The 1,094,497-nt window shown below is 49.4% G+C and overlaps 17 protein-coding genes and 3 long non-coding RNA genes across 36 annotated transcripts; 10 read left to right on the forward strand and 10 right to left on the reverse strand.

Moving 5' to 3' along the window:
- The first annotated feature begins 3,935 nt into the window (after nucleotides 1-3,935).
- Nucleotides 3,936-14,905, forward strand: TNFRSF14 (TNF receptor superfamily member 14). 2 transcript variants are annotated; one of them, XM_074609546.1, is made up of 10 exons: nucleotides 3,936-5,491; nucleotides 5,691-5,796; nucleotides 6,195-6,320; nucleotides 6,907-7,062; nucleotides 7,484-7,574; nucleotides 8,087-8,241; nucleotides 8,549-8,565; nucleotides 9,156-11,794; nucleotides 13,055-13,159; nucleotides 13,747-14,905. In XM_074609546.1, the coding sequence occupies exons 1-8, from the start codon at nucleotides 5,483-5,485 to the stop codon at nucleotides 9,261-9,263; spliced, it is 768 nt and encodes a 255-aa protein (XP_074465647.1). In that variant the 5' UTR covers nucleotides 3,936-5,482; the 3' UTR covers nucleotides 9,264-11,794; nucleotides 13,055-13,159; nucleotides 13,747-14,905. The 2 variants fall into 2 exon arrangements, with proteins under 2 accessions (XP_074465647.1, XP_074465646.1); XM_074609545.1 differs by having other exon boundaries at nucleotides 9,156-13,159.
- Nucleotides 14,906-15,999: 1,094 nt separating this feature from the next.
- On the reverse strand, nucleotides 16,000-47,923 carry MMEL1 (membrane metalloendopeptidase like 1). Of its 2 annotated transcripts, XM_074609541.1 has the most exons (23): nucleotides 47,265-47,923; nucleotides 46,968-47,131; nucleotides 39,132-39,191; nucleotides 38,137-38,298; nucleotides 37,646-37,726; nucleotides 37,083-37,178; nucleotides 36,357-36,475; nucleotides 35,592-35,657; nucleotides 33,199-33,333; nucleotides 32,504-32,593; nucleotides 32,107-32,243; nucleotides 31,524-31,617; nucleotides 31,184-31,312; nucleotides 30,804-30,902; nucleotides 30,071-30,154; nucleotides 29,702-29,805; nucleotides 27,705-27,763; nucleotides 25,479-25,598; nucleotides 24,259-24,392; nucleotides 23,636-23,701; nucleotides 21,279-21,374; nucleotides 20,274-20,350; nucleotides 16,000-19,852 (listed from the first exon to the last, which is right to left on the reverse strand). In XM_074609541.1, exons 1-23 carry the CDS (start codon nucleotides 47,312-47,314, stop codon nucleotides 19,753-19,755), a joined length of 2,322 nt encoding a protein of 773 aa, XP_074465642.1. In that variant the 5' UTR covers nucleotides 47,315-47,923; the 3' UTR covers nucleotides 16,000-19,752. The 2 variants fall into 2 exon arrangements, with proteins under 2 accessions (XP_074465642.1, XP_074465644.1); XM_074609543.1 differs by lacking the exon at nucleotides 38,137-38,298 and having other exon boundaries at nucleotides 47,265-47,891.
- Nucleotides 47,924-64,070: 16,147 nt separating this feature from the next.
- Nucleotides 64,071-80,416, reverse strand: TTC34 (tetratricopeptide repeat domain 34). The gene is made up of 7 exons (XM_074609536.1): nucleotides 78,885-80,416; nucleotides 77,527-77,752; nucleotides 76,095-76,287; nucleotides 71,227-71,393; nucleotides 70,135-70,402; nucleotides 69,668-69,882; nucleotides 64,071-64,656 (listed from the first exon to the last, which is right to left on the reverse strand). The coding sequence occupies exons 1-7, from the start codon at nucleotides 80,414-80,416 to the stop codon at nucleotides 64,138-64,140; spliced, it is 3,120 nt and encodes a 1,039-aa protein (XP_074465637.1). The 3' UTR covers nucleotides 64,071-64,137.
- Nucleotides 80,417-137,670: 57,254 nt separating this feature from the next.
- On the forward strand, nucleotides 137,671-147,041 carry LOC141732063 (uncharacterized). Its single transcript, XR_012583945.1, has 3 exons — nucleotides 137,671-138,324; nucleotides 141,736-141,846; nucleotides 145,507-147,041. It is a non-coding gene; the product is annotated as an uncharacterized LOC141732063 (long non-coding RNA).
- Nucleotides 147,042-222,521: 75,480 nt separating this feature from the next.
- LOC141732218 (uncharacterized) lies at nucleotides 222,522-224,727 on the forward strand. Its single transcript, XM_074560798.1, is given in 5 exon segments — nucleotides 222,522-222,580; nucleotides 222,873-222,961; nucleotides 223,102-223,262; nucleotides 223,875-224,413; nucleotides 224,415-224,727. Coding segments are annotated over 5 exon segments (1,161 nt in total).
- A 12,232-nt stretch (nucleotides 224,728-236,959) lies between these two features.
- On the forward strand, nucleotides 236,960-582,128 carry PRDM16 (PR/SET domain 16). 5 transcript variants are annotated; one of them, XM_074609605.1, is made up of 18 exons: nucleotides 236,960-237,043; nucleotides 237,436-237,537; nucleotides 372,622-372,971; nucleotides 420,051-420,101; nucleotides 530,163-530,297; nucleotides 539,615-539,717; nucleotides 546,284-546,482; nucleotides 551,154-551,301; nucleotides 551,807-551,960; nucleotides 556,227-557,628; nucleotides 561,304-561,391; nucleotides 565,505-565,674; nucleotides 567,270-567,347; nucleotides 573,353-573,522; nucleotides 574,234-574,408; nucleotides 575,653-575,883; nucleotides 576,838-577,012; nucleotides 579,557-582,128. In XM_074609605.1, exons 3-18 carry the CDS (start codon nucleotides 372,645-372,647, stop codon nucleotides 579,689-579,691), a joined length of 3,741 nt encoding a protein of 1,246 aa, XP_074465706.1. In that variant the 5' UTR covers nucleotides 236,960-237,043; nucleotides 237,436-237,537; nucleotides 372,622-372,644; the 3' UTR covers nucleotides 579,692-582,128. The 5 variants fall into 5 exon arrangements, with proteins under 5 accessions (XP_074465706.1, XP_074465707.1, XP_074465705.1 ...); XM_074609606.1 differs by lacking the exon at nucleotides 237,436-237,537 and having other exon boundaries at nucleotides 236,974-237,043; XM_074609604.1 differs by lacking the exons at nucleotides 236,960-237,043; nucleotides 237,436-237,537 and adding an exon at nucleotides 317,853-318,096.
- LOC141751943 (uncharacterized) lies at nucleotides 244,283-251,907 on the reverse strand. The gene is made up of 3 exons (XR_012590147.1): nucleotides 251,335-251,907; nucleotides 250,469-250,748; nucleotides 244,283-245,830 (listed from the first exon to the last, which is right to left on the reverse strand). It is a non-coding gene; the product is annotated as an uncharacterized LOC141751943 (long non-coding RNA).
- A 6,503-nt stretch (nucleotides 582,129-588,631) lies between the features above and the next one.
- Nucleotides 588,632-601,281, forward strand: ARHGEF16 (Rho guanine nucleotide exchange factor 16). 2 transcript variants are annotated; one of them, XR_012583954.1, is made up of 15 exons: nucleotides 588,632-588,783; nucleotides 590,167-590,746; nucleotides 591,412-591,463; nucleotides 591,924-592,093; nucleotides 592,734-592,790; nucleotides 593,267-593,427; nucleotides 594,313-594,465; nucleotides 595,047-595,176; nucleotides 595,877-595,951; nucleotides 597,016-597,108; nucleotides 597,819-597,973; nucleotides 598,371-598,580; nucleotides 598,973-599,111; nucleotides 599,443-599,544; nucleotides 600,024-600,041. XR_012583954.1 is itself a non-coding variant. In XM_074560508.1 (15 exons), exons 2-15 carry the CDS (start codon nucleotides 590,192-590,194, stop codon nucleotides 600,161-600,163), a joined length of 2,127 nt encoding a protein of 708 aa, XP_074416609.1. In that variant the 5' UTR covers nucleotides 588,635-588,783; nucleotides 590,167-590,191; the 3' UTR covers nucleotides 600,164-601,281. The 2 variants fall into 2 exon arrangements, 1 of the variants encoding a protein (XP_074416609.1); XM_074560508.1 differs by having other exon boundaries at nucleotides 588,635-588,783; nucleotides 598,973-599,046; nucleotides 600,024-601,281.
- Nucleotides 601,282-601,712: 431 nt separating this feature from the next.
- On the reverse strand, nucleotides 601,713-711,510 carry MEGF6 (multiple EGF like domains 6). Of its 2 annotated transcripts, XM_074560416.1 has the most exons (42): nucleotides 710,994-711,510; nucleotides 710,268-710,521; nucleotides 709,129-709,217; nucleotides 708,635-708,692; nucleotides 707,486-708,394; nucleotides 704,855-704,989; nucleotides 700,773-700,882; nucleotides 689,990-690,094; nucleotides 643,107-643,229; nucleotides 633,680-633,805; nucleotides 632,662-632,784; nucleotides 632,150-632,272; nucleotides 629,988-630,125; nucleotides 627,876-627,998; nucleotides 626,943-627,065; nucleotides 625,684-625,851; nucleotides 625,293-625,424; nucleotides 625,050-625,178; nucleotides 623,190-623,318; nucleotides 622,888-623,022; nucleotides 622,004-622,138; nucleotides 617,963-618,088; nucleotides 616,859-616,990; nucleotides 616,285-616,413; nucleotides 615,761-615,892; nucleotides 615,263-615,391; nucleotides 614,543-614,671; nucleotides 613,833-613,961; nucleotides 612,891-613,019; nucleotides 612,620-612,748; nucleotides 610,492-610,620; nucleotides 610,038-610,166; nucleotides 609,278-609,409; nucleotides 608,126-608,254; nucleotides 607,374-607,502; nucleotides 606,824-606,952; nucleotides 606,502-606,630; nucleotides 605,517-605,645; nucleotides 605,296-605,424; nucleotides 604,670-604,801; nucleotides 604,141-604,188; nucleotides 601,713-603,946 (listed from the first exon to the last, which is right to left on the reverse strand). In XM_074560416.1, exons 5-42 carry the CDS (start codon nucleotides 707,569-707,571, stop codon nucleotides 603,879-603,881), a joined length of 4,719 nt encoding a protein of 1,572 aa, XP_074416517.1. In that variant the 5' UTR covers nucleotides 707,572-708,394; nucleotides 708,635-708,692; nucleotides 709,129-709,217; nucleotides 710,268-710,521; nucleotides 710,994-711,510; the 3' UTR covers nucleotides 601,713-603,878. The 2 variants fall into 2 exon arrangements, with proteins under 2 accessions (XP_074416517.1, XP_074416518.1); XM_074560417.1 differs by lacking the exons at nucleotides 689,990-690,094; nucleotides 700,773-700,882; nucleotides 704,855-704,989; ... (3 more) ...; nucleotides 710,268-710,521; nucleotides 710,994-711,510 and adding an exon at nucleotides 652,557-652,854.
- Nucleotides 711,511-711,844: 334 nt separating this feature from the next.
- On the forward strand, nucleotides 711,845-717,067 carry TPRG1L (tumor protein p63 regulated 1 like). Its single transcript, XM_074560432.1, has 5 exons — nucleotides 711,845-712,096; nucleotides 712,194-712,285; nucleotides 713,554-713,730; nucleotides 714,314-714,467; nucleotides 715,215-717,067. The coding sequence occupies exons 1-5, from the start codon at nucleotides 711,899-711,901 to the stop codon at nucleotides 715,407-715,409; spliced, it is 816 nt and encodes a 271-aa protein (XP_074416533.1). The 5' UTR covers nucleotides 711,845-711,898; the 3' UTR covers nucleotides 715,410-717,067.
- Nucleotides 717,068-717,254: 187 nt separating this feature from the next.
- Nucleotides 717,255-734,337, reverse strand: WRAP73 (WD repeat containing, antisense to TP73). The gene is made up of 12 exons (XM_074560511.1): nucleotides 734,005-734,337; nucleotides 733,200-733,352; nucleotides 732,482-732,598; nucleotides 725,261-725,333; nucleotides 724,263-724,366; nucleotides 723,295-723,381; nucleotides 722,360-722,494; nucleotides 722,191-722,268; nucleotides 720,729-720,834; nucleotides 719,577-719,702; nucleotides 718,648-718,839; nucleotides 717,255-717,754 (listed from the first exon to the last, which is right to left on the reverse strand). Exons 1-12 carry the CDS (start codon nucleotides 734,071-734,073, stop codon nucleotides 717,645-717,647), a joined length of 1,350 nt encoding a protein of 449 aa, XP_074416612.1. The 5' UTR covers nucleotides 734,074-734,337; the 3' UTR covers nucleotides 717,255-717,644.
- Nucleotides 734,338-735,819: 1,482 nt separating this feature from the next.
- On the forward strand, nucleotides 735,820-768,529 carry TP73 (tumor protein p73). Of its 3 annotated transcripts, none has more exons than XM_074560437.1 (14): nucleotides 735,820-735,918; nucleotides 741,148-741,243; nucleotides 741,873-741,996; nucleotides 748,373-748,618; nucleotides 761,264-761,450; nucleotides 761,611-761,726; nucleotides 762,507-762,616; nucleotides 763,037-763,179; nucleotides 763,613-763,701; nucleotides 764,037-764,161; nucleotides 764,445-764,599; nucleotides 764,759-764,891; nucleotides 765,733-765,826; nucleotides 767,492-768,529. In XM_074560437.1, the coding sequence occupies exons 2-14, from the start codon at nucleotides 741,185-741,187 to the stop codon at nucleotides 767,810-767,812; spliced, it is 1,902 nt and encodes a 633-aa protein (XP_074416538.1). In that variant the 5' UTR covers nucleotides 735,820-735,918; nucleotides 741,148-741,184; the 3' UTR covers nucleotides 767,813-768,529. The 3 variants fall into 3 exon arrangements, with proteins under 3 accessions (XP_074416538.1, XP_074416539.1, XP_074416537.1); XM_074560436.1 differs by lacking the exon at nucleotides 735,820-735,918 and adding an exon at nucleotides 738,922-739,042; XM_074560438.1 differs by lacking the exon at nucleotides 765,733-765,826 and having other exon boundaries at nucleotides 735,829-735,918; nucleotides 767,492-768,527.
- Nucleotides 768,530-769,966: 1,437 nt separating this feature from the next.
- Nucleotides 769,967-778,019, reverse strand: LOC141732091 (myo-inositol 2-dehydrogenase-like). Of its 4 annotated transcripts, XR_012583947.1 has the most exons (10): nucleotides 777,535-778,019; nucleotides 776,850-777,389; nucleotides 775,750-775,820; nucleotides 775,521-775,629; nucleotides 774,778-774,908; nucleotides 774,368-774,475; nucleotides 773,228-773,346; nucleotides 772,638-772,907; nucleotides 772,334-772,490; nucleotides 769,967-771,537 (listed from the first exon to the last, which is right to left on the reverse strand). XR_012583947.1 is itself a non-coding variant. In XM_074560439.1 (9 exons), exons 1-9 carry the CDS (start codon nucleotides 778,017-778,019, stop codon nucleotides 771,389-771,391), a joined length of 1,869 nt encoding a protein of 622 aa, XP_074416540.1. In that variant the 3' UTR covers nucleotides 769,967-771,388. The 4 variants fall into 4 exon arrangements, 2 of the variants coding, with proteins under 2 accessions (XP_074416540.1, XP_074416541.1); XM_074560439.1 differs by lacking the exon at nucleotides 772,638-772,907; XR_012583948.1 differs by lacking the exons at nucleotides 772,638-772,907; nucleotides 773,228-773,346.
- Nucleotides 778,018-780,728, forward strand: CCDC27 (coiled-coil domain containing 27). The gene is made up of 6 exons (XM_074560447.1): nucleotides 778,018-778,174; nucleotides 778,673-778,803; nucleotides 778,951-779,028; nucleotides 779,306-779,518; nucleotides 780,135-780,239; nucleotides 780,353-780,728. Exons 1-6 carry the CDS (start codon nucleotides 778,018-778,020, stop codon nucleotides 780,515-780,517), a joined length of 849 nt encoding a protein of 282 aa, XP_074416548.1. The 3' UTR covers nucleotides 780,518-780,728.
- A 125-nt stretch (nucleotides 780,729-780,853) lies between these two features.
- Nucleotides 780,854-788,274, reverse strand: LRRC47 (leucine rich repeat containing 47). The gene is made up of 7 exons (XM_074560441.1): nucleotides 787,581-788,274; nucleotides 787,060-787,506; nucleotides 786,196-786,312; nucleotides 785,819-785,934; nucleotides 783,698-783,800; nucleotides 783,185-783,274; nucleotides 780,854-782,232 (listed from the first exon to the last, which is right to left on the reverse strand). Exons 1-7 carry the CDS (start codon nucleotides 788,241-788,243, stop codon nucleotides 781,993-781,995), a joined length of 1,776 nt encoding a protein of 591 aa, XP_074416542.1. The 5' UTR covers nucleotides 788,244-788,274; the 3' UTR covers nucleotides 780,854-781,992.
- A 2,810-nt stretch (nucleotides 788,275-791,084) lies between these two features.
- On the reverse strand, nucleotides 791,085-809,802 carry CEP104 (centrosomal protein 104). Of its 2 annotated transcripts, none has more exons than XM_074560433.1 (22): nucleotides 809,720-809,802; nucleotides 808,807-808,971; nucleotides 808,110-808,283; nucleotides 807,648-807,786; nucleotides 806,886-806,951; nucleotides 806,426-806,502; nucleotides 806,090-806,258; nucleotides 805,712-805,870; nucleotides 804,822-805,076; nucleotides 803,764-803,967; nucleotides 803,040-803,207; nucleotides 802,211-802,384; nucleotides 800,482-800,658; nucleotides 799,961-800,167; nucleotides 799,373-799,489; nucleotides 798,705-798,741; nucleotides 798,144-798,225; nucleotides 797,421-797,529; nucleotides 796,974-797,112; nucleotides 796,462-796,529; nucleotides 794,883-794,973; nucleotides 791,085-793,630 (listed from the first exon to the last, which is right to left on the reverse strand). In XM_074560433.1, exons 2-22 carry the CDS (start codon nucleotides 808,917-808,919, stop codon nucleotides 793,494-793,496), a joined length of 2,862 nt encoding a protein of 953 aa, XP_074416534.1. In that variant the 5' UTR covers nucleotides 808,920-808,971; nucleotides 809,720-809,802; the 3' UTR covers nucleotides 791,085-793,493. The 2 variants fall into 2 exon arrangements, with proteins under 2 accessions (XP_074416534.1, XP_074416536.1); XM_074560435.1 differs by lacking the exon at nucleotides 791,085-793,630 and adding an exon at nucleotides 795,559-795,597.
- On the forward strand, nucleotides 809,522-815,039 carry DFFB (DNA fragmentation factor subunit beta). 3 transcript variants are annotated; one of them, XM_074560444.1, is made up of 7 exons: nucleotides 809,522-809,954; nucleotides 810,035-810,161; nucleotides 810,936-811,117; nucleotides 811,824-811,903; nucleotides 812,074-812,244; nucleotides 812,478-812,578; nucleotides 813,067-815,039. In XM_074560444.1, exons 1-7 carry the CDS (start codon nucleotides 809,567-809,569, stop codon nucleotides 813,281-813,283), a joined length of 1,266 nt encoding a protein of 421 aa, XP_074416545.1. In that variant the 5' UTR covers nucleotides 809,522-809,566; the 3' UTR covers nucleotides 813,284-815,039. The 3 variants fall into 3 exon arrangements, with proteins under 3 accessions (XP_074416545.1, XP_074416544.1, XP_074416546.1); XM_074560445.1 differs by having other exon boundaries at nucleotides 809,815-809,954; nucleotides 810,929-811,117; nucleotides 813,067-814,948; XM_074560443.1 differs by having other exon boundaries at nucleotides 809,522-810,161; nucleotides 810,929-811,117.
- A 44-nt stretch (nucleotides 815,040-815,083) lies between these two features.
- C16H1orf174 (chromosome 16 C1orf174 homolog) lies at nucleotides 815,084-818,532 on the reverse strand. Its single transcript, XM_074560446.1, has 3 exons — nucleotides 818,186-818,532; nucleotides 817,066-817,557; nucleotides 815,084-816,239 (listed from the first exon to the last, which is right to left on the reverse strand). Exons 1-3 carry the CDS (start codon nucleotides 818,438-818,440, stop codon nucleotides 816,129-816,131), a joined length of 858 nt encoding a protein of 285 aa, XP_074416547.1. The 5' UTR covers nucleotides 818,441-818,532; the 3' UTR covers nucleotides 815,084-816,128.
- A 110,897-nt stretch (nucleotides 818,533-929,429) lies between these two features.
- AJAP1 (adherens junctions associated protein 1) lies at nucleotides 929,430-974,055 on the forward strand. Its single transcript, XM_074560395.1, has 6 exons — nucleotides 929,430-929,761; nucleotides 946,640-947,313; nucleotides 957,840-957,927; nucleotides 960,511-960,753; nucleotides 962,194-962,324; nucleotides 967,564-974,055. The coding sequence occupies exons 1-5, from the start codon at nucleotides 929,733-929,735 to the stop codon at nucleotides 962,264-962,266; spliced, it is 1,107 nt and encodes a 368-aa protein (XP_074416496.1). The 5' UTR covers nucleotides 929,430-929,732; the 3' UTR covers nucleotides 962,267-962,324; nucleotides 967,564-974,055.
- A 106,715-nt stretch (nucleotides 974,056-1,080,770) lies between these two features.
- Nucleotides 1,080,771-1,088,201, reverse strand: LOC141732100 (uncharacterized). Its single transcript, XR_012583949.1, has 3 exons — nucleotides 1,087,949-1,088,201; nucleotides 1,087,267-1,087,412; nucleotides 1,080,771-1,081,589 (listed from the first exon to the last, which is right to left on the reverse strand). It is a non-coding gene; the product is annotated as an uncharacterized LOC141732100 (long non-coding RNA).
- Nucleotides 1,088,202-1,094,497: the final 6,296 nt, after the last annotated feature.

The following is a 1,094,497-nucleotide window of genomic DNA, read 5'->3' on the forward strand; positions in this document are numbered from 1 at the left end:
TTACTGTAATGGAAACAGTAACAGAAATAATGACATAAAGTTGTTACTGTTATCCAGCAAATGATTTGGCTTTTGATACAGAAACCTCGCTATATAAACTTCTATAATTATGCAAAATGATTGTCAGAGTATTTAGAACACGAAAAAGTCCTTACAGCAAACCAATATTTAGATATATACAGTTTTTTAATATTGCAGTATGAATACAATTTCATGAAGCTAAAGCCCTTGCAAAGTTTATAAATGATATTTTAACTTTTTTTTCCATTTTCAGCCACCAGGGGTCACAGTTACTGTGTTCCCCCTGGATGAATAAAGAAGTCAGTTCAAGCAGAATTTTAGGGGTTTTCAAGTGCATGCCTCGTGACTGCTACGTTTTAATGATCAGATGTCAGTCAGTGCTGGAAAAATCTTTTCCACCTACCAGTTTCTGTGTATGACGTTGTAATTGTTTGTATGTGGCCAGATGAATAGGGTACCTTGATGAGGCATAAAAGTGATGTAGAGAGTTTATTTTTTCCAGCAGTATTGGAGTAGAATTATTTTAAAATTTAGTTGTCTAAGCTGATGCATCAGCTACTTTCTGTCACTTCTCTCACTAGGCTTTGAACTGCATCTGTAAAGGACAATTTAAGCAATTTCTTTATGCTGTAAAACTTGGGACTCTGCAGGTCGGTGGCTTCCATTTACACTTAAAGGTTTTGCCCACACAAAATGTTACTCAACATTTCCACACGAGAGTCCTTTTAAGAAGACACCACTGATGTATTACTGACATACACTTATGTATTCTTTTATTGTTGCTTCCTAAAGCTAGAGCTTTAGAAATAATCAAAGTTAGAAGGAACAAAGAGTTTTCTCTGCCCGATGCTTTCAATAACACTTAAACTGGAGTCATTTCATTTCACTCTATGTACCAGGGAATATTACTTTTAATTCTGGCCACGTTTTCCAGGTGGCTTATATGGGTCTGTCATGGCATTGAGGTGGGGGAAAAAAAGCACTGGGAAAAAAACCCCACCAAAAGAAATAGGAAATGAAGCTTTAAAAATGTGCAGGATGACTGGACCATAGACTACTATGCTACTGGAAACACATTTATAATGCTGTTTGCTTTTTTTTTTTTTTCTCAAAGGGGTAGAATTTGACATTGCCTGTGTTAATGGGAGTCCAGCACTACCCGCAGCACCTTTGTAGCTAGTGGATCCTGCTGTGAAAGATGAATGTACGGTCTTCATGTGCTGGTCGGTTCTCTCAAAATACAGATAAGCTGTGTGCAGCCTGCTTGCATCAGAACCCTCTTGTTCCTTATGAATGCAGGTAAGGCGTTCAGCAAAATCTTCAGCCCCAGGCATTAGACATCTGAATGCAAATCTGAGCATGTAACAATGGGATGGTGATAGAACTGATTTGCATTCTCCAGCCAGAAAAAAGCCCCATGTGAGCCATCAGCCTACACTGAGAGATACCTGAATCATCTTACAATGCTCTTCGGGTAGAGAGCACCCTGGAAATGTTCTGTAGGTGCTGTCCCAAACCAATCATGATTATACCATGTAATCCAGAGTTAGATGGACGTTGAACTGAGGCAGATTCAGGATTCCTGATCTGGGAATCACAGCTTTGGGCTGGAACCAGCCAGAAGGTTCAGGCAGGTGCAGATGGACCGGTGGCTCTGGCCCCTGTCAGCGTGGTGAGCAAGCAAGAACAATAGGAGATGCATAAACAGATGTGCATAAACAGAATTCCTGTTACTTAGTCTTGAACTAATCCCCTCTTATCCCCTGCCCAAGATCTAGAGTTACTTTTTCCCCCTCTTCCTTTTCTCCTAACAATGAAGGCTCAGACTCTAGCGTTGGCTGGGGCTCTGCCTTCCACACCTTGCAATGCCTTTGCTGCTGGGCAAGGGCACATAGGTGAATCTTCCCAAACCTGACACAGGAATCTCTAGTTACAGGACTGCTGTTGTCCTACTTCATAAATTGAATTCGCCAGTCACAGGATCTACTGACCGCAGCGTCATGTGAACTGCATAGCGTGGTACAAATAAAAAAATTGCTCAGTATTTTGGACGATTGTATGAGGAAACAGCATGCGTGTTGGCCAGTAGGAATTAAGATGTCAGCATAAATTAAGTAGGCTTGTAGTACCCTGCTGTGCAGTTGACCTGGGGCGAGGAGGAAGCAGAGAACTGTGGTAACAACTTGCAAGAGTTGGTAATTCAGATCCTCACTGAAAAAGAACACAAGAGCAGGAAAACCATAACCAATTTGGAACTGATTGTCTGGTCACTCCAGGATGCCACAGGCCTCGTTTGCCTCTGGTGTGTCTAATAGAGATATCTTACACGGCTCAGTCTCACATTGCCTGCTTGGGCAAACTGAAAAGCACAATGCTGTGCTGCTGCTGCTATCAAAACAGGAGCAAAAAAACGACCGAGACTGCATGACAGTTTTAACCAAACCTAAAAGACAGTTGGAGGTCTCAGGAATAGTATGTTGACATGAGTTTGGGAACATGGGCAATGAGGTGGAGAGGGAGATTCAAATTTGCTAGTCCCTTAAGGGGAAGACAGCAACAGGAACTCAGCTTTGTTGCTGCATACTGAAGAATTCAGAGACGAGAGAAATGTTACAAGTCTTTCCGCCACAAGAAAAGCTTTGATCAGAGCTTGTACCCTATCAGGCACAAAGTGTTTTGAGTGTGAGACATAAAGCTACTGGAAACTTGTCCTTGTAAGTTCCACTGCTCACAAGCGTATTTGATCACAACAGGAAATGTATTTCTTCATTCTCAAACAGGCTGCATTAAGTCTATTAACTTTTTTCTCCCCCCGCCGAGGTATTTGCACTTAAAGAGCACAGCTGTTACATTTCAGTCCAAAAAAGCAAACATACTATAGAATTATAAGCGGTTAAAATAACGTGAAGACTGCTACTGTCTTAACGTCCAGGCTCCCTATGTCTTCTGGCAATGACAACAGAACTAAGGAATCAGGCTGGTGGTTTCTAACCTTCTGAGAAGTGGTCGAGGGCACGGAGCTCTGGGATGCCTTTGAACACAATCTTTATACACAGCACTGCAAAGGTAAATCCCGGACTAAGGATGCTGGTGTGTGCGCGTGTGTGAAGGAAGGGATAGTGGTCAGAAGGAGGGGGAGAAGGTCTTTGCCCTCCTCGTAGTCCTAAAAGGCTTCTCTTGGGACCTATTTTTTCTTGCATCCTGTAAATCAGTATTAAATCAGTTGAAGATAATAGCTACTGTCCTTCAGCTCACCAGAGCAACGTTTCTGTACCTTAACACCCAGGAAAGTCCTTTTGCTTGGGAAGAACCAGGCACAACCAATCTGCGGTTGTTGGAGTCTGAGGGAAGCTGGTGTGTATCTACACCAGGCTCAGGTTTTTTGCATTCTGAAACGGTGATGGGGACATGGAAAAAAAGTGCTGAATGCTGGCCACAGCCCAAGAGGTTTCTAACTGTGAAAATCCTGCTGCAAATGTGATGATACCAATGAATTTTGACTTGTCGAACCCATTCCAGGGCAAGGCAAGGCAAGCTCAGACCTTCCCGTCACATGAGCAGCTACTGTCCTTTGTCAGAGAAGCGTGATCCTCCATGTCAAGTGAGACCTGAAGCAGCGGAAAAGAAGTGGTGATGTGTAGGAAACCCAGGCAGCTGCCGGAAGGTAAAATCAGTTCATGTCAAGAAACTGACTACATGCGGTCACTTTACAGTGGAGAAAAGTAACTAACTCTGTCCCTCAGCCACCAAATCTAGAAACCCCCACACTCTGTCATTATGAAAAAAGGAAGCTTGACATTCATGTTTCACAATTGTACTTCCCTGCTTTTCATGTTTAAAGGAGCTTTTGCTTTCTTTCAGCCCAAATAGCTATAAAAGTTAGCACAGTCACCTGAAAATCAGAGGAAAGGTTGAGCAAACTACATGCATGGTGTACCATCAACCCAAGTTAGAGACAGGGCTTGTGCTTCACGTCCCAGACTGTTGGTCACACACGGTCTGCGTGCCACGTGCGTGCCAAAGCTGGCCATTCCCGGCATCTCCAGAGCCAGCGCTGGCATCGCCTCTGTCTGACTCACTGCGTGGCCTTTGGCAAGCCATCCCACCTCGCTGTCACCGAACGCCAGCACACACACGCTGCGCAGCAAAGCCATATTGCTGCCCCACTCCAACACCTCCCGTTACTGCAGGTGCCATAAGTGCTTTGCAACTGCAGAGTGCAATAGGCTGGGGAACGGAGAATTGAAACTGATGCTATAGCTGACCCTTCCACCTGCTCACCAGAATCCATTCTAGCCTCAGCCGTGTCCCACTTCCCGCTTGCTTTGTGTGTACTGGTAGTGTGGTGGGACTGGTGGAGTGGGACCGAAAGGAGACAGTCCTTGTCTTCCCGCAGCGCTGCTGTTTGGCGCCAGTTAAATGGACTGGGGATTCTGGGTGTGCTTGCCCTGAAAAGCTGAGGTGTCAGCAGAGTTATGAAACGCTAATAACGAAGTTTGACGCCTCTTAAGCTAGCTGCCTTTGCTATGCAGGCAGGTAACGGACTTTTTAACAGATATGGAGTGAAAATACGATCCCTGACGTGTTCTGGTTGAGCTGTTTTCAGTTGGTGGGCATCTGGGCGGAGGGGCAGATGTGCAGCTCCCTCCTCTCGCAAGCGCTCGCCTGCTCCGTGAGATTAGCTGCGGTTCTGAACCCGGCAAAGCCTTGACAAAAAGCTCATCTCTTCGCACTGTGTCCTGCTGCAAGAGATGCTGCCTACTCGTTTTAGAAATTAGTAAAGTATTACCACTTTTTTTTTTCCCACTCCTTCAAAGAGAGGGGGAAATAGGTATTTACATAAACGGCTTCCCTGCAGTATTCGAGGAACAGCGACCCATTTCAGCAACATCTTTAATATTCGTGACAGCAGCTGTTTTTTAAATACTGCCTCTGCTTTTGGTAATTCCAGCGTCTGTCGGGAGGCTGAAGCTGACTAAAATCCAGACCCCTAACTGCGTCAGCGGCCCAGCTCGCCAGCGCCGAAAAATAAACAAGAAGTGCTGAAAGAGCTTGAACCAACTGTAATGGCAGATGTTGACACTTTGCTTTTAGGCCGCATAATTTACCAGTTGGGCAGCTGCAGCAGCTTTTTTCAGTTTTGGACCGTTTTTTGGTTACTCGTGTGCATTTCTGAACGTGTTTTCGGGAAGGGCGGTACAAACGTGGCCTCTCGCCCGGGTTTTGGGATGTTCGCTGACCGTGGGGCCCGGCTCTTCCTGCTCAGGCCCCGGCCCCGGCCGCGCCAGCCCCCGCTCCGTTCCGGGGCCCCTCTTGACCCTTCTTCACGGCGGCCGCACACGGGGTTAAACGGCTCGTCCGGCCCGGCTCGTCCGGCCCAGCTCCTCCTTCCTGCTTCCCGTCGCCCCGTTCTTTCGCTTTCACCTTCGCCGCGGGGGCCCCGGCCCCGGCCCGGCCGGCCATGAACCTGGTGAGTGCGGGCCCGGGGGCAGGCCGGGCCTCCCCCGCGGCGGGAGGGGACGGGGAGCGGCCTCAACCCCGGTCCCCGCGGGGGCGGGCTGGCTCCTCGCACGGGAGACCCCCCCCTGTGCGAGACGGCGGCCCCGCGGAGAGGCGAGCCTGTGGCGAGCAGGCTGTGAGGTGGAATTCCCTTCTTGTCTCGCCTAAAGATTTTTGCCATGGTGCTGGTCGCGCAGCTGGACGGTGTGGAGGGTGTGAAGTGTGGGCGGGGAGAGTACCCCGTAGGTGCCGAGTGCTGCCCCATGTGTGGTGCCGGTAGGTAACCCTGGGCTGCTCGCCCTCCCTCGGCGCGGCAGCGGGCGACGGCCGCCGCTGTGCCCCGGCAGGGCCTCGGCGGCTGTCGGCGTCAGGCCAAGGTGACCTCCTCCGGGCCGAACTTACACCCCGCTGACAGCCGCGCACGGCCCCGGCCCTTCCCTCGGAGCCTCCAGAGCGGATCGCCAGTCTCTCTGCTGTGGTAGCTGGTAACATCACAGTTGCCGAGGACTTGCGCTTTGCATCTGGTTTCTGTTGTAGGCTTGTCTCTGCCGCTGCTGTTGGGATGTTTCTGAGGTCCTTGTAGTTTATTTATAGCAGTTACAGGTGGTTTGATGCCAGTGTCAGCCCCTGGCCAGGTAAGCTTTCTTTTGAGGGGGGTTGTTTCTGGTTTTTAGGACTTCGGGTTTACAAGCATTGCACTGCCAGTTCCAGCACGACATGCATACCGTGTGTTGCGGATACATACACAGATCATCCCAATGGTTTAGAACGCTGCATGGATTGTAAACTGTGTGATAAAGGTAAGGAGGATGCTAAAGAAACAGTTTAAATGGATTTTTCGTACCTTTCGTGTGTGCCTTCTCCCCATTTTTCTTGCTCCGTTTGCTTGATGAATTGGTTAGCATACAAAGAGCAGAGAGGCTCCTGTCACGGTGCAGCCCTCAGAATGCTGTCTGCTGGGTGATGGAGGGGAAAAACTGTCACAGATCCTCAGCTGGCACCACTGGGGGTTTGATCTGCAGCCTCTCCTTTAACGTTCACAGGCTGCTTTAGATCGCAGCCTGGTGTCTGAAGAGCTGCCTGGGAGAGCTCCACCAGGAGCGGCACAGCTCCGCCAGGGCAGCTCCTTTCAAAACGTCTGCGTTGGGAATATTTTGCTTTTGCCGTGTGAGTCACTTAGGACAGACTTAAATATGACCCAGGACGCTGTGTCTGTGAGGAACTGGGCTCTTGTCACGCGTCAAAAAAGGAGTCATCTTCACTAATCTGTTAGTTCTGGTGCTCTTCGCCAGTGCATCGAGGCAAGGCTAAATGTTCAGTTTTGCGTTTGTATGTGTTGATTGTACTCCTGTAAATACTGTGGCTGTGTGTGCAAATTTCTCTTAGGAGCCAACCTAGTGCCAGAAGTAGCATGTACCTATACGAAGAATACTGTGTGTGGCTGTCCACCTGGGTACTTCTGCAGTTATTTTGGGACTGAAGACTGCGAACTTTGTCAGCACTACACTGTCTGCTTTCCTGACAGTATGGTAAAAGTAAAGGGTAAGCCAACATAGCATCAATAACGCCAAAGCTTTCTTATGGGGAATGCCTTCAGAGTTTGATTTTGAGGAGGCTGGCTGTCAGGTCGTCCAGCAAAGATGAGTGAAGGATCAGAGTGAATGGGTAGGGCCAGCAGCACATACGAGGTGTGGTGTATACTGGTCCAGCGCACTGACTGCCTGTCAGAGCAGCAGCGCACAGCTGAAGGCTTGCAGGGTCCGAATACGTCCTAGGTGCTGAGGTAACTGATGTGGCCAAGAATGCTTTTTTTTCCTGTCTGCAAAGACAGAAGTGTTTGAAGTTTTGTCTGTTGGTGGAGGGTCTCTGCAGTGATCACTTGGTCATTTACAAAGACCATGCTGAACTGAAGCTCTCCTTAGCCACAGGTGCAGGTGGAAATCGTTTGTCTTCTCCCTTATAGGTACAAAAACCACTGACAATGTGTGTGAAGCCTGTCCTCCTGGAACCTTCTCAACAGCCAACATGCCTTACAATTGTACATCACAGTCCACGTAAGCAGCTCTTGCTCTTTATGGGCACGGGATCAGTCTCTTTAACCTTTGGGTCTGCATTTTACTGCCTTTGAAGTAAGGCACTGAGTGTGGAATCCTGTTCCTGTGTCCCACCGTTCTTGGGAACAGCTTAACTTCTCTCTTTATAAACTCATTAACGTGACAGATTTAGCCTTCAGCCTCTTGTCCTAGCTTGTCACTGCATGGGAGACTCAGACAGCTCTAACGGAGCTGGATGTGGACCCATGAAGAGCAGTGCACTCCTCTGGGTACCTGGGTTTCAGCCGACGCATCCCTTAGCTATAGTAGAACAGGTGAGAGTTTGCTTCTGAGGAGAATCAGTTTGCATTTACAAGCATTAAAGAGTTAAAAAAGCCAGCTCCTTCTTGGATTACCCACCAAGTCAGAAAGCCCTTGGATGTGGAGGTGTGATCTTAAAAACAGTACAGCAGTTGCACTGCAAGGTCTGCTGACAGGTTCTAAGAACACGGTTCTTTCTTTTCTCACATCAGACGTCAGGAGGACGGCCTGGTACAAGGAGAGGGCAGGAATACCCCCTCTGCTGCAGTATTCATTGTTCCTGTTCTTGTAGTAGTAGCCCTGCTAGTTGCTACAGCCAGCCATGCATACATCTGGCAAAGGAGGAGAAGGAAAAGCCGTGTGCCACGTAAGTACGAATAGCACGTGTATAAAGGGGTAGTTTTGTGATAGTATTTTGAAGAGTGGTCTTCGTTTCGCTAGGTGTGGAGCTGAAACCTTAAAAGGCAGTTAGAGGTGATCTGCAGGGAAACGCCTATGTTTCGGTGTGCCGCAGTTAATCTGTTGTAACGAAGCCTTAGGGGGTGTGCCTGTGCGGGCTCTCTGCCCACCCACTCCTACGTATGTGTAAAGACAAGACAACATGATTAGAAAAATGCATTAGTATAAAGTTCACCTTACTGCATTTTGACGGGACTGTTTCCTTTTCTTTGCAGCGGTGCAGGAATCGGGGGTGAGTATCTGCTTTTTTGCCCCCCTGCCCCAATATGTTGAAATCTGAAGTAGGTTTTTTGTTTAGTGTTTGTGTGTGCTATGTGTTTGATGGGCTCAGTGTGTACTGGAGCAGCTTGTGGGTACTGGGAGCATCTGTGAGTTCTAGAATCCCCCAGACTATGCAGTATAAACTCATTTTATGTGATTCTTGTTAGGAGGCTTTGGATCTAGTCCCAAGGCCATTGTTGTCTCCTGACACTGTGTAAGACTGAATATTTAAGGGGATTTAGGAGACGGACTCTTACTAAAAAATACGGGTCTGTCTTATGTGACTGTGTTTATTTCTCTCTCCATCCTACAGTATTAGGTACCCCCTAGGAGTTCCTGTTAGTGATTTGCAAGGTCTGGGATCTGTGCAGACAGTGATGTGTTTCATAGGAAGAACGCTGAATGGACTGTGTAATTTGCACTGCTGATTTCAGAGGGGACCTGCCTTCCTTGCTCTTAAGGAAGAAGCAAAAGTCTAGCTGTTAGTAGTGAAAATAGCAGGCACTTGCTAATGAAAGCTGACTCTTCATACTCTGTGTTTTCCTTTGACATGTTTTAAAGGGTGGACAGCAGGGTCAGGCTTTGATACTAACCACGGACAGTCGGGACCAAACAACTGTTCCTGTGCAGGAAACCGGTGATGATCCAGAGGAAACCCGGTCTGAATAGCCATTTTTGTTTGAACTATTGTGGACAATGGAGATTGTTTAAAAAAAAAAAAAGACAAAAAGGAAAAGACACCTTGAAAATGAAAAGGAGGATCTGCAAAGGAGCTAAGGAAAGAGCCAAGTGGCATCTTCTGAAGCACGGAAGTTGGAAATAGCTGATTGATCAAGGCGTTGGTCGGTATCGTCAGGGGTTGCAAAGCTCGTTCCTTTTCCATTGCCGCTTTATGGAGCAGTGGCTCGTGTGGTATGCCAGGAGCTTCTTTCTTACTTACCAGCTGGGACAGTTACCACCTGGTGTGCATGCAACTATTCCAACATATGTTTGTTAGTGGAAAAAAATAGCTTTTTTTCATTTTAAAAGAACTAATACATAACACATTTTCTAAAGGCATTTTGTACAAATTTTTCCTTTTTAGAAGTAAAGATCAGCAAGTTCCAACCCCCTGCCCTGGGCAGGGACACCTCCCACCAGCCCAGGTTGCTCCAAGCCCCGTCCAACCTGGCCTTGAACCCCTCCAGGGATGGGGCAGCCACAGCTGCTCTGGGCAACCTGGGCCAGGGGCTCACCACCCTCACAGCAAACAATTTCTTCCCCAGATCTCATCTCAATCTCCCCTCTTTCAGTGTAAAACCGCTCCCCCTCGTCCCATGGCTCCCCTCCCTGCTCCAGAGTCCCTCCCCAGCTTTCCTGGAGCCCCTTTAGGGACTGGAAGGGGCTCCGAGGTCTCCCCGCAGCCTTCTCTTCTCCAGGCTGAACCCCCCCAGCTCTCTCAGCCTTTCATGAATGACTTACACACTATTATGGTCTTTTGCTTGTCACCTCTGGTCTAACCTGTACTCATGTGTTACAACACAAAAAAGTTAAGGTGACTGTGATGTCAAGAAATAAAATTCTTACTAATGAAAACACATTCTCTCTGTAAAAGAACTTTGCTGTTACCTGAAGTGAAATTGCCAAGTTGCTTGGCTGTTGGCATTATCTTGAGGAAAAGCATTGTTCTTAAAGAGCATCCCGGTGGACCTAGATTTTTGAGGAAGGATTTGGTGAGGATAGTAATGCTTTATTTATCGGCTAAGCCTGAGGTGAAGAATTGTTTATAAAATGAGATGTGGAAGAAGACGGGGAGAGGCACGGAGAAACCGCGCGATGGGTGCAGGGGGAGGGCTGGGAGGAGGTGCGGGGGGGATGGACTGAGCAGATGCTGAGATTCCCTCTGGTCGTGTTGCATAGGGCGCAGAGGGAACCGTTACTGGAACTGGAGAGGGGCTGACACGGGAGGTGTCTGTGCATTTCCATTCTGAATGACCCTAAGGAAGAGCAGAGGAGTGGGAGGGAGACGGGAGAGCAGCTTACAGGAGCGGACACCGGTTGCCTGTGTTTTTCCTTCGTTCACGCGGTCCCTCTGAATCCATGTTCACCCAGGCCATGGATCTGGAGACTGCTGCGCTTTGACCAGCAAACTCGCACGCCTCTTCCCCACAGGACTATGAGGAACGGAGGAAAATGGGAAAGGGTTGTCTTTTTGCTTAGGGAAAATATGACAGACAACCTCTTCATTTTTTTTTTTTTTTTTAAAGTATGTCATTCTGCTCAGCAGAATTAGTTTTGTATTTTTTTTGCAGAGTAAGGTGACATTTCAGAAACTCAACTTTATGTTTTGTAAGAATGGCTACAGGTAGCTGTATAAAAGTACATCTCTGTTGTAAAATCAAGGTGCAAGCAACACAAAGGTTTCGGAGAATGCTTTAAAATTCCTTTTTAAATTTCTGCTGTGTACGTGCAGATCTGTCCGTGGAGTTTAACCTTCTGTTAAACTTATAAGAACAGAAATGTTGTGACTTTCAGTGGTTTTTTAAAGGTCCTAATAAAAGGCATGTTTATGAAAACCTTTACATTGCAATAATTGGAGAAGGACAAACTCTACAATTTCTTTTGCTGCTAGCTATTTTTATATAAAAAAGGGTGCCCGTGCTATTTACAATCCCAAAGTTAAAGTTCCAAAAGTCTCTGAAACTAAAAGAGATAGAGCCTTTGTTGGTTCCTGTGTCTGCTGAGAGGCACAAAAAAAGAGGGAGCCCGGACTTTATTGTGTTTTTAGAATCCGCTTTACTTTTGATGGTCAAACGTGTGACAAGTCAGTGAGGCGTTTGTAACATTCGGACAGATCAGTGGCACCCAGCAAATGCATTACTGGTTTTCTTGGTTTTGCCAGTTTTGTGGCTGGTCTGATATGACTTATACGTGTGGGGTAAACACAATTTATTTTTTTTTCTGACCTTTTTCCTCTAGATTAGTAGCTCGTTAATGTTTCACAGGGTTTGATGTTTTCCAGCATGCGGCTGACTAGAATTTGCTGATTGTTAACCGCTGCCTCTTCCTCCGCTATAATTGTGTACGAAGGGTTACTGCCAGCGTTTAGTAAAAAGCTTTCTTGAGTGGTTTCAAGATAAAACCAAACCCCCAAACGGAGAGAGTTCAGAGAACAGCGACGAGGAAACTTCAGCCTTCTCTGTGCTACCTGCAGCCGTGGGGTAAGTTCTGGCTTTTTCTGATCTTCTCAGGAGTTAATCTGACTGTTGAAGGGCTCCTCTGGCAGGGGGAGCTCCTGCTTTTGCACCTGCACCACCGACACTTTCAGTGTGGCTTTGAAGAGACTTCAGGCTTTGCAACTCCCAGCACTTCCTTAGGCTCACAGGTAGCAGGTCTCACTCAGTACCTCGCTGCCTGGCATGTACATTTTTTTTTTTCTTCCAAAAGTGTGAATTGTGCAATTCATTACCTGGCAGTAACATTCCTGAGAGGGGGGCTGGCTTTTCGGCAGGCGCGGAGATTGTTCTCAATACGGGGGTGTGTGCAAGTTTTGAAGATTTCACTGCTCTTCGTTTCTGCATGATCCAGATCTGTTAATTCTCACCTTGGGTTAATTAGAGTTTGTAAAGCGTGTTATAGACCTCAGCGGACAGGCGCTAGGCACGTGCGGACCTTGTACAGGTGCTGCAGGTGTGCCGAGGGGCTGTGCTGGACCGTGGGCTCTCTGCTTGTCTTACAGTCTGTGGTTTCTAAAGTATTATATTGGCATACGCTGGATCTTAAGTGTTATTTTTTACTGAGATGAACTTTTAATTAAACAGCTGTGAAAGCAGATGAAGATCTTAAGAAGGGAGAGGAGTTAAATATTACTGTTGTTCGGTGGTGTTGTTTGGGGGTAGGATTTCTTGTAGTGTTTAGGCAGCAATTGCTCCAAAGGTGTTTCGTAAAGCAATACCTGTCCTCCAGCCCCATAATTGCTAGATGATGGGAAGCTGGAGATGCGTATCTAAACCAGCGCGGGACCCTTGCTGTTTCATCACTGCTGAGGCTGGAGAGGCAAGACGTGTAGGAAGAGGTAACGTGGGATTAGAATTCTGGGGCCAACTCCACAGAGAACATTTCAGCTTCTATTTCCTGTTGACTTGAGAAACCCAGTTTGTCCTGGTAGAGCCTGGAAAGACTCCGGAAAAGAAACTGGTAGGCAGTGGGGCCTGGGCAGGAACTCTTGGTTGCTAGGACTCCAGTTGCAGTTGGAAGAAGACGCTGTAGGTAAGCTGGGAGCTCTGCGCCGGCAGGTAAAGAGACGGGATGCAGTGTCAGACCAGCATCGGCGATCTACCCACGCGGGAAAAAAAAAAAAAAAAGGCATTTTTTGGGTGCCTGCCATAGCAGCGGTGTGTTTAACGTCTACAGCAAGCATGTGTTTGATGGAGTCTGAAAAAACTTGCTCATGTTTAAATGTGTCTTTTGGTCTGTTTTAGAAGTTGGAGACGGATTTGTCGGCAGGTGGCAGCATGGGAGAAGGAAAGGCTGCGGTTCCTCTTCCTCTGGAAAACACGAAATCTGAATCTTCCTTGTTTTCCGAAGTACGTAATAAAGCTTCTCTGATGCTTAATTGCCTGTGAGTCTAAAATGGAGCAGCAAAACACCTCTGGGTACAGTATTTTCCACTAGGCTAAGGTCTTTTCTGTGCGAGCTTCTAATTTTTGTCCAGTTCCATGTTGTTTGTCCAGTTCCATGTTATTTGTCCACTACCGTGGTCCTTGCTGAAGGGGCTCGTTGTGGTTGGGGTGAGGGCTGTTAGAGGGGGCTGGAGGGGTGTTAGAGGGGGCTGTTCCCCAGAGCCTCTGGCTGAGCCACATAAACATGTTATACATCATTTAGCCTGGGAGCGGCTGGAAATGGAAGAGCAGCGCGGTGTGTGTGAGTCAGTGCTGCTGCCCGCCAGCCTGCGGGGGTCTGGGCAGCGCCGGACGTGCGTGGGGAGCACCATGTCTGAAAGCTCTGCAGGCTGTGAGTGCGCGTCCCACTGCTGCTCGGAGTGCATAAACCCTGTTCCAGTACTGAAAGTTCTGGATTATTGAGAATTCCTTTACAAAATATTACAGACCTTGTTTTGGGGACAAACTGTTTTGTTCTTACCTAACACCAAATACATTATTTTCTTGTGCAGGTGGAGGAAAAGATGATCTTGTACAGGGCTCTGCTCCTTTGAAAAGAACTAAAAAGTCATCGCAACTCTACAGCTGCTGAGGAAGGTGTGAAGCTTCGGGTAGGAGCAGGTATTGCTTGTAGCTGAAATCGCTGTCCTGATTTGAAGTGGGGAAACCAGTTGCAGCTTAAACTTCACCTGATTGTGGGATAAATGATAATCAGTGTCTTGGGAGCACAGCACATTGTCCCTGTACCACCAAAACGGGCTCCCAAGGATAGAATGCTGGTAAAGCTGTGTTCTGTCACTGCCGTTGCTGTTCACAACCCGAGTACGTAGCTGCTGCCACCAGGAACATGCAACATAATGGTCAGATGCCAGAGAGCCCAGCAGCACGGCTGGCCGGTGGGATGAGTGGTTGTGCCACGCGATACTAACGGGCTGTGCTGGAAAACGTTACCTGGCAGACGGAAGGTTTTTGAAGTTCAGCCTGGTCAGGACCTGGATCCTCCTGGAAAGGCGTTACCATCCCTGCTCTGAACTTTGAATTGGCACTTGCATTAAACTGGGATGGAAGGGAAGCCTACGGATGGCACAGGTGTCAGATGGAAACTGAATGCCACGTGGTGAACTCGGTGCACAGGAACAGACCCTGCTTAACGAGCCACAGCCTTCATTTCAAAGTCCTCTGCATTTCTCCCTGTAGATGTTCACGTACTGATAGGTGACGGTCCGAGAAACTCCGCTGCTGCCCCTGTCCTCAGCTTGAATTGTTTCTCACTGATGGTAGCAGCACATCTCCTCTTCTGCGGCCCTTGTGCGTATGATTATGGAAAAGTAACGTGGTGGTCAATAGGGAGTGCCAGTTCCTAGTTGTTTCGAGCCCAGCTCTTACTCTGTTGTTGTTTGCTGGAGGCTGGTGGCAGGAGTGCGATGGAGGGGGCTGTCCCCGGAGCAGGGAGGTGGATGCAGCAGGGGTGAAACAGAAGGACACGGGTGGGACTGTAACGGGAGGTTGCAGCTTATGCACTCGGGCTGTGCTGGCACAGGCGCAGAGCGACAGATGGAAAGAGTCTTCCGCAGGTGGGAGGCGTAATAAACTTACATGAAAAAATAAAGTAACTTCCATGTGCTGTTATAAGAACTTGGAATAAAACCTCCCAGGCACGTTTTAATTATCCCTTTAGCAGTTGCATATGCCAGAACTTCTAATGGCACATCTCTGGAGCTTAATGATTCAGCGGAGTAATTAAATTGTCAGCCATGTGAACCTCCTCCACCTGACCTCTGCACGCCTGCGTGCGGTTTCCCCTGCTTGGCATATATATTCCGTTGTCACTTGCCCGAGTTCCCTCACGGCAGCAGTGGCTGCCAGGCAATCCAGTATCAGGCAGTTTCGTAGTCCCTCGCAAAGTATAAAATAATGCAATTCTCAAGGCTGGAACCGTGCCATGAATACGGTAACAAAGAACAATAACTTGTATTTTTAGAGAAGGATTATATGCAAATCTGACCTTGGACTATTTCTGAGCTCTGCAGAGTACATGCTGAGTTAATATTACTGCAATATTTGTAGTATATTTCTAGCTGTTCTAGCCCAACTAAAACAGTTACTAGCACTGCGTTACCGGTCACAACTTTGGTTGACTCTTCTTCCGTAATCTCACGCGTTTGTTCTTGTGCTTAACTCTGACCTGTCTCGCGAGCAAGGGACCTTTCCAGCATGTTGGGAACGTACCGAGCTGTAGACCCTGCTCCCCAGCCGTAATTACTTCTGTATTTCTTGCAGTGCAACGAAGAGGCCTACATCTGATAACAAAACCCAGGAGCGTGAAGTAGTTAAGCAGAAATGGAGGCGCAAGGACAGTCTTTGTTCTGTTACTCCCTGTTTGCAGCGAACTTGCCTTTTGGCATTAACGGCCTCGTGCGATAGCTGCGCCACTGCAAATATGAGTGTGTTATATGGAAGAGATGCTGTGCCAGATTCTGTCCTTGAATTTGTGACAATGTTCATATTGGCAATCAATAGTTTGTATTTATTTCTATTTTTTCCCTTTAGATATTGTCTCTTGTATTTTACATTAAAAAGTTACTCCTCAAATTCTCTTATTTTTTCTAATATTGTGCTGCTAAAAGATGTAGCCTCCCCAATTTTTCTGTCCCTAAACAATTCCAGTTGTAGTTTATCCTGAGGTACCGTTAGTGGCGACTTAACAGACAAGTTGAACTACTGAACAGTGTAGTAGTTTAAATGTCGTTCTCTTCTTAATAGCCCTGGAACGAAAACACTTTCAGATGGCAGGCAAACTGCCTGACCTTGCGTGAAATCTGCGATGGTCAGGCTGAGCCGGACCTGACTGCTGGGATGAGTCCGAGCGGAAGGTGTCAAAAGGAATCGTACGTTCAGGGCAGAGCAGGACTCCCCCGAGGAGGCCGGGGAGAACTCCCTTTTCTCAGACCAATCTGCGCAAACAGGTGTCTGTTGCTGTGATCTCTCGGGGACAAATATTAAAGGCACCTCAGGCCAGGACGCTTTTCTTGGAGAGTCCGTTGCACTGTAAACGCCCGGCTGTTAAAGGCACGAGAGGACAGAGGCCGAGAAAGGCACTTTGGCCAACTTCGCTTACGGGAAGTGCCACGATAAGACACGCGCTGGGCAAGGGGAGAAGTTTTTATCACCTGGGTGAGCTTTGCTGCGTGCGTGCAATCTGGCGTGGAAAATCTGAGTAAGTGAAGATGGACAAAATGCAGGTAAGGACGGTTTATTTTGCCTGCCACCACACACAAATAATTAAATAACAAAAACCGATTTATCAGAGCACTTGACTGTCTTGTAACCAATAATTTAATATTAAAAATAATTAAAATCCTTCCAATAGGAAACAGTAGTCAAACGATCTTTCCACAAACATCAGTTCTAGATGAGATGAGAAAGGTGAACCGCACTTAATGGCAGGAACAGAGCTTGGACAGCATCTCATACTAAGGAGGGCTGCGGATCGTGTCAGTTTTCATACAGATTAAGAGCAATTTATTAAAAAAAAAATCCCTAGCCCGTTACACGTATAATTCAATCCAGGAGCAAGTACAAACCTAGTTTGTGCGACAGTCAGTTTTTAACAAGGCGCATGGGACGTGAGCGTTTGGTTAATTCAAGAGTAAAACTCTCTTAAAGTGAACAAAAACCAGAATGGAACATAATTAGGCTCGTCTTCAACATCCAGTTGCAAACACCTTAAAGCACTGTTGTTCTGCGGAACTTGGTCTCTGTCATTCTCACCATCGCTGGTGGATTGGCCTCTCCCCTCTCTCGTGATGGTGGGGCAGAAAGTCATAAAATTGGCATGAAGCCTGTTAGCACATCAGGATCTCGCCTCTCACCAAGCCGCTCCCACATCCCTAATTTAACTACGTGGTTCTGGTCCTGGATGGAGTCGAGAGCTCGTGGTTAGTCATAGTTTGAGTTGAACCTTGATTAACGTCTAAAGCACGGACTGTCGGTTTGTGTTTTACAGAGCCTGTGTTGCCTCCTAACTAGCTTTAACTCGTATCCTCTTGGCTGACCTGTAAGTCGCGTGGATGATTGACTGTGATATTCTGTGAAGTTGCTGCTGTTGTGTTTTAGTAGCGTCATTAAGTCTGACTTCAAAGGGTTTTGGTCTTCGGTATCAGCGAGAACTGGAACTTACCAGAACGGACAAGTATTAAATACAGAATTAGGTGTAGAAAATTCACTACTGTGAATTTGTGGGGGTTTGTATTCTAAACTCTTCCAGCTCTGAGGTAAAGTGCCAGGAACACACAGGGCCTTGTCTGACGATCTCACAGGAAATAAACATCCCAGTACGTGTCTCAGTAGAACCTGAAGTTTTAATGCCTGAAGCCCTTCAAACTGTATGGAGGCGTGAGCAGGACACGTACGCGCCAGGTTCTGTACCTCCGGGTTTCCCTTAAGACAGTTTAAGTCACTTAAAGGGGAGTTTAATCCTGGTATATCGTACTTTTTTAAAGGGCTCTCAGAGCTTGTTAGTGCGCTCTTCTACTCATCTTTGTTGCTGCTGTTTTAGTGTGGGTCAGCCCTAAAGTTTTCAGGCACTTAAATATGTGAATCCAACAATTCCCACCTGAAAAACCATCCTTTCCTCCCACTTCATCTGCTTTGAATCAGAATCTTTGTTAGAATTAATGCGGTCGAGCGCAGCTCTCCTCAGGTAAGAGACACAGCTGAAATCAACCCCAAACCAACCGGGAACTGAGGCTGCGTTCCCTTTCCCAGGTCTGTGTATAGTCATCGGAGCTGCAGCATAGAAAGAATTAGATGTGGAACAGTTTGTTTATTATTATTACCTGCATTGAAAGCCAAATTCTATGCTCTGCATAATATTTGTTTGCAGTGGGCAACTCTCCCGGTGGGTGCTGAACAGTCTCTTCTTAGTCTTTTGAAGAGAGATTAAATAAACACAGCTCCAACTAAAGGCAGCTCCTGCTCACCCTCCCTTTCTGCGCTCAACTCCAGACTGCGAAGGGCGTAGAAGAGCGGTTAATCCCTGAGGTAGCGCTGATTCTCCAAGAAAGTTATCTTCCAAGATTACTTTTAAGGTAAAAATAAAATGTAATTGAACTATATATTCTCAGCTCCCATAAAAGTGGCGATTTATCGGCAGACTGATTTCACTTTTGCAGGTAAAATTCCTGCAAAAATCAGGAAGGTTTCACTCAGCGATTTACCAGCTCTTAAGGTCAAATGGCCAGAGTAATTCAGCGGCGCATCTCTTTGGCAAAGCTGCTTCTGTTACGTGATTTTCGTTTCCTTCCCTGTTGTTTCGATAATCAAAGCTTTTGCTAGCGGTGCGCTAACGAGATCTGTGAAGCACACGAACAGTGGGATGTGGCACTTCCTAAGCTCAGCGCTAGTAGTTGCTGTCTTGCTTTCCAGTGATTTCTGTGCTAGAAAGAACAGCATTTGATGAAAGAGTATTTAAAATTCACTATTAAGTGTCGTCAGTTTAAAATATCATTATATTGGAATGCTCACTAAGGAAAGCCACGCAAAGCTCTCTACAGTAAAATGCTCGCTGAATTGGCTACCGTGATTTTTTTTTTTTTTATTAAAAATTAATACTTGTTACATTTTCGAGTGTAAATACTGAAAAATAGCCTATGGCAAAATGAAAAGGCACAGGATTAAAACCAGCTTAATTGTTTCCATGGATACATGTTTGCTATTTGGCAAAAAGTATTTCATACACTTTCTACAAGAATAAGCATCATTTTAAATATATCTCTGAAGGGAGGGACCCTGCAATTTTAACCATAACAACAGAATTTGCACTCCTTGAACTGTGACTTTTCTATCTAGTAATACCTCACGTGAGGGTGACGTTACGGTTGTTCTTTGGAGCAGAGGAACTCGAGTGCAGCAGAATTAGCGGCCGACGGGCATCGTAACAGAGAGCTCACTTGGCAACATCTCAAGACAAACAGCAATCTCGTACAGCAGCGGGTGAGCGAGGGGCAAGGACACAGACAGCACGGGAGTCTGAACTACCTCTAACCTGAATTTGGGAAGAATGCACCAGAAACGGAATCAGAATACTGGCAACCGGTTCAGTGAAACAAACGGGTCTGCGGAGTCTCAGAAGGCGTAGTTGTAAGACGTACTAAAATTATTGTTCCTTTCTGAAAAATAGATATATAGGTGTTTGTTGGTTCTGTTTTCTATTTAACAATTAGTCTTTGTAACCCTGATGCAGTATCTTGATAACAGTCAGGATGTCATTTGAAACAGTCGTTTCTCTTCTGGAGCACGCTGTGGCTTTCGGCACGGCCCGTCAGTCACTGAGACACCAGTGAGCTTCCCAGTGGAACTGGGAGAGCTGGAGCGCTGTAGTTTCCTTGATTCCCACTACAGGAGCTGCACCATTAGCCTTGGCTGTGACTGAATGGGAGAACACCAGGCACATCATTGGCAAGAACTGTTTGTTGCGTTACCGGAGCGTGTGTCATCCTCACCAGCGTTCTTTTTGGTTACCACACTCTGCATTTCTCCGCAGGGTGCATGGCTGTGCCGCTTTTGCAGTGGAACACCTCTGAGAAGGCTTCAAAGTTCTGCAAAGATCCCATCACCCTAAACAGAGAGAAGGAACTTATTTACATGGATGCGATGCATGGGGATTGTTGCTCTGGAAAACAGAAAGCCGTGTCCATGAAGTGATTTAGTCTCACAACTCAATTACCGTCCCAGAATACGTAATACTTTATGCAAGAACAATATAGCTAACATGACAAAGGAAATGCTAGAACAGAGCACACAGTAAGTGGGTTCTGGTCCGTTCTCTGTAGACTGGCAGATTTCCCAGGCCAAGTAAAGGAATGTACCTTCAGCAGCGTCCTACAAGCCTCGGGAGAAATCCTCAAAGTTATTCTGGCTTTATCTTGTCCGTTAGAATGCAGCTGCTGGCAAGGAGCCACCCTCCTTCTGCGCTCCGTTGGTGCGATGGGTCGAACCAAGGAAGTTACCAATTAGTAAATCAGTTCGTAAAACCCACCTGTATTTCAGAGGGCTGTGAACATCTGTCTTTATTGACTGGCTCGCGTATTCTGGTCTGTAGGAACCACACCAAACCTAGACAAGGAGGATGAATGATTAGTGGGTCAGTATTAAAGGGAATATCAATTTAGGGACCTTCTCACTGTTTTTCAAAGTTTTTCCTAAGAGCCATCCCAATTTTTCAGAACACAGTTGGAATATGTTTTATAGAGGAGGCAGAAGAGATGTAATTATTTGCTAATTAGTTTTTGTTTTATTGAGTTCTTAGATCAAGATCTGATGCTTTGGGACAGATATATTAGCTCTTGATTTCACCCGTGTGTTTCCTCAACCAGATGAGCCTAAGTCCAAGAGTCTGAGGCACACCACTAAGCGTGCTGGCTGCTGACAGGTATTTGACCTACTCTTTGTTTCTGGGAGTGTAAACGCAAGGGAGTTCCTCACCCAGGCTGAAGGGTGAAATTCAACTCGGCAAACTCATTATTGCTGCATTGGAATGAAGTGGTATAGAGGAAAATGTGTGGAATCTGTGGCAACATCTGTGATCTGAATACGTATTCCTGTTTCAGGGCTGCTGGCTTGGTGTTTCGCAGGCATTCCGTTTTCTCCAGCACTTGTTAAGAAACGGACGAAACCCTGGCTGTATCGAAAGCAAAAGGAGATTTCTCCTAAATGTCAGTGGCACCAATGTTTACATGAAATGGCAAGCTCTTCAGAGCTGTCCCTGTCAGCTGCTGTCTGACGTGCCTCTCCGTTGGCAGGTGCCCTGTTTCTCTGTAGCCTCACTCCAGCAGGTCTCAGTAGAGCTATCAGAAAAGTTACTGAAACCTCTTTAATCACTAAACCATCTTTTTCACATCTGTCTTGAGGTCGTTTTGATAAGCGCAGTCAACAGTGAGTCCCTGGCCAAGTGCGGCTTGGGACTGATTTTCTCTCTAACCTTTAGGATAACCTGATTTAGACTTTCATGCAGCGTGCAGTGGCTGCATCCGAGTGTTCTTACCTGGGCAAAGTTGAGGAAGAAAAGCTGTTTGTGGGACAGATTCAGTCCAGGCAACTTTGGCTCCTTCCCTTCCCGCTCCAGCCATTTTAAGTAGGCCTGGAAATGATGATAGGTTCAATTCAGAGACGCAGCAGAACGGCCTCTTCAGCATGACGGGTATTTTGAATGGTCATTTGGGGTGAGAGGTTTTAGTCACAATGTAAATGAACCCCGCATGTCTTCCCTTCTGTATTTTTTTTAGTTTTTATCTTTCTAATACAAATAGTACAGGTAGTTTTATGAAAAAGCTGTTAAAAGTACTCTGTTGACTTTTCTACTAAAAAAATGAAACACAAAGATAATTTGCATTCAACTTGCTAAGTACAGTAATCTCTGAACGGAAAACTGCTATAAAAGAGGAAAAAATACCAAGCGTTATGGGAGCGGAGTTTTAGAGGAGTGGTTACTGTTGGCCAGTTGACCTTCACTGCAAGAGGCCAGGCGTGTTCCTTACGGAGCGACCTGGAGACCTATTCTGGATTTCTCCAGCAAGGTGGCAGACGCTGGTTTAGGCAAAGGGGTGCCGCTGCCCCATGGGCCGTCGGTCTGCTCTTGTGGCGCAGCGTGGCTGCCAACAGCGCGGTTCCGTGCAGCTGGCGGTGGAGAGTAAATCAGTAACGCTACGGAGACTGAGTGCCCGCGGCTGCAGTTTGAAGTAAAATCATCAGCTTCCGCTGACTTTTTCTACAGGAATTTGTATCTGGAAATAAAGTGTTAAGTCTTCTCCACAGTTCTATGGTGATGATTTTTCTCTCTTCAGGTAACTGCTCATAAAATAGCAGATAATAACCTTGCTCAATGTTAAATCCATTACCTGTTATTGTTACACATTAATTGGCCAATTTTCTTTTTTTAGGTCTATTGACATAATGGAGACAAGTTAATGTGTCCTCATGCTGCTTAATTTCAAATGTTCTATTCCCTTCTCCTCTCGGGTGCCGAGATAGTCCCAAAGCACAGGAAACGTGAGAGGCAGAGCTGAGCGTGAAAATACAGCCAGCACCACGGAACAGAGGATTCCGCGTGCAGGCGCTTTATGTCATACCACGCTACTCGTCCACATTTGTAATAGCTTTTAGAACCAAGTACATATTCACCTTAACGAAGTAATTAATTTTAATGGAATCCCTCGGAGTCAGAATTGTCAGCTTAGATTTCTGAAAATTCAGGATGTTCTTCTGTAAACACCCTTAACTGTTGCCATATTCAAAACACCGGAGATAAGAAGTTTTACCACGACGTCTGTTAGGATTATTTGTAGAAAAGAACGTTCCATGCTCACACCTGAGCTCCGCATGGAAAGAGCCTCTGTGCTGAGAAGTGCTGTGCTCCTATTTATAATGGTGGTTTGTAAATCTGAAGGATTAAAGATACTGGACTCCCCTGAGTCTGGAGGCCGACTTCCCCTGGTAGGGCAGGAGAAATAAGGTGATACGCAATAGTCTTATAATAGATAAAACCACGCTGAACAACACAGTTTTTCAACCACGGCACGGAGGTCGTGCTCTGAAATACCAGGTGCGTTCCTCTTGTTTTGAAAATAACAGTGGTTGAAGCAACCTTTTCCCTTGGAAAGAGGCAGTTCTGAGATTATCAATCCCTGCTTTTTTATTCTGCTTTCCCGCTGCATGGAAAATACATAACGGCAAGGTAGAAGGGACTTCTCTGTGTTATTTTCCTAAAGCTTATAAACACATAAAGAAAGCAACAAAAGGAGCTAGGCTTTTAGAGACGGGTATTTAGTAGATATGATCTGTATCCCTCTTGGGAAAGAGATGGTATTTCCATTTATTCTTTTCATGTCCTACCAGACGTGTCATTTCTGAGATCAAAGATGAAAAGCGTGAGAGAAATAAACTTGGAAAAAACAGTTGCTCTGCTTCATAATATCACCAAACTGTGTTGCCAAGAAATTAGTGCTCTGTTGCCATGTGACGAGCTGTTTGAAGTCTCAGCTGCCATTTTCAGATTAAGGGCTTTATAAAATGGAGGGCGTTGTACCTCCGTACCTGGCTAATCCTGTGCCCGTTTATGAATGTTGCCCTTGTTTCCCCGAGACAGACGGATGCAGCATCAAGCGCTGCAGCACATCAAAGCACAGGGAGGAGAATGAGGTGTCTTCTCCCGGGTGCAAGAATGCCAGCCATCCTACAGCGTGGTTGCATCGACGGGTGCATCAGCTTCCAGATGTAATTGAGGCTTTAAGTTTTTGAATATGGTAATAACATGTTAATTGCCAATTTTTTTTATGACAGAATAGGTAACGCCATTGCTGAATCCCAGGGGCAAAGTTATCTCACAGTCTATTTGAAAGTTACCTTATAAGCCTGTCGGACTCCTCCATTATCTGCAATATTTTCTCCTAATGTGCTTATTCCACTGACCTGTGAAAGAATAATCATTCATTTACTCTGCAGTCGGTAACATTAGCAAGCCTAAGAACCGCAGGCTGAAGCACAGTCATCCATCACAGCCCCACAGCCATGTCTGGAAGAGAAGGAAGCAGTGACTTGGTGCTGGGGCAAAGAAAGGGGAGTGAAAATAAAAAATTAATAGGAGAAAAGCCGTAGGTTAGAATAGAGAGAATATGTACGGATATAACCTGAACAGAATATGGGCTGCTGGGCAGAATATATGCTAGCAGGACTGGCAAAGTACAGAAGCAAACACCAACTTTCACCCCCCCTTGCAAAAAACATCTCACAGGGTCTGGCACACAGGGGCCCAGTTCACCATTAACACAATTACACACAGAGTGCTGGTTTTCCAGGCTGCACTAGAATCCCCCATTTACAAGAAACAACCCCCGTATCTTATCTCCAGAACAATTAGCCTGTAGCATGTGGGGTTTTATGCTTATCGTCTGTAGAGATTCTCCATTTACATTCATTATCTTTCCGTATTAAAAACCAGCGGTGTGGAAACGGCTGGTTTTACTTACATTTTGTCCTCCAGCGAGCTCCCATGTGTAGTTCCCATACTGATAAACCATGCAGCGAGACTGCTCCTTGAAATGCATAGCTGAGAAATTGCTCCACCAGTCAAACATATTGCCATCTTTATCAAAATTCCTACCTGTACAAAAATCCAAGAAAAAAAGGAAAGTTTTGAGTGAGGGTACGTTAAGGCAACTGTTCTTCCAGTGTTGCAACTGCTTGTTTTTAACGTTAGCGCTGCACTTCCTCCTCTTTCCTCCTCTGATTTAGATGGTCTGTGCTACGGAGATTTATCAGAAGAAGTTTTTGGCACAGTTGATTCTGCTTTGGCACACGGGAACGGACAAGATCGACTGCGATCGTTTCGTCTCTATTCTTGATTATTCCGTGATTTCCCGTTCAGCCAGCAGCCCCAACTTCACTAAGGCACTAAGGCCTAGTTTTATTTCAAACTGGATTATGCAGACTTTGTGTAACAGAACTTACCACCACTTTTGAGGTGTCTACGGTGCTCACTCTGTGTGTGCGGGTGACAGAACTGAGCTTCATACAGAATTAATTACTTTGCCGCAGCAGCAGAAAGCTGGAATTGCCGTTCCGGTGTGTGTGTCTCTGGCTACAGCACGCTTTTTAGTCACTATAGATCTAGATTTCTGAGGCTTCATTGTGTGCCTGTGTGTAATCTGCACAAACTTAATTAACACAAAAAACCCACACTGAAGAAAACCTATGTATAAGAAATTACTGGCTTATTGTATCAGAAGTGAGGTTTGGCCCAAAACTGAATTACATAGCATTCTAGAAAGATAATAAAGTCCATTTACTTCAAACATGCGTGTTTGAAAAAAAAAAAGCCTCCCGTGATTTCATGACACTACTGACAGCTCTTCTGTCCCGAGACTTTAGTGCACGGATTTCATTTTACTTCAGGAGCAGCGTATCTGCCTGCATTGTGTTTCCGCTCTGATGATGCTGTAAAAGTGACAGCTTTCCCTGAGAATTGTCATTGACTCAATTTATTTTTAACATCTGCTTGATTCTTGCGTGACCTGCTTAGGTCATGAAACATTCGCTGCCAAACGTTAACAGAGTGTGAATAGTGCGCTCCCAGATAGCAACATCTGGCGTGTGCAGGGACACTTCAGTCACCGCGCGGTGGAACTGTAATTTCTTAGAGTGCAATGAGTGCAGCTGAAAGAACATATTTTCTCCGTTATCGTCTCACCATTGTCGTCAAACCCATGAGTAATTTCATGGCCAATAACCATCCCGATCCCTCCAAAGTTCAGGGCTTGTGGCTGGTGTTTGCTGAAGAAGGGGGGTTGCAGAATCCCGGCAGGAAAAACTGCAAAGAGGGGAAGAGAGAGGGAGAGCTGGTGAGGTACCTCTGGTTTTGCAGACTTTGCAGACAGATCGTTCGCTTGGTTTAAGGATCAGGAAGGAATTTAAAATATCCAATGATTAGAAGCAACATCATGCCTCCTCATGTGAAATTGTTTCTCTCTTGAGAAATGGAAAATGACAAGTTAATAAAGGTTTAATTTAGCACATCTGCAACTACAGTATCTCCCTGTTTGAGAACCGAGCATCATTTGCATTTCAACTTCAGCCTAATTTGGTCTCTGCTGTTTGCTGCAGGAAGGCGAGAACAAAACGTTTAGTAACTGTCTTTTGGAGACAGGTACAGTTTGTGTTTTAGAGCCATTTTATAGGGGAATTAATGGATGGTTTATTGCTTTATTTTTGTTAAAGAAAGGTTAGCAATCATACGCCGATTACCACCAGTGCTCGGCATGTACCACGTGCACAGCAGTAATTCCTACGGACACCAAGTGCCCTTGGATGCTGGTCTGGGGCGGGGGGCGGGCAGAGGAGGGCTGTCCTCCTCCCTCTGCTGGCAAAAGCGCTAGGTAGAATCCATGGGGTTTAGTCTTCGTCCCACGTACGTAAGATGAAACGCATACATGCTTCTAGAGGAACTCAGACTGCAAGCAATTCATTCTAATAAGATACTTTCTAAGAAGTAAGATATTGAGATGATATAGCACATATTTCATTTAGAGAAAAAAACTTTTTTGACTACACAGAAGGTTTTATCCATACATTTTTGGGGAGAAGTATGTAAGACACACTGCAGTAAGACAGGAGGAGGAAACCGAAAGTACCGTGGAAAACTATTTTCCTCAAACTAGAGACAGGAAGAAAGAGGATTTAACTGACACCCACACTGTTGGGGGTAGCTGTGCTTGGACTTTTGGCTCACGTGTTCATCTCCAAGTTGCTTAAAGCAGTTACTGCCATGTTACTCATAAGGGCAAAGTGGCAGAGGAACCAGTGTTCTTTAAGACCCGAGTTCCCTGCCTGGGAAGCTGGCTCACAGCTGATTATGATCAGCATAAAACCACGGTGGATAAATAGGGAGCCTGAGCTCAGCTCTAAGGCTGGCTCCGAGGGGAGAGGCAGCAGCAGGCTAAAGGGGCTCCTGCTCAGGCTGGGGATGGTCGCAGCTTCTTTGAACCTACAGTATGGAGGTAAGCAGGAGCGATGCAAATGGAACCTGGTTCTTGCTGCTAAGGCTAGAAGACTAAATTATGAGTACTTTGTATGTTTTGCTATTTTTGTTTAGGTAAGTTTGCAATTATCTAAGTTTTCTCTTGTGATGGTTGGTTGGGTTGTTTTCTGACCTTTGCCCTGTGAGCAGGGCACAGCTGCTGTCTGGCCTAAAAAAGGCACGCTTTTTCCCTCTTGTGGTATTTGGAGTACTCGCATAGTAGATCTTGGTAGTCTGGGAATTTTAATAAGCACCACTTAATAGAAATTATTTGGTTCCTCTGCTGTTTGGGGTGCTTGGAATTCAGCAAAGCCTCTACAACATCTGCAGCCTTAACCTGAGCTTCTGGGCACCTGCACCAGCTCTGGGAGTACAGGGAGCCAGGAGGGTTCACTGCCTCCTAAGGCTGAAGATCTTCCCTGCGAAGAACAGGAAAGGTCAGCCTGGCAACCCTACAAAAAGGCGCAGCTCTGACGTTCTGTAGGAAGAGGGGGGTTTCTTTGGTCTGGTTTGCCTCTTACCAAGGCAGTTCCAGTACCACCTGTAGAGACAGCAAACTGGAGAGCTGCCCGTGTGTTTATCGGGAATGTGGAAACACAAGGACAAACAGCCCAGAACACGCCGTGAGCGTTCTCTGGGCTCTGAGCTGGCACTGCTGTAGTAGCAGTTACTGTCTCAGGCTTTCAAACACAAGGCTCTTCCCATCACAAACTGCGCCTGCCAAGGGCGGGGAAGCTGAATAGTGACAAAGTGACTGCTTGAAAAGAACAGCCTGTCTACCTTGCCCAGGACTTCCATCGGGGCACAAGCAGGTTTGCCTCTGGAGAGCAGATGCACACCCTTGTACAAAAAAATGAATCACTAGTTCCATGCAGCTGTTTAAAATTGTTGTAAACCTACCTATCTGGTTCCGATTGGGGGAATAGAATGCATTCACCACTGCAGCTCCAATTATCCATCTAAAAATAAATGTTGCACACAAAGTTAGTCACGGCGTTTTATTTTTTTAGACATTCTTTTTATTGAATTTTTATGGTTTAAAAAATGCAGGCTGCATATAAGGACAGGACTGAAGTAGGGAAGAAGGGTGCCATTGGACACAGCTGGGAAGAAATACTAATACCAGGAAATAACTGGTGTCTCATTTATGGACACGTTTCATTCTGAACAATGACAAGTTACAGTAAGAAATGCTGTTGCTCTTGACTGTGGAACAGCCCCATTGGGGTGGGATGTGGTAACTGTTTACCAGCTCATCTTAACACTATCTAATCTCGAGAAGAGGTTAATAGTTTGCATTCAAAAGGAAATTAGCATTTAGAGGATATTTTGAGCAGCAGAAGGCAGTTACTCAAATTGGAAGTTTCTTGTCTCTTGAAAAATTAAAACTGAATAATCACTCAGATATATAAATGTCTGCGTCTGGAGTGAAATACTTCATAGATAATGAGTGTTAACTTTGAGAAGTGATTTTTAAGTAGGCCGCTTCTGGAAACTTTCACCAATAGCTTGGTTAACTTTTTATTCTCTGTATGTCTCTTTCTCCTCCCCTTCTCTTCTACCTCTGACAACCACTCCTAGCCAGCCTGCTCTTGCGAACCATGCAGTACCAGTCTGAAGCCATTAACTCATGAGAAGTATTCACCAGCATCAGCCTGAGATATTCTTCTTCCCACATCTCTTGTCCTTACAGTATCTTGTGATGCCCTAGCTGCAGTATCTGTTATATTTTGACACAACTGCTTGTGGGCTGCTCTAGAACGGAAGCAAATTTCCTGCTTGAGAAATACAGCACACATCTGTATCTTTCAGTTTTTGAAAAGCTGCTTATTCTGGACTAACAGAATAGAGAGAACTGCTCATCACAGCCTGGGGACAGGAATAAGTGGTAGAAATGGGTTGTGCTGATATTGCCAGGAAACTGAACTAGTATCAGCAACATACACTTTTTTTATATACTATATATATGTTTTATATACTCTCCTTTACAGCTAACCGGACTATTTAAAGTTCAGATTGTCTAGCTCATAGCTCTGGAAATCAGGTCATATTCCAAGGCATTTGTTGCTGAATGTGCAAGCCAGGGCTTCTGGGACATATCCGTGTCACGGACTTGGCAGGAACGCAACTGCACATGAAGAACTGGAGGGGTTGTCCTGGTGATGTGGTGAACTAATGCTTCTTACTGGTTAGTGCTGCCAACCGCTCACCTTGGAGCGGTTAGCTAACAACTTATGAACATGCTACTCTTATTTGTGTGTGTGTGTTTTTTTTTAAGACTAGTACTAGCTGAGGATTTGCCTATGAGCAGAGAATGTGAGGTATCAGCTCAGGCAATGCAGGCTCAGACCTGAGACTTGCGCAGGATGCATTCAAGGAGTCAAAGAAGGGATCAGGAAGCAGCCAAACCTGTGCCTATGACAGGAAGCTCCTGAAAAGTACATTTATACTTTACTAGGTGCGGTGCGAAGTAATTGGCTGGGAATGGACATAAATTAGATCTTGTGCTCAACTTTCCCAAGATTGGGCATATTTCCAACAGAATTCTGGCCAGAATATCTTAAGCTTTTTTCCCCCTGAATATAAATTTTCAGAAGTTCCATGATAGTGTATATCTCATCTCCTCCTTGCTGAGTTGTCAAAGATCTGTCACTGCTTTTGTGTTAAGTAGCTCCAATGTAATATCTGAATGTGAAGCAGCTTGATGAAGAGAGATTCCAAGAGAACTGGATCAATTCCTACTGCAAGAGGCAATGAACTACTTGTTTAATTCCAGGAAATATCTTATAAGATCTCAGACATAAGCATTCTTGGCTATCCATAGCACAGGACTTAAACCGGATAACCATTATGTCAGAATTTAGGTTGTGTCTGTAGCGTGCACTCTGGAAACTTACATATCTTGGTCAACTCTCTCTCGAAGTTTTTTCAAGCTCTTTTGGGCTCCAGCTCTCAGGTTTTCCAGAATATTTTCAAAGTAATTGTTTTCACTGAAGTTTACCTAAAGAAACAGATATCCAAGCATATTAGTAAGCTGTGCATGAAGAGGAATTCTTCATACCCCTGACTGTATTGTCTAAAAATATTTTGATTGCAAGGTATCACTTAATAGTTAGCTCTTTGCACTCATTTATTAAAGTGTTCAACACAATCAATTTTGTATGCTGTTGAGTCACTTGGAAATGTGAGTTTCACAGGTATAAGTATTCCAAGTGGCAAGAAAATAAGTGTAGGCGTTTACATTGAGGTACGCACTGCATACTTACGTTGGCATATTCCTGATCTAGTTTTTCATTCTGATCTTCCAAAATATAATCTGGATAGCCAATTTGTTCTTTAATTGCCATTGCCTAGAAGAAAAGAGTTTAATGTTTCCTCTTAATTGTGGTTTTTGTTGGTGTGGGTTTTTTTAAGTTTCAGTATGTATAATAGTTCAAATTCTTTATTGCTATTGTCCACCTGCTTGTGAGAAACTGGATGTAAATATTTAAAGACCATGTTCAAATGCACCCTATCGCCTAGTGAGACTTTTCTTTTTCATATGGAAATACAGTCTTCCTCTCATCTCCTGGTGTGCAGCCATTACGGTAGACTTGCAGACCCTACAGCACCATCCTACAGGGCTTGGGCTTGACCCTCGTTTAGTAGCTTTTTTTTCCCCTTGCTATTGGAACAGTGCTGAAGGTCCTAAAGTTAATGAAAAGTTTGAAAGGTTTTCTTTGGGGGATTGCATTGTATTCTGTTGTCATTCTAGTTAGTGCATTTGGTGCCATCTTCTCATTTGTAACGTAGTTCACAAGACTCATTAAAGGAAATAAAAATGTATGGGAGCCAACAAAAATTAAGAAGAAAAGGACAATGTAATAGGAAAATGGGTAACAGGGTAGTGAACATCAAAGCTTTCTCCCTCTCATTTGTAGAAGAACTGGGAATAATGATGCTACAAAACTGCGAAGATTTCATATTCATGATGGAACACTGAAATTCCTCATCTCTGACCTTCTCACGAGCTTTCTGTTTAGATGCCTCATCCATCCACTGTAACTCATCTAAAGTCTCGATGAACACTTCACGAATCTTATCTATTAAATCTCGGACCTAAAAGAGAGGTAATAAGAAATTTATCATTTATATGCTATTTTTCCCAGGCACGGCTAAGGAGGGGTGAAAAGCTTCCTACTGAAAGATGATATCCCCAAATTGTATGCTCTAAAACATGGCACTTGGCATTTAAAAGAGCATCATAACTGAGTTCTTATGCCTTCTGACTTTCGGCTGATGGATATCTTTACCAGACAAAATAGGTTAGGAGATCAGACAGGGGAATGGGCACTGTAGACATTGTGGATGTACGGTAGAATGAAGGGTAAACTACATACCATCCTCTTGCTCTCACCAGCAAATGTCTCCCTGACATACATTGCTCCCACTGCGTTCTCCATGTTGTTGTTGACGTAACTCACACACTCCCTCCAGCGTGCTTCTTCCAGTGTTGTCCCATAAAGTGCCTGCAATGCAAAACGCTGCAGGATTCATTCTGCCTACGCATCTCTCTTCTAAATCGTTACCTAAAGGGGAGGTTAACCTAAGACAGAGGTTTCCATTGTTGTGACTGCTGTTCTTAGATTTGTTTGGGGATTGTATTGACATTGATTTGGTGATTGCGGGACACATTTCCAGTACTATGCTCTACAGTCTCTTTAGGAACAGAGGAAGTACCTTCCTGTAGCTGGCCCGGGCATCCTTGAAACGCCGACTCAAGCTGCTGACTCGATCAATTACCAATCGCCAAATGAGGTAGTTCTGGATGGTGCTGTGGGGGAAAGCAAAGCTGAGTTTAATTCCCTGTAAAAAAGCAACACTAGTGCAGACAGTCAGAGGGGATCTTACTTTTGAATGGAGGTCAGAAAGCAAATGACTGCTGCCAGTCATCAGTTTCACAGCATACAGGTGACTGTTCTTATTTAACGGGCTGGCTAACTGTAGGGGCATCCAGCCTGAGGATCTACTACCATGTCTGTTCAGGGATTAATTTCTTATTTTTTTTCTTCTAGAGTGTAACAAGAGCTAAACCTGTGACGTATTTTTTTTTCTTCCCATTTAACCTTTTCTGAGTGTGTGAGACGCCTAGTACCACAGTACTCTGGGACCATAGGACCTTAGAAGACATTACCCGTATCTTACAGAGAGGTGGTGTCCCCTTTCTCAGAGAAGCTCCAGCAGAATTACCAAGCAGGCCCAATAATTTTACATTTCTGCAATACGTTTGTGACTTGTCTCGGATATTGTCCAGTTTCTTTACCTTGCAGAGTACTTTGAGATAATTGCTTTCAGCTCTTGCAGATAGGGCATGCCATATACAACAACTTCTTCTTCTGGGTCAACCTGAACACTTACTGAAGACATAACACCTTGGATGAAGAAGGTCCAGTTAAATTCCTAGGCAGACAGAAAGACACACAACAATGCTGGGTGTTTAAGTGCCTTAGTAGCTGCCTGGACTTTCTACTCTCTATGGGATTGAATGTAGTTGTGGTGTTCAGTAGGAAAAAGCATTTTAAGAGACTCTGAAGACAAGATTAAGAATGGGAATCATTTTATAGCTCTCTTTGCACCACTGAAAAATTCACAAAGCCGTTTCCAATTGGCATGGTGATAAAAGGAAGCCAGAAGTATTAGACTGGTCATTAAACACTTACGTTCAATGCAAACTTTTCCTGTAGCTCTCTTAAGGTCATCTTGTTGTACAACAAGGTTACATCGTGCCTTTCTTCTGCTGGGGTAGTTGCCTGAAGACATTCACAAGGTTATTACTAGGATCAACTGACATAAGTGTCAATGGCTGAAATTGCGTGCATGCATGTGCACATATGTACACTCAAACAATATGCAAATAAACAGTGTATTTTGAAAAAGAACGCTAATTTGATGGTGTCCAGTGCTGCTTTCTAAATTTCAGTACAGGAACTCAGCTCTCCCGCACCCTGATTCAGTAATATGTTGAGCCAAGCGGCTCCATCTGTTGTCTTCAGAATGGAAGATTAAGATCTTGAAGATTTTTAGGGTGCTGTAGGCTCCTAATGATGTAAGGGAGCTAGCCCTGGGGTTATCACAGTGTACGTTTAGCAGAAGATAGATTACCCTGCGTTAGGAGACTTCCAAAAATAAATATGGTTAGGACTAGAGCAGACACAGTAGCAGTGTGTACAGTAGACATAACTATACACACAGAAGCTCTGGTTTCTGGTCTCCTCATGGCACAAGTCATCTTCCCCCTGCTTTCTTCTAGACCATGAGTTTTCTGCTGTATTGAAAACTGCTGCACAAAACAGCAGGAGACTCTTCCCTTGCCCACCACCCTACACCCTGAGAAGGTCTTGATTTCTGTACTCACATTTGCAATCTCTGTTTCAAGCTCCATAACCTTTGCCATTTCCTCTTGGACAAAGGAATCATCTTTAGACATATTCTTGTCTTCCCGGATCATTTTGGCAATGGTGATCATGAACTGCAGGTAAGCTTCTCTCACCTGCAGACAAGAAACAGAACGCGTGTAGCGTTGTGAAGAAAAGGTTTGCTGTTTATCACTTCTCATCCAGCAAACTGTTTTTCTTATTCCAGCTTTACAGTGTGCTGTGAAAAAGTCTGGCCCAGGGGGTCACAGCCTCTGCCTTTGTCTCCAGTGCAACCCTCCCTGCTCCATTTTTCTCATCTGTTTTTCTACTATAACAGATACTACTGCAATTCCTAGGACCTCAGGTCATCCTGGAACACCTTATGCTGCAGTTGCCAGTCTCAAAATACATAGTGAAAGCAACACTTTCTGCTTCCCTATGCAATCCAACTCTGGCGTCCTGGGTTAGAATTACTACTTGAGCGAAGAGAAAGCTTTGTGCTTTGAGTTACACTGTGGGAACAGTGATCCCTACTAGTCAAAATACCAGGGGAAACATGGAAGGCTTAAGTTCTCTGAAAGTAATACCATACATCTTCTAAACTCTGCTCTCGCTGTCTGAAATAAAAACTCTGTCTTGGATGGTTCCTGGTGATACCTTTGCTTTATTTCTAATAGGAGGGTACGTCTGTGATTTATGCCTCAGAATGGTCCTTGGAAAGATATCTGGCTGCTGAGGGAGTACTGATCTCTGACACGGGAAAGCTTAATACTACCTATTCTTGCATACTTTTGTTCCTCCACAGACCTTGGAAACCAGATAAATACAGTAACTGTTGTGAAATTGAGTCTGGGCACTTACATGATGATGATTTGTGTTTTTAGGCTGAACGCTGAGGCCTTAATCAGGCCAGACTCCCACTGGCCTCAGTAGGAGTTTTGCCAAAAGATGCTGGACTAAGCACAGGGGGAGTTTGGGTCATCAGAGTTGGGTTCATTGTCTATGGGAAGTGAGCTGTTAAATAGCAAATAAAAAGGGGTTGTGTCTCCTCCTTATTCATGAAGATTAAAAACACAGCCTTAGCCCTTCTTCTTTATAGCTTCAAACTAAAACTGCATTAAGCAGTACTGGTTTTCTTTTGCTAATTTAGGATGGTCTATGTACCGTACCTGATTCTACCTCCTACAAGTCAATCTAAGTCTGACTTTCATGCAACAATGCATATATGTCCCTCTTTTCTACTGTAACTGCCTCTACATATGTGAAACTTGCAGAACAGAATCCCAACTCCAGCCGCTATCCGCAGTTCCCAACACAACTACGCGGAGATTGTTTTGTATCATGAGACAAATTAACAGAAATTGGCACTTCATAAAGGTGTCCAGAAGGTGTGGAAAAAATCTTGTAAAGTCTTCACAGGACTACATATACAAGAATAGAGTCAAATACACTGAAGTAAGAAGAAAACTAGTCTCACTGATGTTTTCATCTGCCCTTACAACCACTAGACAAAAGAGTCTAAAATGCTGATTGCTGTCTCTCTGTATTCCCTTCCGTTCCTGTTAGGAAAATTAGTTTGATGTTAGGCTGCAAGTCCTCTTTGTTAGTATAACATAATTGAGGAAAATAAAATGTACTAAAGCGGTGTTTTCACCTTGGAAAATTATCTGCCTATGCTTGTGACAGCTTTTTATGTATTTACAGACACCCTCACATTTTTTGCTCTGAGCACTGGCAGAGAAAAGCAACTAGAAAATAATCTCTCACAATTTTCACGTAACTTTTGGGAAAGGGGGGGAGTAAGTGACAGCAGATTCTTACGAGCTGAGTAGCTGTTCCATTAACACAGCTTTTGCTGCTCCATGGAAAACACTTTATTTTTTTTTAACTTTTTTCCCCTGAATGAACATGTGAAAAATCCTGAATATTTTGGTATTCAACAAAACGCTTTGGGGTATTGTACGCTCATATATGACCCAGTATGAAAATTCTTCTCACATATGTAGAATTCATCTTTCCAGTACTTTGTAAAATAGTAGCCAGCACCAGTGACTTTAGAAGATGCAAGCAAATCCAAGATAATGTAAACCTATCCTTCAAAATTAGACTATTTTAAGCTATAAAACATGATGATTTTATTTTCCCACAACCTTCTCATCTGTGTGAATTGTCCAGTTCTGGGGAGGCTTGATACTTATACAGTCGTTCACTCCTTTTGTGAACTTTACAAAATTCTGGCATAATTAGGAAAAAATGTAGCAATGAATGTCACAGTCTAATTGTGATCATTACATAGCATGAAGATTCATATATTTGACTTTTCCAAGACACGAGGATAAGTAATGAAATTGTTCTAGTAGCACGTAGTAAATAAATTACCAGGAATACTTACTCTTTGATAGTTGCCCCCATTGAAGTAGTAATCCCTGGACGGCATTCCCAAACTTGGCTGGTCAATCTGAAGGAAACGATACACATTTCTTTAGTTAGTGACAAACAGGAATTGGTGTTGTCCAAAGGTATCCTTGAAAGGCAACACAAAATGCTGCATGTGCCACCCTTTCAGTGTTGGGATGACAATAGTACACTCTTACCAAAATATTAAAGAACTTTAGCTTTCTAGGAACTGGGGTGAGACAGAAGGCACAACTTTTGCCTCTGCATTTCCAGATATGGACAGGACGGATACTCAGTGTGGGTTATTAAGCAAAATCTTTCAGTAACCATCGAGATCTAAGAATAAATTGAAGCAACTTAGAAAAGAAGCTGCTTGACTTGAGGGCTAGACTTCATGCATAAGCATACGTGAAGTAACTCTGAAATATTATTTACATGTTTTAAAAACATTGTTTCCTGCTATATATTAAACCTCACCATCATTTTGCAAGTCACAAGAATTTACAACCCTTAAATGCTGCAAATCAGCAAAGAGCTATTGATTTTTATTTCTTTAACTGAAACAAAAATTATGCTACTGTAAAATGTTTTCCAATATGACTTTGAGGCAGATCTGCCGGTTGGGGTATGGAACTGTTGCATACGTTTTACCAGTATTGTCCATACCCACTGACTCATGGAAAGCTAATCTGTATGCAGTGTAAATAACTACCCGTTATGACTCTGGCAAACTAATAATTCCCTGCAATTTTTTTCTTACATAAATGATATGTCTGCTGGAATCCCGGTCATCGTTCCACACAAACATGTCAATGAGGACACGCTTGTTAAATCTGGAGTTCATTATGGAGAGTTTTTCTTCCATGCTCCAATTTGGCTCTGGAAGATAAAAGCGAAAATACACATTATTTATCAATATGTATCAGGACTGGTTAAGTTGTATAGTTTGTAAGCTTATTGATGAAATTGTTTAGAACCAGACTGGACGTGATATGACAATATTTGTACTGAACACTTTTAGACTGGCTAGAAATGGCCAGACTGTTCTTAGTGTCCTCATCTGTCTCAGTGATATAATGCAATCAATAAATGATTTATACATATATATCTATATGCAATTGTCTATGCATAATATAAATCACCATGCCTAGTTAGGCAGTTATGCTCCAAACCCTAATTAATATGCAAGCATTAGAACACAGCTATACTGGTTAGATTGCTTTTGTTTTCATTATTCACGTTGGCCCTTTAGGTTTCCTACCTGTCTTAAAATGCATGCTGCTCACGAATGAGATCTTATATATGGGTATTAAATTGATACTATCTTATTTAATACAGATCACTGCATGCTAAATAGGGATGATGCCCTGACTTTTTTTATGAGGAAAAAGTTAAAACAGGGGCTCTAATACAATGACAGTAGCCTCCTTAGTGCAGTAAATAATTCTGCCTTAATGCTACTGAACTCTTTCAGGCACAGCGTTACCTTTGGTCTTATTCCAGTCTGCAGAAGCCACTGGCCAATCTCCAACCATCGTTAAGGCCTCTAGCAGAGGCAATGAATCTCGTTGCTCTATAAGACCTGGGAGAGGAAAAACAAATGCTATATTATTTTCATAGAAAAAAAATGAAGAAAAATGGGTAATGGGCCTAACAGTTCAAATCTGAAACTGAATTTGTCATAGCAGAAAATAAGAGATACCAGGAAATCACTTGTCTCCTACATTAGTCTTCAGAAAAGTAATGAAAATAATTCTGTTGACTCCAGTACTGATTTTGGCTGAATGTGTGTGGAAGGGATGAGACAGGACGTGTTTTTGCATTCAGAAGGAACAGCTTTGCGTTGATACCAGAGGCAGATAACCAACATCCATCCTTTCCACATCCCAGAATGCCTTAAACTAGGGCATCTTCATCCATCGGAAGATTAGCTTTCCAGGCAAGGCCACGCAGATTAGACAGATATTGACTGGAGTTTTGCTCAAAAGTACATTGGTACTTTTGTGCATTTGGTGTAGAACAAGAGAATCAATGGAAGAAGAGACTTACTCTCATTCATGCATGACTTGTAAAGTATTTTAGCTTTCCGAAATGCTTCTCTGTCCCCTTGATCTGGAGTCTCCAGCACACCTGGGGAAGGAACCATGGCAGTGAGGTTTTTGCCCTCGGAGAGCTTTGATCTTTTCATAGAAATCATTGAGAATTCAGAGCTATGATAATACTTGTTACTGTAGGCTTCAATTACTGAGAAACTAGAGTGCTCTTTAAAGGAGCTATTAATGGAAAAAGTGTCAGGAAGAAGGACACGCATACAGCTTGTCCTGCTGCCTTTGAAGTTAGTACCAAATCACCTGTGGCTAATTTTTTAGTGGGAACAGGATGTTCCCACAAAATGGATGTAGTAAGAGATGTAGAGATTAAAGGACTAGAATAAAAAAAATCACAATCAACGCTTCTGGAAGTTTATTCCTCTGTGCAGTAAATAACATCTGAAACTGAACACAAGTGCGTAACCAAGGATATAGTAGCCACATTCCTACCTTTTAGGATGATCTCTAGCTCATCTCTCAGGATGTCAAAAATGCTGTATCTGGAGCTAGTTTCTGGGATAACGTGCCGGTTCAGCCAGCCCCCACAGGCGTACCGGTAGAAATCCTTGCAAGGGTCAGCTGTTGGGTCCATATTCTGAATTATTCTAGCAGCTGGGTATCAAAAAATTGGAGAGTTGAATTCCACAGATTGCCCAGTAATCTCTGGGACTACCAAAGACTGGCAAGAAGGCACCTTGCTTATGCTGCTTGTAGTGGATAACACTCATTCTTGTGTTGTTGTGACTCAAAGGATCCTATTTTCTGCTTAAAAATGCAAGGAAACATTTGACAGCAGACACTTGCAGTGTAATTGTACTGTTTTCCAGGGGAAGCCTCTGAATGGCAGAGTAATTCTCCCACTGCCCAGTGCCCTGCCTGGGGCCCCGGCTCAGGCACCTACCTGTGGGCTCAGTGTCTCCAGGGGACAACTGGGAGCGTCTGTGCTGGAGCCTTACCTCTCTTGATGGCATATAATGGAGTGTACAAGTAGATGCCAAAAATAAGAAGGTAAATAGCCCCATGTGTAGAATGCATTCTCTTGGAGAGAGAATTTGGTCTAAGGGGATTCTTACTACAGATACAGACTGTGTTGGTCAATCCACACCTCGTTGCTCAGGCCGGAGCCAGAGAACTGTTGACCATGCTGGCAATTTTCCTGTACTAATTCCTTTTGAATGATACCCCTGGTGACAAATGAAGTATACAATGGAGAAGTAAGAATAGGGGTTTTTCCTCAGTGTTTACACATGGAACTGTATTTCAGGACTCCTGTACTTGCTGCCTTTTGGCAGTAATAGCCATGTGTATCTAGCCCAAGGGGAAACGTCATTCTTTTTCAACTTCTTCAGTCTTAAAGCTTGAACTATTGTTTATTCAGGTTTGGTAGAAATAATAACATGTGAAACATCACCTCTGCAATAATCATTCACAGTAACAATCATTACCTGCTGTAACACATCCAGGCGTGGTACATACGTTGCCTGAATTGGTGCCGAAGTGAGAGCCTGCGGGGAGAGGAGTAAGAGAGCAGATAGAATTAGTTGTTTTGGAAAGAAATTGCTACCAATGTCACTCGCCAGCAGCCCAGCCTCAGTGACAGCTCTCTTCAGTTTTAGAGAAGTAAGTGAATATTAGTGCCAGCGAAAGATACCAAATGACAACTGTGAAGATTTATGAAGAAAATTTATTGGAAGAGTCTTGACAGTGAGGTTTAACTCTTCTGGAAGGAGAATAAGACCAGTTTTTGTTTTAGTTTTTTTTTTATTGTACATGTCAGCTCTCTCTGCAGTCTTTCTGACACATACTGAAAGTATGAGATCCCTTTCTAGACAATCTGCTGAGATGCTCTGAGTACCTGAGCTCTTTCATGAACTTAAAAGTCACTGTCATTGAAAGCTTTAAAGGGGGCAAAAAGCCCATAGCTGGATTACTGCTTTCACACTGTTTTGAGCCACAAAGATCAAATTTAAGAAAAGATTCCCTAAGTGTGTGCGTGTGTCTGTGGGGGAAGATGGGTAACAGACCTGTGCTTGGTCAAAATTTCAGATATGGCCTCTAGGGTTACTCCCTGCTGCGCAGCAGAGAGGTTGCTCCCTCATCAGTCATGGTTAGGGCTGATGAAGTAGTGTATAACGAAGGAGACTGGACCTATGCTCAAGTCTGAGTTCTGTCTTTGAGATGACCCTGGAAAAGTCCAGCGAAGTCATTATCAGGCATCGCAGGACTCCAAGCAGCAGATCTGAGTAAGCGTAGGACAAGCTGTGCGAGGAGCCGATGGATATTGGCTGTCTGGGTTGTGACATGAGCACACCTCCCCAGTAAAATAGGAGTTTTGTTCCATTAAGACCTTGGCTCAGTCCTGCTGCTCGCTTTCCTCAGTCACCTGAAAGCAACCAAACTTAGGAATTCTGGGGACCTCCATTACTTGCTGGTTTCAGCCCACAGAGAAGGAGGGGTGAGTGATGTGACAAGGAATTTGAGAGGGGGTACAGGCAATGAAACCTTAGCAGAAGCATTTTGCTGTGACTTCTAAAATAGAAGAATTTGATGTGTGCCGCTACATGAGGAAATGGGACTGTATGCTCGTCCCAGCAGAAGCTGGAAAGTTTTACTCTTGGCTATTAATTTTCTGTGCACTTCTAATGCATTGGTGGTAAGCAGAAACTGAAATGGGAAGAGTCTCTAACCCTTATGGCTTAGTGGAACTCAGCTGGGAGTTTGACAGCGACTACAGAGGGTCTTGGTGGGAATTCACAGCCGTAAATTCTGCTGCGGACTTACACTGAAGCCTTTGTGCATGAACGCATAATTTTTTATGCTGAGTGCTAAAGTGAAGGTGTTCGTGATGCTGGTCAAGTCACCCTCCTCTGTGCTCTTCAGTATGGAACTGGAATGGGAGGTATCTAAGCACCCCAGCCTGATGAGTGGCCTTGGCCCTGGGTACAAGAAAATTAATTTTGCTGTTTTATTTTCCTACTTGTGAAAATGGACTAACTTAGTATCTACTTAAGTTGAATAGGCGCTACTTGGTTCCACATGGAAAACAAAAATGTGACACCCTTACTTTCCAACAGGATTAGACATGCTTTTAAACTTTTTTTTATGGATGCTTACACTATGATGTTTGCAGAAAAGAGTTAGTAAAAAAAATTCCTTGCAATGAAAACAAGTGTTTTATATGAGAGCAAACAAGATTACAGTAATTCAGATAGAAATAAAACAGTAGGGAAGAAAAGAAGGCTTTGAAGTTCATCAGTGGAAGCAACATAAAAAGCCCCCACTGTGATTGGGAACGTAACATTCAGGGTTCAGCCGCATGCTGTCGTGCTGCGTGGGAGTGGATCTGCATTAGAATAACTGCATGCCTTATTATGGCTTAACGTCTAGCAATCTGAACACGGGATGCACAAAATACGTGTAACAATGGGAAGCTTCACATAGAGGGGTTTAGCGCTTTTATTTGATGAAGCTAAGCCCAATTTCCAGAGTTTCCTAAACTCTCTAATAATTAAAAAAACCACCAACAACCAAAGCTTGAAAAAAACCCCTAAAATCCCAGGGTATTTCCAGGTTTCTTTGGGGAAAAGAAACTAGCAGTTCCGAGGCACATGGAAATCTTCCATAAAGTAGAAATAGCAATGGGCAAGGTGAGAAAGAGATAACTGTACTAGAAGTATGCTGTATTTCTCTCACTATTTTTCAGGGACTAGGTGAGACTCAAATGAAACCTTCCTTTTTCTTTTTTTTTCTAATCAAAGCTTCTCTTTTTAATATAACCTGACAATGTCTAACTTCACACAGTCAAAAGCCCTTGTGATTGTGAAAATGTAATTGAGCTGTATAAGCAGGGAAGCCAAATCCGTTCCGAGACCTTGGCTGCACACTCAGGGCTCTGAAACTCAGAGAATTACAAATGGCTGGTGAGGGGCGCTCAGTTTACTTCTAAAAGTGGCTCCTTTGTTTTTCTATCAATTATCTCTTTTATGCCTCAGTACTGTTCCTGACAAAGGACCAAGCCAACCTGCCTCTGTACGAGATATGACCAACACTGCCCTGTTTCACTCCACAATGTATTTGTTGGGTCTTTGCTCACTTGACTGAGGCTCTGTCTGCTGCACCTCCTGAACTTCAAATAACTAGACACAACTGTAAAATGCACCTTCTAAAGTCTCAGCTAGACAACTCTATGTGCTTCATTTTCTGGAACTGTTTTGCTAAAAACAACTGCCCAAGCTTTCAGTATAAATATACGTATATATTCATATTTTCTTCCCAGATTAAATATTACTGACAGGTTGAGCTATAATGATATAGAGACCCGTGCTTTGGCATGCATGGACAAAGACTGCTGCAAGTACAGATGTGGGAGGGACAACTCGGGTTAATATTCTCCAAAGCCTAAAAGTTGAAACAAACCAAATGTCTAGCAGGATTTAGATGGATGTGATGGGAAACTTCTGAATGTAAAATCATACGTGGGACATGGGCTCATGTTTGACAATAATGTAAGGCATGAAGATGATGATGTGTAGAAGAAAATTGGCACAGATTGTTCATCTCTGGATCCCATGTTCCCCCTGCTGCATAGAAAGTAAAGACATCAGTGGAGGGGTTTGTGGGGAATCAGTTCTTGTCTCTTCTATCAACCCTTACCTCCCACTTGTCTTCCCCCACAGCCAAGTTCATCTAGGATCTAGCTTCTTACAACATTTTTTTTTTTCTCTTATAAAATTAATCACTCCACTTTACTACCTCTTTCTTCTGAGATACCCTTCCCAGGGTACAACTTTTAGAGCTATCAAAGAGGAAGGTTAAGAGAACAGAAAAGGGCCAGAAAGATTTCACCACTGGAACTACTTTGTGCAGTACTAAGTTCCGTTATGGCTCGCCAAATTCAGGACCTCTGCAGTATCGCCCTTGCATTTACTTAATTGAGAAAGTCATACTCTCACTCTGTTGATAGTCTTGTAAGTAGAGAAGAACCACTGAACCCTCTGCAGACTGAAGGCTTTCCTCACTTGCAGTTTGATCGAGCACCATCGGAGAATTGATAAGGGAAGGTAAGCTTTAACGGAGCTAAATAAAATGACCATAGCTGTGGGACTACTCCAGATGGAAGAAAATGAGGGGAAATAAGTACTCCAGACACTACTTCAGAGGTCAACTGCTCCCCTGAAAAATGCCAGAGCTGGGACGTGATTCAGACCCCACTGGATTCACTGTAGACAATTCTATTATCTTAAATTGACTTTAAAAGAAGGCACTGAAGAGTACTGCATTTACTGGTCAGCAGCAGGATATAAAAATAAGTTCTGAGACCTGTAAAGCAGTGTAGTCTTCTCCAGCAGTTCATCTTTTGAATTACAATTATTTTAAAAGACAAGTTGCTTTTCACAGCCGTATTAAGTTCCTGTTTAGGCAACAAAAGCAAAGCAAATCATTCTGTACAGTTTCCGAAGCAAACAGTTTGTGTTTAGTGTTTTCTCACTGTGCGTTTGGAGGACAACAGATGGCTGGGGATGGCACACATGGAAACAATTAGCTCCGCAGTTGTCATCAGGCAGTCAAGTGTGAGCTTTACCTTTCAGCACCTTATCTACTTCTCACACGGATTCATCTGCAGAAGCGCCGTCAGCACTGCAGACTGCCTTTGTTGCTGTTATAACAGTGAATTGTTTGCAACAAGTAATGTAATTGCCAAATTTAGCTCTTCTTCCTCTGAGAGGGCTGCCTATACCAGATGTCAGTGTCTTCAAATGGACTGCATAACACGAGCATTTGGTTTTTATTCCACCTTTCTTATGATTTCTTACCTATAGTCTATCTATAAGCATGGCTGAGACAGAATTTCCTGTGAGAATGAGTAAATGGAGTATTTGCCTACTTCTGCAGCTCTGTATGGGCCTGTACTTCACATCATGCGTTACATTCGCACAGCTCCGTCCGAGTAGAAGCGAGAAGAGTCTTGCCACCCAAATGTCATTTCATCATGACTTTTGTGTTACTGCCACTTATTTAAATTCTCCATCTCCTTTGAATAGATGCCTCATTAATGAACATTCACAAAGTCAAAGACTGAGTAGGCATCGGTCTAGGAGACAAGCCAGACCTCAGCCACAACCTTTTCTCAGTGTCCCAGTGACCAGTTTAGATATCGCCTCTAGGCAGCAGGTTCTTGCGAATCTATTATTCAAGTGCACATTAATTGCATTCGCAGCACAGGAAATGCTGGACCACAACATCGCTTTTTGAAATCCACTCCCAGAACAAGGTGCTGCTTAGTCCAAGAGTTGTATTTCTCTTTGTTTACTTGTTTGTAGCCTGCCTAGCAGTCTGTGTAATAGATGTGACTAGTGACAACCTGCGGGGATGCAGACGCAAAAAAAAGTATCTGCAAATCTTGCTTGTGAGAAACCCTACAAACTCAGAAGCTAAAAAGTGGATAAAATATCAATTAAACTAATAACATGACTTTTGAGTAGTCAGGACCAGCAGTTAGGTGAGAATGTAAGCTGTTTGTAACTGTAAGTTGGCTGGAGAAGTCACTGACTGTGACTTGATGTGTCAGCTACAGTAAGTGTTGAAATGTTCTTCAGACCGTAACCTTTCCAACGAGTGATGAGATTTGGAGTTTAGTAAATATTTGTAGAACATAGCTGAGCGAGAGCTGTGAAAAGGCTGCAAAGATGTATGTGTGGGTGTGATGGAAAGATTGAGAGCATGGTGTATTCAGATTCAAAACCGAATGATTTCAGTTCTGTCTGCCTCCCTTTCTATGATCACCCAAATATTGCTCTGCTATTCTTACTATATTTTCCCCTAGGTTATTTAGACAAGGTTTTATGGGTACGAAAACTTTTTTGGATGTCAAAAATGACCAAACTGCTTCTAGAGCTATACAACTGCATTGCTGTGAGAGCTTCAGTGTTTTTGTTGTCTGGCTATAAAAATCAGTCAGTATGAACATACATTACATGCATCATTGCTATAGCCAGAGCCCTGCTTCAGGCACCACAATGCTCTTCTGCAAGCTGTATAGAACAAAAATATACTCCCTGAACCACAAAATGTATGCCTTCCTATATAAAAAAAAAACAAAACAGAGAACATAAGGCAAGACAGGTAATCCTTTTAATTTTCCATTAGCTAAACAGAATTATTTTGCAGAAGCCTGTCTGGGTAGAGTCAGTCTGATAAAGGACATACAAAGATGAAGTGCTGAATCTGCTCTTAGTAAACAATCCAGCATCCCATACACATCCCAAAATTAACATCTGAGTGAAATTAAAGAATCCCAAGGATAACATTCTTGGTTCTATCACAAGAATGCTGCTGCTCAGTTACATTTTTTTTTTCTCCTGTTGCTGTGTAGGATTTACATTTATGTTGCACAGCTTTGAGCAATATGCCCTTTTCACTTGCTAAGTCTGATACAGACTTCAGCCTTTTGCCTGGGTATGAGCCTAGATGTAACACTGAAACAGAACCAAGTGGAGTGTTTGCATGAAATTTTCAAGCCAAAAAACGTTCCTGCTCTGCAGGAACATTCACTGGTTGCACTGAAGAGCTCTTGCTTTCTCAGTGTTAGACCCAAAGAGTGCACAGATGCACTCATCTCAAAGATGGTGTAAAGTTCCTGCTGATCAGTTCCTACCTGTGAATTCCTTAAAGGTTGTGGCTACTCTAAGGCACGACCAGGTTGTGGTGTCTCCTGTTGCAGTAGTTCAACCATGTACACTTAATGTAAACTAGGAGAGGGCGAAGCTGGCTCTAGGTCGGTGCTGAAAACACCCCTCCAAGGCAGGAGCAAACAGCGGGGAGCAGCTGCACGCGGTGCAGGACGAGCAGCTCATCAGCTCTGCCATCGCTTTGCACTCATATTTTGCTCAGGAATGTCTGAATCTGCGAAACATTCCCTGTGAAAGTTTAATTGCTGATACGAGCCTGCAAAATATTTAGATTTTGGAACTGCTTTCTCACAGATAAGCCTTTCATCCAAAAAAAATGTAACAGCACTTGCTTTACGTGCACACTCTTCCTGTGGATTTGGATGCAACACCAACACTTGGGCAAATATTATTAATACCTGAATTCTGATGTGCCAAGAAGCAAGATGTAGAGCAGACTTCTGAAATCCGTTATGCATGCAAGCAACAAAATTCTGCAAAGCTCAATATTCTGATCCAGAAACACCTACTCTAGGACCTAGCTCTAGGGATTTTTTTCCTTCTGTCTCCTGAGCTGATAGAATAAATATAAGCAACTTTCTGATGAGTATTATGAATACCAAATACGCAGAAACTTCATCTAACGCTGGAACAAATGCTGGTGCCATTCAATTGCTGGTAGCAAAAAGAGTAAACAATAAAAAGGGTTTTCTCATGAATTTTTCCTCAGAATTGTGCAGTGTTGTACTTACAAGTGAGAGCAGTTCACTGCAGGCAGGGGATGCAGAGACAATGTAAGGAGGAAACAATGCCTTGCTTTTTAAATAGCCAGTTTTGCTATTCATACTTCTCAGGTTTATTCCCTGGTGTTTCAACAAAGCCCTGAATCCAAGAGGCATTCATGGAAATGACAAACGTGAGGCAGGTGCTGCTACTAATCATGGTGATTGCTTCACAGGATTTTTAAGTAGGATGTTGCATTTGGTGTGCTAGTGGAAAAACTTAGTTTTGAGAGTAAGCGTGTTCTGCAGTTAACATTTAGGCAAAGCACCTCAAAGTGATACGCCTCGCTGTCAGGTTCCTGGCATGACATCTGCATTAAAGTCACCGAACCAAATCTCACCTAGAAATCAAATTGCTCCCTTTCCTCAGCAGCACATTGGCTTTTTTTTTTTTTTAAAAAAGCTTTCACATCATAATAAGCAATCTCCCCTTTAGATCTGCTAAGCAGCTGTTGCTTTATAACTCCCAGTAATAATGAATTTTGACTCAGGTTTCTGTAAAATAAGGAAACGTCAAGCCTTACACAGACACACCTTCCCCTCTAAAATAGTGCAACACTTTTTTTTTTTTTACCTTTTTCAAAACGATCCTGAAATCATTAAAATGCATAGAATTAATTGAAAACATAGAATCTTACATTACATATTTAAAAATTAAATAAAATCCAACTTAATCCTCTCTATGCATGAGCTTGGAACGAGGCAGGTGTAGCCAAGTCCCTCGCAGAGGTGACCTCATGGTCTCCCTGTATTTTTGTTTTCATTTAGCTCTGCAAAAAGACTTGTATGTTATTTGCAGAGGGAAGAGAAGAATTATTCACAGGTTCCTTACCTCGGCTGCTGGCATACAGGATCACCAGGGCGACCACTGCACAAGTCATGAGAAGCAGCAAGACAGCCAGACCGATTGCCACAAAGCTCCAGGATTTCTTCCCAGATTTTGTTGATTTTTCCACAATATCCATTTGACTTTCTGATTTCCCCATTATTGTAACTCTAAATTGAGGAGGGGAGGGTAAGAAAGAATTAACAGCACAGCTAAATCAATATAGGGATAAATGCATGACAAATCAGGGAGAAAAAGGAAGGAGAATAAAAGCAAAGAGAAAGAAAACTTCCAAATTATTACATGTATTTGTCCATTTGATTGTCCACAGACTTGCCAACCTCATTCTCCATCTCCTGTGCCCACCAGACTGCCTGCACTGGGGGTGTGCTGCTGGGGGCTGTTCTGAACTACACTACCCCAGGCTCTCGGCGGTGCCGTGTCGTAACTTCAGGAGCCCGCTTTGGGAAGTATGGAAAAGTCTCATGACCAGGTTGGGCAACTCCTTTCTCCCAAACAGGGAAGGAGGGGAAAAACTGCCTCCTTCCACTCCCCACTTTGAAAGCGTCTTGCTATTTTGAAGAATTTTCCTCTGTGGCTGCGAGTAGGTCTGCAGAGCTCTGTTAACACCAGTAGAATCCAAAAAGAGATCCTCCTTCCAGGTGCGAGTGCCTTTGAGCTGTGTCTGCTCCCTCCTCAGCAGAGATGAAGGGTTTGGGAAGTAGAAGGCTCCTAGAACACGTGCCAGCTCCTAGGTCTGCAGGAGTTTGTGACCTCTGGCTTCTCTGTCTTCTCCGAGCCATGCTCAAACTTGGGAGCTCAGCTGTGTGCGGTTCCCAGCTCCAGGCGAATGCTCCTGAGCAGCAGGAGGAGGAGGAGGAGGGGTTGCAGCACGGCAGCAGACAGGGCTGGGCGCTCGCAGCCTGGAAGCTGCACAGGCTCCGCGCTGCCGCAGCTCCTCCGAAGTTTCCTCCAGCTTTCCTGAAATCCGCCGCCAGGTTGTTTGGCTGCTGCGCTCGCAGAAGGAGCGTGAAGTCAGAGGTGTAAACCCTTTGAAAGCCGCCAGCTCTGAGAGTGCTGGCAGCTTTTGGGTGCAATATATAGGAACAGCTTCTTGTTTGAAAACACACTGTTTTATAGCTTGTTGCAGGGTAGGCACAGAGTTCTTTTATGCTACTGCTTGGAAATCTATCTGGTAACAACTGAGAAAGGCAGTAGAAGCAAGGGCAGGATAGGCATGTGATTTCCCTTGTCTTTTATTTTATTCTTCTTTTCCAGAACTGACTTTAGAATGAGGGAGAAGCAGGTTGGTGGTTGGTTTTATTTTTTTCCCTTCTGGTTTATTGAGCTAGTGTAACTCCCTGCCAAAATTCACACTATATAAATTTTAAGGTTGGTACCTCTCTCGACTTGAGCGCTTCACCAGCACTCCAAGTTTTGAGTGTGCTCAGGAGGAAGTGCTGAGGGCAGAGCAGGGATTTCTTTGCAGTGGTCCCATTTACAGGGAACGCACACAGAGAGTGTTCCAAGAATGTGAACGCAGACCTGTTTCCCTGAATGGGGTAGGAAACAATGAAGGCCAGTTCCTTCTGGCAGGAGTCTCAGACTCCTCTTCCAGGCAGTATTCTGCCTCAAAACCCCTATGAGAATTTGCCTGTTTTCTCAGAGTGATGTTATCTTAGGCTTCTGTGAACTGTGAAGGCAGCTATTCTCATCCCACCATCTGAAGAAGAATATAAGAACACAAAGATCTGAAAGAAATGGATGCACTTGCAGATCCTGGGTGTCCATATGTGAAAACTAGCTACAGACGGGAAGGTTGCTTATAAGACAAAGCTACACGTTTAATGATGAGTTAAGCCATCTCTTATTTCTGTTTGCCAGAAGTTCTACAGCTAGCAAAAGATTGGTTTCCAATGTATGTGAATCTCCCTTATTGCTGAACAGTTTTATTGTTACCGTACAATGTCTCTGGCTCTGAGGAAGGTCTACCTCGTTAAGGTCCATAATATTGCAATAGACAAGTGCCTCACAGGATTTAATGTAGTTATTCTTGTAAAATGGCAATAAGACACTGAAGGGCATTCTTATGCCCGTTTCACAGGTGGAGAATGAAGATGCCAAGAATTTAAGGGCTTTATTCCTCCTGCTTTCTGTGCATGCCTACTGTAGCCACCGTGACCACCATGGTCTCCGAGGCTAGGAATGCTGCGAGTGATTTCGGCTGCCCGCTACTCGGGGTGCGGACCCTCGCCCCCATGTAACCAACAGACAGACGACTTATAAAGTCCTAAGTAACATCTGTAATAAATGATTCAAACGGGGCCTCAGGCAACTTAACTGAGGTCATACATGAGCACTGAGGATGCAGATCTCTCTTATGTCCCCAGAAAACTCATAGATTCCCTCAAAAAGCATTAACCTAATAATAAAGAAAATACTTTTTTCCTTTTTAAGTTTTGGGAGGAAGTGGGAACTATATCAAGAATCTCTTCCTGTATCTTTAATGGCTTCACTTCCTTGTAAAGCTGAGGAAAAGGTGTACCCTTTCCAATAGGAAGTACAAGGAGCTCTGGATGGAGCAATGGCTTTGGCTTGCGTTGGCTAAAGGTTATGTTAGGCCCATCTGAATGTTAAGCTGGAAAGTCAATAGTGACAAGTATTTTGTATTTCTTTGACTCTTGCAGTTTACCTCTGAAATAAACTGCTTAGCATTTGTAATGAAAATACTTCCACTGGCAGTTCTCAGGCAGGTATCAGTGACAAAGGGGTTAGGTAGTGCTGAGCCTGTTTTGGGTTACAGAGTGTCAGAAAAACGAGAAAATGGATTAGTAAGTTTATCGTGTTCCTTCAGGTCCTATTTCAAATGACTTCTTTGCCTGTTTTTCTACACTAAATCAGCGTTTGGGTGAGCAATAGCAGTGCGGAGCCCAAAGCAGTCATCCAGAATTTTGCAGTTGTTGCAGAGAAGTAAAGGAAGTGTCTGAATATCAAGAGCATTTCTTATTGGGAAACGTTTTTTATCCTCTTAAGATTAAAATTTGCACCGATTGGCAAACACAGCATATAATTTAAGTGTCTTGTTCAGGCAAGTGTAACCAAGTCAATTGGAAGCCAATTGGAAGCGCCTGACGTCGAGGCAGAGCCAATGCAGGCTCTGAATACGGTCAGAACAGCCCATAGGCTTCGGAGCAATAGTTGCAGCTAATGAATATCCCATCACGTGTCCTTTCAGACAATTAAATGATACAGAATACACAGAAAGCAGATAATAAAATGCCATGTGCTGGACCTAAAGAAGCTGAAATTCGTTGTTTTCTTAAGGTATTGGTGAAATAAACGACTGAGCACTCTTGCTGATTAAAATAGACCAGGAAAATTTGATATGGACATTCCTGAAGGGAATCCTTTCGTACCTTTGAACTCGGAAGGAAATAGTTTTTCTTCTACTTTTTGCATCTATTGGCAAATTCCCCCCTAAGGAGCAGCAAGCAGAGCTAATATTAAAGGCAGTCAAGGGAGCGATAATTATGTACGTCAGAGCAGAATTATGGCTTAGTACAGGTGTGCTGAGGGAGGAAGACTTGAATGTTTTGTAAAGGACTTTTATGCGTGTGAAAGGATCTTGTGACATGATGCGTTTCTGATCCGTGACATGAGCTATAAAATACACGACAGACACAGAGATGGCAATACTAGACAGTGTGATTTTGATTTAAGAATAACATATCTTGCTTTTATTAGATGGTTTCTCTTCTTGATGGGAAATCTGGTAATAAGTATTTAAGTTGCTGTGCTATAAGAAAGTTAAAAAAATCAAAACCAACCCCACAAACTCACAAAGGTGCTCCTCTTCTGTATGAGGAGAAGCACCAGCAACTGTAAAGGACATATTTACAGAATCATTAATTTTGATTGTCTTGAGCAACTTTGTGTGGTCACTGAAATAGAGCAATCTGTTATTTTGACAGTTCTCCACTAGTGCAGCGAGGTCCCTGTTCTGTTCGTTGCTTCTACGGGGGAAGATCTATTTTGGTTTCCGACACAGTCTCACTATCACCTTGTAGCCTTTTAGGACAAAGGAGATCTAAGGATGCACAGTGGGAGTGGGTTTTTTTTACTATTTCTTTTTTATTTCCTAAATCTCATATTTGGCTAATTATTCTTAATATTTTTTTCTTTCTGCAGTGCATTTCAACCAGCAATTGCTAAAAGAATTTCAGTTCTTTTATCACCTGATGCAGAAACTGAGGCACAGGGAAGTGTTGCGACTTGTCAAAGTTACAATGGCAGCCACTGCCTGCAGCAATTTTCTCGTGCTAGTCTTTCATCTGCTGGTCTAGTTCACAATCCATTAGACCCTTATTTTACAAACTAGCTTAAAAAGCCGAATCTCTATTTGCAATAATGTGAAGGTGAACACTGATCTGGGGATTTCTTCTTCCAGAAACTGAGAAAGAGTAGGGGTTTTCAGCTATTGGAAAACCTGCTCTTTCCCCAAAGCAATTTAGACACAAAACGTGCAAAGCGACAAGGCATTTGTTGTTTGTATTGGGTTACTTTGAAAGGATTTTTCCCTTTTTGCTTGCTTTGTAACTAGAGGAGGTTCTGCTACTGGAATTTGGATTTGTAAAGAGCTTGCAATGGCAGAGCCGCAGTTTTTAAAAAGCCTCAAATCATAGATTTTTACGTGTGGATCCTGGAGGGGTGGGGAGTGAGTAGCCACATCTGGCTGACTGTCTCCTTTTAGGATGTTTTTACAGTGAACTTTAAGACCCCACGTACGACTCTTTATTAAAGAAGTGCTCCCTCAGGCATACGGCACCCCAGACTGCACAGAACTACTGTGGCTCTGGTAAAGAGGGAGGGAGCTGGTCAGGAGGTTTTATGCAATGCTTTTCTTCTTGGGAAAGTCTTTCAAGGCTGGGAGGAATTTATGGCCAGAGAGCTTCAGTCCTGAACTGCAAATAGTCCAGCTGGTGCCTCACTTGCCTGTGAAACTGTACTTGATTCAGGGCTGGGAATATTTTTGTTTTCATATTTCCCTTGGAGAATCTGGAATAACCATGGCTATACTTGGGACGCTGTGCTGGGAGAAGATAGTATTCAAGGATACTGCTGTCTTTCTCAGAACTTTGGTTTTGCTATGTCTTAGTTGCCTACAACGTCAAACTAGCCTTCAACTCTTCATTTAGAAGGAACTGAATCTAAAGATAAAAATTGTGAAGGGTTGTGCATTTTTTTTCTTTGCATATGTTTGCTTGACCATCGGTTATGGTACCTCAAAAACTCTGGATTTGGATTATATGAGAATATATTACTTAATTCGGGATTATACGAGAATATGTTACCTAATTTAGTTTCCTGCCACCCTGAGGTTTTGCACAGTCTTCCCTCAATGCTGACTGTGACCTTCTCCCAAAAACTTATTCCGGTTGCGCTAAGACAATTTCTTGTGTTTAGTATTCAAGCAACTGAATGTGCTGGGTCATCTGAATAGATGTTCTAACGGTTGCTGCTCTCTGTATACCCCGAGAAAATCAGGGACTGCACGAACAACAGGGTAGTTATTTCCCAGCCAGTGCTCTGAGGTTCTCCTGCAGGTATTAAACAGCTACATCAAATGTATAAACAACTCAGTGTCCTAAAGCAATCAAAACCTAATAGGATGTGGTGCTGTCATCATTTTTAGTATTACGTGTCTTAAGTATTGTTACCATGGAAACAAGGTCTCCATCTCTATCTGTTACACATTGCGTCTCCTTGTAAATTGATCCATACTAAGATGTGAGAGAAAATCACATACCTCTGGATGCCAAGGTTTTGTACTTTGCCCTGAATACTTTGCCCATGCAAAAAGTCACTTATAAATCTTGATTTTTAGGCAATCACCCAAAGCCTTTAGCGTGATGTGGGTACACAACTTCTGTCATGAAGTCACCTCTGTACAAGGTGGTTAACCAATCAGTTTCATACTTTTTTGTCCTACATGTCTGCTTTTTCCTTTCTGATTTCTTTCTGAGCCCTCTCTTCTTTCAGTAGAGGAAAATGCAGTAATGTGGGCTGTTGTGTTCTATTTAACTTATTAGAGTTTTAGGACTGTGTGACACCTTAATTCTAGTGGGGTCACAATAAAGGATGTAAATGAATGTGTTAATAGGCAAAGCACATGCTTATGTTACCTTGCATTGCAACTTTTCATTTCACTTCAATTCTGTTCTTTGAATTTTGCTACTGATGGATCACAAATATTTCACACTCAGATGGATCAGTTAAGAATGGATTTTTTTTAAACACGTGAAATCTTTGTTTTTTCCCTTTCAGTCAGTTTTGTTCACCGTTTATAATCCAGCAGCTGTATCTATCCCCATGTGCCGGTAGAAGTGCAATAGCAGATGTGAAGTCACTTGCATGTGAAATATTTAGCATTTCTTCTTTAGTGCAGATTAAAAATTACCACTTCCCGTGCGTGTGTAAGAGAGGCAGGGAAATGGAGAGTAGCTTCAAAACTCTTTGAAGAGACTGCTTAAAAACTCTTTTGTAGCTTACCTCTTTGTCTTTAGTACAACAAAGAACCACAAGTCTAGAAAGATCACATAATAGATCAAAATTGCTCATTTCTGTTGTGACCTGAGTTTCAACGCTCAGGTTACACAGATACAAAGATAAATTTCTTCTGTGTATGTGAATTAATCTAAATAGGAAAGCTCACCTGAACCAAAATTTATAATTCCTGTCTAAAACTGTCAGTTTTACTATCAACATCAGTAGTTTTGTTTAGTAAGCAAAAGAGTATGCACTATTCCAGTACTGTTGAATGTTAGTAAATGTCTTCATTAACCTCAGTCTAAGCAGTTGCTTTCTGAAGAGTGAAAGGAGTATTTAAGGACCTGTGATAGAAATAAGGCTAGTGTACCCTTTTACCTTAAATACAGAAGACAATCTGGAGCTACAGAGTGACATTAAAAAAACAACCAACCAAACAGCCTGGCCCCCAGGAAATCAGCGCAATGAACGACTCCAGGACAATGACTGGACACTACCCTTTGATTTATCGTAGCAGGGATGCAGACTACAGAGCATAACTCATTGTGCTCAAAAATAATGGGCTTGTCTTTGAAAGCCAGTGTAACCCTGTCATCTGTCAATTAGCATAAAAAAAATAATCGGTACTCAAATATCATCTCATAGCTAGTTGGCTGCTAGATGTGTGTAGTATTAATAACTCCTCATAGACGGACATCTGAAACAGATCAGAATGGGGAAAACCTTGAAGTTTAGATGACATTTCAAAACTCTTCCCACACCCTCCTTTTAGAGATAATGATCTTTTGAACATCATCAGAAGAAAAAAATATCAGACACTAGTGGTATCAGGTATAAAAGGTATGCAGTGATTTCTGCAATGAATTTCTACATGCGTGCACTTTGCACAGAGAAGCAGGTAAAAATGTGAAGTTGTCTTACCTCTGTCTTGTGGAGACTGTTTTTCAGCTGCAGAGGTCAGGTGGCTTGTGGAGTCTCTGGGATGCAACTGGCAGGTCTACATTTCCTGGCAGTCAGAAACAGATGCATGTTCTTATTATAAGCACTGATGTCTCGAACGGGCTCTCCCCAATAATGGTCTTGCGAAGTACCGTGCCTGCATCTCCCCCTCTCTTTCCCTTGTACGTTCACTGTCACACACAGGTGGCTTAGAATGCCCAATGAATTAAATGCTCTACTCAGAGACTTGGCAGGGAGAATTAACCCTTTCCACCATATATGAAATTGCTTGATTTTTATATCCAGACTGGAAAATAGATTCTGCAGTAGGCACAAGCAGTGCCGTCCTTAAGTGGACAAGATGATTTCCTAGCTTGTTAGCATTTAGAAAGGTCTCTCCTATTACAGTAATTCATTCTTAGGAAAGTTCTCATTTTACATGACATGCTTTACATCTTTACCAAGAGATTTTTCAAGTATCTATAGCAGGAAGACTTCTTCTGGAAGGCAGCGTTTCATTTTCCATACACTTAATTTCAGTACAGTGATGAATATTGCAATTACAGTTTTAATGACATGTTTTAAAATTATATGCGCATGACTTAAAAGGTATATTTTTGCATTATTTTGCTGTATGGGAAGATGGATTACAAACAAAATGAATTTAAGATATTTTACTTGAAATTATTTTTGGCTATGGAACACATACAAATTTCGGCTGTAATAGCCATTAAACGTACTGTTTATGTCTTACAAATGACAGAAGATAGCTCAATTTTCCAAGGAGAGGTATTCAGATATGTTGAAAAATTTAAAGTATGTAATCATAGTCATAAATGCATTTAACCACCATGTACGTATCATTTAATTGAACATAGAAGACCAAACCATGAGATCCTCTTCAATAAATTGCTACACTTCATTTCGGCAAGACTGTCCATGGTGTAAAGTCCTGAATTATCAAAATGCTCATAAAGGCACTTAAATTCTAGCAGACTTCCCCTTTCATACCTTACCTCTTTCTTGCGTGCCCACTGACGATTAGGACACTGTTGTAGGAGCTGGAAGTTTTGCATCGTTCAGCCTGAAGCTGTATTGAGGCTGCATCCTGAATGAACAACGGGGGGGTGTGCGGGACGTGGCTGTGGCAGTATCAGGAGCTGCAGGATAAAAGAAGGTAGAAAGGGCCGGTCAGTTCTGCCACGTACTAACTGCTGGAGGTGCCTTCCATCAGGAATGGAGCCTGGCTCTGGAGATGCAGGGAGGCACCTGGCTGCCCCCTAGAAAAGGATTTGGATTCCAGATGCACCTCTGTGGTTGGAGTTTCCCTTTAGGTGCCAGGGGGCTGGCGCATGGTTCACTCTCAGCAGCAGCCAACTTGGCGTGCAGTATGGGCTGTGCCTAAGGCACATGGATTCCAACGTACAGCAAAGACTCTGGTGCTAAAACTAAGGCAAGTCTCATGTCTTTAGGAAGGTATCTAAATGTTTTTATTGTTTCTTAACCCTTGCTGTTGTAAGTAAACACAGAATCCATACCAGCAGGCTGCATGCTGTGGGATGCCCAGATGCTTTCTTGTTCCCAGTGAGGGCTGAGGCTCTGCCTTGACTTGTGCCAGAGACAGTTGTACAGATAAACAAGTGGGTATAAGACACAGAAGAGAGGGGTGACCTTTACCAGCATCGCTGATTGGGAGAAGTGTTTGATGAGAATCCGTAACTCTTCTGCATTTTACATTATTGTAAAAATAATGTCATCTTCAAAGCACATAGTGACAAGCATCTGAAATAGAGTATTATCCCCACGGTACAGATGAAACAAAGTCACACGGATAATCAAAGTCAAGATTATATTAATAGACATTGATTCCAGAGGAGCTATTATGTCTTGCCTGGCATCTGGCACAACAGAGCAGAGAATTTCACACAGATTACTCCATGAAGTCTATAACCTCTGTTTGGGTTTGGGAAAAGACCTCCAGAGCTGACACAAAGACACTACATCGTCTTTAAGTAAGTTGCTTGCAGGGCACTATTGGAAGTTTGGATCATATTCCAGTATAAATTTATTTAACTTCTAGGGCTGGTGAACCTGCCCTGTGAGGAAAGACTGAGGGAGTTGGGGCTTTTCTTCCTTGTAGAAGGGAAAGCTCAGGGGGCACCTTGTCACAGTATTCCAGTACTTATAGGGTGGCTCCAAAGAGGTCAGAGGCTCTCTCCTCGCAAGGAGCTACACAGAAAAGACAAGGGGCAACGGGTGCAAGTTGCACTGGGAAAGGTTTCATGTTGATATAAGAAGGAATTTTATTTTTATTTTTTACAGTGATAACAATCAATCACTGGAACAGCCTCCCCAGGGACGTGGTAGAGTCCCCATCGCTGGAGGTTTTCAAGATAATCTCATCTAGGCTCCCTTTCCCACAAGAGGTTGGCTCAGATGATCTTTTGAGCTCCCTTCCAACTTGGGCTATTCTATGAAAAATGTGTTTTGGACAGGAATTGGCTTAAATGCGTGCTTAAAAGGTGTGTTGAATCAGGTCTTGGATACCAAATGCACCACCAGTTATAGTCAATTAGAAGTTTCTCTCTTGAGAAGTGATTTGGGTCTTTCAAAATGACACACTTTATTCTAAACTGTCAGTTCTGTGGCATTTCCCTCTACATCTCCACTTGATGTGTGATTATATTGCAGTTCATCAGTCAGGTTTATTAGGAGGCTTAATTGGATTGCATTAGCTGGCATTTAAGCCATCCAAAACAGTTGAGAATGCAATCAATTAAAACATCCAAACACATTAATGATGTAGTCACAGGGCAATTTATGTAGATGGCTAATTACCTGTTTTTTCCAGTAAGTAGATTTTATTGCCCAAGAATGGATAAATGATGCATGAGAAGAAAAGAAACAGCATTGCAAAAATACTGTTGGCAAGGTTGCAAAAAAGGAAAATGGCAAGGTATAAATATTTCTATTGTTAAAACTCTATACAACAAACCCCACACTGTTGCCAGCACTCAGAGGTGTTCCTAATACTGTAAGGTTTTAATGTGACTTTTAGAGAACATATTGAATATATTACCAGTGTTTGAATGCCTTATAATATGACATCTGAGGTTTCTAAGCAATCAAGATGCTCCACGAGATGGTCATTTTAAGTGGGAAAATACTAATCGCTGTCAGTTTTTCATTTCATCCACTACTGATCTGGATATGGAAGCGTGGCTCCCTTGTGACTTCAGATCCCTGCGCATCGCGCTGTGTGACACCCATGAAGCGTATTTGCTAGGTTGCATTAGGCATATGCAGCACTGGCCTGCACATGAAAGTACAACTGAGGGGCATAACAAAATGCAAACCAGGAATGGAATGGAATCATTAACATCCTCCTGTGTTTCCTGCTCCCTTCTACATTCCCCCTCTGGCTTTACAGCTGAATTTTTCTCATTTACTGTGATGCAGTTCAGGAATGAAACATGCAAACTTATTATCAGATACTGTTCTTAATTTCTGTTACAGTCTGTGGGGAAATCCTTACGCTAGTTTATTCGCTGTAACTCTTGACTTCTTGGAATCATGTAGGGAACATACAAATACAAAAAGGCTCGGGTCGGTGGTAAGACACCTAAAGCCCCAGGTAACCTGCCAGGTTAAACTCCTCTTGCATTGCAGAACAAGTACTCAGTGGTTCTCGGGAGCACAGAGTAGACTGGTCAAGGTCTCATGTAGGTTTTGGCCATGCATCATATGCCCAAAATAAGCCAGAAATGCAATTAATTTAAAATTAAATAGTTGCACGGGTCTTAGATGCGTAGGTTATGCATCTGTATTGAGGTGTGGAACCCAGAGGGTCAGTGGCACCAGGCTGTGACGAAAGGGAAGGCCAAGGCTGGGCAATGGCAGCTGACCAGAAAAGGGACTATGTTTTCTCACTTGCCTATTGCCAGTCCATTGGTGAGAAACTGAAAATAACATCGCTATGATCACGATTGTCTTCCAAACTCTGCTCACCTATATTTGGGACCGGCTCATGTTCTCTAACCTGTCCTCATGCATTCTCAACTGCTGAATGCTACAAACAGCGACATCATCCTGTGTTTATCTTCTAACCTCCAAGCACTCTTGTGACCAAATAAGCCGCTGGTCCTGTGCTTGGGGGTGTCAGAGTCGCACACATCTGTGAGGCAGGTGCAGGCCTGCAGTATTCTTTGGCATCCTACAGAACAAATGACATTCCTGGAACCCACAGCAGGGGTAGGAGGAGAAAAAGCCTCCCGAATCCCACAGCTTTGGAGTGCTGTGCCTTTTAAGTAATGAGACACTTTCCTTAAGGTGTCATTGAATAATGGCTGACTGAACCAGCAGATTCCAACATAGACCGGTTTAGCTGAAATATGATCGGAATAGCCAAGACTCCAAAGGCAGACTATAATGCCTGTGATAACTTCACGTAACACGTTAAATTAATGGTGACAGTGACTCCTCAGAGCCCAGGCAAATTGGAAATTGCTTGATGCAGAAGCAGTACAATGATAACACAGTTAATCTTCCGCAGGGAAATGACAGTAAAAGAAATGGCTTTTAGATTAGCTGTCATTAAGGTGAAACATCTGCCTCTGCAAGTCAAGTGGAATGTCCTTACTTAGGCACACGGAAACTCATTAAAGTTATTGGGTTTGCATGGCTGTAATCCAGAGCCAAATTTCCACTATGATCTCAATCTGGGAAGCACAGTGAATTAGACTGAAAGTCAGGAAGATAGCTTCCAAAATGCATTTGGTGGGTTGCTGAAGTTGGCTGATGTGTTTAGATTCTCTTAGTACCCGGGAATGCATAACTAACTGAAATAGGAAAAATAAATGGGAGTGATATGATTTTAAAGGAAATACGACCTTTTGAGATCACAAAAGTTCAAAGTTTATCTCTGTCTGAACTCTGAGGAAAAGCTTCCAGTTGAAGATTTAATTCCAAACAATTTGCCATCATTTCTAAGCTGTTCTTCGCCTGCCGGACTGCAGAGCATAAGGTCAGGAAACTTTACTTGTGTAATTGTATTTGTGATGGAAATGTTCTCACATCTGATTTTCCTTTTATAGTCTTGTAAGGAACGTTGAATACTTCATAGAGCCAAGACTGGCAGGCAATCATTTGTGTAGAAACTTTGTGAATCGTGACTTCAAAGTTTTCTTTCATTATTCCTTACCTGGTGACAATGTGCAACAAGGTGGTCTTTCTGCAATGATTACGGCCGGACTGCTACATTACTAGGGTTGCAGAATACTTTAAAGGAACAAAGTTCACAGGGATCAAAGAAATACTTGGTAGTCTCTGTATACAGCTCAGAGCTGAATACACTACAGATATTTAATCTTTCCTTGGAATGAATGTAGCTTCAAGCTGGCTTACAAATAAACGAGTATCCAATTCCACTATTTACGTAGGGTATCAGGTCATTTTCTCTTCTTGATGACATTAGTGTTGATTCGTATAAATAGACTTGAATTCTTCATGGTTATCTAACATTTACAGCAGCGTGCCATAAGAGTACGTCCTAAAGCATGTTGCACAAGAGACTTTCAAGGGCCAGGTGTTACAATACAGTTCCTTTTCTAAATAACTTCAACCATTGGCTGCATGCACAGAATGAGGGGTGCGTCTCAAAGCACTTGGAAAGAGCTCCACAGTCCTTGACGAATTGCAGCTTAACATTAAAGAAACGTACAGAAATGACCACTGCAGTTTTTTCTACCCAGATTCTTCAATCTGGAAGAAGTGGAAACAATATCCTGTTAGAAAATGGCATGTATATAATGAATTGATTCAGCTGAGTGGTCCCAGATCCTGACGTGGGTATGGCAATAGATAAGAATGAGGTTTATCAGCCTGGAGGGGAGGGAGATGTTTGTTGATAAGTATTGATAGATTTCTGGTGCATAACTATTGCTGGCGGGGGAGACTGGGCTGAAAGGAAAGCAGCCAAAGCTTAGCTCCCTAGCGAGAAGAATGCCCTCTCTGCTGATTGCTGTGATAGCTTGTTTAACATAGCAGCAGTCTGGCTAGAGCCAGACTCAAGTGCAGTGATCCTATTAAGGCATCTTAAATGGTCTTCATGGCCTCTCCAGCACTGAATGAAAGATCACAATTAGCCTGAGTTATAACCGAAGCCAGTCGTGGTGACTGTCTGTTAAGAACGCTGGCTACTCAGAAAGGACTCCTTCCCTGCAAACTGCAGCATGTTGTTTTTTGAAAGACACCATCTTCTGGCAAAGCGTAGGGTGGTGGAGATATGGGAACGTGCAGGCACTGGTGTGCTTGTGGCCTCTGGGTGCATGGGCTTGGCAGAAGCTGAAATAGATGGGTCACATGTAATGCTATCTGCTCCCCAGAACTCCAGAAAATGAGTGTCAGAATGGGTTGTGATGAGTGTGAAATTGTACTAGGCATGTATAATGCAGTGACACTGCTAATCAAACCCCTCTCACTGTGACTAATCAGAAAGATCTAGCTGATATTCCAAGGAATTATTTCGAAGAGCAAGCACATATTGGAGAAATAAAGAACAAATCAGAAGCTTAGGCACAGGCAAAGATAAAGACTTTGATCACAGTAGTTTAGTGGGCACAGAAAGAGGACAGAGAAGATAAAAGAAACAACTAAAAATGCTGATGAGAACAGTTAGGATCTGCTGAGAGAAGCAGCCATTACTATAGACCATGAAGAATAGATAAGAAGTACGTGCCTTCCTGGTGCTTAAAGAAACAGCAGCTATAGGCACCTGAAAACAAATTCCTCCTCAGCATAACTCTATTGCAATCTTGCAGGGATGCATCTTGTCCCTGTTTTTAAAGAAAAGTTTCTTTAGGGGCAATAAATGCACTCTACTCAGAGCAGCAAAGAAGAACATATTACTTAAAAAACCCAAACATGCCCAAGCCCCCCAAACTTCCTATAGAGGCAGCCCAGGCCAGTGGATGGAATGTTAGCCTGGGAGACAGGGCAAGTAGATTGTCTTCCCAGTGCTCTCCGGGACTTCCAGGTGGTCTGAGAAAAGCTGAGTAACCTGGTTTTACATAAAGGAGAGACTTGGGGCTTTAAGAATATCTCAGTTCGCTAGAAATTACGCAGTAAAATTCAGAAAGTTGGCAGTGCTGCTCTCAGTAGAGAGGCTACTAATCCAGTAGGCTATGCAGACTGTCTTCTCCTCTTTCTGATTTAAACTCTGATCCTTTCTTTGTACAGTTTTTGTACTGCTATTATTCCTGTCTGTCAGCATGGATAAGTGGGAGGAGAACCAGATTCATGGTCTCTCTGTAATGAAGTTATTTCACTTGAGTGCAGCTGAGCATCTGTGTGTCTGTTCTTTGCATGTCTAGATTTCCATGCTTAAATAACATCTCCAGCAATATTAATTGTGGCAAAGGAGACTATAAATTGTCTCAATTGTCTGTACAATGCGAGTATAGACGTAGGCATCTCAGATTAGATATTAGGAAAGTTTCTTTACCGAGAGGGTGGTCAAACACCAGAAGATGCTTCCTAGAGGCGGTTAATCCCCCGAGCCTGTCAGTGTTTAAGAGGGAATTGGACAATGCCCTTAATAATATGCTTTAACTTTTGGTCAGCCCTGAAGTGGTCAGGCAATTGGACTAAACGATCATTGTAGGTCCCTTCCAACCAAATCTACCTGTTTCTAAAACCCACAGAAGGATCTAACTGCTACACAGAGAAACTATCAACTGACACTGAACCAAACTGCAACTAAAAGAGGTGGTACTAACAGAATAGAAACATGACACTATAAAAAGATTTATTATTCGAGTCAATCAAAAACCCAAAACAAAAATCAAGGCGGGGGGGGGGGATTAAAAAAAATCCATAGCCCTAAACAACTGCTCAGAAATTTCAGCATGAGACACAGAGAAATTCCTATGTGTTGATTACTATTTGAAGAAAAATTAGCAAAGTTATTTCTTTCAGCTTGCAAATGTAGCCAAAAGTTGTTTAAGGGTATAATTTCATGCTTGGAAAGAAACTATCCTATAGCATCTTGATGCCAATTAGGAGCAAAAAGAACTCATCAGTGTCACTAGGATTAAAATCAGAGTAACTTTTCTTGAATTTGAAAGGAGAGAAGCCTACTCTTACCTGTGCTCTTAGGGAAGAAAAAAAGGAGCATGCAGAGAAGAAAAGGAGATGTAAGAGTAGAGATGGTATCACTGCCTGTTGGGTTGATTGCACGGCTGTTGAATGAAGCTTCACTCCGGAATGTTGTCTTTCAGGAAACAATGTAACAAAACAGAAAATGTTCCATTTCCCTTTCATCGTACTCAAAGCAGGAGAGCAGTTCTCAGTATTTATTTAATCTTTGTTTTCAATAGTAGTTTCTATTTTTCTCCACGGTTGTATTATCACAGTCCAAAAACATTGAGACAAATTCAGCTGGAGCAGTCAAAACAAATATACAAGTCTGTTGGGTTTGGGCCTCACCTCATTGTTTGATATTTTGCAGAGCATAGGCGTACTGCCTCCAAATTAAGCTACAGACTCCCACTGCACAGATGAAATGCCCAACCATGCAGAAATTGGGTATATTGGCGCTATCGCTGTGCTGCCCCCTAAGTAAAGCTGTCCTTACAGGTGGTGACAGCAGGCAAAGCCCTTCAGAGCACGTGTGATGTCGATTCCCATGCTGTCCAGCAGGGATGGCAAAGAACAAGTGAGAATCACTGCAGAGCAATCACATTACCACCTTGGCTGTTGCCTTCAACCCCGACCTCCTACTTTTACATTGATCACTTCTTGATTAGTTCCTGCTCCGGTGCTGTCTTCTGTGCACAAATATCCAGGAGTGTGAACGATGACATTTGGCGGGCTCTCGTAGACACCCCTGCTGAGAGATTGTCTCCATTATCGGCACTGGCAAACTGAGACACCGGGGTCTGGAAGTCCAAGGTGAAGTCTGGAGTATAGCTGCCTGTGCGTCCCAGATAACAGGGTATTAGTCACTCGATCGGACGTTTCATCTCTGTTGAGTCTCATCCTTCATATTATCTATGTTCCCTGGGACAGAAAGAGTTTACTTGGCGTTTGTACTGCTCCTACTCCCCCATATTGGTGCTGATCACTGCAAATCCACTAGACACTGCCAAGGGCAGTCCCTTCCATTCCGGAGTGGGTCATCTGAGCAGTGTAACACATATGGTCCTTCGCAAATATAAAACACGTTACAAATGTTACTTTTGAGTGATCCTTTCGAACTGGCCCATAAAAATAAGGCTACTTAATTGAACGGTATGTGTTAAAGCTAATCAAATAAATAGCAAGGAAATACATGATTATTATTCATAAACTGCAAGCTATTAGAATGTTTTCCTGCACTATGATTGGAACCGATGTGTTAGAATTAGTTCAGTTCAGGCAGACAAAACACTTGCTTCACGAGGAATTACATACATGCACAATAATTTCAAATAATACTGAATAGTCCAATTTGCCTTTTTCCCATAGCTGTCTTGACCAGTTTTGTTTCACTACCTGAAACTTTCTGTTCCTAATCTTGCTGTACCATGTTCAGTGCTATGTCCGTTGCATCTTTATCATGAGCATCTCATTTTTCCCTTATTCTTTCAGTCTCACAAACAATCTAGAAAGCAATCAGACACTGGAAAGTCCCAAACCAGATAAATAAAAAACATCAATGTATGCTACAGCTTGATGCCTCTCGCTTAAGTCTTGTTTTCAGCTTTTTAAGTTCAGTATTTTTATCAATTTTAAGACCATAGTCTGTGATTTTCCAGGCCTCTTCATAATGCTGCACTTCAAAATTATATTGTGCAATCTTATGAAATGTTTTGGTTAAAATTTCAACGCCAGGGCCATTCGTGATGCAGCACAATGCCATAGATTCGTCTAACTGCAGTGCCTCAATATACTCCTTAACTGCTGCTTCTTCCTCAGCCATTGACAACAGCAGGTGTCCTTTCGAGCAGTGGTCCTCCACCCGTGTTTGAAGGCTGCTATGGCCATGCTTCTGGATCACTTTCTCCATATCTTTTAAAGCTTTATCATATTTTTTCAGGTGTGTAAGGCAAGCAGCCCTCTTTCTGAGATACTTTGGATTATCTTTGCTTGTCAAGACAGCCAGGGTGTAATAACCGAGAGCCTTCTCATAGCGATATTCTTTAATCAGCACCTTTCCTTCTTGGGCTGCTACCTGTGGACAGAAAATTACTTAATATTAGTTATTAGAAGTGAAAAAAGAGAGTAAAATATCTAGTCTGGACTGGCCACAGGTGGACACAGACACTAAGAAATTTTGCATACTTTTTCAAATGTTGAAATTACATCTAGTTAGAGAACATATAGTTGGCATATTTTTTGCATGCAAATGTAAAAATCTTGGATCAATGGAGACTTGCTGTTATCACAAGAGTTTCTGAACCACTCTTTGTTTCTGCATGTTTTGTTAAAACTTTCTCAGAACGTTTCTTCTGAAGTTGTTTACGTGCCTTAGGAATGATACGTGAACTGAAAACTGAACGGACCAAACTCTAAAAGTAGACGGTGTTCCCTTCATGAAACCAAATTTCTGCCACGGTCTTCTCTAATGGGTGACTAGACGGAAATTGCATCTTCTGGTCAATAGTTAGCCCTATGTACTGCCCCACAAATATTTGCATGTGCTAATAATGAAAGTTGATCTCTACTGAAGTTTACCCAAGCTATAGGAAAAAAAGGCCAACTGATGGCTTTGATGCTCATTAATCTCAAGTGTAAGTGAACTATCTGCCCTTATCTGAAGGGAAAAACAACAAGAAAATAGAGAAAGCAGAAAGAGCCACATAATTTTTAGGTTCATAAAGGTCAATAAAGAAAACTCCATTAGAACTATTTGCTTCAAATGGATTTCTCATTATATCCCTTTATTGGTAATAAACAAAGCTTTTAACATGCTGCAGCAGAGTGAATGTTTAAGTTATAAACAAGGCTGTCCCCAGCAGCGTAGGTCTTACAGACGGCTGAGCCAAACAAGCTGAGACTTCAAGCACAGGATAAATGTTTTTATCAGTCTCATTCCATGGGATATCACACGTTGCCTTTGGATGCTTGTGGCTCCCCAGAATTCGGTTAGTCCAGCCACCGTCTCCATAGCCACGCTTGACAGCTCAGGTCTTGAGTCTCTTTGTGTGCCTCGTCTTTTTATTTTGGTTGACTTAGATTAGAATTGATTGCTGCTTAAGAGAACTAAGGAAAACAGGTTCTGGATGAAACGGATCGATATTGCAGGTCAGGTGTGAGCACCTCATCTGAGACCAGTGGCATGAAATCATTTAGCCATTCTTTACAGTTTATGAAGAATTCTACCCCAGGTATCTTGCTATAAAGGAATGTAAAATCCTTTATGTAGTCATATTTATTAGAGAGACTCTCAGCTTGCACACATAGTAATAGAGATAGGACCTCTCCCCAAATAGTGTCAATCACTGGCTTTAATAGTTCTGGCCATAAATTGTAAGGCAGTGTGTTCAAAGACATCTCAGATGTCTGTCTCTGTATACATTTAAAGAGTAGCAGATTTAGTTTGTCCTTTCAAGTACTTTTAAGGCAACTAGTCAATGCAAGTGTTTTCTCAGTGGCAGGATTTTAACAGGGGATCAAGGTGGAATTGCATCTGCATGTGAGGAGCATCCTGACGAGTTTTTTTTTTTTTTTCCTAAAAATTCTGAAGTTCTAGCTCACATTGTTCTAAAGAGCACAGTGCAGTTCCTCAAAATACCTTGCGTTTGTATAGTTAAATTGTAATTTTCAGCCTTGAAAGTGCATTTGTTGTCTCAGTGGCAGGAGAAAATTATAATTTTTGGTGTTCTCTTGCATGACTAATCTAATGCTGAACCTGCTAGTGCGCTAACCAGGATCTTTTTTTCATTTTACTGTACCATGTACAATATTACCACTTATTAATGGAGTCACTGCTCTGACTTCTTTGCATTTCACTGACAGTCCCCAAAAGTAAGCAAGCCACAAGATTGTGGATTTCCTGCCATACTTGGAGGGAAAAGGCACATTTGAGAATAAATGATTCTTTCTCAGCCTCTTTGCAGGTGACTTTGGAAAGCCAAGAGCAGGCTATGTAGTCCATTCACCGATGAACCGTACTCCATCTTCAGACTCATCACTACAGATTGATTATAGCTTCCAGACTGAAATAATTCTGGTGCCATCTGGAAAGGGCTTGGCAGGCCATAAGTGACTGGTGATTGGATTCCTTCATGGATTAGGTCTTTGAGTCCCTTTCTACCATCTTGTTACCTCACTGTGTGATAAGGGACCAAAAATACATGTATTTTTGTTGCACTTTTTGTTCCGGTCCCTGGTGACTAATTTTATGTTGAAATTGCCCAAGGTTCAGTTCCTTAGAAAGGAAATGAATGAGGAGTTTAATGGATGTGGAATTATGGCCAGGGGTTTGTCTCTGAGCAGTAAATACCAGAAGATAGACCGAGAAGCGTTTGGAAGAGGGCTGGATGTTTTCAGAACAGTTTGGAGCAAGTCTTTCCTTCTTTACCTGCAGACCTTATTTGGGGTCCACATACCATGAAGGCATGTGGAAAGGCAGCTTCTAGCTTGGGCTGATGGTATAATTCCGACACAGACATTATAACTTTTGAGAGCCTTTCCGTAGGAGTCAGCTCTGGATGTCCTATGGCATGTCAACAGCCAACGGAAAGCACAGCTCCGAGGATCTGGGCAGGGAGTGACCAGTCATGCATTTAACCTTTGACATAGGAAACTGAGGGGTTGAAGCTGCACTAGCGTCAAGCAAACTCCCTTCCTCTGACCTTTTGCAGTTTAATAAATTTTTCAGATTCCTATTCCCATGTGGCTCTCCCAGTTGTTTACAAATTTCTTAGCATGGGACCCCTTAGACTATAAATAATGGAAGAATTTTATTGCTTTGTTTTTCATGAAAAAAATCAGTACATCAAGGAGCTCTCCTTCCTCCACCCTTTCCTATTCAGCTTATGTAGAATTATTTTTAGCTTTTCAGACCAGACTCCAGGGTAATTATGACACATTTCTATAATGCCTGTAATCTCCAAACACTCTAAAACAACGTGGCAGTAGTACTTTTGTTGCGGAGACCGCTGAGACTGAGGGCTGAACGTAAACGACTGAACTCTTCTTTGCTTCAGTCTCCTTACTGCTGAAATGGAGGCAGCAGGAAGAACGCCCTCCCCTAGAGTGTAGTTAGGAGCCATGGCAGAGTAAGGCCATCATCGGGGTTTTGGGCACTAATTCTGTCTGTCAGCTGTTTTGCTTTTACTGAGAAATTCCTTTCATACACAAACTGGAATAACCTTGCAGGCAAAAGGAAGTGCTACTGGAAAATCCTTCAAGACACCGGACAGGTGAATTAACCAATTCCTTTCCCCCCACAAAGTACATACTTATCCCCTTGTCACAAAATACATATTCAAAAAATATGTTGTGATTCCGGGCTAATCAGTAATAAAAGTAAGCCCACCCAGTAAATCTTTGAACATTAGAGAATACGAAAAGACTCTCAAGGTGCTTGAGTCCAAATGTTTATCCAGTTGAACAAAAGCACAAAATTAAAGATTAAAAAAAAAAAAAAAGAAATTATTTTACTTCCAACACTGGTATTGAGTTCCAGTCTTGAAATCAGTCCAGCCCACCCCTATTCTCTCAAGTGGCAGAGAAATCTTTCATGATAAAAAAGCCACAAGTAAGGATTTTTTTTTCCAGACCCTGTTCCACAGCTGCAAAAAAAAAAAGACAGAAATAAAGTGTCTCTCCCATTTTAAAGGTTTCACTAATCTGTGGCACCAGTGAGTTCCTAATACATCAGTGGAGTTTAAGCTGTACAAAAATTAGCTTGGATTTTCTTTCTTCTCTTTTTCTTTTCCTTATTGCCAGCACAAGAAGACCCCTCCTGTAATTTCTCGGAAAGCAGCATGGGTGAACTTAACCGTGAGACTTCCGTATGGAACGAGTGATGCAGCAGCAAGGGAAATTCAGCTCTAAAATGTATCTTCATTTATAGACACCTCCTCAGGGCCTCCATAGACGCATTCTTGATTGTACCTTTACAACTTTATATAGTGAAAGATTGCAAGTTGGCTCTAAAATCCTCCAGCTCTTTCCCATAAGACTGAACTTCTTACATTATTCAGAAGAGACGGGCTCTTTTCTCTGTAATGGGGGATGTCTAGGGACCGGTAAATTAATACTTGTTTACTTATATGCTCCTGCTGTTTTGCTAAAATACATACAAAGTACTCCTCTCAAGATGCATTAAGTACATCAGCATGTTGTTTGTTTTATAACCTGGGAGAAGGCACAACAATATAGCTTCTCACCAGGGTGCACACAATCTACAAATTGAATAAAAGGAAGCAAACTGATTCTCAGAGCACGGAGCTTCTGGGTAATCAGAATTGCAGATGCTTGAGTGAATGTTAAAACTCACCATCAATCTGACCTTGTCCTGCCTTATTATTGGAGATGCTTTCTCCGAGCTGGATGTACTTTGGGGGAGAAACTTGAAAAAAATACTGAAAAACACATATTTGGGTGGACTAGAGCAATGTGGCATTTTTGTGTCAAACAGTTTTAGCTAAGAAAACCAATACCAACTGAAAGGCTAGTAATTTTATAAAAATGTGAATATATTTAAAATTCTAAATGTTACACAAAAGAGCAAAAAGGATTGAAGCATGTAATGTGACTGAATCAGAACCTTGAGTTTAATTTCATCAAGAAAATGAACAAAACATGAATTCCCCTTCCCCAGAAGCCCACTATGAGCACCACGTAACTCATACCGAGTACAGTACTACCAATGGTCTTGTTAAATCTCTAGCTGCTGTCCCTCACATCTCCTGCATTTTAGTGTTCGGATTAAACAGGTCTCATGCTAGGGAGACCAACAAGAAATTCCCCCAAGGGGTAAGAAGTGGTAATGATGAATTATTAGAGACTGAAGCAAGGTCACTGCAATGAAAGAAGTTTGGATTCGGCTCCCTGTTCTGGCTGAAGTGAAGGCTGGAGGAAGAAGCCAATTTGTTTCTTGTTCATCTGATAAACGGTCTTCCCACGCCCTTCTGTTCAAGACAAGGCAGGGAAAATTTCTGCAGCCTAATACTGCTTCCTATTTCTTTCCCCACTGAATACACAGGTGTGGCATCAAAAAAAGATTGTACCTGAGCGAGATGCTGCTGTTGCTTGGCGTCTACGAAGTTCAGGAGAAACCCCAACTCCTTTTCATCTTTCTTAGCCAGGATGCTGAATGAGTGAGCTGCCACTGGCACATTCCTCCTCTTCAACTGCAGCACAGCTAGTCTTGCACTAGCGAAGTCATCAGCAAAAGAATGGCCAAATTCTTCATGAAGGTGCTCGAGGGCCTCTTCATACCTTCCTGTTGGTTAACACCAGTACAAGCTATATAACCCATTCCATGTGGAGAAAGAGATCAAGAAAACTTACTAAAGCAGGACTTAGGTCGCCTGTCTGCATCTAAAGGTATTAAGTACTTCATACTCTTTCCCAAAACATTTGTAAACTTCTCTTGAAAAGTACCATACAACAATACACTTGCCATTTAACATTCGCTTTAATTTACTGCTCATTCACTTAGTCTGATCAGCTATGTAAAAGAACAGGAACTTACCATTTACAATCAAAACATCTGCGTAGAAGATGTGACATTGTGTGTCCTTGCAAATTTTAATTAGGGCTTTTGCAATCACAAGAAGATCCCCACAGGTTTCTTCTTTTGACAGGTCTTTAGTAGCAACTAGCTCAGTTAATGCAGTCCTGCCGTGCTGAAGAAGCCATTGAGTAATCAGCCCTCGGGCTTCATGCTTTAAAGACAGGATTGCTGGGATCACTACTCCTGCCTCCACCTTCAGTGCCGAGATCAAATCTTGCACTGCCTCCTATGTAAAAATGAGACCAAAAAATGAAATGGTAGCAATAACTATGCATTGATAATGTGTTCTTTCAGGTGCTTTCAGTTGTCTGCTGTCCCACTGCAAGGTCAGCTGCAAGCTTTTGGAAGCTCTTCGCTCTTCCCTGTCCTTGTGCTGCATCTTTTCCATTTGTAAAGCTGATAGAAGAGCATAAAGACAGGTCTGAATGGCTATTTGCAAAGTGTTTTGGACTGCTCAGATTATCACTGAAAAAAAAAAAAATTCTTACAGCAACAAGAAAGAGATGCTGTGAATGATTAAGTGCAAGCAGGATTTGGCTCAGCCAGGACAAACCATCACAAATCTGCACACCCAACTGGAGATGCACCATTTCAAATTCACTGCAGGATTGCTGCGGTGTGCGGGTAAGTCTGAGGCTATTGACCGTATTAGAAGCAGATAAACCAGGCAAACATCTGCCATGATTTCCAGCCAATGATACACTGCAATCGCCAAAGTCCACTATAACACTCATTGCACACGTGAGCTTTTCACAAGAGAGAGGGACACACTAAACCTCGAAACTGTTCTTTCTTTTTCCTCTTGTTGTTGCTACATTTCATCTAACACAACATCATGTCATGAAAATATGAGATCAAGTATAGGGGAGAGTTTGCAGCATTGCAAACCAACGCATGGTAGTGACAGTAAAATCGATGATTAAGGTTTAGTCTTCCTCTCTCTTGACTTGGGAAAACAAATCAGTAACATCAAGTGGACTACTTTTACACCTAGCCAAAACAAAAGCCTTCACCAACCAGATCACCAGAAAATCAATACAGTGATAATACCTTCTGCTGCTTCAGAGCAAGGTAAATGAATCCTCGTCCACTCAGAGCCTGCACGTTCCTAGGGTCCTCCTTTAGGATGGCATTATAGTCAAAAATAGCAGTTTTCTTCTGACCGAGGCGCCCATAGCATCGAGCCCTGATGAGAAGGCAATCTTCAGCATAACCACCTGGAGGGGAGAAACGCAGCCATGCTTAATCGAAAGGTCTCACGCCTACTGGTGTAACACAGGGTGCAGTAAATGCCAGTGTGTGCAGACCACTAAGCCCCAGCGAAGGGCTTCAAAGCAGCTAAGTGAAAATGGTGAGGTAAACCTACATGTTGTGTTACGGTGACTGCAGGAATGACAAGTGAGTACCACTTTCTTCAGGGCTGTGGCAAGGGTGGAATGAGAGGGGCGTGGAAGCAAATGTGCTATGATGAGAAACTGCAATCCACAGATGTCACTGGGAGAAGAATAAGGAGAGTGCTGGAGAGGCTACCCAAGGATACCAATACGAAGCTATAGCAAAATTCCACTTTGCCTGAGGATACCTGATGAAGTACAATGAGAGTACTTAAGTGGTAATTTCCTTTACTTTTGTTGCCAGTGGAATTCCTGTTGCATACTATCAGTTCTGAGTTGAAAGGTAAAAAAAAGAATCTATGTCAGGTTGGTTTCCACAGCACAGTATTGATTCAGTTAAGTGTCCTGCTGAGGCTAGCAGAATTCTGTCAAAGAATGATTTTTTTACCGGTGGAGTCTTGAAAGCGCTTTCTGGTGTGTATTATAAAGATAAGGATACTCTGATGTTCTGGGTCTTGTGGTGTACATGTCAATGTCATTCTGCAGGGAAATGGTGAGTTGTGGTACAGTGGTGCTGCTTGGGACTGGAGTTCAGTGTTTAGCTTTGCTTCAAAATTCCCATCAAACCTCAGAAAAAACACACAATTTCTTCGTATGTCATCATCTGACTTGGGAAACACATCTTTCGTGGCTGGTTGGGATGTCAATGTGTTTGACACAAGCCACAGACGCGTAGGCACGCAGAGACAAAGCAGTTTGGGTGTTATGCTAGCCTAATACCAATGTATCCCCCAGAAGCTTTCCCACACAGCCAGCAGGCCCACGCACCAATGTGAGCGTGAAGCTGGTCTTTCTCCTAAGGCTAGCCATGTTTCTCACTTATGGATGGCTGACAGCAGAAACCAGTGTATCTTTGTACTTGCTCTATGGGCCACCAAGGAACAGGCAAACCTGGACCAATAAAAAAGTCTGGGCTGCAGTATGTGCAAAAAACCTTTTCAGAGCGTATATTTTGCTACTAAGGTGAATGTTTCAAAAAAGAAAGATTCTGCATGTTATGAAAGAACCAGTTCTGGAAATAGCGAAAGAGATGTATATATATTTATATTTACAGAAAGAAAAAAATAATTCTAACAGTGATTTACAGAAACAAAGAAAACTTTGATGACAGCACTTGCGCGGCTGCAGTTTAATTTATAACGGTAACTGTCCTACCGCGACTCAACTCTGACTTTCCAGACAGGAAGAGGAACTACAGTGTGCCAGGCACACCAAAAACACAGGCCCCACTTCAAAGAGTCTTCGGTCTAGTTAAACATGCCAAAAGCACATTGTAATAAAAAATTGAATGGTTGGAAAAGGTAACAGAATTAAAATCATAAAATCACATTGCTCCTCTGGCTCAAACGCGTCCTGGTTTCTAATAAAAACAGATACACATGTCGATCAACACTGTCTCTCTTCAAATATCCATGACTGCTTTTCTGATTGCTTCAAGGTCTCAGCAAGAGTGGGTCTCCACAGGAACAGCCAAAAGAAGCAAAAAGAGTGGCCTGCAATTAAGTACTCAACCTTCCCATGCAGGCATATTTTTTTCCTACCTTCTCTGGGATACCTAGACTCAGCCAGCTGACCGTATAGAGAAATTCCGTGTTTGCCAGTTGTCATGAAACTACTTCTATCTATTTTTAAAGATGTCTGGAAAGCTTTGCCCTTTGTTATTCTGCCCTAAGGTCTTCCACGCATTTTCAAAGGGAGCTCTAAAAGACAGCATTGTGGTGCTGCCCTGGAAAGCAGCAAAAGGAAGAGGAGGCAACTGTAAAAGGGAATGTCTTCATATCTCCACATCTATCCCTCCACCATGCCTTTCTCCGTAGACATCATTAATGTGCAAAGAATGGAGGCAACCTACCAATGACAAGACCGTCATCTCAGGATCTGAGCTGGATTAGGATCCAATTCATTAGAAGGAATCCTTGGAGATTTTAGTACGCTGGAATAGGAGCAGCACAAATGAGAGAAGAAAGCTCTAAGGGGAAGATACGTGAGGACGGAGGCACGAGGCCATTTGGCTGTTTTAATAAAGTGCAGTCAGAAGGTACGCATTGTTTTGCATAAAACAGTAATCCAGATGGGACTGACCAATTTACTGCCACACTTAATATACACTGGGATTTGTGATACTAAGATTCTTTTTTCTCTGCTTTCAAATAAGTGCTGCCCAAATAAACAAATACAGTTGACAATGAAAATCATGGTCCATTCATTCACTGGTTGCAGAGAATATATCTTTCTGCCCCTTCCTTTCAAGGCAATTTTTATAAAAATCTTAATTTGCCCACGTTTGCCATCAATAACTGTGCCATCCCAGTACTGGATGATAAATCACCAGTGCCACTGTAAATATTTTTTCATAGGGAGGTCAGCAAATGCAGTGTCTTGCAGCTGCCTGCAGAGGTGAGCCAGCAGGCAGGCTTCTAGCAATTCTTTTACAATAATGAGGCTTTTTCTCCCTCCTGATATGCTCCAAAACTTCTGTACCAAAGGTTTTTATTGCTCTGGAGCTCTATCAATTGGATCCCATAAAGACAGTATCTATTTCTTAACAAGCATCTGTTCTAGCAGGTGGGGAGTTGATAAGCTGGAGTGCATGGGCTGTGAAATGGAACCATCTCAAAGCAATGAACAGGTGGGTTTTTTTCCATTTTCATACACCAGTCTGTCTTCTTCTCAATGCTGCTGTCCTAACATTTTCTCAGAGTGAAAGGCAGATTGCCATAAGAGCATGGTTTTACTTGGAACATTCCAGAAGCATTTCCATGTTAGCCTGATCTCTCTCCTTAGGAAAACCTAGGATAATGATGCATGTAAGTGGGTGCATTCAGTCTTTTGCACTGGAACTAGACATTCATTGGTGTGTTGGAACAAGAAGGCAGGTTGTTCGCTGCGATGACTGTATTTACAGCATGTTCATTTTGATGAAACAGGAGGTACTAAATCAGTTTTATTGGTAGGGTACTAATTGATGTAACAAACTGAGGCTGAAGCAGGGGAGCCTTCTACTTCTACACTGCTTGTCTAAAATGGCTGAAGCTAGCTCTGTTTCAGTAGCTTTTCTAAATTACCAACTAGCATCTCCTCTAAAAGATACACAAAATAAATAGGATGGAGGCTTCTTTCTTCCGAAAGGGGGATTTCATTCGTCTAGATGATTTTGTGAAGTGTCCCTTCATTCACACTCTTTCAAAGACTAACTGCTCACAGGGACCAAATTTCCCTCTCATTTATCACAAGTTTGGCTTTGATCTCTTTAAGAAACAATTATATTGTATTTTCAAAGAAGATCTCATCTCTTTCTAGATCAAGTTTAATTCTCTGGGGAAACATTCCCAAAAATATAGTCATCCAACCTAGCAGTTGGACAACAGGATCAAAAAGCCCTGACTTCTCTGGATGTTACCAGGCTTATGGCTTACCTCAGTCACCTGTGTGCGGAGTTACTTACTGAAAAATCAAGTTTTATAGAAGGAAAAATAAGCCTGTAAGATATCCTTGAGACTTTTCTCTGTATTTTGAGCATATATCTGTTGCTGTGATAAAACAGCCTCCCTATATTAAGTACAGAAGAATCCCCTTGCCGTTCTGCTTTTCCTTTACTAGTGGAAGAACAGCATTGCACTGCTTGTCCTAAAAGGGTCTTGAACCACAGTAAAGGAGGAAAGCATGGAACATATAAAAGGAAAATAATCTAATGGATCTGAGAAGATAGCACTGCTAACATTAAAACATGTAGTTTGTTCAACAGCACAGCTGTGCTTGTGAGAAAATCTGTGACTATATGTATGAAAAAAATTATGGTTACAGATCAATTTGTCCAGACCAATTACTCAGAAGCAACCTACAACAACTCAAGAGTTCATTGCAGTCTGATGTTTGGTAACAGGTCTACAAAAGACTGTAAAGGGTAGAGAAGACATACATTGTGTTTCCTGTACACTCTACACATTACGTTTCTGGAGCAGGAAATACAAGAAAATGATTAGAATGGAAATTTCAAAGCACCAGCTGGAAATAGATGGATTCAGGATGTTAAAGATCTTTTCCAAGTTATGAAGGACTTGTGGGTTCTCTGTGTTGATATGACCCGGTAAGGGTGGTTTATGCCTGAACTTAACTTTTAGCATGCAAACAATGCAATTTAAAATAATCTTCAGATGTGCTCCAGGAGGATTTCATGTGCTAAACAACAGAGCAAAATCACACTCTGGGTCTTCTGGACAAGTGAAGAAAAAGTCTGCTGTCCCTATAGAACTGAACTGAACCCGTACAACCCATTTCAAGTTCACAAGCTACTTATGGGACAGTAAGAACTGCAGTCACTGTTTAATTGCACTACTTCATGGTCCAAGATGAGTTGCTACTTCAGCAAATTTTACCCCACTCTTACTTGCTTTCGTAAGTCTACTGTTTCAATCTTCTCCAGTTGGGGAAATGACAGATGAGAACTGGTCGGACATGCTTGCCTACCCACTGATCTGATTTCCCATAGAAGTCAATCTCCTATCAGTATCTTGATAACCCTACCTGAAGCGATGATGGCAAAGGAAAGGTAGGCAATGGCCTCTTTGATGTCAGCATCCTCCTGTTTGTCCTTCAAGATGGTCAGCGCTCTGAAATGGCAGTGAGTTTGCATCAACTTCCTGTCTTCATCTTTGAAGATGTCCATGATTGGCAGGAGGCAGGAGGTATCTCCAATTTTGATCACTTTCTTTAGCAGCTTAACAATGGGAGAGAAAAAGGCAGAAGAGAAAGATTGGTATGAAAAGATAAATGAAGTTATGCTAAAGCTGGAAATATTACTGTCTCGTGAGACAAGTATGCTCTTACCCAGTGCTTGACATATGGTATCTTTGCCTCCATTCACTATTCCTTTCTCTATTTTTATTATAGATACAGGTGTCTGGGCGCTGACAGGCAGGTGGGACAAAAACATTTTGAAATTTTCAGTGACACGTATGTTCCGTCTAGAACTTGTAGCGGAAGCTGCAGATAGGAATCCAACTTCCAAGGGCAATATATGAACTCTCATAAATTCATGTTATTCATTAATAGCCTTCCCAAAGGCAGCAAATTATACAAAATTTTTATTTTTCATAGGGAGTAGTGAAGTGGTGACAATAAAACCCTTCTCTTTACAGCTAGTAGAATTTGCATGGGATCTAAAAAAATGCAATAGTTCCCTCTGATGGTAGAACCTGGTAATTCAGCTTTGTAAGCCTTGGTAGGAGAATCAACATGTTGGAATCTCTTTCACGGTTTCAAGCACAAGTCATTAGCCACTAAAGAAAGAAAACTACAGACTGATATTTAAGCTTCTGGTTTTGTTTCTTTTCCCACCCTCCCCTACAAGCTTCATTAGGATAATCAGTTAGGTAGTAGTTCTGCCTACTTTTCTCTAGGGGAAAATTACCAATCCCATCAATATTGTCACCAGGGGCAGGATGCTCAGGCAAGCTCTGCCTAGTTAAAGTCTCTGATGAAAAGTGCCATTAAATAGCATGTGATGAATGGGCTGTATGTAGCTGGGAGTCTTTGTGTGGCCTGTGCTACAGGCAGAAAGTCCTACTTATGAGCCCTGTATTTACCAGTTTACCACGATTCCTGAGAAATACCTTGAAGCACAGGTTGGGGTAGACGCAGACCCACTGGAAAACCCATCACAGGTTGTGCGATGGGGTGGGTTCCAACTTTGCACCATGTGTTCAAGTGGCCTCAGTGCAGCTTGTGCCCAGAGCCTTAAAGTTGTCATGTAACACTGAGGAGCACGACCAAGCAGAGCACTGTTCTGGGAAACTGAAAGCCCTTGGAACACCCTCTGGCAAGCCTATGTCTCTAAAGCAGTCCCTCTTAAGTTCTACCACACATCTCCTGTATTAGCCAAAAGGGCTGTTGACCCTCTTCACCGTTCCATCACTGATCATTCTCTCATTCTCTCTGCTAGCCAGGTGCTCCTTACCTGGTTGCCATCATACATGAAACCTTTCTTCAGTTGCAGAAGTGCGAGTCTAGCCAGGATAGGAGACCTTTGTGGATTTCTGGAGAGTGCTAGTAAGAGGAGCTTGTGAGCTTCTTCTGCACAGCCCATCTGGTACAGGGCATCAGCACAAAGGATCTGTGATGCTTCATCAGAAGCATCCAGCTCCACCAAGAGAGAAGCCAGCTGGTAAACCCCAGGGGCATCTCTGTAGGAAAAAAAAAAAAAAAGGGAAAGACCACCTTCAAGGAAAAAATGCTAATGAGAATAACAGAGCCTCTTTGTCTCACCTGGAAGCTAAGAAGCAGGTTATCGGTCCGATATCAAAATGGATGATACATTTTACCATATCCAGCAGCACAGATATCTCTGCCACTTAATTCCATAATCATAATCCCTCTTTATAAAAACATGTTCTTAAGCAGTTGCGGCTCTAAAGAAAGGTTAAAAAAATCATGATTCATATCTGTGGTTGCAGCTGATACCACAACAGGAAAAGGAAAAAGTAACAGTGATAGTGAAAAAACCTAAATAAAAGATCACCATTTCTAATGAAAAGCTGCGTGTTAAAATTTGCATGGACTGGAAAGAACTGTGTTTCTAGGTAGCTTCTTGTTCCAGAAGCAGTGACCTGTGTCTAAGCGGGCCTGTGTTTGTGTCCTGATCTGCCAGTGCAACACTGAATGAGTTCGCACATTTTTCTGTCCATTTGTTATCTCACTGGAGTGCAGGCCCCAAGTACTGAGTGTGAAATGAGCATCACACAATGGAAGAAAAAGACCATAATACTACTAAAATTATTAAGAGACTAAATAAATGTGGGTGTCAGCTGTAACTACCTGAGATGAACTTTCACATGCTATTTCCCACTTCAAATTTTCAATTTTTCCCCTGAAATATTAGTATTTCACATGCAGAAAAAACTGAGAAAGTAACATAAAAATCCCACTTTGGAGAAAATGGAAGACTTTTCCTGGGGTGGTATCAGACAAAACTTTGAAAATGAAACATTGAAACTTTTACGTTTAAATAGCAGCCTTTTTTGTGTTGGAAGAAATAAATACCTAATAAAGATACTACTTTGATGAGCAATCTCTGTCATATTCCTTCTAGCATTTTGCTTGCTCCTAGCTTAGACCAGTATTTTGCTCGAACAGCCACACCTATGGAATTTAATTTCAACCTGTTATGTTTATTCGGAACATTAAACAGGTCTATATCCTTTTCTCAGTTATCTGAACCAAGTACCCTCTCTACTCCTCAAGCCACTCTCTTTCTGTTAGGAATCTGCATAGCCCTGTTTCTTTTTCTGCCCACAGGCTGAACTGCCTCCTAGGTACCTCTTCTTCTGGAGCATCTTCTGTCCTTCTTCTTGGAGAACCTTTAGCAGCAGTCCCCTTTGGTTCCACGGCACATAGGACTTGATTGTGAAGATGGTTTCTTCCATCTTTAACTGGCAAGCTGTGATATAATCCAGGGCTGTCAAGTAATGGCTGCCACCAGAAATCCGGATAAGTCCGCGCCCACATAAGGCTTTAATACAGCTGTTAGGATGTGGGGAATCATGCTCAATCACCTTTTGAAAGTCTTGCAGGGCTTGCTGATGGTCATGAACATGAAGGGAGCAAAATCCTCGCAATGCTAAGAGAGTATTGCAGTAAGTTTTCTGCTCTTCTGCCAAGAGGTGGTCACAGATATCCAGGGCAGTTCTGATGTGTCCATGCAGGAGATGGCAGTCTGCTAGCCGAACACGGAGCTCACGTTTGGACCCTGGGGAGATCTGAAGGAGGAACTGGACTGTCTGGATGACAGAAGGGAGCAGCTCAGTACCATGATTGCTTCTGAGTTCAGTCCGAGTACGCACAGCCTCCCTGTATGCTGCAAACTTCACCTCCAGGACAGCTCTAGCCTGTTCTTCTATCCTCTCAGCATCACGTGGTGAGAAAAGCTCTTCAAAGTGTTTCATTGCCTGGGCAGGGGTTGCTGCAAAGGCTTCTCCTAAATCCTGCATCATTTCCTGCATCCGTCCACCCAAGAAGAAATATGCAGCAGCCCGTTCCAAGAGCAGACCCAAAGCTTTCTCATCTTTGAGATTATTATCAGCTGAGAAGCCCTTGAGGGCCTTGCTACAAACTGCCACACACTCCTCATATTTGCTTTTTTTAAAGAGGTAAGCTGCCTGCACCCTGCAAACGCAGACATCATCCGGTGCTACTGCAGACAGGAAGTCATAGCAGTTGCCCAGCCACTGGTCCAAGGAACTGTGGTCTGGACTTTCTTTCTGATACGTTGAGAGATAATTAGAGAAGGCCTGGATGACCTGTGGCAGGTGTTCCTTTTGCTTAGTACACACATAGGCCACTGCTTCAGCCCGATCCATCACAAAGGCCTGGATATAGTCTGCAACTCCCTTCCTAAGTTGTGTTCCTGACAGCACCCGTGCCAATGCCCTCAGCAGCAGCAGTTCCACTGAATACTTTGGGTTAGCCTTGAGCAGGGTATTGCATTTACTCACCACCTCCTCCGAGCATCCTCGCCTGAGCAGGGTCTCCAGTTTATATAGCAAGGATACCACGTTGTCGGGACTTAAAGTGGAGAGAAAGATGGCAGCTATTCCCACACTGAGGGAGACAATGGCCAAGTTCTTGCTCTGGATCTTGGGAATCTGACTCTTGCCTTTGCACCACATTTCCAGGGTAGCTATCACTTTTTCCCAGAGCCCTTTGTCTAAGGAGTTCACACTCTCTACCGCTGTCGGGGCGCTGCAGCTGAAGGCGGCTGTGTAGAAAGCAGTGGCTATTGGTAACTCCTGTTGGGCAAGATGGTGGTCCCCCTCTTTGCAGAGCAGTGCAGCAAGCTCCTGAGGTGACATTTTATGCACTTATATCTTCACCAAGCAGCATCACACAGGTAATGTGGTTTCTGCCTGTAAAACAGAAGATCAGCAACATGAGGGGCTGTGGAGCACAGGTTTTTTTGGCTCGGGGGGCAGCTTTCCAACTGACAGCCACAAGCAAGCCTAGGTCCTGCGAAAAGCCATCGTTTTGTCACTGACAGGCTTACCAGGGAGCAAAGCCACCAGAAAAAGCACTACAGAGGTTCTTAGTCCACAGCCACTTAATATTGGCCAGAAAGCAGCCACACAACCTTGCCAGTGTTCCCTGCCCCACTGATGTGGGGCTCGGGGGCCTATCAGGCTTTGTCCTCCCTGGCTGAAGTGTCAGTTTGATAAGTTTTTAATCATCAGACAGTATGTCAGTACTGGTGGTGGACACGGAGGGGACAGAATAGCACCTTGACACTTTGCCCACCACTTGCCTTTCCTCCTTTGCATTGAAGAGGCAGGAAAGGTAGGAGAAAAGGTGCACCTTCTCCCTGTTTCCACCTCAGGAGTCAGTGGGAAAGATGGGGTTCAGTGCCAGCACCTGAGCTCCTGAGCCAGTCCCCACACACCTGGGGCCTAGCCCTCCCGCTGCGGGGCCCTCCGGAGCGAGGCGGTCGGCGGGGCGCGGCTGCGCGGCGGAGAACGCAAATACCTGAGAGCGGGGCCTCAGCGGGGGCCACTGCGGGCCTGCGAGGGGACCCCAGCGCGGCCTTCTCCCGCCGGGGAGCTCCTGGGGCGAGGCGGGCTGAGCTGAGGCGACGCGACGCGACGCGACGTGAGGCGATGTGAGGTGAGGCGAGGCGAGGCGATGGCAGCCGTGGACGGGACGGGGAGTGGGGCCGGGCGCCCGGTTGCCTGGAGACCGCAAACACTGCCGGGGAGCGGGCAGCCGCCTCAGGCCTGCGCGGCGGCGGGGAGCCATGCCGCCTGCCCGCGGGCGCCGGGGGCTACCTCCCGCTGCGGCCCGTGAGGAAGCCAGGCCCGCGGCTGCTCGGGCCGCGCGTTTCGGCCCCGGGGCCGTGGCGCCGCCGCCGCTGGGCCCGGCGATGCGGGCCGGGCTGGGCCGTCCCGCCGCAGAGGGCACGGCGCTGGGAGCGGGAAAGGAACCGTTCCCTCAGGGAAGGTGAACCAAGTTCCTGCCCCCTCGGTGGGACTAGAGAAAGTGAATTAAATAGTTACCAAAACCAGCAGACTCCGCCTGTGGCGTGGCCTGCGTTTTTAGCTGTATTTTTTAATAATAAAAGATGTTTTTAGCGGTAAATCACTTGTGTTTTTAGGAATGTTTAGACCCATGATGTTCCTTTAAACCAGGCCCATTTCTGAAAGTCCGGCCTTCTCCTTCTCTGCGTTTGTTGGCATTCAAAAGAGAAAAACCTTCTATGATTAATAGAGACTTTTTGCCATTTTATTAAAGAGTTTGCCTATTACTTTGATTTGATTACTTTCACTTTAATTACCCTAATTAGGCATCATGATATAATTTAGCATTGCTGTCACATCAGGCCACAGGTGATATTACCAAGAAAGACCTGAGGGCATAAAAAGAAACGGTTCTGAAGTAGAAATCCCATTAGAAGGAGCTGGGCTGATCAAACGCATGTGCCTCTTGGCCCCTCCACCGAGGTTCAAGCGCAGCTTGTGGGAATAAAAACGAGTCTGGTGTATTCAATGGATTGTGATCTAGGCTGCAAAAATCATTACCCATAATTTGACTTTGCTGCATGACTGAGTGGTGTGGAAGTTGCTTCCAGCCACATTTTGCCTTGTAGATACAAAGAACGTGGAGGATGCCAGTGTCCTCCATTCATCATTTCTAGCATAAAGAGTCCCCCTTTAGTTAAGAATCCAGTGTGCTCGCTGCTATACCTGGATGGTTTAAAGGATGTTGTTACAACCTGTGCGTAGAAAGGTAGCAGCAACATGAAGAAATAATTTTGTTAATGGTTATATAGCAGGTGGTATGAATACAACCAATTTTAAGTTGTGCATCAAACTTAGGCTTGGATTAATTTAGATTCCTAACTTTGTTCCTCAAAGGAATAAGAGGAACAGTATCTACGAGAGCTCAGTGCTGATAGAAAAAGAGAGTATCTTTCAGGTGGAAAGGACTGTGGCCTGATATGATACCTGAGGTGTATGAATTGAGTCCAGTATGAAAACCTGTTGTTGTAAGTGGCGGAACCAGCGATGTAGCAGAGGCCCTGGATCCTAACGTTTTTCTCAAGCCACCAGACAATTTGCTGTTATTTGGTGCAGATATGGCAAGCCCTGTTTCTAGGATCATAAAAACATGGGGGCCGGGGGGGGGGGGGGGGGTAAAAAAGTGTAGAGACGTTTATCTGAACATTAAATATTAAGTATGCTACACACTCATTAAATATTAAGTATACTACAGTAGCGCCTCATGATGTCTTTGATTACTGATAAATTTTTAAAGGGAGGTGGGTGGGGAGGGAGTAAACGGCACTACAATTGGAGGGCTTTGCAAAGCAGGAGATGCATTAAAACATGTCTGCAATAATCCCTTTCAAAGAGACATGGCTGAGAAATCTTGCACTTGTTTCTTTTGAAGGCTCTCAGTGCCTGCAGTGTATGTAACAAGTTCCTCCCCTTAGGGCTTTTAAATGCTAGATGTAGCTAGGACTGAGGGTGAGAAACCAGTAATATGTGCATTTGGTACAGAAAATTTGGCTTAAAGAAGAAGAGAATGAAAGGACCGTAATGGGGTGGGGCATTAGTAACTGGGAAAAAATATGTGATTTATATGACTAACATTCTTCACTCTGAGCTGTGCCTGGGTTGGAGAGCAGACACCAAGTTCTGCTCTCCTTTAGGCTGGTGTAAGCGTGCGGGCTAGGGAACGAAGATGGCTTGTGCTAAGTTATACAGGCTGGGTGAGTGAATGCCCACAGCGGTGAAGTCAAGAAGCTCTGGTGATGTACTAAGCCGCTAAGCCACATGATGAAATTTCATCCCTAGGCGTATTTAGTTCCACACCCACAGTCTGCCAGGAGAGTTAGGCTGCTGGTAACTCTGTTGTCAAACTGAGTTAGGATATTCTTTTCTTGTGAAGGAAATCTGCACCCCTGGCACTGTATCCCCATGACCACAGCTGCTGCTATTCCTTTGGGTTAGAATAGCAGATTTCAAATGGAGACCTCTAAGCTTTGTTATTGACTTCCTAACATTGTTTGGTAGAAAAGCATATGTGAGATGTTTCTTTTCAGGATGTTCGAGTTCTCAGCCACCCTTTTATACGTGGTTCTTTACACAATATGATAGACTGTTTGCTCAAACCTTTCTGCACCTCAGATAATCACAGAAGTATAACACGTTCTAGGAAAACTATAAGGTGATTAAATCAGTGTTTGTAAAGAGCTCTGAAACGTGGGTGAAAGGGGGCATAGGTCAGAGAAGTGTGAGCCTTGTCATTGTATAGACTGACACGATTACTCTGGATCATGTTGAGTATTACAAAATTTATCCCTTTGCTCAAGCTTCTCACTAAGGCCTTGAGGAAGTGACTGTCTTAACTTTTCACTTGACTTGGCTGGGCTTAAATAGAGATGTGTTAATACATTAAACATCCTAGCGTGCTCTGAGTGTGTAAAGGTATATGGTCACAGAAAGCCAAAATTCTTGCCTTATGCACTGGATTATTTTCATCTGTGTTCACCCCAACAAGAATGATAATGTAAAGGATTGCAGGGCTCCTTGACAAAGAGTAGGATTAAAATGCACTTGAGCAAGATTACAAGAAAAAGGTTGTCGCTCCATTAGAGAAAGAAATAATCCCTTTGTTTATTTTCTAGAGATTAAAGCAGTAACAGCAGAAAACCCCCGAAGGTCACCACACACATACTTTGCTGTCTCAGTTATTTTTCTGTTATTTGACTGTGGGATTCAGCAGTGCAATCGCATAATTTAATCAGTTCTCCTTGTGCTGGGCGTCCTGAAGCAGCTCTCTGTATGAGGCAGTAAAGTGGATCTGCTTACTCTGCAGACAGATAGGCGTGCTCGGTTTTGAACAAAAGGTTCATGATGTGAATGAAGTGTTTCCAAGGAGTAATAGTAACTTTAAAGTTTAGTTGCTGAAACTGCATGTGGTTCTTGAACACCTGTGAGGCGTTCAGCCTTCTGCAAGGTTTCAGTTTTCCTTGTTTGCTCCTGTAGGTATGATGTGTATGACCCTCGGAAATAATTACCTTTAATAAGCTTGTGTTCAATTGAAAAACAATTGTCATAACTGAAGAGGACAAGCCAAACATTGCATTGTTTGAGACCTGAGAAGGAAAAATTCCCTTAAAGCAGTTAGAAGTTAGTCTGCTTCCAGAGGATGTTGTACCAAGTGTACCCATTCATGAAGTGTCACCTGTGTTCCCCCAATGCTCATGAGTCAATACCTCTCTTCCCTTCTAATGACACATTCTCTGATACAAAGGCTCAAGGGTAGAAATTTCTGGCTGAAATTTCCTGCTCCGAGTTATTTCACTAGCATTTCCCAGTCCAGCTTTGCAAGTACAAGATTTTCTAGATGGAGACTGCTGAAATCAATAGCAGTTGCGCTCCGTATAATCGGGGAGCAAGGCTAGCCTCTCAATAGCAAAACACTTCACCATACTAGATTTCGCATCTCTTGTGCCCTAATAGTTAGCCAGCCAGGCTGATTTTTCAACTAGCTCAGCACCTTTGTGTCCAGCGAAGAAGTCATCGGAACAGGTTTGCTTGAACAAAGTCCTCAATACGCCAAGCAAGTGGTGGTCCAAAAAAGTAATCAGTATCTCTGCTTCTATTCTTCCCAGTGCAAAACGGCCATTATCAAATTTCAGTTTTGCGATACATTGTTTGCCATGTTTATTTAGGATATAAGCTTTTGAGGCCAAGGATAGTGCCTGGTATGATGAGTACGATGGGAGGAATCTCGGAAGGGATCTCCCTGCACTGCTGTAATATGAGGAATAACAAACCATGAGGTATAAAGAACCTGTTACAACATCTCAATAGATACACTGCCAACCCAAATTAAACAGTGTTAACCAGCCCACTTTATTCCTCCTCTGTTAATATTGAAACTTACTGCTTTTATTTCCTCTCATTCCTTCCCTACTTTACAAACAAACAGGGATAAGAAAACGTTGTTAAGGGATAACTTATTTGGTTACACTAAGTTTCCAACTCATAGTGGTTTGAACTAAGTTTATCAACCAGCCATGGAAACATTAATCACCCAGAAAAATAGCACACAGTGAAATGACTTTTCAAAATGTCGTTGGTATAATTATCATCTTGGCCATTACATTAAATGCCACCATTTATAACTGTTATGTTTAAGTATGCAAACAGTAATTAACTTGGTAATGAACTGAGGACCCCTGTGCCTCTCTTCCCTCAGCTAATTTGCATGTTAATTATCATTAGCAACCAGGGAAACAAGTTATAAACAGCTTAATTAGCAGCTTAATCATTTTTACAAGAAAACGTGCTGCACTTTGATACATGAGCAAGAGTTAGATTAATGAAGTCAGATGAGCGTGTTTTTTCAGTGTGCTGTTCCCTGGTGCAGCACTGGGCTTGGACCTGGGCGATGGGGGTGACACAGACGTGTGTGTGTGTGCGCACACACACACATATAACGTGTGCGCACACTCTGCTCCAGGTGTCTGTGCTTCCTTTCACAAGCAGCGTTGTTTCTGCAGGAGGCTCTGTCAGCGTTCTGAGGGGAACTGCCCTTCTCTTCCCTGCCTGGTAGCAAATAGTCATGTTAAATAGACACTAGGAAAGCTGAAATTCCAGCATGATCAACCAAAACACCATGAGTCTAGTCTAGTTTTGGTAGCAATCCTCATTTAATCCCGTTGTTTCTAGACACTTTTTGCTGTGATTTGGTTTGATTCCACTTGTAGTCCCTGCTCAAGCAAACTGTGTTTGGACTATTGGCACCATCTGGGACACGGGCAATGCCCAGTGTACAGTCCCCGCTAGCTGGGGCTCTGTGGGTGCCATCGCTGTGGGCTCCATGGATGGTGCTCCAAGTGGGTGTTTCGGAGCTGATGGTGCTGTTGCTCCAGGTAGGGCTTTTGCATTTTTGTGAGCCCGGGCTCAGAGTTGAGGGCTGAGCTTGGCTTCCAGAATAGCATTAATTATGAATGTCTGAAGCAGTTCTGAAGTTCATAACAAAAAAAGAGTTTGCGCTCTCTCTCTTTTTTTGTTTCCTTTTTTTTTTTGTTTCCTTTTTGGCAGAAACTTTCTGATGATTTAATGGAAAATTTAGGTACAAATTGAGATTTTATTTTTTGCAGGTTATCATCCTTCCATTCCCCAATATACATGACAATAAATAATAGCTAGCTCACATGCATTTTCCAAGGTTTTTTTAAGACTTTTTTAATTGCATCCACTCTTATTACTACGAAGGATGTCATGATTAAATCTTAATAGGAAGGAGAAAGGAGAAATGCAAACTGTGGTTTATAGCTGGTGTAGCCCGGTATGTCTGATGGCAGGCACGTGATGTAAACGGGCACTGATCTGTGTGGAGTTTGGATTTCTGTGCGTGTACTGAGATCCTCGATGGGCAAGCTATCCAGATGAGCCTCACTCCCGTGCTTATACAATGGATAAAATGTCAGTCTGGGAATTATTCCACATTAGTTTGCCAAGAGCACTTTTCATTTGATCAAGAATCAATCATTTGATGAAAGGCAATAGGAATTTTGTCATAACATGAGAATGCATTGTCCAAGAAGTTGTGGAATGTCTGTCACCAGGGATTTTAGGAACGGGTTAGATAAACATCTGTAAGGGATGGTTTGGGTATTGTTGATCCTCCTCCAGGATAGCAAGGTGGACCTACGGTCTGAAAGCAGACAGTTTTCTCTGATGTGGCTGCAGAATATCAGTGATGCTTGATTGGGAGATTTGGAATCTGACAAAACTCATTTCACTGCAGATGTGATCTAAAATCAGGCTGGCTTCCTTATTCCACAGGTATCTAGGGATTCTCTCCGTCATGGTAAAGATAGTCATTGTTACGGTGTGTAACGAAATATATGCTTGCACAAAATTAAACTTCAAAGGTGTTACAACCTTGATGCAGCTCTCATTAGTGGTAATACAATGCCCATCCTTCTGCCATGACAAACCATTACCAGTAGAGGGTACCAGTGCACTGTTTGTAAGGATAGAAATGGTTATCTTTGGAAATCTTTTTTTTAATTATTTTTTAAATTTTTGATCAACTGGGGATAACGCAAAAGCAGGAAGCTGCTACCTTGTGAGGTCTGTGAGTTCAGCACACAGAATTTGCCTCGAGTGACTGCTTGCAATATCCTGTCTGTTACAGACAGAGCGAAGGAGTTAATGTTGGGGGCTCAAACATCTTTCCTTTTTTTCTCTCCCTGCCTCCCCCCCGACAAAGATTTTGATTCTGGACTTTTGAATTCATCCGCTGGCACATCACTAGTCCTTATTAATTCAAGATAGTTTGTAAGGATGAGAAAAATCTGAAAGTCCCAGCTCAGGCAGGCTTTGAGGTTTTTATACTGGAGAGTGAAGAAGTTCAGTGAACTCGGTGGAGCTAAGGAGAGTTGTGTTTCTGGCTCTAGATGATAGTTGAGTGAGATCTTACACTGCAGGAGCAGCTTCCTTTCAAACTAGGACTAGGAATTTAGCCAGACATTTTTCTTCTTAAGAGCCTGTGTAATTTATAATAATGCAGAACATCTCCGAGGAATGCCCTCCAGAATGCTTTGGGTTTTGTGTTTACAACTCTCCTGCCTCCTAAAAATGAAACACAGCCCCGAATCACTGTCTGTGCTGAACACTGTATTCCAACGCTGTTCAAATCAGCTTGGCCACTGACAACTCTATAACCATGTTTTTGGTTCTGAAAGTTTGTTTGTGTGGCTTTGACCCCAGCCAAAGTGAGCTCTGCTTAGCAAGTGGTAGTCCTGTCGCTAATGATGGTCTACTGTGGTCATGCCTTAATAAGCCATGGTTCCCAAATAAACAACAGCCCAGAGATACTATCCACCTTGAAGGAGTTGTCTGTTGAACTGAGAGGGTAACCCAGGTCTCGCTTTGACAGTCCTGTTGCATCTTTGAGTCTGCAAAAGCCCAGAGCTGAGTGCATTTGGAGACAGAACTAGCTGCTTCCTGCTACAACTAGCCCATATAGTTCAGGGCTCGCCTGGAAAGGGACGAAGCTTGCATAAAGTATTTGTTGATTTACCTTATCTCTTAATAGCCAGATGAGATACTGGCAATTCATCCCTTTTCCTCAGATACCTTGAGAAGAATTGTCACATCTTTTGCAAATGCACACACAGAAGACATCTGTTCGGGTAGCTTACCAACTGAGATGATGATGGCAGCAGAAGGGGACAGCTGAGAAACCAGAGTGCTTGTAGGTTAGTGTGTAATTTTACCAAAGAAAAGACTGTAAAGGCTGAAAGGGGAACGAATTGTTGCATGAACCAAGAGTGGCAACCAAGTCTGGAGTGCTCCGCAGCCCAGCATGGCTCAAGGAATGGCCCGGCCAGTGAAGCATGGCTGATTTACACCAGCTGAGGATCCATCCTAGTGCATTTTTTCTCCACTGCCACTGGTCCCCATCACTTCCTTGCGAGGGGCACTGCCCTGCGGAACGGCAGCCAGTAAAGAGAGGGCTTCCTGTGCTGTGTTTCATGAATTCTTTATCAGCTCGTGTAATCAGATAGCATGGCTGGATGTTGATTTTGTTACGGTACCTGGAGCGAATCTCTATATGTTAATTTAAAGCCATAAAACTACAGCTTAGGGTTTCAGCATCCTAACTGAAACTTCCTCTTCTTGGAGGCATTCATGCTACAGCAGAATAATAATGATCATAAAAAAGCAAGATGCAGATAAAATAGAAAGTGCATTGTTTCAAGTAACCCGTAAATGCCAGGAAAGCTCTGACACTTAGTGCCGAGCGTGCTGCTGTCTGAAGGGTCTCCATTCGACTTTCTGCTTTCTTTTACCAGCAGTCCAGTAGAAGCTCCATAAGGAGATGTGTCACTGTCAGAAATGTGTTGTTTAGTCTTCCTTACCAGAGAGTGTCCTCGTTTGAACTGTCACGGCATGAAGAGTATACAGTGCTTGGCACAGTGGGGCTATCATTTCTGGTCAATGCTATTTAATTGCCCCTTAGACTTTCTGCTGTTCTGCTGTGGAGATGCTGCTGAGGTCAACAAAAGAACTGAAGAGCAGGATCTTTGTTCTCAAACTGTTAAATCTGGACCCTGGAAACACTCATTGTTATGGCAGCCATTTACAACTGCAGATCGTGTCCTTAAGGTCTCCTGTCCGTTAGCCAAGAGTGGGATAGGGGAGCATCATGTGCTACACCCCCCAACCTCAGGGTCCTGTCTCCAAAAAGACCATTTCTGCTTAGGCAGGGGTGCAGGCCCTCATGCTTGGAAGCAAAGCAGAAAGGATAAGGCAGCACCAGGCTCCTGACTAGACTGTGAACCAAATGCTATAACAGATCAAAGGGAAAAGTAAATCATAGATTGATAGATGCCTTTAGTTTATAAGTTATTAAGCACCAGGTAACAGGTTAGATTAATATTGTGCCTGGAGGTTTCTTTTTTGCTTCTTTTTTTCTCTCTCTCCTTTTTTAAGAATTGGAGAAAACAAAATATTTTTCTAATTAAGTAAATCTACAGTGCTTGCTAATGGGGCCCGTCTGTGTGCTTGTCACAGGGCACAGAGAGAACTGGAATAATGATTTTATTTTTTCATTAAATAGAATTATAGGCAGTTACTCAAAGCAACTGTGAGTCTAATTGAAAGAAAACCATTTCTTCTTAATTTACTTTCACGGTTCTGGATGATAAAAGAGTGTGTTCACTGCAAAATTAAATAAAAAACACAACATGAGGAAGCTTGAAATAATGTTGCTCGGGCACAGGTGGGCAGAGAGAGCACAGTAGTTTTCCTGCTAGTTGTTAGTGGTTCAGATACTAGTGCTTCCTCTTGCTCCCCAAAAGGTGCATTTCTCTCTCAGGGCCCTTACCAAGGTTTTGTTTCAGCTTCTCCCCTTTTCACTTTGTGTTCCAGTTTGGTCATCCGCCACATTAACAGTGTGAGCTTGCCTCTTCCTGCAGGGATAGGCTATTACTCCCCCGCTCCCTCCATGACTGGCAGTAGTCAGATATCCTCTGTATCCCAAATGATTCCCAACAAGTTCAGGCACTGAGATAACCAGGATCAGCAGGAAGAGATGGGCAGTGAGCAGGTTGCGTGGAGAGCTGGAGCACTAACCCTGCCGAGGGCAATGCTAGACGGTGCTGCTAAAATCCAGAAATCGCTATAGGTGAGTTTGAGAGAAACTAGATGCAAAATTCAACTTGGAGGAGTGCATGTAGAGCTACTCCAGGAATTATTCTTGATGCAGTGCGGGAGATAAGTGCGTCTAAAGGCACGTACCCAGAGAGAGGGTGTGAAGTCGCAATCAGAGTAGGGATTTAGGACTCTCAACTCCAGTGGGTGCTTTGTGAATATGTTGCTTTGGTGAAAAGCGCAGGGCAGCGAGCTTTCCTTTCACTGGCATTATGAAGCCCTTTGGTTCCAAGCACCAGCCTTAAGCTCGTGGATCCACCTTTCTGCCTCCAGGCTCCAAGGGCACCTTACAGAGTTGCCAACATCTCACAGGTTGGTTGGACTTCTATTCTCTTAGTAGGGCTGCAGCGAGCAAGTGAGGTTTGATGGCACCTTTCTTAGCCCTGAATGGCCCCAGCAATCTTTAGGTGCCGCACAGTCCCCTGCACAGGCACGTGAGGGGTTAAGAAAATGGGAACTGATTTATTCCATGGTGAGGGTCCTTATCTGGCCCTGGTGCTGTCTCTGAAACGCACACATCTGGTAGGGTCACAGCATCAAGGAGTGGCTGCAGCACTGAGGCAAGGGTCTGTTTCCACTAACCATTTCTGCTACTTCTTACACTAAGTACTTCCTAAAAAAGGCACGGGATAATGTTTCACTGTGGCTGCTGTTAGATTTACAGGGATACCATTTGCTCCAACTCTTGGATTCACTCAGTCCGGGACAAGATTAAAACCAACCCTTCAATTTCCTTTTTTCTTTAGGAAATTAACTGTGGCTTTTCTGCTAATGAAAGTCCAGAGACACTAGCTTATTCAGGCTCTCTGCTGGCTCTGTGTGTGTTTGATACGTCTTCAAGGTGCACCTGAAGGAAACAAGAAGTTAAGGCAGCAAGGCAGCCATTGGCAATTAACGCTAAACATTATTTTCTGACTTTTATGAATGCCTGCGTATGTAAAGAAGCCAGAGCAGGGCTTGGACTTGTCACTTCAGGAAATGCTTGGCCTTTTCTGTTTGAAAATATGGTAAAGAAAAAGGCAGTGAAAACTTTCCATGAACTAAAAAATATTTTGACTCCATCTACAGATGTCTCTGCTTCTGTGCTCCTGTTAAACTAAAAATCTGTTTCATTCCAGTTTCATCTTTTTTTCTTCACGTTGCATAATAGAAAACTAAAGAAGTAATTTCAAAACAAATGTGGAATCTTCTCTTGTGCTTCTATTGAAATATTTCTAAGAAATGTTTTTGTAACTAGCTTTACTTGAAAAGAGCTGCTTCTTGCAAAGCGTTCTGTTGCTGATGCCATGAGGCATTCAAGGGAAAGAACATCCCTCTAATACTGCTTGATCAGCTGTGTCTTGGGTCAGGACAGGGCAGTCAGTCAGGATGATTCAGAGCAATGGGACAAGATATTTATATTTTTCCCATCGGTAGACTTAGTTGGGAGTTTTCTGACAAAAAGCGTTTTCACTGGAAAGTGCTGGTTCAGCCAAAATTATTTTTCTTCCATCTCATTCCCAGAAAACACTGGTTTCTTTGTTTCCTTCTGCTGCTGGAGAACCTGGGCCTCTGGGATCAATGGTTCCAATGCTGTCCCAGTGCAACCGTATCAACTCCTCCCTTTGGAAAATATGAAGCCTTCCAGGTAGTCTGGAGGAGAACTGGACACTATAAAAATCCCCATGGAGATGAGTGAGCTGTGACTCTGGGATCCAGCTGAACCCTGCCTTGTGTTGGGTTTGCGAGGGAGCTGACAAAAGAAGGTTGTTGGGATTTTTTTGTTTACTTTTCAGCAGTATCTGAATTGATGGGTTTAGTTAAAGAGCATCCCTAGTCAATAGACACACTGTTTTTTACTGACAGATAATACACTGGGTGGAATGGATGACCAGGCCCTTTAAATTAGGTGCCTTTTTGGGTGTCGAAACATACTTCCAGTCCAATTTGTTGAGATGAACAAAAGTGAAGAGAAGGTGCTGCTGAATCTCCTGTTCTTGTTAATAGGGAGGCTTCCCCCTTTCTGAACATCTGGCCTAAGTGCTGTGAAGAATAATGAACTAACTGATAAATGCTTCTTTCAAAATAAAGATTATTTTTTTCCAAGCTCTTTAATACCTTTCTAATCTGAAGTACAATTTTTCTCCTCTATAATCACTATATTAAAATTTAATATCAAGTATTAATATAACATACTAATGGCAACCTGTGTATTATTCTGAAGATAACTGCCCTGCAAAAGAGTTCCATGAGCTTGCACAGGAGAGTGTTTAACTCTTCCCGGGTACTCAGTGGGTAGCAAAGGTGCCTGGTGATAGTTGCTACCACACGGAGCAAACTTCAGTGCTGGGAATTGTGTTGGCGGGTTGCAAGTAAGGAAGGTATCCTCTTCATTTGTCTGCCGGGATCACATCTGGTGTATAAAATGTTTCTTCTGTAACCATTCTAGGAGGGAAATTTAGACCGGCAAGATGAAGGAGAGGGTGGAACCATTATGAAGGGAAGGCTGTTACTTAGGTGAGTGTGTTTGAATCACGGCAGGGTGAGGATGAATGAGTGAAGAAGGTCAGACCGTTCCAAAAAAGAGAGAACTGGAGAAACAGGAAAGGAAACTTGTTTTCTTGGTCCACACAGCAGCATGGATGTTAACTGTCTTTTAAGCCCGACTGCCACCTGGGTTGTGTCTCCATGTATGTGTGGGTGTGGATGCTGCTTTTATAGCAGGAACTGACCCATCGAGTTTCACTGTCTAGGAAACGTGGATATCTGGCTTTTAGGGTTTGGTATTCTGTAGTATTTGAGCATCAAACATTTGTATAATTTCCCACCAAGGAGCCTTAAAAAATAGGCATAGCCCCAAAATGATGAGGTTGGCTTAAAACCACAAGATTATTGTTGAAAGTTATTATTTGAAATTTTGGATTTTGAAGCTTTGTATTTCTACTCTTCAAGCTGTGGACCATAACACAAGAGGTAGAAACTTGCTATAAAGGAAAACTGCATTAGGATATAAACACAGACTTGCAAAGCTCCATCTTTGTGTAAAATGCTGAAACTCGTCACAAAATCTGTGTGGCTGACAAAGCCATAAAACCTCAGATCCACTTAGAAGAATGAACACAGGAAACAGATATTTCCATGCAGGTTTGATTCTGCCGGTGCCCCAGCCCTTTTGCTTGACTGGTTTATATGAGTGTGTTCTGAGGAGCTAAAAGCAGCAAGAGTTAGTTCTTTTATAGTATTGTGTGGGGTTGGTTGTTTTTGGTTTTTTTTTAATAGAATCACTGAGTAAAATATTCTCACCTGGAAAGAAGTCTGTGCTGAGATGGAGGGAGGGGAAAGAAATTAGAAAAAGAAAATAAAGAAACAGGCAGTGGGTGGCAAAAGGGAGAGAGGTACACAGTGGTGAGTGTGAAGGATGACTTGGAAAGTAGAGGGATGCTATTGAGGAACAGCAGTAGGAAGGAAAAGGGGGGCTGAGGGGAAAGGCAGGAGACATGGTAAGTTAAGTAAATTCACATTTATTTCTGCAAGAATTTGCTTCAAACGCTCTTCCTGCCCTTGCTGAACATTTGCTGTTTGGACGCCCTCCACTACGGGGAGGAACAAAACGGCTCTGTTCAGGCCCCGGCGGTGGAGGTGAACAGCAGGTCACTGGCAGGCTGCTGCGCCGGGCTCCGCGGGCTCCACCTGAGGCTCTCCCTGCTGCAGAGGGGCAGCCAGCAGCCTCGGAACCTCCTGCCAAGGCTCCCTTGGGTCCTGCCCGTGCCCGTGGTCTGCTACGGAAAACCAGACTCCACTGCTAATTACTGGTCATCTCCAAAAACTCCGTGGCTTTCAGGGTAGCTCGTTCCGATCCCTAGGGTGCAGTGGTCATGGTAAGGTTTATTAGCATCGTCTTGACAGTGTTTAAATGCATAATGGACAAGCTAGACCATACAGCTGAAATTCTATCCCGCGCTGCCAGTCAGATGTGCTCAGAAAGAGATGGTCCCTGTTTAAATTAGGGCCTTGAATATCAGGAGAAATGAAAGGGTTTTCAGCACCAAGGAGGACAGAATTATTTTTACCCTTAGCTAACCTCTCTCTTGCCTGCGCACCAGATAGCAGATATGTTCCAGCTTATTGGGACTACAACCAACCTATTGTTTTGGTCCAGTGTGAGCTAAAGAGAACAATGGGAGACATTGTTGGGGATCTCTTGCTGAAGGTTTTTAAATGCATGTTATGCTGTGAAGGCATAGGGCATCTGCAGCGTAACTGTCTGGAGACGTTACTGTACAGTCTTGAGGAGTCTCCTTTACACGTGAATTGCTCTGTTTTAACCAGGACTTCCCATTTCCTGTGGAATCCTACATGATTTCAGCTTTCAGTACTGTGAGTTTAGGGGCTTCTCTAGACAAAAGCTGTTAATGCTTTAATGATCATTAATCTGTTATACTTTGCCTACTGTGTACTCCAGTCATGGATGTATTGCATGGCAATTGCTGTTCACATATCCCATAGGCAAGCAATATTAGCCTAATAGGACTGTGCTTTTATAAAAGCTATGCTTTTATAAAGTATATTTCCCATTAAAATTGGCATAGTTGTTCTGGGCCAGTCTTATTTCTAGGTGTAAGATCTTTACTTCCGAAGTATGTTGCATAATGACATTTAAGAAAAGAACTGTTCCACTTTCTGTGTCCAGTAAAAGGTACCATTTCACTCCTATATACCAATTAGTCCTTTTTGAATAAAATCTGTAATTTAAAAATATTTTAGAGACTTAGTTTGAAATCCCCTGTAAAATTTATTTGGCCTTATCACCCGCAGAGAAAGGCTCTTACAGACAAATATTGAATTGCTTTCTGAGATGGGGAATACCTTCCCTGCCACGTGAGCTGGAAGAGAATGTTTTATGTAGGCCAGCATGACTGGCTGATGGTCTGACAATTGAGCAAACCTAATATTTCATCCAGTGCTAGTCTTGGTTCCTGTAATGGGCAGGTAACATGCTCCTTCCAATAGGTAACTTCTCTCTTTTGAATGTAGGATCTGCTGGTTTTTCAAACCAGATGTGGCCACCCTGTATCTCTGGCACTTGCAGTAATGGCGATGCCAGGAGTACAACAGTTGGCTAGCTGAGCTCCATCCCTCTGTGAGAGCACTAGAAACAGGGACAAGATTTTGCAATATGGTGGGTGAGGGTGTTGTGTGTTAGGGTTTTTTGGTATGTGCTTCATTTTTTCTTTCTTTCTTCTTTTTTTCTTTTGAAAGGGCGGCTGATTTATCCTTGTTCCCCACTGGCAAACAGGCTCCTCTAGCCACAGTGCTCTACATGACTACCAGGAAACCAGAACTTGATAACCTGTTTCATTGATCGGTTATCAGTTACTAAAGGTGGAGGAGGTTGAAACAAGGGATACTTCTTATGCCATTCATCTGTAAAGTTTCTGGTGAGCCCTGGAGCCCCGATAGGTAATACAGAGCCAATCAGGACATACAGCTGGATGACATTTTACACACGTTTAGAGTGTCTCGCAAGATGTTCTCCAATTAGTCATCATCACTCACAATATGTTTTACATATTACCACACAGTTTACAGTCAGTCAGACTAATACAATTGCAGTGCAGCTGCTCACAGCAAGACACAAAGGTTATGGCACTGTGTACATAAGCAAGCTGTGAAAGTTACAGCCATCCAGCTCCTTTACCCTCTTATGCTTTTAAAAGCCAACAGAAGCAGAAACAAATAGTGAGTGTGCCTCTCATTTCAGCCCTGGAAAAACATTTGAAAGCATGGAGTGAAAGGAGGGATTTTGTTTTTATAATTTGATTCCCATTGCTGCAGCTGCAGCCAAAACCTTTGGATTCTGGAAAAAGTTCAGAAAGTGCTGCTTTTTGGAAGAGGTCGTGTTTATTGGAAAATTACATCTTGCCCAGTAAAAGCTGACAGTATAAGTAGTCTATTAAAAGCTACAGAAGACACCGTTAAGAGTTTATTTAATGATTGCTGCAGATGGGGTTTGGGAACTTGGAGCCTGGCATTGGTATATTGGGTTTGAGATTGTGTTCTGGGAACACAGACACCATCAGTGTTTTATTACTGACCCCTCTCATCCACCTACATGATTGAACTAGAACTAGCTGCCACAACTAGGCTCTGACTAGTAACTAGGTCTATTTTCCTGAAGAAAAAGAAAAAGGTATTGGAGGTCAACACAGCAGCTAAATGAGAGGAGCTGAGACACTGTGATCAAGGAAGCCCAAAGCTGGCAGACTTGGATCCTAGCCTGAAAGTAGACTCTGGCTCAGACCAGGGCTTGACCCTGTGAAGTTTCCTGGAACTCTTTGGATTATGGAACAAAAACACATTGTGGAAAGAGAGGAACCACTGCTTCAAATGTTAGACCTGATCTAAACTCCATCGGAATGTCATGAGCTATCAATAGTTTTTGAACTGAGCCCATAAAGCACAAACCTTCCTTGCCTCCACACTGCTCTGCTCTATTCTGTTCTGTGGGCTTCTCTGCTCAGCTCCCTGGAATGTGGGGGCTTTTCTGGAGTCTGTTTAGGGAGCAGCAATAACATCTTTCAGGTGTTTGTAATTTATTTTTTTTTAAGGAAAGAAAATGTATGAAATAGTATTATGATTTTGGAAATGTTTTGATAGACATATACACGCGTTGCCTGTTATTTTCATTGAAGAAAACAGGATAAAACAGTGACATTGATATTTATAGCAGAACGTGATGAGCACTATGAGGTCTTTACTTTCTGGAGGACAGGCACAGCCATACACACATCCTTTCCTCTTCTGTGGCTGTCTGTTTTGATAGTCCTTAATTATACATGGTGTCTTTTGTGTTTTTAGAAACACCTGAGTATCCATAAAAGAGATGGGTCAGGAGGAAGTCCCTACCAGTAAGTAAACCCCGAATTGTCCGTAATGCGCGTCCCTGGTGCTCTGTGATAGCAGTGCAGAAGGGTGCCATGTAAACACTTTCGCATTGTCTTGCATCTTGCAAACAGCTTGCATCTGCCTCTTGCAATTCTGCTCAGTCACACTTCACTGGAAAAATGTAGATGCCTCTCCAGTGGTATCAGATGTTTGAGTCTAGTCCAACCCTGCCGATTTCCTCTTTAAATTCTAACTACTGTATTTGCTTCAGTGGTGCCCGCTCTCTTTGGGCTTTGCACCCTCAGACAGATGTATTGCCTGGAATTTGTACGGTGCTCTAAGTGTGTGGGCCATTAGGACTAAGTTCTTGTGTCAGGACAATGGCAGTGGTATGAAACTCCGTGTTACGTTTTGGTTCTGGGGTCTGTTGGCCAGAGACTGAATGAGATTCCAGGGACCCATGTAGGCAGTTCTCCCTGTCTCTGTGATTGACCTGGTGTTGGATCATCTATGACTATCTGGAAGCCGAACTTTTCTATGAATTCTCTCTTCTCGCTTATTTCACTGGCTCCTGAGACCTGGATAGAGTGGATAAGAGACTTCCTGTGCTTTTGAGAGGAGCTACCTTTCCCCTGAGCATCAATTGCAGTTTTACTCTAGCCAGCAGAGTGTGTGTGTGTAAAGATCCTAACGTCACAGCTGTTTAGAACAAATTCAATGTAATTCAGTTTTACAAGCAGTGTTAGGCTAAATCCAAATCAACATTGCTTTCAGCAAAATACAGTTATAATTCTTTTGGCCCACTAACAAAGTGTGTGTTGCCATATTTGTCTTTCGGAAGCAAAATAAAATATGACAGTTACTGACAGCCTGCTTCAAAAGTGGAACAGCCTGATCTCACTTACATGCTGAGACTCTGGAGGCAATCCATTATTGCTCCTGATTCCACGGGTAGGGCTGCCACCAGAACATAACCCACTGCAAAGAGGAAAACTCATCTCACAGGAGGGGCTGTAGTCTCCTGTAAGTAGGTGACTTGCTCTGCTGGACTATGTTTCTTTTGGGAGTGATACTTTCAGCAGTTAGATCGTATGATGGAGCGAATTTTGAAACTTCTGTGACTTTCTGGTAGCTGGCACTGAGGCCAGCAAGGTGTTAGTGCTTAGTTCAAAGCTAGCAAAGGGGCAGAAATGCTGTGGATTTTTATCTTATGTGCTGGGCTCAAGCTACCAACCTGAAAAGTCTCAAAGGCAGCTGCAATTCTGATAGTTTTACAACTGAAAAATAGATAATTCAAAGTTAGTGATATGAAGAATGTTGTGTGGCTCGTAGGACATCCTCGGAGAGCATCCCCCAGATCCAGGGTTCTCACCATTCACTCTGCATCCCTGTCTCTGTTCTTTTTCTGCTGTGGGCAACATCTCTAGGGTCTCATTTACTCAGCTATTAGAGGGGTTCATTCTCCACTGGAAATAGCCTCGTTGGCCTACATACTTAGATATCATCTTGTAGTTCCATTTGCCTCCCCATCATTAAGCCTGGAAAAAAGAGGGAAAAACAGATGCGTGTGTGCACACAATTGTGTTCTCTGTCCCTCCTTCCCTTGGAGGTACTCCTCTTGGATGCAGACCTCTTTGGACTTTCTCCTACCCAGGCACACGCTCTCCCATAATACTTTCCCCTCTGAGCATGTGCTCAGAAGCAGAAACCCTCCTTTGCTAGCCCCACTTTACCTCTATGGTATTTGGGCAAGTTAACAGCCAAGACAATGTTGGCTGCTCTCCTAGCATTATTGTGGACCTCTTCAAATCTTGTTATGTTACTTTGGTGATAAATAGTCATAATAAATTCTTTAATAGTGTGAAGATAGGTCATTACTCATCACAGCCAGGCTGTGAGAACATCATAAATCTGGAATAAAAGCCATTCGTTTGGTTGGAGAATCCAAAGCTTCACTGTTTAGAAGGATTCATTTCCACCATCCCCCTCAGTTAATCATTCTCTAAGTCCTCATAAATATCACAGGCAAAGGAAAAGAATGACCCGTTGTTGCTGTGCCATAAAATGTATGATGTTGTGCTATGAGTTTTTACTTCTCAGCTCACATGTGAAAAATTCAGCAGCGAACTAGAGGTTGCAGTGTGGAGTTTCTTGCTGACTGTGCTTTCCTAGGCCAAGAAGGAGGTGGGCATAAATGTGTTCAAAGACACTATAATCTCCCAGGAGAAAGAAGAGAGACAGCAAGGATCACATGTGTGCATACATATGTGTGTATTGATGCATTTTCTCTTTATAAAATCTGTATTAGTAGTACAAACTTCAAAAATACTGCACCAGACTACCTCAGCACTTCCAGCAGCTTGACTTAAAACAAGCTCGATTATTTCTTTCTTTTATCAACCTATCATTCGAAACTTGGGGGGTGTTTCAAGCTTGACCCTCAACTGTAGAAGGCAGAAACATTTTTATTAATGAAGGGTGAGATTTTCAGGCATTTATTAAAAGTGTCTTATGAAAGACACTGAAATAATGACAAATGAGTCATGAAGATTTCCATACTGGGGGAAAAAAAAAACCACTGGAGGAAAGCACGTATTGTATTTCCATTATAAAGAAAGATTAGGAGCACTTAAAGCCAAAGTGTGAGTGGGCTTCACGCAACAGTAAGTGCAATAGCTCTAGTGTCTACTCTGAGGATCTAACTATGAGTCTGCTGCAGTTCTACAGGTGGGACTGCTGCTAACTAGACCCCAGTTCATGAGTTAGTGTTGGCCAAGAATTCATTATCCAGATGTGCAAGTTATTATGTCGTCCTTAAAATGCCAGTTTTCCTTGTGGGAAAGGCTTCTGACAAATTCTTGACTCGGATTGTGTTTTGGAAAAATGCTTTGACTTTGTCAAAATATGTTATTTTGACATTTAAAAAAATGCAATTGTCATCTTTCTGGTTTAAATCACTTTTTGCTTTCAAACTTCAGTGAACTGAAGTAAAGATACTTTAAAAATGCTCAAAACGTTCAAAAATGAGATGCTTTGAAATATAGAAAAGATATTTTGATTGACAGAAGTGATAAGGTTTTTTCAAGTGTTTCCTTCAGGAATTTCCAGATTTCTAGTTTTCAGAACATTTAGTCGGATCAGTGTTCTCCATATTTTGAGATTTTTTCTGGCAAAAAAGAGTATCATCTATAGAGCTGCAATCCAGAACTCCTGCAGCATTCACCCTTTCTGGGACCATTTAAAGTACCTCGTAATTTAGGTATCCTAACTCGGACGGCTGAGAACAAGGACAAGGAGCCTCTTTCTCTGAGCTGTAGAAGAATCCCAGGGGGATTTTTGGGCTAAAACATCTAAGCTCTGGTATCACCTCCCCTTGAAAAGGTGTTGTTTGCATCTGCAACGTGTGATTCTTCCCCTTGCTTTTCCTTCCTCTCCAAAAGGGAGGAAACAGTATGAGGAAATACAACTTTATTTAGGCAACTGAATATCCTAGATGGTTGCGGTGCTGCGTTATTCCGTTACAGAAAGGCGAGACTTCAACTGCCATCTACCTTGAATGAGAAACGGGCAGGTTTGTGGTTCCAGAGTTGAGGTATATTGTGGTGATGTGAATATCTGCTCCGGCTTCTGGTTATGGGCAGTCATTGATAGTTCTGGTTGCTTATGCCTAAATCATAGAACTGCTGGTGATTATTAAGACCATAGCTAGTGTTTAATGTGAATGCACCTGTCTTCCCTTCTTTTGCTGATCATCAGCTAGCCCAGTACTGATGCCATCTGCACTGCCAGTGCAAGGGAGGAAGACTCTTCTATGTCTGCTGTCCTGCTTCAGAAGGAAGGTGAAGTCGGGAGGGTCATTTTGGGATGCGTGTGCTAGTGCTCAGAGAAATCCAGAATGAACTTTGGGGATGGAAAGGAGGGAGGTCGCTGCGGTGGTGCTGTGCAGCCTTTCTCAGGGCTACAACAGAGAAGTTCAAATGAAATGTATTCAGGGGAGCAACCACTGTGATGGATTTATGCACCTAGCTTTGAACCAGAAACTGTATAAGCAAGCAATAAATCACGGCACTGGAGGAACACAGAAGCTATTGCCTGGGACTCGGCAAGTTATGAGAAGGAAGTATAAAAAAAAAAAGGAAGAGAAAGAAAATTGTCTATTTTTAATAAATTGTTTGAGCTTCAGTATTAGTGGGCTAGGCTTTGACTTGGGATTAGGAGCCAGCTTGGGAACCAGGGAGTGCTATCTTTGCCTTCATATAACCTCATTAACTCTATAATGTTAAACACATTCTTCAGCTGGGCTCCTCGGTTGTGTCTCTGTGGCCTGCCTTCCTCCCAGGGTAGCAGCCCATCTCGTAAGCATCTCTGTGAAACCCTTGTAGTAAATGTTAGCGATCCCTTCTTAGCTGTTATTGTCTCTGCCTCCAGATAACTAAGCAGGTATACACTTAAATCCAAGATAAACACTTCCTTGGCCTCTCATTTATTGCAGATATAAACTCCTATAAAGCTCGCCACTGTGCTAGCTATCATGCCCTCTATCGCCTTTTTGCAAAATGTAATCCATAAAATGCTTTCATGGTAACCTTATACATCGGCAACCAGTGATAACATCTCTAGGCCCCCGTGACAGACAGGAACTCGCAAGCATGGAGTTAATAATGCAAACTTTCAAAAAATGAAACTGGCAGAAGGAGACGAGGAGGGGAATAAAAGGGGCCGGTGTGGCTGTAATTGGGACCATGTGAGCTTCCTTAGAGAGGGATTAAGGGAAAGAGACAGGCCTCGCCCGCGAAGATTAGTTTCAATTAGACGGGCTGGAGGCGAAAGTCAGGACTTGGTGAAAGATTAAAACAAGAAGGGAGAAAGTTTCCATTGCTTTTGCTCCAGGCCTACACAAGAGGGTTCAGTGAGATCATGCTAATTGAAGGCAAAGCTTGCATGGAAGTTAGGAAGAACTCGCATTAATTGATTCGATGCTGCGATTTTTTTCTTTATCCGCAGTGTTCTTTTGGGTTGTTCTTTTTTTCGGTATTCTTTTTTTTTTTTTTTCCTTTTTTTCTTTCCCTTTCAAAACCTAAAGAGGGAGAAATCATCCACAACTTTTGCTGTGGTTGAAGTGACTCAGAAGGGAGAGCAGTGGACTGTTGCCTGGTGCCATCCAGTCAGCACTGTGTTCCACCTCTGTGATGCCCTTTCAGTTTACTATCAACTATTGGAACCAAATTGATGGTGTCGTCGTTACCACTGTACGGCTGAGCTCCTTGTTTCACAAATTTAAAATTCTGTTCTCTTGATGGATTTGTTTTTCCCACAAGAAGACGCATCATTTATAAGTACTCTCTGAAATTTACAGTATGAGAATCAACAAGGCTTGCATTTTCCTGAGCTTGAGTAGGGAAAACACATGGTTTCCTTATGGCTACCATAAAAAGGTGCTCTTCGGGAAATGGCAAAAGGTATTTCAGTCCATCTCTGGTTGAATGCAGCACTCGTGTAACTGTGACTCTAGTGAGGAAATTCATTGTTTTTCTCCTCCTGCTTCCAGTTTCAGTGAAAAAGGAAATCATGGACTCATAGAACTGAGAACTGGGAAAGATGGGCTTGTGTCGTCAGCCAGTGCAGCGTTCCTCTCTGGTGTATCGTCAGTGCTTTGTCTGGTTTTCAGTGCAGTGAGCACTGAAATTACAATTACACCATTTCCTTTAAGAGGAAACTATTCCAAATATGAGTAGGTTTCCATGTTAAGAATTTTCTACCCTACCCCCTTGATAATACTGAAAGCTATAGGAAAATGTATATCCAATCTTTCTATATTAGATCAATATTTATATTCCATTAAACTTGTCTCTGAGGGGCAAGATACATCATCTTTTGCCAGATTTCTGTATCAGATTGTCACTCTGTGGATTTTTGTTTCATAAAGCTTTGGAATTACAATGCCTAGTCAATTATAGTTAAATGCATTTTCACAGCCGGCCAGAAAAACATTAGCACTAATCAAAAACATCGCACCAACAGGGATTCCCAAAGAGATTTTTTTGTTTTGTTTTGTTTTATGAAAATGTTCTCTCAGCTAGAAACATCAAAAGACAACCATGAACGCCATCCACTAAAATATGAGAAAAAGAATTTGTGCTCTAGCTGCATTGAGATCCGTCTTTCTTGCAGATGACAGTTGACGCAAAATTTTTGCGTTTAAGCTAACATCAATACTCTGCAGGGGAGGTCACTCATGACAGCTCTAATGCTCTAATAATGGCTTGCTACCATCCTCTGTCTTCAGCTTCACATATGCACACTGGTTCACTTCAGTCTCTTGGTTCCTGCTGCATTTTTCAAATTCAGGATGAAATTAGATACTGGGGGCTAATTGCTCAGTACCTTTACATTTTTCATGTTGGAAAATGGAAACAGTCCCCTGTAGGGTCTCACCCGGCCACTAGATGACTATGTGATGTTTCGGGCACTAGCGAGAACAAGCTGGAACTCGGGCTGTGTGGAACAGTTTGCAGCGGTGTGACTGTTTTCTTTCCTAAGTATCCCGTGTTTAATACACCCACCGTATCAACTCGTCACGGCATCGCGTTCTTAGGACGGTGCTGCTCAGCTCAGAACCGGGGAAGGCTCTGGCTCCATCCGGGTGGTGTTGCTGATGGTCCTGTGCTTTGCTGTCCACAGCTGCCACCGGGACCTGGCCTCTGCATCTGCCGGGTTTTTCCAGCTATGGGAATGACGCTGTGGACATTTTTGAAGTGAATACAAATGCATCTGGGGTGTAGGAGGCTGCAGTTGACTGAATATAAAATCATAAAAGTTCTAAGACTGGACTATTGTTCAGATATAAAATCGCTGAGCAGAACAAATTGACATCATCTGCTACCTGAGAATGGCACCTAGACACAAATGTTACTTTGTAATTATGATATTTCTTGTAAATGGAAACATTGACAACATTCCAATTTTTCCCTGTTAAAACCTAGTATCCCTGATTTCCTCTCCCCACCTACCTCCCCCCTTTTTTTTTTGGCCTGGAGTTGTTACTTGGAAGCCTGATAAATGGATGCCATGAATGAATGTTTTCCAAACATTGTAGGAACTATTAAGAAAGTGGTTTTCCTTCTTCCCCTTTTTCCTTCCCACACTCCTCCCCCTCGCGCCCCACAACTAATAGCACACAAATAGCACTTCATGTAATTTTGGCTACTCTCCACTATTCCAGGCGGACTTCAGGAAATCTCTTGATTTATAGTTGGGGCATCCAAAGGCAGCATGCTGCCGGCTTCCTTAAGGGATGCCTATTGGTGACATTTAGTAAGTTTGAGGTGCAGTATTTCAAATAGGCAATATCCATATTTTAGTCAGATAACTCTATGTTTATAGTTATAAATTGATTTAGTAATGAAATAAGCTCCTTTCATGATGCTTGCTGGATTTAGCGTCTTTGTTATGGTATACTCGGACTGTTCCTGAAGTTTAGTTTACCAAAGTAGAGCCAAAGCTTTCTATCCGTATTCCCATAAGCAGTCCAGCCGAATTCAATGGGGCTATTCACATTGATAGGTAAAGCAGGATTTGGGACTCAGTTCAGAAAAACTATCAAGCATGTGCTTAAGGCCTACTGTCTTTTTGGTTCCCCACTGCTGCTGTTGGCTACTCCAGGAATACCAGTTCTGAACCGCTCTATTAGGTGGTTAGTGGGTCGCATATCTGGTCTCCTGCAAATGGGATGCTTGAAAAGGGTGTAGTTCAGGCCAAATCTAAGGCTACAGCTGAGTGATTTGCCCTTGTATTTGGTTTTTGTCTTCCTCTATGGATTGGTGATATTTCATTTGTAACAGTCATCAAACTAATAAATTCCCGGATACTTGTAGGGTGTTAGCACTGTGCTTGAGTTTTCCTGTTCTCTCTTTTAGTACTTTAAAAAGACCAGTTCTTTTTTGGGCATTGGGACTGCCTTGTGGCACAGGAAAAGACCTGAGATTATTTTGACTATTATTTGACTTGCATGAGCTTAATGCACATATAACATGTTCCTAGTGGGGGATACAACTATCCTAGTTGGTCCCCTTGCATCCTGGTTGCATTTTTGGGGTATTAAAATATTGCCCAGGAAAACCACCTGAGCCAGCTGCTAGCATTGTGATAGATGCTCAAAGGGCTGTAGCAGAAAAATATCCGTGCCTCAAGACAGACAGGATGAAAGAAAGAAAAGCAACATTACTACCCAGTAAGGCAACTCTTCATCTCTCGCTCCTGTTCCCATCCTTCAAGTTCAGGATTCTGACTCCGTTTCCAAGTGGGATACTTGTATGAAAATATTTTGGCTGTTCCACAATATTAAGTGGTCCTTTGAACATATCAAAATCATGCAGGTACAAAAATACCTTCCCTGGCTTTCTTAATATTAGGAATGTGAGACTCTTAATGCACTGCTAACAGGAACACAGTCTAACCAGGTAACACAGAACGTCCCTCATCCTTGACTAAATCTACCCTTGTCTCTGACACAAAAGTTATTTGGAGAGGACAAAACTTACAAGTTAATTGTGTGCTCTGCAGAAAGGTTTCCTTGTGCACAGTGATCACTTCAGATTACCGTGGATCACAGGAGGATCAGAACCAGTAAGTTGTGTTTCATTGTAATTATTTAGGTGTCTGTCTTTAAAAGATTTGCATTCACCTTGTGATATGTTCCCTAGAAGTAAAGAGTAACTGCATACATTTTAAAGGAGCAATAGCTCATCTTGTGCCAGAATGGGAAATCTGTCAAACCTTGCTGTTTTCTTTAAATGAACTGGGAGAGAAACCCTTTAATATTCTCAAATGCTTTCTACTATTTTTGAAGAATGGTTTTTCTCTCGCATTTCAGTTGTTGTTAGGACAAAAATGAGCAGAGGTCTCCAAAGAAGTCTTGAAAGCATCCTTCTTCACCTCTTCAAATTCCTTTTTTAAAATCTTATGTTTATTTTCTATGGTAAAAATGTCCTTATGTTTTTTTTAAAAAAAAGCCTTCCCTACAATTCCTGTTTTCTTCTTGTTTTAACTGTTCTTTTAAACAAATTGAAGACATGTTTCAAGATGCTGAATTTTGAGTTCTGTTGTTTTAGTTCTGGGTTTGAAAAGCTAGAGTGAAGCTCAGTATTTGTGATGTTCCTCTCTGATGTGGCTCGTGTGCTTTAGTTCTGCTTGTGTTCTAGCACCTTCTACTCCACTTGCTTGCTTCAGCCAAGCTACCTATCGTATTCTCCCCTCCACTTGGACACCTTTTCTTCTCGGGATCATAAAAGGTACCTTTCCACCTTGAGAGCTATGATTTTGACCCTAATTCCTTGCAAATGTTTCCATCCTGAAAGTACCCGTTGCTACTAAGGCTGGCACTGAACCAAGACTGTCTTTTCGAACTTGCAGGTGCCCAAAGTGGGCATCAGTGCGTGGATGTTCTGTAAAGTTTAGATGCCTCATTCTGCTACTTGCTATGTAATTTCTGTCCCCAAGTCCTGAATTAAATCACAGGTGGCATCTACTGCTTTATGGACTCTAAGTGCTACCTAAGGGTCACCAGGTGAAATATGAATAAACTTCTTGTATTTCTAGGTTCAGATGTTAGAAGCATTTCAGCAAGTGACCTTGCTGATATACCATGGTGGAACATGGCAGAGATTTACCAGCTCACTTTCATTGGGGACCTGTAAAATCTTTCCAGAGGAAATGCTGGAATAAGTAAGACTTCAGTTTGGACTCTCCTTCATGTGAGACAGGACTGTCACTGTTGTGTTTGGAAGGAGTTTCTCATGACATCTGCTCCTGAGCTGGCCTAGTCCTGGCTGCACGAGGAACGTGTTTGCAGAAGGCAGACAGATTGTTTATGGCAGAGAAAGAGAGGTGTCACTAAAAGTAAAAAAGAGTTGTTTTTTAGACTTTCCTATCCAACTTCTTGCCGTGAGTGAAACGTTAATTGAAAGATGCAGCTGGATCTCACCTGAATTCCTGCAGTCCCAAGCTTAGGCGATGGCTTATGACTCGTGATCAGGGTTTCCCAGTCTCGTTTGAATTAGATTTATTTACTCCATTTGACAGTGTTGTTCCAGAATTTTAGTCCGTTTTACAGATTGGACAAGTGACCAGTGACATTCACTTATTCTAGAGATGTTCTGAAGTGCCTAAATACAAGCAGTGCGCAGCCTTGGTTCTGCCGACTGCTTTTTAGAAGGTTCTCAACCTCGGATAAAATAAAGCCTTATACTGTGAAAACATTATTATGTGTTACGCCAAGCTGTGGCATCCTTGGACAATTCTGGGACATCAGCTCCCCCTGAGAGCAGCAGGAATTACCTGGTTCAAGACAAGTTTGGAATTTTGCCCAGAGTTAAGAACACTTTTATTAGTTTAGACTTGTTTTTGAAGGGAAAAAGCGTAACTGCACTCACAGGTATCTAAAAGCTCTTTTGGGGATGTGGCCTCAGGTTTCCCACCAATATGAAAAGTGTACTTATCAATGGGTAATATTTCTCTTTCTCTCATTGCAATATATTTCTCCTTATATTGTCTCTTTTCTCCTTTGCCATTCCTTCTTTATCTTATATGGAAAAAATCCCACGTGAACCGTGAAACAAATGAGTTAATCTTTTTCCATGACATTCTGATATTTCGTATATCTGCTTTACTTCCTGGATTGTGACAACAGGTAAAGCTTCTCCCAAGAATTAGATAAACCATGCTCTCACAGCCATAGAAATCAGAAAGTTTTTTCAATTAAATCTTGCAGTCTTGCAGTGGGCAAAACTCCCTGACAGCTGTGCTCCCAAAAGTATAACATGATGATACCATGTCAAATTTTTTTAGAGAAGTTTGAAGAGGAAAATTTAATGAAGAAATAGAATGCAGGACAAGCTCCAGAGACTATTCCTGCAGTCTCTTTGCAGAGCTGTGTGGGACTGGGGCCTTTGTCTATTGAAAAAATGGCCCAAATAGTCCCTTCTCCTCTCCCACTCCTCCCACGGCTTCAGTTAAATTCTCGGATCGTGAGGGCATGTAGGGAACAGCTGCTTATGATCTCTTCACAAGTGCTGGGTCACTGGTAAACAACCATCCCTCCACCCTCTCGGAGAAAAAAAAATTATACAAAAAATGTATTCATTTTCCTGATGATGAAGAGTAATGAAGAGCACGTGCATGCTGCACTAAGAGAGAGAGAGAAAAAAATGACAAATTAAATCATGTCTCGTTTGACAACCCTTTAAGTGTAACAGATCTGCACTTGTGCTGTCTGACAGGCATGATTGATACCACGGAGCACTCGTCAATTTTTAAACACACAGACTGAACAAAGAGTCACTTCATCCCGGTTCTTGTAGTTTACAGGCAGCCCAGCGCTGCGCAGGGTAAGCACCCCTTCATGCAGGGGTGTTTTACTTGGCAATACACTGCATCTCACTGTTTGGACAACTATATTTATTTTTATGATCCTTAAAATATTGTAACCCAGTCAACTCAACAGTCATTTAAGGTAATTTCTGGTCTGAACAGCATCTATTTTCTAGACAACTTTACAATAATATATGTTTGCTGTGGGCCAAATTCTTTGTGTAGGTACCTCTGTTTCTGTGCTGTATTCATAGCTGTTAACTGGGAGAGAGTCACAGTATCCAGTAATTTCTAATAACTTGAAATCCAAACCTCCTAGATGTTTTTGACCAGGCTATTTATAGGTTATATTTAGCATGGCAAGACAATGTGCTTTTCTTTACATTTTATTTGTGTACAAACAAACGAACCCATCGATAAGCTATTTCAGATTTTGGTTTTTTGGGGGGGAAAACTCAGTCTGAAACAGACTTTGAAAATCTCAGTCTGAACAGCTCAAAGTGCTAAATGTAAAAAAGAATACTACTGTAAAAAGAGTCGGAGTCTCTAATTATCAGTGTTTTGCTATTGCACCGCGGTAACACAATTACTATGGGTCTTTTAAATGTACCAATAGGAATTGGAGGATAATGCTCTGTTGAATTTTACATCTCCTTCTGAAAAGCTGTAAGCATCTACACTTACGTATCTTTCATCCTGAAATGACTGTGCAACATCATGAGAAAGTTTTACACAGGAAGGCTCATCCATCACTGGTGCTCGTACACCTCCGTGCCAGGACTTGGCCGCTGCTCTATCAAAAATGGCTCGGCAGCTCAGAGCAGCCAGTGATGAATTTGTTACGGCACAGAAGTGGAAGGGAGAGCCTCTGCGAGAGCACTCTAAATGGAATAGAACATTGGTAATGCTGAGGAAGGAGACAGAAGAGTGGAATAGCTTTGATTTTTAAGGACTTAAACTAATCAATCCAAAGCACATTTTGTGGAGCAATGTCCCATCTTACCCTAGGCCAGGAGCTGTGAAATGAGAGGAAGCGGTGATGGTCTCTCTTGTCTCTAGCTGTCCTTGACTCATGCTTTCATGTTTCTATGAAAATTATTTACTAGCAGGGAAGAAGAATCAGCGCAGCTTTTAGTGGGTGTTGTGAACTGAATCCATGGTGTCTGTAAACCTGAGACCCTCTTCAGGCTGGGGTTTAGGAGATGCTTATGTACATATCTGCCGTGTCTGCGCAGGGATGAATTCTGTCATCTAGGCTTTCATTTTCTGTATCTTTACTACTTGTCCTGGGCCCTTAACTCCATTAAGGGTAGATGCACAACTCTGTTTATTTAGGGCTTTTTAATCTGACAGTTCCAATCAAGCTAATTCATCCGAGAGAGACCAACAATCCTTTTATTTATTTTAAACTATTTTACCAAGGTAACCCAATCCAGACCATCTCCATATCTTGTTTACACGAGCAGCCTTGGTGACAACATCTGTCCTGTGTAAAATGTCAAAAAAAAAAAAAAAAAGGAGAAAACAACAAAATGGAAAACCTAGCAAAAATCATAGAGGTATCAGAATTGTTGCTTGGACACACACCCAAATGAGCCTCCAACATCATATTCAGAGAAGAAAAAGAGGGCAGAAGCAGGTATTGGAGCTGTGGTGTCAGAGCCCGTGTGGGCTGGGAGTCAGGCTACGGTGCGTTCCCTGGAATTTGTTAAATGCTGTGAGCGGTGGCTGGTCAGACCCTGGGATCTCCGGCAGGAGGCCGTAGTCTACTGGCGAGATATGAAATTGCTAAGCATATTGCAGTAGGCTCTACCTTTCGTCTTTCTCTGATGTTTCTTGGTAGGTTTTATGTATGTTTTCAAAATAATAAAAATATCATCAACCTCTCTTCTACGCAAAACGCTGCTCTTTAACAGACAACTTCCAAATCAATACTGTGCACAAGTAAAGGAACCTGTGGAAGAAATGATTGTTTCATGCTCGTAAAAGTGAATTGTTTATGAGGTAACAGGAGACAGTCTTTTCCTGATGTAACCGATCAGATACATCCACAAGAGAAGGTTAAAAGGAAGGAAAAATGCTGTAAAAATCAGTCTTTGGGCCCTCTGATATCTGAATGGTCAGGAAGCGGTTTGCGCCATGCCTGCGATTATTTGCATGTTAAGCTACTCGTAAATTCTGGACTTCACTGAGGGGATTTTACGCCTTGCTAAGTGAAAACTGCTTATTTTAAATGACGGTACGAAGGAGCTTTTGCCATCTGATAAATGAAGGAAATTCTGATATAGCTCCGTTATAAGAGGTTAACTTGCACTAAAGTGACGATTGCAGCAGGACATTTGAAAGTACAGCAGCAGTTTAAATGAGGTAACTGGCGGTAAGGGTGGCAACACTTTGTGTTCCACAGAAGTGGAGGAAAGCTGAGCAGCTCCCATTGCTGGGATGCTTTGGCAATACTCGATGGCTTGACTTGATCCTTGCTGATCCCTGAAAGCTCTTGTATTTCAGGAAGAGGTGGAAGCCTGTGGAATTTATTTGTCACTTGAGCTAGTGATGACCATCAGGAATGAAACCTGCATAGTCCATTATTACTTGCCATTGTGTTGTGGGGTTACTGTTTGAATTCACTGCTGCACGATGTGTGGTTTGAAGTGAAATTCATGCTGGTGGAATGCTCCTTGTCAACAGAGTGCAGAGCAACGTTTTTGGCATATGCCCAGAACAGGTAGTACGTGTGGACGGCAGTCGCACGCGCTGCCTCTCTGCCTGCCTTGGCTCAGGTTTGACCCACTGTAGGGCCAGCTCTGCCCTTCCTGAGAAGGGAACAGACCCCGTGGGTACAGCTGGCAGAAATTTTGTGTTCCTATGTTTTGGGGAATTCCAACACATCTCCAAGCCAAGCAATAACGAAATAATTATTTTGCAAATCAAAACTAAAATACCTATTTTGGTCAAAAAGCCATTTCTTACATGAAAAAAATACCTTTTCATGTGAATGTTGTATATCTGACAAATATCCCTTTGCTACTAAAACTGCAAAAAAGGATGGTAAATTAGAGAGAGAAAAATTGCCCCACTGATCCTTCAAATTTCAACCAAACCTGCCAGAAATAAATCTAATGAAAAACACTCTGTACGTGTTACAGAAGCCAAACAATCATACCTGAGAAAGCTCTTTAAATGTATTGTGATTGAGACTTGCTATACACATAAATGAGCCACATCTGCTCTTGGTATTGCACTCGCATCCACGTGAAAGAAAAGATTAAAACAAGATACCAACATAAAAATAGATTGATACAGGAGAAGCGAGTGGGAACTCCTGGAAGGAGATTGTTAGATAGTGACTGCTTGGAATAAGTCCAAACCCAATTGCAGCACGGAGAAATTGGCTTTCTGTTGTACCATGTTTTCTGTAATGCAAACCAGTGTGTGTGTGTTGGGGGGGGGGGGGGGTATGTGATTGTCATTATGAAAAGCTTTTGCCAGCACAGTAGCTCAGACACCAGGGGATAATGCCTTACACACTGATGCTTTCCAGGACGCTGATTCTAAAGCAGTTGTGGTGGGTTGTTTCTGTCGCAGGATGTGAGTTTCTGAGCTACGGTTTCCCACAGGGTGTTATCTTGGCAGTACAAGGTTAAGATCCTTCCAGCCGAGAAATGCCCCCACCTTCCTGTAGTCCTCAGGTTTCACCTAGCACCGCTGCGCTTTGAGGTTGGAGGCAGGGGATTTGTGTTTCAGACAATGGACGGAACAATTGGGAAAGCAACCCCCCCCCCTCAGTTTGTGTTACAGCCTAATCCCAGCTGGCAGAGGCGCTCACTTGTTACTCCAGAGCCACCGCGTGCTCGACCACCCTGCTGAGATTAAAGCACCTCCAAGAGGAGATGTGCCACCTGCCAATCTCTGCTGGGATGGCAGCTACTTCCCTGGCAAAAGCTTTTCTCTGTTCGACCGGCTCAGTGGGGAGGGCTGTGGCCGGCATTGGGCTGGGGACCCGCTGCTGTGGGTACCGGGTGATAGGGGGGATGATCTGAGGTGAGGGAGCACCCCCAGAACTGCCTTACAAGCTCTGGCATTTTGGGGATCCAGTGTAAATATAGGGACCTTAATCACTTGTGGCCATCAAGGAACTCCTGGAACACTGGCTTTGCGCTGGGTAGTTCTAATATTAACAATTGACAGAAAATGAGTAGTCACATGTTGCTAAACCTTTACCTTCTGTAGTTTCAAATTAATGCAATAAATTTTGCTTCCTGTCCTCGACTAGTTTGCTGTATGCCGCTAGACGCTGCCACGTTCCACTTCAGAGGTAGCAGGTGCTGATTGTTGGGAAACTTGATCCATATATCAATTGTAACACATCTTAAAAAAATTTAACTTCCAAAAATATAAAAGGGAGTCCACAGAATGAGATTTTCTTCCTTCAGACCTGGAAAACCTGGTGGTGTCTGTGGTTTTGCAAAACCTCTCATACTTTATTTATTTTTATTCCTCTGCTAGCCCTTGGGTACAGATTACTTTCAAACAAGCTGGTTTACTGTTTGCATAACACAGGCTTAAATTCAGTTAGAAATAGATCATTTTTCAAGTAAAATTCCCCAGAAAATAATTACAAGTATTTGGGGGTGTTGGGGAAAACATCAGAAAACTTTCTTGTTAAGGTCTGGTGACACCTGGCAATTAAAAATAAAAATCCATTTCTTGATCCAGACCTTCCTCGCTCTCCTTGGGGACAAATTAAACTGAACTGCAGAAGTTTCAAACATACTTCTAAATCCAGCATCGTTTGCTTCTGGGTAGATTCTACATTCTACAAATTATTTCTTCCTGGGAAAGTGTCTCAGATTCATATTAATGAGGATTCCATGTTTGTGGTTAGGAGAAATTTAGTCTTGTGGCTTAAGCAGCCTCAGGACTCTCATTAAGTGCAAGAGGTTAATAATCTAAACTAGCAGTTAACTAGCTATGGTCAGCAGAGCCTTATTGCTTTTGGCTCACACTTGCTAAGCTGGTCCCTTGTCCTCTGCAGTGCTAGAGATGCAGGTGGAAACACAGAGACCAAACACGGCGAGCTGCAGAGGAGCCAGTTCTCATCTGAGCACTGGGGGAGATGTTCTGAAATGCCGCGAGTGGAAATAAGATACTGATGGGAAAACTAGTCTGCGTGCGTTTGGCTGGAGGAGGAGGCGGATGAGCTCTTCGTTCAGGTGTACTTTGTGCTCTGGTAGCTGGCGATCCTTGTCCGGCCAAGTGCGACACACAAGCAGCTCAGGCGAAACCCTCTCTATCTCTGTGGGAACAAACGGTCACTTCTTTGCAGCACAAGAAAAATAGGCAGAACTCCCAGCTGTGCTTGACTCACAATGCAGTGTGGGGAGTCATTTCTTGTAGCATGTGTCCAGCATATCAGGCACTCTCTTAACTGGACATTAGCTGAAGGAAATCATAGAATTACAGAACACTGGTTGGAATGGATCTCTGGAGGTCGTCCATTCCAGCTTGCAGTTCAAACCAGGTCTAGTTAGAACATAGAATCATAGAATTGTCTAGGTTGGAAGGGACCTTTTAGATCATTGAGTCCAATCATCAAGCTAATCAGTTTGCTCAGGGCCATATCGAGTTGAGTCTTCAACACTGCCAAGGACAGATACTCCAGCCAGAACCTCTTTGGGCAACCTATTCTAGTACTTGACTGCCCTCATGGTGAAGAAAGGTTTCCTTGTATCTATTTGGAATTTTCCATCTTCCACCTTGTCTGTTGCCCCCATCCTATTGCCATGTACCTCCAAGAAGAGCCTGGCTCCGTCTTCTCCGTATCCTCTCATCAGCAATGAGGTCTCCCCTTCGCTTTCTCTTTATGTTGAGCAGACTGACCTCTCTCAGGTTCTCCCTGTAACTCAGGTGCTCCAGCCCCTATCATTCTGAGGGCTTGTGGCTAGACTTGCTCCAGTCTGTGGATAAGTTTCCTAAACCGGGAGCCACAAACTGGATGCAGTGCTCCAGACTCAATAGGAATAGAGGGAAAAGATTGTTTTCCTGGACGTGCTGGCTGCATTCTTACCAGTACAGTCTGGGATGTGGTTCACCTAACTATTATCAGGATTAAGATGCTTTGTGGGTCAAGAGCTTGAAAGAAACAGTGCAGGTATTCCTGACATTGAAGAATTGCTGCAGAAATTGGAGGGCAGTCACAAATTAGCTCTATCCTTCTATAGGCGGTGGAAACTTTAGTTTTAATTGCACAGACCCCAAGCAAATTAAAAAGAAGCAACCAAATCAGTTATCAGGCTGGCTTCCTATAGTACCCTGACAGGTCCCAGAGGCCTCTGCAGATAGGAGATTTGGCTGGATTCTGCGACATCCTCTCTGCCTAGTGTTTAAAAAGGTAAAAAAAATTCTAATCTGTAAGTGATCTTTGTGCAGTTATGGAACAGACTGTTCCCAGTGGAAAAAAAAAAAGAAAAGGACATGATCAGGTATCTTAAAATTATGCCCCCGTTCCTTTCTCTTGTGTTTTAATTCAAGGATACAATTTACTTTAGCGTGATGTCTCTTACTGGAGCATCCATGGATTTATCTTCTGGCATTTTGAAAAAGAGATCCCAAAATATCCAGAAAAGTTAATTTCCTGTAGTTTCACTAAACTTTGGTCTGAGAACATGTATCCAAGGTGTTGTCTAGAAATCCAAAACGGTATTCTGAAGAATCAAACGGAAGCACGGTGTGCCTGAATAGACGTATCTGAAAGAACAGATTTCTCTTTCATCGAGACAGCATCACATGCTGGCCATCCCGTGCTAACATCAGCTTACACCACTCCGAAGCATGCCCTGAATTGGTGTGCAGGGAAGATGCCTGCTGTAAAAGAGGAAGGAGGGTCATTACCGATCACTTTTGTAGAGATAGCAATGCTTTTGCTGCCTGCAGTTCACATGGGACCGTGGTCTCCAGGAGGACAGGGCTCTTCCCTGCTTTATCAACAGGCAGCCGAAGTTTGGTTGGGGCAGGAGAAGCTTCAGCTGCTCGTCACAGAAAGTAGAAGTGCTCTAAATGCATGGGAGCCCCCAAGTTAATGCAGTTTGGGTCTGTTTCTGAAGCCTCTCTCTTCTTATGTCAGAAAAGCCGTCTCTACACTAGCAGTTCCCCTTGGGAAGAAGTGCCTGGGACTCTAGCCTAGCCATACATCTCTGTCAAAATCTCTATGAATAAATTAACCTTTCTAAAGATTAGTGCACCCTAATACCTCAGGGTTTTTTTCTTGTTTTTTAACAGAACAAATGCTAAAAATGCCTTGACAGACCTCGCTAGGTTTTGTGCTGTGGATCATCTACAAAGGATTACGCTGCGAGTGGTGTTAAAGGCACAGCCTTGTGCTTATGGAGAGTACTGACTGGCCTCCTCCTTTGGAGAAAGGCTTTAGCGTATGGCAAAACATATGATTGTGAGTAGGAAATCCTCGTTAGGGCAAATAATAAAAAAGCTAATGAAAACTCTCATGCTTTTCCTTTTAAAACACCTCAAATTGAGACATGTCGCAGTGCTTCACAACTGTTAGTTCACCAGAGCAAAGACATTACCTGACTCAAACACCTTTGAAGATTTTTGGTAGCTACGTTTAACGCTCAGGTAGCCAAAACCCTGTTTGCCAACTGACTCTGTGAAACAATGGGCTCAGTGTCAGCAGCCCAATGGGCTTTTGCCTGTTTCTCCTCTTGGCTCGAGCCCTTGCTTTGGTGGAGCAGGCGGTGGGGAGGTCAGGTCTCTGTCGCTCTATTCTCTTGCCATTGAGTTGCTGGAATTGATCTGATCCTTTCCAGGTGGCGGGGGTGGGAGGGGGGGCCCATTCCAAAGATGGTAGGGAGTGTTTTGATTTTTGATCCTTTTGAGATGAATTATGAGGAGGAAGCTGTCTGCTATCAGAGGAATTAGTCAAATTCCTTGTCAGATGTGCAATCCCATTAAAAATGCATTATCTGTTTTCAAAGCTTAAGTATGGGTGTTGGTTGAGAGTCTTTAAAATATTATTGTAAACTTTCACTGAGAAAAAGTATTCCTGAGTCTTTCATGAAGGCTAATCCCACTTCAACTACCGTAAACCATCAACTTCTGGGGTGGCCTTCCCAAGCAATACTAGGCAAGAGTATGCAATTATTCTGGGAAAATCCCCCTGGAAGATGCATACGTTTGCTTTATGACGTTGTTAGCAGCTCCCAGCATTCAACTGATTTGTTCTGATAATGATTGTGTGTCTGCAGGCTTCCTCACATTCTCCCTTTGCTTTTCTGTCTGGCATCGAGAGTTAAAATAACTATCTGAATCCAGGTCTGAACGTGTCCTAATTGAGATCCCTAACTCTGGTTCCTGCAAAGAGTAACTTCAGAATACTTAAATGTGTGTGCTCGTAGCTTGAATATCTTAAAAGGAGATGGAAGAAACCTGAGTCAAAGCTTTGAAGTGTGTATCTGTGGAGGATTAACAGGATATCCTGGAGCATGCAATATCGCTCATTCTTTGAAACACATTCCTTGGAATTTTTTTAATAAACATACAACGGTGGCATGTAAACTTCTCCCTTTAAAGTAACTGTTAGTTGCAGAATCACATACTCTTCCTAGTTTTTCTTATTTTTGACATGTAAATAGGATTTCCGGGAAAATCTCAAAGGTTTCTGATGTCTCTCACTGACATTCGCAATGATAAAATTATGGTATGGGTTTACGGTAGCCGTGGTAGATCATAAACAGCGTTCTCTGGCCAGCTGAACACCGTTCCATGGGTTATTTGCTTAGACCTTTGCTCATTTGAATTGTTAGTGTCTTAAGACAATGCTATTTCCACCATTTCTGTTTGCAGTCCAACAGTTCAACCTCAAACTTTCTTACACGAAGCAGTTTAACCCAAAAGCTTAACATCAGAGCAAGATGGGATTGTTTGTAACCGATCTACTTTGCTCGGCAGTGCATTACACACGTCAGGAAAAAAAAATGCTCTCGTTTCGTATGGTCTCTTTAATACCTTTCTCGCTGCGTCGTCTGATCACAGCTGTAATAGCCAAGAATCTGCTAATCAGCCTATATAATAAAGGTATGTGTTTTAGTGATAAAAAAATAGGGTGGCCACCTTTTCAAAGGAAGGAAACGGCCTCGGCTGGCAAGGGGTTCTTGCTAGGACTGGGCCAGCACCGGGGGACATGTTTCATGCTACTTTGTTTTTTCTGTTCCATGAGAGGAGTTGGCAGAAAATAGGCAAATTCCTCAGGTCTGGCTGAACGCTTTGGCATCAGACAGTAACCATGTTTCCTGCCCGGTTCTCTGGCAAGTGTGTGGGTTTCTGTAACTCCTCCGGTCCCCTGTGTCATTGCAGGCAAATGAAACACAGCTTGGTGCTTATCTCTTGAAATACCAGCGAAGTTATGGGTTCAAATGGCTGTTAGGCGTCATTGCCAATCCACCTGTTAAAATAATTTTCAGACAACAAAGTATGGAAGGAGTACATGCACATCATAAATATTGGGGATAATGTGTTACGTTTGAAGGGTTTTACAGTGCTTTGATTTTATTTTGATGGTGGCTGAACTCCCAAGAGATCATATTGGGACCTGCAAACAAATGCCGCAGAATTAAATAAATTGTGCGGGAAAGTGAAAACCAGCTTCTCTCTTTCTTTAGCCAATCCCTACAAAAATCAGTTTTGTGACTGAGAGTTTAAAGGGAGTTTCCCTTCTCTTCTGCTTGATAAACGAATGAGCACTAGCAAATATTCTCATGCTCCCTTCCAGGTTCGGTAAGCGGTGAATCTTGAGAACCTGAGCTGGTCTTTCTCTTGCAAAATTTCCACTACTCTTTGCAGTCTTGGATCCGCAGAGTTCACGTTGCCACAAACATCAGAGGCAGGCCCCAGCCTGACGCTGTCTAGACAGCTCTGTAACCAGATAAAACTACAAGAAAAGGAGTTTCCTTGTATTCTAACTCTACTATGTACTCGCAAAGCAAAGATAGTCCAACCAGTAGGAGCACTTCAAATCTTTTCCTTACCATTTTCATCAAAGCAGAGAACATGTGGTCCTCAGGTCTTCTACAGCCCCCTGAGTTTAACTGCGGACCGTGCGAGGCAGCTGCAATGCAACTTATTGTAACGCTGTAAAGCAGGGACGGTGGCATTTTAATGTTTCCTTTGCTAGAATAGGTTTATCTCAAAATTTTATGTTATTTCAACAAAGTGGAGTGTTTACCATAAATAGCAGGGCCTGCAGAAAGCCTGTTGCAACACTCTTCCTACTGTGAAGCAGCAGTACCTCAAGCCTGAACCAATTTAGGAAGGCATTGGCCATATGATTTTAATATTAACAAGTGGAGCAAATTTGTGAGTGGGTTGTTGGCCGGTTTCATAGTGAGGGGCACCTGCAATCGATCAACACGGCTCGTACAACAAGGTGTGAATGCACAGGCAGAATAATAACAAGAATTTGGTGTGTGCAGGGATCACTCAGCTGGTGGGGAGGTGTTAACATGCGGGAGAAAAGAAAACATTATGGTGAGACATGGTTATTTGTTGGTTGGTTAGCAATCGCATAATTCTCAGAGATGTGAAAGAAGTAGGGAAGCCATTAAACGTGGTGAGGCAGGTGAAGTATGGCACACCTGTGGCTTCTGCTGCCCGCTGGAAAGCTCAGAGGTCCGTAGCGTGAGGAAGAGGTAAAGCTGACAGTGGTCTAAATGCAAGTCCTCTTTAAATGGGCATTACAATCGAGTCCAATCCAAAGGCTGGTGAAAGGACCTGAGTCCCAGGCTCCTTCTCCTTGGAAAGCTCAGGTGCCCAGCCCTCAGAAGCATCTAACGTTGGCTAATAGGGTTCAGGGGAACCTATTGTTGCAGGGACTCTGCTTTGAACACAAGTGTGCTCTGCTGTGATAGAGCAGGGCCAGGAAAGAGCTCCTGATTTGGTTTCCTCTCCACATGCGTTCCCTGGCTGAGGCTTTCCCTGGGAGCCAAGCCTGCCTCTCCCGTGCTGGCTTTGTGGGGGGCGGCAATGCCTAACGCCCAGCTTTTCACCCCTGTGCCCAAGTTCCATGGTGTTTTGACAAGTACAAATGACATTGCAGGCAAATGCTGGAAAACAGATCTAATCTATGGACATTGGCTTGCCTCTCACAGGACGCGACAGAGGAGGAGATGTGAATGGGCACGTCCGTCTGCCAAAGAACAGAAGGACAAGGAACAGTCACCTCTGCAAAAAGTTTTGGAAATGCAGGAGGGGTAGATCTCTTAGCGTTTGTGAAGTGGAGTGGACTCTCTAGAAGTCACTCTAAAACTTCTGCTCCTTAGGAATCATCCTTCCCGGCTGTGGCCTGAGCTATTACTTACATTTTTTGCAGGGATGTAATTTCTTGCCCTGTTTCATAGATTTCTCCCTTCTCCCAACATCCTGAAGCATGTTGTTATGCTCTTTCTATTGCGTGCCAACTTCAAGTATGTATTTTCGTTTATCTGAATAAGCATGGAGCTACAGTGACACGATCCAGGATTAGAAAAATATGGACTGTCACAAAAATGTAGGCCTCTGTTTGAAGGAACACAGGTCACCTCCTGATCTCACCTTCCCCTCTGACAAATGTCTGGAGCTGCTGTGTCCTGCTTGAGTTACTTTGTCTGTTTGCCTTTACCTCTGTTGTTTTGTTTCACTGTTGCTTAGCTAGTCTTGACTTAGCAGAATACGTATACTCCAGTTCAGGTGGTTCATACGTGCTATTGGCAACGTGTGCTAGCTTTATTGTGCTAACAGCGTGCTTTTCTGCACATCTGAAATAACACCAATCTCCTTTCTCCCTCCAGAAGAAAAAAAACTGAGCCTACATTCTGTTTTGCCAGTTGCTGTTTCCTGTCACTTGCAATGGCCTCTTCCCAGGAGGTAAGAAAATAACCTGGCGTACTTTTTACCAATGGTAATCTGTTGTTTTGGCATTCTGTGAATGACTGGTTTCAGGCGATTCTGTCAACGTACCTTGCCAGCAACCAGGTTTTGGATGTTTGCTTTGGGAACGTTTTGTGGTCGAATGGCTGTGTTCCATTCCACATGTAAACATGGGCAAAAACGCACATTTAACAGTTCTAAACAGTTGGACACTGGTCAAAGAGGCTACTCCCCTTCTCTTTAATACATTGAGATTTTGCATAAAGTACAGAACAATTTAGTAGCAGGAATGCCCAAGTCCTGCCAAACGTATGATTTTGTTTTATTTTATATTTAAAAATGCCTAGCACAAAGACGGAGCCTTTATTTGGAAGGAGATGTCAGGCAAGCAAAACTTAATTGAATCTCAGACTGTACAATTGGAGTCATGTCTAAAAGGAAAGCTCTCTTTTCCCTCAGCATGCACTTGTACTGGGGGCCAGTTTCCACTCTCATTTGCATGAATTTCAACCACAGTAACTCCACAGGACACTGTGCCAGTATGGCTTGAGATTAGAATTGGGTCTTCAGCTATTTCAAGCTTTGTTTTCACTTTCTTAGTCATCTGGTGGATCACGGTGATGCCAGTCTGGTTACTTGCCATAGCCAGGCAGAAGAGCCTGGCCGCAGCAGCAGGACCTGGCTGTGCGCTCAGCGCTCTTCAAACTCCAGATCCGTGTTACTGAATGTTGTGTGCTGTGCTCCAGTGGGAACAGGAGATACATGCATCCTTTAAAAAACAGTAACCACTGTGGTGCGGGGAGCTTGTGACAGCTCTTTGCTATGGGTAACTTTTTCTTTCAGCGGTTTTCTAACCATTCAGTGGAGGTATCTGCCTCAGCTCCTCAGATAATGAAGCCCGTCTTCCCTATAGAGTCATATATAAGCTGACATCCACTGTGTAATACAAAACACCATTTCCATACCTATTTTAGCTCTAAACATGTCCTCTAGGTCTCTGAAAGGAGGGCTTTTTCTCGTAAGGGGTCCAGGAATAGCATAGCTCAGGCATTTGCAGTTTAAGGGCACCTTCTGGCTTGTTGAATGTCCCTGGTGTATTCTGTCGTGGGTTTTCATGTGTAGTCTGGAGAGTACTGATGAGCTCTGGTAGCACTTGTTGGTGCTCCACAGATTGTCTGATCACATGATGCTGGCATACTGCCTTATTTCCAGCTGCTAAATTGCATTCAAAGGCCATTTTAAATACTTTCCTAATAAAACTTGCCTATAAAAATAGTTACTATAGCTGCTGCAAGGATGTTCTAGGAGCTGGTCCAAAAAGACAGTCCCTACTGAGATGAGATCCACCCTACTAAAAAAAGCTGAGAAATTTCAGCCTTAGCAGAATTCCAGCAGAAATTAACAGCAGCAGCAAAGTGGCAGCGGAAGTGTTAATCAAATTGTGTGCTTTCTTAGTTAATGCACAGTCACTCCTGCAGCTGATGAGTAAGATAGGGAGCATGGCTGGTTGGGTAGAGTTTCTAAACTGTTTAAATATGTTACAGCTTTGCTTTTAAAGTAGAAGAGCTTGGATTAATTGAGTAAGTGGCACTTAAGAGATTGCAGGTTAGGAGAATGCAGAGTGTGGCTAAATGCAGCTTGGGTGTTTGATTTTTTTTTTTTTTTAATTATTATTTATTTTTTTTCCCCCCCTCTTTAAATCTGTGGCTGCACTTTCCCTGTAGCTATGGGGTTAGGACAAAGCCGATCGGCTGCAGGTTTTATTGCCAGCGAGCTGAGACATGCAGCTGTTCCAATTCTTTGATCACAGAAGATAGCAGAACAAGCAGACCCAATGCTGATGCAAACTTCTTTTTTATTCAAAATCCCCTCTGGATCAGCTGAGTACAGCTGCGTGGAGTCCCAGAAGGTGGCAGGGATGGGGAGTAGGGGCCAGGGGAGGGCTGGCAATCCACGCGTACAGTATTCTTGTGGCAGATGGTACCTGCTGAGTTGACTTTCTGGCCAGATGTAACCAATCCTCTGTTTGCCATTTCATGCCAGTGCCCAAGTGTGCTGGGAATGCAGCTTTTTAAAAAGTTATTTTCTCCTTATGCAGAAGAACCTCTTGGAAGCTGGCATGCTTCGCTCTCACTGCAAAGTGCCTTGTTTCCGTTCTTATAGACGGGAAGCCTGTCTGTCTACCTCAGCCTTATCTAACCAGCTAGCTCGATGCTTTAACTTACCCGTCTGTTATCATTAGTTCATCAAGGGAAATTCTTCCAGGACTTTCTGACTCACATCCTGGAGAAACCTCTCTTTCTTCTCAGTACTTTGGCCCAGGATGGAGACTGCTTTTTTTCTTCATATTTGGACATGCCTGGCGTATATGCCAGATACCACAAATAGCCCAATCTCTCTTCTTTGTTGGGCAGTATCTGGACTTTTTCCTTCTGTGTCATTACAGTCATAGACTTTGACCTGGATTCTCTGCTACGTAAGGGGTAAGAGCAAAAGAACGAACTGTCAGGGAGCTGATCCCACTTCATAGCTTGTTTGAGAACTGGATACCTTCTTGTGTTCTACCGGAGGATTTAGAGGCAAACACTACAGGCGCTCTTTCTTTCCAGACTTAAGCCCACACCAAGGATATAAGAGGTAGAGGAGATGGTATTTTTCAGAAGCAGAGGGGAGTTTTCCCCCAACAGCAGATTCCCATGTTGAACCAGCACAGGTCCTCACCGTGAGCGTGCACTTCTAAATGGATTCACCTCGGGCATGTCCCCACCTCCAGTTGCTTCTGTCCCCAGGACCTTTCTTCAGGGGATTGTCACTCCATTGTCACAAATTTTATTGGTCTCTGCACAGATCTGTGCATGTCTCCAAGGATGCCTGTAGCTCTTAAAAGCTTTCTACTGTGCTGCGCTTTAAAAAACATGGAATAGTCTGATTATGCACAGCAGCTGCTGGAGAGTCACTATGGTTTTCCAGAAGCTCTGAATCCTTTTGGAAATGGGCTGAAAGCTTTTCTGTAGCACCCTCTTCTTGCTCTCTCCACATCTTTGCTTGTGATTTCTTGAGAGAACAAGTTGCAACGCTTTGCCCTGTGGCGGAATCAAACCCGGGACATTCTGGGTTGATGCTAATAAAATGACAGCGATGGAGCAATACGAGGTGTAGGTTTTCTGTCTTTGGAATGGTCTCTGTTGTGCTGGTTGTGTGGAAAGTATCTCATTGGGGAATGTTAAAACAATGATTTCCAGTGCTAGCTATTGCTTTCTGTTAATTTCTTCTTTTTTAAAAAAAAAATTATCTGGCTTTGACACATGTTACAATTAAAATTTTTTATATTGCTAATTGGACTATTTTAACAAAACCTAAGATTGCGTAAATGGTCTCTAAGATGGGTTTCTTCATTTTTGTTTTTATGGGAAAGCTGTAACACAGGAAGTGATGGGGTGGTTTTTAGTGAATTCTAGGTGAAATCTAAGAACTCTTCTTTTCAGAGTTGTCTAATTCAGGTGTGGGAATTTAGAATGGTATTTTTCCATCCTGTCTGATTTCTAACTGCCTTAATTTTTCATCCACCATTTGTGGCGAAACACTTATTTCATTATTGTGCATTACCAGAATATGCTACTTCAGACTTTTGGGATCGCTATCTAACAAGGGCTGTGTAAGGCTGATTATCAAAATTAGGACCAAAAATCACTTCACTAAAGCTGAAATCTTCTGAAGTACCGTATGTGTTGGAAACGTAAGTCAACTCCTGATGACTATGTGTGCAACTGACACTTAGGACAGTCTTAAGGGTATGATTTTATAATTGCCAAGGACGGAGGTGCTCACATTGACTTCAGTGATACTCAGCCTGCATGGAAATCAGACTATGTATTTAGGAACCTCACTGCAGGCGTGGAGTTCCTAGTCAAGGCACGAGCGCTGTATGGGTTCTTGTCCTGACATTACTATAACAATCTTTGCCAGTAGGTGGGGTTCCAATCCTGTTATAAAAAAACCTGGGAAACCTTGTCTATAAATGCGTGCTCCTCTTGCACTTACATACACAAGCTGGCCACATCTGGAAATGTTTGATTTGATATAGTGTCGTTTTACATTGCAGAAATGAGCGTAAGCGGTTTTTTAACCCACCAAGTGAGAAATGTGATCTGGGTTTTACTACCGACCCTTTAAATAAAAAACAGATCGCTTATTAAACCATTATCTATCAAGGATATGGAGAGGGTTAGAAATATCCCAGGATCAGAATCAAAATTGAAGCGGACACATTTCTGTCTACTGTCTGATCCTGACAGTGTGGTCCGGTCCCGCAGAAGCGCGGAGCTGAAATACCTCACAAGAGGAAAAACAAACGTCGAGAGACAGGATAAAGAAATAAGCTCATATCCTATCCCTGGATCTGTGTTGGCTTTGACCATTTCCATTCAAGTAGAGGGCATTGCTTATAGGAAATCATTGAAATGTATTGTCCTGTGTTGCCTGGTAGCAAGATTTGGATAAAATCTTCTCTTCTGAGCTTCTTGAGCAGCAATAGATCAGGGAGTGCCAACCGGGTTCCTTGCAAAAGCCACTGTATTCACAACTGCCTCCTCTGTGAGGGCAGACAGCGAGGGGAGCAAACCTCTGCCTAGTAAAATTCAATTCAGAAATACCGCGCACTTTCATGCTAGTTTTGAATGTGCCAGTTTCTAACCCTGTGTGAATTGCAGCTGATCTGTAGCTCTTTGGGTTCCAGTTTAAAGGATGGGTGCTACCTAGTGCACCTAATTCACTGCCATGCTTTCACCCCTGGCTGATGGAACGCTGCTTCCCCGCTGACGCGGGCACATCCCACTGGCTTTGATAGAGCTGCTCACGTGAGCAAAGCCAGAAGGATTTGACTCTGTGAATTATGACAGTTGGCATCTGAAATGAAACAAAGATCAGATCTGAGATGGATTTTTGCCATCATGTTGCATTTAAAAGCTCATATTACTTTGGTTGTATTACATTGCATCACACTCGACCGAGTCAATGTGTCATAAAGCTGCCTAATGTAATTGTACACTGCATAAATGCAACAGAATGCCTCCGAAAAGTGATATTTCATGCTTGCTAGCTAACGCCTCGGCAAAGATTAAATCCACGAAAAGTAGGTATGTCCAATTGTTCGTTTGGATCAGCAAATAATTCATTACCCACATTATCTTTTTTTTGAAATGTCACTTCATGTTGTAAATCACTAAGGTCCTGCTTAAAATGCCAATGCAGGGTGGCTTTTTTTTTTTAAAGAGCAAATTAAATTTTAGGGCCAATTCACACAGTAATTTTCCCCTTGAAGCAGAGTTGCCCATCTCCAAAGGCAAAATGCCTGGTTTTAGAGTATTTGCCACCTTTGTAATTAGTGATTCTCAACAGACGCAGACCATTGAATGGTCTCAGAGACTCCCTCTCCATGGGAGCTTTTGGAAGAGAAACTCTGAGCCAGCCTGAGAGGACCAAACTAGGTATTGTGAATTGTGATCTTGGAGCCCTCTCTCTGCTCTCCCTTTTTGAATTATCTTAGGGCAAAGGGCCATCTTCTTCTCTTTGTGCCTCAGTTTGCCCGTCTGCAAAAGCTCGGGAGATCGAATTCTATCTCAGCGATGTGAAGTCAGGCTTTCATAACTAATTCCTACAAGCTGTGATGAAGGTACAACGTTGGGTTATGGGTGACAAGCTGGGAAGGAGGAAAGGTGAACTAAGCAGTTGGAGTTCCAGTAGTTCTCTTCTTGAGAAGAAGGGCAGGCGACTTGATGAAATTGTTCAGAATCTCTGATTCAGGTGGGAGCTGCTCCCACTTGCGGGGAGGGAAAGGCAGGTCCCTTCCACTGCTGTGGGAATGGAGGCTCAACAAGGGAAAAAGGGATGGGAGGGGAAGAGAAAGCCAATGATTTTGTGTTGCAGTTCAGATTCCTTAAGGGCATGGGGAATGGGGGGGGGCTGGGGCCAGGCAATGCCCTTCTGTCTCACTGGGGGCGGTGGGAACCACTGTGCTGGGGAGAGTGGATGTTCTGGCAGGTTCAGAGCTGACTGATGGGTGAGCAAACAGCAGCGTGACCCTTCGGGGCACCGTGGTGATTTTCAGTGTGTGCAGCAAGTCACTGGCATGGTATAAATCTGAGGGAATTGCAAAGGTGTTCGGCAAGGATCAGGGTGCAGGTTGGTGTGTTATGAAGGATTGCTCTGTGGAGCACATTATCTTTCAGCAGAGATTTCCAAGCTCAGGATGCGTTGTGATTTTAACAGTGGGCTAGGAATTATCTCAAGAAATGAGTTTCTCACGCACTGCTAAACTGAGGAAAAATATAACCCAAGTCACACCTTATGCATGAAAAGCTTTATCCAGCCCTTAGAGCCTCGTCCCTTTGTGGGAACTGGCCGTCAGAGGGCCTGACTGCTGGCCACACGCCGTGGCTCAGCTGTGTCCCCCCAGGCAGGGGCCGATGAGCCCCACGCAGAGCCGGTGACCGTCCCTCCTGCTGCCAGGCTCGGGACGCTGCCGGCTGGCGCGGCCGTGGTGGTGCCACATGCAGTATGGCAGGGGCCGGGGGGGTCCAAACCATCTGGCAGGAGCACGTGCAGAGGCTGCTGCACAGAGAACGATGCCCGTTGTAAGATTTCCCAACAAAAAACACCCACTAAATCTGCAGGATTTCAGTACGTGCGAGGCTGGCAAGGAGGAAATCTCTTCCCCGGCATGTGCTCGCTGCGACACGCGACCTTTCAAAGCGCGAATTGACCCCTCTCAGCAGTGATAACTGAAATAGCATCTCACTGTATTGTGAATTAGGCACATTTCAGCGACTGCTGCCGGTGTTGGGGGTTTCCCCCCGTTCGGACCAAAGGAGGGTCGGGTCCCTCCCGTGGTGTCACCCCTCCTGACATGCCCCGGTGCCTGCAGGGGATTGGCCGGGGGCAGATTTATATCCCCCTGTCACGGCCAATAGAAAGAGCGCGTGTTGTGAGTCACTGTTTAGTTACAGTGACAGAACCCTGATTGGGTGAAGCCTTGTGATTTATGGGTTTTTGCTGAAGAGTAACTGAGTTTTATCAGAACATAATGATGTGGTACTAATGCTCATTGCCAGGCAACATGGCTGACCGGTTTGGAAAGGTCGGCTTTTGACCTTGTCTGTGGTTTCAGTAAATCCCGTTGTGTTGCGTGCCGGCTGGGGCTGCCTACTCGCGGCAGACAAAAACCCAAATCACGTCTGTCTTTGCTGCGCCCGTGGCCGACGTCACCCCCGCCCCATCCCAAGGAATTCGTCTTAAAGGTTGAAGGGGGTTGAAGCTGTTCAGGTTCGTGCCTGTGCTGCGGTTCTTGCTGCCTCCATGAGGTCAATTCCTGAGGCGAGGGGGCCGTCCCTTTCCAGAAAAAGGTTCAGCTTCCATTCTTCAGTTTAGGAGAGGTAGGAGCGAGAAAAGGGGACGTCTTGAAGAAAAGGGTGGAATCCAAGACACCCACTGTAGGAAGCGCCATGATGTGATCGCAAGGCAAAGACCAGTTAGTGGGCACAGGTAATTAATCCCAGGATATGCTTCTCAAAATACCCCTAGGGATGAGTTTAATTCAGAAAGGAAGATGTAGACAGGTAGTTATTACTGTTTAATTGCTGCTTTTAGTAATAAGCCGGATCCGACAGTAGAAAGTGAACATCTCTGTGCTGTGCTGGCCTTGTTTGTTATGGCGTCCTTCGGACTTATGGTTTGTTGTTGTTGGGAATGTCAGAAAGTTACACTTGTTGTGAATAAAGCAGGATTTATTTTCTGCATTAGTTAATAGCACTTCCTTTCCTCAGTCAGCATTCAGACTTGAGGGTACAAATCTCAAGTAGAGCAGCAAAACTCTTAGTAACATTTTAACAGGATTTATTAAGTTTGTTTGCTTGAATAAACATCAGGATCCTCAAGCACTTTCTTTTTTGAAGATTAACAAGCAACCCGATTGCCTGACACTGCGATTTCAGCACGTTGTGGGTGTCTTTTTTCCTCAAGTCCCTTTACAGATCCCAATCTTATATCTTTTATTAGGTAGCACAAGGGACATTGACCCCGAAGTGTACACCTGTATTGGTGAGTTACTGAGCTCACGGGTAACACAATATTTCTACAGCTGGTTTTTAAACCATTTGCAGGCAAGTACGTTCAAAAGATTCTACGTGCACATAAATCTCAGTGTCACCAATACACAGTAGGACAAATTTGCAAGATGTTTACACAACACAAATACTGTTACATACTAATTTTATGAGTCATTTTTACATCACAGAGAGGAAAACATCACACACCTTTACTGCGAACATCAGTTTGGAAGAAATAATATTGTAATTCGTGTACATGCATAAAATGGTATAGCTATTATTTAATGTTTGTTACACCTCAGTTCCTATCTGTGCGTGGAACTTGTTTGCTCTGTGTGTTTCTACTTGGACTTTACATTCAGTTTCTGACATCTCTCTCCTGCTGTTTGCCTTGCCCAGGTAATGAGCTGTTTCACATTTGGTGCCAATTAGGAGACATTCCAGGCTACTGATACAGTTACAAATGTTGATTCTCAGAAATGCCTGAAATGTGTGGACCAGATTCTGATCCATTAATTCCAAAGGAGAGCAACACCAGTAACTTCAGCTGAGTCACTCTTGATTTATAGATCTGATTTATACACAATAAAAGAGCCTGGCCCAAACTATTTCCCTCTTACAGTCCTGTTTGCTTTGGGGGACTAATTATACTGTACGCTGCGGCTTGCAGAGGGCTGACTGAGCTCGTGGACCGAATGCAGATTTGAATGCTCTAGTAGTTATGAGGAAGCCCCTTTGGATTGGGTTTGGAGCTTGGGATTCATAGGTTGCATTCCAACTTGGAGTCATCCTAGGCAAGCTGCTAAACCTCTTCTGCTCTAAACCTATCTATTCCATTTACACAGTAGATAGAATGTTTTTTTACAAAACCCATAGGTACTGACCAAGATTCTAATTTTTGAAACAATCTGAATGCCTCCAGTTGAAACTTTCTCATTTTGAACAATCTTTTTATGCCTGTATTGAAAATATTAACAGACTGTTTGTGAAAAAAAAGTTTCCATTTCCATATGGAAAATGACTGAAGGGTATGTACGAAATTAAGACCTGCCTGTTGAAACATTAACAGATTTGTCACACTGTTAGTCTCAGGGCTAATCCATGCGAAGTTGAGAAGAAAGCAATTCAGTGTGGATTTGGAAGCTCCTGACTGTGTGAAGGGCTGTTCAGAATGCTGAGCAGGGATGTTCCCAGTGCCTTGGAAACTGTCTGACCTGCTTATTTGCAGCTAAACAGTCACCTGGTAGGGAAATTTGCTGCATCTATGTATTATAATACAAAGGATGCACTTTAACTTCTATGTTTAACCTGTGAAGGGGTATCTGGCCTTTAAGCCTGTTTCTTTTCAACCCATCAGAGATGAACGGGGTACTGGAATGTGCCACTGATGCCAGGATCCCCAGGAAAAGGGGTGTAAAGATCTCTAATGGGTCTGGAAACCTGAGAAAGGGAAACAATTGAAATAATGCACTTGCACTTGGGTGTTCACTCCTGATGCTCTGCTATTCCTACCATAGCAATGGTCATATTCAAACCAGCTTTGATGACATAACTAGACTGTAATGTTGTCCAAATTCCAACGTGTCTTTGTCACAGCTGCATATGAGGGAGACCCCAAAGCAATGCAAGTTTGATCTGCTGTGGGTAAATGTGCAAGAGACCCAGTACTTTGTACTGCCTTGTTTGACAGTGATCAACCTGGAAAATAGAGTGGTAGTCAGGGAAGAGTAGTTCTTCTGCCCTGACTTACACTGGCTCTAATATTGTACAAAGAAAGGCCTCTCTCTTAACCAAAACGGGAGACGATACAAAGAAATATCATGCACAAATATATGCAATTTCCCTATCCGTATGCTGACGCTGGAATTGTGAAAACTGCCTCATGTTCTCTAGCATTGGTTAGATCCTGGTGCCATGGGCTCCATCCCTGGTTTGCAGTTCTTCTCTTCAATTGCATGCAAGTAAGCAGAGAGAGCTACCAGGGTCAAATCTGCTCGGTAGATATTCTTAGCCATTTGCTGCCCATGTCACCTGCAAAAGGTTCTGGCTTTGCCATGGTAAATGTGGCAGGCAATCCAGCAAAACAAGTAGCACTGTATGATGAGATCACTGCCACCTCAGAGGGAGAAGACTGGGACATCGGTGCGTTTTGCTGCATGTCCCACTGCATATGCATGATTAAGGATAGCAGCTGTATTCCACGCTGAAGCTGTACTTTGATTTCAGGGTATTCCATTTTAATTTCTGTTTTGTTAGCTTTTATCCCCAAATCTGCCTGGAAACTGGGGTTTTATGCACACACGTAGCTTATGTATGAAGCATGGGCCAAAAGAGACAAAGGCTGAAATTTACAGGCTGCAGAAGGCTATCATTTTTCTTTTGTTTTGTTGTGTGGGTTTCAGGGTGTTTTTTGTTGTTGTTGCATTCCAGTTCTGATCCTGTCTGCTAATATCATAGCTTGGCTTCACTCCCTCGTAGTTTGATGTCCCAACTTTTCCTTGTTAGCACCGGGAAATCATAAGCTTATAGTGAGTGATGGCCAGTAGGTCTGGGATTGATTACAAACAAAAATCCGAGATAAGATCATGAATTTAACCCATCCCTGTGATGTGATCGTATCAGGATTCAAGTACGTCTAAAAGTTGTTTCCGATTTTCAGCCCCTTCATCTGGTTTCCATACATCCCAGCTGGGAGTAAAGTACTCTTGCGGTGGACTCTAATCCATGCCAGCCTGGCTTGGAAGAAGCCCTCGTTTCTGTTGTTATTGTATTATAAAAATGGAAAGAAATGCTTTAGACAAGATGGGCATTTCAAGGAGGATCAGTTCAACCGCTGCTGAGATAAAATTGATAATACGGAAACAGGGCTGCTTTCCCACCCTGCTGCCGTCCCTCCGGTTCCCTTACTGAAGTTTAGCTGCATTGAAACAAAGTCAAAATGGTGTTTTAACACCCTGAAAGTCAGTGGGCAAACACTTGAGATAAAACCAGCACTGGATAATTGATTAAGAAAAGAAGAGCAACTGAAGCAAACCAGACGCGGTCAGTCTCAGCAAAACCAACCGCTGTGATGTTTAATGCCTGCTTCTCCATTTCAGGAAGAGATGTTTGTGCCCAGGTCCCCATCCCTCTGGAACTACTGTTTATCTGTTTTTACGCGTGTCCTACATGCGAGCTGCCTGCTTTCCCCTGCTGCAAATGACCGCTGGGATCCCGTCCCTTTGCCTGAAAGCAGATGGAGCTTTACACCTTCTGCAGCGCCGAGGCCGATGCTCCCATCCATCCCCTCGCCCCGTGGTACCAGGTGATTTAATGTTACTGTTGCTTTAACGGCCTCATCGCTGCTCTGGCTACACAGTAGTTGTCTCCTGTGTGACTGTGCCTGGGAAAATCTATTACTGGAGTGCCATTAATCTGAGGCTGCCGCCTCTGGCACTTTCTGACTCTTCTATTTAATGGGCCTCTGCTTCCGGAGCTCTGGAGACATGCTGTTTTCCTCTCTTGATCAGCTTTGTTTAATTATCAAAATATTTGATGCAGAAAATTGACATTAGTTGTGAAGGTTTCTGCCTTCCTCCTCCTTACAGCCTCCCGCCCTGCTTTGTAGTGACATTGAGATCTTCCGCATGTACCACCTTCACCTCAAAATAGAAAATCGCTTGAACAATCATTTGCTTCTCCGGGCACAAGCTGCATTAGCAAAGCTACAGGTAGAGCTGCAGAGACCCCTGTGCCGTAGCACGGTGCTGTGCCTCGCCCAAGCGTGAAGAGAGTCCACCAAACATGTTGGGCCTCTGTAGGACCTTTGTCTCCATGCTGCAAAATTAGCCCTGCAGCCAGCTGGCACCTCGGAAAAGCTCCGAAGAGGGGAGCCCCATGAATTCCTGTGCCTGTCTGCAGGGTGAGCTCCTCAGCAAGTGAAGGCTTGGCGAGGTTCAAAATCACGAAAGTCCCTTGGGAGCTGAGATTTCCCGTCTGGCTTCCTGCTCCTGTCTTCTAAGCAGGAAGGTTTAGGTGTTGCAGGTGATTCAGTGGTACTAAGGTCTTTTGCTTACCCAGTGACCATATCCCTTGTTCCAGGACTAGGGATGGGCCCATGTGAACCAATATTTATTGCTAAAATGGAGATCCAGGGGCAATATGGTGACCACATATAAGTATCTTCACAGGTAGAGAAGCCAGAGTCCTGAAGAAGTCCTCACAGTACCAGAAAATAAGACCACTGGTGAGGAGACCAATTCAAATAAGGTAAATTATTCTTATCACTGGAAGTCCTTAGCTGCTGGAACAGCTATCAAATGGAAGTGGTAGGTTTTCTGTGCCTGAAATCTTTAAATTGAGACTGGGTGCCATTTTGGAAAATGTACTTTTTCCAAGCATAACTTAGTAGGTTTAGTGCAGGGTAAGAGGAGGAAAGTGTCTGGGCTCTGTTGTTCTGGTCAGGCCGGAGGAGCTGGTGTTTCTGTTTCAGTACTTGAGTCTCTGCTTTTGCCACGCTCTTCTCAGCACCGCCTTGTTATGGAGGAAAAGGAACTTCAAAGAGGGTCCTAAATTAGTGTCCCTCTTTTCACAAGCCATGTCTCTTACTTCTGCCGCCTTTCTGTAAAGTGCAATGAATAATGAAATATGAATTACTGAGATTTGGGGCTACTGGGAGACAAAGCCAGGGAGCTGTGTATGTAACACTGAAACACACGAGTACCACTGTTATATTCATTCCTCATACGTATGCCTGTTTGCTCCGCTGGACTTAGTTCCTTCCCACTAACATTAATGCCCTCTCTTTCTCCATTACGCGTGCTGTACTTCCCGCACAAGACACAGACGGGCTGTAAGGAAGGTGAGTGAAGTACAGATGGGGCCCATAAAAGTTATCCAGCTCACCATTATGGTGACTTTCAACAAGCAAATCACATTCTGGCAATAATTATCCTCTTTTACCAGCAAAACCTTACATGCTGCTGTCACCATCAAACTGGGATTAATTGCTGTTTGATGTTTATATGGTTTATTTGGGTCTCACTATGTATATAAATATTTTCAATTCCACTTACTAATTCGTATTGAAGGAATGATATTTACTAATTAATTCATATTAGAAGGCTATTAGAGAAGCTGGGATGTTTGAACAAAGCACTTTATAGTGAAAGAAAAAAGATTTAATTGAAGCTAGAACGTTTTGCAGAGGGACATGGATTTTGATGAGGAAGTTCCTTGGCATCAGAGTGTATTCCCAAGACAAAGGGACACACTGAAAGCTCCGTAACAGATGACCTGACACAATTGAATTTTGCAGAAATATTCAGATGGGTTTGTTTTTACCCCCATGCAAATAGAAACAGTGTCCAAGATCTTGAATCCTTGCAGTGCTGTGTGACAGTATTGCTTTCCAGCTGTTCTTGTGCTCAGATGACCCCTACCAAAAGAAGGGAAGTGTGTGGGCCACATTCTTACCTACCTCACAGCTTAAGTAGTGAATACGATTGACTGTGTTGTCTGTTCCGTGTTGGACAGTTGTCTTTCCTTTATGGTGTGTAAGAGACACGTCCAGGAGCATTGAGGAGATGTGCAGGCAAACTCAGAACTGTCCCTCTGCTCTGTGCATGTTCCTGCCAAATGAGCTGGTGGACTCTTTGTCCCACATCTGCCCCCATGGATGATACCAAGATAGGGCCAATGCAACAAAGGTGCACGGGAGTCTGGGAACAAGGTGGGGAGGGAATATTCAGAGAAATGCATTTCAGTTTTTCTCGCCAGCAGATCTGTGTCCGCAGCTTTGTCCCTCCTCCCTTTGGTTTGAGGTGCAAAAATGCAAAACGAGAGGGGAAGGATGCATCCAGGCTCCCAGCCTTGAGAGACAACCAAAATGTTACCCTCTGGCCTCAGGTATGTTAGCAAACTTTTCATTAGAGCTCCCATACTTCCTCAAATAAAGGGGCAAATTGATGATTCACAAAAAGCCTGACCAGTTAGCTAGCTAGTCCATGGCTGTATAATAACAAAAAAAAAGAAAACAGAAACCAGGTTTTGTTTGTTTGCTTTTTCCCCTCGTGCTTGCAAGGTTTAATCTTGTGTGGTTTAGTTTCTTCAACCTCTTATCTCTTGCACTGCTTTTGTACTAGGAATATTTCTGGTGAAGTCAGTGAAGTTACCTATATCTAATTCTGGGTTAATCCATTGAAGGCAGCTATGGACCACTCAGGTAAATAATGAATGCACTGCAAGACATAATGTAGTTCAGACTCTTCTTGTGAATATCCACTGCTAAAGGATCGGTTATAAGCCTCCATGTGCTTTGGGACTCAGAAATGCAAAGCTAGTCTAGTAGTAGGTGTTTGTTGCATCACAAATTTGGGTATAAAGAAAAGGGTTGCCTCTAGCTTCATTTATGCTGCAAATGAAAAGAATCATAAAGATACAAACCACCAAGGTGCAAAATGAGTTTTCCAATTCATAAGCACAAGCCACCACGAGTTAAAATCTCTTGGTTTCTTCCCATAGTGCCCCAGGCAATAGTTTTCATATATATTTCTCCATGGTCAGAAGTCAGAGCAGACCACTGCTATCTAAGACCTTGACTTCTTTTCCCTGACAGTTACAATTATTACAGCCCGGGGGACTCATTTTCTCAGTCTGGCCACCCGCTGACCTAGCCTGCAACCAGAATACACTTTAAAACAAACAAACAACAGCTCGGCTCCCCTCTCTTCACTTCTCCTCCCCCAGCTCGGGAATATTTTTACACCGCGCCCCTTGCAAAAGGATATTAGCCACCATTGCTGAAGGCACAATCACATTATCAGCACCATTCTCTCTCCCTTTCTCCCTCTCCTCCCCCCAAAGATAAATTTTTTATGTTGCTATTTTCTTCTCTTTTGTATTTGGCATTCGATATTTACGTGATAAACTGCAGAGCTGCTACTAAATGTGCCCTGATACAACTTAATAAATACATAACAACATCCAGACTGCACTGCATTACTTTGCTGTGTCCTGGGCTGCTAAGGATCCTTGGAGATAATGTCTGTGAAATGAAAGTTATGCCTTAGTGTAGGGAAAATAGATACTTATTTATTCGGGAATAATTACTTGTGCATTAAATGACTGCTGTTGAAATGAGCTGGCTGATAATCCCATCTCTCCCCGTTTGTCTTTCTGAAGTGCACACGCGCTCTCCCGCGTCCCCAGACCCTGGCTGTGTTGGAGCACCTGCACTTCTCTGGATGAAGACGTAAGTAATACGCAATGAACGATTTTTCTGCTAGGAGGTTGTCTGCTGTTCCAGCCGGCAAACGTACCCAAGCAAAACCTTGACATTTGTAGGCTGAACTTTTAGAAAGAAGTCTGTGTTTAGGTGCTGGGCTGAACTGGGGTGTGATTCATTAAGTGCACAGAGCAAGATCCAAATACAGGGGCTGGGCCTCACGAAAGAAAGATAAGGAAGGAGATAGAGCAAAAGGTTACAGGTGGAGGTAACTCACTTTCATCTAAAGTGCAGAAACTTCTTTATTCTCAGTGTCATAATTAAACATTTCTAAAGCCTTTTGCCATATTTTTGCATCTTTAAGTTAGTTTTTTTTTGCATATAGAAAGCAATTTAAACGGGGTAATTGCTAATCACACAACGTACAAAATACTCCTCCCACATACGCCAAGCATGGACCAACATTCAGTGAGATTTCCCAGCTGTGCTTGAGTGATAGGAGCCATCACGCAGTGTCCTGGAGACACGCCTCCGAGATCCCCTTTGCACCCAGACTGAGAAGCTGTTCCCAAAGTGCTGTTTCTCCAGGTGTAGGTACCTGGCATTTCATTAGCCTTAGCCAGCGCTGGGGTGCCTTTTTGTGGAAGCAGCATTTCCCCGTTTAATTCTGTGAATAAGACGAGTCAGAGTCTGAAAAATTAGGATGGAGATAACCCATGAGAATTGTACATCTACAACTCACGTGAGGTAACATTAGTTCCTATACTACATATAGTGGTGTTTTGTTATCTTTCCAGGAAGAAAGGAGAATTTATTCCAGAGTTTGTATCAACCGCAGAAAGAACATTAAACAAAATACTTCAGCAATCTCTAAAATCTATGTGTTTTGGAGATGAGCTGTTTTGCCTGTGATGACCCAGATGCAGAGAATGTGTGCATGCATAAACACATGCATGGACACACGCAGAGGTACATTCAGGAATCATTCCTCTAATCTTCACATTCAGGAATCGTTCCTCTAATCTTCGCTCTCCTTTTCCAAAATGGCTGGTTTTTCTTTACCAGAGCCTTTTCCAACTCTGTTCTAATTGCTGAAGCCATCAGCATAAAGTACCATCAACCAAAATGAAGCGAGGCAGACTCACACAAGCTGCAAAACTTTGCAACACAAAGCCACTTTACAAAGAGTTTGGCTCTATAGAAACCACAGTGAATGCTAGGAGGAATCCCAGAAAACTTTGCATGATGCTTCAAAATGCACCACAGGGATCCCGTGCTTGTTACCTCCTGACACCATCTTTCTGTAAAGGAAAAAACATAGAGCGCTCTGTGGAGCGATTACCCTGGGGTGCTGGGCATTCAGCGCTAGTATTGGAAAGTTTCAGATCTCACAAAGAAGACAACAAGGACCTTTGATTGCCCCTGTTGAAGCTCCCGGTAAGAAGCAGGTCACTTCCCTCCAGCCCCTCCGAGCCTGGATGTGTGGATATTTTCATGCCCACTTGACAGGTGACTGTTTTACCAGACAGGGTTGTCAGTGCTGCTGGGGGTTATCTGGATTTAGCTGGAGGCAGGAACTGAACCACAATGAGCATTAAAAAAGCTCACTGTTCTTCGTTTGTTTAGAGACAAGCCATCTCAAACTTGTTTGAAGCCTTTTTTATTGAATTCACACTCCTGTGCCAAGCACTGAAAGATTTACTTTGGCTATTGCTGTAAGATGGAAAGCATATGAATGCGTGGCCGGCTGCCAGCTATGGGTGAGCAGTGAAAGGTCTGGTACAATGGACGGTTACATGGAACAAATGTGAATGCAGTGGGCAGACGTGACTGAAGAAAGGCTTTGGCAGTCAAAGAACTGCTTGAGGTTTAATCCAGCGACTGAAGTAGGGTCAAGAGATAACACGTCTAACCTGCAAAGCTTTTAACTGCGCAGCAGCTGAAAAGTAGTAAGCTACAGGTATACACACATGTGCTCTGAAGTAATGGCTGCGTGTCTCCCTCCCCTCGTGGGCTCCAGCTCTGCCACAGGCTCCATCTGCAACGGCGAAGACCCAGTTGGACTCACCCAGTGCAAGGTACCGCAATTGCTGTTGTATATTTCTTGCAGATGCTGCCATAATTTTGTTGTGGTACAATTTGACATACGACTCCCTGCTGCATCCGAAAGGGGCACATTATCTCAATTAATGTTTCACAGCAAACATGGCACTGATAGTATTCATGGGACTAAAGACTATTACCATTTGCATGGTGACTAGCACAAGAATTATGACTATGTGTGTTTTCTGCAGCAAAATTTGCCCTCAGGCTCCCTTTTTTTTTTTTCTTTTTGGCTTGTGACAATGTTCCCTTTTTCTTCCTCCTTCTGTTTTGATTTCTACTTAAAGTTTTATGGCTCTGTCCCCTCCAGGGTGCTATTATCTTGTATGCTAATAGGGCTATGCATATTCTATTAGCGTTGTCAGTGTGAGATAAGAGGCACATTCTGTAAGGAGCACTCAGGGGGTAATAATCACAGCAAGGGGTCTCAATGTTAGTACATTATCAGTCATCTTCACATTTCAGTGGAGCCTGTTTATGCACCTCTTCAGCTGCGCAACTCAGACACTGAAAATTGCTGAATGTTTACGGAAACTGTTGTAGAGGAACATAATGGGATTTGAGATTGACTTGATAAAGGAGCCTTCTCCCTTGTTGCTTCCAGATACAAGATGTTTGTAACTGTATGCAATAAGTAGGCTAATATGTTATATGGCAGTTAGCAGCTAAAGCAGACTCAGATCTGTATTTGAAGCAGTGGAGCGGCTATCTAGGAACAGATTCCAAAAGGGTGCACACCGTCAGTGTCTCTTCAGAGATTTCTCTCTCTTCCTCACTCTTTACGTGGTAATGCGCAAATGCACGCACCTGCTTCACGTCAATAGGAAGGCTGACAATTTTTACACCCTTTAGTCTTGAACTTGACTGATTATAAGTACATAGGCCCATAGAAGGAAAATTGGTGACAGCACATGAAGGGCAAATGAGTGACTATTTGCAACACTCTTTGTTAGTTAAGTAACATTCCGTGGTTGCAGCAATGGGCAATGGCATGGGAAATAAGTGTCAGGCGAATGGTTTCTTCAACTGTTGATGACGCTATGGGCTGGTGAGGCAGAGGGGTTTCTGTTGTTGGATGTGAACTGGGAGAAACACCAGTGGGAATTTGTGTTCCCACCGAGATTCACAGGGGCGGTCACGCTGCAGTTACCATCGTAGCCATCCTATGGCAGGCATCCGTATGCCCGACTGGCGAGTGTTCATCGACTGGGGTAAGGTTCTGTTCCCACCCTCCACTGGGGCTTTCTCAAACTGGTAACCAGCAAGTCCATCACTTACAAAAATTTTGGAGAAATTTGGTCCCCTCTTCTACTTTTCTGACATCACACTTTAGAGGGAACCTTTCACAGTGCTACATTTTCAATGGAACTTGTAGGAGAAATGGTAAAGCACAGTGCTAGTTCTTTGTATGTTGTGTTAGAAATATATGCACCAAAGTAGTATTTTAATAGGGTTGCTGTATATTTCTCAGTAATTTAGTTACTTCTGTTCCAGCAGTAGCAGCATATTTATGTGCTTTCTGACACCTGAATTATAATGGGACTCAAAGTTATCATTTAGTTGAGCTAAGGATGGAAAGAAAAGGGGATTTTGTGCTTTTCGTAGGAAGGTGGAATCTGTAATAAGGTGTAAAATCAGGGACTTTGTAATATATTCAGTGCCTGATTTTGCAGACCATGGGCAAATAACCTACTGGGGAATGACAAAAAATACAGAGGTGGGGAACTAATCTTACATTTAGAATGAAGGAACAAACAATTTTTGGAGACAGGGAACTTTTACTGTTCGTACAGTAAAACTTTTCCTTTCTACAAATAGAAAACTAACCACTCTGCCATGGGCTAAGCTTTTAGGAGAGCATTAAAATGTGGCTCAGTATAAATATGCAAATTCCTAAATGCATAGGTGCCTAGTTAGGTGATCTAAAGTTAATTCCTGTGAAGTAGCAGCTGTATTCCTTGCTACTGCCGAACAGTCGCGACAAGGAGAAAAGGGCTGTGTTTTGGATCACTTCTGTAGTACTTAAGATTACACATGGATATGAACACTCCTTACTTTAAAAATATTTGTCCTTGACATTTCCAGACACATGGCTCACACCAAATGTATGCAGCTCCATCTCCTGAGGGTCTTGAGATTAAAACCCCTGCTTTCTCACCTTGTGATCTGGCATTAATAGCTGATAGAAAAATCACATACATGACTGACATCTTCCTAGAAATGTGAGACTGTGGAATTAATGAATGCCATGCTGGAAAGCAGGGGTCAGTTTGGAAATAGGATTTCTGTTGCCAGCCATCCAGTCATGAACCGGACAATCTGCCGTTCGTTTTTTTCACTTTAGCATTGAGGAAAATTGGTCTGGAGAATAAAGCAGTCAGAAAATAAGCAGCTATGTTTCTTTGGCCACTGGAGGTTGATGGACTTTTACGGCTTGTGGAAATCAGGCTGGCTTCTGTTTTACAGCAGAGCTGTTTACGCGTTCTTCATGGCTGCTAAGTTCTTTGTCCTGCTGTTATCTGCAGGATAAATCTGCAGATTGAGAGGCTTTGGTGGCTCAAAGGGCTGATGGTCAGGCACCATGTTATGGTCGGGCCAACAATGGTGGTGTTGGCTGAGCTACCAGCCTCTGGGTGCTTAATGAAACGTCAGGGCAAGGGTGGTGGGAGAGGGGCATCTCCAGCCTGAAAGTTCATCAGCCGATTGAGACAACGGGAGAGAATGGGCCATGGAAAACTCTGTTCTGTGTGATTTTAAATTACCTTCAGCAGGGCAATATGGGCAACGTACCTAATCTTGATGTTTGGAGAACTCCTATCGCCACAGCAGCAGTGCTAATATTTTTGTTGCCTGTTTGCTACATTTTCTGCTGGATCTGTCTCCAGTTTTGGCATCAGTGTGTCCGTGATGAAATTACATTAACATGCTGAAATAATATTATTCATGAATGAAACCCCTCTACAACTGTTTTCACGAGCGTGGATTTAAATTGCTGGCAGTTCTGTGCAACTAGTGATCATCTCGATGAAAAAATTGCACTTTTCTAGAAACTAAAATGTTTCCTCAAAGAAACAATGTCTTTCTGTGGTTTTTTTTTTAGCATGAGATAAAAACTTGGAACCATTTTCTTTGGGGAAGATGGATTTCCTTTTCCCTTTTATTTCTTTCCATTTTTCTGTTCCCTGTCTCTCTCCAAGAGCAAATGAAAAAGAAGGAAAAAAGGGAGGATAGATACAAAGGGAGCTGGAAGAGAAAGAATTGGAGAGGAAAACCTTTCAGCTACAATTTTTTCGTAGTGAAAAAACAGGAATATTTGAACAAAAATACAAAAATGCTGCAAACATTTCATTTGAGAGTGACATGCCATTTCTCGTTGTTCTGTCAAGGTGTAGCTCCTGCTCCCTCCTAGCCCTGCTGCAATCGTTATTGTTGCTTCTGGGTGCGCACCGGTTATTTTGGCTTCCGCAGAGAAAATGCAGAACTCCTGAGTCTGTCAGGTAAGCCAGAAGACAAATGCAAAAGGAAAGAACGGCATATCTTCTTTTTGCTGCTCTTTCTACATCTCGTCAGAAGAAGCTGTGCCCTTTCTGCATCCACATTATACATATGCGCTGAACGGCATTAGCCTGGGCAAGGGTTAAACCTGGACTCCCTCTAACGGGGTTCCTCACTCTAGGTGTACTTGAAGGAAGGTTTAATTTAATCAAAAGGAGTTTGTGTTCCGCTAAAGCAATCATTGTAAATAGACTTTCTTTTTAAAGGGCCACGACGACTGCATTTGTAAGAACTAAGGGGATAAAATGGGTAAAAGACCTGAAGACATATCTATCTAATGTTTTCTGCAAGTTCGTTACTGTTTTAGAGCAACTTTGGGAAAAATAAATCCCGAAGCATCCTGTTTACCTCAGTCTGTGGGATCTTGAGGTGATATATGAGAAAAGCACAGTGCTGCCAGCATCCTGCAGACAGCCTTACCCTGTCCGAATTGTCAACCCCCCCACCCCCGGCCCGAGAAACTGAACAGGTAATAGCCAGGGGCCCGGACCGATCCGCCTCCGAGAGCGCTGCAAGAGTCACGATGCGGGAAGACAAAACGGGACCCGCGTTCACTTACGTGTCTGAGAGCCATCCCACTTCCATCAGTGAGCACATGAACATTGCACGGGGAGAAATGTGGAAGCAATTACTTTAAGAGCCGTCTTTTGGGCAATTCCCAAAGAGACATCAGACCCTGTATTTATGAAGCCTATTGCATCGGGCCCTAATGAAGCAATTAAGCAAAGGGTCCTCTGTGTTTGATCTAAATGTGGTAATTTTTACAAAAACATCGCCGAGTGATAGATACCCATAACTCAGAGTCCTTAATTGTACTTAATTTGTTTGGAATACGAATGTGCATTTAATTAAGCCAGGGCTTTGCCCACATGTTTAAAGAAGGGCTGTCAAGGAAAATTAAGACCCAGTTTGTTTTCAAAGTTACTGGTTTTTATCAGGCCAGGACAGCGATCTTCGAACAGAAGGTTACAGATAATTAAGCAGAGACCTCAAGCCAAAAAAAAAATTCAGAGACACTGTACAGCTGAGAAAGCAGGAAGAAAAACTCCTTGATGAAGAAACATAAGAATCGGCTGTTCACGTAGTAAAGTCATGCATGGCTAGGATTTACCAAATGTGACCTGTTGGTTAAAATGTGTTTTGCGTTCTTGAACTGCAGCAAAGAGGATGGAGACTGGCTGTGTTTAATGGCAGAAGCAGCTGGCTCCAGGACCAGAATTCATGCCGCCCTCAAGGACCGCTGGATACGGAGAGCTGATGGCATCTCCAGCAAACGACACGAAAGCGGAAAGGGCAAAAAGCATTTTTCTTGTGCACCCGGATTTACTGAGTCTAAAGCATTGGCTGTGAGAGCTGGTTTTAAAAGTGTCTCTTTCCCAAGCACAGAAATGCAGTAGGTGCTTCTCATCCTCCCAGGAAGAATATTACTCTGATGCATGGAAAGGGAGTTTATTCCTTGATGAGTCGTGCTTTTACTTGCTGGTACTCTTAGGGAAAGCAGCACAGTGCACTTTTTTTTCACACCCCAAAGTATTTCAATAGAAGTGACGTATAGGGAGGAAAGCATGTAAGCAAAAATGTTGAGAAAACTGTGGATTTAAATCTGTATTTTTTTCCCTTCTTGTTTAGTGAAAAAACAAAGAATGCAGTTAAAAATTAATAATGCCTCAGCACACATGAAGAAAAGGCAATTTTTGATATTGAAAAATTAGTCTCTCAGCACAATAGGAAACAAAGTCCATGTGTGGACACTGTAACCTCCACTTTCTGTGACTCTTTGAGAATCTCATGCTGGTTATCAGTTTCTCAACACTGTGATTTTTAATGTCATGGTGAGGCATTTGTGTCAGGAGATCCTTACTGTGGAAAATAGTTGCCGTGGTGTTACCTTGCAGCCTAAGTGGGTTACCTGGCCAACAAAGCAAGCTGTGGACACGGCATTGGCGAGTGGTGAACCAAGTCGCAGAGGGAGCAACTTGTCTACAGAAAGGTGGGGCATCTGTAACAGAGCTGAAAATTGAACCCAGATTCCCTGCACTGAGGGAATGTAGGGTCTGAATCGTGAAAATCATATTTTCTTGAGTGTTTCGATGGGCTACTGTGCTGATGACAGCTGCAGTGGCTCTTAATTATGGATCACAACACTTGCGGAGAATCGGTAGATTCTTAAACAAAAATATAACTCTGTGTAGTATTATCTCCTGTTTCTGGATCTACCTTTAACTGATTTGCAGCCAAATGATGCTGGCATCTCACTGTGGGATGGTACCTGGCCTTCTCTTCTTGGGTGGCTCCATTCAAAAGTTGGCAAAATACCCAGAACAGCATCAGACCTAATTTAGTATAAAATTAGTCGACTTAAAATAAACAGAATAAAATAAAATAAATCCGATGGTATTAGAGTTCTCTTGGCTGGATTGCCGCATGCCTAGCGAAGATTTATGGCGTGCTGTCGGGAGAATGTTAGAAGGGAATGTACAGCGCAGAAGGACCCTGCAAGCCCTTCACTGGGGTCCTCCCTGCTCACAACACTATAGGCGCGTGCAAGTTTGGAGACCCCAGAATAAGATGCTGAAGGGGAAGAACGCTGTGGGGAGAGCAAGAGGGTGCAAAGTGGTAACGGTGAGGCAAAACCAAGGCAGGGAGGTGCCGAACTGCAGCTGATCCTGGGGTGCCATCGCGCATTCCAAAGCCCCTCCGAGGAGGGTCTCTCTTTTTTGATGTATCTGCTAAGCACATTGAACCAGTTTGCAAAGGCAAGCCCAGAACACAATTCTTCTCGTGGTAAATGAGTATGTCAGCCGTTTCACCCTCTTACCGGTGTTTAAAATTTTTGCAGCAATAACAGAGAATTTGAAAGGACATCAGAGGTGGATTTACGGGACTCCTGGGAAATCAACTGTTTCCTGTTTCAACAGCTTCTTCATCATAACTTGCTTTCTCAGTCACTGAATGATGTTCTATTAATCTTGGTGCGCAGTGATTACTGTTAAATGCAGAGCTGGGTTGAACCTCAATTTTGCAAATAACCTTTTTTTGTCTCTCCGGCAAGTCCAACATAGTAAACTTTGGGCAGAGGTCTACTGACCAAGTGGATAATTGTGTTCCAATGAATCCCGTGAATAATGCAGATAAAAAAACCTTGAGTGAATAATTCATTTTGCCTCCACTCATTTTGAATTAGCCTATTCATGTATGTATCCTTTCCAGTCTGCCTGTCTCTCTGCATGCATGTATTTACATAGCAATGTTGTAATTCGCAGGTACTTAAATATCAAAGCAATATAGCTACTACTCCCTGCATATGTTCCTGACTATTCTGTGGGATCGCATATGTATAAGTAAGCATTGTATATTGTACCATAAAAGTCAGGACTTGATTTTAAGATGAAACACGACACATTGTATTTGCTGCTGCGATGGCTATCTAGGATTAATGTTAAAAAACTTGCAAATGAGGGCAAATTATTTTGGCCTGTCTATAAATTACGGAACCAGTATTTTGGCCTGTTCAATGTTCAGATGCAAGTTTTCTGCAGTGATGTGTATTGCCAAAGATCCAGTCACGTACTCACAACTTTACCTTACCTTTACCTTGGCAGTGACTTCTGGATCCTGGGTCAAGCAAAGCCTGTGAACAGCAGGAAGCACTTGCCTTTAGCCGTGGCGTTCTCTGAGGGGTATGGACAGCACTGAAATTGCCTGAGCATCGTTGGTGACATGCCTGTGGCTCGAGAACGTCTGTAACGGGGTCAGCTGAGAAGCAGAGAGAAGGAGCCTGTTTTCTGATCAGGTCAGATTTGTCAGAGAAGTTCTGAGAAGCATCTGAAACTTGCACAGACGTCTAAACTGCACATAGTTCTGGTCTAGCTCTGGAATATGTATCATTCACACTTAAAAACTGTTGCTCAGTGTTGGTGGACTCGTTGGCCAGCCCGCTCAATGTATGGCTCTGGAGGACAAGGTACCGTGACAAGCAGTGGAACTGACTGAATGGCCCAGGTTTCGTGGGAATTCCAGCGTGGATCTGTTTGCTGTGCGTTCTCCTGCCTTGGACAGCCAACAAGTTGTGAGCATGCGGCTCCTAATCAGGGCTGCCAGGGCAGATGGTTTATCTTTGACTGCCTGAGAGTTCCTGCTCTGCAGAGAGAGGCAGACACTCGTTTTGATTCCTTGTCGCAGGCTTTTCACTTTCCAGTCCATTACAAGTGACACAGCCAGTAAAGAGCCTGTCTGTCAGTGTTGTCCCTGGAGGGGTGAATCTTTGTCCCGCTCTGTACTCATACCAGAGCTGTCTGCTCACGCTTTTTCACATCGTGCTGGGCACCAGGTGAGGAGGACTCTGCTGGGAGGCAGATCACAGCTTCCCAGCCCTGCCAAGCCCTGTCCCACACAGCCTCTCCTGGCACTTCACAGGCAATGGCAGCTCTAGAACAAACCTCTTCCCAAGTGGGGATGTTGGTGCTTAAAATAAATCACTGCCTATCATTTTCTGAGTGGTCAGAAGACGACTTGTAAGGCTGTGCCGTGAAGAGCTCTAACCCACTGCTTGGGAAAGGAATGTCCCAGCAGACAGCATTGCTCTGGATCCATCACCCGTGAGAGAAAACAAGGAAACAAAAATCTGACAGCTGCGGCCAGTTGTGATCTGTTTTGTGCAGTCACATATTGGGCATATATGGCTCCTTTAATTTACAGAAAGTGCGCATCCATGAGCCGATCAAGGTCATACGCGCTTCTCGGTGGGAGCTGCTATTCCTGTTTTGCAACAGGGAAAGAAAAGGGTAGATCTGCACGGAATTTGTCTGCGTTCAATGGGGACCTTGCAGACGAAATCCAAGGGGGTCTGCGTGGCAAAGTCTGTTCTGCCAGTGACTTGTCCGTGGCCAGCAGGGATTGCGCAGCAGAGCGGGGAGAGAGTGTGGGGGCTTGCATCCCAAACGTTGATCTGAGCAGCTTGGACTGAAATAACATGTCTAGATTTCATCGCTAATGAATAAGTATGCTACTGTTTGCTAGTCTGAGCCTCGCCTTTTTTCTTTCTAATTTGAGCTGAACTTCTGTACCTTTGCCAGAGTCCAAGTGTTACTTTCCAGTGCCCATTTATGAGGAATAAAGACAAGGCAGACATCTGTACATATGCGTGTGTATGTATATATTTGTTTAAGTATTCTCCCATATCACACAGTAAGCTTCCCTTTCTCGGGCTGTATAATACCCTCTTTTTTCCTTATTATATCCATTTTAATTCAGTTCATTAGTTTGGTGTCTGATATTCAAAAAATTATTTTTCTAGGGTTAATCCCTAACCCCCAGCAATACCATTAGGAAAGCTGCATGGCACGCTTGAAATAGTTCCTACTTAGAGCAAGCAGCCTTTTCAAGTCGTAGAAATCTTTAGTTATAATCACGGATTGGAGAAACTGGAGCAACGATTTCTACAGTATAATGCATTACTCTGCTATAGTTTTGTCTGACAGACCTGTGCTAATTACTCTGTGTGGTTTTGATATAGAGCCAAGAATGGGTTGTAGAAAAATGTGTATCACTAAAACTTAGGTCCCCAAAGTCAAAACTAAAACAAACAGTGAGAGATCATTATCTGCGGCAGACCCTTACTAGCTGCGTACAGAAAAAAGTCATTCCCATGTTTTGTGTTTCTTTTTTTTCCTTTAGATCCAAGTAGTATTTCTGTCTGTATTTGGAAATACCTCGAGTTTCTACAGCTAGGGCTGACAGCGCGTTTATTCTGCTCTGTCCCCTTTTTCTTCTCCGTGAAAGACTGTGGCTGGCTCTGCTGTGGACTCTTTGTGTGGCCTTCAGCAAGTCACTTAACCTTCCTGGGCATCAGTTTACTCATTTGTAAAAGGAATATTATTATAATAGATACCCCTCAGGGGCTCTTCCCGATTTAAATAATTAATGTTGGTAAAGCAGTTTGTGAGCCTCAGATTAAAGGTGCTAAATAAAGGCAATATATTAATATTTTTTTTACTCCAGCTCCTTATAAAAAGAGCAAAGCAATAGCCTGATGAGTGTTGGATTTTAAAGTTGGGAGTTAATGTTCCAGCGCTCAGAGTATATTTTAATTTCTGTGGTCCCAATCCAGCAGAGCTCTTAAATCCATCCTTAATTTTAGGAAGACCTGTTATTTCCCGCCGGTAAGGCTCCCAGTCTGGAAAGCTTTTTGAATCCGACCCTGTAAGAGCAGTGATAGAAGAGGAGGATCGGCTGTGCGTGTCTGTATCTCTGTGCGGTTATCCCTTTGCGTTTATGACCTCAGCAAGAGCATCGTTGCCACAGGAATATAACCAGGAAGTCTCATAAGGCTTGCAAAATTCATCCAGGATGCAAATCAATAAATGTAACAGGAGAGAAACTACAAGCTGTGCATTTCCATGGAGGCTGAGATTTTGTGGGATGGATAGAGGCTGCTGAGCATGACCTAATGCCGCAGGAAAAAAAAGCAACCACAGACCTCAGCATCTAACCAGTATGAATATTGAACCAGAGGTCCTTGAGTAATTGTCCTTTCTTCACTCCAGGGGTGAAAAGGGTACATTAGACATTCACTAGCAGCAAATGGCACCTGACATCTCTTTAAGTGAAAGTCAGCTCGGAATTTTTTTTAATGGCCAAGCATAAATCTTTTAAATTATAAATCAATAAATAGTTAATTCAATAATAGGAATCTTTTAAATATTTAATGAGTCATATGCAGAATGGCTCTATAACTGGATGTTGATGGAACTGTGTCAAAGGAATTTGAATCAAACTTTTCTAAACTCCCCATATTAAAATAGTATTGATTCAAACATAAACGATGAAGACTGTTGCAAAAGTAAGGGGAGGTGGAGGGCTTTGGCATACATTTTCTCATCCGAGAAAACGTGGAACTAGCAGCTTATTTTTAATGATGTATTCTTGAGCTTTTCAGGTTGTGCTAATGTTCCCGCTACAAAAATGAGTAAGAACCTGTGCAGACAAGATCTTGTGTGTGCGCATTCATTAAAATCCTGTTCTGATGGCAGCTGTGCTCTTAAATAAAAGCCGTGGCAGCCGGCCTCTCCTTAAAAGAATCTGCTGACCGGCATTGACATTGATATCCTCAACTGTCTCCACCCGGAACTGCCCAGAAGTTTACATTTATTTACCAGAGTTTCCAAGGGAAAGACAGTGGGAGCTGTGTCAATGTACACGAGACCTGAATTTGTTCCTTTATAATTTTCTCTGAGGAGATCTGTAGTCCATCTTCGCTCTTATTAACTATGTGCCGCTGTAAGTCAACACTATTCTTAACTACCCTAAATTAGAGGCATTTTGTGCTTAATCCTCAGACCACATTCAGCGCACTGTTATTCCACAGCAGATGTGGCATCTTCAAATTTTGTACAGTCTAACCTTTACTTTAAAAATAATAGTCTAGCTGAGTGTTGATCTCTCTTCAGATCAGATGGTGGAAAGGATGGTGCCGAGACCAGGATGTAGGAGCTGCCTCAGCGGGGGAAATGCAGACAAACAGGTAAGAAAGGCACAGAGAGGCAGAAGAAAGGCAGAGAGTGTCTGGCAGATGAGCTGAGATTGGTTTTTTGCAGTTGCTGAATGGTACTAAGTTTGCTCTGGATATGTTTTATGTGTATTTGGTGCCACGTATTTCAGAAACAGGTCCTGGTATTCGAGGACCAAAAAAGGCTTTAATGCAAGGCTTGTTCACCATCTCAAGAACTTCCTACGTTGAAGCTACTCAGAAAAAATAATCGGTGTCTCCACGCTCCTTTACCAAAGGTAGCAATGAAGGTATTTGATGTTGCCTCCTGAAATAACGAAACTCCTTCTCGTAACACCTTATTGTACCCATTATACAGACAGGTAAACACGTTTGTATTCTGAGGGGGCAGAGGATGTCTGCACAGAATTGGTCTCGCTGCCTTTGAGGGGTGGGCAAAACTGGCCAAAACCCAGCTTCAGCAGTACCTGACGCGGGACCCGTTGTTTGCTCTGTACGCGCATCTGTAGCCAGTGGTAGTTGGTTCAATATTTGTAGCAGATTAGAGTTCCATTTGTATTCTGCACACCTCCGCTTTCCCCTCTCAGTGTGTGTGTATATATATCCAGAAAAGCTGCCTGCATATCCTTGGTTTTTTTTCCCCGGGATGACAGATACTGTAACAATGACAGTAGATTAATATCTCCTTAATCAGCCAAATGAACATGACATACAAGGGTGACAGTTCAATTTGCTGCTAACAGATTGTGCCTATCAGAGCCCTTCCATTCCAACTGATGTTTATTTCTGGCAGAGATCGTTCGGTTCGGGGAGGACCCCAGCTTCCCACCGGCTCATAGACACCCATTAAATACATCAAGTACCACATAGGTGTTACTCGCCCGCCTGTCAGGACACTGGCTGCTTGGGAAATTAAATGAGCCTTGACACACGCAATGGAGAAACGCTGTCACTTAGCTGGGCGAAGCGGCAGCATGTATTATTGACTACGCGCCGCTGCGGGTCCCTCTCTTTATTGCTTGTTATTTTTTGTTTGCTTGTGGACCGTTCGCCATTGAAACATGGATCAGACACCGAGTCTGTCTCCTGGGGAGATGCATAAAGAAACGAAATGGGGAGGAAGTGCGGGAGCGGGGGTAGAAGCCGCGCGTTAAATCTTAGGCCCAGAACCGGCTGTGCTTAGAGTTGGTTTGCAGGTGGGATTTCAGGAGGATCTGGTTTCTAATTCTGAAATTCAATCTGCAGGGTCTAATTCAAATCTCTCTTTTCCTGCTTCCTGCGGTATTTCAAACGAAGTAACCCCGGATACTGTACAAAGGGAGGGCGAGCCCTTCCAGAGGGCTGTCCCCACTCCTCCCCGCGGCTCAGCCGGGCTCCGGGCGCTCTTGGGCAGGCTCGAAACACAAGCGCCTTCGCCTGGCTGGGTACCACCACGCAGGAATGGAAGTAAAGCTTGGAATTTGCCCAGCTGCGTTTCTGTGAGGGCGGTGCCGGTGTTTGGGAGCCCGTCCCCAGCCGTGCGCGGGGCGGCGAGCCCCGCACGGGGGGACCGAGGTGGCGCGTGGGGTACGGAAGGCCCAGCTTTGCCGCTGATGTGTAAATCTGTCTTCAGCGCTTCAAGGTCTGATCCTGCGGCCCTCGCGGCTCCTCGGGGACTGTCGTTGAACAGGAGAGGTTTCATTTGCTGGATGAACCCCGGTTATTTATTTTCGTAGTGACTCATATCAGCCATCTGCCTGCTTTTGTTTAGACACCCTTCCCGTGCCCTTCCCACGTACATGAAACTGCTTGACTTTGCAGTCCCACCCAAATATATAAATCACATTTGTAGACCTCTGCGAACCCCATCCACAGGCAGGGCTTGCTCCAAAGCCGACCAGCAGCCTCATTTCGTCACCCTCTGGTTTTCTTGTGGAACTTTTTTGCACAACTCCCAGCAGCTTGCTTCACAGAAGACAAGAAATGTGTTTGTTTTTAAAAGACGAAATGCAAGTAGTTTCAGTGGAAAGGTTTCCAAGACGAAATTAACAATATATTACCGAAACAATGGCATTAAAAGATATCCATATGATTGTAATTATGAAGCTAAATCCTTCCAAAGGAGGGTTCTGTCATTCCCTATACTTGTTATAATCGCTGTCATACAAATGTATTCATTATTTTTATCATTTTTTTTCTTATTATTACAGGTTTTGTCGTAAGAATAACTCATCAAGGTTTTATGACTAATAAATTCTCTAAATTACAGTCCAAGGATGCATTACTTTCATTTTTTTTTCCTCCATATTCTGTTTTTAATTGCCATGCTATTTCCCACTTGCCTTTTTTAATGAGTCGTTAGGCTTAAGGGGAAAGAACAGAATTTAGTCCACCTAAGATCTTGCATCAAGTTTTGGACACCTCGGAAGGGAATGAGGAGGAGAAATGTGACTTGCGTGTCTCGAGAGAAGACTTCAGATTTCAAGTATTAAGGATATTCAAGGCAAAACAAAACAAAAATTCTTAAGAAAGCCCCAGACCAGGCATCGTTTGTTAAAGCTATTTGAACAACTATTTCTAGATAAGAAATGCATTCAAGATGTACGTGATTTTTGTAAGATATAGATGTATGCATAACCTTTAATGTGGGAAGAGGTCTACTGGGATTGTTTCGGAGTTCTGAAGATTAAATTTAGACGTGTCCTTAAAAACCCTGGGAAATCAGGACCGAAGAGAATAAAGGGTGATGGTTTTGGTTACAAATTCTTCACGCGTGGCTGTCCGCTGCCCGCAGGGAGGTGTTGGCCGAGTGCCCCCGAGGGCAGCCCCAGCTCCGGGCGCCTCCTGGCTCCCCGCTCTGGAAGGAAAGGAAACACAACCCCTTCGGAGTGTGCGAAACCCCCTGCCCGTTCTGGCACCGCCGCGTGCTGCCAGAAATGGGCTCCAAGACACCCACCGTGGTACCTACGTGAGCAACTGGTTTACCGTTCTTCGTGTAAACGCCCACGTCTCACACAGGGATACGAGCCTTGCCTTCATTTTAGATATCAGAGGGGTGTGAGCCCCAGGTAAAATATTATCCACAAATTCAAGCTGAATAAAGCCGTTTATTATAGGTGCCCCTAGAGATCTGTTCTTCTGCGTGTGTCGTGGCGACAGGGGGGCTCTCTCCCGGCTTGCAGCGTGTGCCCGTGTCACACTCCTGCGCGTACCCCCACAACACCCAAATACAAAATAGCTGCAGCTGAAATTTTGGCAGGATGTTGGAACCTTGCGAAATGTTGGCAGGATGACCTGGGAAACTCACTTTTTTTTCTTCCTTTACCTTGACAGAGTTCTTAAATTGGTCACTGATTTTTATGGGCCGTCATTGGCATAGATGTTGGTTGTTGGTTTTTTTTAAGGAAGTGGGATATCTGATAATGGGCAGATACAGAGTGGGAAATCCTTAACGTGAACAGTCGTTATTTGTTTCAGGATTGCAGCAGGGGCCTGGCTGTGCTGGGGCTGCTGTGAGGACACCGAGTTTGGCCACGGTGCCGTAAGAAGAGACCGTTCTTGTGACACGTGCAGGCTCCGAGGCACCAAATATGATGGAGGAGCTTCACTGCTGGCTTTTTTCGGCCCCGTTTGTGCTGGTGGCTTAAAATTTTTTTAGGAAGACTTAAAAGGCAAGCTAAAAGCCCATTGACCACATGCTAACAAAAGCAGAAAAATGAGTTTTATGCTTGTGACTACCATACAAATCTCTCTAGAGGGAGGCAGAGAGCTATTTCTCCAGGAAGATTTGATAGTTTGTGTGCGCAGCACAATCAGCAGCAACAAAAAAGCACTCTTTGTCAAGTATGTTTCAGGTGGCAGCGCAGGTTATGCGAGTGGCAAAGTCCTTAAATATTCACCTCCATCACTGGCTCAGCAGGATTTTGCTCTTGCAAAAGCCGTACAGCACTTTTCCTGCAATTGCGGGTCTCAGATTGTAGCCCTTCTAGTGCAGAACCAGAGGGTGCTTTGAGAAAGCTGGCTCTGAATTGGGTTCTGGCTAATCAAGGCTAGAAGTCATAACGAAGTAGTCCAGCCCTCACATCTGTGCTTCCAGGATGGTGGCTAATTATTTCACGAATGTGAGTATTATTTAAATGCGCTTTGCAGTATTTTTTCCTCCCTCTGCTGATCGGGAGCAGTTTGCTGCGAGTGTCTTCCCACGTGTGTTCACCAGGTGCTTGCCCGGGCTTCGTTCACAAAATCACAAATTTTGAAAATTGCACTGGGTACTCGATGTGAGATAAAATCCTGCCTCGCTGAAGCTGATAAAAACCTGCTTGTTACCTTCAGCCCAGATTTTCAGAAAATCTTCTCTTTGCTAAAACAGTTTTGGGGTTTTTTTTCCCCATCTTAAACCGGCACAACAATCTGGTTACTAAATAGATTTTCCTTAGTATCCCAATTTTTGTCAGCACGTTGCGTTGTGTTTTTTTTTTTTTTTAAATTTGACTCATAAAGGATGCTACTCCCTGCAACGTGGCCGTTCCGTACACCTTATGGCTTGGAACCGCCCCCGCTGGCGGGTGCTGGAGCCGGTGGAATTGGCCTGGCGCCCGTCTTGCTCCTTAGGGCGACCCGAGCGTCGTGAGATCCTGGCTGGGAGAATCCGAAAGGCAGGTCGGTGCAGCACACACAGCGTAGAGCTCTGCGGCTTGTTCGCTGGGAACAATCCATAGCAGTAAACTCTGGGTCACACCAGAAAGTTTGCCGGAGCGCTGCCCCAAAGTGACGCGGATGCTGGCTTAATTAAGGGTCTGAAACATCTGCATGCCTGTTTGCAGGCCGTGTTTTCTCTCTGGTAACTCAAGTCCTAATGTGCATTAACTGTTTAAAACCAATTTCGTTGCAGTTAAAATTGAATATGACTGTTAGTCTAGAAAATATGGCCTATTTCCTTTTACTAGTTAGCTTTTAAAGGTGTTTTACAATTCAAATGAGCCATGCAATTAAAGGTGACATTGCCAAAACTGGACAGGCTAAAATTAGACATTCCTGCTGTGTGTTAGAGCTTGGCCCACGTTTAGATCATGCTGTCTTTGGGCTGTACCTGTCTGCTCCAATCTTCTGAGTCAACAGGATACTGAAATGTTCCAGAATCCTGTTCTTTGTGTTTTTCTGTTCTTTCTGTCTTCCAGTATTACCCTTTCCTCCTTTCCCTATCGAGTATTTTATGCTCGAGACACACTCACGTGCGCACGCTCGTGCACACACAGCAACATTTCAACATTTTAGCATTTTTTTGCATTGAGAATGAGGAAGCACTTCATTATTATTACACTTACGGCCTACAAACCCGTAATTAGAAAGAACCCCTGGCCTCATGGTCCCTGAGTTTACCATGCGAATAGCGGGCGGCGGGGTGGCAGGCTCTGCTGCGGGCTTCGTGGCTAACGAACCCGGGACCAAAGGGGAGCTTCAGTGGCTCTAGATTGGGGCCACCGTCACTTACGTGTGCTTTGATCCCCGTAGCTTTAATGGAACGCTTCAGTGATGAGGTTGTTGAGAGCGAGGACGTCTTTCCACGTGTGGACGGGAGCACGGAGGGTGTCGGGCTCCTTGAGGAACACACAGGAGGTCACCGGCAGCAGCAGCAACGCTGCCCAGAGTTCCCGGCATCCCACCTTCTGAATAACCCTATGCATTAATTAAATACCTAATTACACACTCCCTAGGTAATCAGTGACATGATTACCACTAACGTTTACCAATGTAAAGCGTTCTGCCACGGTTTGGGAACAATGTGTTAGTGTGAAGACTCCTGGAAATTTCTCTAGTCGGTAGCTGAAGGTAAATCAGAGAGTCAGAAGCGAGGAATATCTCCCAGAAAAGGCCTTTGGCTCTTTGTGGCCATAAAGAAGATTCTCCTTCGTCTCAGGCTCAGCTCAAAGGATTTAATAGTGGCACTCCTCAGGTCAGCGGAGTCGGGCAAGGCCTGATTGAGCCCACCGAAAGGTTGGGGAGCTGGAGTTAATCCTCTCCCATCGGTTTCGTATCAGTACAACTGAATCACCTGGCGTGATGCTCGTCCTTTATAGCAGGAAGGTGAAGAAAAATAATTAGCTTCTCTCTGGTGTTTAATGTTTACAGTTGTGCGCAGCGTGTGCAGATACGTGTGTGCGCCTCAAAGTCAGGCAGAGGAAGGATATTCAAGTTCTGTGGGGAGGAACGGTGCAAAAAGCCCCAGAATAGAATAGCATAAAGCGTATTTTAAGTTACCCAGTGGAGCTCCCTGGCAAGAGAAGATTGTGTTCTACAATACATAATAATGTAGTGTTTGCGTAGCACGTATAAGGTACTAGGTGCTTTACAATGTGCTGTTTAACTTCTATGTTATAAAATAGCACATAAATATGCTAAAAACTAGCTGTATTGCCTATCTCTTTCTGAAACACTTTTCACTGTGTATTATTGGAGTGCTAAAGCTTGTCACACGGAACATGCACGGAACAACCGTCGGACTCCACGAGCAATGAACTTCTTTTAAAAAAAAAAAGTCACTTTTTTATGGCACCAGTTACGAGATCCAGCTCTTTTCCCACCGGGCCAACCATTTGAGTCCAAGTTGGTAGTTATGTCTGTGGAGTGACCTGCGTGAACAGAGCTCTTGGTTTCAATCCAGATCTCCATGGAAAGGTGCCTGGGCTGCGGAACCAGCGACAGGGAGAGACGGGAGAGCGTCCGGAGCAGCGCCCGCCCCGCGTCAAGTCTGGAACACGCTGGAGACGGTGACATGAGGTATCTGCCGTACGCGTCCGCAGAAAAAGGCTTTCTCCAGCGGTGTGCCACTCTTCCCACTTGCTCTAGAGGACTGGCAGGTTGTTGGGTTGCTGCTAGAGAGCAAATGCTTGAAAAAGTTCAGTTCACTGTCGGGTGCCAGGTTCATCTCCAACCATACAGGGCTCTTCTGCGCAAGTAATTCCTGGGGTGAACGAGATATTTGTGGAGTGTTACAGCGGTGCAAAAATAGCAGAAACTAGAGTGCACATATCTGAGGATGAAGATAATTTACTGTTGGCATCGTCTCCTGAGGGACGTGGCGAACTCTCCATCTCTTGCAGATCAAGACTGTTGTATAGTTCCAGAAGAGATGCCGCAACCCAAACAGTTAGAATCACAGAATCATAGAATTGCCCAGGTTGGAAGGGACCTTTCAGATCATCGGGTCCAACCATCAACCCAACTCTTGACAAAAACTGTCACTAACCCGTATCTCTCAGCACTGTGTCTGCCCGTCTTTTAAATACCTCCAGGGCTAAGGGTTTGACGGGGAAATGACTGCGCGGCGTTCTTTGGTTTGTGCTGTTTAAGAGATCATCCCGAGTCACCTCTTTGAGCTGGCCTTAAAATCTACGAATCAAGTGGCTCTTGTGGATGGAAAGATTGGCATGTGGCAATATTTACTCCAGAGGTTTTATTGTCAGCAGGAAAATGCCCTTCTGTTTGTCCTTCAATAGCCGTAGGCTTCGGATCTGAACTCGGAGCTCTTTTAAAGTCGGGGGTTAGTGTGTGTTAGTGCTCGGAGCGGAATTCTCTGGGCAGCTCCAGCAGCCGTGCTGGCATGACTCGAGGTTTCTAGATGCCCACCGGGCCCTTATGTGACAAGCCAGAAGGTCCCGCGGCATCTCACCCCCACCTCTGCCATCACGTCGGCAGGTAGAAATGTATTCCCCGACAGAAAGACATATAAATCCTGACTGTCAAGAAATAAAGCAGTTTTTAAACTTTAACGAGCAGAGTAATGGAAATAAAATACAAAGGAAACGAAAAAAAAATTGACTAAAATGTTTTTTGTTTTAGTGTTCTGCGGGAAAAAGTGTGTACACTAAATAATAAATAAGCCATGCAATGTTTTTACAGCTTCTTTCATATGCGTGAATATTTAAAACATGCAAAAATGTGGAATAGGCATTTACTGAGGACAAAAGAAGGGAACTTATTTTATGTAGAGAGAGCAAGATGGGGAAAACAGAGAGATGCATGTTTAATGGATTGCTGTTCACAGAAGGGAGATATTTCCAAGTGTGAACATATTTGTAGACAAACCAATCTGACAAGTTCGCTTGGGGATGATGTATTACAGCAGAATTGGCCTGGGAAGCAGAATTTTGTTGTGCGGGTGTTCGCTGGTGTAAACAATGCCTGCTGGGTTTTGGCAGCCAAAGCCTCGAGTCTTCCAGCTACCGTGGAATGGCTCAGACCTGGGTCTGGTACCTGAGAGCTCCTTGTCGTGTGCAGCCAGCAGCGACACGCAGCTTCTTTTCATACCTTTATCATGTTTGAAGCCAGAAAGGACAAATAACCGTGACCCCTCAAGCTGTTTTTTAGGCAGGGGAGAGCAAGCAAGAGGGAGGTGTAGGTGCAGGGCTTTTTTGGCTGATACAGACCATAAAGGCAGAGTATTTCTTTCAGCATCGTAACAGGTACCGTGTGAAGAACAACTGCAAGGGGCCAGAAGCACGACGGCAGGTCTAGGCTCCTGTACCAGGAGAACGCAAAGGGCAAGGCCCTCGATGCTCTTGGTTTGGCTCGGTGGTGGGTCTCAAGAGGCCCAGGTTCAGCTTCTGCTTCAGCCACGTGCTGTTGCCCGAGACCTGGGGCCGGTCCCTCCCTGCACGTCCTGTCCCCTTCCCGTGGGTGACACAGGTGAGAGAAGGTTCTCCCTGCCATGAAGACCTGTTTCTCCCGGGGGCGTTCGTGGCACCGACCGCCGGGGAGCCTCGTCGTTGGCTGGGGACATCCCCGCAGGCAGAGGGGGGGACGCTCGTGCGGCAGCCGAGGGAAGAAAAGTGCGTTTTCCCAGTAAAACAGGGGGTGGTGGACTGGGGAAGTGTGGCGGGGGAGTTCATCAGGGACCCGCTCCGTGGCTAGCTTGGCTCGTACCGTTGTGCTTGGAAGTCGCTGAAACCAGAGAAAGAAAGGCCTGTTGCCATGACTGGCAGGGGCTCATTATTCACTATTCCATGGCTTATGGTTTAATGCTTGTTTAACTGGATTTTATTTTTTTTTTCCTCCTGACTTTTGATTTCTTTTTGCCAACTTTATATTTTAATGCATGTTTTTATGGAAATATTTATAGTGCACATGTTGCATATAAAACACCATCATAAAGCTTTTTTGCTTCAGTCCTGTTGAAATAAATGATGTTATTATTATAATAATTTCATAGGGTTATATCTGTTCTGTAATGAAAAAGACCTGTGGCTGCTTGAACCATCAACCCAGGCAGTTTTTACAGCTTTCTGTAGCTACAGTGACCTCATGAAGCTGCTGAAACTTTTAAAATACTCCATTTCCCAGCTGAGCTGGGCATAGAAAGCAGAATGAGCAGATAGAAGAAAAAGGACATTTGCATGCTGCCGTACAGCCTGTCTGGTCCCCGATCAAGAAGCCAGCACTGGCTTAATATTGCACACAACGGTAATGTTATATTTTATGGTACTTGTTATTACAACACCAAAAATCATACTAGCTGCTTTCCAAACGAGGTGCCAGGGAAAGTCTGGCCCGGAGAGATAGGCGGATGAGCTGCTCTGGTTCCCAGCAGTTTCCCCTGTGCCTGGCAGCGTGGGCATCGCTGGCGTTTCTGTTCCTGCGCGCGCTGCACCGCTTTGTCTGGGGGAACACCCAGAGATGCTGGTAACGCCCGGGGGATGCGCGCGTTTGGCAGCCTGAGTGCCAGCGCTTTTCAAATGTTACCTGCGACGTACCTATTTCAGTCAGACTGAACTAGAAAGTTCCTTAGGAAATTCCCTTCTTCTGCGCTGGTGTTGCACTACAGTAGGGATTGCAGTAAACTTCTGCAGAAAGTACGGAGTGTTCGTCCTCCTGGCTGAGCATTAACCTGAGGTGTGGGGTGAGCTTTGCTCCTCTAACTCTAGAGATAGAGGTGGAGATGATGGAGATGAGATGGAGGTGGAGATGATGGAGAGAGAGAGATAGATAGAGGTAGAGAGAGATAGAGATAGATAGAAAAGAGAGAGATAGAGATGAGATGGAGATAGAGATGATAGAAGTGAAGATGATGGAGAGATAGAGTTAGAGAGAGATGGAGATATTATGGGGTCGGGAGCTTACCTAGCAGCAGAGCATTCACCTGATAATGACGGAGGACAGATCTCTGGACTTGCAAAGGCCTTATTTTCTATTGAACGGAAGTTCAGTGCTTATAATTTAAGCACTGAAGAGAGAGACTTCTTGTCCACATCCAGCTTTGCAGACTTTCAGTTGTGTTTCTCAGCAAGGATAGACCAAAGCGTATGTTGGAAGGCTGACACGCCATGCAGGGGGAGCAGGTATCAGAACAGAAAGGTGAGGACTAAATACATGAGCATCTATTTGTATAAGTTTCTATACATGTGCCTGCACGCTCACAAGCTTTAATGGTGGATTTGAAAAAGGCTAGGCAAACAACTGCAAAGTACTGTGGATTTACAGGAGGTTTTAAAAATTAATACTCCAACATGAAAATGCTTTATAGAAGAAAGGAACCTTTTAGTAACTTCTGCATCCTAGAAAAAAGTATAATGAATAATTCAACTCCGCACCAAGAAAACCGATTTGCTGAACAAGTGTAAAATAAATCTGAGGGAGAACTAGTCCAGATCACCCAAATTGAGAATCTGGTTCGGGAATGATGAGAGTAAAGCTACATACGTAGCATGACAGTCACAGTAATATTGTTAGTGGTGGTGTTCTTTATTACCATTCGTCTTATTTTTTATGGTAGTGCCAAAGAATCTTGGGTTTGTGGCTGTTGTGAGAGGGCCTTTAGAACCCCAGCAGAGGAAGGTGCTGCGCGTCCCGTGCTCGTGGTCCAGGTTAGCGGGACATGGGGTGGGAAGGGGGATCAAACACCGGCCGGCAGCGTCCCACGTGCTGGGCTGCTGCCAGCGGGGAAATGGAGTAACGCCGGGTTTAGATTGACTTTCAGCACAAGAAAAATAAGCAGCGAGTGAAAGTCACCAGCACAGCACATGGATTCAGCAACATTTGCAACTCCGTCTAACTTGGCCATGCCATTATCCTGAAGAACGGACCACAAGATTGCTTGTGGTCCATAGATACCACAGAAGGATGATCTTGAAGAAGGCGGCTGGCATTCTCTCATTTTTGTCACAGTTCACAGTTTGAAATAATTTACTTGAAATAATACGCAACCTTCCTCAGCAAAGTCAAGCGTAAGCTGAAGTCCCGTGGAAAGCGGTGAGGTTAAATCATATGTTAGGAGAGCTTTGCTACTTGGCACTGGTTTGCCTGTAGAACAGGACCCAAATTTTGTTCTCTTAAGAAATAAATGCCTTAGTTATCCCAGAATAACCTAAGACACAAGGCAGCAATGAGTCTCTAATACTCGTTATGTTCTGTCTCCAGAAAGGAGATGTAGGTCAATGGCTGAAGCAACGTTGATACCAACACTGGAAAGCAGAGAGGACGGTGCGATGTCTCTAACAGACCAAGGTCATTGTCCTCAGGAAGTGGTAAAGGGGATGTGGTGAGCTTCAGATCGAACAAAGAGACGGTACAGACAGAGAACAGCAGAAGAAGAAACCCAAGTTAAAGTGTTCAGGGGGTGGGTGGAGAGAAAAAGTGGAAACTATTTGGATTTGGTCTGAGCCTCCACATAAAATGTTTTGTAGTACTGAACCTGATTTACTCTCTAATTTTCGTGACTATCACATTCTGGGCATTTATTATGGGTCATTCTATGCTCAGGTATATGAATTGCCAGGAGCCCAAGTCTCCTTTTAGGAGGAGATCAGTCTGTTTGCTCCTAATGGTGCTCTGGAGCGTCCTTCTTAGCTGTGAGTGAATCAGACCTGAGTGAAGACACTTTAGATGAAGACCTTTGTCTCTAGCAAAGGCTGCTTAAGGTTGCCCATGGTTTTCTGGCAATGACGTTCCTCGCTGGCATTACGGTACAAGGCCCGGGCTTTATGCAGTCACCTTCTCTTTGACCTTTCTGGTGGAACTGTGCATAGGTGGGGTGAGGAGGAATTTCTAGCAGAAAGGACTAGTGTTTTCTCACTTGTCAATTTAACTTCAGACACAAATTCATTTGCTGCCCTTGAAGCAGCTCGGTCAAGGCTGTGTGGTCCGTTAGGAGGCCCAATCCTGCTTCTGATTCATATGAGGTGCTCCGCATAGAGTGAGCCCTTTTTCTGCCATGCTATAAAAGAGCTGGGTTTTGCGTACTGCGCTTTGGAATGAGCCCCTCGGAGGAACAGGCTCCATAAAGTTTTTATAACCCATATTTTATAAGGTATAGTGAGTTGGACGAAAGGAGTTTTTTCACGTGTATGTGCGTGCGTATGAATCAGAGCTAATACACAAGTAACTCAGCCTGGCAAAGCAGGTCGGGCCGCGGTCCCAATTTCTGTGTAAGCTGAGCCCTAGGATGCGGAGGAGAGTAAGGTCTCTGGGGACGGTGTGGCGATGGTTAGGGAGGCATCACAAAAACCTCTCATTCTCATCGCAGGAGGAAGAACTCTCTTCTAGTACCCCCCCACATCCTTGAGTGATGCGGTAAGAGGATTTCGCCGGGGAAGGACCAACCTTCCCCAGATTACATTTTGTGGGTTTGAAGAATTTCTTGTAAGAAATACTCAGAAAGTGACTATTCCTTATGTATCAGGTTTTTAAGCCTTACACTCATCATGGGGGACGGTGTAGGTATATTAACGCGCTCCTGCCGTGGGGGTGTGAAAGAGAAAAGGACACAGAGGAATGCTTCTCTTTTTTTTCCCAGAATGAACAGTCACTCCAGTAAACCCAGAGCTCTTGTAACTTGGTGCATCTCTGAGTGCTGCAGTCCCTGTATTAATGCTGGGCGCACGGCACATTTATGCATCTTTCTCTCTCAGGAGCTCCACAATCTGTATTTCAGATGGTTAACTGTTATTTGGTGTTTTCTTCAATCAAATATGCAGATTAGAAATGCCTGCAAGCTGTACGTAGAGAAATGAATCGTGGATTTACTGTTCAGAGCAGTCTGCCTGGCAGTTGTGGCACTGATTTAAAGCATGGGCAGGGATTTTTAACCTGTAAAAGCCAGAAAAACAGTAAAACTGTTCTTGTGATTCTTTTGTTTGATTTGGGTTTGGGCTCTGAGACCTGGCCCGTGGTTTCAGCTGTTAAAGGCAGCCCGGAGAGCAAAGCTCAGGAGACCTGGAGCGTAGGGCTGAGGGCACCCGTGACACCGGCTTATGGCACCTCAGGAGGGGAATCCTCCTCTGCGCTCGGTAAAGGGGTGAAATTCCTCCACGGAGTATGAGGTTGAGCAGTTAGAAGTTATATCTGGGGACAAGAGACTGAACCACACGATGCCCTTAGCACTGTCTGGGCTGGAGCGAAGCTCTGCAGAAAGCCGTCAGTCCGTGCGCATGTTCTCAACTCTCTGCTCCATGTTTCAGGTTCTCTTATAAAACACAGATTTTGCTTGTGGGACAAGTGCCTACTGGTGACTACGCAGAAAAAACAACACCTGATTCACATTGGCACCCTCAGCTTAGTGTAGGTGAATGCAAGCGTGAAGTAATCCTGAATCGGGCTCCGTACAATTGTGACACTTCACACATAGAGCCCCTGGCCCAGGTTGCCCAGAGAAGCTGTGGCTGCCCCATCCCTGGAGATGGGCCAGGTTGGACGGGGCTGGGAGCAACCTGACCTAGCTGGAGATATCCCTGCTCATGGCAAGGGTGTTGGACTAGATGGCCTTTAAAGGTCCCTTCCAACCCAAACTAGTTGATGATTCTATGATTTGAAACAGTTTTAGAACTTGAATTTTAAGGAGTGACGTGCTCAGCCTCAAAGTCTAGCAGTGTCTCCACCCTCCTCCATCCCTTCTGCCACAAGGACGACCACAATCCTGGTGGGACCACACGGCTCCAGCAGCACCAGGCAGAGCACAAGACGTTGGCCCACCACAAAGCACTTTGATGTCTACCAAAGGTGTAAAAAGCTCCTTCTGACTCAGCGAGGAACTCTGCTGTGGAAGAATTTCAGAATGTTGTCTGTCATGGTACAAGCTGCAAGACAGGAGAGAATTTGCTCCCAATATTCTGTAGTTTTTTTTAAAAAAAAACACCCCAAAACATCATTCTGCAATGGTAATTTAGACATGGTCAAGATTTTAGCAGTTGTAAGGAATATTACCTGCCGTAAAGTTTGAATGGTGTTGAATTTACAAAAAATGCCTGATGTAAAATCATACTGTCAGGAACAATTAGCCATGGTGCGTAAAAAACCTCTTACAGAGATTACACTTCCCAGATTGTTTTACAGAAAAACTTTGTGTTAATGTTATGCTTTGAATGCCTTTTGCCGTGAAACATTTAAGAAACAACAGTTTATAGTCTCTGATCTTTATGGTTTGGAAGAATGAACACCCTCCTCATGTTAGGCCAAATTGATGTTTCAAATTCAGGAGAAACCCCATCATGTTATAAAAAGGAGAGAATGTCCTAAGAAGAAAGTGGTCAAATCATTCCAAGATGTTATGGGTTTAAGGCTTTTTTTCAGCTTTTTTTTCCTACGGAAAAATTTTCATGATCCTGGGCATATGGTCAAAAAACACAGAAGTGAGATATTTTTAGACAAGCACATTTGGTATAAAATTACCCACTCCAGTGTGCGGAGGGACAACCTGGCCCGTCCGCAGCGCTGCGGGCCGTCGGCGCAGGAGGGTGTCCCTTCTCCCTGCTGCTGGACCGGACACGTTCCGCTGCGGCAGAGAGGTCTGGCCCAGGGAGGCAGGAGGTGAGGGTGCAAATCTTTCCCTTCTCCTGCATTGTCTGTTTTCTCTGTCGGGCCGTGTGTGTTCCAGGGCAGGAGGGACGTGCTGGCCACCTCAACCCAGAAGCAGGATGGAGAGCAAACAAACGCCCGCACAAGGCAGGACCGCTCCACCCGCCTCTCCTTCTCCAGCCCTGGCACAACAACTGCAGTGAAAGGGGATGGGGAACGGGTTGACCAGGTGGGTGGGGAACGGGTTGACCAGGTGGGTGAGGGACCCTCCCGTCCCCTCGCCCCGAGGAGGACAGCCCGCGCCCTCAGCCAGAATTTGTGGGGCGCAGTCGTCCTTCATCCCTCGCTACTTCCCAGCCTGCGCATCTCTGGGGCCCCGTCCCGCAGCTCAGACTCATTCGAGTGATTCAGGATCCAACTTTCTAAGATCTGCTTGTAGTTTTTTTTCCAGCCCTGTCAGCACCGCGGAGCCAAGGCATCCCTGGCAGCTCGGGCTGGATTCTGTTTGGCCTCACGCATCATCACCAGTCTTGCCAGTTAATTCAGGCGGAGGGTGATGATGTGTGAGGCAGAAAAAGCACAGCCTGGCCTTCAGGTGCTGGGCACAGTCACCACAAAGGCAGGCAGGAAAACGCTGTTTCCATTCGTACACTTGAGCAAGCGTGACCTGGGAATCCTTGAGGCTGGAACGGATCCTGGACCTCGGTGAGGTTTACTGCTCGGCCGCGGGTGCGTTTGGATTACTGAGAAACTACCCCGGGCGCGGGCTTGTGTCACCGGGGGCCGTGCTAACACCCGGGTAGCGCCTCGAGCCCGGGTGAGGATCCTCAGCAGAGAGAGACTTTTTTCAGCTTGGTAAATGAGTGGCGAGGCTCTTTAAGGTCTCTTTAATCCCAGCCTTCAAGGTGGGATTCCTCCGGAGTAGAGCTGGAGCACCAGGAGTACTTCCAACTTCAGATGATGTGATGTATTAGTTTGGTCTCAGAAGCCACAGCGCTTCCATATTTCGGCGTGCATTCCTGCCAGCGCGCCGGCAGCTGGCTAGCCATCTGGGCTGAGCTACGGAGGGTCACCCCCTCCATCCCCATGGTCTGGCCCCCATGATCCCCCCTCAGGGGGGCTTCCTCGATGCCTTCAAGCTGAGATATCCGCGTTGACCGGTTGTTTTCCACTGCTGTGGAATACACTGCATCCCCCGGCGCGGAGGGCAGCGGGGGACAGGTTTCCTGCAGCAAACCCCTGAGCGCTGGTGGATGCCCGTCCTCCGGCAATGCCTTGCCACTGCAAGGACCAGCAAAAGGGTTTTCACCTGCAGGGCCGGCAGCGGGACCCCAAACCTCTCCTCTGCTCTCCCCGACCTGGGGCCGTGCGGCCCTGCCATCGTGCGGGCGCTGCTGCAGGAGGACACGTGGGGTCGGGGACACGTGGTTTGGTGTGTGTCCCCCTGCGGGGACGTGGACGTGTGTGCCTGCATGAAGGTGCCGACATGGAAGGTTTTGCTCGGTTTTCATTCCGTTTAAGGGATGCCCTACTGTTGATGGACGTATGGCTATTTTTAGGAGTGGCCAGCAGGACCCTGGTTTTACATTAATAAATACATACCAAGATGAACTCCTTGTGGTATTTTCAGTTCCCAGTGCCCCATATTAGGAGACATGGGACCAAAATAACTGCAAAAGCCTATAGCCATGCAAAGAACACAATATAAAATGCAGACCAGGAAACAGCCTGAGGCATGATCGTCAATAATGTTTAAAAGTCATAATCCACACAGTTTCTGGCAGGAGTGGAATAGCAAACCACACGAGATCCCGGAATATGTGTGCAGGTATGCACTGAGTTTATTCTGGCGCAAACCAAAGTATGGCCCTAATAAAAAGTCCACATGTCTGACATCGTGTGCTGTTCTTCTGAGCTGACAGAGAAAAGGTTTATCAGGACGGCGACCGCACTACGTTAGGCTTTGGATTCGTAGCTGACTAAGCCAGACACTGGCCTGCATACGTATTTTCGGGGGTTGATGGCATCGCATGCGATTGCAGCCCTGCAAATACTCGCGTGTGGGTAACGAGACCAGCGTGAGTAAAAGCAGTGAGGTTCCCTCCTGCGCCCAGTCATTCTTCTGCTTGTAGGCTCAGGTTTGCATCTGACGGAAGGAAAAGGGTGGGAAGGAAGGCATGGATCCGTGAGGAGGGTGAAAGTTGGGAGAGAGCCCTTCTTTTCTTTCCGTGTGGTATTTGGAGTGACTAAGGCTGCTACGAACGGCCGGGACTTGGTCCAAACCGAGTGATACCAGCAGCAGCCTTTCCGCCAGCTTCCAGGGGAGCTGGATCTGCATTCACTTTCTCGCGATGAACTCAGCGCTCGGGCAGAGCTGCTGTACACGCGCAAAACCAACCCTAAACTCGCCTGGAAATGCTACTGTTTGCTCCTTTTTTTATTAGTTTATTTATAGAACCTAAAAAAACCTCTCGCCACAAAAGGCTTCGCAAGACAGATGGTGGCACTGTAAAAACCAAAATACCTCAATTGTGCTTGTTTGTTAAAATACTTAAAGATTACGAAGTCAGATGTCAGTCAGGCACAATGCCTTTAAGGTGGGATTCCTCCGGAGCAAAGCTGGAGTGCCAGCAGTACTTCTTTCAACTTCAGACGATGTGATATATTGGTTTGGTCTCAGAAGCCACAATGCTTCCTTATTTATGTAGCTTTGATCTAAAAAGCTGTTTATTTATGTTTTATTGAACTATAAAACATCCAGTAAACATGCCTTATGCCTTTTTTATGTCCTACATGAATTCTGTCATGAAAACGTCAAGGAAAAATAATGAAGATCTTTATTGTGTTGCTGCTGGTGTCTTCCTTTGGAAGTTCTTATGCTTTGTGTTTCTGTTCATATGACTGTAAAATTCATAAGGCACGCAGATGTCTTGCCTGCTAAGCATCTGGAGGAGAAGGAAGTTTTCCCTTATGAAAGCCCAATGGATACGCTACCGAGGGCATTATGAGAAAATAAGGATTTGACATTTCTCTTTGGATGCTGCTTGGTAGGGTCTCTATCATAATTATCTGGATGTATTAATTATTGTGGTGGGAATTACTTTCTGTGCTCGGCTACCTGCGAGATGTTCTTGCTGTAGGGCACGCTCCTTATTCGCGATATCCCACAGCGGCCAACAAACTAACGGGGAAACCCCATCGAAACCCGGGGCACAGGCTCTGGCCCTGATTGCACCCAGTCCTCCCTTGGGTAGGAGCTCCCAGGCTTTTAGAGCATCAGTAATATCCCAAATTATCAACAGTGGTTCTTTCCTAGCGATAGCGTTATCAGCGTTGTTTTAGTAGAGCCAGGGTGGAAATTTGTAGATTTGGCATGGGCCTAATTGTCCTGTGCCGTGCATTGTAGTTTGATCTACCTGGGGAAGAATTAACCTTCTCTGCTAATTAACTAAGGGGAGGCCCAGGTGAGCTGCAGGTAATTTCCTGGCTGGGGAAGGCAGCTGTGGGTGCAGCTGGAGCTCTGATAAAGCCGGCGGGGGTTGCGCCTGCTCCTCCTGCTGTGGAGGCTCTGTGCTGCTGGAGCTTTGGCTGGTACGTCTTTGCCTTTCCTCTGGGAACCTGAGGGGCTTCCCTGGCTCCCTTCGCTGCCCGCCCCTCTAGCCAGACAGGTTTTGAGAGATTTGCTTCTGTGTCCGGTGGTTTGTGTGGGGAGGAACTTTCATCGGCTGGAGCTGCTTGGTTTGGGCCGGGAGCTTTCTCGCCATCTCAGTGCAATGCTGTCTCAGGCCTTTGCCTGGGGAGTCTCGGGCAGACGGGAGAAGTTGCAGCTGTGTGAGGTCTGAGGTGGGCCATGGGAAAGCGGGAGGGAACCTCTGGATGTGCCCTCCTAGGCTGGACGTAAGAGTCTCATGAAAACCGGTGCCTCGGGAGTCGGTACGCAGCCCCTCTCTCTCACAAACTGATGCTAGCGTTGCTGCGCCCTGTCTCACCCTTATTTCGGAAGTATAGTTGCTGTTGCTCGTCCCAAGCCCCCAGCCCAGTTAATTCAAGATGAGAGCCTGAAAACAAGACAGTTCTCCCACAGGAAAATAGGCGCTTACGGGGCACAGGGTTCTCCCCACAAGCAGGCCATGGGAGCACATTGCCACTAGGTCAAAGAGGGTCTGGGCCAAGGAAGAAGTACCCTGGGTGCTGGAGGAATTACTCTTTCGTGTTCAAGTTCCCCATCATGGAATCATCATAGATATGCAAGACCTGGCAGTGCTGGAAGGTGGTCTCAGAGCACGAGCTCATTTTAGAGAACGGAATGGGTACAAACACAGATTCGCGTTCCCGGGCTGCGTGTGGGGAGAATGCAGGGCTGGTGCAATGGCCAGGAAGGGGCAGAAAGTCGAGTTCTCTTTCCAGCGCCCCTTCTCACCACCTCTGCTTCTTATAGTAATTTTTTTTTTTTTTTAAATTTAAAGGATTCTCGTCTTCCTGCCACGCAGAGGGCCGGAGAGCTGTCAGAGACGCTTGTACCCACGTTAGCCGAGCAGGTCAGTTGTGGACGTGTGAGGGGAGAGGTGAGTTATTGAAGTGAGGAGGTGTGGGAATCTGGGCGGCTTCAAACCTAAATTACTATGGCTGCGTATTTCAAAAGTGTAATATCGTGCCAGTCAGGATCTGGGTGTCACAGTGTTAGTTCTTTCTCCACAGAACGTGCTCTTCAGGCTTCTCCGAGGCCAGCGCGCGCAAGTCCCTTTTGGGGTTCTGAAGCGGGAGTGGTTCAGAAATGTGAAAGTTTGCTTCCTTTCCATTTGAACGGAGAGCAAAAGGCTAATTCCATTTTACAGTCATCTTTGTACCAATATAGTTTGTATGTTGCGTTTGACCTCCTGTAACAAGGTTAAACCACAAGGATCCCCTTGAGAAGTTGCTATTCATCTTTTATATGTGAAGATTTTCAAGTATAGAAAGGGGATAAACCTAATACGGTGTTTAATGGAAAAAAATTATGACACCAATAACACATCTGTGTCTGTAATTTCACAGGTTTTCTTTCTGTATATTTATATATGTATATATGTATAATTTAATATCAGCCTCAGGGTTGTGGTCTCACATGTCATCAGCTTGCAGGAAACTGGATCCTTGGACTAAGTATCAGATGAGTTGCTAATGTTTGGAAAAAAAGCAAAAAACATGTTTTAGGTCTCTGTTTTATGGCTGTTATTGAAGTAAGAGTTTGTGATTGTAACCTGATGCTTGCCTCACCAACATGTTTTCATTATTGTCTGGATAATTGAAAGTCCAGGCAAATTTGGATGTTAGGAGATATTACACGTGAAGGTCTTGGTGCTCAGCACAGCTGAATGTTGAGGTGGTTCAAATTAAGGATGACTGCGTCTCACCGTTTTATGCAGGCTCAAAGATTGTTTTATTCCCCACCACCGCCAGGCCAGACGCGGGCTGATTAACGGGTCGTCAGTTTATTTCCAGCTCTGGTTATCCAGCACACCCAGGCGGGCGTACGCCAGCTCTCCCTCTGCTGTCTCGCGAGCAGAAGTAGGACTTCTCAGACTTATTTTGCAGCAGTTCAGAGCAAACTATCCCCGATAATGCAAATTATTCTATTCTCTTATTTTGCCAGGAAACGCGCAGAGGGAAGGGAGCTCCCCTTTGTGGCAGGGCTTGTTGTGGGCAGGGCTACGAGAACATTTCTGTCCGTATCTGGCCAGTTCTTGAAGGATTTCTGCTTGGTTTTATTTGTTTATGCGAAATGGGTGGTCCTGGGTCAGTTTGTAGGTGCCAGGACTAAAAATCCCAGCACTTGTGGTTTGTTGGCAGGAGTCGATGTTTGTTGAAAATCCTCGGAGCTGGAAGGACAGATGATGGGGACCCAGCCCAAAAGGTGGTCCTCTGCGTCAGGGCGAGAAGTGATGACAGGGGCACCTCTCTGCCGTGGCCCAGGCCTATTCCTGTTCCGTGGGTAAACACATGATTTAAATCTGCAGGATTTATGGATCTAGCAGTTTCCCCACTACCTTAACTCAAGAGCTGACATACACAGAAAAAAGGTAAATGAGGTTTTTAAGCTAATCCCTATTAACTGGGCATAACTGGAAAATTAAACCAAACAAAAACTTTGGGTGGCTTTGAAAAACACCATGGGACTTTTCTGCCAGATTTCTGAATCCTTTAATTAGATGCACGTGTCTCCGCTGACAGAAAAACAGGACTTGATCATTCATTAATCTTCGCGCACGAGGGGCAACTGGTTCCGTGCGGCGTTCGGCCACGGAGCAGGCAGACGCTGGACAACGTGAGAGCAGCCCTGCTTACTGCCAACCCGCTGTTGGGTAAAAACCCTTTGAACAATTGGGAAAAGCGCACTCCGTATTTGAGTTCTGCAAGGAACTAATTACTTGCCTGGACTCTACCCACATACCAGCTTCTACCCCCATAAATCCACCGAACAGCAGGCATCCAGGAAAGTCCTCCACATTTCTTTTCTGAATCAGGTTCTTTATGTATATCTCAACTTGCTCGCGGAAGATTCATGGCCCAAGCTGCCTTAAGTATTTTTGTTATGAATAGGAACCCTTAAACATTTCCTTCTCATTTAATTTATCATTTTTTTTCAGGCTTTCAACACTGGGTGCAAGCTAGAAATAATGGGAGGCAAAGTTTGTCCCTGAGAAAAGTGCCTTAAAATAATAAAATATACACTGGGAAGGAGAGGAACAAGGAAAATAAATTAGCATTTTACAAGACGGGAAGATTTTTATGTTGTGCGGCTGCTACGTGGCATCCTGGTGTCTCTAAGTATTGACTTGATTCCGTGTCGAGTGGGCTGTTAGGCACGAGTAGGGGAAATAGTGAAAAGAACGACGACAACTGTAGCACTTGTGTTGCGAGCTCGCTGCTGGCGCTGGGGTGTGGAGGGGTGTGGAGAGGCCGCTACTGCCGACACGTCTCGCGAGGACGGCTGTAGCCAGAGATACACGCAGCTCAGTAGTTCCACTTCTCCAAGGTTCTTGTTAATAATTAATTATTAAGTACTGGTGATTTACTTACGCTCACACCAGTGGGTTGTTGTTTTTTTTTTTTTCTGCCATGTGGGCTGGGAAGGTTAAAGCTGTGTTTTGAATTAGGGGTTCAAACAAAATCTGCTTGGCTCAAAAGGAAACAGAGTTGAAAACACTGACTTCCTCCCAGTCAGGTATCACAACAATAAACCTACTGAGATTTCACTTGAAATGGGTTGTGGAGTTGCTAATACTTCTAGTAAGTCACATTTTACAGCTTGGTATGTACACTAGGCTCCTAACAGAGCACAAACCCTAATACTAACAATATCTGTAGTGCTTAAAATAGAGTCGTATTTGGAGTAAATGCTTTGTTTGCTGCGTCTTGAACAGAATAAGAAAAGGCAAAATTTGAGAAAATGCAGATGAGGTATAAAATAGGCTGTTCCAAGCTATACGTAAATCCCTTCGATTATACAGTGAGGAAGACCTGTGTACTCATAATAACGTCTATGAAAGTACGACATGCGAGTCCTGCCCAACTGCTTCACGTGCAGCTTGGCCCACAAGTGAAATAACAGACTACTTTTCTCAGCTGCTGAAAGCACTTTTTTCAGGGGCAATTTAGCTCTCTGCCTTTTCAAAGGGAAATTTTATCCATCTTATTTCTTACTGTGTTCTGTACACACGTGACATATGGACTTACAAATGTGCAAATCATCACCAGAGCAAGAATGAGCCGTACCATTAGCAAACGGCGTGGGCAATGTAAATTTTCAGGAGTTTCTTGGTTAGTCGAACCATACTTTTTTTACAGACTCGGCGACAAACCTCCAGTTGTCTTTGCGGGGAGCGGGTCTCATCGCGTTGGTGAGATGAGTGCGTTGGGGTCGCCTTCCTTGTTGGTGCCCACAGGGCAGTTCCTCTGCGTCTTGGATGCTCCAGCGTCTCTGTCAAGCTAAGTGTGGGAAATGAGGTGCCCGGATGAAATGCGGTCGCCTTCCCAGAAGTCCAGGCTTATCGCCTCCAGGGCTGCTCCGCTTTCCACTGGCTCCGAGGGAGAACATTTTTCACTGCCTGTTCCAAACCAGCCAGGGAGGTTGAAGACAGCCGATACAGTTTCATCTAATCTGATGCTGGAACTCAGAAAGCATTGCATCGGTTAGCTATGATTCAGAATGTTAACCACTAAATCAGTTAGAGGAATTTATAATTCATTTCAGCTATTGCAGGATTTAGTACAATAAGATCATTATTGCCTTGAGATATCCTTCAGGTCGTTAATTTAAATTAGAAATGCCTTCAAACAGCATATCGTGCACAGCTCTTTCCATAGATTTTAGAGCTTAAATAAGCTCAAGAAATACTTCCTGCCAGGTACTATTTTTGCAAATGTGAATCACGGCTTCCAAGCAGCGTAATACCTGATTGTTTACAGTTGGCAAAGGTGGCGTTGCAGTAAGTGGCAGATGTGTTCTTAATTGTGCTAATTATTACTGCTCTTTTTAAAGGACTAAATTCTCCCATAACCGAATTGCTCTTCAACATTCTTTAGTGATTTTTGCAGTACAGAGGTGTAGTTTGTTGCTTGAATAACTGGATTCAGGCTAACAGTAGCTGTGACCTTGTAGATGAGGTGGACGTGACTATGGGGGACGACTCCTGCGTGGCACGGGACCGTGGCAGGGAGCAGTACTTGGCAGGGGAACCTCCAACAACAGGAGGCAGCAGTACGGGGTGGCGAGGTGCTGAGGTTGAAGAAAGAACTGGGAACAAAGTAGAGGTGATGGGTGGAACTGTGAATGAAGACTGTGAAGTGCCCTAAATACCTGCAGCTGCAGAAGGCATCCAAAAGCGAATACAGGGTTGGTGTGAAGGCAGCCTTGAGAGTCAGGCAGCTGGCTTGCTCTGGGGATGGAAATATTAGTATGAAGACTATCAGGAGAAATAATTTGCCAGAACGAACTGATATGGCACCAGCCACCTGAAGGTAGAGTCTGCAACTTATGCTCTTTGAATGGAGAGGACTTATAAAATGGGAGGTTGCTCTCACCACGCTATCAACTGAGGTCTTCCACAAACCACTCTCCTCTCTTCTCCAGCACAACCCAAACAACCGCTCACTGGGGTTCAGAAGTTCTGAGTTGAGATCACTCCGTTCTTTTCCTGTTTCTCATCCCTTGTTGGGGGGTTTGGGGGAGAGTGAGGTCTTTCACTGGGAACAGCACGAGCACCTGGGGCACCTCGGCATTCAGAGCGAAGGGAGATGGTCCTGACAGCGGGGACAAGGCAAAACCATGGAGGGCACAGCAGGGCTTTGCTGCAGGATGTCACCTACGATGGCCTGTCTGTGCAAGGGGGACCGCGCGGGCTTCTCTCTGCAGCCGTCAGGGTGGAGGGTGCTTTGCTGCAAGAAGGCAGGGAACACCATCCCAGGTACTTACGCTCATAATAAATGGCAGTTTTACGTTGTTTTTCAGCATCTCCAACCAAATTGTTTTAATTCAAAATGTGTTCTCTGCAGTGGATTTTCTCCCTGCAAGACTGTAGCTGGGGTACGGACATGGATGCGCAATGAGCGGTGCCCTGTGCCTCGGCCTTTGCAGCCAGTGTCTTCTGTGTTGCTCAATACCTGAGCAACCTGATCTTTAAAAAAAAATCTTGTCCCAAAACTTAGTACAAAACCGTGCTGGGAGGATCAGCAGGAAAAGCTCACCAGCATTTAAGTTAACAATTCTGTTAACTTAATTCTGTTAACAATTCTGTTCTGTCATCCACAAATTGCGGTTTCTTGGTTGTTTCAGACAACTGTTTAAGCCTGTGATGATTATTTTTTTTTCTTTATTTCCTAGTCTGAATTTCCCCATTCAGAATTAGGATTACCTCACCGCCACGGTTTCTGTTTCACCTGGATTTCTGAGCAAAGGACGGCATCAAGCCGTCAGTACGACCGGCATCTGGAGAAATCCAGCGTTTGGCTCTGAGCACCCAACCTGATGATTGCAAACGTACCTGCGGAAGTGTTTTCAGTGAGTGTTAGGAGATCACAGCACAACCGCGAGCTCGGGCAGCTCCGAAATCCTCCCAGGACTGGGGTAGGAACCCTTCACTTCTGGGAAGCAATTGCTCCCGCGTTTGTGCCCTTGTTTTAATATTTGGTAGTTTTTGGTGCTTCCTGGACATGTTACTGCTCAGTGGTGGAAGAAAGGCATTTGCTGCCTGGCCTGTGCGGCACGGTCCAGCCTGTTTCTTGGAAAGCCGCAAGTCTAAGCAGAGACGGATGGCCAGTTGTAGATATATCTGATTGGGGGTTTTTTGGGTTTTTTTTCTTTTCCTCCTAACCACCTCTGCGCACCGGAGCTGCCCCAGTCCTCCCTGTTGTCTTCCCATTTCTTGGCTAAATGGGGAAAGGAAAGCTCCTTGGCGGCTTGCCACGCTGAAACCCCCCACCCCTGATTTATTATCACCGAAACCAGCTGCAGATGTCGGCTGGGCCAGCGCTCTGCTGCCAATTAGGGAGTCTCATGCAGAGATTACTGCGCGCTTTGCCTGGCATTCAGAAAAGAGCACGGCGGAGAGGGAGTGGGTCTGCGCAATAAAAGTGAATTTTAAAAAGATGAAAAATAGGTGTCACCTAGGCAGGTAGCGGCTGGAGCAGCGTTTCGTGGCAGGGGGAGGTTGGGCCAGATTTTAGGGGTTTCATGCGAGTTGCCGTTTCTTAGGTCTTTTGCTAATGAACCCTAAAATTCCACACTGAAACTCGCCCAGCCCGTGCGTGCCTGTGTGGTTTGGGGGCTTGAAATTTATCTCGGGTTCACTGAAAGTCTGTCCGAACTGTTCCTGTATTTAAAAGAAACTTTCAGTAGAGCTGGCCTGAGCTTTCAGTAGCCCACCAAACCTCACCTCGGCCTGCCTGCGTGGGGAAGCGCTCTCCAGCGCGGTGTGTTTTTGTTCTAAAGCCGTTTTGCTGTGCTGCTGCTGCTGTACGTGGCAATAGAAAAAAGTTTTCAGAGAACTCTTCCATGAAAATGTCATTCCTTACAGCTATGGAAAAGGGGAGAAGAGGAAGAGGCACAACACTGAAAATGTTTGTAAAGTACATACCAGTCTTAAGATAGATCTCCTCTTCTGCTGCTGCTAATCCATCGTTTAAATCAAGCTGGTCACAGTTCTAGATCGTCTAATTCAAAATTAGTCTGATATAAAACATGATCCGTTTTAATCCCTTTATTCTACTTCTATTACGCTTTTGGTCTCTGACCTATTCTTGCAATTTCAACAATAACTTCATAGTACTGCATTTCCACTGCTATACGTATTGCCACGTGACCTATTGTACCAAAAAGCTGGGCTACGTATATTAACCTGATGAATATTGCCAACTTATATATTCAGTGTTGTGTGTAGCATTGCAGTTGCAGCTTCACAAAGTCAAACGCAGCTGAGAACCACGTGAATCAAATTGGGGAAAAATTTATCTGAGTTCAGAGTGACGTGAATGTATAAAAAATTGTGGAAGAGTGAAATCTGAGACAGTCTTATTCATTGATACCATTAGCACCTGTAATGGTAGGATGCTCCTTTGGATAAAAACAGTTGTGTCCCCTCTAGCCCAAGCAACAAACTTAAATAACTTATTTTTCCTCGATGTGGTGTTTTTGAGTCTTGTCTAAACCTCTGCAATTCAGCAAAACAGAATCTGAAAGGCATTCTGCCACTTACTTTCTCTCACAGACCTTTTTCGCGTAGGGTTAATACTTATGCTGTGTTCTATAAACAAATATTCCAGAAGAACTTAAACATGCCTTTTCCTAAATATTTACCCCTTATTGAGTGTCCTTGTCCATTGTTCTATATGCTTGTTATCATTTTTAAAGTTAATAGGAAACAAATAGAAAAAATACTGGAGTACTATCTTCTAAGTCTTGTATTTTCAGATCTTGATACTTGGTTTTAGAGGAGCTGGTGCTGGCCTGCGGGGGTATCTGGTGCTGGCCTGCGGGGGTATCTGGTGCTGGCCTGCGGGGGTATCTGGTGCTGGCCTGCGGGGGTATCTGGTGCTGGCCTGCGGGGGTATCTGGTGCTGGCCTGCGGGGGTATCTGGTGCTGGCCTGCGGGGGTATCTGGTGCTGGCCTGCGGGGGTATCTGGTGCTGGCCTGCGGGGGTATCTGGTGCTGGCCTGCGGGGGTATCTGGTGCTGACCTACGGGGGTATCTGGTGCTGACCTACGGGGGTATCCGGTGCTGGGCGCTCCAAGTGACACGCACAGGCTGATCTCGCCACTTGAGCGATTGGAATGAATTCCATACATGCGCGAGCGAGATCAGAGCCCATTAGCGACCAATATTAGATTAGATGAGACTAAACATTACATAGGGTGATTTTTTTGGTTGTGGTTTTTTTTTTTTTTTTTACTTCTAGAAGCAGTTTATTCTCACTCTAATGCAAAGCACTTCTGCGCGGCTGGAGGGTTCGGTGTCTCCTGGGCGCTGTGCGTGGGGCGCGGGAGCAGCTCCCGCAGCCCCGTGGCTTATCTGGGAGCAATCTGATGCGTTGGCCCCAGAAGAACAGAGGGGTGAAACCTGATAACCAGGCTTTACTCAAGCTTAATAGCAACATAAAAGGCTTTATTTTCTCTTTTAAGGTTTGAAATGTATTTCACTATGAAAATGCGGTGTTACGTTACCATAATGCACGGAAGGATTTTTGCAAGCAAAGCCTTCAATAAAGTTCCAGGGCTACTGTATCCTGGGGACAGTTGGGGTCGGTGAGGCGGGACACTTGGGAACGGCCAAAAACATGCACCTACAGTTAAACCAGGGAAATAAATTTGGATACTGTTCAAGATTCCCTGCAGGAGAAGTGTCCTCACCACTGCTGAAACACTGTTGTTTTCGGTGTGTGGGATGGAGCACTGGAAGGATGATTATTTGTTTTGTCTTTGCTTTGTTTATTTATTTGGGAATCTGGAAATTGATTCCTTCAGTGGGAACTGCTGTTTGCCAATGGGACGGGTTCGGCCTGTTTGGAAGGCCATTGTTTTGCTGAGTGAAGAGTTGTGCTTGCAGCAGAATCGGCTTTTTTTTTTTTTTTATGTCGGGATGACATAAAAATTGTCTATTGGATCTCACGAGGGGATTAAGTGATGCTTGGCCAGGTGAGTTTTGCCTAGACTTCAGGAAGCCATGGGGAAACATAGCAAAGATTGACACAAAAACTGTCTCTTGTTCTTTTCTGTCTGTATTCTTGGGAGGGGAAAAAAAAAAAAGAAAAAGAACAAAAAACCCTCCCCACACAACAGAAAACAACCAACCCACTCCTCTAGGCTCTCAAGATTCCTGCGATGTTGAACGTCCAGGGAAGCACTGGTGGTTCACAATCAATGATGAAAGCTGAGCGAAGCAAATCCCACATTCTTCTGAGATATATGTATTTTTTTTGCAAGCAAAATGTGATGCTGTGGTGCTAGACAGAAATGCTGCCAAAAACCACATTACGTCAAAATGCTGCATAAAGCTAAGTCAAATTTTCCTGAATTTCTGTTTCAGAAGCAAAATGTAAGCAAAACGCTGCAGCAGAATAAAACATACCATGTTCATACTATTATCAAGTGTCACTATGGATTTTCAGTGATTTCTTCTATTTTTTTTATTTTCTGTAGTACAGAATGAGCATATACTGTTAGAAATTTGAAACTGAAGTAATGTTTTGATGTAATAAAATATTTCAGCCAATCCAGGCTTTAAATTACTTAATAGCTTTTGGTATTTTGGAGCTATGCTCTCATCTAAAAATCCATGATTTTGAAAATCCCAGAATTCTTTAGGAATTGGAACTCCCTCTTCTGCGTAGACCTGATCGTCCCCTCCTTTGAGGTAGCGCCGAAGTCTCTCTTGTGGGGAGTGTGTGGTTCGTACACAGCTGCCGTAAGGTGTGTGTGGAGGACGGTCCTGCAGAGCAGCACAGTCAGCGCCTGGAGTCGTGGCTCCACGGGTCTGTGTGCTCCAGAGCCAAGGAAATAGAATTAATATGTATTTAAGTAGACATGAACTGAAGGGCAATCAACCCCAACTCTTGAATAATTTTTTTTAGGATGAGGTGAATTGTCCCATCTACCTTCCCACAGGCTCGGGAGTGATTTCAGTAGTTTAGTGAGCAGCTTAGACCAGGCACCCGGTTATCTGGATGCTAATGTGGCGGGGGGATGGAATCCCATTAAGTGGTTTGCATGGGGTCCAAGGGACATCATCTGCAAAGGAAAGAGTGGTCTTGGATCTCCCAAATCCCAGTAAAGTGCCTTAACCATAACATTATTATTTCTTTTGGTAATGCTGTGGTGTATGGAAGCGTTTTATTAGTATGTGGTTTTGGACAAAACAGAAAATATTTGAGCAGCCCAACAGCAGTTGCACTTGTAGTGTTTGGTTAAACTGAAGACAAGCTTTTATTACTTAGTGAGCCTTCACGGGTGACTTTAACGTCTCCAGCTTTTGATAGGAAGTGCAACCTGAACAGAAAATCTGACAGTAGGTTGGCTTTTCCATTGGATGAGCGGGGTGGGCAGCTGCCTGGTCTGAGGGACAGAAGCCCTGTTTGCTGAGACCAGGTCCCCTGGGTACGGACGGGTGCTGCTCCCGCGGCGACGCTGCCGGGCGCACACCGGCGGTAACACCCACTGCCGCAGCCGCAGGTTGCGCGTTAGGTGGGAACCCATAAAACCATCCCTATGGTACACAGAAAGAGAGGCTGGGTGGTTAACGGTGGGACTCTCACCTGCTTTGTACAGCAATCTTTTGGTTAACAGCCTGCTACAATGGTGTAAATTCGCTGTTTAATTACAGACTGTCAGAATTCACGTTCCTATTTGCAAAGCTGGGGTAATTCTCTTTGCAGTATTTGTGCTTCTCAGTCAAAACAGGAATAACTTTCTGTCACAGCACACGGGTTCATAGCAGGGTAAGATCGATGGGTGGAAGAAGGGCACCTACTATCGGTTGTTAACCTAGGCATTATTCTGCTACTAACAATTAATTTTGGGTAGGCGTTGAGAGAAAGAGAGAGAGACTGAAATGGGGCAAATGTGTTGTAAAACAACACGGAGAAAATTTCCCCCCAATGAAGCGCTAGAGTGTAATCCCTTCTAAAGAACAGACTTAGCAAAGGCGTCACCAACAAGAGAGGACCCAGCAGAAGTTGGTGGGCCAGGCGCGACTCGAACATCTCATCAATGCACTGGCTTTAATTGAGTTCTTTCACTGCTTATACAGTTTTAATAACATTTGGAGACGTAGAAGTGGAGGCAGCGGCTTCTGTTTCTGATAGATTCCTTTGCTCTGAGATTTAATGGATTAGCCAAAATGATGTGAAAAAATGGATCTCTGATTTATTACCTGCAATTTTTCGCTTACTGCAGCATTTTTTTCCTTCAATCAGTGTTTTCCACCCTGTTAAAGTCTTGTGTGAATAAGTGCTATGTTGTGTTTCTGGATTTGCCCGGAGGGCTCATCAGACGACCCTTTGCCTACAGTCCCCACCAGGCCATTTAAACAGGAAGTTTAATTTTATAGTATTAAAAAAGAGAAAACGGTACTTAATTATCTGGCTGTGAAACAGCAGTACTCTTTCTTAATTTTAGTAGCTAATAAAATGCTGTTCCTGCAGTTAACTACTTCTGGTCCAAATGCACTACAATTTTGGCTATTTGAATAGAATATTTTATGAACTGTTATATATTGCACTACAGTTTTTAAACTCCACTATGACATATTTCTCTCAAGATTTATTAGCATTTTTTATTTAAAACAATATATTAAAGAGAGGAGAAAGAGTAATCTTAGCTAAAATTCAAATATTAGAAAAACATAACATAGACCAAATCTTTTCATTTAACTCCCCCCCCTCCTCCTCTCCCACTGTTGCTATAAAAAAGTTTTTTGGAACAACAACCCACACCTGCATCATTAATTCAATATGTCTTCCAACATGACTCAAATCATAGTATCAGTTTCAGGGGCCATTTGCTACTTAAATGACTTTATGAAAGCAGAACAATGAACTACCCCTATGCAGTCCTTACTTTAACTCTGGGTAAAATAAACTTCAAGATCTTTTATATCCCAGTACACTTACTTCTTTACTAACAGTTGCCTTTCTGCTTCTTGCCCCCTAAGCAAACAGCCTCTCATTAAGTGCGATGTCTGTTGTGCTGCAACTGTCTTTATAAACTTGTTAATGCCTAAAGCATGGGCAGCATGTCTGTGCTGGGACAGGAGCCCGGCTGGAGGCTTTCTAAATGGGAAATTATTTGGGGGAAAGGCCCTTTGTCGCAGCCGGTGCTGCTGGGGGCTGCCGGCCTGTTGGCACGGGGACAGGCGGTGTGACCAGATGGGGAGGGACTCTGGATCAGGGAGGGGAGCCATGGGACGAGGGGTGACAGTTTTACACTGGAAGAGGGGAGATTGAGATGGGATCTGGGGAAGAAATTCTTGGCTGTGAGGGCGGTGAGCCCCTGGCCCAGGGTGCCCAGAGCAGCTGTGGCTGCCCCATCCCTGGAGGGGTTCAAGGCCAGGTTGGACGGGGCTTGGAGCAACCTGGGCTGGTGGGAGGTGTCCCTGCCCAGGGCAGGGGGGTGGAACTAGACTAGCTTTAAGGTCCCTCCCAACCCAAACCATTCTATGAAACCAAGCCAGAATTTCATATGGAAATGCTGCACAGCAAACATGGGCAAAGGACAGGACCCTCAGCCTGGGGCTCATCTGGAGCATCTCTGCAGTGGCAATGGAAGCAAGGTTCCTGCAGAGAGCTTGCTGCCTCTTAGGGAGGAAAACATGGTTGCCCTTTCTCAGCTAGTGCCATGCAATGACTTGGGACTTGATCTGGAGGCCTTCCATGTGGCCGGTGCTGGTCACTCTCCAAACTTATTTATGTGTAGCTCTTGGGTGCCTTCCGAGACAGTAATGTGCTAACGTTCTCAAAAGTCCCACTACCATATTGGGACCGTTCATCTTTCTAGCTAACATTTACTGCAATGCAATTTCAGTGGTGCATCAGCATGTGAAGGCCCTGCAGGTGCTGACTCCTCTCACAAGCGGTTGAATAGAGGAGGGCTGTTAGCTCCACTTCACCAACTACAACCGAGGTCTGAATCCTCAGAAGTATTTAGCTCAGTAGGAACCATAGTGGTGAAAGCAAATGGGTGAGAAACCTGCTGCAAATTATGGTATTCTTGTCGACAGTCAGATGCTTAAATGCATGTGACGGACTGAGAAATCTGCCAAAGGATGCTCAAGATGGCTGTGGTGTGGGAACAGAGTAGGAGCATGGTCTTTGGAGATGCAGGTCTGTGCTTGTCATGACTTCCTCTCAAGTCCTTTGCTATGTCATTAATCTAGGCCCGTTTGTCTCCTCTTCGTGGACAAAGAATTGCGTGTTCAGTACGCAAAAGCCACATGGTCAGTACTATCCTTTCAGGAGTTTGTGACTTTTCAGTAAGATATTCTATATGCAGGTCTCTAGCTTTTCCTGTGCCAGGATGACAGAAGTTGTTCCCGTTATCACCTCCAGCCAGGTACAATCTCATTAACTTCAGCAAGGTCCTTCTTGAGTTGTAGAGAAGTGAGAGTCCCTGGGTGTCCTGTGCAGTGGGGAAGAAATTCAGAATAGGTGGCACAGCCCACGCATACGTAATTCTTATGAGTCAGGTCGCTTATGAAGGAAATTATTGTTTGTTTGCATAAGGGATAATACCCTAGTGAGCATCTGCTTAATCTTAGCTGTCACTTAGCAATAGAGGATATGCAATTCATGCTGCCTCCCACTAATATGTAGCAGCAACCAGTTAAAGAGGAAACCATTGTCATCAATTACCTGAGTCAATGCTTTAGAGAAAGCATCCTTCACAACTGGGTTTCCGCCATTTAGTTGTGTGTAGTTAGTTAATTTGCAGGCTTTAAGAGACTCGGACAACTATCAATATTAGCCTTATGAGCACGCCGTATACCGGCAAAAATAAATGAGGTTATCATTAACATACAGTGGAGTCTGGAAAGCATGCCGTACGGGAGATCCCTCCTCACGTGTGCTCTTTCATGGGTACACAGAGAGGAAACGCATCCAACAGCCTCCAGCACTGCAAAAGCCTTGTTTTTTGTTAGTGATGCAGCTTCCAGACTGCCCATCACATATCCCACTATCCCAAATCCAGCTATGAATTGCTCGGGCAGGGGGGAAAAAGCTGCCCATTCAGTTGCAAAAAGCTGCTGCTTATTATATCCATTCTGGTTTAGTCACCCCTAATATAGACATATCTAAAAAATCTTCCCAGATCTATTTTGAGGACTGTCTGAACACAAAAATATTTCTTTGATGACAAAAAGTGTCTTGTTGGTATATTTAAGAGTCTTCAAGGGCTAAATGGGGATTGGATGGGATCCAGGTTTCTGAAGCGCAAAGGCATTGGGGAAGAGTTTTATACAATCTGTATCAGGGAGGGCAACAAAGTTTGTCAGATTTAAAAAAAAAAAAACAAAAAAACCCACCAACCAACAACAACTACTACTACAGCCAAAAACCCCCAAATTCTGGTGGAAACTTGGAAAACTGTACAGAAGATGCTAAAGTAATTGAAATCAGAGTAATGGGATTCAAAAATGGGCTTAAAATCTGCAACAGAGAATGATACTAAAAATAGTTTAAATTCAGCGGCATTGTTGCTTGTCATCTGTGTTACTGTTGCCTTGACTTCTAGGTCTAGAAATCAGAGTTGAGAGGAAATGTGTTAATCGAGAAAGGCTCCAAAAGATGTCTCTGTGGGACAAGGTACCAGCAGACAACTGTCTGCAGAAAATCATGTGCAGCCCGAAATTGGCAGCTCTGGATTAATCAATGAATGAAACAAAACCAGAGCCTCTGACAAAAGAAATCACTCCTTGAGTGCTCCAGGAGTCTCTTGGCCAAGGGCGTTGAGAGGAGGTGATAGATCGAAGGGAACTGAAGCAGAGACCGTGGCCTTGTCAGGTGGCGTGTGGGGATCGTTACCAGCCCTCTGCAAAGTGGGGCTTCGCTCCGCAAGCACCCACGGAACCCAGGCAGGAGTCTGAAGCTGTACAGCAAGCGTCAGCCGTCTTTTTGATCCGAACTCTAGGATGGCGAAGGGACTCGTTCGCAGGCGGATGGAAGCCTTTAAGCGCTGGGGTAACAGTAATCGATTTCAGAGGAGTGGAGTAAAGAGCATGATGTTAATTGGTAATGGCTGGGCTTCATTAATTTTAGACAAAATGCCTGAGACGCCATGTAAATTGTTAGTATTAACTGTTGCAGTGGTGGTTGCTTAACTTAAGGGCATAGGATAAGGAAGTCTGGTTAAGGAGTAACCCGATATTAGATGCTAGACGATAAAAACCGTGCACATCCTGCACGGGGCCGGGGGCTGGTCCGTGGTTCTTCCAGCTGGGCTGGGCTGTGTGAAAACCTCGGACACATCCTAGCACCTCTTGTGGGGGGGAATTCCTTGCTATTACCTGAATAATGCTGGAAAGAAAGATGTTTAATAGGCACGCAGTTAGAATGTAAGGCCCACAAAAGCAGCTATAAATAGATATGTAAAGAGTCCCTTGTATGGCTGTACTGGGAAAGAAAGCACAAAATCCAAAAGCTGGCCAAGTGTTCTTGAACATCAAACTTGACTGAAATTTTAACAAAAAAAAAATTTACTTACACTTCTGAAATCAGACCTTGACTTTCTCAGCAGGTTGTGGTGAGATGGGGTAGAGAATCTTCTTGCTGAGAAATTCAGAACTTTGATTACCAAAAATTTTTTTTACTCATAACTGCTTAGAATGAACATGGTCTGCATATTTGAAGGCCTGGAGTGGGATAATTAAACTCATCGCTGTAGGTCCAGCCTTGGCTCTCCCTATCTTGTATCTCCTGTCCTCCTTGCTTCCTCCTTCCTGGACTTAACTAAAGCTGTGCCACTGCTCGGGTGAAAGGCAAGAAAACATCGCTTCTCTGCGTGTTCCATTCACCATTCTCAAATCTTCCAATCGGTTTTAAGGGAAAGGCCCTAAAGAATTTGTCACGATCAGGTTGTGCCATTTCAGTCTGTGTAAGAGCAGTGTTACAGTAGCTTGAGGCCTGTGGTGAGTCCACGGTCTGGGAAAAATCTTTCCGGCAGCGTGGATGCGGTGCTGACTTATGCATTGAGTCGTCCAGAAGGAAAGAGGGATGCAGGAAGCACTAGGAGAGTTCAGGGCATGCATTTGGCAAAATATTAAACTATACAACCCTAACGAGCCTTTTAAGTGTTACTGTCTGTGACTGGACGAGGAGGTCTCCAATCCTCCCAGACCTACTCTGTCCCCACGCCACAGAAAGCAGCACACCTCTGAAGAGCAGGAGGCCTCTGGAAGGAAGCGCTTAACTCCAGTGACGCCTTCGGGTTTTGACTCCTTGTAATTTTTATATTAAGATAATGCACCATTAAGTAATGCCCTGGCCAATCGGGCGCCGATTGCTTGCTGTTATTTCAGACATCCGTCAGTGCTAAGCAGCCATTAGTATTTACCCACCTGAACCTTATCACTATGTGCACTTAGTAACCCGGATTCGTTTGCCATTATGTAGATTTCTTCTCTTTCTTTTTTCTGTGGTTGACACACTCATTCTTTAAAGCCAACAACCCAAATAAGTCTATTATAGCTGTGAGCTTGTCAGTGATCCTGCTAAGCGGGCTGAAATCAGAATGTTTGCACTTTGAATTTGCTCAATTGGTCCTTTTCCATTATTCAACCTGGATTGCTTCTGTTCGCCACCCTTGTCCACTGCATTAACTGTCTATTACCTTGTTTACCATGGTCGTGCTAAATGCCGGCTTATGAATGTCAATTTGTTCTCCAATTAGCTATGCCTTATTGACTTGCCCTTAGACTTTCAAACATAAGCTTTCTGAAGTGCCTATCGCTATAAAACTGATTTGTTTAATTTTTTAAAGGGATATAACTTTAATGTGCCCTTCTATTTTACTGTTATCTTGGTTGCCCGTATTTAAAGTCTGTTTATGGAGCGGGGTTTATTCTAATAGCTTCATATCTGTGTTAATATTTTGTGACAGTTTATGTACTTAACTAGTGCAGGGGATGCATTAATTCTCTTCTCCTGGCTGTGGCACGCTAGCAGCAACCTGTTAAAGATACAAAGATTTCCTAGAGGTCTGAAAGGTAAAGGCGGATGTGTTTTGTGGGAGGAAAATTAAGAAATCCATGTACTTGAGCAACTCTCAGATATTTCCTCTGCCACATATAGGAGCGGAGGCACCATGTATAGGTGGTGGGTCTGAGGATGCCGCAGGGGAAGAAGGGCACGGAAAGCACAGAAAGGTCTGGGCTCTGCAGGACCAGGGAAAAGACACAACCTCTGCCTTCGGCCTTATGAGAGTATGAGAGTAGCTCATTCCCCTGGGAAGTACTGAATTAAGAAAAGAGAAATTGCATCACGAAGCAAGCGTGCTCCTTCCTCTGTCCACCCAGGTGCAGACAGGGCTCTGTAAGATGCGGAACATGCTGTAGAGTTGTGCAGGGTTAAAAGTCCCCGGCGTCTTGGGGCACGTCCTTGCCCTGGCACATCTCGGGGATAACCGTGGTCTGTGTGCTGCCCTCCTGGGCTGGAGGTGAGGTGTGTTAGCTCAGGAACAAGCTGACTTGAGCGTGGGGCTCTTGGATGGGTTCGTATCCCCCGGCTGGAAGCAGCGGCAGAATGGGCTTGTGTCCACCCATGGGGCTCCTCGTCAGCAGGTGTGCACGCACTCCTCCTCCTCGGTGGCTGGCGGTGGCAAGAGATGCTTTTGCTCTTGTACCCTTGTCTCTGGTAAGGTGTTTTACTAATGGGAGGACCTAAACTGAAGGAGGAGAGGTGATGGCTTTACACTGGAAGAGGGGAGATTGAGAAGGGATATCGGGAAGAAATTCTTGGCTGTGAGGGGGGTGAGCCCCTGGCCCAGGTTGCCCAGAGCAGCTGTGGCTGCCCCATCCCTGGAGGGGTTCAAGGCCAGGTTGGACGGGGCTTGGAGCAACCTGGGCTGGTGGGAGGTGTCCCTGCCCAGGGCAGGGGGTGGCACTGGGTGGGCTTTGAGGTCCCTTCCCACCCAAACCAGTCTGTGATTCTATAAATTGTATCCCTTGCTTAGTCTTTTGAACTGTCTGTAAATGACCTCCTGCGTGGGCCACCAGCAGATGCTAAACTGAATGTCTGTTATCACAAAACAGTGACTGTCCCTGAGCTGTAGGAGGCATTTTCTTCTATAGAAATCAGCAATACGATGTTTTTTTTCCCCGCTCTGTGTATGTCGATAGCTGGAGGGACACGGAGTGTTGTGGAGCGTGGCTCAGGCGTGTGCTGCTCCTGCTCTTGCAGGAGGGTGATGGAGAGCGGAGAGCTCGGGGCAGCCTGAGCTGGGGGTAAAACCCACCCAACCTGGTCCCTGACTGGTCTCAGGTTTCTCAGAACAGTCTGCTCTGGACATCTCCGGCAATTATCTCAGTGCTGAATGTGCCCACAAGGGGTGTTTGGTTTGGACTTGCTGTTTGAGTGTTTACTGGGAATTACCCGTTGTGAGACAGAGACAATAACACGCTGGCACAAATCGTTTATTTTTCTTTCTCCGCTCTGAACTTCAAACATCATTTTCTGCCTTAGCTCCCCTACTTCCAGCTAGGAGAGGTTCCTTCGATTTAGAAAATAATTCCTGAAGAGATGACGCCGGTAACGTTTTATACTGAGCTCTTGTGGCTGTCTAAAGAATGTTTAATTGTCAGTTTTAAAGGCTGTTGACTGGAAATTCAGAAGCATTAAATTAAAAAAAAATAAATAAATTTTTGCTCAGCACTCTTGAGAGGGGGGAAAAATTCAGTTTCCTTGTTTTAGACTCAGTTCATGACGCCCTGAAGGAAGTAGGCCCTAGTAATCTTGGGTACCCACCTCCACGCTGGTGTGATGCTACAGAAGCTCAAGCTGTTTGAGTGACTTCACTGACCTTCTCCGTACCCTCGGCAGCGCTAAGTGGTGCCTGGGGAAGCACAGCGTTCGAGGGGTTCACAACTGTGAAGCCGCTGCTTGCAGTGTTCAGGCTGTTATTTGTGACTCCCGCGCGGCTAGATGCAGTGAGCTGCATTTAGCCATGTGATTTTAATTGCCATCAACTGCTGAGAGTCAAGCATGATGGAATATATAAGTTGAATTAGACTTTTTATTTTTCTAGTACCTCGTTTCCTCCTTTCTGCAGCAGCCTGTCTTCATATTTTGCCAACTATTCTTTTTTTAATACTACAGTTGGTAGTATGGTTTGGTTCACTGGTTCCCCAAGCACCCCAAATATTGCTTTCGCTCGTTGGTATGTGTATTCCAGGTCCGTTCTGATTGATTGTATTGGTGCTGCTGAGAAAAGAAGCAGAAATCCAGGTTGAATTCAAGTCAATCAGTCCAAGATTTCCCCTGCTAAGGAAATTGAATCCAGTCTCTGAAAATAACACATCTCTGAAAGTCATCCTTAGAGCTTTTCTTTTGTTTTCTTTCTTAAGCAAACCACCTAAAAAGTTACTTTGACTTTCCAAAGAAATATCTCTGGGGCAAAAGCACACGAACTCTTAGGAAGGAAGAAAAGCAATGGTTGTGAGGGGGTTTTGCTGCTTTTTAACGAGTAGAACTGTATAAGACAAGTGGTTTTTGGCATCAGAGCAGTGTCAATAAATGGCTTTTGCAGTTATCTAAATGCTTTAGCTGTGCTTGGGCGTTTAATCTCTTGTAAAAGCTGTTTATTGCCTTCTGTACCGCTCTGCGAGGCACGTTATCCCTTAAGTATATGAATGACACAATTAGTCCTCTTAGAGACTTACCAAAATGCAGTTGATTAAAGGTCAAGCATAAAAATTCAGATGCTACTCTCCTTAATTAAGAAAACCGGCCCTCCTGCATAAAGATCAGTATCAGAAGGGAAATCATAGTGACGGGAAGAATCAAATGGATGGGGTTCTACGGTGGGGATAAATGCCCCGTGGCCGTGTTTGGTTTCTAGGGAACAAATTGAAATCACATAAGGTGTTCATAAAAGTCCATTTGACTATTAGTGATCTTCTCAAAACAGATTGTTAACTTCAATATGCTGTAAAATGTAAGTGGCATTTATAGGTGGCATCACAAATAACAGGCAATCAAACCTCATTAACACTGTAGTTTATAATTGCAGATTACTGTAATTTGTGAGGTATTCAGCATTTTGCAAGGGTGTTATTTCTACCGTTGGGAGCTAATGAACAGCGGTAGAAATTTACTCTAAGTTTAGTCTTGTATTCTTCTTTAGAAAACAATTGACTAAATAAAGACTTCAGCCTTTGGTTTGTATTCAGAAAAAAAAACACAAACCAACAAGTATTGCACTGAATTTTGTTTGTGGGGAGAACCCAGACATTTAAAGTAAATGGATGCTCACCTGCTTTTAATCCCTCCTTTTGCAAGGAAAGAAATGGAAAGTAAGTAACGCAGAGAGGAGCAGAGCGGCTCATGGCTGTCCTTTGGACAACTTTCTTATCTCTAGCAATTTGATGAAAGGAATTGATTTTGGCTTGCTCTTTTATTTTCCATTTTTTACTTGTAGGCAGCAAGATAAATCATTTCTTACAACCCTTCTCTGTGATGTCAACAACGTCGGGCAGCTCAGATGGCTGTCTCCTAAGTGTTCAACCTCTGGGTATACATCCAAACTCTGAAGCGTTTGAGGTTAGCCCCGCATTTATTTGCTTTCAAGTAGCATTTGATTGGTACAATAAAATAAGTGACACATGTTCTAACTATAAATTAGGTAGATGTCCTAACCTTCCGCAAAGGTTAGAGCTGAGTTACCGCAAGTTTTAAGGATGTTCATAATTAGGGACTTGAGCTGGCTTTGTATGATCTTTAAGGGAAGTGTGAATTTAGGTCTTCTGAACCGTTAAATACTTGGGGTGTACGCACTTCTGCCTTGCTGCTGATGGAAAACCTTTCCTGCAAATGGAAAAGCAGCTTAGATTTTTGTCTGTGGTTCTGTTCTTTAGCACCAAGGGTTGCTTTAGTTTAGTCTGGCTATAACTGCTGAGGTAGATTAAACTTGTAATCACATTGACCCAATTATCATACAGAACACACTGTTTCCCTACCCTGACGCTTAGGGGATGTTAATAGACTTCATAGCTCCCTTCATCCCAGAACCAGTTATGTCACCGTTGCTAATGCAATTTGGTCTGCAGGGCTGCCTCTGCCTATTTTTTTTTTTTGGTAAGCCTCTCTGTTCCCTCCTCCCTGAGAATGCCTGACCCACAAACGTAATTCTTCCACAAACTTTCTCCTAAAGTTAAAAATAAAATTCATTTTTTCAAAACAACGTGAAGGGGCGCCGCCACGGTGGGCAAAGTGAAGGCATCTCTTCAAAGGAAGCCCACTGCTCAGCAGAGTTACAGTCTAGCGGTGGACAAATATCCTTTGATATTCAGGGCACATGCCAGCTATTTCAAAGGCAAAGACTTGTTATAAGAATTAGGCTGACTTGCAGCTTTGCTGGGTTTTGGCGCTCAGAACCGCTGCGGGCACAGAGGTACTTAGCCGGTTTGAGACTTGGAGGTTGTTGGGCTGCACTGGGACAGCCTGAGCATCCTGCCCGGCTTCCAGAACGCCAGAGATTCAGGCTTCAGTATCTGCCACCAATAGTAGCTGCAGCAAGAGCGAGCAATCCTCCTAAAAATAAACAAAACACCCCACAACCCAGAGCATCTGTGTACTGTCATCAGCATGCCTGAGGATAGCCTGCAATTGCTTGAGAATTTTTTCTGTGCAGCAACGACACTAAAAGATGTACAAGTTTTATTTTTTGACTGCATTCATGGTTCACAGGCAGAAATAAAAATGCAAACCCTCCAATTTAAGTCCTTCAGCCCAAAATATGTCAAGTTGCAAAGCAAAAAATAGCAGTCGCTGATATTCTTGACAGATCTAGTTTCGCTAATTTTAGGAGATATCGCTAAAGGTGAGCTTGGAAGGATGTCATATCTGACTCTTATCTTTGAATCCCATATACTTATGTTTATTAAAATCAATATAATCCATTAGCCTACATTGTTTCCATTTTTAATAATCTATTGATATATTGCCTGGGCTTTTACGGGACTAAACAAATTTCCTCTTTATGTGCCCTGTAATAGCCGGAGGTCAGGCTGGTTGAGAGCAGTTGCTGTATATAAATGTTTATTTACTGCCTGACTACTGATTGAGAACATATCTGGTCCACAGGCTTCAGATGGCTTTTAAACTAGAGATTTATGGCTTACTTCCTGTTTTCCAGACATAGTACACCATTTTTAAATAAAGTAATGAATGCAAGGTATTGTGAAAATAACAGCCAGGGATTGCCCCAAACTCCACATTTGGGAACGTGGACTGTCGGGACCTCCAGTATTTCATCATTCATTTGTTTTCTGTTGGAGGGGGTTTATGTGTGTTAAACACTCTTCTGCTTCATTTTCCTTTGTGCCAGTATGTCCTTTCGGGCCGTTGCCACCCCAGGGCGACCGAAGTGCCCACCGCCGCCTCTCAGTGGCCGAGCCAAAGCAAGTTGGAAATCCGTAGCGAAGAACTGACCGACTTGCGCGTGGCAGCCATCACTCTTGCGTAGCTTCTCTTCCCTTAGCCCCCGGTTCGGCAACGCATTTACACTTAGGCTTGGCTTTAAGCATGAGCCCAGGTCCCTTCTTTGCCTGGTTTCTTGCCTTTCTGCTTCTAGCTGACAGCGTCTTGCAGAATGTGATTATTTTTAAGTCCTTAAAAGTAACTATTGCAATAGAGTTGTTTGGTTTGGAGCTCTCTTTATGTATTTTTTGGAAGCCAAGTTACATGACACATCAAATAACTGGGCTTGTTTGAGTCCTGTATCCCGTGTGGGATACGCATCTGCTTTGTCTGTTAAATGTTAAACACGCTCTAGTCTCTACCCCTGCCACCTAAAGCTGCGTCCGAAGTAACGAGCGCCAAGTTCCTTTTAGGCTTTTGTTCTCCAAAAGCGTGAACATTCATCTACCCCACAAAACACAAATAGCTCCTTTGTCCCTGCTGTTACAAGGGAATCACATTTTTCATTTTATTATTGTGATAAAAGCACTTACTAATATGGTATCTTAAATTGATGACAGCAAACAAAAGGCTAATGTCGTTACATAGCTGTGACAATGGGATGTCTGTAATCAGAAGTTTGCGTAAGCTCTTGGTCTCCGGCTGGTATCTGCTGCACAGCCATAGTCAGAGAATTTCACTTACAGATCATAGTTTCGTACAAGAGAATTGGCTGTCATCTAGGACATTCTTGCCTCACAGGGATTCTTCCATGTGTAAATCCTGATAGTCTAAATTTCTTGGCAGCAAATTGGATGCGAGTACAAGAGCAATTGACTGTAATTGTCCCCTGGGGATGGGATCATTTATTTATTTGTTTGTTTTCACAATTTTCATTCACCCAGTGAATATCACCTCCCTCTGGACATAATGTGGTTTAGAATCATCATTGTTAAAAAGATGCTTTACATCCTTACGGAAACCTGTCGATTTAAGGGTCGAACTACTGCTGGCAGGAGACGGCGATTTAAGGAGGCAGACGAGCAGTAGGCGCACTGCCGAGCGGGCTGGGGGCCATGGCACGCTCTGCCTCCTGTACTCAGCCAAATCTGACATCAGTAGGTGAATTTTCTGCCGATTTCAGTGTGTGTGCGTGCGGGGGGGGGTTATATTTACAGCTGTGAATGCCTCTTCTCCCAGACTGTGCCTTGGCGGTGGTTTAGATGGCAACCATGAGGGGCAAGGGCTAGTGGTGCATGGGCTCAGCAGCCATGGGGTAAGGTGGCCCCCGTTTGGATGTCTTACAGTCACATCAGCCAGATCTCTGGAGGCTTTTTAAGCAAGATCTGTCACGATGCTATCGTGACTGTGCAAGCTCTGAACAAGGCTGTTGTGCGTCCCTCCTGCTCAGAGGGCAAAGGCACTCTGGGTTGCTTTCTATGGTCTGGGGTAACTGCACCCTGCGGGAAAATCACCAAAGTAAAGATGTCTTGTAATACCAAAACAGCTCGATTGCGGTTTGTTTTCCTGCTATAAGACATTGCACAGTGCGTTGCTTCAAATAAGAATAAAGCAGTGGGCCACTCGCATAACGGACCGTGGAGCTCACGAGCAACTCATTTTGCAGGATTCCAGGAGCTTCCCAAGCTCTGCAAGTGCGATTCCTGGTGCTGATCTCTGGCCCCTAGATGATGCTGTTCATCTGTTGGGGAAAGCTCTCGCATTGCAGAGGTCTAAGTGTGCCTTTGACAACAATTGGGGTATACTGGGCGATGCTGCAACACGACAGGAGTTGGAACAAATTACTCACTACTCTCTTTCTTGGAAGGAGGAGGAGAGTGAAGAGAAGCGGCTGCAAACGCTGCGTGTTAGAGTAGCCCTGACGCACAAATGTAAGCCCTTTATGTGAGTTTTATGTGCATTTTTAACCTGTTATTCCATTAAAATGAGTCCTAATCAAAGCAACACACAGCGCAGCGTGGACTGTATCCTGCCTGGGGGACACAGCTCCTTCATGGAGAATACACTCGTTAAAGTGTGTAATGACAAACATAACTCCCCGATATTTTGTGTGCTCATTAAATGTCCAATATCGGCATTTTCTATAATAAAAATATGGTATTCTTTATTAAGGTATTCGGCACCAGCAAAAACGTGGCAGGGAGGGGCAGGTGGCTGACTGCCCTTCTTGCTCTGCTTGCAAAAGTTCCAGGAGCGTTCCCACCACGTCTCTGCATAGAAGAACCACAACCGTTACGGTGGGGATCTCTCTTTCCTTTGGACTGAGAAGCATGGATCCCAATACGCCTGGGTACTCACAGGACAGCAGTAGTGAGAGAAAAGTCAGAAAGCACCAAGGGCTTGATTCAACAGCCGTTAGACTCAAGTGGAGAGTGACAGATTTTAAAGGGAACCTACAGATGCAACAGCTACTTAACAGGATTTTCAAAAGCACTTGGGTGTCTAATTCCCATTGATTTCACATGAGGGAATTGGCCATCACTTATAGGACATGATTTACAAACGGAGGTTCTTCCATGTGTAGATCCCACTGATGTGTAAATTGCTTGGCAGCAAATTGGATGTGAATATGAGCACGATCGGCTGTGATGGCCCCCAAGGCACGGGATAATTTCTTTGTTTTTACAACACCCATGATATCCAGTAAACACGGTTTTCCAGAAGGGGTGATACAAGGGGTTCCAAGGAGAGCTAGGCTCCTGGCTGCTTTTGAACATCCTTGTGTTTATTTTTAAATTAATAGCTTTAAAAATGTGGGGATCTTCCCGTTACCTTCTGGAGCAATACTCAAGAGTTGGGAGGCTGGCCTCGACTCCTCAGTTGCGAAGAGTTGCTGGTAGTGAGATAGAGGAAGATTCAATTTCAGAGAAGTCTCTCCTCTGAGGTGTAGAAAACAGAGGATTTGTCTAATAACTTCCAGATTCTATCTGCTGCAAAAAAACCCCCAACAACCAAACAACGCTTAAATCTGTAAATAAGTAGAATACATATTTTTTCATCAACTTGCAAATCTTTAGTTGAAAATTAATTCTTTGCAAAAGACGAGTGATTGTATTTCAGTGAATATTCTCACTGTGATTAAACCGATGCTTTGTATTACACCATCGTGCACAGCAGTTGTAGATTCCAGCTTATCTGCAGCTCCCAAAAGCAGGACAGAAAACTTTCTGTGCTGATGCATGTTTTTCACATTTACCTTTAGCCTCTGCTTTATTTCAAAGTGATCAATAGTTTGAGTGTGTGGGATAGGAGCATGGATGTGATCTTAACTTCTCAAACATCTGCCAGACGTCCTTTAAAGAAGGCAGCGAGCTCCGTCCGTGGGAGACGGTGGCGAATAATCTGCTGAGCATCTTCACGTACGCTGAGCCAGTTCAGCCCTCCCCAGGTTGCTTAGGTGGCCGGAAGCTTAGAGCTTACAGTGTTTCTCTGAAACGCTGTATTAACCGAAAATAACCCTCCTTCATGGTTATTTCACCTTTTGTGAGAATGTCCCTTTTAAAGATTTTTATGGGGCGAGCTGCCTGCCAAGCGCAGCTCTGTGTGGTCACGGCAGCCAGGAATTCGCCAGCCCGACTCCTAGCCAACGCAACTGTTCTGTCAGTTCTCCAGTCTGCGTTCCAGCAGCTTGGATGTCTTCACGGGGGAAAGCAAGAGATGTCTGCCCTCGGGACAAAGCTGCCGGACAGAACGAGGTCCCTTTCCCCAAAGTAACCAATGCTCAAATGCAGGAGCTAGCGATGAATCTGAAGAGTATCAACCTCTCTCACCTAGGCTAATCCGATCAGAAACTTAAAACCGTTACATCACAGAATAATTAACAGCTTTGTAACTAGAGTAAAGCAGATGAGACCTTACTATTCACCCTGGACATGCATGCAGAAGAAGCAAACCCTTAAAAACCTTTCCTTCTGTCTCCCAGACACAAGTGATCAGATGATGTGCAGGGAAACGTTGTGATGAAGCAGGATGCACCAGTGAAATGAAAGGCCTGAAGGAGGTGTAGTAACTGTGGTTTAAAAGACTTGGAGTAACTGGCCGCAGAGATCGAGGAAAGCTGAGAAGAAAAGCAAACGAACTAACTTGTTATGAGCGTTAAGAAGCTAGAGATGGGCTGGAGTCAAATGCTAGTGATCCACCTGCAGGTCAGTCACAATGCCCACATATAATAAGCATGTAATAGGATTTCTGTAGGACGAGAACAATTCTTGCTACCCCACCAGAAATGAATAATCACTTACTGACTCTAAATCCCATCGTTTGAATACAAGAGAGAGACTTTTGTGGTCTAGTGGCCAGTGCTAGGGCACTCTGCACCAGAAACTGCCCAGCTGAGCCGCAGGCAGGCAGTCCTTGCTCCTGGAGGTTCGTGGTCTATTCTGCACATGGCTGAAGGAATCCATGGTGGATCTGAACTGACTTTGAGGGTTTTGCACCCCAGGTGAACTTGGCTTAGAGCATTTCTAACCGATTACTTTCTCCCCTTCCACAGTCAACAAGCTGTCAAGCTTCTATCCTTTGTCTGGATGTTAATGATTTCCTTGATGACAAGATAATCCAAATTAACTTTTTATTGCCCTGTAAAATCCAAGTAGGCGAGGATTGCACCCAGTGATTTTGGAGTTCAGCAGCAGGGCTGCCCGGGAGCTCCAACAGCAGATTTTGGTGCGTTTCTTTCTCCTCCCTCTCTGTTTTTGAGAAAGGTCTGGGGCTGCGGGTGCTAGAATGAACACTATCCAGCAAGGGCAACGTGTAAATTTTGAAAAAATATTAAACATGTGGTTTGTGTTTCAAAACCCGGAAAATATTATGAAAGCAATAAAATATCCCTACTGCAGGCAGCCCGAGAGGGCTCTCCCTTTGTGAGTACACGCGTTCAGATTTAGTTCTGTGTCATTCTCCAGCCAGCTTCATTTCAGGAGAGCCAGACCTGGGTCTCGCGTTGCCTTCAGCCAGGCTATCAAAGAAACTGTGGAAAACATAGGAGCAGCGGCTGCACTGTGTCCCTAATGGAGCCCATTCCAGACCAAGGTAAAAGGAAGGTAACGAAGGTCTGTCTCCACCCGTGGAGTTTGTGCGGTACACCGGTAGCTCTGCCAACAGGGAGCCTCCCAACAGGTTGACGCATAAACTTTCCGACAGACTTATGGAGAGCATGGGTGCCTTTTAAGGTCTGCAATGTTGATAATTAGTAATGGCCAAGTGGCTCATGTTGTCCGTTTTTCAATGGCTTGGTCGTCAGTAGGAGTTAGTTCTCTCTGGCTGAAGTCCTACCCAATACAGCAGAGCAACACGAGAACTTCTCCAAAAGTAATCCGCACTGTCTTTGAGCCGAGCTTGGGTGGTGTCCTGGCAAATCGGAGGGATACGTTTCATCGTGGTGGCTAGATGTTTCGGCCCATATATACACACAGAAATTCAGTGGCCTGAGGGACGGCTAACAGTATCGTGAAGCATCATACAAGAACTTGGGAGAGTAATAGGCTGAGTACATTAGCCATAGGATTCCCATGTTGTTGTGGCTTCAGATTTAATCAAAGCTACAGTTAAACAAATCATTGTTTAGGGAGCATGGACGCTTTCTTTTTTTAATAGCCTGTGACCTGCGATAGAATTTAGGTTGGGTGTTAATGACCAAAGGTTTTGCAAGTAATTAAATTTGTGGAAAGCGCTATCCCTGAGAGGCTGAAGAGTGTATTTCAGAACAGGCATGCGTCTGTGTGTTGCTGGAGTCTTAAACTTCCATAGGCTAGCTGTGCCTAACTTGAATGGAGCTGATGCTTGTCAATCCAGGTGGCTCTTTCAACCTAAGTCTTGAGTTAGACGTACGACTGCTGTTGTATTTCATGAACTTCGTAACGAAATTTTAGGAAACTGACGTGCACACTTAAATCACAGAATATGACTATCTCATTTTTTTCACTGGGGAAAATAAATGCCATGAGTATATGTGACATGAGATATAACTTGTATACATCGTAGAAAAATGTTTAATATATTCCAGTAGAGCATAGGATACACTAAGTATGTGTGTGTATATATATCTTACTCACACTTTGCAAAGAGAAGACTGTTGTGTATGCTATTGTGCATTCCTAAACGTAGCTTTGTAATACGTGTATTGTTTTACGATCTGTGAATCTCCGCGAGTAGTGAATCTTGTTATCTTTCAACCATTCTGTGTGTTATAAAGTCATTGTCATCTTCAGCTAAGCCTTTGTGCTATCCTTCAGTAATCTGATAGGCCACCATATTTCACTTAGTGTTGTACCTGCATGACCATATTTCAAAAATGAATGGGAGATGTCATAGATAAAATAAGAAACAACTTTAAGTTTTACCAGAAATCTCAGATCACATCCTTTTTTTGAGGGTATGAAATAATAATAATAATTTAAAAAACCATTAAATTAATTTTACTTTGTAAATGCTGGTTTATGTGGACTTAATTAGGCATGAATTAAAAAGAGGGGGGAAGAAAAGCCACAGAGATGGTACAAAGAGGGGGTGCTGCCAAGACAAGCTACGCAGCAGCCTGGGATACTATGGGTTAATTATTATGTAGCATTTCTGACGAATCAGAGACACGCTTGGGTTGGGTCTAATTAGCGCTGCTGAGCCCTTGCACTGCATAGGCTGCAGGAGGGTGCTGGAGATGGCCGTAGGGAAGGGAATGGAGGTGACTGGGGAGGGGGTTGAAGAGTTGGCCTGTGACGGGATGTTCAAGCACGTGGCTGAAGATGGAGGGGAAACTCCGGTGATCCGGTTTAACCTGCCAACGCGTGTGACCCTAATTCCTGGGTAAAGTTGTTTGTGCTAGCAGTGGAGACTCAATTATGGTCTTAATTTTTTTTACCACTGCTCCACCTTTTAAAAAAAAAAAAGTTTTAATACACAGTACTGGACGTCCTGCAGGACAAAGAACAGCAGTGCTGCCTGCCTTTCCATTTTGCCCCTTTTTTCTGAGAGTATCTTGCCTAAATGTGCTTTGTATCACAGATTACATCATTCAGATTCATGTCCTTCACCCTTCTTTAGACAAGCTGCTTGAAAGATACCTGTAACACAACTATTAATTGAAAATACAGCAAAAATCAAAACCATTCTTCTTTTCCCCATACCTGCTGGGTGTGTTACAGCCCTACAACATGTTGGGTTTCCATGAACTGGCTGGTCCGTTCCCTTCATCAAACACCCGAAGCTCAAGTGAAAGTTTATCCCATCGAAATGCCAGGGTTTGCATGGTCAAAGGACTAAAGCACATTATTAGGTTTCAGTAAAGGATATTATTAGGAATTCACAGAGTAATGCTTGTATTTCACCTTAAAGGCTAAAGGTTTGGGGATTTTGTAAGCTGCCAGGGCAAAAGCCGTGGGGTTTGGACCTAAAGACCTCTAGTGACTGGTCAAGTAACTCTCTTCTTCTGACCAGACTCCTAATGCTGACCACGAAAGGCTGTCTGTCCAGGCCCTGGCTGTAGCAGCCTCCTTAGCTGCAGGGTTTGCATCCGTCCTTGGACCCGGTTACCATGTGCTGGACGTAGAAGAGATTGCGTGTTAGACGGAGCTGGGTGCCATACGCCCGTCTCCTTTGTGGCTTGTCTGGGCTACGAGAAGTCTCCAGCAAGAACAGGAGCATTTAGAACCAGGAGGTTTTCCAAGAGAAAAGCGTGGGTTGTTTTTTTTTTTTTTTTCTTTTTTCCAGCAAGAAGGAGGGATGGGGAAAGGTTGTAAGCACATAAACTCAATGCATTTACAATGTTTTGTGCTAAAGCTTTGCATGCAAGGTTACCTACTGTGTACTGTGTCTTTAAAACACTAATGGCCCGCTGAAAAAAAAAAAAAACAAACCCCAACCAAAAAACCCCCCAAACCCATGACAGTCCACTAGAACTAGCACACTAACAGGTTCTCATCTGACACCAGTAGGGAACCGAAGATATTTTATTATTTGGAAACTCCATATAGGGAAAGCCAGCCTTGAATCTGTCATTACTCCAAGAACCGCACCTCCCCTGGGAGTTAATTATTTTCTTAAAATGCAACTTGTACTGTTAGTTTAAAACATTCCAACTGTGTTCGCACTCTTTAAATCTTCTGTAAACCTTAGAGTTTAAATCACTTGCAGATAAGAGTAATTCTATTAGAAAAAAAAAAGTTCGGTGGAAGGGGAAAGAGAGGGAAATAAAAGGGCATTGATAGAAGCGTCCTTTGGGTGCCCATTGCCCTGTCACCTTTAGAACTTGGCAGGAGTTGCAGCCCGCAGTAACTTTATAGGTCCTGGCACAGAATGAAACAAAATAGGTGCATGCCACATTTTCCCTCCAAAAAAACACCAGAGAGAGAGACTTACCTCCTTTGTAAGAGGCTGAATATCTGAAAAGGTACGTTAAATTTAAAAAAAAAAAAAAAAAAAAAGAGGTTAGTGGGACCGACAGGTCATAGCCTTTTCTGGGCTCCTATTCTGAAAGAAGGTATTGGGCAAAGGGCTGCCTCTGGCTGGAATCGCAGTTGGTAACTGAAGGGTTTGGAGAAGTGTTTAAATATAGGGCGCTACTGCAATGTTTGACCATCTTAGCTCCTCTTGCTTTGGCTCCTTTCACTGCTTTCATGGGAATTCCGGGGCATTAAAAAAAAAAAAAAAAGACCTCATTGCTACGGGTTTGCCACGAGTGAGCCGGGGAGAGAGTGTATGTGTCATTTTTGGAACTGTCTGTACAATCATTCGTATGCCGTATTGGCCCGGCTCCTAGAATTAAGGGTAATTCAGTGGTTCCAGAGCTTGGCTTTTTTTTTTTTTTTTCCCTCCCTCTTGCCCTCCTCAGCCCCCCCTCCCCTTCTCTCTCCAATTTGTTTGGGCTGAAAATCAGCTTCCCAAACTCTTTGAGCACTGTTTTTCTTTTTTAACCAGTTTTCTTTCGCGAGAGCGTTACTGGTGGAGCTGTTGTTTTCATCAGTGGTGAGAACCCAACAGCCCACACCTGTGGGAGCTCTTCGTGAAAGGGGGGAGACGGGTAAAAGCCCATCATTAGTGACGCTGGCTGTGGCTCCAGTGGCACAGCTGTAAAGAAGAAAAGGTACCTCTATCTAATCTTCAGAGCCACCGTTGACTCCACACCCCACTGCTGGGTGCTGCCTGCCCGGGGATGGACACGGGCTGGGAACACCATCCTCCGGTGCCCAGGAGCCAGCAATGGTGGTGTCCGAGTGTTGCTATGGCCTGTTGAGGCTCTCCAGTAGCTAAAATAATAGAACTCATTATTTCGTGAAGCAAATTCCACACTCCCCTCCAAAAAAAAATATAAAAATGCTGGATTTGATGGGTCTGTTAAACTCGGAGAGACCCTAAAACTGGCACCACCACCCCCAGCCTTTCCCTGGGCCAGAGCCTTTCTAGAAGGAGACACAGTTCTTACCAAACAGGGATTTCTGCAGGTAAGAGCACTGCACAGCGTTATCTTCTCCTGTCAGTCCCTCGGAATCTCGGCTCATAAAAGTGCATTGATTATTACATGCTTGGGTAACTTAAGCATTCACTGAAAAGGTACGTGCTGTTCATTTCTGACTGTATCTGAGCCCGTGTGTTGGGGCTCTACACCAACGGGCGAATTTGAGTGACTCTAGTAACAAACTAAACCCGAAGGGCGTGGGGTTTGTTCCAGGGAGGCAAAGAAAAAAAATGTCCCACGAATTTTCATATTTTAATAACTTGTTCTGGAAAGAAACACCCATGATGCAATACATACATTTGTCAGATGCGTCTCCTTTCGGGTCGGTGGGTGTCTTTATGTGCATTCCTAACTTGAACCAGATGGGACACCAGTGCCGAAGAAGTGAACGTGCTCGTTATGCCCGTGCTTGTGAACAGCTCTGTGCACAGTGAGGTTGTCAGGCCGCAGAAGAGGAGGATGAAGGTTACACCTCCACGCGCAAGAGGGGGGCAGGGTGATGGATCCTTGTGCGCGTTGATGTGTAGCTCAGCGTTGGCCGCACCCTGGGGTTTCCCGTCTCTGATGCACCATGTCAACAATTTATGTCTTAAGAAATCTGAGTTTTGCTGCGGCATTATCTTGACTCTGCCAGCGGCGCCGTCGCCTACGGGCTAGGAGGTTATTTAGATTCTGCAGCAGGTTCTGGGCTGGTGGAAGGAGCAGGGAAAGAGCTGGCTGTGCCGCACGCGGGATTACACATTGGGAAGGTGTCTCCTGTGGCTGTGCCGGCGGGACATCAATCTTTTGGCACCTGGAAGGAAAGCAAAGTGTCAGGCAGAAGGAAGGATCCCTCTCACATATTCAGTTGCATCTTCTCTGTTTGTTCTGCCTTTTTTTTTTTTTTTTTTTTTTTTAAGTGCCCTGTTAAGTGGGTGTTAACTGAGGTGCTGCGTGTCAGCAGGGATTCGCTGCGCGCTACATCACCTGCACTGGCAGAATTGGTGAAATCACGTCCCTTCGGCTAAGTGCATTGCCTGGAGGCTGTTCCTTGGGTACGGCTCTTTGCAGCTTCACTCACCACTTTACAGAGCAACAGAGGCAGAGGCAGAGCACGGGACAAACCCCTCTTGTGGACTCGAGTGAGAATCCGCTTCGAGGGGCTTTGTGCCATCGCACTGCCTGTGGCTGAGCACAGAGAGGATTCAAATTCCTTGTGCCGCCCATACCAGCGGGGCTCTCTGATTTAAGCACGTTGGAAGTGCAAGAACCTGCAGGAAAGAGAGATCGACATGTTCTGAAAAACTGATCCCGCCAAACCTCCCTTCCTGAATGAAATGACCCCAGAGTCAAACCATGGGATGTGGGAGGAGACGTCTGAGAGCATCTTTGCAATGCTGGTCTCTCATTTAGGCCGAAGAAAAAGCAGAAAGAACCAAATAATGTATGTTCCAGATGAATTTCTGGTTAGACTGGATGACGTAGTAATGAAGCTGCTGCAAGAAAAGTCTGTTTTCATAAGATTTTTTTTTTTTTTGCATCATTTTGCAAAAGCCAGAAGATTTCTGCGGTGCGCGTATGCAGCTGAAATTTCAGATCTCTTCTATCGGCATGCTGTAGGTCCGCACCGACCTTCTCTGCTCTTTATTCTATGACCATTTGTCTCGGAGTCTCTTGAGACCTGGGAAGGTGATTAAGTTTTGTGATGCAGATAGAGTTCTTCTGTTCTGTAGAAATAGTGCTAGCAGTATAAGCGACGAAAGAATTTTCTTTTCTTCCTCAATCTAGTCTTATTGAATGAAACTTCTTGCACATAAGTTAAATTAGAAGAGATTAAGAATATTTTCTTGATATATTTGTGACTTTCTCCAGTTCACTTCAAGTGAGTAAAACATAAAGGATTCTAACATAAAGCACAGAACAGTCTTTATATAGACGACTATCAGCAGAGTAGGAAACGTAATTACGTTTTTTAGGCAGAATAAACCTATATAAAGGACAAATTTCCTCTTAGAACTGAACCGTGTGTAATGAGACACAGGAGCCCACTGAAAATAATGAGCTGTTAAAGAAATAAACAGTTAAAATAATAACAAAAGGCTAAACAGCTTCGGAAAGACAAAAAAACCCTCAAATGTGATATAAAGACACACTTACTTGCTTACAGAGAGTAAGGTGATCTGCTTGAAGTGCATAAACATGAGAAGCCCTGGGTAACATTGCTGCTGTTTGCACAGTTTACCCAGATGGGCTAAAATATCCTATTAATAATAATAATTTGCACTCAGAGCTTGGAAGTGCTTTGCAAAGTTAAAATATCTCTTTCAAATCTCCCTACGACTGAAAGCGATTCCACTTGGCAGCGCTGGAAGCGGTGCGCAGAGCTGCCTACGCTGGGGAAGGCCGTGGAGACGTAGGACGTGGTGGTGGCCACCGGGCGCCGTGGCCTCCCAGTGCACGTGTGTGTGGTGCGATGGCAAGAGATGGAGGTGACAAAAGTTTTATCTAGCATTGCCATGTGAATCCCAGTTGACTAGTAACAGACAACCTTTGTCCAGGTGCTGCAGCCGCGGAGGCTACTGAAATGACTAACGCTGTGGTGGTTTCTATTGCAAGAGATGGTCAGAGGGCTGGAGCCCCTCTGCTGTGAGGACAGGCTGAGAGAGCTGGGGGGGTTCAGCCTGGAGAAGAGAAGGCTCCGCGGAGACCTCCCAGCCCCTTCCAGTCCCTAAAGGGGCTCCAGGAAAGCTGGGGAGGGACTCTGGAGCAGGGAGCGTAATGATAGGACAAGAGGTAATGGTTTTACACTGGAAGAGGGGAGATTGAGATGAGATCTGGGGAAGAAATTCTTTGCTGTGAGGGTGGTGAGCCCCTGGCCCAGGTTGCCCAGAGCAGCTGTGGCTGCCCCATCCCTGGAGGGGTTCAAGGCCAGGTTGGACGGGGCTTGGAGCAACCTGGGCTGGTGGGAGGTGTCCCTGCCCAGGGCAGGGGGTGGCACTGGGTGGGCTTTAATGTCTCTTCCAACCCAAACCATTCTGTGATTCGAAGAGCAAACAAAAAAAAGTGATCAACATGCTATTTTTTTCTGGTTTAAAGCAAAATTGGAAAAAAGTGCATGTTACAGAAGATTATATGACATTTTGAAAGCTCCCGGTGCACCAAAACCCCCCATCCGAGGAGGGTGACGTGAGGATTGCCCACAGCGCCTTGGAGCCGTCGCTGCCCGGTGCCATGCTGCCGGCCACCGGCGCGGGGCACTGCTTCTGCGGCTTCCACGCAGCCTTATCGCCCTATTGATTTACAATTAATCTTTCATGCTGTTTTGCAAGGACCTTGGGATAAGATTCTATCACTTCTCTTTATCAGAAATCATGACTGTCCTTGCTGCATAGGTGAGGCGCGGAAAGTACACAAAGAGGGGGGGTTTCAGGATGCAGAATCTATAAGAGCTTGACTATGCTGGGGACGTGAATTGTGTCTGAATTGAAAATTCACTTGCCTGAATTTTACCTGTTTCAGCATGTTTATGGAATACCTTGTTTCTGCAGTAGAGGCTGTCATCAGTAGTTTCTTTCCTGTAGAGAAAGAACTGAGTCTATTATTAAAAATCTGTCGGATTTGCATTTTTAGGGGTTGTGTTCATCTAGTCAGGTGCCCTGCAAAATAGTCCAGAGGCGCTGTGAGCCACCGTTGCCTTCTGAGCGTGAGCCGAACGGCAGCCAGCAAGCTGGCTGGGCCCTCGGCTTTTTATTAAAAGCCTGGTAGATGCTGGGGTGGGCAGCGAGGGCACGTCCCCCCTTTGCCGTGACAATATCTGACGATGCTCAGTAACACAGTGGAGCAAGGCTAAGGCTGAGGCTGGGGCAATGGGATTGCGCCCGAGAGCTTGGCCACTGAATGCTGCCTGGTTTTTGTTTTCCCACTGTAAACGAAGTTGTCCACAGTTGTCCACAGGCATTAATTCCTATCCTAACTTAAATGGAATTTCTCATCCTACTGGAGCACAAAACAAGGAATAATTAGTTTTAATGCATCTACAGCCTCTTCAACAGAAAAGAAAAATCTCATACCCTTGGCTCTCCTTGGTGTGACTAAGCCTCATTAAGGTTCTTGAAGTCAAAAAAAAAAATACAAAAAGAAATGGGCTTTTTACGAAGGAGAAAGTATTTCAGGAAGAGACCAGAAAAACCTAGAGGCTGCTTGATTACCCTCTTCATCAGTCTTTTTTACGTTTTTAATGTTAAACAGGGCACACTTTTATGCTTGGTGACCTGAATATTGGGCACACATGTTCTAGCACTCGAGTGAGGAGACAACGAAGTTGGCTGAGGGTACGTTTAGGAGTTGGCCAGCCTTTCCAGCGCTAGCACACTGCTCCTACTGAAGAGGTGAGGCATCCAGGGAAGTTCATCCTCGTGCCAGCTTTCATTGGCCATGTCTATGAAAGACATATTAAGCACTATTTTTCACATCGCATTTGCTTGTTTTTGTTTCTTTCCCCCTGTTGGTTCCGTTCCAGGGCTGTTGAGTGTATGAGGATGCAAGTAAAGCGGCATTCTCTGTTGCCTTAATTTTGTCAGTTGGAAAGCTTTAAAAGTTAATATTTACATGAAATGATCTAAAATTCGTCTAGCTTGATGCATGTTTGTTTAACGTATTTAGGTGATGGCTGTATTTATTTTTTTAAACTACTTGCACGTTAAGGTCCTTCAATGATGCATGCAATTTTAACAAAACCTATCTTTCACTAAGCCCTTATCACAGTTGTTAAAGATTTTTATGTTAGTTCTGTAATTACACCTTTTAAAAACCTGTATAGGTATTTCTCACTTCAGGACAAAAAAAAAAAAAGGTATTTTAACATAAAAGTCCTTTAGAGTGAATAGAAAAATCAAACTTTTTGCTGGATTTTGGGCATTCTAATGGGTTTCAGAATAAAATACATTTCAGATGCTCCTGAAAGTCTTAGGAAATCAAATTCCATAGGCCAGTTCTTCAACCTGTAGAAATCATTGCAGCATCATTGGTTTGTACCGGGCGTATGCTGACCCAGATACGTCTGCTGAAGGCCCGCAGGCTTCCTAAATTCCTAGAGAGCTGTGCAGGTCTGAACCGGAGTTAGCTCCCTGGGCTTCCTCTGTAAGGGAGCTAGTGGCTTTCAGGATTTGCTGAGAAAGAAGAGCAGTACTGCATGAAATAACATTCTAATCAGAATTCCCTCCTCACTTAAACTCTGTTTAGATAGACAGTTAATTTATCTCTGTTTAACTGCTGAATCAATCCATCCATCAAAGTTACAAAAGCTAATTAGCTGGGGTAGGGTACGTAATACCTTATAAAATTGCAGCAGGGGACACAAGGCACATTTCCCTGCATGTGCCTTAGAGCTGCCCACGAGGCCGAGGCACCCAGTCCGGTGTTGGTAAGGACTCTGACCCGCACGGTCCCTCAAGGACCTTCTCCTGGTGGCCTCCTCCCGGGCACTTGGCCTGCCTGGTCCTCCGGCCAGCCAAGAGGGCTCTTGGCCAACACAGCTGCTCTGCTGAGCCCAGAGGCCATCCCTGCCGGTCCCTGTTCCCCCGCCAGCAGGGACCGAGCACCTTGCACAGAGGCCAAGGGCGACGAAAACTTCGGGCGAAGGAAAAGTAGCTTGTGGGCTTGGAGACTGAGCCCAAAACATTGCGGGCAGTCCCTGTAGTAGTACCCTCACCTGGCCAGGACTGCAGCCGGGCAGTATGTTAAGAAGGAATATTGCCAGCGTGCTGTGTTGTTGGAAGTACAGCTCGTTTCTTGGGATTGAGGCTTCTTTTGGGCAGAGCCCTGATTTCTGCGCCTGGTGCCGTAGGGAATTTCCACAGAACTGCTACTGCAGTAACCCGTTTTTAACTGGCTGTAGACAATGAGCAACTACCAAAAAAAAAAAAGTGTCCATTGAAGGCACAAGGCTGAATACCATGGGGAAGAATAGTCTGTGCACGACACGGAATTGTTTCCCTTGGGTGTTTCCCAGGGGTGTTTGTATGCAAGCTTTCTTTTTTATTACCCAACAGCAGACAGCAAGGCAAAAACGCGGGGACAGCTGACAGCAGAAACTGTCAGAAGTGCAACATCTCAGGCAGATTTGTAGAGGTGATCTGGATGAAGGGAATGAGGCACTTCTGTGGAGATCCAAAAGCAAGGAACAGCAAACCCCAGAAAATCTGTATGTGTCTTCTCCTGGCGCCAGGATGGGCCAGATATGTCAACTTTTTCCCCTGATAAAAATCAGAAAATAACATGTTAGCCGTCTCTCAGGTGTTGGAAACACATTCCAAAAGCAGGGCAGCTCTTAAGAAACGTGAACCTTGTTTTCGTGCCACCCATCAATAAATACCACACTCTCAACAGTTATTTCTTAGCAGAATGTCTTACGAATCTTTCTCCCTCCTATAGCCTTTCTCCACCCCTAGTCAATTAATTGAGGTAAATATGTACTGCTTATTAATATCCACTCTCATATCATATGCAATATGGTCGATTTAACACCATGTCATCTTTACTGACTATTATTGTATACCCATGTCAGTCTTCAAGCTGTCTGCAATAAATACGCACTTTGTCAAGTACAGAACACCCTGGAAAAGTCCCACTACCTGCTGTGGCCATCAGCCTGAGGTCTAAAGCTACCCAAGGCAACACCCAAAAAAGTGTGAACGTAGTCCTCGTCTGCTTTAAGACTTTGAGGGTCCTGTGTTGCCAAGCTTCAAACCATTATTTTCATCCCGTGGAAGCAGCGTGGCTCACCATTCTTGCGCATCGCTTTACACGCAGTCGTTCTAATCATTAAATATGGCGCCCATTAAGTCCTGATAAATCGCTCGATGTGCCATTTGTCATGCTCTCAGACAGCACGCAGTCTGTGTTTTCTTAACACGTGTTCCACGTTAACTGTTTTCATTGACTATGAATCCATAAAAATACATGTGGAACAGAGGGTACACAGTACAGTCATGTCTGCCCGACTCCTTCCCATTCTAATTGGGCAGCAAAGCTGTTTAATAGAGTCTGTGGAGTCTGTTTAACTACATTCTGCCAGAACAATGCTCTATTCATGTTTTCAACAGAACACTAGTGAGTGGACTAATATCTTTAAACTAGAAAACAAGTCTTAATTGGAACAGATGCTGCAAATACCAATGCAAATGGCCAGCTCTCCTGTGATCAAAACCAGGTACAGTCCATTGATTTGTTTTTAATAGCAGCTTTCATTTTTTATTAGTGTACACAAAACTCACTAACACTATACAAAAAGTCAGTAACAATATTCTGGAAAATCATCTTGTTTAAAACAGACTCTGCCATGCATTGTTTCTGGCAAGGTGCTATTAAAGAGTTTCCGTCCTATTTTGGCAGCTCATGTTACCGAAACACTCTTCTCTACTTTCCTCCCTTCTAGAATTTGAATGATCCCGGTCATTTTTGTAGAAAAAAGCTATTGCTGTTACATTTAATAATCTGTTTAGATATTCGCTTACATTACAAACAGGCATTCAGGTTAGATTAGGCTAAACAAAGCCGCAATCCTGGTACGTATGTGTGTGCTGGATTGTGATCCCCTCGCCTTTGGTACGTGCTTTAGCCGAACACGGCGTGCATTGCCAGCGCCTGAACTTTTCTTCTGACAGCGTTTGTCCTGGAGAAGCTCTGAAATGTTAAGAATACAAGGAGTTTCATGCTAAGAATAAAGACTTTCAGTGACTTTCTAGAACAAATTGGCTTTATCTTCAGGTTGTGTGAAATATTTGATAGTAGCAAGAATATCAAACGCCACTCAAAGTAGAGAGAGATTTATTATGGTACACCTGGCACTTAGGAGGGGTTTATTGGTCTGGTTTTATGTGCAAATATTTTCAGTTACCTCACTATCTGCTGCTTATAATTGGAATATATAGATACGTATATACATATGTGTATACATGTATATATTTGAAACTGGCTGCCGGGATAAGATGCTGCTTCAGTCAAAACAAAGAGAGAATTTGCAAGCAAGAAAATAATAGAATATGGCTCTTGTCCTTATTTTTAAATATATATTTTTGTGTTGGTTTTTATTTTGAAAACTTTGTGTCATTCAGCTTTGCGAGTGAATGTGTCGCAGAGGCTTATTAGAACTTGGTGTCTGTCCTCTGATGCTTTGGTGAGGTACAGCCGAAGATGTGGGGGTGGCATGGGGAGAATGAGCCTGGAAAGGGGACCTGGGACACTGGGAGATCTGCAGTTGCAGCATGTTTGTACTATAGCTAGCGAAGCAGGTGATGCAACTAAAGAGTTCCAGACTAATCCTGGAGATGACGCTTCTCTCTCTCTCTGCCACTGGCCCAGCTGGGCTGGTGGAGCTGCTTTTGGGCTGGAGCACGAGGACTTTGGGCAGTGGGACCGAAGGCCACGCTCGCTGACTTGCGAGGAGGCTGCCCCATTCATCCACCATCATCACCGCGATGACATACAGACTATTATGAGCCCTGGCTGCTGAGGTGATAAAAGAGGAAAAGCCATCCATTCGGGTATAGTTTGAGGTCTTCCACAGAGAACAAACCTGCAGCCTCGCCCCGCTATTGTCGAGCTTCCAGCAAAGCCATTTGAGTGCTCAGCCTCAGCAGAGACAGAGCCAAGGTGTGTTTTGTCCCGCCAGGTATGTTGAAAAGATACGACATTCGAGGAGGGCTGGGGATTGACCTGATGAAAAAAAGGCTTTGCTCGCTACCTACCGCAGCAGGGACGGGTCAGGAGCGGGACTGGAGAGACGAGATTTGGACGGGTTTCAGGAGGGGCGTCCCAAAAGGCAGCTGGATTGAATTTGGCCTCCTTAGGAAAAGGCAGGCACGTCAGTCATCCCCAGCTTTGTAAAGAAATGAAAGGTATTGTGCTGGGCCAGCCAAAGGCACGGGGACACCAAGCCCGTGCAGGCATTTGCAATTCAAGCAGCCGTCGCTGTGGGATGGGCAGTTCCTGCCCCATCTGCTTCGGCCGGTAGGTTTTATTCCCCAAAAGACGCGGACGGCACGGTTTGTGTTGGCCATTGCTGCTCCACGGGTAGAGGACTGTAGGTTTTGCAGGAGGGCTTTTCTAATATTATCTTTTAACGTTTACCCAAAGAAAATCCGGTCTTGTGGCTTGATACGTTAAAAAAGAATCTTCTCTAAGAGGGCTGGTACAAAAACAGTAATTGCAGCCAATAATCAAGGGGCAGCGGGTAGCTGTTTGAAAGTCAGTCTCTTTCTTGATATGCTTCTTTTGGATTAAAAACAGCTCAGTACAAAAGCAGAGAATTTCTCCTTTTATTCTGAAGAACATGTGAAAAACTATAGGCTTGTAGCCAAAGAACTGGTTTGGTTTTGGGTAACCAGTTTAGATAAATCAATGTATGTGTATATGAATTGATTAAGCCTACGTAAAATTATTCAGAGGCTCTGAAATGAATGATGATGCTTTGAATAGATTTGGTGAGCTCTGTTATTTTTATTTAATGCTAATATTGTTGTAAGTGTGCACAGAAAAGATTGCGGGTTCAGTGCTGATATGAATCTGAGTATAAGCAGCCTGCTGATGGTTGTGCTGTCACTGCCTCAGCTTTCCACTTTCTGATTTTTATGCTGAGAAATTATATGGAAAATTGCGTTCTACCACGTTTGCGAGTTCTTCATACCATGGCCGGCGACACGGGTTTTTTCCCCAATCCCTCTGATTTGTTCCTCTTTCCCAAAGATGTACTCTCTGGTGGAAGAGCCCAGCTCTGCCAGGACAGCTCTGCCGTCCCCTCCTCCTGTAAACGTGCTGCCCCTGGGGCTGGCCAAAGCCAGCGCTCCGCAGGCTTCACTTCATGCCATAGCTAACGAGTGAAGTGGCGGTCTTTCGTTTTTATTAATAATTTTCAATGTTTGGATGCCCACGCGTTTGGTCTGCGTGGAGTTCGGCAGAGATCGCTCCCAGAAGATTGTGCAAACATTTCCTTTGGTCAAGCCGTAGGTGATGTCCTCCTGCCTGAGTTTCTCTTTGAGATTTCGGCTTGAAATTTCATCTGCGGGCCGAAACCAGTGGCTGGCGTGTTCTACAGGCTTTGAGGCACAAGTGCAGAATTTCTGGCGGGCAGATGCACAGCCTTGTGTCACCCCTGAGTCTTCAGCTGGGCTGATGTTCGTGCGGGGGGAATATTGCTGGGAGATGTAGCCTGTGGCAGGTAGAGCGAAGCTGCACAGGAAGGCATTTTAACCCTTTTTTGCTGGTGTCCATAGCTTGTGACAACCTGGGCTAGCAAAGGCATTTCTGTTGGCTCCACACCACCTCCCGAGAAGCTCTACCGACATTCCAGGTGGGAACAGGCAGAGCTGGCACCTCCACAGGGCACCCAGCAGCTTCCCGCACACACATCCCAGCCTTTGACTCTCACCAGGTTGTTCCCTACTCCAGTTCTGAGCTAGCAAATGCAGAAGGGCTTTTGCAGAAGACTTCAGAAAGCTTTTCACCAGAGCTAAGCTGGGAACAAAGTCTGATGCTAACTTGGAAAACATGGTCTTTTTTCTTTTTTTTCTCCAAACCCACTTCCTCCTTTCACTAGGAACTGGACTGCAACCAGCCAACCACACTCAAGCAATAACCGTTTCGAAATACAAGTGAAAGTATCAGCAATGCTGGAGAATAAAAATACCAGAGCCATGGGAAATGCTAGGAAGGTAGCCAATGGAAAGTACGGTCCCTCCTGTAGGGAGCGTGATCTACTTGTTGAATTGCTGAATTAATGAAATCTTACCAATGAGGTTCATTTCGCAGAGTGCTGAAAGGAGCCCAGATTTCTTGCGTTGTCTTAGTGGTTGCACTCTGATCCCAGATGGGCGGATAATAATGTTATAAATGATTTACTGCCGTACAGTATATGTTATGGGAGGTTTATAGAGATCAAATCGCACAGTGAGCTGGAAAATCCTCTCTATTGTTGAGGCTGTTCCCTGGCTGCTGTTGGCAGTAGGACGTTAATGGCATGTGAGGGAGTTTGCCTTGTTCAAACAATAGCGTAGGCATTATAATTTAATTACTCCCATCATTAGGCCAGTTTTGTTAGAGAGAAAAAAACACCCACAAATGAAAAAAACCCCAAACCACTGAGTTTTTTCATAGCTGCGTTTCATGAAGGACTCCCGGTCCTTTCTGTAAGAAGTCTTCTTTGCAACACTGTATTTTACTGATGGTGTAACAGCAGATTTTCACTTTCCACTCCTAACGTCCTCCAAAGGACCAAATTTCCTCCCCAGTTGTCTTAATTCCTGAAATTATTTGCCAAGGATTTCCTGCGCCAAATTTAGTAGCCTCCGATCTGCAACCTTGGGATAACGGGTAAAATTTATTCCTTGGGAAGGACAGACTCCAGACTGGGAAGAGACAATTCATACGAATGTTAAGTATGGCAAATGTAGTGTAACAAACAGCGAGCATACAGCAAGAATAACGAGCAGGAGCGAAGCGTCTCTTGACCCGTGGCCCCGCAGGCAGTAACATGAAGTCCATCTCTGCCTCAGAGCCAGGATCCAGCGGTGCAGCTTGTGATGATGGTCCCACAGATAGTAGCACACTTTCCCTTTGATGTGTTTAAAGACTCCTTTCATCTGTTTATTTTTGCTGTCAAATTACTTCACTCAGTCCCTTGTGCACGCCAGGTACTGCAGGATATTATTACAGTCAGTAAACAAGGAAGTGGAACCCGACACCTGAATGACAGTAAATTAAGTTATTTGCCGGTCGCGAGGGGCCAGGTTACACATGTGCGGGACTTTACTCGGCGGCAGGTCCGACGCACAGCCCTTCGGGGAGAGATCCAAGCTGTTTGCTGGCTGCCCTGCTCCACGGAGAGCTTGTACTTCCTTGAAGGCACTTAGCTCTTCACCTGCCATGGATTACACGGCATTTCTCCCGGTGAACGGCTTCACGCTTCGGATAAATCTGATGTTTTCAGGTGTCTTAGCGCAGTCTGACATTAAGCAGGTAGACAGTTCTGCTCCGTTCCAGATTGGATGTGGCTTGTCTGATCCCATTCACCAGCATTTTATTTAAGCGTATGATCTGCTAGCACCATGGGGACACAACTGACTTGTGTGGAAAATTTTTGTCAGTAAAGTATTTGTATTATTCGTTGCTTTCCACTATAATTAAGCAGCTGACAATCCTCTCGGAAGAGAACTGAGAGGAGGAGGTAGTTGTTTGGAAACCGTTTTGAGGATCCTGGTTGTCATGTGCAGTGCAGGGTCAGAGTTATCGTTATTGCTTTCTACTGCTGCTGCCGTAGTTTTGCGATCAATACTTCTGTTCCAGTAATAACACCTCCAAAATAGCTTATGGCGCAACCGAGGCAGGCCACCTCTAGCCAAAAAAACAACGAATGTGGTTAGTGGTCTTGATTTTAACACCAGCATGGACCCGTCGTGCCCGTTACGTGAGGGCAGCGTCCTCCGCTGTTCCTGAAGAGGGGAGGGGGTTCTGTCATGGGGCGAGCACGGCCCTTTGGGGTGCCCAGCGCAACTCCTCGGAGCGTGGCACCGGTTTTCCTTCGCGCAAAGCGGCGAGTGAGTGATGTGCATGGAGCCGTGTGCTGATGGAGCCTCTCCCCCCATCCCCCTGCGGCCAACCCCGCTGGGGAAGGCTCCCCGGGGTCCCCGAGCCGAACCGAGCAGTACCCGGCGTGCCGGGATCCAGCGCTGGGGCTCTGCTGCCAGCTCTAATCACCGCTCTCCGGCGTTCTGCAGCGTGAGCCTCTTATTTGCTTTGTTTATTCAGTCTCTCGTCACCCTGTAGGCATTTATTCCTTGCCCCAGAGTCACGATTGCTGCTTTAATTATTAGCATTTCCTTTGCCAGCAGTTCCATAGCTTTCGTTCCCTGAGTCAGCAGGGCCTGCTGCAATTGAAAGCCTTGAGTGCTTTACCCTACCGAGACACAACCGTAACTCGACGAGCCATTTGCAATGGCAAACTCATTTTTAAACTCCCAAACCTGAACAGCCTCCCTTTGGTAAGTGCTGCTGCCAGGAGGCTTTGCAAATAATGACTTTTCATGTCAAAGACCTGGATAATTTGATAGGACAATGAGGAGTAGTTCGAGGTCTAAAGTTTGAAATACCTCAAAATTACTATAATTGGATGTGTTGCAGCGGGGAGGGGGGGAACCTCCACATTTCAAATACCTCTCTAAAAACCAAATTCATCAGTCAGATTCTGAGAACTAAGCAAGCAAATCCCATGTTTATTTAGGACCCAGGCAAAAAACCCACAAACGAGCGGGTTCTCTCCACTGGTTCTGCAACAGGGATTAACGTGCAAAGACTGGCCTGGGTTTTGAAGTCCTCGCTCAATTTGTGCTTGGACAAAACTCTAACTGAGCTGCCTCTAGATGTCTGGTTGAGCAGGTGGCAGACGAAGCCTGATCCAAAAGCCGAGAGGAGCAGAGTTTTGTGAATATATAATTAAAAGAGTAGTCTCCCGGCGGAGGGAAGACTGCCGCAGTTGCATTCAGCAGCTGCTTGGTGCTTTCTCTTTAAAATGGCTCATGAGATTTTGGTTTTGGAATTAAACGTCTTTCTCAATATGTCCCAGTCTTTAGACTTTTGGGCCGATTTCTGCAGTCACTGTTCTGGCTTCAATGATCTTTGGTTGGTAGGACAAGAATGTCAGTTGCTCCCTAAACATCCCAAGCGACTGGAGAAAAACAAATCCGAACAGATACACAAAACCTGAGAGTTTGAAAACATACAAGGGAAAACCTTCAGCGTCCATTCAGAGACTTTTTTTCAGAGCCAGTATTTTTGATTAAAGGAAGTTTTGAGTGTTTCCCACAATCCTTCTGATTACAGCATGATGAATTTTACCTAATGAAGTTCCCAATTGCCCATGATTTTTCAGTCAGGTGGATCCATTTCGGAACTCATCCATCTGCATTAGGTGCTTTTCCAGTTTCCATAGTAACTAGGCAATTCATCATCTTCAACGTATCTAGCCTTCAGTATCTTACAGAGAGAAGTCCTGTGTCCATTTTATAAATGTGCAGCCAGAGGTATAAGGAACCAAGTGATTAGCCCAGGGTTACGGAGTTCATCTGCAGCTGAATAGGGTAAGAACATTGCTTTCCTGAGTTCCAGGAAAATGCCTTAACTGCCAGGCTGTCCTTTCCCAGGGAGGTATTTGCTGTATCAGATCAGCACCAGCTGAAGGTTGTTTCCCAAGTGTTCTTTTTCTCAGACTCGGAAAAGAGACTTTCAGAAATGAGGAGGTTGGAGTTTGAGTGGTACGGAACAGAGTGAGTAATGAAACAAGAAATCAAAACTTGCAAGTAATGTATTCAGCATAAATGCCAGCCGCGTTCTTGGGATAAATAACTTGCAATGAATAATTCAACCGGCATCATCACTACAGGGCGAAGGAACAGGATTGTTTTTTAATCATTTGGCTTTTTTCTTCCTGAAAAGTTCAACCCAGATTCAGACCCTGGTGCGTTCCAACTCTGGAGCTGGGTTTTGCTTGTGGCTTGGCCAGAGATGGCCTAGGGTCAGATTTGGGCCTGTGCTGAGCACCCTCGCTTCTCTTTGAAATCTAAAGAAACTCCAGGAATTTGGTATCTTACAGGACACAATTCAAAGCCGCCCTTCAAAAAAAATGCATCTGTAGCCTCAAAACCTTGTGAAAATAGCAAAACATTGAAAGCTGTTGAGGAATCCTGGATTACCAAAGCTCACAGAGCAGGGAAAAGGCTGGTGGCCTTTGGAACAACTTCTCACATTAATTTTCTTCCAATGCTGACAGCTTTGATTTATTGCCTTAAGGCTGGTCAGAAAACACCCAGACATGAGCGAAGCCAGGAGTTATGGAAAGAAAAGGAAAATATGGTAAACGTAGTGATGGATGGCACTGGTAGATAGACAAACACTGCTCTGCACCCAAATATTGTCTTAGAGTGAAGATGGGAACAGAGGTTTTGCTTGCACTTTCAGTGTTTCTTCTTTCGCTTCTCATATGTTGAATATTCTGCTAGAAATCCTCTGGGAACCACGGGTTTATTTTCTTTTTCTGTCAGCTGAATGCCAGCTGGAGCACCAGCCAAAGGGGAACTTTGAAAATGAAAGAGAGAAACACAGCAGCGGAGAAAGTTCTTTATATTGTCTTGTTGTGAGAGTCCAGTGTAATGACTCCTCACCTTTCCTTTTCTCTGACACTGAACAACACTCAAATGGGCTCCGCATCCCGAGAGGCAGCAGCTTCTGCACCCAACCGCCCATCCCATCTTCTGCATCTTATGGGTCTGGTTTTTCTTCCATTTGAGTTGCTCTTATCCAGTTCTGAAATGGGACTTTTTTTCCCCAAGACTGGGTTCAATCAAGACCGGCCATTAAAACGCAGGCTAAGCTGGCACCGTCCCCGGGCACACAGCACGCTGCTCGAGTGTGTACAGCCCTGGCAGCGCTAGCTGGAATTGCTCTCAGACCGAGGAGAAGAGGAAACTTGTCTGGGGATTTGCTGCTTTATCTTCTGTCGAATAAGGTCTGGTGGCGGTTTGCAGTCGAACTGACGACTGGCTGTGCTGGGGAGAAAGCAATGTTGCTTGCGAGTCCTTCCTCTTTAGAAATCAAAACAAGGCATTATTTCCCAACAGAAATCTGTTAAGATCATTTAAAGAGGGTTTTCTTGGTCACCAAAATTGTTTGCTGGGAATCCCTGGCTGCTCGGTGCTCTCACGCTCCTTTTTGCTGTATCAAATTCTTGTTTACAACAGAAGAACCGTCCCTGCAAACCAGAATGGACGAAATAACCGAGGAACACAACATCGTGAAAGTTGTCTTTAATTTCATCAATGGTTTTAAATATTTAGAAAGCACAATGTAAACATCTGAAGAGCAAGCAGACAGATTTCTCTTGATGTTCAGAATTGTTGGGATATATAAACAGAGAGGCAGTTCTCAGGGTGTGGAACCGATGTTTCAGACTTTCCACCAAAGTTATATATGCTCATGTCATTACGGCTCTTCCTTCAGCCCAAATTGTTGGCACAGCGTCTCGAAATGTTTCTCATTAGTAAACTTTTCATAACCTCCAAAACGGCAACAACTGTAGAATAAAATGTACCGGGATGCCAGCTGGAGCTGGCACTTGGCGCGGGGCTCTCCGAGCTGTTTGCTTAGCTGGATTTGAAGGATGTTCCGGACCAGCTAACGGGGCATGTGACTGCGTTTTGACCTAAACGGCTGGCCCGGTTCCAGCAGTCCTGCATACTTCATGGGAATGCTTTCCACTTGTCGCTTTCATACCTCAGGCACAGCTTTTAACAATTTGCTCGTAAACCCGAGTCCGACAGCCATTGGAATATAGTTAGAGGTAATGGTACTTGGCTATATAAAGTAACAATGAGATTCCAGAACAGCTCAGTGGGTATTTAATGCTGAATTAACAGTTTTCCAAGAGTAAGAGAGCCCTGCTTTCCCTTTTTTTTCCAGCATACAGTCTCAAAGCTCCCGACAATTTTTATTTTTTAAATTTTTTTATTTTTTTTTTTACAAAGGCTCTTACCTGAGCAGACGGGGAGCCACACATGTGACAGGGAATAGCAGGCAGGAGCTGCACGCAGATGTCAAGGGCCAGCTGCAGACCACGTCTCTGTGCCACCCGCTCGTCCTGAAGGGCTCTGAGCGGGGACTGCTCTTGCAGGGTTACAAAATTGCTGCTTTGCTTTTGTTTTTGTGTCAAATGTTGGTCTCAGTCCTGGTCTTGTGCTGAAAGGCATCAGGTGGAGTATGGCGTTGTCCATCGGAGATGCGGGAGACGGTGTGAGGTTGCTGGAGGTGTTTCATGGGTGCCCACTGCAGCGCAGAGCTGGAGAGACGCGGCCGCGGTCAGGCGGGAGCCAGGAGAGCGAGAAATGGACCGCGCGGCTCTGTCAGCTCCTCTGCCTGGGCCTCAATCCTAAAACTTGCCTTCTTCCCATTAGTATTCCAGGGCAACCTGCAGGAGATGGAGTTATTTCGGAGAGTGGAGCCAGGAGGCCTCAGTTCTGCCATTTCCCCAGGAAAGGTTAATTTGTGGGTGAGTGATTAGGGCTCAGCTTAGTGAAATTGTTTTACCTGATTCAGAGTGTTCAGATGATAAGAAATATTAGTCTTTTCCTGGACTTCTCTTCATTTTCAAATAGGACTATTATTTTAAATACCTGAATTTTCAACCAAGACTTTTATTTATGCATAATTTATAATTGTTTCCTAGGAATAGGTCTTATTTTCTTTCTTCCAACATGGAAAATAACATGTGAACTCCGAGTACTTCTCAGATGCTGAATTCCAAATCATCTGAATTAAATTTGAATCCCAGTGGGTTCTGCACCTTCCCGGTTGTTCATCACTTGCAGAGTTTATTACATTTTAGATGATACTATTAAATCCAGCCACCCCTAGAGATACTGGTTAGACTTTGTGAGTCTAAAGAGTAGAAGACCATGAGTGAGTCCCCAGAGCTGTTCCAATTCAGCAGTGCAGTAATTTAAGTTTCCTTTAAAAGGACAATGCTTTGTAACTTTTTGTATTTTATAATTTGTTTACGATTTCGGTTTCCCTCCCTGCAATACCTTTTAGGAATTATAAAATAAATGTATTTCCCCCCAATTTAGATACCTTTTTTTTCTTTTCTATTTAGCAAACATTGATTTTACTCCCTTCCCCAGTGCTTTTGTTCACTGCCAAAATTAACGCGTCTTTTTGGCTTTGCTTTCCAGAGGGTCTGTCTGGGGGCATCAACAGGAGTGTGGGTCCTGGTGGAGGAGCGGGTCCTGCTCCCTCCTCCCCGGCATCGGTCGGTGCAGCCGCCCACAACACCACTGAGGAGGTTTGGTGCTGAAAAGGGTCTTGGAGCCCAGGCCCGTCTCGTCCTTTATAGGGACTTTTATAAGACTGTTCACTTGTAACAGTAGACGCTAAAACACAGAGTTTTAAAACGTTTTTGTTTCATGCCGCGTGGTGGAGGGCCCAACCTTCCTGGCTCTGAGTTGCTTACTGAAACCTTTTATGGCCCAGAGCCGCAGACGTTGGCGAGACGCATCGTCCCGAGCGACTCGACAGGATCCACATCCAAGTGCCTGCTCGCCCGCCGCTTTCGGTAGCGGGACAGGCAGCTTGTTTGGCCCTGCTTGTCTTAGCGTGACCCCCTGAGGGTGGCAAAGCCCTGAACTTGAACCTCGGGGCCACTTCATGTTCCTCAGGAGCTGCAGCTGAGCCACACGGCCAAGGAGTCCTCAATGGATGAGAGACCTCATGAGTTCAGCAGTCCAGCCTGGGCCAAAGGAAGGAAGAGCGCCCCTAATCGTTTCCAATGGGCAAAGGTGTGGACTCCTAAAATCTTCCCTTGCTGCAGCGTAAGCCCACCTCTAGCATGTGGAGATCAGAGAGAAACCTCCTCTGGCCAAGCTGCTGCACCAGGGCTGAGCTCCTGGAGCCACCCATGGCTGGGACGGGCCTTGGCAGCGGTTCTAACCCCGAGGCCAGCAGCACACGCAGGGTTAACTGCTGGGCTCGAGCATGGGAAGCCCGTGTTTTAAGTCACAGATCTGCAAGAAAAATTGAAAAGGAGGATTTGAGCCATGTGGTGCCCATAAAAATGAACACAAAATGTTTCAAAAGTATATGAAATCTGCAGATAGGTGTTTTTTTTGATGTTTCAAGTGTTGAATATTAAAAAAAAACCCTCAACAGGAGTTTAAATAAACACAGGCAAGTGAGTCAGCAAGAAGATATAAAATCATCAGGAAAGGCCGAGTTTGTTTTAATATGGGGATTACTGTAAACACTAGGAGTGCATGGTAACAATTTGTAGCCCATGTGTTTTGAAATATCATAACTGGTGTCAATAAACACATTAAAATTCAACTTCAAAGAGCTTTGTGGATGTTTGGAGTGTCACGAAGACATTGCAAAATGGGGATTTTAGGTGGAAACAAGTATGGGAGCAATCAAACACAGCTCCTATGTGAAGAAAGGGATCTTGTCAAGTTGTTAGAGCTAAGCATCTGTGATGGTGATTATTGCTTCTTACTGGCTAAGAACTGCTCTCAGCCCCTGATTTCTTTCACACTGTCTCCTTTGCCTTCCACCCTGTTTGTCTCACCCACCTGTTCGGTCTCGCTCCTCAGATTCAGTTCTTTTGAGCAGGGCCTGCCCTTTGCTGTTCGCTTCTGCAGCCCCTGGGAAAGCCCCACGGGTTTCCAGGCACTATCTCGATATAAATAATAAAGTTCGGTGGCTCGTATCTCTACCTGAATGACTTGTGGCACAGCGTAAGTGTTGTCCTCGTGTGCTGACAGGCTGACTTGGTGAAGGCGCCTATTGCCACCGCAGCACTGGATGCTCTTGGTCCTTGCGCGCGCGGCGAGCTGTCTCTCCAGGGCATGGGGAAGGCTGAGCAGCCTCCAGCCTGTCTTCCCCACATTCGGTCCCAGTGGTGGCATTCAGAGCAGAAAATTTTTGTCCCTCCTCATTCAAACTTCCACGGGGTTGAAAATACCCTCTTTTCCTCACCTCTTCTCCTGTAGTATTTATTTCTGATGCATTTGGATTCACTCCATAAATGCACTCCTGTTTGTTACACAAATCATATCCGTGCTCCAGGGAGAAGGTTCTACAACTGTGATCTTTCAGCTGTAAAAGCACAGACTTCTAACGCTTTAGTTTTAGCGCTTTCATAAATCCTTTGGTTTGTTTCTGGGATATCCCAGGAAGTGCTAAATTACAACTGTACGTAAAAAGGCAGTACGCTTCTGTTTACACCAGATTCTGCCTTGACGCTCATGTCCACCACGTGTCAGCCTCTTGTTTTTTCCCTCCCTCGGTCTCTGGTCCTACTTGTCTCTCTTCTTGGTAACACTTTCTAAATGGGGAAAGACATTTAGAAATGTGCTACGGCAGGTGTTACACATCAGTGGGGCCCCTGCGTTTACAGGGGTGTAAAGACTAGGAGTTTGCTCTGGTTTTACCCCAGGTAGTCAGACCTTCCAAAGCTCATCGCCCTTTTCTAGGTGTTTTCCAGCCTGTACTGGTTCACTGGGAATCTGCCCTGAGTTCCGTGTTTGTCTCCAGAAGTATGCAGGCAGAGGACGGCCATGGAGAGCAGATAAGCCCTCCAGGGGGGTCACTCTGTGCGGGCGACACAGTCAATAAAGCAAAAGGACACACGTAAGGAGGTGAGTGAAAATGTGTGCTCAGCACTGACATAAAGCGAGTGAGACCGGCCTAGAAACAACACGTTTAACTATCTATGGCTTTTTACAACCCAGCATCTGTGGGACAGAGCTCATTTATGTTTGGTATGTTGTGGGAATTGCATTATTACTGCGTTCCCAACGTGCCTCTAGGCTTCAAGTTCATATTCCGCCCCACTGAGAGGTGACGAACAGCGGATACCATCTAGTCAAGACGCCGGTGGCTCCTGTGGAATGGATTTGCTCGTCTCAGTCCAGTTCCTCACGTGTCTCCCCACAGCTGGCAGCCCCTGGCAGACGTCAGAGGCCAAAGACGGATCGACTCTCGGAAAATGAGCTGGTTTCCCATTCCTGAGCGAAATCTCGTCATATCCACGTAAGCTGTACCGCCAGGTGAGCAGGAGAAATTTTTGATGCCTCATATTGTCTCTTCTACGAGCTCAGTTTACAGCACTTCAGTTAAACACAAACAGTGATTTCCCTTCTTGCAAACCCTGTAGTAATAAAGTTAATTCACACGTGCCCTTTTTGAGGTGATTTATGACAGAACCAATATGAGGGAACAGAACAGCGTTCCCGCATCTAGGTTCAACTGCCATTTAATAATCACAGTCAATATTCCCTTGTTTTAATACTCGCCACCGCGTTCAAACCAGAGTGCTTCGCTGTACGCTGCATGCAGACCACGCAGGATTAAATGGGGCTTCTAGTGTGATGCATATAACAACCTCTTAAATGATTAGGACACCTGTTGACATTAATATAGAAGCGCGCCTGAAAACAAGTGTGCCACACACCGAAATATATGTACACAAATATTAAGAGGATTAGAGAAATTGCTAAAATGGATAGAGTGGCATTTAACACAAACATGTCTGGAATCTAAGCAGAATGGAAATAACACACGCAGAGCTGATCCCTTGTTAGATGGGTTTTTGGGGTTTTTTTAGTAGTTCATCTGGGGTGTAAACGTCTCTGTACAAGGAGGTCGTTTGCTTACGCTTAAAATTTCTTTTTAATATGTATCTTTGTTTGTAATTTGCCTCTCATTCATAAGCACCTTCATTTAGTAGCTGGCACCTTTGCCATGCGAGCTGCAGGAAAAAGTAATTAAATTTAATAGAAGCCACCCTTGCTTTGAAGCTGCCCTGGATTTAGAGCCGCAAGGAGAAGCAATTAAACTCTGGCAGCCGAGGATTCAAACCGAAGTTATATAGTGATTTATTATTTTTTTTAAAAAGGAAATTTTCCCTGTAAACGGAGTTGGATTGTCAGGTCTGATTGGATTCAAAGCTATGGAAATTTTCTTCTTTGGGAAATCTTCTCTTGAAGGAAAATTATAAAAAAACCCCAACCATTAGATGTGCAATGAGGATCAGTTGTGAAGATCTAGGATATTTTTAATCCTTCTAAACAAACTTCCAGAAAAGAGTTTGTTCTTCTCAGCAAAGTGCCGAATGGAAAAGGGAAGCGTGGAAGGAAGACATCTGCATGTCTGTTTATTTGCAGGCAGGTCAGCTTGTCAGCAGCCTCCGACATAGATTCATTAAGGGAAGGAATTTCTCTGCACTAGAAGGTATTATAAGCATTGTTTAAAGCTGTCAGGATTTTTTAAACCAGCAAGAGGCAGAAATTATTATTTCACTTTTGTGATTTTACCAAAAAATAACCTGTAAATGAAGTAACAAGGACAAGGAAAAATATCCCAGAATGCCGTCATCAGTGCCAAACATAGTTCAAGCTATTTAAAAATATTTTTAAGAGTTTCCTATAAAGGATTCAGTTCAAAAAGGTCTGCTTCCAGTGCAGACGTTATTCAGAAAAGCAAACTGGTAATTCAGTTAATACAAGGAGGCAAAGTTGTCCTAATCTTCACCAACTCTCGGAAATATTTGTAGAGTCTTAGCTAAGCCAGCGGCTCGTGTGAAAATTTTAATTATTGTCATGCATGTATTTTGCAACACAGGACTTTCTATTCTGAGAAATAAATGTTCTTAGGCTCGTTACAGGGATACAGTCATGGTCCATGATCTGTGGATCCGTCTCGGTGAATTGATGGTCCTGTGGCTGGAGTCCAGGTGAAGCTACGCTGGCCATACCCAGGTAACTTGCTGGGATCAGGTAACTTGCTGGGAAAACGTATTATTGTGTGACTGACCGTTATGAGGTAGCCGGGGTCAGACGTGTTGGGAACGGCAAGCTGTACATCCCCGAGAGGGCTTCCTTTGCAATGGTCACCAGCCTGTAAAAGGGGAACGGGCAAACAGTGCCGGGGACCACCAACCCTGCGAAAAATGTCTGACCCCAATGTTTTGGCTGTCCCAGCTGTACTCTTTGACAGTGGGTCTGGGCTGTTCAGTTGTGCTACAGAGCTTTAGATGCCACCCAAGAAATGAAAGCAAAGCCAGAAGAAATCATGAAAGAATACAGATTGCCTGACAACAATATCATCCAGGCAGGCAACCAGCTATTTCCTGCACCACAGACCTTTTTTGTGCCTGCAAACATTGGAGTTGAAGCTCCTGGTGCGCACAAAATGATCTTCAACACCATCATGGGGCATGGCATTGATGTGCTCAGGAGCCTCTGTGGCCTTCAGGGGGGTCCAGACTCTTCCCTGGCCTGGAGTGGACCCTGAAGGAGATGAAGCTGCAAGTGCCTGCTGGCATGTTTGTGAGCATCATTGAACCCCGCCACGAGAAAATACTGTGTGTGGACTGGGGCCTCCATCCTCCCCTGCCTGACGTCTCTCAAACAGATGTGGGTCACCGTGAGCGATAACAAGGATTTGGGGGCATGTCAGTCACCAGAAATGCTTTTAAGGAGAACGTCCGACCGACTGCATGGCTTTCTGCAACCACTCATGAGCAAGAAACCCTGCTGAGAGCTGACGGATCTAAAAGGTACCGCAGATGTTTGTGTGTTTATTGGCGGCTAAAACCTGTGTGAAAATAAAGCACTAGAAACACTGGTAACGAGGATCTTTTGTTTATCATCTCCCTTCCCCTCCGCAGAGTTTACAGGTGTGTACGTGTCTCGGGGAAGCAGTAACTCCGGAACGGAGTCGCAGCCTGCCTTGGAGCCGTATGGGGAGCGGCATACCTCCTCTGCTGAGATTTTTCCCTCTCAGGTCTCTGAGATATCTGGGGTTTGTATTCTAAAACGAGCTCTCACGTTATTTTTGACCTTATTAAAAACATTTCCTTTAGAAACCCAGCAAAACCCCAAACAGAATCCAAATATAAATCAATGCAAATGCAATTACTGTAACCGACCCTCCTCTGTGCCTGAGGGTCTGAAAAAAAAATCCATTGATTCTCTGCTGTAATTTATCTGGGAAGTAAGAACACCCAGTTTCACTTCCAAATACAGGCCCTGAATCACAACGCTCGGCACCGCCGGCTCCCCAAGGAAGCGGCGCTGCCGGTGCAGCTGCGGAGGACGGGGAGCTCGGCGGAGCGGGCCCTGGCTCAGCTGGGGGCCCTGGGACATCCCATCGATGCTCTGTGCCAGCAGCCACTGCCAGGGACGGCACCGTCCTGCGCAGGACGGCTGATGCTGTGGCGGCAGGGACCCGCACGGTGGTTTTTCACATCGGCTCTGGACAGCGTAAGGCAACAGGCATCCCCCCGTTCGGTTATTTCTGCCCTTGTGGGATATCCCAAATTCACACTTGTCATGTTTGGGGCGAGTCATAAGGACCGCTATGTCAGGGAAGAAGCTCAATCCAGAATGGGCGTTTTGTCTTTTACTTACCCAATGGAAAATGGGGTTGTTACATCCTGGGACGACATGGAGAGGATTTGGAGATAACTATCTGAACAAGATCTCAGAACGAAACCACATGAGAGGCCAGCACTGCTGACCGAGACCCTTCTCAATCCTTTGTCCCATCAAGAAAAATGGCTGAGATGAAGTTAGAAAGCTTCCAGGTGCCTGTCCCTTTGGTGACTCTGTGACAGCCCTGTTCGCTGGTGGCTGCACAGCGGGACTAGTGGTGGACAGTCGCAGCGGTGTCACTGTCACGATCCCTGTCTACTAAGGCCATTACTTGCTATGCGGCATTTCCAGGCTGGATTTTGCAGGCAGAGATGTAACCAAATGCCTGGCCAGGCTCCTCTCGGAGACCGGGCACTCCTTTGTAAGCACAGCAGAGAGAGAAATTGTCGGGGATATGAAGGAGAAGCTGTGCTATGTTACTTTAGATCCTAGACAAAATATGTAAGAAAAGCCTGAAAAACTTATATGCGAGTACATTCTCCCTGACAGAAGGGCTGTCAAGGCAGGAGAGCGGCTATTCTGAGCTCCTGAAGTGCTTTTTGTGCCCGCAGAGCCAGAAGTCCCAGGGCCAGGGGTTGGGAGGGTGCTCCTCCAGAGCATCCCCAAGTGTTGTGACTATATCCAGTCCAACATCCTAAGGAACATGCTGCCATCGGGCAGATCAACTCTTTTCCGAGGTTTCAAGGAGAGGTTTCTGAAGGAGCTCCAGGCAGGAGTTCCCAACACAACTCATGTCAAGACCATCTCGCCACAAGATCAGATGTAATCCGTGTGGATTGCTGCTTCCACCCTTGTGCCAGTTTAAGAGTGTTTAGGAATATGTGGCTTACCAGGGAAGACTATAATGAGGTCGGACCAACAGTATTCCAGAGAAAATGCTTTTGAAACTTTCAGTAGGACCATCCAGGAATTTTTTTTTGAGTGCCAATCTGAACATCTGGAGAGCAGTTAATAAATCAGTACAAAAATAATTGATTTATAGTAAGTGATTTTATAGCTTACTAAAGAAAGGTCCCTTGTGCATTGGGTTGAAGAAAGAGTCCTTGTTCAGAGCGTTTTTGCTATCCAAGATGTTGGTTTTAATTCTAGAAATGTGTTGATCCCTGCTAGAACTGCAAACAGTTTGTCAGAATTTTAAACACTTGAGAACAAGCCACCTCCATCCTATGCCCGTGGGCGCTGGCTCCCTGCCATCCGCCGTAAACTTCCAAGGAGTGGAAAGAGACCTCTGATGGAGAAATAGAGGGCTCAGGGGGATTGCTGACCCTTCGCCATAGCGCTGGAGATCTCCTCGAGTGGCCCAGGAGGATCTCAGAGGGGACTGGGCTTCTAAGTTTGTTTTTGCCCACAAAATGAAAATAAGTTGGTCCACTGTTAAAATGGAGCTCTCAAACTGGGAATATCTCCATGCTATTAGCGGCCTTGCCGCGTGATTCGCTATGTCACATCACATAAAACGTTGCCTCCGTTTGTCCATCGGTGGGATTTCATTAATATTCTAGCATAAGGACTACATGAGACTGCAATTAGATAACTTAATAGAATGTTAATTAAAATTAGTAAATTAATCAGAGAGCACAGGGTGAAAGGTACCTAGTTTGGGTTTATTCTTAGATGACTCTTGAACAAATATTTTTGTTTTCATGTCAGGCATCTAAGAGAAAGTGGCAGCGTTGGTGCCTGGCTGTCAGGGATTCTCTTTTGGGAAAGCTGGATGTGTTATTAGGAGGAAGAGTTATTCCTCTCCTGCATCACCAAGAGCTAGGGAAAGCGACAAAACAATCCTGCAAATATTTGCTTGAACTACTAAGCAAATCTGCCTCGCCAAGCTCGGTTTTTATTAATAATTCCACCAAATAAGCTTACCTAGCTTAAATACCACGGATAACTGATTGGATTTCCAAAGTGAACTGTGAAAACTCATGACAAAGGTGTGAGTTTTCAGCAATGACATTTGCATTCAAATAAACAACTTGAAAACGATGCATTTACAGTAATCATCTTTATCCACACCTGCAAATATATGCACTGCATCCAGTCAGGCAGTGGAAAGCTCATCATCATTTGTGAAACTGATAAGCGCTGTGATATTCATATTGTTCAAAAATTATTTGGAAAAAAACCCAAAACCTTAAGATATACCTGAGAACTTCTTGCATTTGTTCAAGAATAACATGAAAATGGGAAAAGAGCTGAAATCTGTCTTGTTAATTATTCAGTACAGCGTCTGGCTATTTTCATTCAGCTCCGGAGATGAATCTTCAAACTCATTGATGCCCTCTGCTGCCTTGGGACTGATTAGTCACCTGTCACCTCCTCTCGCTGCCCTTTGAAGGATCACGACACTCCTTTCCTTTTCTGCAAGACGTTTGCAAGTGCTCTGAAGAGAGGCACATCCAAGGCCATGTTCTGCTGCCCACCGAGCCCTGGAGCGCTTCCTCAGCAGGGCAATGGGAAAATAAAACGGGCTGAAAGACCCAGCAGCGGGAGGAGGGCAGGGGAGTGGGGAGGGTTTGTGGGTGACCCCAGCAGTAACTACAGCAAGGCCCCACCTAACCCCATTTTCCCCAGTGACCAGGGTGAAAGCACAAAGCAAAGAGTCTGGAGACAAGCACGTAGCTTTCCTGCTCCGCTTGGGCCCTGCGGCTTCAGAAAGTTGAGATATGAGACTCCATCAAGTTAATGCAAGCATGCAGAGCGCTTTTAGAGCTGTTATGAAATCAGAATCAGCAGTCTTGGATCCTTCTTCTATTGCAGTATGTTACCTTTTAGCAGCCCACTGCAAATGTGTAAACAAACGAGGTACAACTGTAGACAGTTTAAATATTTTACAGCTCACAGACTTCCATATGAGGAAGGATTTGCAGTAACTTAAGTGTTTAGACTCCCGCTCCAATAATCTAATGCAAATAAAAATGCAAAAAACAGTGTGCTGGGAAGGAGGGGGAACCTGGGCGACCAGTGCACCGCTAGGCTGTGGTCAGGAAGGAGAAAGGAAAAGCAAAAAGCGGGATAACTGTGCAAACCCCGATGCAGCCACGAAACGTGTTTGGAGAGTGACACCTAGCAGAGCTCTGTGTGTGCTTTGGATGAGAGTTCCCCCTCGCAGAGCGAGATACTGCCTGATGTAGCCAGGATGGATTCATTGATACCAAACTGGTTTTACATCGAGGCACCTGGTTCAGCTCCTCCCAGCTGAAAATCATTCAACAAACCATTATTACAGGTATGTACCACCCACAGTACTGGTTTTGCCCGGCTGCTTCCATTTACCTCTTAGACATGACTTTGCTCAAGGACGCACAACAAGATAGCAGAAGTTGGCACGTGTTCCCTGGCTCTAGACTCGATATCAGCCTCTTCGGTCTCTTGGTCACCTTGCGTTTCCATCCCTGCACAGGGCATTGGAAATTCATGAATTCATTTATATTTCACTTTTGGATTGAAGAGGTCCGAGGTCTTAATCATTTGGGACCTTATTGCGTTGGCCCTCATGCCATAGGAAGGGAATTGCAGGGACCCTTCCTCGGATCTATTTCCACCTGTGCTCCACCTGTCCTCTGGATACGCAGGGGATTTAAATTGTAAATGCCTGGGATCTTTCCTGCCTCAGGAAAGCAACACCGGTCTGGGGAATTTCGGACTGGTTGCAGGGATTAAGGAGGTCTGAGTTAATTCCTAGGTTTACCAGTGATTTGTTGTGGAATGAAAAGTTTAATCTTGGACACATCAGGCATCGGTTCCCACTTATAAACACCCTTCTTTCGCTCCATCCTTTACTTGCCCCACATGCTATTTGGGGTGCTCTCCCTTGCTTTAAGAGCACGTATCAGCGCAAAGACCTGCGACTCTGGGGCCACGAGATCAGAAACACAAAATAATTTGTGAAGTTTGCACTGGAATTACGCAAAAATCTCAACCTGCTCCTGGTAATTTTTTCCCTCCCCCCCCCCAAGCCTCATTTAAGGTTCAATCCAGCAGCAGCTCTTTATTTTCTTTTAAATGTCAAACAATTCATCATTTTGCTCTTTCCCCGTTCCCCGTGAATTTAAAGGTTTTATTAGTATGCAGTAATGTCAGCCTGGGACAATGCACACTGATTACCCAAAACAATGCGGTTCTTATCACCCTGCCCAGTTTTGGTTGCAAGCTCTCAAGAACCGAACAAGAGCTCCTGTTCGCTCCCTCTCCTCACCATTGTCGTATGCGCAACAAAAAGGCTGGGTTCAAACATACACTAGACAAATAATTATTATGTTTATTATTCAAATCTCCTGTCCCCTGCCCTCATTCGTGCTGGGCTGTGTGAGCACGCTGCTGGGAAAGTGCGCTCACCCCTGCCTTGCGGATCACAGAACCGTAGAATCGTCTGGGTCGGAAGAGACCTTCAAGACCATGGGGTCCAACCATCAACCCAACACTGCCCAAACCACCACTACCCCACGTCCCTCAGCACCGCGTCTGCCCGGCTTTTAAATCCCTCCAGGGATAGCGACTCCCCCACTGCCCTGGGCAGCCTCTTCCAATGCTTGACAAGTCTTTTGGTGAAGATATTTTCCTAATATCCATCCTAAACCTCCCCTGGCACAACTTGAGGCTGTTTCCTCTTGTCCTATTGCTTGTATCGTAGGTCTCGGGCAGGACGGTGATGGCCAGCTTGTTCTGAAAGAGGCTGGGTAGAGAGTGCCAAGCGCATCTCTTCAGAAGGGGCTTGGACGAAGGGAGGAAAATGAGTCCCTTTGTTTCCCCGGACACGGCGACGCTTAGGGCACAGCACAGAGTTCAGAACCGCCGCGCTCACGCTCTTACCACGCAAGAGCTGACAGCCAGGCTGAGCAAGCAACGTCAGAGCCGAATTGTCTGGGTAAATTAGGCATTTCTTCACCATCCATGGTCAGAATGAAGCGATGCCAGCAGGCCAGCGGTGTGCAGCCTGCCAGTGACGGAAACACCAGCTGCCTGTAGGAGCCTGGCGGTTGGCAAAGATGCTCGGCGAAGATGCCTGGCAGTGTGGCGGCACAGAGCAGTCGCTCTCCCAAAGGCCAGCAGAGCCCCGGCACAGCAGGAATGCCTAGGAAGGAGCGGTAAGGCCAAGGCTCTGCCCTAGGCAGACTTGGCAGGGTGAAAACAAGCTCTGAGGACATTTAGAAGCGGCCAGAATGGGTGACGGGGTTACCAAAGGCAGATAAACACCAGTCCTGGAGTCGCATTTGGGCAGCTCTTTCGGTTCATCTGCCAAGTAACTGGCAAGCCCACCTCCATTTCTCCAACTTTGGAAACACCCGGGTGAGTACCCGAATGTGAGGGATTTGATGTGAAGGAGGTAAGAACGTTCTAGAGCTTTTCCCAGCGGAGATGTCGCCGCGTGGAGTAAGATGTGGCTCTGGCTGAGAGGGTCAGCAGTCATTGTACACACCCCCACGCTGACACATGCGCGCGCACACACACAGATTTTATTAAGCCATTCCGTGCAAGTATTTTATATACGTTTTTTTTTTTTTATTTGGAAAACTTCAGAGTGCTTTTTTTCACACACAATAAAGTTAGCTTTGCTGAGATTCATTAGTCTCCTTTCCCCCCGTGTGTAAATGGATCTCTCTCAGTTATGCAATGCAAGGGTACACAACCATGAAAAGTGCAGAGGCAGCCAAAAAAAGCATTGTTCTGAACTCGGACGTGTAAAATATTCATATTCGATAATAAAAAATAAAAAAAAAACCAGCCCTTAATAAAAAATTCACGGCGTAAAATATGCATTGTCGTCCCATCCCCAGGGCTGCAGCAGTTTCCAGCCCAACATGTTACACGGGTTTTCGCTGCCTTGTTTTACTCGATTAATTCAAAACCAATTCACTCACAGACATCCCAGTATTAGGTGCCTAAATTGATTCTGATTTCTCTAAGGGCAGTGTATCTATGGCTACAGTAATGGCTGGCAGAAGCAGTGGCTGTTCGAAGCATCCAGCACGTAGCCCCAGCAGTGTGGGGGGCAAGGCGGTCCCTGCTCCTGGTGGCACCTCCGTGCATGGGAATGCCGTGCTGGCCACGGCCGCACAAGCCAGCTCTGAGCAAGCAGGAGAGCTCTTTTTGCAGGGTGCTTGGACCACCTCCATACCCTTATTTCTTGAATGAGCAAATTAGCCAACTCTTACCGTGGCTGAGGACCTCTCTGTAGAAGAGGGAGCACGTTTTGGAGCAGCCGAGGTGCCCCTGCAGAACCACCTGCGGAGCTTCGCACGCAGGGCAGAAGAAAAGAAAGAATCTTGTCACTGTTTTACCAAAGGGAAACAGAGACAGGTGGAAATAACCGCCTGGCTCAGGTCCTGACCAAAGTATGTAGCAGAGCCAGGAATTCAATTTAGACTTTTCTGCATCCCCATCTATTGCCTTAGCTGCGAGGCCAAACTGCCCCAGTATGAACATGTGCACCCCAAACGGTGGTGGGACGGGACAAGGGGGACTGAGGCACCGCACTGGCAGGGTGCACAGGTGCATCTGTTTCTGCTCAGGAACGTGTCTCAGGCAATAGGTCTAAAGAGACGCAGCACAAGCCCTCTGATCCGAGCGAGGAGGGGCTGCTGTTTTCACCACTCAGCTCATTTTAGATCACAGAATCATAGAGTGTGTTGGGTTGTGAGGGACCTCTAAAGGCCATCTAGTCCAACCCCCGGCAGTCAGCAGGGACAGCTTTAACTAGATCAGGTCGCTCAGAGCCGCACCCAGCCTGGCCTTGAATGTCTCCAGGGACGGGGCCTCCCCCAGCTCTCTGGGCAACCTGGGCCAGTGTCTCACCACCCTCAGTGTGAAGAACTTCTTCCTAATGTCTCATCTAACCCTGCCCTGCTCTAGTTTAAACCATTGTCCCTCGTCCTATCGCTACATGCCCTTGCAAACAGCCCCTGCCCAGCTTTTCCGTAGGCCCCAACACGTCGTAGATCTCCAACACGTTGTGCCGCTCGGCTTTGCAAAGGGTGATGCTGAAGCCCCAGGGGGCCAAGGGTCTCACCCCGGGTTCTGTCACCTGGACACTGATGCCAGTGGAAGCTGATGTTTCATGAACCGCATTTTTCACACGTAGTGGCAAAACTGGAACTAAATCAGCGATGCCCCGCTTCGATGGGTGCACTGTGCTGCCTCGTGCAACCAGGGGCTGTGTTGGTCCTGCGAGCCCAGCAGCAGGGGAGAATATTAAAGTGATATTAGAAACTTTGCTATAGAAAAGAGAACTCAGGAACAAGAGGAAAGGTTCTGAACTTAAAATATTGTGCCTGGCGCTTGAATTTTATGAAGATATATGGGAGAAAAGAATGAGAAACTCCAAAACAACCAATGCTTCAGATGTTTCTTTTATCTAAAGTACAGCTAGTTAAATGTTTTACATAGAACAAGTCCCAGGGAGCATAAATCAGGGGGTGTAAGTTATGTTTTATAAAGACCTCAAAATATAAGTTCTTTACCTCCCACATTCTCAGGCCAAATATTTTAAATGGAAAAGCATGTGGGACAATAAGCGTGTATATTACCCACGTCTTTAATGACCATTCCCACCAAGGTGATTCGTTTTGTGTCTGCAGTCTGATATTTACAATCAAGGAAAGAGAGGAACGGAAGAAAAAAAAAAGAAAAACACTGATGTTGGAAAAATTGTGACCCCAGTTGACAGTACGCAAGTCATGAAATGTGCTGTCATGTGGCAGCTGTCACTCATGTTTGAGATTTTTCTTCTCGGTGGAGAAAAGCTGCAGAAAGTGTTTTTTCTCACTGGAAGCTTCAGATATGCTTCTAATGGGTGTCAAATTTGAGCCACTGGGCTTCCTTAAAAGGGGACTGGGAGAATTACGTATCTTCTCTGACTTTGAGTATCATTCTCATTTGCCTGTTAATTTTCCAATGGTTTTGGCTAATTTTTCTCCTTGAATTGTGCTTCTATGTAGTTCACATAAAGAAAAGAAAACGACCTCACCAAGGATGTAAGGGCTGCATCGCGCAAGCTAAAAAAGGCTGAAATCCCGGGCCTGACTCCTGCTGCTGGGATGGTTGGTGAAAGGGCAGAAGAGCTGGTGTGGCTTTGCAGTGGGGGGAGCGACAGGGCTGCCGAGGATGGCGACTGCTGAGTTGGCTTGTGACTGCTCACCGGAGCGCTCTGCTGCCCTCCAGAAAGCTGCTTGATCCTCTGTGGCTGAGCAGAGGCAGAGTGTGACACGATAAGGAATCCCTCTATTTTGCAAAAGTTCCTGACAAGGCGTTTCCCTCTCTCTCACGCACTTGCCCGCGCTTTCCTCCTCTATTTTTCAGGGCTGGGTGACAGGAATGCGCCCGAGCAGCAGGAATCTCGCTGGGAAAGTGAGCCGAGCGCTGGACCCCGTTTGCAGGCCCCGAGAACGGCGGCAGGTTTGCAACCCCACCCGCCACGGTCACCTCGGGTTCGATTTACTGTGTCTCATGACGCTATCTGCTTCATTCCCTCGTCTGAGGAGGGAGGATGCTCTGAGAGCCTTCACATGGCCGGCCACACCAAACCACATCCTCGCCGTCCCAAAGTTCAGCACATCTGTCTTAATTTGTCTGGCCCTCAGCGCTGCGCTCTTGCCACGTTTGAGAATTTACTGCTTGTTTTTCGCAACGAATCTCTCCCAGCAAGGATGGAGAGGGGAATTTGGTGGTGTTAAAAAACACCACCCTCCCTTGCGGTTCTCAAGACGCTTCGGATCGACTGTAACCCTGCCTTGGACAAAGCGAGGAACCGCTGGCGAGCCACTTAGCCCTTGTAATGCGGCTGAGCTGCGAAGATTTGGAAAGACTCAGCTCTTCAGATCCTTTGCTACCCTGACAAATCCGCCAGGAAATACACGCGTTGCCAAAGTTGTTTCTATGGGTCATTCCCGAATTCCAGCAGAAAACAGCGTTTCTCAGAACAACACGGCAGAACTATTAAACGGCGCTGGTGGTCTGATGACGTTCTCTGAAGTACTGTCTTCCAGCCAAAGTAATATGTATTTCCTAGAAGCACATCCCCCTAGAGGAAGAAATCATGGGCTTTTAAGGTATCCAAGACAATAGTCCAGATGCTGATTTCAGCTACACTGTTTTAATCCCGCTGTATTCAGTGGATTTACTTCGAAACTGGTTTTTTTTTACTGATGTGAGATCGTTATTCCTTTAGGAGGGGAGGAATGGATCCCCGCGCATCCAGAGTAACTGGATAACCTCCGGCTTGCCCTCTTGGGGGTTTCATTTCCAGCTCTGTCACAGACTTTCTAGGGCAAGTCACCAAGATCTGGATTCCTCCCCTCTAACCTTTTGCAACTAAAGCAAATAACTTTAAACTCCGGTTAAGGTAAACAGCGGAGAGAGAGAGACTTCACCTACCTGCGGGCTGCTGGGCTTTCATCACTCTCCATTTACTGAAGAGAACAGCTTTTGGGGCTGGATTCCTGATTTAATTCTCTTCTTTATGTCTATGAGTGAAACTGAATCCGGGGCTTTTTCTTCCTGAGCGTCAGTTCCATTTCTGTGATTTTAAATACTGTGGAAAAGATTAAAGAAATTTAGAGCATGCGTTTTCAGAGAGATTATTTTTGTTATTAGGAAGTTGTGTCTGAAGGCTGGCAGAAAACGAAGAAAGAAAAATGTTACCTAGGATATTTAAAAGCAAAAATAAGTCCAAGTAGTTGCTGTGTGGGGCGGTGATGTAGGGCTGAGCTGTCTCCTGCCTCAGACAGGGCCCATGAAGAGCGGGGGGTGTTCAGAGCCAAAGGGCCCTTAGAATCACCTGCTGTTTCATCCTCAAACAGAGAAGAGTGGATCACGCCAATAATCAGAATTTGCTCAGCCCCAAATCGCCAGTGTTACACACTCAAATAACCACTCTCAGATATCAGGCTGCCTGACTCGTTTAATAGCAGTTCCACCAGTTTGACTGATGTCCAACTGCTTTTATTTTCAGTTTATGTTTAGAGGGAAGTGTCCGTGTCGTGAGCAACTAAATGTGTGAGGATTTTCTTTCAGAAGCCACAGAAGGGATTAAAACTACCAGTAACCCATGAAATTACTTCAGAATTTTTTTCTCCTCGAATGTCCTAAGGAATTCCCCGACTCCTAACCTGTTCCAATTGGCACCATCATCCACTTGAGCTCTAATATCAGTGGAGGTTGTAATGTTTCCAATTTTTCTGGTGAGGGATTACATGAAACCGAAATAATTCTTTCCATGGGGGATTACATAGCCACTTTTGTTTCTAATATTCCAGTCCATGAGCGAGGAACTTTTTCTCGGGTACCTGTTCCTTCTTCGGCTGTGAGAGCTAGTGTCATTTAGAATATCCAGACATAAATCCATTTCAATAATTTCATTCCTAATCATTTAATTCCTAAAGGAACCTGATTAAATAGCCTATCATAAGTCCAGTCTTTATATTTTGGCTGAGCGCTCTTGGACTACTAATTTCACATAAATTGTATGACACAGTGTTCCCCATTTGGGTGATTGAAATGCATCCACATAGTTAATTAGATAAAAGCTCACCTTGAGGAACTGTCAGCCACTGATGAAAATGACTCATATTTGAGGGGAAAATTGCTACTGATTTACAAGAGTCTGGATCAAATGTCTATTCTCAAATGTGGGGTTTTTTCTGTTCAAGTACCAAAGTGCGCTTCGGGGATTTATTTGGCAGGGGTTTTAGAGCAGGAAAATAGGAAATGAACTGGAAAATTTGAAGACTGCAGCAAACAAGAAAATCCTGGAAGGAACACACTCTATGGATCCACCCTAGCCATTAATAATATGGAAAGATTTCATTAGAAAAGGAGAGGGGGAAGAGAAAAAGAAAGAATGTACAAGGCAGCAGTGTTAGCACCGGGGTGTCCTCACTGCTCCGACTCACAGACGGGGCTTGGCCGGTGCCCCGCGGCCGCTGTAGGCTATGGTGGCTGTACGCAATACATACACCATGCTTCTGCGGAAACCGATAAACCCCACGCGCTGTAAATTATGGCAAGCGGCTTTTGAAGCGGTTCCGCAGGGGCCGATTTGCTGGAGGGTGTGTGGAGATGAAGGAGCACAGGTGAGATGCTCTAAATGCAAACCATCACACATGCATCTCCTCTTTGTGCCAAGTAAAGCAAATAGAATTACGTTGCTGATGGAGAAACACCCTCTGCCCAGCCTGATGGGTGCCAGGCAGGTGGAGCAGCCCCCCCAAAAGGCACGGCTTTATTTCAGGGGGGCTGCAAGAGGGCATCCTCTTACGCCGGCCCCTTCCTCATCCACCGCCATCCACTGCAAAGGAGCAAACCCATCGGGAACACGGGCAGTGCTGGGACCCAAACCCGGTCACCTCGCCGAGTGCAGCGTGCTGCTCCCTGCTCCGCTCTGCCCAGCCCAGCAAAATACACGGAGCCCAGCAAATTGCTTTGTAAAATGGGAAATAAAGTCCTGTCCCCTCTCACCTCCCTGTAGCACGTACCTGCCACCGCATCACCGCCACCTCCCCCCGGCTTGGGGGCCCTTGAAGGGCTCCCGGCGGCCAGAAAGCACCCATCACATCAAACGCTTCTGTCTGCTGTAACCAACAAACAGCGCACCGAGCTCAATGTATTTTTGTCTGGGAAATTGTTCTGTTCTTTCTTCCCTGTAACACACTGTAGGTGATTGTCTGTTCTTTCGTGTCAGTTCTAGGCAAAGTGCACTGCATTAAAACTCCCACCACAGCAAAACAGAGCAGAGCAATTTAAAAGCCCTGTTTTTGCCAAAAGTTTTTGCACCATTATGTCACATCCTATACATCAGAATTTGCTGGGAAAGACTTGGGTTTGTTGGGTTTTTTTCGGTGTTCCTGTTCTCTTCTGGAAATAGAAATATCAGCAGGCTGAATGACATTGAGTTACGTTCTACGTATTTCCACAGTATGGATGAGGAAGTCGCCTTTACACTTATGAAACATACAATCACTACAAATAAAAGAATCCAAACATCGGAAGCATCATGAATACTAAATGTAGACCCTTTGGGGTGCCTAACGGTTAACTCACCTCTGAGACAAAATTTCTCCAGTTCCAAGTAACCATAAATATATGAAAGGGGAGGGGATATGTGTGTGGTGTTGGGGGGTGTGTGTATGTGTTACTTGGATGACACAAGATGAGCTTCACCTGTCACTGGAAATTATTGGCAGCCCACCTAAAATTCATTAATTGCCTGGCTTTTGGCTTGGTGGGCTGAGTTGTTTCAACACGTGTGGTTTATCTCTCTTCATAATGAAATAAATCTCCATTTCTTAGGACGTGCAATAGGAATCGACCCATTAGTCAGTATGCTTGGAGAACGCCTCCACGGCAGCAATTTTATCTCCTGTTTCTCAGCCACTGACACATCCATGAAGAAATTGACTTCACGTGCCAAGGTGCCACCTCAGGGGTGACAGACACCTGTGTTGGTGGCCGCCCTCGGAGCACGGCTCACTGGGAAGCAGAGAGGAGCAGTGGGATCCTGCTGCTCCACACGGGGCTCTCCATGGCCAGCTGACTGCCCTCATGCCGCACACCCTGGCAAAACCCAGCCCAAGACCTGATGAACCTGATTGAATCCAGCTGGCTCCACTCACCTTAATCAGAGCACCTTTGTCAAGTCAATTAATTCTATATAGGGGTCTCTGAGCTGCCTTCTGGAAGGGTCAGTTTTCTGTTGGGGGGAGGTTTGCTGCACGTGGAGCCCTTGCAGGACTGATGCATGAGCTGGGAGGCTCCACAACGTCCTTGAGGTTGGTATGTTCTTCAGCTACGGTGGGGTGGTGAACGGGAGGGTGGCTCACGGCTACAGGAAAGGGAAGCAGAGCTGCAACAGCAAAATACAAGCTGTGTTATATTCTTGTTTTGCGCATCTCTATTGTGTACGTGCCAGTAAAGTCTGTGCTGAAAGAATTGCTCATGGGTGATGGGCAGCAGCGAAGGGCTGGGTAACCTGCAGCTCCAGCAGGAACCTTTGGAATGTTTGTAGCTTCCTTACTGTGCAAGCAGAAAACTCTGCTACTTCATGAGTTTTAGAGCCCCTGCCCCGACAGGGTTCAGGCTGTGGTGGGGTTTGGGGGGAAACTGCTCTGCTACAAGGGAATAAGCTCTTTGCTTTAATTTAATGGTGCAATGTTTCTTACAGACTTGATGGGCTCTGGCGTTATCAGCGTGGATGCCTAATGCCTGTGCATCAAGAGACACCTCTTCACTGCAGAGGAAGAAGAAAACAGCAGATGCAGACACTGTAAGTAGGAGAAAACTTGTTTCCTTTCTAGAAAATGTGAAGGATAGGAAGTTTGAAGGCTGAGAGCAAATTAAAAGAGAAGAGGAAGCAAGCGGAACTTAAGAGCTAAGGTAGAAAGTGGTGTGGGAAACCTGAATTACTGCAAGGGCCTCTGCCCTCCGCTCTGATCGAAATGCTGCTGTTTCTGGGGTGGAACATGGTGTGCATTCAGCAATTCTGAGAAACAGCTTTGGTCGGGAATTTCAGGTGATAGTATCTATTGGAAGCATCAAATGCAGGTGGCTGTTGCTGGGTTAAGAAGCAGAGACTGCTGCCCTTGAGAAGTGCAGCCACCAAGACTCCTGAGCTTGCCTCAGTTGTAGTATTTTGTGTATGTTCAGATGAAACGCTGGAGAGATGGTGTCCCTCTGAATTAGTTATTTTGAAACTTCTGGCTCCTGGTAGGATGTTGGGAGATTTTTGTGAGGAAGAGAGAAAGCCCTTGGTGATTTCCAGACTGGGTAGTTACAGGAGACCCTGAGGTTTCTCTCCGAAGGGAAGAGGTTGGATACAGACGAGCAGTCAGGCTCTGGTTGCTGCCTGGTGGTGACAGACCTGACCCGGCTCTATCAAGGAGAGCCAAGTATCTTCCCTGCGCAGCCCGGGGGTAACGTGCAGACGAGAGATGGATAATTTGGTACTGTGTGTGCAACAGAACTTGGAATTTGTGCTCAGTGGTCACTGGAGCTAACTTTGAAGCTTTTTGTGATGCTGGAGGGCAAATGGCACCTGAGCCAAGGTGCTGGAGGGTGAAGGAAAACTGTTGTTTCAATCTGGGTGAGAATTGTCAGGATTTGTCCTTTTCTCTCTGAGAACACAGCCATGTTTGAGCTACAGTCATCTGCCTCTATTAAAGAAAAATACAGCTGCTTTCGTACTGCATTTATTGTTTAATTCATTCATGCTGCTTGTTGGAAACACCATCGTTAAAGTCCTTCTGGGGCACAGTTTGTTTTAAAGAAAACTCTCCATGGAAAAGACTTTCCTTTAAATTTAGTACAAAAGAAAAGCCCAACTAGTTTTATTTATAGATCAGGGCATGAGAGATTTTCGCTTTTAAAGCTAGCTCTGTATCTCTGTTTCTCCCATAAAAACATGTTTAACATTTTTTCTCATCCTTCCAGAATAAAATTCTTTTATCGTGATTTTCTTTTTTTGCTAAAATGCAGCCACTAGAGTGACAAAAATGTTGGGTTTACCCATTGAATGGGCAGTCTGTGAGTTGTGATTCTATTGTGGGATGATGTATTCTGGATCTTGGTTATTCTTTAACAGACCATCTCTTGCTTCTGTGAGTTTGTGACAGTTTATATGCCTAAAGTTGAGTATTTTCCAGATCTGTACTATATGTATGATTATTTTGGGGTGTTATTAATACAAAAGCATCTGAAATTTCATTGGGCAGTATATGCTTGTATGAACAGTGAGAAAGTGGCTAAATGGTGAAATGGTCAGAAATATGACTTTCCGATAAATCCAATTAAGCAATCTCAGTGTTAGTTCATGTGTGTTTAATGGGGGGGGAACGCTAAACTGGTTTGGGTGGAAAACCAGCAGTGTCTAGGTGAACGACAACACTGAGAACATAAATCTTGTTTTCTAGTATTTATTTTTAGTAAGATGCAGAGTTTTGAATGGCTTTGTTTAAAGTGATAGTTTTCCCTTTTCTGGTGGAAGTGTGGCTGTGATAAACGGCTCCAGCTGTAAAAAATTAAAGGCTGAGGTGATTGCAATGCAGAAATCCGGAGCTGCTTTGCTGCCAGAGCTCTTGCGAAGCTGAGTGTTTGTCTCCAAAAGGGCAGCAACTCCTAACTTTTTGAAAAGAAGTCAGGGGACACTGGTCATTTTCCCTCCTGTTGTGACTTCACTGTGTTTTACTACTTCCTGGTGATCCTTTACCCCCTCGTGCCCTGCCAGCCCAGATCCAGTGGTCAATATACTCAGCAATAAAGTGTTTCACTGCCTAGACGGTTCATTCAGCTGAGCTTTGTGACAAAATAATTGATTAAGACTCAAATTCCCTTGAAAATGTCAAGTCCTTTGTGATCTTTAATTGATTCACATTCTGGGTTGCTTAAGAGTGGAGTTAAAAAGCTGTTAGTAATAATTTTATAGAAAATATGTTCCCCGTGTGAATGAGCAGTCCCCCTCGTAATGCACCCAAGTGGCTGGAACTGAGAAAGCCTCCTGTTCCTCAGGATGTACTTGCTAAATGCAAGCACTGCTCTTATTTGAGCCATTTAAAATCACTGTATGGGTGATCTCACTCCATTATTTCTAAAGAAACTTCTTAGTTCACTCTATTTAACTTTATACTTCAGAGAAATGAAACTATTTCCCCATCTCATTTATACCGAAGGAACAAAACTGCAGCTGAATGGTAGTCAAGCAACGCATGATGCAGCTGTTTCAGGGTACTAAAAGAATCTGGAGTGAAAACATGAGAAGGTCTTGAGGTACAGACCAGGAAGCAGTGCTGTACGTGAGATCGTAGCGAAATGCTGAGAAATACGCGCGTTTCTCCCGAGCGGAGGGCAGTGTACGGCAGTGTTGTGCAGAGCTTCTCTGTAGGGACTCTGATTTCGGAGAATACCCTGGGTAACATCAGACAGCACACTCTGACCGCAGGACTTGGGGCCGGAATATTTGCGTTGCTGCCGAATTTGTTCTGGTGCGAGGGGCTTGTGTGCTCTCTTGGCTCTTTGCTGCTGTTTACACGGCAACTCCGGAGACGATTTGTTCTGAAACCTGGGAGCTCTTCTTGAGCGTCCCGTGTACCTTTGCTGTTGCACGGAGAGTATAAGTATCCTACCATAACACCGTTGCTCTCTTACCTTCTTTCATCAGTGAGTCTGGAAGCTGCTCTTCCAGCAGTAGAGTGGGGAACTTTGGTACAATAAATGAATAAAATAAGATTCTAAGAAAAAGGCCTGCAAAAATGAGATGTCCTTTCCTATTGAATGGATTCAAGTTTGCTGCTTTTGTATAAAACACGCTTTGTACTTTTTGGAGAACTTCGTGACGTGGTATTTCCTTCTTTTAGTGGTGACAATCTCATGAGAGAGCTCTGCCTTCACTCAGCGGCGTATTCTGCCAACCAGCTGGGGAAAGGTAGCAATTGGGACTCCCTTAGTAGATGGATCAGGGCAGTGGGCCTGGCTGGAAGGTATTTTGCTTATTTTTAATGGGAAGTGTTGCAATCTGTGACGATCTTTGCCTTTTGGTGTATAGAAACGATGGGGCAGAGTGGGTGTGAATCCCGAAAACAGTGCCCGTGTGGATCCCTGAGCTGCCACTTGTCAGACCAGCTATTACCTGGAAAGTTCTGCATCTTTGGTTTTTCCACTTAAAGAGAGTAAATAAATACTAACCTTAACGCTTCCAGACGGTGCTGGAGGTGACTGGTTTCTGAATTTCCTTATAATTTGGGTGGAATTGTACCTGGGGGACTCTGCCAATGCGGACATTTCATAGCTGTTAAATGAGATGTGCTAGAGCTGAAATCACAGACGGTGTCTACAAAGCGAGAGGCTTGGAAAGGCATCCCTGGCACATCCCGGAGTGGTGGGCGGTGGCAGTCAGAGCTCGTGGGCAGCTCTCACCTGGGGCTTTTCTATTGTGAAGGTAGGGAAGAAATTGCCCTGTGGAACCTGGGACCCTGCAGCAGTCAGACCGGGCACATGGTTTTGCTTGCGGCGTGTTACTTGGGAGCTACCACTTGGAGACAAAGTGATTCTGCGATAGGTACTTAATTTCTTCTTGAATTCAGCAAATACTACCTGCAAGCGATGCTAAGACTTTTTTTTTTTTCAGGGAAGTTTGATTGGAGGGGCTTCAACAGATCAATAGAACGAAAGTAAAGTTAATCTGCCATGCCTTAGCTAGATAATTTATCAGTTTGTTTCCTCCCTGAGTGTATTCCTCTAGGAAGACTATTTTTTAGGTATTGAGTAAACACGATTCTTCAGCAAGACTTTGTTTGACCTGGGTATCAAATTAATTCTTTACTTTTAATGCTATACCAATTGCAAAAGCCATTCCCCTACATGGGATGTAAATCAGTGTTTTCATTTTTTGACAGGGAATAGTGGGTATGTCTGGTGCTTTCCAAAATGTAGTGTTCCTTCCCCAAAAGGTTCTGCTCTTTCCTCTGTTTTAACACGAGTCTTCACAGGAATGAGCCCAATGGAACATGAGTCACTGTCGGAACAAGCGTGTGGGCAAGGTGGGCTCCTGGCTTATAAATGGTACAATTGTAGATACAGAAGTGCAAAGACTGCGCTGGTTGGAAAGCTGGCTGGAAAATAGCAGTCATAAGGTAGACAGACATTTATATTCAGAGAAACCATTGGCTAGTTTGTATATATTTGCATTTCATTTTCTAACCGCTCTTTTTCTTAAATGGAGCTTGGTTTTTAACCGTTCCTCAATTAGCTTATCACCAGCTATGCCTCGTGGTTCTAACAACAAAATACTGGGCTCCTCTGGGACTGCCACAAGTCCTCTTGTAGCCAATTTGTGGGCTAAAAACCTAACAGTGAGGTTGAAAAGACTAACGATCTGCCTTCTAGATGTTTGATATGGTCTTTGTGCGTTAATAGAGGTATGGGAGGGTCTGTGTGAAGCTTTAGCTCCTGAGTGCAAAGACCAAACCCCTGACAGGGCGTTAGTATTTGTCTCTCTATTGCTCCCATCACCGTATCCTGAGATTTCATCCCAAATCTCTCCAATTAAGTAGTTTATTCTTCCAAGTGTAAAATAAAACACCGTTACCGCAGTGAGTGCGCATGTGTGATTGGAGAAAGATTTCTCTATCGATTACTTAAACATGCTGCTTTCTCCTCTGCAATGAATTGCATCCCTCAGTGTGAGAACAGAGCTGGTTAGGAAACATTTCAGTGGCTGCAAGAATTCCCATCTCCTCCATGGAAATTAAACCAAAACCTTGCAAAGTTTAACACTAAATACGTGAGTAAAGGAGAAACAAGAACCAGCAGCAGGACAAACGGCCAGGAACACAGGCATTTCTGCAGAAGAGCTTCTATTTCTTCCTCCCCGTGCCCTAACCACTAAACTGTTCTTTCCTGCACCGGATCATGTTGTCTTGTGTGTGTGACTCTGTTTGGCTGAATAATTACTTGCAACTGATGTGATATTGGGGGGGGGGGATATATATTTTTCAAATCACTATTTTCCAGTGATGAAAAAGATTTTTTTAAAAAAAATCCCGTTTAGCTCTGTCTAATGCATAATAACACTGAAGATCTAATTAGCTGGACGACAGTACATGAAATGGGGGGGGAACAAGATGATCCAAATTATGCCCAGAGTAATTCACTTCAGTGAGTTTTACTCAAGGAATGAAGTTGACTCATTCTTCCTGGATACAATCCACCTCTCATGGAAATCGATGAAATTCTTTCTGGTGCGTTTTAACACATGTTCTTACAGTTTCTTTCTACAATAAGTCTTCATTAATTCGTAAATCTAAATGAACTCCTGCTTCCCTAGAGTTAAAAAAAATAATAATTTATTTTTGGTCGTGGTGGCTTTCTCTTGGACTGGGATATATGGAGGTGACACCAGTCACTTAAAGGGTGCTATTAAATACTTTCCCATCTCTGGTTATGATCTACAAACCCGAGGACAGGAGCCCTTTGTACTCCGTGCACACTTATATTATTTCATGGGAGGATTTATACCGCTTTTAAGGTTAGCGGGGGAAAGACTCGGAGCTGCTGGTGCTCTGCTGAGGCAGGAGGGTCTCCGGAGATGGAGAAATCGGGATGGCCCCGAGCGGCTGCCTGTGTGCGGGGGGGCAGCGGGATTCTGGGGGGGGACACTCAGGTGAAGCTGGGGGGGGGGGGAATCCCCCCAAGGAAAGGGGTGGCCGGGGCTGTCCCCCTCCTGCTCCGGAACACGCATGGGGCTGGGGGTCCCGGGGGGGCCGGGGTGGTCCTGTCTTCCCCCCACCCCCCCCCAGCCCAGGCTGCTCGGCCGCGGCCCGGGGCGCGCCGTCCCCCCGCGGGGCGTTGCGCACCCTCGCTGCCGAGCGAAGGATCACGGCAAAATCACATCACACCCCATAAGTTGTTGGGTTGGTTGATGGTTTTTTGTTGGTTCTTTTCCCCCCCCGGCCCTTGAGTTTTGCTCTGCGCCACGGGTTTTTTTAAAGTGGTTTTTTTTAAAAAAAAAAAAAGCTGCTTTGTATTAAATGAATAAAATATGTGCGTGTCCCGTCGGGTCCCTGTTTGCTTCCATTATGCACCTTTATAGAAAGGAGTTAATCATAAATGGGTTGCCACTGGCTTTTTGCAGTTTATCGCGTTCCCAAAAGGAGTTCTGCGTCCTCAGCTCATTGGATCATCTTCTTTTAATCTTAAAAAAGAAAAATGCGGGGATGGGAGGGAGGGATTTGAAGGCAGAGATCCTGTCACCCTTTAAACAGCTTTTGAAAACCCAGGAAGAATTGTAATCTGCGTTTATTTTATGCTTGCAGAGATGCTGCTAGCTTCGCCCGGTGTGAGAGTCTCACTGCTTTAATTTGTTCTGCTGTAGATGGACAACATCTATTCAGCACCGAGAATATTTTCAGGTGTATTTGTAACAGATAAGTGTTTCCGAAGAGGAGAACTCTGTTAGTGTTTAAAGGAAAAAGGAGCATTTGGAAAGGGGGTTGATTCTTTACTTTTCCTGTTTGCTAGGAAAAAAAAAGTGTTCTTAATTATGACTTGGGGGGCGGGCGGGATGCTTGGAAAGCTCTTCCAGAAAAGTAATTCTAAACAGTGAAAAAGGGAGAGAAGAAAAAAAGAAACCAACAACTCTATGATGTTTTATTTTAATAATCCTTTGCAGGCATGTGAGCCGTTCTCTGAAAAAAAAAAAAGTTTCAGGAAAAAGGCACGAACAATACAGCCTTTAAAACCAAATCTGCAAACTTCTGAGAATATGCCCTCTTATTGAATACACCGGATTTCTCTCCCTAGCAAAGGGGAAGGTTTTGTTCGTTTGGACAGTCTTTGAATACTGTTCTAAAACTTCTTTCAAGTGGGAACTGAAGAGAGAAATGTTAAGTTCTGAGAGGAGACAATAAGTTAGCATCTTTGAACGGAGTCCCTTGCATGCAAATCAGGCTTTTGGCAATTTGGGGGAAGTTTAATTGGAAGGTGGAAGCGTGTAAAGATAAGGCTATATGGAAACTGAATCGGTAAGAAGAACCCCACTGCTCGATGGGGGTGCGGAGCGGGGGGAGCCGCCGAGCAGGCCGGCCCGTCGCTCCTCACCTTTGCCGGGCACCGGCTCGGCGGGGCGAGCGGGGAAGCCCGGCGGTAGCCCTGAGGTAGCCCCCGTCGCCCCCTGCCCGAGCTGGGCATCGCCGTGAGGCGCTCGCACCTCTGCCCCCTTCTCCCCGCCCCCCCCCCCCCGCTCTCGAGTGGCAGCCCCCAAAGGGATCTCGTAAATAAATCCATCGGTTTAAAGTTTCTATAATTTTCACCTAATGAATTTTTTTCGCTAATGCTTCCCCCGCCCCCAGGGGCATTGTGTCAGGCCGGGCCCAGCCAGCCCTGGATGGCTTTTTCATAGCTCTTGGCTGTGCGCAGACCCTTCTCGGGATTAGTGGTCGGACTCCTCATTTCCCATAGCCATAAAAGGTCTTGAACTCAATTAATAGCTAATAATTATACAGCTAGCTCCGCTGCAGCCGTCGGTAGCCGGGGGAAGCGCAAGCAAAGCGGGCGCGTAACCCGCGCGGGCTCCGCACCTGCGGAGGGCGGTGAAGGCGGGGGGAGAAGCGGGGCCACCTTGGCCCCCCCCACATCGCCGGGCTGGCGAGGGAGCAGCGCTTCGGGGACTGACCCCCCCCCGTACGCACACGGGGACCGGGAGTCCCTGTGGGAGGGATCGGGGAGCAAGGGGGGGCCTCCTCCGGGGCTGGGAGAGCATCAGGGGAGGGAGGGGGGGTATCGCCCCCAGAGCTGGGAGGGCACCGATCTTCGGCGAGTGAAATCTGGACGGGTTTCGGTTCGCTCACCTCCCCCCGTAACATTTAATTACAGAAATTCTCCTCCCGGGTCGCACCCCCGGGGCTGGTGCCCGAGCTGCTGGCGGTGGCTCCGGAGCCGCTGAAGAAGGGCGGGGGGGGGTCCCTCCGGGGCAGGGGGCGTCCCTCCGCCGCTGCCCCCCACCAGCCGTTACCGTGCCCCGTCCCCGCCGCGGGTTACAGCTCGCTTGGACCTTTCAGGCGGGGGCAGTTCTGTTAATTTCGAGAAGAAAGGCGAGAGAGATCGTTTTAGCGTCTTCCAAATACCCGATTTCGGTTGCAAAATGTTTGATCGAAAAATTGCTCGCCGAATACCCGCTTCCCCGTGTCACCCCCCGCGGCAGGGGACCGTTCCCGAAGCCCCAGGGGAGGGAGAACCCTCTGCCCTGGGACACCGGGGACTTGGGCTCCTTCCATGACAAAACTGTTCGCAGAATTACAGCGCCCATCATTTCCATTTTGCTTTCATTTGGCAAGCGTTCTCCGGGCAAAAATATTTTGATCAAACGTCTAAAAAAATTGCTATAACTCCTTAATTTCCCTTCATTCCGCGAGACCGTCGTGATTAAAACTGCTGTGTTTACATCCTCCGAAAACTGTCTGTTCATAGGCTGGCGTCTTAAAGACAACAGTGCACTATCTTTTACGATTGTAATTATAATACTGTTCAAGTTAGATATTCAAATGTAAATGTTGCTTTTCTTTTTACGACTTTTCATTTTAGGACATGCATTTTTTACCTTACCCTGGACCAGCAAGGCGTAGCCTTGCATGGTGGAGTGTAACGAATTCGAAGGAATTCTTATAGCTGAACATGTTTTTTGAAAAATCTTAAATGGCAATTTACACGGTATTTTTTCATGGCCAGAGGAGCCAGTGTTTTCTTCTAGAAATAAGGAGGAAAAAAAAAAAAGTCTGATAAACGCATATTGATGCAAAGACCGATTTCAGCGTAGCTTAAGTATCAGGAACGTGAGCTGCAGGACAGTAACATACATGCACAGATCTTGCAATGATATTAATATTATCCCCCCCCCATGTATTTCATTGCGAAGAGGATCGGTAAGGGTGACTTTTTTTATGTACAAAATGCGGACACTTCTGATTTTCTCGGAGTGTTTGTTCTGGAGCTTCTCAAAGGTTTTCGGGTAAAAAATGTTTTTAAACCAATGAGTGTGCAAATAGGTTTCTTCAGGAAAGGAGCCACTCGGGTGTTTGGGTGACGATGTCCCTCCCCGGAGCGACCCTAAATCACTGTTTACCTGGGTGTAAGGAGGGACTGAGACCTGTTCCCGCACGACTCCCTCGGGGGGTGCCGGCCCCTGCAGCCCGGCTGCGGGGATCCGGCGAGGCCGGGGGGGTGAGCCCGGCTCGGGTGCTCGCCAGCCCGGGCTTCCTCCGGCTCATAACCGCGGGCAGGCTGTAGCCAGCCTTTGATACTTTAATTTTTTAACTATTTTAATTTTTTTTCATTTTTATTTCTCCTTCCCTTCTCCCGCCGCCTCGCCCCAGCCGCGGAGCGCCGGCAGCGGAGCCGGGGCTGGGAAAGCAAACAAACTTTCTCCCCGCCGGCCGGCTCGGCGGAGGGCCGAAGGCTGCTCGGTGGGGGCACAGCCCGCCCGCCCCCGGGGGGCTCCCGGCCCCGCTCCCGCCGCTGACCCCGCGCTCCCGGCTGTCCTTAACTGCCCCCTTGCGCCAGCATCACGCAGGGAACGGGGGCTTTAAACCGCGTCGAAGAGGTGTTGAAATTCCTTGGCACCGGCGGGGATGAAAGGCAAACTGCTCTTTGATTGCGTGGATTTAAGGCAGAGCCTAATTACAATGTGGCGGTTGTGTGTGTGCTTCCTCCGCTTATTAATGGCAGATTAGAAAGGAAAAATCTCTAGGGAAGCGTGTGACATTCTTACCGCCTAATCTGGCCGGGGCTCGCTGACCCTAACGGAGAGCAGCCCCGTCGTATGCCACGGGGATCTTGCGTAGTTTAAAATATTAATTCTTGGTCTAATCTCCCCGCGACGTTGCGCAGAAACAATAAGTAATTTATGCGAAAATCCTTGGGAAGGGAAAGGGGTGACTCTGTATGTGCGGCAGCTCCCGGACAAGCCGGACTATCTCAACCATTTTAATCTTCTTTACTGCTTAAAAATGCTCGTGCATAACAACTCGCAAAACGCCTTTTCCCTCCCCCGTCCCCGGTTGCCGGACGGGTGACAACCCCGAGTGCCCACCCGCACCCCCGGGACGGACACACGCAGCGCCGTTACATCTGGTTTGGAACAAAATCGATCCGGGAGCGTTCTCACGCAAAAGTTTCACCTGGAGCAGTATTTTTCAAAGCTGGCTTCATAAAATACCTAGGAAATGGGGAGGGGTGTGTGCGCTCTGTAGCGAAAATACCAGGCAACCCACCCGTAAATTACACCCCTCCCGCGCCCCCCCCGCCTCGCAGCGCTGGAGCCCCCTTGAAACGCATGTGGCACGCTGCGGCGTTTGCGTGTTGAAATGTCTATTCGCCGGGCGAGGAAGCGGAGATGAAGGTGCAAACAGGAGCGAGGGCGGATGACATAAACTTAGAACAGGCGCATTTCACTGCCCTCGGCTCGCCTGCACCCCCAGACCTGCCCCCCCGCCCCCGACTGGACTCTGGTGGGGTCCCTCTGCCCTGACACGCGTGTGGCGGGAAGTGGAAAAGCTGCTCGTTTCCCCGGGGGACATAATTATCAAGGTTCGGCGGAAAAAGGCACGCCTCCGGGGGGTCTTCCCCCCCCAACTCCCAGGGTCGCCGTGGGATTTTTTCCTCGCAAACTCGCCCCGGGTTGGGGACCACTCGTGTCCCCCCGGGCGTGCGGGGCCGTGGTCTCCCTGTGCCAGGTCCTTGGCAGACACCGGGGCTGACCCGGGGAAGGAAGGAGGACGGGGGAAGGGAGTCGAGAAGCTTCCTGGCCCCTCTCCCTTCCTCCACGCTAATTAACTTGCCATTTTCCGTGGAAGCGACACTCACTCAGACAGGTGCAGGCTGTAAAAGCCGGTGGCAGCCGCAGGATGCTCGGCCGGCCAGGCAGGAACGCCGGGGGGAGCCCGGGGCGGGGGGGGCTGCGGGGTTTTTCCCGGCCCCCAGCTGCACACCTTGCTGGGGGGATTTGCTGCGCCCACCCTCGGCAGCCCTGCTCCTTCCCCCTGGGGATTCCCGTCTGGAATGCAGCAAGGCACCCTTGGCAGCCATGGATCAGCCTCTGTAGGCGCAGGACGGAAGAGCGTGTCCCGAGAGGGCACACTGCCCCCGGAGCACCCCCCCGCCTCCGGCTCCTGCCCTGGCTCCCAACCGCGTCTCCTCGAGAGCGTTTTTTCCCTAAAACGAGCTTGTGAAGCGGGGCCCGTTGCCGGGGGCGGGCGGCCGGTGCCGGCGGGGACCCCGCTGGTGGCCCGTCGCCTCCCGCACGCCCCGCAGCCAGCGCTTCCCGACACCTCCCGCTAAAAATTCGTTCCTTTTTTTTTTTTTTTTTTAATTTCTTTTTTCCTGCTGCCTCGATAACAGCGGGCCGAGGCGGGGGGAGCCCCGCTCCGGCCCGGCGAGCCGTTCTCCTCGACCCGGGAGCAGCGCGGCCAGAGCGAGGGGAAAGGCAAGGGGAAAAATAACCTAATCCTGATTTCCGAGGCGAGCTGAGGGCAACCCCGACCCTCGGCTCGGCAGGGCTGGCGCCAGGTCGCACGGTGACTTTTCGATCGCTTCTCTGTGGCTTCGTTTGTAGAAGCATCAGCTAAAGGGTTGTGGAACCCCCCCCTCCGGACACCCCCGAAAGCCTTTTGCGTCCCCCAAAATATCTGCGAGCGGGTCCGCCGGTGCGCGCTTATTTCCCGCGGGAGCTGTTTCCCAGGGCGAATCTGAACGCTGGGGATGCGGGAGGTTTTGGCACGAAAACAAAAGCCGGGCTAGTGGCGGAGGGCGGCGGGCGAGCACCGGCCGCGGGTCCCGGCCCGGCGACGAGTGGCTCGGGCCCTCCGTGCCCTTTGTTTTCGCGGCTCGGGGAGGGGGACGCGGCCAGCGGGGCAACCTGTGCTGGCTAGCCGCGGGCTTCGGGGCTTGGCTTCGGGTCGGGGCTGAGCAGGTCCGGGGTCTTCTGCCAGAAAACCGCCGGAATAAATAACCCGGGACGATATTTTCGAGCTGAAATCTGTCCGTCCCGCGAGGGGCTCGGCGGGGTGGGTGCGGGAAGCAGCTCTAGCGCCCGAGGTCGTTGGGAGAAACATTTCAATGGATTGGGAAACATTCGAGCTCCTGTTTCACCGGCGGAGACCGCAAGAGCTTGTTTTTCCGAGCTCGGGGTGCCGGCCGTGCGGTGAAACGGCTACCTGTGCCCCGCGCGTCCTCGGGGAAGGAATTCACGGGCACCATTTCAACATTTTAGGCGACACGTGGCTGCAAGTTCCCTTCAAACGTATTTATTTTATTTGGGCTCCTGCTCCGCCACCCTTCCCTTTAGCGCTGGCTCCCAGGTAGCATCTGAAAGGGCCCTGCTCCCATTTGCAATTAAAGAGTTTATTGAGGAGGGGAAAACCGGTAATTAGCAAGAATATTCCCCCCTCCCCTCCCCAGTTCCACCTGCAGGGCAAAAGTGCAGCTGGCAGAATGGCTTCCAGCAGAGACCTGACGCACCCACAGAAGTTTTGCTTTGTTTTTGCAATGCCCTTCAGGGAGAGGGCTCCCGGTTTTTCTGCTGGCTGAGCCCCGGTCCGGGTTAGCACCTCGAGCGCAAATCAGAGCGCTCTCCCCTCGCCCGATTATTTTATTGAATGTTTATGAAGGCGCGCGCTTTCTCTCTCTCTCTCCATATTAATCTCATTAAATCCTACCTTTCAACCTTCTTCCGTGACCATCTGACCTGGCCACTTGAATTAAAATAGTGCTTTCTCCGCAGTCAAAGACAGCACATCAATCATCGGGCTATTTACACTTCGCTCCTTTCTTCAAAGCCGGGGCTCTCTCTACCTTCGCTGCCGGGGCCGGCGGGCAGGTCCTGCGGGATGGCTCCGGGGTGGCTTTTCCTTCCTCTCCCCACTTTTCCCGGGTCTCCGCGCCTCTCCCGGCTTCCCCCGTCCCTCGGGAAGCGCTTCCCAGCGCGCTGCCTTCCACCTGAAAGGCAGAAGAAAAGCGGCACGGTACCCGCTGCCCGCGGAAGCTCCGCGCTGCCCGGCGGGGAGCTCGGGGCCCGGGGACCCTCCACTCCGCATCCCGGCTCGGGAAGCGCGGAGCTTCCGCGGGAGCGGCGGCGGCCGGTCCGCGCTCCCCGCTCCCGCCCCGCAACGGGAAAAGGGGAGCGAGAGCGTGGGGTTCGCGTTCTGGGTCAAAAACGTTCATAAACACAGAGAAATGGAACCGCACCCGCTTCCGAGCCGGTGTTGAGCTGAAATACGCCGGTAGAAACGCGAGAAATGACGGCGAAACACAAAAGCGCAAATTACGTTATTTTAAAAGTTATACACACGCACACACCCCCCTCCTCCCCGAGCCGAAGGGGGCAAGAAAGGGGGAAAGGGTAAAAAGGAAGAAAATAAGACAGACACTGATTTAAAAGTTACTGTAAATAAATATTTTTCAGATCAAAAATAAAAGCACGTCTAAAATCGGTACAATTACAAGATGACATCCATTAACAAACTCTTTCTATAGCATTGCGATTTAGTAGTAGTAGTAATAATAAGAATATAATGATAATCACCTCTTTATAGGATGGCACCTTGATCCTTAAATATTGTCCAGTGTGTAAGGTCAGTGTGCGGAGGGTTAGGAGCGGAGAGGGCTGATTTTTCTTAAAGGGGCAGATCAGGGGAAGGCTGTGATGGTGCCGGGAGAGAGGAGGGGGGAGAGATAAGTGGTCTGAAGAAGAGGATAGGACAAAAAAAAAAAAAAAAACAGCCCACCGAAAAAAAAAAACCAACCACCCTGATGATGATGAATACATTGGAAAGTTTTTTTGGCCCTGGTGAGGGTGTCAGATTGAATGTTCTGTGCGCATGTGCGAAGGTGTCCAAACTGACAATGCTTGGGAGATGAAGATAGTGTGTAGCTGCTTCTGGGCTCAAGGAGGAGGAGAGGAATCCACAAGCCGACACGATGAGATCCAAGGCGCGGGCGAGAAAACTGCCCAAAAGTAGGTCCTTTCTCTCCATTCTTCCGCCTCCCACCTCCCCGGCGGCCGGGGCGGGAGGGCTCGGAGCCGGGCCGGGGGCTGCGGGGGCTGCAAGACCCTCTCCCTCCCCGTCTGCGCGGAGACCGGGTGTCCCGCGCTCCTCCGCGCCGTTCCGCGCTGCTCCGCGCCAAGCTACGGCGCGCCGCGGAGCAGCGCGGAACGGCGCGGAGCCGGGGGAGAAAAGCGAAAGTTAGCTGGAAGTTGACGAAAGGGGATAGCAACTTTTTTTTTTTTTTTTTTTTTTTTATTGAGTCGTTCCAAGTCTTGTGAAATAATATTCCTGGCTTTTGAAATAGTGGGCGCTAGAGGTCTGTGTTTGGCATCTGCCGGAGAGACTTAACGCTGGAGGGAGGGGGGGGGGAGAGAGAGAGAGACGGGGGGGGGGGGGGGGGGGGGGGGAAGAAACCCCTTCTAGTCTCGGGAACAATTATCGAGGAGAGGGAAGGAAGAGAATTTGTAGCAAAAAAATGGATCCGCTCTCAGTGAGGGGCTTTGGATTCGCAGGTCCAGAGGGAAGATCCTGAACGCAGCTCGGGTGTCCCAGCTGGGGGTTAAGAAGGTCTGGGGGAGGGGAGTGTGGGGGAGTGTCTTTAATTTTTAATTTTTTAAAATTTACTTGGGGGTGGAATTGCAGCTCGTAAGTCTCGCGCAGCTTTTTCCTCCGTCTTCCACCGGACCCTTTTCCCTTTCTGTCTTTTCGAATCGTTTTTAGGCTGGATGTTCAGAGGAGGAGAGTGTGGCTTTTGTAGGAAAGACGGGGCTTTTTTGCCCCCGCAGAGTCCAGCCGCAAACGCTCGGTCTCTTTCCTCGCCGATTCACTGTTAGGCAGCAGAGGATCCCGGTGCCCGGGCAGCCTGTCTGTACTCCTCTACTATTATTACTATCGTTATTATTATTATTTAGTTTCTGTTTCGCTCTGTCTCTGTGCGAAATATCTGGAGGCTGCAGAAGTTCCAGCGCAGTCTGCGCCCTGCTAAAAACTCTGGTGGTAGCGCTCGGAGAGGAAGATGAGGAGAGTAGCGGCGCCCGGTTGGGTTAAATCGCTTTCGGAGGCTTTCGGGCGGACGTGGAGGCGTTAAGAGCTGGAGGATGCGGTCGTGGGGGGCTCCCCGGCACCCCACCCCACCCCCCCTTGCCGCAGGTCGCGGCAGCTCGGCGGGGATCGCTTCCCGCACCGCGTCCCCGGCCCTGCGGGGAAAAACGCCGGTTTGGGTTAAATCCCGGGCGCCGTTTCAAGCCCCGGCTGGGGAAGGGTCAGGGGCGGCGGGAGCGAACGCAGCGCGCTCGCACGTGGGCTCAAAACGTTTATTTTGTAATTCAAGTTCGTTATTCGGGAGCCTTTTCAGCTCCTCAAGGTCAGCGGGCATTTCTTGCTGCGGGTCTTGGTCCCGGCTCCCGGTGTAAGCGGCAGCACCCGCGCCCCGGAGGGGACACGGTCCCTGCCCGGCAGAGCACAGCCCGGTTTGCTTTAAAAAAAAAAAACAAAACAAAAAAAAAAAAAAAAACAAAACCCAAAACGGCTTCGGGACCGAGTTTGCTGGCGGTCGCCAGCCCCGCGGTGGCCGAGCACCCACCGCCGCTCCGCGACACGATGCGGCGACCCCGAGGCCGCGACGATTTGCCTTAATGTGGCCGCATTTCCCAAAGCGCCCCGTTCGGGTGCCCCCGCTCCCCACACCGCCGCGGCTCTGGGGGACACCCGGACGCCTTCCTGCCCCCACAAACGCTGCTCGCGGGCGGGATGGTTCACAGTCCCCGTGATCAACATTGTCACCACACCGTTGCCACGCCATTTGGGAAGTTGTCTTGCAATCAATCCTGGGATTTTTAATTTTTTTCCCGATACACATACTCTTAAAACGGCCCCGTTCAAATAATAACTTTTTTTTTTTCCCAAAAGAAAAAAGTCAGCACTTAATGTTTAGGTTGTTAAGGAAAAGAGTAATTTTTAGAGCTCTCTTGGCTGTGAAAGCGAGGTTGAATAGAGTGGAATATTTCTCTTTTTTATTTTTCCTTTTTATTTTATTTTTTCCCTCCTTCTCTTTCTTTTTGCGTCTGCAAAAGGCACGGATTTTTTTATTATTATTTTTTGCAGCTGGGTGCCCGTGTGCCCAGGGCAGGGTCCGGGTTTTTTGCAGCTGGCTGCCCAGCGCGGGGTCCGGCCGCGTCCCAGCGCGCTGCGAGCCGCGCACATTGCGCCGGCCTCCCCTCGCGGTGAGCTCCCCTGGCTCGGGGGCGGTAAGCGAGCTTCTGCCGCTTGAGGACTGGGGGGTTTTTCAGCGCCTGGCTCTCTGAAGTGCTGGGGAGATGAGCTGGGACTTCTGCGCCTGGGAGCAGCCACTTCCCTTCAGCAGCAGGAGCTGCAGCCCCCAAAGCTCCGCTCGCCGAGTGAGCGCTGCTAATACCGACTGGAAGTGTCTCTTTGGAAGGCTGAGCTCTGATTAAAATCAGGTGTTTAATACAATACAAGGCCCAACGGTTTATGGGGTTTCAGCTGAGGATTTTTTAGGGATCACAGTTCAAAACAGTAGTCCAAAGCTAAGGTTTCAATATCCCAGGAGTATTTATTTGCAAAACAGATTAAACACGGACACGAGTGTACGGATCGTGCTGTATTTACATCGGCAAGGTAGCGAGAATTTGAGTTAGGGCACGAAATAGCTCCGTCCTTGCCCAAGCACCCCTCTCCGCCCGCACTTCGGGGTGCTGCAGCCTCCGCCGGCGTGCGCTCCTATTGATTAATGCCCGCACATATCCCGGGAAAAGCGACGCACGGCCGGCGAGCCATGCAAGGCAGCGGTCCACAGTATATTAAAAACACAATATGTTGTAGAATTTCATTTCATTGGACAATATTTTAAGCAGATGTGAGGCTCCTCTGGGAATTCGACTCTATTACCTGGCTTGGGAAAGGGAAGAACGTGCGTGTGCGCGCTGGGGTGGGGGTTTGGGTGAAATTCTCGGGAATTTTAACCCGGCTCCCCAGGAGAAAGGCAGGTACCGGAGGCGGCGGAGCTGAACCAGAGATGGGGAATGGTTTTCGCTCGCTTTATCGCTCCCCTCTGGGGGTGGAAGTCTTTAGCGATGGCTGTAAATCAGGAGCGGGGCTCGGTCGGGGTGCGAGGAGGGGCAGCAGGCCCATGGGCGCTCCAGGTGAGCGCTGCCGGCGGGCGGGCACCCCCCTGCACCCCTCGGGCTCTTCAGTTTAGGAGGGGTCCCGAAGGCTGGTGCATGTGCCCGGCGCTCCTGGGGGGCTCGGCGAGCCGGAGCCCCGAAGGGGTTTCTGCTGGAGCCGGCAGGTAGCAGAGGGCCATGCCGTGCCCCTGCGGCCGGTGGGCCGCCTCCTCTAGCGAGAAAATAAAATACTGGTGACCGGGGAGAAGCTTCTACAATAGCTGACGGTCTCTTTTGTATTGGTGAGAAGGTGGAGAGGCGGCAAATAAATGGGTTCGGCGCTGCACGTTTAAAGGAAATTCGTTCCCGTTCGAAATCCCTCAATTACTTTTGCAGAGTACAAATATAATTCCGACCCACACACGCGGGTGGGAATTTGTTTGGTCTCAGGTTCTAAATAAATGTTGGTGCTGGAAAAGGCTGGCCAGTGTTTCTGCAGTCCCGCTTTTGCCTTTCGTTACTAGGAATAGGACAAAGTCAAAGTTTCGAGCCCGAGTTTTCAGCCAGCGCTGCTGCATCCTCCGGGGCGGGCTGGAGTGACGGGGAACCGGCGGCGATCCCGGCCCCGGTACCTGCTCCTCGGCTGCAGCCTTCGCCCTCGGAGGGGACCGGCTTCCCGCTCGTTGCTAGTTTTTTTAATTAAGGCTGATGAGACGGTGGAGGGACAAGGGAGCGGGAGAGCGGCGGGGGCTGGGTCTCGGTACCGCTTCTCGGCGTGCGGCTTGTTTGTGCTTGAGCGGACGGTTCCCATATCGGAACACGCGGAGAGCGAAAATTTGTGGCGGTTTCGGGGTTTTAGGTATTTTTTTTTACATCTCCAAGCCTGCCGCCTCCTCTGCCCAGAGCTCCGGGAGCCCAGCTCTGACAGCAGACGGACAAACCGCCCCCGGAGGCGGCTGAAAGGCGGCGAGGAGCCGCGCTGCCGCCGCGGCCCGGGACTGGGAGCGCCGCGCCAGTGTGCGCGGAGCCCCGCGCAGCGCTCCGCAGGTGCGGGACGGCGCGGAGGCCGCCGGCGCTGGGTCGCCGCCGGCGCTGGGTCCCCGCCGGCGCTTCGCCCTCCCCCGCCCTGCCCCGGATCTCTTCAATTAGGCAATTAGGGATGCCGGGCAGGGAAAGGGATGGGGGGGGTGGGGGGGTGATCCGCTAATTAAGGTGATGTGTAATTAGCGTTTCAACAAAAATTACCGAGGATTTAAGATCAGTTTAGTCTTTAAAAAAAAATAAAATAGGAAAAAAAAATCCAAATTCTACAAATATAATTTATCAATTCACCCGCCCTCCCTGCTTGATGTATTTGAGATAGAGCAGAGGGAATAACTGCAAAGCGCTTCCTTCTCCCTTGTCCTGGGAAGGAACTTGGCAAACGGGAGGAACGAGCTGGTTATTTGACGTGGGACACACTTTGAACTTGCCCGCAGACTCGCAGGTTTAAGGTGCCAAAGTGCCAGAACTGAAGACGCAGAAATTGGGGACTGAGTTCTGGCCTGCGATAAAGTCAATGCTCGCCGGTGTCCGTGCAGTTTGTGTGTGAAGTGCGGGTCACGTTTTATCCACGTGTGTTTGTATCACATCTGTGTGTGCATTTGTGTGTGCATATATAAATGCAAGTTTATAAAGTGCATCAAAGAATGGTACATTATTCCAATTTCACTAAATTCCTGTGTCCTCTAAAAACACTGTGTGGATGCAAAATATGTCTATGCAAATGCATTTGTCTGTCGGGCTGACAATGCATGTACAAAGGTCTTATAACACATGGTAAAATCTCAGGTACTGTGTGATCATGAAGCAGCGTGTTACTTGCAGGAACTGTGACTTGTATTTTACAAACTTTGTTTAACAACAAATAAAGCTGCCCTATTTTTAGACTTTGTATTGGAACTGCAGTATAAGTTCAAGTTCAACAACAGCAAATTAGGTCTTTAACGAGCTAAGGGGAAAAAAATTAAAGCAAGCGTATTTCTAAAGGTTGCTATTAAAAATACCTGATGAAGACACAGATCAGAAAGAGCAAAGAATTGCTCTTCTGTTCCCCGCACAGAGACACCGGCCAGTGTTCAGTCATACATTACTGGTCTAATAAGACTTTGAAATGGGCAGGATTCTGAACCATCCAGCGGGAGAAAGCCAAGTGTACCTGCGGCACACACAATCTCCACTCGCTTCTAGGCAAAATGCACCGCAGGAGCTAGGATTTCACAACACAGGAGCAGTGTAATTCATCGCTGCTGCTCACTGTAATCATACCCCGGCTCCTTGGTCGGATGTAACCGTTCCATGACCGGTGCTGGAGGAATGCTCCCGCCTGCCGCCGCACAGGGCTCGCACCTGCCTGCAGACGGGCTCAACTCCGAGCCCACATACCTGGAGGGAATGACAAGGGCGTCTTCTGTTCAGGAGGGAAATATCCTTCTGTGGCACGGCTGCCTTCATTAATGTCTGTAAAGCACCCTGAGATTCTCAGACGGAAAGGCCCTATTGAGTAAAAAGTATTATTATTGTTATTACGGCTATGATTATTATGGATTATGTATTTTATAAAAGCCCTGTGCTATTTAATACAGTGCTTCAAAGACAAAGGCCTAAAGAAGTTTGCAAACATTAATGAGGCAAAGCTCAGTAGCCACCCTGACGGTGGGGACGTGTGTTAGTTCCGTGGCAGAGCTGGGGAAGCGGAGGCAGCGTGTGTGATGGACTTGATCAGGAAAAAACCCCACATTTTTCAGATCTGCTTTTGCCCTTCTAACTGTAAAACTTAAATTCTCTCTGTTTATTCCCCCCCACCCTCCGTTGCAGTAAACCGCTGTATGAAATGGTTTAGTGAAAGAAAAATCTGTATTTACAATCTAGGCCTCTTCCGTAGCGCAAGGCTGATGGCATCTAAGGCTGTACGGGCTCTCTGTGGGCCAGGGCAAGCTCACGCTTTGTTTCTACAACTTGATGGCTCTCCCACTATTACTGGATATGTTTATTTTTTTTCCAGTTAGAGATTATTTAAATGATAAACTTGTGCAATTCCGAATGCTAACTGAAAGCATCAAAATCTTAGCTGAACAATGATTTTCTCCTGCCTATTTCCCAAAAGATATTTTTAATCCTGTTAGGGGTGAGTACCCAGCATATCAAGAAATACATAGGCATACGATGTCCGTTGGCAGTTAAGAACGAAGACATCTGAAGGATATGTGCAAACACATTTGTTTCCACTCTCTGGATAACAGCCTGTTGATATGTCAGTACTGCACGGCATTCCACACCAAAATTACTGCTGTGTTTTCTGATCTTAAATATGCCTCTCTTTTTTTTTTTTTTTTTCTGGAGGAATTTCAGGTCAGGGATGTCATAGTGGAAAAGATCTATGACCTTATTATTTCTTTTATTTTCTTAATGGATTTTCATGCATCACCGCTACCTACTCATGGGCTGTTTATTTATATTTTTATTGCAGTAGGTTGTGCATTATGTAGCGTCCAAATCTGTAACAGAGTGTCCCTGTCCTGAAGACGTTTTTTTTTTTTCCTTCTCTTCACTCAGTGAATGATGTGACCCTCTTTGCTAATAAAAATGAAATATGATTTTCATCCCTGGAACGAGTGTACTTCTTCGTGCTTCTGAATGCTCATACCCTGGATAAGCAGCTTGATTTTTTTATTTTTACTTTTTTGTGATTGGGAAGAAATTTCCCTGCGGTAAGGGTCGTGATGTGTGCTTGACACGGGCAGGTAGGGCTAGAACCTGAACTCCTTTTTCATGGAGCAAAGGGCTTCTCTGTGCAGAGGTGCCGGTTCCCAGTTGCTCTGTTCAGCAGTGCTTGGTGTGCAGGACAGCGGGAGAAAGGAGAGTTTCTCTTCAGAGGGTGGACGAGCTTTCATCACGTCACCCCAAAAGACGTGCTTCACCCAGGTTTGGGACAGAAAGTGAGTAAAGACATTTTTTTTTTTTTGTGCCACCAAACCCACTCCTGCACCGCAAACAAGGCCACTGGCCCTCTCAGGGAGACGTTTTCCAGCTGAAAATGGAGTGAGACAGCCAAATTATTTCCAGTAGGCCACAGAATAATGCTTCTATCACGGTAAATCTCGGTCTCTGTTGAGCTGGTGTGGAAAGACTTCATCTTCTCTTACCCATTTGCTTTTTGTAACCCCACGGGCAGAGCTGGGGGAGGCTGGACCGCGGCTCTCCGGGAAAAGCGACTTCCCAAGCGTTCGGGGTGAAGTGTCAGAGCGAAATAAACTGGGTGGCGATTTATTTTTTTGTGTCTCGATAGTTTTCCATCTTTCAGGTGTTTTGCTTTAAGGTAATATTTGGATGCGGTAGGTTTTTTGCCGGTCTGCTTTTTTTGGCTCACGAATTCTCTCACCAAAGCTCTGAGACACAATGCCCCGGCGTCAGTTATTGGGATCAATTTAGCCATCATTATTAGATAACGCTGTCAGCCCGTTTGAGATACATATTTGTTTAATAGTTAATGTTCTGTACAAAATACAGAGGGTGGGGAGAAGTCAAACTGTAGTGAATGCTCTGCTTATTTTATATCCACTATAACTGTTTTTGTCCATGAAAATTGGCTTAATTATATCAATGGAATGTTTCTTTTTCAATTCTGTATGCAATTAGTCCATCTTGCTGGCTGCAATTTATTTTAATAAAAAAATAAACCGGTGGCGTGTTCAGTTCCTCATCCCCTGGGGACAAATGCGATTGGTGTGTTTAATTTCATTAACTACAATGCGGCCTACTGGAAAAATGTATAAAATCAGCTTTATACAGCTTAAACACTGGCATTTGAAACAAATCATTACTGCATTAGCTGTCACACTGGTAATTCTAGAATCCAAGACAAAAATATTATAGCTGTTTTTATAACCCTCTGCAAATACACTGTTAAAATAATTTGTAATCATTTTTTAAACATGCCCTGATGTTTTTAGTTAAAATATCTTATCACCACCAAAGAAGGCTGGCTATTCATTATCGCGTGTATGTTTTATTGAATGATTCATAGGTTGCTTCCCCTGTAGAAAAACCCCGCCTGTCTGTCTGACGCTCCCCAGTTTGAAGATGGGCTGTTGGGACCCAGTGAGACACGCTTCCCTCGGGAGTTTGTTTTTAACTGAATTTACTTGTACCAGTTTGCCAGGCCAGCTTTTGGGAAGGCGAGTGCAAGGAGCAGTTTTTCCTAGCAGCGCAGACGAAGAACGCGATGAAATCCAGCATAATTTCAAATACCGCATCCCCCTTTTCTTTATGTGCTGCCCGGTGTGCGGCGTCTTGTAGCACTTCTGAGTTTTTCTTTGGTCTCCTGAGGGTGGGAGGGGAAGAGGGGAGGGTGCCCGCATCCCTTTCCCGGTATGTTCCCAAAAGTGGGTTTCTGTTGGGATTCCATGAGGTTGCGGCAAAGGCCAAATCCAGCCCCTCTCCCGTGATGCGGAGCCCCCCAGGTCTCAGTGGGATTCCCACCCCCACCCCCGCCAGTGCAGGGGACAGAACTTGGCTCTTTCTCTCGTTCACAACTCGATTTCCTGCACTTCATTAGACAAGGCATTTTTCAGACACCACGATTTCGCCACAAAACTGTTCTTTACTGTTTTCGTTAATACGTACGTCTTTCATATGTAAGTGCACCCAGTCTGGGGTTAAATGCATGTATAATCAGTGAATAAGGCTGAGCAGAACACATGTGCCTAATTCTCTTCTGTGAAAACTGAGGTTAAACTGACAAAAATCTGGATTTTTTTTTTTTTTTAAATGAGAGGCCAGATCCTCAACTCATGTAAATCAGTATCAACATCAATGAAACTAATTTTCACCAGCTGAGGACATGACCCAAGAGGTTTTGTGTGTATGTGCATAAAATATCCAAATATTGGTATATAGCTGGTTTAAAGGGATCCAGTTTTAGCATCTGCAGATTGATATCTGATGGAGAAATGTAGCTTTTTTTTTTTCTCCTCAACTTCTGGAATGATCAATTATATAACCTCAGCATATTTGAGACAGATTGCTGTTTTCTGGAGTGGCATGGACTTCCTTTCCAAAGGAGTAATACACAGAAGATGGGCCATACTGGATATAAGCCATCTGTTCCCTTGCATGCATGGGTTTTTTCGCCCCCCTCTTCCACTGCTGTCATAAACAGTAGTTAGTTTTCTTTTCCATATCTTTAACTTTATAGCGGCGGTGTTTTGGTAGAAGTGATATCGAGTTATTGCTTTATTGGTGTTACAGGGGGAAAAAAAAACAACCCAGCTTTATTTCCTACTTGATATAAAATCACTTCAGGGGGGACTAAAGAAGGTAAATGCGGTTTTCCTCATCAGGCAGAGGAAGAAACTGGGTCTGGAGGAGGCAGAGGCAGGAGACCCTTGTGGAGACCCACGTAGCCGGGGTGGGGATGGGACCATGGCTGTGTCTTTGGTGTCTGGTTTGGGTGTCTGTCCCTGCCCTGTGCTGGGGCTCGGTGGGATGCACAGGGAAGCGATAGGATGGGGGAAGAGAGCAACTCTTCCCTCATTGCCACAAAAACCTTCCTGGCAGAGCAGCTTCACCTGGGGTTTGGGCACAGGATGGGGCTGGGGCCATCCCCGCTCCAGCATCAAGGCTGTCTTTAGCACCTGTATTTATTCTCTCAGCCCAGCATCGCTGTGCTCTCAGAGTGCGATTCTTTGGCCGTAAGGAAACATGGAAAGTTGGATGTGAAGTTTTGCTCCGAACATGGAAAAGTTGTAGAATTGTGCAGGAATGGAACTGGGGGTGGGGTCCTGCCCTGCTATTATTAAAACAACAAAAAAACCCCAAAACGCCCACCAAACTTGGAGCGTATTGAAACGAGATTAGTTGATCAGAGGTTGGTCTGGGATGCAGAAAAATCATGAGTTATGTTTTTTGGCTAAGCTACTGAACAAACTTTACCAGTTTAAGCAAATAATTTACCCTTAGCTACTTCATCTGTAAAATAGGCGGGATATACATACCTGCCCTTGTGATTTCTAGATAAACGTCTCGTTAATGATCTTTGTGTTTGTTCCAACTCCCACTGAGGTTGTTGGGACGTTTTTGCTGAATTTACTGAATCAGATTTTTTTTTTTTGCATGTTTCAGATTTGACTAAAATCTTTTATTCTGTCTCAGATACTTATAAAGATGCTTTTGTTTACATGTAGTCTGGCATTTTCTTTCCTTTCAGGATAGTACTTAGTGTTTTTTATTTCACAGTGAATGGACCTTTTGGGCTCAATCACGTAAATTAATTTTTAAATGGCTATGCTTGAAGTTCATGTAGTATAAAATTGTTTTACCATTTTTTTATGTTTATAGAAAAGGACTGGTTTCATTTTATATTTTATTACATAAATGTGAAATAAAGAACATGCACAACTTGCAAGTGATCATATATTTTATTTCAGAATTATCACATAGGAATAAAATAAATTTAAATCCATACATGGCACAATAGTCATATTTAAAAAGCAGTTGATACCTCACGGAGAACTTTGAAAAGCCCCCTGCTCAGAAAGAGTTCTGCTCATATATCCCATATATAATGAATAAAAAACAGATCTTTGTTACTTGGGGAGTTCTTAAATTCGTCCTGCTAGAATGCTCTTCAAGTATTTATCCAGAGAAAGTTCAGAACAGAATGTGGTTCTTCATTTTCTGTTCGTGACAGTATGTATCAAGGAGCGATTCATTGGCTGCTCGGCACCCGCGGCTGAAGGTGAGCCCTCGGGGAACCCAAGTTCCCTTCAGGGATGTGTCCTTAAGGAAATGCCTGCGGAGCGACCGATCTTCCCCAGGCTTTCGGAGACGCGGGATTTCCCAGCCCAGCACAGTGTCGGTGCAGCTGAGGCCCGTTAGGTAAATTCTAGTGCTTCCTCAGATCGTTTATTGCGGGTGCTTTATGATTATTTATTAATACATTTAAAACAAAGCACGCACCTGTGAAGCACATTGGGTATCGACCCGTTAAATGTGCCTCGGCAAACTCACTTCTGCCTTCTCTGTGGCTCTTCAGCCAGGCAGGTGGATGAGAGGGATGTTAAAGGCCTACCTGTTTCGAGGTACGTGTTTAATATCCTCTTTAAACTTACGTATTACTTTTTAACTCCCGTTTCAGATAAAACAGCATTTTTGACTAGTTCTCCGGTCAATGCGTAGATCTGTGTGTCCTGAAAGAGCACAGAGGCCTGGTGCAAACCGTCGCGCGCGTAGCCTCCAGCCATAATCGGAAAGTTCCGTGTACGATCCCGGAGTCGATACCCTAGCTGAGTATTGATTTTCGTAATAGCGCTGTCTGTTCCAGTAGATCAGGAAAAGGAGCCCGCGTTTAACACCTATCTATAAATCTATTTTTACCCAATGGACAGTAACTGGTTTGGGGTTTTTTTATGAAGTATCGCTGTTAAGCAGTTTGTCTTGAGGCGTTAACCAGAGAAATGTCCTGCCTCAGAATTAATTCTATTAAGCGTCTTTTCTGCACGTCTATGCCCGCGCTATCTGGGTCACTCGTGTTATATTGGTGAATTTTGCTTCTCAGCATGAAGTGGTGGCAGGAAGCACCTGCTCGGCTTGGCCGGGGAAGGTGAGGTTCCCATAGGTCAGTAATTCCGCCCAAATCCACACCTGGAAACCGAACACAGAGCTCAGAGAAATGGTCCTCCACACCCAGAAGCTTCCCCCATCGTTACTGAAAAAGGCAGAACTTTAATAAACGAGGTGGGGGGAAGAGAACGAAGCAAAAACCCGTGAAAGATTTCTGGAGCGTTGCTTTGGTTTGGAACCCTCCTCTCTTTCCTAATGAGAATTCTGAGGGCATAACTGAGGGCAAATTGATGCTCCTGTCTAACTCAAGACCAGGAAATACGAATTCCTTGCCTTTAACTTCCTATAGCTGATCGCTGTCGGAAAGGAACCTTCACCATAGCTGGACATTTACTTCCAAAAGCAGCTTTGTGGCCTCGCTGCTCAGAGCCTCAGACCTGCTGAAGTTCACGGTAGTCTTTCCATTGACTCCGCTGAACTTTGGAGCAGGCCCTCAAGGCGCCGAACTCTTCGGGGCATCAATGCTATTTGCATATAAAGATTTTTTTTCTTATATCTGAGTTTGCATGTAATGCTCGTTAATGATTAGCTACCAAGGGTCTGGTATAAGATACAGCTATTTCCACAGATGAAATCAGACGTGCCTTTGTCTCTCCTTCTAAAGTCCTTTTTCTGGTGTGACCTGGCTTTTAAAATATTGATAAACAAATAGGGTTTTTCTACCTGTAATTTGAAGAGCTGTATGCCTGATTCTCCTCAAACAGCCTAGAGGATTGCATATTTACTGCCCCTTCAGAATCCTAGCCTAAGTGGAATAATCCCGTTCCGTAGTCACATTTCAGTAACTGAAGACTGAAGAGACAGCTTTGAGGACTTCCCTGTCGAGATATACATGTATATCTAGTTCACAGTCACAAGCTGTAACTATGTAAGGGGTATTCTTCTTGTTGATAATGACAGATTCTTAATCTTTCTTTTTAGTTCTTTCAGTGAAATTCCATCACACGTGTTTGAAATGAGAAGAATCCCTGAAAACACAGACAAATATCTACCTGCTGATCTATCTGTCTAGAGACTAAATATTGGACGAGCGGTCATTTAGATCAATCTTGTGCCTCAGTGCTCGCATTAGAACAAAAAAAAAAAGCACTCTTGAAAAATTACTGAATTCTCCTTGCAGTGTCAGGTTCCAAGATAATGATGTGTCTGTGTGTGAAAATATTAAATTGCAATAACATGCAGAGTGAGTGGCTTTCTGAATGGGGTATTCAGTTCACAGTTTGGACTGTACATAAAGCTAGTGAGTGACAGAATACAAATGGTGTCATAAAACATCAGGGGAATTTACAGCCAGTCTCAATCTTTTTGATCTATATTCTATCTATGGAGCACTCTCAATCTATCTATCTTTAGTTAATGAAACAGTTAAACATATTTAATTATTTATCACTGTTTAATGTCAAGAGTTATCAAAACAGATTGTTTCCCCCCACACACACTTAAAGGTAGTAGAAGAACCCTAAATTGTATGTACTGAAGTCTGGGATGTTTCCTGTCCAAAGATAATGCTTTAAAATGCATCTCTGCATGTAGATGTTTTTAAATCACAGTTGTTTGGTGAAAGCAGACCCTTTTTTTTTTTTTCTTTTTTTGCCTGAGAGCATGCTTTATTTCTAAAACTTTGGTTGTTTCTTACACAAACGGCTTTTATTCTTCATAGGAAAAACAGGGAAATGAGAATTCGCTTTCACTCAGGATGAGAAATGGAATAGAACGGGGCAGTTCTCAGAGGGTATATATGTTGACCCACCTCTCTGTTATGGCCCAACAACAAAGGGCCAAATTGAAAAATCATTCAAAAAGTAAGGCTGCCATGGCCACCCTCCTTGTGTCTGGAAATCTGCCCCGGCAGGGTTTATAGAACTGCATTAATGATCACGTCTCAAGACTAAGAGCTCCTCGTCTTCTTGTGGCTTACCCTGCCTGGGTCTTCTCACGCGTGTATGTACGTATGGTAGATATTTTATGGGAGTTCTCCAAGCAGACCCCTGAAGCTGCCGCCCGTCGCACGGCCAACCTCGCCTCTCGTGGAAGGCAATGTCAGCATCCCAATCCTCCCAGGCTGTCGGGCTCTGCCTCTCCTCCCTCCTCCCCTCTCCCCCCAGCAGAGGTGTTAATCGTCACCCTCCGAAGGTTGTGCCGAGCTGCTAAAAGCCACTGGTTGTTACTGAATCTCATCTGCTAATTCTGGGCTGGAGGTAGGTGTTTGGGATGCCCCTCTGCCATGCCACCTGGGTCTTCTCTATTGGCAGCTTGGATAAGAAATCGTTCTTTCTTCTCTACCTAAGCTCTCTCTTTACCAGTGGTTTTAAATTGCTTTCCACTCCTGACAGACTACCCTCGTTCAAAGAGAAATGTGGAGGAGGTGGATGGTTCTAGTAAGTATTAGGAGTCCATTACCAGAGGACTGAATCCTGTTGGGATCTCTTGGGAGACAGCCCTCCTTGGCCCACCAAACAGAGTGTGGCATTGTGAGCGGAAAGGGCAGGGGGATAAAGGAATCCCGCCTCGCTTCTCTCTGACAAAGAGACTTCAATACTTTTATTCAGTGGAAAATGGAATAATACTTCTGGGTTTGCTTTGAAAGCCACAGCCACTGGCTACTTTCTGCACTGCGGATGGTTTCTGTGTGAGGAAGAGCTTTTTTTTTTTTTTTTTTTAAGGGGAGAGGACTTTACATGTGAAATGAGATTAAAGGCATCTCTCTGCCAACATGTTAAACATCTTGGGGTTTACAAGAAATATCAATGTTTCATTGCAGGCATGTGCCAGCCAGGAATAAACCCCCCCTGCACTGCCGCACAGCACCGCTCACCAAACAGATGTGTGGGAAGCAACCTATCCTGCTGGAAATAAAAGTTTTATTATATGTCACGTTCCCTTTAAAATCCACCATGCAGTAATGTTCTTTGGGTAAAGGTAGGTTAGGGACTACTTTGTGTGTTACAGCACTAGCTTCTATTTTGTCAAGAAAGGGGAAAAACTCACCAGTGCATCCACTGGTTCATTGTATCACCTTTTGTTATTTTTGGTATCGTAGGCCAAAAATTCACTATGCTGTTAGATTAATTAGTGTATTAGATCTTATGACGACAGATGGTAAAGAACAAAATTTTTAATGCGAGGTGTCGGAGCCAAAGGAAAAGTTTTTAGTATCAGAAATAAATGATGAGGCACTTCAGATAAGGTTTTCTGCCCTCAGTGTCCTGCAGGTAGTTTAATGACGGTAAATCTGGGGTGTTGTAGATAAGTGGGCTTGAGTCTGAAACGTGAGGAATCCCCGTTTTCCTGTGGGGTGGGAGTTGCTGGGACGGTGTCTCCAATGAAATACCCACAGGGGATGAACCGGGCAGAATGTTTTGATGACTGTAGTCCTAATTTCGCTCCTGAACTCCTCAGCAAATGTGTATTTTGGAGCAAGTGGCATTATTTACAAGGGTAAAGTTATGCTTGCAGCGAAACATTTGTGTAATGGAGCCCGAGCTTATGGTCCTCTGTTTTCCCACCTGCCTACTTCTTGCTCTCAAGAGAGCAGGGAGAATAGAGATAAGGGAGGGAATGGAGAAAAAGGCTTCGCTCTCAAAATAGCTATTTTATGCACGCATTTTTCTCTGAATTACATAGACCCTTGTTTTTTCCAAGTCTTTCTCGCTACCCTTTCTTATCTGACTTCCAAACGCCATTGCTAGTTTATGTTTTAAACAATATAAAGTTGTGTTGGGAAGCGTTGCCAGTTTTTAAATGCAACTGAAACGGTTGTGACCTTTAGACCCTCCAAAACTGGGCCTGGGAGATCCAGGACTGTTTGTTCGCGCTGCTAGCTTCAGTCTTAAAACCAAATAAATGTACATCTAAAAATCAAATTTGATTTTTGAAATGCGTGAGCTAGGCCACTCGGATTAAAGTGAAACAATTTTTTCTGTCCTCTAGAATTGATATTTTCATTTCTAGTCCTTTAAAATCTGCAATAATTTTGGTTGTCACACCCAAGTTTGCACACAGAAATATGTGGCAAAAGTAAGCGCTGATCTTGCAGCTTGTGCTGCGCCGGGCCTGGGGGAACTCCTCTGCTTGCGTTCCGAAAAGGAAAAAATCAACAGAATTTTGTGTATGAGAGCGATATCGGGCTTTGGATTCCCTTCAGACTGCAGCCATTACTTCAGTGGGTCGCGTTTCCTTTTAGCTTTGTCCCTTGGAACCAAGAACCGGTTCTTCTTAAGACAAACGCTTCAAGAATATTATTATTCCTCTTCATCTTTCTCTCCGGTGGCAAAATGGAAATGGTGAGATCCTTCGCTACAAGCTTTGTAGCACCTCAAATATTAAAAGATGGGAACAATTGCTGTTTGAGACACCTGCCTGGAGGATCGAGTCCTTTCTGATGCCATCTTGGTTAAAACAGGGTATTTTTTTTCCTGTGGAGCCCTGGTGCCTGGAGAAGGCAGCTCTCGGCACCGGGTACCTCACCCACAGCGTAAGCCGTGGTCAGGATGAGGAATTCTTCCAGCTATTCAAGCAAGTTACCTGCATTACTGCCACTGGTGTTACGTGGAAATTGCGGAGCTAGTGAGAAGAAAGGCATATCGTGACACGTGCATGCGCCGGGAAGTTCTTATTACCAAAGGAAGGTCAAAAATACACTTTTGGGTTTTTTTCTGTGCTGTGTTACTGATACTTTCACTGGACAGTTTGAGGTATCTCCCGCAATCCAGCCTTTCCCCTGTGGTTCTCAGGACCTGTGTGGCACCGACCAGATCTGGACGTTTCAGACCTTTCTTTCAGAGGTCAGCCCTATGGACGGAGCTTTCTCCGGTGCAGTAGGGGATTATTTATAGTACTACAGATGTCTCTGTGGAAGAAAAATCAGAGTCCATAACGTCATATTAAAAATATTGATAAATTATTGATTATTATTTAGCTCAGGCTATAAGTGCCTGGTTTCCATAAATCACCTGATTCCTCCAGGACCCCAGTGGAAGGGAATGTCGCTGTTGCGGCAGGTCTCATTTGGGAAGTGAGAGTCTGGCTGCGTTTCAGAAGGCGATGAGTGAGGCTGGACGCCCGGTGCCAGCTACCGGGGCTGACACAAATGCAGAATCCAGATGCTCGACCTGTTTCGCTGCTGCGTCTCTGCCAAGACAGGTGATAATTTCTAAACGGTTCTGATGTTTGAGTAAAAGGTTGCTCAAAATAGGATCTTTCACTCAACGTGTTTGTAAGGCTTAAGCACTGGGCGGTTGTGTCGGCGGCGATGCTGCCTCCAAAAGGCCTCCCAGTTCAGAGCTCGCTGCTCACTCACCAAGGGCATCTTTAGTTTAAAGATGAATGAATTCTGAATGAATTCTCTCTACGCAATTATTGCAAGAGCAGTTTCTGGCAAAAGGAGCTCTTGCGAGCCAGATACTGGGATTTTAGAAACGGTCTGTCGGGCTGCTATGGAGCTGATTTGCACTATGTGATAAATAGACGACATCTAACTGGCGTTGTAGGACAGGGACAGCTGGAATGACAACAGATACCAGCGTTAGAAGGCAAAACTCTGTCTGCAAGGGAAATGAATTCTGAGAGTTATTTTGCAGTTGCAGAAAAAGCCCAAATTCTATCCCTATACCTTGACCTACACGTTGTTACAGATATGTAAGAAGAGAAGTTAGAATTAAAATTAATGCATGGCTAAAATGAGATGAGAACTTTCTCATTTTGGTGTGAGCAAATCTTTCTTTTTTTTTAAGTGCATTGCTCTTTTCCTTAACTCTGTCATCCAAATAGCTGTTAAAATGTTAGTGATTTTTAATTTTAAGGCATTATTTTATATTATTTTATCCCTTGCTAAACTTCAAAACAACCATATTAGTTGTGAAAACTGTACAGAGGAGGAAGCAAATGAAAGAAAAAAATAATCCCACCATTGACCTAAAAGTCAGACATTTATTCCTGTTCTTTCTCAGTTTCATTTCTTGCTTCTCTCCTTCATTGCAAGAATCTGTCTTCTGTTCGCTGTTTCCACAGTAGGAGAGGGAAAGTGCTGTAATGTCCCCGTGTGCTACCGATTGATTTTTATCAAAGTCCCGTCACCCAGAGTCACTTGGCTACGTACTGGTTTTGCTACATACAGGAGAAAAACCCCAACAACAACAAAACAACCCCAAAGCCCACCGCTGCAGTGAACCAAATGGATCTCCTACACTTTATCTAGATAAAAGCCCTGAGAAAACAAACTCAAACTGAAAGCAGAGCAGCTTTCCTGGGAGAGAGGAGATGTTTTAGTAAGGAACTGCAGACATGTTCCACGTTGGCATTGCGATGTGATGCAATATGCTGATATAATTGCTCTTGGCACAAGGTGGAGGGACGGGCCATGCCCACCTTCCCTCCCTGACTCCCACTGTGGGTGTCGCATCCCCGGACACCCCCACGCTCCCCTTGTTTTCGACCACCCGTACCATTTTGCAGGGACCCGGTTCACAGTTTTGGAGGCTTTGGGGCTGACTTCACTGCGAGAACGTTGTGTGCGTGACTCCCAGCGCAGGTTTTTTGCAGGCCGAAGAGGTTTGGAGGAATCCCGGCGCTCTGGCAGTTGTCGGAAGCAAATGCCAAAGCTTTTGAAGTTTCCCCATTTACATGCGGCATGAGTTTCCCATTTGATTAAACAAATGATGCTTTGCCTAATTTGTCTATGTTGGCTATTTTTATGAAATATGCACTTAATTAAGTAAGAGAAATACAGAAACATGTTTATTCTCAAGATTTATGCGAAAAATGAGAACCCCACTGAAATTTCCAGTAGTGAAGCAATTAAGTAATGGAATTCCACAGTATAAACATAGTATAATTCAACTATAAAAACGTTGTCTAAGTAATGTTAATGAGCTGACTTGAAGCTACGAAAGCTAGAAAAGTTCACAGTTACAGATGAAAATTGAATTTGTTCAGGATTAGAACTGAAATAAAGTTAGTTTGTGTGAGGAATAGTCTGTGGTCCAAGCTCTGTCCGTGTGTACAATATGTCAAGCTAAACGTCAGCTGAATTTCGCTGTAGTGAAACTGGTCAGGAGCGTCTCTGGGTTTTGTATGCGTAGCTCTGACCCATAACAGCATTATTATACAAATTATAATTTGCTCCACTGATAAGCAGCGTTTGCCGAGAGAGTTAAGGGAACAGGAGTTGTGGGAAGAAAATGATTTTACAGTTTTACAGGGCTTCCTACAAATTACCAGGTCCAAGGAGCAAACAAGTCAGGGTCTTAGTGATTTCTTGTTGCAAGTTTGCATAAACCACTAGCCCCTAAAAAAAAAGAAAAAAATAAAGCACCCTCCCTGGCCCTCCAGAAAACAGAAGAAAGCAACCCTATTCCTCTGCAGTCACAGCCCCCAGACAACTTCCCCATGGTTTGGACTGACACTTTGCAAAATTTGCAGTTGCTTGTTTAAATTTTTTTCAGAGTAACGACAAATAGAATATTTATTCTATTTGCTGAAATACAATGCAGACCCTGAGAGCCGCGAACCAGTAATCATGTATGTAGGAAGAAGCTTGAACTAATCTGATACTTTAGCAAGCTTCCAACTTGAAAGTTGGCAAAATGTTTTTTTGGATTTATGTTTGAACTCTGAATTTATATTGAAATTTGGCAATGTTGGAGCAAACTTTGTAGCCGTCAATTTTAATCTCGGTTTTCTGTATAATCTCCTCCCTCACAGCCCCGTGTTTGCGATGGCGTGTTTCTGTAGCACAAAGGGAACAGGGACGCTGTGATGGCTCCTTCTGAGAACCTGATTTTATTATTATTTATGGTTAATTCTCACCCGAGGTTTTTTTCCCCCCTCTTCTAAATTCTTATCTCTTTTGGAAAATTTCTTTGAAATCCTTTTCCAGAGTATTAATGAAGCAGTTTGCTGGGAAGGTGTGTGTTTACAGCGCTGAGGTAAACTCTACCAGCCACGGCTCTGCAAAGCTCAGGCAAACGTTTCCTTTAAATCCGTGTTTTTAGCCAGGTCCCGGGGGATTTTGCCGCACTCTGGCCTCCATGCTACATTTTCCTTTCTTTTCTCATTCCACTTCAGAATGTTGTTTCTGTCACCTTCTCAGCCTAGTAAATAGCACGCTGAAGATTTATGATGTTTAAACTTTTAATGCCATAACATATTTTATGTATTTTTTACAGTATTATTCAGACGTGTTATGTTATGGTTAGTTCAAGTTCTAGTGCAACTGCTCTGAGGAACTCTTTCCTTGTGGGTAGTTCCTCGTTGCCAAACAGTATTTGCACTTGCTTCAGAGGAGGAGGGAAGGAATGTTCCATAAATGTTGCACAGGATTAAAGTTGTAGATGGCCAAACCGTTATGGATGGAGACTAAAAGCCTGAACCTGCAGCCTGGAGGAACTAGGAACCAGAGTTCTCTTTTGCGGGACAATCTGTGCTCGCTGCTTTTAGGCTTTCCTCATCCAAATTTTAGTGCAGGATGATTCTACCAGTGTCGAGGGAGGATGGTAAAGACAGACCATACAGGGGTCCTGAGGAGAGAAGCAGGCAAAGAGTTGGTGGGTTAGTTCAGAACTTTCCCCGTATCCCTGGCAGTTTTACTGACTGCCCCCTCCCCAAAGTGGTGCTGAGCATCCTCCGTGCCAGCGGGCAAAGGGTCATCGTGGCTTTGCTGCTGGGGTCACCCGCTTCTGCTGCTGGGAGGGTTTTCATCATGCAAGCGCGCCGGCAGACACACAGGCAGAGAGGAATAAGCGACACGCAGTGCTAAGAAGGGCTGGATTCAGCTTTCGTTTTGGGAGAAGTCTCAGTCTTTTCTTACTTTGTCCCTATTGAATATATGACTATTAAAAAGAAAAGAAAACAAGAAAACCCACCTAGAATTAATTAATTGTGGGGCACATCTGCCTGCCCTGAGTTACTCTCACAGTGATACTAATTCTTCTGTGAAGTTTCATGAGTTTATAAAACATTAAGTGCTTCTACAAGAGCAACAAACATTGTTCTCTTCTCGCACAGGTCCTAAAACCCAGCTACCAGATGGACCAAGGCCCGTACCCAGCAAGGGAATATTAATTTTGATGGAGAGAGACTTAGTGTTCTGGGTATTAAATTATATGCCTTGGGAAATGCAGCACAGTAGATGTGTGTTTGTACTGAGTAGTGTCTTTGTCTTTCATATATAAAAACACTAATTAAAATATAATGTAAAAAACTGAAGTATGCTGGTTACATTTTAGTATGCTGCTAAGGTAAATAAAAATGAAACAAAAGATATATATATTGGGTCATTAAAAGTGCATTGTTAAATCGCTTTATGCCACAAAATTTCCGAATTAAAAGCTGAGCAGAAATACATCTGGAATTGGACACAAAAGCAGATTACTGTTACTTTATCCAGAGTTCTGCATTTGGTCTATGGTTCATTTGCGCTGCCGGTAACCACTGTGCAGAGAAACACAAGCAAGCACAGCTCCTGGAACTCTACCTTGCAAAATTTCCTTTTTACAACATCTCCAGTGGTCCAGCATAACCCCGAGCAGTTTTACCCTAAGGCTCGGAGAGCTGAACTCCATATGCTGCCTGGTGCTTTGGATATAAGGTCCCTTTTAATATGTTCAAAACAGAAACAGCTTGGAATATTAACTTAGCTGTACCTCACAGCTTACAGCGTGTAATGAGAAAAGTAGACAAGCTGTCAAAGTTAGCAATTAAGACTGATCCTTTACAATTTAAAATGTGGAATATCGCATATAAAACCAAAGTATTTGATGTTGTTTAATCAAAGCATGTTTCTGATGGCAAAGCAGCATGGGTTTACAGTGCCAAATCAGCACTAGCTTACTTCGATTTACCTTCTGTGTAAGTGTGTGACCTCCCTTATGCTTTTCGGAACCGATGTACTGCATGCGTTTCATCATTGCCTAATGGCCAAAGCCAGTGGCAGGGGTGGAGAGGGACCCGTCCCCTCCCACTTCGCAGGAGGTGCTCCAGGTCTCTAGCAGAGGTGGTGGAAACCTCTTTGGGATGGAGCACGTGCCTGTCACGCATCCAGCAGGCTCCATGCTCTTCCCTGTCAAGAGCCCTTTGTGCAAATGAGTGCTCTGCACGGGGGATAGCTGCTGTCTGGGGGGCTACCCACTTAGGAATTGGGCACCTTTCATTTGGGAACTCAGCAGGAAGGCCTCTCACCCAACTGTTGGGAACAGACTGGAGCCTGGAGCAAGACAAAGGGCCCTTCCTCCAGCAGCACCCCAGCAAGCTTGTGATGTCTTGTGACCATGGGGTTCTGAATATTGCCCCTCATTTAGGGTCCTGCAGAGCAGCTGTCTGGCACAGGGGGGGTCATCTTGGCGGCTTTGGAGGGCTTAGTCCAAAGCCCACCAAAACCTCTAAAGATCTTTCTATTAGAGTCATCCAGTTTTGGATTTGTTCTTCAGTGTGTGAACGTAGTAACTCATCCTGGGTATTGCAGTATCGGCCTCCTTATTAATAAGTGTCTGTCTGGGCAGAAATCCAAGGTTCAAGGCCTAGGGTACAATAAAGGTTACCAAAGGTTGCTTTATCACCACTCTATTGCTTTAACGGTATTTATTTAAGTCCCCTCCAGAATCTTCTCCCAGTCTTCCTGGCATAGGATATGGCCACCTTGGTAAGGAGAGAGGGGAAGAAAAAATAAGATCTTTCTTTGTGCCACTATCCCCCTGAAGAAAAAGCTTAACATCTGATTTAAGTTTACTGAAATAACAACAGATGTTTATCTTGTATTGTATGGCACATGGCACTACATCTCATAAACCCCCTCCTGGAGCTTAAAGCAGAGTTTCTGGTCCCTCATTTGGACACTTGCAGGCTTTGTGCTCTTTTTTAAATGTTTTCATTTCTCTGGAGCTTAATCTGCTACCAAAGTATTTATAAGTATCACGTTATAAACCGTGAAACGAGGAATAGCAAAGGAGATTTTCAATACTTCCTTCCACTAAGCACAGGACTATGCAACTACTTACCTGCAGCCTCAAATAAGGAAAAAATTGTGCAAACTTTCTGCAGTTTTTCATTAAGAAGGATCCACTTTGGGGTATGGGATTGGGGACAGATCAATAAAAAAATCATGCCTTGGGAAAGCAAAAGCTGGGAAGGAAAAATGTAGAAAAAAAAAATCTGTTTTTGTGGGACTTGTGAAAAGGGAAATATTTTCACTTCTAAAAATCTATGTATGTTTTACCGTGAAAATAGTGAATGGCTGTAGTTGGTGTAATTTTTTTCATATTTATACACATGGATACTTAATTCCGCTCGTTGCAACTTTAGGAAACTCTGCTGCATGACAGAAATGACAATTTTCTTCCAGCACTAACCTGTAAGCGTGTTTGAAAATGTCAATATTTTCATGGAAACAGTAGTGAAATTCAAACTGGTAATTTCACGCGACTCTTCTTGATGCATTCAAGGTTTAATGCTGGGTTAAACAGACACTCTATACGTGTCAGAAGGTAGGCTGCTGCTAGTATTGCATGTGACAAAAACAAATAGTAGGGATTGACAAGATGTACCTAAAGAAGCCAGTGCCCGGGGAAGAAGACACGTAGGTGAGCATCCTGATACTGCGGGGCAGGTGTGGTTCTGGTAAACCCAGCACCGAGTCGAAAAGGGACCTGTGATGTCTCGGAGGGGGTAAAGACGTGGAGGAGAGAAAGCCAGAAGGAAAAGAGGAAGCGTATCGCCTGTATGCACGCATTCACTGTGCTGTAGGTTTAATTGCTCTCTCCCAGCAAAACGAGTGGCTGAAAGGCAGAGCAGGCGAGATGTCGGTTCCTTGTTGACCGTGTCTGGACATCTTTCCCTCAGGATCTAGACAGACAGAATCTATGGAGCAGATTCCTTTCTGCAGAATATTCTAGAGATGCCACACCACTGTCTCCAATTGGGACAGATTTTTTGATATTTTCTAGATTTTTCTGTGCTCCACTGATCCATAAATACTGTGGCTTCTTTTTTTAACATACTCTCTGAAGGCATGGTTTATTTTATGTTTGAATAAATGCAGTCCTCCTTTGTTTCCTCCGCCGAATTCTTTATTTATTATTTCCTAAAATGATTTGATTTTCCCCCTCCTTCAAAACACATATGATTGCAATAAGCAGATACAAAATAGAACCAAGAAACAAAAGGCTGAACATGCTGATAATGTACATTTGGTTTGTATTTATCGTTTTAAGATGTGTTTTAATTGGTTCACTACCAACATCCTGTAACTTTCAGTCAGTCAGAAGAGAAACCTGTTTCATTTTAAAGTCAGTTCACTTCTTCCCTCTTTCAGCCGAGAGCAGCGGGTAAGACCCTACTGTAGTATCTTCAAATTTAATTTCATTAAAACATTTAAATAAAGAGGATTATAATACATCTTGCTTTGCTATTCTCTGCTGATGATTAGGGGCTGGATTTCATTGTGAAACGGGTTTCTAAAAGAGCAACACAAAACACATTTTGTTGCTTTGTAACATAAGCCTTCATGCATAATTTCTAATGAAAACGTGCAGCTATAAACCTAGAAATAAACAGTTTGCCTGTTATTCCAGAAGCTTAATCGGTTTAGTTGAATGAAGAGAAAGTGAAAAGGTGACATGAATGCCATCTTAAAGTACTTAACTGACAGCAAAATTTGATTCAATAGACTAAAGGTGTGACAACACCCGATTTAATACAAACCTTTATTTAAAAAAAAAAAAAAGAAGTAGGAATCAAAGACAAGAGGATGGGAGGAGTGATGTGAAAGACCAACCTTCCTGGAAAACGGCAACGCAAACTTTACCTGTTTCTGCCGGATGTTTGTTGAGTTTTTTTTAAAAACTGCCCAGGACAGTGTTTCCACACTCGGACAGTTTGCCAGTGACTTGGAAGTTTATTGCTTACAATTTAAACACTGAGGTTGGATGCCTCGGAAAAGTTCTGCATGCACCAAACAGGAATTAATTTGAGGAAGTCTCGTTGTACAGGAGGTCAGCCTGGGAAACCACAACACACTCCCTTTTGACCTTGCCTTTTATGAGGTTAGTGCCACTATTATTTTGGACCATCAGCCTCTATCTTCAAGCTATAATTTTGGATTAGCAGTTTTCATAAATATTTCGTATTTTAAAAGGGTAAAAGCGTTCTTTTGCTCTTGCTAAAACCAGAGCTGGAAAAAAGAAAGCTAGGCCTGAAAGAGGACACTTTGCGTGTATGTCTGTCTCCTACCTCATTGTAACCAAAAGTCTTGACTTTTTTTTGTAAATGGTTGTTCTGAAAGCTGCATATATACACAGAACTTTCGGGTCTAGTCAACCCAAAAAGAGAGCCCGTGTCCAGCGGGGTTTGCAGGGTGCTTTTAAATGTGGATTAATTACCACAGCTGAGGTCAAAGTGAGACCTGTGTGGATGCTGAGGGTCCTCCCTCATCATCAGTTTTGGCCTTTGTCCCCAACGGCTTTGAGATGATTTCATAACCGTCAGGGTCTTCTCCCGGGTAACTTGGAACCCGAGGTTCACGCATGGAAACTTGCTTCTCCATGGGAAAAAAGGTGTCCCTGAGCAGCCACCCTCCTGTGTGATGGTGAACATTTCTGCTGCTGTGGCAAAACTGTTTCATGTGGTTAGTCCAAATCAAGAAGTTTATTAACAGAAGTGGTGAGGTGGTGGAATTACCTGGAAGTTTACCTTGGTTGGTGTCACACAGTGCTGAGGGGACCTGCAGGAGCTGCCGGAGCCCAAGCAGGGCACGAATGGGGCCGGGGCTGGTTGGGTGATGGAGCACAAGGGAGATGGGAGTGCTTGGGGTGAGCTGGGAAAGATTTGCCCCTGAAAACCAAGCAACTTCGGAGGTTTCAAAACTAAGGTCTTGAAAAGGAGTTTTTGTGTCTTTAGGGAGGGCGTGTAGTTGGACACTATTCAGAAAAACATATGGAAACTTTTGTTTTAAAAAATGTTACAGAGTTTCTCTTTTCCCTTTGGCTACTGGAAATGTGGGGAGGGGGAAAGATGGAAAAAGATTCATTTTGTTTGCTGGCCAATTAGGTCAAAAAGAGTAAAAACTGGGAAGTGTTCTTTTTCCTTAGAAGTTCTTGCGGAAAGCCTCTGTCCGGCTCTGCCGTGACCGAGCCCCGGCTCCACAGGGAGCTGGGACCAGGAGACTCCCATCTCGCCCAGACGTTTCTGCAGCGTTTCTGTGATTTTGCAGGAGAGAGAGGTGCAAGAGCAGTGAAATGAGCCCTGATTCAAGCCACGGTTTGAAAGGCCTGAGTTAAAAATGAAGGGCCAATATTGCACCACTGTGGTATGTAGAGTTGCTCCAGGAAAGAGTTATCCCTCGGGTGCCGTGACGACAATATAAATAGTTCTCTGTACTATAAAACAAATACAGAATCACTTATTTAGTTCAGCATACTGGAGTTTTGCCAAGTCCGTGCTAATTATATTGTCTCTTGTTTTTATCATATATATTATAAATGATTTGTTATGCCAAAACGGCTGGACGCTTCTTCCCCAGTATCATCTTACTTGTTTAGGTTTCTGACCATCGTCTCGCTTGTATTGATTTTTCCTGTAGTTTTCTGGAAAACAGTCTTGTTCGTTACCTGCTACCATAGCAATGCTGCCCATTCAGGTTCTCTAAAAGTGTGTAAGGAAGGACGGAGAAAAGGTTGAAGCGCATCATGAGACAAACGCACCCCGCAGTATATCAGTCTGTGGCTTACGTGTATGAACCTGTAGTATGTGTTTTCTCCTTTGGAAATAATACAAGCTTTACTGCCCATGAAAATTTTGCAAAGAGTAGCGTTAAATCTAGAGCAGCTGTACAATGAAGGAAATAGCTTTTCTCTTGTAATATTCAGTGAAGAGGTAGATAAATGTCTTTGAAAGTGGAAGGCAAAGGAGGGGTGGGTTTTGGGCCAGAGCATTGCAGAACTTGGAGAGAGAAGAGCTGAAGCGATGGAAGATAAGACCAAAGAGGATGCAGAGTATGACCAGATGCAAAAGGAGAATAAGAGGAAAAAAAGGTGGCTAGGACAAATCGGGTCAGAAGGGCACAGAAAATAAGAAGTGGAGGGGAGGGGGAGCATTTCTATGCTACAGGTTATCATGAGATTTTTTTAAAACAGGCCTCAGTTTAAAACATTAGCCTCAAAAGCAATTAAATTTTATAATTTCAAGGACAGATTCAGATTATTATTTTTTTTAAGTGAAACTTTTCACCTTGAAAGCTTTAATAGGAAAAGAAGTGATTCTCACTGCAGAAGCAGATGATGCACGGTCGCCAGAGGTTCTAGACCGTTGGAGGGCCTGGAGGGCTGTGCTTAGGCCGGGTGTCTCTCCTGGGCTACACAACTCTGCTGCACAGTCCGTGCTTCTGTGCAGAGAGCCCTTTGTCGATAGCAGGGATCAGTGTGGGCGCAGAAAACAGCCAGAGAGTTTTGCAAAGGAGAAGCAGAACTTCAGTGTGGCTCAGGAAGAATAACTTTGCTGTAACTACCCATCAGATGCTGTGTGCGTATCCAGTTCACCCAGAGATGACAAAGGGCTCCTTACTCTTGAGGACTGAGATGCTGGTGAAACGCTTTTTGAACTGTTTGAGGTTTCTTTGGTTTCTTTCTTTTTCTCCTTTTCTTTTTTTTTTTTCCTTGTGGGTTTTTGCTTTCTTCCTAAGAACAAAAAAGTAACGTCCCATGCAGATCTAGTCTCTACAGGACAAGGACTCTTTTGAAACTATTTTACATCCCATCCCTATTCAAAGGAATCTTCTCGCAGCTTCTGAAGGAGCCCTGACAATATTACATCCGGGTAAAGACAGAGCGAGCCTCTCCCTTATGAGGAGCACAGTGGCTACAACGGACCAAATCCCACCGCAGGCATTCCTGGATGACAACGGCAAGTTTGCTTTGCCGGATTTCACTGTTACCCAGCAGTGGAAATAGGCCTGAATACTGAAATTCTCATGAATTTTAGTTTACTCATCTGAACATACGTGATAGAGTTATTCTTCATTAGTATTAGTCAGGGTTACGCTTTCTATTACAGTAGTGTGCGCAACGTCGTGCTGAGTCTGAGGCCTCTGATACCAAGAGCCACGTCCAGAGTAGAAGAGATTCCAAACTGAACTGGTCAAAACCAGTCTTGTTTTCCATGCAGACTTCTCAAATTTATAGTTTCTTTAGCAAAGAGATTAAATCTACTCCTATTCAAAAAAAACCCAATTTTTTTCTTCTGTGGATAAAAATAAATAAAAATAAAACATTTTCAGATTCCCGTAGGATCTGAACATCTGGGTGGTTGTTCTTTGCCAATTCTCCCCTGAAAAAGTTTGTATCCAGAAGGAAATTGTCTTTGTGCAAATTTATTTAGCCCAGATAACTTTGGAGGGTGAAGCTCTATTGAAAGCTAAGTAAAGGGTGACAGAAAAGTGATACTGAATATGGCGAAAATGCAGAGATATGGGCCTTATCAGTGAACACGCTGTTATTCTGTTTTTTCATGCGGGGAAGCAGTACCTATTGCGGAAAAAAGTGCAGCGCTTCTGCTTGGCAGGGTTATTGGAGATTTACATTAATGGAGACAAGACTAGTTTATTGATGATTTTAGATTGCGAGATGATTGCTGCCCTTCAGGAAGCTTGCTGGTGGATGTACAAATAGAGTGAGCGTTTGCACTGAAACAGCCGAGAAATCTAATCCTCGCAATGCGGAGGGCGCCTGTGCCAGCTGCTCGCCAAGGATGCATTTCATCCCTTGCAGTACTTAAGGCATGTTTAGCAGGTCAGTAGATGGTTAGCAAAAGCTTGGTTTGATAAGAAGTTGCCTAAATTAGGCTAATGATGGGTTCTCCTGGGTAATGCAGGGGAGAAAAAGTTCAAAGCCTGGTATTTATGTGCACAAAGTCCAAATACCTGCCAAGTCTCTTTGATGAAGTGTCTTTGTCAGAACGATTAAATGAAGGTTAAAAAGGCCAGACCTTTTCTCAACATATTTGACTTGCTCTTTCTTTCCTCTCTTCAAGGTGTCTTCATGTTACATTTATTTGCTTCATGAATTCTTTATTACACTAATCAGTCCTGATGTACAAACTCATTAGAAAATGAGCTGGAAATGTAAGATCTGTCAAATTTCAGAGACTTCTGACATTGTTAGACTCAAGGGCCTTTTTGCAAAGAAAAGAGAGAAAGGAAAGAAGCTAATGAGGAAATGTCAGATAATGTAGAAGTCAATCCGTTTGGGGATGAAGTTTTACAAAGTTCAGAGAGAAAAGTTGTAGCGTTGCCAGGGTAAACACCTAATTTTTTTTTAATGTACATTTTGACACAGAGGAATTTTTTTTCTTGCTGGTGTTACTGAACACTTCTGGTTTGGTTTTGTAATCGGCATCTTAAATCATTTGACCATGTTACTTTTTTAATGATGACACAGAAATTAAGGGAAATAATTATTTGAATGGGATTTCCTAATTACATGAAATACTAATTTGCATTTTGGGTCTTGTGCCAGTCTCAGCTGAAATCACTGTCCCAGCATGCAAGGTGCTGTACGGACGCACAGTGAAATAAATGGTGCTGTAAAGCAGGCTTTGATCCAACTTCAAAAATCAGGTGGTCAAAGATCCCACCATTAGCCTAACCTAAGAAGAAAAAGGTGAAAAAAGCAGCAGTGGCGAAGAGAGAAGTAACTTGCCTGCGGTCATACGTCGGTCTGTGGCTCAGATAAGGAGAGTCTCAGTTAGTGCCCTGCTCGCTACGTCCCACCTTCTCCCTCTGTCTGGTAACTGCTGGGAGAAGTGCAGTTCTTCTTCTGAACCGTCCTAAGACTGAGGAAAAATGGATGATTAGCAACACAGAGAATAGTCGAATACTAGTGGAGGTAGTGGCCTGCCAGCCTTTATGCAGCTGTGGTTGCATTTGCACTGGGAGATCAAAATGGAAGAGGCTTATTTAAATTCTTTATTGAGAAGCTCAGGATACTGTTGGGAAAATTGTGAGCTACGCGCTGCGCTCTCCAAGGAGGAATGGTGGTTACTCCGTCCGTTCAGGCAGCACAGCGAATGGGAGACTGGTTAGATTTAGCTGTCAAATCCTTTTTTTTCCTTGTCAATTGGAACATGGAAATGTCTACTGTTTCCATCGTCTGCCTTATGGACATCAGACTGTCAACTGGCAAGGAGCGCATCTGTACCGGTCAGCGACACTGTTACACACCTGTGAAACTTAATCGTATACAAGAGGAAGAAAATGAAGACTATCACGTCTGACAAGGTGGACTGGGATGCAGGACATCTGGGATCTGTTCACGGTCTTGTTATGAACTCCCTGTGTGACCTTGGGCAAGTCTCTTCATCTTTCTCTCTTGACACAGGCTGCGCTATGTGGCACTTGCCACGTACACACGGTACTGTCTCAATTACAGCTGGGCCTCACAAACAGCAATTATAATACAAGCATCAAAAATAGATTGTTCTTGCTTTGAGATGATTTTTTTTTTTTCCTGAGATGGCTATAAAAACATCCCCCTTGGATTCCACCTGGGAGATACCGAGGGGGGCTCAGTTTACTGAGTACAACTGCTGGGGGATGTCTTTAGCCCTTGAATGAAGTTGTATTTCCACATAGAGCGTAGAGCAGGCAACTCGTCTGTTCGTATAAAGTAAGGCAGAGCTGTATGCCAAGAGAAACCTTTCTCCAGAGCCTGCTCTTTCCCCCTTTCATTGGTAAGGAGCCAGGTGGCAACTCAAATGTTACAGGTCCAGAAGACTACCTACTTCTCGGGTTGTGTGAAGCTGAGGGTCCCAGCTATGGGTCCCCAGTTGCTCAGCCAGTTTGCGTATTCCTTAAGGACGCGCACGGCGTCCTTCCTCAGGGTCTGCTTCTCGGAGGTGCTGAGCTGAGCATCCCTGCCCTCCTACCTCCGACCGCAGTGGAGGCGAACAGGAGCTGTGGTTGCTCAGCACCTCATAAAAATCAAGCCCCTGTGGGTTTTGGGGGGATAAATGAGAGAGAAACTGGGCTCAACGAACAAGATAAGTTTGCTGGCAAATTGTTAGTAGCAGTGAAAGCAAAACCTGAGGCATTTACATACCCATTAGAGGGGGATTTCAAACCTGGACTCTGGCCTGCTTTGAAATCATTGGTCTCCAGGGGCCACCTCACCGTATCCGGCAGACGCTGTGCTGGAGGGCAGCTGCCATTTGTGTCCATCCTTTTGATGGCACTTTAAGGGCCTCCATCCCGGGCTTGGCCAGGGTTTACGGCCACAACTGCTCCCGCCGTGCCCTGCGCAGTGCTGGGGAGGTATCTCTGGAGCACGGCGCAAAGGTGAACATGCAGAACCCCTCGAAGGCGAAACTGTGGCAGAGAGCGATGATTCATTTCAAGGAGTTCTTTTAAAATCAGATTAGACAGGGTAGGCTAGCGAAAGGGAAGGGGGTATGTTCTGCTTTGCAAATCTAACTCCATCAAAAAGGTGTCAAAGAACTGGTACTTCCTTCTTAGTTCTTCCCCTCTTTCCTTCCTCTTTCTGTCTCTAGCTGTTGTCTTGCCATTTTTGCAGACAAAAACCGCATCTCAAACTCCTCCTCTTTGAAGCCTAGGGCTGGTCAGGTAAAGCGATGTCATTAGGCCCTTAGGAGAGAGCCTTGGGTATTTCCTTTACCCGGGGGATGCGGCTCTGACTTCTGAGGAGCAGTCTAGGTTTCTCTACGGCATCAGACCCATACACACAAGCTCTGCAGGGCAGTAAAACGTGAGGAGCGCTGGATCAGACTGGCTGCTAGCACAATTCTGGTACGTATTTCTGTTTGCTTTACTGAGCATTTTGTTTTAAAAGTCCCTTTATTCAGGAAAAAAAAAGAAAAAGTAGGTGTTTCTGTACACAAGTCTGCTTTAAATCATCCTAAACTCTCCCCTGACTGTATCATATCACTGTGGTGTTACCAGACGCATCTTTAATTTCTAGTGTTCTGATCAGTACTGGCTTATTTGTCTTCCAGCATATCTGCTTGCTAGCCTCTAACATCCTACTGCTCCAGGCATTTCTCCTGCCAAATAAAAACCACCTCACTGCAGGTATGAAATCTAAATGCACACCTCATTTGTTGTTGTTGGCTTTGGTGTTTTACAGCCCTTGGCAATCCTTCATTTTGTCTTTAGTCTCAGTTAGAATTTCTTTATTAGTTAGTTTATTCCTTGCCTGTCTTACCTGCTCTTCCCTCGTCTACCTTCTGCAACTGGGACAGCCAGTGATGGGAGGTTGGTTAGACGTTGCATAATCTTTTGATTTAGATTTGCACCAATTTTTTTTTTTATTTCTGTAAATAAATAAGCAGTTCGCTATCAAACCAATTACATTTATATGAAAAATCTTCTGATACTCTCTTTTATTTTTTCCCCTCTGTTGTTCTGGAAAGATACCCAATACGCTAATCTTAACAGAGTTGTTCTCCTCTGAAAACTTAGAAACAGTATATGGAAGAAAAAAAAATTTTTTTCCACGTTATCATATACCTGGGTTGCCTTTCTTACTCAGAATCTGAGGCTGAAAGGGGGTTTTGACTCCTTGAGACATCTTTAGCCGGTTTTTCAGTAAGTTCAAACAAATTTATGAAGCCATATATGGGGAAGTTTACATTTCTGCCAAGTGCGTGTTGATAAAGGGGAGACTTTGATCCCTCGGCCCGTCAGTTGTACCTCGTATGTGGTGGGTCAGGACAAAAGTCTAAGTATATTTCCCTTAACAAATGGATTACGCTGCCTCTGAAGCACTGCATCTGTGTAACGATCAGTAGCGAGTTGGCATGATTACGTTCTGAGAGATTTATCTGGGGGAAAATCCTCTGTGTAAGAACTGATTCATAACATCTAACATTAACCAGGTTAATATGAATTGTCAAACAGCTGACGATGGGAAACAATCTCTCTATTTATAGAGACTCTGTAGATATTTAGAGGCAAATGCACACACCTGCATGTTCCACTGAAAGGCCCTATAAATAGAACACCTGACACTATCTCAATTAGGAGTTGTGTTAGTGCAGTGACTGCAGCTTATATAGACAAGGCTTTTTCTATATATATTTAAGCGGATTATTTCAGGAAAAGAAGTAATTTCATGAAGAGTTAGTGCTGCTGCCAAAATGCAGCAGTTTTAGAGCAAAGAAGCTTCCTGAATACTCGTGCTTTTATGTTTGCCTGACCTGGGGCTTGGGAAGTTAAGGATGCTTGAAACAAAAACCTATTAGAAAAACAAGGTGAGCTTCTATGTATAATAGCTATCGTGTCATTTAGTGGCTTTGGGCAAAGACTGGTGAAGGGCAAAGGGTTTTATACTTCTTGTTAAAGTGCTTTGTGCTGCTAAACTCCAAGGCAGCAAACAAACTGCTAAACTAGCTTAATATTAAATGTAACCTATAATGCAAGCAGTGGATGCTGAGATTTCATTTAATTCTATTTAACACCTTTTTGTTTGCACTTGGGGCAGAGGTGCGTGGTTTGGACTAACCTGTTGGTAGCTAGGATAGCTTTGTGGATTCAGGAAGGCGAGATTTCTGGCTCTGCTGCTACCCTGCAAGACAACCTTTGCGTGGTCATTTCTTCTCTTTGCACTAGTTAACAAGCAACATAAGGATTTGCTAGTTCTTCAGGGAAAGGACTCTCTCACTAACAAGTGGTACCGTGTCCAGTGTCAGTCCGAGGCCTCTGGGGATTTCTGCAGCAGAAATAATAACCTTAGACGAGTTGCGGCGGTGTCAGCTTGGTTGAGCAGTATGTGTTAATTTGCTTGTGGGCAGTGCTCCACTTGGTCAGAAATCCAAACCAAAAATACCCACAAGCAGCATAAGGTGGGGGTTTTTTTTCCCTTCAGGTCTTGTCTCCCACCTGGGTCACCTGGATCGCTGGCTTGACTTTGACTTTTAGCTCTGGAACCTCTCTGTGTAAGCATGCTAATAATAACCTGGGGACCAAATAGAAACGTGGTGCCACACAGTGTTGAGTGAGTCCCACAGATTTGTCTCGGGAACTGTAGAGGGTGTGCAGAGCCTGGAGAGCGGAGACCTCCGTAAAGTGGGAGCAATTGCTGGGGAAGTGGGTCTGATGTGATCCTGATCTCCTCTCTCAGCAGCTCCTCAGAGCAGCCAGCCTGAAGGAGCTGAAAGCAGCCATTAGAAATACTTTCTTTAAAGTCAAGAGGGTGAAGGGATGCTGGTTATTGCAGATGTGTTGCTTTCTTTCCTGAGAGGAGCACCTCATCCCCAGAGGGCTCCTCTGAAGGCCATGGTGAGCTGGTATTTACCATTATCACAGGGTATTTTGACACCTACAAGTGGAAAATCGTCTGAGTTGCCCAGTTCAGGGGCAGTAACCAGAAAGACATGCCATGCCGGACTGTGCCACATTGCCGGTTCTTGTACAATGTTGCTTGTTCAGCAGCCTTGGCCTCCCAGGGTTGAGCTGGGGTTCAACCCTGGCAAATGGGAATCATGACTTGGGCTCTCCTGGGAACAGATGCAGCTAAGGGACCACCAGGATATGGCTAATGTGATGCTGACCTGTCAATCAAAAGACATGGTAATGATCAGCAGACTCTCTGCAACGATGTCAAATGTCTGACACTTTGGGGGTCGAAGGTATCGCAATGTCTGACTCATCAGGCTTGCGGCACGGGCTTGGCCCTTTGGGTCTGAGATTACCCATCTTGAAGCAGGGGAACCCATTGCCCTGGGTCAGAGCCTGGTACGATTGCTGCAGGAATTACTTCACGTTTGGAAGGGCATCAGCCTGTCTCCACGCTCACTGGCCGCTTGCTCCTGTTGTTGCTGGCTCCTGTGGGAGTTTTCCCCGCTCGCTTGCCCGAGAGGATGCCCTGGCTCAGCCCACCGTGCTCACAGCCCTCCGCCACTGCAGAGGGTCTCCTTGGTTGTGGTCCTGTTGAGTGGGGACCTTGGTGCTTGCTTTGGTACTTGTACCGCTTGTACCGTAAATGCGAGAGTGAGGAGGGAAAGTGCAGCTTCAAGTAAAGGATGCAAAAGCCCTCGCTTTTGGTTCCAGAACCTACTGCAAAGATATCTCTGAAAGAAGAAGGGGGGGGTCTCTGCAGGGTGCAGGAGCTCCTATGGTTTGTTAACCACCAGTACATCCCTTCCCCATACAGCGATGGGTACGGCTGGGTGTGGGGACCAGAGTGGTTGGGGGGGTTTCAAAAAGAATTTGATTTTTTTTTTTTTTATGGTGGATTTCTTCTAAATGCAGCTCTGTTTTACCCTACTGCTGCTACCACAAAAGTCCCTCGTAGTTTTCAGGAAGCCTGTACAACATAATTTTCCTGCTACTTTCCCCACTTCCTCTAAATGCTGGGCCAGACAAAGGTGCTGTAAAATTATAAGCCACAGTTTGATCTCTCTAAGTTAAATGGAGTGACTCTGGGTTCACCGTGGTTGAGACGACATGGGAATTGGGCCTTGACATTTGTTTTTCTGTGGGCTCCCTATATGGTCTTTTTATTTTAATCTTATTTTTGTTCCTCTCGTGTTCTTTCTTCCCTCCCCTCCCTCCTCCCTTGCATTTACCATTTAAAATAGAACAGAAAAACGCTGTTTGAAGTAGCTTGGAAGGCAAGACAGAGAAAGTATTCCAGGATGCCTGGGTAGCCCCAGTTAGCAATTTTCAGCGGGCCCAGAGTTGCTGGTGGGTCCCAATGCTTTGCGGGGGAGGAGAAAGGGCCGTGTCTGCCCAGCTGCAGGCAGCATTACTCACTTGCCAGAAGACACTGGTCTCACACACGCCGAATTTACATAAAGTGATGTGGAAGACAAGGCCTTTATCTTTTAAGAGAGAGGTGCAGCAAAAGCAAGGCAAAGCCCTTCCGCGCCTGGAGCCTGCTAGGGGATGTACAGAGCAGCTCAGCACGCTAAAGGCCTGTTTCAGCTCCGCATAAAGGTGTTGAAAAGGCTCCCAGGAACTACAGTGAGCCCTCAGAGGAGCCTTAAAGGAGTTCACAAGAGTCAAAGACAAAGGGAAGAGGGCGAAGAGTGCAGACAGGGAGTCCCTGGTACGAGATAGTGGACTGTATTAGCTGTTTAAACACCTCTTGATGGCATTTGCTTTATAGACTGTAGGCTTTTTATTCCACAAACTCCCCATTCCTGTCCTGAAGGGTCCCGGAGGCATGTTCACAGAAACGCTGGCAGGTGAGCAGTGGTGGGCTGGTTGTCCCCAGCGTGTCCCACTGTGCAGATTGATTCTCGTCAAATTCAAAAAACCACAAACAAAAAAACCCAAACAAAACCCCCCAAAATAATCCCAGAACCTTCAAATATTCTAGAAAACCTTTTATTTTCAACCCATTTATATTTAAAGGCCACTTAAAAATTAAAAAAAGAAATAAAAGTCACTTAGCTGATCTCATTAAAGAGACTAAAGAACTTAAGTGACTCCTCAGGGACTTGAACTTGTGGTTGAAGGAACTGAGAAGTCCCAAATACCATGTTAAGGAAATCTTAAACTATACCCTCTAATGGCCCCATATTAATGTGTGTTGAGGCTTAAAGGCCCTGATCATTTTCCATGTTAATTTTCTTAATGCAGAAATAAAAACAAAATAGTAAGGAAAAAAAGTCTACCATGAAGGTGCGTTTAATAGCAATGAATGGTGTCATGTGTAATTAACGTACCAGCTTCCGGCAGCTGTATTGCTCTGAGACTGCTCATCTCCTGCCTTGAACAATCTTGTAGACTTCTTCATTTATTATTTTTTTTGTTGATAACTGAAACCTGGAAATTCAGAAATGTGGAGATTCAAAAGATGGGAAAAAGGAGGCAAATTACTTGTGATAGCCGAGGCCATGTTTAGGTAGCAGTGTACACGAGACCCCGCAGACGAGGCTGAGCATCTCTGCTCACTGGGGCTGTTTGTCAGAGCCTCCGGGATCACCCCTCGGGGAACGGGAAGGCACATCAGTGGCAGCCCACGCATGTTGTTTGGTTTCCACGGCTTTGTCCCAAAAAATTATTCCAACTGGAGCGAATATGGTAGCAAATATTTCTCCTCACTGTTTGCAAAGCCCCCCCAAAGCGACCACCATTGCAAAGCCAGCCATGGGAAGGGGAGCGCTTGCATGAAATAGCACCATCTAGTGATTTCCCCCCCTTTTCTCCTCTTTGTAAAGCAATAAACCCTGGGTCACTTATTAGTGCCATGTTAATTGAAATAGTAGCCCCCTCTCTCTTAGTGGACTGAGAGAGTATTCTCTGCGGGGAGGAATTTGTGCCGTCCTTTGGGCACCCCGTGTGCTAACCGTGGGCACGTCACTCTGTTGGTGGCCTGGACTCAGCTGTGTCTATTGGATTACACACTCCAGGCTCAGTGCAGGGAGAAACATATGCTTCTGCTTTTTGGCTCAGCTGCTCCCAAACATCCACATCAACAAAGGAGAATGCTGCACCATTTAGTTATTTATTTATTTTTCCCAGCTGATTGAGTCATGCAGTCGTGGGATCAGAGAATGAACGATGTGCGATAGCTAAGGCAAAGCATCTCTGAGCCAGCGCACGGGCCGCGGGGAAGCAGCTCCGTGTTGGCGCGTCTGGCAGAGCGACCCACGCCAGCTCACACCTCCGGGCTCGGGCTGCTCTGGCTGGGCGAGGGCAGCACCTGGTGCTGTCGTGGTGTGGCCATGGCCGATGTCTGCAGGTACCACAGTGCAAGTGACACGATCTGATGGGACCGGGCCAGTTGGGAGTAGGAAACCTACAGAAGAGCCCTCCATCTACTTCTGTAGAACCTCTATCCTTATGTTACGCAGTTTCCTCGATTCTTGCAAGGCATCCCCAGTGGGCAGGTCTCAAGACTGAAGTAAATGATTCTTCTTTCAAAAGTAAACATGTCATAATTTTTCTTTTTTAATTTTACAGCCGTTTCTGTGCAGCAGTTCTGTTCCACTTGATGCTTTGCTTAGTGTCTCAGGTAGTAGGCACCAAATTAGGATCGCTAAGGTATTTATCAACCGCAACCGCCTGAGCCTGCAGAAGGCTTTTATAGGTCTGATCCAGTGCCCTTTGAGAAAGTCGAAAGGCTGGATGTTTACTCCCCTTGCAGGCCTGAGCCTTGGAGAGGAACTCCTTGGTGCCGTCTCCCTGCTCGGTGTCACACGGGCTGCTGTCATCTCCTGTGGGAGTTAAGAAGCCCTGTGACAAAAGGTGCATATAGCAATCCAATTTTTACCTTAAACAGAACTCTTAAACGCAAACTGACACCAAAATGCCAAGAAAATGAAAAATTACATGAGTTTGGCAGGAGCTTTTTCCATGTTAAAAGATCTGGACGCTGCAATGCCTTAATATTGACCATTACGACTGAATTGGCATAGAGTTACTGTAATACACATCCACTCGGAATAGCGTGATATTATTTTGAGGCTAAATCTGTATTTCTGCTTATTACCACAATTGCAGTATTGGAGTCCGCGATATTTTCTCTCAGTAAGAAGGATGCTAAATGTTTTTTTGTCACAAAGACTAATTTAGAAATTCGAGTAACAGCAATGGTTGCCCCTCAGTAGGGATGTGAAAACTTACTGGTGCTTTTTCTAATGATGAAATAGCCTTCATCAGTAAAGTGAAATAATCTATAGCGCTTTGTGCAATGCAGGTATGGCGATAAATGCCTCTCTTGCAAGGTGGCGGTGTTTCTGATGCACTGGCTCTCTGTGTGGTTGTCTTCTGCTATGGTATCTGAGAAGCTTTGCTAGTAAAGCGCGGAGCTTCAGCTTCTTCCTCTAAACTGCGAGTGCGGTGGCCGAGTTAAGAGCAGGCTTCAGAGCGTACTTTGATTCCTTCCTTTTTAGAAAAGCCCTTATGCTTAAATTTAGGCAGCACGTATCTCAGGACCAGTGGATTCCAGCCTGTGACAAGTGCTTTTCTAAATAAAGACCATAATGAAATAAATGAGGAGCTTCTGTTTGTTGAAATAAAGCAATAGGGCCCTGCCCAGCGCTCTCCCAGAGGTGACAATGCCAGTATCCATCTGCTTTGTCAACCAGCCCTGCCTACTGCAGATAGCGCTGGCATCTGTCTGGGCCCAGTCTACAGCATTTCTCCTAGATGAGTTAAACTTTTCCCCCCTCCCCTTCCTTTCTCTTCTTCCCACCTCCCTCCCTCCCTTCCCTGGTCCTTGACAGAGGCGCAAACACTCTTAAATGAGAGATAGTGGCTTCCATCCAATGGAGCCCCGGTTAATCACCGAACATCGTGGGAAAAGCACAAGATGAGGGCCGAGAAACAGCCCATTGTCTGGGCAAGATTAAAGCCCCAAAAGCCGTATTGTCTACTGAGGGGATAAATCTTCCTGCTGTCACTCAAGCACTGAATTAAATTCCCCTTCATTTCTAAAGGGGCTTATCTGTACTGAATAGGCTGTTGCGCCACAAGCGTAAGGGAACGTATTAAGTGAGCTCCTGTCTTGGGCACCTTCACAAATAGACGAAAAACAGGAGCAAATCTGGAAGGGGCGGGTGGGAGGGGGAAGAGCAAAAGTGCTTTGGACTGGGGAAAAGAGGAGGGATGTTAATTGTTGTTGCAGGTCGTTATTACTGGACGAGGTAAATGAAATGGCCATTTTGCTTGACTCTCCAGCTTCCTCGCCATTGAAATAAATACGAGGTGGAGTATGAGGAATGAGCATCGCCCGGTGCAAGGGTTGTTCGGGCAAAGGGACGTCCTTGCGTAGTCCAGGGAGTCCCCGAATGACAGGGTGATCCTCTTGCAGGGTCCCCAAGGGAGGGACCAGCCTTTTGGTGACGCACGGGCTATAGGTGCGCTGCCAGAGACCCTCTGCCACCCAGGTCGTCTTGGGAGGGATGGCTGCAGCGGGCTCCAGGGAAATATTTTGCATGGGTTTTGTAACACGTTTGCTCAGCTGCCGGAGCTGGCTTCCCCTTAGCAGGCGAGGGGCTGGGCTCTGGTGGGAGCTGCAGGAAGGAGGAATGTTTTGAGCAGATGTCCTGTCTCAAGGAGCCCACAGGCAACACCACCGCTGCTGCTTCTCTGAATGCTTCCTCTGGCCTTTGGCAAAGGCCCAGCACTGTGAGGATACAGGACACACGCAGTCACTGCTTGTATCACTGTGATCCTCTCCTCTTCCTCCTCTTCCTCCCCTTATGCTCACCCTTACTGCGTTCCTCACCAAACACTGGTGTGCTGTGGCATCCCGCCTGTAGATACCTCAATGGGAACGAACATTGTCCCATTATCTTCGGTGGGTCAAAGAAGTACTTTTGCAATGCAGCAAACAGGGACGTGAATGCTTCGTTGGTGGACCAAGTGTTAGATAATGAGCTTGACGTGTTCGGAAAAAAGGCATTGTGCGGGGGTCTGTTGTTTGTGGGATCCTGAAGGTTGGGTACAGCTTCCTTTGCGCTCCAGGTGGTGAACTGTCATTCTTCTCCAGGATGCTTATAACCCAGAGAAAGGGCAATCAAACGTTTAAACAGACATCAAGCATTTTTCATGTTAGCTGTTATTCCTTACTGCCAAATTATAATAAACGCACCAAACCCATTTTTAATATTTGCAAATTGAGGGTGATTCATTCTAACTCTGTGTGGTGAGACTGAATTCTGTCTCTTTGATTTGTTTTTTTTTATGATTGGAATTTATTTTTTTTTATGAAATATTACTTTGCCTTTGGTGATGATTAGTGCGCTTGAGGTTGTGTTCATCCACAATCTTTATTGGTAGCCAGGTCAGTTTATATTTCTGCAAAATAAAGTGCATAAGGAAGAAGTTCTCTGTTGCAATTAAAGGTTGGACAGTAACTGTTCTTCAGGCCAAACTGAGCATAGTACTGATCGCACACGCAATACAAACATCAAAGGACAGCAACATTTGTACATTTCTATTTTAAATGTGAAATATTAACTATGCAAAACATGCTCAACATAGCGATCAGACTTCTCTGTTTAAAAAACCAGCTGATTATACTTCACCTTCGTGTTGGTATATTGGATTAGAAGCAGACTGCATTTCGCATTTGGTACGATTTGGTAAGTGCTAAACAGGATTTTCTGCATCCTGAGTGGAGTTTCCTCTTGTTGATAGGGTTTAATGCTCCCTTGTACAAATCTCTTACTGTGCAAATATCTCCAATCTCTCCTTTTAGCAACCCAAACCATTGCTTAAGCAAGTGGGTTTACACCTGCTTACCAGATTAATTTAATTAGCCAAAAATAGAGTGAAAGAACTGGCTTGAGAACAATAGTTTGCAAAGAATACTTTTTTCTATTTCTTGTTGAATCTGGTAATCTATGGAAAGCTGGATTGAAATATTATTCCTCTTAGTTTCCTGGCTTCTTGGTTTTATATACTAACTTGAGAAAATAAACTGATCAAAATAAGGTTTTGAGTTTTTTGTATTTGAAATAATACAGAAAACTTTTTCTACTTTTTCCAGCCTTCGTATGAAAGAGCTGATCTAGCCCTTTGCTATTCCAGGAAATCCAATTTAATTGCTGTCTCATTTCTGAAGTTTTGCTGGAGGAAAACCTCGAGCTGATCCCTCACAAAACTTGCGTTGTTTCCAGAAGCCTGCATTAATGCAGAAAGGTTTGTAATTACGTCGCTAGAGCTGCGATGTGTATCGTGGTGTCGTTTTGTACCCACTGCCCGCTCGTGTGCTGTTGACCAATGTTGACCGCGGGAAATGGAGTTTGGGGGCAAAACTGCCGCATCCACCCTATAGCCCAGCACCGCGCGGTGGCTGGCGGTCAGTGCTGTACCTTGCCACGGCCAAGAGAGGTTTTGTTCTCTTTCAAGCAGTCTGAATTGGGTTTGAGCGGTTTTTTTTTTTAAACTGCAAATTGTTAATTGTTTGAAAAAAATGGATTTTGTCAGTAGAAAGATGTTATTTCAGTAACCTCAAATATTTATTTCAATTTCACCCTTACTTTTGAAGACACTTTTCCTTACAAATCAGGCCTCTTGTTTTAAGCAGACAGCGTTTTGCAGCAAAAAAGGAGCTGCATAGTAAATGTCAAACGGTCTTTTCACACTGATCCTCCTTGATCTTTTACAATTTTCATAAAAAGACACCAGACAAATTCTTGTTTTAATAAATCCCCATTTTCTAATAAATACAGTTATTTAGAGGTACGCTGGATTGGACAATTGTAAAACCACCGAATTACATACATTAATTTGGTTAGAAATCAGCTGGTATTTTCCTATTGAATTGAGATCACGGACTGTTCCATTCATTATTCTTCATATTCTACAATCATTTGGAAGAGGCACAAGATTTAAGTAAAGCACCTTCAGAGTCCTACATAATGCTACTTTTAAAGTAATTTGTATTTAAAAAATAATAATAACAGGCAAACAAACTTGTTAGCCCATAGGATGCTTCTGCCCTGTGGCTTAATGGCACAGGTCTTTATACATCCAAATCCAGCAGCTTTCAATAACAAAGGATGAAATTCATGAAACAAATTGCTCCTCTCTTCATAAGTCGCACACTCATATGCCAGGGTAAAGATGTGTTGATAACATTAAAATAGTTTGGTCGCCGATGAATTGTAAATTCCCACCGAGACTTGGGCCTCGCAAGTGAGCTGCTAACAGCATGATGCTGGACACAGAATGCATTCAGATTGTGGTATTCACTACTTCATTTTTTATAATATTTTTAGGATAAGAGCTAAGGAACACCACTGGGAGATTTTGGTAGGCAGCCTTGAAGGGAAAAAAAAGAGCGAAATACGCAGAGGCGATTTAATGAACATCCACGGTTCTTTAGTGCTGTACTGGTGTAAACGCGATCTCTGCCGACTGTGACTTTTGGGGGCAAGGGAACAAAGGACAAATTTACATGAATTTCCTTTCTGACAAAAGGTAGCACGTTGGCACTCTTTAAGCAGAGAGCTGCTCTTCGTCCACAGGAGAACCCTACGGAACAGGTACTGCTGGTGGCTGCCTCCTGCAACGCTCCACCAAAGCGTCTGCTTTGGGAGGAGAGAGAAGTTTGGTTTTTCTGGCCCCTTGGGACTCTTCTGCCAATGCGAGTAAAGGAACACGGAGGTGCCTGAGACCCGGACCACGGAGCTCCCAGCTCCTCTGCCCCCAGGCACCAGAGAGCTATCACATGAGGGTGTCCTTGGGTGGTATTTGCATCTGCAGAGGCTTGGCGGGGGGACTCTGCCCGTGGGCCCCCACGGTGCGGTACAACAGCCCTGTCTTTTCCAAGGTGATGTAGTGACGGCTGGTGTTAGTGTCTCGCTTGAAGAGCAAACCACCTCCCGTGTAAGTGTGACGGGGTGGAGTTGTCCCAATGCTAGGACAGACCCGTGCCCAGGACATTTGTTTGCAGGATTCCACACTGAATCCTTGAGGAACCACATATTTTAAAGAAACGAAGGAATAATGCTGCAGTTCTGCTCTCTACTTTTCCCTCGTTACTGTTTTAATCAGATCTTTGAATTATCCAGCACAATTTGAACCCGACCGATTTACAAGTGGGGAAAAAAAGCAGTAATAGCTGGCTTGCCATGCCAGTTTTGGTGAATACCTCCCTAATTTCAGCAGGTTTGGAGGACAGCATTCAGCCTGCCCTCTGCAATTAGAGCCCTGAGCTCTGCCGGGGGATGCTGTGACTTCAAACCCCGGGCAGGGGAGGGGGACCCAACAGCCTGGAGTTCTTTGCGCAGGTCAGGACACTTTGGCAGGACCCAAAAGGGTTAACAAACAAACTGCCTGAATTGCTTTGTTCACTGGAAATCTAATCAGATGTTAACCTACAGTCTATATCCAAGCAATCCTTTCCTTATGATAGTGATTAGTATTACACTCAGAATGAATAGACCAAGGAAAGATTCCTATGGTAACCTTCAAAATGCATTCCATCGGCAGGCTCTGCCTACTCACAATAATTACATTCTTAACTCGTCTAACAAACGGCATGCTAATTAGCTGCTTAACCAGCCTCAGCTCATTATTACCAAGGTTGGGCAGGCTTGAGTAAAGTGACCCAGAGAGAACAAGCCCACTTAAAAAAAATAATAGTAATAATAAGACATTTGTCAGATTTGCCATGAAGATGGACCTCCTCCGCTGGGACAGGCCTCTCTTTGTGCGGGGATTGGCCTTTTGGCCAACTAGCGTACCCTCGGCAGCACGCTTCGGCTTCCTCCCAGCTACGCCTCCCGCGCTGCATCTGCTGGGGGTTGGCATCTGCCGGTCTCAACAGTGAGCTACAAGAGCGTCACTGGGGATTGTCCCAGGCTCACTTGTCCATGAGCAATGGCCTTGCTCCAGGACAGGCTTGATGCTTGTCCCCAGATGCGGCTGGCCCTTGCTGTCTTAGCTAAGCTCTCTCCACATCTGGGAAATCTAGGCGAGTTGTACCATAACCATTGAACGCAGGTGGTTTTTGCTTCCACGTTCCTTCATATTTACCTCTGGAAAATGCCTAGTTTTCTCTGAGGGTTGAACCCAGCACCCGGCGTGGTTCAACAAAGCAAAGGTATCTCAAACAGGGTTGAGGCAAACGTCATCCAGATCCGTACCGCAGACTAAGGCTGTACTTGCTGGTTCCCAAAAGTGTTAGTTGGAAGGGATCTCTGGAGGTTGTCTTGCTGCCTGAAAGATATTAGTATCTTATTGAGTACATTTATAATACCAACATGTAGAGAAACTGTTTTCTGAGGGTTTGTTTCATACTGGAATTTGTGCTAATCTGAGTTGTCTAGTCAAAGTGGTTTTATTTTCCTGAGGATCGGTTTAAACTGAGCTGAAGTATTTCACGGACACTGCTATTTCAGATTAATCCAGGCCTGGCTTGATGTAGTTCAGTCTAGCACAGGTGAGCTAAATCGAAGCTGGATTAGCGAATAAATCACGCCTTAGCACAAAGGGCATGTACAGAAGGAAACTGAGTTTCCTGCGTTCCTGAAGCACAGCAAAAGCATGAGGATGCTCATCCCATCGGGCACCGTGCTCTGGGTGCCCTCTGGTTTCAGAAGGCCTGTTGTGGTGGGTTTTTTTCTGGGATAACCTGTTCAGGGTCTTTCCCTGGGTGCCACCTTTTGCTCCTGACAGCCATACTCCATCCCGCTCCTCCATTCGTCCTCTCTCATCTATTGTGGTCCATCTTTGAGGAGGAAGGAATTTCCTGTGGTTTGGGATTTCATCCACTGCCTCCAGATTTAGGCAGGGTAGGAATGGGCTCGTCACCTACTGAAATACACACGCCATCGTGCATCTTTGCTGTCGGTTTTAGGATTGTCTCTTTCATCAGAAAGACACTAATCTGAGCCTCACCTTGTGTTTCATCAGCTGTATTTGCTTTGTTTGCTGTCGTTGTTTTCTTACAAAACGTTTAATTTCCTGCTGGCCCACTGCGGTGATACACTTTCGGCATATGGAGAATGAGGAGAACAGTACTTTCATCGCTTCTTTTGGAAAGGTGTGTGTGGGGTGGGTTTCTTTTTCTTTTTCTTTTTTTTTTTTTGTTTTTTTTTTAAATGTTAACACCTGAGATGTGTGGAAGTCCCAACTGGTTCCATTTCAACAGCCCTTGCAAAGGCAGTCTCCAAACAGGAGCGCGTTTGGGAGGCTCCTGCTTAATAAAGGACTCGAAATGCAGTTGTCTTTATTGCTGGTCAAGTTAGCTTACAGTAGCTAATGTGGTTAAGAAAAGATCACAAAAGTGAGGGGTTTTAAAACTCTTTTTACAGTTCTTCAGTGTCAATCCACAAAGTTAATCCTAATGTAAACAAAGAATAACACGATTTATATGCCGCTAAATGCAAACTTGTGACATTGCAGAACACTGTAATGGTGAGGTTTGCTCTAAATACAATCTGTTCCGTTTTTATGTCCTTACACCAGCTGGAAATGCAAGCTCTCTTACCGTGATATCAAATATTGATTTGGTTAGCATACATCAAAACATTACCTTAATATATTAAGCAGAATGTTTATTTTTGGGTTTCACACTTTCAACCCTTTTAACACCTTAATGTGCTCTTGCATTTTGTTGCGCTCCTAATTATTTTTCCCCTCTTCACCTCTGCAGTTTATTCTTACATTGTTGAAACCTAACCATATGAATAATGAAACAAAGCTAGGCACGCTGCCTCCATCAGAATACGGTTTCCTCCTTGTATATGCTTACAGAGAACCACGGGCCACAGAGTACAGAATTCCAGTAGAAGAAGTAGCTGTGTTTACAGTTTGAGTAATGCATTTGACTGTCCCCGGATGCTCTTAGGTTGAATGTGAGGCAATTTCATACTGCAGTATAGGTATATACAGCTTTAACTTTTTAAAATGCGTACTTCTCTTATTAACAACAGTGACTTCATCTTTACCTAGCAGTGTTTATCAGTAGAACAGAAATGCACGTGTCTTAGAACAAAATATATTATTATCTCTTTTCCTATTCATAAAATGTTGGCAAGCTTTATGTCAGAAAAACCTGGAAGTGGTTTTTGTCCCCATGTGTGTATGTGCTGATTTTTTTCAATTGCTAATTCACGCCCTTCTTTGTAAAGATGGGGTTGGAAAAGAGGTGTGTACAACTGTCTAGGCAGATGTTAAAAGGATTAGGATTTGCAAAGTTTCAAGGAGTCGGACACCTTTTAACAACCGTGTAGGTGCTCTGTGTTTTTACTGTTCCCATAAGCAATGGCTATTTGTGAACCAGAAAATATCAGTCCCAGGATCGTACAGACAGACCGAGAATACCTATTTTGGTCATCAACTTATTTTTCTCCAGCGTAATACTTAATTATATGTATCATGCTAGATTTATCTTTATCTTGACTGGATGGGAAATACATCCTGGTGATGGGTTTCACAAATATCTGCTTGGATTCTGACTGTGTTTAGCCCTTTGGTTTTCCTTGTTAATGACTCTCCCACTAGCTGGTCTTCCCTGCAGGTGGAGCAGTGTTGGGCAATAGTGTGTGTCTGTGGTAACAGAACTTAAATTTCTATTTGACCATAAAAAAAAATCCCCAAGAATTTGCGTCTGAGTTCCTGTATATTCACCAATTGCAGAGTAGAAACGACACCATGTGAGTGATGCATCCAACCAAAAGAGAATAACGGAGCTCATATTTCAGCTCTTGTTCGGAAGCTGCTTACTGCTGCAAGTTGAGACCTAGGCAAGCAAAGCGATGCAAGGAAATTATACATTGCTTTCAGGCCAACTCACATGTAGAATTATTATTGCATGGGACTCTGCTATGAGTGCTTGGGTCTGCTTCAACAGCTGCAGCTATGCGCCGTGGTACAAAGGGGAGAAAAACCTGATTTTTTTGATTTTCGTACAAAGCACAATAATTTTACCCAAGTTCTGTGTTGAACGGTGAATATGATTTTAACCATTATGAATGGAATGAGTAGTAACCAAAGGTTTCCACTTTGTAAAGAGTCCCTATCGGTCAGTCACAAGTTTGACAGTTGTGGTGGCTCCTCAGCGGAATGCAGCTTGCTGAATTCCCGTCTTTCCACTGGAACGTAACAAAAGCTCAAGGAACGTGGTCAGTGGAGAAAGGTCTTTCAAAAATCATGCAGGGAAATATAAGCTTTCTTAAATGTTTGGGAGGGGGCTGCTTGTGTTTTGCGTTGGTAGCAAGTAGGGCAGATGGCAGTACTTGCTTTTTGGAAGGCTGAGCAGGTTTGTCCCTTCCAATCCCTACCGTTCTGTGATTCTGTACAGACGTAATTCTGAATATTGCATTCATGTTAGATTTGCCATGGACCTTCCAAAATATCACTGGTCTCTTCAAAGCAGTATCGTGCCCCCCTGCACCCTTGAAAAACGATCTTTCCATAGAGCCATGAAAGCAGCAAACTGATAAATTCTACCTGGTTAAAAGAGAAGAGAAAACAAAGTGCCTGGCTTGACCAGATAATCAGAACATCCTCATATCAAAGGAAGATTAATTACATCTGTTCTTATCTGGGCTTTGTGTGGTACAGCGACATGGCATGAAAATCTCTTCTGAGAAAGGACCCATGTTCCAGTAGTGACAAGAATCATGATATTTCTCAATTTCCCACCCCCCGGAGGCATACAGTTTGATGCTAAGAACTTTTTCCTTACTTGATGAGTGGCTTGCTTCTGCCTACCGTTGCTCCTCTGTCCCTTAGGCTTGATGCTGATATACGTAAATCATTGCATTGATGCACGCGGGCTGGTCCGGGTCACGCTAACAGATCCACCAGCAGGGTCGGCAACCCAAGCCCCTGGTCCCCGGAGGGGGCAGCGCTGGCACGGGTGGTCCTTGGCTCTGCCAACGCGGGCTCCTTGTGACAGGGAGGGTCGGAGTAGATGTACCAACTGGGATGTGAAGGGCTTTTATTTCTTCCAAGTCGATGCGAAGTGTTAGAATTGTGCAGCGTACCATCGAGAACAACCCAGTGAACAGGAAAATAAACAGCTAAGTGGATGCAGAAGACTTCAAGTCATCTGGCCCCAGGTTTTTCAACAGTGCCAAGTGATTTTTGTATCTAAGAAATTTCCTTTCACTGCTGACTCGAGCAGTGATGTGTGTTAAGAACCAGCTGAAACTTTTGCATTAAACCCTGCAGAATCTCCTATTATTTTGGAGAAATTCTCTCCCTCTCCCTCAGACAAGCTGTACCTTCTGAATTTCCCAGCCCTGCTGGGGAGGGAAAGTGGAATTACGAGCGAGGAGATTCTTAATTTTCTAGAAGTGAACCAGAAAGTGCTCGAAATCTTCCTCGCTGCTCGAAAATTGGTGGGGTTTCAGGGTGTTTAGCTGTCAGTAGCCAGGGCCCTGCAGATTTGGGGTGCTTGTTTGAACGGCACCTCCAAAGCTACTGGAGTTATCCCTCCTGACACAGCTGGAGCCGGTGGTTCTGGATGAGCCGCGAGCTCTAAACCGGGGCATGTTCACAAACCCACCCCCACTTGTGTAACGCGGGGAAGGAACAAGGAGTATGAAAACACAGCTTCTGAGATCTCTGTGAAAGATTCTTATTATCCTGCCCCAGATGGCACCAGCTGTACTCCTGGCCCAATACTAAATGACTGTGGCTTGTGCCAAATATGTACTTGAGTGGGTTGTACATGCCCTTTACAAATAGAAGTTGAATGTTAATAGATACTGAATGAAACCCATTGCCAAACCAAACAGAGCCCCTGGATATATACAGGGCATGCAGGGAAATTATACATTTCAGCAACGCTTGCTGCAGACTGCGTGCAAAGGATTTCAGAGTGTTGGTGGATTTAATGGGGTCGTTGCTAATTCTCTGTATGCTAATGGCTGCGTGAAGATGCAGGAAGAAGAATGAGGAAAGGTTAAAAGACCACTGCACTGATATCATGTAAATTCGGGACAGGGTCAGCGTATGGTGTTGTAAACAACATCACATCTCGGAGTACATGGAGTTCTGATCCTTTCAGGTATTCGAGCCTTTGTCTGCTGATATAACGCTTGCCTGTCAGCCCCACGGTCAGAGGCCCAATCTTTTTTTCTTCAGTTGCTGAAAAGGTCCCAGCGCCACATCGGGGCAACATACTGGCTGCCTATTCTCCTTCCCTATGGAACGCAATCACTGGACAACTCTGCTATAATTCACTCCCTGGCCAGCCCTTTGAAAAGGTGGGCTGCCTCAGTGCTGTTAGCCCAGCAAGATAAATCATGTACTCGAAATTAACTTCCATTGAAAGGAAGGGGTGGAAGAAAAGCCGACTGGTCAGGCGGAGCATGCTAAAGAAAAGATGACTAGAGTTGATAAATGTCATTGCGGATAATTTGGGGGCTGTGATTAAGATCTTATCTAGGTAGGAAGTAAATAGAAAAGACTTAATAAAAGTCCTACCCAGGGATCCGTCCTTATGAACTTGTGAAGTTTTAATTTTTTTTAAGTGAATATTGAAGAGAGCACCAGAAAGGTCTTCATTAAAGGGAAAGTTGTTTTCTGGGCGCTTCCTAAAGAGATTTGAAAAGCGCCTGGGTGAAACTGTACGTCTTCCGCCCCCCACACTCCTTTTTCTTTTCCAGAGGAGAAAGAAAGCATCTTTGTCTAAAAATTCCTTTAAAAAGTTAAAGGATAAACAACTGGGGGAGAACTGATGAGGATTTCTGGGTAACAATCATCTGTTTTTTCTCTTCTCTTTTTCTTTCTTTAATGATTGGGCTTTACTGCCATAAAATTCCCTACAAATAAAATGTAACCTTATCCCCAATATGTGTAAGGGAGAGAACGCAGAGGCCTGTTTGTCCATAAATTCACATACTGTTCGCTCAGAAAGCATAAACTGCCTCCTATTTTTATTGTACTGGCTAGAATGTGCTTTTATTATATTATTAGCAGTAGTTTGCCTTTTTTTTTCTTTTTTTTTTTTTTTTTTTTGTTCAACCAATTACTCCAGCAACCTGCAGCAGTGAGCGGAAAGCGGCAGTAAAACGCGGTTAACATCTGGGAGCGGGAGCGAGGGGCTGCGGAGCGCGGTGCGAGACGGGAGCCCTCCCTCCGCCCCCGGCTGCAGCGGGACACGCAGCGCCCGTACAGCGCGGGGCCATCCCCAACAGCTGGACAGCTGTTTGCCGGGGCCCGACTTCTGTTAGCTAATGAGAACGTTTAAAATTTTATTGAAGAGTGTATCCTGTGATGTGTAACCTGCCTAATCCAAATCTCTAAGGGATATTGAACTGCTAGAGGTTTCCAGAACCCTTGAAATGCCACCTCCTAAATTACCCAGGCTTCTTATTTACTTCCTCCCTATCTTTTTACTACTTTCCCCAGCATATACAACATATTTCAATATGAAAACTGGGTAAATTACTGTAAAAAAAAAAAATATTAAAAGAGCAGATAAGGGCACATAGAAAGGAGATGTGAAGAGCCAGGGGTGCTGTAGTATTGCCTAGACTTGAGCAAATCAAGTTTGGAGAATTTGGGAGATAGAAGATGATGTTGGTGTGTCTCTAATGCCTCTGTATCTTCCTGTTCTTCCAAAAACAAATGGGGGGAAAAAAGCAAGAGCGAGTAGTTACAAGTGGTACGTCTTTCAGAAAGACTCTGATATTGAGTAAATTATTATACAGTGGTGAAGGACAAAAGCAGAACCTGCAGTGGCCAAGTGCTGTCGCTGCGCATTGGGACCAGCAGCTGCACCCCGAAGGAAGCTTTGGTGCGATGGGGACACTTCTACAGCAAATAAGACATTTCCAGAGCCGGGCTGAAGCTGGTCTCCAACCCAGACAAATTTTGCCGTGTGTGCAGAGGTCAGTGTGACCCACGCTGTGCTTCTGTTGGCTAAATCTAACGTTAGAGCCCCCCACCCGGTGGGGCGGGCCAGATCCCGCGCAGGGAAGGCAGTGGAGACACTCTGCGGAGCCTTGGGAACGGCCAGGGATAACCAATATCGTCAGGCTTTTACGAGCGCTGTACAGCTTTACTAGGCACTGCTGGCGAGAAGGTGCCTTAGCGGCAGCTCCAGCCCCTGGACGCCTGCAGCTTTCTTTGTAATTAAACACTTACTTAAGTGTGTGACTGCGTCCTTGCTTTCTTAGCCTGGGGAGTTGTCTCGCTTGTATTTATTTTAAGATCCTGCAATAACAAAAACTTGTGAAGTATTCCACTCCACAAAAACATTGAATTATTTTGTAGGAGCAAGAGCTGAAAATTTAAGTCTTTTCTTTCCGTTTGTAAATTCCCCGTGCGCTGATGCAGATTTTGATGCGTGTAGTCGCTATTTACAAGTATGAGCCAAAGTTTAGAGTTTAGCGCTTTATTAAGGGAAAAGTCTGCCTCAGGGAATCGGTTTGGCGCTACTTGCCATCAGAGTTGTCCTGGTCACTTGAGCCGCAAGAGACTCTGCTGCTCCTGTATGGGTTATCTGCATTAAAAAAAAATAATCATAAAATGGCTATAAATGTTGGCTATCAATTGACAAACAGGTGCTGTTCTTGGGGTGCTTTTCATGCCCCTACGTGTAGAAATACCAATGGTTGCGGTAACAAAAATTTCTGTGCAAGCTAACTACCGTTTATAAAGGTAGTGGTGAATGGTAAGGTAATGAAAATGACTTAATGGAACTTTCATCAGATTTTGGGGAGGAGTTTTGTGAACTGTGTTATGAGATGCAAACATCTCTTAAATATGAAAAGTAAAAAAGAAAACCGCGAGTTTGTTATACACCAAGCACACAACGTGCTTCCGTGGTTTATGTATCTGACCATCGTCTGCAAGCTGTCTGCTCCGCTCTTCACAACTGAGCTAGGGCAGGTATTTCCATTCTTCCTTCAAAGAAACGTTGAAGGCAGTTACTGAGCTGACTGTTTTTCTCGAGTGTTCTTACTGATTCACTCACCGGCCAGTCTTCTGCTGGCCTGTCCTTTGCACGTGTTTGCTGTAGAAAACTCAACGTTCTTCAGAGATTTCTCCACTGAAATCTAGTTTCGAATACAAAACCCACCCTCGTTCAAGACATATTTGGAGTCTAACTCATGAACGCTTTCCAAGCTATCGACATCATCATTTTCCAGTGATCTCATCAGCATGTCAAAATCTCCCTTGTTAATGGCTCTGAGAAAACTGTGGACCCAATAAACTCCATGTCAGGTAAAGAATACAGCGAGGATTGGAAAGTGACAGATAAAGCAAATATCCTGCTCCTAAACAAACACAGCAGGACAGGAGAAGATGACAAATGATGGGATTGTGTCAGCTTGAAAACAGATTGGACTAATGGCATGCTGGACTTTGCACTCCGGGGGATCGATACTCTATCAGGCAAGAGAGCTCGAGACCTTGTGAATAGCGTTTGTAGGGACAGGAGAGAGAGATTTGCTGATAGCGCGTGCGCTCAGTGCTCGCACCGCGCCGCCTCCAGCGCCCAGCAGAGCTCGGCTGCGGGCCGGAAAGGGGAATTCTGTGCCCTGTGGATCTGTACGGGCTGAGGGGAACTGTTTCTTCTGGGGGTCCGTCCCTCAGCGCAGGAAACAGAGATGTGGCAAAGCTGCTGTCTTTCAAGCCTTCTCTTTTTGTTTTTTTTATTTTTTTTATTTTTCTTGGGGGCAGGGATGGGCAATTGAGTAGGTATGGAGAGAGGAGAAAAAGGGTTGTTTCTTGGACTTTAAGGGAGGCTGTGCGCATAAAAAGAATACATTTTTTACTTTGTCCACTTCTGCTCCCAAAATCTCACGTTGGTGTAAACCAGGTTCACTCTATACAGATCTCAGAAAAACGGATGGGATGTGATTTTTCTGTGCTATTTAGCTGCGTGATGCAGGAATATGTCCCTTCTTCAATACAAATATGCTTTTACATAAATATGAGGGAAGAAAATAGCTGACAGTTGTTTGGGATAGGCAGATCTTGCCGTATGTCTGATCCCCAGACGGCGGGCGCAAGGCGAGAGGGGTGTCCCAGTGCCAGCACCCAGGAACCCTCCCGCTGCTCCCCAGGCGCCGTCTCCTCGTCCGGCAGCATTTCTCTGCTACCTGGCCCTGCTCTAATTTTCACCTAAAGAAACATGTCTGCTAGCGGGGGTCACCAGAGGTGCAAGGCTAAAGGTTTGGTTTCGAGAGCCATGTTCCTTTCAGCTGCCGGTTGCACTGAGGACGTAAAGTTTGTGTTAAGCATTGTGCTTCTCCGTCTCCCGCCAGCGAGGGAGGCAGGGGACGTCTGCGGGGGCTCTCAAAGGGAACGGTCCTCAGAAACGAAGAGGGGAGTTCCTGGGGGATGAGGTGGAAAGCAGTTTTAGGGCTTTCATTGTTGGCAGTGGAGGAAGAGGAGTAAGAATGTGTGCACATTTACGTGCAACACTGAAATGTCCCTGTAACAAAAGGAAGGGAAGAGTCTGGAAAACGCCTCCAAGTGAGGGCCGTGGAAGGCACCCGCTGCCTCGGAGCAGAGCCTGCGACTCCACATCTCCTGGTGCCGGCAGGAAAGCTCCGACTCCCTCTCCGCGGAGCAGCCTGCACCTGGATATACCAATTCCTGGTGCTCAGGAGCCTTTGGCGTAACTCTGTCGAGCTTTTAAGTTTTCTGCCCGCCGCCACCCCCAGCTGACACATGTTTTTTTAGGGGCCATTTTGGGGTTTTTTTGTTGTTTTGTTCTTAAATAAGGCTCTCGAGACTCCTCCCCGAGCAAGTCCAGAGTCCTGCCGCGATTGCCACCCTGGGCTGCGCCCTTCCTTTCCTTCCTTTTCCAGGGGCTGTGGGACATCCCCTTTCCTTGCACCCCACCGAGAGCGAGCAGCCACCCCCGGCACGGGGATGCTGAAGCCTTACTGGGCAATTTTATATGTTAGACAAGCAGCAAAGGGATCAAATCTGAAGCTGAACGCTTCCTGATGGGCCTCTTTGGTGTTTGAGCGCTCAGACTCAGTCCTGTCCATCCTCTTCTCACACCTCAAAAGCCTCCAGCAGCTTTGGGATGCTTTTGGGAGGGGGTTGCCCGGGACCCACCTGCACCCTGCAGGGGGGGAGCGCATCTTCTTCTAAAACACACCTAAGCTGCTATCTTTGAGTATGTTTTATTAAAAATACACGTTCCTGTCGTTTTGAGAATCTTCCCCTTTCATCTGGCATGCTCGAAAGGGTTAACTGTTTTCTGATAAATGGCACTCTCTAATAGCTATTAGTTGTTTACCTGAGCTAATAAGATTAATGTCGTATTGAATATGGGGGGAAAAAAAAATCCTTTGGACAGACCAACACATGCTTTTAGATTTATATGCTAATCATCACGTGCATGAAATTAATGCTAAGGAGACATTGCAGGAATGCTTTTGCTTGATCAAGAAAACAGAAAGAATTAACAAACTTCGGTACGACCTCCTGTATCCCGTCCTACAGCTCAGGCTGAAGGGCTCCCAGGAATGGGATCAGTAGGGCTGCTCGTGTGAGCGAGGGTTTGCAGGAGCAGCCTTGAAAATGTGTATTTTTAACTTTGAAAGGTCAGGTTCAGAACCCAGGAGATCCGTATATTGCTTGTGCTTTTCCAAGGTGTTTATTCAGCTTTAAAGTCTCTTCTGAAAGAGAAGGAAAGAAAGCCTCTTGTGTGCCTATCAGTTTCTCTGTTGATATTTCTCTCTACCCATTCGATATTTTAGATAAATAGGCATTATCTCATCTGAAGGAACTCTTTGGAAGGCAGAAAGTATTTTTTAATAGAGTCTAACAAGCTGCTATTTTAGAAATTATATATATATAACTATGCTATGGAAAGGCGGGGTTTATATGAAGGCCATTTAATAAAAAAAGCAAATTAAATTCCAAGCAAAATAGATAGAAATAAATCATAGAGATATTTAGCTATGAACAGTGTAAATATTTTTAATGGTGTAGTATTTAATTAAAATCAAGTACTCTCAGTTTGCGTAGAGGTATTAGAGTGAGCGTGAGTTGCAATAACCTCTATGGACACTTGGTAAAATAAAACAATTTAAAAACAAGTGCATTTTGGCCTCTGAAAGGGTGTGCACATTCCCCCTACTGTCCTTGTCTCGTGGACACTGACGCGATGCAAATTTAGAGTTGATGAAATTGATGAAGCTTAAATGGAAACACGGTACTACCGGAACCGTGCAGGAAGAAGAAGCTCTGCAGGTACGTGCCGTGCACACACGTCCTGCATAAGCGTGAAAGGTTTGATTGAATTCTTCAGGATGGGCTAAATACCAACTTTCACTTCCACTTGCTACGGTTGCTGCACCTCCGAGTCACCCAGCGGCACCCTCACTGTCGTTCTCGCCCTGCGTGTTCCCCAGTTTCATCTTGCGCCGTGTCTGCGGGTGAACTGGGAAACTGGGAAAGCCGGGGTTTTATTCCCACCTGTACCCTTGGTAAAGGCAGAGCCTGCAACGAACCCGTCCCAGTGCCCCTGCTGCCCGCGAGGCTGGGGGGCCTGTTGTCATTCCAGTAACACATTCCGAGGGCGATACAGAAGCTAAAAGGGAATTGCTAAAGCATAAGCGCCGTTACGAAGCTGGAAACTGCTTCTTAAATACTTTTTTGACTGTCACCGTCTTTCCAAGGCTACTGGAGGAGAGGGAATGCTCGTATACCTTGTTTTTAGTGCTGGAGGCAAGGAGGTTAGAGAAGAGAGTTGCCAGTTAAGGATCTGGGCTCCGTGGGAGCTGACCTGGCTTAAAATCAGATTTGGGGACGTGTACTGGGGGAGGGGGGCAGGCAGAGAGCAGTCTAGTCTCAGTATTGTCTGGCTGGCTTGGTTACTGACATGATCTCACTGCTCCTGGTTGTCAGACAGTACTAAAATAATAGAAATGATATGCTGAGAATGAGAAAGTGAAGCCATTTTACGTATATTTCAAACGTTGCCTGTTTTTCTGAATTTTCCTGAACACCGGCAATTTAAACCAACTAACAAGCAGAAAACCCCTCTCTTATTATCTTTTCTTTTTTCTGTAATTTATGCACAACGTGTGCTCAAAGAAGCTAGAGGAAAAAGGAGTGTTTTGCATTTATTTTGGCTTGTCTTCCCTTGTAACACGGTTGCTTGGGCCAGAGAAATTGCACGTCATATGGGTGGTGGGGTGGGGGCAAGCTTGGAGAATCCCAAGAAATGCTCACATCTCTCTTCTGCTCAGCTTTAATAATAAATGCATTGCTTCACCGAGGCATTAATTGGAATCAGTTGATGTGTATAATAAATTAAAGCTAATGCCCCACTCAAGTATCTCAAAGGAATCTACTAATTTTGTTTTCTTTATGAAAATCAGAAAACTTGGAGGGGTCTGTGACCAACACTAGTGACCGAAGGATTCCTCACCTGTGCAGCAGAAGGGGTTTACATGCCCGGGTGTGTTTATTGCATGAAATAGGGACACTTCGCATTTTCAGAAGCATTTTGTCTAAAATCGGAACTCTGCAAAGAGCCTGGATCCACATTACGAGTTATCTGCAGCGTATCAGGCTACTGCAGCGAGTTACCTTAACAGCCAGCTGCACATGAAGGAAAGTATGTGCGTTGTATTTGACAAGTAAAAATGCATTGAAGCTGCCACAGTCATTTGTCTTTATTGTAGCCCTAATTTGAATGAAAGCAAGTGCTAATAGAGGACACGGTTTAAGAAAACTCCGCACATTGGCATAAATATCTTGCAGAGGGAGAAACTTGTAGTATGATTTAATAGCCTGGTTTATCTTTGCTCCTGGCAAAGTTTGCTAGCGTGGCGACGCCGGTTCCTGCTGCAGTTTTTATCAATGCATAATGCTCCCTATTCCCCCGCCCCCTCCAAACTTCCCCAGTGAATTCATCTAGAAACATATCGATTCCATGCTGCGAGAGCGCGGGACGGTGCCCTGCTCTGCAGAGAGCTCTCGCTGTTTCCCTTTTATGAATGGTCCCAGACTGCGTCTGTCAGCGTCGCTTGTCCTGCAGTACGTCTTCCTCGGGCTTCACAATACGGGCTGCTCATCAAGGCAAGACAGACGTGTTAAATAAAGTGCCATCAGGCCTGCTCGCTTGCACAGTGGTAGCCCATTGTGCTGCCATACGGGTGAGCTGGGGATGGGTTTGTCCCTTTGGAATCCTTTTTAATTATCTTTAACATGATTCCAGCTTGAAATGATATTTCCATTGAAAAGAACTCGGGGGACAATTACCTTCTTCCTTGTCTTTGTAAATATTCATGCGCTGATTTGTTCAGATGGGGAGTGGGGGTAGGAAGTGGGGACAGGAAGAAGTGGGAAGAATCTGACAATTTTAAGTGTAAACATTAAGACCTTGGATGGAGTAGAACTAGAACGGAAAGCCACCTACTTTCAAACGTGTGTTTTAGGGTTGGTTTTTTCCCTTCCTTTTAACTATTTCTAATGCAACATAAGGCGAAGTGCAACTATTCTCTGACCAAACTCAAAAGTGCAAGGGCTGCAAAGATCTGTTGTGCTGTGGGGGGAGGCAGCCAAATGATAAAAACTTTCTTGTGAAAGTTTTTTGTGAATAAAAATTAGCTGCTCCGTTTCCACCTTTTTTTTACTCTCCCTCCCTTCTTCCTATCTTCCGATATAGATCCTAATATTTTACACCGTATTGAAGAACATGATAAATGACTCCTTAAGGTCTTTGAAATTGGTTTGGGAATTCTTCTAGTTTTGGTGACCAAATGGAGGTACCTGAAGAAAGCTGCAGGTTTTGCCTCTTAAATTCTACTTAAGCCTTTTTCTTTTCTCTCTCCCAGTTTACCCATACCCTGCATGAAACCGGGTGGTCCTTTTCACGTGCAGACCTATGGTAGCCCTGTGGGCACCCCGAGTTGGGGGCTTCCCTCCAAGGGACGCTGCTGAGTAGATGTTGAATTCCCTTGTGTTGGTAACTCGGCAAGTTTGTGCTAGGTAGTATCTGAAGACCAAGGCATTAATTCAGCTCTCTAGAGAAAGATGCTTTGTGCAATCAAATCCCTCCCAACCCTCGAAGAGCAATGTTAAGGCTTTTAATATCATCCTTTCTGGGTCCCACAGGAGGCTGGGGAAAATAGAAAGACTTTTAACAGTCAGGTTCTACTTTAAGAAAAAAAAAAACCAAACAAAAACCAAAAAACCCCCCACTAAACCCTAAATAATTAAAAAGATGGATACAGTCTGTTTTAGACCTCTTGTTTGTTCAGTATTATTTAATTTCACAAATATTAGGTTTCCCTTTTCCACCACCACCACCCCTCCCATGGGATGCAAGTTACCACCAATTCCATTCTTCTGAAGCCTCATTAATGTCACCAGTTGTTCACTTTGACTTATGGGCTTAAATTACCAGAGACTGGAACAAGTGTAAATATAGTTGGGCTGCCCTTGAAAAGCCCATCCACACTTTAAAATTCCGCAGTAAACAAGAGCTGAGAAAGTCAGGAGGCTACAAATGTGGCTGGGGTATTAGGATAAATCCCTCAAAAACTCCTTCACAGTAGACAGAACCTAAACCGAATGGTGTAGCGATACCAGCAGTGACAACACAGTAAGACCAGAAAATGCACAGGTACTGGGCGCAGAAGAAACACAATGCCAAACCCGCAGCTAAAGCAAGGTAGATGGCTAATTGCTGACTGTTCGTTCCTTGCTTGTGTTTGCAGCACGGGGACGGTTGCTGCTGACAAGGAACACAGGTGTCTGCTCTTAATTACATGAAGCATCTGCAGCAAAAGTTAGCAGGGTAGCGAGGATGTAAGGTTCATATTAATGACAGCAAAAATCATGGATTAAATGGGAATGGTGAGGGATGTGAGACATCCCTTGCCCCATATTTCTGAAGTTGCTTCCCCCCGCGTAGCTCGAGCCCACCCACGGGTGAGGGTGTAGCACCGCTGGTTTCTCATGGGGGTTTTTCTGCTGTCCCAAAGAATACTTACTTAAATGCCAGGGAAAATACACTAAAACTAACACAGAAAACTTGTTGTCATTCTTTACTTTCTCCTTAGATGTAGTAGTTATGAAAGCACGTGTTTTGTTCTATGCCTTTTAAAGCTTCAAGCTGTAAAATAGAATGTAATTACTAAAGAAACACAAGCAAGTACCAGGGGTGCTCCAGACAGGAGCATCACATGAGCTTCAAATGGGAGGAGGCCGACAGCTTTACGGTGAGGGGAAAAAACAGGCTGCACGTAGAGACAGTCCATGATATTAAGCTGAGCAACACACGCTTGGAAATATTTCCTCAACCTCACAGTTTTGCAAGAGGGTTCATAATACTGGCACCAGAGTGGGATGATGATTTAGCATGAAAAAAACCTGGTTTTGACTCACGTGCTTGTGGCATAATGAACGTAGCCACAAGAGTTAAATAATTTCACATGCAGACATTAAGCTGTTAGTGCAATAGTTAAGTGTTAGAGGTTTCATCCCGGCTATTTCTTCTCCGAAGAAGAGCTCTTTGGTATTTAGATTAGCAACAGGATATAATAAACTCGTTAACATGTCAAAAATCTTGTGTTGGGAAACCCTCCGTGGCTGCTCTGGTCTCTTTAGTTTTGTCGTGCAGTAAAACGCAGCAATTAGTGCTGCGACTGGAGAGGCTGGAGGGAAGGAGCCAGGCGCAGGCAGGGATGACTTGGCAGGGCATTCCCAGGAAGTCCTGCCTGCTTTCCAGCAGAATGCCTAGGAAGCCAGTGAGACATGAAAACGTATGTTAACAGAGCGCTTGCACAAGTGTAGACACATAAAGAAACCGGGATCTCAGCAGTACAAATGCACTGTGTTTGCAGATACAGCCACGTATCGCGGACGCAAAAGGACGAAGGACAAACGGCATTTTCTAGTACAAAGTTTTTCCGGTAACAGATAATATAGGTTTTTTGCTGCATCTATTTTTTTTTATTTGTTTTGAATTTGCAAGCTGTTTGGGCAATTGCAAACTACAAATGTTAATTAAAAACAAAACAAGCCAACAACAAGCAATAGGAAAAAGTTCCTTGATAGGGAACAAAAACATTTTTGTTGAGGCCTAATAGAAGTTTGAGCTTTGTCCTAAAGCTCTCTCTAGTCTGCAGTGCCTCTCGCTTATTGAATAAGTGAAATGAAGCCCTTGGCGAGAGCTAGTAAGTGTGGGACAAAGGGCAGCAATGAAAAATGAACACAGTTTCAAAATGCAGAGAAACAGATGTGAATCTGCAACAGAGAAAAGGAGGAAGGGAAGCCCATTATGGAGACCATACCAAGGGCAGAATTTAAAGCTGCAAAACGTTTTGCTTACTGTGTTGCAAGCACCACACAGTATTTTACAGGCTCGTCCTCTTCATTATCTCCGATACTGGGGTATAGAGAGGCCGCTTTTCAAACAATGTCGAACATCTGAAGATTCTTGAGGAATACGCATCAAAAGACCTGGGGCAGGGCGGGGGGAAGGAGAAGGTGGGCGCTTATTAAGTCCTGCTAATGTTAGTGATGTATTGAGTGAAACATCATGAAAAATGAAAGCAAATCCTACTATAATCTTGACAGAACAAAAGGCTTTCAGTTAAAATAGAAAAATGCTAAGGCGGTATATATCAAACATAACTTTTATATTAAATGTGCATGTGGTAGAATATGGATCACATTATAAGAAATGTTGTTTGGCTTTTTTTTTTCTTCAACAAGCACCTAAAGCTCTTGCTTGGGAAACATTTGGACAGTGCGCTGCTTTCTGTTGGTAAAATTAGATTTTTCTTGTGTTTTGTAATTACAAGGGATTTGCCCATCTGCACTTGGAAGAGAAAAAATTTTGCTCATCAGTCATTAAGTACAAGGTTTACATGTCCAGCCTGAGTGAAAGTAGCTGTACTTCTCATTCGTCTTTCCCTGACAGGATAAAACCAATATATTGAAGCAGTTTTTCTTCTTTTTAAAAATCCCACCCTTTATAACCACTTAATGGTATCAAATTTATCTGATGATTCGGTTTCTTTGAGTACAACTTCCCCAATTCTAATTACTGCAACCTTTTGTTCTAAGAATAATAAAATATAAGCCAGAGTTGGCACGGGAGCAAAGTGCCCCCTAGCAAAAGTCAAGTGCTTGCAAAGAAAATAAAACTCTCCCAGTTCCTCCTTGAAGTCCAGTAGCTCTCGCAACAGCAGTTGTTTCCTTTAATGCATTTAATTTGTCACAACTGGAAAAAAATCTTTTAAAATACCTCTATCCATAAAAGCGGCCGTAGTCCTCTTTGGCTCATCCAGCCTGGTGCCGAAGTTGTCGTCTTGGCAGTGAAGAGAATTCACGTATTAGTTTAGGGCTCAAGCAACATAAACAAAACTCAAGTGGTTGGAGGGAAAAAAGGATCATTATGTGAGTGAAAAAAATTAAACATCTTGACTCAACAAATGCTACAGTCCTGTCTTATACCAGACTGTCTGTATGCCAAGTTACAAAAAAGTCATCTGACTTACGCGGGGGGAGAAAGGGAAACGGGGTATATGTTTCGGTGTGCAGAAACGTAACACGGTAAAAAAAGCAGTAAGGATTTTTCTAAATATAAATTTTTTCAGCTCTTTTATTTTCTTTTTATGTTTTTTGAACCGTTTCACTTTAAATATAGTTGTGTGAAATGCATATAAGGGTTGAAAATGAAGTTTATATTCCTTACGATAGCGGAGGAAAAACAAAACAAAACTCAAGCCGATTTCTTTATGACCGTCCAAGGAGGGCATCGTCACATGGTGGGCCGTCCTCTCGAACGAAACCATGACAGATTGGAGGGAAAAGATTTCTCTATCCATCTTGTTATGTCACCTCTTATAAATCAACATATCTTAATTAATTACATTCTTTTCATACCAAGACTTTAAAATTGATGAGGGTGTGCCAGTGTGTATTTATTGCTCATTAGCTGCATGACTCTACAGAGTTTCTGTACTTTATTCCCACATGTTTAAAAACTCCTCAGCGTACTGTGGACATCTCATTTTACTGACTGTATGGATAATTGTCTCGGTCACGGTGACTTAATTGTACTGCTATCCTGCAGCAGACATAGGAGATGCATAAAATTATTCTCTCTGTGTGTATGCGTTTTTACCTGTCACATGCACGCACATAAATATCTGTACCTAAATGGGCATACACGGGGACCTCAGATTAATTCCACTGAAGGACAATAGCATATTTGGGAGGCTGCAGATGCACGTATTTTGATTGCTTCTCTCGTTTGTAAATTAAACATGAAGTCAGCAGCCAAAGAGTTAATTGTGTGTGATATCAGCAATAACAGCTCCTTAGACAACCCCACAATGCAGAAGGTCGCTTACTAAATATTTCTGTCTCTCATTCTGACGTGCCAAAACTTACTTGAAAAAGAAATCAAAATGAAGCTGAAACGGGTCTTTTAACTTAGCTAATAACTAGGCACATTTGATACGAGCTACAGTCTGAGCTGCCGAGATTGATTCGAGCAACTAAAACAAGGCAAAGTTTAAAGGGAAGCAGTCTAAAATGAGTTCTCCTGGTGACACTGGAACAGAAATATTTAAGGCTGTGGGTACAGATCAGTGTAGATATCTGGGCAGACCACGCTCGTCCTGTCTCATTATTTCGCCAGTTGTTTGAAGAGCAGTAGCCATCCCTGCCAGAGCCGCAAAGGAAATGGTGAGGGGAAGAGGACAACATGGAGAGTTTCCCAGACTACAGCTAGCATGGGGAGATAGCAACCAGATGGAAACTGTCAGTAATAGTGAGGATATTGCTACTGCCGTTTGAAAATGGACAGAGGAAGGAATGGAGGAAAAGCGAGGGGGAAGAGGCTGAGTGAAAGATGGATTGGACTGAAGAGCGCAAGAGGAGAGAATGAAAAAAGAAGTGGGGAAGGGGTGTGGGAGACCGGGGTTAGAGAAGCCTGGCTCCACAGCGTGCTAACAAGATTTTTGTTACTGAAAAGATAACCATGTTTACAAAATTTGTTTTAAATTCACGCAGAGACAAAATGGAGATCTTTTCAGCATTTGCATTAAAATTCAGACAGATTTGGTGTCTAAAATAGTAAACAGGGCAATTGCTTGGGATGAAGAGGCAGGTTCAGATTTCTGTCTGCTTAATCAGGAGCTGGAATTTAAACCTGGGTCTCTCCCTCAGCCTTCACCTGCCTGAGAGCAACCCCACAGAGGCAGACGCAATGCCTCTGCTGCAATAAACACCAGTTCCCCGGTGGAAGGAGGGCCCTGGGGAGAACAGTTTATTTTCCAGCCTGGCAGTACAGCATTTACCTGGAATGAGAGGGGTGTAGGTTCAAATTCCCATTCTCTACCAGGCAAGTTCCCTAACCATCACATTTTTAGCTATTTGATGTGTGGAGCAGTGGTTTGGATGAGAAACTGAGAAAACGTAAACACAAGTCCCTGCCAGGTGTACCCAAGACTTTCTCTCTATTCTTGGAGCTCAGAAATGAAGAGTGGCCCCAAGCAGGCACCAACCAAGTCCAGTTGGTCTGTCAAAACCAGCAGTGCTTCCTCTGGGAAGTTATCCTCACTTGGCGGGGGAGGAGGAGAGCAACTGAGGGGGGGCAGGTCGCTTTCTAGTCAATACTGAATTCAGATCTCAAAGTCCAATTCACTCGCCTGCTCGTTACCTGTAAGAGTTCCCCATGTGGTGGGTTTTTTTATGCTGCAAGATGGCTTCTGTCACTCTGCTCTCAGCTCTGAGGTCCTCATCACTGCCCGGGCGCTGCAACGCCCCGCATTCATGCAGTGATCTTGACAGTGCTGGGCGCACCTCCCTAACCCCTGGACCTTGCAGTCAGGGTTGCAGCTCAGTGTTTCTACCAAGGATGCATCTCTGATGCTGTCAAGCATTATTTAAGATACAAGGGAGCTTGGGAGACCAATTGCTTTAAAATGCCACTCACAGGGGTGTGAATCTGAGCCAAAGGCACTGAGGGTGAAGTAGGGCTGCTGATGCTTTGTGATGGGAACTGAGGCACTGGGACTGTTATCAGCCCAGATGTAGAATTTGTTTTGTCCAAACACCAAATCTCTGCATCAAGAGCCAATAAACGGCCTGATAGCGGAAAACAAACATCTGGTCCTCAAGAGAAAAGAAGACCTGAATTTAGCTTGTAATAATAATTATGTCTTGTTCTGTTAATTGATGCTCAGCATTTTGTAAAACCTGCAACCTATTCCATCTCACAATTTAAGATGCCTGACAAATGAATGTTTTGCAATCTGCCAAAGCACCCCGGCATTTTTTGTTTCTGCTGCAAAATACAAAAATATGCTTTAATAATTTGTTTAAAAGAGCTTTTATTTCTTACATTATATTCTTTAATCTTTGCACTTTAAGAATGAGTTGCTGTACCTGTGGTCTAAGAATGTGCTTAGCTTTGTCTGTATGGGGAGCTCCCCTTAAATCGTATCTATGAGGCTATAAACTGTTGAAAAATTAGGAACGTACATAAGCATTTTCAAGATTGGGACCTCGGTTTTTAAGAAAGAAACGCCGGTAAGACATAGTTTGTACTTGCACCCATTTTTTTTAAGATATGAGTTATTTTTATTATGCTACTAGATTTTTTGATACATCTTTGTATGCAGAATTCTTCACTCGAGTTACTGGGAATTTCTTTAAACGATGTCAAAATAAGGACTGAAATAAGAACAGTTGAGTTTGGGTGTATCCAGTACAACTCACCCTTTGGTTTAATTACTTTGTTTTGACTCTGCTTCAGTGGAGATCTCAGTCTGGTCTCACAACTCGTTCATGGTTTTTTACTTTATCCAAACTTGTTCTGTCCAGCAACATAATACAATTTATGTATTCTTAGTATAACTGAAAATATTTTCCATGCGCTATAACAGTGACTCTTCAGATACTAACATGTTAAGGATGCCAAGATCTCTGTGCTGTCTGTAAACATTATTCCTGAGAGGCAGAGAAATCAAGGCCATTTTCTAGCTTTACTTCCTTTCTTGTTTGTTGACATGAATGATGGCTATTCAGTAACGGGGAAGATCAGTGCATTTTTAGGTGATCTCACATTGAGCGAGATTCCGAAGTGCAGTTCTCAGGGTCTGGAAGCTCTTGTAAAGCAGAGTTTTAACTTGACCTCTCATAACTAATGATCATGCTTTGCTCTCGGGGGTAAACTGAGCAGCTTTTCAGTGATCCCCCTCGCTGGTACCTGCACCTGGAGCTGCGCCGCTCTGTCCGTTTGTTGCCAAGATGAGGGGGTAACATAAAGAAGGGATGAATTCGGTCAGAGTAGTCTCTTTACTTTGGAAATGATAAAAGCAGCTCACGAGATGATGAGCTGAGGTAGAGATACATAGTTGAAGTCCCCCATGGTCAGGGGTCACAGTGCCTGATGGCTGAGGCTGGGAGTTTACAAAAACTTCAGGTTTTTGCAGCAGCGTGAAGCTCAGCGCACCTCAGCGCCCTGGCCTGTGTGCTGCGGGGCTGGAAACGGCTGCTGGATCCACCGCCATGAAGGCCCGTTCTCCGCGAGCCGGGCCTCCCTCTGCCTCCAGCCCTTCGTCCCGAGTGGGCAGCAGCCACCCACCACGGGGTGCCTTGTGCCGGGGCCATCGTCCCCGGTGGGGCTGGGGGGCCGGTGGCAGGGCTGACCGTCACCCGTGACACCCCAGGAACAATTCCTCACACACCGTTTCCTCCCCCGGCCCCTGCGAGGAAGGGGCCCTGTGCGTTTCACGGTGCTAGATGCAGCTTTTCCTCCCCGGGAGCCTTGAAAAATCATGCGGCTTCGTCTCTGTGCGTGCGTGCCTGCTGAAATAAAAGTCACGGTTAACCCCCCCTGGGGCGCGAGCAGCACTCGCTCCCTGCCGCCACCCTCCTGGAGACTAATCTGTGACAGGCAGACCAGGCCCCTCACTCAGCGGTTCACCGGTGGAATTTCTGCCGGACTAATGGAGTGCGGAAACTGGAGTCCCTCAGCTGGAGCCACATGTTGTGCTTCCCCCCGGCCGGGGGAAGGGGCCGGGGCCGGGGCCGGGGCCGGTTGCCCCCCCGCGGGCCGGCCCGGCGGGCGCAGGTGAGCGGGCCGAGGCGGCGGGGCCGGGGAGCGCCTTTCTCCTCAGCTTCGGCACTTTTTGCTGCCTGCTCTGGTAAGTGTTGAACATTTGTAACTTGCTTTTTTTTTTTCTTTTTTTTTTTTTTTCTTCTTCCCCCCGTGAGGGATGATGAAATGATAATGAAATGCCGCCCGCTGGAGGCGACGTGCCAGTGCCCGGCTCCAATGCCGGCATTAGCCTAATTCAGTAAGTGCTAGATGCCCGCTTTGTTTGTGTGGAGCTTGCAGCCCTATTGATGTCAAGCAGGCTGTTAAAAAGCATAATGACATGGCATTAGAGACCCCGAGAGCAATTAACAGGCTGCTTAATTAGCAAAAGGAATTAGAATTTGAGTGGCTGATCTTTGCTTAAAGACTTGTAAAAAAGCTGGAGCAGTTATCTGATTATGCATTGATCAAACAGGCTAACCCTGTCCTTAGGTAATTCTCTTCCCTCCATTGTGGTCTTTGAATATACAACTGTTTAAATATTCTGACCTGCCCCAAGAAACCAGAGGGGAGCTGCGCCCTGCAGCGCCTGGCCCCGGGCTGGGCTACCAACCCTGGCCTGCGGGCCACCGCCGAGCCCAGGGCTGAGGCCTACCTTGGGCCACCTGCCTGGGCAGTAGCCGGGCCACGCGCTCATGCTGGCCCTGGGGTCCAGGGCTACCTCTGCCCGCACACCTGGCTGCCAGCGGGCCAGGCCGGCTGCCCTTTGGCGGGGCAAGGGGGCTGCCGGGGGGCACGGGCGAGCGGGGAACCGAGCACGGGGAACCTCAGCGAGTTTCTTGGCAGCCGGGCTGAGCTCGGAGGAGCCGCGGGTGGGGATGGCAGCCCCGAACGGTGCTGGCCGGCCCCCCTGTGCAGACGCAGGCACGCTCTCGGCGTCTCCCCTCAGCTGTTGGCAGCCGAAAGCCAGAGAAACCCGGAGTGATTGATTTTTACACAAACACGCGCACACACTGTATTGTTTGTTCTGCCTGCCTTTGGGTTTGATTCGCTCCAAGTGTGTTATGACACTCTCCCTCATCAAATAATTGTGGAATTGCAGTTGGGGAGGGAGCAAAAAGGTCTGGTGGGGAAGGGGAGAAGTGTGGGCATCATAAAATGCTTGTGTTTATTTTAGGTGATATTTACAAGAGAATAACCATGTTGAAGTTAAGAAAAAGAAAACAGACCAGACAAAAAAGCAAGCTAGAAACCTACCATGCTACTATGGGAGATTATTTCTGTGGTGGTTGCTGTGGAAGGTCAGAGTTAGACGATCACAGAATTTCTTTGGCTGTAACATGTGTGTGACACTTGCTTGACCTTGCTGTGCTTTTGGCAGGTGGTTCCCTATTACTGTGTGGCAGAGAGTTATTAAAAAATCCATTAACGGTTGTGTTTGTACTTGCCAGAAGCCCACCTTCCCCAAATTTTTTTTACACAGTTTTTCTTGAATATTGTTCTCCTCTTTGCTACACATAATTTTGGCTTATTGGGAAGGTGTTATTTAACACTACTTGGTGCAGCGAATACATCCTTTTTTTTTTTTTTCTGGACTTGTGAGAGTGAGGAAAGAGAATTAACCTTTACAAGGCAGGGGAATTCTGCTGTACCCAGTATAGTTTCATTGTTTTACGTGCAAAAGTTTTGTTTGACCCAAGTTTGATTGTGTTTAGTTCCTGACAATTTTATTTTGGAAACGTTAGTTCTAAACATAACTGCCCAGTCTCTAAAAGGCCACTATTGTTTATTGTTTTCCTTTTAATAAACTTATTTTTTTTCCTGTCTTCTAGATGGCTAGAAAGAGAACAAAAATCAACCCACCCCACCCCCCAACTTAGTGAATGAAAAACATCTATAATAATTTTCTTACTGTGGATACTGTTCGGGAGTGTAACTGTACTGTAGAATCCTCTTGCAGTGATCTAAGTTCTAGTGAGAGTCTGACTAGTTTTTAATGCTCTGAAATGAGTAAATTGCAAATTGGGTAACAGTAAATGTCTGCTTACAGGAAAATTATTCTGTAGGGAAATATTTATTACTTCACTATGAGTTTGTGTGAGAGAGATCAAATATGTATTGTATTTCATGCCACAGAATTCGCTGAAATATTATAGAATGTTATTGGACTGAATTTAATCAGCTAACCCGTAGCTCATTGCCAATACATCTCAAATTCACTCCTTTCACACTTAACTATACTGAATGCAGCATTTAGTGTGGTTTTTTTTAAGTTGGGATTTTTTCTTTTTATCCCCCCCCCGCCCCCCCCAGACGTACGAGTCACTAAAATAGAAAGAGGAGGGGGATGCCTGCCTGTGCTTTCTCATATCACTAGGCTGTGTGATGCAATTGCCAGGGAAATTTTGAAGCTGACATTCCAAGGTCTTGATCTAGACATCAGCTCCATGTAGGCAGAGCTCTATGCTCATGATTTAATTGGGATTGCTTATGTCTTCAGGGATCTGTCCAGACGGGCACCAGTCTGCTATCAGAGAAAAGCCTATGTTGCATACAAGCATTTCCCTCATCTTTCTACTTTAATGACATATTTCTCCAAGAAAAATGCTGAATCTTTTCCAATAACTGCGAAAGTGTATTTGAAATAAAAATCTCCTTCCTCTGGAGACTTTCCTCACTGATAAATGGACTATTATGCTGTTCAGCCAAGGGAGATATTCATATCTTCCAAAAATTGAAAGAGCATACTAATAACTGATCCTGTGTCTTAAATCCATATTAAGTTGGATAAAAAGTATTTTTAAGAAAAGGAAATGACAACAAACCCACATTTGATACGCATCACTGGGTAAATAAGTGTGTAAAGTTATGCCTGTGTGTAAATGTTTCTAGGATGAAAAATGAATTGCTTTAGGCCTCCTCCACTAAAATTCTGTGGAACGTCTGACTTTCTCGAAGCCTTTACCCTGAAGCTAACTAGAAATTTTGATAAAGCCTTTCCTAAAGGATTTTTCTAGTCATCAGGATCGAATTGATCGTGAGAGGGAGAAGCAAACACCCAGCCCATGATATCCCACTCAAACCAGAGACTCCTACCTTTTTCTCTCGTGACTCTTTTTCATGGAGTTATTCGTGGTTGTCTCAGCCATTTTAATAGAATGTAAAAAGGTTCAAAATTTTAAAATTCGTATCTAGAGAAAAGAAAACTTGAAAATATCAGCAGGATTGGTAAATCACCTTCGTCCTGACTCTGCTTCATTTTGCACCGCTTATTCAGGGAGCGGATGCTTTTGATCTTCGTATAAACTTCAGCATACGTAATTTATTGGTGTTGCATTGCCTCTCTGAGGTAGCACTGTGCTGCCGTCCCCATTTTACGGCGGGGAAACAGAATTCCGTTATGAAACTTTTAAAGTGAGCCATGGCGGCTTCTCATTTTCTTTAAAACACGCTGTGAACTGCGGCGGTTCAGGAGCCGATGCACAACATCTTAGACATCTGCGGTGCCGGGGCGGGCTGATGGCTGTGGGGCAGTAACCCTGTCAGCCCTCCGTGCTCATCCGTCAGGGGCAGCCGGTCAGCGGAACTAACCCCACTGCTGCTGGGGTGGCTGCAGCGCCCGGCCTGTCCTCACCTGCTGTCCTTCATCCCTGAATCTCTCAGTTTAACTGTTCATCTTACCTCTTTGCAATCAAGAGTCTGTATGTTACAAGAAGGCGAGTCCTTTTAACTTAATTGGTTATTTTTATGCAGATAATTTGATAGAATCAGTAAAAAGCAACAGCTAATGGGCCAGTGCGCTGGATGGAGAGGTAATGGAGAGCAGTTGGTGTTAACACTTGATCAGGTTCAGCGGCACTTGGGTCAGTTGGTCTTGCTGGTGAATTAACAAAGGTCACAGGAGAGGCCTGTGGCAGAGCTGGGAACTCGTGTGCTAAGGTAGCATCTTAACTGTTTCATGATCTACTACTGCATCCCCATTCTTATAGTCTTGAACTGTTCCTTCCTCATACTTTAACATCTGTTTAAAATTGATCTGTATTTTTAAAAAAAATTATCTGTGCATTTAAAAAAAAAACAAACAGAACAAAACAACCCCCAAACCAACAATTTGAAAATGCGACAATTTTACAGATTTTGAACCCTGAATCAGTCAAAATAGATGTAACTTTTAGGAAAATCAAATGCAGATTAAACTGTTAGCGTGAAAAATGGGTAAAACAGGTACTTTAAAAAAATATAGCCAAGCTTCTTCAGAGATAGAAACAAAAACATGATAGCACTTAATTGATAGGAAACCAGAAAGTCTGCTGGCCATAAGCTGTATGTGGAGCTCACCAGATTTGTTTTTATCCAAGCCAGGCAAAATGCAAGTGGGCAAAACTAGCCAAATAGCGAAAATAAGAATCTGTGTGTGTGGGAAATCTCTACAATCTTAACATTCATATTTTGTAATCCAAGGTGCTTAAAACAATAGGAAAACACTGGTTTATAGGAACTGATTTTAGTGTATTTTCTTGAGAACTGCCTGTCGCATCTTGATGATGATGGCACATCTTTGTATACAATTTAATTTGCTATTAAGTCTTGTCTTTCAGGCCCTTGTGTGTATAAGCACTTTTTTTTCTTATGTTTCATTCTATGGCCAGTGATGATGATGGAATTGGTCATGTGAATAAATGTTACCATGTTTTTAAATAATACCAGTTCATTGATTTAGGCTTAGCAGGTAATGTCGTTGACGTTTTGCTTAGTCCGTGCAACAGCAAATGCTATTTTCATTCTGGTTAGTTTCTTGTATCACTTCATAATTCCAGTTTTAGTAGTATAATGTGATGCACTTCTTTCCAAAATAATAGAATTTAGTGAGTATGATTGTGTTTGTAGTTTGACTCCATTTCAGAGGCTGAGACTACTGTATGGAGTATTTCAGAAGCTGAGATACGACTGAAGCTAGAACTATCTGCTGTGCTTCTGATCCTTTGTTTTGATAGATATGATTCACTAAAATCTCAACTCCCTGTTGAGGGATGGTTTGATAACAAAAGGTGTGCCTAAAAGACAGGTTTCTCTGAAAGTGTGCCCTGTATGCAGGGCTTTTTAATTTCACTAGCATTGTAGAAAAGATTCATATAGTTCAATTATGACAATGCAGAATGGTCACTTACAGTATAATTCTTAGTGCCTTGTCTCTTCAAAATATGCAGTAATAATAACAGTACTTTGTTTTGAGTCATTTGAGTTGGAAAACATCCTGGTGTAATTTAGCTAGTCATTTCCCTCTCTCCTAACCTGTCTGTGGATTTCTGACTGTTGGTAAATGTGGAAGCCCACACCCAAGAAGCATGAGCATATAGGAGAAATGTCCTCAATTTGAGTCAAAAACCAGGACTTGTCAAGATACCTACAGCTGATATATCTATAACCTGCAGAATCTGAGACATCTACCATGCGCCTTTGTGAATGGCAGTTTTGCTTGGAGTTTGGGACATGCTCCCTTTAGGAGCAGTGGTCAGGCTGTGAGCAGAGCTGAACATCAACAGCGTCAAAGTTTGGGCGTTTGAGGCACAGACAGGCCTTCCTAGGCCAGTGCAACTTACCTGCTCGCTGTATATTTCGTAGGAGACTGAAAGAAATCTGCCTGATTTCAGCTCAGGTAGTTAGCTATTGGGTAGAGTCATGAAAAGCAGCACTGACAATGGTTTTGGGGCTGTGGATGTAATGTGGCTCAGCAGCACTTTGCAGGCTGTTCACACACTCTTAAAACAGCCAAGTGCTAAAGTAATGTTTTTTAAATGCTCTGAATTCAATTGGTCTTGAATGTGAAGTCTTAAGAGCATCAGGCGAACTGGGGTAACGTAAATTTGCCGACAGTTTGCTATGTGAGTCTGTACCCCTTTTTCCCCAAAAAGCTGTCATTTACCCATGCAATTGAGCGCGGTTGTCCTGAAGTCAGGAAACGTTACAAAAGTTTTGTGCGGTTTGGACTGATACTGAAGAGCAAGGGCAGAATCCCTTAGATTTCACTGCAGCATTCATTCAGGTTTGGTTTTATTTTGTTTGTTTGTTGTTTTTTAATAATAGTTGCCCACACACTTTGTGCTCTCTAGGGGAGTAGAGAGAAAAAGGGAATAAAATTCCAAGCAGTGCAACTTTAGGGACAGGAGGGAGGGAATTTAAATTGAGTTGGTGGAGTCATACCGTTTTAGGTAATCTTGACCTAATTAGTCTAATGGAACATAGTCCAGCACGAAGCATCTGTGCTCAGATTTTTCAAAAAGTAAAGATTAAATTTAAAGAGATTAGACAACTTTTTTTTTCCCCTCTGCAAGATATTAGCTGTTCAAAAATGACAAAAATGTTCTTAAGCCTCTCTGAAGGAAGGGTGACCAAACAGACTGCCTTTTGTTTAGCGATGGAGCTTGCCTGCAAGCCACTGAGAGGTGGTGTCCGGTCACTGTGTGCGGGACCCAGAAACATGACTTATCTATCGCCAGTAAAGCGAGTCAGGCTGGGGTATTAGCAGGGGGATTAAAAGTCGAAGTTGCTAGTGCAGCAGTGAAAACACTGGCCACCCACAAGGTCTGGTGGAGAGACAAGTTTGTAAAAGCTTTTTCTAAATAAGAGGAAAAACTGGGGCAATGATCTTCCCAGTGCTAATGTAAATGAGCCTTAGATTCATTATATTAATACTGACCTGGTGTTAAGGCACAGGTAACAGATGACACTTGAGTTTAAATAGCACTTAGCCTTCTGCATGTTCATGTGACCTCTGAAAAGCAATACAGGTTCCTAAATCTTACCCTTAGGTAGTTTTGAGACCTTCACGATATGCACATGCAGGTGGGAAATGTTTTAAGCAGCGGTATCAGGGAGGAAGTTAAAGGCTGATTTTGCATGAGGTACTAGCGGTCTAGTGCCTAGTATGGAAACAGGTCTTATTCAGATGGTCAGGTGTTAATTTTTTAATGTTCCACCTAAGGGGATAAAAGCTAGTCATGAATATGGAATACGGTGGGGCTTTCAGATGGCCACTGTAGTTCTTTAGTCCACGTAGGTCATATACAGGGCATTGTCCAAAACCTTTTCCTCCTGTCCTTGGCTGGTGGTCTGTGTGAAATGAGTTTGTGACTTTAAACTAGTTCTTGATAAACATAACTGTATATGACAGACCCATCAACTTGATGTGCAGTAATCGGCTTCCATATTTTAGTGATTGCACTGGCCATGAAGGATAAATTGTATTGTCATTTTATCTTGCCTTTCATTTTCTGCCTTTCTTTTGGTAAGGATATTGCAGGACCTTGTGTTCATAGTCTAATGGACTTTCAGATAAGTGCAGTACTTAATCAGGTTCAGTCTAGCCTGGTGTATATATGCACATGTATATCATATGTCTAGTGGTAAACTCCCAGTTTCTGAGAAGCTACAAATGCCTATAGTTAAAAAGGACTTCTTCAAAATTATGATGCAAGATTGAGCGTGGAGGTATTTTGGTCATAAACTGACCAAGGGCAAGCTGAGTCCTGTGGACCAAGAATGAAGCAGGGTGTAGTCAAACCTGATTTAAAGCAGTTGCATGGATTTTACCATTTAAACTAGTAGCAACAATCAGATTTTCTAATACTGTTCCTGAACAAATTCTTATATTGCGTGTCTGTGTTAAGATGTTAGAGCTTCAAATCATCTCAGCCAATGCCAATATGGATTATTTTTTTTTTAAGTATGGCATTTTTCATAGCTTTATCTTGGGTGTTTTTATCGTTGGCATTAAACAGCATCACTGCCTGAGAATCACTGGTAATTATAGAGGTCATATTGCCTGATGAGAAACAGGTATTTCCATACTATCTACAAATCCCTCAAAGAGGTGAAGCACACAACTGCAGCACAGCTATTTTGCTGTCAAACTTCAGCAGAAATATTAAGATGGAAACCAGCTACCTAAATCTTCCTTTTACCTGTGGTTAAAAATAAGCTTGATTTTTCTCTTCCCCAAGATCAGAACCTTAGAGAATTATTTCTAAGCATTTTACCTTTGTGTGGTGCCATTCACTGTTCTGTCTCTGTTGATTATCTTCAGACCTATCTAGTGATAGTCAGATTTCAGTTGATTTCATGCCGAGCTGTATTGTAACATAAGATTTTGGGATGTGTAAGTGTTGTCTAAGGGCTGTTGTACCTCTCCTGCTTTCTCATGAGCTTGGTTATTAGTTTGGACTATGCTTACTTTCTGCATAATACATCGTTCCCGGCACCCAAACTTGCTACATCTTGAATCTAGAGAAAATAATCTCTGGAGCAAACAGGTAATGAAAATATGGGTGGGATTATTTCTCAACCAGCTCTGTAACACACTCGAGGGAAGTATAGCACTTCTCTCCAGTTCCTGACAAGTATTTCAAAGAGTTCTTGACCTGCAGAAACCTGGTTTTGTAGTGTGCAGCTCCGCAGTCTCCTACCCAGGAGCTCTGTCATCTTCTCTGCTAGTCCTAGGGGCATACGACAGAACTGTTTGTGCTGTGGCAGAAGCTCCTGTTGCGTGGCTTAGCTACGTGACGTTCTTCTTTCAATTTGCACTCACTTCTCCCTAAGTATTTTGTAATTTTAAATGGACAGATTGCTGGTGGGGGTTTTCTATAACTCTGGAGCAGAATCGTCCCAGACAATTCTACATGGAATAGCATTAGCAGTAAAGATGTACTCAAGCAGTAAATGCTATGGAAATTTCTTTCTGTAAAATTATGTAAGTCAAAACATCAGGGTTCCAGATAGCTGTAAGCCTTAGAATTGTAGATTCAAACCCAGAGGGACCAACTCTGCTTTCCATGGGAAACAGGAGAAATGGTGAGACCCTGCGACTGCCGCTTTCAGAGAAAGCAGTTAGCGTTAGTTATGTGTAGATATTTTAGTATCGGTTTTTCTAAAGCATGTGGAAGAGTACAGCAAAACAGAATTGTTTTATCTGCCTTTTTGGTAGTTTATTAGCAATCTGGTTATCTACCTCCAACCTATTCCAGATGTAGCTGGCTGCGGTCTGGTTGAGCCTGGTACATAATGAGAATTTGTAAAGTGCTTGTGAGCTGCTGTGGAGTTCTGTGAGGCTTTTCTTGAAGTAACTAAGTAAAACTTTGATACGGTTTTTCAAACTTGACTTACACTTTAGCTTGGCCAGGAGAATGCCGATGCTTGCAAGCTGGATGACTACGTGAATGAGATCTTGTGACAGGCGGTGTTGGATAGTTAACGAAAGAGGGCACCTTAAGTGGTATGCATTTCAAAGTGACTGTGGACACTGGCAGCCTCCATGGAGTTATTGATGCGCTGTAAATTTTTATACCAAGTTGATGGCCTGGGAGAGTCTTATTCACATAGCAGTACCCTGCGCATAAATCCAGCCTCTCAGGAATCGGAAAGCGCAGCAGACCTGGCTACAAACTTTGTTCTCTCTGTTCACTCCTTTCAAATCTCTGCTTTGACTTTCATGATTTGAAACCTCAAATATTTAGAGAGATTAAAATTCTAAAAATCCTTGCGTACAATGGAAAATGTCAGGTGTACTTTATACACATCTCTCAAACTGCTTACAAAAATACTGGCTGCTTTGTGCTATACTGATTCTGATAGTCTGGGATATGATGTCTGTCACCATGTCCCAAAAATATATATGTGAGTGGAGTCAAGACACTCAGTACGCTGTGAGCCTGTGCTGTCTGGAGAAAGGAGAACTGGTTTGGCTAAGATAAACTCATGGCAGCTTTTTGCTTGTTTTGAAGAATTGATTTGAACCCACTACCGTCAAGGTTATGACATGGTGAGAGCAATATGGTTAACAAAATTGGGATCATTCACTTCCACTTGTTTCCAGTAGCTCATTATTGAGACGGATGATCTGGGAAGGCTTTTGAATATGGTTTTGAACTTGTTTAGTCTTTACATTTTGTTGGTTTTGGGGAGGTTTGAATAGCTTTTCTGCACAGCTTTGCACTTCCAGGTTCTGACGAGCCAGAAGCAAAATGAAAATGTCTCAATTAGTTCAAAAAGTGGTGTTTGTTAAAAATCTGGTGAGAAACTCCCTTCTTTTGACTCAGCAAATTTTGCTGGACTTGGAAGGATTTAAGTTATCCCAGAGAGTTTTAAGGCTCAGTCATCTAAGGTGGAAAGGTTGTGAGACCCTTAACACTGCACCCACACTCCCACAAATAAAGCCTTACCCTTGCACCTGTGCCTCTTGTGGTCCTCAAATATATCTATACAAAAGAATAAGGAATGTTTGCAGTATCTTTATGAAGCCCTGATTCTATCAGTAGGGTTTTTTTTTTTCTTTTTGGTAACAAACCCTTTGATTTTTGAAGCCTCAGCTGAAATACTTCTTGACCTTTACAAGTGAATCGGCGAGACACTAACCATGTGAGGTGGGTCATATGGAACAGATTTAGATACAAACTCATATCATCCTACCAGAGGAATGCAAAGTCTCTCCCGATCCCTTCCACAAAGCTGCATCATGTGTGTGAGATAAATCCAAGGGACATAAGGGGTTGCCAGACAGCGCAAAGGACAATAACTTTGCTATCTCAAACAAAACAGACAGCGCTGCTTGGAGATTTCACTCTTAAAGGTGTAGTAGCCTTCTCCCTTGACCATTGTGAATTACTAAGTGAGGATGTCAGGGAGTGGAACAAAGAGGGATTTATAGCTGATTTATAGCTGTTTTGAATCTGTGGTTGTCTAGCAAAATGTGTAAGGGACCACATGAGCATAAAGGTGCCTTTGGAAAGCTGTGTAAGTTTTAAGTTGGAAGCAATAAAGAGTTCAACTTTTGTCTGAATCCCAGAGCATCCTGAGAGAGAAGGTTCCATCAGTTCTTGTTTTACACACACCAAATCATTTCTTCTTGCAACAAATCTACAAGGGTAACAAGGGCTTTCCTGAGAGCTCGGGAGTGAATTTTCTCCCCTTTATATCATCACCTGTCAAAATGCTAAAATGCATGCTGTTTGAACACTCGTATAGGAGAGGTTACACGAAATGGGTACTGTGCTGAGAAATACACCTTACGTGAAGTATAGAACTTATACTTCCACCATAAGTTAAGTATAAAACAAAGAAAACTGTTCAGGTGTGAAGTATGTGGAGCAGAGAAAACAAGGAACAGTGGAGATCACGAAGTATCATCCAGCTCAGTGTTTCAGGTGTGTAGGTAGCGATGTGGATCCTCAGAATGTCCGTCGTAATGAAAGTTACTCTAGTTGAGATGTGCTCCTTGCGTAACTCTTCTGTACAATAACCCTCTTAGGTACTAACCTCAGACATGGGGCATCTCACTTTCCTTGTTCGTTTTGACGACACTGAATAAAGGTTCTTTGGATTTCAGAATTTTTTTTTTTGAGAAGATGCAGTTAGTATTTTACTTGCTCAAAGTCTGTTGTTGAGTGTCTTTAAAGCCTTAGGCAATAGTTTAGCGGATTGGGACATTTTCTTGTTGTCTCACTTTCTGCAGGAGGAACTGCTTCACAGGAAAGGTTGACAGTATGCAGGCCCTTGTGATTAAGACATTTTTCCCCAGTGAAAAAAGGAAATTACGTCTTCCCTTGGGAACAGGAGGAGGAGTTACACAACAGAAGACCATTATGGTCATCTTCTGCCGCTCATTTTGATGGAACCCACAAATCCACCTGACAGAGATCGTGCTTAAGCTCTTGACAGAGATTAAGCTGAAGGCAAACCTGTTCTTTAGCATTTTATTTTGACAAACTGTATAAAGTTTGTCAACAAACAAAGTGCTTCCCTGCTCAGTATCATGGTTCGTTACAAATCCTTATCTAGCTTTCCCACTGATTCCAAAAGGGAGGGTAGAAGCCTAATACCAGTAGCATGTCTAAAAGCCGGGCATTGTTGTGATGTCCAAATTCCATTTCGGTGCTGGGTAACAGCTTAAGTTTTTGGAAGATCTGGGTGTGCAGTGGGTGTTGAGTTCTGTTGGAAATCTTGCCATCAGTGTGTTATGATGGGAGCTACCGAGGCACAGCGCTTTAGCGGTTGGGCTCCCGTTGGGACTTCTGAACCCTGGGTGACCTGCTTTTTTGCTGGTGAAAGGTAGGAAAATGTGAGCATCAGGCCTGCTGAGACAAACCTTTGCAATTTTAGTTAGAGAGGTGTCAGGCTCTTGACCAACATCATTCTTCATTCCCTTATTTCAGAGCTTTTTCTTTCAAAGTGCTTTTGCCTTAGGACTCTACAACTCTGACCTCTAGCACCAATATTATACCTTTAATTATGTCTGCTAGACAAATATGTCACCTTCAACTTATTTTAGTCATGGCGTGCTATGAATCTCCCTTAGCCAATGTACTCTAAGGTTCTGGGGTTTGACAATGCTATTAGCAGGGAAGCATTTTAAGCTGTTCATTGTATAATCATCCCTGTAAGGTGGTGTTTTCCTCTAAATTAATCAGCAGGGCTTGTATTTAATCAACAATGATACATGTATATTTTTTCCTAAGACTATAGACCTCTGTCTCTGTTTCATGGTAAGCTGGATTCTGCAGTTTATCTGATTTGTGTGATTTTAATAAGTTTGGCCTGCACATAAGTAAATGTACGCTTGACCTTGAACGTAACAGTAGAAGTGGAGTTATAGCCCCCGTTGGTGTTGCTGACAAAGCAAACAGTTTAAACAAGGAAATAAAAAATTTTATTTTATTTTAGTATTTATCCTTTTTTAGTTAACCTATGGCAGAAGAAAAATACAACTTGGGCTATATCTGCACCAATCCTCAGATTATTAATATTCCTATTAAAGAGCAATGAGGATAAAGAGCAAATAGGAAAGAATAGGAATTTCGTTTGCTGGCTGGCACTACAGCGTAAAACATTATTAAGATGATTTGTTAAATAATAGAAAGGGTTTTTCATTTCCTAATTTTCCAGCTGCAGCTAAAGCTATCTCCCGGCAACCTGCTTCTCATTCCTTAATATTTAGACTTATGGACCAATTTGAGAGTATTTTCTTTCCTGCCATGATTAATGCTTCTATGAAACAATGTCATCGCAAGCCATCTACCTACCTTGTCAGCTTGGCATCAGTCTGGCTGTGCTGTGCTGTAATTTATGGCTTCAGCCAGTAATTTGCAAATCTAATGTTGGGGAGGCTATGAGGATCTGAAATTTGAATGCTTTTTACTGATTTGGTAAATATCTCCCCCATTAGTAAAACAAATGGCACAGGGATCAGACATCATCTCCAAGGCTCAATAAATATTTTATCAGCTATAATGGAAATTGTCAAATTGATCTAATTGTACAATACGTTATCAACAAGATATCAAAGTTGGACATGGCCTCTGCCCTTGTCTATCATTTGCAGGCTTTTGTCTTCGATTGCGACTTCCTGGGAGAAAAGTAGGAAAGTGCAGAGTTCACTGCAAAGTAGTGTGAATAACGTAGCGAGTGGATATCCATTCAGAAGATAAATTCTGGAGAAATAATTAACTCTCCCCTGCTTGACTATAAAGCAGGACTGCAGAAGGTTCATGTAAATCTCCCAAATGGTAACTGATATTTTTATGTTGATCCTATACGCATTGGTCTAATACCTAAAGGCAAATTATCCATCACTGATACTGCTTTTGAGGTAACATTTGTGGCTTCGTTTTCTTCTAGAAGGGACTGAGTGAGTGAATTCAAAAGGAAATTTTAGTTCTCTGGCAGCAGCCGTAGGAATTGTTTAATTAATTTATTAAGAAAAGTTTAGGAGAAAAATGACCTAACTTTAGCTAAAATTGCATGTAATTATTACTCTGCTTGAATTCGGTGGAAATTGTCAGTCACAGGAAATCCAGATTCATAAATAATTAAAGACTTATTTGAATGCCTGATTTTAACAAGGTAAAATTAGAAGGCTTTGCCATGCTAAAACGCATGCTTGTAGAGTTGCCTTGTTAAACTTCATCCAATAGAGATGTTTATTATAGCTCTTTTTAGATCTTTTTTTGTGTGTGCATGTGGGGTGGGGAATCACATCCAGATAGAGAAAAATCCTTTTAGAAAAAAATGATGAGAACCATTTCTCATTTAAGAATTTCCTGAAAAGTAACAAGTGAGGGGGGGCTGTGTTTTACTCTGCCTAGGGGATGTTCTCCAGTTGCCTGTTCGTCGCAGTAGGTCTAACTGGGCAGCCAGTATCCTGAGGGGCTTTGAGGAAGCTTGGATCTGATGGATTAAATTTCTGATATTTCTCAAGGCGGAAAGTCTTGCTACCTTTTCTTTTTGCAAGCATTTAGTTTTCAGCCAGCCTGTTAATATTTAATGGATAAGGACACAGGAAGATAGCAAGGCTGTGCGCAGATCCACTCACAAAGAGCATGTGACTGCCTTAAATTGGTCAACCAGTATACAACTTTTTTGTCTGTTTTCATTTTTTTCCCCAAGTATGCATTGCCTAGGAGCCATAGGATGCATTTTGCATCTGTTTTCTCTGTGTCTCGTGTTAAAAATGAGAACGTTGATACCTCGCAGCTTCAGTGAGGTTGTAGACATTGCCCAAGTGCTTGAGATCTTTGAACAAAAGGTGTAGAAGAAATGGAAGAGTCTTCCTTTCTTTTTCTTGAAATTATTGTTTGTGTCTCAAAATACCCAAACTTGCCAGTGTCTCATGCTGGGTAACTAGTTGAAGAACGTCAGTAGCCTTTTCATAGTTAGAAATCTTAAACATGTTCTTGGATGCAGGCCCTAGTTACGTTTTTCATTAGATCTCTTGGAGGCTTAAATAGAAGGTCTACACTTGATGTTTTTGGTTTCCTGTCATTTTGAATAAAAATAAGGATAGAGAATGTGGTCTCTTAATATGAACCTTGAGTGTAAGTACCTTTAGGTAGGGCTGTCTTTGAGGAAGTGCTTAAAATTTAAGCTATGTAATGTAATTCACTTTTTGCTTAAGAGGTGACATACCTAAATATTTGTTTGACTCAGTTGCAACATGTGCTCGTTTTTAGAGCAATGTTTTCCTAGGTCTGTTTTCAGAACAGCGCTGTGGAAGAAAAAGAAGTGGCCGCCTTGCCTGGCAATGCAGGCAAATGTGAAGTGTTTTTGTTAATAGTTCTTCCCTGTTAAAATTTAGTAGTAGGTGAAAGTGGAGAGTCTTTGTGTTACCGGGGAGCTAGAGAGACAGTGGGGGCTTGCAGCGTAGACCATGCATACCTGTCTTGGGAAGGAGGCAGATGTTCATAGCGGTCCCTGGTCAGCCACAGGCAGAGGGACAGGCGAGAAGTAGAGCTCCTCTCTCTGCAAGGTGTCTGAGAGAGGTCAGTCATTTAAAATGTGAATAGTTCTAGGCCCCTGCAGGGCCTGTTAGACGACTGACTCACCCTGTGGATGGACCCAAGAACACACAGTTTAGGAATCCTTAAACTGCTCAGCACTTACACTTAGTGATGTAAATCTGAACAAGAAATAGTTATTGAGGACCAAGCCAATGTGATGCGTGGTCCTAAAGGAAGGAATAGAAGAGCTTTTATGTGGCATTATGGCTTTTGATAGTCTCTTAGCAGTGCAAGGTCAACCAGGAACCAAGTTGTTAGGCATATTTAAGGGCAAACAGTGAGTGAGAAGGGCTAGGGCAAGCATTAAACTGACACTGGCCATACATCAGGAGTCTTTAGACATCTTTTGTATCAGAATATACCGACCTGCCATCAGGAGAGACATGAGCCACACTCAGCACAGATCAGTTTAGATCTCATGGTCTTGAATCTGTTAATTTCTTTCATCTCCACCACTCTTGGTAGAGGGGAACAGATGCTTTATAGACTGGGGAGTTAAGGATTTTTCCTCCTATCTCCTGACCTCCCCTTTCCCAGTGCCGACATCCATGAAGATGATGTACACTTACCACTTTGTGGAGCAGTGAAGATTTGAGGCATAAAATCCCAATTATGGGGTTTTTTTTTGCCTGACTGGGGGGTGACTAAATTCCCAGTGTCTTGCCTTCTGACCGTCGTATTCTCTGTAGCATCTTAGAAGCACTTGCAGTATTTTGTTTCTAGCACACATGCACCAAGCTCACAACCATTTTTTTGAATGATTCAAGTGATGACAAACTTGTGGGTGTGAGCAAGCTCAGGCCTTTGTGCCGATGATCTGCTGCACATCAGTTAACTTCGGTGAGAGCACTACTAATTTTTAATGCAAGGTTTGTGCAGTCCTTTTCTTTGTATCCCATGCACACTCCCACCTCCAAATCAGCAGACCTAGATTTTTATCTGTAATTGCTTCTGGTGAGAGGGAAAAAAAAAAAAAAAGTTGTTCTTAAGCATTCATTTTCTAGGCCAACAATAACCCTAGCCTAGACGAATAACTCCCTCCTAGTTCCTATGGAGAGAAGTGTTAGACTACACAGACAGTGAGGTCATTCATAGTCACTATTGTTTCTTGATAACCCAATTAAGAAAGTGCAATTTATCTAGCCTGTTTCCATTTAATTATCTAATTTGTCTGACCGAGTCGCACTAGCTATCTCTGCACTCTGGGGTTGCTATCACACTAAGGACTTGTTCCTGCAGCGTGCTCCCCAGGTGCTTTTCATTCATTTGACCTATAGTCGTAGACAGTTATAAATCAGGAAGGTGGAAAGAGCCATCGCATTGCTTCCCTTACTTTATCATTAGGGGGGAAATGTGTGCGCTAGATTGAGAGTCACAGTGCTATTGCCCTCTTGCTAATCTCAGACCAAACTTTCATAAAGATATTTTATAGTCTTCCATTTAGAACTAAAGATGGCTTGAAAAAAAGGTTTGTGTGTGGAGAGGAAGATTTGTCAATGTGGATGTTCCACAGCAAAGGGTCAAACCCACAATATTTGTATCCAATGGAGAAATTACTAGTACTTGTGTATCACTGTTATTAACATGCTCTAATGAATGTTGTGTTTTGCAAATACTGTCTTTACTGTGGTTATCACTGCTGCCAAATGTGCTTCTGGAGATACCTATCTGAAGCAGAGGAATAATTTCAAATGAACAGCCCATTACCTTCAGTCTTCTGAAGTTGTACAAATTAGCAGCTAAACTGCCAGAAGACTGTTTGTTGAAGGTTTCTTCTTCCTTGTTGCTCTGTCATTTTACCCAGAGCTTTCTCATTTGCAATGTTCAGCTCACAGGTTTAGGGATGTTGTTCCTAGAAATGTGTTTAGTAAACTTAATGTGGTTGGTGCAAGACACTGAGGTCTGGGCTCATGGGTTTTGTTTTCTTTTTTTTTGCTCTTACTGAGTTGTGACGGTCTGGCTTTGCACACTGGGTTCCACTTATTCAAGTGATATAATGTGTTAAAGGTGCTTGTGTTCTGACTCCCTGTAAGAGCGGTAATGATGTCCTCAGTTTATCCACCCGGCAAATTGGTGTTGATGCTTTGGGAATTGATGTTACGGAGCAGACCTGTGGTTCGGCTAATCTGTACCCTCTGCCTAAGGGTAATAGGTGTTTTAGAGATAGGGAAGAGGGAGAGAGCTTGGGAGGGAAAGTTACCTTTCAAATTGGGGGGTTCATCTTAATTCAGAGAGCATTTCCATGACTTAATTCACGTTTTGAGTGTGAAAGACATAACAGTAAGAGTGACACCGTGCCCTCCCACGTCTCTGATATGGTGCGGTTGCTATTGTGCTGCTGGTGTTTGTGGTTCAGTCCTCTTTGCTAGATACACTGCAAACATTTATCAGAGATAATAACTGCCGCAGAGATGTCTAGTGGAAAGACAACTTTTGAGGCTCCTGGGCTTAATGCAGTGAAAATGAGCCACCTGAAAAACTCTGCTTTGTGGGGATTAGAGAATATTTCAGGTTCTCCCTGTTGTCATGTTGACTTGTAAGTACAGCAGCAATGATCTCATTTACATTGTTTTTTGATTTTTGGAAGCCAGGGACATCCACCCTTCCTAAGGCTGTGGGTGTGTGGGTTTTCTTTTTTTCTGAAGTTGTTTGAGCTGCTGCTATTTCTGAAGAGGTGTGTTCTGTGCTACTTGAAGTTAACCATGAACTGCGCTATCTGCTGATAGAGTGGAAGTTTTGTTTGCTTTGCTGCAGTCCTGTGCAGTCCAAGCAGGTGGACAAATACCTAAGAAGGGTTTGGCTTTGTTTGTGTTGTGTTGTGTGTGGGTTTCTTCCTCTCGCCTCCCCACCCCTGTAACCCTGTCGCAGAAGCACTCTGCACTTCCAGGTGTGCGTGTTTTGTCTTGCTGAATCATGTTTAGAGAAGAGTTTAACAGTGTAATCAGAAACTTGGCGCTCTGCATGTGTTTCCAGAAAATCACCGAACACTGTGGCTAACAAATTAGCCAAAGGATCGAGGAGGAGCTATTTGAACTTATCTGACGCGTCAACAAACGAGTGTCTCATGCCATGTTTGTAGCCTGTTATAATTCAACATAATTGTTTGGTATGATTTCGTGTCATCTGCCCTCTCTGTTTAATAGGGATTATCAGATCACATGGTTTATACAACGTGTTGTGAAATAGCTTTGGAAAAGTTTCTGAATGTGCTGATTCTGTGTTACGTATTCTCAGATACTTAGGTATTTGGCATATTGTTAAAATAATGATTATAATGCACTGATAACCTATTTCGTCCATAAAGGGTGAATCACCTAGGTGCTTCCATTATGCAGGCGTGCAGATTCATGTATGGAGAGCTATGTCTGTCCTGGGTTTATGCAAATATTAAGATGGCTGTATTTAAAGCCCTGTACTGTTGCCATCTCATCAGGTGTTGCCTTTCCAGTGCCTGACAGTGTGACAATAATGTAGGTTTTTTTAAGAGGTGTGATTCCTGAAACTGATTCTATTCCTAAATACATATCAAGATCTCTCCCTTCAAGTTCTGTGTCTCCCAGGCTTCTAGATAGAAGCTTTGAGGCTGAAGTGTAGGTCCGTGGCTGATTGTCCCCTTGCCAGTGTTAACAGAAACTCTGTATGTACACCATATGATTTCTTCTGCTGCTTTTCAAGGTTCGTTCCTGTATTTTTTTATTAAAATGGAGATTTTTGTATTGTTTCGCCTTCACAGGGGCAATAGTGATGTGATACCTAACAGTTCTTCTCAAAGCTGCAGGCAGAAGTTTCAAGCTCCAAAAAATCCAGTCCCCTCTGGCCCTGTCCCAAATATGCTGTATAGTAATAGTTCATCTTTCATATTCTTCTGCATAAAGGGTGACGGTGGCAAATTTCAGCTTCTGTGTGACGCTAATATTTGGGGCTTAGCAGAGCATGTGCTTCAGGTTTCCTGGAAGCTATTAATAAAGCTTAAAGCCAGTTGCTAAGTGTGCAAAATTATTGCTTGTGGCTTTATTTTCTTATTCTTGTGTGTAAATAGTGGGTTATAAGATTGAAAGTACTGTTTTGTCTTGAATTAACATTTTGATCTGTCTTTAAATAGTCAGCCATGGCTAAAAATAGATTTACATCATGTTAACTTGGTATTTCTCTCTCAAAAGTCTGTTGTCAGGTTAGTCAATAAATGAGGGTTTTGTGACAATGTAAAATGGTTTTAAATTTAAGATCTACTTTGTTATTCTCTTAAAAAGAATTTACATATTCTCTCTTGAAACACAGCCTTTTTCAAAATGCCAATCAAGAGGATGTTGCTTTCCCTGGAACGAGTGGCATCTGTGTCTGTAGTTTTGCAAATACATCTTAGTTCTTGCTTAGAACCTCTTTGGCCATTTCTTAGACCTTGAGGAGGGTGTGTGTGTGCTTTTCTGCTTAAGGATCCAAGGTCTCCAAGGATCAAGTAAGATGGCAGAGCTTCCGCTTCTACCTCTGACCTTGTATCTGTAAGGTTTTTTAATACAGAGAACGCTCATATCTTTTACACCCGCTATACCCAGTGAAGGCGTGAATGGTGATGTGAGTGCAGATGGAGTGTAACCTCCCCAGTATCCTGTTGCCATTGTGGGAACGCTCCAGACTGCCTGGTTGATGAGTTGCCCATTGAGTCTTCTCTGAACATCACTGCTACTGACGGGTGCTATTAACAATTCGGTTGCATTCCGTCCGTGAGCTGGGAAGGATGTTATGTGTCTTAAAGTTCCTGTACCTATTCATCTTTTCCAAGAGAAATACCCGCTAGTTTACTGTAAAGTGTAGAGAATTAAAGGCAAGACAGAGCACTACAGTGGAAATCACTGCAGTAATACGGACTGAGAGATTTTTACTCCCATCTGAAGAATGGGGTAAAGTGATTTGATCCTGACACACATTTTGTCCAGCAGGATAAAACCTTCTTGTTGGGTTCGTAATCCCTTGCCAGAAATCATGAATTTGCCTAGTGTGATTCAGAGCAGAAGCAGGCTTACTAGTCACAAGCAGTCATACGTCTTCTCCTCCTCCTCAGTATTTTCTTCATCCTTTTGTCTCTTCAGTGTGATATTTTTTTGAACTTTTCCTCTGGCTAGATAGGAGGATGGCTAGCTGTCTTCTGTGAGCTTGATGAAGTCCGAGTCTCTTCTCACAGCCTCCTAAATCAGGTGCCCTACTGTCTAATGTACCATTTCACGTAGATTTGTGCGTAGATTTGTGCCCTCCATCCATCCTGGAACCAGAGCTGTCCAAAAAATTGTTAGGAGTGTTAGTTTTGGAGTGTACCTGAAATGAAAAAATGAAATGGTTGTCTTTTTTGCACCTGTGGTTTGATTTGTGTTTCGTAGCATAATATTCTGTTAAGTGCTTGGCTGAATGCCAGGAATTTGGAAAAATGTTTGTGAATCCTGAAAGCTTCACATATTTCTCCTGAATGATTATTAGTTCAAATATTTATACTGTGCAAAGACAACAGTCATTATTTGTTATTCTCGTTTGAAAAGGGTGGCCGTCCAGCTGGGGCACCGTTTGGCACTAGTGTCTGCGGTGACCAGCCCCCCAGCTCGTGCAGGTGCCATCTGAAGGGCCACTGGCACAGTGTTGTGTTTGTGGTAGCACTTTTGCCATTGACTGGCAGGAAGAAACCTCAACAGCAAAAAGCTGAAGCGAACTACTTGAGAAACTGAGTGCGATTACTCTGACCATTTAGCAGATACTTTAAAAATCAAACAAATGCAGAGAAAACACAATCTGTTAGCATCGTTAGGGGCTAAGTTTGTAATTAATATAATCTCTATCCATTTGAATCCCCAGTGGATTTCAGATCCAAATGCAGAGGACCTACTCATCGGGTCACACGTTGGCATGCTCGTCTCCGTGAAATGCAGGAAGGGCTCTTTCAGATTACTGGGGGGCGGCATCCAGCAGAGTATGCGTAATACTTAGGCAAGTGTTAATTCATAAAGTCCAAGAGTAGATTTCTGGGTCTTGCTAGCCTTGCAGAAGTGGCTATAGTACCCTCAGTTAGCATCTTATTTAATTCTTCTCCCCCTGCTCTCCCTCCCCCATCATTCTGAGGAACCACAAGAGTAAAGTCTGCATCCTTTCATATGGCAAAAAGCCTGAGAAGGATCCTGTGCTCGTTTCCATTATGATAAAAGACAAAACAACTAAATTAAATTGGAAGCAATCTCTGCATTACACAAGTCTGCATACTCCAAAATTCTCAAAACAAAAGAGGTGCAGGGGAAGCCAACTGCCATCGGAAAGGAGGGAAAAAGTGTCTCTGGACTAGAACTTTTACTGTTCCTTAACTCAGAACTGAAATATTTTAACTCCTCCGCAACCAGAGGCACTTAAGTTGCAGGATGCAAACAGCAAAGCTAAAAAAGTTGCGTTGAATCTGGATGTTACCTGAATTTTGTGCTGTTAAGGAATTACCTCATTTCGGAGCAAAAATGCCTGTAGTTGCTGACGGTGACTTTGCTGCGATGGGACTGTCTGAAGCTGCAGTTTGCACATGTTCACTGGGGAGATGTGTTACCCAGCCAGAGGGAAAATGTGCGAGTGACTTGGCAGTGTAAAAATGCAGAGGAAATCCAAACTGTCTTCTAGCACTCAGATTCCTTTTTTCCCTTTAAAAAAAAATAGTTGAAACTTTGAAAGACTAGACTATTATTTGTTATGGTTAAATTGGCCACTGACCCACTGGCGTAGAACACAATCTTTTGTAAAAAGTTGTTGCTAGATTTTATTTCATTGGAAATGGAGGAATGGAAAAGTTAACTGATCAGGTATCTTGCCTCATCCAATTTAATTATTTTGAGAAAAAAAAAAAAAAAAGGTGATTGCAGGGGGAGGAATTCCTTGGAGCTCAAGTCACAATGTTATTATCAATTCAAATTCAGGGAGCTTTTCTGTCCCTTGAATCTGAATGGAACCTGATCTTATGAAACGGAGATGCTTTACCTGATTCTGTGTGTGCGTGTGCATATGTGCACTGAAAATCATTGCTGATATTTTTAGCTTTCTTTAATCTTTGTTAGAAATAAATGGAATAAGCTACGTTTTTTTTTTTTTTTTACATTAAAATACAAATTATTTGCATTTATATAGGTTTGGAGTGAACTTTCAGCCTTCTCAAAGATCAGAGATGTTCTTTGTTGTCTACTTGTGAATTAAATTTTCAAAAGGAACACAGGAATATCAGGTCACACTGTACCACATACCTAAACACGTTGTTAGTGAAAACCTTTGCCAAGATGATACCCTTAATCTTTAAGGAACTTTAAAGTTCAGCGCTTGGAGAAGGGGTACTTCTGTTGACCTCACCGAGCGGATGGGATGCTTCCAGGAGAGGCGCTCAGCACTTTGCAGGATCATTCCCCTTTGCAGAGCACTGCGTGAATCAGGACAAGGACTGGTTTCTGCTCACATTAAAGGTGACCTTTGCAGCAAAAGCTTTAAAATAGGATTTAGTAAAAGCCAAGATAGCTTCCTAGCCCTCGCTCTATTACTTTGGGCCAAATCACTTCATATCTCCAGGGTTTAGTTTCTCATCTCTCACACTGGAATAAAAAATCTATGGTTTTCTGTTTGTTTAGGTCTAAAGTTTTTTGGGCACAGATCTTGTTTAGTTTTTCTCCCTATGGCATCTAGCACAAGAAGGTCTTAATCTTAGTTGTAGCCTGTATAAATGACATTGCTTCACACACAAACTGTAATTTGAACTGGGGCTAGGTGCAGGCATTTGAGGATGAAACCCGGTCCCTAAAATGTATCTGCAAATATGTGCAGGATACCTGGAAAATCTCTTGAGCCTGCAGTTAGTTCATGGTTCTGAATTTTCCTCCCTGGCTACAGCTGACAATGTCACCTAAAGCTATCCCAGTGTGTGAGGAATGTGGCTTCCTTTTCTGTCCTGGCTGTAAGCAATATCAGCAACTGCGGAAAAATACAGAATTTGGAAGTTGAGGGTTGGCAGGTAATAATTCACCTTTACAGGTTTCTCAAGAAGCACTTTTTGCAGTGGATTGTTCAGCGATGAGACCAGCATGGCATTGTGTTTAGTAGATCTTGAATTATTCAGGATGAGTTCAGAGGTAAATGGTGCAGGGATTACAAACCAAATCGAGCAAAAACTTGGTTATTTCTGCAGATTTTCCCATTTGAGATGACGACAATGAAATAATATTTCTGCGGAAGTGATGTAATCCCATAATAAGTTTGTGATGAAAGTGCAATATGCCTTTTCAAAAAGAGGGGGGAAAGTATCTGCATTTGGAAAAATCAGCCTTTTTATAAAAAAGCATTTCAAACAAACCGTGAGAATTCCAGGTTGTGTTGATAGACGCTGTAGTTACCTGGCTGTGTCTCCCTCGTGACTGATAAGTTACAGCTTTATTTTGATAATGTCGGGGTGGTGAGATAACTGAGACAAAGGAGGGGCTTTCTCATCTTACAGAAGTGGCTCCCCTCAGGTAAAGCAACTCAGTTGTTCATAAATTGACCCATTGACCTTCTAATCACTGACAAATTATCCACTGCTTTATTCTACAGTCTTCATTATGCACTGTTATTAAACAGACTAATTTCTTTTTTATTAGGACAGGATCACTGAGGTGCAATAATGACCCTTTTCATCAACTTCAGTGAGGGGCTATGGAAGTATTTCTGTGATATTTTTTTTTTTACATAAATTTTAGTATACTGCGATAGTTCCCGTGGCAATTTTTCAGACGTTTACGATGCGGAGAGTGACACTGTGGGCTTTCAGGTGTTGTATTTTATAAAATGTTAATGTTCTAAAAGTTGAAGTCCCTACAGAGGAAAAGTCTTCGTACAAGGTGTCCCCTGTCCCAGAAATAAGAAAATCCCACAAGTTACTTCCGCGGCCCTTCCTCCTCCTGCACACACGGGAGCCGCAGACCTGGGCAGCCCCTCTTGGCAGTGCCGTGGCCTTGTGGGCAGCGATGGAATGCGCGGCTGGTTTGGTGTGCGTGTGTGTTGCTGAACTGGGTTAAACTCTCCCCACATAGACCTGCTGCACCGGTGTAAGCTGGAAGCTGGGCTGGAGCTGCCTGCTGTGGTTACTGTGCCGACACCAGGGCTTTGTACAGGTGGAGGAACTTCTACAGAGGGAGGTTTGTACACGAGTAAAACCCCAGTATGAGTGACCTCTCTCACCGCTGATTGACAGAATAGTCTGAAGCCTGAGCTCTACAGCAGGCTTTAAGTAAGTCTGAAGGGAAAAAAGCAGGAAATATGTTTTGCCTAAAATAACAGAGATAACTTGATGTTGCTCGCATGATATTTTTTAAGGTTTCCCATCAGTCTTTTCACTAAAGCATTTCCAGTTTTTCAAAGGATTTATTGTGAAGGTATAGGGAGTATGGGGGAGGGCAAACAAATTAGGGGTTTAAAATTACTATTAAGTATCTTACTTTCAACCCCCTTGACTGAGATCCTCAGTTCAGAAGGAAAGAAATCAATGGACCATAGTCTACATTTTGAAAGGGAACTAGTGAGCTTAAGTTTCCAATATTAAACATCTTAAAGAAACCCAATTTTTCGGAAGGCTGTAAGTACCTGCGTTCTACATAGACGTTTTCTTTTTGATGTTTCTAATGGGGTAGCAAACGCTGGGACATCTAAAATCAGTCTTGAAAGATTAAAACAGTACGTTTGTTAAGCACTTGTTTCCCAATGCCCTTTCAGCTATGAAAGGATGGAATTTTTTATACTTCACAATGCATGAGCTAAAAAAATTCCAAATCTAACTATTACCCCAAAATTTATTTTAAAAGTTGATAACTGGGAGAAGTTACCAACAGCACTGAGTGAACAAGTCAGAATTTAGCTTTGAGAAATTTAGGATTTGATCTTTTTCCTCCTCCTTTGTTTTTATTTGGATTCTTTTGACTCTGAGCTGTGTCATCAGGAGCAGAAGCAGAACTATTGTGTGCTCAGATGGGGTATATTCAGTATGTCCTGTGCATAAAATCAAAGGATTTCACAAATTACCATGCAAACCTTATCTGACCTTTCAGAACAAAATTTCCACTGTTCAGGGGTCTGCTTTTCACCAACTGGATTGGTCCTTCTTTAGTCCCTTTATTATGGGCATTAGAAAGCCTGAATTTATGGTGTAGCACCTCAGCGGAACACCCTGGCACGTTGTAAGAAACACCGGGTAGAGAAATAGAAACGGGGCTCAGGTGACAACATGCGGTACTAATACTTGATAAAGTGCTTCTCTTTTGAAGGACAAAGGCGTAAAGTGCGAGAACCTGTCAGTTTGTGAGTTGGTTGTTAATCCCTTTAAAACTGGGAGATTAACTTTTTTTGTCAATGGGAGCGGGAGTAGGTGCTTAATCTACATTGTTGTAATGCTTAAATGGCTGTCTGGTTAAACCCTCCATTTTCAAACAGAGTCTCAAGTGCCTAAACCCGCAGTGATGCAGAACACGGAACAGAAAGCTCGCATTTTCAGACGTTGCTGTTGTGTGTTCGTTCCAGTACTGCTCGTCCTTAGTATCTGTTGAGGGGCCCATGCTTTCCCTTAAGCAAATGGAGAGGGGATCCCAGGGAAATCTTTGCAATCCTGTGTCTCATCAGTAAGCGTTTGTAGGATTGAGCTTAATCTGAGCAACATACAATCTCTGCCAGTGAAAAAGCGCAAAACAAGACTAGGTTTGTTGAGTAGGTGAACTGCAAATAATTCAGTTGCAGCGTAAGAAGCGAACTGGTGATAAATTCTTGCAAGTGGGTGGGTATTTTTTAAGCCACTGGTAGGGGTGAGCTATGGGTATTTTAGTCCTAAGTCTTTTGTTGCAAGATTTAAAAAAAAATAAATCAAGTGAAATCAAAGGCTTGGGTTTGCATGATGGGAGCTATATGGAGATTGTGCCTGGTGATTAGCGTCTCTCACAAAAAGTACTCTCAGTTCAGGTTCACAGAATTATTTCCCTGTTATCTTTGTTGTCGATGGCATGATTGTATATAGATTTCCACAGAAGTGTTCTGTTATTTTGGAGTAAAAGGGACCTGTTGTATTGTTTAAAACGCACTTGTTCCAATTCTGAGTACTTTCCATCTGTTTTCCTTTTTCCTTCCTCCTGATAGGAGCAGCATTTCCTCCCCTTCTTACTCTGCTGGAGGGGTGGAGAGGGAGATTCTGTGCAAAGCCTCGCTTAGCTCTGTACTGTGGGATAGTGCCCAAGATTTAAGCCCTGTCTTTGGGAAAAGAGGGGAGAAGGAATAATTTTTGCATATATGGAAGGCTTTACAAAAAGAGGGCCTAGATAGAGTAGGATCACCATTTTTGCTACCTTAATAGCTTGTGGGTGGCCCACGCGATAAAAGTTTGGGCCCTAGTCCAGGTCACGGTGAATTAAGGGTCCACAGTGGCAGAACCCTTCTTCAGCACGTGCTAATTTCTCCCACCTTCCTCTCCCATCACCACACACATTTCTCTTTAGAATTCCAGCGGATGGCCCAAGGTGCCCAGCTGGCAAAGGAGGAGCATTGATTCTTCTCTCACCCTTGAGAGGTAGCTCCTTCCATGCCCCTCAGTGGGAGTTGGAGAATAATCCACGTTTGAGGCACGCTGGTCATCTTTCTGCCCACGCTGTGTCCAGTCTGAGATAGGCAGAGCTCAGCTAGGCTGTCAGCCGCCTCGTGCCTGTGTTAAATAAAAGCAAAGCAAGAAATTAAGAGGAGAAGAATAGGAAAGAAATGCAGATTTCCATGAAGGCGCCTGGGAGACTGAGCGTCGCAGGGTGATGGCAGCGGGGCTCTGTCTCCAGCTGACCCCCAGCTGCCGATAACGGTTCTGATGTAACCTTGTCTTCCCCTCAGAGCTGTATGGTATAATGGATTTCTTTAAATTAATAATGCGTAAAAGGAGATTTACACCGCAGTGCTAAAATATTGTCTTTGCCTTTTATTCATGCATTTGTCACTGTAATCTCTAATAGAGGTGTTCAGTGGGGGGATAAATAATGAAGGGTAAAAAACTCTGTCATAATCCAGAACCATTTGCAAATTCATCACCAATATTCTTTTGGAAGCAGAGACAGAGGGAAATGAAAAATATATACTGGTGCTAATATATCTCACTGATTTCCATCTCCCATTTATTCAGAGAACCTACTTTGAGCTATGATAGAATGTGAATCCTAGAAATTGCCATTCCTTTTTAAAGACGAGTCTAAAGCTGCTACTGAGCCTCTCAAGCAACAGATTAAATACAGTCAATGAATACTAAGTTAATGTACTTTCTAGTCAGACATAATACACTTACCTTGTGTTTTTTGATTAATTAGGGTTTAAGTTATTGTGTACAGAAGAGTAAGGGAGTTGTAGCAATTTTTTAGCCTTTAAGCTGTTGTGAATGCTGTTTGAGACACATTTAAAAAGGCAAGAAAATAAAAGCAAATATTCTAAAGTAGAAATCCTGTGAGGAATTTTTTATTCATTATTAAAAGTAAGAATGACCGAAGTAAGTTAGAAGAGCCATCCCAAAACAGATGCAATTTTTCATGAAGTTCAGATTCCTTTAACCGTCATAAAAAATGTTGCAACTCCAGAATTTTGAAATTGTGGTCTTGGGACAAAAGTAAATGTGTTGTTGCAAAAGAGCTTCCCATGGCATATTCCCTGGCCATCTAAGCCTATGAATTATTACAAAATTTAGAGGGTAAAGACTCTTTTTTTTTTTTTTTTTTTTTTTTTAAATTTTCCACAGATGATGTGTGGCATTATTCAGGGGTTATTTGGGTGAGGTCAGGGCATAGCATAGTATGCTTATACATTAAGTTAAAACTAAACACAGGCCATTTTATACCTTTTACTGGAGCGTTTATGGTTGCCCTGGTACCAAACTGGGTAGTTTGATCAAACCCAAATAGTGTTCCTAGCACCCAAATAGTGAGCGGGGAAGGAAGGAAGGGAAGGGAAAGAGGAGGCTCAGCTGCCACTGGGTTTCTGCCGACTGTCGGATGGGTGTAGGGCAGCAGCGCTGCAACTGGTGTGTAGCTCTGGAAGATGTTCCAGGGCGTGAAAGTTTGGGTCTGATCTCTCCCCGAAGGTAGTGACACTGGGCTTTGTAGGCCGTGAGCTCAAAAGTGCCCGGACTTAATGGAATCTGCTGTTCTCTGTGCGATTGCTCCCTGCTGCCAAGCCGGGGCTCGGTTAGAACCAGCAAGCAGAGTGAAAACAGAATGTAGTAGCACTGTGAAAAGGGGGAGAAGATGAAATATATCACAAGATAATAAGAAAATAAACCATTAAAAGGCTCTGTTTCCTATTATCATGTGGTTTTATGTTAATGAAGTTGTTCCAGGCCTGTTTGAGTTTAACTCAAGCAGGGGAATATGAGTAATATGAAAAATATGTGGGGATGAAGACCCTAAGTTAAAAAGTCTGTGAAACATTTAATGTTTTCATTCACCATGCATTTCAGAAGAAGATATAAAGCAGCCTGAAAGTGGTACGGAAAAAACATTAAGTGCCAGATTTTCCTTTTTGTGATCTCTGGATCTCTGAATCTGTGTTTACAAAAGCAGGGCAAACTTGACACGATGCTGGTGTGGACCACGGGGGAGATGATCCGGTTCAGATCCATTTACTCAGTTCTCCCATATTTATGTAAATGCCGTGATGAATCTTAGAATTCTAGAGAAGATGACACGAGTGATGAATTGCCGTCTCTGTGTAGGGTATCTGTCCAGATTTAAATAATGTTGGGGTTTTTTAAACACCTAATTGATTTATAAAAGAAGAAAAAAAAAGTATTGGAGGTAGAATTTGGAAAGCAGCTCCAATCAGAAAAATGGAAAACAATGACAATGTCCAAACAGAGACTTGAATATTTTTTATAGTGTTTTATTTCAGAAAAACTAAAAAATTTAGCTCTGACCTGAAATGACCTAAATTTCCAAACAGAAGAGAGAAAGCATGAAAGGACTAAGATGTCCCAGATTTAGAAAAACAGATTACATTGTGAATTGAGTTTATCCAATTATTTTTTTTTCAGTTAATCGAAAACTTTGGAAAAAAAATGCTGTCATTTAACATGCATTGAGCTCTTTAAATGAATTTTTGTTTTGAGAACGAGCTAAAAACTCATGACCTAGGATAGCAAGGATCGTATTCAGGAGCTGGCTGGAAAAGGTTTGCTAACTTGCCTTGTGGGGCAGCAGCATGCTTTCACAGCTTTTATCGTTTACTGTACATCAACATGCTGATTTTTGCTTCTCGCTTTTTTAGATCAGTAGGGTCCAGAGCACAGATCTGAGAAACAGGGACGTGCTGCAATTTAAATAGTGAGCTCAGCTCAACTGGAAGAGCTCTCAGGAATGGCTAAGAGCTGACAAAAATAAACAGAGAAGCTCTTTTCATTGTTCACCATCTCAGAGCTGTACTGGCTGCTAGTTGTGCATCGCACCATGCGTTTGGTCAGCAAAAAGAGGTTAGGAGAGGATTTTTTGTGTTTGGTTGTTTTTTTTTTTTTTTTTTTTTTTAATTTTAATTAACCTTCCTTTCTATCTTCCTGATGGTTATAACAAGAGCAGTAAAGCTAGGGACTATGAATCTACACCTTGCCCCAGGCAAGTAAAAGATGATCTTTCTCTCTTTCAAAGCCAGACATCTCTTTTCTCAAAGAAAAATCTCTTAAAAATCAAAGCAGAGATAAAGAACCTATCACTGATTTCAGGAAAGTAATTTTTAAAAATGTTATTTCAAAAGAGAACTTTCTGTAATAAGTTCCATGCATATAGTATTCTAAATCAACCGCCTAATTAAACAGTAGGTAACATAGGAAGGAAGGCATTGCGCACAAAGACAGGTAAGAAAATAGATTTTTCAGATGAGATGTAAAATGACCTATTGACAGGGGGGCAGAATGGCAATGAGTGGAAAGTAAAAGGAAAGGCTTAGCGCCAAACTGGGTGCAGATGTGGAGTTTGATGAAGTTGGGTGCTGCGTGACCTAAGTTTAAACACCAAAAAGATACAGAAATTGAAATTTATTTCTTTATTTCTAAAAAGTATTCTTTACAGGGTATAGAGCTTTCTTGAGCATCCAGGAAGAGGGTTTTTTTTTTTGTTTTGTTGTTCCGGGTGGATGATGTTACTAATAGACAATATTAGAAGACAGTAGCTGTATTTGGTTCTAAATAAAAATATAACGCTAATTTTGATTGGTATATTTCCAGTGCCATCTGCATTTTTTCCTGAAAAATAAACAGTGAAAAATAACAGTCATTTAGACACCTAGTTGAGAGCATAAGAATTTTTCCTCTTAAAGAGAAAGATTTAAGTTCCCTTTGGTAACAGTTAATATTTCAAACAATGTGGGACTATTGCTGGCCAGTCAGAAACAAAATGTAAAAATATTTTTATCTTAAATATTTTTCTTAATAATAGCTTCAAAGGCAGAAAAATCTCTTGTTCAGCTGCAGTTGACTGTTGTGTGCTGTGGCCTGGCAAAGTCCAAGCTGTAGGGAAGAGAAGATTGTGCATTTTGTTGGTGTTATTGGGCAGCCTGGAATGTGAATGGTTTTGCCATGGTGTATGGCCCAACAGAAGTGTTTCCAGCAGGAGTAATACAAGAGGAGGAAATGCGTTGTGTAGATCTACGCATAGAGATCTCTCCAGGACTAAGAGTTGTATCAGGTTTTATAGTAAATCCTTCTGCATTTAGCTATCAAGTCTCAATGAAAATCTCCCTAATCGACAATGGAGAGTGTAACTAGCCTGTGTGCCAGTGGGCTGGAAAGGTGGTGGAACGGAGAGGCAACCACCAGTTGTTGCATGGGACAATTAACTTTATTTCATTATTCTGACTGGTGATCTCCTGCCCGTGAGTGAGGAGATGGGGATGCTGAATGCGATGTTACGGAGGAAGCTGGAGAGACTCATGGGGTCGCTCTGTCGGAGAGGCTGTAGTACAGCTGGGTCTTTCTTTCCCCATCCCTTTCCAACTCCTCGAGCAGTTGTGCTCGCTGCGTGAGCCAAGGGATGGGACAGGGCGGGAGGAAGGCTCCTGCCTGAGGGAGACGGATGCTGCAGGCTGCCCCAGAGCCCCAATTTTCCAATCCTCCTTAAAACCTGGCTGGCTGGGATGACACTGCTCAGCTAGTCCTGAATCAGGTGACTCCAGACAGGTGTTCCACGTGGCACAAATTTTAAGTAGAATGCTGCTTTTTAGTGTTAATACTATTTTTGCATCAAGACTGAGTTCTTAAAAAATGAAAGGTAGTCGATTGTATTGTGCGTAAGGCCACAGGAGCCTCTGCTAATCCAAGTGGATGAGCAGTCTGCTGTAGAACCAGGGTTAGTGGTTTGCACCTAGACCGGTTCTTGCTCCTTCTTTGATGTTTAAATTTGAAGAAGTTGTAAATGGGACAAAATGGCTTCAGGGTGGAAGAGTATAAATTGGCACAAGGTGGGTACTTGGTGCTGTCAGTGGTGCAGGGAAAATGGCAGCAGATGGAACCCCTTATAGCCCCTGGTTGTTACTGTACCTGAGTTGCAACATTAAACAGGAATATCACCTTGCCTTCTGTTTTGCTGAAATGAATTAACTGGCAGGAAATCATGGATTTCCGAACCCGGCTTTCCTTACGACATTCCTCGCTGCAAAAGGAGAATTAAACCGGTGAAAGTGAGTAACAAGAAACAGGTTCTAAAATTATTCTGTATGGTAAGAGTGAAACAACACCAACGTGTTTAGTAGCAGTTCTGCTGCTTTTGAAAAAGGGTTTTCAAGAAAGAGAAACTGTGACTGAGGGAACTGAGAGTGCAGAGAATTGATTAGTAGATGGTGGGATGCAACGGAGGCATAATGTCTATTAGAGGTGGTGATACACCGCGAGCACCCCGACAACTGCTTTATGGCACTGGTCCTCCCAGGGGTTATTCCAGCAGCCCTAGTTACAGTCTTTTGCTGTTCATGCTTTCATAACTGGGGGGGGGGAAGAATCCACTGCGCACTTCTGAAAATTCTCTGTTAGATCCCTTATTAGGTCATGAATGGAAAAAAAGCAGTAAAAACTTTCGAAAGAGATTTTTGGAATTCTCACCATGGTTTTATTATCTTCATAACTTTCAATGGTCTTACTGTTGAAACTGTGTTAGTGGGAGTTACGGACTGATGGTACAGGGTAAGACTGAAAGAATGCAGTTTCTTTGCCACTGCTTGTACAATACAGCAGGAACATTCAAAACTATTGCAAAGATTCATTCTTTTCCCTGTTCTTCCACTACCACAGAGCATGTGTAAGTCTCCTTCCTCAGGCATTTGTACGGGAACTGCGTTTCTTCAGATTTCCCTCTTTGGCTGTTTCTGCTGACGCTGTTTTTCAATTTATAAAATGGCAATCAAATGCGTGTATTGTTTTTGATTACTGCAGCACTGTCATAAAAAACACAAAGACTGTGCCATTTAAAAAATTTAAGTTTTCAAAGAATTGTAGTGGTTTGGCTTGCATCTTTTCTGAATATTTTGCACAGTTCAGAAAGTTGAAATCAGAGGCCACGTAAAAACAAAAAAATGGGGGCTAGATGCCAGAAAGTGCCGTGTGTTACACTGACAGTTTCTTTCAAAGTGTTTCCAGGCACAAGTGGCTGGTGCTCTACGATCTGGAAGCCAACAGCTTTCAGAGACCGTTATTTTGGAAGTAGGAGAGGAGGATTCATTCAGTTCCTTATGTAATGTGGTTCCGTGAAATCTTCAAGGGGAGAGGCCTCCATGGATTTCCATTCCTGCCTCTCTCTCCCTCGGACATTACTGGAGGAATGGCAGAATTGGTGGTGGATATTCTTCTCACCCAAAGCGTTACCTTCTTTCCCACCACTGCTCGGGTTTCTGTTAACAGCCAAAGCTGCAGAGCGTGTGTGGGGGTGACAATTGGTGGGGAAGGGCGCGCAGCTTGAGACGGAAACTTGAACTGAGACTGCGGCAAGTCACCACAGCTCGTGTGGAGGTTTGCTACAGCCTGGTGAAAGTGGAATAGGCTCCCTCAACCACCTAGACAATTAAAAAGAAATTAATACACGGCACTTAATGGAAGGACTTTTGAGTTGGAGTAGGAGACTTGATATTTCTCCTTCTTTCCTCCTTCTCTTGGAACCTTTGTGCCTTCCTCAGTTTTCATGTGCAGCTTGCTTCTGCTCCACTGTTACTGTCTAATTTCTCTTTCTCTATCCCTTTTTTCCCTGCCTCAGCAGCTTAAAAAAAAAAATCCTTTCTTTCCTAGCCCTGTGGCTGTGCTCTCCTTTCCTCTGCTCGTGTCCCAGAGCCGTGCTCGGGTCAGCAGCAAGCTAACGCTTTTGTCAGCGTGATTAATAGCGCTGTGGATTGTCGTTAATTCACTGGCTAATGACTGCAACTCTGGCCGCTCCTGGAGTAATCGGGTGATGTATGTGGGGAGCGCGCACCTCATGGCAGAGGTGAAAATCATTTCGACAAGTCAAATATTGTCACAGGGAACAAATGGCTCTCCCTGTTAATAAAAATTAATGAATTTTTTTTACCACTGGCCTGCTAAATGAAGCTGTGGAGTGACTGAGTGGAGGGGACAAGCTTGGTGGAATTAAGCACTTTATTTGATGGTTAAAACTATAAACATCTTTATTACGGTTGTGATAGGATGTGGCAAGTGTTGTTGGGGGTTTTGTTTGTGTTCCAAAGAGGTTTGTTCAGATGCACAGAGGCTTTTGGAAAGTTTGTGTCTGTGTTTGCACTGGGAGGGAGAAGAGAGAGACAACAAAAGAGGTGTGATCTGGCACAGTGGGGATGAGTGTTTAATACTAGTATGTCGTGGATCCCGCCCTCCCTCCATGCTTTCAAGGACGTAGCCAGAGTCCCTGGCCACTCTTGGGCGCAGAACTTGGACAAAGCCACCTCTCTGTGCTTGCCGAGCGCTGCTGGTAGCTTCTTCCTTTCCATCAGTTCCTTCCCAATCAAGCCTCCAATCACCCGAGTATTCAAATCACTGTTGACACTTGTTGCCAAGCCCAGGCATGGCATGGTCCTCGGGGAGAGGTGGTTCTTGTCCCTGGTGGCTTTTGAGACCAGACTGGAGAATGGGGTGTGTTGGGAAGAAATGACAATGCAAAGGCAGCATCCTTGAAGAAGTTGGCAGGATTTTTTGATGCTGCAGCGGGACCTGGTACTTGATTACCTGGTAACTAGTGAGCTACGTCTCCTAGGTAATGACAGAAGAGTTTGGCTCGGTTTCATGAGGACTCTTGATTCTGTCTGTGCTGATGAGAAATGTTGGCTTCTGTTAGTAATTGCCTTCTAGATGCAATCTATAGAGCATATGACTCTCAATGTGCAAGGTGGGAACACTGCTTGAGTCCTGTGGTGTTGGTTTTTGGAACTGCTGTAGATGGATGCACCCTTACGGATGATCAGGGAGCTTTGATCAACTCCTTTTTGCTCGCATTAGCCACAATTTTTATGCTTTTGCCAGGCTGTACTGTTTGAAAGGACCATTTGAAAATCCTAGTATTAAGTAGAAAACAAATGTCAAATAACCCTGCACTAAGGCCTTATTTGTTTTGTCAAACACGTACAGGAAATCATCTTCAAGCAATTTCACCATTCTAAAGTCACTCACATGAAGAGAAATACCACTTGACATGTTAGGGATCTTTAATATCTTCCCAGTTATCATATGTTTGGCTATCTGGGGAGCAGAAAAAGGGAAGGATTAGAGAAGGAAAACATGGGGAAGCTTTAAAATAAACAAACAAACAAAAGACCTCAATGTTACGCTGGAATGAATGTTACGTGACCGGGCTTGCTTTGCAGACCGGGGCACAGCAGCGTCCTGCAGCTTTGCGCGTGTGGGCGCTGTAGGAAGGGCTGTCTTGGATGCCACGTTTCTTCTGTTTCCTGCAACGATGCTCTGACAAAGACCATCTCAGTGAACACAAGGAGAAATATTCATACTACTTAGAAATGCATTGCTTTTTACAACAAGGTGTAGATGCTATCTTGGGAGAAGTAAAGGCTTTGTATACTTTTGGGTTGTGTCTCCTTTAATGAACTTCTTTTTCTGTCTGAATTTAATTTTAGTGTAAACATGTTTGCTGCATCTAGGAAAACAATCTCAAAAGAAGAACCACAAGAAAGTGGAATGCCATTTTTGTGATTTTAATCCACTTTATGCGGATACAATTGCCTGGATAGCAAAGTTTAGAAAAGTGTTTAAATTGTTGAACAGTAGCGAAAACTTCCTGCATCGGGGATTATTAATTGTCATGCAGTTCAGGGTGGAGATGCTATCTTTCAGATCAAACACTAAGCAAAGTCTTGATTGGTTTTGACTGTTAAAGATCCCATTAGGATCTTAACTCCTCTTTCCTCCGTGAAAATGCAGTAGTATATGGGATAATGATGTATTGTCCAGGTTCAGTGTTTCTCTTTGAGGTGGAGTGTTCTTCCCTTCTACTCTCAGCTACGGGCAGCGCTTCCGAGTGCTGGTAAATAAGGAATTTGATTCCAAACGTGACCAATTTAGAGATGTCAAAAAAAAAAATAAATAATCGGAACCACCTAGTTTATAATTTATACATTGTATTAGAGACTGTGGGGATTGTATAAATGCAGGAGAACAGCAAACAACTTCTTGCTGCAGCTCCTGCTTTCGAAGTATATTTTATTCGTGTACTTGAACACTGGGGTTGGCCTGTATTTCGTAGGAAAGTCTACCCTATTTGTCAGTGAGAGAGACAGAATAAATTAAAACTCGATGAAGCAATCCTAAATCTGGGTTAAGTGTTACTGTGTTTAAAAACAAATTCTTTGTGGTACACAAGAACCAAAGAGCCTGTCTTTTGAAAAGACTTTGAAAAATATAAATTTAAACTTAGTAACTTATGTAATAGTCCACTGGTACTTGCTTATATAAAACCATACTATGTCAAATGAAATACACATTGTGTTGGCCTTGTCTAGGACACTGTAGAATCATTCATAGTTTTAATAACATATCTGTGAATTTACACACAGATATCTGGTGCTAGGAAATTAGGTCAAGAACCAGGTGTGTTCATTGTAAAAAGTTTTCTGATGGGGCTGGACAATATTTGTTGAATAAATTGCTGTGTGGGACTTTATCAGTGTTATTTAACTTGCAACAAGAAAAGGCATTTTTAACAAGTCTAAAATGCTGGTTGTTCCATAAAGTTATGCTGAAATAACTTGAAGTGATTTGGCAATGTTGAACTGAAGTATTTTGGAGCATGTTATTAAAGAAAAATCTGACCTCATATCTTTCTTCCAATGAAATAAAATTTCAAAGTTGTATCATTTTTTATGGGATCGCCATGAGAAGTTTTGAAAGAATAATATTTCTCCAAGCACTTCTGTATTGGTTCCTTGTTCTGTAGGTACTGATGCAGAAGGGAGAAGCCCGAGCTGCACAGCGAAATTTCACTGGTTGATCTACGTGTGAACATTTAAGTCATTTAAGTTAAGCTTTGGACGCGTACAACTCAGTATGCCATAATGCTACAGTTTGTTGCTTCTGTTGGACTCCTTAAGAGGTCCTGGAAGGTCCCTGACGGGGGCTCACGGCAGGATTTGGTTTACGTCTTATTTCCAGAAGAGGAGGCTGGAAGTGTAACGTCACTTGGGAAAAGGTTTAAGCTTTCCTACAGCAAATGCCGCTATGGTGGATCTCTGTAAAAGAACCAGTCTAGCACCAGTCTAGCAAAAGAATGGTGAAGCCGTCAAGACTCATGTTTCTTTTCTCTGTTGTCTTGTGGTTTTTTGTTTTAATTGTAATTTTAATCATGCCTTTTACTTGAGGGAGCCCTGCTCTCTTTATTTAGAGTCACGGGGCTCTCGCAGCCAAAGTCTGCTTATCCAGTGTTTTGAGCCCATTAGCTATCTGGACTGATTTGATTTTTTTTTTCTTTTGTATACTTTCGTTAGCCTGGAGTTTTTATTTAAAGAGAACAATGATAATGTTTTTTTTCCAAAGCATCCATGCTGTTTTTAACTTACATTGAGCTGTTGCTGGTACATATCTATGAGAGAAGTATTTTTGGTGGGGAATTGGAGCTTCCACAATGCTAGATATAAATTCTTATATGCTTCATTATGTGTTTTTTCCATATATATTATATTCTTCTGCAATTATCCTTGAAAAGTGTTTTTTAAACTCCATGAATGAGATTGAAAGGTGTCAGCTGGGCAGAAGATACTAATTTTCAAATTTATAGTAAATAAATACCTGGCTGCATATACCTCTTTCAGAGACGGCTGACTTTGCTTCAGGTAGTCAATAACATTAGCCAGAGCTTCTCCTTCCTGCCTTGCTCTTAATCGCTGCCGTCTCCTTTGCCGTAGCAGATTGACCCGTCCTGACGTGCATCTCCTTAACGCGGCCATGTGACTGTTCAAATCCAGGAGCTGAAGAGTTAAGGCACAAATAAAATCTCAAGTTCAGACTGTCAGCTTAGATAGTGCTTAGCAAGGGTCGAGGAAAAAAAGCCAGTTGTGATTTAGAAGAAAAACAGTGAGATTTGACCAATTCCATGGAATACCTTTCTTAGCCCCAGGGCAAGTGGAAGTGGTATATTAACCAAGGAATAGAGCAGAGGAGGAAAAAGGCCAAATCACATTTCTTTGAAACAAAGAGGCTTTTTACCAGGAACAAGCCTTGATAAAAATTACAGTGGCATCGCAAGTCATTTCACCCGCTCTGCCTCAGGCTATATTAAAGCAGTGAGGAAATAGGGGATGCAGCAGCCCTGAAATACAAATACAGTAGTCCCGGGAGCGTTTTTAGTATAAATAATCCTTTTTAGAATAATGTAGTGGCTTTAAATAGGGCCAGGTGGTGGGTGCAACACCCAAGATTGCTTTGGAAAAGAGTGGAGGGAAGCAGGATAGCGTACCTCTGTCTGGGTGTGGGTATGTGCCCTGCAAACACCGCGTCTTTCTCCTGCTTCCACGGCTTCCCAGGTTCTGACTGAAAACAGAATCTAGTGAAATCAGCTTAAAAATCATGTTAATGGATCTGTCAAGCTAAGCCATAAGAATACTGTGGTGTGATTGTGAATTGAATGGGTCTAAAACTCCGCAGAGTTCCCTGGCATCGGGTGAATTTCCATTGGAGACCATGAGATTCCTGGGAATGTATCTGCTGTTGCTTGACTTTTATTCGCAGCTCCTTGGGCGAGTTCCTGTAACCCGTCTGCAAAATGCTCAGGAAACCCACCTGTTTAACCGCATTTGTTCACACAGGGGGAGGGAAGGAGTGTATGTAGTGTTACGTCCCACCATCGTTTGCTGAACTAGCCGTCATTCCTGTCCCACATTTTGCAGAAAAAGTCTAGGAGCACTTTCTCAGTCAGAAATGACTTGTAAATAGACTTCAGTGGAAAAAAGCGCTAGGATTTAACATATGCTTAGTTCTTTGTCAGGTACTTTTGTTTTTCTTGTAGAGAGGAAAGCCTGTCTTTAAAGAGCACTTGAGTGATCAGGAAACAAATGCCCCGAACAGTCTCTGCAGAGGTGTTCACAATGCAAACATTTACTGAAACCAGGATGTGAAACATTTTGAGGACGAATAGACAGAGATCTCTGCAGAGAATGGGATTTTAAAAAAAACATTTGTGTTTCTTACTGTCATTGCTTGCCCTATTAAAATTCCATTTTTTCGTAGTAGTTACGCATTTCTGTAATCCATCAGAACACTGGTAGCTGGAGGAAAGGTGCTTGGCCCAGGAAAGGAGTTCCATTTTGTTCCCGTGATGTCAATAACTTGACTCCTCAGCCTAATAATGGTGGGAAATATTTGCGAGACCTCTAAATCAGTCTTTGCTGAATTTTCCTTATTTCCATGTTTGAAATCTGACGGGTTAAACGTGAGCTGGAAGTCGACTGAATGGATTTAGGCAGAGGTGCATCTCAACCTGAGATTTGCATCGGACCTTTGTGGCTGTTTGCCATTGTAGTGCTTGATTGTTGCGGTGTTTTTCCCTCCGTAAAGCTGCAGCATCAGTTTATGGGCAATTACTGTTAAGGAAAAGCAGTTGGTAATTCCTGCTTTTAATAGTTATGAAAAAAGGACTGACAGTACAATCACGAGGGGCTCTAGATGCCCAGGACACAGAGAAAACACAACTATTTGTGAGTCTGATTGTGGTTTCAAGGCTGCCGTTAGGGTGGTGGGCTCTGGAGGCGAGGTACGGCTGTGTGCCATCGCTGAAATCAGACGCAGCCAGGGGCTGGCTGTAAACCCCCCCAGCATTCCGCGGGCTTCGGCAGCCAATCCATAGAAAGCGGGAAAGCCATTTCCAGTTGATTTTTGAGCAGAAGCCTCTGCTCCCAGCCCCTGTCTAATCTGGGAATGTGTCTCTGTGGTTAACGCCTCCAGGAGGGAGCTCTTCACTGCCTGAGCAGAGCGCCCTCTCCACACAGCCTGGTGGTTATTAACCGCAGGCTTGGGACGGGGACACGGGACTGTGGCCAAGCCACGCTTTCTAAAGAAGAAAAGTTGAGGGTTGTGAGTAGAAACTCGGGAGCAGCAGCCAGAGCCAGGGTGCTTTCCAGTAACAGGTAAAGAAGCCTGTGCCTCCAAAGCCACGGCGTGGGGCAGCCCGGCGCGGGGGCTCTCGATGCTCGGCGAGGCAGAGCCAACCCTGAGGAGCTCGGCACAGGGATGGTGCGGTGCCATGGCCTCCGCTGTCCTCCGTCTGGGGATCGTAGGGTTTGCTGCCATCTGGGCACAGAGACAGCGCGCGTTCTTTCAGTGTGCCAGTTAATGCGGTTGTATAAAATCTCCAGAAACAAAAGTTTCAGCTTAAAGTTTGACAGCCCTTGGTATAGCCTGTTTCGGGGGGAACAGACCCTTCTGTACAAAGAGGAGTTTTAACACAGTTCTTCGCTTGACTCTCAGGTCTGGAAAATCCATGATTCTTAGGTTAAACTGAAGTTTGAGGCTGCTGCAAAAATGTGTCCATGAATTTTGTGAATAAAAACTCCATCTGTCATACATGGCCCTAGGAGGACTCAGCTCCGTAAGCGAGTGGGATTTAGGCTCTGCTAGGAGTCTTGAGCTGGGATGGTTTGATTTGGTTTAACCAACACAGACATTGTGTGGTGGATAATTTGGGAACCTCTTTAGCAACAGGGCTGTCCATTTGCCTTCTGCTGTTCATAATTAAAAAGTATGTGAGATAATGATAAAGACTTTCAAAGACTGAATTTTAAAAATTTGACTGGGCTAATCCATTAGAAAAAAATGCAGCAAGTTTTACGGGTTTTTTGGGCTTTAAAATATAAGGGCTAAGTGGTGGAAAATAACCTGAGTACAAGGCAGACTTGCAATACAAATCTAGAAATCTGGTACATCTGCGCGTATCTGAATTAAAAAAAAAAAGAATCTATACAGCATTATGAGTGTTGAGGAAAATACAGTTTGTAGAGTACAGTGTTATTCAGGATGGTAAAAGTAGTATGAAGCAGTTTTTCACTGTTTTTGCAGAGCTCTGCTGTTTGTTATGTGATATAAAATTGGTGAGCTTCACTGGAATTTTTTTGGCCAGGGATGGAAAATCCAACTTATATTGTGGCATTAAAATGTGTGCCTCTGTGCCTCGGAAAATAGAGCTCTGCTTTTGACACCCACCTCACGGCTCAGGCTCTGTCCTGCATTGATTCACTGATTCCCTTTTATTCTGCATAGTCTGTTGCCACTGTCCCTCTCCTTGCTCTGCCCGCCCTCCTCTCCTCCACGCCTGGGGTATGTTTGTCTGGCTCACGTTAGGAAATATAAATTGTTATCGATTAATATTAATATTTAGCATGTTTGTGGAAATGTCTTTTCCCACTGCTATTAATCTGCTATGTTAATAATGCCAGGGCTCCTGTTCTGGACCCTGGGGAACCCACAGTGAGTGGAATGACAATGAGACGGTGACAACAGCCGAAAAGCTTTCACTTGGCAAAGATGTGAATTCCAATTGCAAGGTCTCCTTTTGGAGACTTACAAATGCTTTATTCTTGTTCTATGGTTTGACATCCAGGACTGAGAGAAATATCCAGCATCAGTTGTTAGTTTTTGGAGAGCTCGTCTAACTGCATTTATTTATTTATTCTAAATAGGTAACACTTCTCTTAGCGGAGAGTTTATCTTGCAGTCATTTTTAAAGTTCCACTTTACTGCATTTCCAGCAAAGAAATTTCTGTAGAATTGGAGCATTTCTATAGTTTTATAGATTTTTAAAGGGGAGGTATTTCGTAGCAAAAATAAGCAAACTATTGAAAAGCAATTATGATTTTTCTTTACGAAGTGGAGCGATTTCTTTAGGCTTTCATCTCTTCCTTTGCAGATTTTCTTTCTGTTGTATTATTTCTATAGAGTCTTCACAAATGTTTGTTACGACTGTTATGTTTAATACACTGTACATTTCTTGTGACGCTTCATTGGAGCTATTATGTTGTAAACAGTTTAGAGACAGAAATCCCAAAGGCTAATATTTTTTCCAGTGCCTTTAATAATGAGATAATAGAGGTTTTTTGGCTTAAAAGAACCTACTTTATCTGCTGCATCCAAACATGCACTGAATTAATTTTTTAACAGAGCACAACTTGTAGAAATGTCATCTTGAATTCAAATATAAACAAAATCCTGAACACAGAGAGATCGGGTGAAGTGCAGTTATGGACAACAACATTTTCTTAAGAGTTGGATTCTAAAAGGACCTTACGTGGAAACATTTTTGATGCCTGGTTGAACTAGACTTTTACTGGAAATATAAAACTGGCATTTAGTGGAGAGTAATTTGGACACTTTCCCTGCAGGTTTTACTAGAGGAAAATGTGCATTAAGGAACACATTGAAATACTGTTTCAAGCTTTATTCTTCATTTCTGCCAGCAGAAATCCCTTCATAAAAGAAAACAATTTTTTTACTTAAAACTAAAGGCACTTTAAATCCTTAATACCTGTTGTTCTTACAGCCAAGTTCTGAAGGAACTGGTTTTTTAGAACGCTAATCGAAAAATACCTCTGATGAGCTCTTGTGCTCTGTACTCAGTCACTATCTGTTCTTCCAGCTCGTTTCTCATGGAAGTTGTTTTCTGTTTCTTATTAGTAAAAGGACTTGAATCTACTTTTAGGTATAATTATAATCAAGACAAAGCAGACCATAAATGTGAAACTTGAAAAAAGAATACACAAATGAAACATGGAAAAGGTGTTACGTTTGCAACTGTTTAGTTTTTATCATAGTCCTTCTCCTTTTCCTTTTCGTTCGTCCTGTCTCCTCCTGCCTCATCCCTCACTGTCTCCATCTCTGAATAACTCGGCAGTTCGTAGTATTCGCCGGGACTAAATTGTTTTTTAATGTATTCTGCAGCAGTTCTGCATTAGGCAGAGGTTCAGGGAAGTTTCGTGTATTTTGTTCTTAAACAGCACTTGCAAAGACGGAGTAATTTGACAGACTGGGACACTCTGATACAGCAGGAACTGCAAAAGTTTCCCGTGGTGAGAGAAGTGGGCAGAGCTTCCCCCTGCCTGAAATTTTACACAGGAGATGTGTTAAAACTTGTCTCTCCTTTGGACTTAATTTCAATGACATGTATAAATAAAAATTTCCATGGATACTTCTGAAAATGTGAGTGTTTTGGGATGGCATAATTCACATGGTTCGTCAGCAGAGGTGCTAATTACCACAAAGTGATGTTCCTGATTTACAGTGAGCTTGGCAATCGGATTTTTGAACAGCCGGGTCTGTCAGGACTGTGTTACCTGATCCCTGATTTCCAGGATCCCTTATACAAAATCAGCATCTTCCTGCTTCTTGAGCATTCCTGAAATACCGTGCTTTGTAGCGTGTAAGGAAAATGTACATACAGTGTTCTAAGAGAAAATACAGACCAACAAGAGCTGGAGTTGGGATGTGCGCTGGAGCTGGGGAGGAAGGGTTTGTTACGGTGTCAGCTCACGTCTGCCTCTGTGCTCACGTGATTTGAGGTCAGCAAAATCTGAATTTTATCGGCGCACCTGTTCAGTGGAATTCAGCTGGAACAAGGACAGTAACCTGTGACTTACCTATCGCAACTGTGCGACCGCTGCATCTTTAGCAGGGAATATGGAAGGCCAGATCTTCACCTGGAACCATTCTGATTGTCCCCACTTCTTTTTGATTGGAGCATTTTGGGTGCTTTCACATAATAAAGTCAGGGAGCCTGTGAAAAACCTATGGATGCGTTCTGAAGAAGAAACAGTCCTACTTCACTGTGAAATGTATCTAATGTGCTTTATGTGTTAGTGTCATCTGTTATTCAAGGCCCAGGATTTAGGGTGGGGGGAAATGGGAGATAACTGAAGGAAAGGAATATTACTATATCAAGTGGATATTCTAGATACTATTTCAAGCATCTATGGAGGAAAAAATAGGCAAAATCACAGCAAGTTATAGCAGAAGTGCCCGTTAAACTAAAAAATTAAATAGAGGATTTTATTAGGAGTATAATTTCCCAAAGATTGAAACAGATCGTGTGGCACTCCTTTGGCACGGTGGCATGTTAGCTAAACCACTTCCCATTTGTGACCACTTCCCTCCCAGTACATTTACTGCCCAAGTCTTTTTTCAACTGTAAAACTTGTGAAGATGAAGGGTTTTCATGAATGAACGAAAGAGAAAAAAGACACTTCTCAATGTTCGTTTAGAGCAGAATTTACTTTTCCTCCTGCGGCCGTTAGAGTTGGATTGAAGACCTTCGGGCGCGTTGCTCCGTGGCCTGAGGCCCGTGCAGAGCGGTGGCCCCGCGTGTGGGCAGCAGCCTGCTCTGTGGCACTGCCTGTTTTCGGTGCTGGATGTGATGCTTTCTGACCGGCGTCCCCCAGCAAATGCTGCAGCTACCTACCAGTACAGCTTAGATGGAGGAGAGGGTTCTTGCGATGAATGGGAGGAAGAAAGGGTGTGACAGGCTCAAGAATCTTAAGTAACCGATTCTTTATTTTCCTTGCTTTACAGCCATTACAATTAAATTAATATTGTCTGTGGATGGAGGAAAAGCCATTTTTGTGTGGCTATGAAACATTTAGTGCTTCATCCCCATCCTTAATGAAAGAGGAATAATTCTTGTCACCATAGTTTTGGCACTAAATTACATCCTTTCTGGCAGAAGGAAACCTAAATATTTCAGACGAGCTTCCAGAGATGCTATTGCACTGAATTTTAGGTCTTTGGCTTATGTATGGAAACTCTTTGAAGTGTTAATAATACCAGGCATTCTTTTCTTTAGTCTGAAGACTCCCTGTGTGTTGAGGGAAATGTGCCTTTGTAGGTGAACTGCCTTGCCAGCAGCTGGTGGTTACCGTCACCAGTGGAGTGACTGGGAAACCATCTCCAGATGAAGTGAATCATGGAGCCTTGTTGAGGATTGTGTTGGACACCTTGACTTTTTTATTTTGATGCTGCTGTTTGCAAAGCACGCTGCAGGAGACCTGCATCCTACAGAACGCGAGCCCGCGTGAGAGGGGATGCCAGTTCCTGGTGCTGCAAAGTGCTTGAAATGTGTGGCAATCAGGCTTTGTAACCAAGGCCAGACCGATTCAGCCCAAGTAGGGAGTAGGTTTCTGATTTTCTATTGTATTTCAGCTGTGGCCATCAGGTGGCAATCTGATCACTAAGATCATTCACTGTTCTGAGGTCCCTGTTTGGGTGGGTGAGTTTGGTGCTTTCCAGTGGCCTTTGTGATTTATAGATGTGTCTTCTAAGTTTTGGTCCGCGCCTGGCTGTCGGCTTTCTGCCTGTTCAGGATGAAGTGAGAGCGGGGAGTGGGGTTCATGCAGAATTCCGAATGGCAGGGTATAGGGTAGGTACTTGTTATAATTTACCTGAAATAAATTATAGATGGGCAGCACAATATCCAGAGGTAATGAAGCCTGTCAGTTGTTGGCAGTAGTTAAGCACATACTTGCTTAATGTAAGTATTTGCACTCTTGGCTGATTTAGGCTGTAATGTTGATGATTTGTTCCAGCTCTGCTGGTCTACAAATCGGTCATAAAAACGACTTTATTTTTGCTGATGAAACATATTGACTGTACAGCAAATAGAGACAGAATCCTGTCACCCCGTGGTTAAAAATGTAGGTGGTCTTGTTTTCCAGAGGTGTGAAGTATTCCGTGCTTTCTTTCTAATATAGCAATATATCTGGATTTTTTTTTTTTTATTGTTTTGTTTTCTTCCCTGGGGAATGTCTCTAAAAGAAAATCCATACAGTGCAGGAACCTTGATATGTTCCCTGGAGTTGTAAAGGTGGTGGCGATGTCCCTCTTCGGCTTGGAAAAGATGTTTGAGGTCACCTGAATCCCAGGGAAGTCCTGGCCTAGCGGGTATTTTTCTAATGATACCTTTTATATTATAATAGCCCAAACCCAAACAGTTCTAGACAATACTGTGGTTTTAATACCGTATGCATTTCTAAACAGCTAGGAATGATTTGCAGGGTTTGAATAATTAAGTAAAAAAAACTTTCAACAGCCAGTTAATCCCTAAGGAAAAAGAGTCTGTCAGTCTGTCACTGTGTGGTCTCAGTCTTAGGTACGAAGTCACGATTCTGTGTACGTATTTGTATTTTCTACTTCTTTTCTCAAATTTTTTTCTTGGGCCTGAGATTCCAGGTCAGCTTCCGAGGCAAAGGATGAGTTCAGTAGGTGCTTGTAATTCTTCTCCTTGTTGTTTAGAAAATGAAAGCACCTGTTTTTTGCGCATATGTTGTATTAATACAGACAAATTTGACAAGAGCATCCTCTGACTTGGCAGCATTGTGGACTTCAGCCTGTTGTTGGTTTATGCACAAGTCAAAATGAGCTGTTTTCTGCGAACATCCCGTTCTGGAGCTGTCTGCCAAATCTGAGTGTGGAAAGTCACCCGGTGTCAGCCAACAGCTCAGTGCCACGGAGTGTGACAGAAGTCTTATGGGCTCAGTCTGGTGTTCTCTTTGCTCTTGCTGTTCCCATTGCTCTCCGTGGGAGTTCTGAGGATGGCAGGAATGTAGGATCGGGCCCAGTTTTATATTTATTTCAAGGTCAGTGAAATTCAGGGCAGCCTGTGCTTACTGATCAGACCCTGGTTGCCCGGTATGAATTCATTCTTGGTGTTTTCTGTCAGTGTCCCTAGCGAAGGAGCTGGAGATGTTCTTTGCAGTGTCTGTGAAAGTAGAAGATGCTTAGTCACTTCAGATCAGTAGATATTTCTTTAGCAGAATTTAATATATAAAAATAATAAGTATATTAAAAAAAATATGCAAAACCTACAAAAAAAACCACCCGAAATCTAACGCATTGTTTCTTTTACCACCATTTCCTTTAACATCAGACTCTTTCTTTCATTATAGCTGCTAAATATATTATTCATGAGATCCCTACCAATACCAACGCATCGCTCTCATTGTTGCGAGAACCTCATTGGTGTCACACAGATTTTAAGCCTATGCCCATATCTGATTATCTGTGGAAACAACCTTTCAATGGGTCTTTTTATTGAGTAATTTTGCTAGTGAGCTTTGAAGGACTAATTTTAGTTTCACGACAATAACAATAAGGTCAAGTTGTATTTCTGTACTGCTTTTCACATAACCAGACATTCCAGAGCATTGAAATACTTGCCATTAGAAGAGGGGCAGACGTAGGACAGCATGGTTGTCACCAGTGAACGGCCACATCCCACAGCTCTCCAGCAGCAGCCAGCCGATTTGTGGGGAAACTCAGCAGAACTGAAGATTGTTCCTAAACAAGATGTTCTCTACTTTTTTTTTTTTTTCTTTTTTAACCGGTTGTGTTACATCTCGAGTAACGCTGAGAGGAGCACTGGGGTTGATAAACGGTACAACGTGCACTGAGGGCAATCTAGAAGATTCTGCAGTGCAATGATTATAGGCCTACCAGCAATGCAATAGCCAGAAATTAAGGAGGTTTGATCAATACTGAAGAAGTGGAGCAAGTAGCTGGACTTGTCACACATGCTTCAGCTTTAATCAAAACTAAACCCCAGCTGCTAAATTTGCCTAAAAAATCCCTAGAGTAAACATGGCCTGTGGAGAAGATCTGCGAGCACATCTGTATGCTGTCGGGAAATCTACCTTTTAGCAACTGAAAAGGCAGAAGGAAAAGATTACCTGTGTGCAATGATTTCTCTTGAAAATATGAAGTCAGTCAGATGCGGGTTCAACTTCAGAGTAAATTAAAATTCAATTTGAACTGGCTTGATTGTCCCATAGAAGAAATTAAATGAGCAGTGTTCAGTAGCGAGGTGTCTTTATACTTTACTTGTATCATTTGAAAATTTTCACAGGTCGTGCTCCAATAAACCTAGTTTTGCTTTTCAACTCAGTTGGAATTCCTGTTTCTTAAGTGCAAAAGAGGCTAATCATAGAGTAGAAAATAATTTGACTTGCTAATACTAGGAGAGAAAACATTTACAGCAACCACAAGTATTTTCAGGATTATGGAGTATATCATACTTACGAAAGCTTGTTTCTGGCGACATGTTTGAGTAAGGAGGGTTGCACTTTTTAGCAGAGGAAACATTTGTAAGCTGTAGCAGGGAGTTCTCTGTATTTCTCAAAAGCTGGAGCGAAAAAATGTTGGCAGAGGAATCAAAATCCTCTGCTTTAGTAAAGTCTGCCACCAGGTTTCTTAGGCATGAACTCAGGAAAATCTTTATTAGGCATAAAAAAAAAAAAGAGGAGGAGATGTCTTTCACACAGAAGGTGTATTCTGAGGATATAGAAGAGATGCAGTATGTATACCTTAAGTCGTGCCTTGCTTTTTCAGCTATTCTTCCCTGATGGTTTCTGTTTGGCAGCAAGAACTGTCTTCCACGCTGCAGTGAAAACTGTAATTTTTGTTGGGTGCTGTTTCCCCCCGATTACATCAGGGGTCAGTCATTAATATGCACTGTGGGAGTCCCTCTCATTTCTGCATGGTCCACAATGGGGCGGTTGTTGGACTTGTTATCATAGTGGAAACTACTGTGCAATGAAAGCACAGTCATGCTGCCTCATGTTTAATTGAGAGATGGCAAATCTGTTCCCAAAATACTTCAACTACTTGTATTGTATGACAAATGTGTTTTTCTTTTCCCCTTCATCTGTTACCCTCCCCCCCTTTTTTCCTTTTTGGATGAAAAAAAGCTCCGCTTTCGTTACATATGAATGTTGTAGCTTAGCAATTGACTCCTCTTGGAAAAATCCCCAAACATTATTACCCTCTGAGTCTACAGTTTTCACTCTTAAGCTTTCTGTCTGTTGTGTATTTCAGGCTCTCTGGAACTTGCCTTTTTTTTCCCTCTTTTTTTTTTTTTCTTTAGCGTGTTCAGAACTGGTGGTGTAACTTGCTTCTCAAGCTTATTTCATGTTCATCTGATGTTTGGCATCATCGTAGGTGTGTTCTCGTAGGACGTGGTCAGCAGGGATGCCTCTACGCCTCTAGAGGGTGAGACAGGCCACATGCAGAGAACTGCCCTTGAGTACTGTATACTGCTGTATAGAACTGTAGTCTGTATATGTAAGGCCCGGCTCTCAGCTTGCTTACCCTGAATCTTTCTTTACCTACCAGAGCTCTGTTGACTCTTCATAGTAAGAGTTGATGTTATGAAATGCCTGGGCCAGCTGAAAGATGCTTCCAGACCGTCACTACTCTGTTGGGAGTGCTTGATAATTACTTCGGATATCGCTTATTTTTTTTGACCGGGAGCAGCTGTTCAGTCTATGCGTAATTTTCTGATTGGTGAAAACTCTTTAACATTAAATTAATAAATTGGACCGTCTCTATACCAGTTTTATTCCTATCAGGTAGAATTTCCAGAACGGGGACTGGGAAGCTCAGCTGATTTTCTGGTCAGTGCTGGTCACTTGCTCAGAGCTGGCCGTTTTCCAAGTCAGTTTATTCATCCATCTCAGTTGCTTGCAACTTCTTTTGCATTGTTCCCTCTGTTAAATCTGACTCTGCATTTCTGTGTGCCTCTTTCAGAGGTTCTGTTCTGAGGCTTCCCTGTTAGAATAATATTTTGGTGCATAAGCAAGCAGTGTTTGCAGTTCCTTGAGATGCTTTCCCTTTCAACAGATAGGGTATCTTTTGTTTAGCATTAAAAAAGTTGGGTGCTAGCAAACATCCCTTTTGCTCTGTGAACTGCAGAATTGGAAGGAAATAATAATCCACGCTGAGTTTCAATTAACGGCTGAAGTTGTATGCTACAAAGCTGATGCACGAGCTAACGGGAATACTTGCGTTTTTGTTAATTCAGATTAATTTGTGATTAATAGCTATGGATGTATTATGGTGTAGCTGCAACTAACTTTCAGTAAATGCCATTTTATGTGAACCATTTTTGCTTGAGACAATGAATCTTAATTTTCTTACTGACTGGTATTTTGGAATATTACTTTACCATTTCACCCAGCTTTCTATTACAACTACAGTTTTCTTGCCAGCTAAACCCTGTGAGGTAACATAAATTCTGCTTCAGTTTGATATGAGGCATATGAATATCAGTTCATCACATTTAATTCAAATAGAGTATTCTAATATGCTAACAAGCACTCCAATTAATGTGGCAAAAACTTTGAAGGTACATAGTAATTACTTTTTTATTTCCTAGTAGCTTTCAGAGATTTCTGAAGTTTACTTTCTTCTTAATCTCAAACAATTAGAGTGAAAATGCTCTTATTTAGTTAGAGTGAAATTTCATTAGTGCTGTTTGTGCACTGGGAAGTTGGACCTAAATATATATACGTATACGATTTTTCAGATATAGGAAATATGATACATGAGCGCAGTTCTATAACTCTGATTAAACAGTTTATGATGCCTGAGTAACTGTTCACTTAAGTACAGTGTATGATGTTAAAGTATTATACTTTGTATGACAGAGATTGTAAAATCTGTACAAGGCCCTGTTTAGCATTAACAATCTGAAGAGGTAAATGCATCCCAAAGATTAAGGCCGTCATCCTCAGTGGAGTGCCTTTGGAAAATTTCTCTCTGGATTTAGCATTCACTTGGATGATGCTGGAATCCTCTAGCCTGTTCTAATATAGATAGTTCAAAAAAGTTGTTGAAAAACCACAGATGGTTCAGTCAGGAGTCTTTAAAGGGTTGAAAACACACATTTGAGTGAAAGATATTCTATCCTATGTAGCTCATTCAAGAGGTTAAGAGGTGACATCCTCAAAAATTGAAAAGGGAGAGATGTTGAATGCAGAAGGTAAAAAGGAGGCAGAGTGCTTGCCAGGGAGAGAGGAGACAAAGGGCCTTATAATTCCCCCATTAGCCCTTGCTGTGGAGCCGTGTGCTTTGTGCGTGTGCGGTGTGGTACAGGCCCTTTTCCCTTAGCAGTAACCGCTGCTGGGCAGAGTCTGGTAGTGGGGTGTAAGAGCCGAGCAGTGTCCCAGGGCTTGTTGGCCGTTGCTGGAAGATCTTAGTTGGGTGGGTTTTTTTCAGCCTAAAAGACAAGCTGTGTACCACCTTTTGGTCTTGAAGATGGAAATAATTCAGAGGAGTCCTGTGGTCTGAGTAGTGCAGGAGGTCGTATGGAATTAGCACAAATTCTCTTTTCTTTCCCTAAAATCTATCAATGACGTATCTATTTGCAAATCTGTTGGTTTGTTTACAACACATCTCTGCACCGCTGTGTAGGGGCTCTCTAGTGCAGCACACCAGCTTGGCTCGGGAAATCACAGGCTTCGGGCTTTTATAGTCAGAACGCAGATGCTGCAGTGGGTAAGAGAAGCCAGTGCCATGGGGTTTGGTTTTGCTTCTGTTGACAGCAGCTTGCATATTTTTTTCTGTTCACCTCTGAATTCCTTCTTTTGGCTAGCCAAGGAATGTTTCAGAATGATCGCTACAATTATAAACCTATAACATCAAACCTTAAAATGCCAAAGAGTTTCAACATTTCAAAAAAGTAAATAATGTACTATTGTCTAGCATATTTTTGGAGTCTTAAAAAGAACTTTGAAGTTCTTGGCCTTCCAGCATGGTAGGAGGGACTGATTGGAAACACTTCTGTGGTAACCGAAGCCTGGTTAGCGGTGACCGCAGGCCTGGGTTTGGATTGCAAACTATGGAGGTGCTTCTACAAATCGTAGAATAGTTCGGGTTGGAAGGAACCTTAAAGATCATCCAGTTCCAAACCCCCTGCAATGAGCAGGGACATCTTCAACTAGATCAGGTTGCTCTGAGCTCCATCCAGCCTGGCCTGGAATGTTCCAGGGAGGGGGCATCCACCACCTCTCTGGGCAACCTGGGCCTCTGTCACACCACCCGCAGCGTAAAACATTTCTTTCTTAACTCTAGTCTAAATCTTCCCTCTTTTAGTTTAAAACCATTACCCCTTGTCCTATTGCAACAGGCCCTGCTAAAATGTTTGTCCCCATCTTTCTTATAAGCCTCCTTTGAGTACTGAAAGGCCACAATAATGTCTCCCCGGAGCCTTCTCTTCTCCAGGCTGAACCCCCCCAGCTCTCTCAGCCTGTCCTCCCAGCAGAGGGGCTCCAGCCCTCCCAGCATCTCTGGGGCCTCCTCTGGCCCCGCTCCAACAGCTCCGTGTCCTTCTGATGGGGACCCCAGAGCTGGAGGCAGCGCTGCAGGGGGGGTCTCTCCGGAGGGGAAGAATTCTGCTTGTCCATGCCCTGCTCTGTGTTTGTCCACTTTCGGGGGGGTGGGGTGTGGAAATCACCTCCATTCACAGTTAATGCAGGTATTTGTGAGGTCAGAAGTTCTGGTGAAGGTACTTTCTTCAGACAGGAACTGTAATGGCAGTCTTGCAGCCTGAAGCCTCTTTGCTTTCTCTTCTACCTGTGGAGTGAGGAGGAGGAGGCTTTCCTCACAAAGGTGATCGGCTAGGACCTGGGCTCATTTCCCAGCTCTGTTAGCAGCCTCTTTGTTCTCTCTGCGGCTATGTGACTCGACTGTAGGACTCTATAAGGCATTTCGCCTTCTGTCTCTTTGCAAGTTCTTTGAAGAAGCAGCTCTCTTCTAAGCAGGGCTGGTTAATCGCACTGCACAGGAGCTTTCAGCACTAGTATCGCAGTAATAACTGCATTTCATAAGAATAAGCGTATTCCAAACACAAGTACATCAGAATGTGGTTTGACTGGGGGAATTTCACACCAGTCCAAGGAAAAATTGGTCAAAAATGAGAGATTTCTGTCTTTGGGGAATTTTGTAAAAAAAAATAAATAATAAAAAATAATTACAAAATCCTATTAATTTTGTAATTAAAAGACTTAGATTTCAAAATTTTGTATGGTCAGAAAAGCAAAGGAGGAAAGCGGACAATTAATTTTGAAATGATTGGAGTGTTTGGTTCTGAAAATAGAAAACCGAGGTGTATTTGTGGGTTCCGAGGGCTGCCATCCGCTGAGCCGAGATCCCTGCCACAGAGGGGGAGGACCCAAAGTGGAGCTCCAGCTGTGGGGTCCAGGCTCCTCATGTGGAAATGTGGCCGAGTCTCTGTTAGAACTACGGGTCCGGGGACTTGTGGAATCCCATCTGCGCAGCAGGGAATAGCTGGGGGAAGCCCTAAGAGCCCTTACAACAAGGCTCCCTTGGAAGGTTGGCCTCTTTGGTTGATCCATAAATGGATTTGGAGGAAATGTGGCCGTTTCTTAGCAGAACTGCACCCAGCAAGCAGAATTCTGCCGTGAAATCACTGAAATGCATGTCCGAATGAAGGATTTTGGATTCAGCAGACTGTCATTTTCCTGTTAAAAGTATTGTTCTGAAAACTTCTTAGCCAAATCCTATGCTCATAGTCTTTTTTCTTATTTAGTTTTCTTTCAATGCATTCTGGTAAACATCTCTTAGATTTTTTGTTTTTGGCAGGTGATGGAAGAGGAAGGGATGTTTGAAGAATATTTTTAACTTGTACAAGCCAATATAGAACCAGAAAATAGATGCGTGTTCTTACAGTTTTAATAATGTAATTGACTTGTAATTCTCTGAAGTGTAATAATTTGTTGCTGGAAAATGAAGCTTAAAATTTTTCTGGGGTGGTGATGGTGGTGTTTCTTTTCCCCAACCATACACACACTCCCCTCCTATCCTCCAGGCTGATTTGATTCCCGGTCTTCCGTAGGCACTGAGCTGAACAGTGCTGTGATCATACTAAAGATACTACGCATGAAAAATTTCATCTGGTATTTCTGACTGGACGCAGTTGTCAATTCTGGCTAGTAATGTTAACTCCTCCTACTTAAAGATTTGCCTTTATTCTATATACATCCCCTTCAAATCTTCTTATGTGGTTTTTTTTCTACTACCTTACACAACTGAAGAAGTTGAGGTGCAAGAAAAGCAGCTGCAGTTCTGCTGATGCTTTTGTGGAAAGGCCACACAAATCATTATTTTAAGAAAGGAAAAAAGAAATAGTGACTCGCCTCTGAAATTCTTACATCCTGTATAGTATGAAATTAATTAAGCATTTTAGGCCCATGCTTGTGTTTCTTTTTAAGGAATAATGTTGTAATACTACCTGGGTTAATCTGTTTCTGTCTAGTTGATGAGACGTAGCGTGGAACAGAAGGAAGGGTGCAGCTTTTCCCTGGCTTTCTCTTCGGCTGTTGTAGCGCGATTGCAAACCAGATCCCCTCCTGTGGCGTTCATGAAACGATACCTGTACCGTGGTTGAGAGTGTAGCTTAAAATGCTCGCTGTTGAAGCACGTAGGACACATTAGTCTTAAAGCAGTGTGACAAACTAGCGATGCTTTTGTTAGACCTGAACTGGTACGTTGCTGAGGTGCAGCTGGAAGGTCACATCAGCCACAGCTTCTGTCGTGTGACGTGTTGAACCCAAGAAACCCAAATACTAGGCCAGCAGTTCTTACCAAACTTAAGTCGGATTTTACCTTTCTGTTTCCCCTACAAAATATACCGAGCCAGTTAAAACAATAAATGGTTATAGAGACCCTCGAACACCTCTTCTGTGTGTTCTTCCCTCTTTCCGCTATTGAAAGACAACCGCTATGGTAACCCCGACCCAGTATAACGTGAGGGGCCTGCAATTAGCTTCCATCGCATCCTTCAGTAGCACCGAGTATTGTGCAGCCAGTGTGAATATTCTTACCTCAGTTCTACCTGAGTTCTGTAGGTGAGGATTATCTTTTTGTTCTGCCACTACTTCTATCCTCAAAGCATGCGAACTAGGCTTAATGAAACGTTGTCCCAGGAAGAGATTAACTAATGTTCAGCTGAGTATTTCAGTGTGTTTTGTTCTGCTGTTTCCCCTTTTAGGTGACAGCGAGATTGTAAATAATATGTACGAGACCGACCCTGATCTCCTTGCTGGCGAAAGTGCAGAGGAGGAAACAGAGGACAGTATTATGTCCCCCATTCCTGTCGGACCTCCATCACCCTTTCCCACCAGTGAGGACTTCACTCCCAAGGAGGGCTCACCTTATGAAGCTCCCGTCTACATTCCTGATGACATTCCAATCCCACCAGATTTTGAACTCAGAGAATCTTCGATCCCAGGGGCAGGGCTAGGGATTTGGGCCAAAAAGAAGATTGAAGTTGGGGAAAGATTTGGACCCTATATGACAGTACAAAGGAGCACATTAAAGGAAACAAACTTTGGATGGGAGGTAAGCGTGCTGAATGTGACAATCACATTCATTTGTCTTCTGTGCAAACTGTTCATAAAGCTAGGCTGAGTCCTGACTGGCCTGGGGACAGGAGGAGTGACTTCGCTAATGCCGTATTTCCCTGCGTTATTTTGCATCCCCAATTACACGCAGTATTTAAAAAGCAGCAGAAACCCTTTCTAAGATAGCTTCTTGGGCTACAAACACTGCTCCAGCACCGTTTTAGAAGGTTGGTTTTAAATGATGTTGGGTCACTTCTTAAAGTGCTTGTCATTTTCAGATTGTGTTCAGAACTTGTCACAAAGGAAGAAATATGATTAGTCGCATCATGTTTTGTAGTTGGGTGTGTTACCTTTGACTTCCAGTCCATGTTAGCTGTGCAGGCATTATTAACTGGTCATAGAAAAATAGCATGTACCCATTAACACCCTAGATGTTCTTGAGTTCTTGCTCTGCAGCAAAGATAAAGAAATGTGAAAGTCATTTTTCCCTAAGAGCTAAACAAAAGCCAGTCTTCACTAGGAAAAAGACCACTATCGTAGAACTCATATCTTTCTCCCTGCTTTTCTGGGATTGTCACAGAAATCATCTTAGTCTCTTCTCCTATATTCTTGATTTGGAAATATCCAAACCCCTAAGAATTATCATAAATTATAGCAGATTCTGTGAAAAAAAATACAAAACCACCCTGCTAAAATACTGGAAATACTGGTCTGTTTCGGAGGGGCTGCGGGTATGAAACAGCTTGAGATCACCTAATGTAATGGTCACATTAAGGTCCCTCTGAAACAAAGCACAATTTTACTCTAGGAATATGCAATATTGATTATTTGTAGCTGCAGTGTGAAGGGGCTCCTATGGAAAGGTGAATTCTCTTTTTCTGAACCTAGTATTTAGAGGTGGCATTTGGTTGTGTTTTTGTTTTTGGTTTTATTTTATTTTATTTTTATTTTATTTTATTGACAGTGATTTTTTTTTGGAACAAAGTGCTTTCCTCCTTGGCTGTTAGAAGTCAGACCAAATTTGAGTAACGCAAATCTTTTTTTTTTTCTATGACCTTGGCGAAACTTTGTCCTTGTGTTTTATATTTCTGATAAAAGTTTGTATTTACATTAATGTTTTTAAGAAATGTTCCCTATGCCCATTCTGCACTGAATGCCAGGCCTGATACAAGCCGTATCTATTAACTTCAGCCTACGTTGACTTTGCGATACTATTTATTTTTGTAACGTAATTGAACAAACTTTCTTTCTCTGTGGTGCTTCTCACATTTCAGCGGTGTTCTTTTGTTCTCTGATTTGGCAGGTACGTTTCATACCTGAAAGGAAGGACTTATTTGTCCTCCATCAGATGTCCTCAAACACTGTCTTAGACCCACCCTGACACTATCTCTTTTGACCTTGCCTGTATTTGCAGATACCTCTTGAAGTTTTCCACTTCCCAGTATGTTTAAAGAAAGTTCAGAAATCTGGTTTTAGTCACTCAGTAACTTCATCATTTCGCTTGGGGACAACATACACAAATACCTTTGTGTGCCAAACAGGAATTCATGTAATAAATACTATTTCTGCCTGTCTGTTGGTTTCTAAGCTGGTTCCTTTGAGTGTAGGGTTGGAAAAGCCTTCAAGAGATGTTCTAGGCAGCTTTACCCCATGTTACTTGTGCTAGAAAATTGTCACTTGGGACATGTTTGCACCCTCTGTTAATGCAATTGAGTAGGCAGACGACTGGCAGCAAGAGAACAAAAGAAAAGGAGGGGAGTTTATTGTCACCCTGTAACTTGTTGACTGGGCTTCTGCCTCTGTGCTGGTTCTTACAATAGTGATGAGGCTGACATTGTAGCGTACCGTGAGAAGCGCTCCTTATGCAGTTTGATATCATTTTTGGACAATACTTCTCTGTAACTTGTAGTTTTGTCTTTTAGTGACTTGAAAGCTGAATGCTGTTGTAAGACTTCTTACATATAACTCCTTGTTCCTGGCTAATTGAGACATTACTGTTATACTGGAATTGCCTGTTCTGTTAGTTACTAGTGTTTTTACTTTGGGAAAGGTATCTGTTCTTCACACTCAACCTTCTTCTCTATTCTTGTTTCTCGGTTCATTTCATATAGTTTATACTCTTGATAATGCCACTTCTGTGGACATGCCACCCCCTACCCCCCCAATCCTGAAAACCTGGTCTGGTTTGGTTTGGTTTTGTTTTTAAATGTAAACGTAACGTTAATAGTGTTTCTGGCTTTTGCACAAAAAGTTCTTGCCCTTCATCACAGGAAATTTGTTGTCAGACTTTGACCAAACTAAGAGTGCCACTAGAAGTGGTAATATCTAAGAATGCTTTACATCGCATTTTGAAGTGGGCACCCATTAGCCCATCTTGGCGAGAAGCTGCTGGTGATGTTGTTGTTTAGGGCACATCTTTGCGCTTAAAAATGCGTATCTGGCTTCTGAGCGTGGTCAGTTTGCAAGTTTCTTTATATGCTTGGAGTCGTGCCCATCTGTAACGGCCCCCAATCTGCTGTAGGTGGCATAAAGGATGAAACGGTGCCGGGGAGGCTGCAGTCGGCTCTTGATGTGTAGGAAGGTGTGTTCGTATTGCTGGTCTGTGGGGGTTTTTGAGTTAAAGCTTAAGCGTGCTAATTCAGCATGTTAAAGTACAAAACAAATTTTAAAATGCTGCAGTTTGTACTTCTCAATTAAGATACGTTTCTTTTGATTTCTGGAATTAAAAAAAAATTCATTTGGGGGGGGTCTGAAAAAACGTGCTATTAAAGGGCATTGATTTGAAAATGGATCGGTCTTCTGTCCAAGGCATTAACACTCCAGAAATAGCTTCCTCTTTTCAAACTTCAATGAGACCAGATTTGCGAAAATAAAAATGCAACAAAACAGTTAACTGTATTTCTTCAAAGTCCTGAAGAAACACGGGCTCCTGTTTGGAGGTAGGGGCCAGCTCTTTTTTCATCTGAACTGTTGGATCCCGACCTGGCTCTGCTGTAAAACATCTAACTCCAGGAGGGAAAAGAAGAATGCTATTTGCTGAAACTTTCAGCTTTACTTGTTATTTTCCCTAATGGCCTAAAACCTCATAGGGAACCCAGAATGTCCTCGCTTTCTTGCCATACCTTGGAAAAAAGACATGCCATTTTTTTATTATAGAGGTTTTTCCTTTTAGCTAGACAGGAGGGACTGGGTTAATTCTGGGTGAATACATGTCCTGCTTCAACTGCAGCAAGTCTTTACTATCTTGTTTCTTTATATGTTTGTTCTCCAACATTTGCTTTGTGGATTATGTTTTAAAAAATATTCTTTAAATTAAACCACACCTATTATTCAAGGGCTTTTTTAACACGGGATGGCAGTGAGTGATTCATGCTCATTTCATAAAAATAAATGAGATGTGTCGGTCTTCCGGCCCCCGCCCCCTCCTAGAGATGATTCAGTAAGTGCTTGTATAGGATGGTGTGCCGTGTTTTCCCTCTGTGCCTCATTCCCTGACACTGCTGTGCTGAGCATGTTTACCTTTTTTTCCTTAAAAGACACCACCCAAACTAAAAGCCTGGTGATTATTTAGTGTGACGTGATTGCATTTCTGCTCTGCTCTCCTGATCCTATTACTTCCTTGCCTGCTGACACAGAACATACCATTCACAGTACCCCAAATAAATCACAGCGTGTTTTCGCTTTATTGCCTCTGGGACCTAAAATAAATAAATAAATAAATAAATCGCATAATGATTTTGATCACTTTGAGTAAATAATGATATTTATCATAGCACTGTTTATTTTGCTAATTGAGAGAAGACTAGGAATCGCATCTGGGAGGGAAATTTAGCAACTGAATTCTAGGGAATTTGGAAGCAATCAGATTTGTTTTTCGCTCAGTTTGCTTCACAGGGTAAATGCCATTAACGAAATCTAGTTATTAGTTCCTTTGTTTTAATTTATATTTTAAGAGCAATTCTTTGCTGCAACGCAAGAGACTTCTCTTACACTAAAGTGTAAGAGGCAGGCGGCTTCTTTACATACGAAAAATAAGTGCTTTCATTTAGTACTTCAGGGTGGAGATAGAAGCTATCCCATGAAAGACAAATAACTGTGGAAAAAATAAGAGCCGGCAGCTAAGGATGCAGCGAGCATTCTTGGCCTCACATCTGTGCCAGTGGAAAACTCTGCTGCTTTTTGAGCATGCTTTATAGCGTCAGTGATTCATAGCAGCTCGACCTCCCCGTTCCCACAAAATAGAATATTTAAATTTTGGAGGGGGGGTGTGTGTGTGTCTCTTCTGTTTATTTTGTTTGCTTGTTTTTTAGAAATACCAAGTGCCAAGGAGGATTCACTTCACACAACTGGCCTTGAGTGCTGAGAGGAGAATTATATTGTATTTCCTTGAGTATTAAAAATATTGAAATAGGAAGGAGGCTCTAAACATTCTTTTAACTGTGATGGTTTTGTCATGCTTCCCAGTTAAAAGAACATACAGCCCAAATTCCCCCAGTTTGCTAAAGCAGCATGTTCTTGTCTGTCCTGTTTCTTAACAAAAGATGCTAAAAGAAGTACGAGTCCTTTAGATGAGGAAAGAAATCCCGAAACCTGTCTGCGCTCATCTCTTGCTAACATCCTTTCAGCTTTCAGGCTGAAAGGATGTGATGACATTTCCTTGGAGTTTTTCTTCATGTGTCTTCTGATTCATTCATTTTCTCTGGCCTCTGCCTTTCCCTTTGGCTTGAGAATAATGTTACTATAACAGCCTCTATCGCCCAGGGAAGAAAGAGCTTCTGAATCGCTGTTTTCAAAACCACATCTAATGCTCTTGCAGGGAATGAGCAGGCTTGGAAATTGCTGAAGAACGGTGTGCGTGGCCGTGCCCTAGATGGAGCGTGTTACCTACGCAGAAAACATTTCCCATGCAAGGTTGCTTCCCAGTTTCTCAAAGTTTGGCTTGGCTAGAATAATTCTGAAAAAGAAACGATCTATGGGTTCGTAAGGTAAACAGAACATAAGAGCACCCGGGGACTTCCCAGATACGCCCTTAGCCACTGATAGTTGCTACAGGCATCCATAGGTAGAAAGTGTATATATATATATATGCATATGAAACTGTAGATAAACTTTTGCTTTAGACTGAAACCTGGCGCTTAAAGTGAAAAAAATTAATCTCAGAGTTCAGAATTTACTGAACTCTAAATATTCTAAATACTCTGCAATTCTGGGCCAATAAAATTGCTCAACTTTGTACGTGCTACATGCTGTCCCCTTTCCAGGGAATAACTGTGGTGAGAACGTCGACACTTTAATTCTCTCCACAGTCTATGGCCTTTGTTCTGGTGTTAGGAGACCATCACGAGGAAGGGGAAGAGTCAGCTTCCAGGTCCTGTCCATTGTTAGACTGTTTTCCTGTGCCTGGTGTTAGAAACACCCCAGTGGGTACATGCTCCTGGCTTTTGATTCAGAAAACGATGCAACAAAGAAAAAGCAGGGAGGGGTGTGGGGGCACTGCTTATTGTATCAAAGGCAAAATCCCATTCTCTATAACTAAATCCATTGGAGAGGTTAATTTATTAATTTTCACCCTGGATAAAAATGAAAAATGCACTTTATGACATCTAAGTGAAATGACTGAAATTTGTACCATTTTTTGATGCTTCACCAAATGCTTCAATGTCAGAGTTAAAAGAGTAAGTCTTTTTTAGGCCCAAGAATGCCAAGATATCTTGCTCTATCTTAGGCACTTCTCTAAAACATGGGTATATAAGGAATTAAGAAAAAAAGAAGAGACAGGGGAAGGGAATGACTAAGAATACCTCCTGATATTTCTCCTTTATTTCCATAAGGGGTAATAACTCATGAGCAATCCGGCAGAGGGCACTTTCTTTAAATAGAACATTCTGATTCACAGGCAGAAAAAGGAAATAAATATTTTCTTTTCGTCTTCGAGAGACATCCATGAATACCAGCTTCTGAAACAGTATTTTATCATCCACACTAAAAAAAAAAAGAAAAAAAGAAAAAAAGGAGGAAAAGAATATCCCATGAAAAGCTCGGTGGTGACCACAGGGTTTGAAAAATAGCTCTTTTCATTGTCGAAAGCCTTGCAGAATACAGGGCATTATTTCTTCCTCTGGAATGTTAACCTACATAGAAATCCAACCTTTATTTTGTCCATTCCCAGAAAAGCCTGGCTGATGGAGCATTGGAACACAGTGGGCTTTTGTAAAGGAAATGATCAATAAGTTAGAGTTAAACCATAAATATACATGGGACTTTAAAGGAGGCATCGCTCTGTGGCCTCTTTCAGTTGCAGTTTGAGAAGGTGGAAGCAATGCAAAATAACTTGCTTTGCAGTTCTTGGGCTGCTTCTACCCGGTGATCAGGGATGCGTGTGCTGTTTGAGAAGACAGTCCTTGTGCCGCACACTAGTGGGTAACGTGTGTGTGATTGTACGGCACCGAGGGCTCCGGCGTGAGCCACCAATGTGGGAACGGACCCCAGTTCTCCAGGGAACTTGGGAACTGCCTGCTGAGGTCCGACCTGTGGCACCGCTCCTGCTTACAGGCACCCCTCGCTCGTACTGTCCTTGCTGTGCAAGGGACTCTGACCGGGTGAACGTTTTAGGTGTTCACCCACTTATTTTCTGGCGTCCTTTTTCCCTGTGGCTTATCCCTAGCCCCTGCGTTCCAGTAACCTTGTGCTAAGACACCGGAGAAAGTCATTACTCAACTTTGAGTCAGGGCTTAAATACTGCGAGCTGTGTTTAGACTCCAAAGGTTTGTGACATTAGCAAACCTTTCAGTGAACCTCATCTGTGTTCCTGGTTAATCATGAAGGCTGAAGGTTTTAAATTAAATTTCTTTACCTCAATCGGTACAATACAAGAAGTAACAACAGTGAATTTTCCAGAGTACGTTAATTACTTTTGGAGAAAGGGGAAATCACATTCTCTGCATAATTTGGCACCATCCTTCTCTTCCCATAGCAAATACGGAGCAGCACCGCAGATTTGGAGAACTGCTAAATGTAGCAACTCTTACTTTGTGGGATTTAGCACTTCACACGTTTGGGCACTTTGATTGCTTCTTATTTGGCTCTGGAAAAGCAAGGGAGTTGTGTTTTTGTACATAGAGGTGAAAATGAAAAGTTGGGTCTATCACTCTTGCTGAAGCAGCGGGACATAGGTGGATCTTTGTTCTTCAGTTTTTTAACGTATCATTTAGTTATTCATCCTTCCTTCTTTTTGGGTATTTCATCACAGCAAAGTACTGGGACCTGTACAAAATGAGACAGTCCTTGTACTGAAAGTTCACAACTTTGAAAAACATGGGCTGTTTGTCCAAGGAAGGTGTGAATCTGAGTTTGAGTCACATTTAGAAACATGAATGGGAGAAGCACGTCTGCAGGAGGAGGTCTAGTGGTCAGACAAGGTGGCGAATGGGCCGGTCGGGCTGGAAGGAGCATTTCTGTGCAGAGGGCTGTCTCTGGAAATTTTATTACTAATTGTGTGCTCTGGTTCTCAAGTTGTGACTAAGGGCAGATGCTTTGCAAAGCGTCCTCGTAAAATACCCACCTTGATGCGTTTGTGCATCTCCCTTCATTTCCTGGCTCTCCCTGTCCTCTCTGCAAGCAAACAGGTAACGAGATCATCTCGGGCGCAGGCCTGACTGGAAGCTGGTTGGTGTAATCGGGTTCCAGACTGGAAACACTACGCGGTGACCGCTGAGCGTGTCTGCATTGATCAGGGACATGCACATTCAAGTGGGATGTGTAAATAAAGGAGAGGCATCTTTCCCGCGAGGGAAGTCAGTCTGTGTACACATCGGGAAGCACAGGCTGGAGAGCGGTTCGTCAGAACTTGTCATCACTTACTCTCTTTGCCCCAGAAATGCACAAAATGTGCTTAAAAAAATAAAAGTGCTTTTCAGGGAGGAGTATTCTCACCCAGCTGTCCTGCTCGTGCACGCTCTTTAGTGGGGCTTATTGAGGCTGCTCTTGGCAACACGTTGCTGGTGCAGTGACTCCCCAGCGTGTCCTGGAAGCAGTGCGATGTCTCGTAAATGACGCGGTAGTTCGGAGGCCCCGATCTCTAAGAATCACCTTTGTGTTTAATGCACTTCATAACCTTTCTGGTATAGAAAGCGCAGCATTCAGCCCACTCGTGCCTGCATTTGTACTGCGCCAGTTTGTTCAGCAGACAGAAACGGGTATTTTCTTCCTTTTGATCTGATTAGCGAGCAGTATGTTTCTTCACTTTCAGATAATGCCTGGGCAAGTCATTGCTTTAATTGTACATCTTATTGTGCCATCCCTGTTCAATCATGTTCAAAAATACCTACATTTCACCCTTGTCCCCCACCTCCCTTTTCCCATTTAGATCTCACTGAAGTCCATTCTACCTTATCAGCACAGTAATTTCATGAGCAGAGCTAGGATTTCTGCCGTTTAGGCCCCGGCCATTGTCTGTCGCAGCTGCAGTCAAGATAAACCCTCACCCAGAACAAAGTTGGAATGACCTTTTACAAGCAGAATCTGCCTTGTTTCCCTCCAGACTAATTTATCAGCCTTCATTTCAGCCTAGTCTCTCAGCAGAGGCCTGAAAGAACATTACAGAGAGCATGAATGAACAGGGGGATTAAGATGCTTGGCTAGTCCCTCTTTTTCATCAGACACCTTCTGGATTTACTGAGATGTAAGCTGTAAATGACCGTAAGTGGTGAACTGCCTTCAACTTGGAGGAAGGGAAAGGGAAGGGGCCGGGGGGGGGTGGGTGGAAATCACCACAGCCAAATGTTTGGAAAAGAAGAGTGATGTGGGGGAACTGGATAAACCTCCTGTCTTGAAGTCGGAAAGTGGTAGGTCTGAGCAGTAAGCGAGTTCCCCCTGGCTCTGCGGGCTGCCACACGGAGGGCTGCGTGGTGGAAGGGCCAGGCTGTCCCCGAGAGGCGCGGGGAGGGGGTACGGGCTGTGCAGAAACCGCCTCCAGTGAGACGGGCTCCAGCGTTTTCAGAACTGTTAACGAGGGGTTCTTTGCAAATTTAAATCCAATTTATTGATTCAAAGCAGAATTTAAAAAATGGGTTACAAATGTATGTTCTAAAAGTATTTCTGTGCAGCAGACCAGCAAAAATTTTATTGAGAGCATGATTTTAATGGTGCAAGAGCTGAAATTGTTTTAAAGTGAACTTGGCAAGTGTCAAAGAGCCCAATATGAAATAAAAAATCCACTTCTGGCTGACAACAGCCACAGTCCGAAGGACTTGCTGTGCAGAGGGGAGTAAATATTTGTCTCTTGAAGGAGGGGAGAGTTGTGGACTACAGTTTAGGTGACCGTCCTGTCTGTACACCATGGGCAACTCTCCTTCGCTCTGGTGGAACTGGGTAGTTCCACCCCTAATACTGTAACACATCAGGTGTCTTTTTAGTGCTTACACCTTTTAGCTTTCTTCATCTTTTATGTAATGAAAGAGAGGGTTGTTTAACAACTTTGAAACATCACTGTTAAATCACAAGCTGCTCGCTTGTGGTGGTCGGGGAAACCCTTGTCTGTAAAACTTGAATGGTTGTGGTGGATTACTTTAATTGGGTTGACTTGAAAGCTTTTGCAAAGGAAGAATTAAATACAGCTCCAGTGGTTTAGCCTTTGATATTGGTAGTGGTGGTTATTACTAGTGCTGTATTATTGCGTGTGTATCTCCTACCCTCATCCGAAGCTCAGAGCCGGGCTGGGAACCTGCCTGATGCCACGTCGTCCTGACCCGCCGGGCAGGAACGCTGCTGTGCCGGGGAATGGGGCGCCGGGTCCAGCCCAGCGGCAGAAACCTCTGCATACAAAAAATTAATGTAAGCAGCGTTCCCCCCTTGGTAGATTATCTGAACTTTTGGTATATTTGAGCGTTTTGGAATATTTAAACTTTTGGTGAAAAAGACGGAAGAGGCACGGGATGGACTCGCAGGTGTGGGGGGAGTGTGGAAGCTGTCAAGTGAGCAACAGGGCACAGACACGCCAAAAACCAGCTTGTGGAATTCATATTGCGGTGTCAAGTGATGGCGAGCATCAGCCACAAGGTGCTTAGAAACTGGATGCGGATAAAAGGCTAATGTTTTGAAATTATTTTAAGGTTATGGAGAGTTTAGTCTATTCACTGGACAAGCCTGGCATTTTGGCTACGAGACTTTCAGATTTTCCTGTGACCGTACATACCAATAAACCCTATTGCGATTATTGATATTTTCCTTTCTGAGCAATAAAAGCCCTCGAAATGCAGTGGCTTGTGATTATAATAGAAACATCTAGACTTTTCTAAACCTTCTAGACTTCTGATTTATTTTAGATATTTGGGGGAAGATTCAGGCTGTGATTTCTTTATATCTTGTGTTGCTAATGCAATTTGTGCCTTTGCAGTCTTTTAGCTAGTAATATGGAAGACGTAGGATATTTAGAGTTGATGCAATCTTTTTTTGCTCTCAGCAGGGGTTGTGTTTCATCTCTTATTGAGAGAGATTAATAATGCAGAAGTACTGCACTGTTATGAAGGTTGCACCTTGTAGATTTACTCGCTTTCAAACAAAAGGTGTGTGCATCTCATCTCTTAAATACTAACTATTGTTCTTAGTACTGATTTACAGCCACTTCCACTCTCAGAAGTTAAGTGTCTTTTGCTATTCGTAAGTGCTTATATCATCTCCAAAATGAATTTCAGCAGCGTGGAAGGGAGATAAAAAGCTGCCTTTCTGGAGAGTTGTTGAGGCAAAATGCAGATACTTACTTGAAACAGGACAGATTGGTTTTGGCTCTTGTCCAGTTTCCTGGGAAATGGACAGAAAGAAGCTTAATTTCTTATAGTCCGCTGCAGCTGTGCTTAGGTTTTAATAAGCATACAAGCTTGATTTAAAAAATAAAAAATAAAAAAATCCAGGAAGTTCAGACTCTTGTCGTGTTGTCTGTGTTCCTTGGAGCAGAAATTGGGTTAAGACATAAGTTAAGCATCAAGGATGCCGCTGACCGAAATGTCTCTAACCCTTCAAAACTTAGTGAATGGGCAAAAATGATTGCAGGTGAACTTCCATTTCGATAAATGTAAGGTCACGTAATTTAGTGTATCCAGGGAAGCATATTCCAAGCTGTGTCTGTGCGGTGCTGAACTCGAGACTGGCAGACAGAAGGCAGGGACGAGAGCTTGTGGTCGCTGCTGAGAGCGCTCTGGAGTCGTTGCCTCAGTGTGCAGGGGCAGCCAAAAAAAGTCAATGGTGCCCGGGGCGTGCCGGGAAGGGTGTTGAGAAGATGACAGAGGACATCGTCATGCTGCTGTGTAGACCTTGGTGTGCCTCTGTCTTGCTGCTCTGGTGTGTGAGAGGTGGAGCAGAGCTGGAGAAAGAATAGGGGAGGGCAAGAAAAATTTCCAAGAGGATTGAGCAGCTCTTCTAGGAGGAAGAACTAGAGAATCTGGATTTGCTGAGTTTGGAGAGGAGAAGGTGTAGAGCAGAGCAGACACTGTTAAGTTTACAAAATCCTGAAAGCAGTGGATAAAGGGAATTTGGAGTTGCTATTTAAGGGATAATGTAATACTTGCAGTAGAAGCATTTGATGAAACTAGTAGAAAAAGTGTTTAAATTAAATACAAGCAAGTACCAATTTATGTAGTGAAAAGTGAATTCCAGAATGTGCTACCTGTGGAGACAGGTAGATCCAGAAGGTTCAGAGAGGACCGGGATGGTGTGAATCCAGTCCGTGAATGGATGTATCAGCAGGAGTAGACGGGTATATTCTCTTGAATATCTCTCACGCAATGGCTCTGGAAACTGGAGGGCTAGAAGGCAAATGCAGTGGAAATTGGGCAGGCCCACATGTGTGCCCTAAATACTGTATCCAGCTTTCGTTGTCGTCACTGGTGTTGTCATAAGGTCAGGAATGAGCTTGAAGCTCTCCTTTGGGAGGCGGGGGCATTAAGGGCAGAAAAAACCCCAAACCAAAAACCCATGGAGAAATTACATGTTTCTGGGTGATAACAACCTCCCCACAGGCAGGAGGTGTGGGGTCAAGGGACTAAAACAGGGAACACACCAAACCGTGTCCCCGGATAAGAGGGGGACGCTGCCCCGCTGGGGCTTCTGGGCTGGGCAGACCCTTGTCTCCTCGGGGCATTTCTTACGGCCTTACAAAGATGTAAGTCGTCCATTCCCTGCTCTCCGGCAGCGCTGCACTGGTGTTAGTGGCGCACCAGCATCTCTATTGCAAATCTCATTTTCAACTCTTTATTATTTTTGTGGATTAAAATCCACAAAGTCCAAGCCAACATTCGCAGTGTAAATTCTCATCTTGCCTGCAGTTTATTACAAGATTTTGTAGTAATCTGCTGGAAATTTCAGATTTAGAAATTTGAGCCAAAGTGACTTCTTTTCCTGTCTTTTTCTGTTTTTCAAAGTTGCTTTATTTTGTAAAGGGCTTTTGTGTGTGTGATATATATCAGTAAATGCATGTGTAAATTTACTGCTTACTATAAACTGTAATTGGCAAGAGTAGGAATATAGCAAATTCAGATTGAGAATGATAAAATACTGATACTGTATCCTTTAATTTATTACCTGTATTATCCACACTCTACGTTTTTCCACTCTGTTCTCTCTCCTTCATGAGTTGTGTTTTCACTAGACTGGCGTTTTCCTACTCTGATGAATTAACTGTCAATTGAAGTTAGTGAGATAAATCAAAACAAATGGACACCCTGCTCCATATTGACTTTCTCACTGCCTGATTCTGAAAACCACTTTCTGAGCACTGTGCTGCTATTATGCTCACTTGGTTCTAAGCAAATGTACAAGAAAGAAGGAATTGGGGGAGGTAGGTGTTTAATAGCCATCAGTTACGTTTTCACTATCTTCGTTTTATCTAGGATTGGTCAACACTGAGATCGGTGCCATTTACCTAGAAAGAAGACACTTGGCGTTGTGTCAGAAAATGAAATGTTAAATGCCTCTCAGGAAGCATATTTTGAAGTTTAGGTCTTTTAAAATGTGGTCTTAATCTACACTAGAAAAGAGGTTTTGGAATAAGCAGTTTAAGTAAAAAGGAGGACACTTTTTTTATCAGCGTGGGCTACGTGCAGACACTCACCGTAATAGAGGGGAGACAAGTCCGAGTCAAACGAGGTTTATTCACTTTTGCTGTGGGAATTTTCTGTCGAACATTACAGAGTCGTTGGATGGGGGACTTCAAGATGTTGAAGTCTTGGCTGTTATCCCAAGATAGCAGAACTGTTTCTAGGCTGGGTTAGTCTATTTGTGCAAGTAGATGAGTGATGATCAGGCACGCAGTAACTGGGACCATCTCTGTCCCTGGTTAGACCAAACGGTGTACTAAAGTCACCGGTAAAATAGATCTGAAATCCGGACAAGTTTAAGGCTGTTATCGCTTACAGACATGGTAGAACTTTGACAGTAAAGAACACCTTGCGTGGGTACAGGCATTCATTTTAATGTCATCAAAGGTATAATTGTATGATAGAAAAGTGATTGATTGTTTTTTAAATAATGAGAATAGAAAATCCATCTACTTGTCCTAGGCATTGCTACTGCCGGGCTGCGTAGATCAAATACCAGCCATACCTCTGGCTGACCCTAGTTACTCTGCATGGTTTCAGTAATAAGAACAAGCATATGCCTGTCATACAGCAAGTATTGAAATTCTTTTGTTATTTGTTTACTTGTATCTGAAACATCTGCGCCTTCATACTTGGCTTTGAAATGCATTCTAGATCAAGCAGATTATTTTTTCATAGCTATCACCTGATCGTGTGTGTTATGTCTTCCTGTGTAACCAGCACCACATTTAGCAAATAAATTTAACGCCTTCTCACCTGGAAGAGATCTTACAAACTTTAATTCAAGAAGTAAAAGGTTAAAAAAAAAAATGTATGTGCAGAGGAATGGATGGTGGAAAGGGGTAAAGCCTCTCAGCAGTAGGTTAATTGGAGAGTGGAATACCAGCGTAGATGGGAGCACATAGTTTCCTTGGACAATGTGCTAAAGAACTGGGAGCTGGGAAGGACCAGCTGGGATTGTTAGTGAATTAGCTGAAGTCAGAAACTGCTGAATGGAGCAAAGAAGTAAAGGGGAAATGAAGGTTAGGGTATAATTCAGTCTAAATTAGGTGGGCCATTCACAATGCATAAAAGGGCTCTGAGCTTCCTTTCTTGGGGAAAATGGGTAGGAAAGCTCACTTTTATTTGGATGCGTGTTGAGTGGTTGATTTTAAGAATGTGCATACCTAGAGCCTACTTTTTGGAAGTGCATTATCCCACATGAGTTCGGAGGAAGCATTGAAAATGCCATGAGCCTGAAAGACAACAGGTTTAGTAAGAAGGACTCACAACCGTCATGCTGCAAAAGCATGTCATTTTAATCTCTTATGAACTGAAACAATTCCTCCTGATTTATTCTTATCTTTGCTTGCTTGTTATTATTAAAGGTGGAAACTCTGGTCGCCTCAGAATCCTGGGTGCTTGAAATCCACTCTGGCTTTGGCCCATCTTTACTTGTTATTTTTGAAGAGATTTATTTTAGCATTTGTGTACTCTTATTACTTTCTAAGTTTTGTTTCTCAATGGTTATACCACTGAAAGTGACGTGGCAGTCAACGAATGTTCTTGGCGACTGTATTTGTTCTACCTTAAATCACGAAACAATAGGGAAGCCCCTCTCTTGCATGAATTTAAAATACTAGTCGTTAATTTCAAAAGATATCTCAATTGAGTATAAGGCATTGAGCATGCAAGGGGAACCCTTAGGTGATCTGGTAAAGCTCTGTAAAGTCTCATGAACTTAAGCAAAATTAGAAACAAAGGCAATAAACATTTATTTATTTTTTATTAGGAAATGCCAAGTCTAGAAGCCCCCGTGATATTTATTGTTAGAAATCTGTAGAGGGTGACCGGTGGCCTCCCCACAGCCAGACAAGTCTGGGCCGAAGGGGAGCAGCCAGACTCAGGTGGCTGCCGGCGGCATTCCCAGCCACGCACAGTCAGGCCCATTTCAGCATCCGTTTTCCTCACCAAAATCCTGAAGGAAGGAATGGATTCGCAGCACCCTTGGAGACAACAAATGCTGGCTATTTTATATGAAGTGGATAAAAACATTTCAAAGCTGAGGGTTTCTCAGAAGAATCTTCTCCTTGTCAGAGCTGACCCATGCCTCTGTGTCCCCAAAGCGTATGATAATCAGGTACAGAGTCACCGGAGTCACCTCTGATGGCCTCAGTTAATTCATCTAGTGAAGAGCGTCTTTGGCGTAGGGGTAAATACAGACAACATGCTAAAGGGTTATGCAGGGTGAGCACTTAGTGCAGGATCACAGAGGTAAATGCAAAGGAAGTTTGTGGTTACAGATGGTTTTTCTTTTTCACGTTAAAAAAGATATCTCGCAGTGATACCTGTCTGCGGTGCATTGCTTTCCAATTAGACGGGAAGAGTTTTGCTTCTGGTGTTGTGGCATTAGGTGTCTACGTGGACCTTCAAACTCATTTGCCCTCAATTTGCTTAGTATCCCCCAGAAGTACCTCATCCATGTAATGACAAAAATTTACCGTTTTTCAACTTTGCCCGTATTTCAGAGCTGCAGAGAGATCAGCGTTGCTCCGATGTGGGTGTTGTCTGTGAGTGCAGTGATGGTAAGGTCTATCTAAGCAGCACTGTGGTCGTTGTGGCTGTGCAGAGCGTGCCGCAGCTCCGCACCCCCGAGCTCCACAGACAGACAGGTCGTACTCTCTGTGTCAGAAACCTGGCTGACGCCAGAGATGCTCCGCGTGCTGTGAACCTGCCTCCAGAGACGTTGTGCTGGGTCATTAATAAGATAAAGCCTATCTGACTGTTGGTATTCTGGTTTTGTGAGATATAAAATGCTTAATAAGGACTGTTTTACTTGGCCGACTTTATCAGTGTGCAATTCCAGAAGTGCTGTGGCTGGAGGTGTTTTTCCCCCTCGTGCCGTACCTGACACAGCCCGGACTCGTTTCTGCGTTCTCTCTAAAGGCTTATGTCAAGCCCAGTCAATTTAAATGAGATTCAGAACTGGAACAGCAATAAGTGTTCAATCAAAGTATTTGATAAATCACTTAAACAATCTTGCAGATTGCAAATTCTGTAAGTGCAAGTTCTGCACTTATTCAAAACTAGTGAATGTGACAAGACTAAGAGACAGCAAAGTCAAAACAGCAGGAAGAAAAACTCAGATTCTTTGATGAGATTAAAATACCAGCAATTTAAGTGGCAAGCAGGTAGGACTGTGCTGCTCGCGTAGCTTTCCAAGCAATGCTTGAGCGTTTACAGGAGAATATACAGATGGGATAAAGAAGAGAAGGCTGATTTGATGATTGCAGCATAATTTTACCTTTACTTTGGGTATGTGTGTTTTCCTTAATGTCTTGAATGGCATAATTTAGATGGTCAGGAAAGTTTTCTCTCTTATTAAATGCAATGACAAGTGACTGTAAAAGCAGGAGAAGGGAAATCTCAACAAACCCCAGATTGCTTTGAATGCTAAACAATTTTTCTTTGGTTAGTCAGATTGTAGCATGAGCGTCCTCAGGGGGAATTTATTCTGATAAGTGTCTCCACATAAAAGGTGAAAACAAAGTGTTGAAACAAACTCTTTGACTTGACTTTAAACTGGTTTCTTACCTGCTGCAGCCATGAATATGGCCAACTACATATTTAATGATTTTTTTAATACAATTTTGATTATCTCAAAGAAATATGGAAGAAATTAAAGAATTTTTTTTAGTAGCTTCCAGAATGAGACCTTGCATTTTCTCCTTTGACCTTTTTCCTTCTTATTAATGAAAGAAGTTTACCAAATTCTGATGGGAGAGGAATACCCTTGTTGTCGGTGCCAACACAAAGGCAAGAAGCAGGAGTTTTCATGGTTACCAGAAAGAAGATGAAAAATTGCATCATTTTAGACCATAGCTAGTGTTGGTGTTCAGCATTTTAGTCTAAAAAAGGGTTGTTGGTTTTGTGGGTGACTCACCCAATGTTCTCTTAACATCTTTGTCCTTATTTGTAATACTAGGGGTGTTTTTCTTAGGGCCCTGGTGCCGAACTTTTGTTTACAGTGTGTTTTGCTTGCTTCCACCGTTAATGTATTTCTAATCCTCAGAAATCAGGAGCTTGCTCACTTTTTGTTAGGGTTGTGGTGGGAGCCTGAAACTTGTGCTGGTCTCTTCCCAGGCATTTATTTCCAAGGACATTAGCCAGTGACTAATCTCTTTGTCTCCTTTTCCTCACCTGTTTTACTGCAGAAATGTCTTAATTGGTGCTTAAAACATGCATTTGTAAACATATACATGTGTTTTCAGACAGCAAGAATGTTTTTAGGGACTTCTGAGATTCTTGAATGAAAACTACTGTACTAATTGCAAGGTATTAAAATTACATGGGATACCATTTTGTCCAGCTGTGGAGCTGGAGAGGTTTGTGTTATGCGGGACTTACACACATACGTATATGTGTATATACCTACACACATACTTACACCTCCCAAACAAAAAATGCTAAATGGTTCCTAGAGGTCTTTTGCGTCACTTCTAATAGGCTTGACGTGACCTCCTGCGCTTGGAGAATGTTCCAGGCAATTCTCTCTTACTGAAGCTAGTTTTCCAAAAGCTACCCAAATACAAATGATTTTAATAAATTAGTAAAGATTTGCATTCTAGACCAGTAGCTACTGAAATGCCTTATTCTATTAAAAAAAAAGATAATTTGAAACTATGCTAAAATCTACTTCGCACGTGTGAACATATTGTTAAAAAAATTTCCCCCTTCACTTGAAACCAATTTTTTGCTCTTAAAAAAAGGGTTATTTTTAAGACTTGCTAGCAGTTCTTATTCTTTCTCCCATAAAATATGTATGTTTAGCTCATTGAACACACATCAGTTAATGGAAATCAGGAGCTGTAAGGATTCATATAAAACTATACGGTATGTACAAGGTAGAGTTATTTAAAAATCTGTTTGCTAGCGTGATGCCTGGGCCTTTATTTTCTGGTATGTCTGTGGCTCTGTCTAGCAGATTTGGAGAGGTTAAGCTCTGTGTGTGCGTGCGAGCGTGTGTGTGCATGCGTCTGTTGTTTCTTTCTTCTTGAAATGCTTCACCACAGTAGGCAAAATGGATGAAACATAGAAAAAGAGAGACAATAAATAGTTTCCTAACCTGGCTTGGATAATAGAGAAAGTTCGTTAGATTTATTAATCCTCATTTTCCTTTGGACTGTCAGGCTTAGAGTGACAGTAAAAAAGCTTGTGACGACTTTGGCTAATTTGCACTCCATTCACTTTCTCATGAAAACCCATCAGGATGACTGAAGAACTGCTCTGCAATTGACCTTATTCAATGGCAGAGTGATATACTGGGAAACAGGCCAGTTTTTACAATGCCGAAAAGAGCAAATTGGACGGAATCTTTGTTCCTCTCTTTTTTTCTCTTTCCTTTTTATGCCAGTCTTGCTCTAGTTAAGCTCTCTCATTTGTTCCAGCAGTAGCTCTAGGGCTCAGGTCACCCTCTGTGGCTGCCATTGCAGGTGATCACCGGACTGCTTGTCTGGATGCAGAGAGGAGAGAGAAAGGGAAACGCTGAAGACTCCGCCACGGTGAAAAAGTCTAAGACGTTGCTCTCAGGCAGATGTTCAGGGACAGGAGGCTGGTTTTGTCGTGGCGCACAGAAATCACTGGCACTCAAACAGGTTGCCCGCATCAAACAGCCAGGAGGCAACCGATGTCCACGTGGAGTAGTTTTGTTTGCTCTTTGGGTGAGGCATTAAAGCCGGTGGCTGGCTGATGGTGGTCACGGCAGATGAGAGGCCGGGAGGAGATTCTGTACTCATCTGTGAAACTTTTCTGCCTTCCTTTTATATACATGCCAGCAAAACCAGGATCTTTCACTCTCCCCCAGTGAAGGGAAAATGGGACATGCTTGGAGCGGACAGCAAGCTGGAAGGGAGGCCTCTCGCGTGGGATGTAGGGACAACTGTCCCCTTAAATGAACATTTAATGTTTTATGCAAAAGAGAACAGCCATGAATGAGAGTCTGAGTCAGATTAGCACATGAACAGTCAGTAGTCTGGCAGATATCGAATTTATCTGGAGCGGTGGAGAAGGGCAAAACAATTTGAATTTGAGTCTGAGAACTGGGCTGTTGCCGTTTTGGGGTGGATTCTCTCCCTCTCTCTGAAGTTACTGAAACTGCAGCTTTATTTCCAGGTTTCATCAAGAGTGGTTTCTGTAAAGGTTTCTGACTAGTAAGGTATTGCTATTGATGCTTTTAATAGCAATAATTCCAAGATATACTACAGGTCCTGTCTGTCTTTACTGCTGTAGAAACCGTGCTGTATTTCACTCCTAAAGCAGCAGGTTTTCACTTGGCGGCTACAGAGTTCTCGATACATCACCTTGTTTGATGAAGCCCTTTCGAGGAAGCAAACTGAACGTCACTCGGATGAGTGTAAAGCTCTGGAGACTTTGGTGGCTGTTTTGGTTCTGCCTGAGCCAGCAGGTTTCATCTTTCTTTGCAGAGGGCAGGATCCAACAAGACATGGATAAGAGTTACTCGTTCGAACGAATGCTATTCAATTCCACCGTGAAACAGCAGAAGCAGCAAACACTTCGTGTCTCTTCCACATACTAGAAAGAGCCGTGTGAGAACTCTCTGCTTGTATCTTACGCTGTGTTGATGCTCTCATCTTGTTTATCTGGATCATCCAAAGTCTAACCATGTGCGGTTCCCGGATCAGTGGGGCACAGCTCGGCACACGGGCCACCTGGGAGCGGGAAAGACCCACAGTCTGTCCTGGAGCGGGAGGGGGAGAGTCATGTCTGTCGACGCTTCGGCCTCGGGCTCCTTGGCCGGCCTCTCTGGGGACAGCCATTCCGAGCAGCAGCAAGTTCTTTTGTAGGGAAATATGCCCGTGGGCCAACCGGGATGTCACCTCAGGGCTCACATGTCTTCCCCCTCTATCTGTAATCCTCGGCCAGATGGCATGCTCGGCATTTATTATTTGTATCGGGTTATTTAACACTGTAAGGAAATCCTTAATTTTACTTAGGATATTATTTTCAATTCATCTACAATTCCACAAAAGGAGACCCAGCCCATTCCTCTAGGAAAGGCTGTGCCTCCTGTGGGGAACTGCCCCCCCACTCTGAAGTGCTAATTAGGGGTGTAAAATTTGTTCTCCAGCTATTGCGCTGGTTTGTGGCACCTACGGGAAATAGTTATTTTGTATTCTTGTATTTTGAGACTAAATGAGAATGTTTCCATGTGGTCAAACCAGTCTTTTCATATCTCGCTCTTTGTAGAAATGTTACACATAACTTACAGAACTATCAAATCCGATATATTCTTAAACATAAGATTTTTGTTACTTAGACTTAAGCTTTTTGTTAGTATTGTAGAACATATACGATAAAAACAAGTATACTGGCACCTCGGTGAACAAGCAGATAAGAATGATACTAAGTTTGAAGCAACAAATTTCAAATTCTCTTTAATCACATTTAAGTGCTTTTGTCTGCTACGTTCTCAAAAGAAATCTGAAGATTTTCTTTCTGTAGGCACATGCCCCAAACTTTCAGCCAACCCCAAGCATCTCTGGCGTTTGAGTGTGTGAGTGTTATTCTTTTCTGACCAGCATCAGTACTTCTGGTTTGTTTGCATGAGAAAATAAAAGACATCCTACTGAAATAATATGATTTGGAAAGCTCTGCTCTCTCCAAAGTGGTACCGACCTGGCCCTGCCCTAAAATCCAGAAAACCTTTGATTTGAATGTTCTTTTTAAGCACAGTCATACATGGTTTAGGCTCCTGCAGAAAAGGTTACAAACCTCAGGGTGTTTAGGTTTTGAAAGTAAACCAACAGGGTGGAGACTGAGGTATGCGTGAAAGAACAGAGGAAGCAACAAAGCTTTTTCTACCGATATTTTTGGGGGCAAATGTTCACACGAAGGAAAGCGTTATGTTGACACAGCGAGTCTTGACGTGAAGGGTGAACCTGGGGAGAGGTGTGATCCTCTCTGAAACACCCCGCTGCCACTGTTAGGTCTTTCTCCTGGCGGAAGACGACTCTGCAGCGATGCCGGGTCTCTCGGGGTGACGGCCCTGGGTGGCGCGACTTCCGCCGCTTCCACATACTGCGCAGAGTCACTGGCATCGTTCTAGTCGTCTCTCTGTCATCTCCTTGCCCTCCTCCTTCTGGTGCCCTCAGGTCCTCCAATTTCCCCTTCTCTCTCTATCAAATTCTGCCCATGTCCGCACCCTCATTAATCAATGTCAAGTCACAGAGTGTACAACAAGGGCTGTATTCTTCAACTGCCCCCTCAGCCCTCATACATCCCATTGTTCCAAAAAACTGATTCAGATGGCAAGAAAACAGCCGATGCAGCACATAAAAGAGATGAGACAGAAATGAAAAGAATCAAGGAGGGGAAAAAAAAAAAGAGGAGGCATTTTTTTCCCCTGAAACACTCGAATAAATACTCGGCAATGATAATTTAAATTATTCATACATTTATGAAAACATCCATTGAAAAGTGAAGTGTATGATGCTCTTTGTCTACTTTACTTGTCTCTTGTTTGTGATTAACCTTTACTGTAACTTGGGCTGGCAGTGCCACGATCACAAAGACCAGACTTTTCCTTCCATGGGAAAAAATGTTTCATCGTATCCAAATGAAAAATTAAGTGGAGGTATTTACTGCTGATGTGGCAATTTGTTGCAAAGCATTAAAGATGCAGTATTATCCATGTCTGTAGTCCAAACACTGCCAGTTAAAAAAAAATAAATTAAAAAATAGACAAAGCCGCCTTTTAACAGCGTGTTCCCGTATACAGCGTCGTTTGACATATATTCTACTTCCAGTCCCATGACGTCCTTCAGGAGCCAGAGAGCTTGACACCAGGCAGCGTGCAGGAGTGGGCGCACTCCAATAAGGAGAATCTGCATATATATATGAACACTTACAAGCAGTCTCAAAAAATGAAGTGAAGAAAAAAGCAACTCAGTTATTCTAATTACAACTCCTAAGATGCGCAAAGTATGTGAGAACTCAATCATAGAGTAGCATTGATAATTTCATCAGTAAATGTGAGACGGTTGAAACCCGTCAGTCTGTGAAAGTCCAGCTGACGACTTCCTTTGCCTTTTAGATAGAATATTTTGCTCAGACCTGGTGGTCACTGCCTTACTTTAGAAAACCTCAAGAAACCTTTAGAAAACTGCGGCAAGATGAGCAGTAGAATATTAAATGCCAACAGTGATAAACAATCTAAAATCAGGAATAACAATAATAACTTGAGAGGTTTTGGAAAACTCAGGTCTGTGTTCTTTTGGTATATCCCTACAGTTCTTACTGTTTTGCAGAGACCAAGAGAAATATTCAAAGCAAAGCTTCTCTTATAACATTTGTGTCTTGCTTGTAATTCATCAAATTTCTATCCAACTTCCAAACCAGAGAGGTCTGGATAATGTCATATAATTTATAGATAATCATCCAAACATTTATTCTCAAGTGAACATATTTAGTCCTGCAAATATGCATTTATGCCTTTCCATAACTGGTTGATTACGTGGGAGGGGGAGCCATTGTCTAGCAGTCAAAGCCAAGGGATTTTAAGCAAAGATCTAGTTACTCTTGTGTTGACTCTGCAGTTGACTCTGTGTGTGACCTTGGACATGTCACTTATACTCTGAATGCTTCGCTTCCTTCTGTAAATGGATATAACAGTTTTGAGTACATGCAGAAAAGTGTGTCTGGAACTTAGTAAAGCATTTTGAGATTTCCCTCATAATAGGTGCTATTGGGTCTTGGCAATTGAAACTAATAGCGCTCTTCAGTAGCGGGGTTTTGTTAGGCATTATTATTGTGGCACTCATCTCGGGAATTTTGTAGATTTTCTTTGATGCCTTTTTCAGTCACTTTCCACTTTTGCATTTCGTCTTCTGTTTTTTTTTAGTTTTTCTACCTAGCAATTTCTGTACAAAATGACTCTAAAAGTTTTTCTTTGCGTCTATCTTGTCTAGGATTTACTGGTTTTGTATTTTAATACCGTCTCTGGATTTGTCTTTTGCCGAGGTGAAGCATGTGCCCTTGTTTCAACAGAAAACACTTTTAGTAAATCCACTAACGGATAAATCTACTACGAGAGGCTGTCAGCCGTAGGATACAGTATTTATATAGAAAGCGTGGTGGAAAACTGTATATTAAAAGAGGAAAGGAGCTGGAGCAAAAGTCCTAAATCAAACTGCTGGCAATACACTGTCTTGGTGTGTATTTCCTGCTAGGCTGTGATTCCTTTTTCTTGGAAATTATCCAGAACTTCCTGGCTCAGTGATCTGGGATACTTTTCAATGCACTGGATGTATTGGAGCAGTGGGCAAACTTCAAACAGCTCTGAGATTTTTTTGGGGTATGGAGAGACATCCAAAATAGCGGTTCCTTTTCTCTGCTGATTTGCATAAATCCTTCTTCACTGCTTCCAAGCCTTCCTCTTGTTTCTGAGCAAGAAACAGGCATCAGATCCCTCCCTCCAGTTCACACACCGAACCAGACTCTTTGGGATCCGTCAGGCAGATGCGGAGCCCACTCGTCCTACAGCAGAAAGCTTTGCACTCCTTCGTTACGGACTGGGCAAAGTTACAGCTATGTGTAAATATCCTAGGTTACACTAGTAATCTCCTGTGCATTCACACCCACAAAAACACCCCGTAGCTTCTCAGTTTTAAGTTTTGGATGAAGATGCCTTAATTGGGTCTGGTTATTCTAAGCACAGAGTTGCCCTATTACTCGACCGTCGGTGCCCATCACTTATAGGTAACCGTTGCACCTCTTTTTTCTGCCGGGCCTTTCTAGAGCGAGGAATTAAAAATATGTTCTTCAGTTCCTCGCATTGGAGCGGTTTAGAAATAATTCCTGTACGATCCCTTCCCTCCGCGGCTGTTTCGGGGCCAGGCTGGGTCCCGCCAGCGCGGGTCTGTCCCTGCTCGGAGCGCAGCGGCGGGCTCCCCCCGCAGCCCCCAGCGCGCTCTGCCCATAGAAGGTCTGGAGATGCCTTGTGCAGCTCCCTCCTCCCAGCCAGCCACCAATGCTGGGCTCTGGGAAGGTAGCCAAATGCCACTGAGGACACTGGAGCAATAAATCATCCTCCTTCCAACATCTGCAGGCCCCAAAGGCTACCCCCTTGCCGATGATGATCTCGCCTCCCACCCCCTGCTTTTTATCCTGTCCCTCTCTGACAAAACACCTATTGTCACAGCCTGAGTGAAGAAGAGTCCTTTTTCCTTTACAAAGGCCCTCTGAAGCCAAGTTGTGAGCTGCCAGAGAAGATGCCTATGTCTCGGCAGGGAGTCTATATCTCACTCTTTTTCTCTGTAGTTCATACTTTTTCTCTCTCACGGGGGTCACCCAAAGCCTTTCACTCTGGCTTCATATTCACATAAAGACATCAAGAAAAAGAAAAACCACACCAGAAAGAATTATTAGGCATGGCTGTCAAATGCTTTATGGGGGGGGTGGGTGTAGGGGGGAAGAACAGTAACTCTTTATGTGCTGGCATTGTTATAAGAGCTAATGTACGACTGCTTGAGTGCAGTCTGCAGGAAGACGTTACATGCCTTAAGAATTACAGAGACACGTTAAACTAAGATATTGTATTTCAGCAAAAGGGCATTTTGTTTTCATTTCTAGGGGTTGTTTTAGCAGGTTTTTCTAGGTTATAGGTGGCTCTTTCCTCATCCCGCTTTCTTGAAGAACTTTTTTTTATTTGAAGAAGTCTTTATTGAGTGCCATTTGCATGCCATTCCTGAACTGCAGCGTGAGTTTTAGGATGGAATAGATCAAACTGTCCCCGGTCCACTCTTGCATGTGAAAGGAGTTTAAAAATCCAGACACTGTCACCACCAAACCCTGCCCGAAGTATTTATATTTCCTCGGTGAATGGGCAAAGCTGCGTTAGTGCAAATGAGCTGAAAAATGGAAGAGGAGAGTCTCCCCGTGTCCTTGCCCCCCCGCCTTAGAGCAGAGACCTGAGCCCATTGTTGCGCTTTGTGCTGTTTGGAGCGCGAGTCCTGCACTCATACGTGGGTTCGGGATTATGAAATTGCCCATTTGTGGCAGGTTAACGCTGAAAAGCATTCCCGGATCTGCTACCCATCTCTCTGCACCATGCTCCTGGGGAACTTTGGAGAGCTGTGAACTGAAGGCTTCGCAAACAAATCGCCTGCCCGAGGTTCATCCAGATGCCACGTAGCCATGTATGTTTTTAACCCTTTGAAGCTGTGTTCCTTTTCTTCGCGTACTGAGATGTGGGCAAGCTATGCTAGGCACTGCTTTAAGAAGATCCTGCTGCCTCGGAGAGGAAGATAAATTAAAAACTTCATTTAATCCCTTGGAAGGCTGAGACTGTAAAGTTAACAGTCGAGCAACCTATTAAAATTTTTACAGTGCAAGGCATCAAAACAGAAGAAAAGTGCACACGTATAAAGTTTAAAGCATCCTTATAAAAAGCCGGAAACCTAACACTGCATTCCTACAAATTATTCCCTTAGCAAACATTTTTATTTCCAATTAGTAAAAGAAAAATTGCTAATTTGCTGCAGTTGGACAGGCCTGACGTCTCAATCTGCAAAGTGTCAGTGCTGTGAAAGGAAATGTTTCACACTGTGCTGGAGAGAGAGAGCGGCTCTAAAGAGGGTCAGGGCATTGGGCCCAGAAACCAGATTGACTGGCCATAGTGCTAAATTACTCACACAAGACATACATTGTCTGCGGTGCCAGCTACAGAGTACTCACTTTCTCATTCTTTCCCTTTTTTAGTTGGTGCTGGGGGGGAGGCGAGGGGATGGTAGGGTACAGCGGGGGGGCACGGCAGAGGAGAGGGAGGAGGGCTGCGTTCAGCCAAGTGCACGGTCTCATCCTCTGCTCCTGTCTGACACGGAGACCCTGACTGCTGCAGGGAGGTGAAATATCCCCCATCCATCTGTACCCGCTTGGGGGACCAGCCGGTACAAGCGGGCACCCCTTTGTTACAGCACAGGTCTTGGACGGGCTCAGGCTGACACTGTGCTGGAGATCAAGGTCCACATCCTTAACAGAACAAAGTGGCACCCAGCAGCAGCAGTGGTTGCTTTTCGCAGATAGTAGTAGTATTCCTGCGTGTTGCTTGTGTAAGAGGAGCAGGTTTGTATATGTCTTCCCGCGTGAAGAGCGTAACCCTTGAGAACTGCTGGAGGATGCCAACGACACGACAAAGGGGCGAGAGAGGAAGGAGTGGGGAGGGAACAGTGCAAGTGTGCTGGGTAGGGAAGGCAAATATAAAATCTGTGTTTTTCAGCACTATTGCGGTTCTCCATTTAAATTATCTATGTTGTATTTATTTCATGGTCTTATCAAGATCCTTTGAATCCACACACTGTTTAAAGTGTATTGTAATCCCTTAATCAGGATATAAATCTGGACTTTAGGAAACTCTTTACTGATCTGAATCATCTACGCTGACCTTTGAGAGATTCAGAAGTCACCAGCTTTGATTTTTATGACTTCACCTTGATACTTTCCTGTTATACAGCTGCATTGAGCAGAGCCAAGACTAACACATTGACACGGCTCATTTTTACGCTATACAGGCCGCTGTTGGAATTGAAATAATTATTATAGTTGTTTTATTCATTATGTAATGAAAAAAAAGGAGACAAGGATCAGGTTCACAAAGAATTACTACTTTCTAAATGGCCATCTTCTTATCTGCCTGTGGAAAAGTTTCTAATACTTTTGGTTCCTATTTCCCCCTTGCTGCTCCCACCCCACCTTTTGCCCTACTTCTGGGTGTTGTGGGGACTCAGTAGCTGCACATGGAACAGTGATAGTGAAGGTATGAAGTGCTCGTAAACTTTCGTCATTGTTTTGATTCGTGGTGATGGGCAGTGCGTTGCAGCACTGGGATGTATGACAGGGATGAACTTTGCACACTTCTTAAGAAGCTGCTTGAAAGCAACATTTTATTTTGCAAAGATACTGGTACCTCTTGCAGAGCGACTGCAGTGTGCTGGAGAGACGTCATAATTTCTCTTTCCTTTCTACAAGGCATCAGCATGAGGCAAGCACCAATTTATTTGTCCTAAAAATCTTAGATGTGGGCACAGAATTCCAGTTAATTTGGCGGAGGAGACTGCTTCACAGCAGCAGCTTTCAGTTTTGCCTGGAAGGAAGCTCTTGCACCTTGACATAACAATCTCCACAGCCCCTCTCCCAGCTAGACAGGTTCTGGGTTTCTTTCTGCTGATAATCCCTTCAGGACCTTTGTTTTCTGATAAAACTAGATTCCGCTGGAGAAAGCTAAACACATTAGAGGCTCCATTACATCCTCCGCGTACTTCTTAAAACCTGCCCTCTGCTTCCTGTGCGTTAAACTGAGCAGATGCCGACCCGGTTCCTCTGTGGCACAGTCCAGTCCAGCCATCACCGTTATTGCTGATAGCTGTGTACAGCTGCCACGATAAGGCAGTAACATTTTCAATGTGCCCCTATTAAAAAAAAAAAAAGAAGAAGAAGAAAAAAAAAGACTTGCCTTTAGTCGGATAACTGAAGTAGGAATGGTTTCTTTTGTCAAGAATGAAGATGCTGTTCATTCTTCGTTCACATGAATCTCAGTTCTTTATGATCTGATATGAAAATGGTACCGCTTAGTTGATACAAAGAAAGGGAGCGAGAAAAAGCAGTTTATTTTGGGTTCCAGGTTTGATTGCTAGAGAATGGAAGGCCAAATATGTGTTTCCTTTCTGAGACAGCCCTGTCCCAGTGCTTACTGCCAGAACAGGGAGCTCCAGCGCTTCTTGCGTGAAACCAGGCCCATCAGCGAATCCAAGAATTAAGTTTCGTTTGAAGAGGCACATTCTAGCATCTAGTACAGGAAGGAAAGGAAAGGAGCGAGTGATTCAAACTTCTGGGAGGATTTAGGAAGTTTTTGTTGGGTCTGGGTGGAGGGATGTGTGAGCCACAGTCTGTACTGCAGTGAGTAAGTAACCGCAGTTGCCTCAGTTGCATTTTCTTTGCCTTTTCTGGGGCAGAACTTTTCCCTGTAGAATTTGAAAAATAATTTTAAGAAGAACCTTATATGGGAAGCAGCAATAAATACTTAGAAAGTTGTTCTTTTTTTTTAATCATTATCCTGCTCTCTGAGGAATGCAGAGGGAGAATGGTGGTGGACGGCGTTCCCCCGGCTGCTGGGCTGGCTCGCCGCGACCTCGCGCGTGCGTCGCTTCAGTGAGGAAAGCGTTCGTGGACAATCAGTGCTGGAGGGAGCAGTACTCATGGTTCAGAAATTTTTCAGCATGAAGGAATTTGGTTATTTCTCAAGTCAGATGAAGTAAAAGACACCACGTCCCCTTGAGTCGCTTGGTCATTTTTTGTTTCTTTGTCAGCCAGTGAAAAGGGAGTGCTGGGAGCACGAGCCGAGAGCGATACGGGGTGTGCTGTCCCACTGTGTGCGCAGACGTGGATATACACCCCATGCCAGAAGCCAGACGCGGCGGCAGAATTAGCCTGAACACCGTGTTCCTCCTGCACGCGCTTTTTTCTCCGTTCTGTAGGACTGGAAGCAGTCCAGGGACTTTACATATGCAAACACCTTCACCTCCGAGCTGCTGCTCCCGTCACAACGGGCGCATTCTGTCAATCAGTGCCCGTACACGGAGCAGGGCAACAGCCCTCGCCGCTGAGGGTTACTTTGAATTTGTTTCCATGCATCTGGGAGCTTGTGATGTGTGCTACGGAGGGACGTCGGTCCTTCCATCATGTGGGGTTTCCTGCTTTTTTTTGGTCATCTTTTTTTTCTTTTTGTTTTCTTCCAGGCCTTTATTGTCATCCTTCAAGCCAAAAAAATATGTTCATGTTCTCTACAAATTGTTGCTATAATTACAACAGCGCGTGGCCACACAGAGATCCTTTGGAAACCAGATGTCGCATGTTTTAACCTCTGCTGCAGGAATAGCGGCTGGCCACCTAAACTTTACAGTACATATACTTATCTTGTAGTGGAAATAGCCTTGATGTTCAGAACCAGCTAAGCAAATTGGCCTTTATCTGTAGTTTTAAGAAGAATTTGCCCTAATTCCCTGTTGCTTGCGGTCTTCTCATACTCCTTTTTCTCGGCGAGCTTCACAGTTCAGCAGCCCAGCGCTGGCTGTCCCTGATGCATGGCTGGTGGCTCTGGGGACCCACGTGTCCAGGGCTGGGAAATGTGTTCCAGCAGCAGGAATCTCCACGCGGCTTTTCTGAAGCCTCATCTTTGGCAGCCGGCGCAGGTGCTGCTGCCGGACCAGTGAGGACTTTTCCGACCTGCTCTTACAGGTCAGCCAGGGGTGGGTCTAATACCCTGAAGAGGAACCTTTAATAAAAACCCGGGGGGTTGCAGGGATCGTGTCGCTTGTTCTTCTGAGTCGATGCCCCAGAGTGATGTTCTGGTGAACCCAAGCTATTAGAGTTGACTTTTCAAATAGGGGCATGTCAGAAACTCGTAACTGGTATTCGCCCTAGTTTGATGACCAGATTTAAGCCTGGATTATTACGTTCTGCGTTCTCAAGTGCAGCCAACACTATCAAATGGAAATGCTACTCAAATATTTGCCATTACCTCTTCTGCAGGGTTGCTTTGGCTTGTTAGATACTTGCTGTGGTTCCTCGCTGAAGTTGGTGACATTTCAGTTAGTGTTTAATAGGTTCCTCTACATGCAGAAACTCTAAAGCGCTTTGGGCTTTGCCAGGATGGAGGTAGCACAGAGAAAATTTAAAATAGTTCTGACCAGAGCTGTAGGGATTTTGGTTTTCTTTTTTTTCTTCCTTGATTGTTTGTTTTTTACTGAGGTAGCTCTGTTAGTTATAGTGGAGGGGACAGTTACGCTACTGCGAGATAAGCCCGGCTTCAAAGTCTGAATTGATGTGTGTATAATTCTGAGCTTACTGGGGTCAAAGGTGTTTGCATCCGAGGAGGAATGACAGCCTTATTGTTAAGATTAGGTCTAAGGAGCTTGAAACTCAATTTCTCAATGCCGGAGACGGTGTGATTTGGACACGTCATCTAATTTCTTGTCTCCGTCCTGTCTGTAAAATTGGGATAATAATCCTTCTCTTTTTCTGTTCTCACCATTTATCTATTGCATTTACTTATTTCGCGAGATCTTTTAGGCAGACTCATCTTTGTGTTTCATATATCATGTAGCTCCATTGGGCTTCAGTCTCTTGTCCTGGAGGCTTCTGATAATAAATGGTGGGAAACTTGGTGAGGCATCGTGCGGCAGCAGAAAGTTCACGAGGTTAGCGGACGTGGTGCTTCCCCATTGCTGGGGAATATCGCATGTGGGGAATAACAGAAAAATTTGTCCCTGTCTGAAAGTTAAAGTCAATGGCTTATCAGCACTGCTTTTTTTTCCCTATGAAAATGACGGGGTTTATTACTGAGGTTCTCTAGGTCTACCTGCTTGAAGAGAAGTTTTATGTATTTTTCTTCATAGCGAGCAAGAGCAGCACATATTAAGAGAATGATGATTTTTCTCCTGCTCATTTCCTGCTTTTCACAAAACATGCAGAACTTGCTGAGACTATACATCGGTTTGAGACAAATTTGCTTTTTGAAACAGACCGAAACAAACTGTACTGGGATTTGGAGAAGCAGTAGCAATGGAAGCTGGTACTGGGTTGTCCAGCCACATAAGGCATTTCTTCAAGTAAATCATCAGATAAAGGTCAACTTGTGTCGCCTTAACCATGACGCAGCTAACAAAAGCGTTGTTTGTGAAGCAGCTGCTGATTATCATTGGTGAGCAAATGTCTTTGAATTTTATAGCTCCTGTTATCTGAAACTAATAAAAACGCAATGCCAGTGACGAGTCGAAGGTCATCTCATCTCTCTGTTGAGGTGGGTAGTACTCAACAAAGCTCAAGATTGCACATGCATTTTGTCTGAGATAGTCTGTAAATGAAAGTTTTTGAATGAGGGAAGTAAATCAAGGATGTGTCCTGTCTTTCCATTAACACTTAAACAAAAGTTTTCTGTTTTCACATATTGCTTCCTAACCTCCGTGCTCCAGAAGATAACAGAAAACAGGTCGCATATTTCAGACTCGATCAGGTGCCATTTCAGTTACCCAAGCACTGGGCTGGTTGTGAGCCACTTTTGAAAAATCAGATTTAATAGAAAATCTATTGAAACAATCAAAATGCTCACCTTTCAGGGAAGCCATTGTGCCAAGTGCAACGTAAAGAGACAGCAATAAATCACCACGCTATGCACCTCAAATAGATAATCAATTTAATTGAAAGCATCAATAATCATAGTTTGACATTTATTACCCTGTGGATGTTTTATCTTTTAGGCTAGGGGACAGCGGGGCAATGATGAATACCAGTTCTGCCATGGAACACAATTATATGGTGCAAGGAAAAGAATTTTATATTCTGCAAAAAAAAGCAGTCAAATTCATAATTGAACCAGATAGCTTGAAATCTGTGAGAAATAAATGCATATAACTCAAATGCATTTAACTTGAATTCTAGCGTTATGGCTCAGGAGATCATGTTGCAAATGCTGCTTTGTGCATTCTTTTTAAGTGACTTAGGACAGCAATTCTTCAGGGCCCAGTCTCCCTCTGCAGAATATCATCTTCTTTCATACATGCACGAGAGAAAACCGAAAGTAAGGCTGGATTGTTCCTTCTTTGGCTGTATTTTATTGTTTGTGCTCACTTGGTCATTTCATTGTGCGTCCTCAAAGGTGAAAAATAGTGTAAAAGTTGCACCGGTTGTAGAGATGGAAAGCTCTGAGAGCAAAAGAGGGGTGGAAATGTTCTCTCGTGCTTATTTTCCAGTAAAGGAGCAATGTTCCTTTGCACCTGAAGGACTGTTGCCATGTAGAACGCCATCCGATGAACCGTCTGAACCAAACAGCAGAGTCGATGTGTTGTCGAGGTTGTTGGGAAGTCCCCAGGCCGCAGGGCCGACACCGCCCGCAGGCCGACGTTGTTCTTCCAAAAACCTAAATTATCGCTGTTAGTTTGAATAGTGAGCTTATTATGCGTCAGTCGAAGCAAGTATTTTACCTTTTTTTTTTTTTTTGCTTTTGACGACTCTTGTGTAAACAGCTTTTTTTCAGAAGAGTGCATTAAACTCTTAGTACTTTCATCAACGAGTACAGCCTGGATACGCTGTTGTAAAGTTCTCTTTTCACTTTTTATTATTTGAACCAAAACACAATTTAGAAACATGTAGACCGGCAGATAACGTTCCTACGCTCCTGGCAAAAGTGAGAGCACAAAAGTAAGTCTTTTGAAGGTGAGGAATTAATGAAGTTGAGCTCCTGTCCCAGCTAAACGTCGGCCAGATTATTGCTTTGGGTATAATTTTAATATTCTTCTAACCGAAAGGCTGAATGCCTGAATTAGGGAAGGAGGATATACAATTGTGAATTAAAAATTTACAGTCAAATTGACAGCCTTGGCTGTAGCAAAATAGATAATTATATACTGTAGTATGGTTTTTTATCTCGCTTCTCTGCTTTATTCCATTGCTTCTCCTAATACCAGATATCATTATTTTGTTGTTTTAAACAAAACAAACAAACAAATTACTTCTGCATTATAAAAATGCACATCTTAAATACAGGGGTGGTATTTAGGAAGCCTGGAATGGAAGGATGTGATGAGGAAGTGTCTTTTGAGAAATTGAAGACACCACAAACTCAGCCCGGGCGTCAAAGTCCCTTATGGAACTGCCTGAACATTAGCACAACCTCCAGTACGATGCCAAATATTCAAAGCAGTAAAAAAGCCTTCAACAACAAACACATGAACGTTCAATTGAGGATAATCATGTTTTTCTGTGTAAAAGCCGCAATATTCGTTTTACAGCTGTTCATCCATGTGTGTGGGAAGGAAGAGTGGCTGGGGCCATCCGATTTGCCGGGTTTTGGTCCGTTTCCCACTTGGTGCGAACAGGTGCCGTGGGCAAGCCGGGGAGATCACCGCAGCCTCTCGCTAATGAGCTCATCCTTCCCTTCTGAAGTCAAAGCAGGCCCATTGACCCCGCTGACCCAGCAGTGCCGACGGACAAGCACTAGGGAGTTGGGTTGCTTTTCCAGGGCTTGCTTTACACTTTCTCGATCCCAAGAGGTTGAGGGTGTTGAGGAAGACGAGAGCCAAGTTTGCGAGAATGTTAAACTGCTGTTATGTTATTCCCACAAAGCAACGGTTTCCTTGATGGCACGTTCAGATTATTTGGTGAGTAAGATAGGATCTCTTAACTATGCTCAAATCAGTGATTATTTACTTTGGGTTGGCAGTAAAAAAAATGCTTTACTTCATTAAACACTCTTCAGTGGCTTAAACACGTTTTGTTTCCAGCATCTGGATACATTATGGACATTTCTTTGTCTATAATCTATTGGTGGTAGTTTTTAAGATATAAACAGAAATGCTATTTGGCAAGATCGTGTATGGAGCCATCTTTTAACCTCAATGTTCCTTTTGGCACAAGATTAAAAAACTCCTTGTAATCAATACTTAGAGCTGGATCTCTCAAGATTTTCTTCAGAACTCTACTTGGAGCGTTTAATAACAATGAGGGCTGTGTGTGCTTTTCAAAACTTTTAATGAAAAGAGAAGTCCTGTTCTGAAGGAAGCTCCAAATGTCAAATCCGTTTTAATTCTGATAGCAAACAACTGGAGCTACTAAGGATCAAATATGGAATTTAAAAAAAATCTAATAGCTATTTTGCCTTACTTCAGGGGAGTCTTCTGCAGAGATTTCAGAATTTTGTGAGCACACACTCTGACAGGTAGGACGTTGCTTGAAGCTTGCGGTCAAAGTGTGGGGGAAGCGTTTTGGCAGGTGTCTTTTTGAAGTGGCTGGCTGTGAGGTCTTTACCGAGAAGATGTCTAATCAAGAGAACGTGAGCAGACAGATAATGGTCAAGTTCTCCGACCTCAAGAGATTAAGTGCTCACTGTATTTATAAGCTCATTTCTTTAGTGATTCATTGGCTCTGTTAATCAGCGTTCTGTCTAGGTAAGGGCTTGCCTCTGTCCTGGGGAATAAAAGCCCATTTCTGTCTTGGAGGCCAGAGTGGTCCTGGTGGAGAGGGTGGGCGCTTCTGGTGTTCTTAAAGAATGAGCAAAGCTCGTTTGCTGCGGCACACCTATGCCAGTACCGGAGAGACGCGTCCCGGTTGTGTGCCAGGGACCTGTGTACCTCCCCAGCAGTGCAGCAGGCTCTCCTGGTGTAGCTGCAGGGACAGATCTTCACTTTCTGGATCTATCACCTGCCATCACCCCAAATCCAGAGTCCGGGCAGGAAGTGATAGTTGGGTGCTTAAAGGAGAGGTCACATTTTAAAATCCCTTAGGTTTTCTGGAGGCTCAGTGGATAGTAGCCTTTCTCGTGCAGTGCAGCCTGTTGTAACTGGTGGTGTGTTGGAAGAAGAAAGCAGCAGGTTGAGCTACTGAGACGGGTGTCTCCCCGCTTGTGCAGAGAGAGCAGAAGCTTGTCTGGCCCGAATACGCTGCCTGGAGCTTGGTGGAAGAGGTGCTCATGGCATCCCAGTGTAAGGGGTCATAATGAGCTAAAATCTTCACATTCTTTCATCTTTGAAGGTCTTGAGAGGCTCAGTGCATCCTTCCACTTCTAACCAGGAGGTTTTAGTCTTCTCTCCCAGGAATTACTTAAAAAGCCTTTGAGAGGCTTTTGAGGGATTTACTCTTAAGGTTCCATCCTTTCTAGAAGCTTACTTGGGACAAATGCCAAATATCTGCATAGATAAAAGTTCTTTCTCTCGCTCTTGAATTTTTTTTACCACCTTTGTTTTTGGAAGTTTTGGAAATGGGACCAAACCAACTAACAGTCTTGTAGCCGTGGAGCATTACGTCTCCGTTACTGTTTTTGTGTACTTGAGAAAGTGAAAACTGCGTGCCTCCTGCTAAGCTCATGATACCCAGCGTAGCTTATGTTACGTTGTCGTAGATTTATTTTGAGAAGTGGTTCGTATTTATTGTTTACACAGATGCTCTGAAGATTAAAAATTACCTTAGGCTTAATTTTTTTTAGCTTGCTGGTGTAATTCTGATTTGTCAATTCCTGAGACGGAGCTGCTTTACAAACCCGCTCAGAGTGACGCTACACACACTAGAAATGACATTCCCTCCAAAGAAGCACTGGAGCGATACCCAGCCCTGTTATATCATGCCCTTGAACACTCAGAACACAAATTCCTACCTGTGGAAGACATCAGCAGCCCAAGAAAAAGCCAGAAACTTATTTCCGTTTGGACTCCCTGAATTCCTGTCTCAAGAAAATGCATTGAAATTGCCACCCACTCTCTGTCTGGCTGATTAAATAAAATATTGACCTTTTCCAAACACAATATTATCATTCCAAGCATAATATTATCCAGTTCTGTCTGAGATTGTTTCTACGGCTCTTAAAAGGGAACTCACCTGGCACCCCCTATCAATTCAGATAAAACAACACCGTATGCTTTTTAAATAAGAAACTGATTGTGCCGATGTCTGAAGTTAGTCCATAGAATAATTCCATGTTAACTTTTCTTTAGAGAGAGTATCATTTGCTTAATATTACTTCCGAATAAAGGAAGACGAAGTGCCCTTTTCTGTCCCTCCATTGTTCTTGTTCCTTGCACAGAACATTCCTACAGGGAATTCCTCTCCAAGTTCACGTACCAACTCAGAATCCAAGCGCGTATTCCGTCTTTGAGCGGCAGTGTGTCTTGAGGACAAGTGGCAAAAGAGTGGCGCATGCGATAGCAGAAGCTGCTCCTGGTGGTTGGCACAGATCGTGCCACGGACGAAACACACCAGTACAGAGAATGGCCCTCCTCTTTAGAGCCATGCAGGGCTCCTCATGTCTGCACTTTATCAAAGACTTATTTTGCTAAATTAAATGAGTTAAGCGATGTAAACTTCGTTCAAGCTGTCTGTGGCAGGCACCCGTGGGGGCTGCGCTAGTCACCGTCCTCTTAGTTTCCTTTCAGACTCCACCCGGTGAGATGGGCCCTGCAGAGGAGCGCTGGGTGTCTGCGTCTTCCACTAAAATACATAGGACTTGAACATCTCATCATCAGCCTTATGTTTCTCTTCCAGTTCTTCTCAGGCTTTAATGGGCCATTTTTCTTACTGCATCACACTGACTGACTATGACCTCGTCATGTTAAAGTGACAGCGAGGTTATCCTGCTGATGGGTATCAAATTGACATATCCCATCCTTTCTGTCTGGGTGCCAGGCAGGGATACATTCCCAGACAGCCCACGCTCCCCCTGGACGGTACCAGCTATTAGAAGCGCTGCTGTTTTCATTCGTTCCTTTCACAGTGTGAGCAGCAAAACTAAGCTGCTAAATGAGACAGTGCATTTCCCACTTTAGACTTTTGAAATTGGTGGGAACATTGCATATTGGCTTTATTTTCCTTCAAGTGTGATTAATGATCAAAAATCTACATGTCACAGCGTAGCTATTTAGCTCTGGTGCGCTACTGTGGTTACATTGAAGGCCATTATTTTGATGGAACTGAGGATAAGCTCTAGATATAGCTGCTGCTTATTGAGCTGGAGTTTTGGCAACTTCTGTATGCGGGGAATTGCAAGTTGGCTTTTATGTTTGTGCTTGTGATTTGACATGCTTGCATGTGGGGAGCTAGAACACTTTGAGTGAGCTCAGCAAAGTTGTGTGTTACTCAGGCAGAGAAAAGCCTTGCTTTTGAACCAAGACAGGCAAGCGTGCCTGTGAAAAAACGTATGCGTCATATACTCCTTAAATGTGGTAAAACAATTCATAATGCTTATCAGTGTGGTTGTAGGCTGTGAGGAAGATAATGAAATGAGGTCGTTTTTCTCTGTTCTTTCTCAAATTCTTAACTGTATAATTATTACGTTTAAATAAGGGTAGGGGCTGTATCGTTCCGCACGGGCAACGGGGAAGCCAAAGCCGTCTGGCCCCACTCTGCCTCTTGAGTTCTGAAGATGAAAATCTTTTACCTTGGTACTTCTAATCCTCCTCCTTCTCTTTGGCAACCGTACACACGGAGAGATTGAAGTGTTGAGACTTTCCTGTTCCCTCCAGTATTGGTGCCAGTCACTTTCGGCATCAACGGCAAGACTTTGTCTGTAATGAAGGGGATTTTGTAAGAAAAAAGAAACAGTATTGATGTTGCCATATAGGTTTGAAGGTTCTTAACCTCTGCCACCAAAGGGAGAGGGGCGGGGTGTTTCTGGAAGTCTTAGCAACGGACTTGGAAGTGAACGCAACCCCGGTGATACCAAGGACGAGGCGCATCGGTGATTATCTGTATGTGAACCTCACCCACAGGGAGGCATAAATGCCTGGTGTTCCAATATGCATTATTCTAGGGACTAGATGGTACGTCTGTGGAATCCATTTCAATACGCTGCTTCCCTTTGAGGGTATTTTCTGGGATACCCTAGTCGATGCAGGTATGAGTAGATACCAAGATTTGAGTGCATTGCTTCATACAGATTTATATCTCAGCGTGTGTCCTGCACTGAAAGGCTGCAATTTAATATGAAGTATGAGCTCCTCAGCCGAAGCCCAGAGGTCCCCATACGTCAGCTCAGGCGCATGTCAGCACTGCCATTACAAGAAGATGTATGATCTCTCTTTATTTACTTATGATTATTACTGATCATCTTAACAAACAGGTTATCAATATATGAAGTACAGAGGGAGTTAATTTATATTATTCTGTCAATATCAAGGTCATTTTTATAACTAAAAAGGGTCGAGAACAAAAGATAGATGGATGGTCTATGACTAAATCTAACCATCCAATCCATTTACATTGCTGCAAACAGCAGAGCTTTATCTGTTAACCAAAACATTACGCTTCACTCTTCAAGATGATTTTTTGCTCAGATAATAAATAGCTGTAGATACATTAAGTGATTGTGTTATGTGGTTCTGTAGAATTTAGAGTTGGTGCCCCTAAGCTTGCATCCCACTACTATTTCCTCCCCGGTTAGAGTGAAGATGTGGCTGGTTGGCAAGTCAGAAGCACGTTGTGTCAGAGGATCTCCGATTTTATTTAGCATAAAAGCCTGCTGGGCATGCCCCCGGGTTTGAGGATGAACAGAGTGAATCCAGATACAGTTCAATACTTCTCTTTTAATCCTGTGACTGCACGCACTGCTCCGCGCTAGACAGAGAGAGGTGTCCCTTACATCTTTTCAGAAGTCAGTTTTATAATGGAATTTCCCTTCAGGAAAAAGGAAGTGCAAGATAATACTTGTAAGGGTATTTTAAAAAGAAAATAGTAATTAATTTCAACTTTTTTTTTCCTTGTGTGGACTGTTACATATTTATTTTCTGGGAGGTGTTTCAAGAAGTGAGCAAATTACTAGACAAAAGGCTTACAGGCTTACTTTATTAATTAGGACTTTTCTTTCAGGAATCACAGTGTGTTGCAAAAGGGGGATGCAACGGGTGTGCGCTGACTGTGTAAATGCTTCCTCTCCGCTCCAGGGTCCTTAAAGATCTCGTTTTCTGTAGATGGTAATAAAACCTGTTTTCTTTCAGTGGTCGTAGTAAATAGATGGTTGCTAAAGGTGATGTGGGATTGCTGAAACGGAGGGAAAGAATAGCGGGAGGTTAGATGTGGCGCCGTATGAAAGGGGAACGCATCTCGAACTTGGATCCAAGGAACACGTCGTGAATGAAATACGTTCTCTGTTAGCAAAACTGCCAAACTATCGAGTGCGTTTCTCATGCTCATTAACACTGGACTTTAAGAACCCGATAAGAATGCAATATAAAATCAAAGAGCCCCTAAAGACTGTGAGATTATATTTAATACTCTCCTATCACCAGTCCCTGAGTGCTTGGCAAGAGAACCGGTGACATTTACTAATCAGTACCCTCTCTTATTTGTCTTGGCTGAAAGTCTCAAGTCCTCAGCTTATTGAAGTTATTACAAATGCTCTCCATTAGATTCTGTTTAACTTCCTGGTATTTGCAGTTGAACTTGATCACAATGTCACGGAGGAGTTATGTCTTTAAAAAGCGATACAGAAGTCGCGATACCATGTATGTAAATTGCAAGTTTATTTTCTTCCTTGCAGTCTTTGTTCTTAAACATATTCTTCATGTTTGACATTCATTCTTCTTACCATTAACTACCCCTGACGTTTTCCTGCACCTTTCTGGCTGCGTAGAAGTTTGTTTTGTGTGAGAAGAAAATGCTGTTTCTTACTAAAAGATGACTTAGAATGTTCCTTTCTTTTGAGCATCCTTTGGAATAACCCGTAGTGATTCACCCCAGTAAACTGCATTTTGTTCTCCTGAAAGCTGGCAAACAGGAACAATTCCTCGGTAAAGCCGTGCAGGACGCAAGGCACGAGCAAGTGCAGAGCTGTTCCCTGCGGCACGTTACAAGAAATTTTGGGCCACGGATCCCTCCTAGTTTTGAACGTTTTTCCTGCAGCACTCTACCACCTTTTTGTTCAGACTTTCAACTGAAAAATAAATGGTTATGAAGTGGTCTGTGGAGTGCATACCACGGCTTTGCAGACTGCTGCTGGTCCACAAACCACAGTTTGGCTGCTCTACAGTGTTCCCAATTGTGCTGGGGTTGCCCTTAGCAGTGAATGGTTGGTTTATTCTTTATACTCTGTTCAGCCCTTGGCTTGTTTCTTGCCAGCCAGAGTAGTGCTGTTCATCCTCCTTCACTCACCAGCCAGGAAAGGAAATTCTTCCTCTCAGACAAGAGCTTTCCTCCCTTTCCTCTTAATTCCGGGCACATTCGTTTCAAATTCCCAAGACAGTATATTGAAAATTTCCTGAAGTTAATAGGGCTTCACAAATTTACTTACTACAGAAAATGTAAAATTTTGGTAAACTCTTGGCCAGAAAGGGCTATAAAATCCCTGTATTTTAAAAATACGGCTAATAGAAAAAAATTCTCAAGTGCTGAAATGGTTTTCTGTGGGTTCCTTCTCCCTCCAGCTCTACTATGAAAGGGCATGGTCTCTGTGACTCAGCTGTTGTAGGTCGTTAGCCGATGCCTTCCAAAGGGCTGATCCCATTTAAGCCCAGGCTCACAGGCGTCCCCGGGGTGAGCCCATCCCGCGCTGTTTGCCGTTTTCCCGAAGCTCGTCTCGTGCGTCCTCCGTGAAGGGTTTGAATAGGCTGATTCTTTAGCAGTTTGTGCAGTGATGGGGCAGCTTCCCAGTGGAAAACGAAGTGGCCGTAAAGAAACACAGTGTAAGCCCGGCAATCCCAGGTTTAATGCCAGGCTCACGCGGTCCTTCTCCTCATGAACCCACCTTCCTTCGAGGTCTGTTACCAACAGAGTTAATCTTGTACGCACAAATAGCATTGTTATAGCACAAATAGCATATATTATCAAGCATTAGAGTGCTTTTTAATCAACTCATTTGGCCTACATCAGCATAGATAGTTTCTGACCTTTTCCATAGCTCCGCCTTGGGGGTTTTTGGGATGCTCATGTTTTAAAGGCATTCCTGGGCAAGGCTTTCCTAGCTTGAGTGACAGTGTGTTTATAAAGACCAAAGCAGCAAGTATCAAAAATGGGCATTAATCATTACAGTGTTCAAGAAACTTTAGGAAGCTCGGATGAAGAGTGTCTCTTTGTGCTGGAAGGTAAAAACAGTTATCCAAACTACAGGTGAAAATGTTTACACAGAAAGCGTCTGGATTAAAATTAATATTAAGACAGCTCATTCCCTGCCAATACTCAAATAACATCATGAACTGGATTAACACCCGTGATGGTTTTTGCACAGGCTGTTGCGGCTTGTGAAGCACATCCATAGAACAGCTGTGCAGAGAAGGGAACTCATAGTTCTATTTGTATTTCAAGACTTGATATTTTGATGGCAATAGATCAGTTTATTCAACTGGGAGACTCCATAGTCTGTTAGTGAGGGCAAAAGGTTGAGAATTTTGCCACTGATTTACCATGTAACTTAAGGCAACTCAATATTTGGACCTCAATTTATAGGTTTTCCAAGTAGAGGTTTTTCTTCCACTTAGGGTTCAAAATTTACTGTTTGATCTTTTTGTGTTTATGTAATGATTGTTTGCAAATTAGTTCAACAGATTTTGTATTGGTTCTGTGTGCCGTTTTGAAATTCCGTGGTGTCCAGGATAATGTTTGTACTTGGTTAGCGATGTACCTAAAGTGTGCGGTAGGATGAGTCGCTGCGCAGTAGCAGTGAGTTTTGGATAACTTGGCTCTACGCTACGGGAGACTTCTCCATACAACGCCGAACTTCGTGGAAGAACTAGAAAAGCAACAGCTGTTGTGACAGGTGTTGCATTTTGCACGAATCAGCTTTTGGGTTTCACTTCACAATTGGCAAATTGTTAATAAATAAACAAACCCTCTCCTGCTTGGGCATTCGCTATTTGCAGCGCGCAGAGCTGTTGATGGCAGGGGTGATTAGCTCTTTACTGCTGCGGCAGCGGCATTTGTCAATATAATGAGTAATGGCTTTTCACGTCTCAGGCAAATAGTAATGATGAAAAATACTTCATGTGCTTTTTTTTTTTTTTTATCATAAAATTGTCCTGGGGCACCATGGAGTGAGACTGTTATTGTGATATTTGCTAAAGCCAGATCGAGACAGGTAGAAAGTGATGAAGAGTCTCCGTGTGCGTCAGAGCCAAGTGAGCCAGCGCGTGCGAGCACCCAGGTGAAAAGATTCGGGTTTTTTATACCAGCCCCACCGTGTCCCGCCTCTCACCTCTGCTGGAGCTGCCACAAGGGGGACAGTTCTCCTGTGGAGACGGAGGAGCTGCAGGCCCTCGCGGGGTGTCTGGGGGTGGCCATGTGGGCTGGTACCTGAGAGAGTGCTGACGCTCTGTGCTGGGGGGCTGTGTCCCATGGGGCGCGTTGTGCTCCTGGCCTCCGTCCAGAAGAGCACTTATGTATGCGAACAATTCTATTTGTTTCACTGATACTACTCGCTTAAATACCTGACCGGGTCAGGGCCAGCACTCTCAGGACTGTGCAGGATAAATCTTTTAAAGGAATAATTAATGGAAATTATGAAGAACAAGATTTGTAGCTTAATAACAGTGTTCTCCTCTGAGCTGAATTGCAATCATAGGATGGTTTGGGTTGGAAAGGACCCTAAAGATCCTCTAGTCCCAACCCCATGCCTTGGGCAGGGACACCTCCCACTAGACCAGGTTGCTCAAAGCCCCGTCCAACCTGGTCTTAGAATCATAAAATCACAGAATGGTTTGGGTTGGAAGGGACCTTAAGGATCATCTCGTTCCAACTCCCTGCCCTGGGCAGGGACACCTCCCACCAGCCCAGGTTGCTCCAAGCCCCATCCAGCCTGGCCTTGAACCCCTCCAGGGATGGGGCAGTCACAGCTTCACCTCCCTCGCCCTGCTGCCCACGCTGCTGGGGATGCAGCCCAGGCTGCGGGGGGTTTCTGGGCTGCCAGCGCACGTTGCTGGTTCTTCTTGAGCTTCTCATCCACCAACACCCCCAAATCCTTCTCTTCAGGGCTGTTCTCAATCCATTCTCCGCCCAGCCTGGAGTTGTGCTTGGGACTGCAGGACCCTGCACTTGACCTTGTTGAACTTCATGAGGTTGGCACAGGCCCACCTCTCCAGCCTGCCAAGGTCCCTCTGGATGGCAGTAGGATAGAGGTGCAGAACATAAATGAAGCATGTGAACACCTGAGCTGCTGTCTGTGTGTTGGACAGGAGAGGTCCTCCATGGAAATACGTGTTTTAACTGGTGCATATCGCAACTGGTCAACGGGTTTTACCTGCTTAGAGACCGTTCCCTGGCAGTGGCAGAGGCCGATCAGGATTAGGATGTGCAGTATCGTGTTGGTGTGGTTGCTGTGCTGGTAGGAATGTTTCTCAGTAGTGCAGCTGAGACATTTTTTAAAGCTCATAACGGAAGAAAATGGGAGAAAGTGTTTGCTGGCTGGAAGAAGATGTTTGCTCTGTGTGTGAATTGTTTGCGTGTGCGCGGGTGATCGTGCAGACAGCGCGGTCATCGCATCTTAGTGAAGCCGGGGAGCTCGCCGATTAACGACAGCAGATTAGGCACAGTGGGGACAGAGCCTGTGATTTCACCTGAAGTATTAATGTCAACTTGTGCGCGAGTAAGAACCAGAGTCCCTCAGCTAATTTAAGGCAAAATAAGTGTTTTCAGGATATTTTTTTTTTTGTGATGGGGCTGCATGGTGTTTCCTGAAGACAAAGCAGGGATAAAACAGTGTGGGTGGCACAGCCTGGGTTCCAGAGCTGGAAGTGATGTCCTCGTAATGGTGACCTGGGATGGGCGGTGCGAGGGGCTCTCTGGAGTGGGCATAGAGCAGGACAGCTCGGGAAGCGCTGCTTGGGAAGGGCAGACAGCTGGGCGCTGGTTAAAACAGGGAAGTGCTTGCTTAGCCTTGGTCTTACTGACTTCAACGGCGACCTATTGAGGTCTTACTAAAGAATCAGACGATAATGCAGAACAAGTTATTGAAACAAAGTGCTATTATCTGCATACTGACTTCTGTGGAATTATTGGGCGTTCTCTTCTGTTTCCAACTTGGAGCAGACGTGGAAATACTTCTTAAAAATCCAGATGCACAGCGATACAGCAAGGGCAGGTTCTAATCTGTCATCTTCGTCTTTAGAGTTTGCTCAATGCATCTAAGCCACGCTATTTTAGTTTTGGGGGGTTTTTTTTTGTTTTTTTTTTTTAAATGACAGTTTATCTGAGCTCAGGGAATGAATGGATAACGTTACTATTTACATAAGCTCATTGTGATCTGTCTCGGTAATGTAATCAAATTAGGGTTAACTGCAGCTGGAGAATGCCAGCTTGTAAACTGTTTTTCAAAAAGAATCACATGGTGTTACTTGACATGTTTAGTATACATTCAGGAGGCTTTGCAAAAATTATAGCACATCCCTAACTAATGTAACTAAGTCGGGATTCTGTTGCCACCAGTTCGCTGAATCCAGGAAATGAAATGCAGCAAAACTCATCAGCAGTCGGAGGAGATACACCTCCAACCAGATTCCTGAAGCACAAGTTTTTCTGACGTGGCTGCTGCTGACATGTTGTCTTTCTTTTGGCTAAAATCAACATATCAGTTGATAGAAGAAGCATATGGTGTAAATTTTGAGTACATTTAAGAACATCTGTGTTAACTGCAAAAGTGCAGCCCACTGTAGACGTCAAGCACTATATTTAGTCTTATGGCATTCGCATGAGATGAAGTCCAGCCTGAGCTAAGATTACCCAATGAGTAGATTTTCAAAGTATCTTTTGTTATTCTTATTAATAAACATCGCATCTGGTACTCAGTTTCCCTCTTTCTCCCTTTCTCATGTAATTAGGAGGTACTATTTACATCACAGAACTGCTGTCAGCAAGTTCTCCTTTGGTCGCAGAGAGCCATCTCCCAGGACAGTCCTTGCCCCTCAGAGCTCTCAGACACTTTTCATTCCAAGCTGGGAATGCAGAAGAAGAATTTTGAAATTTCCTCTGCCATTCAGGAAGGTTTCCGCAGGCTCCGTCGGAGCCTGGGCGCTGGTTTGGCAGCAGGAGGTGTTGGGTTCCGTCCCCTGTCCCTACACGCACGTGGGACCCACCATACCCCACCCGGAACCAAACCGTCCCAGCGCCAAACTCTGGGCCTGGTCTGTTCACCGGGGAAAAGAGGAAATTTGGACTACATCCAGGCATGGGCCGTGTCCAAGTGGATGCAGAAAGTCTGTGGCAGAACTTAGTCCTTACTGTTGAATTTTGGACATAGTCATCTTTCTTTATAAAATTCCAGTGTAACGGAGGGGTGGAAAGTATAATCTTGTAAAAAGAGTTCTTAGTCTCCCACTACTGCTCAAATATCTTTTCCCACACATAAATGGTCTGATAGTTTGAGTGTGGAGATGGTTCCATCAAAACTAAAATTCTTCATGGAATCAGGGTTTGTTTCCCCAGAAGTACTGCGATAGAAAGAAACTGAAAAAATATTTCACCTTGTCAAAAATCAGCCATTTTGAAATATTCTGAATGACCGGTTAGATAAACAGCCACTGCCGCTTTTCTGTAGAAGTACCACTTTTTGAATACATATGAAGTACTTTTTACAGAAATTCTGTTCTCTAAGAATTTTGAAATTCGGGATCTGCTGTGAATTGAAGGGAAAAAAAAATAAATACAGTTTGAGAAACAGAACTTGCCCCTTGAGCGCAGATCTGTCCAAACCAACAAAAGGAAGCTTGTGTTGGCATTCGGATTCAGACTCAGGAATTCCTGACTCTTAAGCCTGTTTATACAGGACTATACCACAGCCCAATTTGCACTTCATTTTAATTTTTTTTCCCCTCTACGTTTATGGTCATGTTGAACGGGTGGATTATGCACTCTGAATGCACATACTTAACCAATTGTATTTAAAGATTTTTTTGCATATAATAATTATAGTTAAGTGTCTTCATTTGGAAGCAGCGGTCTTCCAGGAAGGCTTTTAAGTCATTCAGCATAGGCGTATTTATATTACAGCTCTGAAAGTTTCATGGCCTAATTCTCAAAAGGCTTTTGAGGGTGGCTGGTTCCCGGTGAAAGTAACGGGAGCCGCGAGTGCTCTGCACTCGAGAGCAGTCAGCGATTCCCCAGCAGCTCGGCGACACGTGCTCCTGACTGCGCGTGATACTTAACTTCCAGTATTTCAGGCTGAGATTTCAGCATGCGTATGCGCACACAGGAGCGCAGGAACACACACAGATTTTTATTGCTCTGGTATTCACCTCTTGGTCCTATTTCTTTCAGCTACTTTCTAAACCGCAATTTCAGTATCTATTAGTTGTAAAATACAGAATGGTTTAGGATTCTTACTATTTCAGACATGACACGGTGTTATTACAGCTGAGCTTGGAGATATTTGGCAACATTTCTGAAATTTGTAAATTGGTCGATCTCACCTGGGCATGGTCAACGGGGTCCAAGAACTTTGTGCCAAATCCTCAGCTGCTGCAGCACAACCGAGCTTCCTTGATTTTGTCAGAATCAAGTCAACTTACACCAAGAGAAGACTTGGCCCATTATCGTTTTATCTTGGGTTTCCTTGCATTTTGATCTCTGTTCCTCGGAGCTTTTTTCAACTCTTCTTTGGTAGCCAAAATACATTGCCTGGGCCCAGAAGTCTTGAGTCCCTTGACCCCACCCTGGCACTTGAGTATATGTTTAACCTCAAGACATCTGAGGTCCCCGCTGAGGTCAGTGAAGCTGCTTAAATACGGCTGCTCCGTCAAGTCCGTGTAGAGTGTGTTTATCCTGATGGGGCTACCCAGTCTGATATAAAGTTTAGGTACTTGACCTCCCCGAATGCCTGCTGACCTAGATCTAATCAGAGGTAGAACACAGCAGCGTTTTAATGACCTGTATCACCCCACCCCTGTTGGAGGAGGAATTAAAGAGCTTCCTGGGCAGCTGCGGGAAGCGCTGAGGGACCGAAGCATCCCCGGCCCCACGGTCAGTCCCTGCCGTTGGGATGGGGCTGCCGGTGCGCTGGGAAGCTCTTGGCTGAGCACCTGGCTACAGGAGGCGAGAACATTCGTCTTTGTGCGTCTTTGTCCCAGCGTTGCACGGGGATGCTGAGAATGCGATTGTCACCAGCCCTGCCCCTGTCGCCGCTCCCGGTGGGGCGCTGGCAGGTGGCTTGGGTCACTCGCCTTCAGAGAGCCCACAGGTCTCCATCCTCTTCGTGCCCATACTCCGCATCACCCGCCATTCGGGAAAGCAACGCACGTTCTTGTCAGACAAATCTAAAGAAATTATTTATAGAAGCTACAGAAAACCTTAATATATGTGGGAGAATACAATAGTAGTTCTGGTAGAAGCCTTCCATCTAACTTCCAAAATGTCTGTGTCGCCCTTTTGCGGTTGGGAGTTTTGGCCTTTAAGCATAATGATGATAATAATAATAAGTACTATTTTATAACATTCTTAGATGCAATCCAACTTAATTTTTTTTCTATTTTGTTTTTTCATAGCAAATACTGACTGATCCCGAGGTGACGTCCCAAGAGGGCAATATCAAAAAGGTAGGATACGGATCAATCTTATGCAAGTTGTTTTACTGTTCGGCTTTGAAATACACCCAGACACTTTTTTCTGTACTTACTTTTGAACAAAGGTGTGTATCGGAATGGCGACGTAAAAGTTTTCCAATATTTGCTGTTGCTTTTTTGGATTAAGTATTGTGGTTCTATTGGCATATTTTTCTGTCTTTTTGTGATTCCAGTATTTATGAAAAAGAAAATCGCAGTTTGAAGTGTTCCTTGACTCAGCTACAGTATGAACAGCTACCAGTCCAAATCGAAAAACCTCATTTACCTCTTTTCCAGTAAAAGAAAATGTTGGTCCTTTGTTAAAAGTGCTAAATTTTTAGAGGTCACTTCACCATATAAATGTGGCTTTGGTGAAGTCCAAAGGAAAAGGAACAGATACATGAAAGGATAAAATTTAGCTCATATGATGCATTACCGATGCTTTTCATCACATTGTGATGCTTAAACTATAACACTGACCGGAGAAAAATGTGTTCCAAATACAGCCCAGCTGTATAAATGTCTTCATAGTAGCTGTGAGGCAGCCTCAACACTACATATTTCGGTAGCCAGTCTGCTATTTTGGTTGGGGTTATTCTCAGCAACACTAAAATGACATTTTTTCCGTGGCTATCTTTTGGTTAACGGCTTTACTGAAGTGAAGTGTTACAAGCCACATTTGATGATAGCCTCTCTGGATGTCTAGAGGTAGCGCGTCCTTGTTGAAATAATGAGCCGGCTGTAATTCTTTTCATATGCAATTGTCTTCTAATGGCTTTTCACAGTTCTACTCATAAAATATGAGTTTTTGAAAGTGGAACGTATTTTAAATCGGAACTTGCAGCAGCTGCCATTTTTATTCATCCATTTAGGCCAGCTTCAATACTGTTTCTTAGCTCTGAAAGCTAAAAGGAAACACTTGTTTCACTCTGCCAAACAAAGTGAAATGTAATACTTGTCAGGCTCCAGAGTTAGTTTGGGAAAAGGTATTTAGACACGCGTCCGGTATGGACCATTCTAGTCTTACCATGTCGAGAAAAATAAGCTTTTATTTTAGAAAGCCAGGCCACCAGTATGAAACGTCCCTTGACCATCCAATGACCTTGCAAAGGACCTGTCGCAATACGCCTGAACTTTTTACCTTGTTCATCTCCATAACTCATTTGGTGTTTGTCTCTGCCTCTGTGGGATCCTTTTGTCTGAACAGACATGGTGACAAGGTGGCAGGTTCTTATTATCACAACGCACTTACCACAAGGCTGGAGTGAATTCTCCATGGCTCGGGACTGCTCAGTATTTCTTTCTCAGTCTGTAATTACAATATCACAATAAAGTTCTACATCCCTACCTCACAGAACCCACATTGCCCTAAAGAGAGCAGGCTTTCCAGGAAACAACGTAGAAGGAAATGTTGGACTGGCAGCTCTGTATGTTCAATACATGGGTTTGTATTTAAACTTCATTACTTTTATTTCAAAGGAGAATGTTGCAAAAACTCTGGGTCTTTGAAAACTACTGTGTCCTTAAATATTTTCCCGTACAGCAGGTATGAAACTGGACAATGATGATATTTGACAAGGGGGGAAGGACCGGCCTTCCACTTCTGTCTTTTAAATGCATTGTAGAGAAGCACTAGTGGGAGTTTATGAGGTGATAAATTTATTGAAGGATGGGCAGTAGGGTTTTACAGCTAGGGTAAAAAAGGTCAAAGCAGTAAGGTAAAGAGTTCAAGTCTAAACTTTATGGCTTGTGAAAAGGCTACTGCTAGACAGCTTTTCAGTCAGAAGAAAATGAAAAATAAAGAATGAAAAATCATTCTGTACAATTTTTGTAGTATCTTAAAATTGTTTGTAAGTAGTACTCTAGCATTTTGCTCCAGTGGTACAAAACCCTCTTGGGAGAAGATTTCCTTTTCCAACCTCTCTAAATCATTCAGTTGTCATATCCCTGAAGACACAATAGTTGAGATTTGACTTCAATTTATTCCTGTTCCTTCAGAGATAAGTTGGTGGGGAGAAGGTGACTGAAGACAAATGTAACTGTAGTGGGTGGGCGAATTCAGACGAGGAGAGAAGGAAGTCGGAGCCAAACAGAAGGACGGTCATTTTCAGTGGCTCCTTTGACTGACTGTTGTATCACAGGTTCAGAATTGGGTAGTAACAAGGACTAGAAGGAGAAAAAAGATCTCTAGAATGCAGAGAAAATCTGTAAAAATAGTAAAATAAAAAATAAAAAAATAGAGCAGGGAAGGGAGGCTTGATAGGAGTGGGGGGTATAGAAAGATGCACAAGAAGCAATCTCTGCTCTAAGAATTGACCCCAGGATTATTTCTGCTGTTCAGCTGCCCGAAAAAAAAAGCTTGATTATGTAACGTTTGATAAACTAAAAGGCTGTGAAAAGTCTGAAGATGCAGCATAGCAGGCTCTATTAATATATATTAATATATTACACTATTGTATAGTAAAGCAGGTTCTTTTTTGGCTTGCAGCAAAATAAGAAGTATTTTCCCACTATGCCCGGTATTTTTCAGTTTGTATTACTGTTATTTCTGCTGGGACCACTAACACCAGAAAGCTGATTTGTTTGTTAGTGGTTGTCTCACAAGAGTTAAGATTTCTAGCAATATTATTAAAGGCTCTATATCCAGGATCATTTTTCTGTATCTGGAAATGTGCCGTGCCGTAGACTGAAGCGTGGTTGTGGTCCTACCAAGTTTTCCTTTTGTCTGCTTCGCTTGCTGGTATTTAGTTTTAACTTGCACAAATGCACATCAGCTCCTCATGCTGTTCGTTTAATTTTAAATAATCGATTGTGGAAGTAATGCTAAAATTGGAGATTCACTTTTTTAGTGAACTGAATGCACACATTCAGAGAGGTGCACAAATATGTAAGTTATACCTGTGGGCACGTTGTCCTGTATTCCCAAACGTCTTTTTTCCCAAGCCATCTTTCTGCAGTCTGTTTATTTTCCTTAGAGAGCAGCTCACGCATTCTATTGCTCTGAATTTTCTAAGCTTCTCCACTGCATTCAATACGTTGAAAAAATCAGGTTGTTATCATTATCTTCATTGTCGTTCTGGTTTAACTGTGAGAGGGAGATGAAGGACGTAGACTTCCTCCGGCAGGAAGCAAGGCCAGTGTCCGTTACGAGACACCTTTTTTCCAAGGAGCCATGCTAGGTGTATTTCTCTCTCCTCTAAAAGTCACTTTGGCTGATGGTTTGGGGCGCGCAGTGAAGGAGGCTCTGTGTATAGAGCTGCCGGCCAACCTCCTCTGGATGGGCTGTTTTTCTGACCGTGGTGACAAGAGACCTCAGGGACTTCTCTCTTCTGTAGACTCTCTATTTAGTTTCTGTTTACTTAGAGGGAATAGCCTGAGGGGCTACTGGAGAGAAAACATCTGTGGGAGATAATCTATAGAGTTATCTATCTATCACTCTTGTCGACCCTGTCTCCCCTGAGAGCAAGCTGAGAGACTTGTAATAAAAAGGCATCGCTGAAGAGGCTTTAGGGACAAATAAAGAGACATGTTAAGGGCCAGCTGAAAAAGGATAGAAGACATTATTAAAGCTCAATAGCCGTCTTATCAAAATCCAATAGGATAGGCATTTGGCAAAAGGCTTTAAATTTATTCTTTGACTTTCTTGAGAGCTTGAATTTATCCATTAACAAGAATGTAGTACACAGGGAGCGGGAGATGCTATCGGCTTCAAAAGAGTTGGATTCGATCTGGTATTGTATAAAACGCAACAACAAAAACTGAAGACAAAACCATTTTTTCCCCCTACTTTGGCTGACTTCATACTTACGCTGCAAAATACTAGAAGCTGGTAACGTGTAATGCTGGTGACGCTATAAACTAAAAGTAATTTATTCAGCATGGTAATTTATTCTCTACTCCCAAATCACATGTTTATTTTTTTTCAATAAGGTTACTTTAGAAACTGTGTGAGATGAGAAATCTTGACCTCTTAGAAAGCATCAAGTAGTAAACAAGGAACCTAGGTAGATGGAAAGCTTTTATTCCTGAAACAAAAGTAAAAGCCAAATAATGTTTTGTTACTGCAGATACAAAGCGGGGTAGGGCCATAAATCTCTCTAGCTTTATTATTATATACAAAATGCTACAGGTCACAGGAACCATCTGATACTTCAGAAACACATTGTTCACACAAGATGATTGATTGATAATTATGATAATTTGCAAAATGATTATTTGGGTATTATAACCATAGTTTGTCCCACTGGATTGCTGTGAAGACATTTTCTATATCATGGGCCGTCAGAAATGGCCTCTGGCAACAAGGGATATGGCAGGGTCTGGCCGGTCTCTCCCGGTGGGACCTGTAGGGCTGATGAATGATGACCCAGAGGAGTAAGAAATCAGACTTCAATAAGCAGTCAGGAAGGTAGTTAGAGAAGAGCAAGGGAACTGTTAACTGTCTTTTGTGGAGCAATTACTGGCTGGGCCATACACCCCCAGGCCTCGGCGCAGGCTGTCGTAATATTCTACACGCAGAGAGAGATCGACTTCCAGATTTTCACCCGAGCTCTTTAAAGTTCCTGGATTTGCGGCACTTCGCATGAAGTACATTTGCATTTCTGCACTTTATATACATTAGGAATATATTTATTCTCTGTGTCTGGTAAAAGGTGTTCTAAAATTGGTAGTAAAGATTTAAAAATCCGAATTTCAGTGATACTTCTTCACCTTTCAGTTCTGTGTATTGAAGAATCAAACTCCCAGTTCTAGTGGTTTTAAACCAGTCTTCATACTTACTGAGAATTTACACTAGTAACCAGACCGAATCGGTTTTAAAATATCACCTGCTTTTGTGTGCTTAAAATTAGCTTAGAAAAGGAGAGCGTGTGGTTATAAAATGTACCATTGAGAGCTGGGAGACAGGGCTGCGCGGCGACCAAAGCTGGAGGTTAATGATGCTTCACAAACCCCTGCGAGATTGTGGAACAATACCCAGTTATCATAGTTAAAGTCCAGTTTCAACACGATCACTGCCTTACAGTTACTATTTAAGAAAGAGCTTTAATTTGCTTGCTTTATAGGTTGTATCTTTATGAAATAAAGGTATGTTTAGCTGCCACAAACAGAGACAGCTTTGAGTTGATTTTTATAATCTTTTCTTGAATAGACTTGCGTCATTCCAATAAGCCCTGGACAAAAGAGTGGACAGTTGTCTGAGAGTCTTTTTTATAACATTTCTCTCTTTCCATTGTTGGGGAGCTGCTAATAAAAGAACCAGGAGTCCATTAATTCAGTGAATGAACATATAGTAAAGTCAGTTCCCTCTTGAGAACAATAATGTTGCGGTCAGCTTAGGTTTCCATGGAAACTAAGTACTTCTAAGAAGTTTGCATCCTTGATTTTGCTGAAATGAAGCATGTAAAGTAAAAAAAAGGTGTAAGGCTGGCGCAGAAAAGTCGGCAAAGAAAGCGATGGTTAAATTATTTTGCAAGAATAACATTGTACGTTTAATTTCTGTGATACAGATGTTTGGGCTTGATTGTATAGAGCGTGTGTATGACAAATGATTCCGTAAAAGGCCTCTGGGGGTTTTGGACCTATAAATCAGGCCACGTGAAGAAGATGAGCAGTGGTTAAGTTTGCTCTCTCCGTATCGCCAGTACGTTCCAGTCAACTGTAGCCACGTGCATCACAAGAAGATGTAAACAGCCTGCCCCAGCACGGGGCTGTGTTTCCAGCGGTTTCCATAGTACAGATGATGAGGGTGGTTAATGGCAATGTACCGTGTTCTCTCCTGGCAAGTTAATGCAGAGTATGGATATGGTGTGAAAGCCTCATACAATTTTAAATAGGACCTTTTTGTAAATCAAGTTGGTTCTTTTCCTCCCGTCCACTGGAGGCGAGTTCATACGTAAATCACTCCAGCCACCAGTGCAAACCAAAGAGCAATGGTGTTGATTTGTTCTTTTAGCGCTAATTTAGAACCTGCTGTCTTATGTTCGTGAGTCGGTGAATTGCTGTAGCTGAGAGGAAAGTGTCCGAAACGTATTGCCGAGCTATTTATACGCATTGTTCCAAATGACATGCATCTCTGCTGAGCAATATCTCTTAAGATAAAAGTGTCCTTTCAACTTCAGGCATAGACGGTTATGAGAGGTCACCTTGTCTTCTTATAATGCATCTCAGCGTAAACACGCAGGCGTTATGGTGGCCTCGAGTGATTAACAAAACCAGCTAAGTTTTTTGGCAGTGAGGAGGCGGGAGGCTGTTCCCTTGACAAACCAACCCAACCCACCCACATGGGCGCGCGTCGGGGCTCTGCTGCATCCCTCAGTCGGAAGCGCCAGGAGGAGAGGCAAGGCCAAACTGCTGCCTTATTTAAGCCCTGGCCCCACCAGTGGTCTGCTCGAAGGGGGAAAAAAGCCAAAACCACTCCACTAGTAATTTATAATAAGTGTCAGGGTCATATTTCAGCATCAGTGCAACCTCATCTCGTTAGGGCAGAAATGGTAATTCATTAGCTAGCTGTCAAGTAATTCATTCTATTCCGTTTTTGTGCAAGTGCTTCAAAATATCTTACGTTCTGTGGCCGGGCATTCGTAGAAGAGCCTGTTCAACTGCCCGTCCACCCCAGGTTCTCCACCCGGCTGGGTCGAGCTCTCCGTGGGAGCTCACCTGAGACCTGCGCTTCCCGAGGGCGGGCGGCTCTGTGAAACGATGCCCATAAAGGAGAATTTTTGGGACGTTCTGGCGGAGTAATGGGTTATGCTAAAGATGTATGCAAATTTCAGATGTAGAAACTTTTTTTAAACCCCACACATCTGTACTTTGGGTTTGTGAAAACAATCACAACCACACGTTAACAGTTTTAACAGTTTTCTCATAATCCTGCTTCTCTCTGTGTGTATATCATTTTAGTGATTCCTTGTTGAAAAAACACATGCCATATCATATGGGAAATGAAGAATACTTTGCATACGTGTTTATTCATTTGAATCAAGATATGTTTTTAATTGTGTGCATATCTTTGAGCACGTACTTTTTCTTTTTTTTTTTTTCTGCTAACAAAATGAACTGCAAACTGAAAGACTGGCATTTATGTGCCGCCTGTAAGACGATTACTAGTGAAATAATATTCTGGATGATTAGGAGGTATTACAGCCTCTACTCAGTTTAAAAATGCCAGAATGCCCCAGAGATCCCCATGAATCTGCTGCCAGCCGGCCCCTGTCAGAGCTGAAGGCAGCACTGTCTGGAGCCCAAAATCAACTTCAGGAAGGTCATGTGAAAGAAAATCCTCAGTCATCAGGAAGCCCTTGGCCTCGTGGCCTTTCTGACATTTTCTGACAAACCTTAAATCACCAGAGTAGACAAAACATCACAAATTTTGGAATGATAGCCTCTGGGATTTCAAAACTGTATGTTAACGGGGAAGGTAACCCCCCCTCGGTCCCCTCGGCGGTTCCTCCTTGGCTGCAGCGATGCCGGAGCGTTCCCGGGACCGGGGCTGGCTCGGAACCGCGCCGGGACCCGCCGGCAGCACGAGGGTGCTGGGCCCGGTACCGCGGCCATGAGGGAGCCGCAGGCACGCCCGCGTGTGCGTTACCACCAGTTATTTACACAGCACTGGGAATATCCATCAGTGCTGTAAGAATAGATTGCACCGAGCGGGACAGGTTTCTGTTCCAGGGTGAAATTCGGAATCGGGATTTATTGTATATATTACATACATTAGAGAAGCCAGATGGTTCTGTTAATGTAATCTGTGATCTTGAAGGTGTGTGCAGTATTCGGTTAATCACATTGTGCAGCCGTTAAAGAGAATATATATCAGGTAGGAGGCCTATTAGAGCTCGCGAGCTAAAAAGAAAAACCTGGACAGTAATTGGGGAGGAAAGAAAAGGGGGGGGAGTAGCAGGGAGAGTGACTCAAAGTTGGCTCCTTGCACCTACGGTGCTGCTTTAAAAAGGAAAAAAGAAAAGCCAAAAAGCCAGGGAACTGGATGCCAGTGACCTATAATTAAATATATATATCATAGCAAAACCAGAAAATGCTTTTGTTCTTCCCCCCCCCCCCAATATTTTGCTCTAGAAATATATCAAGGGTTTACAAAGCAGTAAAGATATGACTGTTGTCCCACGCACGTTCCGGGAGTGCCGTATATTTTGATGATGCCAGTTAGATGGGCTTTTAGATTAGATGAGGTTTTTATGAGATTATAAAATATGTGTTCTGAATAAAACCCCAAATTTATTTTTCATAGGGCAGTTTTGGGAGGCAAAATAATTACTAGAAGTCAGCTATTCAGTGATGTTCAGTAGTACCTTCTGTCGTTACCCATGGCCATTTCAGCATGCAAGAGCAGCGAATTAAGTTCATTCCCTTTGCTCTTTGTAGTAGACACAGCAGTTGCATGAATGAGCGCTGTATGCTAAAACCTGCAATATAAAACCAGACTTATTTGAGGGTAATGAGCAAATTTTGGCCCCACGTCTCAATGATTGTCTTCAGAATTTTTTTACTCAATATGGATGTTTCTTTTCCCAACACCATGAGTTTTCAAAACTTTATTTCATTTCGAGTTGGGCCAAAAATACTTCACTTAAACCTAATTGAGTTATACTTTCAGATTATTTCCTTTAACTTCTGATAAATTTTAATTTCTGTGAATACTTTGACTTGATCAAATTGTAACTTTTCAACAAAGTAGTTTTGGGTTGGGAAACGTACAATCAAATTCTAGTCTTAGCTGTAATTTCTACTCCAGTAGCAGTGAGCATTTATGTAGTATTTAAACTGATGGGGACCTGCCGAGTCCAGAGTCCAGAAGCCCCTGAATGCTGATGCAGAGACACAAGAGCTTGTGGGGCTGATTTTGTCCTTCCCAAGGAGGAGATAAAGCAGCAGTTGAGGAAATTGCAACATCTCCAAGATCCTACACTGGCATCATTAATTTTCGGACCTACCCGTTCAGCCGATGTTAGCCTGCGCTGGCCGGGGCAGTGAATCTGTGTGCCCTGGGCTGGCAGCTCCGGCTGGCAACCGAGATTGCGCCATGTCCAGAAAAACGGGACGTAGCCTCTGCTTGCATGGATCCGCTTCCCATTTTATGTTCGGCAGGTTCAGCGTAAGGGTCAAGGGACCTGCTGAAATTGGCAGATCTGAGTATTCTTTCATGCGCGTGGGTGTATCTCAGAGTAATGGTGAGAAGAGGGACAAAGTCTGAACAAAACTAATGCTATTTATAATTACCTCAGAGTTGTTCAGGGTGACCTACGAGTTATTTCTTCGATTGCAACCTGGAAGACAGACATGTATTTTATTTTTCTTCTGCCCACTAGCTGATCAGCAGTTTCTAAATTTAGCAGCTCGTGTCAGGATTCATAACCAGTAAGAAAGGGGCGTCCGATGTGGGAGCCCAGCGTGCGGCGGGGGGGAAGCGCTCGGCTCCCCGGGAACCGCCCCGAGCCCACGGGGCTCCGCTCACACGCCGTCGCCTGCCAAGTTCGCAGCCCCACACACCGTCCTTTTGACATGGCACCGCTCTGCAGCGTGTAATTCCCTCTCCTGTTGCCTTTGCTTTTACCTTTATTGAACTGGCAGTAGCTCCTTTCTGACAGACACACAACCCTGAAGATAAGATAATGGGGAAAAAAGCGTGAAATGTGAACATTATCTTTCCATCTTCAGTTATGACTTGAGTAATTTGCACTGATTTTCCAGCTTTAGCTTGGTGTTAAGTTTTGAAGGTCCCCTGATTAAATTCCTGAGCCGAGAAGAAGAAACATCATCTCTTTTAGTGCTGCAGAGGGGGGTTTTGTGACAGTTTCTGGCCAGTGGGGCAGCTGTGGGGATTTGAAGATTTGAAGTCTGGTTACTTTGAAATTTACAGTTTTACCTGTACTATTTGATCAGCTGTTAATGCACACAGAAAGGTTGCACAGAAAAAAAAAAATAAAAAAAATAGTAATAGTAGAAGTAGAGGAACTTAATTAAAGTGCTTAAATCCTCACTTGGCTACCCACGTGATCCATTTATTTTTTTCTTCTTCTCCCACTCCCCCCTGCCCCCCCCATTTTAAAATACAATACAGAGGTACAGAAAAGAAGTATAGAAGGCTGTGGAATAGATTATAAACTAGTTTATAAACTTCAGAATAAGTTTTCCTCATACTTCTATTTAGACTTAATGTGTCCTGTAAGTAACTGAAATGAAGAAATCTTCTGTCATATGGAGGCGTCCTCTCCATGGTCTCCAGGAGTCAGCCGATGATTTTAGGGTTAGTTGAAATGGATGCTGGCCTCGGAGCAGAGGGAGTTTAACTTGCTGCTGAGCATTTTTCCAGATCATTAATAATTACTGTAGAGATAGTTATGCGTATCTGCTGTCAGAACACTTCAGACTCTGGTTGGTGCAATAATTCCTTCTGTTCCAGGAGAATAAATCGAAGTCCTAAAGGAATTGTTTCTCTTAATTTCCACTGGAATTTCATTCTTAAGCTTCAGCTTGCGTCACCCAGAAGACTAGCCCTTCCTTCTACGCGGTCTGGTGGGAACTCTGGAAGTTTACATAAATGCTATTGCATCGAGGTAGTTTTTGTGATAGTGCTAAGGTGGTATAATTCTTCTTTCCTTAAGAACTAGATTTAAAAATTAATCAAGAGGAATTTTCACTTTTCATATTCCCTGCTGCAATTACATATATTTATATATAAAACCAGAAAAGTATTGACTTCCATTGTTCATTCACTTCCCTTAATATCTAGTTAACTTTTTTTCTCTTTCTGTAGTTCTGCCCAGAAATAGCTTGAGGCTACCTGCTGCGTTCTGTTGGCAAACCCAAGCAGTCTCTTACTCGGCTACCGCTGCCTGGAAATGGAGATTAATAATTTTCTTTGCCACAGGAATCTTTAAGAAGGTGAATCCTGAAAATCTTGTGGAAAGAGTTCAGCTATGATGAGGCCCAGGTTGCCATGTAAATCTCTACACTAAGGAAAACAATCTTCTGAGACGCTCAGCTCTACTTCGGTCTGTCTCGAGTTATAATGGTCATTATTCTGACATAATTCCCTTTCTGTTACCTCAGATGCTTAATATGGGTGGTTGTTTCTTTTTCACCTTATTTCCTGTTAGGAACAGAGGTCTGGAGCAATCCTGTCGGGTTATTTTGTCCAATTTCCTGCAATTGCATGCAAGTGAGGATGTGCGGTCTTTCATGAGTAGACTGTGCCCCCCCCTTAAGTAAGATAATTTCTTTCAGGCTTTTTGTTTTCTGATGACTAGAACATGTCTTCTAAGTTCCAACGTAAATTTATTCCTGGCAGTTTATATTTGCTGGTCCTTTTGCCAATAAAAACTTTTAATTTGAATGGTATCCCATCTTCCATTCCAGTTCTGATGCTCACCATATGCTGGTTTGTTCTTCGCTCTGGTGGGCTGACTGCAGGCAGCGCCGTAGCCCCTGCTAAGCAAACCCGGCTTTGTCTGTACCGCCCTTGGTAAAAACTGGGCAGCCCTGGCGTAGGGCAATGTTAGGTGTGAAGATCATACTCCTTTTTCCAAGGCTTTCCTGGATTGGTGGATGTCTGATGTCTTACAGTAGCGGCATCCAGCAAATCCCCATCCTCATCCTGAACTGGGATGTCTTCAGGCAAAGCACTTCACTTTGTGCCCAGGCTGCGATTCGCACAGCTGTACGATGAATTTTGCTTTTTAAAGTTATTTAAGTCCAAGACAATGAGTTATAATATTAAGAAGTAGATGTTTTAATTATTATTATCCAGATAACAAGCTTTTCTCAGGGTAAAGAAGTCAGAAAAACGAGATTTAGTATTTAATTCTGATGCATGTCGATGTTATTTCTGAACCTAGACCAAGGCTTTAGCCATTTGCTATGTCAATGTTTGCGTTCTCGTGACTTAAAAGTGTTACACAGGCAGAGGCTAGTAAAATGGCCATGACCGTGAACACAGATTATTCTGAGATGATTTTAAATGGCCCTTTTTGCTGTACGATAGGAAGGTTGGCAAACAAGTCACTGACGAATGTCAGAGTTTGCTGTCTTGTTTGGTTTGGAAACTTTCTCAGAAGTTTGGATGCATCTCTGAAATTCATCAGAACCGCTTTGGTCTGCAAAACACTGATGAAAACCTTGCACATGATTTTTTTTTTTTTTAAATTAATTTCTTCTAATTCCTCACACTAACTGGGCTGGAAATACCCAAGAAATAGGTTTCCTTGTTGTATTTTCTCTGTTCTGTTTGTAATGCCAGCCAAAGTCTGAAAGTGTTAGAAGCTTATGTACATAAATAATGAGAAAAGGAGCTAATGGATTTTGTCTTTTTCTCTAAGGTTCAGAAACGCCTTAGAGCTGGACAAGGCTTTGAGTGTGTTTTCCTTCTTGCAGAGGTTTAGTGGAATTAAAGAGCAAGGACCATTTTCTTTTAGTATATTTAAATGGATTGTTCCATAACAAAGCAGAACCACAAACGTAGACATGGTTGGCAGAATGAGCAGATTTTAGAAGAGGACTAGATAGTAAGTGAATGGTAAATGTTAAGAATAACAATTGGTTTATTGTATAAAGGTGATTTATTGTGTAAAAGGGGCGGATAACCAAAACATGCCTGATTGCAGTGCTGGGAGATTTGGCCCCCACCTCAAACTGCCTTCGGAGGGATGTGGTCCTGCGCGGATCTCTTTCAATGACTGGAAACAATTGCTTTTACTGTCATAATATTATGCCAGAGGAAAACCCTTCACATTTTTGGGCTTTGAAGAGGGAGAATATATTTTTCAGATATGTGGCTAACTTAATATTTGGTGTCAATCAGACAACGTGCTGGACTCCCTTTGGGTAGGAAAAAGCTGCTGTCGATCTCATTCACCGTGTCATCCTGTATCTCTGCTTGTTCTGTTAGCCTTGTGCTTTTCGGACTCTTTTTCTATGATGCTTAAATATGTCAAACGCTGAATTATAATAGCCATGTGTTTGGCAACTCTGCCGTTTGTGAATAACCATACCTCCCTCTCTCTGTTGACACAGCCACGATTTACCTTTGTTAGGAGCCCTTCTTCCCCCAGTTTGTTTTCACTAACGTAAAGCAGTTCACCTGCATTTACCCTGCTTACACAGTGCTCCTGCTTTTCACGCTAACACAGCACATCAAATATTTGCTTGATTTTTCTTTAACTATCTACCTAAATGAATAACCGTTTCCTTTTTAAAAAAAGGAAAAAAAAAATGGTGAGCATCTTAATTCGTGGGTCACAACTGCAGAGGGGCCTCTTTAAAAGAAACTGAAATACTTTAAATAAATAGATTTGGTCTGATCGCGCTTCTACTGGAAAACTTCTTTAAGATAAGCAGGTGTCATTCCATAAAATAAACAGCTGAAGCTAAAACTCATATTCTGCATTAACCTAAAGGGCGATCACCTGTATCACACGTCCATCAGAATAAGAAGAAGCCAGCCTTGTAGCAAAAAAAGATTTGGGTTAGATGTTAAGAAAAATGAAATACTAGAATAGTTTAGTACCTGAGTAGACTCTCTGGGGAGGAGATAAAATACCTGCCACTGAGGGCTCTTAAGAGGTTTAGAGAAATACCTGCCAGGCTGGACTAGACGGACACAATCCTGCGCTAGAACAAGGGACAGCCTCGATGACTTCCCCAGATCCTTTCCAGCCTTGCTGGTTTTTATGGCGCTTACAAGGTTATCGCATTAGTCAGTGGGAAAGCGAGCGGTGGAGGGAGCGCGGCCAGAGACAGAACCTGCCTTGCCTTCGCTAGCTCGGCTGCGTGTGCATCCCGAAACATGTGAGATGGGGGCCCTGAATGCTTTTCTTCTTATTTTAGACTTTTTTGCCTTTTCTTTAACTGTACCTCGTAGGTTTTGTGCTCTTTGTTTTCAGTATTCCTTATCAGTCAAACATTTATCGCCATTTTCAAGTGGATTTGGTGTGCAGGAGAGCTGGCAGGTCAAGAGAGAGTTGATCTGAAGGGCTGGACATTACCTCCTAAACTCCTGTGTAGTTGAGTTTCCCAGTATGGAAACTGGTTGATCCAGATTCTCAAATATGTCTGTATACACACCTGAACAATAGACAACCAGAGAACAAGAAAAGAAAGAAGAAAAAAAAAGTCCTGGTTTTTGTAACTGTAAGCGAGATTTCTGAATTCATATAATGAGGAAAAAGGATGATAGACTGTGGAATAACAGATGCGCTGAAGGATAGCAAATTAATGCTGAAATGCATTCTGTGTTCATCAAGAAGATTTAAGGTGTCAAAATATTTTTCTGTTTCAACATGGAGGTTATTTGTCCTTGCGGCTGACATTGCTCAGTTTCTATGTATCGTTGCAATGGGTGGAAACATCCTTTAACTGCCAGACAGCACTTACCGATAAGGCAGCCAATTAATAATGTTGATTTGAAAAGCCCAAGAATAGGTGAGAAAGCAAAGTCCTTTGGTAAGTCATATTTGCACAGTATTAAGAGTCCCCTTTTACCTGATCTAGTAAACATGGTATTAGGAACTCTGTGCTATTGAAAGGTTGAGAGACTATAATGATACGTGTAACTGATAATTGCCACTCCTAACTATTCAGCACCCACTTATCATGCCTTTTGTACATACGTGCCTTTGAAAGAGACAGCTTATGGCATATGTATTTCTCTTTCCTAAATACTGATGGGGTGACGTTTTTTCCGATACATTGACCTGTTTTATCGAAGAAGTAAATGTAGAAGAGGAATCAGTGTTTCCTTCGAAGTTGGTGGCCCGCAAACGGTAGACTTTACGTTAGGTCTGGGTGTGCAAACAGCCGCCCTCTGTTTGCTCAGCTGACGCCACGGTCTGCTCTTACCGCATTGCTGCGTGCGCTCGAGAGACAGGATGGATGCAGTTTCCGATGGAAACAAAAAGTGATCTAAATCTGTGAGGAAATGCAAAAGCAGTTCATGGAGGTAACTGTAACTAATTCCACGCAGCCGCTTGTTGCTTTCGGTCTTTGGCGTGAATCCGCTCAGCCGCAAGCAGCAGAAAGGCTGAAGACGTCAGACGGTGACACGCAGGACTAGTCTGAGTCACGAGGGAGGCTCGCGCGGAGTGGAAGTTGTCAACTGGCAACAGAACGTACTCCATCGTCTGTATCTGTGTATGTTCCTGTACCCTTAAAAAGGCATAGAAATGGAATTAATTAGAAGTAGATCAAGCTGTTTGATTAAAGGGCTTGTTTGTTGCCTAGTCGTATGTATAGGTATAGAAATGCAATTAGTTTGAGAGTGCCATTAGCAGTGTCAGAGAGCAGAAGTAATAGAGCTTAACCCTCAGGAGAGCCGCGCGGCAGAGCAGGGCGTAGCTGTGATCCCTTGCTGCGGGACGTGCGTTATGCCACAAGAACCGTTTTTACCTCTTAACTCTTTCTGTGGAGCGACTTCCAGCAAAAGCCATCCTGTTCTGGGCAAGTACACCCCGTGCCAGCGCCTTCCTTCCTGCAATAGACAGGCTTGAAAACAAGAACTGCGTCAAAGGCTTTCTTTAAAATATGCAAAATACACAAATTCGTTGGCTTTCAAAAAATGCCTTAAAAGCGCGGCTCTGAGGATCGCACAGGGAAAGGACCTACTTAAGTGTCTGCTTATGTATCGTTGACCTGCAGCTGTTTGGTGTGAGAGTCTGATTATAATCCGTAGGGATTAAAAGGAAGTCTCCCCGAAGCGACGGTATTCGGGTGCTGTACGTGCTGCTGCCTTCAGCAGTTTAACTTTATCAGTTGCTACCTAAATTCACATCGATGTATTAGAACTTATCTGCTTTTCTGGTCAGAGAGCGGACTTTGAATGCTGCTGGGATCTGTTTTAATGTGCGGCGTAGTCTTTGTGCTCTGTCGTCTTCCTCTGTCTGCGGGTGTGAAGAGGGGAGCCCTGGCAGAACGTGACCCGTGCCAATGTCTGCCTTGTCCTGGCTGAGTGACTTCTGAGGTTCAGCATTTCTGCCCAGTACGTTACGTGTTGCTGCTCTTTAATGAAAACACTCTTGACTTAAGTGCCGTAGTGTAAGTGTGCAACCACACAGTTCGCCGCTGCCAGCTTGCTAATATGTCGTGACGGTCCACGGTCGTGAAATGCTGGAACGCTTTCCGGGGGAGAAATATCAACGTATGTGGTACCCATCATGTGAGAAAACGTTCACCAACATCAGCCAGGGTTGGAACAAACCCACCCTTAATCATCATAAACGTATATTATATATCTGTTTGTTCCCTTGAGAAAGTGCCTTACTTTAGATGAAAAGAAATGCACTTCATATTTCAGCTGATAATGAGAAGTTAATAAAATTGGGATTTTGTGCAATGCAGGACCTCTGACATCTTAATCTTTATTAAAGAGACTTAAACTACCAGGAACTGCTGGTGCTGACTGGCACAGCCAGACTCGAGAAACACCAGGAGAGACTGGTCAAATGAACTGTTAAACAACTCTTCCTAATCCATCAGGAAGAAACAATAAGTGCTGGAAACATCTATTTACCATGCATCAATCACGCTTACCTAAGCAATTTCTAAGTAATTATACTTCTGTTATATAGTTCCTGAGATGACTGGTCTGAATGAGACATTTGCTTTATTAAAACAAAAAAATTTACTTTAGTTGACATATCAAATGGTGTTTCACATTCTGGCAAAGTAGTAATTTTTCCGGACATAACCTCTGCTAATTGTAGTGTTAAAATCCTAACTGGAATTCAAATAGCTACTTTTCCCTTTTAACAGCTGGACAAAAGGAGGGGTTTAAAATGTTTAAGTGGTAGAGATTTTGTCTGTTGAGTTTTGCTAAGTCAGTAAAAAAGTGTTTGGACCAGCTTGCCAAGGTGTGACCTATGGGAAGACGATGTTTTGGAGGTGGGGGGATAATAATTGATCTTTGCTGCAGTAAAAGCTTATTGCCTTTTCTTTCTTTCTTTTCTTTCTCTCTTTCTCTCTTTCTCTCTCTCTCTTTCTCTCTTTCTCTTTCTCTCTTTCTCTCTCTCTCTCTCTTTCTCTCTCTCTTTCTTTGTTTCTCTCTTTCTCTCTTTCTTTCCTTTTTTTTCCTTTTTTTTCCCTGCTTGCTTTTATCCAAAGGCACCCATGTAGGGGCAGGGAGAGATGCGCTTCTCTCAGAGCCGCTGGTGGGCTGCAGAGCAGAACGAGTGGTGTACGTCCAGCTCTTCTGGGTCCTGGTGCCGGAGGTTTAAAAGTTTTGCTTATATTTTTCCTGATCAGTATAACATTCTAGACTAATGGATAAATTAATGAAGAGCAATTTGTATCTCCATTTTATATAGCTATACAAATATAGTGTCTTGTGTCCTGTTGACCTTTGATGTTTGAACGTTGTGGAGTTATAAAAACATATATATATATGTGTGTGTGTTTTACAAACCCATCATTGTGTGGGGCTTTGAAATGTCGTTTTCTAATCCACTCAGAGAAAGGGGAGGGATAGAGTCTTTGTCAGTATCCAAGCAATTAGGATAATTAAAAAAGAAAGCTTATTGGGTAAACATGCTCTTAGATTGTGACCTCTTAATTAATGGACTACAGGGAGAAATTACAGCAGTGGCAAGATAATTAACACATGCATTTAAAAAGAACTGTTAGACAAGGGTATTATAGGATAGTAAGACACAGACTTGAATCACCGAAGGACTATGGAGGTGAACAAACACAGTTGAACGAGACAAGATTTGCATGTGTGAGTGCCCCGGCACCCGAGAGGGAACAGATCAGGTTCACTTTGGTATCACACGCAGCCGCTCTTCTAGCGGAGCTTTCCCTTCACTGAAGCGTTTTAAACGTCCGTGCTGATTTTTGTACGTTTTCCACAGGGAGAAATTCTGAAGTTCTGGAGTGTGTTGCCATTTCTAATAATTCGGAATATTGCCAGTAGAGTGTTGGAAATCTTCCTGCTCTCCTTCGTACAGCCCTCGGTACCAGGGGCGCGCTATGTAGCAGCATGAGAGGGGCTGGGGGGTCACAGTAAGTCCCTGAGCAGGGCGGTGGTGTGGCATCTTGCACGGGTCTCTGGTTTCGTTGCTCTTACCAGTTCTAACAATTCCAGTAAATATTTTGGAAACTGTATCAGTCATTTAAAAAAAAAAAAAAGCAGCTTAGGAACCAGACTGTTTAGAAATGTTCTGTATTTCCAGGAGACAGAGGAAAACTGCTGTCACCTCAAGCTTTCTATGCTTTAAGAGATCTTCAGCTTTGTGACATCACAAGCACATGTATTTTTCTCTCCCTTCATCTCCATGCTGAAACATCTATTTAAATTTTAATCTGATAAATTTCTGAAGAAAACAGAGTAGACTGTGTGTGGGGCACAGAGGAGGAGGAGGGACTCCGCTCACAGCCGGAGTGGGGGAATTTCACCAGTTTTTGGTACACCCAAATATCCGATAGCTGGTCACTGAAAAGAAGAAGATTATGATATTTTTGGCTGTAGTAAGCCCGTAGGAAGGCGTGGAAGATGGTGAGGATAAAAGCTAGCATATTGTTAATGAACGCCGTACGAGAGTATTGTGAAGCAGCAGCCTGCTAGGACAGGGATCCTGGGAGATCTTCCTGAAGATTGTAGCCTTGTCCTGAAGGGAAATTGGAGATCATTTCCCTGCCCTAGGTAAAATTAGCCCATTACTGGCTTCTGTTGCATCATCACTGCTGAAAGTAACGTGGAGCCACCTTTTTCAAACGTCCCAAGCTGAGCGTGGTCCCACTTCCCCAGTAAAGGTAGTGGGTCTGGTTGACCCTTACCTCTGCCAGCGCTGCCCAGAGCGGGACCTGCTGCGGTGCTCGTCTGTGCCCAGGGGAGAGGGAATGTGGCTGTGCCAGAGCATTTGCTAATTCGCATCCCCCGAGAGAAGCCGTGAGTGCGCTGCCCAGAGCAGGGGCTGGTCCTTAGCTGTTCTCCCGTGTGGTTTCTGGGAGCCCTCAGTCACGGGCAGTCAAAGCCGACCCCTCGGAGAGACAGCAATGAACAACCTCCTTTCCTTCCGTGGCTGCGGGCGGCTCGAGGAGAGCAGGGCAGGGTTTTCCTGCTTGCAGAGGGCTGGCAACCAAAGCTCAGGGGTTTGCAAACTTCTTGGGAAAATGCAAAGTGGGATTTGTGGAGTTTGGGCCATGTGCGTGCCCAGCAGCCCAGTACAAAGTCATCACCCCCAGTGTGGAACTAGCTCAGCCCAGACAACCCAAGGTTCCCAAACCAGATGTTGTGGCCTTGTTTTGCCCCTTTCTGTCACTAAAATGGTCTCATTCTTGGCAATTACAAAGGGGGCCCATGCAGGCTATCGAGTGGGATTTCACAGGCCTCTGTCTTTATGCATGAGCAAGTAACTTGCACCCAAAATGGTGGGAGCAGCTTAGGTCTGTGACGGTCATCAGTAATGGTTATCGATGATTCAATAACTGTAGCTTTTAGGAAGCACTCGGTCACTGAAGGTGCCTGGCTAGCGAGGAGCTGAGCAAGAAGCTCACCTGTGATTATTTTTCCCCCCTTTGGACTTAACAGCCATTTTTTTCAAATAAGGGCACAATTACCTGTAAAGATCAAGCTGTCTGTGATCATCAGAACTACCTCGAGAGGATGCTTTTTGTCTCTGCGGAGTGTTTCTGCACTGGCTGTCGGGACGTTCGCACCTACTCAGTGTGGGGAAGAAAAGCTCACCCCGTCAGAGCTGAGGTCTGTCTGGTGCAGCATCCTGCGTTTCGCGGTGACCAGTAGGCAGTGGCTCGGGAGGAGTATAAAACCATAATAAATATGTGATGACAGCACATAGAATGGGCCATGAATGCAGGCAAAGCTTGCCCAGACTGCAGCCAGCCTGCAAGAAGGTGTGAGCTCTGGACGGGACAGGGAGGTGCTTTGTCTGCGTGGAATATCTCCTGTACAGGGTGCATGCGACAGAGCAGTTTCCTGTGCTCTCTAATCATTAAATCTCCTGAACTCTAATTTCTGAAAAGAACAACCCGCAGCAAAGTCTAAAACCAAAATTATTTGTGTTAAGAGATCAAACCTCATGTTATAAATGTATACACCAGCCAAAAGCGAATGATTACGTACAGTTTAAGAACAGGCGATTTGCATAAGTCCCCACTCCTCACAGTATCGCGGGGAACAAAGAGATGCTCTGCCGAGCCAACATTTCCCGTATCCAACCGTGCACTTATCCCAAATCCCACCCACTTCTTGGTAAGTCTTAGTATTGCTGCTTTTGTCTGTGTATAAATGTCCCTGTTCAGTACAGTGTTCATCCTACCTGGAACATTAAAGATTCATGTTAGACAAAAACATAAAAAGCTTTATGAATGTTTGATTAGTGACTTGGGCCCCAAATTTTTAACTAATTGAGAACATTAAATAGTATGTCTCTGAAAGACTAATACAAGACACTTTTCAAAGCTTCTTTAATAAAAATTCTATTTGGGATTTGACCATAATGGCTATCCTTGCTTGCCAAAACATGACTTCTTAGCAGGTGACTTTCATCAAGTACATCTGAAATAGTACCTAAATGAATTAGCAATAAAATGGACTTAGGCCTAGCAGTAGGAGCCTCCATTAATCTTGGGTTAATCACTAAAGAGATGCCATTCACTTTTCTTAAGAAGTCACATTTTTCTCCCCTTGCTGGCGACCAGATTTCATAAAGTAACATATTTCTAATGAAAGGGCTCTGCTTGAATTAAAACCCTGAAGGTTTATGCAGATTTTAGTTTTGATTACTGCTGGCATGGGCTCTTAGCAGACTCCGGAAGGTAGGTCCGCAGTGAAAGAGTCCCAGCATGCAGTTCATAATATTCTTTGAAATAAAATAGTGCACTTGTACTTAGTGGCTTTAATCAGCTCTGACTTTTGATAGTCAAACAATAGCTAATTACAGTAACACCTGCCTTCTAAGTCATGTCATGTAGGTTATTGCCAACAAGAGACCTTGTATCTTAGCTGCATGATCATTATAGAGTCTAAAACCTATCTGTTAAAAAAAGAGGGGGGGAGAAGAGCTGAGTTTGGTAGCCATTATACGTATTTTTATTGTCTGATGCATTTCTGGCTTTTCTCTTTGCGGTTTTCTGTGTTTGAAAGGCAAAGAGTTGGTGTTTATGGCCAGATTAGAGATCTGAGTTGCAAGGAAAAGGATTCGGTTTTGCAGCTCTCACTTTTCTGTGAAGTAACGATAGACAACGCTGAATGTATACATTTCTGAACGTATTTGAATGTCTCTCAGTTTTCGGTGTAGCACAAAATTTAAAATATGTTGTGAGTTGTTTGTATCATGTGATCTCTGGCATGTAGCCACGGAGTAGAATTTTATTTCACTGTCATTAAATGCAGTGATACGGTGAGGGGGACAAAGGCCCATTTATTTTAACCTTCACCAAATTTGGAAGGGTTTCATACAACAAAATACCCAACTAGGAACCTGATTTTGAAATAACAGAAAATGCTTCTGAAAATAAATCCACACCTTTTTTCCCTAATATTTGCCTTTACTGTGAAGAAGGCAAGTGAGATGAATTTCCCTGTACGTGCTAACTGCTGCGGAAGCCATAAATTATTGTCTCATTGAAGACTCTTTTCTCATTAATTTTGCTAGCAAATAAGGCTTCGTTTTCACAAACTCAGTCAAGTGAATAATATCAGATGTTCGCCAGAGGCTCGGCAGCCACTGTAACAACTCTCCAAGAGTCAGAACCACGGATCCACGTGCTGGTGTTGCGAGGGATGAACCCTCTTCCAGACCCTAAAAGATAACGGGCCAAATTTTACACGCAGTTCTGCCAGACTTGAGCTCCGAACTGTGGGCCCAGGGAAGCTGACGGGGCGTTTAATAACCTGAGCAGTCAGAGAAAGCCTGCGGAGGAAACAAGGGCAAAACCCAGGCATAGTTAGATCTTGTTTTACAAAGTATATTTGTAAATGTGCGTGTTGTAGAAAAGCCATTGCATTACGCTTAGGTTGTGCACAAGGTAGAGGATGCCATCGCTCTTTCTTTCTCCATGGTTTTGAAGGCAAAAAGATGAAGTTCTGGGAAGGGTATCATTCTCAGATAGCTCTGCTCAGACTGATAGCAGAACATCTCAAAATATTTGGGGACTTTGACCAGATGAGATACATCTCTGCTCTAGGCTTTTCATCTGAAATCTTTCCGTTGCTGTCAGCAGTGGCAGAGCAGCTAATTGAGACAGGACATTTCCATATTGACCTTTATTATTTCAGCTGCAGCAAAATCCTCACTCAGGATCAAGGCCTTATTGTGTTTGACAGTCTATGTATTCTTCCTAAGTGACAGTCCAGGCCTCTTACAATGTAAGTACAAGAGACAGTTTGCGGGGGACGGTCTGCCCGAGGTGATCTACAGGTGGCCTGGGAGCTGTGGGACAATGTGCCCTGTAGCACATCCCGGGACCAGGGGAAGGGACAGAATCCACTGTAAAAACCACGGTCCTTCATCTGCGTTTGGCCGATGGAGGAACTGAAGTCAAGGCGTGCAAAGGCTGCTGGAGGCTGGAGGGATCAGGCAACGCTGAGCGGGAGCAAACCGCGGGGTTTCCTTTCCCGAGTTCAGCCCAACGCTCTGCCGTGCTGCTCCCCCGGAAAATTTAAGAAAAGGCCAGTTTGAAGTTGTGTGTAGAGCGCTCTGCTGGCTGTAGGCAGGTTAAAACTCCAAACCCCAGTGCACGATACCACTTGGTCCCCTGGGACAGAACAGTTTTCTGTCTTTCCTGCCCCTGAGCACCTACCTTAATACAGAATTTGCCATTTTATGTAAAGCTTTATACAGAACTTTGATGTAAAGCTGTACATTGGCCACTCTTCCCATTTCGGAGAACTGACGCGCAGTCTCACCTGATGCTCTGGCTGCCGTATGCGACAGAAAATGAGTCGTGAAACAGTGCATTACCTGCACTGGGGACCACCGTGTCCGAGTGCTGAAGAGGTGCATAGGTGGTTTAAATTTCTCTTTACAATCAGGCTGTATGTTTAAAAAAACATTCCTTCTGGATTAGACAAGGAGTTTGCAAAGGAGTGCGTTCAGCGTTACCTTAATGAACAGGGAATATAAGTGCACGTTAAAAGGAATTGTTGTTAACTCTGCTTCCCAAAGCTACTTTTAAGTTCAGCGTTTAATGGGCTGTTTTTCTCCCCTGTAAGTTATTCTTTCTCACTCTGTCATTTGTCATGTTAACCTCAAACTGTGTAGTAAGAAATCTTCTTTATATCAGTTACCATGTTTGCCATATCTGATCAGTTTGATTGATCATTGCCTCAGCCACAGGTTGGTAATAAGCTGTTTTGAGAGAGACACACATTTCCCATAGGAGAAAATTGGCATGACAGCATTATAAACTGGCCATTTATCAACCTTCTCCCTGGTGGTCACTGTCTGAACGCAGTTAGGCAGCAGGCGAGCGCCGCTTCTGCGGGGCTACGGGGGGGACAGAATGGGAGCCAGTGGGCACTGCAGTGCAGCTAATGCAAGAGACAGTAATAAATGACACTGTATTTGAATCAAAATCGTTAGTGCAAATGTCACGCTTAAAGTCTACCGACTTCCTTTTCTAAAAGCCGCCCCTCCAGACGCACGTCAGATTGGGCTCTTTCCTCAGCTGAACGGTCCCGCTCCAAATGGGAGCAGGTCAAAGCTGCCTGCATGAGGGAAGAGCCGCTTCAGAGGGAACGAGATGCTTCCCCATACCACAGCGGGAGGAGGAACGGGGAGATGCTTCCCCGTACCATAGCGGGAGGAGGAACGGGGAGATGCTTCCCCGTACCACAGCGGGAGGAGGAACGGGGAGATGCTTCCCCATACCACAGCGGGAGGAGGAACGGGGAGATGCTTCCCCGTACCACAGCGGGAGGAGGAACGGGGAGATGCTTCCCCGTACCACAGCGGGAGGAGGAATGGGGAGATGCTTCCCCGTACCACAGCGGGAGGAGGAATGGGGAGATGCTTCCCCGTACCACAGCGGGAGGAGGAATGGGGAGATGCTTCCCTGTACCAAGGGTGATGGTCCTCCCTGCGCTCTCCTCAGTAGTGACTGTAACACACTCATGCGTCGGGATTTTATAGACTGTGTTTGAATATGTGTGTGTGTGTAGAAAAAGAAAAAAAAAAAGACACCCACTGCCTTAAAACTGTTATGCAATATTCTTCACTTACGTTTTTATTTAGTTAAAATCCAGGGATGGCAGAGGTGGTGCAGGGCCTCCAATGCGCTGTAGTACGGTCACATCTCTCCTGGCACCGGGGCAGCTCCTCTCCATAGCGGGGCATGGGGAGAGCTGGGAGTATTTTACTTTAATAAATAAATACATACAGCTGCACTCCTGTATCTTGCACTGTTACACTTCTGCTGTGGGTCCCCAGGGTCTGGAGGGCTGTAGTAACTCTGGGAACTTAGTGCAGGTACTGTGAAGATCAGTAACCAGCCTGTCAGTAACTTCAGGCAGAGGCTTAAAGAAACACTGGCAACAGATGAAATGACGGCTTTTTCCCTTTCTCTTTTTAGTACGTTTCAAAGTATCTTTTTACCAACCCATGATCTGAGCGGTTCTTTCACCAATGAAGAATTATTAGGGAAATCACCCATCCTCCTCTCAGCGGCAAGCTTAGAAAGGGAGCATGAAAAAGAACAAGAATTCAATTCCCTGACTTCGAGACATGGGTCCCCAAGCTGCAAGCCTGTGTTGCCTATATTTTAATTAGGCCTTGATTAAATTTGATCCAGGAGTTGAAGAATCCCTTTAGTTAGGACCTCAGAGTGAAACAGGAGTGGCGAAGTCCACAGTTCCCGTTAGTGGCTGCTCCTGTACCCGCCCTGTTACCTCTAAACCCGTCCTGTTTCCCTGCTCCATCCCTTAGCTGAAGAGGTGACGTTATGGATGTCCTCCAGATGCCACCTTACCCACGTGAGCCACGGGACTATGATGTACGAGTGCATCCCGTATTTACTTTTGTGCACAAAGAAAAAGCTAGATTCAGCTAGAAATAGAATACATCAAAGTAGTACCCTCAGTACAAATCTTTGGAAAATTTTTTCTAGTATCTACTCAGCACAGTGTGTTAAGCACCCTTGACTTAATCTCCTTGCAGCAGGCCGTGCTGCAATCTTGAATAATATTTTTTTTTTTTATTGAAAAAAATTTGTTATATTAAAATATTGCAGATTCCTCATTTATTGCCTTGCTCTGCAATACCCAGACCAAATGGTGTTCCTAATGAACTAGAAATTCTTGTATCTTGCAAGAGAATGTCTGCGTTGCAGGAAGAAAAGCAGTGGGAAGATGACTTTGCACTAAAATGTGTATTTTATAAGATCTTTCTTGATTAAGAAAGGTATTTAATCACATGCTTAATTTGACTCCAGTGGAACTGCTGGCATGCGTGGAGGTAACACAAACTTACGTCCTCTGCCGATTCGAACCCTGGGTTTTCGTTGTGCTCTATGTCGTGCTTGCTTTAGTGATGCTTCCAGTTTGTAAGGTTTCCAAGTGCTTTTCAAAAATCTTTCCATGTGTCTTGCTTTTCTGGACATCTTTGGCTTGGCAGCAGGCGTGATGCACATTAGAGGATGAAATCTGTCCTCTGAACAGAGCTGAGTAAGGTGTTAAAAACTTTTCTTCTTTGAACCTGCTCTGTGTGTTGTGGGGTTTTTCCCACAGAATTTTGGTAAAGTGACTTTTATTTTACAGCTTGTGTGTGAAGTTATTCCCAGACTGCACAAACTGCAATTTTTAATCTTAATGATAGATTTAGTGACCGCTGAAGTGTAAAATAAACTACTGTGGCCTAATCAATCAAATCTGCATAGTTCAGAGAAAGCACCTGGATGAGGCTTTTATATCAGAATGTCTGTAATGGTAATAGATGTTTATTAGCAACCATAAAGCTGTTTGCATTTAATATCTCTCTAAATAACACCAACAGCATTAAAACAAATCTCTAAAGCAAATGCAACTGCGCCATAAACAGCCCACAATGTAAGGCTTAAAAGCCATTACAAGAATCCTGTGAGATTCATGGTTTGTTCTGTGGCTTTGGACACTCGACAGTGAGTGAAAAAACCCTGCAGTTATTGTAAAGAGCCCCCAGAATAAAGCATTGCCCGGATATTAATGAATTGATAGATTTTGTATTTTAGCAGAAATTGTATACAGCTGTCTTGTTAAATGGAACGGACGGCGGAGGATTCTAACAAGGCAGTGCTCACAATTCAGCTACATCTGAAACGTCTTCCAAAATCAGGCTGTAAATTTTACAGCATCACGTTTAACCCCAGAACCTCCTGTGACCTGCTGAGGACTCTGGGGTTGTTTCGAAACACCAAAGAGGCTGCAAACACTCCAAACTTGTCAGATTACAAAGCCTTCATAGTAAGGAGATGAGTACCTCATCAAGTACCTCATGAACTGTTTTTTTTAGGTTTTCTTGGCACTTCTGTATCCGTGGAAAACATACGTGTGGTTATAAGAGAACAGCATAACAGCAAACCCATCAATAAACCATTAAGCCCTTGGTAATACACTTTTGAGGATTTAAAAATACTCTGGTTTTTGAGAATTGGGAAAAAGGTCGGGTTTTGTTCAGTTCAATCAAGAATTCTTCTTTGGTCCCTTGTTTTACTGGAATTTTTAAAACATCCTTGGAGATGGCTCTAAGCTGGAAAGCTCTCGGACAAGCTGCTTCGAAATCCTGGTCTGCTTCTGCTGGCGTTTCAGGTCTGGCCTCGTGCAGCCGAGCCTTCAGCAGGGGGCTGCATCTCCCGTTCCTCACCGAGGCGCCTCGCGGGGGGTGGTGCGCTCTACCTCCTTGTTTGTGCCCGTGCCTTCTCAGCAGATCAATATTCTAAATTTCATCTGGGGCCATTTTTAAAAACTTACCAGAATGCAACTTTTTTTTTCCCTGAAAATACAGTTTTGGCTGAGTGAGGCTGCTCATGGACTAAGCTCTGAAGTGTTTAAGAACAAGTAAGCCACCCTGGGAATATTGTGCTCGGCCTCTTTATTAAAGGATCAAGGAGAGTTTTCCACAGAGATGTGTGGACAGTGGCTGGATGAACCAGGTCGATGGAGATGTTACTTAGGTGGAATAAAGCTCTTCTCCTTGAGCAGTGAAGACAGCCGTCAATCTCCTGCACATTTATAGGGTGTGGAAGCGAATAAAACGTTGTTTTGTGATACTGACGCAGTCTGAGGTCGGGGCCCCCAAGAAGCAGTTGTTTTTTTGGGTAAATGTGGTCAGATCAAAGCGTTGGTAAAGAACAAGACATTCAGATGCCAGGAGGTCACGGCCAGGTTGGAGAAGAAGGGGCGACAGTGTTCAGCCAGCGGCTGCGGTTGGCGGCCGGCGGCTCTGGAGGTGGCTCCCACCGGAGCCCTGCGGGCAAGCGGAGCCAGCGAGAGCCAGCATTGAGGAGCTCTGTGCTCTCAGCAGCAGCCTGCCAGCCCCCGGGGGTGCATTGTCCAAACGAAGGGAGGCCCAAATGGGGATTTTTCCTAGCACGGAGGAGGAGAAAAGAAAAGAAAACCAGCAGCCTTGTACTGGGAGTGAGCGGTGACGGGGTACCCGATGCTTAAGGAGCAGGGCTGAAATCTCGTCTCTTCTGGGAGGGACTGGAGTAGGAAGGAAACTCCTTTGCAAACAGGGAAATTAAACTTCAGGACAAATTTTTTTGGTATTAGAAAACCAAGTCAGCCTCCGTAGTGCTTTCACTGGCGCGTGGGATGCTCACAGCCTGCCTGGCGTAGCTGCCGCTGCCAAACGCTGATCCCGGTCTGTAAGGAGTCTGGCAGACAAGTGCACGTGGTACCCCATTGTGGTAACGGTTGTGGTGAGCTCTTGGGACACACCGGCTTTACCTTTGTGCTCTGCGGTGTGTGAAGGCACCGTCTGCACCGAACAGGGAACACCCCGGTCCCGCTCCCAAGGGTGGCACCGAGGAGCCCCCGAGGTTGGGGAGGAGGTGGGAGATGGAGAGAGAATCTTGTCACGTACGAACTCCCAAAACAACTGCGGATAATCCAAATGAGAGTTACTTATCGTTTCTAGGAAGTTAAGGGTTGATATGTGGCATATGGAAGGTGTTAAGAACGAAAAGCTGTGTGGTCAGGTCTGCTCTCCCCCTCCTCCTGGGCACCAGCAAGTGAACAGCTTTTCCTCAGCTTTTTCAGTGCAGCTAAATAAGAACTCTCTGTAATACAGAATGGTTTCTCTTATAAGCAATCGTTCTTATTTTGCTATAAATTACAAAACACCAACCACTGCCACCCCCCAAAAAAATAAAAAATCTGACTCAAGTGAAAACAATAGCAGGAGACAGCGAGCGGTGCTGCCTTCGTGTGATAACGAGCCATGAGCTCAGCGAGGCCGAGGGGGGGACAGGCCACCGCTACCAGGGAGTTTCCTTTCCATCAGGGAGAGAGAAATTTAAAGGGAAGGCAAAGGAGGATGAGATCGGATACTAGAAGCCATAAACCAGAAAGAGCGCCAGTAATTGTTTCAGGGAATTAAAATAATGGAGTTAGTACTCAGACGAATACATTCTGTGTTTTGTTGGGAAACCCACCAATAACAGGAGCGAGGATTTTGTGCGTGTTCCACGTATCGCCTGGCAAACTGTTCACTACAGGCAGGTTTAAGTTTTGCCCGGCATTTCCAACTGCTGTTAGTCTTGTGCCGCACTCACCCTTGCACCCGTTGGCTTTTTTTTTTGGCCAACGGTTAAGCGGGTGAGTTTGCCTCAATCCCCGGCATCCCCACGCGTGATCCCAGGCCTGGAATCTGCAGGTGCTGGGCTCAGGAGCAGAGCCCCAAACCCACAGCGACCTGGGATGGGTGGCTCATCTCTTCCCACCTTCCCCGTCGCCTTGTTGCGTCTAACTTTTATGTCTCTCTTCACTCTTGACTTACTAATTCCTTGAAATAGGACCTATTTTCTTTGTCACTTGACTACTTGGCATTTCCAACAAGGTGCCACTCGCTGCCTGAGTTTCCTCGGTGCTCTGACACTGTACTGAGGAATGCTGCAGGAGCTCCTCACTGGAAATACAGTTATTTTTTGTGAGGCAAGCGTGAAGTGCTGGAGACAGAAACAAGATGTTCTGGGTCTGTTAAGTGGTTACACTGCTTATTGTATAAGCATTTACAGTTGTGTGAGTAGCTGGGAGCAAAGCTTGCTTTGTGTCTGCTGGTTTTCATACTCTCCGCAGGATGATAAATGAGTGCAGCGAGCTCAGCAGGTAGCAGACTTATCTTGCAGCGAGTGCATCAGGACGAGGGAAATTAAGTCAGGAAGAAATGGAGAAGCTGGTGTCCAGCCTCCCCTTAGACGTAGAAAGACAGTTCAGTCCTACTTCATTTATCCCTGCTTTCTGAACTCACCTTTTAAAACCATTTACCGTTTTGTACATCTTGTCCAGAAACGTAGTCCTCACCGTATCGAAACGTGCCCGTTTGCAGCGTTCCAGCGTTAAATGACAGCGCAGACCAAGGGTTGGGAACGCGCACATCCAGCCTTAAGCAAGGACCTTAGCGTGTTGCGTGATGACAAGACCAATCCTTTTACCTAATCAGAAAGTTATTACTGGTGCTTCAGAAAGGGGAGAGCCGCTTCTGTGGGGGTGTCAGTGCGTCAGAGGAGGGGAGGCGGGAGGCTGGGGGCTTGGGGGCCGTTGGGTGTTCGTGAGCGAGGTTCTGGTGACGCAGCTGGAGCGCTTCAGCGCAGGGATGCGCCGTGGGTTCCCAGGGAAGTGGTCGTGTCCCTGCCGTGCAATGCAGTTAAAGCCGTAGAACTGCGATCTAAAAGACTTTATATGAGTTTTGTGAAAAAATAAATGTACTGTCCAACCACAGCACTCATTTTTCCAAATGAAATAATTTGTCTTTAAAACGCATTTTTTTTCTGCTTCTTCGAGTAGAGCCAAAGGCCTTAGTCTGCCTGCAGGATTAGCAGCCAGTACAATTTCAATTTATAAATGAAGCCCTTTTTGATTTGCAAATAAAAAGCATCTGAAACCACTAACCAACTTGGCTTTCATTTTTATGCCTATAAAAATGTCTGAACCATTTGTTTTTTAAATTTTCTAACTGTAAAATGTGCTCCTGTGAGCAAATATGTCCAAGTTTCAACTGGAAGAGAACTCTCTCTTTTGATGAGAGGAGTTAGAAAATCCTCACATTTGCAAGGAAACTCAGGGCAATGGGTCCTCTAGAAGTAGGCTGACAAAGAATTTCATTTTGAAATAACCACCCTTAGCCTGCTGCTGCACCTGCATCAGTGACACGAAGGGCTAAAGGGCTGGCTGTGCTTGGATCCAAAAATTCAGGTGGAAATTTGTGTTCCAGGCGATGTCAGGAGGAGTTTTCACATGGATTTGAGTGGAATCGGGACCGGTAGGGTTTAGCTGATCCAATATTTTGATGAGAGCCATCACGCCCGGTGTGATGCTGACAAAAATACCACAGGGCTGGGTTTTCTTACCAGGTTTCTTTGGCTCTGTTTGCGTGTGGAGCCATTGAAGAACCACTAGAAATACTAATTTTCAGCCAAGTGACTGCAGTTTGGTTGCAACTTTGTCAGCAAAGCTTTGTCCTGGTGTAAGGGCTGGCCATCAGAGGTCAAACATGGCACGCAGGAAGGGCTCTTGGCTAGAAAGGCTGCGGGTTTTTGCTGGCACAGGTCTGTCCGTCCTGCTCCATACCTCTTCTCTGCACCCATCTACGCGGGTATTTTGGGAATATTTTTGTGGCCTTGTTTTCATATCAAAACAGGAAAATACAAGGTGCAAAAATCACATCAAAACACGGGACATAACTTCTTTTTAAATGTTAACAAGTTGATTCGGGCTCGGGGCTGGGGCAGGAATTCAGGTGAGTCCTCTGGTTTTCGTTTTTCTTTGAGTCAGAAAGACTTAAGTAGTTGCCCCTTTTCTCAGGTTCGGTTTCATAATTTCTTAAATGCCAGTTTGAGAGTGGTTGCTGCTGCTGAAAGATGACGGTTGCTCTGCCAGGCAAAACCCCTTGAAACAGTTGGAAAACCGTTCTCTGCTCAAGCGGTCCTGAGGCAGGAGAAACGGCAGGTTGCAGAGGGTACCGTCTGCGTTTGGTTTTACTTGTTACTTTTCAAATAAATGTAGATGGAAAAAAAATTTATAAACAAACAAAAAGTCTTTACTTCCAGTTTGTTTGTATTTTTCTGGTTTCAGGCAGTTATTTTCACTCTTTCGCAGCTGGTTCATCAGTTTTGCGTATTGTTTGTGGGCATCCCGGGGAAGTGTGACTGGAAACCCACAGCAAATTGGCCGGAGGACTCTGAAGTGTGTGGGATCCCTCCGGGGCCTTGCTCTTCATTTCTTCTTCCGAAACTGTTTAGATTCCATTGTCTCTTAACACTGTTCCAAAATGTTTTTGTTTGGTCTGTACTGCCCTTGTGAAGGATTCCTTATAGAAGATGTATTTTTGTTTTTAACCCGTGTTTAAAAGCCGGTGGTGAGTGGCAGGGCCGTGGGGCTGAGCCCCATGTGCCGGGCTCGTCCCCGTCACCCCCCGGGATGGACCCTGCTGGGGAGGGAGAGCCTTGGGAAAGCTCCCCTTGGCCCGGTGCCGTGGGTGCTGCGCTGGGGGGAACGCACCGGGCCTTGGCGTCCGTGCAATAATACGCCAAGATATATAGTAGCTTTGGTCTAGGATTAAGTTAAACTATTCTTAAAAGAAATCAATGCGGACCTCATCAGAGTTATACGCGATTAAAACACAAATGTAATTCCAGTGCGGTGCGGGAGATGGAGAATGTAAACAGGCGCAGATCGCGTTTTTATAGCGCCGGGCTGGACCCCCCCCTTCTGCGCCTTTTCCCGACTGGCAGGCGATGGGAGCAGGCGGCCGGGGGGGTGCGGGATACACAGGGGTCTGCTGGGGGGGGGGGTGCTGCTCTCTCCCGGCCCTTCCCTGCGGGGGGAGCAGCGTGCGGTCCCCGCTGTCCCCGCACCGGGGATGGGGGTGTCCCCGCCGCGCCCCGCCGCACGGCCTGTGCGAGGGCGCCCCCTCTCGGCGGGAGGCGGGCGCTGCCGGGGCCAGGGCTGCGCTCGGGGAGGTGCTTTAAAGCTTCAAATAAAAGGTGGGTTTTTCTCCCCCGCCCGCCGTCGCCGAACCGCGCTGCCCTGCCCGGGGCGGTGAGCGGGCCCGGGGCCGAGTGGCCCCAGCACCGGGTCCCCTCCCGACCGCTCACCGGCCCCGGCCCGGGCTGGGCGGCCGCGGCTCGGCTCCGCGGCGGGATTTACCCGCGCTCTGCGGCCCGGCCCGGCGGGTCCCGCGGGGTCGGGGCTGCTCCCCGCGGCCTCGGTTCCCCCGGGCGGGCCGCGTCCTTCCGCCTCCCCGGGGAAACTGAGGCAGGGCCCGGGCCCGGCGACGAGGGAGAGCGGAGTGGGGACCCGGGCTCGCTGAAAGCCGGTCTCCTGTCCAGCAAAGCACGCTTTGTTCCAGATGTGAACCTTAAGATAACTTTGTGTTTTAACTTGCCTTCCGTTGAAAGCAAAAGCTTTAAGCAAAACCCTAACGAAAGGTAGCCTGTGGCTCTTGACAAACACAAATGTTAACGGTCCCAGCGTCACGGTCAGTGTAACTTTATTTCAAAGTTGTCCTTTGGAAAAGGGAAAGTCCCATGTTTTTTACTTACTTTATCACGTCTGGTCAAAGATACTGGTCTTAAAGGATGATGTGGCTAAATCCAGGTCTTGATTACATAGGTGTTTCTTTTATTGGGGGACTTTTTCGCTTTTACATTGGTGTAAGTGGGAGAAGAATTTCCTTCAACAAATACGCTCTTCTGTTCCAAAGTGTCAGCTTCTAGGAGGGTTTGCTTTCAAAGGAGCCATGTAGTAGTTTATGTCTCTATCAAGTCCGAAAGGATTGTGGTTCTGTTCCTAATATTGGATCTGTGAACACTACATCAAAAATGACAGCACTTTTCTGGATATTATTATTCCAATAAAATAAACTGTTCCTGGATACATGAGTTCCAGGGCACTGAGAGCAGAGCTGTGCGGGAAGATTTGTTAGAAATGAGATACAGCTTAGAAGTTCATTTATCCACGTTTAAAAACAAACGCTAAAACAAACACGCAAACAAAACCCCCAGAAAATCCTGTGATGCTTTTAGTACTAAAATACTTTAGTTTTGTGCCAGAATGGTGATTTTCAATTTTGCCAAAAGAGCAAAAGATTTAACTAGAAGATTTCCCTGGAAGTAGCTAAATGTTGCCTTGTAAGTCAGTTTATTAAATTATTCCAAACACTGTTGAAAAAATACCACTTTTTGCATACCAACGCGAAGAACTTGGCAGCCTCGCCGACGTGGAATTTTTTTGCTTTGTTGTATGATTACATATATTCCTTCTTGTATTTGGGGGTGTCTCCCGAGAGCAGGGATGGCCCGGTGATGGGAGCCCCCAGGATGCCGCCCCCGGGCTCTGGCCGCCCTGCGCGGAGCCGGGATGCGGAGGGAAAGGGCTGTAATACAGATATCAAGTGGCTTTGGTAGCAACGAAACTTTTCTGAAATTCTAGATTGATTTCTCGAGATATTAGAGCCTGCAGTATTTTGGGAAAAGTTCCAGGTTTTGAGAATGTTGAAATGTTGTTAGACATGTTCTGAATTTGCGGTTAACTTGGAGCTGCCTGAACCTTGTTTTAATACCGCGTGGATCCCTTTAACCCCTGAACCATAGCAGAGTAAGGCCCTAAGCTAACAAAATAACTGGGAGCGCCCTGTTCCAAATTGTTCAGATTTATAATGGCACTGGAAATATTTCTACGGCATGTGTGTGTGACATTTGCTAAAATTTTCTTAGACCTACACTTGAAAATGATTTCACAAAGGGCAGAAGCGGGAAAATCTTGATGAACCGTTAACCAGCCCCTTCTTAACAGCAAAAGCAGCCACTTCTGTGTAACAACTTGAATGTATTCAATGATGATTTTCTTTATCTGGAAGTACTCCTGTTTCAGAGCAATGGTGAATGCAATTCCCTTATTATTGCTACTTACTAAGCTATGTTTGTTTAGTCTTTTTTTTTTTTATAACGCTTACTGGAAACAGTCAGAAGGTTTTGTCTTCTATCGGAAATGATGATACTTCTTTATACACACGTGCAGGTCTGTAGGCAAACGCACAGGTATGGGCAGGTGTTTGTAATACTTCCAAGTCATCAGTGAGGGAGTTCCGCCTCTCTCCTAATGTTCATAATCACCTATTTCCCTGTTTTCCATTAATTTGTGAGACATTATTAGGTGTTTGTTTGTTGTTTTTTTTAATGCACCTGTAACAGTTTATTTGAGAGGCGATAAACCTCCGGTTGCAGATGCCTGATTTACCTGAGTGTGTTCAGTTTGGAACCGTACCCAATCTCCGCCGGGTAGGGGCTGCCCCCGGGGATTGCTGCTCCATCCCGTTCACCTGCACACCGAGAGCACCATCTGAACATCTCCTTTAGCGTGACTTTCCAGCTTCAGTTAGACCTGAGGAAAAGGCGCAGAAATCAGTCTGAAGCCGAGCGATGTTTATTTGCTGATCCTCCTAGGTTTCGTCTGATCCCGTTTGAAAAAATTGTGAAAAAATCATGCTTTATGGATGTGAGTTTAATTGGAGATAAGCAGGGAAAATGGGAGGTAAAGGATCTCGGCAGTCTCGTGGCAGATTTCAAGCGGTTTTTCTCGGTGAAATTAGCAGAGTTTGTAAAGACGATTTCAGGTCACATAATCATCAAAGGGTTAATTCTAATTTTGAACTTCCCAAATGTCAGCGCTCTTCTATCCAAAAATACAGCAACTGGCTTTATCAACATATGCTTTTCATTACCTACAAGACTTACAATATTTTTGGTGTCTGTATCAACTTGATTCAATTACTGGTACCACTGCGAGGGAACATTACCTCCAGGGAAAAGGGGGTGAATGCATCAGTGCCCATGGATACAGTGTACGGAGCAGATTAATATAACAGATTTACATCAAGACTGCTGACTCCATTACTTTAAAACTCCTGTAATTGACTTTTTTAAAAATGACATTAGCATTTAAATGGTACTATCGTTACAAGGGTGAAGGTTCAGCAGAATATGATCAATTTATTGAGCTCTTCAAATGTTCTTTTGATATTTATTTTTTGTTGTCATGCTGGAGGGGTTTTTTAGTGTTTTGTCAGACACAGGAAAAAGTCTATACCATTGAGATCTTGGTCTGCACAGCTCCTGAGCAGAAATGCATGGAAAGCTCCCCTAAACCAGTGCGATATCTTTCTCACCTTCATCCCCCGCACCCCGCAGCCTTTTCTGTTACATAAGATTCCAGTATGACAGAAAGAAATAATTTCCAGAAGCTGTCTGTGAGAAGGGACCGGTGTTTGTGCTTCTTCTGCAGACGACAGCCAGGGAGATTATCCACCATGAAGTCCCTTTTCAGCATTACACGTGAAAATTATTTCAGTTGCATTCAAAACGCATACAGCTACCAGTTCAGCCAGTGCAGCTACCGCCGCGAGGCAGCTTTGCCCAAAATTTCACATCGGCTTGGGAGAATGGTATGCTCCATATCCCATTGCCTTTGGGTGCCTAACGCCCTGCGTACCTTTGCAAAAATCTCCGCGCCGTGCAGATTTTCTTCTGGGACATTGGTTGCGCAGAAGGTCCGTCCCAGTCTGGCCGCAGGGTCGTGAAGGACCGTGCTGCAGGTGAGAGGCTTCGTGTCCACTGGGCAGACAAAACTCTGAGATTTACAGCACTAAAATTTGGAATAGTTTCGTTAGAACAAATGACTTAAAAATGGTAGTAAATGCTCAAGAGGATAATCTTATAACACCTACCACTTTGTGGTTATAACTCATTAAAGACTGGATTATCGTAAGGAAATGTTGTTCAGATGCCTAACAATTCGAGTGTGCGGCTCCAAAGTGTGTTGGGATTTCCAGCCCTGAAGCCTGGGGTGGCCAACAGTTGTCACCTACCCAGGATTGATGCCCAGCAGTCAGCTCTGATGGACACATCTCCCTAGACACAGATGTACCTGTGTGCACGTGCGCATGCCTGTGCATAGGTACCTGTAAAATCGCCTAATTCTAGTCTAATATTCTGATGTCGTCTGTGAAGTAAGGTTTTGGAGATCTTTCAAGAAGGATCACAGACTACCCACGAGACTGAAACGGCCCAAGAAGGGCATCGTTTTCAAGCCTGCAGACTAGGCAACGGTGGACACTTAAGAGTAGATTTGCGGTACCTCACTGGAACATACCCATTTGTGGATTAACAGGCTTTTAAGTCTTTTCCTCCTGGGCCGTCTAATATCACAAAACCAGGCACGAAAATGTAACAGTCCACAGGGCTTTGATGAGCGATTGTTTTCTCCAGTTTTAAAAAGCAAAATCTAAAAGGAGAAGAAAAGAACAACTGCGTTGGTTTTTACAGTGGTAGTCGGTGGCTCTTTGGCTGCCGCTGGTACAGCTGATGGATCCCAGCCCCGTTCTGTGCGGAAGAGCAGGTCTGGGACGCAGAGCCAGGGTTCAGACTGCAGAGGCAGTAGGTAACTCGGTTTCCCTCCTGCTTGCCTCGCTATAAAAATGCTTGGTAATGACCCGGTTCGACCCTGCCAGCTCTCCCTGACCTCCTCCTCTTCAGGATGCTGCTTAATTTGCACTAATTACATTCCATTCTGACAGGAACTTGGACATTGTCTCAAGCTTTCAGGTATTTTCACTGCCATATTCCAGTACAGAGTACTCTTGAGGCTGAGTACGGAAATGGCAACAACTAATTTATGAAACTACGTTTTGATTAATATAAAACGTAAGTAGTTTGCATGTAGTCTAATCTATACGCATAAATACCCCGTCAAGTTTGACTTTGGGCTTCAATCTTGCATTCTTACTAGGATTGAGGAGGGTTGGTTAAACCCAGCAGCAGCAGTTTTGAAGAATTAACACAGTTGTTGGCTTTGGGCTTTGTTGTTTTGGTTTGGGTTTTTTTTTGGTTTGCTTCCAGAATCCCAGGTTAAATTCCTAACGATAATTCTGGGGTTGATGGCCACTACAGAAAACACGGCTTCAAAGGGGTCGCTAGCGTAGGAAAGATCTTCTGCAGAAAGGAAAAGTTGTGGGACCGATTCAGCTTTGCTTCTTCTAGAATCAAAGTTGAGTGCGGGTGTCCGTATGTGCGTATGAATAGGAATAGACAGATGGAGAAAAATATTACCAATTGTTCTTTTTTTTTTTTTTGTTTTACAATAGAATGAATGAGAAACCTGTCCAGCAAGTGGTTTGCAAAATTGAATTGTGTCAAAATGTCTGCTTTGGCCCAAAAATAGCCTTTTTACTGAGGAGGGATCGGGGGGCCTGGCACCAGCGTGTGTGTGTGAAAGAACGTGGACCTTCTCTCTCTTCCTTTGCGTGAACTCGGAGTTTCTGTTCCCTGATCTGCGTGGAATTTGTTGTCCCAGGTCCCTCTGCATCGCGGAGAAGAACTTCATTAACAAAAATTCGCAGAAGTTTTCCTCCTTGTCGGGGCCTTTGCGCGGAACCGCCCCAAACCCCTGCGTGCCCCTGGGTGCCCCTGTCCGAATCAGCTGGCCACGGGTGCCTTCGGCAGAGGATTTGGCGTTCTGAGCGGTGTGACAACCGCAGACAGCGAGAACCCGCTCCCGGGCTGCGGAGCGTGTGTTCCGCCCGGCTCTCCCAATGGAAGCGGATCTCCGTACCGAGCCTGCGAGCGAGGGATGAAAAAGCCTCAAGCACATGCCAAGGCTTTGTATTACTTTCAAAAGAATAAGATACGAGCCATTGTTGGAGCTGCGCTGAGGCTTTTAGGCACAGACGGTATCAGTAAAGTAGTTGCATGTTTCAAAATATTGTATCATTTTAAAGTGCAGCGCACATTAGATCGGTGAAACGGGATACGCCAATTTGAACCGTGTCGTATAAAGCAGCTCTGTGTTTGGAGAGACAGAGGCACCCCGGACCCAAAATCCCTGGAGCTGTCTTTCAAAGAGTGATAGTTACGGAAATTAGCAGTGCAGAAATCCATACTAATCATTCATCGGGAGCCTTATTAACTGTCTTACCAGTGTTATTAGGAGAGGGCCCGGCCCCCAAGCGCAGCACCGCAGCGTTCCTCCTGCATCTCCGCCTCTTCCTCGCGGCGGGAATCGGCCTGTGAACGACAGTGGAATGGGGGAGAAATAACCTAATCTTCACCTGCACTTACGCGACACCTCGTTGTGCCCGAGCATCTGCCGCGGAGCAGAGGTGAGACTCGCTCCTGAGATCGAGCTCCTTCTGCTCCTCCCTGAGCGCCTCGGTCCTTCTCTCCGTCTTTCCATCCAAAGAGGGCTGGAGCAGGGCTCGCTAGCGGGGTGGCAACCTGGAGAGGACTCTGGTGGTCACACAGGCCAGCTGAAACGTCCTGGTGCCTGTAGTTCTCCTGGGCTGGTGTGGCTTTGAGTAGCGGTGGCTGCAAATGGGCAGGTGCCCTCAACTCCCAGGCTGTGTCTGTAATAACGTGTTTAATGCGCTGGGAGTTCCCGTAACATCTTTTTACTTATTGACAAACTTTACCTAAGTAGGAAAAATACAGTAATACTTGGCCCAGCTGAGCTTCCCATAGGGAATTTTGCATTCAGCTTTGCACTTAGTTTCATCAAACAGTTTTTTGAGTATCAACTTGAGACCTATTCCTTCGGAAAAAGAACGCCTTAGTGTTTCCGAAGGGTGAGTTTCAAGTTTGACCCTTGCTGTTCCCATCTGATGTTAGTTTCAAATGAAAGAAAATTAAATTACACACTCGAGTTCAAGGATTCAAGTCTGTGAATCTTACTCTGGCTGGTATCTCCACCATAAGGGAAACAAAGAACATAGAGGAGATAAATAATACTTGAAAAAGACAGGATCTTTTTTGTCTGCTTCTTTATCTGTAGTTTGACTGTGTGCCTTAAGTGTTGAAAGGGGCACTTTCTTGGCAAGTATGACACAAATAACCTTCACCCTTGACTGCACTGTCTGAGACAGTTATAAATTTGAGGATAAAGGACACGAACAAGAGTTACTTTATATGACATTTTCTCATGATAACAGGGGATGGAGGAATGAATTGAGTATTCCCCTCGCACTTGTCCTGGGATTGTTTTGTCAAACAATCGCATCCGGAGCCCGGCGCTTTTGCTGTGTGGGAGCGAGCCGCCTGTACTGGTTTTAGTTCCTGTGGTGCCGCATGGAGCCCCTGCCGGGTTCTCCCTGGGTTTTGCCCTGTTCCTGCGGCTTTACCCACTGATTTTCCTCCAAAGGCAGCCCCGGCCCTTCCTGCAGCAGAAGCAAAGCGTGTGGGGAAAGGAATTAGAGATGTGATGGCAGGATGGTGCGGAGTAGTAAAAACTCCAAGGTGTTGGCGTGACCGCGGTATTTGTGGGTATGAAGGTGGTAGTCACAGCAGTTCGGTTGTGCCGTGCACTCTGTGGGACTCCGGTGGAGATTCCAAATGGTGTGTGAAGGAATCGTGTGCCCAGGCAAGGGGCGAGCTGCTGGGAAGTTGTGCCTAATTCCTCAGGAGCCCTTCCGGAATCTCAGCCTCCGCATTTAAATAATCTGATCTAGTCATCTAGAGTCCTCCGCTGGGGCTGGGGAGGGAGTTTTCCTGGCATGACACAGCTTAAAAGAATCATTTTTTCAAAGAAAGTGTTTGTAATTTTTCAAATTAAGCCCTTTCTGTATCATCTAGAATTTCAGTGTCCCACTGAAGAAAGATACTGCACGCTGGTGTATTGGAGTAGTTTTAAATGAACACAAATGGTTGAAAGATAGTCATTAAATTTATCAGTTATATATTCTCAGAAACAATTTCGTAGTCCTTTTAGATGCATCCAAAAGCGTTTCTCAAGATTTTTCACTGTTCTAACCATTTTTGTTTAAATCACAGCAATCCACAGCATATGGTTGTATTTATGCTGTGAATAAGCTTAGGGTATTTTCTTTCCATGTATTCCTACTGTAGAGCTTTTTAGGGAATCTTGAGACTTTTCTAAATGCTTTTTTAAGATTTTTTTAAAATATTTTTTTGAAGGATGATATTTCGAGAGTTGTAAAAAATCTGCATTAAAAAAGCACCAGTAGCATCACGTGCTTGACAGAATCTTTAAGGGAGCAGCACTGACGTGGTCGGGGGGCTCTGAGTGCAGTTTGGGGGTTTATTTCTCCTCCTGTCTCAGCGCTGGGGCCGGTGCGGTGAGTGCACGGAGCCCAGCTGGGGGCGGGTACTGCCCCCACCCCGACACGCTCTGCAAATAATTTGTCATTGGCATTACAACTGAAAACATTCCGGGATCTTGGATACAATAATCAGCATAAACATTTGCATCTCAGCCCCACACCTAGGTCGGGTATTATAATGAAACCCTCTGGACGTGCCACGGACACTGCTTTTGATGATGGTGTCGGCTGGAGCCGCGTCGGGAGCTGCGGAGCGACTCGGCCGCCCAGGAGCCAGGCATCAATCAGAGGCGCGGCATTGCCCGGGGCGACTGAGAGCACTAACTTATCAAAGGCGATGAACTTTGATTCCGCGCTTTAAATATAATTCCATTATTACTTCATAAATAAAGAGATGAAGGTACGTAGGCCATGAGCTGGGGATTATATGGGAGTGCAGTTTAGGTAAATTCATGAGTTCTGTTTGGTTTGGGGAACTGTTTGTCTCAAGTGATATTATGGACTTGTTTTCAAGGAGTTTGTTGAACAGGTTTCTGAGGGATTCTGGGCACATGGAGCTTGGCAACACAGAGTACCGATGGCTTTGGAGTCTCCGTCCATCTTTCTCATCTGTTTCCTTTCCCTTAAGAGTTGTGATTATTTCTCATGGGCCATTTTTTACTGTGAAATCTTAACTGTTAACCCAAACTAAAACCCAACCAAAGGCAAGCCCATCTTCAGCAGTCGTTTCTAATTTGTGGTTACTTGAATAATAAAATTTATTCCCACAATGAAGAAAACTCCCCAAACATTTACTCTTTACCTCTTACCTCTACTCAAACACGTGTCGCTTATCCGTAACACGCACAAGCACTTGAGAAACCATACACACGTGCACTTTCCAGCCAGGTGGTCAGCAGAGAGCTTTTCCAGACGTGGAAAGGTATCAGTGCTCTATCGACTTTGCTCGGCTGTATTTTCTTTAAGGAAGATGAGGTCGGTGCGACTGCGCCGGGAGGTGGAAAGGAGTGACTCCATCTCCTCTGCTCCATGTGGGCCTGTTCCTAGGTGATTGGTTTTTAGTTTTGTAAGACAAAAAATACGGTCCTCTTCCATTTCCATCAAGGGTTCTATTATCCGATAGTTTCACCTGACAGTGAATTTAGTTCCCCACTGGCTCTTAACACCTTTTGGGTGTTTGTAAACTAACATTGCTGTGAGTTATGCAAAGAAGTACAAGCAAATAACACGTGTGGCTGTGGAGCTAGTGATTTTGCATCAAGGTAGGAGAGAGGGAGGGAAAAGAAAAAAGAAAAGAAGAAAAGAAAAAAGGTGTTAGGCATCTTTAAAGCAAAACTACTCATTTTGAAATGAGATCTTTCATAACAGGAAAAAATTTGAAAATAATTAAACCACCAGTGAAACAAATCATCCTGGTTTACACCATTTATCTAGGGGCTGCTGGGTTGCCCAAAGCCCCAGCGAGAGGGAGTGAGGTGCTGGGTCTCCCAAGGCTTGTGGAATCTGGCTGTATCCCCTTCCCAGCCCCATCATCGGGGGAGCAATAGGACCTTGGGATTAATTTTTATCTCCCATCTGGGAGAGACTCCTGGAGTTGCCTTCCCATCAGCTGTCGGCACTGACGGTTCAATAGTGCAGTTTATTGGGCAGGGAACGTAGCCATCCTCTGCCTTTTTCCTTACCAAAATCCTGCTTCTCCGCTCCAGGGGAGCCTTGCTCTGCAGACAGGCGTTCCCTGCAACCGTCCCCCTGCGCGGAGGGGCAGTCACTGAGCTCGGAGCTGCTGGCGAGCAGGTTTTCTATTTACTGTATTCCTGTGGGATCCCAGCGCAAGGTGTACAGCTAATAAATTCTTTAATATTTCCGGAAAGATTATATACATACATGCATTAGAGCAAAACACAATAATATACTCCACGCTTATTTTCTGGACTGTTTGGATATTTATTTTCACAGGGAAAAGGTTTCCCTAAAATAGGAGGAACTGTGTGGCCTTTCCTTCCAGCAAATGCAATTGTCCTGCTTCCTAGAGAAATGCACTGGGACTTTCCCCCTCTTCCTTTTGTTTAGTCTGGACTGTGTTTGGTTTTTAGGCTTTCTTTTTTCCTCTAGAGCTCTGTGGGCAGAAGAGAGCACGAGAGGAGCCAGCGGTGACAGAATAAATCCCTACATGACAAAGTTCCTGCTCTCCCCGGGGCAGCGTGGCCCGGATGGTGTCGTCCGGAGGGGCTGGCCCCGCTCTGTGTTTGCTGGAAGCAGGTGTCAATGCATCTCTTCCTTAAACTCCCTCCTACACGTTACGTTTTTCAAATAGCCCTAAAAAATGTGGCTCTTTTCCCAAAATGCAGCAGGACGAAGCCCTGAGATGTTTCTGTCTGCTGCAAGGACTGTGCAAAGTCAGTCTGTTTTGTGTATAGGCTTTTGTTGAAAGGTTAATTTGAAATATAAATTCATTTTCATACCATAACACTTCACTATTGCAAATGATAACTTGATTTTAAGCATGTCTGTGTGCAAATGTCTTTGCAGAATGAGGAGCAATGTAGAACTCAGCTCCACAGTACTCGGCGAGCTCTTTCCTAATTGTGCTTTGTAACTCTCCGTAGGAGGGTGTCTAGATTGGAAGCAGCCTGGGATGCTTAAACAACTTCTGCTGTTTTATTAGGAATTTGTTAAAATATATTCCTGGGGGAGATGATACGAATTAATTTCTCACTTTGCAAGTGTTTTTAAGATTGTAGAATTGATGCATTTACATTTACCCCGTTCATAGTGAAAAAATAAATTCTGCCTTAAAACGTATTTTCATTCCAAAATGTAAGCCACCATTTTAATACAGAGATTAATCCTACTTTATATCATCTCCGGCTCAAGTCAATGGAAATCTGTAAAGCACGCTACAACTGTTCAGTGTAAGTAGGAATTTCTTACTGTGCATAACAGAGCCGCGTTTCCCAGGGCTTTGAGCCCTGTGACAAAGGGAAGACGGGAGGAAGTACCAGAGGGCTCGATGGACCGGGCAGGGGTGTCCCACTTTAGTTCTACCTTTGGGGTCTCTGAGCAGCTGCTTGAATTTGATCGGCCACAGTTGGGCCTTAGCCGTGAGATTGCTTTCCTGCGGTGGCATTATTTTCATGAATTGCAGTTTCAATAATATTACAGCTACTGTTTAAGTTTGCTCTGGTGCTGGCAAAAATGTCGCACGCTTTAGAAATAACCGTGGTAACCTAAAGCTAGTGATGGATGAAAACACTGCGTAGGACAGGAACGCCTTGTTACGTGGTCTTCTCGTACGGACTGCAGTCTGCTTAACCTTCCACGCTGGGCCGTGAAGGAGGTCCTCTGTTCCTGATGAACTTCATTTTTTGTAGGATTATCCGTAATTAGTGAGGCCCAAAATTTCTGAAGACTCGAATTAGGCAGTTAGAGCAAAGCACTGTAGGTCGACTCTTGGGTTCCTGGCGGCGGTGGGCTGCGGTCCTGCCCTGCGCCGCGGCTCCCGCCTGCAGAAGGGCCACCGGAGCTTTCTGCCCCTCCGTCAGCAGCAGAATTCTATTTAATGCAGACCTTTAAGCATTTGATTCTGCTTAAGCATCGAGCATTCACATTTCCTTCCTAGGATTTCTTCTGGTCTTTATTAGCTGCTGTTGGGAAGCATGAATGTCTGGATTCCTGTTGGTGGGACAGTGCGGGCCGGGGCACGGGGACGTCCTCTCCCTGTGGGTGTCTCGGTGTCGGGGCGTGCTGGCACAAGGCCCTGTCCTTGTCTTCCATGGGCACAATCAGTTGCTCTTGTTCCTTCTTTTCGACAGAAAAAGGTACTTTGCTCCCCTACTTCAGGGAATCCGTGGCTTTAATATGCACAAAGATATTTATCATCTTCCCTAAGCGTTAAAAAAAAAAAAAAGCCCACTTCATCTTTGATGGATGTAATCTTTTTTTTTTTTTGACTCCCACGCACTTATAAGTTAGAGCAATATACTGTTGGGTTTGGGTTTTTTTAAAGAAAATCCCCCTTTTCCCCCCTGTGATTAATTAAAGCTGTATTTTGATCTGTATATAGAATTGTATATATGGCTGTATATAGAACTGTATTTTGATACAAAATAGATACTGCAGTTGAAATTGCAATAAGAAAACAGAGAAACAACAGGCATTGCAGAGATTGTAGCGCTGATTGGGACTGCAAATTAGATTTAGATTTCCTGAATATCTAACAGCAGCTAAGCATTTTTTTGTCCTTTGTGTATGAACGTTTCCATTAAAATTTACAAAGGATTTGAACTGGATTAGACTCCCACAGTCGCTTTGAAATAACAAAATACAACTTGGCTGACAGGGGCTGTTTAGAAACCTTTTGCAAAAAATTATCTTCAGAAACGTTAGCACTTAGCAGTTACAAAATGTCTACTTTTGTCTTGCCCCCTCTGCCAAGTTCCCTTTTTGTCTTGCCATGAGGAGGATAAATTATCCGACTTGCAGAGATAAACCACCGAGAGGTGAGATTGCTGCAGCTGAGTACTGGAAACTCCCCGCGCTCTGTCCTCCGCTATGGTTTGAATTTGACACCCCGTCTCTGGCTGTGTCAGTCAGTCACTTGATGAATACGTTACTAAACGTAGCTGGTTTTTTGCCTTTCTAGAAGATGCAATTAATGTTTTGGCTTAGGACGCCTCATTTATAATAAATGTATGGAGTGCAGCAAAAGATCTTTGAAGTAATTGGGGGAATTATCAGAGCAGAAAAAGGCATACAATGCATTGCTTTGGAGAGTCCGGAACGCGCTGGCGTAGGGCAGAGAGGGGGAAATGCTGCCTTTTACACGTTGTGGTAAATCCGCCCCGGCCCGACGTGCTGCGGTTGTGCCACACATCAGCCGGGCACCGGGCCGAGGGCGAGAAGACGGGTGAGACTCTGCTGCTGCCGCTGCCGTAGTGCTCCTCTGGGGCCTTTGTCTGCAAGAACGTGTTCAACGGGAAGGGGAGGGGGGTCTGAGAGGTTTCCCTCCAATATAAGGAAGAGCAGGATTTCCCTCCCAAGAGAACTTCTTCCAAAGCACCGGTGAAATGCAGACTGGCAGAAGCAGGAGGGGAGAAAGCAATGTTAGCAATAGGTGGTTTCTTTTAATCTTCTTCATGTTCCACATGTACCAGTTTAGTGGCTGACTAACAATATCTTTGGGTTTATCTAACCAAGGAGCCTTTTGACAGCGTAATTTTTCCCTTTATTTATTTATCAAGATTTGTGCTCGGAGGCTGTGATGGCGGTGACGCTGGGGGGGTTCCTCTTTTTCACGGACAGGGACAGAGCTCAGGGCGCTGGGACAGGGCAGATCTGCCCAGAGCAGGTTACAGATCAGTGGAGGTGGTTGTTGAACTGGGTGAGACGATAATTTTATATCTAAAATCTAGTCTGAATGGTTTTGTGAATACGCCCTCCTGGTTCAAAGCGTTGGGATTGGTCGGGAAAATGGCTCGGTGAGGAAAGAGGAGACGCCAGGAAACCGCATTTCAAGCAAAGGTTTTATCCTGGTGCGTTCTGCTGAGCTTTTCCGCCCCGTGTAATCTGGAGGTGAATCAAACCTACTACATAAAGCTTGGGCACTCTGTACGTGTTGTGTCTGATTCCTGTACTTGAGGCCAGACACTGACTGCAGTTTTCTTTCGGGTCTCTCGTATAACGTCCGTAGAGCCTGCCGTATCAGATGAGTCTGTCACTGACAATCTTACCCTCTGTCCATATTCGCTCCACGCGTCGCACCCACATTTTTTCTCATCTTGAACATACTCCAGCGTTGCAGTGGGACGCCGTGTGGGTGTGCAATGAATTTACTGCAGAATAAGGGGCTCTGACTGTAAATTCCTCTTGGCAGAGGCTGTGCTTGTGTCTGTGCGGACCCCCCAGGACATCGGCGCTGGCTCTGGCCCAGAGCTCCCAGCGCAGCGCTGGGCCGGCGCTGGGCCGTCAGGATGAGCTCCAGGAGCAGCTCTCCCTCCTGCAGCTTCCAAACTTTTCAGCCCATTTGCACTGGATTCAGGGTCTGGAAAGGAAACGAAACCAGGAGTTTCATGTTTCAAAACACAAACTTCACACTGGTGTGTCTGGGAGGCGGTGCTGTGAACAGTGCTGTATAAAGGTAGGATATTATTTATAAAACTACCATGAGGAAAGTTTTAGGGCATCGTAACCAGCTGCAGGTGATCTGATTTGCTTAAGTGACCCTGAAATCTGAAAAACATGCAAAAATGTTGCCACGTATAACTGCATTCATTTGGGCCAGTTACTGCAAAATGGATGCATTTTGAAAAATCCGTAGGTTGCAAGTGTGCTAGTAGCCAATTACCATTTTTTAATGAGGTCGTCTGCCTCCCGTCAGGCCTGGGGTGTGCTGTGCGCCTCTGGCCTCTTCAGTGTGAATTTTGCAGACCTTGCTGTGTGGTCCCCGGACTGACTTGCTTTTAATGCATTAAAACTAATGGGCGAATACTTAGGTCCACATCTTGCAAAGCGACCCTGAGCATGCCTAAAAAAATCTTTTATCCATCGATATCCAAGGGTTTTGTGTGTTGTGTGGACGGTGCTTGTGGCACTGGGGAGCACCATCCCCGGCAGAGTCTGCTGGGAGTGAGCTGCAGGAATTCTACTTTTAAACATCTTTTGCTGACTGTGTTTACACCTATTAATTTATCCCATTTTAATTAATTAATATATAATGTAAATGGAGATGCTGGGAGGGCTGGAGCCCCTCTGCTGTGGGGACAGGCTGAGAGAGCTGGGGGGGTTCAGCCTGGAGAAGAGAAGGCTCCAGGGAGACCTTGGAGCCCCTTCCAGTCCCTAAAGGGGCTCCAGGAAAGCTGGGGAGGGACCCTGGAGCAGGGAGGGGAGCCATGGGACGAGGGGGAGCGGTTTTAAACTGAAAGAGGGGAGGTTGAGATGAGATCTGGGGAAGAAATTCTTTGCTGTGAGGGTGGTGAGCCCCTGGCCCAGGTTGCCCAGAGCAGCTGTGGCTGCCCCATCCCTGGAGGGGTTCAAGGCCAGGTTGGACGGGGCTTGGGAAGAAGTATCAAGAAGTATTCACAACCATGCACAAAACCAGTAACTCTGAGTAGTGAATACATTACAAAGGTCGACAGTTAATTCATAGAAACTTGTGAATAAACAAAGTGAAATTAATCCAGTAATTCATTACCATTGTGTAACTCTGGGATTTTATTATATCTGGAGAATGTGAAACTTGGACTGAATACAGAATAACAGTTTGCTGGTGAAATTAGTACATGCTAACATACTAATATGCTAGTATGAAATTAGTAAATATAATTTAAATTAGTGTATTAAAATAGAAGTTGGCAATTTGGAAGTTTTCACTGCTGGCCCTGACTTGGTATCTCCTTAGGCGTCAGTTCATTACTCTGTAATGTTTCTGGGGACCTGAAAGCCCGCAGAGAAGGAGATCCTTCTGTCCTCTGCTGGCAGGAGAACAGAGACCATGGGGGCTGTGGCTCTGGTGGCTCTGAACCTCCTTGGTGAGTCCCTTCAGGGCAGCTTTCACAAGTGCCAGATTCACCTGGAGGGCCACCTGGTCCTGCAGAAGTCAACCTGGCTTTAATTTGTTGCATGCAACTTTAGCCAATTTATAGATGTGTGTTTGTCTATATATATATATATGTATAGATTATTTTTTTTCTTTTTGTGTAAAACAGTCTGTGCAGCCCATAATCGATTTGTAAATTCCTTCCAACTCGAGACCAAAGACAAAAGCCTGCCTAAGCACTAAGCCTGGCTACCAACACTACCTGGAGTGACTCCGTTCTCTCCTGCCTGGCCTGCGTTGCCCCTCGTCAGCCCACGGTCTGACGGGAGCGGGCAGGACCTGGATGGCGGCGCCGCTGCTCCTGGGCGAAAGGGTTAACTGCCAACGCAGAACACAAACAAGAGATGCAAGCAAACAGTCCCCAGCAGAAATTGGACCCATCACTTCCCTCTAATGAAAACCAGATTCACTCCTACAACAATCATTCCACTGTTCCGAGATACCATTCCTAGCTTGAGAGAAGCATTATTGTTGTTTCTATTAAAAAAAAAAAAACAACCAACCCCGAGCCCATACATTATATTTCTAGAGTTGATCTATTTTATCATCTGGTTTTCTTTCTGAAAAAGGAAAAAATAAAGTCAAAAGGTTTGCCAGGTCTGAGACTCAAAGCGAAAGAAAAAGGGAGGGAGTTTGCAGTGCCATTGGTCCAGAACCTCGTGTAAATTAGCTCAGCCAAAATAACTGAAATTGCAGTGTTTACAGAGGGAGTGTATTTCGTTGTGTTAAGCAAACGTTATTCTCCTGCTCTCTGCCCCATTCCTTCCTCTCTCTGAGCTTCACTTCCATACCAGACTGTGCACCAAAAGGGAGCCTTGACCTAAGAAATATTTACTTTATAGTGCACAGTCAGACTGTCAGATTTAGGGTGAAAGATGGGAGTTTTTCTGGACTGGATCTCATTGGCCCTTGCACGGACCAAACCACTGGTTTCTCATCTCGTTAGGCAGATATAAAGTGACTACAACTGTGACATTAGATTTTTTTTTTTTCTTTAGAAAAAAACAAGTTTAAACCCAGCCTAGTCTAAGCAAAACCTTGAAAATACAGTTTTCTCACACGCTTTTGCTTGAATTGCGAATATTTTTGCACATCCTTGTTGGGGTCTCACATCTCTTGCGCCTGTGTTTCTCGGATGACAGATGAAGGCTTTTGTGTGCCGTCAGCTCGCTGACCTTGTGAGCACCATCAACGTGGGCTTCAGCAGCCTGATCAAAATATGCGCTGCTGAGGCTTTTTTTTAGCTGTTGGTTTAGATTTCATGCTTTGTAACTGATTTGGTAGAGGATAGAACGCCATTCTGATTTGACTGCAAAAGAGTCAGAATTCCGACTTTTATCTTAGTGAGCATTTCCTTTAAACAGACAAATCAACTCTGAGGTCTTTATAAATTTATCCTGCTCCTTGATATCTCTCAACAGTCAGGCTGTTCTTCTCTGAAGGCTAGTATTTCAAACTTACACAAATATCCCAATGCTTTTTAAACCTATTCCAAACAGACATTTATTTTGGCTACAACAATATTTTCCTTTTATTGCTGTTATGAGATTCAACATTTCCAGAAATAACTTCTGAAAGGTGCTCGAGAGAGTCTTGGGTATAGGTGTTGTCAGATACAGCGGCGACGTGTTTTACAATGCACAATGTATACTAACATGTATTTTGGGAGTACATGTGGGAAACTGAAATAGTTTATTCAAGAAATTTCTTGTGAGTTATTACAAAACAATATGTTTTCCTGCCCCCCCCAGCCTTGTTATGCCGTAAGTTCCCTACGTTAGAGTTTACGTGGTGCATCCGATGATCACTGACCGATGCTTAGAGTTTTGAGTTTCTTCTGAACGTACTCGGTCGTGTACACGCGACGATGAGGATGCCATCTGTGAAGCTTTCTTTGGGGGGTAGATTTAAGGTACTGTGTGACATTTAATTGACTAGCGATATAGGAATCAACAAATTCTTTTCTATCTTCAACCTAATGGCATATTTGGCTCTTCCCGTTTTCAATGGACCGTGCAGCCAACAGAATTCCCGTGTTCCCCCTCTCACAACCCCGAGCATCAGCATCCCTTCTGCAGGTGCCAGACAGAGCTGAGCGATGCAGTCACCGGCCGAAGGCCAGGGTGGGACATCAGTGCTGTAGCCCCAAGCTGTGCCGTTCTGAGGTGCTCCTGGGCCGCCGTCTCCAGTGCAGGCTGGTAGGGGATCCTGCTTCTCCCGGTTGCTGAGCAATGCTGGTGTGCAGAGGCTGCCGAGGGATGAACTTCAGCAGTGGTGCGTGAGCACGTGGGAAGCTGTTTGAGCATTCTGCTATTTTTTCATGGCATCTTGCATTCTCTGGGTCCTTCTTGTGGGATCCGCGTTCTGGTAGAAGACAGTAAAACTACCACTAACCCCCCAGTGCCAGGCTGGAGCTCTGCTCTTTGGCAGGAGCTGTACTTCTCATTTGGATTCTGGTTCCCTTTCCCCTTGCCTTCCTACCCAGCGGCTGGGGGTTTCTCCGGGCTTGCCTGGAAACAGGTAGTTTGGGCTCAGGAAAAACAAAATTCCACTCTCTGCCCATTTCAAATTCATACTAGTGTCTGCTGCAAACATTTCTTGAATGCTGCACGATTGTTATTTTTGTGAACGGCCTGGTTAGTTTTTACAGAAGCGTGTTATTTAGAGTCATATAATGGTGCTTCTGTAGGACTGAAAGACAACGTGCAATGCCGCATTTCTCTACGTTAACTTTAGGGTTTTTTTGCAGAGCATTGCACAGGTGTGCAGGTGTGTACACCTATATATCTGAGCATGTAAGGGCTGTGAAGAGCTCTCGCCGCTGGAGCCTGGTGCGTGAGGAGGACCCGCATCCCTTCCCATTCATTCCTCTAACGCTCCGAAATCTGCTGACCCAAGCCAAAACCTCTCCACTCTCTTCTGCTCTTGGGGAGGAGTTAGGGATTTGTGAATGTGTGAAAGTATTAGCTGCCAGTTATAACTGGAACCAAGCCTAGAGGAACCCAAATCCTTCAGCGGGAAAGTTTGTAATACATTATCTCTGGAATTGGCCCAGCTTTCAAAACCAGGAAGTATTAATAGGAATAAATGTGAGCGCCATTAGCACTTCCAAAGGCATGATTTATTATCCATTTTGGTTGCAAAATATTGTTTAGTTGCATAATCTTGTTCATTTAAATAGGAAATGTCATTAGTGGATTAGTTTATTAAACACGCAGACCTGAAGGCGAGGGAATTCCTTTTACTGTGTCGCCTGAGCCGGCCGCCACTCACACTGTCTGCGCAGAGCGAGCGTTTCCAGCCGTACTGCACCCGCTTTCAGAGGGGGAAAGCATTAATTTTTCTGCCTAGAAGAGATTTCTGAGCTTTGTAAAAGGAATGGAAGCAGAGGAGGGTTTGGAGGGGGGGTGGCAGGTCCGGCGTGCTCTGGCCGTGGGGATGGGGCGGGCGTGCGGGGACGGAGGGACCGCGAGGTCTGCGCCGTGCTCAGCCTGGTCTCGGCTGCTGGGTTCAAACTCCGGTTTTATTGCGGATGAAACTGGGGATCTCGGTCCTTCCCTGGCTCCGCGTAACCCACGGCAGAGCAGGAGGCTGCCGGGGTAAGGAGTGACGAGGCGGGTTCAGACGGGGCTGGTTTGGGGTCGGGGCTGCAGCAGTTGCCTGGGGTGTCCCAGCAAGTCGTCGGTGTCTCGGATCTCGTGTGCGCTAAATGTGCCGAGGGTTGTGACGATTCTAATCTTGTGGCAGTTTTGTTTTCTCCTGGTAAATAAAAAGCAAGTTTTCCAGCATTTGTACGTGACTAGCTATTGTGACTTATAGATAGAATTTACTTAAATAACATCAACATGTTCTACTTCAATAGGAATAAACAGTTGGGCAGTGATCATTACATTTAGTTACCTGCTAAGTTTTACTCGGTATCTGACTGATTCATGGAGGCAATGCTAATTACACTGGCTTTTTCTACTCCATGATATTTTTTTTTCCCCCTAATGTTTTGCCCCTGTAGTCAGTCTGTTCCCTGTAAAATCCTCTCCTTCCCTCTCCTCCTTTGATCTGCTGGTTCGGGTTCACCTCCTTCATTTTTTGCAATTACCAGTCTGGAGTGAGGATGCCCCTGACCTTTTACCAGCAGTCTGGCAGACACATGGGACAGGAAGCTTGGCTTTTATTTCAGGCTTTTCTACTATTCATCTTGGATGGATTACACCAGTAGCAGCCCCGGCTCTCTGGGAGCCCTTTTTGTGGCAAAGCGAAGGTAACCTCGCCAGGACAGGAGCGCGCTGCTGCTGCCTGACCGAGCGAGCGCCCAGCTTCGGTGGGTGATCGGATGCAATAGCCCCTCGTCTTCTATATGTTGCTACACTGGGAAGAATTTCTCTTATGTCACGTTCAGCAGCAGTTACCCCAGAGCGCAGTCTGTTCTGGAGAAGAATCTATGCAGATGGCAATACAGCAAATGAGTCACTTGCTCCAAAAAAAAAAAGGGACTTGCTTCTGTTCTGTGGCTGCTTTGCTGCATTCTTCTGCTTTCAAAGTTTTGAATCTCCAGCAGCAGCGGAACCGGCAAGATAAATCAAACTGCCGTAAATACTTTGCAAAAGATTAGGGTAGAGCTTGGGATTTATGTTTGAATTTCGAGAAGATGGGTAGGTTTGTCACAAAGGAATGCCGTTTCTGCCAGTCTTGACTGAATTGTGGTTTTCCCACCTTGCTGAAGTAACGGGGAAAGCTGACGCTGTGGCTTCCAGCAGCACAGCTCCGCAGTGAGAAGTGGCAGTAACTCTTACTTTCCCTTCTGTGTTAGATAGCTTAAAAATAACAAAGAACTCGGTTTTTCATAGGTAGTTTTAGTAGGCAGGTGATTAAGAAGCTCTGTATGTGTGAGCTTGCTTTTCTCTTTTACCAGTTCACGGCAAAATATCCAAACCCAGGCAGACGTCTCCAAAGAAAGAAAATGCGATAAATCCTTTAGAGGTGCTGTGATTTATAACGACAAGAAAAAGCGAAGACAGGCTCGTATGGGACAGGAAGGGGGTGGGGAGCCGGAGAGATGAGCCTGTGGAATGACATTATAACTTTACCTGCTTGCTGAACGTATCTGTGGATTTAAATGACATCTCAGGGGACAGTATCAAGCTTCTAAATTCCATTCATCCATCAGATGGGAGAACAAGACCTGGCTTTCAGTCGGGCAGGAGCTGGAGATTTCTCCTGGAGTAAATGAGCTCAGACCACACAGATAAAGAACGTCTTCTGTTCCGTTTTAAAGCATTTCAGGGGAGAATCATCTGTCACTCGGCTCCGGGCCGGAGGCCGCTCAGCCCCGGCTGAGGTGCGGAGCCCACTGCAACAGCGACGCTTTTCAAACTCTCCCCAGTCCCTCGTTCCCTCTTTCCCTTTTAACTTCCAGAATTTGCTTCACAGCTTCTCATAGATTAAACCAAACCGCCCAGCGCCCCGGGGCTGCAGGCCGTGTCGGTGCAGGCAGGCGTTCCCCGGGCAGGCACTTGCTCCCAGCTGTCTTCCAGAGCTGCTGTTCCGTGAATTTTGTGTCTGTTCTCTTTTTTTTCCTTCCAGCAAGTATCTTTCCATCCTAGCCAAAACCAAAAAAGAAATAAACCAAACAGCAAATGAAGTAGATTTTGTATGGGGAGTCAGTTTTCCTGGGTGGATCCTCAACTCGTCCGTGTTGTCTCGAGTTTTATCGAGATTCAAATGTGGTTTGTATTATTAGAATAAATGTATTAGGGTAAATCTGCCAGTTAATACAAATGCAGCGTAGACAGTGACCTGTACTCTTCATGTAGCATAATTCCTAGGAAAGAACTGAAGCTTCGTACGTTGGCCAAACTAAGAGTGTCTGTGATACGCTTTTGGAAAGTTTTACACATTTTATTATACCGCTTGTGCTCGTCTAGTCCAGACAGACCTGCTGGTACTCCAGACTATGACAGCTTTTTTTTTAATGTTAAAAACTCTTTGTTCAGCAGGAAGTTCTGTTTCAGGAGGCTGAAGCTAATCACAGATTCGGTCAGTTTTAATGGATATTTTTAAGTGAAAGACAGAGGAATTTAAAAATGTCAGAAATCCACCGATGGATTCAGAGGAGGATCCTGAACATGAATCCCCCCCGTGTACTTTTCCTTCCCAGTGACTTCAAGACACTCCCCCTTGGGGCTCTCTCAGACTCCCGTGTTTAATATCTCCGTCTGTCTAAGTAATGACGGTTTTATGTGGCTGAAGGGAGGATAACAGCTTTGACGTAGCAGAATGGAAATGCCTGCTGTGTGCGGAGGAGAAGGGGACACAGGCAGCGCGCACAGAAAGGAGGAGAAACTGGTGGCCTTTTGCCCGCCGCGCCTTGAGGGGTCGGATGGTGGAGACTGGCGCTCAGATCGCCCTTTTCCTCAAGAAAAATCCTTTGAGCCTGCAGCCCAGCAGACGGCACGTCTGCAGGTTGTGTTGGGCGGACGCCTGGGCTCGGCGGTGCTGCGGGTGGGTGCTCCTGGTCGGTGGCTCACACAGCGCACGGAGCTGCTGCTGCATCCGCCGCATGGTCACGGGCTGGAAGCTCCCGCCGGGGTGCGGAGGGGGTGCTGCAGGAGGGGCAAATGCCCAAGGGCTGGGGTGAGCTTTGTGCTGCATTTAATTGCCCTGAAAAGAAAGGGTATAGAGGTGGAAGAGAAGTTCTTCCAAGACAAACGAAAGTACGTGAAGAGCTGACCTGGTCTCTGGCTTCATCTTTAACGAGAAGCAAAACCACCAAGGTGTAACGAAATGCCCTCCGAGTCCCAACGTGTCAAACCCAAGAATCGCTGGAAAACTCTAATGTCTGGTTTTTTGTTAACTATTTCATCTTGATTTCCAGAACAAATGAGTTTGGGTAAACTGGAGATAAGGATCTGAAATGTGAAGCACTGGCTCATTTCATTGAGAGCTGCCATGGAAACATATCCCCAGTTAACTTTACTGTCTACAGAGGCTCAATCAGTACATATGATCCTAATGATTTCCACCCAATTCACAGCTATCTGGGTCAGGCACGATTTATGTAGTATCACGAAAGAATGTGTGCCTTAGGTATGTATAGTGTGTTTTTCCACGCGGAATGAGAAAAATACACTGCGGGGAAAGAAAGGGGGGGCATTTCAAGCAAAACTTCATTTTAATTAAAATAAAAAGCAACTTTTGAAATGCGAAATGTCAGGCTGGTTAACCTTGCATCCTGAGTCTGGAAAGATACATTTTCATCTTTGCAATGCCTTAGTTAGTGGTTCCTGGCACATTACATTAACTAATTTGAGATCGAATTATCAAATTTGCTCATTGCTGCTAGCACTAATTTGAAACCTTACAATAAAGAACAGTTTGAGAGGCAGATGAAAGGTTGCCACCCACAGAGGCTCCAAGACCTGTCCCTGGTGTATCACAGCAAGGTTCGGAAAGATTTGGGGTAATTGCAGTCATGAGCTGGAGTTGATTGAAGAAAATTATACCCCGGTTTTTTACTACAAGCTTTTTTTTCCCCTTTTCTTCCTTTTATTGTGTGTGTGGCTTTTCTTAAATTGTGCTGTGAAATACTATTGCAAGGAAGACAAAGTATTGCATTTTTAATAACTTTATTAAAACTTCGCTTACAACTTGCAGCTTTAGTACTAGTGAAGTTTCTGAAGAATTCTTTATAAAAAGGTTACCTGTATTTTCCAAGAATTTTTCAATTTTATTGCATCTGAGGTTTTTGTCTTTGCTAAACTTTTAAACTTTTAGCAGATAATATGTTAATGGATTTCAAAATTGTGTAAAATCTTTTACATTCTTATTAGCAAAGATCTGCTGGCCTTTCCGAGCCTTCCAGTTTTATGAGAAAAGTTTCTCAATTCTAGGTTTAAGAATGGCAATTGTGAGCTGAAGGCAATTTTCTAAACACCGGCATTTCCTAATTGTTATAGCAGCGATGCATCAGTTTCTCCCTGGCTTGCTTGAATTCCCGTCCTCAAAGAACTTGCATTTTAACAAGTTATAGAGGCTGAAGCAGCAGGGGTCCTGAGAGAGGCATTTTCTTTCTGACCTTCCTGAGATAAATAATTAAGATGGAGTCTAGATAAAGATCACTGTCAAAGGTGAGGGGTCAACCTGGCTGCCTGACCTGGGAGGTAGAATTGCCCCTCTTGCCGCAGCAGCAACTTGAAGGCAGCTGCGTGTCAGCAGGAAACTCGAGTTTTTTGCTCCGTTGAATAGGCAGAGCCTTGAAAAAGAAGAGACGGGGGGAGTAAAGGTCTTCTATTTACAGTGTATATCCATCAAATGGTGTTTATAAAAAAAAATATATATTTCCTTCTCTGGTCAAGGTTAAGGGAGCAGATTAGGGGATGGTAACAAGGCTTGAAATTTGAAGAGTGCAAAGGTTAAAATGTTCTTCTAATTTGGAGCCTGTAGGCATACCTGCTTTTAGAGCAGGCTTTTCAGCCGTTCAGATTTTGTTCTGTGAAATAAGTCATTATCAAACACATGCTTCTGTATCAAACCCTCCCCTGGGGTCTTTGTTCCGGTGAGCGCGCTTAGACACCCCGTGCCTCCGGGAGCGGGGCTCAGCAAGCGTTAGCCCAGCAGCGGCCGACACTCGCTGGGGAGCTGCCTGCGGCGCGTACCCGCCTCGTGCCCACGCTTCTTGCTCTTCCGGACCTTCGAAGTCACATTTTCCTTCGAGAAACGTCCTAAGGGAATCACAGCAGGTCCTTGGATGGGAATCACCTCTTTGGGTTGCGCCATCGCTTCTTGGAAGGGAGCGTGTCCTGGAGAGTGCACGTCTGCAGCGGGTACCGGGGAGACACGCGCAGCAAACCCCTGGGATCAGCTGCCCTGTCCCTCCCTTCGGCCGAGCGGATGCCCAGGCTGGTCCCTGTGGCTGAAGGTCACTCACTGACTCTCCAGACAAAAGGAAATTTTATCCAAATTAAGGGGCCTTAGAAGGAAAATCATCCCTCCTTGCCCTGCTTCCAAAGTTGTGTTGCTGTTCAGTGGACATCACTTCATGAGCCGGTGGTCACTGAGCAGCAATTAAATTAAGCTGAAGGTTTAGGAGCAGTTTGGAAACTGTTTATAATGAACTAATCCATTATCATTAGAGAACCAGAACGTGAGAGGGAAAAACAGGAGGGGGAAAAAATCCACCTCCTCTCTCCAGACCCCCCCGGCTCCTCTGTTCCTGAGCTCGGTCCTGTTTGCAGCGCTCTGCTTTGGGACGCGTTCTCATCGGAGAGCTCAAAACGTTGGGTTTACCCCGCTCATAGTTGCGGGTGCGTTTGTCCCCAGGATGCAGCAGACCCGCACGTGCTGGCTTCCCGCGGGCAGGCGCCAAGCTTGCAAGCGCAAGTAAGCACGATGTCTCGATTTCTGGGGGACCTTTGGGCTGCGCTCCCACCCTGGGTGCCCGTGCGGTGCCACGGGGCGAGGGCTGGCCCCCCCCTCAGCCCAGGCACAGGGGGAAAAGGGGAAAAAGGAGCTGCGCCTTTAACCGTCCCCGCACCGAGCCTGCGCTGGGGCTGGCTCTGTTTTGAAGAGGGAGTGCTTGGGGGCTAGTTCCAGAGCTCAGTGACAGAGAGGAAACAGGGCCAGGAATAAATGGCCTGTTGATTTACTCAAGTTACATCATTTTCTTCCCCTCAAGAGCCTATAAATCTCACGCTCCTTGTAAAAACAGAATTTAAAAACAATTGAGAGCTTCTGAGACGACCCCATAGCTTCCAGCCGCTGTGGCCTCTGAATATAGAGCTGCCTTTCACAGGCTGGGCCACTTGTTTCATATTAGATACTAGGGGAGCCCTGCTTCCAGCTAAGCAGCAGAAGCTGTTAAGATATTTTATAGTCGTCCTAGTGGTTTAGATAACACTCTCCCCATACATATCGCGGGGCTTTAGCTAAATAGCAGGCTTCCTGACTAGGCCACGAAGCTCAGAGAGTCATTAATTCACACGTTCGGGTTTCTCCTCTCTTCAATAATATTTCTGATCAAAGACACCCAGGCTGGCAGAGGTGCCTCTGTTAAAAAGTGGATTCTTCTGATTATTGTACAATTTATGGCTTCTTTGCTCTAAGGGTTTGCATTTTAAGAAAAATGCTCAATTGTTGAGCTTGCTACAGTGCTCATTACTTTTGCCTTCAATCTCACATCTGAAGAGATTTTTTAATTCAGCGGGGGTTTGTGTCTTATTATTTTTTCATTGCTAATGGGATACAATGGGCTGCAGCTCTTTCCACGGCTGGGTTAATCTTTTGGATGGTTATCAGCGTTCTGGAGGGTGGAAAAGGGACTTAAATGCAACAATGCATATTTTAATGGTGCGGTGCCCCAGAGGAGTGGCAATTTTCCCCCTCTCACCCGTGAGCTAGACGCTAACCAAGAAGAGCTGGCATTTCACCTGCCTTGATGTTAGAAGCCACATCTTGATGATAATTTTTATTATTGTTGAATCGGGCCGTGGAGTTTGTGGAGAAAGGACTGCAGTTGCTAAAGCTGCGCGGGTCCTCGTTCCTTAATCCGTGGCAGTAAAAGCTCCGGTTCAGAAGCCTCTAGGAACCTTGAAGAAACATAAGGGGCTTTTCTCAGTCTATTTGCAGCCTTTTGCCACCGTTTGTAACAATGTGATATCTTGGTAATGGTGTCAAAGAGGCATTTCTTAGCCTGATCCAAGCTTTCCAGTGGCTAACATCCAAGCCTTAACACCAGAGCCTCACGCTCTGCTCTCTTTATTGGAGCTGATAAGCACTAAAGTGGCTTCTCTACTAGTAGGTACGTAAACGTACAAAAATCTGTAATTTAAAATACTTTCTTAGCTGTACGCTGTGAGTGAAGATTATTCTTTTCATGCAATAAAAGGGAGAGTAATGGTTACTGCACTTGGCTGTGCTGTCACTGGCTAAACTTATAGATGGAAGAGTTTGTATTTTACTTATCGAGGGATGCTTTGATAATGATATTGTGGTTAAGTGCAGGAAAAGCAGAACTAAATAATGAAACCAGCAATTCCTTCTAGACCGATTTTTTTTTTTCCCTGAGAAAAGAAATAAACATTCAAGTTGACATAATTCAAAAATGCTAGTATTTGCTCGTTTCTGGCTTGCTGCCAGCCCAGAGTTAGCACGGGGGTGAGGAAGACGGAATCCCTGCAGACACAATTCATATAAACTAAGTGGATTTACTTATCATTTATGAAAACAAAAAGAAGGTATCTGATTAATCACTTTGTGGATTGAGGTCTACATCGTGATGGTTTAAGCAGCAGTTTATCGTGTGCTGTGTCCTCACTACTTTCTGATTTCAATTTGCACTTTCTTTTTAGAAGTTTCCAAATGACTCAATGGCTGGGTTAAAACATCTGGTGGATGCCTTCCTCCCCAAAGCTTTTAGCCTGATGAAACTCTGTTAAGGAGAAAGGACGCCTGTAGATTATTAAGATATACATGATCTTGTAGATGTAAATTTAAGGTAAAATTTGTCATAGAATCATAGAATGGTTTGGGTTGGAAGGGACCTTTAAAAGTAATCTAGTCCAACCTACCCCTGCAGTGAGCAGGGACATCTTCGGCCAGAGCAGGCTGCTCAGAGCCCCGTCCCAGCAGTGTGTGTGTACACACGTACATGTACGTGTATTAGTGCAGTGATAGATGCGTACGGATTGTGGAAGTCTTTGCACCAGAGAACACAATACAGGGCCCCTTGTAATAGAAAATGTGCCAAACCCGGTGGAAAGTGTGAGGAGGAACAAGAGCGAAGAAAGGTGCCTGGGTAGACAAGCACTCTCTCTGTAATTTCACCCTGGCCTCCATCAAGATTGCGTCATGGAGCTGGAACAGTTGTTAAGTATTTATGTGAAGGTATGTAGCACGCTTTATCTCAGATTAAAAATCTCATTTGTGTGCCTAAAAATATTATGGCCGTAATATCACCCAATGATTCCTTAACGCTGGAAACCCAGCCATTTCTCTGGGTGAAAGCTGGTGAGGCCATGGCTGGTCACCAGGAATCTCGGCTTCCCTTCCTCCGAGAGCCTGATTTCAGTGAAAGGCATTTGAGGCTTCAGAGTTTTCGGTTTATGTAGTGGGCTGCCTCTTCCTTGTAGTCAAATACAAAGGGGAAAAAACTTCTCTTTTTACATATTTTTAAAAAATGTGCAAGTGGAAGAGAAGTTACCTCAAGGCGCGTAGCGAAGTGGAGGCGCAGGATGGAGCAGCACCAGATGAAGGGTCACCCAGTATTTCTTATTCAAATAAGATGTTAATTATTTGGGGCTCAGGCTGAGAGTGTTGGGTGAGGGCATCCTTCTGGCCCTGGGTGTCAAATACCAGAGACCGCAAGACTTGACATCGCTTGTCAGAGTGACGGGACCATAGTCCACTGGCTGCCGAAACAGGATTTTCCTAGGTTGGATTTGCAGCTGGATTTGGAATTCCAGTGTGTGCCGAAGGGAAATGCCGGGAGCGCGGTGGCTGAGGAAGCGAGCTCCGCCACTCGGCTCCGTCCCCGCGCTCCTCCATCAGCTTCCCGACCGGTCAGCTCGGAGGCTGGGAAAGCGTCGGCCCCCGTGCAGGCTGACGGCTTCACGTGGTGTTAATTGCTTCTCAAGTCCTCACTGTGTTTTAGTGTAACGTCACAGAAACGTTTCATTTTACATAGCGAAGACTAGGTTGTGCTTATGCCTGTAACGGCACTTGATCTGCCCGTCTGCCACCTAAATATTGAAGAAATGTTTTGTCAAAGCTCTCACTCAGAAAATACCCCCAAGGAGGCATCGGGCTGACTGCGAATAGCCAAGTCGTTTTGTAATACCTGGAGTTAAGCCCTAAGAGAGTGGTAGGGATTACTGCAGATACCACTCTTGATTTGTGTGTCTGGCTTCCATATTCTACCTGCACATCATCCATTTTACCTAAATTATAGTTTAATCAATTAATAGTCCTTGATGTAATGGATCCACAATTTACCCCAGAGAACTCATAATATAAAACTGATTTTCTGTGAATCTTTTTTAAGGAAATACTTGCCTGGTACAATTTGTTGCCCTGGAATTTGGCATAGACAGACGTTTCTGCTTTGTTCAGTGGTAAGGTGTCAACCAGAGGGAACACGAAAGGCAGAACCACCCAAACTGGGGCACGGTCTGCCCGGGACAGTGGCGGTGAGATGCTTCGTGAGCTTGTAGCGAGAGCTTCATGAGAAGCTAAGGACAAAACATTCCCAGGGGAGAGTAAAAAGTTAGAGGAAACTTCCAGGAGTAATTTGAGACTCTGGAGTCTGTGCAATTCCCCCCGTTCTGAAAAAAGACTCTTTCATAAAGAAGACAAGTACTTGTAACACCGGTGAGCTCCTCGTCACAAGCTGCCTAAGAAAGCCTGCCAAAAGCTTTTGGGAGCAAAAAGGACTTTTTGGAGCAAAAAAGGCTTTTGGGAGCAAAAACTTTCTGCGAACTAATAATTTTGAACTTGACTTTGCGTTACCCTAATGGCACTGATTTTGCATAGAGATTTGTAGGAGGGTGACATAATCGAATCTGAACTAATCCACCTTATTCTTATATTCAGTAGTGTGAGGGACTGGATGTTACAGTCCTCGTGTGTTGATGGAGTCTGCTTTCTCTTCATTCTCAAATACTATGTATAAAAATGAGGAGCATTCTTCATGTATTTTCTGTAACTTAATTACCTTTATTCTTTCAGTGAAAGGGACTTTAACTTTTTTTAATTGGAATGGAGGTGTTTTTCTTTCTATTGCCTCCTGTTGCTAACATCCTTGTTCGCGCAGCGTATTGGTTTATGTCCTCCGAAGGAGTTGAAATGCAGAGGGTTTGTTAGATGCGGTGTTGAATAAGCACTTGATTGACCAGCTGCAATCTCCGAACCAGAGAGATGTGGATCGTGTAAGAGAACTTGGCTCCTGAGGGCAGCTGAAGGTACTTTTGGAGCCCGCGCTAATAAACCGCTGCCCCGGAAGGTGTCATGGGGCAGAATAACGCGGGGCTGGTTCCTTGCAGCCGTGGCGTTCAGCTTATGCTGGGGAGGAAGATGTAAGTTTACCTGTTTCTAGTGTATAATTTCAGATAGTAGTATACTGTTTTCTTATGTTCATCTACGCTGTCTTTGATCTTTTTAAAAATACTTCTATAATTTTTGTGTGTGCTTTACTTACAGTTTCTATTCTGAAGTCAGCGCAAACTGCTTTGCGAATGGTTTTGTGTGGAACTTCAGTGGCAAAAGGCTTTAGTAACAAGCACAACTTCTCAGCGGCGCAGGGTGTTGTTTTGTGACTGTGATACACATTTATAGTTCTCTTTGGGTCTGTTTTTCTGTCCCCGTGAGCCCAGCGCTGTAAACCAGGTTGAAAATCTAGTTCACAGTCACGCCATCGGCGGCAGAATCTGCCTGTTTCCCTCCCCTTTCACGAAGGACAATGCCTGCTTCCACATCTCCAGGAGCCACCCAGTTGACCAGCTCCCGGAGCGTTTGGTGAGTAGAAGCAGGTTCTGAATCCCACTGGTGCATACACAGTATTTTCTTTCACCAGGGTATTAAAAAGCAACTAAGAAAGAGACCTCACAGATGCCAAGAACTGTTGAGCATTGAGTTGTAGCCTCCATGGTGCTTCAGTTCCTCCGCTCGGCAGATAGGCAGCGTTTTTCATGCTGTTTGACAGTTATCTCCTCAGCGGCATTACTGGGCTTATACATCTCCTTTCAGCAGCTCCAGATAGAGCTGACAGCAGGGGGATTCTGTTTTGTCTCAGCGAAGAAAAAAAAAAAGGTGGTCTTTTGGCAGTAGCCAAGGCCACACTCGAGCACCAAGGGGCACAATGTCTCCTCTGTCTCGGAGAGAAAATAGCTTCTGACAGGAATCAGCTTTCAGTCAACTGCCAGGCATCTCTCATTATGGGAGGCCCGACCTGCAGGCTGCTATGTAGATAACCTGTTATCGTAGAAGATTGAATGCGGAGTTAAATTGCCTCGTGCGGCTGTTGCTGCAGGTTCCGGGGGAAAAATGTAAAATATTATCCTTAGCAAAATTTGTCAAAGTTGAAAAAAGGGCAGTTGAAGGAAGGCAGTGCCCCTCGGTGGGTGTACGGCCCGTCAGAGCCTGCGTGTGCCGCTGCTTGCTTTAATACGCCGTTCTGATGGGTTTAAGACAGAAAAGCTAATCGTGTGTATTCAGTTTATTGTAACAGGCGACACTGCTTTGGAATGAGCTTGTATGGAATATGAGGCTGATATTTGGACTTTTTAAATTCAAATCTGAATTTTTTCTGATTATAACGTGAAAAGTCTCTGTGGCTCATTGTTCTCTAAAAATCAATGAGCCAGCCCCTGCAACGCTTTTCCGAAACGCGTACAGCGACTTGGGTAAGCAGCGGCAGGGCGGCGGGACGGACACCCTTGCAGAGGTGCCGCAGTTCTGGTGCGTTCCCGCTGCCTCCCGGTGCACCGCAGCTCCGTGCTCCTGAGGCGTTGCGCAGGGCCATCCCCTCCCCGTTCCTCAGATGCGGGGCACGCAGCCCCACTGACAGCCACAGCCTTCCGTGTCGCATCTCAGGCATCCAAAATCTCCAGGCACTCTGAAAAAAAAAATCAAACCCAAAACTCAGAAAGCAAAACTGATTGTGGCTTCTGCAAGATCAACGGGGAATGCAGCGACCCCTGATGACGGATAGCTTTAGGCCAGCTTTTCGTAAATTTGCACTAGTCTCAATCCAAGCATTTTCCTTAATCCTTGTGGCTTTGCATCTGGTATGAAAGGGGTCAGCTGCGGCACCCGTTTCATTGAGCCCTTCCCCACACACCCTTTTGCGCGCTGGGAATCATTTTCCATTGAGGCCATATACAATTAGGGCCAACAAAGTTAGATGGGCCTATTATAGTAATTCTGTTTATGCTGACAATAAGTTATTTGACCTTCAGGCTGATCATGTTTCTGATACGGAATATATCAGCCCTCTGACTTACCTGCTGATAACGTGAAATCCATTGCCTCGACATCTGGGATGCTGCAGTCGGACTGTGTTTAGAGGCAGAGAGGGAGCATCAAGGAAGAATATCTCACCCTAAAACAACTTCTACATCCTCTAGTAAAAATGTCTTGAAATTAGGACATTTTTCTTTCTCCTGGCTGGGGAGAAAGGTCTTCTGAATAATTCCAGATTACCTGTAGTAGCTGTTTGCTCAGACTGCCTGGAAAGGTGATAAACCAATTAAGAGGGGATGAAAGTGAAGCTGAAAGCTTCTGCTAATCACCTGTAGATGCAGTTGAACGTTCATAAGTGGAACTGGGATGCTTTAATTACAGCAACATTTTGAAAAATGTGTGCCATATTAATCTCACCGGAAACGTTCTTCCAAGCTCTTCCTTCAAAGGCTCTGATTCTTCCCAAATGTTTAATGCAAAAGGGATGTCCACTCACGGCTCCTCTACGTCTGCTGCAGAGAGCCTTTGCGGGGGGGGCCTGGGTTTTGCGGGGAGCGCGGGGTTTTGTCGGTGTACCGAGGGATGCGTCGTGAATGGAAACTCAGTTTCCCGCTGAAGAGATGGCCGCGAGCGGGCAGGCGGGACTTCAGCGTCATGTTCCTCGCTCTCTCTTTTGTTGTGTGATTTTAAGCCCATAATTTCTCTTTTCTCTGTTGTTATGTACAACTTGCTACAGGATTCTCAGGGAAGGCGAGATAGTTTTGAGAGAGTATTTATGCTTTTCTGTCTTCATATCGAAGTAAAGGAAATAACTGTGCAGGCAAAGAAGTTCCTTTCTTCAACCATGCACCCGAAATCCTGCAATCCTTGTGTCATGGGATCAGACCTGTATCAGTGGCAGCAGCAATGTCTGCTCATCTCTCCTGCCCCTCAGACCGAGTGGCTGTTGCTCCTTGCGCCCTTGTCTTGATCTTTTTGCACCACCTGCCTCGGGGTCTGGAGCAGTTACAAAAATAAAGAGGAGAAAACACACAAAGCTCATCACGAGTTCAAAGGACCACAGACACTTTGTTAAATGCAGGCTCTTTGTGCTATCTTGTACATGACATAGTTTGCTGAACAATTTGGTGACCACTGTACACTGTCAGCCATCACTGTCCCGCCACGGGGAGCTCTGAATGCAGCGAGGAGAAATGCTTTCATGTCACTTTTATCTGACACTGGACGCCTCAGACAAGTTTGCAGAGGTAGGGCTGAATTCTTTTTAATAAATAGTTGTGGGATCCCGCGCAGCTTTCCTCGGGTGCGTGTGTGCTGTCCTGGTTCACCGGGTCACCCATCTGAGCAAGGACCTGTAAGATCGTCCAGGCTGTGGGATGAGTCCCTTGAGGAACTGTTTCCTCCCGTTATCCAGGTGACTCTGGGTAAGGCACGACGGGGAACATAGAATCACAGAATAGTTTGGGTTGGAAGGGACCTTGAAAGGTCATCTAGCCCAACGCCCAACTCGCCCTGCCGCCCATGGTTGCCGGCTGCCGTGGATGTGGATACTCTCAGCTTTTCCATGGCAGCACAGCTCTCGGGGTCAGCTTCTCGCTCCCGGGATTCGGAAGGAATGGTCATCTCACCGAGGCGTTCCTTCCGTTTGGGGTCTAGGCTGCGCCTGCCAGCTGCACAGTCCAAGACAGCTGCGGCCATCACAAAGCAAAGGCACGATGGCGGGCGGCAGCACCGCTCGCTGCTGGTCCCTGCCCAGGAGCCGGGCCCTCCCAGGGTGCCGTGCCGCGAGCAGGTCCCACCGAGGTTGGCATGGGGACATCCAGGGACTCTTTGTTGCCAGGCTGGCTACCTGCCTGTGGCCCAGACGGCCTGTCCTCGGGTCTGCTGAACGTTCGGGTGTCTCCTGCGCTGTCTCTGCTGCTTGCCGTTGGCAGGCGCCTCTTCCCTGGCCTCTCCCCCTGTGCCCGCTTACCTCGGTGCGGCACTTCCACAGTAAGATGTATGTTAGAAGAAAGGTAACAAAAGTTTTAGTAGCCATAAATATGAAAAGCAATTTTACTGTTAGGTTTGGAGGTTTTGTATGCTTTTGATTTGCGAAATACTAAGGCTGAATTACGGAAGTCGGCTCAGGCGTAAGGACGGTGCACTGCCGCTGAGCAGGGAGTGAGGGCAGGGCGTGAGCACGCAGGGGCAGCGCGTTCTTTAAATACGGGTTTGGAAAACAGAAACAACCACACAGAAATCCGTAGGCTTCTGAAGGCTCGTAGCTCATTTTGAAGGGTAGAAGTTTCAATGTTGTCTCACAAGTAAATGTTTTTTCTCCCACATGATTAACATAACACGTCTATTTCTGCCACTTTACATTTTCCTGGGCACTCACGTTGTAGTTACCTTAATTGTCTCGTGTCCTTTCCCCACCGAAGCTTCTCAGCTCAAGTGGTGTGGCTGTGAGATTGATAACCCTCCTTCAAAGCCGGGCTAACCATGAAAGCGAGTTACGATAAGGGCTGGTGTGTAGCGCGTCTTCAGCGAAGCAGCTACTCGGCTGACAGCCACTTCGGATTTTGGGCTTCAGCGAAAGGGAAGATTCACTGAAAGCAACCATTTTTATTGCTGAAAACACTCAGAATTTGAGGCGATTCTGATTTTAATGCAAGTGTCCTCCTAAGATCTGTTTGTAAAGGGTAGATTGTTTTAAAGGGGTTTTGCAGGTGGAGATTTACTCTATTCAACACAACAAAAATATATTGTAGGGTGGTGTTTCTTTTATTCTTTAAAGACACAGAGCCAAAGGACTTTGTCACCTGTTAGCTGCCCAGCAGAAAGAAAACCCTGTATTTGCAGCCATGATTCAGGGTCAGGAGGTAAGGAGATAAGGCCCGTCTTTTGTGAATGGGGGCTTGACTTTCAGCGAGCAGGAAGTGGGAATGAATGCGGGAGAATGGCAGGATCAGGATGGTGAAACTCCAGCCTGCTCTCATCTGATAAGGGAGAGACACTAAACTTAACACTGACAGGGCGACTCTGCTGCGAGGCGCAGGGGAAGGGCAGCCTCTGGCCTGCCGGGGTTTGTGTTGTGTGTTTACAGTCAAAGCAATACTATCACTTAGCGTTGGGCAGCAGGGATAACGCTGACCCCTGCTCCTCTCGCCCCCACGCCATCCCTCTCCCCTCACCGCTGGCCTTGCTGCAGCAGCCCGGCGTCGTGATGCTCGGGGCGAGCCCGCGCCAGGAGCAGGAGGAGCCACCAGCCGGGTGCGACAGCGCTGGGAACCCCCAACTCTCCCTCTCTCCACCTTAGGCCTTTTTTCTTTTTTTTTCCCTTTCTAACCACATTTTGAGTCTGAAGGAAGACCAAACTTCTGGTACTATAGGCAGAAGTTTCAGGGAGATTTTAGACATCAGTCCATGAATTATCCCTGCCAAATAACAGGCTGTGAATGTCAGCATGTCCCAGGAAGAGCCATATATATATAAAAATATAATTTTTTTTTATATATATGTATCGCTCTGAGTCTCAGACCCATCCTGCCTCAGGGAGGGCAGTGATGGGCAGAGCCGAAGCTTGGGGCCAGGAGGATGAGGGGATGGCAGAGGGTGCCGTGTCCCGGAGCCACCCCCTGCCCACGCTGGGCTGAGCCCCGGGCAGAGCCCGCCCCGGGGTGGGTGAGGAGAGAGGGGGCAGCTTTCCTTCCCCCGCCCCCGCCTGCAGACTGGCGCTGAAACACAAGCCTGTCTAAGGAAAATAACACAACGTTACTTCAAAATCTATAATGTGATTTCAGGGTGGTTTTTTTTCCTAGGCTGTGTAAATGTAATTAGAATTTGCCTGCATCAAGCAGCAGTTCCCCAGAAAATCATCAATTAATTGATTCCAATTACTCGTAATTGTTTCTCATACATTTCAATTAGTCTGCTGTGTTGTTACCAGCAGTACTAGTCAATTATACAAGTAATCAACATGCCTTTAATAACTGTCATGAAAAGAAGTTGTGAAAAAGAGTTTAGGGAGGAAGGACAACATTCTGGATGTCAAAAAGTGCCTATTACACTGATTTATCGCTCAGCTGCCGTGATTTCTAGAGACAGAGCAAATAACCAAACTGTATGGTCAGATGTGATTAGGGGGCGAAGGACTCGGAACCGGAGCTAAGGGATGGCACCACCACATCCCTGTTATTCTCCAAATAATGGACGCGGTTAAGGCTGAAAAACAAACCGGCTTACTAGTAATGAACATAAAATACATTATCTCATCACCTGTGAAGGGCGATTATATTTGTTTTATAAAAAAGGAACTCAAGGAGTGCAGGGGCCAGAGTTGTGAACGTGTCTGAGTGTTGTGTTGCCCCCTGTGCTGCGGCCGATCGTACAGGGCACCGCGATCTATCAGAGATGTGAAAATAAGCGAGTGCAGGTTTGCAGACCTCCCAGCAAGTTAAAAAGTTAAACTGCAAACCTTTTTGAATGGAAAATGATTCTAAAAACCTCTTTATCCAGCAGCTTTTAGGGTGGCCTGTCCCTTCCAGTTTTCTGTTGTAAGCGGATTCAGTGCGTTCACACAGAAATTCACGCGCTCACTGGGACCAGTTCAGTTCGTACCTGTCTGACACGAAGCACTGCAGCCTGTGAACAAAACAGCAGCCGCTGGGTGCAGCTGGACAAAAGTTTCCGTATTTTGCCCCGCTGTGCCAGGCTCTGTGTGTCCAAAGGATGCTGCTGCCGACGTGTGCCTGATGCTCCATAAGCTGCAGGGTTGCGTTTTACAGGCGTTTTCGTGCTGGGCTGCCCGGCCGTGCTGCTCACCAGCAAAACGGCATTTATCGTGCGGCTTCTCTCCTGAAACGCCCCGCGGCCGCGGCGGGGAACGCGCTCCCTGCTGCTGAGCGCACTGAGGCCCAGCACTCGTGTCGCCCGTGAGCTAACTGGGGAGGGTAGGAAATATTTTTACTAAACCGTCCTAATGCCAAGGCAGTAACACTTGCCGCCGGCACTTCTTCCGTCTGCGGGGCCCTTTGGAAATAGGGAAGGCACTTCTCAGAATAGCGTTGTGCCATTCGAAAAGGGGTTTCTCCCTCGAGTGGCATCAGCTTGCCATAAAATTCTGTAACCTTTTTGTTGGAAATCTGGTTGCCACAGTGGCATTATAGGATGGCAGCCCGCAGCCCTGTGGTGCTTGAGGGCTGGCCTCGGTGCCTCCCCCGCGCGGTGCCAGCCTCAGGGACCGCGGGATGAGCAGCAGCGACCGGAGCTTGAAAGGCTCCGTGTCCTCTCAAGGAGTGGCTTCGGCCCTACCTGCTAAAGATTGTATGAACTTTCTTAACTTAAATTATTCTTATATTTGTGCCAAGTCCTTTGAATATGTAAAATGATCCTTTAGATGTAGCGGGAACTGGTCCATGGGGAAGGTGGCTTCTCAGTCACACCACCACTCATGAGAAAATCACTTAAAAATTGTTCAACAGCAAAAGCGAGCGAGTGCTGTTTCACAGCAGCCCAGCAGCTCTGCAGAGCTGTGGCAGTTAACCTTTGAGTTCGGACTTCAGGAATCTGTGGACAAGTTAATCTAAAAGGAAATTCCAGTGGAAAACAGTGCACGTTGCTGAGTGTGTCCCGTTAGGGTATTGCACCGCTTATTTACAGTAGCTGCTTCTTTGAAAGGGGAAATGCAGGTCAGTCTTAAAGTTTAAAAGAAATTTTAGTATTCCTACATGTCTGCCTCGGCAACCTTTAAATTAGGCATGAATCTCACTCGGTATCTTTTGCAATATAACTCAAATTATTAGGCTCTTGTTCATCCAGACTGCACCTAAGCATCCTGCCCCCACGGTTTCCTGCCCCAGATGGCAAACGTCACTGCGCTGTGCCCCGATCCATACTGAAATCTGGAGGACTGAAAATTCAGAGATTTATCAGACCAATAAAGCTAACAAAATAATTAACAGGAGAGGTATTGAAATGATCGTAATAGATATTTTCATATTGGTTAGAGTTGTGGTTTTATTATGAATATTTAAAAATCGACTCCCAGCTGCAGTAGCAGCTTCTGCTGTCAGATGTCCTTGGAGCGGAGGTCCCTGTTTGCGCAGAGCCCTCGTTCTTACCTGCGTTACTGCCGTAGGAGAAATCGCGGGATTGTGTGTGTGCGTAGCTGTTGCCAGGGGGGTGTTACGGTAATATAACTACCAATGTTCGAAGGGGGACATTGCGAAGGGGAAACGTTTCAAGTTGCTTCCAAGTCAGGAGATTTCCACGCTTGGGATATGTTTAAGAAATGGCAAACTCAGACTGGATTCGCTCACGAGTTGGTTAGACCTTAGGAAATTCTGCAGCGTTGAAAAAGTTGGTTTTCACTGGTTTTGCTTTTAGAGTAGAGGTAGGAGAGGAAGCTACAGTTCTTTATTGTTGTTGTTGTTATTGCTATTATTTACTCATTTGCAGTTGTTTTCTGTCTCCACGCCTCTATCGTTGCCTGTAGGAAGTAGACGGAGTTGGCTGCGTCGGCCAGTCCTCTACGAACAGCCCATTGCAGTCAGCAGCGGAGGGGCAGCCAGATCGCTCTCGCTGGTGTGAGAGCCAGCCTTGGCCGTGAAAATTTAGAAGAAAACGTCTACATTCTGAATACACTCTCTAGATTTGGACAGCACTGAAAAATAAAAAAAAGGAGGTATTCATACATCAGGCTTTGAAAAATTCCCTTGTAAAGGTATTCTCCTGCAGCTGTAGCTGCTTACGTGTGCCACAAATGGCTCTTGCAGGTGCCCATCTAATTCTGATAGAGTGCTTAAAAAAGCCACTCGGGAATAAAAGAGGATTCCCAGATCCTGCTCCGGGTTCTGCCCGGCCTCGCAGTGCCGTGCAAGTCACTTCCCTCGATGGATGCCCTGTTTTGCCGTCTGTAACAGTTTTAGCACGTCAGGATTGAATGTTTGCAGTATGCTGAGGCGTCCCTGAGAAAAGAGTGTCACTGATCCCAGTTAATACCGTTATTCCCATTATACGCGCTTATAAACCCCAAATTCTGTTACTTGGAGCCTCTTGTGCCAGACATTGCCAGAGTGTCCACATGGCCGGAATATGTCACTTTGCCAGAATATCCATTTTGCAGCAGACTGCTAATATTTACGTATTTAATAATTAGGTTAACTATTTTTTCCATTAGCAATAGAATCATGTAGAATTTAAATATGTGTCTGTAGAGCATTGTGCCGTGCATAGATAGATTTTTAACAGGTTTCTAACTGTTATGATGTAATAAACACTAATTTAGATAGGTTGTGGGTAAGATGAAAGAAAGTATGGGAAATCTAATATTTTGAATGTTGTCAGTAGAAAAGCGTCGCTGAGGCTACTCGGCGTGGCTTGAAAAAGCCCATTATTCAGTAAAGTGATAACAGCATCTGTGATTTAATTAATATTGGTGATTTTTTGATGTGTGTGGACTCCATTCTCAACAGAGTAAAGATGTAGCACTGAACAAAGCCCGGGGTCCTTAGGTCAGGGACTGTCACTATGGAGCTGATATCAGTTACAGAACAGACAGGAACAGATTTCGTTTATCTGACACTGAGCATTGTGTTGGAAAAGTTGGCAGTGCTAATAATTAGAGATGTGAGTGCTCGCTAAAGAAACCCTGCTTAGCATGTAATCAATCTTTACCGAAAAAAAAAGAAAAAAAAATGAATCAACCCACACCTGCAAGGTTACAGGGAACTTAAAAGGAAGGGAGAAAGTAAGATCCCATCTTATGCAAACACTAGAGGCTTTCTGGGCATTCTAACCACAGCTTGGAATATTCGAGAGAAAACAATCCGATTCAGGTTTTCGGATCAATTTCCTGCGCTGCTTTTTGTTGTCATGACTGGCGGGCGCTTTTTGGTGATCCTTGCTCCCTTAAATAACACTAAGGGCGAGGTTGGTGTTAGTTCAGGTCAGTGTTAAGGCAGTGGCAGGATTCAGAAACATCACGGTGAGATGTGAATTTTTCCATGTTTTTGTCCTTGGGAATGTCGGGGGGAAAGGTGTCTGATCCTCAGGTGAGGGGTTTGTGTTGCCAGAATTCATTGTCGTCTCTTTGCGAGGCAGGTGGGCAACGCACCCCTCCAACGACGCACCCCTCCAACGACGCTCCCCTCCAACGACGCTCCCCTCCAACGACGCACCCTTCCAACGACGCACCCCTCCAACGATACGCCCCGTTATCACCCTTGCGCTTCCCAAGCGTCAGCTTTAAGAGGCCAGTGTACCAGTGTATCAGAGTGTCTTGAACATTCCCTGAGAGAATAATTATTTTTGGCAAACTTGCCATCGATCCAGTCTAACTTTTCAGCGGTGTGCTCTGCACAGCAGGTATCCTTTGCACTCTCTTCTATGTCTTCAGGAAATAAAACTGACAGAAAACTCAATAAACCAACTGTTTTCCCATTGATCATATTTTGATTCAGAAAATTCAGCAGGCGGCACGGTGCTAAATTATTAACTCAACGTCATCATTCACAGGGGACGTGTTCTTTCGGATGGTCTTTAGAAAAACAAAACGATCCTTTACTTTTAAGAGACAAAGGAATATCAGCAGCTAAGGAAAAGGACTCCTAGCATGAAAACGAATTGGAATGTGTATTTGAAATCAAGATAATTGTACGGAAAGGGAAGAGAGCGTATGGACAAAACCCTGCCTAGTCTGTGGGTGGGTATTGCACTTCCTGCAGGCTGTGCCGGGGTCCCTGTGACTCTCCACTTCCACGCTCCAGGCTGGTGTCGGTGCCGTGTGCTCCGCGTGGACGTGGGTTGGAAGGGCAGGAGGACGTGCAGGAGGACTTTGGCCCAGATGAGACCGTGCAGGGTCTCCACGTAGTGAATTAGTGAGTTCTGGTCGAGAGCGAAGCCTCGTGGTACAACCCATCGAGAAACGGCTGAGCTGTCCTGTGGCTCTGGCTCACAAGGCCGTGCTCGGCTATCAGGTAATTCTGTATGTATTTTGACTTCTAATAAAGGCTGTATTAGGCCCTGGAGACATTTGACATAATTCGAAAAATATGACATAAAAAAAATTCCCTAACTGTTCTAATGCCAGAAAGCCCACATACCTTCGGTAGTAATGGAGGTGACAAGAAAAAGAAAAAATACTTCCACGTTGAGGTAATACTTCCATAATGCCTTAAATTCTGTGGCCATACAAAAATAACGATCAGATATTCTTTTTTGGTCTTTTTGGTTTTCCTTCTGGGAAGAAAAGAAAAGTTTAGAGAAGCAGGAATTGGATCAAAAAATTGAATTTGTTATGAAGTGAAAGGTCATTTGGGGATCGGGTTTTCATCATGGAGACGTGGCCAAGGAAGAGCTGCATTTTATACAGATAGCTCCTCGGAATAGTCGCTGTCGGAGCGGGGCCAGGTCTGGTGTGGCTCGGTCTGACAGCAGCGGAATTCACAAAGCCGTGGTGCTCAGCCTGACGAGGGCGGGACATCCCAGTGTCCTGGAGCGTGTCCTCAGGGGCAGGCCGGAGGGCTCGCCGAGACCTTCCAGCTTCCAGAGCACCCCTGAACACGAGCAATTAACCATGACACCATCGTTATGATTAGTGCCCGCAGAAGCTGCCCCGCGGAGGGGCTGAGCGGAGCCCCGGGGGTGGCAGGTCTCTGGTGGCGGTGGCCGCGTCCATCCATTAGCCAATGCTGCCTCTAGAGCGCACCAAGGTGCAGTGACCGTCTGCGGGGCTGCAACAATGCGGGCTTTGTGATCCCCCCCGCTCCTCCTGCCCACGGGGAACCTTCTTCCAGCAGCCTGATTTCACTTTATTTTTCAAAAATTACTTTTCCTGGCACGTTGGGTATGGAGAATGTTTATCGGGTTTTGCTTTTGTTTATATCGCTTGAGAAAAGTCATTAGGATGTTCCTGGTCCGTTTAATCCACGCAAAATATGTCAGCCCGATGTGTTTATGTTTTCTGCTCCGTGCATTTAGTCAGCCTCTTTTACAGCTTTCAGCAGGACACGGAGTTTTTCTGGCAGCTCATGTTCTGACATGGTGTTACCCAGCAGGGGAGAAATAAAGGGAGGATGTTTAGGTTAATGTGGTTTAATAAAAGATCTGGTTTTAAGTCTGGAAAAGGCATAGAGAAGAGCCTTTATCCCAGTGTTGATTGTAAGGGATCTTTTAGTCTCCAGACTCAGTAACAGTTTTTGGATACGAGAGAATAAGATGGAAGATCGAGTGATTTTTCATAGTTCAGCTGCTGGGAACCAAATTGTCAGACTTGTGAATTTTCCAGCCGTTAGATCCCACAAGTTGGTCTTTCCTAGTTATGCCGTTAGATCATTTACAAAAGAAAAAATGTACCTGGGAACAAGATGCTCTTTTAAAGAGCAGGGAATAAAAGACAAGCAGAAAAAAGAGAACATTCGAGTTGGTGTGTGAACTACATTTTAATATTCCACAGATCTTAAGGCGGTAGGAAAAGCACCCCATATAATTTAAGATAACTTGTATTTTACCAGTAGTGCCACAGACAGAACCTGCTCCCGAGGGGGGTTTCAGCTGCCCAATGCGGCCGCTGGTTTTGGTGAACTCCTCAGCTCGTCTCCTGGACACAAACCAGGCAACATTAGGCGGGTGTTTTGCAATGTGATGCCAGCTCTCGGGGGTGGGGTGGGGTGGTTTTGCCTGTTTGTTTGTTTGTTTTTAATTCTAAGCGGTGAGTTAATTTAGCAAAATCTGGTGTTTGTCTGGCGCAAAGTGTTCAGGTGGTCTGGGGCTTGCACTGCCTGTAGTTGTCCTGGGCGTACGACGAGAGATCCTGCGATTGTTCCGCATGGGAACTGTATTTTCAGTTTTCAATCTGTAGAATGGGAATTTTAGGGTTTATCTGCCTCCTGTAATTATTCCAGAATGACTGCTTCTAACGGCTAGAGGTCTAAATCAAGTCAGAGAGAAGATTATTAACACGATTTTATAGATGAAGCGTTAAGAAAAAAAAAAATCAGAGAACTTTCGCGAAGTTGCAGAGAGCGTCAGTGACACACCAGGGCACGTGCCCGAGGTTTTTGTCCTCGCAGTCCAATGCCTTGAGCAGCAGATCATCTTTCCTATTCATTGCTCTAAACAGAGTGGGCTTGCCAGCTGCAAGCCCAGGGAGCGAAGACCGCGGGGTGTTGCTCTGGTCTGGGTTTGACAGGACGCGCGATCCTTTCTGTGCCCGTTGCCTGTTCGGGGCTGCTGAGCCCTCCTGGTTTAGTCACTGGTGCCCAACGTGCCCACAGTGTGTATCCTGTTAAGTTTACTTCGATTTGAGTCCGAGGAATTTTTCTGTGCCGTCTGGGTTTGTTGGTTTTTTATTTGAAATACCATTTAACGGGCCCATTTGAGTTACTTTACAATATGTCTGTCCGCTGTATTTTGTTCTAAGACCAGCAGTAAAGTGTGCAGAGGGTTCCCTGTGACTCTGAAAATTCATATATTGGCGGCTTGAAACCAGCCTGTCCCTGCGCTTCCCTCCCGGCCGCGCTGAGCTCTCCCTCTACATCGAGAGGAATACACGGCTTCTGCCATGTAAATGTGCCATTTGCCTAGCAAAATACACCTTATAAAAACCATCTTTAGAAGAGTAATACTGGGTAAAATAAGGTAAGATATTCTGGCGTCGTACTAATCTCCACTCCAGCTGGCTGGGAGCTGCTGTATTTGGGGTGTGCTGGTTTTTCTGCCGGTGTCCAATTTGAGATGCAAAAGAAGGATTTTTATGTGAAGGAATTGGGAGAAAATACAGTTGCGATTTTCAGATATGGGAAGAGAATTCCGCTGCCCAGCCACCGGGAATAAGTCTGTACGTTTGTAAATGAAAGATGCTGGCCCTTGCTCATGTAAGGGTGATGATGGGAGAGTGAAGCAGCTGTACGCTGGATGCAGAGTGATGGAAGCGTCCCAGTAGCTTTGGTCTGAAATTACAGTAATAATTCTTAAATTATAGCAGTCAGAAGTTAATGTATTTCTGCTCAGTATTGTCAGTGGCAAACCAAAGCCCATTAATTTCCCACTCAGTGTTTGTTTGAGAAATCATCCCCTGTCAGCTGCTGCTGGTGAACTTGTCTCCGAGCTGCATTCCTAGACATGCTCTCTGTCTCCCAGCGAGGGTCCTATCCCTGCAGGAGATAAGATACAACCGGTATTCACTATGAGGTGTCAACGGGCTGCTTTATGACACATGATGAGTGATAAAGGCTGTGGAGAGGTGCTGATGTGGCCACATTAGTTAATGAGGTCATAGCTGAAGTTGCTGCCCCACTGATAACCTGCAAATCCAAATAATGTGAAGATATCAGTGGGGTGTTTAGAAGTCCTGTCCCCGTATTCTCTTGCTGTCCATCACATTCAAGCATCTGATCAAAAAAAAAAAGAGACGATGCCTCCAAAAGGGTAACACTCATTCTTTCTGCAGCTCCCAGAGCTGGGCCAAGCTCTGGGAAAGCAGTGGGATACAAGAAATTTCAGCCCAGGCTGGGTGGAGGGCTGTGGTAGAGAGCCCTGCATTCTTTTTGTCTCTAAGAAGAGAATTGTTATATTGGTTTAATAGTTCTGAATCTGGTTGAAAAAGCAGGGCTTCAGCAGGCTTTGTGCGTGGGTTGTGGAGGGTGGTAGGTTCGGTTTAAGTATACTAAGGCTCAGTGAAATCCTTTTCACCACTAAACGTGTATCAAAGAGTTACTATCCTCAGACAATGATCATTTTCCTTTATGGTTCTGAATATGCAAAGGGAACATTCCTCGTGTCTCACAAAAAAAAAAAAAAAAAAAAGCATTGGATTTCAATAACAATATTTTTGGTCGGGAGCAGCCGGAGCGTCCCTGCCGTTCCCGTGGGGGCTGGGGAGGACGGGGCAGGGGCAGGGGGATGGTGGGAGCATCACCCGGGGCACCGGCAGCATCCCGGGCCTGGGAGATGCCCCAGAGTGCAGAGGGAGGGAGGGAAGGAGGGAGAAAACCAGCTTTTTAGGACACATGGAAATGAGAGCTCCATCGTTGTTTGTCTGTCCTCCGTGCGGAGGATGCTTGGCTGGTCCCTTTTCCCTCTGCATCGCGGTCGTTGCTTGGCAGCTGTCAGAGCCGTGGAAGAGGGCATTGTGCTTGCTTTATTCAAAGATCACATGTGATGTCACAGATTTGAAAATCGTATTGTCACTTAATAATAAAAAATGCCCAGAATTTGGAAATCTGTTAAAACGTGCTAGTTTTTCCCCCTTTTTCTCTTGGTAAACAAGTCAAGACCTGGCAACGTCTTGTCGTGCTGGTAGTGAACTTTCTGTCCTTCCCTTCCTAGCAGCTCAGGTCTAATTTATTTAATCATTGGAGCAAACTTTCAAAGTGCTCCGTGCCTCCTCTTTTGTTTCTAAGGTTCAGATGTATTTTTAGCGCTTGTTACTGAACTGGGTCTGTGCATTGGAGAAGAATTAATTATTGTTTTGGGTTTGTTGTTATTCAGACGTTCAAAAAAAAGGGGGATTTGCAGACTTTGAACACCTCAGGGGCTTTGTTACATGCCGTTTGTATGTTGTTGGGGTTTTAATGATGATTTGGTTTTTAATATAAATGCAGCACTGTTGAAAGGTGACGGCCCTACCAAATCAAGTCCTCGGTTGCCCACGTAACCGCGTTAACCTCGGCAGCAGTGCAGTCTGCCCCAGGAGGCCCCAGCAAAATCCGCCCGCTGCCGGAGGACGGGCTGGGAACGCGGGAGGAGCGCGCCCTCTCCGCTAGGAGGAAGGAAGCTCGGTTTAAGAACCCAGCTTTCACCAAACGCTATCAAAGTAGATGAAGTTCCCCTTTTTTTTTGTAAACAAAAGTTAGCGATTCCATCACGCTGTTTCTACGTGTTGGTTGTCTCCAGTGTTGCTAAATAGAGTAGTTACCGGTTGATCAACGTGTTGTATTAACGTATAGCTAGGCTCATGTTCATGGCAAGAATGCTTAGAAAGTATGACGTATTGATCTTGTTTATTGCTTTTGTTTACATTTTGTACCTGTGGAAGAAAATAAATAGGTGTAATCTGAAAGTTCACTACCAAAATTATAAAATGGGAGAGAGAAGAGCAGTCGCAGTATCTCGCTGTACCAATACTTCGGTTCCAAATGGAGGGGACGTGCTGGGGCGGGCAGCAGAGATGCCGCTCGGGCTGTTTGTGCCGGGTGCTCCCGTCCGCCCCGTTCAGCCCGGGCCGCTGCAGCTGCTGCTCCCCATGGGGACATTTCGGCTCCGCAGATTTAGGAGAGCATAAAGCTTTCCTGCCTGTAAGAGCAGCTCAAAAACTCACAGCCTGGCCAGTCACCCTGTGGCCCTGAGCCTACGCAACCTGTGAAAAGCCATGTTTTTAAAAGGCTTCATTTTCGAAAGTGCTAAGTACAGAATTTCTGCCTTCGCCTTTGGTGGGAGCTGCTAAATGCTCACCGCTGCTGAAAACAAGCCAATTTATTGCAGAGTCTTAATAGTTTTAGGAACAGAACTTCACCTGCCCAGGTTTGTGGATTTTAGCCATTTTCTTGAAAGGAGGAGGAATCCCTACTCCGTTTTGCTGGCATTGCGTCCTTCTCACTAGCTTGCTTTGTACTTTATAGCAGACCAGGTGAGTAACATGTAACATTTTAATGGCCCAACTGGTCCCATAAAAGGTGTCACAATCCATTAATCTGTTTCCCTTGTATAGTTGGTCTCAAGGAGCAACAGCATCGAACCCTTCTATTTAGCATGTAGATATTTTATAGCTTTTCTTCACAGCGCACAAGCTGGGTTTCCCACTCTTGTGGTTATGAAGCCAGGTCTGAAAGGAGAGCCCGGGCTCGGGGCTGGCTCCTGCCGATCCTCCAGCCCTGGCCCCTCTCCTCCCTCTGCCTTGTCGTGGTCGGGAGGGCAGGGAGCTGCTGCCACGACGGGCAAGGGGCTCCTCGACGGCGGGGCAGATGCTGGGTCCGAGACGCCGTGTCCACCCTCCACCGGCACCTTTTGCTGCGGGGCTTCTCCTGGGCCCAAGGGGTGGGGAGGGAGCGCAGGGGCTGCTGTCGGCGTTAGGCTGTATGGAACGTCCGGGGATTCTGTTGGTGGTGATGACTTTATTTTGTCAGAAACATTATGTTTCTCATGACACAGGCATGTAATCTGCTACTTAATGCACTCTAAGACTATTTTCTGGATAATGGAATAAATACCCAGCCCTTGCTGAAGGTCCAGACTCCAGTAAGATGAATTTACCATCTCCAGGTGGTTGCTTTGGTATTTCTCCATGGTGGAGAGAAGGTTCTCCTGTAGTCCCCAGCCCTGCGCAGGACCACGGGCAGAACTGGGGAGATGGTGGTGCAGGTGCTGTTTCAAGGATTGTTAATATCTGAAACTTCTGAACAGCGGAGGAAGGGGCGAGAGGAAAACAATTAGCAAGTGGAACCCCAGGAGGCAGGTAGGCTGTGTGAGATGTTATTGCCCAGCCTTTAGTGCTTGCTTCTGGAGCACACCACTTGAACCAAGCTGGGTCTGAGCTCTGTTCCCTTGAGTTAAGCTGTGGCTGCGATGGCAGGTTCTCCTTCTTGCCCACCCCATGGAGCACATCCCTTCCTACAGGCGAGCTGCGTGCTCCCCTCCGTGTCTCCGTGCTTTCCTCTGTGCTCTGATCCTAAGACAGAAACGGCAGAAAATCCCCACTCTTTTTACTAAGTGCGTTGTCCCGAGTTCTTCAGCCACAAACGTGTCCCTGCACTCGGGACTTCCAAGCTCAACATCCCTGTGCAGCCCCCCCCGCCCCCCCCAGTTAGTTCCAGTGGAGGATGTTGAATATTTAATTACACAGATTATGATACTAGCCTCGCCTGGGAGATCATCTGCAGTTCTTTACCCAGAGTCATTGATTGTAGTCATAAGAAAGATGCTGTCCTGCTGTGCCAAGGGTCAGGAGGCTGCCCAGGATTCAGCCCTGCTACGCTTGAAGCTCTCGAGGTTCCCGCTGAGTTATGGGGACCTCAGTTGGGCCTGTGCTTTGTAATGAGGTTTCCAGCCATCCAGAGGTGACACTGACTCTATGACCTAATAGCAAGGCACCAAACAACAGTAATGACGTACAAAGCCTTTCTTCGGGTGGCTTATTGTCTCTCATTTCTCTCCTGAAACTGTTTTGACCCATTTTTCCAGGGCCTGCTGCCCTATCAAGCGCTAGCATTACCAGTTCTGCTTTTGGTCTTACTTTGTCTTTCTAAAATTTCTGCTATTAGACCGTAAGTCATTCACACGCTCAGCTCTTTGTTACTGTCTCGTACAGTGTTCTAACCTTACCTGCTCTGGCTTTGAAGAGGTTTTCTGTTTGAATCATTTTTGGACACAGATTTTAAAGAAAACCGCAGCCGGTTTCGTCGCTGGTTTGAGCACGAGTTAAACTGTGCTCTCGTGTACCTCTGGTCTATCATTCTATTCATTCTCTCCTTTTTTTGTATCCCGCTCTTCCTCCCTCCATGGGCCCAGCCTCTGTGATTAAGTCTGCAGCTCTCCTGCTGTTTTTAATAGGCCTGTGGACCTGACCATCTGATGAGAACCAAACTGCACAGCGTGCTCCTGAATACTTTCACTGGAATCTCCTAATGCAGGGTATTAATCATTACTGTCAAACCATTCAGGCCCTAAATATGTCCACCCAATATAAAATTATACTAAACAGGAGGGGAAAAAGGACTTGGCCCACATTAAAACCAGACATTAGACGGTCCCCTGACTTCCCAGGCACGATGGCCGAGGGCACTGTCCGGTTTAACAAACAATAGCTTATTCAGCGCGGGCAGCTCGTGATTGACGCTCGTAAAAGTTTCAGAAAATAAGCATAATGAGTTAAAGGAAATATAGAAAGGCGTGGCTTCCTCTTTCATTTACCAACACAAATTCCTGGGAAATAGTTTGCTTGTGTGCGTAGTTCAGATGCATCCACCTCGGTGATTTTAATAAATACTTTGTGCGGTTGGGTCTTCTTTTGCCGCAATTTGAAAACAATAATTGCTAAATTAGTTGCTGTCATACTGAGTTATTGTATATACAGAGCTCGGGGATTTCTTGCTTCAGTATATCACTTGGGTTTGATCCCGGGAAGTGCAGAGCGCAGCGTGTTAGCAAAGCATGGGGTTACCTGGCGAGTCTCAAGACAGGTAAGGCTGTTCCTCTGTTAGCATGTTTTAAACTATATTTGTTCTTGGTATTTCTAAGCTCCCAGGGAACGCAGCCCCTAATATTAGAATGTGTCTTTTTTCTTTTTTCTGTTTTTTTTTTTTTCTGAAAGGCTGTTTCCAATTCTCTGCAGTAAGAATGCCTTTATTCTTTGGAGTTGGTAATAAAAGTTAATCGAGTGTAAAATAAAAGTTACATAAGGTGAGTGGTAAAATTTTATTATTACTGATGTTGGATTTATTGATGACTCCATTCGGTGTTATGAGCGACGGCATACCACCGCCCCCCGACCGTTAGGGGCTGCGCTGGGCAGAGGTCCTCCGGCGGCGCTCCGCGGGGAGGACGCCCTCCCTGTTCCACACCGAAGTGCCCAGATGTGCCTGGCGTGGCCGTAGGAATTTATAGGGAAAGCTCTCCAACTACCAATTGCACTATTCTTAGGTAAACGCAGGGAATTTTACTGGCAACCGAGAGGAACTACTGTTTATCCCAGTAAGGCCACTGCTCCATGGGTGTTTTGACTGACGGCATTAGTGAGAGAAGACTGCGACCGATGAGCCTGCGAGCCCTTATCCTTATGAGCCAGCCCGAGTAGCTTCCCTCCCCTCCCCACGGACGTTTTCCAAGCCAACCTACATAATTAAGTAGCCCACGGCATACTGATCAAGAATCCTTTTGCACAAGAAGAGGGAGGGATAAGGTTAAGGGTACCCGGTCCTGCTTTGGGACTTCAGCAACAGCCAGAAGGTTCCCACTTCTCAGTATAATTTATTTTATTTGCTTTTCAGACAGCACGTCCAGGTCTTCACTAATCTTTCCCTGGTTTTACTCAGAGCCCATCAGAATAATAAATAAAACCAGTAAAAATAAAATAAACCATCTGTATATCTATTGCTGTGTACAAACTGAGAAAGTTAGCTTCTTTTCATGTCTGTCATTACCTGTATTAATTGGTTTGGCCAATACGGTAGTGTGGTCATTACTGGTTTATACATTTAGTTTGGTAGGCTACTGGTTTAATGTTCTTTTTTTCTATTTGGTTGTGTCTTTGATAAATATGGCTTAAAATGTCAGGGTGCTTGGCACTTCTGGAAATCTTGCTAAGTTTTTCTTCCTTTAATAGCTTTTACATTTGTTCCTCTAAAAGCCGATTGAAGCAACAGTGACAAATAAATAAGCCAGCTCATACTGGAAGGAACAGTAACAATGCAGCGTTTCCTACCCTGACTTGCATTTCATATTTACCATGCTGTGACAAAAACCCCAAATCCTCCTAGAACTGTGGTGCGGTAGGTTAGTTGTCATTGATCTCGGCAAGAATGCTTAAACCTGCCAACTGTGTTATATGCTTGAAGTCTAGACAAAGATGTAGCAACCGAGCGTGTTTCAGCTGGGTTTTGCTTTTGAAATTAAGCAGATTCCAGAAACTGGGCTGGAGGTCAGTGCTCAGAAACAAGAACTTCACAACTCTCCCTAAGAAGATCAGGACTGTTTACTTATCTGAGAGGGTCCAGCTGCCAAAAGAATGGATTTATGGTGGAAATAAGTCGTCTTTCCCTTCCTCTGCCATCTCCAGTGGTGCCACTGAGCTCTGGGGATGAAGAAGCTGTTGGGACGGTCACAGGGACATCAGCCGAGCTCCCGGGGCTCAGGAGGTGCTCGGGCAGGTAGAGCCATCTCTGCTCCGATGTGGGATCTGCCGAAACGTGCAGCTGCCAGGTTTCAGCTCCGTTGTGGCGGCGTAGGGCTGGGGGGTTTAAGTGACCGTTGATACAATTCAACTACAACTACTAGTAATGACAGTCATCTTGCAGTTCCCCGTGTGTTGGTGCTTCAATACAACCGGATACAACAAAGTGGGAACTCAAGCGTGCAGCTGGGTTTCTCTGTGGGACCGTGCTTAGCCAGCGCCTAAAGTGGAGGTAAATGCGGGAACGCACACAGAAGTTTTGGAGCAGGTGAGGAAAGATAACATGCCCGAGTGCACGGGCTGTAAAGCATTGGGAGCCAGAAATGTTGAATGTCCAGGTATCAGTGCATTCTTCCCTGGCTTGCCCTTGGATGCCTTTTTGCTGAAATTTGCCATAGAAAAAACAGTATGGAGAAGGGACCGCTGTTGTCAAATAAGTTCCAGTGGTCAAATAAGTTCCAGTGTTGTCATATAAGTTCCAGTTGGGTTAAGTGAGGAGAAATTAAAAATTAAGGTTTCCCCCTCCGTGGTTCACATTAACCTTTATCCATCATAACCGGGGCTGTTCCTGCCCCATCTCTCGTGCCGGGTCGCCACCAGCAGCCAGCCGGGCCGGGGGGGAAAAGGCGGCTCCCTGATGCCCCCAGCCCCTGCGCCCTCCCTGCTCACCCCCATTTCCAGCCATCCCCAGCGCTTTGAGAAGCGCCAACGGTGCTCTTACGAGAGGACCCAGGCGGGGTTCACGACAAACAAACCTCACTTAATTGTACCCGTAGTTACTGCAGATAATTTAACCTTACAAAAGGGCATTGTATATGATTTTCATCTTATTTCTTTCCTCTACCAACGCTCTACAGTACGCGCGATGATTCACACCAAGAGAGCGGCGAGGATAGTGCTCAATTCAAACCATTTTGAAGGAAATGGACTCTTGGTGGCCTGAATAAAATAGAAAATTGTTAATAGCTGAAAAATGGCAAAACGTTCCTTTCTGAAAAGTCGTTGTGAAACAATTATAACCACTAGTGCTAATATTGTCGGCTTACGCTTTCTTTTAGCAAAGGTGAAGGGTGGAAAAAAACCCATTTGCCAAATGCAGTCTTTAGAAAATAGAGAATTACTGTTCTCCAAGATCAAAAGATCAGTGGCTCAAGTTAAAGACATGCCAAGACCGAGCATTCCCATCACGCACATGTACACGCACGTACGGGAAGCGAGGTACATTTAGAACTGGGCCTGAATATGAAGGACTTAAAACGTTTAAGTTTAAAATATGTTTTAAAACTTATTTTACCGGTTTAAAATACGCATTGTTGCTGGTTCCAGCTATGTGTCTCTCGATCAGCATTTTATGGATCCTGTCTTGCTCTCTTAAGGGGACGACTGATGGGTGTTACAGGCCATTTATTCCTGAGGTGTCTGTCCTGGTGTAGCGTGTTTCCATAACTGTATTATTAGTTTTGTCCAGCCCGCAGGAAAAAGTGATACCGTAGCTGGCATCCCAGTGTTAGGTCATATTAAAACCATCTGTAACAAATCTTTATTTGCAGTTACTTTGGAGTTCAGATTTCAGCTTCTACTCCACCTGTCATCAGTGTTTATCCTCATAAACTTTCACAGCTTCTTTTATTCTGTTTCTTTTTTTTTTTTTCTTTTCCCTTCTGGGAGACCTTTTCAGGGTTTTTGGCAATCTTGCCCTTACTTTGCCTAGCAAAAATTTCACTCTTGATTTAGAAAAGATAGGGGTTTAACGCATCTACAATATCTTTAGGAGAATAGAATATTTTTTTAATGTGAGTTCTAAGGAAAAATAGCGCTGCTGTTAGTTGTGATTTCTGTGGCATGGGAAAATAAAATCTTCAGGGGAGTTGTCTGCAAACTGGTACGGCAGAAGCGTGGGTTTGGTTTGATGTGGGTAAATAATTCTGCTCACGCTCTGAAGAGCTGTGTAAAGAGGAGTCTAACGCAGCGTAAAGGTGGGTTCATTCAGATCCGTTTGGTTTGCTGATTAAAATTATCACCAGTTGTTTTTAATATTGTCTAGCAAAAGGTAATAGCAAATCTAATTTAGAGCATTATCAATTAAGTATGGGGTGTGTGTTTCTCGCAGTGCTATTAAAAAAAGCTTTATTTGGCACCACCTAGGATAAATTGTTCTAGGAACAAGCCTTAGTAAAAATGGTGTTTGCATTTTGAGCCTCCTAGAAAGCACTTTGTTTGCTGAGACCACTTTGGTTTGTACCTTACATAGGGGCAGACAACATACGAACCGCTGCCGCTGCAGGCGATCATCAGAGATATAGCAGTAGGTGCCTAACTTTGTCCATCCTGAAAGACTCATATTCTCAAAAAAAACCTTCTTAATCTTCCACGGTGTTTGACTTTGAAAACTAAAAATTTCTCGTGTATTTCCTTAAAACAGCTATTATCGCCTCTGATGGCTTCTTGATTGGAACAAGTTATCAGTCTGACATCCCGTTGCCATTAGAGGAGGGCTGAGCTTGACAGCCCAGTTCAGAGAAAATGTGAATTTGAGGGAAGTTTTGTTCCTGTGATTATGCTGTGATGGCTGTCTCGTAACAATCCAGATTAGAAATCTAAATTTCAGATTCATCCTTGACCTCTGGGTGGGTAGTGACCGGGGTTCCTGGGAGCACCCAGCCACTTGGAGCAGGCAGGGATGGGTGCCTGTCCCAGGAGCCACGTCCACCTCCCCGGGACACCCGTCCCTGCCCATGTCCTGGTGGGCAGGGGACACTTGCTGGTCACCAGCCGGGGAGGACACGGGACTCTGGCAGTGGCCGAAGAGTGGTGCCTGAGGTGCCCCAGGCTGGTGCTGATGGAGGGGTGGGTACGACGGGCACCATAACCCACGGTTTGTGCGCCTGCCTTTGAAACAGGGGCTGTTCTTAACGCGTTTAAACTTTCCTGTATTAGCGTCAGTGTCCATATTGACTCCAAAGTCCTGCCTTTTTATTGATGCTATTGACCGAGTTTGGGTTAATTCGCGATACGATCGTCTTACAGAAGGTTGTGTCTGGCTGTGTTTCCTATAAGGCACAGTGATCTCGGAGGTGTTGGCTTCCTGGAAAATACCGAAGAGACGTTGTTTAAAAGTCAGAGGCGGCTCTGGTGCTTTGATTCCAGTGGCTTGCTTGAGGAAAGGGTGGCTGCTCGTCGCCTCCTTTGCTGTGTCTTCTGCGTGGCTGTGCCTCTGCCCGCACCTTGCTCGGTCAGGTATCCCGCGTCGAACAGGGCAGAGCTCTGGAACAGAAACTCCCTGGCGTTAGCAACTTGGAAATTTTGGTATTTAGGAGGTCTGTTTTCGAAACTGCTCGGTGTATATGTAAACTTTTGTGGATCGGGCTCATACACTGTAAGAGAAAGGTTTTAAAACCTTTTTTTCCCTAATTTGTGGTTTTCAGTCAACCCCCTTGGTCTTCCCAAGCAGAACCATCTTTAACTGTTGATCGTTTCCGACTGTAGTTTCTGCCGTCGGATTGTTGTGGTGAGCAAAGATGGGCACGCCAAAGAAAACAGACATTCTACTGTACTGGAAGAGTTGCGGTTTCAATAATTCTCCATAAAGTGTGTTTTCCACTGTGATATCTGCTGTTGTTCTTTCAAGCGGGGTCTGGGGAACAGTTAAGACGCACATGTTTTCTCTCAGAGTTTCCAGAGCTGCCCCGTGAAGTAAAGCCAGTAACTAACATTCCTGTATCAAACATGGTACGATCTTGAAGGAAATAGGACACTCTTACAACCGTTGGGGGTTTTACCACGTTCTCAATAGTATTGTAAACACGCTGTGAATCAAGTGATTGATTTGAGGATCATATAAAACTGTATTAAATGAATGAACCCTTGGAAAGAAAGCAAAACAAAAGTCACTTATTCTAGAGAAAATTGCTCTTCAAATAGCTGATGATCACAGTCATTGAGATTATTACGATACACGCTTGTGTAAATAATTTGTCACGTTGACAAGCTGCAGCCAAAGGAGGAGGACCGCGCTCCGGCTCCTCAGAAGCTGGGTCTGCCCCGCGTCTGGAGCTGGTGTCCCCTTCCTCGTCTTTTCCTCCTTCATCTCTTCCTACCGCAATGCCGAGAGCAGGCGAATCTCAGGGCAACAGGCAAGTGTTTCAGGATTTCATCCAACCTGGCGTAGGAGCAGTGTGTTTTCCACCTTGAGACATATTTTATTTTCTCGTGCATTGCTGCGTTTGATCTTTTCATTATTTTTTGTGACGCTTTTTGCCTTTTATCCCACAAGTCAAGTTTCTAAACACTCAGAATGTCTGAATGCAGCTGATCCCAAATCTCCTCATCCTTTTAAATGATCGGCATAGCAGTGCCTCATCCTCTGGCTGAATAGAAACATGTTTTTGTTGGACTTGCTGTTTAATACAAGCAGAATGAAGCGGAAGACGATGTTAAAGAAATCGCTGGGTGAGTAGCACATAGCTGAGCTCAACAGTGCGTGCAGGGCTGTGTGGGGAGATAAGAGCTCCCAAAAACTTGCCAGGAGAGCAGTGGGGTTCCAGCCACAGAGCAGACAGGTTGCTCAGCGTTCAATGCGATGTTCAGTGCTCCGTGGTGTGCTAACAGGAACACCGTCGCATCGTCAGAAATCCCGCACAGGTAGCCTTCGTCTCAGCCTGCGCTGCTGCCGGCTGGGCTCAAGTAGGAGACTAAGCACTGGGTGGGAAGGGACACGTTAATGCACGTGGAAGTGTCTGAAAAATACGAACACTCGAGCAGTTCTGGGCGGTGGTTCACATGCCTGCCTTGGGCGATGCAGATTTTGGTCACTTCTTCAGCTTCGGCCCCGTAGCGCCCCATATGGTTTCCTGTCTCCCGTGGGAGACACACGCATCTAACTGGCGAGACAAAAAATTACACAAAATACTGTTTAAAATTTAAATGCGGCAATCTGTATTTAAGCGGACTTCTGTGAAGTATTTTAAAGTCCGTCGAGTTTCTAAGTAGTTTTGTTGGTCTCTGCCTTTCCTAATAGCAAGCAGAAAGGAAGGGCGAAGCGGGGGTAGTCTCAAAGGCAGCCGATGGTCGCCGGTGAAGTGCCCGCTCACAAACCTGGCTCCTCCAGCTTGGTTTTTAGTCAGGCGAAGCACAAACAGCCGCATTTTGCATGTTTAAGCAGAGCTCTAGAGCTGCTTCTGTCACCATTCCATCTTTGTTGGCTTTCTTCTGATATATAAGTAAATACTTACATATATATATATACACACACATATATATAATGGTAATTGCTGTTGTCTGTCTTTTGCGATTTGTTTTCTTGTTTAATGATTCTCTTTGGGGTGGGGGGGGGGGGCTGGCTGCAGCCATAAAGTGGACAGAAAACAAGCTTCATCTTTGTAACCCAGAAGAGTGCATTATGGATGTTTTTAATCTCTTTGACCTTGTGGCAGAGAAAGAGGGAAGTGAAGAAATTGTGACAAACACCAGCTCTTTAATGCCAGGTTTGTTACTGCCTGGAGTGCCCTAAGGGTTAATGTAACAGTTTTAAGTCCTTCAATCACACCCACCCCCAACTACAGAACACTTCCAAATAATCCCTTTATAATAGACCCTTTTCCACAGATTGTATCTAACCCATGCATTAATGGAGCCCATTGGTGTCAAGCATTTCAACAAATACAGGCCAGCCGACTGCGCTGGGAGCCCCTCTTTCTACTGCAGACGTTAATGATCTTTTGCCCCTCTGACTTAGCTCCCCTGCTGCAGGGACAAAATTAAACTACTGCGGATGGCAAAATAGTTATTTGCTGCCCAGGCAATTACATACTTCCAAAACTCTCCATCGCGGAAGGCCAGATGGACTTTATAGAAACCAGACCCGGGCCACAGTTTTAATTATCATAGTCCTGTCAGAAATGAGTGAAATTCTGAATGACCGCATGAAACGAACCAAAAGCCTTACACATGGATTTTTTCCTCAATAAAATTTTATGGCTTCTTAAAGAAACAGCATTCATATATTTTACGAGGCCTAATCATTCACTAATGCCTATATTAGTGCACCTGTGGCACTCGGCCCCATGGAAATTACAGCACCGGTCTCAGCTATGTTCTCCTGCCTGTTATTACAAACCCCTTGTCAGAAACGCAGCACATGTTCCCGGGATAAGCTGGGTTCGTTTTCCTTAGCTAGCAGTCATTGTAATAAGGGAAAGGGATTTATGCACCTTTATCTGCCGAACGTTTTGTTTCATTGCGTGGGTAAGACTTGTATAAATAAAATCGCCCTTCGTAATACCAGTATTGGTAAAATTCATCACGGGGCGGTATGCGTGTTTGAAGGGTTGGATGTCTTGTGTTCCTGCGCTAATTCGATGAGAGAACGAATTTCCACTGAATGCTTTCCCCTCAAAGAGCAGCTGAAGAAGCGCTCGAGAGCGGGACACGGCTATTTCCAGGTAACAGCCGCGTGTTATTCATCTGCGCCCGGCTGACCGCGCCACTTCCACTTCAAGTCATTCCCATGGGCTTTGCTGCGAGCTTCTCCGCAAGCGCACCCTCGCCGCCGGGGTGGCCCTGGGGTACCGGGGGTGCGGGATCCAGCCCTGGGGTGGCCCTGGGGTGCTGGGGGATGCAGGGGGTGTCCCTGGGGTGCCGGGGGTGCAGGATCCAGCCCTGGGGTGCCGGGGGGTGCAGGGTCCGGAGCACAGGTTCAGCGTGGGGCAGGCTGGCTCACAGGCTCACACCTTCTCCCTCCTCTCTGGCTCTGGGCTGTAGGTCGGGGCTGACACCTCTCTCCCGGTGTCCTCTTCTCTTCAGCTCTGGTCCCTAAAGGACAAAGATGTGCGACAAATTCAATTGCTTCAGATTTTCCCCATTGATGAGGATTCTATTTTCTGTGAAAGCCCTAGTTAAATCAGTTCATGATTATTCAAAGCAGGTGTCCCAATCATTTTATTTTACAACACATTTTATCCTACAGAGGCTGTAAAGCCACCTCATCCAAGTCCCTGACCAACACAGGATCTCCAGGGCATTTGGGGTAGATATTTGACCCGTTCTTTGCAGACGGAGGCTCCACAGTCCCTTTAGGTGATTGTCCTGTTGTGCATCGCTCCCTCGACTGTCGGGCAGCGTCCTAATGTCTGAGCTGAAGGTTTGTCGTTACATCCCATCACTCAGTCTCCTCAAGGCTGAACAACTCCAGCTCTTCCCAGCTTTCCTCACCAGGGTGTTTCTGGACCTCGGCTCATTCCCCGGCTCTGCCCTGGGCTGTCTCCGGTTCTTCTGCCCCTTTCTTGGAGCGCGCTGCCCCGTCAGGGGCCGTACCGACGCCATGTGGGATGAAAGTCTGCATCGTCTCTCCCGAGGGCTGTGCTCACTCCCTTTGTGTACCCCAATATGTTGTTATTCTGCAGAGGAATTTTAATTCTAACCAACAGAGAAAGCGTTTTGTTTGTGTGCGGGGGGCTGGGCTGTGACAGACCTGACCCGCTGTGGCATTTCGTGCACCGGGGTGTCCAGAGCTGCGTCCCCCAGCTGCCGAGCAGACGTCCTGCGCTTCAGGTGAGCCCTTCGTGTCCAGCCTTTTCCTTCATCTTGTCATGTCCCTGGCAGGCTCTGGGGCTGGTGTCACCAGTGTCACCAGCTGCAGGTCACCTTTGGGGACAGCAAGAGCTCGGATGGGAACTTTACAGCAGGTTTCTGGCCCCGTGAGCGGTGGGGAGGATGAGCAGGGCAGAGCCGGCTCGCCGCGGGGGGAAGGTGGCACCAAGGAATGCCTCTCCTCTGGTTGTTAAAGTCAAATTTGCTAATGAGGTCCACTTCAGCGACGTGCTGACAGCCACAGAACATACTGGGTGCGTTAGCTCCAGCGGCGCTGGAGTGAAGTCAGCGCTCTCTCCCTATGCTTTCTCATTACTTCATGCATTTGGCAGCTGCTAACAGACGGGACAAGCTTAGCCAAAATAAGAACTGATGTAGAAACATGGAAAAGACTATTTAGCATTTCCAAACATTCTTCCTGGGGAGATGGCAGGAGGGGGAGGAGGAACTGCTCTATGTGTGTATTTTCTTTCCGCGGTGCTATCAGATGTGAGCGGCTCTTTGTCGGGGAGGAGGAGGATGGGGAGGAGGAGGAGGAGGGCAGGAGTCTTCGCCAGGCACGTGCTCGGTTTCATCCCTGGCCCCGGCGAGCTGCCCTGCGCGGCGCTGGGGCTGCAGGTACAAAGTGTGCTTGTATTGAACCCATCGGCTCCGAAAGGGGCTAGTAGGAAACTGAGAATATTTGGATAAACTTGCTGGCCCTCAGGACTAGAAAAGGACTTTTGTTCATGTAAAGAAAAAGACTGTTACATTACCATAGGATGGCTGGATACAGTCCAATAAAAACTGAACTTGAAGTATAAAAAATGATTGGGAGTGTCAAACGAAGGATCTTTTACTTGAGGTCAGATATTTACTTGTATTTATTAGAATGTGAGATCTACATCTAGGGCCCAGCTCTGGTCTGAAGCTCCGTCTCTCTTAGAAACAGTGTCCCGCCGCGGTGCCATCGCTTGCGCCAGGCACCCAGGGTGTCCCCAGCTTGGCCAGTCTCCGGCTACCTGATTCCCAGTGACAGGGGCAGTGCCGCAGAGTGAAATGCTTCACTGCAGCACAATTTGCTGTATCCACTCTCGGACCTCAGTGGGGCTGGGGCAGCGCGTCCAGCCGCAGATGTACTGGTCTATGATGGAGTGGTTTGTGCACACCCGGGTCTCACCGTAGCTTTGTTTTCCAAACGCTCTTCCATCCCCAAAGCAGTTTACAAGCATTTATATGGTTATTTACAGACTCTTCCCTTTTTCTCTTCGAAACAGATAGGACAGTCGAGCCGGCAGAGCCCCTGCCAGTTAACTCTTTCCCCAGTCCACCAGTAACCGTGTACTGGTGCACACTGGCCGTCACGAGGCGGGGTGGGACGGGGGTAGCTTTGTCCTCACTTGGCTTGTTTTCTCAAGCTAACGATGACACAGCAGAGACCGGGCTGCAGGGAGGCGGCCGTTTGGGACAGAAGAGGTAGGTTTGTTAATGGAAGCGGAGCGGGAGATAGCTGGAGCCGTATGAAATCACCCGCAGAGGCTCAGCCAACACTTTATTGAGTCCATGCGCCTGCGTAGGTCTTTTTTTATGATACGCTTCAGTGTAAAATGTAAAAGACATATTTGGTGCAAATGTTTTCCTAAGATTTATTTTTATCTAATCGCTTATGAAAGTTTTACTGACTTTAAAGAACAGATTTGCTAACCCACCCATAAACCACGTTTTTCTGCTTTAATTAAACCATTTTTGTCCATGAGGTTTTGTTCACACACTGACAACATCAATATAAATACATCTCCGCCAGAGTAATTAATAAAAGCAGGCAGCTCAAGGGAGAAAGCATATGTGTCCTATCATCTTTGTAGACTCTACTATTGTATCGTTCTTCCAAAAAAAGTTAAGAATCACCCCAATTAAAATGTTATGTGGCTTATGTATGTTCAGATTTAATTTGGTATAATTGAATTTATGTTCATCCTTAGAGAACTCATGGGGCTGCCAGATCCAGGCAGGAATCATTTATACCATGGAAATGCTGTGCTATTAGATTTTTTTAAAGGCTGTAGGATTAGGTCTCAATAAACTGTTTCAACAGCACATCAAGGCTTGGACGGTCTCTCCCGCATACCGGGTGGGTATTCGCAAAGGGAATGAAGACAATAGTGTTGTTTTCACCGCATTTTTCGCTTATTTTGCATGCTAAAGCCCTGCTAAAAGTGCGATGTGGTGCTTCCTACTTAGCATAAAATTAATAATTTTTATTATATTTGAAAGGAAATTGTGAAGTCCTGGCTTCTATAATCAATGATTTTTAACTTCCGAATAAGTTAAGAAGAAAGCTGTCACAGAAGAAGTTTCTCCAGCTGTTAATGAAGACGACTTTTCAGGCTGTTGTCGGGTGGCCCTCCTCAGTACCTGAGGTCTTCGAATTCTTTTCCAAGAGTATTTCAGCGGGGAGAGTGCGTTCAGTTTGGAGACACAACCGTCCTCCTGTTCAGTGTGACTGAGAGTTGACTTGGGAAAATAATGTCGTTTTCTGGGCTGCTCCTGTATTAGAAAATCCTCAAGCCTCTTTTTCCGGGCATTTTCCTTTCTGTCCTGTCTTGTATTTGATGGACACAAGTTCCCAGACTGTACAAGGGCCGTTTTGGAAAGCAAATATTTGTCATCCTCAGCTGTGTCTTCTGGATTGAAGCCTGGCTTTCTGATAGTTGAGAAAATTGTTGTAAAAGGCAGATGTGATTTTTTTTTTTTTTTCTCTTCCATTTGGCTTCGAAACAGCTCATCTTAAAAAGAGCAGAAGTCTTCTCCTCTTGGATTAGAAGGTGGATCAAAATGCAAAACGTTGGGTTTGGTTGTTTGACAGTGTCCCGAGGCTTGAGACGCAGGTGTCCAGAGAAGATAAGAAATTCCGCGTGGAGGTTATCAGAATCTCCTTAACTCAAACCTGCCTTGCTCAGGCATTGCAAGGTATATGGTATGTCAGATTATATATTGTTTTGAGACCCGCTGTCAGAGAACCAGATGTGTTGGAATTGCCTAAGTAAAATGACCTGAGCCGAGGCATCTGTGTACCTTTCATTTGACACTTCGCTGTGGCTTTCCATCTGAGCAGTTACCTTAATGCCCTCGTCCTGCTGAACTGTCGTTTGACCCAGAGATGGTATAAGATCCGAGAGGGAGATTTTGAAATGTTGTTTCTCAGCGTATTCAAAGGGCAGATGTATCATTAGAATCAATTCCCTGGAATATATCATTTCATAAGTAGGTGAATTGGCTTGGGGTAAAGTTCATCCAGGCGGCACTTGGGACTGTGCAATTTACCCTTGTACTTCCTTATAACTAAGATTTCAGTTTGTGATGTCAGACAAGATACTTGTTTAGTTTCAGCTGCAGAGAGGCCAAATCACCAAGCTTTGGAAGAAGATAATTGAGTCCGTCCTTCACTGGTCATAATTTTGAAAAGAGGAACAAGTTTTGGCTTGAAGAATTCTAGAGTTTTCTTTAAAAAAAAAAAAAAAATAATTCTGCATATTTGGGTGGGAAAGGTAATAGTCAAATTTCTTTGGAGGATGCAAATGCCAGAAAGGGCAGGCAGTTGTTCTAGGACAGTGTACGGGAGTAAAAGGTGTGTGGGTAAGAGGCTCCCTGAGCCGAGAACCGTGTGTGTCACCTCTAGCAAACAGCGTGAGGAGCCGTTGTCTTGTGCCAGGGTTCCCTGGGACCGGTGCAGGAAGCATCAAGCGGAGGTAACGGGATAAAAGGGGGCAATGGGCCTGGGCTGCGGCTCCTTTGCTTCCCCTGGGGCGGTGGAGCCTCCCGGGCTGGAGCCGTTGAAAAGGCGATAGGAAAAAGGGCTGGGGAATGATGGCAGGAATAATCCTCTCCTGGCAGGGGGATGGACCAGGTGATCCAGCATCTCTCAGTGTGCTGGTTCTATAGCAAAATCGCTGTATTCACTATTACTGTATTCACTGCATACATTTGAAGGAAAACGACTTTACTCGTTTTGTTTGTGTGTATCTGTTGTGTGAGAATGATGCTGACTTGTGGGTAGCTGTCAGGGGGTGGCTCCCCTTCTGTAAAAACACTTTTATGTCTTCAGATAAGAAGTGACTCCAGAAACTTGTTTTCTGGTGCAGAAACAAACCACTTGAGGCAAAGATGTCCACCCCGGTGTCCCCAGTTCTCATTTTAGTGATGTTTGGACTGAAGATGAACCGTGCATAAAAACTACAATTGAAGAAGTTCTCCTTCGAGATGTAGAGCATACGAACAGCCTTCGTCTCCCTCGGGAGGCAAACCAGCCCAGGAGCAGATTCTCTAGAAGCTGGAAGTGCTCTGAGGATCAGCTTTCCTTACCTTGCTCTCGTTATTCAGCAAATATCCCCATGCTCCAAGGCAGAGGATCGGGATAAGCCTGGATGTGTCACCGCTCGCTTCTCTAAGCCCAGAGCAGAGGAGGCTTTAGCTGCGGAACCGCCCCCTGCTCTCCCAAACCGGATAGCTGTCCTCCTTGTCCCTCTAGCAGCCCAAGGCCAGGTGAGCAACTGATTATTGATTCTCCTTCCCAGCCTGTCTCTGAGCTGCTCCGAGCCCCCGCGGGTTTGTGCCGATGGGCCGTGGCCGGCTGTGCCCTGCTGTCACCGCCCTGGGACCTGCCGCTGCTGTCCTGCCCGTGCCGCGGAGCATCCCCGGGGAGCAGGGCAGGGACCGGACCTCACAGAGAATCGGTTCTGCCTTTAGTGCTGGGAAGGTCTCTTGCGATCTTTTTTGTATGTATTTCTAAAATAAATCGATGGGCAGTTTCATGCAGGATGTAGCTGAGCGGGGCGGGAGCCGCCGGCGCTGCTGTGGAGCGGGCGCGCAGGCTTCATCGCAGGCTTCGTCGCCTCAGGTTTGCACCTTCTTCTGGTAATGTTTTCGGTAAATATCAACTATAAAGAAATCACACATTTCAGCTTTATGAGAAGTGCGCAGCACAGTGTTACTACATCAAGAGATTTCTCTTTGCCGCGGTGTGAGATGGCTGCTCTGTTTTCAAAGCCCTTTACGCGGGGCACTGCTGTTCCTGTTTTTGATCAGCTGCGTCGGTCAGGAGGGAAACCTATAATATCCTTTCATTCTTTTTCTCAGTGCCAACACAGTTCACAAACTCATCTATTTCACACCTTCTAAAGAGCACGAGAATAGTCTGCAAAGCAGCTGCCTCCCTCGTTTCTGATAAGAAAGGTTACAAGGACCGGGCTTCCTCGCGCGATTGCGGCACCTTTGGGGGTTTCCGGTGCGAATGGGCCCCGGTGCAGCTGCGCTCGCAGCCGGGTCGCCGGGGAGGCACAGCCTTGCTCTGCTTCACGCCTGCTTTTTTTTCTTTTTTTTTCTGTTCTGAAAGTTGTAAGGTCATGGCTAAAGCTATGATAATATGCACCCTTTTGGCCTGTAAATTCAAGGCATTTAAAACTAATATGTGGAAAAGTATGCACTTCCAGGTGAATATTCCTAGACGGCTTGATTGCCATGGATATACGCTGATGTGGAAAGTAAGGAGGGATAATAATCTTCTGTACTAGGCATATCTTTGCTGGTAAATTTTGTACTAGAATAGCATGATACCTGTCTTACCTTAGGGCTTGCCTTCTCTTGCTTTGCTGCTCGTTGGCAGCCCCTTGGGTGGTGGTGCCCCTCTCTCCAGGGCTGTCCCTAGCTGTGGTGTGGTGGCACATGTCCGTCGTCACCAACCTGAGCCTGGTTTTGGTAGCACCTAAGGCAGGGAGCTCGTGCACAGACACTTCTGCGCGTGAGACAGGAGCCACGGGTGAAGGTCGAAGTGGGACCACCACGGTGTTTGTCGTTGTGTGCGTGTAACTGCCACCCGTCACGTACAGAATAAACCTCATGTCCTTTCCCACCTCTCAGGGCATTTAACAGCTGGGTCTTGTGTTGCTTACAGCCTGCCCTGCCAGTAATTTTGATTCCTGGCAATTTTAATTCCCTGACAGAAAGTTTGGTTAGTGGTATGCTGAGGTGTTCAAACCGTGGCCCAGCCACCGGAACCAGGTGGCAGGAGAACTCCAGATATTGAGCTTTAAGAATAATTCTCTTCTCAGTTTTAGGGAGCGAGACACAGAAGGTGCATCCATCAGTTATACCACAGGACGTGGGCTTAATTATCTGTGCGTCACTTATCTACTTGAACTTGGGCCATATATCCCCAAATCTATTAATTAAATGGAAAATACTATTTCAAGAAACCTCAGCTCTCTGAATTCATTCAGCTTACCATAGGGTGCCTGGATAATCGATGTTAGAATTTGTTTCATATATTGTTAATGATTGGGTATAACCTGAGAGCGCGGGGTCAGGGATTGGAGCTGCCCGGGCTGTCGGACGAGGGGCCGGATTCTTCCCGAGGAAGAGGCTCACAGGAGGCCATAGGACAATGTTGCTTCATGGGGATCTTCTGGTGCCAGGCCCTTCAGTGGGCTTTGCTAATGCTGTAAAAAGGCTGGTATTCTGTAATTGATACTAGCACTATGAATGGGCATTTGAAGTCTCTGCTACTTTTTTGGCCAGAGTGTAAAATGCGGCAAATGGTTTTGGCACTCAGTGCTTTCAATAAATCACTCTGAAGAGGGCTACATGTTAGTGGTGTTCCACAACTCCATTCCCAAAACGTTATTAAAATAAAGTTGTAGTAATAAGAAATGATTTAAAACAAGCAGCAGTAACCTCCACACATCCTGATCTAGCGAAACGCCCGAAACACACCTAGAGAAGCTGATGAGAATTTATTTTGAAGGTTGGCTGTGTTTTTGTTGCAGCGGTAGCACCTTTTGAGTATGAATAAGGGGAAAGAGCCAATTTCTTCGGTTTCATCATGACGGGTGATGCATGTCTTGCCACTTTTCACGTTCAGTGTAAAGTCCCAGTTCCTGGAAACAAGCAATTAGTGGCGGACCTCGGGTTTCTTAATTGCTGGGCGCAGGGGAACCCCAAGGTGAATTAATTACAGGCAACAGACCCAGAAACCAAAAAGAAAGCAAAAAGAATCCACGAGCGTTTTTTGTCATCTCATGAATTTTGAGACAACCATGTGATTTGGGACCCAGATTTGCAGAAAGTAACGATTTTGTACTGCGTATGTTGCCCTGTACCTGAGGATGTTTCATGTTCGCTTTAGCTCAGTCAAAAACGGCTCATCGTAACTTCTGTAGAGAATTTTCGGTCATCGGCAGCACGTGTGAGAATATTTCTAAGAAAAAGACCTGTGCGGAACCAGCATCTCCACTGCGCCACACGACGTGGCCTGCCGAGGGGCCACAAACACTGGGCAGGCAATACGGAAAAGTGATCCGAAAGAGGGCGGCTGGACTTCCCTGGGCACCTTCCTATTTCTTTGTCACTTTAGCACCAAGAATCAGGTGTTCGTAGGACAACATCTACCATTTCCAGAAGGCGTGCGTGGCTGCTAAAAGTGGCAAAATTCCCCGAGGCTCAGCATCATCGAGATGCGTGTAACGAGCCTGTAGAGCAATGAGCTAAGACCTGGAGTCTTACAACCTGCTCAAAGTAATGGTGGGCCAGATGTTTCGCTTGGTGAGCGCTCTGGAGCCATCAGCCTCCACACTGCGCCAGGGTTGGAGGTTGCTGGTGTTTTTGTCCTGTGCCGCTGTACTGTTTAGGGAAATTTAGGAAGAAGTCTTACGTGTCCCGCTTTGCAGTGCCTTCTGCTGGATCACGGGAATTGTTTGCTTTGGAAAAGCAGCAAAGCTCATTTAGCTGGAGCTAAAGTGCTGAAAAAAAGGCTGAGGAGAGCTGTTTGGGGAGCTGTGTCTCAAGTGGTAGGAGGACTCTGGGAGAAATCAGCATCAGAAGTTGTCCTCGTCTTAATAGAGTAAGATTCTGTTCGGCTTCTGTGCCTGCGTTTGCTGCCTTTTGCCAGGAGTGCTGCTCTGGTCTTCCTTCCCCTTGGCTAATTGGCACTCTTTCATTTTAGCACCACGTCGTCCTTTCGAAATAGTACCAGGCTAGTCATACCCTCAAGCATTTCGTATCTCCACGGAAGGTGTAAGATGCTACTGAATCACGTCTGGTTTAATCCCTTGGAACTGGAAGTTCATGGCGGCTGTGCGTCGTGCTGCTGCTCCCTCTTCCAAACTAAAGGGAAATTAAATGTCCTGAAGCTCTAAATCCCCATCTGCCTGCAAGCAGTCTCTGGCTTTTGTTTATCAGATGAAGACTTTTCTCAAGTTCCCATTTATTTTTCATCTATTTTAGCTTGTACAACTTTACTATTTTTTAAAATGAGGCAAAACGAAGTAGAACACAAAAGTGTGATGTCTTGAAATCTTTGGGGGGGGGACGACTTCAAAGTTTTTGTGTGTGTCTGTAACAAAGAACTGGAAATCCCTTTCCTGACTTGTGTGTACAGTATCTGAGGCAACCCTGTGATTTGATTCAAGCATAATTTTTTACGGTTTACTGTTTAATTTAAATCAGTGTGGTATGAATTACGTTACTAGTGAAAAATGAGTGTTTGTTGAGATAAATGCCTGCCATCATCTTGAAAGTCGTCTTCTGTTTTGACATTTTTCCTTTAAATTTTTCTGCGTGGTGATGGGATGTTGCTGTGCAGGCTTAGCCGATTGCCCTCCGAGAGGATGAGGGTGGGAGAAAAACACGAGAGGGTGGAATTGGTTTCATGCATCAACAGGAGTTGGCGTTGGCAGCACCTTCTGTGTCATCCTGTGTTATTCGGGGCTGTCTTCTGGGTAGTAAAACTACACCTCCAAAGCAAGAATCGAAGGAGAGCTGTGTATGGGAGAGGGAAAGCAAAGCCAGTGTTGACTTTTCTCAAGGGTTCTTGAATTTCTTCTCTTTACCCCTTTGCACAGAACTCGCTCTGCCGTTGTCGTCAATACGGCGTCTGAACCGCTGTGCTGCCTGTTGCCTCAAGCCGCCTTGTAGAGCAGGAGATGCTTTCGTGGAGATGGTATTTAATGAGCTCTGTAAATGGTGTGCTATGTAATTATTGCTGCTGTCGGTTTCTCCGGCGAGGCTTTGTATTTATGGTGAGGTCTGATGTACGTTCAGCTGGAATGAATCTGCTCTGCTTGAAAGACACATCGATGCCACTGCAGTTTTGCAGACTTTTTATCCTGATGCAAAGCTAACGGACACATGGGAAATACCGGCTGGCTGGTTTGTGCTGGTACGTAAGAGAATAGCAGTTAATAATGGGCAGACCTTCAAAAGGCTCAGTTGGATTCAAACAGGCTCAAGAAATTCAGCCTCGCTTACAAAGCTTGTGTGAGGAGCATCCAGACTCCTCTGCTCTGGAAACCGAACAGGGCGTTTTGGTAGAAAACAGCCTTGTTTCATGTGATTTCTCCTGTTCTTTAGATGTGGTGGAAAAAAGAATGAGGTTATTTTTTCGTGACAGAAGTATGTTTCAGTAACAGCCTTCCCTGCAGCTTGCTGATATTTTTCCTTCAGATCCTTCATGAAACCAGATAATAATGGCAGCACAACAGCAGCCTCAGAAACGCATACACCAGTGGAAAATCTCCACTCCAGACTTGTGGCTTGAGTGGGAGTGAAGCTTCAAAAACACTTATTCTTTGAAAAACCTGAATTGGTCTCTGTCCCCTTGGCTGCAGTGGTGCAACTGCCTCCCACAAGCCAGACGCAGCACTGGGCTCGGACACGGCACTGGGCTTGGACATGGCACTGGGCTTGGATGCGGCGCCGGGCTGGGACACGGTCGATCCTGCCTCTGCCCGGCATCGCAGATCCCGCCGGCCCCAGTGCAACCCATCTGGGTTGTCTCATTCTGCTGAAAATCTGACAGTCTGCTTGCAAACAGGAGCGAATGTGGGTGCCAAAGACACCTCTGAGGATGCCACACGGCCAGTGCATGGAGCTGGACAGTCAGTCGCAGGTGAATTAAGTTCTCTGGTCCCGCAGTCATTCACTAGCACTTAGAACTGGAACCTGGAGTCCCTTGGACCACATGTGTCCACGTGGGCGTGCACGAGTGTTTGGAAGAGGAGGGCATGGGTGGCTCGCGCAGGGCGATGGCGAGAGGTCTACTGCACGCGTAAGTTGAAGCACAGGTAGATGCTTTCAGGGAATAGCAGTTTCTCTCCCTATCATCTGGCATTTCTGGTGATGGGGAGCTGGCTCCAGGCTGTGCTGAAGGACCTTACGTTTGGACAAGGAATTTACACAAAGGAAAGTGGATCTCGCTGAATATCCTTCGAGCTTTTCTTGTGGCTCTAAGCTGGGGGCAGCAAACAAGTTGGGCTTGGCTCAGCTGCTCTTCCCATCGGTTTTCAGTGCTATGACCTGTTTTTGTCTGACGCGTTTCTCATTAACTCTTTGTCAAATCACCAGGAAGCCTGCTTAATTGCAGGCAGAGCACTGAATTTATGAGTTCATCTAGGCTTCATGTCTACACATTGACAGAGGTGTTTCTCTGGATGAAGTCTTTTTCTCTTCATTTTGTGGCAAGAATGGACTTTCTGTTTCAGTTACTTCTGAAAGTCATAAATTGTAGCAGTCCCTCCCTCCCCTTTATTTAAAAGAAACACAACAAAACTTCATGGCAACAGTTTATTGCTCTAAATCAGCTTGTGGGTCATTAAAGCAAAAAGGGGAAAAAAAGGAAAAAATCTCCCTCTAACTCCTGCCAAATAAAATGCGTACATCAGCCAAACTGTCAAAGGCAGATCCTGCAACTATGGGATGAGAAGGTTTATTACACTTTCGGCTTCTGGGGAGGGATGTTATAGCAACAGGACGCTGGGTCACTGATGGCAAGCTCATGGTTGCTTCGTTTCTTCATGCACACTAGGAATCCATTAAGCTAACTGACGACAGATCCCCAGGCATTCCAGTCCTACAGCACACCTCTGCCGAGGCCAAATGTTGGACGCTGCCCATTAAAACGTGAAAGAAACAACCCAACAGAGAGCCCACAAATTAGAGAAGCAGGAAACCTCAAATGATGTGCAAAAAAAATTGTAAACGTTCAAGAGAATTTTTCCATAACTTGTGCTTCATAACTCAGCATTTCTGATGTTAATAAATTATGAAACAGAGCCTTTGCAAGATCAATGAGCCTTTTGGATTCAAAGCCCGAATGCTGTTCAGCAGACAGCAGATGAAGCTGCAAAGTGAGTCCTGGAACATGACAACAATTTCCTTTTGGCTGGCTGGAGATGAGTCTGAACCACAACCACAGCCAGAATTCTGGGTCCGCATCCAAAATCCGTGTCTCTGCAACGGGCCAGTTTAAACCCCTGGAATCCACATGGACATGAAGGTGCATTTGTTTTAACCAGATAGACCGAGGAGGAGAAGGATGGGGACTTCGGAGTGGGGAAAACATAGCAAATATCTCAGCAAGACAAAATCGTGGCCCTGGTACCGGCGAGGAAGGGGAGTGGAGCTGGGAATACTTGGATGAACTGCTGGATTTGAAGACAAAAGTGATGGGAGGTGCCTTGGGTTAATAAAGAAAAGTATATACTGAACTCACCATCTGCAGCAGAGGGAAAAAAAGACAAACTTAGTTTTTGGCACGTTCAATGAAAAAAAGGCAGCGAGAAATCCATGAGTGGGTGGGTGGGATAAAATGGAAGGCGGATCAGAGGGAGATGAGGCAAAGGAAGTGCTCCCACAATAATTAACGTTACGAGAATGCCCACAGGCTGCAGGCCAGACGAAAGCTGGCTTTGCCAACAGATCTGCAAGGGCACACGTCTGTCCCAGGCGCCTGGAGTTTGACCTGGGGAGAAGCTGAGCCAGACGAAGCGTGTTCGTGCACCGAGCAGCCCCGGGGGCGGTGGCGCTGGGCTTCACACCTCCGACAATCAAGAAGGTAAAGTGCATTGCCCTGAAACTGGCTGGAATATCAGCACGTAATGGTTTAAAACTTGCAAAATATTACCAATTACTAATTATAAATTTCTTTTCTCTTTTCTTCCCCTCCCTTATCTTCCCCCCTTTTTTTCCCCTCTCCTTTTCCTCCTCTTTTAATGTCTAAGCCAAATTACCCATCAGAGAGACCTCTCTACTTACCTCACTGGTTTCGGAGCGAGCCTGAGCGCACAGAGCAAGCAGAAGTACAGCTATTAAATTTCAGCTACACCAAGGCAGATTCCTGCTCATTACTCCTGATTTCTGTTGTTGGTTTGGTTTTTTTCTTCTGTGGCATCTTTTTTTTTTTTGCAGTTGGCGCTAAATATCTGATGTCAGCCTTCACCTGCCCAGGAAAACAGGGATGTCTGTGGATGAATGGTCTTACGGTTAAAGCTCTTGATTAGTCCTTGATAGAGATCAACGCAGTTCTGGTCTTAAGTGTGAATAACCAGTTGCTTTAATAGAGCTAATAATAACTTTTAATGAGCACATCCCAGATCAGGTGGCTGTGGTGAACTGCGCCTCCCAGCAGTCCCCGGCAGGATGAATCCCTCTGTGCTTCCTTTTGCTATCTTGAGTTTACCCAGAGATAATACTGTTTGCCTCCCTTTTCTTTCTCCATTTGGTCTCCTTCAGAGCATCAGTTATCTCACAGTGCTGGTCACGCCGCTTCTAAAAAACATGGAAAAATGAGTGATTTATGTGCATTCCAAAAGCAAGCCTTCAAACAGAAAATCTTTTCTGTTACTGACAGTGACTTGTAAACAGTTGGTTTCAAGAATTTTGGCAGAGGAAATTTCTGATTTCCTTCTGGTCTAAACTGGAAGAAGATGTGGTAAAAGGTTTCAGTCTGTTTTTCTGGAGTTTTTTAAGGCGGGGGAGAGGGACTTGGAATATTACTCTGCATGTACATTTGACAGAGGAAAAAAATATATACGGCAGATAGTAGTTTGTGATTACTATCGGATTTGACATTACTTCTTAAATTGTGAGGTAACTTTCATATATAGCATCAGAAAGGCGCGTGAGCGTGTGAGGGTGATCTTTAGTTGGAGGTGTCAACCACAGAAAGCTGGACCCGCTCAAGAATCCTCCTGCTCTGTACCCGCTCCTGCCGCACCTCGTGTGATGGGTTGATTCACGTGCTGTATCTCACCCACTCTGAGAAAAATTGTCCTTTCCAGAAAGTTTGACACTTTGTTAGACAAATATTGAAGCATCCTAGTAAATTAACATTTAAGGCGTTTGCCAGCCTTGGAGACACCTGTATTTCTTACTTCAGCAGTAGGAGAAAGGCGTATGCTATGTGTTTGCAAATACTGATATTTTTATGAAGCAATTGTCATTTAAAGGCAGGATTTATGAGACTAGCCCGTGTTCTTGTAGATAGTGTCTTGCTTTTATTTTTGCATCTGTGATAAATTGCGAGTATCTAATGAATACCTAACTGCCAGGGACTAAATAGCTAGTAGTTTAACCTATACTTACCTTCGTTGCTCATGGATCGTGGGCACACAGAAAAAAATGCTATTATTAATCAGGCAGATTATGTTCCGTGAAAATTAGGGAGCTAGATAAAGCTAGACTTACAAGGGTTTACACAAGTAAAACTGTAGAGCAGCCGTTCTAAACAACTTTGCTAATTATCTGTTCCACGTCATTACATCCCATCGCGATTGATTTGGACTCCTTCCTGGTGCGTCGTTCTTCCTCAGAATTGGGGCGGGGGGGTGTGAAACTGCAGCACGTGGAAGTGAAAGTCAGAGTCGGGTCCCTGCGTGAGTAAAAGGTAGCACACCTAAAATGTACGGTTTTGAATGAGTTTCTGCTTCTCTGCCTGCACCGCGGGCGACAGTGGAAGCCCCGAGGTGGCAGGTGCCGTCTGAATGCAAAGGGAGGGATGACATTCCAGGAGGACACTGGCGGAGGTTGAGAACTTCCTCCCGCGTGGCTCAATTACAGGCTCAGCCTTTACGTGCTGCTGGGCAGCGATGCCTCCAGGGGTCTGGGACGTGACGATGGTTCCCCTCCTTTTGAGCTGGGTTTCAGGTGCTTGTATGTTCTGTAGATCTTCCCAGAATTGGCCAGCCCCAGGTGCAGATGTTCCACTGCACACGACGCTGCCACGATTACTGTCCACGGTTACTGTCCACAGTTACTGTCCATCATTGCTACCGGGGTCTGTCTGTCTGCTCGAATGCAATCTGTTGTTTCAGCTTGAGCTGTAGCCCCCCATCAGTGGGCTGCCCGCGTGCTTCCAGCCCATCGCAATTAGAAAGGAAAAACGTGTTAGCAAAAATCCTAGGAAATTCCCTAGTTAAAAATAATGCCTTTTACTCGCATATGTAATGGGATAGAAGAACTCGCATAATTACTTCACTGTGGTTCAGCTGGCAAGTGATAACTTACGCTGTTTGACAACGGTATTGCTGGTAATACTCTGTCCACTCCCGTCTACCTCCATAACATTTACTTTGTTTTCCAGCTGTTCCGATTTCAAAGGTTCCTTATGGATAACAGCAGAAGCAAGCCATTCTATACGGGCTGGCAATGTGCAAAGTACCGTTCAGTGATGCTGCTGGGCCTTAGTTTGTGATGCCTCATTCTATTTACGGAATAGAGTGAGTGTGTGTGAAAAACAGGGGCTTAAGTTCTCAGGGTTTCATACAACCTCTTTTCTCATTTTGATCTGTGAGATTTCACACCCCCTCTTTGGTTTTAAAGCTCCACTCAGATGAAACCACAGAGTTTCGGGTGATTTCTAGCTAAGACGGGACCTGGTTCTGAAGCAGAGCTGCCGAGCCTCGTGCAGGGGCCGTGCAAAGCAGTTGGTGAATTTGAGCTGAATTCTGGGTTTTCCCAGAGCTATCTGAGTGTCTCTAACCAAACAATTCCAGAATATGAAAGGGGGTATCCGTAAGTTACAGCTATGAAATAAAATAGACTATTTGCGTAGTCCTGGAGTTTGCCATATTGTATTCCCAGGGTGACTTAATGTCACTGATTGCTGCTGTATAAATTACTGGTACTGGGAGGTTCGTGGGCTGCTGGTTATTCAAACCATTAAAAACTGTATGCTGTATACCCAAAGCGTTCAGTGGCTTCAAACCAACAGCTGAACATTGACGATTCGTCTCGGTTTTGTTTTCCAAGCCATTTCCATGGGAGCTGTTACCACTTTCTGCTGAGGTGTGTCCCCGCTCCTGCCCCTCAAGGTGCTGGCCTGGCTGTCCTGCTTCGTTAGCTAATTCGGGGTCAGTAAGGCCAAGACGAGTACTTTAATCTCAACAACAGTCAACAGCTTTAAGTCAGCATCCATGTTCCTAGAGGTTCCCTGAGATAAAACAGAAGTTATTGTTGTTTTAGCTGGAGTAAACTCAGTAGAGTTTTTCAACCCACATTAAGAACACTTTTTTGGTTGTTTTTTTCTTGCAAAGTCCAAACTACCTTAAATTGGCTTCCTGTGACATTACTGCCATGCATCAGGCCTTCGCTATTACGAGTAGAGCTCAGCGGGAGGTAAACAAGGGCATCTAGAAAGTACCAGTTATTGAGAAAAGGTCTGGTATGGGGAGAGCAGGGGCTTTGGTGGGGTCTCGCTTCCCCTCCCAGTCGCTGAGGAGGAAATTCAGCACTTCCAGGTGGTTCTTTCAAAGTCTTCAGGTCCCTGAATAAATGCAACCAATTTTGAGGGGAGTATCAAAAAAAAAGCCATCAAACGTACTCCCAAAATCCCTTTGCATGCGGTATGTCTTTGGTTGGGTTCATATGTGTATTTCAAATTTGACATAAATTGGTGGTTCCTGACTGGGTTTTCACGTTGTCCTCTGCCGTGGGAGGCCGCCCCGGTGCCTTCTGGCAGGCGGAGGGTTCGTTGCAAGTGCAGAGTTTCACATGTCCAGGGTGGAAATGCTGCTGGCTGGACCCGGGTCTGTAGGGGTTCCTCACCACGGGGCCTCGGGGCTCCAGCACTTGGGGACCACTGAGAACCTGCAGCAGCTCCTCTTCGAAACGGGGGGAGCTGGAAACCCCAGTGCTCCTCGCTGTGAAACGGCTCGCACGCGCCGTTGGGTTCAGCTCTTGGCTACGTTCAGTGGCACGTTTTAGTGATCTGAGACTCGTTTGCCTAAGGAAATTCCTCTATTCCCTTTCTTTCTCCCCATAGAAAAGGGAACTGTGTTTATTGTGGGAGAAGAAACCAGGAGAGGCCCTGGTTACGGTAGAGAAGGCAGCTGGGAGATGAAGAGAGAAGCCAGGGGGGCCTGGGGTGGAGTAGTTTAACTGGTGAGTGCTGGGAAGCAATGGGATTGAGGGCTCGGGGGGGCTGTGGGGACGGAGCAGGGAGCGGGGAGCCGGCCGGGGCTTTGGAAGTGAGGAGACACGGTGCCAGGTACAGCGGAGGGGGGAAGGAGGGAGGGAGGAGAGAGGCTGCAGGGGAGCAGCGGGGACCGAGGCTTGTCCTGGCGAGGGGACAGGCAGCGGGGACAGGAGAGGAGAGGTTGGCCGGCTCGAGAAGACGCACTGGGGTGAGACAGGGAAAAGATGCTAGGGCTGGCGGGCAAGGCACCCGGGATTTGGAGAAAAACACCTGAGCCCTTAAAGTTAGGGCTGCCTGGCAAAATGCTTGGGACTGGGGTCCAGAGGCAGCGCTGGAGAATTTGGGATTAACTAGATGGGGTGAAATTCGTGGAAATGGGCAAAAGATTTGTGCTCACTGCCCTGGAGTCCTCGAGTGCCTGAATGTACGTCATTTACCTTCTGCCCGGCCACAGAGTCCGGGAGCCTGGAGGGCAGGGAGCCTGGAGCCGTCGGGGGGACGGGGACCTGCCGCCGTGGGGTTTGCTCGGCCGCGGCTCTGCTGTGGCGCGTCAGGAAACCTCCGGCAGCAGCGAGCCACGTGCGCGACGAGAGAAGGCACAAGGGGGATGGCCGCTGCTAGAGCTTGCGTTAAAAACAAAACGAGCGAGGCGAAAATGAAACAAACGACTGAGAATTAGCTCACATAAACCAGAATGTGCTAATATAATTTTAACAAGGTGGACAGCAGACAACGTCTTGCAGTGCAGTTACTGCCGTGTGCGTGGCACATTGGTTTGGACGGGCAGCTCGCTCTCACTGACCGATCTGGGCAGATAGATCTGCTCTAGAAATGAAGTGGGGCGGCGTGGCAAAGGACGTTACGTTGCCTGTGCAACTCCTGTTTTATTTACTCAGGGCGCTGGAATGCGAGGCATGAACAAGGCAGGGTTCTCTCCAAGGGGAAGGATGGTGTTTCGTGGCCAAGACAGTTGAATTGAGAACTAACCCCTGTCACTGCCTCTGCTGCTGTGTTCCGAGGAGGTCATTGGAGCCAAACCTGCCTGACGTGGCCACTGATGGCACGTTCCTCATGATCTTTGTCTGAACGCTGGACTTGAGACCCGGGGCTCTAATCCGCCAGTGTCAGACGGGGCTCGGCTCCGGGTGCGGGATGCGAGCCGTAGCCTGGAAACATCGCAACACGCAGGAGTGCTCCAGGTGTTCCGTGTCCATCTCTTTGTCTTGTGTCTTGAGCTATAAAGTGAGTTCATAAGGAATCCTCCCAAGCGTGTTATAGAACTAAAGGACAGTTTGGGTGCGTGGTGTTGCTGTGTGTAGTATCTGTTTAAAACACTTCTGTGCGTTACTCTAACGCAGGCCTTCTGCGCGTTACTGTTGTTAGAGACAGAGCCCATCCATTTAGCTCAGCCTCCTGAAGTCTAGTCGGTAAGCAGCTGCTAGACTATTCCCAAGCAGGGGATTAATGAAAGTGAACACAGAGAGGGGTGTTTCTCTCCCCAGTTCTGTCCCCAACACACACATATTCTGGGGGAAAATGCAGCATTTCACCGGAGCTTCAGTGCCATATTTTGATTGTGAAGGAAGAAGCCAAATACTAATGGTGTTATTTTCCCTTTGTCCATTTTAATACATGTAGCTCAGCAAAAAAGGGTTCGTGCTGGCAGTGAGAAGCCGGGGTATGTCTGCTGGGATGGTGCAGGGAGGTGGGAGCTTTCCTGGGGATGCTCCGAGCTGTCCGGGCTGGTCCTGGCAGGTGGCAGAGCCGATGCTGGCGTGGTCCTGGCACTGGTGGGTCACAGAACCGATACTGGAGCGATCCTGGCACTGGTGGGTCACAGAGATGATGCCGGCATGGTCCTGGCACTGGTGGGTCACAGAGACGATGCCGGCATGGTCCTGGCACTGGTGGGTCACAGAGATGATGCTGGCATGGTCCTGGCACTGGTGGGTCACAGAACCAATACTGGGGTGGTCCTGGCACTGGTGGGTCACAGAACCGATACTGGAGCGGTCCTGGCACTGGTGGGTCACAGAGACGATGCTGGCATGGTCCTGGCACTGGTGGGTCACAGAGATGATACTGGCATGGTCCTGGCACTGGTGGGTCACAGAACCAATACTGGGGTGGTCCTGGCACTGGTGGGTCACAGAACCGATACTGGAGCGGTCCTGGCACTGGTGGGTCACAGAGAGGATGCTGGCATGGTCCCGGCAGGTGGCAGAGCCGATACCGGAGTGGTCCTGGCACTGACAGGTCACAGAACCGATGCTGGCGTGGTCCTGGCACTGGCAGAACAATGCTGGCGTGGTCCTGGTGCTCCGTGGGTGTAGAGACTTGGGGAATGAGTCTCAGCTGGGCACGTTGCGCCGACATTTCTCAGCCTGAACCTTATCCTTGATTTGTTGCTGCCATCGTTTTAATTTTTCCTTTCCTTTGTTCCTACCTTTTCTTTTTTCTCTGTCTTGAAATAGATGGGAAAGCATTATCGTATCCCACGAGATTCTGAGAGAATTAATTGCTAGTAAAAGCATGTTAAGAGCTTTTGATGACTGAAGTAATTTGCAATGACACAGGGTCTAGTAGGGGTAGAGGGAAATCTAAGTCTAAGGCAAAGAGGAGTTTTGTACTAAGGAGGCCCACTTAGGAGCAGAACACAGTCTCGCCAAACTGAGGACTCAAAGGGCTTTTCCTCGCTTTGGTGGTGTCCTGGGTGATTTTTAAAATGTACTTTTTTGAGTGAGTTGCGAAATGGATCGTCACAAAGGTCGGTGTGGAATGCTGAGCGTCTCTCCTGTTTCTGTGTCATTGAACCTACTTTGCTGTCTTAAGAAAGAAAAAGTGCTAAGTCTCTTCCTGGAAAACCGGTGGTTTTCTTTAGACCACAACCCTTTAATTAACCCTTTTTTTGCCCACACGCGGACTTTTAAGTATTTGAGGGTTTTTATTTGGAAGGATTTCTATTTTGCACACTAGTCAAATTTTATCTCATCTTCAACCACACAGATCCCCTGCTGTCAGTGAATTTCTAGGGTTGTAGTTATAAAAATGAAGGCAGCATTTGTGACAGCATTTTAAAAAATACAATTTCACAGCACTGCGGAAAGTGACCTCTTCTGAAAGTTTACTGAAAAAAGGAATGAGATTTTTTATTTATAATAAAAAATGTTCCTGCATGAAAGGATAAAATAGATAATGTGAAGATGGAGCAGTTTAAGGGCCTTGCCATTAAAATGAATACGGTTTGGAGAAGGTGTCTGCCTTGATCCCTTCAGCTGGTGTGGGTACTAGAACCGTGTGTTTGTCCCCATAACAATTGTAATCCTGAGCCTGTTGCTCGTGGGCAGCTCTGGTGTATGGCCTTGGAAGTTCTGCTAACCAGGAGCTCCAAATTATGCCGAAGAGCTGATTTTAGTCTTGTCATAAGTCTCTATTAATTATATATATCAGCCAGCTTTCTCCTTTCTGTTTCTTGTTTGGAATCCTGCATTGCAAATAATTCTCCTTTCTTCCTTCTTTCTGTAGCAGCCATTTGATATCAGCTGACCCGTGTGTTTCTTCTCCCGTTCTACAGATTGCTGATGACCTGGGAAATGAGAAGTTCTGCATTGATGGTAGCCAGAGCGGAGCTGGGAACTGGCTGAAGTACATCCGCGTGGCCTGTTCCTGCGACGAACAGAATCTCGCCGTGTGTCACGTTAATGACCAGGTAATTAACGACTTTGGCAATTCCTAAGTGGCTGTGCTCACCTCACCACACAACAGATGCTGGGGTGGGTTGGTCGGAGGACAGCGGTATCGTGGCAGCACTGAACAGAAGCGACTGAGGGACTCAACCATTCAGCAGCTCCACGGCACCATCCCTAAAATGTTCTAAAGCCCCTGGACTCATGTCGTCTTCCAGTCCCTGACTCCTTCCATGGTGGGGAAGGTGGTGTGGAACGTTAACACCTGGTGTGAAACACAGGTTATGTTAAAAAACACGAGACAAATGGAAACCGGTGTTGGTATTTTGTCACCATCCAGCCTGTAGAAAGTTTATCTTTCCAGTTGCCCATGGTGGGTTGGGAGCGCGATTCCGAGCTGTAAACTCAGATGTTGCCTGGATTTAAGAGGGTAGTGAGAGTGGGAAATCATTTGGGAATCTGATGAGGAGGAAGAAAAGTCAAAACCGAGTAGACATATTAGAGAAATGCTCGTAGAACTGTCTCTGGGTGGGCGTGTGGGCGAAGGATGGTACATGGGATTAATAGGATTTTGATAATGTTAGCTAATGTTTGTAAAGTTCTTTGAAGCTTAAATTCCAAAAATGGATTCAGGATGAACAATCCAAGTTGGGAATGTCACAAATCTCAAATTAAGTACAATTGAAATATAAGTTACTGTTTCAGGCCTAACTTAAATGAGAAATGCAGTCTTCATGTTATTACCAGTCAGCAGAGAGGCGTATTTGGATGCACACAGAAACTGAGGCGAGGGTGGAAAAATACACTCTAACAAAAGCATTTAAAAATCTGTAGCTGACAGGGAAGGTCGGGTCCATGTGAAGTAAGCCAGCTCACGTAAAATGGGAACAGCTCGGGGTGTGCCACAATGGCAGCCCACTTCGTGAACTTAGTTCCTGTTTTAAAATGCTTTTAAATAACTTAACTTTGGATGCAGGAAAAAAACCCAACCACAATACAAAAATATCGCAAATGTTCATGATGTAAGCAATCTAGAAGAGATTGAGGCACAAAGCTCTAAATTTCAGCCTGCTTAGTTAAAATGAGCTGCTGATTGCTCGGTGCCCACTCACCGCGGCTCCCAAGGGCTCTTACAACAAGGAGCCCTATAACCAAGAGCCAACATTTATCATCAGCTCCTTCTCTTACCCCGCGAGCGGCTCGGTGCCTTCTGTGACACACACGGGGCTGCTCCTGCGTCTCAGTTTCACGGAGTGACAGGATAAATGTCTTGGGGGCCGTTGCGTTTTCCCTCACCTGTTGCTTGGGTCTTTTACCATCCTTCATTCTGCGCAGAAATGCCGGTTTGCGGGAGGCCGGGACTGGCCCAGTTTCCCTTCTGCGCGTCCTGCAGCTTTTCCGAGCCCAGTGAGGCTGAGGGATGCCTTTCTGGGCTCCCAGAAGGTTCAAGTGGACCAGTGCGACTGGTCTATCTAACGCTTCGTATCTGTCCTAGCTATCCTATCATACACTGCCTGACGCTTCCCAGCGCTTCGCAGCCAGATGCCTTCCCTCCCCAACGCTGCGGTTGGGCTCAGCATCTCTGCAGGGGACTTGGCCTGGCATTCACCCTCCCAAACCCATGGGGAAGCCGTTACTGAGAGCTTTTACCTGCAGCAGTAGAAAAGCACAAATATTAAAGGAAGGGAAAAAACCAAATATTTTTAATTTGAGTTTCTTAAGAAAAGTCTTAAGACTAGAAAAAGAAACTGAGTTCATACAAATTTTTTTACATGAATACACATTTTTTCTTTTTAAAGTGTTAATTTGTACACTGCTGGCTTTTCCCAGGTTCTTATAAATGCTTAGATTACGGGCTACATATATATCCAAAATTTGCCAGAAACCTGAAGGCTGTATCACATTTTATTCTAAGCCCAGTCCGCTGCGTGTCCTTCTGTCCTTGTCCCTCATCTGGAGATTTTTGGTGGTGCCTATTTTTAGTGCCTACAGCAATCTGACTGGGAAGAACAGCTGGTTATCATACACACTCATCTTCTTTTCTGCTTTTTTTTCTCTGTAATGACCACTCTTTTAAAACTTCTTAATAAATGAATTTACTAAAAGTCACATAGAAGGGGGTGGGCAGCAAGGAAACGCTTCTTCGGGAGGAAGAAAATAAAAAAGGTGCAGAATATAATGAAACAGTAGCAAAGCAAAGTGTTTTCTCCCTGTCAGCCTTCTTTCCCAAACCATGGAAGAGTCCTAGGCCGGGCCAGCTGGTGGGGATGAAAAAATCCAGTGTAAAGAGCAGCAGACGATGGTGATTGATAACTAGAGGCACTGGATGCTTTGGGGGGGAGGAGGAAAGTCCCAGTAAGGATCTCCGATTTCCTGAGCTATTGATGACGACAGCCTATGGACTCCTTGGAATGGTGGCGGTATTTACAGTGGTCAGCAGCACGTTAAAATCTTTGTGGATTTTTGTATTATTATTTATAGGAGACAATTTAACCACGTTTGTTCTGGAATTTCCTATTCATTCCAAGTTTTCTCTCCCACCACTGCGACACAAAACCAGCTCTCACCGCTTTCTCTCCTGGAAAGTTTCTGGTGTTAGTTGGTGGTAACTTCTTTTATTGAAATGATAATGATTCTTTTGGATTGTGGAGCTTCAGAGGGTGAGGATGGCTGTGAGTGTATTTTAGTTGTCACGAAAACGAAGAGAGTAAGATGCAGATATAAATAGGAAAGAAAAACGTCCAACAGTCCATAAGGAGGTGCGTCTGCGAGCTGATACCTGCTTTCACCAGTCTCAGTGAATTCATAATTCACAAGTAGCCAAGGTGCCTTTTGGGTACAAACCCCCTTATTCGAACTCTTAGGCACTCAAAATAGAATTACTGGATTGCAAAATCAACTTCTTCATCGTGGTCCTAAGAAACACTGGAGCACCAAATGCCAGCGCAAAGGTGGCAGACATTTTCAAAGACAGTGTAGTTACACCTAGTTGGAGGGTACGATATGTTTTTACACTTCATTACTTTTTATTTCCCTATTAATAAAACGGGTGTGCGGGGGGGTGCGTGTTACAGATCATCTTCCCGCAGATGCCTCTGAGAGGGAGCAGTTTTTGTGCTTCACTGAGCCGAGGGTGCTGGGCTGGATTCCTCGTGGAATGCAGCCAGGGCTGTTGTACGCTTTAAAAATGAATCCCCTCGTTTTTCCTGTAGGATATATTTAGAAAATGAAATTTGTGTCGACTTCAAACTTTCTTGCTTGTGCGGAAGGGGGGATTCTGCTGGAGCTGGAGCATCCCGCGGGTGAGAACGGCGGGAGCTCGGCCCTTACGAGAGCGACTCCTAAAGCCGGAGACGTGTTACAAATGTTCGGAGTGACTAAGCTGATGTCTGCCTAGTGCTATCTCCTGACGCTGCTGGCTTTATTTAATTTCACGTTGCTAGCAGGGTACATTTTTTTTTCCATAAGAGGGACAAAAAGCCAGGGGAAAGGCTTTCTCATGGCTGTTCAGTAGGCATGCGAAGATTTGGGTTCTGTTTGTAAGTACGTAAAGAAAAGGAAAGCTTTTGCAATAAAAGATTACCCACAAAATAACTAAGCAGCATTGTGATAATAAGAGCCAGGAGAAGCTTTTAATCAAAACCATTTGCTTTGCAGGAAAGAAATAAACATGTTTACATGGGGAGATGGTCTTTGCGCCTCCCCAGACCACGTTCTGCTCCTCTTCACACTCCTGTAACATGGGGACATTCCCAGGAAAGTACGGAGAATTTTCCTGGATTTTTAGTGAAGTAATTGACAGCAGAATCTGGACCTCTGAATGGGTATTTCTTCCCCATTTTACACATCAAAATGCTGCTATTTAGAAAGAGATTAGTTGAGTCATTTCTTTAACTATATTTCAATTGTGAAACCAATTTTCAAATGTAAAATAATGTAAGCCAGTTTTCTTTGTATTTATTCTTACTTGATAGGTATTTGAAAAGCATAGAAGAGCCTTGATTGACTGAGATAATTGTGTTTCTAAAGAACGTCTGGAAAATAATGGTAGAAAAAGGATATGATTCGCTAAATGCGTCTGGAAAATGATACGTGACTTCGGTTTTATTTTTTTCCTGTTGCTACCGCTGCCTTCATGGGGCACACACCGCAGCAGTTCAGCTGCTCTGAGTCAGGAGACTGGAATATTAAACAGAGTATATGTAATAAATATCATAGCCATGAGCTTGCTCTCAGGATGATAGCTGCTGCTTTTGTCTGTGTTACGTATATTGGAAAAAGGAAGGACTAACAGGAGCTACAGGGATGGAAAAAATCGGGCCTCTGGTTAATAAGCCAGTCTTACATGTGTGTGCGTGTAATGGAGATACTTTATATGTATTTTATATACACGTTCTGTGACTCTGTTCAGGATCCCTAGGTATGTAATAGAGTGCCCTAAAAAGAGGGAATCAAAAGCAATGTGGCTTAGCTGAAACAAAGGGAAGGCAACTCCGGAGGAGGAAAACAGCTGAACAAAAGCGAAACGTGCGGCCCCGTTCTGGCCAGAAATGCAGGAGGCCAAAGTTTTGCGTGTTCGCTGCTCCCTGCGCCGGCCAGACGCACGGACAGCTCTGAGGCTTGTCTTAGACCAACAGTAGGTAGAAATATTTGCCGCCTTATTTCATTGGATTTCTCGCAGAGTTAACTGTTTGCAAGACAGGGACGTAAAGCAACCGCTTTTCAGCTCGTTTGGAATTGTCTTTGTGCGTCGCTCCCGCTGCACACCGATGCCATTAGCGGGTGTGTTTTTTGATCTTTAGGTAAACACTGCAGCTGCTCTCTCAGTTCTCTAATGCTCTTTTTTCCCTAAAGTACAGCCGTGTTGCCGCAGTGAAGCTAAGATAAATAGTAGGCATAGCTCATGCAGCAGGTAAACAGTGCTGTTTCTTATGAAAGATACCGAAATAATGAGGTAATACTGGGCCCTACTTTTCTCACTTTGACGTGTTTCGTCTCCATCTCTTGCCTGACATTGCAAACACACAATTACCACATTGTTCCCGAGCTGCCTCTGTCTCAGGAACGCTTTTTCTCCGGGAAAAGATGTGCAGCTTCGCTGACGTTGTGCCGCGCTTGGGGCAAGATCCGCCTCTGAGTGCGGCCGTGTGTTGCGGTTCTGCGTTATCCATACTTTCCGTGGTCGTACCAAACGCGGGGTTTTGAGCTGCAGGACGCTCGAGCCAGCGCCTGCTTTCTCCGAGTCCGAGTTCGCATCCACGGAAGCCGTTAGAGAGCAGATCCGTGTGCCAAGCCCAGACTGGAAAAGGGGTCCTCTGGGGTTTTTTTAACTTTCCTTTTTTCCTCCTTTCTTTACTTCCCTGTGCCTAGAGTAATTTTGATAAAAATCAAGAAATGTCATCTTTTCAATTGGCTGTGAGAGCATTACCCAAACCCTAGTTATATTCTTAACTATTTTGTGTTAAATAAAACTGGTAATTAGGCGAGGTGCCCCTTTTATTGTGAGAAATAAGCAACAATAACTTGTGGGATTTTTATATAAATGATGAACATAAATGATTTATGAATGTAGGTGTTCTGATGGATTAATAAATCTGATCTTTCTCGGTGCACAACAAATAAAAAAGGAAAGGAAACACAGCAGTAGTTTTAATTAATTCAGACCATCAGTAGCATGATTGCAAGATGAAGTTAATTATTATAATGAAATGTTTGATGAAATTAATGTGACTCCAGCAGAATCCAACTTTTCACTAATCATTAATGAAGCTTGTACTATATTTCTTGAAAGACTGTAACAGTCTTGTTTTTAGGTACAAGCAGCTACTTTGTTCTGCGAAGGAACAGGAGGGGTGAAGGAGTTAAAGATAATGACACGGTGGCAATGTTAGCCGTTTAGAATTATAATTCTGAAGGATTTATCCAGTGTAAAATTTGTGAATGTATCTATGAACTAGGTGTACCTTTTAGATGTGGTTTGTATTTTAGTGCTCATTTGGTTTGGGATTACTAGCTGGAAGAGAAACCTCCTTTAATAGCTTTTTTGAGTTCTTCTCTTTTTTCTCTAGCCAGCTGCAAGTGATGGCACATTATGAGTTCTGTTTTACCCAGTCAAGCCCCAAGCTCTCTGCTTATTCCTAGTCTTTCTTTTGATTTTTTTTTTTTTTTTAGGCAGTTTTGCCATTAAACTCAGCGTGGTTTGGTCCTGGGAAAAGGTTTTCTTGAACAAGCAGGCAAGAGAGTTGAAGTGCAAATCTAAAAAAAAAAAAAAAAAAAAGATAAAAAGGAGTATTTTATCCCACTTGTAGTTTGCAGTGGAATCCATAGAAATGTAACTATCCAATCCAAGCGCAATCTGTCAGAAATACGTTCACCGCCGTCCATCTGGACGTGAGCCTGTGTCTTGCTGTCGGGTCAGGATTTTTCAGCGGGGGATCCCGAAGCGCTGCACGGCGAGATGCTGGGACCCTTCCAGCCACCCGGGTCCCTTTTCCTGGTTGTACAGCGGCGAGACGACGTGCGGGGTGAGGCTGGATGTATCTCCAGTGGAAGAACTGGTTACAAACCAGTGGAAAATGGTGACGAAGATTATGCTAAGGATTCTGGCAAGTGGCAAGGATGGGTTTCTGCGCAGTTTGGTGTATCTTGTAAATGACAAGCAGTTAGATTTCATTTCTCTTCTTAAACGCCGGGGTTTGTGACCGTGTCACTGCTGCCGGTTTGAAACTCTCAGTAAGAGATTTCACGGCCTTTTCTGCCGGGCAATATTAATCCGTTTGTACACAAGGTATTAATATTTCAGTTAATTTGCGGGTGCAATCGCGGGGAGGTTCAGAGCATGCTTGGAGGAGGATAAACGGAGGCCAGGGGAGAAACCAGACACGTGGTGCCGATCTCGTTTTACCGAGCGGGTATTTTAAAGGCCGCCCCGCCGGGAGCCGCGTTACCCCGGGGCTGCGACGGCGGCCCAGCCCCTTCCCCGCCGGCCCCGGGGCGGCCGCGGCGGCACCCCCGTCCCGTCCCGTCCCGTCCCGTCCCGTCCCGTCCCTGCGAGGTGGGGCCGGCCCGGCCCGGCAGGACGCGGCGGAGGAGCCGGGCGGCCGGCGGGGGATGGCGGCTGCCGCCGGAGCGGCCCGAGCCCGGGAGAGCCCACAGGTCAGGCGTCCCCCTCCTTCCCCGGGCGGCCCCCCCGGCCCGGCCCGCTCCGCCCCGCCGCGGCGGGGGCCGCGCTGCCGCCGGGCCGGGCCAGGGAGGACCCCGCGGGCGCGGGGCCGTCGGCGGGCGGAGCCTGCCCCCTGCTGGGGCGGGCGGGGGCCGCGACCGGACCCACTCCTGACCCCGCTCCCGGGCACCGGCGCCCGCTCCCGCGGACCGGCCCCGCTCCCGCTCCCGGCAAGTTTTCGCTCGGCCCGGGAGGAGCGTCGGGAGCGCGTTGTCCCGCAGCGGGACCTCTGCGGGATAAATAACGCCGTCCATAGGTGTATGGGCGCAGATACTTCAGCGGTACAGTATCTGGGACAGGTATCTGGCTTGTGGTAAATGGTTGCTCTTATGTTTGGTTGTAACGTGGGGTATTAATCTGCTGGGAGTTTCCTGAACTCAATCTGGAAGAAAAGTTCTGAGCGGTAACTGGATTCCGCCATACCCGCCGAACCCAGCGAGGCACTCCGGGGAGCGATGCCGCATCGCCGGCAAACGTTGGCAGCATCGGCCCTCGGGACGGAGCGGGTGAGTCGGGGCAGCCCGAGGCCTCGCGCTGCCCAGCGAAGGGAGGAAGGAGGAAAAACGCATCGCAGTGACACTATTAACCCAGCCCGTGCAGGCATTTAGGAGTTTTGGGTCTTTGTTCCCCATAAAAGGTAGATTGGCAGAGGCTGAGTGGCAGCTAATTTAGGGAATTGTTCTGGGTAAGGTGTAGGTGATATCCTGAAAAAGAATTTTACGTATTGCTGCTAAAGGTAGTGCTAATAAAACTTTGGGGTTAATAATTATTAGCTGTTGCATTCTCACAGTACTATTCTTAGAAGAGGACAGGGTCCAGCATACTCTAAAAATTTGTAAAACCTATGGAAGACACCAAGTCTCTTGGATTTCACGTAGTTCTGATCCTCCTCTTTGTCGGCCATGCAAACTCCAATCCCACTGTTATTTCCTTCTGCTGCTGTTTTTCGCGGCTTTCCCTGCGGAGGTCTCCATGAAACGCCCTCACAGTGGAAGCTGTTGAGCTCGGTCTCCACAGCCGGGACTGCCCCAGCCACCACCTTGCCTGGTACCCGCGAGCAGCGGGCCAATATGCAGACAGATTTCGTTCTCAGTCATCACAGGGAACCAGTAAGCGCTCTGCCTGCTAGTGTGAATAAGCCGAGCTCTGCCATGTTGTCAGAAGGAACAAGACGCCTGGGGTCCACCCACGTGTGGTCCAGTTGTCACTGGATGTACTGTCGCGGTTTCTGTTTGGTTTGGGGGTAAAACAGTAAAGATGAGTGTGTGGTACCTATGAAAACACAGGCTGATATGTCGATGCCTCGCAAGTTTACGCTTCGTTGCAGCTTGGATAAAGGGGATTTCTTTCTCATCGTGATATTGTCTAAGAAATGCATCCTTAGAGTAGTCTGAGAATTCATTTTGGTTCGGGAAACCTCTGTAAGGCCTAGGTAGGCTTTCAGCTATGTTCTGTGCCCTTTAAGCGGCGATGCACATGGGGCGTGCAGCTGGCAGGTGGTCTCTGCCCTTGTCTGAAGTCTGTTTCCATTTTGGTTTGCCCCCAGGTGCGTGGCAAAGGCCCGGTGACGGTGGGTGACCCGGGCTGCACCCGCTGCCCCTCCGGGGCCTGGGGTTAGACAGGAACTCTGGATGGGGGAAAACTCACCTGGAACGGTTCACATCTCGTCTTTAGGGGTCAGGTCCTCAGGCTGTAGGTGAGAAAAATCTACAGAATAATTCCGTGGAGATACGCTAATTCAGCTCTCTAACCATCAGGCCAGTTGTGGCTTAGAGAAGCAGAGGTTGAAATGCATCAGTTCCATCAGTCTGATCTTCCCTTCGCCATAACAAATACATGAAGCTTATAAGAGGTAGGGAAAACCATGGGAAGATACTGTGTAATTTGAACAAGAGAGGCTGTTACTGTGAATACGACTTTATTGTCCAAGCCGCATGAAACACTGACACACATAGAGTAAAATAAAGGCAGAAAAAAAGAGCTCTCGGTAGCAATTATCACAGAAATCAAGTGACAGCCTCCCCTGTTAGCTGCAATAATTTGAGTTATTGGTTAAAATGTAAAATGCAAGTCTTTGCATATTTAACATGTCTCTCAATTTTTGTTTCTGATTCCTAGATCTATTATAAAGTTATTAAAGAAATTGAGCCAGGAGAAGAGCTCTTGGTGTATTTGAAGGAAGGTGGTTATTCACTTGGGAACATGGCGCCCAGCATGGAAGGTAAGGCCTCCTTTTGCTAGACAGGACCTTTTTGCACCTCTCACCAGCAAACCTAGGAACGTTGGGAACCTCAGTTAGTGCTGAACTGGGGCTAAAACTCGGTCCAGTACCTGCCCCTTCTGTAACTGTTAATATTTTGTGTTTATTTTCACTCTGTCTCTGGTAGGAGTAGCTGTCTGAGTCAATGATAGTAAGCGTTTATTAACCTCAAGGCACGCAACAGGTTCATTTCCTTCTCCTCTTTGAGGAACGTTGTGGTTTTGAATGTGACTGGAGGTGCCTTTTCAATCCCCAGGCTCATTGTGTTTCTTTGGGTGTAATAAAAATGGGCCAGACCATTCCAAGGCTTGCAAAACACGGGTCTTTAGAGCTTTTGATTACACAGAAAAGGGGGATCCAGACAGGGCACGGAAGAGTCATCACTAGAATTATTATTGCTAGACTAGGTATTATTGCTAGATACTATAGACACCTCGGAAACCCTGAAATGGTGCAGTGAAGGCCAAAAGAATGATGATTTTTAAAAGAAAGGTCACGATTTTATTACTGCAGTGCCACTCCTCTCGCAGTGACAAGGGGCACAGCTCAATAGGCGGCAGAGGGAGGAGTTTCCTTAACGCGTGTTGTGTGTGGAGCAGCCTGAAAGACGAAGCCTTACTCACGTCTTCGGATGTTAGCGTAACCCCTTTCCTCTAAACATCCTGCTGTTAATTCCCGAAGTGCAGTCATCACACAGACTGTCTAGGAGACGGCGATGCTTCCCAGCTTAAGTGAGGGTGTTCTAGTAAGCCCGGGCAAGGAGCAATGCGCTGGGATTTTTGGATTCTGTTCCTGCACCGGAACGGTGGTATGTGGAATTCAGGAGGACATGTGGAGAGGGATGGGAAAAGAGAAAGAAAAGAGACTTTGAGTCCTTCTTCCTTTTTTATGTCATAAGAGAGCGCTGCAGAGACCCAGCCCTGTGTGATGTACGCGGGGATCCCGGGGTGACATGAAATGGGGACTGGCAGAGTTGGGCTCTGTTTTCTAGGCCTCTCAGTTCCCTTGACGTTCGGTGACAGTGAAAGTTAGAGAACAACATCAAAGGTACATGAATTTTCTCGAGTGAGGAGATTACTAGGGCATATTACTGATGTCTTCTTCTGTTCAGTCATTGAACGGAGAGCCTCTTGCAGGTTTCACATCATTATTTGATGATGAATTTCTATAAATATATTCTCATCTACCGGTCATTTTTAAACTATCGTTTGGAAATACTGCTGTACGTAATTAATCCCTGAAATGTGAGTTGTCTCACCTGGACATTCTACAACACATTTGTTTTCTTTTACCTGTACGTGAATATGATTTTCAGATTCAAATTTGCAGTGAAGCTCTTTAAGAGTATACACGCGATATGCACAATTAGTTTGTAATATTTCTGGAAAAAATGGGTAGTTTGAGGCTTAGAGCAGCTGAAAGCCGCCCTTTTGCTGAAGGCCCATGGGTGAGGTGATGGACGGGCGGTTCCGCGGCTGCCCTCTCGCCGAGATGTCAGGTTTGGGGTTATTTTTCGAGTGTTCTCCCAAAAAAAAACAAAACAAAACAGGTTAATAGTTTTCTTGAAGCCAGCACACAGAGATGAATAATTTCTGTATTCACAGTGATGGAGTTAACACGTACCTTTTTTTGATGTCAGGGAGAAAGCAGAAAGGAAACTCACCACTGTTTTGCATTTCTGTTTCGAATAGGCTTTTATTTGAACAGGCAGAAAGTGCTCCTTGTTTCCCACCTTTGTCATTATAACGTTTATCTGTGTCTTCCTGGTAACGTCTAGTGCTTTTGCCACATAATTGCTTTCAAATTATAATAGGCCAACATTAAATATTTGACTTCTTAATACTTTTTACTTTCAGTAATGCCATCTTCCTGCTGCCTCGCACCCCCATTTCGATTCTGAATTAGCCAGAAAGAAAATGCAAAATTGTTCCACACAAAGATAATTATCATAAAAATCTTTTATCCAAACCCCAGCCAAACAGAGCAGACCCCTTATCACTGCAGGAATTTTGAGTAGGGCACTTGAACTCCTTTGAGATTCAAGTCTGGTAGATTAGCATGTAGATGCCACATAATTGTGTTCCCCTTGGTTTCTCTGAAAGCTATTAGGCACTGATTTATTTTTCTGTTACATTCCTGCTTTGTCCTGAGTGTTACTGATGGAACTTAAGATAGACACATATAACCATAGATTTGACAAACAAGACACAGAGAACAGGCAGCAATTTTTTTGTAACTGGATTTTTCTTTGCTTTTTATCCCCTTCTCCCTGTAAGATACTGAAGTAGTAACCTTTTGTGAAGGGCAGTATTTCCATTTGTGCTGCTTAAAGAAAGAAGAAAACTTTAATGAGAACTCGTTTTGAAGGGCAGTATTTTTATTTTTGGTGCTTAAAGAAGGGAAAAAAAAAAGACTTTAATGAACCTGAAGTCTACAAACTGATATAAAGACACAAAATTCATACCAGGTTGTCTTAGTTGAGCCCTGCGCCTGCGTCGTTGCTCGGGTCTGCTTTTGCAGGGCGACGCTCCGGCCCTTGGTCCCTTCCCGCAGCGGTGTTCATTGAGCAGTCCCATCTCTAATCCCCGGAACTCCGGGCAGGGGGATGCCGGAGGAATGGGTGCTGGGTAGGGGTGCGGGATCATCAGCTGCTCTGCCAGCCAGGCAGTTCTTCCTCTCTTTGACCCCTCTGAGCATCAGAATAGTGTTTGCAGCCACCGGCGACGTGTATAACATGGAATTACAGGCTTTTAATCCTATTTTTGTCAGTTCTCCAATTCTTCTTCTCAACAAAAATTTCTTTTTCCAAACCCAAATATTCTGAAGCGCGTGCATTTCCTTTCTTATCATCCATCTTTTCTAGCTGTGAAGAAGCTGTTGTGTTTGATGCTAGAAGAGGAGCGTTGTTGTTACTGAAGCACGAGCCTGTACAAAATAGATAGGTTTTTTTCAATTTAGTGATGTGCAAGGGCTAGATCTGTAAAAAATTGTGTAGCTCTGAAAGTATGCAAATACCAAAGCAAAATATGCACGTGCCTTAACTGAGCTGTCTTGTTTCTTACATTTCTTAATAAAAGTCTGATGGGGCAGCTCAGTAAACGTAGCTCTGCCGGCTTCTGCCAGCCGAGGACGGTGTTATTTTCCGTGTGCTTTGTGTGAGATCTGCAGTTCTGCTGGCAAAGGACAGGGAGAATTAGAAGCAAAATCTCTTCTCTATCAGTTATTACTGAGGCTGTTAGTGTATTTCATCTGTCTGTCTGTCTACCCACTGTGTAATCTCCCAGAAGGGACAAAAATGCGTTATTCTGGCTGATAACAACAGGTAGCGCTCTGTCAGGGTGTGCGCTGTGGGAGGGGGTGCTGGCAAGTTGTCCGTCTTCAGCCGGGTATATAATAAATTATTCTCCTTGGCTAGTTTTCCAAACTCAAAGAGGATTTCTGGTTCCTAGAAGATGGTTTGGGTGAAATAAGATACAATTAATCACGTAAATCTCAAACTGAACTTGGAAGAATTTAGTGTGGGTTGGCAGAAGGTATTTTGATGCGTTCTCTCTGAAGTCAACAAAAAAGAAAGCAAAAAAAAAAAAACTCTGTCCTCTGTTCCAAGTTTTCAGGTCGGAGGAATTCCCAGTTTGAGCTGGAGAGGTGCTGGGAGTTTTGTAGGAGCTTCTTAAAGTGGAGGTACCAGGGAGTTCCCAGTTCGGGGCGCTTTTGGTCACTTCTATAAAAAACCTTTCTCAGGTTGAGCCATCGCTGTATTTCCAGAAGCGCAAAGAGGGGAAACATGTGATTTGCGGGGTGAATTCTGAGGTAGAGGAGCAGCTTGCCAGAGCCGTTCCACGTTATCGGGAGTTACTGAGGGATTTATCCCGTTACTCCGCAGCTCAGTGGGTGCGTGAGTCAAGCGAACTCCCACCCCACGTACGTCTCCAGGAGGCAAAAGCAGAACAAAAGTGAGGTCAGGGGCGTTAGTGCCGACGACACTCTGCGTACAGCTTGACGCCTGGGGCTCTGGAAACCCAGCATTGCAGCAGGCGAACACTGTTTTCAGAGCTAGTGTGAATTCATTAGCGGTGAGGAGAGGCGGCATGATGAGATTATTGCCTCAGCCCGCGCAGTGCCTGCGTTCGGGACGCTTGATGCCGTCAGGCTTGGCTCTCCTCACCCGAGTTACGGACGTGTGGGGAGGGAAAAGGTACCTAAGCAAACCTCCTCCCGGCCCTCGGCCCCTCGCCTGCTGCTTCACACCAGGGACGCGTTTGGGCCGTAAACACGAGCAGATGAAATACTAAATTTTGCTGGGTAGCATTGTGTGCTTCATGCTGCTGTTACAAGTAAACGCAATAACAGGGACATAACATGATGCTGCAATTCTTTTTTTTTCTTTTATCTTTTTTTCCTTTTTCCCCGTAAGTAGTAGTTTGGATTATTTTAATGGTAGGTTATACACGGTCTCTCGGTACCGCTAGGTAGTTTTTTTATATCTTGATTTCCAGGTTTCCTCCCCCAGGGACACATGAGATACATACTGGTGCTGTTCTACGAGATGCTGATAAAGAGAATTTCTTGAAGGGGTAGAGCAGGGCCTGATGCCCCTCTCTGTGGGGCTGCTGATAGCAATTTCAGAGTGTACGATCTGTCAAAACTAGTTGAAATGGGAAAAATATGGGTATTTTCTTCCCTTAGGTCTCCCTTTTTAGTCGATATCCCCCTTCTTCCCCAAAGGAAAATGTTGGCTTGCTGGATTTTATTTCTTCTTACGTCCCTCTCTTCTGCAGTTCAGGAAATCCCGAAGCATCTCTGTGTTTTATTCATTCCCTGTGTAAACTGGCTGCAGTACCACTGGCCGTGTGGCTTGGATACAGAGCAAGGCTTCGCTGATTGTGTCTTAGTGACATTTTCCTTTTTAGCTGTGTTTGACTCTTTCCAGTTCGTGGGCACGTCGAGACTTTCCGTGTAGGTGTGGACCACTTTGGGTTTCGGCTGCCCACGTACTCGCCGAGGCAGCTCGTGGGATCTTCTCTCTCTTAGTCACCGCAGAAGCAGGTCGCGGACTCCCCGGGGCGCGGGGGCACGGGTCAGAAACCACAGCCGGAGCTTAAACGGGCTGCACTGAGAGAGGTGGAGAAAGGAGATTATTGCCCGAGTGCAGGCGGGGAAGCAGCGGTCGCTGGGGTGACACTGCCTCTGCTCGCGTCCCGCTTTTAACAAAATCAACCCTGATTTATATAAAACACAACTTCAGGCCTTAAAGCACAGCCTGAGTGGCTGTAATTGTGCAAAACTTTGGGCGGGCAAGTGGCTGGGGTGCTTTAAACCGAGGGTTTGCTGAAAGGTTGCAGATTTTGAGAACGGCTCCTGGCGGAGGAGTGGCCCCGAGGATGCGAGTGACGACGTCTCGTCCCCTCGTCCCCTTTCCCGCAGAGCGTCAGCGCTCGGGGATGGACCAGCTCCATCAGTGCCTTGGCTTTTGGCTGCATCCCTTAGAAAGGGTATTTCCACACTTCCCCCCGAGCTAATGCATTTTACCACAAGCTTTCCTTTCGAAAGTAAAGTTATCAGAACAAGAGAATAAAACTTAATAGGAAACAGCCCCGGAGCCCAGAGGAAAGGGTAGAGGAGGACAGGGAAATGCGGCAGCGGTGACTAAGTGGTGGCTCGGAAGCTTCTGTTTGGAGCTGGCTGCTGGGTGGAGAAACCCGGAGCGATCCCAACTCCCTCGCAGAGGTCGTTCTCCTGGAAAATTTACAGCTCAGAGCTGATTGTTTGGCTTGGCACCATGGTCAGGATGCTGCCTTGTAAACTTAATAATAGCTGCCCTCCTTTTAATTTGTTTGACCTTGACTACAATAATTTATTATGTGCATTAGATCTTTTTTTTTTTTTAAAAAAAAAAAAAAAAAGGCAAAACAGCACAACAAAGAATTTGGCTCCCTTTCCTTTCTTCCGTGGTACTCTGGTTTTGAACTCCTCGGGTCTGATGGCGCACTGAGTGTCTGCAGTTGGGCAGGACGAGTTCAGAGGGTGACATTAGAAAGACGTTTTCTTAGAAAGAAGCTTCTCCAGGTTTGTGCTGTGGCGATTTGCTTTTCCCAGTGTCTGCCTTTACGAGTGTGATTTGTTCCCTTTTTCCCTGGCAGCCCCTTTTGAGGAAAAGCTGGTTCATATTTTCAAAAAACCTCGTTGCAAACAAATGCAACGCTCCAGAAGCAGCCTCAGAATTTTGTGTATCTGCTAATTCTTGTAGGTGTCTCTGTCTCAGCAGAGGCCAGGACACAGAGAAAACAAGATTCTGGTTCTGTGATTTATTTTTTTTTTTCTTAATGCTTAAAGTGAAAGCAATCTGCTGGCACAGCCTACCTTGGTTTCTCTCTCCTGTCACTTGCAAATTTCCTTTTTGTTTCTTTGTCTGAGCGATCCTCACAGAATATTACGTTTTCTTTACGAGCCCAGTGTTGGGTAAAATAATGAGGCTTGTCTGAACGTCCCGATGCCCAGGCCAAAACCGTCTTCTCTGTCTGTTGTAGAAGAGCACACGTTTCGCTGCGAGGACTGCGATGAACTTTTCCAGTCGAAGCTCGACCTGCGGCGGCACAAGAAGTACGCCTGCACCGCCGTCAGCTCCCTCTACGAGACCCTGAATGACGAGATCAAGCAAGAAGGTCTTGGAGATGGCCAGGTCTATGAGTGCAAAGACTGCGAGAGGATGTTCCCCAATAAATACAGGTACCGGAAAACTGCCAGACCCTGCTCTGGCCTGCCCCGCTCCCTTCCTCCTGTGCCGGCCTGGCCGAGGATGGGAAACCTGGGAGCAAGGGGGGAGCAGGGCGGCTCAGGACACTGCGGGAATTCTCCTTCCCTTTCTCCATAGGCTTCAGGAAAGTCGTTTTTAGGATCCCTCAGTGTCATTTGCTATTGGACAGTGTTTTATTTCACATTGATTTCATAGATTGGGATGCTTTTCGTTACCCACTGGTAGAAGCACCCACAGATTATTGGCAATATAAAGTTTAAATGAATTCCCTGTGAGTTTTTCAGGGCTGTGACAGGTTGATAGACCTGGTTAGTATCCTTGCAGCAACCGCTCCCGTGTGATCCGATTCCGAGGGAAAACAGTGCTATTACCTTCTGCCAATATTTGCATGAAGACTTCTTATATATATAATTCTTGGTCATTTGAGATCAGTGGGTGTTAAGAGGCGTTGTTGTTCTAAGAACTCTTAACATGGTCAGGAGTTCCTGTTTGATCCTGCAGGAGCAGTTAAAAAAATTCTATTCTGATCAAATTTTTGCTTTAAATTTTTTTAAACAGAAAATATCAATGAAAAAATTTAGTGTTCACCAAGCATTTTTGTAATAGAAATGTGAAAAGGAAAAAAAGAAGACAGGATATTCTCCATCTCATATTTTCATTTGCAATAACCATTCAATTGTTGTTATAAAGCAACCCTAAAAAAAGAATTAAACTTTTTTTAAAAAGGAAAAATTCTTTGTCCCAATAAGTTCTAACTGGAAAATTCAAGCATAATGTAATGGTAATCAAATGCAGCTCTAAAGCAGAGATCTTTGAGATTTCTGATTTATTTGCAATGTGAGACTCAACTGGTTAAATATTAGGAGCCAGTTTTAAAGTCATTTTAGGATTGTGTTTATTTGCATCCTGAGCCTTTGACTCCTGGGCTGTGTTTTAAGCCTTTCTCCACAGCCGAAGGACTAGAGTTTTATCTGTTTACCGGAGGCTGAAGTTCTCTCATACTTCACTTGACTTCTTAGATGAGCAAACACCACACAGAGCGAGCTTTGGTGTAGAACGATGAGAACTGGCGATCCTCTCTCGTGCTGTAGAAGTGGAGCAAAAGTGTTGAGCTTAAAGCCGCTATAAGGGCTGTTTCATTTCAGTTAAAAATTCGAAAAGATGGTGGTTCACCAGCATTAGTCATTGCAAACTTAATTATCTTGTTACTTTCAGATTTTTTATCTAGGTGAGTAAGTGAAGAAAAAAAATCTATTTTGAAAAAAGTAGAGAAAGGTGAAAGGTATAGAACATTTAAGTGGTTTATCTGTATTGAAAAGAGCTTGGCTCTTGGCTGTGTTGTGGGCGGTTTAAAAGTTGGTAATAGATCCTGTCTGCCAGTGATACCTGTGCCGTGGTTCTGTTAGCACAGTGTGACGTCTTTATTCCTCACCTTGTGTTTCTACCTTGGCTACTTTTGATTAGATACCGGGAGGCTGCAATTCGCTTAATTTTTTTTTAACTGACAAGAAAAGGAGAACTTCCTTTAAGTGTTTTAAATATTTGTGACTTTTAGTAGAAATTCCAGTTCTTTTATCTCTCTATCTGTGGATTAGAAACTTTCTTCTCTTTAGCTTCCAGCGCCCTGTAGTTTTTATGTTAATTTAGGAAATAGCCTTTTGAAATGTATATGTCTCCTCTTGGTAACTTCTGTGTATTTCCCGGCTCCCCTTGGGGGCCTGGAGTGACGCTGTGTCCCTTCTGCAGGGGTTAAGAGAAGCAGAAAGACGTTAAGTCCCTTTTTCCCTTCAGCGATTACTTATCCCCGTGGGTAAGATGTTCAGAGTGGTCCAACAAAGCTCATTCTGTGTATTCAAGTGATGGGGCTGAGTTAAGGTCCCGGTTTCCCTTGAGTTCTTGGGAGAAGTGGGTGAGACAGACCTTGACTCGGTGTCACCTCGATCCCTCTTGGGAACATCTCCACGGTGAGCATCGCTGGCAGCGGAGCAGAGGGCTCCCGGCGCAAGCACTTCTAAGTGCGGGTAGGTAAAAGGGACGAACAAATGGCTTGTTCAAAGGTAGCTCAAAAACCTTTGGAAGGGCCGAGGACAGAACACCAATTTTACAAGCCCTGTCCTCATTTATTTGCAGGACCTTCTCCTGTTTTGATTTTTCAAAATCATCACTCCTAACCGTTACTTTACAGACCTTGTAATTAAGCGGGAAACGTTGACAGGACATTTACCGGTCATCGGTGTGCTCAGCACAAACATCTCAAGCTTAGGGCAAAAGTCCGTGCGGGTGCTGGCGTGGGTTTCCAATTTTTGAGCACCCCTGGGTGACAGAGAGGCTTTTTCAAGGTATTTCCAGCTGAACCCAGCTGGAGATGCTCCAGGTCTCTAGGCACAGACCTATGCACTTGGAAAACATTTGGAGTTATGGCAGGGGCTCCTGGGCTCAGAGGCTGTGTTGCCTTTGAGACCAGTGATCCCAAAGATTTGGGTTGGGTTTTTGTTTTTTAAGCAAATGATATGAAGTCATTTTTTGACGGAAAAGACAGAGTCAGCACCATCACCATTCGGTGTGCTACACACTGACAGACTTAGTGGAGCTGGGAGAGAAAGTCCACATCTCTCCCTCCCCCATCAATCTGAGGCATTTTATGTACTGAGAAAGCCACTAAAACACAGAATATATCCGCTCAGCGTACCTAGATGGTCTTACAATTTTTCAGAAGTTAATACAGATCAAATCAAGAGTGCCACTGGGGAACTGAAATTGAGCATTTAGCAGCTGACTAAATAAATAAATGTTTTGCTAATCCCAGTAGGTACTTGCCTCTAAACAGCATATTAGTTTGTCCATATTTGCTCTAAATAAACTCATAAATCACAGTTAACAGGAACGTATTTTTGTGTATGTATATGAAAGGTATATATTTCTTTGCATGTGTAAAAAATTTCGTAGTGTTAAGAACACCATTTCTTTAGCAAAAGGAATATTGCTTCTTCAAAATGAGTGGATTGGCAGTTTATAAGGGGCATGTTCATGAATATTAACCGTCTGACTTGAAGGAAGAGGAGGTTCTTCAAGGGAGTAGCAGGCGGGTGGCTCCTCAGGTCCCTGCGGGGGGTTGCCAGGCAGGTTGCCGTCCCACCGAGCCCACTGGTGATGAGGCCACCTTCTACTTGGTTGCCCTTGTTCCCGTGCCGCCAAATGCCCTCAGGGCACGAAGGTTTCAGTGCAGGGGTCGATTGTCAGTGCAGTCTGCTTTTACACTGGGAATTTCGAAGGTCCATTCTGCTCCACCTGCTGGTGCCAGGGGGCCTGTGGGCAAACGGTCCCACTGGGGATGCAGGTCCTGTGGGCGTCTGGAGAGAGTGAGTGAGAGCAGCGTGTCAAGGCTGAGTCGATTCCTAGGCTTCTAAATCCCTCAGGCCGCGTGGAAATGCCCAGGAGTTACCTGCTGTGAAGTTGTCCTGTCGCGTTTAATGAAGACTGGCAGGATTTTCCAGTAGTGTTTAGTTTTAATGTTCCTATAAATAATACAGCAGTGCTTTAAAGTTCCATAGGAGTGGTTTAATATCGATCTGTAGGGGATTTCAGGCGGTAGTAGATTCCACGTAAGTTTGTCCTTTATCAGAATTCTCAGCAAGGAGGAGAATTTGTAATTCCCATTAAACTGCACTGAAGGCAGCAGAGGACTGGGGTTTTATTCCTTTGTTTCTCAGGGCTGGCCCGCGAGGTGCGGGCTTTCAGCCTGCTCAGTACGTTTTACAGCCCTTGGTCTTCAGCAGAACGGTTTCCCGGGCTCGGTGCCTGCCCCGCTGCTGGCGGCAGCGCCTTCCCCTGGCTGTCGCAGCTCGGTGGCCCCGCGGAGCGCTGCCTGACCACGCAGGGCACCAGGCAGAGCACCCCGCGCCTTCCTCCGGGGAGCCATCCCGGCCGTGGCCCCGCTCCAGCAGCCGCTTCGGTTCACCATCATCCGTCCTCCTGGCTTGGGGAGAGGCTGCCAGTTGGCAGGAGGTGAAATTGCCGAGTTAAGTAATAAAAGATGTCTGACATTTAGAAGTGAAATGTGTTTGCACCTTATCGTGTTTCTTTCCAATGTTAAGTTGCTGTGTTCTGGGAAGCCGTGGGCTTTGTGCCCACGAAAACGGCAACGTGATAGTCTCAGCAGCAACAGCTAATATCTTGTCTTTCCCTGCGGGGATGCCATAGAAGCCTTGGTCACAAAGTGCTCATTTTTCCCTTCAGGAACCTGCAGGGTCAGGGCTGGTTTTACCTTCCTTTTCCTCCTTGTAAATGGACTCGGGTATTTAATAAGAAAAATCATAAAACACGGTGACGTTTTGAGGCGGAATAGGGCAGCTTCCATCTGCGAAATAAATGCCAAAAGAATAAACGGTCGCTGCACCGCTCGTGGTGGATGTGCTGCTCCCCTCCTTTTCACAAGGGCTCTGGGGCAGCAGGGGGTTCTGGAGACCCCCCGGGGCCCCCGGCCTGGTTGTCTGTCGCCATCTCCAATCACTCTCTCGGGTTCAGACCTCCCTGAATTGGGGCAGGGTGCTGTAAAGTCTCTGCCTTGACTGCGCGCTGGTTCTGGCGGGAGCTGGGCTGGGGCTGCGGGCGGCCGCGGGAGTCACCCTCTGTCCTTTCCCCAGCCTGGAGCAGCACATGGTGATCCACACCGAGGAGAGGGAGTACAAGTGCGACCAGTGTCCCAAGGCTTTCAACTGGAAATCCAACCTGATTCGGCACCAAATGTCTCACGACAGCGGGAAACGGTTTGAATGTGAAAACTGTGTTAAGGTATGGCGCGGGACGTGGTACCCGCGGTGGGCGGCTTTGCTGGGAGAGGGTGCTGGGACCTGGGGGAAGGGGTCTGGAGGATGGGTGACACGTGCTGGCACAGTGTGGTGGCCCGGCCGTGGTGTGGAGCGTGGTAGCCAAGGAGAGCAGTGTGCTCAGCCATCTCAGCTTGGGTCGGAAGCTCAGCCTGGCCCCGGCATCTCGCCTCTGGCCTTTCCCCGGGTACTGGAGGTGCTGCCGGGGCGGCGGGCGCCGGGCCGACAGGGGAAAGCAAAGGCCTGTTGCCTGCGAGCACCGCAGGCTGCCGGGAGCGTGCCAGCACCCGGGCAGGGCACGACGCAGCCCGGCTGGGCTCATTGTCTGCGTGCAGCGGGAGGTGAATATCCTGCCTGCCTAATGCCGGGAGCGGTGGCGAAAAAACCGCAAAAGATAGTCAAGCTTTTCACCTCTACGCTTGTCCCCCCGCCTGCTTTGTTTCCCTCCCTCAAGGTGTTTTCTCTTTCAGGTGTTTACCGACCCCAGCAACCTCCAGCGGCACATCCGTTCCCAGCACGTCGGCGCGCGGGCCCATGCCTGCCCGGACTGCGGCAAAACCTTCGCCACCTCCTCCGGCCTCAAACAGCACAAGCACATTCACAGCACTGTCAAACCTTTCATATGTAAGTTGTCACGGCCATCACAGAGCTCTGGCTTTCGCTATAATTGCACGTATCCTGCGGGGGCCCCCCAGTACTGGCTGTCCCTCTGTGAGCAGCCGCTGTAATTTTATAGGTCAGAGCACAAGATGAAATTCCGCAGTGATTTTTTTTCTTTTTTTTTTTTCTTTTTTTTTTTTTTTTTTTTTTGCATGCTCCCTGTTTTTTCAGTAAACATTCATGGCAGTTTTTGACTTTCTTGACAAGTTAAAAGCCGAGTCTCTCAGCAGTCCTAGCGATGCCATTTTCTCATATCTTTTCTTTCTCTCTCCTTTTTTTCCTTAATCATTTTTGAATGTTCATGTTGGTGACATAAATAAATAGCTGACACAGCCTGATCGAAATGTTTTTCAGGGGTGCCTCAAATCCCGTAGCCATTGTAAAGAATTCGGAATAGTCACAGAGACAAGAAGAAGGTTTTTAAAAAGAGTTTTTTCTTCTTTATTTACTGCATGTTTCATCTAGATAATGCTTGGATACCAAATAAATAGCAGATTAACTGTGTCCTTCGTCCTCCAGTGGAATATTTCCAAAAGGGCATTTTCCCTCGAGAGCCGTTCACCTCATTTCTTGTCATTCTCAGGGCTGTATATATTTTTAATTGACAGAGCACCTATTGGATTTTGATAACTGTGCAGCAAAGTGGATTGTGTCACAACAAAGCTCTAGGAACTTTGGGGGCTACTTCCTGACACTCCTCAGAAAGTGTGCTTCAAGCACGGAACGGGATCTGTGTTTGATTCCCGGCTTTGATGTTTCGGGAGGGAAGCCACTGAACCCACTTCTGCCTTTTTTCCCCTGTTGGTATAATGGGAACAGCATGCAGGAGCATCCTGGGAGACTTGTTTCATTAATGCGCTCCGAGATAATCAGATGGGTGTCAGTGGAGGAAGAAAAAATACTCTTATTGCTCATTTTGATGCAATCTTTCATTTGACGACGGGCACATGAAAGAGATAATTTGAATCTCATAGTATCGCTGCAGCGAGATGAATGATTTCTCCTCATAATCTCCTCACTCTCACCTCATAAGAATTAGGGGGTTGTCAGTCTAAATCAGTGTGGGGAACAACTGGGGGCTGATTCTGCCTCGCTCAGATGTGCCAGGTGGAGCCACGAGCGTGAGTATGGAATCCATTAGCAGCTTCGGCCGGCGTTCGCGGGGAAGTTTCCTCTTCGGTGGAAGAAAGGGGGATGTTTGTTTGTTTGTTTTTTACAATATTATACCTGGCTTTAAAAAACCCCACAAAACCGTAACTTTATAACTGCAGAACACAGAACAGCGAGAGAGGGCATAACGTGCGGAGTTACTAAATCATCGTACAACTGGAGACTTAACCCCAAAATTTCCACTTTTCCTTATTTTAGAATGATGATCTGAGCTCGCATAACTGTAGGACTTTTCTTTAGGAAATTTTGTGCAGCATCATATGTCTAGCAACTCTTCCTGGGGCGGAAAATGGCAAAAAGGAACCTAATTCCCTTGGAAGACTTTGCTTTTGTTGTCCTTAGTCTTCTTATAAAGTTTTGCCGTGTGGGGACAATACAACTTCTTTTTTGTAATATTGCGAATGCGTACAATAAAACCGAAGGAAACGCCACACACACGGTGTGGAGCCGGTGAAAGCTGACAGAAAGCGCACGCGGTTGTGGTACAGTCGGCACAAGCAGTTCAGCCGTTTGTTATAAGCCTGTGTGCATCGTCTAACCCACAGTATCGCATCCCCTGGCACGTGGCAGGGGAGATGGTTAAAATTAGAGAAGGGTCATTTTTTCTGGAAAGAAGAGCTTGCATTTTTAAAGAAATCCACCCAAATGCGGCTTTTTTTTCAGATATTAGTAATTTGAGAGGGAGCTTCCTTGTGGTATCGTTACCCACGGAGGTGTTTGCACCTGCCTGTTCGCGGGGACACGCACGGTCACTTCCCTCCCCAGAGATGATGGCTTTTCTGGGGAGAGAAACGCTCGTCCCTTCTGGAACCAAAGCTCCAGAAGGTTTTGGTCCCAGAAGTTGAAGTAGTGTCAGAAGCGAGAGGGGCGGCAGGGGTCTGTCCCTGCCAGCGCCCGCGGGTGGCATGTGGCACGTGGCGTCCCCCCGAGCCGGGCTGGTGGCAGCCGCAGCCCCCGCAGTGGCACAGCGCAGGGACGGCCCGGGAAGGCGGGAGGGGGCTGCGGGACTCGGGTGTTCGGCAGATGCTGACGGATCCTTCTGCTCGAATTTCTACAGAAACAGAGGCGGTTGTATCTAATCCCTGTTAGCTTTATGGGACATAAGTTGAGCGGTGTTTCCTTTAAGAACTCTGTTTAGGTATTTATTAAGAGAGCATTTTAAAATTGAGTAAAAAAACTAAATAAGCCCTTTCTTTGAAAGTCTAAGGTAGCTAAAATAATACGTGTAGCAGCCATAAAACTGTATGTGTACAATAATGGTCATTCAGAAGAACTGACACGAGTTTTTAAGGTGTGATTGCCAAAAACTAGGGATGGCTTTGGCACGCTCATTTGAAAAAGCAGTTGCTCGAACACTGAAACTCTTCTGACGACTTTCGAGTTCTTCTCTTTGTGCCTCCTTTGCAGCCCCTCGCTGTGTCTAAGCCCAAAGCAGAAAGGCCAGAACACTCTGAGGAAAGGCGGTTCGTGTTAAATCTCTAGTGCAGTTGGAAACCAGACCCTTCAGCGACAATCCAGAGTTTTGGGATGCTCGTTCGAACTGAAATGTCAAATCTGTTAATTTTTAATAATCTTTGCTTTCAATTTCAATGGAAAGGGCTTCCCCTTATATCTTCAGAGCTGCCGGTGAAATATTCTCCTGACGTTCATTTGATATTCAAGCACTGATGTAAATCCTAAAGATTTAGAAGAAAATACAGGGAGAGTCAGGCTTGTGTGTCCCTGGGAGTGGGAGGGAGGGGGGAGGAAGGGCCAGTTTGTCGCTGGGTCGGAGCGCTGGCTGGCAGGAGAGGCTGGATTCGGGTCCTTGCCTGCCCAGCTCCGGACAATCTACTTTCCCTCTCTTTGTCTCCGTTTCCATGCGTACAAAATGGTGATAACAGCAGTTCTCCGGTGAAAGAAGTGTGTTAATTCACTGAGAAGTAGAATTTATTCCTATGTTGAAAGAGGCATTGGATAATAAAAAGTTACAGTGTTTTGATAGATAGAAAAGTTTGGGTGGGATTTTTTTCTTGCTTTGCCCTGTTCCTTCCACACCAGCAAAGTCTGTAGGTGAAGGAGGTCATAAAAATCCACATTTTGAAAGCTTGGTATTTACAGGTCGTTAAAGAAAACACTGATGTAGCGTTAACTTAGCATTGCTGGGTGTCTCACTAATGTAATGAATGCAAGATCTCACCCCGCTCCTGGCTGAACTGGGGCCTGGCTGGCAAAGTATTTATAGAGCATCCCTACGGGGTGGTTACTTACTATTAATGGCGTTAAAGAAAGGGTAGGTTTGATTAAATGAGGCAAAGTTCTTCTCCCTTCAGCGCTCCCTGCCGTGCCAGCACTACTGGGGAAGCAGACTAGCTAATATTAATAGAAAATCATAGAACCATAGGGGTCGAAGGGACCTCTGGAGATCATCTATTCCGACCCCCCTGCCAGAGCAAATTGCAGAACAAAGTGTGAGCGGGAGCAGTGCATCCCTTCGGATTCCTCTAGTCGTTGTTGGGAGATTCTCTAGGAGGGGGTTTATCGGGAGGGAGGTGAGTTTCTGGGACGGGAGCCTCTGCGAGCCCGGCCGGTGCAGCTGGACATGGATGGGGTTCAGAGGAAGCGTTTCTGTGGCTGCTCCGGGGGGCTCCCAGCCAGCCCCCCCTCCGCCAGGACTCCCAGGGCTGCCTCTTCCTTCCCTAGGCGTAGCCAGGATCGAGCCGGGGGTGGCTGAGCCCTGTGTGAACATGGGAAAGGGGAGATGGCTTTTCCCTCGTGCGTGCAAAGTGAGGAGAGCAGATGGACTCGTTAGGGAGAGCTGAAGCACAAAGAAATTAAACGGTGTGCTGAAAGTTGGGGAGGGAGAGCAGAGGGAAGCCCTGGCAGGAGGAACGTGGAGCTGGGCTCCTAGGGCTCCAGTTGGGCGTGTGGCCGCGGCCTGCTTTTTGCCTCTTCTCTTCTGTCTTTAGGGAAAGGGGGTTTCGGGGGGTGGGGGGAGGCCGCTGAAGCTCCGGGTGAATTCCCTGCCGCTTCCTGTTAATTTCATATCGCTTTTGTTGTTGGTTTCTGTTGACGCTTTAGGTGAGGTCTGTCACAAATCCTACACGCAGTTCTCCAACCTCTGCCGTCACAAGCGGATGCACGCGGACTGTCGCACCCAGATCAAGTGCAAGGACTGCGGGCAGATGTTCAGCACTACCTCCTCTCTCAACAAGCACCGCCGCTTCTGCGAGGGCAAGAACCATTACAGCCCGGGCGGGATCTTTGCCCCCGGCCTCCCCCTAACGCCCACTTCCATGATGGACAAATCCAAGCCCTCTCCCAACCTCAATCACGCCAGCCTGGGATTTAATGATTATTTTCCATCCCGCCCGCACCCGGGTGGTCTTCCATTCTCACCCGCCCCCCCAGCGTTTCCTGCCCTCACTCCGGGATTCCCAGGGATTTTCTCACCGTCTCTGTACCCCAGGCCCCCCTTGTTACCACCCACACAACTGCTCAAAAGTCCCCTCAACCACACTCAAGACGCAAAGCTTCCAAGCCCCCTTGGGAACCCAGCACTCCCTCTGATCTCTGCAGTGAGCAACAGCAACCAGGCCGCGTCAGGGGAGGAGAAGTGTGAGAGCAGCCTGGAAAACTCCTACCTGGAGAAGCTAAAAGCCAGGAACAGTGACATGTCCGATGGCAGCGACTTCGAGGACGTCAATACAACCACAGGCACAGATCTGGACACCACTACTGGCACCGGTTCTGACCTGGACAGCGATGCAGAGAGTGACAGGGACAAAACAAAAGATAAGGGCAAACAAATTGAGAGCAAGCCAGATTTTGTTAGCAGCTCTGTGTCTGCAAGTTCCACCAACAACACGAGTGAGATCCCCCTCTTCTATTCTCAGCATTCCTTCTTTCCTCCCCCCGAGGAGCACCTGCTGCCTACCACGGGGGCAGCCAATGACTCTATTAAAGCTATCGCCTCCATCGCGGAGAAGTATTTTGGGCCTGGCTTTATGGGGATGCAGGAGAAAAAGATGGGTTCGCTCCCGTATCATTCCATGTTCCCTTTTCAGTTCCTCCCCAATTTCCCCCATTCACTCTATCCTTTTACGGAGCGGACCCTCAATCACAACTTGCTGGTCAAGGCAGAACCAAAGTCACCCAGGGACCTCCACAAAGTAGGCAGCACCAGCTCAGAGTCGCCCTTCGATCTCACCACAAAGCCAAAAGAGATTAAGCCAATCTTGCCGCCACCCAAGGTCCTGCCAGCCCCATCCTCAGGGGAAGAACAGCCACTGGATCTGAGCATTGGCAACCGCATCCGAGCCAGTCAGAACGGAGGAAGAGAGCCACGGAAGAACCACATTTATGGGGAAAGGAAGCTGATGGCAAGTGAAGTCTTACCCAAGATTTCCCAGTCTCAGCTGCCTCAGCAGCCATCCCTGCATTATGCTAAGCCATCACCCTTTTTCATGGACCCCATATACAGGTATTAACATACCCTGCCTTAAACGTTTCCTCTAACGAGCTAGTTTTCTAGCTGACATCGCATCTTGAGGCAGGTCGGGGTGTAGGTTCTTTAGAAAGAGCAGTGGCAGTCTGCTGCAGCTGATGGTACTTCCCTCGGCTTTGTCACAGCACGTTGCATTTCCTGAATCGAAGGGGCTGAATGATTGGGAGGAGTACTCGTAATCGATGTGTATAAAGAACACATCCTTATTTTGATAAAGAAGAAACTTGACCTATTTAAGGACTCTCCCACGAGCCAACACTAAGATGGCACTTCTGCTGGGGAAATTCCAGAGGTTTGATTCGATAAGAATGCAGAGTTCAGATGCCTCGGAGCCCGGGCTCTCATGGCTTGGGAATGAGTCAGGAGCCCTGGGAGCCTGGAAATGCAGCTCTCCCACTGACTGACTTGATGGCCTTTTGTGAGCCACTTCACCTTTCTTCCTCCCCACCCCCCTTTTGCTTTCTAATTCCTTTTCGTCGAGTTTTTCAGTTTGGAGGAACTGCTGTTGTGGGCCCAGCCTTTTGAAACATTTTGAAGTCTGGAGTAACAAGTACAGTGTAAATACACAGTAGCGTGTTATTATCTGGATATATGTCCCGGATACGTTTCTCGCAGACTTACCTTTTGTAGAAGATAAAAAGGGGTTTCTAGTTTTTCTTGAAACGGCTGGTTGTTGAGGAAGGCGCGATGCCTGATGTCATGCCTAGAATAAGCTGAAGAGGGAAGGCACATCTAAAGCAGGCTGGATGGAGTTATCCAAATGCCAGTTAAAATTCCAGAAGGAATGAATTCAGCTCTACAGGGAACACTTGAGTCTTTTGTTGTTTTAGAGCTTTTTGTAAAACCTGTTTCTAAAGGAAGATTATTTTAAGCTTTGCAGGGAGGGTACCGGTAAGTTTGTGTATTCCCCACCCGGGCACTGGCACTACCTTTGTTGTCCTCCTGCTGCGGATGAGATGGGTTTGGCACATAGCGAATACCGTGTCCTTGTTTGTAGTAAAGTTGGGTGAAAAGAGGTATCCTGAGCTACTTGATTTAGACATTAACATGGCAATCAATTCTCCCTTAGGATAGGATGCTTCATAGCATCCATTTCGGTAGGTGCAGCGGGCTCGTTGAACGGCCCGTTCTGGAGGGGATGGTTTGTTCTTGGGTGACTTGAGCCCAATGTGCCCCGAGTGCGGCCGGGACCCAGCCTGCTGCGAGGCCCATGGACGTGCTGCGGAAGCCGGTGTTTCCGTAGCACTGGGAAGACTCGTAGTGGCCGCAGAGCGATTGTGTCAGCGCCGGGATGGTTCGCTTGAGCCTTCAAAGGGCTGCGAGCAGCAACAGGCGGCGCGACCTTCACCGCCGGCCAGGAGAACAGCACCCATGGCACTGCCTCGCTGCTATTGTGTGGCTGATAACTGTGGGAAAAAATGATGTCAATGTCTAGGCAGGCCAAGGAACTGTCAGCCGAGATGAGGATTAGCGAGCCCTCATTGCTGGCTATTAAGAAAGCGTCTCTCGCTCTGCCAGCGCTCTCGGGGCTGACGCTGTGTTGCTTGCTTACACGCTGACCATCTGTGATGGAAACGGCTACATCACAGCTCGGGACGTGTAATGTATTCTGTCTGGGACCCACCGTGGTCATCTCCTCCTGGAAAAATAAGTCATGATGTAAATAGTCCGGCATTTATTTTTGTAAAAGGAACTTCTGGAAAAAAATAAATAAATGGGCTAGAAAGGCAAAAGCTTCGAGTTAACGTAGGATCCTGCCACCTCTGGGCATTCTCACTAGGAATGTTAAAATAACATGGGTCGGAAAAGCCGTTGCCAATTAAAATAGCGGCCTCGGGAAAACCGTAAAGGTCCAGAAGACAGATGGAAGTGAAGGATGGGGGCATCGTTTGTTGCATTCCACGGGATGCATATAGTTTTAGTAATATATTAAAATAGAAAGCCAGCGGTGGAGTTGCTTGCGAATCAGACTTCTGATGTAATGAGCTAAACAGCAGAGCTTCCAAGTCCCAGCTTAAAAAATATGGAAATATTTTGTTTCTAAACTTCTCTTTATCAGACTCTCTCACATCATTTGGCTCCTTCATTTTTCTCCCAAAGGCCACTTAAATCCTTGACATTTTCTCCTGGTGATATAATTTAATGCAGCCAGACAGACTGAAATCAGTGCAGTTTTTAGCTCAGCCTTGTTAAGGTAACGTTCTCAGGCACCGGGCTGAAAAGATCAGCTTAATCCTCCGCTGGCTGCGGAATTCGGCTCTGACGAGGGAGTTGGTCCGTTTGTCGTGTCCTCGTTCCCCGGCGCCGGGAGATGGTAACGCTGTGGCAAACGCCGCCGTCGCTTCTCGGCGGCTTTGTGCTGCCGGGGGGACGCCAGGGACCGGGGCAGCCCCGGGGCATCGCAGCGACCAGTGCAGCGCCCAGGGCAAAGCTTCACCGCGCCGGCACTTGCTCCCTGTGATTTACTCTTTTACCTTGTGCCAGGGAGAAACTTTTTACGTATTGTTGTTTTTCTGAAAACTGGTGCCCATAAGAACACGTGCCTTCCGAAGCACAGTAATTCTGACTGCGTTTCAAATCCAGCTCTTCTCTTTTTGTTCTACCTAAAAAAAAAATTAAATGCAGATTAAATACAGTTCGCTAAATAGCACTCTGCATGACTCTTCTTTTAAACTCTTTGGTAATTTGATCCACGCACCAATCAGCTGAAATGCGGCAAAATAATTTGCTCTCATTTATGCTGGACTAATGTAGTTAAAATTACTCTTACTATTGGATTTCTGCTGGTTTAGCTGAGATGGACTCGATTCCAGTAATTTAAAGATGCAGCTGCATTTATTGGAGTCACTTTCATAACACTTTTTCCCATGGAGGACATTTCACTTTCTCTTTTTGGTGATTCCACACCATGGTTTCCCTGCAAGTAGAATATTTTGTGAAAGCAAAGCCAATATTTTCAAAAGTTTAGGATTGTTTCTGCATAATAAGATGCTTCAGCTTGGAATGTTGAATGGACTGAAGTGTCGTCAGAAGAACTCGGGTTCCTAAGTCGCTTCAGAAATCTCCCACCGGTTCCCAACTTTTAGAATTGTTGTCCACATATGCTTGCCAAAGAAACTCAATGCAAATTATATCTCAGCTGCAAGGGAGGAAATAAATATGAAACACCTAATGATTTCAGCACACTTGGGGTTGCAAAGCCTGACCCAGTGTTAACTCTGAAGATAAAGACAAACTCTCAAAGACAAATTTTTTCCATGCAGCGGCTGCCTGCTGTGGACTCTCGAGCTTCTCCCACTTAAGCATTGCTTTTGCTGTAAAGGTTTTTTTCATATTTCACAACAGCAGAGGCTTATAAACCACCATAGCGAAGGCATTAGTTCTCACACAGAAAGATCAAAATGTTTTCTTAGTCGTCAATCTGACGGCTAAAAAAATATTGCCCAAAGGAGGGGATCCGTTTTCATATTGTGCCTTTTGCGGAGTAACTTGTGGGTCATAATGTGTAATATCCAGTAGAAGGGGAAGACAGGCATTTGTGTCGATAGAAGAGCCTCATATATATAATTGAAACGCCTCTGCAAATGGGTTGGGTGTTTCTTTGCTGCCTGTAGCCCTGTGAGGTATGTAACCCTCTGTCTTGTTGTCCAGCAGGGTGGAGAAGCGGAAGGTGACAGATCCTGTGGGTGCCCTAAAGGAGAAGTACCTGCGACCCTCCCCGCTGCTTTTTCACCCCCAGGTAAGGGCAGCGACGTTAGGAGGCAGCGTTGATGGAACGCCAAGGAGTTTGAGATGGAGCTGGTACAAACAGGTCACTTGGATCAGGCTCTTTCTCATCCAAGGGCCCAACTGGAAACTCCACTATTTTCCACCAGTTGCTTTCAGATACTTTTAATCTCAGACTTGGTTTGAGGATGGCGGTAGTTATGCCTTGCTGTTTCTTTTGCATCAACAGAAGGACAGGGATGGGGTCTGGGCAGCTCATGTGGTCTGTCAGAGCCCCCGTTCCCCTGCCGGACTGCCTGCGTAACTTTTCTATAGGGAACACCTGGAAGGCCCGGTGCAGTCATTTGCAGTAGTGCACAGTGGAGAGGGACTGCCCAGCATCCCAGCAGTAGCATTTTATACCTGCCTGACGTTCCCTTTCATCATCTAGAAAGCGTGAAAGTGCAGGGCAGTGGAGAATCAGGGCTCGGTTCTGCTCCAAAGGGTGATGGGTCACTTGACGGAGAACTTGTGTTCTCTCCTTCCTGCCCAGCTGCTCTAGGCTCTCGTCTTCTGACAACTCGCGGATATTTGCTCCCTCTGCATCTCCTTCAGGTGCGAGTCCCTGCAGAGCAGTGGGAAGCGCTGCTGGACAGCTTTCCTGCTGGAGAGCGGATGGGAACACCAACCCATCAGCCCACGGCACGGCCAGGCCAGGCCTTTACCCCAGAGGGTGCAAAAGGCACAACTAAGTCCAGCGCAACCACGACTGTCCACAAGAATCAACCCCGGTTTACAAACCCCGCTATCTCATAAGTGACAGCCAAACTGTCCGAGAAGCGATGTTTCCCTCTGCCTGTAGCATTCCTTGCTCCGTAAAGAGAACGCGGGGAGTTCTGCCCCACGCTGCCCGACATCCCCTCCGGTCCCAGCTGTCCTCCGTCCCTCCTGCAGCGACCACACGCTGGGAGCTGAGCTCTGTGGGCATTATTGTACTCTCCTTTATATTCACATGCATTGTTCTCCTCTGATAATGTTTCCCACCTTAGATAAATAACGTGCAGGTTTGTGAAAGCTGGATCCTGGTTGCTTTCACAGCTAAACTTAGTTCCCTCATTGTTTTGCATGAGCCTCAGAGTTTGGTTAATAACTTCCCCCGATTTTTCCTTCGTAGAGGCTGGATAATGGTGACAGGCTGGCCAGGAACATCCTGTGTTTGTGTGAGTTAGAATAGTGGGGATATCTGCCTGTAAAGAATCTGATAGCGGGGAGGAGCTAGTGTGGCAAAGCAACCCAACACGGCGATGAGAAGCGAACAGAGCCTGAGCGGGAGCGAGCAGTGGGTGGAAGGTTATTAACATTGTTCCCGAAATCCTGACCACGTCCTCTTCCCATGGCAATGAAAAGATGTGGAAGGTCTGGTTATCTCTAATAGCTTATCACACAGAATAGCCGAAAATTTACAATCACTCGAGCCCGAAACTTCCTGATAACTAATTTTTAATAAAGAGGTTGCTGTGTACAGATCACTTGGTCTGGAGAGTTGCTGTTCCCATGGTGTGTCATCAATCGAGTACTTCAAATACGGTGAACGAAGACACAGGTCATTTGTTCAAGAGTATGTGAGGTTTTTACTCCCAGATCCCCATCCTATATTAACCTGGATCTTTTCCTAAGAAATCGTATTTTCAGAGGCTCCTGCGTGTCTTCTTCATGAGGACCAACGTTCATATACCGGGTCAATTAGAGACACGCTCTACCTGTGTTTCTGGTCCGCTCTCAGCCTTTGCTTCTGCGAATAGTTCCCCAGCCCTCATGGAGGGCCCCGGGTGAGATGTGATTAAGCCAAAAGATGTGATAAAGACACAGCGTTCAGAGGATGATTTCTGTCTCAAAATGAATTTCAGGCAACTTGTATTTCTTAGCCAGTCATTGACAGCAGTTTCTCTGCTCTGATGGGAGTTATTCTTGCATTGTCTATTTTAAATGAAAATCTGGACGACATAAATAAATGGTGTAACTTTTTGATAACTAATGGGAAACCTTTTCTCACCTGTTAAGTTTCTTTTCTTCTCCCCTTCTTTTTTATTATAACCAGGCAGTTGTTCCCTAAATAGCAAAGTGCCTTTACCACTGGAGAGGCTATGGCCGGTGTTTAGAATTTTAAAATAAGCCTACGGCTATCAAGCCAGCAAACATCTCTGACTAAGTGCCTAAAGAACAGGGCACAACAAAAGATATCTCCAGGTACTCCAGCAAAGGGCTGAGTGGCATAGCTCTGAAAGATCCGGATAGCATTTTAACATGATGGTTTTGTTACATGACTGGCAGCTGGGGCAGAGCTTTTGCTGTAAATGATCAAGTAACCTTTTCAAGTGGCTGGCGCTAAGTATTACTTACTATTTATCATGGGCTGGGAGCCTCCAACTAAGGGGCCGTGGATCTATTATCGAGAAATGGGTTTTACTACTCCTCTTTTTTACAGCTTATGAATGGTTGTCAGCCTTCCACAATGTATTCTTTGGTGATTAAGACAACTTTTTTTATAGTCATACATTTTAAACAATATCTTGGCTCTCTTTCCCCCTCTCCCCGAGCCCAGTTTAATAAAGTGTAAACGTGCAAAAGGTCAGCCCTTCCTGTACAATAGAGCATCTACTTTTGATATATGGCTTCCTACTGCCTTCCGCTCTCGCTGTCCCCCGCTCTCGGGCTGACTCTCCGCTCGGGCTCCCGCTGCCCCCGGCGCTCCCGTCCTTCCCGCTGATGTCATCTGTGGCGAGGAGGCAGCTTTATTGCCGCCTTGTTTGTTTTATCCATGTTTTCTGCTTGGTATCTTGAAAAGTGCTCTCAAGAGTGCATAAAATTGAGCGCTGGAGATGTCAGCGTAGTCCTCCCAGTTGCGTTTCTCTCATGGATTTGGATTTCCTGTTTTGCTCTAATGAAAGTAAAAGTGCTTTTCTTTAGGTAGGATTTTTACGTGTATCCTTATTTTTGTGCACAGGCCAACTTTTTTCTTTCCTTTCTTGCTTTCCCGTTCTCCTGTATCTCCAGGTTTTTCCCTTTCTCCCTCTTTCTGGTGTGGTGTTTAACCCCGTGTGTGCGTGAGAACGTGGCCGTTGCCGAGTCGTACGAACTAACGCTGATAAAGGCACCCAGAGACGCTCTGTTTGGTGTCACAGCTCTAGGCCTGTGTGTCTGCCGCTGCCATCCCACCAGGCTTCCAGTGTGTAGGCTGTGGTCCTCCTAACCGTAACTCATCCAGCCGCAGCTCACAGAGAGTATTTTGGCTGGAATTCCCTTTCACTCCAGGAAGCTCAGCCATTTCCCACCCATCCTTCCATCACCGTTACCTGCTTCTGAACCTTTCTTACATATAATTAAAATATTAGCCTCTTCGCCAGGCAAACTCTCTGTGGACCCGCTCCATCCTGAGCCTGATCTTAATCCTCCTCTTCCCCCTGCTCCCTCTTCACCCCTCCAGCCTCAGCCTCTCCTCCTTCTCAGCCCCCGGGTCAGCGGTTGCGCATTCCCCGTGCTCCCTCCCGCTCTGCTTTGGCCAGGATTCCTCTGCCTTCTGCCCAAAATTCCCCTGTCCTCTCCAACCCAGGCTCTCTTGCTGACCTGCCTGCCCGCGGCTCGCTGCTGCCGCCCCTCCGAGCCCTGCCAGGGGGACGGGTGCTGCATGAGAAATCAGACCTCCTCGTGTGCCAAGACTTGGGTTTGGGTGTGAGGAGGGCTTGGGCGGTGAGTTCTACGTCCAGCAGTTGAACGCGTTGTCTAATTGCAGCGTCATCCCTGGAAAAAGGGAAACCAGGTGTATTCTGAGATAATTTTTAATCTGAAATGCTGGAAGTAAACACGTGCACATTGCAGAAGGTAAACAAGTGCCTGATTTCTAAGATCTGATGGTTACTGCATGGCTTTGCCAGTCGTTTTGGAGTTCTCTGAGCCCGACACGCTATTTCTCTTTCCTGGCTGGATTCAGTGGCTCCATGTCACGCTGTGCAGCTCTCTTCTGAGAGTAAGAGCAAACATCAGCAACAGGCTTTGACCAACATACTAGTGCTAAAAGGCATGTTTTATGCATCAGATACTGTTCTCCCTGTGGGTTCTTATGACAGGAGGTCTCGCCTTGTACTTGCAGATGTCAGCCATAGAAACAATGACAGAGAAACTGGAGAGTTTTGCAGCCATGAAGGCGGACACTGGCACTTCCCTGCAGCCCCTTCCACATCACCCCTTCAACTTCCGATCGCCGCCGCCCACGCTCTCCGACCCCATCCTGCGCAAGGGCAAGGAGCGATACACCTGCAGGTAAGGGACCGGCCCCCCAGCTCGGAGGGGCAGCCCTGGAGGATGGCACCCCGGCTGGGAAGCTCCATCAGACACCAGCGGGCAACGGAGCAACTTCCCATGGACATCTTTACTGTCTTGGCAGGGGTGGGAGGGAAAACAAGAAGCAGCAGAATTAGAACAGAGCGTTCTGATGACTAATTCACTCTGAAATAGCTTGTTTTGTCTGGTAGAAAATCAGCATCTTCTATTTTCATTGTAATTTTTAATAACCTTGAGAGCAGATCTGGAGATTCTCAGGCAAACAGAATTTTCCAAGCCAAGTCTCTCGTGTGTGGTAGCAAATGCCGCAGTTGCCAGTGTGAGTGCGATCTCAGCTACGTCCAATCTCAGCTATGCAAAATAATGCAATTTTAAAAATGCCATACAGTAAACCACTTTTTCAAACACAATTGTATCCACAGAAATACTTCTGTATCCGTTGCAGCTCTAAAAGCTGGTATCGGAGCAGATCACCGGGGAATAAAAACCTGTATCTGCTTACGCAGTTTTACCTGCAGCTTCTAGGGGTTCTTGGGGTGGCTCCCACCCCATTTTTCTTGGGTGCAGTAAGGGGGTACGTATTTTGTTTGACGTGGCTCTATGTTCAACTTTGCCACGGGCTCAAAATTCAGTTGAGTGTTTAGAAATTTGAGGTTTCTACCTACAACAGGGACTAAACTTACATTTAGATATACACTAGCAAGTCAATATTTGGATTTTCATTGTTGATTAACACTCACATTAACCATTCATCTCAAGGACGTCTGAAGGTGCTGAATGTCTCTTAAATTACGAAAGTCTACTCATAGCTTCTATCAACAACATTAAGTGTCAGGTTTCATAGTCACAGAATGTAACCCTTCATCCTTAATATTAATGTTTTTATTTATACCACCCTTCCTTTTAAGGTTTACTGTGAATCAGGTTTATGATGGAACACAGTTCCTTCTGTTCTTTCATTTCCCATTGCTGCATTTCCTAATGCTAAGCAGAGTGTGTATCCCGATAACAGTAACACCGTGCTGCAGCATTTATCCAAAAGGAAATTCTGTGAATTCCGAGAAGGATGATCAAGTAGATTTTGTATGATAAAGAACTAAAGATGGATATAAAGGAAATCTATAAAAATCTGAAGCGATGGAGAACGACGAGGCAGTGATAAAACACTCTGTCCTAGTGCAGAAGGAGGTGGTATGGGCGGCAGTCACGGAGCAAGAGGCTCAAACGAGCGGGAGGTTCTTTTACACAGCACAAATTCAGCAGAGGAACTCCTTGCCGTTGGAGGCTGTGGGTGTCACAAGCTCGCATGCGTTCAAAAAGCTTTTAGAAAAATAGGTGGAAGAAACTCAGCCAAAGGGTATCGCACACAACTGTTCGTCCTTAGGCTCGGGAGGATCTTCCCCTTCGGGTGGGAGCTGGGAGCGTGTTGGGGATGGGTCACTACATCCTTGCTGGGCTCCCGTGTGCGTGGTTTGGGCGTGGGGTCGGCGGTAGGTGGTGACACGGTGTTTGGGAACGATCCGGGGTGGCGGGACTCTCACGCACTGACGGTGACTTTGGCTTCCGCTGTCTAGGTACTGTGGTAAGATCTTCCCTCGCTCAGCAAATCTGACAAGGCATCTGCGGACGCACACTGGAGAACAGCCCTACAGGTGATGTTGTCCCCCACATAAAACCCCTTTCCCAACACACTCCTCATTCACCGCTCTTATTTTTTTTCTCCTTTCTATAAAGCCGTGCCAACATAATACAGCAGTCCTGTAGCATTACATATAATGATTCATAGGATTGTATATTATGTGTACCAGCCAAAAATAATCAGGCTTGGCAGCTTGAAGATAGACACTTAACTTATATTTAGATGTATGCTGGCAAAGGAGTGGCCTGATTTGCAGTGTTGGTTAACACTCACGTTAACCATTCATCTCAAGGACAGCTGAAGGTGCTGAATGTCTCTGAAAATCGGGCTGTTTTGAAGGGCTTGCCAGTAATTTAACTGCTGGGTCTAGCTAGACCTTTTTTTTTTCTTTTCCTAAGGCATATCGGAGGTGCCTGGAGTAGTGGATCAAAAAACAAAAGCAAAGCCAAGCCCTGTAGTGTGTCTGCATCAAAACCTCGGTTAGGGAGTGTCCTACCTGAAATCACAAAGTTTAAAGAGTGAGGGGGCAAACTCACGCGCTGTTTCACGTGCCGAGTTGGCTGCACTACTGTTTTCTGCTGGTTGTGGACGAGGGGATCTGCTTTTTATACTTAGTTTGCACTGCGTCTCTGCAAAGGGGCACATGGAAAAACTGCCCATCTCCTCCCCCGGCCAGGACCCTGCACGGAGCCCCCGCCTGCAGCCTGGCTCCCCCCGCTGCTGGGTCTCATACAGGGGCTCCTCTTTCAGCGAAGGTTTTAAATTTGAATAAAACTCACAAGAAAATATAGGTAAGTGTGTGTGTGTGTAGGTGTACGAAGGAACATTTCTCGTGGAAGACCAAGTGGGAATTTTTCCCCCCAGTGTTCTTCTCCTAGTGTTTTGCAGTCAGTTTCAAAAGACTTTGGCAACAAATACACTTTGGTTGATTTCCTGTTAGAATAGGTACGTATGTGAGCAAAACTGAATGCGTAAAGAATTGAGAGCTCACTTGAAAATCAAGCATTGTGTTTTCCACCACGTGGGTAAGTGTTTTGCGCGTTGCCGAACAATGGTAACAGTTCCAACCGGTTCGGTTTTGGTAGCTAATAGTATGGTATTTCTGTACACAGGCGTAAATTCACAACAAACTAATGTAATAGTTATTATATAAAGAGGAACACAAACAAATTTATGAGCAGCAAAAGGCCGTGTGGTCAAATACATCAGATTTTTATGCTTGGTTTAAATTAAGAAGCTCTTCTCTCCCACATTGTAATCCCCGGTACATACAGAGCCAAATTTTTTTTCCATACAGAGCCATACAGAATTTTGAGTGTAGACATTAGGTAAATTAAAAATAAAAAAAACCCTCTCCAAAGCAGACATATATTTTGGAACCATTCCCCGTTCTGATTTTTTTTCAGTTGCGTTATTTGATATGCCTTGAATGAATACTGTGTATTCACTGTACACCCCTGTCTGACTAAAACGCTCGCTCCCGATTATTCAGAGATTGTTAGTGCAGTTTTCTTCCAAAAAAGGAGACTTGCAACTTAACAAAGGTTAGGAAAATAAAGATTTATTTGATCTGGTCTTCTCCCAGAAAATGGCCTGTGTGTTTTTTTTGTAATAGAGGTTTGACTTCTGGACAATGTTGCGTTCTAATAGCACTCCTGAGAGTTAGTGCTACGTTTACAGAAGAGCTTAATTATCATTGATTTTCTTTTGCGCTCAGAGAACTGAGATTTCCAACTTTTGCAGCAATAATTGTTTTGAAAGCTTGTTTTTTAAGTGCTGACTTTATGCAGGTAAAAGGAGGTTGCTGACTTTTCAGTATTTTACTGATGTCTTTCTTGTAACTTCTCTTTTGATTGTTTAAATGTTTTTTCTTTTGACTGTGTCAGTGTTAAGTATTCATCCAAATATGAATTACAGTGTTCTTAAAGCTAAGATAAACTGACCAAGTGTCCTCGTGTAGACCAAGAAACAGGCAGGCCAGAAGACGAGGTGCTTTGGTTTTGCTTCCCGGTTGTCATTGCTAAGTGATGTGTTCTTTACCAAGTCACTTAAACTTCCTAGGTGTCTATTTAATTATGTCAGAAGTAGGAATTAACAGCACAGGAGCAATAAGGAGGCAAAATAATTCTTTTTGTAAGGGAAAGCGCTGCATGTTTTTTGAAGAGTCAGAAATACCTGGTCATGCACTTTACTTCCTACAAATCCACTGCTTTGAAAAGACTGAAAGGCGATACACTGGCCAGTGAAATTCGCCGTGCTCTTGTTCACTCTTCCACACCAAATCTAAAATTCAGTAGTGTGGATTTCAAAACCTGGTGGTAAAAAGGACTATCAAACTGAACTCTTTCTTTCAGAGAAATGCAAAATAAAATTTGGGCTTGTGAAATCATGTCAGACTTAACGACAGAAACTCGGGTCGTAAAACACAGGACTCTGTTGTCATTCTGAGCTTTCCAAGCCCAATCCAGGAGGGGCAGTTTTTCGTGAAGCTCCTTATGCTCGGGACACAGGAACATAGAGGTGTGTTGTAGCAGTGGGTTTGCTTCTTGGCTTTGTTTTCATTCTCTGCAATCACAGAATCACAGAAACTACCTAAAACCTGGGCTGAGAACAACTAAAAGCGGTTTGATTCAGTAAGACTTTATTTTCTTCTTTCAAATGTCCGTTCCCTCCAGGATGCCATCTAATTGATTCTTGAATTACACCCAATCCTGACGCTTTGCCTGCCAGGCTGTGATTCCTCCTATAAAGATGTGCTTCCTGACGTCTGTTTTGAATTTGTTTTTCTTTAATTTCCTTTCAGGCCCCCGTGTCCTGTTATCTGCATTAAGCTGAAACTAACAACTAAAGCTGACATCTACCCCTCACTTAAGATTGCACATAGTTCAATCAATACCTCTTCATTCTCGTTTTCTGTTTTTAAAATATAGCCTAAATTCATCGCTGGTATAAATGCACTTGAGATTGAGGAGTTGCTCGGAGGAGGAGTAGCGGTCCCTGTGCTTTATGCTTTGTTTCTACAATTCCGTCCTTACAGCTCACATTGGTCATCAAATAAGTGGAAAATTTTGCCAGTGCTGTCATGCTGTTGAGACTTTACAAAGGTGTTATCAAAGGCCCTGCTGTCTCTTTGGAAGCGTTACCGACCTGTCCCAGTGGTGCAGCGCTGAGCTCAGTCGCTCCTCGCGGGTTTTTGCTCTCTGCTGTCCCCCTTCCCGTGTCTCACACCAGGTACCCGCCTCCCCTGCGGCTCCGAGATCGCCTGCCCTTCCTCGGGGCTCCCGAGGTCCGGCTTTGGCTCCTTCTTAGCTATCGTTCACTCCCGCTTTGTGTTTTCGTAGCCCGTTGGTGTGTTACTTTAAACTGATAAGGAAGAAACTTTATTAGCATTTTGTCAGTGTGTTTACAAAGCAAATATCGCTTCTCTTGAGTTTTATTCTTCTCCTGCCTCTGTGTTCACCTCTTCCCTGAATTTAAGCTGGTTCCTCCGTCTGGGTCATTTATTTAGATTAAAACCAGCAGAGATCCAAGCACCGACCCCTCTGGGACCACAAATAACGCAGTACATCTCCCTCATCCCTTTGCTCTCAGACATTAGCTCTTGCTCCTTTCGAATGCCCCTCTGTTTTCTATTTTTTTAACAAGCTCTTTATCCTTTCTCCGTCCCCTACCCTGGATCCACATAGCTCATAGTTAGAGCGGGGACCTGTCAAAGGAAACTTTTCAAAGACTTCCTGAACATCTAAATAAATCGACATACGGGAGGCCGGGTCTCTCTTGCCCGGCGCATCGAGCGCTGCCTTTGAAGTGGCTGGGACTGCGAGCGATGCGGGCAGCCCGTGTGCCGGGCACCGGGCACCGCGGGGAAGGGGGCTCCTCCGCGGGGAAGGGGCGCTCCGCGGAGAAGGGCCGGAGCCGGCGGGGCCAGGCAGGGAGGGGAGGGAAGCCCTGGGCATCAGCAGAGACGAGGAGGGGGCTGCGGGGGCAACCCCAGTAGAACCAAGCCAGGCAAAAGCGCTAATGAAAGTCCTGCGAGTAACAGGGATATTGGGGTATCGGCTATTTCGGACATTTCAGTGTTCGGACGTGCTGAGCAGCAGACGCTGCGGAAGCCTGGCAGCGGCTGACAGCAGATTCATTCATTGCCAGCAGATAGGAGGAGAATAAGAGCTGGAAAACTGTGCTTATTCTTGCTGATGTTCAAATAATGTCTTGTTTTCTTTACTTGTTCCATTCGTGTTTTTTGAAAAAATGAAAAAGAAGAACTTTTGAAGGCTGAGAAAACTGTGGTTTAAATGAGAGATTTTTGCTTTCTTCCTAGGTTAATCATAATAAAGGTTCATTATTTGAAATATCTTTATTCTTCTTGGTGATTTAACAGTAGGAAATTCGGAGGTGGACATGGAATCCATAAACATTCAGTGAGAGAGAGTGTTTCATAAATGTATCTCTGCTATTTCCAAAAATAATATCAATTTATTTTTAGAGACCAAATAAAAATCACAGCTGTAGCACATCTGGAAGTTGTGTGTGTGTTTCACAGCATTGATTTTTTTACGCTTAAACCTCCTTCCCGTATCTGAACCTGTTGTGTTTGTAGGAAACAATACTACGTCCTTAGTGTCAAGGCAAATCCAGTTTCATACTTGAGTGACACAGGCCCAGGACAAGGTCCATCTGCCCTCTTCACGTCCTGAGCTAGTGGCATGCATAGGTCCCTTCCAACCCAGAGGATTCTGTGATTCTGTGGTTCTATTCCCAAGACGTACACAAATGCAGCGCCATCTCCATGTCTTATCAAGGAGCGGCTCAGCTCGGTGGGACAAATTTTGCTCTGGGTTAGAGGAGCAGAGAGCCGTTCCGCTGAAGCAAGCGGTTTTGTTCTGGAATTACGGGGGCTTAAGACCAGTTTTTATTTTGTCCCGTAAGCGTAGAGGATTTGCAGAGGTCTGCAGCGGAGAAAGGATTCTACTTCTCGTGGGTTTTGGAAGTAGAGCCATGAGGAAAGCAGCTTTGTTGAGGTACAAATGACGTATTTAAAGGGAGATCTAATGAGGGATTCAGGCGGATTCAGAGAGGAATTAGATTTTCTGTGGCTTTAGTTCCGAAACTCTTCATTGTGGCTCAAAGCTGCCCTCTTCAGTACGTCGGCTGCCTCCTCCTCCTGCGCTGGAGGAGAAGTAGAGGCCCAAGTTCGCAAAGCTCCACGGTTTAGCAGAGCCTTGTTTCTGTTTGGAGGGAATCTGAATCCAGAGAGGGGGGGTGCCAACTTTGAACAAGCGTCCAGCACATCTAGCGTGGGTCCTGCAGAGGTTTGCTTCAAAGAGGGAACATTTCTTCACTCAGCAGTTTCCCTAAACATTCTGGCTTGGCTCCTCGCGTTCCACATTTTTTCATCGTAAACCAGATATTCACTACATAGGAGTAAATCTTATCCTGTTTGGAAGCTACGGTGTATTTCTTGGGAGCTATTGTACTATAATAATAACCATAATTACCTCTAAAGGCACGCTGTACTGCCTACGTCTTGAGTACCACAAGGAATTTCACAAATAAATCTGGAGTTTTCTGTGTGTCCAGATAACTGTGTCATGTAGGGATATGCTAGCTAATAACTATTTTATACATTTAACCTCCCTTCTTTCTTCTCCTTCTGTCTTCTTTTTCCTCCCTCCACAGCCATATTTTACCTACTTCCCCTACAAAATGAGAAGGGTGGAAGAAATAAATTCACCTTTCTCATATTTACATTCATGTGTGGAAAAGTAATTATTTTGTTTAAAATTCTTATTTGTTTGGACGGCTCACTTCTTAATTAATCCTAATCCTTTCTTTGTGCTCCTTGAATAACAATAATATCAGATTTGTCTGGAATGATTAATGCCTTGTGCTTCCCAGGTCCTCAGCTGAGTAAAGATTTATAGACCAACATTTTCTGGTTTTCTGATAGTCAGATTTTTCTTTTTCTTTTTTTTTCCCCTCACGTTGCACTCTTTGGCATTTGCTTCTATTTTTCAGGTGTAAATACTGTGACAGGTCATTCAGCATTTCCTCCAACCTCCAGCGGCACGTTCGAAACATCCATAACAAGGAGAAGCCATTCAAATGTCACCTGTGTAACCGATGCTTTGGGCAGCAGACCAACTTGGACCGACATCTTAAGAAACACGAACACGAGAATGTTCCAGGTAGGAAGGGGCATTGCTGTGTGCTTATCATAGAATGGTTTGGGTTGGAAGGGATCTTAAAGATCCTCTAGTGCCACCCCCTGCCCTGGGCAGGGACACCTCCCACCAGCCCAGGTTGCTCCAAGCCCCGTCCAACCTGGCCTTGAACCCCTCCAGGGATGGGGCAGCCACAGCTGCTCTGGGCAACCTGGGCCAGGGGCTCATCACAAAGAATTTCATCCTAATATCTCATCTAAATCTCCCCTCTTTCAGTTTAAAACCATTGCCCCTCGTCCCATGGCTCCCCTCCCTGCTCCAGAGTCCCTCCCCAGCTTTCCTGGAGCCCCTTTAGGGACTGGAAGGGGCTGGAAGGTCTCCCCGGAGCCTTCTCTTCTCCAGGCTGAACCCCCCCAGCTCTCTCAGCCTGTCCTCCCAGCAGAGGGGCTCCAGCCCTCCCGGCATCTCCGGGGCCTCCTCTGGCCCCGCTCCAGCAGCTCCGTGTCCTTCTGATGGGGACCCCAGAGCTGGAGGCAGCGCTGCAGGGAGCTCTGTAGTTCAAGCCTGGAAAACATGAGCTTCCTTTGGCAGCTTCGAGCCATGAGATTTCTCTTAAATCATTAATATATCGTGAGAGGATTTTTGCCTAATGCTCCTCTTTTATTTTTCCTCTTAATAATAGCTTTGACAATACCTGATTATTTCTCCTGTTCTCTTTTCTTGTTTCTCTCCCAGTGAGCCAGCACTCCGGAGTCATTACAAACCACCTTGGGACCAGTGCCTCTTCCCCAAACTCGGAATCCGACAACCATGCACTTTTAGATGAAAAAGAGGATTCGTATTTCTCTGAAATCAGAAATTTTATTGCAAATAGTGAGATGAATCAAGCATCAACTTTAGCAGATAAAAGGTAGACAAGCAAATAAAATTATCTGGTGACATGTATTGTTAACGTGGTTGAAAGACCCGTCAGCCTCTGTCCTGCAGTACTTGGTGTGAAACGCTCAAAAGAGAGAAATGTAACAGTTTGGGAGGAAAATGCATTCGACTTTAAGCTGTGATAGGTCTTTTCAGAAAGTGGCTTCAGTTAGGAGGGCTGACACCAGGGAGGCGCGAACGGTTGGGAACTGGTGGGAGCAACCAGCGGAGCAAATTTCCAGAGAAGAGCAGGCAAGCAGGCAGGCTGCTGCCGCTGGCTCCAGCGCAATAGTTGTGAGAAAACACCGTTTCTCTAGGTAAAAATGTGAATATTGAACCATTACCTTCTGCCGTGAAGCCACGTGGCCTGTTCCATCACTGGTCAGAAAGTACTGGTTAAGGAAACCAGAGGCACCTGCTTTTCTAGTCTATTAGTTTGTTTCAGATCTCTCCGTATCACAAACCGTATTTTGACAGAGTGATATTCCACCTGCTGCTATCCTGTTTTCACAATTAGCTGTTTAATGCCAATACTAAGGTTTAAGTCCAAAACGTAAGTGTGAGAAATCCACATGATGATGCGAAAGAACAGTGAGAAGCGTGGAACATGCTGACTTAAAATTTCTGGTGAAGACGTTAGTCTTATTTTATGTCGCTTGGTGGCATCCGATTGGGTTCCAAGTCCATAGCGCTCGTGATCCTGCTCTCGTTCTCTTAACGTAATATAAAAGCGCTAGTTTGGTGGAGTCCACTAGGTCCGTAGGGCATGAATAGCAAAAGCAGTCTGAGAGAGAGTTCAGGCTGGCTGTTAGATTACACCGGGAGGAAGCTTCCTCCTCCTGGTTGCTCGAAGGGAGATTGTTCGAATACAGTAGCACGGAGAAGGAGGAAAGCCACTTGTCCCACCAAGGCTGTATTCTATGAGATGGAAACCCGTCATTTAAATCCAGACTAGACAAAATTCTAGTTTGAAAAGCACTGGGACTAGTGTATACTTGACGTGCTTATTAGCCCTTAAGACACTGTGAAGGCTGATTTTTAAATGTCTCAAACATGTTGGTTTTCATTTTCCTTGCAGTTTAAATAATATATATATATGTACATAAATATGTCTTTGTATTCATACATATGTATAAAATTATCAAGGTCTTGCATTACAGCGAAAACGCATGACTTACGCATTTGGCATCTTTTTTTCTTTTCTTTCTTTTTTCCCCCTGTGACCAAATATTTCAGGCCAGAAATCCAGGATATTGATGGCAATTCCCAGTGTCATGGATTAGCAAATGAGAAAACAGAAGATGTGGATGATGAAGATGAAGAACTGGAAGAGGAAGACGATGACAGCCTGACAGGGAAGTCACAGGATGAAACGGTATCACCCGCCGCAGAGCCCCGAGGAGCATTTGAGGATGAGGAAGATGAAGAGCCCACATCTCTCACCATGAGCTTTGACCACACCCGAAGGTGAGGTGGGCCATTCCCTTTGAGAAGTCAAACGGGGCTCAGAGTTCTGACCCAGTGTCACTGGTAGATTGTGAGTGCTGCTGTTTTATTTTTCAAGCCATGTATCATACCTCCAGTTTGATTTAAGCATTCTCTTGAGAGATTCCATTTTCACCATGGTGGGGGACACGAAACAAGTGGACTGCAAGGAGAACCTGGGATGAGGTGTATATCCAAGACTTGAGAAGTTTCTATCGGGGGAACAGTTAGTCCAACACAGAAAACAGCATTTTCGGGGTACCACAGTTCTCTAAACACTGGTCAGGGCAAAGGAGGAGGCCCGTCTATGCCAGCCGATTTGTGCTGCTCTGCCCCTTTGAATTGGAGCAGAATGTTGTTGACTTCAAGTGGAGTTCTCAGAGCTCTGGGAAAAAGTGAAGCCTTTTTTTTCCCAAGGTCAAGCCACATCTAGACACTTTTAAAATTGAAGTTTGTTGCACATAGTATAGGCTTAGCCTTTTTTTTAGCCTCAGTTTCCTAATTGGTATTTGTAACAGATGTCCCACGATGCAAAGTAGTATCTTACTCGATTTCAGTGCATCACTGTTTTCATTGCAACTCAAAGACAATGCGGCAGTGTTCCTCAGACATTGATCCAGCGTCAGACATTTCAGGGAGTGGACAGGAGCTGGACATCTCCACACATGAGACCAAAGTGAATTGTAGCCACGCTGACTCACAAATATCGATAGCACTAATGCTTGTTTGTGCATAGTCGTGCTCTCCACTTTTTCTTTGCTCCTTGCATTTTGTGTCGTTGTCGTGTTTGTCTGTCCGTCAGTTCATGCATGTGGCTTGTGAGCCCCCCATGGTATGTGCATGCAGGCACTGGGTTAGCAACACGCACATTGGCGAGATGTGAACGGTGAGACGAGCTAACAACAGGTCAACCCCTTCCCCTGGTCATTGGTACAGGTGTATTGAGGAGGACGAAGCCGGCTTGTTAGATTTGGAGCAGATGCCGAATTTTGGGAAGGGGCTGGATCTTCGCAAAGCAGCCGAGGAAGCATTTGAAGTTAAAGATGTGTTTAATTCCACCTTAGACTCTGAGACAATAAAACAGACTCTGTACAGGCAGGCTAAAAACCAGGTAGGTATATGACAGACCATTTTATCTAGCTTGCCACCGGCACGTACGGTAGGGTTAGCAGGCAGCTGGCCTCCTTTAGCTAAGGTTTATTTTCCCCTTCCAGCGAGCAGGAATTCTAACCGTAATGCCTGAATCATATGTGAACCGTGTCTTGTTGCGACTGTGCTAAAGCAGAGGAGGAACGGAGTGGGCATCAGTTCTAGGTCACCAGGTCAATTTATCGCTTAGCCTGTGCCGGGAGAACATGCTTATATAGAAAGATAGAGGCATCTGTCTGGTTTTATCTGTCTGTATAAATGTTTTTATGACTATTACTTATTTATACTTTGGGATGGGCCTTCAGTCGGTGCATACTAAGAAACTCGAGGTGTGGTCTGCAGGAACAGTGATGAAGTATCCTTGGGTTTGATTGTAAAAGGTGTAATGGACAATAGCATTTCCAGGACTTGCAGTCCAGCAAGTCTAGAGGAATTCCTCATGTATCTCCCTGATTTCTAAAAGCAAACCATAAAATGGAAGTCTGCTTACTGAGCTAGACCAGTTCAGACCCACCAAAAAACCCAAAATGACATCTCGGCATCTATTGGAGTTTTGAGAAAAGTCTGGAGGTTTGGGGCAGATCCATTTGTGCTTTCTGCTTTTTCGTTAAACCAAAATGCTCAGTCCAGTTTTATGAAGTTCGTATCTTGATCCCTACAAAAGGATTCTCACGAAAGAGCTGTTCAATGAAGTTACATCACTGGACTGGACTGGAGAGGGCATACTCAACCCTTCGTGGGCGATGAGTAGAGCTGTTGCCTTGGAGTCTCTTTCTAACCTTCAAGCAACAGAATTTGTCATTAAATCTAGTTCAAATGTCCAGCAAAGCAGTAGCTTAATGCAGTTGCCAAGCAGAACATGATTTTTGATTTATCATCACCCAAAACTTGTGAAATTATTGTCCTTTTTCATAGTAGGTGCTAGTACTGAAGCTGGGGTAGGTCTGCTTGAAGATAAGACACAGCTTTTTTCCGGGTGAAACTAATTTAAACACAAGCCACTTGCCTGACTCTTACATGTGTCCTGTGACTAATATGCCGAATATACTAACACTTTAGGAACAGCTTGCTCTTTTAAAATTTCTACTACATTGTTAGGTGCTGTGCTTGGATGGGGTGGGCTATTTTTGGTTTTTGAACCAATTTTATAACGTATGAGGTGCACGAATGGTTACACTTAAATCAGAATAAGTAACTTAAGTAATTTGAACCATCTCTTGTGCAGGAAACGTAATAGTAAAACAACTTTTGTGTGAGCAGCACAGCACTCCTTTGTGGCTGTCCTTCTTCTAAGTAATTTTAGAAGCGTGCACGCCTATAGCGCTACAAAGCTGTACCTCTTCCAGCACGCACCTACAAAACCTGAATGCGTTGGCTTGACAAGTAGATCTGACTCTCAGCTTTTGAGAGGAGAGGCTGAAGTTGGGTAATTGTTCGTATTGTCACCATTACAGTTGCGTTACTAAGGGTCCTGCTGTGCTGAGCGCTGTACTGGTGTCCCAGATAACGTCTCGTCTTTGTCTGTTGCCCTGCAAAGGATTGGGTGGGTGGGTGCAACCTCCGTGAGCAGGGGAGGCCCCAATTCCATTGCCAAGTAGGAGCATACGTTACACCGGCTAAAGCAGACCAGGGAGCGTGGGGACCGTGTCCTCCTCTGTCTCAGGTCGTGGGTGGCAATTACACTGGCCTTCACCTCCGGTGTGTGAGGTTATCATCTACCTAAGTCTTCACGTCACCTGTGTGGGCTGTGAAAGGACACGAAGGTGTGTGAGACAAGTAGTCTTGGAGGAGGGAGAGCATCTAGGTTACAAAGAAGCAAGCGGGTTGTCATAGAGAAAACGGACGTCTTGCTGCATTTTTCTCAGCAGACGCTTTTAACCGTTTCACTGCAGCAATAGATCTACCCTGCCAAGAGCACATGGACACACTGGTAATGCCAATGAGCATTTCACGCCTATATTCCTAAATAGCTGCGGTCTCTGCAGGCACCAGGCAGCTCATGCCAAGCAGTGGGTCAGGGTGGTTATCCTGCTGCCCGTCGGCCTGCAGCTGGCATGGATGTTGCTTCGCCATTTCGGTGGCGTGTGATCGGGCACTGGCCTCACTTAGCCACTTGCTTGTCTGTAGAACAAAACAACACAAACTAATTGGCATTCCGCAGGTAGCGGCTTTCCCCTGGGAGCAGAGCCTAGAATCAAGCGTGTGGGTTTGTGGCCAAGCACGGAGCTGGCACAGAAAGGGTTTGGTCCTATAAAAGCCAGTGGGAACGATGGCCTCTGCTGAGTAACCCTACCACTGCCTCTAAACTTGGTGGCAATTTGGGCAGTTGGAACGATGGTGTCACCCTGGCATGTGGATGGACATTTAGACCTGCTGGCAAGGGTCTCAGCCCCGGGCAAAGGCTCCGTTTCCCATGCGGTTGGTGTGCTGTGCTTCACACGGTTGTTCCAGCCTGTCCCGCGTGTGCGCTCACACGTCTCCTCTGCGTTACTCTCTTCTCCTCCAGGCTTATGCAATGATGCTGTCCCTGTCTGAGAACGCTCCCCTCCACACGTCCTCCCAGAACTCGCTGGGTGCTTGGTTGGACATGGCAGGAGCAGCTTCAGAGTCGGGGACCTTTAACCCCATCAACCACCTCTGAGAGGTCACCAAGGCACTGGCCAGAGTCCAAGCGAGGAGGCGGTGGTGCTGCAATTATCCTAGCAAAAATCCTAGCAAGCAGAAGATGGATGAGAGGGCCTCAGGGAGTCGTCTGGACTTTTGGCTGAGAAGGAAACCTGTCGCATCCGACCTACAAGTCCTGCATTTTTATCTCTCCAGAGTTTTCACTTCTAATTTATCAGAACGAACCTCTCCAGAACTGGACAACCCTGATGCAGCCCTAGGAGTTCACAGTCTATAGGAATAGCACGAGCAAGACACGAATTGCAACGGTGCAATCAAATATTGGCCCCTCTAACGTTACAAACCAGTCTCACTGAGCCAGTAAAGCCTGCGTATTAATGAAAGCTTGAAACCATTCGGTAGCATTTCCTTCCAATTCAGCTGGATAGTGAAGTCATAAGGCAAGAGAGCCAGGTGCGACCCATCCCTGGTGCAATTCTGACCTAGTCACTGGAGTTATACCAGGGAAGGGTAAATTCAACCCATTTAATTGACCCCCAAAAGAATTTGAAATTCTGCGCTCCCACAGAAATGCCGTCCTATCCCTTGTTCCCAGTGAAACGTATTGGCACAGTGCAAAGCGTCTCGAATGCGAGGCCACGTTGCCTGCAGTCGTGATACACCACATCCAGCGCCCCGGGTGAGAAATCTTCAGCCTGGGGCGTTGCTGAGGTTGGGGTTATCGATGTACCGTGCAAATCTGTGGTTCACGGTCACGGCTGTGCCCTGGATGCCCTGTGTGCGTGTGCCTGCGCTGCGAGGTTAGGAGAGCTTTCCTTCTCCGTGCGCCCGAGCTGCCGCGGGGCTGGGAGCGTCGGCGTGTGTCAGACCAAGGCGTGCGCAGCTGGTGAGGGGCCGGGGGCACCGCCATGGACCGGGCTGCGGGAAATGCTTGGACTTTCCCAGGCAGAGCGGTCCCGGGGTAAACCCCTGCCTGTGCGCGAGAAGGCGCGCGGGGTGGGCGAGGCTCGCCTTACGGGGGGCGATTCAGGCACATCTTCTCATTTATCTCCCAGGGCTTCTTTGGGTTTTCTTAGAGCGACATCCTTTCGGTGTCGATAGTATCCAGGAACTGTGGCAGAAATTTCTGACTCATGCAGTTGTTTTGGTATGCTGGATGGTTGCTCATGCATAGCACACCGCTGTTTGGCCTCTAATTTAAGTAGAAAGATTAAAATTTCCTTGCTTCAGCATCCTCAGGGGTACGGCCCTCTCTTCAAGCACACAGCTAAGAATCAAATTGTCTCTCTGACTCTAAAATTGCTCCCAGGTATTTAATGAGTGATTTTTAAATCGCTTCAAAGTCTCATCTTCTTTACCGATACAAAGCAGCCTCCAGAAATACTGTGGTGTTCATGCTGTTCTACACTGCAGTTGCAATCTGCTGTTGGAGCAGCGGTTTCGCAGGTAAAGCTGAATTACGGAATAGTCAGGAAAGCAATCGGACCTTGCAAAGAGTAACGTTGGCCACACAGATGAAGTTTAGAATGTGTGTCCTGAGAATTTTTCTAAGTGCAGCATCTAAAGACGAGAAATGCCGAGGCCGGAGTGCTCCTGCCGCTGAGGGAGGACACGCGCTGCGCTGCATCTCGCCCGTTGCAGCTCCACAGCCACAGCCTGGCTGGGCACGGGTCGCGTCCCGAGCCAGGGAGGTCGAGAGGAGCTTTTCCCACTGACTTCAGCGTATTTTAGTGCTGGGTGTGCTTCTAGTAAGTGTTGTATCAGGTGATAACTGCTTGCAGAACTGGGTTAATGGCCGATTTCAGAGAAACAGCAGCCAGCGGTCAGTATATCTGCCTGTAAATACTTGACGTGCGCAGCCCCTCTGCCTTCCCGGCGTGGAGAGAACAGCCGGAGGCATCTGTGCCGGGCCGGTGTGAAGGGAGGCGGTGGCGAAGCCTCATCCCAGCATGCCAAAACAAAGGCAGCCGCCACTCAACTAAAGCGGAGGTTGTGTCAGGAACAAGACCCTTGTAACTCCCTCCCTGCAGCCAGGAGGCTGGTTTGGGATAGCCGGGAGCATCCCCTGTCCCCGGGGGGAAGCGTCTGGGGTAGCTTTGGCGCAGAAGGGACTCCAGGTAGATTGAGCAGCACCGGTGTGTTTCCCAAGAGCGTTTACCCTTCCTTTTTGGTTTTCGGCAAGGCCCTGTGAAAGTGCCCAAGGCTCCGAGCCCACCGGTCGGTGTAAGCCGAACTGCTCCGTGTATTTGCACAAGGCTCCGGGGTGAGGAGAGCCCGAGAGCCCAGAATGTCAAAAGAAAGCCGGCTCTGCGACGGGGCCGGGCCGTTCCCGTCCCGGCACATCTGCCTCCGCTGCTGCTGCAGCACAGCCCTGCCCAGGCGCTTGGCCTTTAAATTATTCCCACGGGGGCCAACTGAAAATAATAAAAGAATTGTGTTTTTTTTTTTCCTGATGGAATTTATTTTAATCTGTATATAACTTGTAATTTTTTGCTAATTCTTTTCCTATTTTATTTCTTCCTTAACAGTATTTTTTGCATTAGATATCACTATTGTGAAGAAATAATGTTAATATAAGTATGTAGTGAAGGACCAAAATGGTGTAATTAAGGTTGTATGTTGTATGATTGATAACCAGGGAGTAGGAAGATTTTGTCCACGTGCCAAGTGACCCCGATCAGTCCTGCTAGCCTTGCTGCCGACTCTCCAGACAATCACACGGTCTGTTACTTTTGCCTTGAAGCGGCCGCTGCGTCAGACGCGGGTTTCTATTTATTTCCTCGGCCGGTTGGAAAAGCAAACGCAGCCTCCGCCAGCGAGCGAGCGGCCCCTTCCCCGCGTGCCCTTCGCCGAGCACGGCCAGCAGGACCGGGGAGGCCAGCAAGGGATGCCACCGTGCCACAAGTGATGCCACCGGTCTGACAAGTGATGCCACCAAGCCGCAAACATTGCCACCGTGCTGCGTGTCCCCCCGGCAGCCCCTGCCGCCCGCTGGGACTGGGGTGCAGCCCCAGGAGCTGGGGGGACCCGGTGCCTCCCCGGGTGCTGCAGCCCTGGGAGGGAGCAGCTGACGGAGCCGGGGGCCAGCGGGCGACTCTGCCGAGGGGACGCGGACACGGAGCTGGTGGCAGCGCTGGGTTGGTGGGGGCTGCCAGCCTGGCTCCCCGGCACAGACAGACTCATCCGGCGAGCGATGCCAGCACGGCCCGGAGCAGCGCTCAGCCGCTGTGGGACCGTCAGACCTGCAGGTTCCCAGACCTGCCCCAGGAGAGCACGGAAACGCAGCCCGGCCTTACGCACAGGGATAGATGGGTCCTGTCCGTTACAGCACGAAAGCCCGAGCTGCAGCCCCCTGGCTCCTGGAGTATCTGCTTGGAGCGAACCCTACGTCTGAGCATCTTTCTGCGGGGCCGCAGCGCTGTCTGCCCTGTCGGAACGAGATCTGTGGGTGACAGCAAGCGTTCGCGAGCTCTGGCCCGGTGTCGTGTTCATCGTCGCTGAAGCAACCTCTGAAGGCACCGCGCTCCTCGGCAGGAGGAGACAGTGTGGCCAGGGGAGCAGCAGGGAGCCGGGCTCCGGAGTCGGGCCCAGCACCGAGCAGTGCAGGCGTTCCCGTGGGGGTTTCTCTGGGGGTGTTCGTGGTGTCCCCCCCAGTGTCTCAGCCCCCGGCCGGTCGGGGTTTCTCCAGAAGCACCGTTTGTTGGCAGCTCCTGGCTCTGCCGAGCTCGCGCTGTTGCCGTCTCCCTCGCAGGCTGTTCTGCTCCCCGGGGCTCTGCGGCCAGGGATGGGGAGGTACAATCCAGCCAGGGATTAAGGACATTAAAAATAGCGTTTTTAAAATCATGAAATGATTTTTTTTTTCCTTTTCATATTTCCTAATTCAGTTTTCTTCCCGTTTTCTCTAGCTAGTGTCTGTTTGTTGTAGGATCTCCCGACTCCTCTAATTTAGCACTGATTACAAGTTTTAATTTTCCCACGGTTAAGATAAATAAACAGAAAGCCTCACTGAATCTCTATTTATCTTGTAGCTTTCATTCAATTGCACTTGAAATGTGTTGCAGCTCCTGGCAGATGTTTTAGGTTTTGATTTGCTGTTGCAGACAACAGCAATCCCTTGTTCTGAAGGGCATCTCGAGGCGGGTTCTGCCACCAGGCGCAGGGTGACAGCTCTGGGTCCCTTGGCTTCCCTGGGCCATGGCTGCCACCATCGCCCGGAGCTGGGGCGCCGTGGCCCTGGAGCGGCACAGCGAGGCATGGGGGGCGGTGACCGGAATTGCTCTTTGTTGGAAAGCCAGGGCACCGCTCGAGGTGGGATTTAAACCAAGAATATTCGTGTAGCATCTATTTATTAAGAGTATTTTCACATCTCTCAGCCATATCGCCACAAGAGCAAGGAGGAGAGGCGGGGAAAGCCCTGTGAATTTGGGATATAACCAGCTAAGCCGACGGCCCCTGGCTGTTCCCGGGCTGAAGTAAAGCTGCCCTGAGAAGGGTCCTTGCTTCTCCCGAGCACGGCTGTGACCGCGGCTACGTCCTTCTGCCTGAGCCGGGTCGGGAGGGGAAGGTGGGTCTGACGTGGGTGATTTCCCTTTCTCTCGCCTGCTCGGCCCGCGGCAGTGGGGACTCGTGGGGATGGCTGTGGGTGATGCAGGTGCTGCGTGGCTGCCCTGCCGGGCTCTCCTTTGGGCCACGCCAGCCCCCGCTTTGCTGTGTGCCGCACACGGGTGTCCCTGCGGGGCCGGGGCCTGCCTGTGACAGTGCCCCGGGCCGGGTCCTGCGCCTGGTGGGTGCGAGGGGACACGAGGGGACGCCAGGGGATGCGCAGGGCTCCGCAGGAGCAGCCGGGTGCCGGCAGCAAAGCCGAACCAAGCGGGGCGAAACGGCAAAACGCCGTCCGAGTTTTCTCAACTGCATTCGGGGACAAAACACAGCGCTTGGTTTCCGTCTTGCTTAGAACAGACTAGTGGAAGCTTTCGATTCCTCCCTAATCAGCACTTAGACTTTCAATAGACGCTCTTGAAAAACGGCTTCTTTTCCACTTCATACGAAGCATTTCGAAAAGCACTTGCACAACGACGTGAACGTGTTTGACTCTAAGCATCAAAGCACTGGATTGTGAGCCCCCCCCTCCCCCCCCCCTCCCCCCCCCCTCCCCCCAGCCCATTTCAATCTACTGACTTACATTCGATTTTTACGTGCTGTATTTTGTGTGTGTGTGTGTGGCGGGGGCGGGGGGGGAGAGGGAGCGTGGGGGTGTCGGAACCTGCCCGGTTCCGGGGGCGACGCATCCCGCGCGCGTCGGTGCTGGTAACGTACGGGCAAAACCCTCTGCTCCCAGGCGACGGTCAGTAGTGTTCTCACAAAGCCATGAAAACTTTTTCTCTGTAGTGTTGAGTGATACTGTGATTAAAATGTTATTGAATGATTCCAAGATTATTTTTTTTTTCTCTTTCTTCTTCTGTCATTAATTCTTAGTACCACTTTGGAAAAAAGAATGAAAAAGAAAAAAAAAAAAAAAAAAAGGCAGCTTTGATTTCCAAATGTGCAATTCACATGTGAACAAAGTAATTCTGAAAGTAATTCTCAATGTATTTTACATTCTCGTTGCTCTCTTCAAAGCGAGAGATGTTTTGCCCTGATGTCATTTCCAGCCTGCAGAAGATGTAATTTAAAACATATATATATTGTGCTTGCGAGAATCATAAATCTGTGCATCCTATGTCATTCCTTTTCCCATTGTTACAATACAGATATGATTTTAGGTTGTTTGTTTTTTTTTTTCTTTAGAACTGTATAGTGTTTTTTTAAATCAATTGTAAATGTCTGGTTTTCATATAATGTTTAAAAAACATTGAGAAAGAGGATGGTGCTTGTTCCATATCATTCTTGATTGTATATTGCTTCTGTTATGTTTATAAGTAAACTGTGCATGACTTGTGTTTAGCAGTCATTATTGTGTCTGTTTGTGAAATTTTTATTAAAAAGAAAAAAATTCCGTAGATGCACTTATTGTATATGTGATTAGATTTTGCGTCCGAGGCTAGAAGCCTTGAACTGCCAAGGAAGAAAAAAAAAAAGTGTTGGCAGTTATTAATTAATATGAAATCGCTTTGTTGGGAGCATAATGAAATAAAAGATATGAAGTGTAGAAAATAATTAAAAAAAGCGATTTTACAGATTTCATTTTGATGCTTGTGATAAAAGACAAATGTACTTGTGTAGAGAAATTCCTTTAAAATAATGAATAGAAAAAGCTGATTTTGAGGTTAATGCTGTAGAATAGGAATGTATACCAAATGTAATCTTTCCAATGCTACAATGAATTTATACATGAGATTGATATGCAATAAACCTGTGTGCTTTTATAAGCAATGGTCCTGTGAGCTTTTTTTTGGTGGAAGAAGGATGGAGACCCAGCGTCGTGCAGAGTGACGGCGTTTGGATGGCTCCGTTTCTTACTCGGCCGCACGGTACGTTGGAGAGGCGGAACGCGGCCGGGCAAACCCAGGAACTGAAGGGGAAGGACATGGAAATGGGAGCTTCTACGGGGGCGGTTTGGGGGCGTTTGGCAGGAAGAAACGGTCTGATGAAGAATTGGATTTCAGAACTTTTATAGACTGCAAAAATAACAACTTCTATTCCTTCTCTTCCCAAGCGGCTCGTCCGAGTGCGGCAGATGCCGGTGCTGTGCTGTGGGTGCTGCTGGCGAGGCCGTGCGTCCTCCCCGAGAGCCCCCGGCGGCTCCGAGCACTTCCACCCTCTGGTGCCCAGCACGATCTTTGATTTTCTCTGTTGGTTTCCAGCGCGGGGGGTGTGAGCGAGCAGCCCCGGCAGGGGGGGTGTTGACGTCCTCCTCTGAGCGCCGTGGGGGGTGACCGCCTGCGCGGTGCCCAGCGCTGGCAGAGCATCCCTGTGTTGTGAATGACGCGGCAGAAGCCTAACGAGCCCTCACCGCCTCTGCAGCGACTTTGTTGTCTGATGGTTGACGTGCTTGGTTTGTAATACTTCAAAAGGGCTTCAAAAAATTAAATGATGGACGCCCCTCCTTGCTGCCGAGGTCCAGGAGGTGCCACCGAGCGGTGCCTGCGTCCCGCTGAAGGGACACGTTGTTCTTGCTGGGCAGTGTGTACGGGGAAGAGTGAGAACCTTCTGGGGTGGGGGAACGGGTCAGGACAAAGAATTAGTGAGCTCTCTCAGAACGTCAAGAATATTTCCTTTCACAACCGGGAGCTGAGAGTTAGCGAACTGTCTAGTGATAGCGGTCAGATGTTTCAGCGGGGGCCCTGGGAGCAAAAATGACTTGAAAGCAGGGGCTTTGAACTAACAACACGCATTACAAAACTGATGAATGGTCCGCGCTTCAAAAAGTCATTCATCGTGATCAAATGATGGTATCCTACATACAGCATAATAGCCCTTCCCTGGAGTTTGCCATGGAAGGGTTTCAGTCTTAGCTGAACTCTTGAGTGGAAACCCTCTGCCTCTCGGGGACGGCTGGCAACCTTTCTCCTTATTAGCCCCGGAGGGGAAGGAAAAAAATCTATCGGCTAAGAAAGCTCTGATAATAGAGCGATTGTCAGGCAGGCCTTAGCGAGAAGAGAACAGTCTTTTAAAAGAATATTGCTGACAAGTGGACTTTGTCATCCAGAAAGCACTTGAGATTCACCATAAACCAGCGAGAGAAAGGCTCCATTTTTACGGGGGGGGGGGGTGGAATGAGAGCGGGGGGCAAAAGAGAAGGTCAAGGAAAAATCTGTTCCCAGTAAATACACAGAGCGCTGTTGAGCCGGGCCTTACTGGGCAGCTGAGTGACTGGGCGGCTGTCAACAGCCTGACCCTCGGGTCCTCCTTCCACCAGTGGCTCCAGCTCCTGACTTTGGTGGTACCAAAGCGTCCGACACTGGTGTTTTCTGCACCTGGAGGGGCAGCCTGGGGTTACGTTGAACCACTGAAGACGTAAACTGCTACAGCAAGGCTTGTACCGGCCTTCAGTGAGAAAGTCCCTGGGCAACCGAGAGTCTGCTGCTGCTCAGCCCCTGAGGACAGTCGGAGGCGCAATAGTTTGTCATTAATGTGATGGGAGGAAGATGCCAAATAATCCTGTAACCTTCAGAGACCTTGGTGAGGAGGCTTTTGTGAACGGGTGATCCTGAGAGTGCCCAGGGGCTGGGAGAGAAGTAGAATCGTAGAATCATAGAATGGATTGGGTTGGAAGGGACCTTTAACAGGCCACCTAGTCCAACCCCCTGCCACGAGCAGGGACATCTTCAATTAGAGCCGGTTGCTCAAAGCTCCATCCAACCTGACCTTGAGTGTTTCTAGGGATGGGGCATAGAATCGTTTTGGCTGGAAGAGGCCTTTAAGCTCATCAAGTCCAGCCGTTAACCCAGCGCTGCCAAGTGACCACTGGCCCGTGTCCCTCAGCACCAGCCCCTTTAAATACCCCCAGGGGTGGCATCTGCCGGGACGTGCGAGCGCTGCGCAAACACCTTCTTGAAGAGAGGGCAAGAAAAATAATTCTTAGTTAATTTTAGTTAGTTCCTGTTAAGCAGAGGCAGACCCCGGGTGCAGAAGGTGGGCAAAGCCCTCCTCCAGGCCGAGATGCCGGGGGTACCGGCTGCCGGCAGCCTCGGGGTACCGGCGGGTACCGGAGCGCTCCGGGACACCCGCCCCGGCCCGGGCCCCGCCGCCTCCCGCCCCCCCCCGGGATGCTGGGCCAGGGGGCACCGTCCCGTCCCCTCCCCTCCCCTCCCCTCCCCTCCCGTCCCGTCCCGTCCCGTCCCGTCCCGTCCCGTCCGCTCCGTCCCGGTCCCTCCCCGGGGCTGCTCCGCGCCCGCCCCCGCCGCGGCCCGTCCCGCCCCGCCGCCGCCGCGCCGGGCTCCGGGAGCGCGGGGGGGGCGGTGCGAGAGCCAGGGGGGGCCCCGGAGAGTGACCGCGACCGGGAGCAGGGCCGGGACCGGGCCGAGGGGCTGCCGGGCGTCCTCCAGATCACCGGCGCCGGAGCCCCGCGCAGGGCCCGGCCCCCCCCGCCCCGCCGACCCCGGGAGGAGGAGGCGGGTCCCGGCGCCGGGCAGCGCCTCTTCCGCGCGGGCGGAGCGGGAGCCGCGGGTGAGTAGCCGGAGGGTCGGTCCTTCCCCGAGGGTCGGTCCTTTCCCCGTCCCAGCTGCTGGGGCCTCCCCGGGGGTGGCGGTGCCGCGGTGGGTGCGGGGGTGCCCCTTCCCCGCACCCTCCCGGGGCGCGGGCGGGAGGCGTGGAGTTGCCGTCGGGGCTGATGGGAGCCCGGGCATGGCCGCCCCGGTGGGGCTGGGGGGGTGCAGCCCGGTCCGGCCCTTCGGTGGCACCAGAGCCCCGGGGCGGGGGGGGGGGTGTCGCAGCCTCCGAAATGGGGCGTCCCTCTTTGTTGTTCTTAGGGCGAGCGCTAAGGGTTGGCTTCGTCTGCGCCGAGACGGGGTTAGGAGCAGACCGCGGTGCTTTTCTCGTCCCTGGGCGTTTGGCAGCTCTCTGGCCCAGAGGCGCGTGTCCCTCACGCGTGTGTCCCTCGTCCCAGGACGGGGAACCGAGCACCGTCTTGATCAAATGAGCTTTTGTTGATGGGTCCGTTTTGTGCTTCTGCCGGTCATTGATGCAGGGGAATACACTCAAGTCTTGGGTTCTGTTTCCTGGTCTGTGGCCTTTGGAAAAAGGAACAGCTTGGAGGTGGCGGTGGCATACAATGAGATTTCAGTTGAGAGGGATTAAACCATGTTTTTTTTTCCTCAAATGATGTAAGGGGGGAGGCCGTGGGCATAGAATGCTCCGTCAGGTGTTTGTTCTGGAGGTGCACAGGACGGGGGGTGGCTTGGGAGGAGACGGGAAAGGTTAAACGCGAGCGAGGAGCTTGAGGGAGCAGGGCAGGTGATTTTGCAGGCGGTGTGGAGCTGCTCCTCGGAGTGCTCTGGGACAGGTACAAGCTTTGAGGAGCACAGGGCTCGCGGTGAGGCACCCACCGGGGCTTTCTCCACACGTCAGCCTGGGGGAGGTGGTGTGGAGAGGGTGGCAGCCAGGAAGGTGAAGGCTGGCCCCCGTGGCTCAGGCTGGTGGCACCCTTTGTCCCCAGAGGGGATTAAGAGGGGACAGGGAGCTGCGGCAGAGGAGAGTCGGGGCTCGGTGGGGCTCCAGGCCTGCCCCGGCTGCGCGCTCAGGTGGGAGCTGCCTGGTTCCTTCTCCACGGCCCGGCTGCTCCCTGGCGCCGCATCCTGCACCGCTCTGCCGGCAGCCAAACGTGGGCTCCAGGAGCCACCAGCCCGGCCCTGACATATGGCAGGGCTCCGAGAGAGGTGTGTGGATGGTGAGAGCATCACGAGTGTGTCCGTATGGGCTCTGCCGGTGTACGGCACCCGGGGAAAGCGGCCCTGCGGTTCCCCCTGCGAAGCGGAACGCTGGCACTAAGCCTAAGTGCCCTCTGCCTTACTGGGAGGAGTCATCCCATCTGTCTCTGTCTGTCTTACGCAGCGCTCCGGTTCCCCGTGCCGCCGCCATGTCTCGGAGCCCGCCTGGCAGCTCGGGGGATGAAGAGACCTTTTTCCTGGAGTACCGATGCCACCCGCTGCGGCCAGAGCCCCCCAGCCCGACCTCCCCCGCTGGGAAGAGCAGCTGTGCCGTGGCGCCCGATGCCACCTCGCTCTCGGCACTGGGCTCTCCCACCTCGGCTGAGCCGCGCCGCATCGTCCTCAGCACGGACAGCCCGGCCGCCCTGAAGGTGGGAACCCAGCAGCTGATCCCCAGAAGCTTGGCCGTCTCCAGCAAGACCAAGAACAGCCCCTCCCGGCACCAGAGCCTTGGGGCGGCCGGGTCCAGCCGGGAGCCCCCAGGCCACGACCCAAAGCGGGCGTCCGTCCCCAGCCTCTCCCCGGAGGAGGAGGTGGAGGATGATGGAGGGGGGGCCCTCAAGCGCAACCTGAGGAACATGTCCTACCGCGCGGCCATGAAGGGCCCGGGTGCGGAGTTGGAGCCGGCGAACGCCGTCCCCTTGCTGAAACCCGTGTCAGAGGAGGGCAGCGCCCGGCCTGACCGCAGCCCCGGCAGGAACAAGGTGGGTTTTGCGCCCGCTGTCACCCAGTTGCTCCCAGGTGGGGCTCAAGCCCCCATTTTCGTGGTGATGAGCTGCTGCCGGCGGATCTGCGGAGCCTTTTCCCTGCAACTCCTGTCAGCCATGGAGCTGAGCGAGCCCGGCGTGGAGCTGGCAGGGCTTGCTGAGCCTGATGACGTGACTTGTGGCTTGGGAAGCCTGCGTGTCACCAGCAGGTCCCCGGAGAGCCCGGAAACAGCCGACATGGCTTTCGTGGGGAGTGTAACTGGCTGCTGTGTGGCCCTCGCTGTCGGCAGGCGGCCGCGGGCATGTTTGCAGGGTGGGGTTGGCCGGGCGCGCGGCTCCGCGGTGGCGGTCGGCTGTACACAAACATGGGTGAAGCAGGGCTGGGGAGCGGGAGGCTCCAGTGCAGGCAAAGTCCAGGAGTGAGACAGAGAGATGTGAAAGGCGGCGGCGTAACTGCAAAATGGTTTAGATCGCGACCCCGATAACGCAAGGTGAAAGCTGAGTCACTCCGGTAAGGCAAACAAAATCTCAGACAAAAATCAGGCTGAAAGAACAGCCTGACGGGCCGCGCAGGTAACTTCTCCTCCTTCCTGAAGGAGCTAAACTTTTCCTGTAGACAGAAACAGTGTCCGCAGCGTGTTCTCCTCTTCTTCCTCTTGCAGAGAACCTTTGGGCGGAGGCGGGTGCAGAAGCGTGGCGGCTCGTTCAAGGACCGTGAGTGCTGCTCCCGTCCTCCCAAGCACGCCGGCTCCGGCATCCCCTCTGCCTCGCAGGGCACCGGGCGCTTCCCAGCGGAGAGAATCCCTGCAAGTCCCTTTGCCACGTGTGCTGCTGCTTGTCCCGCGCCTGGGGCAATTGCTTTTGCCTTGTTTCCCCCGCTGCGAGAGGAGCATGGCAGCCCTGCCTTCCCGCTCCCTGGGGCGTGATGAAGCTGCTGTGCTCGCAGCTGGAGCGCTCCCGGCTTTGCTTGCTCCGGGCAAACCCGGAGAGCTGTGGGAAGCTGCCGGGAGCGGGAGCTGCTGGTGAATTGGAGCTGTGCAAAGTCCGACCTTGGTGGGGAGGTGCTGGCCCGGCCTCGCCAGCGCCCGCGGCAGGGCTCCTGGCGGCGGTGGGAAGGGAAGCCATGGGCCGCAGCTGGGAGAGGCTTCGCTGACCTTGTGCCTTTCCCATGCAGAGCCCCGGCTGTACCAGGAAATCCGTGAGAGAGGTCTGAACTCCGTCAGCCATGAGTCAGATGACGATTTGCTGGAGGAGTCCATCCCAGAAGAGCCGTCCCCACCGGGTGCCACTATCGTGGTGCAGAGCTACCGCCCAGCGCAGGTGACCTGGAGCCAGCTCCCGGAGGTAGGGGCAGCAGCGCAGCTCGGAGGGTCCGACAGGCCCCGCTTGCCCTGGCCGCGGGCTGCTCCCATGCTCGTGATGTCTTGTGGTCACAGCTGAGTGTATTTTAAAAGCTGTCTGAGCTGCCAAGCAAGCTGTGAGTGGGTAATTCTGCAGCGCTGGTCTTTGCCATGGGATGTTCTGGGGCTGTCCGGCCCTGGCTGGGACACGCAGGTTCCTGCCCAGGCTCGTCGGGATGCCGGCAGAGCTGCTGCGGTTGTGGTCGTGAGAGGTTCACCCGCAGACGGGGGAAAGGCAGATGCTCCTGCTGTGCGTACCTGGGCTTTCCCTGCTGGCCCCTGGGGAGAGCGATCTCCTCCTGTGGAGCAGCAGCAGCTAATCACTGAGGGCTGCGGAGCCGTGGGAGATGGTGGTGCTGCCAGAGTTGCGGTGGGAGGTGGTGCTGCGGTGGGAGATGGTGGTGCTGTGGTGGGAGATGGTGGTGCTGCGGTGGGAGATGGTGCTGCAATGGGAAACGATGCTGCGGTGGGAGATGGTGCTGCGGTGGGTCTGGTGGGCTGTGCGGGGCTGGACCGCACTAGAGGGCGTGCAAGGACCGTCGGTCGGGGCGAAGGCGGCAGCTGATGCGGCCTCTCGCCCGCAGGTGCTGGACTCGGGCATCCTCCAGAAGATCTCACCCGAGGAGCGCAAGCGGCAGGAGGTGAGAGGAGCCTTCGGCGTTCCCAGGAGGGTGACGTGGATGCCAAAGGCAGCGGGGACACGAGTGGCTGTGTCCGGGAGCTCGTGCACGGGGGTTGGCTCGGAGCAGGGCTCTGGGTTATGGTGCTGCTGCTTTTTCCAGCAGCTCTGGGACTGGGCAGCGCTGGGAGGGCTCACCCGCACGTCGTGGAGGGGATGCAGGCAACTCCTTCGGATGCTGGTGGGAAGTAGCCGCTGGAAGGGAAAACGTCTTAGTGCTGTGGCTTATTAATGCCTGAGTGCACTAGAACATGCTGAAGTTACTGGTGTAGGTCAGGCAATGCATGAGATGATACAGGGAATGCCGTACCGTTCGAGCGAAGTAATTTCCAGTGGTTTTGTGCCAACTGAACGTAAATAAGATATACCAAGTTTTAATTCACTGCCTTGTTTAGTCAGTTTGTGCTGTTACGTCTTCACTGCCCTGCTTTTTTTCAGGCAATGTTTGAGATCATCACTTCTGAGTACTCCTACATGCACAGCCTGAGCGTCCTGGTGCGCCACTTCATGCGGTCGGAGGAGCTGAAGGGGACCATGACTCAGATGGAGCACCACCACCTCTTCTCCAACATCAGCGACATCCTGACGGTCAGCACGAGGCAAGTGGGGTCCATCGGCGTGGGGTTGGGACCAGGCAGGCCGGGAGGAGGGACTCCGGAGCTCTGTTTATTTGCCGTATGAAAACAACCATCCCTTGGATTTGTTAAGAGAATGAAACATCCCACCTATTGCCCTTTTTCCTAATCCCTTGTGTCGCAGCATGCTCCCCTGCGGTGCCTTCCTGCCGTTACATGCTCAGGACCTGAATGTCTCATGGAAGATGATCTGTTACTCTTACACCCAGTTTTTTTAATGGGTTATAATGGTGGTGCTCAGTCGTGCAGCTGCCATCGGGCACCGAGGGCTGGCTGAGCCCCTGTCCCCATGCTCGGGACACTCCTGTGTGCCTGGAGACTCCTCCTTGGGTGTCCTGGTGCTGCCATGAAGCTGAAACTGCCCCTTCAAAGAAACTGCCCCACCATAAGTGTGGCCTTTGCTGCCCGGGAGGTGGGGAGCGGGTCCTCAGGGCGGCCGGCGAGCCGTGTCCGTGTGGGAAAGAGCAGGAGGAAAGCGCGGGCCTGGGAACTGCTGCGGGGGCGTTGAGGGCTTGTGGCTTCCGCAGCTGGCCAGAAGCGGCCCTGGTGGGGCAGAAACGAATATTCCCGGAGAGCCAAAGCGGAGGCGGGATCTCGTGCGGGAACGGAGGAAGCGTGTGCGTCTGGGGCCGGGGGTGCTCGAGCGCTGCGTCCCCCGTCTCTGCAGCGGAGCTGCCGGGGCCGCGCTGGAGCCGTGGGTGTCCCAGCTGCGTGGGGCTGACCAGGGCCTTGTCTCCTCTGGGAAAACTGGGGAAAAGCAGCAGTGGGAACATCGTTAAACATACATGTGTTCGGTTTGTCCGGCCCTAACGAGTGGCGTAGTGACTTTGTTTGAAATTCTCTCCTTAGCTTCTTTGAAGCCCTAGAGAAGCGACACCAGGAAAACCTCCTCATTCCTGACATCAGTGACATCGTGGAAGAACACGCCTCGAACCACTTCACTCCCTACGTCAGCTACTGCTCCAATGAAGTCTACCAGCAGAGGACTCTCCAGATGCTGCTGTGAGTGCTGCTGCGCTTGGGAAGGAGTTGCGGCCAGGGTCTGGGCTCCAGGGCGGCCAGCTGGCTGCGGACGGGACTGCGACCTGCCCGCGCCTCCCTCAGCCTCTGGCTGTTTCCTTTTCCCTAAGGAATGCCGTCTCCTTTCTGAGCAGAGTTTCTTCTAGACCTCAGTGTGTCTGTGTCGGGTGATTAGGATGTGGTTTGTATTGCGCAGTAAGAAGGGTGAAGGACGGGGAGAAGTGGGGGAAACGCTACCACGTACTGAAAGGCAGATGGGTCTCGCCAAGGTCAATAGCACATATGTGGTGTGTTAGGGACACGTGGGGAAGCTGTTTGCCTCCGGATCATGCTGGTGGTGCAGGTCAAGTGCGTGTCTGCTGTTGGTACGTCTACGGCTTTACCTGCCTTTTGGTGGACTCGACATCTCTCGGTGCTTTTCCCCCACCTCCTGACGGCTCCGTCCCTCCCCAGCCCAGCTGGGTGCTCGGAGATCAGGCTGCCCTTGAGCAGCAGGGGCAGAGCTGGGAAAAATCTTGATAACCGAAGAACAGAGTTAATGGAGCTTTCTTGTCCCGTTCCAGAACCACAAACCCCTTATTTAAAGAGGCCTTGAAACAAATTGAAAGGAAACCAGAATGTGGAGGCCTGCCAATGATATCCTTTCTCATTCTCCCTATGCAGAGGGTAACGCGGCTTCCCCTGCTGTTAGATGTAAGTAAGTCACAGGGTGGCATTGCTTGGCACCTCTCAAGAGGTGACGGTGTTATAGCCCGTCTTTGGCTCGCTGAGCCCGGGACAGCCTCCTGCTTGGACTTCCATCCCTCTGGGAGCCGAGGCTGGGATGCCTGAGCCTGTGTTCAGGATTTAGATCCAGAGCGATCTGCTTCTTGTGGGTGTCGGATGCGCAGCTTAAAGCGTTGTGAATAACGCTTCACGTCTCGGCACCATCCACTGGAGCGACGTGAGGTTCTTCTGTGCCCCGTGCTGCACCTGGGTACCCAGAGTGGGGTGACACGAGCGTCCCGTTTGATTAATAGTTAGATGGCCCAGGAAGGGAGAGCAGGTTTTGCACAAGCTTCACTGAAATCTGGGACTTGTGGACGCAGCTGCTGTAAACAGCAAAGCTGCTGGACGTGGGATCTCTGGTAACTGCTCCCGGTCCGTGGTGGGCTGCGGCAGAGAGGGCCAGGGGAATGCCCGGTGCGCGGGGTGATGCTCAGGCACGTATCTGATGTGAAAGCCCCATCAGAAACCAGATTCACTGCTAAACCTTGCTTTGTGCCTCTCCCGCTGCCAGGCTGACCGTTGGGAACGGCTCGAGCCGTGCCACGTCCTGAAATCCCAGGGAAGCGGCTGATGCGCAGGTCTCTGTCTTGCAATGTCACTAAAGCGTCTTGTCTTGACATTCTAGACTGTCTGTCAAAAAACAAAAGCAGGCACTGCAGCGTACGGAGCTGCCACCAGAGCTCTGAAAGCCATCAGCAAGGTGAGGCCCGGCCGCCAGCTCTCCACCTTTCCTCCCTCCAGCTCGTCACCCTGGCCCTGAGCCTGCCGTTCTGGCCTCTCATTTTCCCCCCTACATCGGTTCACTTGGGATCTCTCTGCCCCAAACAGCTGCTGGATCTACACGTCTTCTCCCTCGCTCACCTTTTTCACCTGATCTTGATTTTTTCCTTTTTCTTGCCGTCTTTCCTTCTTTCCTCTTTGGCCCATCTTTTGTCCTTCCTTTCAGTGCCATCTTCTCCATTAGCGCTCTCTCTTCTCAGAACCTCGAGGTGACAGCGAGCTGTGACACTTACTTGCCGTGGTTTTTGGAGATTTAGGCAAAGAGTAGTGAACAAAGCAAAGAGCAAAATGTAGAGGAGCGAAGGAGCATCGGGAGCGGTGGGAGTCGTGCTCCCCTGTCTCCTCTCCATCTGGTTTCCCATCTGGTGGTCACTCATGCAAGGCAATGCACCACGGAGATTACGGTGGCGGCTCTTCCTTTTGTCCCCCTAAAGCCCAGCTCTTGGCAGTGCACTCCTGCTGCTCGTGGTCTGTCCGGCTTGCTCATCCCTTGGTGGAACAAAATGCGTGGCCCCCATCCAGACCACGCTGGACCACCCTGCCCCGGGCTGGAGGGGTGGCCGGCAGAGCGGCATCTCGCCAGCGCGAGGGGCCGGGGTGCCACACAGCTGCCCGCTGAGTGTGGCATTGCTTCACCTGCCTGTGGAAGGCCTCTGCCCTCCCCTCCCCCTCTCTGGGCATTCATCCTCCTCTCTTAATTCTGATTAATTCTTCCTCTTCGTACTGCTCCTCGGTGAAGCTCGGGCTTGGTGCAGTTTCACTTTTGTCCTTCTCCAGGCAGAGGAAACGTGCCGTCTCTCTCCTGGAGATCTCCTTAGTGGCAGGAGAACCTCCAGCTGCCTTTCCCCAAACCTGGCTTGAACCCTGTGCCGGGGCTCGGCTGTTTCTGCTGTTGAGGGAAGCCGCTCGACCTGGTGGCGGAGGACGGGTGGGCTCAGCCTCCTGCCATTCTCCTCTTCCCTTGGGGTGTTGTTCTTTTTCTAGCTGGTGAAGAACTGCAACGACGGAGCGCGCAGTATGGAGAGGACAGAGCAGATGTACACCCTGCAGAAACAGCTGGAATTTGGAAAAAAGAAGGTGAGGTCTTGTGGAAGTGGCGGGAGGAAATGTTCGGGGGCGTGCTGGGAGAGTGGCCCATCCCAGGCATGTCAGACCTGTCCTGGGAATCCTTCCAGCTGGAGCATCGCTGCTGCAGGACCAGCAGCACCGCTCCATGCCCCGGGTGGCCTTTTTTTCTTTTTTTTTTTCCTGCTGTTCTGACTTAAATCTGAGTTTCTGGGCGCCCGCCCTGCCAGCTTGGAGGGTTCAGCAGAGGAGTCCTGGGTAATCCACGCTCCCTCACAACCCTTCGCGTTCTCTTCTGCCTCGGGCTGAGACTTCATCTCCCGCTCACGGCGGTGAAAGCTGGACTCGCCCCTGACAAGAGGAGGTTTTCCCCGGGCGGATCGGCTGGCAGCGCGCTCTGCCCTGGCTGGCTGGTTCCCGGCAGACGCGGCCTTCGTCTGGCTGTGGGACTGTCAGGTGTGGGCAGCTTTCCAAAGGGCTCCGGTAAAGCCTTGACACGGTGCCCCGCCGCTGCCGTGCGGGGGGGCTGCGTCTCCAGGTGTGCTGCTCTGCTTCCTCACCGGCCTTCTGGAAAGGCTCCTGGAAAAAACGCTTAAAAATGTGTGATGTGTCCATCCCGACTGTCCCCGGGGTCCACTGCAAGTTCAAATACAGGTTCTGGGCTTGGTTTTGCCTGCTGCCGGTGAGCCAGTAAGTCAGGACTTTTCTTTGATCCGTTTCAGCCTTTCCCGCTGATCTCTGCGTCCCGCTGGCTGCGGAAGCGGGGGGAGCTGTACCTGCTGCTGTCGGAAGAGGCGGGCATCTTCCGCCGAGGCGCTGGCAGGCTCTGCTACCTCTTCTTGTTCAATGACGTCCTGATCATCACCAAGAAGAAGAGGTAAGGCTCGGGGGGGGGCACCCCTTGCTTTCCCTGCATAACAACTAGGGAGGTTGAAAAATCTCGATTTCCCAAGCAGCACGTAGCCTAAGCGATTCCCGAGATTTCCCCATTTTGACCTTTATTGAGGTGTCCCTTGTTGGCCAGAAGGGAAGCGCCCAGCCCCACAGCCCTTGGCCTTGCTTCTGTTTGTGGCTGGCCGGCCGGCAAGTCCGCGGAGCCGTGTCCCACCCCCGGGCATCAGCCCATGTCCTCACCGTGATGGTCACCTCGGTGGTGCCCACTGGACTTCACCCGCCGGGGCTCTGGGCCGTGCCGGGGGGCAGCTCGGTCCCCGATGTCAGCACCTGCTCTGCGGCTGTGCGTGGCTGAGGTGCCGATCCCGTCCTTGCCGCAGCGAGGAGAGCTACACCGTCATGAACTACGCCACGCTGGACCAGGTCACGGTGGAGAAGATGGAGAACGCCGAGCCGCCTTCCCCCCCGCCCGGCAAGGCGGGGAGCGGTGGCATGGCCCGCAGCGCGGCTGGCGGGCACCTGCTGCGCGTGGTGATGGAGAGGGACAGCGAGGGCAGGCGGGAGGAGGTCGTGCTGTCGGCGGAGACACTGTGAGTGGCCCGGTGGCGTTTCACAGGGTGCACGTTCTTGCTTGTGGGATAAACTGGGGCCCTGGAAATCCCCCTCAGGCCTCTGCAAAGCACCTTTCCCTCCCTCCTCCTCCTCCCAGAAAGGGGGACCTGCGCGGGCTTCTCCCCTTGCTGTCTTTTAGATTTCCCATATAATTCCTGTATAATGCTTCCCCTGGTGCAAATTAAGCAAAGCGGCTGGGTGATGTGTACCAACTTGTGATGAATCTTTGCATTGAATGCTCTGACCAAATGCTTGTCCAGTCTGGCTTCCCGGGAAAGCCTTCATCCTGCTGGGAATTTCCCAGCTGCTGCCAGCAACAGGGATGCTGTCTCTACACCTTCTTTTGTAACATGGGCTTTCCCTCTGCCAGGAGTGACCGGGCCCGGTGGATTGCTGCGCTGATGCACCGAGAAAAGGAAAAGCCGGACACCACTCCTAAAGGAGGTACCAGGATGCTGGAAGTCAGGGGATTAGCGGTCAGACTGGAGCCTGAGCATTTCCAGGCACAGGTTTTTACCCTGTTCTTATCCGCTCCTGCTGGCGAAGGGGCTGAGGACGTGTGTCGATGGAGGGAACACGGGGTACCACGTGATGGAGAGGAGAACTCAGGGTACCAAGCCTGGCTCATTAGGAGTTGCCTCCCATTAAGTTATTGGTCACAATAAACCTTCGGTACATTCCCTAGGAGGCACAGTGAAATTCCAGCGATGCCTCAGGCTGTAGAAGAGCTTTGGCTTCCCCTCCCCATGTGCTTGGAGGGGGCAGGCGGGGAAGGGAGCAGGGTGCGGGGCTGCGGCTGCCGGCCGTGCCTGCTCACTCGGGCCCTGCTGTCCCCCGCAGAGCTGAGCCAAGTGGAGATCACCCGCGCCTACCTGGCTAAAGAGGCGGACGAGATTTCCCTGCAGCAGGCGGACGTCGTCCTGGTGCTGGGGGGAGAGGACGGTGAGTGTCGGCAGGGGGGAGCTGCGGCCGGGGAAGGCTTACCTTAGGTGGAGCAATGGTGGGGTGGAAAAGCTTCAGTGATCCCACTGAACCAGAATTTTAGCAATTTCCAGAAGCTTCCAGGAAACCCTAGCTGCTGGTGGGGTCCGTGTCGCTGGCTGGTGCTGTGTCCCAGCAGATGACGGTGGCTCCATGGAGGCTGATGGAGGTGGCACTGCCAAGGGATGGGCGGCTGGTGCGTCACTTACCAGTGACTCCACGGCGCAGGCTGTGGCTGGCAGCCAGCAGCAGAGACCACAGAAGTCCGAGAAATAAGCCCCAGAAGCAATAAATCAGGAACCTCCTCCCCTGTGAAGCTTTCCCTGGCCGCCTCTGGCCGGTGCCGCTGGGCAGGGCAGCGGTGGAGCCCTCTCCTTCCACTGCGTCCCCGGGGGCTGTGGCCCGTCCCCCTGGCGTGACCATCCCCGCTCCTCTCCTAGGCTGGTGCTGGGGTGAGCGGCTCAGGGACGGCGAGCGGGGCTGGTTTCCCCAGTCCTGCGCTCGGCAGATCACCAGCCGCACGGCCGTGGAGTGCAACGTCCGACGGATGGAGCGGCTGCGGATAGAGACCGACGTGTAGGGTGACAGCCGAGGAGAGATCCCTCTGCCGTGACTTATTTCAGGGGTCCTCAAACCTCTGCGGACTGAGCCCATAGCAAGAAGGGAGCGGGAGCCCCTTTCTTCTTGAATTTCGTTTGTCTTGAGCAGTCACAGGCGGCAGATCTTATCGTTCAGGACCGGTCTTTGTAGTGGCTGTGACAGCAGCTAATTAATGTGAGACCTGGCATCCGAGCGCTCCTGGCCAACGTTAATGACCTGGAACAGGCTTCAAGAGGCAGCCAAGGTGTTGGCTCAGGCTGAAAAGGCCACGGCCGTGTCCTGGGCTCTGTGAAGTGCCTCCTGCTGCCGTCCCCTTCCCTGCTGACCTCTGGGCCGATGCCTGGTGCCAGCGGCTCCACACCTTGCGAGGGAAGAGCCGGGGCATGGGGCGACCATACCTGAATCAAGCTAGTTATTCCTTGACTGAGTTATTCCCTCCTGTTTCTTTTTTATTCTTTCATTTTTTTCTCCCCACCATTATTCTCGGTTCTTTTGAACACAGCTGTGACCTTGGCAGGGGGAGGTGATACCTTGCACTCACTTGCCAAAACATTAGGTGCTGGAGCCGGCGGAGTTGTCCTCGTGGTGTCAGGTCTAGGGCCAGAAAGGGGATGCTCCGGCCAGAGGGAAGCAGGGCGAGGAGTGACGCTGCAGCCCCCGGCTGCCTCTCCCCTCTCCGGGGGGGCTGTGCCCGGGCAGAAGGTGGGGGGTCACTCCACCGCAGTCATGCAGGGTCAAACCCCATCCTTCCCGGGGCAGAGTGGTCCCTTCTCCTGCCCTTCTCCCCCAGAATTAGCACCCACAGGTGATTAACGAAGAGGCCTGCGGCAGGGTGGTTGCTTTGTCGTGGCTGAGCCGTTCACAGCTGGGTTTTTCCCCAGCCAGATGTTTAATGCCGCGGGGCCGTCGGGGGGGGCGGGGGGGTGGCAGTTCCCGGGGCCGATGCTCGGCCTCAGGGAGGGGAAACGGCAGCGATGATTTTGGGGTGAGGCGGTGCCTGGGTTGGGATTCACAGGGGCAGCCGTGCTGTAATGTGTCTGTTCTGATTAGACTGTTAAAGGATTAATTGGATTAACAATAAATTGATGGATCCCAATGAAACGCGTGTTCTCCTTGCCCAAAAGGGAACTGCACCCACCATCAGCAGCACCGGTGGGTCCCCGTGTTTGGCCCTGTGAGTGGGGACGGGTGTCCCCGAGCATGGCAGCTCATGGCCGATTGATGTCAAGGAGCCAGGTTTCCCCATTAAAAGCTCTAAAAGTAAAGCTTTGGGCTGATGGCAGCACCTTTCTGGCCTCTGCTCGTTCTCGACACGTGCGCATCGTGGGACCAATCCCTCAGCACAGCTGACTAAGCCTCTGCTGCCAGCTGCGGCGCATCTCCAGGGTCATTGACTGAGAGAGACCAGATAAACAGAAATTCAGCGAGGCTTTCTGTTTATTTCTCTTAACTGTGGAAGAATTAAAATTTTTCTTCTGTGCTAAATCAGAGGAGATGGGATCCGCAAAGAGAGACACTCGCTGCATGAAAACGGGAAGCAAACAGATTGTATTAAGAAATACGAACAGGAAAAAAGAAAGTTATATAAAAAAAATATAGGTAGAGAGTTGCCGCGCTCCCATGCTCAGACGCAGGGTTTACTCCAAGCGGGGGCCAGGAGCTGCAGCTCAGGGATTCACGCTGTAACGGGACAGGACCGATGTATCCCCATGTTTAAGGCTGGGCTAGTTTTCCTCGTGCTCCTGGAGCAGGGATGTTGGTGCCAAGGGCTTCCCGGCACCTCAGTCCTGGAGGGCGGCAGGGACTGCCGGGGGGACATGTGGCACAGTGGCATCGCTTGTCAGACTGGTGGCATCACTTGTGGCACGGTGGCATCCCTTGCTGGCCTCCCCGGTCCTGCTGGCCGTGCTCGGCGAAGGGCGCGCGGGGAAGGGGCCGCTCGCTCGCTGGCGGAGGCTGCGTTTGCTTTTCCAACCGGCCGAGGAAATAAATAGAAACCCGCGTCTGACGCAGCGGCCGCTTCAAGGCAAAAGTAACAGACCGTGTGATTGTCTGGAGAGTCGGCAGCAAGGCTAGCAGGACTCATCGGGGTCACTTGGCACGTGGACAAAATCTTCCTACTCCCTGGTTATCAATCATACAACATACAACCTTAATTACACCATTTTGGTCCTTCACTACATACTTATATTAACATTATTTCTTCACAATAGTGATATCTAATGCAAAAAATACTGTTAAGGAAGAAATAAAATAGGAAAAGAATTAGCAAAAAATTACAAGTTATATACAGATTAAAATAAATTCCATCAGGAAAAAAAAAAACACAATTCTTTTATTATTTTCAGTTGGCCCCCGTGGGAATAATTTAAAGGCCAAGCGCCTGGGCAGGGCTGTGCTGCAGCAGCAGCGGAGGCAGATGTGCCGGGACGGGAACGGCCCGGCCCCGTCGCAGAGCCGGCTTTCTTTTGACATTCTGGGCTCTCGGGCTCTCCTCACCCCGGAGCCTTGTGCAAATACACGGAGCAGTTCGGCTTACACCGACCGGTGGGCTCGGAGCCTTGGGCACTTTCACAGGGCCTTGCCGAAAACCAAAAAGGAAGGGTAAACGCTCTTGGGAAACACACCGGTGCTGCTCAATCTACCTGGAGTCCCTTCTGCGCCAAAGCTACCCCAGACGCTTCCCCCCGGGGACAGGGGATGCTCCCGGCTATCCCAAACCAGCCTCCTGGCTGCAAGGAGGGAGTTACAAGGGTCTTGTTCCTGACACAACCTCCGGCCCGGCACAGACGCCTCCGGCTGTTCTCTCCACGCCGGGAAGACACACTGACACGGGGATTTGCTGTACTGGACCACGCGAGAGCTCTGTGTCTATCCGCACAGTATCTCTGATTATTACACCTAATTTAGGCTTCCTTTTTGGTGGAGCAAAGTGGGCTGACATACTCCTGGGTTAAAAACCAGGCTCCTGCTGCCCTGCAGAGCCCGTCGCGAGCAGCCGGCACTGCCAGTGTGGAAGGCACTGCCTGTCGCCGGGAATGCTAACTGGGAGCTCTTGTGCTGATGGAGAGGGTCGGGCTGTGGGCACCGGCTCTGCAGGGTCGCTGGGGTCAGCGCTAGAGCTCTCCCCCACCCACGGCAAATGATAATTTACAGTAAAAGAACACTGCAAATTCGAATTAAAAAAAAAAATCATTCAAGTGAGGTGGTACTTCTGTGGAAGGCAGGATCTCAGGAGGGCGGGCACGTTCAGCCATCCGTTCTGCCCCCACTGTTGTACAGCTTCCCATAAATACTGGTGCATAAATACCTATTTTGGCCCATACTTTCAGCCCCCTCCCCAAGCCCAGCACCCAAAGGATGAAGGCCAGCAATTCGCCACGAGCGATCAAAGTCCGCTGACCAGGAGCGATCGCTTCTGAACCGTTCCTTCTGGTCTCTGGCCGAGGGCACGCCCGGGTGCCGGGGTGCTTGCCCTTGCCACGTGCCCGGGGGCCAGCCCGTGCCGCCCCGGCGAGCCGGTTACCCTCGGCGCTTCAGCCTCGCTCAGACAACCCCAAAAGCAGCAGCTTAGTCCATCTGGCAACCATAACCACTCGCGTGGCTTGTAAACAAGTTCGTTAAATACGTCGTCGTCTTCCTCTTCAGGCGGCTGCTTGGGGACACCGAGGGAGCGCTCCCGGCAGATGCAGGACTTAGTGCTCCACCGGCCGGAGCCCCCCCTGTGGCGGGGGTGAGCCGGTGGGTGGCGGGGGCTGCAGGGCTGGAAGAGAAGCCGGGACAGGTCAGGGGATGCTACAGGGCTGAGCGCCGGCACTGCTGCTCTGCTGGGGGCAGCCCCCGCGCCCTGCTCCCCCCCTGCCCAGGGAAGGGGGGAGCTGGCCCCGCTCCGCGCCCACGGATGGGCTTCACCTTTTTAGGTGACAACAGGCCACTGGTGGGGGGTCTCTTACTGACCTGGGAGCAAGGAGGGTTGCTCGGCCGAGGGCAGACGAGGAGTACCACCTGCAAAGCAAGTCCGAGCATCCTGACACCCATCCCCGTGACACCCACGGGGGAGCTGCTCTGAGCCAACAGGGGCCATGATGGTTTGGGCAGAAATAAGGGTTTTTCCACCATGGCTGGTGCACAGGATCATTTTGTTCCAGTGTGCCCAGAAAAGAGTGGATTTTGTGTCCTGGCTTTACGCCAGGCACATTTGGGGTTAGGCTACTCAACAGCTTTATTTTCACAGCACTCTCAGCGTCCAGCCTGTGTCTTCCCTCGTGGCTGGGGTGACGGTGAACAAATCATCTCAAATGAGGGCCTTGGGAAGAGGCAGGTGCTACACCCTCTTACTGGTTTGAATTGACAGTACCACTACCAAACCCAAACCACCACGGCATGAGTGACAGCCCGGGCACGGGTACCACAGCATCCTTCCCGCAGCAGCTGCTTTTTTAGGCTCCCGTGGCCTCCAGCGGTACTCACTGCGCCTATACGTTACCTTCCCGACACGTCGGTCCCATGTACCCGTTCAGGCAGAGGCACTGGCCGTTCCGAGCGTTACAGTAGGAGCTGCTGGGGGCACACTGGCAGGCCAGGCTGCAGTCGGGGCCGTACTGGGTCGGCCGGCAGTCTGGAGAGGGGGCAGAGAGGGACTCCGCTGCAGGGCAGCCTGCTTCTGCCGTGAGCAGAAATGCCCGGCCATTGCCCGCTGCCCACCAGGCCGAGCTTGCGGTGGCGGCTGAGATAAAGCAGAGAGCTCTTTGCCTCGTCTCCCCCTAGCCTGCTCTCGATCTGCGGTGACACAGAGCATCAGAGCGTCCCAAGGTGGTCCTTCTGCATTTCAGCCTCAGCCTTTTGACGCTGGTGAACTAAATACAAGGGCACTGGAGGCTGGGGACTCAGATGTGACTACAAATAGAGGCTGGAGGCGTGACTGCCTCTGTTCAGAGACCCTCTTACTCTTTGAGGGGACACACAAATAAGAAAGCCCCATTCCATGAGCATTCAGCCCCAACAAGAGGGGTTTCACATCCATTTTAGGACAGGGCTTCTAGCCCACTGGGCTTCTAATGCCCCTCTTGCACGGTCCCCTTTCCCACCTTCCCAAGCTGCGGCTCCACTCACCCAACCCGCACTTGAGGCCAGTTTTCCCGGGCGGACACAGGCAGCGTCCCGTGGCCGGGTCGCAGGGTGCATCGCCGAGGCAGTCGCAGAGCTGCTGGCATCCCTCGCCGTACGTTCCCTCCTTGCAGCCTGTTTTGAGAGGGGAGACAGGGCACAGGCGCTACGACGCCATGCCTTGGGATCCCACCGATGCCTGGGGAAGGCAGGGGAGGCCGTGGTACCTGTCTGGCAGCGCTCGCCGCCGAGCCCAGCGGGACACTGGCAGCGGCCGGTGGCTGGGTCACAGCCTGCTCCGTGCTCACAGTCGCAGCGCTCCCGGCAGCCAGCTCCATGGAAGCCCGGGGGACAACCTGCGATGGAGCCGGGGGGGAGAGCTCGGTAAAGCACGGGTGGGTTGGACTCAGGATCAGCTGCAGCAAAGCCTCCGCCAGCCCAGCAGAGAGAAGCAGCGAGCCTCGCTGAGCACAGCCCCACGCCTCACGCTGCAGGCAGAGGGGTCTCCATGCAGGCGGCATGCAGAGAACGGACACAGCGCTCCTTTTTTCAGGATTAAATGCATCCCTAGTGGGATGGGGAAGCAGGACATGTTAGGACACGCAGCCTACAGCTTCAGACAAGAGATGGGACATGAGGGAGAGGGGACACGGGGGAGATGGGACAAATAGGACGGGATGAAGGATGCACTTACGCAGGTGAAGGGAAGGAGGCACACGAACAGCCGGGCACACACAGGGCCCATGGCCCACAGACGCCTCAGAACACAACAAGCGCTGGCAGATGTCCTTGCCCAGGGTGGGGGGGTTGGAACAGGATGATCTTTAAGGTCCCTTCCAACCCAAACCATTCTCTGTTTCTAGGGTTCTACGAATGCACACAGCTGCCCGCTGCCAGCCCCGGCTGTGGAGCGTTTCAGCTCCGAAGGTCCCCGGCGGTGCCGTGTGTGCCCAGCTGCCTCGGAGCGGCACCTCTGTGTCCAGCGCTCCCACCCAGGGAATAGGAATTACCTCCTCAGCCACTACTTCTGCTTCCCAGGCAGGGCTGGCGGTGAACACCAGTACAAAAGGAAGAGCCCGCAGGAGCGCACAGCCACGTGCGCGACACCAGCGGGTCACACCTCCGTCCTACCGTCCTGCTCGCCGGATGAGCTTTAGAAAACATTCCCCCCACCCTCACAAAGCCGAAGGTGCCTCCGCTGCCACGACTCACTGTGTTCGCAGAGGGGCCCGTAGTGGCCGGCGGGGCAGCGGCAGGCTCCCGTCCCCGGGTCGCAGGTGGCATTGTGCAGGCAGGCGCAGCGCAGCTGGCAGTTGGCACCGTACCTTCCCGGCGGGCATTCTGCAGGGAAGAAGCGGCGACAGAGCTGCTCAGCGGCCGGAGAGCCGGCCTGGCCCTGCTCCTGCGCTTCAGAGGGCAGAGAAGGCAGAACAGACACAGGTGGGGATAACAAACTGGACCCAGTATGAAACAGACTGAGCGAGCTCCACAGTTCCTGGGCCGGTGCAGGGCAACGCATCCAAGTGGGGTTTACCTAATTCACAGGATTTCCCCGTCCACCCGAGCGCACACGAGCAGGAGCCGTCGGCAGCATTGCACAGCCCCCCGTTGCGGCAGGAGCAGGTCTGCTGGCAGCCCACCCCGTACCGGTGCTCCTCACAGCCTGCGGGACAGGACCAGAGGAAATGGTCTGAGGTTGCGGCAGGGGAGGTTCAGATTAGATATTAGGAGGAACTACTTTACTAAAAGAGTGGTCAGGCACTGGAACAGCCTGCCCAGGGAGGTGGTGGAGTCACCATCCCTAGAGGTGTTTAAGAAACGTCTAGATGTGGCACTTCAGGGCATGCTCTAGTGGCAGAGACTGTAGGTTGTTTGGTTGGACTCGATGATCTCAAAGGTCCTTTCCAACCATGAAGATTCTATGACGAGAGGCAGTGGCCGTGGGCACGGGGACCACGGCACGGCTCTGGCAGGAGCCCAGAGGTCTCCAGGCAAGGAAATCAGTTCCCACTCAGGACCTTTTTCCATCCGACTGCCTGAAACGCCTGCTTGTCCCGACGCATGACCCTGCAGCTGCTGTTTACCTTGCTCACAGGTGGGACCAGCTCTTCCCGGTGGGCAAACGCAGTCTCCGGTGACGGGGTGGCAGGTAGCGCCGTCCCCGCAGGAGCACAGCCGTGCACAGTCCTGGCCGTAGCGACCAGCAGGGCATCCTGGAGGGATGGAGGGAGACCCTGGTCACACCAAAGCACAGCTGGTTTGAGGGCTAGCGAGGAAGGACTTTGCAAGGGCACATGAGCAGAGCAATGGGGCAGCAGGAGGAGTCCACAGCCCCACCGCTCGTGCGCAGTGTGGCTGGCGGACTGGGGAAAGAGCTTTTAGGATTTAGGAGCAGGGCGTTTTTTGCAGAGAGAGAGCAACACAGTGACGGCGTGATGCAAAGGCTGGTGTGTCAGGCCTTTCCCGGTGGAGAAATCATTTGTGTGATTCTCAAATGATTTTGAGAATCACACAAATTCTCTAAATAAAACAAACGGAGCAAGAAAATGTTTCCGTGGTTCAGACAGACAGCAAAGGAGATCAGTGCGACTCCATGCCCACAGTAAGGCCGGTACTATGCACGGGGAGGGCATTGCTGGGAGCGCAGGCTGCACGGTCAGGCAAGGAGCTCTTTTCCTGCCGACAGCCCCGTGCAGGAGTCGGTCACTGTAACGTGTCTCATCTCCCGCAGGGCCAGCACCCGGCTGTGTGCAGGATCCGCACTACCACCGTTCACCTCCTGACGAGGAGAGCCCTGCGAGCTCCTGTCCCCCGGCCGGGTGGCCCGGGCACTCACCCACGCTGCAGTCCGCGCCGATGTAGCCAGCCGGGCAGTGGCACGTCCCTGTGGCAATGTCACACTGGCCCCCGTTCTTGCACTTGCAGGGCCTCTCGCAGTTGTGGCCGTACCACCCAGGGGAGCACTCTGCGGGGAAAACAGAGACAATGGCCTCAGTGCCCAAAAAGATGAGAACAAGGTCCAAACTCTCTGGAAAAACCCACCAGATGGATTCAGATAGCCATTTCATCAGAGAGGAAGCCGACAGCTCTGCTGGGGGTGGGCTTGTGCCAGGCTGGCACAGTCGAGGGGCTACTGGTCCGCTTGGTAGCATAGAGCTGCTCCAAAGCACGCATGAGTCAACCAGCTACAAGAACACACCAAGGGTGTGCAACTCACACCCCCCATCCCTTCCACGAGCGGGTTCTGCGGGATGTGACCCGTCCATCACAGACAGCACGAGCTCCTGCAAGCCACGCTCCGGTGCCTCTGCCCCGACGGCGCATGCCGACATGCAGGAACGCGAGAGCTGCTCTGAGGGGCCGCCTGGTCAGTGGGAGCCAAAGAAAAGCCCAGAAAACACTTATAAATAATCTCATGGCAAACTAGCAACAATGCCAAGGAGCTTCGGACTGTTCAGAACCTCTTTGCTGAAGATATAGCTGCGAAATATCCCAAAATGCAAAAGTAAAATGGCCAGAAAATGGCTGAAAAATGGCCAAAAATGGGCCTGAGTGCAGATGAGAATGACGTTTTGTTTCCATGAACTCCTACTTGCGAACGAGTCATTGAGAGACGCCGCAGAGGTCAGAGCCTCCCTGTGCAGGGCCAGGCTTGGGCCAGGGAGCAAGAAAGCACTTGCCTGGACAGACTCAGCCGCGGGGCTGTAGGAGCTGGGCAATGGTCAAGAGCAGAACCAAAAAAGACCTTGGCCAAGCCGATGAGGACAAAGGCGACCACGGCAAAGACAGCCCGCCTTTGAAGGTGCTCCAGCAAGCTGGCTGCTCCCTGCGCTGAGGCTTCTCCGGCAGTCAGCCCACCACCATCCCCCGCGCTGGGGAGCCATGGCTCTGCACCGGCACCGCCAGCGTTCCCGGCACTGTGCCTTCAGCGCGGCCTTGGTCCGTGCAAAGGTCTGTGAAGCAGAAGAGGAGCCGAGAGCAGACTCACCCAGCTGGCAGGCGGGCCCGTGGAAGCCGGGGGCACAGATGCAGGCCCCGGTGACGGGGTGGCACTCCTGGGTGGCTCCGGCACACTGGCAGATCTGCCCGCAGCCCTCCCCGAAGGTCCCTGGCAGGCAGGCTGTCGGGAGAGAGGGCACCAAGGAGGCTCAGATTCACTTAGCGGGAGCGATCCCACCCCCCTGCGCAAGACCTTTTTTTTCCCCCTTTCTATTTTAAGCCAGGATTTAGGAAGCCTTTTATGACAGTGAAAGTTCTCTGCCACCCAACGAGCAAAGGCACCCGCATGCAAACGGTTCCTCGACTCCATTTAAGACTTGGATTGAAAAGAAAACTGTACTTAAAGGCATCAGATGCCTCTGGCGATGCCAGCCCTACCTACCCTCATATCCCCGCCAGCTTCCATCCCCACAGACACGGCAAATACACCCCTGTCCCCCGGGGAAGGAATGCACTCACATGCCTCGGTCTCTTCCAGACTTGCTCATACCCACAGGAGCTCATTTTAATACTGATTTATTGCCAATCCTCTGGATAAATACGTAGCTCTGATTTCCCACTTGGCTCCCCGTGCTTTGCTAACATTCTGTGGGCGAGCACCCAGCTGCCAGAATGTATGTGAGCTGCTCCTTGGCACAGCTCGCTGGCGGGGCTTTTTTTTTTTTAAACTTTATGTAGAAATTGCTTGACCCGTCATGTTCCCAGAGCCCATCAGCAGAACCGCAAGAGGATCACTCCCTTCTTCGTACGTTTCTCACATCCAGAGCCTGTAAAGCCCGGCGGGCAGCCGCAGCGGCCGGTGATGTGATCGCAAGGCACTCCCTGGGGACAGGCGCAGCGGCTGGCACAGCTCTTCCCGAAGGAACCCGGCAGGCAGGCTGCGGCACAACAAGCGGGGAGACAGATGTAAGGCCCCCGACTGGCTTTCCAGTTTGCGTTAAAGCATCAGAGCCCCAGGGCCAGCTCCTGCCCTCAGCGGGTGCCGAGCCGGCCAGGCAACACTTTTTGCAGCAGCCCAAAAGCCTCTTTCAGGGCAGACTGTCAGCTCCCCAGGACGTTTTGCCACAACTTGTAACTCTCATTAAAAATGAAGTTTCTCTCCTCCCCAGGCTCTGCAAGGAGCCAGGGGTGCACCCAGCGGCGCCTGGAGGCTGTGCTGCCGGAGGGACGGAGGGACGGAGGGACGGAGCGATGCTGGCTCACCTTTCTCGCAGCGCCGGCCCCTCCAGCCACGGGGGCAATCGCAAACGCCAGTAACGTGATGGCACGAGACGTTGTCCCCACAGTCGCAGTGCTCTTCGCAGCGTGCCCCGAACAGCCCCTCCGGACAAGCTTCAGCGATGCAAACATGGGAGGGATGACAAGTTATACCAAAAAAGGTGACACGGGTCTTTGTCACCGCAGTTTCTGTAGGCACACACTTCACTTTATTTGTGTCCCTTTCATTCCTGCCAAGCCAGAGAGGTGCTGTGACAAGACCGGTGACATCTGCCAGCTGGGGATGGCAGCTCCTCTCTGCCCCACGGCACGTATGGCGTGGGGAATCGCAGTGTGACACGGAGCTGCACGGCACGCAGGAGCACGAGTGGCTCAGCAGCATCCCCGGTCAGGTCTGCCCAGGGTACCCGAGCGTGAAGTGTCACCTAATTCAGTGTGAAAGTCTTTTCTAACCACGCCACATGTTTTCGGAAGCGTTATTCCTGGCGCTGTTTAATGAGAGCTGGGTGCCGGCACCGTATATTTTAATCACGGCAGCAAGCGTTTAGTTTTGCTGCTGCTTCTGCTGTCACAGAGGCACCTGGTTTCTAAAGCAGCTGCAAGACAAACTGTGCGCAGTCCCACAACTCTGCAGAAGTTAGCACTGAGCTGTAAAGGCAATGAACCTAACTTTCACTTCTGCTTCATGAATGAATGCAAAAAAAACCCCAGTAAGTCCCTGTACAACTGTCCAAACAGGTTGCTTGGCCACGCAAGGGCCAGGCTTGTCCACGCAGCTGTGGTGAGAGCGGGGCTGCTCTGCACACAGCCGGGTATTGGCACAAACACGCAGCTTCAAATACAGCTCGGTGGGAAGCCAAGGAGAAGATTCTAGCTCTTTTTATTTTTTTTTAAAAATAAATAATATAGTTTGTGCATTTGCAGGTGTGTTTTTAAATACTTTATATTGAAATAAATTATAAAAGCGAACCTGTGGGTGAGCTCAGTGCAGGCAACTGTGGGCGAGCTCAGTGCAGGCAACTGTGGGCAGGGTGAGGTATGATGGCCAGAGCCACGAGGGCACCCGGAAGCCAAACCCCCCAGACGCCCACCCTTTGAAATCTCCACCCCGGCAGCTTAACGCTGCCTCGTGACGGGGACCGTGCTGCGGGGGGGGTTCTAGGTGTGGGGGTTTGGAAGCGTGTGACATGATGCTGGGAGGGGACGAGGTGCCTGAGAAGGCGGCGGAACCCGGCTGCTCGCCCTTGGCCAGCGAGGCGAGCTGCAGGTCGGGCTCTGTGGCCGAGTCTCGGCTGCTTACAGCAAAGGGAGACATTCCTGGGAGGAAACCTCCGAGCACTTCGATGTGGCTCATGGCAGAAAGAGCGGCAGTGGGCAGCTCCCCTGCGCCAGGCGTCAGCTGCCAAGTAAAGACTAGGCCATGCCTTTTACACCCTAATATAAGGAATACAATAAGGCGTCATGACCCCTGAAAGGGAAGAAGCTGGTGGATCTCTTCGTGGTGTTCGGATACTGGGTGAAGTCCCTGTTGCTGCTCTTAGCGGGGCCAACGGCCTTGTCAACACTTCCTCGTAGCAAAGGGATTGCCAGGGTTTGTGTTACATTTAAAGATAAGGCGCACACAGGAGCCCGCCGAACGACAGACGTCATTATTTGCTGGGGCTGAGGACTGAAGCCAGGCACTTCGGGTCAGTGTCATACAGGGAAGTGCAGGAGATGGAAAGGAGATGGTCTTTTGTTACTCTTAAAATAAGTGGGAGAGAGGAAGACCTTCACTTGGCATTTTGGTTTCACCGCGCAGGTAGCGTGGGGGGTGTGTGGGATTGCTGCCCTGCCTCGCATCCCTGCTTGGGGCCTGGGGAGCTCTGCCTTCGGGCACTGCCTCCCCCTCCCGCCGGCGCCGGCGCAGGGTGCTGTGCGGCCTCTGTGCGCACCAGGAAAGCAGAAAGCGCAGCAGCGGCCAAAACCCAGGGCACGCGCGAGAATCACGGCACCCGCGAGCTCTCCCTGCGGCACTGAAATCCAAATTTTATGTCTTTGCTTAAAAATCCCCCGCCCCACCGTCCCCCGGGGCAGGCGGTTCCCGCGGTCAGCATCCCCGCGCCCCACTTACGGCTCTCGCACTTCTGGCCGGTCCAGCCGGGCTGGCAGAGGCAGTGGCCCGTCCGGCGGTCGCAGAGCCCCCCGTGCCGGCACTCGCAGCGCTGCCGGCAGTCGGCCCCGTGCTGGCCCTGCGGACACTCTGGGAGGAGGCACATGGTGAAACACTGCCCTGACACCCGCCTCCCCGACCCACCCCCAGCCTTCCGAGGAAAATGAGCCCAAAAGGGGACAAGTTGGTGCCAGAGCCCGTTTCTCAGGGCGGCCGGCGCACCGGTACTCACCCAGCTCGCAGGCCAGCCCCGTCCAGCCCTCGGGGCAAGCGCAGAGCCCTGTGGCAGGGTCACACGTGCCACCGTTTTGGCAGAGGCAGCGCTGGCGGCAGTTCCTCCCGTAGAAACCCGGCGGGCACGCTGCGGGAAAAGCAGGCCAAGCGTCCCCGTCAGAACACGGGTCCAAGGGCAAACACAACGTCTCTGGTCACCTGCCAGAGCGATAAGTGTACGGCCTGATATAAAATGAAGCTGTTATGGTGTGCAATGAGAGGCAGGGAGAGGAGCCAACGAGACCCTGAGGCTGCTCAGCTGCCCTCATGGGGACGTTTGGTATTTCAACCTGCTCAGGTAAGAGGTGGCGATGACACAGGGCACTGGGTGCATGATCCCTTTAGAGCCTTCTTAGCCCCGGTGGTGGCAAATACACAAAAGAAAAAAGATTGTGTGAGTTCAGCAGCCAGGAGAGATGCTCAGCTGGCGGCCGATGCCCTCGGTCCTGAGCTGCAGAACATCCTCCTCCCCTAGACCCAGACAGTGCCAGTGCTTGGCAGAGAAAAAAACCCCAGCCATTTAACCACACGAATAATTGTTCTCATGTGCCCAGTTTCACTGAGCTGTGCCTAAAGACATCGCCAACTTGGTGTCTGAATGCTCAGTGCACTGCACGATCAAGCTGTTCCTCTGTGTGCTGCTACGGAACTGCAAACCAGTGCGATTCCTGGTGCTCTTGGGGAAGGCAACCTCTCGGCTTCCCTCTTTGTGAATGAATCGGGAAGCGAGGAAGGGCTGCACACAATCACAGCAATCTGGCTTTGCTCTCGTACTGTCTCAGCTTTTTGTAGTCGCTACTCCATTGAAAACTCCGACCCAGCCTGAGAAATGGCGCGTTTAAGGCAGGCTGGCAGAGGAAGCAGAGGGCCTGGGTTCGGAAGTGACCGGGAGGCGCGTTACCTTGCTGGCATGTGGGTCCCGTCCACCCGGCGGCGCAGAGACAGCGGCCACTGACGTGGTGGCAGGTGGCGTTGTTGAAGCAGTTGCAGGTCTGGCTGCAGTCCTCGCCGTACCTGCTCTCCTGGCACGCTTCGTGGGAGCAGAAGCAGGCATGACTGTTAGGCAGCAGGTACGAATCGCATCAGCCAGACTCCTACTAACCATCCCAAACGCACTTGTCTGGGAGAGGAACCAACACTGCTGTGTGGCTGCTTTGGACGGCTGTGTAAGTTGGGTTTTATGGTGCTATGGGGAAATAACAGCTGTGTTCTACAGGCGGCGGGCATCCAAACACGGACACTGTTGTTATCGCCACTCTTACATCATTTTATATATTTGGAAACTGTTTGCTGGATGCCCAAGGCCTCATTACATTCAACAACGTGCTCTAGCCAGAAGCCCCCAGTCCCTCTCCAAAACCAAATCCTTCTCTGCCACACAGAATTAACTTCCATGCAGAGAAACGGATGTGGGGAACAGACACCTAAACCTCTGGGCTCTACGACCGAGCAGCGCGAGAGACGGCGAGGGCTCCAGAGTGCCTTATGGAGGGCTGCTCCGACCTCGCCCCATCCCGTCCCATCCCGTCCCATCCCGTCCCATCCCGTCCCATCCCATCCCATCCCATCCCATCCCCTCCCCTCCCCTCCCCAGGCTGCTGTGAAACCTACGCTGGCTGCAGCGGGGGCCGGTCCAGCCGGGGGGACAGTGGCACTGGCCTGTGACATGGTCACAGCGGGCGCCGTTCAGGCAGTCGCAGACTTCCCGGCACTCCAGTCCGTAAAATCCATCAGGACAGGCTGTGGAAAACAGAAGATAAATGCCCACAAAATGCCTATACAGAGAGCTGGAAATCTCCCAGCAGAGAGGAGATGCCTCTTGGTGGCCTTTTTTGCCAATATAATGCTGCACCAGTGTGACAGCCACATATTAATGGCTCTCTGCCTGGCAGGGCAGCAGAATATTGCATGCCTGTCCGTTGGGGACACTCAAGGTACAGGACAAAGCTGTGGTGCAGCAGAAGAGCAATGGCACCAGGTTTCTGTCCACGAAGCCACCACACAGGTTGGTGCAGGAGCCAGAACCTGCACCCAGGGACCCCCTGGAGAGGCTGCTCCGAGACCCTGCGTGGAAGGTGTATACGCACGCAGCGACCAAGGCAGCTGGGCATTTACTCCCTGTTTGCACTTTGTTAGTCTTTTTTATTTCCTAGACCTTTTCCCTTCAGAGTTAAAACCAGAGACACAGCAGCTTGCGGACAAGCGGTTTTCCCCATCACCATCCCAAGGGATTCTCCTTGCTGTAGTGGGATAGCAAAGGAGTGCAGACCCTGCCGGCAAGGAGCCCGTGGGAGCCGCAGCGGGCGCTGGGTGCCCAGCACAGGTACTCACCGTGCTCACAGAAGGTTCCTCGCCAGCCCGGGCTGCAGGTACAGGCCCCGCTGACGTGGTCACAGGCAGCCCCGTTGTCACACTGACACTTGTGCCGGCAGCTCAGCCCAAACCATCCCTCCGGGCACTCTGGCAAGCAGAAGCACAGCAGACTGAGGAGCCTGTCCTGTCCCGGCGTCCCCGGGAAGCTACGCTAAGGCTCTGCATGGGAACAACGGTATCTGGCTTTTTTATAATGACTAGTGGGCTCTACCCTACTCCTTACAGATGTGTACCCATGTCACCCAACCACCCTCAGGACAGGATGGGACTGCCAGCATGGCAGGGCATGGCGACTGAACCAAGAAGCACTGCCAGAGAAATCTGCACCCCATCTCCCTTCACTCCCTTTGCAGGGAGAAGGCTCCCGGCTGCCTGTCCGATGTCTTTCCCCTGGAAAACAAATCTGCACCCTCTGTCTCGGCTGAGGCGAGCGGGGCACCCGCGGGCAGCACTCACTCCTCTCGCAGCGGCTGCCGGCGTAGCCAGCCTCACAGGCGCATTGACCCGTCACCGCGCTGCAGCTCCCGTCGCCGTTGCTGCAGTTGCAGGTGTGAGCGCAGTCGGGGCCCCAGCGCCCAGCGTCGCAGGCTGAAACACAGCGGGGAACGGACCCTCAGAGGCTGCCCTTGCCCAGCCTCCCTGGCGCTGCCCTCTCCACGGGGCGTTATTCCCGTTGATTGCAACCGCTCCCTCGGGCAGAAGGACAAACATGGCTGCGGGTCCCAGAAAACCCAGTGGGACAGTGAGGGCGGCTGTGACATTAGCACGTATTTGATGGGAATTCATTCTGCAAGCGAGCCCACTACAGAAAGGCAAGCGGCTCCCGGCGGCACTGGCAGGACAGAGCGGGGAAAGCCGAAGGATTCCAGACAGATTTTTCTGGCAGAGGCACAGCACGAAGATGACAATGAAGCAAATGACAGCGCAGCTCTGCACAGGTCAGTGACTTCTGGGAGCGATGACGGATAACACCGCAATACCTCTCTGACAGTTGTACCCCGTCCAGCCCGGTGCGCAGCTGCATGTCCCCGTCACAGGATGGCAATGTCCCTCGTTCCCACAGCTGCAGCTCAGCTGGCAGTCGGGGCCAAACCAGCCGGGCGGACACACTGCCAAAGCAGACACGTGCTCACTGCAGACACCGCCGTCACACCGCAGCAAGGGCTCCCCTCCCTCCCGGCAGACCCGAGGGGTGCCGCAGGGCGCTTCTGCGGAGCCACCGTGGGCACCGACACCCCTCGGCCGAGCCTGGGTGCTCAGCGCTGGGCTGAACAGGCCGAGGGCCTTGGGGATTTACCTCCCTTTCTGCTGAGGGAAAAGCGACCGCTGGGAGGACAGGACTAGAGGGATGTCAAGGGAAGAACCCAGCCCAGAGTGTGAGGCACCGGCGGCGTGCACGGTGCTGAGCCCTGCTCTGACGAGCGCGGTGATGCCTGGGCGATAGCTGGATGCTCTGCTGACTACAGCAGGTACCCCAGGTCCAAGGAAATACCCCTCATCCCAGCTGGATCCCAGCCCTGCAGGCACAAGGGACCGAGGGCAGAGAGCACTCACCATCCTGGCAGCGGGGGCCGGTGTAGCCGGGGGGACACAGGCAGGCGCCCGTGGCGGGGTGGCAGCTGGCGTTGTTCGCACACTCAGGACAGATCTCCTGGCAGCCCAGTCCCCAGCGGCCGTCAGGGCAAGCTGGGGCAGAGAGAGAGAGGACACAGCGGCATCGGGATCACAGCCGAGGCGCGAGAGGGACAGCTCTACTTCCTGCTGCATGTCAATGGGTCCCTTTTCTCGTTCGTGTCCATGCAAAACATGGACTTTTGTTTGGCAATACGTGGCTACTAGCAAGGACAACATTGCTTTGTTTGTTTTATAAACAGCGTGTGAGCCCTGGTAAGTGCTATTCTGGTCTCACTCCAGGACTTTCATGTCAATTTTGGATTCACATCTACGGGTGGGGAGCTGCAAGGGCTCCTTGCGAGGAAATGCTGCTGCTGGCAAAGGGTCTTCGCAGCTGCTGTCCCACTACTGGACAGCACGTCAGCACGCCCAGATCTGCTTCTAGTTGCAAAGGAGAAGCAAAAGGCTAAGAACTGATAAACTGGGGCAGGAATCCTTGTTTAACTGCTCCAGCGCCTGGAAAAAAGTCAGTTCAAAATGTATGGTAAGCACTGTGCACGTGTGGGTTTATTGCTCAGTCACACTATTAGGAGCAGGACATCTATATACATGACTAATATCTTCCAGCTGCTGCAATACCGTATAATCATGTGAAAGTTTTTAATTTAGGATTCTCTGGTTCACCAGCAGTTAAAGAGTAATATGGTGGAGGCAAGTAAAAACACACATCAGTAAAGAAAGACTCCTTTCCTATGTTACGGACTGCAACAAAATATCTCCATCTCTACAAATATCTCTACAAAAATATCTCCATCTTTTTTATCGCGTATGTTTACTTGTACTTCACTCAGCTTCACCACCAGGGCTGAGCTAGCTGAGGCTATTGTTTAAGACTTACCATCAAAAGCCGGTTTTTTTCCTAATTTTCCACGAAGTTGATCCTAATTTCCCTAGATGTTTTTAAAGCCAATTTTAGCAAAAGAAAAAGAAGAGCTGTACGCCTAACTCCCTACCTCGGCGCACTTGCTGCTGTTGCCTCCTCACCTTGGCCGCAGTCGTGTCCGGTCCGGCCGGGCGGGCAGAGGCACTGCCCCGAGGTCCGGTCGCAGGGCGCTCCCCCGCAGGGACAGGGCTGCCGACAGCCCGCCCCGAACGTCCCCTCCGGGCACTCTGCGGGGAAAACAGCGGGTGAAAACCGCCCCCTCCTCAGGTGCCTTTCCCAAGGGCGCGTTACCCACCCCCAGCCCCACACACCAAAGGAGCCGCTGGTTCCACGGGGAGAATCATAGATTAGAATCTTCATGGTTGGAAAGGACCTTTGAGATCATCGAGTCCAACCAAAAAACCTACAATCTCTGCCACTAGAGCGTGCCCTGAAGTGCCACATCTAGACGTTTCTTAAACACCTCTAGGGATGGTGACTCCACCACCTCCCTGGGCAGCTGTTCCAGTGCCTGACCACTCTTTTTGTAAAGTAATTCTTCCTAATATCTAATCTAAACCTCCCCTGCCGCAACCTCAGACCATTTCCTCTGGTCCTGTCATTATTCCCCTGGGAGAAGAGGCCAACACCCACCTCCCTACACCCTCCTTTCAGGGAGTTGTAGAGGGCAATGAGGTCTCCCTTCAGCCTCCTCTTCTCCAAGCTAAACATGCCCAGCTCCCTCAGCCTCTCACATGCCCTGGTCTCCAGACCCCTCCCCAGCCTGGTCGCTCTCCTCTGGACACGCTCCAGCACCTCAATGTCCCTCTTGTACAGAGGGGCCCAGAACTGAACACAGCACTCGAGGTGAAGCCTCACCAGTGCAAAGAGAAGCCCAGCTGTGAACAGTTTCCCTGCTGCAGAAGAAGACCACAGGCCTGGAGGTGACCGCACTGTTATCCCCACCTGCAGCCTCTTGCATTTAGGGGTTGACCTGCTGGAGAGCAGCTCTGCAGAGAGAGACCTGGGAGCCCTGGTGGACACCAAGTTGCCCATGAGCCAGCAATGTGCCCGTGTGGCCAATGGCCTCCTGGAGTGCATCAAAAAGAGCGTGGCCAGCAGGTGGAGGGAGGTCATCCTCTCCCTCTACTCCGCCCTGGTGAGGCCACAGCTGGAGCACCGGGTCTGGTTCTGGACCCCCCACTTCAAGAAGAACAGGGAACTGCTGGAGGGAGTCCAACAGAGGGCTACAAAGATGATCAAGGGACTGGAGCATCTCTGTGCTGAGGAAAGGCTGAGAGCCCTGGGGCTGTTCAGCCTGGAGAAGAGCAGACTGAGGGGGGGATCTCATCAATGCTTATCGATATCTAAAGGGTGGGTGTCAGGAGGATGGGGCCAGGCTCTTTTCAGTGGGGCTCAGTGACAGGACAAGGGGTAACGGGCACAAGCTGGAACACAGGAAATTCCATCTCAACATGAGGAAAACCTTCTTTGAGGGTGGCAGAGCCCTGGCACAGGCTGCCCAGAGAGGTGGTGGAGTCTCCTGCTCTGGAGATATTCAAACCCTGCATGGACATGTTCCTGTGCCACCTGCTCTGGGTGACCCTGATTTGGCAGGGGGTTGGACTGGATGACCTCCAAAGGTCCCTTCCCACCCCGGCCATTCTGTGATTCTGTGACTTCCCAGCTCTACCTTGATTCATCTGTTGGAGTATCGCTTCTCTGGGGGTGACTGTCCTTTCAACAAGTGTCTCTTCCTACAAGAGCGACCAGTCACATGCCCAGGAGCCAAGGCCAAACTGGTCTCCAAACTGTGAACACGATTGTCCCTCGCCCCTGCACCCCGGCGGGGCTCTGCCCCACGGCAGGGCTGTGCCCCACAGCAGCACTGCGGGAAAGGTGGGCTTTTGCTCTGCCGCCGAGACACACGGGCTCATCCCACGGGCATGAGAACAGCGGGTTCACAGCCCCCAAACCCGTGCCATCCCTTGAGTCCTAGAAGATGTTCTGAGAGCTTTTTACTGCCCTGGCTGAAAGCCTCTGGAATCCGGAAGCCAGGCTCTTAAGAGGCAGCAAGGTTTGCAGCAGGTACATCGATGTAAAGCAATAAAGGGGGAGCATCCTCATCCATGAGAGGAGTAAGCACTTTTCCTTCCCTCTGCTCCCAGTGCCAGGGTGGCACTGCTGGTACCAGAGCACTCACTTTGCTCTTTGTACCCCGTGACACGACTCAGCAATAGCTAATTACGCGCTGACTGAGGGCCTCAGACCTGAAGGCCCTTAAATCCTATTTGAGTCTCCCAGAAGAGCTCCATGCTTGCAGACCTTTTTGTTCACTTGAAGCCAATATTTCGTAAGGCTTCGGCAGACGCGAACACACCAGCATTCACAAATCAGGGAGGAAAAGCACACCAGCGCGTAGACTTCAACTGACACAGTGGAGTATTTGTTATTCCTCCTCTTTGCTAATTGATGGCAGATGTTTGTCTTCACCCTTTAATAATTTCCAGATCCGAACAACAGCCAAGAGCCTACTATTTCTATACAAATATTTGTGTTATTTCCTGTGACTCCCCCCTACAGGCTTAAGCTCCTTTCTTATTCCTTTTAAAAATATGCCGACGGAGAGCGCCCAGCCCGCCCAGGCGCCGTGTGGCTCTGAGGGCAGCAGCGTCCCGGCGCGCAGGGGGGCAGTGGGACCCCCGCCAGGGGCACAGGGCCTGCAGATGCTGCTCGCACCCCTCCTCCTAACGCTCCTCCTAACGCTCCTTGGCTCTGCCAGCGCCTGCTCGCACTGGACCTTTGTGTGGCCAGCCGCAGCTTTTGTTCTGACCAGCACACCAGCTATCTTCTACGGGGCGTGGGGTTATGCGAGATAAGCACGCGCTGTGCTAGCAGCTTAATTAGGTTAATAGTTGTAACTGCTGGGTTGGGTGTGGATGGGGTGCGTGGTTAAACATGAGTTTGTGCAGAAACTCCCGGGATGCCTGAGTGAAAATTCAGATGCTGACCACTGCAAGCCTCTTCGTGCAGTGTGCCATCTCTTCATGCAGTGTATCTTCTCTTCATGCAGTCTATCTTCCCTTCATGCAGTGTGCCTTCTCTTAATGCAGTGTATCTTCTCTTCATGCAGTGTGGCATCTCTTCATGCAGTCTATCTTCTCTTCATGCAGTGTGCCTTCTCTTCATGCAGTGTGCCTTCTCTTCATGCAGTGTGCCTTCTCTTCATGCAGTGTGGCATCTCTTCATGCAGCGTGCCTTCTCTTCATGCAGTGTGCCTTCAAGTGTGGACTTCACGAGTTCAGCTTTTTGTGTTTTCTCTCGGATCCAACCAGTTGAAGCGTGATTCAGAAGCAGACAGCCTCACAGGGGGAGGAGGTTGCCTTTTCAACCCTTGATCAGCTCCGAGGCCGGCAGAAGTTGTTTCCCAAGGACTGTGTTCATGTTTTGTAATCATCACCTCATGCCAATGACTCACTGTCATTAGGTTCACCCAAAACACCTTTGTTGGAGGAAAGTCACGCTCTCTGACACCCCAACTATCCCCCAGGATCCTGAAAAGCTGCACCCTCAGCGCCCGAGTGTCGCCCTGCACACCCAGAGCCGCGCAGGAGTTACCGCGCTGCCGACTGGCCCTTTATGTGAAGAGCAGAAAACTGCTCCAGGAGGGTCATACTGAGGCAAAAGTTTAAATCCTAATGTAAATTTTCTTTTCCACTTGAAGATCAAATAGAGTTTCAATATGGAATAGAGAATAGAGCGGAAAATATGATACCGTTCTGCTGGGCACGGATTGCCTGGAAGTAAAAGGACATCAAAGAGGGAGGAAAGATAACAAGATATCTATCACCTTCATCTACAAAAGCAAAGATGCCCAAGCGGCAGGATAAAGTGAGACCTTGTTCTCCTGTTCTGAATAAGCCCCATTATGTGTGAGAAATCCCGCTTCCCGCTTTGAAGAGGCTGCAGCGCGTTACGGAGCCCTGCAAATGGCAGCTCTGGTGTCCTCTAAAGCCATCGCAACTTCCCACTCCTTACACCAACTGCAGTGGGCGAGGGGGTCCGAGAGGAACTCAGGAGGCCCTTTCATGTTGTTTTGTGAAGAACAAGTCTGTATGTGTGCGGAAGGTGAGTTTGCAGCAGGCGCTGGGCCCCTGCCTTACCTTGGTCGCAGTCCTCCCCATGGTAGCCCGGGGGACACTCTTTCCAGCACTCTCCGGTGACATGGTCACAAGACACTTCTGGAGGGCAGCTACATTTCTTCTTGCAGCCATCCCCGTAATAGCCAGGGTCACAGTCTGTTAGCAGTCATAATTAAAAAGAAAGAAGAGCTGGCATTACTCGATGGGCCCTGGAAGAGCGCGCAGCCCCAGCTCGCAGCGCTGGGCACTGACCCGAGCCGCCGGCTGGGGACAGTGGCTGGATGAGGACCACCGTCCACATTTAGGGGCACTCCCACCCGGCTGGGCAGGTTCTGCGTGCTGACTTAATGTTACCGAGGCTGACAGCAAGGTTTGTCCCTCATCGAAATAACGAGAGCTCAGATTGTCTTAGGAGGGTGGAAAGCTGAGCTTTTCTCTAAGAAAAAGAGTTGGGGGGGTTCAGCCTGGAGAAGAGAAGGCTCCGGGGAGACCTTCCAGCCCCTTCCAGTCCCTAAAGGGGCTCCAGGAAAGCTGGGGAGGGACTCTGGAGCAGGGAGGGGAGCCATGGGACGAGGGGTGACAGTTTTACACTGAAAGAGGGGAGATTGAGATGAGATCTGGGGAAGAAACTCTTTGCTGTGAGGGTGGTGAGCCCCTGGCCCAGGTTGCCCAGAGCAGCTGTGGCTGCCCCATCCCTGGAGGGGTTCAAGGCCAGGTTGGACGGGGCTTGGAGCAGCGTGGTGTGGTGGGAGGTGTCCCTGCCCAGGGCAGGGGGGTTGGAACTAGAGGATCTTTAAGGTCCCTTCCAACCCAAACCATTCTGTGATTCTATAAAACGTGTTAGGGGGAAAGAGGCTGCGGGAGGAGAACGGGGGATGCTCCGTGAATGCTTCTTGGCAACTCACCCATCTCGCAGCGCTTGCCGCGGAAGCCGGGTTTGCAGCTGCAGGAGCCGTCCCTCTTGTCGCAGTCCTGCGTGTTCTGCTGCTCGCAGCGGCACTCTTCGGAGCAGCCGGGGCCGAACGCCCACTTGGGGCAAACTGGAAGCGGAGGGAAAGAGCCGGTCAGTGACCCGCGAGCAGAAACGACACAGGGCATGGGATAGAAACTTTCCCACCTGGTGCTGGCCCTTCCCAGGGATGGGACCCAGAAAGGCTGTGATCTAAGAAAAACATACACCTCATAAAAAAGCGGAGGACAAGCGTACCTAAATGGCAGTACCGTCCGTATAAGCCAGGATCGCACAGACAGGCTCCGTAAATCCGATGGCAACGACCCCGGTTGGCACAGTTGCACTTTTTCCTGCATTGTTTCCCAAAAAATCCTTTAGGGCACCCTAGTAATAGAGAGAGATTTTCTGGGAAGATGAGCTGATTTCGGCCCGTCATTTTCCACAGGAGAACCATACCAAACCTAAAGCTGTCCAAGAGCAGCAATGAACCTCGGCAAAGGATGCAGGGAGTGGGGACAGGACGGCTGGCTTGTTTCCTGAGCGGGAGCGTGTGTGTGTCTCTACGCAATACGGGAACGACAGGAGCGATCAGATGGGCTACACCAGCTCAAACTCGGATAGCTTCAGCCGCCGGCACTGCATCCACGGTCCACGCACAGTGCATTTCACTCGCTGCCACTCGCCAGCCCCGAGGGCGCCCACCAGCTCCGCACCTCGCCCGGGGACACTGGCTGGGGAGGGACATACCCTGCAGGGCTCGGAGAAGGCAAGCTTTTCATAGGGGAGAAAGTAATCCATGGGGCAGTTCCTACTGATAAATAACAGTGATATTTGCACTATCAAGAGAATAAAATTATTGTTCTTTCTCTGTTATGCTAAAGATCTTAATATTAGAAGCACATGGCAGACAGACAGTGTCAGCAGAAAGCTCCAGCCAGCATCTGTCCAGGCAGCACGTGCCTCCTCCCGTATGACAGGAACCGCAGAGAGTTTAAGCAGAGGAAATGGCACCCTGGGACAACAGACCAGTTCTTCATTGTTTACCTTAATCTCACCTTCCTTTTTTTTTCTCTGTACCCCTCAATCACCTCCTTCCTACAGAAAGAAAAGGTCGGGGTATCTCTTGCATTCGTTTACATTCTGCTTCGGTCTCCTCCTTCAGTAATAGCTCCCAGATGCTCCTAACCATTTCTCTGAAGTCATTTTGTCTGAATCTCTTATCGTCTCCCTCTTTCTGTGTTTTTAGATTATGTCACCCAGATTTCAACTCTTTGGGAGAGCAAATACCTACCAACAGCAAGTGACACCTCCTTTTGCAGTACTTCGGGTAACTGCTGTTGTCACAACTTTCCAATGCTTTGGCTTTTCCTCAGTGGAAAATACCTCCACAGTTCTGTAAATTTATTGAATTTCCATTTCTGACATTCTTTTCTGTGTCTGCCACTGAATGTGGCAGACGGCTGCCCATGTCGCTGCTGAGCAGCAAACAGGAACTGCAACAATCTTCCAGTGCAAAGACAAGGCATACTACCTGCAGCACTGTTTTGTGGGTGAAGAATCCCCTTTACCGTCTTTTCCTTATTAAAAGGACATTTTTCCACACAAGACTAGGTGACCCACGGAGTCAGACGGAGCAGGGCTGTGTTAGCGCCACTCACACTGGGACGGGGCAACAAAAGGGTTGAAAGATGCTTTCAGTGCCCAGCTGCAAAGGCAGCGCTGTCAGGTATTCCATGGAAAATATTTTAAGGCTTCTGAGAAGCACAACTGGAACATCAAAGAGTGGCATCAGGGATGGCCGTAACAGCCATTTATCAAATTACATCAAATGCTCTACTAACACATTGAGAGAAACAGGAAGGGGCCACTTCTGCAGGCGCGGGAGCATCACTCGCAACTCACTGTGGCTGTTTCCTTGTAGGAAAACGTTTTGGGGAGAAAAAGGAAAGTGGAAGGGAGGCCCCAGTGTTGTGTGCCCGATGTCAGGGCCCCCCAGAGATGCCGTCCTGCCTTTTCGCAGTGTGGTGAGACATCCCACCGCCCACCCAGGGTTGCGGCGAGAAGGTTGGGGATCACCCCCAGCGTGGTGAGGGCGATGGAGAGCCATGGGCTTACCGTCTTGGCAGAGCTCGCCGGCCACACCGGGGGGGCAGCGGCAGGCGCCGGTGGCGGGGTCGCAGGTGCCCCCGTTCTGGCAGCGACAGGCCATGCTGCAGTTCCTGCCGAAGGTGCCGGCCGGGCAAGCTGGGGCGACAGGGAGAGGAGAGGCTCAGACGGCCGCCGCAGCCCCCGCACCGCCGCCGCCTCCGGCATCCCCGAGCCGGGAGGAGAGGAGCTCATCCCACCGGCATCACTCACTCTGGTTGCAGAGGACGCCAGTCCAGCCCGCCAGACAGTCGCAGCCGGTGCCCTCCGCGTTGCACGTGCCCCCGTTCTGGCAGTCCTCGCAGGTCAGGCTGCAGTCGGGGCCGAAGGTGTGCTCCAGGCAGACTGCAAGGAGAGGCACTGCCCGTGAAAACCCTTCCCCAGGGCTGCCGCGGCATCTCCGAGAGTTTGGGCAGGGAAACCCGCCATATGCGGGCTGCGGCAAAGCTAAATGCATCTGTGCTGTAACACAGGTCCTGCGTACATAGAAAAGGCACTCGACAACTCTTGTTGCTCACCAAACACAAATAAACCCAGCATGCGCGATTAATTCTGGAGACTTCCAAGGAAAGTACGTCATTTACCAGCGCTGCAAAATGCCCACCAAATTTTTCTGAAAGTGTGTGCTCTCCTCTTGCTTCCATCTCTTCCTCCTCTTCATCATAGTCATCATTAAAGAGCTGGGTGAATTCATCTCGCAGGATTGCCACGTGAGGGATTGGGCGGATAACGGGGCGCTGACCATCCAGAGCTTCCACAGGGTGCTCGATCGCTGGGGAAGCAGGAGACGACAACGTCAGAGTGGGAAAAGAGACAAGATCTCCAAGAGCTGAATAGCAGGACAGAACCTCTGTAATAAGAAAGGGAAACCAGCAATATCTGTGCTGGGTCGGTGCATCTGATCTGGCATGGTTTGCACCACCAACCTCTATATTGACGCCTCTAAAATTTTTGCAACTTGTTTGCTTGTTTGTTGTGGCTGGAATGGGCACGGGCCAGCTAAGTGACTTCAAAATCTATGGGAGAAGCTTTGATCTTGATCTCGACCTTGACACACAGCTCTGGCTTCTCAGGTCGCTGAGCTCACACTCACCCCATCACCTTCGCTCTGTGTTTTTCTGACCAGAGCCACTCGGCTTCTTTGCGTTTTCTGGTAAGTTGTGGGGTTTTTTTCTGGAAAATTCATCAATCTAACAAAATTAGGCAATGCATCTCCTTTTGGAAAGAGCATCTGTCAGGTACAGCTGCTGGTTCCCTTCCCTTGCAGGGCAGGCAAGGGTTAAACGCCGGGCAATCAAGCCGAGCAGAGGCACACTTGGGAGCCAGGGCAGGGGCTGAAGACCTATAAAAGCCACCAGCTGGAGGGGGCTCAGGTGTTTTGCCAGAGCAGGGGGGTGTGAGTGCTGCTCCTCTGGGTCCAGACCTCCAAAAGCCTTTCCAGGGGCCTGGGTAACGCTGCTGGGGGCCGGTGGCTGAAGCGAGTGGGGTGTTGGCCGCCCTGTAAGCGAGTAAGTTGGGCAATAGTTGGGCTTGGTGATGGGATAAAAATAATACTGCTTAAAAAAAAAAAAGAAGAAATCCATTATTTCCTATAAGGGAAAAACTGTAGAGGCTGGTGACTGTGGAAAGGGGTCTGGTTCTTTGGTTGGTGTGGAGTCATCGCTGCAGACTACTGTAAGTGTAGCTGTGCCAAAATCCCTTAGATTTCTTTGGGAAGGCTGGAATAGGACTGGCCCTGTCAGGGGAAAAAGGTGGTGTGTGGGGCTAGTGAGCTGTAGCCTGCGCTGGCCCTGGCTCTGCTGGGGGGAGCAGGGTGAGTGACAGCTCCCCCTCACCCCCGCAGCGCAGGGACGATGCACTTACAGACACAGCTCCTTCGGTCCTCATCCAGCTTGTATCCAATCTCGCAGCCGCACTGGAAAGACCCCAGCTGGTTCTGGCATGTGTGTTCACATCCACCGCCATCGGAAGAGCACTCATCCACATCTAGAAAACACGGGATGCTCCAGCGTAACGGGAGCTGGCCCTCGGTACAGGACAGGGGGCCAGATACGTTTCTGCCCCCGGAGCAGGCTGATGGCATCCTCTCTGGGAGTCATGGGAAGCCATCCGACTCCAAAAACTGAGTGAGACTGCCCAAGCGGTTCAGGGAGCCCTGGGTTTCAGCTCACATCTCTCACTAACTGTGTAGAAAGAGGTGGGTAAACCTGGGGTTTCACCTGTGAAATCTCATCGGAGAGCTTTGGTAGTGAGAACAACCCATCAGGAGGAAAAAAAAAGTCCCAAATTCTTTATGCTAAGAAGACAACTCATCAGAGAGCTGACAGGAGAACTGCTATGAGCTGGGAGAAACTGGAGGAAACGCCTGGCTGTTCACAACCAGGTAGGACAATTTCTTGTTCTCTTTATTAAACGCTTGTGTTAGTCACTGTCTTGGCTGTATTTTATACAGACGTTTTTATTTGCCTGTATCTCTTGGGTGAAAATGATGGGCAATGTTGTCCTCTGGGGTCGAACATAAAATTATTTCTATGAATTGGAGGAGTCGGACCTGGACCGACTGACTTTGAGATATCCTGGTTGGAATCCAGTGTGTTCAAAAGCCCCCTTGCTACTCCTCAGTTGTGCCGGCCTAGTGCACGGGTTAAAATAGCCGCGTTGCCTTAACAGCAAGTAAACTGAGGCGGCTGACAAAATACAGAAAACCAGAATGAGAGGAGCCCGTTCCGTGCGTGTCTCCTGCCGTGCTGCAAGGCTGCTTTGCCTGCAGGAGTCCGGCTAGATGTTTCTGCTTACCATCACACCCACAGCCATCTGCGCCGAGCCTGTATCCAGCGTAGCAGGCACACTCGTAGCCCCCGGGGTAATTGTAACAGTCTTGCTGACAACAGTGAGAACCATTGTCACATTCATTGATATCTAAATAAAAAACAAAGGGCACTGGGTATTAATACACGTCTAGATTTGCAGTGGTGACAGTACTTGTTAAAATTGCTCCGTGACTAGTTCTGGTAAGATTTGACTGCTCTGAGTGCCAAATGCTGAGCTAGTGTTCTTGCTTTCCTCTGAAATAAGTGACTTTATGTTAACAGATCATCCTTGGCAACGTGCTCCCCAGCCAAGAGAGGAATCCTGAATCCTACGGGCCTGTGGGAAGTTAACCGTGATTTTCAGTTTGAGACTGTTCTTAAAGGTTCTGCGTGATTCCAACTGTAACACTGACTCTTGCTGTTGGATTTGCCCTGTTACAAACACCGTTGTCGATGGGTGAGAACTGCACGACTCCTTCAAACCGCCTCAGAGCGCAGTCTCTGAAGGATGGGCTCTGATAACCGGGAGAAAGCAGAGATCCTGCACTCTAAATTTCAAGCCCCTTCTATTTATGGGCCTTCATTTGCCCACGATGAAGTGAACTATCGCAGTGCCCGTGTAGTAGTGGGGCCTGTGAAGCATCCCCCGCCACCAGAGGAGGCTGGACCAAGGAGGTATCTGGCAGGAAAACAAATAGCACTGCTGGGCTACAAATGACCTGGGGATTTTGGGTTCCTCTCCTCTGTGCTCCCCTTGGCACAAGCAGCAGCCTGCTAAGGAGTCTGTTCCGAACAGATGCCCTGGACAGATGTTCTCCTTGAAAAGTGCAGGAAGAAAGTGGTACCGAACAAAGAAGAAACAAATTCAAGAATTGTTTCCTGAGTAATGTGAACTGCAACTCTACACAGCACGGAAATGTGTAAGTACTGTTTTGCATCACTAAACGCTGTTACTTTTTGCTCGAAACCTCCTATTTGCTGGTTTTACAGAAAGAGAAGTCTTTAGGTATAAGTGCCTCAACGCACTGCCTGAGGCACAGACCCTCCACTAACCTGCAGGAAGGGCACCAGGATTTTATAGAATCACAGAATGGTTTGCGTTGAAGGGACCTTAAAGATCCTCTAGCTCCAACCCCCTGCCCTGGGCAGGGACACCTCCCACCAGCCCAGGTTGCTCCAAGCCCCGGCCAACCTGGCCTTGAACCCCTCCAGGGATGGGGCAGCCACAGCTGCTCTGGGCAACCTGGGCCAGGGGCTCACCGCCCTCACAGCCAAGAATTTCTTCCTGAGATCCAATCTAAATCTCCCCTCTTTCACTTTGAAACCGTTTCCCCTGGTCCCATCATTACACTCCCTGATAAAGAGTCCCTCCCCATCATTCCCGCAGGCTCTAAGCTGTTTCTTACAGCTTCGGGCTGCCTGAGGGATGGAAGCACCCCCCAGCCTTGGAGTCCGAGCCACAGCCCCGTGGCAAGCACAGGAGGCAACCACAGCCCACACCGGTGTGGGAAGTGTCTGTCTAGTGAGCGCTACGGGGGGTTTGTGACCGGGTATTTGCTGCAAAGGGCTGGGAGTAACGCAGTACGAAGTGCATGCCTCAACTTTATAGCACTGAGGGAGCTCGCGGAGCATTTCTCCCTCACCTCTCCATTGACACATACATTATAGAACCGGATGGGGCTGAGCTACACTTGGCTTGCAGCTACTGACTCGCCCACATCACTCATTTCCTCAAATTACACTGCTGCTGCCTTTGAGATAACAGGCAAGACGGTACGTTTCCAGCATCATCCCTTCTAGACGCAGGCTTAGAGAGATGCGAGTCCCTGTATCTGCCAGCGCTGCCTTAGACCAGTTTCAGCAGGGCAAAACTAACTAGTTCTGAAGTCAGCATTTGCTCTCCAAGTAGGTCTTGAGTGGAGGATTGAGGATGTCCTCAATTAGAGCAATGTCTCATCTGCTCCTAATTTGCATCTGCATCTAGCCTTGTTAACCTGTTTGTGGTGCATATCCACATAGGAACTAACACAGGGAGATCCTCATCATTACTTGAGATGTGCTTGTGAAAACAGGATCTGTACCTTTCCCCTTGCCTTACCAGTGCACGTCTTCTGGTCCTCTTCAAGCCGATAGCCAAAGTTACAGGTGCAGACTGGGCCAGAGCTGGTGTGGTGGCACGTATGGGAACAGCCACCATTGTTGGCTTCACAGCTGTTCACAATCTCCATTTCTATCCCTGGAAAAGGCACACTGGTTAGGATCCTTCCCCTGGCGCTGTGCCCGAGCAGGCACCCACAGCAGCTTCCAGCACGTGCATTTTTGTGTGCGCAGCCCTGCTGAGAAGTGATCTGCAGTGGGGAAAGGATGAAAATAGTTTTGCGCAGAGGCCGCTGCTGCGCTGGGAAGTGATGTGTAAAAATAAACCCATGGATCCCAGGCAACGTCCCACGTAGCCTCCGAGGGCCGGAGCAGTGGAGCAGGCTCTGGACAATCTCTGAGATGAACCAGACTGCAGACAAAACTGCTCCCATTCCTGACAAGCTGCAGTATGTGCTGCCAACCAAAAGTTGGCTCAGCCTTCCCAAGTACAGAGCTGTGCTGATGCCAGCTAGAATTGGGAACAGCAGAATCCAGCTCACGACGGAAACATCCAGATGCCTACAGCTAGAAATGTTAGTTACTGACATGTCAAAAATGGTAGGCGCAAACATCAATAGCAGCCATATATCTTCTTAGCTTGGCAAAGTTTATGTAAACTTAAGTCTAGTTAATTAAGCTTTAAACTAAAAGGAACTTGTACCATGGAGTTGTGACTCAGTCACGAACCCCAGAAAAACAATTTCTGCCTTCAAGAACATTTTTGAGTTTTTAGTGTGTTCAGACCCAAAGAGGCTGAAAGAAGGGGGGCTTGATGCTTCCCAATGGATTTGCGCCTGTCAAAACCAAAAGCTGTGCCATGGTGGAACAGTCTTCCAGATTTCCCAAAATGAATATAGTCCCTCTGCCTTTTTCCTTTTCATGCAAGAAGAACCAGGGTTTTGCATAAAAGAAACATTCTGGAAGGGGCAGGGAGAAACACTTTCATGCAAGAAGGCTACTTAATTCTGTAGTTGGCACCAAAGCAGAGGTATTGTCAGTGGTTGTGGCAATGAGTCTTAACTGAGGAGACACATTGGAACATGAGTGGGGCTTGTGCTTCCACTGTCCCTGCTGTCACAAGTGACCCTCCAGGGCCGGCGTCTCTTACCAGGGGCTTACCTGGAAAACTGAGACTTGAGCAGCAATAGAGCTAAGCTTTTTCTCACCTGGGGGACAGTAGCTGAAGCCACGCAGGGTAATCTCCTTGCTGCATAGTCACAGTGCTAGGTGAGGAGGTAGCTAAGAATTATTAGGCATAGGCCTGGCTTCCTAATCCAACCCTCTGTAAGCCTTGCTGGCTATCGTACATCTTCACCCCAACAGCTGAAGGTAAACGTGCAGTTGACCTGAAACTGAGCTATGGGACACTTTTTTACAGGATCTGCAGTGTGGGATAAACCATGTTCCTAGGAAGAAAGGTGTGTACAGGCTTAGGCTCTTAAATAGCGTCTCATCAGTCTGGTTCCTCACGTTGCTCTCAGCTTGATGCCCTCCAAGACCCATTTATGGTCTGCAAAGCCTTACCCCCAGACCCTTGTCCGGCTCCCAGGGAGAGCTGCAGGAGCTGCACAGGTGGAGCATCACGGCTTCCAGTAACACCAGCTGCCAGCACTGGGACTGCCAGGGTGGCTGTCAGCTGGGAGGGGGCTGCTAGCGGTAGATGCTGATGGCTCTGCTTTGGACTGTCCCTGCTGGTGTGGATTAGCTGAAGGAAGATGGCTATCTGGCCATTTATGACAGTCTGGCTCACTCTTGCATAAGAGTGTTTATTTCTTTTCTTGATGGGAGCAGATGTGATCACTTCACTAGCTCAATTCCTCCCTCAGTTACACATCTGCAGCTGACTGAACTCATCCAACAAAGTCCCCAAGAGCAGAACTTGGCCTATTTGGAGCCAAATGGCTCCAAATAAATTGCCTAAACCAGCAAAAGTAGCTTCATGGTAACTTTAAAGATCAGACAAAGTTTTTTATCTTGGTGGGAGAGTAAACAGCGCCAAACCTGCTTGTGAAATTCTTCAAAAAAAAGATTGCTGTAACTTGGCCCCGCCAATTGGCAGAGGAGAGCGCGCAGACACTGGCCTGCAGAGCAGCCCTGAGCGGGGCTGCAGGCAGTACTCACGGTAGCATTGCTTGCCATCGGCCCCCAGCTCGTAGCCCGGGTTACAGGTACACTTGAAGGAGCCGCGAGTGTTGAGACACTGGTGTGCGCACGTGGCTTGTCCCGTCAGACATTCGTTCACGTCTGCAAGAGATGAGCAGTCTATAAGCAAAGCGGGTAGAGCCACAAACCTTCTTTCAAAGGGACAACTGTTTCTATCTTCAAGTTTTTCACTGTTTTCTTGCACTCTGTGTTCTTCACTGGGGCCTGGTCCAACAAAGTAACAGAGCTAAGAGCTCAGAATTACTGCAAAGCTTCCTAGGAAATGGGATCACATGAAACTCGAGTGCTGTTCCAGCCAACTCGAGCAGGGCTCTTGGACAGACACCAACAGAGCACTTTCATGCCACCCCCCCAGAAGGCTTGTGCATCCCTCTCTCAAACTCACAAGCGCTGATAGTCACTCTGAGCACTACTCCACCCCCGACACACAGTTGTTTGTCTCCCTGAGAGCTTTGCGGGAGGCAGTTTACCTTCACAGGCCTTATTGTCGGGCGCCAGCCGGTAGCCGGGGTGGCACTCGCAGCGCGCTGTCCCGCGGTGGTTGTGGCAGCGGTGCATGCAGCCCCCGTTCCTGTCGGTGCAGGGGTTCCTCACTGCGGGCCAAAGCAGAAGAGGCAGGCTTGTTTCGCACTAATCCCGGCTTTTATTGGCATTACGTTTATGGGAGATGAGAGCACCGAGCAGTTATGCCTAGCAAAAAAAGTCTGCGATCTGTGAGGGACCGTCCTCCAGCAGGCAGAAAGTCTCTGCTACTGCTTAATGCTCCATCCAGGCAGGAGGATTTACATGGTGTGATATCCTGCAAAAGGCAGGCACTAATCTGAGTAAAACCTCTCCAGCAGCAGCTTGGCATGGGCATGTCCCTCCGCAGAGATTACAGAGCGAGTACGAGGCAAATTTCCTTCAAGTGCTCCTCGCAAGAGGCTTGCCGATGCCCGACCTGCTCCGGGACCCGCACAGATCCTGCAAAACCCGGCCGACTGCTGCATTTTTAATACCCCCGTTGTTCCTTTTCCCTTAGCAACTTCACAGCTAAAGACTTCCCTCCTCCTCCTTCTCGAATGCCAACTGCTCTGAATGAGGAGATTAAACTCCTGCTCTACATCCCCTCCAGCGTCTCTCCCTCCTGCAGCCGGGAGCGGGTCAGCCAGAAAGCTGTCTGCAAGCAGAGGGAGAAGATCCCGTCCCGCTGCGACACGCTGCTCTTCCTCCTCTTTCTCAGGAGTGTGTGCCTTCATACAACTTCATTTTTGTTGGCTACGCTCCTTGCGCTCTTCCTTCCCTTGCAGAATAAGCTGCGGGGTATGTCTGTGGCAATATAACACGCAGAGTTTTTACGGGAGAGGAACTCCCCGCTCTGAGCTATTTGACATCTGAGCGTGCAAGTGGATGCTCCCGGTTCCCCCCAGCTCCCGGCTGCCCCCCGAATAACGGGCCAAAGCGCAGCTCTGCCTCCCCAGCTCCCCGCGGGTGCTCGAGGGGACTCACGGACGCAGCGTTTGCCGTCTTCCCGCAGCTGGTAATTGTGCCGGCAGCGGCACTGGTGCTGCGCCAGCGTCACCTGCACGCAGTCGTGTTCACAGCCGCCGTTGTTGAGGGCACACGTGTTCACAGCTACGAGGCAAAGGGACACAACGGTCATCACCAAAATAAGGGGACCAGGGCAAACGGCGCACACTTACGCAGAGCACTGCTAATGAGGATTTAAAATCGGGTGCTGAAGCGAGAAGTTTGTGGCAAATTTTTGAAGCGTGCTAAATGGGAGCCGTTGGTGCAAAACTCAGTGCTGTGCGTAGCGCAGGGGAGAGGCCGCCCACCATCGTGCTGGAGAGGGACCTCGGGCAGGGCCCCCCGAGACGGGGACCCTTGCCTTGAAAGGTAAGATCGGCTCACCAGTGCCGGGTAGCAGCTTAAAATCGCTCTTTTCTACAACAAGAGCTCCTGAGAGGTGAGCCCAGGACGTGGGGTCTGGGCTGACACCCAGCACGCTCCCAGGCAAGCATCAGCCCCTGCGACGGGTGCCCGTGCCAGCAGGCAGGCTTCTTGCGCGGCGTTATGGCTGAAATTCTCCTAATTTTGTTCAAAGTCAGTGACTGCAGGTGCAGTGCCACCGCTAGATCAGCTTAACTACTGCTCGGAGAGAGTTGTGCTCGGGCGTATTCAGGTTTGCTTGTAACAAAATGATAGGGAACACTGAGTTTCTGGCTCCATACCATGCTAAAGACACCGATCACACAGGGCAAGGCCCAGCAGGTACCGTCAGTTCCTCTGGGAATGTTTAAGGAAAAAATGTTTTGCGATGCATTCTGCACATCCGCACTCCCACGGGGTGTAACCACCCCCGGCGCGGTGCTTCGACTGGGAGATTTCTCCACGGGAGTCGGGACGCCTGTGCCCGTCCACGCCGCCAGGAGCCGATGCTGGAACCAGCAGAGCCGGAGCGCTCAGAGATGCGCTGGCGGGAACCGTGACTTCATCCTAAGCACAGGCGGGACTGGGAATCGAGATTCCCGACTGGAGTTCCTGGCCCTGCCACAGCCTTTCTGTGTGGCCTTGCGCAAGGCGCTTTCCTGCCCAAAGGATTTCAAACAGTCAGAAAACAGAAGGTTTTGCCTAGGCTACGGCAGAAAACAGATCTTGTGACCAAACATGTGGACTATCTTCTCCTTACGCGCTTGCTATCATTAATCAGCCTTAAAATAGCCTTCTCCTCCCCTCTCTCTCTGTTTTATAATCCGGGAGTTCTCTGCAGGATAAGCAACAAAAGCCGGATGGATGTTTCACTGGAGATGTGCGCACCTTGCAACCAGCACACGGGCAGAGTTCGCCTGCTTGTTTTTCCCAGGCTGACGCTACCCGGGAGCACTCAGCTCGTACCCAGGAAAAAAAAAATTGAGCTAGAAAACAAAGCAGGGAAGGACTTTCTGGAGAGGGATGCACAGACTCCGGTAGATAAGCCATCTTGGGGTAATTACGTGCCTCTAAAGGGATGAAAGTCTCCTCTTAGACCACTGTGCGTCTCCTGAGGTAGCCTACCTACTCCTTAATCGGTGAGCATCCCAAACAGACTGCTCCAAAGAGCGGCGTCCCTTACGGGAACTGGCAAATTGGCCTTTAAAGTCTCTTCATCCTCTTGGGAGACATGGATGGGCATGAAGCACATAACATATCAGAGCTGCATGGGTGCGACGCCGCTAAAACCCGGCCACGGCCCGAGACGGAAACCCAGACCTGGTTTCCATGAGCAGAAGGGTACGATGAGTTGTGGTCTCACACCTTTCTGACCTATTTTTCAAACTCCAGAACAAAGCAATGTGCTGACTCTGAGGAATCTTACAAGAAGGCTAAAAATATCTCTAAGGAGAAACATCTCTCCACGAACTAACACTTCAGGTAATCCCAGTGCCCTCCACAACCGCCGGAGCTTTGCTGGGCCGGCGAGCCTGCGGAGCACGTGCTGCCGAAAGCCTCGGCTGTTAACGAGGTCTCTGGCTCCCCGGGGCAGCGGGGTCTGGCCGACACCGCGCGGGCAGCGCGCCTGGCGGCGGGCACCAACGCCTCGTCCCAGCGTCCAAACGAGGAGATTTCCTACAGACCAAGCACTGCAAGTAATTTGATTAAGCCTCTCGTGTACGTTAGTGAAATACAAATACTCGGCACGGGAGGAAAAGAAAAAGGCAAAGCTGTATATTCTATTTTTTTCCTGCACGCGGTTCTCCTGCAAAAAATATGCCTTGACTCAGAGCTGAGGAGCTCTCTCATTTCAAACTTTTAAATACCAACGTCCCTTTGTATGCCTCTAATTAACTGAACAACATATTTGGGGGGAATAAAAGTGACTTAGTAAGGTGGAAGTACTGCCGTGCACAACATAGGGCTGGAGCAAGAACTACCAGTTTATGTTAGTTGTGCTGACATTGTGTCCTTTAATCCATTTGAAAGGAAACAACAGAAATACTCGACGTTCCTGAAAAGTTATGGGTCAGAGTTACAGTACTCAAGCTTCAGCAGAGATGGGTGGTCATTTTAAAATATTCTGATATATTAAAGTGTTTAATAACATATATTCAAAAATACCCATAAATAACGTGCTTGTTCTTCTTGCAGTGTTTTCTTTTTTTAAAAAAGTAAAACAATGCTAATGACTGCCAAAACATTCCTTCATATGGGAAAAGTACTGGGCCAATATATAATGAGCCAACACATCCTACATCTAAAATAGCCTCCCAGTATGCAGTGATTCGATGAATTTGCAGTCTAAATAACCGCCCTCCTTGCACACCTCTAAAAGACAACTTTTCAGAGTGGAAAAAATTGAAGTCCAGGTTCTTCTTTATCATACAAAATTCAAGCAGACAGAAATCCTGTAAGGTTGGATACAGCAGACCTTCCAAAAGGATTATTTCTACGTGTAAGATCATCAACACGTCTCTCTGAGGCACAATACCCGCCCGACGCCCCACGGCAGGCGTGTAAGGATGGAGCTTTGCAATGGCAAAACCCATTCCTCGAAAGGCAGAGGAAATTTCAGACACACCTGGCAACACTTGAGCAGGGTACGGATAAGGACAAAAAGGACACACGTTCCTCTACCAGCGCATCCTCCTTGGCCAAGGCCTCTCACACAACCGAGCGCCAGAACCACTTACGCAGACTTTAACCGACACCATTTGGGGATCGCTAAGAGAATGTAAAAGGTGAAGCGGCAGGAGAACAGGGGTCTTGCAGAGCATTTTCTTTCCTCTTGTGTTTCTTTTAGTGAGGCTTATTTGCTAGCAAATGTGCTCCTCAAGACTAGTAACCCCATCTGAGCCTCCCCGTTCTGCGACTGCACATGATGACGAAGGGGCCGGCGCGCGCTGTGGGCTCAGCCATCGCGGGGACGTTCCAGACCACTACGGGTAATGGGAACCAGCAGTCCTTTTCTGCCAAGAGACTTATGTACAGGGAAGAAGTAGTCGGAATCTCAGGCTATATGGTGCTCGTAAGCTATATGGCACTCGCGGCACACGCACAATGAAAAGAGCAAAGCAACCGCGTCCTGCGGCATCCTGCAGAGCCACCTGCAGAGCACCGGCGTTTTGCTAAGACACGAACTAATTCAATTTAAAGGTCGGGAATAATAAGACAAAACAAATGAAACACGTTACAATTGTTCTGGGTGTCTTTCCACCAAAGCAAGGGCCTTCTAATTCTGGGTCTCCTTAGCTGGCTTCTTGCACAGTAACAGCCAGTAGACCTCACTGCTGGCCTTGTTCTAATTACTGCTGGTTTTTTTTTTCTGTTTACAGAACTGCTCTAAAAATATTTCCATTCCCAGATGCTTTTCCTAGCTTAACATTTCTGTGACAACGTTGCCAAATCCAGTGTCATCTTCTACATCACACAGATTTTTGTAATTAAAGCTCAGACAGATTTTCCACAGATGATATTTCATCGTCTGCAAGAGGGACGTTGCTTCCATCCCCTCGGTCTGAAGGGAGCGTGGTGCTGCTGAAAGATGCCGGCTCCCACAGCCTGACCCTCGTGGGCCCAGGAAATGGATGGAAAGGGGTGAAAAGGACATTATTACTACTGGTTGCACGCGGGGAGGGTCTAGGCAGCAGCAGCCTAACCTCTCCTCTTTCCCATCCGTATCACCTTTCCAAGGAACTTGCCATCAGAAGCAGTGAGCTAACACTTCCAAAGGAACCGTAAGCAGCTGTAACCAGAATGGAGCACGACATTCCCTTTTACAGCATCACACGAACCCACTGATTCTAACAAGCAGCTGAGAAACACCTCACTGGGCAAAGAAAAGGTCAACTTTTCTAACGCATGCAAGTTGCCTGGGCAATGCCTGCGGATTAAAAACCTCTGCGAAGTACACGCAGACCACTACCCTCCGTGCACGTAGTTCAAGCCCACACAACCTTTATGGCACAGTCCTTCTGTTCACTATATAAATCGCTGCTATATTTTGAGATTTCTTCGTTTGAAGTACTCATAATATAAATAGGGATACATCGTGTAATCCCAAACCGATTTATTCTAACCTCAGACAATTTCCAGAAACATGTTGTGTGTTAATACAGACCATCTCTCTACTCTGCAGGCCAACAAAAGCAATTGGCTCAGATTAAATTCTCTGCCTTGGACCGGAGTTCATCCCTCCAGAGAAACAGTGGAGAAGGACCTGAAGATGTCAGCCTCCTGCCTCCTGCCCATGTGGTTCTGATAAAGAAAGAGGTAATTTCAGGACGTCCAATGACTCTTTTTGTTCTGTTTCACTTTCAATAGAAATGTCTGCTCTTTCCCCCCTCCCTTCTGTATTAAAATCCTCAGTAACTTGCTATATTTGAACTACAAAGATGCAAGTGATGGGGCAGATGTAGCGTTCGTGAAGGAAGCGATCCCAGGGTGCGAGTGGACACCGGGAGTCTGCTGTCATCAACCGCCCTTGATTCTCCGGGCGATGCCAAAGATGAGATTTAAGAATCCCCTGCTGGACTGTGCACAGAGCCAAGTTCTGCTTACACTGTAAAAGGTGCCAACACCCTCCAAGAAAAACGCTTTTAAAGGCAAAATATCTCTCCCAGTCCTACAAAACACAAGTGCTAATCTTAACAGCTCTTCATCTGGAGCCGCAATACGCTCCATAAGGAATTGCTTTTAAAGGTGCCCAAGTAATTTCTGAAAACTTTTGCTGATTTTTGCCTGCATTGTGCCATGCTTTACCCTCTGCAATCCTAAACACAGAGGTGCCAACAAGTACCACGGGTGCAAAGCCCTCAAAAGAAAGTAGCAAAAGATTTTACCTGTTTTCCAATGCTTTGACATCGTCAGGAAGAAAATAGGCTTCGACTTCCCATTGCAAGCTTGGAGTAAAAGTTCAGCCGGAGGGTGGACAAGGCCCGCTGGCCCCGAGCCGCCCCGGGAGCTGAGCCCCCCGCGCTCCCCAGGTTAACAGCCCCCAGGCTCCGCAGGGGAACACTGGAGCGCCCGGCTCCGGGCAGATCCACTGAGTCTTTGTGGGTTTTGTGGGGATCGGAAAACATTTAAAGAATTAGACCCGTGGTTTTACAGACCTTAAGTAGAAACGTCAGGGGAATAGTCCTTTTCTGCCTCCCAAGTGCTTTCTGCCCTGCGTTGCTGGGGCTGCCAGCAGCCCCCTGCAGCCCCTCTCCGTGCTGGACCCAGCGCCGCGCTGCAGCCTCCCCCCAGCCCAGCGCCAGCAGCCGCCACGGGCAGAGCCGTCCTGGAGCAGAGGGGAATGGATGGGAGACTCTCGCCGTCTCCAGTTGTCTTTATTCCTATCCGATCCCATTTTTTTAGCGGCTTTTTTTTTTTTTTTTTCTGTTTTATCAGGAAAAAATCTTACTTGTCCAGCAAAGTTAGAGGATACCTCCAACTTGAAGAGAACCACATCTTTTATCAGCGTACCAAATCCCTCGGAGCCATGCAGGGAAAAAAAAAGATAATCTTGGCTGCAGTCCATCAGTGCCTGGAACTTCACAGGAGTGAAGAAACGTGGCTCAGGGCTTCCTGAGCAAAACCCACCGCCTCTTGCTCCCTGCAGCCCCAGAAAGCAGCTGCCAGGCACCGCACCGTCCCCAATCCATGTCCTTGCAAGGGAGGCTCCCTGCCCAGACACACACACCTCTGCCCGGCACAGCATCATGCTGCAGCTCTGGCTTTGCCGTACACCACAACCCATCTCTTCGTAGGTACCAACGCAACAGCTATAGAGCAGTTCGTTAGCGGGGAGAAGCTCAGCTGTCTAATTGTACCCACAGAGAGAGGCTATCGCATCCCCTTTCTGCATAGCCCTCACCCAGCCTCCAACGCACCAGTGAGCTCCTCCGCTCCGGAGGGGACACCGGGGGCTCCTCCACTCCTGGGGACATGGAGAGATCCTCTGCTCCGAGGGAGACAGCGAGAGCTTCTCTGGTCCAGGGAGACATGAGGAGCTCCTCCCCTCCGGGGGGACATGAGGAGCTCCTCCACTGGGGGGGATATGGAGAGCTCCTACATTTGTGGGGGGACACAGGGAGCTCCTCCACTCTGGGGGGACAGGAGAAGCTCCTCCGCTCCAGAGGGGGACACCCTGCTGTGGGTCCCCAACATGCCCATGGCTGTGGTAGGCGCCTGCGCTCTTTTCCACCACCCAGTTGTGTTGCTCGCCCTGCCTGTTACAGCTGGTATTTAGAACCAGGAAATCCCGTCCCCATCCCGGCGGTGCTGGGAAAGCGCTCCTGGCACCCGACGATGGCAGCGAGGCCGCCTGCCTGCGCCCCGCGGTCGCTGCTGGTGACTCGTGTCAGGAATGCTGGCTTAATAAAAACCGTCTGATTTCCAAGATCAAGTCAGAGCAAAGCCTCTGACTTCGCACTGTAAATATTTACGTAGACTGAGCACTAAAGGAAAGAACCACTTGCACGTACTTGTGGAGACACCACAGAAAGCGAGCACACGCTCAAGGGCCCGGGATTACTGCGATGTGACCCGCAGAAAGCCACACAGATGGACCGCACGCTGCTGCCGGGCTCCTGGGCTCGTGTCCGAGCATCGGCAAAGGCCAAGAACAGGAGAGCACATCCCGCTGCAATGACCAAACCCAGCTGAGAACATCCCCTTGGTGGCCTCCACGTTGTCACCAGCCGCGGTGCTTCCCTTGCCTGGGCTCTGCTCGGGGTGCGCTCCTTCCAGGGGCACAAATAGCCTGTACTTACACTAATCAGAGCTGTGTGAACTCCAGCCCCGCGGTGCTGGGCTCCTCCAGGGGGAAGAGCTGCTGGGCTCCGGCACCGAGAACCACCTACGGAATCCATAGGGGCAGAAAGGGGCAGTCGGGGCATGTGGGCACCCGTGGCATGAGGCGACCGTACATCTGCGGGTACATAAACACCGTGGGCAGCCATAAGCACCAGCAGAGGTGTAACCTCCAAGTCTGTGCTCTGTTCTGCCCTTTAACAAGAAAAATAAGTTCACTTCCACCCCTCTACGCAACCGGCTTAATAGGTTAGCGCAGAGCTATTACGAAGGCGTGTTATATATAGAGAGACATTTATGTCACAAAAGTGTAAAGAACAAAAGCCACCCGTCCTGAAGCGAGAAAGCCAGATTGTTAGGTCTGCTCTGTTGTTATTTTAGAAGCAGTTTTTGGACAATTATGCAGCGGGAGTTTCCACCCGCCCTGCCTGCTCTGCATCCGCTGCCCCGCGCGCTCCGGGGACAGCGGGGACACGGGCACAGCTGGACTCGCGCAGCTCCTGCCCGCTCCGCTCCCCACGGCGTCCCCAAACCGCCCCGGCTCCCCGCCTCGGGAGCAGGTCAGGTTTCACGAGCAGAGACCCCTTAATTTTGGCAGATGGATTCCAACGCTGTGCGCAGCCCGGCAAATACTTGCTCAGACGTTTAATGCAAAGCAGGTTTGCAGGGCTCGGCACGCGGAGTGGGGAAGCCCTGCCTGCCCCGCTCCGCACATGGCAGCCCCACGAGCAGGTGAGCCTGAAGAGCAAAAGCAGAGGATGGAACCTGCTTTTAAGCCAGAGATTCCTCCCTATAGTTATGCCTTTGGTACTTTCTTTGGAAATTGTTTCACCTTCTGGGGCTGACCCTGCTGAGAACACCAGAGCTCCCCGATGGCTGGCTCATGCTCTATTCTATGAGGCGGAGGCGGCAGAATCACCACAAAAAAGAGAACTACATATTATAAAGACACCCATTAGATGACAGACCGCACGCACGCTTCCGTGCAAACAGTAGCGATGCGTAGCCATGCACGCCAGTTCTCGTGCTCAGTGCTAGAGCGGCGGGCTGGGAATGGTGGCTTTGTTTCTTTATTTGCGATCCTTTTGCTTCTGGATTTTCCCAGCGAAATACAGGGCACTCGGTGAACCCGCACCCCAAGCGCAGGTCTCGCTGCTCTCGTTAGAGTATCGTCAGCTGCAGACGGACGCGCAGCCTGTGCTGCTCTGGGCATGGCGGGTACCATGGCCTTAGATGGCTCTTTCTTCTGCTCACATCGCCACTCCCAGCTGGCACACGCAGCCTCGCACCGGCATTTTTAGCAAACTTTGGAACGTGACTATACTCAGAGAAAAACCAGCAAATGGCCTTTGTAATACCATCGGCCGGGAATTCTTTCCACTTGTATGAAAATATCCCTCAAAAAATGGAAAAATGTGTCAAATAAAGCCGTGAGGGAGAAGGGGTTTAATAAAAACAAGAGCAGCAGCAGATGCTGGAAGGCAGGCTCCAAGCTCCACCCTGGGGTTTCTGAGCCTCTAGTTTGGGGCAGGCAAACAACAGTATTTCAACAAACTGGCCCAGAAATCAGCTGCAAGCCAGAGCTGGCATCGGAACGGCAGCGTCTGGACACGCGCCATCCAAGCGGACGCACGACCAGCATCCCAGGGAAGAGGGTTTGAGATTGTTATGGCCACAGCTCCACACACAGCCAGGCTTATTTTCCCTTGTTTGTCACACCTGGTGCCTCCCACGCGGAGTAGGGAAATTAGCTGAGGTTAAAAATGACTGACTTGAACCTTTTCATAATCTAGTTGAGGTATTTGTTCTGAAAATGGTGTATCTGATACACCCTGCATCAAAAGCAGAAGCACCAAAGCACTGGACGACGCTGCTCCTGAACCAGCATAAACAGGAGCTGCAAAGAAGTCAAAATTGTCCTTGTCCACACTGAAGAACAGCAAATGTCGTGAACCCAGCAACAGAGGTGTGTTAGGGAAGACCACCAAGATCCTGAGAAACAAAGGACCACGCAATCCACCACCGACACCTCAAATTCCCTGCACGTGCCGGATGGGGCGGGGAAGCCAAGGGAAGCATCTTCTGTACAACGCCACGCGTTTGCAGGCAGGAAAAGGGCTACGAAGAATTAGAGATTCTCATGAAATTCAAACCCATGACTTACCAATGCAGGTCCTGCCGTCTGTGTGCAGGCGAAAGCCTGGCTTGCACTCGCAATAATAAGATCCCAGGGTGTTCACACATCTGTGCTGGCAGCCCCCGTTGTGGACCTGGCACTCATCGACATCTGCGAGAGCAAAGGCAAAGGGGGAAAAAGGTTCAGAGAGGTGGGCACGATGGTACCTGGGGCCAGGAGTATTTATCCTCTGCTGACTGACTCCAGATTGGAGGAGCGAATGCAGAAGGAACAAGATTGCCATTTTGTTATGTTTAATCAGGCAAGCTGTGTAAGAAATTTCAAGGACAGGCATGCGATCGGGGGGGGGGAAGCATCTTATTTGTCAATCAGCATAAACCATCCTTCATCTCGTTCACCTCACAATGGTCACTTTTGCCATTTGCTCAAAGATTGGCGAAAATTTTACACGTTATGCATTGAAAGGAGGCGGGGTTAGTCCATTTGGTCCTTATACGAATGGCGGGAGCAACCACCAGCCATTTCAGGCCGGGGCGACCGGCAGCAGCAGGTTCCTGCCCCGCTGGGTCAACCTCCTCCTCTTCAGCGGAGAAGCTGCTTCCCCTGAGCTCAGCCCCCTGCCAAAGGTGAGGGGCTTTACCGTCACATTTCTCACCTCAGTGCTTTGCAAAGCATTTAAGACATTTCACGCCATTTACGCCATTTCACGCCATTTACGCCCCAAACTGCCTTGACCTGCTGCTGAAATGCAGCAAAATGTGGGGTATCGGGTGGTAAACTGCGCTCAGAATTGCTGCGCATCGCTGGAGACGAGACAGAAAACACGATGATACCCAAGAGAAAGTTATTACAATGGATCAATTGGATGATTAGCAAGGATTTGGTCATAATTATACGATACTTAAGAACATGGTGAAGTCCAGCTTGACCCCAAAATACAAACGGGGAGCCTCTGACCGCGGGTGCCCAGCGCTCTCCCCCAGCTCCACGAGCAGGCAGCCGCTCCTCCAAGAAGAAACCCACTTGGCCAACAGCACTCTGCATCTCCATTTCTGCTGGTAAAACCACAGCCCCTCGGACAAACGGCAGTCTCTGAGCCAGAAAAATCTTCTGCCAAGTGCTGAGCAATCTTTCCAGAGCTGAAATGGGAACTCGCCCATGAGTTCTTGGTAAAAAAAATCCCGTTACATTTTACTATCAAAGCTTCAAAACCAGGGAGGTAGACGGCAATGTGTTACTGAAAGGGAGACTCATTCCCGTTTCACAGACCTTAAATTGCCTTTCAGTGCTGGGAATAACTTCCAGAACTGAGAAGAAATGTAAAAAGGTCGGGAGCGCCCAGCTACATGGTGCTAACTAAGATGCGTATCAGAAGCTTGTCAAAGGCAATTTGAAGCTTCTGAGACATAAGACTCCTTCATATGGCTATAATTAGAAAATATAGAGATGTTTGTGGATATAGCAGCAGAGTTCCTTAAGTCCTGCCATTTGTGTGTGTGTGTGTGTGTACACGTACGCACGTAGACTACCTGGCAGACTGGAAAGGATCAGACAAAGATCCTTTGGCATGATCCAAAGGTCAGATGGAGGAGCCCCACTAAGAGCAGAACAGCCACCCAGCAATTCCTTTTCCCCTGGAGAGAAAACACCAGTAGCTTTGTGTCTCTTAGGGCTTCTGAGCGCTTTTTGCCCTTTGTGAAGACGCCTTCAGCACGCACAGCTCTCCCCCGCCGGCACGGCGGAGCAGCAGGATGGTACGGAGCCAAGCCGAGCAACGAACCAGTGCCTGTTTCATCAACGACTGTTACTAATGAGATAAAGAAACATTTCCCCAATGAATCACGGCAGGGTGTTGCCCCTGCCCGTGTCTTTGCACGCCGGCGGCGCAAATACCTGCTGAGGCCTCCCCCTTGCTCTGCCAGCTCGCCCGAACCCCGCTGCGGTGGCAAAGTGCATCGAAAACCACAGGAAAAGGGAGAAATGCCACCTTGCCTGAAGCCAGTGTTAAAATCTTACATTAATTCCATTCATTTTACGTTAATCAGATTAATTGCCAACGCAATCGGCTAGCAGCAAGCAAAGGGACTGGGTCAGGGAAGAAGTGGGAAGCGAAGTGGGAGAGGTGATGCTGCTGAGCTACACAGTAGTAACAAAAAAATGCTCGTTTTCTCTGCATACTTTTCTTTAGAAGGTTTCTCACTGCTTAAAAAGTTAAACCCAAAGGATCGGGGCACAGGAAAATGGCCCTCTGGCCCTTTCTGCCCCAGCGATGGCCAGGGAACCCACGGCCTCGACTTCTGTCCTGCGCAGTGGCCGTACAAGGCTCCTGCTTCAGAGCTCCCCATCGTACCCACCGTCTGCATTAACCCCGCAGAAAGTGACGGCTTCTGTAATGCCAGGCCTTTGCTCATTCGGAAGGACTGCGGATTCCTTCTCTGAGCATTTCAGAAGGTTTTGGTATTTTCTTCCTGTTTTTTCCATAAGACTTAATTTTTAAAGAAAGGAAAATGAACAGATTTTTGAGGTGAAACATAAGCTTTAAGTGATGCTCTCCAAAGAGTAACCCAAATCCAAACCAGCTTTTCAGGGCAGGGGGAAAAAATGCTGTGGCATGAATCTGAGATGCCTGTCAAAGCAACCTAGCCCAAATTAAATCATTTTCATCTGCGAAGGCTTGACACAATTTGGATGCTACGGAGCCCTGGAGCCCCAGCTGCGCTCGCTGCTCGTGGGGCAGGGCAGCGAGCCCCAGCCCTTGAACTCGGGCGACGACCCAAGCTCCATCGCCCACTGGAAGGGGGATGACTCCAGGGAAGGACACTGGTCTCCCCGCAGCTACCTGGGGCCAGAAGAAAGGCACCGTCCCTAACTTGTGCGGTAGAAGCCTGGGCACAGCAATTTTTCCCCTTTTTTTAACATCTCTATGGGCAGAATTAGCTATTCATACACAGAATTGGCTCGGTTCAGCCAAAGGTCTACCAGTCTTAAACGCGGAGTGAAATCTGGCCGATACACCGAGCCTGTGAGCATGGGCCCAGCACGCAATAAATTGCTCAGTTTGTGCAAAAGTGTAAGCACATAGAAATGCTTTTCAGTGAGACTCGGATCTATTGTGTCTCTAGGAAGTGCTGGAGAACAAGAAAAATAGAACAAAACTAAAGAAAAGACTGTTTGATGAAGGAATAGAGATAAACAGTTATCATGAATTATGATGATTATTCCCAGAAATTACAAAAGCTTGCCTTGAGTAAAACTGCTCTGTAATTTTCTGGCAGACCAATTTTTCTATTGGAAAATGCTGCTGAAAAAAAAAAAAAAAATCACTTCTTTTGCCTAAAAGCAACACTGCAATTTCTATTCTGCAGGAAATATTAAACTTCCATTTTGACGAGGACCAGCATTTTCTATTTTGAATTTGGTGAAGAATAGGAAAACTGGGGTTTGGGAATATTCTATATAAAGCAATAAAGTTCTTTGGTCTGGATTTAAATGACTATTCCACTGCTTCCCTTCAACTCTAATCTGAAACCGTAGAGAATTTACCATCCAAAAAAGTTAGTGATGTGTTGAATAAACTTCTTGCTTTCACCCCATTACTCATACTCAGTAATTATACATCTCCTCTCTAAATATCTCTTCTTCCCCCTTTGTGCTTTTCACCCTCTAAATCTCTGTAATTAGAGAGGGCTGTCCCCACCCCGGAGCCCCCCCTGCCTCGTCCCACCTCGGCCCGGGAAAGCGGCCAGTCCTTCCTCGCGCCCCGGCTGCAGAAACCCCCTCGCCTCCACCGTCCACGGGACCCGCTGCCTCCCGTTTTCCCTCCCGGAGCCTCGCTTATCTCCTTCTGCAGCAACAGAGAGACTTTTGGACATGTGCTACTCGATGGCGTGACTGAAATGAAACGTCCCATCCTTCGCGCCCCTGACGGGAGGGCACCAGCAGCATCCAGGACCGGGCTGGATGGGGCTTGGAGCAACCTGGGCTGGTGGGAGGTGTCCGTGCCCAGGGCAGGGGGTGGCACTGGGTGGGCTTTAAGGTCCCTTCCAACCCCAACCATTCTATGATTCTGTGATCCCCCAAGAAATCTTAGGGTTGTGTCTCTGGAAACAACACACCTGTGCAATTTGCCCAAACAAGTTCAAACTCTGGTTTGAGCACACAGAGAGAAGAGGCACCAGCTGGGCAGATGCTCTACGGAGAGCTTGTATTTTTTCTGGTGGGGAGCAGTTCCCTCCCAGGGCCAGGACCAAGCGTCGCGGCAAAGGGCCACCTTGCCCTCGCTGCTCGCCTTGGCAGTACAAAGACCCCAAAATCTACGTGACGCTCTGCGAGACGCGGTTTGTGGCACGCCAAGGTTATTTTCCTATTGGAGAGCTGACAAAATCTGGATTAAATTAATATGCCAAAGAAAGAAAATGAGAAGCATACAGGCTTCTAATGCATGCTGCAGGATGGTAGCTGACACCGAGCAGCCCAGAGCCACACCAGGACGGACCACGCCGAGCCCACGGGCACGGATCGGGCAGCGGATACCGGCCAAAGCCCACCAAGACAGACACAAAACCCAAACCCAGCGAGAGCCTGGGAGTGGGAGCCGGGTTATTGGATAGAGGAACTCCTCTGCTGCGTAAGGAAACCGGAGTTCACGTCCTCACCTGCAGGGAAGCAGCTGATGCTCTCATCAGCCTCTTCCCCAAACAGAAACAATCCATCGGACCTCAGATACCGGCTACATGGACCAACGGGGCAATGCTGCAATCGAATGCAGGGAAGGTGAACACAAGACCAAGAAAAAGAGGAGGGTGCAAGGAGAGGACTTTGGTTAAGTGCACTCCCTGACCACGCACAGGTCCTTCGAGAAGAAATACTGATTTATCTCCAACAAAAGCTCCATGTCAGAGGAAAGAAAGTGGCAACAGCAGCTCTGCAAGTTACTAAATATTTGGTGGAGAGGCAGTTTATCTCCTCTGAAAGGCTGAGGAGGAGGAGATGGATCCCAGCTGGGAGCAGAGGCAGCAGATACGCCGCTGAGGTTCACTCTATCTGGCTAAAGAGCAGTGCCAGGCTTTAATCCCAGCGGCAATTAGCCTGGATTACAGAGCAGGCCTGCAGGGAAAAGGTTAATTAAAATCCATCAAGATGAGCATGTGTGGGATTTAGGGACTTTATCTTTCCGGTACCAGTTTGTTAAAGCCAATTCAGCAATTTTAAAGAAGTAAAGAGACTGGAAGGACATGAACCAACGCATGGGTGCCCAGAGCCGAATGCTCCTGGGTGGAGGAGCACAGGGTGACCGCAACGGCCCCACGCCACCGACACGGCTTAGAAAATCAGGGTGCAGAAGGGTGCCATGGTGTGTTAGAAGGGAAAAGTTATTCCACGCTCCCCTCCTAGACCGTGCAGACAGGACTCAGCAACGGCAAGGTCCAGCAGTGCAAGGGAGAGGAGGTGCAAGGTCCAGTGCAAGGTCCACCAGGGCAAGGGAGCCGTGGGAGAGGACGATGCCTTATCCCCCCCTCTCTGCGAATTCAGACGCCCTCCCTTCCTCCAGGACGAGGGCGAGGAAGAAGAGTACCTGCCTCGGGCTGGTCTCGGCTTGGAATCCCAGTGACTCAGATTCAGAGGAAAGAAGAAAGGTCCTTTTGGGTGGTCAAAATGCCTCCACACCCTCAGTTTTCATCTTGTTGTGAAACAGGCATTTGGGAAAGCCTTGAAGGCTCCTAAAATGCTCCACAGAGTTACTCGGGCTGGCATTCCTTCCGCTGCAGCCTCTCCCAGGCAGATGGAGATGCCCGCAGCTTTCCCACGCTACCTGCGCCATCCTCAGCAGCAGCAGTTTCCAAAGGCACTGCAGGAACAAGGGCACCGGTTTTACAATAATCTGATGCAGTGAAAATGTACCAGGGAGCTATTTTGCCTCAGTCACTTGCTTTGTCCTCAGCTCACCTTTTTTTTGCCTTCAAGCGCAGCAGCCGGGAGGGTCTCGTTGGTGCTCACGTTTCTGTCTCTGGCTGGTGCTGGTGTGAGGCATTACTCAGAGCGGAGCAGAGGTGCACGCAACAACAAGCAGGCAGCCTGCTCCTGACGTGCTGCTGCGCTCACCCTCTCAAACCTTCTTTCGGAGCTTTGTTTTACCCGGCTTCTCCCTGCAGGATGTCGTTTTGGATAGCAGACGTCCCTGTGCAGAGGCACGTCGGTGGGGTCCCCGCGCCGGGCTCTGGAGCCAGCCCCACAGAGGCAAACGCAGACACGGACCTGGCAACGGCACCGACCGACGGCAACGCAGGTCACTGCAGAAGGAGCTCACAGGCTACTGGAAACCATACAGTCAAACAAAAGCCACCAGCTACGCTCTATGCTGTTTTCTGACATACTTTAGAGGATCACAGAGAGAATATCGAGGTACCAGGTCGACTTCCCCGTGGGGATTTAATGCAAGTCCCCAGCAGAGCTCAGTGCTCTCTCCTGTAAAGGTTCACTGTACAAGGACATAATCCATAGCACTGCAATTAGCCACCCTGCGCTAACACGCGCATCCAGCAGAGCACTGTTTGTACACAGAACGCATTTTAAGGCACTCAAGACCTCGGTGAAATGTACACCGCTATTACCCAAAACACCTCTCCACCCAGACGATAAGCCTGCTGGGGAAAGGCATGTCCTGCGGCTGGCTGTGCTCGCTTCGCTCTTGCAGAGGGAAGAAACTCGTCTGTGTAGAAGCGTGCGCTGCCTGGGCTGGCAAACGGGACGCGCTCCAAGTAAAAATCATACGGTCAAGAGAACGTCTGCTACCTGTCAAAGAGAAGCTCAAGGAGCAAAGGTAAAATCACCAACCAAACGCATGGTAATACCAAATTTCGGATGAGCAGCGTGTCTGTGATTGTCTCCTCTGCCCTGCCAGCTGCAGAGGTGACGCCAGGTTCCCGCCATCCAGCTCCCACTGTCCCACACGCCGTGGGGCGTCTGCCTGCACGCGGGGGGCTGCGGAGCAGGGACACGTCTCCAGGGAACCCCCCCAACACCTCCTCTCAGGTCACGTCTCCTGAGCACCTACTTGCACTGAAAAATTCCCTGAAAATTTATCTCGTTTCTTGTATCGACACCCACAGAGAAGGTCCAGACAGCGCCTGTGGCAGGGCAGGGACACGCCAGCAGCTCCGAGCGCTCCTGGAAGAGTGGAGGCCAAAACCCCAGCGCCCCGCCAGTGCCTGTCAGCAACGTGCGCAGAAAAGGCTGGTCCTGCTGGAGCAGAGAACCGAGGTGTTGACCCGCGTCGCCTTCACCCCTCCGTCTGCCTGGTCTGTCAAAGGTACCGTGCAGAGGATGGGTATTTCGTGCAGTAACATGCCAAAAATTCACTTGTTCTCAGGGGTGGAAAGAGAGAAGGATATTTTTTCTTGGGGTTTTTTTTGCCTTTTTTTTTTTGTTGTTGTTGTTGTTCTCAGCTGGGTGGGCCTGAAGGCCCTGGTGAGTTGGATTGGGTTTGGTTTGTTTTGCAATCGGCACCTACTTTATAAACTATGTAAGAATATTAGACATAACTTAGAAAGACACATCTGGCTTAAGTGACAGACTTTGGCTTGCAAAGGTCCAGAAATGAGGATGAAAAGAAGACGAAAAAACCCAGGCTCCTGGGAAAGGGGCCACAGAGATGACACCCTTTCCAGTAGATACGGTGCCCTCTTCCCCCAGGCGCAGAGGAAGGCTAGCCAAAGGGCTGGGGGAAGGCGCTTTGCTTTTCCAGTTGAAGCTTTAAACTACATTCTTCCTGAACGGGAGCAAAACACCTCGGCCTTGCAGACTGAAAGGTACCTCACACCAAAGTCAGGGCAGACCCCGAGCGGGCACGGAGCCGCCCGTCTGCGGAGCCGAGAGAGGCAGGATGAGGGTCGGGACCAGGTGCACCAGGCGGTAGGGAAGGGAAGGGAAGGCGGGAGGTTCACATTCCAGACACAGAGCTGGATCTCAGGAGCTTGTCTTGGAGAAGTCACACGAGACAATGTGGTTGAATGGAGACAGCAAATGCAATCCGAGTTCGAGACAAACATCTCATCTCTAAATAACAAAACAGCAACTCACCCCCACTGCCCCATTTCTGGCACATCTCACAAATCCACTGATATCACTTTTATAATCGACTGCTTGGGGCATTTATTTATTAGGATTATCTCATGATGAGATAATGCATTCCTTGATGGCTACATTACTCACAGGCATCCAAAGTCTTTAGTGAACTTTGCATATTCTCCATTATTTCCTAAATCTTCAGGCAACCTCAAGCTTTACCTGCTGCTCAGTCAGCTGAGCACCCCAACTGGTGTGTGTGTACTTACACCTCCCTCAGCGTCCCCATCCAGCATCACACATAAGCCAGTGCACATAAACGTTCAACAAAAGCTATTGGAAAATGGCAAAAAGGTATTTATTGCCTCCTTGCAGTGCTTGATACAGTGCAGCATAAAGTGCAAGTTTCATTTCAAAAAAAAAATAAAAAAAAATAGAAAAGTACAGCTATCAACCACAGGGAAGAACTGTGTATTTTGCACCTTACTGCCTGCGAAATGGAAATACAGAAGTTGATCGTTTACCTTCTGGTATGCTGCAATATCCATCCACTATTAGCAGACACCGTCCATTAATGCTCTGACTGTCTGAGGGGATGCCGACGTGCTGGGGTACCCTCACCACGTGTGCGACGGGAGAACAGAGCGACTCCAGCCCCTCCACCTCCATGGGGAGCTCAGGCTGGCCAAGCCCTATCCGCACCGCAACGGGCTGGAGACGCCTCTGTTGGGAATTTGCTCCCAGCGGACACTGGTGAGTGCGAACGCTCGGGTGCAGAGAGGTGAGCTGTGAGACTCCTCTGGCTGCATCTCCCACACGCTCCCCAGCTCCCGGCTCCGGCCGCTGCTGCCAGAGCATTCCCCTTAGGCGTGAAACTCCACTGAGCACTACTGAGCTCTGTCCTTTGCGAGACTCCACTATACAGCACTCACACAACCAGACGCGCTCAGATAGTCTCTCAGAGAGAATGGCAGATTTTTTTCATGATGAAACAGTATCATATTTCATTTATTGCCCTGGACCGGGGTGAGATTCTTTGGAACTGAGGAAAAAAACCTAATCAACATGCCCTAAAAAAATGCATACATTTGGTTTTTAAAGAATATTGCACAGTGGCTCTCTTTAACTGAGCCACACCGCTGCACAGCAGCTGATGGAAAGAAACAAGAGTTTTCTTTCCCCCTCTGCCACCGGTGACTTTTCAGAACGACAAATCTGCCGGAGGCAGCCTGTGCCTATAGTCACGCGAAGGGACGACACAAACACAGGCGGACGTACAGCCAGGTCACCAGTTCGTGACTTTAGTGGCTGCCAGCCCGGGACTCCCACCCGGCAGCAGCAGACCCCTCCCGAGGCAGAGCCCTGCAGAGACCCCCAGCCCGGCCACCAACCGGCCACCAACCGGCCACCTACCCGGCCTCCGCTCGCCGTGCCCAGCGCCGTACCCCGCACGCCCCAGGTAACAGGGGTAGCAGCTTCTCCAGAGGTAGTGGTAGTGACTGCCAGCGGTACCGGGGATGCCACCCAAAAAGCCGAAGCAGCACAGCAGCATCCAGAGCCGCCCCCGCTCCCGTCCCATGATGGAAAGCTCACGGGCATCCAGACGGGGAAAAAACACACGGAAACGACCCCACAAAACGCAGACGAGAAACGGAGACGAAACGCTGCCGAGCTGCAGGAGCCGGGGGGGGGAAAAAAACCACCGAGCGCAAACAAGCCCAAAAGCGAAGGGAGCGCGGCGGCGGTGCGCGGGGCGGCGCGGAGGAGCGGCTCCGGCGCGGACGGGCGGTCCCGCTCCGCGCCGCCCCCGCCCGCAGGTACCGCCAACCCCGGCGGCACCCCTGTCCCCTCACCATCACCCCTGTCCCCCCCCCGGCATCACCCCTGTGCCCTCCGCGGCACCCCTGTCCCCCCGGCATCACCCCGGCCCCTCCACATCACCCCTATCCCCCCTGCGGCACCCCTGTCCCCTCGGCATCACCCCTGTCCCCCCCACATCACCCCTATCCCCCCCCAGCATCACCCCTGTCCCCTCTGCAGCACGCCTGTCCCCCCTGGCATCACCCCTGTCCCCTCCATAGCACCCCTGTCCCCTCTGCATTACCCCTGTCCCCTCCAGCATCACACCTATCCTCCCCGACATCACCCCTATCCCCCCGGCGGTACCCCTGTCTCCCCCCAGCATCACCCCTCTCCCCTCTGCAGCACCCCTGTCCCCGCGGCATCACCCTGGCCCCTCCACATCACCCCTATCCCCTTCGCAGCACCCCTGTCCCTCCCCCGGCATCACCCCTGTCCCTTCCACAGCATCCCTGTCCCCCCAGCATCACCCCTGTCCCCCTGGCAGCACCCCTGTCCCCTCCTCATCACCTCTGCCCCCCTGGCATCACCCCTGTCCCCTCCGCAGCACCTCTGGCCCCCCGTCATCACTCCTGTCCCCTCCACATGACCCCTGCCCCCCCAGCATCACCCCAGGCCCCTCCGCCACCCCTGGGCAGGGGAGGGAGCGCAAGCTCAGCGGGTGCTTTTTCCCCATCCCAGGCTTGGACACTGCTGGGCACCGGGGGGCAAAGCACCCAGGATACCACCGGGGCGGACAGTCGGAGGGACGGGTTCTGCAGCGGGAGGCTGGCTGTCCCCGGGGCACACGCCTGCAGCCACGTGGCCCATCGGAGGTGAAGGACCTGCCGTGGCATCAACCCCCTGGGGACGCAGCTAGAACTTGAGCAGAACCTTCACCGTAAACCAAAAAAACATGTATTTGCCCAAAATAGACCACATGAGTGATCAAAAGCAGCCATTGGTGGCCAGGCCCTGCCACAGCAGCCCGTCGTGAGCCGCCCCGTGGAGTGGCACGTGGGGGCTTCTGCTTCGCATCAAATCCGTAATTTTCCCTCTCCGCAGCACCTGCTGTTGGGCAAGTGCCCTGTTATCATCGCACCTCCCTGAAACGACCCTCAACTGATGCAACTGCAACAAACAGAAAACCTTCACTGGGCTTCTCTTAAAATAATGGAAAAAAGAAATTTTCATCAACAAATTTAAGCTCAAATGAGGAACAGCCACCGCCACGACTCCAAAGAAAACCATAATATTACCGTTTCCTGTAAGACGGAGCCTAGAATTTTATTTTACCTTTTTCATTAAACAAGAAGTAAGAATAGCTTATTGGATTTTCCAGAGGCAAGCTCAAAAGCCTCATTTAACTTTCTGGAATGTTTTGAAACAATGCGCTCGCAGGGTTGAGCTGGGGGAGAGCAGGGCCTGCTACTTTGAGACGTTTTAGCGGTATTATTTGGCTGTAGTAAAATTCCAAATTAAAACTTGTGGTTTAGGCTGCAATGAATAGCATTCCACGAAAAATTTTGAAACACAGAGAGAAGCCGAATCCAGGAAGAAAATAACAACTTAAGGCTATTGCTGCAGCGGTTTCCAAAGGAAGGTGGACTCTAGTCACGAGTCGTCTTTGCAGAGCGTTCCAAGCAAGAGCAGCTTCCTAACATTTCATGGACCGCTTCAGCCCATCTTAATACTCACCCGTTGCAACGGCCCACATGCTTCTCATTAATATTTTGAGTTTAACAAAAATACCCGACCCAAAAATTTGTGGAAAAAAACCCGTAACCTTTCTAAAAGATGCTGCGAACTTTCAGAAAGGGGCTACAGGAGGAAAATCCGTGCGAACTGCTGCTGTGCCCCAGCCCCACGGCTGTTTGACTGACACCGCGGCAGGTCCACCAGAGACCCCGAGGGGATGCCCAGCACCGGGGGAGAGAGGCCACGGGGCAGAAGAGGGGCAGGAGGAGGGGAAATGCTGCGGGGGTGTTACTGAGAGGCACCAGAAATTCCGCCCGCGCTCCTCAAACCCCGTGATGAAGCCACTGCCCCGGTGCGTCGCTCCGCGCACAGTCACACGCTGCCATCCTGCTGGAAGCCACTTTCAGATCCACCAAGAGCTTCACCCATTCAAAAATAACCCCTTGGCAGACATTGTCAGCTGGCATTGCTGCCAGGCCCAGTGCTGCGGGAACAGTCCCTCCGAGCAGCGACATTTGCGCCGTCACAATGGCCAGTGTTGACACTTTTCCTGTAAGTGTTTCCAGCAGTGTTGACACGCAAAAATGAACGTTGCCACAGAGCTATGAAAAATGGCTCAGACCGACTTCCTCAGTTCAGTAATGTTATTAAGACATTGTCTACATTAAATTATCCTTGCCTGGAATGCAGATGAATCACAGCGCGCGCAGCTCTCCAAGTGACTCCCTGACTCCACAGGCACCAACCGAAGGGACCTTTCCACCGGCTCCACGACCTGGAAATTCCTCCCACCCGGGCACACGCGGCTCCCGACACAGAGCCCTCGCCCCTTGCCCTGCACAAACAAAGGCTAGCACAGCCGCCGGTGCTCAGCAAATTATGTGACAAACTTGTTCAATCTCATATTTTCTTAGACTGCTAAAAAAAAAAAAATAATTAAAATAACGCTGAGAGGCCCAGCCTCTTCCAAGCGGCTCTGTGGTATAACGCACGCATCAAAAGTACATCGGGCCGGAACATAAACTGAATCCTGCTTATGTCATAAGTTATGCTTGGCCAGGTTTGAGCCAGCTCGAGCTTCCTTGTCACCTAATTTACTTCAGCTGATTAAGTACGAAGAGTTGCTTTTAGTACAGTAACACATTATGATCAGCAGCAAATCGTTACTGCTTCCCGCGGAACTGCCAAGGAGAGCAGGGACATCCAGAGGGTTCTTTAAACAGGCACTGAGCTGGACCGAACCTGGAGCTCTCATGGAATTTCATTCAGATTCAAGCTTAGCATTCATAAATTCTCATAAGAAACCCAAACAAATTACCGCTGATGATGCGGTACTTTGCCGTTCAATGGCATGTTCAACCCTGGAGTTCATTCATCCCTGCGCAGACACAGGTCAACCAGCTTAGGTAAATACGAGTGCTTGAGTCTTCAGCCAAAAATTACCCAATCTTCAGCCAAAAATTACCCAAACCCTCAACCAAGTTTCTTCTGACATTTTAAAAAGGATTCCTTAAAACTTAAAAGGAAATAGCCAAAGGGAGAATGTGAAAGCAGCCCAGAACACCGCAAGAGGTGGAACATGGCGGGGGACTGAGAGGACCAGGCTGAGGCAGGGGGTTTGTGCCCTCGGGGTTCGGCACGGCACGAGCCATGGCCCGCGTGGCACACGGCAGCCTGGGGCCGCGGCAGCGCAGGACAGTGACACTGCCGGCTCCTGCACCTCTGCCCAGCGGAGGGGCCAGCAGTGGAGGCGCCATTAATGATTCCTGCTTCAGCATTTTGTACCTGCGTCACCCTTCCACGGGGGACGGTTCCCCCGGTGAGGGTTAGCTTTTCACCCTCAGCTACCTGGGAAACAAGTTTTTCACCTTATTCATCAATTTTAACCAATTCAACCAATTTTAGCCACAGGACTGGCTCAGAAGAAGAAACGGGAATGAGTACAAACGGGAAAAGCTAAGAGCTTTTCATTTTTCCAGCCTGCAGAGTTTGAACTCCCTCTTCCAGCCGGGAGTCGGCTTATTTCAAATGAGCCATCGAGCCCTCCTTGATCCATTTCCAAGGGAATTTAAAGAGGGGAAAAATCCCACAGTATGGTGCTCGGGACTAACCGGCCCATGGCGCTGGCACACGCTAGTTCCCTGAACTCCTCATCAAGCTAAGGCTTGTCTGGCTGGAACGTCAAGGTAAGCTACTGGAATGGTTTCAGGAGTTGGAAGTGGAAGGTTCCCCACCTGCAGCCAAAGGCTTCCCCAGACCAAAAGCTTCCCCAGACCAAAAGCTACCCCTCTACCAGACCATGACGCTTTAGGGAGTTCCCGCCCCACTTTTCTGAGAATCTTTCAGCTGAGGTCAGGGAGAGGTTTGGCACCACCTGGATCTATCTGTCGGCATTGGGAGGAACGTCAAATTCCGATCTGCTCAGCCCTGACATCTCGCCGCGGTGGATTAGCAGCTCGGGCGCTCAGTCGTTGTGCCGTGCCGTAGCGTTGGCTGATGAAGAGTCGGATAAACAAACAGCGCAGGGAATTTAACACATACCAGCCACGGGCTGCACGCTGAGATCTATTCCAGACAGATTGTTGAACCCCTCTACATGTGCATAAGGAAAATGTTAGTTGGTAATTAAATGAACGGAGCCCCCCGTGCGCTGAATTAGGTTTATCACACACAGTCCAGCTAAAATGTGAATTTTCATTTAATTTTGGAGCTTATGCCTTTGTCCTAAAAAGGCTATGAAAAGTTCAGATATGCTTCACTATCTGAAGTGGCACTCGGAAGATAACATAAACAACAGTTTGTGAGAATCATAGTTTAGAGGTTTGGTATATGATGCTTTCTAAGAGCTCCATCCACTGCATTCTTGGCTGAGCGCTCCCCATCACGCCTACCGCGAGCGCATACCAGCTCTTCCAACAGCATGTGCGAGAGCGCTGGTTTTCTGCAAAAACCTCCTGCAGCAAAACAAGAAATCTGAAGGCGAAGGATGACTTAGTACCACTGCAACAACGACCTCCTTTCCTGGGATGTAACCTAAACCTGGACTGATGGTGGCCAATGGAGCCAGACAAAGGGGCTTCCGCGCCTTTCGAGCCCCTGACATCCCCATGTCCCACTGTGCAGTGCAGCCTCCAGGAGATGTTCAAGCAGAACCTGAGCTCCCCTAGAAATTGCCATACCTCAAAAACTGTTGCAAAAAAGAAAACCTGTTTGTTTCCTGTAAAAAACCCAATACACACAATGTCCCCAAACCACTCTACAGACAGCTCTTCCAGTACAGATAAAATCAGAAATACAGAAGTACTATAACTAGCACAACCATCCCATATGCAATAAAACAGTACAAGCACCTGATCAGCTGTGTACTATTGATGATGGTAAATCGTACGATGATTACTATCGTCTAAAATGTATTTCCTTGCAAGTCTAGATCACTAGCTCAAGTTCACCCCACGTAACTAAAGACGAGAGCTGGTACCATCCAGGGACTCACTGCCAGTGAGCTTGTTGCAGCGATCCCAGGATAAATCCATGGGAGGATTTTCTTTCTAACTATAACCCCTTTAGCTCCAAAGTGAAAATGGAGTGGAGAGCCAAACGCTGCTGCTGCCCCGGTGCCTGTTTTGTAGACCAGCTTGGATAAGACCAAGCTGGGAGTCATTCCGTAAGGTGCGAGGCTGGGGCTGAGCCGGCAGCGTGCACGGACACGCATGGACGCGTGCATGGACACACATGGACACGTGCACGGACATGCATGGACACGCACGGGCAAACACGGACACACACAAGGACACGCAGCCCAACCCCATCACCAGTGCTGGGAAATGGCAGGCAGCGGGAAGCAACCGGAGGGTCCCGCAGCTCCGAAGATGTCGCATGTGACCATCCCTACTTGTCATTGCCAAGCTCTGGGCAGCCAAACATTTAAAGAATTTCTCATGTTTCTTCGCAGTGCTGCGGGAGGACCCTGACACTTGTGTTAAGATGCCAGTCATCAGCCAACTAATCGACACCCTGGCATGAAAGAAGTTCTCCTTTTTGCCCCTTGCCCCTGCAACGGTCTCCTCCTTCTCCCACATTTCTACTGCGAGCAAATCAACACAACTGTAACCGATTCTGGGCAGGAAAAGCAGCAAGCTCTCCCCCAGTTACACCACCCCTCTCTTTCTGAATAGAGGTTAGGGTGGGAAGTCCTCCCGAAGCCAAGATTACATTTTTTTCTTCAAAAAATTTCCTACCTTAGCAGCAAACACTGGGACCTGGCCGTTTCTGCCTCCCCACACAAGCCTGCTGCTGCTCTGATTGCGCAGCTATTTGTTCAGCAGATGCTTCAAAGAGGAGGATGCCGAAGAGGCAGCTCGAGTCACGCCGAGCCGGGCAAGAGACAGGAATCAAGTCACCAGGGTGAAGAATAAACCGCTGGCCCCTGGACCCGCCACTCGCCTTCTCGGGCCACCCTCAGGAGAGTCGCACGGTCCAGACCCTCCTGTCCAACATGGAGCCGACAAAGGGCTCCAAATCTTTAACCTCACGTTGTGATGCCCAGGCTGCTTTATTCAGGCTCCGTCAGGACCGCAATCATAAAAGCTGAATACTTTGCAAACTGTAAACATAAATCTGTGCCTTTTGCCTTTTCTAACCTCCCTGCTCTGTCCAAACACGGATCTCACCCCGTCCTCTCCTCTCCATACGTGCATTAGCAGTCAGGGAATTTGGAAAGAGCTTCTTATCTGATGTAAAAATGAAAACGAATGTAAAAAGTGGTGAGCACAGCAGGGTCCGTCAGCAGTAAGACTGATGGAGAAGAGCAAAGCCCGGGGAGGACGGCGAATGCCCGCTTTGCTGGTGCGTAGAGATTTACACCTGACGAAACGGGAGTATGAGCGATGTGGCCCAAATGCAAATTCTAGTCTCGGTTAATTTTGGGCTTCATCTTTCCCATGCCCTTTACTTGCGCGGTGAAACCCACAGACAGAGCAAAGGCACGCAGAAGGAACGAGGAGCTCCAGGAGGATGATGGCCGTTGCTGCACTCCATGGCCCCCCGGCACAGCGTCGGGCAAAGGGGGGGACCAGGGCGGGTGGCCACCTCCATTGCCATGAGGGGGAAAGGGGATATGTGCGGGCTCTGTGGGCACAACTAATTACAAATAATTCCAAGAATATATGCAAAGGGATTCACACCATCTCCCCTTAAAAACAAACAAACAATCGAAAAAAAAAAAAAAAGGAAAAAAAGAGAATTGTTTGTTTGCACCAAAATCCTGAACCTCTTACTCATCCAAGAAGCTAATCCTCACCAGGGGAATTCTGGGGAAACTGAAAATATTTCAGCTTGGCTAAGATAAGGGCAGAGCTGTTTATTTCACACATCTCTACAGTGGTACAGAGCCAGGAAATACTTTTCAGTTATTTTCAACAAAACAAGACAAATGTACCAAATTGGCAAGAAAGTGACATTTTTCTGCAGAATTCTTTAATGTCCAAACCGATATCCACAGAAATGACTCTTTCCCAGTGTGTCAGCAATCTTTGTTAATTATTTTGAGCATTTTTGTACTTCTGCTAAGCAAACCAGCGCCGAAAATACGTGAGAACTCCACCACAAACCCATGACCATGCCGAGCACTCGATGGCGTACCCTGGAGCGGGCACGTTAACGGTGCCCGAGAGAATGCGTGAGCCCCGGGCGTCTCGTCTGCAGGAGCCCGGAGAAGGTGTCTCTGATACCGCCAGCGAACCCTGGAACCGCAACACACTCCAAAAAAAAATGTTTCTTGTTCTTGGCTCTGATAAGCAAATAGCTTTTTGCATTTTTCTGACTCTCAGCTCCAGCCGACTCAAACTTGCGCAGACGATAACGCCCAGGAGAACGGGACGGGGAAGCCGCTCGGCGCACACCACCACGGGGCCGAGCCGTGGGAGCTGAACGGGCCGCACGACGCGAGCCTCGCTCTTACCACACCAGTACAAATCCCGCCCAGTATTTCCATTTTACAAACACAGAATTGCGTCTCCTCTTCCCCTTTGGTTTGAAAACGGGAGATTTAAAGTGGAAGACAGGGAGCAATGTGATGATACAGATACTGATGGAGAAATCTCAACTCTAATCTCATCTCTTTTGAAGCAAATAAAATACACGCCATCGACTTCAACAGGGCCAAGATCTCACCCTGAAAACCCCACTTCTCTCCAGAGTTAGCACATTCTGTGACTGTTATTTATACCTCTAGGCATGTAGCAGAGAGAGCACTTTCAGAAGCACGTGTGATATGAACCAGGAAAGGAAAAACCCACGAGACCCTCCTCTGACATCGCGTCCAGGACCATCCCTGCACCAATTCCCCGTGGTCCCTGCCCTGGTCCCCATCTGCGCCCGCCGTCCCCCACCGCAGCCCCACCGTGCACCTGCAGCTGAAGCTCCCGACAGTGTTGCAGCACTGGGACCTGTGACCACCGCTCCCCACCTCGCACTTGTCCCCGTCTGGAAGAGAGGGGACGGGGCAGCACGGGCGAGCTGCGGCGCCCAACCGAGTGGGGAGGTGGCGTGAGAGCAGAACCGACCACTTTTATTACAGCTGATTTTCCTACTATTAACTTTTCAGTGCCAATAAGAACGAGCGTTAACCAGTAGGAAACGATCCCCCTCGTTACATGCTCAAACACTTAAGACTGAATGGTTTGGGTTGGAAGGGACCTTAAAGATCGTCTCGTTCCACCCCCTGCCCTGGGCAGGGCCACCTCCCACCAGACCAGGTTGCTCCAAGCCCCGTCCAACCAACGTCACTACCCAAAAGATTCCTCTCCTGGATGAACACCATCACGCACGTGGATAAGAATATATTCATTATCTCAACACGATGCCTCACTCTAATGGCCATCTTGTTCATGAAAGACAAAAGTTTTTTTACGTCAAAATCTGTTGTTTTCAAAGTTTTACTTTCTTGTTTTAAACCAGAGTGGTAGAACTATTATACCTTTCCACTAAAAATCCTTCCAATAACACCACACAAGTTGCCTGAATAGCGTTAATCCAGAGAATACTAAACTAAAAGGTTGAAAAATTAAAATATCCATGTAGTACACATTTTCTACTAATCTTTGTAATTCAAGTCCGGAACAAATCACGTTCCCCTGCCGAAACCAGAGATTTCTCTTGCCCTCAGCAGGGTGTGGGCCAGGCCTTTCAGGAACACGGAGCACCTTTCTCAAATTACCTTGTAAACAGAGTGAGTGACTAATCACCAGGTGAGGATGGAGGAATCGCCACCCCCCTCATTTCCCTTGTTACCTAAACACAGCCCCCTCCGCTCCTTAGTTCAGCTCCAGGGATTTAACAACCCGGGACCCAAACGAGCCGAAACCTGCGCTTCCCCCCAAACTCCGCAGCAGCATCCTCCCAGAAGCCCATCTGGAAGAGATTAATAAGCGCCAGAGATGTTTTCCATTCAAGCATTTTCACACCTCACCAAAATACACGATAGCTACTTTAATTAGTCAAAAAAAAAAATAAAAAATAAATAGACTGTGTGAGTTGCCAAGGCTCCCAACGTACAACACACCAGCTGGCCTCGGAGCCCAGACTCACTGCACTCTCTGAAGTCTCCAGTCCCTGGGAATGGTAGCCCACGAGCCCCGGCTGCCCCGGGCTTCTTGGGAAGATGGGAGCTGGCCAGGGGGATGGGGAGCCTCCGCCACAGCCGGGCTGCAAATCCCCGCTCCCCACAGACCGTGCGGCCCCAGGCCCTGGGAGAAATGCCGAGTGCTCAGCTGGGAACACCGGTCCCGTCCCCCCCACAGCCTCCGAGACCCCGTCTGCTACAGAGCGGCACGGGGGACCCAGACCTGCAGCGAGACAGCGAGGAGGAAACCTTGCACCGCACCAACACATTAGTATTTTCAGTTACAGAACAAAATCAACCCCAGATTAGGAAATGCCAAGTTTCAGTTAGACATGTGAAATATATGGGGAGGTTTCAAAAAGATTTATCCATTGTTGGCGAATTTTTGACATTTGGCACTAAGCAAGGCACTCTAAAAATGCATTTGTGCTTAAGGAGCTACATTTTTTTGCTCTGTAAAGAAGCGTTTCCTTCTTAAAAGAAAGTAGAAGAATGGAGACAAATACTGTTTTAAGGCGTTTGGCCTGGATGGAAGAATAATGAGCTGTAGCCTTGCCAAAAACGCGTGCTTCAGCCATACTGTACTCTGTACATTTCCTTCTGCTACTGCAGATAAATCTTGGTTTTCTTTTGCTCACCCAGAGCCGAGAGAGCTCGCGGTCTGCCGGGAACCAGCCCCGTTTCCATCTGAGCGACCGGAGCTCTGCTGCCTCCGCGGCCAGAGCCCCTTGGCGAGCCGTGGGGAGCCAGGCTGGGTCAGCAGCACGTCTCCACCCCCCGGCAGGCAGCAGGACCGGGATTACTTCAGGATGCTGCAGAAGTGGCCCGCAGGCAGCTGGACTGCTGCGGAGCAATGCACATATGATTAGAATAAAGGAAGATAAATGGTATCAAGGTGAGCCATCGCACTACACTTTAAATTAGTGGTCTGCCAACCAGGGATCACAAAGCAGCACAGACCCCCTGGGTACCACCCACGCGGGGCGATGCTCGGGCTGCATCCCGCCGGGTGCGGGTGCACGGGGACGACGAGCAGCTCCATCCCGCTGCCTCCAGACAGGAGCCACGGTGTCCGACGCCCGCCGTCTCGCACCGCACACGGCCGTGATCTCACTCCGTTTAACGAGTGCACAGGGAGCACGTCTCTCCCGCGAGTGCCACGTGAGATTTCACTCCAGATGCAAAGAAAGGTGGACATCGAGTCAGGGGGGTGGCACGATGCAGCACAGCAGCCCTCGCTGCAGGTGGGACTGCAGCAGCCATGGGGACAGGGATGGGGACAGGGATGGGGACAGGGATGGGCAGAGCCACCACCGTGCCCAGCGCACCCACCACTCTCTGACGGCAGCGCTTTCTTTGCCCACGGACAAGCTCTTCGCAAAGGCACCCCTCGCAGTGACGCTCTCTATTCAGTATAAAGCAGGCACTAGGTCACTCCTGCCACAATACCAAAACATGTCTGGGGGTAGCGCGCAGATCTGTCAAGCCATACAGAATTAGACGTGTTACTGGCCAAGAATGGAGTTAGAGAAGGACAGTGATCAAAACAAGGCTGGTGTGATCAAAGAGACCCAGCATTTAATTCCCTCGGTGTCTTTTAATTCAGTCCTGTCTGGGCTCGGAGTTCCCTGACTCCTGCTGGAACACCAGACCGTGCAAGTTTTGGTTTACTTTTCAGAAATCCTGAGACCTGCTAGAGCTTAACGAAATCCCCAAGGGTTTAGAGTTGCTTAATCCCCCCATTGCAGCAACCTGCCAGCCTTAGAGACCCACGCTCATTCCAAACGCTTGTGGAAGGGGGAAGGCTCCCAGGTGGTCAGGAGAGGCCCCCCCTTCTCTCTGACCACGGATTTTCACGCGGGAGCTGTTAAAAGTGTGAATTCAATAGCTGCATAAATTTTAATTAGATTTTCATGTACTGTAACTGCCTGAATGCAGTATGTTCGAGGAGAAGTATGTTACTGTCACAACTTTTATAAGAAGAGCTTTTAAAACCAGTTCTGGAAAATAGCTGTCCATCAGTTAAAGGCTTTCCTATCTTCTCCAAAGATCTGGCAAAAATTATATGGGCCGACTGTGACGTGCTCTGAAGACAGAGGCCAGCTCTGGCAGCTACACTAACCGGGACACGATGGACCCTGCTTTACACGTTGTAAGAAAAGTGGCTCTAAGTGCTGTGGGCAACGCTCACAAATACCAGGGAAAATTCTCATTCCTGCTCTGTCCGTTGCTCCTACAACCTTTATCACACGGTTTCTATCCCCACACCCAGTCCTGCCGGCTGGACATCGACTGGGCAATGCAGCGTTTCAAAGAAATACTTCCTGACTTGTTATGGAGAGCAGAGGGGGAATTAGGAAACGCAACCCTGGGGGATTCCATAAAACTTACAGAAGGCTTAGGAATTTGAAAACCCGATGCTTTAGAAGCTAAAAGGGCAGCTGGAGGCAATGAAGCATCTGTCATGCCGAGTTAGGCGAGGAAAGAGGAGTGAGAAAGGCTTCGCGGCATGAAGGTCCTGCCATAATGGAAGTAGCCCGCGAGGAGCACGCAGGGAGACGTTTACGATCCACAGTTTGTCTGTCTCAGTCCTGCTCACCCTCGTAATGTTTCATGCTTTAAAAAGCCTCTTGCTCAGCGTCTCACACAGCAACAGCGTAAAGCTACGCCTGTGACATCGATCTACCGCCGTGGAGGAGACCTTTCTGAGGCCATAAATCCAGGTTACCACCTTAGGAAGGATTAGACAGAAACCATAAGGAGAGGGAGAAAACAGCTTGAATGCCAAGGAATAAAGGCAATTTGGGCAATATGAAGTGCATTTACCTGTAAGGAACCCGCAGAGAACAGCAGCTGCATTTCGAAAGGATTCGAGCAGCTGCTTCTGTGTGGGCTTCGCCCGTTGGGTCTCACGCCTTATGTTCCGGAGGAGAATGGAAGGAACCCCAACCGACCGGAGAGCCGGGTATCACAAAGGTGCCTTCAGCTGAAAACCTGGCCTTTTTGTGGGCCCCCACCAGGACCCAGTGCCATCCTACTCGGAGAAAAGCCACAAAGCAGCTGCCGGCTCTTCGCGAGGCTTTGCTGCCAGGTTTCACAGGCTCCGACGGAGTAACCACAGAGAGGAGTTTGTCACCGAGCCTGGAGGGCTCTGCAGCTTTGCTGGGTGCGTGCTGGATACAGCTGAAGTCTAGCATACTTGAAGGGGGTTTTTTTATTATTATTTTTTAACAGCAGCTTTTCTATAAACTTCCCTTTAATCTTTTAAATGGACACAATCTCAGCAGCTTCCCCATAAGCCATAAGTTTCCCCAGAAGGATACAGCGAGAGCAGGAGTTATTCTTGCCCCCACGTTTTGTAAAAATAAGCACTGTGGTCAGACTCTGCAAACACCGCTTTCGGTTTCTGAGAGCTTGTATTTATCAAAGCATTATGAAACTTCCCTTCCAGCGTTCCTCATCCCCCAACTCACCGCCCGCTCCGGCGTCCCCGCTCTGTCTGCTTCATACGCCGTGGTCCCCCCCTCTCGCTCCTGCCCTGCGGTCGGGCTCTGCCCGGGCTCTGGTTTGGTTTCCCACCAAGGAAGGCACCCCGAGGTGCCTTATGAGGAGAGGCTGAGGGATTTGGGTCTCTTCAGTCTGGAAAAAAGATGACTGAGGCGGGACCTTATCAACGCTTACAAATACTTCAAGGGTGGGTGTCAGGAGGACGGGGCCAGGCTCTTCTCAGTGGTGCCCGGGGACAGGACAAGGGGTAACAGGCACAAACTGGGACATGGGAAGTTCCATCTCAACGTGAGGAGGAACTTCTTTGCTGTGAGGGTGGCAGAGCCCTGGCAAAGGCTGCCCAGAGGGGTGGGGGAGTCTCCGTCTCTGGAGACATTCCAAACCCGCCTGGACGCGTTCCTGTGCCACCTGCTGTGGGTGACCCTGCTCTGGCAGGGGGTTGGACGGGATGATCTCCAGAGGGCCCTTCCAACCCTGACCATTCCGTGACTCTGTGAGGTGCGACGGGAGGAACCCCAGCCGCATCTCCCAGTAACCGGGCAAAGCACGACAGCTCCCGACGGAGGAAAGCCCTGTGCTGCCCAGGACGGGGACTGGGAGGCTCAGTGTTCCTGCCCCACAGTTTCTCTCAAACCTCAATCACTCCACCACCAGAGCACGCTCCTGTCCCCTGCTGCTGCTACCACTTCATCGCACTCCAAGGGCACTAATTGCCAATCATAGCAGTAAAGTGGCTCTGACAAACTAACAGCCCATCCTTGCTTTGAAAAGGGGGAGAGCCTGAGGTTAACCATTTTGCTGTCATCAACTAGATGATCTGTAAGGTCCCTTCCAACCTGAACCATTCTAATTTGGGGCTGTTTGGCCATCCTGAGTTACAAGGTCTTTGGACAAAGGATATCTTGAAGTTGTAGTCAACCCCAACGTTGTAGTGTCACCAACACGAAGTGGTAAAGGTTGGTCCCTACCTCAAACCTGGACCTCCTGAAGCTGCGAGATACCCTGGAACAGCTGGGCTGGGACCGGTCCTCACGGGCACTCGGCAGGAAAGATTACAGATTATTCCCTGGAGGTTGTTGTGCATCTGCGGAACAATTCATTAGTATTTCAGAAAGGTGTGATGCCTTTCTGAAATACTATTTGCTGTACAGATTTTAGGCATGCATGTCATGTGCCACCCAAAATGACAAACGCCCTCCTCTTCTCCTTCCCCCCAAGGACGGTGCTTTGGGTGCCAAAGGCAGAGCTGCAGGAATGGCGTGGGTTTCAGGGGCAGGTTGTGGCACAGCCCTCACGGCCGACACACCAAACCGCAGCTCTCTGAGCCGACGCTGCTGCTTCCCCCCTCTGAAGCACCAGCCTGATGCAGCCGAGACCCGAACCCAGCCCACGACCGCGCAGTCCTGAAATCACCGACTTGCCTCAACTTTTTTTTGCCACACCATCAATCCTGCCTAGAGCTTTCTTGAACTCGTATTTCCCGACAAACTCAAAACTCAGTTCAAGTTCACTGAAAGGTCTGAAATTCTTTCAAGGAAGGCAGGGCTGCATTTGAGGATGAAAAGGGCCAAGTTGCCATTTCCCACTGAAGCCGTGCAAAACTCGCAGATCCTTCATACCGCCCGGAGGGAATCCAGTCAGAGTGTGTCATCCTGGCTGAAGTCTCAGGCCTGTCCAAACCCCATAACTCAAATCCAGCCGGAGAGACTCTGATCCTCACTTGGACTAGAACATTGCACATTTTTTTACAAGAAACTCCTGGGGAAGAAAAGAGCGCAAAGTTGCGTGTGGTTCAACAGCCCGGTGTGAAATGACCGCAAAGAGCCCGATCGGTGCTTGGAAAGGCGACTGGAGGTGCACAATCACCCCTGAATGTTATGGATGAGACCCTTCAGGTTGGCTCCTCTCCGTAGGTTCCCTGCAGACCCTGGAAACCAAGTATGGGTCGCCTCAAATCACACCCACAGGCTCCACCTACACTTGATTTCCAAGGTCTCACTCAGCAGACATCAAGGAGCTCCTGGAAACCCACTCCCCGAAACAGGCTTCTTCCTACCCTTAGCTCTATGCGTACATTACTGAAGTGCCACGTAGATGCAAATAAATTCAATTTTAAACTTCTTACAAAATTTCTGTAAAAACTTGGTTTCGATTAATCTGTTTGTAAAATGCATATGTTGGCTTTAGCTTTTTTAAGAAACAGTTAGGAACAGGTAAGAGCATATTGTACTGAACTTTCACACACATAACACGTTTTCCCAGATGAACCGTGCTTATTTAAAACCACCAATCTTCAGACAATTCACGTCCCCACTAAATTAAAGGTAGGCAGGAATAGGCTGACTAGAGGAAAGACGAATGTGGAATACAACTGGTAAATAGCTGTTTTGTTTTCTGCTTGTTTCCCAAACAGCTCCCCGGGAAAGGAGCACCCCTTGCGCAGGGAGACGCAGCGGAGCCCGAGTCCCCGTGGCCCCAGGCAGCTCTTCTTGTGCGTCTCAGCCCCGACCAGAAACCTCTAAAACCACACACACAGCACTGCGATATATTCCCATTCGGACTTCAGCTCTCACCTCGCTCTTCCAGCTCTGTGCTCCCTCTCGGCAGCGATCACTAGAGGTTTTGAAGCATTGCAATAGTTTATATTCATGCTCGTTATCTTTAGCAATTGGCTACTTACCTATGCAGTGCCCAAGCCAGCCAAAACCGACCGGAGGGGTCCTGGGATAAAATCACCACTGAACTGTATACTCCTTCCCAGATACAGCCTGACCTTCAAGCGTTCAAAGAAACGCACGACTTTTTAAGTCACAGGGCTGTGATATGAAAAGAAATATATCATTTTATCTACAATTTTAAAAAAATCCATCCATATTTTTACGCAGCTTTACAGAAGAATACTTAGACTTTTTACTGACGTTCAGTCACACCCAGCTAATGACCATGTTTCTCATAAAACTAAATTCATCCGCTCTGGAAGAATTTCATACTGCTACTTTAGCCTTGCACCTGTGCAAGATTTGTTTCGAACGTATTTCTCAGTCCCCAGCTGTGTCCAAATCCCTCCCAGCATCAGAAAGGCAGCGATGAACTCTTTGCACGGTGCCTTTCCGCCTGCGTGGCGCCCTGCAGCTCGGCCTTCCTGCATGTCTCGTCCTTCTGGCATTTCTCTCAGTGGTGGCTCAGAAACGTCCGTGTGACCCCATCAAGGTGCTGGTCTCCTGCCCAGACAGGACAGATAGACAGAAGACCAAAGGCTCGGCTGGGTTTAGGGCTTACCCTTAGGGCTGCTGTGGCGTTAGCACCAGGCTCAGATGCTCCCGGGACCATTTGGTGTCCTGCCTTCCCCTTGGCTCCATCCAAACCCGGTGCCCACCAGGAGCCCCTGTCCCCGGCACCGGCCCTGCCCAGCCCTGGCGAGAGGCAGCGGGACCGACAGCACTCCAGACCAAAACGTGAACTGCATTTCTTGGGGAAACTAAACACTTTGGAGGATCTGCATTTTTTGCACTGGGATTTGGAATTACAGGTGAACCCGCCTTAACCCGAAGAGTTCAGAGCCTCAGGACCGACGATGGACGCGATGGTGGTGGCACCCGCTCTGCATCAACCTGGCTACTGCGCTCCGGGATTCACTAACTCACTTTGGCACCTTTTGCTAGAAAAGGCTTGAAATAAAACACTGATAACAGTAGGTATTCCTATTCTTTATGCGAATCCGAATCCTCAAGCCATTTTAAGGAAAACAGATTTCAAGCACATCTGGTATTTTATTTATGGAGATTACACACTCCCACATGAAAGAAACCATCCACTTAAACTGATAACAAAACCCCCCCACTTTTCCATCTGCCTTTGGGCTAAGAGACCATTAATATCCACAGCCTATTGTCAAGCGACTTTACAACATCTTGTAAAAAGGCCTGAAGGAAGCTCAAATGCCAAGAGGCCCCGGTTTCGTAGCATCTGGCTTTGCCTTGAACAATGGCTGCCCCTTTCCAGCATACCCAGAAAACACACCGTGACGTGACCGAGTCATCTCCCAGCGCCAAAGCACACACATCGGCCAAGTTTTGGGGACTCAGGGCAGAGAACACGACCCTCGATAGAAAAAGGAATGTCTTTGTACATTATTCTGCTGACCCATAAAAGGTAAGTGCACTCCAGACGACACCAATCATCTCAGCTATTTGCATATTCACAGTTCCCTAGAAAGGAGGACCAAGGTCCAAACTTTGCTGCCAACGTGCCAACCTCCTCCCCATCCCAGCAGGGTGAGTTTTCACACGGCTCTATTTCCCTTAATTGAGAAAAATCACCCAATGAGGCAGGTGAGAGAAGCTGGCAGGAGGTTTTTTTCTCCCTTCCCCTGCCAGCTCTTCCCGGCTGAGGATGGCAGCCCTGGAAAGTGCTGCAGTAGCAATGCACTAGTGGGTAATCAATGAGTAATTACCCACAGATGTCAGCGATGGGTCCCCAGGACACCACTGTCAGTCCCCGAACGCTGAGCGGGGCAGCCCGGAGCGCGGGCAAAGCCTGGGGAGCATCTCCTCCTCTTCCAGGAGCCGAGGGCACCAGCCGGGCTAGGTCAGCAAACGGAGTCCCAGTGTTTGCTTGAAAGCATGACCACGGGACCGGCTGCGAACGCGGACATTGACAAATTCCCACTGGTGCAGCCGGGATTTTTTTCCCATGAGCCACGAGAGGGACCCAGACGCTGCTGATGCTCTGCCTGCAGCTGGGATGCTGCAGCCCCGCAGCCGGGATGCTGCAGCTCTGCCCACAGCTGGGATGCTGCAGCTCTGCCCGCAGCCGGGATGCTGCAGCCCCACAGCTCTGCCCGCAGCCGGGATGCTGCTGCAGCTCTGCCTGAGAGGGAGCAAGCAAGAAGCAAAACCTCAAGTACAAGCAGCCGAGTCTGCGCTGCTGTCTTCATTCTCGTTCCTTCTGCTTTCGTCAGCCCATTTCCTCACCTGGGATAGAGCAAGCAGGTTGGACTCAATACCACTATTCAGGAAAAAAAACCCTTGCTGCGGGGACTCTTCCTTTTGCACACCCTCTGAAGGCTGCTGCAGCCACTCTCCTCCCACCGGTGGAAATCTCAGCAGCTCACTAACCTCACAGCCGCTCGCACGCCAACGGCTCACTACTGGCAGCTCTTCTCCCTCTCTTCACTTAAACACAGTCTTGATTATAAAGATAAGGGAGTATATTTCCGAGATCAGCCGCGCACTCCAAGCAAGGCGGCTGCACAGCTTCCACGCTCCTCGCTGGTGAACCATCATCCCCAGGAAAACAGAATTTCTCATCTCTAAGATGCAAAATTCATATCCTCGAGCTGGCTCAGCCCCAAATACCTCTCAGCGATACTGACCTGATGCCTATACAGAAAATAAGCTGTGTAAGTGGCGGGTGGACATTTCTGCTCCGTGACGGTCCAGAGGACGGTCTCGCTGCCCGGGACCTCCTGCCAGTGCGTTCTCTCAGGCTACAAGAGAGATCTGATGCCGGTCTTGGCTGCAGAAACACAGCGTGGGTGTCCGACCAAGTGTTCATACCGATGCTTATTGCACCGAATAGGTCAGGAGAAGAATGATTTTCATTCTGTGTTTCAGAACCCGTCTGTCCTACTCGACCCCTCTGCGATAACCCCGGGAGAGCAGCCATCGGCGCGGGGAGCGCCGGGGCTGCAGAACGTTATCTAGTGAGAAACAGCATCGCTGCCTTTTCCCATCATCATCTTGGTCCCTTTTTTTACTAAAAGAATTTTTAACTGCCTAATTATTTGTTTTTGCAGGGAGGGAGAATTTCCATTTCCTGACCATTTCAGGCCCCGAGACCTGTCTTTTTCCTCTTCAGCACGTACGGTTGCAAGCAAGCACACGCTGGCCGCGCAGAGAACTGCCTGCTAAACTCCCGGTCAGGCTGGTGTCAGGTTGAACCTTCACATTTAGTATTTATAAGACTAGAAGCTTTTTGTTGTATACTGCTGGTAGGGCAGCACCCGCACCCGGACCGGACACTGGTTTCTTAAATACCTGCTGCAGGTGGACAGTTCAGGTCCCCACAGCTCACAACATGCAACGCGCAAGCCAACGAAGGCTTGTGGCTGCCTGTCCAAATTCTAATTTCTTAGAAACGATTCTCTCAAAGTATATAAAACCTGCAAAATCTGTTTTTCCAACAGAATCTGCACGTACATGTGTAGTATTGCATGCATACACATATGTATAACTTCTAACTCTAATGGTTTTTTCCCCTAAAAAAACTCTATAAGTTTTAAAAAAGCACATTTCCCCCCCCCCCCTTTTTTTTTGTAGGGAAGTGACACATAATAAAACCAAAAAAAAAGAAACAAAAGCTGCCGCATTTTGTTTGACCAAAAAAACGAATTAGAGAGAAAACTGCACATAAAGTAAAAGTGGCAAAAATTGGGATAAAATCATTTTTATCTAATTCCAAAGGGATCGATAACCCTGCAGCTCTTCAACGGGAAGAATTCTCCCCACAGCCAGAGGGTGAGGCAGGCGCTTCAAGGAAAATCCCAGCTCGGAAGGCTGGTGTCCCAGCAGAGAGAGAGACTCTACCCCCTCCCTCCGGCCGGAACGGAACGGAGCAGGATTAACAGCCGCCGGGAAGGGCCACTGCCAGCACCGGGCAGAATTCGTTCACTTCTAAGCTGAAACTTCGTGGAATTATTTTCTAAAAATCAAATTCCTGTAGCACACCTTCTATTGGGAAAAAAGCCGTGACGTCCTGAGAATTTGAGCTACTCTTTTATAGCCTTTAACCCGTTTAATAAGGTTTCCGTAATAGTCTCCCAATAACAACCTGAGAATCCAGCATCCGATAATCTAAAGGAAATAAGAGAACACGCCTTACCTACTACTAAAATGTAAGCAGTTAAGCGTAGCAACGGCAGAACTGCGCGGGTCCGACAGACACTTCTGCATGGCTGAATTTGGGTTGAGAGAAAATATTTTCAATTGTTTCTCTGAAAATCTGCCAAAGTGATGAGCCAAGAGCAGGCTGCTGCACAATCACGTCAGTGTTGCAGCTTTGCTGCTTCCCCACTCAACTTATGCTCCGTAAATTCGTCAGCAAACCAGAAATTACACACAAAATCCATGCTTGGTGGGGATTTTTTTGTTTCTTTGTTGTTTTTTTCATTTTGGTTTGGTTTCCCTTCTTTACAACTCAGCACACTCTGCGATTTGGCGTCCAAGTATCCGAAAAAAAACCCGCCTCCTTCTCCCACGGTATAACCAGGACGTCAGCCAGTGACTGCTCTGCTGCCTGGAGAGCGCGTGGTGGGGTTGCAGACCCGGGGAACGCGTGTCCCCGAGGATGTCACCGCGGGGGAAGATGTTCTGCCCCGGGAGGGGGAACCGCAGGGACGGGGCTCGTCCTCCACCGCTCAGTTCTTGCTGCAGAAAAAGCAGCGATGGAGCCCCTGCTCCTGGTGCAGAAGGGTATTGAAGGTGGGAAACACAAGTTGCAGAATACAAGGGTATAACCAGAGTTGTAAGAAAGAGAAGTTGTAAGGATAATGGATCTATTTTCCCATCTTTCAGGAATTCCTAACCAGATTCTCATCCTTACCCACCTAACCGTCCATAAACTCAGTATCACATCAAATGCTCACACAACCTCAGCCTGTCTCCTCCCGACCCACAATAACAGAGACACAATAAAACAGCCGTGACAGACAGCGCCTCCAGGAAATCTCTTTTTTTACCAAAAAAAAAAAAGAAAAAAAAAAGAAAGGAGCCCAGCCTTTCAAGAGCACAGGCCTGACGTGATCTGCCGTGGTCTGCGGGGCGCAGATTATCTTTCACAACTCTGTAGCTTCCCGCAGGGCTCAGATAAAACTTCCTCAGTGCAACGTTCGTTGCTTTTCACAGGCTTTTTTTGGTCACCCATAATTTCTTCCGTAATTCTCTGTCCAAATTGACATCACCCTAACTTTGCTGGTCACTTATGCGTAATTTTTCAAACGCTTTAGATGTATCATCTGGTCTTTTTGTTTATCGTACTCCTTTTGTCACGAACTGCAGGGCAGAGGGCTGGACCTGCTATGGTGGGAAGGGCAGTGTGCCAGCCACTTCTCCGATGCCTGCTAAGACAGGTTGATGTAGAAAAGGCACATGATGCATATAAAGATTCGCACACACACACACGTACCTATGTGCACTGCCTGTTTTAAGCAGAGGTCTGAAGAGTTCCGGGAGAGAGGGACTAGAGACCGTTTTATCCCAGCGGTATCACTCCCACACATACCAACCCTCCCTGTGCAATCTTAAACCCCCTGCTCAGTGATAGCCAACCTTCCCAGAGTGACTGCAGTATCATTTTTGGCTCCCCTTAAACTTCTCATAAATATGGAAGATGGCCAAATAACATTTAATCAATATCCCAGTTAGGGCTTTAAAATTTTATGAACTTAAAGTTGCATAAGACAGTGAGTTGACCTACGCTGACCACAAGCTTTGCAGGTCTTTTTTAACTCGACTCCTGGACATGATGGGCTGAGGATTTTGTCTACTCTTACAGGTATTCACTTTTCAACAAAGAGGGAAATTAAGCTCAAATATTTCAGTGGTTCGGTTCAGGTAAACAGGTGACAGAGATGCATTTCTGCTCATCCCCTTTCTCCTCCAAGACAAGGTAATTATCTTCTCAGCGAAACTACGACCAGGGGCTTCCCAGAAGTCTCCCTCACCTAACGCAGACTCAGAATATCGTTTGCGAGCTCTTCATCTGCATCAAAATGCAGAAGCGAAGCGGTTGTTGGGATGGCTCCTTCCCCGCTGGGACGTGCGCAGGTACCTGCCCGACCAGCACCGGCTCCTTCTCTCGGCTGCTCGGGAGGAAGGAACATCTGCAAGAGATAACAGCTCCGCGGAGCTGAAAGTACTTCCATACACGTAACGAGCCGTGCCCGCCATCCTCCACACAGCTTCCATTAAGGGGTGAGACAGGGATTTTCATCAAATGTGCTTGCTCTGCTCAGAACACACACATTTATTCCTATTGACACTGTATGATGCTCTACTTCCTTAGCTTCTTGCCCATTGCAAGCCTCAGCCAGACCAGCCCACATCACTATTCTCCTCTTTCCACCCCTTCCTATACTCTGTCACTGGTTTCTGCTGGGGTCCTTGCTCGTTAGTGCCATGCCAAATTCATTCACAGTTTGGGCAAGTTTCCACTTTATCTTCCCGAAGGTCCTCAGGAGACAGATGCGGGACGGGGAAGGCCACCAGCCGGGCTCTTTCTTTGCCGAGTCCACCTCCCAGCGAAGCCCGTGGCAACAGTCTGACTAGTCTCAGCCAGAGGAACCTTAGACTCCCAACTTCTGCCATAAAACCTGATGGACTATAAACATCTCTCCAGAGTGGAGAGAATTCCTTTCTGACACATTGTATAATGGATGCAATGGAAAGGCACTGTGCTTGGCAGGCTGCGCAGGGCTTCCCTTCGCGGGCTCAACAAACAGGCTGGTGTTTGATGATTTTCTTTCCACTGTACGGCCACAACTGCATTTCACGGCAAGACGGCTCTGCCGGGAAAGAACCTGTATCGCTCTTACGGAGAAGCTGAAGAGACTTCCTTCAAAGTTTCCGAGTGTTTGAAGTGACCTCAGCTGCATGAGATCGCGGATGTGTTTGCCAAGTGTATGAAGGTGTGAATGTCGGCGGCGGTTTTGTCCTGTAATTAATTGCTTTTTGCGGAGAAGCCCATGGCAGGGTGAAGCTCTGCGCTCACCAGGCAGCTGGTGATCCTCAGCCGCGTGTCCCCGCGGCACTCGGCCCATTGCCACCGAACGGACCCCGGATAAACAAAGCAGCCGGGTTCGGCCGGACTCGCCACCAGGCACCTGAGGAGACGAGGCGGGAAGAAAGCGTGGAGCTTTGTTCTCACTCGTTACGTCGCCCTCATCCAAAGCCAACGAGATCCGCCCAGAACCAAGGAAAGAATTATCAAAACCTAGTTGCAGGGTTCAAAAAGAAACGCTGCTGCAGCAGGCCGAGCTGCGAAGGGCTGAGACAGGGAGTGGGGATGAGTGAACTGGTCCGAGAGCCAGGCGCAGCAGGAGGCAGGAGACCTGGGCTCCAGACGTGGCCCAGGTCGGCTGAATGGCCCTCCCGCCGCCCAGCCGCGTACCCCGCCGCTCATTCCTCCAGCCAAAGCATCAAAAGACATACCTACTTCTCCAGTCCTTCTAGCTGTGATGTTTAACGCACAGGAGTCCGCCAGTGGCTTTATGAGCCGCAGGGCTCATCCGTGGCCCTGCAACGCCACGTCAGCACCAGCACTGCCTTCTCCCGCACACCCGCGGTTAAGCAGAAGACTAACCAGGGTAAAGGAATCAGAGTTCTCTCTCATTTAAAAAAGGAACAAAGCATTAACTTTAACATAATTATTCCTGCTCTACAACATTGCACCCGAAAATGGCAGTTCCATTTCCCTCCTGCAGACACCAGCGACACGCAGCTCCTTTGTTTACGGCAGCGCTGCAAAATGAGCGCTGCCACGGAAAACGCTCTCTGTGAACAAACGAGGTGCACCTGCAATTTAGCAAAGCTGCAGGGATCGCTACAGACATACCGAGCCCAGACTCTCCAGAGAATTCAAATCAGAAGCGTCCTAACAGACGCCTGTAAAAACCCAAGGTTTTTTTCTAAGTTCTTGGTTATTGGATTTGGTCTTTCTCCAGGAGAACGAGGATATAGTCTGATACAGTACCCATAAATCTCTGCCTGTCCCCAACAATGCAAACAACAGAAGCCTCTTGGTTTTGGCGTAAAACCAAACCAGAACCACTAGCCCTCATATAGCGCTGTCCTAAGAACGTGTTTGACAGCTATCTTGAAGATGCTGTTGCACACAAGTAGAAATAATGCAGATCAAACCATAAACAGAATACAAACAGAAATATCCAGCAAAAGCCGATGTGCTGAATATCCCTTCTTTGACCAACTAACTAATGGTTCTGGCCTCGCCGCAAATGGTCCAAAATCAGCGATTTGACAGCTCCTCTGAGGAGCTGAACGTCACACCTACCACAGTCTCACAGGGCCCTCTCATTAAGCTGCTCCCTCCGGCGCTGCCCTTGTCGGGCAGGACTGCTTAAGAGGCTGACAGAAGATAATGTGAATTACAATGAGACTTCACAATATGACTTTACGGCCTTTTTTAAAGCCAAAAGCTTTAATGAGAACTCTGTTGACCAGACACTGATGATGACCTGGCAAAGAATGCTCAGCTGGGGAGATAAGACTTCACAACAGATTTTCAGGAGCAACAACGACAAAGGAGAAGGCCCCGCCAGCAAGGTAAGAAACAAGGGGTACAGGCACGGAAAGAATGGGTTTGACATTCAGCTAGTTCCCCAACCAGGTTTAAAATTACTCGTCTGAATCAGAAGCTCGAGGCGCCACACTCTTTATTCAAAAGGAATCCCAAACCACACAACTTCCAAAGATCTGAAGCATTGGCCATCAGCTGCTCCTTCCAGCAAACCTCTATTTTTTGGCTGGTACAGCGTCAGAAGTGCTGAAATACCACAAATAAGGTTATTATCTCAGGTAGGAGGGTAATAACCAGGATGGTCAGCTATGAGAGTCTTTGGAGGATTTTGATGGTACGGCAGAATACCTCTGTTTTGAGGCTTGCTCACTCAGCCACCAACACACAACGGGCAGCGCACGTCGTCTTCTAAAGAACTGGGAAGTCCCTGGGAAAAAATAACCTTCTCCTGGTCTCTTTGTCTCCATATAATTAAGCTCAATACTACAAAGCATCCACAGGGGGAAGCATTTTATGAGGTTCTCAAGAGCTGCAGTAACATTTCTCCTACGGGACGGTCTATGTAAAAAACTACTGATTACTGATCTCATTATTTATCTTTCTGGATAAATATTTGTGACTACAAAAGTCACTCCTGTTCCCAGACGCATAAGAGGTGTTAAGAGTAGGAACCTTGAAAAATAAATTGAAAAAGTTACAATAGCAAATGGCTTGTTTATGCCATAATTGGTATTAGGCAATTAATGGTGGGATGAAACATCACATTGCTTCTGAAAACAAAAAGCAATACTGTTTAAAGAACATTTAATGAGCACGTTTTATGTTGTCCTCAGCAAGTTTACTGCCAAGCCATACACACTTCTTTTGTCTCTAATGAAAGGGTCATCGCTACTTGCTTCTTGTTAAATTCACAAGTTAAAAAAAAAAAATAAAAGGCACAAATGTAATGTTTTAAACTTGAAATTCACCTTCTCAAGAAGCAGCTGTTTAAGTTCAAAGACATTTACTCGGCAGAGACCCAGCGCTGCGCAGGCTGTCAGAATTCCAGACAAACCAAACACCTCCATGCAGAAAGATGGAGTTCAGCAGCCGCCTGTCACAGAGATCTATTGTATAGCTCTGATACCCGGATACTCCAAATATTTGACATTCCAAAATCTTCACTATTAATGAGGTGAGATCCTGAGCAACCGGGAAAAACGAAGGCGGAAATAATGTGTTTATTTGCTAGGACTAAGTATTCTGCTGGGCAATTCAGGGCAGTTTCCCAGACCGCAATAGCGGGGGATAATGCCTAAATTGTTTTAAACCAGAAAACTTACCTGATCTGCTGGTTCCCCAAAACCATTTTCTACATCTGTTTCTCCTACGCAATTCCAATGTCACCGCTCTCTGCTGTTACATTAGAAGGGGTCGAAGCCAATGCGCTGCACGAGCAATGCGCCGCGTTTCCAACTACGGGAAGTTTCCATCCCGCAGAATGGGAACCGGTGCTACAACCACCTCCAAACCCTTTCCTTTCAGGAGATCGGGGTCCTTTTCCCTCATCTCCCGCGACCTGGCGGTGGGAGCAGCGCGCAGATACCCAGAGGGGTCCCAGCACCGGGCTCAGCCCGGCGGGGGCTCAGCAGAGGAGAAAGGTGGTACCAGCAGCAGGAGTTGTCAGCAAAGTCGGTCGGTTCATTGTTCTCCTTACAACGAGCCTTTTCTCTAGGTTTGGGGAAAAGAAAAAAAAAAAAAAAAAAAAAAAAAAGACCATACTAACCATTTCAAGAAAATAATATTTTGAAGTGTTCTGTCTGGGAAATAACACGCAGGAAGGACTGAACTTCAAAAGCCTTAGAAAACGGTATATTCACAGAACTAAATAAGTGCACTAGCGAGATGTATCGAACAACACATACGGATTCTCACATAAACCTCAGACTCCTTCTGATTAAAAGCCTGTATAAAGTATAAATATTTTCATAATGAATTTATCCCTAAATATGCCGTGATGCCTTCTGTATTCATACTGTCTGCACAGCTTAATGTTTCTTTTTTTAACCATTTCTTCTGTTTAAAAATGTGCATTTTTAAAGAGCGTATCCTGTTACACTAGAGACTGTAAAGTGAAAAGCCATGTCTTATTCTCACATAAGTACAAAACCATCTCTGGCATTCTTTCACTTAAATCCTTGGAGTTTTCTAGGGATTCATTTTACAAGTTAAATGTAGAATATAATTTTCCGGGCAAGTTTATCAAGGCAAATCATAACTGAGCTCGTGAACAAATACAAACCAAAATACATTATTTGACTTTTCCATGTGTTTGGGCTGCAGAAGGCCATTACTTACCAGTTAGAAAGAAGCCTGCTAACATCCGAGCTATCAGTAAATTGTGGGAATTCAAGCTTCTCATGATGAAAATGTACAGTAGAGGAAGTGATGGACAATTTGCAGCTGGTAAAAAGCAGTATCCTCTAATGACATACATCTGGCCCCCATTATCTCAGCATCTGCTGTGCTGAAATCCAATATCCCCCACCAAACGCAATGGTATGCCGAGGAAAGGCACGACAGCCCCCGCATTCTCTTTAACAGCTTAAGACCCACCCGTCCCCTTTATCCACTGCGCACTGTATCGTTAAACCGGCGAAAGGAGCCCAGCATCCGACCGATCGCTTGCATTTATTGCGCAGACGGCGTTATTTTGGCCCTTTGATCTCTGACAATCAGAACAGGACCATGAATCAGCATAACCGACTGCCATTATCAGCGACGCAAACCAGCTCCTGCTGGAAGAGCCAAGAGCTGCTTTGGACCTTGGGTAACGATCTACCGAGCCTTTATGCAAGCTACTTAAATCTCTAAAAAAAAAAAAAAAAAAATCCCTGTTTTCATCTGCGAACATGGGCTGTTCTACTTCTTTGTTGTCACCGCTCGTTGGTGTCAGTGCAGCCCGTCAGCAGCAGGTCCCACCTCAAACCAGTGACGTGAGTTTTAGGTCTCTGCCACCTACGAGACCTCTTTGAGAAGCCTGGACCGGAGGCACCCCAGAAAGGCAGATGCACTTGGCAGGGTGAAAAAACACCAAAATCTGCTTCCACTGCAAAAACTACTGATGGCCATGGACTGTGCGCAAGCGGGGCTGGACCAGCCTGCGCGACGGCCTGCACGGCGACGTGCGAGACAGAACCCAACAGCGATAACAGTCCCCTCACCGCTGCAGCACGCCGGGCTCCCCAGCTGACGTCCCAGAATAAAGGGGAAGTAAAACACAAACACCTTACTTCGGAGAGCAGCTAAAGGCCAGCAGCCCCGGCGCCTGGCTCCCGAGCGTGTAGCCGGCCTGTCGCGGAGGAGGGGGCTCGTTCGGACCCCCGGCACCCCCCCGCCTGCTGCTGCGCGTTGAGTGGAGTGTTTCCAGACTCAACTGCGGGTTTTATTTGCGTGGGGAGGCGGGAAGACAGACGGTTAATATGCATTCACGTACGGCAAGCCAGAAACACCTGCTGGCCTTCAAAAGAGTTTTTTGGCTGGTTTATAGAGCCCGAGGGTCTAACAGGTGTCCCTGTGGCCGGGGGGGACGTAAAGGCATTACAGAGGCCCCACGACCATTGAATTATGGAAAGAAAACCCGTCTGCATAGCTATACACAGCACACGTGTCCGTGTGCGCAAGCTGAACCACGAGAGAACGAAGCCCCATAAAATTCCGCGTGTCTGGGAGGAAACAGCCACGCCGGGGCTGGGAGAGCCCCAGGGCGGCGGCGGCGAAGGGGAAGGTAAAAGGCTGGAAAGGTAAAGAGTCCCCGGTCAGGTAAACAGTCACTCCACTGCAAATCATTTCCATGTTTCCAGTGAGGGGATCGTTAAAATGCAAGACGTATTTTTAAATATTAGAATCATAGAATTGTATTTTTAAATATTAGCTATAGCTGGTATTACTATACTATAAACCATGTATGTACTGTGATATCCTACCCTTCACACACACGCATGCACATACACTCGCACTACGGTGGTGATTTAAAACCGTACCACAGCTGTAATCACCGAACGCAGGCTGAGCCCAGGGGAAAGCTGGGGATAAAGGAGCTTTGGAGGCACCAACTCCCTGAGCTTGTTCTTTGAACCCGGTGCCGCAGTCTCAGGAGGAGGAGGATTCCCATTGCCAGAGACATCATTTTTCATTTGAATTTTGTAACCTACCTAGCAGTAAAAAGTGCTGGTAACAAATTCCATTGCTGGTGCCACCCTTGGTTTGTTTGGGGGTGTTGTCAGTGGGCGATTTTCCTCCTCCTCCTCCTCCGCCTCCTCCTCCTCTATCAAAGCACATCGTTTGGGTTAAGGCTGCAGAGAAGAGCAAGCTTCAGCCCAAGTTAAAAAACCGCGCTGCGCAACAGGAATGCACACACGCACTTCAACTCGGGTCAAGGACATACGGAAAGTGTCCTCCCTTTCTCACATAGCTCCCATTAATCACACCTACCTCAGGAGCGGGAATCCTCCGAGCATCTTCCCAGGCAAAAAAAAAAAAAAAAAAAAGCTTATTTGTAATGACTGGAATCTCAACATATATTTGTTTCTGGCATTATTGCACAAATTATACTGTAGCACTGAGACCGTTCAGCAAAGGAGAGGAAATGGGCTGAAACGCAACAAACGACGCAAAAATTAAAGGGAAACCTGTGGCTGAGGTGGAGATAAGGAGTTTCATGGGCTGGTTAAACGATGTTATCACCTGCTGGAGAACACGCTTTACAAAGAAGTCTTGGAGAAGGCAGCACGTAATGAATAAAAAAAAAATATGTTTTCTCCAACCTTTCCAAACCCAGAAATTGAAAGCATAACATACTGCGGATTTATTACAGACCATACTATGTATTTCAGCATAAATTAATTCTAAAAATTCCAGGAAGGTTTGCAGCAACGCTTATCTTTCCTGCTTTGGCCGTCGCTCCTCATTTCCCTCACTAAAGCACCGATTTCGGCTGGAACCTGTTCCCTCGTGCCCAAGGCCAGCGTGGAGCCCTGCGCCGCCAGTTTTCACAACGTCCCCAGAAAACAGGGGAAGATCCTGGGAACTCAGCGCCCTGTCACCTCTATTCCATAACAAAAACCAGCCGGATGCCAAGGGAGAGCCGCTGTGGGCCACAGGAGAGGAGCGGCACATCTCAGACCTGCCTCCAGAAAGGGTTCTTCTGCACAGACCCGACCAGGCTACGGGTTTTATCACCGTTCTCTCTCGTTTCAGTAAAGCAGCCACCTGGGCAAGCGATGGCAAGCGTGGGATGGCCCGTGGCTACCTGACCTGGGGGATGGCCTCGTCCTCCCCAGCAACGGTCCAAGGATTCGGCATTAATCCAGTCTACTTGGCATTCACGTACCAAATTCTTCTTATTACCAATTACACGATGGGATCCCAGGGGTCCGTTTTCAGACTGGAGTGTTCTTCATTGCTCGGAAAATAATCTGTTCTCCCATACAAATATCCCTTGACTCACCTCCGTGCTTACAGTCTGCCTTCCAGCAGATGGTTTAGGAGAAGAAAATACCGAGGGCAGACTACACAGCTCTCAAAAATGTAAAGCTCCTCGGACCCGCAGCTCGACTTCGCAAGTCGCTGAGGTTTGGCAAACACAACCTCCTCCTTTTTAATTGGTCACAGCTGGCTGCGACCGGCCGCGGAAACCCTTGCAGGGAGATTAGAGCGGGGCTGACACTTCGCCATGGTACCGGCACCGTAATAATTAGGGAGGTGATCACGGGAGGTGCTGAGGAGTTTCAAAATCCTCGCTACAGGGAAAACACGCATCGCTTTGAAGATGGCATCAAGAACTTCACATGACTTGGCCCGAGGTATGGATCCCTCAAAACAAAGCGTAGATTTGGTCTTCTCCACATGGCACGATAAGCAGCTTCCTTCCAAGCTTTTCCTACCCCTGACACATCTTAGCACAAGGAGCGTTAAAGATCTCTATGAAAATTTCAAACCGGTGCAATGCCAGTGCCAGGATTCCTCTCTCATTTATTTCCCAACATCTAAGCAGAGGGCTGCAACTCATCTAAAGGACTTGAGCCATGCGTTTTCTGTCACCCAATATAATCGCCTCTTCAAATGATAATGAAATCCTTAGTTCTTGAGTTCGACCCAAGGAAAGTTTGAAAAGAACAAAGAAAGCCATATTTCGAATTCACCAAAGCCTCTAAAGATTTTAGTCTCTTAAGATAGCGGCTCTTTTTCACCCACTATCATGTGCCTTTAAACAGATGTGTCAGTAATATTTTTGCCTACGCGTATGCTCCATCGCTCATTGATGAAGCTGGACAACTTTAAATGTGCTATAGCGTCTGTCCAAAAGGCCGTTTGCTGTACTCCAGTTAACATTTAGAAACTCAAATCCTATGAACTATGAAGTTATCCACAGAGTAACTGCCCTGCATTTACATCCAGGTTTGTGGGACGGAGGCAGCTGGCGATGAACTCCGTGCTGTGCGTCTCGGTGCAGGACGCTGGACCCTGCAATTCCCTATAGATGGAATTGCGAGGAAACTTGCTCCAGAGGTACAACCCCAGCTGTTCCCCCAGCCTCAGCACATTTTCCTTTTTCTTCAAAACTCACTTCACAAAAGACTTTTTCTTTTTATTTTCTTTCTTTTTTTTTTTTTTTCTTCACTGAAAAAGCCCCTACATAGCCTTGGCTTGTTTCCTCTCACTAACATTTTCAAAGAGTTCAGCACTACCTGTTTGCCAGCTATTAAATACCTCACGTTTGGCTGATGGACAAGCAGATAGCGCAGGACGAAGCCCAGTTCCGCACAAGCCGCCCTTGTTCCACCGCTTCCCGAGCCAAAGGGAGAGAAAACCCCGGCAGGCAGAGCCGGGCTGGCAGAGACCTCTCCGGGCTCGGGCTCGTCTCCCCTCCCCTCCCCACCAGAAGGCTGAACCTCTGAATGAGGGGGCTGTTTATAAATAAAAGTATTCGGACTTCTTGGCTGTTGGAGAAATGCTCTGCTTAATTTAGCCCTGGTATTATTAACAGTGGATTCTCTCCAATAAGCTGACAGCTGAAGAACAATTGCTGCTATTTAATCCCACAAACGGATTTTAAATCGGCCTTGTGAACTGTAAACCCATGAAACATCGAACACAATATCTTGCTACTGTCGTTCTGAAATCGGCACCGGGGTCCCCTTGGAGCAGGGAAGTCACCCGAGTCCAAGCAAGCGTTCTCGCACGTGCACACTCGCTGGGGGCTGCCCGTCTCGGGGAGAGGCGTCTGGCTCCTGCGTCCAAGACCAGTCCACAAGGTGCTTCCCTTTGCCGCCAAAGACAAAACCTTTCCCCGGTTGACTTCAATGCCTTCCCGAGCTCTGCACTCCCGTGTCACCCTTTGGGACCCCCCCCAAACCCCTCTCTCCCAGCCCTCCCCTCCGCAAAGGCTTCCAACTGAACAGCCCGGAGAGATTAGCAGGAGAAATAGGGTCATTAGTCAATCAAACAACACTGAGGGCATGTCAAATGCTTGCGCAAATGAGGGCAGTGCCAGAGAAGAAAGAGACAATAATGGTCTCCCGAAGCGCCGACAAAGCCCTTTCAGCTGGCCTCGCCACAGCAGACAGTAATCACGGCCCCGCTTGCCTGCGGCTGACCCCTCCTTTGTGCGAAGCCCCACAAGGGTTGGTCGGGCCGGTCCTTCCAAACGCAGCCGGGCTAATTCGGGAGGGTCCCGGCCCTACGGCGCGGCCAAGTTCCCACCCCGGAGCCCCCAAAGCCGGAGTGGGGCCGCAACGATCAGCTCCGCCGGGAAGTCCTGGGTGAGCGGGCGCTGAGGACAAGCACCTGATTTACGGCGCGGGGTGCAAATAACAACACCCTCTATGGTCGCCATCCCGCCCGGACGGCCCTGCCGCGACGCGGGACCCCCGGGTGCAGGGCTCCGGGTGCCGCGGTCACCGCAAGCGGAGCCCGAAGCGTGGGGTGGTGGGAGGACCCCCGGGGGCAGGCTTGGAGCGGAGCCCAGGCTCTCCGACATCCCCCCTTTCCCAGCACAGAGAGGTCATTCACGTCCAAGCCCGGAGAAGGGAGCCTCAGCCCAAACCAAACCTCAAACGCTCCATTTACAACCCCTTTCATCTACCAGACGTGGGAGATAACAAAGGGTTTGGGGACAACCCAGCTGCTTCCTCACTTCGGAGCCCGCCTCTGCAGTCACTGCAACGCTTCGGCTCAACCTCTGTCCTCCGCTTTGCTGCTCCAGCACAGCCCCGCTGACGGCAGGTGGGCAATGGCATAAAGAAGCTAAATCTCTACACTTAACAGCATCAAAAAGCCACCGAGATGCAAAAGGCAAGAGAAAAGGCGTTGAAACCCAGAGGGATCAGCAAGACGTACTGCAGACCTTCCTGCAAGAGCCTGCGCAGCCCTGCGGAGGGGTCTGCCTTCAAAGTGAGGTGATTTAATGCAGACGGAGAGCGCCCAAATACTATCACTTTCAACAGCTGAGGAGGGCAGGAAGGACAGCATCGCAGCCCTGGAAGCCAGGCCCGCTGGGTACCGCCTGTTTTCCAGCCAGGGTAAACACAGGATTGCTGCTGCTCTCGGCTGGCCAGCAAAAATATCCCCTGCTGAAAGGTATGACAAGAGTCTGGCCAGGAGAGAGAACGTCCTGCCTTTAAAATAAACACGTCTGTATTTCTTTCCAGAAAAGAAAAAGTGATGCCATTAAGATCAGACGCAGAGATTTCTGGAAGGCGAATGACACCACGGAATATCGCTGCCGAGCGACTTCATTCACTCTGGGTTATTTTCATGTTGTTTTCATCAAACAGCCTCATCTGAAGCCCCCGGACCTCGTCCGGATTCATCCTGGGAAGACGCCAAACAGCTCCATTTTGGGGAACTATTTCTCGAGAAGGTATCGTCATCTCAAATACCCAGGACAGCTTCTTTTATAGGTGACCGATGAGAAAAAATGATTCACTGATTAACCATTACGCGCCTTTCCCCAAAGCTGCCTGCTCTGAGGCAGCCGCCAGCCTCCCGTCCCACCATTAAAATCCCACAAGGGTCGGCTGACCGGCACAAAAGTTACCCACCCAGAGACCCCTTAACAGTGAAAGAGAAGATGAGAATCCAGACAATTAGGCTTCTGAAAGAAATTTGTCCGGAAAAAAGTACTTACCAAGAAAAAAACAATTTACAGTAGTCAATAAAAAATGAGGATGAGTTTTTGTGGCTGGGATGTTCCCGTATCCTCGATCAGCACATTCTCTGTGGAAAGGACCGTGGCTTTTGGAAAATGCTATGAATAATGAAAAGCATCACGAGACAGACCAAAAAAAAAAAAAAAAAAAAAAAAATCTATTCTCAAGCCGGGGCTAATAGAGCATTTCCATTGGGGTTTTTTGAGTTTTTCAGGAATAACGGCTGTTTAAAAGCAGGATGAAACAAAGGTTAAAATGAAACTTGAAAGCCAGGAAAGCTTTCTGAAGATGCTTGCTGAGTAACTTGTCTTGCAATATGAACACTGTCCCCGGTCTGTTCTACCTATACGTCCCCTCCAGCCGCAGGCGATGGAAATGCCCCATCACGTGCAGGGTCTGCGGCAGCGGGTTTGGGGTTTGCTTCAGCAGCGGCCGAGGCTCACGGAGACACCCCACGGCTCCTGCCAGCGTCTCCCACCTCTACCACGCGCCCTGGCCAAAGGTGTCACTGCGGATTCCAGCTGGTATCGACCACGTTACGTTTGCCACTGCTTGACCAGGGACAAGAGAAAGGGTGGAAGCCCGGAGCCGGGCAGCGCATCCTGCCTGGGGCTGGGCTTTCACAGGTCCATCTCCTTCCTCCCGGCCCTTCCAGTCCCCAGACCACCCCATCCCGGGACAAGGTGCCTTCGGGATGTTTACCGACAACAGGCCTCGGAAGCAGCGATGCCTCGTCCCAGCAGAAGGGGATGTCAGGGGTGACTTTTGCCCCGAGTGTGGAACGTAAATCACTCGGGAATGAAAATAATTGGAGGTTGCAAACGCAAAGGAATGTTCCCGAGTCAGCTGGGCTCTGCTGCTTGAAAAGGCAACAGAACAATTAACACTTTATAAACTGAGGTTAAGCAGCATGAAGAATGATTTATCCTCTCTATTTCACATTCTTCCCTATTGCTTGTAATTAGCTCACTCCGAAATAACGAGTTTGGGTTGGTGCCTTCCTTTACGTTCAGGTAGCAGAGCCCTAATTCGCGCATCCTTGGCCGCCCCCGTTTGCTGTGACGCAGCTGCCTCCAGCGAAGCTCTGCCGAAGAGGGAAGGTAAAGATCTGAGCGCAGGTATCCGGGATTTCAGGCATTCCTTCAAAATTTGACAGGCGCATTAGAGATGAGCAAATCGGGTAAGGAGCTTCTCCGAGCAGCCACTAAAAACATATTCTGAGTAAAGGCATTTCAAAGGTTCAAAATAAAGGTCAGAAATTCAGTAAGTTTCTCCGTTATTATTTTTTTAATCTAGTTTTACATTTTGGCTCTTTGCTTCTAGGTCCCAAGGAGAGGCCCACATCGAACACCACCACTGAGGTCAAACGTCCCGAGAGAACGGTTCAACAGCCAACTCACTTGGAATTTAAAAGAATTAAAGCACAATCAGAATGGCTTAGAAATACAAGTGACAACCATGACGTGGCCACCTCAGGCTCTGTTAATTGGCAGAAAAATCTTGGATTTATTTTTTTTTTAAACTCAATTTATCACTTCCAAAAGGCTCAAACATTGTCATTCTTTACATGATTGCCCAAACTGCAAGTACTGGAGGTTCCCCCACACCTCATTTTTAACCAACAACTATAATTTTCCCATTTCTCTGACTAACAGTTTCTCAGACCAACCTTTTAAGACCCAAAGCACTGACTTTGGGTCTCTCACCCAAGGGCGGGGGGTAAAGTTAGTGCAACTACAGATGTATTTTCTTCCCCTCCAAAATAAGCCAGCTGTTTCCCTTTCAAAAAATATTTGGGGGTCTCAGAAATGCGTGCTTTGTTTTCAAAGCTGCGACCAATTACAATTGTGGGAATTGCTAAACATTTCCAAATGTGGAAGTGCTTTTTACCTCTCAGGTTCTGTACAGGAAGACGCCCCACGTTTATTTTACAAATTTGTATGAGAGGAGCTACGACCAAAAAAAAAACAAGTCGCGGGGACAATTTAAGGGCTGTTTATTTCCTAGAAAACCCTGTAAGGTGCAAACACAAGCCCAGGCAGCAGGGCGGGATCGTGTACATCTCCAAGAATGAGCCATGCTCTAATCCGTCGGGCGTCAAAGGCTGAGAGGGAAGCGGGATTTTGAGTAACGTGGTTAAACGGCAGTTCAGAGAGTCACCGGGGGGGGAAATAACTTGGACTCTCGTTACTACTGTCCTGCAGCATGGCTATTTTAGAAATATAAAGCAAAAAAGCAAATAAGCCGGAAGTTGTTTTTATACTAAGCAGCACCCTCTTCACCTTACTTAAAATGTAGAATTTCAACTGCTAGCATCAGCCCAGCCACAGAGGTTCGCGTGACCAGCGGACTGAAGCCGGATTGCTCCGTTCCAGGGGGTTTGTGCCCCACGAGGGCTCCGTGCCACCTCTGCGCCAGACGATGCCCAGCCTCCACTGAGGTCATTTGGCCGGTTGGTGCCAAATGGAGCCCGAAGAGGCTCCGGTTTGGATGCCCTGCAGTGAGAGAGCAGCCGCCAAGCTCAGGATCTGCACGCCTGGGCTCTTCTTCCCAAGGAAATTGCTTCATTTGGCTAATCGAGAACTCGTGTGGCACCGGGACGCGGGGCAGGGGACTCAGAGCCATCACACACAAAGCACTGTCCCAGGGGAGCGCGAGGAAAGCCTCCCACTGTCATAAACACAGCCCCAACTCCAGTTAACGACGCATACTAAAGAGCGAGCAAGGAATTAATACAGCCTAAAGTCAGCAGCATCAACGAGCGTTGTCCAGTCTACAGTGTGTATCTGACAAACTTTTCTTTAAAGCTGTTCTCTAAAGGCGACTTAAGGGCCTTTTAAGCGCTTCTAAATTGACTCTTGTAACAACAATTGAAGTTCCTTAAAACAGATGCACCGTGAAAAATGCGCAAGAGCCGGCTGGCTCAGCAGCTGCAGCCCAGCCCCACCACGTAGCCGTGTCGTCTAACGATAATTCGAGTAATTGTTACTGCCCTGTACCTTGCAGGCTTCGTTAGAGGGACGAAAGGGACGGCCGTTCTCTCCACAACAGTACCAGGCGCAGCTTCTCTTGCCGTACACGCGGCACGGAGAACCATTCCAGCTTCTAGCAGTTGCTTGCTATAGACTATCGTGTTACCAAATCAGAACATCTCTGAATTACCAAACACAGGAAACTCAATAACCTTCAAGAGAGAATTTGTATATTGCACGAAGGTTAATTAAATAAAGCTTAGCAGCCCCCAAATAAACCCTAGCCAAAGACACGATCCAGCTAGTCAGAGCTTAACAATTTTCCCTTCATCGCCACGCTCCCCCAGGCCGCGCTCCGCTCCGCAGGCCACGACCCCGGGGTTTCTTTGTTTGACCCAACTTTAATCAGCTTCCTTCTCCGATTCCAGCAAATCCCTCTGCGGATGGCGGCCAGGAATAAAGGCTATTGTACAGTACGGAGCTATGTTTCACGGCAAGTCATGATAAGCATTTCCTTTCCAAACACCCGAGTTCCCCAAACATTCGAAGCAGTGGCCACAAGAGCAGAGAGCAGATTATTGGAGTTTTGCAGATAAAACAATGGCTAGGATAAAAAAAAAAAAAAAAATATTGGGGCATCCCTCACTCTTTATCCTCTCCACTTCCGAGTGCAAACGAAAGGCTGACCGTGAACAGCCTGCTTACCGTACTGACAGCGGGGCCCTCGGAAACCAGAGGAGCAATGGCAGAGCTGCGAAGATCCCTCCACGCAATTTCCACCGTTGAAGCAAAGCCCGTAAGCGCAGACAGCTGCAAGGAGGAGGGAGAGAACAATTCCTGAGAGCGCGGCCAGGAGCGTCCACGCGCTGTCGATACCCACTGAAGTTCCCACAGCCCTGCACCAAACTTCAGTAGTTACAAAAGCACTGTAGAACCATTTTTGAAAGGCAACTCTTTTTTGGCAACGTGATACTCAAACAGTACACCAAGTCTCCCAAAATTTAGGCTGGGAAGTAAAATACCTTAGGCAATGTCTAAGGGCTTTTCTTAAAGTGCAGCTAAGCGAGAATTCACAGGGGAACATCAGCGGAGCTGCAGGGTTGTTGATGAAATAGTGCTTTTCCAGCCGACGAGTGGGTAAAATAGCCAGAAAATGAGTCATGCAGAATCATACCAGATCTTGTGGCGACAAAGATAACTCATTTATTTGGAAATTGGAGGCATCTTTCTGGAGCAAAGCACTAGAAGCTGCTTTGCACCCCTCTGCTGGAGAGCTGGGTACCCAAACGCGGCGTCACCTTCTGAATGGGAGAGACTGAAATGGAGCTAAACTGTACGTGAGCCCGAGCAGCCCCCTGTCTCTGTTCTCACCAAGCGGAGTGTAAAATGTACACAGAGACAGAGAATGCTCAATTAGGCTTCTGAAATCCACCTTTTCCAACCATCTAAATAAAACCAGAAACAAGGGTATGTTTTTTTCCAGGGAAACATATGCTTCTCACAACTCGTGAAACGAGGCCAATATTTTATATTTCCCATTAGCAAATGCTCATCTGAAAAGGAGAAACGTTGTTAAGTACTGATGCCGTCACGTGTGCCGTGCTTTGTCAAAGTGGAAGGACGCAGAGCAAGTGCCTATCTTCCTTTTTAAGTCCGTTTAAAAATTCAGGCAATGAAATTTTCTCTCTGTCTGCAAACCTGGACATTCTGTGTTGCCGGCCAATTTCTCTTTTCTTTCTTTTTCCTGCACCTCTTTTTTTTTTTTTTTTTTCCCTCCCCTTTTCACTTTCACTGAACAAACTGTAAGAAAATCCAAAAACGACGGGATCAGGTAGGAATACATTTCACAAAAGTTGTGGCAAACCAGATAACGGGGAGCAAAAAGAGCGTCACCCGTCCCCATGGTGAGGGATGTGGGGTGATACCTGGGTCCGGCAGCTCCCCCTCGCCGGCCCCGAGCTCCTGCCCAGCCCAGGCTGGGCTACGGACCCAGAGCAGCGACGGGACCGACGCGTTACAGCTCGCGCATCCCGGGAAGGAATGCGCCGCCACTGCCAACCGCGGCACCGTCACCTGTGTTAGGGGCCCGCGTGTCCTGTTGATGGATCCCGAGAAGGTAATTATTTCAAGTAGCTGAAATTACAAAAGGCAGAGCTGGCAATCCAAAACCCGTTGGCTCAGAAATGCGGATTTACTAGGAAGCGCACAGAACGGGGCCGGAGCAGGCGAACGCCGGCGCAGCCAAGTGTGGCTCATGCTGCGATTTACTGCGCGCCGCGGGCCGGCGGGGCCAGGCTGCTGCCCCGCACGCTCCCCGCAGGAAGCCACTTGCCATCGACCTGCAAACACACACGGCATCCGTGGGGAGATGCCAAGCCCCCTCTGCTGAAGCAAAGAGGAGATTTGTCTTTGGCTCTAGTGGAAAAAATAGGGGGAAAAAACGAGTACAAGGTTTTTTTGCTGCTAGAAGAGTCAGGGGTTATTCCAGCCCCAAGGCACTCTTGGTAGCGGAGCTGCTGGTTGGTGTAAGTTGGTCCAGGGACCCCACTCCAGACCCACCACCAGGATTTGCCCCGGGAAGGTGCCGCGGGCTTTGCCGACGCTGCACATGTACATACAGCAATTCTTCACGCTCAAGAAAAGCGCCTCCCGGAAAGATAATCAGAACTGGCCTCTCCTCCCACCTTCGGCAGTCACGCTTCCTTCTAACCAGGGGACCGCACGGGGCAGGGTAAAGAACGTTTTCAAGGATTTCACTTTGTAAAGAGAAAGTGACATTTCAGACCGACTGCACCGTCCCGCGTGCCCCCGGCCGCTCTCACGACGTGTCTGCAACTCCTCACACGGCCTGGGCAAACAGCGCAGCAGCATCTCCTGCGCTAACATCACCTGGGCTCACCAGTGCAGACAGACTAAATGAACGAATAAATGAACGAATACGTAAAAACTCCTGGAAAAGCCATTTTTACTTCTCTAAAGCTGCAAGGCTGCTGGGTCTGCACGTCCTGACCGCCTTAAGGAAAAAACTGGAGAATTAAATACATCTCCAGCAGGTACAGCCTGGGAAGTGGCCATCAGCCACCCCAGCAGGTTCAGCAAAGCCGCCAGGAGACAACGGTGGCACCGGCCGGTGGGGGTCCTGGCCACGGGGCGGTGGAGAATCCCCCAACCAGGAGGCTCCGGACCCTCCTCAAGGCCAGCGACGAAACGGCCCCTTTGCAGTTACCAAACAATACACAGCCTGGGATTAAATTACAAACCCACCTCTGGTACGGGACCACCTGAAAACAATTCTAGGAGCGCTCACTGGATGAAGGCTTCCCCGCGCACCCTGTCTGGAGCTTGTCCCTCCTCTTTGCGAGCTGGGAGCCCCCTGCTTTCTCTTCCTGTTCCAGCCAGAGCTGTAACTAATTAGTAACAGAAAAAGCAGGTCTGTGATTACACATTTCATTTCGTGTCATTATAACAGGGGAGGAAAGGCACCCCGCGCAGACTGCAAAAATGGCTCCAAATACTTGGCACAAAACACTCCGTGCCTATTCCAAAACACCAATTGTGCATTCAGAAAAAAAAAAAGAATCGCAGATGGAAACAGTGCAAGGAAGTGTTTGCATTTTGTGGGCACATTGGCAGGACATTTTGTGCACACGAAAAGATAAATTTGCAACATTACCAATGCATTTTCAAAGATAATTTGGATCTTTAAGACATACGCACAAAATCAGAGGCGGGAAGAGCAGGTTCTACCTGCGCGAAAGAAACCCAAAGCTCGTGTCCCCAGAACTCCAGGGTTTCATCAGCTGCACAAAGCTCGGGGGCTGCTGGCGTGAAGCTGTTGGAATACTCTGCCTCCCGACCCCAGTTTGGAGAGACACAGATCGGCACTTTGTTTTGGGGCTCGGGGAAAGCCAAATGCCCAGGTCAAGCCGCGGGGCGCCGCATCGTCAGGGGTTTACCCAACCCTCATCATAATGCAATCGCTTACAACCTGCTCTACGGGGAAGTCTAACAACCAGCCTTCCCACTATTCTCCTCCTACTCTTGAACCCTCCATATATCAAGTATTGGCTCCGGTTTTTCCTACAGAAACACAACCGACTTCCTAATTTCCCCTCTCTGCTAAATCCTGATACTGCCTCACACAACGCCTGCCGCCTGCTCCGCGGTGTTTAAGAAGGTTCTGTGAAGGTTTAGGTGAAAATGACGTTCTACAAAGTCACATGTTTGCTAGCAAAACACACGCTCTTACTAGCCAAAGCCATGCACCTACTTCATGGACGTTTGCTCTATCGCTGCTTTTCCAGCACACGGGTGGGAGCCCCGGGATCAGGCCGGGCTGTGGGACACGGCAGCTCCCTCCAGCCGAGCTGGCTCCGCTCGCCAGCCCGAGCGAGAACCTCAGCTCCTTCCAAGTCTCATCCCCACCGACAGCCGAACTCCCCAGACTTTGCACCTGAGGTGCACCAGAGCTGAAATACTTAAAGCCCCAGTGTTGGCTCTTTTAAGGATCTGATGATTTTTCAAATCTCCCCTCCAAAAAAAAGATTACTTATTAATACAAAGGTAGCATTGAGGTCCAAATGCTCATCTACCCAAACTAATGAAACAGCGATGAAATGTTGTTTCAGAAATCCAGTTACCTTCTCATCTAATGTTTTAGCCACTCTGATAGCCACACGTCCTTGGGGAGCACGGCGATCCCGTATCAATCCCGTGCTGGCCCGCCGGTGTGGAACACTGGAATTTGGGAAACTCCATCATCGCCAGCATCCTGCCGGGCTGAGCGGTGCCGTGCGATGCCCGGGATCGCCAACACTCCCCGGCGTGGCCAGGCAGGAGCAGCCCCCCACAACTGCCTTTCACCGCAACTCCCCACCCCCACGGACAGCCAACATTTTCCAGCCTTAAGTTTTGGCTAGCTGTGGTCTTGCCAGAAGGGCTGTCTGCTGCTTTCCCCCACTCCTTCAGGACTCCATTACATAGAATTGACCAAGTGGCCAAATTGCATAATAAGGCGGTTTGGTTTTCCCCAAATCTTTCGCCTGAATCACCTAAAAACCAGCCTTTAGGCATGGTCCCGGTAAGGCTCGGCCCGGCTGCACGACGCCCTGTTTGCCAGCCGCGCTCAGCCCTCGGTGCAGCGAGACCCAAAGCACAACAATGGAAAATATTAGAAGCAATTGCAGCGACACAAATCAGGGATTAGAAGATACGGGTGTTGTTCTTGGCCGTGTCCCAGATTTCCTGAATGACCCGGACAATTCCCTGCTCTGTGCTCCGGGCTGGCACATACAGAGTGGAAACCATAATAACCTACTTCCCAGCCCAGTGGGGCTGAGGGGCCAGCGGGTCTCCCTCCCCTGCGCTTCCCAAGCCTTCTGCAAACCCGCTCCTAATTCAGAGCGACATAATTCAATGCGATGGAAATTCGGGAAAAGGGTAGCGACACTGCTCTGGGAAACGGGAAAGAAAGGATAAATTACGGAAAGCATCGTCGCCTTCTGTTTGAGAGGCTGGACAAGAGCTTTTGCGAGGGTTTAGCAAGGCAGGATTCTGGGGAAGTCAGAGACAAGACACTGATTTTAAGAGGAGCGATGGAGAACTGCAGCGTACGGGCTCACCCAAGTACAGCAACTTCTGCCACGGACAAAGACGGTCTCCCAGGGGAGCGCGCGTTGGAAGTTTAACCAGTACCAGGCTCGATCCCAGGCGAAAGGTTCAGAAGTTCAGTCAAAGCCTTTCAGCTGACAAAACAATGAGCCTCCAGGAGCCAAGAGGTGATGTGCAAAGGAAAGCCAGCCTAATAGGGAAATTAAATTGTTAACCAAACACATTTCCTGCCGAGCCTTCCAACCTGTATCACGTACATAACGGAGCTGCTCCCCCAGCCCCTGCCTGGCCGTGCACCCTGCCTGCGGGCTGGGACCCAGGGCGATGGAGCCGCCAGGCTCCGGGGCGATGGAGCCGCCGGGCTCAGCCGAGCCTGCAGAGCCAGGACAGCAGCCGATCCCGGTGATGGCAGCCGGCCCCGCCGTGCTCGTGCCCCGCTGGCCGGGCGATATGCTAAAGCTAAGCAGAGCTGGCGGGATAGAAACGCGGTTCAGTGCGGGGTAACTCGCTCTGGAGCCTTTTAATAGGCCATTTGTGGCTAATAACAATTTCTCTTTCAACGAGGCAATTAAGATTCAGCTGCTTTGTGCTCAGGCCTTGGGGATGCTCGGAGGGGTTTTCGTCATGTCTCAGACTCTGATGCTTCCTCCCACCTCCTCACCAAACGAACAGTAACTCTCGCACTGCCTCTACCTGAGCTAAAAACCAGAGCAAAGCGTGATCCTAACGAGGGCTGGATGAAAACTCAAGATAAAGATAACGAGGGACAGTGACTGAAGCTTTAGACCGAACTCCTCCGGCAGCTCCATGGAAGTCTCCAAGCAGCAAACCGAGCTGTCTGGCCACACGGCTGCTCGACGGCCAGAGCTGGGCAGACGACTCCTTGGCCAGGCTGTGCTCGCCCAGGCTGTGCCGTGCCCTTGCTCCAGCTCAGTAACAGTCAGCTCGGTTACTTCCACCCCGCTCCAGCAGAGCCGGGCTCCCTCCCCAGCTGCAGCCCCAGGTCTCCCGTCCTCGCTGCCCTTCCAGCCTGAGCAAGGAGCCCGTGTTTTCCACAGGGCAGAGCTGGCGCCGCCACCCCCTGCATAGCTCACAGGCAACATCGCAACCGTGACAAGGTCACCACGTACTAAATCTTCCAGTAACGGCCTCCTCGCCATCCTCGTCCATATTTATTGCTCTCCTTGGTGCCTTTCTGCCTCATCGTGCCATTTCTGAGCGTGGCAGGGGCCGGCCCAGGAACACAGACACGGTGTCTGCAGCTGAACTCCAGCTCCTCCGTGCAGACCAAGAGCTATAGACTTGGTGGGACTCGGCTTTTCAACATCTCGAGCTGAAAGTAGAGATCACGGGGATTACCAGACGTGCAGGCCCCTTGTCCTAATCAGCAAGGGCTTTAACCGTGTTATTGAACCCGTGTGGAATTTAAGTAGCATCTCAGAGGCCACTTGAAACTGAGAAGCTTAGTCTGAAAGTCAATCTATCAGTAACCAGGCAGGGAAAGAACCTGATGCCATGCTAAAAATGCAAAGGGTGTCTTGACTTCTGACCTTTTTTCCTTCCCTAACGGGACTGAGCGGATGAAAGCTCCGAGGCGGAGGGCGACGGCACCGCAACAAGCCCTCACACTTCTGCTCCCAGCAGAAGAGACGGGACAAAAGGCAGGGACGCTGCAAGGGCGCCGGGCAGCGCCTTTACAAGGTGCGATCTGACAGCGCCGGGGTGTCGTGAGCAAGCCCAGCTGCCACCCGTTCAAATGGCACGGGAGGAGAGGAACAAAGAAATCAAATATTCTTTCAGACTCGCAAGCTCTCTGTGGATCCATTAGTCTCCAGACCACTTGGCTTCAGCGCCGTTTTACAGGGTGTTTCTGTGAAACTTTCCATCTCTCTCCAAGCTCCTTGCTCCCAGCAGAGCCCACGCGCTCCGAGTCACCGCGTACTGTCCTCGCAGCCCCGTACGGGCCCTTTTCTCACCTGTAAGTGCTTATAGAAACACAAAAGTGCATGTGGGGAAAAGGAGCGCACCCCCTTTTTTTTTTTTTTTTTTTTTTGCTACAGCCAGCCACCAACCGCGGCAAACAATGAGGCCAGTTGTCACAGAGGCTGAGATGGGGCAAGCTCTCTTCTTCCAGGCTCCGAGAGCCCAAACAGCTCGACTAACTGGTACCCACAACGTGCTGGGGCCTCCCACTTCACACCGCTATTCAACATTCCCGACAAACGTCGGGCGGCACGTCACGTTCAAGCAAGAAGAAAGCAGCAGGCCTTGGCCGGCTACACACAAGTCTGCAGTGGTGAAAATTTCCCCTAATAAAACATCACGTGGGTTGGGGCTTTTTGTAATTTTAAGGCGAAGCCATGAGCAGTCCAGCATTTGGAGCAGGGAGCACTGCGGTGAAGAGATGCCACCCTCCAAGGAAAGCAAGGTCAGCTGTCCTTACCGGAGTGATTCCACCCCACGGTGTCCAGCAGCTCTAAGTAAACTGTCAGCAGCGACGGCCTTCCCCACCCCTGTTCTCCTGGCACCCCATCGATGATCTCTGAAGACAGACAGGAAGGGCCACAAATCCCGTTGACGTATTTTGGCAGAGCTTCCTTGCCTTCAGCAGGGCTGCGCCGGCGAAGGCAGGCTGACCCGCCGTGGCCGTGCACAAAGCAGAGGCTCCGCTACCAACCGCGACGCCCTGGCTCCGCGTCCCTGCCTCAGCACTTCCCTGCTATTTACTGGCTCTTTTCCCCCACCGGTCCTTCCTACGCCCTCTTCTCCCCGTGAATGCGTAACACAGAAGGTGGAACGTTTATATTCTCAGCATCACAAGAGTATTAAAAAGACTTAACTGTCGAAACAAATACAGGTGTTTGTTAGAACGCGAACTCCAGAAAGGCGCCTGCGAATCCAACGCACGCTTCCTTGCGCGCTTATGCCAGGTACGATCAGTTCCCTCCGACTCCGGGAACTGAACCCTCTCTGCCATAACCACCAGCCCCACGCTGCCACGGCGGGGATGCTCTTACGTTCTAGTGTCTCCCTCCGGCCATGCCAGAATTCCTAGTGAAGTGGTTCTAAGCCAGCCGTCACCCCCCTGGAGCAGCGCGTATATCTCATCCAAATTGCCCACCCCCCCTCAAACCCCCACCGACACCTCGGCAGCGATTTCTGCTGAATTTCTGGAGCTGGTGTCATTGTGCTTTTGCAGAGCGCGCCAGGGCCGCCTGTCCCTTGGAGCTGTTAAAAAGAGACAAAAGCAGACAAGCTGCCTATCAGGGGAGTATTACGGACGATGCTCTGGGTGCTGGGGAGCGGGGTGAGCTGCCGGGAGCCAGCGGGGCTGGGAGGGGATGTGCCGTGGAACCGGCGCTGAGCCGGGGCACAGGGCTCGTTGCTGGCCCCGATTTGCAAAGGTTAACGGACGGAAGCAAGGGACAAGCAAGGACTTCGTAACCTGTTCTTCAGCTTATACTCCAGCTGCAAAACATCGACCGGCTTTCCTACTCTTGGGGACAATACGCAAACATGTAAACAAGACCCATTCAAAAGAGAGCAACAGGAACTACTGCCGGACGCATGGCAAGAAAACAAACACCAGCGGCTTGCCCGTCCCGTTGGCAGCAAGTTTGAAATTAATGGGGAGAGGCAAAGTATTTTGTCTCCAAAAGAGCTGGGCTTTCCTCTCTTTTTTACGGAGAGGAACCCTGCGGCGAGCAGCCCGGTGACGAGCATCGCCCAGCCCCTGCGCCGGTCCCGGTGAGGATGAGGAGTAAGAGCGTGCCCTGCGCGGCTCTATTCCCTTTTCTCTGCTTCCTTCCTGGATGGAATTACTCACTTCCTCGGCAGGAAAAACCATTACAGGACCCACTTTTCTGAGTTCATCTGAGGTTATTATCTGCTCGCTGACAGCGGGTTACGAGGCAGCCACGGAGTTTCCTCTGGCACAGTGGGGTTGCTCTCCTGTGTTCCAGGCTTTTGTATAGGGAGAATAAAGATTGGTTGCTAGACACATCTGTTTTCTTTTTTTTTTTTTTTTTTTTTTTAAACCTTTGCTTCAAGCATCAAAGCGCAGGGAAGGTATACGCAGCCTCTGCAGAACAAAAGCTGACTAGCTGTGGGAGACATTTTCCTATACTGTAGGTCGATTACAATCACCGTGGCCTTTGCAACGGGCTTGGACACGGCTGGCTTTCATTCCCTTGACGGCAAGGCAGGTCAGATCCCAAATGCTTTGTTGGTTCGCCTGCCTTATCACTTAACACGAAAGCTGCTTTTCTACACCCAGGGTAGGTGTGCACCTCCAAAGTCTAATTCGGAAAGGATCAGAGCTCCACCACGCAACGAGGCAGAGAATTAATAATGGATCGCAGGGAGCGTGTGTGATTCTGCCTTGGTGGTGACATTTATTTCTACACGTATGCTCAGATAAACCTCTGCTTTATTCAAGGGAAGATTTCACTTTGCTCTCAACGTCTCAAAAGCAAAGTTTAAAGTTAAATATTTCCCCAGCTGGATGTGGCCGCAGTGTTTAGGGGAAGGAGCCGGGAGCTACGCAGCATCTGCCTGGACGGGGAGGCGGAACATGGGGCCCATGAGGATAACGCTGCCTCTGTCTTCTGCAATAATAGCATAAAATCATCTCATACACTACTGTTTGCACATCCCTTGCCCGACTCACGTGCAAATCTGAATACATACTGGAGCCTCCCCGCACAGCTGGGAAGTAGATACTTCCGTGCCTGTTGTGCAGAGAATTACCCCAGAGCAAACACAGAAGAGGAGGAAGGAGAGCCACAGAACCCTAAAGCCTCAAGTTCCGGGTCTCTGCTTCAGACCTCGTGAGTGCCATCACCTCACCCAGGCTGGCAGCTTGCGTGCAGCTCTGAGGCTGATGCTGCGACGGCCCTTGCTGGGTCCCACCAGTCCTGAACCCACGCGCTCACATTTGGCTTCGGAGGGGGCGGGCGAAGGGGAGCACTCGGCGGTCTCTGGCAGGGCTCTCTCGAGCTCAGCCAGTCTTAAAAACAACAGATCTAGTACACGACACACACACATCTTTCCCAAGTAGCTGAGGAGCTGCATCCCTTTACGTGCGTTGATGAGTTCAAGGCCAGGTTGGACGGGGCTTGGAGCAACCTGGGCTGGTGGGAGGTGTCCCTGCCCAGGGCAGGGGGTGCCACTGGGTGGGCTTTGAGGTCCCTTCCAACCCGAACCAGTCTGGGACTCTGGGATTCTATGACCAAGCCCCGCTCTCAGCAGCGAGGAACACGCTCCAAAGAGCGGCCACACGCTGCCAGCCAAACCCCGCGGCCTTCTGCAGCCCGGCACCCAAGGCCAATTTCTCAGCCCGTGCGCAATTAGTCAAAGGCCGCCTCTTCCAAGGAAGCAGCTCTCACGAACGCTGAGTAAGAGCAACGAGACGGCAAATTAGCCATCACCGTGCCCGTTCAATCACACGCAGCAATTATGGGGTTTTATAATGAAAAGTCCACTCAGGGCCTGGATTACAGCTTTCCGGAGCTTCTGCCAATGGCATCATTTGAAACACCGGGTTTGGGCTTGATTTTACGTGTCTAGTAGCATTTGGCAACTGGATAAATGAACGTGACTCTGAAAGCCCTTTCATGCTGCGACAAGGAAATTCTCCAAAAACGGAAAACAACAAACAGCGCTTGCTGGGAAGCCAGAGAAAAATCCGTCTGACACACCGCTAAAATAAATAAAAATAATAAAAAGACCAAAACCCTCAGTTCTTTTTACAGGCATAAACTTTTCAAAGTTTATCGCTTTGGCTGCAGGCGCAGGACTCAAAATGAGCACCCTCGGCCAAAGCCTCCGCAGTGACAGTAGGAAAAGAAGAATCTCACCCGAAGCGCGCGGTACTTACGGTAGAGGCAGCCGGCATCGCCCTCCAGCCGGGACCACCCCGGGCAGCACCGGTACGTGGTCTGGTGCGTCACCTTGTACACCTGCCTGTAGCCCGTGTAATACGCAGTTCTGAAACGTAAAAAACAAGGTACCACCCAGACAACGTTAATTCCCGCAGGAGGAGGAAACTGGGAAGAAGGGAAGTTGTAACTCTAACTGGGGATGTAAATAAAATGAGGAATTCGGTTTTCAAAGTTGCTGACTTTTTTTTTTTTCCACCTGGTCTAGCAATGGTCGCTGATGCTAAGAAAATACTTCTTAATTTACTTTAATCAGGCACACGAGAGACTGGAGTGTCCAGGTCCTCATAACGCCCCTTCCAGGGTAGGCGTCGGGGCAGTAAAGCGGGGATTGATCTGAAGCATAAATAAATACAAGTGACACTTTTTTCCCCCGGAAATTTGATGCCGTGTGTACGTGAAAATTGAAACACAGATAAAACTTTTGAAGCCGATTTTTAAAAAGCTCCTTTGGCAGAACATGAAACTACTCCACCAAAGCAAATCAGACAAACAACAACAAATATTTGGCACAGCAGATGTGTTGTGCAAGTCCACTGAAAATATTTACCCTAACTCGGTCTAGTTGTTTGATTTTGTCTGAATGTTTCTACAAAAAACCCTAAATAATGGTGAACCATTGATTCCTCTGAAGGAAACCTTCGGCTACTCTCCTGTGCCAGCCAGCATATGGAAGCACAGCTGAGAAAAATAAAAGCAGATACTGATTATTTTTTTTGTGCGAGCTGTTAACAAATTATGAAGGAAATAGTCACGTTCCAGAAGCAGCTGAGAAAGCAATTTGCAGCCGCTCAGGCAGCAGCAGGGCGAGCAATCAGGCTCAGGTCCATCCGGAGGCTCTGGGTACCGAGGGCCATCTCCCAGCCCCGGCTCTCCCGCGGTGCCGGGTACAAGCGGACACGGTGGGTGCGGGGTGGTGCTAACAAGAATTCGCTGCGTGGGCTGATCTGGAAAACACCGTCCTTTTCACCCAAAAGGAGAAAGACTGCACGGCGGCAAGCAGCCTCCTCCACCCGCCCTGCCCAGGCTCCGAAACGAGGAGGGAAAGGTATTCCGAGAAATAGCTCGGTAGGACAGCTCGGGACTAATCCCGGCCTCCTCCCTGCCCCCCGCAGCACCCGCAGTGCCCCGTCTCCACCGGCCTCGCTGGGTTCCATCGGACACTTCAGATGCCCAAGTCGGCCCAAGGGGGTTCTCAAGGAGATGCAAATATTTTGACAGCCCCAGTTGCCTGTGGATATCTGGATGCTGCAGACTGGAAAGAACCACAGAGGAGATACTTTATCTTCAGTGTTTCTGTTTTCTTTTGTGTTTTAAGGAGTCCCTGGCACAGAAAATGTTGAATGAGCCAGAACTAATGGAACCCAGGCTTAAAAATCCTGCTGTGTCCTGCTGCTGGAAAATCCGCTTCCAGCCCCTCTGGGATAGCGCCGTCATTCCTACAAGTTTCGTGGCTGAGGCTGAGCAAAGCCACCTTCTGTTGCTACCTAATTCGGGAAAGGGACACAGCCCGTAGCCAAACCTTCCCCCTCCCGGGAATGAGGGGCAGCATCCCAGAGGATGCTCAGCTCATCCGCCAAGGAGCCGACGCTGCCTCCGGGAGCGGGCACGGCCCGAGTCCCAGGGGAACAGAGCAAGGTTTGTTCCAATTTTTAGGAAGCATTACAATTCAGTATTCTTGGCATAGACACAAGCCTTATAAAAACAAATGCTACCGGTTTTGGAACGCACAAACTCGGCAGACGACTGCCCTCTCCACTGCCCCTTTATCCCTGTCCTGCCGCGGGCTCTGCTCCGGCCGAAAGCCGCGTCCACGCTGGCAGCGGCACTTACAGCCCAGGCAAAGTGCTGGGACCGCAGCAGCATCTGCAGCAGCCCGAGCGTGCCCGGGAATTTTAGGAAAATTAGCTAAGGACGATGAACCCCGCAGACAGCGGCTCCTCGCCAGGCGGGTGGGCTGCACCCAGCGCTGCTCCGGGGACGGGAGAGCAGATGCTGGATTTTCCCGGTCGTGGCCATGAACTCAAAGGCGCCGAGGCCAGTTTCAGGCCGGCCCTGTGTGTGTCAGCTCCTGGAGCCGTTAATTTGCTTCCTGAGCCCCGTGCGGCCGGAGCCGGGTCCAACTGGAGCCGGTCCAGCGGGTGAGCCGGAGGCTGCGCGGCATCCCTGGGAACGCCGACACCGCGCGCTCCGCCGCCCTCCATTGCCCAGCACAAGGGAGCTTGGCAGGAGATCCTCCAGCTATTGGAATAAGCTTGCTGCGATGGGAACTCCCGAAAGGAGTTTAGAGGGAGGGGATACGGGACAAAAATCTTGTCTGAGGAAAGTTTTGTGACAGTCCTTTTCCTGCACTTGCTTTTAAAACTCCCTGGGGGAAATCCCTCACAGCACCTCTAGGCTTCACCTCCGTGTTTTCATCAGGGACAGAGTTTTAGCACCAGCCTGTGCTGATGTTTATAATGAAGCACGACAGAAAGTTTTTTCATTTCAGTTCCTTGACTTACAATGTCAAAAATACACATTAAAGACCTAAAGGGACAGCTGGGTCTGGAGAGTTCCCAGCCTTTGAAGTAGCAGCAGACAGAGCACCTACCATTTCAAAGTCCTCTCTTTAAAACGCGGTCAAAAGACGGACTCTGTTTGCTCCTTTATTACCAGTACACAGATATCATCACCAAGATAATTACTGGCAATTACAGGTTAGGAGGAATTCCTAAAGCCAAGACTTAAAAGCCGTCTCTAGTCCAAGATGCTTCTTTGAAACTACTGCTATCGTGGTTATTTTGTCAAGGCTTGTAACCGCCTCGTGAGGCCAGGGAAGCGGGTGGGGGACAGAGGACGGGGCACACTGCAGTTCGGCTGCTGTGCGGGTAAGAAAAGCGCATTATTTGCTCTCTTGCCCGTGTTCACAGCCCTCTCCCTACACCTCCTCCGTGCTTGGTCTCCCAGCTCCCAGTAAGGCCAGTCAGTGGCTGAAGGGACACTGCAATTAGCTGAACGAGCACATCATTTCTCCGCTCAGAGAACCCCCAAACCCCTTTTCCTGCCGGTACAAGCCAGGCCCCGCTGGGCCGTCCGCCCCCCTGAGCTGGGCCTGAGCACGGTGCCACCACAGCACCCTCCCCTCCTCCCGCAGCGGCACTTGCACAGCGCCCACCTTTGTTGATTTTTTTTTCAGACCGTGCACAATAACCCTCCCTCGGGCTCAGCAACTGCCTTCAGCCCTGTAAAATTTTACCGGGGCATCGAGATTTTTGAAGCTGAGGCATCTAAAGACACAGGAATAACGCACGTGATGGGATTAAGTCGCTCCGTTAACATGCTGTGATCGTAGGAAACAGCTGTAATAGGCTGCCAGAAGGCTGGGAACAGCTAACCACAACGACAAAGCTTCTCTAGAACAAAAAGATATATAAAAGATATAAAATCTTCTGTTTGGGAATTCCTTAACAGCTTAAAAAACTCTCGGTGTCCCAAAGATGGCAGGCAGGGCCAGAAGCCCATAGGTGCACTTAGGGTTTACAAAATCTCTTACGGTCTGCTGCCTCTAAGAGAAGTAAATATCTAGCGAATTTAGACAGAGAATTTAGATAGAGAAAAATATCTAATAAAATAACTTTACAGCTAATTTGTGGGTTCGGAGCCACATCTCTCTCTGCCCGTTTACATCGACCCCTGTGTCAATGGCTTTGGTGCCTTCATGCCAGACCTGCTGAAGGTGGGGTACCACCACTGGGCGCTTCTCCCCGCTCCCTGCAGAGCCGCCGGGGACCGAGGACAGCCACAGCCGTGCTGTCTGGTCACTAAGACCCTTCAGAGGGTACCAAGCGGTTGTTGAGGCTGTCTCCCGTGCCGGACCACAGCCTGGGCGCAGGACGGGCACACGCAGGGCTGTGCCCGGACACCGCCGGCACGATGGGCAGCCACAAAGCGAGCAAGGAGCTCGCTTCCCCACCGCTGCTGGCGAGCAGAACCCATTGCCGCCACGCAAGGAGCAGGCCAAGGAAGGAAGAGGACGTACCTCCGCTCGTAGCCCGCGCACCACTGCCGTCCCCCGCAGCCCTGCTTCCAGACCTTGAGGGTGCGGGTGAAGGCCTGGGCGCACGGCTGCCGGTGTCCCACGATGGCCACCTCCTGCTCCGCACAGACATTTGGCCTGGAACAGAGAAAATGGGGTGTGCGGGGGTCTGCGGGCTGCCGAGGGAAGGCTGCAGGGCTCCCACCGCTCCACCGGGCGCCAGTTACGGGCAACTTCATTTCCTTGCTGAAAGAGCGGGGAGAGCTTACGCAGGACGCAGTATTCGCCTCCTCATTTCATCGAATCGGTGCAAAGAAAAGAAATCCGCCCAGGTCGGCCCACCACAAGCAGTTGTGAAGCACAGCCCATCCATCCCCCCCCCCCCCCAACTCTTGGGGTGCGTGCCCTGGGGCGCAGAGAGGGTGCTGAGGGGGTGGCACCCGCCTCCACGCCTCGCGGATCGGTTAAACCTGGGAGAACCGCACGGTGAGCACAGCGAACCCATGTTCAGAGCTGGAAAACCGCCGCCCGGCGAGGACACACACGGGTGGGGGCCACGGGAACCCGCCGCGTGCGGAGCCCCCTCCTTGTCCCCCCCCGAGCTGCAGCCGCAGGGGGCTCAGCCGCAGCGACAGAGACCCAGAGCTGCAGCGCTCACGCCACGGCGAGGCAGCGGCGCCGGGGGGATCCCGGAGCTGCGGATGATTCGTACCTCTAGGTCCTGGGACCCGCTACCACCCACTTGAAAAATGCAGCGATTGCTTTTGCACTGACACCTTACGGCTAGTTTTTTAGCCTTAAAACAGAGAGGATGCATCAGAAAAGAGGCAGCAGCCGACGTGATAACGGCAGCACAATAATTCCTATGTTTGTCCATTCTGCCCACTCTCAGCTAACGAAGAATACACACGCTCTTTTTGCGCCTAGGGGATTGTTTTCCTGACTGTTATCCTTACAAACACCAGTATCTGCATCTTCTGGCAGTGTTTGGGGAAAAAAATATATATTCTGCCACTAGAAATGATACATCATGTCATTAATACTGCTTTAAATCAGAATTCAGTTTGCTGTCTTAGACATTTTCTCACTCGTTCACAGCTAAGGGCTGCAAGACTAATTACAGGAAATAAAGTGAATATATATAATTCAGTGAGCAAGAAAATAAGAAAAATACCATTTCCAATTTGTTCCCTTTCTAGTCCTAACTCTCTCTCACCAAATGCGAGCCAGTAGTTTTAACTAAGAGGGAAGTATTTGTCCCTGACTTAACAAGTTATAAGCCATTTATTATTTGGGACTGCTGCTGCCGCCTCCAGTTCTTCAAAAGGGACCAAGAGTTTTCACAAAAATACTTTCTGTAAAAGAAGTTAAACTAAATAACGTGGACGTGGTGAAGCACAAGGATTGCAGCTGGCATCTGGCAGCTCCAAGACGTTTCAATTCCCCCGCTGTTGCAGCACATGCCTTTGGGATTACCGGCGTGGTGCCTTCCCCCTCCGGCTCTGCTCCGACATCTCCTCTCCTCATCCCCACGCGTGGCCGCTGCCGGGCTCCTCGGCTCGCAATGCTGCGCGCCCATCGCTGCACCGGCACAGCCCTCCCCAGCGCTAACGCTTTATCCTGCCGGTTGGTTTTGTGAGTGTCTCCGTAGGGAGAGCTGGAAGCTGGTGCCCAGCGGGATCTCCCTGGAGCATCTCCCCCTCGCCGCGGGCTGCCTGCGCCCCCGAGAAACGGGCTGAGAGGGACCAGAAGAACAAGGCTGGCAGCGGAACCGCCTCGCTGCGATTTATCACAGCGCGGGGAAGCTCCTGCGCGCCCCGGGGAGCGGTGGGGTGCGTGAGGGGCAGCGCCAGGAGTGTCCCGTGGGAAGCGACGCCACTTCCCAGGCGCCGGCGCTTTCTTTTCCCTGACACCTTGGCACGTCTCATCGCTCGCGTCTCATCCAAGGAGTCCTACAAGCACTTGTCAAGGCAGGAGCACAAAACCCCTGACGCAGGGAGAAGAGGCGTCTTCTTGCCAAGCCTTTATCGGCTGAAAGGGACCCCTTTTCAGCCCAGAAGCTCCAGAGGCCAGGCCAGCAGCGCGGAGGCAGCACACCACGCCACGCTGGGCTCATTTACAAAAAGAATTAGAGCAACCCCCCTGCACCGAGAGATCATCTTCTGGCAGGGGACCAAATTTGCAAGGAAGTTTTCCAAAGAAGCCAAATAATTAACACCAAACTGGAACTGTAAAATTTAATTAAAAAGAACGGACTACGTGCTGCTGCAGTAACAGCAAAAGGGGGAAAGAAACGTGCAATAAAAGACAAAAAAGAGATACACGAACTGCAATAAAAATAGCAGTTCTGTGAAGAAAGGTCAAACTATTTACACAACAATCACCTCTTGCGCTCACACAACAGCAACGTTTCAGTTAAAAACAGCGAGTTAGCTCCTACAAGCAAAGACTACGCAGATTTTCAGATTTCTATTCACCTTTATGTACCTCTGGTACCAGATAAAGAGACACAGACCAGCCCTCCCTCCCCTCCGCTCCTCCCTTCACCCTCGGTTTTAAAATACTGTATTTAGCTTCTGCTTTACAGTTCCCTGCCCCATAAACACCCTCGGGTTCCCTTTTCTTGCTACTTACATATGGGGCTGCAGTTTGCTGCCAGAAGCCAGAGAGGACACCCGCAACGCGAGGACGAATGACAGTGCCACCGCACGGAACTCCATCGCAGCAGCTCCTCGCTCCCCCAGGTGCTTCCCGGGGGCGCCCAGAAAATCTCACCACCGTCCCACGCGCCACTTGCACCTTCCCGTTCCTCAGAGGAGGACGCTCCCGGCTACCGCCTCTTCCCAACTTGCCAGTGTCTCTCTTTCTGGCAAAGGACAATGCTTGCGGAGCACACAGGAATTCCCGTGGGGGAGAGCAGACTCGTCACTCCTGGGTGCTTCCTCCCGTATGGGTTCAGTTCAACAAGTTTCTTCAGACCAGGGGAAACGATTATTACAGCGCAGATTGTCACTGGGTTCTTCCCAAAACCAAACCTGGCTTCTTAACGCTCCTTCGCTCGTGGCGAAATGTACCGAAGCGACTTTTCCTTCTGGGATTTGCTTCTTGACAAAGCCCGGAGACCCCACAAGCCCTGGGTTCTGCCCAGCAGTGAAGCCCCATGTGGGTTCAGCCGATGCGGAGCCGCGAGCCACTTTGCCAGGCGATGTAAAATCCAGCACTCGGCAAGGGACGGGAAGAGGAGGGGGGCTCTCCTGCACACCGGGAATCCCACCTCCCAGCGGGCCTCTCCAAAGGCAGGCAGAGCGCTCCTTACCCCAGCCACGGAGCCGAAGCCATCCTCCTGCCGCAGCTCCCCACCGTCCTCCGGCGACGGGGCACGCAAGAGCAGCTTCCCCGCATCGCATGGGAGTAATGAAACTTTCCTCCTGCCTTTCGCAGGTCCGGCTCCTTTCCCTCACATGCTCTTGTTTCTTTTCTTGCTGACAGTCAGAAATCCCTCCCACCAGCCGTGCCCAGCCCCGGCGAGAGGAGGGGGAGACGCTGCAGAACAGTAACAGAAATGAGTCGGGTTTGTTTCTCCAAAGGCAGCTCTTTTGCACTACCCAAGGCCAACTCTGTACACACCACCCAAAATCCCTTTCCCGGCAACTCTAAAAACATCCCACAGAGATTTAATCCCTGCTCCGCTGCCCTGGGGCGGCTCTAGGCAGAGCTGGCCTTTGGCGAAAACGGAGCGTAAGGAGGGGGCTCGGATGAAAACGAAAAACGTAGAGGACTTACAAGTGGGAGTCGTTCCTCTGAGCGTTGCAATGAGCCCGCCAAGAGTCCACATTCTGCCCTGGGAATCAGAGAGAGGAGAAGCTGTGCGCGTTCAGGTTCTGCTTTGAGCGGTGCAGAAGAGGACAGGACCTGCAGCATCCCACCCCCACCTCGTGTTTTGTTGTCTCAGGCAGAACGGAGAAGAGACGCTCACCTGCTGGGTGCCGACCCCCCCACACACGGGGTACCATCCTCCCCCCCGAGCAGCTGAGAGAAAAGGGGAAGCAGCGAGGAGTGCCCGCGGTCATTGCACGGGACGACTGGCTGCACTGAAGCACGCTCAGAGGAGGGAATAAAAGGCAGGATCATTTTAAAGCAAGCAGCTGGCTAAAACCACCACAGAACTCGGATCTTTCAGCGCTGCCCTGGCAACGCCGTGAGACTTCTAGGACAGAAACCCAGAGAGCCACCGAGAGCCCCCGGCGCTCTGGGGGAGCGCGTCTCCCGGTGCTCACCTCCCGCCACGGCCAGCGCAGCACCGCGAGCAGGCATCCAGAGCCGCAAACCCGCACGCCTGCCCAAGGGAGCAGAGAGGATCCACGTTCTGCCAAACACACGGAGAGAAGATGGTTAAAATAATACGTTTTAAGAAGGAGGCTAGCACAATTTATTAATGCTGATTTCTCGAGCGAAGTAGGATAAGGTTTGGGTGGTTTCCGTGCCCACACCATGCACACATTTCATCGTTAAATCAAGACTAAAGTCACTACAAGCCATGCCCAAAAGCTGGTACTTCTGGAAGAAACTGAGGCAGCTGCTTTTCACAGCTAAACCCTTCCAAAGCCACGGCAGTCGCGTAAATCCCTCAGGTCAGAGAAAAGAGCAGCTAAGAGGGACAACGCTTTCACTTCGAAGCATCTGCCAAGCCTCAGAGGTGGGAAGACGGCACCTTTCAGTGTTGCTGGAGAAGAAAGGCAACTACTTAAAGATGTTTTATAACGATAGAGCGAGCTCTGGGATACAATACATTCAGGCCTCCATTCTCCTGTCAGGACTTTAAAAGTTAAGACTTTTCTTACAGTAGGAAAACGTAAACTTAAATACTTCAAGGGTGGGTGTCAGGAGGACGGGGCCAGGCTCTTTTCAGTGGTGCCCGGGGACAGGACAAGAGGTGACGGGCACAAACTGGGACGTGGGAAGTTCCATCTCAACACGAGGAGGAACTTCTTTGCTGTGAGGGTGGCAGAGCCCTGGCACAGGCTGCCCAGAGAGGTGGGGGAGTCTCCGTCTCTGGAGACATCCCAACCCCGCCTGGACGCGTTCCTGTGCCACCTGCTGTGGGTGACCCTGCCCTGGCCGGGGGTTGGATGGGATGATCTCCAGAGGGCCCGTCCAACCCTGACCATTCTGTGATCCTGTACGACTGCTCCCATTAAAGCTTTCAGCGCTGACTCACTGCCGCAACCCAAAAGTGTTCCTTCCGCTTAGCTGATCCTCTGTGTGGGCCCAGCTTTGGCAAACGCAGTGCTGGGTACGCGGAGCCTGGCCTCAGGAGACATCCAGGTAGGATGAGGCACCAGGCGGCCCCAGTGCAGGGGAGCGGGCAGAGCCTGGACTGTGGCTCCCTCTCCAGGAGCCCGGGGCGAGAACTCACCCAGCGTGAAGCCAACGCCGCGATCCGTCTGTAAGTGGCTTTAAAGCCAGCCGTGAGCCTTTCCCGGTCAACAGGCTCCCGGGAGCACGGGCTGCGGAGCGCGCGGCAGAGGATTCATGAAACACATGTGAAAGATGGATATCTGAAACCCAGCGCTGTCTGTGAAGTCAGTTTAACATGTTTTCAATTTTGCACCGTTTCCCAGCAGAACTGCCTGCCGAAGATGTCATCCTCTGGCTCAGGGTAAAACAGCCCTGGAAAGGGGTCAAAGATACAATACGGCTCCATAAATAGTGATGATAATATCTGTAATAACGCCAGAGACCACAGAAATACAAATATTAACTTGCCATTCATTCCCCAGCACTATTCCATCTTTGCTATCAAGTATGCTGGACATGGCACGGGCTTTAGGGCTCGAAACTCGCATTTCTGCCCCAGTTCGGCATTGCTCTGTCACCCCCTGTGCTCCGCTGCCACACCACGCCTGGAAACTGGCACCAGGAGGTATTTTAAGGAGGGGGAAAGGAAAGGGGGGAAAAAAAACCCTTGTGGGTTGAGATAAAGACAGGTTAACAGAACAATTATCAGAGAAGCAAAATAGCCATAATATTAAAAATAATTGTAAAAGAATATACAAGAGGCAAGTCACTCTCACCACCCAGTAAACTGGTGAACTGGCACCGACCGCGAGTACCCACACCCCAGCTAACCCCACTTATATACCAAGCGTGGCGGCTGTGGCATGGAATATTCCGTTGGCCATTCCATGTTTCTGTCTTGGCTCTTTCTCACCTCCGATGGGAAGCTGAAAAAAGGCCCTGAAAAATACAACCATCAGCTGGGACCCCTGCCATCGCTCACCTCCCTGTCCCAAACCCGCGCCCTCTGCACTGCGCTTTGGGATAGAAATTAGTGTCTGAAAAACAGACAGAGAAGGTTTGACGTGGCCTGGGGTGGCTGCGTCATATCGCTATTTCTGGATCGTGTTAACTCAGGAGTTATCGTCTCATTACAAACCCCAGCGTAACACAGAATTCACTCATGCGCTAAAACCAACTAACGCAGCTTTAATGAGCTCCTGCAGTGCCGCCCGCCGGCGCGGAGAATCATGAAATGGTCTGGGTTGGAAGGGACCTCAAAGCCCACCCAGTGCCACCCCCTGCCCTGGGCAGGGACACCTCCCACCAGCCCAGGTTGCTCCAAGCCCCGTCCAACCTGGCCTTGAACCCCTCCAGGGATGGGGCAGCCACAGCTTCTCTGGGCAACCTGGGCCAGGGGCTCACCAGCTTCATAATGGAGAATTTCTTCCTTATTTTTAATCTCAATCTCCCCTCTTTCAGTGTAAAATTGCTCTCCCCCGTCCCATGGCTCCCCTCCCTGCTCCAGAGTCCCCCCCCAGCTTTCCTGGAGCCCCTTTAGGGACTGGAAGGAGCTCCAAGGTCTCCCCGGAGCCTTCTCTTCCCCAAGCGCGGAGCACGGCGGAGAACGGGGCGGGGCAGGGGGCGGGGCAGGGGGCGGGGCAGGGGGCGGGGCAGGGGGCGGGGCAGGGGGCGGGGTCGGTCTCATCGTCGGGACCCCGCCCCGCTCCGCCCCGGAAGGCGGTGAGAGCTCGTCCGGGCCTCGCCGCGATGCTGCAGCTGCGGGAGGAGGAGGAAGAGGAGGAAGGGGGCCCCCCGGCGGTGCTGGCGGAGGAGGAAGGGGGGGTCCCGGCGGTGCTGGCGGCCGGGGGGACCGCGCCGCCCGTCCCGCCCCCGCAGCGGCTGCGGCCGCTGAGCGTGCGGAGCGCCGGGCGCGCCGGGCGGCTGCGGGAGTACTTCGTGTTCCGGGTAGGGCCCGCGGGGCGGCATCGGGCGTGTCTGTGGGTGTCTGTGGGTGTCTGTGTCCCCCTCCCGCGCCCCCTGACCCGTCCTTTCGCCCCCGCAGCCCGGCAGCATCGAGCAGGCGGTGAGCGAGATCCGCGCCGTGGTGGTGCCCGGGGAGGACGGGGAGGTGCGGAGCGTCTGGCTGCTGGCAGAGTAAGTGGGGCGGACAGGGGGGACCGCGACACCCCGGGACAGGCTCGGCCCCCCACATCGCTCACCTACCGGTTCCAAACCTGCGCCTTCCGCACTGCGTGTTTAGATAAAAATCTTGTAAATATTGGTGGTGGCACAATGGATAGAGAAGGTTTGACGTGGCGTGGGGTGGCTGTGTCATATCCCTATTCCTGGATCATGTTAACTCATAATTTATCTCATTACAAAACCCAGTGCAATACAGAATTTACTCGTACACTAAAACCCACTCAGGCAGCATTAATAAACCCCTTCATCACCAAGTTACAGACCGTCAGCCCTAGAACTCACCAACGTGCAAACTGACAGCTCCCATTCTGCCATGCGTCCGGACGAGGGGACGGGAGCAAAACACGAGGCGCGTTGCTGCCTTCATTGGAACTAGGCTTGGCCACATCCACGAGCCCCGAGCACTCCCCGGGGCCAGCAGGAGGCAGGGGGGGTTGGGCCTTTCACCGCGGCACAAGGGGAACGGGCAGAGAAAGGGTGACGGCTGGGGGGAGCGCGCCGGCCCGTTGCCTGGTCCCACTGTTTGCAGTTACCTCACGCAGCGAGGATGGCTTCGGTCTCGGCAGCTTTACCTCAGCATTCCTGCTGGAACAACAGACAACTTTAAATTTTTGTAAGGAAAGGCAATTAAAGCAGTTAGACTAAAAATAAGCCATAGCAGATACCAAAAATGGTAGTTTAACAGCTGAGCTCATTACCCTGAGCGTGTTGGGTTGCCCTTTAAGGATGCAATAGTGGCACAGCGGTGATGGCCCAACAGCCTAGTCTGGCAAAACTCAGGGAAAGGTAAGATCTTTTATTCATGAAATTCGAAGAAACCAACCAGTTTCTGAATGTACAGACTGTTCTTCCAGGGGAAGATACTAAGTCAGACCACACAGTTAAAGAAAACTATTTCTCTCCCCTGAACACATGCAAATGCAACTGATAATTTAGCAAATGTGGCAACACGCTCACAGCATGGGATTAAACGCTTACTGGAGTAGTTGGAGACACAAGCTCTCAAGATCTTCAGACTTACTCTGATTTTCTTAATATTTTCCTATGTTGGGACATTCAGCCTCTTACCAGACTTGCTGATTCAAAGCAAAGGCCGAGATGGCAAATACAGCGTTACTAAGACTTCAGCTTTGTTCTTAGCGACTCTCCCATCCGTCAAGCTCTTGGGTGTTTTTAGCCAGCATCAGACCTGCTGGAGCTCAGTGCCGTTCTCTTACCAGGATCGATCACTGGAACAACGAGAAGGAGCGTCTCGTTCTTATCACAGATCAGTCCCTCCTGGTCTGCAAGTACAACTTCATCAGCCTGCAGTGCCAGCACGTGACGAGGATCGCCCTCAGCAGCGTGGATACCATCTCCGTAGGAGAGTTTGAGTTCCCACCTAAGTCTCTGAACAAGTAAGTTGGCACAGGAGTACTGTAACGTTCTTGTAATTCTTGTATTGCCACTGTAAATGGAGCTGTCAACCTTTGTCACTGGCCAAGTTTGAGGATTCTTCCTTTTGCTCACGTGACTTCGTGAACAATTACGAAGCCTCATCAGAGCAGCTCGGAGCAGCTGCTGTTCTGCTGGAACAGTTAGTAGTTACGTTAAAAGGGAGTTTCTCAAGGGCTTTCAGGGTAGGACGGATAGATGTGGGAGCAGAAGTCCATCACCAGTAGGTAACGGAGCAGCACCACCTCAGCATTACTAGAAAGCCACGTGTAAACGCCAGGTCGTACATAAATGCAGGCTGTCACAGGCCATAGTTCAGGCAGTGTCCCAGGTGTCTCATGAGCTGAACCTTTTTGCACTCAGCTTAAAAAAAAATGTCCCTTTGCATATTTCAGGGGCTGAATTCTTCTATCTGCTACTTACTACCAAACTTACGTTTCAGCTCCCAGTTTTAAGCAGGTCATTTTCAGACGGTACATTTCTAATTGAACTTGTCTCAAGGACCCGAAGGCCTTACCACCTTAATTCTGCTGTCTCCGATATCAGGCGAGAAGGCACCGGTATTCGAATCCAGTGGGACAAGCAAAGTCGCGCCTCCTTCATCAGCAGATGGAACCCGTGGTCCACCAACATCCCCTACGTCACCTTCACCGAACATCCCATGGCGGACGCCAACGAGAAGATCGCGTCCCTCTGCCTAGTAAGGAACTCACCGCTCCTCTTCTACAGGCCTTGTTGATCTCGTAGGCTGGATGCGACTTAGATTATTTTGAAAAGATATAGCGGTTAAATCGAAGGGGCAGAACTTTGAGCTGTAAGCTACATTTCTCCATTCTCCAAATTTTGACGTGCAGGGCAGCACAACTGTCTGGTTTTGCCATATACCCCTAAATGGTTCAGACAAGGAGGCGGCTGAAACTTCCACAAGTGCAGAGTCCTGTAAAACCCAAAAGAAAACTGATCTTGGTGCTACTCCTGCTCTTGCTTACCTGACAGGCCGATGCCTGACCTTTTATCTAGGGCTGCCAGCTAATTAAACAAATAGCTTAATTGCTAACTGTGAGCCTTCACTTGGGTGGTTCTCAGTTTTTCTTGCAATAGTTGCTTTCCTCTGAAGGTTTCCATGAAGCTAGAACACTATGGTAACGTCAGTTCAACACATCAGTGATAAGGGCAGGAGAACTACAGTCAGAAAGAAACAATATTAGTCCCTGGTAAGTCTTTGCCATCGAGCCCATGTGTTTAACACACACGTAAATAGCATCCTCCTGTGCAGTTAACTGTACCGTCAGGGTTAAATGTCACAATGTGAAGTTTACCATGGCCTGGGAGATCCATGACAACTGCAGCTTCAGTGTTAATCCTTCACAATTCAACATCAGCAGCTGTTAGCCTAGCAAGTTTTAAAACGATGGGAAAACAAGGTGATTTTTTTTTTTTCTTTCAGCTGGAAAACTTTAAAACCCAGCTGATTCAAGCTGTGAAGAAAGCCCATAAGGAGTGTCCGGTGCCAGGAAGGGCTAAAGGCGTGCTGGTGCTGGAGCATCCTCTTCTGATCGAGACCTACCTGGGACTGATGTCCTTCATCAACAACGAGGCCAAGCTTGGCTACTCCATGACAAGGGGCAAAATTGGATTTTAAAATCCCTTGCGTTTAATCTTTTCAAGCGAAAGTGAGTTGATACTGGTCTCCCGGGGAGAGCCCACCGTGCGGCAGAACACCGCGTAACCAAAGTGGAGGCGTCAGGGGAAGGAAGGGGGCGGCTGTAGATCTGCCAGTTCATGGGAGGCCCTGGTGGTTCTGGTCAGGTCAGATTAATCTGAAGCAGACACAAGGTAGTGTCATTCTTGCATTTTGTATCTAATTTACAGTTCCTCCTGGTTCTTCTACAGGGCTAGCGAGCAGCAGTATTTGCCATTTCTAACTAGGTGTTCTTCCCTGTTAATTAAGCGCGATTGGTATCTGCTACAAACATTCCGCACACACATTCCAGACGCAGCAGAACGTTCATGCCCTATTGCAGTTGTATCCCTATATATGGTGTCAAATCATGTGGTGTGCTTGGGACTGATCCGTGGTGTTTGAAGAGGTACCGGTGTTCACAATTACAGTAATCTTAGCGTTTTGATTAATGCCTGTTAAGAATTTTGAAAGCCAGGTCAGTCATTCTTTAGCAGCAGATTTTGTTAGCGCTGTACTGTCGGGTCTGCTCAGGAGCCGTGTACCTGAACAAGTACTTTGTGAACTGAAAAATATGGCTGAACGTGCGTTTCTTAGCTTTTTGTAAAAATACCTCCGTTCCTAATAACTTCCTAATTTCTTATGTGTGTTTTCCTGCTGCAGCAATAGAATAAAGAGTCTTTTGAGAGAATATTGCCAAAAGCCTCACAAAAACATTTGCCTTCAAAGCTATTATTTATAAAACTGAAAAGGAATTCTATTTTGATTAGATTTATATTCTTAGCAATTTTTCTTAAATCTACTCTAATTTGGGGCAGCAGCAGCGCAGGACTCTTCAATGGAGAGAGATAAAGCTTTAAGCACTGTACAATCTGGATTTATACATTCTCGCACTGAACCTCATACTGATGTCCAGTCCTGACATTCAGAAGCAGCATAAGAGAGGCTACAACTGGAATTGCTCCTGAGGCCCCTCTACCAAGCTTTTTCATTGTGTGTGACCTTTTATCCATGCCATTTTATCAGAGCGTTTATTTGCGCGACTGCAATGCTGAATAAATGCTGTGCTGCAGCAGTGGTTTTTTGATCTTAAAGTAGCCGTGTGTTTCTGAAACCGCTGTAAAGTCGCAATGGAATGCAACCAGCTGCATGTCCCTCTCAATGCATTTTCTAAGATATCTATTTAATTTTCATTAATCTTACAGTAAAGTTAAATTTCAGCTCAGTTTGTTCTTCGTTCTTCGTTTTGTGGAGACTGAGGCTGTGAAATTTAGTGGGAAAAGAAAAAAACATCCAATAAATTCCTAAAGAATGGGCTCCCTTCCTCTGAAGAAAGCAGTGGCTGGCCACCCAGGTAGAAGGAGAGTCCAGCTCCTCTTTCCCTGCTGAACCGGCCACTCCAATTTGGCACCAGATAGTTGGGTCAACAGCTCCCCTTTCAGTTGCCTGTAACATATCAGTTTTGAGCTTTCTTGTAAAGATTCACTATAATAAATCTGCGGGGGACCAGGCACAGCTACTGTCACCTGTTAACATCTTCGTCTGGAAAAGCAAAATTATTACAGATGACTTAATTTTCTTTCTGAAAAAATAAACTGTTTTGCTTTAACAGGACTTGATTTTCTAGAAAGTGTCTTACTCATTTATCTACTTCTGCTAAAATATTTAATTCTAATACACCAGAAAAATCTGTTGTCTTAGAGGACTAGATAGAAGCTGTACACTGTTGTGTGCAAATCACTGTTCCCTTGTGCTGGGATAAATAGCTACGTAATCACACAACTGATAATATACAAACAGATTTCAGAATGGAGAAGCACAGGTTTATAGTTAGAGTCATACCAAGTTTGTAACTATCAAAATATTTATTGGAAATTATAAAATTTAAATAATGGCTATACATTATATACACACAGCTACAATTTTAGAAAATAAGGTTTCGTGGTTGACAAAGTTCAAGAGAAAGTTCAACTACAGCAATACGAAACTTTTCTTGAAATCCAGACTTCATTCTCTACGCTTCAGTTGCTACATCACTTCATTCAAACGCAATCACCGTACTTTACACATTGGAGTTTGGGTACGCTCCTTCAAATAAATAACTTATAAATACAAAAGCTGCGGATTGGGGAACAGGGTTTGACCCCTTTCCTCATTCTTCCTCAAGCTTGTGAGCATTTTTAATGCAAATGATTGTTATTTTACCTCTTCTCTTTCTAAGTAACACACACAAAAGTTGTCCTTACTCAGAAGCGCCATGGAGTCTCCACTACAACGCCAGGAGAGAGAGACGATCTGGAAGTCACCTGCAGAAACAGATCAGAGTTTGTCAGCAAGAAGCTGCCAGTCCGTCCTCGTACGCTGGGAAAAGGCGGCTGGAGTCAGTCACACACAGTGCAGAAAATACCCTCCCCACCTTGGCTCTCCTGCAGCAGTACCAAAACCAAACGCCCCGCTAAGGCTCCCAGTCTGTTCTCCAGTACAGCAGCACGGACAAGCTGCGTTACCGACTTTTCCCCAAACCTACAGTTACTTTGTACTCCCACCGACAAGCACAGATTTTGTAGGCTCATCATTTTAATGCAGACAGGTGCCATGCAGAGCTGCATACCCCAACGATATTGCTGCTCCTTGTGTAGGGAGGAAAAAGTTGAATCTTTGTGATTCCTTTTCTGTTTAATATGCAGAAAGGCATTTCTGGGATCTAGCTAATGGCCATGTATCACTACTGCCAGCCATAAAACTTCTCATCACGCAGGCTGACTTAGAGTTCAGGTGCACATATGTTCTTATCTTTCCCCATCAGATTTACCACGCTCATTTTCCCCCCGTAGTGTTCTGTTGTAGTTCAGTTGTTTTCAGAACCAGAAAACATTCTAGGCATTTCAGTCTTTATGTCAACACCTGGCATTCTGCACAACTACAGCTTCTATGTAAATAAACTGATACCAATATAAATCTTGAGAAAGAATTCAACTACTATACAAATAAAGCAACAATTAAATCCTTGTTAGCCCCTGTGCTATCATGTCTTCATTTCTTGAAGACAGAAAGAGGAGTTTTTAAACGTTTTCAAAAAGTTCCAAGAGCCCATCTGAGCCATTTACATGCTAACGCTCAGACCGATTTATAAGTGGAAAAATATTTGGTAACCAAGCAGCTGGTGACGGCGTGTGGAAGGTACTGCCAGCAGCCTCACCTTCCACTGGAACCTGCACTGCCACGCAGCCGGCTGGGGACCACAGGTAGACTCTGCTGTTCCCCGTACAGACAGCAAGTCGAGCCTGTCGTGGATCCCACTGGAAAGACTGGATTGCACACAGCTGCTCCAAGACCACAAACAGTTTCAGCTTTTGAATGTCCCAGATCCAGACAGCGTTAGGAATGTTATCTGTCAGAAAAGGGAGAGGTAATCATGTGAATACCTGAAGGATAAAAAGATCACGCTTTATTTTAAAGAAATGGGCATTTAGGTGCACCACGAGTTTAACGCCACTAGAGTTTTGCCTAGCAGTGCCTTCAGTTTCACTTTGGAAAAGTTACGAAAAGGATAAAAGAAGTGACTTGGTTTGCGTTCCAGTCCTGCACTGGCTTTTATCAAGTTATTCACAATTACGCTACTGTTGGTGGCTTTTGCCTCTGAACCACAGCTGCATCCAGACATAAACAGCCCTTCAGGACCGTCAAAGGAAAATATTAAACGTTAATTCCATGACTTCCACTATTTGAGGTAACCAAAAGCCCCACTACTACAGGTTGTAAAGAATTCTGCCTTTCAAGAGACACTTGGTGTGATGGGAGGAGGAAGGATTTGTGTATTTCACTTCCTAATACAATGAGCAAGCATACATTTGAAGAAATAAGAAGTATACTGTTTTCATTAAAACCAAAGCCAAGACCAAGTTAACGCACTGATCAGCAGTTCCCACTACTTTACGTACGCTAGAAGACAGGCTGGATTTCCTCTGTAGTGACACGTTTGCACAACAGAGAACTGATTTTAAATAGGGCCACACGTCTTCCCATAGTGAAAAATAACTGGCCAACTATCGCCCTCCTTTCTCTTTTGAGAACACACCACACACAACCAGCAGCTTCCCCCTTTCATATCGAGCAGCAGGAACTCACCATTTTTGGTTGCCAGGAAACAGTTATCTGGACTGAATGCCAACATCCCAATTCCCATTTTGGGATTTGCCCTGTCAGCCACTGGTTTGACATACTGTAAAGAAACTGGCACCTGGGAAATGTCATCTGGAATTTGAAATGAAAGTAGTTTACTAAGGGAGCCTTAGTATTTAAAATATTTAAATTTAATATTTAAAATATTAAAATATTTAAATTCTAGCTGTTAAAAACCCCTCATCTCTGAAGCGATATGACCATATTTTACTCTTCTCCAATATGTTCCAATCAAAAACTTCAGTTGTTTTCAGATACTGCATCTTCACGTTAACAGCTTACTGTTCTTGCCCTTCTACAACAAAAGAAAGGCTGGAAATCCAGGCAAGTCTGCAGATTAAACTACGAAAAAAAGGAAAGATCAAGTTTTCCGCTACCTTTTAACTAGTATTTCAAACAAACACCAGTGCAAAGACAGAGGTGATTTGCAGTACCACAAACAATGAGACAGTAGAAAAAAAAAATTAATCATACCTTGTCTGCCATCTCTTTAATATTTCACAGCCTGTTGTCTGAAGGCAAGTTTAAAGCATTGCTATGACTACAGCTTCTCAGACAGAAGCCAAATGGCCTTCTTCATGCTCTCTTTTTTACATAACCTCACACCTAAGGGATTAATTGCTATCCTATAGCAGACAGCAAGACAGTAACACCTTCTGATGATTTTTTTTTTAATTATTGGAACTGCCACACGCTATGATAAGATTCTTAATTGTTAGGATCAGATGAACTAGTGCAATTATCTGCATCGCATAGATTGAAAAAATCAGAAAAAACATCCACACAATGTTAAGACAACTCTTGCAAGCAGCTCCAAGACTGAGATCTGGCTGCTGTTTCTACACCCAAGCAATTACGGTTCTTTTCTACAATATCCCGCTAGTCTTTAACCTGCCTTGAAGCCACCACGCAGGCAGCATCCCCTCCAGCGGGGCGCTTACTGCCCTCGGAGCTCTTCAGTTATCTTGGGAGCCTGGAGCAGAGCATCCAGAAGACCCGTTCCAGTATCAACGAGGCAGAGCTTGCCTATAATGTTTATTTATAGGAAGACTTCGCGTGGCAAACTCAAGTGTCTCATTTTAGTAAACTTTGGCTTACATTTACTTTGTGTGCTGAAGAGAGAACTAGCCAATGCTCTTGTTGGAGGGAAAGAAAGTCTCTCTGTTTCAACAGATGGGGATTTCTCCACTTCTTTATACACAATCTACAAAGAAACAAGTGAGAGTTCTACAGAAGGGCCTCAGAGAATTTGAACATGGGCTATTACCAAATCATCCCCATCCCACTAACTCATTTTCAAGTGCATTATATCTCAGCATCCCCTGGTTCATCGATGGAGGAAAGGGCTTCAGCTGGCAAATACCAACTCCAGCGTTCTCAGTGAATCATTTGCTATTTGGAACCACAATCAGGAAAACACTCCTGTGACAAATAAACGAACCTTGAAGTCTAGGAAGAATGAGTCTGCCAGAGTACACCTCATTCATTATTCCTGAGAGCTAAATCTGGCAGTACAATAAATCATCTTCATTACAATGGGAACATAGATTTCATTTTTGCAATAAAGAATCTTTAATTGGATACTCTCACAAATAAATGCAAACAAAGTGCAACGCTGCAGAAGGAAATAGCAAAAACATTTTAACAGTGTGACTACAGCGTATTATTCCCAAATACAAGCACCAGGATAAGTGCACCAACTGCAATTCCTGTCTGTATAGTAGAGATTAACAGAGCTATTTCCATTCGTTTTCCATTACATATTTTACACCTAGCTGGAAGGAAGGGCATTTTTCAGCGCTGAGAAGCTTTGCTGAGGTACATTTAATGGGTCGTGCCTTGCTTCTGGTTAAGAGGCATCACCACAGTCACATGAATAGTGCAGACTTACGGTCTACACATGTGAACTCTTCGGGGACTCTGCCCAGACACAGGACTAGTCCCTCCTCTGCAGCGGCACGCAGCACTGCTGCACTCTCTGTTCTTTTACCTTGGCGGATGAGAACAGCTTGTGATTTTTGGAACAAAAGCTACAGCTCTCTGCCTGCTGCCAGCTACCCGGAATCTGCTGGGCCTTGCATATACGTGCGTGCAAGGATAAAAATAAATGATGACAGATGTTTACAGGAAATGCTCTTTAGGTGAGCTGGATGAGCCTGTACATACAAGATGTAAATCTGATCACAATCCAGTTCCAACGCTGTTTAAAGTCACAAATTGTATAAAGCTGAGAGAAATCTCTCCTGTTAAGTTTCCCAGTTGGTCATCATCTGCATAGCCAAATCTGTAACACAATCGCCATCTACATCAAAATACACTGGCAAATGACAGGATCATAGGTGCATATTCCATCAAATTTGAAAGAATTCCTCTATTTTTTCTTACATCCCCAAATGTTCATGCAATTTCCCAAGCCCTGTGTTTATATGAGGAGGGGGAAAAGCAAGGTCTCCAGAATGAAATAATTCTATCTTTCAGATGAAATACTAACATCTTTCAGATACAAATAGCAGCGTCAAAGCACCGCTAATGATTCCATGGGTTTTGGATCCGTACTTACAGTCCTTTTGTTAACAATGGTTGCTGGATGCTCAAACTCTGTGATCTTCTTCCAAGTTACATGGTTCAAGATACGCACCTAGTTCAAGAAAGCATTGCAAGATAGAACTGTTATGACAGAGTTCTACAAATGGTTTAGGTAAAAGAACGAACATAAACATATTTCTTACCTTTTCGTCATAGCTGCCAATTGCCAAAAATTGACTGCTGGGACTCCAGGCGATTGACTTTATGCCTAGTGACCATTCATAAGCCCGGTACGTGGACAGCAGTCTGCCATCAAGGGAGTACAGCAATATTTTATACTGAAAAATAAATAGATTAATTCTAAAGATTAACAATATTGTTAAATCCATAGACAGGCAAAACCATTCCTTCCAAACTCTCCCTGCTTAAAACGCAGCAAGTGAAACACAAAGGGCAGGGCTTGTTATCTGTGACTTGAGACAAGAGGCTCTAGGCTTCCCGCTGGCTCATTTGGCACTCCCAGGACACATCCAGCCTCTCCCCAAGAGCACAAAGGCCCCGAGCCCAATGCTCCACAGCATCAGCAGAGCCTTTATGGAAGACTCGTGCTCCTTCAGCATCTGAAGCCATCCGATCAGGGGTGTACAACCCTGCCCGTTCCCGGGGCTGTTTGCTTTGATCTTGCTGCCCGTAACTTTACAGCTATACCTGGAAGTTCACCTACTCAGAGCAGAAAGGATAGCAATGTATGTATTCCTTGCTAACTTTCTGGATGAGTACCTTAACTGTAAAATTACTGTGCAGTGTAAAATAAAGTGGTAGAAGAGCCTTACAGAAGAATTCTTTCATTATGTCACTAGTGGCTTCTGCAATGATTACAGTAATACTTTTTTTCCCCAAGATAAACAGAAAGAAAGCTAATAAGATAATTTACTGTCATTAAAGATTTACACAACAGTTTGACATACACTTGTGAGGACATCCATTACCAATACAACTAAAATATTTAAAATGGTTTGAGTTCAGCTTTTGTTACGTTTAAAAGAAAAAAATTATAACACTATTTTAGTTACTGCTTTACTGGTGGCTACAAACCAGCTTGAACTCTTCAAGAAAATAATATGCTTCTTCCTCATACCTCCAGACACGTATCCCACGCTGCCAGAACACAGCCATTAGGAGCCCATTCAATCCCAAACAGATCTTGTGTTTCAGTGTCAAAATGCTGCGCCCAAAAGAGAAAACACAAACCCATTTGAAATACTATACTAACAAACACTGTTGCATCTGACCTAACACAGTCCTCAGTTTTATCCTTTTAAGTGCTACCACAAATGCAAGAGCCTTTTGCATGCTAGCTTAGAACAGAAATATTTTCTTTTGCATTAGTATCCTGCATTCACTGTTTCTTTGGTTTGCCTTTACAGAAAAGGCAAAAAGTTGCTCCATCTTAAAATGAACAGTATTTCATAAGAAAATAAAAGCAGTTACACTGAATCAGTCAAGAAATTTAGCTAGCCTAATTCCTTGCCTCAGAAAGGCCGGTACAGGATCATTAGGGAAGAGCTTGGGACCACGACATGCATTTAGTGGTGTTTCCCAAATTTTGCTATCAGCTTCTACTGAGACTCAGAATTCCTGAACTAGAGGTGACACTATGTACTGACTAGTTCTTAATGGGTTTTAATTTCTCAGATCCATCTGGTCCTCTAAGTCACGCTAGTGTGCATCCTCCACAGACTAGTCTCATTGTTAAACAGAAAATATGAGAATTCATATTATACGTCCCAAATGATCACTTTATCAAGCATTTGATACTTTCAATATTAACGTAGGATAGTTTATTGTAAATAAACTCATGCAAGAATTTAAAGGTGAACTTTTGTGTTCCATCAGAAATTCTTTACGCACACCTAGTAAATATTGGCCTCCCGAAGAGAATACTGCTAGGGAAGTCTGCGGGCAGGCCAAGGAAGGAGCCAGGTGCTGGACAGAAAATGCACTGGCAAGTCTAGAACCAGACTACCGAAGTGGCAGAGCCTAAGGCAGCGTGCAACACGTGCTTTAGTCTGCCCAGAAGCGGTGGAAGGCAAGGACCCCTCTTACTCTCAGTAGCTGCCAGTCGCTGCACACAAAGATGCTAATGAAGTCCTTGCAGTCACGTCTTTCTGCTACTGCCATATAGCGGCCATCCCTAGTGAAAGCTATCCCTGCCAATGAGAGAAAGTTCATTAAAATTAAAAAAAAGGGAGAGAGAAAACAAGACAGGATAGCTTACAAATCTTCCATGAAAAGCAGTTATTGCCAACTCAAAGGAGAAGTAAAGACAGAGGGAAAAGCATCTTCACATTAATCAAGGCAAAGCATAGTTCTACTAATTTGCTTGTGTTGGCAATTCTTAAACTCTGAATATATTATTTCTAAGGGTGCAGCTTCACAACTGTTGCAGAACTTCAGCATGCTTCAAAAAACCACGTTTGATTACTGACAGACAGTTGTTTTATAAACCCCACAGATTTCATATAACCAGTTCATTTAGTCTGGCTAAAGGGATTAGCTATGCAAGCGTTGGTACTCCCAACTTCCAGGCACTGGTCCCCATCCACTCTTATTTTATACGCAATACATAATTGTCTTTGTCGTATATGGGCCATTGCTATATACAAGCCTCAGGCAGGAAACTGCTAACCACAGCCATGCGGCTGGACAGCCCTGACACGAGCTTCCCTTTCAAAGCTTTTCTTGTGGAAAAGATGACAAAAGCCACTTTGGATTAGTGTTTTTCATCACCAATGCATCCAGCTCATTTTAATGTCTTAAAGAACCCTTGAGAGGCAAACACAACAGGAAGATGTACATCTGAAGACCAGGCACGTGGCTCAGATGTAACCCTTCAATCCGGGAGAACATGACAACCCCGGGGCACAGGTGGCACACAGGTACCCATCTCAGAGCCGCGTATCCCTGAGGGGAGCAAACCCCTCAGCAGGGAGGGCCCAGAACCTGCTCTGAAACACGTGTTTCTCCATTACACATCAAATTGATTTTCCCCTTCCTGCCATATTAAAAAGATACCACTCCTGCGTTAGATGTGCGACACTTACCCTGCTGACAAGCTTTGGGATACTTGATGTAAGAGACAGATTTCGTACACAAGGACCACACAGTTATCCGCAGCTGTCACAAAGAGAAAGAGACAAGGAAGTTATTTGTTTATTTTTGTAGATAAAAAAAATTGAGTAAATAGAAACCCATAAACCTAATTAAACAACACAAAGTAGATCAATATACCCTCTGTGGTTAATTAAACTGTGTAGCTCTTCTATGTAGCTGAAACACAGAGCCCTGACAAGTAACTGCAAGGAATTCTCTCCCAACTGCCTTCAGTTAGCAAGGTTACGTATTCCAAATTACTGTTACAGGCACACTGAATACTCCAGAGGGGTAGGAGCTGCAGAACACCAACATGGGGAAAAGCTCTTCATCACCATTAAAGTTACTGATATTGGCATGAATCTAGCTACATAATTGCCAAGTATCGCACACAGACACTTTGCAGTTGGAAAAACCACAGTTTTATCGCAGAATCTGGAACAGAGATGAGAAGCTTCTTGCATTTATCAATGGATGAGATGTTACAGCAGCGTAAGAACATCGTATCTCTTGGGACAAGGCTACTAAGCATGAAAATTCAGCTGTATTTTTCAGCTTTTAGACACGCTCAGCTTTGACAGCTAATTTGCATTTTGCTCTCCCCTCCTCAGCCACCCACAAGAAGGCAACATTACGCAATTACTGAAAGAGTTAGAAAAGAGCCAAAATACGCTACGCAAAGCAAGGCATTTAAACATCACGTTTGCGGTATTTCTGGAGGCTTGTGCATCCATAAAACACAAAAACTGCAGAGAAGGCAGTCAGCTGCAAAACAAGCCTCTCCACAGCTCTTCAAGGTCACAGCCTGCATTCTGGAAGCTCTGCGTTGCCATCTGCAGATTATTCAATTAAAAACAAATACTTACTCTCCCTTAGCAACGGCAGCCACACCAGACATATGTGCATTAATCAGTATGTCATGTGAACCTTTGCATTTATATCTGGAGTGAGGAATGTTTCCAGTGTAATTTTTTTCTTGTGTTTTCCTACATTTTATTGCACCAAGGTAAGAGATTCTAGAAGAGATGCAGGTAAAACTATTTTTGCAATAAAGCACCACAGTCATAAAGCTTCCTTTCCCAGAACTACTGCACAACAAAATTAGTTCTGATTCATTATATATGTAAAACTTCAGCAATATCTACCATCTCCTTATCCTCCTGCAGCGGGTGCAGCCCATTCCCCGGCAGTCTTGGGCAGAAGTTTCTGCTACACTTTTTTGCACATTTGTCCTCAATACACATTTTCCTTCCCTGAAGAAACTGGTACTACTCAATGGTGACAAAGGACTCCAAGGCAGCAGCATCCCATGTACGTGTTCTACCTGGCATCACTACAGGCTGCGTTGCAACAGAACTTGGAGGGTTTTTTCATTGTTGACGTCATAATTTTTGCCAGAAAGCACGATTCAAAGAATTGCCACGGTGTCCAAACCAAGTTACAGAATCCTAATTAATGCTGCCTCCCTCCAGAGATACATGGAGTTCCAAAGCGAGAGAGCAGCATTAGCTGTTCTCCCTACTGCTTTTTATATACAGAAGAAAATTTTGAAATTTGAAGAGACAACACAGAAATCAATTATTATTATTTTTAATTTACTACAGGAAAGAGCACAAACAGACCAGATTCCAGTCTGCTTCTATCCAAAATCAGAAAAAATACTGGACCACTACGTAATGCTCTTCCTTTATTTTACAGGTATGAAATTACAGCTAGACATCTGCAGTACCGCCTTTAAGTTTAGCAGGTCTTAGAGGAATCCACTAGATGAACAACATTAATCAAGTTTTATTACTGCAACTGCTCACTTCCGGACATACAAAAATACAGCATTGTTAGCCTGCTCTTCACGCAAGATTTACTTTAAAAATACCAACACAATGCCTACTCACATTCTTCTATAGCAACTGCAATAGTGATATGCCGCTTGCTCCTATTAATTGCAGTGTTAAATGAGCTTGCTGCTGTTCCTCCCTTGACCAAAACACGTGGCATACACAACACGCATTCTACAGCCACTTAATATCAAGCTTAGCAGCTGCAAGCTTTGAATGCTGAGGTCCGGATCATAATTTTTCCTGACAAAGGCATCCAAGTTTACATTTGTGCTGCTACTTGGCCTCACAACCAACTCACCTGGCCTGCTGCGCGTCAGACACGCTTATCTCCTGGACCACAGAGGCTGGCTCAGAGCCCCAGAACAAGGCTCCCATCAAGCTCAAGTACATCAGAACAGAAAAATCTCTAGCGGTGAGAAAGAGCGTATCACGTGCAGAGCTCCTACTGTCACCTCTGCCTCGCCTGACACTCCACTGCGGAAGAGAAAAGGCAAGCGCATCTTCATTTTGAGAAGTCTTTCTGCATCCATCTCTGCTTCACCCTTGGGTGCAGCCCTCTCTGTGCTGTTCAGACAGCACCTTCTCTAAAAGGGCCGAGTTCTGTAACTCCCCAGAGAAGACACTAATCATGTTTTCCCTGTTCATGCTTGTCTTGTTGCACTTAACTGCTGAGCATGCGCTTCACTGCCACCGAAAGTTTCAGTAACGTTAAACGCTGACGTTGTTGGAGTAGCCGTGTATTGCCCAGGTACCTCCCCACCACATCATTTCTAGCAGGTACGACAGAAATTGCAATAATGCCATTGCAGCACTGGGGAGAGACTACGGAACACAACCAACACACCCCTGTGGAGGGCTGTTTACACCCAGTCAACAGAAGACCCACAAAAATATACCTTTGAAAACAAAGGCCTAAGATTGTATTGGATGCCTACAACCCTTTGATAACCAAAGCTCTTCAGATTTGATCTACAGCAGTGACAGCAGGCTCATAACAACTATTAAGATCCTCTACTCAACTCCAGGCTCTCTCCCACGAAGGCTGCATGCTAGCAAGGGAAGCAAGCTATATTCTATTTGTATACACTCAAACATTTTTATGAACTGAGAAAATTACATTATGTGCTTAACATATGAACTTCACACCTATCTTAGATGGATTAACAATATGTTTACAATTAAATTGCGACACAAAGGGAGACCCTTCATATTCCCAACTGGAACTGAAACATTAACCCACAATCTTGCCCAAGCTGCCAATCTAAACTAGAGAAAGATTTCACAGCTAGCAGATATGATTATGAGAGACAGAAACATAAAATGTACAGACGGTGAAAAAAAGAAAGCCAAACACTTTAAAAATTACAAAAAATCGCATTGCTCTTATTTGCTTTTCTCAGAGACACTGTGGGGAAGGGACAATGGCTTTTACAGCAGAATAGATCATGATCAATTAAGTCTGCAGCAAGCACTTCACTGCTCATTTCGAGGGGTACTTTCTCTTTAGTGCAGATGACTCGATTAAGTGGAGTTGTCAAACTCAAATCCCAATGATAATGGTGTCTGAGAAGTTTTCAGCTGTTGTTTTGCAGTGGAAAACCAAACCAAAAGCAGAAGCATTTTTAAAATAGCCTAAAAACAGCTGAGAAATAAAAAGTATTTAGATGGTAACGTGATAAACAGTCTCCAGTGCTGGTGGGTTCAGGCCTACATCCCAATGTTGACAGCTATAGGCAGGTGTAGGACTGGTGATTTTCACTAGATAAAAACACACTTTTAAACAACCTTGCATCTCAAATGACTGTCAACTTTTGTCCCAGACTTGACTGGGTCACAAGGCCTCCTTACATAGCAGTGTCTGTCAGCACCGGATTTCAGAAGATTATTCAGAGCACATTCCTCGACAGAAAGCATTTTTCAACCAATGTAGCCATTTACAGTTACTAAGGATTAGCGCCAATATACACAGAAACACACACTTTTTTCCCCGCTGCTGTAGTACGAAAGGAGCTTCTTAATGCTTCAGTACCTAAAATGGTAGTGGAGAAAATACAATATCTGTAGTTTATAAGTATGTCTCTTAAAAGAAACACTCGAGAACAATGCTGCTGATCTTCAAACTATTTATCACAAAACATGAGAGTCATGAAGAAGCAGAGGATCCATTTGCTTTCTCTGTATCTTTTATCTGCAGCTCTTGTTTATGCTCTACATGTGCCTATGAATTCAGGTGGAACGATGGCACTGTAAGAGGAAAGACACCTGGTACGACACCTTCCGTGGGACAAACTGATAATGCGGAATCTTCCAGCAGTCAGCTTGCTGTGTTACACACTGCAGAACTGCCTCACGGACTGGATTTCAGCAGGAGAGGAAGCACCCACTACAAAATAAGTGACAAACGATAGCTACGGGACAACAAACTACTTTCCAGTGCACTGCATGAATCAATATAATTAACACGGTGCTCCAACTCTTCAGATTCCAGATAGACTTTACAGAGCAGGATTTCAAATGTGTTTTTCCAACTAATTTAGATTTGCTCTTGATCAGTTAAATGAGGGAAAAGAATACCTCCAGTTTTTTTCCCCCAAAAAAACCCTGATTTTCCTAACAGAACTGTACTCTAGCTTGGTATAAATAAGGTGATGAAAAATCAAGTCGAAACTATTCTGACCACTTCTCACATGTACCTGTAAGATATAAGCAGACAATTAAAGAAAAAAAAAAAAAGCCTTTGATTTTGGAAGTACCTTTGAATATATCCAGCTGCCCAAAACTGGGGTTTGCCTGGCAAAACCAAGCAAGTCTGTATCTCACCTTGCAGAGAATCCTCCATAGCAAGAGTTTAAGGAACCAGCCTACATATTTTCTACATTTCAGCAGGATTTCCATCCTCGATGCAGACAGAATGACCCCTCCACACATAACACTTAAGCTAATATACAGCACAAAGATGCTTTCGAAATTTGGGGGCAAGTAACTCAGTACTAAACACACTTTTGTAATTAAGCACAGTAAATTCCTCCACATCTGCCAGTAATCCATTATTGTGAAAAACAATCCACTATCAAGTGAAAGGAGAGTGTCTCTATATACCTCCTCTGATAAGCCTGTACCATTTAGTTGCCTTGTACGTCATGCTGTTTATTGCAGTAAATGTGTAAAGATTTAGACAGGTACCTGTGCCATTCAGTATTACTGTACATTGTGTAACAATTCTGGGACCCGAAAACCTGCGCATTATTACAGACTCATCTCCAATAAAATGACTGCATTTGCAGAGTTATGTTAATATTAAGTGCATATAGACCATGGCTGCCCATCTCAAAAGACTGAACAGAGTGAAAATGGACTTTGGAAACGCGTGTCACAATTCTGCTGCCCTCACCTCAAGTTAGGAACTGCACACCAATCACATCAAAAACCCCACAACACTATTCACTATAATGCTGACCACAAAAAGGATGTAACTGCAAGTTAGCAGATGAATAATTGTTCTGAGGCACTAGTAAGTATGGATGGCTAGGAATAAATTAGCACGACCATATCCTTTAAAAAAAATTCTAGGAATAAGAAAGTTATTTGTGAGCTTACAGTGGAACTCACATGTTGACCTGAAGAATTACAAGTATGAGTAATTAGTTGGTGCTGTTTGAAAATGTCAGGCTACCAAAGCCAAGCTGCAGTAGTTGACAGGGAACCCCTAAGGCCTCCAAGCAACCGCTGAATTTGATAACATACATAACACACCAATATTAAGTATCCTGACAGTTTCTGTCTCGAGCACTACTCGCGCCTGTCCCACCAGACTATGGATTTAGCAGAGCAGGAGTAAACACAACTCAGACAGCGGCATAACCCAGGCAGCTGTCTGACAAAAGCTAATTTAGCAACCTGTTTACAGCTGGAAAGAAAACTTATCCCAACACAGATGCCAACTTGGCAAAGGCTTAATGAAATCCTCTAAGGTCAAACCAAGTTCTGTTGGGAGGCAATAAATACTTGCTAGTCCACCCCCACATGCACGTGCCATGAGATACTCACTTGTAGCACATAGCACCAGCCCTCAGTTTGGGTTACTGACTACCGCGCTTCTGCCTGACCAGCAGGCATGTCTTTACTGACTTCAGGTTGAAATTCTGGACCCATTTTTTTATTTTAATACTACCAAGGCCATTCATTCCTGGGAAAAGTAAGGCCTAAGTTTATCACTCCTCCAAACCCACTATCTAAAGGGGTAGGAGAATGGAAAAAGATTGCTTTACAGACAGAAAACCTCTACCCCAGGTCAGCACTAAAAATCCCTGCGGGAGAATTCTGCCCTGTGTGCATCAGGAACAGTACCGTAGCTGTACACAAGCTTATCCACAGCTCCCTTGAGAGCACCAGGATCTGCGCTAACTCCAGTCCACACACACAGATGACAAGGTCCCCCATCTATCTTCCATTGACATTGGTATTTGCACAAAAAAAGGAAAAATCTTGCAGTGTAACATTTGAATTCAGTGCTAGCCAGGGTTATGACACAATAACCTGTCATCTAAAATCCATCTATAGCTTTGAAAAGATTAAATACAGCAAAGAGGAAGATGTCTTGCATGTAGTTCTTTGCTATTTTCTGACTGTTCTTCATTGTACCGAACAACATGAACTGTCGGCTCTAATCCAAAGACCGTAAAGGTGGAGAGTCAGACTTCCACATGCCTCCCAACAAGCTCAGTATCCAGCATCCACAAACTGATTTGGATTCTACCTTAGCGTAAATTCCAGAATATGGCTCTCAACCATAAGCGCTTACAGGCATTTGAATTTTGAAAGCAGTTCTATCAACAGCAGTCTGACTCCTATGTGTAAAATCAAACAATTATGAAAGTATTTACAGGATATGGATCTAAATCTCATCTCACAAGTCAATAAACCTAAGACCATACTTTTTTAATTCCATGGCCACTCTTAAATGTTTATGGTTTGGGGGTTTTTTTGCAAGAACTGCTGAGCCTTCCGTAAGCTACAACCAACAAATCTGATTTCTAAAATTGCTTCACTGAATGCCAGTTATCCCTAAACTTTTCTCACATAATTTTGTGAGAAAATTACGCTCAAAGCTAAGTGTCCATTTTCTATCTTATCATCAGAAGCAAGAGGAAAAATTGTTAACAGAAGAACTAACATCTAAACTGGAATTAACCTAGGTTACATATATGAATACAGGAGAACTATTCCCACATTCTTTACACCACTACAGCTTTAAGAGCTTTAAGTTATTTTAAGAGGCAAAGGGCAGACAGTGACATCTGATACTGTCGAGAGTAATCATGACTTCACACTTACATGGAACTCTGTTGTATTGAGAATGTGACGACCATCCGGACTCCAGCATGAAGCCACCAATCCTGCTGAGCCCTCGTCTATCTTACAGTGCCAGTCTGGCTGCTCCAAGGACCAGACCTAGGGTGGAGAGGAAACCAAACAGACACCAGCTCATCAAAACCTCTGCTTACAAGAGTACACTACAGCTGAGAAAAGGTTCCTGCATCGCATACCAGAGAGGGCAGGAAACCTCTGAAAGCCTGTGGCCATGAAGGACTGGCGCTGGATCCCACTACAAAAGTAAGCCCCACACCTCTGTGTGTCAGTAAGAATTATAAAGTAAGATGGCTTGTTTGTTTGGTTTTTTTCCTGTGACAAATATTCTGGACATCCAACACTAAAAAAAAAGGTTTAGTCCATTTAACAAGTTTGCATGTATTTATTTCCTAGTGAACTAAGAAATCACTAAGACAATCTCCAGCTTTTATTAGTTTTGATACTTATTTTTATTCTAAATTTGGGGGTTGGTTTTGGTTTTGTTTTTTCAAACTAAGATGTTTGTCATGGTTTTAAAAATAATGGCATGCTGGGTTATCCTCAAACCGTGCATTTTCAATGACAATGTCAGTTACTTCAGCAAAAGCATTGAACCAGCACTTGCTGTTAAGAAGCTCTCACTGAGTGAGAGCACACACAAATCCCCACTAGGAAACACACTCTGTCTTGCTTTTGTCCTTACCTGAACAATCCCTCGCTTGTACATGGCACATAATATGAACAGGGAATCAGAGGACCATTCGATATACTGGATCTGATCCAGGCAAGTGTAGAGCTGGAGGATCTGGAGGGTGTTCACATCCCGGACCACCAGACGGTACTGCACGCACGAAGCCTGGACAAGAGCAAACCCAGAGCTGAGCCAGGGAACCGACCCCGGCCGAGGACCATGGCCGTGCCCATGCCGGGACGAAGCGCTGTGCGAGCAGGGCTTTTAATTTCAAAAGGCTTGACGTGTGCCACGCTCTACTGCAAACTACAGCAAAAATAGTTAAATCAGGAGGGAAGGGGGGGTGCGTGTGTGTATATTAATGCAGAGAATCCTCGTTCATTCCGGTTAACTAATTCTACTTTAAAAAAAATTATTCTTTGCCTCATAACTATTATTTTAACTGATTAACCTTAATCAGGTCTCCATTATAGAGACCCTTGTGGAGTAAAAGCCTCTCAGCCAGCAAGCCGTCCCGCACACATAGATGAGGTTTTGTTATCGCCGCTTCTTCAGGGCCCGGCCCGGGCAGCCTGAAGGCCGGGCCGAGGCGGGGGGACGGGACACCCTGCCCCGGGGGGGAGCCTGCCCTACCCCGGGGGGGTTCCCCGGGGTCCCGGCGCTGTACCACACATGAAGCTGGTGCCTGGCGATCGCCAGGCCCGGGCCCAGGGTTCCCGCGCTACCGCTTCACCCAACGGTCTCCTCAGGCCGCGGAGCCGCCGGGAGCGCGGCCCCGGTTACCCCCTATCCCCCGCAGGCGGCGGCCCCTACTCACCAGGCACTTGCCGTCGGGGGAGAACCGGCCGAGGAGCCCGGAGAGCTTGAACAGCTCCGAGAAGTCCATGGCGGGGCCGGGGGGGGGCGGGACGGGGCCGCTCCGCGGTTCAAACCCGCCCGCGCCGCCCGCCGCCCCGGCCCGCGCCCCGCGCCGGAAGCGGGCGGAAGGGGCGGGAGCGGTGTAGCCAGGGCGGCCAATCGGAGCAGGTGGGCGGCGCCCCACGGCGCGCCGGGAGTTGTAGTCCCGCGGCGGGGCGGGGCCCGCGGGCGGCGGGAAGCGGGCGGGAAGCCGTCTCGCGAAAGTAATTGTTATGCAAATGAGGCGTTTAATGAGACGCGCCCGGCCGCTCCGGCTAATTACTCCTCCCGGCTAATTACTGACAGCGACGGGAGAACAGGCGGGGTGTCCTGCAAGGTTCCCCAGCTGGGACAGAGGGACTGCGGATTGCAGTAGAAATACGCCAGTAAACAGGATGCTGATTGGAATTCGAATGAATAAATAAATTAAGTTTGGGGAGAAGGAGCGCAGGGTCGCGGCTGAGGGGCAGGAGCCCGGGTGTCCCTTCCTAGGGTACAGATCCCTTTGGGAAAGCCCCCAGAGCAGTGGCTGCCAAGCCTGGGCGCAGGACAGAGGATGTTTGTGTCCTAAAAATGGTCCTTCGGGCACCGAGCACAAAAGCTGGAGGCCACCGTGTCCCTTCTCTGCCAGCCAGCACTGGGGGGGGTACACAGTCCTCCTCGCTGGGTCCTACCAGCCTGTCCCCCCGACATTTGGGGGTGGCAGCCAGCCCCGTGTGGCTAGCAGCCCAGCTGCCGTGGCCAGTGAGAGCGGCGCTCCGGCGGGATCCCACCTCCTTCTTTGGGGAGTGCATTCACTGTCATTTAAAAAATAAACCTCGGGATCAGAACAAACATCCGAGTCCTGTTCTCGTTACGGTTTAGGCATTTATCCCCCCAAAAGTGGTTGCAGCGACTGCGATGTGTTTCGGGGCTGGTAAAAGCGTCTGTTTTCTGGCGCTGCCCGTGAGGCAGGGACAGGAGGTGACAGCTGCTCTGCAGCCACCATCTGCCCCGGCCGGCCCCGTGCGGGCGCCTGCGGGCAGGGGGTGGCTGCGAGTCTCCAAATGGGGCCGGGTGACCCCAACGTGCAGCCGATGGTCTCCCAGCAATGACACCGCTCCCCCCGTTCTCCCCAGCGCAGGCTTTGGGGCGAGCGGCCAGCGAAATGGTAGCTTTTGAGACGGTATGTCAGTGAGTCTACGCAATGCAGATAGTTGGAGTCTCCTGGCTGGTGGGTTTTTATCAGAAATGTTCCATCTTCACCCACTGTCACTCCCCTTGTGTCCTGACAAGCCATTTTCCCCAGCATGGGATGCAGCGGGGTGAAGCGCGGGGCCCTGGCTGGTCCCTGGGCAGGCTGTCCCGGTCCCCCGCGCCCCTGGAGAGATGAGCTGGTCATTGAGACCAACGCAAGCACAAAACCAACCCAGCCATCAGCGTGGTGCGGGGAAGAGCCTCTCTCAGAGCGGCGGTCTACGTCTCCTTCCCCTCTCCATCGGGATTAACCCCCAGCAGCGGCCTCGGGCGCAGCGCTGTTGGGGGGCTGCTGCCGCCGCAGCCCAAAGAGGCAGCTTGCCCCCGAGTCACTTTGGCACTGGTGACCAGCTTAATTCCCCGGCACGCTTGGCTGAGCATTCCCCACCCCCTTGCAACTGCCTCCTATTCCAGGAAGGAGCGCGCAAGCCTTTGCCTCACTTTTCACATAGCTTTCAACAGCTCCAATGTCATTGCCTAGGCGACCGGGACGCTACTTGATTGTAGTGCAGTAAATAACGTAGATCCTCAATCCCAGGCCGCTCCTGTCCACGGGAGACCTCCGGGGGAACTCGAAACGCTTGGGGAGCCAGAGCAGGTAGGAGGAAAAAAAAAAATGACAAAAGGAAACCCCTCGCTATTTGTGTGTGTGAGTTACTCAGCACGACCCTCTCTGGAGTGCTCGATAACGCAGCTGGGAGATGATTTGTGGCTGCTTTGCTTTGCAGACTACTTACACAGCACTGAAGCGGCTTGGAAAGTTTGCTCCCAAGTGCCTTAGATCCGGAGTTAAAGCATTTGTGGAGGAAAAGCTGTCCAAGCCTTAAATGGGAAAAGTAGAGTGGGGCTGGGTACCGTCGGGATACTGGGGCTGGGTATCGTCGGGATGCTGGGGTTGGGTATCGTTGGGATGATGGGGCTGGGTACCATTGGGATACTGGGGCTGGGTATCGTCGGGATGCTGGGGCTGGGTACCGTCGGGATGTTGGGGTTGGGTACCGTCGGGATGCTGGGGCTGGGTACCGTCGGGATGCTGGGGCTGGCCACCCACTGCCGCGTCCCTACGCAGGGCCGATGCTCAGCTGCCAGGGAGGGAGGGGGAGTTGGCTGGTTTAGCCTCCTGCCCCGTCACGAACTGCCTGTCCACAACTCCATCCGTCAGAGAGGATTTCTGTCGAACCTGCTTGCTCCTTGGAAAGAAAATTGTGAATCAGCTGCTGGACCCGAAGGAGGGCTCCTGAGATTCGAGTGTGCTGCAGGAAAGCTCACTTGCTCTTGGTCTCTTTTACAAGCCTTGTTTCACAGGTGTGAATTTAATAATCTGGGAGAAATGAGCAATAGCACAGGGTAGCGTTGGCACCATGGGCTTTGTCAGCATTTTGCAAATATTAACTTATTTGCTGCAGGCTGGGTGAGCCTGGTGGTTCTTGTTGTGCAGAGTAGGGGAGGAGAGAAGGTCCAGGGGCCGGTTCACGAGCCCTCAGGCAATACACAGCAGCTCGGCGTGAGGGTTGGAAGTGGCTCCCAAAAGTCTTCCACGCTCAGGATGGGCCAAGAGTCTTGAGGGATTAGGAACAGCCCTGTTACACAAAGTTTGTGCCTTTATCTCCCTTTAACGTGGCTGCAAAATGCTGTCACATTTCACTCGGGGCCGTTAGAGTGGCAGGGCAGCGAGGAATATGTTATTGTGAGGTGAAATAGCAACAGGCATTTCTAAGTGCCTGAAACAGGCTTAAAGTTCATGGTGAGATCGAAGATGCTCCTTCTAGAGAGCACAGAGCCTCAGCCGCCAGGCATCCCCCTCAGCTAGGCTTCAGCCCCTCGTTACGCCTGCGGTCCCCGTCACCTTCCTTATATTGGTGAAAGAAGGAAGTTGTATCTATAATAATTCTAAGAATATATTCAGACTGTGGTTAAAACACAAACCATGGGCTGAGTGAACTACGGTTGAACGCGTGCAAGTTCATCTGCTCTGCTTCTCCAGAGAGTTGCTCTCCCATCTCGGGATGGCTGTAGTGGACCTTGGTGGGTGCTTTTCACCTCCTTGTGTCCCTGGGGCTGGGGGAGAAATGGCTGCTTCAGCTCAGCTGGGGCTGACCTGGCCCTTCGGAGAGAGCCAGAGTCACGGCAGTGGGGAAAAGAGCTACGACACTGCCTATTTCCATACCAATCCTTTGGAAACCACTTTGGTGGCAATTCCCAGGGAAGGTTCACGGACAGAAGGGACCGGTCCCCGGAGGGACCCAGCGCCGGGGGTGGCAGCCCCCACCTCAGTGCTAAGCTGGCCGGGGGCTGAGCTGAGCCCCAGCGCGAGCAAAAGTGGCGGATCGCCTCTTCGCGGGCTTTGTCTGGGTATTCCCAGCCTCTTTTTTCCGAGCGCGGTTTCCCTGCAATGCCCTGACTAGCAACAGAGGGAAGCAGCAACCCAGCCATCAGCAGAGCCGGCTCGGGGAGCGCGGGGAGCGGCTCTCAGGTGAAAACAGGCAAATCACGGCAGCTGCCTTGGCCCTGGTCCGCACGGTTTGGTCTTTATTCCTCTAGAAGCCTGCAAAAAATCTGGTGCACGTCCTGCCGCAGGCTCCCCATGCCAGCCCTGTCCCGGATGGCCAACCCAAGCATCCCCTGTCACCTCCCGGCTGCGTCCAGGCAGAAGGGACAGAGGATCCCTTGCTGCACCGTTCCCTACGCAAAGAGATCTTAATTAGGTTTAATGAGCAGGTTTGGGTCTCTGGAGGTGTTAAATCCTCCTGGCGGGGGTTTGGCTGGAGAACCGTTTCTGGCAGAAGTAGGGGTGACACCGCAGGTCCCTCCTTTGGTGCTGGGAAGCAGGTGACATCAGGGAGCTGTGACAGTTATGGCAGAGGCATAACAGCCCCTGAAGGGCCCTGGGGGCTGGAAGCGGCAGAGGAGCCGAACCTGGGCCGTGGCGGATCTCGAGCTCGGCCACTGCTGATGTGTTGAGCCCCAGGTCAGTTGCCTCCCAGCACCATTTAAGTAGCCTGTAGGCACTGGGGAGGTAATTACATCCAAGCCATCTCGTAACGCTTCTCTAGCAATGCAGAACTAGTCTCTGAGGCTCTTCCTTGTGCACCTTGAATTAAGCCATGCCACAGGGGCAGCAGTGCTTCTGATGGGGTGCTTTTCCCTTCTGCTAGACCTCACCATCCGACCGCTTTCCTGACTTCCCTGGATGTGATTGCCTCCACCGTTCGCTGCACAACGGGACTCCAGGTGGCACCTTGTTTTAGAGTAAATTACACTGTCATGGGCACCACTGCCAACCTCGGGGAACACAATTTGCAAAGTCGTTTGTGGTTCTTTATCATCTCAGATGCCCGCTGCCGGGCTGTCACTCTCGCTGCAGAGATGCTTTCCCAGGATGGGCCGCGGTCGCTGCAGCAGGGACGCGTGTTACCGGCACCCACAGCCCGGGCTGCTCTTTGCACCACGGAGTTTAGAGCTCAAGCGTGAGAAGACACCGGCCTGGCCTTGCGGGCGCCGGTTGTGCTTTGAAAGAGAAAGGGAACTTCCGAAACGCCCTTAAGATAGTCAGATTTTTTTCCTTTCGAAAACGAGCGCAGCCACGTGGTTAGTGCTGGTGTCACCCATCATGACCACACAGCCGGGGCGGCGCGGAGGTGCCGTCTCTGCTGGAGGGAAAGGCCCGGCTCCTTCCTGAAGCTGCGGCTGCCCTGGGCCAGGGGAAGCAGCATGGAAGCAGGGTAAGGCCACCAGCAGTCCCTGCCTCAGCTCTAGGCTTTTCCTCTCCTCAAAGCGGTCGCGTAGGTCCTTTCCTTTCTCTCTGTGTCCCCGACGTGGGGCAAGGAGGGATGGGAGGACACCAGACTCTTGCCGCTGGCTCTTCTGTGATGAGACCCGCGGGGCAGGAGCCCTCCTGGAGGAGCATCTGCGGGCGCCGTGTCTCGCAGGTGCGGCAGAAAACAGGCACCGTCCTGCTTTCGTTTCACCCCCCGGCTGACTCAGAGGGGCCCGGGCGACCCCGAGCATCACTCAGTTCGAAAGCGGCTGCCCTCGCGCTCGGCGGCTCCTGCCCCAGAAGCAGGAAGTTTTCGGGCTTTCACTATTAGATGTCGGTACCGGGTTGAGACGAGATGCTAACGCTGGCGTGCGTAAAAGGAGTAGCCGGATGGTGCCTGAGGCACGTCCGTGTCAGCCAGGAGAAGCGGTCCTGATGCTCTGGGGAGCGGGAGAGGGAAGAGGAGGAGGAGGAGGACCGCATGGCGGGGCTGCCAGCAGAGGAAGGCAGCGTGGGGCTCAAGATGGCTCCGCCACATCTGCCGATCCTGCCGCTGGGGCCGGAGAGGCGCTGGGCACAAAGGGAGAGCCGAGGGACGCTGCGGGCTCCCTTCCGTGTTGAAAGAGGCCAAAAACGTTGTTTGGGGGTAAGAGGAATAGGTCGTATTGAGGATGACCCCAGCTATTATTCGCAGCAGGGTGAGGAAGGCTCTGGCTGAAGAATGGGCTTTCCCACAGGCATCCCGTATGCGATCCGGGGTGAACGGTGTTTGTTCTCCCGGTATCACTGCCCCGTCTGCAAAACAGGGGTGACTTTCCCGCCTCGCATTGCCTGGGGGGCGTAATATTCCATTTAATAATGTTTGCAAGTTGCTTAGAAGTGGGAAGGTCATTTGAGTCTCTGAACAAGTAAGGTTTAGGATATCTGCCTCGTGGCTTCACCATAAACTTCACTGTTCCTCTGGGTGTCTTAGCGCTCTCGGTGCCTTTATGGATTCACGGGCATTTGCAGCTAGAGATGCCCGAGGAAAATATGTTAGCCGGTTGGCAAATGATGTTCCTGGGTTAAAAAATTCCCTGTGCCTAAAATGGACAAATGGGGATCAAGCTACGTCAAAACAGAGCCCAGGAAGCCTTCTTTTGAAGTCATTTAAGTGGCCACGGGCTACTGGGGCTGCTGGAGCTCCTGCCAGGGCTCAGAGCTCTGCAATCCCAGTGCCCTGGCACATCTTGCTCAGCGCTGGTGGCAGGTGAGGATATTTCATATACCAGCATACAGGGTACAGCCCGTGGCCTGAATTTGTGCCACTGCTGTGGTTCGGACAGGAATGTCTCTCCTGAACTCCCCAGGTTCACGGAGCAGAATTTCCCCTCCGAGAGCAGATACCACCCTGCGCAGCCCAGCAGCACGGACCAGGGCTGCAACACGCTGCCTTCGCGTCCGCTTCTTGCTGCAAGGTTATTTTTTCTGCCACCTAGCTTGGGGTTTCAGTTTGATTCAGAGAGGCGATACTTGGGAGTTTGGCGTTGCTGTGTCTAACCGGGGAGCCCGGGCTCTTTGCTGAATGAAGCCGGCCCAAGGTGACTACTGAGAACAGCCGCGCGGAGCCTCCCCGGGGCTGGGGGAGCTGTAAACCTCTTAAATGGGAGCCTTGAGCCACAGGATCAGTGCTTGGCAGAAGTGGGCTAACCTCCCAACACCCCACCGCTCTGGCCCTCTCCGAAATACCCACATATTTGTGAGAACACTGGCCGGTGACGTCACCACCAGAAATACCACCCCTGCGGTGAAGCCTGGCAGTTTTGTTTCATTACCTGTAGTCCTGGTCTGCAGTGAAGGTGCTTCCAGCCTCCTCCTGTCCTGCGCGAGCCGTCTCGGGGCAGTGGGCTGTGGGGCAGGCTGAGCGCGGGTCACCCCTCTGCCCGCCGCGGGGACGAGGGCACCGTGTCCTCACCACGGGCCCTTTGGGGCTCCGGTCCCCGCCGTGCCGCTGGGAGGGGGTGGGATGGCACTCCCCGAGGTGAGATGGCATGCAGGCGTGCTGACCCTGCTGCTCCTCTTTGCCCCTAGGGCGATCTATCCTCTGTCAGACTCCCCCTCGGTGAAGATGTCCCAGTCGTCGCCAGCTGACGAAGGCACAACGTTTGAGCACCTCTGGAGCACGCTGTAAGTGGTGGTTGATCATTTGCCCTGAGGCTTATTCTGAGGCAGAAGTGGCCTTAGAGCTGGCGTTGGTACTTGACACCGTCCCGTGTACAGGGCCACATGGGGATGGGGTCAGGGCCAGAGCAAAGGTCCCCTCCTGGCTGGGACCTTGCCTTGCCTGGGACCAAGCCTGGGAGGATGCGCTCTTACTCCTCAGTCTTCACTCATGAGGTGATGAGGCTTGGTGGCTGCCCGATTAATGGATATTTTCTAAAATCAAACGTCATCTAGTCACACCAAGACTTTTGCAAGTCTTCTGGCCTTTGAGCCTCACGCTCTAATCAAGCAAGGAAGAAGGAGCGTGCTTCATTTCATCCTCTTTCTTCCTTGGTATCCTCTCACTTAGAGACGCCCCAAGGGGACGGATACACCGGAGCACCTGGGTAAATCAAAAACTTCCCAAGTCTCCGCTTGCTTTACCCACCAGGGCACAGTTTGCCTGAGCAAAGCCTGCTCTGCCGTATGGAAATAAAAGCGGAGGATGGAGGGAGAAGTTGAGAAGGGAGGAAGGTTCCCGGGAATGCAGGCTGCTGGGTGGTGGTGGCGCAGGCTGTGCCGCAGGGCTGACCGTGCCATCCCCTTTCCCGCAGGGAGCCAGACAGCACCTACTTCGACCTGCCTCCGTCCAACCACACCGGCAGCAATGAGGTCTCCGACCGCACGGAGGTCACGATGGACGTCTTCCAGATGAGAAGCATGAATGACTCGGTCATGGTGAGTGCGCTCAGACTGCCCGAAGGGGACCTGCATCAAATACAAGCCTGTGTGCCCCGCAGCGGGCCGGGGGCTCCGGGGTGGGGAGTGGGATGCTTGCTGGTTCACAAACTGAACACAACCACTACGCGTGCGGCGCCGCTGTCATTTGTGCGGGGTCTGAGAACCTGCAATCGATGGCTGCGCCGCAGGTTCGCAGGGGATGGTACAGTGTTCCCTAAAAAAATGGCTACTTATTGATAGACGCCATTGCTGCATGCAGCGGGGGCTCTGTGCTGTAGCGGTGGTGGAGCTCGAGTTCCTCGACAGGAGGAGAGTGTAATTTGCTCTGCTATAAACACGCCGTGTAGTAAAAGCCGTGTATAAGCTGGTGGCGAGGCAGAGCTGCTGGAGGGGCATGCCGTGCTCCTGGCACCCAGCTCTGCTCCCACCGTGGCCCCGGGTCTGTGCCATTGCCCTTCCCTCCAAGAAGCTGCGTCTGTGTCTAAGGCAAAGGGTTTGAAAAGCAGCGTAATGAGTGTGCGAGACGGACGGGTCGCTTGTGCATCTTCAGTGCCCCAAGTGGGGTGGCCTCCTGGGAGCATCCCTGAAGCAGCGCCGGCATTGGCAGCGTCTCCCTCCAGAAAGCGGCCGTTTCCCTCCTCGCCAGCTTGCGTCCCCTCCCCCAGCCCTCTTTTCCCTCGCTTTTCGCTTCCTTTCCCTCCCTTCCCCGGCCTTTGTCTGCAGCGGGCAGGAGCCTGGCAGAGGGAGCAGGCGGGGGCGGCGGTGCTAATTGGGGAGCTGCCCCTCGCTGAGCTCACCGTCGCCTTTCTTCCTCTTCCCGCTGCCACCGGAGCCGAGCCCGGCGGGATTCGGTGCAGCCCGGGGGGCTGCCATGACTGGGCAAGCCCTGGCCTTGCGGGCCGCTGAGCAGAGCAGCTGCACGCAGGCAGGGCAGAGCCGGCGGCCGGCCCTCGCTCGGGATAACGAGCCGGCAGTAAATATTTACATCAGCCCCATTGTGCCACCCAGCGCTGCGCCGATGCCCTCCCGGTGAGCCCTGGCCACTGGCGTCACCGCAGGGCACAGCGGGCTGGCACGCTTCGGAAGAAAGGCACAGATATCGCGGTGCTGCCGGGCTGAAGGAAAGGCAGGGTTGGGACAGACAGGAGCCGGGGCAGGCGGCCGCTCGGTCCACGCTGGGACGCCTGCTGCGCCTGGTGCTCGCGGGGCTGGAGCCGGCGTGCAGGCAGCAGCGGGTGCTGCGGTGCCTGGCGCCGGTGCTGATGCTCGGCGGTGCGAGCTGGCCACCCGAACGCCCCGTGACCTGCCCTCCAGACGGCGGTGATGCTCCCTCTCGGCCACTAACCCACTGGTCATGCACAGCAGTGCTGGGAGGTGGGTGGTGCAGGCTGGTTCCACCCTTCAAAATACGCCATGCCACTCTGTGCACTGCTCGTCTGCTTCAGCACGCAGCCTTCCACGGCGGGGTCTGGCTGAGGGCAGCACCGTTCCCCCATCTGCCTCGAGTTGGAAGGAAATCTGCCTGGTTGCTCCAGATATCTGTATATCCATCTATCCATATCTATCCAGAGAGCTAGCTGTCCATATCTGTCTATCTAGACATCTGTCTAGCCATCTATCCACACCTATCTATCCCCATCTATCCATATCTATCCATCTAGATATCCATTTAGATATCCATCTATCCCATCTATCCATATCTATCCATCTATCCACATCGATCCATATCTATCCATCTCTATCCATATCTATCCATCTATCCACATCTATCCATCTCTATCCATATTTATCCATCTAGATACCCATCTGTCCCCATCTATCCCCATCTATCCCCATCTATCCATCTAGATATCCATCTATCCCCATCTATCCATATCTACCCCATCTATCCCTATCTATCCATCCAGACAGGGATAACTCCGTATCTCTGAGATACGGAGCTCTCAGAGCTGCTGCATCACCTGGTGGATGCAAGGGCAGCCACCTCGCTCTGCTGGCAAAGGGTGCCGGCCGAATGGGTTTCCAGCCCAGTGCGGCTACAGGCAGCTTTCTGGGGTGGAATCTGGACAGATTTGATGATGGAGCTGGACCCCCGCTCTCCCTGCGGTGGGAACGGTTGGTATCGCCCAGTCCATCACTGGGCAAGCTGGGGCCTGCCCTGTGCTTTAATGAATAGTCATGAGGGACAGAAAGGGGTGGGCCCCGTTTTGTTGTTGGATGCAGCGAGTTGACAGAACTAAGGGAGATGAAAAAAGCAAAAAAGCCAACACACGGCGGCACACGGGTGGCCAGCGCAGCATCCCTGCCGCTGCCCGCCCCGGCCCTGCTCCTGCGCTCCCCCGTCCCGCCTGCCCCCGCCGTGCCCGCCCCGACTCCATGACTCCCGTGGCGGGACGCTTCCCAGCGCTCTGTGAATCCCGAGACGACTAAAATGCTGTACATTAGCGACCCGATGCAGCATTATACCACGGTAAGTGCTACTTGTTATTTACGGGTTTTGCTTTGCTCCCTTATTTGCAATCACCCGCCGAGGCCGGACCTGGGCACAGCTCTGGCTCTGCCGCTGCCCGGGAGCTGCCAGGGGCTTGGCATGGCGTGAGCCTCCTCCATCCCGCGGCTGCACGGAGGAGCTGCGGTGGCTCCAGCCCCACCATGGACCATAGCCCATGTCAGCGTGGGATGCTGCAGCCTTGACGCCTCCGTTGGCGTTTCTCCCTCGCTTTGCCCGCTCCATTTAAGCCTTTGGTGCAAAGGGCCCCTCGCCCAGATGGAGGGGTGTTAGCTGGAGCATCCATCCGAGGAGCTCCCTGTGGTGCTGGGCACCACCAGCACCAGTCTGTCTTCCACTGGGGACCTCCTCACAGCACGCACCCGTGGCCCCGGGCAGGGTTTCCTTCCCTGGGCTAACATCTCTGGGAGGGTAGAGCAGACGTAATGGTACCTGCGCCTGCCTTTTTAGCCCTGTCCTGAAGCGCTGAAGCTGCTTTCGCTGTCAAAAGGATTTTGTGTCTGCCCTCTGGCATTCCGAAAAGTTAGACACAGGCAGGGATGCTGTTAGAGACAGAAAGGCGTGGTGCCGCACCTCCCGACCAGAAATGACTTCGCTCCTCTTTTTTTGTCTTACGTGTGTTGGTACAAAGCGCACATGCCCCGGGTTCGTTTTGTGCGGTAGTGCTGTTACTTGGGAGGTCGTTACTGCAGTCATGTGAATATTTATATGCGTGTGGGGATAAACATCTGTGTGTATATGTATATACTTAGAGAATTACAAACACAAAGGCTGTGTTGCATTTGTTGACGCACACATACACACACAAACACTCATGCCTTCGATTTGTCTTTTAAGGGAATGTTTCCAAAATGTAGTCAATTTTTAAAAACAAGGTGTCATTTTCCCCCCTGCACCTGACTCGGGTATCTCAGCCGGCGGATCTGCCGAGCCCCGGCACCCGGGCGCTGCCCGTTGGTTTGTGCTGGCAGGGGACCCCTGCCCGGGGCGGCCAGCCCGGCTTCCAGAGGTGGTGCTCTGGGTCTCCTGGCTCCTTGGTGTTCGAGCCAGTCGCTGATTTCCCCGAGGGAAGGACCTTTCCCTTGCGGAGGTCGGGATGCTCTTCTCAGTGGGTCCGTCTCGGTTTACCTCCCCATTAAGCTTTACAGCCACAGGCTTCAGCCGCTCACGGGCCTGGCCCTAAGCACCCCAGACTCACAGACCCATGCGGCGTTGACTTTTGTGGAGTTTTTTCCAGCCACTTCCAAGGGCCGCCTCACCCCAGTCCGCCCCACAGCTCCCGAGCTCGTGGCTCCCCAGGGCAGATGTCACCGGGAGGCAACAGGCTTCAGGGGAGACCACCTCGCCCCCTGCAGCTCCCAAGAGGGGCTTGTAGAGAGCTGGGGGTCGGTCTCTTCTCCCAGGTAACAGGCGATAGGACGAGAGGAAAAGACCTCAAGTTACACCAGGGGAGGTTTAGGATGGATACTAGGAAAAATTTTTACACTGAAAGGGTTGTCAGGCATTGGAAGAGGCTGCCCAGGGCAGTGGGGGAGTCGCCATCCCTGGAGGGATTGAAAAGCCGGGCAGACGCGGTGCTGAGGGACGTGGGGTAGTGGTGCTTTGGGCAGTGTTGGGTTGATGGTTGGACCCCATGACCTTAAAGGTCCCTTCCAGCCTAGATGAATTTATTCTGTGATTCCTGGATATTCCCACTTCAGCAGGAGATGGGCAGCCCCAGGAGCACACATGCCGAGCTCTGCGAAGGCAGCGCTGAAATCGCGCTGTTTGCTCCTCAGGCGCTGGGCAGTTGCTCCCCGTTCATTCCCTGGCAGGGAGGTGGCTCAGGGCGCGAGTGCGGTCTGTTCCCGGGGCCCTGCTGTGCTCCCGGGGGGATGGAACAGCTCCGGCGGGATGCTCGTGGACCACTCGGGCTGTGGATCAGCCCCGACAAGCCGCAGTCCCTTTTCCCCTTGCTGCTCTCCTCCTGGCGTTGCCTGAGCTTTGCTTTCCCAGGGTGACCTGTCCTGCTCGCCGTCCGGCCGCTGTCACCCGCTGCCGAGGCTGCCCTGGCCCTGCTCTCCCCCACGGCTTTCCACTTACAATTTTAACACCCATTTTGCTGAAGTTTCTTGCGACTTTTTCTCCAGGTGAAGCCTGGGATTGCGGAAAGCTTGGACGGGGTTGGTTTGTCTTTGGCAGGGCTATTTATAGAGTGGCAGGAAGGAATAGAGGGGTTTACGCACATATTTTAGGGGAGAAAATGGCTGTATGTGTAAAAGCAAGCCAGGTCTTGTTCAACATTCCTCCAGTTAGTCACAGGCTCCAACGACCTTGTGAGAGATGCAGACAACAGGAGAACTTCCCTGGAGAAGGATGATTGCCTTTAAACCATTATACATCGTAGACGTTTGGGTGAGGTTGGGATCCCAAGTCAAAACACGTCTCCTGATTCCTGAGCTGTGAGCCTTGCCGCCCTTCGGAGGAGAAGGCAGATGGCTGAGCCTGCTGGCCGTCCCCACGGCCGCCTCCCAGTAGCTCCCAGTTCCCCAACTGGTGCTGGTGGCTGGAGGGACGTGGGGGCTGGAGCTGGGGGAGCGCAGGCGGGCGGCCCCGTTCCTCCTGCGAGGCAGGGTGCTGCGGGCAGTCGGGGTGACAAGCGGCAATGCCGCGGCTGCTGTTAGTGGTCACCGGTGGCAGCCACCAGCAGCACCCGCCGCTGGGACAAGCCGGGCTTGCAAACGCCGGGAGAGCAACTCTTGAGCAATTCGGGAATTGCAGATTTCTGGGGACAAAAACATCCCACTTGCTTTGAGAAACTGTTGCATTTGGGATTTTTTTTTTTTTAATATTAATTTATTTCTCTAATATAGAAAAAATGGGGTTTTTTGGTCTGATTTTCAGACGAAAGATTAATGCCGCTTTAGCCATGTGGCTTTTGAGAACATAGCTTTGCTTGGGCGATGCCTGCAGATAAAAGCGCTGCCAGCTCTTACTGGAAGTATCTGACAGGAATTGTTCAGAAGAGGAATAAGAAAAAAAATTGTAAAAAGTCAGGATTTGGTCCCGTGTGTCTGGAGTCAGAGCCAGCCCCCGCATAAATGGGTAGGTTTGCTCGGTGACCTTGCTGCAGTGTGCTGCATCACAGCTACGCGCTTTGTAGGTTTGAGGTTTTCCCCAAATTAGACCTGGATCAGTGAAAGCCACTGAAAGCAAACATCCCGGCTGGGCAACGAATTCCACAAACCGCCATTCAGAGCTGGCTCCGCTGCCAGAAACGCTTCCAGAAGCGGGGTGTGTGTCTGTGTGTGTACGTTCATGACAGGCGAAGGCGTGCGGGAGGTGTCCGGAGGGGCAGGTCGGACGCTGCGTGGTGCGGCCGCGCTGGCAGCGATGCCTTTGTCGGGGGGCTGCCGGTCGCTTCCCTGCGCCGCGGTGCTCTACCCGCTGGGAAAGCCGCCGTGGAGCAGAGCCCCGTGCGCAGGACGGGGCCGTCCCCCCCCGGGCCCCGCAGCGGGACATCTCCCACACCTCAGCAAACCCCAGAAAATTCCTGTCCCATCTCCTGCTGGCACAAGGGTGGCTTTGCACAGCCAGGTGCACGAGAAATCCAGGGATCTCGGCACCTCGCTGCCTCCAGTGAGCACGGAGCTGGGAGAAGGGGATGATTTAAGCGCGTTGGGTTTATCCCTTGCGCAAGTGGTGACCTGTTCCAAAACCCAAGGGACCCAGAGCAGCTCTTTTGGCTGGCTTTCCCGCATGCTGGCCCTTTAAGGAGGCTGTAACAGGACACCTGGAGCCCTGCAGAAGTGTGGCTGAGGTTTCCATGTCTCTAAACTGGCTGGTGTTTTCTTTTTTCCCTCCTCCCCTTTTCCCTTCCTCCAGTCCCAGTTCAATTTGCTGAACAACAGCATGGATCAGAGCATCGGCAGCAGAGCAGCCTCCACCAGCCCCTACAGCTCCGAGCACACCTCCAATGTCCCAACGCATTCGCCCTACTCGCAGCCCAGCTCTACCTTCGACGCCATGTCCCCAGCGCCCGTCATCCCCTCCAACACCGACTACCCCGGTCCCCACCACTTTGAGGTGACCTTCCAGCAATCCAGCACCGCCAAGTCAGCCACCTGGACAGTAAGTTGCATGTCTTCTTGCCTTCGCTAGAGAGACGCTCGCCGCTGCAGACGCTGTTTTCGGCAAACGCCTCGGCAGTGCTTGGCAGCGGGACGCAGAGGGCACGCTGGCGCGGGGGGCTGCGGGACGCAGCCACCCCCCGATGGGGACTTGGCCCGCACAGGTGGCCCTGGAAAGCAAAACGCGCAGGGAACAGCAGTGCTCGCTTTTCAGGGATTTTCTCCAAGAGGGCTGTGAAGCCCAGCAGTTCGAACGTAATTTCTCTCACAGCAATTCCCTAAACTGCAGGTAAATGTCCCTGAAAACCACAAAGCTGGAGAAACGTCCTGGGGAAGGACCTGCCTTGTTCTCCTGGTGCTTCCCCACGCGTTTGCCAGCTGTCAGAGGCCAGGCAGTGGGCGAGACCGACCCTCGCTCGCGTCTACTGGGGCCATCCTCAGCTTTGCTGTAAATTCTCACTCGGCATTTCCAGTCCTTTTCCATCTCGTGTCAGAAGGGCGACTTAATCTCTGGAAGTCACGGCAAAATAACAGAGTTGGTTTTTAATCAGAGAGGGGTGGCTGCCCGGCATGGTGCCGTGGGGGAGGCGGGCACAGCACCCTGGTCCTTGGAGATGCCGGTTGGGTCCACGCCGGACCGGCCGCGTGTCTGCAGGCGCAGGAGTCCTCTGGAGACCGGGGACCCAGGAACCAGGCAGAGTTTATGACAACTGCTTTGCTTTTGGGGGCAAAAGGTCCTGAATTCACTTCCTGGCTCAGTGTAGCGCCGTCCCTGTTTTTGAGAAAAAAACCAGCACTTGTGGCCGGTGTCAGAGGCATTTCTGCGACAGACGCCTCTGTGAGCACCCGGGAGAGCCGCTCACCGGCACACACGAGGCAGGTGGGTTTTCTCCTTCGGGAAACGTTAGCGGAGCAGAAAGGCTGGGACGGGACAACTGACGCAGCGAGGGAGCGATGGGGTTTCCTCCGGGGCGGTGGTTTGACATTAGCACGAAACGGGCAGAGCCGACCGGGAGTGATGTTATCAGCCCGAGGAGTGATAATGACACCTATTTTCTGAAGCTGATGTATTTAATTGCCAAGACAGTCCTTCGCATGGTAGACAGAAAGCATCCGCGGATGCTTTGCAGGCAGCGCCCGAGCGTGTTGGTCCCGGTGTGTGGCAGTGAGCGCGGGCAGGAGGGGACGGGCTACGGCAGCTGCCGCAGCACCGGGTCTGTCTCCTGCAAAACCCACGGGGCAGGCGGAGGGGGGAAAGCCGTCAGCGAGCCGGTGTTTGAATGCAGCCAAATTCACGGCTCGGGCAGCAGAGCAGCTTCCTGCGTCCGGTCACCGGAGCTTCACAGCTGAGTCGTGCTGACCGGGGCTGAGGACCAGCACCGCCGTTAAATACGACTTGCCCTTGTAGGAGCAGTTAAGTCTTCACTTTTTTCCACTGTCTTTGCTTGCAAGATGTTGCTAAAGGATGCATTTCGTTAATAAACTGAAGGTCCTCAGAGTAGGACATGACTCCAGCCCAATCCTAGCCTGGATTGGGGATACTAGGGGATACCTCACACCAGTTAAAAGTAAAGCTGCCCAGGGAAAGGAGGCAATCCCATGCCACTAAAGCATCCCAATGGAAACTGAGCTCACAGCGACGCAGGGTGTCTTGTCCCAGCTGTCCCGGCACGGAGGGCTGGGAAGTGTCTGATGGCTGCTGGCCCCTGTCCCCAGCTCCCGGTGCCCGGGGGTGGCGTTGGGATGGAGCAGGCAGGGCCAGGCTGGCTGCTGCGGGACACCCTCGGGGCACACCACAGACAGAGAAAGCACCTACTAAAGGTACTCCGCTCGCTTCAGTTAGCGGTAAGGAAATACCCTTCCCTGTCCCAGACGACGCATGTTGCAGCTGCAGGGAGTAAATCAGAAAAGCCACTAAGGTGATTTTGGCTGGTTGTCCCCAGGAGAGCAGGCGGAGCAGCAAGAGGCTCCCCGAGGCAGCCCCATGCGGCGAGGGAACCCGTGACAGCCCCTTCCCTCACTGGAGCCACCTGGGCTCTTTCCACAGCCCTAGCCTGAGCCCAGACTGTCTCAGCATCACCCCGAGCTGACTGTGCTCCTGGAGCTCTCATCTCCTGCTGGGAGCTGGGCTAATCAGGCCGAGATTGCTTTTTTCCCCTCAAGCCTGTGCGCTAAGGTTTCAGAGCAGTCAGTGGCACAGGGATGCTGAGAGCCCTCTTTGCCTTGGGGGGCAGCTGGACCCGAGAGATGCCGGGCAAATGTGCCATGGGCAGCCACAGGCACCTGCAGAGGACGCTCCCGGGGAGGGAGCTGAGGCTGCCGAGCACACGGTGGAAGGGGGGACCCTCCTGGGAAGTGGTCAGAGCGAAGGAGTTAAATGCCTGAACTGGCTTTAATGCTCAGCAGGGCGGTGGGTGAGATGTGCGGACCTCCGAACCGCCGTGCCGGGGTGACTGTGCGTCCCCCGAACGCAGGCTGGCCGCAGGACTAGCGCCCACCAGCCCAGACCTCACCGCGCTGAAGCTGAGCCTGGTGGAGAGCAGAACGGGTCGGCAGTGTCTTGCACCTTGGGGAGCGTGGGGGATGTTTCGTTCGAAGCAGTGACCGCTGCCGTGGCTGCAGAGGGTCCAGCTCGCCGAGGTTGCCGCAGGACGAGCAGTGCTGCCGCGGTGACAGCCAGATCCGCGCCACCTCCCCCTGTCACAGCTGCATTTCTCCCGCTGGCAGATGGGGCTGCCGCCTTCCTCCCGCTGCATGGAGCCCTGCGCCGCCACTGCTGCGCTCCAAAGTCTGTCCTGGTGAAACTGGGAAAGGAATTCAGCACCAAAAAAAAAAAGTTATATATTGCCAGTCAGTCAATACACAAATAAGGGTGTCTGTAGGCAGTGTGATTCTCTACACAATCTGAGTGTGGGTGTAGCAGCGTTCTAGGAAAGCTGTTGGGAAAGGCAGGCCCTCGGGAAGGAAAGCGAAACGGACGGTCGGTGGTGGTGGGGACAGTGACACCTGGCAGCTCGGTGACGGCCCAGCCAAGGGCAACCCAATTACCCATCTCGGTGCGCCAAAGGACAGGCGTGGTTTGGTTCAGCACCGTGAAAGGAACAACAGTGAAACTGCCGACTTCATCCATAGCTGGGGAAGCCTCATGGCTTTGGAATACGTCAAGATGAACTGCGCTAAGTAATTAACGCCAGGGCCGTAGCGAGCGCTGGGCCGGAATGGGGCAGAGCTCCTCAGCCGGCAGCCCCTGCCCCGGGGGGATGCTCTGCCGGACCCCCAGCTCCAATGTGGGGCTGCAGCACGGAGAACCCAGCCCAGGAGGAACTGACAGCTGGCGCGTGGGCAAGGCCAAGCCAAATAGTTCGATGCGAGTCATCTTCTCAAGTGATTTGGCGTGGGGTTTTGGTTTTTTTTTGATACAATCATGAGCTTTGGTTGGTGGAAGCGCGTAGCCCAATAGATTCCTGGTTTTGAAGGGTTTTGGCTGAATCCCTCCGGCTGTTCCTCCGGGGGATGTGGTGTCATCCATTCTCCTGTGCTTAGGAAAGGAGGCTCTGAGGAGCCCAGGGCTCCTGGCCAAAGAGCATACGGAGGTGGGCTGGCTGCTCGGTGGGGTGGCTGCTCCACAGGCGCTGGGCAGGGGAGCATCACCCGGGCAGGGGCAGCGAGGTGCCACCAAGGCCCCTGTCCACATGGAGTTCTGGTGTCCGCACTTCAAACCCTCCGCTGACAAAACAGAAAAGCTTTGGGAGGGAAATCCAAAGAAGAGGAAAGATTTGGAACAGACGCCTTGTGGGGCGCTACCAGAGAAACGTTCTGCATGAAAGGTCTCCATGAGAAGAGTAAGGGTGGCTCGATCGCCCTCTGCACAGGAGACGGTTTCTGATAGCAGACAGCTCTTTAATCTAATAGAAAAAGACATAATGAGATCCAGTGCTTGGAAGCTGAAGCCAGGCAAATTCAGACTAGAAACAAGGTGGAAATTTTTTTAACAGTGAGTATAATTAACCATAGGAACAATTTACCAAGGAATGCGGTGGATCCTCCAACTCCTGAAGTATTCAAATGAAGAGTCTGCATATCTCTGGAAAGATAAGCCGTGCTTCAAGCAGACCCCGTTGGCTCCGCGCAGGACGAGGAGGCGGGGGGCTTAGGCCAGCGGTGCAGGGAACCAAACCAGAGGATCGCCACCTGTGCTCTCCAGCCTTAAACCGCTGAATTTCAAGATTTAGGGAACGGGTGAATGGAGAAGGGGAGAAGACTTGGAACGGGGGTTTGGGGCTGGTGCTCCCAGTCCCGGGTCTGTCCTTGCGGTGGGATGCTGGGCAGCGGGTGGGTGATGCGGGATGTCCCGACTCCCGGCCCGGGCTCCAAGCACCGCACGTCACCACAAGCTCCCACCCAGGGCGGCCACACCAGTGTGCGCCGCAGGGAGCCCTCCAGCCTGCCGCCGCCTCCCTGGGCATTTTTAATGGCCTTCTTATCAGCGGAGAGCAACGGCCAGATGCTGAAAATAAGGTTTTCCCCGTAGGTTCGAAGCCCCCCTCTGGTAGAGGCTGGGAGGAGGACCGGGAGCGCGGCGCGGCAAGACGGGGCACGTCGGCAGTCTGCCTCTTTGTTGGAAGCTATCAGGACTCCCGGTGCCCCGGAGCTGCCCGTACACGCTAGAGCCACCAGCCGATCGCGGCTGTTTTCTCACCGGCAGCCCCTCGCCACGCCGGCCAGCTGGTAACTGATAGATAATTAGTATTTTTCTCAAGTTGGGTTTGTGGCGGCTCAGCGCCCCCTCCCCTCTAAAACGCTGTCACGTGCGCGGGGGCCAGCAGAAGCGTTAATAGAGTCTTTGGCCTCCCGTGGCCTGGCTGCAAAAGGATGCGGGAGCTCGTCCCCTGGTGCGGGGCAGCTGCCCAGGCTCGCACAGAGCCCCCGGCGCTGGGGGGGATGGACAAGCCTCCAGCAGGGGCTCCCCTCGCCCGGGCATGGGCACAGGGTGGGTCCGAGCTACGTCCAGGGTCTTGTCTGCTGCTTCGGGGAGCAAGCAGCCTGCCATGGAAAGGCTGGAGAGGCTCAAAGCCGAGGGGAGATGCTCCTGCTGGGATGGACGGCGTCCAGCAGTCACACATATCAAACCTGTCCTCCGCCCAGCGCTCCCCAGTGGGACACTGCCGTGTTGAACCGGTTCCAGTTGCTCTGCAGGTCTTGCAGCTGGAGTGTGGGGCCGAGGTGGTTTGCGTGATGGTAACTGAATGAGGAGGATGGAAGTCATCGGTGTGGCAGGAGACAGGTTCTCCCTTCCTGGTTGCTGTCTGAGGCTTGTTGGGGTAGAGGCGGTTGTAAAGAGGAGGGAAAAGCTTTCAGGAGCATCTATAGAAATGAGCCCCTCTTCAAACTCTGGCACCTTTCCATATTTTAGGGAGGTTCCTGTCCCACAGCGGTCATCTGGAGATGAGCAGGGGGCAGGCACGGCTCGGTACGCTCTACCTCTGAGCCATAAACATCTTTGTTTTCATCTGAGTAGCTGGGCAGAAGAGCGTGGATATTTTGGCGTGCCAGAAGCAGGAAAGCAACCTCAGCACCAGCCTGCTCCAAAGCCCATTGGAACCAGCCCACTGGCGGCTTTCCACCAGCTTGCGCAGGGTGTGGATGAGGCTCCAGGAGCTCCAGACACAATGGAATTAAGAAAAAAGGGAAAGGAATTCGGTGTGCGATGTTCCAACACGATCCCGCTATCAGCTCCACTATCTCGAATGTGTATGGTATGCACAGGTCAAGGGAACGACTTACTGGGAAGCGCGGCTCCAGCGGGAGGGCAAGGCTGTGTGCAGGGACCGAGGAGGTGGGAGAGGACACACCAGGGAGATGAGGTTGCTCCAGCCAGTTCCTCTGCGCTGGATCTGACACTCACACGGGGGAGGCGGGGACTGAGGGACCTGCTGGAGGAACAGAGATAATAAACGTGCTGCAGAAGGAAATGCATCTCCATGCTCTGGCCCCGCAGTGACCGCCGGCGCTGGCTGCAGAGAGGGGGAGGACGGTGGAGGACATCCCATGGGTCAGCCATCAGCGCTCCCCACCTCGGCTGCATCCTTCGGGAGCAGACGCGAGGCCTGCTGCCACAGTGGTGGGAGCAGAGGGTTTTACCCCATGGGGCTGCATCCCGCGCCATGGGAAGCGTGGCTGAAAGCGTTACCGGGAGCCCCAACCCCCGGCGCCTAAAGGAGTGGGGAGAGATGCTGGGTCTGCCCTTAGCGACGCACCGCCTCTGCCCATGCCCGCTCCAGGAGCGCGGGAGGAGCAGCTCCCTCCTGCTCGGCACAGCCTCCCAGGGATGCTGCGAGAGGCGGGAGTCTCGCCCCGAGTCCAGGTCTCGCTGCTCTGGTTTCTGCATTTTGATTCCAGCAGCGATTCCCAATCGCTCAGCCCCCGCTTCCCTCCCCTCCCAGCCTGCTCCCCATATCCAGTCTCGATAATGCAGCATGAAATAACCGCATTGCTGCGTTTTCGACTTCCTTTTTGGATGAGGGAGAACTCCAGCGCCGGCTCGGTCAGAGGACCCGAGCATCCAGACGCACAGAAGGAGCCAGACTTACTAGAAGAGACTAAAACAAGCGCCGAGTGCCTGCGCTGGCTGGTTGAGCCGTGACTAAGAAGGGCTGTGATCCTGGTTGGCAGTTATTTTAAGGATGCGCACACCGGGGAAGGAAGGGAGAGGACTCCTTTGGGGGTGAACCAAGGGATTTTAATTAGCAGTAATGGCACGATAATAAAGGTAGAAGAACGCAGGCAGCCTCTCCACTCTGTGTCTGCCGCTGGGGCAGCCCCGAGACATCGCTGGTGGTCCAGCACCCGCGGGAGCGGGGCTGGGGGACCTGCGGGTGACAGGGGTCCCCTGTAGCCACCTATGGCCAGGGTGAGCAGAGGGGCTCTGCCAGGCACCTCGAGACCCCCCCCCCCCCAACCCAGGCACGGCTGGTGGTACCCTGGCCATCACCCCGAAGCATCCCCACCGTGGTGCGGGGGCACGGGGAGGCCGGTGTTGGCGTGTCCCTCACAGCCGTCCCCAGGCCGTGTCTCTGCTGCCCAGCTGCCACGTCCCCGTGCCTCGGGCACCGGCGGATGCACTCTTCTCGGGCATCAGCCATGCACTGGACATATTCGAACCCAGCTCATAGTAAACGAGCAGCAAAGTAGCTTTGGGAGGAATTTCCAGCTGAGCGAGAAGTTATATAGGCCAGTGATTAAAAAATGGTTATTAAAAAATTTAGAAAGAAAAAATTAGCTCTGTAGTCGGCATGTCTTCCAGGATCTGTCGTAACAGATTCGTCCGAGCCGGTTAACGGTATTTGCGGTTTGCAAGATGCTACATGTCTGAGTAAGATGACAGACACATTATTATCACCTCTCCGCTGCGATCTGCCCGAACCTGTCCCAGGATGCAGCTCCGCAGCTGCTTGCTGGGGAGCGCAAGGAAATTAGCAGCCGGAGGCAGCACTTTTCTTCTCTCTCTCTTGCCAGGCTAGTGGCTTTATTGGGATCCATTGACTGCAGTCCTGGACACGTCTTGAGTAGAGCTAATGAGGAGACTGGAATGTAGGGGAGGAGGAGGCTGGTAGGCAGGAGGGGGGAGGATTTGTGGAAAAAGTAATTGTTGAGCAAATGATTTCCTTCAAGAGAGAAAGGAGGACTTGGCTGCAGCCCTCCCGAAGCAGGCAAGTCGAGACGCTTCGGTGTCAACAGTTGAAGATAAATAAGATTTTATCAGCTCCGAATCTGTTGGGACACATCCTCCTAGCGGTTCTGCTGCCCAGGGAGGGCTGGGCGGAGATGGACTTTGCTGGTAGGTCTTTCCACGCAGAAGATTCAGGTTATTTTCGTGTGCGAGGCTGTCAGCATCCACGGGGAAAAAAAACAAAACACACCTCTCCCCGCTCTCGCCTCTTGTGTGTGTGTGGGGGTCAGTTGTGGGTCTGAGCACTGCGGCGGCCTCTTCCAGAGCAGGTCCTGGGAGCCTGCTCAGGGGGAGCAGTGAGGGATGCCGAGACTTAATTTCTACTTAATTTCACAGCTGCAGCCACAGCAGTCGCCACGAACCGTTGTGGGGCATTAGCTCGTTTGGATTTTGTGACGTGTAAAACATTTCCTTGGATACGGCGGTACCAAGGCAGCCCCAGCAAACCCCAGCAGGGCCGATTGCCCCACGGCGCTCCGTCGCTCCCGTGCGCCTGTTTCCCGTTGTGTTCAGTACTGATGCAGCGTGGGGTCCGTCTTGCCCAAAAAGCAGCTGCGTTTCAATGCAGAGGTGAAAGAAACGCCATGTAAAGGCACTTTGGGGTGCCAAGTCCCTAGAGAAACAGCAGTCAATGCCAATATCCTGCTAGTGCTTAAGTAATTTGGCTTTTCCAGTTGTTCCTAGTGCTCTGGCTTTGCCCCGCAGGACAGACCATGGTAGCAGGGAAGGGGGAGATGCAGAGGCGGCATTATGCTTTCACCCCCGCAGAGGAGGGCTGACCCAAAAGCTGAACGACTACAGAAAACCCCGGAGGAATACACCTTCTGCAGGTTTACGCGAGGTTCAGGGAGATTGCGCGGTGCTATTACTGCTGTTTACACCGATCCAGCACCCACAAGCCACACCGACACGAGAACCCGTTGTGCGCCGCAAATGTGCAAAACCAGACACTCTCTGGCATTTTCCGTGAGCAGAGGTGGCCTCAGGAACACCCTCACGGGGGAGGCAGGCGCCGACGGTCCGAAGGGTAGAGCAGGAACTGGAAATAAAGGCAGGAGGTGCCCAGGGGCAGAACGTACCCCGGGTGTGAAGGAAATCCAGGGGCTGAGGTCGGGAAGTGTTGACGCACCGGCGCAGGGAAGGTGCTCAGGTGTCCCGAGATGCCATTCCCGTGCCCGGGGGCAGCAGCGGGAGCTCCGGCTGTGACCCGTCTGCCACGTGCGGCCGGTTTCGAGAGGTCAGCTTGTCCGAACGCTGGGGAAGAGGATGGATGCGAGCAAACAGCCCGAGGTTCACCCTGAGCGCAGGCGGCACGAGCGTGGCCGTGGCAAAGGAAGAGCAGGGAGCAGCGAGGCGGCTGCACTCATCTATGTGATGAAATATCAGCGTTTTGATCTCCCGGGCTCCATTTGCGACCGTCTCGTGTCACACTTGAGGAAAGCTCAAGCTCTCTGCAAGCCGGGGGTGCACACTTCAGCTGCGGCTTGTGCGGTACCAGTAACTCAGATGATGTGGCCCAGCCCGGCACAGAGATGCCCATGGGGCAGATCGATAGCGAATACAGGTGACCACGTAGGAGCAGAGGCACCTACGCTGCTTGGCATCAGAGCAAGACGTGCCCTTTGCTGTCCCCTATGGACACCATACATTGCCGAGGGCTCTTCCTGGCTGCAAACGCAGCAGGGGATGTAGAGCCTCCTGGGATGCTAAAACCATAACCCTCACGTGCCCGGTGGCCGTGGACGGGCTGGGGCTGCGAGACCCGGAGCGCTTTGCCCCAGCAGCGGCTGGGGATGCGGCCGCAGGACGGCTGCGAGGAGCCGGGACCGCGGCCGCCCAGGGCACAGCCCTGGCTTTCCTCACCCAGAATTATCAGCATGGAGTTCCTTAAAAGAATAGTTTGTTATTGTGGAAGGATCTTTGAAGGCAATCCTGGAGCTGTTAAGACACGATAAGGTTATCAGTGGAGGCATGCCTGTGTTGAGCGGCAGCCTTTCTCCCTGCGGGGCAATCGCTCTGCTATTTAACAGAGATTTATCCATGTCATAACATGGTATAATGAGAGAATTTGTTACCAAAGAACTTGCCATAATGCACCTCTACTCTTCCAGAGCAGTTATATTTCCCAGGCATGTTGAGGACTGCCCGGGAATGTCTACATGAAAGGATCCTTTGACAGGAGTTGTCAGTATTTTAACACCTGGCAAGGAAGAGCCCCCCTTCCAAATAACCCTTGTTTTGCCATGTTGGCTCTTCAAAACGGGGGAGTGAACCCCCCGTCACACTGGGGGTGAGCAGCTACATGGGTCACGGCCACACGAGAGCGGCTTCTTCCAGCCGGGCAGAGGGGAGTAACTGCGTTCCGAGCAGGACCGAACTCCCAGCTTAAGCACAATCCCAGCTGGAGATGCAGGATGGTGCCTGGGAGGCTAACCTGGCCATGGAGTCAAGCTGTAGTCAGCATCATCAGGTATCAGTGCAAAAGTCGGGGATTTCAGTGCAAGGTGGTGTTTCTGAGCATCCTCTCCCTCCGGCAAGCCCACATGCCTCCAGTACTGGGGATTAATTCTTCCTGCCACATTCAGCTTCATGTTACACCCCCGGATCTCACCCTCTAATGACCACGGCATCTCCCTGCTCCCCCTAGGCCACATCCCCCGCCAGCCCACCCCATTGTCTCCCTGGGAGCTGGTACCTGCTGCCGGCCGAGCATTGGTCCAACACATCCTCAGGATGCAGGAGCTGCTGCAGCCTCCCTTGGCAGGGGCCTCTCCCCTTTATATCCCCCCTGAAACTTCCCTAGAGACACCACCTGAGGATGCTTTATCTCGTTAGCCCCGTTAGCAGTTCCCCGGTTGGTAGGAGCCTCCGTGGGCAGGGGGGGTTCGCTCAGCCCACGGCTGCATCCCCTCCTGCGGGAAGGGCAGCAGGATGGGGATGTGCAGACCCTTCTGCAAACCCGCCTGATGCGTGGGTACATCGGGCTCAGGGCGGTGGGAAGACGAGGGCTGAGCCATCCCCAGTGCCCCACCAGTCCCGTGCTCACCGCCGAGCCCTGGTGTCCCCCGGCTTCGGGGGGCCGGGGCTCAGGACCCCCGTCAGCGGGAGGGCAGAGGGGCGGCTGGCAGCGTGGCGGAGGAGGGGAGCCTCGCTGGCCTCTGCACACCTGTACTGGGATGGCTGAGGACAAGCTTTAACATCCTCGCAAATACTCTGCACGGTGGTATTTTTTTGGCATCGGGCGCTGTGTTGTGGGGATGAGATAAAATACTTTTGAGCGGGAACATGCCCTGCCATGCAGGGACTGGCTGCTCTCCGCGCGGCAGGGGTGGGCTCCTGTACAGCAAACACATTCTTTGTGAGATGGAAAACAGCATGGCACTGGCGAGGTGGAAGGGAATTGCACATCCCCACACCTGGGAGCCGACGCAGGCGGTTACTGGAAGGTGAAGGACAGGCCCTGCCTTCCCCCCTCTGCTCGCAGCAGCGTGCAGCCTCTCGCGCCCGGCGCTGCAGGATGGTGGCTCCTGGTGGGACCAGACCCGGCCCCAGCGCTGGCTCCCGGCCCCCAGAGCTGCCCAGGCGCCATGGCCGAGGGGCTCTGCACCCTCTGCACCCGCGCTGCGGGGCTGTGAGCAGGGCTGGCTCCCCGGCACGCTGCTTTCTTCAGGCTGTCGTTCCCTTCCCACTTTCATGGCCACCAGCAGCTTCCCCCGTGCTGAGCAGGTCCACGGTCCTCGCTCCTTAACCGTGCAGATCCCTTGTGCCCTCACAGGGAGTGTTTTGGTGGCCATGAACCGTTTTCTATCAACAGGCGTCTCCGGGCGCTGCCTTCGTCTGCCTGCGGAGCATCCTCCTCCTCGCCACGTCCCCCTGCGAGCCACCGCTGCCCCCGCCAGCGGCTGCCGAGGACCGAGTCGTGATCAGGACAAAACCTGTCTGTGTCACACGTGCGAGTCAGGATTAAACTCCGAGGTCTTGCATAATTAGCTGTGATTCTGTTAATGACGTTAAGCATGACTTCCTTAGGCTGTGGTGCGTTGGCGCCCTCGGTGCTCCCAGCGCGGGGCTCAGCCGGGAGCTGTGTGCGCTGTTCAGGGTAACGTTTCCAAAAAGGGCTGAAGGATGCATGAGTGAGGCTTTACACTGGTTTTCAGCAAGATTTCCTCTAAATCACAGCGTAGCGGGTGCGCCGGCTTTGCCAGAACACTCAGGCTGGCTGGGAAACCCTTCCCGGCCCTGGACCCAGTGCGTGGTTGTATCTGGTTTACGTGGAAAGCGGATAAGATGTCGTGTGGGCAAATTTGGTCATATTTAAATATTTCCAGGGGAAACCCAAATATCAAGCCTAGCTACCGCAAAGACAAGCTGATTTTCCCGTGGTCACTGTCCCCTACGAGGCTCCGGGACTGTGCAGCAGCAGTTTGCAGCGCTGCCATCCCTCGCGGAGCTGCTGGGGAGCCCGGGTGCCGCTGCCATCCCCTCCGTCATCACAGGGAGCAGCTCGGCACCAGCACGGGCCCTCCAGCGCGGCTGCGAGGGGCAATCGGCTTTATAACAAGTCATTATTTTAATTTGCTGCTTTACTGCCGTGTTTGCATTTCCCTTGGAGGGGTGAGAAAGCAGCGGGCGGGTGGGCGAGCGCAGCCGAGGGAAGAGGAATGTCTCTCGGTGGATGCGGGAGCATCAGCCCGAGCCCCGCACCAGCCCCCAAGCAGGGAAAGGAGCCCCACATTTACACCGCAGCGGCTTTACACCACAGAAATCAGCGTTTTTCGCACACGGCAGAGTTGGAGTTTCATCGCACGTCCAGCAGCATCCCCTCCTCCCGCGCCGAAGCCGAGGGCAGCGGGGGGAGCATCCACCGCCCCGTCAGGCTCCGCGGCGCTCACCCGATGGGTGCCTCTTCTTTTCCAGTACTCCCCGCTGCTGAAGAAACTCTACTGCCAGATCGCAAAAACATGTCCCATCCAGATCAAGGTGTCCACCCCCCCGCCCCCAGGCACCATCATCCGGGCCATGCCCGTCTACAAGAAGGCAGAGCACGTCACCGAGGTGGTGAAACGCTGCCCCAACCACGAGCTCGGCCGCGACTTCAACGACGGTGAGTGCTGCTCTGCCAGGGGCTGCCCCATCTGCGGTGGGGTGCCGCAGTCGGGGCGGGGGGGCTGGCTCCCTGCCCACCCTGCAGCCCTCGCACGCACAGGGCGAGCATCGCGGGCGGCCACGTCCTAACCGGGGTTGGGGGGGGGGTTTCCTTGCAGGCCAGTCAGCCCCTGCCAGCCACCTCATCCGGGTGGAAGGCAACAACCTCTCCCAGTACGTGGACGACCCCGTGACGGGAAGGCAGAGCGTGATGGTGCCCTACGAGCCCCCGCAGGTACCCGGGGCGGGGGGCAGGACCGGTGCTTGCCGCTGCCTGGGGCACAGCAATTCTGCCCGTGCTGAGGGTGACGCCGCCGGTGACAGGGCTGCTTGGGAGGAGGCACACGTGTGTCCTGAGCCCGTGTCCTGCTTGCCCTGGCAGCTCTGAGGCCACCCCCGCTTGCTCCCCACACCGGTGGCCACTGTGAGCATCCTCAGCTCCCAGCCCTGTGAAGCATCCCAGAGCACCCCATTCCTGGGAAGCGGGATGCAAAGGGAAATCCCCTCCAGTCTGTCGCTGGGGGGCCCCAGGGGCCCCACAGTCCTTGTACAGTCCCCTCTTCCCAGCTGGGACCGTCCCCACACCGCCCTTCCCCAGTGCTCCCAGGAGAGCATCCCCTCAGAGCTCCCTTGCTCGCCCTGCCCAGGCACCAGCCCCAGGCCAGGACACGGGGGGTCCCAGCCTGCCTCCCCCCGCCATCACTCCCCGGGGGTCCCAGGCTCCTGCCTCCCCCCGCCATCACTCCCCGGGGATCCCAGGCTCCTGCCTCCCCCCGCCATCACTCCCCGGGGGTCCCAGGCTCCTGCCTCCCCCCGCCATCACTCCCCGGGGGTCCCAGGCTCCTGCCTCCCCCCGCCATCACTCCCCGGGGATCCCAGGCTCCTGCCTCCCCCCGCCATCACTCCCCGGGGGTCCCAGGCTCCTGCCTCCCCCCACATCACTCCCCGGGGGGTCCCAGTCTCCTGCCTCCCCCCATCACTCCCTGCTCAGCGCCTGCTCTCCCCTCCCGGGCAGGTGGGGACCGAGTTCACCACCATCCTGTACAACTTCATGTGCAACAGCAGCTGCGTGGGAGGAATGAACAGGAGGCCCATCCTCATCATCATCACCCTGGAGACGAGAGAGTGAGTGGCTGTGGGGGCAGGGACCGGCGTCCCTCCCCGCTGCGGGAGGGCTGGGGTCCCTCGGGAAGGAATCTTCCCCCCGAGGGGATGGGGACATGGCAGCCCCCTGCAGCCCCAGCCTGTGGCCGGGGAAAGGCTCTTCTCTGCCGGCCAGGAAAAGGGCTGGCACGGAGGGATTGGGGACCCAGCCCAGCGTCGGCTTCTCCCCCTGCAGCTGGAGCCTTCCTCTGCCCCAGGAGCTCCTCTTCCCCAGGAGAGTGCTGCCAAGGGCCTCGATGGCTTCCCGAGCCATCCGTTCACATGGAGGGATGGGGCGGCACTTTGCTGGTCTGGTTTCCAAGCTGGACCGTAATGTGCCGGACTGAGCCGCGATGCGCTTCCCGAGCAGAAACAGGGTCACCAACTTCTCTCTCCTCCCAGCGGGCAGGTCCTAGGAAGGAGATCGTTCGAGGGACGGATCTGCGCCTGTCCCGGCAGAGACCGCAAAGCGGATGAAGACCATTACCGAGAGCAGCAGGCCCTGAACGAGAGCGCAGCTAAAAACGGCAACGCCAACAAACGCAGTGAGTCCCTGGCCGAGAGAGGGAGGGGGGCGCAGGGTGCTCCTGGCCAGCAGCCCTTTCCCGCTCGAAGCCACGCGATGCTTCTGCCTCAGCTCCTTCCCCATCGCACCCGAAATCACTGCACTCCGGATGTTTGGGCTCAAATCCACATCCAGACACGATGCTTTGATTTTCCTCTGCTAAATCTAAAGTCTCATAAGCAGGACCCGCTCTGTTTTCCCAGAGTGCAAAGCTGTTTGTATGGAGCTTTCATATCCACGTATATTTCCTCTCTGTTATTATTACTAATAAAGGGGCATCACCAATGCCAGAAGCCAGGGGAGCCGCCAGCATCCTGCGTGGCTTGAGCTTAAATGCTGCAGGGAGCCAGGGTGCTCCCCGCCGCGTCCCGGCCCCCGAGAACAGCGCGGTAACGCTCTTCCCTCCCTTCCAGCCTTCAAGCAGAGCCCCCAGGGCATCCCAGCGCTGGGCACCGGCATTAAGAAACGGAGGCACGGGGAGGAGGAGATGTATTACGTGCCCGTGAGTGTCGGTGAGCTGCACTGGTTGAGGGCTCGGCTCGGGATGATGGTGGCACCGTCCCCTCTGCGAGAAGCGCGCTGGGGATGCGATGCTGGGCACGACGGGGTTGCAGGGTCTCCTGCAGGGTGGCAGCGACGGGGGCTGAGCACAGACCTCGAGCACAGGAGCAAAAGCACCTTTGAATACCTGTGTCCAAGGGAGCCCTGGACCCCCAAACAGTCCCTGGCCACAGCGACGCTGCACCTCGCGTGGCTGGGTGGAGAAAAGGGGCCGCGGGGAAGGTGGCCAGGTGGGAGGGGAACCAAGCGAAGTCCTGGGCTTGTTCCCTCCTCCAGGTGCGAGGCCGGGAGAACTTCGAGATCCTGATGAAGATAAAGGAGAGCCTGGAGCTGGTGGAGCTGGTCCCGCAGCAGCTGGTTGACTCCTACCGGCAGCAGCAGCAGCAGCTCCTGCAGCGGCAGTGAGTGTGGCCGGAGAAGCCCCCGGGGCAGGGGGAGGCTGGGAGTAGCCCCTGGCCACAGCCCCGCTCTGGGACTGGCCCCGTGGCTCGCAGCATGGCTACCGCACGCCTCGTGCTTAGCAAGGGCTGACAAGGGCTGCGGAGCCGCTATGGGTGCAAAGCAGCTCCTCCGCTGCCCGGAGCCTCGGCCGGGGGGTGGTGGGGCAGCGGGGACCCCCGGGTTGCTCAGGGCGGCTCCGTCCCGCGCCGCAGGCTGAGCACCCGCTTGCTTTCCCCCGAGCAGGACTCAGCTGCAGACCCCGTCCTCCTACGGGCCCGTCCTTTCGCCCATGAATAAAGTTCACGGCGGGGGAATCAACAAGCTGCCCTCCGTCAACCAGCTGGTGGGGCAGCCGGCGCAGCACGGCTCCGGCTCCGCGCCCGGCCTGGGGCCCATGGGTAAGGTCCTTGGCACCGCGGCGGGTGTCACGCCGTGCTCACAGGGGCTCTTCCCACCCCTCGGACAGCAGGCTCCCTGCCGAGGGAGCGGGTGGTCGTCCCGGGGCGGGGGCGATGTCTAACAGACGTGTTTGTTGCGCTGGCATCGCCGCTGCCCAGGACCCGGGATGCTGAACAGCCACCCCATGCAACCCAACGGAGAAATGAACGGCGGCCACTCGTCCCAGCCCATGGTCTCCGGATCACACTGCACCCCCCCGCCGCCCTACAACCCCGACCCCAGCCTCGTCAGGTAGGGAAGGCGACCGCGGCCCTGTCTGTCTTGTCCTCTAATGTTTCTCGCTGTTGTCCCTCACTCTATCCGTCAGATCTGTCTAGCAACTGGTCAACTGGCCACTGGTCCCAACTGAGAAATCACTGCTCACGAAATCTCATCTCAGAAACCAAAGCCCAGCTACCTACGTTAGAAACCTCTATTGCCCTCACATGCCTCTACCTGGGTACTCCATCCTCGCTTAATTAAAAATTAAAGGCATCCGAACGAGAGTCTTTTCCTGCATGTCACGCCGGCCCGTAGCTTTGTGAACTGCCCCTTCCCCTTCCCTCCCGGCGCTGCCTGGAAAGGGGCCCCCGTGGCTCACTTCCAGCAGGGATGCGCCCACAGGTCTGCGCCCACTTTCCAACGCTTCGGTCTTTAAGAAAGACCCCGGAGGTTCCGACAGACGCCCCACCCACGCAGGGGGGCTCTGCGGGCGGTTTACGGAGGGGCGTGAAGCCGTAGCCCCTGCGATGTGCAACCCCCCCCCTGCCCCACACGGCAGGGACTGGCCTCGCTGCCCACACCGGGGCATGCCCCCCCCTCGCTCCGGTTATTCCCAGTAAGTTACTCAGCCGAAACCTCCGAAGAGCAGGAGAAAGATTGCAGTTTTAGGAATGAACGTCACCCCACGCTTCACTTTGGCTTTAGTGGCCACGGCGGTGGCACTGGGGATGGCGACAGGCAGAGACGACGGGCAGCCCGGGGCGAGCTCCGCCGCCCCCCACGTCTCAGTGACCCCCCGCACGGCGGTTGCGAGCACAGCTTTTATTCATGAGAAGTTAACGCCGCTTTATTTTCCAAATTTTTTCTGCAGTTTTTTAACAGGATTGGGGTGTCCAAACTGCATCGACTATTTCACCTCACAAGGGTTACAGAATATTTACCACCTGCAGAACCTATCCATAGAGGTAAATGCTTTGGGGAGATCTGTTCTTACCACTTGTTTCTATCGGCTGTCGATCTGAAAAGCAAGGACAAAACCGTTTGAAAGGAAAGGGAAAACCGTGCACCAACCTGCCACGCAGAATATGTGCTCCCAGAGTTTATGCCTTCCCTTTGTGCACCCTTCTGGTCCTCGGGATTTGGCAGTCGCTCAGCCGTCGGTAGCAGCCACGAGAGTCTCGATTGGTTCTTCCAGACTGCCAGAAATAAAAGAGCTACGAGATCCCCAGAGCAGACAACGGGTAGATTTTCCACCTAACACGGAAAACCCGCCCGAGCTGCTCAGCAAAATAACCCAGAGCCCCCTGAGCCCCCTGAGCCAGCGGAACACCCCCGGGCAGTTCAGGGAGGTTAAAATCGGAGCTGATTTTACATCTTCCCTGTTAATCTTTAAGGTAAAAGAGGGTGAAATAAGGGAGCTGAGCCCAGGGCACTCGTGCGAGGGAACCCTGGAATGACATAGCCCAGGTCAGGCAAAAGCTGGTGTGAAAAACAGCGGAAGGAACAACGCTGGAAACGCCTGAGCTCTCGCGGAGCATCGTCCCTCCGCTGCCGCCCCAGTCAAAGCGCAGCCTCTGGGTGATGATGGCGCAGGCGGCACCGGGGCAGCGGCTTCCCCAGCCGTCAGGGTAACGAGGAGGAGGGAAAAAAAATAAACCTTAAACCCTTTGAGCTGTAGCAAGCCCTGTAAATCCCCGAGTTGGTGTTTTGGCCGAGACAAAGCTCCTGCCCCGATGCCGTTCTGCCCCCAGGCAGTTTGTAGTCGCCGTGGGGAAGCGAGACCAGGCTGCGGCGATGCAGCTCTTGGAGACAGGATGATTTTTCATTGGTAGCTGGGGCCAGTTGTGTAACCTTAGCCTGGTTTTGGACCATTTTCTGAACTAACTCCGTGACCGTCTGTCAAAGGAAAGGTTTGGTAAGGCCAAAACTTGTCCCAGCCCGCTGAGCTGTGTGTCCGAGTCGGCATTTGTTATTACTAATTGCGTACTCGCTGTCTGCTCTGGTTAACCCTCACGTGAGTCTCTGTGTTCCGCATTAACATGGGTCTCTGGCAGCTCTCGCTACAACGGTGATGGCTCTGGTGCAGGGCCCCCGGTCCCGAGGTTATCCACCTCGTCCGGCTTTACGACCGCAGCCCCCGGCGTCGTACCCGCCTGCCGTTGTCCCCGCCGGTACATGACACCGGCCCCGCAGCAGGCGCCGCTCCAACCTCCTGGTCCAGGACCGGAGGAGAATCCAGCCCGGCCGGTGGCTGCTCGCCTGGGCGAACACAGCAGGACGCTTCACACGCTGCCCCGCGACCTGCGTCCAAAGGGGAAAGGTCCCCCCCCTCCCACTTTCACATCAGTTGGATGTGAAACCACCCCAAAGAAAAACAGAAAAAAAAAAATTTTCTCACCTGCAAAGTTGTGTTGGGGTAACTGGCCGTTGGTTACGAATGAGAGATCGCCCGTGGGGATGTGCCCGTGGGCTTGGTGCCGTGGCCAGGGGAGGTCCAGCGCCGCCACCGCCGGGTGCTCGGGCACCATGCCCGTGTGTCCCCCAAAGCACGAGCTCAGGGGTCTGGGGCTCGCTCCCGCCGGCGCGGTCCTGTCCCTGCCGGCCGTGCCTCAGCGGTGTTGTTCTTCCAGGATCTCGGAGCACTGAAGATCCCGGAGCAGTACAGGATGATCATCTGGAGGGGGCTGCAGGAGCTCAAGCAGAGCCACGACTACGGGGCGCAGCAGCTCATCCGCTCCAGCAGCAACGCCTCCACCATCTCCATCGGCAGCTCGGGCGAGCTGCAGCGGCAGCGCGTCATGGAGGCCGTGCACTTCCGCGTGCGCCACACCATCACCATCCCCAACCGCGGCGGGGCCGACGAGTGGGCAGACTTTGGGTTCGACCTCCCGGACTGCAAATCTCGCAAACAGTCCATAAAGGAAGAATTCACGGAGGGGGAGATCAACTGAGGGTCTCCAGAAGGCAGCAGCGAGAGACCCGGGGGGAGGAAATGAACCCCTCTATGAAAAATATTTTCAGCCTTGGGTGTCTGGAAAAGTGTAATTTTGTTGTCCAGAGGGGAACTGCGAGCGGTGCGAGAAAGAAGGGCCCCGAGCCACGAGAGGACTCGGCGGTGGCTCCGGCAGAGCTGGGGGGCGGCGGGCGGCAATGGCAGCTGACCCAACGCCGCCGGGGCGGGGGGGGCACCCGCTGGTGCTTCACAGCGGTTTGTGTTTTAACGGAGGGTCCCGCAGCCGACGGACGTGGCGTAGAGACGTTTTTCTCTGTGAGACCAGCCTTGGTTACTGCTTACCCACCCCCGTTCCGTATCTCCGTGGTGCCCAAACCCGCCGGGTCTCCATCGCCGCAGAAAGGACCCAGCCCTCCCCCCTGCAGAGACCCCCGCCAGCGACTGCCACGCACACCCCTGTCCCGAGGGACTGCCAAAAAGTACCCGTCTCCTTCAGTGCTTTGTAGAGCAGAAAAGAACCTGTCTGTCACTTCCCGACGTGTTCATGTACTTAAATATTTGTGTATATAAATAAGCAAATGTACATACAGTATACTCATTGTGCTGTAAGGAAAAAAAGATTTATTTTCATGTAAGCTATAAAAATTGATAATTACTCCTGAGACGCTACAGTGTCAAGTAAATTAATTTCATGTTTTCGCATGTAAACATGCAGAAAATCATGTCTCCAGCCTTATCTATTCAAAATACAATTTTTTTTCCTCCTCCAAACACCTTTCACGCAGTTGCAGAGGGGGCGAGCCTGCGAATCCTCGGGAAGTCAGAGGCCTGGATAATCCCTCCCTGCTTCCATCGGGGGAGTTTTGCAGACAGGTAAAGCCTGGGGAGCAGGAGGTGTAAATTTGACCCCACTTTGGAGCGCGGAGATGGACGAGGTAACCGCGTGGTGAGCTCTTTCCAGTTTTGTTTTCTGGTTCTGGTCATTTTTTTCCAGGCATAATTTGTCTGTTGATTCAGGATGGAAAAAACCCCTCAGCAGAAAGCAAGGGCACAAGCAGGAGTGTCCGTTCCCTCCCTCCCCTGCTTGTGACGGCGACATCCCACAGCGGGTCCCCGAAAGGCCGGTCAGGGGCTGCCACTGCATGGGGGGGGCAGGGAGCTGCTCCATCTGCCCCCGCAGCCTTGGGTGCTCCGGATTCCGGGCAGCCTGAGGGAATCCGTGCAGAAACAGCGCTGCCTGGCACCTTTCCACTCCTGCATCTCCTCCCTGCACCGCCCCTGCGATGGAGACCTCCAGAGGGCTGACCTACAGCTGTTTCCCATCTCCCCGCGGCCGGGGAAGGAGCTGGGAGACCCTTGACGAAGCCCTGGACCCTCGAACCAGTAGAGCCAAAGAGCTGAAGTCCCAGCTACGACGTCCAGGGCTCGCCGCAGGGATGTGCCGTCTCCTCCTTGCAGGTCAGTGCCGGAGGATCACGGGGAAACCGAGCGTGAACTCCGTAGGTGAGGATCCGTACGTGCCGTAACAGCATCCCTGGGGCCCGGGTCCTCCCTCCGCCACCCTCGTCTCGGTGTCCAAGGGCAGCTCCGAGCCCCGGGCACGCAGGAGGGGGTCTCTGCCCCCCGGCTGATGGGCTCCGCTGCTCTCCCCCCCAGGGGCCCGCAGGCGCCAGCGCACCCTCCTCCGGGCCATCCCACCCTCCACACAACACCCATTAGGAACCCGACGCCTTTGGCGCTGCTGAACTGTGAACCTACGTCCTACGATAACGGCTAATGAAAGCACTTTAACGCTTTAAAGGTTTTGAAACAATCATTCACGTTTTCCATGTTAACTAGGGCTTCTTCCGGCAGTATTAACTGATACGCTCCAACCACGGTATGAGCAGTATTTTTTGTAATGTTATCTTTGGAAAATGTGTTATTTTTATAGCCGTGGTTTCTCTTTTTTTTTTTTTTTTTTTTTTTGTAACACAATAAAAGCACCTGTGGGAATTACAGCATCTGGCAACTCAAGTCTCGCTTATATCGCACGGAAGTGCCCTCCTACCCCAGCGTCGGCCTTAAAGCGTAAGACCTCGAAAGCCCTGACGTTACTTTGCTTCATCAAACAACCACGAAGCTACAGAGACGCGGAAAATAGAGAACGAAATCAATAGCAATCTTTATCTTTAAGACACAGCTTTTCGGAGTTTGAAAAATTATACCGTTAAGAACAATTTCCACAAGAGAACTGTCTTTAGTTATAAATGTCACCGCTATTTCTAGTTGTAGTAATATATATTGCATACGTAGGGATTGGAAATTGACTGAAGTACAGAATCTTGCAAGAAGTGTCGTTAATAGGCTAACACTCAAGGCAAGAACGTTATTTTAATACAATAAAAAAGGCTTTCGACTATCTTGGAAACTGGCGTGCGAGAACCAGACAAGAGTAGTCAAATCCACACATCTGCAACAAGCCCAACACGAGAATACAAAGGTACAAAGGACCTGGCTGAAAAGCAGACCCGCCTGGTGTTGAAGGCACGATCTTTTCCTGTGGTGTACGTTCCAGATCTGCCGGACTGTAAAAAAATTACCTTTAAAATACATAACCGGATGCCCTTCCTACACTCAAAGGACATGATTATGAGTTCAGTTTTGCTACTAAAATGTTAACATACAACGTTTGCATTTCAGCGAGGAAACGAGGAGCCTCCAGAGAGCTACCTTGCTGCTGCAGCGAGTAACGCCGGCAGCGCTCAGCCGGGCGCTGAAGAACCCGCCCAGCAGCCGCCTGTCTCCGTAACAGACATTGTACGGGGCCCCTGGACAAATTCCCAGATCGTATTTGGAAAAACCCCTTCAATAATGCAGTGTTTATTACTGAAATGCCCACGTGCGTTGCTCCTCTACGGAACAGCCTTAATTTATAGCCGCGCTATGAAGTCTCTCATCTCTCTAACGTCAGGTTGGAGAACTCCCTCTCTGCTTTTCCATTGCTTTTCCCCACCCCTCAAGAAAATTAGATCGTAACTTCTTTTCAAAAAGATTTAAAAAACCCAGTAAAAACAAAACAATAAATAGGAGGCCCAGAGGCGCGTTCAGCGCAGAAGTCACATTCCCGCAGGTACTGAAGGGAAACGAGCACGGACCAGACGGATGCTCCCGTATTTTTTTGGAGCATTATGTCATCTCGCTTGCGAAGCCGCCAGGAAAGCCGACCACTTGCATCGCTCCCATCACGGCTGGTGGTGGTCTACACCACCTTACCACGGCCCCAGGAGCATCACTTTTCTCCCGGGAAAGCGGAGCTCCACGGCCAGCAGAGCCCTCCAGGAGGAAAAGCCGCCTGGGTGAAACTGCCCAGAACTGCCCACTGCCCAAGGGCTCTGGCTGATGCACTAAGAAACACCCGCAGCCACAGTGCCGAGCACTTTTTGGCTCAAAAGTGCCTCTGTCTTCTGGGCATTCCCGGCGGAAACGTCCAAACCACAAGTCTTATCATAAAGTCACAGTGGAGACATCGCTAGGTGGGAAGAGCTCACCGTAGCACAGCGTTATCCTTCACCGCAGGAAACAGCGGCGCGCGTCACATTATCTCAGTCTTGATTACAGATGACTCTATCGCCTCATTTCGCAAGTCAACGGCGGACCCGTTTCTCCAGGACTGTTCAGCAGCTGCAGCGACCTGAATCGTCCACAGAAACTGCTCTTTGGTTATCGCGGGGGGTTCCTTGCCTGCAGGGACAGGAACGAAGCGCTGGATGAAACCCGTATTATCACCTGCTCTGCCTTTCAGCACGTCGCCACCCACCACGGCATCCCGCTTCAGCTCCCACACCTGGGGCCTCAGAGTTCAAAAAAAACGTTTCAGCCTCCTCTCCTTCCTGTCCTGTGACTAAAAGCCTGTATTTTTGGCAATGCAGCCAGCAGAACAGAAATATTTTTATTCCTGCTGGGCAGCCAGGCCTCGAGACGAGGCTCTCCTTGCTGCTGGAAATGGCTGCTTTCTTCACAAATGCCAGCAAGGTCCAAGGTAATTTTCCCTCCCAATTTTCTTCTCTCTCAGAGGAGTTTCAGATCAACACTCATCCCTCACCCGTCTCACTGACTTGAACGTGAGAAAAGGAAGCCGAGTCATTCCTTTTCATGTACCGTGCCAAGGTTAGCTGTCCGCACTGTCATCGAAGGACCAGCTCCTCCGGAGGCTGACCGCTCCACACGGGCTTTCACCCACCTGCAGGCACCGCCGCGCTCTCCCGCATCCCCCGAGAACACCAGCGCTCCTCAGGGCAGCAGCCCAGCCCGCGAAACCCCGTGTTTGCTTACGGGAAGCTTGCTCATCACCTGCACATCACTGCCTTAAACTTAACCACGGTGAATCTCATTTCCAGTTTTCACACCTCCTCATTTTTTTTCGGGGTTTCAGGCACAAACACCGAATTGCAATTGCAATTGGAATAGCTTCCGAGGGAAGTTTTTGCTGAAAGCAAACCCAGAGCAACACCAGCCATTAACGTAAGCTTCCTCCTACCTTTCAGGGTTCTCAGAAAGTGTCGAAAGAGCTCCCTGTGCGCATCTCTGTAGCGGTCAGCCTGGGTCTGGGAGTATAGGGATACCGAAGTCCCATGCTCCGTAATCCCCAGAGGATTCCGATTATCCACCCGCAACGTTCCTTGAGAACCATGAACCTGCAGGGAGGCATCAAATCGGAAAGAGAACAAGGTTTTTAAGTTATCGTACTTTCGATCCTGAACACCTGGCTACTCTATAGAAGCCCCGGTTTGTACAACCAAGAAAAAAGTAACTTTTGACATTAGGAGTTAGGACTGGCATACCCGCTCCTATGCATCAGACACGACAGAAAGTCCCAGGTACGTGGTGTAGTACAGTGGCTTCCACTTATGTGATACTTCTGCTTTTTATTTTTCCACCTGAGCAAAGCTCCTCTGTTAAGTATTGAACAGACAATGCCTCCCCAAAGCCAGCCCACGCGTCTGTTATAATTCATGACTTTAAGAATTTACAGACGCTTTGCCTCCGAGTTTACACTTTTCTTCCCCTTTAAGTATCCTTAACTCTTGGCTTGCCATAGACCTAAAAACACCCTGGAAAGACAACAAAGACAACATTTCAGCCTCGGGAGAGCTGACGCCAACTCCTGCTCTAGTATCATTGCATGCGGCTTATAACCCCAACAGAATGCATGTAAACAGAGGCAAAACTCGGGTAACAGAAGAGAAAGCGGACTGTGGCTTAAAGACAGACAAGCAATCCACTGCTGCCGAGGCACCGAGGTGTTTTGTGAAGCGTGCTTGCAGTCGGGTGCAGGGGCACAACACATATCGCCCCACGTGAACACACCGAGGGTGAGACTCGTGCCAGCCTGTGGTGTCGCGACAGACTCGACTTAAAAGTAAGAACGCACCTCTAGTCTCTGATCACAGCTTTTAGTGCAGTGCTGACTGATGTCCAAAGTAACAATTGCTCCGCTAGGAAATTTCATGCTGACCGCTACAGTGTCTGCATCCTTCAAGTAGGCCATATCTGAGTGACAAAAAAGGCACTCGCTCACACCAGGAACAGCAAACCAGCAAGTACTACGACTACAAAGTGCTCGTCTTCCCTTGAGGGGCGACACTGGCTCGGCAATACCTTCAGACAGGAAGCAACGGCGACAGCAAAGCGCCTTCTGCAACGCACACCAGCTGCTTTACCTTTATCAGCACTTCTGATGGAGAACAACGAGCTCTGCAGAGACACACAGCCCCGGGCCTGAACTCCCCCTTCCCAGCCCGTGGCTCTCCCTAAGGAAGGCTTCCACTTCTTCCCAACACATTTGCCTGTGCAGCTTATTCAACCAAGACCAGGCAACTTCCAGCATGTAGCTAGGACGAGGCAGATGGTACAAAATCCGCCCTGGGGCATTTTGTTTGTTGCATTTCAAGGCTTTACCATAGGTTGTAACATTGCACACTACGCCTTCTAACAACAGCCAGGCAAGGTTTGGCAGCAGCTGCAATTACCTTAATTAAAGCTTCGCATTTCCATTTTAAAAATGGCAGCTTCCAGTTTTATGGTTAGTTTAAATTATTCTGGTGACCCAGAGCGTGCCCATCAGCTTGACACAATCCAGAGTAAATTCACATCTTCAACTGTGCCGAAATCAACGGGAAAGTGCCAGAGAAATCAGAGAAAGCGAAGAACTGGGGAAGACTGCATTGACATTCTTGTAAGCACAAAGCTGGCTCGCTATTTTCTGCGCTCTGGTTTTCAAATGGCAAACTTGATATCCCTCAATTGCCACACAGAGTAGAGTTCAGTGATACCGCTTCAGCAACCGCTTGACATCAGCGGGGAACTGGCAAAATTCAGAAATCACGGCTAAATACCCTGTCTACAACAACTCCTTGAGAAACTTGCCTTCTATTTTGCTAGACTATTTCTGCACCTGTTGTATGATGGAACAATTATGTCATGGCTACTGTGCTCTCATACACCCTTTCTTCCCAATTTTAGCACCAAAGTCCAGAGGTACTCAATAAAATATCAAAAGATTTATTCTTACCTGCACAGAACGCATGCCCCAGTGAAAATATTGTATCTGGTGCACTCTCTCCCAACAACAAACTGACAATATCTATATCGTGCACAGCAGCATTATAAAAAATTCCACCTGGAAGAAGCAAAACTGTGCATTAAGGTCTCCACATTTAGAACCTACAGTCCATGCACCTTTCTGAACTGCACTGAAATTGATATAAAAAGCCCCCTCTATCAAAGGAACTAATACTAAAAGCAAACAAAAAATGCAACAAAAATAAAGACTGGTAAAGAAAATGCTCCTCAAAATAAAACCCATGCATCTTAAGGCTACGCAAACATAGGGGACTTTCCATCAGAACATGGGACAAGATACATTTCTGGATACACGTTCAAGTTTGAGAACCAATTTTTCAGCAGAAAGCTGCTCAGTACCTGATGTTTTTAGGAAGCTCAGAGACGCTGCTGGGTATATGCTGCTGATGGTGGATATCCGGTGGATCCTCCCCAGTGCCTGGCTGTCGCGGACTTTCTTGTACAAGAACTGCAGCGCTGGGTCAAAGCGCCTTCAAAGAGAAAGAAGGGCTGCGGCACAGCGTTTGGAAGAGGAGGAGGTCACCCGGGCCACCGTTACTGCTGCGGGGCACAAGGACCCCTCGACGGCAGCCAGCGGGGAGCGTACGACACGAACCTCACCAGACAGACGGGGTTAGACACCGCTTTCTAAGTTCAGACACTTATTATGTATGAATTTTGCTTCTTGCAAACGAGCCTAACATCTGCACTTGTGAAGACTTAAACTAACAACCTTAATGACAAAATTGCAAAACCTCAAAAGGGCTGCAGAGATGTGAACCCCAACTGCCTTTGGCCATTCTAAAAAAAAAAAAAAAAAAAAAAAAAAAAGGAGCTTTCACATCTTGAAAGCTTCATCGTTTGAGTTCCACTAGCATCCATTCAAGTGAGCATTTATTTTAAACTCATGACAGCTAGATTTTATCTCCATTAAGCATGAAGAATTAATCCAATCCAATTAACTCCCAGATGAACAACGTTAACAAGCAGCAGTGAAACTAAGTTTATTTGAGGACAAATTCAGGACAGCCTGAGGAATCAACGCTACTTTCAGACACAAGCTTCTTAGCAAGTATAAATGAGCAGAAATATGCTGGTCTTACTTGTAGAATCCACACACCAACGGTCTTCCACATCTGTCAGCTTCATCGAAACAAGCTTCTGCCGTCTGCCTGTCAAAACTGGGCAGCCTCTCGCAAAAGACACCTTTTCCTGTGCAAAATGGAACAGAACACAGGACTAGAGGCAGGACACAGTCTGCACAAAATGTTTTTATCTGGCGATAACACAGAGGTGTCGTTACAGCCTAGAAATTATGTTTGTTCCTCTTACCCGCTCGTAAAGCATCTATTACAATCTCAGAGGCTTCTTCAGGTGGTGAACAAATAATGGCTCCAGAGACTCTGCCGAAGTCAAAAGAAAGATCTTCAGCGAAGACAGGGTTTTTACCAGAATGAACAACGCTCAAAAGCTCCTTTCAGTTACAGTCATGTTTCTAAGAGCTGCCTTAACCTTTAAGGAAGAGTTAAAAAAAGATGTAAAATCCCATTGCTCTGGAAGAGCCTGTTATGTTATAAAAGGAACTCGGTACCTGTTTGTAAGGATGAAATATGGGATGACATACATAGATTAAAACCACAAGTGGCACAACGGAATGGCACTGCTTTTTGTGCATCTTAGAGGAAAAAGTCTTATAAAGGTGTCCTTTGAAAGCGAGTTAAATCCTGAAATCCTGCTAGTTAACGCATACAGTGAAATTGAAAGTATTTCTGTGGTAGAGCTCCTGAACAACTGATTGGTGCATCTTAGCTTATTATCATTCTTTAGTTTCTAATATCAAATCCATCTTTCTTAAAAGCTGCCTTTCGCTTTTGCAATGATATTTAAAATACTGGTTTGAGAACTGACTGTAACCACATCACTAGATGCTACTTGTTCAGTTCAACTGCAAAGCAAAACGCCACAATCTTTCTGATTTACAGCAACCCTCGCTTATCTCAAACAGTTTCAAAAGAGACACCTACGTCAGCCAGCTGCTCTGAGGCAAGGAAACTGGCAGGCAGCAAGAAAGTGTGTTGTTTATTGCTCTACGAGAATGGGGGAAAATAAATTTTTTTATATATTTCTTAACAAAGCTGCCTGCAACTAAACTCCTCTGAGTTTCCATCAATTCTGGGCACGTAAGTCAAGCTAAGCTTCTCAGGGACTTCTGAAGCATCTACGACATACTACATAAGGCTTAGCCTGCAACAGCCCCTTGGTCTCGCCCTGTTCCAAAGTCCCGGAACACACATGGGGCCAGACAAGCACAGTCTGGGTCCACTACAGTGCAGTGGCGTTTTCCAGAGTGGAAGCAAGCCTCGCACAGAGACACTCGCCACAAGGCTGGCGGGAGGGAAGCAGCACGCACGGTAGTTAGTGGTGGACAGTACCGCTGATCGTTGAGCGCGATATCGGCGTCCTGCTGCCGCAGCACCCTGGTGCCAGCCAGGAACTCGGTGCCGAAGGCACTCTCCACCTCCTCCAGCTGATCCTCCACAACGTAAAGCAGGCAGCAGTTATTTTCCTCCATCAGGGTTTGAAACAAGGCTTTATTAACAAGCCCTATGCCGAAGAGGGCAAGGCCGACGCCGCTGCCATGCCGTACGGTGGGTGCCAGGCCATCAGAGGCCTCAGGCGCAGCCCCTCTTTGGCCAGCCTGCTTCGAGGGGGCAGGCGCGATCCTCATGTGGAAGGCGGCAGGCGCCGAGGGGCGGCTGGTGGAGGTGGAGGGCGTCGGGTCTTCCCGGGCAGCGACTGCGCTTGCCAGAGAACCGGCAGCAACGGGGTGGTGGGGAACCAATGGCTTGTGGTAGGAGGGCGGCGAGGGGACGATGGCGCTGGTGCCGGCGAGGATGAAGGAGGGCTGAGAAAGCAGGGAGGGCGCGTCGAGCTGCAGGGGCAGGCCGCCGCCGCCGTCCGCACCTGCAGAACTGGGTGAGACAGAGGGTTGGGGTGAGGCGCCGCCGCTCTCCTCTCGCCCAGCGAGGGCCGGAGGCCCCGCGGTCCGTCCCTGCTCCCACACAGGCAGCCGAACCGCCGTGCGCCGGGCGGGGAGCGGCGGGGCCGGGCACTCACAGGAGCAGCGGGGCGCGCAGGCCGTGCTGGCGGAGCAGGCGGCGGTTGCGGTAGTGGCGGCCGGAGGAGAGGTGCTCGAGGATGCGGTCGCGGCGGACGCGCATGGGCAGCTGGCAGGAGGTGCAGTACAGCGTCTCCACCACCACCGCCGCCTCCCCGCCGCCGCCGCGCTCCAGGAGGTGCCGCTTCACCGCCAGCTCCGAGAACTCGGCCGCGTAGTCGTGCAGCGTCTTCTTCTTCCGCCCCATGGCGTCGGCCCGGCCCGCCCCGGAAGCGGAAGCGAAAAGCGCGGCCCCGCCGCCGCCGCCGTTGCCTGGCAACCGAGCGCGGCCCTGCCCCGTCATGGCCGGGGGCACCCACCGCGCCGGGCCCGGTGCCTGACAGAGCCGCGGAGGGGAAGAATCGCCCTCCCGAGCGGACACCGCCGCCTCCGACCCCTCCGCTCTCCCCGCAGGAGCCCTCGCCCCTCTCCGCAGCGCAGCCATGGAAGGAGCGAGCCCGGGCGGAGCGGCCCCCGACGGCGCCGGTGCCTGCGGGGTCCCGCAGGAGCAGGGGGCGAGGCTGGCCGAGGGGCTGAACGCCGTCCGAGAGCTTCGAAGGGAGCTGCAGAAGGCGAAGGATGACTACAACATGGCCGCAGGTACCTGGGGAAGGTGCCCAAAACCCCACCGTTATCGGCATTCATCTTCCTGCCATTCAGCTCCTTTTACCAAGGAAAATTTCTAGGTTAGGGTGTCATGAGGGCAAAACCTGCTTTCGATTGCTGCTTACAGAGTGAAGCTGGGATGCCACTTGGTTTGAAAACACTTTCCCTCTCCCCTTCGAAGTGAGGGGCGCGAGGAAACCCAGCAGGGAGAGCCCCAAGCAGCAGCATCCACCACCACTTGGGCACTTCGTAACGGGCTCTACTGCTCCTCAGAGCAGCTCCTACCTCACGCAATGAGGTTAAGTTTAACACATATCACAGCAAAGTACTACAAAATGCATTATCAACCAGCGTCCCTGTGGCTGCAGCATTAACTCCACTCAGGGTCTATACTCGGACGGTTACAACAGCAGCTCTGCTTACGCTTACCTGAAAAAGGGAGCTTTCGGCAGGGATTCGGTTTGTGTTAACAGTTGTATTCCAACTTTACAGGTACCATCTCTTCCTTGCAAAGACAACTGGAGATCCAAGAATCCCAGCTTCGGAGAACCACATCTGAAAAGGAAACGCTCCAAAGGAAACTCAGAGAGCAAGAAAATCAGCTACAAGCCATGTCTACCAAGGTACCATACGACCCTGAGAGCACGGTGGCCATCGGTGTTAGGAGCCGGCGGCAGGGAATTTGGGCTTTATGCAACAGTTCCCTTCCTCCTCGACAGGAGCTGCACCTGTGAACTGCAAAACTGAAGTGTAAAATGTTTTCTCTTAAGATTTGCAGTCTGAGTGAAGAACGGGAACATGACGAAATGATGATGGCAATAGAGAAGGAGAACTGTAGTCTTCGACAGGTAAATTTGCTGCAAAGCCATTATAGAAAATCCTGCTACTAGCTGCTTAGTTGTGCTTGTTTTAGATTTGGGGGCCTTTGACACGTAAAACCCTATTCAGTCCAGTAGTTTTAGAGAAAATGGCAAGCAATAACAGTTACCAGTACTGGCAAGGTTGTTAGTCTCCAGACTCTGCCCAGGAAATACAAGAAGCGTTTGGACCAGATATTGGGAAGATGCGGCCAAGCCTGCTCACTTTCTTCCTCGCTAGAACAGCTTGATTTATGTATCTCCTCAGGCTGTTACAGAACAAGAATCCAAGCTGGCCGAGCAGAACAAGCTGATCGGTGAGTTACAGGGGACCGTCAGCCAGCTACGGGCAGAGGTTCTGAGCAGCCAGCACCACATCCACAAGCAGCAACAGGCGCAGCAGGAGATCCAGAGCCGAGCCGAGGCACTGCAGCACAGGGAGCTGCAAACCAGAGTGGCACTCGAACGCATCACCAGCAGGGTAAGTGTAGCCTCCCTCACTTCAGACTGCTGCCTCCTTCTTGGGAGATGCTTCAACCATTTCGAGCAGAGAATCTGAAAGCTCAGAGATGTTCTTGGGCAGAAGCACAGCGGGAGATGCATCAGAGCACTGCAGTCCTTTGCTCTCAGGGCCCGGCTTCCCTTTGCAGCCATGAGGCCAGAGGAGCAGGAAACTCAGTCCATTTGCTTCCCAGCTTTTTAGCGTGCAGTTCTTGTGTCACTGACAAAGCAAGCAGGCCCTAAATACCGGAAGCCCTTGAGAAACTCGAGTTCACAACAGATCTCTAGATTTCTAATATCCTTCCAGACTCAAAGTAACAGATACCACCTTAAAGCCATGTCCTGCAGGCATACGTGCCTGGTAGCAAGCACAGAGCCCAATACCGGGTAAGGGACTCGGTCCACCCAGAAACACATCATTATCACGGTGAAGCCCAGTCAAACTGACAGTCATTTCACATAAACAGACTTTCCATTTCATCAGCCACTAGCACTTTGTCCAAGTCTGACAGTGTAGTCTCTGTAAATCCATGCAAATGCCAAAGAATTGTGTAAAAAGCCTAAAAACACCTATTTCTTTCCTCTTTTATCAAAAGTTTGAAAGATATCGAAGCAAAATAATTCAGGCTACCTTCAGTACGGCAGGCAGCAAGCCTCCCCAGGCAGAGGTCACGGATGAGGAGGTGCTGGAGGCAATGCAGGTACGTGGCTCTTTCCAACTCTGCTTCCAGCAGCCAGTGAGGGACTGATGAGATAAGAGAACACTTTGCAGTACTGCTGTCCACCTGATGCTTTCCACATCCCTAATTTTCAGAAAATAATTAACGAACGGCTGGAGTTCCATCAGATGCTGAAACAGAAGGGTGTCAAGGTCCCATCGCTCTACAGCATCGACACGTCTAGTCCATCGCCTGCCAGTGCTAAGGGAAGGAGGAAGAGTCCCGCAAGGCACCTTTCAATGCCTGAAAAGCAGCCCTAGCAGCCGAGTCAGAACATGTCACCAACTTCAGGCTCCTGCTCCTTGGGTTTCAGATGGTGACTTACTAACAAATTAAACTCATTTTACTAAAATCAAGTGCTGTGGGAATATCTAATTCAATTGTTTCAGCCAACTCAGAGCACACTGTAAATCACTGGTCTGTAGAAACATTCGATTTCACAGGGAAGCTTGAAGCACTACTAAGGACTACTTGGCTACAAGGAGCTAGAAAATGTTAAGTTACCGTTTTTGCAGTACACAATAGCTGCTTTGCCAAGTTTGTATGGTCACTTGACTGGAAAATTCACCAATGGCACAACAAGTGACGGTGACATATGACGACAAGAACTGTTTTATTTTTCCATTCAATATGCAAGTCCTAACACGTGGACGTATTTGACACAGTATCCAGAAGTTCAGTTAGAGCTCTGTAGAATTTTTAACTGAAAAAAGGCAATCTGTAGGTTGCCGTAGCTTATGGAGAGGTTTGCGTTCATACAGGTAGCAGCCTGGATGTAAAAGTCACCCACAGACTGCAAAAATGAGAACCACTCAAACCGCTTGTATTTTGGAAGGCGTCCCCAACACTCTTCATGTGGGAGTGTGACAGAAAGTGCAGGAGCTGGGCAAGAGTGCTGTGTTCTGGGGAGACAGGGAGCTCCAGCAGCGTCAGTGTAAGGCAGCGTTAGCCCTCTGAACGGAACTGAACTTCATGAGCGAGAATAAATTCAGTGCTCAATCGACAGTAACCCAACGGGTACACAACAAGGTCACTACAACTGGTATTTCCACAAGGATGGATGACGGCTCTAAAACACACTGGGACGCAAACCCCTGCAGTCAATTCAACTGACTTCACTTAAAAATGGAAGCTGTGTTAATGCCTGAATACAGAAACCATCACTTTAAAACTCATTCCTCAAGTTCTGATGGCAATTAAATTTTCACGATTACTCCAGATAAGAAAGTAACGTTATGCAGAATGAGATGTTAGCGAAGTAGTTTTGCGTTCTGTCTTCAGTATTGGTACACAGCATGCCACTTTGTTTCAATGCTGTCACCTACTGGTTTTCTCAGTTTAGCTGCCAAAATAATAATCCAGCTGAAACACAGCAGGAAGAAACAGTGATCTTCCAGGAAAACATGGCTGCACTCATTTTATAAATGCTAAAATGTCACAATGATTTTCTCTACCAGTTAATGCACTCTGACTTCCAATACCTTCTCTGCCTTTAAGCTTGCATTTGAAGATGCTGTTATCTCTACCTAGTCAGAACACCGATGACGTTCTATTAAGGCTGAAAGAATGCAATACTCCTTGCCGTAGCTTCACCAAACTTGTAAGTTTTTACATACCAGGCAGGATGCACGGCATCTTTGCTTAAAAAAACCAAACCACCTCACTGTGTACAACTTGTGTTGTTGAATGTGGCAAAAAAAAAAGAAGAAGTATAATTTCTTAGCTTTGATAGCTGCTAACGTATTACAGTCAGAAGAGAGGAAACTGTGGTTAGGTCAGTTTTTGAAGGATAAAGTACTTTCAGGTTTCCATCTGTGTCCACCACTCGAACCTGCTCCACTACCAGCGGCAGATTCATCGGCTGTACGTTTTGGCTGGGGTTCAAATTCACTGGTCCACAAAGAGCATCAGATTCGTTATCCGAGCCCGAGTCTTCCTTATTTTCCAAGGTCAATCTGTTCAGTTCTGCAATTTTCTGTTAAAAGCAAAATACAGAAAACAGGATCAATTCTACGGCTACGCCCTCAGAGCAACTCCCAAGTTGCTTCCAAGGTGTGGATCTGGCCAGCCTCTGGAGGAACGTCTGCACGAAAACATTCTGCAGTGGGTTAGAATCAGGAAAGTGAAAGGGATTTTGATGTTCTCACTCCTCTGCTCTCCAGGAGGTCTTGCTCCTTCTATGCGGTTTAATTTTTTGCATTTAACACAGAACTCAGGCTTGGCCAAAGCACGGGATTCTAAGCAAAAAGAGCCTGCTGTAGGATCAGCACCAATAAGACTGCTTTCGGTCCATTTGAAATTGTCTCTGTTACCACCTTGTGTCAGCTACACAAATCAGTTGGCCTTCACCACTGTGTTCTAAAGGTTATGTTAACTGGACAAGAAAAAATACATTTATCTTGCAAAATATTTAACAGCACGCTATCCTGTACTCACCATATACCAAGTTTTACTCCTTTCAGTAAGAAAGCTTTTATTAAAGCATGTTGAACAGCATTTAATGAGACTGTCCTGCTAATAATAAACTATCTGAAAGATAATTGTGTAATAATGATAGGACCTAGCAAGCTAGTTGTCAGGCAGGCTGAGGTGAGAAATCTCCCTGAAAGAACTTATTGGCAGCAATTAAAGCCATAAGATCACTAACAACGGGAAGGGGTTAAAAGTCAAGCCATAAATTTCCAATTGTGGTAACACAACATTATTTACCCTGGTGAGTTTTGAGGTCTGCCAGTTAAGTCGGGATACAAGAATATAAAAACCTTTTGCGATATGTCAAGAATGGAAGAGTAAGTGAAAGAGAAGGAATAATAACACTACTAAAATAAAAATCAACTTCTGTATTCTTCTCAATACATGTGAGCAATGAAACATTTTGTTAAGAAGCACGCCTAGAAAAGACGGGATTATTTTACTGAACTACTTACCAGAATTAGCATGTCCATGACGTCTTTGCATATCTGTAAACTGGTATCGCTTGTCACTTCCAGAAACAGATCACGGGTCTGTTTTCTAATCTGTAAGAATTTCACAGGTAAAGCAGTAAGGAATCCCAGCACACACAGTCACTTGGCAACATGTCGATACACAGACCGAATGAAAGGCTTTCATTTAGTTCAGCCAGAGGCAAAGTACTGCCTTTCTCTACAAGCCAAAACCCATATTCTTGCCCTTCAGAAAAGCCACCTCTGCAAAGGCAGCCTGGTGCCTTTGGAACAGCCTGCCAGAGCTTTACAGATTCCAAAAGGTAAAAATATAACTCCAAGATCCATCTCAATCTGGCAGTCTAGCAGGGAAGATTCAGGCTTTGAAGATTTATATTTGGAATGCAATCACAAGTTTCACAGAACCACGCGTATCTTTGAATCTGGAGTTAAATATCTCTCAGTAGAAAGAAACACTGTTTAATTCTGATGAACGTATTTCCACTAACAGAGTACCTTTGTTTTCTCGCTATTGGTTATTGGTGGGAAAGAAATCACAACGCCTTCGGCATCCACGAGACATGGATAGTTATCTTTGCCATCCAGTAACTGGAGATACCTGCCAAGAAAAACAAAGCAGCAAAAAGTGAGCAACCGAAACGGCAGCTGGACACAATGGCAGAAAATGGCAACAAAAATGAATGTGTTCCCGAGCTACCATGTAGCAAAAACAGGAGTCCCAGCAGAAACGGTGCTGTGGTGATGCAGCTGAGGAAAGCCACCAGCTGCTGGAAGTGATGGGCCAGAACCACCAGTAACTCACATTTGAATATCCACGCTGTTGAAGTAGACAGACACGCTTCTATAGTCCTTTCAGAGATCCCGCTGCTCAAACAGGAAAACCAGAGTGCGCTGTCTGATTCTTCCAGACAGCTAACTGAATTTTCCCTCTGACCTACTCTGGTGACGCACGGTTCTGCCACCACGTACTTGGCACATTTCCCCGGGCCGTGTGAGCGAGGGATACGGGCGCTGATCTCTGCATGAGCACTAAACTCCGCTTTATAGTTCATCTCTTACTACGTGCAGATTTACCGCACCTCTGGTGCGTGACGTACACTCCTTTCTTCTTTCCTTGACTTTCAATAACCCAGACCATGTGTGCGAAGTGGGTGAGTGTGCACAGGGACAATATAACGCTTTGTGCATACAGGTGTAGGAGATGTGTTTTCTGACCATGCAAATCAGTTGATGAGTGCTTGAGGGGGAAGGTAATATTTGTTATTCACGTTTGCACCTGTTACTTATGAGGCTATGCATTTTAAAAGAGGCATGTCGTTTTTCTCTGCTGTCTGTGAGTTGCTCAGTGTCATTGGGATGTCTATAACCCTGGCGTTAAAACGACATCCCTTTTACCTCCAACTCTTTGCATCCGCAAAAAGCGCATTGGCCCTAATGTGGTGCTGTTTCCAAAAGCCCGATACTGGGGCTGCATTATAAAACACTTCCATAAATATTAAGCTTCATAAAATAAAGTATTCCCCTTGAAAATATTAGGATTTCAAAAGAGTTTAGAAGCACGTTTCTTCATTCAGTGCAAAACAGACGTACAGCTTTGTTGTTAAAGCCAGATAATAACTGACCTATATTTCACATACTTTCATTTCTAAAAGTTGACAAAGGCAATGTGCTCTTGAAGCTGATAAGAGCTTGTACTGGAACTGTGTTTAAACTTTTTGTGGTGGTCCTCGTTGCATAGGTTTTTTTACGGAATCACCGAATCTTCAGAGTTGGAAGGGACCTCTAGAGACCATCTAGTCCAACTCCCCTGCTAGAGCAGGATTGCCTAAAGCACATCCCTCAGGGCTGCATCCAGGCGGGTCTTGAAAATCTCCAGAGAAGGGGACTCCCTGGGCAGCCTGTTCCAGTGCTCTGTCACCCCCACCGTAAAGAAGTTTTTCTGTGTATTTGAACGGAACTTCCTATGTTCCAGCTTGTGCCCATTGCCCCTTGTCCTGTCGCTGGGAACCATTGAAAAGAGCCTGGCTCCGTCCTCCTTAAACCCACCCTTTAGATACTTGTAAACATTAATCAGGTCCCCCCTCAACCTTCTCTTCTCCAGGCTAAAGAGTCCCAGCTCTTTCAGCCTTTCCTCATAAGGGAGGTGCTCCAGTCCCATAATCATCTTGGTTGCCCTACGCTGGACTCGCTCCAGTAGTTCCCTGTCCCTCTTGAACTGGGGAGCCCGAAACTGGACACAGTACTCCAGTTGTGGCCTCACACAGTGCAGAGTTTTGAACCTCAAATAACAGTTTCCCTTCTATTTGCTATTCTAAAAATGTTTATCACCTCTAAGAATAACTCATAAGACAATAATTTGCTCTTGATGCAGCTAGAAGTAACGGAAGGCCCTCATCATCCTTGTTTCACTCCAGGTTACTCTTTACGCATAAATTCAGCCCAGTGTTTTTCATCTCAACTCCTAAAAGCTCGTGCTGGGTTCATTAGGCCCATCACCGCTGCAGAACGTGCTCCATAATACACCTGAGCACACTTTCTTCAGTGCTGCTTTTCCATACAAGCGTATGTTACCAAAATCCGCCTGAAGAAAAACTGACAAGAGATCAGAATACTGACTTGTGCAACCCAGAAACATTCTGACGCTTCTTCTGCTTCCTCTGCTCCTCAGCTTCTAACTGCAGCTGACGGAGAAGGTCCTTTGCCTTGATCTCCTTTCGACCCAGCGGCGTTATCTGCACCATACGAGGAAAACAAACATTTGAATGTAAGAGTGACTCAGACACCAGGGTTATTAAAACTCTCCTGCAAGCAAGTCAATAATTAAAGCACACTTCCGTATGCCGTCATTCCTAACACCTCATTCAGTATGGAAATACACTTTCTATTTAACGTGGACTACTACGATCACACTGAGTTTAAACCTGTTTTTCTACAGAGTTCCAGAAAGCAAAAGGGAAAAAACTGGAAAGGCCCAGTGATGCCGCTGGCCCTACCTTCAGTTCATCAGGAGGCTGAACATCATACAGCAGAGGACCTTTGATCAACTGCAAGTCGTGGGTGGCAATTGTGGCTGCTGTCCGCTTCTCGCAGATGTCTTCGTGCAGTTTAGTCTAAAAGAAAGAATGCCATCAAAATATACCAAAAATATGATTTATTCCTCCTAGGGTTCAGATTCTTCTGTATTTAATGTTTGTAGCATTATCAGCTACTTGACTAACTCTTTTGCAATAAATGGAGCTCTTCTCTTCACCTGCAGAACAATTTTACCTGAATTATAACCCAAACGTAAAGGCCGTGAGGCACAGCACACGATGTGTTTCTCAACTGGGAGATAAACAGTTTTAAATCAGACAACAATCACAAATACGTGAGTCTTGTAACCTGAAAGAAGCCAACACCTGCCATCTCCTGGACAGGCAAGCAGCATGCTGGGGAAAGCCTGTGGTTACCGTACCCGGGTTGGAAGGTTTGGCATGCAAGAGCGTTTTAGCTCAGATGAGGGAACCTGGGGCCAAACCAGGGTACTTCTAACGCGGGCACAGGTTTATTAGCAGTTCTCAACAGGTTCCACAGCACTAACAACCTGTTGTTACAGAGGCAACACAGATGCACATGCGTTCATCGCCCTCTCATGGCAATATCTGAGCTCCTATTAGCTCCTTCAGGAAAACCAGTTTTGCTTATTGCAGACTGAGGAGACAGCACGTCACCCCACCGTACTCTCACCGCCTGCTAGATGACAAGCTCGCCCGAAATTTCAGAAACTTATCTGCTGGAAGGAGTCTAGAATGGTCCATTTCCAACTCTGCTAGCAAGGTTCCCATTGCAAACGAGTAACACAAGACTGCAGCGCTTACCTGCGCCGTCAGGAACCTCTTCAGAGCGTTTCCCGGCTTCAAGTTGACTCCCTTCAGCACGCAGCACACAATGAAAGGTCGAACATCTTTGACGCCTGGGGTCGCTTTAACCACCAAGGGCACTGGGTTTTCGGAGATATGCAGGACCTTCACCAGCAGCTTGCTTGCCTCCTCCAGCTCGTCCTGCTCGCCGTCCCTGCCATCTTTCTTTTGCTGCTTCTCCCTCTTCTTCTTCCTGGCCTCCTCTCTGGCACTCTCGGCCTTCCCCTTCCCACGGCCGCCGGCCCGCAGGTATTCCAGGATGGCCTTCACCTGGCAGCCGTTGACCATCTTCTCCAGCCGCTTGTCCTTCAGCTGGTTGCCCCTGAAGTTGGCCTCCTTCAGGCGGGGGCAGTCGGCCAGGGCAGCGGGCAGCTCCCGCAGCTGGTTGTTGCCCACGTCCAGGCTCTGGAGGAGACAGAGAGACGGGGATCAGCGGCGGGGACGCGGCTCGGGGCGGGGGGCGTCGGGGCGGCTCCCACCTTGAGGGCCGGCAGGGCGGCGATGTCGGCCCCCAGCTCCTCCACCTCGTTGTCGGCGGCCTCCAGCCGGCTGAGGAGAGGGAAGGGCCCGCCGGGGAGGGCGGCCCCACCGCCAGCGGGGGGCAAGAGCCCGCCGGGCAGCGCCCGCAGGCGGTTCCCGGAGAGCAGCAACGCCTGGAGCTGCGGGGCGGCGCGGGCCAGCCCCGGGCCCAGCTCCCGCAGCCGGTTCCCGCTCAGGTTGAGGCTGCGCAGCTGCGGGAAGGCCGGGGCCGCCGCCGCCTCCTCCTCCTCCTCCTCCGCCGGCCCCGCGCCCCCCAGCGCGGCGGGCAGCGCCTCCAGGCCGTTCCCGGAGAGGTCGAGGAGGCGGAGGGCCGGCAGCGGCCCGCCCAGCCCCGCGCCCAGCCCGGCGGGGCCCAGCGCGTTGCCCCGCAGCACCAGCGTGTGCAGAGCGGGCAGGGCGGCGGCCAGCCCTGGGCCCAGCTCCCGCAGCGCCGCGCACCCGCTCAGCTCCAGCGACTGCAGCAGCGGCAGCGCCAGCAGCGCCGCCGGCAGCCGCCCGCCGCCCGCCGCCACCCGCTCCGCCACCGCCGCGCCCGCCAGCGACAGCTCCCGCCGCCGCTCCCGCCCCGCCGCCTCCAGCTCCGGCCAGGCCGCCGCCGCCATGGCGCTCCCCGGCCCGCCCGCCGCCGCGCAAGGCCCGCCCCGGCCCGCCCCGCCGCCGCCCCGGGATGCGCAGGGAGCGGGGACCCACCGCCATCCCGCCTCCACCGGGAATAAACCGGGGGCCGGGCCGCGATCCGCTCTGCCCGATGGCTCAGAAAGCGACACCCTTAAAGGCAGAAACCCGGGGGTGGCATCACGGGACATTCAGACAGAGCGCCGTGCTGCCCTGGCCTCGCCTCCGCAGCCGCGATTTCTCCCCACCCTGCACAGATTTCTGCTCTAACAGCTTGAAAACGCAGAGGTGCCACCCAAACTCGCTAAACAATTTTATTAAATAAGTGCAATAAAAATAATACACGTGTTTAACATCTGTGACTTTCTCTTGTAATGCTAGCAATAAAATCTCTAGGATTTAAATACCTTATCTGCTTATCCAGTACTTAGGAACCGCATAATCTATATAAATGCTCTCTCGAGGTGATGGAAGTCCTAGTGGTCACTGGAGACGAGATGGATTCTGGTGCGCAGGGACACTGGCCACTCTTGAGGCGTCTCTGCAGTTTAGACGGACGAAAACAACTTGGTTGACATTCAGGTACAGGATGGAAAAAGAAATCAGACATAAAAAAGCCCATGAGAGAAGGATGACAGTCTGTTCTTTCTTTAATAACGATGTGCCGACATTGCTGATTGAAGTTTTACAGTCCAACGGCTTGGAGAACTCTTTTCCATTAGCCAGACCTGCACCTGCACAACAGATTTGCTCCAGAACGTTTCACTCCAGACTCCAGCGCAGAGGGACAAACTTCACTGTGTTTTTCACACCAGTGTTTATTTTGCCACTGTAGAAAACATGTTGTTTATTAAGTGAAAGGAAGCAGCACGGTGAGCTCATCCTTTAAAAATGACAGCTGGTACTACTGCGCTCAAAGAAGGTCCTTCCACATCCTAAAACAGTTTCCATTTTCTCACTTCTAAATTGTTTCCAATTCGTACCATTGAGTACCATAGAATCATAGAATTGTCAGGGTTGGAAGGGACCTTAAAGATCAGCTCGTTCCAACCCCCTGCCACGGGCAGGGACACCTCCCACTAGATCAGGTTGCTCAGAGCCCCGTCCAGCCTGGCCTTAAAAGCTTCCAGGGATGGGGCGTCCACCACCTCTCTGGGCAACCTGTTCCAATGTCTCACCACCCTCATGGTGAAGAACTCTTCCTAATGACCAGTCTGAATCGTCCCATCTCTAGTTTTAATCCATTCCCTCTAGTCCTACCATTACCCGACATCCTAAAAAGTCCCTCCCCAGCTTTCCTGTAGGCCCCCTTAGTTAAATATTATCTTTATACCTCACTTTAGAAGTTTTTTTTTAGTCTAAAGATACCCAGCAATCACTGAATGTTAGGCACACTAAAATACTTAACTGATTTCTCTAAAATGTTGCTAAAAAGCTATCCTGGATTTGAAAAAAAATTAAAGCCCTAAGATGCAACGCGGTGTGCCCAAGCCTATGCTTTTTTCTTTTAAAAGCTGACAAAAGGCTCTGTAATGCACTTCTCTGGAGCGCACCTAATTCCTGCTCCTCGGGCAGGTGAGGTGGGTGGGACGGAGAGGGAAGAGGCGGGAGTCTCCTACATGACAACTTCTTGCAGTGAAGAAGCTGCAGAGTTATTGCACGGGTCCCTACGGTGTAATTACCGCGCTTTGCGCCAGAGCGGAGAGAAAAGCAGCGACTGCGCTCACTCCGCGGCCGCAGCACGGCGTCCTCCTGCACAGGGTGGGGAACAGGAGCTGCCCAAGGGAAAACGCCTCCCAGGAGACGGTCTGAAACAAGTCTTACACAGCTCCCAACCTTTCTGCTCTGCAGGTCCGTCAGCACTGGGAAATACGACCCCCACTATAATTAATAGCGTTTGTGGGGTCTTGGGGTTGGGGCTTGTTTGGTTGTTTTGGTTTGTTTGGTCGTTTTGTTTTTTTAATCAAGTGTTAATTTTTTTATTTTTAAAAAAACCCCATGTTTTAAAAGGTTGTCCTGTAATGTTATAAAATAGAAAGCACACATCCTGCTCCATGCGGGATTTAACTGATTAAGTACACTTCGCTTGACTGGCTTTAAAAGCCATGGCTGAGGAGCAACGCAGAGCTGCATTTACCAATTCAACATACGTACTAGATTGGCCAATCCAAAATACATGGAGGACCTTTGCAAATGGGGTTTTTGCATTAAATTCACACAATGTAAAGCTCACAGTTCTATGTCCAAAAGGCAAAAATGCTCTGGGCAGCAGCTCACGAGCCTGCAGTCCATTGCACATGCCAATCTCTGAGTGAAATCAACGGTGATTTTCTTGCATAAGGAATCAGGTTCTCAAATAGAAGCCTGCGTCACTAAAGTAGAAATAAAAATACATATATCTTTGTTAATATATAGATATATTCCTAACATATGTATATTTATTAATATATATATTTGGAGGAGTTAAAGGAACGATTTATATAAAGACTTTCAAAATACAAGTGCACCAATCTACCCGTAAAATTCAGAAGCTTGTAGACAGGCTGCACGCAAACTATAAAAACTGCGTATTACAAAATCAGTGCTGTATATACAAAACGATACCGCAAATCCACTCCGTGGTAGCAAAAAAACCCAACCCCCAAAACTCCTGCTTCTATTACCATGCTCACTCATTCCTGTACCTGTGGTGGACATGGACATGGGACCAATTAATTCTGCCCTGGAAAGCAATTGCCTGAACGTTACAAGTAGAAATGGGCGGATTGTTGCTTTAGGTACAAAGCTTCATACATTGTGTCTTAACAGAATTTTTTCTCTTTGAAGCTATTAAATGGTCACATGCTGTAGTCTACGGATGTTTATTTTAATCAAGATCTAACTAGAGAAACTCAGCATTAGAGCTGGATTTAGAAGCGAGCTGAGAGAACTACACTAGACCAGGAAAAAAGGTCTAAATTTATTAATTCAAGCTTTTCAGGGCCCCACTAAGATTTTTTTTCCCTTTCTTTAAGGGGCCATATCTTGGGGATATATTTCAGAATTAATTGTGAGATTTTAAAGCACACCTTTAATTTTTCCAGTAGCTCCATCGATACACGCTCTTATTACGTACCAAATGGGGCTCTTGCGGTTTGGCTTAATCCTCTTGTCAAGTGGACTAATAAGGCACTTGGTGCACAGCGAGAGAGGCCGCGCTAACAGCTATTTCATGTTACGTCCTACGCAATGGCATGTCATGCGGCAATAGCCAGCCAGCCCTTAAGCTTTTTTATTTGGTGCTAATTCTCAGCGTTGAGTAGCACTTTGGGTACTGCTCTACTGCCTTTAGAACCCTAAACCTGAAATATGTGCAGAGGCCACAGCAAAACCACTTCTCACCCTGCCTGGCTTGCGTTACTCCTAGAGCCTCGGCGGACCCAGGGAAGAGACATCTATTTCACTCAACATTATTAACGTGCTTGGACTCATAAAATTACAGACACCGGGATTAGAAAGGAGAGCAAAGTTATCCGTCAAAATAATGTTTCTAAGCGTTTTAAAAACGAGTGGAAACATTTTATAACAGTCCTGATCCAATTCCTTTCCTCGCAGGGTCAACTAGAGCTTTCAGCTGACTTACCAGTGTTCAAGGACATCAGTCAGTTTTAGGAAAAAGTACAGTTCCCATTTCCAATAAAGGAACAAAGAGCCTAGCACAAATAAATGGACTTGTAAGCTTTCATAAACGCTACAAATTTGCCCCGTTTTAGCTGACAACGTTTATCATGACAAATAGAGGGAAGAACAAGGCAGCTGCTGGAAACACTAATAGTGTTTTTCTTACTACGAAAAGACAGGAGATCCTGGCACAGGGGCCAAACTAATCACCAAAGAACAGCATGAGTCTTTGACTTACTTCATTATACTTGAGGAGTGGAAAAAGCTTTCCAATTCCTGACCCTACTCGTAAACCTGCCCTAATGAAACAAATAAACCCACACTATAGGATTTGCAGCAGAAAACACAAACCCCAGGGCTTTCCTCGCCTACGTTGCAATTGCTCTTTTCTTTTTTTTTTTCCTTCTAGCAAACACGTGAGGAAGAATTTGTGTTATGGAATTGTTATTTTACCCATTAATTGGTTCAAGAGTCTGTCTATACAGGATCATACAGGTCTTTCAGATAACCGAGACATGTGTTCCTACAGCCTGACATGAATTTCCTTCTACACGCACATGCATTTTTCGTTTCACCTTATGGCAGCTGCACATCCTAGCAGATGAAAGGCATTGCTGAGGTACCAACATCACCACCACATCAAAGGAACCTGTGTGACTGCATCGAGCCTGGTTTGCTCATTGCATATCCAGATTTCCAATGGTGTTTCCTCAAGTCTCATTACGATGAATTCTCTGTAAATGCACTGCTGTAACGCAGGAATCCACCCAGGCGGCCTGTCTCCCAGCCAGCCACTGCACACAGTTTGACTCGCGACCTGATTGTCTACAACTGTCTGATGGCAAGACAAACAAAAATTATTGACACTATTACTTTCAGCATGTTATGAAGTCAATTTTGGCAGAAAACTATCAGCAATATATTCTGCAATTATTACATTGAAGTGACTAACTGGTAAAGTCAGCTAACACAGGTATTACTTCCCAAGCTTTCAGAATATATAATTGCAAACAAGTGTCACACTTGGATCAAAACAACAAGTGCTTTTCAGCTCTGTCCTGAAAGCTTGGTAGGTTTTTTGCTCTTCCCCAAAAGAAAGCCAAAACACAAATGACTGTGGCTTTTGGATCTTAAGGAAATTCCTTACTGGATCTCAAAACCAGACTGTTAGAACCACAGCCCCAGAGCGATCCCACAACCAGGGCACAGCTCTGCTGACTGTAACAGCAGCTACAGCGTGGCCATGTCACCTCCATACTCCTTGGGGAGTTTTGCCAGTATGAGGAACCAGTCAAAGACCAATGCACGGCCTTCCTTGTGCTGTAGAGGGAATGCGGCAGGCTAGATCTGTCCCAGAACATTTGCGTATTTCTAACACGCACATTTCTAGGAGCAAACCACAGTGCTGCACAGACAGGTGACACAGACATTATCAGACGAGGCAAGTACTGCTCAAGGCTGACAAACAGCCCCATGCAGTCAAACGAAACAGATGACGTGAATTGCCCACAATTTTTAAATAACTATTAACAACTATACGCCCAGTTATTAAGACAAAGGAAAAAATACTTGTCCTGTCATCGCTTTGAGTATGTTTTGCCAGTGCTTTTATTTGGGCCCCCTCTCAGGGTTGGGATCCTGCTTCCTATAGAGGGAGGTCGAGCTTTGGCTCCTGAAGGACCCGGTTTCCTTAAATACTGGCCACCTATTTTGCCTGTGAAGAGAAAATACAGATCATTATTCAAGCACATCTAGTCCCAGTCTTGAATTTTATCTACCATTTTCATTCTCAAGATATATTAAGTCTAAATGACCGATACCAGCAACTAAAAGTTGGCAGCATTCAGGCTGAGGTGCGTCTCATACCAGCAGCGGTAGAACTAAATAGTCAGGGTTCCCCTTCCTATGTCTCGGAAATCGGTCCGGAGTTTTAGCTTTACCCAGGCAGGATTTCAGCTCCTCCTGACTATGCTTCCAAATTCTAAGCAGCAGCTAACTATCTAGTATTCTCATTAGCAAGCAGGAATAGCAAGGCCGAAGACAGACAGACAGACAGATGTGATTGTAGGTCCAGTTGAAGACTGTAAACTGTTGAGTTTCACTGCATTCACTTGTGACAGCTGAAAGAGACAGTTCAACAGCTCTTTCCAGGAACTTGGAGTAGTTGTGAAACACAGATATGAGCAAGTACCAAACAGAGGAGCTTAACTCTAGCAACGACGTGAACACGCAGCAGACTAATGAACCCTGAAAAAAGTCCGAAAGAGGAATGGGTTTGGATGTTACTGGCCAAAAGAGTTTTGGTGCTGCAGGCAGTGAAAATAGTTTGTTTGCTTAACTTCTGTGTTCAGGAAATAAAAGGATTTTGCATGTGCTTCATAAATAAATAAATAAAGACAACTGTTAAAGAAACACCTGACATCAGCATCAATTTCTCTTTGCGGGTGAAAAAGCTGCACAATCATAAATTCTGCCTAGCTCCTGAGTCTGAATTGAAAAGGAAAAGCAGTACACAGCACTAACTATTCCATTCCTCTTGTAATTAGGATTAGATTAGCATCCTCTGATTAGACATTAAAAGCTAAATCAGGCTCTCAGTTCTCTGTGTCAGCGCTCAGGAGCTTTCCAGAATGTTAACTGTTTTGTATCATCGCTGATTGTTCTGTTCACAGTCATACAGAAATAAGACTGAACTGATCAAATTATCAAATCTGCCAGTCCCCCCAATCAACTGAGCTAATGCCCTCATTCCGAAATCACTGTTACGGAACGGTTTTGAGAATTTGCTCCCCAAGTATCCTGTAGTCTGTACCAGCAGAAGAAATACCCGTTAGGTTACACACATGCAGAAAGTGTGTTGAACAAGCAATTAAGAGCCCTCTTGCTTTCAAGGATGAAATACTTTTCTTAAGTAAAGGCAACAGAGTAAAACCCATAATCATCATTATCATAAAATAGTGTCTTACCAGGTTGCACCAGGAGAGTTTTATTTATTGTGGATAACTTCCGTTGGTTCATTTTACAGCCATCGTTGCCCATTAGGTGAGACTTCCAGGCCTAAAGCCAGTTAAAAAGAAGGGATATCACAAAACCCGCAAAATTAGCCGATCTTTTATCTATGTATGCACATATACTTTTTAAAACACTGGGAAAATGAGAGCTGTAAATAGATTTTATAGCAGTAGCATTTTAATCTGTTCACTCATAAAGGCATGAACACCTTATGACTTAACAAGTGGAATAGAAATTAATATATCAATTTTTTAAATATAACTTAAAAGGTACATCACAATAAAAAAAATCCATTCAGACGCTAGAAATTAAAAGCAAGTGACATTCATTTTGCTTTTTAAATTTTCTTAATTAACAACTGAGTTCAAATCAGGAAAACACAATGTACAAATAACACAGAAAATCTTTTCAACTATACATTAAACTGAAAAAGCGTGGGCATGACTACGACGTTATGGTAATAGTTAAGGCATTCAGCAACCTGAAGGAGCAGGAGCTGCTATTACAAGAAAACATGACAGCCTCTTCAAACTAGAAGCTACGTGAAGTCTCTTACAAGAATAATTTGTGCAGAAGCAAGAAAAAAAAATAATCCTCAAATCCAAACAACACAGACATTTCTCAACAAACCTTTCAGACTTGGTTACAATATTTTCTGAGCTCCTCACGCTGGGCAAAGTAAAAAGGATTTGGAAAAAACTTCATTTTGAGAATACTCAACGTCCCATTGCAAGGGAGAAAATGACAGAGATTACACGTCAGCCATTGACATTTCACTGGATCTAATACTCAGTACGGAGTTGTTGGCTGCCTCCTGGACAGACTTTTTCAGAAGATTAAATAATACACAGAACTACTTGAATATGATCATAAGGTAGTGTTAGTTGATTCACACAAAAGACGGAAACAGATATTTTAAGTATTTTTCTGAACAAATCACTTTTTATATAATACCAACATATATTTCCAATTGCCAAAAGCACATTTTGGAGCTGGCGCGTCAGAGATTTCATAGCATTAGGCAGTGACAGGGAACAGCGTGTAGCAAGTAGAGAGAGGCCATCCCAACTCTCGTGACCATTATAACAGTTCTTGCTTAATTTCTTCATGTCAATTTTTTCTTATACTCAAAATCCACATCATCTTAATCCTGGATGCCCTGTTGGATGTGCTCAGTCTTGCTGCAGTATTTTAAGCTGCAACATGTCAGCCCTAGGGTTTGGAGTGCCAAGTGAACTCACAGACTCTGGTAGTAGTTGGGAATCTGGAAAGCTGGCAGGTGTACATCTGCCTCTGAAGGAGGAGAAAGGCTGACACCGAGCAGCCTGTAGCCCTGTGGTTCCCATATACACCCTTGAGGGTAGAAGACCCAGGTTCAAAGATGGTCCCCAGCGTGTGGGACAGACACTACAGACCCCGGGCAATAATCCAGGCAAGTTCTTAAATCATTGGGCATAAGCCAGTGTTAGAAGAGGACACGAATTCAGTCCCAGTGACATAACAACGTCAGACCAATCTAGAAGGCAGTCTTACCTCCTCTCCCGCTGGAAAGTTGTCATGGCACAATGGGCAATGGTTTGCCACATTTTCTGGTTTGGCAGCTGAAATTATTAGAAAAAATAACATAAGAATAGCAAAGACAAGGTAATTTCAAGTACAAGAGAACTTGCACAACAAAGAGCATAAAACTATCCCGTGGCTAAGCCAGCTCCTACCCTTTTAACTGCTCTCCAAAAAGCCCCATGTTTAATCATCTACATCGAAACAAGATCAAAAGGAATGACAGGGCTTAATCCACAAGGATGTGGTTTCTGTTCTCTTCACTTGTCCTCCCCACAGTGCATTCACAGAAGTGAAGCATTTCAAGCACTGGGAAACTCAGGCACTTATTCCAGAAGTGTTGCATCCTGAGGATTTACTTCTACGTCTAAATCCACAGTGCAGTACCTCAATAGAAGCGCTCTGACTTCCCAAAGACACACAGTATTTAAAAGTCTGACTGACCTGACTCTTGAAATTCAACCTTCCCGTTCAAAACTACTCACGATTGCAAGTCTTGCTCTTAATATGTTTGGGCAACTCATCTTTTGGAAGGGCCTCACTGCATCGTTGACATCTCCCAAAGCTGTCCTTTTTATCACAATCAGTCAACAAGTGCTCTGTCAGGCTTGCTATTTCCACCACCTGCAACAGAGCAAGAGGTACCCAAGAAGATTTGTACTGTACCGAGTAAATAAGGATAGTATTTCTAAAACTGATTATGTGATTTTTTGGAAGTTAAATCTCACTTTCCAAAATGACAAAGGGAAAATGAAATTTTAATCCCATTATTAATACAATTTATAATGCTGCTCTTTTCAAAAAGCACTACCCAAGATCACACAGTTGTGTTCAGAATTCATCTACGTTGGCATTAAATATCTTATAGCACCTTAAAACCAGAATAACAACAGTTAACGTCTTGTAGTATCTCTAGAAAGTTTATGTCTAACCTGTTTGCAGTGCTCACATCTGGTCAACATAGGGCAGTGTTTCCAGTAATGGAGATCCAGTCCTTCCTCTGTGAAGGATTCGTCCCTTTCACCACAAAAAATACATAAGCTAGGAAAAAAAATACAAATATCACTAACATCACAGAGTGAAATGGATCAACCCTGTTTCTTCTCTTAGGAACTATTCTGAAAAATAGCTATCATCTTGGTACACCTTATTTTCCCTATACAGTGCTGACCTTAGGATAGAGCGTGAACAGACACTATTATATAATTTATGGTAAATGCAACTACAAAGCATTTGTTCATACAGAAAGACATAATTCTACAAAAGCACGGAGAACAGCTTGCTGAGACTGGCTTTCATGGCTCCAGATTTTTCAAATGCTTTCTCTATGACCTTGTCCTGCAATACACGTGGAAGCTGCAATATGTCTTTGCCTTATTTTATACCGGCAGCTGAACATTAAACTCTGGAAATTTCTTATCCCACAAGCAACAGCTCAGAAAACAAGTTCAAGGCCACGCCATCCAAGAACTTAAAAAAATCAACATCTAGGATTGCCTGGTGATATTTCGAAATCTGTTAGAAAAGACTTTATTTTTCATTCTTTAAATGCTGAAGGTATTAGCTTTGATCTACTGGAAAAATTTTACTGATGTTATTCGCTTGCAGGTTATACTAAGTGCTTAAGGTGATTAGAAGCTGCTCATCTAACTTACTTATCCAAGTAATTTGCAACAGAGTAATGATCATCTGGAATCTCCGCTGCTGCAGTCTGTGGGCTTTCATTTACCTGGTAATCTGTAAAAAGAGAACTATTAAAACCAAGATCACATTTTAATTTGTTTTTGTGCATGCTTAGAAACACTGTTTCTCTGGATCTTAACAGCAAAAAATCCTAACAGAAGCGTACCATTGCCATATTGGTAAACAAGCACCGACAGACAACATACCTGGAGGCAGCCGGGAAGCTATTGCTTTAGTCATCTACACCAGTAAAATATTATAGTGGGTATTTTTACTTGTAGTAGATGATCTACCTCAGGTTGGGGAGAAATCTAAAGCTGTTTCAAGCCAAGACACACTCAATTCTTAGGAGAAATTAACTGGTTATCTGATGGCAAATTTTCTTCCGTGAATGTAATGGTTACCTCAGCCAATCTGAAGCACTCTGGCATGCCTTGAACTGAGATAATTCAATAATCCACTAAGCATCTACAGTGTTTCAAAGACATCTTGAAATATTTCTACATTCCTTAATACTATTCGAAATTACCTACCTTGATACTTTGGCTTCTGAAAATCAGATTCTTTCTCCTATCGAACAAAGAAATTTAAGTCAGAAATTTGCTTAATGACAGCGATGCTCGCCAGGGAGAAAGAGAACAGATTACACCCCAATTTTTCTCCGGAATTAAAAGCTTAGAAGCAGAGCCAATGCATTACAACGTTTGTGCCTCTGGTCCTACAGCAAATCTCTCAGGCATCGAGACAGAGATCTTCTGAGGGTGGAAAACAGCCCTATTTCCTGGCACGGGGGTAGCTGACTGCTGTTCTAAGGTTCAGATATGAAACTTCATGGAAGCGCAGCACAGTGTGCTTCCGGGGGCCTTGACGCACTCAGTACAGCTCCTATACTCTAGCTGACCCAGAAACACTTCGACGTGTAGAAACACTCTCACATTTACCTTAAGAACGACAAAGCTGTTATAAAAAAGAATCCAAATTCTATACTCTGTTAGGAAAAACAACGCCCAGATTTTAAGCTAGACTGCTGAGGGTGACACTCAGTTAGTGTATGTCATGGAGCCTCTCTCTCTCTTTCTTTTTTCCCTTTTTCTTTTTTTTATTTTTTGTTGAGAAACAGTAATGTTAATTATCTAAGCCTGTGATGCCTGAGGAAAAAACAGATTTAAAAAAATAAAAATCAAAACCAAAACACCCTAACCTTTCCAGCTTGAACAACTTCTTGCATCTCCGTTAGAGCTGCCAGCTGTCCTTGCAGAACTTTTGTTTCTTCCTTCTTCTGTTTCTCTGTTTCTTTTGTTGCTGCCTTTTTCTGCGTCTGTCAAGAAATACTCTTTCAATTACAAAAGTTTTTGAACCATCTGTAATATAGCAGAGATTCCAAAGCACATCAGCATAGAATAAATATCCTGCTTGCTTAAATGATTGGTCTGTTACAGTAAAACGCCTCCCTCCTCCCAAACTCCTCTGTACTAACCTGAAAGAAAGACACACCACTTCCTCTGCGATTACTGCTTCCAAGGCTAGCCAGCATAAAATGGTATTTTCCAAAATGATTGTGTATTATTTCAGAAGTACCATCTCCGTATTCTTTGTAGGCTTTATTTGGAAGAGTGTGCATATGTAATAAACCGAACACCAGCTTTTCACACTAAGTAATGTTAACAACACACCTTAAGATACTCTGCTACATGTGTCATTCCACGTCTACAGCTATGAAATCAGTACGTTGCTCAGTGGAATGCAATGTTTAAAGTAGCTACATGTGTTCTAGTATCTTATTACGTACCTTAATTTCAGCTTCAGAAAGTTTACCATCTATTTTAGTAAATCCATCAAAGAGTGTTTTATAGAGAACAGTCTTGCGAATGCTGGCATCATCGGGAGGAAGATATTCCAGTATAGCAGTCCTGTGCTTCTTGTACATATCAAAGATAATCCGCAACGCTACATCACGAACTTCATAAACTCTGTGTTCCAAAGCTCCTGTTGCAAACTGAAAAGAAAAAAACAAAATTATGCCTCTCGTTTCCCATGGGTTTTTTAAGGACTTAGTTATTAGCCTTTGACAATTATTTCACTGCAGCAGGAAAAATCTTTACACAGACAGGTTTTTCCAAATGGTTTTTGACCCAGTGATTCTTTCTTTCTGTATTGGCATCTTGCTTCCTCTTAAAGTTGTGTGTTGCACCTCCAAGAGGCTCATAAATTCTCTTTAGTAATTCATGAAGCACTCCAAAACAGACAGACAGGCCTTAATAAAACAGCAACAAAAAAAAGGCTCCGTGTGCTGTAAACTCAGACTCCTACCTTCATGACATTGCCGACAGTAAACCCAGAGTTTTCTGTTCCCATGTCTTTCAAGAGGCATTCCACTAATTCCACTTGACTCATTGCTAGATGTGTTGGGGAGTTCGGTTTTAACGGTTGAACCAAATGAACTGGAACAATCTGAAGAGGTTTAACTTCACTACACAGTGCCATTTCCTACAAACATACAGAGAGCCAGGGTGCATTTAGGAATGCTAAATGAGGAAAGGTAACTGTCTTTGCAAAGTAGAGTTATTCTAAGTTACTTACAACAAGTTAAGTAAAATGAAATAAACCTTCTATAAGAAGTAGCTGCTGCTTTATTACTTTAGCAGCCAGCAGTTGCTTGCAAAGGCTTTAAGGAGAAGATTATACAGATGTTTGGTCTTGCTTTTGGCGTCCAAGAGAAAGCTACCGAGAAATCGATAAAATCTTCAGACATACTCAGATGAGCTATACAACTGGACTGTAAGAAATATTTCAAGAACTCCATCTCAAACTGAACTGTATGAGGAGGAGGTAGATGAGAAGTGTCACAAAGGATACAAAGTCTTGACAATGCATCAAGATGGATTTCAGAGTGTTTCAGAAGACATATGCCATCTTAGAATTTCTCACTGTATATTGCAATGAGCCCTAAGGGCTAAATTCTGCTGTTATTCAAAGCTCAAAGTTTATTTCTTTGCAGGCAGCAGAATGTTTAACAACCGAAAGCAGCCCTCCTCCCCGCTCCTGTCAGCAGAGAGACACTCAAGCAGATGATGGTGTCCCACGGTCCCTCCTCCTGAGGGCCAGATGCAGTTGTAACCGGGCTGGCTGCTCTGCTTTGGGTACACTTATTTCTAGAAGTACATGGCACCTTCCCTAGGGAGCTGCTTATTCTGGCAGTGCATCGTCTATTAACAGCCACACAAAATAAACACATTTTCCTTCTCCGCAGGCCATGTACTGTCTACAAAAATACATTTGTAACCATGTTCTGATTTCCTTTCTCATTCAATTACAAAATCTATTATAAACAAGCCAAGCAGTAGTAATAAAGTAACCTGTCACCTTTGGGGTCCCAGTAACACACCAGATCATTTCACACAATAACCCTGTTAAAATTTTAGTTCCGTCTACAGTGAAAGGAAAGTCTTTGCCCTCCACGTGTGGATGCAAGCAAGGGTAAGCAACCCAGAGCCAGTAACTCACTGGGGACTGAATTAACGCATTTCCACGCAGAACTACTGTTCTTTTTTAATAAATTCTACTGGAAAACAGAGCCCGTAATCCTCTAGCAGCTATTCACAGCTGCTCCTTGTCAGCATTGAGCAAGGAATGGCCTGCGTATTTAAAAACGGACATCTTCTTTATGGCTTTTCCTAAGTTGACTGTCAAAAACGCAACCAAATCGCAACCCAGCTGAGGAGTATGCTGTACCTTCTTGCTCTCGGCTCTGCAGATCACTTGCAACTAAGAAGAAGAACACAAGAGTTACACCTTTCCTGCATCTGCAGCAGCTGCTGACACCCCACACTGTCCCCACAACAAAGGTGACAACACACTGCTAGAAAAAACACTGCAAAGATACCAAGTTGGTGCTACCACTTTGCCTGCCATATAATGCATAATCCTTTACAGCAGCAAACTCTGGAGTTGAAAACAAGCCTGATTAGGCGTTATCCACCTGTAAGCTCTGTGACATTCTTAATGCAAATCAAACCGTAATTTGAAGAGAAACACCTACCTGAATAAAGTTAGAAGCCAGAAGGCGAAGACGGGATGAAGAGTCTCCTGTTCTAGAAAGCAAATTTGGAAGCGTTTTTTCCACACAATGAGAAGTTTCTAGTTTTCCTAGTTTATGTTTTGGTATATATTGCGTAATGATCATTTTTAAAAGTTTCAGGGAAGCTTGAAAAACCTAAGTTAAAAAGAAAAAGGAACCACTGAATAAAAACACCACACAGATGCCTGTTTTCAGACAATATTGTAAAATCTTTTCTGTAGTTCAGAATTACAGTAACACTCTTAATGGAAGCTACTTCAGATACATGTTTTCCAGAAAACATGTCGCTAGGGCTTAGGTGAAAGGCTTCAGAATTTGTTTTATAAAGGGTAACACAGCTCTTGATTTTTTTTATTTTCTTCTTCTTTAAGGCTTATTTGAAGCCTAAGTCTCCTTAGGCTACCTGTAGACCCTCAAGTTGGAAACTAAAAGTTACTTCATTACCGAATTTCAACTTTAAAAGAAAACAAAAACAAAAACCACAAGGCTCAATCGCACTACACATTTACTGCATCAGCAGTTGTTTCTCAAGCTCATTACTCAGCCCAGGACAGAATTTTCCATGCTGCTGAATGCCAGACATTGCCCAGTCCTTGATCCTAACTAAAAGCTGACATTCCAGTTGGTTTGGGGCTTCTTTTGTTTTGGGTTTTTTTTTTTTTTTTAAAAAAACAAACTTACTCAATAGTTTTACAAACTATTTGTTCAAAGTATCTTAACCACATGGTTCTATAAGTTTGGCTGCTCGTTCTTCACCAAAGCGTTTCTTATGAAACATATCACAACTTACTGAAGACACTATGTCTTTGATGGCTCTCCTCACAAGAAAAACGGCAGCCCTCAGCATGTTCTTTAAATCATCCTTTGGAGTGTTTACTGATATTTCCACCAGCTTCTTATATACAGCTAGTAACGCATCTTCTCGATACGACCAAGTTTTGGAATATGCTCCTGAAACCTGAACACAGAACAAGTTTAACTCTTAAAAAGTCAATACTGATATTTCATTATTCATTCAACATTTATATACAGAAACAACCTCAAAAGAACATATGAGCTTAAGCATGAAATCCCTAGGTGTTTCCTGCAGGAATCTGGCATTTATTAAAAGAGTCTCCTCCTTCTGCACATTTTTTTTAAAAAGGATGAGTAAAATGGATTAACAAGTCAGGCTCAAGGAACCATTTCAGACACAGTAACCGTTTCTCTCCTTACAAAAGACCATTCACAGTGGCAAGTTATGGGTATTCTGGTACGATCTGTATGCTAAAGCAGGCTACCAGACACTATGAGCTTAGTAGCTCATTAAGTAATTACTCATAAAAGCCACAGCATCATATAAACATTGAAAACAGGCACCCATATTTCCCAGATTGAATTTTAAATCTCAGATTTTTAAGTAACAGCTCTGAACATGTAAAAATCGTATCAGTAGGTCTTTGTTGACAAAGCGCGTATCAAATCAACTCAACGCAGATCAAAATAATCTATGTGTTTATTTTGTTGTTCTTTACCAAAGCTTCTCCAAAAACTTCAATAGCAGGGCTGGCCTCCCTCAGTGCCTTCTCAGTCAGTGGTTCTGGTTCCCCAGTGATGCCGTTTCTTGGCGTATCACTGATACCCTCGGCAGTCACCTGTGGCTCAAGGTACGCAACTGCTTCATCAGGCTGCTTACAGATAGCTGGAAGAGGTCTCTCATCATAAGGTAAGAATTCAACCTAAGAAAGAAGATAAAATTTGCTATTCTAGAAATGACTTAGATGTGAAGTTGTTTCACCATTAATTGGATTAACCTCAACGCATCCCCCCCCACCCCGTCAAAGCAGTATTGCTTTACAATTCAGTACAGATGTTGAAGTTCCCCTAATAACATCGTAAAGAAATGGAATCAGTGCCTGTGAATAAAACTTTTTTCTTGTCTATTGAATACAATAAAACACACATAAAATGCCTTTTGTAGAAGTACACACGACTACAAAAGAGATCACCTGCTGATAGGAAGCCAGCAAGTCAAAAAGCTTTACTTGTTAAATTATTTCATGTCAGTATCTTGTTAAGAGAGAATTCTACTGCCATTAGCGTCAATGCAAGTCTTCCTTAGCTTTGACAAAAGCTGGAAAAGCAAAACCTAAAGATCAAGCTAACTACCTCTCTTTAGACATGAAACCAGCTCTTACCCACAGCCACATTCCAACAAATTCCCTTGCTGCTGTAGATTCATCATCTCTAAGAAGATTTATTAAGCCATTAATGGAGCAAGCAGAATTCTGCCGCCACTACATTGGCCGTGTGACCCCAATTAGTCATTTAATGTCTATTTGCTTCTATTCGTCTATTTGTAAATCAGGTGTAACGCCCTTTTGCCTCAACTTCAATGAACATTTGTAAAGCTTCCAAAGAAATTCAGGAAAGAGAAAGACCAATGCCAATTATTAGATGGGCACTGCTCAGCAACACAGTCAGCTTCAGATACTACACAAACCATGAGAATAACCACCAAAGACCTTGTTTTGGAAGGCTGAATACAAGATCATTTGCTGTGATAGATTTCTGCAGTGACAGAGGTACATACACTACTCGCATTTTCTTTGAGAAACACTTCCCCAGAGGGTGTGGGATGAGTCACAGGAGGAGGAGACTGATGGGGAACAAGGGGCTCGGCAGAAGGGGGATCTGCTGACTTCTCTTCCAGCAAAGGCTCTGGCTTCCTTGGCTCTCCTTTCTGCAGTTCTGTGCGCTCAGGAGGAGGTGAATTTGCAGCTTTTGTGCGCTGAGGATTGTCAGTATAAATCATAGGCTCCAAAGGCAATTCAGGTGGTTTTCGAACCTGAGAAAGAAGATTTTGTAAAGTGAGGTTAACAATGTACTAAAATCACAGTTAATACCGCTACAACTCTGACGGCCAACAAGATTCTACTGCTTTCAAGTAAATTTCAGACTTCATTTACAGACGTAATCTTTTCCACTGGATGCAGCTTTATGAAACAATCAGAAAATAATTCTGTGTGGATGTGTATGGGGAGAGATTATAAAGCTTCCCATTCTGAGAACAATATAAAACTATAAAACTATATTTTATCACATTAATTCTGTATGGTTAGCCACAATGCCAGCATAAGCCTGTTATGCCCCTTCAAAATACGAGAAAGTATCTTCTGAATCTGCATTGGGTAGCCCTGAAATTATGCAGAACAGTCAGGATTCCAATGTCATTTGCTTGAGACCTTAACAGTTTAATGTAGTTTAATTTATGGAGAACTAAGTATGTTCCTAAAGTGCCACGTGCAAGTCTTTGGTTAGGGAAATCCACAATCCAAACAGAAAACTTAAAATCCATATGTAATTGTCATAAAATACCCGTGCAACAAGTCTTACTCCATGAATTTATTTTGGTTGCTCTACCTTTTCTATTCACAACAACTGCATGACAAAGCCTCCTGAATCAGGAATAACTGTACTGACCATCAGCTCTGCATCCAGCAGGTCGTGGAGCTCCAGTTGCTGATACACCTTCAGGCGGTACGCTTCCATTTGCTGTTTCTTCTTTTTAGCAAGATCATAATCCTCTTTCTCTACAGCGTAGCGCTTCTCTACCTCATACCGTCCAAGTCGCTCCCCTACCTAGAGATGGTATAACAAGCTAGCTTGGAATCACATTATTGTACATTAAGTATACATTTCAGTATTTCCAGACAAGTTATTAAATCAAGCTACCAGATTTTAAAATTGCTATTTTGAAAATACACTGGAAATCATTATGATTCCACAGGAACGCCAGGGTCCCTGATGGACAACTGAAACACCATTTGGCTTAAGAGACAAACAGTCTTTCAACAATACCTTCTGCAAGTCTGCAATAGCTTGTTTGAGTTTCTTGGCATAATCGTAGTGTTCATGATGGACGGCTTCGCGCTTCTTCTCATCCAGTCTACGTATTATCTGGGCAACTTCTGGATCCTGGTACATGTCAAAAGCCAAATCATCCAGAGGTGAAATGGAGTCAGGTTTCCTGAAGATATAAAATGGATAAAATAAACTTTCAGCTAATCCAAAATAGACCAGGCTGAGCATACGTCTTCTCTTTTCACTAGCAGGGAACCAACAAAATATAGAGATAAGAACTACTTTAGACTGAGTAGATGTTTTGCCAGGATACATGCAAAAGAACGTCCTTACCCAAGGTAAGTTCCATCCAAGGCAGGATCATCTGATTTAATTCCTAAGTAGTGATCTATCAGCTTCTCTCTGGAAGACTTTGTAGGGGAGGAAAAAATATCTTAATGCACGTTCATCAAGTGTGTGTTAAGGACAGAAATTCTGACTTGCCACAATCAACAAACACTACGCAGTTATAATACTTCTGTTTTGGGACATATTGAAACAAGAGAATTTGGAGAGGCTGAAAGTGCGAATGTTCCAATTGATTATGTTTTATTTTTTGTATCCACAAATTAGGATCAATTTTTGCAAGCTTTCTTGCTTCAAGATAACATAAAAAAAGTAAAATAAAAATCAATACATGGCAACTCTGCTACAGCACAAAACTAGCAGAAGAAAGATGCACTCCATTACCCCAAGAACCCTTTAACCGAACATGTGTAGCAACAGTAACAAGACAAGGATGCTTTGCACTTACAGTATTATTGCTGTCATTACTGTAGTCTGCTGGATCTCCAATAATGTTTATAGCTACTAGGGCAACCTGGGATAGATTTAAAGAAAAAGTAAACGCATAAGGTCATTATTTTTTCCATAACTTATGAAAACTGAAACAAAAACGTTGGAACAAAAAAATCGTACCAAAAAAAAAAAGGGGCTTGTGGTCTCCAGGGTGGTATGGAAGCAAAGAAAAGCACTAAGTGCTAAATATACTTCATGCTTCATTAAAAATTTATTACCAAATCTACAGACCACATCCCACAGTCATCAGTTGTTCCCTTTTCTGGTCTGGGATGGAGGTGAAAAGAGTCGCTGCAGAACTGAGGCAGATATTTGCTTTTTCTCTATCAGGATGGCTGTACAACACCTCCATTTAATACCACATCAGATCCTAGAGACCAAAAGTGGCTTTCTAGCGACCGCAGAGCTGTTCGCGGAGGAAGTACTTTGTCTTCAGCACAGAGCCTGCTGTGCAGTCTAAAACTCAGAATGAAAGGCAGTAATGGAATGTGCACTTGACTCGTTTGCTCTGGATAAGTTGCATACGCTTGGTCATGATTCCAAGTCACTTATAACCTCTTATTTGTATTTTCTGTTTTGAAAGAAAACAAAAATAATCCCAGGAGCTTTCAACCAACATTTTTAGCTTCTACAAATCAAGGGAGCAGATTTCTATGCCTGTTCTGATATACTAAAACTTCGTCTAGCTTACCAAGTAAGGACTTTTAAGTCAACTTACCTGACCATATAAGTTATATTTATTGACATAATTTTTATGGAAAATCAGCTTCAGGTACTGGCCAACTGCATCCATATACACAGATTTTAACTCTCGTGCTTTGAAATCAGTCTTTTCATTGTCCGAGAGGGGGACATAACTGAGAAGGAAAATGTAACAAGTAAGCAGGGGAAACGTACAAATACATAGCTGCATTTTTGCTCCTGAGGTTGGTACATTGATAAGGATTAAAACTCCCTCATAACTGAAACAACACGTGCTGTCATCTGACGAGAGCGTTCATCTGCATCGCGCCTCTTACACCTACGTCTTCAGCTTTGTTACAGATCTAAGCAAGCACGGAATGTCTTTACTGCTTGCAGCACGGCGTATCAATGTTGCATGCAAAGCATAATGAATATTATTTCCTCCTGAAGCCTTTCTGATTAAGGTAATAAACCCATTTAGAGCTTTCTGACTTACCCTAGTCTGTGAAACCTCTCTGACTGATAAGGAGCAAAGTATTCAGGCAAGCTTTCACTGATGTAGAACTCAATTTTGCTTGAAATCATGTACTGGTGAGCAAGCAACTGCAGTTTTCGTATTCGACATCTCTCCACCAACTGCAGAACAATTTCCTGTGGATACTGACAGAGTCTGAAAACATACACAATTTCTGAATCATCTTTTGAAACATGACTTCACTTTCAACTTGAGTAACATTTAGTTAGGAAACTTTCCAAAGTTACTATAGTTTAATTCAGCATTACAAATACTGTAAAAAGAAACCTGAGAGTAGAGTAGAAACACTCTTTTCTTCATTGCATGCACGTGTATGTTGAAGTGCCCCATACATATCTAGGGGATGTGCTGAGAAGACTGGATTTTTAATGCTAAGCCAAAGCAGTTGCAAACTCCAGGAAGACTGACAGTAATAAAAATAGTTCCCTTTTTTTTCTTTTTAAAGGACTTTATTTAAGTGCAATGTGATGCCTTTAGGTGGTAACCAAGGTGCTTTTTCCCTCAGGATAGGGATTCCGTGGGATTAAAGTAACTCTTTTGGTTTTCTAATCAGTTTGGTTTGGGATGCTGTAAACTCCTCTGACCATGCATGGTACATCTCTCGCTCATTTTAAACTCAGTGTTTCAGAGCTGTGCACACTCCTCCCACTCGCGGTACCTGGGCGATCGCCATCCGTTCACTGTCGGTGCATGAACCATCAGCTCTTTCGCACTGAAGCCATCTTCGTGTCCTGATGAACTAACAACTACAAAACCGATCTTGTGTGGCATCCTGCAGAGGTGAGCGAGTCAAAGCAATGATGTTCCAAGCTTAAACTTATCCCTGGAAGGACAATAAAAGAACAGTGAAACGCTACAGTCAAAGAATTAAATCCTGTGGTCCGTCAAGTCAGTAGACAATGAATACAACTATAAATGTTCTTTAATATTGGCAATATAAACCACACCATGTTCTTATGCTGAGCGTTTTATTAGTACTTAGTGAAATGAGGGTTTGGCTAACTTGTGTAGCAGTTTGCCAATAAACTCAATTAAATCTGCTAATCCAAGACAGAGCCTGAAACTATTTGAGTTCCAAAAAGACGCACAGGAGTGACCTGTACTGCCCTGCGTGTGCTTGAGAAGGAAAAACCCAAACAGACTCGGGCTGCTGACAGGGACGGCAACAACGGGCAGGACAAGCGCCAGCCAAAGACCACTGCTACCCGCCCTCATGCCGTGGTGATACTATGGCATTAACGCCGGTCCCCCCTCTCCTCCCCCGGGCCCAGCCCCACCGCTTCGCCTCAGGAGGTGGCCTCAGGAGGTGGCCTCAGGAGGCGGCCTCAGGAGGCGGCCTCAGGAGGCGGCCTCAGGAGGCGGCCTCAGGAGGCGGCCTCAGGAGGCGGCAGCAGGCCGCGGCGGCGCCCGGAGGGATCATGGCGCCAGCTCGGGAGAACGGCCGAACCGCAGACACAGCCGCCCGAAACGGCGGAGGCTGGCGGGGACCTCGGGGGAGGCTGGCCCGGGCGGAGGGGAGAGAAAGGGAGGAGATGGAGTCGAGGGGTAGCGCCGAGCCGGGCCCCACTTGCCTCACTGCGGCCCCATCGCCGGGTCTCATGGCAACGCTGCGCCCGCCGCCGCGCATGCGCGCGCGCCTGCCCCGCTCCGCCCCGCCCCTGAGGGCGCATGCGCGGCCCGGCGGCGGGAGCGATGGCGGAGGGGCTGCGGCCGTTCCGGCTGCGTGGGCGCGGAGGCCCGCAGAAGTTCGGTGTGGCGGCCGGGAGCCTGCGCGGGCTCCTGCGGAAGGGCTGCCGGCTGCTGCAGGTGCGGGCCGAGGGCCGCGGCGAGGGGCCGGCGAGGCGGCCCCGGCGGTCGCTCACCCGGCCGGCCCTCGGGGGGGGCAGGTTCCCTTGGCAGGCAGCCGGCTCTGCCTCTACGAGGACGGGACGGAGCTGACCGAGAGCTACTTCCGCGCCCTGCCGCCGCAGACGGAGCTGGTGCTGCTGGGCCCCGGGGAGAGCTGGCGGGGATGTGAGTGCGGCGGGGCCGGGCCTACGGGGGGCGGATTGGGAGCTGGAGAGGGACTTTTTACAGGGGCACGTAGCGGTAGGATTAGGGGTAACGGCTATATAATAATAATACATTACTTAGTTTAACGTTTAAGAGAAATATCACGGCTCGAAGCTGCCAAAGGAAGCTCATGTTTTCCAGGCTTGAACTACAGAGCCCCCTGCAGTGCTGCCTCCAGCTCTGGGGTCCCCATCAGAAGGACACGGAGCTGCTGGAGCGGGGCCAGAGGAGGCCCCGGAGATGCTGGGGGGGCTGGAGCCCCTCTGCTGGGAGGACAGGCTGAGAGAGCTGGGGGGGTTCAGCCTGGAGAAGAGAAGGCTCCGGGGAGACCTTCCAGCCCCTTCCAGTCCCTAAAGGGGCTCCAGGAAAGCTGGGGAGGGACTCTGGAGCAGGGAGGGGAGTCATGGGACGAGGGGGAACAGTTTTACACTGAAAGAGGGGAGATTGAGACGAGATCTGGGGAAGAAATTCTTTGCTGTGAGGGTGGTGAGCCCCTGGCCCAGGTTGCCCAGAGAAGCTGTGGCTGCCCCATCCCTGGAGGGGTTCAAGGCCAGGTTGGCCGGGGCTTGGAGCAACCTGGGCTGGTGGGAGGTGTCCCCGCCAGATGGTCTTTAAGGCCCCTTCCAACCCAAACCATCCTATGATTCTACTGGTGTAAGGGGGACAACCGGCAGTGGGGGGGCAGCGCCCAGGCCTGTCCACGTCCCCTCAGCCCACCCAAACCACAGGTGCCAGCGACATCGAGCAGTTCCTGGCCGCCTTTTCCAGCCAGAGAGATGCTGTGGTGGAGGCAGCGCGGAAGCTGCTCTCGGATGAGCGAGCCCCCAGGAGGCAGAAGCTGCTGGCGGATCTCATCCACAACCTGAGCGAAAACATCCTGGCCGAGGAGAGGGGGGATGACGAGAAATGGTTTGAAGGTGCGTTCTGTCGCCCGCAGGGGTAGCAGGTCTCAGCCTGTTCAAGAGAGTCGCTTCTGTCAGCTCTGCTGTCCTTACAGAAAAGTAGTTTAAAAATCTGCGAGTCCTTCTGGCTGCTGGGATTTGGTACTTGATCAGGGGATTAGTTATCGCTTAAATTAGAATGCATTTTTAAGTTTCTTTAAAATACATGCATCTTTAGTATCAGAAAATGTGAAAAAAACCCCAGTGTTCTTCTTGCTCTATCCAAGATTGCTCTGGACTACAATTTTCCCCATTAACATAGGTCTGCATTTACAATCTTTTAACTCTTTGCTAATAGTATATTGATAATTCCAATGTATCAGCCAGCTAACCTTTCTTTATGCTTTCTTTATACTTTCTTTGCAAGTTCCCCCTCGCGTTCCCAAATCCTTGTTGCAGTTCTTTTGTTTCAGTTTTCTTTTCACAATCTCTTAGTGTTCTGTGCGTGCACGTTAACGAGAAACATTTAAGAACTATAATACCAGTTACTGCTCTCACAGCAAATGGTCTGCAGGGTCCTTTTAAGTGCTAAGAGCAGGGTAGGCTTGAACCAGTAAAATAAAAATGTGAAAGAAAAAACGGCTGTGCATACTGAGTTTGTGAAAAGAAGGGATAAATACCCAGCTAGGCAGAAGCACAGCACTAGAAGTACCGAGTTACAACACAATCTAACTCCCTTTAGGTCTAGAGTCTCGTTTTAAGAATAAATCAAGCTACATGCGATACAGCTGTGAAAGCAGAATACGAAGCTACATGAAAGAGGTAAAAGTTTCTGTTAAGTAACTTATTTTCGAGCTTCTAGTAAAAATAATTCTGTGACCATATATATATATAAAAAATGCTTTTACAATGCAACATACTGATTATAGAAAAGAGCCTCAGGCTGCGACAGGCACCAAGGAATGATTGTTGGGGTTTTTTTCCCCTTGTAGGTTAGTAGTTTTATTTCAAATGTTCATCCTACAGCAAGAGATGCATATAAAGGGATAATTGACCTGATGTCAGACAAACTGAAATCCGTGAAGTATAACGGATGCTACTTTGACAGAAGAGAGGAGGAGGCAGCCCGCCTGTGCACTACGGAGGGATGGTTCTCTTGTCAGGTAAGTTCAGCCTGTTCTAAAGCAGAGGGTCTTGGTTCCAACAAGCGGTGGCACGGCTTGCAATGACACGAGAGGAAGGAAACAGCTACCTGGATGCTGCATAGAGCAGTATCAAGCTTGGCGGGGTGATGTCGTAGCATTTGTGGTCTATTGTTGGTTAGTGGTAGCAAGCGGAAGGACCACGCTGGGGCGAGGAGCAGCACGCCATTCATTGCAGACGTCTTGTTTTCCAGGGGCCCTTTGACAGAGATGACTGCCCGTGTAAGCATTCTATCAACCCCTACAGCAACAGGGAAAGCAGAATCCTCTTCAGTACCTGGAATCTCGATCACATGTACGTACAAAGCATTAATCCAAACTCACCTGTTTCACGCCCTTCGACTCAGGCAGGAAAGGCACAGCCATTAAGTCTTTAGGCCCCACACCGTGCAGTCAGCTCCGCTATGAACAGTGCCTTGTGATAAAAGATGCTCAGGTGCTGCAGCTGTTTCTGATAACGTAAAATCCTGAAGTCAGATTATAATGCCATCTCTCGTTATCTGCTTTGCTTCTGTTCAGATTTGCTTTGTATGGGAACACGCCCCCCTCCTCACCACATTATCCTTTGCGAAGACTCCTCTCTGGCAAAAACCCATTTTCAGACATTGTGTGCTTGTGAAGCAAACAGAATGTGCTAAACTAATTTCCTCAGGAAAAAAATATTAATCATAAACCTAGTTATGGTGAAAGAATTCAAATTCCACCTGGCTCTAAAAGGAAGATGGAGACTTATTATGAAAAAACTTTTGATGGCAATATTGTTTTCTCTTTTGTGTATTGAAGAATAGAGAAGAAACGTGCTGTTGTCCCAGAACTGGCAGAAGCTGTCAAAACACGAGATGGAAGAGAAGTGAACTGGGAATACTTCTATCAGCTGCTGTTTACCGTGCATAATTTAAAACTTGTACATATTGCTTGCCATAAGAAAACCAATCATAATCTCAGCTGTGACAAAACGAAAATTTACAGAAAAGGGAAGCAAAACCACAAGATTTCATAGTGCTATCTCTGGAAGTGCCTTCTGCTTTTTTCAAAAATCACATCACGTGGTATCATTTTTAAATAGCTCTAGTTTCTTAAACAAAAGCTTATTTAGGAGTCCCTGGCAAAAGAGACTTGCTAAGTGATTCAATCTCACAACACATACATTCAGATCATGCCTAATTCTACTCTCCCGCCTTCTCACTTACTACGAGCCTTCCTCAGATCATGCTGTGTTCAGTGTGATAAAATACAGCTGTGAGTCAGAGTATAAAAATAAGGCCAGATGCTGATTATGCCCTATGATCTCTTTCTTGCCATAACAAATGTAGGCCCAAAACTCACAGTGCACAGAAACAAAACTCAGGTGAAATGTTTCTTAAAAGACGATCTCAGGGCGCTTGTAGATTCACATTTCTCAAAGCCAAACAAAGCATACTTTAGAAGAACGATTTTGCTCTGTGCCTTTTCCAGGCAGCCAACCGCTATATTTCAGGTATGGCAAAGGACGATGCAGTGACGCAGCCACTGGCTCTTCTGTGCCAAAATATCTGTGCTCATCTGTCCCATTTGCTGCTGCTTTCAATCTGCGTCTCCTAGAAGGAAGAGCAAGGCCAGGGCATATCTTTGCTTTTACCACCTTTGTTCTCTGACAGCTTTCCCATTGATTTCCCTCTCCTTTCAAACACTTTCTGCCTCTTTAGCTTGAGTTTGCTTGAAGCAATACAAGCAGTGTTACTGTATAATAATCATGTTTACCTGCTGCTTTAGAGAATATTGCTTTTGTAAAACACTTCCTACCTCAGGTAACAAAATACAAATAGATCCATTTTTACTTGATTTTTTTAAGAAAATATCAGCCGATAGCAACTGAACTTTTAGAGACTGTAAGTGTAAACAACATGATTTTTTTTTTTTTAATAAAAAAAATGACCACCATCTTTCTGTGTGTGTATGTGGAGGCAGAGGTGCACGACTGGTTAATGAGGTGTAATACAGCATGGCCAACACAGACCAGAAAGACTGAGCAGAGGGAAACGTGTTTATGAATGGAGCGCTGGCTTCTTACTGCTGTGTAAATAACATCACTCCTCTCTAGGGAAGAGCTGTTTTCCCCCATGTCGCTGGTCCTCTTCCTTACCCGGGCAAATCCAGTAGTCCACACAGCGTTCTGTTAAGATAGTATTGCTGCGTGAGCCGTAACTTACCTCAGTCTTAGAACTGCAGGAGCTTTGTACAGAGTATTGATTTACTTTAAACAACAAACTCAATTCCCCTCCCAAACATTTCAATATGAAAAGTAAGTAGGTACATTTTAAATACAGAATTTCTAACACCAATGCATTGAGTTGATCCTTCCAGATTGCTTTACTGAATATACGTCATCAGTAACTAAGATGGAAACGCAGACTACACTGTTTTGACATTGGGGACGGCATCACAGCTAAGATTCTGATGACAAACACAATGTCATCTGTATGGCACACTTCCTACAAACTGAAAATCACCATTCTGCACAGTGCTGAAACTAAAATGACTGACTGTGTGCGAAGACATATTTGCTAGAAAGAGATGGTAGCAAATATGGCATTTAAGAAAAGCTGGGGGACCTACTTCAAGATGGAGTTGTGCTGAAAACCGTGAATATGCTATTAAAAAATTAGATTTTTCTGTGTTACAGAATTAGAGTGAAAAGGAGCCAAGAAATATCGTTGACAGAAACAATGTATCAGCTGGAGTGGAAATGTGAATAAATTAACATGTCATGCATATACAATTTGTTTGGCTTACAACTTTTGAATGTTTAACAGGCTATAGCTGTAGAAATTAATATTTATTTAAACCATCTGCCGATAACATTTTCTCTATATTTTTAGAAATGCAGAAGAAACTATTTATAACAATAAAGATCTGTAAGGTTATTGCATAATCACACTTTCAAAGAAGTATTATCATAAACATCGGGTGAGTTAACAGTTCCTGAAATCATCTGAGGTTGCTCATTATTGTCTAAAAATGCAGTCCAAAATAACAAATTCAGTGGACTGACCCATATCCTTAGCAGTCAATATTCGTTCATCTACCGATCAAGTCCAACACTGTGAGATCCTTTATCACCACCACTGCATTTGTTTACAAAATTCCTACTCGGAACCCATGGAATTCAACTGGAAATACTGCAGGAGCTGATTACACAGCTATTACAAAAGGCAATGCTTACGGCTGCTCTGGTGGCAGAGGGAAGCAGCCCGCTTTGCGTGGTGGTCGTTCAGAGAACTGACAGCAATAAAAGCATACTAAACTTGCAGAGTTTAACACCACTGAGCTCACACTGACATCCAGAACTGCATTTTAGAGGTGTAATTGGTTCTGGTTTAGATGTAAACAATGCAACACAACTTGCACGAGAGAGCCCAGTGTGCCTCTTCGTACTGCGTAGTCAACTGCCCGCATTCGAACTGCACGACACAATGGCAGACAACGCAGAACTAGAAGAGGACCGTGTTCGAAGACAGTTTTCTTGGCTATTTTTAAAAAGGAGTGAGACCAAGTGTTCACCCTAGATATGGGCTCAAATTATAAAAAAGCAGTAAGAACTTCTATTTTCCCTGTTTTTACCTAAATATTAATGATAAAATGATAAATTACGATTTATTTCCAAATCACTGAAAACTGAGTGAATCTTTGCCTCAGATAACCACGGGAGAATACTGTATCTGCCAATTCCAGAAAAACAAACTCTACCAGTTCTTCTTTCTCTGAGAAAAGGCAAACGCAGACACCTTATGTTAGTGACATAACCAACCATCATTACGTGGTTGCAAAGAAAAAGAAAAAAGGTTTCGTTTGTTTACAGTTTGTTGTTAGACAACATCCTCTTCCTCCTCCTCCTCATCTTCCTTTGCAATGAAATGTAGCCGCCTGAATTCTCGCCTGCTCATCGTTGTGCTTGGGAGTGCAACTGGTGGGAGATCCTTTAAGAAAAAGATAAAATCATTAAGGAAAGTCTGTTGCAGCAAATGCCAGACCTCCTACCTTTTCAACAGTTCCCATACTTCCACATCCGATTCAAGGCACCAACACGCAGCTCTTCACTTGGAAGCGGTGGCATAAACCCACAGCTGAAGCAGAGGAGCTTTGAGGGGAGCTTGCCTGAACCCGTCACGGCTCATGGTCAAAGTGAGGGCTGGCACTGCTTCCGCAGGCTGGCGGATTCAGAGAGGATGAAGTGCTCCACGAACAAATCCTCAATAGTCCCGCTAAATACCAACCGTGACTCCTGCTAAATACTAATCCTCATGAAATGCCTGAAAGAAGGTGGCATTACTTTGCCCAAAGTTACACAACATTAAAGGCAGACCTGGGGTTTGAATTTAAAGTTCTGGCCCTTGATCACTCAAAAAACAGAGGTGGCCAGAAAACAGTTTCCATTCCAAAGAATTACAATAATCACAATAAAGAACCAATGACCAGTGAAAAACTATGTTGACAGAATAACACTGTGTCTCCACAGTACAGCTATCTATGTCTTCAGGAGTAAAAATACCTATCTTAAGGATTTGGACCAAACAATCTAAATAAGAAAGATTTTACATCTGAAATTAACTTGGCTGGGCAATTCAACTTCATTTCTGACTGAGACAATTCCACCTAGGGGACAGGGATACGACTCCAGATGTCTACCAATACTAGTCAAGTTTGCCTACAATTTTGAGGCTAGCCTAATTTTGTTGGAAGATGCAAGACTGGAGTGGAACAGAGCTGAGTCTGTGAAGTGTGAACAGACTGTCCTCATCTTACCTGTATAAACTCGACATCTCCAAAGAATCGGTCCACTGGCATCGGCTGGTTGCTGTCTTCATCCAAGAAAGCACTATTGTCTAGTTGTATCGGCTTCTTCGGGAGATCTCCATCCTCCAAGCTGGACCCATCGGAAAGGACACTCTCACCGCTGCTCTCCTCTTTGCTGCAGACATGATCGTGCAGGTTTTCATCGCTGCCCGGTTTTGGTGTAGCACTGCTTGATTTCACTGCACATGGCTTGAGAGAAACATTAGGCTCCTTTTCCTGTTTCTCTTTCTTCATCTCTGGAATGCTTTCACCTTTTTCCTGCTGAATTATATTGCAGTCTGCCGGATCTTCTGAGCATCGATCCCCATCAGGTGTTTTAGGTGTTTCCCCCAACGCAGCACTTCCACATGCAAGTCCTTCTAGTTCTGATTTTACTAGACTGTGTTTTTCACATTTTAGCCTCTTTGAGGGTCGTCTGTCAGCCACTTTGTGTAAAGACGACTGTTGGAAAAAAAGATAAATTCCTAAAGCTTACTTGAAATAAATAAAATCACCAGATCTCTTTAGTTGCAAGGCTGGCTGAGGAACAAGGAGAGCAGCACCTTGATCCAAAGCTGCATCACTAAGAAAAGTAATTAGTAGAAAGTGCACATGAAAAGATAGACAAGAGGAGCAGACAGCTCACTCTAAACCACAACGTACAGCCCATCACCAGTGGAAAGCTACTTCTCAAAGCATAACCTAGCCCTGTATGTGGCTAATCACCACTTCCATGTTTTAGGGATGCTGTGGATAACAATTAATGTAGCAGAACGAACCATCACCTGGTACAGCAGAACGTCCCACTGCTCGCTGGTGGCACAGCGCACTGGCCAACGGCCTGCCACTGGCTTTAAATGGTGATAAATCCAACAGCTAGCCCTGCAGCACACAAACATGCCCCTGCCTTGTATTTTTGCCCACAGGAGTCTAACAAAGTGGCGGGAAGGCAGGAAAGGCGAATAATTTACTTAAATTTTTCAGATAATTCCCTCACGATGACGCTTAGATTGCAGCGGTTAATGACTAGCAGCCCCGCAGCCCCCTCCCAAGCCCCAGCCCTAGCCCGCCCCGGCCCAGTCCCTCCTACCGGGCTCGGCCTCCGGGGGCCGCCCCGCTCCTGGCGGCGGGCCGCTGCTGGCGCTTCCCTCGCGGGCTCAGCAGAGGCGGCTGCCGGGCGCCCGTCCTCCGGGGACCCCTTCGCACTGCGCCCGGGAGGCCGCCGCCGCCCTGGCAGCGCCGGGCCGTGGGGCTCCGTGCGGCTCCGACCCCGCGCTCCCGCCGCCCGCCGCGCTGGACCGCCCGCCGCCATCTTGGGCAGGGCGCGGGCGCCCGCGCTCGCCATCTTGTGGAGCCTCTCGCCTTAGGGGCAGCCGGGCCTTGCCGTCGTCTGCCTCCCCGGCGTACCGGGCGGGCAGGTGGTTCCTCCGGGCCGAAACGACGGGCGAAGGGAGGCCTCGTCCTCGCTCGGGGGCGGGGCGAGACGGGGCCTGTGTAGGGAGCCCCCCTCAGGGCCTACCGCAAGCGGGGCGGCCCACGCCGGCCCACCACACAGAGCCAGACCCCGGGCTTGGCCCACAAGCAGCGTGACATTAAAATAAGCTTTAGCAAAGTGAAAACAGAGGAGTTTATCTCCAGATCTCCCTGAGGGGCGGCTGCCTGGGGAAAGAAACCAAACAAATTCTGCCTGATCACTGTGTAGGTTATAAGCATTTCAGATCTTTTGCTTCCCATAGTGTCTTCCTTCTGGAGCAACACTAGCTCTGGTTATAAGATGTGCAGTTGGGGAGTTATTATTCAGATATGTCGCTCAGTTCGTTTCCACAGCCCTCAGGGAACAAATTATGTCAGTAACTCAAATCCCTCTTTAACTTCAAGGACTCTGATGATGGCAGATGAATTTCTGTGTGGCAAAGCAGCCCGACACCTAGATTTAAGTATGTAATTATCTTCACTTATTTTACTGAGGGAGGTGAGGTAGCACGCTTGCCTTTTTCAAGAAATTGTAGGTACCGCGTGCCCTGACGGTCTGTGCCGGAGGAGGGATGGCAGCGCCTGCCGCAATGGAGCCCAGGGGCTCCATCCATCACATTAAACTACAGCTCTTTCTTCTGTTAATTCACTGTTTTGAGGACGCTGTGGGGATTTTTATAATTCTGTCCGGCTGAGGGCACAGGAGCTTGTTTCTTTATAGCAGTCTCTAACGTTCTTGCTCATCACAGAGCCATACCACAAGTCCTGGTGATTTGAGGATATTACCTGTGCTCCTTAAGCCAAGTTAGCTGATAAAATGCTTGTCCGTTCATCCTGGCCTTAAAAAACATGAGCAACAATTTAAATTGCAGAAATAAGTGGCAAGAATGTACCTATGGGAATATTCAAGTAAGACATTTTTTCTCAAAAGCATAAAGTCTCCCAGTTAAACGGCGGAGGTTCAGAGACATGCCGGATACGGTGCTCTGCAATTTCTTTCGGTGCTCAGGGGTCCTTCTGTGCTTTGTTCTCCGGCTGAGATAATTCATATTCTCCTCCAAAAGCTTCTCGACTTGCTCTGCTTTCTCACAGTGTTGTTGCTTGCAGCCATGGAATACAGATGATTGCTTTTATTAGGCAGTGAAAACTTATACTGTCTCGTAAACAGAAGAGGACTAGAACTGGCTGAAGAACAGCGTTTCTGCAGCTGGAAAACTCAGTTGTTGTTTTAATTTCCCCAACGAACTGAAAATAGTAAGAAAAAATTTATTTTGAAAATTTTAATAAATACTTTCCACAACACTATATGTTTCCCCTTCTTTATGCTGCTTGGTAAAGCTGACGTGCGTGTTAGAGCGGCGACGCCAGGGGTGGCTAAGCCCGAGGCAGCCTGGGGTGCTTCGGTGGCCCAGTGTGGGTGTGGGCTCACAGACCGGGGGTGGAGATACACGGCCACGAGCGCCTCGGGCACTTCCAAGGGACAAAGCACCTCGTGCAGATGAAGCCAGGATGCTCCCCCACGACAGTCACCACGTTCTCCCCTAGGACCACGTTACTTTGTGGGAAAACGGTGGCAATTTCGCAACTGCAGGTGTTGTTGCTTTTTGTGAAATATGGCTGATCCCTCTCTGAGAAAACAGCTGCCACGTAGCACACAGAGCACCCCGGGAGAGGCAAGCGAGAGCGCGGATCCCCTCCGAGATCAGCCCACGTCTCAGCAGTAGGCAGCGTCTCCCGAGTGACTTGAAAGGCTACGCAGGGACTGCCAACAGCCACGCAGCCCTTAAAGAGAATCAGAGCAGCACAAACTATTTACATTAAATGCACATTTCCACATAAAAGAGGACCTATTTTCAACAATATTAAAAAGTGATTTTTATTAGAATATGTTGTCTAAGCAGGCAGGCAAAAAAAAAAAAAGATTTTGTGAGCTTCCTCATTTTTATGAAAGCTGCCTGGCGGGTATAAAGCAGCAGCTGATGAGCTTATTGAGCAGGAAGGGAGGTTCAGGCTGTGAAACTCGATGTGTAAATTAGCTTCTTGCAGCACTTGTCTCTGCGCCTGTCACTTGCACCAGTGTCCCTGTCTGTTATAATCCTCCCAGTTCATTTGGCTAAACATTAGTGACACGCGAGGGACAGCAGCCAAAAAAAATGTTGCCTGTAAACATGCTGGCTGTTAACTGTTGAGTGAGAGGTCTATCAAACTAAAGAGTCATCCAGCAGGAGCACTGGCTGGTCTTTTCCTGCTAAGGGGAGGTTATTTTTAGTTAAGGTGGCTGAGTTATTTGTCGTTAGCAGCACCTGGGGAGGAAGCGGGAGGAGGATGCACTGCCTGGTAGCCGGCACCAGGAGCCTGCCTGGACCACGCTGCAGCACCTTCCTCCCGCTGCCTCCTCTGCCTCTTCAGCAGAGCAAGCACCAGCACTATAGATTAGTATTTCCCTCAAGATTTAAACTTTTTAGCTGTTGTTCTCTGCTGCCAAACAATGTTGTCATACCAACTTAGGTAATGACAGTGAATATCAAACCACTGATTTTCATAGAACCATAAAATGGTTTGGGTTGGAAGGGGTCTTAAACATCATCCCGTGCACCCCCTGCCCTGGGCAGGGACACCTCCCACCAGCCCAGGTTGCTCCAAGCCCCGTCCAACCTGGCCTTGAACCCCTCCAGGGATGAACACTTTTTGGGCTCCCAGAGGCACTGTCTCCTGGACAAATTCCTGATGAGTGGCTATCCCAGCTAGAACTGAAACATTCAGGAGGTCTGCAGCCCTCTGAACGCTGCTGTCTTGAGTACCCTCGCACTGCTCAAATTGAATAAGACCTTCATTTTCATTCCTGAGGAGTATTCACACCAGGAACTACAGAGCCCTGACACAGAAATAACAGGGGATTTATGATACATAATGAAACTTTATGCTTGCCATGTGAGAAATCTCTTTTTGAGTCTTATTTTAGATTTCTTTCTAGTATCTTATCAAGAACCAAATGTGGAAAGCCAGTATCTGAAGAAATTAATTAACACAACTGAGCGGAGTACATAGGCTTTGCAAGAAAGAGCAGCAAAGAGAAAAACTATGAAATTCATTAATAAAGAACCTTAAGGGACATCTGAGAAACAGAGGACACAGAGAACCCGTCTCGCATTGGATAGCTGTAATTCTTGTCTGGCGGAGGGGCTGCGTGGCACCGACCTCCCCGTGATGAGTACGGCTGGAGACGCCGGACCCCTGCCCAACCGGATCCTCCCCGCTATAGATGCACATACCCAATTTTCGTAATGATCTCTAGTGTTTACATGGCAAATCCTTCCCAGAGCACTCTGTAAACACTACCCAGTGAATTCAGGGCACCTGATTTGCCCAAGGTTTCCTACCCTTCCAAAGACCTTAATTGCTGTGAGCTGCGTTGATTTTTAAAGTGTTTCACAAAACGCGAGTAAATCTCTCCCAGCCCAAAGCATCCCACTGAGACCAAATCATTACCCGTGCTCCAGGAATCTGATTACATGGACTGTGGCAACTTACCCTTGCATTAAAAAGCAACATCTCACAGAAATCTTTTCCTGACTTAATTTAATAGTTGCTTTAACTGCAGTCATGCAAACAAGCATTCTCTTCCCACCACTTTCTTCTTTCTCCTGTCGCTTTGCTACAGGGGTTATGGTTTAATTTACATCGAATTTAGCAGCGGCTGCGATTCGCTGCCCCGGCTGCCGGACGCTGGGGGTCGGTGTGAGACCAGCGATGGGAGCCCCGGCAGCTGCGGGGGGCGAGGGGCAGTGCTGGGGGGGCTGCAGGGGTCATGGAAGAGGCTCACGGCCCCATCGAGCCTTTTTGCCCTCCTGTGAGTGGCCCAGATGCCTGTTTTTTTGCCCGGTTTCTTTGCAAGGGAGCCCCAGGGAGCCGGAGCAGCGGTGTTCAGACGCTCTGATGTGCTGTTCCCAGCTGGTATGGGGAAAAGCTGATGGGAAAAGCAGCTTCTCCCTCTCTCCTCCTGCTAAGCCGCCTGTCCTGACGTTGCCACCCTGCCCAGCTGTCAGTGGGACAAGCTGGGAACATTGCATTCAGCAAGGCTGAACTCCATCCAGAGTCTGAGCCAGGGCACTCTCAGCATTATTTGCCTAGTTAGATGGAAAAAAAGAAAAAAAAAAACAACATATATATACACCCTGCTCTTCCTCTGACCCAAACGCCAGTAAACATCAGGCTTGCCTAGCCCTAGCTAGATTTTCTACCAGTGACAGGTAACATTTTGGTAAATGTTGTACATTATTTAACGTTGTTTCTTCAGGGAAGATTAAAAATGCTTTGAGTAAATGCAACTCTTCCATACATACCTGACAATGATAGAAGAGGCTGTTTTACACAAGGCTCATTAAAAATAAAACCACAATGTTGATTTCAGCAGCTTAAATTACTTGAGCCAGTGTAATGGGATAAATATTTGATGGTGAAGTTTATTAAATTTCCACCACTATTATCTTGCTGCTAAAAATATAAAGGATTCTTTAAAGCCTGCTGCTCGGTGGTCTCCAAAGGGAGATGGTTGGAAAGCTGTCTCAAAACCCGCCTGCAGAGATTGCTTTTGGGATGGGAATGAATTATCTTCTTCCCTCTATTATCTGCAGGTAATAGCAAATTCTCTCGGCTCCCATCAGAATTAGTCAGTCCCTTCTCACAGTGCGAAAATAGCCTGGGCCCAGGTCTGCCGCTGCTGGGGAAGCGCGTGGCTCCATCGGTGAAGTATATGATGAGTTATACCCCCCGGGGACAACTTCTGCTTCACGGCGACTTCCAGGCACGGGATAATCCTCAGGAGCGAGGAGGGGAGCAGGGAACATCCCGCAGGAGGGTGACTTCAGGGTGGCCGCTCTCAGGTGTCTGTCGGTTTTGAAGTCTTTCTCCCTGTCAGCGTACACAGCCTCTCGGAACCATCTCCTCTCCCAGCCCCTTCCCTTCGCAGTGCTCCGCTTGGACGAGGGACGGAGCAGAAGCACGGCGGGACGCTGCGTGCCAGGGAGCCACAGACCTGAGATATGAACGCCTGCACAAACTATGTGCCTCCCCAAAATCGGGCTTACAAGGTGGCAGCAAGCACTGCCTGGAGGTGACCGAGCCCGACAGAGCCGTGTCCAGTCCTCCCTCGGGAGGGACACGGGACAGTCGGGGCAGGGGGCACCTCTGCAAGCCCTGACGGCTGCGCTAGTCGTCAGCGAGCGATACAGAGGGACTGAAAACAGAAGATCGCCAGGATATTTTAAATTCTGATTTTACAAAATTTTACCCGATTTTATCGGTTTAGCACATGCCTTTGAGCCTCGCTTGAGACGAGACTTACCTTTTAGCAGAGCCGTGGCCCACATGACTGGCAAAGCCCCATCCTAACGTGTTTCTCCATGAATCAGTAGCACATCTCGTGTCAGAGCACAGTGGCAAGTTTTGCAGTCCCGGGTCTATAAATATTTCTATTTGCCTTTGAAATGATTGCTACGCAGTGGCACCCTCCCTCTCTGTCATATAATTAGCTCTTGCTCATTTTCTGTCACTTATCTTGTGATAATTTCATGCATAAAGTTTATAAAGCCTCAACAATTTAATTCTTGGCTCCTAAGAGTCACCAGTCACGGGGCAGGTGAATGACATCTCCAAGGACAGAGCTGGCCCGAGCAGAGGTGCCATCCCCACTGGGGATCCCCAGTCTGAGATGGAGAAGGCGGCTGGGCCCTTTGGCACCTTCTTAGCAAAGCGAAAAGCCATCAGCGTTTTCCTGAACAGGCAGCTTTCCCCCTGGTATCTTACAGGAGTAGGAGTTTAAGCCACTCCAGGAATGTTATCACAGTTCAGTAGCTCCCCAAATTAAAAAAGGATAATTACAGTTGAAACACCCTAGAGCAGGACCATGGAACAGGCCACTGAGGTCAGTCTCTTGTCAAGTCTCACAAACTGCTTCCAGAAAAGGAGCAAGCTTCATCCAAAAAGCACTTAGACTTATTTTATTTTTTTTTTCCCCTCCATTACTGATGCCAGAGGTTACATGTAAAGAGCTGTAACTGCACCTCAGAGAAGACCTTCTACCAGTGGGGATCCTCAGATAGCATCTATCTCAAAAGAGCAGGAAAAAACAATCAGAGGAGACATGTTCTGTTCATGCAACAGCAAGCAATATTGTACCATTGGCAGGATTCATGCTAAGACAACTGCTCCAGCGTCCTGGAGAGCGGAGCGTTTGCGCATTCACTCCAACTGGGGACTTCAGTGCAACAGGAGCGAACTCAGTTATCAGCCCTACGAGGCCCCAGTAATGAAGCCAGATCTTCATTACAATCTGTTTAAGTATTTCCTACATGCAAGTATGCCTCCATCAAGAAGTCGCTGGTGAATCTCCTGTGTACAGACTCCTTTGAAGCAGTTTTTCCAGGAGCAGCTCTGTTACACAACGCCACAGCGCTGAAGTCATCCTCCATCCCTTCGCCGGGCCGGTGCGTGCCCTGCCACCCACGCCGCTGGCACGCCGTACAGATGTGGCATGACTGTGCAGACGCTGCCTGGTGTGCGATAGCTGCGCTTCAGACAGAGACGGATTAATCGCGTAAGTGGACAAAGACTTCAGCTGAGAACTCCTTCACAGGCAGCGAGTTTCTGGGGCTCTTTTCTGTGCGCACTGATAGCGCTGAACACTTGAACAGAGTCGGAATTAAATAAAACCTGGGAAGAAGGTTTAGAAGTGTTCTGGTAACACAAACGCTGCTGTGTAGCTAGAAACCGGGCTGCCGCATCTTTCTGTCCCCCTCCTTGCCTCTTTCCGCGCCCAGGGCAGGTGTGTGGCAATGCAGGTTGCTTTCCCAGCTCAGAGGCTGCTTGCCTGGGCACGCTGTGCCAAGTGCCCGGCCAGGAGCCGGGCTGTCACCAAGAGTGTCTCTCTCCGGGTCTCACGGTGCTTTGGGGATGCCAGCAATGTGCGGGGCTGCCCAGCGCACAGCAGAGATGCTGGGTGGCTGGTGCCATTCCAGTCCTCTCCAATTCCAGTAAAAGCTTGTGCATTAGTTTCTTCTTAGCATGTGTTTTGGGTCGTCTTCTTCACTAAATAACACTTGCTGGTTATTCTTTTCAACTAAAAATATCTGTTCCTCAGATGTCCGTCTAGTGACCAGAAGCTGGGGCTGGCATACTGGGGATGTTATTTTGATGCTTTGATTTGATGTGAGGATACACGAATAGAAAGCCACCAATGAATAGAAGAATAAATCTATAAATTCCTTGCTGTCACTTCAACTAGAAAGCAAAGCCGGCAGCTCTCGCTCTTTGGGGAATCTGAGATTATTTGGACAAAGGTTTCCCCATGGGTAGCACACCTGCAGGAACAAAGAAGTAGGGTTCACAGTATGAACAAGTGTCCTACAGCCAGCGCGATCAAAAGCAGGCCCTGAAACAGTGTGTAAACCAGGTTAGGTAGGAAAGATTTAACAACGATCAAGCTGCACAAGAAACGTATTCAGATAGCGGGTTCTGAGAGAATTTAAACAAGCTCTGTCATTTCCAGAGACGAGTAGTGCGGGCAGACAAACCGCTCTGTCTGCAGACAATAGCAATGTTTAAGGAGAAGCTACTACAATACACGTGGCTGTGATTTTTGTCATCCTGCTTAATAGGAAAAGAAATCCAGTTCCCAGGCAGCGCTCAAAGAGGCAGCTGGTAACTTACCCAGTACCGCTGCCCTCACTGTCCCCACGCGTCTCCGTACACCTGCCAAGGCTTGTCATTGCTTCTGTATGTCCTGCAGAAAACCAGCTGCACCAAGGACTTCTGCTCCTGTGCTTAACTCGGTGCGTTTGGATTTCGGAAGCATTTCAGGATAGATTTTAGGGTTGAAAGCAGCAAATGGTAGAGCTATGCTAGCCCCCTGCTCTGGCTGGTGTGGAGCATCCCGCACTGCTCTGGGAGCAGCAGCATCCCCGGCGGTAGCAGCGCGGCTCTGTGGACCGCCTGTACCGTCTCCTGGATGCCAGCAGACTCCTGTCCTCTAGCACCAAAGCCAGCTGAGCTGCTCTGACCCCGGGTGGGAGCCTGGCCCTTTGCCACCCGGCACCCACATGAGGGTGATCCTCTTGGTTCTGGATTTCTTGCTGCAAGTGGAAGAAAAGCGATGCCCCTGGCTGCTCAGCACACAGCGAGGACCGGCTCCTCCACCCCTCAGAGCTCCCAGAGGCAAGCTGCTCCGGCCAAGTAGCCCAAAGGCACATCAGCAGCTCCACCAGCCCTGGATCTTGCCGGTTCTCCAGGGAGCGCATTGTTTTTCCTGCTGTCTGACATTTCCGCTGCGTTGTCAAGGTCAGGCTCCCTGCACTCGACGTGCAGCTTCCCCAGCACTTGACCCGTGGCAATGCTCTGCATTTGCAGCTACACATTTCTTACCGCTTTGTGCTTTCGGTCACGCTTCTTTGCGGGAAACATGCGAATTCCTCAATTTTGTCTCTACACTCAGTAACCAGGGAAGGAAAAACCCCTTAAGAAGTGCCTAGGTTGCATCTTTGGGAAAGAGAAATGTACAGGTGTGCACTTCCATAAATATTTCAGAAAGAAGTTTATTAGATTCTACTAACGTGGCAACTGCTGCATTACAGATGCCTAAGACTTTGGAAGGAAGCCAACCACCAGTTTCCCAAAGAACATTTTTATCGCCATTGCACTGTGCTGAGCAGGGATCCTTCTCCTCAAAGCACAGATAGCTGGTCGGGAGGATGAGAGGGGCCACCACAGTCAAGTTGAAGCAATTCTTTCTTCTGTAGTTTAATCCTCTCCCTTCCCCTTGATATGCAGTTTATTTAATTGCAGAGACAAGATGCATTTCTTTCTTGAGGGATTGTGGGAGAGTATTTGTAATCCAGGGGCTGTAATTGAACTCAGTAATAATAATTACACTTCTCTTCATTAATGTGTCTTAAAGCTCATTACGAACTATTTTTGTGCCAGCATCTTTGCCAAATCCCTGCAGGGTTAGAGATAACTTTTTATTCCACTACAGCAGCAACTTTAAAGAGCGCTCCTACAGTTGCTGGGTAGCGGCAATAGCCAAAGCCGTGCCCTGGCTGTTAAGGCTGGGGATGCCCAGTCCCAGGCGATACGAGGAATTGCCCCAGGCGCTCCAGCTGGCCGGGGCTGGCCCAGGAAGGGGAGACCCCAGGCTCACTGCCACCCAGCCCGTAGCACCCTCACTGCTCCCTACGGGCCACCCGCTTGGTCTGACCCGGGGCTGTTCGGAGCAGGGACCTCTTTTACATACCCACACCATGGGCTCAAAACACTCTCCCAAGCTCAGTAGTGAATAATAGCTCAGAATGTCTTCCTTGAGTTTACCTGCTCACAGGAGAGTCTTTCTGGAGCTGTGAGGCATTTCTGAGACCTTCTGGCTGGCTGCAGTGACTACTGAGGCACAAGCCACCTCCGGGCCAGGGCTGTGCCCCCCCCCACAGCATATGGGCTGCAGAGCCCGGGGACGCGCCTTTCTCATCATATACCCCAAGGAAAGGATCTTGGAGCGGATGCTTTTCAGTACAAGAATGCCTATTGCAGATCACAAGCCCGCAATTAGGATGAAAAATTCAAACTCATTTTACTTAGACAAGAGGTATGAGGGACGCAGTGCATTAAGATATGTTCCAAACTCACAAATCCCATTAAGGCTCAAGTGAGGTCCCCATGCAAATCCCAGTGTGCAGAGGGGAAAACATTCCCTAGATTTAAGATAATTTTAAGCCCCTCTGATGCAGGGATGCTGCTCGTTCAATATTTAAGCTCAGTCTGTGAAACATGCAGGTTATCTAACATTCATTATCCTGTTTATGCCAGCATCTTTGCCAAGTCCCCAGTGCGCTGGGGAGAACCATTTTCTTGCTACAGCAACAGCACTAAGGTGCGCTGTTGCAATTAGAGGGGAATATAAATTTATAGCTCTCCAGAAATCGCAGCACTGCTGCTAAAGCAGCCCACCGGCTCTGTGCTAAATTTGCCCCAGCAGCAGCACGGCCAGACAATGAAGGCCTGTGGAGATCCCCCAGAACACGCCAGGTGCCGCTGAGTTTGCCTTCGGATGAAACGAAGTCCTCTTTCACCAGCTCATCACAGTTTCAAGAGGGGGAAAAAAAATATGAAAAAGGAGCAGAACAAGTGGCAGTAGCCACAATAGGCTTTCTTTGAAGCCATTCTTCCAGGTATATGTGCACTTGCTCCCTGGATCTGCAAGTATTTGTCAAATAAATTCAATTAGTTTTCCTCAAACAACCATTACTGCTTTTCATTGGAAACTCTCCTGTTGGGCTCACCTGTGACATTTTAAGTTCCTGTTCCCCAGAGAGCTGCTATGAGCAGCGGGAGCTGCTGGGTCCCGGGGGGGCTGCTGGCCACCCAGCCGCGGCGAGGGGACATCCAGCCACCTCCGGTCTGTGGAGCCATTCCTCCTGGCCGCGTGAGCTGAACTGAACCATCAGCTCCAGGTGGGGTTTGCAGGGACAGAAGAAAAGCAGATGAGAACAAGCTTAAAAGGATGAAGGCGGGAGGTCTGAGCAGCAGGCGCAGATGCCTGGAAAACCTTTTCTCTGTCCTGTGTCGGAGCAGAGCAAAGCAAAGCAGTGTCAATGGGCGTGCTGGCTGCAAGGGGCCCGTCCCCTCCTCTCCATCACCGAGACCTGTGGCTGCACAATCCTGAGCCTTGAAGAGAGCCTCAAATCCCCCAGGGCACATCAGAAAGCCCCAGCAGCAGCCAGCTTGGCTGAAGACAGCAGCGCACAGAGCAACAACTTGGAAATAATTTCTGCCTGTCTTAAAGCTGCCTCTCTGCTGTGAGCAGCGAGAGCAGCAGGAGCCTGTGTGGGAGCCAGACATCTGGATTCAGACAGGCACAGTGTCACCGAGCTGGTGCTTGTCATTTCTTTCTGACGGGGATGCGGAGGAGCACAAGCCGCACACCTCCCTTCCTGCTGGAGACTCCTCTTCTACGGGCAAAACACCGGCAAGTGCTCATCTGAGGGACATGCGCCCTCCGTCACCTCCCCGGACCTAGTCCTGACGGGAAAGAGCATCAGACCCGTCTCAAAATGGCTGCACTCACCATCTGTGTGTTCTGGCATCTTTCTTTCAAGCCATTTACTTCTTAGAAGATTTCTGCCTCTCAGTTTCACATCTCCTTCCAAAACATCACATCTCCCTTAAACTGACTGGAATGTAAGCGATGCAAATGCAGGAAGAAGGTAATTAGTCTCTGGAGGCTACGGTTGGGATTTAAGCAGTGAAATCATTTTAGATGGGTACAGTTTCACCTAACAGAGAAAGGAAGAAATCCCTCAGGAGTTGGGGGTTGGGGAGGGGGTGCAGCCCGGCCATGGCTGCCGAAAGCTGCCCCCCTTCCCTTGGCAGAACTGCCCGGGGTTTAACCTGCCTCGAAGGCTTTGGTGCCCAGGGCGGGACAGAGGGTGGGCTGGAGCTCGGCGGCTCCCGGTGACACACACCGTTCCCATCTCCATCTGCTCGGCCCCATACAAACACCCGCCCCTTGGAAACCCCCAAACGCTCATCTCCCGCGCCCGGCGTTTCCCCCCACGGGCTCCGTGCTCCCGCAGTGCCCAGCCGCCGCCGGCAATTTCTGCTCCCGGCCACGGCTCGCCTCGGGAGTCCCAAAAGTCATTGCCCACCCTGGAGCAGGAGCTGCAGCTGCAATCAACTGGCTGGGCTCATATGCTCCAAATCACCCTAACGGCACTTCAGAAATGCAAATAAAAGTGAGATTATGATATTTTACGTAAATAAGCAATGTGGCAATCCCAGACTGACTTGGCCTGCCAGGGAAATTCGCTGGAGAGATATTAACATTAAAATATGTGAGCGTGTTTGCATGGAACATTTATTGTATAACTCTGGGCTCCAATAAAGGCTTGTATAAATTATTCATTCTGGAGCTGAGATGAAATGCCAAAAACCGCACCCACCAAGGGACTGCTTTTATTACTACCAAAGATCTAGTCTTAGTTAGCAGCTAAGCTATCAAGACAACACGCAAGGTAATTACGGGTGGGACATGAGCAGCCACCTCGCTGCTGACACGTGCCCTGGGCTCAGGGCGGCTGCTGGTCACCCCGACACCAGGCTGCTCCTGGACGATGCACAGCCAGGGCCCTGCTGAGCGAAGAGCACAGGCTCCTGCCCCCGTGCTCCTCGCAGGGAGCCTGGAAGGCGAGTGCTTGCTGGAGGAAGCCATGGCGCGCTCAAGAGCATGGCGTGCTCGGAGCTGCGGGCAGCAAGTAGCCACCTGAAAGCTCGGCTGCAGGACCACCACGGATGTACCCACGGAGGGGAGCGGGCACCGTGGAGCGGAGCAGCATGACCGCTGCACCGTGGCTGGGCACACACAGCCCAAGCATTTCCCTGTACCGCTGTGCGAAAAAAATCCGGGTAGCAGTTACCATGGCAACTCCTCTTTTTAAACACTGCTGTTAAACAGTTGCATCCAACCATCAGGAGCCCTCTGTGAGCGTTGTCAGGAGCCCTCTGCGAGCATCGTGGCAGGAGCATCGTCGTGGGAGCCGCGGCCGTGGCACCGTCCTGGCTGCTGCGTGGGCTTGTGCTGTTCCCTACCTGGCCACGTCCCAGCGCTGCGTGGCGAGGCCTCACAACAGGTTGCTATGTTTGCTGGAACCACAAAGCTAACAGTAAAGATCCAGTTACCAATTTGCAGTTGAAAATTACTTTTTTTCTACCTCGAATGCCTGCAGCACCCACAGCCCCGAGGTGCAGCTGCAATTAGTCTTCCACGCGCCCCCTCCCTCCTCCCACATTACGCCTCCCCTGCTCGAGTTTCCAGGAGGCACAACAAGGTGATGGATTGCGGACAAGAATTTTGGGGCTGCTGGCTTCTCTGACTTGAATGGGGAGGGTTTCAGGGACTCTCTTTTTGAGCTGCACGTAGCCTGCCTGCACCCCGGCTGCCCCCTGCCCAGCCTCACCTCCAGCTTCTTTAGCACCCCATCATGCTTTCTTGTTCTCCTTCTTCTTCCTCCTCCTCCAGCACTGGGACAAGCAGAGCTCTAGAGCCCTTCCTCCCACCTGCAGCTTTTTATAACCTTGCACCTGAGGTTCATCAGGCTGCTCTGGTCCCTCTGTTAACCCTCCCCTGCCCGCTCCACTGGCCCTGGCTTTGCACGCAGGGTGGGATGCCAAGGCTGCTCGGGGACGTGGCGCAGTTGGGTGTCTCTCTCAGACCTCCGAGTGCCAGCCCTCCCCTGGCAATAGAGCTTTTGTGCTGCACCGACCATGTTGCAGCATGTGGCAGCCCTTAGCCAGTGCCTGGTGAAATGGCGAGGGAGCCAGAAGCCATGGGTGGCCATGCCATCCCAAGACAGCCGGCCCTGCTGGCACAGGGCACTCGGGGAGCTGCGACGGGAACGGCAGCAGCAGCGGTGCTTTATTTCTGCATTAGTAGCACAGCGCTTGCACAGTCACAGCCATCCCCTACAACCGCAATAAGTTCTCTTTACCAACTGTAACTTTTATTTATCAGCAGCTGTCTGCCTCCAGCAGCGCTTTATGGATCATAAGAAAGGCTAAGTGGAAGTTTTCCTTTTTTTTTTTTTATTATTTTTTGGAAGCAGATCAAACAGCCCTAGCCGAGCAGCTCTGTGTGGTCTGGAGCAGAGCCCTGTGTGACAGCCGCCCGGGCAGGAGGTCCCCTCCGTGCTCCCCCGGGGAAAGGACACGTGTCCCGCGGCTCGTCGCGGAGCTGCGCCATGGCCCCGCACTGCCCTCCCGTGACACCGCTTTGGGTGTCACAGCAAGTGCGGGCGACAGGAGTCGCAGAAAGGCGACGATAACACGATGATCTTGTGCACCAGCCTGCTCTTGCCTTGTTCCAGCTGTAGGATGGGGAATAGTTTCATTGCAGGGAATGCTAATAAGGGGTTTGTACGAGAGAGAGAAATACAGAGAGGTGAAACTACCTATCACAACAGTGAATACTGAAATTAGGAGAGTAATAATTACCAGTGCATGAGATTCCAAGCGGAACAATTATCACAAGTGCTGTATCACTAACTGCCGTGGGTCTCCGCAGACGTCTTGGTTTTTCACACCACACAGCTCTGGGTGGCTCCAGTGCTCGGCTGTGGCTGCCAGCGCTGCCCTCCGGCACCCCCTGCACCCCGGGGCTGGAGTCGGTACGGCCAGCGAACGGCTGGAAAAGCATTCTCTTGCCCTGCTGCTCCTGCCCGGGGAAGAAGACAAGTAATTTCTTTCCCTTATAACCCCGGTTTAGAAGCTATTGGATCTCAGCGGTGTTAGGCTCCCTGGCTGGGTTAGAAAATAAGCCCTGCAACGCCGCCTGCTTTTAGAACATTTCTAAAGGCGTAGGGAGCACCCAGGCGGCACGTGCAGGTGAATCCGGCTCCTCACTGCCTCTGCTCAGGGCGCTGGGGAGCGCGGCTGGCACCGCCGCCCCGGGAACGAGCCCCGCGGCTCCTGGGGATGCAGCCCGGGTGTGAAGCCTTAAAATAAAAATGCATTCTGAATACACCTGAAAAATGCATCTTAGGCTTCAGGGGCCAAATCGTGCCATCTCACTGTGTAACGAGAGATGATATAATTCCAGATCGTGGCATCTTTAGTGGGGGTTTTATTTCTTAGCCTGCAGCGGTGTGTCTTTGGGAGGGCTCAGTGTTTTGTTGGGGAGATGATCAAATGACTCCGAGGACCTGGAGACAGGCGGCGATGTCAGCCTCTCTTCACGAAGTTTATATTTAAAGCCTGTGCACTGTGCTGGAACGCTAATTCGACATATTTCTGAGGGCTGCCTCTCCTCGGCATCAGCCGGTGCTCGCAGGCAAGCGCAGAAGGGGCCAGTTTTTGGCTGCCAGTGGGGCTGGGGCTGCCCCCCGCCTCCCTGGGCACGGCGGGGAGCGGAAAGCGGGACCAGGACCTGCCCCTCCTGCGGGAGACGGGTGAGCATCCCCTGCCCCTCGGCACCATGCATGGGCGCAGGGGGCTGAGCCGTGTCCCCCCGGCTCCTGGGGTGCATCCCTCTGGCTTCCAGGCAAGGGGGGGCTCATCGCATCACCCAATGCTATGTGGGGGAGTTTGCTGCTGTTTCCCAGCTGGATCACAGCCGGCAAGCGCATCCCGGAGGGGCCACATGCCAGAGCCCCTCCCTTCTGCCCCACTGCCGGAGCAGGGTCTCGTCCTGCTCAGGCCCCTTCCCGCGCAGCATCGCGCGGCACGCTGGGGAGATTCAGCCCTGCAGAAAGCCAAACAATGAGGGAAAAGTGTCAATAAACATATATTTTTTACAGTCCATTATCTTACCCTTGCCAGCTTTTACACTGTTATTGCACCAAGCCATTAAATCCCCTCCATGAGCGAAACATGCCATTTGTGTAATACAGCGTAATGGGAGCATTAATGCCTTCCCTCCCCCCGCTGCAGCGCGTTTCCAGGAGAGGCATTAATATCCACATTCACAAAACAATCCCTTAGTTCCAGGTTATTTGCACTTAATGCAATGATATTGCTAAAATCCCCCCTAAAATTAGCACAGATGATTTTAACAAAACCAATAAAACATATTAATTAATAATCTCTATGACGAATGCATGAATATAAATAGGTCATTATATCTATCGAGAAGCTCTTTCAGGAGCGGAAGGGCTTATGATTTCTTGACGATGGTCATCAGCGGACATGAATAATTTGCAGCCTCGTGGCTAGATCAAGTCACAGCTGACTTGCCCCGAGAACGGGGGACGCGTTTGTTGCCGTAAGACTAGCAGCGCCGTCTGTGTTCACTGGTATTTCCATTCACTGACCTTCCAGAGTCTATTTTTTAAAAAATAATTAAACGACATTTCCAGCTCAATAATGTTTTGTTCTATTAGCGGTAGAATCCAAGATGCAGAATTAAAATAACGAGGTGAGACCGTCTCTGGGCTGCAGCCCCATCTTCGGCCTCGCTGTTGTCTTTCTCGCTGCCGAGGCCGGCTCATGGTGGTGGGGACGGTCCCTTCGCTGGGCTGCCAGCAGCGCTGAGCCCGTCCTTTGGCTCTGAGCAAACCCCCACCTGCGCCAGCCCCGCTCCCCCCGCTCTCTTCGCAGGGTCTCGCGGTTGCTGAGCCCGGAGCGCGGCTCCCAGCACACAGCTGAGCCACTCCTGCTCTTTCGCTGCCTCTCAGGCGGCGGCCGAGGCTGCTGGCAGGGTTTGCCAGCGGAGGAGAGCGTGAGAAGCGGCGTGCTGGCATTATTAGCAACCCCCCTCTGAAAGCGTCGTTATTAGTGGGGTGACACAGGGACAGAGCTGGGACGTGCCCCGGGCGTGCAGCGAGCAGCGAGCACCGTGCGGGGCCAAAGCCAGCGTGGGGAAAGCGTAGCTTGCCGATGGCTGGCTCTGGCAGAAGCTGGAGTGGCCGCGCGGAGCATGGAGCTGGAGGCAGAGCAGGACGCTCTGGACGATGTCCCCAGCGCCGCTCGGTGCGAGGTGCAGCGGGACCGGCTGCCGGTGCCAGGCCCAGGTCTGCCAACTCCGGCGCTGCCACCACAGCACTGACTCACGTCTGTAAATGTTTGGGTACTGCTGAGATATACATCGACAGCGGCAATTAATCCCTCAATCTATTGCCGACCTGCTGCATAAGAGGGGTCATATTCAATTCAGCTGCCGAAATATGCTGTTGTTGTAGGCAGCAGCTTCACTTCGTGCCTGATGCCAGCTTTTAGATTTTATTCTTCTAAATCCTGGCACTGAAAAGCGTAACCCCAGACAGCACTCGAGGCTTGGTGGAGCCGGGGAGCCGGCGAGGAGCTCCCGAGGGGAACATGCATCCCAGATGGCCGGGGGTAATCACACGCTTCCCTGCCAGCCCTGTGCCCGCAGCGCGCTGTGTGTGAGCAAGAATCAGCCCGACATGGGCTTTACCCTCCTCCTCCTCCTCCACACGGACCTGAAGCAGCTTTGGGCAGGAGTCTGTGGGGCGGGCACGGCCCCCAGCCCAGCCTGGGGGGGTTGGCCTCCTCCTCCCGGATTTCCCTGCCTGCACCCACCGTCCTGGGAGAAACAGGGAAATCCAACTCATGTGCGACCACAGCCCCGCGCTCGCCTGTGGATCTCGGGTTTATAAAGACCCTGGCGAGGAGAACCAGAGCTGGCAGCTCCTGAGCATCCTGCTGAGCTTCGGCTGCCCCTCCGGCTGCCCTGAGCAGCTCTGGGGGCTGCAGCACGGGCTGGCGGGGGGATACGGGCAGCACCGCCTGCGTCTCTGCAGGAATCCCCATCCCCATTGCTGCAAGAGCATTTGGATGCCTCTCAGTGACGGTCTATGACAGTTTTGCTAAAGCCTTCACGCGGCTGAGCCCCTGGGGGCTGCAGGGGCGCGTGGCCGGAGGGGCTGCGTGCCGGGGGGCTGGGGGTGGAGGTCCTCCTGGCAGCGCTGCCCTCGAGTGTGTCCTGGGAGGGAGCACAAACCCCCCACGTGCGGCTGGTCCCAGCTCTTCTCTGGCTTTTCCTTCCAGCACTGTCACTTGCACATTTCCCATTATGAGTTGATTCCTAATCTCCTTTCAGAGAAAGATCAAACAAGCCCTTATGTCTTTGTTAGCTGCTTCCTTTGCTTACTTTTAAGTCGTTATCCTGGTTTTGAAGTACGATTAAAAGGGAAGTGAGGATCCCAAATGGGGGGGGGCAGAGCTGGGTGAAGCCGTTACGGGCTGGGAGCATCAGACCCCAGAGAGCCGGGTCCCCTTGGCACCGTCACCCCCTGCCCCAGGCGGGACCCTCCGGCTGCTCGCACCGTCTCCGCTGGGGAATCCGCGCCCGCAGCCTCGGCTCTTTGCGCTCATGATTTATTTCTTCTGAGCAAGGCTCTCTCATTAGCGTTTCGAGCCGAGCCGGGCCAAGCAGCCCGGGCAGAGGAATTAGGAATTCATAGCGCCGTGGTCGAGCATAACTCAGCTCTCAGTCCCTTCCCGTTCAGCAGCCTCGCAGCAGACGAGTCCTCGGTGCATCCTCTGGCCATTGCGCCCCGTGCGAAGCCGCTGCCAGTGCCAGCTGCTGCGCCCCGCGTCCTGCCGAGCCCAGGAGCCACGGTTCTGCGCCCACCGGAGCATCCCCCGGCTCGTGGCCTGTGCACCCCTTGGCGGCCACCTACAGCCAGCCCAAAGCCGTGCCCACGGCCAGCGGCCGCTCGTGAACCATCTGCCTCCGTACTCCCTGGCAGCAAGTGCTTTGGTTTAGATGACACCTGTGTTTGAAACCTTTATCCCTTACTGTATTGTTACGGGCTGCTTCTTAAACAGCAAAGCTGAAACGCGCTGGAATTTATAGGGTTTTTACATACATGCCGCTATCTTGAACAATTGACAGGAATTTGAGAAAGACGATGCCGCTTTTCTCCCGTGGCATCTTGAGGAGGAGCTCAGAAAACGAATTGTCTCGCTGAAGACAATGCCCTTGATGCATAATAGCGGAGCCATCTCTGAACAATTGGGGGCTGATTTTTATTTTGGCTTTAACTCAGCTTTGTCGGCGCAGGTGTCCAATTTGTTCCCGCCCGTATAAATCCCACCATTTAAATGACTCAGCTGTTGGCACAAATCAACCCTGGGAGATGTTTCCCTGGCCGGGTTTGTACCTCGTGGAGGCAGAAAAGTCATGCCCGTAAAACAGACGGCGGTGAGATACTCCTGCCCTGAAGGAGATTTACTGGAATTAATCGCACGTGAGGTCAAAACGACAGCGGATTCCTCCTCCGTGCCTTGTGCCCGCGGACGGAGGCTGCCCGGGGGCTCCGGCCGAGCGGTGTCTGCCCAAACCCTGCCAAGAGCGGGCAGCGGCTGGTGATTTACTGCGGGGCTGGCAGCGGGTTAAGTGCAATAATCTGAAACAGCATTTCTGTAACCTTACGACAAGGGTAATAAAACTGAATGAGATGCGCGTTCTTCCCCGGAATTTATCAAACAAGAATCGTCTTTCTCTTTCAGGAAAGGTCACGATGCGCCTTATTTTGTGGCGTACAAAAGACCAAGGGCAACTACCCCGGTGTGTGGCTGAGTGTCTGCTCGGAAAACTTCCAGGTGGAAAGTTCCCAGTAAGACGATGGAGAGCAAAGCCAGGCCCTCGGCGCATCCTCGGCTGCCCCGGGAAGCTCTGGCTGTTGGCAGCTTTGCAAAGAAAGGTTCAACAGGTACCAGCCGGGCGCTCCCCCCAGTGCTCCCCCCGGCCGGCCTGAGCCTCCCGGGTCCCCTGGGACCCCCGCATTCCCGAGCTGTTGTTCCCCCATTCCCACCCTCCAAGAGCCGCCGAGGCCCCATGAGCCTCAGCAGCTCCAGCAGGAACCGCAGCTGCCTCCAGCCTTGGGTTCTCGTGGAGATTCAGCGGATTCCTCATTGTTCGAGGCTGAGAAGCAACGTCCGTGTTGTGTAAAGTAATTAAATAAAGCCATCCGTCTTCCCTCTGAAGTGGCTGGTACTGGTTGTTTCATTATGGTTTTTACTCTTTGGAATATGACCCGGACAACGCTTACACCGTCGTAAGGCTTCACTTCAAGGGTCCTAAAAGGAAATCAATTATTTTTAGAAATATAAATATTTGATGAAGCTGCTTCTTTTTCTAATGACGGAATAAAGCAAAATGCAGCCATTTTGCTCTTTAGCGATAGAAAGCCGTGCAGCAATCCAATCTCAAAGCCTGCAGCACTTCACCTGAGTCACCTTCTCTGGGCGCCTTAGGAAGGAGTCTGAAATGCAATATTCCCTGTTAAATTATGCATCCCGGAGCCGGCCCTCCTGCCGTGGGAGCGGAGCGGTCCTGGCTCGGGTCGGAGCCTGCCGTGCCCTGGCTCTGCCGGGCGAGAGGCAGCAGCTCCCTCCTGCCCCCGTGCCCCCCGGGGAGGGGGATGCTGGTGGCACAAGCAGCCGAAACGGCGTCAGGGACCTTCTGGCTGGCGGTCGGCGGTGGGCGAGCTGCAAAGAGCCCTCACAGCGACCTGCGAGCTCCAGCTGCCCACCCACGGGGCACCCAGCTCTCGGGGGGACGCCGGCTGGGAGCGGGCACCCGGCCCTGCTCCCTCCCTCCGCCCGGGGAAAACAGGCGGGCATTTAGATTTTGGTATTATTATTATTGTCTCTATCAAATGGGTGAATTCCCAGCCGCTTTGGTTCGCTCTTACATAATTCAGAGCAATCAGTGCGCGTCCCAACGCAACATGCTCTTAACTTTGCTGAGCCCCAAGGCATCGAATTTATATTCTGTTCTGCTGCTGTGAAAATGAATGGTGTGACGGTGACAAGAGGAAGAAGGAGCTTTAAAGAGGGAGAAGAAGCCAAAGAGAAAGAAAGATAGTTGAAAGAAGCAGAAAGACAGGGAGAGGAGAAGATACAGAACAGCAAAGTGGTTTATAATGGAAGGACTGTAATTTATTTTGACACTAATCATGTATTATTCATTCAGAACAAAAATAAACCTTATTAACCAGGAAAAACAGATCTCCCATCTCCAGCCCACGTTGTGACGAGCGAGTCGCGGTGGTGAGGATCCTGACAGCCGCCGGGCTGGCTCCGTGCCGCATCCTGCGCGGGTGCTGCGGGCAGGAGCAGCGCGACGCTCCCAGGGCGCGAGGGATCGCTGCTCGCAGGCACGGAGAGAGATGGCTTGGGCTGTCAGGGCGGCCGGATAATGCACTTGCATTGTTGTCACCCCCTGCTGATGTCCCTCGTCTTCGAGGCTCTGGACATCCTTTCCATAAATAGCCGGCGGGCCGAGCCGGGTGCGTCTCTGCTGGCCACCGGGCTAGCGTGGGCATTTCGCAGCAGCACCCCCCTGCCCGGGGCCAAGGCGTGCGGCATGTCCGAGGGAGGGGGATTAGCGAGGCTGAACCCAAAGTACTGCTGGAAACTCTGCCCTCGCCAGCCGGGGAACCCGTGTCTGTCTGTATTCCACATCTCACTGCCCTGCAGCTTTCTCCACCCCGCGGTCCCTCGCTCCATGTCTCGGGAAGAAAGGGCTCGGAGGCGGGGGCTGAGGCTCAGCGGGTCTTTACGAGGGCATGAAGCCGAGTAACCTCTGCTGCTCCGGCTGGTGGCAAATCCATAGGTTTTTGGTGGTGCCGAAGGTGTCTGCGTGCCTGAACGATGCTTGCAAGCACACGGTGTTATTTTGCAGGGCTGAAGGAGCCTTTCTCGCCCGTGGCACCCAGCCGCGTCCTGCCCGGGCGGCGGCCGATGCTGCCACCATGGCACGAGCCCTGCGGCCATCAGCTGCGGGCAGTGGCACGGGGACGTCTTGCTCCACCGGCTTGTTTGCTGTGAGGGTTGCAGTGGAAATGCTGCTGCTATTTCAACTGGCAAAGCTGAGAGGAAGAGCCCTAAATAATTGTGTTTCTTCCCTGCTTTAGAAATCTGACTGACAAACCCATCATCAGCAGGGCTTTCCTGCCTGCGCTGCTTGTGAGCCACCCTGGGCAAATATGGCCCAAAGTCCTTCTCCGCTGGACCAGGCCAGATGCCCCCTCCCGCATGCAGCGTTTCCACATCCCGTCCTCTGCTCCTGCATCCCATCCTCCTCCTGCATCCTGTTCTCCACTCCCGCATCCCACCCTCCTCCTGCATCTCATCCTCCTCCCACATCCCGTCCTCCGCTCCTGCATCCCGCCCTCTGCTCCTGCATCCTGTCCTCCCTCCCACATCCAGTCCTCCACTCCTGCATCCCATCCTCTGCTCCCGCATCCTGTCCTCCACTCCTGCATCCCATCCTCCCTCCCACATTCCACCCTCTGCTCCCACATCCCGTCCTCCGCTCCTGCATCCCGTCCTCCCTCCCACATCCCGTCCTCCACTCCTGCATCCTGTCCTCTGCTCCCGCATCCCATCCTCCACTCCTGCATCAAAAGGGCTTGGCATCTCGACCCTGCAGGCACTTCCCTGGGGTTTTGCCCGTTCTTTTCCCATGAGGCAGATAGGAACAGGCAGGAGAAACTAAAACCACGGCGAATTCACTTTCAGTGGCCCCTGCGAGGGAGGGAAAGCCAGCACGGGGAGCAGGAAAACCTTGACTTACTGTTCATGCCGGTCTTAAAGCACGTTGCAGCGCTGCTAATGCAGGGCATACGTTGGTCGCGGAGGGCTCGGTGTGCACCCAGCGTCCCCGGCCGGCGCGGAGGGACCCCTTCCTGCCGCTGGTGGTGCCTCGGGGGTCTCTCCCCTCCCCACCACGGTGGGACCTGTTCTAACGACTGTCCTGACCCCTTTACCGCACCTTGTGCACAGCACACAAGCGGCAGCTCCTCACCTCCCAGCGTCAAACCAGCCCTCCCTGGCTCCCGGCCAGAATTCGGGTGGATTTTAAAGCGTTATTACTGACTTATGAGGCTTTAAATAATATTGGACTCTGCATATCTTTCAAATCTTCTTTCTTTTAATATCCCTGATCAGGTCTTAAGGTGTAAGCCTGGAGATTTATGGGGCTGTCCCCTCTGCAACTCGGAGTCCTGCGTGGCTGGTGATTTCAGCGTTTATGTTCCTGGGTTTTGAAGCAAGTTTTGCTTCACCCTTTGGGGGCTTCTGTTTTAACACAAAAAGCAAACACACTTTCAGTAGCGCTTCCTTTTTGCCAGCGTATGAAGAGTGCCGGAGAGGGAGTTGTGCGCCGCAGCGATGCATTCCCTGAGCATCCCGGGGTGTCATTAGCCCCCGAGGGACGCTGAGACCCCCCGCGGCCAGGAGCTGCCTCCCTGGGCCTCTTCCATGTTGAAAGAATTGAACGGGAGCGTTGCCTGTCGGCACAGTGAGAAGGCCACACTTCCCTCTGCCCTGTTATCCCATGTGCCCTGCACTCACACCATCCCAGCCCCATCCCAGCCCCATCCCAGCTCCATTCCAGCCCCATCCCAGCTCCATCCCAGCCTCATCCCACCCCCATCCCAGCCCCTTCTCAGCCTCATCCCAGCTCCATCCCAGCCTCATCCCAGTCCCATCCCAGCCCCATCTCATCCCAGTCCCATCCCAGCTCTATCCCAGCCTCATCCCAGCCCCTTCTCAGCCTCATCCCAGCTCCATCCCAGCTCCATCCCAGCCTCATCCCAGTCCCATCCCAGCTCCATCCCAGCCCCGTCTCATCCCAGCCTCATCCCAGCTCTATCCCAGCCTCATCCCAGCTCCATCCCAGCTCCATCCCAGCCCCATCTCATCCCAGCCCCATCCCAGCCTCATCCCAGCTCCATCCCAGCCCCTTCTCAACCTCATCCCAGCTCCATCCCAGCTCTATCCCAGCCCCATCTCATCCCAGCCCCATCCCAGCTCCATCCCAGCCTCATCCCAGCCCCATCCCAGCTGTATCCCTGCCTCATCCCAGCTCCATCCCAGCTCCATCCCAGCCTCATCCCAGCCCCATCCCAGCCCCTCTCCCAACGCTATGTCAGCATGACGCACCGCCAGGTTTTATATTCACCCCCTTGTCTCGGCACACTTTGGATCACCGGCTGACACGTTTATTTACTTGTTATTACACAGAACAAATTACGGAGGGGCTCCCTGAGCCCCCTCGGGCAGGACCGAGCGTGCCCGGCGCACACGGTGGCTGAGCAGCGCTGATGGAGTCGTGGCTGGAGCAGGCAGGAAGCAATAGGACAACGTGCTTCGGGAAGCAACAAATTATAAATTGAGGTATTCAATCTCTAGAAAGCTTACACATTTAATTATCTAGCCAGACCTTCAGGGAAAAGAATTAGAACAATAATTATCAATTTGTTCTTTGTATCCAAGGGCAAATTTAGCATTTAGAGGACAGAGTTGTTGCTGGCTTCTTTTTTTCCCCCCGCTCTTTGTAATCCTGATTAGCAAAACGTACTTGAGTCTTTGAAATGAATGATTCCTCCTCTCTGGCCAGCGGAGCTGCTTCCTTGGCAAACGCCCTGGGTGCTGGGGCACTGGCTGGGGGCAGCGCTGAGGATGGAGCCGGGGTGGAGACGGGCCATTTTGCCCCAGGGGAAAGGTTTTTGCTCTTTGGCCTCTGGGCAAAGGGCTCCCACATCTCAGAAGCCTTGGGGCAACTCTGGGAAGGATGCCGGGGAAGGATGCTTTGCCCCCAAAAACCCCTTCCCGCATCTGGAAAAGCAGCTTTTCCGGAAGCCTGGTGTCGCCTAACGCTTCCCAGCGGCACACAGTGCTGCCCGTGGGTTCTTTCCGTGACCGAAGGGCACCGGGTGCTGCTCGCCGGAGGAGATGAGCCCCCAGACCCCCCCCAGGGCTGCCGTGGCCGTGCAGAGCCCGCTGCCGCCCGCGCTGGCCGAACGAACCACCTTCCTGCGGCGGGGTTTGCATTGCACAGCGCGTTCCCTGCGCGTTGTCTCGTTATCGATTCCATTCCGCGTTAATGGCCCCCTGTCATAAACCACAGCCACAATAATGAGGCGTTTTATGTTGATTGTTGATCTATGGGAATTTCCAGAAACCGCATTCTTTATTTATTCAGCAGCGTAATGGCAATTCAATATTGTAGCTATGCAAATTAAGGGTGGGTTTGTGTTGTTTTGTTTTTTTTTCCTTCTGGGCTGGAAGCTGGGCAAGGCATGATTTTCCAAAGCAGAATTGCTCCTGAGCCGAGAAATGAGAGGAGTTGTGTCCGTCCGAAGGGCTGTCAGGCCAGCAGTGTCCCTCTCCCGCTGGCGGCTCAGCGCCTCCCAGCTCCTCCTCCCAGGCGGAGGAAGGCTCATCCTCCTCTTCATCCTCCGCCAGGCACGGAGCAGTTTCCCCTCTCCCGGGCTGTGGCACTGCCTCTCATCACGTTATTGTTTGTTCAGCGTTTGGGTTTTAAGTGGCATAAAGCACTGAGGGTTCCCGGGGCGATGTGGAAACATCCCTGATATTTCCCTTGGTTGCAAGAAAAGTCTCCTGCTGCCGGGGGGGCCTGACCCCAGCCCCTGCCCAACCGGGGAGCCCAGCCTGCAGCCCCTAACGCCTTGCCCTTACCTGCTCCTGACAGGCTTTAATTTGTAGATAATGGACTTTTTCTTTTTTTTTTTCACAGTTATTATTTGAGTACATCAGTTTCCACTTGACCTGTCTGAACAACTTCTTGATGGATATTCAACCTCTCTCATAAACGGAGCTTACCCTTCAGCTCGAGGGGAGAATGAAACATTAACAAGAAATATAAAACGCAATTCGGCCTCTTCACGAGCGGAATAATTCCCGGTCGTGGCTGGATGTATGGGTGTCTCTGCAGGAGCGTGGCGGGGAGCAGCTCTGCCTGGCGCGGGGGTCCCTGGGGACACGTGTCCCCCTCCAGAAATCTCTGGTTTCGGCATTTCAATGCCCCCCTGGGTGGGTGAATGCAACATCGCCCAGCCCAATGCCTTCTTCCTCGGGACGAGGGCAAAAGCAGCGTTGCACCCACGTAGCTGTGCGTGTGAAACCACATTTCTTCCTTTTGGGTCATTTTTAAAACTATGGAAAGGATAAAGATGCGTAAGCTGGCATGGAGAGCCTCCTGGAACGAGCTACATTATTAAAAATGCTCAATTTAATTCAGATTGATAACTGCATTAAAGTCGCGGGTTTTCCCTTCCGTAATTGAGTTACACCTACAGCATTGAAGTCAAAATGATTTTAATCACCGGCAGTGTTAGGTGATGTGTGCTAAATTCCTGGTGTCAATGCGAGAGCTCAGAAACATCAATTAGAGATGCCGCTCTCCGCTCCCTCCTCTCTCTGCTCTCAAGACGCCGGGGGAGAGCCCTGGCTCACCGGCAGCTCGCGACCCGCTCGCTCTGCCCTCGGCGACCTCCTGCCTCCGCTCCTCGCTGCCCTCGCCACCTCCCTTTTGTCTCCGCCACGCGTGCCTGGTGCCCGGGTAGACGACGCGGGCACGCACAAACACACGGCATCCCCCAGCCGGCGAAAACAGCCGGGCTCCCTTTCCTTTTGACATCAGCTAACCTTGATAAATCCTCTTATTAAACTTAATATCTTTGATCAATCACAGTAAAACTTGAGGAGATGAATTATTAAAATGAAGAACTGCTTTGTAGGGTTTATGGTTATTGTGCTACCTAAATTAGAAATGTAGTGCTGTTATTTAAAAGAAAAAATATTCCCACTGTCCTTAAAGCTGTGTATATAATTTTTCCTCCAGACAGAGATCTCCGATAAGCAGAAATCGCACCGCTCTCCCCGCACACACTAATTAAGCAGCCCCCTGTTTTCCTACATGAGTTACGGGCGCGAGGTCCTCGCTATGTGGCATGGCGGAGCAGGTCACCTCGCCCTTGCTGGCCTGATTTCTGCGCCCCGGCATCGCTCCCCAGGACGTGGCTGGTTTCAGCCGCTGGGCTCAGCCGGGCGAGCGGCTGGGCGGGCGGGTGGCCAGCAGACATGGCTCTGCGCTGGCTCACCGGCCACCCGGACGGCTTTCAGCAGCAACGGGCCTCACGGCAGCCTGTGCCACCCGTGCGACGGGGAAACCAGCTCAAGTTGTTCTGAACCTTCCAGGGGTTGTCAACCCCGGTGAAAAATCCAAAGCTCAGAGCTGAGGGCATTGTCCCTTCTGTCACAGTGGCGGCTGAGATCCAACGGCGACTCGTGAACCTGAGCTCCAGCTCCGGGATGAGGGTGCAGCCACCGCTCAGGGGCTCCTCAGACACCTCCTGCAGATCGCCTGCTCCTGGAGCGGTTCGTGCTCACCGGGATGCTCCATCAACGGTAAAACATTAATCCTTGAACAACCTTCCTTTCAGGGGGTGCTGAGCACGGGCGAGCTCTGTGGGTGCCAGAGGAAGGACGGGAAAAGTGGCTCGTGGTCCAAGGGCCTCAGCTCCACCACTCGTATTGCTTGTTGCATCCTGCGTGTGAGCCATCACCCTGCCGGTAGCCCAGTGCCGTTTTTCAAAGCCGGTGTCTCTTTGCCGAGCACTCGGCTCCTCGCACTCTCATCGCACGGTCAGACGAGGTGTCCTTACAGTGATCGAGACTAAACTCAATTTCCTGGAGGGCTTGTCTTCACCCCGTGCTGCTGTAACGCGCGTGCTGCCATTTCCTAGTTAAGTGCCTCGGTCTTTTCTTGGCTGTTATTCTGATGTGATAACATTATATATTTTTTAAGCTTAATTGTACAAAACATAATGAAAGCAGCGAAGGCGTCAGCACCTGCAGTGCAGAAGGGGCAGCGGGCGCGGAGGGAGGGGGTGGGATTCGGAGGTGAAGATGCCGAGTTGCGCTGGTCCTGATGCTCTGCGATTCCCCCGGCTCCGGTGCTCCCGGTGTGCTGCGGGTCCGGTGCGGGCAGGACAGCTGTGCCGGGCTCGTGGCTGTCACAAGAGAATGGGGGGCAGCTCTTCTGCTGCTGTTTTCTTCTCCAAATCTCCCATCCCGCGAGCAGGAACCCGTGGGCGCGGTGGGAGCAGAAATAACTGCTGCCGAATCCAGCCCCGCGTTGTTACGGCAGGGAAAGGGCAAGGAGAGGTGGCCAGGAGAAAGGGGCAGCCCCCCCAAGGCACCCAGGTGCCAACCTGGCCTTCCCGGTCACCTCGCTGTCCCTCTGGTCCTCGCTGCTGCCCCGCAGACAGGCACTGTGACCCCCCCGCTCCCCGCATCCCCCTTCCCCGCGTTCTTACAAATCACTTACCACTTTCTTAGTTTTCTGACAACCCTCTCGGTTTTCTTCTTCCTTGAATTGTTTTCCTCCGAACGCTTCAAGACATCATCAGTAAAAAGGGGCACTGGGGAATTATTATTAGATGCTGGGATTTTTCAGTGCGAGGAGCCTTGGGCTTGTTCGGGACACAATTAAGGCACAAATCTCCCGTGTTGAAAGGCAAACCATTTCTAAACCCCTGCCAATTTCCGACGCCGCGCACATTTCCTACGCTGCAGGTGCTAAATAGCGAAAGGCTGAAGCAGGGCGCGCGGGCTGGGGAGAATTTCCATTTTTCAGCCCCGGTGGGTGTTTTACACGGGCGCGGGCACAGGGGGAGCGCGGAGCGGGGAGTTCGGGTAGGAGCAGCCACGGAGGGACATTGCCCGGGGATGTCAGCGTGCGGGGGGCAGTCCCGGCAGCGTCCCCTGCAGCGCCGGGTGCTGCCTGGTCCTGGGGGAAGCGCTGGCTCCCGGCAGCTGGCACCCACCCCGGGGGACAAGGAGCTTCCAGACGCTGGTGGCCGGTTTTGGCTTCCCCGGCGAGGTGACAGCACCCGGCGGGGGTCCCTGACATGGCCAGGGGAAGCGCCAGGGCTGTCAGGGTCATGACTCACAAGCTTAACAGCTGAGAGTATGCAGAAAACTTCAGGGCAGAGAGAGCAATTCCTCCACCCAGGAGACCTCAAAATGAGTTTTCGTCTTTGCCAGGCTTATTTCAGCCTTTGGAAATCCAGGACAAAACAACGTCGGGTTTTTCTTGCGAAAAGACACAGAGCAACTTCGATTTTGGGGTCAGTGAGAAAAGAGCCGCCCGGGATCCGATGGGAGCTGCGTGCCGCTGCCTTCGGCAGGGGGGAACGCCAGCCCTGGCACTGGTGCTCTACCTGCAGCTCTCTCTGCTCAGCAAGTGACATCGGCCACCGCCAGGGACGCCCCGGCCACATCCAGCCAGCTCTGCGCCCACGGGGACAGCGGGTGATGGGGACATGGCAGCTGTCCTCCAAGAAACACCACCTGAACTCAGGGAGCCCATGGAGATACAGCTTCTTAGGCTTGGAGGCTGGCAGTTTTACGTTTTGTTCCCCCCCCCCCCTCTAAATTGCAGGGAAAGACAATTAAAAGGGGTAAAATCAAGTGTTTTTTAAAAGAATGCGTTATTAGGTACACGCAGCGCTGCCTTGTCAGGATGAGCTGCGAGGGACCAGCGGGGTTCGGGGTGGATTATGTGTTTAGAGGGATAAAGAGCAAATCCAAAGCTACGGTTCTGCAGGAGGGAAAACCTGCAAGGGTTTCGGTGTGTGAGGGAAGCGGCCGAGGTGCAGGTGGGAAATCACAATTACCTGCCGCCGCCTTCCCTGAAACTTTGTCTGCGGCATCAGTTACGGGTTACGCTGGGAGAGCAGATACTGAACATGACGGGCACGCCGCTGCCTCGGCTACCCTGCGGAGAGGCTCGGCAGGCACAGCTCCGCCTGGGAGGTCTGTTCCCGGCATCTTTTTCAGCTCAGGAAACACGGGCGATGTCATAAGAAATAACGATCAGCCCGGCTGCCAGAGCAAAGGAGCGCAGTGAGCCTCAGTATTTCGGGCTACTTAATCAAAGCGAACTTCCACATTTCTCACCCATCACGAATTTTTCTCTGTATCCTTAAAAACAGCTTTAAACTGCCAGGCTGCAGATATTCTCCTCCCGCTGCTTCCTCTGTGTTGGTTCTTTCCATCACCGCCTGTCAGTCCTCCTGCTCGCAGCTCCTCGGTGGTGATGGAGGAGCCCGGCTCTGGAGAACCTCCGGCTGGGAACGGGGCTGCCGTGATGGATGGGCTCGGCGCGGGTTTTCCTGGAGCACCGGCCTTGCTGGCGCTCTGCAGGACGCTGGAGCCGCGCTTCCAAAGGCACATTGTGGGGAGGGCTAGCAGGGTCCCCAGCTGGGCAACACAGCTACCGAGGGCAGGGAGATGGCAGCTCCTCTCCTCCTCCTGTGCGACCTCCCAGCCTCAATGCTTGGGCTAAACTGGGAAGGTAGCCACGGCCATGGCCAACGCCACCCCGCCGGTGCACCCGGCTGGTGTTCGGCGCTGGTGGGGCGGCAGGAGGAGGCAGGGATGGGGTGGGAGAGCCCAGGTCCTCATGGAGGTTTGCCGGGTGCTCCCTGGGCAGCTTTGGGCAGATAAACCAAACCTCCCAAAGCCGGGGTGGGAAGAGCCGGCCTGCAGCCAGCCCCCAGCAAACATTACTGTTATGTTGACTCCACCGTTCCTCTGGCACCTGAAATTAATTTTGTATTTGTTTGGACCGTGATAGGTTTTAACCTATAGTAACAGCAGGCTTTTGCCAACCCCAGGCACTTTAATAGCTAAAGCGTTTGATTAAAAAATTTAATAGCCCCAGAATGATGGAGCAGCTTCTGTCCACAATATATTAAGCTTCTGGCATCCAGATTTATATGCAGCGTAAACTTCCTTTATATGAAAACATTTGTTTCCTTTCCTACATCCACAGCAGAGCAGACTCTTCTCTGACTTCATTTCCAGCCACTGATTTAATTGCACGTTTTTTTTGGAGGCGCCGCACACGGGGAGGCGGGTTCCAGCCACGGTCACTTGGAGGAGCAGGCACAACCGCTCGAGCCGCTGGTCGCGGAGAGGCCAGTGAGTGGCCGTGGGGCCTGTGGGCTCCAGGCATGGGGCAGAAAGGGCTCTGCGGTACAGCGGGGCTTTCCGAGGAACCCCAAAGTGAGCCGCTTTCCAGTGGAAAAGCTGCAGATGAGTCTTGCGCCATCATTAATTTCTCCTTGTGGCCAGTTCTGCTCTGGCTTCCAGGCTCAGCTGAGGGATGCAGCGGTTGCCTCTCTGCCATCCCATCGAGTTACACGTCCATTCCCCTCTCTCAGGAGCACTTTGTAGGAGCCTAAATAAACTCACCTCCAGCAGACCCCATAAATCTTCATTACCATTTGCCTCAACCGGTCTGCCCAGCGTTTCTCTCCAAGAGTTCCCAAAGTGGCCATAACTCTTCTCCAGGTCAAGGAGTTAATCATATTTTACAGCAGATGGATACAATCAGTTTATATTTTATTTCCCAGCCTCATGTGTTTGGGCAAACGTTGTCGCTGCGTCCCCGAGGAACAGCTTGGGCTGGCACCCAAAGCCGAGAGCTGGGGCTGTCTCAGAGGGAGAGGTGAAACCTGGCCAGGCTCGGCGGAGGGCCGAGGGATGGGCTGAAGAGCAAGAGGGACCGGGACAATTCAGGGCATGGGCTCAGGCTCCTCCGCATCCGAGGAAGGACATTTTCACAGCCAGCGCCTCTCAGCGTCGAGCCCTCGGCCGGGAGAGGCGCCAGCAGAGTTCTCCCCCGCTCATCTCCTTTAATTTCACATCGCTCCTAATCCTCTTACTCCTGGGGACTTCGAAAGGGTGGATTTTCAGCTGTTTCTAGCTCTATCATAACGTCAAGCAGAAACATGGGCTTTAGGCTCCGTGGTAAGACTTAATCGAGGTTTTTGCCACCCCGGAGGAGCTCGGCGGGAAGGAGAAGTCCCCCCGGAGCGTGGTGGGCTGGGGGGTGGCCGCGGTTCTGGGGGGTCCCGATGGGGCAGGCAGAGGACTGGAGATGTCAAGTCCATGTACACGGTCTACAGTAAAATTAAATTGACAGTAAAATTAAATTGCTGATTACCTTCGGCGACACTTTACTAGCAAAGAACAGTTTGTTCTTACACTCTTCTGACTGTCTGCCTTTTTTTCAGATGAGAAACTATATGAAATATGCTGTAAAATACCTAATGTGCCTTTTTGGGATAATAATTCATAGCCTATGTCCATAAATTCACATTTTGCTAAAAAAGGAGAGAAAAAAGAAGCCGGAGAGCTCGGGCAATTTATAACACTTACTCTGCATTATTACTCCCCAGCTGTCCTGGTGCTGTTGCCTGGGGATTCGGATCCCGCGCGGAGACAGCCCTCGGTTTGCAGTCCTTCATCTCGGCTGCTCAGGCTACATGAGGTTTTTCAAAGCTGAAGAACAATTTGGAAAACACATAAGGCCACTGCGGAGAGCTGGAGGTAAGAGTCATATCCCAGGAACGGAACTGCATTTATCCCCGTTTATGATATACCGGCCAATTACGGATTATCAACAGAACTGGGAAATTTGCATCAAAATGTTGTTCCCGTCATGACAAATTGGAGTTTCCTACCTACGCTCTGCCTGGAGGACGGTCTCACTCCATTTATATTTAGACTTTGTCACCGTGCGTGCGACTGCAAGCATTGCTCACTCAGTGATAGAAAACGCATTTTTTTCTCCTAAGAAGGAGGTTTTGCTGCATGCTGAGGTTCAGCCGCGGTCTGTAACTTGGGACCCACCAAGGGACTGTTTGTTCATCGACGCCTTTTCTCAATTAACAGCTGGTTCACCTCGGACTGCCAAAAATATAACTAAAGAATAGCCGTTATTTGAGTCCCGCACAGAAAGGCATCAGAAGAGAAGAGCCGCTGCAAGGCGCCGGTGGCCAGGGCAGTCCTCGAGGAGAGCTGCGTGCCCCGAAAACGGTCTCCAGCTCCCGGCTGTCACCGGGGATTAGCCGCTGCAGTGATTTAAGGTCTCATTTCTGGGTTAAGAAGATACACTCTGAGGGCAAAGCCGGCCTCACCCCCAGGCTCTGCAAGGGCTCGTCCTTCCCCGAGGCAAACAGCAGGACAGCCTCCTCTGTTTGCTCTCTCTCCTGCTCGCAAAATTGAATTATTATCCCCGCAATGATATTCTTAAGGTTAAGAACAAATACATATAAGAACATTGTGGAAAATTTGTCCGCTTCGGAGCTGACAGAACAGCTCAATATTTAAAGCTGTCTTAACAGTTTCTCTATTTTAACAGAAGCATTTTTCATTTCATTAGCACCGAGTGCACTCGTCAAGCTGTTCTCTTCAGGCAAGTTTCTCTGCGAAACCTGAGGAACCTCCACGTGAGACCGGGCGACGGAGGCTGCACCCGCGGGATGCGGCAGCATCGCTCGGCACTCGCCTCGAAGGGCCGGGGGATGCTCCTGCTCCCGGGGAGCCCCCGAGCTGGCAAAACGGGCAGCAGCAAAGCCACGCCGCCCCGAATGGCGGGGCACCCTCCTAATAAAGCTGTAATAAACCCGAATGAGGATTCATTGCAGCAGGGAGACATTTCTTCAATACCTCGAGTCAGTGACCTCAGTGTTGGTTTTGAGCTATTGTTCAATTTGCTCTCGTCGCAATCTGAAACTCAGCCCCGTGATTCATCATCAGCCCGGAACATCGCAGGGCTGCACAAACGGGGATATGGAGATTAATTAGCGAAGGGTATTTGAGTGCATGGTTCAGCATCTCAAGTAATGGGAGCTGCTGCATCCCGAATTCTGCCAGCGCGTCCCTGACCTGCCGGAGAAGTTCTCCATCTCTTCCTTTGGGTTGTTCCGCACGAGGGACGGGATTCAGTTCCCGGGGTGCGAACGGGGTGCGAGGACCTTTGTGTCTGATAACGGCTTCAGGCAACCGCTGCCCCTTGCGGGTGACACCAGGGAGACCCCTCGGAGGGGACTTTTTATCTCCTTCTTCATTAACTGAGCTCCCCACCAAACCTGCTCCCACCCCCTGCCGGGAAGCGTTTCGGCTGCGGCTCACAGCTGCCCTTCGTTCTGCCTATTACACTCGTTTAACGAGGAGATGTGTAGCACTCGCATTAATTGCAGCTCTCCTCGTGTGCCGGCCGCCGAGTCCGCTGGTCTCTGTCAGAAAGAAAAACCCCCAGAACTGAGGAATTGCCTGTGCCCCGCTAAATGAATCAGCCCGGCGCTGTACCTGGCACAGCTTTCAGGGAGCTGTTTTCTCCGAGCAATTAACTCAAACGATGAATTGAGAGATGGTGTTTCTTTAAAAAAAAAAAAAAAAGTTATTGTAATATACTTGTCATTTTGATTTGCACTTGAAAGTTGGGAAGTTGTTCTGGATTTCTCCCGCCTGCGAACGACCCCCCCTCCCTGTGCAGCCTGGGCCGCGGTGTTCCCGGCTGCTCCGTGCCCTGTGGACGCCTGCTCCCGGCTCCCGACGGTCCTTGGGCGAGTGGCTCCAGCCGATGTGTTCTCCTCTCCCACCCCACAGAGCCCGGGATTTGGGGGCCTGGAGTGAGGAGGAGCGGGAAGTAAACTCCTCAGTGGCTCGGGTGGACATAAAGAGAAGGTGCCTGGGGCTAAAATAAGCCTTTCTCGGTGCTGCTTCCCGCTATAAACAAGTACAAAGTGTCTTTTTATTCCTCAATAAGCACACAGGTGGTACCAAACGCAGCCCATGCGTGGCCTGGGGACCATCCCCGACCCCGCGATGCCTCTCGCCAGCCCCCAGGAGACGCAGAGCTGGTCGGGGGAGTCGCCCGGAGATGCCGGAGTCGGGGACAAGGATGTCGAGGGATATCAACGGCGGGGCTCCACGTAATGAACGTTAGCTCCCACTTAGCTTTTATTAACCAGATACATCAAGTGCTGGCGCAGCCGAGCGGGCGGTAGAAAAATCAATAGGTGGGGACTGGAGTTATGGGGGGCAATCCGGCAGTTGGAGTTGCGTCCTGCCACCTTCCGCATCCGCCACTCCGGAGCTGTCATAGAACCACAGAACGGTTTGGGTTGGAAGGGACCTCAAAGCCCACCCAGTGCCACCCCCTGCCCTGGGCAGGGACACCTCCCACCAGCCCAGGTTGCTCCAAGCCCCGGCCAACCTGGCCTTGAACCCCTCCAGGGATGGGGCAGCCACAGCTTCTCTGGGCAACCTGGGCCAGGGGCTCACCGCCCTCACAGCCAAGAATTTCTTCCCCATATCTCATCTCAATCTCCCCTCTTTCAGTGTAAAACTGCTCCCCCTCGTCCCATGGCTCCCCTCCCTGCTCCAGAGTCCCTCCCCAGCTTTCCTGGAGCCCCTTTAGGGACTCTGCAGACAGAGAGTGGATCTTCCCAGCAGAAGCCCTGATTGATGAAAATATTGATTTACAGGGACTTATGGACCCTTTTGGATGAAGTGCGAAGACTTTTCCTTTCTTACACGGAGCATCCCAGAGGCAACGCGCTCCGTCGGCGGCATCCCTGGATGGGCATAGCTGCATCCCCACCCCCACCACCAGCGCCGGGTTCACTCGTGCCGCTGCACCTCGGTGCCGGGACTGCCAATAACAACACGGGAGCCTGATTTTTTAACTCCCAGCCCAATACAGATTTCGAATTTTTTATAAAAATATAAATTACAATCAAAGGTAACGCACAAGCAAGATCAAAGCCCAGAGGTGGTGTCAGTCTTAACGGCTTTATTAAAGTTTTAATATTCTCTTCACATCTAGCTAATCTGGCAGTCTTCGTGATTAGGAAGAAGAGAAAATCAGGCTGCGATGATGGGTGCCGTGCCTGGAGTGGGGGCTCATGGCTCCGATGCCCCGGCTTGGCCGGTCCCGTGTCCCCCGGGGAAGGGGACTGGCAGCCCGGGGTCCGGCTCCCTCGCGTCGCCTTCCCGGAGCCCCATCCATCGCTGCCACCGGTAATGATGCCGTTGAGAAATATAGTGCAACCGGAACGTATTGATGTGCTGGAAATGTCCGCGCCTCCAGCAGCTCCTGCAAGGACACACTGTAAAATGGAAATGAAACTCTATGAGAAAAACCTAATTTGCTTAAAATAACTGTAGAGGTTGAATTGTTTTGTGCTGGAAGAACAAATAAACAAATGGAAGAAAGGGAGTTTGAGTAACGAGTGCAAGCTTCATATGACACTTTTTAATATAGAATTATGGATGGAATCATCGCAGGAGTACATCCTATTTGTATTGTAAAACATGTCAGCTTGTTTCAGCAATTGCATCACAGCCCTGCGAGCCGGCAGCCGGCGCGGGGTTATTAATGAGCGCTTCGGCGGGACTTTCTTTTGCAGAATTTCTAATAACTGTTTAATAAATATGTAAATACGCCTCCATTCATTTTAGCAGCCCGTGCCGGTGGAGCTGGATGCCTGTGGGGGCTCTGCCCGGAGCCCCCCCCTGGGTCCGGCTGCGCTGTGTCTGCGGGCACTGCCGGGGATGCTGCCGCGGCCGGACCCGGGGCTCCGCAGCCCCTGTGCTTCCTCCCTCACCTGGGGGATGCTCTTTGCAGGGAAAACGCGGTTCCATGCGGCGGCAGAGCCGGGGCTGCCCAGAGGATGCTCGCGGGGAGCTCCGGCCCCTCCGGCGGCACCGGGGCATCGCCGGGGCCAGTGAATGGGTGACACAATTACAGTTTCACTGAATTGCTTTTTCACGGCCGCAGCTCCAGGCAGTGAGGGGCTGACAATAAAAATAATTTGTCGGAGGGCTGTTGATAAAACCCTGCTTATTGCGAGCTGTAAATTCGGTGCGGACACTTCCACCTTTATTTCACGCCCAGGGAACAATATCCCCCCACGCCAAACTGGGAGGAGAGGGCAAGATACACTGCAGTGATTCTGCTCCACCAGTCTTACCAAGGAGCCTGTAAAAATTAAGGAACGTTTTTTTATTCAGCGAGATAAGGGCTCTGTGGTTGCCAAAAACGAAGCACAAAATTGCTCCAGCCTGAGGAGACAATTGTAGCGTAGCGAGGTTTCCTTTTCTGTGTCCAATATGCCAAATTCTTCTAAACTACAATTAAAGAAGCAGCAGCAATTCTGGATGTCTCATTAAATGTTTCCTTAACCCTTAATTTTGTCCAAGGAAGGATAATTTGACGTGAGCAACGCGCTGGCAGCACGTGGGCTCGGCACAGGCTCTCCGACCAGCTGCAGAAATGGGGGAAAACCAGCAAGTTCAGGTGGTTTTTGGTCTTGCTCATTCTCCCCAGCGCTGCGATGCTTTGCTGGGCGCGTAGCCGGGCAGTGACGTGGCAGGGCTGGAGTTACCGTGCCCCGGCGGCAGCGCAGAGTCTGATTTTGGTGGTCACTCAGGCTGGAAGGTGCCTTCCCACAGACGTGCGGGTGCGCGGGCGCCAGTGGAACGCCGGGCGGGAGGCGGTGGGGAGGGAGCGCGCTCTGCTTCGCTTTGCCTTTTCGGAGGAGTCCTGGCGCGCGTGGCCCTGGGCGCTTGGAGACCCTCCCTCGTCCTGGCACCCCCCGGCCCAGTGCGCAGGCAGGAGCTGCCGCTCCCCGTGAGCCTGCAGCACGTTGGGATGCAGCAGTTTGGGATGCAGCGATTTGGGATCCAGTGGTTTGGGATGCAGTGGCTTGGGATGCAGTGGGTTGTGATGCAGCCGGTTGGGATGCAGCCATTTGGGATGCATCAATTTGGGATTCAGGGGTCTGGGATGCAGCAGTTCAGGACGCAGTGGTTTGGGATGCAGTGGGTTGCGATGCAGCAGTTCGGGATGCAGGGGTCTGGGATGCAGCAGTTCGGGATGCAGGGGTCTGGGATGCAGCAGGTTGGGATGCAGTGGTTTGGAACACTGGGCTGCGATGCATCAGTTTGGGATGCAGCAGGCCGGGATGCAGCAGTCCAGGACGCAGTGGTTTGGGATGCAGCAGTTTGGGATGCAGCAGGTTGGGATGCAGCAGGCTGGGATGCAGCAGTTCGGGACACAGGGGTCTGGGATGCAGCAGTTCAGGACGCAGTGGTTTGGGATGCAGTGGTTTGGAATGCAGTGGGTTGCAATGCAGCAGGTTGGGATGCAGCAGGCTGGGATGCAGCAGGTTGGGATGCAGCAGGTTGGGATGCAGCAGGCTGGGATGCAGCAGGCTGGGATGCAGGGGTCTGGGATGCAGCAGTTCGGGATGCAGTGGTTTGGGATGCAGTGGTTTGGAATGCAGTGGGTTGCGATGCAGCAGGTTGGGATGCAGCAGGCTGGGATGCAGGGGTCTGGGATGCAGCAGTTCGGGATGCAGTGGTTTGGGATGCAGTGGTTTGGAATGCAGTGGGTTGCAATGCAGCAGGTTGGGATGCAGCAGTTTGGGATGCAGCAGTTTGCGATGCAGCAGGTTGGGATGCAGCAGGCTGGGATGCAGGGGTCTGGGATGCAGCAGTTCGGGACGCAGCGGTTTGGGAGCAGGGGGCAGCAGGAGCATCTCTGGTGCCCGTGCAGGTGCAGGCAGGACGGCAGAGATGCTCCTCTTGCCCAGCTCGGCCAGTTTGGCCAGCAGGGAGATCGCATTCCAGGAGAGACCTCATTAGTCCCGTTACTGTTCCTGGGAGGGGAAGCACCTCTTGGGAGAGGGGGTGCAGGGAGCAGAGGGAGCGCGTTCCCGGGGCGGGAAGGGCAGAGACCTTCCTCGCCAAGGCTCTGAGACGCTTCGGCTTTGCTCTGCGTGGGAGCCGACCCAAGCCCTGAGCTGCTGGGGTGGCCGAGGATCCTTTCCCTTCCCTGCCGGGGGCTGCGCTGCCGGGCGGGCGCCATTGCCCGCGGCGTGGGTGAGCTGGCCCAGGCTCCCCCGGCCGGCCAGCCCCCGGGCTCAGCCTTTCGCCCGACACTTTGCAGTGCTTCCAAATGTCTAATCAATTATTCTCTATTAGGTTTATTTCTTTCATTAGTCATTTCTTCAATGCTTTCAATGTTTCGTTAGTCTCCTCTCAAGTTACAGTGGATTTCGAGCACTGTGTGGAAGAGGATAATTCATTTTATTAGGTCATTTATTTTCTGGGTTCATTTTTAAAGGTCAATTAATCCATCCAAATGGAGGAGGAAGTATAGAATACCGTATAGTGCCTCCTTCCACCGCTGCCAGAGAGAGCCTGGTGTTCGTTCACTCGCCCAGGTAGGGAGGGGTGCGTCAGTGGGGGCGAGTGCCACGGGCTGGCGTGACGTCTGGACTGGGAACCGCGCTGCCGTAACCTGCCGTCAGGGGTCTATTAACCAGCTCCTTCCGAGGGATGAAGAGCTCCTGGGCCGGAGGGAGGGCATTACGGCTCCTTTCCCGCCCGAGAGCTGGTCAGCACAGCCGTCCCGGTCCCCTCGCCTCGACGGGAGCATCTCCTGCCCCCGGGCTCCACACGGGTCCGCGCTGATGCACGTGGAATCAGGCCAGGGATGTAACACGGCTGTGTTGCAGGGGTTATATTCCTTCTGAGACTCCACTGGCTTCGCCCATCAGTAACGCTGCCATCCATGAGACTAAATATTGTCGTGCAGGGATTCAAAACCCTCATTTTATAAATATTTCCACCAAAGCAAGCCATTTATTCCGTTCAAGGGCCACGATCATTATGGAAATTTGGAAGCAGCAAGCCACTCGTCTCGCTCGTGTGAATCAGCCCATTAATTTCCGAGCGAGCGGAGCTGGCAGGGCCGCACCGGGCAGGGGGGAGCGGTGCCGGGGGGCGCGGGGGGACCCGAGCCCGGAATGCTGCCGTGCCGGGCACCGCCATCCGCTGCCGGCTCCCCAGAAATAACCAGGGGAACCCACGGCTCAGCCAAGAGCCGTGGGGAGCTTTGGTAACGATGCTCCGTTGAGAAGCTGGCCGGCCCCACTCAGACGCTGCGTTATTATTCCTTACGGGGAGCCGGAGACCTGCCAGTTCAGCCCAGGGAGCAAAAGCCAGAAAATCTATTGCTGCCGCTGCCTTTCCTGTTTGTATTTACATTTTTATTGATGCCTACAGTGTAAAACACCCATTATTTTAACTGGGAAATCCATCGAGCAGTCTAATAAAGCTTCCCTTAAAAAAGGCAGCGTGCGATAGAGAGCACGAACAGCTTGACACCTCCACTGACACGGAAAAGGTGTGTTTTACTCCAACTGGGAAATACTTGGAAATCTTTGAAAAATCAAAGCCTCTGCCTTGCAGGAGCTGGACAGGAGCCCGTGTCCTGCCTGGGAACGCGCAGGCTCCCACGCCTTTCTGGGGGACAGCAGTGACACTCGCCCCGGCGGGAAGATGACAATTTGCCAAAAAAACCTAATTCTGGTTCTCCCCAATTCTCCATCTCCCCCAGGTTGGACCCTCCCGGCTGGGAGGAGGATGGAAGAGCGCAGAGAAAAGCCTGTGTTTGCCCAGCGCAGGGCTGCTCGCGTTGACTGGCCACCAAAAAGAACAGGGGACTCATGCGTTTTGCTGTCCCGAAGCCGGCCGGGGCGTGCAGGTGAGCCAAGGGCCCCGAGAGCCCCCGTGCAGATTCGTTTCTGCTTGTTCCATCCTTGCTCAGTCTCTTTTAAATGTGTTGAAAGGCGTTGTTGAGAGCTCCTTAAAAAAACACCAAAGGAAACCAACAGAGCAATGTCTGAAGCGCGCGCAGCTGAGGGGGATGTTTCTGTAATTGCAAAAAAATGTGTATTTTTTTCCCTTCTTCCAGTGCAGGAACGATTTAAAAAACTCTTGTGGTGCGAGGCAGGTTTCAAACCACTTATTAAATAATGCAGAGCAAGAGTTAAAAATTGATGCTAAACTTTATTTTCTTTGGCCTCCTGAGAGGCAGCTCGGCGTGTTCCAGCCCCGCGTCTCTGCCGTTTATCAGGAGCAGGAGGACTTGCGGCATGTTAATGCTTATCAAAGCTCGTGGTAAAGCTCCTCTCTTTCATCTCCTTTCCCATCCCGGACTTCCTCAGTACAATCCAAGGCTCTTTCCCGAGGAGCCCCGTGCCGCGGCTCAGCCCTGCGGGTGCTGCTCCCGCCTGCCCCGGCACAACCGGCCCCTGGAGCTTTCACTGGGAACAGGCGCCGGAAAATGGCAGGGAAAAGGCGGTGGGAAGCAGACCTCGGCGGAGAAGGGAGCTGCGCTGGGGTGATCTGTCCTGCCGGCAAAGGTTCCACCTGCGCGGTGCTGCAGGAAACCTCCTGGATCCTCCTCGGGATGATTCGGGAATTCGGCTCCCCCTTCTCCCTCTCCGCCAGCACAGAGCTGATGCCGTCGTGGTTTATGGCCACGGATCTGCTGGGAGGGGATGCTGAAGCCTTCGGTGCCAGGGTCAGAGCCCAAACACCTCCCTCCGGCCCTTCTCGACAAAGGACCCAGGAGTGGCACTCGCAGCGGGGCGTCCGCGGGGTCCGGATGCCCATCGGGGAATTCCTCACCATCCGTCATCCCTGCCGTCACCGGCGCTGCCTTGCGGTGCCTGAGAAGATGCCGGGGACATGTGGGACAAGAGGCCTCGGTGCAAGGGAAGCTCCGGCGCATCCCTTGGGCTTCACCATGCAGGGTATCTCCCAGCTGCCAGCGCAGAGGGAAAACCCCCTGGAAACCCCCCGTTTGGCTCCCCGAGGGTTCCTGGGTGCAGCAGTGGCCGAGCTGGGAGAGAAAATCTTTGCAGAGAGACTTTTGCACAAGTCTCCTGCAACATGCTTAGGTTTTAAACAGGCTAAATAAATATTAATAAACCATAAAGAACATGGGCTCCGTTAGAAAAGTCAAGGGTAACAGATGGTCTGTAGTTAACCATAAAATTATTTTCAGCTGAGGAGCCGGGCTGGTGTAAGAGACCGTGCGAGCAGCGCTCCAGCTCCTCTCAGAGCTCCTCGGACCGGGAGATGCCAACGCTTTGATGAACTCAGCCCATCTGCCGCTCCCGGCCGCGGGAGGAGCCCGGGGCGCAGGCACCGCGCATCCCGTCCCCGCGCAAACCCGGCGCTGTGCACGGCGGGGGACGCTGCCACCGCTGCTGCCACCACTGCTGCCATCGCGGCTGTCACTGCTGCTGTCACCACTGCTGCCACCGCTGCTGCCACCGCTGCTGTCACCACTGCTGTCACTGCTGCTGCCAATGCTGCTGTCACCACCACTGTCACCACTGCTGCCACCGCTGCTGCCACTGCTGCTCCCGCTGTTGCTGCCACCACCACTGCCACCGCTGCTGCCACCACCGTTGCCACCACTACTGCCACCGCTGCGGCCGCTGCTGCTGCCACTGCTGCTGCCACCACTGCCACCACTGCTGCCACTGATGCTGCCACCGCTGCAGCCGCTGCTGCTGCCACCACCACTGCCACCACTGCTGCCACTGCCGCTGCCACTGCTGCTGCCTCTGCCACCACCACCCAGGGCACCCAGGACCCCCCACTGCCCCCCAGGGCACCCAGCACCCTCTTCCTCTGACAACAGAGGGGCCAGGATCCAGCGATAAGCAGAACGATCTTCAAAGAAGCTGTCGATGCGAAGGAGAGAAGAAAAAGCCATTAAGCTTTTTAATATTTAGTGCCAGGCTCGGAAGAAAAGTCAGTCACGTAAAAAGAAGCGTCGTGCAGCATCCTCTAAATGACCAGGGGAGCCTGGGGGGAGCCGGGGGGGTTATTCCCAGCGCTGGCGGGGGCTTTCCTGCGGCTGGGAAAGCACTTTGTGAAGTCTGCGGTGGGTAAAAAGGTGAAAAGGGAGGGAACGCAGTGAGGGCTTTGTGAATTTGTTTTCTGTTTTCTTTTAGCGGGGCAAATAACGCAAGAAAAATGGTCTGGCCGCCTCCAATAACCATCAGAGGGAGAGCGGGCGGCTCCTGGGTTCACTGCGAGTGTGTAGGAGACAAGGAAAGAAGAGGAAAGGATGGCGTTTATAAATTGTGGCTGTTAAATCTAAAGGGGGGGAACGAAACAGGAGATAATTGAGCTAACCAGTCATTGCAAGAACAAAATTTAAATTTCAGCAGTCAGCAAGAAAGTTTTCATAAATAGAAATACCAACTGTTCAGGTGGAGAACTTAAAGATCTCTGCAGAAGTGAATGATAAAAGGATTGCTTGAATACATTCAGAGCCCATTGTTCGGGAAAAGAAAGCAGTGAAGAAAAGGAAAATAGGGCTCCTCAAAGTAATGAGTGGAGCAGATGAGGGAGAACAAAGGCCCGGCAGCTCCGTAGCCACTGAATTTGTTCCCATCTCGTTGAGGAGAGTGAGGAGCGGGCGAGGACGCGAGTGGCTGCTTGATGCTACAGCAAGGGTGCCGTTATTAAAGCTCAGATAAATAACACGAGTCGGGGCTGATAAAGCCGATCAGGCTCTAGAAATTGAGTTTGGTGCGCGAGCCCTTCCCAGGAGGGTTGGACGTCTCTGGTGTCTTGCTAATGAATCTAATCGCCCCCGATCCCAGTGCCCCCCGGCAGCCTCGGCACGGGGCCGCTGGCTCTCTGTGCTGTGCCGGCAGGGACGTGCCAGCACCAACAGGGACGTGCCAGTGCCGGCAGGGATGTGCCAGTGCTGGCAGGGACGTCCCAGCGCTGGCAGGGACGTCCCAGTGCCGGCAGGGATGTGCCAGCACCGGCAGTGATTTGCCAGCACCAGCAGGGACGTGCCAGTGCCATCAAGGGTGTGCTAGTGCCATCAGGGGTGTGCCAGCACCAGCAGGGACGTGCCAGTGCCATCAAGGGTGTGCCAGTGCCAGCAGGGATGTGCCAGCGCTGGCAGTGATTTGCCAGCACCAGCAGGGACGTGCCAGTGCCATTAAGGGTGTGCCAGTGCCGGCAGGGATATGGTAGCACCAGCAGGGATGTACCAGCGCTGGAAGGGACATGCCACTGCCGGGAGGATGTGCCAGTGCCGGCAGGGATGGGCCAGCACTGGCAGGGATGTGCCATCACCAGCAGGGACACTCCAGCCCCAGCGAGGACGTGCCAGCGCCAGCAGGGACGTGCCAGCCCCGGCGTCGGTGCGGGGCAGCCACTGAGCCAGCGCTGCCCCGCGGTACCACGAGCTGCCCAGAACCTCTCCTACCACGCTGTTTATTGTTCTGGGCTGATCTTATTTCCAATTATGATTCAGTTTATCCCAATTAAATGCCACTTATCCTTCAATGTAGTTATCCAGTCCAATACTCTTAATTAGTTGGTAAAGTATTAGAAGTCCATTTTAATTATTTCCAGTGGGTTTTGGGGAAATCTCAATTAGATATTTTTGTGCTTTTTACTCCAAGCAGCGGCTCTTCCTTCGCCTCCACAAAGTGCCTTTTTCCTTCCCCGGCTTTCCCCTCGCCCACCGGCGGACCCCGGCCTGAGCCGTGGGGATCTGATGGACCCCGGCCTGAGCCGTGGGGATCTGACAGAGCCCAGCCCGAGCCGTGGGGATCCAGTGGCCAGCCTGGGAAGCGTGGCAGTGGGTGGGGGGGTCACCCAAAGCAAACCCACGCCAGGGGCAGCAGGGCCAGGCCACCCATCGCCCGCCGTGGCAGGGGCGTCCCCGCCGGCGGGCACGGGGCAGGGCGAGCGTCCGCCAGCGCCGCTGCCAGCCACCCGGGGAGCCTCCGCGCTGAGCACTGGCTAGAGTCGCACGGCACCTTCTTTGGGGTAATTGCTTCGTTTTGCGTGGAAATTAATTACAGGAATCCACACGGGGAAATGGCTGCGCGGCTCGATTTGGTGTGGCTGCCTCGCGGCGAAGCGGCGGCGGCGGCGGGGGGGATGGGGTGGGGGGTCTCTCTCCTTCGGGAAGTCCCGATTGCCGTGACTCGCTGCCGAGAGGTGACAAGGGTTGGCCAGAGGTGACCAGCGCTGGGCTCCTGCATTCCAGCAGTGGGGAGAGAGAGTCTGTCCCGGCATCCCCCGCACAGCTGGATCCCAAACTCCTTCAGATCCGCTGTTCCCTACTCATTCCCTGCAAAGCCAAGGCCGACTGGGTTTGGCCCAGCTCCTTCTCCACGTCAGCGGCACCAGTTAATCGTGCACAAAATTAATTTTGTGTGCAAAATCCCTCTTTTAAACTCCGGCTTGCCAAAACAAGGTTCACCTAGTCCATAGCAGAGTGACGCAGACTGACTGGGGTCCCTGTGCCGTGCCATACCGTGCTGTGCCGTGCCGTGCCGTGCCACACCATGCTGTGCCGTGCCACGCCAGGCCATCTGTGCCATGCCACTCCATGCCGTGCCGTGCTGTGCCCCAGCCACCCATGACCACAACACGGGAAACTCTTCAGGAATGTGCTGCAAGTCAGCAGACGCCGAAGAAGCAGTTACAAATGGGGAAAATGACTTCTTAAAACGACGAGAAATAACCTCCCGCGTGCCCTGCTAAGTGCCGCTCAGACGCAGCCCGGCTGTGCACCGTCTCTGCGGACGGCCGGAGTCATTCCGGGGAGCGGCGCGTTAGAAACCCCGTCGCCTCGGATGCTGATGAGCAGCTGCCTGGCACTCGCGCCTCTTCACATGCGGATAAACGCTCCCCACTCGATCTTCGAGGGCTGGGAAAGCTGAGCAGCAGAATCCCCCCTTTAGGGTAACCAAATAACACCACCAAAAAAAAGATAAAGCAATTCTCGGCTCCGACTGAAGATGAATCCTCCTTTCTGCTCATTATAAAATACCTATTATCTCCCTTTATCTCCTAGCCAACAGTGTTATTTCAATTTAACAGTGTATGAGAAATGCAAGGAAATATAATAAAAGAGCCATGGATGCACTATTTAATGTCAGAATGACAGATGCTTCAATTAGGCAGACAGGGCTATTTCTCCCCAAAATAGATAAAGATGAAATTTTTATAAGATTGCACTGTTTGTGTTTACGATACAGTACTGTTACAAGCTTTCATTACAATATAAATTAAAATAAAAGCTCCTATTTCAGTTGGAAACCCAAACGGATTTGCTGATAATTTCACAAGCCGCTGCCGGGGCCGCGGGATGGTCGGTCCCTGCAGGTAGCCGTGGGCCAGGAGCCACTGGGGCTTCCTCCTGCGTGTCCCCACCAAAGTCCCCGTGAGTGGGTCCCTCTGTCACCCAGCTGGGTTTGTGACCCCTTGGCCACCTCGCCACGCCGCAGTGGTGACCTTCCCACCAGTGACACCGGTGACAAGGGCTCGCTGCAGCCGCCTCTGGCAATTTGCCGCTCAGGGACCTGCGCGCTCCCTGCGAGCCCTTGGAATTTCTGAAGGTCTCATCGTTCTAGCGCCGCTAAATTCCAAGGCATATTTGTACAGTAACTGGGTCAAGGAATAGTCAACAGAAAAGTTATGTCTGTGTTTACCCGGGAATTATACATATAGTTTGAATTATGCATGAATTAAAAAAAGTCAACACGAGTGACACAGAAAACGCGGTGGCTCTGCCAGCGGTTTGAAGAGGGGGGATCGAGTCGGGGATTGTGCTGGGAAGCTTCCCGTGGCGCTGGAGAGAGAGGTGGAGCGGCGCCGCGGGGTGCTGGGATGCAGGCACCGTGCCCTGCTGGGCCATCTCATGCCGTGCCTTGCCATGCTTTGCCATGCCTTGCCATGCTTTGCCATGCCGCGTCATGCTGTGCTGTGCCATGTCGTGCCATGCCATGCTGTGCCATTCTGTGCCCTGCCATGACATGCTTTGCCATGTTTTGCCATGCCACATCATGCTGTGCCATTCCATGCCATTCCATGCCATTCCATGCCATGCCGTTCCATGCCATGCCATGCAATGCCATGCTTTGCCATGTTTTACCATGCCACATCACACCATGCCATGCCGTTCCAAGACATGCCATGCCATGCTTTGCCATGTTTTGCCATGCCACAGCATGCCATGCCGTGCCATGCCATGCCGTGCCATGCCGTGCTGCGCCATGTCATTCCATTCCATGCCATTCCATACCATGCCGTTCCATATCATGCCGTTCCATGCCATGCTTTGCCATGTTTTACCATGCCACGTTATGCCGTGCTGTGTCGTGTCATGCCATGCCATGCTTTGCCATGTCATGCCGTGCCATGTCATGCCGTGCCGTGCCGTGCCACACCGTGCCACAGGACCCAGTTGACTGATACCACCAGGGCCCGAACTGAACTGGCCACGGGGCCGTGGAGTGTCCCAGTCCACACGGCGTCTCCGGCGCCCGCATTGCACAGCCCCGGTTGCACTCGCGCTGTTGAGTTTATTTATGGCTGGAGCCTGGCTTTAATTGTTTCCATCTTGTATGTTTTAGCCATTTAGCGTGTGTCTGATTTGTCACATAGCGCTGAAGATGTTTTGGTAACTAAGTGCTATAAACATTATTTATTATTATATTTCAGCCAAAACAAGCATTACTCTAATTTATTTATTAATCACTTTTCAAATTCAAAGGAAACATCTGTGCAGATTTGCAATTAAGTGGGTTTATGGCTCGAGCGAGATTTCCCTCAAATTTCTATAAATAGATGTGTTTATTCCTCATTGTGTTAATATTTCTGAACAATAATGATCACCACGATGATCCTCCCAGCCTGCTGTAACCCGTTCGTACCCTGCGACCCGGCCGCATCCCGCTGGGAGGAGGCGGAGATGCAGAAGTTCTGCTGCTCCTCTCCCAGGCGTCCCCGCAGGGCCAGTCCCACGGCAGAGCGCCGGCAGGATGGGACCTTCTCACGGGAGCCCGGGGGGCTAAAACATGCCCAGCCCTGTGGCCACGTCCGGCTGCCCCAGTGACCCCAGGAGCATCGCTGCTGCTGCCCGACCCCCGTCGGTCCCTGGGAAAACTCTGCAAATCCTGAACAAACACTAAAGCCCAGACCCCCCGCGCCATCGGCACATCAGGCATGTCCGTGGGAAACTGCTCCTACTCCTACCTGCCGGCTAATTAAGCCCCAGCGTGTCACTAATCCATCACAGCTTGAAGCCGCCTCTTCCCCGCTGGAGCACGGAGCTTTGCCAAGCGGCGGCCCCGCTTCCCCCCGGCCTCGGGGTGCTCCGAGCCTCCCGCGGCTCCTCGGGACCGCGCTGCATTCCCGACAGAGCCCGGAGAGCCAGGTGCCATTCACCATGTGGTCCGGGAGATGTATAATCTGACAGCATCCTCCGGGACAGAAACTGTAAATGAGGTGTTACGACTCAGCAGTTTCACCCAGTTCTCAAACTCAATAGATGTGTTGGTGGTAAATATATTAATGCCATCAGCATTGCAGAGAAGGAGAGGGTGCCGGAGCGCGGGGGAGACCTCAGGACTGTAGATGGCTTCATTGCAAGGCGATGACTTTTGATGGGTGGCAACGCGCTGCCTGCTCTGTAACAGCAAGCAAACACGCTGACCTGAAGGACGACAGTCCCAGGCCAAGAGTTTTTGTTCTCTCCCATGCTCCGGCACGTGGGGAGCATCTCATTTCGTCTCCCCTCATCTCCTCTCATCTCGTCTCCTCTCCCCGAGCCGGGGCTGCTGCCATCCCGCGCCACCGGCAGCCGCAGCCCCGGCTGCGTCTTCCCAACTCTCACACCCGGGAGCTGAACGGCTTCTGAGGACATTGGCAAACAGGCCCCATATTTCAACAATTTCTTCCATTTCGCTTTGGGGTCTATAAATCACCGTCTTTTAGCAGGAATTTCCATATTCTGGCCGTGCTCTGCGCTGCCAGTCATCCTCTCCGAGCCGGGCTCTAACCTGGTTTGCTCCTCGCAGACGCAAGTAACACATTTAACCTTTTTTTATGAGGCATATTTATTGCTTTCCGGGGCTACCCTTTCCAAATCTCCTCCAAACAGACATTTGTCTTTTCAAGGTCTCCAGTGCGAAGCCTGAGAATCGATACGGCTCACACCGTTTCAGCTTTCCCAACCACCAGATCCTGGTTGGAATTAAGCTGGGCTCCGGCCCCCCTTTAGGCTTCGAGCGTCCCACGGCGGCGCGCGCTCACGCAGCTCTATCGGCTGCGGTGGGGAAAGCGTGATTTATCCTCCCTGATCATCGCTTCAATTTGCCCAAAGGAGCCACTCCTGGGGAGGGTTGTAAGTGGGACTATAAACGTATTTCATACTCCTCTCCTGCAGTGGAAGAGGTAAAATATAGAGTAGAGGGCTCTATTGTATCAGCTTCTGGTTATTCTCTCTAATATTTATTTCAGAAGTCCTGTGCAAAAACCACTTTGTGCGGGGAGGAGATAAACCTGCTTTTGAAACTAATTGCAAATCACTTTTATTGGCAGAGAAGCCGTGCGAGGGAGGCTTTACGGAGACACGGCTGGGGTTAAGCTGGTGTTTGCGGGCTGCGCCGGGGAAACCCAGCGCGGGGGAAGACAGAGCACGGCATGAACCGCATGAACCCGGGGCCGAGCCACTGGGGCATCTCCTCACCCCGTGGCAGAAGCAACTCCCCTCCCCTGGCTCTTGCCTCCCCGCACGGGAGCTTGGAGCCGGTTTTATGCCACCTTTTAGAGGCAAAGCCGAGAAGACCATCCCATCCATGGGAGTTTGTCTTCCTCCTCCGGAGGCTTTGGCAGCTGCTGCCCCAGCTGTCGGTGCCTCCCCCGGTGCAGCTCCCCCACCGTCCCGTGGGGTGATGCGAGAGGAGCCATATGCCCAGCGCGGGCTACCAGAGTTGATGCCAGCATTGCCCTCGGGAAGCCTGGGAGAGCGCGCTTCACCGGGACACTTCACACGGCTGTTTCGCCCTCATGAACCTGCGCTCGAAAGAACCGCTGCCAGCGCTGGAATTGCAAAAGAGCTGGCAGACACAGAGAAGGGATGTGGAAGGTGGCCAGGCCGTTCAGGAGCCGCAGCCTGGCACCCTGCTCCCTGCCAGAGCCCCGCGAAATCCCTCCGGGCTTGTCTCTGGGCTGGGGGCCACCACAGCATGCGGCTTGTGTGCAGCGACAGCATGCGGCTTGTGTGCAACCATAGCGTGCAGTGACAGCGTGCAACCACAGCGTGCAGTGACAGCATGCAATCATAGCGTGCAGTGACAGCGTGCAATCATAGCCTGCAGTGACAGTGAGCAACCACAGCGTGCAGTGACAGCGTGCAATCATAGCATGCAGTGACAGTGTGCAATGACAGAATGCAGTGACAGTGTACAACCACAGCGTGCAGTGACAGCAGGCAACCGTAGCGTGCAGTGACAGTGTGCAACCACAGCGTGCAGTGACAGCATGTAACCATAGCGTGCAGTGACAGTGTGCAGTGACAGGATGCAGTGACAGTGTGCAACCACAGCGTGCAGTGACAGCATGCAATCATAGTGTGCGGTGACAGCGTGCAACCACAGCGTGCAGTGACAGTGTGCAATCATAGCGTGCAGTGACAGTGTGCAACCACAGCGTGCAGTGACAGTGTGCAGTGAAAGGATGCAGCTTTTGTGCGACTGCAGCGTGCAGCTTGCGTGCAGTGACAGCGTGCAACCACAGCGTGCCGTGACAGACAGCGTGCAGTGACAGCGTGCAACCACAGCGTGCAGTGACAGTGTGCAACCACAGCGTGCAATGACAGCATGCAACCATAGCATGCAGAGACAGCGTGCAACCACAGTGTGCAGTGACAGTGTGCAACCACAGCATGCAATGACAGCGTGCAATCATAGCGTGCAGTGACAGCGTGCAACCACAGCATGCAGAGACAGCGTGCAACCACAGCATGCAGTGACAGTGTGCAACCACAGCGTGCAATGACAGCGTGCAACCATAGCATGCAGAGACAGCGTGCAACCACAGCGTGCAGTGACAGCGTGCAACCACAGCATGCAATGACAGCGTGCAATCATAGCGTGCAGTGACAGTGTGCAACCACAGCGTGCAGTGACAGGATGCAGCTTGTGTGCGACCGCAGCGTGCAGCTTGCGTGCAGTGACAGCGCGCAACCCCAGCGTGCCGTGACAGACAGCGTGCAGTGACAGTGTGCAGGTTGTGCGCAACGGCAGCTCGCGTGCAGTGGCAGCGGGAGCAGAGCGCCTGTCCGTGTCCAGAGCTTTCGGAGAAGCCGGGGCCGGCCGGGTCCTGCCGTCAGGAGGCGGGTTGTTGCTGCCCCGGGGCTGGCAGCTCACGCAGGGCAGGAGTCGGCCGCGTCTGTCTGAGCACAGCGGGACGGGGACCCCGTGTCACTGGGGGCTATTGGTGCCGCTTACCGTAATTATTCGCCTGCAGAAAACTTCTGCGCGAAGTTCTGTTTGCTCCCAGGAGAGGGCAATAACACCCGACGCCGCATCCATCCCGCTGGGAATGCTGCTGGCGGGGGGCTGCGGAGGTGCCCCCGGGAGCGGGGGGGCGCGGAATGGGACCCTGCCTCTCGCACGGCTCCTGCTGCGCATCCCGCGGGCGCCGGCAGCTCCACCGCGGGCAAATCAACCCAAAAACCAAACTGTCACTGGTCCCCGCTGAAGATGGCTTAGAAAATCCCAGAATGTGTGGGCTTCATCGAATCAGTAGAAATTAAAACAGCTTATTCTCGGGAAATCATCTGTTTCCCAGATAGTCAGGAACGAGGATCGCTGGCACCCCCCCAGCTCGCCGCTAACAAGCCAGCCTTGGCGACGTGGCAGGGAGATCCGACGCGAATTATTTGTGCAAAGCCGGAGGATTTCATCTCAGATGAGCTGCCAAAGTGGGAAGTTTTAATAAGTGAAATCCCCTAACATAATTAACCAGCAAAGAGATTGGCCCTGGAAGGTTTAAGCGCCACGGGCTTCTCGGAGCCGCAGAGGGAGGTCCCAGGAGCTGGGACCACTGCTGGTCCCTCGCCGGGAAGAGCCGGAGCCCTCCCTGAACTGGGAATAAGGGCTGGCCTGGCGCGGGCTGAGGGGGAGGGCAGCTCTCCCGATGCGCTGAGCGCCCCAGACAAGCCGAGTAATTGAATTATCTGTACGAGAACGCTGGCAGAGGCTTGACCCGTGGCAAAACTCATTTCCCACGGCGCAGGGCCGGCACCTTGCGCCCTCCGCCTAATTTCGGGGCCGGGAAGGAGCTGCCCCACGTGCCCTCGTTCTGTCATTTTCCTTTCAGATCCCTTCCAAAGCCGCCCGAGCAGGGCGAAGAGCCTTGGCACAAGCGAAGGTCCCTTCCAACGCTAACTCTTCCATGAGTCTATGAATTCCCCTCGAGCCGTTCCCTGGAGGGAGCGGGGTCTGCCCTCCCCGGGAAAATTTCGGTGGGCGGAAAGCCTCGAGCAAAGTGAGTGTGACAGGGCCCTTCCAGAGCCGGTTTAATGCAGGACGCTTTGGAAGCTGCTGAGCAGGATCCCTGAAAATGCCCTGATTCGGGACAAGCCCGCCTTTGGCCGCGGGTGCCTGTGCCGGGGGGGGCGCGGGGGAGCCCCTGCAGTTCATCACGCTCCCGCCTGTCAGCTCCGCGCGATTCCCCGACCAGCGGAGTTTCTTAAAGACCTGTATTAAAGCAATCATGTTGTCTTCTCTCCTCTGCTCTGGTGACAGTTTCCCCCTGACACTGCCGTTATTGGAAGCTATATTCATGTCACATCAGGAGTACGGATCGGCTCCCAGGAGAGCCCTTCTTTACTGGGAAGTGGCATCTCTGTCGTGTAGTCCGGAGAGAAATCAATAAGAAAACGAGTCAGGGATCAGCAGACGAGGCTGATAACTCTTTCCACTTACTCCGGCAAGCCCCATTTGGCTTGTTTAAGGGGAGAAATGGCAGAGGTGAGGAGCGGAGGAACCAGGTGCCGGACCTTCCCTCCTGGAGCGGGTCTGCTCTTCCCATCCCACCTTCTCGCACCTTCTCCCTCCTTTCACTTCCCAGGCAGCCGCTTCCCTGGGGACCGCAACATTTCCCATCGGGGAGTCAGGTGTGCTTGGGGTGAATTTCTTCACGCTCAGCAAGTCCCTCTTGCAGGAGGAAGGGAAACAGAAGAAAAATGACCAGATTTTCTCCTTCATTGAAACAGCTGAATATTAGCTCCTGATACATAAGACAAAGTGGGGATAAAGGGTCACGTTTCCATTAGATCTTCTTAATTGGGCTTTTTCCTGAAAGCACAAAATCAATATTTTCATCTACGTGTACCCAATAAGCTATTTGGGTCTGCTTTAATAGCGCGAATCTGGCCTTCGTGCCCGCTGGCTGGCGCGGTGCGGGGGGCTGCGAGCCGGGGGCTGGCGGGGTCTGCCGGGGGCCAACCGAGGAGACCCCCCCGGCATCACAGCAGCCGGAGAAACCCCACGTGCCGGGAGCTGCCCGGACCATGCCGCAGGGATGGGGATCGTGTCACAGGGATGGGGGCCGTGTCGCAGGGATGAGGGATGTGCCGCAGGGATGGGGATCGTGTTGCAGGGATGGGGACTGTGTCCCAGGGATGGGGATCGTGCCGCAGGGATGAGGGATGTGCCGCAGGGATGGGGACTGTGTCCCAGGGATGGGGACCGTATCACAGGGACGGCGACGGTGCTGCAGGGACGGGGGCCAGGATTGTGCGCAAGCGATCAAAGACTTGAGCGCCAGAGAAAAAAAAAAGCCAGTTGTGAGCCCAGCATCCTCAGTCAATATCTGCCAATTCCTAAGAAATTGGCCACCTTGAGGTAACTGAAGTGACAAAATAGAGCCGATTAGAAAAATTAAACTCAGGCCGAGCTGGAAAAAAGGCCATTCGGCTCACTGAAAACATTATCTGCTCTAATTGGAAGCTTTGTTTAATTTGGCTTTGAAATTGAATTCCTTTTCCTTCTCAGAGAACTGTTATTACCTTAATTCTCGGATTTGAATAAGGCCATTTATATGGTCAAATACGGCTCGTTTGCAGCACGGCAACCTCACCCAGCGAGGCAGCGATCGCCCTCTTCCGCGTCGGCTAGCGCTGGGCACCTTTGCCTCATTCCCTCCCCTTGATGCATTTTCCCCCTTCATTTCGCCTTTGCTGGGTAATTGCATTATTCATGAAAAGAGGGAAAGTTCTGATTTAAGTTCATTCTCCTCCGAGGCAGGCACAGGCACCCTTCACGCTCCCTGTTTGCATTCCAAGCAGCTCCAGGGGAGCGAGCTCAGGGACGGGAAGGTTTGTTCCAACACGCCATGTCCTAACGCGCCCATGGCTGCTGCCGGTCCGGGATATGAATGGAAAAATGTGGGTTTTCCCGTCGCCGTACCAGCTCGTTTCACCAATTTTAGCCAGCTCGCTGTAGCGTAGCTTATTTGCAGAACGGCAATAGCGGGAAGACAACAGCGTAATGAAAGCATTGCATCCCAATTTCCAAGTGTGGCCAACAAGATCAATCAGGCACTTTGGAAAAATGAAGAACTTTATCTCCAATCAGCCAGCTTTTATCTGCTTAGGAATAAACAAGGCTGAGGAAGCTGGTGGTAGCAACAGCTGCATCGTAAATAAGCCTGAAGCCAGACCCTTCTGCTGGAAGTAAATAATTGATCTCAGAAAAATTCTGCTTAGGCAAAGCCATTTCAATTACCTGGCAGATGACGATGAGTGCTGGGAGAGGTTAATGGCTCTAAAATATTTAAAGAGAAGATGTTTGCCTGGGCGCACAGTAGTTTGTCTTTCATTTACCCAATAGAGGGAGATTATTTGAGAAACCACGCGACAGGTAGGTGCGACGGTCCCGGCCCGTCCGCTGGGATTTATTGGGGTGACCCGCTCGCCAGGAGGGCGGCGAGGGGCACTCAGTTCGGGGGTGGAAGGCAGAGATGGCTCTTACCCGGCAACACTGGAGGTTTTAGGTGGTCACACCAGCCTTAACTGGACTTAACTTCTCCCAACTCCCAGAGCATGCCGAGGGCTGAGCTTTTCTTGGGGCTTTATCTCCAAGGCAGCAGAAGTCGGGCACTTCGTGGAGCCGGGAAGGTGAGACATAAAAGGGAGTTACTGGAAGCGAGGAGCCGCTGTGCTGTGTGCCCAGGGGCACCGAAAACCTGCGCTTTTAGCTTAGCGCTGTCATATTTCTGCCTCAGCAGAGAAAGCAGCCTCCCGAAACCAGCCGTGGCACCGCCGGAGCCAGGGAGCCGCCGGCCGAGCTGGGCTGCTCTTGGCATTGCTAGAAGCAGATCTTTTGGGGGGCGGGAGGGAACCCTCACCTCATCTCCACTGAATTTGGAAAACAGCAAAGTTTATCGCGGGATGTATTAATTAAGGTCTTAGTGAAGCAAGGGCCCTTGCTGTGGCTGACCAGCCCCCGTGGGCTCCCCGGGGGCGATGAGCATCCCCGGAGGGTGCGTGCGGGAGGGGAGAGCCCGTGCCCAGCTGCGCCGCGCCGCTCGCAGCGCGTTATCAAAGCCGCGGCGTGGATCACCACGGTGGCTGCTCAGCCATCGACTTTGGTTTTGCGAGAGCTTTGATCATGATACCTCAGCTGTGGGAAACGCGTGGTTCCCTTTGTTTCGGTTAACTTCCCTTTCTTCACTTTCATCCTCATAAATAATTTATTCTTGTTTGTTCTATTCACTTTCATATTTTTGTTTTCTGCCCCATTAAAATTCTGCTTCAGTGGCTTGTGGAGAAACTTTGAAGCTCTCCCTCCTCGTCCTCAACCTTTCTGGAGGAACAAATTCCTCCCCAGCACCAGTCCCAGGGAGGGAGACATTTAACTCCTCGGCTCCCGGCCGCTCTTTGCAAAGCGCTCTCCCTGTCCCCGTGTCCCTCTGGGGTGAGGAGCATCCCTGGGCGTGGGAGCAGCAAGCACCCATGGGTGAGAGCGGGTGCGCTGGAGACCGGGCAGAAACAGGCTCCATTGAGAAGCTGACCATGAGGATGAAACTATTTCTGGCGTTATAACGTATTCTGCTTTGGATACGCTGGGTCAATAACGGCCTTCTCTAAGGAGGGAAAGCTTCTCTAACGTTGAAAAGATTTTTAAATTTTCAAAGCAGAGCACAGATGCGGTGGACAAAGCCGCCCTTATGCGCAGCTGCTGAGGAGGTCTTTCAAAACCACGGCGTTGCTTGACCCCCATCGCAACAGCAGCGGTCCTTAGCCGCCTTTTCCTTTCTCTACAGCAGCTCCTTCAGCTTCTCTCTTCATAACACAGCTCTATTTTTTCCCTTTCGTCAATACTTTTTCCCTATTGTGAAGGTTGGGTTTTATTGTATTCACCCTTAAATGAGTCCTCCAAAAATAAACAAGGTGCATCTGCCGTTCCCCATTGTACCGGTGACACCCACGTGGCTGTTCCAAGGTTTAAGCGACTCCACCTGTGTGTGCCCCAGCACCTGGGGGGCTGGGTCCGGATACCCGTGATGGCAGCAGGTTTTCCCGCTTTGGCCATCAGACCTCAGGCTTTAAAACCCGCAGGAGAGGCCACCAGCCCATCTCTCTGCAGCTCCTTCTGGGGTGTGGGATGGAGGTGGGGTTGTGGTGTCCAGTGAGCAGAGGGTGGTGAAGGATGGTGTTATCCCAGGGAGGTAATCCTTTCTGGAGGTGATATTTGTGGAGCTGGGGCAGCTGATGAAGGACCGATAACCTGGAAGCGGGGCCAGCTATGCCCTGTCAAGGCACTTGGGGAACGGAGGCCCAGCCTGCGTGCGGAGGAGAAGACGGGCTGCTTCCCTCCTGGATAAACAGGTCATCTGCTGCCTTTTACAAGAATCAGAAGGTAATTACTTGGAGGGGAAGCGAAATGCCTTTGCTTCAGCAGGCATAACTTGTTCTAGGGTAACAAATTGCGCTGCTGCTGTTATTACTGTGACGGCAGCACCCAGGGCCCTTGGGATGAGGGAGATGTTGCTCCCCGCCTGGGTGAGCGTGGAGTCTCTTGTCTCCTCCAGTTACTGTCAGTATTTATGAGTGTATTGTGGAGAACCAGGTGTGCTTTCCAGCCTCCAGTGTGTGCTGCCTCGAGCTGCCCAGTGCAATAAAGGGGCAATTAACAATTATTATCAGACATGTCAATGGCACGCCTTACCCCAGAGGATGTGGGAGCGCTCTCTAAGCTCCTGTCCCCAATCCCGCAGCCCCCAGTCATGAAAGGACCCATGAAAACAGACTGCGAGTGAGTCTCACCCCTCGTACGCCATGAATCCATGCCTGTGGGGCTGCCTCTGGGAGATCTTGCTCCCGCTGTAGCTCCTGTCTGAAATTTCTGGGTCAGGATTATTGACTTGGGGGTCATTAATTGGCCTGGCTTTGCGAGGGTTGGGGACGTGGGGCTCCGTGCCACCGAGGCGCCCTCGCGGGTGGATCTCTGCAGCAGCCTGCCCAGGCTTTAGATCTGCTGGGAGATGCTGCTGCGGGACCGCTGCCGCCTCCCTCTTCCACTGCTTACAAACACCCGGTGACCCTCCTTTCCTTGCCCCCATCCTCAGGGCTCATCCCAGACCCCGCGTGCCACGACCAGCTCCCACATAACATCTCGGGTGTCACACCCAGTGTCCCCGCGGAGCTGGAGCATGACCACGAGATGCGGTGACTGATGTGTGTGCGCGGGAGGTCTTGGTCTGTGATCCTGAATAAAGCCGGCGTGGGTTTACCGTCTCCCACAGGAGGGAGAGGGTGCAAACCCCGTGTGTGAAATGGCTTATTCATTTGTAGGGAAACTTCGTATCTGCGACTCTTGTGGCAAATATACTTCAAGCTGAAAGGCTTATGGCAATAATAACCCTGGGATATGTCTCTTTTTCCTTGCCGCTGTGGGATTTATAACATCCAGAAAACAGTCAAGCCCAGGGTAGCACCTTAACCAACATGTATTATATCAGTTCACACCACGTTACCCTCCCTGCATATTTTCCGTAGTAATCGGATTTGACTACTTCCCTGCAAATTGCCAGAGCTCGCAGGTTGGCGCACAGGCAGACACAACTCTGAGAATTGAAAACAGTCCTCCGTGTCAGGGCTCATCTGGGCAGTCGGCGCTGCTGGGCAGCTTTGATCCCCGTCCCACGGGAGCCGTGAGGGCGTCCCAGCTCCGTCCTGGCACCGGCGCTGCTGTGCGCACACCGGCGTGGGCAGGGGTCTGTGTGTGTGTGGGGGGACAGGTAGGCTGTGAAACCTGCCCGAGGGACATGCTGCGAGTCCCCGGGCCTCTGCGATACGCCAAAAACCCCTATTGACTCGAGGGCTGGGCATCAGGGCTTGAGACCTACAGAGTCAAGTGAGGGACCTGGACTTCCAGATCCCACTGAAATGAGTGGGATCACTTAAAATGAGCCATCGACTGCAGAAAACCAGCAGGTGGGAGTGATGAGAAAGGGGTGACAGTGGTGGCAGGACCGGGTTGCCTCTCGGCTGCCTGGGAGAGGCTCCCTTTTGGGGAAGAACACGGTATGTCTCTCATCCCGAGCTCTGGCCCCATTTGGTTGTGACAGGCAAAGAAAAGGCGCTTCCAAGAACCAGACTCGCAATGGCAGATTTTTCAGGAGCAGTGGCTGGTTTGAAGGAAATTGGAATTTCTTAGCCCGGAGGAGGGAGGAAAGACAATAGATACAGTTCAGTTAAACAGTAATCACAGGTTGGGCAAAAGAGCTGAGAAATTTAAAGCTAATTAAAAGTATCTGAGGTTTTCTAAAACCACTTCTAAAGCAGACAAATGGAAATAACCCACTGGGTGATGATGAGCTCTGAATTTTGTTAGAAATCGCGGAAGAATAAATTTAGCAAATCACCAGGAAAGCCTAATGCAACATTGGAGCTACAGCACGCAGTCGGTACTGGTAATTCTCCAAATTCCTGACAATTATCCATTTCAGGAGACATTTCCACTTATCTTACCTTACCTTAAAGCCTTCCTATTGAACTCTGCCTGTGGTTAATCCTGGTTTGTGCTCACCTTTCTCTGTTCTCCATTATTGCTTTCCTCCGCCTCTCAGCATGGTGACATCTGTCCTCACCTTCCTGTCCTTTTCCCTTATTCTGCTCCATTTAAGGAGGATTAAGATTTTAATTGCAGGGTTTTTGGGGGGTTTTTTGCTTTATATTGCTGTGGCATCGCAGAGCTGCCAGCCAGCTGGAAGTCTTTCCTAAAATCTGCATCCTGGTGGCGTCTTCTGGTGTTCCCGGATGGGCGGGATGCTCCTGATGGCAGATCCCTGCCAGGAGAGCAGAGTTGCGTCTTGACCCCAAGCAGAGACAGGGGCGAGGACAGCAGCTTTTGGCTCCGGGAGCTGACACAGGGATGCTGACAGCTTTTTCTGAAGGAATATGGAAGCGGGAATTTTCCAGAAACTGTGTTGTTTAAAGAAGGAGAAATGCAAGGCAGGGAAAATGTGGACGAGGATGCCAGCCTGGAGACATCCCAGCATCCCTGGCCGTGGCACGTGGGACGTGTGGGAGGCTGGGGAACAGGGAGGAGGAAATGATGTGATGGCATTGCAAGGAAGAGGAGATAATAATAATAAAAAGGGAAATGAAATAAACACAAGAAAAAGCCAAGCTGCATCTCAATAGACTGTAGGGTTCAATGAGCAGCTGGGACAAAAAAAAATGCAAACACCGCGCTTCCTGAATAACAGAGAGATGGGAGCACAGGTGATAAGAAGGCGACCGAAGGAAGGAAGGAGGAAAAAAAAAATAGAAAGGAGAAATTACTGAAGGGAGAAACCTGCAGGTGATGTGCTATTTTGCTATGCTAATAAAGAGATGAAAGCAAATGGAACGGGAACAGAGACTGGCAAAAGTCTTACTTTTGTTGGAGAGAATAAGAGGATAAACGTCTTTAACATTTATGAAGTAGCAAAATAAAGCAAAGAAAGGCTCAGAACATCAAGCTCGTAGATGAGGAAATTAAAGTACATAAAATATTTATTCATTTGTGCTTAGTGGCTGTCAGCCATGCGTGCATTGGAGAAATGGTATGGTTCTAGGCACAGTTTTATTCTTGCTCCCATTTTTTCCTCCTCTCCCAGAGATGAACAGGAACAATTTGGTAAATAGTAGCTGAACGCTCAGCTCATTTCCTCCATTCCGTTAATGTTTCAGTTCTTAATACCCTCGAAACAAGAATGGGAAGTTGGTATAAAACATTATTCTCCTTTCAAATCATGGTAAAAAGGAGCGTGGTTCCGGGCCAATCATCAAGATTATAAACTGGCGTCTGTATTAAAACGGGGCTGTAGCGCTGGTATGTGCCAGATTGGAAGCGGCGCTTTAATGAGCCGCGGAAAGAGAGATGTAACACAGGTTTTTTCGCGTCACCAGCTGTCTCGGGCCCGAGAGGACCGTTTCTGAGGATGCTCTTGGCTTCTTGTCCTCTGACCGTTTCACCTGACATCCTCACAGACACAGGCAGCAGATTCCTCCCTTCAGGTCGCTTATACGTTACTGCACAGAAAGTGAAAGCAGCTTCCTAATTCCAGTCCTCGATGACTGGAAAGGGCAGTGGATCGCAGCGCGTCCCTGACATCTTCGTTAGCTGCTTCTCGCAGTGTCACTGTGGGACGGGTGCCACCAGTGCCTGGCTCTGCTCCCGGAGCAGGGGACAGGGCTGTAAGGAATGGCTGCTTTGGGCAATCCCCATCCCTCCCTCCCCACGCCGTTCTGGGAGGAATCTGGCAATACCCCATGGGGCAGAGCAAGGCACGGGTCGCTGCTCAGCGCGGGTGGCTCGTCCCGTGGTCAGAGCGCGGTGCCCGGGCTGGGAGCCCACAGGCAACGCGTGGGGATGGTTCGCTCCCCGGTATCTCGTCCGCGTCGCCTGCAGCACTGGCCCCGGGCGGTGGGCATGTCAGCTTCTGGCCTGTGGCTAATTGTAATTTGTTTGATGGGGAATCCCGGCTGCTCCAGCGCCTCGGCTGGCATCGCCTGCTGCCTGACAGAGGCGCTTATTCTCCAACAGCAGCGTCTAAAATTCACCACCCCTGAGCTAACTTGCTGCTCCTCTGGTTCAGCAAATACTTCTTTTCGATCGCCAGACTGCTGTCGCCCGTTCTCCTGCCCCTTTTAGTCTTCAGGGACCTGCTGAGCTGGGGTCCGGCATCGGGCAGCCGGAGCTGGGGGAATGCAGGGGGGGATGCGGAGCTGCCCAGGGGGGTACAGAGGGGACCAGCCCGGGTGAGGGGGTGCAGAGGCCGAGCAGGGTCTGTCTCCCCCCTGTGACCAGCCTGGCAGGATGTCACCGGTGGCTGGAGCATGAGGACCAGCGGCGGGAGGAGGAGGCTGGGTCTGGAGACGCACCTTCGTGGGCAGCGCTGCCTGTGGAGAGCCGCTTTGTGCTTCCAGCCAAGTCGGGTCAGGGGCTGTTTTTGCAGAATTCCAAGTGCTAATGTCACATTACGTGTTTCCCCGGGTCTCTTGGGATGAATGGAAAAGCTGCTGGCTAGCCCAAGGGGTTTTCTAAATCCTGCCCTCGCCGGGAAGGTGTCACAGGAGAGCTGTGAGTGAGTTTGGGCAGGGTGGGAAGCGGGGGAGAGCCCGGCTTCTCCTTCTGCCTCCTTCGCAGCCCTCTGTAAAGCACGGAGACATCAATATTAATTTCATTATGAAGCTCAGAAAGCCTCTCGGTCTTGGCTTTATCAGAAGTGATAAATTCTTGAGGAATTTCTTAGTCTGGATATTATGGTTTCCAGTGAGATGCTTGGATAATGTAAGCTAAAATCAATTCATTGACTTCAGTGGGGATCTGCCAACTTATACCAGCTGAAAAGATGGTCTTTTTTTGTCTGCTGGTGACAATTTGATGTAAGTAAAGCTGACCCAGACTGAAGGAAAGGAGGAGGAGCCGATAACCACAACAAGCAGTTTACTGCTTACCCAGCTGATGCAACTTTCAGAATTTTCTCAGAGAGAGAGAAAAATAGAAGCAACAGTTTCTCAGGATCACCGCTGAGAAATCACTTTAACAGCTTATAACGACACTTTATGGGAGGCGCACACGAGCTCCCACATCACCCTGATGACAGTGTTTCGGAAGCTGGTGCATCCCAAGGGCGGCCGAGGGACGCGGGGCTGCTCCATGGGAATGCTGCCGGGTCCCGGCCAGCCGCGAGGATGGAAGAAAACCCACCTGTGGGGACGGACCTTACAAATGCGGGGGGCTGCAACCGAGCTGCGTAGAGATTTGACTATATGGGGAAAACGGGCTGGTTTGGAAGAAGTTTTCTGTAGGGTTTCCTCCAGGTTCCCCCGTGTGTCTGTGGTGCAGGGTGACAGCGGTGGGTTTGATCTGTGTGAGGGGCCGTCGCGAGGCGCTGCGAGGGCGCACCCCTGCAGGACGATGCGCTTTGCCTGGTGGACACGCTCACTCTGCCGCTCGCTCTGTTCTGAAGGGCATCCCGCTCTCCTCTGCGCTGCACCTCTCGCCTTTGCTGGGCTCCAAGCCCTTCGTATTTCCCCCGTGGCCTTTGTCAGCGTGCTGCACCTAGACTCTCTCGCAAGCCCTTGCGCTTGATTCAGTCGCTGCTTAATTCAATCCTCTAATTTAATCAATACTTCATGGACCAGGTATTTGTTTTTAAAAAACAAACAAACAGAAAACCTTCTGGTCTTCTTTTGATTGCTTTATGCAGGTATTATTAGGTTAATGCAATCAGCGGTGATAAAGCTGCCCTCGGTTTAATGAGGGAGCAGCCGTGCGGTGGGAGCCGGGGAGGCTGGAGAGGAAAACCCCGCGCTGACGGAGTTGGCTACTGGAGACGTTCCTGCTGGCATCATCAGCTTCACAGAGGTGACCCTTTCTGTTGCAGGAATGATGGGAGGCGCCGGCGAGGACCCCAGATGCTCCACAAGGCGTGAGTGAGAGGCGGGACATGCTGCCGTCTCAAGAGGCAAGGAGGGACGGAGACAGGTAGGAGGATGGAGAGCGTGGGGAGGAACGCAGGTGGAGGCAGGTTAAACGGTCTCCCCAAGGTCATGAAACACTTACGGTGGGGACTGCGGGCTCTGGTCACGCAGCGTGAAGCTGCTTTTCCTCGTTTGGGCTCCGGCTGTGCCAGGGCACTGATCCAAACCTCCCGGTGCCGGGCTCTGCCCTCCCCGGGCCAGCAGCGAGCACCGGTGGAGAACGTGCTCAGTGCTGGGGCTTAGCTCAAGGAGATGATGCTCCTGCTCTTCATAAGCGTGAATCTTGCAGCAGTTGTTCCATCTTTAATCAAATTTGTAGAGCCTCAGGCCATTCATGGGGAAAAAAGTGTTTTCCATCTGCAGTAAGGGGAAAGTTTGGCTGTCAAGGGGTGCAAATCCTGGGAACGAAGTTATCTGTTCTTGTCGCATTTTACCATGAATTTCTGAAGACTGGTCTCAACAAAGTAATGGCACGTGTGGAAGATTTTTCAAGCTCTCTAAGAGGGCTGGTAAAGGGTAGCGGCAGCTCCCACTTCCAGGTCTGGGCAGTGCATTAGTGTGTCTCCTGCTCTATATATTGCGCCGCGCAAAGTAGGGGGGGAAGCCTGCTGGTACCAAACCCCGGCGTGGATGGGGTTGGTGTAAGGGGACAAACGTGCAGTGGGGAATGGGGAACCTGGGGAAGGGTAAAGGGGGGGAACGGCATCGCCAGCTCCTCGGAAGGAGCTCTTTGACCACGGGGAGCTGCCAGGTCCCAGCTCTGGGGATGCTGCGCGGTGGGGACTCTGATCTAGGGCTGGTGCCGTGGGTCCTTGTCCCGGTGTGGGGCTGAGAGCGGCAGCTCTGGGCAAAGCGTCTGGAATCAGAGCTGTGGCTCGGGCCCCTGCTTGCTGGGATTTTCCAGTCCTAGATTGTATGTTTGCGGACGGTCCTTGCGGATGGTCCTTGCCATCCCTGTCTTTCCTCTTGGGAAAATTCTCCTATTTCACCTGCAAGTTTCAGTGCTTTGGTTGCACTGCTCTACTGAAAAAACCAAGCACAGTAAAGCTAGCGAGGAAATAAACCCCCAAAGAAGCTACGCCAAGCACCAGGAGGGTGATAAAAAGCAACAGAAACATCTCTACCTTCTTGTTTTTTCGAGAAAGGTCAATTGACTCCCTGCCACCTTGGAGCCCATAACAAAATCGATGATACTTCATCTTTAATTTGATTTTTCCATTCAATAAGGGTGGTAAGCATTAGTGTCACTGTAATTTTACAGAGTACTGTTAGATAACAGGAAAATATCAAACGTGAAGATTATGTGCAGTATCAGTGGCAAAATATTATACCCAGAGATGATTTAGAAGAACATTAATGTCTCAGGCATGCTATAACACATGTCGTGAATTGGACAATAAAATGTCTCGTTCTTCAAATAATTACCGGCGGGCTGACGCCTGGCTGTTTGAGGGGGCAGGTTGGCGCCTGTGGAACCGAATGTCCCATCGGCAGCCGGTGACCTGCCAGCGGCTCTCCCGAGGCCGGCGACTGCGCTCTCCTGCGGCGCATCCCGCGCGGCAGGCAGGTGACACGGCCGGGCAGTGACGGATGCCACGCCTCGTGAGCGGATCGATAACAGGACGGGTGTAGACCGCGGCTATTTTCGTGTTTAGCTCGCTGAATGAAGCGAGGCAGGTAAATCACTCAGAGGAGATGTGAGCTGATGTTAATAGGCACATTTGCAGCACTATCTAAAAATGAGTTCTGCAATTACTGACTCACGCTGTCGTTTGTGCTCTGTGGGATGGAGCCTCGGCGGCGCTGATGGCAGGTAGCCCTCCGGGCCAGCCTCCGGCGTGGGAGCAGCCCCCGGGCTCCAGCACAGAGGGCTGGGGTGATGCTGGGGCTCGCTGTGTTGGAGCTGGGCTACCACCAGGGCTGGGGCGATGCCGGGGTGATGCCCGGTCCCTGGCAATCACACGCTGTCCCCGCAGAGGCTCAGGGCACGCTCTGCTTTGCCGTGGTCTGGCAGGAATGGGGCCGAGCCAGCCGAAAGCGGCAGGGCTGGGCAGCCTAAGGAGGTCGCCCCGTCTCCTCACCTGCCTTGCCGAGGGCAGGGAAGCGAGCATTAGCGTGGCCGTGGCAGGGAGTCAGTGACCTGTTCCGCCATCCTTGCTTCCCCAGCTTCCCCCTGGAGGTTTGCACCGTGCCTGGCGCAGGGAGCTCAGCTAATTCGGTGCTGCAGCTGCCCGAGAGAGCGTTCACCCAGGGCTAATAGCAGGCAGCGAAAAGCACAGCAACTGCGGCTGAGGACGAGAGACTCCAGGATAAGCGTGAAATTGGATCAGCGTGGCCGTTCCCCAGCCGGTTACTCCTGCACGAAGCCATGGCGTGCCCGGCTCCCGCGGTGGTGGCTGGGGGCTCGCTCATGGCGGGGCACATTCGCCTTGAACCGCCCTGGAGGAGCCTCGTTAGAGCAAGGGGCACCTGTCCGGGAGGCAAGAAGAGATGAGAGAGACTATCAAATGATTACGGCTGCATTTCGGCGCTGTTGCTGTCACCTCCGGCTGCGAGCGAGCCCCCCTGCAGCGCTGACGGCTTCTGCTGGGCTCGCTGCCAGCTCGCTTCGCCCGTGGGCCGAGCGCGCGGCAGGGGCGATGCGGCTGGGCTGGAGGGAGGGGGAAACGTTCTGTGTCCCCTCTGCTGAGTAAACCAGCTTGCAGCACCCCAAGGCACTAGGCAGAGGGGTGCCAGGGTGGGTGCTGGCAGCCACTGCCTCCTGTCTGCGATGGGACTGCAAATACCCTCATGAGACGAGGCAGCCTGTGCCCCCCCACGCAGCCCAAACGCGTGTAAGGGTGCAGAAGGGACGCAGACACCCGCACACCTACACTACTATATTTCAGCGTCTGAGCCAACTCCGAACAGCCGCCAGATCAGAGGCAGGGTTTTTCTGTGACTAATCTTTATCCCGCTGCACTTCTGGCTGCCACGATGGAGGCGTCGCCCAGCGCTTCGCCATAGAGGACGCGGCGTCTTTCTCCAGAGGCGACGCAGAAGCTCGGTCGTGGGCTGTGTTAAATCTCTCTGCCGTGGCCGGGGTGGGATGTGGGACCTCCTGAGCATCCTCAGCCCCGACCCTTCCAGGTCTCTGTGCAAGGACCGGGCATTTGGACAGGTGCTGCAGAGTGCTCTGCCAGCTTCCCAGAATAGCATCCTATGCGAGGCCGGATTAGTCCCGTGCATCTCGATGCTGGAGGGAAGGCACAGGGAATGGGCGCTGGAAGCACTCCCACGGGCACGCGGCATTCCCAGCTCTGCAGAAGAAGTAAAGGATCGGGGACCTGGCCGACACAGCCATCAACCCTTTTATCGGGAAGGAGCAGAATTAATCGCTCGGATCAGCAGAGTCATTGTGGCTTGCTGAAAACAAAACAAAGCCAATTATTATTTGAAGCTTGTCGGGGGGCTGTGGCTAATCTCATTAGGCGCAGAGCAGCGAGGCACCGGGGAAATCTCACGGTGCCGATAAAGCGCTCGGCAGCTGCACAAAGCAATTACGGTGAAACCTCGGGGACGCGCCGGGGGCTCAGCCCCTCCTCGGGACCGGGCAGGGACCAGCGGGAGGGATGTCCCGGGCTGAGCGTCCCCTCCCTGCCTTTGCGGGGAGCCCCCTCCTTGCTCACAGCAGCCGGGCGAGGAGGCGCGAGGCGGGTGCTCTTCCTCGAGTCCACCCTGGCGCCTCTCCCCATGTGGGTGTCTGTTTGCTGACACTTGGTCAGCGTGTAGCTCTGCAAAAAAAACAACCCTGCTAGAAGCAAAGCAGTTTGCTGGGGGCCGCGGGACCAGCCCCTCCGTAGGCACCCAGGGTGGGCAACAGCATTCTTGCCGTTGCATCCTCCTCGCCGTCCCATGCCAGGGACGGTCACCCAGAAGGCATCGGGCACGCGACCCGCTCAGCACTGCGGAACAAAGATGTCTTGTCCCCGAAGGTGATGAAAGATATTTATAGGCAGCCGTGCAGGCCGTAATTGAATGGCATTAGAGTGGTGCTATTTTTTTTTTTTTTTTTTTTGATAAATCTTAAATCATGCCACAGCTCTCACTACTGTTTTAAATTGTAACTTGGCTTTTTAAAAGTTTATTGCGCACTAATTCATTCAGCCCGTTCATTTACATTCTGCTGACAGGGTACAAAATTGCTGCTTTTTTTTTTTTTTTTTTTTTTCTCCATCCCAGAGAATTGTAACTTTGGCAATTTATGGTGCCTTTTTGATTTAATCAGGATATTTCCTAAACTTCCATGGCAATAATAAGACATTTTTCAAGAAGCACCTGAGAGACAGCTGGGCGTTATTTATATCCCCGGCGCACGCGGTGTTTCTGAAGGGCTCCCCGTGGGCTGGAAGCTGCGGGTCAGGGCAGGGGTCCCTCAGCATCGCTTGACCCTGCTCCCCAGGAGGACCTGGAAAGCTCCTTTTCTGTCTTTTTTTGCTCTTGTCAAACATGCCCATGTGTCGATCTTCCCCTCGCTCCACCCTGGGGAGCGCTGGGTGCCCCAGCCCCTGGGCAGTGCCCATCTGAGGGACATCGCTCCCGTGCCACGGACGGAGCCCCTTCGGTGCCGCTCCGCAGAGCCAGCATCATGCCATTATGTGCTGAAACACTCTTATTTCACTCTTCCAAACACTGTCAGAGCAAGTCACAGGAGGGATTATTTTTGGCTCCGTTCAGCGTAGTTACCTAGCAATTTGCAGGATGCTTGGTGTTACTGGGTAGTTATTCGAGCCGCGCAAGCTGCTTTGCAGCGAGCAATTCATTTGTTGCATTTGGTTCCTTTTACTGCTCACAAATAGTCCAGACGCCAGCTTGGAGTCTTACAAATTTGTTCTCTGCTGGAAAGATTTCAGGCCCGTTGGTTGTTTGTGAAATATTTCCTCTGATCGTTGCCTTTGAGTGCGTGCCGCCTGTAATTCCTAAATCGTGCCTGGGCTCGGTCCACCGGCGCGACGCAGAGCTTTTTCTCTGCCCTGGGAAAGGAAGGGAAAACCGCGACATGTGCGGATATGGATATTCTGTAGGACATTGTTCGGGAACACCTTCTGATCTTTTGCTTTCACGTTTCTCAGGTCGAAAAGAAATAATGTGCCAAACGCCTTCCTCTTCCGGCATCTCGCTGCGTGTGTTCCCATGCACGCACAGCATCACTGCTTTAATGAGCCATAAATACTGTTTATATTTGCCTTATTATCTCCAAGGTAATTTATGCTTTTTTGCTCATCCAGGGCGTTTACAGGCCTTCTGTTCCCGGCAGAACTTGAAGAATTGTAATGAGGAATTGTTATTATTCAGCTAATGAGCAATATTGATTGCGAAAAAGCAAACAAAGTCACCGCCTTCCATCCTCCCAGTGTCAAACTGGAGGGGAAAAGCCCCATGGAGAATCCCAAGTGGTGCAGAACAGGGAAAATAACATCCAGGTGGTGAAGAGCCATGGCGCTATGGTAAATTTTCAAGAATCTTAATTAGGAACAAATTAAAGATACTTCAGTTTCATGGATAGCGTTACTCGCATTGTTAAATTATAGCTGAAAAGAGAGAGAACCTGTTCTAGACTTCTTCCTCTTACGGGCATCTCCTGGATCTGTTCCCGGCACTGCGGAGACTCCCAGGTACTGGCTCTGCGTCCCGGCTCGGTGCCCGTCCCGGTGGGTGCCCCTCGCTGCCCTGGCCATGTTTTGGCCGGGCTGGAGGATGCAGCGGAGCCTGTTGGGCTGCACGTGGCTTTCGAAGAAGGCACCGCCTCGGCGGGTGTCTGCACCTCCAGCCTTGGCGTCCTACTGCCTCCGGTGGGCTTTCAGGTGCAAAAGGGGCTTATTGGCTGCTTGGTTGGAGACTTCTTGAAGGTCGGTGGTCACCCAGGCCTGACACTTGTTGGGTGCTGCTGGCATGTCACTGGGAGGCTGAGCCTGTCCTGGGGCAGCCGTGGTGGGTGGGAGCATCACCATCGGTTGGAAGCATCCCCGTCCAGTGGGAGCATCCCCATGGAAGCATCCCAGTCCAGTGGAAGCATCCCTGTCAGTTGGAAGCATCCCAGTCCAGTGGGAGCATTCCTGGCAGTTGGAAACATCCCAGTCCAGTGGGAGCATCCCTGGCAGTTGGAAGCATTCCCAGCGCGTGGGAGCATCCCCGGCTCCTGGCGGCACACACAGACCGATGAAGCGATGACCATAGCTGAAGGACACTCGTTTCATCTCATCGGTGTCGCGGCTGTGTTGGCTCTGCAGCGGGCAGCTTTTGCACGTGATGGTGTTATCAGGTGCGGCCGATGCTTTTCAGGGGAAACCTGTTTGTGAAACTTTGCTCCCGCGGCACACACATGTTTGTTCGTTGTGTTATCCCGACCATTTTGCTCTCCGTAGGGTTGCAGAGAAGACGAAATGAGAGCGCTCGTTCTCTCGGAGCTCCAGCGCACGCTGGATGTTTGCTTTAAATAGAATTAACCATGCAAATTGAATCATGTGAGCGTAAATTAGCGCTCATTTCGCTGGTGCTCTCGGTATCGCTTAACCTACCATTTACCCCAAGACATCTGCTAAGTGCCATTCTTTCAAGTACTTAAACAGCACCTATTGCTACCAAAAAAGCCCCAGCCCCACGCAACAACAAAGCTGCCGGAAAGCCTGTAATTATCATTAAAGGACTATTGTGCTTCTGGCGCTGATAAAGGCGGCGGGTGATGCTTCCCAGGCTGGCTCTCCCGCTTGCCAGGGGGAGGTGGAGCGGAGCCGGGGCCGGAGCCTGCCCGCTGCCTTCCCCTGCCTCCCGCTCCGCCAGGGTCCCGGCACACGACCGCGCCGGTTTTGCCCAAATCCTGCTTGATTTCAGGCGCGGGTGAAGCTCTGCAGCCTCGGAAGGGAGTGATTAATTGGCGGTGGGGGGTGGGAGGGGGGGCGGTCCCAGCACAGCCCGCCTGCCTGGGACCTACTGGCTGTGCTGGGGTTGGGTACAAAGAATTGGGAATGTGCTGTTGGAAAAAGGCTGGACCAGGGCTGGGTGACCCTTGAGGAGGAGACCACGCGCCTGTTGGGACATTTCAGCCTCCGCTGCCTCTTGCTGGCGTCCCTTCCTCTGCAACAGATAGAGAGAGAGAGGGCCCAGGGCTGCGGCACGCAGGGTGTCACTCCTCCAGGCCTTCTGCAGCGTGATCTATTATTTACACGGTTATTTAAGCCTTTGTTGTCATAGCTGGGAGAATTAATGCATTAACCTTCGCAGGGAAGATGGAGTGCCGGCAGGCTGGGAGCACCCGGCGCGCTGCCCTTCAGCGCGGGTTTGCTGCTGCGCGTCACATCGCGGCTGAAAGTGTGACGGAGGGGAGGGGGGTGGCATCGCTGATGGCTCGAAGGGGTCCTAGGGATGCTGCTCTGCTCCTCGGCCGGGCCCCTCGTGGGAAACATCCCTGAGATGCTCATCGGCTCCTCACGCCATCCCTGCCCCCTTCCCGCAGCGTGAGAAAATCCATTGTGGCTGGGATGAATGGAGTTGGGCACAATTCCTCCGGAGCGGTTATGCAAATTCCCAGCCATAATGACACATTGTCTTGTGTGATCCCTCGAACAGATGGCCCAAAGACACGCTCAAGATCGGAATTAGTCCTGGGCTCCTGCAACGTAGCTGGGAGCATATGGTCCTCATAGATTTGTGGTTTAGCCTTAGCAGCAAAGGGAACTATTTCACATGAATAAAGGGAAAAGAAGAGGAGAAAAAATAATATTGTGATGCTCCAGCAGTACTCGGACTCTTCTGAGAAGCTGATACGATCCCTCATCAAACCCGTGCTGCCTTCCAGCAGCAGACGGGGCTCTGCTGTGATCATCCACACAGACGCGAGCAGCTCTTTGCAGAAATGCTGATCGCTCGGGCAGGTGCCTGGTCCTAAGCACATCCTGGGATGGCAGATGTCACATCGACGTTGGAGGAAAGCCTCTGTTAATACCAGAGGGTTAAGCTGGCTGCCAAGCTCGTGTTGCCCCAAAGCCTGGCTGCAGTGGGACGCTGGAGGGAACTGGGTGTCACGGGGATGTGCTGGAGCTGGGCTCTCACAGAGGTCTTGCCTGGGTATCACGGACCACGCGTGTGGAGGACTCTGCTCTCATCCTCAACATGAAAAGCAAGCTGCTGCCGTCTCCAGCGCTGACATCCCCCGCAGCGGCAGGGATGTAGGCAGGGATGCCGGTAGCAGCACTGCTTTTTGGCCAGGGCAGCTCCTCCAGCTCCCACCGCATTGCTCCTCTCAGCCACAGCCTGCGTGGACCGAGCTCAGAGTGTGCTTCAGACCCGTTATTTATGCCACGGCTTCCCAGCCGCCTCCGACAGCACCAGCAGTGGTTTATAATTCCATTTGGCACTTTGTTTTATTGCGAGGCTTTCGGAGCTGCTTTGATAGATCGCTTCTTTTCTCCTGTTTGTCACATCCGTGCTGCGTGTTTTATCAGTTGCTGGTTTCCAACTCGGAGCCATGAAGAGGGGGCACCTCTTTTGGAAAATGGGGCATCAGACGGTCATTTCTTATAGTTTTGTAAATCCATGAAGTGATGGGTTTCTTCTAAAGGTATTTTTAAGGCAGCTCAAAGATGCTGCTTGGGATTTCTCTAAGGACCAAACAGGAAACTAATACATACAGTGAAAGTGCTGAGCAATGATGATTAATTCTGTCAGTTAAAGAGTATTAAATGACGTGCGCTACTGTAAATGCCTCCCGTCTGACATCAGAGGAACCATACCCTTCCCATCAGCAGATGAGCTGTCACTTCAAGTCCAGAATGCAGCATCTGGATGAAAAGGGACTTTTTTTTGAAGCTATGCTATTTCCTAATCAGTCGCGAGACTGGGTCCTAACATTTGCTTCCAGCAAGTTCTTTCAGTAGTCTGAGTAAGTGGTCCCCAAGGCTGGTAACCGCGAAAGCATGCGGAAAGGGTTTTGGTGCCTGCGCTGCCGCCGCGGGGTTTGATGGTGCCGCAGATGTGGCTGTGCCAGCACCTGGCTCTGCCGGGAGCGGAATAGCTGTGCCGGGGCTGCCCCGCCGCTCCTGTGCTTTTTCCTGGGCTCCCCACTACAAAAATAACAAGCAGCAGCAGATGTTCCAGCTGATTTCGTTTTTCTTTCCTATGTTTTGCATTAGTGTAAACCAGCTCAGCTGGTCTGCTGGGATTTCCCCAGTACGAGGGCACTCTCACACTGGGCGGAGGAGGAGCCCAAAATGCAGTTTCTCCATGAAAATGCAGAGCTCCAGCCGTGCGGGGACAGCTCTGTGCTCCCCTGTCCCTCCTGCCCGCCGCTGCGACCCGCCGGGCATCGCAGACCTCCGCCAGCGCCGACAGCTTGGCAGCGCTGCCGGCATCTTTGGTTTCCATGGCGACCGTGGGATGCTGTGCCGCGGAGCTGGGTACCGGCGCACATCACGGCACCGCCAGTGTCTGCAGGTTCCTTCGGGAGGTGGGTGGCAGGAGCCACTTGGCAGCTGGAGGAGCCCGCGGGTACGCACAGGGCACGGTGCGCGGCTGGAGCCAGCTGCCAGGGATTTATTCCATGGCAGAAAGAGAGCAGAAGCTCTGTGCTGGAAGGGAACACGTGCAGCCCTGCAGAGACACACGATGCACACATATATATATATTTTTAGCAGGGCAGCAAGACAAATGAGCCCAGCTCTCGGAGCCATTCATCTCCCTCGTGTGCTCTGGACCCTGATTGCCACCACAACCTTTTCCAAGTAAATTAAGTCCTGCGCCTGGCACTGTTTGCACCGACGAGCTGTTGCGCTCTGGGGCACAGCAGCCTGCGGTGGAATTTTGGGAGCCCCTGGGGAGACCCAGCTCCGTGCAGGGCACTCGGCAGGCGGGGGGCGATGCCAGGCGGGGGGCGATGGCCAGTTTGGTGCTAGACAACGTCTCTCGTGTCTGCTTGGACAGGGCAGATACACCCCGCGACTGCTGGGCAAGGAGCTCTCTCTGACGCCCTCCTTGGAGTGAGAAGTTAAGATTTTATCCCCTGCCTTCCCAGGGACACTTGGATGGACGCTCAGGGTCCGCTGTGGCCCCGCGGTGACCGTGGCTGCCCATAGTCCCCAAGCAGTGCCGGCAGCACCGCGACCCTCGCCTGCCCGAGGTGCTGCCAGGCAGGCGAGGGGACGCAGACTGTTAGCACCCAGCCCTGCTCCGGTTGAAGAGCAGCCGCCCGGTGTCTGAGGCTCCCTGCTGCCTTCCAATCGCTCTTTGCTGACACGCAGCAGGAGTGCGCAAGAGGGGAAGGTGCCGCCGGTGGCTCCCAATGTCCCTGTGTCCACGGAGGATGGTGCCGCCGCCTCCCTGTCCCCAGCGGTGCCTGGCCGTGCCCATGGGAATTATTAATGCCTGGAGCCCAAGGGCAGGGAGAGGCAGTTACACCTTTCCCACCCCTCTTGGGAAGTCTGCAGACGACCGATGCTCCTCCGTTTTCTTCATTTTTGTGTTTCTTGCACCGGGGGCGAGGGCAGTGGGACACCGAGCTCCCCAGGCTACGGCCGGGGCTCCTGCTCCCTGTGATAGAGGCACGTTTCTCCTTCTGCAGTCTGTGTCTTTCGCGTGTATTGTAACTCACCCCGCTTCGCGCCGGCTGTGGGAAGGTGGGATTAATCCCCTGCGTGTCATACTCTGTCGGCATCGCAGCCCCCGATGACAGGGCGTCACTTCCCTGCCCCTTCCCTCTGCCGGGGAGGACTTTCCTCCCCCTTCTCCTGTTGCCGGAGGTCGGATGCTCGCAGCGTGTCTCTGTGGCCTCCCCACCTGCCCCCCCAGCTCCAGCCAGGCACCGCCACCGCGACAGGCTTCCCGCGCACACGATCGATGCACCTCCTTCCCTTCTTAACATCTCCGCAGCCAATAAACAGGAATAAAATGTGAAGCGCCACGCAAACGGCATCCCCAAAGACTGGTAAAGCACCAAACTGCGGCTCCTTGCAGCAATCAGATGAGATTTTTGTCTTTAAACAAATAATCGTAGTTAACAAAGAAGAACGTTTGGATTCTGTGCGTTGAAGGAGTCGAGGCGACTCCTTGCAGGCAGCGGGACGTACCCCATGCTTGGCAGCGCCTGCACCCCCGGGCGGCCGGCGGCATGTCGGTGGGGAGGAGCAGGATGCGGCACCCCGGCCCCATGCTCCATCTGCCACTGGAAACAGCTCTAATTTCTCCCAGTGCCTCGTGTGGAGCAGCCGAGCACCCCGACCTTGCCCCCAGCGGGTCCGGCTGCTGCTTTTGGCCCTGCAGACGTACAGGGGCAGGGGCAGGAGAAGCCACGCAGCGGCGCTTTGCTGGCATTTCAAATCACTTTATAAACTTTCTATAAAGATGAAGTGCCTGTGCTGCGCCCCTGGGACCCTCCCGGCCTGGCTGGTGGCAATGTCCAGGAAAGGAGCCCTGGGGCGCAGTGCAGAGGGGGGGAAGGCATGGCGAGCGCAGAGACGGAGGTAATTTGGGACCATCCTGGCCTGATGAAGTTGGCTGAGGGAGGTGCCCGGCGCGGCACGGGGGGAGCTGGGTCTCCCTGGTGATGGTTGCCATGCGATGGCTGCTGGGCCACCTTGGCCGCCTGACTCCACTCAAAAACATCTTTCTCCCTGAGGGAAGGCGTCTGTGTCAGCATCCCCAGGCAGGCGCCGGCACCCAGGAGCCCTGCGACGCGTCGCCCCGGGGCTGGCGATGGACGACGGGGAGAGGGGGGAAAGGGAGAGAGCCAGGGTCTGAGCCCCGGGGTGGAGCTGCCCCGCTCCTGCAGCGAAGGCGAGACGTGGATGTCGCGGCAGGAGCCAACGGCATCGCACCCGCATCCTGCCCTGCCAGGGCCCTTCCTGACATGGAACACGGCCGCCGGTCACAGCCCTGCAGCAGATCCAGATTTCCAAACACAACGTGGCCCGGAAGACGTTTATAACCTGTTTTTTGGTGGTTATTCGATCCTTTCGGGTCGATGCCCAAGCTGCAGTTTGTCGCTGTAGTCTCGCAGCACCTTCTGTGCTCTGGATTTGATGGATGAGCAATTTTATAGCAGTTTTCTGTACCCCTAGGAAACAATTAGAGTTACACTGGAAGTTAACTCCGCTGTTTTTAAAAATAAATCTGCTACAGGAATGTAAGTTTCTTATTTTAAATCCAAATATATAAAAAAAAAAAAAAAAATCACACTAACGCAAGAAGGTAGTAGAAAAACAGTGGGAAGAGGCAACACCCCCGGATGAGCAAGTGCTTTGTCTTTTGACATCCCGCGAGCAGTGAAAGGTGCTGAGAAGGATGCAGCAGTTGTTCGGAGCGGGGCTGTATCCAGCACCCGTCCCTGGGTAGAGTCCGGTCCTGTGCTGGGGCTGGTGGCTTTGTCCCTGTCAACAGCGACGTCCCCGTCGGCAGCGACGCGAGGGTTGTCCCGGCAGAAATCGCCCGGTGTTTCATGAATTACGTGCGTCTGATTTTTGTATCCGCTTTTCCGCATGAACAATAACGTTGAACCGAACGTCAGTCATCAGACAGACATAATTGGATTCGGAAAGTGTTATATTGTGAATTAAGTTGACTGATGGGGAAGTGTCAGTTTTATTAACAATCTTCCTTCAGATGATAATTTTATATCTGTACGGATGAATTACAAAAGAGTACTTGAAGGCATCAGTTCAAAACGATGAAGTCATTTTAATAAAGGCTGACTTTCTCTTTCATTTACTTGTTTTTAAATATTTTATCTCCTTGTGGGAAACTATCCAATTAGAAGCCAAAACCAGGGTAAAAAAAAAAAAAAAAAAGCCACGTAATGGAGCGATTAGTTTGTATCCGGACGCTGGGCACGCAGAGGAGGCAAGCCCTGGCCGGGGACTCATTGCCGGGGGGGTGACCTGGCTCCCGGAGGCGAAGGCTGGGTGTTTGCTGGCTGAGGAGAGCAGAGCGCGTTTCCCTCTCCGCAGCCTCGCGAGGAATCCAGGCAGGGAAAGGCAGAGGCACCGGCCCCGGCTCCAGGGCGATGGATTCCAGCTTCCTCCCGTGACGCTGGGGGCTCCAAAAATGTTTCGCTTTGGTTTTCCCCTCCGAACAGTTTGTTTTTCACGTCGTTCCCACGGCTGCGGGGAAAAGCGAACGGGGCTGAACTCTCCCGGCAAGAAGAGCTGGACAAGGCGTTCTGCATCCAAAAAATAGTCTTTAAAAGGAATTCACTGCGATACGGTGCTTGAATAAATCCAGGGATTGTGCCAGCGTGAAAAAGCTGGAGTCTTGCAGTGGAAACGTGTTTCTGTAGTGTATTATGATAAATAGGCATGTCATTCGCAGATAAGAGCAAGCAGCGCTCCGAGACACAGATCTGGGCTGGAGTTAAGCTCTGCACTAACCTAGTGCCAAGCTGGGACGGGGGGGTGGCGTTGGCACCCTCTCCCCGTGCGCGTGGCAGCGCGGTCTCTCCTTGCCGTGCCTTCGGGCATCGATACCATCGCCCCGACAGCGAGATGCGGGACAGGTACCGAGGCTTGGGTACCGCGTGCATCGCCACCGCCTCGGGTGGCTGCGTCGTCAGCCCATCCTGGCCCTGGCCGTCTCCTCCTGCTGTTATCCCAGCTCTGGCCATCTCCTCCTGCCATTGCCCCATTCCTGGCCATCTCCTCCTGCTGTTATCCCAGCCCCGGACACATTATCCCGGCTCTGACTGCCTCCTACTGCCACTATCCCATCCCTGGCTCTTTCCTCCCGCAGTTATCCGAGCCCTGGCTGTCTCCTCCTGCCGTTTTCCCAGCCCTGACCATCTCCTCCTGCTGTTATCCCAGCTCTGGCCATCTCCTGCTGCCATTATCCCGGCCCTGGCCGCCTCCTCCTGCCTTTATCCCATCCCTGGACACCTCCTCCTGCCGTTATCCCGGCTCTGGGCAGGCGAAGGACGGGCAGCATCCCGAGAGGTGGCAGCCACGGAGGAGCGGGGCCATGGGAGCCCGGTGTGTGGCCGGAGGGGACGGTCCCTGGCCATGCTGGCTGCATCGGAGCAGGCTGTGCCGTCACTCCCACTTCTCCGTCACATCGGCGCCTGCTGACCCCTCTTCTTGGGGTTTCCGTGCAAGTCTGAACATTGAAAAAAATGGACTTTTTAATTGTATTTTTCCAGAAGAAAGAAGTGGGAAACGCAGTAAGAAAAGGGATAAGATGGACAAAACCAACCGCTTGGAAACATCCCCAACTCCCCTCCACTGAAGGAAGCTTGTTGTTGGCTTTGTTCCCTGTCTTTCACAGCAAGGAGATGGTTTTTGCTCTCCTCGTCTCCAGTCACGGTGCTGCTGAAATCACACGGGTTTGGGGTTCGTACAGCAGCGCTGGCGGGGCGGCTCAGGGCCCTCTCCCAGAGATGCAGGTCACCGCTTCATTTCCCTTTTCTACTTAAGCTTATTCTAATTAAGAGTGTCTTAACAAATATTTGATGTGCATTTCAGTCGAAATGGAGGTTGTGAGCCATGCCGATTACAAACACTGGTCAATGCAGTCTGCAATCCAGGAGCCACCTTTGACCGCTCATTTATCACCAGCCGATGTCCACTTCATTACGTCTCTATTGATCAGTTAAATACTTTGTGCTTTATTTATCCCACCGACAGGAAGGAGTATTGCAGGAACAAAGAACAATCAGGTTAGACTAAAATCTAAGGAAGAAAAATGAGCCGATAAAAGCTGTGCTACGCCCGGCTTCTCCTTCGGAGGGGGCTTTGCAGGATTTGGAGTGTTTTGGGGTTTTTTTAACTGATGAAAAAAATTGGCTGCAAACCTGCAAATCAGTGAGAAACCTCTTTGGCCAAAGTTTTAGTGTTCTGCACAGAGGCAAACGGTTACGCGCTGTCCCGGACGAAGGAGAAGGTCTGCGCTTCCCAGGGGAGCGGAGCCCGAGGCACAGCAGGGCTTCAGGGAGCTCTGGGCTCTTGTCCCCGGCTCCTCTGCTGTGGTGGCACGTGGTGCCCTTGGTCTGTTGTCGGACGTGGAGGGTTTTGGAGCTTTGGGAGGTGCTGGGTGCTCCTGTCCCAGTGGGATGGCCTGATCCAGGTGGTGGGACCAGCTGATTCAAGTGAAGCGTGCAGGGTGAATCAAGAACCACAGAATCCCGGGTTGGAAGGGACCTCCAGGATCATCTGGTCCAACCTTTCTCAGCAAAAGCATCTAAGACAAGATGGCCCAGCACCCTGTCCAGCCGAATCTTACAAGTGCCCAACCTTGGGGCATCCACCACTCCCTGGGGAGATTATTCCAACGGCTGATTGTTCTCAGCGTGAAAAATTTTCCTCCTGTGTCCAGCTGGAATCTCCCCAGGAGCAATTTGTACCCATCACCCCTCCTCTTTTCCATGTGACTCCTTGTAAAAGGGGAGTCTCCGCCTTCTTTGTGGAATCATTTCCAGCGGTGCCTTTGCCCTGCGCTGCGGATCGGAGGAGAAGAGCCGAACCCTCTCAACTGCTGTTGTTCTAAAGTGGGTCAATGGAAAACAACAGGCGTTGAGCAAAACCCTCCCTGACGGTGTTTGTCCCAGCCATTCGTCTCCCTTCCCCCTGTGCTCCTTCTCCCACGACAAGGCAGCGAGCCGCTTGCACCCAGCACCTGGGGACGGACCAGCACAAAGCCCCGCTCCCAGCATCGCATCCCCTCCAAGCAGATGGAATGGGTGACCCATTTATTTATATTTTCCTTGAGAGATGAATGGAGAGAGCCACCGGCCGAGGTGGCCAATAATGAGGTGGAACCCACCTGCACGATGCCTGGCAGAAGGGCTGGGCGCCGTTATTGCTATTTAGCTGCTCCTATCGCTGGGATAGAAACCCAGCGCTTGTGGTGACCTGTCCTGACCTGCCCTTAGAGGCAGCGACGCGCTCCGTGGGAGGACGCTAGCAGATATGGCCACCGCTCACAAAAGGAATCCCAGATTTCAAAGCAGAATTAGAGTGACGGATGTTCTTTGGTGAAGATCTGAATCTCTGTCTTCTGCTGAAACGGTTTTGTGCTGAAATGGTTTGAAGTCAGATGCTTTAGTGGCACGGAGAGCGTGAGGCCGGATTTGCATGTGAAATGAATCATGCCTGATGTGATTAAGAATGCCATAAAGGTTGAATTTAAGACTTTTTTTGTTACTTACTATTAAAGTTTTTCAGTAATTTTCCACCCCCTCAGATGAGCATCGTTCAGATGAACTGGAGAGAAACTTTCTCTGCAATTCATTACCGAGGGGTCTGAGGGGAATTCTTCATTTTTCAGTGAAAAAGCAAAGCTAAAAATAAAGGTTTTTCCATCAGATAAGTATTTTTGTAGAAGCTGAGATTCTGGGAAACACGAGGGCAGCATTTTATCTTGTGAATTGTCGGCGGTAACTAACTGGGGCAGGGAGAGAGCGCGGGCAGGGTGCGGTGAGCGATGGGCACAGCAGGGGCTGGGCACGGGGGATGAGCTGCTGCTGCTCCTGGTGTCCTCCAGGGTAAGCAAGTTTGGCACTGGTATCTCCATCCTACTGTGTCTCCATCCCACCCATGTCTCCATCCCACCCATCCCTCCATCCCACTGCATCTCCATCCCACCGCATCTCCATCCCACTATGTCTCCATCCTACTGTGTCTCCATCCCACCCGTATCTCCATCCCACTGCGTCTCCATCCCACCCGTGTCTCCATCCCACCCATCCCTCCATCCCACTGCATCTCCATCCCACCGCATCTCCATCCCACCGCATCTCCATCCCACTATGTCTCCATCCTACTGTGTCTCCATCCCACCCGTATCTCCATCCCACTGCCTCTCCATCCCATGCATCTCTCCATCCCACTGCATCTCCATCCCACTGCATCTCCATCCCACCTGTATCTCCATCCCACTGCCTCTCCATCCCACGCATCCCTCCATCCCACTGCGTCTCCATCCCACCCACATCTCCATCCCACCCACATCTCCATCCCACTGCATCTCCATCCCACCTGTATCTCCATCCCACCACATCCCCGTCCCACCCGCGTCCCTGTCCCACCCGCATCCCCGTGCCCACGGATGCAGCAGTTAGTCCCTGAGGGAAGAGTATTTGCATGATTAAAAAAAAGGGGGAGGAACATCACAGGCAGCAAGTGACATTCCTTCTCCGTGCTCTTATGGAACAGATGCGTGTCAGCATATGTCTTAATGTGAGTGTCTATAGCAATGATAGCAGAATCAGTCAGTGGCTGGGAGAAAAAAGGAGATCTCTCCCCATCTATGTAGATGCGGGGCTGAAAGCATATTTGTATGTAAATGTGGTTTTTCTAAATGCACGCTAACTTACCAGTTGCTACAGGAGATATTGCGTATTCATAGCAGGAGAGCTTTTTACCAGAACAGGAGTTTTCGAAAGTACTTTGCATGATTTTTTTCCCTTTTTCTCCAAGTGTCGGAGTTTGACTAACACATTGAAAATTAAAAAATAATTGAAACAGATCATATGCAACTCAGCAGGGGCATTATTTTCCGGTGAGTGGCAAGGGAACGGTGGAGCGGTAATGCACGGCTTTTGTAGCCTTGTCACTTTGATGAATTCTTTAGTACCATCAGAGGCAGCGCGGGGAGACTCGGGCTTCTCGCCGCTCTCCCGCCGGGGAGGTGCCAGCTGGAGCAGCAGCGCCGGCCGGAGCTGGGGAAGAGAGTATGCGTTTTCCGCTAATCAGCAATATACTTTCGCCTTGTAAACACAAATGGGACGTGGGGGAACGCCGTTAGAAAGAAGGCTGGTGGGTGCCTGCGCTTTTCCCTTTGGGCGGTTGCGGGGAAGAGGCCTGGGAAAGGCTCCCCCGTCCCACCTGGCAGAGCCAGGGCTTCGTGTCAGTAACCAGCACCCCAAAGCGGGGAGCGTCTGTGTGGGGCGGTCGGTGCGAGCAAAGATTTACCTCCTAATTAACCAGGGATGCTGAGGGATGCACGGGATCCCCCAGTCCATGCCTTCGCCTCGAATGCAGCTGATTTATCCGCTCCCGGATACCCGCAGCCGGGTTCCCCGTAGACACCGAACTGGGCAGCGTCAGTCGTGAAGTTTTAAGCCCCGTGACGGTCTGTGGGACGAGAGTGCCTCTGGCAAACGGCGGCTCCGGGCAGACCTCGGCCGGTCTGCAGGGATGATTCTGCCAAACCAAACCCCGGTCCTTGATGGCACAGAGCAAACAGCCCCGGGGGACCGGGGGCGGTCGGGCCAAGAGGGTCCTGGGACCCCCGTGGGCTCCGAGCTCCACAGGGGAGGGTCGGCTGGGGACGGCTTCCCAGGGAAAATAAAAACAAATCAAGGCTTGGAATCATATCTGCCTGCGAACATTTCCATGCCACATCTGCTGCTTTGAATTAGGACCTGAATATTCATCTCCAAAATGTATAATTTATACTTACAGCAGACAATTCATAATTTAAGTGTTATTGCTCTAAATTAAGTATAACATTTAAGCTGGCTGCCGACCAGATAACTAAAACCAAGGCACCGGGAAGGAGGAAAGCCGCTCTCCAGGCGGCTCGCGCCGGACGGCGATACCCGAGTGTCTGCCCGGGGCGGGCGGCGAGAGGATGCTCCGTCCCCAGCAGGACTCAGCGGCGGGCGATGCCCCCAGCAGCGCCTCCCTCTCCTCCGACAATAGAGGAAGGAACACACACACACACACACACACACACACACAAAAAGTCAGAAATTAAAAAGGAAAATTAAACATGAAAATTTAATTAAATCACCCTTTGATCGCTCTCTGTGGAATGGACTTAGTTCAGAAGATTATTTGTTGGAGAGCAATAATAGCTTCTAATTAGGATAGGATTCAATGTGGAATGAGGTTTTTATTATTTTTTTTTTCTTAAATCAACCCGTTTTCTCCCCCCCCCACAAATCAACAAGACTCTGTGCACATTACCAGCTAAATATTATTAAAGTTGTGTTTTACAGCCCGGTTCCTTGCCATTGTTTATCCATCTGAAATTCCTGGTTTTAACGTCAGCACAGAAACACAATGAAGGCGGTCGACGGAGCGGCAGTTTGGGCTTTAACTGCAAAAAGCGGGTGCAGGGGTGTGACTCCCACGGGACGCGAGGTTGAAGGAGGGTGTTTTTCCCCCCGAAGCCACCCACCCTCTCCACGGGTGCCGGGATGGCGGCTGCGGTGCATGTCCCTGTCCCCGCCGTCCCCGGTCTGGTGGGGAGCGGGGACTTCAGGCAGCATCATCCTCATCCGCCCGGCTTCGGCTCCCCTTCTGCAAATCCCCTGAAAGAGCGGCCGTGGCTGCCTCGGCTTTGTGAATGAGGCCCTTAAAGATTTGCATATATCATAATAAATGTGAGTCATAACCAGCCAGCATTTAAAATGCGCACCGAAAGAAAGAACCAAATATCCCCATTAGAGCTTTTATCCCCTGCTATTTCATATCACAATAAAATGTCAAAAGGAAAAGAGAAGCAGATTTCTGATATTATTACTTTGAACTTTTCTTGGCTATACTCCCCTGAAGCATGACATTTACCAAGGAGAGGAAAAAAAAGAAGAGGCTGGAATATCTCCTTAATCATCTTTATTTCAGCGCCGTGGCATCGAGTGGCTGGACCTCGGCTCCTGCCTGTACGGGAGCGGGGAGCTGGGGTGGCACCGCGGCCCGGGGACCCTGCCTTCCCCCGGCACCCCCGGGCTGCTGCGCCTGGGCACCGCCAACGAGAAGTGATGGGGAAAATATTGTTATTACTAGGAGGAGGAGGAGGAGGAGGACGAGGAGGAGGAGCATCATCATCATCACCACCACCACCATTACCAATATCAACATCAATATTAATATAATAACACAAGGGATAATATAGACTATTACAGTACGACGATATTTAGCATTTTAGACTATTACAGTATGGCAATATAATAACAACATTTAGCGTTTTTCAAGGCAGGAGCCGCTGGGCTCCCAGGAGGAGCAGCAGGACGAGCCGGTCCCCGGGCGCGCCGGCACTGCCGATGCTGACGGGTCTGTCCCGGCAGTGTCCCTGAGCTCGGGCTTTGCCATGGGATTTATGCCGCGGCGTAAAGGTGCCTCCTGGGGCTCACAAATGAATCGGTGTGTAAAAAAATTACAAGTCATTAGAAGTTCATAGTGAAAGGGAAGGTGTGAATAGACGTCATAAAAAAGTTGGAAGAATAAAGTGTTTCTTCCATCAAAAGGTTTTATGAGTCCATTTAAGAAATCCATTTTAACTGTATTTTAATTTCTTTTATGGACCTAATAAAGGCAAATAGTGTCAGGGAGATTCACAAAGGTGGGGCACTAACACCATTTATGACTTCCATTTGAGAAAAAAACCCACTTTTTGCCGTGAAGTGAGTTCCCAGGGCCTTTGCTGACGGGGAGTGGGGTGGCCAGGAGTGTCCTGCTGCCTCGGGACCGCCAGTGCCGGGGACACCGGGTGGCACCTACCGTCTCTGGTGGGCTGTGGCGGGCAGCTGAGGCAGAACTGAATAGGGAAGTTGAACGTTCAGCCTGCAGAGAGGGTGTGAGGAGCTGCTCGTGGGCTGGAAGGGACTCTGCAACACCCCAAAGATGAAATCTTGGCCGCGCCGTAGGGATGCCCGGAGCTTTGGTGTCCCCGCCGGGTACCAGCGGCTGGGCTCCCCGGGGGGTCAAAGCGGCCACTCAAAGTCTCGATTTCCCGTCACGTTTTCATTCCGAATTGGTGGGGTGCTGGTTAATTTTGCAAACCCAAGGGTACGCCCGCCCGGCGTTCAGGTGCACGAGCTGTTCCCGTGTTTCCACCTTTGCAACGACCAAACCACAGCAAGGTTTTCCCAAAGTTTTCCGGAAGGGAATACTAAAGAGGGTGAGGGGCTGGATGAAGCGAGGCTATTTAATAAATAAATCAGTCTTGTGTGGCGAGAAAGAATTGGAATTAACACGCAGGGGCATTATTTGGCAGCATTTGCTCCCACTTTCGCCTCTCCGGGGGCTGCGCTCCGCTCCCTCCGGGGCCACTATGCCTTCGGAACTGGGGCTGGTGCTGCCGGGGTGTTGTTGATCCGTGGAAGTGAGTCTAATTCAGCGGCTTCATCTCTTGTGTTTGATTTTCATGTCAACATGGCAGGGTTGTGTCCTGGCACAGAGGCGGGACGGGGAATTTCTAATAGGCAGCAGCACTAAGGACCCCACGGGAGGTACCCAGGGAGGAGGGATTTGGAGCGATGCTTCCCCTCCGGGCTCTGGGGAGCTGTCAGGGCAATTAAAAAAAAAAAAATAACCAAAGCTCCCGGCATTGAAGAGCCTCGTGCCATCAGGGCCTGGCCGATGGGCGTGCTGAGCTGCTCCTTCCAGAGCCGGGAGCTGCCGAGGAGATGCTGCACGTGGGGCTCCGGCTTTGCGCGGTGCCAGAGGCCGCGCGAATCCTTCTCCGCAGCCCAGGCCAAGACCTGAACCGTCCAAGGGCCACCTCGAAGCCCGTCAGTGCTGGGGGGTCGGGGGGGTCCGGCCCGCGGCGGGGCGGTGGGGTTTGCTGGCTGCGGCGGGGGCAAAGGCAGGGAGGGGAGCGATGGCTGCGGAGCGGGAGGAAAGGTGTTGTTATGGTAACAAATGACTCGTATTCTCCAAAGGAAGCACGATTTCGGCTTAATAGGGGGGAGAACGCAGGGAAGAAGAAAAGGGTAATATTTCAAAAAAATTTAATGAGACATGAATTGCACATGCCCGTTCTCCGGGGTGTGCAATGGTTCGCGAGGGAGGGTGGGCAGCGTTTGCCCCTGTCTGACGCGCAGCACGGGGCTGCTGCGTGCTGCCGGCGCTGTGCCCGCTGAGAAGCCAAACTTCGAGCCCGCTCGGCTCCTCCGACACCGTGAGGACACCCCGGGAGATTTTATCTGCCCCAAAGCCTCAGCCTGTACCAAAAGACGCTGCTCGCCCGACGGGGCCATGGGGAAGCCAGAGCCGAGGAACCCTACGTAGGAAAGCTGGCGAAGGGGAGCACCCAGCAGTGCCCCGGAGCAGCTCCCCCGGGGGGGACGACGCTCTGCGGGCAGCGGGGTGGAGGCAGAGCTGCCCTCACCCTGCCTCCCGCCCCCACCGCCCCTGGTCCAGGAGCATCCCTCCTGCTGCCGGAGAACCGCGCCGGCTCCCGCCTTCGGCTGCGCTCCCCGGCAGCGCTGGCTTGCCGAGGGACGGCGGTGCTTGATAGCGAACACAATAATTAGGAATGTGCCAGAAAACCAGGTATTAATAGAAGCGCTATTAGAGAATTTATGGATGATTTAAGATGCAGCCCATTCTCCTAGTGAATGCCTCGTCTGTTTAAGAGCAGTAATTGCCTATTATCTAGCAGCTTCTGATGTGCTTGGCTCGTGCTGGCATGTCACGCGAAGATGCAGCACATATTTAAAGAGCTAATGCCAATTCGCAGGACCTGCTTGTAATTTTAAGCACAAGAATCCAATAAAATCCAAATGGCAGCTGGGAGGTGAAAAAGCCAGCGGCACACGCCAGGCACCAAATCACTGAGCAGGTAAGTGCCCCGTGGCAGGGAGGTGGCGCAGCTCGTGTGGCTGCTGAAGCTGCAGAAGACGGTTCTGCTTCTCCGTAACGCAGGTAAATTTTACCCCTCCCTTACTCTAAGCCACTTATTTTGTGCCCAGTAGCACAGACAGTTTCATTGATCAAAGAGAAGCCAGTTAACGGCTAAAGGAACGTGAAAAATAACGTAACACCGAGCAAGCCTGCGAGCCTCCTGCTTGTTTATCCGCGCCTACGTCGTCCGAAATACACCGATTTGATTTGTTTCCACAATATCGCAGAACCTTTTTGCTCTTTGAAGTGCACTGATCCACCCGAGAAGCCTTAATTTCTGGGTCGGGGGGGTAAGCGTCCTCCCGTCTGCCGGCGGCTTTGCACACCGGGCCCCTCTGCTGAGCGGGAGGAGAGCGATGCTGCCCCGGGGGAGGGGATGCTCGGGGGAATGCCGACCAGCAGAAGCGTCGAGCCAAGCTTTGGTCCCTCTCTGGAGCTCCGACGCTGAGCCGACCTGTGCACGCCCATTTCACAGAACGGTTTTCCGGATCATAGAACGGTTTTCTTCCACCGAGGACGGGGTGACAGCAGCCGGTGAGCGTGTGGGAGGGAGAGCCAGACCCAACTCACCCCACATCGCCCCTCCCCGCCCGCGGGCACGAACCCTCCTCCGAGCCAACGCCGATGCCAACGCCGCGGCACACAGACCGCCTGGCAGAGCTTTTTCCTATCTGCTGAAAGGGATCTTCTGGTGACAAAAAGCCTTCTTGGCGGCGGAGGGGACGTTCCCGCTGTGCCCGGGGCTCGGGCTCATTCTGCGGAGGAGAAAACGCCTTCTGCAAACCAGCCCCAGCAGCCGGGAAGCGCCTTCGACCGTCATCTCGCCGGCTCTTAATTTATAGCGCCCGCACTTTGATGTGTTGATCTTTGTGATTGCACAAGGAATTGAATTTGATTCAGATTTATTTGTTCTAATTTGTGCCTCCTGTTACTTATCGCTGCCGCATCGTAGGCTGTTGGATGGGTTTTGTTCAGCCATCCCAATTAAAGCCTGCGAAGTGCAAATACACACAAGAGCAGCTGGAAATACGATGAGCGAAGAGCAAACAGGCAAACGAGCCAAACCCCACCGTGGCTGCAAACCCCGAGCCGTTTTGGTGTTTCAGGGAGAGGAATTTCGGCAGTAGAACCGGCTCCGTTGATTTTCCGGGAGCCTCTCCGGTGAGGAATTGCCTTCCCACCGCTCTGCCGCCCTGCTGCGAGCCCACACAGGTCAGCCGGCAGCCGGGCCCGATGCGGCGTCGAAATTACCGTGCATGATCCCACCCCGGGAAAGGCTTTGGCGGGGCAGGGCGGGCGGCAGGTCCCCCCCTGGGAGGGCGCAGGGGGGCTTGGCTGGGATCCGGCCCCTGGGGCTGCACCGATCCCCGCCTCGCTGCCGAGGAGACCACGCCGCCGCGCTGCTCGCGGCCATGAAATACCGGGAGATGTTTCTCCTGGGCTGCAGTGTCCGTTCTGCTGCCCTGGCTGTCCCCCCGCTCAGGTTATCGTATCCTGTCCCCCCCCTCCCCGTTCCCCCCCGCATCGCGGTTATTTAAAGCCTCATTTTTGGAGGGCTGAGCACCAGCAATTCCAGCCGACTACAATCTCCTCGTCTGCAAAAAAAAGGGACAACGAGTGCGACCTCCTTTATGGAGTACGTGGAGGTTTGCTGATCACCGGCTGCATCCAGGAGGCGGGGATCAGTAATAACGATCCGGAGCAAAGACAAAAGGGCTTTGCACTTTTCCGTGGCAGTCCCTGTGTGGCTAGCGTGGAATGTTTTTCCCCCCTGAGCAGCACCCACAGCTCCCGTCCGGCATCTTCCCGGCTCCCCTGGCTGAGCGCCCCCCCGACACCGGTGCTCGAGCGCAGGAGAGCAGAAAGGGGCTGGAAACACCAAGAGTCCGTCATTTCTCCCGGTGTCATTAATTGTCCACGGTGCTATCGGAAAAAAGGGCCTCCGATTTTAATTGGAGTGTGTCTAGCTTAGCGGATTCCCAGCCCCCGGCTCTCGCAGTCCCTCTGTACCGGGGCGCCCCGCAGAGCCGTCCCTCCCGGGCAGGCCCTGGCGCCAAACGGGTCAGGCGTCTTCTAATAAGCTCAATAGACCGAGCCCTTTAATTTCCTTTGGGGGAGAGATTTTTCCAGCCCTCAAACTCATTTCTGCCTGCCTTTTCTCCATGAAGGACCCTGCCTTCCTTTTGTGGAGCCTTTGCTCTGTTTCTGTTGCCATCAGGCGGGATTTTCTTTCCTCTTTTTTAAAAACCCTCATGTTCTCCTTGCAGGTGGCACTCTAGAAATCCATAAATAAATAACAATACCATTACGTGGCTCTGGCAGGTCACGCCGTGGTGACTCGTTCCCCAGGGTTCAGACGCGTTTGGGGTAGGCAGGCTCCGAGCATCGCTCCGAGCACCGCAGGCTCTGCCCGTCCCGGGGAACCCGCAGCTCCCGCCGCGCGCCTGTTCCTGCCGACAATGTAATCTGGCTCCCTCCGGCCTCCCGTTGTGCCCAGAAGTGACAATGACATGGCAATCAATGGCAATGATCTCCCAAGTAGCCCGGCTGATAAACACGCTCTCAAGGCTGCTGCGAGCATGTCTGAGCTGCTCGCTCTGAATAAATTGGGTTTGATGTATACAAGGCGAGGTGTATATACTTTTAAATTTATTCACTCAGTTCCCGTTGCTTCTGACCCCCTGCTGCCGCGGGGGTAGGTGGGAGCGCTGATGAGCTCCCTAACGAGCTCCCGTGGACGAGGGGGACCCGGCCGCAGGACCCCGGCACCCACACTCACAGCTGCAGGTCACTGCAGCTGCCGGGGTTGTGCCTCCGCTCCCTGGCGCGGCACCGAAGGGCCGGTACCCTGTGCGTTTGCCATGCGGCCACCTGTCCCCTCGGTGAGCCGGGAGCAGCAGCAGCAGCTGGCAGCGGTTATCCCGTCTATTCACCATCAGCCATCGCCGGTCACACACTTGAAAGGGCTTGGCAAAAATTGGGCTGTAACGACTTCTCTGAGGCTGCAGGAGAAAGCAGCAGCAGTGGGAGAACCACAGCTTTCCTCCATCGGCCGGGCTGGTCACCCACGTAAACCTCTGCACCCGGGCAGCCCATGGGCTGGGGCGGTGGCAGGTGGCTTTGGGGACTGGGGATGGGGATGGGGATGGGGATGGGGATGGGACCAGGACTGTGGCTGGGACTGAGCTGCCTCCCAGCAGGTGATGGTCAGGGCAGGCATCGCACGGAGGTAGCAGAGCCGCCGGCCTCATTTGGCTGAACATTTTGTTTGTGTTTGCTTTGCTTGTGGAGTGAGCATGAAAAATTAATATAAAGGTGCTAATCATGTTCGGTCCTGAATGTGAATGTGCCACAAGCACAAGCTGAAGAGCAAGCGGAGGGGACGACTTTACTGGAAAACAGGTTTTCGCTTCAGACAGGGGTTATAACTAAAGCTCGTGTCTGAAAACCTGGCGGGGCGTCATGGTTGGGATCCTGCCAGGAGCGATGCCGGCGTGTCCCAAGGGATGGGGCTGGGAGGCCGCCAGAGCCCAGCGGTCCCCTGGGGCTGTGAGCCGGGGGGCAGCTCCGTGGTGGTGCCCGAGTGCCCCCAGCACAGTTTGTGTGCTGGTCCCCGCTGTCCTCGTCCCGTGCTTGACCCACTGATTTCAGCTTTATGTAAAAACACGGTGTTTGCCCAAAGAAGGCGAGAAACCCCGTCTCCCTGCCCCCCCGTCCCCCAGGTCCTTCTGTGCAGGTATCCATCATCTCCTTTGTTTGGTCGCCTTAATTGGGCTTGCTATTTATAGCTGATTATTGGAACCAGGTCGAACTGATGTTGTCTGGATTTCCACAAGGAGACAGGCAGTGAGTCGCTCCCGGTCCCTCCCGTTGTCCCCGCACTCGGTGGCAGTGGCGCGCTCGGGGTCCCGCTGCTCCTCCACTCGGCTCCGTTACTGCCACGCATCCGCCCCGGGAGAACGGCTCTTAAACCTGAGGTTAGCCTTTGATTTACAGTTTTGTTCTGCAGAAAATATACATTAACCTTTTGATCCCCAAAGTGGGCTTTTGAGAAGGGCTGCAGTAAAGTCTCCAGGACGCGAATACTGAGCTGCGTAATTACGCTCCTGGTAACATAATGAATGGCCGCAGCCAGCAGTTCTTGCTGGGTCTCCGCGTACTTCAGCTGCCGTTTAACACAATCATTTTCTTTTGCTGGCTATAAATATGTTTAAATTCTCTGACCTCCTGCGCCAGCATTATTCTCGGAGGCAGAATTATTTCTCACTCTGTGGCTCGTAGGTTGGCTTTGGCCTTGAAGCTCCGCAGCCCCTGACAAGTGGGTGAAGCCCAATTTACAAAGCAAACGAGGCGCGGGCGGCAGACCTTGGAGGGAGGCAGGGCCGTGGAGCCCAGCGCCTTTCCCACCCCAGTCCTCGCTGCCACCTTGGTTTTCGGGTGAAAATCAGCAAACGATCGTGCCCGTGGTCATCGCGGCCGCAATTGTCATGCGGGGGTGGGCGGTGACGGTCCCCAGAGCCAGGAGGAGCTCAGGGTCCCACGCGCGGGAACCCCAGTGCTGCATGGGTGTTTGCAAACGCGTTGCTGCGCCGCTGCTTGCACCTTCCTGCTCTGCCCACGGCAGCTTGTGCCGAGTCCGTCTGTCTGTCCGTCCGTCCATCTGGGAGCTGCTTCCCACAGACCCGCCTCCTCTGGGGCAGAAAACAGCCCTGCCCAGCGCACGCTGCCCGCTCCTGCCCGCGTCCAGCGCCATGCTCTGCCTTCACCCCCCTCAGTCCTCTTGCATGAATAATGAAGACTATGGTCTCCTGTGACTTGCTCCTCAGATTGACCGCTAATCCCAGCGTTTTGCCAAAAACCTGTTTCTTATTAATGACTTGTGTTTTACAGTAGGTCTTCGCTGTACAGTCACTTATTAGCAAGCCTATTCCTGCTCCCATGTTCTGCTGGCGGTGACCTTGTCCCTAGACCCCTCTCCACTGCCCTTCCCTATGAAATCACCGTGCCATAACAGTGCTGGAGTGGGAAGAATTTACTGCTTAAATAATTTATCTAGATTCAGTACAGAAAGTCTTTTGAGGAGATTCATCAGCTAATAAAGAAAATTGATTCTGGAAGCCAAAGTCAATACCGGGTTAGAGAAACGCCACAGCCTGCCGTGGGCTCCCTTCCAGAAGCCTCAGCTGCCACATCTGGCTCAGCTGCCACATCTGGCTCAGCTGCCACGTGCCCCCCGAGCACCGCCGCCTTTCCCAAAGCGGATCGTACCTGCCTCCCCACCTGCCAGCCCTGGGGCACCTTTTTTGTTTGAAGTCCCATGTTTCTGGCGAGACCTGCAGCTCGGCGAGGCGCCGCTCGGCCCGCTGCGGAAAGGGTGAGCACGAGGGGGGTTCACGCGGCCCAACGCAATGCCACGGGGCTATGAAACCTCGGCACGGAGGTGACGCAGCCCCCTCTCGGCACACTGCGCTCCTGGGGGTGGCGACTCCATCTACAGTTTCAGAAGATGGTCCAGCACAAGCTGGATCCTTCCGAGCTCAGCGATGAGACCCTGCTGGGGCAAAGCTGGTGCCGATCTTGTCTTTGCCGGGCGGGACAGGCAGGCGGGCTCCTGTCACTCTGCTCCCTCCTGACCCACCGAGGCTGGAGGCGAGAGCGAAGCCCGCGGCCGAGGGGGAGCGGGAGCGATGCTGGCAATCCAGAGGCAGCGGCACGGCAGCGATGCCCCTTCCCAGCCGCTGCCCAGGCACCCTCTGCCCCGCAGGACAAGCCCTCTGCCCACCCCTCTCTGGTTCTTAGGGGATGTCTTTCCTCCGTGCAATCTGGAAGACAAATACGGCAAAACTGAAGAAATGGAAACATGTGGAAAACGGCTCGAACTGGCCCTCCAAAAGGGCGGTGGGACGTGACGCCAGGACTGGGGACGTGCAGGAGACTGGGCACCTTTCGTGGCAGCCTATGGAAGATGAAAAATAGCCAAAGGAAAGAGAGAGAAAAGGAAATTTGGCAGAAACCTGTGGCCATATGGCTGGTTTGTTCTTCATGTGTGTTTCTCCATATGTTGCACGTACGTGTGTTTGTTTACCCCCGTGCACTTCGCATGCCAGCGATAGTCTCAAACCCATCAAAATTATCCTGTAAAAAACCTGAGGAGCTTCAGGCGTGCCGTCCTTCCCTCCGCGGGTCCCCAAAGCCGTTTCTCCAAACCACCTTGATCGCCTTGAAGAATTAAGCTGTCTTTGCCCTGAGGTGGCTTTTGCCCTGCGCGAGCTCTCCCAGCGAGCTGTGAAGCAGGAGGTGCGGGATGGCCAGCGCTCGGTGGGCTCGGACCCGTGATTTGCTGCTGGCCAGATGCCGTTGGCCGGGGAGGGAACCGCTCTCGCTGTCTGCGTTGTCTCTGCTGGAACCCGTGTACCCATCAATAATTCAGGTGCCCTTACAGCTGCCACCAGCGGGTCCCTCCCTGCCTGCTTCGTGGGAAACCACGTCTCGGAGCCCGGCTCGGGCAGGGATCTGCGGGCGAGGGGCAGCCGTAGCCCAGGCATCGCTCCCGCGGGTGCCAGCGGGAGCTCGGGGGGCGGCTGCCCTCTGAAGCTGGGGACATCAGGCCTGAAGGTGAAGTTGGGCGTAAAACCAGGAACATGGAGCAGGGGGGGAGAAAAAAAATATCCCACGTCATTGCAGTGATTACACCTGAAGGAATACCTCCACGTGCCAAGCCCGCGCTCTGAGCGTGATTTAAGCTGAAAACTCAGGACCGTTTCCTGGTACAAATCATCCGAGCGGGGTGAAACGATCAATGGGAGATATAATCTGCGACTCGTCTCTGCAGCCAAAAGCATCTCATCTGTGAACACAAACTCATTAGGAGCGTGATTAATGGCCTCTGAAGGGGGGAGCCGGGGGTAGCGGAGCTGCCTGCGAGCCCAATCCCTGTGGTGGGTGCCGCGCCACGGCCCCCTCCCCAGTGCCAAGGCAGCCGGGCTCGCTCCCGGAGCCTGCGAGGGATGGGGAGCTCTGCACCCCCTCAGAAGCCCTGCAGTGCTTTCATTTCCCAACAGCTTTTTCTTGCTGGAGGGAAGGAATTTTGCACTCGCTGGAGCCGAGGGGAACAGCCAGACCATTCCGACAGCAGGAAAAGCGACGCTTGGCCTGTTAAAGATAGAACCAACCACCAAAAGTGTCCTCAGAGGGGCAGGACCGCCTGTGGACAGGCAGAAAAAGAGGAGCAATGTGGTTGCCACGGCTAGGTGATGGATGCAGGGGGCTCAGCCCGGGGCCAGCGTCCCCGCGGCGGGAAGCCAGCAGTTCCCTGTGCCGGGAGGTCCCTGGAGCGCAGCCTGTTCTCAGCGCTGGCGGAATTTGTATTCAGGAGGGACCTGATGTGATTTCTCTCCTAAATTGCCTGCTTGATTAGATGTATCAAAAGTGCACTTTAAGGAACAAAGCTCCTCTTGCCCCCGTGACCTGACACCGGTGTAAGAAGTGACCTAAAGCCTCTCTGGTTGCCGGTCCAGCGCCGATCCTGGCTCAGCAGCAGCCGGGGCTGCCTCCGGCACCGCTCGGTGCCTCGCCGGCAATGCCAGCGCGGTGGCTTCGCCCCGCTCCGTCCGGCAGGCGCTCCTTGTCCCTTCCCATCTGCCGTGGGACATCCCTGGTACGAACCCCCCGGGATGCAGGAGGGGAAGGCGCAGCCCCGCTGCCCGCAGCCCCCCGGCTCCATCCTCGGCACGGCAGCGCTGAGCCGCGGGAGCAGTCGGAAGCACCAGGATGGGCAAGGTCAGACAGGCTTAGAGAAGTGAGGATTGGGGAAAGATTTTTTAGGAATATGGTTCAAATAGCGAGGGAATTAATTCTGGAGATGCCACGGAAATGATGGCCCATAAAGTTAATGAGATATTGCAGAAGAAAGGGTAAACAATTAGGACTATTAGCTGCAAAGATAAACCAAGACCTATTGCCCTCAGAAACACTGAAACTAATTAAATTGAAAATTACAACATGGGAGTGCAAAAACAAAAGCAAATAAATTGAGAGAAAGAATTAACTGGCTTAATATCATGATGATAATATTATTAGCAATAGGAAGTGGGGATTGTATGATTAAAGCTGTTTATTCTGACGCCCTTTCGCTGCGAGCGCGTGGCGAGGGACCCAGGACAGGCAGGGGGGGACCCACGGCCCTGGGGGCTCCATGTGGGGTCCCGGCCCCTCGCGGTGACCCCTCGGGGGGGTGGTTGTGTGGTCCCGGTGCCCTCCCCGATCCCGTCCCGTCGCACCGGGGCAGGTCGGGCTCGGTGGCCAGGAAACCTCCCGCTGCCCTCACGGCTGTGGCGGGGGAGAGACCTCCAGAAGAGTCATTAGCACTCCAGTAATGGGTTCCATTTAAAGGGATTAGAGCCAAATTAACTTTATGGTTTGCCACCCAGAAATAATCCTATTTTAAGTGGACAGATTCTTCCGTAGCGTCCAAGGAGACGATGAATGGACAACGTACTGCTGGAGTGAACCCTCAGCAGCGAAGGGAGCTCCTGGCCCTTCCTCAAGGGGACCTTTGGGGACCTCCGGGGCGGACAGAACTCACCTGATTGGGGTTGATGAGTTGGGGGCTGGTGGGTTGGCAACGGTTTCAGCCGGCATCCCAGTGTGGGTGACAAATCGAGGAAGAAAAGCCAGGGGGATAACGGTAAAAGGAGGCTTTGAGCAGGAATTTGTGCAGCGCCGAGGGAAGGAGACAAAACCAACCCTTTGCAGAGCGCTCGCTCCCGAAGCCGGCAGCGCCGATCCTCTCCTTCCCTGGGAATGGCGAGGGGTTCGCCCACTCGACGGAAGATTGCGGGGCAGTTCTCCGCCTCTCTGGGATGCTCTTTGAGAGCATCAGTAAAGTGGATGCAAAGGCAGAGCCGGCCGCCGTTCGGCTGCGCATCGCCCGCAGCTCCCCCCGGGAGAGGCTCTGCCGCGGGCGCCGGGCTGACAGCCGGCACTGCCGGGCTCCGCACAAGGCCCCAGCTGGGAAACGGGCATTTACGCCTGGGGTTTTACCCCTCCTCGTACGGCTATCTTTCCTGCTGCGTCGCGAGCCCTGCGTTCAGACACGTGTGGCTTCTCTAGAAAATGGCGTTTCCTCCTTTCCCAGGTTTGGGACACTTTGCGCCGGGTTTGAAGCCACAGGGGGTGTCCCCAAGACCCTTACACGCTTTTCCAGAGCAGGAATAAGGCCGAGCAAACGGCAGCCGGTACACTGGGAATGAAGGGAAAGCCGAGAAGCCTGGGCAGGCAGAGGGGTCTGCAAATTGGGGTCCAGTTTATCGCTTGGTTCCATCAAACGCTTCTGTGGGTCAGTGACTGCGGGGCTGTCCCTGTGCAGGACCAGCAGCGTCACCAGCAGCGTGGGGTGACACACTGGAGGAGGGGCAGCCCGGGCCGCCACTGCCCCTCTGGGCTCCGTGCCCTCCCCTCCACCCCCTGCGATATTTGCGATCTGGTGATGGAGAGCAGAGTCCCTTTTTTTTTTTTTTTTTTTTTTTTAAATAGTCCTTTCATTACGATGCTTAATCTCTTCTGCAGAAGCAATTACGTTCGATGGGTGGGAAGCAGCATCACAGCGGGTGATTGTTATTGCGATCCCACCGGCCCCGTGGCCACCGCTGCCGCGGGAATGGCAACTGGGACACTGGAGCCAGCAGCTTGGCCCCGCCGGGACAGATAAGAGACTTTGGGAACGGGCAGATAACCCCCTCCACTGCCCAGATATTTACCTGAGGGGTGGGTGTGGGTGCGTGTGTATCGCAGCCGAAGGACGGCTCGGGCAAGGGCTGACCAAACACTCGGTGGCCTCTGGGAACAAAGAAAGCTGATAACGTGCCCCTGGGCCGGGCCCTTTCTTGTCTGTCTTCACCACAAACTTCTCTAATTCTTCAGGAAACACAGCAGCAACGTGCGTGGTTCGGGCTTTGTCTATTATTTCTTACACCATCTTCACCTAACAAAAGGAATTAACACCAGTATGTGCAATTTTCTATTTCTTACAGGCTAAAAAAAAAATTACTTCTTCATACGGTTAAATTAATCTGGTAGGAAATGCAATTTTTTTTTTTCTAGGCAGTGGCCCAATCTGCACAGGTATTGAGAGGGTCTAATTACAAAGCGTCTGAACCAATTAGGCACCTTACGGCCATGAAACATTAGTTTGTTGTGAAATTAGTCTACTTAACGGCGTTCCCCCTATAAATAAAAGTAATGTATCGAGGGTTACAGAGCTGGGAAAGCAACCGCCAAGGCAAAGGAGAGATTTGCCTGAGGATTTGGGTGGGCTCCATGTCAGGACACCACTGTGGGAAGGTGCTGAGCAGGTCCAGGACCGCGCAGCATCTGTGGGGACACACGCCGGAGGAGGCGGCAGTGGCTGCTGTCGGGATGGCATCCGTCGGGATCCTCCTGGCTTTGGGTCTCAAGGGTGGAAGGACACCGGCTGCGGCGATGGCTGGGATGGGGACGGCCGTGCCGGGCGCTGCACGGGCTCGGTGGGACGGGGATGCTCTAACGAGCCTGACGGGCAGCGGGGCAGCCCCAGGGCTGGTGCGTCGCAGCAGCTCGTCAGTGTCGTGACGTTCGCGGGGCCAACCGGAGCCGCCGCCAAGGATGTCCGCGTAGCTACGGCGTGATGTATGTGATATATGGTGCCCATCAAGAGGCAGCCGGGGCTGAGGGGCACGCAGGGCTCAGCTTGCCATCCAGTTGTCTGCTTTTAATGGATATAAATGGTTACCTTTAGCGCTGAAAAAGCTGAATAGGTACAAATATTACCAATACGGTAAGGGTGCACTGGGCCTCATTATCCTTGGGTAATCGAGGTTATGTGGAGCTCTTCGCCTGTATCTGTCACTGTCTCTCCCGGCAATGTGCTGAAGCAGAAAAACCTTGAGGATGGATTGCCCGGGAAGCTGGAGGAGGGCTGGGACCCCGACACCCCCCCGGGCAGAGGGAGTCCCGTGCGGCTCGTGCATAACGGCTGGCAATCGAACCTCCGCAAGCCGTTACTTATTCCGTACGTTTTGTTTCTCTCCGTCTTTCCGAATCGCGGGCAAAAAAGCCAGCGACATTCTGAAACGGATCCAGGGTTATTTCTGACTTTCTCCGGCAGCCACTGCCGTTGGTGCTGCGTGCGCTGCGCCGCGCCGCGCGGGAGAGCTGCTTTCCCTTCCCCGGGTGAACGCCTACCTACGCGCTACCCCTCGCGGCGTGCCACGCGGTTCTGCGCCGCTACAGAAGCATCCCTTCGGGAAGCACGCCCAGCGCTACCTCGGCCACCCCCGGCAGCGGATCTCGGGGGGCGTTTATGGGCCCGGGGAAGCCGCCTGCCCCGGGGGGTCCCCCTCACCACACGCGGCTGGGCGGGAGTCGCCTGGCAGCGCGAGTCGTGTGTTCTCCAGCTGAATCCATAACGCAGCACTTGCGAGCACCAAACACGAGCATCCCAGCTGAGAACGTGCTTTCTGCAAGTACTGAAGCCGAGGCCGTAAAATATTCCTGGGAAGCGCTTACAAAAGGCTTTCAGATATGTCAAATGATGCTTTTCAGGTTATCTCAAATTTGCTTTCCTTTTCTGAGGAATACTCAGACCTTCAGCTCCTCCCCTCATTCCCCCCCCACCTCGCAGCGCGGGTGTTGGGTTTGTAAGGGGGAACAAGGCGACGTGCTGTACGCGCGATCGCACGGCAGCGCATCCACAGACCCTCGCACCAAAATCTCCGAAAACGTTGAGCTGCATTTTTCCACTGACCGACTCACGCAGCTCCAGCTGTTTACTTCTTCATTAAAAGCGGGGCGAAAAGGCAGAGTTTCAAATAGTTCTCCTTCCATCGTGTCCTTGGCAGGGTAGATAAATAGCCCGCAGAGGCCAAAGGCTGGTCCCAAAGCAGCGGGTGACGTTTGCCGGGGGGGAGCCCGGCCACGGCTGTCCCCACAGATGCCGTGTGTGTCCGGGATCGCCGCTGCCTCTTCACCAGTCACTTCCAGTTTGTTGCAATATTCATGGAAACCCACTTGTCCGCAGAAAAGCGGTGCCACTGCGGAGTCGGTCCAAGCCCAGGTCCTCGGCACGCTTTTTTGCTAGAGGCAGGAAAACCATTAATATGATGAAAATGACCTCGAGTTGCTATTGCTGGATTATTTAATCTGGCTGGGCTTCTTCCGACTCTCAGCCACTATAAAAGAAGACAAATTGCCTGTCTGGTGTTTAAAGGTTTCGGAATATAGGATGGCATTGATTTTGGTGTATCTGGAGAGGTGACGCTCCCTGGCCTGGCCAGCGCACGGGGGTTTTGATGACAGAGCATCCTTCGGGTCCCGCCGCCCGTACCGCACAGCTCCCTCCTCCTCCCAGCCGGGGGCTGGCGACTCGCGGATAACCCAGGGACGGTGATGGGGAGGAAAGCGTCGCCTCCCCGGGCTCTCTGCTGAAGCCCACCCACACTGTCCACCCTGCACGGCTCCCGCCTGGACTGGCTGGGACCCCCCCATGCCCGCGGCTCCTCCGATCAGCCACCCCCTCATCTCCTTCCCAACATGCCGAGCAGATGGAGCGCTTTGCCTCTCCCCGGGAAGCATTATTTCCAGTCCTTGACCCCAAAGGGATAAGCGCTCTCCCAGTGTCAGGCGTTTATCGAGGCGGGAGGGTGGCCCAGTCCCCTCCATGCTGGGCTCGCTCCAGGGCTGCTCCCGCTCCCCCGGCCCCGCGGCGCTTCTCACCCCGACCCCACCGCCACTGAGATGGGTGGGAAAGTCTCCGTCACCCCCCTGGTGAGCTGCTGGGCCGCCAGCCCTGGGGAGAGCCAAAGTAGCCCTCCAGGACCGCTTATATGTCCATCAATAGCCCCCAGGCCGGGGGCTGCGATGCCTCGCAGGGAGCCGCTGGCTCTGCCCAGCCCAGCTGTGTGCCCACAAGCCAGGGCAGTTACACCCCCGATCTAGTTTACGCGCAAGATAAAACTAATTCCTTGTTGGTGTTTCCTTCCAAAATTCCCAGGAATAGCCCACGAAGGGGAAGCTGCGAAGGAAAAAAAGTGATTAATTCTTGGTGGCACATTTAAACACCGTTTTTATTACGATTCATCCTTTTCTCGCACTTTGCCCTTTTCTGATTCATTCTTGCTCTTTGGAGGTGGAACAAGGCTGATGCTTTGCAGCTCCCCTTTCTCCAGAGGAGTTTCATTTAACCCTGGATTTGCTGGTGTAGCTGCCTCGGGAAATGGGGGGCCACAGAAACGGGGATGCTCCGGGGATTCTCCCAGGGGTCGGCAGCGCGTTCCGCTCGCCCAGCGCGGGACTTTGCTGCCCTGCGGGGTCCAGCCCGGCCATGGTGGGGTGCGATGGGGTGCAGCCTGGCCGGGGGTGTCCCTAGATGAGCTTCCAGCCCCCCCGGCTCCTCCACACCGTGCGGGTGCTGCGGTGTTTTACAACGTACCGCAACAAAACCTGAAACGTACTGGAAATAATTCTACTATCAAACGCATTCAGCTCTGTTTGTTTGCTTTTAAATTAACATTGGGGATGAAATAATTCACTGAACTACAAAGAGATGCCTCGGCTTGACAAGAATCGCAGGCAGGATTTCTTCCACTCGCAGTTATCACAGGAAAAAACATTTCAACATCTTGTCCGCTCAGTGCAAGAAAAATAGTTTTGTACTCTGCGCCTGGGAAACAAGGAGCTTATCAAAAAATCTCCGGCATCAGAGGGACGAGGTGGCAGAGGCGCCGCGGAGGCACCTTTCCTCTCTGCCGCGCGTAACCGGGAGCTGCGGCGGGGAAGGACAGGTCTCTGAGGCGGCGCGGGGCGCTGTGATTAATTGCTGTGTCCCTGATGAAGGGGACGGGTCCTGGGGGAGCCAGAGCAGAAGGTGGCACTGACGGGGTGCTCGGGGCCAGCGCTGCAGCCTGGACAGGGGGAAAAGGGAAGGTTTCTCAGTGATTTTCCTGCAGAAAAAAAGGGGGAAACGGCCCAGAGGTGCAGGGAGAGGAGCGGGCAGCAGGTCTGTGCCCCCATCACCCCATGCCCGGCGTGCGGGTCCCTCGGAGGACTCTTGCCCCTCCTCGTCCCGCAGCATCCTCTCAGCACGGGTGAGAAACGCTGCTCCCCCCAACCCCTCCCGCCCGGATTAAACTCCGGCAGCAGGAATATCCCAGGTGCCTGCTTTATCCGGGCACGAGGCATCCACGTAGGGACGGCGGCGATGATTAGGAGCTGCTTTAGGTAACGAGCAGGAGCTGCAGCAAAGCAAGCGGGGGTGGATAAGCCGGACTAGTCAAAGCGCACGTAAGCCTAGAGTCGTAATTAGACATGGGGAGAGGAGCCGTGACCTTGAAAATATTAGAGAAGAGGACTTCTAATTAGGAGGCAAAAGGCCCGGGCGCTGTTTAACCTGTTTCCAAAAGTCACTAAGCTGCCCCGGGTGACTTCGTTGCCAAGATTCGGAGTTCGAGCTGACGAGCGCTACCAGAGAGGCCGGGCTGGAATGGAGGGCACGGACCCCCCCAGCTACCCCCGGCCCTGGGGCCTGCCCCCGCCATGGCCGGGCACGAGGTCACTGTTGGATCAGAAACAGCTCCCGAGAATTCACCGGCAGCGGGAGCCTCCAAGAGCTCCGTCTGCAGCACCGGCTCCCACGCAGTGGGTGTTCCCAGGGGGATTAGGGCTGGAAAAGGCGTTTAACTCAGGGAAGAGACTGGCAAGGTTTTGCTTCAAGGAAAACCAGGCAGAGATGGAAAGATGGATGTCAAGGAAAGGCTCCTGGAGAGCATCGGGCCACGAGGCATAAATTTCCAGAGCGTTTTAGTGCACAAACCCCTTTAATTTTGGCGCCTTGGGAGCAAACACAAATCAAAGCTGGGAGACTAAAACAAGCCAGAGGAACTAAAAATTTCTCTCGGTTGGTGGCTCCTTGGGTCGGAAGCTCCAGCTGCTCTTCTCCAGCCGTGAGTGCCCGGCTCACAACGGCATTTCTCGCGTGACACCGACACGTCCTCTGCGGGTGGGCTGAGGGTGGGACGCTGGCGCTTGGAGACCCCTCAACACGGGTGAGAAGCCCAGGGATGGGGAAGTTTAAGCTTGAGGCTGGTTTTTGTTTCTTCTCAATTGAGACGGTTTGCTCGTTCCGGTTTGAAAGCTCCTGACTGTTCCAGAGTCAACAAGGTTACTCGACAATCAAGCTCTCGCTTCCATCAGGTCTCTTCCACCCACTTAATGAAAACAAATGCCACCCCGGCCAAGGGCCATCCTTCTTTGTCTTCCCAAGCTGTGAGAACGGGCTTGCTTTAGACTTCTTTTTATATATGTTATTTTAACAAATGAACCAAATTATATCCTGGCTGCTCCCAGATATGTCTAATTCCCAAACCGTAATGGAGCCGTTTCTGGCCTCTGGTCATTAATCCTATTAGTCTCAGCCTTTGCATCTGGTCCCGGGGGCGTGAAATCCCAGTTACTTTAAGGAGGGGGCAAAGTAAAAGCTCTTGGAAGCAGAATCCCTTTACAGGCCTCCGAAGGGCAGGAGGGGGCTTAGCGGGCAATTAACAGCAGCTAATTACCTCTGGCCTGCCCTCTGCCCCAATCCCTGCCCCCGAAGGAGCTGGGGCGGGGCGGGGGGGGCGCTGCTGGCAGGGGTGGGAAGGGAGGGCTCGTCCCCTTCTATGAAGTTTGTGATCCCAGCTTTGTAATAAAATCCAGCGTTTCAGCCAGAGAAAGGCAATTGCCTTCTAAAGGCAGAGAATTAAAGCTTCCCAGCCGGCTTACGGCAGCTCCCGGGCAGGGGCAGCGCGGAGAGGCCGGACGGCGGGAGGGGATGTTTGTGCCATAAGCCGGTCCTGAGACTTCGCAGGCGAGCGAATGCGAGTGGGTGAGAATCCGTGGGTTCGCAGCAGGGGCTCGACTGCAGCAGCTGCTATTTCCCGCAGCATCCGACTTCATTCGCTCTTAAGGACCTCCAAACTTTAAGAACTTTTTTTTTTTCCCTGCAGTATTCGAGTGCTGGCACAGTCTCCGGCTCGCCAGCCCCGCGGGAACCGGGGGTATGAATGAGCGCATCGCGAAACACATTGGAAATAACAGCTTCCTTTTATTGTGGGATAAAAAAAAAAAAAAAAAGGCGATGGGGGAGAGTGGAGAAGTGCCTAAATAAAACTCTGCAGCTGGGGCTGGAGGTAGCAGAAAGCGGCAGAGACATCTGAGGCAGGTGACTGCGGAGACGGGGGTCTCTGCTCCCCGCCGTGGCCGGCGCACAAATCCTGCCGCGGCTCCTCTGTCCGTCCGTCCCTCTGTCCCTCTGCAGCCTCGTGCACGAGCCCTCGTGCAAGACGTGTGTGCATGCTCCACGGCGCGTGAGCTCATCCTGTCCCGCGGAAGCGATGCTCGTGGTACCTCGCAAAGCCAATCCCTCCATCCCCGGGGAAGAGCCTGCCCCCAGCGGGGCCCTGCCAGCCCGCGGCCACCACGCAGCCCTCCCCCGGTGCCACCGAGCATCCCTTTGGGGACAGCCACGGGGGAGCCCCCAGCCCTGCCCTGCCCTTCCCTGCCCCTCGCCTGGAAAACAGCAACAGCTGCGGCAGGAAAAAAGCGTTTACTTGCTTTGGTTTGTGCAGAAACCAAATATTTAGGTGTTTCTCCCAAACTTGTTACATTTGGCATTCTCCTGGGAGCGTTTCCTTCCCACCCTGGGCTGCAAGCGGCGAGATAGATGGAGCAGCAGCGGCGGGAGGACCAGCATACATTAGGGGCCGGCAGCAGAACATGAAGATGTTTTTCGGGCTGTGACGGGGAGCCAGGCGACCATGGGAGCGGCAGAGGATGGGACGGTGGCTGTCACCCCCCCAGCGCGCTGCCCAGGGCATGCTGGTGGGCACGGGGGGGAAAGGAGAGCACCACTCGCTGCGGTGACTGGGGACAAAGCCGTGTCCCTTTGCCGGAGGAGGGTGGCAGCGAGAGCGGGCGCTGCCCTCCCCGGCGCACCGAGCCGCTCGGGGGCTGCTGGGGAGAGGGGTTTACCCTTGAGCGCTTGTTTTGCTGTTGTTCTCTGGAGCAAGACACCTGCTTTTCCCACAAACAAAGCCATAAATTGTCGGGCAAGCAGGTTTCAAGGGGAAGAAAAAGCCGAGCCGCGATGACAGCGACAGGGAGCTGTGCGAGGAGGTGAATTACTTGAAATATTGCAGAAAACTTGCACGCCATAAATATATTTCTGATCACAGCTAATAAATCATCGTAATTATTCTATAAATAACGGAAAGGCTGGCTCTGTGGTACCTGGCTTTTTTCTGCAGGCCTCTGGAGCAAATTTGTTAGCATCTTAAAATAAACTATTTGATCCAGATAGTTTGTTTGTACTCTCCAGGCTGAATTGTCTTCTCATTCATTTTTTATCACCTTTGGTTTGGTCGTTGGGAATCTTTTTGTGCTTTTTTCCCTGTCTGGCTCTGACAAAGAGATACGGGGCGGGGGGGGAGCGCGTTTAGAAAACAACCAGAAAGCGCTTGCTTTCCTTCTGCGGCCGTGAGGGGCCCTGACCGCCGAAATCAAAGTTTCCTTCCCCGTCCCCCCGGGCTGGCCAACCTCCGCGTTCGCCTCTCGGATGGGGAAGGGATAAGCTGGAGAAGGGAACGTGCCGGATCGCGGTTATCCGGCAGTAAGGGGCCGTGCGCCCAAGCATCCCAGCCCGCCTGCACCCGGACCGGACACCTGCCCCTCCGCCGACCCCGCGGGGTGACGGAGACCATGAGACACGAGCCACAGACCCCGAGGGGATGAAGCACAAAGGCAGCCGCGGGAATGGAGGCTGAGGGGAGACCTTCTCGCCCGCCACAACCCCCTGAAAGGAGGGGGTAGCCGGGGGGGGTCGGGCTCTTCTCCCAAGGAACTGGCCATGGGACAAGAGGAAATGGCCTCAGGTTGTGCCAGGGGAGGTTTAGGATGGATATTAGGGAAAACTTTTACACTGAAAGGGTTATGAAGCATTGGAAGAGGCTGCCCAGGACAGCGGTGGAGTCGCCATCCCTTTTAAATCCATCCCCGGATTTAAAAGCCGGGCAGACGCGGTGCTTAGTGATGCGGTTTAGCGATGGGTTTTGTCACAGTCGGGTTGATGGTTGGACTCGATGATCTGAAAGGTCCCTTCCAACCCAGGCAATTCCATGATTCCATGATTCTATCTGGGCTGCTGGGTAAGAGGGGACCCAGCGGGGGGATGAATCCCCCGCAGAGGTTTTCCCTCAACACCCAGATGCCAGACTTCACGACCAGTTTGCCCCAGTATCTCCTCTGCAGCCAGTTGCTGTTCCCGCGGGAAGGGGCCTCTCCGGGAGGCAGGCGGTGCCAGGCGGCCCGGGATGCCGACGCCAGCGCTGAGTGGGTCCTGAGCCACCCCTCAAACACGCAGGAAAACAACGAAGGAAGGCTTCCATTCCCCGTTTGCTCCACGTGTTACTGGTGGGGACCAGGGCTCCTGACTGGTGAGAGCCGCAGCGGGCGCCCCGGCGCCGCGGGGTGATGGAGAACAGGGGGGAGCATCGCCGCCTCCCGTCTCAACTCCTCTCTGCTTCATTTCGGGTTCCTTCAGTGGGAAAATCATCAATCAGCTCCACCTCATATTTAAAGCGGCTATTACAGGGAAAGCTTGTACACACGCAGACATCCATTCCTGCAGCCTCCCCCCGTCGCAGGGAAGGAGCCGCGGGGTTTACGAGTTTAATTTGAGGACAGGAGTCCCGCAGCCTCGCGTCACCCGGCGCCTGCCCGCCAACCTACCGCTGCCAGAGGGTTTTATAAGCGATGAAGGCGATACTGGTCCGTGATGGGATTAACGGTCTTGCGGCAGAGGTGGAGGATGCCGCACGCCCTCGCAGCCGGGGCCGAGCCCAGTTCCCTGCAGATCCGCCACATTCAGGCCAGTTTCCAGCCCGGAGCTCAGCGCCCCCCGGCCTCCCCAGAGCTCCGTGCTAAAGGAGGCCTCTCTTTAATGTCTTTTCCATGTGGCTATAAACTTGCAACACACCGTTTTTCTCCCTTTTATAGATCAGCATTACTAATTTATTGGAAGTTTACTATTTGGAAATGTTCTCATATAAATTAATGGGAAGGTGATATTAAACCTCGGTCCCTGGGGGAGGAGAAAGCCAAACAAAACCCACGTTCCCTCTGCTCGAGGAGAGGCAGCCCGTTAAATCATCCCCTCGGCTCCGAGGGCAGGACGGGCGCGGAGGAGCCCCGGAGCTTCGGGGGGGCAATGCCAGGGCTTCCTGCGGGTCCCGTGGGTCGGCATTTATTGCTCTCTACAGGATTTGCTCCTCTCTGGCTCCCAGCTCGGCACAATCTTCTTCCTTCCTGACTCGGGCGGGGAAAGGTGCGCCCCCCCGGCTGTCCTTCCTGCAGCGCTGTGCAGGCGCGCAGACACCTCCAGACACTTCACCGAGCCTTTAATTACACGCCGGAGGAAGAAGCTCCAAATCCTCCAGCTCCGGCTGCCGCTGCCGACCCGCAGCGTCCTGCCGGCCGCGGCACAAGTGCATGCGTTTTTGTCAATTAAGTGGTATAATGGGTCTGCTCATCCCTTCGCTAAACGCAGACAAAGCTGGACTGAGGAGAGGGGATAAGGAGCGCGAGAAGCAGGAGGAGAGGTGTTTTCGGAGGCACAAGCCATTACTAGAGACTGCTCGCTCGTCTCATGCACTTCAGGAGCCGAAATGGAAGTTCTCCGCCCCAAAACAGACACCTCCCGCTCAGCGCGAGGTTTCCCAGTGCCGGGGATGCAGCCCCAGCCCCACGGGCAGGATCGGACCCGGAGGAGGGAGAATTCCACCGCGGCCAGGACGGGGCTCCCTCGGCATCCCCGCGGCTGGGCAGGGCTGGAGGGGATGGAGCTGAGGGGGAGCGTTGTGTTAATTTACGCACGCCTCCTTTCATTTTATAAAAACTATTGCCGTTTATGAGAAAAGCTCGTTGAGTTAAATCACCCCTCCTGCAGCAATATAAAAATGCTGCGGCTCAGGAATACTGACACGCATGAGAATTGGGCTCACTTTTCTTGCTGAGCAGATGAGGAGCAGGAATCATTATTTTGTATCACTTTACAAAAGAGACCTTACTGTAATATACCTGCTGTGCATTGATAAATAGCACCAGCAGATAATAAGGGCCTTAGGCAAGGAGCAAGGAAGAAAAAAGGCTTTCCAGCATGTGAACACAAATGCTTTAAATGTGAACTAAATTGGCCTGATCATTCCTCAGATTTGCAAAATTAAACTGTGCCCAATTGTCAACATCACTGAGATTTATGAGACAAATATAGCCAAAGCAAAGGGAATCTGTAACAGCCCCGCTAGAGACGCTTGTAGAGTTTAAGCAGCGCGTACCGTTTAGGAAACCAAGTGCCATAATTTGGTTATCCTCCGTACCACCTCCCAGCGATGGAGGGATGGAAACGTCCATCCGCCGGGGAGGTGTGAGAGACGATGCACCGGGACCGGAGCGGGAGATGAGGCAGGCTTGGCACCGTGTCCCCGCTCCTGAGAGAACCTTCACTCCCGGAGCTGTAGAGCTGGACCTACAGACCCTGCACCACCACCACGGTGAAAACCCGAAATCCAGCGCGAGGGAGCGTCCTGGGAAGCAGCCCGCTGCGGACGTCCTCGAGCGCGCGGGGAAAGCCTGCACGGGCAATCACAGCCGGCATCCCGCTCTTCCAAGCTTTGCCAAGGCTTTGCTGACGCCCTCTCCCTCTGCCAGGGGCCGTGGCTGTACACAGCGGCTGGACGATGCTCCTGTAGCGGCTCTGCAGGGTGCAGGTGCCGTGGGGTCACCGGGAACCGCAGGTTAGGGACATCAACACCATCTCTGCTATTGCCCCGGCTGCATCTCATTCACCCCGAGCTCAGACTCCTGCTGTAGCTGGAACCCCCGCTCCTGCGGAGGCTCCGGGAGAACACCAGGCTGCCTGCGCTTCCCTTCTATTTGTTTACCTTCTCCTGTTTAGCAAAACAGGACCGGATTAGCTTTTTTTCCCCCGTGCAAAGCACTGCACCCTGTGGGGGTAGCTCTCCTTGGCAGGGCAGAGGAGCGCGCTGCTTCAGCCTCACGTCTCGGGGTTGTTAATGTCTCCCAGACGACAGGCACCGCGGGAAGCAGAGCCACCTTGCTTCACCTTGCAGCAGCTCGATGTAAAACCTGGGGAAACCATGGCAATGCCGGAGTCAGTGTCACCTTTCTAATGATGCCAAGGATTTCTCAGCAGAGTTAACAAAGGCAGGTTACCTCTCCAGCTGTTAAAAGCACAGTTGCCAGTTTCCCGCAAGCGCCGTTTCTTAGACGTTTGCTGCTGACCCCAGCCGTTGCCCCCCGGGCTCTCAGCCCCTGCCAGCCCCGCACCAGAGAGGGACCGGCCGCGAGCTGACAGTCTCCATCAAAACAAAAGGGAGCCCAGCGCCAGGCCTGGGGTGAGCAGGTGGATCCTGGATGCCTGTGCTGAAGGCAATTAAGCTGCTCAGATACTGATCTGTCCTCAGGGTCCTGCTTCAGTCAGGGCTTACAGCCCAGCCAGGAGGCGGAGGGGGGGCTGCAGGGTGGGAAGCCAGTTAGAGAGGGATGATTGATGGGAGCTGGTTCCTACCGGCCCCGCGGGAACAGAGGCAGAGCCGGAGGAGATCCATCCACGCCGCGCTGCCTGGGCCTGCGGGTATTTGCACCAGCAGCTTGTCCCCATCCCGTCCCGTGGGGAGGCGAGCTGAGGATCCCGACGTCCCACCCCGCCCCCAGCTCTGCCAGGGGCCCATCAATTTCATAAACCAGCACTTGAAATAAGAATGATAAGGGTAGCTCGGGGCTGTTTCTAAACACCAAGAAGAGAAAACACCAAGCTCCCCGCTTAGCTCCGAGATTAAAGCGCTCCCCAGCTCTGTCCCCCCCTCCAGCCCTCCACCAAACAGCCGGGGGTGGCCTTGGGGGGGCTTACGAGAGACCCTGGGGGCAATAGCGATGAGCACCTGAGCCTGGGCCAATTTCTGCTGGGGACCAAGGCCACCGCGGCTGCAGCGTGCTCTGGGGCTGTATTCAGGGTGTGGAGAAGGTAGGCATTTTTCCTTCTTTCATTAATCTCGGAGGCTTTAGCTTAATTATGCTACTGGGCTGCTAAGTCAGGGCTTCATGCTTTCTAATTTTTTCTTTTGTCTTGCATACACATGTGAGACAGATTTTGCTTCCACAAGGGATATTTATAGGACATATGTTAGAGCTTGAAGAAGCTGATTAGCAATGTTTAGATTAAAAAAAGAAGGAGCTGCGTGAGAGCAGCCTCGCCAGGCAAGCAGCGCTCGGGATGTCGGCTTCTGGGCAGCGGCTCCTGCCTTCCCCGCTGCTGGGCAAGTCCCGCCGGGGGGCACGGAGCCGGGGGTGCGGGGCTGGCCCTGCGCAGGGCCAGCGAAGGCAGGGGGCTCTGCCCCCTCCCCCCGGGGACGGGCTTGGGGGCCAGACGCGGATAAACAGCTTCCCTGTGGCTGGAACGCTGGGAGCAGCCCCAGGCAGGCGGCCCAGGCTGTGGGGAGGCTCCGCGGGGGCTGGCGGTGACTCTTCCAGGCGATGGGCAGAGGCAGACGCGTCCCGCTAAATACTTTCTACCTTTTTCACGTCTTCTCAGCCCTCCCCTCCGGCTCCCCTGCCTCCTGACTCTCTCCTTCCAGGGATCTCGTGTGCTGGAGCTGGAGCTGTGCCTCCCGACACGGTCCCACCGAGACCAGCAGAGGAGTTTGAGACCTTGGGGGACACTTTGCTGAGTGAATGCGGGTCCCCGAGTCCCCTGAGAGCGGCTCCGAGTACAAAACCTGCTAGGTGTTTCCCAGCATCCTACTCCCTGTCTGCGCTGGGCTGAAAAACCGAAGTACGATGTTACAAGGAGGTAGAAATTGCATTATACTCCTCTCTCCTTCACAAGCTCTAAGTAACACTTCTGCTTTTTCCATATGAAAGGAAAATGGGTAATGACAACCTATTTCTATTGAACAGACAATTTTCACTCCTCCTTGGCAAGTGTAGCCAGGGCAGCATCTTTCTTTCCACTCAGAGGCAAATTAGCAGATTTTGCCTCAAGAACGCGACGGGTGAAGCGCGGTGCAACTGGAGACCTTCGCCCGCCGCGGCCGGCAGCACCCGCGGGGTGCCCACACCTATTACAGCTCACGGTGGGTGATAACGCAGGCGATGCCATGGCAAACCTGGGAAGTGCAGTTCGGATGACAGGGAAAACCCCTCTTTCCTTCCAGAATATGGGTCTGTGTGAGCGTCTGTGACCCGCAGCGCCGCAGCCGCCTCCAGTCAGTGTTTTGCAGCTTTGCGCCAGCGTCAGGAACTTTACTCTCTCGGAGAGATGACTCCGAGAAGAACAAGTTAGACAAATGAATTCGCTAATGACTTCCTTCCCTCCTACTTAAATGGTGGAATAATTCCCAGTTCCTGCTCCTGCAGCGGGCTGCTCCATCGCCTGCCACCCGCTCAGCAGCCCCGGCAGCGCCGCTGAGTGAATGAGCCAGACGAAGGGGGCCAAGATTGCCCGTCGGCACCCACCCGCCTTTCAGAAGGCCACTAAACGTGCTGCGCTGGCTGTTTTGAGAGGGCGCAGGAGCGGGCAGGCAGCAGGCAGCAGGCAGGGCTCTCCGCAGAGGACGTGCTCCAGATGCCCAGACTCCGGCCAAGTATCTCCCTCCCCGCGAGGTTTGCGCTCCCGGCGCCTCAAACCAGCCCCAAACCCAAATACCGGCCTATATATAAAAGCTTTGTGTGCGCACGCTTGCTTCGGTGCTGTTGAAAGCCTCAACTCGCCTTTGATACCTCTTTTTTTTTTTTTCCTGGTTCAAAAATATTCTGGGAGCTTCTGGCTGCGACCTCAACGCGGGGCAGAGGCCAAGAGCTCTCGAAGCGGCTCGGGGCCGGCAGAAAGCTGCTGCCAAGGGCATGGGGCCCGTCAATACCAGGGTTGACTTGCCTTATACAGCGGTATAACAGACGGTTATAGCCAAATAAACACAGGCACAGGCTCCCGTTGACTCCCAGCCCCTTTCTCAAGCTCAAACTGTGCTGCTGGGCCCCGCAGCTCCCCGGCCATGGTCCTGCCCCCCCCACCCCAGGATGGGTCCCCCATCGCGCAACCCCCCCTCCAGCTCCACGCCTTTGGCACAAATGGGGAAATAATATTTTTTTAAGTGGGGATGAGTTAAGAGGATTTGTTTCAGATACAAGATAGCTCTCATTAATGTTTGCTCGTTTGGGTTTATTTAAGCCTTAATTGATTGTCTCCTACTTAACGGCGTTCCAGTATCTCTCAGGCTCCAGAATAGACTCTTACAAGACCGAGACTCGCGCGCTCTTCCCTTCTTCTCTCTAAATATCTTTCATGTTAGTTAGCGGGGTTTAATGGATGATAAAGCCATTGGGCCTGCAGGAAAGCCGAGCTTTCTCTTTCAAGTCGCTGCACACACAGCCTCCAGAAAGACCGCGTCCAGGTGAGCGCTGCGCTTTGATACCCGCTTTTGCTGCAGCTGTTGTCATTTGCAGCGACGAACATCGTGCACGAAATCGTGGTTTTGCACGTAACGAACGTCCCTGGGGCTGGCGGCTCCCTCCCCGCGGGCTGCGGAGGGACGGGAGCTCTGTCTGGGCAGAGCCGCGGTCCGGTTTGCAACCGGCCTCATCGCGGGGAGGCGGAGAGGGGACTGTCACCGACCTCGGAGTGTCACCGCATGCACGCTGCTGGGCTGCAAGTCAGGATTTCATCGGTGGCTCTGAGCGAACCGTGCCCAAACCTCCCCAGCAAGTCGGAAGCTTAGGAAAAAAAAAAAAACCAAAAATCAGCCTGGCCGTTATTTAGGACACTTCTGTAGCCCTGGTGCTGCTTGGGCTCGGAAAGGAGAGCTCTGTCTCCCCAGCGGCTGAAATCTCACAGGATAAGCTGTTCTTCAAGCCAACCTCCGAGATTTCATCCTTCCCAAAATAGGCTCCTTCCGACCAGGAATCCAGCTCCAAATAACGTGGGGATCTGGCTGCTGAACTACAGCACTTCTAGTGGCAGCTGGAGCCGCTCCGTCGGGAGCAGACGGAGGGAGCAGGGACTTGCGAGGCGTCACAGGGACCATGCTGACCTTTCGTCGCGCTGCCTCGCTCAGAGGAGGCTCCTTCTCTTTCTAGAATAAGTTTATATGGAGGCAGAGAAGAAACCCAGTGACTCAGAAAGGCAGCGAGAGAGACTCGTTTCTACTGAAGTCTCGCTTTCTGGTGCGATTGTTCGGAACAAAGCGAGCCGTGGCTGCCGAAATGCCCCTTCCTCATGGCCCTGTGGGGAGCCGGGGCACGGGGGGGCGTTCGTTCCTGCCAGGGGACCGCCCAGGCAGTTCTGGCTCTGCAAACCCCAGTCCCGCTCCGCACTCCTGGCCAGGAGCAGCTTCGGAGAGTCCGTCCCCAAATTCACACAAAACCTCCTTTTATTGCAGCAACTGAACAGAAACCATCCAAAGGAGCTCGTCTTTTCAAGAGAGACGCTTCTCGTTCCATACGCTAGCTGTAGGAGTTATTTAGCTTCTTACCGGCAGCACCCCTGGAACGAGAGAAAACGTATCAGGCTCTGATGAAACACCTCTTAAAATAACCAAAGCCTTTCCCAACACGTTCACTTTGTGCTCTATTGTCTTTAAACAAGCACAGAGGGAGAAAGGCACGAACTTTCAGCTGAAGCAAATTTGGTGGCGGCGGCGGCCGCTGCTGCAAATCCCAGATTCGGGAGCCGCCAGCGGGAGACCCGCGCTCCCACTTGCTCCGCATTTTTTCCCGCAGAACCGGTGTGCGGGAGCAGGAGTGGAAACTCTTTTTGATGCTTTTTTCGGTGGGGAGCGGGATGGCAGGGGGCTCTCCCGGTCCTCCCGCACCCCCCGGGCTGCCCGGCGGAGGGGTGCGGTGGAACCGCGGGGATTTTGAAGCGTGGATCATAAAAATCATCCCCTCTGTAGGAAAGCGCTCCGGCGCGGGGCCGTGCGGTGCTGGAGGCACCGGGGGACGGGGCACCGGCGCGGTGACACCCCGCTGCCGCCTCGCCGAGCGGCTAAAGGCGCGCAGACCTGCGCGGGTGCGGATCGGGGGGAGCGAGGGGCTCCCGTCCGTGTCCCCTGTCCCCCCTCCCTCCGGAGCCGCGACCGAGGGGTAAATCCCGGGATTCGGGGAGAAGGAGCGTTCCGCCGCTCCGCCGCTTCCCCGGCTCCCCCCGCCCGGGTGGGCTCCGCGCGGCCCCGGCCCGCTCCGCCCCTCCGCGGCCGCGGAGGGGCCGCGCTCCGCCCCCGCCTCCGCCCGGCGCAACTTCCCCGAGCCCCCCCCTCCCGCCCCCGCCCCGCGGGTGCGCGCACAGACGCGGGCGCGCCGAGCCCAGCCGCGCCGCGCCGCACCGCACCGCACCGCACCGCGCCCGCAGGGGCCCCGCCGCGCATGGGGCGCGCAACCTCCGCGGGCGCGCAGCAGCCCCGCCGGCGCTGAAAGAGGGTGGTGCTGGTGGGGGGGTGGCCCGGGCAGCCGGAGCGCCGACCGCCGCCGGCCCCCGGGCATGCCCGCCCCGCCGCGGAGCGCGGGCGCGGAGGTTGCGCGCCCGCATGGAGAGCTGAGGCGGTGAGCCCCGCCGGGCCGGGACGGGCGGGCCGGGAGACGTGACGATGTGGATGCGACGGCTCCCGGGAAGCAGGTAGGGCCGGGGCGCGGAGCGGCGCGGAGCCCCGCGGAGGGGAGCGCCGGCTGCGCGTCTCGCCTGGGCTGCGCTCGGGGAGCGGTTCGCGGAGTTAAATAACGAACTTGTGGGTGCGGGCTGCGCGGTGGGGAGTGAGGAGCCTCCGTTGCCCCCCTTCCCGGCGCCTCGGTGTCCCCCCTCCTCGGCTCGGTGGCAGGGCTCCGGCCACCGTCCCCGTCCCCCCCCCCAGCCCCGCTCGGCCGCCCTGCCCGGGGAAGGCTGGCATCCCTGTCCCTCTGCCAGCCCGTCCCTGCCGGGAAGGGACCCCCCCCCGCCCCGGCCCGGCCCGGCGGGAGCCTCCCGGGGGAAGGGGCCGGGGGATGGGGGGGGCGGGCGGGCGGGGGGGGGGGGTGGATGTATTTGGGGAGATTAATCGCGAATTGCAAAGCGGAGGAGACGGAGGCAAAGTGTTATGTAACGCGCGTTCATTACCGCCGCGAAGTCACCGGAGCCCGAAGCTGGTTCTTGGCGGGGCGGGGGGGGGCAGGAGCCCCCGGCCCCCGCCCGCATCCCCCCCGGCCCGGCCTTGCCGGGTCTGCAGCCGCTCTGGGTGGGATGCCCCTAGGGTAGCGTGTTAAACAAGTGAGATCATGAGGAGAACTGTGCTGCTGTGAGGTTCGCAATACGTTCCTTCCCTCCACCCCCAAACCCGGTTTTATATTTAAAAAGTCCTGGTTTTGAGCCGGCGAGCCCTTGGTGTGGGGTCAGACACCCCCCCCCCCCGCCGCCTCCCCTCTGTGGAGCGGGAGAGCGGTGGCCTGTCCCCCCGGCTGCGCCGAGGGTCTGGCCGCTGCAGAGAGGGGTCCCCGAGGCGCGGGGTCCCGCTCCCCACGGCCGCTCTCCGGGGAGCGGGACTTGGCCCCCGCACGGCTGCGGGGTGAGCGGCTGGATGCTGCAGACCCCCCCCTCCCCAGCAGAACATGGCTGCTGCTTGGGGGGCGCAGGAGGCCCCCCCAGTACCACGGGCGATGCAAGAGGCCATTGTCCATCGCTCCGGAGTCGCTGGAGGCTTTGTCCCTCTGCCTGAGCTTTGGATGGAGTCCTGGAGGTGAAACTTGAACTGAGGTTGTGTCTGGGCCGAGGGAGGCCCTCGGCTTTTGTTTTACACCCGCGTGTGCCGGGCACCATATTCCGGAGGCACGTGGCAAGCGAGCGCCCGATGCCCCCCGGTCTCGTCCCCTGCCCCTGGCCCCCGCGCCCCAACAGCCCAGGCACAGGAGCACCTTCACGCTGCCGCCGGAGCCCTCCATCCGTCCGTCCATCCGCCGAGGACGTGCTGCTGCGTGGTGGGAAGGACAGAGTCTCCGGGGAGTCTGCGGCGATGTAGTGACCTTAGGAATTACTCCTCGGGGAAAGCACCCGAGATGTTTTTCGGGGTGCCTCACGCTTGGATTTATTCTGTGGCCGATGAAAAGCCCCGTGGAGCTGGAGGGCTGTTTCCTGAGGCTGGAGCCAGCAGAAGACTGTGTAATCTTGGAACCAGAGGACGCCCTCTGCTTTTTTATTTTTGTGAAGAGTTTAGCAATGAAAACAGGAGCCTTCCGGTCGCTTCTCTCCTCGATTCGCCTTGTGAATTTCTTTGCTGTGCATTCCGGATCCTCAGCGCCAGGCTGTCCTCTGTACCACCTCATCAGCTTCCAGTCCCTCCGCGTTTTATTTTTAATAAGAGATAACTTTACTGCTAACCTTGCCGGCTGCTCTCGCTTCTCTCTAACTCTAATTGCTTCTGGCTTTATTTCTGACATTTCCCATGTCGTTTCCCCTCATTTTCTTGAAGGCTGCTAGAAAAATAGCTGCGAGAGAAGCAGCAGACCTTTCCAGCGCCCGTTTCACCCCGCGCGGTCCCTGCCTGGAGCTGCCGGCTGCCGCGGGGATGTGGTACCTTATTGCTGCTTTCAAGTCGGATGCCTTTCGCCCCGGGCAGCGGCAGCTCCCTGACCTTGCAGGCGAGCCTTGCTCCTAAGTGAGGAGGGTGAGACCCGCGAACCTGCATCGCTCGGAGTTATTCTGCCCTTGCTGTCGCCAAGGGGAGCTCGCCGCTCCCCCGGTTCCCAGCGCCGAGGCTGGGTGGGCGGCGTTGGTCCATAAAGGCCCTGCGTGGTCCTGGGGATGCTCCGGCTCCGCTCGGCCCTCGGCAGGGCGATGGGCTGTTATTTGGGAGGGGGCGGCAGGGACTCCATGGCGTCCCGAATGTGCACCCACATACGTGTGTGTGCATCCGTCTCCGTCAGTGCCGGCGCCTGCCTGCGAGGGCACGACAGCGTTCTGCAGCCTGCCGTCTGCTCGCCCTGGCCGAGGACATCCCTTCCGCAGCTACAAACACAATATTTTAAACAGTATGCCACAATTTTTTTTATTTTTTTTTTTTACGGCGTTTAGCTCTGGAGTCATTTGCGGTATGAGTAAAAACACCGTTTGCAATTTCTTCCCGATTGTATAAAACAACTCATTAAAAGCATACGTCCCCGCGCATTGGCACGGGGGAAACTTTATGGGCCTTGTAGTTACTGCCAAAGCAAACATTTTCCATGAATTCCGCTCATCAAGTTCACGCTGTCAAATGTAGATTCAGCCGCTCGTCAAAGATGCAAGCCTTGCAGTCTGAAAGTAATGAGAGCAGCGAGCGGTGGGAGTTAATGGCCTCCGCTGAGGAGTCCTTACTCATCCCGCAGCCGCGCAGGGGCTGAGCTGGCTGCTCCTGGGCGAATTGATTGCCACGGAAATTCATCTAGTGTCACCGGCTATGATACTTAACAGCCACAATAATGCTTGAATAAACTGCACTTTTATGCGGCGGTTCGTACCTCCTAACTGGCAGCAATTTCACAGATGAGGCGAAGGGAGCGGCGCTGGTCTTTAGCAGCCTCCTCCCCAGAGCATGAATAATTGTTGTAATAACGCCACTGCTGCCGCCGTGCCTTTGTGGCGTCTCCGGCGGGGCGATGGGTGGGAGCTGCCGCCCGCCCGGGATGCTGCCGGGGCTGCCCCGCATCCCGGACCATCCTGGGGACAGGGGGGCTGCCGGCGCGGCCCCTCCAGGCGTTGGATGGTCATGGCTTGGGTTTGCTTCCCCTGGCCGTCACCTGGCGGGGAGGAGGAGTCGCGGATTTGCCTTCAAAGCCCAGCCTGCGGAGGGGAACCCCGGCGAGGCGCAGCCCGGCTCTCCAGGTGGCCCCCGTAACCTCGTTCCTCCCTTTCCTCACCCAAACCTGGCCCGCGAGCTCTCCCAGCGCGGCGCGGCGCCCTTTCTGCCTACACGTGCGTACGCAGGGCGGCGGTGAGCACCCAGAGCAGCCTCGCACGGCCGCTCCGTGGGGTGTGAATAATCCATATGACTTCCGACAGGTCTGACGTTCATTATGGAAATGTATGCATGCTTAAGCCTTTAAATATAGCTAATGGGAGAAGGACTGGGAGGAAAGATTACGGGAATCAATATGCTGAGCCGGAGGAGCGGGAGCTGCTCCGCTCCGGGTTGCAGCGCCCGTCCTTCTCGTGAAGGGCTGGTGGTGACGAAGTGGGTTACAGCAAGTCAGGCCCAACAGAGGTTGGGTTTGAGACCAAAACTCTTCTGCTGGGGCGGCTCTTGGAAGCCCTAAGTGTGTTGGGCGGGATCCTGGAGGAGGATGGAGCCGCCTCGTTGGCGCTTTCACCCCCTCATTTAAAACAAACGGATTTTCCCTCCCTTCCTCCCTCCGATGCCGGTGGTACCACGGGGAGGGGGTTCCCTGGCCAAGCCCAGCGACCTGGTGGCCACTGTGGTTTTTCTGGGGGATGCTCCCCAAGCTGCCGCTCGGGCCCTTCTTCGCCTTGGGTACATGGTTTTCATCAGGGTGAATTTTTTTCACTGGAATAATGTAAAACTCCGAACCCGAACTGCCTCCTTAAAAATGGAATTTGAGTTGATATGAATATTTCCTGTGGCTCTTCTTACCAGGACCTGCACCTACAGACTTTGATAGCTTACATAATTTCCTGTGATGGAGATGTACTTCATCTAATTTCACTTTGAAATGCATTGATTAAATCAGAACTGCTGGGAGATTTAAACTGAGTCTCTGTGGCCTGAACTTAACTGTGGGAGGTTTACCTGCCTTCATCCTTCAACATTAATTTGGTTTTATGAGGATTCCTGGCGAAATGAGGTTTTGTCTGCCACTGAATTGCTACCACTTTCGGGGTTTATCAGTTCCTTTCTCTGGCCTCGGCGGCTCTGCGAGGAGAAGCGATGCTAAAGCCTCCTTCAGCACGGCGTGGGATGCGCGGGGGGCCGCAGCGGGGACCCTGGGGCGGTTCTGCCCGGGCACCGTCTCTCTCCCGCTGCTCCGTGGGCGGTTGCCCGAGCTGGAGGCGGCAGGGCCGGGCGATGCTGCGGAGAAGCTCTCGCCCGGGGCTGCGGGGAGCGATGCTCCTGGGGCAGGACGGAGACCCGCAGCGGGAGCCCCAGGTGCAGGAGGATGTGTCCTTGTCCTCACTGCCCAGCGGTTCGCCCTTTCTGGTACCAAGCAACAGCGATAAAAGGACAAGAAACCCGGCTTGGCTGGAGGTGGATGAGCAGTTGCATGGGAAGAAGCAGGGACGGGGTCAGCGAGCGCCGCGGGGCGGGAGGACAGAGCACCCGCCGGGGACCAGCCCGAGGTCTGTCCCGGCAGAGCGAGGGGGAGCACGTCCCCAGCGAAGCCTTTGAGCCTGGCTCTGGTTTTCTGTCCGAGACCACTGACCACCTTTGGGCCAGCGCCCCACCAAGGTTGAGCAGCAGAGGCTTCCCCAGCCCTCCAGCTTTGCTGGCTCTCCTGGAGAATTCAAATGGACTTCAAAAAATATATATATAAAAAAATGAAGCTCATCATTCATAAAAGCGTTCATTTTCAACTCTGATCTGCAAGATGTCTCATTGTGACTTGGAAATGATGTGTAGGCAGGAGAGCTACTTTAACACGTGACGATTTTTGTTTGAATTTGCTCTGGAGGTCTCGCTCGGCAGCTCTGCTCTTCTGGGAACGTTGTCGCCTCCCCAGCGCCGCTGTGCCCGTTCTGCCGGTGGCCGCTGGCGCGTCCCGGTGGGTGATGCTGCCATCGAAGTCCAGCAGCATCCAGCTTGCCCGACCCTGCGCCGTGCTGTGGGGACCAGCAGCTGATCCCTGGGGAGCCCTGGCTGGGGCGGGTAATGAGAGCAACTCGCCGGTTCCTGGTGAAGATGATGGCTGGGCACGAGCCTGGGCAGTGGATCCGCTGGTAGCCCTGGGCGAAGCCGTCCGCGGGACGAGGGCTGGCCGCTGCAGAGCGGCGAGGTGGGAGCGGCGAAGCTTTGCCCTGCCTGGCTGGGCTGCGAGTGCTGCAACCTCCGCTGGCTTCCCAGTACTGGCCCAGTGAATGTCAAGAACAACACCTTGTCCGGGAGCAGTGACGTGCTTCCTGCAAGAGAAACACAAGTTTGGACCCTGGAGGTGGAAATACTGGAGGTCGTTGAAGTGCGTGTGCCCTAACGCAGGAGAACCGAGGGGACGGGGATGTGCTGGCGCAGGGACCCGCGGCGAGGGGGTGACCGTGTGCCTCAGGACACACACGGTCCAAGGGACTGTGCTGTTCCGTGTGGGAACGTGGTTTTGGGGAGTTTAGCTACAACCTCGCAGGGATCGGTTGCTCCCATCCGCAGGGGGCTTTGGCCGTGCCGCCTTCTCTGCAGCATCCCAGGATGCTGAGGAGAATCTCCTTGCGGCACCCGCTCCAGCCGTGGTTTATGGCCCTATAAACGGGGGACGCGGCTGCGTGCCGCTGGCTGAGAAGCTGCGTGAGGCGGCGGTGGCTCGGCGCGGGAGGGCTGAGCGCTGGCCGCGCAGCCGAAGCGGTTGAGGCTCCGTTCGGAGCAAGCGGCGCTAATTGATGCTGCCACTTGGCTGCGTGTCGTTCAGGTTAAGGACGTGGCAAGGTCGGGGGGAGCCCAGGTTTCCCCCTCCCCGGGATTTACCCCCTGCCCCGGCGAGCCATCCCCGTCGCACGTGCAGCTTCCTCGGGGACGCATCCCACTAATTGCCGGAGTCCCGCGTCTGACCCCCGCTCCCGGTGCCAGCGATAGCATCTCCGTCTGCAGGACTGGCGTAATGAAGCGTCAGTTAATTGACATGGATTAGGACATCCACTTAAGTACCCACCGAAACGTGGGTGATTAATGCCGGGAGCCGAGGCCACGTGGCCGCCGTTCCCGCGGGAGCCGGCAGAAGCCGGAGCTGGGTTGAGCCCGCGGCAGCTGGGCGTCAGCAGAGAAAGCCTTGCCATTTCGGATGCTGGCAAGCGTTATTTTGAAAAGAGCTCCCAGGAAGAATAAACTCATTTTCTACAAGTAGTTGCCTTTCATGGGCTTTCTTATTAAGTTTTCTGTGGGAAGGATGAGGATGAGTTACTCAGCTTCTTGTTTCTCGGCTTTATGAGAGGCTCTCCGCTCCTTTAGCACCCTCCAAAGTGGAATATTCAGGGCTTATTCTGGGTTCCCGTCACAGCGACATACTCTCCGGCACAAGCAATTCGGCTGATTTTTAATGGATGAGGGCGGAAGTGTTTCTCGTGGGCAGTTTCTTGGCGATGTTCTGCTCAGACATCCGATGGGAAGGGACGTTATTCCGTGTTCTTCCCTTTCGTCCTTCCCGAGGTCGGGACCTGCGCGGCGCGAGGCTGCTGGCACGTGGGCCCGGCGCGGGGGGCGCTTGCAGGAAGGCGAGATGTCGCGGGAGGTGCAATAAACGGCAGAGATTTGCGAAAAGCAGCGAGGGATGCGGGAGGTCTGCTGTCACCGCCGGTCTGCCTGGCAGAGACCTCCATCCCTCCTTTGGAGATAATGCTCTGGAAAGTTTAATCGCTCCCGCAAAGGGGATTTTTTTTTTTTTTTTTTTTTTTTTTTTAATAATGAGATGCAGAGCGCAGCGATATCTGACTCACTGGCAATTAGGCTTGGGAGGGTGTGTGCCCACAAACAGCGCAGTGTTTCTCCGGGTGCCGCTGGTGACTCACGCTCACCTCGATCCGGCAGGATTTGGCTCCCGCGGCTCCGGAGCTGCCAGGATGCCGTACCCACGACGGGGTGGCCGTGGCGGGGAGAACTGCTCTTCTCCACGCAAAAGAAACTGTTGGGTGCTAAAAGGGGATTTAAACCTCTGTATGAAAGGACGAAGAGTCTTCGCCCCGGATTTGGTTCTCCCTGCCTCCGCTTTCTATTTTGGTTGGGCTTTTTCTGCATCTTTTTGGGCCGTTCCCGTGCCCGTGAAGCGTGTCCCGCCTGAGCCCTCCCCAGCAGCGTGGTGTCACCGTCCGGGCCGTGGGGTGCCATGGGGTGCCCTGCGCTGTGCTCCCCTCCCTCAGCCCGGCTCTCCTGCTTGGCTTTCTCCAGGCTTCCCTATTGATGTTTCACACCTTCAAAGAGCGCTCTGCTGCTGCTTTTTTTTTATTTTTTTATTTTTTTTATTGCATTTCTTGCTCCATAAAAGCCATCTGTCTATCTGCCTGCTTTTAGAGGCGTTATTTCTCTCATCTTCTCCATTTCTGTGAGAGTTACTGGGCCTTTTGAAATCCTTTACGCTTTCCCCGTGTGCGGGCGCTGAGGTTTCAGGGTAGGCTGGGCGTCCCTGGGCTGCCGGGGACTTCCCAGGAGAAAGCCGGGTTTGGATCTCGGATGCTCCAGTGGAAATGAGACCGGAGTCGGGGGGATTTCCCACCCATGGATGCGGACATCCATCCCTCGCCGCGGCAGGGGGATGGCTTGGCCCTGTGCCGACCATCCGGGCGTTCCCACCCGGGTCAATGCTTGTCTTCAGTCCCGGGAGAGGGCAGCTTTTTGGGAGAGCGTCATTAAAATCCCATTGGAAGATATTGTCTCCTTGGGTGTTTCCCACAGCGGTAGCGCTGTAGCGTTTCCCGTTGATGCGGATATCGCGGCGGGCGGAGCGGTGGACTCCAACGCGCGGCTCCTGCGAAGCCGTATTGTGTTACGACAATGCGATGAACCCATTTTAATTATTTTGCTTTAAAGCTCATTAAGCTGCCGCTTTGTATGTACCGAGCTAACTTATCTTATTTTTTTAGATCAAAGCGTTTCCTGCGTACGTTGTAATGACACGCTTGAGCACATTAATTTAGAAAATAAGATAAGCGCCGGGGTTATTTACCGGTGAAGCGGCGGTGTTAAACAGTGGTGTCAGCAGCAGCTCGTACCCTGGTCTTCCTCTCTGCAGGTGCCCTCGGAGCCGCAGGGCAGGCTTGAAATAGCCGCTCTCTCTTCAAATCGCTGCGCCTTTGTGGTTATGGCCTTCAGAGGAGGAAAAGCCCTGCTCCAGCCTGGGGTCAGGCAGATTATCCCAATCCTGGTGTCTGTGCCCTCGGCTCCCGGCAGGGAGAGCCCTGCTCCTGACATCCCATGCCATCCCATGCCATCCCATCCCACACCCTTGTGTAGGCTGGAGAAGGAGACCTGATGGTCCTGCAGGAACGCAGCTGTGTCCACAAATGGGTTGTACAGGGGGTGGCAGAGGAAGAAAATCCACGAGCAAAGCAGGGGAACGAGCAACTCCTGCGTGTGTGGCCGCGGGGAAAGCTCACCTTCCACCGAGAGCCCGCGGCCGCATCGAGGAGCTGCTAAACCGAACCGTCATCCTTATTTATTCCGTAGAGCATTAGGGATGATCTCTAAGCTCCCGGTTTAGTGCTCTCGTACATATGTTGCAGTCCCCTCCCTCCAGCAGCTCGGGGTTTTTGCATGGATTTGGAAAAAGGGGGAGGTGTTCCCCGCTCTGCTGGTGGGGGTGGGAGAGGGCAGCCCGGGTCGGTGTGAGCGAGGGAGCGATTTTGTGGCGCACACGAGGTGGTGGAATACACGAGGAGGTTTAGACAGAAGATAAAAAACACCCTAATTTCCTTAGGTTTATGGGATTTTTTTAATATTGCCAAGAGCAGAGCTCAAGGCTGTGACTCTTCAACGAGGTTTTTGGTGGATTTGTAAATCCGAGTAAAACTTCCCGGCAAGTTGTGTCTGAAGTGAAGCTGTTGCGGCTGCCTCATCCCCGGCGCTGCTGCAGGATTCGGGGCGGGGGGGACATGGGTGGGCTGAGCCGGCGGCAGGTGCCAGTTTGGGCTGGGAAGCCCAGCGCTTACAAACCCCCTTTATCCGGCGGGACAAAAGCCGAGTGTTCTTCCCGAGGGGCTGATGAAACGCCCCACTGTCCGGCCCTGCCGCAGTGTTTGCCGGGGGGGAGGTTTGCCGAGCGGCGATGGGGGGAAGCGGCGGCCGCGCTGAGCCTGACGGAGGGGATGCTCCAAGTGGTACCCGGGCGGTGGGGGCTGAGCCGTGTCCCCTGGCAAGCGCTCGGGGCGGTTTGTCGCCCGGCTGGGGCGGGAGGCAGCGTGGCCACCATCCCCTGCCCATAGCGCGTGGGCAGCGCAGGCAGCATGGGCAGCGCAGGCAGCATGGGCAGCGCAGGCAGCGTGCCCAGGCCCTGCCTGTCGAGGGCTGGCAGCTGAAGCCACAGCCCGCTGGGTCTTCCTGGGGGAGCCAGACCGCGCCGGGAGCTCCTTCTGCCGGAGCGGCAGCCGGTGAATCACCGGGTGCCGGTTTTGCCCAGAAATTTGCCGAAGACGTTTCTCAGTCTGAAGGCGCATGCCGGCTTCTGGGCTTCCCACCTCTGGCGCTTTTCAAATCCGATCTGAAATAGTCCCGCAAAAGCGGGGAAAACGCTCTGCAGCAGATGTTGCGTCGCCTTTAGAGCAAGTCGACCTGGGCTGGCGCCTTGGAGGACGTTTGCCCGCTGGCTGCCTTAGCCGGGCTCTCGCACTCGTCCTCAGGCTGGCTGCGGGCGCCGAGCGCCCTTTAGTCCTGTCGGCATCCTTCTAAATGTTTAGGAAATGCGGAATGACCTCGAAACCCAAGGTTGAAGTTTGGCTTGGCAGCGGCCAGGCACTTGGCCGCCGTGGAGCAAACCTGCGTTTGCCTTTGCAGCAATGCCCCGTTGCGCCCGTTTTCCGGGTTTTTCTCCTTTTTTTCCCCTCTTTCCCACGTTGCTCCGCAAGACCGTGCCGCTCCTCGCAGTGTGGGGGGGTCGGGGGGGGCTTTGCCCTTTCCCTGCCAGGGGAAGGACGTGGCCCGGAGGAGAGCGGGGCTCTGCCGCGCCGGGTCTGCTCTCTGACAGCCTTGGCAGGGGCTGCGCCTACCGCATCAGCATATTGGCCATACCGCTGGGTATTAATTATGCCTTCCGCACTCCCGGCTATTCAAATGTTAAAATTGTTTATTTGCAGCTGGGTGAGCTCAAGACAGAGGCAGAAAAGCGAGCAGCTCCCCTCCGCCGCCCTCCTGCCCCCCTCTCCTCCGCGGGATGCAGCTCCCGGGGATGGATCCAGCTCGGCGTTTCTGTCCCGGGGAGGCCCCGCTGCTCCCCCAGCCCCGGCAGACCTTTCCCTGCCTCATTTTCCTGGGGAAACGGGCACCGTCTGCCCGGCCACGGAAGCGTGGTGGTGAGGATTCAGCCCGTTTCACCCTTTGCTGAGTTTCCTCCGTGATCAATCCCATCCCCTCTGCCGCGGGAAGCAGTGTCGGTTTAATTACTTGTGGAGAGAAGGGGGAGAGCAGAGGAACTTAGGACTTGTTTTAAATATCACTTTTATTAGTAGGTAATCCTGAAGCTCAGTTCTGTAATATAGATAGGTAGTGATGTGGCACATTTAATTTACCTCGGTGCTACTGTGTGTCAGCTTTTGTGCCTTAATTCCCAGACCCGGCTTTAAAGAGCTCGGCAGCCATATTTTCTCAAATTTATAATTATCTCGGAAGAAGTCGTGGCTGCAGACGGTGCAGTGAATAGCAAGTTCCTGGTTCCCGCTGGGTCTGGGTTCAGAGCGACTTTTCCCAGGGTAAAACATCGCTTAGGAGAGAGGCGCAGGGCTCGGCGGCGCCCGCGGTCCCACGTCCCTGCTGCCGGCGGAGTGGGATGCGGTGGGCATCCCGCCGGGTTGGTCCATGGGGTCTCCTGCCGGTTCCGTGGCATAGCTCACCACGTGCCTTTTGGCACCCATCCGTGCCGCCCGTGCACGGGAACGTGCAGATTCCTTCCTCCCGGCCCCGGCGAGGGTCCCGTCCCGGCGGGAGCGACGCGGTGATGCTCTTATTTCCATGGCGATGGCTGGTGGTGTCACAACAAAGGACAGTCGCTGCACTGCAGGGATCGTCGCACACGGGAGCGGGGCTGAGAGCGGCTGCGGCAGGGCCGGGGCTGCAGTCCCCACCTCGGCCAGGACACGCGATTGCGGGCCAAGTATCTGCCACCGCCGCTGAAACCTTCCCCTCCGCCTCTTGCTCCAGCGTGGAAGTCACCCGCCGAGGAGCAGCCGCCTCGCTCTTTGTCCGTACGAAGCCGGCGGGTTCCTGCACATGCTCCCATAACACGTCGTGCTCCGAATGCCTTTGTAGGACACGCAGCCACGCTGCCAAGGATGCTTTCCCAAGAGCGTGGCGCCCGCTTTCCCGCCGCATCTTGCCTGGGACCAGCATCGTCGCCCCATCCCTCCGGCCAGGGCTCCCGCTCCAGGAGTTCGCAGGAATATTTTTGTCTCGGTCTCGCTTGGCGTTTGGAGATATGAAACGCTCAGAGTTCGTAAATCATCCCAACAAGGACATAACCTTGATTCCCTGTGCAATACCAATAGATTACCTAACAGGAGGCATGAAATGGAAGAATGGCTCCATTTGTATAATTCTGCATTAAAAAACAGCCTATTCTGCATTTAGTGCTGGCTGTGAAGTGTCTCCACAGCCAGGGGAGAAAAGGGCCGGTGGTGGAGAGCAAACAAGTACCTTATGAAAGGGCCGTAAATAGGCCCCTGTTGCCGTTCCTCGCCTGGGGCTCGCACCGGGGGGAGCCTCAAAGGGAGGGGGGGGGGTTTGTGCGGACCGAGCTGCTGGCGGTTTGTGTTCCGCAGTTTGTCAGAGCCGCTCGGTGGCCACGATCCCAGTTAATTGCTGGGACAGATTACCCAGCCCCGGGGATTTCTGGGCGCGCAGCGGTCGCCTGGTTTTGCAGCCGCTGGATTAACCCGCGTCCTGCCCGCAGCGTTGGGGCTTGCCAACGCAGCCGCCGTCCTCCCGGGGTCCCCGGCACCGGGGCAGAGGTGTTTCCCCCCGGCCACGAGCACCTCCTCTGCTGCACCCGCCATGGTGGGTCTTCTGTTTCCCTTCCCACGTGTCTGCGAGTGACAACGGCCCATTTCCAAGGCAGCATCCCCCAGTGGCACTGGGCATCGCAGCCTCCGGAGCTGCGTGGATTAAAAACCCGGGCGTTGTGGGGAGGCGGCAGCTTCTCTGGAAGCTCTGGCTCTCGCCGGGACACAGCAGAGAGGGCGGGAGAAGTAGCCTGGCACAAGAGTGAGGTGGCACCGAGCCAGGGACCGGCACTGGGACGCCACCAGCCCTGGGCTCGGGTGGGGGTCTCGCTGCCATCGTGCTGCCAGACCCCGTGCCGCCACCGCTGCCTCTGCCCTGGGGGTGCTCATGCTGCCTCTGCGGGTAGAAATGCAAAATAACGTGCGTGGAGGGTGGCAGAAGAGGGTTTTTTCCTCCGTTTGCCCTGACTGCTCTCATCTTTTGTCTGTCCATCACTTTTCCTATGGATTTCCGTCCGACTTCCACGCCGCGCTGCTCTGCCAGCGCACCCAGCTCCGTCGTTTCCAAAGCACTGAGCAGCCCTCGGTGCTCCGTTTCGCTTTGGGCACGTGGTGTAGTCGATGCGAGCAGCACGTTGTGCTCGTGCCGCAGCGCCGGGGCCTTGCAGGGTCCATGTCTGCGCGGCCGCAGCCCCGGGGCAATGGGCCCGGGTGATGCCGGGGGGGCGGCGGGTCTGGGTTCACGGCGGGACACGGGTCGAGGGCACCCGGGGCTGCCTTTCCCAGGCTGCCGCTTCACCTGTTTATAAGGTGATCCCAGGACAGAGGTAATCTCGCCTTTCCAGCTCTGCAGCGATCGAGAGCACTAATTACCAGAGCGCCTCTCTTGCCTGGGCGTGCTCCTCAAAACGCTCGGGGGCTTCTGGCTGTGCATGAAGCTTCATCAGGGTGGAAGGGATTCGGTCATACCGGCTTTCCTGGTGGGAAGAGCCGTGTTGCTGCTGCCCGTGAGGCCGGAGGAGCCCGGCAGCATCGCCCCGTACCGGCCCTGGACATGGAAAAGCCCTGGCAGCATCTTCCCGACCAGCAGTGGGCACGGTGAGCTCGCGTCCTTCAGCCTCCTTCCAATTAATCTCTCTCTTAAGTGTCAGCTTCCCTCCTCTTCAAAGCAAACGGCTGCGTCTGAAAGGGTTTGGGGAAGGGTTTTCATCCTGGGGAGAGCTCTGAGCCGTGTCGCGCGCGGTGGGGAGGCTGCGGCGGCTCCGTCTGGAGCACCTTCGGCGCCCGTAACTCCATCGCCTTTGAAGCAGATTGGCTCGGTTGGGCTCAGCAAAGCAACCCTGGAGCGCGTAACGCGCTCGATCCCTGTCATTATCTGGGTAGTTTCCTTGAAATCTGCTTTTGTGCTTCTCACCACGCGCAGGTAAATATTTGTGGGAGTCCCCGTAGTGTGCGCGGATGCGGCCGCCTCGCCAGCCGTTGAGCCGTGGGAGCGGATTGTGGTTCGCAGGAGCAAAGGCTTCGGATGAGGAGGGCGAGGAAGGGATTCCATCTTCTCAAACATCTCCACTGCTCGTTTCTTTTTTTTTAACCCAATTTCAGAGTTTTGTTGAATTTTTCCTTGAGTTTGAGAAACTATTTGGGGATAACGCTCCCCTTCACCCCCAAGGTGGGAAAAGAAAGAGGATGAAAATTGCCCGTGCTCGCCCCATCTCTCTTTGCAATGGGAAAGAAGTTGCGTGTGTGTGGCGGGGGAGTCCTGAATAACCAAAACCCTGATTTCCAGAGGGTTCAGCGAGCGGCACGTCCTGCCGACCCGCTGCATCGCCCCAGCCAGGGCCGGGTCTGTGCCCCGGCACCGAGGCAGGCGGGTGCTATGTGCATGGCCGACCGATGCGTCCCCTTCCCTACGACAGAAGCCCCCCTCTGAGGGCGGTTGGTGAGTTATCCCGTGCACTGAGGGCTGTGGAGGTTCCTCTGGGCTCTGCTCTCCGGCCGGTGGGACGCAGCTGGTGCAGTTGGAGGCGGGTTTGTGCCGTTTGATGTCTCAGCAAAGCCCAGGCGTCCTCCCAGCAGCGGTGACTCCGCTCCTGCCTCCCGCGAGGCGAGCAGATGCTCTCCTGCCTGTTTTGGCGATGGGGAGCGGAGGCGTGGGGAGCCCCCAGGGACAGCGTGCCTTTGGGGGGCCAGCCTGGGTTTGTTTGGGGCAAGAAGAAGGTGGCAGGACCTCCGGGCTGGCCGTGTCCCCGCTCCCTGGGCCGCCCTTGGGACACGTCTCCCTGGGTGCCCGCTTTGTCGGGGTGCTCAGGGGTGGCAGGGGGAGGGAAGGGGGGGGGTCCTGGGGCGGCTTCGGGGCCCCTGGGTACCACCAGCCCCGCCACGCGCTGCCGCATCCCCGCCGCCGCGCCCAGCACATCGCGCTGCGTTGCCTAGACAACGGCAACTCCTACACGCTGCTATTTATTCTGAAGGACACTTGCTCTTATCTGTCGTTTGCAAAGCCCTCAAAAGATTGCATGCCACTCAGAATTCCTCTGAGGTAACCGGACTCGCCGCTCCCGTCCCTAAAGCCGCCTCCTGGGGACGTGCCAGCCAGCGGGGTGGCCGGGAGGACGCGCCTTGGGTGACAGCCCCGTGGCTGATATGGCTGGAAGGGACGCAGGCGGGAGGGTGACCCCCGCCGTCCCTGGGGCAGGACGGGGAGCTGCCGGGGGCTCCGCCTGCCTTCAGCTGCCCCGTGCGAGCTGCGGGCGTCCCCCACCGTGTCCCTTCCCATCCCCAGAGGCTCCGACCTGGGGTGCGATGCCAGGAGCCAGGGACACCCCTGTCTGGGGGTGTCACCAGGGAACAGCCTTCCTGCTGTGGTGGCCTGACGCTGGGGGTTGTGCGTTGCGGTTGTTGCGTTTTCCCCCGCGTCCCCCCGGTGCGGCAGGGAGCAAGGCAGCGATGCTCGGGCACGTCCCATGCGGGAGCAAACCCCCCTGAGCTGGGGCAGCCCGAGCTTGAGAACGTCACCAGCAAGCAGGAGGCAGTGGGAAGAAAAAAAATGGGAATTTTGGGAAAAATCTGTTTTTCCTGCAAGCTCCAATCCCGAGTAGCGAGGACTGGCATTTTTGTCTTTTGGCAGCAGCTGGGCTGGGCCGGGCGCGTCTTCCCTCGCCTCCTGCGCCACGTGCGCCGCTGGCTCGCCGAGGGCCGGGCCAGGGTCTGGGTGCCAGAGGTGGCCCCTGGAGCGAGCGTGGTGCCGGGGTGGTGCCCAGCACCTCTCCTTCCTTGCAAGGAGACGTTTCGATGACGTTAGGGAGCGGGGCAGAGGCTGACATGGAGCCTGACGCGCCGCTGGAGTGAACGTGAGCCTTGCGAAGGCGAGTTGGTGTTCCACGCTCCCGCTGGAAGCCCGAGCTCCGGACTCCTCACCGGGGTGCTGCCTGCGGCAGCGCCGATGCTCGGCAGGTGGGGGATGCTCTCGGTGCTGCCCCCGCGGCACCGCCACCGCTCTGCCAGCCTCTAAAAAAAAAAACCCCACCGACAACATGTTTTGGGTGGTTGGGGTTTTTTGCAGCCTTGAAATCCTTCCTCCCCCAGCCTGAACTATTTTGGTTTATGTTGTCTGTTTCTGGCTCTTCCCTTTCTCCTTCTGCGCGCTTTCCCTGCGTCGCCTTGTTCCTCCCCAAAATAAATGCTGTTACGCTTTGAAAAAATACCCAATTAGGAAAAAAAAAAAAAAAAGAGATCCTCTGAGCAGAAAAAGACTGTGCCTGGGAGTATCCAGGTCAGCTCCTTTAGCTTCATTTGCTCACGCATGGAGGGAGTGTACAAATGCTTCTGTCAACCAGATGCACATTTTGTTGTGCTACCAAGGACTTTACGGGGCGCAGCGCTGCGGAGGATTAGTCTATTTAGCCATATAAAGCTCTCATTAACTCCTGCTGAGTTCGACAAAAGTCTTTCTTGTGTAAAAGCTGAATAAAATGGTGTAAAGATTTTGGGCTTTGGCCTAATGATTTTTTTTTTTCCCCCTAAAAGAAAACCCCAAAAACTCCGACAAGAAAAATTTGTGTATCAGGCGTTTTCTTACCGTGAAGCGCTGTGCTTTATGTGGGGTCGCATCTCAGGGGAAGATGCGAGTGGGACAGGACCTTGCAAGGTGCGATGCCACGGAGGAAGGGAGAGGCTTTGATGTGACCTGACCTGGTGGAGGCACGTCACGTCAAGGCAAAATTGTAAATACTGAGGCTGCTGACAGTGCAGCGTGATTTCGGAAAGCTGGGGCCGGGGGCCGGGGTCCCCAATGCCCTGGTGACATGGAGACGCGGAACAAAGGCTCTCGCTGCTGGCTGCTCCTGCCACCCGCAGTAGATATTTCATCTAAAAGGGCCGAGTTTGGGTAGCACAGACACTGGCACTTCGCAGTAAAACCCGTCCTCGAGGCATTCATGGCAGTCGCGGATCAACTGAGAAGCAGCAAAGTCCTGGTTTTGGATGGGGGTCCTTGTTGTGCCCCCTTTGTGGTGATGGGTTGGCGGTGGGGGCTGCGGGGCACCCTGCGGTGCCGTTTTGGGGGGCCCTGTTGGGAGCATGGGGGGAGGACGATGGCACGGCTTTCCCGTGCTGCCGGGGGGGGGTGTTTCGGGTGGCCGGGCTTGGGGAGCCCTTGTGTTGCCCCTCTGCCTTTCTAACACAGTCGCTGTCTGTCCGCAGGTCAGGTTGCCCGCTCGGAAGCCATGCTTGGATTTTAATAGCCATGTTCCACCTAGCCATGGACCTCGCCAGCTGCCAGCCCCCTGCCAGCGGGGCCGGGGGGAGGCTGTCGCCGCGGCCGGCGCTCCGGCACAGACTGTCCCGCGGCGCGCTGTGGGGCGCGGGGAGCGGGGAGGAGCTGCGGCGCCCCGGCCCCCCCTGGACCTGCGCCCCCGCGACCCCCCCGCAGAGACCCCGCTCCCGCCGGCCGCCCCCCGCCGCCCCGCTGCCCGCCGGCCGCTCCCCGCGACGGCCCCGCTCCCGGAGGGGCCGGCGGCACCTGCGCGGCCGCGGCTTTGCCCCACGGGACGGGCGTCCCACGGCGCTGCCCGAGGTCATCGTCTGGGGCCCCACGGGCGAGGAGGACTCCCTGGAGAGCAGCACGCTGCCCGGCGCCTTCGCCACCACCACCGCCACCACCGCCGCCGCTGCCACCACCACCACCACCACCACCACTGCCGCCACCACCGCCGCCGCCACGCCGCCCCGCGCGCCCCCCAGCACCCCGGCGCCCGCCCCCGGCGGCGACGCGCCCCGCAGCAGCCCCGGCCGCACCAGCACCGCCGAGCCGGCCGCCGGGCACAGCAGCGGGGGCAAGGATGCTCGCCCACCCCGCGGACTGGGAGACAGCACAGGTAGGGCCTGCCGGGGGGCCGGGGCGGCCGTCGGGAGGGCTGGGGGGTCCTGGGACGGAGCGGTGACTGCGGCACGAGTTTCCCCGGTGGCGGCGTTGCCCGGGACTGGAAAAAAGCGTGTGATGTTGAACGAGAGCGCTCGGGAGGCGAGCGGCAGCTCTGATTCATCGCGTTTATCGGAGGTGTTTTCCAGTGGCTCGCTGTGTTTTTCCCATTAGCAGCATCCATCCGTCCCAGCTCCCCTCATCGTATTTAGCACGGCGCTCGGGCAGGGCGGTGCGTTCCCCCAGCGCCGTCTGCGGCATGGACATGGATGGGAAAGCTGCTTCCCATTTATTTCAAATTATATTTGTTATTGCTAGTATTAAACTGTGGGGTACCGTTGTATAGTTTACAGAATTTATTCACTGCGCATCGACTGCTTTTAGCCCACAGTGATTTTCTAGTTGAATCAAAAAAGAATTTTAAGGCCTAATCTTAATCCCAATTAGTTTATCTCGCCTGCCCTGCTTGGCGGCAAGAGACAAGCCAACCATAATGTTGTCCCTGTCTTAAAGGAGTTATTTATAGCGGCAAAAAAAATCCCAACCTACACACCTTTTGAAAACACGCTGGAATTGGCTGGGTAAATTAGCGAGGGAGTGTCGATAACGACTGCCGGCATGAGCTGCACGCTGCGTCACACGTGGGATGAGATCTTCAGCCTTATCTCCCCAGACCCGTCACGGTCGTCGCCTCCGGCCTCGGTGGCATCGTGGGGTCCGGTGGGAGCTGGCTGCGGCAGCCCGTTGGCCGGCTCCGTTTGCGGCACGTGGGAGGATGGCCCCGGGCATGTGCTGTGGGACGCCTCGTTTAGGCGAGGATGAGGCAGTGATGCTGCCCGCGTTCCTGATGGTGATGCTGCCCACGTTCCCGCCCGTGCTGCCCGCCTTCCCGCCGCTGCTCTGCCGCCGCTGCCATCCCCAGCCGGCAGAGCCACAGCCGCCGCCGTCCCCGTCAGCATCCCGAGGGGCCACGGCTTTAATCTGCCGGTTCTTAGCTCTCATTAGGGGCTTTTTCCGGGATGGGAGTTTTTGCTAATTAGCTTCTTTTCGCCGAGTGGTGAATACGATAAACTCCTTCCCGGGGCTAAAGGACCTTTTTAATTTTGGCCCGTCCACCCTAAATTGAAAAGCGCCTGAGCTCCAGATCCGCTTTTCCTGACGGTGACGGGTGCCCGGGAGATCCCTGGCACGCTCCCGGCGGGTCGTGCCGAGCCCCTGCAGCTCCTGGGGACCAGCGTGCCGGGAGCCCAGCCGTCCCAAAGCACCGGCCGAGCCCGCGCCGGTGTTGCTGGCGATGCGCCCGTGCCAGGCTGTGCATTTCTCACGCCCGGCTCCTCTCTGTTGTATAAGCCTTAGCGGCTGGAAGCGTTTGTTCTCTGCTGGGAAAAACATATGGCTACAAATGAGGATGAGGTAACTCGTCTGTACTTCTTATTTGCCTCAGCGAGCATCGCAAGCCCTCGTCCTGCGCGGCGCCGCGGTGCTGGGAGGCTGGGCAGGGAGGATGCTGCTCGCCCGGCTTGCGGTCCCTCAGCTCAGCCCGGCAGCAGCCCAGGGTCAGGGTGGTCCCCAAGGGAGCTGGGGCCACCCCCAGCGCTGGCAGAGTCACCCCAGGGCTCCTGCGCTCCCCGGCGCATCATGGCACCGCCATTCCCAATGGATTGGGTGGTGCTGTGGGGCTAACGAAGGTCCTGCATTCCCCGCCATGCCCTCGCTTCCCTCCGGGCATGGCTGGAGAAGGACTTGCTTCTGGGTGCCTGGGTCTCGCTCCTGGGCGCCCAGTGATGCTGGGGGACCGTGGGGGTCCCCGGGGCACACGTGGGGTGGGGGCACTTCAGCAGAGGCAGCGGCACTCGCTTGGGCGGGCCTGAAAGCGATCCTGCTCAGGGAGATCTTCCTCTCGCCCGGCTCCTCCGCGCTGGAAAACGAGAGGGGGAAAAAAAAGCCAGAAACGACGTCTCCGTGAGTCACGAGCAGCAAAAACAAGCCTAAAAAAGATAGCAGATACTCTGCGGGTGGGCAGGAGGGAAGGCAGACGGGTGGTCGCTTGCAGCACCCAGAAAGACGGGGGGGAGCTGGTGGGTGCCGCCGGCGGGGGGGTGCTGTGGGTAACCCCCAGCCCAGGTGTGTTTGTCCCGGTGCCACCTCTGCCCGCCCGGCGCCTGGCGGAGTGCTGATGGCAGTCAGATGGGGACGCAATATGTTCACCCAGGCGTAGTTTATGCTTATGCTTTTCAAAAACGTGCTTCCTTTTTTCGGGGGCTGTCATAATCATTTTTACGGCGGAGCACAGGAAGAGAGAAATAATTAAAACTCCAGCGTGCTGCAAGAGGCGAGGGCTGGAAGGGGCCTGATGCTGCCCGTGCGGGCTGGGCTCTGCCGCCCAGGCAGAGCATCCTCCTGTACCGCGGGCTCAGCCAAAATAAAGAAGAAAAGAGGAGAATGAATCAGAGACTGTCAGGGCGAAGGCATGAATTGCGCTGGCTGGGTTGTCTGAGGCTCTCCTTTCAGTATTATTAGAATAAAGCCGTCTTTAATTAAACCTTTAAGTGCTTTATAAGGCAGAAGACTTTATGTGTCGTCTGCTGCTCTTAATGGTGGTTTGATCGCCGGTACGCAGCGCGGTTGGCGTGGTGCTGTGCGAGCAGCGTGCTGGGGGGGAGCGGGGCTGCAGGGGCACCCCCCGGGCACTCCATCCCTAGGGATGGGGGTCGGGATGGCCGTCTGGGGGGCTCCTGGGTGGAGGCGAGGGGCTGTGTGGGTGTTGGCACGGGCACTGCCGTGCCGAAGCTCCATCCCACCCTCCGCTCCATCCCTGCCGCCGGCCAGGAGCGTATCGGGAATAAATAATAATAGAGAGACATTCTCTTCCCCGCTGGGGGGGTGACTCTGCCTTCAGAAAGGGGGTTCAGGAGAGGGGGCCGCTGGATGCGAGGAGATAGCGGATGCAAAAGGCTTCAAAGGAATTAATTAAAGATAAAATGTGTTTAAAAGAAGACCCCGGGCGGTCGGGATGGAGCCGCCGCTTTGATCTGCCGTGCCAGGGCATGGGGAGCCGCCGCCACGGGGGGCCGGAGAGGAGGGAATGGGGCTGGACGGCATCCCCGGGGCCAGCACCCCCCGTCGCCTGTCCCCCAGGGTCCCGAAGGATCCCGTGTGGGGCCGTGCGTCGGCTGCGGTGTTCCCTGAGGATGGAGAAGGATGGCTGAAGCAGGGGGTGAGCGCGGCCGTGAGCTGAGCTCTCTCCGGCGAGGGAGAGGGACTCGTTTCTCCCCGGGATTAGCAGATGCCGTGCGTGCCTGTGTGCCTTCACCCACGTGTGTCTAAACGAGCCAGAAACGCTCCTCTGCTGCTCTCAGAAGTATTTATTGCTCGGTGATATTTGCTGTAACACCTGAGAAGATAAGTCTCAGTGTCTTTAGCATAAGCCTCTAGGATCTTCGTTCTTGGCAAGGATATTTCTCAGCAGCAGCAGCAGGATATTCTCCTCCTTTCATCAGCCCAACGCAAAATACCAGGAGGTTTCCAGGAACCTTGGTGGTGTTTTTTCTGCTGAAGAGCTGCATTTTCACTTCAGGATGAGTAATGCTCGCCTGGGCTGGGTTTCGGAGCTGATTGCCCTGATTTACCAAGTGGAAAACCAAGGGGCTTTGCCGGCCGGAGCTCTGCTTTGGAGGCCGGAGCGGGGCTCGGAGGAGCAGCCCCGCGGCGGGTTCCCAGCCGATGAACCGGCTTTGCGCCGGAGCGAGGTTTTTCACGAAGACTCCTGCCATATCTCCTCCCCTCTATCTAACCCTTCTGTTTTTAGTAAATTACTTTTCTTACAAGCTATTAAGCGGCGGTAGGGTTCGTGTTACGGCGAAGTCTGGCTGATCCCCCCCGGGAGAGGCCGTTTGTGGCTGGGGTTGCAGCAGAACGGCCACACAACGCTCCTGATTGAATTTTTCTGTCGGAAAGCAGCTTTATCGACTGGATGAGGCTTCCGGGGGTGAGATGCGTTTTCTGACGGCTGGGGAAGCTGTAAGGCCTCCCGAGTCCAGCCGGGTTTCCCCTGCCCCTCCGCGAAGCTTGGGAGCAGGTGGAGGTGTGCCGGTGCCCGGGGTGTGCGGGAGCCGAGGAAGGGATGGGGATGGGATGCTGAGCCCCACGTGGCAGGTGGGGTCCCCCCGAGCGGAGCAGAGGGGCAGAATCCCCCCCTCGCCCTGCTGCCCACGCTGCTGGGGATGCAGCCCAGGCTGCGGGGGGTTTCTGGGCTGCCAGCGCACGTTGCTGGTTCTTCTTGAGCTTCTCACTCCCTAACACCCCCAAATCCTTCTCATCAGGGCTGTTCTCAATCCGTTCTCCGCCCAGCCTGGAGTTGTGCTTGGCATTGCCCTGACCCAGGTGCAGGACCCTGCACTTGGCCTGGTTGAACTTCATGAGGTTGGCAAGGCCCCACCTCAAGCCTCTCCCGGTCCCTCTGGATGGCATCCCTTCCCTTGGTGTCATCGGCAAACTTGCTGAGGGTGCGCTCGATCCCGTTGTCCATGTCGCCAACAAAGATGTTAAACAGCACCGGTCCCAGTACCAATCCCTGAGGAACGCCACTCGGCACTGGTTGCCGCTTGGACATTGAGCCGTTGAAGAAAACTCTTTGAGCGTGACCATGGCCAGGAACAATCGCCACGGCAACTATTCCATCTGTGTTTTCATCGTTTCCCTCTCTGTAAGCTCTTCAGCCGCTCCCAGAAGCCGGTTTCTTTTCAATGCTCGTTACCGGGAGCCGGTTTGGGATGGTCTCTGCCCGGCTAGAGGCGACACTTTGGTTGAGGAGCGAGAGGGAGAGGCGTTAGGGCCTGACCCTGCACGTGCCGGTCCTGCTGTCCTGGCTTATTTAAGAGATTTACCCTCTTTTGGCATTCGGAGTCAAACTGGGAGCTGCGGGAAGGCGGAGGGGAAAGGACCAAGGCAGGAATCCCGTGCGCGGGCATGGGCTCGGGGGCTCCGTCGCTGCCCTCCTGGCCAGGGCGTAGCAGGTATCCGGGGCCTCTCTTGGTTTCCTACCGCTAAGGGTGACTCAAGATTATACTCTGCAAAATGAAATGGAGCTGTTTTTTCCTTTTTTAATTTTATGCAGCTTAGAGGCCTTGACGGGGGTCTTCAAAGAGTTGCGGCTCGTAGCTGTTTTTATTGGGAAAATGAAAAATACGGTCTCCCTAACCAGAGCTGTTGAAATAAAGGCCTTGGGGGATAGAGGTTCTCTTTGTTTTTAATTAAGAGCTTATATCTCCTGTTCGCTGCCATTGCGCACTTCTGCAGTAGCAAGACATTAGTCTCGAATGGATTTTCTCATGGAATTAATTCTGTTGATGCAGAGCTGTCCGGGAGCCGTTTCAAAAGGTGGCCAGAAAGGCCAAAACCCAGCACTTTCATCTCGGTGGCAAATATATGGTCTTTAAAATAACATTAAAAAAAAATATCCCTGGCGTTTGCTTGCTTTGAGAAAATTGGGTTTTTCCTTGGACTTGGGGAATTTGGAGTCACATTTTGCGGGTTTTTGCCCGGCCGGTGCCTGTGGGGATGCTGGGGCTGGGTCCCGCCGCCGGAGGGGACAACGAGTCCCTGGCGAGAGCGGAGCGCGCTCGGACGGCGCGAGAGTGGAAAATCCCAGCAATATTTCAGCATTTCCAAAGGTTCAAAGAGCGCTTTTGAAGAGCTTTCCCTCCTGGCAGGCGACACATTAAATTCTGCTGCACTAGCAGAAGCGCAGGGGTTTGGACACACTTTCAATTCCATTAAATACTTCTCCTGTAATTACCCTCGAGTTAAATGGTCACTGCGTCAAATTGCCTAGTAAAAGCCTTGTAAGAGGGAGCCGCTCGCAGCCCCTCGCAGAGATGAGGCATTTCCAGCTGCCGGGGCCGGGGCGGGCGATCCCTCCCCATCCCAGGAACCAGCCTCTGCCCTTCCCGCGGCCTGGTTCCTCGCTGGTTATTAACGTGTAATTAAGTGACCGCCGGGCCCTGTAACTTGCTGGGATCGGAGCTTTGCCGTGGGATGTGTTGGCCGCGGAGATGAGCCAACAAACCCGAGCCATGGTAATTCCTTCCTCCAGCTCCTTCCCTGCTGCCTGCCCCACGTCTGGGGGGCACAGGCTTTCCCTGAGAGTTACAGGCTCGGCAGGCGGCTTCCTGCGCCCGAGGAGGAGGAGGGTAATTTTGCTTTATGAGCTATTGATTTTATCCTCCAGGTCCCTCTCCTCCAGACAGATTGGGCTCCTAGGGCCGTGTTTGAAATAATGCTTTGCTCTCTGCAGCCATCTCTCTTTCATCTCGCCTCTCCCCCCCCGGTGGTGCACGTCCCTCGCGGGATGTTCCCCTCTCCCAGGATGCTCCATCCATTAACACCTCCTCTTGCAGATCGGATATTTCTGTTCGACTGTACTCCGTATGGTTCTATGTATTTCTTTGAAGGCCTAGAGGAAAGGATCTGATGTATTTGCAAAGTCAGAATGGAGACCTGTTAGTCTTTTCGCAGCGTAGCTGGGTAGCTGTAGGGCTTCCCAGGGAATCATCCCAGCTACCATCCAGTGCCTTTCCCTCTTTCCGTCACTGCCGTGGTTAATGCGGTTGGGAAAAACATTTCCCATCCCCTTGAAATCCCCCCGGGCTCTGGTGCAGAATTAATATGCGATGCAAAGGAACTTTCTTCTGTGCCGGTACATATGGCAACTTATGTATGTGATGGAGTCTAAAATTATCCAGCCCTTCTTAAAATCCATGTGTCCTGCTCCCAAGAGCTGCCATCCTTCCCAGCGCTCAGCCACCTGCAATCTGTTCTGCCTGCGCGTTTCCCATTATGTAAGTGCAAGGATTAATTGCATCGTTAGGTCCTCCCGTGTCCCTGCCGCCGCTCCCGTCTTTGCAGAAGGTCTCATTTCTGACGCCGCTTCTGTTTTCAAAGGAATCGGGCACTGGGCTGGGTTTTATTTTATTTTTAGAGTCTTTCCTTTTATCTTTTTCGGCGGTGTCCCACTGGGAGCTGCTCCAAGATTGACGGGAAGGATGCGGCTGGGGTGGGCGTCCAAAGGCACTGAAGCACCGGGGTGGGCGCCGGCGGGGGACTGGGGGCTGCCCCCCTCGGGTCTGTCGGGACATGGCTCCTGTCACGACAGCCGTCCTCCAGGGACCCAAAGCGCAGGGCCAGAAGTCATTTTCCGTGCCTTGCCTTCGGCCGGTGGGCTGCCGGGGGGAGGTGGGAAGCCTTGTGGCATTTTCTCCCTGAATTCCCATGGGAAATGAAAGCCGGGGGCAGAGCAGCCGAGGAGCCGTAGTGTGGCTGTGGCTCCCCAGTCTCTCCTGGGTGCTGGGTGTCGCTTCGGAGCCCCCGCAGCCCGCAGAGCCATCAACGGGTTCTGCAAAGCCCTGCCAGGTCTGCTCCCCGGGGGCACGAAGCCCATCGGCTGCTCCCTGGCGTCAGACCCCCCGGAGCTGGAGCTGGGGGACGGGTCCCCCCGTCCTCTGCCACCGCCGTCCCCAGCCCCGGCGTTCGCCTGCCCCGACCCGCTCTTTGTTCTGGCAGCTGCTGGTGCCAGCCGCTCTCCCGAGGAGCCTTGTCACAGCCTGTATGAACCAATTGAAGTGTAATTGGGAGTAAATGGAGGAAATGGGTCATTTGCAAAACAGGTGCTTGAGTCGAGGGAGGAAAATAACCCTGACGCATCCCATCGCATCCCATCCCGCTGCGCTCGGCGTCGCCGGGGCACAGGAGGGGGAGCAGCCGTCCGTCTGTCCGTCCCATGGCTCCCTGGGGAGGGAGCCTGCGCCGGGGAGCAGAGGAAGAGCCCCAAAACACGCGGGGTTTGCAGCATTCTGCACCTCTCTCTGTTCTGGTGGGGCTCTTGCCTTCTGCCGGCTCGGCGCTGGGAGTGTGCCAGGATCCAAAGTCGGCATTCCAGAAGTGCTGGCCTTTGGCAAGTTATTTCTCCTCGGTCCTGCCTCTAGAAAACCCCTTCCCTGGCGATGTCCGTGGTGGCTGACATCTGCCACCGCCTCCCGCTCCAGACCACGTCCTGTCCTTAAAGCCAGCTGGGATCCCTGCTCTTTTCTCCAGCCCTTCTCCCAGATCTCCCCCAGAGCGTGTCGGCTGGCAAAGCACAATAATGACTAGAAGGCGGTGGATACGTGCTTCCTTCCAGAAACCCTTCTGCTCTTATGTTGGCGGTGAGTGCCATCGCTGCCCGCCCCTTCGCACCGGTCCTTCCCGAGCAGCTCCCTCCCGGCAGCCCGCTGTCGGCTCTGGAGCCGGGAGCGAATCCTTCCCCGCGAGCCATCGCTCCCCCAGTGCCTGGCACCGGGCGTGCTTTGGTGAATCAGACCTGCCGAAGGTGACCTTGGCTTTATTATATTAAACTGCCAAGACTCACGCTTCCGAGCATTTGATTTACGCCCGGGATGCATCCTGGCAGCAAAGTCCATGGCGCTTCCTAAAAAGATGTCGCTGCTGACTGCTCGCGGTGCTCAAAATGTGGGGTTTTATGGGTCTCCGCATCCCGAGAAGGGATCCGCACCTCCTTCCCGGGGCTGCTGGCGGCAGCGAAGCCTGGCTCCTGCAGCCTGGGCAGCACGGTAACGCCAGTTGGTGGTGGATCCTGAGCAGGGATGCTCGGGCGGCGAGGTGTGGCGCTGAGGCAGGCGTGCTGCGAGCAGGGCTAATGAAAGCCAGGGTAGCCCTCAAGCCGTGGTGTGGTGCGTGCTTGTGCTCCCGAAAGCTGGGAGGCTGCTTTGGAGGGGGCCATCCAAAGGTGATGTCATCTCTTGCTGTGATGTCTTCATGTGATGTCATCTCCGCGTGCGCCTGCACTGAGCAGCTCCCATCTCCCCTCTCGGCAGCCTTGCACGGCTTTTCTCCCGCTCTTACCCAGGCCAGAAGCGTTTTCCGTCGTGTTTCTGGGGGTTGGATTTGGAGGTGCGTGGGCTGGGAGGCGTGGAACGCTGCACGCCTGGGAGGAGGCAGCTTGGTCCAGCTCCAGCAGCGATTCTCCTGGGATGAGTGCTGTCGGCAGCGTGGGCAGGGACCGAAACCCCCGGGGCGTGGGGGTGAGCAGGGGCAGGCGAGATCACAAGTTTCAAGGGAGTCAAAATTTTTGTCCTTCGAGAGAAGGCAGCGGAGCAGCCGGCACGATCCGTGCGTTAAAATACCACCGATAAATCTCGTCTGGCCTAATTACCCAGCCTGGGGCTGGGGCTGCCGCTCAGAGTCTCACACGAGCCTGCCGTGAGGATGTGTGTGCGTACGGCTGCTGCGGCCGGTTCACTGCCCTCCTCCTCCCCGACCTGCAGCTGGAGCAGCCCCGCCAGCATCCCTGTCTCCACCAGCATCCCTGGCTCTGCCGGCATCCCTGTCTCCAGCAGCATCCCCCTCTCCACCAGCATCCCCGGCCCCACCAGCATCCCCATCTCTGCCAGCATCCCTGGCTCTGCCGACATTGCCGGGCCCATCAGCATCCCTGGCTCTGCCGACATTCCTGTCTCCACCAGCATCCCTGGCTCTGCCGGCATCCCTGGCTCTGCCGGCATCCCTGTCTCCAGCAGCATCCCCGGCCCCGACAGCATCCCCCTCTCCACCAGCATCCCCGGCCCCACCAGCATCCCCGTCTCTGCCAGCATCCCTGGCTCTGCCGACATTCCCGTCTCCGCCAGCATCCCTGGTGCCGCCAGCATCCCTGTCTCCAGCTGAGCACGGCAGCCCTTGGGTGGGAAGAAGCAGCAATTTCCTTGCCACACGCTCCCGCACAAGCTGGGAGCTCTACGCATGCATTGCACAGGTGCACATATATATATATATAAAAAACCACTCATTTTCCTGTCGTGCTAACACTTATTTATTTATTAAAAATACCATCCATCAGGAGCTGCAACATCTGCTTGTGAAAAATAGCACATCCTTGGGCTGCAGCCAGGAAAATCATTTCATTACGAAATTGCAACTGTAAAGCGGCACAAAATCGCAAACATACTGTACATTGAGATGCTTTTGTTTCCAAACTGCTCATTAGGAATGATACACGAGCCAAAATTATACCCTGTGTAAGGTGAATTACGAGAAAATGAGCCCACCCGACCTTCTAAGTGAGCAGCAGTTAGTGCGGTAATTATTATCTCTGGTTAATCCTGCACCCACTGCAAGGCTGCGCTCAAGTTTCCCTTTCCGTCCCGGAGGGGATACGTCTTCACATCTCTTCCGTTCTTCGTGCCTAATTCGGGCTGACAAGGAACATACTTGAGAGGATAGGAAATGAGGAGCCTGGCTTAAAGATTATTTTATGTAAGGCAGGAGGGAGGATTGCGTCGCCGCTGCCGGGGGCTGCGTGCGGCCCCGCGCCGGGGAAGGGCTCGGCGGGGAGGCGACGGGGGGCTGTGCGTGACGGGGGGCTTCGCTCGCCGCCGCCCCGGCTCCCCCGTGGCTCCCGTCCCCACTCTCTCTCGTTTCTTTTCTCCGCAGGTCTGGCGGTTCATCAGATAATCACTATTACCGTGTCCCTCATCATGGTCATAGCCGCTCTGATAACAACTCTTGTCTTAAAAAATTGGTAAGGTCCCTCCTGGGTCTGGCTGGCTTGGGGGGGTGGCATGGGGATGGGGACAGGGTGGGGACAGCAGTGCCTTTCCAGCACTAAAGCCCGTGGCGTCTGCCGGGATGGCTTCGGAAAGGGGTTGCGGGAGAAAATGGGGTGGTTTTTTTGTACTGAAACCTGCAAGGGCGGCAGAAGCGCCTGGGTTCTTCTGGCTGCCCCACCTCTCGCCGGCAGTGGGTGGCTTTGGGGGCCAGCACGTGTCCCGCGTGGGATGCAGCCACCCGACCCTGGCCATGTGCGCATCGCTGCTCCGGGATCTGCCACCTGACGAGGTCAGAGCCCTGCGTCCGGCCGCGGCACGTGTCCCCACAAGGGCGCGGGACCTGCCCTGCGCTGGGTGGCACCTCCTCCGCCGCTGCCTTAAGCAGCTTTACGCCGCTCCTTAATCACCAGCCTGGCTCAGCAGGTGACGATGGCATTTTCTGACCTTGCCCACACCTCCAGGGACCGAAGGGCATCTCCCGACCCCTGCGGGGGCCGCCGCTTTGAAGCGTGCTCATCCCCCGGAGCACTCCTGCTCTGCTCCGGCTTCATTTGCTCCCGTTTGTTCTGTCGGCGTGGCTGGGCGTATGGCAAAATAGGTTAGCGTTTCGCTTCAGGCGCTCATGACTTTACCTATTTTCCCAGGGAAAGTGGCCTACTTTGAGGTCAGCGTTGCCGGCGCAGCGATAGGGCCGATGCTGTGGGCGAGCTGCCGCGCTCAGCAGTGGTTCTCCCCTCCCTCCCTCTCCTCCAGCCTGGCCACCTCTGCCCGCCCCGCGTCCCCGGGTGCTGCAAATCCATTCCCGCAGCAAATCGATTCCCGCACCCAGGAGGATGATGATGAGATGATGAAGAATCCTGCTCGCTCCCCAGGATTAGAGGAAAACCCCTTTGCAGGGCTAGGGAGGCACCTCAGTTTCGGCAGAGGTGCAGGGAGGCGTTCAGCTGGCCAAAGTGCCGAGTTACTTGCCCTGCAGATGAGTTTGCTCTGCTGGCAGCCCGCGGGGAGGCACTGGTGATGCTCGGTTTTGTATCTCAGACAGGATTTACTTTACTAAACTTCCCCAGTCGTAGCAGTAGTTCAATGAAAGAGCGTGGAAAACACTCTCTAAAGCACTTTGGGGATTTTTCTCTAATAGTGGTCGTAAGCGGTACACGCCATCGATCCGGCCGAGCACAGACCAGCTCGAGGAACCTCATGCTGGAGCCAAAAAGGGGGGAAAAATAATACAGTGATCGGTGCAGAATAGAACTTAGGCAGATCCAGGAGTGTTGGAGAACCACCAGATCCCACTGGAGCCTCCGGAGCCAACGGGGTCACCGGGAGCAGGGTCCCACCAGCCGTCCGTCGGCTGAGGGGGGCGTCGGCCCTGGCAGACCCGTTCCTGAGCTATTTATCCCCATATATTAAAACCTTTTGGTGCCTCCCAAATGCGAAGGGTTTAATTTCATTGTTCTCACCTATGTCTTTTCGCTTAAAGAAAGGCTTTCATTTCCTGCAGGTATAAATGTGTGACTTGCTAAGTAATTCCTCGGGTGGTAAAAAGCTTGTATCTAAAATTTAAATTTGATCCTTAAAGAAAACAAAGGCAAGCCTAATGACTGCTTGGTTGTGGGTGATCCTTCCGAAGTACCTGAACAGCTTCTTTTGATGCGGCCCAGGCTGGGGGGGGGGGGTGTGGGGGGCGTGCGTTTCTCACCCCCCAACACCCCCAGGTCCTTCTCCTCAGGGCTGCTCTCCAGCCATTCTCCGCCCAGCCTGGATCTGTGCTTGGCATTGCCCTGACCCGGGTGTAGGACCCTGCGCTTGGCCTTGTTGAACCTCATGGGGTTGGCACGGGCCCACCTCAAGCCACCCTCTGGGTGGCATCCCTTCCCTCCAGCGTGTGGCCAGCAGGGCGAGCGGGGGATTCTGCCCCTCTGCTCCGCTCTGTGAGACCCCCCTGCGGTGCTGCCTCCAGCGCTGGGGCACCAACAGCAGAAGGACACGGAGCTGTTGGAGCAGGTCCAGAGGAGGCCCCGGAGATGCCGGGAGGGCTGGAGCCCCTCTGCTGTGGGACAGGCTGAGAGAGCTGGGGGGGTTCAGCCTGGAGAAGAGAAGGCTCCGGGGAGACCTTCCAGCCCCTTCCAGTCCCTAAAGGGGCTCCAGGAAAGCTGGGGAGGGACTCTGGAGCAGGGAGGGGAGCCATGGGACGAGGGGGAATGCCTTTAAACTGGAAGAGGGGAGATTGAGATGAGATCTGGGGAAGAAATTCTTGGCTGTGAGGGGGGTGAGCCCCTGGCCCAGGTTGCCCAGAGAAGCTGTGGCTGCCCCATCCCTGGAGGGGTTCAAGGCCAGGTTGGCCGGGGCTTGGAGCAACCTGGGCTGGTGGGAGGTGTCCCTGCCCAGGGCAGGGGGTGGCACTGGGTGGGCTTTGAGGTCCCTTCCCACCCAAGCGATTCTATGAGTCTATGAATTCTAATCTAATGTTGAGCAATGTATAATTAGCTGAAAACAATGCGAGTTCCCCTGCTGATGCGCGGTGCATCATGTCCCTTCTTCTGCCCCGGCCCCAGCTGCGCGCAGAGCGGGCGCCCGCGGCGCAACAGCCACCAGCGCAAGCTGGACCAGCAGGAGGAGAGCTGCCAGAACCTGACCGACTTCGCCCCCGCCCGCGTGCCCAGCGCCCTCGACATCTTCACCGCCTACAACGAGACGCTGCAGTGCTCCCACGAGTGCGTCCGGACCCCCGTGCCCGTCTACGCGGAGGAAGCGTTGCACTCGCCCGGGGATTATAAAGCAACCTTCAATGGAAACAGGTGAGGCGGCCGGCGTGGGGTCCCTGCGGGATGGGGAGCATCATCCCACTCCGGGGATCCGCTGCCCCCTCTTTTCCACAGGGACAATGGTGGAGCTGCCTTCCCCCAGCTCTCCAGGCCGCCGGGGTGCGTGCCCGCCCCGTAGCTCAGCGTGGGCACGGCCCCCGGCCCGCTCATCCCGGCGAGGAGGCTCAGCGAGCCCTGGCAGCCTTCGGCACCACACGTTTTTCCATTCCCAGCTGCTGCCGCCAGCACGTAAATGCTGCTGGATCCATCTTCCAGTGTTCGTGCTGTCTCCTAAGTGGCATCGAAAGAGCTGCCGGGTTGCGAATGAGCCGGGTGATTAATGGAGGAGCGGGTGGCGAGAGCCAAATGAACCGTTTGTCTGGCGTGAAGTAATGATGCATTAACAAGGGGGCTTAATGGCAGCTGGCGGCGGGCTGTGAGAGATGGGGGCCCCGGCTCTGCCTGCCCCATGCCCGCGCGGGGAGGAGGTGGGTGGGAGGGTGGGCGAGTGACCACCCCGCACCCCGGCCGGCCCCCGCAGCCCTCGCGCCGGGCGCTGCTGCGGAGTTTCCCCGGGCGGTAAATGCATGTCCCCCATCAAAGCCAGAGGAACAATCAGGAGGAGAGTTTCGAGGGAGGAAACGAGCAGCCCGTGCTCCAGGCAGCCCGGCTGGCCCGTGGCGTGCGCGCCACCGCAGCTGGCGTCCTCCTGCACCACGGGCAGAAGCCTGGAAGCCAACAGCTTAGTAGACATCTTTTTAACCATCACCTTCTGCGTGCGCGTGGGGGTTTTGCTGGTTCACATTTCTCAGGGTTTCCCCAGGTGTCGGAAGGCGGAGGATTAGTGGGGATTTTCAAACCATGTCGTTGAACGTCCGCGTGCGTTGCTTTTGGTTGAACCCCAGCGCTGCAGGGGTGCCCTTGCTCTGGCTGGAAGGGCTCTGTCGCGGCTCTGTCGCTCCTCTGCCGTCGGGTGATGCTCTCTGGGGCACGGTTGGCCTCGGGGCGTTCCCAGTCCAGCCCAGCGGCACCGGTGATGGCGATGGGCACGATGGGCACGGCAGCCCCGTGCGGGACCCGCGGCGCGGGCAGCGCTGCTGCTGGGCGGTGGGGGGACGGAGGGACGGGGGGGCGGCAGGCGGGAGGCGCCCCGCTGCTGGGAGGGGTCAGGTATCCCCAGGGCCATGGGCTGCATTAGAAGGTGCTCGTGCACAGGGGAAAAAGACATTCAATATCGCACTCCATCTTTTTCTTCGTTCTTTCTCTGCTTTGCACCACCTGGTTTCCAAGGCCCATAAGCCCATTCAAAGCATCACTCTAGAGATATTTTTTTTTTTCCTCTTTAAAAAGCTGATTTTTGCAGCAGGCCGCCTCGGCTTGCTCCGTGTGTGTTTTGTGCCAGCATGTGCAAGCCCCTTTTTCTGCTCGCTGCAGACCCTCGTCTTCTGACCGGCATCTTATTCCCGTGGCCTTTGTGTCTGAGAAATGGTTTGAAATCTCCTGCTGACTGGCCGAAGCCTGTTTGACTTCTGGGGGCAGGGCAGACGCCATCGGGCTGTTTCCTGGTACGTACCGTCCCCCTGCCCATCGTCCCCTGCCCGCCGGCAGCCGCTCTCCCCCTGCCTGCTGCCATCCTCCTTTTGGGACGTCGGTCCCTGAGCAGGGTGGCTCACCCACCCCGGGGGGGCCCGGACACATCTTCCGCCGTGGAGGGGAGGGTGGGTTCCAACGTGGCTTTTCCATGGAGGTGAATTACAGATGGGCCCGAGCTAAAAGGCAGGGACTGGGATGGATGTGGACTTGGGAGCAAAAGGTCCCCGGGGCAGCCGTGAATTTCAGCCTGATCTCGTGGTTCCAGCCCACCTCGACACCTCGGCACGCGAGCGTAATTGCCCTGCCGTGATACGGCCTGACCTGTAATTAACCTCTCGTTGCATGATGGACAGCCCGTTGGGGTCACGCATCCGACACGCACGCTCCACCGGTACCCGAAAGCTCACTTGGTGATGTTTGCTGTCATAAACACCTCCATGCTCCCTGCGAGGGTGCCGGGGTCCTCCTCCTCCGCCTCCCCCTCCTCTTCCTCCTCCTCCTCGCCCTGTGGGAGCCGACCGTGCCAGCCCGTGTGCGCGGTCCCAGCAGCCGGGTTCACGCCTTGGATGCCGCTGCAACCAAAGGAGTACAACGACGTCGTACTGGTTTCAACAGTACCTCATTTGGGAATTTTTTTTCATATTTTTTTGAGCTGGTTTGGGCCGTTTTCACCTCCTTGTGTTGCTTCTGAAGGTGGCACAGGTGATAGCGGTGGCAGGAGAAGCCGTGAGGGTTCCCTGCGCGCCAGCTACCATGGGGCAGCGGCGCCCGCTCGAGCCAGGCGCTCAGGTGAATTAATTGGTGTCCCAAGTCCCTGCCGTAATGAATCATATATTCAGCATAAATGAAATTTCCCTGACTGCAGCTCACTCGGAACGGCCTGTTTAACATTGTGCTCAGCTATTGAACACAGAAATATAATTAGATTAGAATGGAAGGGGGGAAAAAAAAAAAACAAGTTGATGTTGTCGGCTGTGCTGGGGGCTGGCGGTGGCTGGGCAAGGGCTCAGCCCTCGGCCCCACGGCTCTGCTGCCCACGGGCCCCCGGGGCTTTGCTGTTAAGGGGAAAAGGCTCTTCCTCCCCATCTGTTCATGTTCCCTCGTTATTTCTCTGACTCTTTCGCCGCGGCCGCTGGCTGTGGGGGGGGCAAAGCGCAAAGGTACCTGCTGGGGGGCTGGTGCTGGGGGTAAAGGGGACAGGTTCTGCGGGGTCTCCCCAGCCGGCGTTGGCTTAGGAGGCAACGGGCAATAACCCGCTCTGCCCCTTCCACCGTGAGCTTTGTAGTTTGTGATGTCTGTCCGTTGGCTTAAAATGATTTAAAAAACCCAAAAAAAACCCCAAAAAAGCCAAGCCAGTCACGCTTGGATGCCATCAGCAGCTCTCCTGCCTGACGTAGGGGGAAGGGGGCTGAGCGGCGCTGAGCCGTTGTCCGCTATGGGAAGCCTCTGCAATTCCCACCGCTCCTGCCCGAGGTCCTGTGGAACTCCGTGCCAAAGACCGTGCCCTGGTCATCGCCATAGATTTCTTTAAATAGCCCAAAGCCAGTCCATTATGCCTTACTAAATCCTTGAAATTCTCATTGACCCCTTTTCACGGGATCCATAAAACGCGTATCGACGAGCTCTGGAAAAATCTATCCGAGTCGTACCTGGAGCATTAGGTCCATAATAATGTTTCAATTATTTATACAGTTCTGGCAGCTGGTGTTTGGTTTCATTAATGTGAACAAAATTAATCCAAAAACTGTCCTCCGCATGTGTACACGTGCGTATGGGTGTTTGTACCAGGGTGTTCCTGGAATACACGTGCACAGGTGGCGCGTCGTGCCGAAAACCGGGTGATGGCAGCCGTGCGCGGGGAGTGGTGCGGGGGGTGTCAGCAGGGCACGGAGAGCAGGAGGGATGGCCCCGCGGCCTGGGGGGGTCGGCGCGGCTCCCCCCCAGCTTCCCAGGAGCCTGTGGTGGAGAGACGCATTGCAGCCCCACGCAAACGGCGTGTTCGTGAACGCGCCTGTGCCAGTCGGGACAGCCCGCAGACAACAGGAATATTTCAAATTTCACATGTCGCTGCGTAAGGTGGAACCTTCTGAGAGCAGATGGCGTTGAGGTGAGCTCCCTGGTAGACCGTCCCCTGTCGCGGTGCTGTCACCGGACAGATGCTGTGAGCGCGGGGGGACGGGGGATGCCTTCCCAGCTCCGGTTCCTGGAGGAGAGGCTGCTGGAGAAGGAGAAGGAGCTGCGTGGGGCTGCACCTCGGGAGGGGTGGCCGTGTTCCGCCGGCCTTTCGCCGGAGCAGCAGCGTAGCCTGGAGGTGACAGTTGCTGGTGACCTGCTGCACCTCGGCAGGGGTGGAAGGATGCTCTAGCGCACGCGGAGCCCCCCGGCTGGAGCGGTTACGTGCGGCTTTCTCTTCCCAGCCCCGTTCTCTCGGCGTTAGCAGGGGACGGAGTGAGGTTTGGGGGTGATGGGGGGCTCTCCCTGCTCTGGGTCAGACGCTGCACCGCTCTCCGCCACAGAAACCTCTCTCCTTGGAAAGGCTCAAACCACTTTACAAGTTTTAATGGATGGCACTTCACAGCTTTTAGCTGTCCAATAGGCAAATTAGTGCTGGTGACCGGGTAGAGTCTGAGCTGGAGGCACAAGAGGGACGATGTGGCGGGGGACGGGGGTGGCAGGGCAGAGAGGGAGCGCGGACATTTCGGGTAGGTGAGCACCGCGGAGCCGGTCGGAGTTTAGTGTGGACTTGCCGTGTTACGGTCCGTCAGCGCGGTGCGGGTTCCGACGGCGGTGCTGCCCAAACGACAGCGCGGGGCCGGGCTGGGCGGCCGCAGGGAGCAGATGCGAGGGACAGAGCCACGGAGCGGTCCCCAGCCGGGAGAGCTGCAGGCAGCGCGGTGTCAGGAAACCCGGTGGAACTCGTCCAGCTACACGGCAAGCAGATGTTGAAGTTATTGCCTGGGGTCAGGTTCATCCCGCGCTGAGAGGAGCAGCGGGGAGGGTTCCTGCGATGCCGCCTGCGGGAAGCAGCTCTCGGAGCTTCCCAGCAGATCCACTCCGCCGGGATGCTGGGGGAGCGCTGGTTGGGGATGGATGTCAGCTCTTGGCAGCAGAACCGCCCGACCCGGGGCTGGTTCAGGTGAAGAGCAAAGCAGCCGGGGAAGGCATTCGTGCCAGGGAACTCGCCGGAGAATCATCTGCACGGAGGAATGAGAGGGAGGACGCTCCATGCCCTGGTCCCGGCCGGTGACAGGAGCAGCCGCCCGTTTGCAAAGCGAAAGGTGACATTTGCTGAAGGCTCGAGTGGCTTTGGCCGGGCAGCACAGCCAACCGAGGCAGTTCTGGTGTGGTTTTGTACTGGCTTTGGGGCTTTCTAAAAGGAAGTTTGAGATTTCGCATTATTCTTGTCCTTAATCCCGCTCTCTTTGACTGAAAAACCCCATGGAATGAGATTATACAAAAATCTGTAAGGTTGATCAAGTGCTGACCTACTTTGCACAAAGAGGCTATTTGGAATACAATATAAATTTTACATTCTGCAATGCGTGTGTTAAGTGGTATTCATCCGGAACTATGTAAATGTTCGGCATTGCTGTTGGGGAAGTGGCGATTTGAGACCTGAAAGTCGTACTGGTGCGGTAACGTTGATCTGACCCTAGCTGTTGCACAAGGCAGTTAAAATTTACAGTGTTGTGTGGCAACGCCGTGCTTTGAACATGGCGAGCAGCTGCTGTGCTGGCCCCGTTCTGCCTAACAACAGCAAAAGCCTTGTATTAACATTAACAGATAATGAGTCATCATAAAAAATCCAGGCTTGTCTTCGGAGTAATAACAGCAGTCCCAGCACAGCCCCGGTGCCGGAGATTAAGGGCTCTGTAAAATCTGTCTCGCTAATTAAGACTTCAGTGTCGTTCTTGGGGACGGCGTATATTGGGCATCTTGCTTAGAAATAACGTTGAAGGCAGAACGTTTGAATGAGCGTAAGGCGTATTGCCTCCCTAGGTGCTCATAACGGGCTAGTCGGGGGTCGTGGCGTAGATCGGGGCGCTCCGAAGGCAGCGCTCCGGCGCACGCTGTGCGTACCTGCCGCCTCCACAGCCCGTGCGCGGGACGCGCATCGGGCACACGGAACCGTGCTACCGCGCTGATTGCTGTCCAGGGAGTCACCTACACCTGGAGCCAGTGGCCGCACGCTAATGATAGGGAGTAATTGTCTTTGCATGGAGGTTTAAAGATTACGTAGGGGGAGATATTTCAGAAGGCGGCAAATAAATAGCTTAAGAAGAACTTCAATAGGATCTCTGTTTTTGATGTGTAACCAATTCTCTATTGATTTCTTTAGGGCATTTAACTTCAGAAAATCTTGTTAGTACTCATCATCGTCTTCTCATCTGCCAGAGCACTCGCTGCTCTTAGCCCAAGTATTAAAGCTCCAGAGCGCGAGGATGCTCAGAAATAAATCACGCTTTGCCAAACGCCCCGAGGAGATGAAAGTGTGCAGTAAGGGCTCAGTCCCGCTCGCCAAGAGCATCCCCGTCGGAAAGGCTGCCCTCAAAACACAGCTGAGAACGGGCTGGGCAGGGCTGGGGCTTCTCCAGGGGGGACGCAGAGCAGTCCCCGTCCGCTGGGGACGGGGACGTTGCTGACATAGAATCATAGGGTTGGCAGGGCCCTCTGGAGATCACCCAGTCCCACCTCTGCCGGAGCAGGGTCACCCACAGCAGGTGGCACAGGAACGCGTCCAGGCGGGGTTGGGATGTCTCCAGAGACGGAGACCCCCCCACCTCTCTGGGCAGCCTGTGCCAGGGCTCTGCCACCCCCACAGCAAAGAAGTTCCTCCTCGTGTTGAGATGGAACTTCCCATGGGCAAGTTTGTGCCCGTTACCCCTTGTCCTGTCCCTGGGCACCACTGAGAAGAGCCTGGCCCCGTCCTCCTGACACCCACCCTTGAAGTATTTATCAGCGTTGATAAGATCCCCCTCAAGCCGTCTTTTTTCCAGACTGAAGAGACCCAAATCCCTCAGCCTTACGTCCCACTTCCCTGTACCCCGCTCCCCCCGGGATGCTCCCGTTGCCGCTGGCGTTCGCCCCCCTGAGCCTGGGTGGGAGGAGGGGGACCCTCCGGGCTCCTGGGGGACATCAAAGAGGGGATGCGAGTCGTGATGCGTTTCCCTGTCGTGATTTAATCTTTGTTTTTCTTCTCGTCCTTCACAGGATTCCATTGGTGAACCTGTAAAAAATATAAAAAAAACAATGGGTTACCTGTACCTACCATTTCTGTTTACCAGTAGGAGACTCAAAGAGCAGCGTTCTATGGGCCAAATATATTTTTATAAAAATGAACACGCCTATAGGTAACTGCGTTTTTCGAAGAGCGCGTTTTTTTGGAGAAGAGAAGGACAAATGTGTGAGCAAAGAATCCCGTGGAGGAGGAGGAACCGGCGGGGGACGGAGAGGGAAGGAGCGAGCGCCTGGAGCCTGGCGGTGGACTGTGACTCTGAACCTGTGCCAATAATACCATTATGTGCCATGTACCGATGCAGAGACTTCGCGAGAAGCCGAAGCCGAGTCGAGAACGCCTAGAAACGGTGTGGAGGACGAGTCGGGTGTCTCTTCTGGTGGGGTCATTCATTCCGGTCCATACGCATACATACATACGATATATGTAGAGAGAAAATATATATATATATATATACACACACAAACACTTTTTGTACTGTAGCAATTTTTGAAGATCTTAAATACTCATTTTTAAAGAAGATGTCATGGGCTAAAAGTCTCATTTCTTTAACACGCATAATACGAACTAGGTGAACCGATGTTTTCTACTTTGGCAGCTTGCCTTTCAAACCTATATGTGTATATATAGGTAGACATATATACATATATATACGTGTGTGTGTGTATGTATAAACATATATATGTATGTATACATATATATATATATATAGTTTTGGTTCTTTTTGGAAGTGCGTTTCCCGTGGTGGTGACGTGGCTGGACGGCGGCAGTGGGGACGGCGGGGGCTGGCGGTGGGGACGGCCGGGGCTGGTGGCAGCGCGCGCCATGCTGGAGCGGGGCAGAGCCTTCCCCAGGGAGAGGAGGAGCGCGGCGGCGCTGCCCTGGGGTTCCTCCAGCTCCGGAAGGGACGGCGGAGCGCTCCGGAGGCTGCTCTGGGAGGAAAGGAGAACGGAGAGGGGCTGGAAGGATGCGTCTGGGCCACGTCCACGAAGTGCGTTGCTGCCGCCGAGCTCCCCTCCTGCCGCTGCTCGCGGGGCGTTTGGCCACCGCCAGCCCCATTTCCCCGGCGCGGGGTACCGCGTGGGGGAGATCCCGCTCCCGCTCCCCAGGGAGCCCGTGTCGGAGCCGGTGTTTGTGCACCGTCGTGTTCCCGGGAGCGGGGGCTGCAGCGTGGGGCCGGGCAAGGGGGAAGCGAGCGGGGAGCTCGCAGCAGGCAGCGTCCCTGGCTCCCCGCAGCAGCTCCAGGCTGTGGGGAAGGGCATTTCCCAACTTTCGGAGCCTGGTACGTCCCCAAGGTCGATAGGAAGAAGCCCCAAAGCCTGCGTCTGCCCTTGGTTTCGCAGAGACGTGGTCCCTGCTGTATTTATTACGCGCGATGCCGTGGGGCTGGCTGGGGATGAGTTTTAGGCATGGATTTTCAACGGTTGGGCCTCTCGTGGCACAAGAGACAAACTGCAGGAGTGGGATGTGGGAGTTCGTTTGGAGAAATTGGTTCCAAATTGACCACGACACCAAAGCTTGCTCAGCCCCTGTGAGAAACAAGAGGCAGCAGCCGGCTGCCTCCCGATCCAGCCGCGGGCCAGCGAGCGCCGGGGAGGCTCTTCCTTTGCTCCCGTGGTCCTGGCTGGGTCTGCCGCGGCAGGAGAAGGCGCAGCCGGCTCTCCGCAGTCCTGGGGATCATTTAATAGCACTAAAAAGGGAATTTTGCCCAAGGATTTGCCAGGGAAGTAGGGTTCCGCTGGCTGCGGTTTGGTGGGCTGCTCTGGAGACGCGTCCCATCGCCCAGCTCCTGGCACGCGCGCCAGCCTGCCCGCAGTTCCCCCCGGACAAGTCTTTCCATGGAGTGGGGTGCTGCCCTCGGGGCCGTGCCATGTCCCTCCGAGCCGGTGCCGCTGGAAAGCCGGGCAGGAGGGGGATGGCGGCAGCAGGCTGGGGTCTGCCACCCTGCCCCGGGTCTCACCACGCTTCGCTTCTGCTCTTCGACGCCTGCCCCGCTCCAAGCCCGGCCTTGCCCACGTCGGTCGTGCCAAGGCAAAGCTCGGCGAGGGCTCCCGGCCGACTGCGGCCTCGGGGCGAGGGTCTGCCCCAGGAGGGTCTCGGGTGGGTTCCTTCGGCGTTACCTGGGTGGGAACGACAGCAGCGTTCAGACCAAAGTCCTCCAGTTCTTTTTGTAAAACTGCCCTTCGTAAGTATTAGTGGTTTTTTAGAATTGTCCAGGTACACATTTCTACTCATCCACTAATTATTCAGCTCCATTTCTTTATTATAATGAGTGTGCAGTTAAAAGAAAACAAAAAACAAGTAGAAACTTCTGTTATTGTGCATAGCCACGTGTGCAGTCTCTTGTTTCTGTACCTTTTCTGCCCTTTCCTGATGGAATTGTACAGTCCGGTTTATTTTTCCCAAAATTTTTGGAAGCTGCCTTGAAGTCTTCCTTGCCGGACCCGACAGTTACCGGTGGGCTTGAACCAGGCCTCTCCCAAGGCGTGAACCAGACCTCTCCCGAGGCATCGGCAGCATTCCCAGCGGCTCCGATGAGCCTCAAGCATCGCCTCGGGCGCGTTCTGCGCTGGGGTCACTGCCGGCAGCAGCCGGAGAGGAGGAGGAGGGGGGGTTCCTGTTGCTCCTGGCCAGGTTTAGTCCATGATGGAACCTGCTCCTTCTGGGGCGGTGGGTTCCCGTGAGCGCTGAGCTGGGCGGGCACCGGCGGCAGCAGAGATGTGCGTCCCCGGGGCTGGGTTTTGGGGGTGTTGAACATGGCCGGGTCCCTCAGACTGCTGCAGCGGGGCAGAGATTCGCTCTGTTTTGGGTGTTTCGGTGGAGCAAAGCTTCCCGTGGGGCCGGGCAGAGGGGTGTCTGCGGGGCGGGCTCTGGTGTCCGGCTCCCCGCGGTGATGCCTCCGCGGGGGGGATGGTGTCCCGCTGGAGGAGGGACCCCCTGAGGCGTTAGTGAAGCTTTTCCCTTCCCGGGGAGACACGGGGGGGGTGTGCCTGGGGGTGCCTCTGGCTCTGCCCCGAGGCGGGGGGACACAGCGGTGCTGCCGGGGGTCCAAAGGGACACAGCGAGGTGCCACGGGGGGCCCTGGCAGCCTCCTGTGCGTGGGGGGGCTGCAGCGGGGTGTGATCAGCAGCGCTAACCTGGATGATCAATCTGGATCACCAATGCCCCCGCTCAAGGCGGCACCCCGGGTCCTGCTCCCCCCCCAGCTCTGCCGGAGCCACCAAAACCCGCTCAAGGAGCGCGGACTCGGAGCAGCTGCTCCAGGGTGACCCGTCGTCTCGCTGTGCTGGGCTTTTGTGTTTTCCTGGTGTAAATGGTGCAGCCCCTGCGAATTCCCCTCGCCGGCCCAGGGTTTGGATTCTCTGTTGGACTTGGCTGGCGTCCATCCCCTCCCGCCCCGGAGCCGCCTCTGTTGTGCTTCGCCCGTTGATCTGATTTCTTTGTGCGTGCTGGCTGCACCCAGCAGTTCTTGTGGGTGTTCCCAGCGTCATCTCGATTGCAATGTGACATCATGAAATACATCCCAACTCCCTCGTTCCCGAGTGTTTGGGGCATCGTTCTGTATTTCTGCGTGTATGGAACCCGCTGCCTGAAGGGGACTCGTCAGGTGGGGCTGGGGGCTGGCAGGGTGGCATGGGCAACGTGATGATGGTGATGGTGATGGTGATGGAGAGGTGCCCTGCCCCAAGCCGAGCACCCGGCTCACAGGAAATCCCCCGTGGAGCTGGGGGCGAGGAGGGGGATGTGTGTGTGTGTCAGGGAGAGAGAGAAAAGGCAAATAATTTGACCTCAGACAACGGGAGGAGGTTTCTGAGGGCAGGACTTGCATGAGCTTTCCACATAGTCTGCCGAAGGACACGTCCTGGTCACCGAGGGGTGAGCGGTGAGCCAGGGAACAAAAGTAGATGCACAATCTTCCCTTATTTATAAGGACCAACAGCACTTGCACTTTATCAGAGAAACCCTCCCCTCGTGCAGGCCAAGCACACCAACAGGGACAACTGCCGGGGGAAGGGAAGGAGGGAAGGAAGAAGGGAAGGGCCGGAGCTGGAAACACGGTGATTTACGAGGCAGGATCCTGGCATCCCGATGGCGTTTGTAGTAAAGAGAAATGAACTGTGGTTATTTCGTTCCCTACTATTGATGAAAGCTAAAAAAAAAGGAAAGGAAGGAAAACGTGAAGTCCCGTTTTAGTGGAATAGACCGATTGAGCAGATCTTTTACGCCGGGGCAAAGCGGGCGAGCGTGGTGTTTGCAGACCCGTTCCCTCGTGAGCTTCGCCACGTTGTGCCCACATCGTCTCGCCCCGAGGTCTTTGGCCGCGGCAGCCACGGACGATGGCTCCAGCCGGGCTCCTTCCATGGCTGCCCTTCGCTGGACACACAGCTTCGTCCTGAGCTGGCGGGAGTTGTGTTTCCTTGGCGTGAGCCAGCCCAAAGCTTATCCAGCGGTAACGGGGCAGGTTTGGCCAACGCTTGGGCCACCAGATACGTTGAATGAGCTGGAGCCACTCGCCCAGGTCTTGCTCCTGTGCGGGGACAGAAGGCTCTTGGGCGCGTGTGGAGAATTAGTGGTTTTTCTGTTGTCGTTCAGTAGCGGAGCCCGTTTTCCAGCCCCGTGGTGTTGTGTGGGCAGCGGGAGATGTTCCACCATGAGATACAGCCCCGTGCGCTGGCAGGCGTCGTTCGCGTTGCGATGAACCGGGTGACGGCTTGCGAGGTGGTGAGCATCCATCCCTTGTGAACGTCCCTGCCGTGTCTGGGGCCGTCACCTCGCCACTGTGCCGTGTCTGGGGCCGTCACCTCGCTGCCGTGCCGTGCCGGGGGCTCGATGGGTGTATGGCGAATCCAGGGGAGCAGCCCGGCCACGGCATCGGGCACCCACCACCGCCTAGCAAAGCTGTATTTCCAGTGCGCCCTTTCCGTGGAAAAACAGAGCTTTTTGCTGTGTTTTCTTTCATTGTGGATCTGGCAGCTTGGCAGAAAAAAAAAAAAAGAGAAAAAAAAAAAAAAAAAGGTTTTGCTCCTTGCTTTGCCGTAAACTTCCAGCTAGCTGCTAGCTGCTGCTTGTTTCTTTTCGGTTCATTTTACGGATTTCTTAGCCCCTTAGTAGCCACTAAGGAACGCGTCAGAGCTGCGCAAGGCTGTAGTTCCCCCGGGTGTGCCGCGGCGTGTCCGTGTGGTGCGTGGGGCTCCGTCCCAGAGGGAGAACGGCTTGCGATGAGCCCATCTCGAGCTGTTTTGGGGCTGCAGCTCCGAGCCACCGCCTTACACTCCCCCGGGGCTGCGGCGGGCGGGTTGGCGGCGTTTGGGACCCACACCCCTGATTTTTGCAAACTGGGGTGTCCCGAGGGCAGCATCTGCCCGTGGCGTCCCCGGCAGAGCGGGTCCGGGGCGGCTGCCCGTCTCCCCACCTCTCATCGTTTACCTTCACTCTGTCTTCCCGGCTGGGGGAAGGGGCAGCCCGGCGCCGCGGTGGGGGGTCCCGGTGCCCCCGGCCCCCGTGTCCCGCGGGGGGTCACAGCAGCAGCAGGAGAGCGTGCGGGGGGCGGACCTCGGGTACCTCTTCTCCATTGGCAGCTTGTTGCGAAGGAAGGTAGTCCAGCTCAAATGGTAGTTAAATAGTAGATATTCTACACATATTATATATTTTGTAAAAAAAAAAAATTAAAAAAAATTAAAATAAAATAGAACAAAAAAAAAAAAATATATATATACTATCTCAGCCCACCCATTTCAGGATGAATGTGGTTGGAATTTTCATTCAACCAGGTATAAAATCTCTAAGCGATTTTTTCAAAACCAGCAAGAAATCCCCCACCATTTCAGAAGTCCGTGGGTTTGGTCTCCAGATCTCATGTAACGCTTCTCACACATTTTTAAGGATTATTCTCAGCGTTTGTAGGTACATTTTTAATAGTGTCACGAGTGGAGATAATATTTACTTTGAGAAAAAAGTATATGTTGCACAAAGTTGTACACTAAGGGCACAGATTTCTGACCCAGATTCTTCTATTTTAGGTTCCGAGGGGTTTATTTTTTCTGTTTGATAGGACATGTACAGTGAAGTTTACACTTTATTTTTATTTTGCCAAAAACCGTTTTCTAACATGAGACAGCTTTTACTTTGTAACCGGTTTTACATCACTGAGTACTCCTTTATTTTCCTGGGAAAACCCTGCACCGCGAGACATCCCGGCACCTTGGCGTGCGGTGCTCTCGGGGACGTCGCCCCCTCAGCACCGCGGTCACCCCGGCGCGGCCGCAGTGGGTGCCGGTGGGTGCCGGGGAGCCGGCTGCCCGCGGGGACGCGCAGGCGAGAACTGTTTTCTTCCCCGAGTGGTTTTTAATTTGTCTCTGTACTTGGAAGCTGTGTATTTGGAAGCACTGTAAATGCCACCCTATACCGATTTCCCTGTGTATATTTAGTACTCTGATGTTGCTATTAAAACTGATATGAGAACCGCGCAGCCGGCTGCTGACTGGGTTCCTCTGCGCGGCGGCCGCGGGCCCTGGGGAGGGGACAGGGTATTTTGGGGGGCCGGAGGGGGTGAACCCTCGGTGAGACGGAGCCCAGGGACTTCCCTGGAGAATTCTCCCTGGCTCCCCTGCCTGCAGCCTGGGGAGAGGGTCTCGTGCATCCCATCAGGGTCTCACACACCCCGGGGAGAGGGTCTCATGCGTCGCCTCGGGGTCTCGCGCATCCCATCAGGGTCTCGCACATCCCGGGCAGAGGGTCTCGTGCATCCCATCAGGGTATCGTGAATCCCATCAGGGTCTCGCACATCCCAGGCAGAGGGTCTCGTGCATCCCCTCAGGGTCTCATGAATCCCATCAGGGTCTTGCACATCCCGGGCAGAGGGTCTCGTGCATCCCATCAGGGTCTCACGTATCCCATCAAGGTCTTGCACATCCCGGGGAGACAGTGTTGCGCATTGTGGGGAGAGGGTCTTTGTGCAACCCATCGGGGTCTCATGCATCCCGGGAAGAGGGTCTCGTGCATCCTGGGGAGAGGGTTTTTGTGTATCCCATCAGGGTCTCGCACATCCCGGGAAGAGGGTCTCGTGCATCCCATCATGGTTTTGCACATCCCGGGGAGAGGGTCTTGCGCATCCCGGGAAGAGGGCCTCGCACAACCCCTCGGGGTCCCACCACCCACCTCCCGACCCTGCAGCGGAGGCAGGAGCGCTCTGGGTCCCCAGACTCACCCCGTCTCCCCCGGGGCTCGGTGATGGGACAGGAGCGCGTGTGTTGGGACAAAGGGCTTGAAAGAGGGAAGCCCTTTAATGGGACGGTTAGGGAGTTAATTAAACGTCACTAATGATGCTTTAAATAAACAGCTATGCAATAAGGTAAGCAGCCGTTATGGGATCGCTTAACCTAGATACATGTTTTACATAAAGAGACATTTTTGCCGTGAGCTGTTGCGTATTAAAATGATATTTTCTTGTTTGCAAATTCGCCTTGCGATGGGTGATGGTGGCTGACGCCGGGGCCGTCTCTGCCCTGCCCTTGCTCAGCCACACGCCGACGGACGGACAGACAGACGGCCGTGGGGACCCGGCACCGCCAAGGGGGCTCTTGCCGGCACAGGGACGGCTTCAGAGCCCCTCGCGCCCCCGCCGCCGTCCTCCCCTCCCTGGGACACCACGGGACAGCCTGGCTGCCATTCTTCGAAACGCCGCCTGGCCTAGAAAGGGGGAAAAAAAAGCCTTTTTCAGTGTCTGTGTGGGCTTTGAAGAGGGCTGACCTGAGACGACAGAGCTCGGCGCAGCCGCCTGCTGCTTTCATTCCCCGGCGGCGGTGGCAGCGTCCCCGCGGCGCCGGGACCCCTGTGCCGGGCCAGCCGCATGACGGCACGCCGAAACGGCGACCTGAGACGCTGCCTGTCCCCGACCCAGCCAAATCCTCCCCAAAAGCTCTTCTGTGGGAAAAAATATAGGAAAATAGGGAGGGACAAAGTGAGATGCTCTTCGTTTTAGGGCCAAATTGCCAGCTTAAATCACCATGACAATGTGTACAGGCTAACAGGACGCGAATGGCCCCGGAGCTGCGTGTGTCAGCCAGAGCGCCCTGCGCGGTTCCAGATACGGGTGGGATTTCAGGGCACGAAATACAGCGGTGGGATCTCATCCCTTTCCCCGCTGTTCATCGCAGACGGAAACCTACTCGCCAGCTTGAATTGTCGCAAGCGTCGCTGCCGGGAGGGCGGAGGAGAAATGTGGCGCCGAGCCGCGTGGCGTGGGAGAGGGGATGTGGGGGGCGCGGGGGAGCGGCACGGCGCGGGTCGGGGGGTGGATTCCACCCGCATTCGCACCACTTCTTGCGCTCCGTGAAGAAACCCTTGCTGCGGGAATGGCGAGCTCAGCTCTCTGCATTGCAGCCAAAGGGGAGGACGGGCCAAACCGGTGTCCCCACAGAGACGTCTGGCCCTGTCCCCCTCCGGCAGCCACCGCCCTGGGCACCGAGCCGGGAGCATCCCCTCCTGCTGCTCGCCCGCCCCGCGGTGGGGACCCAGGCGCAGCCACCCTGGGGTGAACGGTGCCTCTGGCCGTCCCCAGGGACTGGGGGGGGTTCGGCTGGGTCACCGTCCCCTTCTCAGCGCTGGCGGCTGCCGTCGCCGCATCCCTTCAGGGCCCGGCAGCGCGGGCGAGACCAAAAAATGAGGCTGGGAACAAAACACGAGCGCGCTGATGCCGCAGCACACAGTTCTGGTAAAAAGTAGGACTAAGCATTATCCGAGTTTAATTATTATAATTATACCGGGGCAAAGTAATTGCTGGAGATATTTTAAGCATCAATCAACATGCTAATTTGAAAAACGAAGCCCTGATTTATCCAGGGCTAGGTAGTAACCATCAACATGCAACAATGCTGCCTGCAGGAGGAGGAGCCCACCGAGAAAGGGTTTTTAAGCTGGTCGTGTCTTCTGATTTGCAAATGGGGATTTGGGGAGGGGGAACAGGGGGTGGGACAAGAAGGGGAAGGTAGAAAGGGGTCCCCTGGCCGTGGGGGACTGGTCGTTCCGGCATCCCCATGTCCCACAGGACGTGTGCGAGGAGCCGGGCTCCCGGCGCCAGGCTGGGCCGCGGGAGGAGCATCGGCTTCGGGAAGAGGATGCGGTGACCCCACCTCGGCAATGGCTTTGAGGAAGATTGGCTGGGGCTGGATGATTTAGCGATGCTGAAATCATTTAAGCTTGTTACTGTGGTTTCTATGGCTCTCTGGCTGGATGTAACAAATTGTCTGCATCATTTTCCAGATGGATCATTCTTAAATCATCCAGGACAGGCTTCAGGGCTCAGCACTGAGGCAGTAGAAGGCCCTTCAGTTCAATAAATGCTGGAAATGTGCTGTATTGAGTGCTATTTCTTATTAAAAGTTTAAGTACATCATCCCAGCTGATGGGTCTCACAGCCGAGATCTCCACGCTTCGCACCCTTTCCAGGTGCCATTAGTTCCCCGCGGGGATGGGGGATGAGGCCGGGGGCGATGGGGGTGGGGGACGGGGACGGGGCCATGCGTGGGTGCCCATGGCCAGCGGGAGGGTGGGGGGACACTGGCAGATGAGCTCAGATGACCCTTCCTTGGACGGGTACCAGACCCCGACGTGCATCCAGCTCCCGGTGGGTGGCATGACCCAAATGTGTCTGGACTTTGGGCTGAAAAAAACACTTTTATTTCAATTGGAATGATTTGATTCATCAAAAAGTTCCATTGCAAAATGGAGGGGTTTATTACTGCTGTTACCAGTCGCTGAAGCAGACCATGGTCACCACCCGTGCCACCAGCAGCCCTGCGGTGGGGCGTGCGGCGAGGCGGCAGGGCTCGCATCTCAGCATTTGGCCACGGCCATGCATGCCCAATGAAGGACGAGCACTGAGAGAGCGTTTTATTGCTGCCAGGCAATTTGTGCTAATAAGCAGTTTGAAGCAGCGAAGCCTCTCAGCAGAGAGATGAATTATGGCAGGAGGGTGTTGGAAAGGAAGAGCCCCGAGGATGCCGCAGTGGAGGAGGTCTGCATGGAAAGCACCAACACAGCCTGCAGCGGGGTCGGTCTGTGGTGGGATCAGCCCATGGTGGGATCAGCCCATGGTTGGGGTCAGTCTGTGGTGGGATCGGGTCATGGTGGGGTCAGGCCATGGTGGGATCAGCCCATGTTGGGGTCAGTCTGTGATGGGGTCAGCCCATGGTGGGGTCAGGCCATGGTGGGATCAGCTCATGGTGGGGTCAGCCTGTGATGGGGTCAGCCCATGGCTGGGGTCAGCCCATGATTGGGGTCGGTTCGTGGTGGGATCAGCTCATGCTGGGGTCAGCCCATGGTTGGGGTCAGCCCATGGCTGGGGTCAGCCCATGGTTGAGGTCAGCCCGTGGTTCTCCTCCACCTGCCCACCTGGGATGGGGACCACAGCATCTGCCCACAGCTTGCGCTGGGGACCTGCTCCCCGATGGCACTCATGTCTTCTCCTGAAGACTCAGGAAGCACATACGGATGCGATTTGCAGGGTTCAAATGCCAGGCTGGTGTTCAATCTGATCTCGGGTTTTATTGACGCAGATATGACCTGAGCCCTGAGACTCCGGGACCTGTTCAGCTCTGCCAGCAGTGACACGTCTGTATGTTTTTAATAAACTTACCAGAATGAAATCCTCGCTGCTCCTGTAGCTCTCTTCATCCTCCGAGCACGATATTAACTGAAAACTCACATTTATCTTAGTTCATTGTCAGGCCAAAACGCGGACGGAGTTTCTTCGGGGTTATTGTTATCTTTCCCTCGCAGATTTTCAAGCGCAAGTAAGTGACGTGACCGGAGCAGGGGACGGGCGGCAGGAGCTGGTGGCGGGCGTCCTGGGAGCCCCCTCCTCGCCTCTGCCGCGACAGAGGACCAGCGCGGGAGGTGCGTCAGCAAAAGCCACGGTGGGACCGCGGGGCTCAGCAAGGCACCGTCCCCGTGCAAAGCCCCGTGCAAAGCCCCGTGCAAAGCGGGGGTCAGCAGCAGGCTGGAGCAGGCAGGACGGGGTCCGTTCCCCGAGTGGGCTGTCACCGGGGCAGCGGTGCCAGGGGAAGCACGTCCACCTCGGGGGGGGAGCGGTGTCCTCTCAGGTGCGGTATTTATTGACCTGTCAAAGGGCTTAGACATGGCTGACCGCGCTTCCCCCTGCAGCGATTGATTTCAGTCGGCTTAGATCAGGGAACAGTTGATTTCTCCGCCTGATACTCACACTGGCCTTCGCTAGCGCCGGGGCTCAGGGACAGGTCACCTGGTTTCTCCGCCTGGGGAGCGTCGCCTGGCGTCTCCAGTGGGCAACACGAACACGTATGAGCCCCACGTATGGCCTTGGGGCTTTGCTTTCCCAGAAAAAGCCACAGTCCGGCAGTTCTCGTTCTTCCTCTGGGTGCCACTGGGGATTTCCGAGTTCTCTGCTAGCCCAGAGCACCGCTCTGTTTGTGGTGGTGACGGGGGCCAACCCTCATCCCGTTTTTGCCTGAAAAGCGGGATCCCCTCCATGACAGCTCAATGCTGTCCGTGTCCCCTCTCTCCGACCTCGCTGGCTCCGTGATGGGGCAGATCTGGAGCGGTCCATGCCCAGGCTGTGCTGGGAGGGACACAGCCCCCGTGGTCTCCGTCAAGCATCCCCCACATGCGGGGAGTCGGGGCGCAGCATCCCGGTCCAGGGCTGTCGGGTGTCCCGATTGCCCGGTGCTCCAGGAGCCAGGCTGCCGTCCTCCCCCAGGCGCGCGTTTCCCATTACCAGCACATCTTTCTCTACTTCTCCGTGTTTAAAAGGCTGGCCAGCACTTTGCCCTCCGTCTATAAAAAGCGCAGCTTGACATTTGTTTTTCCCTATCTATTTCTCATTCGTGTTTTCCTTCTCCTTGCTGCAGACTCCGCGCTGACATCCAGACCAACAGCTTTACGCAGAGCCGTGGATGGCAGCCAGCGCCATTTATAGAATGGTTCTGTGAAGCCATGAGAAGAGCAATATCCATGTAACAGTCCATAAACCTGTACATCGAAGCAATTAGCCACGATCACAGTCCCCGGTACAGAAAAGCCCCACGTTCACCAATTTGCTTTCAATCAGCCCAGAGAGCTGCCCAGCTGGGAACCATCCCACAGCCGGCAGCGTCCAGCGCTGCGGCCGCTGCTGCTCTGGGCTGCTGTGCTAGCGCTGGTGCTCCCTCGGGGGTTTGGAAGGCTGAAGCCCTCAAAAGGTGGCCCTCCTGGGCAGGGAAATGGGGATGCTGGGGCTTTTCCATGGCTGCATGTCACACGTCACCCGGGCAGGAGCAGGCTCAGAGGCACAGCCCTTATCCCACCCTCGTCTTTGCACGTCAGGGGGAGCGTGCAGCTGAAAAATGGGAGCCAGGGCTAATATTTAAAATGCAAATAAAACCTTTTTCCTGAGGGTTGGCGGGTTTTAGCGCTGATCTGGCTGCAAATAATTGACTGGAGCAGAGCAGCGACGGCCTGGACTGAGCTATTTGTCCCCCCCCAGGGTCTGCTCCACCCCGGGAGCAGCTTGGCGGGGTACGGGGGAAGAGGCAGCCAAGAGCCCCCAAAAAACTCTCTCCTGAGCCCACGTCCCTGCTCGGTGCTGGGAACAGCCCGCGGGTCCCTTGTGCCGGGGAGGCTGGGATTGGGAGGGAGCCGTTGGGAGCAGACGCCGTGCGGGGACACGGCGCACTGGTGGGGACAAAGCCCGGTGACAGCTGAGTGACACTGAGCCGCCGCCGCCGGAGCCCAGGAGCATCCTCCCTCCAGGGGCTGGGAAGAGCCAGCCAAAAGCGTTCAGCACAAGGAAGGAGCGCACACAGTGGCAGCACAAAGGGTCCAGAAGACGCCGCTCTCGCTGGAGACCGTCCGAGCGCGGTTCTGACCCTCTGAATTGATTTGGAACGGTTTTCTGGCCAAGCACAGCCCTGGAGTCACGCTGGGGCTGCACAAGCGGAGTGTCAGCTTGAGCTGGGGTTTGAGGGCTGCGAAGAAAAAAAGAAAAGAAAAAGTGAAGGTTCACAAAAGCTCCATGAAATTCCTTCCCAGAGTCCAGCTGAGGCTCCCCGCGAGGGGGATGAGCGGAGGGAACGCGGCGTCCCCGGCAGCGGCAGGGCCGGCGTCGCGATTCCCAGGGGGCGAGGAAACAGAGGCTGTGTTTTCAAGGAGAAAAAGATGAGAAAAGGGAAAGGAGTTGGAGGAAGAAAGGAGGCGAGGCATCGGGAGGCTGCGGCAGGAGCGGTACCAAATGGGCGCTTCTCGACTTAAGCAAAGTTTGGAGCAGCTATTAAAGCAGGAGATCAGTGAAGGGGGAAATTGAAATGTTAGGGGCTGGAACGGAAAATTAGGCACAGATAATGGCACAGCAGCACTGGGGCTTAAAGCACCCTCCAACAACGAGTTGGGAAGAGCTGTAAAACGCTCCCACGTGAGATCCCTCTCTGGGCAGGCACCCGCTGAGCAAAACCCCCGGAGCAGCGGCGTGACGGGCACGGCTGCCCCCGGCGCTGGCGATCAGTGCGGTGGGGAGCAGGATAAAGCCCGGGGATGAAGAAGGGGCCGGAGATGCTCGAGTGACGCGGCAGCGGCAAGACCCGAGGGAGCCGATTTCCACAGCCCTTTCCAAAAAGCAGCAAAGGGTGGTTTGGGCGCCCGAGGCTCTCGGGACTCAGCCCCTCTTGCCCCGGCTCTGACGGAGGAGACGGGGATGGTGGGCACCCACGGCCGGGCACCGCGCTCAGCAGCGACTGGGGGGGGGTGAGAAGGTGCTTTGAAATTAGTCAGTCAAATGCCTTTTGATCGGAAGAGGATTTGGAGCGGAGCCGGGCGCGTTCATCCCCTGGTGCGTTCCCTGCCAGCAGCTGTTCGCACGGCCAGCGTCCCCAGTCTCCCCCCGCTGCTTGTCCCCCGGGGCTTGCTCCGGTGGCAGCGGGTCCCGGCACCAGCGCACAGCCCCGGCCCGGTGAGCCCATCGCACCCCAGGGCTCGGCCAGCGTTTGCAAGCCTGTGGCTGCTTGGGGTGGGGGCTCCCTGTGGTTCCGTGGCCTCCGTGTCCGTACCCCTGAGCCAGCTGGGAAGTGGAATCACGGAATAAACAGAATTGTTGAGGTTGGAAGGGACCTCCGGAGGTCATCTGGTCCAACCCCACCAATCCCTCCTGCAGCCTAACGAGGGGTTACACCCCCGGTCACCCTCTCACACCACATGAGCGCGCGTGGAGCGTGGGTGTTAGCACAGAACGCTGCACGGACCCTTCCCCTGCTCCTGCCGGCAGCCGAGGGAAATGGTGACCGTAACACACGGGAGGCACCGGAGGCCGAGCTTGGCAGGTGGGAGCTGGACGGAGCAACCACGGGCAGTGGGGTGGACACGGCGGCGGGGCTGGACGGCGAGCCCATCCGTCACACGCGCTGGCGAGAAGGGCTTTGCCACGGCTACTAGGGCTTGAAACGCCATTCGCTCCGTCAGAGCGACAAAATCCCTGCGAAGAAAACCGGCTGCGGCAGCCGCACACGGGCACAGCCGGAGCAGGGCTCTGGGCAGCCGGGCTCTCGGCAGCCCGAGTCCGGGGGCTGCCTCGCAGGGGCTGGGGGCCACCAGCGCCCAGGACACAACCAGCTCAGAAGGAGAAGCCTCTGCTGGCAGCCCGCGGTGCCGGGGCTGGGCAGAGCCGGTGTCCGCGGTGGGGCTGACGGCTGAGCCAGCCCCCATCACAGTGGGGAGGGCAGGCAGCTGTCTGTGGGGCGGGGGCCTCCCGGCTTAATTGGGCTGGGGGAGAGGTTATTTAAGAGACAGGTGAGGAACCAGAGCTGCCTGGAGCTTGTTCCCTGCTTGCCCTCCCTGGGAGCCTGCTGGCAGCTCATCCCGGCAGGCACGTGGGGGCCAAGGGGGGGAATTGCCTGTTCCCAAAGGCTGGCATCGCCCGCTCTCCCCTCCAGCTCGCAGGGATAAACCTGGTTTAGGGAGATGTGCTAATCTGGCGGTGGCTGTGAGACCCGCTCAGGGGTTCTGATGCAGCGTGGAGGCAGGTGAGTCATTAAGAGGAATGTTGCGTTTTCTGGCACCCTTTGAGGAGCTGCAGAAGTTTCCCGGCGGTCGGTGGGATGCCGACGCCGAGGGTCCCGGCTGTCCCCCCACACAGCAAGGGCACGCACTGCCCGGGGGGGCAGGAACTTCTCCCTGCCGTGGTCTCTCTTTGCTTTGTGCCTTTGCAGCCTGTCCGTCTCCAGCAGCTCCTGGCTGCTCAGAGGGGAACGTTTCCCAGGGTTCATCCTGAGGAACCGAAAGCTTAATAAGCGCTTGGCTCTAATTGCGGCTCGGGCTGTGCCAGCAGAGCCTGGGTTGCAGCCCGGCGGCTCCTGCTCTCCATCAGTCCCACTCTCCATCCATCCTCTTCCAGCCCGGCGCCATGGGAAGCCGGCGTGGCACGGTGCAGGGACACCGGGGCGAGGGGACACCGTGTCCCCCGGCAGCGGGAGCTGGGGCAGGGTGGGGGTCCCTTTGCCGGAGCCGGCGGTGGGCAGGAGGGGAGGGCAGAGCCCGTCTCCTTCCTCGCCGCTCTGACCCCATCGGGGACCGTCACAAGGGGTTCTTGGGCTGTGGCACTCGCTCCGTGTGCGGTAACGTGCGCAACCGGGGGAAGGAACCAGCGTGGCAGAAATTTTTAATTATGTAGTTGACACTAATATTCTCAGTTTGAGCTCACGCAACGTTGGTTAGTTACCTCAGTTAATTAGAAATTTTACAGATGGATAAAAAGTTCATAAAGCACTGGAAAGGGCAGGGGACATTCGCGGTGGCGGCGGCCTCCCTCCCTCCGCTTGTTCTGGGGGAGCGAACTGCTTCGGGGGGGGCCGTGCCCGCCGCCGAGCCCCGCGTCCCGCTGCCCCCGGGAGGGTTTTGCTGGTGGAATCGGACGCGGTCCCCGCTGCGTGTGGGTTTGGGGCTCCTCCGCAAGCTGCTGGACGAGCCCCGCCAGGCTCGGGCATCCCCTCGCGGGGACGTTAAATGAGGCATAATCGAGTGGTAATTCGCAGTCACGTTAAACGTGATGGATGGGCCCCAGAGGTGGGGACGGGGCAGCCGCTTGGCAGCTGTGATTTAAGAGCGGTCCAAGGCCAGCGGATGGTCGATGTGGAGGGCTCGTTGCACAGGTCCCCCGGCCCTTATCGACACACCCCAAAGCGCTAATTCTGGTTTTGTTAATGAGGGTTTTTTTCCTTTCCTTCCGCCCTGGCATCCCTTTATTGAAGTCTGATGGAGCAGAGGTTCAGGGAGGACATTAACACTCACCTTGACATTATCAGCGTGTTGGAGGAAGGGCCGTTCGCTCCCTTGCTGCCCGGGCAGCACATCACGGTGAGCGCCGGCCCCCGGAGATGCCGAGCCGGCGGCGGGTGCTGCTCTGCCGGGGGGGGGGGTTCAGCGGCAGCGACGCATCGGCTCACAGCATTCCAGTCCTCAGGGGAAGAGGGATTTGAGGAGGGAAACATTAAAATAATACCTATTGTAAGGGAGTGTATCAGCACAGGCTGTTATTTACATTTGAGGTAATAGCTCGGCGCTGCGTGAGAGGTGTCTCAGGGCTGCGCGCGAGGAATAAACGTGATGGATGCCCCCACTTTGCCATGGATGAGGCTCGTGCTGGTGGCGGTGGCTGCGGTCCAGCCCGGCACCGCGGGGCTGCTGCTCGCCGGGGATGGAGCCCAGGGCAAACACCCCCCCGCCCGCCGCCGGGCTTTCGGCCCCGTTCGAGCCCAGAGCTGCATGATTTTCTGATTTGGTGCCATTAATACACAGAAACAGTTACCGCAGATGAGGGTTTTAAAATGGCCGGTGGTTCCTGCAGACGCTAAAGTCTCCCGTGAAGCTTACAGCCTTGCAAAGGGAATAGAAGTGTTTCTTCTTAAAGTGTTTGAAATCTGTTTTATTTATGTAATCTGACAAGTTGTTATGCACAGTCGGTATCTGACTTCATGATTTATGGGAAAGATCCTCAAATCTATATTTGAAATTACTATTAAACAGAATTTTTTGCCTCTTCAGCTGAGATAGAAGCACCATTAACAGTTGTTGCCCTAGAGCTCAAGTACTTCATTAGTTTAGGAAAATTAATTTTTTTCCATTAAATCTTCCTAGGATTCTGATGCTATATTTGCTTGTAAACTTTCAAGAATAAAGAAAAAGTCCTCCGTTAGTTGTGATCTTTGGTTTCCTCCTGTCTTTAAGGCCTCGGGTACGTGCAACCCGTGGCTGCACCGTTTGGCTCTGGGCTGAGCGCCGGGAAACGCGGCTGCCGTCAAGGGAGAACCAGACCTTGGAGCTGGGGAAGGGGGGAAAGAGAATCACCGCCTGATGTAGAGAAGCTCACGTAGTGTGCTGCTTCTCGTTTAGATTCTTGCGACGCTCTTTCAAAGCGTTACCGGCGAAGCTGAAGGGTCTGTGGCTGGGCTCCTAATCAGGTCGGAAAAAGCTGACGGAAGCTCCAGCAGCCCCGACACCCGGGTTTGTGCTCAGCGGTGCTGGGAAGGGGCTGTGGCCGCGCCGGCACCGCGGGACGCGGGCAGGGGCCGGGGCCAGGCACCGGAGCCCCTTGCGCTGGCCCGAGCCCCTCTCTCTTTCCCAGCCCTTCCCGTCAGCAAAGCCCCCCATCCACAAGGGACCGGCTTCACAGCGATAACAGCTTTTATTTAACACCAAATATGTAAAGAAAACCCAAATCGAAGGGTGGGGGGGCTGTCAAACAGCGGTAGCTGAGATGCGCTGGTTGCCCAAGCGCTGCCTTCGTGCACAGTAATGTACGTTAGCCGAGCCGTCGAAACCCAGCCTGCGCCGTCGAAACCCAGGCTGCCGCCTCTGCCCTTTACCGTCTCCCCCTGGAAGCAGGAAAAAGGAGGCAGCTCCCAAGCCGCTGCACAGCACGGGGCGAGGGACGACGGAGCCGGGTGTCCTGCCCTCGGGGAGCGGGGCTGAGGGGCAGAGGCACCACCCGCCTGGGGCTGCGGCGTCCCCGCTCCGCGCTGTGGTGAGAGCTCGTGACGAGATGCTCCGCAGAGAGTCAGGAGGTCAGTTCTGGTACCCAAAACCGGTGGTCCACGAGGAAAGATGGCAGCGCCATGGGGATGCAGTGAGGTTCCTGCCTCCAGGCCGGGCTTAAATATCCATCTCTTCTACACACAGTTCAAACGAAACTCATTCTGTCCGAGCTGGGGAGCAGATGGAGGAGGTGGATGGGACCTTGTCACCGCGGGGCACCAGCCAGCCCCTCGCCAGCAGCGGGTCACGGCGTTTGCCCGGTACCCGGGTGGTAGGAGACGCTCCGGGAGCACCTTGGAATTTCACGGTGCTCCTCTTCTCCATCCATCTGCTGCCCAAATCCTGCAGAGAGGTGGCTTTTCGAGTGACGATTAGTCTGAATTAATTTGCCTTTCTCTTCCTGAGCCCAGAGGAAACGCCAAAGACTCTTCTCATGTCTGCAGCTGCTCCTGGCAGGTTCGAGGTCTCGTTAGAAGACACGCTGCTGTTCTCGTGCTCCGCCAGCTTCCTAACAAAAGAGCTGATAGCGATCGTGCATTTGTACAGAAGTGTATTATACCTAGCCTGGAATATTAATTTACATCGAATTCTATCACATTTTCTTACATCTTTCTAGTTTAACTTTTTTCTTCTCCTGTTTGGATGTTATTCCAACATTTTGATTCAAAAGTTGATGGAGACAGGGTGCGGGTCTCCTTCCGATGCTTCCGTCTCTCCCGAGGACGCCTCCGGCGCTTTATTTGGAATCACATAGGGATTGCGGAGGTCAGGACCTCTGAAACGGAGCTGAGCAGGGCGGCGATGGTTGTTTCTGTGAGAGCTGACCTGTGCGGCAGGATTTGCGGAGATATTCAGCGCTTTGTGGACAGCGGAGTAAATTTCGCTTTAATAGAGCCTTAAATATTCACTCGCAATATTTACATAAGCATTGTAACAGCTGCAAAGGAGTCATTAAGGACTACTTAGAGAGATAATCCCGATTTTAAAATTCCTTTAATGTGCATTTCCAGAGAGATTACAGCCACATCTATCTGGTCAATAAAGCGCAGGTGTCCCTGGGCAGACCAGGAAGGCAATCGACAATAGCTGGGAAAAACGCGTCGGGATTAAGCCGTGTTTGTTTCTGGCTTCCCTTGGCTTAGTGTGCAGCCTCGTGCCATTTCGAAGGAATATCATGTGCGCTAATTAGGTGCCGCGCCTGGGAAATCAAGTGCACAACGGATAAAATCAATCAGTGCCCCCGATAAAAGGTTGTCCTCGTCCGCTCCAGCCCGCTGGAGTTATTTGTGCGGGCGAAGCAATGGCGGGTTTCCCCTAACTGATACCACGAGGCGTTTCCCAGTTGTTGCGCTTGCGCTACGTGAGCCGGGACTGCCGGTGTGGCCAGTTATTGACCGTCGGGTGTTTCTGGGGCCGTTTTGCTGCGGTTTGTTCACTCTCCGGTTTTACAGCCTCCCTCAGCGTCTCCTGCCAAGGACGGGTTTTGCCTGTTCCCTGTCGCAGCACCGGGTCCTGCCAAAGCGCCGTGCCCAGCACCTTGCCTGGGCTGTGGCGCCTGCTGTTTCCTCTCCGCCCTGTGTATAAAGTTTAATCCCCTTTCAGAGCCTTGCCTGTGCACGCCGGCTTGCCCCACAGCCGCTCCATGGAGGGCCTGCTGCCCATCTAAGAGGTGGTGGAGACCAAATTGCCAAACACCTTCTCCCGAATTCGGCAATAGCAGGGTATTTGCTGCAAGTTAGGCAAAATAAAAAGACTGGAAGATCCTGACTCCTTCCCCTCCTTCAACATTTCGGTTGGCTGTGTGTGGGAAGACACTAATTTGAGCTGGCAGCAATTCATGTTCACTTTTCAGGACAACAAGGCATCAGAGAATAGGCAGGAGCGGAGCGCGGCCGGAGGGTAGCCGAGAGGCAGGGGGAGGGATGTGCAGGGAGCCGCTCACAATGGAGTAAAACGGGGGGGGAAAAAAAAAAAAAGAAAAATCAGGCTGCTGGTCTCTACCTAACAGCTCCCGGGCTCGGAAATGCTTTCGCGGAGGTTTTTGTGAGGCTTTGCCCTTCGTTTTCCTGGAGGGGCGGCAGAGCTGGGGGATGGGGGGGGCAGACGTCGGCAGCCCCTTCGGCGTGCAGGTGGAGGGCACGGGCTGCTCGCAGACCCCACGTGCAATCCGCTGGCAGAGCCGGTGGCAGCAGCACGGGCCTTTTCTCACCTTCCCTTCAGCTTACAAAATAGGGAAATTTCACATGGAATCGTGAAGAGATAATAAATATGGATCGTGTTGCTTTACGGGTTTCCTGCACGGAACACACTTTAATTTAAGCTTTGTAAAGCGCCGCTGACCGTAACGGGAGAACAATTCTGGGTTGAACTGAATGCATAATCGCCTCCCCTTCCCCTTTCTGCCCTTCCCTTCCTTCCCAGTCCTGGTAAAGCCCAGATCCTTCCCTGCTCCTGCCGAGGTCGGTGGCCCACTCAGCACTGCTGTGTCCCGGCAGAGCGGGCTGGTGGCCCAGGAATCGCTATTTCGGGGGGTCGCTGCACAGTTTGGGGCACCGGTGGTGTGTCCTGGTGCTGAGCCGCGATGAGACGCGGGTTTCCCAGCTGCAGAGCCTTCCCTCCGCCCGCGGATGGGGATGGCGATGGGGAGCAGCCCTCGGCGAGGGCTTGGGAGCAGCATGGGTGCAGCAGGCTGGGAGCTGTGTCGGAGCCACCAGTGCTCATGGGTTTAACGCGCTGCCGTCCTTCCAGCCCCAACGCGGCACGTTGTGCAAGCGCCGTGCTCACGCACCCGCCGTCCGTGGGAACTGCTGGCTCTGGGTGCTTGCCAGAGCAACGGCAATCCCAGTTTCTCTAATCCCTCGACTCCGGAATCTCATCCGCATGACAGATGAGCCGGGATGCTGTAGGCTTTCCCGGTTGCCAGCCCTGCGGTCCCTCGAGCGAGCCAGGACTTGCCGGGGGAGGTGGCGATGCACCAGCCTCGCCGTTGCCGCAGCGCCAGCGCCTTCCCCGTCAATTATTCATGGGTCACAGCAAAGCCCGGCTTTGCCTTTCCATCGAAACCCTCATCCTGCAGGACTCGTACTTCTCCTGGTTATAAATATTTGATTGTGGCTGGGATTTCGGTACGCTATGAGCAGCAGGGACACAGTCGGTAGTCGCCCCCCGGTTCCCGTGCGATGCTCCCCGCCGGGCTGGGTTGGGTCAGTCGGGGCCGACGCTCGGCCCCAGCTGCTCACCTGAAATGATTCCTTGGCGTTTTACCCAAATCTGCCCGGTGAGAGCGATTCCAATAACTCTGCCCTGACTCGAGTCCACAGAAGTCAGCGGCAATAAAGCTGCTCGGCGCTGGAGCGGATTTGAAGGGGGTTCGCTGAGCAGCCCCGGTTCGCTGAGCCGACACCGTTTTGTTTGAAACCTCTCCAGCCCGGTGAACCCCTCCTGCCTCCCGGGCGTGGGTCCGGGCCTGGCATGCTGCCCTGCAGCGAGGCACTTGCTTTGGAACGAGCCCAGATTCAGAAAAATATGAGGTTTCCTCCCCGGACAAGCCTGCTTTTCTTTTTGGGTCGGTCCGTGCCCCAGCACACTCCGGGTCCCAGCGGCACTGCCCCAGCACGGCTCCTCAGCCACGCTCCGACCTCCGGAGGGAAGATTCTGGCTGGGAAGTTGCTCCCTGGAGCTGCTCCTGCTGATGGGGGCAGAAACCACTGGGGTTCCTCCGGGTGGTGCCTCAGAGCTGCTGTGTGGGGCTGGGGAGGAGGATGCTGAGCATCTCCTGGGCTGATGCTGGGAGGGCTGGAGTCCCTCTGCTAGGAGGACAGGCTGAGAGAGCTGGGGGGGTTCAGCCTGGAGAAGAGAAGGCTCCGGGGAGACCTTCCAGTCCCTGAAGGGGCTCCAGGAAAGCTGGGGAGGGACTCTGGAGCAGGGAGGGGAGCCATGGGACGAGGGGGAACAGTTTTACACTGAAAGAGGGGAGATTGAGATGAGATCTGGGGAAGAAACTCTTGGCTGTGAGGGTGGTGAGCCCCTGGCCCAGGTTGCCCAGAGAAGCTGTGGCTGCCCCATCCCTGGAGGGGTTCAAGGCCAGGTTGGACGGGGCTTGGAGCAACCTGGGCTGGTGGGAGGTGTCCCTGCCCAGGGCAGGGGGTGGCACTGGGTGGGCTTTGAGGTCCCTTCCCACCCAAACCGTTCTGTGATTCTGTGATCCTGACCCACAGGCGGACATTGGGGTCCAGCTCTGGTCGTGGGGTCCGGGAGCAGGTCAGTTGTCGCCTCCTCTGCTGGACCGTGTCCTCTGCTCCGAGAGCCTTGCCGCAGGCAGAGGTGAGGCCAGCGGGGACCCGGCAGCTTTCCCATGGCCCGCTGCAGAGACCTGCTCATTTTCAGAGCCCGGCTTTCGAGCCCCTGAGTCTGCTTCCCTCTGCTTCCCTCCAAACCTAATTCTCATCCCTGGCGAAAGCAAACAGCACTCCATAGAAACCGCATTTTTCCTGGGCTGTCAAATATTGTTTTGCCTCTACTCCCGGAGGAGACAAATGAAAAATTTCAAAGCAAACACTTGGGAATAGGTGCAGGGGAGAGGAAGCGGGACCCTCAGGATATTCTCCCTCTCTGCCAAGACTATACACGCTCCTTTTAATTTCAAGCAGTATTTATAGCTCCTTCCTTCCTTTCCAATTATCGCCATGAGAAGGCGGTGGAAAGGAGGAGGGAACCGGCTCTGAAGTCCATGGATGGGAGCTGGCTCTGCCTGGGGTTTTCTCCCTGCCCACCACGGTCCCACCAGCACACGCCGGAGGCTGGAGCCGGTGCCGGAGGCTGGAGCCGGTGCCGGGGAAGGCATCGCTGCCTTCTTGCCCTGCAAGCGAGAGGCAGCCGGGGGAGGGGAGGGGGGTGGAAAAACAAAAGCCAGGAAACAAGCTGCAATTTCAATTTGTAATTTTATTTGCTATGTAATAGCTGCAGCAATAATTGTATTTGCGGAGCTGAAAAGTGAAAGGAGATAAAAGGTTTAATTTGAATCAATATTAATTTTATGCAATTTAACTTTTTATCACGGCAAATACAATTATCGTACTTGGGATCCATCAAGAAAGGAAAGAAAAAGTCCTTTTAGCTCAGCAAATGCGTAGCTAACTAGGCAGGGCGTTTGCAGGCTGAGAGAATTGTTTATTACTTCAATTTTGATGGGCGGCTGTTGCAGAGGAGCGGGTCCGCGCGGGCAGGCGGGGATGCGGGAAGCAGGGCTCGGAGAAGCACCTGAGTGCTTCACTGCTCCTCTTCCCTGGCGTTTTAGCCCACCAGAATAAGGGAAATGCCTGAAAATAAGGAATTAGACCTCTAGCATTTGCTAAGAAGCAAGAATCCGTGCCCCTTGTCATCTTTCTGAATACACATCCAGGCAACGAGTAATGAAACCACTGCGGGGTGCGCAGCAGCCGGGTTTGCATCTCCGATCCTCCTCGCCAGGACTCGGGCAGGGGCACCCAGAGGTTTTGCCCCGGGGCCGCGCCGGTCCGGGACACCCATCACACGCCTCACCGCAGCAGCCAGCTGTGTATCCCGTATCTGCGCTCGGCATTCACAGCTGAGCCACATTCCCCATGGGGAGCGTGGAGCAGCATCGCCGAGCGGGGCCCGTCCTGCCCCTCTCCCGCCCGAGGGGTCTGTCAGAGCGGGGCTGGGGGGCTGGCGTGGGGGCTGGGGGATGCGACCCACCGGCTGCGTCGCTCTGGAGCGGCGCTGGGTGCGGGCACGAGCAGGCAGGGCTGCGGGCAGGGGCAGGCAGGAGATGTTGAATGCGTTTCTGGTTACACCCAAATGAACGTCTGCGAGTCGTGTAACTGGAGCCAAAGGAAACGCTGTGCCTCCACTGCGAGCTTTCATGTCTTGCCATCACCCTTTAAAAATATCGAAAGGCTGCTTCGGACAAAAATGATCTTTTTCCTTTACAAGCCAAAGCTACGTGCTGCCTTTTTTTTTTTTCCTTTTTCTTTTTAAAGACATGGGAAGGTCACCAAAACTGGCCCGTGCTTGGCTGCAGCAATGCCCCAGCGCGGTGCTGGACCCAGCATCGGTCCTCTGCTGGGATGCAGGGGACAGGCAATGTGTCCTTGGCGCATCCTTGGGGACCAGCCATCTGGATTTGCCGTGGGAGCCCAGCTTGTAGCCGCCCTCCCGCTCCTCCCTGCCCTGGGGAACCCGGGTTTACAAACCCGCAGGGTCGGCCGCGCTGTGAAGTGTCGGTGTCCTTACACACCGTCAGTGCAAACTGTTTTAAAGCGAGTCCTCGCAGGGGCCTGTTTTATCTCTTTCTAAGGTGTCTCTCCTCGAACCGCGCACCCGGCGAGGGGCTGCGTCACTAATGCGCAGGCATTAATTGGGAAATGCTGGTACCGCCTCGTATACACCAAGGACAGCTTCTTGAACAATCATCACGGCAAAGCATTAAACGCAGCATTTATCTTTCTGAAAATTGGTACAGGCTTTGAACATTGATTTTTACCTTAGGGCTAACGTGTTACTTTGGGGAAATGGCTGTAGTGTAAAGGATGTTTTGATCTGTTTTGCTTTAACCTTTTTAAATACATCTCAAGCACAAGTGCTGACTGCTCGTCCATTACCCGGTTTTGATCGCCCGCAACATTTGGAGGGGGAGAGGGGGCAGATCAGAAGGACGGAGTGGTTATTGCTGCCGACAGCAGCCCGTGCCCACCGGCTGCGGCACAGCGTGTCTCCACTCACGCCGGGGCCGTGCCGCGGGGACCAGCGCCGGGCAGATGCTCAGCCGGTGGCCGGCGGGACCGGCTGCGGCACAGAGTGGCGAGTACCTGGGCACAGCTCTTCCTGCTGACTCAGGGCTCATCTCCCCCAGTTCAGGTGGCCAGAAGCCTGGGGCATCGCTCGGCTCCCTCAACGCCCCCTGCAAAAAAAGACGCGCCGGCAGGGCCCCGGGGATGCTCGCCATTTCGGGTGGGCGGTGAGCCGTGTACCAGCACCGGCGTGTCCTCCAGCGCGCCTGAGACATCGCTGGTGTCCTGCCCGCATCCCGAAGCCTCCTCAGTGCAGAGCCCAGGGATGGGGGAAGTCCAAAGCCCGCAAAATTGGGAGAAAAATCCCGCTTTGGGCTTTGCAGAGCTCTCGGCCAAGCCCTCGCGGGTGGCCGCAAAGGGCACTTCTTGACTTGCTGAGACAGAGACGCTCGGGCTCTGATGTAGCCGAGGATTTTTGGCAGCCGTAGCGGGACAGCCAGAATAACTCCTCCTTTTTTCACAGGCCTGGGGGTGGTCTGTCTCTGTTACTTCTTTCTGAGAACCAAAGGAAAAATCCACCAGAGACAGATGTCCGAATTTTAAGGTTATTTTTTTTTTCCTTTTATATGGTAATGTATTAGCTGAGCAGAAGCAATCCTCAGTAAGTGCCTTAGGACAGAAGGGCTGTTTTTCGGGAATTGGCTGTGAGATACTATCTTTCACTTAAAGTGCAATAAATAAATATACTTCCCTCTTCAAAAAACATGGGGAAGCGATGCCATGAATCTTCCAGAAAGTTAGAAGACCTTTGAAGCGTTCGGTTTTAGACATAATCAGTCATGTTATCCATTTAAAAAGCAAGCAAACTGGGAAACCAAACTGCAAACCTCTCTCTAATGTGCGAAAGTTTTGGAGAGTTTCATTTTTCACGGTGACGGATGGCTGAGCGGGCCCAGCCTCTTGCTGAGATCTGCATAAAGATTGCATTATGGTGAAATTTATGGTTTCGAAAGATGTCTTTCACATGCTCTACTGAATCCCTCGTGTTTGACACCACCTCCTTATCAGCGCCGGGCGGGTATTGTATAACACCGAGGCTCCGCGGGGGGAACAGAGGAGATGTCTGCAACGACGTCTGGCAACGCCCCCTCTCGCAACGCAAGGTTCCTCCTGGTTGAAAGCGAGAGGGTTGCCCAATTTAAACAACACGTCTTTACACCGCGACGCTGCTCTGTGAGGAGCCCTGTGTACAAACCATTAATGGTTTAAATCGCGTTCCATCTCCAGAGTGGTGCCGGCTGCTCAACAGCCTTGGGAAGAGCAGCACGACCTGGTGTCGCTCATCCCGGCACTGGATCTGAGGCCCCACCTCAAATACAGTGTCCGGTTTTGGGCCACTCACTACAGGAGGGACATCGGGGGGCTGGAGTGTGTCCAGAGAAGGGCGACGGAGCTGGTGAGGGGTCTGGAGCACAAGTGCTGTGAGGAGCAGCTGAGGGAGCTGGGGGTGTTCAGCCTGGAGAAGAGGAGGCTGAGGGGAGACCTTCTCGCTCTCTACAGCTCCCTGAAAGGAGGGGGTAGCCAGGGGGGGTCGGGTTCTTCTCCCAAGGAACAGGCGATGGGACAAGAGGAAACGGCCTCAAGTTGTGCCAGGGGAGGTTTAGGATGGATATTAGGAAAAATTTCTTCCCCGAAAGAGGAAGAAAAGGGTTGTCAAGCACTGGAAGAGGCTGCCCAGGGCAGTGGGGGAGTCGCCATCCCTGGAGGGATTTAAAAGCCGGGCAGACGTGGGGTAGTGGTGGGTTTGGCAGTGTTGGGCTGATGGTTGGACTCCATGACCTTAAAGGCCCCTTCCAACCCAGACGATTCTATGATTCTAATAGCTCTGAAAGCTGCAGGCTCCAGCTGGAGCCGATTTTCACGATGCCACTTCCCCAGCAGGAGGTCACGACATTTTTACCAGGAGCAGAGGCAGCTCAGCCCCCAGCCAGTCGGCGAGTGCTCCCTCCCTCCATCCATCCCTCCCTCCATCCCTCCCTCCCTCCCTCCCTCCTGGCCGGGGGGAGCCTGGCGAAGGCGCTCACCCCCCAGCACAGCGATGGCTCAATGACCGTATTCACCAGCCAACACAAAACAAGGGAGTGGAACCAACCGGGATTTTTTCAGGACAAAGCAAGCGGGTATAAAAGACCATTTGGAAACAAAACTTATTTGGGATTCATTGTTCCCTCGGAGCAAATCTCGCTTTTAAGGCAGAAAAGCCTTTTGACTAAGTGCAAAAGCGTGTACTTTGTTCTCCTGGAAAGAAAAATGTGTGATTTGCATCGCTTTTAGTGCAAAGACCTCCCAAACCTATATAGGAAGGCTGCGGCAGCTGTTCTGCTCGCAGAGGCCCTTCGTCTCGCCCAGGGATGCTGTGTAGGATGGCGGGTGCAGCATCTGCCCCAGAATTCCCAAAAATGCTACTGGGGGCGACCGAGCAACCCTGCCCAGCGTCTCAGCAGCCTTCCCGCGACCGGGGATCAAATGAAGCACTTCCCTTCATCTCCCGCGTTTCTCCTGGGTCTAATCCTGAACGAGAGCGCGTGTCTGCGTTCCCGCCACGCCGTTTTCACTCCGAACGCGGCAGAGGGCAGGAATTCCAGAAGCAAACAGCCTGGCGTCTCCTTCCCAGGAAATCTCCCCGAAAGGACGCCAAGCGGCAGAGCATTTTCAATGTCTCCGTGGGCTTCCCACCACGCATGCGGTCCGTCCTCCGTCGCCGTGTCCAAGCTCTTCAGTGTCCGTGGGGAGCGCACTGCTCATGCCCAGCCCGGCGTGAGCTATCCCTGGGTTTTAAGACGGAAACAGGGGAAAAAAGGAAAAGAAAAGGCGGTTGAAGGATTCAAGCAGAGGCCTGTCGGTGACGGAGGGAGCTGCCCGGGGGGGTGGCTTTGGCTGGGATGTCCTCGGGGAGATGGACCTGGGTCACGACGACGCTGGTAATCCAAAATAACAATGAACTACAACAGGTTGCGTCAACAGCTATTGCTTTCTACGGCGTTTGCTGTACTAAGGCAGCAGAGTGCACAAAACCGCTGCAAGTTAAGTGGAATAAGGTGAAACGGCCCGTTTCCCGGAGCTGGTATTTCCCAGCAAGTTTCCCTGATTTCAGTAATGTAAAAGCACTTCAGTATATTTGTGACATTTTCACATCAAAACATAATTATGTTTCACTATTCAAATATTTAGAAGAAAGTTCTTAACCAATCCTTGCTACATTAATTATTCCTATCAATTATGTATACATTTATAAATAGCAATATAATTAATATTTAACAGTATTTTTATTAGAGAATTTTGAAAGTGTGTTAAAAATCTGCATATCTGAAGCACTACCTTTTAAGTCGAAGGACAGTTTTCTTCTTCATCTTCTTCCTCACTGTCTTATCAGCTGAAACGCTGTCCATGCTTCTCCCCGGGGATGATATTTTTAGTTTTCGGGTGGTTTTTTTGTTTTTTTTTTTTTTAATAATCCTCGTTTGCAGTAGGATGCATAAATTGGGTGCTGCTAATTAGAGCTGATCCCGTGCCCGCGTTATTCCCAGGTGGGAAGCCGGGTGAGGGCTGAGCCTCTGCCCCGGGGGATCGCTGCACCTGCGGCTATTGCAGGGTAATTAATCACCGTGAAGCTGATTGATTTCCTCCCAGGAGGGCTCGGGGCAGCTCGGCGACGCTCTACCGACCGGCTGGAGACGATGGGCTCGTGGGCAAGCAGCAGCAGCTCTGGTGGATGTGGCCAGGTGGGGTGGCCACGGGGCTGAGATGCACTTTGGTCCCCAGCGATGCTGGCACGGGGGGGGCTGCCGGCGAGTCCTGCAGGTCCCGCTCCTCTCTCGGGGCACGAGGGAGACCCTTCACACCGGGGCCGAGCCCTCGGGACCCCCCAGCAGCTCCTCTGGGGGCTGGGCAATGCAAAGCCCAGCGTGGAAAACAGGGGCGATGTGAGGAGGGGGGTCTCAGTCCCACCACAACCAGCCTCTGGACGGGCGGTTGATTTGCTGCAAGCGAAACGCAGGTGGCTCGGGGTAGGGATGGAAAACGCCCAAAGGTTCCATTTGTGACTCAAATAAGGATGCTATGCTCCCTCTCCCAGCAGGAGGGGACCCGGCCGTCCCCAGGCAGGCGTTTGGAGCTGGCTTTGTGCTCGGAGAAAGCGGAGCGAAGGCTCCTCTCCCGGCGGAGGGGACGGGGCAGGAGGGTGACACCTCCCCCGGGGAGGCAACGCGTGTCCGGCCACCCCATCCCCGTCGCTCTGCTCTCGCCCCAGCACCGGCCGTGCTGCGAAACGCAGCCCCAAACGGGAGCACGGTTCCTCCTCCCCGTCCTCGCCACGGCCTGCGGCAGAGCCCCGCCAGCGACACCGGGCTGCGGTGAAGCCGTTTACACAAATCACTCAGCTCCTGGGACGCAGAAAACGCGAATCAGCACAAACCCTCCCGGCTGCGCCAGGTACGTGTATTTTCTCTGTTAACATAACGCGACCCACCTGCACACATTTTATTTTTATCGGCGATGCCTTTCACTTTCCCGGCGGCATCCCATCACCCCCAGTGCAGTATTTCTTGCCTCCGAACATCGGTGTGAACGTTTCTCAGCGAGAGCGTTCGCTCCGGCTCGGGGATGGGCCCATTCTTGCTTGACTCATCACTCCCTCGCTGGTGTCTGAGAAGAAACTCCAGGCTTTGTCGCTGATTTTATGCAGAGTGTAACATCCCCGGAGTAGCTGGCGTACCCCAAACGGGGGATAGCATCTCCCTGGGTCTCTCAGTTACGGCGTTGAAGTCCTCGTGATGGCCAGTCCCGTCTGCGTGCTGCAGGGGGGTCCAGCAACATCGGAGCCCCAGAGCGTGATTTTTGGTAAAACTGATGAAACTATTTTCTTGAGAGAATGCACCTCTATCAAAAGAGAGAACCAGCTTCTCTCCTGGCCTGTTCTGCAAGTTAGAACAAATGAAGGAAACAACCCCAGAATGATCTAGTAGGAAATTTCAGCACGGTTTCAAACGGAGGAGAAGGAAGTACGGCCCGTCTGCCGGCGTCCCTGCTGCCGCGGGGCTGCGTTATCCCAGCGCCGGGGCCCGGGAACCAGCCCTGGCCAGCAGGTTGCTGCGCTCCTGCCTCACCTCCGGAATTTTTTCCAGTCTTCCATCACCTTGGAAAAAAAAAAAAAAATCTGCATATGGTGATGACACTTGGGTCATCAAGATTAATAACGATAGACTTGTGCTGGTGTTTAGTCAGGGAAAAACACCTGCAGCTGCTCTTTTATGACTGATTAATTAGGGGGAAAAGAACGCCGTGGTTCTAATTGGCATTTGAGTTCTTTCTGAGTTTTAACATTCATGCTATGCAAATATATCAATTCCTAACAATGTCTAACAAGATCATTTGAAAATGAGCCTCCCTGGGGGATTGCAATCACGGCGTTGGGAAAGGCCTGAGCCTGTTTGCCTTCCGTGTGCCTGCAGAGATCCCCGGCGCCGTCGGTGTCTCCCGTGGGCGGCCCACGCGCACCCATGGGGAGCTGCCCCGGGGTGGGGGGCAGCCCCCGGCCCCTGCCCCCGAGTGCTGGGAGAAGATGCCTTTCCTCTGACTCTGGTCTCCGTGCCCAGCTGTGAGAGCAAAGGTGGGATCCTGGTCTTTTCACCTCTTCTCACCTCCCCATTGCTCCATCCCCGCTTGCTTCCCTTCCCGCCGTGCGGCTCCTGCAGCCTCCGGCCCCTTTCCTCCCTGCCTGGCACCAGATGTTTCGGCAGAGGGAGCAGAATCGCCCATGATTAATTTATCCTCATGAAAAAACCATGTCTGACTCCGACTAATAGCTGGTTTTAAGGGCGTTGCATAACTGGGCTCTGGAAGGGAGCCCGCGGGGCTGCCCGGGCCGTGCGAGGTGCTCCTGGGGGTCTTGTTTACACCGGAGCGATAAAACAAGTCCTCGACGTATTCTAATGTGCTAATTGGGGGTTATTACGGCCCTTTTTATTTACGATTATATTACAAATGTAATACTCCGTCTCATTTTACTCTGCGCTAAGAGCTTTGAAAGGATGATAATTACCTCTCGTGTAAACCTATACTTATATAGAAAAAGTGACGTGTGAAATGAAAGGCCTGAAGAAACGGCATAATCTGTGTTTGCTCTGCGGAGACGCGCGGGAGACGCGCCCGCTCCACTCCTGCCCCTGTGCAATATTTACACCGGAGCCGCTCGTTAGCGCCGCTCATTAGCGCCGCTGAGGCGATGCCGCACGGCGGCACGAGGGGACCCGCGTCCCCGCCACGGCCATCGTCGTTGCTTAATATTAAGGCAGCCCCTCTGCGTGCAAAGGCTGGCTGGGAGGGGATGAGTAATTCCTCGCCGGCACACGGAGCGGGTGGGTTTTGCCTCGTTGTCCCATCCCGGTTGAAATCCTGAGCACAGAGGGCACCGCCGCCTGCCCCGGAGCCTGCGGCAGCCTCCGGAGAAGAGCCAGGGTGTCTGGGGAGCGCTGCCTCCCGCTCGTATTCCCTGCGGGATTCGGGTCCCGAAGCTGTCGGGTTTGGGGGGCAGAGGGGGTGTTTGCTGGCAATGTTTCGCGCTGCTCCACGCTAAAGATTGTCTTTGCATCTGTTCCTCTCCTTACACGGGGCGCGTCGTGCTGCAGCGTGAAAGACTAGGCACGGATTTAAAGGGAAAAAAAAAGTACAAGTCCAAGGCTGTGAAAGCAACAGGTTGGCGAGGAGGGAAGGGGGGTACCGGAGCACCCGGGTGCATCGCGACTCCCTCCCTCGGCAGTGCATCGTTTTCCCATTCCTGCAGGAAAATCCCACCGGCTCGCAGAGCTGGGGAGGGAGCTCGTGGCTGCAGCCCTTCCCTCTCGACGCCTTTTCTGGTCCTTTTACCCTTTTTTTTCTGTCTCCAGGGCCTCAAGGTAATCATTATTTTTTGACCGGAACAATAAGGCAAAGCTCCGCGGCTGGCAGGGATAAGTTTGGGTTGTTATTTATTTTAGACGACTAAGCTGATTTGCCTAATGCTTGTCTCTCAGCCGGGGATGCGGAAGGGGCAGCTCCGCTCGACCTCTCGCTTTGCCGCCGCAGGGGAAAGGTAAATATTTCCTTGGGCGGAAAGTTCCTCCAAGCCCTTGTGAGACGTGGCAGCCGCTGCCTCCCAGCGCAGGGCGAACCTGCGGCCGGCTCGGGGGCACAGGGTTAATTTAATGGAGACACCGGTCCCACCGCTACCCCGGTGGTCCTTGCGAGGGTCTGGTACAGCGCGAAAGCCTCAAGGGACATGGGCGATCCCAGAGAGGGACAGCCCTGAGCTCGGGGCTCCCATTAGCACCTTCCCCTTCCCCCCGGAATGACGGCGGAGAAGCAGAGGGAGGAGGCGGGCTGTGCTGGGCCCCCTCCATCCCCAGCGCCAGGATGCGAGCATCCCGCGGGGCGTGAGCTCGGACCCCCGGCACCCAAAGCCCGTCTGTCTGGCGATGCCGCCAGCCAGAGCACGTCTCTGTTGCATCAAGAATGAAATTCTAACTAAATGTGAATTTTATTTTTTTTTCCCTCTGTTTTTGAAGTTTGCCAGGAAACCTGCTAAGAAGGCTAATACGGCGGTTTAAGCCTTTCCAGAGCCAAGCCAGCCGACCCAGTTAAGTCACCTGTCCCCCGGCGTAACGGGATGTCTGCTAAACCCATCAGCGCCACCCAGGAACTGCTGCAAATCCCCCGACGGCGCGCTGTGGGAAATGGGGTAACGCATCCCGCTGCCTCCCTGCTGGGGTACACCGGGAATAGGGAACGGGGTAACGCATCCCGCTGCCTCCCTGCTGGGGTACACCGGGAATAGGGAACGGGGTAACGCATCCCGCTGCCTCCCTGATGGGGTACACCGGGAATAGGGAACGGGGTAACGCATCCCGCTGCCTCCCTGATGGGGTACACCGGGAATAGGGAACGGGGTAACACATCCCGCTGCCTCCCTGATGGGGTACACCGGGAACGGGGAATGGGGTAACACATCCCGCTGCCTCCCTGCTGGGGTACACCGGGAACGGGGAATGGGGTAACACATCCCGCTGCCTCCCTGCTGGGGTACACCGGGAACGGGGAATGGGGTAATGCATCCTGCTGCCTCCCTGCTGGGGTACACCGGGAACGGGGAATGGGGTGACGCATCCCGCTGCCTCCCTGCTGGGGTACACCGGGAATGGGGTAACACATCCCGCTGGCTCCCTGCTAGGGTACACGGGGAATAGGGAACAGGGTAACGCATCCCGCTGCCTCCCTGCTGGGGTACACCGGGAATGGGGAATGGGGTAACACATCCCACTGGCTCCCTGCTGGGGTACACCGGGAATGGGGTAATGCATCCCGCTGCCTCCCTGCTGGGGTACACTGGGAATGGGGTATGGGGTAACGCATCCCACTGGCTCTGTGCTGGGGTACACTGGGAACAGGGAATGGGGTAACGCATCCCGCTGGCTCCATGCACAGCCCCATCCCTCCCTGTGAGGTTTCTTTTGGTCCCGGGAAGGGCTGAGATCATCCCTTTATCCTCAGGCTCGCTGGAAAGGGCTTGCCTTGTGGTGGATGCAGCTCACAGCCCGGCTCTGCTGCCGCTCCGCTGCACCCTTGCCTCTCTTGGTTTTACTTTATTTTCCCAGAGCGTTCACAAATAAGCCGGTCTCTGCTTTCCAGCCCTGGCAGGCAGCAGCTTTGCCGCACGGCTGGGCTGCCGTGCCCAGCGCCCGGCTCCAGCGGCGCTTCAAGGGCGTTTCCTGAAAAACACCCAAAACCCTGCGAGCATCGGGCGCGTCACGGGGCGGCTCCCGGGGTGATGCCGGGACCAAAGGGCTGTGGGACCGCCACAGGCTCCCCGAGCATCCCCTGGGCACCTGCTGCCGGCGCTCGGCATCCCGCCGGCCGTCGAGGAAGATGCCGACAAAGCGGGAGTGGGTGTTTCACACCTACGACTGGGCCAGGGCGCGTGTCTGGTAGGAGCTGCCACAATCCTCCCAAATATTTGCATTGCAGCAGATGTTACTTTATACATTTTCTTTCCCTTAAGCCGGTGGTTATTGCGGGGAGGCAGGGATGCCAGGTGTGACTCTAACTACCAAAATCAGGACTCGCTCAGTGCTTTGATGACATCAATTAGCTTCAGGGTGTAAGTGCCAAGATTTCGCCAATTACGGCAGGTAAATCTCTCAGTCTATAATAATCTCATTTGAAGTGGTTGAAATGAGTTCAGTTTCTGTTCTACGGAGACACGTATCCCTGTGCAGCTATGTATGTGAAGTAGAAAACTAATTGCTACACGATGACTTTTGCCTACAAAGTCTGTGTTTACTTAAGCAATAATTTTTCTGAAAAACCCCTCTCTTTTCCGCTGCCGTCCGTGCGCTGATGGAGGCCCCGGCGAGTCGCCAGCCCAGGGAGCTGGCTGCAAGAAGGGCAACCCTTCCCGGAGCTGAGGCTTTGCACTGAGAGCTTGATTCCAGATCAATGTGGGAACAAACCCACAGAATTATAAGTAAAACAAAAAAAAAAAGCACCAAACCAGCCAATTTTCAAGACGCGGAAGATGAATTTCAGACTGTCTGGGGAGTCTGTTCTTTCGAGGACTCTGCAGCTGGATGAATAATAATGCAGTTTTCGAGTGCTTTGGCGAGGAGGGAGGTGTTCGGTGCTGCTCGCCGCGCTCCGTGGAGGCTGAAGGGCATCGGGATGAAGGACGGGTGTCCACGGAGATGCCTCTGCGCTGGGCAAATTCCTCCTCAGCAGCTCAGCCCAAGCAGGAGAAGGGAACTTCAGAGATCAGCGATACAGAGGGAATAATTCACGGGTCGTTCCTGATCCGGGAAGCGCTTCATTTAAATCTGGTTGAGAAGCGGGACCGTGGTCCCGCGTCGCTGCCAGCGCTGGGCACAGACCGAGCAGGAGCGGCCATCCCGCACGGGGACGAGCCTTGTTGTCCTTGGTGGAGCTGTTGGGTGGATAAACAGCCACGTTTAATCTTCAGGGCTTTCGCTCAGACACCTTTCATCATAAGTGTATTAACTTTTCTTTTTTTTAATGAGGCGGTATTAAATCCGAGAGGATTTGCAGCAGGAGTGAGTTTCATATCCCGATTTCCGCACCCAGGAAATCAACTACTGAGTCCAATCACTGTCAGAAACAGTTACCCAAAAAAAAAAAAGAAGCAGAAGAAGAAACTCAAAATCTGCACAGAAGAAGAAACACAAAGTCTTTGGTGTGAAGGGAAGAGGCGTATCTCCCTGGAGAATATGATAATTTATAATGAAACATTATCTCCAGACCCATATGTTACATTTTCTATTTATGGCTAATTTGCTTAAGCATTTATAATGCGCACCCCAAGGGAGGACAATTTGTCTTTGGGCAGCTGGCTAGCCGGGGAGGGAAGAAACAGGGCGCGTTTTCGTGCGAGCATGCCGGCAGCGCCTGGCACCCACCAGCAAAGGTGCTCGGCGATACCCACTGGGAGGCAGCTCCCGCCCAGACACCGCTCCCTGCGGCACGGCCGGGGGCTCGCCATGGCGGGGGGACCCCGGGGTGGGAGCTGGGGGGAGCCGGCCGCCCTGAGGGTCCCTCGGTGCCCGGGTGGCTGCCGCGGCCCCGGGACTGGTGACCCCTGAGCTGAGCCACGGGGCTGGGGGCTGCCCCGGCGCATCCATGGGCTCCAGAAGTCACCCTGCGCTGCTTATTGCTGGGGTCAAAAAAAATTAGGAGGCGGTTTCTCCTGAGCCACCGGGTATCCCTGGCATTTCCCACCAGCATTTCCCACCGGCATCTTGTCCCCCCTGGCTGGAGCGGCTACGGTGAGGCCGGGCAATGGGCTCTGGCCATCCCGCCTGGGGCAGCGGGATAAAGCCGGGGGCGGCGCGGGATGAAGAAGCCCCGCAGCAGCCCAAAGAACGTGCAGGGAAATGATGAACGCTCCTCTCAGCCTCGCGCCGAGGCTGGGGAGATCCTGGGATATAAACATGACAGTTTATACGCCGGGTATGACTGCTCTGCTCTTCCCGGATGATATTCAGCCACAAACATTTCAATCACATCCTCAGCGAGGGGTGGATAACCCAGATGACTCTCTGAATCACTCTCTGCATCGCTAAAATATTTTCAGATCTGATCCTAGACGTCTCAACAAGATGTTCACAAATCAGCCCAGGAATACGTCTCCCTGCCTCTGATGTTCAAATTTCGCCCTTGAGCTCTCAGAGCCAAAAAAAAAAAATAAAAAAATAAAAAAGAAGACGTGGAGGTTTCCTCCTGGTATTTGACCCAGATGGCTCCTCGCGAGCACACGGAGCTCGTCGGGTCACGCGGGCCCCTCCGGAGCCTGGGGGATGCTGGCATCTCTGCTCCCAGCACCGGTGGCCCTACCGCAGAAGATCACTTCGTTTCGGTCACGCGAGGCTTCCCAGCACGGCCGCGAGCCGCAGGTGGAAGGGATGGTGTTCCTTCGGAGGGAGGCGGCAGCTGCTTTGCTCGGCGGCAGAGGCCATCCACCCCTCGCTCTGTGATTCCTTCGGTGCTCGTGGTGGGTCACACCAGGGCGGAGGAAGATCGTTAATTTATCGGCTATCAGTGGTTATCAGTAACAAGTTCAATCATGCTTTTCTTGCAGGGAACAGAAGGTGACAAATGTGGATTTCTGCTCTGACGCGGGCGTGTGTGGACGCAGGATTAGCTGGAACGCAGCTCCCTGTGCCAGGGGCGGGTGCAGCGCTGGAGCCGGAGGTGAGTGTGTGCGCCCGGCGGGAACGTGGGCACTTCAGAGATGCGATATTCTGCCAGTGTCGCTCAGCTCCTGCTCTTCTCTGGCCAGTTAAACCCCCCCGTCCAGCAGCAGGGGAGAAGCTCACCCTCCCCGAATACTCCCGACGACAACGCTGTGGATGCTTCACGCCCCTGCAACACCAGTCCAGCTCTCAGCTTTGCCCAGGTTATTGATTAAAAGCATGTTAACGATTGATAGCTGGTCTAATTGCTCGGCTGCTGTAATGGCCGCCTCTCGCAGCTCTCGCCGTGGCCGCGATGCTCGGCAGCAGCGGCAGCATCTCGCCGTTCCCTCTCCCTCGGTCCCGGGCGCTGTGCAGCTGCCTGACGTGTGACCGGGGGACCTGAGAGCTCCCCAACACAATATCGGTCTCCTGGAGCTGATTTCAATGGAGGAAATCAAAGTGAACTATTAAAACTCATTACCATTTTTATCTCAAATGCGGCAGATTCTATTTGCTATAATTTTATTTGAATCTGAATGCACATTGTATTTGCATAGGCAAGAGTACGCTCCCTTTCTCCCCCTCTTTTTTATTCTAAGGAACACTCAGTCGTATCCGTAAGGGAAGAGCAGCCGCACGCAGCCCTTTCACAGCCGGGCTCCGGAGAGAAAAGCGGGTTTGAAGTGCTGAAGCTCGGGGGCTGCGGAGTCGCTGGGAAGCCCGGATTGTGGAGAACGAAGTTCAATAGTACGGGCAGGCATGTCGGCATGTTGAAGTATTTTAAACCCGTCAGCAGGCGCACACTTCAGTGCCTTTCCTCGCCTTGGCGCCTGGTGTCTCTGAGCTGCAGAAGGACAAACGGGGAAGACGGGAAGCGCCAACCCGGGCATCTTCTCGAGACCACACTGAAAGCAGGTGCTGGAGCCGCCTCCTTTAGCCACGCACAGAGTTTAGCGTGTGTTTTTACAGCACCCCCTGACACGGTCTCCCCCGTCCCCTTGGGAGCGCTCCCGCTGGATGCGGCCCAGGGGGAAGGCGGGCACGAGCAGCAGCCTCTGTCCCCCTGCGCCCCTGGAAACAGACGGACTGGACCCCCCCTGCCCTCGGGCTGCTCCCCCGCCTCCGGCCAGGCCCAGGACGCAGGGTGCTGGGGCTTAAGAGCAACGTCAAGAAACTCGGCGCATCCCACCGGGGCTGTTGAGAGCAACCGCGGCAGTGGGTCGGTTCAATTCCAGTTGTGTCCTGGAAGGAACCAGCTGGGCAAGTCCCCCCCAGCTCACCGTCCTGCCCGGTGGCCTCGACACGGGCACGGCCGCGTGCCCCGCAGTGGCCGCCTGGGTCTCGCTTCCCCTGGCCCAGCCGGGCGGACGCACTTTCACGCACTGCTCCTCGCTGGGAGGAGCCGCGCGTTTCCCCCCCGTCGTGTGCGAGCCGCGCTTGCCAGCTGCCCACGTGCTCGGTAAAGTTAGAATCAGATCAAGGCGACGCTGGCACCGGAGATTCGCACGGAGCAGAACGGAGCAGCGCGGCTCGGGGCTGTGCTGAGGGGCAGCTGGGGTCAGCCCCCCCCACCCCACCCCGAGCCCCCACAGCAGCCGGGGGCTGCCAGGCTGGGATGGGACCAGCCACAGGAGCATCCCACAGGATTCTGGAGCTCAGGATCAGCCCCAGCGCTGGACATCCTGCAGCAGCACCAGCTCCACGTTTCCCACGCTGCTAAAAATGACCATCGAGTGGCAGATTAATACACGCCCATATGGCGAAGGGGGTCAGATCTTCCTCCAAGGCTGGGCTTTGGTGTTCCACTCAAAAACACAAGGAGAAAGTGCCAGAAAGGGAGAGCCACACGCCGGTATTTTTAGAGCCCAGCATGTGGCTGTTGCAACTGCTGAAGCCGCGGCGCTTTTGGGCTCATGACAGACAGTTTGCGCTTCTCCGATGGCAGCCTGGCCGCCGGGATGGAACGATCGTGGCCCTGGGAGCAGCTCCCGGTCCGTGCCCCCAGCACGAGCTGCTCCGTACCTGACGCTGGAGCCGGTGCCAGCCACGCCGCCGGCTGCGCCGGGGCTCACAGCTTCCACACGCACCTGCGGCCGCTGGAGGAGAAAATGTTAATAGGAATGAAGATGCAAAGACCTGAATCGTGAGGCGAAACGTCGCCTCGGTAATTTGAACATCTCCAAGACAGGAGGCGAAGGAGCGGGGACGGCCATCACTTGTACCTCTTCCCACCTGGATGCGGAGCCAGAGCTCTGGGATCGTTTCCCTCCTGAAATAAATGATGCCCGGTTGTGGGCTCGCGCTGTGGGCCGTGATCGTTCACACCCGCAACAGAAACATGACACAAAACTGTGACAGCCTTGAGAAGAGTGACGTTCCCCCACCCTCCAACCCAAGGCAATGATGGAGACGGGGCTGGGGGATGGCACAGTGGGGAGATGGAGAGCTGACACCGTGGCCCAGAGAGAGAAGGCCCTGGCTGGCGGAGCAAAGCCTCGCTGCCTGGTTCGGGAGATGCAAAGGGGTCCGGGACCCTCGTGGGGTGATGCCGGGGTGGTGTCCAGATGGTGGGACAAACCCAACCAACGCCAGGAGAGGGACACGACCGAGGTCATGTACTCCTTCTCATCCCCTGGTTTCCTTCTCCCCTGCCCATCACCAGTTGCCACGATGGTTTTCATTATGAAAACAATATATTTCATACTTTGCCAAAAGAGAATAACAATACCGATTTACCCACAACAGCACATTTCATTTGCCATTAGATTTTTATGGAGCATAACGAGCGGTGTGGTGGGTGCGATCGGTCCTGAGCGTGAATGCAATAGCTCGAGGAGATGCGCGCGCCGCAGGTGAGAGCGCTCGTACGCATCAGCTGCTCTGTGGTCGACAGCTGCTGAAGGTTCCCCGGCTCTGGCGACCTCTTCTCTGCTTCCCACTGAAAATCCAGCAGCTCCTCACCCGGCCTCCGCTTTTCCGTCACGCTTTATAGTCAGAGCGAAAACGGGAAAGGATTCAGAGCGGCAAAAAGAGGCTTATTCTCCAGGCAGAGAAGATGCTTTGGCGCAGCCTGCTCTCCGGCACAGTGAACATGTCTCTGAAACAGTTTTCCACCTTCCAGCTATTTACGAGTCTCCCTGAGACACGGTTCTGTCTATCCATGCACAAAAATCTGATCTCTGCTACCACACGTCGGGGCTTCGTCGCGCTGTAGTTAAGGCTCAGGACACCGAGGGGTGGTTTTTCCAGCGCTGGCTGCGCTGAGATTTTCTCCCCGTGTGCCGCAGATGTTAATTCCAGCTGCAGCCAGTCTGAGAGCGCGGGGAAATAATTTACAGCCGGGAAAAGGCGGCCCAGCTGAATGCAGGTAACTCCCACAATCTTTCCTAAGACGTACCAGGCAGCTTTTTGTGATTTCTCTCCATAATTTGTCATTGTTATGCCGCTGTAAATTCTGCCTGGCAATAGGTGCAGCAGATGGTCCGTGGTGATTTCCATGTTAATGCCGAGGCCATGCATAAATGTGCCGTATGTAAAACCAGAGCTAGAGGTACACTCGGCCTCTCACTGAAAACCAGGCTGGCTTTCTGGCCCGCGTCTCGCTCGCGAGCAATATCCTGCCTAATAAAAAAGTCCTGGTGTTTCTTAATTGGGCCGCAATCCTCCCACCGAAAGCCTCGGCCGTGTTAATTAGAGTTGCCCATTCCTGCCAGCCCAGGTGCTGGGAACCTGAGCTGCAATGGCATCACCCGAAATTACCACACCGGCACACAGCAAAGTAATAAAAACTATGTCGTGAAGTAATAAAATAATAATAAAAAAAAAGCTACCAAGCAATAAGCAAAGTAATTAAAAGTAAGGCATTGCCTGTGGGACACAGAACATAACGCATCCTCTTCGTCTCCCTGGGAGGCGCAGAGACGCACCGTGGGTTCGGGGATTATTGATGGAGGAGAACAATCTATAGGAGACTTTTGGGCCTTTTTCCCACAGAAAGGGCACTCCCTGTCCGCAGGGGGACTCCCGGCATCACTGCTGCCTGCGGCGTGGGACACGCGGGGCCTGGCGTGTCCTCGCGGCTCACGCTCAGCCTGGTCCTGCCAGAAACAACGCAGATGGAAGGGTCAAACGGGGATCGGCAGCCGGTCCTTAGGAAGGTGCCTGACCCCGGCCCATCCTCTCCATCCCGGCATGTGTCAGCATCGCATGCAGGCGCCTCTGCTCCCCCCGGGGCAGGTTCGTACTGGAGGAGATGCAGGCTTTCCCAAAAAGCCATCCTTTCTGGCAAAATCCTATCCCCTCTCCAAGTTTTAGCATGGGAATCTAATCTTTCGCAATGAGCAGAGGTTCTTTTCTGACAGCCAAATTAATATTCATTATTCATCAGGGAAGAAAATGCTGAGCTGTTTATCATTGCTTCATTAGATTTAGCCAAATACCAGCTAAACATAATTACTTGCATAAACTCCTGTGGCAAGGCTGGAAATTTGTAATCAAAAAGGAAGATTTAAGGAAGGACGGTGGAAATCGGACTCGTGGGTCTTGGCGGGGGCCTGAGCTCGCTGCCGGTTCCCGAGCTGGAGGAGCGGGCTGGCGGGGGCACGGGAAACGGGCAGAAAGAATGTCCCCGTCTTTGTCATCTCACGGGCACGAGCTGGAACATAGGAAGTTCTGATCAAATATGAGGAAAAAACTTCTTTACGGTGAGGGTGAGAGCGCCCTGGAACAGGCTGCCCAGGGAGGGCGTGGAGTCCCCTTCTCTGGAGACTTCCAAGACCCGCCTGGATGCAGCCCTGGGCGATGCGCTCTGGGCAATCCTGCTTTAGGGGGGGCGCTGGACTAGGTGATCTCTAGAGGTCCCCTCCGACCCCGAAAATTCCCTGATTCCCGGTCTGTCCGCTGATAACCGGGGAGGAAAGGCGGGCACCGAGCAGCGGCAGGCTCCCGACCCGCTCTGCTCCCGCTGCCCGTGCCGCGGCTCCGGCGAGGGGAGCGGCCCCGGACGCCGCCAGGGCACGGGCGATGCCGGGGGACGCTCCCGGTACCCGCCTCTCCCCGGGCCCCCCCCGCGCCGCCGGTGCCACCCGCCCGGCGTGGAGAACCCCTGCCGGCCCCGGGCTAGAGCCCAGCCCCTCTCAGCTGCCTCCAGGGGAGATTCTGGGGGAGAAAAAGCCGCCCTCGCTCTCTCTCTTCAGCTGCCGGTGGTGGTTTAGCTCCGGTTTACCACGGCTCTGCCCACGGGGGAGGCTGCGCTCCCCCCTCCAGCCCCCCCAGGTGCCCGCGCTGGGCTTTGTGGGTGGGGAAACGCAGCCCGTTCCCCCTTCCTACGCACTTAATTAGCCTAATCAAGCCTTCCCCCTCCCCCGCTGCCCTGCCAATAGGAGCAGTTGCGGGGGGGCTGCGTGAGCCCCGCTGCGAGTCCTGCTGAGCCCCCTCCGTCCCAGCCCGCCCGAGGGAGCCCGCCAGCGGCGCCGGGGGATGCTCTGCGGCGTGGGACGAAGGCAGGTCACCTCTCCCCCTCCCCCGCGGCCCGGCCAGCATTAAATACCTCTGTGAGGCAGCCGAAGAAGCGGCAAAGGCTCTTCTCTGCCTTTCGGATCCACTTGCTAATTACAAAGCGCGTTCATTTTAGCACCCTGCTATCCCGTAATTGATGTTGGATACCTCTCACAATGAGCCTGATTTAAATGTATACATGTTTCTCCTTCTCCTGAAACCCTGCTGGCTGTGAGACACCTAATTAACAGCAGAGCTTTCAAAGTCTCCCTAACAAATGCATCCCTGTGTTTCTTAGCACAAGGACTCTCATTAGTGAAGCTGTGCTTTGTGATTATTTATACCCCTTCTATAATTAAAAATTCTGAAAGCTAATTACAATTATCCATCAGTTTTTCAACATGCCGGGACTAGAGATCTTAACCTTTTTTACCATTGTTTTTCTTTTTTTAACCGACATCCCCTCGTCCTTCACACACGGGCGTGTGCCAGCCCCCTCCCCGCAACCACCACCTCCTCCTCCTCCTCCTCCGCTCCAGCTCGCCTTCCCCTTGCCGCTGGTTGTTTGCTTTTGTGATGTGCTTTGCTCCGTTGTTGCCAGCGATGGTGTTTGCTTTGGTAGCTGGAAGCGGGGGCAAGCAGCAGCAATTGTTCCTGGCTCCCGAGAGCATGCGGGATGCTGGCGGGAGCGCGTGGGATGCTCGCGCACCCTGGCCTGCCGAAGCAGCGCCGAGGCATCGCGCGTGGCGGCGGTTATGTTCCCTTCCCAGCACCAGTTGCCCACATGCCCTTTCCCTTTAGGTTTAGGGCCGTTATTCCCATGGCCACGGCAACCCACTGGGTGAGCTGGGTGCTGCATCCCCCATCCCTGGCTGCCCGCCCACGGGTGCATCGCCCGCACCCCCCGGTGCCGTGGCCGCCCGTGGCACCTCTCGGGGTTTCAGAGCAGGGCTGAAAAGGGACTGTGAAAAATGGCTTTTGAATAGAGCGTGTTCCCTGCACGGGCTGAGTCTGGGAAGTCATAATCTTAATATGAACATCTTTAAATATCCTTACTAATGGGCTCATTCTTTAATTTCCTGAAGCAACGACAGTTTCAACAGACCCTATATCACAGCGAAGATGGGATCTGTCACTGAATGGCTGAATTATATTTCATCCTTTATTTTTATCAGCTCCGCTGACTTATTTATTACATTTAGAGTCTCGGCTGGCTTTTGTCTGGCCTGTACTTTGCTGCAGCTCATAGAGGAAAAAGCAATAGTTTATAAAGCCATTTTCACAGCGTCCCCATAATTTTAGGCCATGTCTGAGGCTTCATTTTGAATGAAACTCTGTAGATAAACTGTTATTCATGGTGATGCCTGTGAAGTCCTTGGCAGCCCCCAGAGAACGCTGCCTGCTTATAAAGGGCTTTCCCTCAGATTTATTTTTGAAGAACAAAGGGCAATTTTCCCATCTTCACAGCAGCAGCCCACGTGGCAGATGCCGCTCGGGGTGTTATCTTGCAGTACTTTTTTTTTTCTTTTTTTTTTTTTTTTTTTTTATTGAAAACGTAATAAAACCCCGGGCTGCGTGTGGCCACGGAGTGAGCCCTGGGAATCGCTTCCAGCGCTGGAGCTGGTGAATTCGCAGTCAGTGGCTGCTCTGTGGGTCAGCACCGGCCCCGGTTCTGGGGGGGGGATGTTGGGCAGGGCGGTGGGGAAGCCCCGGGTGGTCCTGCCCCACTGGCGGTGGTGGCAACTGGCCAGCTCACCCTGGCACGAGGGCGAGAAGGTGACTTCTCACCCGAGCCATCCTTGAGACCCCCCATTGCAGCAGTTCAAGCCCCGACAGGCTTCAGGTGCCTGGACCTCGCGGACACGGGTGTTATTGAGCCAAGAGAGCATTTGGCCGTGCTGTCCTGGATGCGGTCCCCGTGCTCGTGTGTTGGCTCCGGCGCCGCGCGTGCCCCCGGGAGCCATGAGCATTCCCCAGCCTTGGCGCTGCCAGCACCGCGGCGGCCGCAGCTGCTCCGCAGCAGCTTAGCACCATCTGCGAGCATCGCCGGCATGTCCCGCTCGCTCCGGGGCATGGGGACGAGCTGCCGGCAAACATCGGTGACCTCCAGCCAGCCGCAGTCTTGGGGACAGGGAACTTTCCAGGCCGAAGAGGAGAGCAGAAAGGAGCCAGGGGAGCAGAGGCGAAGCACATGAGCAGCTCCGAGAGCTTCTCCCGAGACCCGGCAAGTGCCAAAGTTAATACATTTAATATATTTTGTACGCAGTATGCCAGCCATTAGAAATGTGCTTGTTCTGTCATTGCTCTGAGGCAATCACGGTGAAGCATTTGTCCTCTGAGTGCACGGGGAAAAATTAGAGTGCCCTGAGCTGAATTGGTCAGCTAAAAATAATGTACGGCTTCATCCTTGGAAGGAAATTGGGCATTGATTGGAGGACAGAAGTTCGGTGCAATACTTAAAGCAATGTGACATTTCCATACATTAGGGAAGCGTGCGCGGTAGGCGTAATTCAGGGCGTAAATCACCGGTTCCCAGTCACGCTCCTTCGCGTGCCTTCGCCCGCGGTCAGAGAGTGGCTCTCGCCAGGCGCCGTGTCCCGGTCCCCGCCCGGCTCATCGTCCCCCGGGAGCAGCCGTCATACCGCTGCGGAGGCCGCTGCCGGGATCGGCGATTTAGCGCCGCCATAAAACCTGGAGTGGGGAAATGACGGGAAAGCTCATGCAGTCACTACCACTTCCTGGTCTGTCAGCCGCGGGGGCAGGCGATGGAGCCAGTTAGCTTTGGTGGAAATGCTGCCAACCTGGCCCCCCGCTGACCCGCTGCCTGCCCTGCTCCGCTGCCCCACGGCTCAGCAGCGGGCAGGAGGGGTGAGACACGCACGGGAACTCCTTCTGGTTTCAGGCGTACAGGGTTTGCGTCAGCAGCATATTTCCAAGCCTTTTAATATTATTATTAAAAGTCTCCTTAGCAAGTGTTTATATTCCTTCAGTTCCCATGCCAATGGATATTAAGAGGGAGGAAAAAAAGCAACTTCTGGCTTAGGTAATTATGAGATTGCTTCTATTGCTGCTGGCACAACGGTGGGAGTATCTGAGCTTGATTTCTTCCCGGAGAAAGGCTGAACAAAGAGCCAGAGGAGAGCCTTTGCTAAAGCATCCTGCGAGCAGTTGGGCACGCTGCCCGTGCGCTGCCTGCGCGCTGCCTGCGCGCTGCCCATGCGTAGGCTCGTGGCTGCTCAGCACGTCCGGGGGTGCCGGCAGCAGCAAACCAGGCACATCCATTCCCCGCTCCGGGGAGCCTTTCCAGCCTCCTCGCGGCATGCAGGAGGGATGACCTGTTGCCACTCGTGAATAAAAGGCCTGTGGAAAAATTCAGCCTGCGGGTTTCCCTGGGAGCTCGTCCGAGGTGACGGCTCCGACAGCCCCCAGCAGCCCTGCGGAGGTAATTTCACTAGTTCCTGTGCATCAGTCTGCGGGAATTCACAGGCGGCTGGGTGGCAGCTGTGCCTGCACAGCAGCAAAGCCCCCCTGGGAGCCGTCGGGACGCGTTCCCACAGCAGCGGTGTGGGCGAACTGGTGTGCGTCGGGGCGAGAACATCCTCGCCGTGCCCTTCCTCTGCCTCGCCGCAGCTAAAACCTGGGGTAGCCACGAGGCAGCGAGGGACCCGGGAAAAATGCTGAGGTGGCCACCTCCAGCTCTCCTGTGGACAGTCCCCTGACGGTGTGTTAGCCCCGAGCCCCCGGGACCGGCACAGCCATGCCCGGGCTGGGATGCTCCTGTGGGGAGCGGTGGCCGCGGGGGCAGAAGCTGAATGTCCCTTTGGCCAGAGGTGCTTTGCCCATCCAAACCATGAGAAATTTCTCTCACCTCTATGAATATTTAAAGTAACTTGCAGGATGGTAATGATCTCTGAATGTGAAATTAGGAATAATTACAACCCATTCATCCCTTTAATAATGAGTCAAGTACTTCCAGTGCTCGCTGGCAGAAGTTTTCTGAAAGTTTTCCGTCCCGCGTGAGCTGAAGCCCTTCCACTGCTGCCTGAGTCAGTAGCTCTTCTCTTCGCAGCGTCTCGGGGTTCTCCAAGGCCCGGGGTGTCCCGGACAGGTGCTGTGTGTCACCGCTGGGCGCTGTGTTTTCATTTAATTGATTTTGCTGTGGGTTTAATTAGCAAAAGGGGGATCAAGCTCCAACTCTCAGGTAATGAGGGCATTGTCTGTAGCTTATTTATGTTCTTCCATTTCAAGCGAATTGGTTTATATCTTATTGCATTTTTCCCCTTCAAATAACTCGCTCGTAATTGCCTGTTCTCACACGGGCAGGATGCTGCCATTGTATCAGCCTGGGTTTTTAAAGGCCGCTATTAGCAGAAATGCCGGGGAGACTCGACTCGCGTCCTCTCCTGCACTCGCTGGCGATGACCTCCTCCGTGACGGGGCATCCTCAGGGTCCCGGTTCATGGCCACAGGGTCCCCAGCAGCAGGGGCTGTCAGGCCGTCGGCAAAGGCGGGGTGCTTTTATTTCAGAGCAAACTTTCCGATTCCAGCAGTAACCCGAGGAATTCCCAGGCACGTCTGAGGACGGAAAGCCAAGTGCTCCATTCCCAAAGCTAATATATATATATATATATAGACAACAAGAGAAAAAAGGAGCTTATGACTAAACATTACAGTAGCCTGAACAGCAGAGCAGTATTTTAAGCTACTGCCTGTTATCTTTGGACTGTGACTCTCTGATGAGTAACAAAATATTTGCTTTTTTTCCCTTTACGGGCCTGTCATTTCACTGGCAGAATCTTGTCCTATTGACCTGAAGAACCTCAATTTCAAAGCTATTAAAACCTAATTTTCTATACCAGGCTCCTGAGACAGGCACTAACTTTCATAGAATAATTCATTTCTTCCCTCTGAAAAAAGAAAAAAAGGCAGAAAAAAGAGAGCGGAGAAAGGCGTTTGAGCGCTATTCCAAGGGAAGCGCGGGACGGAGGCTGCCCGCTGTCTGCTGCTGATATTTCCCTGCGCAGTGTCCTCCCAGGAGAGGAGCAGAAACACTCCTCGGATAAACGCCCATTTAGTAGCCGTGGAGCGCTGGCTGTATTTACCCAAAATAACTGCCGTTTGCTGATAAAACCCTGAGTCCGTGCCGCCGCGCTGCATCCCGCCTGCGGGCAGGAGCCGGCAGGGAGCTGGTCTCTCTCCTCACGGGACGAAGTAAGCTTCCAGCCTCCTCCTCCTCCTCCGAAGGTTTGAGACCTGTGAATCATAGAGTGAATCATAGAGTGTGTTGGGTTGTGAGGGACCTCTAAAGGCCATCTAGTCCAACCCCCGGCAGTGAGCAGGGACAGCTTTAACTAGATCACGTCGCTCAGAGCCTCATCCAGCCTGGCCTTGAATGTCTCTGGGGATGGGGCCTCCACCCCCTCTCTGGGCAACCTGGGCCAGTGTCTCACCACCCTCAGTGTAAAGAACTTCTTCCTAATGTCTCACCTAACCCTGCCCTGCTCTAGTTTAAACCGTTGTCCCTCGTCCTATAGCTGCATGCCCTTGCAAACAGCCCCTCCCCGGCTTTCCTGGAGCCCCTTTAGGGACTGGAAGGGGCTGGAAGGTCTCCCCGGAGCCTTCTCTTCTCCAGGCTGAACCCCCCCAGCTCTCTCAGCCTGTCCCCACAGCAGAGGGGCTGCAGCCCTCCCAGCATCTCCGGGGCCTCCTCTGGCCCCGCTCCAACAGCTCCATGTCCTTGTGCTGAGGGCTCCAGAGCTGGACGCAGCACTCCAGGGGGGGTCTCACCAGAGCAGAGCAGAGGGGGAGAATCACCTCTCCGGGTCTGCTGGCCACGCTGCTTTTGATGCAGCTCTACCCCGGTGCCGGTCCACGGCCAAGCCCGCAGCCTCGCCGAGCTCCCGCCGTCCCGGGAAGGGGAGCAGGGCTCCTGGGAGGCGTTAGAGGAGTCTGGGGCTGCTGGGTGAGCCAAGCCCCCATCACTGCCCCTTCCCGTGCCAAAATATACGTGTTGTGGAAGAGAAAGGCATGACAGAGTGACGCCTGAGCAGCGTTTCAGCACCTGGAGGAGGGTTTGCCGAGGAGCAAAGCCACGATCCCAGTGGGGGTTGTGTTTTCCCAATCCGTTAGGAGAGAGTGGCGGAGGGAAACCTGCCTTTTTCTGGGGCTGGCGGCTCCTTTTGGTTACTGGGCACCTGAGGATGGAGCAAATACCCCACGGCCCCTTCCGTAGGAGGAACAAAGGGAGCGTTTGGCTTGGAGACGAGTGCGAGGGGGCATGGGGAGAGCCGAGCGTTGTGTCCTTGCAAACTGAGCGAGTCGGGAGCTCTGGGACTCCCCGCTCGGGTGTTCAGAAACCGGTGGGGAAACGGTGTTGTTTTGCTGGGCCGGGCTGTCACGGGGCTGCCCTGTCCCTCCCCCCCACCACGAACCCCTCTCCGTGCTCACTCGGGTGCCAGCCGACCCTGCAGCTGGCGGTGCTCCGCCGAGCCACCGCTTAATATTCTCAGTCGTGATAACACTTTGTTGGATAAGTGCTTTTTAAACCCTACAGATAGATAGAGTATCTGGAGTGGCATTTTAAAAGAGAAAATTGAGACAAGATTCATTACAGACACCAGTAAATGTCAAACATTTTATCAACTGTGTAAAGTGCCGTGTTAAGCTGTCTTTTCCCCCCAAAGCTTGATTAAAACTATAAATGCCTTTTTAATATTAATATTATTCTCTTCTCCGTGCTGCTTGTTTGGTTATTTGCGGTGGCAAGGAAAGGCCGGTGGTGAGCGGAGGCGGCGGGGTGGGCAGCGGGTGCAGGCAGAGGGAACCCCCCGGCATCGCTCTCTGATGGCGATGGGGGTCCCGGGCTCGGGGCGGCCCCCAGGGAGGGCAGCACCCACCAACCCGCCCACCCTGTCCCGGGCTGAGCCCTCCCGCTGCGGGACCCCTGTCCCGGGGCAGCCGTTCAGAGCCGGTCCCGCTCTGACATCCCCCTGCCCGCGTCTCTCTCGTGCGAGGAGACTTGTCTAGAGCAGGTCCTTCTCGCTAAGCTGTATTTAATTAAAAGCTGGCTCTTTGTTGCATGTGCTAATTAGCACTCTTTGCTTGCAGGCTCAGACTCAATCAATATCTAAATCCGTGGTCTAAATCTAGCGCAATAATAAATAGCTGTGCAGGCTGTTTCACGAGGATCCCAAAGCTGCCATCGTCTGCAGCGTGAATTCCACGCAGACAACGGGTCTGCCAGAGCTGGCCCCGGGGCCCGGGGCACGGGCTCCCCCTTTGCTTTCCCCAAAGACCCCCTGAATTTGCAGGAAATGTGCGCTTTAATGTAGTTTTCCTCCAGAAATTGCCTGTGTTCCCAGACAGGAGCGTGGCCCGCCTTGGGAAGAGCCCTCTCTGCCGCAGGGGGTGCAGTACCCAGCCGGTCCCCGCAGCATCCCTCCAGCCCCCGCCGCGGGGCAGGGCCAGCCAAACCGCGCGCCCTCCGCCGAGATGAGCAGAACCGGCTTTTTCAAATGAATTGTTCGTTATAAAAGTTACTTCTGTTGCAGATCCATCTGATCTTCTTAAAGGGTGAGGTTTCTGATAGCGGAACGAACTCATGAAAAATACATGGCCTGGAGCGTCTCTAGAATATTTATTGATCCGGCAGGTGTCACCCGGGGTGTCACGGTGCTGCTGAGGGTGCCCTGGCTCTCGGGCACCGGCACCAGTGACTGCCACCTCCGGAGCCACCGGCTGTCACCCTGCCAGCCCGGGGTCTTGGCTTAGAGCATGGCCAGCCTTCCTGGTGCTGCCTGCTCCCCTCGCTGGGGAGCTCTCAGTTGCCTCTTGGCCACAGGATAAACCAGGGCAGGCCAAGCCTGTCCTCAACAGCCCCCGTGGGGTCCGCTAACGAGGTTTCAGGAGGCAGCAGCTTCTGCCCTGCTCGGGTTCCCCCGGCTCCCGCGGTTCCTCCCGCTGCTGGAGGAGGCTGAGAATGTGTTTTTCCTGTGTTTTCCTGGTATTTTCCCTGCGAGTCGCCTCCCGCCAGGAGCCGGTCTGGCAGCTCCAGCCTGGCTTCCTCTCCCTAATTGCGTTAATAGTACCGCCGTGCCGACACCGAGAGTTACACTGGGCTGTGGCATAGCAACCAGGCCATCGGTTAACTTCGTAGAGAGCGACAGGTAAAATAAATGACGGTAAACGAATCGGATCTGTTTGAGGATTAAGGCTGCCTGTGCACAAATGGAGATGATCGTCCTCGTTGGTGTTTTTGGCTCGTGTCGGGCCTGGGGGGGTCGGCGCAGGCACCGCAGCCAGCGTGGGAGCCATGCCCCGGCTGCCTGCAGAGGGGGAGACGTGCGGGGGGGGGGGCCGTGCTCAGCCCCAAGCACGGCTCCCCTCACCTCATCGCGAAGTTGTAAATAAATTTTAAATTCACACTGCTGTGTTAAATCTATGAACTCATCCTTAAAGACCAGCACTTTCCCAAAAATGATGCGGATAACTGGTAGGGATATCTTCCTGGCTGCCTGTTGCCTCGCGGCGATGCCCGGCCTCGGCGGTATAAATGCCATGCAGCAGAGTCACTTAAAAAGGCGTGTGAATCGGGAGGAAAAAGGGATGCAGAGAGAAGCCCAGGGGTTGCGGGGAGTCCGGAGGTTGCTCAGTTGTGCTGAAATAGGCATTTAATGATACTGGGCAAGACTGATGTGTGCTCCGTGGGCAGGGTGTGATTCAGTCCCGGTGACTTTGCCTTCAAGCGCTCAGTCCTTATAAATGACGTAGCTGGTAACTACGTCGTCGTCACTGAAGAGCCTCGATGGGTTTGGGGCGCGGTGGCCTCCCGCCTTGGGGGGTGGGAGCAGCCACGTCCGCCCTCGCACCCGAGGGCTGTCCCCAAGGGAGAGACACGGGCTGGAACGCGCTGCGGGGATAACTTCATCCCTGCATCAGCACTGGGACTAACCGGCGCGTTAAACGGGAATATCACTCTTAAATCCCAGGCTGAGCGCACCACTGAAGTGGATTAGAGCCAGACATTTAATTACCGTAGCAAGGTTTTTATTTATTTTTTAGGTATGGGCTGGGAGCAGGAGGTTCACGCGAGCACAGAGAAAACGGATGGTTGGCAACTCCCATCTGTGCAGTCCTACAAATCACCCGTGATTCACAGTTATATAAAGCTTCTTATATAGTAAACAATCTTGTTAATAAAAGCAGAAGTACAAGGTCCAATGTAATCCAGCGAGTGTGACTAACTGGATTTATAGGCTCCCTCCCAGTGCAGAAGCAGAAAGATTCCTCAGATCTTACAGGAACCAATTTTTGCCGAGATCCCCAGCAGTGATTGTTCCCCGTGGGAAGGGGCAACGGCACGGAAACAGGTTGGCGCGATTTATTGGTCTGTTTAATCTGCCTTCCCAGGGTCGCAGTGTGAACGGCCCACGCTGGCCCTGCCCCTCTCACCGACGTGGGCTTTGCATCTGCGGGGCCAGGTCCGGAGCCCAGCTCCCCCCACAGCCGCGCTGGGGGAAGCCCAGTTCATGTGGGGGCGACCGCAGCCCACCCCCGCTGTCTCCCCCTCCTGCGGGACCCCCGCTTTGCTCCAGAGGCGATGCTTCCCACCCTGCACCGCTCCTGCCGCTGCGGTGGCTCCCAGCCCCGGCTCATCCCCCATGGACCCCCACCAGCCCCGGCGTCCCCTCGCTGGCTCGGTGTCAGGACAGAAACTCTTTTTCCTTTGAATTAAGTGGTGACCGTGGGGTGGCCGTCACCTCCCACTTCCGCAGAGGTGGATGTGTTCCCGTGATCCGCGGCGCTTCACGTCTTCCCTGCAGCCGGAGCTTTTCCAGGTTTGCATCTCCGGGTGCGGGGCGGGACGAGTTGGGTCTTCGCGTTCCTGTGACGTCTGTGTTGGTGCCGCTTGTCACCCCGGGAGAGGGAACGGCGAGATCTGGAGCGCGGTCTGGAGAGAGGAGTGGGCTCCGGGGAGGGCTGCTGAGAGGGAGGCTTTGAGAAGAGCCAATATTTATAGAATATTACAGCAATGGCATTTGCGGATAATTTTGGATATTAAGGGAAAATAGCAGTGTTTGCTTCCCCAGCTATGCAAGGTATTTGTGCTGACAGCCTTCCCCGCGAAGGCACCGTTCCCAGCGCACCCCTGAAACCTCTCACGACTTTCTGTTATTCTCGGAGGCAGCACGTGGCAGAGTTTTACCCTTCCAGAGGCACCTTCAGTGTTCCCGAACTGGGAGCCCTGCTCGGCGCCTGCCCTGGGCGATGGCACAGCCCGGCCGGGGGGGTCTCGGTGGCCCTCGGCCCCCGCCATCCACCCTCCCTTGACCCCGCGCTTGGGCTGTGCCGCTCTTCAGAGGAACAGAGAGTAAGTGGAAACAATCAAATTAATCTAAGCACCTGCCAGGCCTCCGCCTTCGCTCAAGTGGAATATAATTTTATAATTAGGCGAGTGTGCTTTAATGATACTTTTGAAGAGCCGGAGGTTCAGCCCTGGTGTTGGCCAGGAGGAGCCCATTAATGGGTTTGTTTTGCCGCCCGGTGCCTGGGGGCTGCGGGCGGGCGGCGCGGGTGATGCCCAGGGGTGCAGGTGGCACAGCCGGCAGCGTCCCGGCGGGACCGGGAGCCCTCCTGAGGGAATGCCGCGCCGCTCTATTTCCCCTGGCCCTGCCAGTGTCGACAAAACCACCGTAAGCCGAGGTGCCATATGTCGTCCTCTCCTACAGCCTTTTGAAAGTGCGAAGAAAGAGACAACTGTGAGAGATGGCATTTCCACTGCCGGTGCCGCAACATATGCTCTGTGAGAAAGAGCTCAGCCCATTATAATGCAGGCAACAGGTAGGACGATGGATTGCCAGGGTATTCTGGAGGCTTGGGAAGTGCAAGCGATGGCCCCTGAGCCAGCCCTCGTGAAGACGCCCCTTGCTGGCAGGTGTGCGGGGCGGACGCTGGCCCCGGCCCCAGCTGCGGGGTTTTGGGGCTGCCCGGTGCATGCGGTGGCCGCTGTCGGTATAACCTAAAACATTGCAAACCCAGAGGTGAGCTCAGCTCCCCAGTGCAAACCATCTTTCCAGCCCGTTTGGCTGCGATACCTCTTCGGCCCGCTAATGTACAGGGTCCAGGCGCTCGCCGCGGGCTCCCCACTTGCCTAATTTCCCATTTCTCTCTTTCCTTTCTTTAAAATTCTGCTTAACTCTGCTCAGGCTCGGGAGCCATGGCAGCATCTCCACGAGCGGCCGGTCAGGCCAGCTGCCTTACGTAAGCGAGGGAGGGACCTCGCAAAACTTCCTCCGTTCTGAGGCTTAATTAATTAAAAGCCAGTTTTTATGGCGCATGCGCTAATTATAACTTTTTAGCCCAGAGGATCAAAAGGAACTTGTTGCTTACAATTCTGTAATTCAAATCTGCTGCAATTAGTTTGGATGCTCAGAAATTTTCAAAATTCATCTGTATGAATGTGCTTTGCTGAGACGATTTTTTTTCTCACTTGAACTTTTTTGATACTCTTATGTGCAAAGGAAACTGCCTGAGGATATGTTTCTTGCAAAAAGTAGGGATGCTGGTTCTTGAAACTATTATGCTGGCGAACAGTAAGAATTATCCATGTTTTTTTACTACCGCAGTGTAAGATATCCCAGGCAACAGCATTGCGGAAGGGGGAAGCGCCCTGGGGAAGCACCGAGCCATTTTCTCTGGTGAGAACGGCAGCGATTTCCCATCGGGGCGAGCTCTTGAGACTTTAATTTGGTGTTTTGCTCAGAAGTACGTCGGAGGCCGAAGAGCCGGAGCCCATCAGTGATGGAAGGGGAAAGGTGGGAAAAACAAGAGGTCGTTAGTCCCTTGTTAATGACCTGCGGGTACTTTCCCTCTGGGGGATCCGTGGCAGCAATAAAGATGATTTCAGGGCTTGGCCAGACACTTTCTGAGTAAGGTGTGGGATTCGGGGCGGTTTGAGGTGGTGCCTGGCAAAAGGGAGACCCGTTACCGCACGGCCGGTGCGGGACGGGCAGGACGGCGATGCCGGGCTCAGGTCGGCGGGGAGGCGGCGAGGTCCGACCCAGCGCTGCGCCCTCGATTCTCCCCCTGTCCGTGGCTGGGGGCGTTCGGTGTTGGCTGTGACAGCGGTAACGGAGCCCCCGGCCAGGGGGGCGGCACGCTGCCCCGTGCCTTTGCGGGGGGTGGATCGCAGGCCGTCGGGTGAGGAGATCCCGCTGTCGGGGCGTGCGGCCCCCCCGCCGCGAGACAACCACGACTCGAACCGGCACCCGCATCCCTCCCGGCACGTGCGCTACGAATCGCAATAATTCTGTGTCGCGATGAAGCCGATTAGCACCGCGGCTCTGGCGGCACGGGAGCCCCGGGGAGGGATGCTGGGCAAGGATGCCCGGGAGGGACCCGCCAGGCTCAAGCCGCGCTGGTGCCGGTGCCGGTGCCGGTGTGTAAGCCCACGCTGCCGGCATCTCCCTGCCACGCCGCACGCTGCTGCCGGAGGCCGTGAACCGCGGGGAACCGGGGGGATCTTGCAAGGCAGCAGCGTTTCGCCTGCCCCGGCGGAGGGCAAGTCACAGCCCCCGGGGACGCGCCCCGGCGTAAGCCCCAACCTGCCCCGTGCCTGTCGGGAATGCCGCTCGTCGCCTCTGTGTCGCCTGCTTTGGGCACGCCATGGAAGCAGAAAGGGGAGGAAAAAAAGGCTCGTCTAAGCTCAGAGTGGAAAAAGGGCAATGCCGAATTTATTCTGGAGAGCGGAGCCGAGTCTCCTGAGTACAAGCAGCAGGTGTTTTTCCCGCACGCAGAGTGAAAGGCTGGGGCGAATTCTCCCAGGAGTTTTTAATTTTCTGTGCAGTGATTTCAGCGCCGTGCCCCCCCCCCCCCCCCCACACACACACCCCCCCGGCTCCGGCGTGCCGGTGCAGGAGCTGCCGGCGGCGCTGCCTTTCCCAGCTGCACCCCGGCACTGCCGGCCCCGCCGTTCCCGGGGTGCGGATCCCACCGCTCGGCTCCATCCGGAGCAGCCCAATGAGCAAAGAGTGAGGAAATGATTCCCACCGAACAGCAGCCGCCCCAACCCCCCCGCCACCCAGCACACCAAGGTGGTGGCAACCAGCTGGGCAGCCTGGGGCACCCTGCACCGGCAGCCCTGGCTCTTTCAGAATTACTTATTTTCACCCTGCACCGGCAGCCCTGGCTCTTTCAGAATTACTTATTTTCACCCTGCACCGGCAGCCCTGGCTCTTTCAGAATTACTTATTTTGATAAAACAGATTGCTCTGGGGGAGAAAAAGGCTGTCTGGCCCTTTCCAGGCTGAGCTGGAGTAAACCAAACACTGTTTTTTTCATTTGCCCAGCGACTTAGGGATGCCCGGGTTGGTTTGCCGTGCGTCCCGAGCCCTTGGAGGAGAGCCGAGTGCCGTGTGCTGCCGTGGCTCACGCTGGCCATCTGTGACGGAGAGAAAAAGACTTCTCTGAGAGGTTCAAATTAACAATTTATTTGGACTTCACTCACAGGTCGGATACGCCACTATTGCAAGTTCTTATGGATACAATGGAAGAACGCGCTATTGCAATTTAAGGGGAAAAGAGCAAATCCATTCACAGAATACGCTATTACCACCTAACCAGTGATCCCAAAAAGTAAGAACACAAACCACCAGCGCGCTGGATATGAATACCTTAAACGAGTGCAGAAATCTCGATCTTAGAGCATCTAGACATCATCATACGTTATTAAATCACTTACCCTCTCTCGGCCACTCAATCCCGGGAAGTTACCTTGCACAGCATCCTGGACAAGGGGGGGCAGAATCTCCTACAGGCCAGCTGTATCTTTGGAAGATTCCCCCTATTTTCTCCCCAAAACTTTGGACTTAAATACCCCTTTTCTGGGCTGTGCTTGAATGGATTACACTGTCTGGGATGGTTATCTCCGTGGTTTGATGGCCCTTCCGACAGCAATGTTTATTTTGTGAGGTCTGGTCTCACGCTCACTGAATAGTGGTGGGACGGGACTCAGGGCATTTTGTTTGTTAAAGGCACCATTCGGGTTTCAGTTCTTATTGTAATGCAGAGTTGAGACCACCCCGGGCTGAGCCATTTCCACAGCTCCCCGCAAGTTATCTCTGCATAGATAGGGATCAATAAGCGTCTGCCCAGGCGAGATGGAGCTGAGTCGAATGACAACTCCCTGCAGCTCACCTCTTGTGTTCTGACACCGGTTTAGCCAGGTGCTCCCATTCACCATCGCTGGGCAAGTGCTTTAAACTGGGCCCCGGGTCCCAAATGCCACCCGCGGGGAGCCCGGGCGGGCGATTCGCGCACTGCCCGTTTCTTACCCTGCGCTTCCACGAACACCAGCAACGAGCTGCTCGCTCCGCTTCCACCGGGGAAGGCGACATTTTTGCTTCAGTTCATTATAAATAAGCATCCAGGGAAATATTAAGTCGGGCATTAAATTCTGGCTACTTACGGGATTGGCACAGGAGAACATCGCTTTAGGCTGAGGGGTGAGACGACAGAAGCTTATGCAAACGGAGCAGCTCACGCGTGGCTCCGGCTCTGCGTGGGCGATCCCTGAGCCCCTGGACGGGGATGTGGGAGCCCGGACCCCCCAACACACCCCCCCCCGGGCCCGGCCCGGCCGGTTGAGCCCCTCCTTGCTGCGGGGAGCAGCGATGCCGGGGGCATCGAGCACCATCTGGGACCTGCTGGGTCCTGCCGATGGAGGAGAGAGCGGGGCTCTGGGTCCCGCTGCTGGGCCCCGTCCTCAGCCGCGTCCCTCCTCACTGCTTGTGCGCGACGAACCCGTGTCCCAAGGGGGGAGGAAACCCAGCAAATCTCGTCCGAATGGTTGCAATCTGTTAATAAGCAAATTGCTCATTTAATTATCTTAATTACGGTTTCGCTGAGCTACTGTTATTGCCAATACAAAGGGGGGTAAAAAAAAAAAAAAGGAGAAAAGAAAAAAAAAAAATCTCCTGGATTAGCAAAGCCTCGATTACGGGCAAGTGAGTAACATGCTTCTTTCCAAAGCCAGGGTTGCCATCCGCCGCGGGAGAAGGAAGGTCGGGCTGTTTCCCCGCTGCGATTAGTGCTGGTGCCTTCCCCAGCTTCGACAAACCACGGCAAACGCACCAAGGAGGGCAGGAGCTGGGGAGAAGTGCTGGCTGCCGCGCCTCGGCGCCTTTCGCTGCTGTGGTTACGTATATGCTTTGATTTCTCCATGACACCGTCAACTGGTGCTGGGCCGCTACCGAGCACTGCGCGGTGCCCGGCCGTGCCACGCGGGCGCTTGCTGGTGGCGTTGCCGGTTCCCGGCCCCCCGTCAGCCTTGCAGAGCCCACCGTAAAACCGCCACCCAACAGCGATGTGTTTAAGTGTATACATAAACATTGCGCTAATTAGTGCTGGTGAGAACATGTGCGGTAATTACACTTTTTTGCCGTTAAAAACGCAGCTACTGTTATTGTATAAATAGACAGAGCAAAAGCAAATATGTTTGTTTCTACCTTACCTTGTCCGTTACAGAAAGAAACACCATCTGCCTTAAAAACCGTATTTATCATTCACTCAGAACCCACTTTACAAAACCCAAGAATAAATAGCAAAGTCACAACATCGGGTTTCCACAGCAAGGGGAGGCTGCGGCAGGACATCGGGGGGCTGAGGATCCACGTGCCGCGGAGCCGGAGCATAGAGCGAAGGAAGAACGCTTTGGGATCAGAAGGTCCCTGCTCGGCTGGGGGGGCTTTGGCATCAAGCTGTCGCAGATCCGTCCCCCATCCCGGAGCCTGTGGGAATGAAGCTTTTCCAGAACCTTCCTATTCACCGGCTCTTCGCACCCAAAACACTCCCCCAGCCCCTCCGACGGCTCCTCTCGGCAGCAGCCGTGGCACCGGCAGAGCCTGCAGTGCCCTGGTCTCCCAATTCCCCCAGTTCTCAGCCCAATTCCCCGCCGGCAGCAGGCGTGCGCGGCTGACGCATCCCATTGACTTCGCTGGCGGGACAGGGAATTCCTTGGCAGGATCTAGACGGCCGGCACCTGCTCGGACACGAGGCGTGTCGCTGCCAGCGTTGCTGGAAGGGATGTCGTGGATACTGGGCTGGAAGGAGAGCTGGCTCCCGCAGCGCGTGGGTGAACGGTTTAGACACGGAGCAGTCGGCTTTTCCAAAGGATGCTGCTTCTGGGCGCTCCTCATCCCTTACGGGCTCCGATGGCATGTTTATGGCCATGGCACATATGGCAATCACAGGCATTTTGTCTCAACGCGTTTAGGCATTTTCTCCTATCAAACTGGGGCCGTTTTCAGCTTAAATGGTGATAACGGGGTTTGGAGAATGAATTATGGGCAGCGGGGAAAGCACGGGGCTCTGGAAAACCGGAGGAAAGGAGAACAGGGGATGCGCATCCCTGGTCCCTCGTCCTCCCTGTGCACTTCTCCCCACCTCTGCCGGCCCAGCCCCGTCCTGGGGAGGTGAAATCACAGGTAAAGAATGGATAAACCCTGAGTGCTGCGACGGGGGCTCCCAGCAGCAGGGGACCACGTCCCGGCAGTGTTTCGGAGCAGCAAGCCCATCTCTGCGACCCGCTTGCCAGCCCGAAGTTGGCCAAACTTTCCCGCGCTCCAGTGGCCAATGAGCTGGGGAGTGTGGGGGGGCCTGGAGCGGCCGGCTGGCGCCAGCGGAGCTGAGGTGCGGGGTCTCCACCACCCACCTTCCGCGCTGGGAAGCCGAATAATCCGTTTTTCCCCAGCCCCAGACAGAACAAGCGCATCATAAATATTCATCTGCTCCACTGAAAGCGTTAGCCCTTGTTTCCTCGAGTGGAACTAACTGAAAATTGATGATAGTTTTCTGAAAAATGCAAGATTATGTACACAGAAGCAATTATATATAAACTTATCAATTATTTAACAGCTTGTTAATGAGCAAGTTTCAGTCTCGTAGCTCGGGCTGTCCCGCCCGTTCGCTGCTGCGGGCGACTGGGCGCGGGGAGCCGAAGGACCAGCGTTTTCACGTCTCGAGCGATGACCCGCGGGCGCCAAGCTGCGGGAGGGGACGGTGGCGATGCCGGCTGCCGGGCCAGCATCCAGCAGCACTGCCGACCTCCGCATCTCCAGCTCCAGATGCCTGCTCACAGCCTGGAAGCATTAGCTGCGTTATAAGCTCTTGAAATTCTCATTAAACATGTATAAATGGAAATAATTTGATTTTCTAATGCAAACGGACAATTTGCATTGATAGAAAATGCATGTTCCTGGAGCAGTGCTGGTGTGCCAGGGCTGCCAGCCCCTGCCTCAAGCCTCCTGGACCCTTTTATTGGAATTCCCAAACACCCGGAGCTCTGTTGTGTGCTATCGGCATCAGCGGTTTCAAGCTGTGAGGGGCGGGGGGTCTCCGCCAGGTCACCGTACCACGACCACGCTGCAGTCGCTTTGGAGGTGACGGGAACGACAAAGTTTATTTCAATCCCCGTTATGGTGCCGCTTTCAGAAACGTTTTATCACATCATTACGACCCGTGCCAGAATGGAGATAGGTATCCGCCTGTAAATCAGTGCACGGCACGGGGGGGGGGACTCGGGGCAAATGAAACCCAGCAGTTCGGTTTCCTTGAGCTCGGTGGAAGATTTGTGCATCATAAAAGCAAAAACGAATAAACACTTGCGAATGCAAATAAGGGGAGGTGCATTACTTACGTTAAGCAGATTATGTGCATCACTTACACACAGAATACTTATGTGTCATGGACATGGAAAGCAAAGTATTCCATGTAATTGTACACGTGGATTCCTTTACATGTGGAAATGCCCCAGCCCAGCCGCTGCAGGGTCGAGGGTTCCCAGCTGGGGAGGGGGATCAATGGGACCCCCCCGGCACCCGGAGGGGCGAGGGTTCCCAGCTGGGGAGGGGGATCAATGGGACCCCCCGGCACCCGGAGGGACGAGGGTTCCCAGCTGGGGAGGGGGATCAATGGGACCCCCCGGCACCCGGGGGGACGAGGGTTCCCAGCTGGGGAGGGGGATCAATGGGACCCCCCGGCACCCGGGGGGACGAGGGTTCCCAGCTGGGGAGGGGGATCAGCAGGAGCCGGGGCAGGGGATGGTCACAGCGAGGGCTTGGGAAATCGCACTCAGCTGCAGAGGAAACTGCTTTGATGGCAGAGGGCGAGGCTATAAATTACCCTGTTAGAGGGCAAGTCGCCTCTGAGCACTTTCCCAGCCTCTTCCTCTCTCTCTGGGTTTTTCAGAGCGGAAAAGCCATGCTCTTCCTCGCGCAGCAGAACCCACCAGCCCAGGGAGCTGCGCTTCCCTCCGGCTCCGCGCTGCCGTTGGAGGAGAAGGGCAGGAACCTCTCACGAGGTGAGCAGTAACAGGGTGGCCTTCGGGGTTCCTCCTCCGGGAAAAACCTGTCCTTTCTCCCGGGCAGGAGGGCACCAGCTTTTCCTGTTGCACGTGCTGCTTGGCCCGCCGGTGGGGAAACTGCTGCCCTTGCGGACATTGCTGCCCTAGGGGATGCTGCCGCCCACCCTGGGATGGTGTCTGGGCCGCTCCCTTGGGAAGGCGGTTTGGGAAAAGGCAGGAGCAGGTCAGGAACTGGTGGAAACGGTGAGCAGAGCACAAAAGGGCGGGCGATGGCGTGGTGGGGCGGGCACACAGGGTTCGGGTTCGGCTGATGCCCTGTGGCAGAGACCAGGGAAACCCGTCTCTGCAGGGCAGCCCCGTGCCGGGCACTGAGCAATTAGTCTGCGCTCTAATTCTCCTTTCTCCTCAGACAAGAGGGCATTTTAAAACTAAATGTAATCTAGATTATTCAAATTTAATATAATCCACGTCCAGGTCTCAGAACCAGGCTGACAGAGATGGCTTTTCCCCCATGGGCTGATTTGCTTCTTCCTAAAGGAAGAGATGCAAGACCTCGTTAACGGAGATCTGCAGAGACTGTGTTTTTATCTCGGCGAACAGGAAAGCTGTCAGGCTGTGATGTGAGCAATGGAAAAATTATTAGGAGCATTATTAGAGAGACATAAATCCCCTTGGCGTAAACGGGGAGAGGTAGGCAGGGTTCCCGATGCCCCAGTGATCACTGCTGGGGAAACGGGACTCCACGTCAGTCAGGAGAGCGCAGTCCCGGTGCTTTACTGAGGGTTACGAAGATGATGAGCAGAGGGGATGTGACTTCTTTGCACTTTAAGCGTTAAGACCTGCTGCGGGGGCTGGCCGGGACCTGGCCGGGCAGAGACCCCCCCCATGGGGGCTGCCCACGGGCTCTTTTCCACCCACCGGCGTTTTGTTTCCTCCCCAACCCTCACGCTTAAAAAGTGCTTTTAAAAGCTGCTGGCAGCAGGTATTTAGGTGTCTCGGTGGAAAGACTCCCTGCAGAAGATGTGTAGGCCTGGGGCTGGGGGGGGTTGTGAGAAATCCTATCACATTTTTGAATGTGAATCGCTGATGGGGAGTTTCATTGCATTATTCATTCTGGAAACTGTGTAAATCAAGAAAGTTAAAAAGAGGGAAATTGCCACTGTAAGCCGAGGTGTTTTAACATGCAAATGATGGCTTTTATTCCTAGCGATAGAACCGCTAGATTTTTAATTTTACACGCTGTGTGCTCGGATCGCTGTCTGTGCCGACACGGCAGTCCTACGGCTCTGACTGGGGTCTCCCCTGGTTCCGTTGCTGTCGAGCCGCTCTCGGATCTGTGATAATTTAATTAACCTGCCCCGTTCTGCCGACGCAGGGGAAAGGGATCCAGACGTGCGGGGAGCTGCTGCTTTGCCCGAGCACGTGCCTCTCCCCTCCAAAAGCCACAGGACAGCACTTTCCCCACCTGGCCATCACAGTGTGGGGTTTTAAACTACAGGTTGTTTTCAGAGACGCGTGTCAACCGCTCGGGTTGAGGAAGAAAGCGGTTTGTTGGACGGACGGGGTCCGGTCACGTCGCAGCTGCGGGGGAAGCCGGGATGCGGGGCCGGAGGCACCCGGTGTCGTTAGGTTTGGCAGCCAGCTGGAAAACCAAGGTGCTCGCGCAAGGGCGAAGGCATTTCAGGAGTTTAAAGGTAAGCTTTGACCCCGCCGCTCGTCAACGTGACGGTTCGTGGCTCTAAAAATAGAGCATCTCCGGCGGAGGAGGGATATTTTTGGACAAGCTCATTACTGCAGCCAATCTCCCGTCGTCGCCGCAGCCCCTGCTCCCAGCCTTTCTCTAATTCCCTTCTGCATGGAAATTTTACCAAGTGCCAAGAAAGCGCTGGTGTGTGCCCTTGCGAAGCCACCCCCCACCCCGGGGTGAGGGCAGCCCCCTCCTCCCCAGCCCTCCGGAGGGGTCGCATCCCCCCCCCCCACCACCCCTGCCCAAGAGGAGAGGCTGCGGGGGCCGTATCCAGCCTGACGGGGCACCTGGCGGGTGTGCAAGCCTTAACCACCCCCCCCTGGCCCATAAAGTACGGCTGGGGACACCCAACATCCACCTGAGCCAGGGAACCCACGGGGAGGTGCGGGCACAGGGATGCGGGATATCACCGAGGGCAGGGGGATCCACGGGGGGGTGTGAATCGCCGTTCCCCCCCTCCCAGCTGTCCCCAGGCAGGGCAGAGGGTGCCTTCATTCTAGAAGCACGCTAACGAGCTGCTGGCAATCAGGTGGTTGGGTCGGGGAGCGGTGGGAGCCCCATGAGATGCAATTAGTCATTGCTTCACGCGCGGCGCTACAGCAGAGCCTGATTGGAACCATTAGAAAAGCGGGTCCCGTGGGTCGCGCACGTGCCTTGTAATGAACCGAGGGGAATGCCCCTGGCAGTTTATTTACCAAAATCACTGCTCAAAACACGCTTTGAGAGGGGCTCTGAAGAGAGGGAAGTGGGTAGAAACGATGAACTCCAGCTCAGAGAGAGCAGGCATGTGAGGTGTATTTTTCTTCTCATAAATGCAAAAAGAAAAATATACTCCTTTTGCTCTTGGCTCCCAGCAGACAGCTCACGCCAGCTCCGCCACGTCTCCCTGATAATGATGGAATCTGCCTCGGATGTCTCCTGCAAGCGCTGGAATTAATGCCGTTCTTCATTGGAAGTGGCATATTCAACTACTCCCCAAAAGGTGAACATTAATATTCTGATTTTCGGTTGTTAGACCCGTGCTCCGGCCTCCGAGTGGTGGCGATGGGGGAAAGGAGGGAGGAAAGCGTAGCTCTGGAGTTTGGGTACCGCAGCTCCGTCCCCGCAGCGTCGGTGGAGGGAAGTGCCTCTGGGGAGGCCTCATCCCATTGGAAATGTTGTGCCGTGACAGGTCCCATGTCAGATTGCTGTCTCGGAGTGTTTTCAGTGCAAGAAAAAGGGAGATAAATCTTCACAGATGCAGCCTCATTATCTATGTGGCATTTAGGCATAATTTATACCCGACGTCTTACCGCTTCTCTGGTAGAAAATTGCATTGTTGGTTCCCCGGCTCTCAGCTTCCGCGGCAACTGTGTCAGAAATATTGAAATAAATCGACCCGACTTGAGTTCCCTGTGCATTTTTATTGCCGATTTATCAACGCGGGCGAGGCACTAAATGAGTTACGTCGGTGGGAGGAGGAGGAAGGTGAGGACGTGGTGGCCTGGCTGCCCGCACCCTCGTCAAAAAGAGGTTTTGGGCGTCTCGGCAACCGCCGCTGCCCACAGCAGTCATCCGGCTGAACTCTCTCTACCTCCAGTTTTCCTTCTTTTTTCCTTCTTTTCTTTTTTTTTTAATCACATCCTAATTGAGGAAGCAGCAAAAGCTTTAAGAAAAAAAAAGAAAACAAACAAAATTAATGAGCAGCATCAGGGGAGGGGGAAAAAAAAAAAGGCGTTTTCTGGCCGGAGTGCTTGGCATGGGTAGGAAATAGCTGCTCCTCTTGGAGAGCGTTTAGTCTGCTGCGAGCTGCCAGCCGAGGAAGTCAAGTGAAAACCAAGTGCCTGGAAGCCGCGTTCGCTGCGTCTCCCTCTGCTCCGCTCCCCCCGAGCCTCCGCCCGAGCAGCGGGGACTTGGATCTTTATTCCCAGACTAAATTGCTTTTGGAGCTCCGGCTCGTTTGTCAGCGAGAGAGCAAACAAGCTGCCGTTTGGGCTAAGAGCCTTCACAGCTCCTTCTCCCGGCTGCGTGTGCTCACACCCAGGAGGCGCGTGGCGAGCGTCCTCAGCCCGGGGCCAGCCCCATCCCCGTCACGGGCGCTGCTCGGGCTCTGCCGTCGAGGTGGCTGGTGAGCAGGGGGGAAGCCATTAGCATCTTACCGGTTAAATGTTCCGTAAACGCCCAAGCCGGCATCTGGCCCTGTGAGTTCTAGCAGGGCTGACCATCCCCATGCCCCTGGGCAGCGGTTCCAGGAATTCCCCCGGAGCATCCCGCGGGAGCAGCCAGGCTCCCTCCCTGCTCCTTGGCAGCCAGTGCCGATGTTTGCCAGCGAGGAGAGCCGGGCTCCTGGCGCCGGCATCCGCGCGAGAGGCTGACACAGATGGAGCCGCGCGTCGAAGTCGCAAACTCTTGCAGGAAAAGTTTCACACGTCTGGGAAACATGGGAGTCCGTATGAAACCTCGGAGCTTCCCGGTTCCTCTGGGAGACCGGCTTTGCTCAAAACAAAGCTGCCCAGGTGCTCGCGCGTGTCGGGAGGCTGTCTGGTACAGACGACGAGCTGAGCAAGAGTCGATAAGCCTCCAGCGGGTGTTTGCGTACACGGCTCCTGGTCTGGTGGCAGCCCAGGGTCCTGACCTCCTTCACCTGCGTCTCCCCCTGCACAGTTTGGGGGTCAGTTTTCTTACCCTTGTGCTTGATTCTTTCTGGCCGGTGTATCTTTTGGGGTTGAATTTCTTTTGCTTGTTCTCGCTTTGGCGTTTTAGGCTGGTTGGCATCACTGGCCCACGGGGAACCGGTCCATTCCAAAGCTGAGTTTTGCCTGGCCTTTGAGCATCCCCCGAAGCTTAGACAGCCACGCCGCTCGGCTGCGGCCGAGGGAGTGTGTGACTGCAGCTGAGTAACGTGCTGATCCCAGCGGCTATTTCTGGAGTTCCTGGAGTCATTTTCCATGGCTTTAAGCCTCTCTTTGTGAAGGGTGCTGCTGTCAGGGGCTACTTCTGCAGCCAGCGCTCCCTTACCCACGCAGCGTCGCCTTTGCCCCCAGGCAGCAAGTTTTTCCTTGTGTGGAAATACTCATTACAGAGTAAAGATGCATAAAACCTTACCTTCACCCTCAAGGTCTGCTTCTCAAAGGTAGTAGGTAACTCACTGACTTTCACTAACTCTGCCACGCGCTGGCCCGTGGAAGGCCGGAGTGCTCCTCACCGCCTGTGTTCTTCCTCTCCCTCTCCACAGGCCGTCCCAGCTCTCTCCAGAGGAATCAGCAGGTCGTTTCTAGTCCATGGGGAAGCGATGCCAGGTTGCTGCTTTCAGCAATGCTCCTTTCCACTAGAACTTTCGGTTTTGCCCCAGAGTTTTGGGTAGGAAGAAGAACAGAGTTTTCTTGCGTTGGCATGAAGTTAGGAACCCAAATGGAGACAATTAATGCCTCACGGGGGCTATTAGAAACAACAAAAAAGAAGCACGGGAAAGAAAGCATGCCATAAATCCAAGCCTTTCTGTAAGCTCTAAATCTGTTACACGTTAGACCGTAGTCTTCTAAAACAAAAGTGACTGCACCAAATAGAGACTGTTATTGTTTAAATATTTCTGCTGGGAAATGCTGCATGAAGAGAAGACACAGGAGCTGCCCTGACGCAGGATTTATTAGAGCAAGTTGGCACCAGTCTATTTGTAGGGAGCGGAATATGCTTGTAGAGATTATACCAGATTTACAATGATTAATAATGGATTGGACATGGCAGACTTCAAAGGGCTTGGCTCTCTCGCAGTTTGGTGGTAGGTTGAGTTGAAATAAAATTGCAGATTCGCTCCAGTGGTTCAGACAAGTTTGTTTTTTCCCCTCAGAGAGCAAGGCTTTTGACCAGACAGCGTCAGCGAAGCCCCGTTCCTCCTGCCCTCGTCCCGTAGCTGATGTGGCGGCACGCTGAGGTTGCCACCCAGCTGGGCACGGGTCCCTGGGGAGATCCGCTGGCCACCATGGCCAAGCCCAGCTCCGGAGCAATTCCCGGCTGGCTCCAGCATCCCGGGAGATGCCCTGCTCCTGCGAAGCTGCTGCACTGACCAAGAACAGCCGAAGGGCCCCAACCCTGCAGCTGCTGGGGACGGCGAAGCCTTTAATTACGGGAAGGGTTCTTCTCGGAGATGGAGCAGGGAGCTCACCTACCGGGAGGATGAGCGGGGATTTTGTCATCAGTCTGAGGGATTAAGGGAGCTGGGAAATGTAGGACATCCCTCTGGCTCGCAACGTCGTCTGTGCGCACACAGACCTCGAGCTATTTTTAAAGACCTCCCGGCATTACGCCGTGGCTGCAACTTTTCGTATTCGACACTTGGAATCCGCTCCTTGCGGCAGGAGCTCCCTCTCCCACTGGGTCGGGGGGGTCCCAGCAACGCCGCGGACAGCACGGCCACCAAAGAGCAGGACTTTGGAAATCAATAACAGCTTTATTAATTAGGCTTTGTTGTAAACATGCTCTCATTTGATCTCTGTCCGGCGGCTCAGCTCCCACAGTTGCCCAGCCCCATCCCTTCTCGGCCCCGGCTGGGACGTTCGCCTCTGCCCCTTCGCCTGAGATCACCTGGACGGGCAGGAAAAGGCCAGGGCAAGCATGAGCCGCCGAGGAGCCTCGGACGGGTGTATTTCATAAGAGACGAATGCTTTGGCGTTAATCAAGCGTTATTGTGTGTTATAGTTGGGAGGCGTCTCGAGCTAATGAAGACGTTTTCCCTCTATCTGCCGTTATCTGGGCGCCTGGAAGAGCTGCGGAGGAGCTCTCATCCCGCTCCAGGCAGAGCTGATGGGATTTGCACCGGTCCCAGTTGCCATGGAGAAAGTGTTAGATGGCTTTAATACATCTCCGCGAATTTCTCCCCAGAGTTTTCCTGTGACAAGCCGGACTGGAGGTAGCGTATAAGAAGCTATAATCTTCCAACTCTATGAAAAAATGATTGATGGAGCGCGAGGGGCATAAACAGCTTATGGGGGCTCTGTCAGCACGTGGCGCAGCGCAGTGGGCACCGGCCGCGGTCCCCGAGGGATGCTCCCCTCGACTGGGGCTGCGCCGCCCCGAACCCCTCTGCCATCCAAATCCATGGCACCCTCGCCCCACGCCTCGCGGGGGACACCCAGATGGCCCCCCCCCGGACCTCTGCTGTGCCCCTTGTGCGCGGGGTGGGATGGGGACGGTGCCATCGTCCCCTTCCTCATCGCCAGTCCGGCCGTGTCGCCCATCACCCCCGCGGCTGCCAGCAGCGCCGCGCTCCCCACCTTCTCGTTAGCATGCATTCGCCGGGAATTAAAGGAAAGGAAATTAAACCTCTATTTGTTTTCGCATCAATGTGTTCCCATTTAAAAATCCTAACGTTTACATTTGCCTCTCTGCTTTTTAAGTTGATGAAAACATGAATGATTCATAAAAACAGAGGGGAAAAAATAATTTCCAGCTCGGCATGCCAAGAAGTCAGTCATTCACCAGCCCGGAGCTTTCGTTTGGGGTTATTTCCCCCTGGATTCATCAGTCTGCTCTGCCTTCACTTAAAAGATTACTGGCCACGGGCCGTGATGGAACCAAGTAAAGTCGAGCTGGGTGTTTTCAGCAAGAGAGGAGACGGCAGGGAAATTCGGAGGAGCCGAGAGCGAAGTGGGGGCTGCAGAAACCGCAGCGGTTTCTGGAGGCTGCAGGAATGAGCCCCGGGCCGGTGGGTTTGGGAGTCGTTTTGTCCGTGCCGCCTCCTTCCTCTTCCTTTTTGCCTTTTTATTTTATTATTTGTTACCCCCCCCCCCCCATCCCCAGTGGTAATTCTGGCTGCTTTAGATTCTCCAAACATTTTCTCTCCAGCAGCTCATGGGCTTTTGAAATATGAAGTCCATCAATCAGCGGTTAATGTCACCTCCGCAGCGGTTTCTGCTCCCGGGCAGCCTCCGCCGGGGCCGGACTTGGTGGGCGGCTGCTGCCGTAGCCAAAACCCAGGTTACCCGGCTCCTTGTTCTCTCCTTCCCTTGTTTTCCAGGAGTTTTGGTGAAATCCCCTGCAAACGCCGCGGCGGCGCTGGAGGCTGCCTGAGCGCTGGGCTTGGCGGAGGATCCCGTGGAGGGCTGTGGAGAGGTTGCACGGCAAAGCGTGCGCTTCAGCTGGTGCGCCGGGGTTAAAACGTAATTAATTAGCAAGTTTATGGTGTTTTCCCATCTGAAATTAAAAACAAAAATTATGCAGAACATACAAGGTAATTAGGAAGCAGCAAGCTACAACGCACCTTTAAACGAGAGCTCTAAAAAGCATGATGTTCGGCAGCAGATTTTTAATGTAAGAGCTAATAAAGGCTCGTACCCTCGACCGCGTTCCTGGGAGCATCCATCACGCTTCGCCCTTCCCTTACGTAGGGCCCCAGCAACACCCAAACTTTTAATATTCTCAGTGCTTGTCCATGATCAGATTTCCCATTTAAAATCTATTAGCCAAGATGAGAAAATTGGTTCATATTTTATGTGCCTGGTTTAATTTATTATTTCCCCCCCCCCCCCCGCATTTACAGCTGGCCCCTAGTGTTTCTTCCACCCCCTAATGATTTAGCTGTGCAAGATGCTCCACCAATTTATTAGAGTGGAGTGCACGGAGCAGGTCGTGCATATTAAACGGGAAGTTTTTACTACAGTCGGTTCAATAATCTGAAAGGAAAAGTTGTTGGGGGTTTTGGGGTTTTTTTCCTCAGGTTTTTTCCTGCGTGCCAGCTGCTGCTGCAGGCAGGGCGGTTTCCCAGCCCGGCGATGCTGATGCGCTTCCCGGGGGAGCCATGCCCGGCAGGCGAAGGGCATCCCCTCCCTGCCCGCTGCGGGAAAGCGGCTGCGCTGCGCGAGCCGAGGGAACGCCTGCCGGGAGATGAGGCGGCTGCTGATCCACACGTCTCCCTCTCCGCACTAAATCAAAGCTGGGAATTGAGGTTTTGCTCTATTTTTCCTTCCAGCCAGGTCTGCTATGCTGGCAGCAGAGGGGTTTGCATGTTGTGCCGTTCCCCCGTTGCCAGCCTCGCCAAAACCCGGCTGCGTGGAGGCTGGAGAGTTTTCCTTCCCTTCGGCTCCTCGTTTTCCTGCGCGAGGTAAAGGCTCTGCTTGGGAAGTAGCTCCCCGGCCAGCAGGCGATGGGTGGGCATGTCCGGGCTCCCACCGTAGCCCTGGGTTGGCCAGTGGCCGCCCTGGGTTGGCCAGTGGCCACCCCGGGAAGGCGGCCGGAGCTATTCACCCTGCAGCAATATTTCCCCGTCTGGGAAAGGCTGGCATCCCCCCAGCCCCATTGCTATTTGGCAGCCACTGACATTTCCAATTGCACTTTTGTCACCTGTGTCCCTCATCCCCTGCTCTTATTTGCTGGCTCAGAGACAATCTTTGGGGTTCTATCCGAATTATTTTGCTTAGGTTGGCGTGTGGGGACGCCGAATGCCAGCCCAAGGCCAGGGCACCGGCCCCACTCTCGGCTGCGGGGTTCGTTCCAGCACTGCGAGCGCCATCAGGGCTAATATATTCCTGAGATAAGGCTGACTAATTAACGTACAGCCAGTTGCTGCTGCTCTGCTTCCCCAGTTCTTTTGCTTGTCAAGCTCAGAGTCGTATCATAATTGGAAATTTTTAGGAACAATTCTACATGAAATACTGGGTTTCCTCGTTCCACGCATGGGGCGGCTCGTGGTCCCGTGGCCAATGACTGCTCTTCGCTTCCCCTCGGCACCGAAAACAGCGCGGGGGTCATGGCTGGCAGCCGGCTCAGCAATTAGCCACGGGGTGGCCAGTTCCCCTCTGGGGCAACTGAGGCAGCAGCAAGAGGGAAAGGGGAGAAAACAGCCCAAAATCTGGTCCCGGCATCTGCTGCTGCAGGAGTCGCAGGCTCTTGGGGCGCTCCTAAATGAAGTTTCTGATTGTTGTGAGCAGTAATCAGTTGGTTAAACAATTTTAAAGAATGACCTTTCTTTTTATTGCGTTTCTTAATGTTTTTCCCTATTTTTCCCCTGTTTTCCAGCCGGGGGGGTGCAGATCGGCATGAGAAATGGGGGTGACGTGAGCTGCACCAAACGGGCGGCGGAAGAAAAATCGTCCTCACAAAAACGCCAGCGTCAACCCTGGCAGGAGGAGAAGGAGAAAGATGGTGTCTGAAGGAGGAGAACATAAAAGCCTCTGCGGGAACGGTACCTGTGCAGGAAATATTGCCCCGAACCGCAGCGCTGGGGGGTGTCCGAGGTAATGGCTCTTCTCCGCTTTATTACCTTCGCGCGCACGCGCCGCGTGGTGACTGATCGTGTTTGTGCTGCTGCCTGTGCCGCTCTTTCTACAGCTTCCTCTGTATTTTCTGTTTCTATTTGCTTTCTCCCTCCGTTTCCCTTCCGCCTCTCTCTCTCTCTCTGCCGTTATCTGTCTTTTCCTTTGATTTTAGGCTGCTCCCTCCCAAAGACGACAGGCAGCAGCCTTATCTCCCGCCCCGGTGCATCCTCGCCCCATCTGCCCCCCCTGCAGCGCCCGCTTATGCTCCCAGGGAATTCACTTAGTAATGAGTTTGCCCAGGTTTTGGGGCCATTTCCCGAGGCTGCCCGGCCGTACCGACCTCCGTGCCGCCTTTTGCTTGTCCCAGCACACTTACCCTCTAGAAATACCGAGCCCCCGCCATGCACCAGCTCGGGGGTGGAGGGGGAGGCTGCCTGTGATGGATTTGCTGCAGGCAAAGGCCTTTTATTTCTACGCCAGAGCTTGTGGGTGGAAAGGGTTGGAGAAACGCGGTGAAACGCTGCTTTGCTCTTCCCTTCTTCATGACGAGGTGAGGGCTGGACCCGGGCAGCGTGGGGGGCAGGAGGAGGAGGAGGAGCAGGACCTGGTGGCGGTGAAGTCGCCGTGGATGGTGTGTGCACCGGCGCGAGGGCGTGCGCGGTGTTAGTTTGGTTCAGTGCCCGCGATCAATACGAGCTTGCTCGGGGTAATTTTTTTTTTGCGTCTTTGGAACAGTTTATTTGGTTTCTGAAGTGCTGGTTTTCTACAGTAATTTCTCAAGCCTTGTCCAAGCCTCTTGTCATGTCTGCACTAAGTGAGTTTGAGGGCTATTTTCTAGTCCGCTTTGTCGTTTCTATTTTATTTTTCGGTTGGCTCCAAATTTACATTGAAGTGTAATTCTGCTTTGTTTTGCTGACTTGGCGGTGAAAAGAAACACCTTACCATCACCCGGAAAACCCCTACAAGGCATTAATCTCTCGGGCAGCCTGCTGAGCTTCGCGGGTTCTGCTTCCCTCACCCCAAGCCCTTTTCCCCTGGTTTAGAGTCATAGAATCATAGAATCATTTGTGCCTTTTGCAGGCTTGGGCAGTGTCCGGGGATGGCGGGGCCGTGGGGATGCAGGGATGCGGGGTCGTGGGGATGTGGGGCCATGGAGATGCGGGGCCATGGGGATGCTGTGTCACCACAACCGCGCCAGCCCCACGGTCCCAAGCCCCTCTAAAACCAAGCAGTAAATTAAAGGATGGCCCACGAGCGCGGAGGAGGGAAGAGAAAGCCTGATCTTTACAGCTGACATTTAAGCCTGCAGAAGGACGGTGTATTTTACCCACTGTCACATTTAAAAGGCACAGAATTCATTATACCACTGAATAAATCTTGGGTTGTTTTTTTTTTAATGTATTTATCCAGAGGAGAGCCACCACTTCCCAGTCAAGAGCTCCTCCTGCCAGGACAAAAGCTTCCAGTGTGGGAGCGAGGAATCCAGCTCTCTTCTCTCCAGCGATGCCTGCGGCTGGTGGGACCCCACGCCGGCTTTTGCCTGGGGACGGGGCGCCGAGGCTTTGCCCAGGGGGCGACTGAGGGCTGACAAAGCCCCGAATCGCTCGCACTCCTGCACCACCGACCCTCGCGAAGGGTTAAGTTGCTGCGATGGAGCTTGGTAAATCAGGCAGGGAAATAACCAGCTCCCGACTGAAGTGAGGAGGCGCTTGGTGTTTTACTGCTTCTTTCATACACTTTACAGAAACTAACGGTTACACAAATAACACCTTGGGGATGATAACAGGCTGTAAATAGTGCAGGGTTCTCCGGCACGGAGCTGCCGGGCGCAGGTTTGAGGAGCTCTGCCCGCTGCGGTGGTTGTCGGCGATGCCCTTTGCCGATGGGGCTGGGGGAAGCCGGAGGTTTCCCATCCGTGCTGGGACCCGTCACCTTCCACCCCGGTTTGTGGGTTAAACACCCAGAGAAATGGATGTTTCTCCATCTGAGCTGAGCATCTCGGGAGAGCGGCTGCCTCCCGCCAGCCATGGGTCGTGGCCAGGCACGGGCAGGGAAGGGGCTCTGCGCCTCCGCGGCCGCGTTTTTCACAAGGATTTGAGGGGTTTTTTTGCGAGCCGTTGTGCAGAATTCCCCGCCTGCGGGTGTCGGTGGTTTCAGTTTAACTCTGCCGCTAAATATTTTGACAGCCTCTCTGCCGACAGCCTGGCGCAGCGTGTCACGCTGTGCGGTGACAGTCCCCTCGGCTCCCCCCCGCGCTGCGCCGTGCCACGCGCCCCCCGCCACCGCGAGGGCTCTGCCGGGCGGCCACCCCCCCCTCCCGGGGGGGGAAACGCTCCCAAAACAAACCCCGGGATGGGAAAGGGGACAAGGGAGAAATCTGCTCGGCAGCCGGCTGTCTGGAAGCGGGGGCAGGCTGGCTGCCAAAGGGGGGCTCAGGTCCCCCAAAACACTTCCAGACAGGTCCCCCCGCCGGCTATTTTAATATTTAGGCCACGCGCTTCTTGCTCGCTTAAATGAGGACACGACCAGGGAAGTTGGTGGCAGGACCCACAGCTCAATAACCCAGGAGAACAAAAACCTTCTACGTCGCAATTTGGAAACGGGTTTTTCCTCAGCCCGGTTTGCAGGGAGGAATTGATCTGTCTAATCTCTTATCTGTGACTATGAAATTGTATTTCCCTCTTAACGGGCCCCCAAATGTTACAGACGGACAGTGCAGGAGACACTGCGAATGGCAGGAATACTAAAAAGGGACGTTTAGGTTTTGATCCCTTTGGGTTGTGGGAACCAGCAGGCGGGAATGCCGGGGTTTGGGTTGTCCCCACTCCTCCGGGACCGTCTCAGACCCCGACATTCGTGCCCGATTCCTGCTGGAATGGGGGCTGGAGGTCTCGAAGGAGCTGCGTTCAGTTGAGGCACCACGGCGCTGCCCCGTCCCCTCCTCAGGCCTGCAAAGGAAGAGGAGACAGCGGCAGACCCGGCTCTTGCTCCGCTAATACCCGTTTCCCACATGGAAAGGGACCAAATCCCGGTTTTCCCATCCTGGGATGGCTACCAAGTGCCCCGGGCATTTAGTCGTGGAGCGTGACAATGGCCACCTTAATGTGGCAGAGGGGGCTCCTGCTGCCTCCCCCCGCATTGCTGTGTCTTTGCCCTCCGCGGCTCCGTCAGCCGCGTTTCTCCGCAATTTCGCTCGCGAGTTCGCGGGTGCTGGCTCCCTGCTTCGACGTCGGGGTTGCAAAAACGTGAGCCCTGTTAGACAGCGTCCTGTTAGAGCTGCGAGCGGGTCCCGTCTCGGTGCGGCTGTGACGGGCTGATGCAAAGCGCCCCCAGCCCTGTGCCCCCACTCCGCTTCCATCCCCCAGAGAGAATCCTCCAAAGGATGGAGCAGAGGTGCCAAACGTCCTCTCCAGCCCGGGAATTCAGGGCCGCCAGCAGCAAACCCAAACCGCTGCGAAATGTCTTAGAAACGGGGGGGGGGAAATTCGGCCTCCCTCCCCGGGGACCTCGCTGCTTCTGGAAACCTGACCAAGCAAGGAAAAGGAAAAGCACAGAAGCCCACCATGAAGCTGGCTGATGGATGAATTTGGAGCAGCCAAGGACCTTTCCAGGAGCAGACGGATGCCGTGACCCCCCCGCGCGTCCCTCGTGTCTGCCCGGGCATTGAGCCCTTTGCGGGACGGCGCTCAGCAAAGCCCCCACCTCCGGCAGGGCACTCGTCGCCAAACCATCTCCGTACTTAAACACGTCAGATTAATCACTTTATCATCCCAGTACAGGTGGATTAATGCAGTGGCTTAATACTCTGTTTAAGCAGCTGATTTTTTTAAAAAAAAGCTAAATAATGGAGGGAATTACTGTAAAATTAGAAAACTTAACAGTTTATTTACTGCTTATTGTCAGAGCTGCTGGCCCAGAAGAGCCGGCAGAGGCTCGCTGCTGCCCTGGCTTGGTGCTGTGGCAGGGACGTGGGGACAGCGAGGACATGGGGACGGCAGGGACCTGGGAACGGCAGGGACATAGAGACAGCGGGGACATGGGGACGGTGGGGACGTTGGGATGGCAGGGACATGGGGACGGCAGGGATGTGGGGACAGTGGGAACATGGGGATGGCGAGGACCTGGGGATGGCAGGCACGTGGGGACAGCGGGGATGTGGGGGTGGCGAGGACATGGGGACAGCAGGGACACATAGCTCCTAGTGTGGAAATGAGAAATGCAAAACGCAGCATTCCTCTCTCTGCCTTTAGCCACCAAGGAAGCCTTTGCAGGGATCGCTCCCGCTGGTGTAGCCGAGTCCGGTATCTAACCGAAACTGAAAAGGTAAGGAAATAATAAAAAAAAATAGAAAAAGCTGAGGCACCACTATTTTCTCTAGATAAAAATGCTTTTTTGGGAAAAGTGATATCGATAATCTCTCATTGCAGCCCACCTCTCTCCAAAGAGCCCATGGGCTAACACAGACGGGGCCACCCCGTGCTTCCCTTGCCTTCACCGAGCCGGGAGCGGCCGAGCCGACGGGGGAGGCGCCGGGGGTTTCAGCCCCCCGTGCTGGCAGCCGTTGAGGGGCTGTGGGCAGCGGCATTTCTGTAACGGGTGTCTCTCTTTTTTCAGTGAGAAGAGGCAGCTCCTCGAGAGCTGTGGGCGGTGGAACCCCCGTCCCCTCCCCAGGCAGCGACAATTCGGGGGTACCGAAAGCAGCCCCTCGGTGGGCGCCAGCGCGGACTTCGCTCCTCCAGGTGAGCAGATGCTGCAGCCCAGGTCCAGGCCCAGCCCCGGCTCCGGGAGCCCCTTGGTCCCCCCCCAAAATGCCGCTGCGGAGCGGGAAGGGGCTCCCAGAGCCGCGGGTGGGAATCCTGCCCCCGCCACGGGGTGAGCGCAAAGGAACCCTGTCCTGGGGAGAAACAGGCGTCATCTCCTCGTGTCTTAACACGGGAAATATCACCTGCTCCTCCAGCTCCTCACATAAACACAGAATTTATCTGTCAGCCAGCTAAACCAATATAAGTTGAATAATATTTGTTGATTAATGTAGTCAATGAATTTCATATTTTCTTTAAAATATTTGCTGCATATTTCTGTAAATTATTCATCCGGTTTATAAAGCAAAGCAAATATTTGTGAATAGATATGAATTATGTGATTTATAAAAATGAAATATTCATGAGTCATTTTCATTATTCACCTCGTCCCGGAATTGCTACATCAATCTGATCAAGCAAATAGATTTGGTGAGGCTCAGCCCGAATTCACGGATATCGTGGAGCTGGCTGGCTCCCGCCGAGCAGACCCGAGTGGGTTTGGACGGCCAGTTTGAGCGGTTTTGAGCAGTTTGAGGGGTTTGCCGGTGTCTGCGGCCCGGCAGCCGCCCCCCGGCTTCAGGGAGAGGTGGGGAAGGAGGCGAGGGCTGAGCCCGCGGCGTGCTCTGCTCCACAAATCGGGCGGAAATCGGCTTTAACCTGAATTCCGGCAGCGGCAAGGGCAGGAGTGGGAGACTGACGTGTTTGGTCCCTGCCAAGGACAGCGGGATGCGGGCGCTGCCGGGAGGTCGCGCAGCACCGCGGGGAAGGTGGCGGGGAGAGGTGTTCCGACCGGGAGGGACGACAGTGGGAGCATCCACCGTGCGAAACGAGTGAGAAACTTGGATGAAAAGCCCTGCCCGGGGGGCAGCGCTCGAGCGGGCGCCTCGCGGGGGTCGGGGGGGCGCGCTGCCCTGAGAGTCCCGCTGCTGGACGGCGCGAGCAGCGGCTCGTGAAGGACGTGCTTGAGCCAGGGGCATTTATCTCTGTGCTCTCCAGAAACCGAACAGCACCTTGGCGTTGTGAAACGAGGACAAGTATGGAGAAGGCTGATGGCGGAGCTGTGACTCCAAACGAGAGCCCCCCAGGACGCCGGGGGACAGCCGGACCCTTGGCCATGGCTGCCTTGCGGGGTCAGGGTGAGTCTGGGAACGAGCCCGGTGACAGCCTTGGTGTTAAAAATAAAAAATTAAATGTAAAAAAACTCGGTTAAGCAGACGCTTAACTTTTAGGATGCGAGTAATGCCTCCGCCGGCGCTGGGACCGTGGCTCTGCTTGAAGTTATGCGCAGGCAAAGTGCTGCTTGGACGGGTGCCACCCGCTCGCTGCCGCTCCGTAATGAACTCGGCTTTTTTGGGAGCTGCAAAATGAGCACTCAAAAATTCAGCTTTGGGGACCTTCATATTTTCCAAAGTGTTAAAGTGCTTTCTTTTTTAAATAGCAAGCTTCCATTTAGAAAATAGACTATTCCACAGATAGCATTATACATCTTCTGCCACCGGGGTGTTTTGCACAACGCTGCGCGGGGACATCATAAAAACCATGTGCTTAGCCAAGTGGAATTGCTGACTCTATTACCCTGGCCCGAGAAAACCGTCTGTCTTCATCCTCCCCCTTATCCATCAGGAAGGGGCGGGCGGTTCGGCGCCGTTACATCCTGCGCATCCCCGATCTGCAGCCGGAGCCGACCAAGCCGAATCTTCGGGGATGCAGAACCCGAGGCCGTGGCTCCTCTCCGCGTGTTGAAGAGGTCGGACAGACCGACAGACCCCCGCTACTGCCGGGCACTGGGGACCCCCAGGATCTGGGGCCGGTGGCTGCACCAAGGAGGGACAAAGGAGCTTTGGATCCCAGGCAGGTCCTTCCGCGCTGCCAGCGACTGGCCCGCGTTCTTGCAGCCCCTCTCCCAAAGGTGACATTGCCGCCTGCCAGGCAGCAGCCGCGATGTTTTATTCCGGCCGAGGCAGTTCCTGAGTTTTTGCACTAAACTCCAGACTTGTTCAACCGTGGGATGGCATTTTTCCCCTTGCCGGCTCTGGAATAGCCACAGAGAAGCCATTTATCATCACCGTGTGTGCATCCAATCTCCGGGGCTCTCTGCTTCGCCTCCCATTATTGCCCGTCTCCGTGGCACTTAATGAAGCAGCTATTTTGAGGCGATGGCCTAATGAATTTCAAAAGTTTTTGACCCTTTTATGGCAACTTCTCAAATATCAGGTATCTGGAAAATAGTTTTAATGTTGCATAGACCATTATGAGCCAATGTATTTATTCTAGGTATTCTGCTCTGAGAGGTTCCACGGAGCTTTGGGACAGCAGCCAGCAAACGGGAGTAGCGGGAGATTCAGCAGGGGAGGGCTTTTCCTTAGGGAGTCCTCGGCAGGAGAAGGACACGGAGCTGTTGGAGCGGGGCCAGAGGAGGCCCCGGAGATGCCGGGAGGGCTGGAGCCCCTCTGCTGTGGGGACAGGCTGAGAGAGCTGGGGGGGTTCAGCCTGGAGAAGGCTCCGGGGAGACCTTCCAGCCCCTTCCAGTCCCTAAAGGGGCTCCAGGAAAGCTGGGGAGGGACTCTGGATCAGGGAGCGTAATGATAGGACAACAGGTAATGGTTTTACACTGGAAGAGGGAAGATTGAGATGAGATATTAGGAAGAAATTCTTGGCTGTGAGGGCGGTGAGCCCCTGGCCCAGGTTGCCCAGAGCAGCTGTGGCTGCCCCATCCCTGGAGGGGTTCAAGGCCAGGTTGGACGGGGCTTGGAGCAACCTGGGCTGGTGGGAGGTGTCCCTGCCCAGGGCAGGGGGGGACACTGGGTGGGCTTTGAGGTCCCTTCCAACCCAAACCGTTCTGTGATTCTATGATTCTATGTCTCCGTTTGCTGCTGCTTCCGCGTATTCCTTCTCTCCCGAGCCTAGCAAGCCCGGCGCTGCGTGGTGATGCTGGAGGTTAAAGCAGACTCGCAGTTGCAGTGGGAATGGGAAGAGCCGGCATCAGCTTTGCCGAGGAGCTCCCTGCCCACCTGGTCCTGTCCAGAGGGCAAGGTCCCTGCCCCAAACCCGCTGCCGCTGGGCTCCTGCAGCTCAGCCTGGAGCCAGCAGACCTGCTCCGAAGGGTAAAGAAATAAAGTCTCGCTGGCAGGGGAGCCCAACGGGCAGGAGAAGGTGCCCGTGGTGCCTTTCCCCCTCAGAAAACCAGCTGCGGTGCTGAGCACGGGCTCAGACGGGGTAAGGCAGCGGGCAGCGGTCGGTAGCCGGTCTGCAGGTCGGACACGGGCACGCTTCCCCCCGGCACGGCAGCGCTGCGAGGGCAGGTCTGGCGCCGGCCATGGGGCACCGAGAAACAAAGCCTCTTTTTCCAGAACACCAACATTTCCATAAATACACCTTCTCCATCACAGGGCACAGGCTGATAAGCTGCTTAGAGCTGCCAGCTGCAGACACGGGCGATGCGGCAGTGCCGGCGGCCGGAGAGGCGACTGGCAGCGGCAGTGTCCCACACAGCGAGCTGGGCTCGCCCGTGGCATCTCTGGCATCTCCCTGCGCCGGGTCTGGCCGCTCCTGGGTCCCGTCCTGAGCCCGTTCAAACTCAGTTGTTGCAGCTGTCTCGCTATGAAGAACGTGCTCCCACAAAGCCAGCTGGGCGCGGGGAAGCCTCCTCTGAGCACGGCTGTTTCTGCAGGTCCTGAGGCACCACCGAGAGCGCGCGGCCCCGGGAAAACGCTCTTGCCGAAAGCGGAGCAGATTCTCTTGCACCTGCACGCTGGGCAGGAGAGCAGGTCTGGCCCTGTGCCTGGGGGGTGCTGGACCACGCGGTGACCGTGTCCCACTGCATCCCCGTCACCCCTCCAGCTCCCACATCCATCCAGGAGCACCCCTCGAGCACCTCTGCATCCCAGACACGGGATTTCGGGGGAATTTGAGCCAAGCTTTGCAGGTGGGTTGAAACCACGCAGGGTTTTTTTTTCCAAAGCCAGAGGGAGGGGATGGGGGGAGGTACCTGCTGCAGCAGGGCCCCCAAAAGAGGGGACGGAGCTGGAAACCCCCCGGCACGACCTGGCCAGCGGCCGGGAGAGGTTTCCGTGCTTTGGCCCCAGCTCAGTAACAATCCATGGGTTTAGTAACGGAGAGAAACTGCAGCCTGGGGTTAGTGCAGCTGGAAACACACCTGCCCTTACCGGCCCACGCTTTTTCGGGTTGTTCCCTCCTGGCTCTACGTGGCCTCGACCAAACGAAGGACGGGGCGCAGGGGAGGGATCGGAGCTCCAGCAACAAATGTTGTAGTGGGTTTGGATAACACAGAGTTTTGCACGAGGAAGTCAAGAGTTTGGTGACTTAGAGACAATGGAGGCTTCCGAGGGCAAGGCAGTAAATTGTCCCTGGTCCACAGCCCTGCTCCGGAGGGGCCGGGGCTGCGTCTGAAGGGTATCCCGGCACGGGGTCGGGGGCTGCTCGCTGAATTATTGCAAGCCGCCCTGGTAAAGGCAGGATCCCGGGTTCCCAGGGGGAGGGGGAATCCCATCCTCTTTCCCCGGGTCGCAGCCCCCTCCGTGTGCCCGCAGGAGGGAGAGCACAGCAAGCAGCCGCCGCAGCCTCCGGGCTCAGGGACGTCGGCTCTCGAGCTGCTTCTTTTCCCCCATCTGCTTTGTTGAAGGACTTTGTTCCTTAGTCATTTATTTTTTAAAAGAAAACTGAGGTAAAAATCTGCAGTTCTCCCAAAGGACATTAATTGCTGCTACTTTAAAGCATACGGGGCTGGTAATTATATTTTTTGCTCAGCAGAGGATGGACTCAGAAACCGCTTTTAACCCTGCGAAGGGAGGCGGAGGGAGGCCATCTCCCAGGTAAAGCACGCGCGCGTCTCCGAGCACTGGGACGGTGTCTGCGTTCTCCACGACAGCTGGAGATCCCGTAACGGGGGCTGAGCGCGGTGGAATTAAAGCCCCGAAGCAGCCCTGGGAGGAGCGTGGCCTCTTCCCCCCTTCGCCTCCAGAAACGCTCCTCCAAATCCTCGGGGGCGCCCCTCGCTGCTGCCCCACACGGGACCATTTGTTTGTCAGCACCAGGAAACAAACGCAGCCAAAGCGCGCGGCAACATCGGCTATAATTTTAAGGTCTGTTAAATATGATTTAAATATTTTTTTACTCATTAGCAATAATTTAGAATGATTCTCTTTTTTTTCTTTTTTTTCGGAAACTTCAAGTATGATTGTAATAGCTTCGTAATTTTGGGCTCTATCATTAAAATTAATGATATCCTAATGCTCTATGTGCACTAGAAAAGTCTGATCAGTTTTTTCCCCTTTATATATCATTACTAATAGAACATTTTAATGGCTGTAATTTCCAGCACTGTAGATGGAAACCTAAAAATAGGAAGAAAGCCTATTTCATTACGCCACGCCAGCCCCTAAATAATTCAATTACACAGACCGGAATATCCGAAGCCGGGTGTGTTCCCAGCTGCAGATAACCAAAAGTACTCAGTATTACTTTTAGAGAAGGGCTGGTTATTACAAGGTCTTGCCCTCTGGCCCCTGCCGGGGATGGATGCCAGTGGGCAACCATCAGGGATGCAGCGGGCAACCATCAGGGATGCAACGGGCAACCATGGGGGGATGCCAGTCCGTCCCTCCCAGCCCTGCTCTGCGGTGGGGAAGGGCGAGAGCATCACCATGACCAAAGCCGAAAGCTTCCCTGAAACCCTGCTAAGCACCTGTTTATTACTCCCCGTGGTCTCCCTCCTCCTCAGGTACTTCTGAAGCCTTTCCTCACCCTACACACTCCTACGTACAGCTCACTCCTCTCACGTCTCTGCCTTGCAGAGTTTGCAAGACCTATTTCTGCCGTTTATTGGTTTATGCTTTGCCTCCACCAGCAAGAGTTGAAGATTCAATTCTCACTCCACGATGTTTGTTTATTTTCTTCTTTCTTTAATTTTTTTTTTTTTTTTTCCCCGCTAAGACGGCGAGAGATCGTTCTCCTGCGTTCATGTGCAGAGCCGAGCTCTGCCTTTGGCGGCCGGACGCAAGAGGTGGGCGGGAGGGGAAGGACGGCACAGGTTGGTTTCCAGCCTACGCCTTTTCTCACCTCACTAACACACCGTTTCGCTCCAGATCCGCCGTGTGGAGCAGAGCAGAGCCCGGCCTCGCCGAGGCTGCGGCGGCAGTGACGACGGTGCCATCGCCTGCCATTGCGAAACTAGAGGTGAAAACCCTGCGAGCGCGGATTGGCGCGAGGCAGCTGAAGCGAGGAGCGGAGCTGCCCCGGGCTGGGGGAGGTTGTGCTGCTGGGCAGGCGATCGAGCCCTGTGCGGCGTCCCCAAGGCTGTTTCCAACCCAAACCTTGCTCCTTCCCAGGCTGCCGCATGTGCCATCCTCTTCCCGCAGCTCTTCCCGGTTGCTCGGGGTCCCTTGCAGGTGCGTGGCAGCATCAGCAGGAGAAGCTGCATCCCTACGGGAGCCGCTGCCCGAGGGGTCACAGCATCCCCCGCCCAGCCCTGCCCAGGCTGTGAAGCTACGGCCAATTTATGCAAAACGCAGTCGGACCGAGCTCAGAGGGCGGTTAAATCGATTCTCCTGCTCTCAGGTACCCACGTCAGAAGGCAAAGAGGCTCCGCCGAGAAAGAAGAATCAAGGGAGGCTGGGGAAAATGGCGTTTATCTTCAGGTGGGACGCAGGCGAGGGCAGCTGGCGGTGGCCTGAGCCCGGCAGTATTGCCTCGGGTCTGCAAATCAATGCTTACCGCAGGATGAGGCGTTTAATGTAGGCTATTCCGAGGAGCTAATATTGGCCAGCTGCTAGCTGTGTGTTCAGGAAAGAAGGAAAACACTTTTTTCCCACCTTGTCTTTGCATTCCCAGCGTGGCGATGCCGTAGCACCGCTCCGCGTCTCGGTTTGCCTTCCGTGTTAAAGCTTGGGTGCCGAAGGGAGCGTGCAATGGCCCGAAGAGCAGCATCGGCAGCAGCGAGCTGTGGAATAACACATCAATTTCAGAGGGGCGAGGGCAGGCTGAGTAAAACAAGGTGCCGCTCCTTCCGAGACACCGATTTACAATGCATCAGCCCTGACCTGCCGACACTCTCCCGTGGAAGGAGGCGATTATCTGCTTCCCGCCCTCGGCTGAGACACGGCGCGAGGAGTTTCAGCCGCAATATTCTGTATTTCAATTACTCCGTACAAGTGGCTCGCCCGAGCTCCTGAATGGCTCAGGATGCATTTCGCTCTAAGGCCGCCGGCGCGGGGCGCGGGCAGAGGGGGTGCGGGCACCTGGGTTTTCGGGGGGACGCGAGGGGGCGGACGGAGCTGCCCCCCCTGCTCCCGGCTCCGCTCCCGCTCGGGTGCGGGAGGCGAAGGCAGGGAGCAGGCGCCTTCCCACGCTCCGCAGCAGATCAGAAATCCACGATATCGAAACGTTTGGACTTGTTCCCAACCCCTCGCTGCATTGAGAGTTAATTAATGCATTAAAGACAGGGCTTTTAAAGGCACAGTTATCTAAAAACACCAGGGCTATCTCCTTTCAGCGTTTGAATGACATAGGTCTGGAGTCGTGATATTCCGGCTGTTGAAGAGGAAGGATTTCTTCTTTATTATGTTCGCACTAGGACATCGCGACGCTTCTTGCCCTCCTGCCCCAGCACCCGCCATCCCCAGGCTCCTGACGTCTCCGTTGCTCCGTGGCAGGTCACGGGCTGCAATCAGACCTCGGGTAGAAACCCAAAGCTGCGTCTTTCCAAGGCAATTTAAGAGACCTTGTCATTCAGTTCACGCTGATCTGCAGGAGTACATTGCTTCCCACTTGGAAAGCTGCAAAACAAATTCTCTTAAAAAAAAAACAAAACACACCTGGGTCCATAGGATAAAAAAAAAAAAAAATTATTAAAAAAAATAAAAATGCTGGCCAAATTCCCAAGGAGCAGCATCGATTCGTTTGGCACGGGGGGGGCTGCAGCCTGCAGCGACGCTGTTTCCAACCAGGAGCCGCCTGCCCGCCTCTGCTCCCGCGTCTCATCCACCCATCGTCCCATCGCCCCGGCTCGTCCCATCGCCCTGACACCCTTCTTGGTGAGAGAATTTCCCTTGGCGCCTGCAACAGCGTGTAGGAAAACAGCTTCGGAGCAACCAGGATTTTCCGTGGTTTCTAAGGGGGCCGGTAGGCACGTTTCTGCAAGCAGGCCCTCGAGCGCTTTGCAGTATTTTCCCTGTGTATGAGGATCAACATTTTCTTAGGAAGTAAGAATTTATCACCTCACTTTTCCCCCTCCTTCGGGCAGGTTTTCCTTTCCCTCAGCCCGGGGGAGCGCAGAGGGGAGCACGGGAAGCGGCGGCGTGGCCCCGCTGGGCTCCACGTGTGCCGGGTTCGGCCACGGGACGGTCCAGCCATGAATATAATACCCTTTCACAGCGATATATTCAGCATCTGTGTTCAAAATGGATACGCTTTTCTATCTTAAAACCACTAATCGGTTTTTATCGGTTGCATCAGACTTCTCCCTGTGAGCACCGCGCCGCTATCGGCCGTACGAGTGTTACGGTGAGGTAAAAGATATTAGAACATATTCACAGCCGGGTTTCGCTGCTCCTCTCCTCTGTGGACGCTCGCTTCCACGTGGGCTGTTCGAACGCCGGCTCTGGGGTGCCCCATCTCCGCGCTGGGAGCACAGAGAGCCCCCTCTGAAGGAGATTCCCAAGGGCAGGAGGAGGGGGCCGGTGTCCCCGCGCCTCCCAAGCTCGGCAGAACTCGCCAAAACTTCCTTTCTCACAGCCGGAGAAAGCGCTCAGGGCAGCGATTAAAGTGTAATCAATCAGTGTCAAATAAAAGTCATCAGAATATGACTAAGAGTCTGATTGCCTGTAACCAACATAATTAGACGGTGAGGATTTTCTTTCTTTTCCCTTTCTGCAAGAAGGCTAAAAGCCTCCAAAATTGGAGCTAATATCCTCTGTCTGGAGCGAGGTGAATTCACATTTGACCTATTGTTCAAATAAAAATTCTCCTCCAATCCAGCCCAACCTGGCGACAGCAATCAGGGCAGGGGCTTCAGCACAGACCTATCTGCAGAACGCTAAAAAAAAAAATATATATATATAATCCCTGAATTTTTTTTCCCTTTAGCATGCGTGACGGGGCAGATTTCAAGGGCGACAGGGCAGGAGAAGGTCCTCGTCCCGCTCATTAATCACCGCCGGGCGAGCAGCCTTCGCCCCAGCCCCCTCCAAGGCACAAACAGCTCCTGCTGGGGGGGCCCTGGGGTGGATCTGGGGCTTTCCCTCTGCTTTCTGCAGAGAAACAAGGCTTTGCTGGGAAGCAAAGGATGAGCCTTTAAACGTGACCCCAGGGCGCTGCGAGGCTGCGGTCCCTGGCTGGGCTCCATCCCCGCACGGCGACGGCGCTGGTGTCACGAGCGGCGCCTATCGACGCAGTCGCCTTCGCATCTCCCGTAACGCCGAGCCGATTTCCTCGGGCTGACACAAGTGGGCCGTGTTTCCATATTCCCTGTCACCGCTTATCTGTCTCCTCTCACTCACCAAATCCTCTTTCCATTTATATTGGCGTTAATGAAGTCCCCCCCGACCCGGCACCCCGACGCGGTCCCGCCGAGCCCGAGGCCAAAGTTACGGCTCTCGCCCCGCATTGGCAGAGGAGAAGCAGGAGTTTTTCCGCCTGGTTAAGCCAGGCTGTCTGCCTGACGTTTAGGTGAGGCTTTTTTCCTCCAGCTATTTCTTTTTTATCAGATATTTGGTGTTTTTCTCCTGTCATCCTGCCTTTAAGGTGACCTGCAAAGGAAGCAAACAAATGAGGCTCTCATTATTTCACCCTTTTTTTCTTTGCTCCTTGAATGTTTTATTGATCCATTTCTTCCTCACCTCGTTTGCGCGTGTTTTGGCATGGAGATTGTTTGGGGACGTTTCTGGTAGGAAAGGCCAGGTCCTTCCCTCATGTAATTCTGCTTCTCCTGGCGGTGGCCCCGGAGGAGCCGAGCATCGTGGCGGATTCCCTGGACCAGCCCGGACAGACATCCTCTGCCTCCTCTCCGGGGGATCGGCTGCCAGCTTCACCAGCTGCACGGTCCTCGGCATCACCCCAAAAAATCCTCAGCATCACCCCAAAAGGTCCTCAGCATCGCCCTGAAAGGTCCTCGGCATCACCCCAAAAGATGCTGGGCCCCCGCCTGTGCCGAGCGTGGCCAAGCTGCCACCGCCAGCAACCAACCCCTCCAACTGCTCTACTTTCCTAAGCACTGAGTAATTAAAAAAACAGCGAATGGAAGTAATTCCCACTTACGAGAAAGGACCTGCTGGAATTAGTGATGGGAAGGAGACGTTCAACAGATGTGCATTAGCATAATGTGGAAATGGCGTGAAGCACGGTGCTATTTTTCTCCCCAAGCCGCTTACAGTAAGCGGAGCCGCCCTTCCCTCCGCTTCAGGTTTTCCTAGCAAAAAGGAAAGTCGGAATAAATAGACCCGAGAAACGGTGCGGCTGGAAGTCCCCGTCAAGCCAGCAGCAACCTTCCTCCCAGGGCTCTCCCGCCCCGCGTGAGCCGGGAGAGGATTCCTTGGGAGGCGGAGGAGGTGGGCGAGCGGAGCCGGGGCGGTGGGAGCCCTCCCCGGGGCGCCCGGCCCCCCGCTCCCCCCGCAGCCCCCTGGCTGCTGACATTTCTCCTCAGGCTCTGGCATTTATTTTAATCCGTCCTGGTTTTGCATTTCCCTCTCCGGATTACCGGGCAAAGCAGCGAGCCGGCGGTACATAAAGACGAATCCACCCCCTGTGGGAGTCCCTGCCGTCAGCCACAGCCCATGGCACGAGAGGGGAAACTGAGGCAGACTCAGCATCCCCTGCGAGGGGCGCGAAGCCCCCCCAGAACCCTGCAGGGCAGGTTTTTGTGCCTCTTGGGTGCTGGCAGAAGTTGTCTGTGGTTAAGGCTGTGCTTGCCTTGAGATGGCACCCCTGGGCTCGTCCCCAGCTGGGCTGCCAGGTCCTCCCGGAGCTGCTCATTTGTGTGCGTAGGGCCGGAGGGCACACGCGTGTGCGCACACACACGCTCGGACACGCGTGCATGCACACACACGTGCCTGGGGGCCGCGCCAGGTCCCCGGTCATCACGCATTGCAAAGCATGACGAGCCCCACAGCCGCTCTCCATCCCTGACCGGGCACCGCCTGGCAGACGGACACACAGATGGACGGACAAGCCGTCTCGCATCGCTCTCCGGCACCGCCTGGGAGACAGATGGACAGGCCACCGCGCGTCGCGACGGACAGACAGACGGCTGCTCGCCGTCCAGAATCCTCCTGGCTGTACATCGTCTGCCCGCAGGCTCCATCTTGTGGAAGATGCTCCCCCGAGGAGCCGGAGTGGGAAGCTGCCCCTCGGCCAGGGGACAATCGTGCCAGGGGCCACTCCGGCGAGGGTCCACTCCTGTGAGTGTCTACTTGTGTGAGGATCCACTAGTGCCAGGGTCCACTCGGCACCGCCGGCATGGCCGCGGGGTCCCCGGCGTGCTGGCAGTGCTGGCAACCAGCCGGCACCCCGGCTCCCCCGCTCTGCCTCCATGGGCTTCATAAATCGTTACGGCCCTGTACGGTTAAATCGGAGAAATAAATGCGGTGGAATTTATTTCACCAGATGGAGGACGATTCTCTTCTCATCATTTACCCGGCACGCCGAGCCCCCCCGTCGCAGGTCCCCGCGCGGCGGAGGGCTGATGCGAGTGCAGGTGGGTTACGCCGCGCTCGTCCCGCCGTGCTCTTCCAGAGAGAATTTCTCTCTCCCCGTTTAGGGGAATTCAGATCCAGCAAACAAGAGGAAGGGATGGGAAGCGGTGGTGAGCCGCGCCGTGCCGTACCGGCTAGCCATGCGGCAGCGCCAGGGTTTGCCGTCGGCAGCACCGGCAGCTCCCGGCCCCCAGCACCCCACGCTGCAGCAGAGCAGCTTTTCCCTCCCTGTACCCCTCAGCGCTCGGCTGTAGGATAAAATTGGGTGGTTTTCAGCCTGCTGGAGGTTCTGCCTTCCCTGGGGTTTATTTACCATATAATGTGACACAGTAATTTCACTGGACGTAATTTAATGATGCATTAGGAAAGGATTAATCACTGGAAGCGGCGCTCGCACCGGGCGGCTTCGCGGGGGTCTGGTGAGAGGAGCCCCACTTCCAGCCCTCGCTACCCGGCCCCGGGTGATGCTGCCCCTCGGGGGCGAGGGTTCGGCGGAGCAGAATCGCTGCCGGCACCATCGCTGCCAGCTCTCACCCCAGGTGCCCCAGGTCCCTTCGCCGCCCGGCTGCGCCCCGGGGCTGGGGACACGGCTGGAGACGGCGCTGGGAAGGAAAACAGGATACGCAAACCTCTCAAGAGCACATCCAATTTCCACTCATTAAGCCATAATTTCCATCATTTTAATTACATAAAAGGCAGATAAATGGCGAGTATGCTCCTACTTGTGCCTTTTCTCTTAATTATTAGTCCTTCGCACGGGCCAGTTTGCAATGAATCAGCCTTTAAACAGTGTTCAATCGGAACATGTTCTGCTTTATTTGAATTATCTTGTTGGCCGATCATTCCCCAGAACATAATAAAACAAACATTAATTACTACTTCAGCGGGTGTAATCTTCTTGAAAGCACTCAATGCTACTCAGATGCCATTGTAGCCTCATGCTCCGCACTTTAAGGCGCGCGGGTAAACAAACTCATCCGGCAGGACTGAACGCGCGAGCAGAGCCCTCGCTTGCTGCTCCAAATGGGCGGTTTTGGAAAAGTTTGGAAAATGCACGGGTACGCGAAGGAAAAAGCCAAGCCTGTTGCCCAAAGAGGCTGGAAGATGAGGTGGCTCAGGGGGATGCTGTGGGTTGGACTCGATGATCCCAAGGGTCTTTTCCAACCTGAATGATTCTATGATTGATTCTATGCTGCGGGATGCAGCAGCGTCGGACCACGGCACAGGGCTTATTTGGGTCTTGCCTCCATCGATTTGGAACATTTCACACACGCGTAAATGGCAGCTCCTAATCTCCACTCGTTTTCCAATGGCATTTCCAGGGCTGTTACTAAAAGACCCTGGGTGTTGCGCCTCACCGGGGGACAGGGAGAGCCAGGCGCTCGGCGTGTGGGAATGTCTGCTAGAAGATGAGCTGATGATGATGGAGTGGGATGGGATGGGATGGGATGGGATGGGATGGGATGGGATGGGATGGGATGGGATGGGATGGGAGGACACACCTCGGCTCACCTGGCCAGCACCTCACCGGCCCAGCAAGGTCAGTGCGGAGGCAGGAGGGGCCGGGGCCGGGATTGCTCCCCCCCTCCCCAGCTGGGGATGCGCACAGCTGGGGGCACTCAGCACCTTGCCCCTCGCCTACAAAGGGCTGCTGCAGACCCTGGGAAGGCTTTTGGGCTGGAAGGAGAGGTCTGTGGTGTGGGGGCTGCCTGGCCGGTGTCACTCCTCCTGCGGGGCTCTGCTTTGGAAAACCCCTGCCTGGGAAAGCCTGCCCAGGAGACCTCTCATCGGCTGCTGGGTCCGGTGAGGCTTTGCAGCCCCGGGGCTTCCCTGCCCTCAAGAAAGCTTTTCCCACCAGCAAAGTGATGAGAGCGCCAGGAAAACGCCGGCGTGGGGCAGGGATGAGGACTCTCCAGGAGCAGAGAGCTTTGGTGAACGTGCATGGAGCCTCCTCATGGTCACCCCCGGCCAGCTCTGGAGACACGAGGTGGGTCGGGGTTTGGGCTTTCCCGGCCAGGGAGCGCTGGCCCGATGGTGGCTCGGGAGGTCTGGTGGTCTCAGCTGCCAACACTGAGGTGTGAAGTTTCAGGGGGTCCCGTCCCCCAGGGAAGAGCTCTGGGAAGGCAGAGCGTAGGGACAGGCAGGGCTGCAGCCGGCAGCCGTTGCGATGCTGGTTGGAGATTCAGGCAGAGCCGGCTCTGTACCGATAGCTGCAGGGTTGGTTCTGTTGGGGACTTTCAGATGCGGAGGAGAGAGGGATAAATCTCAATTCCCGGCCCCCTTCTGCCACGCTGACTTACAGCAGAGCAGTGCACATCTGCCTAATGAGGAGCAATGCTGCTGGCAGCTGAATTTCTTCCTCTAAGAGATAAGTGGGATTTCTCCTCCCCGGTGCCATTCAAACACCCCCTGCCAAGGGAGCCCTCGCCGCTCCCTCTTCCTTCGTGGGCCGTGGCTGGGGAAGCGGCTGCGTTGTTGGTGAGCAGCCGTAGCCTCTTCCCACACCTCTTCCCTCGGGATGTGTCGTTCCTGGCCCCCCAGAGCCCCCAGGACAGGGCTGGGTGCTGCCCCGGAGGGTGCCGGCTCTCACCATCCTCACCAACACGGGGCACCCTGTGTTGCCTGCGGCACTTCGGCTTGTCCGCAGCCCAGGAGGGGTGTAGCGCAGTGCAATCCAGCCGCGTTCTGGCTGGGAGAGGGAAGAGACATGTCTAAAGCCAGGCAGCAGCATGACATTTTTCCAGCCAGTTGAACATCATTAGACATTCCTCCTACACGTACCGGGGCACGGGGAAGTTTTGGCAAGGTCTTTCCCTGGCGGAGCTGCCTTCTCTGAAGCTGCTCCCCACCTCCCTCCCGCTCCTCCACCTGCAGAAGCCCAGGCCTTCGGGTTTTTTCTTGGAGTTACTAAAAGATTTAAAAATGAGGGCAATTTTCCTTGCCCGTAGCCCCACTGCCAGCTGCAGTGCATTTCCAAGAGGATCTCTGCATTTCATTAGATGCGAAGCCTTCTGTCTGAGAGAAATCAATTGCAGCCTGAATCTTAAAGACAAAAATCAATTGTAACTCCGCTTTCCAAGTGTGGGCTCGTATGCATACATTGACTGAAGAGGCTCGGGCGGCCTCGGGGGCCGAAGGGACCCTTATGGACTGTCGTGTTCGGCGCCGGCAGGAATAGAAAGGCGATGTGAATGCAAAGAGAGCACGGGCTCTTCTTTGGGCTGCGGCTGTTTAAGGAGCCGGTTCTTGTCAGTGTGGGAACGTGCCCCAACGCAGTGAGAAACCCATCCTCCGCGCAGGTTTCCATGGAGAACCACGTGGAATCAGAACTTAGCCTGTGCCGACGTTCTCAGGTGTGCCTATTCAGGAAGGAAAATATCACCGAGTTTCCTAAATATTCGATGCTGTTACTTTTAAAGTCTGGTTTTGCGTCCGCGCAAGAAAAAGGCACTTTAAGTATGCTTTTAAAGAAGGAAACTGTTGCGTGCCATTTCGTTACCGTCGGTGTTTCCCTGGGGCAGGGGGTGAAGGGACAGGGGGCAGCCAGGGACAGCCCGGGTCCGGCCCCGGCATCCTGCGGGGGGAGGAGGAGGAGATGCTGTGTGGATAGAGCCATATGTTGTCAAGTTAATAAAAGACCTTGGAAAGCATAAATCCTCTGTATGCTGGCTGCTAGCCCAGGTGCATAATTTCCTTGCCGTCGGGGGGAGCGGGCGGCAGCTGTACCGCTCCTGTATTGTAAGCTAATGAAAAAGCCCACAATGAAACGCTCCATTCCTGAGGACGGCGCGGGAACGCGGCTCTCTCCGTCAGCGCCGTTATTTGTGTTGGGGGGAGCCTGGCAGGCTCCAGCAAGGATTCCTCCCGCTCCCCCGCGCTGGGGGAAGACTGTTCCTGCCGCAAAGCGGGGGTCCGGGGGGGGGCACGGTGGGGTGAGGGGCATCTCCGCGGTGTGTCCCCCCGGGAATGCACCGGGGGGAGCGAGCCAGGACCCGCCTGTGGCAGGGAGGGGAAGGAGCTGCTCCTGAAAAAGGAGGGGAAAAGCCCATTTTCCTGCTGCGTGCAGCCGGCCTGCAAAAGCCCCTTGCTGCAGACCCCCCCAAGTCCGGGATGCGTTCGACGGGATAAGTGCGGAGGGGAGGAAGCAGCGAGGGCTGCGGGACCCCGGGACCGTCGCTCTGACCCAGCGGATGCTTTGCCGGGCAGCCCTGGGCCCTGCGCCTGATGGATTTATTCCGAGAAACTTTTTTTTTTTTAATCAGTAAAACAAATTCTCAATGACCCACCTGAGGCTTAGCAGAACAGGGAAGCTGTTGTGTATATGACTCAACCGCAATGCAAAGCTATTTCCTTTCTCATTTGCGAACCTGAACACTCAGACATACACAAATTAATGGGTATTATTATGAGCCTCATTAAAAGAACTGTTCTTTAGGGGGAACCATCTTCCCCAATTCAAGCACCGTGTTCTGTTTGCTCGGCTATTAATTGATGGCAAACTGTGAAATTCTCAATTTCGTTATGATTAACTCGTGCAGTCTGTGACTTGCCGGCTGGTCGCCTTCCCAGTGCGAGTAGCGATGGTGCGGGATGCTGATGGAGACGGAGATGGCTCCCGCATCCGGCCACTCGTCCGGGACCGGGGGGACAGAGTCCTGCTCCGCTCGGGGGAGAGCGGTGCTGCTCCGAGGACAGCCCCACGCCTCCCACACCGAGCGAAATCACCCCGCTTCCTGCGGCTCCGGCAAAGATGCCGGACTTTTTAGGGAAATAAATACCACGCTGGGATTTTTTTTTTTCTCCTCATCCTCATGTGGATTGATCCAATACAAGTGTTCGTCCTCGCCTTAAGTAGCAAACCGGCGCCGCATCTCGAAGCCTCATTTTGCCTTTTGCCATTAAATTATATTAAAAGGGCTTTCATGTTATCCCTTAAGTAGGTGCTTTTCATTCCAGCCACATTCCCTCCCTGACCGCCGGCCTTCTCTGCTCACAGCAAGAGCTTTCCTCGCCTGTACAGAAATGGAAGGCATCTCGGTTATTTCTCTCACGCAGGTTTGAGGCACCTTAAACATGGCAGGGTGTCACCATCGGAGTGACAATGTTTTTTCCTGCAGGCGTGTGCATAGGTGTGATCTGCTCCCGCCCCCGCGCTGCATCCCAGCATCCCCCCCATCCCCTGGGAACTAAAGATGCTCGTGGGGATGAGCTGAACGCCAGCGTGTCTGGAGCCGTACCCCCTTCCTGCGGTCGAGATGTGTGTTTTCTGTTGCCTGCCCACCTCTAATAGAGGTGCTGCAAATTAAGAGCTGGATGTGGATCCTTCTAATTACAAGACATCAGGGAATTTCCCTCCTGGAAAAAAGGCTGTGTGTCCCCGTCAGGCACGTGGCCAGGCGCTGGGGCAGCAGAGGTGGCGGGGAAGGGGCTGCTCCGGCCCCGCCGCCGTGCTGGGTTTCCTTCAGGTGCATTAATCTCCGTCCCAGAAACCAGGAGAAAAGCGTCCCCGGCGTGCCGCCCGCGCGGCTGAGCCTGCTGACACGGTGCTGGGCCGTGAATGATGTCCCTGTTCCCCGCTGGACAACCAGCGGACGGTGCCAGCTGGGGAGCGGGGACCATCGCTGACAGAGTCTGTAGTCCAACTGGTGGAGCAGGGGGAGGAGCAGGAGGAGGGATGGCAAGCTCACAACCCTGGCAGCAGAGGAACCGTCAAGCCAGCCTCGCCGATCCCTTGGATGCCCAAGGACCCGCTGACTAATTGGGAGCGATGCTTGGCCCGAGCGCCATTTGAAGTCTCAAACAGATTCTTCTTTTCACAATGGATGGAAAAACTCAATTTTCAAGAAGTGCATCAAGCCCTTAATTGGGATTTTAATTCCTAAATGGCAGCAGGTACAGCAAACCTGTCTGCCCGGGCTAATGCATCCTGGTTATTAGAGAGCAGATACCCCGGGAAGGGAGGAGAGCGGCAGCGTTTGCATAGCAATGAGGCGTTCTGGCAGCCCCCAGAACCAAAGTTGATTTTCTTTTGCATCTAAAAGCAGACATGAGTGGTACTTATTAATTTGAGTCCACCTCTGAATGCACTTAACGATTCAAGTCCAATTAGTTTTCAGAGTGCCCAGGTAGGAAGTAATCATTAAAAACATGTAAATTAAGTTACTGGGGAGCTTAATAGATTAGTCATTGACTTTCTAGCTTATGTTGGCTCTTAACCTTCAGCTTCAATTAATCACCAACAATTTCTCTGAACTGGCTACAAAAGGTTAGAGCCCGGGGGCTGCGGCACGGCCAGAACGCAGGCTGGCCTTGGGGGGTGAACGGGCAGGGGTGCTGATGGGCGCAGCCCTCCCTCGGCATCTCCCTCGGGAAAAGGAGCCCGCGCCATGCTGGACACCCCCCTCTCCTTCTGAAAGCGAAGACCCAAGTGCTTCGTTTGCGGGTAACGAGCTGCTGCCCCCAGGCTGGGGGCTGCCTTTTGGTGGGGGGGTTGGCCCTGGGCATCAGACCCCCCGCCCCCCGGAGGACTCGCACCGCTGCTGGGCTCTGCCCGGATCCAGAGCCCAAAGCCATTGACAGCATCCAGAAATGGTCATTTTATTAATTTAATGAACTGGAATGGGTGTCTCAGGGATGAACTACTCCTAAGTGCAGGTCTCTGTCTGATTCTCCCACTGCCATCCCTCTTCCCGGGCTATTTTCCCTCCGTGCAGCACCGCCGTATTTCCCATCCCGCAATAACCGAATCTCAGTTGCGACAGGAATTAATAAGAGTTAATCTGAGATTATTAGGGGACTCCCAGTAGATGCCCTAATAGATTAGGAGGCGCCTAACAGAAAGATGGAGTCTCCTGGGGTGTCACCAACCTCTCGGTCTGTGATAAGGAGCATCCGTGGAGCCCCCGCTCCCCCCCCAGACATCCCCAGCCCCGGTGCCAGGGGTGTCTGCCGTCGCCACCGCGGGCAGCAACTTTATCACGGAGGGGAAAAATGAAGGAAATATCTTCTAAAAAGATATCAGGCTGTGAGCATTTGAAAAAGCTATTTCTAAAATTGCAATTACCAGGAAAGAGAACAAATTACCACTTCAGGGACCGTCACACATGGAGAATCAGAGCTTTGGGAAATAATCAGAAGAATATATTCACAGAAGTGCATTATTTATATTGAAACATTTTAAAGTAAAGGTCACAAGGAGAAGCTGAAGATTAGTAAATAGGAAAATGCAAGGATCACTTTACTGCCGTAATGATTATGGTCCATTTCGATGCTGACTGCATTAGTCCCCGAGACACGTAAGTCAGCGGGGATCAGCCCCCAGGCACGGGATTTCAGGAGTTAAGGGGATGATGGATCCTCACGGACCCCTCAGCGGTGCCCTCGCTGGTCCCTGCTCCGGACTTGCCCGTTGGCGTCAGCAGGATCCTCGGGGCAGGGCAGGAGCCGGCCAGGTGTCTCCTCCTCGCGGTGGATTCCCCCGTCCTTGCGGACCCCGGACACGGCTCCTGGCACCGCAGGGGTCCCACAGCTCCTGTCTCGCAGGTGACACACACGGACCCCGCGTGCACCGCCCTGCGGCCGCTCACCTCGCATCGCGTCCAGGTCTTGGCTTTTATTGGTGGTACCAACCACCTTTACCGAAAAACCCTGAGCATGGAGAGCTTTTCTTTCCCAAACCCACGGGCGTGCGTGTGTGATACAGCGGATCTGCTGATCACGCTCCCTTCCGTGCCGTTCAGAGACTTCTTGTAAGAGAGCGGTCTCTTTTTCCTCCCCTTTGATTATCGTACATCACTTTTAATACTGCGCCAACCTGTCAAGCTTCCCTTGGCTCCATCTAAGCTATTACAAAGGCCTTAAAACAGACGTACGGAGTTCTTCCTGGGGGGTGCGCAAGCCCGCAGGAGGCAGGAGATAACGGCGGTGGGTCTCCCAGGCCTTGGGGTGCCAAGGGGGGGTGAAATCTGGGGTCTCACAGCCCCTGCCCCCTTGCATCCTGCATCTCCTGCCTCCACGGGATGGAGGAGCTGAGCTGGACCACGAGGCCGACCCGCCTGTGCTCAGCTTTGCCGACGGCCCCCGGCTCCTCTCCGCCTCCCCCCCGCTGCTGAAGGAGCCCTGAGAAAATATTTGCCATTTATAAGCAGGGAAAATAGGATTGATTTACTGTAGCGACATCTCAAAGCATGAAGTGGCACTTTTACACTCGTATCACCCATTAGACATCTGAAGGCATCAGCACAGCCCATTTCATTTTTAAAGACGTACAAAATGCTCAGAGGAAGCCATTTGACATCCCCATTCTGGGAGCTATGATAGCGTGCTGAAAATAATACAAATGCATCAGAAGCCTTACGTCTGCTCGTTCCAGGCCCCGTTTTCCCTTCGAGTTGTGTCAATACGCTGCTAAGGAGCTGGTGAGAGTTGCTCGGTAATTTTTCTATATGTCACAGCTGTTGGAGGAGCTGCCTGTGGACGGTGCAGTTAAATCGAAGCGGCAGTCGTGTCTGCGTCTGGCGGGGGCTCCGGCCCCGTGTGCGGGGAGCATCCTACGGAGGGTGTCGGAGCATCTCATGGGAGATGTTGGAGCATCTCATGGGAGATGCTGCATCCAGAGGCTTTGTGTCTGAGCAGCCTCTGCTGCCCAAGAGGAGGAGAAAGGCACTTTGGGCAGGGATTTTTCCTGCTTTTCCCTGAAGCGGGGCTGTGGTAGCCTCTGAAATCGCTGCTCTGCACGGGGCAGCCCACCCGCGTCCAAACGGCTGCGTCACCCCCGGCCTCGGCCACCCTGGGGACCCCCCACCTGCACAGGGGCTATTTCTCACCCTCCGACTCCGGGGCTTTTCTCCCTGGACCCAGCATCGGCTCTGTGCTGGAAACGCTCGCAACTTTTAATGGTATTAATCTGTCACCGGGTGCCAGGGGGAAAGGGCCTGATGGTGTTTCTGAACGGTAATAGCTGCGCGCCGAATAGCGCCGGCCCTGATTTATTAATGAGGAGATTTCACAGGCTCCCGGCCACTGACAAATGGCCCCGGTTTTAGCCCCCCACCCCAATCGATACCTTTTAATCAAATCCAATCACACCAAATGAAATTAAGGAAAGTGTCCAAAATAACCCCAAAGTGCTGGGATGCCGGTCCCGGCACCAGCGGGCACTGGGAGCTGTGGGAGTGAATCAGCTCCGCGTTGTTGGCAGGGGAAGGAAAAGGGGGGTTGGGTTGCCGCCCCATCACCGGCGTGGGGAGTCCGTGGGATCCCCAGATTTCCTTGCCTGAACTCCAGAGGTTTTCCTGAACATACCCCGGACCTAGAGATGTTGGAGAGCCCATTTAATTACGAGGTTTCCTGTGGCCAAGGGCTGCTCGGGCAAAGCCTTTATAGCACCCAGCATGTGTCGCAGCCGCAGAAACCAGAAGGATTATATACACGTATGCGTCTATTGAGCGTAGGAAGCTAAGGGTGCTGCTTCGCTGGTGCCCAGCTTGGCACAAGCAAATCCAAGGAGCTGCGTCCGTGTGGGAGCTGGCAGCGAGGGAGGGGACCCCCCACCGCTTCCCAAGGCTTTCCTCGCGCCCCCCCCTCCCCGCAATCCAGAGCGGTGGCACCGCTCGCAAGAACTATCCTGGAATATTTCCTATCGTTCCTTCCGTATTGCTCTCACACTTCCATCGCGTTCGTGCACTTTCCTCATTGTTCCTTGGGGTTCGCTCTCTTTAGCTGCTCGTGCTGCCACTAAGTTTGAGAGCTATTTCTGCGTATGAATTATTCTCTGACATAATTTTGCAGCACTGGTTATATTTAGAGAGCTCGTTCATTGGGTGAGGCTTTCTCATTTTCCGTTTCATTGGGTGAGCTCCTCTGATTTCTGTATTCCATATTTCAGGCTCCGGTTGATGTGCGTTAACTAATTACGTTGTGGGGTGCCAGATGAGGCCGGGCTCGCGCTTCCTCCGGTTTTTGTAGCGATATTTATTTGTGATAACGCAGAAGGCAGCCGTGGAGAGACACGTCCCCCCGCGTGCATGTTACAACTGTATCAGCTTCCGCTAGATCAGCTATGAAAGAAATTTTCACCATGAAAAGAGAAAAGCCGTTGCAGTGGGACCCGGATTACTTTATTATGCTTTCTGTCTATCAGGCTCTCTGCCGCCGTGGCTGCATTTCACGTCCTCGGCCGAGCGTGGCTCTCTCTGGGGATGGATGGATGGTTTTGTGGGACAACCGGAGCCTCCCTGTCCCCGGGGGGGTTCCCTGGGGGCTGTGGCGGTTTGTCCGCCCGTCCTCACCTGGCTGGATGCTTCCCCTCCATCATCCCCCGCTTCTCATCCACCGCCCCTCGCGCGGGCTCTCATTTCCCCAGCCACCTCTCTCACCTCCTTACCTTGATCTATTTTTAATGCTGCCCTTGTTTTTTCCTCCTCGTCCTTCTGCCTTACATAAAATACTTGACTTTTCACAGTGTAATTGGCATTTCACGGGTGCTCCTCTTGCACGTGCCCTGGTTGCCCCGATGCCGGCCGGTGGCTCTCGGGAGCATCCCAGCGCCTGCCTCCCCAGCCGCTCGCCTGGCCCTGGGCACCGCTGGCGTGATACTGCAGGCCAATGGTGACCTTGGTCCTGTCACCCGTTAGTGGCTTCAGCGACCAGCCCCTCTCCTGGAGCTCCTCATCCGCGCCCAGCATCCCGGCACAGCCTTCGGAGACGATGGCTGGGCTGCTGGAGCCGCGCCAGCCACGGCAGCTGGAGCCCGGCAGAATTAAAGTCTTAATTGCCTGTGATAATTAAAAATCTGAGGAAGTTTCCCCAAAGCACGAAGCTGTGTCCTGGCCTGATCCGAGCGTGCGCAGTGGCGGGCGGTGGAAGGCCAGCTCATTTGTGCCTCCCAGTCAGCCCAGCGACGGTTTTGGGGATGGTTTGGACTGCGTTTTTTCGCAGTCCTGCGGCAGACGGTGAGGCGAATTCCAGGAGGGGGTTTGATCCCAGCCCCGGACCAGCGATATCGTACAGGCGGCTTCTGCAAACTGCGTCAGCATCCCGTCCAGCAGGTCCTGGGGAGGGGGCCAGGGGTGCTCGTTAAGAGCGGTGCCAGCCTGCGGCTAATTAAACAGCTCTGTGGGGAGGGCAGTGCCGGGGGGGGACACGGGTATCCCGGCTCCAGCCCTTTGCTGGTGGTTTGGGGTCCGTGCGCGGTTGGCCCCACGTGCCGTGGGGAAGGTGCCGCGGGGAGCGCTGAGGAGGTGACAGAGCCGTCCCCGCGCGGGGCTGGCTCTGTGCTCCCCGGCCACCAGCCACGGCCCCTCTTGGCCACCAGCGAGGGAGACGGTGCAGGAAAGACTTTAATAACCATCTTTAGTCCTGTGCATGTGGTTAACTGCAGCTGCAGATTTATGGTTCCAATTAATTGGGCGAGTAAAATTAGAGGCACCCAGGTGAAACCACAGACAGAAGACATTTCCTACGTGCTTTCTCTTCCTTGGCGCTTGCCCATCCCTGACACCTCGTGGAGCGGCTCCGTCCTCCCCCCCGAGGAAGGCATCAGGGATGCTGGTGTTTGTCCCCGAAGGGGGACCCTGGGGGGCCTGCCTGCCCCCAGCCCCATCGCCTCCCACACTTCTCCCAGCCTGGTGCCTCCCAGCCTGCCCCATTGCTGCCTGCCCCTCCTTCCCCACGATCAGCCCTGCAGGGGCCAGGCATTCCCGAGACCCTTCCAGGGGCTGATCCTGGCCCTGTCTGGGGGCACGGCTCTGCAAGAACGCCCCAGGGCAGCCCCTCTGCTGCAAACCCGTCTCCGCAGCCATCCTGGGGGGGGGCCGTCTCTCATGCTGGGGGCTCAGGGGGTCAGACCGGTGTTCGCAGCAGCCCCGTGACCTCGCAGCTCTCCTCCCTCGGTCGAGGCGAGCATCGCTGCTGCAGGAGGACGACCTTGCAGCCCGCGCTCCTCCACTGCCTCCCCTCGCCAGCCCTCGAAGCCAGGGGCGAGCCGCCGCTTCCCGGGAGAGAGCTCCATCTTCCCCGCCGACAGCGCATCCCGGCTCCCCGCCACCAAGCAAATCTCATCAGGCTCCCTCCTAACCTTTGCGCAAAGGTTGTGAGAAATGCCAGGGCCGTATTTCACAAGAAATACGAGTCCGAGCGGTCCCAGGCTCGTAAAGTCTGCAGCAGGAGGTTCAGCGGGGCGGCCGGGCTCTGCCTGCAGCAGCATTGCCCAGCCCCGGCGAGTGCCACAGCAGCCACCCGGGGACGGCTCCTTCGGAAGACGCCAACCCTCTGCGTCTGGGACGGATTAGGAGCGCCAGGCTTGCCTGTGCTGCCTTATCTGCCCAATAATTGAATGGAATAAGCTCTCTTATCGCTCTGGTCCGGCTTTTCCCTGGCAGTCCCCTTATCTCACAGCCCTTGGAGAATTGCGAGCAGCCGTCAAGCCTCCCGTTGAGGGTGCTGCATCCATCTGCCTCTGCCGGGCTTGGGCGTCCCGGTGCGGTGGGGGGCACGGCCCCTCCTCTGCCCCTCGTCCTGCTGCGGGGATGCGGGTCCCGCCGGAGGGGCCATGCCGGGGGATGCTCCAGGCGGTGGCTGCGGGAGCGAGGATGCTGCTGGGGCTGCAGGCAGGCAAGGAGCAGTGAGGGACGCACAAAAACCTCGTGTTTTCAGCAGGAAGAGCACAGGAAAGGCAGCGAGGCCCCTGCCTGGGCGCCCGGGGTTTCTGCTGCTCTCACAGCGTTAATTTTCACCTTCTGTACGCTGCCCATTGCCTGGGTAATACAGGGGAGAACTGAAGCTGCTGCTGGCTCCGGCTGCGGTTCTGGGGGCTGCGCGGGAGGCTGGATGCCGCTCCGCTCGGGCAAAGGCAGAACTGAACATGGGAATCAGCCGGGGAACCGGTGCATCCTTTTTGTTACGGACCAACTCTTCGCTTTGCCTTTGATTAGCACGTTCCGCTGCAGGCACCCCGGGCCCGGTCCATCGAGCATCTTCATGCAAAGATTGCGGGGAAAAATACTGACTGTTTGGGTTTAGTTAATTTATTATCGGTTATTGGTGGTTGTATGAGGAAATGGAGGATAGAAAGCAGCAGTGAGCAATTGCCACTAGATGGCAATGAAAATGTCACTGTGCCTTGACATAGGCAGCCTGGCAGGGCTGGTGGCCCTGGGCTGCTGGTGGCCCTGGGCAGCCAGCGGCACAGCCTGGGGCTCTCTGGAGACATCCCAGCGAGCTCGGCCCCCGGGCGGGGGTACCCCAGTGCCCCCTCCTGCCATTCCCCAGCCCTCCCCGAGAACCCAGCAAAGCAGGACAGAAACCCTTCTGCTTTTCGCTTTTTCACCCAAAACCTTGAAATTACACGGTGCCAGAGAAAAGCTTTGCGCGGCTGAAGCGGCCGGCGGTGGGGTTTGTCTGCGATGTTCAGAGTCAGCCCGCTCGGAGCAGAGCGCGTAATTGGGTCTCTCAGGTAAACTGCGCGGGATTGAAGGCGGCTGCAGCTGTACGGAGCTGATGGAGCACTGAGGAGACATTAGCATGTGAAATGATGACCATTAACTTGATTAAAGAAAGGACACAACACGCATTTTGTTCTTGTAGCGGAGCCGCTTCTTCCCATGAATTGTTGGTTGGGGATTTTGATTTCCTTATGCCAGGAGACGAAACACCTCGGAAGCGATGGGTAATTGCTTACAGGCTGAGTTTTTCTAGGCTAACCTAATCTTGCCAGGGATTTGCTTTTAGCTCGGATGGGAGGATGGATTTTCTTTAAGAGTGGGATGAAAAACACTGTCATATATTAGAAGCAGAATAAATGAGTTCTGAGCACTGGATTTACACAGGCTTTTCTTAAGTGACGGCTAACCCAAAAAAGCCTTCCCCAGTCCTGTGAGGGGGGGATCTGAGGACTGGCGGCAACGGGTGCGATCCTGATGGCGCCGTCAGCTCCTGGGAAAGTGACTGTACACGTGGGGAAAACGGCTGGGCGTCCTCCAGCCCGGGATTACAGCACGGGAAACTCTGCAGATGGAAAAGCTTCCTCTGGGGATGGCTGGCGGCACCCAGGGCTCGCTGCCAGGGGCCAGGAGGGACATCCCCAGGTCCCTGGAGAGGGTTGTCCGGCAGCGCTGAGCAAGTACCGCTGCCCCATCCCTCCCTCCCCCCATCAATCCATCCATCCATCCATCCATCCATCCCTCCATCCCTCCATCCATCCATCCCTCTGCTGGCCCCGACGCTGCGCAGGTCAGCCGGGACGCCGCGGGAGCGGGCAGATGTGCTCGTAATTAGGATGCATCAAATCAGTTAAAGCTGAAGACAAAGAAAATTAGAGAAAATGAAGAGGAAATGAAACAGCTCGCGCAGATGCAGGGAAAATATTTTTAGTCCTTCTAAGTCCATGGCGTCTGTTGTTTTTGAAGAGTCCGTGCTGAATCCTCCCGGGACTTGCTTCCTTTCAAATGAGGTTGCCATCTCCCAGTGCTGCAATTAGACATGTCCGCACAGCTTCTATTTAGTACAACCAAAGCACTTAATTTTCATTAAAAAGATGACATTGTGAGCAGTTATGAAGGACGGGCGGCAGCCACTGGTACCCACATTCCTGAGGACGGGACGGGACACACAAATACATAAATTATCGGGCTCCTTTTCCATGTTTCTTCTTCTGCTTCTCTGCAAAGAAGATCGACTGGATTGTAGGTGCCTCTCCTGATCTCTCTTTTTAAATCCTATTTACATTCCTGTTAGACAGTTCAGTATATCCATAAATTAGTGTTGAACACCAGTTTGTTTTACAGAAGTGTTGAATAGTCTCCGCCTCAGGGTTCGTCCCAGGATCCCCAGCAGAGGCGGGGGGGCTGGTGAGCGTTTGCAGGCAGGACCCTGTACCCCTGCGGGGTCCCATGGATCTACGGCTGACCCACGGCTGGGCCGCTGCCCAAAAGCCAAAGGCAGAAGGGCATTAATGGAGCTCTCGCTCGATTTTAGCTCTGCGGAAGGTGGGAGGTAACGGGGCTGCGTGCGTCTCCCTCGGCATCTCACCGGGACAAGGGCTGCCCTTGCTCCAGGAGCGCATCCTGCCCCGGAGCGAGCCAGGGATGCGCCCAGACCACGGATGCTGGGCTTTGCATCTGACCACACCACGCACCGCCTGTAGCCAAACTTCTGCAGTGCCTTTTCTTGCTCCTGCCAGAACCCAGCTGATTTTAAAGCGTAACCCCCTGGCGCCGCTGCCTGCCCTGACGGGGGGCGGCTGGTACCCGGCCCACTCGGGCATCGCGTCCAGGTGTTGACCGCGGCGTGGGCAGCCGTCCTCGCCCGCTCCAACACCAGCCCCGGGGTGGAAACCTCGCAGGGTGCCGAGGGGAAGAAAGCAGGGCTGGATAAAACAGGGTCATTTTTGTTTTTCAAGTTTTCCACGTTCATGAAAGCAAAGATTTGTGTGGCTGAGCCTGAAGACACACTGCTTCAAAGAGCAATTTTAATTGAAATGGTAATGATGAAAGTATTGCAGCCAAAATGGAAATATGCATTGCAAGTACTCCCTCCTCCCGTGAAGCGCATCCACGAGGAGCAATAACAAAAATAAGGGGTCTTTCATGAGGACTCTTTGGTCTCAGTCGCCGAGTGGTGGCAGTTTGCTCAGTCCACGGATTATCTTTTTATCTGTGAAAGCTCCTCTACAGCTTTTCCCGCGTCCCCCCTCGCTCGGGGCACCGGGGCTGGCTGAGCATCGCCACGGTGCTGCCTCTGCCCGCGCCGGGCCGGGTGCCAGTCGCTCCTCACGCTGTGCCATGGCACTGACTCCCACCGAGGTGTTTGAGCAATTCTCTGTTCCTGCTCTGAGATCCACCGCGGGCGGCGGTGCTGGGAGCTGGGGCTCTGCCCCGTACCACCAGCCTGCCGTGGGGTGCCGAGCAAAGCGCTGCCGTCCCAATGATGCACGGGGAGTCCCTCGCCGGAGGCCGCGCTGCCGTAAGTGGCCTTGAAAGGGCAAAATTTAAGATGGTTTTAGAAAGGAGAGGGCAGAGGTGCTGGCGCCTCGGCAGGTCCCTGCTGTGGAGCGCCGATCTCTCCGGAGCAGAGCCGTGCGGCAGGCGCCTGCCCCGAGGCGGGTCTGGGGCTGCAGAAACACCTCTGAGGTCTCGAGCGTTGCTTTGCTTTTCCTGTCACAGCCCCCAAAAAGGGCAGGGGTGAGGAGGTGGAAGGAGAGCCTTCGTCTCCCCGCTGAGAGAGGAGCGGGGCAGGGCTAGGCACGCCTGAGCATGGGGAAAGGATCCCGAGCGGAATAGCTCTCGTCTGATTTTGATGAATAACCGTTGAAAACAGCAATGGTTGCTTTTCAGCAGGCTGGCACTTGGGGAGTGGTGACTTTTTCTCTAATGAAAACAAAAGCGACCGGTGGAGCTGAGTGGGGAGGGCACACGCTGGCAGGTCCTGTGGCGGGGCAGGCAGGGGATGCTGCTGGGGCGGAGGCGGGGGCTCAGGCAGCCCTGGGAAACGGGATGGATGCTGCTGGACCGGCCTGTGCTCCCGCAGCGCTGGGAATTTCGGATCTGTATCCAGGGATTGCTCCCCTCCTGCCTTCCCCCTGCAGCATCCCGGGGATGCCCAGCGCTGCGCTGCAGATCCCCAGGTAACACCAGGGAACTTTCCCTGGGCAAAGACCATCCAAAAAAAAAGCCCCAAACCTCCTCTCAGTTCCAAAATGTTGTATTCATGGCACATTCCCGTGTAACCTGTGAGTGTGCCCAGAGTGACGCGCAGATGAGGCCACGTGTAGTTCTTATTACCCGGCACCAGGCGTTCGTTGTTGCGCTACAAAGCTGGGAAAGGACAAAGCGGCGTTCGATGGGAGGCCGTTGTGGGAACATGTGTCTTCTGAGAGTTAAACAGAGGAACAGAAACAGCTCTCGATGGAGCTGCTGTTTTCCCCCGGGGGAGCAGAGGGATGTAGCACCGGGGGGTCATCGCCGGCGCAGCAGGAGCAGAGGCTCTGTGCGGGGCTGCCATGGGGACCCTCTGCTCCGCCGGCAGGTTGTGCTGCCCTTGGATTTAGCTCCGATCCGCCAGGTCAGCAGAGGAAAGCTCTGAGCTGCTGCAGCAGGATGCTCCAGGATGCTCCCGCAGGGCTGGGCTGGCTCCCAGCGGGGTGGGATGGAGCCCCGAGGCCGTGCCCCCGGCTGGACCGCTGCCGGCTGCTGGCACAGGAGCACAGGGGCCCGGGGGTGAAAACCTCCTCCGCTCCTCAAACAGAAAATGAATGCTGGTTCCCCTCTCCTCGGCATTAATCTCTGTCCCTCCTGGGAAATTACAGCACGATAAATCTTTATTTCTCATGATGGCTTGCCAGCTTTAATAACAGTTTTGCCGGGGACAGGAGAAGCCGGAGCCAGAGCCCGGGCTGGAGGATGCTCCACTCCTGCGAACACCGACGGGCCAGGACTGATTTATCCTCCTTCCCCGAATCCTGTTTGTCCAGCTGTCGTACAGGGCCAAGTGAATAACTGTTTCCTCAGTAAATTTAGCCTCCTCTTAATCTCCGGGCACCCACGATTTCCTGGAATTTATTTGCTACCCAAATGGAGCTGGGGGGCGAGAGATGTAGGTCTTCAGCCCCTCCCTGTGCAAGGATGCCCACCTCGCTCTTGCACCCGCAGATGTGGGAAGAAGAGCCGGTCACCGCTGGGTGCTCCGGAGCATCATCCCGCCATGGCCCCGGCACGGCAGCTGCCCGGGATACCCCCGCTGACAGCGGGATGCAGGATGCTCTGCCGGGTAACAGCAATACCCGCACCCCGTCCCGCCGGCGGCTGGCAGGAAAACCCGTTGCATTGCAGCACCTCGAAAGGGCTGCTCGGTTGCTTCGTTTCCTTGAATGTATGAATATTGCGGTGCCAGGGATTTTTATTGTTTTCTAACTCAATACAAACCATTTGTAGAGCGGCGTATAAGAAAAATTGAATTTGTTCTTAGTTCCCACGGTATCCGAGCGGCGAATGTGAATAATTGTGTTTTCCCTTATTTGTGGAAGTAACTGAATGGCCAAATGCAATTCCTTCTGGAAATTCTGCTGCGATGCAGAGGCCAGCGTTAGCCCCCAATCAGTTTTCTCCGAACCAGGGTGGCCAGTGGCTGGTGGCTCTCGGTGGCCACCAGGATGCTCAAAGGCTGTCTGTTTCCCCTCCTGCTCCTCCCCTCTGAGCAGGAGGATGGGTTGGGAATATACATTTGTGCCCAACGAAAACACGGCCCACAGACGAGGAAGACGACAGAAAGATGCTGTGCAGGGAGAAAGGAGCTGTTGCACCTCATCCCCGGGGCCGCGAGAGCCGGTGCGTGGGGCTGCCGCGCATCCCCTCCCCGGGCATCCCGCCGAGCCGGCGCTGGGCTGGCAGGCTCCGCACCTCCCTTCCCACCCGCCCGACGGCATTTTCGGGGAAGTGCTGCCAGATAAATAACCCCCAAAATGGAGATGCTGCCCCTGTGACCGGGCCGCTCCCGCAGCCACCCATATGGTGGTTGTAATGGCTTAAAGCGGGTCCCGTAACGGACGGAGAAAAATGAGCGCAGGGACTCCACGGCCGGGGCTGCTCCGCTCAGCCCCGCAATCCCGCGGCACGACGGCATCCGCCGGGGCGAGTGTCAAATGTTTTAACAGGGAGTTACTATAGAAACTATCTCAACTCTTCTTTCTGTGCAGCCTCGTTGCTACTAATAAATAGCCTCATTATTTTGCAAAAAAAGTGCTTTGGAAACCAGCAGCACCACAGTTCAGGCCAATACAAAATTAATGATCGAAAATAGTGGGGCCATTTTTTTCCTGCGCCATAAAAAACGGGGAGGCCGGGGCTTCCATTAGGGAGAGTTATGGCTCATTTCTTCGCTTTTGCTGTATTTATGTTTTATGTATTCAAAAGTGATTTCAGCCACTATCACAAATTACCGATTCCCACATTACATTAAAGGTCTGTGAAGAGGAATGGCTCCTGCCTATCAAAATAAAGCAGTAAGTTCCGTGCTGGTGGGAAGCAGCCCCGGCTCCAGCGGTCCCGGCTCCTCCCTGCCACTTGCCCGCCCGGTGGCTCGGGCGATGCTCCCGGGGGCTGCCGGCCCCACTGGAGCCGGGGGGACTACCAGTGCCCAAGGCAACGGCAGCCCTGGTTTCCACGATGGATTTCTCCTCTCTCTCTGCTGCCCCAGCGGCTGCCTCCGCCTCCCTGCCCGGCTACTTCAAACACATCACTTCCATTTCGTTTCAAACGTGCTCTTCCCGGTGCCCAGAGCAGCCCAGGGGAGGACAGTTAAAAATAATAACAGGAATAACGCGACCCTCCAGAGAGGCGTTAAAACACACGTTGCTCTTTGTATATTAATAGCTCCTGCTGTTGATCACTTTTATTGCTGTTTCTCTCCCGGCTGGCAGAGTGCTCCGGCCACGCGGGGCTGGAGCGGGGCTCGGGGCTGTGCTGGGGACGGGACAGGCTTTCAGGGTTGGCCCTGGGTTCTTGGGTGTTTGTGGACATCAGCCCTCTGACGGGCTGGACGCCGTCACCATCCCCTCGTACGCACCCGAATCGCACCGAGAAAATCCATCCCTTGCCAATCCCTGCGGCCCTGGAGGCTCCCACGGCCTCCCCCGCATCTGGAAGAGCTGCCCTGCCTCGGGCTGTGGGATCCAGCTCGCTTGTGCCATTGGGAAAACCTCCGGATCTGGGCATCAAAAGCTGGAGCATTTTGCCGGCACAGCCAGGCTTCGCTTTGTTACAAACACCACCTGAATTACCTTAACCCCATGCAGTCGTACACGCAGCTCAGCCCCCAGTCACTCTTGTAAGGGAAAACGGAGCGTTTTTAGGGGCAAGCTCCCCAGGCAGCTCCCAGCCCGTGTATTTTGCTGGCAGATGGCTCTTGCCGTGCAAAACCTTCCATGGGAAGCGCTGCGTTTTCACTCCTCGCGTTTTGCTCTGCCCTGCCGGCGGCTGCCAGGCTCTGACGTTGCAAAATCAAATGTTGTAATTCACGGATCCGAGAGGCAAATATTGCCCAGGAGAAGATGAGCTGGATATTTGCCTCAAGGGAGGCTGGAAGCTGATAGCCCCCACACCGAGCCACCAGCACTGTAGTGCCTTGCCGTGCACCTCCCCCTGCAGGCATCTCATCCCTGCTGCTGGTTCGCGAAACCTTTCGCAGCCACAGTTTTCTCTCCTTCACCCAGTAAAAGCTGGACGTCATTGTTTATATTCTCATGCCATGTCTCTATATGTCGGCGTTTTTGTAAAGATCTGAAAGCAAACTAGAATTGATCACACTGGTTTGCCCCTGGCATGAATCACCACATACAAATAGGAAATACAGCTCTCCACGGCTCCTCTTGGAGATCACGTTAATGACTTTCCATGGTGCAGACCCAACATCTCGATGGGAGGCAGCCAGGCATCAGAGAAAATGATGGGGAATATAATGAATCATTTGTCTTCCCTGCAGAAGGAAGAGTGGCAGCGGAAAAAAACAGACCCTTAACTCTTCAACAGCCAGCGGCGGCTGCTGCTCGTGTTCCCGGGGCCCCGATGGACAGGGAAAAGGGGGGAGGAGGAGCACGGCAGACAGATGAGAGAGGCCATTACCACGCTGGCATGCTTGCAGTGGTTAAAATGGATGCAGGCTTGCTCTCCAGAATAGCCTGGTTGTCAGCAATTGCTTATTTTGCTGTTAACAATATAAGGCCGCTCATGGAAAAGGATTTAACTTTCTCGATAGTGGTAATGAAGTGGATGTGGCTTCGTGTGCAGCATCCTTCATCTGAGGGTCCCGGGGACGCTGGAGCCACCTGGAGAGCTGTGCCTCCAACACGGGGCGGAAGGAGCCGCATCTGCCAGGAGAGAGCTGAGAAATGAAGGGGAGGAAAATCCCAGCCCCAGCCCATGGATGCTGCCCGGCCCATGGATGCTGCCCCAGCCCCGGGATGCTGCCTGGCCCATGGATGCTGCCCGGCCCATGGATGCTGCCCCAGCCCCGGGATGCTGCCTGCCCCATGGATGCTGCCCAGCCCATGGATGCTGCCCCAGCCCCGGGATGCTGCCTGGCCCATGGATGCTGCCCGGCCCATGGATGCTGCCCCAGCCCCGGGATGCTGCCTGGCCCATGGATGCTGCCCAGCCCATGGATGCTGCCCCAGCCCCGGGATGCTGCCTGGCCCATGGATGCTGCCCAGCCCATGGATGCTGCCCCAGCCCATGGATGCTGCCTGGCCCATGGATGCTGCCCGGCCCATGGATGCTGCCCGGCCCATGGATGCTGCCTGGCCCATGGATGCTGCCTGGCCCATGGATGCTGCCCCAGCCCATGGATGCTGCCCCAGCCCCGGGATGCTGCCCCAGCCCATGGATGCTGCCCGGCCCATGGATGCTGCCCCAGCCCCAGGATGCTGCCCCAGCCCATGGATGCTGCCCCAGCCCTGGGATGCTGCCCCAGCCCATGGATGCTGCTTGGCCCATGGATGCTGCCCCAGCCCATGGATGCTGCCCCAGCCCCAGGATGCTGCCCGGCCCATGGATGCTGCCCCAGCCCATGGATGCTGCCCCAGCCCTGGGATGCTGCCCCAGCCCATGGATGCTGCTTGGCCCATGGATGCTGCCCGGCCCCATCGCTGCCTCTCCCCAACCTGGCTCTGGGAAGCCGCTCCCCGATGCCATGGGCTTCATTGCCCAACTTTTGAGCTTCGTTGCCCCGAGGGATGTCCCTGCCTGCTGCTGCCCATCCTGCCTGCTCCCCGCTCTGCCGCCAAACTGGGCGTACAAGGCAGGTTCGGCAACACCGGTGACAGCTTCGGGCATGTGAATGGGGCCCCTGCGTGGTTACGCCTGTGATAGAAAAGGGCATGAGCCTTAAAAGCCTTGCACTCAGGGATGCAGTGACATGCGGCTAAATTAGATTTGCTCGGTGTTCTCAGCACCAGCCCCCTAATTACTGGCGGTGAAAGAGTGATTTTTACGCAGCAGCACCGGCAGCTTCATTATATTGGGTTTGACCTTTCCTTTATTGGACAACACAAGGGAAGGCACAGGTGAAAGAAAGACGGGGGGCGGGGAGCGGGGGGAGCGCAGAGGTGCCGCGTCTGGCCAAGCTGGGCGCCCTCGTGATGAAGGATGAGGAGGGTCCGAGGGGGCGAGACGGGGGTGAACAATCCAAAATCACATGGTCAAATTTCATTACAGAAATCTGCTAAAATTTCTCCAGTTGTATTAATACATTTGATATATATTATATGTAATATTTAATATATATTATGTTATAGTATATATTATATTATATTATTATATATTATATTTAATATATTTTGTAAGTAGTGCTTTTTGAATGGCAAGGGAAGCATGGAGCACGAGGAACCATACCATTAGCCGTGACCACCAACAAACGACTTTGGTCTAATTAGGGCATGGAGGGGTGTCCCCAAAGGCAGACCCCAGGCAGGGCTGGCTGGTCCCCCCTCCCCGAGTGAGCGTGGGGTGGGCAGGCTGCGACAGAACAGTCTTCCTTTCTTTTAATTTAACAATGCGGCACAAAAAAATCTGTTAGGATTTTACTCGCTACCAATTAAACTGATGCGGGGGAGGGAGAGCCTGGAGCGAGTCCGTGCCAAACAGCGTGTCTGAGCTCCTGGAACGGGGGGGTTTCTCGCTGTGACCTGGATAGACGGAGAAGGGGGTCGTTTACCTGCCCGCCTGGGGTTGTGTCTGCAGAACGAGCACCCAGAGGCTGCTTTTCGGGTCACTTCTGCCTCCGCTGGCAGAGGGGGGGGTTGGTGACGGCCACCCCCAGCACGGGGGACGACCGGCCTGTCGGGGGCCGCAAACTTTCCGAGGGTGCCTGAACCGCTGACGGCTGGGAATAAATTACCAGCTCCCATTTAATCAACTCTGCTCGTTGCTTCCCGTTGAGTGAATTAAAAAGCTTTCAGCGGCACATACAAATTGCGGTCCAGACTCGCGACTGATAAATGTTCCTTTTGAACTTTAGCACAATAGGGGAGCTGATTAAACTTTTAACATTTTTAAACATATAATTTATTTAAAATGTATTAGCTGAAAAAAAAAAGAGAGCGGAAGACTTTTTTCTGTATTATTTTCCTAAGAGGAGTCGACGTTAGGGATAGATAAGGTACCACGGTGAGCTTGGCTCTGATGTTCCCATTCAACTCGAGACCCACAGCTCGGGCTGAAATTGCCGACTTTCAGCGAAAGCTGGGGCTCGGCCGGGGCAGGAATTTCCCTGGCAGTTTGGCAGCGTTCCCCCACCCGGCAGTGCACAGGCGGCAGCATCCCCGAGCCGCAGGTCTCGGGGCAGGGCCCCAACGGCAGCGATGCGCCTCGCAAGGCAAAATGCAAGTGGCGGCTCCCCTGTCTCTGTCGATTAAGGAATTAAAGTTGTTTCCCTGATCAACCGCTCAAAAAGAGAAATAGTCAACCTCAAGCGATTTCATTAATACGGACGCAATTTTCTTTTTTTTCCTCTTCAATAAAATGTGACTTGTCTTCCTGAAATCCGGTTCAGCGTTTTAACTCGGCTCATGCCGGGATGAGTAAGCCACAGTCACCCTTGAAGCCTGTCGGCACAACTAATATTTGCAATTTAAATGGGGTGAGCACTGGTGGAGCATGAAACGACCGTTACACAGCCAACCACTGCCCGGTGCCGTACGGCCGGGTGTTATCACCCCCGCACATCCCAAGTGGAATTCGCTCGGAACAGCACGGCTTATACACGCTTTACAGCCCAGCGAGCTGTCCGTGATTGTTGTTGTTACCGTAATTACCAAAGGAATTAGTAATGATAAACCGTCGAGAGTTAAAGCACTGGAGGCTAAAGAGCAGTCCGATGCAGCGCAAGGCTGGGAAGCGTTTTCCTAGTGAGGATCCACACACCACTTACCCGGCACGGCAAATGGGAGAGGGCGGAGAGTGCGCAGGGAGCTCGGCTCGGGAAGTGCTCGCAGGACACGTGGAGCTTGGGCTGCCATGGCACTGAGAGGCATAAGTGACTCTTCTGTTCACAAGACCGAAAATCAACACAAAAAGAAGGAAAAAAGGCCAAGTGTCTGGGCTTGGCAGCGGAATCCTGCCTGCCGCGCACCGATAGCAGGGATGGAGCCGCAACTCCCTCCTGGCCAGCTGCTGCGGAGCAAATACCCGCTCCGGCTCGGCACCAGCCCTCGCCAGGAAGCAATGCTTGGGTTTGCTTTTTTCCAACCACGTTGCTGCCACACGCCAGCGAGCCGACGGCATCGCTTTTACAGTGAGCTCCGGCCAAACCGGGGGCAGGTTTTCCCTGCTGGAGCTCCCCCTCTCCATGAAGCATCGTGCTGGCACAGCCGGCACCTCGCGCTCGGGCAGTTCTCCTCGCCACACGGCTCCTACCTCAGGCAGCAACCTGAAACCCGGCCTCGCCGTCTTTTTGACAACTTAATCTTTATTTGCTACTGACAACAATATATGTAATTGCAGCCCTTGACGGATCAGATAGAGAGAGCGCTCCAGATCCCGCAAGGAATAAATAAACGGCAATGCGTGGGTCGAGCCCAGCGCGTTTTCACCCCTTCTTGAGAGAGCTGCCAACTCTGCTCCCACGGCAGCAGCGGCGAGAGGGCGATGCTCCTGCCACGCTGTGCTGTGGGCAGTCCCCGAGCCCAGCACCCTCCCGCGGCTTTCTCGCCCACGGAAAATTCACATCAAATTCAGTGGTCACACCGGCTCCCCGCACGTCCTGACAGATACCGGCTCTCCAGCGGATTTTGTGCACTTCCATTTTCGGGGATGAGGACCGGGAGCGCAGCGGGATGCTGAGCAATCGCCGCCTCCTGCGAGCCGTCTCATAATCGATACCCCTGCCAACACTGATGCCAATCACTTTAATTCTTGATAAATGACAGGCATAAAACTGAGCTATTGTGTTGCTAAAAGAAATTTAATTAAGGGCGAACAGAAGGGATTCATCACTTGGCAGCGTAGCTGTTGAAGTCGGTTGGTCGTCCAGCCCCCATCAATAGCCTTCCAGCAGCTCATGCCGGTAACGGCGGGTCCCTGGGCGCTCGCTGCATCCGTCCCGGCTCCCTAAAACCAGCCCATTCCCATCACACGGCTCAGTGCCTCTCGCTGCTGTACAGCCAAGAGGGTCTCCAGCCCCCTCAGCACCCCCCCTCAGCGTCCCCCTGCCAGCATCCCTCCTCAGCATCCCCCTCCTCCAGCATCCCTCCTCATCTTCTTCCCCCTCAGCATCCCCCTCGGCATCCCCCCTGCCAGCATCCGGCCTAGTCATCAGGATGGAAAGTACTATCAAAATTTGTTAAATCACTGGTTTTTATCGATAAAGCATATTGTTGCTCTTCCCTTGCGAGTGAAGGGCACCACCCCTCGCCCTTGCCCCCCTCGCCCCCCCGCGTTCGGGCACATCCCAGCCTTGGGGACTCAGCGTCACGCAGGGCACGGGGGCTGCCACCTTCCCTGGCCGCCTGCAGCCCACCCTGTGGCCGTGGGGCTGCGTGGGTCAGTCCCCCCCCGCCCGTGCACAGAAATTATTTTTGTCTTTGCTAAGTTTTTAATTACAGGAAGCCTTTTCTTTGGGACATACGCTTATTTATGTCTGATTATTTTTCTTAGCGCATCTGTGACATAGTCAGGGTTTCCTCTGCACGCCCAGGAAGACTTCCTTCGTTAGTTATTAGGTTTCAGCCCCCGAAGAGCAAATTAGGGGACGTGAACATGCAAATGTAACGCTTCTAAACCGATAGCACCAGCGCTTCCTCCGGAGGGCATCAAAGCTGCGGTGACATTCGCCTTCCAACTCTTCGCATTCTGGGGGTGGGGTTTTCTACTGGCTTTAGTTTGGTTTTTTGCACTGGACAGAGCTAAAAGTAAAACTTCCACAAAAGTTGCTCTTTGTTCTTGCTTGGTTGTGTTTGGTTTGGCTTTTTCCTAAATAGTATTTGCACGGTGCTGACGAAGCCGGCCAGCAGCTGTCAGCCGGAGGGGCTGCGCCTTTTCCAGCCCCTGCTCCAGCCCCGTCCCGGCGATGCTCTGCCCGGTCCCCGTTTGGTGCCGCGGGGGGCGGTGACACGAGCCCGGCTGCCACCGCGAGATGACTGAGCACGAGGGACAGCTTGGGGATGTGCTGGATGGCAGGAACTGCGCGGCCTCACAGATGGCTTCAATTTGGGCCGTAACTTCCCCAAACAAGCCGTTTCCCCCCTTTAAGCCTTTCCGATCCCACCCCTGGGAACTCTGTGGTGGAGCGAGAGGAGGCGATGGAAAGAGCCGCCGGCTGTGCGGGGCTAGCGTTGCAAACCCACCCTCTGCAGCCCAGGCAGGGTCGGGCTCGCGGGGAGATGCCAGCACCCAACATGGGGGGGGGTCTGCTTTAAATCCAAAATAACTCCGCAGGCTCCAGGGAGGAGGGTTGGGCTCCCAGACCAAGGGTTTTTCACACACCATAGGTTGGCGGTCGGTTCTTCCCACCTGGCAGCGCTGGCACAAACCCCTGGTACGGGGCTCTGGGACATGTCCCCAGGCGAAGGGGCAACATCCATCCCAAGGCACCACCCGGGACCGTCCCCCCCTGGCCCTCGCATCCCTCCCTGGCACGGTGGGGGCTCCGCAGGCAGCGATGGCAGGTTTAACCACGACGCTTAAACCAAGGACCTCCAGAGGGCAACAAATGAGGAGGGGAAGGGGAAAAAAAAAAAAGGAGGAAGAACTTTAAATTCTGCACATCGGGAAAGGGATATTTTTAACAAATACTCCATTAACTGCCAGCAGGATTTGATATTTTTTTTTTTTCTCTTTCTTAGCGTGCAAAATGCTCAGGGAGCTTCAAATGGTGGCAGCTTGGCTCCTCCACTCCCATCTGTGCAACGCTGCCTTCAAATTAACAGCTCCGGCAGAGCAGCCCCCACCCTGCCCGGCCCCCCCCCCGGCTCCGCTCCCAGCATCCCGCATCTTCCTCTGCCCACAGCTCGGGTCCGCCGGAGGGGTCCGTGCATCCAGCCGGGAGGCGCTGGGTGCCTCTGCGGCCGCCTTGCGCATGAGCGTGCAGGAACGGGGAGGGGATCATCCTCACCTCGATGTTATTTCTTTATAAGAGAAAAAAAAAAAACAACCCTCTCCGCATCCTGGCCTGGCTGTAAATGAGGTCAGTACCACCGGGACAGTCATCAGCGCAATTACCGCCAGCAATCAGAATCTGTATCTTCTCCAAAGTGAGCCCAAGAAGTGAAACGAGCCCCGCTGCAATTATTAACCACCCTCGTCAGCAGGGGAGAGGGGAGAAATCCATGGATGGTGGGGCCGTGAGGTGGGGTGGGGTTTCCCTGCGCTCCCGGGAACAGAAACAACAGGGAAACGGTGATGGACCAAGACCATGGGGGGAATTTTTTGTACACCAGAAAAAAAAAAAAAAAACCCACAGAAATTTACCAAACCTCCTTCATCTAAATTACATGGCGCTTCAGAAGATGAAAGATCCCACCGAAACGGGCAGCCCCCAACTTATCAGTCTCTGGGAGGAAATAGGAGCTCGCAGGAGCTGAGCCACAGACGCTTGCAGAGCATCCCTGGTAATGGATTTCATCACTCTTTGCTGCGGATCGGAATAAAACAGCCTTTCCATGTGGAAGAAGAGACCATATTCCATGGGAAACGGGTATTTGCGAAATCATCGGGCAAACCAGCATAAACCCTCCGGACGAGGTGTCGCAAACCCTCAACATGTCCAGAGACAACACCCCGCAGATGCCGAAGCGCTTGCAGGGTCCGGACCCGCTCCCGGCATCAATGCACCCCGCACTCCGGCACTCGGGAATTTCTGCCAAGAAAGGCCCGAGTGCCTTTTCCTTGCCTTATAGCGATTTTTATCCCGGTGCACATCCCCTCGGCTAGAGCTCATCCTGACTTTCGGGGCCGGAGCGACCCGCTGCCTCTCAAAGCATGAGCTTTCCCAGCGGATCTTCCCGCGGCCGCCAGTGACGTGGGTGCCAACGGGAGGGATCCCCACGCTCCCCGGGAAGGGCTGCACGCCATGCCCCCCCGCCCCAGCATCCCTCCAAGCCCCAGGACCACCCCAGCCCCGCGCCCGCCCCCAGCATCGCTCTGCCGGCAGCTGCCCTCGGAAGGCTCCGTCCCCTGCCCACGCTCATTAACAACGTACTGGAAATGAAAGCGGCGCGCTCTTTTTATATCTAATCACGGCAGGGAGAATTATAGCTGCTCCGAAACAAATATTTATACTTTCTCTGGATGGCTTTCGGGGGCCCTTGCAGGCAGCGACTGTGGAGGGGAGGCAGCGAGGGGGGGTGGCGCCTATTGGGATGGAAGACGGCGTGTCCCTGCCCTGGAGGTGACCACGTGCCGACCCGTCTTCCTCACTCAGTAGAACCAAGCGCACGAAGCCCCGTCTGTTGCAGTGGGATCAGTGGAACGGCAGTGCCATGGAGAGGTACGGTCCCACCTGCCGCAGGCGACGCCGGGCTCAAGAGAGCGCCGGTGCCGGGGGGCTCAGCCAGCAGAGAGGGCCCTGCACCACCGCATCCTGCATCCCCATGGGCATCTCCATCCCTGGGGACTCCCCAGGTAAATCCTTGGTAAATATTGGGAATCAGAGTGGGGGATAATAAGGAACTCCAATAAACTCCCCGCCAGCAGCAGCTGTTAGTTCATGTACCACCCCCCAGGGCTGTAAATGCCCTTGGCTGGCTTTCGCCCCGATCCGTGCCAGCCCAGCCTCTGCTAATAAGTAATTAGGAGATAATTAACATTTGTAGCATACAGCGAGAAACATCTGGGCCTGATAACGTATGAGGAGCCTTCCAGGGTGATTAATGGAGTCCGGAGGAAGGAGAGCTGCGGGTGGCTCGGCAGAGCATCGTGCTGGCGGGGATGGGCTGGGGACGAGGGGACGGGCTGGGACGTCCCAGGGGAGCTCCGGGGACGCCTCTTCCCAGCCTGCTCCCAAGCGAGGGAAGCAGCGACGTGCCCCCGGGAAAAGGGTTTCTCAATCAGGAGCCGATCGCTCAGAAGCGACCCAGAGTCGGAGGAAAAACAGAGGGCATTTGGTGGAGCTGGAATTTATTTCGTATGACTCCTACTTAATTAAGTACTTCATTTGCATAACCTTGTGCAGTTACTCATTTCTGTCATCGCGAAATTCAGCCATGTGCAAACAGTTAGCAAAAATAACAGACATAACTCAAACTTATGTTTGTTGTAAAAATGGTTTTACACGATGCGGTTAAATGGGCCTGACGTACAGCCCAGAACCGGCTTCCCTTCCCATTTAAAGGCAGGAATAAATCTCCGCATTGATTTCTGGGGAAATTATTTTGGGTTTTGCTCGGCTCTATCGACTCCCCTTCGGCAGATTTCCCTTTCTGTCTGGTTGTGCCGCAGCGAAGCTTTGCAGAGGAAGGGGAGCCGTCGGGCTCCCCGCAACCGCTCACACATTTATTTCCCTGTAAATTAGCAAAAGGCCGAGCTGAGGCGTCCCTAGGGCCTGACGTGACCTTATTAAACCTTTTCCTTGCTCTTAAAGGTTACCTGTGTTCAGGTCTCTCCAGCCTTTTAACCAGCAGCATGCGTGTTGAATAATGAAGAAGCCAAAACTACACACGTGCGCATACAGATAATATATTTTTAGGGCTGCTCTGACCTTCTGCAGCTTGCTGCTGTCCTCCCCGTGTGACACCAGGAGAAATATCCCCGGTGACGCTGGGTGGTGGCTGGCGAGTGGCCTGGGAGCGAGCAGCACGGCGCGGTGCCGCGCGGGCACGCCGGGACAGACGGCGCAGCCGGGAGGGCCAAGCGCCGCGGGAGGCTTGGCAAACCCCGGTGACATTTCCCAGCGTGACATTAATAAAGGTGGGCTTGAGCGACGAAGGGAGAGCTGGGGGAGAAGCCAGAGCGTCCCTGGGGGACTCCGGAGTCTGCTGGATCCTGCCTTGCTTTTTCCTTTTCTCGCCCGTGACGGAGCGATGCTTAAAAGCGTGGTGGCAGCCGCCTGTCCCCGGGCTGCAGCACGTGGCTCCACCGCGTCCCCGCGCTCACTTCGCTGGTGCCCGGGCCCCCCCCGCTGCCCACCGTCATGGGCGAGCAGCCCAGACCCAGCCAGGCACCTCCCGGGCACCCGCGTCCACGGCAGCTGCCCAAGGACTCCCCGTCTCACCGATCGCCGCTGCAGCCGAGCCCTCCCCCAGCTTCTCACGGCAAAAAAGCCCAGGTGGGGAGAAGCATCCTCGCAGGCAGGAGCTTTTCGCTGGCATCTGAAGGTTTCAGAGGCGTTTGAAAAGTCTGAAGCACGCATAGGTGCAGTTTACTACTCTCTTTGCCTCCCCTGGGCGGCTGCGGCATCGCTGCTGAGCCTGGAGGTGGGGGGGGGTTATTTCCAGGCAGCCAAACGGCAGCCCCCGAGTCAGCTCACTCTCGGATGCACTCGCACGGAAAACTCATTTAACCGTGCCCTGGGAGGCCCCTGGAAGCGGCCGAGCCCGGGATGCCCCGATGCGCAGCCGGGGCTGCTCGCCGCACAGGGGGCCGCTGCTCTTAATTCCCTCGTTAGCAATATTAGCACGGAGCAGCGAACCCCCCCCCCGTGGACTCCTCTGCCGGGGCACCATCCCCGGGAACACGCACCCTCCTGTCTTACAGCGGGGAAAGAACAACTCAAAAGGCCTAAAAATACCCGGGAAGGTAAATGCATTAACCTTATCTTGATCCCAGGGTGTAATTACATAAAGCCTGGCTCCCAAGTAAATTAGTACATTAATAACAATTTTGCTCCTGTAATTATTATCATTTCTTAGATCTCTCAGCTATTTGCTAATTCAGCCGCGCACAAGGACATTGCCACCACCAAACCTGCCACTGCCTGTGACGGCCAAACCGCTCTCCGCAACGCACAAGCTCTTGGGAAACTTTTTTTGGGACTACAAAAGCTATTCATAGTTTAAATAAAGATGCTACAAACAAATCAACCTGACTCCCATCCCGCGACAGGGCCGGTCCCCACCTGAAGACAAGCCCTTCTGCTGGCCCAGCTCCCCGGGGCGCCGGGGATCAGCTCCCACGGGCGAGAATAACTCGCAGGAGCCGCAGAGCCGGGGGGACACACCAGCGCTTAGCGACGCACTGAGCAAAGGGACATCGGCTGTGACAAGCGAACATACAGCTGGGGAGGGGGATGATGCTTCTCCTGAGGTGCAGACGCCGATTGCAAGGAGAGGTGCTGGGAATTCCTCCCGGACGGCCCAGGGAAAAACCCCCGTCCGTCGAGCTGTTCCTCCCCTCCCTCCCGGGGCGGTGGGGACGGGTCCCAAGCCCAGCACGTTACAAGCAAAGCAGAGGAGCTGCGGCAGCGCCAGCACACCAGGACCAAAGATTTGCGGGAGGGAAGCCCCTCCTCGGCTTTGGGGGTCTCCAGCTGCAGCCTGTTGGGTGATGGGTGCTTGAGCATCACCAGCAGCCCCAGGCTCCGGCTCTGTGCGGCTCCTCATCCTGTCCCATCCCATCCCATCCCATCCCACCCCGTTCCATCCCAGCTGCTGTAGAGCCCCTGGATGCTCGGGGCCCCCCCAGACCCCCCGAGAGGGTGCCACTCCATCGGCTCCGGAGGAGGAAGGAGCATCCACTCGGATCTCCATGGAAACCCGCACCGAGCGGCGGGGAAGGCTTTAATTTGAAGTGCTGATTTGGCTGAGACCCTGGGAGCAATCGGCAGGAGATGAGCTGCATTAAGAAGCAGCAGGGGTGGGATGCTTCTCCGAAAATGGGTGCCAAAAGAGTAGCTGATACCATTAGGCTTGAAAACCTGCTTCCGAAAGGCAGGGAGCCGAGCTGGGCCAGCCCGTCACAGCGAAGGATTTATTTAGTTCATTTGGCCCCTTTTTCCTATGCGCAAATTACCCATGAAAAGATTTTAATTATTTTTTTTTTTCTTTCTGAATTTGTTCATTAATTTGAAGCGAGGGGCAGATGGTCCGCGCAGGCAGAGCTCAGAGCATCCTCCGGCACGCACTGCGGGTGGGGACAAACGCCACCGCTGTCCCCACGCCGCGGGGACCTCAGCCACCCGTCCACCAGCCCGGCAAAACACCCCAGGTCTGGAAAACCGTTTCCCGAGAAACATGCAGGCCTCCAGTTTTGGGGCAGGGATCCCAGGGGCCAAAATGCCAGCACCAGCTGCATCCCCATCTTCCGCCACCAAGAGCTGGCGGGGCTCACCCAGGAGGAGGTGAGGTGAATTATTTCCAGTCTGCCAGTGCTGGAGTTAATGACCAGCAATTAACTGGGATGGGACGAGGTGGGATGGGACGAGGTGGGATGGGATGGGACAGGAAGGGATGAGGAGCCGCACAGAGCCGGAGCCTGGGGCCGCTGGTGATGCTCAAGCACCCATCACCCAACAGGCTCCAGCTGGAGACCCCCACAGCCGAGCAGGGGCTTCCCTCCCGCAGATCTGGGGGAGCTCCGGGATGGCACCAGGGGCAGGGGGAGCCCAGGCAGAGACCCCCAGCCTGCAGCTGACACCCAGGCAGCCAGGCGAGGGCTGGCAGCGGGTAATCCCAGCATTATCCCTCGGCAGCAGATGCAAATGTTAACCTCCGTCCCAAGGGGAGCCTAAACCCGTGCTGACGGCAGAGGACAGCTTTTGTGATCAATTCTCTTTTACAGCCTTTCTCCAGCAAAGCGGGTGTAACGGCAGGGCACTGCTGTTCCCGGCACCCCGGGTGACGACGTGTCAGATGCCAAGAGGTGACTCACCAGAAATTCTGAGAGATTTCCAGCCGTAAAAGCGAAGCCTGGCCCATCCAGTGCACGATGGATAACCACATGTGCCGTAACTCTGGGTAGCAAGGGTAGGGTTTCAGCGAACTTGCAGGTCTGGCCTTTCCATAGAGAGGAGACACCTTTTAGGGAGAAAATACAAAGCATGGAAGTATAAAAAGCTCCATGATAGACGGCGATGCACAGTAAAACTAGCAGAGACCCAGCCTAGCCCTCTGGCATCTCCCGTCCCTGTCTCCCTCTCCATGTGTATTTTGGAGATCAACAGAAGGCCGTAGCCTCCCAGGCTTTTATTCCAGGACTTTTCATTTAATTTAATTATTGAAGTATGTTTCCCCCGAGATAAGATCTGCGTGACATTTGATAAGCCGTACCTCCTGGCACAGTCCACTCTCACGCACCAGCTACCAGCCGAATAGATTTACCGCCACTAATAAACTGGTCTTATTGCAAACAACATCCCCGGGAGGAGCCTTGGGGCATCTCCATCGAACACCTCCCGGATGAGCAGGAAGAGGGGCGACCAGCCGCAGGAAAGCAGGGCAAGAATCCAGCGTCAGTCCGGGCTGGGAGGTGATGAACGGCTGTCAGTGCTTGGCCCGTTGCGTCCCTAAAATCAAGGTTTCTAAGCATGAATTCGGGGCACACCCTGCCATACCTCCTTTGGCGCCTCCACGCCGGGGTCCCACCAACAACCAAGTCTGGTCTCGCTCCCACGAATGCCATCCGACGGGAGCTGCTGCAGGAGCAGGAGTCGTCCTGCCTGAGGTGCCTTCCATCGCCTACAGCAGCCACAGAGTTTAGTGGAAAAGCTTAAGAGTATTTGGAAATAACAGGCGAACGCTCCGTGCCTTTGACTTTCACTAAGGTGGACGCCGCGTCCCGCCTCTGCACAATAAATTAACGCAAAGCCTCCGTTCTCCACCAAATGTCAAGCCTGGGACAGAAAGAAGGGAAATTATTTTAAAACACCCAGCAGTTTATAAATGCTACACATTTCTGATTATGCCGCTCAAATTACCATCAAAAACTACTCCGCCCTTAAGCATTGGTCTGTACTGCACAGAGCAGCCCCTTCACCCCACGGCTGCGGAAAGGCCCATCAGAGACCCCAAAAATCCCCCGGAGCATTGTGAACTCGGAAGCCCCCCTCGACTTCAACCCGGGCCGGGGACAAGCGCCGGGGGGAAGCAGCCGACATTTCTCCTGGCGGATTTTGCAGTGTATTTGTGAGGATCGGGATCCCCTCGCTCCGGGTCCGGCTGCTCCAGCCCCGGCTGCCGAGAGGCTGCCCAGGAGCATCCAGCTCCCCCCAGGCAGAGCCCACCGGGGTAGGACATTCCAGCTCGGAGACGGAGGGATGGCTCCCGTCACCCTCCTCCCAAGAGGACCTGGTTAGAGAGCGAGGACGTGTTTTGAAAATGCCCTTCACATCTCATCCATCCCAGCTGGATGGGAGCGCAGCAGCCGCGGCTCGGAGGCTTTTCATCTCCTCTGCCAGCCCTCCTTTCTGCCGGAGCCGCTAATAAAATGCATTTCCTACAGCCATTGTTTCACTTATGGAACCTTCAGCCTGGTTTTGATTGAGTGCACTTAATATAGTTGCTCTTGTAGAAAGGATTTTGAGCCTGGTATTTGACAGCCTTGATCTTAAAGAAATCCATTAAGAGCAGCTTTATCTCTGGGTTTTCTAACCATTAAATCAGGTTTTTATCAAGTCGGTGGTGTGCTTTCAGGAAGACATGTGGGAGAAATGGGGAATAAACCTCCCGAACTCCAGCACTGCCACTGCTGCGCCATATTTGGGCCACGTGTTAATCACCGAAAGGGGATTTTTCTCTGCGGAAGAACATCTTACACCTCCCTTTGGAGAAGTGCAGGGCCTGAACTTCCAGAGGACAAGAGAGAAGTGTAATTGGCCTCATAAATATTCCTTAGCGCATTCCTTCTGGAAGGTGAGCACCAGGAATCGCATCTGGCTTCAGCCACCGGACATCCACTGGTCCCAGTGCCAGCAGCCGCAGCGACTCCAGGCTCACGTCCTCTTGGAAAAACCTCTCCTTCCTTCCTTCTCAGATAGGAAAATTAACAGTCCTTGAAGACAAAGCTTTTCAAAGGAAGCTGTTTCTAAAAGACAATGTGCTGGGCCCCTCCCTGGGGCGACGTGGTGCCTGGAAAGCCAGGACGCTGTCTCTGCGCCTCAGCCAAAAGAAACTTGGGTTTCTGATTTTCCTCTGGAAAACCAGCCCGAGGAAAGGGGAGGGCAGAGCCCGGGCTCAGCTGGCCTGACCCTGCCAATAGCCCAGAGGGGAGCCCACCACCCATCTCCGCGGTGCTCTGTCACCTCTGGAGTCATTCGCTTGCCTTAAAGCTAATCCATAATTACCCGCAGCAACTATTTCTTCCCCGTGAAGCCCAGCAGCTCCCCAGAGAAAACTTCTACAGGTTTTTCTGAAACGCTTTCTCTAATACGGAGCGAAGTATTTCAAGTTGCGCTGAAACAAAGGCTGCCAGTGCCCGGCAGCTCCCCCAGCACCCAGCCGCTCGGCGCGGGCGCAGGCGGGGAGGAAAAGGTCACTTGTCCCACTCATGGCACGAGAACGTCGAGATGGTCTTTGGCAACGCTGGCCGGTGGCTCCCACGCCTTCTCCTCGCTTTCCGGCAGGTTTTCGCGCTCCCCGTGCAGTCAGAGGGACTGTCCCCGAGGAGGGCGATGGGGAGAGCCGGCAGCTGGGGACGCTCTGCCGTCAGCCGAGCCCCCCGAAGAGCTCCTCCTCCGAGGGCAGCCGGGGCCACGGGGCACAGGAGGGCTTTTGCCTTCCCTCGGGTGAAATGTGCTGTTAAATTAAGAAAGGAAGAGATGTGCGGAACCGGAGAGAGGAATTACTGACCCTGCAGCTGGAGATGGTTTGTGCAACCTCATTAAAGGTGACTTGAAAAAAAACAAACAAAGCTGCTGCACCTGCATGTAACATACATAAATATAAATATCTCTAATATCTATGTGATGTTTTGCATTGCATGCATCGAAGTGAGCAGAGCAGCACTCTGAGAGGTAGAAAAGTCACCTGGAGCTGACAACCCACCACACGGCTCCCACGCAGCCACCAGTGGCCTGGCAGCAGCCATGGCAGTGCCTGTGCTGTGCCGCATCCCGCCCTGTGCCACATCCCACTGTGTGCTGCATCCCACAGTGTGCCACATCCCACGCTGTGCCGTATCCCATGGTGTGCCGCATCCCGCCGTGGGCCGCATCCGCGGCCCCTGGATCCCACTGCCCGAGCGCTGCCCGACGCGGCGCACGCAGCCGGCAGGTTGAGTTACCGTGTGCCTGCCAAAGACAGAAACTTATAAATTCATCCCAGGTGAATTAAAGCATTTCATTTAGACTTTTGACCTTTCAAAAGAAAATGAATAATGCATTTCAAAATAAAAACTCATTTCAGACTTGAGAATCAAAACACTTCCAGCTGGAAATGCCAGGGCGATACATTATAACACCAAAGTTTTTTGATCCATTAGGTGGAGAGACTGATCCCTTAACCCTGGGTGCCAGCAGCCGCCCCGAGGGCTGCCCTGCACCCCTTCTCCGGCTCTTAGGGGAATTCACAGGAGTTTTTACGGAGCCAATGGAGCGGTAGATTCCCTCCCGTCGCTGTTCCAAGCATGGCATCAGCCTGCCGGTCACCCCGGGCTCCGGCAGCACCGACAGCCGCACCTGGAGCAGAGACCGTCCGCCAATAAATTCCTAGTGTAACCGTCCTTCCATGTGTCGTTGATTAATTGATAATGAAATTATGTTCCAGGACATAATTGTCCTCTGCCGTGTCCAGAGTGCTCTGCGCAGGGGCTCGTTCAGGAGCTCCCCGTGGCTCTGGGCACCGCTCCTTCAGCCTGCAATTAGGCACTGCAGAAGTTAATCAGCTTCAGTAACAGCCCCAGCGCCAGATCGGCCTCTCCCGGCTGCGATCGTGTCCCCGTCGCTTGGCCAACGCCAGCCACAGGCAATGCACGGCTCCATCAGCGGGACCCCGTGTCTGCCCTAAGAAGGTGCCGCACTGCGGGGGGATGACACTGGGCACCTTCCCGGCCCCCTCCCACGCCCAGGGCTCCGGCAGCCGCCCTCCACCGCAGCCAAACCTCACCGGCAGGTTGCAGAAGGGTTTGCTCGATGCTGCAGTGCCACTTTCCAACAAGTCTATCAGCTTTCCATTTGGCAGACACTCTAAATACTCATTTCAGCTAATAAAGATACCCGGTAACGTCGTATTACGAGGCTGGCGAGCTCCCAGCAAATATTGTGGTGAGCCTTTGTTTAATTAGGGGTTGCTCAGGCAGTCGCAATTTTGTCCTCATAATGGGAAAAACAAGTTGGGTTTAAAAGTTTGAGCCCGAGGAGGACCCTGCTGAAGCCCGGGCATCTCGGAGGCCCATTTCCCAGCCTGAAAGGGCATTTTGCTGCTGTAAGGGCTTTTGCACCCAACTCTGTTTCTTTCTTTCTTTTTTTTTTTTTTTTTTTAATTTATTTTCTCATTTCTGCTTGCCATTTTTTAGCAGCTCTGCCCTGCCCCAGGCATAACAGGGCTGGGGCTGATTTAACTGCTCCCCTGCTGCTGGTCTTGCAATGCCCCCCCAGCCCCTCACCTCCGAGACCCTGGTGTAACCTCCAGAGCTGAGGACCGGGGACCCGGCGGTGCCGGTGCCAGCACAGCTCCCCCGGGAAGGAGCTCAGGCAGCCGCGTGCCAGCATCAGTCCGGGCTTTCTGCCGGCTCCCGCCTCCCCCCGGTCCCGGACGCAGCCCTGGGAAGGCTGTTTGTTCTCAGGATGGGTAAAAGTTCAGCCGCCGCAGCAGCGGAGCCGCAACAGCCCCCGTCTGGGTAAGCAAATGAATTTTGATGGGTTTTCCACCCACCCTGCTCAGGCTGGGAAATGCCAGCGCTGGCCGGCAAAGCTCCCGGGGAGCAGCCCGTGGAGGGAGCGGGAGCCATCCCCATCACCTCCCCGCAGGGCAGCCGCAGCCGGGGAGGGCAGAGAAAGGTGCCGAAGCGGCACCGCAGCACGTGCCGGCATCGCTCCATGTTCTCGGCCTCGCTCCCAGCTGACGGAAGCCCATATCCCACGGTGCCGGGGCAGCTGGTGCCGTGCTGGATGCCTTCAAGCAATGGCTACAAACCCCACCGGGACACAGACGCCCGGAGAGGCAAAGCATGAGCAGAACCAAAGGGGGCCATGGAAAGCCTTCGGGGGCTGGTTGAAGTGCCTGGGAGTGATGCGGAGCATCCCTGCCCTCACCTCCAGACAATTCAGTACCTGCTGCTACATGAGCTCAATTAAAGAGCCGCTGCGGAGCCTCGGGAGCCCAGCCGGATCCACCGGCACCAGCACCCACCAGCCACCCAGGAGCCCACGGAGGCGAGAGGCAGATTGAAGAGACTGAGGCTGCCCAAGGCAGAGCATCAGCGATGCTCCGGTCCCCGAAGGGTCGCGCCTGCTCTGAGAGGGCACAGCGGTCCCAAGAGTTATTGAAACCCCGGGATGCGCTTCCCCATCTTTTCCCTGTGCGCTGCGGTGATGAGATGCGAGACGAGATTTTTAGGGTGAATTAATTATATCATTACTGGAATCCAATGTTCTTCCTGACATGAATGAAATGGGAAGAGAAGAACAGGTTGCATGCGAGGCACGCGGTCCTACAAGTTTATTGTCATTAGCAGGGACAACTTCATTAACAAGCGTGAACCCAAGGAGCGGCCCCATCCCAGCCCCTGCCTGGCAGAGCTGGGGGGGGGCAGACGCTGCTCCTGCACTTGCCCCGGGTTCGAGCGGCGGCAGCATTTCCAAGGGATGTGGTTTTAACGCTGAGCAGCACCGTGCACGGCCCCAGCTCCCGTTCTGCACCTCTGCTGAGGCGCTCTGCTCGGTCTCACCCCCCCGAGCCCCCTGCCCATGGGGCTGCCCCTCCGCAGCCCCCACCACACCGACAAACCCGCTCGGCTCAACCGCCGTGGTTTGCTTACGGTCAAAGAGACAAAATTGTTTAATTAAAGCAAATGTAGTGAAATCAGACTAACAGGCGCCAGCAGGGCAGATTAAAGCTCTACGAAGATGTACGGGACCGTGCGTGCCGTAGGAAAGGAATTCCGTGCTGGAGAAAGCACCTGGGGAGAAGGGAACCCCCGAGCTGCCACCTGGCTCCCGGTTTCCCACACTCCCCTTAAACTCCGCAGCTAATTACAGGCACGGGTGCAGTTAATCCAGCCCCCTCGTTACACCCCATAGCGTCGCTCTCGGCCGGCAGACAGCTCAGACCAGCTCCAGCACGGGGGGGACACAGGGCTCTGCTGAGCCTTTTCCCACATACCCTTACACCACTAAGTGACAAATTCTCACTCCGGTTCCTTAAACCGGTGCTCTCGGAGGCTTTAATTGCCATCCCTTCCTCCTGGCCACGGGCAGCACCGCAAAGGAGAGGCCGGGGGTATTCCAGGTCCCTCACAGAGGAGCCGGGACACAAAACACCTCCATTTCCTAATGGAAAAAGTCTTTTTTGACTTTTCTTCACGGCCTCGCCCGTTGTGTGGATTCTGGGTGGGAGCCATGGCACAGCGGGGAGTTGCGGGGGGGCAGGCAGGACCCTGCCCGCTCCTTACGGTCACATTCCTGGCAGCGCGGCTGCAAGTGCCAGCTCAGCTCCGGTCCCCGCAGCCCCGGCACATCACTCACCGGCGGGCGCGAAGGCCTGGCACTGGAGCCGCCTCCGCCGCCGAGGGTACGGCGCCAGCTCATTCAATAAGCCTCCAAGAAATACCGTTGCACGAAAACGTAATGAAAATTATTCAGCTAATCTACTTTAATAACCCGACTTCGGGGCCTCTCTGGGCTGCAGACAGCGTAATCATTTTGAAAATATTAGCTGTCATTTGCGATCAGTCCGAGGGAGGCAGAGGAACCCGGCACACGACTTCGGCGGGGTGACTAATGCCCCCGCCTCGGACGCGGGAAGAGAAGCGACACGGTGCTCAGGGAGGGACACAGCGCTGCGGGGGGTGGGCTGCCCACTGGGGCTCTGCCCGCCGTGGCAGAGGAGCACGAACCCCCACAGCCCCCCCTCGCCCCTTGCCCGCCTCAGCTGCCATTTTCCTCACCTCTTTTGGTTTTTCCCCCCCTTCACACAGCAAACCTAATGGCATCCCGGTGACAGACGGG

This window comes from Larus michahellis, chromosome 16 (assembly GCF_964199755.1).
Source record: "Larus michahellis chromosome 16, bLarMic1.1, whole genome shotgun sequence".
Taxonomy (NCBI): Eukaryota; Metazoa; Chordata; class Aves; order Charadriiformes; family Laridae; genus Larus; species Larus michahellis.

Coding starts and splice junctions, on each gene's coding strand:
- C16H1orf174 (XM_074560446.1), bottom strand. CDS start 818,440: ATGGCGAGCGCGGGCGCCCGCGCCCTGCCCAAGATGGCGGCGGGCGGT. Junction 817,558..818,185: donor GCCCCCGGAGGCCGAGCCCG/GTAGGAGGGACT, acceptor TTTTTCCAACAG/TCGTCTTTACACAAAGTGGC. Junction 816,240..817,065: donor GAGATGTCGAGTTTATACAG/GTAAGATGAGGA, acceptor TTTTTCTTAAAG/GATCTCCCACCAGTTGCACT.
- CCDC27 (XM_074560447.1), top strand. CDS start 778,018: ATGGAAGGAGCGAGCCCGGGCGGAGCGGCCCCCGACGGCGCCGGTGCC. Junction 778,804..778,950: donor TACAAGCCATGTCTACCAAG/GTACCATACGAC, acceptor TTTTCTCTTAAG/ATTTGCAGTCTGAGTGAAGA. Junction 779,029..779,305: donor AGAACTGTAGTCTTCGACAG/GTAAATTTGCTG, acceptor GTATCTCCTCAG/GCTGTTACAGAACAAGAATC.
- PRDM16 (XM_074609604.1), top strand. CDS start 317,937: ATGTTGTGCTTCCCCCCGGCCGGGGGAAGGGGCCGGGGCCGGGGCCGG. Junction 557,629..561,303: donor TTCATGGACCCCATATACAG/GTATTAACATAC, acceptor CTTGTTGTCCAG/CAGGGTGGAGAAGCGGAAGG. Junction 565,675..567,269: donor AAGGAGCGATACACCTGCAG/GTAAGGGACCGG, acceptor TCCGCTGTCTAG/GTACTGTGGTAAGATCTTCC.
- AJAP1 (XM_074560395.1), top strand. CDS start 929,733: ATGTGGATGCGACGGCTCCCGGGAAGCAG. Junction 929,762..946,639: donor CGACGGCTCCCGGGAAGCAG/GTAGGGCCGGGG, acceptor GTCTGTCCGCAG/GTCAGGTTGCCCGCTCGGAA. Junction 947,314..957,839: donor CGGACTGGGAGACAGCACAG/GTAGGGCCTGCC, acceptor TTTTCTCCGCAG/GTCTGGCGGTTCATCAGATA.
- TTC34 (XM_074609536.1), bottom strand. CDS start 80,416: ATGTCACCTCAGGAGCTTGCTGCACTGCTCTGCAAAGAGGGGGACCAC. Junction 76,288..77,526: donor TCATGTATGATGGCAACCAG/GTAAGGAGCACC, acceptor CCCATTGTTAAG/CTGCTAAAGAAAGTGATCAA. Junction 64,657..69,667: donor AACAGCAGCATCTCGCTCAG/GTACAATCTTTT, acceptor TTCTGTCCACAG/GTAGCAGCCCAAGAAGGAAA.
- TNFRSF14 (XM_074609545.1), top strand. Junction 5,797..6,194: donor CTGCCCCATGTGTGGTGCCG/GTAGGTAACCCT, acceptor TCTGGTTTTTAG/GACTTCGGGTTTACAAGCAT. Junction 7,063..7,483: donor CAGTATGGTAAAAGTAAAGG/GTAAGCCAACAT, acceptor TCTCCCTTATAG/GTACAAAAACCACTGACAAT.
- ARHGEF16 (XM_074560508.1), top strand. CDS start 590,192: ATGTCTCGGAGCCCGCCTGGCAGCTCGGGGGATGAAGAGACCTTTTTC. Junction 591,464..591,923: donor TGGCGGCTCGTTCAAGGACC/GTGAGTGCTGCT, acceptor TTTCCCATGCAG/AGCCCCGGCTGTACCAGGAA. Junction 597,109..597,818: donor TGGAATTTGGAAAAAAGAAG/GTGAGGTCTTGT, acceptor GATCCGTTTCAG/CCTTTCCCGCTGATCTCTGC.
- CEP104 (XM_074560433.1), bottom strand. CDS start 808,919: ATGCCACACAAGATCGGTTTTGTAGTTGTTAGTTCATCAGGACACGAA. Junction 806,503..806,885: donor GTAATGACAGCAATAATACT/GTAAGTGCAAAG, acceptor TCCCCTACAAAG/TCTTCCAGAGAGAAGCTGAT. Junction 806,259..806,425: donor TTGGATGGAACTTACCTTGG/GTAAGGACGTTC, acceptor TTATATCTTCAG/GAAACCTGACTCCATTTCAC.
- LOC141732091 (XM_074560439.1), bottom strand. CDS start 778,019: ATGGCTGCGCTGCGGAGAGGGGCGAGGGCTCCTGCGGGGAGAGCGGAG. Junction 774,909..775,520: donor TTGGTGTGTGGATTCTACAA/GTAAGACCAGCA, acceptor TTCTCTTTGAAG/GCGCTTTGACCCAGCGCTGC. Junction 773,347..774,367: donor GGGGCATGCGTTCTGTGCAG/GTAAGAATAAAT, acceptor TTTGTCACTCAG/ATATGGCCTACTTGAAGGAT.
- TPRG1L (XM_074560432.1), top strand. CDS start 711,899: ATGCTGCAGCTGCGGGAGGAGGAGGAAGAGGAGGAAGGGGGCCCCCCG. Junction 712,286..713,553: donor AGCGTCTGGCTGCTGGCAGA/GTAAGTGGGGCG, acceptor TTCTCTTACCAG/GATCGATCACTGGAACAACG. Junction 713,731..714,313: donor CCACCTAAGTCTCTGAACAA/GTAAGTTGGCAC, acceptor CTCCGATATCAG/GCGAGAAGGCACCGGTATTC.
- TP73 (XM_074560436.1), top strand. Junction 748,619..761,263: donor CCAAGTCAGCCACCTGGACA/GTAAGTTGCATG, acceptor CTTCTTTTCCAG/TACTCCCCGCTGCTGAAGAA. Junction 763,180..763,612: donor CGGCAACGCCAACAAACGCA/GTGAGTCCCTGG, acceptor CCTCCCTTCCAG/CCTTCAAGCAGAGCCCCCAG.
- WRAP73 (XM_074560511.1), bottom strand. CDS start 734,073: ATGGACTTCTCGGAGCTGTTCAAGCTCTCCGGGCTCCTCGGCCGGTTC. Junction 724,367..725,260: donor TCCCAAAGCTTGTCAGCAGG/GTAAGTGTCGCA, acceptor TCTCATTGGCAG/GGATAGCTTTCACTAGGGAT. Junction 720,835..722,190: donor CCATTGTTAACAAAAGGACT/GTAAGTACGGAT, acceptor GTTTCTTTGTAG/ATTGTGTATAAAGAAGTGGA.
- MMEL1 (XM_074609541.1), bottom strand. CDS start 47,314: ATGGAGAATGAGGTTGGCAAGTCTGTGGACAATCAAATGGACAAATAC. Junction 23,702..24,258: donor AGCTCGCTGGAGGACAAAAT/GTAAGTAAAACC, acceptor ATTCTTTCACAG/GTCAGTGGAATAAGCACATT. Junction 20,351..21,278: donor TCTTCCTCAACTTTGCCCAG/GTAAGAACACTC, acceptor CTCCTTGTCTAG/GTTTGGTGTGGTTCCTACAG.
- LRRC47 (XM_074560441.1), bottom strand. CDS start 788,243: ATGGCGGCGGCGGCCTGGCCGGAGCTGGAGGCGGCGGGGCGGGAGCGG. Junction 786,313..787,059: donor AGAGGTTCCTGACGGCGCAG/GTAAGCGCTGCA, acceptor TCTTTCTTTTAG/ACTAAACTGCACGAAGACAT. Junction 783,275..783,697: donor CCAATAGCGAGAAAACAAAG/GTACTCTGTTAG, acceptor AAATTCTTACAG/ATTAGAAAACAGACCCGTGA.
- DFFB (XM_074560443.1), top strand. CDS start 809,567: ATGGCGCCAGCTCGGGAGAACGGCCGAACCGCAGACACAGCCGCCCGA. Junction 811,118..811,823: donor TGACGAGAAATGGTTTGAAG/GTGCGTTCTGTC, acceptor AACTCCCTTTAG/GTCTAGAGTCTCGTTTTAAG. Junction 811,904..812,073: donor TACGAAGCTACATGAAAGAG/GTAAAAGTTTCT, acceptor TTCCCCTTGTAG/GTTAGTAGTTTTATTTCAAA.
- MEGF6 (XM_074560416.1), bottom strand. CDS start 707,571: ATGGAGTTCCGTGCGGTGGCACTGTCATTCGTCCTCGCGTTGCGGGTG. Junction 613,962..614,542: donor CGGCCCCCGCTGCAGCCAGC/GTAGGTTTCACA, acceptor GCTCCCACGAAG/CGTGCCAGGAGAGCAGGTAC. Junction 605,425..605,516: donor CGGCGAGCGCTGCCAGACAG/GTACCACGGCCT, acceptor CTCTCAAAACAG/GCTGCAAGGAGGGAACGTAC.